The following is a 1,148,724-nucleotide window of genomic DNA, read 5'->3' as shown; positions in this document are numbered from 1 at the left end:
TTACACTGCCTGCTCTTTTCTGTCTCTGTGTCCAGCCATTAAGTCACCCAGGCTTAGATGCCCTCTTGGCCACCTGTCCTATGGCATAGTGCAAAGATCGTTGGATTCAGATATTCATCATTGGAAGAGCTCCATTTCTAGCTGTTCCTCCTAGCTGTGTGATCTTGGAAAAGTCATGTTACATCTGTGTCTACTCCATCTACTAAAATTTAACCTCATGAGATTGCCAGGATTAAGTGAGCCGATACAGAAGGAAAAACTTTGTCCTCTGCATTTTCTTTTTTTTCTTTTTTTTTTTTTTTTTTTGAGGCAGAGTTTCGCTCTTGTTACCCAGGCTGGAGAGCAATGGCGCGATCGCGGCTCACCGCAACCTCCGCCTCCTGGGTTCAGGCAATTCTCCTGCATCAGCCTCCTGAGTAGCTGGGATTACAGGCACACGCCACCATGCCCAGCTAATTTTTAGTATTTTTAGTAGAGACGGGGTTTCACCATGTTGACCAGGATGGTCTCGATCTCTTGACCTCGTGATCCACTCGCCTCGGCCTCCCAAAGTGCTGGGATTACAGGCGTGAGCCACCACGCCCCGCTGCATTTTCATTAAGACCCAGCACAAGTCTTCCTACTTAAAAAAGCTTTAAATAACGACCATTTCTCCCCAGGACTCTTAAATAGTCGACATCCAGTGGCTTCTAGAGATAAGAGAAGTTCCTGGAAAATTCTTTTTTCAAAACTTAAATTTGGCCAGGTACGGTGGCTCACACCTGTAATCCCAGCACTTTGGGAGGTTGAAGTGAGTGGATCACATGAGGCCAGGAGTTCAAGACCAGCCTGGCCAATGTGGCAAAACCCCATCTCTACTAAAATACAAAAATTAGTTGGGCTTGTGGTGCACACCTGTACTCCCAGCTATTTGGGAGGCCAAGACACTAGAATTGCTTGAGCCTGGGAGGCAGAGGTTGCAGTAAGCAAAGATCATGCCACTGCACTCCAGCCTGGGTGATAGCGGCAAGACTCTGTTTGAAAAAGAAAAAAAAAAAAAAAAAAAAGGCCGGGCGCGGTGGCTCAAGCCTGTAATCCCAGCACTTTGGGAGGCCGAGGCGGGTGGATCACGAGGTCGAGAGATCGAGACCATCCTGGTCAACATGGTGAAACCCCGTCTCTACTAAAAATACAAAAAACTAGCTGGGCGTGGTGGCACGTGCCTGTAATCCCAGCTACTCAGGAGGCTGAGGCAGGAGAATTGCCTGAGCCCAGGAGGCGGAGGTTGCGGTGAGCCAAGATCGTGCCATTGCACTCCAGCCTGGGTAACAAGAGCAAAACTGTCTCAAAAAAAAAAAAAAAAAAAAGAAAAAGAAAAAAAAAAACTTAAATTTTATTTTGTTTTTAGAGATGGGGTCTTGCTCTGTTACCCAGGCTGGAGTACAGTGGTGTAATCATAGCTCACTGTAACTTCTGATTCCTAGGTTCAAGTGATCCTCCTGCCTCAGCCTCCTGAATAGCTGGGACTACAGACATGTGCCATTATACCGGCTTATTCTTTTTTATTTTGTAGACACCGGGTCTTAATGTGTTGCCCAGGCTGGTCTCAAATTCTCGGCTTCAAGTTATCCCCCCACCTCAGCCTCCCAAAGTGCTGGGATTACAGGTATGAGTCACCACACCTGGCCCTGGGGAAAATTCTTTAGAAATACTGAGTCTGTTCTTCAGCCCTGTTGCTCTCAATTTCTTCAGTGGGTATTATTTCAGATCTCCCCAGTGATTCTAATGTACCCGTCTCTACATTACTTTGGTCTTACTTGAATAGGTCATTTCATGCATTAAAGACTTGGATGGGAGTCCTAATTTTATTTTCTGCAACTTGAGAATGTACTTTTCTAAACCTCACTTTTCTCATTGGTGAAGCAGAAATTTTCTCATGTCCACAGTTTCAGGGACCTTTCAATGAGATAGCACAGTAAGGGCATTTGGCACAGTGCCTGGCAAGGCAGCTGGTTTTACTTACTCTGTCTTATATGGACTCTCTGAAATAGCTCCAGCACAGCGCTGAGTCCATCGCAGCTGATTTACTGCAGAAATGCACTGTGATTTGTGGATGGAAGTTGGTGTCGTAAAAGAGTACTGATTAGTACTTGTAACCTTCTCTTCCCATGCATGGTGTGAACGAGAACATACACACATCACTGCTTTCCATACAAACACAGGCTCGTGAGTACATGAGTAGCACGCCAGGTGGCAGGTCCTTCCTGTGAAGTCAGTTGTAGGCAGGTGTTCAGTCTAATAACAGCGACAAGAATTTCAGAGGGAGGAGGGAGACCTTCCCCACAGCCATGGCAGTGCTGCAGGGAAGTAAGATAAATGCCTGCATCTTAGGGACCTCAGATCAAAATTCATTCTTACACTGTACTGACACAAGAATGTCAAACTGTTGTCTGTACACTGTTTATTCTGTGTGGTGGCAAATACATTTGCCAAGTCACTGCAGATGAAGATTTCACAAGAGGACTTGACAAGGGTAATTAAAACATCTGTTTAGGGCAGGGCATGGTGGCTCGTGCCTCTAATGCCAGCACTTTGGGAGCCCAAGGCAGGTGGATCTCTTGAGCTCAGGATTTGATGCCAGCCTGCCAGCTGAGCAACATAGCAAAACCCCATCTCTTTTTTTTTTTTTTTTTTTTTTGAGACGGAGTTTCGCTTTTGTTACCCAGGCTGGAGTGCAATGGCACGATCTCGGCTCACCGCAACCTCCGCCTCCTGGGTTCAGGCAATTCTCCTGCCTCAACCTCCTGAGTAGCTGAGATTACAGGCACGCGCCACCATGCCCAGCTAATTTTTTGTATTTTTTTAAGTAGAGACGGGGTTTCACCGTGTTGACCAGGATGGTCTCGATCTCCTGACCTCGTGATCCACCCGCCTCAGCCTCCCAAAGTGCTGGGATTACAGCTTGAGCCACCGCGCCCGGCTTGCAAAACCCCATCTCTACCAAAAAATAGAAAAGTTAGCTGGAGGTGGTGGCACGTGCCTGCAGTCTCAGCTACTCAGGAGGCTGAGGTGGGAGAATCACTAAAGCCCAGGAAGTCAAGGCTGCAGTGAGCCGTGATCACACCACTGCGCTCTAGCCTGGGGGACAGAACGAGAGCCAATTTCAAAAAATAAAAATAAAAGAAGCAGGGGGCATAGAACAACAACAAAAATGAAAACACTCTGGCCAGCCATGGTCGCTCACGCCTGCAATCCCAGCACTTTGGGAGGCAGAGGCGGGCAGATCACAAAGTCAGGAGTTTGAGACCAGCTTGGCCAACATAGTGAAACCCCATCTCTACTAAAAATACAAAAATTAGCCAGGTGTGGTGGCAGGCACCCGTGGTCCCAGCTACTGGGGAGGCTGAGTCAGGAGAATCACTTGAACCTGGGAGGCAGAGGTTGCAGTGAGCCAAGACCGCACCATTAAACTCCAGCCTGGGCGCAACAGAGTGAGACTCCATCTCAAAAAAATAAAACACTCAACCCCCTTGAAAAATAGTACATCAGTGGTTAAAAGAACCTAGAAAGGACAAGACCCATCACTGACAATAAAAATGGCCTTAGAACTTAAGATTTTATTACTTATTTATTTATTTATTTATCTGAGACAGAGTCTTGCTCTGTCACCTAGGCTGGAGTGCAATGACACAACCTCGGCTTACTGCAACCTCTGCCTCCCAGGTTCAAGCAATTCTCCTTTCTCAGCCTCCCAAGTAGCTAGGATTACAAGCATGTACCACCACGCATAGCTAATTTTTGTATCTTTACAAAAATGGGGTTTCACTATATTGGTCAGGCTGGTCTTGAACGCTTGACATCAGGTGATCCACCTGCCTCGGCCTCCCAAAGTGCTGGGATTACAGGCATGAGCCACCACACCCAGCCTATTTATTTTTTAACTAATTTTTTAAAAAAGGAGTTGGGATCTCACTATATTGTCCAAGGTGGTCTCAAACTCCTGTTCTCAAGGGATCCTCCCACCTTCGCCTCCTAAAGTGCTGGGATTACAGGTGTGAGCCACCACACCTGGCCAGACCTCCAGTGGAGGCCAATCATAGTGATGGAGAAGGAAATCAGGGACCGATCTATACCATTTGTTCGATACTTACTGCATGTAAACAGAAGGAAATAAACACATCAAGTATCACTTTATTTCATCCACTATCTCCTGCAGACAACCAGGTTTCTCTCAAATTAATGTGCTTGGAAATTGCTTGAACCAAATGGTTCATGAAGAAAACCTATGACTTTTTTTCATGAAATTGCCACATCTGGGCATCAGGAAATCCTTCCCAGAGAATGCCTCAAGTCAGTCAGCCTTTTCTCTTTTTTTAGGCAGGTAGGTGTCCCCAAGATTAAATATTTTCTTTTCTTTTTTTTTTTTTTTTTTTTTTTGAGATGGAGTTTCGCTCTTGTTACCCAGGCTGGAGTGCAATGGCGCGATCTCGGCTCACCACAACCTCCACCTCCTGGGTTCAGGCAATTCTCCTGCCTCAGCCTCCTGAGTAGCTGGGATTACAGGCACGTGCCACCATGCCCAGCTAAGTTTTTGTATTTTTAGTAGAAACGGGGTTTCACCATGTTGACCAGGATGGTCTTGATCTCTTAACCTCGTGATCTACCCGCCTCGGCCTCCCAAAGTGCTGGGATTACAGGTTTGAGCCACTGCGCCCGGCCCCCAAGATTAAATCTTTTTTTTTTTTTTTTTGAGATGGAGTTTCGCTCTTGTTACCCAAGCTGGAGTGCAATGGCGCGATCTCGGCTCACCGCAACCTCCGCCTCCTTGGTTCAGGCAATTCTCCTGCCTCAGCCTCCTGAGTAGCTGGGATTACAAGCACGCACCACCATGCCCAGCTAATTTTTTTTGTATTTTTAGTAGAGACAGGGTTTCACCATGTTGACCAGGATGGTCTTGATCTCTTGACCTCGTGATCCACCCGCCTCGACCTCCCAAAGTGCTGGGATTACAGGCTTGAGCCACCGCGCCCGGCCTAAGATTAAATCTTAAGTGAAATGTAAAAGTACTACAGGAGCCTATGGCATAGTTTCAGTCCTTTGGCAGTCAGACCTCATCTGGGCTGTCTTTGTGTGAGTTGACTGGCAAGTGGGGTATAAACTAGGTAGGCTGTGGCCTGGCCTGGTGACAGAGGAGTCCCTGGAACTTGACTGCCACTCCCTAAGAGCAGAAGCCCCCTCTTTCTTTCACACTGCTGGATCCCATCATCCTGCACAGTGCCCCGAAATAAAACACAGGTGGCCTGCAATAAAACACAAGATTGGGGCAGGCACAGTGGCTCACACCTGTAATCCCAGCACTTTGGGAGGCTAATATGGAAGGATCACTTGAGGCCAGGAGTTCACGACTTGCCTGGGCAACATAGTGAGACCTCCTCATCTCTAAAAAAAAATTTTTTTTAAATTAATAAAACGGTCAGGCACCGGTGGTTCACGCCTGTAAAGCCAGTACTTTGGGAAGCTGAGGCAGGTGGATTACAAGGTCAGGAAATCGAGACCATCCTGGCTAACATGGTGAAACCCCATCTCTACTAAAAATACAAAAAATTAGCCGGGTGTGGTGGCATGCGCTTGTAGTCTCAGCTACTCGGGAGGCTGAGGCAAGAGAATCGCTTGAACCCAGGAGGCGGAGGTTGCAGTGATCCAAGATCATGCCACTGCACTCCAGCCTGGACAACAGAGGAAGACTCCATCTCAAAAAGAAAAAAAATTAATAAAACACAAGATTGGCTTCTGTGGTGAGACAGTATTGAATCCAACAAACGGGACCTGGATAGTGGGGTCCAAGATGCAATGGTGGCTGCACCATGAGACCCTTATCCATATAATATTTAGTGGATGTTTGCCAGGCATTGTTCTGGGTGCTGAGAAGATATCTGTGCATAAGACTAAGGTTCTGTCGACAGAGACTATGTAACACCAGTGGGAAAGGCAGTCGACAAACTTATATTTTTGGGACAGTGATGAGTTCTGGAAGGAAAGAAGGCTGACGTGGGCCGGGTACGGTGGCTCACACCTGTAATCCCAGCACTTTGGGAAGCCGAGGCGGGCAGATCACCTGAGGTTGGGAGTTCGAGACCAGCCTGACCAACATGGAGAAATCCCGTCGCTACTAAAAATACAAAAGTAAGGCCGGGCGCGGTGGCTCAAGCCTGTAATCCCAGCACTTTTGGGAGGCCGAGGCGGGTGGATCACGAGGTCAAGCGATCGAGACCATCCTGCTAAACATAGTGAAACCCTGTCTCTACTAAAAATACAAAAAATCAGCGGGGCGTGGTGGCGCGTGCCTGTAATCCCAGCTGCTCGGGAGGCTGAGGCAGGAGAATTGCCTGAACCCAGGAGGCGGAAGTTGCGGTGAGCCGAGATCGCGCCATTGCACTCCAGCCTGGGTAACAAGAGCAAAACTCCATCTCAAAAAAAAACAAAAAACAAAAAACAAAACAAGTAGCCAGGCGTGGTGGCGCATGCCTGTAATCCTAGCTACTCGAGAAGCTGAGGCAGGGGAATCGCTTAACCTAGGAGGCGGAGATTGCAGTGAGCCGAGATCTCGCCACTGCACTCTAGCCTGGGCAACCAGAGCAAAACTCCGTCTCAGAAAAAGAAAAGGCTGATGTGACGGTGAGGAAGGGGTAGGTGGAATCTTCTCTGAGGTTTGAGTGAATGATTCCTCTTTCTCTGAGCTGAGCCAAGCTGAGAAACTGGGGATTAAGATAGGGCCGGGAACTCCGGTCCGCTAGTCCGGCCTCCGAGGTGGGGGGTGGGGACCATCAGAATGGATTTCCGATCTGCTCCGCGAGAGCCTTGCCCAAGAAAGCCCTGCGCCACTTCCCAGAGCAGCGCTCCCCAGTGGGTGAGAAGTCTTTTCCTCTCGGACTGGATGTGGCTCAGGACGCGGACCCACTGGGTGTCGGGCAAGCCTTGGCACGGGCCTCGAGGGAAGAAAGAACCCCCGCGCTCCCCAAACTCCACGGGGCTTGCAGCATCTCAGACGTTCCGCTTCCACGTGCAGAAACCACGCAGGTCACAGGCCTGGGTTCTAAAACGGCCCTCGGAGTTAAAGGCCTCCACAACCCGCCTCTGGGGGCGGTGCCTCGCGCGACCCAAACAAGCCCATGTGGCAGGGGCGGGGCTCCGAGGTTACGTCACAGCGCGCTCGTGCGCGGCTGAGGTCACGCGCCGGCCGTACCCTTGCCCGCGGGACGTAAAGCGCGGAAGGTCGCGGTCTCGGCTTCCCCGGAACTTTTTGCTCAATTCGCCCCGCCCCTTTCCCAACCCTGATCCCCGCTTTCCGGCCCGAGGCGACCCCCGGCAACCGTTGTGGTTGGCGCCTGGCTCCCGCTGGGCTGTCGCTGAGCGCGGAGCCCGTGGGGGCCCGTGAGGTAAGGAGACAGCTGCGGGGCGACTCTGGCTTCCCCGTCTGCGCGTGCCTGAGCGTCCCGGGACCCCCGGGTTCCCCTCTTTTTCCTTTGGTTTCGCCCGGGGGTGGTCTCCGCTACCCACCGCCTCCAGTCTGTTCCGCCTGGCCTCTCACGAAGGCGCGTCCAGGCGCCAGGACTCGGTGCCCGGAAGGTTGTCCGCTCGTGCCCTGGCTCGTGTCCTCGGCTTACCCGGGGCCTGCGCACCGCTCCTCCGGGCGCCTGCATCTCAGCCCGGATGCCAGGGTGGCGGAGGTGACTGCGCCTCGGGCTCCCCCCTCACGGGCTTGCACACCCCTGCGGCGCAACTCCAGCTCCTTCAACCCGGTCCTGCGTCCCTGCAGGTGGAACTGTTTTTCCCGCGTTAAGACGTGCGGTCCGCTTGTGCCTCATAACTAGTCAGACTGCTGCAGAGTCCGGAGGAGGAAGTCACCTAGAAAAGTCTGGGCCAGGGCAGTGAGCTTCCTTGTTAATGTTTGACCTTTGGGGGCCGATGTGTGATACTGGGGTTTGAATCAAGAATCTCCAAGCCCATTTCTTACATGCATGTAAACATAATGTACGGGGATGAGGGGGGTGGGTGGAGGAGGAGCCAGCCCGACGGGTATACTTTTCCAGTGACAGGGACTTGTGTTAATTATTTCTTTTTTCTTCTTTCTTCTTCCTCTTCTTCTTTTTCTTTTCTTCTTCTTCTTTTTTTTTTTTTTTTTTTTTTGGTGAGACAGACTCTTGCTCTGTCGCCACGCGCCAGGCTGGAGTGCAATGGCGCCATCTCAGCTAACTGCAGCCTCTGCCTCCCGAATTCAAGCAATTCTCCTGTTGCAGCCTCCTAAGTGGCTGGGACTACAGGCACGCACCACCACACCCAGCTAATTTTTGTATTTAGTCAAGATGAGGTTTCATTATATTGGCCAGGATGGTCTTGATCTCTTGACCTCGTGATCTGCCCTCCTTGACCTCCCAAAGTGTTGAGATTACAGGCATGAGCCATCGCACCCGGCCACTTGTGTTAATTTCTTAAACTCATGATCACCTGGTTCACTTGTTGAAAAATACAGCTTCCTGGAGTGGCAGGATCAGAATCTGCAGAGATGGACCCTGGGAATTTTTCGTGGTTTTTGTTTGTTTGTTTGTCTTTCAGACGGAGTCTCGCTCTGTTGTTGCCCATGCTGGAGTGTAGAGTCTCACTCTGTCTCCAGGCTGGAATGCAGTGGCATGATCTCAGCTCACTACAACCTCCGCCTCCCAGGTTCAAGCGATTCTTCTGCCTCCGCCTCCGTAGAAGCTGGGACTACAGATGCCCGCCCCCAAGCCCAGCTGATTTTTCTATTTCTAATAGAAAAAATAGGGTTTCACCATATTGGCCAGGCTGGTCACTAACTCCTGACCTCGTGATCCGGCCACCTTAGTCTCCCAAAGTGCTGGGGACCACAGGTGTAAGCCACGGCACCCTCTGGAGTCTATCAGTTTTAAACAAGTGTCCCAGGTGGTTTTTTTTTTTTTTTTTTTTTTGAGACGGAGTTTCATTCTTGTTACCCAGGCTGGAGTGCAAAGGCGCGATCTCGGCTCACCACTACCTCCGCCTCCTGGGTTCAAGCAGTTCTCCTGCCTCAGCCTCCCGGGTAGCTGGGACTACAGGCGTGCACCACCGTGCCCAGCTAACTTTTGTATTTTTAGTAGAGACGGGGTTTCACCATGTTGACCAGGATGGTCTCGATCTCTTGACCTCGTGATCCACCGTCTCGGCCTCCCAAAGTGCTGGGATTATAGGCATCAGCCACTGCGCCCGGCACCAGGTGGTTCTTTTGCTGAGGCAGTGTAGGAAGCTTTGTGTGAGCCCACCCACGCTCATCCAGTCTTCCTTGTAACCGTCAGTCCACTGTGCACAACGCTGAAGCCATACAGAGGGGCAACTGGAAGTTAGCGCTAGCACCTTGGTCTTGTTGGAATAAGCAGATCTGAGTGGAGCCAGCCCTAGTCTTACGGTTGTTTAGCAGAATTTATTCTTCTTAGCAGAGAATATTATAACGTCATTTTCCAGAACTTTTAAAAAATATTTGTTTTAAAGCAGATGATGTGCTTTATATCTGTCTTTGACATCTTCAGTTTCTTCTCTCCTATCTTTACCTCCTTTGCTATCAAGCTTTGCTTTGGTTTTGCTGCCAACCCTACTAGGCTTAAGTTTGGCAGCAAAGGCACTAGACTCTGGTGCCTTAATTTCCTTCGTTGTTTATCTTAAGCCCTACTTTTCCTCTGCCCTCATGCCGTCGTCACCACTTGACTCTTGTGAAGGTCATAATGAACACAAGGTCAGAAATTCTTTTTTGGTGCCTAGCATCCTGGGCTTTTTTCTTTTTTTGAGATGGAGTCTGGCTCTTTTGCCCAGCCTGGAGTGCAGTGGTGCGACTCAGCTCACTGCAACCTCCACCTCCTGGGTTTAAGCAATTCTCCTGTCTCAGCCTCCTGAGTAGCTGGGACTACAGGCACAAGCCACCACACCTGGCTGACGTTTGTGTTCTCAGTAGGGACTGGGTTTCACCACATTGCTCAGGCTGGTCTCGAACTCCTGACCTCAGGTAATTCACCTGCCTTGGCCTTCCAAAGTGCAGGGATTATAGATTATAGGCGTGAGCCACTGCACCTGGCTTTTTTTTTTTTTTTAAAAGGCTGGTTCTAACTTGTTGCCCAGGCAGGAGTGCAGTAGCATAATCTTGGCTCACTGCAACCTCTGCCTCCCAGGCTCAAGTGATCCTCCTACCTCAACCTCCTGAGTAGCTGGAACCACAGGTGCATGCCACCATACCCAGCTACATTTTTGTATTTTTGGTAAAGATGGGGTTCATCATGTGTCTCCAGGCTGGTCACAAACTTTTGAGCTCAGGCAATCCATCTGCCTCAGCCTCCCAAAGTGCTGGGATTATAGACGTGAGCCACCATGTACCCTGGGCTGCATTTTTTTTTTTTTTTTTTTTTTTTTTTGAGATGGAGTTTCACTCTTGTTATCCAGGCTGGAGTGCAATGGCGCAATCTCGGCTCACCGCAGCCTCCGTCTCCTGGGTTCACGCAATTCTCCTGCCTCAGCCTCCCGAGTAGCTGGGACTACAGGCGTGCACCACCACACCCAGCTAATTTTTGTATTTTTAGTAGAGACGGGGTTTCACCATGTTGACCAGGATGGTCTCGATCTCTTGACCTCGTGATCCACCCGCCTCTGCCTCCCAAAGTGCTGGGATTACAGGCTTGAGCCACCGTGCCCGGCGTACCCTGGGCTTTAAAAAAAAATGTTTATTTTTGTTTCTTGAGACAGGGTCTCACCCTGTCACCCAAGCTGAGGTGCGGTGGTGCAATCATGTCTTACCGCAGCCTCTGCCTTCTGGACTCAAGTTGCCTTCCTGCCTCAGCCTTTTGAGTAGCTGGAACTACAGGCACGTACCACCACACCCAGCTGATTTTTTTTTTTTTTTTTTTTTTTTTTTTGTGTGTGTGTGTGTGTGTGCCTATAATCCCACAGAGAGGATATTGTCGTGTTGCTGACTACTGGGCTCAAGTGATCCTCCCACCTTGGCTTCTAAAAGCACTAGGAACTAGGATTACGGGCATGAGACACCAGCTGGCCCACCATGAGATTTTAAAGTGTTTTTTTTTTGTTGTTGTTTTTTGTTTGTTTGTTTGTTTGTTTGTTTTGAGACGGAGTTTCACTCTTGTTACCCAGGCTGGAGTGCAATGGCGCGATCTTGGCTCACCGCAACCTCCGCCTCCTGGGTTCAAGCAATTCTCCTGCCTCAGCCTCCTGAGTAGCTGGGATTACAGGCATGTGCCACCATGCCCAGCTAATTTTTTGTGTTTTTAGTAGAGACAGGGTTTCACCTTGTTGACCAGGATGGTCTCGATCTCTTGACCTTATGATCCACCCGCCTCGGCCTCCCAAAGTTCTGGGATTACAGGCTTGAGCCACAGCGCCCGGCGTGTTTTTTTGTTTTTTTGTTTTGAGACAGAGTCTCTGTTGCCAGGTGCTAGGCTGGAGTGCAGTGGAACAATCTTGGCTCACTGCAATCTCCGCCTCTTGGGTTCAAGCAATTCTCCTGCCTCAGGCTCCCGAGTAGCTGGGACTACAGGCGCTCGCCACCACACCCAGCTAATTTTTGTATTTTTTTTTTTTTTTTTTGAGACGGAGTTTCGCTCTTGTTACCCAGGCTGGAGTGCAATGGCGCGATCTCGGCTCACCGCAACCTCCGCCTCCTGGGCTCAGGCAATTTTCCTGCCTCAGCCTCCTAAGTAGCTGGGATTACAGGCACGCGCCACCATGCCCAGCTAATTTTTTGTATTTTTAGTAGAGACGGGGTTTTACCATGTTGACCAGGATGGTCTCGATCTTTCGACCTCGTGATCCACCCGCCTCGGCCTCCCAAAGTGCTGGGATTACAGGCTTGAGCGACCACGCCCGGCCAATTTTTGTATTTTTAGTAGAGACGGGGTTTCACCATGTTGACCAGGTTGGTCTCAATCTCTTGTCCTTGTGGTCTGCCCGCCTTGGCCTCCCAAAGTGCTGGGATTACAGGCTTGAGCCACCGCGCCCTGCCTGTTGTTGTTGTTGTTGTTGTTGTTGTTGTTGTTGTTGTTGTTGTTTTTTAAGACAGACTCTTGCTCTGTTGCCTAGGCTTGAGTGCACTGGCGTGCTCTCTGCTCACTGCAACCTCCGCTTCCCAGGCGCCACTGATTCTCCCACCTCAGCCTCCTGAGTAGGTGAGACTACAGGCACCCGCCACCATGCCCAGCTAGTATTTGTGTTTTTAGTAGAGATAAGATTTTGCCATGTTGGCCAGGCTGGTCTTGAACTCCTGACCTCAAGTGATGCACCCATCTCGGCCTCCCAAAATACTGGGATTACAGGTATGAGCCACTGCACCTGGCCTAAAGTTTTTTTAAAATTGCATCTTAAAACTCATCTGTTACTGTGTTTCTTCTGCCACCTTTGCAATTCTCTTTTTCCTGTTAGGGGGATGTGCCTAATCGTTCAGTCCTCACAGCTGTCATTTCCCTACCATCTGCTTTTATTTGGAAGGTAGCATGGAGCCATGATTAAATAACAGGCTGCTAGTGCCAGATTGGCAGAGTTCTGCTACCCAACAGTTTGGTAGGACCTTGGGTGAGCCACCTCCTCTTACCTGTGACTGTTTCTTCAAGTGTAGAATAGAAAGGGTAATGTCTACCGCACAGGGTTGTAAAGATTAAATTAGTCATATACATAGGCAGTATCTGGTGCATTGTAACTCCTTATAAAAATATTAGCTTTGGCCGGGCGCAGTGGCTCACTCCTGTAATCCCAGCACTTTGGGAGGCCAAGGTGGGTGGATCACGAGGTCAAGAGATCGAGACCATCCTGCTAAACATAGTGAAACCCCATCTGTACTAAAAATACAAAAAATTAGCTGGGCATGGTGGCGCATGCCTGTAATCCCAGCTACTCAGGAGGCTGAGGCAGGAGAATTGCCTGAACCCAGGAGACGGATGTTGCAGTGAGCCGAGATCGCACCATTGCCCTCCAGCCTGGGTAACAAGAGCGCAACTCCGTCTCAAAAAAAAAAAAATTAGCTTTACAAATGGCTGGGCATAGTGGCTCATGCCTGTAAGCACTTTGGGGAGGCCAAGGTAGGTGGATCACCTGAGGTCAGGAGTTCGAGACCAGCCAGGCCAGCATGGTGAAACCCTGTCTCTACTAAAAATACAAAAAAATTAGCTGGATGTGGTGGCACGTGCCTGTAATCGCAGCTACTTGGGAGCCTGAGGCAGGAGAATTGCTTGAACCGGGGAGGTAGAGGTTGCAGTGAGCCGAGATCATGCCACTGCACTCCAGTCGGGGCTACAGAGCAAGACTCCATCTCAAAAGAAATAAACAAAAGTAAAAATAATTCTCTCAGGTATTTAGATACTCCCTCAAATCTGGGGGCCTACCTTTGAGATCTCTGAGTGATCATTGATTTTTTTTCCCCCATCTTCTTTGTTTTCTGTTCTCATTCATGAACAGAGAGTATTTCCTAGGTTCCTGTGTGGAATGCTAGGAAAATTGACCAATTTATAAGGTTTCTACTCTTTAGTTCCATTATAATAAGGAAATAATAGGTCAGGTGTGGTAGCTCATACCTGTAATTCCAGCACTTTGGGAGGCCAAGGTGGGCAGGTCACTTGAGGTCAGGAGCTTAAGATCCGCCTGGGCAAGGAAGTGAGACCCCCCCATCTCTACAAATATTCATAATTTAAAAATTAGCTGGGTGCGGTGGTGCACACCTGTGGTCCCAGCTACTCTGGAGGTTTAGGTGGGAGGATCGCTTGAGCCTGGGTGGTTGAGACTGCAGTGATCCATGACCATGGCACTGCACTCCAGCCTGGGTGACAGAGTGAGACCTCGTCTTAAAAAATAATAAAGAGGCGGGGTGTGGTGGCTCGTGCTTACAATCCCAGCCCTTTGGGGGGCCAAGGCAGGCAAATCATAAGGTCAGGAGATCGAGACCATCCTGGCCATGGTGAAACCATGTCTCTACTAAAATATAAAAAATAATGCCAGACGAGGTGGCATGTGCCTGTAGTCCCAGCTACTCAGGAGGCTGAGGCAGCAGAATTGGTTCAACCCAGGAGATGGAGGTTGCAGTGAGCCAAGATCGTGCCACTGCACTCCAGTCTGGCGACAGAGCAAGACTCCATCTCAAAAAATAAATAAAGAATAACTACCACTCACTGAGTGCTTCTTAGGTGCCTGTACCATGTTCTTCCTGCATTATCTGATTTAGTCTTTGCAGCAGTCATGTGAGGTAGGTGTTCCTAGCCCATGTTACAGATGAGGACCTCAGGCTGGGCACAGTGGCTCACACCTATAATTCCAGCACTTTGGGAGGCCAAAGTGGGTGGATAACAAGCTCAAGAATTCAAGACCAGCCTGGCAAACATGGTGGAACCCCGTCTCTACTTAAAACAGAAAAATTAGCCGAGCATGGTGGTGTGCACCTGTAGTCCCAGCTACCCGGGAGGCTGAGATAGAGGAATTACTTGAACCCAGGAGGCTGACGTCGCAGTGAGCTGAGGTCTCACCACTGCACTCCAGCCTGGTGATAGAGCAAGACTCCATCTCAAAAAAAAAAAAAAAAAAGGACCTCAAAGCATAGAGATTTAGTAACTTACTGGAAGTCATACAGCTAGTGAGAGGTGGGGAATGTTTTCAGACCCAGTCGTCTCCACCCACAAAGCCTGGATTCCCTGCTGTGTTGGTGTGTTGCTTCTCTGATTGGCAGACACACCATCGTGCAGCATGGTAAATTCTGTCCTGGGAGAAGTGCAGTTTGTTATAGGAAAACATGGAAGAGCCACCTAACCAAGTGTTGGGGTAGGAGAGTGAGTGTGTCAGATAAGATGTCAAAGAGGCTACAACCTGAGATTACCTATATTTGGGGGAGGGGTGGCAGGAACCATGCCAGTAGGGAACAGCATGCACAGAACCCAGAGCTGAATAGAACATTCACGCCTCACCTGATACCTTTGAGGAATTACAGGTTGTTCAGTCTGGCTTGATCAGAGCGTGAGGAGAGGAGAAGTGAGACCACAGATAAGAACCAGATTGTGAAGGATCCTGCAGTTGATAGTAAAAGAATTTTGCCTTTTTCCTGAGGGCATCAGACAGTCACTGAGGCCAGGCTTGGTGGCTAATGCCTGTAATCCCAGCACTTTGGGATGCTCGAGGTGAGTGGATCTCCTGAGGTCAGGAGTTTGAGACCAGCCTGATCAACATGGTGAAACCCCATCTCTAAAAACACAAAAATTAGCTGGTATGGTGGCACACACCTGTAGTCCCAGCTACTCAGGAGGCTGAGGCAGGATAATTGCTTGAACCCGGGATGCGGACGTTGCAGTGAGCCAAGATTGTGCCATTGCACTCCAGCCTGGGTGACAGAGTGAGACTCCATCTCAAAAAAAAAAAAAAAAAAAAAAATTTAAAGATGCTGAGGAAAAGAAGCAAAAAGGGAGGGAAACATTGCAGGTACATGAAAGAGAGACAGCAGTTGATGGAGCTAGGGGCAAGAGAAGAGGAAGAAGTGGAATCCAGGGCACTTGGGGAGATTAACATTCTGTTTTATAAAGGAAGGAAGAGATGATTGCAGATGCAAGTGGGTCTATAGGAAGGGTTTCAGGGAATGAGATGAGACAGGTTTTCTGCTTAGATTGAGGAAAGAAAGATCGTAAGACAGAAGGTTGAGAGAGGAGCAGCTGGGCTCGGAAACAGTACAGAGGTCTGCCTGTGGCTTACCATGTGTTAGCCTAAGCCACCAAGGAGCAGGGCAGTTTTGAAGTATAACCAAGTGGTAACGGGTCAGAAGCCAGGAGGATGGCAGCAAAGTCACTGGGACAGGGTTTGCCATTTGGCAGCGGCAGTTCCCCGGGAAAGCTGCATTGCCATTGGGACAGGGTAGAGAGAATGTCAGCAAAGGGGTAATTGTTTACCTTTGGGAAAGGTATTCTAGAGGGTGCAGTAGAGGGGCTTGAGCGGGAGGAAAGCAAAGAGAGCTCGCGTGAGGGAAATAAATTGGTCATGTGGAGATGAGATTATGGAAAGACTAGCTGTGTAGAGAAGGCTTTATCTTGAGACAGAGCTTAACAGGGACTAGGGATGAGAGGCATGGTAGCAACCACAAGGTGGCCAAGATTATTTGCCTGCAGTTGTATGGGATATCTGCCTGGACACAGTCTATGTTTGCATTGGTTGCAATTCTGAGAGTCCTCTGAGAGACCATGGCCTTAGATGATTTGGGTTGATTGGGAAGCATCTCTGGGTCCTGTGGCTAGCAGTGGAGGCGGTAAGATGACTAGCAGTGAGCTGCCCTGAGGACCCCCTGGTCTGCCACGTCTCATCTCAAAGTCCTCCTCTTCCTGTACAAATGACTGCATGGACAGCCAGTAGGTCTTCCTTTATTCAGTTTCTTGAAACTTGAACAGTCATCTGTTTTGCTGTTAGATTAAGTTTGTTAAAACCCTGCCTTGGCCAAGTGCAGTGGTTGATGCCTATAAATAACCTCAACACTTTGGGAGACCGAGGTTGAGCCCAGGAGGTCAACTCTGTTTTTCTTGTAATTCTACCATCCACTCTCGACAATGGAGCCAGACTGACCTTTGAAAAAAAAAAATCCCTTCCCCGCCCCCACCAAAAAAAGAAAAACATCCCAGATGGTTTCATTCCCCTGTGTTAGTGATTTTCCTTTGTACTTAGAATAAAATTCAAGCTCCTGTTGATGGCAACCGAGGACTCTGTGTGATTGATTTTTGCCTGCCTCTCCAGTGTTGTCTTAGATCTTGTCCCCCATTCCCCATGTTGTGTACATGCTGACTTCCTTTTTGTTCTTGATCGGTCTTACCTCAAGGCCTTTGCACATGTGTAACTGGTTCCCTATCCTTCAGATCTGTTTTCAGATGTCAGTTCCTTAGAGGCTGTTCTTGACCATTCCATTTGAAATATGCCCCTAGTTATTCTATCACATCAGTTTTATTTACTTGTTTTATTTGTGTGATTGCCCCCTCCTTGTTTCCATATGTAAACTCTCAAATGTCAGTTTCATAAAGATAGGGACTTCCCCATTCTTGTTCACTGCTAGCAGAATGAAACTCAGTGTGCCCTCATATATGTGTTGAATGAATGACTACTGTTCTTTGTCAAATCCTTTTCTCATTAATCCTGAGCACTGAGTTGAATGGCGTGAAATATGTTTGGTTTCTCTGTCTAGTTTGAATTCCTGAGATCTGCTGGTTGCTGAAAGAAGTGATGTTCTGCCGGTTGCTGTCAGTTGTTGGAAGACAAAGAACCAGCCCAGGATGGCAGAACTGGTCCTCTGCAGGAAGCAGCACGTCAGCTGCCGAGGCACGTTCCGTGGCCCTGCCCACCGAGGCACAGGTGGTCATCTGTGGGGGTGGAATCATGGGCACATCCGTGGCCTATCACCTCTCCAAAATGGGGTGGAAGGATATTGTCCTTTTGGAGCAGGGCAGGTAAGGATCAGACTGCATTTGGTCATGACTGGCCATGCTGCACTAATGATAAGATTCCCTCGTTCCCTCCTCTCCTTTCAGAGATACTGCCCTACTTCTCAGAAGCTAATCTGAATGTTCCTAAGTAGCATCAGAAGAATCAAGGTGGAATCTCCTGAACTTTTTAAAGATGACTAATAATGCTCATGTTCTCTGATTTTTAGAGAGGTGACAAGTTTCCTTTCTTTGTCTTTTTTTGTTTTGGTAGACAGGATCTTGCTTTCTTTTTTTTTTTTTTTTTTTTTTTTTGAGACGGAGTTTCGCTCTTGTTACCCAGGCTGGAGTGCAATGGCGCGATCTCGGCTCACCGCAACCTCCGCCTCCTGGGTTCAAGCAATTCTCCTGCCTCAGCCTCCTGAGTAGCTGGGATTACAGGCAAGCGCCACCATGCCCAGCTAATTTTTTGTATTTTTAGTAGAGACGGGGTTTCACCATGTTGACCAGGATGGTCTCGATCTCTCGACCTCGTGATCCACCCGCCTCAGCCTCCCAAAGTGCTGGGATTACAGGCTTGAGCCACCGCGCCCGGCGGATCTTGCTTTCTTACCCAGGCTGCGCTTGAACTCCTAGTCTCAAACAGTCCTCCCACTTTGGCCTCTCAAAGTGCTGGGACTACAGGTGTGACCCACTGTACCCAGCAACATTTTAGACTTTGACAAAAAATTGCATTTGTGAATAATGTAGATTGTATTTAAGCAAAGTAGACAACTGCTTGTGTTCACTTAATTGCTAGGTTCTTAGTATTGTTCTCATTCTCCAAAAGAAATAGGTTTCATAGGCTTTATTTCTGTGTGCTTGCCTTCTTTTAGGTCAAATGTTTTCTGCTGTTTTGGCTTGTAAGCTAAATCCCTTTATATTTATAATAGTTACAGAGATTACAGAAGAGATTCTTATAATCCACCATTAATTAATATCATACCACTACACAAGTAGCATTAAATTCATAAAACAATATTGGCCATGCATGGTGACTCGCACCTGTAATCCCAGCACTCTGGGAGGCCGAAGAGGTTGGATCACCTGAGGTCAGGAATTTGAGACCAGCCAGGCCAACATGGTGAAATCCCATCTTTACTAAAAATACTAAACTTAGTTGTGCATGGTGTGGCACATGCCTGTAGTCCCAGCTACTCAGGAGGCGGAGGTTGGCCGGGCACGGTGGCTCACGCCTGTAATCCCAGCACTTTGGGAGGCCGAGGCGGGTGGATTCACGAGGTCAAGACATCGAGACCATCCTGGTCAACATGGTGAAACCCCGTCTCTACTAAAAATACAAAAAATCAGCTGGGCATGGTGGTGCATGCCTGTAATCCCAGCTACTCAGGAGGCTGAGGCAGGAGAATTGCCTGAACCCAGGAGGCGGAGGTTGCAGTGAGCCGAGATCATGCCATTGCACTCCAGCCTGGGTAACAAGAGTGAAACTCCATCTCAAAAAAAAAAAAGGAGGTGGAGGTTGCAATGATTGGAGATTGTGCCACTGCACTTCAGCCTGGACAACAGAGTGAGATGCTTTCTCAAAAAAAAAAAAAAAGAAAAAAAGAATATAGCCCTTTCACTGTGATAATTGTCAACCTGTATTTAGCTAATGTTGTTTTCTTTTTCCTTTTTTTTTTTTTTTTTTTTGAGATGGGGTCTGGCTCTGTCACTCACACTGGAGTGCAATCACGCGATAATAGCTGATAATAACTGCAGCCTTGACTTCGTAGGTTCAAGCAATCCTCCTGCCATAGCCTCCCGAATAGCTGGGACTGTTGGCATGCACCACCACATCTGGCTAATTGGCTAATTTTTTTTGTTTTGTTTTGTGTTTTTGTATTTTTCTGTAGAGATGAGTTCTCCCTATGTTGCCCAGGCTTTCTTTTTTTTCTTTCTTGAGACAGAGTCTCACTCTTTCGTCCAGGCTAGAATGCAGTCACATGATCTTGGCTCACTGCAACCTCCACCTCCTGGGTTCAAGCAATTCTCCTGCCTCAGTCTCCTGAGTAGCTGGGATTACAGACATGTGCTACCACACCCAGCTAATTTTTGTAGTTTTAGTAGAGATGGAGTTTCACCGTGTTGGTCAGGTTAGTCTTGAACTCCTGACCTCGTGATCCACCTGCATTAGCCTCCCAAAGTGCTGGGATTACAGGCATGAGCCTCGGCACCCGGCTACCCAGACTGTTTTTTTATCATCAGACTCAGGTCAGAGACTTTTACAAACACCACTGCTTTGAGATATAATTTGCATACCATGCCACTCATCCTTGTTAAGTGCTAAGTCTGTTCACAGAGTTGTGTCTCTATCATCACAACCAGCCCATACATTTTTGGCAGTAAGACCACAGAAATTAGGCTGGACTCTCTACGGTGCAACACGTAAGGAGGTGCATGGCTATACTGTCTTACTTCTGGTGGTGATAACCATGATCATCCAGATACATTGGTGTCCTCCAAGAATCTCAAGCACAGAGTCCTTGTTTTCTTTCCTTGTGACGGTCCAGTGCCCTGTGAGGAGAGATGGATTCTGAGATTATGCCAATATCCTCTTCGTATCAGACCTCCACCTACCAGGCTTAATATCCATTGACAACTGTTTCCTGAGTCAGCCGCCACCATGATGGTTGACAAATGTTGATTTTCTGCATTTATTATAGTTGGCATATTGCTGTCAGAGATTTCCTTCTCCCCCATTTATTTACTCAATTATGTATCTGAATATATATACACACACACATATCAGTTTAGACTCATGGATTTCTATTTTATGCAGTGGATACTTTTTTTTTTTTTTTTTTTTGAGACAGAATCTTTTTCTGTCACCCAGGCTGGAGTACAGTGATGTGATCTCAGGTCACTGCAGCCTCTGCCTCCTGGGTCCCAGTGATTTCTCCTGCCCCAGACTCCCAAGTGAAGTGACTGGGATTACAGGCTCATACCACCATGCCTGGCTAATTTTTGTATTTTTAGTAGAGAGAGGGTTCCACCATGTTGGCCAGGCAGGTCTCAAACTCCTGACTTCATCTGATCTGCCTGCCTTGGCCTCCTAAAGTGCTGGGATTACAGGCGTGAACCACAATACCCGGCCTGCAGTGGATACTTTTAAGAGCAAAAGTGAGTTTTTGTGTTTGTTAATGTTTCTGAGATGGTCTCGTGCTGTCACTCAGGCTGGAGTGCAGTGATTCGATCTCAGCTCACTATAACCTCTACCTCTTGGGTTCAAGTGATCCTCCCACCATAACCTTGTGAGTAGCTGGGACCACAGGCACGTACTGCCATGCCTAGCTAATTTTTTGTATTTTTGGTGGAGATGTGATTTCACCATGTTGACCAGGCAAGTCTCAAAACTCCTGGTTTAAGCAATCCACCCACCTCAGCCTCTCAGACTTTCGGAGTTACAGATATGGGCTACTGCACCTGGCCTCATAATGCTTCCTTGATGTCATAGTCTTTCTCCTATTTATTGAAATTCTTTTAAATTTAATTATCAGGTATTTCCACAAAAAATGATGAACTAATTTCAGTGTAAATGTGCATAAGTGGGAGACCCTAGGGAGGTTCATTTTTGGTTTAATTTGTTGCTTCAAGATTATATAATGCCTTATAATTGACATAAGGCAAACTGTTTGCACCTCGCACTTAAAAATATTTATGCTGCCCAGGCACGGTCACTCACGCTTGTAATCCCAGCAGTTTGGGAGGCCAAGGCAGGTGGATCACCTGATGTCAGGAGTTTTGAGACCAGCCTGGCCAACATGGTAGAGGCCTATTCCTACTAAAAATACAAAAGTTAACCAGCAGTGATTGTGTGTGCCTGTAATCCCAGCTACTCAGGAGGCTGAGGCAGGAACATCGCTTGAACCCGGGAGGTGAAGGTTGCAGTGAGCTGAGATTGTGCCACTGCACTCCAGCCTGGGTGACAGAGCAAGACTTAGTCTCAAAAAAAAAAAAAAATTATGCCTCAGCCAGGCACAGTGGCTCATGCCTGTAATCCCAGCACTTTGGGAGTCTGAGGCAGATGCATCACCTGAAGTCAGGAGTTGGAGACTGGCCTGGCCAACATGGCAAAACCCTATCTGTATGGGGCCCTAGCATTACTGTAGCTCTTTATGTTATGTTGCTACCGTAAATTAGAGAACTTTTTTTTTTTTTTTTTTTTTGAGACGGAGTTTCGCTCTTGTTGCCCAGGTTGGAGTGCAATGGCGCAATCTCGGCTCACCGTAACCTCCGCCTCCTGGGTTCAGGCAATTCTCCTGCCTCAGCCTCCTGAGTAGCTGGGATTACAGGCACACGCCACCATGCCCAGCTAATTTTTAGTATTTTTAGTAGAGACGGGGTTTCACCATGTTGACCAGGATGGTTTCGATCTCTTGACCTCGTGATCCACCCGCCTCGGCCTCCCAAAGTGCTGGGATTACAGGCTTGAGCCACCGCACCCGGCAGAGAACTTTTTTTCTAATTTAAAGTTTATGTACTTTTGAATAGGCAATGTATTTATATGATTCAAAATTGAAAATATGTGAAAGAGGCTGGGCATGGTGGCTCATGTGTATAATCCCAGCACTTTGAGAGGCCAAGGTGGGTGGATCACCTGAGGTCAGAATTTAAAATCAGCCTGGCCAACATGGCAAAACCCTGTCTCTACTGAAAATACAAAAATTGGCCATGCGTGGTATCTCACACCTGTAATCACAGCACTTTAGGAGGCCGAGGTGGGCGGATCACCTGACGTCGGAAGTTCGAGACCTGTCTGACCAACATGGAGAAACCCTGTCTCTACTAAAAATACAGATTTAGCTGGGCATGGAGGCATATGCCTATAATCCCAGCTGCTTAGGAGGCTGAGACAGGAGAATCTCTTGAACTCAGGGAACCCAGGAGGCAAAGGTTGTGGTGAGCCAAGATTGCACCATTACACTCTACCATAGGCGACAAGAGTGAAACTCCATCTCCAAAACAAAACAAAACAAAAGCCAGGCACCGTAGCAGGTGCCTATAATCTCAGCTACTCAGGAGGCTGAGGCAGGAGAATCCCTTGAACCCAGGAGGTGGAAGTTGCAGTAAGCCAAGATCGTGCCATTGCACTCCAGCTGGGTGACAAGAGCAAAACTGCGCCCCGCCCCCCCACTCCGCCCCCCCTGCCACCGAAATAGAAGAAAATATGTAAAAGAGTGTACAATAAAAAGATATGTTCTCAATCTGACTTTTTCTGTCAGGCTGGAGTGCAGTGGTGCAATTTTGGCTTATTGCAACCTCCACTTCCTAGGTTCAAGTGGTTCTCTTGCCTCAGCTTTTTGAATACCTGGAACCACAGGTGCGTTCCACCATGCCTGGCTAATTTTGTATTTTTAATAGAGATGGAGTTTCACTGTATTGGCCAGGCTGGTCTTGAACTCCTGACCTTGTGATCTCCCTGCCTTAGCCTCCCAAAGTGCTGAGATTATAGATGTGAGCCACCTCGCCTGGCCTCTCATTCTTTTTTATAGCTGCATAGTATTCCATTGTATAGATGAACTCCAAATTTTTTATTTTATTTATTTTATGATCAAGTCTTGTTGTGTTTCTTAGTCTGAAGTGGAGTAGCACAATCCTAGCTTACTGCAGCCTCAAACTTCTAGAATCAGGGGATTCTCCTGCCTCACCATCCCAAGTAGCCTGGATTTTTTTTTTTTTTTCCATAGAGACAGGGTCTGGCTATATTGCCCAGGCCAGTCTTGAACTCCTGGCCTCAGGTGATCCTCCCACCTCAGCCCCTAAAAGTGCTGGGGTTATAGGCATTAGCCTCTGTACCTGGCCTAAACTCTCCAAAAATTTTAAATCTGTCCCATGTCAATGAATATTTTTCTCAGTCTGTTGCCCAAGCTGGAGTATAGTGGCGTGATCATAGCTCACTGTAGCCTCTACCTTGTGGACTCAAGGGATCCTCTGGCCTCAGCCTCCCACGTAGCTGGGACTACAGGCATGTGCCACCACGCCTGGCTAATTTTTTTGTTGTTGTTGGTAGAGATGGGATCTCCCTATGTTGACCAGGCTGGTCTCACACCCCTGTCATTAAACAATCCTCCTACCTTGGCCTCCTAAAGTGCTGGGATTATAAATGTGCGCCCCTGTGCCCAGCTTCTTTCTATATTTTGGTATTAGAAACAGTAGTATAGTGAGAAACCTTGACCTTGTTTTCACAGATAGATAAATCTACCTAATAGCAGTTTGCATCCATCCTGCAGGCTGGCTGCTGGCTCTACCAGGTTCTGTGCTGGCATCCTGAGCACTGCCAGGCACTTGACCATTGAACAGAAGATGGCAGACTACTCAAACAAACTCTACCATCAGCTAGAGCAAGAAACAGGGATCCAAACAGGTAAGAAAGTGTCTGCTATTTACTGGTTTGCCTGTCTCCCAGACTGTTAGATTCACTTCTGTATTTGGCCCTTTGCCAGGTTTGCCTGCTGCTTTGGTAATTAAGACTTGGGTTTTAGGCCAGGCTCTGCCACCAATCAGGGCAAGTCACTTAGCTTGTTGAGCTGTTTTCAGTTTCCCCATCTATAAAATGAAGGTATTCAGTCAGTATCCTGATCCTTTTCAGGTCCTATAATTCTTGTCATATGAAAGTTTTCCTGGGCCGTTTCCTGTGTATGACTCATTGAAGCATAGTAAATGACACCACTTGGCTCCTAAACAAAGAGGAGGAGAAAGAATTTCAGTTTAGGGGCTGGACAGTTAAATCATAGTTTGACCCGCTGAAATTTCACCACCTGCTATTAAGTATATATTTGTATTTTTTTTTTTGAGACTTAATCTCACTCTGTCACCCAGGCTGGAGTACAGTGGTGCGATCTTGACTCACTGCAACCTCTGCCCTGCCCTGACTCCTGCACCCTCAAGTTCGTGTTCAAGCGATTATCCTACCTCATCCTTCCTAGTAGTAGCTGGGGTTACAGGCACACACCACAATGCCTGGCCAATTTTTGGATTTTTAGTAGAGGTGGTGGTTATTCAGCCTGGAACCCCTGACCTCAAGTGATCTGCCTGCCTCGGCCTCCTAAAGTGCTGGGATTACAGACGTGAGCCATCGCACCTGACCTTAAGGATATTTTTTATTATAAAGCGTAGACATGTATTTTTTCTTTTCTTTTTTTTTTTCCTTCTTTAAAATTTGAAACAGTCTTGCTCTGTTGTCCAGGCTGAGAGCAGTGGCACGATCTTGGCTCACTGCAACTGCCACCTCTCAGGTTCAAGCAGTTCTCACACCTCAACCTCCCAAAATAATTATACAACTCACCTTAATGTAGAATCAGTGGGATCCCTGAGCTTGTTTTCCTTCAACTAGATGGTCTCATCTGGGTGTGATTGTAGACACTGACAGATTATCAGGCATTAGAGTCTCATAAGAAGCATGCTACCTAGGTCCCTTGCATGTGCAGCTCACAACGTGGTTCTCGATCCTATGGGAATTGATCTGAAAGGAGGTGAACTCAGGTGGTAATGCTTGCTCTCCCACCACTCACCTCCTGCTGTGCAGCCCGGTTCCTAACAGGCCTCAGACCATTACCAGTCTGTGGCCTAGGGGTTGAGGACCCTTGCTTTAAATCATCTCTGGATTGTTTATAATACGTAATACACTGCCTGCACATCAATTCCTTGTGTGGATTCAATACAATACCTCGTACAGGGCGCATTCAAGTTTTGCGCTTTGGAGTTTTGTGGAATTTTTTTTCCTGTGAATATCTTTAATCTGAGATTAATCTAATCCACTGATGTGGAACCCACAGATATGGAGGGACAACTGTATTCTCTGCTAATCTTCTGAAAATAGTTCATTCTGGTGAGGTGTTACATTAACTACTTTTTAATTCAAAATACCAGATCACTCTAAGATTTTTCGTTCCTTGACTATGCTGAATATTAGTTTCTGCAGTGCTTCAGTTTGTATGTGATAAAATTTTTTTGTCAAGCGAATGGAATCAGTGTGACTATTTAAAAGTTCTAATAATCTTTTGAAAATATTCCTTATAATAGGCTGGGTATGGTGGCTCATGCCTGTAATCCCAGCTCTTTGGGAGGCTGAAGTAGTCTGATTACTTGAGGCAAGGAGTTTGAGACTAGCCTGGCCAACATAGTGATACTCTTATCTCTGTCAAAAAAAAAAAAAAAAAAAAAAAAAAAAAAAAAAAATATATATATATATATATATATATATATATATATATATATATATATGAGGCGGGTGGATCATGAGGTCAAGAGATCGAGACCATCCTGGTCAACATGGTGAAACCCCGTCTCTACTAAAGGTGCAAAAAATTAGCTGGGCGTGGTGGCGCGTGCCTGTAATCCCAGCTACTCCGGAGGCTGAGGCAGGAGAATTGCCTGAACCCAGGAGGCAGAGGTTGCGGTGAGCCGAGATCGCGCCATTGCACTCCAGCCTGGGTAACAAGAGCGAAACTCCGTCTCAAAAAAAAAAAAAAAAATGTTTTATGGGGCCGGGCGCGGTGGCTCAAGCCTGTAATCCTAGCACATTGGGAGGCCGAGTTGGGTGGATCACAAGGTCAAGAGATTGAGACCATCCTGGTCAACATGGTGAAGCCCCGTCTCTATTAAAAATACAAAAAATGAGCAGGGCATGGTGGCACGTGCCTGTAATCCCAGCTACTCAGGAGGCTGAGGCAGGAGAATTGCATGAACCCAGGAGGCGGAGGTTGCGGTGAGCCGAGATCGCGCCATTGCACTTCAGCCTGGGTAACAAGAGTGAAACTCCGTCGCAAAAAAAAAAAAAGAATGTTTTATGTTTAGCTGGGCATGGTGGTGTGTGCCTGTAATCCCAGCTTCTAAGGAGGCTGAGGCAGGAGAATTGCCTGAACCCAGGAGGCGGAGGTTGTGGTGAGCGCAGGTTGCGCCATTGCACTCCAGCCTGGGTAACGAGCGAAACTCCGTCTTAAAAAAAAAAAAAAAAAAAAAAAAAAGAATGTTTTATGTAGCCAGGCATGGTGGCTTATGCCTGAAATCCCAATATTTTGGGAGGCCAAGGCGGACAGATCATGAGGTCATGAGTTTGAGACCAGCCTGACCAATATGGTGAAACCCTGTCTCTACTGAAAATACAAAAATTAGCCAGGTGTGGTGGGGCACACTTGTTGTCCCAGCTACCCGGAAGGCTGAGGCAGGAGAATCGCTGGAATCTGAGAGGCAGAGGTTGCAGTGAGCTGAGATCATGCCACTGCACTCCAGCCTAGATCACAGAGCAAGACTCTGTCCCCTGCTCCAGAAAAAGAATTTTTTATGCAAAAATATATGTTTATTTATTGTAGCGCTGTGTATTTGCAAACATAAGATTGCTCCTGCCGGGCGTGGTGGTTCACGCCTGTAATCCAAGCACTTTGGAGGCCAAGGCGGGTGGATCACCTGAGGTCGGGAATTCAAGACCAGCCTGACCAACATGGTGAAACCCCGTCTTTAAAAATAAAAATAAAAAAAGTATTAAAAAAAAAAAAAGATTGATCCTTAAATGCCCATATGTAGAAAGGAGATGGGTTGAAAAAAATGTTACATCCATACAAAAGAGTACTAGGTAGGTGAAAAAAAAAAAATGAGGAAGATCTCTGTGAACTGCTTTAGAGTAAATTTTTGAGTAAAATAGAGCATAAAAGAGAGAATATACTATGCTACTTTTGTGTAAGAAATAAAGCAAGCTATGGTGGCTCGTATCTGTAATCCCAGCGCTTTGAGAGGCCATGGTGGGAAGACCTCTTGAACCCAGGAGTTTGAGACCAGTCTGAGCAACATGGTGAGACCTCACCTCTACTAAAACTTTTGACTTTTTGAGCCCAGTGAGCTGTGATCATGCCACTGCACTCTAGAAGGAGAACCTGTCTCAAAAAAAAAAAAAAAAAAAAAGGAAGGTCCCCATATCCAAAAAAAAAAAATTAAAAAACAAAAAAGAAAGGAAGAAAGAGAAAGAAAGGGAGGAAGAGCTCCATATCTTTTTTTTTTTTTTTTTTTTTTTTTTTTGAGAGGGAGTCTTGCTTTGTTGCCCAGGCTGGAGTGCAGTGGCATGATCTTGGCTCACTGCCACCTCCACCTCCTATAGTCAAGCAATTTTCTTGCCTCAGCCTCCTGAGTACCTGGGATTATAGGCATGTGCCACCACACCCAGTAATTTTTGTATTTTTAGTAGAGACAGGATTTCACCCTATAGGCTAGGCTGGTCTTGAACTTCTTTTTTTTTTTCTTTCTTTTTTTTTTTTTTTTTTTTTTTTTTTTTTTTTTTTTTTGAGACGGAGTTTCGCTCTTGTTACCCAGGCTGGAGTGCAATGGCGCGATCTCGGCTCACCGCAACCTCCGCCTCCTGGGTTCAGGCAATTCTCCTGCCTCAGCCTCCTGAGTAGCTGGGATTACAGGCACGAGCCACCATGCCCAGCTAATTTTTTGTATTTTTAGTAGAGATGGGGTTTCACCATGTCGACCAGGATGGTCTCGAACTCTCGACCTCGTGATCCACCCGCCTCGGCCTCCCAAAGTGCTGGGATTACAGGCTTGAGCCACCGCGCCCGGCCGGTCTTGAACTTCTGACGTCATAATTCACCCAGCTCAGCCTCCCAAAGTGCTGGGATTACAGGCATGAGCCACCATGCCCAGTCAGAAGGTCCCCATATCTACAAAAATTTTAAAAATTAGCAGGTTGTAGTGGTGTATATCTGTAGTCCTGGATGTTTGAGAGGATGAGGTGGACAGTCTGCTGAGGCAGACTCCTTGAGCCCAGTAGTTCAGTTCAAGGATGTGGTGAGCCATGATCACAGCCAGGACCACGGACCAACCTTGTCTCTCTAAAATAACAAAAAAGGCCAGGCACAGTGGCTCACACCTGTAATCCCAGCACTTTGGGAGGTGAGGCAGGTGGATCACAAGGTCAAGAGATAAAGACCATCCTGGCCAACATGGTGAAACCCCATCTCTACTAAAAATATAAAAATTAGCTGCACGTGGTGGCAGGCGCCTGTAATCCCAGCTACTTGGGAGACTGGGGCCGAAGAATCACTTGAACCCGGGAGGTGGAGGTTGCGGTGAGCTAAGATCATGCCACTGTACTCCAGTCTGAGCTACAGAGTGAGACTCTGTCTCAGAAAAAAAAAAAAAAAGATGAAAATCTGTAAATTTGTATTGGATGAAATGTAATCATCCTCCAATTTTAAACAAGCGTATTTAGTCTTATACTTTTAAAAATCATGTGGCTGTATGAGTATTCTCCTCCAATAAATGTGCTTTTTTTTCCTCTTCAAAAAGAAAAAAAGAGTTGCAGCTTCTGACCAACTGTATGAGAGTGCTTGCGTATTTATTTATTCATTTTGACACGTAGTTTCGGTCTTAATGCCCAGGGTGGAGTGCAGTGATCTGTGCTCACCACAACCCCTACCTCAGTCTCCTGAGTAGCTGAGATTACAGGCATGTGCCACCACAGCTGTCTAATTTTGTATTTTAGTAGAGAAAGGGTTTCTCCTTGTTAGCCAGGCTGGTCTCGAACTCCCAACCACAGGTGATCTGCCCACTTTGGCCTCCCAAAGTTCTGGGATTACAGGCGTGAGCCACTGCACCCAGCTGAGAGTGCTTATTTATTTATATACCTCTCCATGTTGGTTTTATTTTTTTTGAGATGAAGTCTCACTCTTGTCAGCTAAGCTGGAGTGCAGTGGCATGATCTCAGCTCACTGCAACATCTACCTCCTGGGTTCAGGAGATTCTCCTGCCTCAGCCTCCCAAGTAGCTTGGGCTATAGGCGCCTGCCACCACACCCAGCTAATTTTCGTATTTTTAGTAGAAACTGGATTTCACCATGTTACTCAGGCTGGTCTCAAACTCTTGATCTCAGGTGATCTGCCTGCTTTGGCCTCCCAAAGTCCTGGGATTACAGGAGTGAGCCACCGTGCCCAGCAGCATTGGGTATTATTTTAATTTTTTCTAATCTTTGAGATGGAAAAGGTTGTCAGATTCTAATTTACATCTCTTTCAACTAAACATCATTTCATAGGTATACTGGCCATTTGTATTTCTTTGAATTGTCATTTAATACTGTATGTCTAATTTTTATTCTTATTGATTTGTAAGAATTCTGTTTTGTGACTCTTAACCTTTTTTTGTTTTAATCAGATAGGGTTTCACTCTTGTCACCCAGACTGGAGTTTAGTGGTACAATCTGGCTCTCTGTAACCTCGACCTCCCTGCTTAGGCAATCCTCCCACCTCAGCTCCCTGAGTAGCTGCGACTACAGGTGCATGCCACCACACCTGGCTAATTTTTGTAGTTTTTATAGAGGCAGAGTTTTGCCATGTTGGCCAGGCTAGTCCTCGAACTCCTGGACTCAAGTGATCTGCTTATCTCACTCTCCCAAAATATTAGGATTACAAGCATGAACCACCACGCCTGGCCAGTGACCTCTGAACTTCTGAGGTTTGGGCTAGAGCAATTCTGGCATTTAATTTGCTTTGTCAAAGGTTAAAAGTCATTGGCCAGGCGTGGTGGCTCACACTTGTAATCCCAGTGCTTTGGGAGGCCAAGGCAGACAGATCACCTGAGGTTGGAAGTTCGAAGCCATCCTGACCAACATGGAGAAACCCTGTCTCTACTAAAAAGACATGGTGGTGCATGCCTGTAATCCCAGATACTCGGGAGGCTGAGGGAGGAGGTTCACTTGAACCTGGGAGGTAGCGGTTTAGGTGAGCCAAGATTGTGCCATTGCACTCCAACCTGGGCAACAAGAGCAAAACTCCATCTCAAAAAAAAAAAAAGTCCTTTGTGGAAAATAGTGGAATTCTAACTTTGTTAATGGGTGGCATATTGAGTTTGTTATGATATATAGTTCTCTTTGGGGAAATATGATTTAACCTAGTATAACATGGTTTTTGTTGTTGATGTTGTTGTGACAGAGTCTTACTCTGTCACCCAGGCTGGAGTGTAGGGGTGGGATGTCAGCTCACTGCACCCTTCGCCTCCTAGGTTCAAGTGATTCTCCTGCCTTAGCAGGAGTGGCTGGTATTACATACAGGCATGGGCCACTATGCCCAGCTAATTTTTGTATTTTTGGTAGAGACAAGGTTTCACCGTGTTGGCCAGGCTGCTTTCAAACTCGTGACCTCAGGTGATTTGCCCACCTCAGCTTCCCGAAGTGCTGGGATTACATGCATGAGCCACTGCACCCAGCCTAACATAGTGTATGGTATAGGTGTATGTACACTCACACTCGCCCGTATGTAATCTTCATAATGAGTAGAAAATAACTGCTGAACACTTGTCTCCTTTTTTTTTGAGACCGAGTCTTGGTCTGTCACCTGGAGTGCAGTGGCTGAAGTGCAGTGGCACAATCTTGGCTCACTGCAACCTCTGCCTCCTGGGTTTAGGCAGTCCTCCTGCCTCAGCCTCCTGAGTAGCTAGCATTACATGCACCCATACCCAGCTAATTTTTGTATTTTTAGTAGTGACAGAGTTTTACCATATTGGTTAGGCTGGTCTCAAATTCCTGACCTCAGGTGATCCACCTACCTTGGCCTCCCACAGTGCTGGGAGTACAGGCATGAGCCACTGTACCTGGTTCTCTTCATCTATCTTAAGGTGAAATTCAGAGTGTGGTTAGCCCATAGATCACTAGCTGAGATCACTGTACTGGCCAGCTATTTCTAAAATAGAAGGCTTAGAAATTTCTGTTCCTCCAAACTGGGATATTCTTATCATGTCAGTAATAAGGGCATATTTACCTGATGATTTCAAGAGAAATTAAGAAAACATGTAAAATATCCTGACTTTCTTTCTTTTGAAAATAAGATACCAAATTGCTTCAACTTTTTCTTCATAAGAATAAAGAGTCATTGCATTTTACGAAGATTGTCATTTGGCCCATATGTAATTATGGTTCGATATCAGGCAGGTTGATCACAAAAACAGGAATTGACTCTGGCACACTTGGAGCTTGTTGGGAGAACCTTGGGGCCTGTGGAGTTGGCAGGAGGCTGCCAGCTGGAAGCAGGCTAGAAGCCAGAATGTGGGGACTGCATAGCAGGCAGTCCCTCAGCAGAAACAGGAGCAGCCTGGCCTAGATAATGCTGCCCTTGAGGTGGTGACCTCCAGCCATTCACCTATGTCCTCAAGACTGAGTATTCCAGGAAGGTCTTACTGATGAGTTTAAGTCACATGCCCAGTGTTTGGCTATACTGGGAAAGAAGAAGGGAAAATCTTACCCTTAGTAGCTGATGTTCTTGTGAGTGGCCTTTGCCAAGGATTACATTCCCTGAAGACCAGGAGGAGAAAGGGTGAAATTGCCTAAAAGGAAAGAATAGGAATGGGTTCGAGGTCGAATCCCTGCCCAAAAGAGTCTTTTTTTTTTTTTTTTTCCCTTAGACAGTCTTGCTCTGTCTCCCAGGCTGGAGTACAGTGGTAAAATCTCAACTCACTGTGCAAGCTCCTGGGTTCAAGCAATTCTTCCGCCTCAGCCTCCCCAGTAGCTGGGATTACAGGCATGTACCACCACACCCGGCTAAATTTTATATTTTTAGTAGAGAATGGGTTTCACCATGCTGGCCAGGCTGGTCTCAAACTCCTGACCTCAGGTGACCCGCCTGCCTTGGCCTCCCAAACTGCTGGGATTACCGGCATGTGCCACAGCCTAGAATTTCATTTGATCCTTACAACCTCACAAAACTGAGCTGAGAATGTTTGGTTAAGGCATGGAGCCTTAGTGCATCTGACGTTCTTAAAATTTTTCCTAGAAGCTCAGAGAAGCTGTTTACCCGCCCGAGGATATTGAGTGACAGTCCCAGGACTCATTGCAGGTCTTCTAACCCGTAATCTAGTGGATTTTCCACTCTCCTATCCTACATTTGGTCTCATCTGTCTCATTTGGCCTCATTTTTCTTGCAGGTTACACAAGGACAGGCTCAGTCTTTCTGGCCCAAACTCAGGACCGGCTGATCTCTCTGAAGCGCATCAACTCAAGACTGAAGTACGTAAGAGTCTAGAAGTGTGTCCTGACTTTACCACACTGGCCTCTGCCAAAGAGCCTGTGAATGTCATTTTCCCTTGTGTTCTGTGGCAGTGTTATAGGCATCCCTTCTGAGATCATCTCCCCCAAGAAAGTGGCCGAGCTTCACCATCTCCTCAACGTGCACGACCTGGTGGGGGCCATGCATGTTCCTGAGGATGCAGTGGTGTCCTCTGCTGACGTGGCTCTTGCCCTGGCAAGTGCTGCCTCCCAAAATGGTGAGTGGGTTTTTGCATTTTCTTAAGATGGGTTAGCAGGGAAGAGGTTACCTAAGGAAGTGTCCAACTCAGGTTTGGAAAGATTATCCTCTTAGGGGTACTCAGCTTCCATTTTTGAACAGTGTGTCTTATGATTTTATTTATCTGTTAATACGTGTTTTACCTCAGGGCCACATTTTTAAAGTTCCAAAGAACCTTAGTTTTGATTAATGCCCTTTTGTTTTAGTGCTAATTAATGCCCTTTTTTTTTTTTAGAGACGGAGCTTCACTCTTTTTGCCCAGGCTGAAGTGCAGTGGTGCAATCTTACCTCACTGCAACCTCCGCCTCTTGGGTTTATGCCATCCTCCTGCTTCAGCCTCCCGAGTAGCTGTGACTACAGGTGTGCACCACTACAACTGGCTAATTTTTGTATTTTTAGTAGAGACAAGGTTTTGCCTTGTTGGCCATGCTGGTCTAGAGCTCCACACCTCAGGTGGTCTGCCTGCCTCAGCCTCCCAAAGTGCTGTGATTACAGGCATGAGCCACCGCGCCTGGCCAGTTAATGCCATTTGTACTTAAGGTAACATTTTTCCTGCTCAGGACCTGAGAAGCTTCAAGGTGAAAATACACCTTGGAAGCTTAATACACAACTGAAATCATGAGCCCATGTTGTATTGAGCCAGTGTTACTAGTGTCCAGGGTATCATATTCATGGCATGGGCAGATTAGGACTTAAGGTGCACTATTTGCGTTCTGTCTTCTCTGCTCCATACTTTATGATTCCTGGAATTTAATTACTGTGTTCCAAAGTCTGTTTTTAAACTGACTTGCTATTTTCAGTCTTGGGCAAGGCCCATTTACATAGTCTCAGGATGTGATTCTAGGGTTTTTTGTTTTTTTAAATTAAAGCATTGAGCTAGGCATGGTGGCTCACGCCTATAATCTCAGCACTTTGGGAGGCCAAGGTGAGCAGATCACCTGAGGCCAGGAGTTCAAGACCAGCCTGACCAATATGGTGAAAACACCATGTAGTTAAAAATACAAAAATTAGCCAGGTGTAGTGGTATGCACCTGTAATCCCAGCTACTTGAGAGGCTGAGGCAGAGAATTGCTTGAACCCAGGAGGCGGAGAGTGAGCCATGATTGCACCACTACACTCCACCTTCGGAAGCAGAGTGAGACTCCATCATCTCAAAAAATAAGCGAAATAAAAAAGCATTGACTTGATTTTGCCAGTTTTCCTTTGGATGGAGAACCTGTTGCAGATGCCTTTATTCTGAAATATCAGATGAAGCACCAACTCTTTCTTTACCTTGGAACAGGTGTCCAGATCTATGACCGGACATCTGTTCTTCATGTAATGGTCAAAAAAGGTCAAGTTACTGGAGTGGAGACAGATAAAGGACAGATTGAATGCCAGTATTTTGTCAACTGTGCTGGCCAGGTAGGTCAGCACCAACACTGGGCACTGATTTTCTTATATTATCTTTTTCTCTGGGATTTTTTTTGTGGGTAGAGAAGAATAGTGTGATTGATGATATAGATATCAGTAACTACATTGTTTCTTGTACAGTGTTCTAAAGCAGAAGCCTATACTTAGTACATAAATAGAAGCATGTGTGGCCTTGTCTTTCCTCCACACTGGGCTGATTGGTGCTATCCTGGTCAGGAAAGCCAGCAAATGGTTAGGTGTTGACATGAATCCTTGGCACTGGGTCTTGGTGTTACATTCATTCTGCAACCTAGCATATAAAATATTAGGCTATTTTATTGTGTCAGGAATGTGGACACTTAATTTCCAAGACACTAGGCTGTTTCTTTTAAGGCAGATTGCCTTCCATGTTATGATCCTGAAGTGAACTGGGAAATACTTCTGCCATGAGAAGTTCATTTAGTGATTGCTGTTTGGGGTTTGTAGTTGAGCCGAGGCATTTTATCGAAAGGACCTCCTTTGGTTCCCATGAGCTCCTTGACTAGCTGGTAAATACTTCTTCCTTTGATCTCAAAGTAATTTTTATGGCTTAAAAAATATAGTATTGCTCCCCATCCAAATAATTGAACTAAAGCAGGCTGACTTCCTATACCTGACACTGTAGCAAGAGCCCACATAAGCCACTTGGAATTAATCTCTTTTCAAGAGGCTAAACTTGCTCATTTGTATTTCTGTTCCTCTTCCCACCCACAAATCAACCTGTCCATTTGTAGTGGGCATACGAGCTGGGTCTGTCCAACGAGGAGCCGGTTAGTATCCCGCTACATGCCTGCGAACACTTCTACCTCCTGACTCGCCCCTTGGAGACCCCTCTGCAGAGCAGCACACCAAGTGAGGACTTGTACTTTCTTAAAAAATCTTGTTTCTTTGCCAGTATCCTGTCCTCTGAAAAGGAAAACTTTCTGCTAAGGACAGACTGTGTCTCAAAGAGTCTTTCATTTCTAGAGCATGTTACAGGGAGGCAGACCCAATTCTGACTTTATTAACTCTTTATGAAAGGATAGCCAAAATTTCCATTAATTTTTTTTTGCTTTTGTTTTTTGGAAGCTAATTTTAGTCCTAAAGAGAGGCCATTGAGAATATTTGGACTGTTTGTTGACTTTTTAACTTGAATGCTGTAGATTGTAGAAATGTCGTAGATGAACGATAGACTTAGGTGGGTTAGTAGTTCCAAGCACTGTAGGCGAGGGTTCTCATATCCTTCTGATGATCTTCATGCCGAGAATGGGCTCTGCAATCCCCTTTTATGTTAAATTTTTGCTTGGCACAGTGGCAGTTACATGGTTTGCTTTTGAGGACTAGTCAGAGCTTCTAGGTAAGGAATAATCAGAGAAACAGTCTGCATTGAAAGTCTAAATGGGAGGATCTTTCCCATGACCTCAAAAGGTATTTTAAAGCTAATGAATGCCTGTGTTCATTGAATGTTATTTCATTAGTAAAGCCGTTAATGGGTGTTGTTTTGTTTTTCTGTCCATTTAGAAAGCTGGCTTGCTTCTAAACCCTTGTTTTATCTTCCACTCCCTACTACCTTGTCATTTCTCTTCCTCAGCTATTGTGGATGCTGATGGAAGAATTTATATTCGGAACTGGCAGGGTGGCATCTTGTCTGGGGGCTTTGAGAAGAATCCGAAACCAATTTTCACTGAGGGCAAGAACCAGCTAGAGATTCAGAATCTACAGGAAGATTGGGATCACTTTGGTATGTGAACTGGATTATAACAACAGTGCCATATTGGTCTAAGATGTTATATTTTTCTTGTTCTTTCTTTTTCCTTTGCCCAGGCTGGAGTGCAGTAGCATCATCTCAGCTCACTGCAACCTCTACCTCCTGAGTTCAAGCGATTTTCCTGCCTCAGCCTCTCGAGTAGCTGGGACTACAGGCGGGTGCCACCATACCTGGCTAATTTTTATATTTTTAGTAGAGACAGGGTCTCGCCATGTTGATCAGGCTGGTCTTGAACTCCTGACCTCAGGTGATCCACCCGCCTCAGCTTCCCAAAGTGCTGGGTTTACAGATGTGAGCCACTGTGCCTGGTCTTTTTTTTTTTTTTTTGAGACAAGAGTCTTGCTTTGTCACCCATATGGGAGTACAGTGGTGCAATCTGGGCTCACTGAAACCTCTGCCTCCTGGGTTCAAGCGATTTTTGTGCCTCGGCCTCCCGAGTAGCTGGGATTACAGGTACGTACCACCATGTCCAGCTAATTTTTGTATTCTTAGTAGAGATAGGGTTTCACCATGTTGGCCAGGCTGGTCTTGAACTCTTGGCCTCAAGCGATCCACCTGCCTTGGCCTCCAAAAGTGCTGGAATTACAGATGTGAGCCACTACACCCAGCTGGTTTGTTTTGATTTTCAATATTGTTTTGTTAGTGTAGTCTTTTATTAAATTTTAAATTTTAATTTATTGAATAAATAATATAGTTACCTAGTTCCAAATTTAAAAGATATGAAAGAGTCTCTAATGAAGAAATTCCTTCTGACCCTTGATGGGCTTTCTGTTTTTAATAATTCTTACGGGAAATTTCAAACTTTTAAAAGTGGATAGAAGCTGGGCACAGTGGCTCACACCTGTAATTCCAGCACTTTGGGAGGCCAAGATGGGAGGATCATTGGAGCCCAAAAAGTCAAGACCAGCCTGGGCAACATGGCGAGACTGGAGATTGTCTCTACTGAAAAATAAATAAATAAATAAACGTGGTGAAAGTAGTGTGATCAGGCCTCATGTACCCGTCATCCAGAACATTGCTTTTTTTAAATTTGAGATCGAGTTTCACTTTGTTGCCCAGGCTGGAGTGCACTGTCATGATCTCGGCTCATTGCAACCTCTGCCTCTCAGATGCAAGCGATTCTCTGGCCTCAGCCTCCCGAGTAGCTGAGATTACAGGCGCTCACCACAACTGGCTAATTTTTATATTTTAAGTTGTGACTGGGTTTTGCCATTTTGGCTAGACTGGTCTTGAACTCCTGACCTCAAATGATCCGTCCACCTTGGCCTCCCAAAGTGCTAGGATTGCAGGCACGAGCCACTGTACCCAGCTCAGAACATTGCCTTTTATTAAAATCTCTGTGGCTGCCATTTAAGAGCTTTTCCACTCACACTGATCCCTTCAAGATTATTATCTGTAGGTGCATTTTACTTGCTATTCTCTGCTGCTTTCCTTTCTAACCAGTATCTTTTTTTCCTCAGTCTTTACACCAAGTATTTTGCAGCTGAGTCCTGTAATTCTACCAAGGTTTCTGCTTTCTTTTCTTTTTTCTTTTTTTTTTAAGTTGGAGTCTCGCTCTGTCGCCAGGTTGGAGTGCAGTAGCGTGATCTCACCGTAGACTCTCCTTCTGGGCTCCTCAGGCTATTCTCCTGCCTCAGCCACCCGAGTAGCTGGGACTACAGGCAGACACCTTCACAACCAGCTAACTTTTGTATTTTTGGTAGAGACAGGGTTTCACCATGTTGGCCAGGATGGTCTCAATCTGTTGACCTCGTGATCTGCCTGCCTCCACCTCCCAAAGTGCTGGGGTTACAGACGTGAGCCACCATGCCCGGCCATCTGCTTTCTGATAAATGGCCCAGTTGGGTCTTCTTAAAAAAAAAAAAATAAAATCTCTTCCAAGAGATTTTCTGAAAGGAGAGAGAGTAAAAATGTAGAGGGGTTGAAAGTGGTTTAATTCCTTCCTTAAAGGTGAGAACTCTATTTGGGTTTGTTGTTATTGCTCAGAGCCTCTATTGAGTTCCCTTCTGAGGAGGATGCCAGAATTAGAGAGTCTGGAGATCATGAAGTTGGTGAATTGCCCAGAGACCTTCACACCAGACATGAGGTGCATCATGGGCGAGTCTCCTGCAGTGCAGGGCTACTTTGTCCTGGCAGGAATGAACTCTGCTGGCCTTTCTTTTGGTGGAGGAGCTGGAAAGTAAGTCCTTTTCACTCAAAGTCAGCAGTGAATGTAAGTCGGGTTGTGAGTTTCTTCCCTTCTAGAGTTACTTGTTAATATGGTGTGTTATATTTAATTAATCTAGTATTTTAAGACTAATGAGAAAATGCATGTAATTTGAGAGTTGTATCCTTCTAAGTATGGGAGGCTCCCCATGTTCCAGCAATGTCATCAAGCAAAATGTTTTTGCAGCTTGTCTTTTTGAGTTAGCCACAGATCCTGTGGGGTATGCTTTTGTACTTTTTCAGTTGTAACAAATATTGGTCATTTGAGTGTGTATTTGAGTTTGGTCAGTATGTTGATTGAGGTAGGTGACTGAACTAGGTAATTCAAGTTTTGTTTTTGTTTTGTTTTGTTTTTGATGGAGTCTCACTCTTTCGCCTAGGCTGGAGTGCAGTGGCATGATCTCGGCTCACTGCAGCCTCCACCTAGTGTGTTCAGATGATTCTCCTGCCTCAGCCTCCCAAGTAGCTGGGATTACAGGCATGTGCCACCATACCCAGCTAATTGTTGTATTTTTAGTAGTCATGGGGTTTCACCATGTTGGCAAGACTGGTCTTGAACTCTTGACCTCAAGTGATCCACCCGCCTAGGCCTCACTAAGTGCTAGAATTACAGGCATGAGCCACTGCACCCAGCCACAAGTTTTCATTTAAAAATTAGACATTAATGAACATTAAGCCAGTCACAAAAGGACAAATGCTAATGGTTCCACTTAAATGAAATTCCTAGAGTCGTCAGATCATAGAGACAGAAAGTACAATGGTGGTTGCCAGAGGGTGGTAGGGGAGCTGTTCTTTAATGAGCACAGAGTTCCAAAAATGCAAGAGTTCTGGGGTGGATGGTGGTGAGGGTTACACAGCAGTGTGAATGTACCCGCTGCCACTGAATTCAACACTTACAAATAGTTAACATGGTTAAGATGGTAGCCATGATGAAAAGTGTATTTTAAATTTATGAGACCAGTTCTCTTGAGTGATTTGTAGAATGGCTCTGAAAACAATAGCAGAAGAGGAATTACCAAAAACATGGAGCAAAGGAGATCTGGTCCAATCTCCTTGAGGTGACTTTTTTTTTTTTTTTTTTTTGAGACAGAGTTTCGCTCTGTTACCCAGGCTAGAGTGCAGTAGCGTGATTTTGGCTCACTGCAACCTCCGCCCCCGGGTTCAAGTGATTCTCCTACCTGAGCCTCCTGAGTAGCTGGGACTACAGGCACATGCCACCATGCCCTGCTAATTTTTGTATTTTTAATAGAGATGGGGTTTCACCGTATCGGACAGGCTGGTCTTTGAACTCCTGACCTCGTGATCTGCCTGCCTCAGCCTCCTAAAGTGCTGGGATTACAGGTCTGAGCCACTGCACCTTGCCAAGGTTACTATTATACAGAGAAAAAAAACCATTGGATTTTAAAATTACAGTATATTTGTGTGTGTTTTAGTCTTATTTCTTTATACATGTGGTTTATCCTTTTTTTTTTTTTTTTTGATACAAGGTCTTACTCTCACCCAGGCTGGAGTACAGTGGCACCATTATAGCTCACTGCAGTCTCAAACTCTTGGGCTCAAGGGGTCATCCTGCATCAGACTCCTGAAGAGCTAGAACTACAAGTCATGTGCCACCACACAAGGCTCATTTTGAAACTCCCCCCCCCCCGGTAGAAACAGGATCTCACTGTGTTGCCCAGGCTGGTCTCAAACTCCTGGGTTCAAGCAGTCCCCTGCCTCAGCCTCCCAAAGGTCTGGGATTATAGGTATCAGACAATGTGCCTGGCCGGCTTATATCTTAAATACTTTCTAGGGAACCTTATCATCAGGTGTAAAATCTTCATTTTAAGAGCAGTACACAGACCCATGTTTGTTTCTTCCAAAAAAGTTAAGGAAATTGCCCAAAACTATTCAGCTAGTCTGTGGCAATATAGGAACTTCTGATTCTGTTGGTTCTCAATTTCTAGAATATTACTTTTATCTTCTCAAATGTCACACCTGAGACCCAACAAATGCCCTCTGTCTGTATAGGTACCTCGCTGAATGGATGGTACATGGTTATCCTTCAGAAAACGTTTGGGAATTGGACCTGAAACGTTTTGGAGCCCTCCAGAGCAGCCGCACCTTTCTGCGCCACCGGGTCATGGAAGTCATGCGTGAGTGAAGCTTTATCGCAATTGCTTCTAGTTGCAGTTACCTGCCTGGTGGCCCGTGTTGTCATTCAGAGGGGGCAGAGTTTTCCCCAGTTCCTTAACAACTGCTTTGATTTGGACATCTGATTTGACTGGTTTGTCCCTGAGTAAGAGGCTTTATGCTCCACATGGTACTTAGATAATATTTTCTTTAGTGCTTTGGACCTTGTTTCTTTCTGGGAACAAGAAAATAGAACAGGATTTACAGATGGGACATAGCAGCTTCCTTTTTTATTTTTTTTTAATTTTTTATTTATTATTATTATTTTTTAGAGCAACTTCCTAAATATTATTAGCAATGTCTCCTTCCCAGTTTGACTTGAGAGACCCTGTGTCTAAGTGAACACATTCTCACTCCCCTATTAGTTTTTGAAATAGTTGTTTCCTTTCCAAGTCAGAGAATTTGCCAAGTTATTCTCAGAGCTTCACACTTCTGTGAGCGACTTTCATTGTTAATCACCTTTCAGCAGCAAGATTGAAAACTACTTATAAATACAAAATATGCATTCCTAGATGAGGTGCAGTGGCTCATGCCTGTAATCCCAGCACTTTGGGAAGCTGAGGTGGGTGGATCATGAGGTCAAGAGTTCAAAACCAGCCTGGCCAAGATGTTGAAACCCTGTCTCTACTGAAAATACAAAAATTAGCCAGGCATGGTGATGGGGGCCTGTAATCCCAGCTACTCGGGAGACAGGCAGAGAATTGCTTGGACCTTAGAGGCAGAGGTTGCAGTGAGCCAAGATGGAGCCACTGCCCTCTAGTCTGGGTGACAGAATAAGACTCCATCTAAAAAAAAAAAAAAAAAAAAAGTTATATTCCCTTGTTCTTGCCCTGCTGCAACTTTGAAGGATAGCCACTTCATCTTAATTTGTTATTCTGCCTTGATCTCTGATTTATTTTCTAGGACGCCCTTAGAGACAGCTAAGAAATTGAAACAAACCATGTGGATTCAAGTTGTAATTTCATTTTTCTATACTGAGGAACTGTTCTCAGACTTTGCCAAATGATATCTCAATATTTTTGAGCATACTTATGCTCAGGACTAAGTTTCTGAGTTGGTTGTGACCACCATTCTTGGTTACAAGTAACTGTTGGTTTGGTAGTTGGACAGCATTGATGGTGAAGACTCTGATGGTCTTTAATGCCTGAGTGCTCACTTTGGGTCTGGGAGAGAGCATCCATCCGTGGAGGTGAAGGACCTAACAGTAATATGTTTAACTCTAAGATTAATTTTAGCAAATATTTTCGTAATTGCAGCAAGTATTTGGTAGAATATTACTTTTATCTTCTCAAATATCACATCTGTCTGTTGTAGCTTTGATGTATGATCTGAAGGTTCCCCGCTGGGACTTCCAGACCGGTAGGCAGTTACGCACTTCTCCTCTCTATGACCGGCTGGATGCACAGGGAGCCAGGTGGATGGAGAAACATGGATTTGAGAGGCCAAAGTACTTTGTTCCCCCTGACAAGGGTAAGAAGTCACATCCTCATTTTTGCTCCTTTTTTTTTTGGTCCTGGAAATTAATAAAACGTATTTTCAGATGCATAAGCTAGAATGTGTTCACAGAAGAATAAATAAGAACCACCTGTTAGACTACACTAAATGCTACAGGGAGACTCCCCAGTGCAAGCCCCCTTGTTTTCTCTCCACCTTGTGATTTTTCCATTCTGTAGACCTCCTGGCACTGGAGCAGAGCAAGACTTTCTATAAGCCAGACTGGTTTGATATTGTGGAGTCTGAAGTCAAGTGCTGTAAGGAAGCTGTGTGTGTCATTGACATGTCCTCTTTCACAAAATTTGAGATAACAGTAAGTATTTGGGAACCAAAATAATGAATTAGGAAACTTTGCATATTTATTGAATGCTTTTTGTTTTTCATCTTCAAAACTGATTCCTGACTGGGCCCAGCAGCTCATGCCTGTTTTCCCAGCACTTTGGGAGGCCAAGGTGGGCAGATCGCCTGAGGTCAAGAGTTTGAGACCAGCCTGGCCTATATGGTGAAACCCCATCTCTAACTAAAAATACAAAAATTAAGGCCAGAAGTGGTGACTCACGCCTGTAATCCCAGCACTTTGGGAGGCCGAGACAGGCAAATCACCTGAGGTCAGGAGTTGGAGGCTAGCCTGGCCAACGTAGCGAAACGCCATCTTTACTAAAAATACAAAAAATTAACCTGGAATGGTGGTGGGCACTTGTAATCCCAGCTCCTTGGGAAGCTGAGGCAAGATAATTGCTTGAACCCAGGAGGTTGCAATGAACTGAGATGGCACCATTGCACTCCAGCCTGGGTGGCAAGAGTGAAACTCTGTCTCAAAAAAAATATTTACCAGGCGTGGTGGTGGGAGCGTGTAATCCCAGCTACTCAGGAGGCTGAAGCAGGAGAATCTCATGAACCCAGGAGGTGGAGGTTGCAATGAGCTGCAATTGCGGCATCGCACTCAACCTGGGCAACAAAATGAGACTCCATCTCAAATTTAAAAACCTGATTTCTTAAGAATTCTGGTATATTTTAGTGTTTCATCTGTATTGTAACATTTTTCTGAATTTTTAGCTCGTTTGTGGTTTTTGATGTGTTAGGTCTGTTTATCATAAGAATCAATAGCTAACATTCCCTGCAACTTCTTGCAGTAGAGTAGGTCTGCAAATGTTGTTACATGGGTATTGGCTGATTATTTTCTCAGCAAGGTTCATTGCTGGTTGGGCCATGTTGCCCAGCCACGTCCCCTGCGCTTACTCTCTCTGCTTCATTCCCTAACCCTGCAGTCCACTGGGGACCAGGCATTAGAAGTTCTTCAGTACCTCTTCTCCAATGACCTGGATGTGCCTGTGGGCCACATTGTTCATACCGGCATGCTCAATGAAGTTGGAGGGTATGAAAATGACTGCAGCATAGCACGACTGAGCAAGCGCAGGTGAGATGAGCTGACGCCCCACTCTGCTCCCTCCAGCACGTTTATTCCTTAGGGGTACTAGAGCAGAGGCTCTCAGGCACCTCTCCAGGAACCATAAATCCCAGGGACTAAGAACCATTTCATGAAATTAAAGCCAGTTTATTAGCAGCCCTAAACAAAAAGAAATGACCAGGAGGAAAAGAAAACAAAGCCCACCAGATTATGTGCCCTACTGGGAGAAGATGCTTTGTCTTTTTTTTTTTTTTTTTTTTGAGACAGGGTCTCACTTTGTCACCTGGGCTGGAGTGCAGTGATGTGATCATGGCTCACTGTACCCTTGAACTCCTGGACTCGAAGTAATCCTCCCACCTCAGCTCTCCAAGTGGTTGGGACCACAGGTACCTGCCACCTCACCCAACTAACTTTTGTATTTTTGTAGAGATAGCCTTTTGCAGCATTGCCCAGGCTGATCTCGAACACTTGAGCTCAAGCATTCCGCCCACCTTGGCCTCCCAAAGTTCTGGGGTTACAGGTGTGGGCCACTGTGCCCAGCCGATGTCTTACGTTAGTAAATCTGTATAATTTCTTGGCACTAATAGGAAGCCAGAATTTTGTTCTGTCATTAGATGGTGTATCCTAGAATGGTGCTACTGGCCTTCTGTGAAAGCTAAGAAATCATTTCCTAATATTTGCCTTATTGCTTTGAAACTAAATGAGAATTTGATTGCTTCCTGATCCTTTTTCTGCTACCTGGTTTTGATTATTTTGTGGTCTCACTTTTCAGTTTCTTCATGATCTCTCCAACTGACCAGCAGGTCCACTGTTGGGCCTGGCTTAAGAAACACATGCCAAAAGACAGCAACCTGCTCCTGGAGGATGTCACCTGGAAGTACACAGGTACGGGGGCTTCTGGGCTCAGCTGCGTGGAAAAGGCGAGCTGATCCAGATGTGTCATCCATGTTTGCCTTCTTTATATTTGACTCTCAAAAATGAACATCAGAGTTAGCATAGAAGCAAATCTCTGCTCATAGAAAATTGATCTTTAGCTGGGTGCAGTGGCTCACGTCTACAATCCCAGCACTTTGGGAAGCCGAGGCAGGCAGATCACCAGGTCAGGAGTTAGAGACCAGCCTGGCCAATGAGGTGAAACCCCATCTCTACTAAAAATAAAAAAAATTAGCCGGGCATGGCAGTGCATGCCTGTAGTCTCAGCTACTCTGGAGGCTGAGGCAGAAGAATTGCTTGGACCCATGAGGCAGAGGTTGCAGTGAGCTGAGATCACCCCACTGCACTCCAGCCTGGGTGACAGAGCGAGACTCCGTCTGAAAAAAAAAGTAATTGATATCTAATACTTCCTTTGCTTTTTTTTTTTTTTTTTTTTTGAGACAGGGTCTTGCTCTGTTGCCCAGGCTGGACTGCAGTGGTGCCATCACAACTCACTGTAGCCTCGACCTCCTAAGCTCAAGCTCCCACCTCAGCCTCCAGAGTACCTGGGACCACAGGCACCCAGCTAATTTTTAATTTTTTTGTAGAGATAGGATCTCGCCATTTTCCCCAGGCTGGTCTCAAACTCTGGGCTCAAGTAATCTGCCTGCCTCCTCCCAAAGTGCTCAAATTACAGACATGAGACACTACACCCAGCCCCTTCCTCTTTTTATAAGTGGAGTGTGAAATGAATTAGTGGTTCAGTTCTATTTGTTTTATTCACTGCTATATCCCCTATAGCTTGCGTATAGGAGGTCAATTATTTATTGAATGAATGAGTAAATAATATTTAGAGTAGGCCGGGCGCGGTGGCTCAAGCCTGTAATCCCAGCACTTTGGGAGGCCGAGGCGGGTGGATCACGAGGTTGAGAGATCGAGACCATCCTGGTCAACATGGTGAAACCCCGTCTCTACTAAAAATACAAAAAATTAGCTGGGCATGGTGGCACATGCCTGTAATCTCAGCTACTCAGGAGGCTGAGGCAGGAGAATTGCCTGAACCCAGGAGGCGGAGGTTGCGGTGAGCCAAGATCGCGCCATCGCACTCCAGCCTGGGTAACAAAAAAAGCGAAACTCTGTCTCAAAAAAAAAAAAAAAATATATATATATATATATTTAGAGTATTTCTGTATTTACTACCTAAGTAATATTTTCTTCAAAATGTCTTTTTGTGTGTGTGTGAATACCTGATTTTTAAGGATGACTTGGTTCCCTGATTTTCTCATCCTTGGCAGTCCTGGCTTAACACCTCCTGCCCTCCCACCGAACTGATCCTGCCCCTCAGCCCTAGCAGCGTTTGCCTTCCCAGGCTCTCATTCTGAACTCCTTATAGTAGCAAATATGATTTAAATTCTGATCCTAGATTGGCAAACTATAGAATGTTACTGAACAAAAGTCATGTTCTAGCCTGTGTTAGATGACACGTAATTGGCACAAGCTGCTGTCGCAGACATGGGAGTTCGGAATAAAGCTTTCCTTATTTAGTAAGCATTAGGATATCTTTGAAGTGGATTTCACTTCTCTGAATGTATAGTCTGTAGACTTTTTGACTGGGCAGATCTCCTCCAGGTACTTATTTGGTTTTGGGGCTTCGTCCATCACATAGCCACGCTGGGAAGAGAATGGGAATTGTGTAGGGCAGTTATGGGCTTGTGTCTTATTGGCCAGGACTTGTCTTGCAATCCTCTGTGACTGCAGAGGAGATCTGAAACGTTGTCTTCCTTGGTATCAGGCAGAGGAAGCATATTTAGTCAGGCTCTCTCAATGCAGGCAGCAATCAGTAGCTGCCTTTAGCAGGCCCTGTTGGCAGAGGTGTGTTTACCAGAATTGGGGTGTTTAGCATCCATCCTTGGAGTGCCTAAGCAAGGGGACATTGCTGGTCTCAGCACCCAGGCCTGGCCATGGCTGAGCAAGTCTACAGTAGACCTTTCCCATTGGTTCAGCTGTTCAGCAGGAGAGCTGGACATCTCTTGTTCTTTTCCATTTAGCCCTCAATCTGATTGGCCCTCGAGCTGTGGATGTGCTGTCTGAGTTATCCTATGCCCCTATGACTCCAGACCACTTCCCAAGTCTCTTTTGCAAGGTGAGTGCTGGTAAATTTCTGTTTTTTTAAATGGGCAGAGATTATGTCTCTCATAGTGGGGGCAGTGACATATTCTTACTATGGTGTTAATGCTCACGAAGAGTGTCCTGGCCAAGCACAGGGGCTCACGCCTGTAATCCCAACACTTTGGGAGGCCGAGGCAGGCAGATTGCCCAAGGTCAGGAGTTTGAGACCAGCCTGGCCAACATGGTGAAACCCTGTTTCTATTAAAAATACAAAAATTAGCCGGGCGTGGTGGCTCACGCCTATAATCCCAGCACTTTGGAAGGCTGAGGTGGGCGGATCACCTGAGGTCAGGAGTTCGAGACCAGGCTGACCAATATGGTGAAACCCCATCTTAAAAAAAAAAAAATACAAAAATTAGCTGGGTGTGGCAATACACGCCTATAGTCCCAGCTACTCAGGAGACTGAGGCACGAGAATCACTTGAACCTGGGAGGCAGAGGTTCCAGTGAGCCGAGACTGCACCACTGCATTCCAGCCTGGGTAACAGAGTGAGACTCTGTCTCAAACGGAAGAGTGTGCTGGCTGGGCGCAGTGGCTCATGCCTGTAATCCCAGCAGTTTGGGAGGCCGAGGCAGGTGAATCACTTGTGAGGAATTCGAGACCAGCCTGACCAACATGGTGAAACCCTGTCTCTACCAGAAGTAGAAAAATTAGCCAGGCGTGGTGGCGCTTGCTGCAATCCCAGCTACTCAGGAGGCCGAGACATGTGAATTGCTTGAACCCGGGAGGTGGAGATTGTAGTCAGCTCAGATTGCACCATTACACTCCAGTCTAGGCAACAGAGTGAGACTCCATCTCAAAAAAAAAAAAAAAAAAGGGCTGACCTTTATTAGCAAGGAAGTGACTGAGTGTATTTATGTTTTACACTCCAAGCTTTCCTTATTTAGTAAGCATTCGGATATCTTTGAAGTGGTTTTAGCTTCTCTAAATGTAAAGTCTGTATACTTTTTGGTTTCTGTAACAGTGGATTAAAATTTGAAGTTACAGGATTATGACACTGACACCCCAAAATGCCTGTCGAGGGGTTAGGTACCTTCTCTCCATACACAGAGTAACTTCTGTGTATGTGGCATCTTCAGGGAAGAAATGGTGTAGGTCAATCTCTGAACTTCTTACATAATTTTCTTTGCTATAAGTGGCTACCACAGCTGAGTGAAACAAACTGTATAACTGAATGAAAGCAGTGACAACGGAATCCTCCCCAAAAAGCAGCTGATTAGAGAGGGCCAAGGGACAGCCATTTTGGCAGCCTATAACCAGCCAACTTCCAGTTACCGATGGAAACTGAATTTCAACCAAAGTTGGGATCCACCTACAAATTGTTACAGTTTTCCTTTTCAGAGGTGGAATGAAAGCAGTAGAAAACTCTCCACTGTTAGCCATCAGTGGCCCCCTCCCAGTGATCTCTGCTGCTTAGAGGAGTCACTCATACCCTCTCGCCTGGTGAATGCCACATCCTGTCTGTGTATTATGGAAGTGATTTGCTTCATTGCTGTCCGGGACTTTCCACTTTACTTTATAGGAAAAGCAGTTGCATCACTGGCAGGAACTGAGCTGCTGTGTAACATGTTCTGAGAATCAGAATCCCGCCTTTGACCCCAGGGTAGCCGATGAGTCATGTCTGTGGGCATTGAGCATCATCTTTTGTATGGCAGGTGGCCAGATTTTGTCTGCCAAGTCCCCCAGAGAAGACATTTGTCTTGTCCTCGTTGTGTCCTCCCGAATAATACAAGGACCTGGCAAGGAGGAATATTTTGTGTTTGTCACGGACTTCCCTCCACTCTCCACCGTCAGCTTGGCTAAAACTCATGAAATGGTAGCAGTAGCAGGCAGAGATGCCATAGAGGCGGTGCTCCATTCTCAGTGCCTCAGGACCTGAAAATGCACCACTTTCAGGATGAAACTCTTGCCTTGACTTCTGTCTCCCTCAACAGTAAACAGAGGGTGCAGCATTAATGAAAGGTTTTCCCAGATGTCCCTCCCTTGACAAGCAGTGTGAGTGCCCAGGCTGACTGCTGCCTTTGTCCCTGCAGGAGATGAGCGTGGGCTATGCAAATGGGATCCGCGTGATGAGCATGACACACACAGGAGAGCCAGGATTCATGCTGTACATCCCCATAGAGGTGAGAGGGCACCCTTCCTTCCCTTCCCAGAAATGCTGTGGGGTGCAGGCGCTCCCAGCACTCACCAGCACTGGCGGGTTTGGAGGGCTGCGTCTGACTGGGCCTTGGGAACTGAGTTACCCTACACTGAAGAAGAGATTTGACCATTTTTAACTAAGTTACTTAAGTTTTTTTGAATAGGTAATACATTTAAAAAGTATTTTGCACCATCTGATCAGTTTTCCCCAGCAGCCACCAGTAATCTTAGTATTACTTTTATATGTCATATCAAATTTTTATACATATGCAAGTAAATTCACAGTGACTTTTTTTTTTTTTTGAGACAGGGTCTCACTCTGTTGCCTGGGGTGCAATGCAGTGGCATGACTGCAGCTTACTGCAGCCTTGACCTGCTGAGTTCAAGCCACCCTTTCACCTCAGCCTCCCAAGTAGCTGGGACTGTAGGCGTGTGCCACCATGCCTGGCTAATTTTTGTATTTTTTTTGTAGAGCTGGGTTTTCCATGTCATTCAGGCTAATCTCAAACTCTTGACCTCAGGTGATCCACTCATCTTGGCCTCGTAAACTGTTGGGATTATGAGCGAGCAACCATACCCAGCCAAGCCTCCCCACTTTTTTTCTTTTTAAAGATGGGGTTTCACCATGATGACCCGGCTGGTCTTGAACTCCTGACCTCAGGTGATCCACCCACCTTGGCCTCACAAAGTGCTAGCATTACAGGTGTGAGCCACTGTGCCTGGCCCAAGCTCCTCTTTTAAAAGCAGAAATGGAAGCATACTGCTATTCTTCATCCTATTTTTTTCACTTCACAATTTTTTTTTTTTTTTTTTTTTTTTGAGATGGAGTTTCGCACTTGTTACCCAGGCTGGAGTGCAATGGCACAATCTCGGCTCACCGCAACCTTTGCCTCCTGGGTTCAGGCAATTCTTCTGCCTCAGCCTCCTGAGTAGCTGGGATTACAGGCACGCACCACCATGCCCAGCTAATTTTTTTTTTTTTTTTTTTTGAGATGGAATTTCGCTCTTGTTACCCAGGCTGGAGTGCAATGGCACAATCTCGGCTCACTGCAACCTCCACCTCCTGGGTTCAGGCAATTCTCCTGCCTCAGCCTCCTGAGTAGCTGGGATTATAGGCACGCGCCACCGTGCCCAGCTAATTTTTTTTTTTTTTTTTTGAGACGGAGTTTCGCTCTTGTTACCCAGGCTGGAGTGCAATAGCGCGATCTCGGCTCACCGCAACCTCCGCCTCCTGGGTTCAAGCAATTCTCCTGCCTCAGCCTCCTGAGTAGCTGGGATTACAGGCATGTGCCACCATGCCCAGCTAATTTTTTTTGTATTTTTAGTAGAGACGGGGTTTCACCATGTTGACCAGGATGGTCTCAATCTCTCGACCTCGTGATCCACCCGCCTCGGCCTCCCAAAGTGCTGGGATTACAGGCTTGAGCCACCGCGCCCGGCATTTTTTTGTATTTTTAGTAGAGACAGGGTTTCACCATGTTGACCAGGATGGTCTTGATCTCTTGACCTTGTGATCCACCCGCCTTGGCCTCCCAAAGTGCTGGGATTACAGGCTTGAGCCACCATGCCCAGCCCCCAGCTAATTTTTTGTATTTTTAGTAGAGACGGGGTTTCACCTTGTTGACCAGGATGGTCTCGATCGGTTGATCTCATGATCTATTCGCCTCGGCCTCCCAAAGTGCTGGGATTACAGGCGTGAGCCACTGCGCACATTTTTAAAAAATTGATACAGAGTCTCACTCTGTTGCCTAGGCTGAAGTGCAGTGGCACAGTCTTGGTCACTGCAACCGCCGTCTCCTGGGTTCAAATGATTTTCCTGCCTTAGCCTCCTGGGTAGCTGGGATTACAGGTGCAAAACACCACACCTGGCTAATTTTTGTATTTTTGGTAGAGATGGCGTTTCACCATGTTGGCCAGGCTAGTCTCAAACTCCCGACCTCAAGTGATCCACCTGCCTCAGCTTCCTAAAGGATTACAGGTGTGAGCCACTGCACCCAGCCTCACGTCACAATTTCTCTTAGAGCTCTTTCTTTATTGGTAACTAAAGAAAAAGAGCTTCCTCATTCTTTCTTTTAAAATTTTTTGACAGTGGCATAACATTCCATTGTGGTACTAATTCATTCCAATACTAATAGACATTTATGCTATTTCCAGTCTTTTGCTGTTGTAAAAAGGTCTGCAGACTGGGTTCAGTCTTACCATATGCAAATAGTAATAGCTTCCTTCTCCACAATCTTTATTTCTGTAATTTCCTTTCTTTGTCCTATTGTTACAAGTAGCAGTGATTGTAAGCATTAGGCATGCTTGTTTTCTTCTTGATGCTCCTCATATTACTCATAGTAATATGTTTTCTTTTATTTTTTTTCTTTTCTTTTATTTTTTTTGAGATAGGATGTTGCTCTGTCACCCATTCAGGCTTACTGCAGCTTGACCTCCTAGGCTCAAGTGATCCTCCTGCCTCAGCTTCCTGAATAGCTGGGACTACAGGCATGTGCCAACATGCCAGCTAATTTTTTTTTTTTTTTTTTTTTTTGAGACGGAGTTTCGCCCTTGTTACCCAGGCTGGAATGCAATGGCACAATCTCGGCTCACCGCAACCTCCGCCTCCTGGGTTCAGGCAATTCTCCTGCCTCAGCTTCCTGAGTAGCTGGGATTACAGGCACGTGCCACCATGCCCAGCTAATTTTTTGTATTTTTAGTAGAGATGGGATTTCACCATGTTGACCAGGATGGTCTTGATCTCTTGACCTCGTGATCCAACCACCTCCGCCTCCCAAAGTGCTGGGATTACAGGCTTGAGCCACCGCGCCCGCCCCCAGCTAATTTTTTAATTTTATTTTTGTAGAGGCAGATCTTGCTGTGGCTGCCTAGGCTGGTCTCAAACTCTGGACTCCAGTGATCCTATCGCCTCAGCTTCCCAAAGTATTGGGATTACAGGTGTGAGCCACCATCCCATCCTTAATTATTATTATTCATTATTATTATCATTATTTTGAGACAGAGTCAAACTCTGTTGTCCAGGCTGGAGTGCAGTGGTGATCTTGGCTCACTGTAACCTCCACCTCCCAGATTCAAGCAATTCTGCTTCAGCCTCCTGAGTAGCTGGGACTATAGATGTGCACTACCATGCCCAGCTAATTTTTGTATTTTTAGTAGAGACAGGGTTTCACTGTATTGGCCAGGCTGGTCTCGAACTCCTGACCTCGTGATCTGCCCACCTTGGCCTCCCAAAGTGCTGGAGTTACAGGCGTGAACCACCACACCTGGCCTATTATTATTTTTTAGTTCAATGGCATGTTCATAGCTCACTGTATCCTTGAACTTCTGGGTTCAAGCAGTCTTTCTGCCTCAGCATTCTGAGTAGGTAGGACCACAGGTACCCAGCTGTTTTTTATTTTTTGTAGTGGTGAGAGTCTCATTATGTTGCCCAAGCTGGACTCAAACTCCGGCCTCAAATAATCCTCCTGTCTCAGCCTCCCAAAGTGCTGGAAATACAGGCGTGAACCACTGTGCCTGGCCCACTTTGTAGTTATTTGAGCCACTGTGCCTGGCCCTTTTAAGATGATTAAATAAAGCACAGGTTTAACAACCTATGAAATTTCATCTGGTTTTTTACACTCAGAAGTATTACAACAATATGAAGAAATTGTTCAAGACTTGGGAAGAGTTTAAACATGCAACTCCCATAGTCTGCCTGTCCAGACAGGTTGATTCTGAGTTCTACACATTCGTCAGATGTTGTCACCTGGGTGCTTGTGGCCAAACCTCATCAGGAAGGGGAGGCTCTGTGGCTCTCGCAGCTTCATCCTTGCTTGGTTTTAGCCTTCTGATTTCTCTGAGCTGTTCCCATTCTTAGGATTTTTCATGAGTTCACGAGATTAATTATGCCATTCTTGGACCTTTTTAAAGCTGGCTTTTGTCCTCGGGAAGCTTATGTTTGTCTCTTTGAGAAGAGGTCTTCCGAAACATGGGGGCAGGGGGCAGGTTCTTGTTTTCTTCCCACTAAATCTCTGGTATTTTGTGAGAAAGATGAGTAAATAGTGGACACCCACTCTTCTTTGATTTTCCAAACAATAGTCATGTGGTTGGATCTGGCCCAGCACTAGTCACCTGGTTACAGCTTTCCTCCTTGGTTGTCCTCTTACCTAAAGTACCGGGGATTGAGCTTGATGTGGGAGAGCACCACACTCCCCAGAGGTACCAGTTCTGTATTCTCCACGTCCTGCTGCATTCTGTGGCTCTCCTTACCCACCTTGGCTGATTCAGGTATTTCCCTTACACGCATACCACAGGCAGGTGTTGCATGCAATAGTGTGGATTCCTTTTTTCCATATTTAAGGTTGTCTTCCCAGCGTGGTGGCTCACACCTGTAATCCCAGCACTTTGGGAGGCCAAGGCGGGTGAATCACCTGAGGTCAGGAGTTTGAGACCAGCCTGGTCAACTTGGCGAAACCTCGTCTCTACTAAAAATAAAAAAATTAGCCGAGTTTGGTGGCAGGCTCATGGAATCCCAGCTACTTGGGAGGCTGAGGCAGGAGAATCACTTTAGCCCAGGAGGTGGAGGTTACAGTGAGCCAAGATCGTGCCACTGCATTCCAGCCTGGGCAACAGAGCAAGACTCTGTCTCAAAAAGAAATAAATAAAGTTGTCTTGATCCTAGTGATGTGTTTGGTGGATGCCTGTTCAGCTACAGTGGTGCAGTTTTTAGAAACATATTGTGCTAGCATAAAGAACTATAGTACCACTGAAGCTGTTTTTTTGCTGTCTTGCTTTGTATTTCATTTTACAATTTTTAAAGCAAACAGTATAGTCTGATTTTTGTTGGACTTTAAACTTAACAGCATATGTTCAGACAGAGATTGAGTATTTGCCTCCAGTTTGGAAACCCTTCTGTTCACTTATCTGATAAGGTACATGATTCTGAAACTGAGAAAAGAGCAGCTTGAGAGCCTGAAACCTGTGGAACATGAGCAGGTATGCCCTGCCTTCCTGGCTCCCCTGGCTTCATCCGATGTGTGCACACATCTTAAGTTACCTGTGAGAGCTGGGCCTCACAGCTTGGGCCAGCACATGAGGGAATGACAGTGGTTGGGAATCGGAGCAAAAGAACAAAGCCAGAATCAGATGAAGGCTGTGGAGGTGAGTGGGCTGTTGTAGAAACAATGTTAGGGGGCTGGGCGCGGTGGCTCAAGCCTGTAATCCCAGCACTTTGGGAGGCCAAGGCGGGTGGATCACAAGGTCAAGAGATTGAGACCATCCTGGTCAACATGGTGAAACCCGGTCTCTACTAAAAATACAAAAAATTAGCTGGGCATGGTGGCGCGTGCCTGTAATCCCAGCTACTCAGGAGGCTGAGGCAGGAGAATTGCCTGAACCCAGGAGGCGGAGGTTGCAGTGGGCTGAGATCGTGCCATTGCACTCCAGCCTGGGTAACAAGAGCGAAACTCCGTCTCAAAAAAAAAAGAAAGAAATGATGATAGGATTGGCCATTACCAAATGGTGAGAGTGCTTCTACAAGTTGTTATTAAGGAATTGCTGAAAAGTCCGGGTGTGGTGGCTCAGGCCTGTAATTCCAGCACTTTGAGGGGCCGAGGTGGGTGGATCACCTGAAGTCAGGAGTTCAAGACCAGCCTGGTCAACATGGTGGAATCCCATCTCTACTAAAAATGCAAGATTAGCTGAGTGTCGTGGTGCAGGCCTGTAATCCCAGCTACTTGGGAGGCTGAGGCAGGAGAATCGCTTGAACCTGGGAGATGGAGATTGCAGTGAGCCGAGATTGCACCATTACACTCCAGCCTGGACAACAAGAGCAAAACTTCCTCTCAAAGAAAAAAATAATTGCTGGGTGCTAGAATCACCACACAAGACATTTTAGAGAGGTGAAAAGACATGGATCGTGCTGTTATGGAGCTTAAGTCCAGGCTGGAGTGACCCCAGCTCATCACTCCTGGGCTGTGCCTGAGTGCATCAAGGATGAGACATCCTGGGAGTTTTATGCGCCTCCTCTCTTGTCCACGTTAATAGTGTGAGCCGTTAGTGCTTCCACACGTGTTCCATGCTTAATTCTGAAGGTCTACTGCTTACTAACTTTCTGTCTCTTCCTATAGTATGCCCTGCATGTATACAATGAAGTGATGAGTGTTGGGCAGAAATACGGAATCCGGAATGCTGGATATTATGCTCTTCGAAGTCTCCGAATTGAGAAGTTTTTTGCCTTCTGGGGTCAGGATATAAATAACCTCACCACGCCCCTGGAATGTGGACGAGAGTCTCGGGTGAAATTAGAGAAGGTACCGTGTTTATCCAGACTCCACTTTCACTCAGCTTCCTGAGTAGTGAATCTGTGCTGGAGTAGCAAGAAGAACTGGTATGGCAGAAAAAGAGGAAAAAGATTGAGGCCTTCCTGTTAGTATTAGGTAAATGGGGACCTGAATGTCCTGAGAATGAAAACTTTATAGGATGAAATATCTTCGAATGAAAACATAATAACAGTGGCTCACACCTGTAATCCCAGCACTTTGGGAGACTTGAGGTGGACTGATCACCTGAAGTCAGGAGTTTGAGACCAGCCTGGCCAACATGGTGAAACCCTGTCTCTACTAAAAATACAAAAAATAGCTGGGTGTGGTGCCTGGCACCTGTAGTCCCAGCTACTCAGGAGGCTGAGACAGGAGAATTGCTTGAACCCAGCAGGCGGAGTTTGCAGTGAGCCGAGATTCACCACTACACTCAAGCCTGGGAGACAGAGCAAGACTCTGTCTCAAAAAAAACAAAAAAACCATATTAAATAAATAGATCACACTTGGCCAGGTGCAGTGGCTCATGACTGTAATCCTAGCACTTTGGGAGGCCAAGGCAGGAGGATCATTTGAGCCCCGGAGTTCTGCATCAGCCTGGGCAATACAGCGAGACCTCATCTCTATATTAAGATTTGAAAAACGAAAAACAAAAACCCATTTATTTCTAGTGCTTTGCTATCTAAAAGACAGTGCTTTCTGGGAAGCTGTTCCGAATTGATTTGGTGACTCATTAACATGCCACAAATATTTGTACAAATTAGTCATCTTATAGTCAGCTGCCTAATTTTTGTGGGGTATTTTTGTTTTTGATTTTGAGACAGGGTTTCACTCTGTCACCCAGGTTGGAATGCAGTGGCGCGATGTTGGCTCACTGCAGCATCTGCCTCTCATGCTCTAGTGATTCTCCCACCTCAGCCTCCCAAGTAGCTGGGACCACAAACACACGCCACCATACCCAGCTAATTTTTTGTATTTTGGTAGAGACAGGGTTTCGCCACATTGGCCAGGGTGGTCTCAAACTCCTGAGCTCAGATGATTCACCTGCCTCAGCCTCTCGAAGTGCTGGGATTACAGGCGTGAGACACCCTGCCCGGCCTAATTTTTGGTTCTTTTGTTGTTTTTTGGAGAGGAGACTGAGTCTTGCTGTCTTGCCCAGGCTGGAGTACAGTGGCCCAATCTCAGCTCACTGCAACCTCCACCTCCCAGGTTTAAGCAGTTCTCCTGCCTTAGCCTCCCGGGTAGCTAGGATTACAGGCATGTGCTGCCACACCTAGTTAATTTTTGTATTTTTAGCAGAAGTAGGGTTTTACCATATTGGTCAGGCTGGTCTTGAACTTCTGACCTCAGGTGATCCATCTACCTCAGCCTTCTGAAGTGCTGGGATTATAGGCCTGAGCCACCGTGCCCAGTCTGAGTTGTGTTTTGTTTTGTTTTGTTTTGTTTTTGTTTTGTTTTGTTTTTGAGACAGAGTCTGGCTCTGTTACCAGGCTGGCTGGAGTACAGTGGCACAGTTCACTGCAGCCTCCACCTCCTGGGTTGAAGCACTTCTACTGCCTCAGCCTCCCGAGTAGCGTGGACTACAGGCATATGCCACCATGCCCAGCTAATTTTTGTATTTTTAGTAGAGATGGTTTCACCCTATTGGCCAGGACGGTCTCGATCTCTTGACCTTCTGATCCATCTGCCTCGGCCTCCCAGAGTGCTGGGATTAACAGGCGTGAGCCACTGTGTCCGGCCTGTTTTTTTTTTTTTTAAAGTAATACGTGAACATGATTTTTTTTTTTTCTTTTTTTTTTTGAGACGGAGTTTCGCTCTTGTTACCCAGGCTGGAGTGCAATGGCTCGATCTCGGCTCACCGCAACCTCCGCCTCCTGGGTTCAGGCAATTCTCCTGCCTCAGCCTCCTGAGTAGCTGGGATTACAGGCACGCGCCACCATGCCCAGCTAATTTTTTGTATTTTTAGTAGAGACGGGGTTTCACCTTGTTGACCAGGATGGTCTCGATCTCTCGACCTCGTGATCCACCCGCCTCGGCCTCCCAAAGTGCTGGGATTACAGGCGTGAGCCACTGCACCGGGCCTGAGCTACAGTATTCTTTTTGAGCAGTGACATGTAATGATTTTTCTCTGGTACAAAAGTAGGCGGGGCACAGTAGCTCACACCTGTAATCCCAGCACTTTGGGAGGCCAAGGCAGGCGGATCACCTGAGGTCAGGAGTTTGAGACCAGCCTGGGCAACTTGGTGAAACCCTGTCTCTACTAAAAATAAAAAAATTAGTCAGACGTAGTGGTGCAGGCCTGTCTTCCCAGCTACACGGGAGGCTGAGGCACGAGAATTGTCCCAACCTGGGAGGCAGAGGTAGTAGTATCCCACCTGGGCAACAGAGCAAGGGTCCATCGGAAAAAAAAAAAAAGTAATAACTTATTTTGGAATATACAAATCAGGACATTAAAAATCACCCATATTTTGTCTATTTAAGGATAATCACAGCTGGGCACAGTGACTAACACTTGTAATCACAGCACTTTGGGAGGCCTAAGTGGGCAGATCACAAGGTGAGGAGATAAGACCATCCTGGCAAACATGGTGAAACCCTGTCTCTAGTAAAAATACAAAAAAATAGCTGGACGGGGTGGTGTATGCCTGTAGTCCCAGCTACTTGCGAGGCTGAGGCAGCAGAATCGCTTGAACCTGGGAGGTGGAGGTTACAGTGAGCCGAGATTGCACCACTGCACTCCAGCCTGGCCACAGAATGAGACTCCATCTCAAAAAAAAAAAAAAAAGGCCGGGCACGGTGGCTCACGCCTGTAATCCCAGCACTTTGGGAGGCCGAGACGGGTGGATCACGAGGTTGAGAGATCAAGACCATTCTGGTCAACATGGTGAAACCCCGTCTCTACTAAAAATACAAAAAATTAGCTGGGCATGGTGGCACGTGCCTGTAATCCCAGCTACTCAGGAGGCTGAGGCAGGAGAATTGCCTGAACCCAGGAGGCAGAGGTTGCGGTGAGCCGAGATCGCGCCATTGCACTCCAGCCTGGGTAACAAGAGCGAAACTCCGTCTCAAAAAAAAAAAAAAAAAGAGAGAGAAAAGCAAAGAAGGGAATTGTTAATAGTTTATTCTAGTCTTAGTTGTTGTATATATGCATATATAAATGTTTATGCATTGAATATAGATATTTGTACATGGCTTTCTTTTGGGATTATATAAAAAGCAGTTTTTTGTTTTTGTTTTTTTTTATTTTTTTGGAGACAAGAGTCTTGTTCTGTTGCCCAGGCTGGAGTGTAGTGGTGCCATCTCGGCTCACTGCAGCCTCTGCCTCCCAGGTTCAAGCGATTCTTTTGTCTCAGCCTCCCAAGTAGCTGGAACTACAGGCATGCTCCACCACACCTAGCTAATATTTGTATTTTTACTAGATATGGGGTTTTGCCGTGTTGGCCAGGCTGGTCTCAAACTCCTGACCTCAGATGATCCACCCGCCTCAGCCTCCCAGAGTGCTAGGATTACAGGCGTGAGCCACTGTGCCTGGCCAGTATAAAAACATTCTTATAAAGTACCATACTGATAGGGTATTTTATTAAGTGAGTGAGTTTTTTTTTCTAAATGATTTTGTTCTGTCTGGTCTTGTGACTTTATGTTTATAAAATAGGAAACAAAATGTGTACCTCTGTTGTTACAGAAATTTCTGAAGGGTATTTTATATTGCAAATGCAGTTTTTCACATGGTGGCAAGCACACCATTTCCCTAAAGCTGGCAAGGTTGTGGGAGGAGGTGGCTGTGCCCAATTCCAGTGACACCAGGGGACCCTTCCCATGCTGCTGCTTTCTGTGCAAAGGGTCTGAGTGTCGCTGGGTGACTTGACCGTTCCTTTCTTTTTAGGGCATGGATTTTATTGGTCGCGACGCCCTCCTGCAGCAGAAGCAGAATGGAGTGTATAAACGCTTCACCATGTTCATCCTGGATGACCATGACACAGACCTAGACCTTTGGCCTTGGTGGGGAGAGCCCATTTACCGAAATGGGCAGTATGTTGGCAAGACAACCAGCAGTGCCTACAGTTACAGCCTGGAGCGCCACGTTTGCCTGGGCTTTGTGCACAATTTTTCCGAGGACACGGGGGAAGAGCAGGTGGTGACAGCGGATTTCATCAACCGGGGAGAGTATGAGATTGACATCGCAGGATACCGCTTCCAGGCCAAAGCCAAGCTCTACCCTGTCGCCTCCCTCTTCACCCACAAGCGCCGAAAGGATGACATGGAGCTGAGTGACTTACATGGGAAGTGATGGCGGGGCAGCCTGCCCACCTCTCCATCATCTTGTCCTGGAGCAGGTGTCACCTTGGAGCTTCTCTTCCTTCTGCCTCCGTTCCTCTTTGGAACATACTCCAAGGGGTGTACATTACATAAGGCTAGAGACTGCTTTTCCTGCTTTCCCTTCAGGCCCTTTCTTTCCCTCCAGCCCTTTCCTCCATATCCTCTGGAGTAGAAAATAACTTGGGTGCCCAGGAGTGCCCTGCACACTTTCAGAGAGTGTCTCTGTTTTCCCAAGGTGAAACTTAAAGGAACCTTCCTTTGCCTTCTGTCTCTTATCTCCTTGATATAATTTTGAACTTGACCTACTTTAAAATTTTTTGCTTTTCAGCCTCCCTTGACCTTCTGCTTCCTCCTAATATTCACTCTGGGCTCTTTTTTTCCTTCCCACAGTCAGCTTCTCATGGTGGCAGGACGTGTGTCTGGCAGGCAGGACAGAAGCAGGCTCCACTGTGGACCTGAGTGACGGTGACAGCTGGTTTCAAATTCTGCATCTCAAAACAGGGCAAGCCAGGGTGGTGCAGGCCTCGGGGCACAAGTTTCCCTCTCCCTTGGGTTGTGTTTTCTCAGAGCAGCCTGTTAATTCTGGTGGGGTTGCCTTGTGTCGGATGCAGCCTTGAGGAACAGCATGTGCCTGCAGCCAGGCAGCTCATTCTCTTGTTCCACTGCACTGTGGGCTGGCACTTGATACCTCTGGCAAGAGGATGATCATCTACCTCACTGATGAGAGGCATCGCGTGGACGTTTTCTGCTCTGGAGTGGAGACAAGCAGTTAACCTGGCACTGTCTTCTCCGTCCCTGCAGAAGCAGTTAGCAGACCTTTGGGACAGATGAATTTCTTCATCTCTTGCTAATCTCTTTAATAAGGTTGCTTTCTCTTTCTGAGTCGAGTAAAGAAGTAAGCCACAGTGTTTCAAAGGGAAAAACCGTGTTGCCTTGTGTGTTGCTTCTCCCATTCAAAAGGGTCTGACCGCAGTCCCCCACCAGTGACGCTGAGCATTCGGCTATGGAAGTGATGCTGCTTTTCTCTCACCTGTCCGAAGTTCAGGTTCTCCTCTTCCCCTGGTTTTTTTTTTTCCTTGTTTTAATTAGAATCCTTTAATAGAAATCAGTCTCACTATCCATCATTATCACTGTTCGTCCGCCACTCTCTTGTTCTAAGGCATTGAAACGGTACTGCCGAGAGCTGCCAGGAACAAAGACTCTCCTTTACCAAGCTCTAGTGTAGCTTCTAGCAATTTAGGGCCCTGTCCCTAGGATGCCCTCAGCCCCCCTCTTAAAATGCCTGCCTGAAAAAGTTCATTGCTGTCAGAAGAATTTACTGTTCAGCCTAGCCCAAACCTAGTAACAGACATAGGCCCCTAAACTCCCTCTTAGAGCAATTACTTAGAAAGCTTGCAATTAAAACATCCTTCTCTTATTCTTTGAGATGTAAATCTTCCACCCAGAGCTGTCTTCATTGGGACCTGAGAATCTCTTTGAACGTCAGGTCAGCCTCACCTGTCCCCTTCAGTTGGCCCATAGTCATGCTTCTCTCCCTTTAGAACAGGAAGGGGAAGGGATTGGGTATGTTGTCCTGAGCACCTCAACCTTGCTGGCTGTGCCAAGTTCCACAGAGCTACCGGAATTCCAGATTTGACTTCCTCCAGCACAGCAGAGCCATACAGAAGTGACCCATGTTAGTCCACTGAGAGTTCTGAGTCCGAGGGGTGTACATTGCATAAGGCTAGAGACCACTTTTCCTGCTTTCTCTCCAGCCATTTCTCTATATCGTCAGGAGTAGAAAATGGCTTGGATGCCCAGGAGTGCCCTGCATTCTTTCAGGGAGTGTCTCTATTTTCCCAAGGTGAAACTTAGATATCGTGGACTGCTGTCCAGCTTCAACACTTCATTTTACCCTTGCATATAAACTGCCATAATCTGACTTTTTGTTTAAGTGCAAACTGCTATAAAAGATTTTAGTTAAAACTCTAGCCTTTGATGTCTTGGGATCATGGAAGCATTAGCTCTGATAGGTCTATAAGTTTATTAAAGAAGATCTTCCATTTCATTAGAGTAAAATCCTCAGGTGTCTGCCTTCTCGAGTTTCTTTTGGGATCTCTGTTTACCCACTTACTCACTCTGGCTCCTTCTAGACACTTCTTGCCATTTCCCCAGCTAGACCGCTTCTAGAGACTACTGACTTTAGTGTCCACCTTTTGGGAGGGTTCTAGTTGGCTTATTAAAGGAGCTTGTGGCTGGGCGCGGTGGCTCACGCCTGTAATCCCAGCACTTTGGGAGGCCGAGGCGGGTGGATCACGAGGTTGAGAGATCGAGACCATCCTGGTCAACATGGTGAAACCCCGTCTCTACTAAAAATACAAAAAACTAGCTGGGCATGGTGGCACATGCCTGTAATCCCAGCTACTCAGGAGGCTGAGGCAGGAGAATTGCCTGAGCCCAGGAGGCGGAGGTTGCGGTGAGCCGAGATCGCGCCATTGCACTCCAGCCTGGGTAACAAGAGCGAAACTCCGTCTCAAAAAAAAAAAAAAAAAAAAAAAGGAGCTTGCTATTAGATTCTGTTTGGGGGCTCAGTTATCTTGGAGCAAGTGTGTACTTAAATAGCCAAGAGATGCTGCCTCTAGGCAGACAGGAGAGAGCAGGAGAGGTGTTGCTGGCTGTAGGGCCAACCAGTGAACAGCAGCAGTGAAGGCCTTAGGAGAGGAATAGGCCCTTAGTCAATGCAGTCATTACCAGCAGGGAGCAAACTAACTACAAACATGCCAACAGGTGACTGAGAGCTGCAGGCATCCCTGATCTTCCAAACACGTAGCACTTGCACCCTCCAGAGTCATCTTTGTAAAGGGAAATGTATTTGTAATTGGATCGAGAAGGATTTAGTTACACATAGACTTAACTCTTCAACCTTAACTATGGCAATACATTTGGGCTTTTAACTGTTACATAGCATTTACCAGGATCCAAATGGAAAGAATAAAAGCTGTCTCCTTAGTTTAAAATCAAATAGTGCCATCATCAACGGTATATTAATGTTTTTAATTAGCTGTTCTTTCTAAGAAGTCAGAAAATCTGATACTGTGTCCAAAATTATGCACTGACTTTTTGTTGAACTAGAGCCAGAAGTCCTGGCCTCCTGTTAAATGACGTCACAGTTTCCCCCTCTGAGCAACAGACTACTTGTCTTGCTAGGAGAGGAGGATGGGCTGGGTGAGCACTCAGGCTGTCCATTGAAACACCTTGTCCATGAATAGGGTCATATTCCTAAGACTAACAGGCTGTGGGTCTTCTAGGACATTGCTTGTTTATTGAGTGCCCCGAACATACAGATTTCTCTTCTAGCACTTTAAGTTCATCCCCAAAGTCTCTCCTGGTTCATTCAGATACAGGCTGTGTAAGTCTGGTGGTTTTCTGTAATTGGTCTAATGTGAGCTCTTTGAACAAACAGATCTGACAGTGAATGAGTGACTTTTCCCTGCTTCTGGCATAATTGCTTTGCCTCTGTCTAGTATCCAAGCATCTTAGCTGGTCAAGAGGAGAGAGCAGCATAATTTCTTGATCACTGGTGTTAGATGACGGAGCTTTCTGGACTCCTCAGAGGCACTGGCCTCTGAGTGAACAGGGGAGGCTAGTAGATGGTCTAGTCCTGAGGCACAGCTGCAAATCTAGCAGGATTAGGAGGAACAACCACAGCCGCCTCATCTGTGTGTCATTTCCAAGGGTTTGCCTTGTGTGTCAGCTCATTCTGGGGAGCCTGTTAGTCTTCTGTCCCTGGAGATTTTTTGAAGGATTCTGGACTTTTGTGATGGGTGGCTGGACTTGGCTTTATGGAGTTGGGTGCTTTTTTCTCTCCACAATTACCTGTCATAGCATTTTGTGCTCACCATGGGGGATGGACTCTGCCTTCTCTTGTCAGTGTACGCCCTCTGAACCTGGGAACACAAGGTGCATTGGCCTCAAAAAGATGGAGACCCAGGGTTGCCAGGTTTCTTTGGGCCTTCCCCTCCCCTGAAATATCCTTAATTACCTCCCCTTCATTTGTAGGCCATGTGTGATTCCTGTTCTTAGTACTGCTGGTGTCGTTGACTTCCATCTAAGCTTGCATCAGGAAGATGATCCTTCTGTGATCCTTGGTACTGAAGCCACAAAAGCTTTCATTCAGGAACTCTGAAGAGCAAAAAGGGACAAACACTAACTGCTGAGCTGGGCCACACTCCAGCAGAGAGAACTGCACAATGACCACTGTATTTTTCACGCTCTTCCAGGGGGCCCTGTCCCCCCCACATTCAAGAGCTCTCATTCAGGCCAGGGACACAGAGACTATGTAGCCTAGTGATTAAACCCCGGCTTTCTCTGGCCCCAGGAGTGGAGCCCAGCCACTCGTGTTTGGTTCTCATCGGGAGGCACGCTGGCCCTGGATCTCTCCTCGTGCACACCAGGAGTTTTACCTGCTTGCTTGTTTTCCTGGATTGTTGTTTCCAAGAAAGTAACTAAAACATAGGAAAAGTAAATCTCCAGCTTCCACAGTATACTGCCTGCCTTTGCATGCATTGAAAGTTAGCCACCTCCCTTCCCACCATCTTGGTGGCAGTAGTGGTGCAAGAGTGACAGGAGCCTTCCGAGAGTGTTCAGTGCTTCACTGAAGACAGGACCCATAACCTTCATTTCTGGCTCTGCTCATCTGGCGTATGGACACATTTGCTGGCATTGGCTGAGTCTACACCACTTTTTGAGAACCTGAAATAGAAGGAATCTTCTGTGACTCACAGTCTCCGTATCAGCCCTAGAAGACTGGCCTGGTGGAGCAGTTTGCGTTGGCTTGCCTTCAGGGGTTAGCTACAAGGTTCATTTTTATGTCTCTGTTTCTTGGCCAGTGTAGTCAATAAGGGTCTTCTTTAATATCTAAGACAGGTTTGTTTGGCTGGGCGTGGTTGCTTATGCCTATAATCCCAGCACTTTGGGAGGCCGAACAAGATGGGAGAATTACCTGAACCCATGAGATGGAGGTTGCAGTGAGCTGAGGTGGCACCACTGCGCTCCAGCCTGGGTGACAGAGTGAGACTCTGTCTCAAAAAAAAAATCTAAGAGGTTTGGTCAACAGTGGTTAATAATGAATAATCTGCCATTCTAATTTTCTTTCTGCATGCTAGCCCTGACACATCCCTCACAAACATTGAAAAAAGCAGTATTTTGTCAACACAATATAAGGAATGTTCACCTTGCACATGTCATTTCAGGCACGTGGATTCAGGAGAAGCACAGTTGAGTGGAAGAAATGGTAGATGTGTGGGGCTTGACCCAGGCCCTGTGTACATGAAGTAAGTGGTGAGTGAGCCGTGGGTCTGTCTTACAGCGTCTCCCTCCCCACCACCACTTCCGGGCCTCCGCTTTAAGGTGCTGATTTGTAAGGCTCTTCCATTTTCAGTACAGGGCTCGCCTTTGCAGCTCTGATCACTACCAGTACACTCTTTTTTCAGGACAACTGAGTGTTTTTGTATGCCTTTGCCTTCCCTTTATCCATGACAAGAGTTGTTTATGATTCTTGACTTCTCTGAGCAGAGTGTCTGTATCTCTTGGAGAGGTACACATTTCTTCATGGGCCATTTTTCTCATTCTTAGATGCACCCGTTTTCATCCTTTGCAACCCATCTTCTGCCTTCTTGTTTTCCTGTCTGTCAAAGACAGAAATTACAGGAGATAGGGAGGATTTTTTAGCATCTCTTTCAAAAGATCTATGTCAGGATTTCCTTTGCACACCAAGAACTGGAGCTTAGAGCCCCGCTCTTCTCTAAGCCAGGTTCTAGTGCCTTACACTCCAGCATGGCAGATGGTGGGTGCAGATTGGAAGACAAGAGAAAGAAAAGGTCATCTCAGTGTGTGGGTTCCCATCCACCTGACATAGCCTCTCCGTCCTCAGAACAATGGGCGTGGGGGTAGAAAGCTCTTTCAGTGAAGGGTTTTCTAGTAGCTCAGTTAACACTTTACTCTCCAGACAACACTCGGGATGTATAAAAACGCCATTGTAATTACTGTAGAGTCCGGTGACTCATCATTTGTGTTTGTCAGTGTGCACTTCAGCCCTTCTCTGTTCCTGTGTAGTTTCACTGTGGCCCTGAAGACATCTGAGGCACTTCAGTAAGTGGGATCTTTTCTGGAGATCCTGGGTAACTTTTGATGCACGGGATGACCGAGCATTTCTGCCCCTGTGAATGTGGCACTAACACTGTGCACTGTGTCTCCATCAAGGAGAGTTCTATTGAGTTTCTTTTCATGTTACTAGGTTTATAATGAATAAACAGACATTTTAACTACTCTGGTATGGCTGCTTGTGAAATGTTCTTGTGACTTAAATGTGTTTGCCCCCACAAAACATAAAACATTGGAGAGGAGTGTGCATACCTACTGGTGTTACCACAGTGTAAGGAAGGATTCGGCAACAGGAGCGAAGATGCAGGTGTTCATCTTACCCTCCCTGCGGTGCTGGAGTGGCTGCAGGGGAAATCTCTTCTCCTGAAGTTCTGACTGGCCATCTGCCTGCAGCTGACCTCATAGGAACCCATGGCCTGGCATTCCACGTGGGCATGTGTGCGCTAAGCTTTGTGTGGAAAGCAAGGGGTAGCAGTGTTCTCACACTTGGGAACAACACGGAGAAGCAGCCAGTGCTCTTTTTCTACACCAGCTTCCATCCGCAAGTTAGTCTTTGGACTTTACCTGTTCATCCAACTTTTTTTTTTTTTTTTTTTTTTTTTGAGATGGGACCTTGCTCTGTCACCCAGGTGGGAGTGCAATGGTGTAGTCTCGGCTCACTGCAACCTCCACTACCAAGTTTAAGCGATTCTCCTGTTTCAGCCTCTCTAGTAGCTGGGATTACAGGGATGTGCCACCACACCCAGCTAATTTTTGTATTTTTGTAGAGTTGGGCTTGACCATGTTGGCCAGGCTGGTCTCAAACTCCTGACTTCAAGTGATCCACCTGCCTCAGCCTCCCAAAGTGCTAGGATTACAGGTGTGAGCCATGATGCCCAGCCCCAACAAATTTTTGAGTAGCTTCTTTTTAAGTAGTTGTGGTTTTGAGAATCTCATAGGTTAACCTGTTTACAACAATCTCTTTGTCTTGTCTTCTAAATCAGCCTCTTCTATTCCAGTTCAGGAATGGTTAGCCACACCAGAAATCTGGGAGTCACCTGATGTTCCTACTCGCCTCTCCCTCCACCTCCAGCTCATCACTCAGCCTCACAGGGTCTGTCTCCTCAGTGCCTCTCCTCTGTTCCGACCTCTCTCTATCCCCCACTGCTGCTGTGGTTGAGAGGGTTGTTGGCCCTGACTTTGAGAACCATCTCTTAATGATTTTCCTGCTTCTCGTGTCATCCCATCCTCCCTCTGCAGGGTCATCTTTGTAAAATACAGCAGGTCACTTTATTCACTGCCTTGAAACACTTGATGGGCTCAGCTTTGTCATGAGACGAAGATCCAAGTCCTAGACCAGGCCAGCCAGGGTCTCCAGGGTATGGTTGATTGTGCAGCGGGTGCATGCTCCCCTTCTACAGCTGGATCTTTTTATTTATTTATTTTTGAGGTGGAATTTCACTCTTGTTGCCCAGGCTAGAGTGCAATGGTGCTGCCTCTGCTTACTGCAACTTCCACCTCCTGGGTTCAAGTGATTCTCCTGCCTCAATCTCCTAAGTAGGTGGAATTATAGGTGCCTGCCAGAATGCTTAGCTAATTTTTTGTATTTTCAGTAGACATGGGGTTTCACTATTTTGGCCAGACTGGTCTTGAACTTCTGCTTCAGGTGATCCACCCATCTTGGCCTCCCAAAGTGCTGGGATGACAGGTGTGAGCCACTGCACCTGGCCCACAGCTGGATCTCACCTCACGCCCCGCTCCCTAGTCACACTGAGACATTTCCCATTCCCATATTTTGCTCACCAAAGTGCCTCCTGGTGGCCATTCCCTGTGCTTGTGGAAAGTCCTGAATTGAGGATCACATGAACCCCCGCCCCCTCAAGAGCCCTCCTGTCTTTCATTTTATTTACTTATTGAGACAGAGTTTTGCTCTTGTTGCTCACACTGGAGTGCATTGGTGGGATCTTGGCTCGCTGCAACCTGTGCCTCCTGATTGAAACAGTTCTGCCTCAGCCTCCCAAGTAGCTGGGATTACAGGCATGCGCCACCATGCCCTGCTAATTTTGTATTTTTAGTAGAGATGGGATTTCACCACGTTGGTCGTTGGTCAGGCTGGTCTCGAACTCCTAACCTCAGGTGATCCACCCACCTCAGCCTCCCAAAGTGCCAGGATCACAGGCATGAGCCCCTCTGTCTTTCGAAATCTCAGCCCCAGACCACCATCCCACAGTGGAGCCTTTCCTTCTCCAATAAAATGGCCCCCTTTTGAGTCCCCAGTTGCCTGTTTCTGTCTTGATTTGGATCTCTGCCCTGCTGGTTCTGTAAAGCCCTCTGAGAAAAACTCGACTTCTCCCAAACTCCAACACCTCACATGGTGCTTGGTGCTTAACAGATGATTAAATGAATCAAGAAAAGTGGAAGGCAAAATCTTTAAAACGTCTTTTAAGCCTGTAATCCCAGCACTTTGGGAGGCCGAGGTGGGCGCATCAAGAGGTCAAGAGATCGAGACCATCCTGGCCAACATGGTGAAACCCCGTCTCTACTAAAAATACAAAAAATTAGCTGGGCTTGGTGGTGTGTGCCTGTAGTCCCAGCTACTCAGGAGGCTGAGGCAGGAGAATGGCTTCAACCTGGGAGGTGGAGGTGGCAGTGAGCCGAGATTGCGCCACTGCACCTCAGCCTGGCGACAGAGCAAGACTCCACATCTTAAAAAAAAAAAAAAATTAAGATTTGAGGATTTTAAATGTTTGAAAATTTGTAAATGGTTGTTTGTCAACTTTACAACAGGATGATGCTGTTCGCCGGCCAGTAGGTGGCGGTGTGTCGCATGATTTGAGCCTCTGGGATTCACACAGCTGCTCAAGTGGAGAACACCGTGCCAGGACGCATTAGCACCAAGTTAAGCTACGCATCTCCCTCCCAAGGGTGATCACCCAGTGTAGCCTCAATGGCATAGCGGGACTAAGATGAGGCTTCTTCAGTACAACCTCGAGGAGTAATATGTGCTTACCCTCCAGCAGCTTGTTCTCATGAAAGGCTCCACAATTAGGGACCTTCAGATGCTTAGATCAGGGGTATCAGCTGACTCAAGTACCTCAGAATCCCAGATTGTTGTGGTAGCTTAAGGGCATTTGGGGTTTGGGTTTACTGGCCTGGGCCTGAATGCCAGCCTTTCCTCTTCCTTGGAGTATGATCTTGGGAGGTTACCTGTCCTAGGCCTCCGTTTACTTGTTTTTAAAATTGACAGTGATGCCTCCTTTATAGGGTTGTTATGAAACTCAACTATAAAATACTTGACCAAGACTGGTCAAGACATGGTGGCTCACTCCTGTAGTCCCAGCACTTTGGGAGACTAAGGCAGGCAAATCATCTAAGGTCAGGAGTTCAAGATCAGCCTGACCAACATGGTGAAACCTTGTCTCTACTAAAAATATTAAAGTTAGCTGGGCGTGGTAGCACACACCTTTAATCCCAGCTACTCAGGAGGCCGAGGCAGGAAAATCGCTTGGACCTGGGAGGCAGTGAGCCTAGATAGAGTTGCAGTGAGCCTAGATAAGAGTTACTGCACTCCAGCCTGGGTGACAGAGCGAGACTCTGTCTCAGAAAAAAGAAAATAAAAATGTTTTTCATTTCCTCCTCAGCCCAGCTGGTTCCACTCTGCTGCTGTGCTCTACGCATTTCATCTCAATTAGGTGACATACTTGAATACAGCAATTATGAGAACAGCAACCTCAGAAGAATACCTGGCATCCAGAACACCCCAGCCCATTTCCACAAGGTACCAACTTCTGTAAGACTTAAAGAGCTAAATCATCCAGGCTGGGCACAGTGGCTCATGTCTGTAATCCCAGCACTTTGGGAGCCCAAGGCGGACAGATCACTTGAGGTGAGGAATTCAAGACCAGCCTGGCCAACATGGCGAAACCCCATCTCTACTAAAAATACAAAAATAGCCAGGTGTGGCGGTGCCCGTCTATCATCCCAGCTACTTGGGAGGCTGAAGCAGGAGAATCGCCTGAACCCAAGAGGTGAAGTTTGCAGTGAGCCGAGATTGCACCACTGCAGTCCAGCCTGGGCAACAGAGTGAGACTCTGTCTCAAAAAAAGAAAAAAAGAGGGCTGGGCGCGGTGGCTCAAGCCTGTAATCCGAGCGCTTTGGGAGGCCAAAGCGGGTGGATCACGAGGTAAAGAGATCGAGACCATCCTGGTCAACATGGTGAAACCCAGTCTCTACTAAAAATACAAAAAGTTAGCTGGGCATGGTGGCGCGTGCCTGTAATCCCAGCTACTCAGGAGGCTGAGGCAGGAGAATTGCCTGAACTCAGGAGGCGGAGGTTGCGGTGAACCGAGATTGCGCCATTGCACTCCAGCCTGGGCAACAAGAGTGAAACTCCCTCTCAAAAAAAAAAAAAGAAAGAAAAAGAAAAAAAGAGCTAAGCCATCCAGATCGCTTGGTATAGATAACAGGGGAGCTTGGGCAGTCTCATCACAGCAGAACTTCAGCTCTTGGAACATTCTTTTCTTTACTACCAGCTTTTGAAACTGAAGTGTAGGAGAGTATTGGTATGGGAGAGTCTGAGTGACAGCAAGCCCTGCAGGACTTAGGCATTGACAAAGCACAGTCCCCATGCACAACAGTAGTCCCAGAACCAGAGAAGGGGACAGAGAAACATTTTAAGAAGTGGCAGCTGACCAGCAGTTCAGGGTTGCAGTGCACTATGATTGCACCTATGAATAGCCACTGTAGTCCAGCCTGGGCAACATAGTGCGACCCTATCTAAAAAAAAAAAAAGAAAATGGGCAGGCGTGGTGGCTCAAGACTGTAATCCTAGCGTTTTGGGAGGCCAAAGCAGGAGGATCGCTTTAGCCCAGGAGTTTCTGAGACCTGCCTAGACAACGTGGCAAGATCCCATCTCTACCAAAAATACAAAAAATTAGCTGGGCATGGTGGTGCGTGCCCATAGTGCCAACCACCTGGGAGGCTGAGGTGGGAGGATCACCTGAACCCAGGACCTGTGAGCATGCTACTGCGCTCCAGCCTGGGTGATAGAGTGAGTCCCTGGCTGAAAGGGGGGAAAAAAAAAAAGTAGCTGGGTGTGGTGGCACATGCCTGTCGTCCTTATTGCTCAGGAGGCTAAGGCATGAGGATGGCTTGAGCCCAAAGGTTGAGGCTATTCTGAGCAATTATGGCACCACTGCACTCCAGCCTGGGTGACAAACTTAGACCCTCAAAACTAAAATGGCCATAAATTTTAATATTTTTTTCCGTATTATTCATTCTGTTCCTTTGATCTGTATATCTATCCTTTTTCCATGTCTTATAGATGTGATTACTGGAAGTTTCATAGCAAGTTTGGAAACCAGGGAGCATACATTCTCCAATTTTATTCTTTTTCAGATGTGTTTGGTTATTCTAATTCCTTTGCCTTTTCCATGCAAATTTTAAGATCCAATTCTCAATTTTTTTTTGAGATGGGTCTTGCTGTATTGCCCAGGCTGGTCTCAAATCCTAGGCTCAAGGAATCCTCCTGCCTCAGCCTCTCAAATAGCTGGGATTATAGGCACATGCCACAACACCTGCCCTCTCAGTTGCTTTAAAATAAACAAAACAACAAACATTCTTTGGAAGTTTGATAGGCATTGCATTGAATGAATAGACAAATTTGGGGAGAATTACCATCTATCTTAACAATATTGAGTCTTCCCCTGACCAGTGTGGTGAAATCTGGCTCTACAAAAACTACAAAAATTAGCTGGGCATGGTGGTGCATGCCTGTAATCTCAGCTATGAGGGAGGCTGAGACAGGAGAATCACTTGAACCCAGGAGACAGAGGTTGCAGTAGGCAGAGATTGCACCACTACGCTCCAGCCTGGATTACAGAGTGAGACTCAGTCTCAAAAAACAAACAAAAAAACCTGTTGAGTCTTCCAATCTATGAATGTGAAATGTCTCTGCATTTTAATTTCTCTCAGCAATGTTGTTTTATAATTTTGTGTGTATGGATTTTTTTTTTTTTTTTTGAGACAGAGTGTTGCTCTGTTGCCTAGTCTGGAGTACAGTGGCGCAATCTTGTCTCACCGTAACCTCTGCCTCTCAGGTTCAAGTGATTCTCCTGCCTCAGCCTCTCAAGTAGAGTAGCTGGGAATACAGTTGTCCACCACCACCACCCCTGGCTAATTCTTTGTATTTTTTGTAGAGATAGGGTTTTACTATGTTGGCCAGGCTGATCTCGAACTCCTGACCTCAAGCAATCCATCTCCCTCGGTCCCCCAATGTGCTGGGATTACAGATGTTAGCCACAGTGCCTGGCCATGTGTGAAACTGTTTTCTCAGTTTCATTTTCAGATTGTTTATTGCCAGTTTATACAAATGCAGGGGATTTTGGTATGTTAATTTTGCATTCTGGGACCTTTATTCTAGTTGGGTTTTTTAAAAACATTCCTTCAGGTCTTCTACAGTAGAATTACGTCATCTGCAAATGAAGATCGTTTTACTTCTTTCTTTTCAGTATGGATGCCTTTAGTGTATTTTTCTTACCTTATCGCACAAATTGCACATTCAACAATGTTTAGTGGGACTGGGGAGAAAAGACATCCTTGCCTTGTTTCTGATCTTAGGGAGAAAGTCTTTAGTCTCATTGTTAAGTTTGATGTTAGCTTTACGGTTTTCTTTTTAAGGTGGAGTTTAGCTCTTGTTGACCAGGCTGGAGTGCAGTGGTGCGACCTCAGCTCACCGCATCCTCTGTCTCCCGGGTTTAAGTGATTCTCCTGCCTCAGCCTCCTGAGTAGCTGAGTTTACAGGCATGCGCCACCACACCCAGCTAATTTTGTATTTTTAGTAAAGATGGGGTTTCTGCATGTTGGTCAGTCTGGTCTCAAACTCTCAGCCTCAGGTGATCTGCACACCTCGGCCTCCCAAATGCTGGGATTATTGGTGTGAACCATGGTGCTGGGCGGCTGTATGTTTTTCATAAGGGCTATATTCGTTTGCTAGGGCCACCATACAAGGTACCACACACTGGGTGGCTTAAACAACAGAAATGTATTTTCTCAGAGTTCTGGAAGCTTAAAGGCCAAGATCAAGGTGTTGGGGGTGGGGAGGTTGGTTTCCTCTGAGGACCTCTCTCCTTGGCTTGTTTATAGCCGCTTTCTTGCTGTGTCTTCACAGGATCTTCCTTCTGTGTGTCTCTTTGTATAAAACCAGTCAGATTGGATCGGACCCACCCCAGTGACCTCATTTAACTTTAATTACCTCTTTAAAGACCCTGTCTCTAAACACAGAGACACTGAGGTAATGGAGCTAGGACTTTGGTATATTAATCTGGAGCTGGGTGTGGTGCCCTACGCCTAATCCCAGCAGATGACTTGAGCTTTTTTTTGAGACGGAGTTTCGCTCTTGTTACCCAGGCTGGAGTGCAATGGCACGATCTCGGCTCACCTCAGCCTCCACCTCCCAGGCCCAGGCAATTCTCCTGCCTCAGCCTCCTGAGTAGCTGGGATTACAGGCACGCGCCACCATGCCCAGCTAATTTTTTGTATTTTTAGTAGAGACGGGGTTTCACCATGTTGACCAGGATGGTCTTGATCTCTTGACCTCGTGATCCACCCGCCTCGGCCGACTTGAGCTTTGAGAGCAGCCTGGGCAACATGGTGAAACCCCATCTCTACGAAAAATACAAAAATTAACCGGACGTGGTGGCGCACACCCATAGTCCAGCTACTCAGGAGGCTGAGGTAGGAGGATGTCTTGAGCCTGGGATGTGGAGGTCAAAGGCCTGGAAGCACAGGTCGCAGTGAACCTAGATTGTGCCACTGCACTTCAGCTGGGCAACAGAGCCAGACTTTGTCTCAAGAAAAATTAAAAAATTAAATAGACATATAATTTTTTTTCTTTTGAGACAGAATCTCATTCTGTTGAATGAGACTCCAGGCTGGAGTGCTGTGGAGCAATCTCGGCTCACTGCAACTTCTGTCTCCTGGGCTCAAGTGATTCTCATGCCTCAGCCTCCCAAGTAGCTGGCATTACAGGCGGGTGCCACCATATCCACTTAACTTTTGTATTTTGAGTAGAGACAGGATTTCGACATGTTGGCCAGGCTGGTCTCAAACTCCTGACTTCTGGTGATCCGCCCACCTAAGCCTCCCAAAGTCCTGGGATTACAGGCGTGAGCCACTGCACCTGGCCTATTTTTTTTTTTTTCTTGATACAGAATCTTGTTCTGTGACTCAGGCTGGAATGTAGTGGCATGATCACAGCTCCTTGCAGCCTCGACCTCCCAGACTCAGGCTGTCCTCCCACCTCAGCCTCCCAGGTAGGTGGGACTGTGGACCCAGTGCTACCACGCCCAGCTAATTTCTTGTATTTTTTTTTAGAGACAGGGTTTCACTATACTGCCCAGGCTGGTCTCAAACTCCTGAGCTCAAGCAGTCCTCCCACCTTGGCCTCCCAAAGTGCTGGGTTTATAGGTCTGAGCTCCCATGCCTGGCCTGGATGCCTGGACATGCAATTTTTAGAAGAATATGTGACCATGACTCTCCTAGAGTTGAATGTTATTTTATTTTTCGGAGACCATCAAGATTTCATGGCTTTAAAGATTTAGGAGTTGAATGTTATTTTATTTTTCAGAGACCATCAAGATTTCATGCTTCAGGAAGAAAGAAAATGGATTGAATGGTATAGCCTTCAAATGCAGACTGAGGGAAGAGGTGTCAGCTCTGCATGAGCTAGACCAGGGTGGAATAGATGGAAGCACAGGTGATAAAGAAAATACAGCAAAATGTGAACCCTGCAACCTGGGTGGTAGATGTAAACCCTGCAGTAGCCTCACCTGGGAAAAGCTGCCTTGCAAGAATGAGGTTGCCCATTCTCCAAACCCACTCCAGCCACCGAGCAGGCACCAGTAAAAAGTCTAGATCCAGCCAGGTACAGTGGCTCCTGCCTGTAATCCCAGCACTTTGGGAGGCCAAGGCTGAGGGATCACAAGGTGAGGAGATAAAGACCATCCTGGCTAACACAGTGAAACAGTCTCTACTAAAAGTATATATATTATATATACAAAAAATTAGCCAGGTGTGGTGGCACATACCTGTAGTCCAAGCTACTCGGTAGACAGAGGCAGGAAAATGCTTGAACCCGGGAGGCAGAGGTTGCAGTGTGCCAAGATCTCACCACTGCACTCCAGCTTGGGCGACAGAGTGAGACTCCGTCTCAAAAAAAAAAAAAAAAAAAAAAAAAGAAAAGAAAAGAAAATGTCTAGACCCAGTAGGAAATACCATGGATACCAAGTTGCAATGCCCAGGTTAGGGGCCCAGAAGAGAGGCCGTCCCAGCTCTTCACCTTTGGATACCGAGTCTCAGGGGTGGGAGTGTCATTCTCAGGGTCACACAGTGTGTCGGTTCCAGACTGTGCCTTCCAGTGTCTTGTTAATCGTTTATCCACTCAGCTTCTCTTCTGGTTCATGAATCCAGCTCTCTTAGGACTTTTTTTTTTGTGGGGACAGAGTCTCCCTCTCTTGCCCAGGCTGGAGTGCAGTGTTGCCATTTTGGCTCACTGCAATCTCCACCTCCCAGATTCAAGCAGTTCTCCTGCCACAGCCTCCTGAGTAGCTGGGACTACAGGCACCCGCCACCACGCCCAGCTAATTTTTTGTGTTTTTAATAGAGACAGGGTTTCACCATGTTGGCCAGGCTGGTCTCAAACTCCTGACCTCAAGTGATCCGCCTGCCTTCGCCTTCCAAATTGCTGGGATTATAGGCGTGAGCCACCACGCCTTGCCGAGGACTCTTCTTGGAGTTAGCCAGGGCCATGGAACCCTTCAAAAGTTGCTCCACTCTAATCCCCAAAATATATTTTCCTCCCACCTGTCCCAAGCACCTGGCCATGTTTGCCATGGACACCCAAGAGCAGGAAGTGGTCTTTTATCACCCAGTACAGCAGAGCTGTGGAAAGCAAACTGGGAAAGATCCGGATGTGAATTAAAGCACTGGGAATGGAAGGCAGAAACCTTGGATTAGTGGGGCCGTTCCACACACTTGCTGAGTGACCTTGGACAAGCGCCTTAGACACACTGAGCCCGCTTCATTATTCACATGATGGGTGTCCCATCTGCTACTACACCGGGTTCTTGTGGCAATAACTTGAACTCACACACGCAAACAGGCTTTGTGGGCTCTATAAACACAGGTGGCTTGGCCAGGCATGGTGGCTCACACCTATAATCCCAGCACTTTGGGAGGCTAAGGTGGGAAGATCACTTGAGCCCAGGAGTTGGAGATCAGCCTGGACAACACGACAGAACCCTGTTTCTACAAAAAAAAAAAAAAAAAAAAATTAGCCAGGTGTGGTGGCGCACATCTGATCATGGCTGCTTGGGAGACTGAGGTGGGACCATCGCTTGAGCCCAAGGGTCAAGGCTGCAATGAGCTAAGATTATAACACTCCAGCCTGGATGACAGAGTGAAACTCTTTAAAAAAAAAAAAAAAAGCAAACACCAAAAACCAGGTAGCTGTTATTAAGCATTGCTAGGACCCACATGTGGTGACCCTGAGGATGCTGGGTTTCTGTCTAGGAAGAAGAAACTCCTGAACCCCTAGGTACTGTGGGAGACATGCAGTTCCAGGCCACTTCATGGCCTGTGTGCCTGGGCCCATCCCTGGCACCCTTGACGATAGCCACATTCCACTGATGTTTCCTTAGGAAAGCCAAGCCCACCCGCATCTCAGCAGAGCTTCCACAGAGTTGGAACCCCGCTCTGAGAATGTGCAGGCTCGAGGGTCGGGGGTCTCACAAACTCCAGAAGGAGGATGTAGTTGGTTTGCAAGGCTGTCCTTTGGCATGGTTGAATAACCTTTGATCTGCCCCAAGAGGAACATGGGCATCAGGCCATGGCCTGCAGGACAGCTGTGTATTTTTTGAGAAACGTGGCCCGAGGTGCAGGTCCACTCTAGCGCACTCTGGTGGGGTCATGCCGGCCACAACCGGGCCACAGAACATCATGGCAACAGGCTGCCCTCCTGCTCCGCCCCGTTTGTCTAGAAGCAGACTAGCTCCCAGCAGGACCAGAGTTAGCCAAGGGCATCACGTGCTCTCGTCCCCGCCTGCCCTGCCTCCTCCTGCCTCACTCCCTCCTGGACCGTCACGTGAGTGATGGTGGTGGGCACTGGGGCTGGGCCCAGCCCCCGACACTGCCCGCACAGACATTCCGAAGGCACCCTTTCCCTGCCACAGGTGCAGCCCCAGCCCACGCCTCACCCCCCGGCTAAGCCCATAGTTTGCACCTCTCTGGTGTGCAGTTACCTCTTGCCTATGTTTAATTCATGGCTGGGGGGTTGGGCCAAGCTTCCCAAGTAAGGAAAGAACTCCCCTGGGGTCTTGTCCAGTTCCTGCTCACCAGAAGGACCAGAGCTGAGGTCTTAGCCTGCTCCCAGGGCCTGGGGCTGCGGAGTGGAAGCCATCAGTGGGCTTGGAGGGCAGCGTCCCAGCCAGGACACGGCCATCAGTCACTAATCTGCAGCCCTGGAATGTCTGCGGGACAATCAGTGGGGTCTTGGGGGGCTCCCCAAGGGCGCTAATAATCCTGCCATGATTAACAGGGGCCTTGGGGTCAGTGTGTATGGCTCTTCCTGCTGTCGGGGGCGGGATGGCCAGGCAAGGCCGGGTCAGGCAGGCACCCCCCGGAGCTGTCACTTTTCATGCCAGTGCCGACAGGAGGCTGTTTGGACACACTGATTACTCACTCACCAGCCCCCCTCTTTTGTCCAGCAGCCCAGCCTGACTCCTGGAGACTGTGAGTAGCTTCATCCAGCCTGAGAAGGAAGCCAGGAGGCTGAGCCAGGCTGTGCTCAAAGCGCCTGAAAGGCCCACCAGACCCATGCTGCATCCGGAGCCCTCCCCTGGCCGAGGGAGCCTCCTGCCTGTGCTCCTGGCCCTCCTTGGCACCACCTGGGCTGAGGTGTGGCCACCCCAGCTGCAGGAGCAGGCTCTGCTGCCTGGAGGTAAGGATCACCTAGTGAGGATGAGGCGGAGGCACCAGTGAGAGCTCTGTGGAGCGGGTGCTGCGCTGGTGGTTTGAAGAGGGAGCCCTGGGACAGTCCTGGGTGGTGAGGTGTGGATGCTGGACTGGGGAGGAAGGAGGAGGAAGGGGGCCAGGGCTGGGGTCAAGGGAAAACGGCCGAGGGATGCTTTGGTGGGAGCCTGGAGAAACCCAGTGGCCCAGAGGAGTCCAGACAGGGGCCTGCCCGAAGCCAGGGCTGCCCCCTACACCCAGCTCCCACCCCCGTTCCCTCCCACCACCCCAGCCCACGCCTGCTGTTACCTGGTCTCTCTCTTAGCCTCCCTCCATCGCTATGCCCCTGTGTCCCACACCCACCACACTCTTCTCCCATCTTGTTTCCCAAGGGCAGGGACGCATGCTTTTTTTGCAAAGCATTGGGTCCAAGTCCCTGCCATCCTCGGGCAGCCTGACCTTCCCTCCCCACCCCAGCCCTGAATAGGAAGGAGAGTTTCTTGCTTCTCTCCCTGCACAACCGTCTACGCAGCCGAGTCCAGCCCCCTGCAGCTGACATGCGGAGGCTGGTGAGTACCCTACCGAGCTGGGCTTAGCTAGGTGGGGGGCGGCCGGAGGCATGGACCCCACAGGGCGGGTCGGGAGGCCATGCCTGTCCAGGAGCCCTTCTACCTGACGAGGGTGGGCAGGCACAGCCGGGCTCCTTACCCCCGTGGGGGACCGAGGCCCTGGTTACTGGGGGTCTCTGCAGCTTCTTAGCTTCTTAACACCCCTACCCTTAGTTCAGGAGGTCGGGCCCCACAGCTCCCACTCGCCTGAAGGGCAGGACCTTAGGCCTTCCCTGGCATCTTGTTGCCACGGAGACCAGGATCCACAGGAGGAGCCATATCCCTTCTTCCAGGGAAGGGGAACTTCATAAGGAGCCCCGCAGGCCAGGGAGGGAGAAGGTCCTGCTGGGCCGGGGAGGGGCTTCTGTGTGGCAGGGACCCAGCACTGCCTCCTGAGTTAATCTGGGCCACTAGGACAGGCCTTGCCCATGTTCTCTGCCCCTTCACTTGTCCACATTTTCAGCAAGAGCCAGGGATCGGGGGCATAATGTTCCCCACCAGCTCGGCTGGGGCTTCGGGGTTGGGGCTGTCATCTGGGGGCTCAGAAATGCTGCCATCCATTGTCTGGAACCCTAGCAGCCCCAGCCCCATAAGCAGGGTAGGGAGCCACAGAGGGCAGTGGGGGTGGGAGGGTTCCCCATGGCTGCTTCCCATGAACTCCTCCGAGGCTGGCAGCCACGGTGGTGACCTTGAGCACTCCAGAGTCAGTTTCCCAGGAGGTGGGGGTGGGGTGGCTAAGTGGGGGAGTCGATTCTCCCCCTTTTCCCTGCCCTGAGCAACTCTGCCCCTCCTCAGCCTCAGACCTAGGCAGCCAGGGCTGCTCCCAGCTGTGACCTTCGGGGTGGGTGCTCCTGCCTAGGAGCCCAGGCTGTAGTAGTCGCTGGCTGGCAGTTGGTACCATTTCCAGGGCCCTTTTGTCAAAGTCCTAGAAAACTTCATTTCCATAAAGGTACAAGTGAAGCCCCATGGCTCAGCCTCCCTCGTGGTCTGGCCCCGAGCACCTCTCCAGGTCTCTAGGACTCTGGGGCACCCCTTCTTTGTACACAGTGGAGACTGAAGGTCTTGTGGAGGTGTGGGGCTGCTGAGGGATCCCAGGGAGCCTCCAGCCCCTGGCCCAAGCCTTCATCAGAGGTAAAATCCCGATGGCTATTAGTGCAGGGCAAAGTTGGCTGGGGTGCAGCCCGAGGGGCTCCTCCCTCCTTGCGTCCACTCAGTGCTTGAGAGTCCCATCCTGCAGGCACCTCCCCGCTCCGTTTACAGATGAGCTCAGGGAGTCTTGGGAGATTAGGGGACTGTGGCAGGTCACCCAGGGGTGGCAACTGCCAGGTCCCTTGTTTAAGAAGAGGGATGGGGCTGGTCGAGGTGGCTCATGCCTGTTTTTCCCAGCACTTTGGGAGGCTGAAACAAGCAGATCACCTGAGGCCAGAAGTTCAAGACCAGCCTGGTCAACATGATGAAACCCCGTCTCTACTAAAAATACAAAAAAATAGCTGGGTGTAGCAATGCATGCCTGTAATCCCAGCTACTCAGGAGGCTAAGGCAGGAAAATCACTTGTACCCAGGAGGCGGAGGTTGCAGTGAGCTGAGATCGTGCCATTGCACTCCAGGCTGGGCAACAGAGTGAGACTCCGTCAAAAAAAACCCACAAAAATTAGTCGGATATGATGTCACGTGCCTGTAATCCCAGATACTTGGGAAGCTGAGGCAGGAGAATCACTTGAACCTGGGAGGTGGAGGTTGCAATGAGCTGAGATCACTCTACTATACTCTAGCCTGGGCAACAGTGCGAGACTTCATCTCAAAAAAAGATAAAAACGACAGAGTGGCAGGGGTCAGCTGTGTGTGGTAGGAGCAGGTGAGGCCAGCTCCTGGGGGCCTGGAGACCAGGGCAGAGAAGCATGGCTGCATGGCTGGAGGGTTTTGTTTTGTTTTTTTTTGAGATGTAGTCTTGCTCTGTTGCCCAGGCTGGAGTGCAGTTGGCACCATCTTGGCCTACTGTAACCTCCACCTCCCAGGTTCAAGCAGTTCTCCTGCCTCAGCCTCCAGAGTAACTGGGATTACAGGCATGCACTACCACACCTGGCTAATTTTTGTATTTTTAATAGAGATGGGTTTTCACCATGTTGGCCAGGATGGTCTTGATCTCTTGACCTTGTGATCCACCTGCCTCAGCCTCCCAAAGTGCTGGGATTACAGGCGTGAGCCACTGTGCCTGGCCGGCTGCAGGGCTTTTTGCATCACAGGAGGGCAGCAAGGCTGGGTGGCAGCAGTGGAGCCTTACTGACAATGGCCAGGGTCCAAACACAGAGCCAGTCTGTAAGGCGTGGGCACTGCTCACATGAGGAGATGGGAGAAAGACAGCAGGAGCCATCCCACTGCCTGGGCAGGGCCGAAGGGTGCCCACGACAGGACTCGGGAGACGGAGGCTCAGTCTTGAGAGGAGCTGGGCTCCTGGTCATGCATCACAAGTATCAGTGCTTCCTCCAGCAGGACTCCTCATCCAGTGCTCTCTTTGCCTCATCACCTGGCCCCCAGTGGATACTCAAGACATCAGGGGAGTTAAATCTTTGAGGCCTGGCCCAGTGGTTAAAGGCCTCTGACAGATGTCTCTGTTTGTGCCCCCCCAGGACTGGAGTGACAGCCTGGCCCGACTGGCTCAAGCCAGGGCATCCCTCTGTGGCACCCCAGCCCCGAGCCTGGCATCTGCCCCATGGCACACCCCACAAGTGGGCTGGAATGTGCAGCTGCTGCCCAAGGGCTCGGTGTCCTTTGTTGAAGTAGTCGGCCTATGGTTCGCAGAGGGGCAGCAGTACAGCCACGCAGCAGGGGAGTGTGCCCACAACGCCACCTGCACCCACTACACACAGGTGAGTGTGTCTCAGGGGAGGCCAGTGTGCCAACTCCCAGATACAGGCTCCTGCTGGGCCATTTCAGAAGAGGATACAGTTTGTCCTAAATGTTGGGATTCCTTTTCCTCTAATTTGTTTAGTTTTTCCTTTTTTTTTTTTTTTTTTTTTAATTGAGACTGAATCTTGCTCTGTTGCCCAGGCTGGAGTGCAGTGGCAAGATCTCAGCTCACTGCAACCTCTGCCTCCCGGGTTTAAGTGATTCTTATGCTTCAGTCTCCTGAGTCGCTGGGACTACAGGTGTGTGCCACCATGCCTGGCTAATTTTCTTGTACTTTTAGTAGAGATGGGGTTTCACCATGTTGGCCGGGCTGGTCTTGAACTCCTGGTCTTAAGTGATCTGCCCGCCTCAGCCTCCCATAGTGCTGGGATTATAGGTGTGAGCTACCGCACCCGGCCTCTATTATCGTTTCTAGTTTTCTTGATATGAATGTTTAGATCATTAATTTTAAATGTCTTTTTGTTTCTACTATATACATTTAAAGCCATAAATTTCCCTTTAAGCAATTTCAGCTGCATCCCGTAAGTTTTAATGTTGTTTTCATTGTGATTTAGGGATGTTTTCTATTTCCAGTCATGATGTTTTGTTTGTCTTGAGACAAGGTATGGCTCTGTCGCCCAGGATGGAGTGCAGTGGTGCGATCTCGGCTCACTGTAGCCTCACCTTCCTGGGCTCAGGTGATCCTCCCACCTCAGGTTCAGAGTAGCTGGGACTGCAAGTATATGCCACCATGCCTGGCTAATTGTGTGTGTGTGTGTGTGTGTGTGTGTGTGTGTGTGTGTGTGTGTGTTGTTGTTGTTGTTTTCAGACGGAGTCTCATTCTGTCGGCAGGCTGGTGGAGTGCAGTGTTGCAATCTTGGCTCACTGTGACTTCCACCTCCCAGGTTCAAGTGATTCTCTGCCTCAGCCTCCCAAGTAGCTGGGAGTACAGACACAAGCCACCATGCCCAGCTAATTTTTGTAGTATTAGTAGAGATGGAGTTTTACCATGTTGGTCAGGATGGTCTTGATCTCTTGACCTAGTGATCTGCCCGCCTCAGCCTTCCAAAGTGCTGGGATTACAGGTGTGAGCCACCGTGCCAGGCCAGGTAACATGCCTGGCCAATTTTTTGTGTTTTTGTTAGAGACAGGGTTTTGCCATGTTGGCCAGGCTGATCTTGAACTTCTGAACTCACATGATCTGTCCAACTCAGCCTACCAAAGTGCTGGGATTACAGGCGTGAACCACCACAACTGGCCATGATGTTGTTTTAGTTTTGGAAGTGTATCTTTAAGTTTCTAAACTATGTTCTCCTCTTTGCTTACGTCTACATTATTTACTTTAAATTTCATTGCATTTAATTCATAGAATGTCGTCTGCAGAATATGTTGATTCTTTGGTATTTGTTGAAACTTGCTTAGGGGTCTAATGTGTATTCTTGTTTTGTGGTTTGCAAAAGTCCCAGGCATTCCTAAAAATGATGCATATTCTTTAAGTGTTAGATATATGTATATGATCTCATGTTCACATCTCCCTGCTACAAGCTAGTCTTGTACATGCCATTTTTAGTTGCTACTGGAGAGTTTTTTTCACCCTCCTGTATATTGACCACACGGATTCTAAGACTTTAAACTGGTTTGCAGACCTGTATCCATTAGCTTTTGCTGCATGACATACTACCCCAAAATTTAGCAGCTTACACACAGGTGAGTAAGCTGCAGGTCAACCTCTTGGGTTGGGCTCAGCAGGGAGGTTTTGTGAACTTGGCTAGGTCCACTCAAGCACCTGTAATCAATTAGGGAGCCAGCTGGGAACTGGCTGTGCAAAAAAGCCTCTAGGCTGGGCGCGGTGGCTCAAGCCTGTAATCCCAGCACTTTGGGAGGCCGAGGCGGGTGGATCACGAGGTCAAGAGATCGAGACCATCCTGGTCAACATGGTGAAACCCCGTCTCTACTAAAAATACAAAAAATTAGCTGGGCATGGTGGCACATGCCTGTAATCCCAGCTACTCAGGAGGCTGAGACAGGAGAATTGCCTGAACCCAGGAGGCGGAGGTTGCAGTGAGCCGAGATCGCGCCATTGCACTCCAGCCTGGGTAACAAGAGTGAAACTCCGTCTAAAAAAAAAAAAAAAAAAAACCTGCAAAGTCACATTTAGAAGAGTAGGCTAGAGCAAGAAGTGAAGGGTTGTAGTCAGCATGCAGTCACGAGGCCCTTGAGGTCCCAGTCTTTTTTTGGCTACTCCCCTCTACCCATCAACAGTCTCCCCTGCCTTCAGATACCTGCTAGTACTCCCTTCTCCATCCCTCTCTCAACTAAGAAAGCCTTCCTGGACTATTCCCATCCATGCTTCTAGCCCTGCCCAGGACAGCTGCTGCTCCTGAGTCCTTGAGGAGGAGGTGAGGGAGCCTTCTGTCTGCCTGGATGATGGCAAAAGCTGTGTACCCCTCCCCAGGGGTAGTCAATGATAGTGTTTCTGAGCTCCTGTGTCTCCTGTAGCTCGTGTGGGCCACCTCGAGCCAGCTGGGCTGTGGGCGGCACCTGTGCTCTGCAGGCCGGGCAGTGATGGAAGCCTTTGTTTGTGCCTACTCTCCTGGGTAAGCCCTGCTATCCCCTGCTGGACTGTTGGGGAGGTGAGGAGGGATGCTTTCACCCAGGGTAAGATGCTCACCCACCCACCTGAAAGTCCCTGATACCTTGCTCTGCACCCTTGCTGGGGGAGGGAAGGAGAAGAAAGGCAGAGGGTGCTGAAGATTCTGGCCACATAGAAGGTGCTGATCTGCAGATGCCCCTTCCTGGATGCTGGTCCCAGTATCAGGGAGTTTGCCCAGGATTCTTTTGGAGATCATCTCTTCTCTCCCAGGGAATCACCCTATCTCACCCAGCTCCCTGACTCTCTGGCTGGGCCACAGGAGCTGAAGGAGCAAGAGGGTCAGGCAGCAGGGCCTGCCACTGCCTTGCCCAAGGCCAGGCCCTCCCACACCCTGTGGTGCTTGCTCATCCTCACAGAGGGAACTGGGAGGTCAACGGGAAGACAATAGTCCCCTATAAGAAGGGTGCCTGGTGTTCGCTCTGCACGGCCAGCATCTCAGGCTGCTTCAAAGCCTGGGACCACGCAGGGGGCCTCTGTGGTGAGTGCATGAGGGCCCAGTCTGGTGACCCTGGGTGGGTGACAGCATCCTCCCTGGTTGTCCCAGAAGCCCTGGCCCTTAGCACCCAGGGAGGCTCCTGCTGGGAGGAAACCTTCTTGGAGTCCCCTCCTCCTCTGACCAGAGGTCCCCAGGAACCCGTGTCGCATGAGCTGCCGGAACCACGGACGTCTCAACATCAGCACCTGCCACTGCCACTGTCCCCCTGGCTACACGGGCAGATACTGCCAAGGTGAGGACACTGGAGCCTGGGTGTGCCAAGCCCTGCTCTCACTCTGGGTCCTGGGGCTGCCACACTTCCTGAGAGTCTCAAGGGTGTAGGGGTGCTGACCATGCACTCGCTGAGTCTGCCCACTGCTTACATTCATTCAACAAGACTTTACTGACCACTAGCTGTTTGCCAGACCCTGAGTTGTGCAGGAGATTCACAGTGAAATCAGGTTCGGATGCTTAGACTGAGGAAGAGGACAGCATTAGGATCCAGAAGTGGATTCTTGTCCCACTCTGGATCCTAACCTCCACCCTAACCCACTCTGTGACCATAGGCAGGTAACCTCCCAAACCCCAATTTGTGTCACTCTACAATGGGGATCAAACAAAAGACACCAGGGGTGACAGCAATCAGAAGCCTTGCTGGGTTCTGCCTCTGGGAGGGGTATGCTTGCTGTGGCTGGCATTCCCTGAAGTTTGAGGCCTGTGGGGTGCAGCATGGGGTCCAGGAGGCTGGGGGCTGAGCCTCTGCCCCCCTGTCCTGCCCTGGCAGTGCGGTGCAGCCTACAGTGTGTGCACGGCCGGTTCCGGGAGGAGGAGTGTTCATGCATCTGTGACATCGGCTACACGGGATCCCAGTGTGCCAGTGAGTCCTGCCCCAGGGCCCCCGAAGAGCTAGCCCCTCCCAAGAACCCCTTTAATGGGGCATCAGCTCCCAGGAGCCCCACTGTGTGCCTCTCTTTCCAACTCATTCAGTGACAACACGTTGGGAGCTTGAAACTGGCCACAGCATGGATATTTACACCAAAGAAATTGGCAAATGCTACAAACCATGGACTTTTTTTCTTTTGAGAGAGAGCTTGGTGTTCCACATTTACCAGCACACTCCAGACTCTCACCACCCACTCTTTTGGAGCAGGTGGCCAAAAGAAGGGGCACTCTGAGCTTAGCTCCCCGGCAGGGCAGGAAAGGGCAGGGATTCTGAAGTTCACACACAAACTCAGGCTCCCTACCCCAGCCAAGGTGCACTTTCCCTTCCACACCTGTGACCTGAGGATCGACGGAGACTGCTTCATGGTGTCTTCAGAGGCAGACACCTATTACAGAGCCAGGATGAAATGCCAGGTGATGGTCACCCTACCTTCCCAGGGACCCCCCGTGGGCCTCAAGTGAGGGTCTTAATGGAGGGACACTGTCCCTTAATGGAGGGACGCTGGAGTGAGAGATGGTCCCTTCAACATCTCTGACCTCATCCTCCTCATCAGCACAAACAGGGGCCATGGACTCTGAGGCTCATAGAAGCCAGGAGGTCACTTATTGACTTAAGGGGCCAAGGTCAAGGCCAACCTCCATCTAAGGGAGTTCCAGTCACTGGTTGCCTTGCAGGAATGCAAGGTCAGGGTGGCCACAGCTCAGGTTTACTGAAGAAAACCAGTGACCCATACTTCCACTGGCAACCCTAGAAACCACAATTAATTATTGGGGTCGGCAATCAACCTGGATATATTTAAGACACTGTGCAGGTGAAACAACCTCCTCAGGGGCCAGACCCTGCCTGACCTGTGGGCTGCCAGGTGGGTCCGTGTGCACAGGAAGAAGAGAAGCAGCAGCCAGGGAGCAGAAGGGATCCTGCTCTTGGAAGGGAGGCTGTGCATCTTGGGGGTGATGGTAGCCTGGCCAGCACCTACACATGGCATCGTCGGCCATGGGCAGGGGTGGCAGGAAGGGGCAGCTTGGGTTCTGGGAGCCCAGCCTGTGTGACCCGGGTGGGGATTGCAGAGAAAAGGTGGGGTGCTGGCCCAGATCGAGAGCCAGAAAGTGCAGGACATCCTTGCCTTCTATCTGGGCCGCCTGGAAACCACCAACGAGGTGACCGACAGTGACTTTGAGACCAGGAACTTCTGGATCGGTGAGTGCCCAGCTGACAGGGGTGCTTTGAGTAAGGGGTCACGATGCCCCACTCTGCTGCAGGAACCTGGGGCCATGGCAGCCACCAGCAGATGGCGAGGGGTGAGGGTGTGGTGAGGGCCTGGAGCCCAGAGAGGGGCTGGCTGCTCATCCTCATTCCCAGGGAGGCCCCAGGTGGGGAGCACATGGGGCTGGCAGTGCTGGGAAGAAGGGCCAGAGAGGCAGCTGGCAGCAGACTCCAGGCTCTGAGTGGGCCAGGAGACCTCAGGTCATGGGCCAACCTCAACTACCCTGGCCCAGGGCTCACCTACAAGACTGCCAAGGACTCCTTCCGCTGGGCCACAGGGGAGCACCAGGCCTTCACCAGTTTTGCCTTCGGGCAGCCTGACAACCAGGGGTAAGTGTGGGGTGCCTGCCTCCCCTGGGTCCCCTTCTCACTTAGGCATGCCTGGTGGGCCCCTGGCTACACTGAAGAGCCCCCCATCCCGCTGCCTGAGGGTCTGGGCCTTCCCTGGTGCCTGCCCAGGTGCCAGAGATTACTGGGCACAGCTGGTGTTGGCCAGCACTGGGGTGAGGGTGATGTAAGCCAGAAGGCATGTCACGTGGGAGAGAGGGACCCAGGAAGTCTCCATCCATCTGTCTGTCCCCAGTGTCCCCAGGCTGTGACTCCATCCCTCCAACTCTCACCCACTCACCCCTCCCTCCATGTCCCCACCTGTGCCTGCATCAGTTACAATGACACCAGCATTCCTTAGTTGTCACCCCCCTGCACTCATTCATAACACAACCCCACACCTGCTGACCCTCCAGCCATCCGGTACCAAGAATCCTCTGCTCATGGGGCCCTGCCCTGCCTTCAAAGCCCAGGAATGCCCAGGGCTGGGGTGGAGGTGGTCCGGCTGCAAAGCCACCAAGGGCTCCAGCGATTTCAGCCAGCCCTCCTTACTGGCAGCCAGCCTGTGCCCCTGGCCTGTCACCTGGAGGAAGTCCAAGCCTTGTTGGGGTACCAGGTACACCTGTCACGTGGGGCTGTCTATTGGAGTCCCCACGTCCCCATCGGCTGGTGTGGCTGTGTGCTGCCATGGGGTAGGCGGAGCTGTTACTCCAGAAAAGGCTTCTCTGAGAAGGGGTCTGGGGAGCAGGGTTAGGGGATCAGGGAGGGCCTGGCTCCCAGCAGCCCCATCTGCAGGTGGGGGCACCGTGGCCTCTGAGATGCGGGGGGCCTGATGGGTGGAGGGCTTAGGTCTCTTCCGGAGCCTGGACTGCACTCCTCCCTCCTGAGCACCGCTCCCTGGCCCACAGGTTTGGCAACTGCGTGGAGCTGCAGGCGTCAGCTGCCTTCAACTGGAACGACCAGCGCTGCAAAACCCGAAACCGTTACATCTGCCAGTTTGGTGAGGGTCTTCCTGAGGCTCCCCTTCTCTGATCCCTGTCCCTGGGCATACTGCTGGCCTGGTCCAGCCTTCAAGGGTATCTATATGGCAGGTTCCAAGTGGGTCTGGGCACACAGGCCATGGGAGATGGCCTGCTCAGGGCCTTGTACCTGTGGCCTCCTGAGCCCAGAGGGGCAAATAAGGGCTCAGCACCACGCAGCAAGGCCACGCAGGCAGGACTAAAGCTGCAGCTCTGTGGGGCATTCCTCCAAGGACCCTCTCCCCATCATGAAAGCTGCTGCCTGGGAACCTGTCGGGTTCTGGGAGCCCCATGAACTACGGTGGAGGCAGAAGTGAAATGTTGCCCAGCACCAGCTCCCAGCAGCCCCTGCTAGGAAGGTCTGGAGTGCCACGGGGACCACGGCCATGGGCACTTCCAGACCGAGTGCTGCAGGCCTCTGTCTCGGAACTGCCCGGGCTGCCACCAAGCCCCGCTCTCTTCTGCTTCCTTCTAGCTCAGGAGCACATCTCCCGGTGGGGCTTAGAACCCTGAGGCCTGGCCGCACAGCTCCCTCGCCTGCCCTGGGTGCACTGGCTCTGCTTACTTGTCTGCCCACCTGTCTGGAACAAGGGCCAGGCTAAGACCACATGCCTCAGGTCCAAAGAGGTCTCAGACCTTGCACAGTGCCAGAAGTTGGGCAGAGAGAGGCAGAGAGGCCAGTGAGGGACAGGGACTAAAGGTTAGAAGCTGGGGCCCTTCGCTGCTTTTGATCAAGAAGATGGGCTTCAATGAGGGGCACCAAAGCAGAAGTTGTGGCCAGCGGTCCAGAAAGACTGCTTTCTTCCACCTGGCACAGACCCTCTGGGGCAGTGGAGCTTCCCTGTGGCATGAACCCCACAGGGCATTAAACTAAGTTATGAATCAGCTGAACCTGCGTGTGCTCGTTTCGAAGGGGAGTTCAGATGACCCAGGACGACCCTGGAGAGACCAGAGGGGGCCTGAGGCTTCACTGTGGCGGCCTCCACCCACCAATTCCCTTTCCTGGTTGCCCTCATAGTGCAGGACAGTCTCCGGAAGTTTTGGGGCTCCCCAGGAAGAGGGAGACCAGATTTTGCCTCAGTAAGGGACAGTTCTCATGGCTAGGTCCCAGGCAAGCAGGGTATTAATTGAAGCTGCTCTGAACGTCTGGGAGACCACAAGTGTGTCTTGCTCCCACTGGTGGAGTGTCATTGCCATGGTGGTCAGAATCTGGGCTTCCCGGCTCCCTCGTCCAGCTCCTCAAATGTCACAGCCAGTGGGTACCTGTGTCGGGCACTTTATTTTTGACACCTATTAACTCACACCCTGGCGTTCCTCATCCACAAGGCGTTATCACTACCTCAGTTTACAGCTGAAGAAATGAAGGCACAGAGAGATGGAGTCATTTGCACAAGATCACACAGCTGGGAGTCTAATCCAGTGAGTCTGTTTTTTTTTTTTTTTTTTTTTTTTAAGACAGTCTTGCTCTGTCATCCAGGCTGGAGTGCAGTGGCAGGATCTTGGCTCACTGCAACCTCCCGGGTTCAAGAGATTCTCCTGCCTCAGCCTCCTGAGTAGCTGGGACTGCAGGCACTTGCCACCAGGCCTGGCTAATTTTTTCTATTTTTAGTAGAGATGGGTTTTGACCCTGTTAGCCAGGATGTTCTGTCTTCTGACCTTGTAATCTGCCTGCCTCAGCCTCCCAACATACTGGGATTACAGTCATGAGCCACCATGCCTGGCATTTTTGTTTTGTTTTGTTTTGTTTTTTCTGAGACAGGGACTTACTCTGTCGCCCACGCTGGAATGCGGGGATGTAGTCAGGCTTCACTGCAGGCTCGAACTCCCAGGCTCAGGGGATCCTCGGGCCTCAGCCTCCCAAGTAGCTGGAACCACAACTCCGCACCACCACGCCCCACCAATTTTTGTGGTTTTTGTAGAAACAGGGTTGCACCATGTTGCCCAGACTGGCCTCTTACTCCTGGGCTCAGGCAATCCGCCCGCCTGGGTCTCCCAATGTGCTGGGGTTACAGTGCGCGCCCCCGCGCCAGCCCACTCCTTCCCGCTCCCATGGCTTCCCAGGGCTTTGCCTGTCTAAGCAGGTGCAGGCGGCTGTCCTGCGTCCTGGCTCAGTGAGGACCTAGGCGGGCGATCACATCGATGCCCCCGGCCCTCTCTACCCCCTCGAAGGCGCTGAACCCCACTCCGGGCATTGGCACAAGGTCACCTGCGAGGGCCAGGCCTTACTGACTGCTTTCCAGCTCGGTCTGGTCCCCAAGTCAGCCAATGGCCGTGCCTCCTCCTCCCGGACCCGTGGCCCTCCCCTCGGCTGGGGGCGCTTGGCCGCAGGAGGCGGGTGGCCCAGGAGCGCGGTGGGGGCAGCACGGGCAGGGCGGCTGGACCAAGACCCTCCCATCCCGACCCACGGCTGGTTGGGGACTGGACGTGCCATCGTGAGTGGGGCAAGCGCATGTGTCCTTGGGGACCGCGGCAGACACCGGGTGCTGGACGACCTGCTCCCGAGGGGGTCCGCAGGCCACACGCAGAGAAACTGGGGAGCCTTCAGTCCCTGCCGCGGTCCGCCCCGCCCGAAGCTTTGGCTCCCTGAATCAGCTTCGGGGCAGGGATCCGCGTGGGGTGCGAGAGGCTGGGAAGCTGGGGAGTACTGGGCCTCTTCGGCAGCTGCCAGCTCTTGGCTGACTCATCTCCTCCTGCGGTTCCCGCAGGGCTGGGCCGGGGCCGCCCTCACTCCCGCTCCCCTGCAGCCAGCCTCCCTTGCCGGTCATTCACTCCGCCAGGCTCTCCTCTGCCTCCGCCTCTGCATGGTAGTCCATGGTGCCCTACATCTATCAGGAGAGTGAGGCGGCAGGGGGGCGGGGAGGCGGGCCGTGGGCATTGGAGCTGCTTCTTTGAAAGCCCCTACCTATGTTTAGCGTCCCTCAGAGGCATGTAAACCGGAGCAACTCCATCTTGAGTGGGCCCTGGGTAAAATGGGCTGAGACTTCCTGGGCTGCATTCCCAGACGGTAAAGGCATTCTAAGTCACAGGATGAGACAGGAGGTCGGCACAAGACACAGGTCAGAGAGACCTTGCTGATAAAACAGGTTGTAGTAAAGAAACCTCCCCGAACCCACCAAAACCAAGATGGCAATGAGAATGGCCTCTGGTCGCCCTCACTGCTGCACTCCCCCCAGCGCCATGACAGATCATAAACGCCATGGCAACATCGGCAAGTTACCCTGCATGGTCTAAAAAGGGAAGGCATGAGTAATCCAGCCCTTGTGCAGCATAGCATCAAGAAATAACCATAAAAATTAGCAACCAGCGGCCCTCAGCCTCCCAAAGTGCTAGGATTACAGGCATGAACCACCACACCTGGCCTCTAATATGTTTATTTGTATATCTGAGGCTGGGGATTGCCTGAGCCCAAGGGTTTGACGTTGCAGTGATCCATAATCCTAGGCTGTATTTCAGACTGAGTGAGAGACTGAGACCTTGTCTCACAAAAGTTAAAAAGTCCTTATCAGGGGGTGAGAAAGGCGAACACAGGGGTCTTCTAAGTTGGTTCCCAAACCACCAGTGTCAGCATCACCAGCGAGCTTGTTTGGCAAATTCTGGGCCACCCCAACCTACTGAATTGGAGACCTTGAAGATGGGGCTATCTGAGTTTTAATAAGGCCTTCAGGACCTCCGCTGCATGCTCAGGATTGGGAACCAATGGCCAAAGCAAACCATTTGAGTCTGAAGTCAGCCCACCTGGATTTGAATACAGGCTCTGCCACTTAATAACTGCGATTTATGGCAAGTAACTTAACAGCTAGGTTGACCAGTTGTCCAAGTTTGCCTGGCATTGTCCTGATTTCAGCATTAAAAGTATAACATAGCCGGGCGCGGTGGCTCAAGCCTGTAATCCCAGCACTTTGGGAGGCCGAGGCGGGTGGATCACGAGGTCGAGAGATCGAGACCATCCTGGTCAACATGGTGAAACCCCGTCTCTACTAAAAAGTGCAAAAAATTAGCTGGGCATGGTGGCACGTGCCTGTAATCCCAGCTACTCAGGAGGCTGAGGCAGGAGAATTGCTTGATCCCAGGTGGCGGAGGTTGCGGTGAACCGAGATCGCGCCATTGCACTCCAGCCTGGGTAACAAGGGCGAAACTCCGTCTCAAAAAAAAAAAAAAAAAAAAGTATAACATTATTGCGGTAGCTCATACCTGTAAACCCAGCACTTTAGGAGGCCAAGGCGGGAGGAATCACCTGAGGTCAGGAGTTCTAGACCAGCCTGGCCAACATGGTGAAACCCTGTCAATATTGAAAATACAGAAAATTAACTGGGCACAGTGATATGTGCCTGTAGTCCCAGCTGCTTAGGAGGCTGAGGCAGGAGAATTGCTAAAACCCAGGAGGCCGAGGTTGCAGTGAGCTGAGATCGCATCACTGCACTCTAGCCTGGGTGACAGAGCAATACTCACCTCAAAAGAAAAAAGAAAAGAAAAAGTACTACATTTTAAGAAACTTCTGAGTCCCAGGCAAACCAGGGCAATTGGTCACCATAAAACATCTCCCTACCCCATTTTCTTCCTTTGTAAAATGAGGAAAATAGTCCAGGTGCAGTGACTCACACCTGTAATCCCAGCACTTTGGGAGGCCAAGGAGGATGGATCACGAGACTGAGACCATCCTGGTCAACATGGAGAAACCTGTCTCTACTAAAAATACAAAAATTAGCTGAGTGTCATGGTGCACGCCTGTATTCCCAGCTACTCAGGAGGCTGAGAACCACTTGAACCCGGGAGTCAGAGGTTGCAGTGAGCTGGGATCAAGCCACTGCACTCCAGCCTGGTGACAGAGCAAGACTCCATCTCAAAAAAAAAAAAAAAGAAAGAAAATGGAAAATAAAATGAGTTAATATATTAAACTGGAATAGCCTGGCAACAATAAGTAAATACTAAGAATGTTCACTCATTGGAGCTATTCTCTTTTTGATTCTTTCACCAACATGATACCCTCTAAACCTCATTTTTGTTAACATAAGTGAAGTGCTTTTTTTCTTTTCCTTTTTTTTATTTTTATTTTTGAGATGAAGTCTTGCTCTGTTGCCCAGGCTGGAGTGCAGTGACACAATCTCAGCTTACTGCCACCTCCAGGGTTCAAGACATTCTCCTACCTCAGCCTCCTGTGTAGCTGGGATTACAGGCACCCACCACCACGCCCAGTTAATTTTTTGTATTTTTAGTAGAGATGGGCTTTCACCATGTTGGCCAGGCGGGTCTGAAACTCCTGACCTCAAGTTGTCTGCCCGACTCAACCTCCCAGAGTGTAGGGATTACAGTTGTGAGCCACCACGCCCGGCCAGTGAAGTGCTTTAAACTGTGCCTGGCACATAGTAAATGTGCAGTAAGTGCTGACAATCATTGTCATTATTTTTTTTCCTTTTTCCTCTCTTTTTTATTTTTATTTATTTATTTATTTATTTTGAGACAGAGTTTCACTCTTGTTACCCAGGCTGGAGTGCAATGGCGCGATCTCGGCTCACTGCAACCTCCGCCTCCCGGGTTCAGGCAATTCTCCTGCCTCAGCCTCCTGAGTAGCTGGGATTACAGGCACACGCCACCATGCCCAGCTAATTTTTTTGTATTTTTAGTAGAGACGGGGTTTCACCATGTTGACCAGGTTGGTCTCGATCTCTTGACCTTGTGATCCACCCGCCTCGGCCTCCCAAAGTGCTGGGATTACAGGCTTGAGCCACCGCGCCCGGCCTTTTATTTTTATTTTTAATGGACACAGAGTTCCCCGGCTGCAGTGCAGTGACTCTATCTTGGCTCACTGCACCCTTTGCTTCCCGGGTTCCAGCGATTCTTCTGCCTCAGCTTCCTGGGTAGCTGGGATTACAGGCACCCACCACCACGCCTGGCTAATTTTCTGTATTTTTAGTAAAGATGGGGTTTCGCCACATTGGCCAGGCTGGTCTCAAACTCCTGACCTTGTGATTCACCCACCTCAGCCCCCCAAAGCGCTGGGATTACAGGCATGACATTGTCATTATTAGCTACTAGCTACTAGCTAATATTATTTGGCCACAATTGAGTCCAGGTTTCAAGCAGCCATCAGAGCAAACAATTGGAATCATCCTAGCATCTGAAGCTGTCCCTGTAGAATCCTCAATATCAGTACATTCATCCCTGTCTAACACCCCCTCCTCCCTCGACCGTCCTGCACCCTCAGAATTCATTCTTAGATCAGCTTCCCAGGTTTTTGCCAGTATCAGTTTTAAAAAAGTTTAGCCAACCATATACCGTGAGTAAGCTAATATCAATTAGCAAAATCTTTTATTTTGGCAATTCAGTGTCTTCCCAGTGGAGTTTTTTGATGATTCACCACCCTCCTAGATTTGGCCCCTGCTGACTTGTTTAATTCTGGAGAAAATAAGGGATAAGATAGGGCTTATGAGACTCCTTTGGGGCAGGGTCATTGCTGGGTGTGTTACACAGGGAAATGCTTGCTGCTGGCTATCTCCTTGCTCACAAGGGGCTCTTCCGCCCGCAAATGCAATGGGGAAGGGGGAACCCAGGCCGGCCGAGGTTCTAACATCTTCAGCATGCAGCTTCTGAGGTCACCCAGGACATCAAGGTGGGCAGCTTGGGAAGCAGGAGACGAAGGTTGGAGGAAGAGGCTCCAGCCCACCCTGGAACTAGCAGCCCTCCCTCCCACTGATGCAGCTAGGCTTTGTATCCCCACCGAAATCTCATCTTGAATTATCCCCAGGTGTCACGGGAGGGACCAGGTGAAGGTACTTCATCATGGGGCTGTTTCCCCGTGCTGCTCTCCTGACAGTGAGTGAGTTCTCACGAGATCTGAAGGTTTTAAAGTGTGGCACATCCTCTTTCTCACACTCACCCCTTCCCACCATCCTGGGAGGAAGTCATCAGTTTCTCTTTCTGACATGATTGTAAGTTTCCTGAAGCCTTCTGAGCCCTGTGGAACTGTGAGTCAGTTAAACCTCTTTACATTATAAATTGTCTAGTTTCGGGTTGGTTTTTTTGCTGTTGTTGTCCAGGCTGGGGAGTGTAATGGCCCAATCTCGGCTCATTGAATCCTCCACCTACTGGGTTGAAGCGATTCTCTCAAATAGCTGGGATTACAGGTGTGCACCACCATGCCTGACTAATTTTTTATTTTTAGTAGAGACAGGGTTTCACTATGTTGGTCAGGCTGATCTTGAACTCCTGACCTCAAGTGATCTGCCCACCTTGGCCTCCCAACGTGTTAGGATTACACGTGTGAGCCACCATGCCCACGCTTGGGTGTTTCTTTATAGCAGTGTGGAAACAGACTAATACACCCACCTGTCACTGCAGGCCACACCTCGGCCACATAGAACACCTAACTGCCCGCAAGGGAGTTCCTGCCACCAGGATCTTTAGCGTAACAAAGAGGATGCTTTGGCTGGCAAGGGTGGCTCTAGGGGTGTGCCACGTACCCAAGTTTTCCCTATCTTTCCATACAGCCTAACTTGAATAGCCTCTGCTCTCCACACTTCACTCTTCCCTAAAGAATTTTTTTTTTTCCCTTTCTTGAGACAGTCTGGCTCTGTCGCCAGGTGCCAGGCTGGAGTGCAGTGGCACAATCTTGGCTCACTGCAACCTCCATCTCCCGTGTTCAAGCAATTCTCCTGCCTCAGCCTCTCAAGTAGCTGGGACTACAGGTGTGTACCACCATGCCCAACTAATTTTCGTTTTTAGTACAGATGGGGTTTCACCATACTGGCCAGGATGGTCTCGATCTCTTGACCTCGTGATCTGCCCGTCTCGGCCTCCCAAAGTACTGGGATTACAGGTGTGAGCCACCGCGCCCGGCCCCTAAAAACCTTTCAAAGTGTGGGTCTCCTTGGTCATTCTGTAGTCATTGAATCAAACTTTGAGTTGTCTTTGTTTTTGCTCTTAGCTTTTTTTGCTTTCAGCTGCAAAATATGAACACATTTGAGTTTTGTTTCGTTTGATTTTAAGACAAAGTCTCATTCTGTCGCCCAGGATGGAGTGCAGTGGCGTGATCTCGACTCAACGCAACCTCCACCTCTCAGGTACAAGCAATTCTCTTTCCTCAGCCTTCCAATTCCCTGGGATTACAGGCACCTGCCACCACACCCAGCTGATTTTTGTATTTTTAGTAGAGACAGGGTTTCTTTTTTTTTTTTTTTTTTTTTTTTTTTTGAGATGGAGTTTCGCTCTTGTTACCCAGGCTGGAGTGCAATGGCGCGATCTCGGCTCACCGCAACCTCCGCCTCCTGGGCTCAGGCAATTCTCCTGCCTCAGCCTCCTGAGTAGCTGGGATTACAGGCACACGCCACCATGCCCAGCTAATTTTTTTTTTTTTTTTTTTTTTGCACCTTTTAGTAGAGACGGGGTTTCACCGTGTTGACCAGGATGGTCTCGATCTCTCGACCTCGTGATCCACCCACCTCGGCCTCCCAAAGTGCTGGGATTACAGGCTTGAGCCACCGTGCCCGGCTAGAGACAGGGTTTCTAACCATGCCTCGAGCCAAGAATTTGGATTCTGAGCTTGTCTTTCTTTTAAGCTGAGTGGTGGTATTAATGTGAGTGCCCTGCCCAGGAGATCTTGACTTGGGTGCAATCTTTATCCTCTATAGCAGGAGATACTAGGTCTCCCAAAGCTTTGCCTTTGTACTTTGTTCGGGGGACCATGGGATTAGCTGTCTTGCCAGGGCATGCCGTGGAGCTGTTCGTGTCTTGTCCCTTAATACAAGCTGGATTTTCACTGTCCTCTGGCCACTCTCCAGGCTTAAATTGCTCCCGTTTGCTTTGAGGCTTCTTGCTCTGTCCGGTCCTTGTCCTGTTTTTGTGATAATCAAGGTTCTTAGTTTTAAGCAACAGAAACTAACTCTGGTAACTCTAAGCAGAAAATGAGTTTGTCAAAGGTACTGGCTAGTTCCCAGGAGCTTGGAAAGGGTCAGAAAATCAATGTAAAAGAGGCCATTGGGCAGAGCTGGCCAGGTAAAGACCCCATGGCCTCTGTTGGCACAGAAGCTACAATTGGCACCAGGGAAGTGGGACAGAGAAGCCAGCCCCTTTGCAAGTTGGATGTAGCTACTTCCGCCATCACTGGCAACTGTTGATATGATGCTTCTTCCTGTCTGTCACTTTAATTCAAAGTGAAGGCCAGGTGTGGTGGCTCACGCCTTTAACCCCAACACTTTGGAAGGCCGAAGCAAGAGGATTGCTTGAGGACAGGAGTTTGAGACCAGTCTGGGCAACGGGGGGAGACCCCATCTAGCCAAAAAATAAGAAAAAATAAAGCTGGCCAGGCACGGTGGCTTATGCATGGAATCCCAACACTTTGGGAGGCCCAGGCAAGCAGATCACGATGTCAGGAGTTCAAGACCAGCCTGACCGACATGGTGAAACCCCGTCTCTACTTAAAAGAAGAAAAAAAAGCGGCCAGGCGCGGTGGCTCAAGCCTGTAATCCCAGCACTTTGGGAGGCAGAGGCGGGTGGATCACGAGGTCGAGAGATTGAGACCATCCTGGTCAACATGGTGAAACCCCGTCTCTACTAAAAATACAAAAAATTAGCTGGGCATGGTGGCTCGTGCCTGTGATCCCAGCTACTCAGGAGGCTGAGGCAGGAGAATTGCCTGAACCCAGGAGGCGGAGGTTGCGGTGAGCCGAGATCACGCCATTGCACTCCAGCCTGGGTAACAAGAGCGAAACTCCGTCTCAAAAAAAAAAAAAAAAAAAAAAAAAAGCTAGGCATGGTGGCGTGCACCTGTAATCTCAGGTACTCCAGAGGCAGAGGCAAGAGAATCGCTTGAACCCAGGAGGTGGAGGTTGCAGTGAGGCGAGTTTGTGCCACTGCACTCCAGCCTGGGTGACAGAGTGAGACTCCATCTTGTGGGAAGGTTTAAAAAAAAAAAAAAGGAAAATAGCTGGGCATGGTAGAGTGTGCCTGTAGTCCTTGCTACTTGAGAGGCTGAAGGGGGAGAATTGCTTGAGCCCAGGAGCTCAAGCCTGTGGTGAGCTATGATCACACCATTACACTCTAGCCTGGGTGACAAAGTGAGACCTCTGTCTCTAAAACAAAAACAAAATAGGCTGGGTGTGGTGGCTTATGCCCGTAATCCTAGCACTTCGGGAGGCTGAGGCAGTGGGATCACTTGAGCCCAGCCTGGGCAGCACAGTGAAGCGCCATCTCTACAAAAACTAAAAAAAAATTAGTGGGCATGGTGGCACTCCTGTAGTCGTAGCTACTCAGGAAGCTGAGGTGGGATATTGTGCCATTGTACTCCAGCCTTGGTCACACAGTGAGGTCCTGTATCAAAAAAACAAAATTGGGTGTATGGGTCTGACTGTAAATAGCTAAGTCAGTGCCCAGGTCCAAGCTGCAAGGGAGACCAGGGAAGTGAGGTAGAAAAGGGCATTTTCAGCTGTTTTCAGGGAAGGCGGGCTCTGTCTCAAAGTCTGGGGCTATCACTAACACAGGAAGGGGGTTCAGATGTGAGGTGTCAGAAAAATGGCTGCTGTCCACTGCACTAAGCCATCTTGGGCTGGGTGCTATGGCTCACACCTGTAATCCCAGCACTTTGGGAGGCAGAGGTGGGTGGGTGGGTCACTGGTGGTCAGGAGTTGAAGACCAGCCTGACCAACATGGTAAAACCCTGTCTCTACTTAAAAAAAAGAAAAAGCTGGGCATGGGGGTGTACACCTGTGGTCCCAGCTACTGGAAAGCTGAGGCAGGAGAATTGAACTTGGGAGGTGGAGGTTGCAGTGAACAGAGATCACGCCATTGCACTCCAGCTTGGGTGACAGAGTGAGACTCTCTCTCTCTCAAAAAAAAAAAAAAAAAAAAAAAAAAAAATGCCACCTGGTACATCTGGGACTCAGCCTACATTGCTGGCTTTGTCAGCCCCATGTTCTGACCTGGGCCTCACTGACCATTGCATTCCATGTAGGGCCAAGGGGATAGAGAGCAGCTCTGTGCAAAGGCAGCGAAGCCCAGAGCTGGCAGAACCAGGCCCTGCCTGCGCTGGGTCCTGAGTGTCTGTGTTATCATCTGACTTCTTGGAACAGTGTAGTGGTCTCCAGGCAGGGGAGTGAGATCTCATTGCTCTCAAGTTGTTCTCCACATGCCCTGGGCACATCTGTCAACCGTTCTGTGAGACATGGCTGTTAATAGCACCTGCTTTGTGAGATCATTATGAGAATTGAATAAGAGGGGGCTGGGCACCCTGGCTCATGCCTGTAATCCCAGCACTTCGGGAGGCTGAGGCAGGTGGATCACCTGAGGTCAGGAGTTCAAGAACAATCTGGCCAATGTGGTGAAACCCTGTGTCTACTAAAAATTATAACTGCTTTGCCCAGCTACCTTTTTTGGGGGTGTGAGGTCAGGGAGATGGCTCCTCATTCTGTCACCTAGGCCGGAGTGCAATGGCGTGATCACTGCAGCCTCGGACTCGCCTCATCCTTCCAGAGAGCTGGGATTACGGGAACGAGCCACCGAGGCTGGCCTAATTTCTAGATTCTTGTCATTCCATCAGCGTGGCCTCTGTTTCTTTATTTTTGTGACGAGTCTGGCTCTGTCACCAGGTTAGAGTGCAGTGGCACGGTCTCAGCTCACTGCAACCTCCACCTCCTGGGTTCAAGCAATTCTCCTGCCTCAGCCTCCTAAGTAGCTGTGTATTTTAGCTACTTTTTTGTATTTTTAGTAGAGATAGGGTTTCACCACATTGGCCAGGCTGATCTTCAACTTCTGACCTTGGGTGATCTGCCCACCTCAACCTCCCAAAGTGCTGGGGTTATAAGCATGAGGCACCGTGCCCGGCTCACCTGTTTCCTTCTGCTTTCTTCCCATCTGGCTGCTGACCTCCCCTGTTCTGGTCATCTCTGTCATTCATAATGACCCTGCTGATGAACAGCCCAAGGCTGCCTTAAGCAGGCTGTTGCCCTCCTGGCTGGGCCTCCAGCACACGTTTGTTTCTTTTCTCTTGTCCTGTCTCACCTTCTTTCTTTTCTTCTTTCTCTTCTTTTCTTTCTTTCTTGAGACAGAGTCACACTCTGTCATTTAGGCTGGAGTGCAATGGCAAAATCTTGGCTCACTGCAACCTCTGCCTCCTGGGTTCAAGTGATTCTCCTGCCTCAGCCTCCTGAGCAGCTGGGATTACAGGCATTTGCCACCAGGCCTCGCTAATTTTTGTATTTTAGTAGAGATGGGGTTTTACCACATTGGCCAGGCTGGTCTCAAACTCCTGACTTCAGGTGATCTGCCCACCTCTGCCTCCCAAAGTGCAGGGATGATAGGTGTGAGCCACCACACCCAGCAACCTCGCCATTTCTGTCTCTTCTGCCTCTCTCTGGGCCTGAACACAGTGCCTGCTGCATGGTTTCTGTTCCAGGCATAGTTGCAGATGTTTCTGTTTCAGGTTACACAAATGTTTGAGTTTGGCTGCTGGCTAGACATTGACAGATTTGTCAATGCTGGGGGAGTAACAGTGCTTGGGGAGACTGTGGTGAGCACTAGGGGACTGGAAAGATGCCATGCCTAGGAATCTAGACGCATGGATTAAATACCCACTGCTGCTGGTCAAATGCTGTGTGGCTTTGTGCAAATTAATATTGTCTCTCTCCCTGGGCCTCTGTTTACTCATCTGAGAAATGGGGAGTAAATATACTTGCATTTTTTTTTTTTTTTTTTTTTTGAGATGAAGTCTTGCTCTGTCACCAGGCTGAAGTGCAGTGGCATGATCTCAGCTCACTGCAATCTCTGACTCCCTGGTTCAAGTGATTGTCCTGCCGCAGCCTCCCAAGTAGCTGGGATTACAGGCGTGAGCCACCACACCTGGCCTGATACTTCCTCTTATATCTCAGAGTTTCTGAACAAAATACAAAATGACTTTGGAAAGTATCCTCTGCTGTGCAAATGAGAAGTGCTACTGCTGTTTATCCTGAGACTGGAAGGAGAAAGGGGGAGATGTGACTTTTCAGGGAGGGCCAGGTGTTGTAAGGTGACGGAAAGGACAATCTCATGCCTGTAATCCCAGCACTCTGGGAGGTGGAGGCGGAGGCAGAGACAGAGGTGGGCAGATCACTTGAGGTCAGGAGTTTGAGACCAGCCTGGCCAACATGGTGAAATCCCGTCTCTACTAAAAATACAAAAATAAGTCATGTGTGGTGGTTGGCACCTACAATTCCAGCTACTTAGGAGGCTTGGGCAGGAGAATCCTTGAACCCAGGAGGCAGAGAATGCAGTGAGCAAAGATTACGCCACTGCACCCTAGCCTTGGTAACAAAGTGAAACTGTCTCCAAAAAAAAAAAAAAACAATCTCAGATGTGATGGAGTTCCCACCTCAGGGCTCCCTATGGGATCAGGCTGAGGGGCACATTTAACTGAAATCTTAAGGAGTTAAGTGTTGGGGTAGATGGTCCCTGAGAAGCAGAGCAGCTGAGGTGGAGCTTCCTCCGGGAAGGACTCGCGTGCTCCTTGTTGATTTCGTGGGGTCCCAGGTTTCAGAAGAAAAGTAAAGAAGAAAGGCTGTGAGTTTCCTCCAGGCTTGTCCCCAGCCTCTTCTACCTGGCTGCCCTTTGTAATGAGCAAAGGCTGCAGTTCCCAAGACCTGAGCACTGCGGGTTGCAGAGCCTGGAAGAGCCTTCCAGGTCAGCCACTTTGGGCAGCTTGGTGAGCGAGGCGGGTGTGCCAGGCTGGCTGTATTTGTGAGGCTTGGAGCAGAATGAAAATGTGGGGCCCTTAATCAAAAGTTACTAAGGAAAAAAAAAAATTTTTTTAAGGCAGTCTCACTCTGCCACCCAGGATGGAGTGCAGTGGCACAATCTCAGCTCATTGCAACCTCCACTTTACGCTACCAAGCCATTCTCCTGTCTCAGTTGGCCTCCCAAAGTACTAGGATTACAGGCGTGTGATAAGAATTTCAAGATGAGGACAACAGAGCCTAAATAAAAATCGCAGGGCCTTTCCGAGCACGCCTGTCTCAGTGTGACTGTATCTGGGAATAAGATTGGGGTCCTGCCTGTTCCTGCTGTCATTGCATATCATGGGTCCTAGGGCAGAGACTGGATTCAGCCCCTTGGTGCCCAGGGGTCCTGGCTCATGGACACCTCTAGTTCAGCAGCCAGGGGATTCCTCACTCCGGCCCAGACGTGACTCAACATTGCTGCAGAGACTCCTTCCCAGAATCGTACGAGGACTCTGCCAGTTCCAATGGCCGGCCAGCTGCCTTCAGGTCACAAGAGAATCAGGGGTTGGTCTGAGACCAGGCAAACCCTCCAGACCCCATCTCTGTCCAGATAATGAAGGGGAGTCCACAGCTGGAACTCAGCCAGGCCTGTTGCCGGAAGGAGGGCCTGGCCTGAGTGTGAGCTGTCCAGGTCCTTGGGTTTTGAACAAAGAATTGAACAAAACCCAGAAAATAACAAAGGAATGAAACATGGGGCAGAAGCAGTGCAAGGGGGTTTTTCAAGCGGGAAGGGAAGCACTCTGCAGGGTGGGAGTGGGCCTGAGCAGGCGGCTCCAGAGCCTGGCTAGAGTTTGCTGGGTTTGAAGTCCTCCTTTTGAGGTTCTGTTGGCTACCTCTTACCTGGATAAAGAATTTGGTCTGGCCGGGCGGGGTGGCTCAAGCCTGTAATCCCAGCACTTTGGGAGGCCGAGGCGGGTGGATCACGAGGTCGAGAGATCGAGACCATCCTGGTCAACATGGTGAAACCCCGTCTCTACTAAAAATACAAAAAAAAAATTAGCTGGGCATGGTGGCACGTGCCTGTAATCCCAGCTACTCAGGAGGCTGAGGCAGGAGAATTGCCTGAACCCAGGAGGTGGAGGTTGCGGTGAGCCGAGATCGCGCCATTGCACTCCAGCCTGGGTAACAAGAGCAAAACTCCGTCTCAAAAAAAAAAAAAAAAAAAAAAAAAAAAAAAGAAAATTGGTGTGTGTAGGCCAGGCGCGGTGGCTCAAGCCTGTAATCTCAGCACTTTGGGAGGCCGAGGCGGGTGGACCACAAGGTCGAGAGATCGAGACCAACCTGGTCAACATGGTGAAACCCCGTCTCTACTAAAAATACAAAAAATTAGCTGGGCATGGTGGTGCATGCCTGTAATCCCAGCTACTCAGGAGGCTGAGGCAGGAGAATTGCCTGAACCCAGGAGGCGGAGGTTGCGGTGAGCCGAGATCGCGCGCCATTGCACTCCAGCCTGGGTAACAAGAGCGAAACTCTGTCTCAAAAAAAAAAAAAAGAAAGAAAGAAAGAAAATTGGTGTGTGTGTGTGTTTTTGAGATAGTCTTACTCTGTCACCCAGGCTGGAGTACAGTGGCACAATCTTGGCTCACTGCAGCCTCCACTTCCCAGGCTCAAGCAATTCTCATGCCTCTGCCTTCCAAGTAACTGGTGCTATAGGCACACGCTACCATGCCCAGCTAATTTTTTGTTTTGTGGTAGAGATGGGATTTTGCATTTGCCCAGGGTGGTGTCAAGCTCCTGAGCTCAGGCAGTCTGCCTGCCTCAGCCTCCCAAAGTGTTTGAGGTGACAGGCGTGAGCTACTGTGCCCGACCCAGAAGTTGGTGTTAATTGGCCTCAGGTTCCCTGCTCCCAGGCACATTGGTTTTAACTGTGATTTTAGAAAATGATCATGAATTGGTCTTAGATTCCCTGCCCCCAGACTGTGGTGTTCTCAGCTGATGGAGCTGTAGGAGGTGAGCAGGACTGGCCTTATGTTCTCTGCCTGTGGACTGGCCTTATGTTCTCTGCCTGTAGACCCTATTATTTTCTCGCCTTGGCTTGCCTGTGTGACTGGAATAGTAAGAGAGATGGGCATCTGTCTATATTGCCCAGGCTGGTCTTGAAGTTCTGGGCTCAAGTAATTCTCCTGCTTCGGCCTCCCAAAGTGTGGGATTACAGGCATGAGCCACCAGGACTGGCCTTACTGGCCTCTCCAACCTGCCAATAACTGGGGCCACCTCTGCCAGGAACACGTTCATCTGAGTTCCGTCCAGAGGGAAACCCAGTGTGGCTGCTGAGTCTTGTGTGTGCACCTTGACTTTCTGTGAAGTTTTTACTGTTGACTTCAAGGTAAATGATCTGGGTCTTAGGTCTGGGAGGTTGTCTGTCTGAGGGCAATGATTTGGTAAACTTGAAACTCTTTAAAAAAAATTTTTTTTATGGCCAGGTGCAGTGGCTCATGCCTGTAATCCCAGCACTTTGGGAGGCTGAGGCGGGTAGATCATCTGAGATCAGGAGTTTGAGACCAGCCTGGCCAACATGGCAAAACCCTATCTCTACTAAAACACAAAAATTAGCCAGGCGTTGGGGTGGGTGCCTGTAATGCCATCTACTTGGGAGGCTGAGGCAGGAGAATCACTTGAACCCGAGAGGTGGAGGTTGCATTGAGCAGAGACCGCACCTCCAGCCTGGGTAACAAGAGTGAAACTCCATCTCAGGAAAAAAAAATTAAAAAATAAATAAATACACACACACATATACACATATGTGAAACTTTTTTTCTCTTTGTATAGAGACTAGGTGGTCTCACTATGTTGGCCAGGTTGGTCTTGAACTCCCGGCCTCAAGCAGTCCTCTCGCCTTGGCGTCCTGAAGTGCTAGGATTACAGGGGTGAGCCACTGCACCTGCTGAACATTAAACTATTTTGTAAAAAGAAGGCTGTGCACAGTGGCTCACCCCTGTAATCCGAGCACTTTGGGAGGCTGAAGCAGGAGGACCACTTGAGGCCAGGAATTCTAGACTAGCTTGGGCAACATAATGAGACCTCCGCCTCCATTTAAACAATATAAACGAGAAAAATAATGAAGAAAAAGTGCTGCTTTGCTGCTTCCTTGGAGCCTCGCTGGCCATGGTGGCATCAGCCAGAGCTGGGGCTTAGCTTGGGCAAGTGTGGGAGGGGGGCTGGCAGCGAGCTGGCAGTGGGGCAGAGGCTGTCTGCCCTGGGCAGGCAGGAGAAGACATTTGAGAATTAGCCCAGACAAGGGCTGGATAGCTCCTCAGAGGACCCGAAGATCCCAGGCTTCCCCCTCTTGCCTTTGGATGGTAACACCCTAAATTCTGGGACCTGGGCAATGGTGGATTCAGGTCTGAAGGAAGCAGTAGGGCACCCTTCCCCACCCTCTGGGTGTCTTTGTGTTGAAGCCATTTGTCTCGTCTTGGGGAACCTCTAGGATGACCCCCAATGTCTAACCCCAGCTCTGGGTGGATGTGCCTGGGGCTGCAAGATGCCAGGCTGCCTGTGGCCCTGGTGGGGAGGTGGTGGGGGGCACCCGCTTTGCTGCTTTGCAGGGAAGCCCCAGGCTGAGCAAGGGGGGCCCTGTGTGCTGGTGTGGCCCAGTCCCCTGCACCCCGGCCTCTGTGCCCCTTCCCTTGCCTCTCACACCCTGCCCCGCTCTCTTGCTCCCAGTAGATAGAATCATGGCTCAAGAATCCAAGGCCAGCCCTGCCCAGCTAGGCCAGAAGTGGCAGCAGGACGCAGCTCTGTTCTGGTGAGTCTGTCGGGGGAGGGGGATGGGGTGGCTGGGGAGCGAGGCTGATGGCTCTTTGGCTTGTGTGAGGTTCTGGTTCCCCTGGGACAGGACAAGGACCCCAGAAGTCCCCTGAGTGTGTGGCTGGGGCCTCCTCCCTGGGCCTTAGGTTTTGTTTGTCACCTGAGGAAGATGACCCAGTGTATTCCAAAGCCCCCCCCACCATTTTCTTTTTTTAAACTGAAGTCTTGCTGTTATCATCCAGGCTGGAGTGCAATGGCACATTCTTGACTCACTGCAACCTCCGCCTCCTGAGTTCAAGCAATTCTCCTGCCTCAGCCTCTTGAGTAGGTGGGATTACAGGGATGCACCACCATGCCTGGCTAATTTTTGTATTTTTAGTGGAGATGGGGGTTTCACCATGTTGACCAGGCTGATCTCAAACTCCTGACCTCAGGCAATCTGCCCGCCTCACACTCCCAAAGTGCTGGGATTACAGGCGTGAGCCACCGCACCTGGCCACAAAGCCCTTTCTAGCTGGTGCCACCAGCGCCCCCCATGATGGAGGCAGTACCCCTCCTGGCTGGAACATCCTGGATCCCCCTAGGTGAGGCTTCCTAGGGGGTAGCGTCTGGTGGCGATTTTTGGGTCTAGGCTTTTGGGAGGTAGCAAATGGGAACATTTCTGGTTGACATCATTTCCCTAACTTGGGAAACTTAAAGAATTTTTTTAAAATTGCTTTTTTTTTCTTTTTCTTTTTTTCTTTTTTTTTTTTTAAGATAGGGTGTCACTCTGTCACACAGGCTAGAGTGCAGTGGTGCGATCTTGGCTCACTTCAACCTCCTGCTGGGCTCAAGCAACTGTCCTACCTGTGTCTCCCAAGCAGCTGAGCTTACAGGTGCATCCACCACGCCTGGCTAATTTTTTTGTTTTTTGGAGACAGTCTGGCTCCATTGTCCATCACCACGTGGCTCTGGGTGCAGTGCAGGCTCACTGCGATCTCCACCTCCTGAGTTCAAGTGATTCACCTGCCTCAGCCTCCCCAGTAGCTGGAATTAGATACATGCCACTACGCCCGGCTAATTTTTGTGTTTCAGTAGAGACAGGGTTGGTCCTGAACATATGATTTCAAGTGATCCAGCCCCCTCATCCTCCCAAAGTGCTGAGATTACCAGTGTGAGCCACTGCGCCTGGCCTAATTTTTGCTCTGGGCAGAGACTAGGTTTTCCCATGATGGCCAGAGTGATCTTGAACTCCTGGTCTCAAGGGATCATCTAACCTTGGCCCCCAAAGTGCTGGGATTAGGCCGGGTGCCTGGCTCACACCAAAGCAATGGCGGAGGGGCAGGCGGCGACAAAGTGGCCGCTGTTAGGAGCAGTGCTGCCCTCCATGGCCTGCCACCCACAGCTCCAGTTTTTTGGCTTTCCCCTGTCTCCTCTCCCCGGAAGTGGGATGGCAGAGCCGGGGTGTGGGTTGCTCTGAGATGTTTCTGTGCCTCCACGTTGACCTCCAGAGAAATTAGGCCAAGCTGCTCCCTGCCAGCAGCAGCCCGGCACCCTGCAGTGTGCCAGTGTGGGCGGCCTCCACGCCGCATTTGTTTTGGACTGCTGAGCAGATGTGTACTAATGGGCAACACTTAGTGTTCTGGTGTTTGTTTGGTTTTAGAGACAGGGTCTTGCTCTGTCGCCCAGGCTAAAGTGCAAGGGTGCCATCATGAGTCACTGCAGCCCTGAACTCCTGGGCTCAAGTGATCCTCTGACCTCAGCCTTCAGAGTAACTGGAACTACAGGCACATGCCACCATGGCTAGCTAATTATTTAAGTTTTTTATTTTAGCCGGGTGCAGTGGCTCAGGACTGTAATCCCAGCACTTGGGAGGCCAAGGTGGGCAGATCATGAGGTCAGGAGTTCACAACCAGCCTGACCAACATGGTGAAAACCCATCTCTACTAAAAATATAAAAATTAGCCAGGCATGGTGGCACACACCTGTAATTCTAACTACTCAGGAGGCTGAGGCAGGAGAATTGCTTGAATCCAGGAGGCAAAGGTTGCGGTGAGCCGATATCGTGCCACTACACTCCAGCCTGAGTGACACAGTTAGACTCCATCTAAAAAAAAAAAAAAAAAAAAAAAAAAAAAAAAAAAAAAAAAATTTAAGAGATGGGGATCTCTAGAAACAAAAAAATAATCCAGAGATAGGATCTCAAACTTCTGGGCTCAAGTGATTCTCCTGCCTTGGTCTCCCAGAGCGCTGGGGTTACAGCTGTGAGCCATTTTTCCTAACCCACATGTTTTTTAACGTGGCCATTTTTGAGGCTGGATATCCCTTTGTGGGATTTCATATTTTCCATCCACCTCCTGGCCCCATAGGCTTGAATCCAGTCATCCAGCCCTCACTGGGGCCTCCTCCCGACAGGGACTGAGACACCATTCAGAGGCCTGGTATTTCAGACCTGGGGCAGACTGGGTAGAGATGGCCTCCTTGAGACCTGATTGTTCCCAGGAAACTCCAGCAAGGAGGGCCAAATGCTTCCCTAGCAATGCAGGTGGCAGTGGGTGGTGGGCTGTGGTGGTGGCTCAGGCCCCCTTGGGATGGTCCCCAGAGGAGGGGATCGCTCAGGGCTGGGGCCATGGCGGGCAGTGAGCTGCCAAATGGTCTCTCCCTGAGAACTGCTCAAGTCCAGTCATGTGATTCGGGTCTCAGCATGGAATGTGTGGCCCAGCGAGGTGGCTCCTACCTGTTGTCCCAGCACTTGGAGGGGCTGAGACAGGCAGATCGCTTGAGCCCAGGGTTTAAGAAAAGACTATGCAACAAAGTGAAACTCTGATCTCTACAAGACATGAAGTAAAAATTGGCCAGGTGTGGTGGCTCACGCCTGTAATCCCAGTACTTTGACAGGTCAAAGTGGGAGGATCACCTGAGGTCAGGAGTTTAAGACCAGCCTGGCCAACATGGTGAAACCCTGTCTCTACTAAAAAAAAAAATTAGCTGGGCATGGTGTCAGGCACCAGTTACTCAGGGATGCTGAGGCATGAGACTCACTTGAACCTGGGAGGCAGAGGTTGTAGTGAGCCAAGATCATGCCACTGGACTCCAGTTTGGGCGACAGAGCAAGACTCTGTCTCAAAAATAAAATAAAATAAAAATTAGCTGGGTGTGGTATTAAATGCCTGTAGTCTCAGCTACTCAGGAGGTGGATGTTGGGAGGATCACTTGAACCCAGGAGGTTGAGGCTGCAGTGAGTTGAGATCGTGCACTGCCTGGATGACAGAGCGACACCATGAAACATGCTCAAGGAATTCCCCAATATGGAGGGAAAGCCATAGTGGAAGGACTGCCCCCTGCCCCCGGTCCCCACCTCCCACCCCATAGCCCAGCCCTGAGAACACTTGAGGAGGTGGCTTGGCCTCTGCCCTCAGAGGGTACATTTTTGTATCTTTCTGTGGAGAGTTCCCAGATAGCAGGCTGTGACCCTGTGGCCAGAGCAGGGAGCAGCTGCAGCCACTGCCCTTCAACCAGGCCCTTCCCCTTGAGGAGAGAAGGGCAAGGCCGCTCACTCACCTGGACACAGGCTTCAGCCCGAGCACTGTCAAAGGCAGGCAGGACAGGGAGGCCCCTCGAGGGAAAAACCCCTGCCTGAAATAGGCAGCTGCAGATGGGCACGCACCATAATGCAATCTCTCAGCATTTATCTTGGCTTGGCTGGCAGTCGGCAAAATCCCTTTCAGTACATGGCTCTTCTCTGGGTACTCACAAAAGTATACTTAGGTGGGGCAGGGCGGTTCATGCCTGTAATCCCAGCATTTAGGGAGGCTGAAGCTGGAGGATCATGTGATCCAGGTCTGAGAGAGACCTGTGTCTACAAAAAATAAAATAATTAGCTGGACACTAATTACTTTTTTGGCCTGTGGTCCCAGCTACTCAGGAGGCTGAGGCAGGAGGATCTCACTCTTGTTGCCAAGGCTGGAGTGCAGTGATGTCATCTCGGCTCACTGCAACTTCTGCCTCCCGGGTTCAAGCAATTCTCCTGCTTCAGCCTCCTGAGTAGCTGGGATTACAAGCATCTGCCACCTTGCCTGGCTAATTTTTTGTTTTTAGTAGAAATGGTGTTTGATCATGTTGGCCAGGCTGGTCCTGAACTCCTGACCTCAAGTGATCCACCCACTTTGACTTCCCAGAGTGTTGGGATTACAGGTGTGAGCCACTGTGCCAGGCCAAGATACTGTCTTTTTTTTTTTTTTTTTTGAGATGGTGTTTCACGTTTAACTCTTGTTGCCCAGGCTGGAGTGCAGTGGTTCCATCTCGGCTCATTGCAGCCTCCACAGTTCTCTTGCCTCAGAGTCTGGAGTAGCTGGGATTACAGGTGCCTGCCACCATGCCCAGCTCATTTTTGTATTTTTAGTAGAAACGGGGTTTCACCATGTTGGCCAGGCTGATCTCAAACTCCTGACCTCATGGTCCACAAGCCTCAGCCTCCAAAGGGCTAGGATTACAGGTGTGAGTCACTGTACTAGCCCCAAGTTCCTGTCTTATTTAAAAAAAAAAAAAAAAAAAAAAAAAAAAAAAAAAAAGGCCTGCCATGGTGGCTTACGCCTGTAATCCCACCACTTTGGGAGGCTGAGGCAGGGGGATCACGAGGTCAGGAGAACAAGACCATCTTGGCCAATATGGTGAAACCCCATCTCTATTAAAAATACAAAAATTAGCTGGGTGTGGTGGTATGTGCCTGTAATCTCAGCTACTCGGGAGGCTGAGGCAGGAGAATTGCTTGAACCCAGGAGGCAGAGGTTGTAGTGAGCTGAGGTCACTCCACTGTACTCCAGCCTGGGTGACAGAGGGACACTCCATCTTAAAAAAACAATCCCAAAACAAAAAAATGCCGACAACAGGCTTTTTGGGAAACAGGGAAAAAACCCAAAACAAAAAACACTGAAAACAGGCATTTTGGGGAACAGAAATTAGGTAAAGAACATCATGGAGAAAAGGAAACCTCACCTTTACACTGGCCAGGAATCGAACCCAGGCCTCCTGCATGGCAGGCGAGAACTCTACCACTGAACCACCAATGCCTTGAGGAGCACGGCCTCACCACTGCAGCCCAGGTGGTCACAGGCACCACCCCACCCGGCCTGGTCTGTGTTTAGCCACAGGGAGGGGACTGGTCGGCCTGGTTAAGGGCACTTTTCTTGGCGGTCCTGTTTGGAGGCCTCCATCTCTGGCGCTGTCTCGGCCCCAGCCCTCGATGCTTGGTCCTTCCTGGCCTGGGGCGTGGGTCCCTATTCACCTACCCCAAGGCCAGACCCACCTCGCCATGGGGAGTGGGCTTGCCACCCTCTCCCGACCACAATCGGAAGCTTCCCAGGCTGCCCACCCAGACCTCCTGGAGCCGGAAAGCAAGGGTGGGAGTGGGGAGTGGCTGGGGACGGAAAGGACAGGTCTGGGGCCCAGAAAGTCCTCCATCCCGCCCCTCGTGTGCTGGCCCTGACCTGGGGGCAAGGGTGGCAGGACCAGAAAGTTGTTTCAGAACTTTACATCACCCCCACTGTGTGGACACTCCCTTTTCCCCAACTCAGGGCCCACCCCAGCTCCAGACAGAGGAAGGGCCTGAAGCTCCTGCCATGGGATCCTCAGAGCTTCCTGCCTGGGCTGGGACCCAGCCGTCCCTTTGCACGATCCCTCAACCCCTTGTGGCACAGATGCACTGGGGTGCTTGGTGTGAGAATCGGGGAACCCCACTTTTGTGAGCCTGGGCGGTTGGGCCTGTCTTCTCTCCCAGGGCCTGGAGCAACAGCCAAGGTGGCCTGGCCGACGTCCTGTCCGCCAGGGCCAGGGCTTGCCCGCTGGCCCTGGTGATTCCCATGCAAGGATCGAAGGCTCTCCTGTGTGCTATCGGGCTTTGGCTCTGACATATATCTTCCCTTTCATCTTTTGCCAGACAAAGGCTCTGGGCACCAGCAGTGCCCGGCTTTACAAAGTAGCCTTAAGGGGGGCTGGGCTCTGGCTGCCAGAAGCCTGTAGGTTATGGTGTCGTGTCCCCCCTGCCACCTGGCCTCTGGTAAGACCCCTTATCAGAGGCTGACTGGGGAAGCTGGCTTGCTGTGGTCTCCCAAAGTGACCTTGGGCGAGTCTTCAGGGGCTCTTGCCGTGAGGAAGGCGGACATTCCAAGAAAGAGTTGTGAACTTGAGTTTTTCACGTTCATCTGGGCCCCCGGCAGAGGCCCTGTCCATGGACAGTGACCCTTTTGTCTCCTTCGCTGCAGCAGCAGCAGTAGCTACCACCTGAACTACGAGCTGTGCAGAGATGACGTTCCCTGCAGGTAGGCAGCGCCTGCCCATGTCCTCCAAGTGAGCTGGTAGGGCTGGCTAGCCTGATGCTCTCTCTGTCCTGTCCTCAGGGTCTATGAATACTGGAGTATCAGCCATGGGCCTGTGAAGATCCGGAGGGCCCACAGGGGACTGGGAGTCAGGAGCGGCTTCAGTCCTCACAGGGCCTCCAGGAACAGCCCCCTGCTTTCTGGGCAGAAAAAGTGGGAGTGGGGGCCACAGCCACACCTGCAGTGTGAGGGAGCAGCCGGAATGCCACGCCAGCTGTCAGGGCAGGTCCAGAGCCCAGCTTGGGTACTGACCCCAGCCCCTGTCCCCATGATCTGGACCAAGGAGCTTCATGCCACCCAGGGGGAGCTGCGGCAGATCAAAGCCCAGGTGGACAGCCTGCTGCAGAGCCTGGAGCACATGGACCGGCGGAGGGGCCCACCCGCAGGTCTGATCCCCACATGCTGTGCAAACCCAGCTTTCCCCACTCCAGAAGATGCCCAGCCCCCAGGGCCCTGCCTGGGCCTTACCCAGTCTTAAGGTCCCCCCTCCTTGGAGTGTGCTCATTTGTCATTCCTGGGCTTTTTTTTTTTTTTTTTTTTTTTTTTTGAGACAGTTTTGCTCTTGTTGCCCAGGCTGGAGTGCAATGGCGCGATCTCGGCTCACTGCAACCTCCGCCTCCTGGGTTCAGGCAATTCTCCTGCCTCAGCCTCCTGAGTAGCTGGGATTACAGGCACGCGCCACCAGGCCCAGCTAATTTTTTGTATTTTTAGTAGAGATGGGGTTTCACCATGTTGACCAGGATGGTCTCCATCTCTTGACCTCATGATCCACCTGCCTCGGCCTCCCAAAGTGTTGGGATTACAGGCTTGAGCCACTGCGCCCGGCCCTGGGCTGTTGAGGCTCAAGGATTCTTGTGGCTTCTAGGTTGCCCCCACCCACTCAGCAATCACCTGGAGCTAGAGCCACATGTCCCAGCCCTTCCACCTGTTACCCTCTCAAGTCAAGGAGGCCCTAGGTCATTGCTGGGCATCAGGTGGCCTCTAGGATCAGCTGTGGCCTCTAAACCCAGCCACTGGCTGATGACTCCGCACAGCCACAAAGGACAGTGGAAAGAACAGGGGTCCTGGCCACAAGGGTTCCTCTTGCAGCTCTGAGTCCTCACAGAAGCCCCAGAGCCAGAGGGCCAGTCCCTGGGCAAATGGCTCTGAGGGCAGCACAGACACGGAGCAGACAGTGAGTGGCCTGGCCCTGCTTCACCATCTCCACCCTACATGTGTTTTGTTCCTCGTGGCCCCCCAGTGAGCAAGTGAGGGCCCATGGTCATAGCCGCAGCCTGCAGTGGTTAAGAGGGGGAGGTGTGCGTCCATGCCACAGAGCCATGCTCAGTAGGCTGGGCCTGGCCCTCTGTTTTGTCTCCCAGTTCCAAGCTTGGAGGGCTCAGCTATGCCAGGATTGGTTCTGGGCTGAAAAACCTTCTCCTGGAAGGCACTGGGGGGACAGAGGCAGGAGGACTGTAGAGGGAATGTCACAGGTGTACCCCAACGCCCCAGAGCCCTTGTGTGAGACCTGGCTGGTAAGCCTGTTAAAATCCAAGCCCCTCGCCAGGCACGGTGGCTCAAGCCTGTAATCCCAGCACTTTGGGAGGCCGAGGCAGGTGGATCTCAAGGTTGAGAGATCGAGACCATCCCAGTCAACATGGTGAAACCCCGTCTCTACTAAAAATACAGAAAATTAGCTGGGCATGGTGGCGCGTGCCTGTAATCCCAGCTACTCAGGAGGCTGAGGTAGGAGAATTGCCTGAACCCAGGAGGCGGAGGTTGCGGTAAGCCGAGATTGCGCCATTGCACTCCAGCCTGGGTAACAAGAGTGAAAGTCCGTTTCAAAAAAAAAAAAAAAAAAATCCAAGCCCCTCTTCTGGGCCTCATCTCCACCTGCTGTTGCTGGGTCTCCAGCTGTCCCATGGGCCATGCCCCCCAGAGAAGCTGTGGCACACAGACCCTCCTGGAACTGGTAACAGCCCTGGTGTGTGAAATTAGAGGGCTCCGAACATTCCCTGCTTACCATCACCTCCACTCTCGGTGGTCTGAGACAGGCCACACCTGGCTCACACTGTGGCTGGAGCCCTCCCCCATCCACCCACACAGCTCCGCTCTTGGCCTGCTGGGTTGGGAGGGCTCTCACTGCTGCCCAAGGCCTGAGTCACACCTGTAACATCTGAATAGGCTACATGGAGACAAATGCTTTCTTTTGCCTTGTGGTTCTGAGTTCCTAGATCTGAGGTAGAATCTAGAGTAGCCCTGAGCTGCCAAAGCTCTGGGGAAATGGAAAGCGGGGTGCAGGGAGACTAGATGTTGTGAGCTGGTGGCCCCTTCTTTCCTAGCCTCCCATGCCTCCAGCCCCTCTGCCAATGTCCTGCTTCTATTTTCCCTACAGGTGGAGGACCACGCATAGGACCAGGACAGCCAAGAAGCAGCAAGATCTCCTCCAGGCTCATCAGCTCCAGGCATTCTGGGGTAGCTCCTTTCCTTGCCTTGCTTAGGTTGTGAAGGCCTCCTCATAGCACCCATGCAACCTGAGATGCCCATTCTGGAGCTGGGTCAATAGAACACAGGGCTTGGCCAGAAAAGCAGAAGCCTTCACTGTCGCAGCAGGTTTAGCTTCTTAGGAGCTCGCATTTCAGGATGACAGCCCTGGGACTGACAGGGTTAAGAGGGAGGTGGCCTGGGACTGTGCCAGGTCACCATCCTCATGAAGCTGAGGCTGTCTTCCAAGGGACAGCTGACAGCCCACCCCCACCCCACCCCACCCCACCCCTCCCCTCAGTCCTGAGTGCAGACATGGCCACGGCTGCTCTTCACTCCCCTCCAGATGCGCCAACAGATTTCCCTGGGATCCCAGTCTCCCTCCCTGACCGAAACAGCTGGAAGGTCCTCTGCGTGCACCCCAAACCACCCTCTTGGGGCTCCAGACTCGCCATCCACTCTCCAAAGCCATCCTTCAGAATAACAGGAGCGGTCTCCACTGGTGTGACGCCATTTCAAGCCTGCTCTAGAAAGGTAAGTCAAAAGGGAAAAAAATTTCATAAATCTTTTTCCTGGTCAAAGCTTCTTGGTGTGGCTCCAGAAACTCATTCTGGTCCTTGGGCTGCCCGGCACCAGCCCTTCCCTGAGAAGCCGAGTGCAGACTGGCCCAGCCTGCCCTGCCTTCTCAATGGCAGTCACCTGGCTGCCTCCAGAGGAGCCTTGAGACCAAACCATCAGAGCTGGGAGCCACACAGGAAAGACCCCACCCTCGTGGTAAGTCAGGCCGGCTCTGCCCTATGGAGCAGCCAGGCCGTACCTGGCTTTCCTGGCAGTTCACCTGCCCTCTCCGGGCGCTGCTCAGGGTTTTCTTCCTAGGACCAAGGCGCCACGTGAAGACGCCCAGGACCCCACTTCCCACCGGCAGTGGAGGCCTCTGGTTGTGCCGTTCTCCACGTGGCCAAGGGCAGATCTGGTTTCCACCCAGAGCGAAACCCGTTCCAGCTACCCTGCCCCGAGTTGGGTCTTGCCTAGTACCAAACTAGGGTTGGGGGCTGGGGTGCACTCAGGGCGCCTCTGGGGCCATACAATTCTTCCTACCTTTTTTTTTTTTTTTTTGAGACGGAGTTTCGCTTGTTACCCAGGCTGGAGTGCAATGGCGCGATCTCGACTCACCGCAACCTCCGCCTCCTGGGTTCAGGCAATTCTCCTGCCTCAGCCTCCCGAGTAGCTGGGATTACAGGCACGCGCCACCATGCCCAGCTAATTTTCTGTATTTTTAGTAGAGACGGGGTTTCACCATGTTGACTGGGATGGTCTCGATCTCTCAACCTTGTGATCCACCTGCCTCGGCCTCCCAAAGTGCTGGGATTACAGGCTTGAGCCACCGCGCCCGGCCTAATTCTTCCTACTTTTGTGACATCTCAGCAGCTGTCCTGGCTCTGGTTCCTGTGGGGGCACCTTGGACTTCCATAAAGCACAGCACCCACACCCAGCCCTGCAGCTGTTCTTGGCAGCCCATCGGTCCTGTTCACGTTGGTCTAAGGAATGGGATCTGTTAAAGGCAGTGCGGTCACGACCCCTTGCCACCTGGGATGTAAAAACAAAGGAGCCGTGCTCTCTCAAATCCTGGACCAAGAAGAATCACAACAGAAGACGTTTTTCAGATATAAAAGTGTTTTTCTTTTGGCTCAGACACGGTAAGTGAGAAGGCACAGTCCCCTTGTCCAACCTCTCAGAAGTAGCCCAGTTACGCCAGAGGGAGTCTCTGGCTGGCCGTGCAAAGGGTCTATTCCTTAAATGACTACAGCTCCCAGGTATCAGCTTCCAGGTAAGTCCTGCTGAAGTCGTTTCCAACTTGGAAGTCAGGCTGCACTCACAGGTTTCCTCACTGGGTCGCAGCTGAGAGCCGGCTGAAGGAGAAAAGTTCCTTTAATGAGGTTTGTAAAAAGCCCTTCCACCACCACAGCTGACTGGCGCCTCGGCTCTGTTCCAGCCTCTCCAGGTGCTCTCCGGGGCTCCGGCTGCTATCTCGATACCGGCTCGAGGCCGACGGCGCGAGTCTTGGCGTGGCGTCCGTGGTTGCTCAGACTCCTGGTTCAGGGCGGGGCGACGGCGCCCCTGCGACGGGCGGCCCGCACCAGGCACTGCTGCAGCACGGGGTAGAGACGCTGGCAGCCCTCGAGGCCAAGGCGCACGGCCTCCGCCCAGCTCTCGGTCAGGCCGCCCTCCCCGCTGCCCAGCAGCCCGGCCACCTGATTCAGCACGGGCATGAGCGCCACGGTGAGACCGGCGGCGGCGCGCTCCTCCTCGAGCCGCGTGGGGTCCAGCAGCCAGGTGGGCGCGGGCCCCGGAGCAAGGCTCAGGCCGCAGCCCACCACCAGGTCGTACATCTCCACGCCCGCGTCCGCTAGGGCGAGCGCAGCGGCGGTGAGCGCGGCGGCCAGGGCTGAACCCCCGTCCTCCAGCAGCAGCGCCGACACCTCGAGCTGTGCACGCGGGTATCGGCCCAGGCGCACGGCCGGCTCCAGCGCCTCCTGCAGCGCCAGCGCCAGCTCACGCTCCTCACCGCCGCCCGGTGGAGCGCGGCGCCGGCGCCCCGCAAAGGGGGCGCGGCGGAAGTCGCAGAGCAGCCGACCACGCAGCGCGGCCGGGGCCTCGCCGCCTGCTCCGGCCGGTCCGCCGCCACGGTCGCCACCCTCGGCCTGGCGCGGGCCCGACACGGCGCACAACACCTTGGTGCCTCCTGCCTCCAGGTAAGCCGAGCCCTTGGCTTGACTCAGCAACCCCGCGCGAGCGTACACGGGTCGCAGCCGCGTCGGGTCGCGGGCGGCGGGCGCTTCCTCTTCGTCGGCCGCGTACAGCTGCGGCGGCTGCGATTCCTCCGGGCCACGTATGCGGCGGTGGTCCCCAGGCATGGCGGCGCCTAGCGTGCGACCCGCTTCCGCCCGCTGCCGCAACGCGCACACCAGCTCTTCCGCTGCTTAAAGACGCGCGCCTGCGCGAAGGATGCCGGGTGGGGGGAGCAGCGGGCTTCGCTATAGCGCCCCCTGAAGGCCCGGAGGGAGAACGGCCGGCGTCCTCAACGCCCTGGTGCCGCTAGTGCAGGGTTGATGGCGTTCATCCATCCAGCTGGGAAGGGGGGAGCTCTTTAAAGGTCCCAAGATTCCAGTGCAACCCTCATCTTCTATTGAATTATGAATACCTTCCTCTGTCACCTCAACTATTTGGCTTCCATCGCCACAAACGTTTGAGGCAACCCCAGGGGCTACTCCCAAAATTCGGAGTTCTGGGGCTGGACACAGTGAATACTACAGCAGCTAGCAGGAGTCACAGCATTTATTGTAGACAGACAGCAGGGGCCAAGGGCTATGGAAACGGCGAGCCCCCATTGGGAATGCGGAGAGATCATGCGGCATCAATTATTGCACATGGTCCTTTATTCTCTGCAGCAAAAATGATTCCCATTTGCTGACCCAGACAGCTCAGGTCTCGAGAGCTGTCTGCTCTAGATGCGTGTGGATGCACAACAGCAATGCTGGGGTAGTGGTTCTAGACAGATGGCACTGACGTGGAGGGCTCAGGGCAGACATATAAGGAGCACTGAGTCACAGGACCTCTTCCAGTTACTGCGGGTTTAGGAGGATGGTGGGAGCTCTTTAAAGGTCCCAAGATTCCAATGTTCTTATAGCAGAAGAGGAACTCCTGGCTGGACCTATGGATCCAGTGCGAAACGCCTCCTTCCCCACCTCAGTTCTTCACATCGCTGAGGCGCAGCTGGGCAAACGAAGTGGCCAGCTGCAGCGCTTCCTGGAGGCAGCCAACGTTCTTGCCTGTGGCCTGCGCAGACACATCCTTGCCACCACCTTTACCATCCATCAGGCCTGATACCTGCTGCACCCACTCGCTGGCTTTTAGGCCCCTATTGGCTGCATTCTGGAAGGTAAGGGGAAGGTGGAGTTAGAACAGAGGGTAAATGAGTGAGGAATGGAGGAAAATAAATCGTGCAGGAGCCATCCTCCACTCCTGCCCAGTGGGGATGCTGCTGGTAGCCGAGACACAGTTAATGGCTGGTAAAGGGGGCAGTCATAGCCACGGCCAGGAAAGGACAGAGTGGCAAAGCCAAGTATCAACCAGACATCTTCACCAATGAGAAGGCCTGGGTAAAGGGCAACAGCTGCCCAGTTTCAAATGCCGATTGTACACACACAGGACCCACACTGCCCCTTGGTGTGAAAAGTCGTAGGCAGTTCTGACCTGGGGGACTTGACACAAGCACGTGATTTTGCCAGCCTCGTTGTCCACAGTGAAGAGCATGGCAGACGTCTGAGGGGAGTGCATCTTGAAGAGCTTCAAAGCTTCATTCAGGGCCTGCGGGGAAGAGCTGGCTCAGGCCATGGTGCTGGAGCAGGAACCCTGCTCTCCACTCAGGTGAGAGTGTGCAGTCCACAGAAAGACCGCCACACACCCCACCCCTTCCCAGAGCAGGTGCTGTCTAGGCTTAGGTGGAAGACCCCAGCCCACACCCAGCCCAGGCATGCCCATCACATGCAGGGAGCTGCTCCTCTTCCCACCCAGAGCCAGATCACTCCATGGCTCAGCCCCACCTAAATCCCAGACAGGGGGCCCCTAGGCATCCCCTTGGCTAAGAGCCACAGAGGCCATTATCAGCTGCCCGAGGGCTGCTGCACCCCAGGATAAGGGCCCCAGTCCCTAGGTTACCTTGGCTGAGGCACCACTCTCCATCTCCAGGATGACAAGGGGCTGGTTGGGGTTGCTGTCAATAAGCTGCTTTGTCTTCTCCAATACCTGCAAGAAGAAAGTCCAGAAAAACAGCAGGCTCTGAAACCCAGGCCCAATCCTGCTGGCCTTTCCCTAGGAACCGCTCTGGCCACCGGCACTGCCAGGACTCACTCGCTTCTGGACATCAGCTTTGCTGGCACGGTCCAGGTCATCCATGACCTTCTTTAGGGATTTGAGAGTCTCCCGCAATTCGTCCTTCTGCCACTGGGGGATGACTGCGGTGGCCATCACCTAGAACCAGAAGACGGTATGAATCTGGGCCACAAATTGCTGGGATGTCAGGGTTCAGCCCCCTCAGCCCTGCCTAAACCCAAGTCCTCCCTGACTAGTGTTCTGGAAAGGAGAGAGAAAACACAAAGGTGTCTTCAGGCTTTGAGATCAGTCCCTTCAAGAGCAGTTGTGGCAGCCGAAACAAGCACGGCTAGAGAGAAAGGAGCAGTAGAGAGCCGGGCTCTCGAGTCAGGCCTGCTCCTTACCAGGTTGGGAACAGCCTGTGATGGGCTTCCTCACAGCCTGCAATGTGAATAAACGCGAGGTAGGCTAGGAAGCAGAGGGCGTCTTCAGCTCCTCTCCCACCTCCCTCCACCCCAGTGCCCACACGTGCGGGGGAAGAACTCTCCTGCTAGCAGCAATGAGAGCAGCAGGCAGTGTCCAGGGTCAAAGGCCAGGACCCATAGGGTACCTGCTACAAGGCTGCTGGACAGTAACAGTCAGCACAAAGGCCCATTCCAAGAACCACGGCCTGACTGATTACAGGAGATTTCCTGAAGAGAGGGCATGCCTCATGCATCAGGCCCTGGGGAAGGAGGGAGGGAAGGAGGAAGGGATGGACAGATGGAGAAAGGGAGCCCACCCCTACCTCTCCAAGGTCAGCGATCTCCCTCTGCACATCCTTGTTTGGAGCAGTCTGGGCCCTCACTTTGGCTTCCATGACAGAGAGAGATGTCCTCAGGCTCTCTGCTTTCCTGAGGGCCTGGGAGGGGACACCAGGTCAACCCCAGGCAGGGCTGAGTCAGCCTCACTATCTGGTGTGGGGGCAGTGCAGGAAGCCCCAGCGGCAGGCCAGGCAGCAGCACATCCCACCATACCGAAAGTGTCTCTAGGGAGCAGATGCTGGCAGCCCCAGCAAGGAACACAGTGTTCACATGCACATTGGCAAAGGCTATACCCAACTCAGACTCAGGGGTAATCAAGCTCAAGCATCAGGAGCCCCTTTCAACCCAGGAGTGGCCACGCCTGGGGCTTCAGCAGTAGTCAGACATAAGCCCCAGTTTCCAAGACAGAGCATCCATCCTCTACTGCATGGCTTCAGACTAAACATGCCCCTAGGGGTACACAGATCAGTGCTGGGGGCCCTGAAGCCACACCAACTCTATCTTCCCCTCCTCCATATGGAGACAGTAGGGAGTAGATGGCCAGATTCACATGTTTTAAAAGACTAAACATACGCGGTGGCTCAAGCCTGTAATCCCAGCACTTTGGGAGGCCGAGGCGGGTGGATCACAGGGTCAAGAGATCGAGACCATCCTGGTCAGCATGGTGAAACCCCGTCTCTACTAAAAATACAAAAAATGAGCTGGGCATGGTGGCACGTGCCTGTAATCCCAGCTACTCAGGAGGCTGAGGCAGGAGAATTGCCTGAGCCCAGGAGGCAGAGGCTGCGGTGAGCCGAGATTGCGCCATTGCACTGCAGCCTGGGTAACAAGAGCGAAACTCCGTCTCAAAAAAAAAAAAAAAAGACTAGCTTTCTTATGTTTAAAGAATCTTGTGGGGGAGTGGCTTGCTTCTGCCATGCAGGGGTAACTGGAGGAGGACACTGGGACTGGGGCAGGGGCAGGGGCGTGGCCCAGCCTCTACTTTCACACTGACTGCAGAAACCTTGCAGAGCACTGTTTCTCTAGGTATTCAAAGACTGGGCTCCTCTTGCCACCTTCAAATAAGCCACAAACCAGCCAAACCTGCTCACCTTCTGGGCTTCAGCACCTGTGACAGCCACAATCCTCCGGATACCCTTGGCAATGGCTTCTTCCGTCACGATCACAAAAGCTCCTGCGTGACTTGAGTTCTGCAGATGCCTGAATGCAAAACACAAAGTCCGTGGTAAAAGAGGCCCTGGCCGCCCTTGGCTGGGGTGTACCAGCCCTGAGCAGATAGCATCCGAGGAGGCTCTCTCAAGGCAATGGAGGGGGAAGGCCCTTCCTGACTCAGAGAACTTCAGAACACAACTGTGGCTGACCCGAGGACAAGAGAAGCAGGGATGAGTTCAGGCATGGTGGCTCACGCCTGTAATCCTAGCACTTTGGGACGCTGAGGTGGGTGGATCACCTGAGGTCAGGAGTTCAAGACCAGCCTGGCCATCATGGTGAAATCCCATCTTTTAAAAAAAAAAAAAAAGAGAAGCCGGAATGAGAGTCAGGGAAGGCCTGGGTGTGAGAGTATTCTAACAGCGAACGAGACCCCAGCTCGCTAAGCCTCACTCAGTGTTCTCAGCTCTCAAAGTGGGTGATTCTTCCCACACAGCTGCTGTGAAAATCAAATGAGATAAACAAAGTGCTCTGTGGTCCCTAATATCCAATATGATATTACTGTGAGGCTCTACCTGACAGTTTTGGTCCTGGGATGGAACTTAAATTAAGCTCTATTTTAGTATCCCTGCTCCCCAGGTGACAAGAATGGAAGATTACTTTTAAAATCTTACCACAACCCCTTAAACAGAGAGGTTTTCTCACTTCAGAGAACCGCAAATGCTCATTAACTCATCCTCATTCTTTAAGAGTAGTATAAAGTTGTCTTTTTTTTTTTTTTGAGGTAGTCTTGTTCTTTGGCCCAGGCTCAAGTGCCGAGGCACTATCTTGACTCTGCAACCTCCACCTCCGGGGTTCAAGCGATTCTCCTGCCTCAGCCTCCCAAATAGCTGGGAGCCAGGTGCATGCCACCACTCCTGGCTAATTATTTTTAGTAGAGACGAGGTTTCACCATGTTGGGCACGCTGGTCTCGAACTCCTGACCTCATGTGATCCGCCCGCCTCAACCTCCCAAAGTGCTGGGATTACAGGCATAAGCCACCGCACCTGGCACTGGATAAAGTTTGTGAAAGCTGTTTTCTGTAATCTAAAAGGTATTAGCAATAGGTAATCGGGCAGAGTGGGATTTGTTTGAGGGCCTATTTCAGCTGGGCAGAAAAGCCTGGAACCCAACCTCCCAGACGCCTACCCTACTCTCTGCACATCCCCCTTCCTCCCTGCCTGTCAGAGGCCTACAGGAGACCCTGGAGGGTCTCGACCATGACATTAAGAATGTTCTTTTCATGGCTGGGCGTGGTGGCACATGCTTGTAGTCCCAGCTACTTAGGAGGCCGAGGCATGAGAATCGCTTGAACCCGGGAGGTGGAGGTTGCACTGAGCCGAGATCATGCCACTGCACCCCAGCCTGGGCAACAGAGCAAGACTTCACCTGAAAAAAACCCTAAAATTAAAAATAGTACTTTCACAGGCTTAATCTTTCCAGGTCACCATGACCTTCCCAAAAAGGCCCAGAGAGCTACAGAGGAATCCAAACTGGCAGAAGTGGCTATCCCAAGCCAAAAGGAGCTGGCTCAACCCGGGGCCTGCTCAGCAGCTCTGTGACAAGGCAGCTACATGCCCCAGATGCTGCCCAAGTTGTCAAGGAAATTAGGTGAGGTGCCAGGAAAGGGAAGGGCTAGGACCACATCAGGAGCTCAACATTCCAGGCCTTGCTGAATCCTGAATTCACATGAGCCTTTTTGTGAGGATCAGCCCAGCAAACAACAGCAAGCAGCTGTGTTTAAGTGTGAATACAGTGTTTTCCACCTTATACTCCTGGGAATGTTTCATCAGGAAATGTTAACAACAGACATGGGGGTCTAATGAGCAAACTACAATGCTGACTTTTTTTTTTTTTTTGAGATGGAGTTTAGCTCTGTTACCAGGCTGGAGTCTGGAGTGCAGTGGTGCCATCTTGGCTCACTGTAACCTCTGCTTCCCAGGTTCAAGCAATTTTCCTGCTTCTGGAGTAACTACGATTACAGGCATGTGCCACCATGGCCAGCTAATTTTATATTTTTAGTAGAGACCGAGTTTGACCATGTTGGCCAGAAGGGTCTTGAACTCCTGACCTCAAGTGATCCACCCATGATCCAACTCCTGACCTCGTGATCTGCCCATCCTGGCCTCCCAAAGTGCTGGGATTACAGGCATGAGCCACCACGCCCGGCCAGATGCGGAGGTTCCTGGGAACATTATTCAGCAATTGCATTTCTGAGGATTTCACTTCAGCCTTAGAAAGGCTGGAATTGGTCTAGCCTAAGACCTACTTCCTCAGGGGGTGATGCCAGATGACCCACTATTCTGCCCATCCGTGGTACTCACGTTCCCCCACAGAACTCAACAGAAGTCAGGGAGCCAGCAGGCCCAGAGGGATCATCCAGCAGCTCAGACACTGGGACCCCAATGGAGACGACTCGCACAGGGTCAGGATAGGTCTCATCAAACACAGCCCGTAGGCCCTGGATGGCTTTTGCTGCTGCCAAGGGGCAATCCTGGGTGTAAACAGGCTGCCAAACAAGAGAGAAAAGAGCTGGAAGACATCCCTGGAGGTGCATTAGGAAGCAGCAGGAGAGCATGGTCCTGCAGGCAGGATGTGGGTTCTGACTTGGCTCTGCCCAGCAGGTGCCATGAGCTTCCTGAATCACATGTCACATACAAACTCAAGGGCATCAAGATGGGAACTTCTATTTTGTTAAACTGTGGACCAAATCTTACGTAAACAGACTTAACTAGAACAGCTCTGGTTCTCCTAAGGTGGGGATGGGGTGAAGGCCTCTCCCTCTCCCTTCCACCAACTACCACCACTGCCCCCTACACGAGCACAGGTTGAGAATCACTGCTTTAAGCAAATCTACGTGCAGCACAGAATCTGGTAAAAGTGAGAGACGGCACGGCACTGCCGAGACCGTGGTCAGTGACAGTGACAGTGCAGGGAAGGTGCGGGTTCAGCCATCGCCCATCCTACCTTAGCTGCCTCAATCATCTCATTAGCAATCTCTTCAGCCCTCTTGATCTGTTGGGTGGACATGGCTCCCTTGGCAGTGAAGTCAAATCGAAGGCGGTCAGGAGCAACCAATGAGCCTTTCTGGTCAGCCTCCCCAAGCACTGAGCGCAGGGCAAAGTTCAGAATGTGCGTAGCTGTGTGGTTGCTCATGACGGGTCTTCGTCGGGGCTGCAAAGGGCAGAGGGGCTCTTGGAGACATCTGTGATAGACCGCTAGTCCTCCCCCAGAACCTGCTCCCCCTAGTGCTGCAATTTTTAGTTGGAAATATGGCTGTGCAGAATACAGGTTACGTTTCCCACCTTCCCTATGGCTAACTGTGCCCATGTGACTAAGTTCTGGTCAATGGATTTTGAGCTAAAGTAATGTCTACCATTAAAGGGATGGGGTATATCCTCCCCTTTCTGTTCCTCCACCTACAATAGTGATTGCCAAACGACGGCCTATGGCTAAATCTAGCCTGTCATCTGTTTTCTTATTTAGAGACAGAGTCTTGCTCTGCTACCCAGGATGGAGTACAGTCACGAGATGATAGCTCAGTGCTGCCTCTAACTCCTGGGCTCAAGTGACCTCTTGTCTCAGCCTCCCAAGGAGCTGGGACTACAGGCACACATCACCACCCTCAACTGACATTTTTTTTTTTTTTTTGGAAAGATGCGGTCTCATGGTGTTGTCCAGGCTGCTCTCAAACTCCTGGCCTCAAGCAAACCTCCTGCCTCAGCCTCCCAAAATGTGTGCATTTTCTAAACAGGTTTACTGGAACACACCCACACCTGTTCGTTTACATACGGTCAATGGCTGCTTGTGCACTCCAACCACAGAGCTGACTAATCATGACCACAAGCATCTGATCCGCAAAACCAAAAATATTTAGTATTCAGTTTTTTTTTTTTTTTTTGAGACGGAGTTTCGCTCTTGTTACCCAGGCTGGAGTGCAATGGCGCGATCTCGGCTCACTGCAACCTCTGCCTCCTGGGTTCAGGCAATTCTCCTGCCTCAGCCTCCCGAGTAGCTGGGACTACAGGCCATGTCACCATGCCCAGCTAATTTTTTGTATTTTTAGTAGAGACGGGGTTTCACCATGTTGACGAGGATGGTCTCGATCTCTTGACCTCGTGATCCACCCGCCTCGGCCTCCCAAAGTGCTGGGATTACAGGTGTAAGCCACTGCACCTGGCCCTAGTATCCAGTTCTTTATACAAAGTTTGCCAACCCCTGGCGTAGACAATGGATCTGATACCTACCCTCTGGACAAGGAAATCAAAGGCAACACCCCAGTAAAGAAAGTGAAGTGTCAGGTGAGGAGAAGCCAGGCCCTCTGAGTCTGTGGGACAGAACCTCCATATCTGCTTGAGTTTTTTAGAACTACACTGCTATCCTGGTTTGAAGCTACACTCTGGAGCTGTCACATGCCACAGAGCCTAGCTCTCATTCTTCAGCATCCTTGGCTCCCAAAGAAGTATGTGAGGTTAGAAAAACAATCCCTGAAAACAAGTCTACAGGATCTTGACTGAAAGCACTGGTGAAATCAATGCCTTAGGAACATACAGATTTAACTCTTAGTTGCATCCCTCACAATCCACCAAATGCACTAAAATTAACCCCTGTGCTCTACTTGCAATGTTACTAGGGAGTGATAACAATGACAGGACAATTGAAAGCCAGAAGAGAAGATGATTACTAACCAGATCCAATGGGGGCCATAATAACCCAACTCACCTCATCAATAAACAGCTGGACCTGATCCCCCACTTTCAGGTCACCATAGATCGTTCCGATGTGAAGCACATACCCTCCTCGCACCTGAGCATTCTTCACTGTAAACTCTGTTTTCTAAGAGGGGTCAAGGAGACCGATAAATAAATCCTTATTAAATTTTCTTTTCTTCTTTTTTTAAAATCAAGTAGAAAAAGTGAATTTTCTTCTTTGAGACACAGTTTCACTCTTGTTGCCCAGGCTGGAGTGCAGTGGCGTGATCTTGACTCACCACAACCTCTGCCTACTGGGTTCAAGCAATTCTCCTGCCTCAGACTCCCAAGTACCTGGGATTACAGGCATGCGCCACCATACCTGGCTAATTTTGTATTTTTAGTAAAAACAGCGTTTCTCTATTTTGGTCAGGCTGGTCTTGAACTCCCAACCTTAGGTGATCCGCCTGCCTTGGCCTCCCAAAGTACTGGGATTTCAGGCATGAGCCACCATGCCTGACCTATTAATTTTCCTATATTTTCAGTATAAATTTGTATATATAAAAAATTCTCTTTACATATGTAAAAAATCTCTTTGCATATGTAAATTTACATACATAAATTGTATATACACATTCTCTAAAACACTCTTTAACAGTGTGTATGTGTGTGTACATACACATATACCATTAATATTAAATATAAATAGGCCAGGCACGGTGGCTCACGCCTGTAATCCCAGCACTTTGGGAGGCTGAGACAAATAGATCACCTGAGGCCAGGAGTTCAAGACTAGGCTGGCTAACATGGTGAAATCCTCTCTCTACTAAAAAAATACAAAAATTAGCCGAGTGTGATGCATGTGCCTCTAATTCCAACTACTCAGGAGGCTGAAGCAGAAGAATGGCTTGAACCTGGGAGACAGATGTTGCAGTGAGCTGAGACTGTGCCACTGCATTCCAGCCTGGGTAACAGAATGACACTCCATCTCAAAAAATAAGACGGGCGCAGTGGCTCAAGCCTGTAATCCCAGCACTTTGGGAGGCTGAGGCGGGTGGATCACGAGGTCAGGAGATCGAGACCATCCTGGTCAACACGGTGAAACCCCATCTCTACTAAAAATACAAAAAATTAGCTGGGCATGGTGGCGCGTGCCTGTAATCCCAGCTACTCAGGAGGCTGAGGCAGGAGAATTGCCTGAAACCAGGAGGCAGAGGCAGGAGAATTGCCTGAAGCCAGGAGGCAGAGGTTGCGGTGAGCCGAGATCGCGCCATTGCACTCCAGGCTGGGTAACAAGAGCGAAACTCTGTCTCAAAAAAAATAAAATAAAATAAAAAATAAATATATTTGTGCATACATAGACACACACAATATTAAGGAACATCTTTGAACATTTTTTTTTTCTCTGAGACAGAGTCTCACTCCGTTGCCAGGCACCAGACTGGAGTGCAGTGGCGCGATCTCAGCTCACTGCAACCTCCACCTCCCAGGTTCAAGCAATTCTCCTGCCTCAGCCTCCTGAGTAGCTGGGATTACAGGCGCACGCCACCACATCCAGCTAATTTTTGTATTTTTAGTAGAGACAGGGTTTCACCATGTTGGCCAGGATGGTCTCGATCTCTTGACCTTGTGATCCGCCCACCTTGGCCTCCCAGAGTGCTGGGATTACAGGCATGAGCCACCACGCCTGGCCGAAGAGATGGGGTTTCATCATGTTGGCCAGGCTGATCTTGAACTCCTGACTTCAGGTGATCCACCCACTTTGGCCTCCCAATGTGCTGAGTTTACAGTCCTGAGCCACCACGCCTGGCTGTATCTTAGAACATTTAAAAGCCTCTGTAAGCCTAAAGAAAAAGTAACTTATTCAGCAGCAGCAGCAGCAGAGTTAGAGGCTGCAGAGTTTTCTACAAGGACATCTGCCTTTCAGAGAGCTACCTCTCCTTTTCATGTGAAAAGTTTGTCAGAAACTTGCAGTCTGGCTGCAAAAATACTCTGAGAGTACCCAATGGCCAGGAAACAACAGTTACAAGCAGCAACTTCCTTGGCTTCAGAAATACTGACCATGGAAGCCAACCCAAAGGTGTGTGGGGTCTGCTCCCAAGGCCTGAAGCACTGTGGGGCAAGAGCAGCTCCCTGGCTCGCCGTTAACAAGGAAGAAGAACTGTTGGCTCACATCCTCACTGCTGTCATCCACCTTCACCAGGTAGCCTTCATCATAGATCTGCCCTCCTTGCTCGGCATAGAAACAGGTCTTGTCCAGCACCACTCCACACTCCTGGCCTGTGGACACCTCTTCCACAAACATCTTCTCCCTGCGCAGAGCCAGCACCGTAGCCACTGTGTTCTCAAATACTGCTCGAGGGAAATGCATAGAAGTGGGACAGTGGGTCAATGACCGTTTCACACTTTCTTAGCTGGCTTTTGCTGCATTCTCTTTCTCAAACTCTTCTTAGCTCCTAATTGTCCAATTGTACTTTGGAAGCAACCCCATTAGACTCTATGAAAGAGCTTTGCATGCTGGCTTTCCATCAAAGAATGCAACACTCGGTCGAGTGACCAACTGTCCTAATTTTTAGAGCTCAGGGGTTTCCTGGTATGCAGGCTTTCAGTGTTAAAACTGGGACAATGGATTACCCTAATTCTGAGCTATTGAGCAGAAACTTAGTGCATCATATTAGATCTTTAATAGTAGTAATAAATTCCCTAGTCCAAGATCAACTCACAAAAAATGTACTCATTTTGTAGACTTGCTTGAGTAGATTGAGGTATAAGATTGTTCTTGGGAGGCTGAGGCAGGAGAACTGCTTGAACCCAGGAGGTGGAGGTTGCAGTGAGCCGAGATCACGCCACTGCACTCCAGCCTGGCACCTGACAACAGAGCAAGACTCTGTCTCAAAAAAAAAAAAAAAAAAAAAAAAAGATTGTTCTTGGCAGGGCGCAGTGGCTCATGCCTATAATCCTGGCACTTTCGGAGGCCAAGGTGGGCAGATAACTTCAGCTCCGGAGTTTGAGACCAGCCTGGCCAACATAGTGAAACTCCATGTCTACTAAAATAAAAAAAATTAAAGGCCGGGCGCGGTGGCTCACGCCTGTAATCCCAGCACTTTGGGAGGCCGAGGCGGGTGGATCACGAGGTCAAGAGATCGAGACCATCCTGGTCAACATGGTGTAACCCCGTCTCTACTAAAAATACAAAAAATGAGCTGGGCATGGTGGCACGTGCCTGTAATCCCAGCTACTCAGGAGGCTGAGGCAGGAGAATTGCCTGAACCCGGGAGGCGGAGGTTGCAGTGAGCCGAGATCGCGCCATTGCACTCCAGCCTGGGTAACAAGAGTGAAACTCCGTCTCAAAAAAAAAAAAAAAATTAGCTGGGCGTGATGGAGTGTGCCTATAATCCCAGCTACTTGGGAGGCTGAGGCAGGAGAATCACTTGAAGCTGAGAGGTAGAAGCTGCAGTTAGCCGAAGTAGTGTCACTTCACTCCAGCCTGGGTCACAGAGCAAGATTCCATCTCAAAAAAAAAAAAAAAGATTGTTCCCTAACAGAACAAAAACATGTATTGCGTTTTTTTTTTTTGTTTTGTTTTTTGTTTTTGTTTTTTGAGGCAGGTTCTTAACTCTGTAGCGCAAGCTGGAGTGCAGTGACACAAACATGGTTGACTACAGCCCTGATCTCCTAGACTCAAGTGATTGTCCTGCCTCAGCCCCAAAGGTAGCTGGGACTACAGGCGTGCACCACCACACCTGGCTAATTTTTCTATTTTTGGTAGACACAGGGTTTCACCATGCTGCCCAGACCAGTCTCAAACTCCAGAACTCAAACGATCCACTCACCCTAGTGTCCCAAAGTGCTAGGATTATAGGCATGAGCCACTGTGCCAGCTTTGTTTCTTAACTTTAGAATGCTATTATTCCAATAGCATTCTAATAGTCACTGTGGATTGTATCAATGCCAACTGCCCACTTTTCTGCAAGATGTTATAATTAGGGGAAATGGGATAAAGGATAGGAGACCCTTCCTACAATTTTTTTTTTTAACAACATCCTGTGACTACAATTATTTCAAAGTAAGAGTTAAGAAAACCGCCAGCCAAGGGTGCCTATGTGTATAACAGTGCACAGCGTGACTGTACAGCACTGCAGGAGAGGCTGTCAGCAGTCTGCTGGATAGCTAATCTAGAGAAACAATCTTTCGAAAACCCCCCAGATATGGGGAAGAAAGCTCAGAAGCAGAAGGAGAATATCAACATACCGTAGTTACCACTGGAGTCTGAATGGTAATTGTACTTTGGGGAATCATCTGTGACCTCCAGACCCTGCGCCCGGAGCTCTTCAATAGCGTAGATGTCCAGCATAATGAAGTCTTCCCCACCAGCTCCCTTGCCCTGTGATTTAAGCTGTCAGTGAGAGAAACAAGCCTTAGTTACCCTAAAGCAAAAGAAAAGGGACTCTGAAGGACTGGAACTTTCTAAACTATGCCCAGCATAAAGCTTTTCTCAATCCTGCCACTACTGACATTTGTGGCCAGATCATTTTCTGTTGTGGAAGCTCCTCTTACAGTGTGGGATGCTGAGCGGCACCCTGGCCTCTATCAACCACATGACAACAGCATCTGCCCTTGGTTGTGAAAACCGAAAGTGTCTTGAGACATTATTGCTAACTGCCCCCGGAAGGCAGACTCGCCCCCACTTGAGAACCACTGGTCTGGGGTAAAAGCACTTCAAAGACTTTGATGGAAGGAAACTTATGCTTGCTCTGCAGCCAAGTGGTGCTGGGTTGGAAGATGTTGGCTTTTCTGCTCATTCTCCAAGTTCTTTACCTGGGCCAGTTTCCTCTCCTCTTCAAAGCCATCCATGTCTACCAACAGGCCTTTCTCTTCGGCAATCAATCCAGTGAGATCCACCGGAAACCCATAGGTGTCATAGAGGAGCCAAGCAGTGTCGCCTATACAACACAAAGAAGGTGTGTCAAAAACCAGAGATGGCCCCTTTTCCATGCCAAGCCCTCCGAGAGGATGCTGGGATTGGCAGAGGGATTAAAGAGAGACAAGGCCAGTCACTAATAGCCCATCCGAAAATCCAGCACATCTTTTCCAGTTGACCTGAGGGAAGCACAATGGGTATCCTGGTACAATTCTGGTTTTTTCTTTTCTTTTTTTTTTTTCGAGATAGAGTTTTGGTCTTGTAGCCCAGGCTGGAGTGCAATGGCCCAATCTTGGCTCACTACAACCTCAGCTCCCGGGTTCAAGGATTCTTCTTCCTCAGCCTCCCAGGTAGCTGGGATTACAGGTATGCAGCCACCATGCCCAGCTAATTTTTGTATTTTTAGTAGAGACAGGATTTCACCATGTAGGCCAGGCTGGTCTCTAACTCCTGACTTCAGGTCATCTGCTTACCTCAGCCTCCCAAAGTGCTGGGATTACAGGTGTGAGCCACCATGCCCAGCCCTGGTTTTCTTTTTTTTTTTTAAACCTCACCTGGACAATTTTCTATTTCTTTTTTTTTTTTTTTGAGATGGAGTCTTGCTCCGTTGCCCAGGCTGGAGAGCAGTGGCATGATCCTGGCTCACTGCAACCTCCACCGCCCTGGTTCAAGCAATTCTCCTACCTCAGCCTCCCGAGTAGCTGGGATAGCAGGTGCCTGCCAACATACCTGGCTAATTTTTCTATTTTTAGTACAGACGGGGTTTCACTATGTTGGCCAGGCGGGTCTCAAACTACTGACCTCAGGTGATCTGCCCACCTCAGCCTCCCGAAGTGCTGGGATCAGAGGCATGAGCCACCATGCCCAGCCTGACAATTCTATTTCTTAATCTGAACGTTAAGTGTGTTCAGTTTGTGAAAAGCCATCAAACTTTTCTCTTGTTCATTATACCTCAATAAAAATGGGGGATAAAAAAATCTTTCAAATTAATTTCTCCCAGATTGCAAAATATATACCAAACATTCCCACTTTTGCCTGAAAAATACACATGCAAAAAGTACCTACATGCATTTGCTTGCAAACAGAGAACTATCCTGAAGACTTACACATCAAACCATTAACAGTTGTTGTCTCTGAGAAATGAGTCTGGGAAAGAGGATTTTCACTTTCTGAACACTTTTGTATTCTGTATCATTTGAATACTTTGCCACAATGAACCATTTTACTGTAAATTCCAGTTTGCACCAAAAGCAGTTCATCTAGCTATGTTCAGTCGCAGAGACATGAGAGCTCATGGTCAGTCTGTGAGAAAGGGTTTGTCTTTGCCATAAAGATGAAATGGCTGGGATGGAGAAGGGCAAACATTGGTCCCTACCAGGAATGGTCTTGCTGTCTCCCAGGCTCAGAATTTTCCTGTCCAGGATGCGTCGCCCTCTACTGAGAGTCTTGAGAAACTGCACCTCTTCTTCATTAATGATGTCCTTCACCATGTCTGGGTCCTTCTTCAGCTCTGGAAATGCATCTCCCTGACAAAGGGGAAGCAAGACGAGGGGCTAGATGAAGCCAGAGACTATTCCCTGACCCCTCTTTAAAAGCTCCTGGCCAGGCGTGGTGGCTCACGCCTGTAATCCCAACACTTTGGAAGTCCAAGGCAGGTGGATCACAAAGTCAATAGATGGACAACATCCTGGCAAACATGGTGAAACCTCATCTCTACTAAAACACAAAAATTGGCTGGGTGTAGCAGCGCATGCCTGTAGTTCCAGCTACTGGGGAGGCTGAGGCAGGAGAATTGCTTGAACCTGGAAGGTGGATGTTGCAGTGAGGCAAGATTGCGCCACTGCACTCTGGCCCAGAGACAGAGTGAGACTCCGCTTCAAAAAAAAAAAACCTCCTTAGTAGGGCATAGTGGCTCACGCCTATAATCTTGGCACTCTGGGGGGCCAAGGCAGTGGACTGCCTGAGCTGAGGAGTTTGAGACCACCCTGGGCAACATGGTCAAACCCCGTCTCTACTAAAATACAAAAAATTAGCCAGGCGTGGTGGTACGTGCCTGTAATCCCAGCTACTTGGAAGGGTGAGACAGGAGAATCCCTTGAACCCGGGAGGCGGAGTTTGCAGTGAGCCGAGATAGTGCCACTGCACTCCAGCCTGGGTGACAGAGAGAAACTCCGTCTCAAAAAAACAACCAACAAGGTTGGGCGCTGTGGCTCACACCTGTACTCCCAGCACTTTGGGAGGCTGAAACTGGTGGATCACCTGAGGTCAGGAGTTGAAGACCAGCCTGGCCAACATGGTGAAACCTCATCTCTTAAAAAACAAACAAACAAACAACAGCCAGGTGCAGTGACTCATACCTGTAATGCCAGCATTTTGGAAGGTGGGGCGGGTGGGTCACCTGAGGTCAAGAGTTCTAGACCAGCCTAACCAACATGGTGAAACCTCGTCTCTACTAAAAATACAAAAATTATATTAGCCAGGAATGGCGGCAGTCACCTGTAATTCAAGCTACTTGGGAGGCCGAGGCAATAGAATCGCTTGAACCCAGGAGGCGGAGGTTGCAGTGAGCTGAGATCGCGCCATTGCACTCCAGCCTGAGTGACAGAGCGAGACTGTGTCTCAAAACAACAACAACTCCTCATCAGTATGCCCTCTCCTACCCAACCTTCTTAACGGATTCCTTAGCACAGAAAGGTAACCACAGAAATAAACCTACCAGGGACCGGACGACAACATCCACTAAAGTAGCAAAGAAGCCCCTGCTGGCATTGAGCTTCTCATGGGCATATCGAACAGCTCGGCGGAGAATACGTCTCAACACATACCTGTAAGAGACCGAAACTGTTCACCAACATTCACAGCTGAGGGTTTTGTCATGAGTGCCTTGAAATCCTACCCAAACCTCTTTTAGCAAACTTTCTTTTATCCTAAGCCTGCTTCTTTTGCATTCCCCAGCCATTAATTTTAGCATAAGACTCAGTAACATACCCACATATACCCATCAAGGCTTGCCTAGGGTAAACCTTGGTTTTCTTTCATATTCAGTTACTCAAAGAGGGAGGCAAGAAGGACAGACCAGATGTGTACTCGATGCCTGTGATCCCAGGTCCTGCCTGTCAGTAAGAGAGCTTCCCAGGGCTGGTCAATTCTTACCCCCACTATCCTGCCCCTGCCAATCTCTATCAGGCAACTTTAAATACAATCCTTACCATCTGTACTCAGCAGCAGAGATTTAATATAGTGGTGACTCTGCAACACTAGCTGAAATTCCCATCATTCCTTAAAAAAGAGGTGGGGGATTTTTCCAACTACCCAAAAGACAAGGAAACAATAATCAAGGATGGCTTTAAGTTTCATAAAGAAGCCGGGGCAGTGGTTCACACCTGCAATCCCAGCACTTTGGGAGACCAAGGTAGGTGGATCATTTGAGATCAGGAGCTGGAGACCAGCCTGGCCAACGTGGCAAAAACCCATCTCTATTAAAAATGCAAAAATTAGCCTGGAGTGGTGCCGAGTGCCGGTAATCCCAGCTATATGGGAGGCTGAAGCAGAAGAATCACTTGAACCAGGGAGGCAGGGGTTGCAGTGAGGCAAGATCATGCCATTGCACTCCAGCCCAGGTGACAGAGTGAGACTCCATCTCAAAAAAAAAAAAAAAAAAGTTCATAAAGAGTCAGCACGCATGGTGCTGGTCCAAACACCACCAAGTGTGCAGCATACTTACCCGCGCCCTGTGTTGTCAGGACGGCCACCGTCAGCCAGTGCCACAGTGATGGTCCGAGCGTGGTCAGCCAGCACCCGGTAGGCCATGTCAATCCCATCAGCATCCTCAGCACCAACTTTCCCAGTGTACGGTCGGGCACCTGTGCCCTACAGACAAGAATCAGAAGGCAGCTGTTTAGGAAGCAGCCCTTCTGGCGCTGCCACACCCGAGGAGGTTCCTAGAGGACTGAGGAGCATTAGAAGAAAGGATGCCATCTTGCCAGATCCTATAACCCCCAAGGACGTGACACTGGACAAGTAGAGAGACTCCAGCCAGCCCTTAAACAAAAAATTACACTGTCTCAGGTCTAGAGCCTCACATAATTAATAATGAAGCAGGCAGATGGAAACGGGTACCCTTGGCTGGCAGAGCATATGGTCATTTTTCTCCTTGACAGCAATGCTAAGAGTCCAGCCTGGAAACCTCCACAGCAGTATGCAATGTTTGCAATAGAACCAGTACCTTCTGAATGGCTTCAAAGTAAGGGACAAAAAGGTCAGTGTCATAGTTGGACATCTTATTCTGCAGCACAGATACCAGTCGCTCCAGGCCCATCCCTGTGTCAATGCTTTTCTTGGGAAGAGGTTTCAGAATGCCATCGGTTTCCCTGTATGATCCAGAAGAAGAGGAGGTTGAAGCAGAGACTCAAGCTGCCACTTCTCCAGTCCCTGCTGGATAAAATTTATTTACAGAGCAGTCTGCAGGCTGTGACCATCTGCCATTTGCCTGGTTTGATGGGAAGAGGGAAGTGGAGGGAGAAAGGAAGGAGAGGTACTCTGGGGTCCGTGTAAGAGTAAGGTAAGTCCGGGCAGACATGGTGGCACACACTCAATGAATGAGCTTTAATACAGCAGCCCAAATTACAGTAAGCATGACATTATGGGAATAGCACTCAAGAAGCTATTATGTGGGATAAGGCTTAGTTCACGAAAGAATAGGCCCATCCCTGTCCCAGAGATCAAAGGGGAAATCTGAGAAATGAAGGAATGGGCCTTCAGCCAAGAAGACAGCCATGAAGCTCCGAGTTCCTCCTCCCCTGCTCAGCTCAAGGAAAGGTACTGCTCTTAGCAGGAATGGAGTAGGACCCCAAGGCCACCTGTTATACTGGATGAACACAAGGTTCCAGATCTCCAGCACATTAGGGTCATCCTGGTTGACAAGGTGTGCGGCGTCCCGACCACCAATCCGGTCGTAGTGGATCTCACTGCAAGGACCACAGGGGCCTGTGTCACCCATCTCCCAGAAGTTATCCTTCATGTTGCCTGGGAGGATTTTGGTGTCTTCCAGCCTGACAAAGGAGTAAAGATAAGCCCAGTTACAGCTCCTGACAAGGGTTCTGCCCAGACTTGCAACCACCACCAAAGAAATTCTTAGGACTGGCCAGGCACGGTGGCTCAGGCCACTGCACTCCAGCCTAGGCGACAGAGCAACACTCTGTTTAAAAAAAAAAAAAAAGTCATTTTTAGTAAAGAAGTTCTAACCTCAAGTACTAATGCCAAGCCTGCTCATAACACCTGCTAAAGAAACAACATGACTCTTCTCAAGAGTACCTACAATAGAAGAGAATACAGGCCGGGCGCGGTGGCTCAAGCCTGTAATCCCAGCACTTTGGGAGGCCGAGGCGGGTGGATCACGAGGTCGAGAGATCGAGACCATCCTGGTCAACATGGTGAAACCCCGTCTCTACTAAAAATACAAAAAAAACTAGCTGGGCGTGGTGGCGCATGCTTGTAATCCCAGCTACTTAGGAGGCTGAGGCAGGAGAATTGCCTTAGCCCAGGAGGCGGAGGTTGCGGTGAGCCAACATCGCGTCATTGCACTCCAGCCTGGGTAACAAGAGCGAAACTCCGTCTCAAAAAAAAAAAAAAAGGAGAGAATACAAAATATACACATGCTATGAACGAAAAGTCAATGAAAATACACAAGGACATGGGTAAGGCCTAGAAAGGAACACATAATAATGAAAATGTTGGCCACGTGTGTTGCTTGAGCTCAGGAGTTCGAGACCAGCCTGGGCGAACATGGCAAGACTGCCTCTCTCCAAAAAATACAAAAAAAAATTAACTGGGTGTGGTGACGCACACCTGTAGTCCCAGCTACTCAGCTACTCAGGAGAGGATCACTTGAGCCCAGGAAGTTGAGGTTACAGTGAACTGTGACTACATCATTGCACTTCAGCCTGGGCAACAGAGTAAGAACTGTCCCCCACTTACACACAAACAAGATTGTTCTTGCTTAATAAAGTATAGATATATAGTACATGAAGCCAAGTAAAAGAGGATTTTAAAAGCCAGGGTCAAGATTAATATTTAATTTTTACACGTGTTACTACCCAAAATTCCAACTATACTTAGATTACAGAGTCAACAAAGTAGAGGTTTAGATCAAGTAAAAGAGGAAGCTGGATTGGAATAACATACCCAAATTAAAAATAATTGGAAAAAAAAACAGAGAAGTAGCCCTATTTCCAAGTACAGTAAGAAGCTATGCACTAAAGGACAAAAGAATTAAGTGATAAGAACAAGAAAATGAGGCAAACACATCAGGGGCAGCCCAGCTATCTACAGATGGCACATACCCCATGTTCGAATTTTTCTTGATGCAGCACTTCACAAATTCTACTAAGTTCACAGCACAGAACACACAGTTCACCTATTATCTTAGCTTTTTTTTTTTTTTTTTGAGACGGAGTTTCGCTCTTGTTACCCAGGCTGGAGTGCAATGGCGCGATCTCGGCTCACCGCAACCTCCGCCTCCTGGGTTCAGGCAATTCTCCTGCCTCAGCCTCCTGAGTAGCTGAGATTACAGGCACGTGCCACCATGCCCAGCTAATTTTTTATATTTTTAGTAGAGACGGGGTTTCACCATGTTGCCCAGGCTGGTCTTGAACTCTTGGGCTCGAGCCACCTGCCCGCTTTGGCCTCCCAAAGTGCTGGGATTACAGGCTTGAGCCACCGCACCCAGCCTATCTTAGCTTTTATACTATGTGACTATGCTTTAAAATTATATGATGTTAAAAAAAAAAAAAAAAAAAAAAACTGGCTAGGCAAGGTGGCTCATGTCTGTAATCCCAGCACTTTGAGAGGCCAAAGCAGGCAGATGGCTCGAGCCCAAGAGTTCAAGACCAGCCTGGGCAACATGGCAAAAACCCATCCCTACAAAAAATACAGTTATTAGCCAGGCAGGTGGCACATGCTTCTAGTCCTAGTTACTCAGGAGGCTGAGATGGGAGGATCACCTGAGCTCAGGAGGTCATGGCTGCAACAAACTATGATTATGCCACTGCACTCCAACCCAGGTGACAGAGTGAGACCTTGTCTAAAACAAAACAAAACAAAACAAAACAAAAAATTCCTTTTTCCTAGTCTATTACATTTCCATAAGAAACAAAGTGTTTCATATGAAGAATACCACTCTGTTGAAAAAGACATACACATACAAGTTTACAGAAGTATGAGGAAGGCTGGGAAGACCACATATGGGATATCAAACTATTGTTTTTTTTGTTTTGTTTTGTTTTTGAGACGGAGTTTTGCTCTTGTTACCCAGGCTGGAGTGCAATGGCGCGATCTTGGCTCACCGCAACCTCCGCCTCCTGGGTTCATTCAGGCAATTCTCCTGCCTCAGCCTCCTGAGTAGCTGGGATTACAGGCATGCGCCACCATGCCCAGCTAATTTTTTTTGTATTTTTAGTAGAGACGGGGTTTCACCATGTTGACCAGGATGGTCTCGATCTCTTGACCTTGTGATCCACCCGCCTCGGCTTCCCAAAGTGCTGGGATTACAGGCGTGAGCCACCGCGCCCGGCCTGGGATATCAAACTATTAATGATGATCAATTGAGGGAACTTCCACTTCCTATTTTCTACATTTCCGTAAGGTTTTAATTTTTACAAACTTATAAAATGATGTATGTATAAAAGGCAAAAAATAAACTCATTTTGGCTTTCAACAACAGAATGATTGGCTGGGCACAGTGGCTCACATCTGTAATCCCAGCACTTTGAGTCCAAAGCGGGTGGCTCACCTCAGGCCAGGAGTTCGAGACCATCCTGGCTAACATGGCAAAACCCCGTCTCTACTAAAAATACAAAAATTAGCCAGGTGCAGTGGTGCACACCTGTAGTCTCAGTTACACAGGAGGCTGAGGCAGAACAATCACTTGAACCTGGGAGGTAGAGGTTGCAGTCAGCCAAGATTATGCCACTGCACTCCAGCCTGGGTGACAGACTGAGACTGTCTCAAAAACAAGCAAACAAAAAACAATAGAATGATCGAAAGTACTAAGAAGCAATGAGGCCAAGCGTGACCAAGCGAAAGTACTAAGAAGCAATGAGGCCAAGCAATGAGGCCAATCTCCCAGCACTTTGGGAGGCCAAGGCGGGCGGATCACAAGGTCAAGAGAGCAAGACCATTCTGGCCAACATGGTGTGTAGAGAGCGAGAATTGCCCACCCCTCTGGGGGAATCAGCAGCAAGGCTACTGTGAACTTTGGGTAAACTCCAGAAAAGCAAAACCACAATAGAAAAATAGGTATGTCTCAAAAAAACAAAAACAAAAACAAAAAACAAAGAGGCCTAAAAAAAGATAACCAGCTCTCACTAACCTTACTGCAAAATAGTTAGCTAAAGTATGTTTACTAAAATATAAAAATTATAATCACAGGCTGTTCTAAGTAACTGCACCCTCCCTCTGCTATATACTTTGTAAATATACAAAATAAAGTACTCAGAGGCAGGCTGGGGCCAAAGAGACTGATGCCATCAGCTTTCCGGACCACCTGGCCCAGCTTTGTATGTCTTTCCTTATCCCCCCGCTGTTCCCTCTTAGGTCTTTGAATCCCTGTGCAGCGTGGGACCCAGCACACGCCAGAATGGTGAAACCCCGTCTCAAAAAAAAAAAAAAAGGCACCCCGAGATGGGAAATGGCCAGGTACTCCAGGTCATAAGGGTCATAAGACCCCACTTTGGCAGTGTCACTTCACCCCTCCATACTCTCAAGAAATGATCTGCATTCTTACCCCAAATTTTGCCAGATCTGTTTGCATTCCAGATCTGGTTCTAAGCCAGCTGCTTCATCCCCGCCAAAGTAAGTAACATAAAGTCTTTCAATGGGAATGCCAAACTCTTGGGTGAGGAGTTCCAGAGCCATCTTACAAGCCAATTCCTACAAAAAGAAGAGAGAAAGATACGGAACATGACCAAAGGAAAATCTATTTAGTATGAGACCAGACCCTAAGAACACAGATACAAAATTTCAACATGTTCACTCTAAACTCAATCAAATTTAAGATGAGTTTGTGTAAGAAATCGAAATATACACTGCAATCATCAAATTACAGGCATTACTTCCAATGCCATTTATTCCTGAATCGGCTAGATGTTATTTCACATTTTAAAACACACAAAATTAGAACCCAGTTCCCACTGTGGAAGTGACCACTTTCCTCAAAACTCTAGTGGTTCTCCGGCTCTGAACTTACCTTAAAGTAATCTCCAAAAGACCAAGAACCCAACATCTCGAAGAAGGTGTGATGATACACATCCTTGCCCACATCATCCAGGTCATTGTGTTTGCCCCCAGCTCGGATGCATTTCTGGGTATTGGCAGCTCTGCTCAGCTTTGCCATAGGGTGAGATGGGTCAATTGTGTTCAGGAAGATGGGTTTAAACTAAAAGAGAAAGGGAGCAGTTCAACTTTTAAAGAGCCACAGGCGATGTCAGGTGACCACACATTGGCAGGAAGGGACCCCCACACATTGCAGTTCATGATTAACATGCCTGAAATATAAACACTTGTCAGAACAGGTGGCCTCATGGAGCCAAAGCAGAGGTAGCCTCTCATGGAGCAGCTTCTCCTTGGACCTAGATCCCTAACAGTCCCCACCACCACCAGTGACACCACCTGCAGAGGGGAAAGGCCTGCCAGATCTGAGATAACAGCCAAAGGTGGATTCAGTGAAACCTGGGCTTCTTCACAAGACTCTGAGGTTCAGGGCTTATGTCATCTTTCTGGAAGAACTTATTCTGAAAACTGGTATATTCATTTAGCAGTAAATGTGAGGAGGAAGAAAAAAGTCGACACATATTAGGGGAATAAAATCAGCACACTAATGAATAATTGGATGTCGTCCAGCTAGGATGACCTTTCTCTGAGGACGTATCAGGTCATGCTTTGATGTATCACTGTTATTTGTACAACTTTGCTTTATTTTTCCCACTAGACCTGCGCAATTCACTGCTATCCAATTTGGTAACCACTAAACTTTTTTTTGGGAACGGAGTGTCTGTCACCCAGGCTGGAGTGCAGTGGCGCGATCTCAGATCAATGCAACCTCCACCTCCCGGGTTCAAGTGATTATCTTTCCTCAGCCTCCCAAGTAGCTGAGATTACAGGCATGCACAGGCAAACCCAGCTAATTTTTTAATTTATAGTAAAGACGTGCTTTCGTCATGTTGGCCAGGCTGTTCTCGAACACTTGACCCCAAGTGATCTGCCCGCCTCAGCCTCCTAAAGTGCTGGGATTATAGGCATGAACCACTGCGCCTGGCCAAAACCACTATACACTTGTGACCACGTAAAACGGAATTAAAATTAGGCTGGGCAAGATGGCTCACGCCTATAATCCCAGCACTTTGGGAGGCAAAGAAGGGAGGATTCCTTTGAGCCCAGGAGTTCAAGACCAGCCTTGGCAACATAGGAGACCCTGTCCCCATTTTTATAAAAATCAAAAAGTAAAATTAACTACCAATACATATAAATATAAATATAAATATATATATATATATTTATTTTTTTTTTTTTGAGACAGAGTCTCACTCTGTTGGCCAAGCTGTAGTGCAGTAGCATGATCTTGGCTCACTGCAACATCCACTTCCGGGGTTCAAATGATTCTCCTGCCTCAGCCTCCCAAGTAGCTGAACTACAGGCACACACCACCATGCCTGCCTAATTTTTTTATTTTTAGTAGAGATGGGGTTTCACTGTGTTGGCCAGGATGGTCTGGAACTCCCGACCTTGTGATCTGCCCACCTTGGCCTCCCAAAGTGCTGGGATTACAGGCTTGACCCACCGCACCCTGCAGTATTTTTTAAAATTAGAAATTCTCAGCCAGGCCCATACCTTTTTTTCTTTCTTTTTTGAGACAAGGCCTCACTCTGTCACCTGGGCTAAAGGGCAGTGGTATGATCTCAGCTCACTGCAACCTCCACCTCCTGGGTTCAAGCGATTCTCCTGCCTCAGCCTCCCGAGTAACTGGGACTGCAAGCACCTGCCACTACGCCCAGCTAATTTTTCATATTTTTCGTAGAGACGGGATTTCACCATGTTGGCCAGGCTGGTCTTAAACTCCTGACCTCGTGATTTGCACGCCTCTGCCTCACAAAGTGCTGCAATTACAAGAGTAAGCCACCATGTCCAGCCAGCCCATAATTTTTTTATGAGACCAAGTCTCACTGTGTTGCCCAAGCTGGCCTGGAATTCCTGGGCTCAAGTGATCCTCCCATCTCAGACTCCTGAGTAAATGTAATTACAGGGGCACTAAGCCCCATTCTTCATAATTTTATAGTTAATATTACATGAGGTAAAATATGTTCCCACTGTTTCTAACTTTCCATTCTAGAAAACACACCTGAGAGAAAAGAAAATGTCAACTTATCCCAGAGTGAGGAGCATCCGAAGGGCTGCAGATGCACCAGGTGAGCAGGGCTCCAAGAGAACCATCACAGGAAGGCCCTGAGAGCACCATGTAGCCTGAACCCCTTCCAGCCACGACAGCCTGGGAAGTACTGTTCACTGTCAAAGACATGCTGACCAACTCCTCTTAACCTTTTTTTCCCCCTCCTTTTTTTTAAAAGACAGGATTTCTCCATGTTAGTCAGGCTGGTATTGAACTCCCGACCTCAGGTGATCTGCCCACCTCAGCCTCCCAAAGTGCTGGGATTACAGGCATGAGCCACCACACCCAGCTCTCTTAACCTTTAATAAACTTGTCATGCTTTCATCATCTCAACAGTTAACCCTTTTCTCTAACAATAAACCTTTCAAATGTCTTTTTCTTTTCTTTTTTGAGACAGGGTCTCACTGTTTCCCAGGCTGGATTACAGTGGCATTGATCAGGGCTCACTGTAGCCTTGACTCCCCAGGCTCAAACGATCGTGCCACCTCAGCCTCCCAAGAAGCTGGGACTTGAGGCATGCACTACCACATCCAGCTAATTTTTTGTATTTTTAGTAGAGACAGGGTTTCACCATGTTGCCTAGGCTAGTCTGGAACTTCTGGACTTAAGTGATCTGTCTGCCTTGGCCTCCCAAGTCTTGTGATTATAGGTGTGAGCCACTGCGCCCAGCCTCAAACATATTTTTAATTCAACCTCCCCAAACAAACCATACTAATAAATTTTCTTTATCAATGGATCCAGAATGGTACCGGTGGTCAAGAAAGCGGTTAGGTGGGCTGGGCATGGTGACTCACACCTGTAATTGTAGCACTTCGGGGAGCAAAAGCAGGAGGACTACTTGAGGCCAGGAGTTCAAGATCAGCCTGAACAACTTGGTGAGACTCTATCTCTGTATATAAATAAAAAAAATAATTTAGGTCAGGCAAGGTGGCTCACGCCTGTTGCCAGCACTTTGGGAGGCTGAGGCGGGTGGATCACCTTAGGTCAGGAGTTCAAGATCAGCTTGGCCAAAATGGTGAAATCTCATGTCTACTAAAAATACAAAAATTAGCCAGGTGTGGTGGCACACGCCTATAGTTCCAGCTACTTAGGAGGCTCAGGCAGGAGAATTGCTTGAACTCGGGAGGCAGAGATTGCAGTGAGCCAAGACTGCGACACTGCACTCCAGTCTAGGTGACAGAGTGCAATTCTGCCTCAAAACAATAAATACAATACTTTAAAAAGCTGGCACGGTAGTGTATGCCTATAGTCCTAACTACTTGGGAGGCTCAGGTATGAGGATCACTTAAGCCCAGGAGTCTGAGGCTACAGCATGCTATGATCATGCACTCCAGCCAGGGTGACAGAGTGAGACCTTCTTCTCTCTAAAATAATGACAGCTAATGTCTGAGTACCTACTATGGGCCAAATACCATGCTAAAACATTTTGTATCCATTACCTTATTCACATCTCATTGAAACCTATAGGCAGGCAATATTATTCCTCATTTTGCAGACAAAAAAACTGAGGTCCACAATATAAAGTTCTACAAGATCACACAGTGAGTGACAGAACTGGAACTGGTCTGACCCCAGGACTATGCTGTTATCTCTGTTCTGCTGCCTCTTATGTGAACAAACAGCCAAGAAAAAATGAAAAACCCTTACCTGGTTCATGCCTGCATTGGCAAAGAGCAGAGTGGGGTCATCCAAAGGGATGGTAGCAGATGAGTGGACATAGGTGTGCTCGTTCCTCTTGAAGAACTCTATAAATCGCTGCCGGATTTCACTTGCTGTTAGAGTCGAGTCCATCTTGAAAGTCACCCCAAAGAACTAATCAAAGAAAAAAAAATGAAGGAAAATTAGGGGAACTGAAAGTCAAAGTAGGCATTACACAACACTCCCAGCTTCTCAAGCCAAATCAAAGCAGGACTCAGGTGAGCTATTTGATCCTAAAACCTCTATGTTGTAATGTCCAAGGCTAAAATCATCATCAAAGCAACACCACAGCAACAGCAGACAGCAGCCCCATTCGTTCTTCCTTCCCGTGCCAACCTTGAGAGTTCAACACGCCAGCACACCAAGCACAGCACTGCTGAATGTTCATTCGTTAAACAAGTATGTATAGAGCATCTGCTCTGTGCCAGGCCCTAGACCAGGAATTAGAAAAAAAGGGGGACAAAGACCCTCACTTTAGTCCAACTGGGGAAGAGGGAGAGAGGCTCAGGAGATCAGGGTTCCAGTTCCAGCTCTAAGTCTTGAGGGAGTCACTTCAACAAAAGGAGGGGTTCATACGAGATCATCTCTAAAGAACCCTTCAACTCTGTGGTAATCTATAAGCCTACAACTGCAAAGTTCCATTATCCCCAAAGCCAGGGTCTCTAGGTTTGGCCTGATGTCTTGGCGAGGCTGCTGTCAGCAGCAGTGGTCCTGGGGATGGGCCTATCTGTACAAGGAACCACCTATACACAGTAGAAATGTACCTAATTCTATGTAGCCTATGTGCCCCAAGAACCCTAAAGGTAAACAGCTGCCTTCCAGTCACCCCCACTGGGGAGTGGGGATGCTGTAGCCCCACTTTGGAGGCACAGCTTACTGGAAGTCAAAGAACAAGAAAATCAGTGGAGAGGGAAACAATCTTAGACTTTCAAAGCTCTTTCAAAGGTAGGGCATAGTGGCTCACACCTGTAATCCCAGCACTCTGGGAGGCTAAGGAAGGAGGACTGCCTGAGCCTAGGAGTTTGAGACCACCCTGAGCAACATAGCAAAACTTTGTACAAATAGTAAAAAACTTAGCCAGGCATGGTGGTGCATACCTGTGGTCCCAGATACTTTGGAGGCTGAGATGGGAGGATTGAGCCCAGTAAGAGTGACATTGCAGTGAGCTGTGATTGTACCACTACACTCCAGCCTGTGGGACAGACTGAGACCTTGTGCCAAAAAAGAAAAACAAAAAAACAGCTGTTTCACAGATATTACAACTTCCCTGAGAAGTAGGTTGGAAAGAACTGACAGGCTTTGGTTAGAGTGCTGATCACTGACATTGTGCTGTAGTGCCATGCAGTGCTGTGTGTCTAGAAAAATGGGAACTATCTCACTCACAATATAATCAAAAAGCCTCTGGAATTCTAGACCCAACTGTAACCTTAATTCACTTTGGTCTGAATTTAGTTCCTTTTCTGTAGAAGAGCAGTATCTAGTCTGGGCACAGTGGCTCACACCTGTAATCCCAACACTTTGGGAGGCCAAGGCAGGCAGATCATGAGGTCAGGAGTTCAAGACCAGCCTGACCAATACAGTAAAACCCTGTCTCTACTAAAAACACACAAAAAATTTGCTGGGCATGGTGGCATATGCCTGTAGTCCCAAATACTCAGGAGGCTGAGGCAGAAGAACTGCTTGAACCTGGGAGGCAGAGGATGCAGAGAGCCAAGACTGTGCCACTGCACTCCAACCTGGGTAACAAAGCGAGACTCTGCCTCAAAAAAAAAAAAAAAAAAAAAGGCAGTATCTACCCTGTCTACTCAACTGAGGCGCTATGAGGATCAAAAGCTATACTGTACGGCCAGGCGCGGTGGCTCAAGCCTGTAATCCCAGCACTTTGGGAGGCCGAGGCGGGTGGATCACAAGGTCAAGAGATCGAGACCAACCTTGGTCAACAAGGTGAAACCCTGTCTCTACTAAAAATACAAAAAATTAGCTGGGCATGGTGGTGCATGCCTGTAATCCCAGCTACTCAGGAGGCTGAGGCAGGAGAATTGCCTGAACCCAGGAGGCGGAGGTTGCGGTGAGCCGAGATCGCGCCATTGCACTCCAGCCTGGGTAACAAGAGCGAAACTCCGTCTAAAAAAAAAAAAAAAAAAAGCTATACTGTATATTTGGACACAATCTGTAAAATGGAAAACCTTAAAGGAACAGAATGGATAACACTACTTTTAAGTTGCTTAGCTGAAAGTTTTCTTTTTTCTGGCTCTGTCCAGGCTGGAATGCAGTGGGACGATCACAGCTCACTACAGCCTCAAAATCCTAGGTTCGAGTGATCCTCCTACCTCAGCCTCCCCAGTAACTGGAACTACAGGTACACACCACCATGCCCAGTTTTTTTTGTTTTGTTTTGTTTTGTTTTGAGATACAGTCTCATTCTGTTGCCTAGGCTGCAGTGCAGAGGCACAATCTCAGCTCATTTGCCGTCTTGACTCTTGGGTAACTTGGATTACAGGCATGTGCCACTACACCCAGCTAATTTTTGTATTTTTAATAGTGATGTTGTTTCACATGTTGGCCAGGCTGGTCTCGAACTCCTGACCTCAGGTGATCTGCCGGTCTCAGTCTCTCAAAGTGCTGGAATTACAGGGGTGAGCCTCCACGCCCAGCTAATTTCTCTTTTTGTTATAGGGGTCTTGCTATGGGGTCTCAAACTCCTGGTCTCAACCTCCTAAGGTGTTGGGATTACAGGCATGAGCCCCGATGCCCAGCCAAAGTCTTTTTTTTATGAGGAAGACACAGTAGACACGTACAGGCTGAGCACAGCAGCTCACGCCTGTAATCTCAGCACTCTGGGAGGCCTAGGTGGGCAGATCACCTGAGGTAGGGAGGTTAAGAGCAGCATGGCCAACCATGGTGTAACCCCGTCTCTACTAAAAATACAAAAATGCAGTGGCTCACACCTGTAATCCCAGCACTTCGGGAGGCCGAGGTGGGTGGATCACGAGGTCAAGAGATCGAGACCATCCTGGTCAACATGGTGAAACCCCGTCTCTAGTAAAATACAAAAAATCAGCTGGGCATGGTGGCATGTGCCTGTAATCCCAGCTACTCAGGAGGCTGAGGCAGGAGAATTGCCTGAACCCAGGAGGCGGAGGTTGTGGTGAGCCAAGATCACGCCATTGCACTCCAGCCTGGGTAACAAGAGTGAAACTCCATCTCAAAAACAAAAACAAAAACAAAAATGAGCCGGGCATGGTGGCAGGCACCTGTAATCTCAGCCACCAGGAGGCTGAAGTGGGAGAACCTCACTTGAACCCAGGAGGCGGAGGCTGCAGTGAGCCAAAATCATGCCACTGCACTCCAGCCTGGGCAACAGAGCAAGACTTTGTGTCAGAAAAAACAAAAACAAAAACAAAACAAAACAGAGAGGTACAAAGTGAACAGGAGATCCGGACTCTCAGGTTTATGTTTAACCATAATTACAATTGATTTATTCACAAATGAATTCGTTACTCAAACAAAACCCCTTTGAGCAAAAAGATGGTGCAACCATAGATAAAGCAAAGAGCTGGCTGAAAGTCTCAGATGGGACTTGGTATCCACAATCAGAGTCAAAGCTGGAGTTTTTGGAAATGTCACTTACGGCTGGGCACAGCGGCTCACACCTGTAATCCCAGCACTTTGGGAGGCTAAGGCAGGTGGATCACTAGCGCAAGAGACTGAGACCATCCTGGCCAAAATGGTGAAACCTCATCTCTACTAAAAATACAAAAATTAGCTGGTCATGGTAGCATGTGCCTGAAGTCCCAGCTAATCGGGAGGCTGAGGCAGGAGAATTGCTTGAACCCAGGAGGCGGAGGCTGCAGTGAACTGAGACTGGGCCATTGCACTCCAGCCTGGCGACCAAGTGAGACTCCGACTCAAAAAAAAAGAAAAATTGTGATACCACATTCTTCCTCATCCCTCATCATGGCTCTCAATGAATATTTTAGCTTTTTGGAGATAGGGTCTTGCTCTGTCACCCAGGCTGAGTGTAGTGGCGCGATCTTGGCTCATTGCAGACTCCACCTCTCTGGCTCAAGTGATCCTCCCACCTCTGTGCCTCCCAAGTGGCTGGGGCTACAGGTGCGTGCCACCATGCCGAGCTAATTTTTTCTATTTTTGTCTAGAGACTGGGTCTCTCCATGTTGCCCAGGCTGGGCTACCCATGAATCTTCACGATGGTGGCAAAAATGAATTTACAGTAGTTCTGACTTTGCAGCAAGTTTCAGCAAGTTCACTGCTCCTCCTCTCAATGGGCTCCAAAGGTAAATAAGCAGCTACTTCCCAAAAGACACATGAATTTCCCATTTTCGCTTACTCATTCACCATAATAAATGTACACTATGTGCCAAGAATCAAACTGAATGAGAGCCTATGTCCTTCCTGGAAAGACCATCATATACAGAATTAACTGCAGCACTGTGTAAAAGAACTGAATATATTAACTATGAGCCTACAAAGGCTGGAACTATTAAAAGCTGTGTCCCATGCAGGGCGCGGTGACTCAAGCCTGTAATCCCAGCACTTTGGGAGGCCGAGGCGGGTGGATCACGAGGTCAAGAGATCGAGACCATCTTGGTCAACATGGTGAAACCCCGTCTCTACTAAAAATACAAAAAAAAATTAGCTGGGCATGGTGGCACATGCCTGTAATCCCAGCTACTCAGGAAGCTGAGTCAGGAGAATTGCCTGAACCCAGGAGGCAGAGGTTGTGATGAGCCGAGATTGCGCCATTGCACTCCAGCCTGGGTAACAAGAGCAAAACTCCGTCTCAAAAAAAAAAAAAAAAGGGCCGGGCGCGGTGGCTCACACCTGTAATCCCAGCACTCTGGGAGGCCAAGGTGGGTGGATCACGAGGTCAAGAGATAGAAACCATCCTGGTCAACATGGTGAAACCCCGTCTCTACTAAAAACACAAAAAAAAAATTAGCTGGGCATGGTGGCACGTGCCTGTAATCCCAGCTACTCGGGAGGCTGAGGCAGGAGAATTGCCTGAACCCAGGAGGCGGAGGTAGAGGTGGGGTTTAGTAGAGACGGGGTTTCACCATGTTGACGTGGATGCTCTGGATCTCTTGACCTCGTGATCCACCCGCCTCGGCCTCCCAAAGTGCTGGGATTACAGGCATGGGTCACTGCACTGGGCTGCCACAGGACCTTTTAACACACCCTTCATGTGCCAGGTAAGCTGTCTGCCTCACTCCTTTCCCTTTTCCTCATACATTTCTCATTTTTCATGTATCAGTTCCAAAGAAATTTATTTGCTGGGCACAGTGGCTGATGCCTGTAAATCCCAGCACTTGGGGCTGAGGCAGGAGGGTTGCTTGAGGCCAGGAATTGAAGACCAGCCTGGGCAACATGGGAACACCTGAGCCTGGGAGGTCAATGATTTTTTTTTCTTTTTTTTTTAATTAGCCAGGTGTGGTGGTAAGCGCCTGCAGATCCAGCTACTTGGGAGGCTGAGTCCAAAGGGTAGATTGAGCACAATAGTTTGAGGCTATAGTGAGCTATGGTCAAACCAAAACACTCCAACCTAGGGAGAGACCCTGACTCAAACAAAAACAAACGCAAAGACACTTACTTACGAAAACCTTCCCCTTCTTGATAAGACTTCCCTTACTTTACTGTCTCACAACCTCAAGTGTTTCCCTTCGTAATTTCCACATACACTTCATGGCTTGTTAAATGTGCACCCATCACACTGTCAGTTCGATCCCAGAAGCAACGAGTGTTCTGGGCTATCCTTTTTTTTCTGAAAGGGAGTCTTGCTCTGTTGCCCAGGCTGGGCGATCTCGGCTCACTGCAACCTTCGCCTCCCGGGTTAGAGCGGTTCTCCTGCCCCAGCCTCCCGAGTAGCTGAGATTACAGGCGTGCGCCACCACACTCGGCTATTTTTTTTTTTTTTTTTTTTTTTTTTGTATTTTTAGCAGAGACCGGGTTTCACCGTGATGGCCAGGCTAATCTCGAACTCCTGACCTCAGGAGATCCGCCCGCCTCGGCCACCTAAAGTGCTGGGATTAAGGCGTGAGCCACCGCGCCCAGCCCTGGGATATTACAGCACATCCTCAGCATCTAATAGTGGTTGCTAAATACATATTTCGTGACCAGGTATACTAAACCTTTAACAGCAAGCTCAGAATTAACTCAAGTGCGTCAAAGCACACAGAACAGCTGAAGATGACGGTCTAGGTAGGCCTGGACTGGCATCAGCTGTTAATTTTAAGAAATGAGGGAATGGCTGGCTCACAGCGGGACTGCACCCAGCTGACCCTTCCTTCCTCCCGTGCTCCCCGCCCCCTCAAGGAGATTAAAACCAAGGGAGATAAAACCTTAGGATGGCAACCGTGACCCTCTCAAGGACTTGGTGCTCAGCAAATCCACCCGAGGCTGTGACACCCTCAGCGCTCCCGGCGCGACAAGGCCACACTGTCCAGTTCCCGCTCCAGCCCCGGCTGGGCTTCTCCAGGCCACGCGGGACCTCGCCCAGGGGCCACCGCTGCTGCCGAACTTTCCCCCCGAGGCCCCGGGCCCAGCCACTCTCCTAGCACCGCAGAGCTCTCCCAGGACCGCCTACCTCTCCTAGGGTCGTCGTCCCCAACTCCTCACTCAGAGACCGCGGGCAAACGCCCGCTCTACCTGCTCCCGCAGACGGGCAGCCGTACCTACCCCAGGCCAACACCAGTCGCAACCCGCTCCACCCTGTCCAATTAAAGCGCGCCAATAGACAGCGCCCCGCCGCACCTTACCTCCTGAGATATTATTGGCCAATATAAATGTCAGTCAAACTGAGGACGAATCCCCTCATTAGTGGGTTCCTAGGAAGGCGGCTCTAAATTGGCTGATGCAATCGCGAGAAAAGATGGGATGGGGTGTGTCACGTGATCGAGTTAGACGCTGTTTCCTGGAGGTCCACTTTTTGGTTTCCAGAGGCGAACTCACAATACCACAAATGGCATAGTTAACAAGGGGAGACGGTAACGTGTTTGGTAGAGGTCACAGATCTTAGTGTAGCTCTGTTTATTTTAGTTGCTGCATGATACACAGCCCTCAAAGATTCTGACGTTGTACCCAATGTTACACTTGTCCTGGGCAGACCTTGAATTTGGTATGGAAGAAATAACTTGAGTAGTTGAGGTACAATTGGATCCGCATCTGGTCCTTGATTTGCCTTTGAAAAAAACAGTTTATATTTATAGGCCTAGGGGGAGAAGGGTGAATATACATACACACACACACACACACACACACACACACACACCAGGCGCAGTGACTCATGCCTGTAATTGCAACACTCTGGGAGGCCAAGGTGGGAGGATCGCCTGAGACCAGCATGGTCAACATAGTGAGACCCTATTACCTAGGCATGGTGGCACATGCTTGTTGTCCCAGGTACTTGGGAGGTTGAGGTGGGAGGATCACTTGAGCCCAGGAAGTTGACGCTGCAGTGAGCCGTGATTGTGACACTTCATTCCCTTGGGTGACAGTAAGACCCTGTCTCAAAAAAATGTATATTTATATATGAAGCATTGTATCAAACATTTCACATGCTTACTTCATTTAATTTTTTTTTTTAAGACACAGTCTCACTCTGTGGCCCAGTCTGGAGTGCATTGGGGTGATCTCAGCCCACTGCAACCTCTGCCTCCTGGGTTCAAGCAATTCTCCTGCCTCAGCCTCCTGAGTAGCCTGGACTACAGGCACATGCCACCACACCCAGCTAATTTTTGTATTTTTAGTAGACACGGGGGTTCACCATGTTGGTCAGGCTGGTCTCAAACTCCTGATTTCATGATCTGCCCAACTTGGCCTCCCAAAGTGCTGGGATTACAGGCGTGAGTCACTGTGCCTCATTTGATTTTTAAACTGTGTATGAAGTCAGCTGGAATGCCCTTTTTACAAAGAAGGAAATTACCTTGCACAAGTTCACACCCAATAGTAAGTTGCAGAGACGATCCAAACCTGTGTCTATTTAACTCCAAAGCCCATGCTCTTAATCACTACACTATTACCTACATCATCTGATATATCCAAATACACAGGTAATAAATTGCGCTGCTGAACATAACTCAGTTACAGACATTGCAGAAAAATATTACTTTTTATGTAAAAGAGCATCCTATACAAAAAGAAGGCCAAGCCCAAAAGCCAGTAAAAACATAAATAATTTAACTTCCCAGTTCACAGCAACTCACTAATAGTAACCATCAAATCTAACATTTGTTGAGCACTTAGTATACAGCAGGCATCAATCTAGGCTTTTAATCATCACAACCTTATAATGAGTTACCATTACTCTCTGCTTTTAAAAGAGTAAAATAAGGCAGAGAGAGGTTAAGTAACGCAGCTGAGGGGAAAAAAAGGAGACACAAGTGTTTATTCTGATCCACAGTGCCCTAAATAGCATATATTTAGCCTGAACAATCTGGGAAATTAGACTACTATGCCACCACAACTGAAATAGCCAAAAGATATGTACAAATTGCAGGGCGCGGTGGCTCAAGCCTGTAATCCCAGCGCTTTGGGAGGCCGAGGCGGGTGGATCACGAGGTCAAGAGATCGAGACCATCCTGGTCAACATGGTGAAACCCCGTCTCTACTAAAAATACAAAAAATCATCTGGGCATGGTGGTGAGTGCCTGTAATCCCAGCTACTCAGGAGGCTGAGGCAGGAGAATTGCCTGAACCCAGGAGGCAGAGGTTGCGGTGAGCCGAGATCGCGCCATTGCTACAAATTGTACTTTCAAAATAAAATAATACAGGTTGTAATCCCAATAATTTAGTTCTGCTGCCAGAGTTGTTGCCACTAGGATAGTACCTTCACTAATAAAATACTTATAAAGAAATTTAAAAGATTTTTTATTTTCCATTAACAGAGATTGTAGACCAGCACAGAGGCTAACACCTGTAATCTCAATACTTTGGGAGGCCAAGGCAGGAGGTTCAGTTGAGGCCAAGAGTGTGAAACTAACCTAGGCAACATAGGGAGACTGTACAAAAAAAAATGTTTTTAATAAGCTAGTGGAATTCACCTGTAGTCCCAGCTACTCAGGAGGCTGAGACAGAAGAATGGCTTGGAGACCAGAAGCTGAAGCCTTCAGTGAGCTATGATCTCACGACTGCACTCCAGCCTGGCAACAAAGGAAGACCCTTGTCTCTTTTTTCTTTTTTTTTTTTTTTTGATATAGAGTTTTGCTCTTGTTGCCCAGGATAAAGTGCAATGGCGCAATCTCAGCTCACTGCAACCTTCACATCCCGGTTGAAGCAGTTCTCCTGCCTCAGCCTCCTGAGTAGCTGGGATTACAGGCACACGCCACCATGCCCAGCTAATTTTTTTTTTGTATTTTTTTGTATTTTTAGTATAGACAGCATTTCACCATGTTGGCCAGGCTGGTCTTGAACTCCTGACCTCAGGTGATCTGCCTGCCTCGGCCTCCCAAAGTGCTGGGATTACAGATGCAATCCACTGCGCCCAGCCCCCTTGTCTCTTTAAGAGAGAGAGAGAGAGAGAGAGAGAGAGAGAGAGAGAGGAATTGTAATGGAGGCCCAAAAGTCTCATTCTTCTATAATTATCTAATGATATTTTTCTGTGATATGTTTCTCTTGTAGATGTCAACTATATGCTAGAAAGAAAGCTTAGTGCAATGTGCAAATTATATATTTTAGGGAACTACTAGAAAGTTCTTGATTTATTCTAGGCTAAGCAAATAGGCCTGTAGGTGGAAGTGAGCAATATGCACATGACTTGCTCTCCAGTACAGCATTTGTTGAACTTCATTTTGGGGCATGAGAAAGATAACAAAAGGACTCAAGATAATACAACAGCTGTGATAGCACCACTACACTCCAGCCAGGGCAGCAGAGTAAAACCTCAGCTTAAAAACAACAACAAACATAAATAGGCATGATGGCTTATGCCTTTAATCGTGACACTTTGGGAGTCTGAGGTGGGTGGATGGCTTGAGCCTAGGAGTTTGAGATTATCTGAGCAACATGGCGAAACTAAATCTCTACAAAAAAAATACAAAAATTAGCTGGGCATGGTGGCATGCATCTGTAGTCCCAGCTATTCAAGAGGCTGAGGTGGGAGGATCGCTTGAGCCAGGGAAGTAGAGGCTTCAGTGAGCCATGATTGTGCCACTGCACTCCAGCCTAGGTGACAGAATGAGATGCTATCTCAACTAAAAAAAAAAAAAGGAAGAAACAGAAAGAAATGAAAGAACTACAAGGAACATAGCTTCGGATGGATGCCGCTCTAGACTCTTACCTGTCCCAAGGCATCTTAGCTACTTTTAGCATGTATAAAATGGGCTTACAATGCTCACTTACTCAGTGCTAAGTCAAATGGGGATGGCTAAATTTTTAAGGGCCTCTAAAGGAACATTTTAATTGAGCTTATTATTATTATTATTTGGCCTAATGTACTTTTCAGACCATAAGACTCTATAGGAATCACCTAGGATCTTAAAATGCTGCTAAATTGAATAGGTCTGGGGTAGGGCCTGAGAGCCTGCATTTTTTTTTTTTTTTTTTTTTTTTTTTTTTTTTTTTTTTTTTTTGAGACGGAGTTTCGCTCTTGTTACCCAGGCTGGAGTGCAATGGCTCGATCTCGGCTCACCGCAACCTCCGCCTCCTGGGTTCAGGCAATTCTCCTGCCTCAGCCTCCCGAGTAGCTGGGATTACAGGCACGTGCCACCATGCCCAGCTAATTTTTTGTATTTTTAGTAGAGACGGGGTTTCACTATGTTGACCGGGATGGTCTCGATTTCTCGACCTCGTGATCCACCCGCCTCGGCCTCCCAAAGTGCTGGGATTACAGGCTTGAGCCACCGCGCCCGGCCGAGCCTGCATTTTTAATAGGCTTCAGGTGATATCTATGCCGCTGAGAGATTACACTTGGAATACCAAGGGTCTAAATTAGAGGATGTGTATCTGCACCTATTTGTTCAGTACAAACATTTTATTTTTATTTTTTTTATTTTTGAGGCGGAGTTGACCAGGATGGTCTCGATCTCTTGACCTCGTGATCCACCCGCCTCGGCCTCCCAAAGTGCTGGGATTACAGGCTTGAGCCACCGCGCCCGGCTTCAGTACAAACATTTTAAAAGGTTTGACCTATCTGGGAGATGCTAATGTCTCATTATCCTGCTTTAGCCTCTCGAGTAGCTGGGATTACAGGTATGCACCAAATGACCACTATGCGTTAGTCACTAAAGATCAAGATTAAGGAAGGCAGCCACTGCCCTGACCTCACGGAGTTCCCAGTCTCACCAGGAAGCCAGACACTGAGCAGGAAGGAAAGCCCTCTGCCAAAGGCTTGCGCTGGTCTTTGGCGCCAAGCGTCCCTGGGGCGCATGCCTGAGCTCTGTACCGTCCCCTCAGCTGATTGGCTGACAGGATTTCCAGGCCTCAGCCCATGAGGCTCGGTCTTGGACAGAGCCAAGAGCGGCAGTTGATGGAGCGCAACCGCTATACTGAGCCGCGATGGCCGATGGCCGGGGCTGCGGGCAGTGTCCGAGGTAGTGCCGTGCAGCAGTTTTCCATCACCCTGCCTGTGGGCGACGTGAGTATCTGCGAGGGTAGAAGAGAGACACTTTCACCCCAGATTTAGGCGTCTTCCTCGCCCCTACTCCTGGGGAGAGGAATACTACTACTATTTATCGAGGCTTCGGTCCAAGGTTTTAGCCTTGTGATCTAGAATCCTCCAACTGTAAAGTGGGTACTTCCTGTGATTTCGGGGGAAACTAAGACTGCCTAGATTCACGTGGGAGTAAATGCAGGGTGCTGAATTCAAATCCAGACGCTCTTACTCCCCGAACACTCTTCTCTTCACACCTACTTTGGAAACTAGGTACCTTCTTAGCCGGAGTTTGTGTTTGTCTCTGTCTCTCTCTCTCTTTTTTTTCTTTTAAACTGATTCTCACTCTATCGCCCAGGCTGGAGTGCAGTGGCACGATGTCAGCTCTCTGCTTCCCGGGTTCCAGCAATTCTGCCTCTGCCTCCTGAGTTGCTGGGATTCCAGGGATGCGCCACCACGACTGGCTAATTTTTGCATTTTTAGTACAGACGAGTTTTCATCATGTTGACCAGGCTGGTCTGGAACTCCTGACCTCAAGTGATCCACCCACCTAGGCCTCCCAGTGTGCTGGGATTACAAGCGTGAGCCACCATGCCTGGCTTTTAGCGGGAGTCTTACAATTGGGGGTGAATTTAGGAGAGTCTAGAACCCCAATGCTATTTTTGAGTTTTTTGTTTTGTTTTGAGACAGGCTGGAGTGTGGTGGCACAATCACTACTCTCCACAGCCTTGAACTCCTGGGCTCAAGCGATCTTCCCACCTCAGCCTCAGGAGTAGCTGGGACTACAGGCTCATGCCACCATGCCCAGCTACTTAATTTTTTTTTTTTTAAGTAGAGACAGGGGTCTCCCTATGTTGCCCAAGCTTGCATATTTATTTAATAGAAGAAAAAACACATGCTAAACGCATGTACAGGAAGGATAAACACCAAATTTAGGATAGCTGCTGTCTTCGTGGGATGAGTATACAGAGGTCGTCAATTGAACCTTAGTAATTTTATTTAAGTTTTGAGGAGGGAATCTAAGTATTTATTATATTATTCCCTTTCTTGTTTGTCTGAAATACATTTTTAAAAGGAAAACATGGAGCCAAGCACAAATGCACACATCTGGAGTCCCAGCTACTTGGTATGCAGAGGCAAGAAGACCTCTTAGGCCCACAAGTTCAAGGATATAGTGTATGCTGTAATTGTGCCTGTGAATAGCCACTAAACTCAAGCCTGGGCAGCATTGCAAGACCCTGTCTCTAATTTAAAAATAGAAAAAAGAAACATGCATATGGAAAATAATTTCAGAGGATAAAGTGTACTCAATCCACCCCCACCCTTCTAGAGTGCCTTATCAGGGGCAGTCACATCAGTTTTGCCTGTATCTTACGAATTTTTTTTTTTTTTTGAGATGGAGTCTCACTCTGTCGCCCAGGGTGGTGTGCAGTGGTGCGATCTCGGCTCACTGCAACCTCTGCCTCCTGGGTCCAAGCAGTTCTCTGCCTCAGTCTTCTGAGTAGCTGAGATTACAGGTGCCTGCCATTACACCTGGCTAATTTTTGTATTTTTAGTAGAGATGGGGTTTCGCCATCTTGGCCAGGCTGGTCTTGAACTCCTGACCTTGTGATCCACCCCCTCGGCTTCCCAAAGTGCTGAGATACAGGTGTGAACCACCACACCCGACCACATTTTTTTCTTTAAAAAGAGAGGGAATGGTTTCACTATGTTGCCCAGGCTGGCTTCGAATTCCTGAGCTCAGGCGATCCTCCAGACCCCAGCTTCCAGAGACTGAAGACACAGGCTACTGCTCCTGTCTTCTTAGGCATTTTCTCTAGTGCTTAGAAGCATATATGGGAGTTTGGGGACTTTTTGGGGTGGGGGTTCCTGTTTGTTTTGCACAAGCGAACCTTGGTATGCAGAGGCAGGAAGACCTCTTAAGCCCACAAGTTCAAGGATATAGTGTATGCTGTAATCCTGCACCTTGGGTGATGAAATTTTTGACCTCATTAAAATGTTTTGGAAACTTCATTAACCTCTAGCCCTGTGAAACAATATAATTTATCTGGCAAAATATCCCTAGTGTTGCTTCTGAATTGATGAGATGTAGGTCATGGCTACCCAGGTCGTGTTTGCCTTTTTCTTTTTAGCACATCCTCCTGTGTCAAAAACAAAAAACATGGCCAGGTGCAGTGGCTCACGCCTGTAATCCCAGCACTTTGAGAGGTCAAGGTGGGTGGATCTCTTGAGATCAGGAGTTTGAGACCAGCCTGGCCAACATGGTGAAACCCCGACTCTACTAAAAATACAAAATAGGCAGGTGTAGTAGCACACACCTCTAGTCATAGCTACTTGGGAGGCTGAGGCAGGAGAATCCCTTGAACCCAGGAGGCAGAGGTTGCAGTGAGCCAAAATTGCGCCACTGCTCTCCAGCCTGGGCAACAGAGTGAGACTGTCTCAAAAACAAACAAAAAAACCAAAAACCTCTTCTGCAGTTAAAACTGTGAGCAAGGACTAGGCGCGGTGGCTCAAGCCTGTAATCCCAGCACTTTGGGAGGCCGAGGCGGGTGGATCACGAGGTCAAGAGATCGAGACCATCCTGGTCAACATGGTGAAACCCCGTCTCTACTAAAAATACAAAAAAATCAGCTGGGCATGGTGGTGCATGCCTATAATCCCAGCTACTCAGGAGGCTGAGGCAGGAGAATTGCCTGAACCCAGGAGGCGGAGGTTGCGGTGAGCCGAGATCATGTCATTGCACTCCAGCCTGGGTAACAAGAGCGAAACTCCGTCTCAAAAAACAAAACAAAACAAAACTGTGAGCATGCAGGAAAAAAGAATCATAGCAAGTAGAGTGTTCTCTGGAACTGCTTTACCCTTTTTCAAAACGTTTTTACTCCTACACTACAGGTAAAATTCCACAGATAATCCACCATAGCTTAATTTTTTTTGTATTTATTTATTTATTTATTTATTTATTTATTTATTTTTATTTTTTTTTTTTTTGAGACGGAGTTTCGCTCTTGTTACCCAGGCTGGAGTGCAATGGCGCGATCTCGGCTCACCGCAACCTCCGCCTCCTGGGTTCAGGCAATTCTCCTGCCTCAGCCTCCTGAGTAGCTGGGATTACAGGCACGCGCCACCACGCCCAGCTAGTTTTTTGTATTTTTAGTAGAGACGGGGTTTCACCATGTTGACCAGGATGGTCTTGATCTCTCGACCTCGTGATCCACCCACCTCGGCCTCCCAAAGTGCTGGGATTACAGGCGTGAGCCACCGCGCCCGGCCTGTATTTATTTATTTGAGATGAAGTCTTGCTCTGTCGCTGGACTGGAGTGCAGTTGTGCAATCTCGGCTCACTGCAACCTCTGCCTCCCAGGTTCAAGAGATTCTCTTGCCTCAGCCTCCCCAGTAGCTGGGTCTACAGGTGTGCGTGACCACACTTGGCTATTTTTTCTATTTTTAGTAAAGATGGCATTTTATTTTTATTTATTTTTTAAGACGGGGTTTCACCATATAGGTCAGGCTGGTCTTGAACTCCCAACCTCAAGTGATCCGCCCGCCTTGGCCTCCGAAGTGCTTGGATTACAGGCGTGAGCCACCGCGCCCAGCCAAGATGGCGTTTTACCATGTTGGCCAGAATGGTCTTGATCTCCTGACCTCATGATCTGCCCACCTTGGCCTCCTAAAGTGGCGGGATTACAGACATGAGCCACTGCACCTAGTCTATTTATTTTATTTTATTTTTAAACAGAGTTTCATTCTTGTTGCCCAGGCTGGAGTGTAATGGTGCGATCTCATCTCACTGCAACCTCTGCCTCCCGAGTTCAAGTGATTATCCTGCCTCAGCCTCTCGAGTAGCTGGGATTACAGGTGTGCACTACCATGCCCAGCTAATATCTATATTTTTAGTAGAGATGGGGTTTTATCTAGCTGGCCAAGCTGGTCTCCGAATAGCTGGGATTACAGGTATGCACCACCACACCTGTCTCATTTTTATGTTTTAGTAGAGATGGGGCTTCACCATGTTGGCCAAGCCTGTCTGGAACTCCTGACCTCAGGTGATCCACCCATCTCGGCCTCCCAAAGTGCTGTAATTACTGATGTGAGCCACTGTGCCCAGGCTCATGGCTTGAAATTAACTTATTGTTGTGTAATATGGGCAAAATGAAAGAGGTTGGGACTTAATTTTTTTCAGATTGTAGGAAACTGTGTAGTTTCTAGGGAAGTAACAAGGGAAGAGAAGCTTGTTTGATTCTAGTTAGGAGAAAGCAATTGTTTCACTTAATCCTTATTTTACATCTACTAAAAGCCCAGGACATATTTTCCTATTTGTTTGTTTATGAGGCAGAGTCTCACTCTGTTGCCCAGGCTGGAGAGCAGTGGCACAAACACTGCTAAGTGCAGCCTCAACCTCCTGGTCTCAAATGATCCTCCCACTTAAGCCTCCCAAGTAGCTGGAACTACAGGCATGTGCCACCACACCTGGCTAATTTTTAAATTTTTCTTGTGTAGGAATAAAGCCTTGCTATGTTGACCAGATTGTTTTCAAATTCCTGGACTCAAGCACTCCTCCCACCTCCACCTCCCAAAGTGCTGGGATTACATATGTGAGCCACTGTGCCTGGCCAATCCTGGCACTTTGGGAGGTGGAGGTGGGAGAATCACTTGCACCCAAGAGTTCGAGACAACCTGGACAACATAGCAAGACTTGGTTCTATCTTAAAACAACAAAACGAGGCCAGGCTCCGTGGCTCACACCTGTAATCCCAGCACTTTGGAAGGCCAAGGTGGGCGTCCCACCCATGCCCAGGACCATGGCCACTGACTCATGGGTCAGGAGATCGAGACCATCCTAGCCAACATGGTGAAACTCTGTCTCTACTGAAAATACAAAAATTAGCTGGACGTGGTGGCATGCACTTGTAAGCCCAGCTACTTGGGAGGGTGAGGCAGGAGAACTGCTTGAACCTGGGACATGGAGGTTGCAGTGAGCTGAGATGGAGCCACTGCACTCCAGCCTGGCAAAAGAGCAAGACTATGTCTCAAAAAAACAAAACAAGGCCGTGCGCGGTGGCTCAAGCCTGTAATCCCAGCACTTTGGGAGGCCGAGGCGGGTGGATCACGAGGTCGAGAAATTGAGACCATCCTGGTCAACATGGTGAAACCCTGTCTCTACTAAAAATACAAAAAACTAGCTGGGCGTGGTGGCGCGTGCCTGTAATCCCAGTTACTCAGGAGGCTGAGGCAGGAGAATTGCCTGAACCCAAGAGGCGGAGGTTGCGGTGAGCCGAGATCGCGCCATTGCACTCCAGCCTGGGTAACAAGAGCGAAACTCCGTCTCAAAAAACAAAACAAAACAAACAAAACAAAAAACCCACCCAAGTGCTGAGATTACAGGTGTGAGCAACCACACCTACCTCTATTTAATAATTTTACTATTTTAATTTAATATTTTATTTTTTGGAGACAGGGTTTCGCTCTGTCATCCAGGCTAGAGTGCAGTGGTACTATTGTAAGGCCAGTTGCCTCGCTGGGAGCCGGATGGACAATACCCACCCCTCTCCATGTCTGATAACAGCGTTATCATTCCAGACGCCTTACTCAGCATCTGGCGTCTCCATGTGGGCTCCCCTCACCCACTTCTGCATTCTGCTTCCATATCTATATCCAGCACTGGACTATGCACTCTCAGCACTAAACTATGCATTTGAACCCGCCAAAATTTTAAGAGAATCCCGCCATGCCTTACCCAATGGCAGCTTGCTTCATACGTCCTTAGCCAGCCCACCCCCAATAAGTCCCACCTCCCTACCTATAGGTCCGGGCCCTGTTTCCCTACAACTAATGAAATTGCCTATACTTTGTTTCCCCAATATCCAATCAATCACCTCTAACCCTTGTAAAACCTCCTGCCCTGAGAAGTTAAGTGCGACTTCTCTGGCCCCATCCCGGACCATAGAACCTCGCCCGGGAGCTGAATAAATTGGATTTTCATTTTAATATACTGGCCTCAGTTTCCTCATTTCGACTCAGCAATATACCTTACAACTATCATGGCTCACTGCAGCCTTGACCTACCGGGCTCAAGTGATGCTTCCACCTCGGCCTCAAAAAGTTCTGGGATTACATGCATGAGCCACCACATCTGGCTGTTTTCTTCCTTTTTAACATGCTCCCGATTATACAACCCTTACATAGGAGAATTGCAGTTCCTCTTCTTGGGATACCAATTTATGAATGCAGTTGCAATTTTGTTACATGTATAAGACTGCATCGTGGTCAACTCAGGTGAGCTGAGATTCTAACACAGGCCAGTTAGCTCTAAAAGTCATGCATTTACTCCTTAGACTGCTCTGCTTTGCCCTTTTCATCCCTGGCTCTTGTCGATTCTCCCAGGAGCTGTGTCTTTGCAGTTCCACAGCCCTCCTTGCTCTTTCTTGTCTCTGATGCTCTACTGGAACACTTTGCCCTGGCACCTTCCTTGAGTATTTTCAAAACTAAATTCCTGTAAGCGGTCTTGCTACATTGTCAGTGGGACAGGCTTTTAACCAAATGGCTTGTTTGACAGGGCTGATTGCCAACACTTGGACATTTTAAATTACCAATGTGAAAATCAGGGACATAGCTCTCTGCTTGTTTTGCTTCTGGTGACTATCGGTAATGGTTTTCTGTTTTGAGGTATTTAATCTGCGGTAGTGCCTTCTCTGCCACTGTGTTGGGCGGGAATCTGATTTTGTTCTTTGGTTAGAGAGCCAAGTTGACCAGAGGTTAGGCATTTTAGGATATCTAACTCAATAGGAAAGCCTGCCCTGCCCGCGGCTGAGGGGTACGCGTCTGAGGGTGACAGAGCAACAGCCCAAAGCGGGCAAGGGGTGGCCGAAAAGGAGCGGCCTCCGACGTCACTGTTGTGCGCCACTTCCGGTCTGGAGCTTTGTAGCGGGGCTGGAGCAGAGCCTGCTGTGAACCCCTGAAACCTCCCATCAGCACACCGTACCATCCCTCGAATCCGCCAGCCCGAGCGTCCCACCCGCGCCCGGGACCATGGCCACTGACTCCTGGGCCCTGGCGGTCGACGAGCAGGAAGCGGCAGCCGAGTCGGTGAGTTGGCTTCGGCCCTGAAAGGATCAAGGGACTAGTTCTGGCTATTTGATCCCTGGGAAAGGATGCTTCCTAGGTTGATTAGAGCCAGATGAGGTGGTGGGAGGATAGGGATGGAGCCCGGACCCAGAGCTGGCTTTGTTTACGCAGCCGCCTCCGCCTATCGCTAAGTGCAGGTGAGTGCTCCGCCTATCGCCTAAGTGCAGGTGAGTGCTCCTATCGCTAAAGTGGTCAGCCGCCTGTCAGTCTTCCTGGAACCAGGAATGATCATAGTTTACACTCATCACCCTAGATTGTGTTTTGTTTGTTTGCTTTTAATTGAAATAAAACATGGTCTTGCTAGGTTGCCCAGGCTGGTCTGGAACTCCTGGCCTCAGGCAATCTTCCTGCCGCTGCCTTTCAAAGCATGGGGATTACAGGCTGAGCCACCGCTCCAGGCTGCCCTGGTTTGTAATAGCCATTTTAGGTGTCATTTTCCAGCTCTGCATTCAGAGCTTCTTTGGCTTAGGGACCATATCTTTGCTCATAGTTGTGTGCTTGCACAGTGAAGAATGATGGACCCAGTAGGTCTGGCAGTCAGCAAATCCTTTTCTCACCTGCTTCACTTTGTTCTTTTTTCTGGCCATAACACCTGGTAAGCAAGATATGTATTAAACACTACTGCATAGAATTAATTTCTCCCAAGGAAACATTTTAAATTTTAGTAGGCTTTGAACCTACTTCTGTTAGTACTTATTTCTATGACTTCCTCAAGAATGAGAACTTTGTCTTTTATTTTTTAGAGCTGATTAAAAAGAAAGTTGTATATACACATCATTTAAAGGCCAAGTGATATATATATATTTTTTTGAGACGGAGTTTTGCTCTTGTTACCCAGGCTGGAGTGCAATGGCGCGATCTCAGCTCACCGCAACCTCCACCTCTCGGGTTCAGGCAATTCTCCTGCCTCAGCCTCCTGAGTGGCTGGGATTACAGGCATGCACCACCATGCCCAGCTAATTTTTTGTATTTTTAGTAGAGACGGGGTTTCACCATGTTGACCAGGATGGTCTCGATCTCTCGACCTCGTGATCCACCCGCCTTGGCCTCCCAAAGTGCTGGGATTACAGGCTTGAGCCACCGCGCCTGGCCTAGGTCAAGTGATTTTAAAAACAATGGTTCCTGCCATTTTTCTCCTCCCCAGAGGCAACTCCTTATTTTTGGAGACAGGGTCACACTGTGTTGCTCAGGCTGGGGTGCAGTGGAGTGATCTTGGCTCACTACAATCTCTGCCTCCTGGGCTCAAGCCATCTTCCCACCTCAGCCTCCTGTGTAACTGGGACTGCAGGCATGTACCACTATGCCTAATTTTTGTGTTTTTTTTTGTTTGTTTGTTTTGGTAGAGATGGGGTCTTCCCATGTTGCCCAGGCTGGTCTCGACCTCCTGGGTGCAAGTGATCCACGTACCTCAGCTTCCCAAAGTACTGGAATTAGAGGTGTGAGCCACCATGCCTGGCCTCTTTTTTTTTTTTTCTTTCTTCATATATATTTTTTGAGAGAGCATCTGACTCTGTCACCCAGGCTGGAGTGTATTAGCACAATCTTTTACTAACTAAAACCTTAGCCTCTCAGGCTCAAGTGATCCTCCCACTTCAGCCTCCTGAGTAGCCAGGACTACAAGCATGTGCCACCATGCGCAGCTAACTTTTTAATTTTTTTTTTTTTTTTTTTTTTTTTTTTTTTTTTTTTTGAGACGGAGTTTCGCTCTTGTTACCCAGGCTGGAGTGCAATGGCGCGATCTCGGCTCACCGCAACCTCCGCCTCCTGGGCTCAGGCAATTCTCCTGCCTCAGCCTCCTGAGTAGCTGGGATTACAGGCACGTGCCACCATGCCCAGCTAATTTTTTGTATCTTTAGTAGAGACGGGGTTTCACCATGTTGACCAGGATGGTCTCGATCTCTCGACCTCGTGATCCACCCGCCTCAGCCTCCCAAAGTGCTGGGATTACAGGCTTGAGCCACCGCGCCCGGCTAGCTTTTTAATTTTTTGTGAAGATTAGGTCTCACTATATTACCCAGGTTGGTCTCGACCTCCTGGGCTCAAGCCAATGACCTTGGCCTCCGAGTGTTGGGATTACATGTGTGAGCCACTTCACCTGGACTTTTACTTTTCTATAATATTTATTTTACTTGGAGTTTTTTTTTTTTTCAGTCTCACTCTGTAGCCCAGGCCGGGGTACAGTGAGTAGGTTGAAAATTATTTTCTTGCCAAATTTTAAAAGTACTGTTCCATTGCCTTCTAGATTTCTGTATTTGTTGTTGCAATGTTTGAGATATTCCTGATTCTTGATATGACTTGTTTTCCCCTTTCTAATTTTGGAGAATCTTCTGTTTGTCTTAAATATTCAGAAAATTCATGGTGACATGTCCTGGTATGGGTGTATTTTCATCCATATTACTGGCCCCTGAGTGTGGGTACTTTCAATCTGAGAAACTCTTATTCTTCAGTTATGAGAACTTTCCTTGAATAATTACATTGTTGATTTCTTCTCCTTTTGTTTTTTCTTAATTCCCTCTTTTCCAGAGCTTGCTCGCTTTCTCTCTCTCTTTTTTTTTTTTTTTTTTTTTTAAGACAGGATCTCTCTGTGTTGCCCAGTCTGGAATGCAGTAGCTATTCACAGGCACAATCATAGTGTACTACAACCTTGAACTCCTGGGCTCAAGGGATCCTCCTGCCTTAGCCTCCCTATTAGCTGGGACTCCTGGTGCGTACCACTGCATGGCTTTTCCCAGAACTCTAATTAGATGAATATTGGATCTGTTGGATTGGCCCTTTAATTTTTTTTTTTTTGCGGGGGGGATGAAGTTTCACTCTTGTACCCCAGGCTGGAGTGCAAAGGCTTGATCTTGGCTCACTGCAACCTCTGCCTCTTGAGTTCAAGTGATTCTCCTGCCTCAGCCTCCCGAGTAGCTGGGATTACAGGCATGCACCACCATGCCCAGCTAATTTTTGTATTTTCAGTATAGATGGGGTTTAACCATGTTGGCCAGGCTGGTCTCAAACTCCTGACCTCAAGTGACCAGCCTACCTTGGCCTCCCAAAGTGCTAGGATTACAGGCATGAGGCACTGTGCCCAGCCAGCCCTTTAACTTTTAAAAAGTCAGCCTTATGGAGGTATAATTTACATAGAGTAAAATTAAACTTTGTTAGTTAACAGTTGTGTGTGTGTGTGTGTGTATATATATACACACACACATATATATATGTACACACACACACACACATATATATATATATATACATATATATATATATATATATTTTTTTTTTTTTTTCCTGAGACGGAGTTTTGCTCTTGTTACCCAGGCTGGAGTGCAATGGCGCGATCTCGGCTGACCGCAACCTCCGCCTCCTGGGTTCAGGCAATTCTCCTGCCTCAGCCTCCTGAGTAGCTTGGATTACAGGCATATGCTACCATGCCCAGCTACTTTTTTTGTATTTTTAGTAGAGACGGGGTTTCACCATGTTGACCAGGATGGTCTCGATCTCTTGACCTTGTGATCCACCCGCCTCGGCCTCCCAAAGTGCTGGGATTACAGGCTTGAGCCACCGCGCCCGGTTTTTTTTTTTTTTTGAGACGGAGTTTTGCTCTTGTCACCCAGGCTGGAGTGCAATGGCACAATCTTGGCTCACCATAACCTCCACCTCCTGGGTTCAGGCAATTCTCCTGACTCAGCCTCCTGAGTAGCTGGGATTACAGGCATGTGCCACCATGCCCAGCTAATTTTTTTTTCTATTTTTAGTAGAGACGGGGTTTGACCATGTTGACCAGGATGGTCTCGATCTCTTGACCTCGTGATCCACCCGCCTCGGCCTCCCAAAGTGCTGGGATTACAGGCTTGAGCCACCGTGCCCGGCAACAGTTGTATATATTTTGACAAAAGCATACAGTGCTGTAACCACCACCACAGTTAACACATAAATCATCTCTACAAGGAACTACAACTTCTAGTTCGCTCCCACTTTTCACCCTTCTCTGGCAACTGCTGATATGTTTTCTGTCATTATAATTTTGCCTTTTCCAAGATGTCATAAAATGGAATCATATCATATGTAACCTTTTGAAAAGTCTGGCTGCTTCCACTTAGTAGTATAGATTTGGAATTCAACCAAGTTGCCTGTATTGTAATCTTTTGCTTTTTATTGCTGAGTAGAGTTCCATTGTGGATACACGGTTTGCTTATTCTTCTGTTGATGGCCTCTCGGGTATTTTTTGGTCTGAGACAATTATGAAGAAAGTTACTCTATAAATTAAGGTACAGATTTTTGTATGGACATATGTTAACATTTCTCTTGGGTACAGTCAATACAGAAAAGTAGGATTTACTGGGTTATGTGGTGTGTAACTTTATAAATTATATGCAAAACTGTTTTCCAAAGTGTACCATTTTGCATTCCCAATAGCAGTGGATGAGAGCTTCAACTGCCCCACATGCTTCCCTGTACAGTATTGTCATAGTTTCCTTCACTCTAATAGGTACATGATGGTGCCTCACTGTGGTTTGGTTTTTTTTTTTTTGAGACAGAGTTTCGCTTTTGTTACCCAGGCTGGAGTGCAATGGCGCGATCTTGGCTCACCGCAACCTCCGCCTCCTGGGTTCAGGCAATTCTCCTGCCTCAGCCTCCTGAGTAGCCGGATTACAGGCATGTGCCACCATGCCCAGCTACTTTTTTGTATTTTTAGTAAGGACGGGGTTTCACCATGTTGACCAGGATGGTCTCGATCCCTTGACCCTGTGATCCACCCGCCTCGGCCTCCCAAAGTGCTGGGATTACAGGCTTGAGCCACCGCGCCTGGCCCTCATTGTGGTTTTAACTTACATATCTCCCTAATGACTAATGATGTTGAAAATCTTTTCATATGCTTATTTGCCATCTGTGTAACTTCTTTGAAGTGGCTTTTCAAGTCTTTTGCCCATTTTTAAAGTAGGATTGTAAAATAAAAAAAATAAAAATAAAAAAGTAGGATTTTTTTTTTTTTAGTTGGGAAGGTTCTTTATATATTTTGGATAGAAGTTCTTCTTTTTTTTTTTTGGAGACAGGGTCTCACTTTGTCACCGAGGCTAGAGTGCAGTGGCTCGATCTTGGCTCACTGAAACCTCCACCTCCTGGGCTCAAGGGATCCTCCAACCCAGCCACCAGAGAACTGAGACCACAGGCATGCGCCACCTCTGGCTAATGTTTGTATTTTTTGTAAAGACAGGGTTTTGCCATGTTGCCCAGGCTGGTCTTGAACTCCTGGGTTCAAGCAATCCTCCCACCTTGGCCTCCCAGAGTGCTGGAATGGATAACAAGCATGATAAATACTTTATCAGATATGTTTTGCATATATTCTTCCAAACTACAACTTGTCTTTTTTCAACAGTACTTTTCAAATAATAGACATTTTCAATTTTGATTAACCTAATTTGTCAATTTTTAAATGATTAATTCTTTTTGTGTTCCAAGATATACACCTTATCGAAGGCCACAAAGATCTCCTGTGTTCTCTGGACGTCTTATAGTTTTAAATTTTACATTTATGTCTGTGATCCATTTTGAGTTAAATTATTTTGTAATAGGAGGTATGGATGGAGGTTCATCTTTTTCACAGAGATGTCTTAATTGCTCTAGCACCATTTCTTGAAAAGTCCTTTAGTTTTCTTTTTCTTCTATTTTTCATCTTTGTCTCTTTTTCTTTTTTTTTCTATATTTCCTGGGAGATTTTCTCAACTACTGTCTAGTGTATTTCATTTTGACTTCTACTATCATATTTTTAATTTCAGAAACTTTTTTCTTCCTTTACTGTTCCTTTTTTACAGACAATACCCTGTACTGCACTCATGGTCATAACATCCTCATCATTTGGAGGATATTTTTCTTCTTCTCTCTGCCCAGTTTCTGTTTCATGTGCAGCGTGTTTTATCCATATATTTCCGTGTCTACTTTTTCATGATGACTATTTCTCAGATGTCTATAATCCTTGCTTGGCCATTCATATTTAAAAGTGGGTGACTCGGCCGGGCTCGGTGGCTCAAGCCTGTAATCCCAGCACTTTGGGAGGCCGAGGCGGGTGGATCACGAGGTCAAGAGATCGAGACCATCCTGGTCAACATGGTGAAACCCCGTCTCTACTAAAAATACAAAAAAATTAGCTGGGCATGGTGGCGTGTGCCTGTAATCCGAGCTACTCAGGAGGCTGAGTCAGGAGAATTGCCTGAACCCAGGAGGCAGAGGTTGCGGTGAGCCGAGATCGCGCCATTGCACTCCAGCCTGGGTAACAAGAGCGAAACTCTGTCTCAAAAAAAAATAAATAAATAAAAAATAAAAGTGGGTGACTACAAAGATAAGTGGAAGCTCTAAACCCATGAGTGGGACTTGTCTGTTGTTACCTTAACTGTGTATCTTTAGTGGCCCATATCAGTGTCCTGAGAACTTTCCTCCCGGTTCTGGCCAGATTTTGCAGACAGGGATCCTCTAATCTCCTGCCTAGATGGTGCAGGTCTGACTCAGTGTTCTGGAATCTAGGGTAGAGGAAAGGGTGAGGGAGGTCTCAGCACTCAGAACACCTACTTCCACTTAATGCTCCTGTTTTCATTATGTCATCCCCTCCCTTAACTGTGGCCCTTATCCATTTGAGCATTTCTTGGGCCTAACCTGGCAGGCATTGTTAAATGAGTAAAGGAACTGTGTAGTTTGTTATTCTGTTACATGGCTCTGTTGCAAAGAAACTTTTGACCATTCACTCTCAATATGTACATATCTATTTAGCAATCGCGTACTTTACTGTTTTATTATTTACTAAATATATTATGTACGTTATAAAGCAAATACCAAATAAAGGCTGAGATAAAAATGAAATAACGCTTTCCTGTGCTTCCTTGTGCTGGCTTCATATTTTTATTAGCCACTATCTCAAGGCACAGTATACATAGAAAAATATGACATCGGGCCGGGCGCGGTGGCTCAAGCCTGTAATCCCAGCACTTTGGGAGGCCGAGGCGGGTGGATCACGAGGTCAAGAGATCGAGACCATCCTGGTCAACATGGTGAAACCCCGTCTCTACTAAAAATACAAAAAATTAGCTGGGCATGGTGGCGCGTGCCTGTAATCCCAGCCACTCAGGAGGCTGAGGCAGGAGAATTGCCTGAACCCAGGAGGCGGAGGTTGCGGTGAGCCGAGATCGCACCATTGCACTCCAGCCTGGGTAACAAGAGCGAAACTCTGCCTCAAAAAAAAAAAAAGAAAAAAATGACATCATTAGTCAGCATAGAGATAAATCTGTATTTCAAGTAGTTCTGAGAGATTTTTTAATTAAAAAATTTTTATTTTTTAGTTCTAAGAGTTTTAACTATTTTAACTAACTTCTTGTTAGGTCAGTTTTTTTTTGTTTTTTTTTGTTTTTTTTTTTTTTGAGACGGAGTTTCGCTCTTGTTACCCAGGCTGGGGTGCAATGGCGCGATCTCGGCTCACCGCAACCTCTGCCTCCTGGGTTCAGGCAATTCTCCTGCCTCAGCCTCCTGAGTAGCTGGGATTACAGGCACGCACCACCATGCCTAGCTAATTTTTAGTATTTTTAGTAGAGACGGGGTTTCACCATGTTGACCAGGTTGGTCTTGATCTCTCGACCTCGTGATCCACCCGCCTCGGCCTCCCAAAGTGCTGGGATTACAGGCTTGAGCCACTGCGCCCGGCCTGTTAGGTCAGTTTTTAAAAAATTTTTGTTGTGGTGGTTGTCGTTTTTTGAGATAGTATCTAACTTTGTCACCCAGGCTGGAGTGCAGTGGTATGTTCGTGGCAATCCACCCACCTCAGCCTCCCAAAGTACTAGGATTGCAGGCTTGAGCCACCACACCTGGTTATATGTATATACGTGTGTGTATATGTGTATATATGTGTGTGTGTGTATACACATACATATACACACACACATATACACATATATACACACATACACACAGACATGTATAAAAATATACGTATGATACACGTATTTTTTTGAGATGGAGTTTTGCTCTTGTTGCCCAGGCTGGAGTGCAATGGCATGATCTCAAATCATCCACAACCTCTGCCTCCCAGGTTCAAGTGATTCTCCTGCCTCAGTCTCCTGAGTAGCTGGGATTACAGGCATATACCACCATGCCTGGCTAATTTTGTATTTTTAGTAGGGATGAGAGTTCTCCGTGTTGGTCAGGCTAGTCTCTAACTCTCAACCTCAAGTGATCTGCTGACCTCAGCCTCCCAAATTGCTGAGATTACAGGACTGAGCCACTGTGCCCGGCGTGTGTGTGCGTGTTTGTTTTTTTTTTGAGACGGAGTTTCGCTCGTTACCCAGGCTGGAGTGCAATGGCGCAATCTCGGCTCACCGCAACCTCCGCCTCCTGGGTTCAGGCAATTCTCCTGCCTCAGCCTCCTAAGTAGCTGGGATTACAGGCATGCGCCACCACGCCCAGCTAGTTTTTTGTATTTTTAGTAGAGACGGGATTTCACCATGTTGACCAGGATGGTCTCGATCTCTCGACCTTGTGATCCACCCGCCTCGGCCTCCCAAAGTGCTGGGATTACAGGCTTGAGCCACCGCGCCCGGCCTGTTGTATATTTTTTATTGTTGAATATTAAAAATACTTTATGGGCCAGGTGTGGTGGCTCACACCTGTAATCCCAGCAGTTTGGGAGGCCAAGGCCAGTGGATCACCTGAGGTCAGAAGTTCAAGACCAGCCTGGCCAACATGGTGAAACTCTGTCTCTACTAAAAAGTCAAAAAAATTAGCTAGGCATGGTGGCAGGTATCTGTAATCCCAGCTACTGGGAGGCTGAGGCAGGAGAATCACTTGAACCCAAGAGGTGGAGGTTGCATTGAGCTGATATTGCGCCACTGCACTCCAGCCTGGGCAACTGAGCCTCCGTCTAAAAAAAGATAAAAATAAAATTAGCCAGGCGTGATGGTGCATGCCTGTAATCCCAGCTACTTGGGAGGCTGTAGCAGGAGAATCGCTTAAACCTAGGAGGCAGAGGTTGCAGTGAGCCGAGATCTCACCATTACACTCTAGGCTGGGCAGCAAGAGCAAAACTCCATCTCAAAAAAAAAAAAGAAAAAAGAAAAAAGAAAAAAACTTTTATGGTAATGGTTATTTCTAACTGATTTATACCTCATTAACTCATTTAAACTTCAGGTCTCTGTCATTTATTTTAGATAGTAATTATTACCATAGGAATGAGTACTGTTAACTTTATTCCTGTAAACTTGCTATTAAAAAAAAAAAAAAGTTTTTTTTTGACACAGGGTCTTGTCATCTAGGCTGGAGTTTAGTGGCATCTTCATGCTCACTTCTTCCTTGACTTCCCAGGCTCCACAAATTTTCCCACCTCAGCCTCCCGAGTAGTTGGGGCTACAGATGTATGCCACCACAACTGGCTAGTTATTGTATTTTTGTAGAGATGGGGTTTTGCCATGTTGCCCAGGCTGGTCTCAAACTCCTGAGCTCAGGCAGTCCACCCACCTCAGCTCCCAAAATGCTGAGATTAGCAGCATGAACCACAGTGCCCAGCCTCTCTTTCTCTTTTTAACAGCCCTGAGTACTAGACCAGGTTAATTGGCAGGATGTGAGGAGTCCTTTCTTTCTTTCTTTCTTTCTTTAGAGGTGGAATTTCACTCTTGCCGCCCAGGCTGGAGTGCAGTGGCATAATCTCGGCTCACTGCAACCTCCACTTCCCAATTTCTTTTTTTTTTTTTTTTTTTTTTTGAGACGGAGTTTCGCTCTTGTTACCCAGGCTGGAGTGCAATGGCGCGATCTCGGCTCACCACAACCTCCGCCTCCTGGGCTCAGGCAATTCTCCTGCCTCAGCCTCCTGAGTAGCTGGGATTACAGGCACGTGCCACCATGCCCAGCTAATTTTTTTGTATTTTTAGTAGAGACGGGGTTTCACCATGTTGACCAGGATGGTCTCGATCTCTCGACCTTGTGATCCACCCGCCTCGGCCTCCCAAAGTGCTGGGATTACAGGCTTGAGCCACCGCGCCCGGCTCCACTTCCCAATTTCAAACGATTCTCCTGCCTCAGCCTCCCGAGAAGCTACAATTGTAGGCACGTGCCATCACCCCCAGCTAATTTTTGTATTTTTAGTAGAGATGGTGTTTCGCCATGTCAGTCAGGCTGGTCTTCAACTCCTGGCCTCAAGTGATCCACCTGTCTCAGCCACCTAAAGTGCTGGGATTACAGGCGTGAGCCAGCGCTCCCAGTTGTTTGTTGTTTTTTTTTAATTTTTACTTTTTTTTTTAAGTTCTGGGGTAGATGTGCAGGACGTGCAGGTTTGTTACATAGGTAAACATGTGCCATGGTCATTTGCTGCACCTATCAAACCATCACCTAGGTATTAAGCCCAGCATGCTATCCCCAACTACCCTCCCCCATTGTGTGTTCTTTATCCTTCCGAATTAGTGAATGATTTTTACTGCTTTATAATGATCTTTTTTTTTTCTTTTTTGAGACGGAGTTTCGCTCTTGTTACCCAGGCTGGAGTGCAATGGCGCGATCTCGGCTCACCGCAACCTCCGCCTCCTGGGTTCAAGCAATTCTCCTGCCTCAGCCTCCTGAGTAGCTGGGATTACAGGCACGCGCCACCATGCCCAGGTAATTTTTTTGTATTTTTAGTAGAGACGGGGTTTCACCATGTTGACCAGGATGGTCTCGATCTCTCGACCTCGTGATCCACCCGCCTCGGCCTCCCAAAGTGCTGGGATTACAGGCTTGAGCCACCGCACCCGGCTAATTTTTTTTGTGTTTTTAGTAGAGACGGGGTTTCACCATGTTGACCAGGATGGTCTTGATCTCTCAACCTCATAATCCACCCGCCTGGGCCTCCGAAAGTGCTGGGATTACAGGCTTCAGCCACTGCGCCCGGTCCAGTGATTTTTTTTTTTTTCTTTTTTTTTTCAATTGGCCTTCTCCAGTTGAATGATTTCCTTTTTGTTAATTTCCTTTTTTCTTATCTCTCCACTGTGTTCTCTGCTTCCTCTTTCCCACCCAATACCAAAGCAAAAAGACAATAGAAACTTCCGATCCATTTCCATGAAGAGAAATGGGGCTCCTCCATTCCCAACACCCCCCCCCCCCCCCCCCCCCGTTAAAACATTTTTTTGTGGCCGGATGCGGTGGCTCACACCTGTAATCCCAGCACTTTGGGAGGCCGAGGCGGGTGGATCACGAGGTCAAGAGATCGAGACCATCCTGGTCGACATGGTGAAACCCCGTCTCTACTAAAAATACAAAAAATTAGCTGGGCATGGTGGCACGTGCCTGTAATCCCAGCTACTCAGGAGGCTGAGGCAGGAGAATTGCCTGAACCCGGGAGGCGGAGGTTGCGGTGAGCCGAGATCGTGCCATTGCACTCCAGCCTGGGTAACAAGAGCGAAACTCCATCTAAAAAAACAAAACAAAACAAAACATTTTTTTTGTTTTCCTCTGTCTACTGTCTTTCCCTTTTCCTTTGTTCTCGGACTTAGAAGGACAGCAGAAATGCAGCCTGATGCAGTGGTTCACATTTCTAATCCCAGGACTTTGAGAGACTGAGGCTGGAGGATCACTTGAGCCCAGGAGCTCAATACCAGCCTGAGCAACACAGTAAGATTCTTACTCTACAATAAATAAAATATTAGCCAGGCAGGCCAGGTGCAGTGGCTCATGCCTGTAATCCCAGCACTTTGGGAGGCTGCGATGGCCAAATCACGAGGTCAAGAGATCGAGACCATCCTGGCCAACATGCTGAAACTCTGTCTTTACTAAAAATACAAAAGTTAGCTGGGCATGGTGGCATGTGCCTGTAATCTCACCTACTCCGGAGATTGAGACAGGAGAATCGCTTGAACCCGTGAGGCAGAGGCTGCAGTGAACCAAGATCGTACCACTGGACTCCAGCCTGGCAACAGAGCAAGACTCTGTCCCCCCCCCACCACCCCCCAAAAAAAATGAGCCAGGCATCATCATGGTGGTGAGCTCCTGTAGTCCTGGCTACTTGGGAGGTTGAGGTGGGAGGACTGCCTGAGCCTCAGAAGGTTGAAGCTTCACTGAGCCATGATCATGCCACTGCACCACTCTAACCTGGGCAACAGAGTGAGACCCTGTCTGCAGAAAAAAAAAAAGAAAAGAACTGTTAGGTTGTGATTTTCTTTTCTTTTCTTTTTTTATTAGATGATGTCTTAGGCCTTGCTTGATATTTTGTGATTAGGGTTAGCTTTAGCTTGAAGGGTTACTTACGCCAGAGTTTCCATCTAATCCCTATGCTGGGATCCGAGACTTCTGAATGCTTTCTGACCTTTAAAAAAAATTTTTTTTTTTTTAATGAAAATTTATGACTAGAGCACTTAGTTTGCTCTGTGCTACATCCAAAAACTAAAAGCAGTCTACTACTCTGGGCATATTTTCTGTAGGGTAGCCCTGCTCCTCAAGGAGCAGTAAAAAACGAAACAACCCCTGTCAGGAAGGTGTTTGCATTTCTAATACAGAAGGTAAGACCTGCTAGGATATCCTTAATGTATGGTATTCGATCAAAGTCTTAATAATTCATTCTTCGAAGTGTCTTTTTGCTCTGTCTCTTCCTTTCTATTCTCACTTCACCCCAGTGGGTATTTTGATTACACAGTGTGGCACAATGCACCAGGCCATTCCCAACTACATCAGACGCTAGCAAAAGGTGACTTGAATATGAGTCTGCACGTCAGCATGCTGTGGTCTTACGTCTTGAAAGTTGCAGCATGACTGATGCCTACCCACACATGCTTTTTTTCTTTTTCTTTCTTCTTCTTTTTTTTTTTTTTTTTTTTTTTTTTGAGACAAGAGTCTCACTCTGCCAGGCTGGAGTGCAGTGGCTCAATCTCGACTCACTGCATCCTCCGCTTCCTGGGTTCAAGCGATTCTCCCCTCAGCCTTCTGAGTAGCTGGGACTATAGGCAAGTGCCTATAGTCACCCAGCTAATTTTAGTATTTTTAGTAGAAACAGGGTTTCACCATGTTGGCCAGGATGGTCTCAATCTCTTGACTTGGTTTTCTGCCTGCCTTGGCCTCCCAAAGTGCTGGGATTACAGGCGTGAGCCATGACACCTGGCCTCACAGATGCTTTTTGTTGCAGTCCTCCTTTCCCAGTTCTCCAAATTAGGACTGCACTTTCAAAATCTCTTTAAATTTCCTTGTTTGAAATATGATTTGGAATGGAGCAATTCCCACACACACACACCAAAGAAATATGAGAGAATGACAACTGTAATGATATGCTACAGAGAGTTTATAATCAGGGCATTAAGCAAACTCACAAATTGTAATTCTCTCCTAGAATTGTAAGTAGAAGGTACAGATTTGGAGCATTTTAAATGTTGTTTATTCTCATCAGACATTTAGTAAACAGAACAACCTAATGAATTGGTCCTAATGAATATACCTTGAGAATGGCTGTTTATCCCCAGCTTGATTAGGGAGGCTCTGTTGATACCAAATCTTTTAAGTGGTTTTCCTGACACTTTCCCCCTCCCCCATATTCTCCATTTAGTTGAGCAACTTGCATCTTAAGGAAGAGAAAATCAAACCAGATGCCAATGGTAAGTAACTAACAGCTAGTTTGAAAACAAATGTGATTTCCTTCAGTATTTCTGTTTTGGCGTAACAGCTTCTGGAAAAAAAACTGTATTTGTACTAGGCAGGGCATTGGCAGATACTGGTAACCATTTGATTTGTGAACCAACAAACTGGATTATATGACCAAAGTGTTCTAATTTTTTATTTGTTTACTTTTTAAGAGACAGGGTCTTGCTCTGTTGCCCAGGCTACAGTGTAGTAATGCTATCATGGTTCACTGGAGCCTCAACCTCCCAGACTCAAGTGATCCTCCACCTCAGCCTTCTGAGTAGCTGGGAATACTGGCACAACGCACTATGCCCAACTAATTTTTTATTTTTGATTTTTTATAGAGATGGGATCTCCCTATGTTACCCAGGTTGGTTTCTAACTCCTGGGCTCAAGCAGTCCTCCCACCTCAGCCTCCCAAAGTGTTGGGATTACAGGAGTGAGCTACTACATCTGGCTTCAAAGTGTTTTTAATGTAAGAATGAGGATGGACTGGGCGCGGTGGCTCATGCCTGTAATCCCAGCCCTTTGGGAGGCCGAGGCGGGTGGATCACGAGGTCAAGAGATCGAGACCATCCTGGTCAACATGGTGAAACCCCGTCTCTACTAAAAATACAAAAAAATCAGCTGGGCATGGTGGCACGTACCTGTAATCCCAGCTACTCAGGAGGCTGAGGCAGGAGAACTGCCTGAACCCGGGAGGCGGAGGTTGCGGTGAGCCGAGATCGCGCCATTGCACTCCAGCCTGGGTAACAAGAGCGAAACTCCGTCTCAAAAAAAAAAAAAAGAATGAGGATTGCACACTGACAGCAACGGAGGGGTTGAAATAAATGAGGATACTTAAGTGGGACTAATTACTAACCATGGGACTATATTGACAAAGACTAATTTTTTTCTTAATGTGCTTCAGTTTGGGATGAGATAGGCAAAGTATGAGCAACCTGACAGTTTATTTATTCTTAAATCATATTTATCAAAAATTTAAGATTTCCATTAAATTACTGTTGATATACTTAATATTACAGGAAGGAAATGTAACATCTGCCTTTCTCAAAATTTACTTACAATCTTTTTTGTGTGATTTTATATAACCACAGTATCATTCGACTATAGATTTTATGAATAATTTATAGGCTGGGTATAGTGGCTCACACCTGTAATCCCAACACTTTGGGAAGCTGAGGCCGGCAGATCACCTGAGGTCAAGAGTTCAAAACCAGCATGACCAACATGGTGAAACCATGTCTCTACTAAAAATACAAAATTTGCCGGGTGTGGTGGTGCACACCTATAATCCCAGCTATTCAGGATACGGAGACAGTGGAATCTCTTGAATCCAGGAGGCAGAGGTTGCAGTGAGCCAAGATTGCACCACTACGCTCCAGCCTGGCCAAGAGTGAGACTCTGTCTCAAACAAATTTATATACATGAATATTTTTTGTTGGTCTTGGTGCTCATTTGTTATGTACATGAATCTGAATGGCATCATTGTGTTCACATATTGATAAAATACGATTTGCATAGATATTCCTCTTTTGAGCATCAAGGTAGTTTCTGATCACTAATCACTCTAATAATCTTTCTATAATATTTCAGAAGTACTGATTCAATGAGGGAAATACTACTTTTTGAGGTACGGGGAGGAGAACTAGAGTAGGAAAGAATAGAAATATAAGCAGCAGTGTTTTACATGTTTGTTTAGGGATAATAAAATGCTTTTTATCAGTGCCTCGGTTTCATTTATTTTTTGCTCCCCAGGCCTTTACAAAAACTTCTAGTGTCATAGAATTTGAATTGTGTCAGCTGTTGGGTATCGGATGTGATTCTGAATGATGGCCACTTTGTGTCTGCTAAAGGTGCTGTTGTCAAGACCAGTGCCAACGCAGAGAAGACAGAAGAAGAAGAGAAAGGTAACAGCCATGGAGCTTTATATAATAACAAGCTTCTGCATTCTAAGAAAGTGGATTGTTGTCTTCAAGAAACTTGCTACATACAATGGTAAAAAGAAGGTTAAGCAAACAAAAAAAAAGAAAAAGAAAAGAAAGTGCATTGTTATGAAGCTTCGTTTTTATACCCAGTTTGGCTTGACTTTAATAGGAGATACAGTGCTAGCATAAAAGTTCAATATAAATAGTCAATAGGTGAAGGAATTCTAATGGTTTACATTTAAAGAAATTTTACATTGAACAACTGAACAGTTGAACAGGGTGTTATAAAAGAAATTTTAAGTTGCCTCTTGTTCAATAAAATTAAGCTTAATGATGTTTTGATACATTTGACATGGATGATGAGATCAACTTATAAAATATTAAGGTATAAACTTTAATTCCTAATTTTTTTTGTCGTGATATGTTAATTACTTTAGGTTTATAGAGAGTGCAGACTGGGGAGTAAATATGTGGGTCTGGATAGGAGGAATAGATAATTGCAGGTAAAGAGGGCTGTTAGAATAGAGTATGGAGCTGGGCGCGGTGGCTCAAGCCTGTAATCCCAGCACTTTGGGAGGCCGAGGCGGGTGGATCACGAGGTCAAGAGATCGAGACCATCCTGGTCAACATGGTGAAACCCCGTCTCTACTAAAAATACAAAAAAAAAATTAGCTGGGCATGGTGGTGCGTGCCTGTAATCCCAGCTACTCAGGAGGCTGAGTCAGGAGAATTGCCTGAACCCAGGAGGCGGAGGTTGTGGTGAGCCGAGATCGCGCCATTGCACTCCAGCCTGGGTAACAAGAGCGAAACTCCGTCTCAAAAAAAAAAAAAAAAAAAAAAAAAAGAATAGAGTATGGAGAAGAATATGAGGCTTAAATGGGTCGTGTGAGTATCACAACCTTTTTTTTTTTTTTTAAGAAAACTTTTTTTTTTTTTTTTTTGAGACAGAGTTTCGCTCTTGTTACCCAGGCTGGAGTGCAATGGCGCGATCTCGGCTCACCGCAACCTCCGCCTCCTGGGTTCAGGCAATTCTCCTGCCTCAGCCTCCTGAGTAGCTGGGATTACAGGCACGCACCACCATGCCCAGCTAATTTTTTTTTTGTATTTTTAGTAGAGACGGGGTTTCACTGTGTTGACTGGGATGGTCTCGATCTCTTGACCTCGTGATCCACCCGCCTCAGCCTCCCAAAGTGCTGGGATTACAGGCTTGAGCCACTGCGCCCGGCAAAACTTTTAATTTATAAGTCAAAACTATGATGTACCTTGAATTTGAAAGATCAGTACTTTTTTTTTTTTTTTTTTTTAAAGATGGGGTTTCACCGTGTTGGTCAGGCTGGTCTTAAACTCCCGACCTCAGGTGATCCACCCGCCTTGGCCTCCAAAGTGCTTGGATTACAGGCGTGAGCCACCATGCCCGGCCTAGTACATTATTATTTAAAACACAAATGGCAATTCAATTGGAGTAAACACCTGGTAGGTTTCAAGGACTTTTAAAATTCTTTGCTTTTGCCAGGCATGGTGGCTCACGCCTGTAATCCCAGCACTTTGGGAGGCCGAGGTGGGCGGATCACGAGGTCAAGAGATTAAGACCATCCTGGCCAACATGGTGAAACCCTGTCTCTACTAAAAAATACAAAAATTAGCTGGGCGTGGTGGCGCACGCCTGTAGTCCCAGCTACTCGGGAGGCTGAGGCAGGAGAATTGCTTGAACCCAGGAGGCAGAGATTGCAGTGAGCTGAGATCACGCCACTGGACTCCAGCCTGGTGCCTGACGACAGAGAGAAACTCTGTCTCGAAAAAAAAAAAATTCTTTGCTTTTCTTTCCTGACAGAAGATAGAGCTGCCCAGTCCTTACTCAACAAGCTGATCAGAAGCAACCTCGTCGATAACACAAACCAAGTGGAAGTCCTACAGCGGGATCCAAACTCCCCACTGTACTCGGTGAAGTCTTTTGAAGAGCTTCGGCTGTGAGTATTTATTCACTTCCTGACTCTTCCCTTTGCACTGAAATAGAGATCTTAGGCCTGTTATAGATATCTTTTTACTTTTTATCACAACAGAGCAGTTTTAGCTAACCAAGTTCTTTTTTTTTTTTTTTTTTGAGACGGAATCTTGCTCTGTCCTCTTTCACCTGGGCTTGGAGTACTGGAGTGCAGTAGCTTGATCTCGGCTCACTGCAACCTCTGTCTCCCAGGTTAAAGCAATTTTCCTGCCTCAGCCTCTTGAGTAGCTGGGATTACAGGCGTGCACCACCACACCTGGCTAAGTTTTGTGTTTTTAGTAGAAATGGGGTTTCACCATGTTGGCCAGGCTGGTCTCAGTCTGCTGACCTCATGATCCATCAGCCTTGGCCTCCCAAAGTGCTGGGATTACAGGTATGAGCTATTGCGCCCAGCCGCTACCCAAATTTTATAAAAGAATTTAGCTGGGTGCAGTGGTGCACACCTCCAGTCCCCGCAGTTTTGGAGGCCAAGGTGAGAGGATCACTTGAGGCCAGGAGTTCCAGACCAGCCTGGGCAACAGAGCAAGAACAGACTCCATCTATAAAAAAAATAAATAAATACTTTAGGTGTTTGGAATATTTAGTAAAATTTCCAGATGATCTATAAAAGCTTTAGTTGTATTAACGTGTATTCAGTTCAGCACAGCTCAATTATTGTTGATTACAAACTATATATAGGCCAGGCAAAGCAGCTCACACCTGTAATCCCAGCACTTTGAGTGGCTGAGGCAGGCAGACCAATGTGGCCAACATGGTGAAACCCTGTCGCTACTGAAAATACAAAAATTAGTGGGGCATGGTGACATGCACCTGTAATCACAGCTACTCAGGAGGCTGAGGCACAAGAATTGCTTGAACCTGGGAGGTGGAGGTTGCAGTGAGCCAAGATTGCACCATTGAACTGCAGCCTGGGCAATAGAGCAAGACTCTGTCTGAAAAACAAACAAAGATCTATGTGTAAACAGTAAAAGAGAAAAATCCTCCAGATACTTTGCTGCTTTCCTCAACCAAAAAGACTGTGACTTTCATCTTTGTTTTTCTAGGAAACCACAGCTTCTCCAAGGAGTCTATGCTATGGGTTTCAATCGTCCATCCAAGATACAAGAGAATGCATTGCCACTGATGCTGGCTGAGCCGTATGTGTCCAGTTACAATCCATTTCATTTTAGACTTTCCATTTTTAGATTGAAAATATTAGAAGAGATCAGCATTATCACTAGAATTATCTAGTACCTTTCATCATTAACAAATATTTATTGAGTGCCTCGTATGTAACAGATACTATGCTAGGCACTTATATACATTAGTCAACAAAACAGACCAAAATTCATGCCCACAGGAGCTTATATTCTAGTTTGAAATGTAGATAATTCATTTTTATTAAAATATAACAGGTAATAAATTACAAATGTTAATGCTACTGAATAGTATACTTAAAAGTGGGTAAAAGGGAAAATATTATTTTTTTATTTCAATTAAAAATAATAAATTTTGGCTGGTACAGAGGTTGACACCTGTAATCCCCACATTTTGAGAGGCCAGGGCAGGCAGATCACTTGAGATCAGGAGTTCAAGATCAGCCTGGCCAACATGGTGAAACCCCACTCTACTAAAAATACAAAAACTAGCCAGGTGTGGTGGCAGGCACTTGTAGTCCCAGCTACTTGGGAGGCTGAGACGAGAATCGCTTGAACTTGGGAGGTGGAGGTTGCAGTGAGCCAAGATTGCACCACTGGACTCTAGCCTGGGCAACAGAGTGAGACTGTCTAAAAAAAAAATTATTATAATTATAATAAATTTTGGCCAGGCAGGGTGGCTTATGCCTGTTATCCCAGCAACTGGGGAGGCCAAGGCAGGCAGATGGCTTGAGCCCAGGTGTTTACGACCAGCCTGGGAAGCATTGTAAGACCTCATCTGTATTAAAAGGCAAAAATAAAAAAGCAATTAAATGTACAACACTTTATTCTAACTACAAAAGGCAACAGATGTTTTGACAGGGAATCTATTTTTCTTTTTTCTTTTTCTTTTTCCGGAGAATATGCCAAGTAAGTGAATCTATTTTTCTTCTTTTTTTCTTGTTTTTCCCAACCTATATAAGCACTGAGATACAGGGAATCTAGATGTTTAAACAGAAATAGAATCAAGAGTTACCACTGTGGCGCCCAGATGCAGTGACTCACACCTGTAATCCCTGCACTCTGGGAGGCTGAAGCGAGCAGAACACTTGAGGTCAGGAGTTCGAGACCAGCCTGGCCAACATGGTGAAACCCATCTCTACAAACAAACACACAAAAAAAGCCAGGCACTGTGGTTCATGTCTGTAGTCCCACTACTCAGGAGGCTGAGACACGAGAATTGCTTGAAACTCGGGAGGTGGCTGTTGCACTGAACTGAGATCATGCCACTGCACTCCAGCCTGGGCGACAGAGTGAGACCATGTCTCCAAACAAACAAACAAACAAAAAAGAGTCACCATCACCCCAGGCACAAGGAACAGCTTATTTTTGTCAGATTTTAAAATTCCACTTGTGGCTGGGGGTCTTCCCCCACAGCTTCACTTTTAGTTCAAGTTTCTTCCGTTCTTTTTTTTTCTTGAGACAGAGTTTCGCTCTTGTTACCCAGGCTGGAGTGCAATGGCGCGATCTCGGCTCACCGCAACCTCCGCCTCCTGGGTTCAGGCAATTCTCCTGACTCAGCCTCCTGAGTAGCTGGGATTACAGGCACGCGCCACCATGCCCAGCTGATTTTTTGTATTTTTAGTAGAGATGGGGTTTCACCATGTTGACCAGGATGGTCTCGATCTCTCGACCTTGTGATCCACCCGCCTCGGCCTCCCAAAGTGCTGGGATTACAGGCTTGAGCCACCGCGCCCGGCCCCGTTCTTTTTTTTTTAAATCCTGCTGGAAGACCTCATTTTCCTTGTCCATCTCTTAGGCCTGCTGCTGCTGCTTTTTTTTTTTTTTTTTTGAGACAAGGTCTTGCTCTGTCACTGGGGTTGGAGTGCAGTGGCACAGTCTCAGCTCACTGCAGACTGCAACCTCCACCCTCTACCTCCTGGGCTCAAGGGATCCTCACACTTCAGACTCCCAAGTAGCTGGGACTACAGGTATGTACCACCATGTCCAGCTAATGTTTGTATCTTTTGTAGAGACAGGGTTTCAGTATTTTGCCCAGCTGGTCTCGAACTCCTAGGCTGAAGAAATCCACCCACCTAAACCTCCCAAAGTGCTGAGATTGTAGGCATGAGTCACCACACCTAGGCTGGAGTGCAGTGGTGTGATCTCGGCTCACTGCAACCTCCACCTCCCAGGTTCAAGCGATTCTCCTGCCTCAGCCTCCCGAATAGCTGGGACTACAGGTACCTGCCACCACGCCCAGCTAATTTTATGTATTTTTAGGAGTGGCAGGGTTTCACCATGTTGGCCACGCTGGTCTCAAACTCCTGACTTCAAGTGATCCACCCACCATGGCCTCCCAAGGTGCTGGGATTACAGGTGTACACCATGCCCGGCCTTGCCTGCTTCTTGAGCTGCTTCAGAGGCTGCTGCTTGCCACCTTCAAGGCAAGACTTGGTTCTTGCCACTGTTGATCCCTACCCTGCCACCAAAACATACATCTTGGTTTTTTTTAGGCATTTCAAGGTAGATTACACTTTTAAATCAAGTGGTTAAGGTAGGATCTCGTGAAGTAGGTGATAGCTGGGCAAAGACTTGATGGAGAGAAAAGAATTAGTATGTTACCTGGGGACAGTTGTCCCAAGCAGAGTACAGCCAATGCACAAGCCCTAAGAAAGAGCATGGCTGGCCTGTTCCCTGAGCAGCACTGGGGCCGTGTGCTGGAACGAAGTAAGGGAGAGAGAATAGTAAGAAATGAGAGCTGAAGGTGTAATGGGGAGCAGATCATGCAGGACCCTGTATGCCATTATGAGGCTTTCAACTTGTACTTTGAATGAAATGAGGAATGATTGGAAGGTTTTTGAGCAGAGAAGTAACGTGAGCTGACTCACATTTTAAAAGAATCAGTAGACCCACTGCAGTGGCTCACACCTATAATCCAAGCACTCTGGGAGGCTGAAGCAGGAGGATCACTTGAGCCCAGGAAGTCGAGGCTACGGTGGGCCAAGTTGACCAGGCTGCATTGCATTCCAGCCTGGTCAACAGAGTTAGACCTCATTTCGAAATTAAAAAAAAAAAAAAAAAAAAAAAGATGTGGAGTGCCTCAAATCCCACCAGAAAACCTTCTTTCTTTTTTTTCTTTTCTTTTTTTTTTTGAGACGGAGTTTCGCTCGTTACCCAGGCTGGAGTACAATGGCGCGATCTCGGCTCACCGCAACCTCCGCCTCCTGGGTTCAAGCAATTCTCCTGCCTCAGCCTCCTGAGTAGCTGGGATTACAGGCACGTGCCACCATGCCCAGCTAATTTTTATTTTTAAGTAGAGACGGGGTTTCACCATGTTGACCAGGATGGTCTCGATCTCTCGACCTTGTGATCCACCCGCCTCGGCCTCCCTCCCGAAGTGCTGGGATTACAGGCTTGAGCCACCGCGCCCGGCCCAGAAAACCTTCTTTCTATAGTGCTTTGTTCTTGTGAAGCTAGCATATGTAACTGCTACACTCTTATCCAAGGTCTCTTTCTATACATGAATTTTTAATACTGATTTTTTTAAACTTTATTAATTAAAAGGTTACTTGAGATTTAAGCTCCTAACCAGTTTGTTTCTTGTTCAGCCCACAGAATTTAATTGCCCAATCTCAGTCTGGTACTGGCAAAACAGCTGCCTTTGTGCTGGCCATGCTTAGCCAAGTAGAACCTACAAACAAATACCCCCAGGTAAGGACTTGGGAGTTTAGGTTTTCCACTAAGGCACAGATAGAAGGGGATTTCCATTTGATGGATTGAAAGCCAAGCTATGGGCGAAGCACAGTGGCTCATGCCTGTAATCCCAGCACTTTGGGAGGCTGAGGATGGCGGATCACCTGGGGTCAGGAGTTCTAGACCAGCCTGACCAACATGGTGAAAACCTGTCTGTATTAAAAATAAACAATTAGCCAGGCATGGAGGCTGAGGCAAGAGAATCACTTGAACCTGAGAGGCATTGGTTGCAGTGAGCTGAGATCACACCATTGCACTCCAGCCTGGACCAAAAGATTGAAACGCTGTCTCAAAAAAATAGAAGCCAGGCTATGAATAACCTTTTACACAAACTAAACTCCTTAAATTGAGCACAAGTAATATGGTATGTCTTCCAGTGGCAACAAAAATCCTGTTTCCTTTTCCATGAGCCAGTTCTGGGATACTTCGTACAGGCTTGGCTCCTTTAGTTGCAGGAAAACCTGTTTCATCTGCAACTGTCATCCATTAGAAAGTTCTGAGAGCTTTCTCAGTAAGTGAAAAGAAAGCTAATGCCAATTGGAACTTTAGATCCATGCTCGTGGGTGGGTTTTTGTATTTCAATGGCTGGTATCTGTTTGCAAGTGTCTTTACCCAGCCAGAGTTCTGACCCCTAAGAATTCTAGCTATGACCTTGTAGCTTAAAGAATCAAATGGTGACTGGGTACAGTGGCACGTGCCTGTTGTGCCAGCTACTAGGGAGGCTGGGTGGGCAGATTATTTGAGCCCAGGAGTTCTGGGCTGTAGTGTGCTATGCCAATCGGGTGTCCAATTGATGCACTAAGTTTGGCATCAATATGGTGACCTTCTGGGAGCAGGGGACCACCAGGTTGCCCAAGGAGGGGTGAACCAGCCCAGGTCGGAAACAGAGCACGTCAAAACGCCTGTGTTGATAAATAGTGGGATCACGCCTGTGAACAGCCACTGCACTCCAGCCTGGGCAACATAGCGAGACCCTGTCTCAAGAAACAAACAAAAAAACAAAGAATCAAATGGTGTACACTTTAATGTACATATTCTTTCTTTCCGCTTCAGCTGGAGGAGTGGCTGAGTCCTAGTGGTAATTCCCCTTTGCAAAAGAGCTATTGTCTTGAATTTGCACTCTGCACTTTTCCCCTGCCAGTGTCTGTGCCTCTCCCCAACATATGAGCTCGCCCTCCAAACAGGAAAAGTGATTGAACAAATGGGCAAATTTTACCCTGCACTGAAGCTAGCTTATGCTGTTCGAGGCAATAAATGTGAGTATATGAATGTGATCCTAAATCATTAACCTAATTCTTTTTATTTTGAAATGTTTTAAAACATACCCAATAGCTAAAATAATAAATAAACACATGTATTTTCTCCACCTAGATTCAAAAACTTAACATTTTGTCATATTTGCTTTATATATACACATGTAATGCATTTTTGTCAAACCATTTGTAAGTAAACTGCAGATATGCATCTCATGAGACATTCTTTGGCATACCTGTGGATTCCCTTATCACAACCAGGAAGATTGATTTCCTAGAATAACTAATATCCAGTCAATTTTTATTCGTCCCCAGCTGTCCCCAAAGTGTTCCTTTATGGCTGTTTGGTTTTTTAACCAAGATCAAGTCAGCGTTCAGTGTTTAGACATTGCATTTGGTTGTTATACTTTGTTTCTTTCGATCTAGCTAGAATTGTCCTCCTACCTTTTTCTCTCCCTATTACATTTAACATTTTTCAAGACCAGACCAGTTGCTTTTCAAAGAATCTAAATTCTAGACATGTACATTTTTATTTATTTTAGAAACAGGGTCTTGCTCTGTTGCCCAGGCTGGAGTGCAGTGTTGTGTGATCACAGCTGAGTGCAGCCTAAAACTCCTGGTCTCAAGCAATTACCCTCCCTAATAGCTGGGACGACAGGTGGACATCACTCCACCCAGTTAATTTTTTTTATTAAAAAAAATTTTTTACGGCCGGGCGCGGTGGCTCAAGCCTGTAATCCCAGCACTTTGGGAGGCCGAGGCGGGTGGATCACGAGGTCGAGAGATCGAGACCATCCTGGTCAACAAGGTGAAACCCCGTCTCTACTAAAAAAAAATACAAAAAGTTAGCTGGGCATGGTGGTGCGTGCCTGTAATCCCAGCTACTTAGGAGGCTGAGGCAGGAGAATTGCCTGAGCCCAGGAGGCGGAGGTTGCGGTGAGCCGAGATCGCGCCATTGCACTCCAGCCTGGGTAACAAGAGCGAAACTCCGTCTCAAAAAAAAATAATAATAATAAAATAAAATAAATAAAAAATAAAAAATAAAATTTTTTTTTTTTTTTAGATAGAGTCTCCTTCTGTCGCCCAGGCTGCAGTACAGTGGTGTAATCTTGGCTCACTGCAGCCTCCACCTCCCGGGTTCAAGCAGTTCTCCTGCCTCAGCCTCCCAGGTAGCTGGGATTATAGACACTACCACCATGCCTCGCTAATTTTTGTATTTTTAGTAGAGACAGGGTTTTGCCATGTTGGCCAGGCTGGTCTTGAACTCCTAACCTCAGGTGATCAGCCCATCTTGGCCTCCCAAAGTGCTAGGATTACAGGTATGAGCCTCTGTACCCGGCCGCACCCAGCTAATTTTATAAAAATATTTTTTTTGTAGGACGGGTGTGGTGGCTAACGCCTGTAATTCCAGCACTTTGGGAGGTCAAGGTGGGTGGATCACAAAGTCAGGAGATGGAGACCATCCTGGCCAACATAGTGAAACTCTGTCTCTTTAAAAAAAAAAAAAATTCTACACTAGTTTGTTTTACAACTACTATTATTTAAGTAATTTTAAAAGTGTTGTTGCCCAGGCATGGTGGCTCACACCTGTAGTCTCAGAACTTTGGGAGGCCGAGGCGAGTGGCTCATTTGAAGGTCAGGAGTTTGAGGCAAGCCTGACCAACATGGAAAAACCCTGTCTCTACTAAAAATACAAAAAATTAGCCAGGCACACTGGCACACACCTGTAATCCCAGCTACTCAGGAGGCTGAGGCAGGAGAATCGCTTTAACCTGTGAGGGGGTTACAGTGAAGCAGGATCACACCACTGCACTTCAGTCTGGGTGACAGAGTTAAGACTCTGTCTCAAGAAAAAGTGTTGTTAGAAGTTTGGTTGCGTTTTATGGATCTCTGAAATAAATGTGACTTTATGACTTGCAGAAATCAAGTCTACATACAATGTCCTAATGCCAACTTGAAGCCAGTTCTGAAAAGTAAATAATATAATGAAACTTATTGGAAAATAATCATTTAAAATTTTCCAATTTGGATTCAAGTTAAAAGGGCAGATAATGCTGAATACTTTTTTTTTTTTTTTTTTTTTTTTTTGAGACAGGGTTTCCCTCATCGCCCAGGCTTCGACGCAATCCTGGCTCACTGCAACCTCTGCCTCCTGGGCGCAAGTGATTCTTGTGTCTCACTTTCCTGAGTAACTGGGATTACAGGCGTGCACCACCACGCCTTGCTAACGTAAAAGCAACTGACATATTTTAAATAGATGACAGGACAGCTGAGGGGGCAGAGTGTATTAGAAAGATAAGAACTGAGCCGGGCGCGGTGGCTCAAGCCTGTAATCCCAGCACTTTGGGAGGCCGAGGCGGGTGGATCACGAGGTCGAGAGATCGAGACCATCCTGGTCAACATGGTGAAACCCCGTCTCTACTAAAAATACAAAAAATTAGCTGGGCATGGTGGCACGTGCCTGTAATCCCAGCTACTCAGGAGGCTGAGGCAGGAGAATTGCCTGAGCCCGGGAGGCGGAGGTTGCGGTGAGCCGAGATCGCGCCATTGCACTCCAGCCTGGGCAACAAGAGCGAAACTCCATCTCAAAAAAAAAAAAAAAAGAAAGATAAGAACTGTGAAAGAGTCTGCCTAAGAGGAAGTGTCCTAGTCTAGGTAGAACATTGTTGGCAAATAATAATAATAATAATAAAGATCAGGTACTTCAGAGAGAATTGGATGATTATTATAGAGAAGGAGAACAATGTCACTGAAGGAGTTTCATCTTTTAATTGTTTATATCCTTACTATCTATGCCTTTTCAGCATTTTTTTTCTAATTTTTGAACTTTTGTGGGTACACAGTAGGTGTGTATGTTTATGGGGTACATGAGATGTTTGATACAGCTGCAGTGAGCCATGACTGTGTCTCTGCACTCTAGTCTGGGCAACAGAGTGACACCCTGTCTCAAAATAAACAAACAAACAAACAAACAAACAAATTGTTGGATAATGTTGAATGACAGGAGGAAGCAGAAGGGAACTGATGCTTATTGAAGGTTTGCTTTGTGGGATTTGATCCTGAACACAGTGCACTGAGATAGGTGTCATCTGGCCACTTCACAGCAGAAGAAACCAAGGCTGAAGGGAACACTCATGTGTGTTTTGAAATCTGGAAATAGCTTGTTCTCCTAGTCCTAGAAGGATGGGCAGGGCTTTGATTTCCAGAGCAGGCTTTGCCTTTGAAATACCCATGAAAGTCACCTGGGTCTCCACAGTGGAAAGAGGCCAGAAGATCAGTGAGCAGATTGTCATTGGCACCCCTGGGACCGTGCTGGACTGGTGCTCCAAGCTCAAGTTCATTGATCCCAAGAAAATCAAGGTGTTTGTTCTGGATGAGGCTGATGTCATGATAGCCACTCAGGGCCACCAGGATCAGAGCATCCGCATCCAGAGGTAGGGATCTCGAGGGCAGAGGACTTCTCAGCCTCCTCTTCTGCAGCGTCTTCTCCCTTTACTTCAGACGCCTCCTCTGGCTTCTGCCTGGGTCTTGGCTCTGGTATGCTCAGCAGCATTTGTTTGACGGGCCATTTCCATGTCAGCACCGACCACAGTCCCTCCAAGCCTGGGTTGAGAAAGGAGATCTAGGGACTCTTCCCCAGCCCTACCTCCAACCCAGGCCTGCTGCTCCTCCTCCTCGAGACGCTCCTCTCCCATCAGCCTTCCTGGGCACCTAGACCCTCCCAGCTGGGGAGGCGGTGCTTCTGTTGCTTCCTGGGGACACCTGGGGCCACATGCCAGGGCATTCCCTTGCAGGATGCTACCCAGGAACTGCCAGATGCTGCTTTTCTCCGCCACCTTTGAAGACTCTGTGTGGAAGTTTGCCCAGAAAGTGGTCCCAGACCCAAACGTTATCAAACTGAAGCGTGAGGAAGAGACCCTGGACACCATCAAACAGTACTATGTCCTGTGCAGCAGCAGAGACGAGAAGTTCCAGGCCCTGTGTAACCTCTATGGGGCCATCACCATTGCTCAAGCCATGATCTTCTGCCATGTGAGTAGCAGCAGCAGGCCTGGCCCCTCCCTCTCAGCCAGCTCCAAGCAGGGCTTAGGAGGACTGGATGCCTCTGGGTGCCATGGGAAGATAGGAAGTGGTTTGTTCTTCTAAGGTTTTAATGAATTATAAGAGGGAGACTTTGATTCCACTTCTTAGTGATTACTTGGGGAAAAAAAAAAAAACCCAAGTAACAGCAAGTGAAATAATTTTTAGATTTTAAGAATATAAGCTGGGCAGCCAGGCAAGGTGGCTCACATCTATAATCCCAGCACTTTGGGAGTCCAAGGCAGGTAAATAGATCTACCTCAGGGTAGATCTCCTGAGGTCAGGAAATCAAGACCAGCCTGGCCAACAAGGTGAAACCCCATCTCTACTAAAAATACAAAACATTAGTCAAGCATGGTGGTGTGCACCAGTAATGACAGCTACTCTGGAGGCTGAAGCAGGAGAATCACTTGAACCCTGGAGGTGGAGGTTGCAGTGAGCCGCGATTGCACCACTGCACTCCAGCCTGAGTAACAGAGAGAAACTCCGTCTTAAAACAAAAAAAAGAATATAAACTGGGCAAGTACCTGTAGGCCCAGCTACTCAAGAGGCTGAGGTGGGAGGATTCCTTGATCCCAGGAGTTCAGGCTGGCATGGGCAATATAGTAAGACTTCATCATTAAAAATATATATATATATATATATATAGCTGGGCGTGGTGGCTCATGCCTGTAATCCCAGCCCTTTGGGAGACTGAGGTGTGAGGGTCTTATTGAGCTCAGGAGTTCAAGACCAGCTTGCACAACATAGTACGATCCATCTCTACAAAAATTTTTAAAAATTAGCCAGGCATGGTAATGCGTGCCTGTGGTCCCAGCTGCTTGGGAGTCTCAGGTGGGAGGATTGATCGAGCCCAGGAAGTGGAGACTGCAGTGAGCTGTGTGTGCCACTGCACTCCAGAATGGGCAACAGAATGAGGTCGTGTCTCAAAAAATATATAAAATATGCTGGGCGTGGTGGCTCAAGCCTGTAATCCCAGCACTTTGGGAGGCTGAGGCGAGTGGATCACGAGGTCAAGAGATCGAGACCATCCTGGTCAACATGGTGAAACCCCGTCTCTACTAAAAAATACAAAAAATTAGCTGGGCATGGTGGCGCGTGTCTGTAATCCCAACTACTCGGGAGGCTGAGGCAAGAGAATTGCCTGAACCCAGGAGGCGGAGGTTGCGGTGAGCCGAGATCGCGCCATTGCACTCCAGCCTGGGTAACAAGAGCGAAACTCCGTCTCAAAAAAAAAAAAAAAAAAAAAAAAAAAAAATATATATATATATATATATATATACACATATGGGTAGCCGGGTGTGGTGGCCCACGCCTGTAATCCTAGCACTTTGGGAGGCTGAGGCAGGTGGATCACAAGGTCAAGAAATCAAGACCATCCTGGCCAACGGTAAAACCCAGTCTCTACTAAAATACAAGAATTAGCTAGGCGTGGTAGTGCACACCTGTAGTCCCAGATACTTGGGAGGCTGAGGCAGAAGAATTGCTTGAACCCAGGAGGCAGAGGTTGCAACAGAACAAGACTCTGTTTTTTTTTAAGAGATAGGGTCTTGCTTTATCATTCAGGCCAAAATACAGTGGCATGATCATAGCTCACTGCAGCCTCGGCTCTTGTTACTAGGGCTACAGGTGTGTGCCCTACGTGTGTCAGGCTAATTATTTTTATTTGTGTAGAGATGGGGTCTTGCTGTGTTGTCCAGGCTGGTCTCAAACTCCTGGCCTCAAGTGATCTTCCAGCCTCAGCCTCCCAAAGCACTGGGACTACAAGCATGAGCTACCATATCTGGCAAGAATATAGAGTATTTAGGAATGAAGACCTTTGGCTAAAACCACTCTTCCTAGATAAAAAAAACTAACAGCAGTTACGTAACTTATTTGAAAAGAAAGGAATCAGATGACTAAAATTCTATTTGAAACAAAATTTATTTTTTTTTTGAGATGGGTTTTTCCTATATTGCCCAGGCCAGCCTTGAACTCCTGGGCTTAAGTGTGTAGCTTGGACTGCAGGTGTGTACCACCACGCTTCATTTGAGGAATTCGAAGCCTAACCTGCTAACTGGATTGAGCAGGGCCTTCATGTATTTTAATAGTGGCAAGCCACTTTTTTGCAGTTGTCTTCATTTCATTTTTAAAACGTTTCTTCATATAAAACAATTCTTTTCACTCCAGACTCGCAAAACAGCTAGCTGGCTGGCAGCAGAGCTCTCAAAAGAAGGCCACCAGGTGGCTCTGCTGAGTGGAGAGATGATGGTGGAGCAGAGGGCCGCAGTGATTGAGCGCTTCCGAGAGGGCAAAGAGAAGGTTCTGGTGACCACCAACGTGTGTGCCCGTGGTGAGCAGAGGATGTGTCCCACTTGGTCTGCCAGGCTCGGGGTCCCAGGCCCAGTTAGAGCCAGAAATCCTTGTATACAGGATACAGGAAAGTCTGATAGTCTCAGATAGGTGGGGTTGGTGATGATATTCCTTTCTAGGAGAGAGTGTTTGGATTTCCCTCAGGTGAAAAGAACTCCCACAGAAGCCAGGTGTCCTGACTTGGTGGAAGGAAATGTACAGGCATCTGACTGGTAGAGAACGGAGCCTGCTCTTCCAGGGGTGCCCATCTCCAGAACATTGTGTCTCCCAGAGGCTTACTGACGGATTTCATAATTTTGTTGGCACCTGTCAAAGGTCTATTCTTTTCCTCCAGGTTCTGCACCCTGCCTGTATGTGCCCTCTCTTGTACCCAATTCCGAGTTGGCCTGTCCCAGTTTTTTTTTTTTTTTTTGAGACCAAGTCTCGCTCTGTCACCCAGACTGGAGTGCAGTGGCACAATCTCGGCTCAATGCAACCTCCACCTCCTGGGTTCAAGCGATTCTCCTGCCTCAGCCTGGGATTACAGGTGCCCACCACCACGCCTGGCTGATTTTTGTATTTTTAGTAGAGACGGGGTTTTTCAGTGTTGGCCAGGCTGGTCTTGTACTCCTGACCTCAGGTGATCCGCCTGCCTTGGTCTCCCAAAAAGCTGGGATTACGTGTGGGAGCCACTGCGCACAGCCCCTGAATTCTTTCCCTCTACCCATAGTTGGTATGCATTGACTTAACCTGTGGACAACAGTGATTTTTGTCTCCTGTCCTTACTTCTCTCCAACTCTCAGGGACTCATCACCTCTCCCTGCACCCCAGTTCCTGGTCCCTGCTAGTTTGGTTTCTGTGCCTGTAGTTTTGCCTTTTTTTGGGGCATCATCTAAATCTCGTAGAGCCCAAACTTTCAGATCTGGCTTCCTGCACTCAACGGCATGCATCTGTTAGTGCTGCAGTCCCTTAATACTGAGTCATGCTCCATCATACGTATGGACCACATGACTGATTTGTCTCCTGTCCTTAGTCCTCTCAGCCTCCAACTCTGCTTCCTGCAGGGATCGATGTTGAACAAGTGTCCGTCGTTATCAACTTTGATATTCCCGTGGACAAGGACGGGAACCCTGACAACGAGACCTACCTACACCGGATCGGGCGCACGGGCCGCTTTGGCAAGAGGGGCCTGGCAGTGAACATGGTGGACAGCAAGCACAGCATGAACATTCTGAACAGAATCCAGGAGCATTTTAGTGAGTCCCGGGAAGGGTCCTGTGCCTGGCACCCTTTCCTAAGGGGGGCAGGAGGGGGAAAGGGGTAGGATCTTCTGTAGCTCCAAGACAGCCTTTGTCCCTGGCACCCCCAGCTCCTTTCTGACCATATGGAAGTTCTCAAGGAGCACACCTGGAGACTTCAGGACCCAGGGACCCCAAGCACAGTTCTCCTATGAGTAGGCTTGGGAACCTGGGGCTCTGACTGTTGCTGTCAGTAACTAGGGACCCTGCTGCTCCCTGCTCAGGCACCAGGAGCCTTTGGGGCTGAATGAATGATTGCTATGGCCCCAGGTAGGGCACATCCTCAGGGCAGGGCAGAGACCTCTGTATTCTTCCCCCAGATAAGAAGATAGAAAGATTGGACACGGATGATTTGGATGAGATCGAGAAAATAGCCAACTGAGAAGCACCACCAGCCACTGGTGCCAGCCCTGGCACTGCCCCAGCACGGGAGACAAGTGCATTCAGGGCACAGGCCCCGACATCACCCCAAGGACAGCGGCATGAGGAGAGAGAAACTACCTACCTCACTTCAAATTATGTTTGGACTTGACAAAAATGTATACAAATGATGGGGGATGGTAGAAAAAATTATTTACACAATATTGGAAGATTAGGCATGAATACACAGAGATTTACCTTTTGGAAGTTTCATCTTTTAATTTGGCCAGCGTTTCCTTCATGCTACTCTAGATGCTGCAGCTGATTTCTTACCTAGGATCTCCTGTGGCAGCCCGTGCTTGTTCTCTGGTTTGGAGTGGGTGGGCCAGCCTCCAGCTCCGGTGGAAGTAAGGGAATAGCAGTGAAAAGGGAACACAGAGAGAGAGGCCTCCAATAGAATAGGTGTGTAAGCCCAGCCATCATGTTTGGAATGGCATGAGGCAGCAGAGGAGGCCTGAGAGCTGCTGCTTTGGACCTGGGGTGGGACAGCTCACCTGAGTATTGCCAGGCCCCCATCCTAATGTCCACAGCAGAAGGGGATTTGTTGAATAAGCATGGACCAAAATGCCAACCTCTCAGACCTTTGTATATGGGTTGTGCCACAGGACTGTGGCCTATTCTCAGTGGCCACAGTCTGTGTAGAGTGCGCATCTGATTAGTGGTGGGTCCTGTTCCTGTGCTTAAGCAAGTCCTGTGGAGAAGTCATCGTGGAGAATTACTGGTGGCCCTAGCTTGCCACAAAACCTGATCTCATGAGCATTTGCAACATCCTTTTTGTGTCCTTAATATCATCTTACTCCATAGTAGCCCCAAGCAAATGTGATCTGAGATTTAGTGAAAATTGTGGTTTCAAGTCTCTAATGGCCAGCTTCAAGGCAGTTCTAGATGTGGTCAGCAGTCGTCACAAATCCTTGCTTTGTCTCCTACCCAGAAGGCAAGTTTTGTCAGAGCTGGGAAGTGATTTCAGATATTTGACATCTTTATTACACAGGGCTTCTGAACAGCTGTGTTTACTACCTTTGGAATACAAATGGGTGCAGAGGGACTAGCTGCACTGCTGCCATTTATCTGCCTAAGGCAAGAGTATCACCAAGGCCTTTGCTTCAGCCTTACTTGACATCTTTTTGCAAGACAGCGCAAACAGTAGTAATGGACACTACTCACACCTGGCCAAGGATGTTGGTACCCACAGAATGACAGAAAAGATGAGAGGAAACTGAATTTTGCAAGAGCAATATGAAACCCCAGCCAAGAGGAGTACTCTTCAGTTCTTTGGCTTTGGTACAGAGTGGCCACTTGCTCTAAGACCTGAAAGAAGAGTTTTATATGCTAAGAACTATTGCAATCCTAGGTCCTCCTTGTAGGCATCTCTGTATTTAGGCCAGATCTGTCTCCTGGGAAGAGAAGGGGCCAGTGTCAGCCTCCAGGTGGTTTCTTTAATCTGACAATCCAAAGAGTCCAACAAACTGCCAATTCTACCACATTCCTAGGGTGGTTACTTGCCTATGTAAAGTCTTCTCTATGCTACTGGTTAACTCTGACACATCTTGGAATTCTTCTAAGGAGAAAAGAAATTTTTATACTTTTTTCTCCTTCCCTGAGTCCTGTGGACCAACCCTGAAATAACTAAAACCAAGGGCAATAATTAAAGTATAAGACTCTTCAGTAGGCCACGGGTAGATGAGACCTGCGCCTTCTTCTCATGGCACATACAACCTCTCTACTTGTGTAGTCCCAAGTCTGAGAAGGAAATGGGAATGGGGGGTGCTGTAGACTCTTTGACCGCAGGAGGAATGGGAATCTGGTAGAAGTATAGATCAACAGTTCCTTTTTTTGGAGACAGAGTCTCACTATTGCCCAGGCTGAAGTGCCGTGGTGCAATCTCTAATCACTGCAACCTCCGCCTCCTAAGTTCAAGTGATTCTTCTGCCTCAGCCTCCCGAGTACCTAGGACTACAGGTGCCCACCATCACACCCAGCTAATTTCTTGTATTTTTTTAAATTTTTTTTAAAGATGAGGTTTCACCATGATGGCCAGGCTGGTCTTGAACTCCTGATCTCAGGTGATCCACCCACCTTGGCCTCCCAAAGTGCTAGGATTACAGGCATGAGCCACCACACCCGACTAATTTTTGTATTTTTAGTAGAGACGGAGTTTCATCATGTTGGCCAGGCTGGTCTCAAACTCCCAGTCTCAAGAGATCCACCCACCTCGGCCTCCCAAAATGTGGGGATTATCAGCATGAGCCACTGCGCCTGGCCAGCTTCGTTAATTTCTACAGCAAGTAGGATTATGTCAGAGGAACAAATTAAATACTCTATTCATCTGATTTTTTTTTTTTTTTTTAACTTTCCCCACCTTTGAAAAGCTCTGACTTGGTATTTAACATAATGGAAGGGACAACCTCAGAAAAAGCTGCAGTAACCTCTACTCTCATGGACCGTTCTGGTTAACTCCCCACATTTCACTGTTTCGAGACTTTCACTCACCTCATAATTCCAACCCTATCATCCCCCTCAGGTGTCAGCAAATGAGCTTCTCACTCCAAGAAAATGGCTAACATTTGGAAACTCCCTCAACCTTCCACCACCAGAACTTCTTCCACGAATACTGGTCCTTCCCTCTTCCTCCTGTTCCAATGAGAGATGCATCCTTGTTATCTAAATTGCTAAGCTGGGCGAGGTTACTCACACCTAATATCAGCAACTTTGGGAGGCCAAGGCAGGAGGATCCCTTGAGCCCAGGAGTTTGACACCACCCTGGACAACATAGAAAGATCTCATCTCTACAAAAAAAAAATTTTTAATTGGCCAAGTGCAGTGGCTCATGCCTGTAATCCCAGCACTTTGGGAGGCCAAGGTGGGCGGATCATGAAGTCAAGAGATCGAGACCATCCTGGCCAATATGGTGAACCCTCATCTCTACTAAAAATACAAAAATTAGCTGGGTGTAATGGCACACGCCTGTAGTCAGTTACTCGGGAGGCTGAGGCAGGAGAATCACTTGAACCTTGGAGGCGGAGACAGAAGCTGCAGTGAGTCGAGGTCGCACCACTGCACTCCAGCCTGGCGACAGTGAGACTCCATCACACACACACACACAAAATTAAAAATTACCCAGGCATGGTGGCTCATGCCTGTAATCCCAGCACTGTGGAAGGCCTAGGTGGACAGATCACCTGAGGTTGGGAGTTCGAGACCAGCCTGACCAATATGGAGAAACCCCGTCTCTCCTAAAATAAAAAATTAAAAATTAGCCAGATTTGGTAGTGCATGCCTATAATCCCAGTTACTCAGGAGGCATGAGCCACCATGCCAGGCCAGTTCCTCCATCGTAATTTCCCATGGTGCCCTGTACTTCCTGAATCAGCATTATCTTAGGCAACCTCTGAAGGTCTACATAGCTTCTCTCATTCGCTCCTTACAACAAAGGTGTTGTGATCCCTACTTTACAGATGAAGAGGCAGGCACAGAGAGATCTTGTAAGTAGGCCCAGATAGTCTGGCTCCAGGGCCCAACTCTTAACCACAAGGCTGTATTTGCCTTATGCTGCTTTTGGGACTCCTGGTTAAGCATCTGTCCTCACTTAAATATTTAAGTCCAGTAAAAGCAGCGAGTATATCTAACTTAATCACTGCTGAATTCCTAGCTGGCAGCAGGGAGGTCCTGCAGAGAAATCTGTCCTGTTAATGTGTTTAGGACTAGGTGTGGTGGCTCACACCTGTAATACCAGTGCTTTTGGGAGGCTGAGGCAGGAGGATTGCTTGAGGCCAGAAGTTTGAAGTTACAGTGAGCTATGATCACATCACTGTACTCCAGCTTGGGTAACAGGGCAAGGCCTTGTCTCTATAACAAAAACAAACAAACAAAATCAGAAGTGGGCTCAGTAATCCCAGTACTTTGGGAGGCCAAGATGGGAGGATCGCTTGAGCCTAGGAGTTTGAGGCTGCAGTGAGCTGTGTTTGTGCCACTGCACTCCAGCCTGAGTGACACAGCAACAACAAAAAAAATCCTCACACCCTCCTTTTTCTTTTAACAATAGAAATAAATTTATTACTACTTGTATTTTTTTAAGTTACATTTTTTCATTACATTACTGTGTCTATTTATTACCCCTACATAGAGTGCAATGCAAAGAAAGTAGGTACAAAATTTATTGAGTTTTGACCATTGTATACACCTGTAATCACTGCTTCAATTAAGATACAAAGTATTTTCAGCCTGGCGCAGTGACACTTGTAATCCCAGCACTTCGGGAGGCTGAGGTGGGCGGATCACTTGAGGTCAGGTGTTTGAGACCAGTCTGGCCAACGTAATGAAACCCCGTCTCTATTAAAAATGTGACAAATTTGCCAGGCATGGTGATGGGTGCCTGTAGTCCCAGCTATTCAGGAGGCTGAGACAGGAGAATCAGTTGAACCCAGGAAGAGAAGGTTGCAGTGAGCCAAGATTGCACCACTGCACTCCAGCCTTGACAACACAGCAAGAATCCATCTCAAAAAAAAAGATATACAGCATTTTCATCACCCCTGAAGTTCCCTTGTACCCCTTTTCCAGTCAATCCTACTCACCCTAGCTCATCCCCAGGCAACCACTGTTCTGATTTCTGTCTCTATAGATTAGATACATCTGTTTTGGGGCTTCTGTGAATGGAATCATGCAATATATACTTTTTGTACCCGGGTTCTCTCATGCACAGAATATAATGTCTATAAGATGTCAAATCTCTCCACTTGATCTTAGCCAAAAGGCCGAGAATCTATGAAATGTCAAATCTTTCATCCATGTTATTGCATGTATTTCATTTTATTTATTTATTTATTTAGACAGAGTCTTGCTCTGACACTCAGGGTGGAGTGCACTGGTGCAATCTTGGCTCACTAGAATGTCCACCTACCGGGTTCAAGCGATTCTCCGGCACACCCTCTTGAGTAGCTGGGATTACAGGCGCCCCCACCACGCCTAGCTAATTTTTGTATTTTTAGTAGAGACGAGGTTTAACCATGTTGGCCAGGCTGGTCTTGAACTCCTGACCTCAGGTGATCCACCCGCTTAGGACTCCCAAAGTACCAGTATGATAGGCATGAGCCACCACGAGCAGTCCTTTGTTTTATTTATTTATTTATTTTTTTGGAGACAGAGTTTCGCTCTTGTTACCCAGGCTGGAGTGCAATGGCACGATCTTGGCTCACCGCAACCTCTGCCTCCTGGGTTCAAGCAATTCTCCAGCCTCAGCCTTCCGAGTAGCTGGGACTACAGGCACGCACCACCATGCCCAGCTAATTTTTGTATTTTTAGTAGAGACGGGGGTTTCACCTTGTTGACCAGGATGGTCTCAATCTCTTGACCTCGTGATCCACCCGCTTTGGCCTCCCAAAGTGCTGAGATTACAGGCATGAGCCACCGCGCCCGGCCCGTTTTAATTTTTAATCACAGTATTGAGAGGTACCATTTATATACAATGATAATTTAAATAAGTTTTCACACAAAAATTAACCAGGGGTGGTGGCGCACTGCCATAGTCCTAGCTACCAGGGAGCTGAGGTGGGAGGAGTGCTTGAGCCTGGAGATCAAGACTCCAGTGAGCTGTAAATGTGCCACTGCATTCCAACCTAGGTAACAACAAGACTCTGTCACAAAAACAAAAACAGTTATTCTTTCTTGGGAACTGCTTATAAAAAAGAAAAAGCAGGCCAGACACAGTGGCTCACACCTGTAATCCCAGCACTTTGAGAGGTGCAGGCAGGCAGATCCCTGAGCTCAGGAGTTCAAGGCCAGCCTAGCCAATATGGTGAAACCCTGTCTCTACTAAAAATACAAACATTAGGCTGGGCGCGGTGACTCATGCCTGTAATCCCAGCACTTTGTAAGGCCGAGGCGGACAGATCACCTGAGGTCAGGAGTTCCAGACCAGTCTTGTCAACATGGAGAAACCCCGTTTCTACTAAGAATACATAAAAAATTAGGCAGGCATGGTGGTACATGTCTGTAGTCCCAGCTACTCTGGTAGCTGAGGCAGGAGAACTGCTTGAACCCAGGAAGCGGAGGTTGCAGTGAGCCAAGATCCCATCATTTCACAATAGACAAAGGGACTCCGTCTCAAACAAAAACAAAAACAAAAAGCATTAGCCAGGGTTGGTGGCGCATGCCTGTAATCCCAGCTACTCAGGAGGCTGAGGCAGAAGTTGCAGTGAGCCAAGACCCCGCCACTGCACTCCAGCCCGGGTGACGAGACTCCATCTCAAAGTAAATAAATACAGTTCCATTAATTTAGAAATACAAAGTAGCATGACTTATCTATGTAACCAGGCCCCTATCAAGATACAGAATAATTCTATCACCCAGGAAGTTCCCTTATGTATTGCTCAAGCATCCTTCTCCACAGGCAAGCTCTGTGGATTTTTATCAGCATAGATTTCATTTTTCCTATTCTTGAACTCATAAAAATAGATCATACAGTATGTGTCTAATTATGCAGTCCTTCAACATAATGGCCAGGTGTGGTGGCTCTCCGCTGTAATCCCAACACTTTGGGAAGCCAAGGCAGGAGGATCTATACAGCGCAGTTAAGGGCAGCCTGAGCAATACAGTGAGACCCCCGTCTCTGCAACAAGTTTAAAAATTAGCTGGGCGTGGTGGTGCAAGCCTGTGGGCGCAGCTACCTGGGAGGGTAAGGTGGGAGGTCAAGGCTGTGGTGAGCCGAGATAGCACCACTGCATTCCAGACTGGGTGACAGAATGAGACCCCGTCTCAAAAAAAAAAGAAAAAAGAAGAAAAAAGGGAAAACGTATTGTGTGTTGTATTTATTGGAGTAGTGGAATTACGGGGTTTACAGGCCTTTTGTTGCATTTTGGTTTTGTTTTCTTACCTGTGGTCGCATTCCTAGCAGTAGAAACTGGTATCATATAGTATTCTCATGGAAGATTCCTTTGTTTAAAGAAGTTCTACAGTTTTACACATTTAACATGAGATGTGACAGGCTTAAAAATAAATGTTAGGTTATTTCAGTATGAAATAAGACAATAAACGGAGGATTAACAGTTCTACTTTGTAGAGCTGAGGGATTTTAAGAAACGAGGAGGAGCCGGGACTAATGGCTCACGCCTGCAAATCCCAACAATCTGGGAGGCCGAGGCGGGTGGATTACGTGAGGTCAGGACGTGGTGGTGCAGGCCTCTGGGCTCACCTACCTGGGAGGGTGAGGTGGGAGGTCAAGGCCGCAGTGAGCAGAGATGGCACCACTGCATTCCAGCCTGGGCGACAGAATGAGATCCCGTCTCAAAACAGACCAGCCTGACCAACATGGTGAAACCATGTCTTTACTAAAAATACAAAATTGGCCAGGCGTCGTGGCAGGTGCCTATATTCCCAGCTACTGGGAAGGCTGAGGCAGGAGAATCACTTGAACCCGGAAGTGAGAGGTAGCAGTGGGCCGAGATCGCGCCATTGCACTCCAGCCTGGGCGACAAGACCGAAACTCTTCTCAAAAAAAAAAAAAAAAGAAAGAAAGAGAAGAAAGAAAGAGAAAAGAAAAAGAAAGGAAGAAAGAAAGAAAAAGAAAGGAAGGAAGGAAGGCTGGAAGGAAGGAAGGAAGGAAGAAAGGAAGAAAGAAAGAAAGAAAAGAAATTAGGACGTGCGATGGTGAAGCAAGAGCAAAAAGCGCGGGGTTTGCGTACGAAGGGAGGGGTGAGGCCGGCGCCGCGCAGAATGATGACGTCGCACGCCGGGTGGGAACTGACGACACCTGTGCTCATCGCTGCTTCCGCTCCGCGTGGGGTGCTTTCTTGTTCTGGTGGCGGGCTTAGGGTCGGCGTTGGGGCGCGGTGCGGCTCATATTTTCACAAGTGGGTCTCTCTTGTCCGGGACTATGGCCACCGACTCGTGGGCCCTGGCGGTGGATGAACAGGAAGCGGCTGTAAAGTCGGTCAGTGGCTTCAGCTCCAGGCTGGGAGGATGTAGCAGGGGCCCAAGCGGAATCTGCTTAAAGCTCAGGGAGCTTCCCGGGTTGGGCAGGCCTCTGGGCAACGCGCTACTAGAGTTTGCTAGGGCACTTGCCCTTGATTTGCTCGTGGGGCTAACGAATCTAATGTCGAGCTTTTTATCCCCATCTGGGCTGCTTAGGGACTTCATCCTTTGGTAAATTCGCCCCACTATGTATGCTGTCATTCCTCTGTTGACCTCCTTCTCAGAGACGATTGTAAGGAAAGCCAAGTTTAGATGCGGATTCTCTTTTTCATTAAGCAACTATTCTTTGCATGTTTCTGTGCTACTCTGTATTTAACATTTCTTAGATCCATGCTTAACGTGGTTGGCAGTTTGTTGCTCTTTGCAGAATAACAGATTGGCTTTTAGATTTAATAGCTCAATCTACTGCAGATGTTGGAAGGAGGCACTACACATTGTTTCATTGATGTTTAAAGTGACAGTTTCATATACTTGTTCTTTAATAATTTTCATTTAACTGGAACGTAATTACAGCGTACACTGGTTTTTTGTTCTTTTTTTTTTTTTTTTTTTTTTTTTTTTGAGACGGAGTTTCACTCTTGTTACCCAGGCTGGAGTGCAATGGCGCGATCTCGGCTCACCGCAACCTCCGCCTCCTGGGTTCAGGCAATTCTCCTGCCTCAGCCTCCTGAGTAGCTGGGATTACAGGCATGAGCCACCATGCCCAGCTAATTTTTTGTATTTTTAGTAGAGACGGGGTTTCACCATGTTGACCAGGATGGTCTCGATCTCTCGACCTCGTGATCCACCCGCCTCGGCCTCCCAAAGTGCTGGGATTACAAGCTTGAGCCACCGTGCCCGGCCTTTTTTGTTCTTATATCTAAGACCTGAAGTTTTGGTTTGTTTAGTGTTAATGGACTGTTGGTTTTTTAGTAGTCTCAAGTCTTTTGTAACTCTTCTTTTTTGAGACAAGAGTCTCGCTGTCTCCCAGGCTGGAGTGCAGTGGCGCGATCTGGGGTCACTGCAATTTCTACCTGTCTGGTTCTAGCGGTTCTCCTGTTTCAGCCTCCGGAGTAGCTGGGACTAAAGGCGCGCACCACCATGCCCGGCTAATTTTTTTTCTTTTTCTTTTTTTTTTTTGAGACGGAGCTTCACTCTTGTTACCCAGGCTGGAGTGCAATGGCGTGATCTCGGCTCACCGCAACCTCCGCCTCCTGGGTTCAGGCAATTCTCCTGCCTCAGCCTCCTAAGTAGCTGGGATTACAGGCACGCACCACCATACCCAGCTAATTTTTTTATATTTTTAGTAGAGACGGGGTTTCACCATGTTGACCAGGGTGGTCTCGATCTCTTGACCTCGTGATCCACCCGCTTCGGCCTCCCAAAGTGCTGGGATTACAGGCTTGAGCCACCGCACCCGGCCTCTTTTTTTTTTTTTAAGTAGAGAGGGGGTTTCACCATATTGGTCAGACTCCTGACCTCAGGTGATCCACCCGCCTCAGCCTCCCAAAGTACTGGGATTACAGGCGTTAGCCACCGCACCTGGCCCTTCTAATCTCTTTTTAAGAGATGAGGTCTCATTATGTTGCCCAGGCTGGTCTCTAGTAACTCCTGGGCTCTAGCGATCTGCCTACCTCTGCCTCCCAAAGTGCTGGGATTACAGGTATGAGCCACTGCACTGAGCCCAGTATGGGCTTTTTTTGTTGGGGGGTGGGGAGGGATTTCGCTCTTGTTACCCAGGCTTGAGTGCAACGGCGCCATCTCGGCTCACCTCAACCTCCGCCTCCCGGGTTCAAGTGATTCTCCTGCCTCAGCCTCCCGAGTAGCTGGGATTACAGGAATGCGCCACCATTCCCGGCTAATTTTGTATTTTTAGTAGAGACGGGGTTTCTCCATGTTAGTCAGGCTAGTCTTGAACTTCTGACCTCAGGTGATATGCCCGCCTCCCCCTCCCAAAGTGCTGGGATTACAGGTGTGAGCCACCTCGCCCAGCTGGTATGGGAATTTTTGAAAGGGACATTGACAGGATTAGATCTTAGAGCTGGCAAGATTTATTGAACCACAGAGAACAGAGTATGTTAGAAGTGATGGCTAACAGAAATATCTGTGTGGAGTTATTCTGATAGCCCCAAGATAGGAAGCCTGTGTTGGGCAGTGGAAGTAAATATGAGGGGATAGACATAAGAGATATGAAGGTAGAATGGGTAGGACTTGCTAACATAATAAAGGAGAGAAAGACAAAGGTTTCTGTTTTCAACCTGGATTCTATTGGTATTACTACTATCCAAATAAGAGGAATAGGAAAGTGGAAGGAAGGGCACATTTGATAAAATGGTGAATGAAGGTGGCGGGCATGGTATCTCACACCTGTGATCCTAGCACTTTGGGAGGCCAAGGCAGGCAGATCACGTGAGGTCGAGTTTGAGATCAGCCTGACCAACATGGTGAAACCCTGTCTCTACTAAAAATACATAAATTAGCCGGGCGTGGTAGTGAGCACCTGTTAATCCCAGCTACTCAGGAGGCTGAGACATGAGAATTGCTTGAACCTGGGAGGCAGAGGTGGAGGTTGCAGTGAGCCGAGATTATGCCACTGCACTCCAGCCTGGGCTACTGAGCAAGACTCTGTCTCAAAAAAAAAAAAAAAAAAAAGAAGAATGGTGAAAGCCGGGGCACGGTGGCTCACACCTGTAATCCTAAGACTTTGGGAGACTGAGGCAGGCAGATCACTTGAACCCAGGAGTTCAAGACCAGTGTGGGCAACATGCCGAAACTCAATTTCTACAAAAATCAACAAAAAATTAGCTGGGTGTGGTGGCAGAGCACTCCTGTAGTCCCAGCTACTCAGGAGGCTGAGGTGGGAGGACAAGGCTGCAGTGAGCTGTGATCACACCACTGCACTCCAGCACGGGCGACAGAGTGAGAACCTGTTTCAAAAAAAGAAAAAAAAAAAAAAAAGAGGGAATGCTGAGTTCAGGTTTGGCTGTTCTGAATTTAAGATAAGGAGACTTCTTGATAAGTACCTGTTGCAGGAGTCCCCAGGAGACGTCCAGGTTTGATGATTTGTTAGGAGAACTCACAGGACTCAGTATGTAGTTGTACTCAAAGCTATGATTTATTATAGTGAAAAGATACAAAGCAAAATTAGTGGAAGAAAAAGGCTCATGGGCTAAGTCCAGAGGAAACCAGGCAAACCTCCAATTTCTCTCCCAATGGAGTCCACAGAATTTGCTGAATTGTTCCAGTAGCAAATTGTAACAGCACATACGAAGTGGTGTCAGGGAAGCTTGTTAGAGACTCTACTTGGGTCTTTCATTGGGGGCCTGTAATATAGTCACCCTGGGCCTAGCATGTACCAGAATTCCAAACTTCCAGAAGGAATGAGGGTGTGTAGCATAAATTACATGTTTTTACAAACAGTTGAGGCAGAATGACCCTCTCATCAGTTCTAGGAATGGTGGGATCCCTCCCACAGTCCCAAGTTCCCAGGCCACAGCCAAGGGCCAACCTTGCAAGCAGGCTTTCCTAAGGAGAGTGGTCAGGCCTGCTGTGTTCTCTTCTGCACTGTACTCATCAGGCATTTAGAAAGATGGCACTGGAGTTCAGGGGAAGGAGCAGGTCAGGTAGAAAACTGACAGTTTGCACAAAGAAATTACAAAGCATTATCAAGGGCATGATCCTTGCACTCTGGAGATTAAAATGTAGTGTTTAACATCAGGTCTCTGAAAGACAGTTAACAGATAACTGGTTTCAAACCTTGTTAAATCTGTGCCCCTAACCTTGCTGTAATGTGAATATCAGGAATATAGGCCTAAACATATTTGGTATCTGGCTCTAAGCATTCAGTTTATCAGAACACTGGTGTAATAAGTGCTTCCTTATAGTTGGAGAAGACCTTTTTTTCCCCCGCCACGTAGACTTGTGTACCTTCACTTAATAAATGATTCATGGTCTTAGGTTATTATATGGCTCTGGTCTCTAGTATAGAGGTAACTAATGAAAATGACAGAAGGCTGGTGCAGTGGCTTGTACCTGTAATCCCAGTGCTTTGGGAGGCCAAGATGGGAGGATTGCTTGAGCCCAGGAGTTTGAGTTCAAGTAGGCATGGTGGTCCACATCTGTGGTCCCAGCTACTAGGGAGCCTGAGGTGGGAGGATTGCTAGAACCCAGCAGGTTGAGGCTACAGTGAGCCATGATCATGCCACTGCACTCCAACCTAGGTGACAGAGTGAGACCTTGTCTCAGAAAGTAAATAAATAGAACTTGAGTTGAGAGAGAAGCAGAGGTTGAGGTTTTCTAAGACTTCCCCCCTCCCCCATTATATTTAGTCCACCCCTCCTCTTGTTTTAAGGCTGTTGAAGATACTTGAAATGGTGTTTTCACACAGACTTTCAGCAATTCTGCTTTGAGAGAACAAACCACTCCCTGAATACTGGTGCTGAAAGTTACAGACTAGACTTTTACCAGGAAGTTTCTCGTAGGGACTTTCTTTTTATTGGGTCATTTGCTTAACACTTTTCTTGTATTCCTATTCAGATGACCAATTTGCAGATCAAGGAAGAGAAAGTCAAAGCAGATACCAATGGTGAGTCACTAGTAACTACAAGCTAGAAGAGTTCCATCTGGGTGGCTGCTTTGCACTCATAGCTGCCTTGTACAGAGAGCTGTCATTTAGTGTAACCTTCAGCTGTTTACAAGCAAATAAATTAGATTTTGTTACTGAAGGGATATATTAATTTTTCTAATTTTGTCTGTCCTGTCATTTATTAAAATTAAGAGTCTCTGTTGGATTATACGGTCTGTATTGAATTGTACTCCTGTTCAGTTGATAATATTTTGGTAAATTTTAATTAAAAAATCTTTTTCTCACCAAATTTAAAAAATTTTATTTGAGACGGTCTCACTCTGTCATGTAGGCTAGAGTGCAGTGGTGTGATCTTAGCTTACTGCAACCTCTGCCACCCAGGCTCAAGGGATCCTCCCACCTCAGCCTCCCAAGTAGTTGGGACTACAGGTGTCTGTCCACCATAACACCCATCTAATTTTTTATAATTTTAGTAGAGGTGGGGTTTTGTCATGTTGCCCAGGCTAGTTTCAACCTCCTGAGTTCAAGAGATCTGCCTGCTTCTGCCTCCCACAGTGCTGGGATTACAGGCCTGCGTCACTGTACCTGGCCGTATTTTGTTTTATTTTTTTAATTTTCTATTTATTTTTTTGAAATGGAGCCTTACTCTTTTGCCCAAGCTGGAGTACAGTGGCTTGATCTCTGCTCACTGCAACTTCTGCCTCCCAGGTTCAAGCTGTTCTCCTGCCTCAGCCTCCTGAGTACCTGGGATTACAAGCATGGGCCACCATGCCCACCTAATTTTTGTACTTTTTTGTTTGTTTGTTTGTTTGTTTGTTTGTTTGTTTTTGAGACGGAGTTTCGCTCTTGTTACCCAGGCTGGAGTGCAATGGCGCGATCTCAACTCACCACAACCTCCGCCTCCTGGGTTCAGGCAATTCTCCTGCCTCAGCCTCCTGAGTAGCTGGGATTACAGGCACGCGCCACCATGCCCAGCTGATTTTTTGTATTTTTAGTAGAGACGGGGTTTCACCATGTTGACCAGGATGGTCTCGATCTCTTGACCTCGTGATCCACCCGCCTCGGCCTCCCAAAGTGCTGGGATTACAGGCTTGAGCCACCGCGCCCGGACTTTTTTTTTTTTTTTTTTTTTTTTTTTCTGTATTTTTAGTAGAGACAGGGTTTTTCCATGTTGGTCAGGCTGGTCTCAAACTCCTGACCTTGTGATCCACCTGCCTTGGCCTCCCAAAGTGCTGGAATTACAGGCATGAGCCACTGCACCTGGCCCCTAATTTTATTTTTTTAAATAAAATCCAGATCCTGCATGAGCAGTGAATCTGGGTTCAAAACTCAGAAAGGATAATAAGGTACAAGGATTAGGGCCCACCCTAGTGACCTCATCTTAATTAATTATAGCTGTAGCAAGCCTATTTCAAAATAAGGTCACATTCTGAAGTCCTGGTTAGGACTTGAATATATGAGACTGGGGTACACACAATTCAGATCGTAACACCATCCTATCCCATAAATAGCCACTGTTCATGGATTTTTAATATTCTTCCAAAGACTTTGTGCAAAGCAAATATAATTGTACATTATCATATTCTCTCTCTCTCTTAACCAAAAGGTGGCATAATACATATAGTACACCTGTTTTTTCACTCAGCAGTATAACTTGGCAAGCTTTCCATATAATGTCCTCTCTGTTTTTTTTGTTTTTGAGGTGAAGTCTTCCTCTGTCACCCAGGTTGGAGTGCAATGGTGTCATCTCAGCTCAGTGCAACCTCCGCCTCTCCGGTTCAAGAGATTCTCCTACCTCAGCCTCCGAAGTAGCTGGGATTACAGGCACCTGCCATCATGCCCAGCTCATTTTTGTACTTTTAGTAGAGACGGGGTTTCACCATGTTGGCCAGGTTGGTCTTGAACTTCTGACCCCAGGTGATCCACCTGCCTCAGCCTCCAAAGTGGTGGGATTACGTGTGTGAGCCACCATGTCTGGCCCCTCCTTGTCTTTTGTGATTATGTGATACTGCATTGTGTGGATATACCATGATTTTCTTTTTATTTATTTATTTTTAAGACGGGGTTTCACCATGTTGGTCAGGCTGGTCTTGAACTCCCAACGTCAGGTGATCCGCCCACCTTGGCCTCCAAAGTGCTTGGAATACAGGCGCGAGCCACCACACCCAGCCTTTTTTTTTTTTTTTTAAAATGAAACACATTGTCCAATAGAGCATATACCATGATTTTTTAAACAATCATAGATGTTTGGGTTGGTCCCATTCTTTTGTTATTATAAATAATACTTCATGGAATAACCGTGAATTTAGCTCTTTTTTACATGTATGCAAGTATTTTGTAGGTTAGATTCTCCAAAAATGGATTTGCTAGGTGAAAGCTATATGGATTTGCAATTTTTTCTTTTTCTTTTTTTTTTGAGACCCAGTCAGGAGTGCAATGGCTTGATCTTGCCTCACTGCAACCTCTGCCTCTTGGGTTGAAGCAGTTCTCTTGCCTCCTGCCTCCCGAGTAGCTGGGATTACAGGGATGCGCCACCACACCTGGCTAATTTTATACGTTTAGTAAAGACGGGGTTCCTCCATGTTGGTCAGGCAGGTCTCAAACTCCTGACCTCAAGTGATCTGCCTGCCTCGGCCTTCCGGAGTGCTGGGATTACAGGAGTGACCCACTGTGCCTGGCCCTATTATTTTCAAAGTAATCTCCTTAAGTATTGATATATCAATATTTCTATCAGGAAGAATGAAAGTGTTTCCCTACAACCTCATCACAGAGTTCATAGTCAAACTTTTAGAATTTGTCAATCTGATAGGTAAAAAATGGTAGACTATGTTTGCTAATAAGGCTGTATTTTAAATTAGGGTTAGTAAGAGGTAACATACTCTGATCTGTCTGAAATTAGTTAAAATTTCTAAAATTTTAAAAATTTTCAGCTGGGTACAGTAGTTCATGCCACTAATCCTAGTGCTTTGAAAGGCCAAGGCAAGAGGATTACTTGAGACCAGGAATTTGAGACCAGCCTGAGCAACTTGGCAAGACCCATCCTTACAAAAAAATTTTCTTGCCGGGCGCGGTGGCTCAAGCCTGTAATCCCAGCACTTTGGGAGACCGAGGTGGGTGGATCACAAGGTCAAGAGATCGAGACCATCCTGGTCAACATGGTGAAACCCCGTCTCTACTAAAAATACAAAAATTAGCTGGGCATGGTGATGCGTGCCTGCAATCCCAGCTACTCAGGAGGCTGAGGCAGGAGAATTGCCTGAACCCAGGAGGCGGAGGTTGCGGTGAGCTGAGATCGCGCCATTGCACTCCAGCCTGGGTAGGGTAACAAGAGGAAAACTCAAAACTCCTTCTCAAAAAAAAAAAAAAAAAAAAAAAAAATTTTTTTCTTTAAAAATTAGCTGGGAGGCCGGGCGTGGTGGCTCAAGCCTATAATCCCAGCACTTTGGGAGGCCGAGGTGGGTGGATCACAAGGTCAAGAGATTGAGACCATCCTGGTCAAAATGGTGAAACCCCGTCTCTACTAAAAATACAAAACATTAGCTGGGCATGGTGGCGCATGCCTGTAATCCCAGCTACTCAGGAGGTTGAGGCAGGAGAATTGCCTGAACCCAGGAGGCGGAGGTTGCAGTGAGCCGAGATGGCGCCATTGCACTCCAGCCTGGGTAACAAGAGCGAAACTCCATCTCTAAAGAAAAAAATTAGCTGGGAATAGTGGTGCATGCCTGTAGTGCTAGCTATTCAGGAGACTGAAGCAGGAGGATGTGGTGGCATGTACCTATGTGGGAGGATCACTTGAGTCCAGGAGGTTGAGATTGTAGTGAGCTTTGATTTCGCCACTGCACTTTAGCCTAGGCAACAGAGGGAGACTCGGTCTCAAAAAAAAAAAAATTCACTAAACATAAAGAAATGCCAACTATTTATATTTTAATTACTTGAAATACATTTCCAGCTGGGTGCAGTGGCTCACACTTGTAATACCAGCACTTTGGGAGGCTGAGGTGGGTGGATCACTTAATTGAGGTCAGGAGTTCAAGACCAGCCTGTACAACATGGCAAAGTCCCGTCTCTACTAAAAATATACAAATTAGCTGCATGTGGTGGTGTGTGCCTGTAATCCCAGCTACTCAGGAGGTTGAGGTGGTAGAATTACTCGAACCCAGGAAGCAGAGCAGTGAGCTGAGATCTCGCCATTGCACTCCAGCCTGGGCGACAAGAGAAAAACTGCATCTAATAAATAAATAAATAAAATAAGATACATTTCAGTGTATTTATTTATATTGTCCCACATTTTAGGTGGTTCTCATATTTGCCCTTCTAATTATGACAACTGTTTTCTTGTATAGGTATTATCAAAACCAGTACCACTGCCGAGAAAACGGATGAAGAGGAGAAAGGTAACTACTCTTGGATGCCCTTGGCAAGAGACAGTATGACCCAGGGCTTGCCTTCCTGGAGCCAGAGGCACTCCAAGCTATAAGATCCAGGAGATAAGAGGAATCAGGGAAGGAATTGTCAGTGAGAGGAGGAGAACCAAACAAGGCCTGATATGATGGTTCACGCCTGTAATCCCAACACTGTGGGAGGTCGAGATGGGAGGATTCCTTGAGGTCAGGAGTTTGAGACCTACCTAGACAACATAATGAGACCCTGTCTCTACAAAAGATTTCAGAATGAGTTGTGTGTGGTAGTGCACACCTGGACTCCCAGCTACTTGGGAGGCTGAGGTGGGAGCATCACTTGAGCCCAGCAATTCTAGGCTACAGTGAGCTATGATTTTACCACTGCGCTCCAGCCTGGATGACAGTGAGACCCCATTTCTAAAGTAAATAAAGTGAGACCTATCAGTGTGGTGGTTTTTCTCTAGCCATGCATGACTGTGCAGGTGCTAGTGTAGAGAGGGAGAAGGAGTGGCTTCATTAGGGTGGGGTTTGCCAGATGAGTGTGAAGATCTACTGGTTTCTTCCTGACAGAGGACAGAGCTGCCCAGTCCTTACTCAACAAGCTGATCAGAAGCAACCTTGTCGATAACACAAATCAAGTGGAAGTCCTCCAGCGGGATCCAAACTCACCCCTGTACTCAGTGAAGTCTTTCGAAGAGCTTCGGCTGTGAGTATTTGCTCCTTTCAACAGCTCTTCCTTACCAGTCTCTCCCTAATAAAGCTTAGCATCTCAGAGATTCTTGTGATAATTTTACTTTTACAAAGTTAGTGTATTTTCTTTGGAAAGAAGTCACATGAATAAGTCACATGATTCATAAATCAAAAAGTACAAAAAATTTGCAGTATTAATCTCCCACCCTTGTGTCTTGGCTACCCTGTTCTCTTGGTAGGAATTTTTAAATGCCTCAAATTTATTCATCGTAGCTACAAGTCTTATTTCTTTTATGCTCTTAGAACTTTCAGTAAAATAGTGGCTGACAGGTGATTTCTGGATGTCAGGAACATTTCTGATTAGGTAAGCCCTTAAGTGAGAATATGTGCTATTTGGTTAAAAAAAAAAAAAAAAAATAGGCTGGGCATGGTGGCTCATGCCTGTAATCCCAGCACTTTGGGAGACTGAGGCAGGTGGCTCACGAGGTCAGGAGTTCAAGACCAGCCTGACCGACATGGTGAAACCCCATCTCTACTGAAAATACAAAAATTAGCTGGGCATGGTGACTTGTGCCTGTAATCCCAGCTACTCAGTAGGCTGAGGCAGGAGAATCACTTGAATCCGGGAGGCAGAGGTTGCAGTGAGCCAAGGTTGCGCCACTGCACTCCAGCCTGGCAACAGAGCAAGACTTTGTCTGAAAAAAAATAGGTAAGCCTTTTTGTTAGACTATAGGGTTTATGGTCTTAAGAACAGTTTATCTGCTTTTTTAAAAGTCTGGGGCAGGGTGCGGTGGCTCACACCTGTAATCCCAGCACGTTGGGAGGCCAAGGAAGTCATAAGGTCAAGAGATTGAGACCATCCTGGCCAACATAGTGAAACCCCGTCTCTACTAAAATACAAAAATTAGACATGGTGGTGCATACCTGTAGTCCCAGCTACTCAAGAGGCTGGGACAGGAGAATTGCTTGAACCTGGGAGGCGGAGGTTTTAGTGAGCCAAGATCGCGCCACTGCACTCCAGCCTGGTGCCTGGCGACAGACCAAGACTCTGTCTCAAAAAAAAAAAAAAAATCCATCAAAAGAGCCTGAATTTCTTGTATCTCACTGGAAAGCACTGAAGGTTATACTATGTTTTTGGTTTTCTTCAGTAAATTAGTAAAGAGGATTAAGTGTGGATCATTGTGTTATATACCTGCCTCAGTACTGGGTGTTATGAGGAACACAAGATCTACTTACTATACTTGCCTGCCAGGATCGCATTCATAGAAAGTAGCTGATGAATAAGAATGTGGTGGAATCGGCCAGGCATGGTAGCTCGCGCCTGTAATCCCAGCACTTTGGGAGGCTGAGGTGGGTGGATCACCTGAGGTCGGGAGTTCAAGACCAGCCTGACCAACATGGAGAAACCTCATCTCTACTAAAACTACAAAAATAGCCTAGCGTGGTGGTGCATGCCTGTGATCCCAGCTTCTCGGGAAGGCTGAGGTAGGAAAAACACTTGAACCCGGGAGGCAGAGGTTGCAGTGAGCCAAGATTGTGCCATTGCACTCCTGCCTGAGCAACAAGAGTGAAACTGTCTCAAAAAAAAACAATGTAGAATCAGTGGATTCTTTGCCTTAGTTCAGCAAAATCTATAGCATGCCCACTGTCGACAAATAGAGGCCACATTCCTTTCAGCTATTACCACTGAGTCAGAAACACTTAAAACAAGAAAGCTAACTAGTTGTTAAGTAATCTTGAAGAACAATTTTATTTTTTATTTCTATTTACTTATTTACTTTTGAGACTGAGTCTCACTCTGTTGCCCAGGCTGGAGCACAGTGGCGCAATCTTGGCTCACTGCAACCTCTACCGTCTGGGGTCAAGCGATTCTTGTACCTTAGCCTTTAACGCAGTTGGGATTACAGACATGAGCCACTACACCTGGCTAATTTTGGTATTTTTAGTAGAGACAGGGTTTCACCATGTTGGCCAGGCTGGTCTCAAACTCTGGGCCTCGAGTGATTTGCCTGCCTAAGCCTCCCAGGCTATTGGGATTACGGGCATGAACGAAGGTGCCCAGCCTTATTTATTTGTTTGTTTATTTTTTGAGATGGAGTATTGCTCTATCACCCAGGCTGGAGTGCAGTGGCGTGATCTTAGCTGGCTATAACCTCCACCTCTCAGGTTCAAGCAATTCTTCTGCCTCTGCTTCCCCAGTAGCTGGGACTACAGGCGAGCGCCACCACGCCCGGCTAATTTTTGTATTTTTATTAGAGATTTGGTTTCACCATATTGGCCAGGCTGGTCTCGAACTGCTGACCTCGTGATCTGCACACCTCAGCCTCCCAAAGTGCTGGGATTACAGGCGTGAGCCACCACACGTGGCCCTTATTTTTTGTTTTTTGTTTTTTTAAATAGAGACATGGTGTCACTGTGTTGACCAGGTTGGTCCTGAACTCCTGTCCTCAAACAGTCCTCCTGCCTCAGCCTCCAGAATTGCTAGGATTACAGGTGTGAGCCTCTGCACCTGGCCCAATAACAATTTTCTTTTAAAATAGAGATGAGGTTTCACCATGTTGCCCAGGCTTGTCTCGAACTCCTGACCTCAGGTGATCTGCCTGCCTTGGCCTCCCAAAGTGCTGAGATTACAGGCATGAGCCACCGTTCCTGACCTAAAGTGTGACTGTTTAAAAATTCACTTATAGTTGGGTGCAGTGGCTCACGCCTGTAATCCTAGCACTTTGGGAGGCTGAGGCGGGCAGATCACCTGAGGTCAGGAGTTTGAGACCAGACTGGCCAAAATGGTGAAACCCCATCTCTACTAAAAGTACAAAAAAATTAGCCGGGCATAGTAGCATGTGCCTGTGGTCCCAGCTACTCAGGAAGCTGAGGTAGGAGAATTGCTTGAACCAGGAAGCAGAGGTTGCAGTGAGTTGAGCTTATGCCATTGCACTCCAGCACTTCACCTTGGGCAACAAGGGCAAGAAACTTTGTCTCAAAAAAAAAAAAAAAATTCTTAGAAAATTATCTTTTTTATATGTTTCCTCTGTCAAGGGCTTTATTCACCAAATCTGTCATCTCTACTTCTATTCCTAAGCTGTTTCAGGGCAGCTAGACATGCGGTATTATTTCCTCAGAGTGATAGTTTGCTCTTCCAATGGGCTTTTTATATTCCTTTCATTTAGACGATGTGAGCTCTCAGTGTAACCACTGATGAATTGTCCTCTCTCAAAGGCAGATTCTGTCTGATTTAGTTGTTGGTGGGAAAAGGAAACAAAGAATGAAACCAAGGTCACCTAATATAGTTGGTCTGCTTTGTACTTTAAAGATTTGATTTAATCTGCAAAATCAAAGAAAACTGAGTCAGTGGAAGTTGTTGGATCATTTGAGTCCCAATTAAGTAGTGACTTTGTTTCCTTGGCAACCATATCAGAAGCTGCCAAGTGTCACAGCATTTTCTCCCAAATGGAAGACACAAAAGATAATGTTTTTAGAGTTTTTTGTGTCTGAGAATCAACATAAGCCACAATTTGCCTTTTAGAGAGCGTGCTAAACTCCAAGGAAGGCTTAGAAAACGGTTGGGTCGCCTTTTCTTTAGAAACAATCTGGTATGATTTTTCTTAAATATCTTGTCAATTTAGAGGTAGCAGAGACCTTGTAAATGCAATGTAAGAGCAACTTAAATGGATAATTCTTGTGTCGCTGCTTACATAAGAAATTGGTGTCCAGTTGTAGTGGCTCATGCCTGTTATCCCAGCACTTTGGGAGGCCAAGGCAAGGGGATCTCTTGAGCTTAGAAGTTCAAGACCAGCCTGGGCAACATGGTGAAACCCCATCTCTACAAAAAATTTTCTTTTTTTTTTTTTTTTTTTGAGACGAAGTTTCGCTCTTGTTACCCAGGCTGGCGTGCAATGGCGCAATCTCGGCTCACTGCAACCTCCGCCTCCTGGGTTCAGGCAATACTCCTGCCTCAGCCTCCTGAGTAGCTTGGATTACAGGCATGTGCGGCCATGCCCAGCTACTTTTTTGTATTTTTAGTAGAGACGAGGTTTCACCATGTTGCCCAGGATGGTCTCGATCTCTTGACCTTGTGATCCACCCGCCTGGGCCTCCCAAAGTGCTGGGATTACAGGCTTGAGCCACCGCGCCCGGCCACAAATTTTTTTTTTTTTTTTTTTTTGAGACGGAGTTTCGCTCTCGTTACCCAGGTTGGAGTACAATGGCTCGATCTCGGCTCACCGCAACCTCCGCCTCCTGGGTTCAGGCAATTCTCCTGCCTCAGCCTCCTGAGTAGCTGGGATCACAGGCACGTGCCACCATGCCCAGCTAATTTTTTTTATTTTTTTTTTTTTATTTTTTTTTTTTTATTTTTATTTTTTGAGGCGGAGTTTCGCTCTTGTTACCCAGGCTGGAGTGCAATGGCGCGACCTCGGCTCACCGCAACCTCCGCCTTCCTGGATTCAAGCAATTCTCCTGCCTCAGCCTCCTCAGTAGCTGGGATTACAGGCACGCGCCGCCATGCCCAGCTAATTTTTAGTATTTTTAGTAGAGACGGGGTTTCACCATGTTGACCAGGATGGTCTCGATCTCTTGACCTCGTGATCCACCCGCCTCGGCCTCCCAAAGTGCTGGGATTACAGGCTTGAGCCACCGCGCCCGGCCAATTTTTTGTATTTTTAGTAGAGACGGGGTTTCACCATGTTGACCAGGATGGTCTCGATCTGTTGACCTCGTGATCCTCCCGCCTCAGCCTCCCAAAGTGCTGGGATTACAGGCTTGAGCCACCGCGCCCAGCTCACAAAAAATTTGTTAAAAAGTTAGCAGGGTATGCTGGCACATGCCTGCAGTCCCAGCTACTTGAGTAGCTGAGGTGGGAGGATCTCTTGAGGCCCGGGAGGTGTCGGTTGTATTGAGCCGGCATCACACAACTGCACTCCAGCCTGGATGACAGAGTGAGATCGTCTCTATTAAAAAAAAAAGTAGTAAAATAAAAAATAAATAAAAATAAAAACAGAAAAAAAAAACCCAAAAAAGAAGTAGTTAGTGCTTGTCTGTTTATTTTGATTAGACATAAGTGAATCTGAGCACTCGTAAAGTTTAGTAGGTTAATCGAACCACCTTTAACTATTTACTGTATATCAGCTACTAGAAACTGGCTTCATCAATTTTATTTTTTCTGGCTGGGTGCTATGGCTCATGCCTATAATCCTAGCACTTTGGGAGGCCGAGAGGCAGGTGGATCATCTGAGGTTAGGTGTTCGACACCAACCTGGCCAACATGGCAAAACTCCGTCTCTACTAAAAATACAAAAATTAGCCGGGTGTGGTGGTGTGAGCCTGTAATCCCAGCTACTCAGGAGGCTGAGACAGGAGAATCATTTGAACCTGGGAGGCGGAGGTTGCAGTGAGCTGATATCATGCCACTGCACTCCAGCCTGGGCGACAAGAGCGGGGCTCTGTGTCAAAAAAAAAAAAAAAAAAGGACTGGCGCGGTGGCTCACGCCTGTAATCCCAGTATTTTGGGAGGCTGAGGCGGGTGGATCACAAGATTGGAGTTCAAGACCAGTTTAGCCAAGATGGTGAAACCCCATCTCTACTAAAAATTAAAAAATTAGCCAGGTGTGGTGGCGGGTGCCTATAATCCCAGCTACTCTGGAGGCTGAGGCACATAATTGCCTGAACTTGGGACAGGAAGGTTGCAGTGAGCTGAGATTGCGCCACTGCACTGCATCCTGGGCAACAGAGCAAGACTCAGTCTCACAAAAAAAAAAAAAAGAAAATTTTTTTCTCCTCCTGCCCCAGCCTCCCGAGTAGCTGGGATTACAGGTACCCGCTACCATGCCTGGCTAATTTTTTGTGTTTTTAGTAGAGGTAGGGTTTCGCCGCATTGGCCAGGCTGGTCTGGAATTCCTGACCTCACGATCTACCCACCTTGGCTTCCCAAAGTGCTGAGATTACAAGTATGAGCCACTACACCCGCCTTTTTCTCGCTCTGTAGCCCAGGCTGGAGTGCAGTGGCATGATCTTGGCTCACTTCAACCTCTGACCCTTGGGTCCCAGTTCAGGCAGTTCTACCTCAGCCTCCCAAGTAGCTGAGATTATAGGCACGAGCCACCATGCCTAGCTAATTTGTGTATTTTTTTTTTTTTTTAGTAGAGATGGGGTTTTACCATGTTGGCCAATCTGGTCTTAAACTTCTGACCTCGTGATCCACCCGCCTCGGCCTCCCAAAGTGCTGGGATTACAGGTGTAAGCCACTGTGCTGGCCTGGCCGTTTTTTTAAAAGAGATAACCTGACTTTGTTGCCCAGCCCTGAGTGGGGTGGTGCAATCATAGCTCACTGTAGTCTCGAACTCTTAGGCTCAGTCAATCCTCCTGCCTCAGCCTCTCAAGTAACTAGGACTACTGGTGCATGCCACCATGCCCAGCTCATGTTTGTTTTTTGGTTTTTTTTGGAGACAGAGTCTCATTATGTTGCCCAGGCCAATCTTGAACTTCTGGACTCCTCAAACAGTCCTCTCACCTAGGTATCCCAAAGTGCTAGAATTACAGGAGTGAGCTACCACACCCAGCCCATCAATTTCCTTACCTCTTGATAGTCCCGAATATTTGGACAGCTGGATTTGGAAGGAACATAGAACAAAAGGACTTCTAATCTTAGCAGTATAGTCAATATTGTTTATTTTCTTTTTTTTAAAAAAAGATGCAGGCCGGGCCGGTGGCTCAAGCCTGTAATCCCAGCACTTTGGGAGGCCGAGGCGGGTGGATCACGAGGTCAAGAGATCGAGACCATCCTGGTCAACATGGTGAAACCCCGTCTCTACTAAAAATACAAAAAATTAGCTGGGCATGGTGCCGCGTGCCTGTAATCCCAGCTACTTAGGAGGCTGAGGCAGGAGAATTGCCTGAACCCAGGAGGCGGAGGTTGCGGTGAGCCGAGATCGCGCCATTGCACTCCAGCCTGGGTAACGAGAGCGAAACTCCGTCTCAAAAAAAAAAAAAAAGATGGGGTTTCACCATGTTGACCAGGGTGGTCTCGAACTCCTGATCTCAGGTGATCTGCCTGCCTTGGCCTCCCAAAGTGCTAGGATTACAGGCGTGAGCTACTGTACCCGGCCAGTTGTTTATTTTCGTTTATTATTATTTTTTGAGATGGAGTCTCGTACTGTTGCCCAGGTTGGAGTGTAGTGGTTCAGTCTCTGCTCACTGTAATCTCTGCCTCCCTGGTACAAGCGATTCTCCTGCCTCAGCCTCCTGAATAGCTGGGATTACAGGCACGCGGTACCACACCTGGCTAATGTTTTGTATTTTTAGTAGCGATGGGGTTTCTCTATGTTGGCCAGGCTACTCTTGAACTCCTGACTTCCTGATCTGCCTCCCTCGGCCTCTCTTAGTGTTGGGATTAGAGGCGTGAGCCAGTGTGCCCAGCCTATTTTCATTTATTTACTTATTTTTGAGATGATCCCACTCTGTCACCTGGCTGGAGTGCAGTGGCTCAATCACAGATTACTGCAGCCTCGACCTTCTGAACTTAAGCGAGCCTTCCACCTCAGCCTCTTGAGTAGCTGGGACTACAGGTGTGCCCAGCTAATTTTTGTATTTTTAGTAGAGACGGGGTTTCACCATGTTGACCAGGATGGTCTCGATCTCTTGACCTCATGATCCACCTGCCTCGGCCTCCCAAAGTGCTGGGATTACAGACGTGAGCCACTGCGCCCAGCCTTGTTTTGGTTTTTAACAGTGCTTTTTAAGGCATAGGAAAATAGGTCTGATAGAAGTAGGAAGCATTATTATCATTCCTTACTAGATATAGAAAAAGATAAGATTCTAGGACTCTAAAACAATTCCAACTTCTAGGCATTCATCCTCTGTCTTTCTGGCTTCTAGGAAACCACAGCTTCTCCAGGGAGTCTATGCTATGGGCTTCAACCGACCATCCAAGATACAAGAGAACGCGTTACCGATGATGCTTGCTGAACCGTGAGTACACAGAGCCAAGCGCATCTCTCCCAATGTAATTAAGTCAGTCTTCTACAAACTTCGTTTTTGTGCCTGAGAACAGAAGAGGCTGTTTGGGGCCATATGTTTCTTCGGGTAAACAGCTTGGGCAATTGCAGAAAGAATCGGATGGAGTTAGGTAGAGTTTCTGCCTTTCCCAGTTAACAATAGAAACTGATAGAGAAAGGTAGTGCTTTATTCTATGCTATCTTAAAAACTGAGCTTATGGCCTTGCGCAGTGGCTCACTCCCGTAATCCTAGCACTTTGGGAGACCAAGGCGGTTGGATTACCTGAAGTCAGGAGTTCGAATCCAGCCTGGCCAACATGGCAAAACCTTGTTTCTACTAAAAATACAAAAATTAGCCCGGTGTGGTGGCATGTGCCTGTATCCAGCTTCTCAGGAGGCTGAGGCAGGAGAATCGCTTGAACCCCAGAGGCAGAGTTTGCCATGAGCTGAGATTGCACCACTGCATTCCAGCCTGGACGACAGAGCGAGGCTCTTGTCTCAACAACAACAACAAAAAGGCCGGCACGGTGTCTCAAGCCTGTAATCCCAGCACTTTGGGAGGCCGAGATGGGTGGATCACGAGGTCAAAAGATCCAGACCATCCTGGTCAACATGGTGAAACCCCATCTCTTCTAAAAATACAAAAAATTAGCTGGGCATGGTGGTGTGTGCCTGTAATCCCAGCTACTCAGGAAGCTGAGGCAGGAGAATTGCCTGAACCCAGGAGGCGGAGGTTGCGGTGAGCCGAGATCGCACCATTGCACTCCAGCCTGGGTAACGAGAGCGAAACTCCGTCTCAAAAAAAAAAAAAAAAAAAAAAAAAAAAAAAATTGGCCTGAAAAATTCTATTTTGATATAAATAGCGTTGCAGTGAATTAAAAAACAAACAAAAAATATTATTTGGAAATTTTTGAGACCTATACAAATGTGTAAAGAATAATACCAAGAACACCTCTGTAGCCCTATCCTGCCAAGAAAGGAAGCAGGTCCAGTTGATAGTTGAACCCCCTGAATTCCCCTCCTTCCACATCTTTCTCCCACCCCAACCAGAGTGAGTGTCATCCTGAGATGAGTCATTATTTCTGGTGGCTTCTTGTGACAAGGTCTCACTGTGTTTCATTGGCTAGAGGGCAGTGATGCAGTTATAGCCCACTGCAGCCTTGACCTCCTGGGCTCAAGGAATCCTCCCACTTCTCAGCCTCCTGAGTAGCTGGGAATATAGGCGTGTGCCTCCATGTCCCACTGACTTAAAAAAAAATTTTTGTAGTTTGGGAAGCTGAGGCAGGTGTATCACTTGAGGTCAGGAGTTTGAGACCAGCCTGGCCAACATGGTGAAACCCCATCTCTACAAAAATACATAAAAATTAGCCAGTTGTGGTAGCCAATGCCTGTAATCCTAGCTGCTAGAGAGGCTGAGGTGGGAGGATTGCTTGAACCCAGGAGGCAGAGGTTGCAGTGAGCTGAGATAATACCAGTGGGTGACAGTGAGACTCTGTCTCAAAAAAAGCTTTTTTTTTTTTTTTTTTTTTAAAGAAAAAGAGTATGCTCCTTGCCTTAAGTGATTCTCTTGCCTTAGCCTCCCAAAGTGTTGGCATGTGTTACTGCATCTGACAAATTTATCTCTGTCTTTTTTTTTTGAGATGGAGTCTCCTCTGTTGCCCAGGCTGGAGTGCAATGGTGCGATCTCAGCTTACTGCAACATCTGCCTTCTGGGTTCAAGTGATTTTCCTGCCTCAGCCTCCAGAGTAGTTGGGATTACAGGCTGTGCCACCATGCCTGGCTAATTTTGTATTTTTAGTAGAGACAAGGTTTTGCCATGTTGGCCAGGCTGGTTTCAAACTCCTTTCCTCAAGTGATCTGCCCACCTTAGCCTATTACCGTTTTTGTTTTTGTTTTTGTTTTTAAAGACAGAGTCTTACTCTGTCCCCTAGGCTGGAGTGCAGTAGCACAGTCTTGGTTCACTGTAACCTCTGCCTCCTGTGTTCAAGCAGTTCTGCCTCAGCCTCCCAAGTAGCTGGGATTACAGGCGCCCACCACCATCTCCAGCTAATTTTTGTATTTTTAGAAGAGACAGGGTTTCAGCATGTTGGCCAGGCTGGTCTCAAACTCCTGACCTCAGGTGATCCGCCTGCCTCGAACTCCCACAATGGTGGGATTAGAGGTGTGAGCCACTGTGCCCCACCCTATTTATCTTTTTTAATGACAAACAAGCCACCTGTTCCCATGATGCTTTATGGGTCCCATAAAGTGGAATGTAAAACATCCACCTGACTTGGCATCTTCTCCATAAAGCTGGAGAAAGGCACCCACAGAAGCAGCCAACTTCTGGGGATGCATCAGGGCTCAGCCAAAAATATCACTGGGGACTTGCCTGGGCACAGATCGTACTCTGCACGCTTGATTTTCCTGCGACCCTTGTGGTGCAAAACTACTGTACCCTAGCCGTACTAGAGGCTAGAATGAGAATTTCTTGGTGTAAGCCCATTAAAAACAATCATTTCCTTTATGATTTAAGCAGCTTTTTAACAGCACATAAAAAATGTATCAAAGTAATTTGTGCTCAGTGCAGAAAACCTGGGTGGTAGGAGAAGCATGGGGGGAAATTTGCCTTCCATTTGGAAAGAACATTTTGATGTGTTACTGAGTTTCACCAATATAAGCTTCATTTCTGTTCTTCCTTGATCCAGCCCACAGAACCTGATTGCCCAATCTCAGTCTGGCACTGGTAAAACAGCTGCCTTTGTCCTGGCCATGCTCAGCCGAGTGGAGCCAGCAGACAGATACCCCCAGGTGAGGGCTTTGCGGGGCTGGGTGTCCTGGGTTGACTGCTCTGGGGAGCACAGTGCCATCTGAAGCTTCTGGTGCCTTAGGCTGTGGCATAAGCAGAGAGCGTTCCTACACTGGGAGAATGCACAGAAACAGCAGTCTTAGATCTTGGCTTCCAAAGGTCTCCACCATGCCAGGGCCGCCTGCTGCAGGCTTTGGTCTACAGCTGAAAGCTGGGCCTGGGTGGGAGGACCTGGTTCCCTGTGTTATTCAAGTGCTAATAACATCAGCAGGCTGGGTGCTTTCAGGCCTGTTTCCAAATGGCTCCCCTAAACTCATCCTTGATGACTTTTCCATCAGTGTCTGTGCCTCTCCCCAACATACGAGCTGGCGCTTCAAACAGGAAACGTGATTGAGCAGATGGGCAAATTTTACCCAGAGCTGAAGCTTGCCTATGCCGTTCGAGGCAATAAATGTGAGTATAGTAGGTGACACTTGAACAGTGAGCAGGGTAGGGGTTCGAGTGTTTGAATTTTGAAGATGTGATGACCATATTCAACTTTCTAACTCAGTATGACCCTGGAGCCTAACTGCGTTGCTCTTAATACATCTACCTGAATACCTGCTCATTTGTTAACAGTCTTTTTCAGTCTTAAAATGGGATTTTTGGTTGATTAAAAAAAAAATTCATGCATAGCTCGGGGTTCTTAATATCTAGAGTTCTTCACTCGAAGGTAGAGTTTTGAATTTGGCATCCAGACATCTGGGACATGCTTACTAAAGAGGGATTAAAGGACTGAGGATGGAAGGTTCGGAGCAGCTGTCTTTCTTTAAAAGTAAGCAAGTCCAGGTGCAGTGGCTGACACCTGTAATCTCAGCCCTTTGGGAGGCCAGGGTGGGAGGATCGCTTGAACCCATGCTTTGAGACCAGCCTGGGCAACATAGTGAGACAAAAAATAAAAACATTAGCCAAGCATGGAAGTGCCAGCTTGTAGTCCCATCTACTTAGGAAGCTGAGTCAGGAGGATTGAATGAACCTGTGTGGTCAAAGTTGCAGTGAGCCATGACTGTGTCACTGCACTCTAATCTGGGCAACAGAGTGACACCCTGTCTCAAAATAAATAAATAAATAAACAAACAAACAAACATAAAGAGTTGGATGATGTTGAATGATAGGAGGAAGCAGAAGGGAACTGATGCTTATTGAAGGTTTGCTTTGTGGGATTTGATCCTGAACACAGTGCACTGAGATAGGTGTCATCTGGCCACTTCACAGCAGAAGAAACCAAGGCTGAAGGGAACACTCATGTGTGTTTTGAAATCTGGAAATAACTTGTTCTCCTAGTCCTAGAAGGATGGGCAGGGCTTTGACTTCCAGAGCGGGCTTTGCCTTTGAAATACTCATGAAAGTCACCTGGGTTTCCACAGTGGAAAGAGGCCAGAAGATCAGTGAGCAGATTGTCATTGGCACCCCTGGGACCGTGCTGGACTGGTGCTCCAAGCTCAAGTTCATTGATCCCAAGAAAATCAAGGTGTTTGTTCTGGATGAGGCTGATGTCATGATAGCCACTCAGGGCCACCAGGATCAGAGCATCCGCATCCAGAGGTAGGGATCTCGAGGGCAGAGGACTTCTCAGCCTCCTCTACTGCAGCGTCTTCTCCCTTTACTTCAGACGCCTCCTTTGGCTTCTGCCTGGGTCTTGGCTCTGGTATGCTCAACAGCATTTGTTTGACGGGCCATTTCCATGTCAGCACCGACCACAGTCCCTCCAAGCCTGGGTTGAGAAAGGAGATCTAGGGACTCTTCCCCAGCCCTACCCCAAACGCAGACTTGCTGCTCCTCCTCAAGACGCTCCTCCCCCGTCAGCCTTCCTGGGCACCTAGACCCTCCCAGTGGGGAGGTGGTGCTTCTGTTGCTTCCCAGGGACACCTGGGGCCACATGCCAGGGCATTCCCTTGCAGGATGCTGCCCAGGAACTGCCAGATGCTGCTTTTCTCCGCCACCTTTGAAGACTCTGTGTGGAAGTTTGCTCAGAAAGTGGTCCCAGACCCAAACGTTATCAAACTGAAGCGTGAGGAAGAGACCCTGGACACCATCAAACAGTACTATGTCCTGTGCAGCAGCAGAGATGAGAAGTTCCAGGCCCTGTGTAACCTCTATGGGGCCATCACCATTGCTCAAGCCATGATCTTCTGCCATGTGAGTAGCAGCAGCAGGCCTGGCCCCTCCCTCTCAGCCAGCTCCAAGCAGGGCTTAGGAGGACTGGATGTCCTGGGTGCCATGGGAAGAAAGGAAGTGGTTTGTGAAGATTTAAGAGACAGGCTCTCCTTTAGTGGGTAATTGTAAGTATCCCAAGTTATACGTAGCCTAAACATAGAGGCCCTGAACTTTATGTCTTATTCGTGGATAATATTGCAAAACCAAGAAAATCAACTCATATTTGTGCCCTAGGTTAAATATTTTGTGGTATAAATTTTTTTTTTTTAGACAGGGTCTCACTCTGTCACCCTGGCTGGAGTGCATTGGTGCAGTCTTGGCTTGCTGCAGCCTTGACCTCCCAGGTTCAAGCTATCCTCTTGCCTCAGCCCCCATAAGTAACTGGGACTTCCAGGCCCACCCCACCACGCCTAGCAGAGACAGGGTTTCGCCATGTGGCCCAGGCCAGTCTCGAACTCTTGAGTTCAAGTGATCCATGTACCTTAGCCTCCCAAAGTGCTAGGATTACAGGTGTGAGCCACCACGCCCAGCCTCTACAAATACTTTTGTAAGATTACAACCCAGGTGACATTGTTACTTCCTGTTGCACTATATCTGGTTTATAATTTTAAGAAATGTAGCCTCTAGCTGCTAAGTTTCAGGTATAGCCTTCCAGATAAAAAATACCTTCAGCTGACTGCAGTGGCTCATGCCTATACTCCCAGCACTTTCGGAAGCCAAGGCAGGACAATGGCTTGAGCCTAGGAGTTTTAAGATTACCCTGTCTCAAAAAGAAAAAATAATATACTCAAATTCTTTTATCTCTCAATTGTTTTTTTTCTCCAGACTCGCAAAACAGCTAGCTGGCTGGCAGCAGAGCTCTCAAAAGAAGGCCACCAGGTGGCTCTGCTGAGTGGGGAGATGATGGTGGAGCAGAGGGCTGCAGTGATTGAGCGCTTCCGAGAGGGCAAAGAGAAGGTTCTGGTGACCACCAACGTGTGTGCCCGTGGTGAGCAGAGGATGTGTCCCACCTGGTCTGCCAGGCTCGGGGTCCCAGGACCAGTTAGAGCCAGAAATCCTTGTATACAGGATGGGGTTGGTTATATATGGGGTTGGTGACGACTTTCCTGTATACATGGATATACAGCATGGGGTTGGTGACATACTCCTTTCTAGGAGAGACTGGCTTTTCCTCAGGTGATAAGAACTCACACAGACCAGGTGCAGTGGCTCATGCCTGTAATCCCAGAACTTTGGGAGACTGAGGCGGGTGGATCACCTGAGGTCAGGAGTTCAAGACTGGTCTGGCCAACATGGTGAAGTCCTGTTTCTACTAAAAGTACAAAAATTAGCCGGGCATGATGGTGTGTGCTGGTAGTCCTAGCTACTCGGGAGGCTGAGGCAGGAGACTTGCTTGAACCCAGGAGACAGAGGTTGCAGTAAGCCGAGATTGTACCATTGCACTCCAGCCTGGGTGACAGAGAGACATCGTCTCAAAAACAACAACAACAACAAAAAACTCCCACAGAAGCCAGGTGTCCTGACTTGGTGGAAGGAAATGTACAGGCATCTGACTGGTAGAGAACGGAGCCTGCTCTTCCAGGGGCGCCCATCTCCAGAACATTGTGTCTCCCAGAGGCTTACTGACGGATTTCATAATTTCGTTGGCACCTGTCAAAGGTCTATTCTTTTCCTCCAGGTTCTGCTCCCTGCCTGTATGTGCCCTCTCTCGTACCCAATTCCGAGTTGGCCTGTCCCAAATTCTTTCCCTCTATCCAAAGTTGGTATGCATTGACCTACCTGTGGACGGCAGTTATTTCTGTCTCCTGTCGTTAGTCCTTTCAGTGTCCAACTCTGCTTCCTGCAGGGATCGATGTTGAACAAGTGTCCGTCGTTATCAACTTTGATCTTCCCGTGGACAAGGACGGGAACCCTGACAACGAGACCTACCTACACCGGATCGGGCGCACGGGCCGCTTTGGCAAGAGGGGCCTGGCAGTGAACATGGTGGACAGCAAGCACAGCATGAACATTCTGAACAGAATCCAGGAGCATTTTAGTGAGTCCTGGGGAGGGTCCTGTGCCTGGCACCCTTTCCTAAGTGGGGCAGGATGGGGAAAGGGGTAGGATCTTCTGTAGCTCCGAGAGAGCCTTTGTCCCTGGCACCCCCAGCTCCTTTCTGACCATATGGAAGTTCTCAGGGAGCACACCTGGAGACTTCAGGACCCAGGGACCCCAAAGACAGCTCCCTTGTGACCGGGCTTGGGGGCCTTTAGCTCTGACTGTTGCTGTCAGTGACTAGGGGCTCTACTGTCCCCTACTCAGGGGACACATTCCCGGGCAGGGTAGAGACCTGTGTATTTTTTCTCCAGATAAGAAGATAGAAAGATTGGACACGGATGATTTGGACGAGATCGAGAAAATAGCCAACTGAGAAGCTCCACCAGCCACTGATGCCAGCCCTGGCACTGCCCTAGCACAGGAGACAAGTGTGTTCAGGGCACAGGCCCCAACATCACCCCAAGGACAGCAGCACGAGGAGAGAGAAACTACCTACCTCACTTCAAATTATGTTTGGACCTGACAAAAATGTGTGCAAATGATGGGGGGCAATAGAAGGAAAATTTTGCATTTTGGAAAATTGGGTCCTTTCACCACTTTTTTAAAGCCGCATTTTCCCCATCTGTATAGTAATCTGGTCACATTGGCAATTCACTGGCCTCCTGATTTTGGCTAGGCATTGTGAAACCAGCTCCAGCCCCTGAAGAAATGGTAGACATGGAGGTTATGTGGAGGAGGCCTTGCGGGACATGGTGTAAACCTTGCCACCATGGATGGAACGAGGGAAGCGGTAGCAGAGAGGCCAGAGCTGTCCCCATCTGTCTCTTCACTGGACCCTTCACAAATGTTTCTCCTGCCCTTGGGGCCATCTTCCTTCTCCTGAAACCCAGAGACTTCCTTGGTCATCCCTTCTCCTTTTCACCTCTGTTCTCCACAGCAGAAAGTAGTCCTCTGTCTTCCTGATGAGGAGCTCAGCTACTTGTGTAAACTTCAGATTTGGGGAGAAACATGGAAGTCAGTGAATCCTGACCCCTTGAGAGAGTCATCTGGCAAGGGCTGATGAAGGGGCTGGTCCTGGGCCTGCCTTCTCCTCTCAGATGCTCCCTCTGCTTTAGGCCCCTGGTACTCAGCCGTGGCAGCCAGGAGACTCCAGGTGAGTTTCTGAGCACACACGAAGTTGGTTCTAACCCCTGGGGTGTCATACTGGGCCTGGAGCTGAGTAAGAGTTTGGAATAGAAGTTATGACCAAGGGAAAACTCTGATTATGCTGTTTATCCGTAATAGTGGACATTATAGGGTACTTTGATTCCTACATCATATGAATAAGAATGGATTGGCCGGGTGCAGTGGCTCACACTTGTAATCCCAGCACTTTGAGAGGCAGAGGTGGGTGGATTGGTTGAACTCAGGAGTTCAAGACCGGCTCAGGAGTTCAAGATCAGCCTGGCCAAATGATGAAACCCCGTCTGTAATAAAAATAGACAAATCTTAACCGGGTGTGGTGGCACGCACCTGTAGTCCCAGCTACTGGGGAGGCTGAGGCAGGAGGATCGCTTAAGCCTGGGTTGAGGCTGCCGTGAGCTGAAATGGCGCCACTGCACTCCAGCATGGGTAACGGCAAGACCCTGACGCAAAAACTAAATAAGGATGGATAAATTGTAGCTGTATGCATCATTCATTATGCTAAGTAAGACATTTTTAAGTAAGAGAAATGCTTTACTAATCATGATTTGTTTTTATTTGTATTTTTCCGCTTATTAGACAAATATATACTCATTTTAAAAAGGCGTGTGTGTATAAAGTAAGAGTGCTCTCTATCCCTACTCCTCTGGGATCCTGATTCCTGGCAGCTTGGTGAATATTCTATCATATTGCCTTTTATTTGCATAAACTAACCCATTTTTCATTTAAAAAAACAGGAACATTGTATTCACACTACTATGTAACCTGCTTTTCCACTGATCAGCCTGTGTTAGACATGTTGATATGTCCAGCACACATACATCTTCCTCACCCAGGAAATATTGTCCATTGTCCTTCCAGTGTGTGGCTGTCCCCGCATTTATCTCCTGGTTCCTCTAGTGACAGGCATGGGGGGTTTCCACTACATGGCTGTTACCCACAGTACCACAATGCACATCTTTTTTATTGCTGAGACAAGAGTCTCACTCTGTAGCCCAGGCTGTGTGATCTTGGTTCACTGCAACCTCTGCCTCCCAGGTTCAAGTGATTCTCTTGCCTCAGCCTCCCAAAGTGCTGGGATTACAGGTGTGAGCCACCATGCCCAGCCTGAACACCTTTTTAAAAAAGATTTCTTTATTGCTTATTTATCTTTGTCGAGATTGGGTCTCACGTTGTTGCCCAGGTAGTCTCAAACTCCTGGGCTCAATCCTATCTCTATTTCCCAACTAGTTTGGATTATAGGCATGAACCCTTTACTCAGCCTCTAATCTTTGGCTTTTGTTCTTTTTTTGAGACAGGCTCTTACTTTGTCACCCAGGCTGGAATACAGTGACATGATCTCAGCTCACTGCAACCTCAGCGCAGTGTCAAGTGATCCTCCTGCCTCAGCCCCCGCAAGTAAATGGCACTACAGGCCTGCGCCATCACGCCCAGCTAATTTTTGTATATTTTGTGGAGATGGGGTCTCTCCATGTTGCCCAGGATGGTTTTGAACTCCTGAGCTTAGGGTGTCCCAGAGTGCTGGGATTATAGCCATTAGCCACCACTCCCAATTTTGTTCTTATTTTTAAGCACTGGTAAAAATCACTTGAGGAAGGCCGGGCGTGGTGGCTCAAGCCTGTAATCCCAGCACTTTGGGAGGCCAAGGCGGGTGGATCACGAGGTCGAGAGATCGAGACCATCCTGGTCAACATGGTGAAACCCCGTCTCTACTAAAAATACAAAAAATTAGCTGGGCATGGTGGCGCGTGCCTGTAATCCCAGCTACTTAGGAGGCTGAGGCAGGAGAATTGCCTGAACCCAGGAGGTGGAGGTTGCGGTGAGCCGAGATCGTGCCATTGCACTCCAGCCTGGGTAACAAGAGCGAAACTCCGTCTCAAAAAAAAAAAAAAATCACTTGAGGATATATTCCTGGGAGTAGAATTGTTGGGTCAAATAGTAGGGACATTTAAAATTTTAATTCATTGCCAGTTATGCTTGCCAAAACGTTTTTACCAATTTATGTTAACAGTGATACAAAAGTACCTTACATGCTTGCCAACACTATTATCAGTGTTTAAAACTTTGCCAGTCTGAGTGGCAAAAACAGATTATGTCATTGCCTTTTTTATTTTGATTTAGTGAAGCTTGGCAAACATTGTTTATTGGAAAATATTCTGTTGGGGAGCTGCCCGTTCTTGTCTCACTATTATTACTTTTTTTTTTTTGAGATGAAGTCTTGCTCTTTCGCTCAGGCGGGAGTTGAAGTGGTATGATCTTGGCTCACCACAACCTTTGCCTCCTGGGTTCACACGATTCCCATGCCTAAGCCTCCTGGGTAGCTGGGAATTACAGGCACATGCTACCACACCCAGCTAAATTTTGCATTTTTTGTAGAATCGGGGTTTCACCATGTTGACCAAGCTGGTCTCAAACTCCTAACCTCAGGTGATCTGTCCACCTTGGCCTCCCAAAGTGCTTCGATTATAGGCGTGAGCCACTGCGCCTGGCACCGGCCTGTATCTTATTATTTGAAAGGAAGCAATTATGTACATTCGGCCCACACCTCAATTACGCCCTCCTTGAGGGCAGAGCAGCTACCTACATAAATTATTGAACTCTTCTGCAAGGGAGGGTTATCTTTTTTCCCCCATTGATTTATTCAGTCATGTACAGTATTTGTATCAATACAGACTGGTGATGTTAACCTTGAGCATTTGGTTAAGGTGATAACTTTTAAAACGTTTTTTTTTTTTTTTTTTTTGAGACAGAGTCTTGTTCTGTTGCTCAGGCCTGGAGTACAATGGTGCAATCTCAGCCTACTGCAACCTCCGCCTCCTGGGTTCAAGTGATTCTCCTGCTTCAGCCTCCCTAGTAGGTGGGATTACAGGTGCCCACCTCCACACCTTGTTAATTTTTTGTATTTTTAGTAGAGATGGGGTTTCACCATGTTGGCCAGGCTGGTCTCAAACTTCTGACCTCAGGTGAACCACCTGCCCTGGCCTCCCAAAGTGGTGGGGTTACAGCATGAGCCACCACACCTGGCCTAAAGTGTGCTTAAGTCTTAGTTAAGGTTTATTTATTTCTATTTAAAGCAAAGATAGCTGAGATGTCACACTCTTCCCTTTCATGGTCTCCATTGCGGTGCCTGTGGTAACAGCATTTCACAGGAAGCACCAGGGGACTGACTGACATGGCCCCACAAGGGGCAGCATCTCTTCCCTCTGTGGTCCCCTTTACCCATTCCATGACATGGTAGACACAAAAAAGATATTTATTGCAAGAAGGCCCTCTGTGTTTCACTGCATGTGTTTATGTATTGGTTGAATTATTTTTGTAATTTTAAAAAAGGAAAGGCAAAGTTGTTTATAGCGAGGCCGGATGGAACTGGGCGCCCCAAGTGCAGATGCCATATGTTTCTTCTGCTTCACATGCTTCCCCCTGGAGAGAACCAGGCTGCCAGAGAGAGCCTGTGCTGTTCTCAGCAGCAGAAACAGTTGTTAGAGGAAAGGTGTTAATTCCACACTCTGAGGACCAGGCTGGTCCAGATACCACAGCTCCGAAAGCCTCACAGAGGCGGGAGATGGGGACCTCCTCTTGTTTTTTTGTGGGTTGATGGTAACCCAGACATAGACTTGATGCAGAAGCTGTGATTTTTTTTTTTCACAAGAGTAGTGAGAAGGAGCATTGATTCTTAATTCACACTTAAAAGGGAATACTTTTATTTTTTAAAATATAGTTTCAGGCTGAGTATGGTGGCTCATGTCTATAAGCCCAACAATTTGGGAGGCTGAGGTGGGCAGATCACCTGAGGTCAGTAGTTCAAGACCAGCCTGGCCAACATGGTGAAACCCCATCTCTACTAAAAATACAAAAATTAGCCAGGTGTAGTGATGGGCGCCTATAATCCCAGCTACTTGGGAGGCTGAGGCAGGAGAATCACTTGAACCTGTGAGGCAGAGGTTGCGGTGAGCCAAGATGGCAACGCTGCACTCCAGCCTGGGCGACAAAGCGAGATTCTGTCTCAAGATAAAAAATTATACATACATATACACACAGACACACACACGTATGCACATATACATATATACACATACATATACATATAGTTTCAGGATTTTTACCTTCCCTTTACCTAGCAAGGAATAATGCATCTTACCTTGCCAGACAGTCACAGAAGGTACTGCCTTGTCTGCTGCCTGTGGATGGGCAAAATACGTTTTGTTTTGTTATTGAGATGAAGTCTCACTTTGTCGCCCAGGCTGGAGTGCAGTGGCGCCATCTCGGCTCACTGCAACCTTTACCTCCCGGGTTCAAGTAATTCTCCTGCCTCAACCTCCCAAATAACTGGGACTACAGGCGCGTTCCACTACGCCCGGCTAATTTTTTATCTTTTTAGTAGAGATAGAGTTTCACCATGTTAGCCAGGATGGTCTCGAGCTTCTGGCCTTGTGATCCATCCACCTCAGCCTCTCAAAGTGCTGGAATTACAGGTGTGAGCCACTGGTCCTGTCCAAAATACTTTTAAAATGTTTTATTTTGGCCAGGTGCAGTGGCTAACCCCTATAATCCCAGCACTTTGGGAGGCAGAGCTGGGCAGATCACCTGAGGTCGGAGATCAGCCTGACCAACATGGAGAAACCATGACTCTACTAAAAATACAAAATTAGCTGGGCATGGTGGCACATGCCTATAATCCTAGCTACTTGGGAGGCTGAGGTAGAAGAATTGCTTGAACCTGGGAGATGGGGGTTGTGGTAAACCAGGATCATGCCGTTGTACTCCAGCCGGGCCAACAAAAATGAAACAACGTCTCAAAAAAAAAATTTTTTTTAAAGAGTCAGAGTCTCAGCCAGGTGCGGTGGCTTACACGTGTAATCCCAGCACTTTGGGAGGCCGAGGCAGGCACATCACAAGGTCAAGAGATCAAGACCATCTTGGCCAACATGGTGAAACCCCATCTCTACTAAAAATACAAAAATTAACTAGGTGTGGTGGTGGGCGCCTGTAGTCCCAGCTACTCTGGAGGCTGAGGCAAGAGAATGCTTGAACCTGGGAGGCGGAGGTTGCGGTGAGCCAAGATCACGCCACTGCACTCCAGCCTGGGCAACAAGAGCAAAACTCCATCTAAAAAAAACCAGTCTTACTCTGTCACCCAGACTGCAGTGCAGTGGTGCAATCGTAGTTCACTGCAGCCTTGAACCCCTGGTCTTAAGGAATCCTCCCACCTTGGCCTCCCAGAATGCTGGGATTACAAGTGTTAGCCTGTAATTTACTGCCTAGTGGTAAAATAGTTAATTGTGTTCTTCCCTCCTGCAGGCATGCTATGTTGCCCAGGCTATAGTGCATTGGTGAGATCATAGCTCAATATAGCCTCTGTCTGTCAGGCACAAGTGATCCTCCCATCTCAGCATCTAAGAGCAGCTGGGACTACAGGTATGCACCAATGTGTGAGGCTAATTTTGTTTAGACATGGGATCTCACTATGTTAATACCCAGGCTGGTCTTGAACTGCTGGACTCAAGCAATCCTCTCACCTTAGCTTCCCAATGTGATGGGATTATAGGTGTGAACCACTGTGCCCAGCCCCAGATTTCTTTTTGTTATTTAAATTTTGTTTTCAAGAAGTTTGAATTTGATACTCCCATATTTTAAAAATATCCATCAGCAGGGCAAGTTGGCTCACACCTGCAATCCTAAGTGCTTGGAAGGCTAAGGTGGGAGGATCACTTGAAGCCAGGAGGTTGGCATCATCCCAGTCAACTCCATCTCTAAAGATAAAATGAGAAAGTTGGGTATGGTAGCATGCACCTGTAGTCCTAGCTGCTCTGGAAGCTGAGGTGGGAGAATCACCTGAGTCCAGGAGTTTGCGGCTGCAGTGAGCTCTGTACCCACCTGGGTGACAGGAGGCCCTGTCCCTTAAAAAAAAAAAAATCTCCATCATGACAAAGGAGCTAAGCAACCAGAGGCTGGGCATGGTGGCTTACACCTGTAATTCCAGCACTTTGAGAGTCCAAAGCAGGTGGATCATGAGGTCAGGAGTTCTTAAAGACCAGTCTGGCCAATACGGTGAAACCCCATCTCAGTCGGGCGTGGTGGCTCACACCTGTAAACCAAGCACTTTGGAGGCCAAGGTGAGCGGATTACCTGAGGTCAGGAGTTCAAGACTAGCCTGACCAACATGGTAAAACCTCATCTTTGTAAAAAAATAGTAATAATAAATAAATAAACCCCATCTCTACTAAAAATACAGACGTCGGCTGGGCATGGTGGTGCGCTTCTGTAATCCCAGCTACTCAGGAGGCTGGGGCAGGAGAATCGCTTGAACCTGGGAGGCAGAGTTTGCAGTGAGCCAAGATTGCTCCATTGCATTCCAACCTGGGCAACAAGAGCGAAACTCTGTCTAAAAAAAAAAAAAAAAAAATCGACTGGGCTGCGTGGCTCATGCTTGTAATCCCAACACTTTGGGAGGCCGAGGTGGGCAAATCACAAGGTCAGGAGTTTGAGACCAGCCTAACCAATCTGGTGAAACCCCTTCAAGCCTGTAATCCCAGCACTTTGGGAGGCGGAGATGAGTGGATCACCTGAGGTCAGGAGTTAGAGACTAGCTTGGCCAACATGATGAAACCCCGTCTCTACTAAAAATACAAAAACTAGCCGGGGATGGTGGTGAACGCCTGTAATCCCAGCTACTCAGGAGGCTGAGGCAGGAGAATCACTTGAACCTGGAGGTTGGAGGTTGCAATGAGCCAGCTAATTTTTGTACTTCTTAGTAGAGATGGGGTTTTGTCATGTTGGCCAGCCTGGACTTCAACTCCTGACCTCAGATGATCCACCCGCCTCAGCCTCCGAATGTGCTGAGATTACAGGTGTGACCACCTTGCCCAGCCCTAAAACACCATCTTTTAAAAATAAAAGAATAAGGCTGGGCGCGGTGGCTTACGCCTATAATCCCAGCACTTTGGGAGGCCGAGGCGGGTGGATCACGAGGTCAAGAGATCGAGACCATCCTGGTCAACAAGGTGAAACCCCGTCTCTACTAAAAATACAAAAATTAGCTGGGCATGGTGGCGCACGCCCATAGTCCCAGCTATTCGGGAGGCTGAGGCAGGAGAATTGCTTGAACCCAGGAGGCAGAGGTTGCGGTGAGCCGAGATCGTGCCATTGCACTCCAGCCCGGGTAACAAGAGCGAAACTCCGTCTCAAAAATAAATAAATAAATAAATAAATAAAAGAATAAAATAATCAGCTGGGTGTGGTAGCAGCAGGGATGCTGGGACCCACAAGTGCCTTGCTAAGGGCTGAGTGCAGTGCTTGACACATACACACCCTCCCAGGAATGGCATGGAGAATAAACTTCAGTTGAGTGCTGGGGAAGCGTGCTTGGTAACCCTCAGCAGTGACCTACCAAGTGACCACCTCTTTCCAGGTTTACCAAATCCAAGTTCCAATGCCCCAGGCCTGTTCTGGTCAGAGACACCCTGGTACTGTGCCGCAGTCCCCAAGCTTTGAGTTCTGGCCTCAGGGAGTGAAGTCCCAGTCACCTTACGCCTCCCCCTTGTCCTTGTTCCCATCAACTCTAAACCTGTGAAACCACCCTTGGGTCCACAAGCAGTACCACCCAAGGCTCCCTGAGCTGGGTGTAGTGGTGGGTGCCTGTAGTCTCAGCTACTCAGGAGGCTCAGGCAGGAAAATTGCTTCAACCTGGGAGGCAGAGGTTGCAGTGAGCTGTGATTGTGCCTGGGTGGCACGGTAAGACACTGCCTCCAGCACGTGTTCCAGAGATGGCTCTTCCCTCCCTTGTACCACGTGGAGTCAAAATGTGGGTCGCAGGCTCAGTACAGTGGCTCACACCTGTTATCACAATACTTTGGGAGACTGAGAAGGGAAGACTGCTTGAGCCCAGGAATTAAAGACTAGCCTGGGCAACATGGTAAAACTTTTTTTTTTTTTTTTTCGAGGCGAGATGGCACCACCACTCCAGCCTGGGCAACAAGAGCAAGACTCCACCCCTCCTCCCCCCCAAAAAATTGCTGGTCACCCGTATCATGATGGAAACGGGGCTGTGTAGAGGCAGGGCTGTGCCAAAGGGGAAAACCTGGCTTAGATGCACTCCCTGAGAGGTGGGGACAGTGCAGCCTGTGGCCACCCAAATGCATCAGAGCCTGATGGAGACCTGGAGACGTCACTATTAGAGGCCAAAGTGGTTAAAGGACAGCCACTGCGAGGAGCTGCTACCAGGAATTCTCTCCAATGAATTCCTCTTAGAAGAAACAGAGGAGGGATGAGTTGAATTTTAACCAAAATGCTTGCAGCCTCTCAGATTTCAGTGCCATGGGGTTTTAGAGAGCAGAGTTCAGGCATGAGGTGCCTCGTTTATAGGTGGTGTCTGGGAGTCATCTTGCTCGTCCCGTATCCCCCAACATTCTCAGCCATTATAAGTCACAGCCACCTTCCAGAGACTGCCTTCTCCCCACCATCATGCCCATTTCAGAACAATGAAGAACTAGAAAGTTTTTTTCTTTTTAATTCAGAAAGAGAAAGGGAAGGAAATAAAAAAAGTTTGTTTAAATAACTATTGCAGAAAAGATCTGGCTGGATGCTGGGACCTACCTCTTAAAGGATGGGTATTTAATTTTTTGAGACGGAGTCTCGCTCTGTTGCCCAGGCTGGAATGCAGTGACACAATCTCGGCTCACTGCAACCTTCACTGCTTGGGTTCAAGGGATTCTCATGCCTCAGCCTCCCGAGTAGCTGGAATTACAGGTGCACACCACGATGCCCGGCTAATTTTTTTATTTTTTGGTAGAGACGGGGTTTCGCCATGTTGACCAGTCTGGTCTTGAACACCTGCCCTTACGATCTGCTCACCTCAGCCTCCCTAAGTGCTGGGATGACAGGTGTGAGCCACCGTGCCTGGCCGGATTCATGATTTAAAACAAAATAAACAAGAAATAAATTATTCTGCTCAATACTGTTTGGCATAATTGCATTGTTTTTCATATTTTCAACACTCAAAACAGCCTCTTCAGGAAACACTGAGATGGGAGTAGCAAGACTGGCTGGGGCCTAGCTCTCTAAAACGGTGGGGGTTAGGGGCGCCCCGAGAGGCATTCTACTGCCCTCCCATCACCCCCATTTTTACTCTTCCTACTTTCGGAATTGGGAAGGACCACATTCAAGCTAAGTTCCCAATATATTAACTTTCAGAGGTGCACACTGCCTGTCCCAACCCTCCCCTAACCAAATCCCCTGCAGGTCCCTGTTCCCCCAGCCAGCTGCAGGAACCCACCAAGGGCCAGGAGGCTGCTTGGTGCTGTCAACTAGGAAAAGGGGGAGCATCTGCACCGTCACTGTTGGAAAGGGGGTTCTATTAGTGGTTTGAGAGCTTCACAGAAGCCCTCGCCCCCTCCTAAACTTCCCCAGCCTCAAAGGGGGAGAATTCACCAGCAGCCCAGCCAGGGACCTAAGCTGGGTTCAGCCATGCAAGCAGCTTCCAGGTGGAACTCCAGCTGCGAGCTTCCCAGCCCTTCTAGGACAGGAGATGGAGAGCGGGGTAGAAGGAGATGACCTGCTGTGCACAAGTCTCCTCCTCCCCGGGCGGCTGCGGGCTGCGGGCTGCGGGCTGGGCCAGCTCAGGATTTACAAAGAATCAGCGCGTCGGCCACCCCGGGCAGCTTCGGCTTAACCAAAACATAAGCCCTAGGCAAATTCACCCCCAAGCGAGAGGCGATGGGTGAAGGAGGTGCATGCAGCGAGCAGCCAGGCCCATCGTCAGCCTCGTTCCGCCATTCAGCCACCTCCCCAGAGCCGGCCAAAGACTGGGGAAAGGAGGGAGCCAGGAGGCAGGGTTTTTTTCCAGAGCAACAGGTAGGCTGGTGAGGAGGCCCCGGGCCCAGGGAGAGGCGCTGAGAAGGCTGCGGGTGAACAGGAGGGCCGAGGGCACACGTGAGTGAGAGCACCTTGCACTGGAGGGGACAGGGCTTCCTCGAGCCCTGCCCTGTCCCCTCCACCTGTCCGGAGTTCGGCCCGGGCGCACCCCACCCTGTAGCGGACGCCATCCCCAGCTTCCTGGAGACGCGGGAGGCCCTGGGGGAGCGGCCGTCCCACAGTGCTGCCGAGGCGGGGCGAGGTGGGACGGCGGACCCCGCGTCCCGGGCTCCGCCCCGACTGCGTTTCTTTGGTGGGTCTGCACGCGCCCATCCGGGCCGGCGGGGAAAGGGGCCAGGTGGCCACCGCTCTCCTGAGGCCCGCAGCGACCGCAGAGGGCGTCCACTCTCCTCCCGGGCCGGCCAGCGACTGAGACGCCCCTTCGGCGAAGCCTGAAAGAAGTGCTTTGCCAAGGCCCACGGCATGCCCTCCTCAGAAAGCGGGAAAGAAAACCCTAGCCCAAAGCATAAGGAAGTGGGGACTGAGCGGCCACCGGCCCGCCCCCGAAGGCCATTGATTGGAGGAGACAGGACCCAGCACCGGAAGTTCTCCTTAAGTCGCATGACTAGCTGGGAGAAACAGAAGCTCCGCCCGACTGCAGCGCTGATTGGTGCCAGGCCCGGCCGGTCCCCAGAGTCTCGTGATTGGCAGGGGACAGCAGGCGCCCCCTGTACTGCAGCATTATGGGTCCCGGGTCCCAGGTCCCGGGCCGGAGCGCGGGCGCCTGACGGTTGTGCCGGGAGGGGCACGGCGAGGCCCAGCTCAGTTACCCCGGTAGACCTCAATCTTGCTGGCCTTGGCCAGCATGTCGATGATGTGGGCCTCGAAGTCCGCGTCGTGTACGCCTGTCTTCCGGAACTCGCCCGCATACCGGTTGTTCTCCCAGTAGTGGTGCCAGTTGCCCCGGCTGTCGGCCCCGAACCCGTACACGTTCACCTGCGGGGAAGCGCGGCGCGGCGTCACCCCAGGCGGGGACCCAGAGGACAGCTGGGGCGGCCTCGGGATGACAGGGAGGACAGGGGAGAGGGAGGCCCCGGGGAGATGCCGGACCCGCCGGGCCTGGCCTAAGGATATGGACTCACATGGGGACACCACCTTCCCTTTGCAGTTGTCCTTCCTCTCCAGCCCTTGCTAATTCCTCCTTTCATTTTTTGAAATGGAGTGCTTTTGATCAGCACCATTGCAATGAAGCACTTGCTGGCAAGGTGGGTGTACTGGGCCTCAGCTCTGCTCTTGGTGGCATGGCAGCCCTGGCCACTGGTGGAACGGGTCCTCTGAACGACTAAGTTCCATTTTTACACGAAGTAGGCTTGGGGCTCAGAGCTGGTGGGGGCAGCCCTTCAGTTGGAATTCAACTACATACACTCTCCATTCTATTTATGTTCTTTCATTCCTTTTTCAAGACAGAGTCTTGCTCTGTCACCTAGGCTGAAGTGCAGTGGCGCGATCTTGGCTCATTGCAACCTCCACCTCCTAGGTTCAAGTGATTCTCCTGCCTCAGCCTCCCGAGTAGCTGGGATTATAGGCGTGCCCCACCACACCCGGCTAATTTTTTGTATTTTTAATAAAGATGGGGTTCCCCCATGTTGGTCAGGCTGCTCTCAAACTTCTGACCTCAAGTGATCCACCCACCTCAGCCTCCCAAAGTGCTGGGATGACAGGTGTGAGCCACTGCACCCTGCCAATAATTTAACTTTTTAATGAAGTGATTTCGGACTTAGTAAACTTATGACAGCAAAAAGCATTTGGGAAAGGCAGATCTATGCTTTACAACCTAGAGGTAGGGGAAACCAAGGCCACGTGGATTCTGCCTAAAGAACCACATTCCTGTGGAAGCCTGCTAAGACTGGAGAAAGGCTGCACTCCTCTGTTCCATGGGTTCCCACTACCCCCGCCACAGGCCTACCCACCTCATCGCACACATGCAAGGCAAAGAAGAGCACCAGCATCCCTGTGGAAGGGTACCGCCCGTGATGCTCTGTCCACCTGTCGTGGATATACTTGAAGAAGGCTGGGTTGTAGATCTGGACCTGGGAGAAGAGATAACAGGTACATGAGGGGTTTAGGGGCGGAGATTCAGGCTAGACTGAGCAGATTCTGCTTGTCTATGCCCGTCAGCAGACATGTGTTTGTGTCTCCTGGCTCCTGTGGCACGGCTGGGGTCAGGCATCCCAGCACATGGGGACCCTGTGGTTCTGGAGGGGAAATGGAACACACCTACGCTGAAGGACCACGTGCACAGGCTGGGCCAGCACTGTTTCCACTGAGGTGGGAAGTGAGGAGCTTACCTTTTCTTTATCCACTCGAAGGAACGACTTCACTGGGGCGTAGGTGCTGTAAGCAGACAGAAAGATAACATTTCAGGCCAGGGGCGGTGGCTCACGCCTACAATCCCAGCACTTTGGGAGGCCAAGGCAGGTGAATCACCTGAGACCAGGAGTTCGAAGCCAGCCTGACCAACATGGTGAAACTCCATCTCTGCTAAAAATACAAAAATTGGCTGGGTGTGGTGGTGCCTAGCTGTTATCCCAGCTACTTGGGAGGCTGAGGTTTCAGTGAGCTGAGCTGGGAGGCAGAGGTTGCAGTGAGCAGAGATCACATCACTGCACTCCAGCCTGAGTGACAGAGTAAGACTCCATCTCAAAAAATAAAAGAAAGGTAACATTTCAGGTAGCCCCATGGGACCTAGGGGTGCCCCTCCCCACCAGGTCTGAGTGACGTCAGCCCCGCACCTTCCAGACTGCTCTGCTTCTGGACTGCTCTTCCCCGGCTCTTTCATCACTGCCATGCCTTGCTCTAGAGCCTCCAATGGCTCCCCATGGCATCCAAAATAAAATGGGAATGTTTTAGGCAAGTGCTGTGGCCTTCGCTAGTCCAGCCCCAACCTTCCTCCCCCAGCTCTCTGCTGTGAGCTCTCCATTAGAGCTGGCCATCATCTCAAATCCACCATGTCTCTGCTCTCACACCTGCCCTCAATCCACTACCCTCAGGCTTCACACAGACCCCACCTCTTTGTAGCCAGCCATGGCCCCTGTAACCTACATGCCCTTCTCTGAATGTCTGTGGTACTTCAACTCTATTGCACTCATTTTAGCCCTCAGGTCTTCCAAACATGACATAATGAATATCCTAAAGTCAAGAAATTATAATTCATTACTTTTGTGTTTATAAAATACATGGTGACAAGAACCAAAAGGTAGTAACAAACCAAGTGTCCACTGAAGAATAAAAAGATAAACAAAACAGGTATATCCTTACAATGGAAGTGTTTTCAGCCTTTAAAAAACAGGAAATTCTGACAACATGGATGAACAACAAGGACATTATGCTAAGTCAGTCAGACAAAAGGACAAATATAGTTATGATCTGACTTATATGAGGCACCAAGAATAGTTAAATCGGCCGGGCGCGGTGGCTCAAGCCTGTAATCCCAGCACTTTGGGAGGCCGAGGCGGGTGGATCACGAGGTCAAAAGATCGAGACCATCCTGATCAACATGGTGAAACCCCGTCTCTACTAAAAATACAAAAAATTAGCTGGGCATGGTGGCACATGCCTGTAATCCCAGCTACTCAGGGGGCTGAGACAGGAGAATTGCCTGAACCCGGGAGGCGGAGGTTGCGATGAGCCGAGATCGCGCCATTGCACTCCAGCCTGGGTAACAAGAGCGAAACTCCGTCTCAAAAACAAACAAACAAACAAACAAACAAACAAACAAAAAGAATAGTTAAATCCGCCTATAATCCCAGCACTTTGGGAGGCCGAGGCGGGTGGATCACAAGGTCAAGAGATCAAGACCATCTTGGTCAACAAGGTGAAACCCCGTCTCTACTAAAAATACAAAAATTAGCTGGGCATGGTGGTGCGTGCCTGTAGTCCCAGCTACTCGGGAGGCTGAGGCAGGAGAATTGCTTGAACCCAGGAGGCGGAGGTTGCGGTGAGCCGAGATCTTGCCATTGCACTCCAGCCTGGGTAACGAGCAAAACTCTATCTCAAAAAAAAAAAAGAATAGTCAAATCAAGCCGGGTACAGTGGCTCACATCTGTAACCCCAGCACTTCAGGAGGCCAAGGAGGGCAGATCATGAGGTCAAGAGATCAAGACCATCCTGGCCAACATGGTGAAACCCTGTCTACTAAAAACAGAAAAAATTAGCTGGGTGTGGTAGCACGTGCCTGTAGTCCCAGCTACTCAGGAAGCTGAGGCAGAAGAATCTCTTGAACCCAGGAGACGGAGTTTGCAGCGAGCCGAGATTGCGCCACTGCATTCCAGCTTGGCAACAGAGTGAGACCCTATCTCCAGAAAAAAAAAAAAAAAAAAAAGAATAGTCAAATCAGGCCAGCCTGTAATCCCAGCACTTAGAGAGGCCGAGTTGGGCAGATCACTTGAGGTCAGAAGTTTGAGACCAGCCTGGCCAACATAGTGAAACCCCGTCTCTACTAAAAAAGAATGAACCCCATTCCTGTAATCTCAGCTACATGGGAGGCAGAATCACTTGAACCCGGGAGGCAGAGGTTGCAGTGAGCCAGGATCATGCCACTGCACTCCAGCCTGGGCAACAGTGTGAGACTTGGTCTCAAAAACAAACAAAAAAAAGAATAGCCAAGTCATAGAGACACAAAGTAGAATAAGCTTACCCAGGACTGAGGGGAGGGGACAATGGAGAGTTAGTGTTTAATGTGTACAGTTTCCATTTGGGATAATGAAAATGTTCTGGAAATGGAGATGGCTATACAACAATGTGAATATACTTAATGTTACTGAGTTAAATTAGTTAAAATGGTAAATTTTATATAGTGTTTATCTTACAACACAACAAAAATACATGGTGAGACAGAGTAAAGTAATGGTTGCCTTGGGCTGGGGTTGGGAGGAGTGGGGGTGATGACTTCGGGACCCAGGGGTATCTAGATTTTTATCTTTAAAGACCCCTTAGACCATGAAAATGTTCCTTTTTTTTTTTTTTTTTTTGAGGCAGACCCTTGCTCTGTTGCCCAGGCTGCAGTGCAATGGTACAATCTCAGCTCACTGTAACCTCTGCCTCCCAGGTACAGGCAATCCAATCCTCCCACCTGAGCTTCCAGAGTATAGAGGCATGCCACCATATCTGGCTATTTGTGTGTGTGTGTGTGTGTGTGTGTATTTTAGTACAGACAGGGTTTCCAAATGTTGGTCAGGATGGTCTTGATCTCCTGACCTTGTGATCTACCTGCCTCAGCTCCAAAAGTGCTGAAATTACAGGCTTGAGTCACCATACCCAGCCAATTGTTTTTTTTTTTTTTTTTGAGACAGAGTCTCTGTCACCTGGCCTATAGTGCAGTGATGCGATCTCGGCTCACTGCAACTTCTGCCTCCTAGGTTCAAGTGATTCTCCTTACCTTAGCCTCCCAAATAGAGATTATAGGCACCCACCACCATGCTCAGCTAATTTTTTTGTGTACTTAGTAAAGATGGGGTTTCACTATGTTGGCCAGGCTGCCCTGGAACACCTGACCTTGTGATCTGCCTGCCTCAGCCTCCCACAGTGATGGGATTACAGGTGTGTGCCACTGCACCTGGCCAATTTTGTATTTTTTATAGAGCGGAGTTTCACCATGTTGCCCAGGGTAGTCTCGAACTCTTGGGCTCAAGCAATCCACCCTCCTTGGCCTCCTAGAGTGCTGGGATTACAGGTATGAGCCACTGTGCCCAGAAGAACATGAAAATGTTTTAAATTTAATTGTGGGGCTGGGTGTGGTGGCTCATTTCCTGTAATCCCAGCACTTTGGGAGGCCAAGGCGGGCGGATCACCTGAGGTTAGAAGTTTGAGACCAGCCTGGCCAACATGGCAAAACCCCATCTCTACTAAAAATGCAAAAATTAGCCAGATCCGTGGTGACACACACCTGTAATCCCAGCTACTCGGGAGGCCGAGGCAGGAGAATTGCTTGAACCTGGGAAGCAGAGGTTACAGTGAGCCGAGATTGTGTCACTGCACTCCAGTCTGGGCAACAGAGTGAGACTCCATCTCAAAAACAAAACGAAAACAATTAATTGTGGGCCGGGTGTGGCGATTTACGCCTATAATCTCAACACTTTGGGAAGCCGAGGCAGGTGGATCACTTGACATCAGGAGTTTGAGACCAGCCTTGCCAACATGGTGAAACCCTGTCTCCACTTAAAATACAAAAATTAGCCAGGTGTGGTGGCATGTGTCAGTAATCCCAGCTACTCGGGAGACTGAAGCGCCAAGAATCACTTAAATCCAGGAGGCAGAGGTTGCAGTGAGCCAATATTCCCCCTCTGCACTCCAGCCTGGGTGATACAGTGAGACTCCATCTCAAAAACATAATAAAATTTTTTAAAAATAAAATTAATTGTGGTCATGGTTATACAACTGAATATATGGAAGTTACTAGATTATATACATTAAATAGGTGAGATATATGGGATGTGAATCATATTGTGATAAAGCTGCTAAAAAATATACTTGGGGAACTAGATTTCCCATGGTTCCCAGCTATGATGGGATAACTGCCCCCAAAGAAAGTCCTCAGAAGGCAGAGCTCCCTCAGCTGGGAGCTATCACCCAGAAAGGAGACCAAAACCAGATGGTCTTTCCTCATCTTTCCACCATCAGTATGCTAGGTGTCACCACGCAGGAAGTGACACAGAGCAAGCTGTGCCTTCAGCTCACCCACCATCTTAGGCCCTCCCTTCTCACCAGCACCTCTTGGCCAAAATGTTCAATGAAAGGAATTCTACAATCTGGCCCCCAGGAAGACTCTGCCCAAGGTGTTCCTGTCACCCATATTCTACCCGGGCGAGCAAGAGGCTCACAATCGGATCTGCCCTGTGGACAGGGCGCTGGCGATCCACAGAAGGTCCAGGGCCTTGAAGGGCACCAGCACGAAGCTGACGTTGGCGGGCAGGTTCTTGGCACTCTCAGGGTACATGAAATGGTGGGTGGTTCGGCTGCCAACATCTTGCTCAAAGCCCACGGTTGGTGCCTGATTCATCCTGCAGGGACAAGAGGGTGACATGAGAATCAACTGCCATGGAAACTGGTACAAGATTCTTAGAGGATAGTTTGAGGCTATCCATCAGAAATGCAAATGGTGTATACTCCAACCCAGGAATTTTATTGCTAGAAATCTATCCTATAAAAATGGCTGCATAGGTGTGCAAAGATGCTTATGAGGATATTCACTGCAGAATTATTTACAATCAAACAGGCCAGGCGTGGTGGCTCACGCCTGTCATCTCAGGACTTTGAGAGGCTAAGATGGGCAGACTGCTTGAGGCCAGGAGTTTGAGACCAACCTGGGCCAACATGGTGAAATCCCATCTCTACTTAAAAAAAAAAAAGAAAAATACAAAATTAGCTGGGTGTGGCAGCATGCACCCGCAATGCCAGCTACTTGGGAGGCTGAGGCAGGCGACTGGCTTGAACCTTGGAGGCAGAGGTTGCAGTGAGCCAAGATCACACCATCACACTCCAGCCTGGGTGACAGAGCAAGACTGTCTCAAAAAATAAAAATAAAAATAAAAAGCATTGGTTACTCTCAGAATAAGATTGGGGGCTTAACCCATTTTTATTATATATGTTTTTATTTATTATTATTATTATTGTTGTGACATGGTCTCACTCTGTCGCCCAGGCTGGAATGCAGTGGTGCTATGTCGGCTCACTGCAACCTCTGCCTCTGCCTCTTGGGTTCAAGCGATTCTCCTGCCTCAGCCTCCTGAGTAGCTGGGACTACAAGCATGTGCCAGCACGCCCAGCTAATTTTTGTATTTTTAGTAGAGACGGGGTTTCACCATGTTTTGGCCATGCTGGTCTTGAACTCCTGGCCTGAAGCAATCTGCCTACCTCAGCCTCCCAAAGTGCTGGAATTACAGGTGTGAGCCATTGAGCCTACACAATTTTTGTTTGTTTTTACATCTCATCTGTCACCCAGACTGGAGTGCAGTGGCATCATTATGGCTCACTGCACACTCGACCTCCTGGGCTCAATCGATCCTCCAGCTTTAGCCTCCCGAGAAGTTGGGACCACAGGTGTGCATCACCACACCGTATTTTGTTCTGTTTTGTAGAGATGAGGGTCTCACTATGTTGTCCAGGCTGGTCTCAATCTCCTGAACTTAAGCAATCCTCCTGTCTCAGCCTCCTGAGTAGCCGGGACTACAGGCAGATGCCACTATGCCTGGCCTACTTTTATAATTTTTTAAAGAAATAACTCTTAAAGACAGCCTTCCACAGCTTCCACTGACCTGGCTATTCTGCCAGGTTTCTGTAAGATGGTGAAAGCAAGATAGGAAGGTCCCTCCCCTCAGCCCCTGGGCTGGATGGAAGCCTCACTCTTACCACCACCCACCACCCTCTTCCTATCTGCCATTTCAAGACCCTGTGGGCCCTTCTACTCCAAGGCCAAGAGAAATGCCCCAAGTTCTGATGGTGTCTGCTGTTGGTGTCTCTATCGTGATGTGCAATGTCCCCTCTCTCCTGCTGCTGTCTAGAGAGAGGGGACATTGCTGTGGCTCCTGTCTGGAAACCCTCTCCATGGGTATAATAAGCCAAGAAGGCCTCTATTTCCTTTCAATTTGTGTAAAATATAGGACAAGTAAAACCAAAGTTCCCCTTTTTAATAAGCATCTTACTGTAACAGGTGGACCAGGCTTAAACACAAACCTGTTGGTCTTTTTTTTTTTTTTTTTTCTGCTATGACTGTTCATGAGAACATTCCTGTCTCGCCTGGACCACTTTGTGGAATCATGACTACCAAGGCAGGGTGATTGTAACCTGGCCCTCCATTAGGAACAAAAGGACCCGGGGAGGAAGGGAGGGCAGTCTCTAGGTGGCTCTCCCAACTTTTTATGCCAGTTCTGTAAAACCAGCACAAACATTCCCTGTCCTTACAGTGGCTGGCAACAGCTAGCTGGGCTGGGTGAGAACTTGCTGTGTTGCAGGGGATCCCACGCTGTCCTCATCAGGATGGGACTGGGGAGGACCATGGGCTGTGCTGTTCAGGATCCCTTCGCCCCACTGGTCCCACGGTTGTGCCTCCTACCTCTCATTTTCCCTTTCCTTGAGGGTCTGGAGGCTGCTTTGGGGTGGGAGCCCTCAAAGCCTAGAGAGTGTCTGGGTCTTAACCACTTCTGTTCTAGTTGGCTTCAAGCAGATGCCCAGAATTCCCTCCAGAGAAACTAACATGTTCTGTCTCCAGAACAAGGATCTAGTTTCTGCCTCCCTCTCCCAAATTCATGTTTTTCAGTGAACTGACCCTTTGAGCCTGGTCTTTAGGGTTCAGAGATCCTATATCCTAGAAGAGCTGAGAAGCATTTTTCCTACCCATGAATAATTCCTAACAGCTCGTGGGCTGCTAAACTCCCACACAGGCACTGGTGTCCTAGGGTCACACTGACACAGTCTGGATCTGCCTACTGCCAAGCACCCTGGGACCTGTGAGGAACAGAGCAGTTGGAGAGGAAGCCTTAACAGGGGATGTCAGAGCCAGAAGTATGAATCAGCTGCCGGGGGTATGGCAGGGGTAAGCAGGAGGTGGAGGAATTGGGCTGGTGACACTGGCTGGGATCTGGGCAGGGCAGGAGCTAGGATCAAGGTGTACTCTTCCTCTTTTTTAAAAAACTAGAGATGGGGTTTTGCCATATTGCTCGAGCTGGTTTCAAACTCCTGGGCTCAATCAATCATCTTGCCTCAACCTCCCAAAGTGCTGGGGTTATAGGCATGAGCCACCATGCCCGGACAAGATGTGTATTTGAGAAGACCTAAGTGACGAACTTCATCTCATCAGATATGGCGAGGCTAAGAGATCCTGCAGTGCCCGGGGCTGCAGCTGGCCCCAGCTGCTTCTCAAGACCCACCGTCCGCCTTCTCCACTGACTTGGCAGCCCGAGCTATCATGAAGTCCCCATGGGACCTGTCAGCCAGGCTCACCCTGCCTTCCGCGTGCGAGAATGGCCATGCTACAGAGCCTGCCCCTCTTCCCTCGCTTCTCCTATGTCTGGCCAGACACCAGCTTCCAAACATCTGGGAATTAAAGGAGCAAGAGGTCCCAAAAAATGTTTCACAGCCTCCATGGGAAAGGAAAGGAACAGAGCACTGTAACGGGGACAAGGTTTCATTTCAAGGCTCTGATTCATCCTGGAGAAGCCACACCCTGGAAAGGGGCCAGAGCAGGATGGCGAGGATGAGCTGCATCTCTGGGACTCAGGGACACAGCATTCTAGAAATCTATCTGTCCTCAGCTGCCTCCAGCAGCCAAAGAAGTACTCAGGGACAGGGGCGCAAGCAGGGTGTGTGCTCCCTGGCTAGGACCTCGTGTTGGCTGCCTAGTCCCCTTCACTCCTGCATGTATCTGTAGTGCACCTACTGTCTAGCAGGCACTCTTCTTGGAGTTGTGGATGGATCTTCTGGCCAACTAAGGCAGGACCAGCTCAACTGGACTTGGAGTGGTCCACAGGGCTCAGAGGACAAAAAGGAGGAGGAGGGGATGACGAGGTGGGTGGGGCACAGGTGGGTCAGGCCATCACCTTGCTCAGCTCAGCCCTCCAGTGAGTCTTTTGTTGGTCTTGCTTCCAGAAACACTGGTTCCCAACCTGGATATGCCTAAAATTGAAGTCACCCCTACCGCCATCTGTTGTTTTTGTTTTTGAGATAGGGTCTTGCTCTGTTGCCCAGGCTGGAGTGCAGTGGTACCGTCATAGCTCACCACAGTTTCAAACTCTTGGGCTCAAATGATCCTCCTGCCTTAGCCTCTCTAGTATCTAGGACTACAGGCTCACACTAGCAAGCCCAGCTTATCCACTACCATCTGGTTCATTATACACACCAGCAGACAGCCAATTACTATACTACCTGGGTCACCCCTTCCAGAAAGTGATTCTGGGGTCTGTGAGGAAGCATCTATAAATTCCTCCTCCCCTCTCCCTCTCTCTCCTCCCATCCCTTCCCCCTCCCCTCCCCCTCCTCCTCCTTCTCTCTCTTTCTCACTCTCTTCCTCTCCCCCTCCCCTCCTTCTCTCTTTCTCTCTCTCCTTCTTTCTTCCAGATGGAGTTTCTCTCTTGTTGCCCAGGCTGAAGTGCAATGGCATGATCTCAGCTCACTACAACCTCTACCTCCTGGGTTCAAGCGATTCTCCTGCCTCAGCCTCCCAAGTAGCTGGGATTACTAGCACATACCACCATGCACAGCAAATTTTTATATTTTTTGTAGAGACAGGATTCCACCATGTTGGCCAGTCCAGTCTCAAACTCCTGAACTCAGATGATCCACCTGCCTCAGCCTCCCAAAGTTCTGGGATTACAGGTATAAGGCACCGTGCCCAGCCTTATAAATTTCTTTCTGACAGTACTGGCAAGGCGACTTAGAGCCAGTCCTTTTGGGCCTGAATCCGGGCTTCCACCTAGGAGCTTCCTGACCATCACTGAGGTGCCTGCCCAGTGAAAGCTCAAACTTGATGCAGGTGTTTCAGGCACCTGAGAGCACTGTTCTGGGCTTTCCGAGTGCCCAGGACTGCACTGAAGTGACAGATGCCTCAATCCCCAACCTGGCCATGGTCTCTGGGGAGGGGAGTGGCTCCTCTAAGACCAGCTCCCATCTCATCTCCCTGCCATTAGGGTATCAGCAGTTGGAGGATACAGATACCCTTAGGTTGCTCGGAGTCCTGGACAGGGTCTGGTCCATTCTGCTCACCCTCCCACGTGCACAATTTCCCAACATGAGGAAGGTCTTACATGGAATGCTGAATGCCTCCGAGATATATTGCTGCCTTCGTGTTGCTATGGAGACAGGAACAGTTTCTAAGACAAAGCCCTCCCTTCCGCCTCCTGGGAAACCTGGTCTTTCTGCAATGCTCATCCTAAGAGACGCGTGAAAACTGGGCATTGGCAGGAGCCCTGTTCTTCAGGCTCCTCCTCTACCAAGGAGTCAGGTGGAAGGATCCCCACTGTGGCATTTCTTCTCCCCAGCCAAGTCAAGGGGAAACGTCAAAAAACACAGGCTCTGGAGCAGAGCGAGCAGCCTATGTTCAGGTCACAAGCCTGCCTTCTATTCCCTGTTCACACCTAGGCCTTCACTGCAGAATCTCGGTCAGGACTGATGCTCCTCCCAACCCTTCTCCCTTCCTCATGGCTGGGCTTAGAGGTGTTGAGAATGAATGAGCCCCGGAGCAAATACCAAACAGCTCCCTTCAGTGCCCAGAACATCTGCCTTCCTTTCCTCTGCCAGAGAGAATCCCTGCTGCTATGAAGTAGGATGCTAGCTGCACTTGGGGCCCTCATTCCTTGGCCAGCTACTGAGAGGATGAGGAGGATAGGGCTGGTTTCTGATGGGAATTTTTGTTTTTGAGACAAGGTCTCAGTCTATTGCCCAGGCTGGAGTGCACTTGTGCAATCATAGCTCACTGTAGCCTCAAACTCCTGGGTTTAAGCACTCCTCCTACCTCAGCCTCTCAAAGTGCTGGAATTACGGCGTGAGCCACCCTGCTTGGCCTCTGGTGGGATTTTTCACCGAACGTCAGCCAGGAGTCTAATGTCGGCTCTTTCCAAAGGAATTCAGAGCCTTGGAAACAGAGTGCAGGCCTCCAGCAAAGCTTAGATTGGGGATTCTGCCTCCCTATCCACCCCAAAAGGGCAAAGGAGAGAGCTGCAAGCCTGCCATGGAAGGCTCTGAGAGGCAGGGCCCCACAGCACCCTGGTAGCTGGCATCATGCACCCTGCCAGACAAGGCAGAGGAGGCAGTTGCCCTTCCAGAGGCCTGTTGTGGGCCCACCCTCGGGCTCTGCAGGGTCTCACCTCATGATGAAGTTGTGCCCGTCTATGTCCTGCCCATAGCCAGAGCCCCGCAGGTTGCCTGAGTTCCCCACCACAGCACATCGCCGGCACTGGTGGGGGTCCCGGAAGCGGTAGGGGTTCTCGCCGGGCACTATCTGGAACAGCTTCTCCAGCACCTCGTTGGTATTGTGTGACTTGAACTGAGGCTGCAGCATCTGTGGAAGGGAGGGGAAGACAGGAAAGGAGGAAGGGGAGAGGTGTGTGAGTAGGGAGGGGCCCTGGCCTCCCCTCCTCTGCCCTCACTCTCAAGTCTGGGCACAGGCCTCTTTATCCAGGGCTTTGCCAGGGAACAGGGATTCTTTCCTCTGGTCAGTGAGGGTCCCTCCCTCTCTCAATGACAGCAAAGTCCCCGGTTGTGAGTCTCAACATCCGGAGATTGGGTACCCTGCTAGTCAAGGGCGGCTCTGAGGCACTGGAGGGGGCTCAGGGGTCAAGGTACCCTCCACACATTTTCTGGGGACCTGCAGGTCTAGGCCACAGAGGAGAGCAGCCTCCTTCACGGCTCATTCCCAGTCAGCCTACAGGGGGCATCCCAGGCACTCAGGCTGAGGACTGCAGTTGCAGAAGCTACCTCCAGGGGACAATCCAGCCAACTCCCTGAGTTCCCAGGGCAGGGCAGAGAGACTGATAAATTCTTTCAGAGCCAGAACAGGTGGAATAAAACTGGTGTCTCCTCCTACCAGTGAGACCTGTACCAACCAGCTGATGGTCAAAGACCATCAATCAAGGCAGCGCCAACCAGACACAGGCCAGCAGGTGCCGCACAGCAGTGATGTGGCAGGTGAGGTCCACAGCCAACAGATCTGAGCCCCAGCAAAGAGAGGCAACTTTAGCCAACTGCTGCCACGTGGGATCATCAACCCAGAAGGGCCAAATTTTCCCATTTTTCAAGAGACACTGAAAATGAGGATTTCATGAAATAAGAAAAATAAAATCCTGATTTTTTTTTTTTTTTTTTTGGAGACAGAGTCTCACACTGTCACCCAGGCTGGAGTGCAGTGGCGCAATCTCAGCTCACTGCAAACTCCGCCTCCCAGGTTCAAGCCATTCTGCCTCAACCTCCCAAGTAGCTGGGATTAAAGGCACCTGCCACCATGCCCAGCAAATTTTTTTTATTTTTAGTAGAGATGGGGTTTCACTATGTTGGCCAGGCTGGTCTCAAACTCCTGACCTCATGATCCATGTGCCTCAGCTTCCCAAAGTGTGATTTTATTTATTTATTTATTTATTTATTTATTTATTTATTTATTTATTTATTTTTGAGACAGAGTTTCGCTCTTGTTGCCCAGGCTGGAGTGCAATGGTGGGATCTTGGCTCACCGCAACCTCTGCCTCCCAGGTTCAAGCAATTCTACAGCCTCAGCCTCCCAAGTAGCTGGGATTACAGGCATGTGCCATCATGCATGGCTAATTTTGTATTTTTAGTAGATACGGGTTTTCTCCATATGTTGGTCAGGCTGGTCTCAAACTCTTGACCTCAAGTGATCCACCCATCTTGGCCTCCCAAAGTGCTGGGATTACAGGCATGTGCCACTGTACCCAGTTGAAATCCTGATTTCTAAATGTTAATAAGTAATGCTAGTATTTTAAAAACACTGAATGAGCTGCACTTGGTCCATGGGCCACCAATTGGTAATGTCAGTTAAAATGCTCTGTGGGGGCTGTGCGCTGTGGCTCATGCCCATAATCCCAGCACTTTGGGAGGCTGAGACAGGTGGATCACCTGAGGTCAGAAGTTCGAGACCAGCCTGGCCAACATGGTGAAACTTTGTCTCTAGTAAAAATACAAAAAGGCCGGGCATGGTGGCTCACGCCTGTAATCCTAGCACTTTGGAGGCCAAGGCGGGTAGATCATCTGAGGTCGGGAGTTCAAGACCAGCCTGACCAACATGGTGAAACCCCGTTTTTATAAAAAAATTTTTTTTAATTAAAAAAAAAAAGTAAGCCGGGCGCGGTGGCTCAAGCCTGTAATCCCAGCACTTTGGGAGGCCGAGGCGGGTGGATCACGAGGTCAAGAGATCGTGAGCATCCTGGTCAACATGGTGAAACCCTGTCTCTAACTAAAAATACAAAAAAAAAAAAAAAAAAAAGTAAAAATACAAAAAATAGCCGGTGTGGTGGCAGGCACCTGTAATCCTAGCTACTTGGGAGGCTTAAGCAGGACAGTCACTTCAACTCAGGAGGTGGAGGTTGCAATAAGCTAAGATCGAGCCACCGCACTACAGCCTGGGGGACAAGAGTGAGATTCCATCTCAAAAAAAAAAAAAAAATGTTCTGTGGCCAGGCGAGGTGGCTCACGCCTGTAACCCCAGCACTTCGGGAGGCTGAGGTAGGTGGATCACTTGAGGCCACGAGTTCAAAACCAGCCTGGCCAACACAGCAAAACTCAATCTCTACTAAAAACACAAAAATTAGCCAGGCCTGGTAGCACGTGCCTATAATCCCAGCTACTCAGGAGGCTGAGGCATGAGAATCACTTGAACCAGGAGATGGAGGTTGCAGTGAGCCAAGATCGCACCTTTGTATTCCAGTCTGAGCAAAAGAGCAAACCTGTCTCAGGAAAAAAAAAAAAAGAAAGAAAAAGGAGGCTGAGGCAGGAGAATCGCTTGAACCTAGGAGGTGGAGGTTGCAGTGAGCCAAGATCATGCCACTGCAATCCAGCCTGGATGACAGAACGACACAGTCTCAAAAAAAAAAAAAAAAAAAAAAAAGAAAATGTTCTGTGGGCCAGTCATAGATGCTCATACCTACAATCCTAGTGTTTTGAGAGGCTACACTGAACTATTATTGTACTATCCCCCACACCAGCAGGGATTATAGAGCAAGACCCTATATCTAAAAAACATAAAAATAGGCTGGGTCCAGTGGCTCACGCCTGTAATCCCAGCACTTACGGAGGCCAAGGCAGGTGGATCACTTGAGGTCAGGAGTTTGAGACCAGCCTGGCCAACATGGTGAAATCCTGTCTCTACTAAAAATACAAAAATCAACTGGGCGTGGTAGTAGGCACCTATAATCCCAGCTACTCAGGAGGCTGAGGCAGGAGAATCACTTGAACCCAGGAGGCGGAGATTGGCAGTGGGCCAAGATCACGCCCTGCACTCCAGCCTGGCAACAGAGTGAGACTCCATCTCAAAAAAAAACAAAAACAAAAACAAACAAAAAAACCACACACGCATACATAAAAATAAAACAAAATGTTCTGTGGATGGAGCCATAACTCGATGGGTTTGTGGCTGAGCAAGGCCTGCTCAGGGGATGGAAGACTGATCTGTAGAGGGAGCTTGGCTCTGAGGCAAGAATTCCGATACAAAAATTAGCCCGGTGTGGTTGCCTGCACCTGTAGTCCCAGCTACTCTGAAGCTCAGGTGGGATCGCTTGAGCCTGGGTCGTCAAGGATGCAGTGAGCCAAGATTGTGCCACTGCAGAAACAGGGAGAACTTGTCTCAAAAAAAAGCTGTCACAGTAAGAGCCCACAGTCCTCCTAGTGGCCCCAGCTCTGCAGACCCTGGTCCTTAGGCACTTTGACAGTCTGGGCCAAAAGGCAGGTTCTGTGGCATTGTTCTGATAAGCCTGATCACCTGAGCTCATCCCTCATGGCTTGGGAGCCTGCTGGGGCTCAGTGTTGACACAGCCCCATCTTGACATGTGCAGCAACCAGACGGCCTGCAGACCCCGTGGAGTGACATTCCAGAGGCCTGGCATGAGGTAGAAGGAATTAAAAGTAGTGGAAAAGTGATGACTGGAAGGACAGGGAGGACTCCTGCAGCCCTGCCCCTTCACCTTCCTTATTCCCTGAGGGTCTCTTTTGCTTCCCTTTTTTTTTTTTTTTTTTACCTTAACTCTATAATCAGGCAACACTTTATTTCACAAAATAGAACAAGTCTTCCCTATAAGGCTTTCTTATCCTAGCTCAGTAAAAAGTCTTCCAGCAGTTGTAAAGAACCAAGCAAGGGACTCTGCTCTCATGGTATTTACAATTATTTTGGCTGGGCTTGGTGGCTCACACCGGTAATCCCAGCACTTTGGGAGGGTGACGTAGGCAGATCATCTGAGGTCAGAAATTTGAGACCAGCCTGACCAACATGGTGAAACCCTGTCTCTACTAAAAATGCAAAAAAATTAGCTGGGCGTGGTAGCGCATGCCTGTAATCCCAGCTACTCAGGAGGCTGAGGCAGGAGACTCGCTTGAACCCAGGAGGTGGAGGTTGCAGTGAGCGATCATTGTACCACTGCACTCCAGCCTGGGTGAGAGAATGAGGATCCATCTCAAAAGACAATTATTTTGAGCCAATGTTTATAAATTAGAATATTTAGTTATAAAAATCGGGATTCTTGGGTTTTCTTAAAAGAAAACCCAGATCCAACTTCGTGCACAAACAACTGCTGGGGCCGAGCGGCGGCTGCCTCCTTCTTCCGGGGCAGGCCCCCCATGGCCGTGCTCCCTGCTCCCCTCTGCTCCCCGCATCCATGCTACCTGCCTGGTCCAGGAGGCACTTCTGGCCTATGCTCAGCTCCTTACAAGCACTGGAAAATACTAGCTCCCTTCATCAGGTCAGCACTCTCTTTGCCCTTCAGTAATCTGTGATCCTATAAATGGCTCTGGTCAAATGGGCATTACACTTTGGGGGGCCAGAAATCCAAGAGGGGGCCCAGATTGGCAGTTTTAGACTGGGGGACAGACCCCCAGAGATGGGCAGTGACTCTTACCATCCACCACCTCTGGACATCCAGTGGAAGATCCATGTTCTCTCGGGTCCAGACGGGGGAAATGTTGCCGTCGAAGTGGCTGTCAAACCAGTCGGAGGCACCAGCGTCACCCATGCAGTGGCGACAGGCACAGTTCTTGCCGAAGAGACCCTCCTTGCTGAGGCGCTGCAGGCCGGCATAGCCAGGCACCAGCTTCACCCGGTGCGTCCCGCCCAGGGCCCCCGAGTCTAGGTAGGGCAGCGTGGCCATGCTGTGGTGTGAGTAGGTGAAGAGCAGGGACATGATGAACACGAGCAGGAAGGCCACGGAGAGGAACCATACCCGCAGGGAGCACTTCATGGTGCTGGCAGACACACGGCAGTCACCGTGGCCACTCCTTTCCCAGCCCACTGAGGGGCCAGCCACGGCGTAGCCTGACTGTTGTGGCACCACATGCAAAGGGCATAGGGGCAGCTGCTGCAGCAGGGGACAGTGGCAGGAGTCCCTTGCCACACCCTCCCTCAATGTGGGGAGAACGCACGTTGGCAGGAGTTGCTGTCCTGTCCCTGAGTCAGGCGAGCCCCTGCTTAGAGCTTCATCGGGTCTCTCTGGCACTAGCTGGGCCACAGGGGCTCTGCCTCTCCTGCCACTCTGGCGAGGGGGAGGTCAGTCCATCGCAGCCCTTTAGTCCCTTGGGATTGCTGGCTGCCAGCTCTAGGGGTCCCCCTCTTTGGTGGCTTGAAATAATCCAGTCTGGAGCAGTCGGGGTCTTTGTGGCTCATGAGCAGACACTGAGGCGGCCCCTTGTCCCTGGCAGCAAGGAAGCTCTAGAACTCCAATCTCAACAGAGAGCACATGGGCTTCAGGGGACCTGGGTTCCATGCAAGTGTTGTCCCACCTTGGCTGATCCTCTTGGCCCAACACATCTGCAAGAGTAGGGGAGCTAGACCCCAACCCTGAGAGGAGAAAAACAAGAAGTGCTGTGAGCGTCAGAAAACTCCACTATAGACTGAGATCCTTCTCGTCGTAGGTCCTATCCATCTAAGTTGCTGGTCCCTTCTCCTGGTGGCCACAGTCCCAGATACAGTTGCGTAAGGGTCGCAAAGCTCCTACTGTGGCTGTGGGGTCCTCTGGCGCTGGGAACAGCTGCTGTTCAGCAGGGCACTGTGTCCAATATCTTCTGGGTCAGGTGAGTGTGTGCCAAGCCCCCCGCCAGGGCCCAGGCCTCCTTCCTGGTACCTCTGGCCCAGGTTCGGCAGCAGCACTGCCCATCCCCACTCCCCCGGAGCCAGCCTGTCCTGCTGTTAGCTCATAGTAATCCCCTGGCAGGTTCCCCTTCACTTGTCAGGTGCCAGGCTGCCGCCACACGACCCTAGAATGGCAGAGAGGGGAAATAATGTGCGGATGAGTATCAGGGGTACCGGGCTCTGTCCCAGCTCCACCCCAAGTCCCAGAGGGGGCAAAGCTAGCAGGAGAGGAGATGCCCACTTAATCAGATGGTGGACATGACCAAGGGGGCTCTGCTCTCTAACTGCACAGACAGCATCACTCTCTGGGACTCCCGGGCCTGGAGGACTAGATTAGCCCAGAGTTTTCACTTCTTAGCCAGAAGGTAAACAAGGAGTAAAGTGATTTTTCCTAAGCCACATGCTGGATGGATCAGGTTCAGAAAGTTCCTAGTCCAGCTATGTGCAGTTAATTTCAGGTGAAATGTCAGGGAAAACAGCCCAGAGAAGATCCCAGGGGAGTATGGACACTGACTGCCCCCAACAGTGCTCTCTGGAGCCTGTCAGTGCCTGCAGAGGCCTCTCCCAGTAAGAAGGGAGGGCTGGCCAGTCTCTGTGGCTGCCCCACTTCTCTCCGCTGTGGATTATCAATGAGGCATTGCTGGGTCCACTCAGTGAACCGTGAACAGTCCTGCCAGCTCTGGTGCTGGGGAGAACCTGCCTGTGTCAGGAGGTGCGGTTGCTGGGCTTGATCCTGCCCCCAACAGCCCTCTGGGCAGTTGCCTATCTCCAGCTGTACATAATAACAAAGTGAATGCCAAGGTTCCTAGCAGCACTGACAGCCTGAGGCCCCATGCTGCCCAAGCAGGCAAGAACAGGGAGAAGGGGCCACCTGTAGGGCAGTTGGGGTCTCAGCCATAAGGAAAGGAGCTCAGATCCATGCCAGGTGCAAGGGAGCCAGAGTGGGTCAGAGGAATGCTGAGAAAGGAGCTCCTGAGCGCTGGCTCCGTGCCGTGGGAATCCTGCAAACCCGGCTGCCTCACCTCTCCCCAACCCCCCTCCAAATCCGCCTAGCCACACTGCTGACCTAGCCCCTGGGCCTCACAGAGCAGCCCTGCTCCCTATCCTTGTTGAAGTCTCTAGCCCCCTCTTGGGGTCTCCTGGCTGCTTCCAGCAGCTGCAGACAAGGTCTCTCAGGCTCTGTGCTCAAGAAACCAGCTGCCTCTCCATTTGTGGCCACGAAGCCAGCAGGGAATGGAACAAGCATATTACAAAAAGGACATTATTCTGGGTGGGAAAATGATGTTCACAAAAGTAGAGGAACTCATCTAAGGTCACGACCTTGTGAATGGAGGTGGCTTTGGGATGGGCCAGGGCACAGAAAGAAGGCTGTAGCCTCCACGAACCACCCAGGGCTCAGAGGTGAGAGGCAACGAGACATGGAGTTGGCTTCTCAGAATCAAGAGTGAAGCCCCACCCACGGGCCTCACTAGCACTCCTGGCTTTAATCCATGGAGACCCCAGCAGCACTGGCTCAAATGTGCCTCTTCCAATGTTCTGCTGTACCCATTGAGCCAATCCCACTCTAGGCATGGCCTTGGCTGAACTGTCTGTAGATGGGAAGCCAGGTCGTTGTCTCTTCCCATTCTCTTTGCCAATGCATGCCCAACATTTAAGGAAAGAACTTGAGTTCTTCCAGGGTCCTGCTCCCAGCTTCCCGTGACCTGAGGAGAGCCAGTCACCATGCAGGTGGCCCTGGAAGGCAGTGATTTTGCAGCTGATGGGAGCAAGACATCCTGGCTAGGCAGCCCCCCAGTGGCCACTGAAGCTAGGGGCTGCACAGAGCTGGCACAAGAGGCTTCCAAAGAAAGCAACTCCATCAGGGAAGTCATTAACTCCTGGGGATTCTAGATCAATGCAGGAGGCATCTGAGGTAACTGCATTGCCTGTGAGGAGAGGAAAATCCCTCGTTTTGACAACATGGCTGGAAAGAGCAGAGAAGTAGAGCATCTGGCAAAGGCCCCTGCTTTGGGAACCCCAGGTCCAGGCATTACTGTGAACTTAAGCTGCTCAGTTTGTTGTGGTGAGGGCAAATAGAGTGATGAGGAGGAGCTAAAAAAAAAAATCAGAGGTCTCCAGGCATGCACTAAAAATCCAAGAAGCCACCTGGTGCTGACCCTCTCACAGTTCATTTCCACCTGTGCCCCTCAGCTGCTCCCCTTCACAGCTACTCAGATCATTCACAACTCCATGCACACCTCCATATAAAAAGCTCAGAGGAGACGAGGTGCCATAGCTCATGCCTGTAATCCCAGCACTTTGGGAGGCCAAAGTGGGAGGATCACCTGAGGTCAGAAGTTTGAGACAAGCCTGACCAACATGGTGAAACCCCATCTTTACTAAAAATACAAAAAATCAGCTGGGTGTGGTGGCGGACACCTGTAATCACAGCTACTCGGGAGCCTAAGGCAGAAGAATTACTTGAACCTGGGAGGTGGAGGTTGCAGTGAGCCAGATCATGCCATTGCACTCCAGCCTGGGCAACAAGAGCAAAACTCTGTCTCAAAACAAACAAACTCGGAGGAGGCTGGGCACAGTGGCTCACACCTGTAATCCTAGTAGTTTGGGAGACTGAGGCGGGCAAATCACTTGAGGTCAGGAGTTTGAGACAAGCCTAGCCAACACGATGAAACCCCATCTCTACTAAAAATACAAAAATAAGCCAGGTGTGGTGGCACATGCCTATACTCCAAGTTGCTCAGGAGGCCGAGGCAGGAGAACCCTGGAAGTGGAGGTTGCAGTGAGCTGAGATTGCACCACTGCACTCCTATCTGGGCAAGACAGCAAGACTCTGACTCAAAAAAAAAAAAAAAAAAAAAAAATAGCCAGGCAGGGTGGTATGTGCCTCTAGTCCTAATTACTTCAGAAGCTGAGGTAGGAAGATCACCTGAGCCTGGAGAGGTTAAGGCTGCACTGAGCCGTGATCACCACTGCACTCCAGCCTGGGCGAAAGAGTGAGATCCTGTCTCTAAGTAAATAAATAGCATTCCCACCACCTCAGAAAGTTCTTTTTGCTCCCTGCCAGTCCATACCCAAGGCCCCGTCACTTTTCTGACTTCCGTCACCAAAGGTCAGATGTGCCTGCCCTTGAGCTTCACAGAATCACGCATGACAGAGATGCCCTTGGGTGTGCCCTGGAGATCCGCTCCGTCTGCTCTGTGTTAGTTGCTTGTTCTTTTCCCATGTTCGAACATTTGAGTGTTATGAAAAAAGCTGCATGAACTTCTTGTGCCAGTCTTTTCATGGGCACATACTCCCACTTCTCTTGGAAATAAATACCTGGGAGTGGAACTGCTGGGTCATAGGGCAGGCATGTGTCTAATTTACTAGAAATTATCGCTTTTCAAAGCATTTTTTTTTTTTTTTTTTTTTTGAGACGGAGTTTTCGCTCTTGTTACCCAGGCTGGAGTGCAATGGCGCGATCTCGGCTCACAGCAACCTCCGCCTCCTGGGTTCAGGCAATTCTCCTGCCTCAGCCTCCTGAGTAGCTGGGATTACAGGCACGCACCACCATGCCCAGCTAGAAATTATCAGCTTTTCAAAGTGGTTGGAGCATTGTGCATTCCCACCTGTGAAATATGAGAGTTCCAGAGTTCCATTTGTTTCATGTCCTTGATATTTTCAATCTTTTTAATTTTAGGCATTCTGGTGGTGTCTAGTAAACGCTACTGTTTATACTACTAGATACATAGGAACCTGTGCACCAGGACCTGTACAGAAATGTTTATAACAGCACTGTGTAATAGCTGAAAACTACAAACAATTCAAATGTCCATCAATATAGAATCGATAAATTGTGGTGCATTTGTGCCATATAGTAAAACGAATAAACTCCAGTGTTAGACATAAACAAGGATAAATATGGCCAAAAAACTATTATGTCGAGTTGAAAGACAGGTCATGGATAAATGATCACAGTATGAATCCACGAAAAGCTAAAAAATATGCAAAGCTAAGCAAGACATTGCCTATGTCTCTCTAAAAGACAATAATAGAGAAAATCAAGGAAACAACACAAAATTCAGGGAATTCCTCTGGAAGGGGAAGAAAGGTAGATGAAATAAGGAGAGCTGGAGTACTGGGTACCTCATAATCCAGGTGGTGGGTACAGAAGTTTTTTTTCTTTTGAGACGGAGTCTTGCTCTGTCACTTAGTCTGGAGCGCAATGGTGTGATCTTGGCTCACTGCAGTCTCCTCCACCTCCCAGGTTCAAGCGATTCTCCTATCTCAGCTTCCTGAGTAGCTGGGATTACAGGCACATGCCACCATGCCCAGTTAATTTTTTGCATTTTTAGTAGAGATGGGTTTCACTATGTTGGCCAGGCTGGTTTTGAACTCCTGCCCTCAGGTGATCCACCCACCTTGGCCTCCAGAAATGCTGGGATTACAGGCATGAGCCACCATGCCCAGCCATAGAGTATTTTTTATATTTACTCTTTATACTTTTTTGTTGTTGTTTTAATGTGTCCTGCAATTCACAGTGTTTATTCTTTCTTTTTAAATTTATATTTTATTTTTTTGCCAGAAGGTATTCTCATCTGAACAATATTTATTCTTTAAAGACCACACATAGAATATATACTACTTTGAGTCTGTGATGCATTTCATAGTAAAATCTAAAATTCTCTTGGATTAAAACATGTTTTGTTTTATTTTTACTTATATAAATAAGTAAAATATAATAAATACATAAATAAAATGTATTTATTTGGGAGACCAGAAAGGAACTGCTGCAATATCCCAAGTGGTGGAGAAATGGCTGTATGTACTCTGAAAGGCTTAACTAGTAGGGTAGTTGGAGGGCACAAGGAGGGGGCCCCTGGGGAGGGGAAGCGAGTGGGAAGAGAAAGAGAGGAATCAGGGAAACACGGAGCCTGCGGCCTGAGCAACCTGGTGGATGGGGGTGCCATTCACTATACAGAAAAAAAACCAATGGATTTGGGTGGGAAAAAGTAAAAGTTCTGGTTAAACTTAAGATATCTTTAGGCTGGGTGCTGGGCGCGGTGGCACGTGCCTATAGTCCCAGCTGCTCGGGAGGCTAAGGTGGGAGGATCACTTGAGCCCAGGAGTTCTAGGCTGTAGTGCTCTATGCCAATCGGGTGTCTGCACTAAGTTCAGCATCAATATGGTAACCTCCCGGGAGTGGAGGACCACCAGGTTGCCTAAGGAGGGGTGAATCCACCCAGGTCAGAAACAGAGCAGGTCAAAACTCCCATGCTGATCAGTAGTGGAATCGTCCCTGTGAATAGCCACTGCACTCCAGCCTGGGCAACATAGCCAGACCCCGTCTCTTCGAAAAAAAAAAAAAAAAAAAAAAAACGTATCTTTTAGGCCGGGTGTGGTGGCTCATGCCTGTAATCCCAACATTTTGGGAGGCCAAGGCGGGACGATCACTTGAGGTCAGGAGTTTGAGACCAGCCTGGACAATACAGTAAGACCTCATCTCTACAAAAATGTAAAAACATGAACTGGGCATGGTGGCAATGTGCCGGTAGAACTAGCTACTCGGGGCTGAGACGGAAGGATCACTTGAGCCCACGAGTTCAAGGTTGCAGTGAGTTGTGATCATGCCAGGGCACTCCAGCATGGGCAACAGAATGAGACCCCGACTCAAGTCTTTTAGACATCCACATGCATTGGAAAGAGGCAGTTTGGATACACCTGTCTGAAGCTCACGGATGAGGTCACAATTAGAGGGACGTATTTGAGAGTCAAAGTCATTAGAGTACAGTTTTAAAGTACAGGACCAGAACAAATCTAGGGAGGGCCTGCCACAAACAAGAGTAGATGCCTCAGGACAGAACCTGGGGCACTCTGCTGTCCAAAACAGAGGCCTGGAAAGAAACCGGGAACCAGGCAGGGGGAGAAACAGCCCTGTATCTGGGAAGCCAAGAGAAGAAAGGTTCCAGAATGAAGGAGGAATTAACAGTGTCAAGTGTTGTGAAAAAGTAAGGTGAGGACTGAGAACTGACCACTGGATGGAGGGCAGTGGTGACCTTCATAATGTCTAATCCAGGGGTATCGCAAGGCTGCAGTGGCCAACAAGTACAGGAAAAGAAGCTCAACGTCATTAATCAACAGGGAAATGCAAATCAAAACCACAATCAGATGCCACTTCCTGACCATCAGGGTGACTATAATCAAGACAGATAATAACCAGTGTTAGTGAGGATGTAGAGACATTGGATCCCTCAGACTTTGCTGATGGGAATGTGAAATAATGCAGTCACTTTGGGAAACAGTCTGGCCATTCCTCAAAAGATTAAATGTCCAATCACCATAATATATGACTCAGAGAGTCTACTTCTAGGTTTATACCCAAGAAAAACGAAAACTTAGATCCACATAAAAACCTGTACCCATGGCCAGGCACGATGGCTCATCCCTGTAATCCCAGCACTTTGGGAGGCCAAGATGGGCAGATCATGATGTCAAGAGATCGAGACCATCCTGGCCAACATGATGAAACTCCATCTCTACTAAAAATAACAAAAATTACCTGGGCATGGTGGCATGCATCTGTAGTCCCAGCTACTCAGGAGGCTGAGGCAGGAGAATCACTTGAACCCAGGAGGCAGAGGCTGCAGCGAGCTGAGATAGTACCACCACACTCCAGCCCAGCAGGAGTGAGACTCCATCTCAAAAATAAATAAATAAATAAATAGCCTTGTACACAAACGATTTATATCGGCATTATTCTTAAAAGCGCCAATGTCAGCAGGGAAATGCAAATCAAAACCACAGATACCACTTCCTGATGGAACTCAAAGTTCCATCAACCAATACATGAATAAACAAAATGTGTTATATCCATCAAGGGAGTATTATTCAGACATAAAAAGGAATGAAGTTCTGATAACTTGCTACAGCATGGATGAACCTGAAAATCCCACGTTAAGTGAAAGGAGCCAGGCACAAAAGGCCCCATGCGGGATGATTTACGTAAAATGTGCAGAATAGGCAAATCCATAGAGATAGACAGTAGACTACTGGTTGCCAGGGAAGAATGGGGAATGACTGCCAGTGGGTTGGAGTTTCCTTCTGAGGGTCATGTTCTAAAATCGTTTGTGGTGAATAGACTAAAAGCTACTGACTTGTATGCTTCAAATAGATGAAATGCATGGTGTGTGAATTATAGCTTAATAAAGGCGTTACAGGCCGGGCGCGGTGGCTCACGCCTGTAATCCCAGCACTTTGGGAGGCCGAGGCAGGTGGATCACGAGGTCAAGAGATCGGACCATCCTGGTCAACATGGTGAAACCCCGTCTCTACTAAAAATACAAAAAATTAGCTGGGCATGGTGGCACGTGCTTGTAATCCCAGCTACTCAGGAGGCTGAGGCAGGAGAATTGCCTCAACCCAGGAGGCGGAGGTTGCAGTGAGCCGAGATAGCACCATTGCACTCCAGCCTGGGTAACAAGAGTGAAACTCAGTCTCAAAAAAAATAATAATAAAAATAAAGGTGTTACAACAAAAAGAGGGAATGGGGCTGGGTGCGGTGGCTCATGCCTGTAATCCCAGCACTCTGGCAGGCCTAAGTGAGCAGATGACCTGGGATCAGGAGTTCAAGACCAGCCTGGCCAACATGGTGAAACCACTTCTCTACTAAAAATAACAAAAATTAGCCAGGGATGGTGGTGGGAACCTGTAGTCCCAACTACTCGGGAGGCTGAGGCAGGAGAATTGCTTGAACTGGGAGATGGAGGTTGCAGTGAGCCGAGATCATGCCTTTGTACTCCAGCCTGGGCAACAGAGTGAAACTCTGTTTCAGAAAGAAAGGGTTGGGGGTGCCGGGTGCAGTGGCTCACACCTGTAATTCCAGCACTTTGGAAGGCTGAGGCAGGCGGATCACCTGAGGTCAGGGGTTTGAGACCATCCTGGCCAACATGGCAAAATCCCCCATCTCTACTAAAAATACGAAAATTAGTTGGGCGTGGTGGCACACACCTGTAATCCCAGCTACCTGGGAAGCTGAAGCAGGAGAATGGCTTGAACCTGAGAGGTAGAGGTTGCAGTGAGCCAAGATTGAGCCACTGCACTCCAGCCTGGGTGAGACTGAGACTCTGTCTTGAAAAAAAAAAGAAAAGAAAATGGGATGAAGAGAGTGGAATGTGAAATGGTGTTTGGCTGGGAGATGGTCCAGAATGTATGTATACTGATAAGAATGATTTACTAGAGAAGTAGAAATTTATGATGCAGGAAAAAGAGGTGAACAGAGGAACAAGGGCTGGGAGCAGCAAGAGGGGATGATGGGATTGAGTGTTGTCCTGGAAGGGCTACTTATAGGACAGGTGGCAAAGCAGATCAAGTGGCAAAGACAGTGAGGAGGGTCCCTTTATTGTTGGGGTTGGAGATTTACAAAGAGACCAGATGTGAAATAGTCTTCTAAGAGAGAAAGGGAGTGACTAGGGAAATTTAGAAGGTAGCAAAGCAACACTATGGTCTATTTTTTTTTTTTAATAGTCTCACTCTGTTGCCACGCTAGAGTTCAGTGGCGTGATCTCGGCTCACTGCAACCTCCACCTCCTGGGTTCAAGCAATTCTCCTGCCCCAGCCTCCCAAGTAGCTGGGACTACAGGGCCTCGCTACCACACCTGGCTAATTTTTGTATTTTCAGTAGAGACGGGGTTTCACCATGTTGGTCAGGCTGATCTTGAACTCCTGACCCCAAGTGATCTGCCTGCTGTGGCCTCCCAAAATCCTGGGACTACCAGTGTAAGCCACTGTGCCCAGCCAACACTATGGTCTTCTAAGAGGCATGGTCACAAATACAACAAATTTGAGGAGACCATTTATCAATAAATGTCCCCTGAATGGTCCATGTCAGGGCAGCCAGGGCCCTGAAGACCTCACCTTTCACCTTCAGGAGATGCAACCTTGAGCTACTTCCACCTCCAAGTACAAGGAACCTCAAAGGAGACACTCACCAGCTCACAGGTAAATGGGAAAAAACCCCAAAGCAATGGACTGAGGAGGAGAGTGCCCCAAAAGGAGAACAGCAGGGGCTGTTTTGGAGGCTGCAGCAGCTTTAGAGCCATTCTCGGTCAGATCCCAGGAGACAGCCATCATCGAATTAACCTAATGGAGCACAGAATAGCACGGCTTCAGACCAGCACAGCTGAACACAACCTTCCTGGCAGGCAGAGAAAAGAAACGTCAAAATAAGGCCCTGAGGCTGGGGGGATGGGTGCTGCTTGCCTCTGGGAGGGAGGGGAGAGGGACAGAAGCCTAGCCCAACACTCGGACAAAGCCTCCTCTCTCCACCCACTTCCACACAGCCTGAGGACATGTCCCAAAGCTCATTCTAAAGGCATCAAGCCACAGCCTACTGCTCCAATGGCCTGATGCTTTATGAACCTGAGTGTTTTCAGGGATAGCCTCTCATTTAGTATGCGCAGAAGTCCCAGGACCAGCTGAACAAGGTCAGCCAGGTGGAAGTGAAATGCTTTAATACCACGCCAGGTCTGATGACTTCAAGCCTAGAGCTCCTTCCACAGACCCCACTGCCTTCCCAAAGCACTCTTCTACTAACTGGGATACAACCATCAAAAGATTCCCTGTGTCCCAGATCCCTGCCAGCCTAGTAACCCAGAACACTCCCTGTCTCCTGGGGGAGGCAGCACCTGAACCTGGTAGAAGAAGCTGGCGGGGTTGGGGAGTGGCCAGTTATCTTGAAGAGACTGAAAGCCCTTCCCTCCCTGACAACTCAAACGCAGCAAGGCCTGTCCTTGACCTGACTGAGAATGGGCTGCTTCACCACCCAAGCTTGGTTAACTGAAGTTACCCGCATTGCAACACCCTGGCATCAGCCTCTGGCATGAACCCCTCAGCACTACCCTAGGGACTCAAGGCCTTTCCACTCCCCAGCACCAACTCCTTGGGCAGCCCCTGCCTTCCTGCAGAACGTCAGCCTTATGTCCAGCTGAAATCTCAGCTCTGGTACCTCTAATGCTGCCCAGAGTTCATAGCCAGAAACCCAGAAGGGAAGAGCTAACATACTTCTTCAAACCAAGAGTGTCACTTTGGCTTTCAATGAAGTCCTAGAGAAACAAACTGTCAGCCTTCACTGCATGAGGGTCGAGGTTGCACCCTAACAGCCTCTTCCTGTAGGAGATAGATCAAAGAAACAAAATAAATAATAATAATAAAGAAAAGGAAAAAAAAATAAAGAACAGACTTAGAGGGGGAAGCTGGGCCCTGAGGCACAGGGAGGGGGCGCAGCAGAGGAGCTGGGATGAATGGTCCCTTGAGACCCACCAGCTGCTCTGCCCTTCACCTGCTCCCTCAGGAGGGAGCCCCACTATGTTTTCAGGCAGGGTAGGCAGGGGGAAATTCGGTATCTTCTTGTACCTCTCTATACTAAAATATGAAGTAACGTCTAGAAAGACAATTCTCAGGCCAGGCTCGGTGGCTCACGCCTATAATTGCAGCACTTTGGGAGGCCAAGGCAGGTAGATCACAAGGTCAAGAGATCAAGACCGGCCGGGCGCGGTGGCTCAAGCCTGTAATCCCAGCACTTTGGGAGGCCGAGGTGAGTGGGTCACGAGGTCAAGAGATTGAGACCATCCTGGTCAACATGGTGAAACCCCACCTCTACTAACAATACAAAAAATTAGCTGGGCATGGTGGCGCGTGCCTGTAATCCCAGCTACTCAGGAGGCTGAGGCAGAAGAAGTGCCTGAACCCAGGAGGCGGAGGTTGCGGTGAGCCGAGATCGCGCCATTGCACTCCAGCCTGGGTAACAAGGGCGAAACTCCGTCTCAAAAAAAAAAAAAAAAAGAGAGAGAGATCGAGACCATCCTGGTCAACATGGTGAAACCCTGTCTCTACTAAAAATATAAAAATTAGCTGGGCATGGTGGCGTGCGCCTGTAGTACCAGCTAATGGGGAGGCTGAAGCAGTAGAATTGCTTGAACCCAGGAGGCAGAGGTTGCAGTGATCGCGCCACTGCACTCCAGCCTGGCTAACAAGAGCAAAACTCCGTCTCAAAAAAAAAAAAAAAAAAAAAAAAGACAATTCTCGACTGGCTCTGGTGGCTCACACTTACAATCCCAGCACTTTGTGAGACTGAGGCCAGAGGATCACTTGAGTCCAGGGGTTGGAGCCTGGGTAATATATTGAGACCTTATCTCTATTTTATGAAAAAGTTTAAACCACCTATGTGGGGAAGACGAGGTCTCTCCACACTTTAGACAGCTTTTTTCCCCACTTTTTTGAGACAGGATCTTGCTCACTCTGCTGCCCAGACTGGAATGCTGTGACAGGATCACAGCTGACTGCAGCCTTGACCTCCTGTACTCAAATGATCCTCCTACCCCAGGCCCCCAAGTAGCTAGGACCATAGGCACATGCCCCCAGACCTGGCTAATTTTTTTTTTGTAAAGACAGGGTCTTGCTATTTTGCCCAGGCTGGACTTGCACTCTGACTCTTGCCTCAGCCTCCCAAGTAGCTGGGACTAAAGGAGTGCACCAGTGTGCCCAGTCCAGACTACTTTTGTTGGTTTTTTGTTGTTGTAGATATGATGTCTTGCTATTTTGCCCAGGCTGGTCTCAAACTCCTGTTCTCAAGTGATCGTGTCAACTTGCTTCCTGAAGAGCTGGGGCTGCAGGCATGAGCCACCTTGCTCAGCCCTCAGACTTCTTTGCTTTTTATTTCATCTGATACTGTTGTTGTCGCTATTTTCAAACAGACTGAGTTTAATCCATTTTGCTTTGGACTTATGTTACTATCTTAGTGTTTTGTCTACTCTTTTTTATCTTCCTGACTCCAGCCTCCCTCACCACATGTCCCCCGCTCCTGGTTTGGAAATTATATTCCTCTTCTTTTAGTGATTAATCTTATATTGTTAGCATATGTACATTTTGATGAAGTCTTCAGTTTTTCAGTAATGCCATTCTCTTCTTTTTTTGAGACGAGGTTTCGCTCTTGTTGCCCAGGATGCAGTGCAATGGTGCGATCTTGGCTCATCGCAACCTCCACTTCCCAGGTACAAGCGATTCTCCTGTCTCAGCCTCCCGAGTAGCTGGGATTAAAGGCATGTGCCACTACGCCTGACTAATTTTGTATTTTTAGTAGAGATGGGTTTTCTCCATGCTGGTCAGGCTAGTCTCGAACACCCAACCTCAGGTGATCTCCTGCCTCGGCCTCCCAAAGTACAGGGATTACAGGCATGAGCCACCGCACCCAGACAGCAATGCCATTCTCTTACAAGACAGAAATTTGGTGTGGTTTAAAATTATCTACTTTATTTTTATTCTTCCTCAGTAATGTGGTCGATTCTAGTTTTCCCTGAAAAAAAAAAAATTAAAAGCCCATTTAGATCCTGGTGGTTTTTTTTGGTTGTTGCTTCTGTGTTTTGCCGTCTGTGGCATACTGCTGGCTGCCTACCAGTGGCCACTCTCTTTTTTGCTTGCCAACAGAATCCTGATCTGTTAGGGCAGCTAAAGACCCCATCCTGGCAGATGATGCAAGAGTGGCCAAAGCCAACCAGAGCCAACCACAGCAAGCCTGTCCCTTTTTCACCAGGAATTGGTCTGAGGATGGACCAGCTCAGGCCAATGACACCCAAGGGAGTACCTGCTAAGGCCATGTTGGAAAGATTCTCCTTTCCAAACAAGGGGCCAGGCACAGTGGCTCACACCTGTAATCCCAGCACTTTTGGAGACTGAGGCAGGCAAATTACCTGAGGTCAGGAGCTCAAGACCTGCCTGGGCAACATGGTAAAATACCATCTCTACTAAAAATACATAAATTAGTGGGAGTGGTGCCAGGTGCTTGTAATCCCAGCTACTCGGGAGGCTAAGGCACAAGAATCACTCGAACTTGGGAGGTGGAGGTTGCAGTAAGCGGAGATCACATCACTGTACTCCAGCCTGGGCGACAGACAAAGACTGCATCTTTAAAAAAAAAAAAAAAAAAAAAAAAAAAAAGCAGCACATGAAGAGAAAGCTTCCTTTCTCCTAAGATCTCCCTGTCTTCCTGCCTGGGATGTTACAGGGTGATGATATAATGTCTGGAGCTGTGGCAGCCACCTCATGACCACAATAAACATCTTGCACCCTAGGATGGCAGAGTAGAAAGATCCAGGGTCCTTTGTGTTGCTGTGTGACTACTGCTCCAACCCTGGAACTACTGACCTCCACAATTCTTGCTATAAGCTAATCCACTGTTTTCCAGTTTAAGTAATTGAGGGTTATTCTGCTACTTGCATCCTAATATCCTGTTAATAGTCAATTCAATTTACAAACATAACATGTCCACTGCTGTGCTCACTGTTGGCACTAACAACATGCTCTTTCTTCAAGGGTTTACTTTTCTTCTTACTGAAGTACATCTACAACTATTCTCTCTTTTTTTTTTTTTTTTTTTTTTTTGAGACGGAGTCTTGCTCCGTCCCCACTGCAAGATTGCAGTGGCGCAATCTTGGCTCACTGCAACCACCACCTCCCAGGTTCAAGTGATTCTCTTGCCTCACCCTCCTGAGTAGCTGAGATTATAGGCATGCACCACCATGCCTGGCTAATTTTTGTATTTTTAGTAGAGACGGGGTTTCCCAAACCCTATACTGCAGTGAGCTGAGATCAAGCCACTGCTTTCCAGCCTGGGCAACAAGAGTGAAACTCTATCTCAAAAAAAGGAAAAAGTTAGCTGGGCATGGTGGTGAGTACCTATAGCCCTAGCTGCTCAGGAGGCTGAGGTGACAGGATTGTTTGAACCAGGGAGGTCAAGGCTGGTGGCATGTTCCTGTAGTCCCAGCTACTCAGATCATGCTACTGCACTCCAGCTTGGGCAACAGAGAGAGATTCTGTCTCTATAAAAAATAAAAAGCTAAAGCCCCAGGAAATGGTTGGTGGCAACTTTTCTCAGGCTACTTTCTAGCCTATGGATTCAAGCAATTTCCTAGCTCTAATTCCATGCTCCAAGTGGAGCACTTTATAGCTCTGTTAGCCCAAATTTCTGCTTCCAGACTCAGAGACCAGCAGGCCTGCAGCTTCAGCCCTGCTGTCTTCTTTGTGTTGCTAGTTCTTATCCACAGGGATGTTTATCGTTTTGAGTGTGGTAGGGGGTAGAAAAGTGGGGGTATGCATAAATATGTTTTTAGAGTTTTATCTTTTTATGTATTACTGCTATGTGTTTAGAGTATAAATTTACAGTGCCATCTTGACTGGATGCATTGGATTTAACTATTTGTACCAGGGGACTGGGGATCCCCACCAATACTAATCTCTTGGGAATAGGTATCAAACCATCTCTAAAAAGATTCACAGAACTCTAGCCAACACCATAAGGGAAGGAGACTAAGATGCCCTGGGGTAAACTGATCAAAAGACCCAACTGAAACTGCTCTCCCATACCCAATGCTACCTTCATTCCAGTCCACAGAAGGATAGGCGCAGGGCGTGCAGACACGCAAACAGGATCTTTCAAATGTGGTCTGGGCAGGCCCTCACTGACCAAGTAACATGGGCCTTAGCCTCTTCCACATCACTTGACCACTTCAGTCTTGCATCTGACTAGTGAAAACTGCACACTGGCTGTACAAACACCGCTGATGGAGGGCCCATCTAACTCTCTTCAAGTCCTTAGTCTGCCTGCACAGGCCCAGCCTGAAGTTACACTGAAAATCAGAACAATTGATTCAGGAGCCAAATTCTAGTCTAGACTATTAACCAATAAGCTAAGCAAGTTACTTTTAATTTCCAGGCAAATATTTTGTTTGTTTGTTTTTGAAATGGAGTCTTACTCTGTCACCCAGGCTGTAGTGCAGTGGTGTGATCTCGGCTCCCTGCAACCTTCACCTCCTGGATTCAAGCAATTCTCCTGACTCAGCCTCCTAACTAGCTGGGACTACAGGCACCCGCCACCATGCCCAGATAATTGCTGTATTTTTAGTAGAGATGGGGCTTTGCATTTTTGGTCAGGCTTTGGTTTCAAACTCCCGACCTCAGGTGATCCACCCACCTAGGCCTCCCAAAGTGTAGCCACCGTGCCTGGCCAAGAAAAAAGGCTATTTTGTTTCTTTTAATTAGAGACAGGGGACTGGACATGGTGGCTCACACCTGTAATCCAAGCACTTTGGAGGCCAAGGCAGGCAGATCACCTGAAGTCAGGAGTTCAAGACCAGCCTAACCAACATGGTGAAACCCCATCTTAAAAAAAAAAAAAAAAATTAGAGGCAGCGTCTCACTGTTTCCCTGGCTGGAGTGCAGTGATGTCACCACGGCTCACTGCAACCTCAAACTCTTGGGCTCAAGTGATCCTCCTGCTACAGCCTCCCAAGTAACTGGGACTACAGGCACATGTCACCACACCTGGATAATTATTTTATTTTTGTAGAGATGGGGTCTCGCTTTATTGCCCAGGCTCCAAGGCTCCAATGCTCCAAGATTCTTTTTTTTTTTTTTTTTTTTTGAGACGGAGTTTCGCTCTTGTTACCCAGGCTGGAGTGCAATGGCGCGATCTCGGCTCACCGCAACCTCCGCCTCCTGGGCTCAGGCAATTCTCCTGCCTCAGCCTCCTGAGTAGCTGGGATTACAGGCATGCGCCACCACACCCAGCTAGTGTTTTGTATTTTTAGTAGAGACGGGGTTTCACCATGTTGACCAGGATGGTCTCGATCTCTCGACCTCGTGATCCACCCGCCTCGGCCTCCCAAAGTGCTGGGATTACAGGCTTGAGCCACCGCGCCCGGCCAGATTCTTTTTTTTTTTTAAAGACAGGGTTTCACTGTGTTGCTCAGTCTGGTCTTGAACTCCTGACCTCAGGTGATCCGCCTGCCTTGGCCTCCAAAGTGCTTGGATTACAGGCGTGAGCCACCACACCTGGCCTTTTTTTTTTTTTTTTTTTTTTTGAGATGGACTCTCACTCTGTCGAGGCTAGAGGGCAGTGGTGTGATCTTGATTCATTGCAACCTCCATCTCCCAGGTTCAAATGATTCTCCTGCCTTAGCCTCCTAAGAACTGGGACTACAAATGTGTGCCACCATACCCAGCTAATTTTTGTATTTTTAGTAGAGATGGGATTTCACCACATTGGCTAGGCTGGTCTCAAATTCCTGACTTCAAGTGATCCACCCACCTCAGCCTCCCAAAGTGCTGGGATTACAGGCATGAGCCACCCTGCCCAGCTTCCAAGATTCTTTATCAAAAGGAAGCAATCCTACCTCCTCTCTTCTTCCCAGATGACCTCAGCATTGGTTACTGCTGACCACCACTCTGACTCCCAGTCTTACCTATTTCTTTCAACTGCTAATGTATTTCAAAAGCATGAGATGGGTTGCCCTTATTCATGCGGCCAAGGTCAAGATCCTTAACATAAACAGCATTCAGAGATCCCTAAGGCTCTCCTGCCCAGCCTCATCTCTTATCAGACCCTGCTCTCTAGGGCTTACAAACTAATTTGGATCCCAGGCCAAATCTGACCCACATTTATTAAGATCTACACAGAAACTAAAAAGACATGTATGTGCCTCTCACTTAGAAACCCAACCAACTCTGAGGGTACAGAGACCATGCTATTTAATTCCTCATCTCTGAACCACTATAAGGCCTAGCACTGTCCTGCAAGGAGACATCAATAAATGTTTGCCCAACTGAGGATCATCTCTCTGAATAAGCCCAGGGCTATAAAAATCAGAAGAAATGATGGTTATAAAAAAAATGCTTTGAAACCATTTTTATGAATTATATAAGTATGTACATGAAAGTGATAATTATATTCTGCCCCCACTTTTCCATCTCTGACATTCTAGAAGTGAGAGCTTTCTCTAACTTCTCTTGGACCACCCAGAAACATGAGGCCTCAGGTACAAACCAGATTGAACAAATCTGAGCCTGTGGGAAACAGGTGTGCTTGTAAAGCTGAAGCAGCTGCCTGGACCGTAACAGGGACAGTGGGGACCTACTGCTCTTAAGGGCCCGGGAACACACACTGCTGCTGACCTGGAACTCCTGCGGCTCACTCCCCTAAGATCGCAGGCTCAGTCCTCCCAGCTGGGGCTTTCCAGATCACTCATCTGTTCACCTCAGCTCAAAGCATCTCCAGATAAACAAAGTACCTAGAGAAACTTGCATTCACATTGTGGGTTTGCCACTTGTCAGCTAGTGGCCATGTAACTTGTCTCATGGTCCTGATCTGTGCAACGGAAATAGCACCCAACTCAAAGGGGTTCTGTGAGGATTATATAAAGACACATAAAGCACTGACTCTGTGGCTATGGTCCTAGGTTGGGCAGATTAAAGGCCACAGCTCTGCAAAGTTCATGGCCCTGGATAGGCATCACAAGGAACAAACACCTCCCACACAGCCCTGACTCTGGCTCCATAGCACCCCAGCACTTCCCCGCCCGCCCTTCCCATGTCTGGCTAAGCACAGGTACCCTCCTCCCCACAGCCCTGCTCCCAGCAGGCACCAGCCTCCAGGAAGGTTGTAGTTTCAAGGCCAGCTCTTCCTTAGTTGATCCTTACCCCTAGACCCAGCAGAGGAGGGTGTGCGTCCATTCTGTGGGACTCGGCCATGACCCCTTCCCTAGTCCCCACTTTAGCATACCATGCAAAGCAGAGACCTGACCTGAGCTGGCTCTAAATGGCTCCCTGAGGCTTGAGGCCAGAGAACCACAAGCCAGGAGAAAGAGTCTAGAATACAAAGCTATTATAATAAGGGGTTTCTCTGCAGGGCCCAAAGCCTTAGACATTAACAGAGGCAGAAGATGGGTGGAAGACCCTGAAGGTAGGAGACAGGGAGAAACCCAAGTTTCCTGGGAGACTTCTGGAGGAAGTGAGAAGTGGGATGAATAAATGATGGTCCAGGGGAAGCCAGGGAGGGTCTGGAGAGTGCAGGGTGGCGTGGGGGGGTTGTTACTATCTCCCAGCCCTGCCCTTTCACTGCCTCCAAGGGGCCATTAAACTGGACCACACTACCTCCCAGGATGAAGGGACTAAGGTGCTGACAGTTTGCTCTGATTTCCTTTAAAGACAGGATTCAGAAAGCCGTGCAGCTTGGCTGCTCATCACTGCTTATGATTCTGATCTTGGTCACACCACAGATGTATAATAAGGAGCCACCGAGGAGCTGTCAGGGTCCTTTTTTCCCTTCTGCGCTTGTCTGCATGTCTGGAGTATGCTTTGAATCACAAGAGAAAAGCAGAGGATGCGTGCGTTCTGCCAACAGTTATTGATCGACACCAGGCAGTGGCAGCCAGACTGGGAAGATCCCTGGCCGCCTCCCTCATGGTCAAGGGCTGTGTCACTGACCCCTTAGCCAAGCCCTTCTTCCAAAGGCCTGGTGGCTCCCTCTGGAAACAATCAGGCCAGCTTCCTGCTCTGTCGAGGAGCACAGAAATGGGCTCCTCTGTTTTGAGGACTTCCTGCAAGCCCTCCAGCCTACTACAAAGCCAGGGCTCCTTGGTTTTGACAGCCAGCCTTCCGCCAGGAGGGCTGGCCTTCCAAAGGTAGCAGGGGCAGCTGAGCTCAGAGACTGGCAGCTCAGGGTCCCAACTGTAGCTTTCCCCTCTGTAAGGAGGCAGAGCTGATGACAGGAACACTTAAGTACCAGTGGGGCACTGCTGCTGAGGGCAGAGCTAGGGCTTCAAGGAGGAAGAGGCAGGTGCAGTCCTGCACCGATAGCACCCCTCGGCAAGCAGGACCATGCTCCCTGCCAAACTCACCCTCATCAAAGTGGGCCCTCCTCAGTCTTCACAGAACATGGGTCAGTCCACTCCTCCCCAAGCCCTGGCTTCCCCAGATACACAGAATAGCCTGGTTGTGGAGGTCCAGGTTGGGTGTGAAAGGGTTAGAAAAGAACCTCTGTGCACTCCACTGTCCTCTCCAGAAGAGGAGTGAAAGGGCAGCAAAGTGAGCAGTTTCTCCAGGTAACCTTCAACCCTCTAGCAGGAAATCAGTTCATAGCAGCAAAGCCCCCCACACCATGGGCTTCCTGGAACAACCTCCAGCAAGGGCACACAGCAGGAGGAGGAGATTCCAGGGCGGGAACATAAACGCTCTCCTAAAAAGCCGAGCCAGGGCAAGTCACGTGAAGTGGCAGGGAGGGCAGGGCATTCCCTCCCCCTCTCCCAACTCTTGGATGTCAACATCAAGGACTCCTGACTCCGGCCACTCTGCCCCTCGCCTAGGAGAAAGCAATGCGACTGGTGCTTCTGCTGTCTGCCACTGCCCTTGCCTGCCCCTTCCCAAGGCTGCACCATGGCAAGGGGCTCTGGTCTGGGTCCTACCCTCCCTCTACTGTAAGCTCTGGCAGGTTGGCCACCCTGGAAAAGGTCAGACCTGCTAGACCCCAGCAGGGGCTGATGCCAAGGGGCTAAGCTAGGGCACCTCCAAGTCCTGCCCATGCATACCAAGGGAAAGAGGAGACAGGCTCTGGAACCTCCAGGCCACAGTCCTTTCTGCCCAGAGTTGAAGAAATGGACTTAAAAACCCAGCATCTATCCCCAGATCCTCTGAGGGATGTGACAGTATGGGAGAGAGTACCAGGAGAGAGGTCACAATCCAACCATCAGCACTGCAAACCTGCAAGACGGGCCCAGGCAGTGGGGGAAGTGACTGCTTCAGTTAAAAGGAAAGCCACAAAACAGGGTCTGTGGAGCCACTGCATAGGCACAGAGGCCCTCGGGAAACCAGAGGGCACAGTGATCTGGCTGGCATTCTGAAACAGGCTCGGCACAAAGCTCCAACTCACAGGACAAGCTAAGCCCCTGAGAATGCTGGGAGCATCTGGGACATGAGGCCCTGAGGGTGCAGCAGCCTCGGGTCTCAGAGGCTTCCCTGTCCTAGACTGGTGACCAGAGGTCAGAACAGTTCACCTGCCTCGCTAGTAGTGGTGAAAGTACACTTGAAAGTACAGGTGAAAACAGGCTCTTATCATCAGCCACAGTCATGTGCCTCACCTCCTCCACAGGGCCAGTATGACCTCTGCCTGTAACCTTTCAGTCCTCCGGCCCAGCCAAGCTCCAAAGGTGGGGTGTGTGCCAGAGCTGCTGGGGCCAGGCAATATGGTGAAGGTGGGGTGTGTGTCAGAGCCGCTGGGGCCAGGCAATATGGTGACAGCAACAGTCCAGGCTGCAGGCATGGAGGCCTACTTTGTACCAGTCGAATCTCTCCAAAAGGCTCCTGTGTTATCAGTTGGGTGGGGACAGCACAACTTGACCCCCCTTCTTTTTTTTTTTTTTTTTTTTTTTTTTGAGATAGAATTTTACTCTTTCACCCAGGCTGGAGTGAAGTGGCATGATCTCGGCTCACTACAACTCCATCCCCCGGGTTCAAGTGATTCTCCTGTCCCAGCCACCTGAGTAGCTGAGATTACAGGCGCTTGTCACCACGCCCAGCTAATTTTTGTATTTTTAGTAGAGACAGGGTTTCGCCATGTTGGCCAGGCTGGTCTCGAACTCCTGAACTCTGGTGATCTGCCCATCTCCACCTCCAAAAGTGCCAAAAGTGCTAGAATTACAGGTGTGAGCCACCACTCCTGGCCTTGACCCTCCTTCTTAGTCTATCCTGCCCCTACTTTTCCCTGTGAGGCAGTGGTTCTTTTCATTACTTGGGACTGCAAGTGAACACGGAGAATGAAATGGGTGTACTGTGAATGCCAACAAGCAGCAGCCTAGAGTCTGGAGTCTGGAGCCATGTCTGGCTCCTGGGCCCCACCCAGATGCTAAGCAGGAGGCAGAGCTGATGCCACAAGCTGGAAACTGAACTTTGTGGCCATGATCTTATCTACTTTCTTCATTAACATGTGGTGGGGGTTTTCTTTCCCCCCAAACCTAGAACACTCTTTCCTCCAGCCTACCCAAAAAACTTCCATCAACCAGGCCAACTTCTAACTTATCAGTTACTATTCTTGTGGCCCAGTGGGAGGAAGGAACCAGGTGGGGAGATGTCTATAGTTTCTGCCAAGATCAGATGTTGGAGAAAGCCTTTTGTATGGCAGATCATGGGCTAAGCTGGCCTGAGCAGTATGACAAGAGGTAGGTCATATTACAAGGCCTACTTGGAACAAGACTGCGCTCCTAAAAGGTCTAGTCACACAGATGCCAATCCCCTAGGAGACCTAGGGAAGGAGGCATCCCTCCCTTCACCACCACAGCCAAGAGCCCTGGGTAGAGAAGAGAGCAGAACAAAGATCTGACCACAGGATGGTCAAGTAGTCTGGAGAGGATTCCTGGTGGCACAGGAGAGGCTTCCTGGTAGCACGGGCTCTAGAGGATAACCTAGACAGGAGGCAAGCCAGCACTAGGAGGCCACAGAGCCTGACAAAAGGGCCTGCAGACATCTGCTGGCCCTGGTGGTGGTTATCTCCTGGAAGGGGAAGAGCAGGGCAGGGTCTGAAAGCCCTGGAAACAAACCAGTAACCTGTTCTTTGTGAGCCAGGCTGTTTTTATTCTTCACACACTCTATCTTTAGCTTTCTTTTGCTCTCCTTTTATATTTAGTAGTGTCTTTTGGAAAGGTGAGTCTGTGGCAACTATGCTAATGGAAACTGAAGGAAAGTGTTTGTATCCATGCTTGGACCAGAAGATTAAAGGGAAGCCATGTCCTCCCACCTGGCCCGGCCCCTCCAGAGTAAAGGTGAAGAAACACAGAGTAAAAGACAGAGGGAACCAGAGGTGAGCCCCTTGCTCAGCTGCTCTGTCCTATGGACATTTCCTTTCCAACAGGGACCCTGGTAGTTCCAGCTAAGAAGAGAGGTCATCATGAGCCCAAGGCCAGCCTGGTGCCACCTGATAACTTCAAGCACCAAGCCCGCAGGTGGCTTTGGGAAAAATCACTGCCCTGCACCCTGCTTTTCCCTGCTCACTCAGGTTCAGCTCTAGAACGTGGGCTGGGGAGGATAGTGCCCCGAGAGCCCAGCACACACCTGCCTTTGGGTCTCCCAAGCTCCAGCTGAGGAGTATTCCTCTTTCCTGAGGAGCCGACGACAGGCTGTGACCTACTCAGGCAGGCTCCCTGGTTGCCAGGGAATCACTTTACCACCTCTGGAAAGTGGCAATATCAGCTGCTGTGAGTAGGCCCAAAGGGGGCCTTTCCCTGGCACTGCCTCTGAGCGTCACCCCTGGGTGAGAAAAGTGAGAGTGGGGGAGGCCAGGGCCCCTCCTCAGTCCCTGCTGCCCATCCTCAGGAGTGGTCTGTCCTCCTGGATCTGGCCTAAGCTGAGTTATAAGCTCCCTGCCAAGACAACATCCATCGTGCCATGCACTACTGTTTCAACTTTGGGGGGATGTGGAAGGGAGGGACACACAGACCTTGGTCCATTACCGTGGCCTCAGGGAGCTGTCTTTGTTATCTGGCTTTATTATACAGCTTGGGGTCACAGGGATTGCCCACATGATGGCGCTGTCAGGGACTGGGGCTGTGCAGGGATGACCTGGGGGCTATGAGGAGGTGGGGGCCCAGGGCCCACTTTCAGGGCCCCCCTCTTTCTTTGAGATAAAGTCTTACTCCAGCCCATGCTGGAGTACAGTGGTGGGATCATGGCTCACTCCAGCCTTGACCTCCTGCCTCAGCCTCCTGAGTAGCTGTGACCACAGGTGTACACAATACCACCTGACTCCACTTTCAAGCTATTTGCCTCCCCATTGTGAGGCTAGGGTATCCCCACCCCCACATGTGATTAACTCATACCTATGAGTTATCATTTTGTTTGCTGTTATTGTTTTTGTAAAGCCAGGGTCTCACTATGTTGCCCACGCTGGTCTTGAACTCCTAACCCCAATTCTCCTGTCTCAGCCTCCCAAAGTGCTGGAATTTTTTTTCTCTTTTTTTTTAAAGGTAATCGGTTATTTAATTAGATTATTAGGACATTTAAAATACCAATTTGTGAGGATAAAGTCCATTTGTTAGGGCAAACACAGATCACAGGTAGCCCTGGAGCTGAGCAATAGCTTTGATTTTTGGTAAAACTTGTGAGTCCACAGCTTTCTGATCAATCTTGCGCTGCTCTGTAATCTCGTATTTCTCTTTTTCTGTGTCGAAGATCTCACCTTCCTGGTGTCTGGGCTTTCGCAGCTTCTTCTTCTTGAAGTAAGCATCAGTAAGATGTTTCGAGATTTTTACATTGCTGATATCAATATTGGTTGAGGTGGCAATGACAAATTTCTGGTGCGTTCTTCGCAGAGGAACTCGATTGAGGACCAGAGGTCCAGTCACAAGTAATAAGCCACTAGCCAGCTGCTTCAGGAAAACCACCCTCTTGCCCCTGTGGCATCCAGTGAGGATGATCAGAATGGTCCTGGGGGTAATGCTGGCTCGCAGTTTTCTCACGTGCTGACTAAAGGGTTTTTTGCCGTGGCTCAATAGCTTTCGAGGCACATCTTCAGTAGGATAATACCGAGGCATTTTGCAAAGTTTAACTACCCGGGTACCGCCGTTTTTGTCACTACCAACTGGTTTTGTAACAGTTGCGAGAACCTTCTCCTTTTTCTTTTCAACCTTGGATTTAGCCGCTGAGTACGTCCTCTTGTACATGGCCTTTCTGGAATACACGGCAGATCGGGAACACCTGCCAATTTCTCTGACAAGAACAGGATTGCGGCTGCAATGGGGCTTCCCCTTCATGGGCTTTTTAGCCTTGAGGTTACCCTTTTTCACTTTGCTACCGGCATCAGCCTTCTTGGCTTCAGGTTTCTTCTCTTTAGTATCCGGCTTCTCAACTTTTTCACCCGCCATCTTGCAAGATGGGAAAGAGCCCAAAGTGCTGGAATTAGGGGCCTAAGCCCATAATGCACCCAGACTGCACTAACATTTTACAGTGAACAATGGCCCAATGCTGGAGGACCCTGATTCCAGAACTGGCTGTGTTCAATAGCAGAGTAGCTGTAGGTCTTTGGGCAAATCATACCTCTCTGGGCCTCAGGTCCTCCATTTGTAAGATGACCATGCTAATACCAGCCTGCTAACCTCACACACTCCCTGCAAAGATGAAATGAGCAATGACCGTAGGCTGTGGAGTGCTAGATACCCAAATAACATCGAGTTTCAGCCTCACAGAGAGGAAGGAAATGGGGACAAGAGGGGACACTGTGGCTAAGCCAAAGGCCACAGGAATGTGTGAGACAGGGCTGGGAGATCGGTTAGAACCTGGCCCCAGACAGAAACAGGCAGGGTCCTCTGAGTGCCGAGCAGGAGAGGCGGACAGAGGTCAGTCTGGGCTGGCAGATAGTTCAGGAGAGAACTGGCTGTCAGCAAACATCTGAAGGGCAAGAGGAAAGACACAGGAGAGGGAGGCTCAGAATAAAAGCATCCAGTTCCAAACTTCACTCCCGAGAACCAAGGAGCTGGTGAGCACTGCCCCAAAGCTCCCAGACGTGCCAGCATTTTGTTAATATACACATAATGCCACACCCTCAAAGAGCCCAAAGCCCTCATGAGGCCAGCCTTGCCCTCCGGACCAGAGATCCCAGCAAAGTGGCTCACCTGTGTTTAAGACTGAACTGAGGTCTTAAGTCAGAGGCTCAAAGCCCAGAGCACACTGCTGAGCTCTTAGTACAACACCCATTCCTGGCTCTGCCAAGCTGAGTCAAATACCTGTCCCCTCACAAATTGGAGGTGACGGAGAATTGAATTCAGAAGAGCACCATTTTTATCTTTCTGTACCTGAAACTGGCACCAATGTCCTGGGCATACTCTTCCAAAGGAAGAGACAGATGGGGAGCATGACTTGCCCCAAATCCCCCAACAGAATCCAGAAAGCACAGCCACACCAAAGCCATGTCCTCATCCCAGTCCCGGCAAGAAACAGACAAGGAGATGGGTGGGCATTCAGGAAGCTGAAGTCACTGAGGGTCTGCGTCTCAGACAGAACCCTTCCTAACACCAGCCACTATACAGATCACCCCCAGGCCATTAGGAGAAAGAGACCATTTGCCAAAAAAGTCAGCACTTCAGACCAGGGTCCAGGCTCATGACTGTAATCCCAGCACTTTGGGAGGCCATGTTGGGCAAATCACCTGAGGTCAGGAGTTTGAGTCCAGCTAGGCCAACATGGTGAAATCCTGTCTCTACTAAGAATACAAAAAATTAGCCAGGCATGGTAGCACATGCCTGTTGTCTCTCCTACTGGGGAGGCTGACGAAGGAGAATTGCTTGAATCTGGGAGGCAGAGGTTGCAATGAGCCCAGACGGAGCTACTACACTCCAACCTTGGCAACAGAGTGAGACTCTATCCCGAAACAAACAAATAAAAAGTCAGCACTTCACACTGGAAAGAGCCCCCTGCCTGCAAGTCACACAACCTGGTCTCTTGCTTCAGTTCTTCTGCCTCCTGGTTTGGGGACATTGGGCAAATTTCTCAACTTCCACTTCCTGATCTGCAAATGGAATGACTCAATGATTTTAAGTTCCATTCCACATTCTAACATTCAATTTTAACAAGGTAAATTAATAAATGGCAACAGAACTAGGGCAAAGCAAGGTCTCCATGGGTCAAAATGGTACCTGGCACTGCCTCAACATATCACATCTTTTATTTTTAATTTTAATTAATTAATTAATTATTTTTAGACAGTCTCACTCTGTCATGCAGGTTGGAGTGCAGTGGAACAATCTTGGCTCACCTCAACCTCTGCCTCCCGGGTCCCAGTAATTCTTCGGCCTTAGCCTCCGGAGTAGCTGGAACTACAGGTGCACGCCACCATTCCCAGCTAATTTTTATATCTTTAGTAGAGACCCATCATGGTGACCAGGTGATCCGTCTGCCTCAGCCTCCTAAAGTGCTGGAATTATAGACATGAGCTGCTGCGCCCAGCCTATCACATCTTTTTTATGTTGCCCAGGCTGTACTTGAACTCTTAGACTCAAGCAATCCTTCCACCCTAGGCTGCCAAGTAATGGGGACTATAGGCATGCGTCACCATGCCTGGCTCAATACAAAACATCTTCATCATGAACAATAGTTCTTTGGGAAACCATCTCTCTCCAGCTGCCATCTCTGTGCTCTATAACCCAGGCTTGGGTGCTCAGGGTACCAAATGCACCCAGCCACAGTACGTGGCCTGGGGTTGTATACAGACTCCATTTCAGAGTGAACCCAGGACTCTTGCAGGCATCCTAAGAAGAGATCCTGAGAGGATGGAGACCTGTGCCACGAGCAGGCACCTTCTATCACGTGGGAACCAAGAACGGCATCATTTTCCCCACATGCAGCCAGACACACCCACAGGCACCTGAATAAACGATTTCCCTTTCATCAAAGGGTACTTTAAATTGGATTTTTGGCTGGTGTAATTAAAGAAGTACAAATGATACAACCTTGCACACATGTACAACCATTTTCCATTCAATTTGCAAGAACTTTATAAAGCTACTTACTTGACATCTGATGCACAAGGGCTGCCCTGAACTCGCCCTTAAAATCCCCACCCTTGGGCTGGGCATGATGGCTTATGCCTGTAATCCAAGCACTTTGGAGGCCAAGGTGGGCGGATCCCCTGAGGTTGGGAGTTCAAGACCAGCCTGACCAACATGGTGAAACCCCGTCTTAAAGAAAAAATAGAGGCTGAGGCGGTTGGATCACGAGGTCAAGAGATCGAGACCATCCTGGTCAACATGGTGAAACCCCGTCTCTACTAAAAATACAAAAAATTAGCTGGGCATGGTGGTGCGTGCCTGTAATCCCAGCTACTCAGGAGGCTGAGGCAGGAGAATTGCCTGAACCCGGGAGGCGGAGGTTGCGGTGAGCCGAGATTGCGCCATTGCACTCCAGCCTGGGTAACAAGAGTGAAACTCCGTCTCAAAAAAAAAAAAAAAAAAAACAAAGAAAAAATAGGCCGGGTGCGGTGGCTCAAGCTTGTAATCCCAGCACTTTGGGAGGTCGAGGCGGGTGGATCACGAGGTCGAGAGATCGAGACCATCCTGGTCAACATGGTGAAACCCCGTCTCTACTAAAAATACAAAAAATTAGCTGGGCATGGTGGCATGTGCCTGTAATCCCAGCTACTCAGGAGGCTGAGGCAGGAGAATTGCCTGAACCCGGGAGGCGGAGGTTGCGGTGAGCCGAGATCGCGCCATTGCACTCCAGCCTGGGTAACAAGAGCGAAACTCCGTCTCAAAAAAAAAAAAAAAAGAAAAAAGAAATTAAAAAAATAAAATAAAATCTCCACCCCTGATAAGTCAACGCAGCTCAGAGGCCCACAAGAGCAGAAGTGGTCTGGGTACCAACGTTCGGGGATTCCTGTAAGTGGCTCAGTTCTGGCCAGGAAGTCCTTCTCCAGCCAGGGACACTGCCCAAACATTCGGATGGTGAGGGAGACCCTGACTACATGATCTTCCAGAGTGGCCTAGAGTAAGCACTGCCCACCATCAGAGTCCCCCAACCACAGGGATGCCTCAGCAGGGAAGGGTGTCATGCCTTTTGCTGTCGAGCCATACCTTGAACAAGGAAATGGTCAGGAAAAGAGAACATGACCATGAATATAGAATGTAACAAGAAGTTAGGATCCTACATTCCATTTCTCATCTTGCAATGCATTATGGGGTTATGGGGGCTAAAACCTTTTTTTTTTTTTTTTTTTTTTTTTGATGAGTCTCGCTCTGTTGCTCAGGCTGGAGTGCAGGGGCACAATCTCGGCTCACTACAACCTCCGCCTCCCAGGTTTAGGTGATTCTCCTGCCTCAGCCCCCGGAGTAGCTGGGACTACAGGCACATGCCACCACACCCAACTAATTTTTTATATTTTTAGTAGAGATGGGGTTTCACCATATTGGCCAGCCTGGTCTCGAACTCCTGACCTTGTGATCTGCCACCCTGGCCTCCCAAAGTGCTGGAATTACATTCGGGAGCCACTGCACCCAGCCCTCAAAAGTGTTTTTCGGCCGGGCGTGGTGGCTCATGCCTATAATCCCAGCACTTTGGGAGGCCAAAGTAGGCAGATCGAAAGGTCAAGAGATGGAGACCAACCTGGCCAACACCGTGAAACCACGTCTCAATTAAAAGAAAAAAAAAAAAAGTGTTTTTCGACCTTTAAGAATTATCTCTGGGCCAGGCGTGGTGGCTCACACCTGTAATCCTAGTACTCTGGGAGGCCAAGGCAGGTGGATCACAAGGTCAAGAGATTGAGATCATCCTGGCCAACATGGTGAAACCGTATCTCTACTAAAAATACAAAAAAATTAGCTGGGCATGGTGGTGCGTGCCTATCATTCTAGCTACTTGGAAGGCTGAGGCAAGAAAACTGCTTAAATCCGGGAGGCAGAGGTTGCAGTGAGCTCAGATTGCACCACTGCACTCTAGCCTGGCAACAAAAGGGAGATTCCGTCTCAAAAAATAAATAATTAATTAATTTTTTAAAAAAAATTGGCCACAATAGAAAAAAAAATTATCTCTGGATTTCCTTTTGTTTTGAGAAAGGGGCTCGCTCTGTTGCCCTGGCTGGAATGCAGTGGCACAAAAATGGTTCACTGCAGCCTTGACCTCCAAGTCTCCACCAATCCTCCCACCTCAGCCTCCTGAGTAGCTGGGATCACAGGTGTGTATCACCATTCATTCCCAGCTACTGTTTAAAATATTTTGTACCAACAGGATCTTCCTGTTTCCCAGGCTGGTATGGAACTCCTGGGCTTAGGCAATCCTCTTACAGCATCCCAAAGTGCTGAGATTACAGACATGAGCCACCATACCTGATCATCTCTGGCTTTTCAAATGATGCCAGTCCCTCCCCTAAATACCAGACCCATCCATCCCACTAATTTCTGGATGCTATCCTTTTGTCTGTTTTTTCTTCCTTTTTGTGAAGAATGGGGTCTCACTACATGGCCCAGGCAGGTCTCGAACTCCTGAGCTCAAGCTATCCTCCCGCCTCTGCCTCCTTCAGAGCTGGAATTACAGGTGTGAGCCACAGTGCGTGGTTCTGGATGCTATTCTTTAGATGATATACCTTAGAGGTTTCCCAAAGTATTTCAAACTCCACCTGCCCCAAATCAAACTCATACATACATAATCCAAGCCCCTCAAACCCAGTCTTCTTTCTGTATTCCCAATTTCTGGGAAAGGAACTCCCATCCATCTAACCCTGAAACTTGAGTTATATGTGACCCCCTCCTCCTCAGCCTCTCACAGCCAATCTATTACAAATCCCAACTGATTTTTACCACCAAAATGTCTCTCAGATCTATTTCTTGCTCCATCATTCCATCCAAGGAAATGTCATCCTTCACTTCCAGCAGCCTCCTAACCACTTAAGCCCCAGATCTACTAAACAGACCGCCTCCAATTCCTTCTTCATAGGGAACCCAAAGTGGTCTCCACACAAGCAAATCTCATCAGATCCCCATTTCTAATTCAGCCAGACCTCCCAGTGCTCTGGGGTAAAGGCCCCAGCTCTGGCTGGCTGAGCTGCAGGGTAACCCTGAGACCAAAATGGAAGAGAAAGATCTGGAAGTCATTACTCTGTCCACAGCCCTGGCGCCACTCCTGGGGAGGCTTCAAACTCCTGAGTCAGGCTCAGAATGAGCTCAGTCTTGCCGGGTTTGCCCCCTCCCCCAGTGCAGAGCTGACCGCAGATGGGAAAGGGAACCCGTGGCCAGGCAGGGGAAACCCAGCTGGGCTGAAGCCAGGAGCTGTGTATTTCAGGAAGAGGTGACAGAGCTGCAGCAGCACCACAATCAACTGTCAGTATCTGTGGGCCCAGCTAAGAGAAGGCAGCTATCTGGGATTTCAAAACTCAAGGAATCTGTTTCTTCCCTCTTATCAGACTGAACTTTGGCAGCCTTGCAGCCGGTGAACAAACAGCCCTTAACAATCCCTCCCACAATCCCTATAAGCACAATTCTTTGTGACCAGCCCAGCCCAGCCAGAGGCTGCAGGAAAGCCTACCCCTTCCTCCCTCTTAGGGTGGGGCTTGGGGCCCATCTCTCCCCATACCCTTCTATCCTAACCCTCCTTCAAAACAATCCAGGAGGCCGGGAGCAGTGACTCAAGCCTGTAATCCCAGCACTTTGGGAGGCCAAGGCGGGTGGATCACGAGGTCGAGAGATCGAGACCATCCTGGTCAACATGGTGAAATCCCGTCTCTACTAAAAATACAAAAAATTAGCTGGGCATGGTGGCACATGCCTGTAATCCCAGCTACTCAGGAGGCTGAGGCAGGAGAATTGCCTGAACCCAGGAGGCGGAGGTTGCGGTGAGCCAAGATCATGCCATTGCACTCCAGCCTGGGTAACAAGAGCGAAACTCCGTCTCAAAAAAAAAAAAAAAAAAATCCAGGAAATCTTATGCTGTGTTCAAACTGGATTCCCCAAGGTCCCCAAATGTTCCCAGCCTTCTCAGTTCAGACCTTTGTATCCTGGTATGTGTGGCCTTTTCCTCACTATCTTCCTCCTCTTCTCTACAATGACACCCTACCCGGCCCCTTCTAAGCGGGTTTTCAACTCCTCACAGTTCCGCCACGTGGTTGTGCAGCTGACCCAGCGCCTTCCAGGATCAGCCTGTGATTCCACCGCCCACCCTGGCTTTGGGAAAAAAAATCTGGCTAGAACAGAGCATGGGACATAAAGGGGTGTGGGGAGAACCTGGCAAAGAAAAAACCGGGAATCCTATTAACTTTCTTTCACCCCAGGGCCTAAATGGTGGCCAAAATAAGAAGGGAGGAGAGGGTCCAGATGGAGTTTTCTGCCTAAATCCAAAACAGAGCAGGAGTTGGAAGTGGGGGTGAGGAACTACTAAACACAGGGGAACTGAGCACAGCTCCCTTGGCTGACGGAGCCTGAGTTCTCCCAGGAGATGCCAGAGCGGGCTGGCTGCCGCTGAACACATCCAAACAGGTTAGGCGAAAGTTCAAGCCAATTCCCACAGACATCTGGACCTCATGATGGACTCCTAGGCCCCCAGTACTACCTCCTTACTCAGGCTGTGGCGCACTTCTGTCAGTCATATTGACCAGATGGCTTGAGAGTGAATCCCTGAGCACAGTCACAGATGAGGTCTCCCAGACTGAGAGAGGGAGTGACTTGTCCTGTGTCACACAGCACCAAAACCCTGTGGGCAGTGAAGGCAGCAAGAATCCTATATGCATCCACCTGGACCAAGCCCTGGACTATGTGCCCCCTGAGAATAACAAGCTGCTTCCCCTTGCAGACAAACAGGCCTGCCCTGAGGCTCCTGGGCCCTCGACCAGCCCAGCCTCCACCTGGGCCTCTGGACTGCCAATAGATAGCCAGCAAGCCTCACACTGTTCACAAAGCATGAGTGGCAGGGAGTGCCCAGGGACCCAGGCTGGGCAGGAACTGCCAGGACTAGCAGCATGAGTGGAAGATAATACACTACAAAATACCTGAGCCAGGTCTGAAGGGGCTGAGGAATGCAGACAGGTAGGTACTGCCACTTGAGATTAAAACTCACGCCGGGCGCGGTGGCTCAAGCCTGTAATCCCAGCACTTTGGGAGGCCGAGGCGGGTGGATCACAAGGTCGAGAGATCAAGACCATCCTGATCAACATGGTGAAACCTCGTCTCTACTAAAAATACAGAAAATTAGCTGGGCATGGTGGCACGTGCCTGTAATCCCAGCTACTCAGGAGGCTGAGGCAGGAGAATTGCCTGAACCCAGGAGGCGGAGGTTGCGGTGAGCCGAGATCGCGCCATTGCACTCCAGCCTGGGTAACAAGAGCAAAACTCCATCTCAAAAAAAAAAAAAAAAAAAAAACTCACACTTGGCCGGGCGCAGTGGCTCAAGCCTATAATCCCAGCACTTTGGGAGGCTGAGGCGGGTGGATCACGAGGTCAAGAGATCGAGACCATCCTGGTCAACATGGTGAAACCCCGTCTCTACTAAAGATACAAAAAATTAGCTGGGCATGGTGGCACGTGCCTGTAATCCCAGCTACTCAAGAGGCTGAGGCAGGAGAATTGCTTGAACCCAGGAGGCGGAGGTTGCGGTGAGCCAAGATCGCGCCATTGCACTCCAGCCTGGATAACAAGAGTGAAACTCCGTCCCAAAAAAAGGAAAAAAAAAAAAAAAAAAAAAAATTACTCATTCTAGATGTCTGCCTACTGCGGCTTTAAGCAAGAGTAAATTGCTTTTCAGGAACCGAGAAAAATCCTTCATCAAACAGCTGCCACTATGATCTTGGGCTGCACCTCCTTGATATAACTACTGACCTGCTCCCCATGCCTCAGCCTCTTCTGTCTAAGGAAGTGCCAGTGTTGGCCCCTGCAATGAGGGAAGCCTGAACAGGGTCCCCATTCCTCTCCTCACCATCTCCTCCAACCCATGAACCTGGGATCTCCTCTGGGCCATGCTGGATGCCCTAGGAACCAGCCAAACACTAAACGGGCCTGGATCCAGGGGAATACTAAACCTTTACTCTGGGACAGGAAGGAGCAGAAAGAGGGCCAGGCCCCAGAAACTCCCTTGTGGCCTCGCAAACCAAACCCGGGACACACACTGCTCCCTAGAGCACCCAACAGAGATGGGAACAGAGGAGGCAGGGGTTCTCTCCTCTCCCTTCCCTTTCCCACGCAGCCTCATTCCCTTAGGTTGCTGCCATCTTTTCTTGTGCAGCCTACAGATTCCACACAGGCTCATAAAAACTTTCACTTCCCCCTGAAACTCAGGTTCCAATTTGCTGCCTACATCAAATCGCTGGTACTTTGTGTTTAACTGAACTTGAGTAGGAACAAAGGTTGGGGAAACCTGACTAATCGAGCTGGGGAGATTCCACATTCTAATAATGTCCCTTGCAAACTCAAAGGAAGCCTGCAAAGAAGGCAGGAAGGAGGGAGTGTGGGGGAGGCAGCAGGGGGTGGAGCGGTGGGGGCGGCAGGGCAATCCCCTGACCTGGCCTCTTCTCACCCTCCCCTCTTCACTGTCAACCCTAGTCCCTCTAAGTTCCCTTGGCCACACAAATAAATAACTTGTTGATTTTTCTACACCAGAGTAGTTCCCTGTAGACCAATTAGCCATTAATGTTTGTTACCAGTTTTCTCCCTCCAAAAGCTGCTGACCTGCCGAGGCTGGGGTGTTGCAGCCTGGCCACAGGGCTAGGACTGCTGAGGCAGAGCATGTCCTTGGGTCATGCCTCAACACCTCAGGGTCCCCTCACCGCCCATGATCCCTGTAATGCCACCTTCTAGGAGGAGGGACCCCTTAGCCTGGGAATTAACAGCATCCAAAGAAAGAAGCTGGGTTGTTTTCAACATCTGATACCAGAACTATGTGTGTTGTGTTAATTATCACCATCATGTAAATAAAATCTAGCCAGGTGGGAGGATCACTTGAAGCCAGGAATTCAAGACCAGCCTGGGAAACAAGGCAAAACTCCCATCTCTGGCAGCACCTGTAATCCCAGCTACTCTGGAGGCTGAGGCAGGAGAACTGCTTGAACCCAGGAGACGGAGGTTGCAGTGAGCTGAGATGGCACCACAACTGCACTCCATCCAGGATGACAGAGAGAGATTTCGTCTCAAAACAAACAAACAAACAAACAAAAAACTCCCATCTCTAAAAAAAGAAAATACTTTAAAACTTAGCTGGGCACGAAATAGTGTATACCTGTAGCTGCAGCTGAGGTGGGAGGACCCTGAGCCTAGTTCAAGGCTGCAGTGAGCTATGCTAGCACCACTGTATTCCAGCCTGGGTGACAGACCAAAACCCCATTTAACATCATTGGCAAAATAAAGAAAAATTACATTTTTTTCTCTAGATTTCCCTTGTCCCTTGTTCACCTTATTGTACATGGTAGTATCCACTGCATTAATAGATGGTAAAACAGCACATATATTTGAATTGAGGGAAAGTCCTCTTCACTCCGGGAAGATGACCTGCTCTGAGATTCTGCAGGGATAAGGCACCCTTCAGCATAGCTCCTCCTGCCTCCACGCAAGACAACTCTTGCATGACGTTCTCTCCCTCCCACCCATTTCTGCAGCAGGAAACCACCAGTACTCAACTAGAAAGCTGGGAGTGCCCAAAGCCCAGCCTGTGCCCTGGAGCCCTACAAGGTCTGCAACTGTAACATGAGAGCTTGACAGTATGTTGTAACTACAACAGTGATTTATAAATAGCAACAAGAAGTACTCTACGCCAGGCATGGTGGCTCACACCTGTAATTCCAGCACTTTGGGAGGCTGAGGCAGGTGGATCGCAAGGTCAGGAAATCGAGACCATCCTGGCCAACACAGTGAAACCCCGTCTCTACTAAAAATACAAAAATTAGCTGGCACGGTGGCACGTGGCTGTAGTCCAAGCTACTCAGGAGGCGGAGGCAGGAGAATTGCTTGAACCCAGGAACGGGTGGTTGCAGTGAGCTGAATCGCGCCACTGCACTCCAGCCTGCGGACAGAGAGAGGCTCCATCTCAAAAAAAAAAAAAAAAAGAGGCTGGGCAAGGTGGCTCATCCCTGTCATCCAGCACTTTGGGAGCTGAAGTGTGTGGATCACGAGGTCAGGAGTTAGAGAGCAGCCTGGCCAATATGGTGAAAGCCTGTCTCTAATAAAAATACAAAAAATTAGCTGGACGTGGTGGTGTGCACCTGTAGTCCCAAGCTGCTTAAGAAGCTGAGGCAGGAGAAATGCTTGAACCCGAGAGGTGGAGGTTTCAGTGAGCCAAGATCATGCCACTGTACTCCAGCCTGGGCGACAGAGCAAGACTCCGTCTCAAAAAAAAAAAAAAAAAAAAAAAAAAGTACTCTAAAATGGCTGGTTAGGGACAAGGCAGGGGTCCCTAACAAGGATGGCATAACTGGAGGAAACTGTTTTCCCCAGACAGCAGGCAAAGTTCAGTCCCTCTCCTTGTGACATGTCACGTGGAGATATCTACCCTAATAGCTGATCCTCATCAGCTATTAGGGTAGATATTTTATCATTAATAAGCTTTATCATTAACAAGCATTCTGAGTAGAGAGGAAGGACAACTCCGTCTCAGAAAGCCGGGCCAAGCCCTTTAGTTGGTAAAGGCTCAGGTGTGTGGGAACATGGTGTGAGAGGGAAGCTGGGACATGGGAACTACAGGACAGAAGGGGAGGAGAAGCCCATCCAGGACTGCCTGTGGAAACAGAAGGGACGCAAAAGCACCGAGCTGGCAAACAGCCCCAGCTGCGTCCATGATGTAGAGAACCTCTGGGGCTTGGTGCTCCCCAACCCGCCCTGCTTCAGGGTGAGGCCCTCAACCTCAGACAGCTCACCAGGATTCCAGGTGTACCATCAGCACGAGCACACAGCTCCTCCAAAGCAAGGGCACATCACCTTCTCCTGAAACTCTTCCTCCTCCTGAGTGCCCCATTTCAGTAAAGGAACCAATTCCTATCACCAGGCACTGAAACTCCAAGCCCCCAGCACATCAAGTGTCTGTCCTGAAGATACCTACTTTTGCAAGCTCTCTAGACTCAGTCCCCTCTTTTCCACTTCTACTGCCAAGTGCCAGCCTTCGTGACATCTTATTTGGACTCTATCTAGTTGCCTATGTCCTCCCTCTCTCCTTTCCCTGTCCCCTTATGACCCAGCCATACCCTGCTGCCAGTTAGCCCTCAGAAACTAGTCAGACTAAAGCCCCCGACTCTGCCACCTGTCAGTTCAAGTCGTCATCCAACACCTGTCTGCGCTGATTTTCTGCAGTGTCATTTCCTCTCCTTCTGGAGATGCTTGCTTTTGGATGCAGTCTAGGGGTTGCAAGGGAACTGCCCAGCATGCCACCAGCCCTTCCCTGGCCAAGGAAGGGAACAAGGGAACAGGGCCCAGCCTGGGCCAACCAGATATTTCCTCCCTCAGATATGAATCCCAAGCAATGATGACAAAATGACTCAGCACAGCTGGAGCAGATGTATCCTGCCAACAGTGGTGCCCCGAAGAGACTGCCTTTGGTCCCTGCTGCACCCACTCCAAGACCCTGGAGGGGACCTGGGTCCTGAGTCATGGCTCTGATTTTATAGTTCCCACAGCTTTCCGAGAATTGTTTTCCTGCCAAAGTCAGCCAATTGCTGCTTGCAACCAAACAGGATTCCTTACTACTTTCTAAATAAATCCCCTATGCTCTAGACAAAGGGACAACTCCCTAAGTGTGCCCTGTGACAGCCTTTCTTTGTACCTGTTGGCCTGCACATCCCTCCAGCCCACAGGCACTGCTTGGAAACCTTCCCTTAGAGGACCATCCCAAATGCCTTTTCTGAGCCCTCTATGGGGACGACTTCGACCTCCTTTCACTGGCCACACAACTGCTGTGGATACATTGGTAGACTTGTCTCATCCCCTCCCAGGGGACAGCAACTTGGACATTACTGTTTCCTCCACAACACTCAGCAGAGTTCTCGGCTCAAAAAAACTCAGACTTGGCTGGGCACGGTGGCTCACGCCTGTAATCCCAGCACTTTGGGAGGCCAGGCAGGTAGATCACAAGATCAAGATCGAGACCATCCTGGCCAACAAGGTGAAACCCCATCTCTACTAAAAATACAAAAATTAGCGGTCATGGTGGTGCGCACCTGTAATCCCAGCTACTCGGGAGGCTGAGGCAAGAGAACTGCTTGAACCCAGGAGGCGGAGGTTGTGGTGAGCTGAGATCGTGCCACGGCATTCCAGCCTGAGGACAGAGCTAGACTCTGTCTCAAAAAAAAAAAAAAATGCCCACAGACTTTTGGGGGCAGACAATTAAGGTTTGCTGAGCACGACAAGGAGCAGGAACTAAGAGCAAGGGGTGTGCATCCGAAAGACGTGTTTCAATCCCAGATCTTCCTGCTATCTGTTTGGACAAGTCTCCTAAATTCTGTCTCAGTTCTTTATCTAGGAAGCCTCAGCAACAACGCCAACCTGTGAGGATTCACTAACACCTGAGAGCACCTAGGATGGTGCCCAGCTTGCAGCAAGCCCTCAATGAACAGCAGCCATTATTATTCAAGCTATTAGCAGCAACTGGTTTAGCAGCCACTCAGCTGGTGTTATAATCAGGAGTCCCAGGGTCACCATGTGACCCACAGTGTATCGTTCCTCAGTAACCCTACCCGGGTCCATATCTGCCTTATAAATGTTCCACTGACCTGTAAAACAACAGCTGGAAAATGCTTTGCAAAGCACAATGTAAGTGATGCCTCCTGCTTTTCTGAATTTCAAAGACTCCCAGGCATCCCGTCCAGTGTGCAGCCATGGCAGGACTCCACTTGGCAGGCATCCCAACTTGCTTGGTTGGGGAAACAGGCACAGGGCAGACGAGGGCCGGGCTCAGCAATTTGCTTCACTATGGTCACACAGCCACCTTTTTCCAGAGCCATGGCTCCTAAATTTCCTGCTTGGTTGTGGAGTCTTCCTTCAAAAAGGAAGCCTTTCTTCAAATAACCGTGGGGCAGTGTCCCCCCAATCATTGCCAACCCTGGGCAGCATCAGAATGAAAGAAAGGCCAAACCAGTGCAGCTGCCAAAACAGCCTGGTAGGAAAGTAAAGTGAAAGAAGGTCTCTCTTAAGACTTTACGTCTAGCTGGGCACGGTGGCTCACGCCAGTAGTCCCAGCACTTTGGGAGACTGAGGCGAGTGGAGCACCTGAGGTCAGGAGTTCAAGACAAGACCAGCCTGGCCAATATGGACACACCTGCCTCTACTTAAAAAAAAAAAAAAAAAGACTTTACATCTGCCTGGATTAATTTCTCAAGCAACTGTGATGACCCCAAACTAGTGGTTCTCAAAGTATTAGCTCCAGGGAGCTGGAGAGAGATGCAAATTATAGGCTCCACCCAGAGTAAACCAGAAGACTGGCATGGTGCCCAGCAATCTGTGCCTTAACCAGCTCTCCAGGAGACTCTGACTCTCAGTCAAGTGTGAAGGACCCTTCCCTAAACCTGTAACCATGAGACCTTCTGCCGTAACTCATTTACTGAACACACACTATGTGACAAGGACCGAGCCAGGTGGTGGTATTTCAGAAAATGAGGACACATTTGAAAAACATCCACAGTCTAATGAGAGCCAAAATCAAGTACACAAATACCATCAAAATAAGGCAGGAAGTGGTATAAAACAACGGAAAGGAATTCGTTTCTGACCCCTCTCCCCAGACCCTACCCCTCAGGTCTTCTTTTGCCATGAAGAGATGGAAAAGCCAAGCTGCCTAGCCTCCCAGAATCCCCAATCCTGGTACTGCAGACTCCTTAATCCTAGGTGCCCTCTCAAGAAGAGTGATCCTAGGCCGGGCACGGTGGCTCATGCCTGTAATCCCAGCACTTTGGGAGGCTGAGGCGGGAGGATCACGAGGTCAAGAGATCGAGACATCCTGGCCAACATGGTGAAACCTCGACCCTACTAAAAATACAAAAATTAGCTGGGCATGGTGGCGTGAGCCTGTATGTAGTCCCAGCTACTCGGGAAGCTGAGGCAGGAGAATTGTTTGAACCCAGGAGGCAGAGGTTGCAGTGAGCCAAGATCATGCCACTGCACTCCAACCTGGCGCCTGGCGACAGAGGGAGACTCTGTCTCAAAAAATAATAATAATAAAGTGGTCCTTACCCTAAGACTTGGCTGGAGTAGAAATGCTCCCCGGAGGCCACAGCCAGTGGTTCTTAGAAGCTTGATTTTATCTGGGATTTGCACTCTGAAAGTTCCCAGGAGCCGTCAGCATGCCACAGCACATCACAACAGTGCACTCCAGGAAGGGTCACTCCAACAGGCCCCTGGCAAGCTTGCAAGCAAGTGCGCAGAGGCAGACATAAACATGCGCACAGACAGTTGGCCCCTGGCCTCCCTTCCTCCATTCTCAAGTTACAAGGTTAAAAGCATCCTATTCACAGCCAAGGGGGAGGGCTAGGAGGGGGTTGCTGAAGCAGTGAACCATCTGGTTCAGATCAAGATTGTTCCTTCAGGACCCCACAGAACTCCTGGAGCCTCCCATCCCTCCCTTCCTCCGCCCATCCCACTGGGAAACTGGAGATTGGGGTTGAATGGATGACCACCCCCCCCACCCCCACAAAAAAAAAATCTGAAGACAACAAAACAAAAAACTAAATTATACAGGCAAGTCTGTGCCACCTCTCTGAGCCCTCGTTCCCTCTAAATCTTGAGCACCACGACTAAACTTGAGATCACCGCCCACAGACTCTGTGCCTTCCTCCAGAGATCAGGGCAACCAGCAGGCATCCCTCCCTGAAAGGGCAACCCCTCCAAAGTTAGCAGCAGAAGCAAGAATATGCTTGGGGGTGTGGTCTCCCAGACTCCCCTTACGCCACCATCTCCCTAAAGGCCAGTGATACGTTCCACCTCAGAGGGGCTTCAGAGCCCACCAGGCACGGTAAGAGGAAGGGGTGGCCAACCAGCTTCCGGACATCGTCCCAAAGACAAGGCGGGAGTGTAAGTTATTGGCCAGAGGCTCCAGAGTGCCCTGTACCCCCGTCAGAGGCTTTGACTGAAAAGAGGCCGCAGGCCCCTGTCTGCCCCCAGCGTCTCTCAAGCCCATTTCCCCAACACCACCTTTGACTCAGTCCTCTCTGCTCCTTTAGGCAGCAGTTAAACAAGAGGCAAGATGGGAGACGAGAGATGGATGCAGTTGGCAAAAGAGAAATCAAAAGGCTAACTTGAGCAAGCAAGCAATGGGTGGTGACTCCTCTACAGGCAGAGAGGGCCAGGAGTGGGCTATGAGAAGGAGGGAAGGGCAACAGGAGTGGCAGGAAGCTAAGCGGAGACTCAAGTGAGCTCAGCCCAGAGCTGTGGCAGGGGGTGGAAGTTTGGTCCAGGCACAGGGGAATGACTGGGGGGAAGAAATGACTTCCATTCCAAGGCAGAGAAGGAAGAGGAGAGAGGAGAGTTCTCTCCCTAAGGCCAGCCTGGTTCAGGCCAGCCTCTACGGGACTGGCGCATTGGCCAAGTTTCTGGCTTACGCCGTGCCTCAGTTTCTCCAAAGTAGGAAGGTCGAGCTATGAGAACTGGGCCACGAGGGTGGCTAAGGGGGCAGTGCCCGGTAAGGGAATGATCACAGGGGAGAGAGGAGAGAGGTGCTGATGGGGCAGACATGCTCCGGCCAAGAGAGGCCCAGGTGGAGCAGAAGCTGGCAACGCCAGCGGTTGGGGTACGAACTAGGGAGTGGACTGAACTCGGGACTGGGGCACGGAGCTCTTCTGAGGGCTGGGGCTGGGGGCCAGGAGCTGCCGGCAAAGAAGCGGAGCGGGAACTCCGGGAGGCTGGAAACCGCTGGACGTGCAGACCAGAAGGCGGGGATCCGGATTGAGGCCAACGCGCGCGGACCCCCGCCCACGCGAGGGAACCCTGCGCCCCTGTCCGGGGGAAGTTGCGGGGCGGGACCCGGCCGGTTTGGGCCGCTGGGCCGCGCCAGCTGCCCGCGCAAGGGAGATCTGGGCAGCCAGGGGCCCGGGGCGCTCGGCATCCCGCCCGCCCTCATCCCGCCCGCGCACCTCAGTCAGCGCCCGGCGCCGTGCGGGCCATGCTCGCTGCTCCTGCCGCCGCCACCGCCCGCGCAGAAAGCCGTCGCAGCCGGCGTCCAGACCCGTTAGCTCGCGGCTCTCTTGTCCGCTGGCCGTGGGCTAGTCCCGCCCTTGCCCGACCCAGCCCTCCGGAGCGCCGCCGCCGCCGCCGCTGCTGCCGCCGCTTCAGCCCGGCCCCTCCCCCCACCCCTGCCCGGCTCGAAGGGAAGGGTGGGGGACAGGGGCGTCTGCCCCCACCCTGTTCACATCCTCCCCGTCTCTCCCTCCCTCCGACCCCCGCACGCGCGCGGGCATGCTGGAATATGAAGTCCAGCTGGCGCTGGGCCGCTGGGGGTGCCCCGCGTCCAGGACTACATCTCCCAGAAGATAGCGCGCGCACCCCGGGGATTGTGGGCTTTGTAGTTTCGCTGGGGCTCAAGGGGTCTGCCGCTCAGGAGGGGAGAGGGAGGGGGATGGGAAATCTTCATTCTTAGAAGGCAGGACTCCGGCGGCTGGAGCAGACCGCCCCGAACCGGGTCGGATACCTGGGTCCCCAGGGAGGTGCATACTACCCTAGGACGCCTCTCAGATGCTGCTGTGGCCAGCTGCGGATAAGCCCAGCCGGAGGGCTCTGTTCCCACTCGCGCTCTCGAAGAGCCGCGACCTGAGGCCAGCTTGGATTGACGCCTGGTCTCTGCAAGCCGGAGCTGCGGTGGGGCCGCTGCGCCCTGGCCCTAGGGGAGAAAGACCCCATCAGCGGTGTGGGCGGGGGTTTGGCCTCGCTGGACTTCATGTTCCCCACCTGGGAAAAGAGGAAAAGAGGGCAGAGTGTTTGTGGGTTCCTCACCCACCGGGGCATCTCCCCATTGCAGGCTCTCTCTTAGATGCCCGTAGCTTTCTACTGTTGAGGGTAAAGTGAATGCATTTTAAATATTTTCCATGTCTTTTCTTAGCTCATCCTTTCTGTAACTTCCGCACCTAGTTCAAAACCTTTATGAAACTCCAGATAGACCGCAGTTTCACTCTCCAACAGACTGAAGTGAGGCTGAAGTGGTTCTGAATTTTGGTGTGTATGGGATCCTCCTGGGGAGGTTGTTCAAATGCAGATTGCTGCCCCCTACCCTCAGCTTCTGGTTCTTTAGCTCTAGGGCAGGAGCCCAGAATTGGCATTGCTACCCCGTTTCCAGGTGTCTCTCAGGCTGCCAGTTACTACTTTGATAATCTGATAACCTCTGCTGTTGGTGTTTGCTGCTAGCACACTGGTATTCTCTTTCAAGGATGGCCTTCCTGTGGGATAATTTATAATGACCTTGAAGAGCCAAACTTGGAAAGGCAGGGTCCCAGTCTAGTCCAGTTTAACACAGGAATGCTCTTTGTTTTTGCTCAAGGTCTCACTGTCACCCAGGCTGGAGTGCAGAGAGGAGATCGCAACTCACTGCAGCCTCGACCTCCCAGGCTCAATAGATCCTCCCACCTCAGCCTTCTGAGTAGCTGGAACTGACTACAGGCATGTGCCACCACACCTGGTTAATTTTTGTAATTTGTGTAGACATAGGGTTTATATGTTTGTTTGTTTGACACAGAATCTTGCTCTGTCCCCCAGGCTGGAGTGCTGTGACACAATCTCGGCTCACTGCAACCCCCACCTCCTAGGTTCAAGTGATTCTCCTGCCTCAGCCTCCTGAGTAGCTGTAGTTACAGGTGTGCACCACCACGCGTGGCTAATTTTTGTATTTTTAGTACAGATAGGGTTTCACCATGTTGATCAGGCTGGTCTCTAACTCCTGACCGCATGATCCACCCGCCTAGGACTCCCAAAGTGCTGGGATTACAGGCGTGAACCACCATGCTCTGCCAGAGACGGGGTTTTGCCATGTTGCCCAGGCTGGTCTCAAACTTCTGGGCTCAAGAGAACCACCTGCCTCAGCGTCCCAAAGTGCTGGGATTACAGATGTGAGCCACCATGCTCCGCCAGGAATGCTGTCTTCAATAGTAATAAATAAATCGGTGCACTCCCTAAAGGAAGATACCACTTGAGCCATCTGTCTGCAGGTGTTCCAGACCTTAGCCCTTGAAATTTCTCCTAAAGCTGGGAAGGTTTTTCTTGTGCAAGGTGGGCACCAGGGGCATGCCTGGTGCTACCTTCCAAGCTATGGATACAAGCCAGGATTTGTGATATCAAACACTAGGACAAGGTCAGTTCACCTCTGGGTAGGCTGTGACCTAAGACAGGCTAGGGGAGTGAGAGGTGGGGAGGCAGATTCCTGGCTTGTCAAATACTGAGAAAGGTTCTCTTTTTTTTTTTTTTTTTTTTGAGATTGAGTTTCGCTCTTGTTTCCCAGGCTGGAGTGCAATGGTGTGATCTCGGCTCACCGCAACCCTGCCTCCTGGGTTCAGGCAATTCTCCTGCCTCAGCCTCCTGAGTAGCTGGGATTACAGGCACATGCCATCATGCCCAGCTAATTTTTTTGTATTTTTAGTAGAGACGGGGTTTCACCATGTTGACCAGGATGGTCTCGATCTCTTGACCTCGTGATCCACCCGCCTCGGCCTCCCAAAGTGCTGGGATTACAGGCGTGAGCCACCGCGCCCCGCCAGGTTCTCATTATTTTTGTTTGTTTTGAGACGGAATCTTGCTCCATCGCCCAGGCTGGAATGCAGTGGCACGATCTTGGCTCACTACAATCTCCGCTTCCTGGGTTAAAGTGATTCTTATGCATCAACCTCCAGAGCAGCGGGAATTACAGGCATGCGTCACCACACCTAGCTAATTTTTGTATTTTTGATTGAGACAGGGTTTCACTATGTTGGCCAGGCTGGTCTGGAATTCCTGACCTCAAGCGATCTGCCCACCTCAGCCACCCAAAGTGCCAGCACCACACTCAGCCAGGAATGGTTCTTCTTCTGACTTCAGGTGAGCCCTTCTTACTTACTACCTATTATTCTGTTGTTCTTGCAGCTACAAACTACTGAAAAGAAAGCTTATTAAGCACCACCCTCAAGCAGGAGGAGCCCAGAATCTTCCACCTGTCAGCTGACAAAACTCCTTGGCCAAACTCTAGGTAGGCTCCCCTAAGCCCTCTTCTCAACTAGGCCTCAACCTTGGCTCATAACATATACAGACTCTTGGTCTGGGTGTGTTGGGTCACACCTGTAATCCCAGCACTTTGGGAGGCCAAGGTGGGCGGATCACTTGAGGTCAGGAGTTCAAGACCAGCCTGAGCAACATGGTGAAACCCCATCTCTACTAGAAATAAAAAATTAGCTGGTTGTGGTGGCACGTGCCTGCAGTACCAGCTACTCAGGAGGCTGAGGCAGGAGAATTGCCTGAACCCAGGAGGCAGAGGTTGCGGTGAGCCGAGATCGCGCCATTGCACTCCAGCCTGGGTAACAAGAGCGAAACTCCGTCTCAAAAAAAAAAAAAAAAAAAGAGAAGGGGTCCCATTACGTTGCCCAGGCTGTTCTCAAAATCCCAGCCTCAAATGATCCACCTGCCTTGGCCTCCCAAAGAACTGGGATCACCATGAGCCACTACACCAAACCTTATTTTTTCTTTTTGTGACGGAATCTCGCTCTTGTTACCCAGGCTGGAGTGCAATGGTTCAAGTGATTCTCCTACCTCAGCCTCCTGTGTGTCTGGGTTACAGGCACCCGCAACCATGCCTGGCTAATTTTTTTTTTTTTTTTTTTTTTTGAGATGGAGTTTCGCTCTTGTTACCCAGGCTGGAGTGCAATGGCGCGATCTCGGCTCACCGCAACCTCCGCCTCCTGGGTTCAGGCAATTCTGCCTCGGCCTCCTGAGTAGCTGGGATTACAGGCACACGCCGCCATGCCCAGCTAATTTTTTTGTATTTTTAGTAGAGATGGGGTTTCACCATGTTGACCAGGATGGTCTCGATCTCTTGACCTCGTGATCCACCCGCCTCAGCCTCCCAAAGTGCTGGGATTACAGGCTTGAGCCACCGTGCCCGGCCCCTAATTTTTGTATTTTTAGTAGATATGGGGTGTCACCATGTTGGCCAGGCTGATCTCAAACTCCTGACCTCAGGTGATCCACCCAACTCGGCCTCCCAAAGTGCTGGGATTACATGAATGAGCCACTGCAGCCAGCCGTTTTTTGTTTGTTTGTTTGCTTTTTTTTTTTTTTCAATGTCTTTTTTAGCTGGGCGAGGAGGCTCATGCTTGTAATCCCAGCACTCTGGGAGGCCGAGCTGGGTGGATCACCTGAGGTCAGGAGTTCAACACCAGCCTGGCTAACATGGTGAAACCCCATCTCTACTAAAAATACGAAAATTACCTGGGCATTGTGGCAGGTGCCTGTAGTCCCAGCTACTCAGGAGGCTGAGGCAGGAGAATGGCTTGAACCCTGGGGCCAGAGATTGCAGTGAACCAAGATTGTGCCACTGCATTTCAGCCTGGACAACAGCCTGCCTCGGGTTCCCGGGTAGCTGGTTCTATAGGTATGCACCAACATACCTGGCTTTTTTTGTAATTTTAGTAGAGACGGGGTTTCACTATGTTGGCCAGGCTGGTCTTGAGCTCCTGGCCTCTAGTGATCTACTGCCTTAGCCTCCCAAAGTGCTGGGATTACAGGCTTGAGCCAACACACCTGGCCCTAACAGAAAATAATTATGCAAATCTGTAAGTAAATGACCAAATAGACAACTTGGCAAGGTATGGGGTGAGGATCACTTGAGCCTGCGAGGTCCCAGTCCAGGCTGCTGTGAGCCGAGATTATGCCAATGCACTCCAGCCTGCGTGACAGAGCAAGACCCTGTCTCAAAAAAAAAAAAAAAGTAAAAGAAAAATGACTGAGTAGCCAATAGGAAATGGGCAATCATACAGTACTTGTCCTCTTGTGACCAGTATATTCTACTTAGCATAATGTCCACGAGGTTCATCCATGTTGTAGCATATGTCAGAATTTCCTTGCTTTGTAGAGCTGAATAATACTCTATTATATGTACATACCACGTTTTCTTTATTCATTCATCTGTCAGTGATGGGTTGTTTGCAGCTCTTGGCTATTTCTAATAATACTACTATGAACATGAGTGTACAAATATCTCTTTGAGCTCCTGCTTTCAATACTGTTATTGTCTTCCTTTTTTTTTTTTTTTTTTTTTTTTTGAGGCAGGGTCTGTTCTCAATTTTTTTTTTTTTTTTTTTTAATAAAGAAGAGGAAGAAGGAAGAAAGAGAAAGAGGAAAAGAGGAAGAGGGAGAGAGGATGGGGGTATTGCTTTATTGCCCGGGCTAGAATGCAGTCTAAATATGGGTATGCCTATAATTGTCCTTAATAATGGAGATATAAAAGAAAATGAGGGAAGAGAATAACAAACAAGGAGCCAACCAACATTTCGTTTAAACTTCTAGGTTGATATGATGTGGTACTGATAAGAGTGTATATTTTGTATATTTAAAGTGGAGAGTTCTATAAATGTTAATTACATTTTCTTGTTCCAGATCTGAGTTCAAGTCCTGGATATCGTTGTTAATTTTCTGTCTCACTGATTTGTCTAATATTAATGTTGAAGTCTCCCACTATTATTATGTGGGAGTCTAAGTCTCTTTATGAGTCTTGTATGTCTGCGTATTCCTGTATTGGGTACGTATGTATTTAGGATCTTTAGCTCTTCTTGTTGTTACATTGATCCTTTTATCATTATATAATATCCTTCTTTGCTTCTTTTGATCTTTGTTGCTTAATTGTAACTTCTGCTTTTTATTTATTTATTTTAGCTCTCTGGTTGGTTGGTAAATCCTTCTCCATCCCTTGAGTCTTTGTGTATCCTTGAATGTGAGATGGGTCTGGATGCAGCATACTGATGGGTTTTAGTTTTTTATTCAGGTTGCCTGTCTGTCTTTGGATTGGGGGATTTAGTCAATTTAAATTTAGAATTAATAATAATATATGTGAGTTTAATACTGCCATTTAATATCAGCTGGCTATTTTGCCCATTAGTTGATGTAAATTCTTCATTATATTGATGCTCTTTTTGATAATTTTTTAGAAAGGCTGATACTGTTTGTTCTTTTCTATGTGTAGTGGTTCTTTCAGAAGCTCTTGTAAAGCAGGCCTGGTGGTGATGAAATCTCTGAGTGCTTGCTTATTCACAAAAAACTTTATTTTTCCTTCACTTGTGAAGCTTAGTTTGGCTGGATGTGAAATTCTGGGTTGAAAGTTCTTTTCTTTAAGGATGTTGAATATTGGCCCCCACTCTCTTCTGGCTTATAGGGTTTCTGCTGAGAGATCTGCTGTAAGTCTGATAGGCTTCCCTTTGTGGGTAACCTGACCTTTCTCTCTGGCTGCCCTTAGTATTTTCTCCTTCATTTCAACCCTGGTGAATCTGACGATTATGTGCCTTGGAGTTGCTCTTCTTGAGGAATATCTCTGTGGTGTTCTCTGTATTACCTGGAGTTGAATATTATCCTGCCTTACTAGGTTGGGAAAATTTTCCTGAATAATGTCCTGAAGCGTATTTTCCAGCTTGGATTCATTCTCTTCGTCACATTCAGGTACACCTATCAAGCGTAGATTAGGTCTTTTCACATAGTCCCATATTTCTTGGAGACTTTGCTCATTCCTTTTTATCCTTTTTTCTCTAATCTTGTCTTCTCATTTTATTTCATTGAGTTGGTCTTCGACCTCTGATATCCTTTCTGCTGCTTGATCAATTCGGCTGTTAAAACTTGTGCATACTTCACGAAGTTCTCGTATTGTGTTTTTCAGCTCCATCAATTCACTTATATTCCTCTCTAAATTGTGTATTCTTGTTAACATTTAGTCAAACCTTTTTTCAAAGTTCTTAGTTACTTTAGATTGGGTTAAAACAAGTTCTTTTAATTCACAGAAGTTTCTCATTATCCACATTTTGAAGCCTGCTTCTGTAATTGGAACACACTTGTTCTCCATCAAGCCTTGTTCCGTTGCTGATGAGGAACTGTGATCCTCCGCTGAGGGAGAGACGTTCTGATCTTGGGTATTCTCAGCCTTTTTTGGCTGTTTTCTTCCCTTCGTTATAAATTTATCCATCTGTGGTCTTTGTATTTACCGTCTTTGTAATTGGGTTTCTGAGTGGACGTCCAACTTATTGATTCTCAGCGTCGAAATCTGAGCAACCCACTGCGCCGACTAAATCAGCGGTGTTAAGATTGATGGTGCTTTTCTGACTCTGCACCAAGAACCGTCGCTCCAAGGCGCCGGCAAAACCACCTTGCCGGTCACAAGAGTCATGCTGGCGACCCGTGGGGCTCCTCCGCTGGGAATCTCCTGGTGCGTGAGCAACAAGAATTCATGTGAAGGTGTGGCGTCCTCTCATTCTTTGCGCTTTCACTGGGAGCTACAATCCCGAGCTGCTAGTGATCAGCCATCTTGGATCCTCCAAATCTTCCTCAATTTTTGCTTCAAAATAATCTGGCTGGGTGCAGTGGCTCATGCCTGTAATCCCAACACTTTGGTAGGCTGAGGCAGGGGGATCACAAGGTTGGGAGTTCAAGACCAGCCTGACCAACATGGTGAAACCCCGTCTTTAAAAAAGAAAAAAAAAATACAGCCGGGCGCGGTGGCTCAAGCCTGTAATCCCAGCCCTTTGGGAGTCTGAGGCGGGCGGATCACGAGGTCAAGAGATCGAGACCACCCTGGGCAACATGGTGAAACCCCGTCTCTACTAAAAATAAAAAATAAAAAAATTAGCCGGGCATCGTGGCGCATGCCTGTAATCCCAGCTACTCAGGAGGCTGAGGCAGGAGAATTGCTTGAACCCAGGAGGCGGAGGTTGCAGTGAGCCGAGATCATGCCATTGCACTCCAGCCTGGGTAACAAGAGCGAAACTCCGTCTCAAAAACAACAACAAACAAAAATTAGCTGGGTACGGTGGCACGTTCCTGTAATCCCAGCTACTCCGGAGGCTGAGGCAAGAGAATTGCTTGAACCGGGACCCAAGAAGTGAGCGAGATCGAGCCGGGCGCGGTGGCTCAAGCCTGTAATCCCAGCACTTTGGGAGGCTGAGGTGGGTGGATCACGAGGTCAAGAGATCGAGACCATCCTGGTCAACATGGTGAAACCCCGTCTCTACTAAAAATACAAAAAATTAGCTGGGCATGGTGGCACGTGCCTGTAATCCCAGCTACTCAGGAGGCTGAGGCAGGAGAATTGCCTGAACCCAGGAGGCAGAGGTTGCGGTGAGCTGAGATCGTGCCATTGCACTCCAGCCTGGGTAACAAGAGCGAAACTCTGTCTCAAAAAAAAAAAAAAAAAAAAAAAGTGAGCGAGATCTCGACACTATACTCCAGTCCCGGCTATAGAGCGAGACTCCGTTTCAAAAAATGAAATAATAGGCCGGGCGCGGTGGCTCAAGCCTGTAATCCCAGCAATTCGGGAGGCCGAGGCAGGTGGATCACGAGGTCAAGAGATCGAGACCATCCTGGTCAACCTGGTGAAACCCTGTCTCTACTAAAAATACAAAAAAATTAGCTGGGCACGGTGGCACGTGCCTGTAATCCCAGCTACTCAGGAGGCTGAGGCAGGAGAATTGCCTGAACCCAGGAGGCGGAGGTTGCGGTGAGCCGAGATCGCGCCATTGCACTCCAGCCTGGGTAACAAGAGCGAGACTCCGTCTCAAAAAAAAAAAAAAAAAAAAAAAAGAAAGAATAATTCAGGGTTGTGGTGTAGGTATAGAGACAAGAAGACTGGTTAAATTTATAAATATAGAAGAGATGAGGCCAGTTGCGGTGGCTCACACTGTAATCCTAGAACTCTGGGAGGCCGAGGCGGGTGGATCATTTGAGGTCAGGAGTTTGAGACTGGCTTGACCAATATGCTGAAATCTTTCTCTACTAAAAATACAAAAATTAGCTGGGCTGGTGATACATGTCTGTAACGTCAGCTACTCGGGAGGCTGAGGCAGGAGAATCGCTTAAACCCAGGAGGCGGAGGTTGCAGTGAGCCGAGATCGTGCCACTGCACTCCAGCCTAGGAGACAGAGCAAAACTCCCTCTCAAAAGAAAAAAAAGCGGGGCATGGTGGCTCATGCCTGTAATTCCAGCACTTTAGGAGGCCGAGGTAGGTAGATTGCCTGAGGTCAGGAGTTCGAGACCAGCTTGGCCAGCATGGTGAAACCCCATCTCTACTAAAAATACAAATATTAAGCCAGGCATGGTGGCTCACGCCTGTAATCCCAGCACTTTGGGAGACCGAGGTGGGTGGATCACGAGGTCAAGAGATGGAGACCATCCTGGCCAACATGATGTAACCCTGTCTCTACTATAAAAAAAGAAAAAATACAAAATTAGCTGGGCATGGTGGCACATGCCTGTAATCCCAGCTACTCAGGAGGCTGAGGCAGGAGAATCACTTGAACCTGGGAGGCAGAGGTTGCGGTTAGTTGGGATTGAGCCATTGCACTCCAGCCTGGGCAGCAAGAGCAAAACTTTGTCTCAAAAACAAAAACAAAAACAAAAACAAAAATTAGCAACCAGGCACGGTGGCTCATGCCTGTAATTCCAGCACTTTGGGAGGGGGGTGGATTACCTGAGGTCAGGAGTTCGAGACCAGCCTGGCCAACATGATGAAACCCCGTCTCTACTAAAAATACAAAAATTAGAAAAAAAAAAATTAGATGGGTGTAGTGAAAAACAAAATACAAAAATTAGCTGGATATGGTGGCAGGTGCCTGTAATCCCAACTACTCGGGAAGCTGAGGCAGGAGAATCACTTGAACCCAGGAGGTGGAGGTTGCAATGAGCCAAGATCGCACCATTGCATTCCAGCCTGGGCAACAGAGTGAAACTCTGTCTCAAAAAAAGAAAAAAGAAAAAAAGAAAAAAAAGGAAACAGAGGAGATGACTGGTTACTCTGGGTTAATTAACTGTATGTAACCTTTTTTCATCTTTGGATATATTTGAAGTTTCCATAATGAAATGATTTTTTGTCTGGGCAAAAACTATCCGGGCGTGGTGATGCGTGCCTGTAGTCCCAGATACTTGCAAAGGCTGAAGCAGAAGGATCCATTGACCCCAGGGGGGTCCAGGCTGTAGTGAACCATGATTGTGTCATTGCACACCAGTCTGGACGACAGAGCAAGTGAAATTGCTGAATCACATAGTAATTTTTTTTTTTTTGCCCATAATCAAAACTTTATTGGAAAACTGACACCGAAATAGACCACTGTTGTATATATTACAAAATCAAACGTAATTAGGAATACATTATCTTGGTAGATGAATTAGAATTGCTAGACTTATGATAAGGCTGTCTGTGAGATAACAGAGATTTAGGAAGTGGTGTGGATCAGCACATTTGTGTTGCTTTCCTCTAAGTGAACTCCCTCTGTGAGTCTGGCCTTTCCTTCTGTAGGCTCATACTGCTGAACAGCCCACGCAAAGAACCACTGTCTGAGCATGGCTGAAAACTATGGTAATTTTGAGACAATCTGAACATCCATAAAATAAGAATTTGGACTTTAAACTAATGGTTTCTTTTATGATTTTTCTTTTCCTTTTCCAAAGATGGATGTAATAAATCTCTAGCCAAAGACATGTTGATCCTTTTGCAAGCCCTGCCTGTCCCATCCACACCTAGTAATTGTTTTTTTTTTTTTTTTTTTTTTTTTTGAGGAGCGCCATACTGTTTTCCATAGCTGCTGCACCATTCTACATTCCCACCAACAGTACATGGGGTTCCAACTTCTCCACATCTTCACTAACACTTGTTATTTTCTCAGAGCATCACTCTTCTTTTTTCCCCCCTCTGTACCTCAATGGGATGCAAAGGGAGCATCATTTTTCCCCTTCCCCTTCTCCTTCCCTTTCCTCTCCTCTTTCTCCTTCTCCTTTTTATTTGTTTATTTTTTAGACAGAATCTCACTCTGTTGCCTACGCTGGAGTTCAGTGGTGCAATCTCGGCTCACCGCAACCTCTGCCTCCTGGGTTCAAGTGATTCCCCTGCCTCAGCCTCCCCAGTAGCTGGGGCTACATGGCGCGTTACCACGCTTGGCAAATTCTTTCTCCTTCACCTTCTTTTTCTTTTGAAAAGACAGGGTCTGACTGTGTTACCTAGGCTGCTCTGTGACTCCTAGATTTAAAGTGGTCCTTCTACCTTGGCCTCCTAAAGTGCTGGAATTATAGGCAAAAGCCACCGTACCTGGCCAGAGTGTCACTCTTTTTTTTTTTTTTTTTTAAGGCAGAGTCTCAGTCTGTCACCAGGCTGGAGTGCAGTGGCATGATGTCAGCTCACTGCAACCTCTGCCTCCCAGGTTCAAGTGATTCTCCTGCCTCAGCCACCCCATTAGCTGGGTCAACAGGCACGTGCCACCACACCTGGCTAATTTTTGTAATTTTAGTAGAGATGGAGTTTCACCTTGTTGGCCAGGCTGGTCTTGAACTCCTGACTTCAAGTGATCCATTAGCCTCCCTCCCAAGTGTTGGGATTACAGGTGTGAGTCACTATACCCAGCTAAGCATCACTTGTTATTATTATTATTATTTTCAAGATGGAGTCTTGCTCTGTTACCCAGGCTAGAGTGCAGTGGTGAGATCTTGGCTCACTGTAACCTCCGCCTCCCGGATTCAAGCCATTTTCCTGCCTCAGCCTCACAAATAGCTGGGATTACAGGTGCCCACCACTAAACCCAGCTAAATTTAGCAGTTTTAGTAGAGGTGGGGTTTCACCATGTTGGCCAGGCTGGTCTCAAACTCCTGACCTCATGATCTGCCTGCCTTGACCTCCCAAAGTGTTGGGATTATAGGCCACCACACCTGGCTGAATCACTCTTTTTTTTTTTTTTTTTTTTTTTTGAGACGGAGTTTCGCTCTTGTTGCCCAGGCTGGAGTGCAATGGCGCGATCTCGGCTCACCACAACCTCTGCCTCCTGGGTTCGGGCAATTCTCCTGCCTCAGCCTCCTGAGTAGCTGGGATTACAGGCACGCACCACCATGCCCAGCTAATTTTTTTTTTTTTTTTTTTTTAGTAGAGACAGGGTTTCACCATGTTGACCAGGATGGTCTCGATCTCTTGACCTCGTGATCCACCCGCCTCGGCCTCCCAAAGTGCTGGGATTACAGGCTTGAGCCACTGTGCCTGGCCTGAATCACTCTTAATAAAAGAAATGGGGGTGAAAACCACCACAGTGAGATATCATTTTTCTTTTTTTTTTTTTTTTTGAGACGGAGTTTTTGCTCTTGTTACCCAGGCTGGAGTGCAATGGCGCGATCTCGGCTCACCGCAACCTCCGCCTCCTGAGTTCAGGCAATTCTCCTGCCTCAGTCTCCTGAGTAGCTGGGATTACAGGCATGCGCCACCATGCCCAGCTAATTTTTTATATTTTTAGTAGAGACGGGGTTTCACCATGTTGACCAGGATGGTCTCCATCTCTTGACCTCGTGATCCACCCACCTCAGCCTCCCAAAGTGCTGGGATTACAGGCTTGAGCCACCGCGCCCGGCGAGATATCATTTTTCACATATCAGATTGGCAACGATCAAAAAGCTTGATAATTATCTTGGGAAGAGTGTGGGTCATTCTTTTTTTTTTTTTTCCCACGGGCATTCTTATCCACTGCTAGTGTAACTGGAAATCTGTGCCACCTCTAAGAACAACTTGGTAATATCTTCAAAATTACAAACGCACAAGCCATTTGACCTAGGAATTTCTTTGTTTGTTTGAGATGGAGTCTTGCACTATTGCCCAGGCTGGAGTGCAATGGTGTGATCTCCACTCACTGCAACCTCCGCGTCCCAGATTCAGGTGATTCTCCTGCCTCTGCCTCCCGAGTAGCTGGGATTACAGGCGCATGCCACTACACTTGGATAATTTTTTGCTTTTTTTTTTTAAGTAGAGACAGGGTTTCACTATTTTGGCCAGACTAGTCTTGAACTCCTGACCTCATGATCCACCCACCTCAGCCTACCAAGGTGTTGGGATTAGAGTGGGTGTGAGCCTCCATGTGGCTGTGCAGCTCCTCAGTGTGCAGGGTCACTGTGCCTCGAGTGCTGCAGGGCGAGGCCTGCATGCTGCCCACATGCCTCGGTGCAAGCCTCCATGCCCAGCCTAGGAATTTATTTTATTTTATTTATTTATTTTTTTTGTAAGATGGAGTTTCGCTCTTGTTACCCAGGCTGGAGTGCAATGGCGCGATCTCGGCTCACCGCAACCTCCGCCCCCTGGGTTCAGGCAATTCTCCTGCCTCAGCCTCCTGAGTAGCTGGGATTACAGGCACGAGCCACCATGCCCAGCTAATTTTTTGTATTTTTAGTAGAGACGGGGTTTCACCATGTTGACCAGGATGGTCTCGATCTCTTGACCTTGTGATCCACCCGCCTCGGCCTCCCAAAGTGCTGGGATTACAGGCTTGAGCCACCACGCTCGGCCTAGGAATTTATTTTCTAATGAAGTATCCTATTTGTATATATTCGAAGTTCTACATAGAGATGGACATTTGTTGCAGCATTGTCAGAGCAAGAGCACAGTGGCTCACTCCTGTAATCCCAGCACTTTAAGACGGTGAGGTAGGAGGAATGCTTGAGCCCAGGATTTGGAGAACAGCCTGAGCAATATAGTGAGACCTTGTCTCTATAAAAAGCTTAAAAATTGAGGGCCAGGTCCAGTGGCTCATGCCTGTAATCCCAGCACTTTGGGAGGCCAAGACGGGTGGATCATGAGGTCAGGAGTTCGAGACCAGCCTGGCCAATATGGTGAAATCCCATCACTACTAAAAATACAAAATTAGCAGGGTTTGCCGGTGCATGCCTATAGTCCCAGCTACTTGGGAGGCTGAGGCAGAAGAACCTACTGAACCTGGGAGGCGGAGGTTGCAGTGAGTTGAAATTGTGCCATCGCACTTTAGCCTGGCAAATGAGCGAGACTCTGTCTCAAAAAAAAAAAAAAAAATTAGCTGATTGTGGTGGTACATGCCTGTAGTCCCAGCTACTCGAGAGGCTGAGATGGGAGGACAGCTTGGGCCTGGAGCCAGAGGCTGCAGTGAGTAAAGATTGAGCCACCACACTCCAGCCTGTCTCAAAAAAGAAAAATAGACCCTGTCTCAAAAAAGAAAAAAAAAATGATCTAGATGTTGGCCAGGCATGGTGACTCATACTTGTAATCCCAGCGCTTTGGGGAGCCAAGGTGAAGGGATCGTTTGAGCCCAGGAGTTCAAGATCAGCCTAGGCAACACAGGAAGACCCCTTCTCTACAAAAAATAAAATAAATAAAATTTAGTCAGGCATGTTGGTGAGAGGTTATAGTCCTAGTGAGTTGAGAAGCTCAGGCTGCAGAATCCCTTGAGCCCAGGAATTTGAGACGAGACTGGGCTGTGATTGTGCCCCTGTGCTCCAGCCTGGGCTATAGAGCAAGATCTGATCTCGAAAAAAAGAAAAAAAGAAAAAAAAACCCATAAAAAAATACACATGCAAAAAACCAATCAAATTAGAAAAGTAATGAAATGAATAGAATTAAGAAAGCTTCAGTTCATGGTGTCTTTTGTTGCCTAGGCTGGAGTTGCAATGGCATGATCTTGGCTCACTGCAACCTCCGCCTCCCAGGTTCAAGCGACTCTCCTGCCTCAGCCTCCCAAGTAGCTGGGATTACAGGCATGTGCCACCACACCTGGCTAATTTTTGTATTTTTAGTAGAGACGGGGTTTCTGTATGTTCGTCATGTTGGTCTCCAACTCTCAACTTCAGGTAAACCGTCTGCCTCGGCCTCCCAAAGTGCTGGAATTACAGGCCTGAGCCACCTCACCCGGCATCATGGTTCATACCACTTGTTCATACCACTTCACTAGATAAGTTTATTATTGTTGTAATAGTTTTTTTTTTTTTTTTTTTTTTTGAGACGGAGTTTTGCTCTTGTTACCCAGGCTGGAGTGCAATGGCGCGATCTCGGCTCACCGCAACCTCCGCCTCCTGGGTTCAGGCAATTCTCCTGCCCCAGCCTCCTGAGTAGCTGGGATTACAGGCATGCACCACCATGCCCAGCTGATTTTTTGTATTTTTAGTAGAGACGGGGTTTCACCATGTTGACCAGGATGGTCTTGATCTCTCGACCTTGTGATCCACCCGCCTCGGCCTCCCAAAGTGCTGGGATTACAGGCTTGAGCCACCGCGCCCGGCCTCTATTGTTGTAATAGTTTATTACAATGAACTATTGTAAAGTAGGAAACTGGTCTTTCCTTCCCTACCTCCTTCCCTTCCTTCCTTCCCTCTCTCCCTCCCTCCCTCCCCTACTCCCTCCCTCCCTTTCTTCCTTCCTCTTTCTACCCTTCTCTTTTCTTTTCTTTTTTGACTGAGTCTCGCTCTATTCCCCAGGTTGGAATGTAGTGGCGGGATCTTGGCTCACTGCAACCTTTGCCTCCTGGGTTCAAGCAATTCTCCTCCCTCAGCCTCCCAAGTAGGTGGGATTACAGGTGCCCACTACCACCCCTGGCTGATTTTTGTGTTTTTAGTGGAGACAGGGTTTCTCCATGTTGGTTAGGCTGGTCTCAAATCCCCGACCTCTCAAAGTGCTGGGATTACAGGTGTGAGCCACTGTCCCCGGCCTTTTTACTTTTTTTAGTTTTATTTCTCCAATGTCAAGGAACTGCCTTTTTTTTTTTCTTCTTTTTTCTTCACTTTTCTTTTTCTTTTCTATCTTCCTGCTCCAAAAGGAAGAGGAACTGCCTTTTTTTGGATACAGAGTCTTATTCTGTTGCCCAGGCTGGAGTGCAGGGATGCAATCTTGGCTCACTGCAATCTCTGCGTCCTGGGTTCAAGCCATTCTCCTGCCTCAGCCTCCCATGTAGCTGGGATTACAGGCATACGCCACCATGCTCGGCTACTTTTTATTTTTGTTTATTTATTTATTTATTTATTTTTTGAGACAGAGTTTTTGCTCTTATTGCTCAGGCTGGAACACAATGGGACCATGCTGGCTCACTGAAATCTCCACCTCCCGGGTTCAGGCAATTCTCCTGCCTCAGCTTCCTGGGTAGCTGGGATTACAGGCATGTGCCACCACCATCGGCAGATTTTTCGCATTTTTAGTAGAGACAGGTTTTCACCATGTTGGCCAGGCTGGTCTCGAACCTCTGACCTTAGGTGATCCACCTGTCTTGGCCTCCCAAAGTGCTGGAATTACAGGCATGAGCAACTGTGCCCAGCCTCGATTGTATTTTATGTTACAGAGCTCCTTGTCCAATCAGATTGAGGCTAGAGTTAAGCAAATGCGTATCTTCACTTGGTTTCTTTCCCTGCCCTATCTTGCTTTCCCTACTCCCCCAATAAATTGCTTACAGAAGAATTCCTGTCTCAGGCTCTGCATCTAGGGACCCTTAAGATATCCCTGTGAGCTGTCCTGGCTCCTAGAGGGAATTCCTGCTACCAGTAATAGCTACATAGCTTATCGGGGGCCTGAAAATTTCAACTTCTCCAAGAAGGCCTTTCTCCCAGACCTGGACCCTCATATTCTGGTAATATGTTGTTTGTTTAACAATAAGGAGGTTGGATGCCTACCCTGTACTAGGCACTGCGCTGAACCCTTTATGTTCATTAGCTCATTAAACCCTTTCAGGCCGGGCGCGGTGGCTCAAGCCTGTAATCCCAGCACTTTGGGAGGCCGAGGTGGGTGGATCACGAGGTCGAGAGATCGAGACCATCCTGGTCAACATGGTGAAACCCCATCTCTACTAAAAATACAAAAAATTAGCTGGGCATGGTGGCTCGTGCCTGTAATCCCAGCTACTCAGGAGGCTGAGGCAGGAGAATTGCCAGAACCCAGGAGGCGGAGGTTGCGGTGAGCCGAGATCGCGCCATTGCACTCCAGCCTGGGTAACAAGAGCAAAACTCCATCTCAAAAAAAAAAAAACAACAACAAAAAACCCTTTCAACAATGTAATTCGATAAATTCTTTTTTTTTTTTTTTTTTTTTTTTTTTTTTTCTGAGACGGAGTTTCGCTCTTGTTACCCAGGCTGGAGTGCAATGGCGCGATCTCGGCTCACCGCAACCTCCGCCTCCTGGGTTCAGGCAATTCTCCTGCCTCAGCCTCCTGAGTAGCTCGGATTACAGGCATGTGCTACCATGCCCAGCTAATTTTTTGTATTTTTAGTAGAGACGGGGTTTCACTATATTGACCAGGATGGTCTCGATCTCTTGACCTTGTGATCCACCCGCCTCGGCCTCCCAAAGTGCTGGGATTACAGGCTTGAGCCACCGCGCCCGGCGATAAATTCTTTATTTATTTTTTATTTTTTATTTTTTTGAGGCAGAGTCTTGCTCTGTCTCCCAGGCTGGAATGCAGTGGTGGAATCTCGGCTCACTGCAGCCTCTGCCCCACCACTCCCCGTCCCCCAGTTGCAGTGATTTTCCTGTCTCAGACTCCTGGGTAGCTGGGATTACAGGCATATGCCACCACGCCCGGCTAATTTTTCTATTTTTAGTAGAGACAGGGCTTCACTGTGTTGGCCAGGCTGGTCCCAAACCCCTGACCTCAGGTAATCCGCTCGCCTCAGCCTCCCAAAGTGCTGGGATTACAGGCATGAGCCACTGCACCCAATCTGGTAAATTCTATTATAATCTCACAGATAAAGAAGCTGGGCTAAAAGAGGTTGAGTGGCTTGCTGACATGGTTAGAAAGTGATGAGAGGCCAGGTATGATGGCTCGCACTAGTAATTCCAGCACCTTTGGAGCCCAAGGTGGAAGGATCGCTTGAGCCCAGAAGTTCAAGACCAGCCTGGAGGCCGAGAGTCGTGGCTCATATCTGTTATCCCAGAAGTTTGGGAGGCTGAAGCAGGTGTATCACCTAAGGTCAGGAGTTCAAGACCAGCCTGGCCAGCATGGTGAAACCCCATTTCTCCTAAAAATACAAAAATTAGCCAGATGTGGTGGTGCATGCCTGTAATCCCTGCTACTCAGGAGGCTGAGGCAGGAGAATCACTTGAATTCAGGAGGTGGTGGTTGCAGTGAGCCGAGATTGTGCCACTGGACTTGAGCCTGAGTGACAGAGTGAGACTCCATTGCAAAAAAAAAAAAAAAAAAGGACTGGCCTGAGCAATGTGGTGAGACCCAATCTCTACCGTATAAGAAAAAAAAAATTGTTTTTTTTTTTTTTTTTTTGAGACACAGTTTCACTCTTGTTACCCAGGCTGGAGTGCAATGGCGCGATCTCGGCTCACCGCAACCTCCGCCTCCTGGGTTCAGGCAATTCTCCTGTCTCAGCCTCCTGAGTAGCTGGGATTACAGGCATGCACCACCATGCCCAGCTAATTTTTTGGTATTTTTAGTAGAGACGGGGTTTCACCATGTTGACCAGGATGGTCTTGATCTCTTGACCTCGTGATCCACCCGCCTCGGCCTCCCAAAGTGCTGGGATTACAGGCTTGAGCCACCGCGCCCGGCCAAAAAATTGTTTTTTTTTGTTTTTTTTTTTTTTTTTTTTGAGACGGAGTTTCGCTCTTGTTACCCAGGCTGGAGTGCAATGGCGCGATCTCGGCTCACCGCAACCTCCACCTCCTGGGTTCAGGCAATTCTCCTGCCTCAACCTCCTGAGTAGCTGGGATTACAGGCACGCGCCACCATGCCCAGCTAATTTTTGGTAATTTTAGTAGAGACGGGGTTTCACCCTGTTGACCAGGTTGGTCTCGATCTCTCGACCTCGTGATCCACCCGCCTCGGCCTCCCAAAGTGCTGGGATTACAGGCTTGAGCCACCGCGCCCGGCCAAAAAATTGTTTTTAAAGGGCTGAGTGTGGTGGCTCATCCCTGTAATCCCAGCACTTTGGGAAAGCCAAGGCAGGAGGATTGTTGGAACCCAGGAATTTGAGACCAGCTTCGGCAACATAGCAAGACCCTGTGTGGCGGTACACACCTATAGTCCCAGCTATTTGGGAGGCTCAGTCAGGAGAATCGCTTGAGCCTGGGCATTCAAGGTTGCTGTGAGCTGTGATTGCGCCATGGCACTCCAAACTGAGTGACAGAGTAAGACCCTGTCTCAAAAGAGAGAAAAAAGAAAAGAAGAAAGTGATGAGATCTGGGAGGATTTGCTTGTGTAATCCTTGGATTTAACTCTGCTCTACTTCATTTTTATTTTATTTTATTTATCAATTTTTTGACATGGAGTCTCACTGTGTCACCCAGGCTGGAGTGCAGTGGCACAATCTTGTCTCACTGTATCTTCTGCCTCCCAGGTTCAAGCGATTCTCCTGCCTCAGCCTCCTGAGTGGCTGGGATTACAGGCATGTGCCACCTTGCCCAGCTAATATTTTCATTTTTAGCAGAGACAGGGTTTCGCTATATTGTCCAGGCTGGTCTCGAACTCCTGACCTTGTGATCTGTCTGCCTCGGCCTCCCAAAGTGCTGGGATTATAGGCATGAGCCACCATGCCCAGCCGACTGTGCTCTATTTTATAACATAAAGAGAGAGAGTGTGTTTCATGGCTCTGTGTACCCCAGAACGTGTAACAATATGTGTGTGTGTGTGTGTGTGTGTGTGTGTGTGTGTGTGTGTGTGTATGTGTGTGTGTGTGTTTCATGGCTCTGTATACCCCAGACAGTGAGACCATGTACAGCGCAGGAAGCTACACAGTTTTGTATCTACTGCTGCACTGAGGGCTTCATTTTACTAAAAACCTTCCTTGTGTATCTTTGCTTCTCAGGTACGGAGGTGCCAGAGCAGCCTGGAAGCTACGTTTCCTCTGCCAACCATACTGCCCTAGGAGGTAGGGTGGAGCCCTTTGCCCCTGAGCTCCTTGGGGGCACATTGTTTTTTTGAGTCCCCGCCAAAGCTGCAGTTGCAGGCTTCCCTGCCTCCTACTTTACTGCAGAGCCTAGGCCCTGCATTGCTGAGAACAGCAGCAGTGGGAAGCAGCTCATCACCTCCCTGGAGGCCTCCTGGGTTCACAGAAGAAAGAGCAGGCACTGAAGTGGGAGAAGGAAGATAAGACCTGGGCCAAGTGAAGATGGGGGATGACTCCAGTGGGAGAAGACTGAGGGAAGGAGAGAGTGTGGGGAGGAGGCGGGTGGTGGGAGCTGAGCAGGAGATTGCTCTTCATTCATTCAACCCATTGTTTTTAACCACCTACCATGTCCTCAGCACTGTTCTACGGCCTCAGGATACAATGGTGAACAAACCAAACATCCTGCTTTAATGGAGCAGGATGGGAATAATAACAGTAATCATAATGGTTAATATATATATATTTTTTAGACCGAGTCTCACTCTGCTGCCCAGGCTGGAGTACAGTGGCGCAATCTTGGCTCACTGCAATCTCTGCCTCCTGGGTTCAAGTGATTCTTGAGGCCTCAGCCTCCTGAGTAGCTGGGACTACAGGTGTGTGCCACCATGCTGAGCTAATTTTTCTATTTTTAGTACAGACGAGTTTCACCATATTGGCCAGGATGGTCTCTATCTCTTGACCTCATGATCTGCTCACCTCGGCCTCCCAAAGTGCTGGGATTACTGGCATGAGCCACCGCGCCTGGCAATGGTTAATACTTTTTGAGCATTTACTATGGAGTCAAGCATTTATTCTATCCTCACAACAATCTCGGACATTTGATGCTATTATTATTATTATTGTTATTTTATTTTTTTTTTTTTGAGACGGAGTTTCGCTCTTGTTACCCAGGCTGGAGTGCAATGGCGTGATCTCGGCTCACCGCAACCTCCGCCTCCCAGGTTCAGGCAATTCTCCTGCCTCAGCCTCCTGAGTAGCTGGGATTACAGGCACATGCCACCATGCCCAGCTAATTTTTTGTATTTTTAGTAGAGACGGGGTTTCACCATGTTGACCAGGATGGTCTCGATCTCTTGACCTCATGATCCACCCGCCTCGGCCTCCCAAAGTGCTGGGATTACAGGCTTGAGCCACCGCGCCCGGCCTGATGCTATTATTAACCCACTTTACAGATGGTTACACAGAGTTAGAGCAGGGTCCATTTCCACTGTGACTGATCACAGGGCCTCTCAGTCTCCTAATTATTTTAAAATTTTACACATATTTTATTTTGTTATTTGAGATAGAGTCTTGCTCTGTCACCCAGGCTGGAGTGTAGTGGCAAGATCTCGGCTCACTGCAGTCTCCACCTCCTAGCTTCAAAGGACTCTCCTGCCTCAGTCCTGAGTCACTGGATTACAGGCACCCACCACCATGCCTGGATAATTTTTGTGTTTAAAAATTGACCACTGGCTGGGCATAGTGGCTCACGCTTGTAATCCCAGCACTTTAAGAGGCCAAAGCCGGTGGATCACCTGAGGTCAGGAGTTCAAGACCAGCCTGAACAGTGAAATCCCTGTCCCTACTAAAAATACAAAAATTAGCTGGGCATGGTGGCACATGCCTGTAATCCCAGCTACTCGGGAGGCTGAGGCAGGAGAATCATTTGAACCTGGGAGGTGGAGGTTGCAGTGAGCAGCGATCGCAGCAATGCACTCTAGCCTGGGCAACAGAGTGAGACTGTCTCAAAACAACAAAAATTGGCCAGACTGATCTTGAACTCCAGACTCTCGGTGTTCTGCCTGCCTCAGCCTCCCAAAGTTCTGGGATTACAGGCATGAGCTACCACACCCAGCCCTAATTTATATATATTTTAGAGCTGGGTCTTGCTATGTTGCCCAGGCTGGTCTCGAACTCCCAAGCTCAAGCGATCCTCCCACCTTGGCCTCCCAAAGCGTTGGGACTACAGGCGTGAGCCCCTGTACCCAGCTTTAGGCTCCTTATTAACAACAGATTTGAAAAGTACATTCTTTTTTTTTTTTTTTTTAAGATGGGGTTTCGCCAAAATGGCCAGGCTGGTCTTGAACTCCTGACCTCAGGTGATCCATCCACCTTGACCTCCCAAAGTGCTAGGATTACAGGTGTGAGCCACCATGCCTGGCCAAGGAAAGTACATTCCTATAAGAGAAATTCAAACTATACAGATAAGGCTCAAGTTCTCCCTGATCATCCTCACCCTTAGCAGTCTCCCTAGCATGCATTCCTTTCCAGCCCTATTCCTGTGTATCTGCACACTATTTGTCCATAAACATTATTTTTGATTCGAGGGGCTTCCCATACATACTGCTCTACGACTTGCTAATTTCCCCTTAACACCACGTCCTGAACATCACTCCCTACTGAACATGTAGATCTGCCTTGCACAAATGTGCCTAGTTTAATTTTCTAGTTGTAAACCGAAAAGCACCTGGGACTGGTCTCAATCAGTTTACAAGTTTATTTTGCCAAGGTTAAGGACAGCTGTACCTTTCTCCAAAGATGATTTTGAGGGCTTCAATATTTAAAAGGGAAAGGGCACATATTGGGGAAAGATGAAATTTTTTAAAGGCCTGGGTAGAGAAGAGGCAAATTGTTGCATTCTTCTGAGTCTTTTTCTTTTTTCTTTTTTTTGACAGAGTCTTGCTCTGTTGCACAGGTTGCAGTGCAGTGGCACGATCTCAGCTCACTGCAACTGCAACTTCCAGCTCCCAGGTTCAAGCAATTCTCCTGTATCAGCTTCCTGAAGAGCTGAGATTACACTATTATTGCCACTATGCCCGGGTAGTATTTTTTTTTTTTTCTCATATTTTTAGTTGAGATGAGGTTTTGCACTGTTGGCCAGGCTGGTCTTGAACTCTTGACCTCAGGTGATCCTCCTGCCTCGGCCTCCTAAAGTGCTGGGATTACAGGTGTGAGCCACCACACCCAACTTTTTTTTTTTTGAAATGGAGTTTCACTCTTGTTGCCCAGGCTGGAGTGCAATGGCACCATCTCAGTTCACCACAACCTCCGCCTCCCAGGTTCAAGGGATTCTCCTGCCTCAGCCTACCGTGCCTGGCTAATTTTTTGTATTTTTAGTAGAGCCCGGGTTTCTCCCTGTTGGTCAGGCTGGTCTCAAAAATGATCTGCCCACCTTGGCCTCCCAAAGTGCTGGAATTACAGATGTGAGCCGCTGTGCTCTGCCTTTTCTGAGTCTTTGATCGGCCTTTCACATGTGAGAGGAGGGTAGAAGAATAGACACTTTTGCATTCATCTAGCTCAGTGAATTTGCCTTTTTACAAAATAAAAAATAAACATAGGGCAGAGGAAGCCATGAGATACAGTATGCATTTGTCTCAGGTGAGCAGAGAGATGACTTTGAGTTCTGTCAGTCCAGCACCTGTGAAGATAAGCTATCAATTTACACTGTCGGGGTGAAATTCCACAGAACTGTTTGAAGGTATAGATCTTGGGGCCCAGAAGGAATTTCCTAGTGGGCAAATTGTGAGGGCCAGGCCATATCTAGCTTTTTATCTGTATAGTCATATTATTAAGGAATAAAATGGGAGATAGGTTTGCCTGATGAAGTCCCCAGATTGACTTTTCCCTTTGGCTTAGTGACTTTGGGGTCCTGAGATTCATTTTCATTTCACATAGTACCCTAGAAAGAGACACTCAGAGTGTTTGCAATTTTTAGCCATGACAATCAATGCTGCCATTCACATTTTCCCCAAATCTCTGCAGATCCCCTGCCCACTACGGAGTTGGAAAGTTTCTTCCCAAAGGACCCACGTGAGGAAACCAGCGCAATTTCGTCTAACTGCAAATCCAATGTAGCTGCTTCCACTTGGGCAAAGCGTGATTTTTCTCCCGAGGAAAGCGGCAGCTCCGGGTCCTGGCCAGAGAGGTTAAAGGAAAAAAAAAAAAAAAAAAAAAAAAAAGAATCCCAAACCAGAAAACAAACAAACAAAACAACAAAAAAGAAACATATTAACTTGGATCCCTGAGTCCCAGAAAAGGGGCCTGTGTCTTTAAGGCGCATCGGTCTTTTGGAAGTTGTAGTTTCGAGGGTACGGGAGCGGCCCTCTCCCCACACCTCCCTTCTGAATCGCAGCCCAACTGCCCTTCAGGAAAGCGCTGCCCCGGCCATCCCCGCTAGCCCGTGCGGTGGCACCGAGCGTGTCTTTTGCCGGGCGGGGATCCGGCCAGGCGGACGCAGAGGTTAAACTACATTTCCCAGCATGCGCCGCGAGGGTCGCGCAGCCTCGCGTTAAAGAGCCCGCTCCGCCGAGCACCGGGCCGCGGCAGGTACGTCTGTCCGCGAGGGTCCCCGCAGCGCCCCTGTGCCCCCGCGGCTTCCCGGTGCACCCTCCCTGACGGGTAGCACCGAGCTGAGCCGCGAGCTGCCCGGGGTCTTGAGAGGGAAGAGTCCCCGGGAAGTCTGCGCCACCCGGGGAGCCCACAGGGGCTTCTGCGCTACCGCGTCCCCTTGGCCTGGTTCTTCTAGGGAATCCCCGCGACCCGTCTGGTGCAGCGGGACCTGCGGGCGGCTGGTACCGGGAGGGATGCGGGCCCCAGAGGATCCTCACCCTGAAGCAGGTGGGGCCCGGGATGCCGGCGCTGCTCTGAATTTGCTTTGAGGCCGCGTTTCTTGCCTCAGTTTACCGGCCAGGGGTCAGTATTATGCACGAATCTCAGTGATATGTTGTTGGTTAGTTTGCAACACGATTTTACTCCTAATTAGCTTCTTTCGGTCTGTTATTCAGAAGGCAGCAAATACTCCGTGAACCTTTTTTTTTCCTCTTTAAAGTTCTAAAATGTGCAGTCCCTGACCCACCTCTCTTCAAAAGGTACATATGACGAATTCCTTTTTTTTTTTTTTTTTTGAGACGGAGTTTCGCTCTTGTTACCCAGGCTGGAGTGCAATGGGCGATCTCGGCTCACTACAACCTCCGCCTCCTGGGTTCAAGCAATTCTCCTGCCTCAGCCTCCTGAATAGCTGGGACTACAGGCATGTGCCACCATGCCCAGCTAATTTTTTGTATTTTTAGTAGAGACGGGGTTTCACCATGTTGACCAGGATGGTCTCGATCTCTTGACCTCGTGATCCACCCGCCTCGGCCTCCCAAAGTGCTGGCTGGGATTACAGGCTTGAGCCACCGCGCCCAGCCACGAATTCTTTATATTTTATTCTGCCTCTGGCTCCCCAACCCTATCTTGGACATCGTGGGGCTAAGGACACTGAAACATATTTCCTTTTCTTTTTTTGTGACGGAGTTTCGCTCTTTCGCCCCGGCTGGTGTGTGGTGGCGCGATCTCCACTCACTGCAACCTCTGTTTTCCAATTTCAAGCGATTCTCCTGCCTCAGCCTCCCAAGCAACTGGGATTGCAGGCACCTGCCGCCACGCCCGGCTAATTTTTGTATTTTTAGTAGAGACGGGGTTCCCCATGTTGGCCAGCTGGTCTTGAACTCCTGTCCTCGTGATGTGCCTGCCTTGGCCTCCCAAAGTGTTGGCATTACAGGCGTAAGCCACCTCAATGGCGAGATCGCACCATTGCGTTCCGGCCTGGGTGAAAAGAGCGGAATTCTATGTCCCCCCCCCCCCCCACCGTCCCCGCCCCCCCAAAAAAGCCAGGCATGGTGGCCCACACCTGTAATCCTAACCCTTTTGAGGACCCAGGGGGAGAATTACTTGAGTCGGAGTTGTAGGTCAGCCTGGGCAACAAAGCCAGACCTCATCTCAACAAAAAATAAAAAACTAGCGGGACTCATGCCTATAGTCCCAGCTCCTTGGGAGGCTGAGATGAGAGGATCACTGGAGCCCAGGAATTTGAGGCTGCAGTGAGCTGTGATCATGTCTCTGCATTCCACCCTTTGGTGCCAGACCCAGACTCTGTTTCTCAAAAACAAAACAAAAACCTAGCCTGCCTGTACTGTTAAAAGCAATTGCAGGGCCGGGCGCAGTGGCTCAAGCCTGTAATCCCAGCACTTTGGGAGGCCAAGGCAGGTGAATCACAAGGTCGAGAGATCAAGACCAACCTGGTCAACATGGTGAAACCCCGTCTCTACTAAAAATACAAAAAATTAGCTGGGCATGGTGGTGTGTGCCTATAATCCCAGCCACTCAGGAGGCTGAGGCAGGAGAATTGCCTGAACCCAGGAGGCGGAGGTTGCGGTGAGCCGAGATCGCGCCATTGCACTCCAGCCTGGGTAACAAGAGCAAAACTCCGTCTCAAAAAAAAAAAAAAAAAAAAAAAAAAAAAAAAAAAGCAATTGCAAAAACCAAAATCACTTTTGTACCAACCTAATAGCTAAGTTTCTGCTTTTTAAACTGCGGTTTCCTTACCCAGAGCTTCCATGAGATAAGAGCCAATTCTTAGGGCTGCTGGGTGGGTCGTGTGAAGTGATGCTGAAGTGCCTTTGGCATAATGCCTGAAAAAAGCACTCCATATGTGTTAGCTACCTGTCTCATTTTACCTTTTGCATTAATCTCTCAGGAAATCAAACCCTCAGCCTTGCTTGATTTCCCCACACCTTCCCTGATTGTTTTCTTCTTCAGGGCAATCTTTTAACTCAGAGAAAGAGCTTCCAGTCCTTCTTTCAGGGACAGGTTAAACTCTCCTGCTTCCTTGTCTGGCTGGAAAGATCTATCATTCATTGTGTGCCATATACTTTACCTTGTATTTGATGCTGAAAACAGTCCTGGGAGGTTGGTGTCTTTGACCATAATTTTCGGATTAGGAAACTGAGTCTTAGAGAGGTTAAGTAACTTGCCCAGGATCATACAGGAACAGGTAGGGATGGGGTCAGAGCCTTATGGGACTGATACTCAACCCAGGACTGTTCCTCTGCCCTTGCCATTAGGAAGGGATACCCTCGCCACTCTGGCCATGGTCTGTCACCTGCTGATGTTTCACCGTCACTGTATTGAGATGAAGACTGGGCTCAGACCTTCTGGGCCATTGAACTTTAGGGCATTTCTTTTCTGTCTTTTTTTTTTTTATTTATTTTTATTTTTATTTTTGCCGGGCACTGTGGCTCATGCCTGTAATCCCAGCTCTTAGGGAGGTAGAGGCGGGAGGATAGCTTGAGCTCAGGCGTTCAAGACCTGCCTGGGCAATATAGCGAGACCCCGTTCTCCATAAAAAGGAAAAAAACCAAAAAGACAAAAAAAGTGTAAATTTTTATTTTTGAGATGGAGTCTCACCCTGTCACCCAGGCTGGAGTGCAGTGGCATGATCTCGGCTCATTGCAACGTCCACCTCCTGGGTTCAAGCAGTTCTCTACCTCAGCCTCCTGAGTAGCTAGGGATTACAAATGCACACCACCACACCTGGCTAATTTTTGTATTTTTAGTAAAGATGGGGTTCGCCGGGCGCGGTGGCTCAAGCCTGTAATCCCAGCACTTTGGGAGGCTGAGGCGGGTGGATCACGAGGTCAAGAGATCGAGACCATCCTCGTCAACATGGTGAAACCCCGTCTCTACTAAAGGTGCAAAAAATTAGCTGGGCATGGTGGCGCGTGCCTGTAATCCCAGCTACTCCGGAGGCTGAGGCAGGAGAATTGCCTGAACCCAGGAGGCGGAGGTTGCGGTGAGCCGAGATCGCGCCATTGCACTCCAGCCTGGGTAACAAGAGCGAAACTCCGTCTCAAAAAAAAAAAAAAAAAAAAAGATGGGGTTTCACCGTCTTGGTCAGGCTGTTGTTGAACTCCTGATCTTGTAATCTACCTGCCTTGGCCTCCCAAAGTGCTGGGATTACAGGCATGAGCCACCCTGCCCAGCCTCTTTTTTTTTTTTTTTTTTTTGAGACGGTGTTTTGCTTTTATTGCCCAGGCTAGAGTGCAATGGCGTGATCTCAGCTCACTGTAGCCTCCGCCTCTCAGGTTCAAGCAATTCTCCTGCCTCAGCATCTTGGGTAGCTGGGATTACAGGTGCCTGCCACCATGCCCAGCTAGTATTTATGTATTTTTAGTAGAGTCATGGTTTCACCATGTTGGCTAGGGTGGTTTTGAACTCCTGACCTCAAGTCATCCACCCACCTCAGCCTTCCGAAGTGCTAGGATTACAGGAGTAAGCCATCGCGCCCGGCCTCCTTTCTTTTTTTTCTTGAGACAGAGTCTTGTTCTGTGGCCTAGGCTGGAATGCAGTGGTGTTGTCTTCGCTCACTGAAGCCTCTGCCTCCTGGGTTCAAGTGATTTTCTTGCCTCAGTCTCCTGAGTAGCTGGGACTACAAGCACATGTCACTACACCTGGCTAATTTTTGTACTTTTAACAGAGATGGGGTTTTGCCATGTTGGCCAAGCTGGTCTTGAACTCGTGACCTCAAGTGATCTGCTTGCCTTGGCCTCCCAAAGTGCTGGGATTGTGGCTGTGAGCCACCCCCGCCCCAGGCATTTCAGAGATTTCTTTCTTGCTGTCTTTTTTTTTTTTTTTTTTTTTTCCCCAGACAGGGTCTGGCTTTGTCACCCAGGTTGGATAAAGCAATGATACCAGCTTACTGCAACCTCTGCCCCCAGGGCTGAAGCGATCCTCCTCCTCCTGTATAGCTGGGACTATAGGCGCACTCACTATGCCTGGCTAAATTGTGTGTGTGTGTGTGTGTGTGTGTGTGTTTGGTTTTTGTTTTTATGTTTTTTTTTGGTAGAGACAGGGTTTTACCATGTTGCTGAGGCTGGTCTCAAACTCTTGGGCTCAAGTCGTCCACCTGCCTTAGCCTCCCAAAGTGCTGGGATTACAGGTGTGAGCCGCCATGCCTGGCCTCTTGCTGTCTTTCAGTGCCTTTGCTTGGGACCAGATATCATTATCACCGTCACTTGAATAAGAATCCAGAAGACCCAGGTATGTTACAACTTTGACTGTAGTGTCTACTGGCCTCTGTAAAGTGGAGATAATAATGTTCATCTTGGAGGGTCTAAGGGTGTTGTCAGGATAAAAAAAAAAATCACAGCACCTTAACTACAGTCTAGAGTGGGTTAGCTCAGTCCAAGTGGCTATGGTTAATTTGTTTTTTTTGTTTGTTTTTTTTTTGAGACGGAGTTTTGCTCTTGTTACCCAGGCTGGAGTGCAATGGTGCAATCTCGGCTCACCACAACCTCCGCCTCCTGGGTTCAGGCAATTCTCCTGCCTCAGCCTCCTGAGTAGCTGGGATTACAGGCACGTGCCACCTTGCCCAGCTAATTTTTTGTATTTTTAGTAGAGACAGGATTTCACCATGTTGACCGGGATGGTGTCGATCTCTTGACCTTGTGATCCACCTGTCTCAGCCTCCCAAAGTGCTGGGATTACAGGTGTGAGCCACCGTGCCTGGCCCATGGCTAATTAATTAACTAATTACTTTTATTTTGAGACGGAGTCTCACTCTTTCACTAGGTTGGAGTGCAGTGGCGCTATCTCAGCTCACCACAGCCTCTGCCTCCTGGGTTCAAGTGTTTCTTTTGCCCCAGCCTCCTCAGTAGCTGGGACTGTAGGCATGTGCCACCATGCCCAGATAATTTTTGTATTTTTCTAGTAGAGGTGGAGTTCCATCATGTTGCCCAGGATGGTCTTGATCTCCTGACCTTGTGAACTGCCTACCTCAGCCTCCCAAAGTGCTAGGATTAGAGGTATAAGCCACCATGCCTGGCCGACATTTTTTTTTTTTTTTTTGAGACGGAGTTTCGCTCTTGTTACCCAGGCTAGAGTGCAATGGCGCGATCTTGGCTCACCGCAACCTCCACCTCCTGGGTTCAGGCAATTCTCCTGCCTCAGCCTCCTGAGTAGCTGGGATTACAGGCACGCGCCATCATGTCCTGGCCGACATTTTTTAAGTAGATGAAACTATAGCTTTAGAGAGCAGATCAGTGGTTGTCAGGGATTAGGGGTGGAGGAGAGAGTGTATGAGGAAGTTTTTTTGGAGTGCAGATAGTGGTGATACCAACAAGAATCTGTACACATGTTAAAATCATAGAATTGTATACAAAAATAATTAATTTTACTTATGCCAGCTTAAAAAATAGTTACATCTACCCATCTTGCTGTCTCAGGAAGTCCCTCTGCTTGGCCAGAATGGAGCAGCCAAAGGGAGTTGATTGGACGGTTGTCATCCTGACCTGCCAGTACAAGGACAGTGTCCAGGTCTTCCAGAGAGGTAGGGGACTCCCCCTTCCCACATGGTTCCTAATGGAAAACCCCTTCCCCTTCCTGGCTATGTCCCTCCAACCCTAGGTGCCAGGCAGACCTGGGTTCAAACCCAGATCCCCCTTCTCCCTAGCCATGTGACTGCTTATGTGTCATGTCATTTCCTTGTGCCCCAGTGTTCTCATCTGTAAGATGGGAGTAATAGGACTTCTCTCACTGAGTTGGGTGAAGATCTAATGGCCTCCTACATGGAAAGTTAAGTCAAGGATGATCAAGCACTGTTCATCAGTAGGCTTGCTCAGGTGCTTTGGGCCAGGGCACTGAGCTGGGGGGCAGGTCTCAGCGTCTCTTCCGACCTTAGAACTGGAGGTGCGGCAGAAACGGGAGCAGATCCCTGCTGGGACACTGTTACTGGCCGTGGAGGACCCAGAGAAGCGTGTGGGCAGCGGAGGAGCCACCCTCAATGCCCTGCTGGTGGCTGCTGAACACCTGAGTGCCCGGGCAGGCTTCACCGTGAGTGCTTACCAGGGCCACCTTCCTGGCCCATGTCCCTACTGGAACCAGTTCATTTCCAAGATCCCTGGCTCCTCTGGCTCCATCTCCCCGGCCAATTCAGCTTTGGCTTCATCATTAGCTTCAGTTTTTGTTTCTGTAAATTGGGCAGATTCATCTCTGCCTTGCCGTCCAGGTGAGGGTGGAAGGCAGGGCCAGCTTTTGCAGTGTTTTTAGAGAGTTGGAGTGAATATGTCAAAGCGAGGCTTTCTGGCTTCACTTTAAACGTTCAACGATCTTGCTAGCCTGGGCTATCATTCTCACATGGCACCTAACTGTTCACTGGAACTGAGATGTGGCTGCCTGCTTTGGGCAGGGCATGTGAGTCAGGATCCCCATTGGTCCCATCTCTCCCATGCATCCAGCCACTTCTCCCAGTCACCTCGTCTGCATAGCACCCTTGTGTGGAGAGTGAGGTTGGGCACAGGTGTGGACGTGCTCTGCAGAGGGAGATGGCACCAGCAGAGGAGAGGACCACTGTAGTCGCCATGGAGCTGACTCCCCTGCGTCACCCATCCAGCCCCAAATTGTGACCTGTAACCTCCCCTTCAAAACAGGCAGCAGAGGCCAGGTGCGGTGGCTATGCCTGTAATCCCAGCACTTTGGGAGGCCGAGGTGGGCAGATCACCTGAGGTCAGGAGTTTGAGACCAGCCTGGCCCACATAGTGAAACCCCATCTCTACTAAAAATTCAAAAATTAGCCAGGCCTGGTGGCACACGCCTATAATCCCAGCTAATCACTGTAATCTCAGCGATTCTGAGGCAGGAGAATCGCTTGAACCCAGGAGGCGGAGGTTGCAGTGAGATGAGATCGGGCCATTGCACTCTAGCCTGGGCGACAGAGCAAGACTCTGCCTCAGTAAATAAATAAATAAATAAATAAAATTAAACAGGTAGCCAGGTGTGGTGGTGCACGCCTGTAGTCCCAGCTAGTTTTGAGGTGAGAGGATTGTTTGAGCCTAAGAGATTGAGACTGCAGTGAGCTGGGATCATCCCGCTGCACTCCAGACTGGGTGACAGAGTGAGACCCTGTCTCCAAACAACAACAACAACAAACCAGGCAACAAGAAGGTAGCCTAGATGGAGGGCCCTGGGCTCCCTTATCCAGGAGGGACCAGGGTTGCCTCTTGCCTGCCTGTGGCCATTGGTTTGACCTTGCCTTTTGTCCCTTGGGTACCTGGGTATATTTGTATTGGGGTCTCTCTCTGGATTTGAGGGTGCCTGCCATACTCCGGGGAGCATTTGCCTGAGGCCTCTGTTCACAGGGCTTTCCCACTCCTATAGGTGGTCACGTCTGATGTCCTGCACTCGGCCTGGATCCTCATTCTGCACATGGTAAATGAACTTCGGGGCAGGGGCCAAGCAGAAGGCCAGAACTGCAGTGCTTGGAGTTGGGCAGGACTTCAGGGGTATTCTGCCACAGTGTGTGGTGCAAGGTATAAATCTGGAAGATTCAGAGTCAATCTAAACATCAGAAATTGGGAACTAGCCAGGTGCAGTGGCTCATGCCTGTAATCCCAGCACTTTGGGAGGCCAAGGCAGGTGGATCACCTGAGTTCAGGAGTTCAAGACCAGCTTGGCCAACATGGTGAAACCCTGTCTCTTCTAAAAATATAAAAAATTAGCCAGGTGTGGTGGTGGGTGCTTATAATCCCAGCTACTCAGGAGGCTGAGGCAGGAGAATTGCTTGAACCGGGAGGTGGAATTGCGATGAGCCAAGATTGCACTACTACACTCCAGTCTGGGCAATAGAGTGAGACTCCTGCTCAAAAAAAAAGGGAACTGGCTAAATATATACCACATATCCTTCCAGCAGAATATTAGATTAAAAGGTCCATCTAGGGCCAGGCGTGGTGGCTCATGCCTGTAATCTCAGCACTTTGGGAGGCTGAGATGGGAGGATAGCTTGAGCCCAGTATATTGAGACCAGCCGGGCCAGCATGGTGAAACCCTGTCTCTAATAAAAATACAAAAATTAGCTTCCATGGTGGTGCATGCCTGTAGTTTCAGTTACTCAGGAGGCTGATAGGGAAGGATGATGAGCCTGGGAGGTTGAGGCTGCAGTGAGTTATCACACCACTGCACTCCAGCCTGGGTGACTTTTGTCTCAAAAAGCAAAAATATAGGCTGGGCGCGGTAGCTTACGCCTGTAATCCCAGCACTTTCGGAGGCTGAGGCAGGGAGATTATGAGGTCAGGAGTTTGAGACCAGCCTGGCCAGCATAATGAAACCCCATCTCTACGAAAAATAGAAAAAATTAGCTGGGCATAGTGGCATGTGCCTGTAGTCTCAGTGGCACACAACTGTAATCTCAGGAATTTGGGAGGCCAAGGCAGGCAGATCATTTGAGGTCAGGAGTTTGAGACTAGCTCAACCAACACGGTGAAACCCCGACTCTACTGAAAATATAAAAATTATCCTGATGTGGTAGTGCACACCTGTAGTTCCAGCTATTTGGGAGATTGAGGCAGAAGAATTGCTTGAACCCGGGAAGCGGAGGTTGCAGTAAGCTGATGTTGCAGCACTGCACTCCAGCCTGGACAACAGAGCAAGACGCCATCTAAAAAATTGCAATGCAATGCATAATATAACTAAAAAAATATTGTAAGAGGAAATACCAAGAGAACATTTTTTATCAGCCCTGCCCTGGATGGCTTTCTGCCTGCACAGCTGTTGAGGTGGCTTTGGGCTCTGTGGATCTTGGGTTTCCTAATCAGTTCTCCTGCTTCCAGGGCCGAGACTTCCCCTTTGATGACTGTGGTAGGGCCTTCACCTGCCTCCCCGTGGAGAACCCCCAGGCCCCTGTGGAAGCCTTGGTCTGCAACCTGGACAGTCTGCTGGACATCATGACCTATCGGGTGAGGCTGGGCGGTGGCCTGTGGGGCCTCATCCTAGATAGAGCCACTTCCTTCCCACCATTCCCCCAGCTATAAGCTATGCTGGCTCAGCTGGCGGCCCCAGGAGGAATGGTTTTGAGAGTGCCTAGTGTTAGTTAAGAGCTTCAGGCAGTTAATTGTGTCTGGGGGCAGTGGCTCATGCCTGTAATTTCAGCACTTTGGGAGGCCAAGGTGGGAGGATCGTGTGAGGTCAAGAGTTCTAGACCAGCCTGGGCAATGCAGTAAGACCTCATGTCTACAAAAATTTTTTTTAAAAATTAGCTGGCCATGGTGGCATGCACCTGTAGTCCCAGTTACTCATGAGGCTGAGGCAGGAAGATCACTTGAGCCCAGGAGTTTGAGGCAGCAGTGAGGTATGATCGCACCATTGCACTCCAGCCTGGGTAACAGAGTGAGACCTTGTCTAAACAACAAAAAAAATTAGTCTTGGCCACATGGGGGGCATTGTAGCCCCAGGCTGGACAGAGGGTGGGGCCAGACCAGGTCTTGGAGACCCCTGTTATGTCAACAGCACAGTATCCCAGGGCAAGGAGGGGCAGGTGAAGGGCTGGGCCAGGTACCAGCTGTGTTCTCTGTCTCCTGCCCCTGCAGCTGGGCCCGGGCTCCCCGCCAGGCGTGTGGGTCTGCAGCACCGACATGCTGCTGTCTGTTCCTGAAAATCCCGGTGAGCCTGAGACTCCCTGGGACCACCTTCCCTCGTCTCAGCCACAGCAAGAAGCCAGCTCTGCCTTTGTTGCCCACCCTGCCTCTTGGCTTGCCCTGCTGCCCTGTTAGAAGGGTAGCTGGAGAGTGTGGAGAATGAAGCCCTGAGAAGGCGGGGGTTCTCCTGCCCTGCCCCAGTCTGCCTATCTATAGGACAGACAGAAGCAGCCCTGCCCCTTCTGCCCACAGGGCTCTGCGGAAGGACTCTGGGAGAGGAGGGTGGGCATTCTCCCAGGGGAATTTCCATTTGGCTTGGAAACCATATTTCCCTTTTAGAGGTGCCCAGGTGCCCCAGCCCTGGGCTCTGGCTTCCTCCTGGTGGGGGACTCCCTGCCTTGGGTTGAGGCCCCTGGGAGCCTCCTGACTGCCCCACCCCACAGGGATCAGCTGGGACAGCTTCCGGGGAGCCAGAGTGATCGCCCTCCCAGGGAGCCCGGCCTACGCTCGGAATCATGGCGTCTACCTCACTGACCCCCAGGTAGTGCCCCTGCGGGCAGCGGAGCTGGCTGGGGCAGCCTTCAGCCTTCCCCTGTCACTGGGCGGCCTCTCATCCTGGATTTTCTGGCATGCCCCTGAATCCAACGAGTTTCCTCTCTGGTAACGGCGCCGGTGCTCCCTTACTCTCACCAAAAATACATTTCACACTGACCACCTGCCCTGTCTCGATGCCCGGGCTCAGGGCTGCAAAGACATTTAAAGCCTGCCCTCTGCCATCACGGAGTAGAAATCTCAGGGCCCCTGAGAACACCAGCGACTGCCAGACTTGCATCCTCAGCTTTCCTTTGGAAGATGCCCTTGCTGCCGCCTGTGGCTGTGCCCTCCTTCCAGATCCCTTCCTGCTCCCTCCACTCACTCTGTTTCTCCCCGCACATAGGGCCTCGTTTTGGACATTTACTACCAGGGCACTGAGAGGGAGATTCAGCGGTGTGTCAGGCCTGATGGGCAGGTGCCACTGGTATGGCTGCTGGGCCCAGGTTGTGGGGCTTTGGGGACCTTATGGGACAGGGAGGGAGGGTTTGCCTTTTTTTGACTCCTAGAAGCCTCCAGAACAAGCTAGAGCTAGAATCTGAGGACAGAGTAGCCTTGGAATTCAGGGTGTTGACCTGAACCAGAAAGCCTAGAACCAGGCTGGGCATGGTGGCTCACGGCTATAATCCCAGCACTTTCAGAGGCTGAGGCGGGTGGGTCATTTGAGGTCAGGAGTTTGAGAGCAGCCTGGGCAACATGGTGAAACCCTGTCTCTACTAAAAATACAACAGTTAGCTGGGTGTAGTGGTGTGCACCTGTAATCTCAACTACTTGGGAGGTGGAGGCTTAAGAATTGCTTGAACCCAGGAGGTGGAGGTTGCAGCAAGTGGAGATCGTGCCGGTGCACTCCAGCCAGGGTGACAGAGCGAGACTGTGAATCAACCCCACAACCTGCCAAAACAAAACAAAAAACTGCGAGCAAGTCAGAGAGTGCAGTGGTGGTGGGAGGAGGTTAGAGTCCGACTCGGGACTGCTTCTAGCGTGAGGGGCAAGGATTGGAGAGGCGGGGAAATCTGGGAGTGAGGGTAGAGAGCTGGGGTTGGGAGAAGTCCTGAAAGTTGAGGAGGTCCCGTAAGGTGCCATAGTGGGAGCTGTCCCAAGTAATCCTGGAGTCTGGGTACTGGAGTGGTCAGAAGGCGACATTCCCTGCCTGGTGTGGCACCCAGCTTCACGTAACCCATCTGCCTGTGCCTTACCTGACTTGTACCAGGGTTTGGTCCAGAAACCCCCTCTCCGATCCTTTTGGGGTCCCTTCCAGGTGTCTGGGGTTGTCTTCTTCTCTGTGGAGACTGCCGAGTGCCTCCTAGCCACCCACGTGAGCCCGCCCCTGGATGCCTGCACCTACCTGGGCTTGGACTCCGGAGCCCGCCCTGTCCAGGTGACTGGGGGAGGGCAGCTAGTGGGGCCTGGCCTGGGGACGAGGCGTTGTATGACCTCAGGCCAGCCATTTCCCCTCTCCAGGGTAGAGTCTCTGCAGACGGGACTGCCCTGGCTCAGCCTCAGAACTTGAGGGCTGAACCCCTGCCGTGCCTATAGCTGTGCTTCTTCCCCTTCCCCCAGCTGTCTCTGTTTTTTGACATTCTGCTCTGCATGGCTGAGAACGTGACCAGGGAGGACTTCCTGGTGGGGCGACCCCCAGAGTTGGGGCAAGGTGATGCGGATGTAGCGGGTTATCTGCAGAGCGCCCGGGCCCAGCTGTGGAGGGAGCTTCGCGATCAGCCCCTTACCATGGGTGGGTACTGCCCCTCAGCTCCCTGGGGTGGGGACACCATGGGAGTGAGGACCCCAAGAACAGAGCTGCTCACTGCATGCTGGGCCAGGCAGCCCAGCACAGGGACTGGGCAGTTCTGTCCTGTGCCAGAGCCCCGAACTGAGCTGCCTCCTTGTCTTCCTTTTGTCTCATTCCTGGGCTCTCCCAGCCTGTCCACTTCTTTTTTTTTTTTTTAACTTAAGCGATCCTCTACACTGTACACTTTGTTTTTTTTGGAGATGGTGAGATGGAGTCTGGCTCTGTCGCCCAGGCTGGAGTGCAGTGGCGCTATCTCAGCTCACTGCAACCTCCACCTCCCGGGTTCAAGCGATTCTCCTGCCTCCGCCTCCTGAGTAGCTGGGATAACAGCTGTGTACCACCACACCTGGCTAATTCTTATATTTGTAGTAGAGATGGGGTTTCACCACATTGGTCAGGCTGGTCTCGAACTCCTGGCTCCAGGTGATCTGCCTCCCTCGATCTCCCAAAGTGCTGGGATTGTAGGCATAAGCCACCACACCCGGCCCTAACCTGTCTACTTTCTAGCTGTGTGGCTTTGGGCAGGTTCCTGACTCAGCTTCCCCTAACCAGCTCATTGCCATGCCTGCCCCATGTGTCTCTGCTGCTGGGAAGCCAGCCTGGCCCCTGAGTTGCAGCAGGCATGGGGTTGAGGTCAGTACTTATGTCTTTACAGCCTATGTCTCCAGCGGCAGCTACAGCTATATGACCTCCTCAGCCAGTGACTTCCTGCACAGCCTCACACTCCCCAGGGCCCTTGGGGCCCAGATTGTGCACTCCCAGGTGGAGGTGAGACTCTCTGGCCCTCCAGTGCCAGCTGAGTACCTGGGGTCAGGTGGGATGTGGATTCCTGGGAAGAGAATAGCTCACACTTGGAACAGATGACCTGAGTGCAGGTGTTACCCCTGTTTTACACATGAAGTGCTGGAGGCTCAGAGAGGCTAAGTAACTCACCTTAGGCCACAGAGCTAGTCTCTGGCCAAGTCAGGATTCTAGATCGAGCATGCCTGATTGAGAAGCTAAAGGAGACTTCAGGGTCTTCCTGGGTGGTGGGCCTGGGCCAGTTCAAAGGTGGTCCTCTGGGTGGCAAGGTTGGGTGTAGCTGGACAGGTGGGATGGAAACAGACCTCAGGCTGGGGCCACGGCAGGTCCAGAGAGGAGTCTAGAGGGTGCAGGGCAGGGGAGCAGCAGGCCTGGATGCTTTACCCCCAGATGCTTGGCGGGAGGAGGGTTGGAGCAGCCCTGGCCCTTGAACCTCACTCACCTCCTCCCCTGCTACACAGGAGCAGCAGCTTCTGGCAGCTGGGAGCTCTGTGGTCAGCTGCCTGCTGGAAGGCCATGTCCAGCTGGGTCCTGGGAGTGTCCTGCAGCACTGCCACCTGCGGGTAAGGTCTGAGGGTGTGGGCAGATCGGGATAAGGGCACTGGCGTCCTGTGTGTGTTGGGGGGTGCTGGGTGCCTGCCCACCCAGGATGCCTGCTCTGTCCTCCGCCAGGGCCCTGTTCACATAGGCGCTGGCTGCTTGGTGAGTGGCCTGGACGAAGCCCAGTCTGAGGCCCTGCATGCCTGGGAGCTGCATGACCTTGTGCTGCAGGGACACCATATACGGCTACATGGCTCCCCAGGCCGCGCCTTCACCCTCGTTGGCCGTCTGGACAGCTGGGAGGTAGGCACTCGCCCTTCATTCCTTCAGGCTTTGGGGAGCCCCAGGGAGTCCTGGCCCCCACCCCAGTGCAGGGTTCTCTGAGCACTGGCACACGGGACAGGCTGTGGGGAGGGTCGGTTGTAGGGAGGATAGGATGCGAGAAGGAGGTAGGATGAGGATAGGCCATGAGACTAGCAGTGTCTCCATAGACCTTGACCTCCCTGCTCTGCCAGGTGGGCATCTGCTCTGCCAGGTGGGCTGGGTGGGGACTTTGGTTTTTTTTTTTTTCGGAACTGGAGTCTTGCTCTATCACCTAGGCTGGAATGCAGTGGCCCAATCTCAGCTCACCGCAACCTCTGCCTCCCAGGTTCAAGCAGTTCTCCTGCCTAGCCTCCCGAGTAGCTGGGATGACCAGCGTGCACCACCATGCCTGGCTAATTTTTTTTATTTGTAGTGCATGTTGGCCAGGCTGGTTGGGTGGGGATTTTTATCCCCATTTGACAGGTTAGAGACTGAAGTTCAGAGACAGAGGTGACCCACCTAGGGCTGCAGCCCGTTGTGGTGGGCTGGGCCTGGAACCCAGGGTTTTGCTCCAGATTTCAGGCACCTCAGCAGGAGTGTTGGGCTGTAAAGCTAAAAGCAGTTTCAGAATGTGCTCCCTGGCTGGGTGTAGTGGCTCAGGCCTGTAATCCTAGCACTCTGGGAAGCCGAGGTGGGAGGATCTCTTGAGGCCAGGAGTTTATACCTGAAGTGAGCTATGACTGTGCCACTGCACTCCAGCCTGGGTGGGTTGAGTATGTGCTGTGTCTGTCTTCCTGCCCTCACTTGAGCACTTGAGCAGCTCCTGGCCCCCTGGCTTAGTATCTCTAACCCTTGTGGCCCCTGAAGTCCTGACTGCTTCTTCCTCTCCCCCAGAGACATGGGGCAGGCACATATCTCAACATGCCCTGGCGTGAATTCTTCAAGAGGACAGGTGTTCGGTAAGCCGGGTACCCCGAGGGCCTCTGTGGCCCTGGGCAGCTGGGGTGACTGCTGCTCTTCCAGGCGTGTCCCTCCTGTGCCCTGGAGGAGCACCGGCCCTGCTACCATCCAGGGGCCTGGGTGGTTTTATGCAGCTGGATTTTTCCCCTAGGCAGAAAGTCAGTCTCTTGCTGTGCTGACTTTAGCATTCTTGTTCAGTGGTCTGGGAAAGGATGCTAGGGAGCCTGGCCCCTGACCCGAATTGTCCAGTTGTGCTACCTCGGAGAAGTCTGTCCTGTCCCACGAACTGACAGGTGACTCAGGGCTTGGGGAGGACACTGGAGCCTTTGCTTCCCTCCCACGAATGTGCCTTCTCCCCACATTAGAGCCTTGGACCTGTGGGACCCTGACACGCCGCCTGCAGAGTGCTGCCTTCCCAGCGCCCGCCTCTTTCCTGTGCTCCACCCCTCGAGGGCCCTGGGGCCCCAGGAGCTACTGTGGATGCTGGATCCCCAGGAGGACGGGGGTGAGGCCCTTCGAGCCTGGCGAGCCTCCTGGCGCCTATCCTGGGAACAGCTGCAGCCGTGCCTGGATCGAGCTGCCACACTGGCCTCTCGCCGGGACCTGTTTTTCCGCCAGGCCCTGCATAAGGCGCGGCACGTGCTGGAGGCCCGGCATGACCTCAGCCTGCGCCCACTGATCCGGGCTGCTGTCCGTGAGGGCTGCCCTGGGCCCCTGCTGGCCACACTGGACCAGGGTGAGTCTATGGGCAGGTAGTGTTGCAGAATCAAGCCAGGGGCACCTGTCCTTCCTGTCTAGGGGGCCATGAGGTGCTTAAGCAGGGAAGGGGCATGCCAGAGTTTACTTTTAGGATTGTGGAAGGCCTCATCCTTGTCAGTGGGGTTTGGTCAGAAGTTGAGGGCTGGCAGCTGAGCTCTAGGTCCTAGGCACGTCAGCAAACCCTACATGTTCTGTACCTGGTGCCAGGATGTGGGTGCAGAGTGTGGGGAGGGGACATGGTCAGCTGTGCATGAGGTCCCAGGCACACTGCTGGGGGCTCACAATCTTAGCTTCCTGGGCCGCACCTCATGAAAGGTGCCGGGACCATGAACACCAGAGCCATACAGATAGGTGGTGGTGAGGCTGAGACCTGAGCCCAGGTGGTTTGACCCCAGAGCCTGAGCTCTTCACCACTATGGGTATCTTGGGTGGGGGTAAAGAGACACCTATGGGCTGGGACTGGCAGGATGAGAGAGTCTCTGCCAGGCAGGGAGTAGGGCTGCAGTTACAGTCAAAGATACATTGTGGGGCTGAGTGCGGTGGCTCGAGCCTGTAATCCCAGCACTTTGGGAGGCCGAGGCGGGTGGATCACGAGGTCAAGAGATCGAGAACATCCTGGCCAACATGATGAAACCCATCTCTACTAAAACTACAAAAATTCTTAATTTGCAGTAGCTTTGCAAATAAAAAAAAAAAAAAATAGCTGGGCATGGTGGTGCATGCCTGTAATCCCAGCCACTAGGAGGCTGAGGCAGGAGAATTGCTTGAACCTGTGAGGTGGAGATTGCAGTGAGCCAAGATCGTGCCACTGTATACCAGCCTAGCGACAGAATGAGACTCCGTGTCAAAAAAAAAAAAAAAAAAGATACATTATGGGCTGGGCATGGTGACTCATGCTTATAATCCTTGCACTTCGGGAGGCTGTGGCATGGGGCAGGCAGATCATGAGGTCAGGAGATTGAAACCATCCTGGCCAACATGGTAAAACCCTGTCTCTACTAAAAATACAGAAATTAGCTGGGTGTGGTAGTGTGCACCTGTAGTACCAACTTCTTGGGAGGCTGTGGTAGGAGAATCACTTGAACCCAGGAGGCAGAGGTTGTAGTGAGCTGAGATTATGCCACTGCACTCCAGCCTGGTGACAGAGCAAGATTCCATCTAAAAAAAAAAAAAGATATATTGTGGGCAAAAGCCAGGAGGTGTGAGGGGCTTGGAGCCTTTAGGGACTGTTGAGTAGTCTCTTGGGGCAGAGGATATTGAGGACAGGCCTCCTCCCATGCCTCCCCTGACTCCTGGACCCTCAGTTGCAGCTGGGGCAGGAGACCCTGGTGTGGCGGCACGGGCGCTGGCCTGTGTCGCGGATGTCCTGGGCTGCATGGCTGAGGGCCGTGGGGGCTTGCGGAGTGGGCCAGCTGCCAACCCTGAGTGGATGCGGCCCTTCTCATACCTGGAGTGTGGAGACCTGGCAGCGGGTGTGGAGGCACTTGCCCAGGAGAGGGACAAGTGGCTAAGCAGGTGAGTTTGCTAATGGAGGTCAGATCCCTTGGAGAAGCCCTTGGCCATCTGGGAAGTGGCCCCTAAGGGAGGAAGCCCAGAGAGAGGTGGGGTACCCTTGGGTCACCCAGGACAGTCAGGTCCCCAAAGCCAAGTAATCTGCCCCCAGCTTGGGGCTGCCTGCCGCCATCCCTCCCTTTTCTCTTGGCAGACCAGCCTTGCTGGTACGAGCAGCCCGCCACTACGAGGGGGCTGGGCAGATCCTGATCCGCCAGGCTGTGATGTCAGCCCAGCACTTTGTCTCCACGGAGCCGGTGGAGCTGCCGGGACCTGGGCAGTGGGTGGTGGCTGAGTGCCCAGCCCGTGTGGATTTCTCTGGTGAGCCCTTTGTGGCAGGTGGGGGTGAGGGTAGCTGCCCCACAGCCAGGCTGGCAGCTTCTGTGACCAGCTTGAGTCTTGCCACACCATCATAGGGGGCTGGAGTGACACGCCACCCCTTGCCTATGAGCTTGGTGGGGCTGTGCTGGGCCTGGCTGTGCGAGTGGATGGCCGCCGGCCCATCGGGGCCAGGGCACGCCGCATCCTGGAGCCTGAGCTGTGGCTGGCAGTGGGGCCTCAGCAGGATGAGATGACCGTGAAGATAGTGTGCCGGAGCCTGGCTGACCTGCGGGACTACTGCCAGCCCCATGCCCCAGGTCAGGCACCCCGGGACCTCTGCAGGTGGGCTGGCACACATAGCCAGCTGGGGGCTGGGGGCAGTAGCGAGAGACTGCAGGCCACTGGGGCCTGGCATAAGAGCCACCCAGTCTGGGTGAGGAGCCTGAAGGGAAGGAAGGGGCTGGGAGTCACCCTGCCTAGACACTTACAGACAAAGGAAGTAGAGATGACACGTGTCCATGTCTGGGAGCCCAGAGGCCCTTTTGTGGCTTGGGGATGGGGCCAGCACTACTGCTGGGCTTTCTTCCCACCAGATGAGTCCCACACTGGGCTGGGAAATCACCAGGGTGGATGGGGTGTCTGCATCTGCCCTTGGAGACTGAATTCCTTCCTCATGCCTGTCCCTCTGCAGGGGCTCTGCTGAAGGCGGCCTTCATCTGCGCGGGGATTGTGGATGTCCACTCCGAGCTCCAGCTGCGTAAGCAGCTGCTCCGTACCTTCGGGGGCGGCTTTGAGCTGCACACCTGGTCTGAGCTTCCCCACGGCTCTGGCCTAGGTGAGCGGGCCCTCCCTCCTGCTGCCCGACTATCACAGCACTCCAGCCTTGCCTGTGATCCCCCTCCCTGGCCTCTGCCCCGAGAGGGAGTCGGGTGGGACTAGACAGGGTGGAGGCATTTCATGCCTGCTTTCTCCTCTGCGCCCTGCAGGCACCAGCAGCATCCTGGCAGGCACTGCCCTGGCTGCCTTGCAGCGAGCTGCGGGCCGGGTGGTGGGCACGGAGGCCCTGATCCACGCAGTGCTGCACCTGGAGCAGGTGCTCACCACTGGTATGTGACTACCTCGGAGTTGTTGGAGGTCACTGACACTTTCCCTAGGGCCTGTGGTGGGGAGTGGAGCTCTCCTGGATTTATATGTGATTGGCCAACAGCCATATGACTGTGCTACTCTACAAGTTTCCTTCTTGTCACTTTGACCACTTCTGGTGGTTGTCAACTTGAAATATTCTACCTCCAGTGAGGTGTTTCACAAGCACCTACTGAGTGCCAGATTCTGTACTGCCCCTTTCATGCTTGTTGGGACCAGGTGCTGTGCTTCGTGACTGTGCCTATCCAGGGCTGTGCTTGGGTGGGGCTGGATAAGCTGGTTTCGGCCTTCCACCTGCCCTTCTGGCATCATGCCCTTATTTGAGATGCAATCACCTGTGCCCCTGCCCCCACCTCCTGACCATATGGTGGGGCAGCAAGAGCCCAGCAGTGACTATGATCTCATGAATGTCACCAGCGCCAGGCTTCCTGCTCCTCCTGGCCACGGAGCCCCCTGGAACCCATGGCCAATGTAGAGCAGCCACAGGCTTGTATGGTTCTAGGTGCACCTCAGGGTGTCAGGCCCCGTCTCTAGCACACCCCTGGAAGGAAACTGCTGCAAAGGCCTACTGGAGCCTGACTGTGGTGTCTTCTGTCACCGCAGCTCAGGCCTCTCATTTTGCTCTAGTGACTCACATATCATCATAGGTAGTCATTAATGAAAAGAGCAGATGGGGAAGCCTTTTCAGTTTTCTTTTGAGGTGTACCATTCAAGTTCTACATTTGGCCAATGGACAACTATTTACTGAGAACCCACTCTGTGGGTCCCTGAGGATAAAATGAGCAAAAATGGGTTCCTGCCCTCGAAAGTCCTGTGGTCTCCTGGAGACAGACATCAATCAGTAACCACTCAGGTGCATGTGTATTACAAACTGTGCCAAGTGCTCTGAAGCAGAAGGGAACCGTTAAGTCTTGACATTTCAAGACTTAACAGCTACTTTGCAGCCACCAGGTTTTGGCTGCAAAGTTCCAGATGGCTCCTGCCTTTTGCATTTCATACTTTAAACCCTTGCAGGCCCTTCCCTAAATATCAATGGCCTGTCCCAGAAGCAGCTCAAGTTTTTTATTTTTTGTTTTTGAGACGGAGTCTAGCTCTGTCACCTAGGCAGGAGTACAGTGGCATGATCTCAGCTCCCTGCAGCCTCCATCTCCCAGGTTTAAGTGATTCTCTTGCCTCAGCCGCCGGAGTAGCTGGGATTACAGGCACCTGCCACCATGCCCAGCTTTTTTTTTTTTTGTATTTTTAGTAGACGTGGGGTTTCACTGTGTTGGCCCGGATGGTCTCGAACTCCTGAGCTCATGATCTGCCCACCTTAGCCTCCCAAAGGGCTGGGATTACAAGTGTGAGCCACTGTGCCCGGCCTAGTTTCATTATTTTTATATAGCTACAAGGGGGAAAATGATACTTTCATTACTGAAGATGGAAAGATGTCGAATAAGTTACATAAGAGAAAAATAGATCCCAATGAGCTTCTTTCCAACACAAACCATCTGTAAGAAGACAAGGTGCAGGGAGACTCAGGCTACAGGGAAGGTACCTGTCAGCCTCTCTAAAACTCCCCAGGAGGGGCAGAAGTTAGTGTAAAATCTTTTTTTTTTTTTTTTTTTTTTGCGACAGAGTCTCACACTGTTACCAAGGCTAGAGTGCAGTGGTATAATCTCAGCTAACTGATCTTATCTAACTGCAACCTCTGCCTCAGTCTCCCCAGAAGCTGGGATTACAGGGTGTGTGCCACCATGTCTGGCTAATTTTTGTAATTTTGGTAGAGATGGGATTTCACCATGTTGGCCGGGCTGGTCTAGAACTCCTGACCTCAAGTGATCTGCCTGCCTTAGCCTCCCAAAGTGCTGTGATTATAGGCGTGAGCCACTGCACCCGACTATAGTGTAAAATCTTTATCTTTCAATGTAGTTTATCCGAATTTCAATTATACATTAGGTCTACAACAAAACTCAGGCCTTGGGAATACCAAGCTTTGCTCTGGTGTGAAGCCCATTCCTTTGCTGGGATTGTCCTGGGGACAGAGCTGTGTAGCTCACTGTCCCATGGAGTTGAGGGAAGCTTTTTCCACACTGATCCCAGCCAGGGGTGCAGGGCTGGGAGCCTAGGCTGGGAGAGTGAAGCTCGGCCAGGTAGACTCCAACAGTGACACGCCCTGGGCTCACAGGAGGTGGCTGGCAGGATCAAGTGGGTGGCCTAATGCCTGGCATCAAGGTGGGGCGCTCCCGGGCTCAGCTGCCGCTGAAAGTGGAGGTGGAAGAGGTCACGGTGCCTGAGGGCTTTGTCCAGAAGCTCAATGACCACCTGCTCTTGGTGTACACTGGCAAGACCCGCCTGGCCCGGAATCTGCTGCAGGTGAGCCCCAGCACCATCATGAGGGAGGTAGGGAGTGGGGCCGCCGGCTGGGCCTGGGTCCTCACTGCCCCTTCTGCCCTGTCTGCAGGATGTGCTGAGGAGCTGGTATGCCCGACTGCCTGCTGTGGTGGAGAATGCCCACAGCCTGGTGCAGCAAACTGAGGAGTGTGCTGAAGCCTTCCGCCAAGGTGAGGGGCTTCTTCCAGGGGGATCAGGGCACCAGGAGCCAGTACCCTGTCACTTGTGGGTTTGAGGCCAGGGTCATTTGCAGGCTTGGCACAAGCTCCAGATACTCGGCCTCTGGGAACAGAAGCCTACTGTCTGTCCTCTCCAGGGTCTCACATTTAGGGGGAAGCCACATCTAAGGACAAAATTTTCATCATGGGAAAGGCCCTCTAGCCCCACCTAACAGGAAGCAGATAGGGGAAGGGAGTCACCCCATGGCTGAGTTCCAGGGAAGTGTGAGCTAGGCAGGGCCCCCAGTGTGTGGCTGCACAGGTCTCTGGGTGCCGATGATACTGGGGGTGGTGGTGTTGGCTTCCTGCACATTGGTCCTCAGGCAGTTCTAGGGAAGTGGGCTTGTTTCTCCTGGCTCCAGGCAGCACTGGAACCCAGCGTCTTTACCATGACACTGGCTCAGCAGCACCTCTTGGCACTTCATGCAATCTCCAGATGGGTGCTGAGTGAGTATCTTTGCCCAGGCACGCCACTTCCCTCTGTCCCACCTCAGGAAGCCTGCCTCTGCTGGGGCAGTGTCTGACCTCATACTGGGAGCAGAAGAAGCTCATGGCTCCAGGCTGTGAGCCCCTGGCTGTGCGGCGTATGATGGATGTCCTGGCCCCCCACGTGCATGGCCAGAGCCTGGCTGGGGCAGGTGGTGGAGGCTTTCTCTATCTGTTGACCAAGGAGCCACAGCAAAAGGAGGCCTTGGAGGCCGTGCTGGCCAAGACTGAGGTACTACTGAGGGGGCTGGGGTTGGTCCAGAGACCTGTGAGGGCAAGAGACCTCACTGTGGCCCACTAGTTAACCGGGGGCTATATCTGCAAGTCTCCCTGGTCCTGTAGCCTCAGTCCAGCCTCCAGAAGGCCTGATCTTTCTCCAGAACCTTCTAAACACTTGCTCTCCTATCCAGGGCCTTGGGAATTACAGCATCCACCTGGTTGAAGTGGACACTCAGGGCCTGAGCCTGAAGCTGCTGGGGACCGAGGCCTCAACCTGTTGCCCTTTCCCATGAAGCTGGCTTCTCACTGCAAGAAGAGAAAACCTGGAGCTACAGTGCCCCCCACCTTCCTTACCCAATGAGAACCTCCACCTCCCACTCCCCATCCACCTCTGTGAATCTGCTCCCAAAGGAAACTGACTGAAGCAAGACCTGGGCAAGCAAGGAGTGCTTGGGACAAGACTGACCTGGCTGACAGTGGCCTAGGTGTAGCCTGTTCCTCCTGCACATAAGGTCCCAAGCTTAGTGTCCCATGTGGCCTTTACAAATCCCATGGGTGGCCTTTTCATTCCACGAGGGCCTGGGAAAGGGTTGACCACCAGCCTTGGCATATGGCTGGAAGTCCCTTGGCAAGGCCAACCCTGAAGAGGCCCTTCGAGGCATTTCCTATGGCCTTCCTTAGAGTTGTAGAGACTTCACGCTCAACCCTCATGGGCGAGTGGGAGTGAGGGTGGTGGTCCCTTGCCAAGTTGGTGGCAGTGACCCAGCGATTCACTGCCATCCCAGGCCTTAACCAGCAACACTATGGACCGTGCCAAGTGACCTGGTGCCTGTGGGAAGTGGGTTCTCAGGACTGGCATTCTTGGAATAAATTCACTCTGTCCTTGTAGGTGGTCCTCGTAAAGTCACTGTCGCTCTGCTGGGAGCAGTTCCCTCTTTCCCTAGCACCATAGGGAACTGGCTCTGGGATGATCCAGCTTGTGGTGCTGAGGGCCCAAGAGGGCCACGAGGATCTGGGACTGGATGGGGGCTCCTGCCATCATGTGGGCCCTGGACACAGCTGTGCACTGTGCTATGTGTGGGGAGGAGGCTGAGGTCTTGGGTTTGCCTTCCTATTTCAGTGCTACTGGTAGACCTGCCCTGCCCATAGGATCTGGCCCTCCCTGGAAACAGCACACTGGCATCTCTTCAAGGAGTAGCTTTATTCAGGGATCATAAATATTACAGCCTTGCCTCGAAGTCAAGCCTAATTGCTAGGTCCCCAGATGTACCCAAGTCGTCTAAGGCTGGCAGGGGCAGCTTGTTTGCTGTAGTGTTTGAGGGCAAAAGACTGACCACCCATGCAGAAAGCCGGCCTGGGCTGCCCGCTGCCTGCTGTGACTTTCTCACCTCATTAGGAGCCCAATTCTCTGGGTGGGGAAAGGCCGCCCCCAATGCCTCGCCAGGCTAGGTCTGAGGGCAGAGCATGGAGTGAGTCCAGGCTGTTTGTGCTGCCAGCTGTAGAAAGGTCTCGGCTGTCAGAGCTCTTCCAAGGCAAACAGCCTCGCTCAGCTCCTTAGCTGGGGCCCCTCAGGGAACAGACTCAGAATTGTGGTGAGCTAGGTGTGCTCATCCAGTCAGCTACAGGCGCAGCCTCTTGATGTCTTCACTGCGGAAGTCTATGCGCAGGGCCAGCACCTGGCGCACTTCAGCAGGGGTGAGGCGCCATGTCAACGGGCCGGAGTTGGGTCCCCAGTAATCGAGGATCTCAGTCACCTGTGGGGAAGGACAGAGAGACCAGTCAGCAAGGTAGGGCTATTCTGAAAGAAGGCTCTGGCCTCCACCAGGGGCAGAACAGGAGCACTCAAGAAGGGGAAGGTGTCCTGTAGGGCTGGCTGCTGGCAGACACATGATTTAGAGCGAAGTGGCATGGATCCATCTTTGCCTCTTTCAGTCACCCCTCCCTGGCTGGGCCAAGGGTGCCCCACCTACCCGCTCCAGATTGAGGATGGTGGCCATCTGAGAGAGCCGGGCAAACTTGTCTCGGATGGTCCAGGTGGTCACCGTGGTAAGGTAGGCAATGAGTGACCTCAGCTCCTTGTCAAATTGCAGACCGCCCAGCTGCAGGAGAACCCAAGCCCAGTCACTACTTAGGCCTGGCCAGGCAGAACTGGCCTCCAATTGCCCCCAGAGCTGGTGGCAAGGCCGGCCAGGCCTCAGGTGGTGCCCTGTGGCTCCAGTTTGCTCTAAGACCTCAGAAGCCAGGGCAGGACTGGACCCAGATGTGCAGGGCCTGTGGGCAGCGGAGGGGGGGATACAAATCCTGGGTGGTGGCATGACTTGTCTTCCTCGGAGGAGACACAAGAGCTGCAGACCCATGACCCCTTCACCTTACCCGGTTAAAGGTGGATTTCAGCACCACTTTCTCCAACTCCACGGCAACAAGACTGGTCATGAGGCCGGTTAGGCTGTCGTAGATGACTGGGGACAGGCTGGCCTGCACACAGAGGCTTGACATCAGCCGAGCCCCACCTAACCCCTCTGCCTCTCCACTGGAGTCTTTCAGGGTGAGGACAGTCATGTGAGGCCACCGGGGAGTGTTTCTATACGTTAGGGTTGGAAGGGCTTTCAGGGTCTCCAGAAGGAATGTGATGAGATCCTGCAGGCTGCTGGTTTGGGCAGAGGTGGGTAATTCCCTAAGTGGATCCCTAGGGCCCCTGCTCACCTTGAACTCTGCCATTTGCTGCTCCAGGTTAAGGATGAACTGTTGTACCCAAGGGTCGTTGGCCTCATAGTCATTGAATTCTTCCTGTTAGGAAGCAGGGCTGGTCACCACAGGCCTCTTAAGAAGTACCATTCGCTGCCACCCACTGCTACCCCGTTAAGAAAATAAGGTAAGATGTTCTTCCTTCTCTGTGCCTTCTGACTCATTCAGTTTAAAACCAGCTCAGACACCCAGACTGGCAGAAACTGACCAGCAAACAGCTCAAGGCTGTAGCAGTGGCCCATATAATGGGTGAAGTTCCTGGCATTTTATTCCTTCTTGGATCTCATGTTCTATAGGAATGAAACTAGGCCGGGAGGAAAAAATGCTCCTAAGTCTATCATAAGTAGGGCAAAAAGAGCTCCAATACAAGGGAATGAGTTAGGTCAAGGCAAACTCCTTATCTTTCTGAGCTCTTCTGACTAGGGACAAAGTGCTTCCCGGGAGGAACCTAGTGTTCAAGGGTGAGGGTCGGGGAAGTGGGCCTGGGAAGCATGGAAGGTCTAGTCTGTTCACGGCTCCATTCCCTCCAGCCGGAGATGGGGGTGAGGGGTCATCGGGGCTTCATGGCTGCCTGTGGCCAGGCTGACCTCCTCGATGTTGTGGGAGACAGAGAAAAAGCTGTTAATCCAAGGCTGCACCTGTGGCTTGATGGCTGTGCTGTTAAGCTCCATGAGCCCTTCCTGCACAAGGACAAGTTGGGGAGACATGTCAGACACAGCAGGCACACCCCATCCCTTCCCCCTCTCTTCTACCCATCCCTTGACAGCAAGGCGTTCTTCCAGCACTGAGGCTTTCTGCAGGCCCTATTGGAGGTTGTAACAGAGCTAGTGCTAATGAAAGGAGGAGCCAGGAACATGCCCTCTCCAGATCTCAGCTGATTCAGGTCCAGGGTGGAGATGAGGCCTTGAGGCTGTTCCGGTAAACTCTCAAGACAGATTTCAGAGTGCCCAGTGCTAGGCTATGGCCACAGGTCAGAACCGTGTGGCTCCACTTCCTCTGAGCATCTTCTAAGGGCTCTTGACATTGTGGGGCCAAGCGGAAAGTCTAGAGGAACCAGATGTGGGCTTGTCAGTGTGACAACTTCACTGATGAAAAACCAACAGGGCCTTTAGTCTCAAGGTACCTGTACAACTCCAAACTCCAGGGCTTGCTGGCTGCCCCCTCCCTCACCCGTCCTCCTGGCTTCTTTGCACACGATGAGCCAGTAACACTCTTCTTAGAGCAATGCACAGGCACAGGATTCAGTTAGCAGTTGAACCTGGGTCTTACCTGCAAGAGGTCTCGGAATTTGCTGGACACGGCAGCCAAGTCAGACAGGCAGCTGTCAAACTTGGCCTTGGCCTGCTCCCCTCCAATGCCCTGGCTGAAGAGCTTGGTGCAGTCACTCTAGGGGATAACACTGCTGTAAGACCACTGAGCACACGTGGGCCATGGGAGTGTAAGGAGAGGCAGAGAGGAGGTCAATATGCCACCAGCCAGTTCTACTGTTGAGAGCCCTGGATGGGTTTCGGAAAACCTGAATTCTATCCTGGTGGTTATCCATTCGGCTCCCACTTCTCCCTCTGTAATATGGGGGTACCAGTGTCAGGGGAAGTGAACAAGAACCGAAATACCAGAAAGTTTTTTGTATCTTTAGAGTCACACATTCTGAGGTTCAAGTCCTGGCTCAGGACTTAGCTGAGTGACCTTGGGCAAATGATTTAAAGTTTCTGAGCTTCAATTTTCCTGTCTATAAAATGGGAACATAAATTTCTCCTCCTCATGTATGAGATGAAGCACAAGATGCCTAGCTCGATGCCTGGCACAGGAGACACTAGCTATTATTGCTAGAGTTTCTCCTTTTCCCCCACTTTTCTATTTATTTACTTCTCCTTTTAAAATTTTATTTACATGTACAAAAAACCACAGAAGCCAGTTTCTCTTCTTAAATATTTTGGTCTGGCTGCCAAAGAAAGATGGCCAAGATCATAATTAAGGTTTAAAGGCTTACTGTATACCTGGCTTTGATCTAAGCATTTTACTTTTATTAAAGTACCAGGCTGGGTGAGGTGGCTCATGTCTGTAATTCTAGCGCTTTGGGAGACCAAGGTGTGAGGACCACTTGAGGCCAGAGTTTAAGAACAGCAGTGAAACATAGTGAGAAGCGGTCTCTATAGAAAATTAAAGAATTAGTTGGATGTGGTGGTGTGCCCCTGCATCCCCAGCTACTCGGGAGGCTGAGGTGAGAGAATCCCCGCAGCCCAAAGGTTCAAGGTTGCAGTGAGCTATGACTGTGCTACTGCACTCCAGCCTGGACAACAGAGTGAGACCAAAGTATCTATTCTCCCTAAAAACAAAACCAAATGAAAACCCAAAACCTCCACAACTATTGTAAGTTACTTTGACCTCCATAAAAAAGTATCTCCTTTATTAAGTAGATAAAATTATTATCCCCAATGTACAGATGAGGAAACTGAGGCACAGAAGTTAATAATTTATCCAAAGCCACCAGACATAGTGGCTCACGCCTGTAGTCCGAGCACTTTGGAGGGTGATGCAGGCGGATCACAAGGTCAAGAGATTGAGACCATCCTGGCCCACACGGTGAAATCCTGTCTCTACTAAAAATACAAAAATTCCCTGGATGTGGTGGTGTGTGCCTGTAATCCCAGCTACTCGGGAGGCTGAGGCAGGAGAATCGCTTGAACCCAGGAGGCAGAGGTTACAGTAAGCTGAGATTGTGCTACTGTACTCCAGCCTCGTGACAGTGAGACTCTGTCTAGAAAAAAAAAAGTATTCAAAGCCATGATAATAAGTCTTGAAAAGCTGAGGATAGTGGCTCAATATTGTAATCCCAGAACTTTGTGAGGCCAAGGAAGGAGTATCACTGGAGCCCAGGAGTTCAAGACCAGCCTGGGCAACAAAGCGAGACCCTCTCTCTCTTTTTTTTTTTTTGGAGGCTGGATTGCAGTGGCATGATCCCAGGCTGGATTGCAGTGGCATGATCCCGGCTCACTGCAATGTCGGCCTCCAGGGTCCAAGCAATTCTCCCACCTCAGCCTCCTGAGCAGCCGAGACCACAGGCATGTGCCACCACACCCGGCCAACCTCTGCATTCCTAGTAGAGACGGCTTCACCATGTTGGCCAGGCTGGTCTTGAACTCCTGACCTCAGGTGATCTACCCACCTCGGCCTCCCAAAGTGCTGGGACCACAGGCCTGAGCCATTATGCTCTCTTTTATTTTTTTGAGATGGAGTCTCACTCTGTTGTTCAGGCTGAAGTGCAGTGGCACGATCTCAGCTCAGTGCAACTTAAATCTCCTGGGTTCAAGTGATTCTTGTGCCTCAGCCTCCCGAACAGCTGGGATTACAGGCACCGGCTACCACACTCAACTAATTTTTTGTTATTTTTAGTAGAGATAGGGTTTCACCATGTTTGCCAGGCTGGTTTGTACTCCTGACCTCAGGTGATCCACCTGCCTTGGCCTCCCAAAGTGCTGGGATTACAGGTGGGAGCCACCATGCCTGGCCATTATTTTTACTTTTTAAATGACAAGGTCTCATTATGTTGCCCAGGCTGGCCTTGAACTCCTGGCCTCAAGTGATCTTCCTGCCTTGGCCTCCCAAAAATTTTGAGCTTATAGGTGTATGCAACTTGGCCTCAATCCTGTGTTTTCATTAGCCCATCCAAGAAACCCAAACTAGGGCAGGATGAAGCTATGTATCTCCTTTCATAGATGAGAAAACTAAGGCTCAGAGGGTTACGGGACTTGTCCAAGGTGACATGCCAACTATGTGCTAGAAGATAATAATTTTTTTTTTTTTTTTTTTTTTTTTTGAGGCAGAGTCTTGCTCTGTTGCCCAGGCTGGAGTGCAGTGGCATGATATTGGTTTACTGCAACCTCTACCTCCCAGGTTCAACAGTTCCTCCTGGGTTATAGGCAACTGCCACCACACCACCTAATTTTCATATTTTTAGTAGAGATAGGGTTTTACCATGTTAGCTAGGCTGGTCTCGAACTCTGACCTCAGGTAATCTGCTTGCCTTGGCTTCCCAAAGTGCTGAGATTACAAGTGTGAGCCACCATGCCAAGCCTTGAAGATCTACTCTGAATTCTGATCTTTCAACTCCTAAGCTTTTCCCACTGGTCTAAGGATGCCTTGCTATCATGTCAGTGACCAAGGAATCCCCTCAAGTGTGGCTCAATGTCACCAGGATGAGTGTCTTCACCAGGATGTATATACAGGGCTGTCTCTCAACATGGGAAGAGGTGGCTGCTGACTGCTGATAGGCAATTTCCCTTGTACCTCTAGTGTCTTCTTCAGAGTGGAGATGTTTTCACTGCAGACTTCCACATTGTTCAGAGTCACCTGGGAGATGAGGAAGGAAGAATGTGACTTCCTGCTGACTGTGCCTGCTACCCACTCCAATGCCAGACTGGCTGACAGCTGCGCTCCACGAGGATTAGAGAAGGACTGGTGGGAGTTCAGACTTCGGCTAATGAAAGGCCACACCTCTGCATCAGGCAGGACACTCAGATCTTGGATCAGGCAGAATGGGGAACCAGGCTTGCCCTTTCTGGTTGCCTAATGCCAGGGAGCCTAAAGTTATGGTCTTTAGGTCTTTTTGTACTGTTACCTACAGATCAGAAATGACTCAGGCATACAGGTCTGGGATAAGTTCTGAGGGTCCAAATGGCCAAGCCCCAGATCAGTGATACAAAGCCTGACATTCATTAAAGAAAAACTTCCAGAGATCCTGCCACCTATGAGGCATTTTCTCATTCTTTATCTCATGGAATCTGCCCAATACCCCTCACAGAATAAGCATTATCAAGCCCAGTGCATGGAAGAAAATGAGACTCCTCATTTCTTCAGAAGGCAAAATGATTTGGCCAGGTGTGGTGGCTCATGCCTATAACCCCAACACTTCGGGAGGCCGAGGCAGGTGAATCACCTGAGGTCAGGTGTTCAAGACCAGCCTGGCCAATGTGGCGAAACCCTGTCTCTACTAAAAATACAAAAAAATCAGCCAGGCATGGTGGTGCACACCTGCAGTCTCAGCTACTCGGGAGGCTGAGGCAGGAGAATCGCTTGAACCCAGGAAGCAGAGGTTGCAGTGAGCCAAGATTGCACCACAGGACTCCAGTCTGGGGGACAGAGTGAGACTCTCTCAAAAAAAAAAAAAAAAAAAAAAAAAAAAAAAAAAAGAAGGTAAAATGAGTCATCAAGGTCAGACAGCAACTGATTCAGCAAATATTTACTGCGCACCTGGATGTGCCAGGCATGGTTCTAGGCACTGAAGAGAAAGCAATTAACAAAACAGACATGGTCTGCCCTCACAGGACTAACATTACAGCAAGGAAGCCAGATAGTAAACAAATGTATTATATAATGCCAGGAAGAATAATAAAGCAGGATAAGGGACAGACACTCAGACACTCAGAGTGACAAGGGCACAAAGCTGGAGCCAGGCTTAGAATTCACATCTCTGAGCTTCCAGGATAGTGGCCACTTGAAGCTCCACACCCCTTTCCCCATAATTCGCCCTATTCATCTCTTCATCTGTATCCCAGATAACTTCCTTTATAATATACCAATAAACTAAAAAAAGGAATTCTGATCTCCCTACTCTGGTCCAAAGACGACTTCTTTAATAACTCAACTGCCTTATAGACTAGGTGCAGAAATACCAATGATAAAAGTAGTATGGGCATGGTGGCTCACACCTGTAATCCCAGCACTTTGGGAGGTCAAGGCAGGCAGATCACCTGAGATCAGGAGTTCGAGACCAGCCTGGCCAGTATGGTGAATCCCCATCTCTACTAAAAATACAAAAATCAGCCAGGTATGGTGGCAGGCACCTGTAATCCCAGCTACTTGGGAGGCTGAGGCAGGAGAATCACTTGAACCTGTGAGGCAGAGGTTGCAATAAGCTGAGATTGTACCACTGCATTCCAGCCAGGGCAACATGAGTGAAACTCTGTCTCCAGTAAAAAAGAAAGTAGCATGGGGCAAAAATATTAAGGCACTAATTGCTCTGGCCATTCGGAGGAAAGAACAAACTGTTTCGGTGTAAGGAATCTAAGGAAGGTTCCATGGTAGAGGTGGTAGTTGAGCTGAATAAACATAAAGGAGTGGAACATAAGCTTTGCACAGTGGCAGTATTATAGCCAATAATGTTTATCTGAGGCATGATTATTGCTAATTGAAAACTTTTCCCAATATCCTGCCGTGCTGACTTACAATATAGTTGGCATTGGCAATTTCTGACAGTCTCTACAGAGACTACAAAAAAGAAAAAAAAAAAAGAGTGGAACATAATTCTGACAGGAGATGAAGGTGAAAACATTTCTCCACCCCATCAGCCTCTTTCTTGTTCACTGTTTATTTATTTATTTTTTCTTTTCTTTTTTTTAAAAACAGATGAGGTCTTGCTATGTTGCCCAGGCTGGAGTGCAGTGGCTATTCACAGGTGCAATCCCACTACTAATCAGCACGGGAGTTTGACCTGTTCTGATTCTGACCTGGGCGGGTTCACTCCTCCTTAGGCAACCCTGGTGGTCCCCTGCTCCTGGTAGGTCACCTTATTGATGCCAAACTTAGTGTGGACACCCAATTGGCATAGTGCAGTACAGCCCAGAACTCCTGGACTCAAGCGATCCTCCAGCCTCAGCCTCCCGAGTAGCTGGGACTACAGGCACATGCCACTGCGCCTGGCCCTATTTGATATTTTCTTAACAGTCCTTAGGATTTCCTGACATTCTCTGGTTTATCTGTTTCTTGTCTGCACAGATCTGGCCTGTTTTCTTCATCACTGCATCTCTACATAGCGCTGTCTACGTTTCTGGATGATGGAAATACTCTTTTTTTTTTTTTTTTTTCTTTTTTATTTCTTTTTTTTTTTTGATGATGATGGAAATATTCTAACTGCACTGTCTGGTATGGTAGCCCACAGACATGTGTGGCTACTGGGCACCTGAAGCATAGCTAATGCAACTCAGGAAGTGGATTTTTAATTTAAAGGTAAATTTCAATAGCCACCTGTAGCTCTAGAACCCAGAACAGTGTCTGATATACAGAAGTTTCTCAATAAATATTTGTGGAATCAGGAAGAGAGTGAATGAACATACTCTGGAAAGGGGATAATGTAAGCAATTGCAGAATGGCAGAAAACCCAAAAAGGTATCTGGGAGATAGCACAGTCAGTTCATAGACACGTGCAGGGAAGTGGTAGGACATAGAGCTGCGAAGGGCAGACCCTGATGGGGACTTGGGTGCTTTGCTGCAGAGTTGCCTCTGTGTCCTGTGGACAGTGGGCTGGCACTGAGGATTTTTAAAGCAGTGAATGCCACATGAGCACAACTGTCATTTGGGAATACTCATCTAGAGGCCACGTGTGGGAGGAATTAGAGGGCCTGGGGATCCCACTGCCTGTGAACTGGTGTGCTGGTGGCATGATCAGCAAAGGAGGGTTGAGGTAAAGAGGAGCCAGTCTTCGAGACATGAGTCAGGAGCTTCAGGATTTCAGGGTAAAAGGAGGATCTCAGAACCCCAGGGGCTGCGATTAGGAAGTCCCTCTCATCTTCCCCAGAGTGTTTCCCTTGTCAGTGTCCTGCAGTCAATGCTGAAAGTTATGATGCTGACAGTGCTGTTCAGGCCACTCTGATTGTGGACAGATAAGCCTAAAGGTCTTTCTTTAATATACCACAACAAAAGGCCGATCATGTCACAAGTGTCCAAATAACTCCTGTCATGACAGCTGAAGGATGAAGGCCATAACATAAGTGTTTCCAAGGCATTTAATAGCACCAAGAATAATTGTCATAATGGACTTATAGATTTGAGTCCAAATGGTATTGATTTCAAAGTTTCCCTTGTACTGACAGCCCTAGTAAGCATGGATTCACTGGGCTTATTCCCTGCCCACGGTGCATGATGTCAGTATGCCTGGGGAATTCATCTTGACAGCCAAATGAAACAAGGTGACATAAAAAAGTAGGCCCTGAAATGGGAGTGATGACATTTTAAATACATGGTATCAGGAAAACCAGAAAACTGTCACCAAGCATTTAGCATTGCCTTTCTTTTTGGTCTTATCTTCTGGGGCCTCAAACAATGAAACTGTGTTAATGGGAGGTCCTCACAGAGCAAGCATGCACTGGCCGGTTTTGGAGACGTGTAGTCAAGCGGTGGAACACAGAACTGGAAAGGTGGGATGGGTTAGATTTAGGAGGCTTAAACAAAGACATCTAGCTTTGACGTGGCAGGCAACAAGGAGCCAATGATTATTTTTGAGCACAGAAATGAAAGTAAGTTCTGTAAAAAAATGAAAGAATACAAACAAGATAAAAAACTTAAGTCAGTTCACGATCATGTAATGCTGGTTACTAGGCATTTTGGAAAAGTTCTCCAAAGGTAACAAATTTCACGGCAACAGTTCTTTGGAGCTGACCCATTTTTGGTAGCAACCATATCCTTGATTGACAGAAACCATGCCCAGGGCAAATATTTTCTCTGACAGGAAGAGAGTGGGGCTGCCTAAATAGCTTTTGTATTGACTCTGTCTGATAACCAGTTACTGTGGGTTCCTCTGCACAGGGGTTGGCAGGTATTAGCAAGTTTAGGCTTCTGTCTCTGAAAGTAACAACTTTGAACTCTTTTGAGGTCACAGACCCTTTTAAGAATCTGATAGCTGGGTGTAGTGGCACACGCCTATAATCCCAGCACTAAGGCAGGTGGATCAATTGAGGTCAGGAGTTTGAGACCAGCCTGGCCAACATGACAAAATCCCATCTCTGCTAAAAATACAAAAATTAGGCCAGGCGCGGTGGCTCACGCCTGTAATCCCAGCACGTTGGGAGGCTGAGGTGGGTGGATTGCCTGAGCTCAGAAGTTCGAGACCATCCTGGCTAGCATGGTGAAACCCTGTCTCTACTAAAAATACAAAAAATTAGTCGGGTATGGTGGCGTGCGCCTGTAGTCCCAGCTACTCGGGCGGCTGAAGCAGGAGAATCACTTGAACCCAGGAGGCAGAGGTTTCAGTGAGCCGAGATCATGCCACTGCATTGCAGCTTGGGTGACAGAATGGACTCCGTCTCAAAAAAGAAAAAAAAATTAACTGGGTGTGGCAGTGCATGCCTGTAATCCCACTTACTCAGGAGGCTCAAGCAAGAGAATCACTTGAACCCAGGAGGTGGAGGTTGCAGTGAGCCAAGATTGTACCACTGCACTCCAGCTTGGGCAACAAGAGTGAGGCCCTATCTCAAAAAAAAAAAAGGGCCGGGCACGGTGGCTCAAGCCTGTAATCCCAGCACTTTGGGAGGCCGAGGCGGGTGGATCACGAGGTCAAGAGATCGAGACCATCCTGGTCAACATGGTGAAACCCCGTCTCTACTAAAGGTGCAAAAAAATTAGCTGGGCATGGTGGCGTGTGCCTGTAATCCCAGCTGCTCAGGAGGCTGAGGCAGGAGAATTGCCTGAACCCAGGAGGCGGAGGTTGCGGTGAGCCGAGATCGCGCCATTGCACTCCAGCCTGGGTAACAAGAGCGAAACTCCGTCTCAAAAAAAAAAAAAAAAAAAAAAAAAAAAAAAAAAAAAATCTGATAAAAGCTAAGAACCCTGTGTCCAGAAAAATGCATGTGCACATTTTTGTATCCAACCCCACCTGTGGACTACAGATTTACAGCTCTGCTACTAGATGTTTCTTTCAGGCTCTGAGCCTCAAGAGTAAAGACTCAGAATGTGGCTAATGTGGGGGATGGAGCAGAATGGACCTTGGTCTGTGCCACTCCTGTGCATGCTAAGACAGCATGAGCCAGAGAGGGCTGATCTTGAGCTTAGGACTCATTTATGTTCTCTCTGTCTCATCATAAACTGGCTGTTGCTTTATACAAATCTTTTCATCCTTCCATGCTTCTCCTTTCCAAGCTGTCACACAATAGTAAGACTTGCTGCTTTATCACATCTGTCAGTCTGGGTAGCAAAGGGCTTTAATAAGGCCTCCTCTCCAGAGGAAATTGAAAGCCTCAGATGTGCTAGTAGAGCAATGCTGGCAGGCCGGGAGGACTGGCACCCACTCATGCTGCAGGCCTCGGCTCAGAGCAGCAGTCTGGTGCCCGGCACAGATGGTGCTGTTGGTTCTGTGACAGATGCAAGCCAAGCTTGACACTCAGTAGGCTCCCGAGCAGCTGGGCAGTGCTCTGGGGAAAGAATGCTAGGTGACAGCTGGGCAGCCCAGCCTCTATCCTAGCTCAGGCTGCTCAGAATATGTCCCTGAGTAAGAAATGGTTTCAGAACCTTCTAGGAGGAACTTTCCTTAAAGGAGGAGTTTTCCTTCTATATAGACACTGGAGGAAAAGTCTCTAGCTAGAGGCCTATTATACTGTGGCTTAGCAGTCATAATGTAATCTCTCGAGATAGACCAACCCAGCTCGTGAGCTGTGGGCTACCTACCAGGAAGGACAGCTTCGCTTCATCAGTACTCTCGATGCCTTTTGTGTCAAATTTGCCCTGCTGGAGGCTGCTGTGCATGATGTTCACAGCACTTGTCACCCCGCGCTGGATGTCCTGGAAGGTGGTCGCCGGGAAGCCCATCCGCAGCTTGTTGCACAGAACATCTCTGGGGGGCAGAAAGGCATAGAGGGATTGATACTGCTCAACTTGGTCTCCAGGACAGAAGGGCCAGAGTGTCCACCACCCTGACCCAGCAGCACAATGTACTCTTTTAGGGGGAATAACCAGTCCTTGAGACTACTGTAGGAGACCTGAGGAGCCAGGGTATGAAAGTGACCAGCACGCACTCAAGGACACTGATGTGACAAGAACAGAGGAGACTGGCCAATCTCTACTGTTTATGAGGCTTTTAGCCATCACCACTGCACTCCAACAGACAAAGCCGTGAGGCTTAGTGAAGGCAGTACTACGTAGGAGTTGAGAACAGGTTTTGAGTCACTCAGCTCTGAATTCCACCTCTTACTCCTAAGTGGTGGATCTTTGACGAGGATGGACTCTCCCTAAAGCCCAGTTTCCTCATCTATAAAACAGAGCTAATAGTTCCTACCTCATAGGGTTGTTAGTAGGACCTCAAAAGAGGAGGAGAATAGCATAGTGCTCGGCTTGTAGCAGTGGTACCTATTACAACTACTGCTTTCATCTGAACTGCCTGTTCTCTTTCCTGCATCTAAGGGCTCAAAGCCCTGTCAGTCAAGTCCAGAGAACAGAAATTTGGCCCACAAGATATCTGGCTGATCAACAGCTTCCTGGAGCCAAGGATACTGTTTTAGGGACAGGAGCTTATGTCCTATATAGAATTGAACTAGAATCATGAGGACAAAGGGCAGAAACAAATGGGCCTCAGGAATCAACAAGGGCCTTTCTGCCTAGAAAGGAGAAAGGGAGTCAACTGTACCTGAAGTCAGACTCCAGCTCTGTGGTGGCGAGGTTGATCATGGCACAGAGACAGTCGATGCTAGAGCTGGACAGAGCCCGCCCAATGCACTTCTTAACAATGTAGAAGACATCATCCACCATGCTGGATGTCAACTGGCCCTTCTCATAGGTGTCCAGAGCCACAGCCTACCCAAAAGGCAAAGCCAACACTGAGGGTCCCAGTTCTACATGTCACATTCTAGATAATTCCGGGTACACTGGCCCTAGCTCTGCTCCCTTTTCTGTACCTTGTCCATGTTTCTCCCAACATGGCGTGTTCTGGTCACAGATAGGCATGCATCCTCCTTGTCAAAATAGCTCATTTCCCTATTGATCACTAGGTGAAGAAATTAAATATTTTGGGCCTTAGTCTTGTGGAGATCCATTACTTGAGGTGTAAGACATCTGCAGAGGCCCTACTTCCTGCAAGTTCCTTACCCACATACCTTCAGGAAGGTGAACAAGTGGGTTCCCTGAAGAGCTGAGCTGAGCTGTACTTTCGTAAATCTTGGGGAAGAAGTCCTAACTAGGTATACAAAGAGCACAACGACTCCAAAGATGCTCTTTAACCATACAACATGGTGCCACTCAATCTACATGCAAAAGTATTCTCAAAGCAGGACCAAGAAATATGACATGCCTCAGCCATTACCTTCAGCCTGGCTTCTTGGACCTGAAGCCCCATTTTCAAGAGATGCATCCTATGTCCTACCTTATTGACAGTCTCCCTCATGAAATACTCCTCCATGGTAATATATAAGCCAATCAGCTCCTGCATGGTACAGCTCAAAAGGCAGTTATTGAGGAGTTTGTCCAGACACTTCTGGTGCTCTAGGGGACAGCGAAGAAAGGAATACTCACTTTTTTTTCCCCAAGGGAAACAGAACAACTTTTTTCATTTTCTCAGGTCTTTCTTCCAAATATGTACATATTTTACATGGTTATAATCATGATACAGATAGCTATTTTGTATTCTGCTTTAAAAAATTATATTATAAATATTTTCCGTGTTTCCATCTACCTTACTAATTTTTCGTGACTGTGGGATTTCATCAGGTGCATAATCCACATTTTAAAAACTACTTTTATTTTTTGTTGTTGTTTTATGTGAAATTGAGAAAAATAACCACCCTATTTTTAGATACCCGGTTATTGCCAAACGTTTTGTCATTACCAGAGATAATAAAAGATCACAATATTGGAGATTATAGTGAATACTTTTGTACAAATAACTTTTTACTCCTTTTCTTTTATTCCTTTAGGATTAATTAATAGGAGTCAAAAGATGTAAGTTTCCATGACAAAAATATATTGGATATAGATTACTTGATTCTTTACACCAGTATTGTCCAGTAGAATTTCTGAGATAATGAAAATATTCTGGTCAGGTGTGGTGGCTCACACCTGTAATACCAGCACTTTGGGAGGCCAAGGTGGGAGGATCACTTGGGTCCAGCAGTTTGAGAACAGCCTGGGCAACATAGCAATACTCTGTCTCTACAAAAAATAAACAAACAACAACAAAAAGGAAAATATTCCATATCTGTTGTCTGATATAATAGCCACTAGCCATGGTAGCGATTGAGCACTTGAAATGTGACAAATAGAACTAAGGAAATACATATTTATATTTTTTTACTAAATTTTTTTTTCCAGAATCCAGGTGAGAAAGATGAATTTAAAATTTTATTTAGGCCGGGCTCGGTGGCTCAAGCCTGTAATCCCAGCACTTTGGGAGGCCGAGGCGGGTGGATCACGAGGTCAAGAGATCGAGACCATCCTGGTCAACATGGTGAAACCCCGTCTCTACTAAAAATACAAAAAATTAGCTGGGCATGGTGGCACGTGCCTGTAATCCCAGCTACTCAGGAGGCTGAGGCAGGAGAATTGCCTGAGCCCAGGAGGCGGAGGTTGTGGTGAGCCGAGATTGCACCATTGCACTCCAGCCTGGGTAACAAGAGTGAAACTCCGTCTCAAAAAAATAAAATAAAATAAAATAAAATTTTATTTAATTGTAATTAAATTTGAATTTGAATTTCAATTCATGAAAGGCTATGTATGGAGAGCACAGCTCTGAACAGTGATAGTCATCATTGACATCGACAAGCAAACTCCAAATGAGCACACAATCTCCTTCATACACTGATTCTGTAACTCCCCTGCCATGGATTGTTGGCATAAGCCATGTAGATGCCAAAGATGCTGCGTGGGTCTCAGGTCCCCAATCCAAAGAACCCTGCATGTATCTGCCCAGGAGAATTTTTTTTTTTTCTTGTTTAACTCTTGCTTTAGTAGCCAGCAGGAATTAAATGGTTATCTTAAAAACGGAGACAGTCAATCTGTAAGTGAAACTGGACTCAGGTATACCTTTTTAAAAAAATTTAAAAATGTTTATTTTTTATTGTTAATTTAATTTAGTTTAATTTTTTAGAGATCAGGACTCACTATGTTGACAAGGCTGGTTTCAAACACCTGGGCTCAAGCCATCTTTCCTCCTCAGCCTCCCAAAGTGGTGGAATCATGCATGAGCCACCACAACCAGCCAAAATTTTTATCTAATATAGTGACAGAGTTTTGTCATACTGCTCAAGCTGGTCTTGAACTCTTGAGCTCAAGGGATTCTCCCGCCTCAGCCTCCCAAAGTGTTGGGATTACAGGTGTGAGCCACTGCACACAGCCCCCTTTCTTATCAATGTCAATTATTCCTTGAAAAACTGTGACTGGGGGGCCTGGGGGACTGAGAGGGGAGGAGAGAATTCCTATACATCCTACACATTATATTTTCTTTTTTTTTAGACAGAGTCTCACTATCAACCAGGCTGGAGTGCAGTGGTGCGATCTTGGCTCAATGCAACCTTTGTCCCCCAGGGTTCAAGGAATTCTCTTGTCTCAGCCTCCCAAGTACCTGGGACTACAGGCACATGGCACCATGCTTGGCTAATTTTTGTACTTTTAGGAAAGACAGGGCTTCACTATATTGGTCAGGCTGGTCTCAAACTCCTAATCTCAGGTGATGCACCCACCTCGGTTTCCCAAAGTACTGGGATTACAGATGTGAGCCAGCGTGCCTGGCCTACATATTCTTTTTTTTTTTTTTTTTTGTAAAAAAACAACTTATTTAAGTATAATTTATATCCCATAAAATTTAAAACAGGGAATCAATGTTCTCATCTGTAAAACGATTAGATGGTCTCAAAGATCTAGTCTAATTCTAAAATCCAGTAAATTTAGATTTCCTCCTGGGAGTCAATTTGCCTATAGACCACCAGGGGCTAATAAGTCCCAACTGTTTCCTTAATAAGAAATCTGTGGCTTAACCATTATGAAACACTGCCAATTATATCTCAACCCTCCCAAAAAATAGGGGAAATACTTTTACCTTGCTTTACTTCTTCTGAGGCCATGGAGTCCCCCACCTCAAAATCGGAGCTAATCCTCTTCCTGAGGAAACGTAAGTACAGCTCACTGCGGGCATTCATCAGGGTGACCTCAGTCAGGATGGGGTCCAGTTCTCTGAGACACAGGAGCAGAAGGAACAGGAGGACAGTGGATTCCCTTAGACACAGAGCTAGAGGGCAAACAGAGTCCCAAATTCCCCCTCCCCACTGGGCCCATAAGGATTGGCTCTGCCAGATGGCACTCCAGGATCTGCTGGCCCAATTAGAATCGGAGATAGCTGTCAACCACATTTTCTGTAAGCACCTGTTTCACCTAAATTATCCCCTAAAATTCTGCCAGAGGGTAAATAAAAGGTTGGGAGGTGTGTTTTCTTTTTGAGACAGAGTCTTGCTCTGTTGCCCAGGCTGGAGTGCAGTGGCACAATCTCGGCTCACTGCAACCTCCGCCTCCAGGTTCAAGTGGTTCTCATGCCTCAGCCATATGAGTAGCTGGGATTACAGGTGTGTGCCACCATGCCTGGTTGATTTTTGTATTTTTAGTTAAGATGGGGTTTCACCATGTTGACTAGGCTGGTCTCGAACGCCTGACCTCAAGTGATCCTCTTAAAGTGCTGGGATTACGGGCATGAGCCATAGCACCTGGCTTCTTCTGTGGTTTGAATAAAGATTATCTATGTCTCATGTGAAAGAAAACTCCCCAATCTCTAATTTAGCCCTGAGGATGTTAGGAAATACCACTAAACTGTGCCCTACACCCATTCATTTCTCCAGATAAATAGCCAAAATAATCTTGAAAAAAACAAAGTTGGAGGAATCCCACTTCCTGATTTCAAAACTAACTACAAAGCCACAGCAATCAAGACTGTGGTACTGGCATATGGATAGATACATGGATTAATGGAACAGAATTGTGAGTCCAGATGATTGACTGATTTTCAATGAGTACTGGGACAATTCAAAAAAGAATGAAGGGTATTTTCAGCAAATTTTGCTAGGATAACCGAGATCCACATGAAAAAGAATCAAGTTGAACCCCTACCTCACAAGATATACAAAAATTAACTTCCTTTTCACACTGAAGTCCAAGAGATCTTTTCTTTTCCCTCCCTTCCTCTAACCTTCCTTCCTTTCCTCTCTCTCTTTTTCTTTTTTCTGAGATAGGGTCACCCTCTCCTAGGCTGGAGTACAGTGGCACAATTATAGCTCACTGCAGGCTAAATTTCCCTGGGATCAGGCAATCCTCCCACCTCACCCTCCCAAGTAGCTGAGATTATGGGAGTGTACCACCACACCCAACTAATTTTTGTGTTTTAAAAAATTTTTTGAAGCACTCTGGTTTGTATAATTTTTGTATTTTTGATAGAGACCGGTTTCCCCATGTTGTCCAGGCTGGTCTCAAACTCCTGGGCTCAAGTGATCTGCCCAACTCAGCCTCCTGAAGTGCTAGGACTACAGGCAGGGGCCACCTTCGCACCTGGCCCCAAGAGATCTTCACAAACATAAATCTGGTCATACCATATAGTTTCCATTGCTTTCAGAATATAAGACTCTGAACGGCCTGACTCTAATGATCTCTCCATATCCACCATTTCAGGCTCTCCCCTACTCTTTGCACTTCAGCTACACTGGCCTTTCAGTTTTTAAAATGCACATGAGCTTTGCACATGCTTTCCTTGCAGTATCTGGAACACTCCTCACATCTTACTCCTACTTACTCTTAAGGTCTCAGATCTAAGGTCATTTCCTTAGGAATTCTTTCTTCAATTTTCCCAGATTAGGCCACATGCCTTTATGCCATGCTCTCCTACACCCTACACTTAGTGTATCACAGTGGCTGACAGCATCCACTCTAGTGTCAGACTGCTTGGACTCCATTTCTCACTCTGCCACTTTCTAGCCGCATGACCTTGGGCAAGTCATTTGACCTCTCCAGGCTTCAGTTTCTTCATCTGTAAAATATTTATGGATTAAATCAATGATTTTCTACTGAGGACATTTTATTCCCAGCTCCCCCATTCCCCTACCCATACCCTGCTGGGGTCTTTTAGCATCCAGTGGATAGAGGCCAGGGATGCTTCTACGCTATTCTATACAATGCATAGGACAGTCCCTGCTAACAAAAAATTATCCAGTCAAGGCCAGGCACAGTGGTTTATGCCTGTAATATCAGTACTTCGGGAGGCTGAGGTGGGCAGGTCACGTGAGGTCAGGAGTTCGAGACCAGCCTGGCCAACATGGTGAACCCCTCTCTCTACTAAAATTAGCCAGGCATAGTGGTGAGTGCCTATAATCCCAGCTATGCAGGAGGCTGAGGCACGAGAACTGCTTGATCCTGGGAGGTGGAGGTTGCAGTGAGCTGAAATTGTGCCACTGTACTCCAGCCCGGGTGATGGGAGTGAGACTCTGTTTTAAAAAAAAAAAAAAAGCCGGGCGCGGTGGCTCAAGCCTGTAATCCCAGCACTTTGGGAGGCCGAGGCGGATGGATCATGAGGTTGAGAGATCGAGACCATCCTGGTCAACATGGTGAAACCCCGTCTCTACTAAAAATACAAAAAATTAGCTGGGCATGGTGGTACGTGCCCGCAATCCCAGCTACTCAGGAGGCTGAGGCAGGAGAATTGTTGAACCCAGGAGGCGGAGGTTGCGGTGAGCCGAGATCGCGCCATTGCACTTCAGCCCGGGCAACAAGAGTGAAACTCCATCTCAAAAAAAAAAAAAAAAAAATTATCCAGTCAAAATGCCATTAGTGCAGGTTAAGAAACCTTAGATTAAATGATTTAAATTTGTTAAGTGTTTAAATTTGTCAAGTGTTTAGAACAGTGTCTGGCATGTAGTTGATACTACACACGTGTTAGGTACAGTTATTATCTGTCTACTTCACAGACCATAGGTGCCACGAAGACAGAATTATGTTTGTTTGCTCACTTTGCTTGCTGCCATATCAAGGATCAGTATCTGGCCCAAATGTGTACTCAGTAAAACTTTGTTGATTGAATGAATACATTTTAAGTTTGGATTTTCTTTTAACAAGCATATATTATTTTTATTATAAAAAGTAAAAGTTTGGCTGGATTACAGTGGCTCACGCCTTCAATTCCAGTGCTTTGGGAAGCTGAGGCTGGAGGATCACTTGAGGTGAGAGGTTTAAGACCAGCCTGGACAACATAGCAAACCCTCATCTCTACAAAAAATAAAAAAAATTTAGCTGGGAGTGGTGACTGTAATCCTAGCTATTCAGGAGGCTGAGGTCATAGGATCACTTGAGTCCCCGAGTTGGTGGCTGCAGTGAGCTGTGATTGTGCCACTGTGCCACTTCACTCCAGCCTGGAAAACAGACCCTGTTTCTAAAAAATAAAAAAGGTAAAAGTTTAAAATTTTAGGATAGTAGTTACCTTTCCAGGAGGGAAAGAGGAGAGTCACTCTGGGGACTTCAAAAGTGTAGTCATGCTACATAAGAACATTTTGGTCAAAAATGAACTGCTGGGTTGGGCTTGGTGGCTCATGCCTATAATCCCAGCAATTTGGGAAGACTCTGGGAAGTGAGAGGATCACCTGAGCCCAGGAAGTCGAGATTAGACTAGGCAACATGGCAAAACTTTGTCTCTACAACAAAAAATTCAAAAATTTGCCCATCGTGGTGGTGTACACATATGGTCCCAGCTAATTGGGAGGCCAAGGTGGGAGGACTGCTTGAGCTTAAGAGGTCAAGGCTGCAGTGAACCAGGATCATACCACTGCACTGCACTCCAGCCTGGGCTACAAAGCAAGACCCTATCTCAAAACAAAAACAAAAACAGAAACAACCTCCCCACCCCAAAAAACTGTATCTATATACACAATAGTGGTCCAGTAATATAATACTGTATTTTCACTGTACCTTTTCCATGTTTAGATACACAAATACTTACCATTGTGTTACAATTGCCTAAGGTAGTCAGTACAACAATATGCCATTCAGGTTTATAGCCTAGGAGCAATAGGTTGTACCATATAGCCTAGGGGTGTAGTAGGCTAATTACACCCTGTGATATTCACACAATGAAAATCGCCTAACGATGTTTCTCAGAATGTATTGCAGTTGTTGGTGGGGTGTGGTTGCTCAAGCCTGTAACACGAGCACTTTGGGAGGCTGAGGTGGATGGATCACCTGAGGTTAGGAGTTCGAGACCAGCCTGGCCAACATGGTGAAACCCTGTTTCTACTAAAAAATAAAAAAAATTAGCCGGGAGTGGTGGTACATGCCTGTAGTCCCAGATACTTGGGAGGCTGAGGCAGGAGAATTGCTTGAAACTGGGAGGCAGAGGCTGTAGTGAGCCAAGATCACACTACTGCAATCTAGCCTGGGTGACAGAGTGAGACTCTGTCTCAAAAAAAAAGTATTCTAGTCATTAAATGACATGTGATTGTACTGATCATGACTTATTACGCATTTAATTTATATATACTTTTGTTCATATGATACATTCCACTGAAAAATTAGAGTAATTGATAAACATTTTAAAAACATAGACCACGTTGTAACACAGTAGTCTGAATCATACAGTGATTACCAATTCAAACTCCTGTGGGCTGAAGAAGAGAGATGGATTATTACCTTGGTTCGATTTTTTCTGTTGTAGAATTTCTCATCAAGTTGTTCTGAACATGCCGGAACTGCAATGTACCACAGGAATGAGAATACTCTTCCCCACAGGAATGAGAATACTCTTCCCCACCCCACCATTTACTGGCTTCTTGCTGGTCACTTCAAACTTTTGGCATACAAGAATGTTTAGGTTTAGTTTGCTTACTAGGCTTACCTTTCTTTCAAGCCAGCAGTGGGCTTTCAGGATGACAGGCCAAATATTTGTTTTTGGGTTGGATGCTAATAATACTCACCTCTATTACTGTGCTTAAAAGTCATACTAATGGTGTTCCAATAGACTATACAGTCTCCTAGCATGGAGTTCTAGAAATACAATTGTATGAGGCCACTCCTATTTTTATGTCCTACTTTTACTTTCTCTGCTCAAAGGAAGGAAAAAATAAAGTTCTGAAAAAGCAAACATTGTCTTTAACATCTAAGGAATGAAGGGGAAATTAGAGACAATTACTTGGACATTTAATACCACCTCAAGTAATAGAATTGTCATTATATCACCAGAGAGCAATGGTGCACATTTTGTGACAGAGAATTGGTCTACGTCTACCACTTCTGTTGTGTTCCTTTCAGGATGCCCCTTTTATTTCCTTCTCAATCTTGAACTGAGGCCACCATCAACTCAACAACACCTCATGTCCAAAGTAAGCTGGCAATGGCTAAGATGCAGGCCAGTCTGCACTCAGTATTTATTTTTCTTGTTTGCACCTTTTTTTCATTTTTTCCCTTCCAATTTATTCTACTCAGTGTTCCTGGCTAAAACTGCTACCAAACCCCACCTGTAGCTTCCCCTGCTCACCTGCTGGTGGTAGTCCCTTTGTTTGATGAACTTGTCTACCACCTTGTCCACCTGTCTGTCACATTCCACCTGCAGATATTTGATCAGGGTATAGAGTCTCCCTGGCCCATAATAGGTCTCCACTATTGGTTGGTGGGTCTCCACAATGCGGGCAATCCCTACAAGGGAGGAAGCAAGAGGGTTGTATTCCAAGTATTCTTCTCATAACTTGCTCCCATCTGAGACTAAACCAGGGTCTAGCTCAATCCTTTTGGCCACTACACTTTCTGATATGAACACAAACAGGCCTAATCAATGCTACGGGTTGCTAAACAAATATGTTAAACATGCACAGTGCTTGGTACACCAGCAGGAATTTGGTAAGTTACATTGATACCATTTTCTACAGCAGCATCTTTGGAAATCAACATCACTTGCTTTCCAGCAATTTATTTTAGGATTAAATTTATTCTTACAGAGTTTGGGGCTTGAGGATTAGGCAGGATCAGAATACTGGAGATACTCTAATCTTTGCTAATAAGGCACTGAATCTGGAAGTTATTTAAGTATCCAACCAATTAAAACATAGCAAACTACATGATTAAATTAAAGTCATCAGGCTAGAAGGGTGAGAAGAAAGGCTAGGATGCAGGTGTTATACAGAAATGTCTCTAGTCTCTCTAGAGTGGAGAAAGAGGCTCACCTTCAAACAGAAGAGTAAGTGTATCTGCAAAGATGACTGCAGCTCTGCGATCACTCATGTCTGTCTCCAGCACCAAGAGCAGGTTCTCCTCAGCTTTACTGGCCACCTAAAATGGGAAGACTCACATACATTTCTCAGAAAGGCCAGCCTCACACCAGGTATGTCTCAGTTTTCCAAAAAGGCTTCCCATTGGCTTTCTTTCTCTTTCTTTTTTTTTCACATTTCTCTTGATGTTTGGAAGCCCAGGCAGCACAGAGAACATGGACATGGTGGTAGCTCTTCTTCCATTATTTCCTCCTCACGGAAAATATGGACTGCCATTAGCCAAGGGAGAGAGTCCCCAGTTTCAACAATCTTCTCAAAGTATAGCTTTCAGGCCGGGCGCGGTGGCTCGAGCCTGTAATCCCAGCACTTTGGGAGGCCGAGGCGGGTGGATCACAAGGTCAAGAGATCGAGACCACCCTGGTCAACATGGTGAAACCCCGTCTCTACTAAAAATACAAAAAATTAGCTGGGCATGGTGGTGCGTGCCTGTAATCCCAGCTACTCAGGAGGCTGAGGCAGAAGAATTGCCTGAACCTAGGAGGTGGAGGTTGCGGTGAGCCAAGATCGCGCCATTGCACTCCAGCCTGGGTAACAAGAGTGAAACACCGTCTCAAAAAAAAAAAAAAAAGTATAGCCTTCTATCATTTTTAAAAATAAGAGACAGGGTCTCACTCTGTTGCCCAGGCTGGAGTACAAGGGAACCAAAGTCATAGTTCACTGTGGCCTTGATCCTCTCACCTCAGCCTCCTGAGTAGCTGGAACTACATGCAAGAGCCATCATGCCAGGGTAATTTTTAAAAAATTTCTGTAGAGCTGGGGTTTTTCTACGTTGCCCAGGCTGGTCTTCGACTCCTGGTCTCAAGTAATCCTCTTGCGTCAGCCTCCCAAAGTGTTGGAATTACAGGCATGAGCCATTATGCTTGGCATGTTATCATTAACAGTGGTTTGTCAAGCAGGACAAAACCTGGGTACTCCAGAAGGGATTTTTACTGGATTAAAGGTAGAAGCCATTTCTAGGTCCCAGGAGGCAAAGTATACTGATTAAAAAAAAGTACCATAGAGCTGTTGTATTTTGTTTTTAATTAATTTTTTAGAATGAGTAAAATGCACACTTAAACATTCAAAAGGAACAAAGGAATGTTCAGTGAAAAGTGGTTCTTCCTCTAACCCATGTCTCTTAATTTCCCAATTTTCTTCAGAGGTGACCATTATTAACCCTTCTAAAATAAACCCTATGCTTATACAAATATATCTTGATTGCTGACTCCCTCATTTTAAACAGGAATGACAACATATTGTTTTGTACCCTGTTTAACAAGCCACATGTTAAAAAATAAAATATGTCAGCACTTAGGAAATGGTCTCATTTTTCTTAACAGCAGAATAATGGTCTGATAAGAGAATTTTTGGTGAGAGGGGAGTAGACACAGAAACATATCGCTAAAAAATGGCTGAGTGGGGTGGTAGGTCCAGGACTTTGGGAGGCTGAGGTGGGAAGACAGCTTGAGGCCAGCAGTTTGAGACCAGCCTGGGCAACACAGTGAGACCTTTTCTACAAAAAAAAAAAAAAGAAAAGAAAAAATTAGCAGGGCATGGTGGCATGTACCTGTAGTCTCAGCTACTTGGGAGTCTGAGACGGAAGAATTTGCTTGAGCCTAGGAGGTCGAGGCTGCAATGAGCTGTGACTGTACCACTGCACTCCAGCCTGGGCAACAGACCAAGATCTCATCTTGATCAATCCATCAGTCAAAACCCAACAACCCTCTGCACAAATGCCTGCTGGACTTGCTTCTCTCCATCTAAGGGGTGAGAGTAGGTAAGTCTTGAGACTTTAACCAAAGCCTGTTTCTTTATCAGGATTTAACCTTATATGGTCACCTCCTTCATCTCAATGTGGCTTATTTTGAGACTCAAGCTTGGTATTGAAAACCACTAACCGTGAATTCCAATTGCTCTTAAAAGAAGTCAGTTCCTTACTGACAGCTTGAAAAGAGTGATTCAACTTGTCAGAAAACTTGCATTTTAATTTCGTATGCTTTCACTTGGTCTGTTGGAAATGAAAGTGCATTGGCAGATGTCTTGGCCATGCCTGGTACACAGCAGGTTGGCAAAGAGTGTGCTGAATGAACACGTGCATCCAGTCTTGCCAGCCTACACAGCAAGGCAAAAAGGGTAGTCAATCCCAAAGAGATAAAGTATCCACAGAAACTGCATCCATCAAGTGCCCCAATCTGCAGGCAGAGAGTCACACAATTATACTGCCAAGCAATCAGGGTCCATACCTGCTTGCAAAGGTATTCTGAGAACTTGCTTAATCCCTCTTCATGCAAACCCAGCAGTGGGAAGATCTTGAAGAAGCGCTCCACCTGGGGCAGATCACCTTCCTTCGTGGCAATGGCAAACTTCTCTGCTACAATGGCTTTGAGACGTTGCTCAGCTTCCTGCAGCAATTTCAGGTTGGCATCAATCATGCTCCCTGCTCAACGGGCAGAAAATGAAAGTTTAAGTAAAGAATAGTACTGTGTCAGGTCCATGCCACTTTGTCTGTGTAATACTATGTATCCAACAAATATGTATTAAGCACTTACTAAGTGTAAGATAATTATACATATTGTGCTAGCAATATGTATAATTACAAGATGAATCAGCCATGATTATACCATCACAGAAGTTAGGATCAAGTAGAAGAAATAACGTTTGTGCACAAATAATGATGATGAAATACAGTACACAGTAAGTGTCATAAGAAAGGTGCCAAAAGTCACATTTCTGGTTAAATTAATCAGAAAAGGTTTCCTAGAGAAGGTGACATCCTACCTCTTGAAGATGGGCAGGATTCTGATACCTGCACAGGCAGAACAAACATTCCAGGCAAAGGGAATGAAATAAGTAACAGAAGGCAGAAAGATGAAAAGAATATCTGCAGAGTATTGCAAGCAGCATGTTCCCTGGCATATGGAGGAGCTTGAGAAATATTTGCACAATAAATGGATGCATAAGTGAACACCATTAAACAAGGCTAGAAAGACAGAATGTGTAAAGATCATGGATGATCTAAAACATCAGGTTAAGAATTTCATTTTAAAAGAAGGCAATATGGTCAAGTACAAAGAACCCACTGGCCAGAGAATCAGTAGATCTGGATTCAATTTCCTCTTCCATGAAATGGGAATACAGTAGTCCCCTCTTATCTGTAGAGGATCCATTCCAAGACCATTATGGATGCAGAAACCACAGACAATACTGAACCTAATATATACTATGTTTTTTCCTATACGTACATAACTACGATAAAGTTTAATTTGTAAATTAGGCATAGTAAGAGATTAACAACAATAATATATAATAAAATAAAATAATTATAATAATATACCATGGCAAAAGTTACATAAATGTGGCCTCTCAAAGTTTCTTACTGTACTGTACTCACCCTTCTTGTGATGAACAGACAGACAGGGTGGTACAAGATTTCATCACACTACTCAGAACAGCAACCAATTTAAAACTAGTAAGATGTTTATTTCTGGAATTTTCCCTTAATATTTTTGGACTGAGGTTGACTATGAGTAACTGAGGTTGCAGGTAACTGAAATGGCAGGAAGTGAAATCATACATAAGGGGGCACTACTGTAACAAAAGCAGCCCCAGGATGGTACAGGACCTACGTATGGCCTACCACCAGATAAAAAAACTTCCTGTCTGGGTGTGGTGGCTCATGCCTGTAATCCCAGCTCTTTGGGAGGCTGAGGCAGGTGGATCACCAGAGATCAGGAGTTTGAGACCAGTCTGTCCAACATGGTAAAACCCTGTCTCTACTACAAATACAAAAAACATTAGCTGGATGTGGTGGCGTGCGTCTGTAATCCCAGCTACTCAAGAGGCTGAGGCAGGAGAATTGCTTGAACCCGGGAGGTGGAGGTTGCAGTGAGCAGAGATTGCTCCAGCGCACTCCATCCTGACAAGAGCGAGACTCTGTCTCAAACAAAAAAGAAAAAGAAAACTTCCTACTAACTGATATGTTTTTGTTAGTCGAGTCTGCCTATTTCAGATTACAGATGATTTTAACTAAACTAAAAACCAACAGTTTGGGATGCTGACCCTCTTTGCCCTGTCGGCTGAGCTCAATGACTGACTTGTCAAGGCACAAGTAGCGATGAATGTGGGCTGCAGCTTGCTCATAATCTTCATTCCTCAAAGCAGTCTGAACTCCATCCATGCAGAACTTCAGGTCCAAGATGTCATCAGCTCTCTGAATGGCCTGATAGAGGCGGTTCTGCAAAAAGATTTGGTACTTAGAAACAACGTTCTATTCTTTCAAAAACACCTCCCAAGAAGGTAGGGAGATTCAGGAGCTGAATCTGGTCACCCATATGTCCTTTTAAGCTATCAAGAGCAATCTCACAAACACCACCACTACTGTTAACATAACTGTTACTGATGACGAGAAAGACTATTGAGAGTTATTGCACAATTTTAATAACATGATCAAATCATTTTCTCTCTCTCTCTTTTTTTTTTTTCAGACAGAGTTTTTCTCGTTACCCAGGCTGGAGTACAACGGCGCGATCTCGGCTCACCGCAACCTCCGCCTCCTGGGTTCAGGCAATTCTCCTGCCTCAGCCTCCTAAGTAGCTGGGATTACAGGCACGCGCCACCATGCCCAGCTAATTTTTTGTATTTTTAGTAGAGACGGGGTTTCACCATGTTGACCAGGATGGTCTCGATCTCTTGACCTCATGATCCACCCGCTTCGGTCTCCCAAAGTGCTGGGATTACAGGCATGAGCCACCGCACCCAGCCAAAATCATTTTCTCTTTATTTCAGTCTCACTCTGTTGCCCAGGCTGGTGTGCAGTGGCACAATTATGGCTCACTGCAAACTCTGCCTCCTGGGCCTAAGTTATCCTCCCACCTCAGCCTCCCAAGTAGCTGAGACTATAGTCATGTGTTACCATGCCTGGCTAGTTTTTATATTTCTTTTGTAGAGACAGGATTTTACCATGTTTCCCAAGCTGGTCTCAAACTCCTGAGCTCAAGCAATCTGCCTGCCTTGGTTTCTCAAAGTGCTGGGATTACAGGTCTGAGCCACAGAGACCCACCTTTTTTTTTTTTTTTTTTTGACACAAGGTTTCACTCTGTTGCCCAGGCTGGAGTGCAGTGGTGCAATCTTGGATAACTACAACCTCTGCCTCCCTGGGTCAAGCAATCCTCCCACTTCAGGCTCCCAAATACCTGGGATTGATTACAGGAGCACATCCCTATAACCAACTGATTTTTGTATTTTTTGCAGAGACAAGGTTTTGCCATGTTGCTCAAACCCAGGCTGGTCCTGAACTCCTGAACTCAAGTGATTCTCTCTCCTCAGCCTTCCAAAGTGCTGAGGTACAGGAGTAAGCCATCAGCCCTGGCCTACTTCATTTTTTTTACCTAATTGTCCTTGATAGAACTATACAGCCACCAACTCACATATTCATGTTTTTTTTTAAACATGCTTGCTTGTTCTAGAGACACAGTAAAAGAATGCACCCTTGTCTTGTTCCTCATCTTAGGAGGAATCACATCTTTTACCAGTAAGTATGACATTAGCTGAGGGTTTTTTTTTTTTCTTCTTCAATTTTTGTAGAGACAGGGTCTCACTGTGTTGCTCAGTTTGGTCTCAAACTTCTGGCCTCAAGAGATCCTACTGCTTTGGTCTTTCGGTGTTAGGATTACAGGCATGAGACACCACACCTAGCCAGCTGTGGTTTTTCACAGATGCCATTTATAGAAAGGCTGAGAAGTTCCTCTCTATGCCAAATTTGTGGAGTGTTTTTACCGTGAAGGGGCACTGAATTTTGTCAAATGTTTTCTTCTGAGTCTATAAGGTCATCATGTGTTTTTGTCCTTTTTTCTATCAATATGGTATATTATTAGGTTGGTACAAAAGTAATTGTGGTCTTGGCCATTACTTTTTTTTTTTTGAGATGAAGTCTTGCTCTGTTGCCCAGGCTGGAGTGCAGTAGTGTGATCTTGGCTCACTGCAACCTCTGCCTCCCAGGTTCAAGCGATTCTCCTGTCTCAGCCTCCCGAGTAGCTGGGACTACAGGTGTGCACCACCATGCCTGGCTAATTTTCATATTTTTAGTAGAGATGGGGTTTCACCATATTGGTCAGGCTGATCTTGAACTCCTGATCTCATGATCCGCCCGCCTCGGCCTCCCAAAGTGTTGAGATTACAGGCATGAGCCACCGTGCCCATCCGGTCATTAATTTTAATTGATTTTCAGATGTTAAATCAACCTTGTATTCCTAGGATAAATTCCACTTGGTCATAGTATATAATCTTCTTTATATATTGCTAGACTTGCTTTGCTAGGGTTTTGTTGAGTATTTTTATATCTATATTCATAAAAGCTACTGGTCTGAAGTATTCTACGATATTTTTATCTGGCTTTGGTATCTTACATTAGATTTCTATTGGCTGGTGCTCCTCTAACCTTTATGTGGTGACTTTTTTTTTTTTAATAGAAACTGTTATTTATTAACTTATTTATTTATTTATTTTTAATTTGAGACAGGGTCTCACTCTGCAACTCAGACTGAGTACAGTGGCAAGACCTTGGCTCACTGCAATCTCTGCCTCTTGGGGTTAAGTGATCCTCCTGCCTTGGCCTCCCAAGCAGCTGGGACTATAGGTGTGCATCATAACACCCGGTTACTTTTTGTATTTTTTAGTAGAGACAGAGTTTCCTATGTTGCCTAGGCTGGTCTCAAACTCCTGTACTCAAGTGATCAGCCTGCCTTGGACTCACAAAGTGCTGGGATACAGGTGTGCACCACCATGCCCAGCTAATTTTCGTATTTTTTGTAGAGAAGGGTTCTCCTATGTTGTCTAGGCTGGTCTTGCACTCTTGGGCTCAAGCATTCCTCCTGCCTTGGCCTCCTAAAGTGATGAGATTATAGGTATGATCATCACACCCAGCCCCAAGGACATTTTGATGTTTGAGTTAGTAGAGGGCAATATAGAATCTATTGCCCAGGCAAGGTGGCTCACATGTGTAATCCCAGCACTTTAGAAGGCTGAGGTGGGCGTATCACCTGAGGTCAGGAGTGTAAGATTAAGCTGACTAACATGAAAAAATTCTGTCCCTGTAAAAAGTACAGAACTAGCTGGGCATAGTGGCGTGTAACTGTAATCCCAGCTACTTGAGAGGTGGAGGCAGGAGAATCACTTGAACCTGGGAGTCGGAGGTTGTGGTGAGCCGAGATTGTGCCAACACACTCCAGCCTGAGCAACAAGAGCAAAACACCATCTTCAAAAAAAAATTAGCAGGGTATGGTGGCACATGCCTGTAGTCCCAGCTACTCAGGAGGCTGAGGTAGGAGAATTGCTAGAACTCAGGAGGCAGAGATTAAATAAATAAATAAATAAATAAAATAAAATAAAATAAAATAAAATAAAATACTATGTTGGGTGTGGTGGCTCATACCTATATACAATCCCATCACTTTTTTTGCATATGGACACTGTCTTCTACTTTTTTTATACCTCCCTGTAACTTTTAGCTTAATTTGCTTTACAGTCAACTTTTTCTTGAGGGATGTCAAGGTGGAAGGGTAATTTGAGCCTAGAGTTAAAGAACAGCCCAGGCAACATGGCAAAACCCCATCTCTATAAAAAATATAAAAACTAGCTGGGCATGGTAGTGCATGCCTGTAGTCCTAGCTGCTCAGGAGGCTGAGGTGGGAGGATTGCTTGAGTCCAGAAGGTTGTGGCAGTAGTGAACTGTGATTGTACCACTGCACGCCAGCCTGGGTAACAGAGCAAGACCCTGTCTCAAGTAAAAAAAGAAACTCCATGTATTACCTTGGCCAGATCAAGCTGACGAACTTTGCTGGACACATTCTCAGCCAGGTTGCAAGTAAAGGAGATCATTCCAGCCAGTTGCTTTGCATCTCCCTCAATTAGCTGCAGGTTGGGACTGGAGAAATACATTGTCAGCACATACATAACCATAGGGCAGTGGGTAAGAGATACAAACTTTTTTTTTGCATATAGACACTATGTCTTCTACTTTTTTTATACCTCCCTGTAACTTTTAGCTTACTTTGCTCTACACTCAACTTTTCTCAAGAATGTTTGGCTGTACATGCATACCTAGACTTGATAAAAAATTAACTTTTTTTTTAGATGGAGTCTGGCTCTGTGAACAAGCTGGAGTGCAGTGAATCTCTGCCTCCTGGTTCAAGAGATTCTCCTGCCTCAGCCTCCTGAGTAGCTGGGACTACAGGTATGCACCAACACACCCAGCTAATTTTTGTATTTTTAGTAGAGACAGGGTTTCATCATGTTGGCCAGGATGGTTCTGATTTCTTGAACTCGTGTTCCATCTGCCTTGGCCTTCCTAAGTGCTGAAATTATAGGTATGAGCCACTGCGCCTGGCCAAAATTAACTTCTAAAACCAATAAAGTCACCCCTAAATAGGTATAATGAAAGAACTAGAGAACAAATTCTCTCAATTGCTAAGTGAGCATAAGATGCACCAATCAGTACTATCTGAGAGGACGGTGAGATCAAGGAGCAACTTTGTTTTTTTTTTGAGACAGGGTTTCACTCTGCCACCCAGGCTAGGGTGTGGTGGCACGATCACAGCTCAACATACCATGATCATGAGTTCCAACTTCTGGGCTCAAGAGATCCTCCTGCCTCAGCCTCCTGAGTAGCTAAGACTATGGGCACACACCACCATGCCCAGCTAATTTATTTATTTTTATTTTTTTGTTTTTGAGACAGGGTCAAAAGTAATCCTCTAGCTTCAGCCTCCCAAAGTGCTGGGATTGCAAGCATGAGCCATTGCACCCAGCCAAGGAATAATTTTAATGACTAGCAAGTACACACTCGTTTTTTTTTTTTTTTTTTGAGACGGAGTTTCGCTCTTGTTACCCAGGCTGGAGTGCAATGGCGGGATCTCGGCTCACCGCAACCTCCGCCTCCTGGGCTCAGGCAATTCTCCTGCCTCAGCCTCCTAAGTAGCTGGGATTACAGGCACGCGCCACCATGCCCAGCTAATTTTTTGTATTTTTAGTAGAGACGGGGTTTCACTATGTTGACCAGGATGGTCTGGATCTCTTGACCTCGTGATCCACCCGCGTCGGCCTCCCAAAGTGCTGGGATTACAGGCTTGAGCCACCGCGCCCGGCCTTTTTTTTGTTTTTTTTTTTAAAAAAAGACGGGGTTTCACCATGTTAGTCAGGCTAGTCTTGAACTCCCGACCTCAGGTGATCTGCCCCACCTTGGCCTCCAAAGTGCTTGGATTACAGGTGTCAGCCACCATGCCCGGCCAGTACATACTATTATTAATATGGTGGTTCTCCACTGGGCACAGTAGCTCATGCCTGTAATCCTAACACTTTGGGAGGCGGAGGTGGGTGGATCACCTGAGGTCAGGAGTTCCAGACCAGCCTGGCCAACAGGGTAAAACCCCGTCTCTACTAAAAATACAAAATTAGCTGTGTGTCGTGGCAGGAGCCTGTAATCCCTGCTTCTCAGGAGGGCAGGAGGGTGAAGCAGGAGAATCGCTTGAACCTGGGAGGTGGAGGTTGCACTAAGCTGAGATCTCACCACTGCACTCCAGCCTGGGGGACAAAAGCAAAACTCCATTTCCAAAAAAAAGAAAAAAAAGGTGGTTCTCAAACTTGGACTATGTATTAGAATCAATGGATCACTGGGTAGGCTTATTAAAATACATCTTCCTGGACCCCACTCCCAGAGTTTCTGATTTGGTAAGTTTGGAGTGGGGACCTAGAATTTGCATTTCTAACAAGGTATGATGCTGGTACTATTGGTCCAAGAACTCTTTGAGAACCATCCAACTAATACCCTTAGGTGTTCACTTTTCCTTGAGATAATACCCTTTATTACACTTCAAGCTCAACTAGTGTTTGTAACAGAAAGTTAAACAAAATGGTAACTTGTCCAACTGACCCTGCTGGAATTTACATTAGCTCTTGCTGAGATGGATGCACAGACTCACCCCATTCGGTGGAGAGTGACCATCTTACTTTCAATGGTGTTTTGCTGTTCCAAAAGAGCATCTAGCTCTCTTTCCACCACTTTCTGAAACACAGAGAAACATCCTGTCAGCAGAAAGATCAGAAAGAACCCTAAGAGTTATCTAATCCAATCACTTGGCTGAAGGGTCAATCTCATTTCCAAATCCTTTTTTCCTTCCACTATGCTCTCTCTAGACTTTAACCATACTTCAGTTTGCACTTAAATTGCATGATTGTTATCTTACATATATCTTATTCCATCTGGGAAGAAATTAACTTTTAATCAGTATCATTAGCATAGTGTCTAATACAGGAAGTCATTTAAAATACAATGCCTGGCCTGGCACAGCGGCCTATAATCTCAACACTTTGGGAGGCTGAAGTGCATGGATCACCTGAGGTCAGGAGTTCGTAAGCAGCCTGGCCAACACGGTAAAACCCCATCTCTATTAAAAATACACAAGTAGCTGGGTGTGGTGGTGGGCGCCTCTAATTCAAGCTATTCAGGAGGCTGAGGTAGGCGAATCGCTTGAACCCGGGAGGCAGAGATTGCAGTCAGCTGAGATTGCACCATTGCATTCCAACCTGGGCAACAAGAGTGAAACTCTGCCTCAAACAAACAACAAAAAAATTTAAAAGAAAATTAAAGTCTAAACAAATGAAATTTCCAGTGACAGTTACAAAAATTTTTCTTCTTGGTATATAGTCAGTAGCCAGAGGTAATCAATACAATTCTAATTTTCTCTCATTCAAGCCATTTATTGTGCAACCTCAACTTATGCAATGTTTTAATGCTTCAGATTTTTCATCTGTAAAACATGGATAGCAATACATATCACATTGGGCTGTTGAATGATTCAAACAGGAAACCATACAAAGTGCTTAACATGGTATGTGGCATACAGTTCAACAACAGCCATTAAAATTAACCATACATTTTTATTTTGGGGGGGGCAGGGGCTCAAGAACTCTTCCTACTTCAGCCTCCCAAATAGCTGCTATGCTCACTGTTTAATTTTTTGTAGCGATGAGGTCTCACTATAATACTCAGGCTGGTCTCCAACTCACAGTCTCAAGCTATCTGCCTATCTCAGCCTCCCAAAGAACTGGGTACTTATGCCCAGCCAGCTATACTTTTTTTTTTTTCCAGATGGGAGTTTTGCTCTTTCACCCAGGAAGGAGTGAAGTGGCAAGATCTAGGTTCAATGTAACCTCCGCCACCACCACCCCCACCCAGCAGCTGGGATTACAGGCACCAGCCACTATGCCCGGCTTTTATATTTTTAGTGTATAGACGATGTTTCACCATGTTGGCCAGGTTAGTCTTGAACCCCTGACCTCAGGTGATCCACCTGCTTTAGCCTCCCAAAGTTCTGGGATTACAAGTGTGAGCCACCATGGCAGGCCATATACATACATTTTTATTAAAATTGTTCAGTACGCTCCAGAGGGAAAATTCCTCCTGACAGTTATCAAATACAAATACAGAACTTACATTATTTTGTCTGTAAGATTTCCATAATTTTCCACCCAACGTATTGAATGTCTTAATGAATGCAAGCTTAGGAATGTTAAGCCAAGATACTAAATTTTTTTTTGAGACGGAATTTCGCTCTTGTTGCCCAGACTGGAGTTCAACGGGGCTATCTTGGTTCACTGCAACCCCCGCCTCCCAGGTTCAAGCGATTGTCCTGCCTCAGCCTCCTGAGTAGCTGGGATTACAGGCATATGCCACCACACACAGCGAATTTTGTATTTTTAGTAAAGACAGGGTTTCGCCATGTTGGTCAGGCTGGTCTCCAACTCCTGACCTCAGGTGATTGGTCCGTCTTGTCCTCCCAAAGTGCTGGGATTACAGGTGTGAACCACCATGTCCGGAAAGATAGTAAATTTTAAAACACATCTTGCTGAGGCCAGACGAAACACACACACACACACACACACACACACACACACACGCTAAACTAGGCAGGCATGGTGGTGTCTATGGTTTCATAGACTATGATTGCAGCATCACTGCACTCCAGGCTGGGCAACAGAGAGCCGCCCTGTTTCTAAAAATAACAAAACAAAACAAAAAACCCACACACATCTTGCTGAAAAATGTGTCAGAAACTGCTAGAGTTAGCGCAAGTTTATACTTCAAAATACTCAAAGATATCAACGATTCCCTCTCCCTCAGGCTGAAACTGCCTTTTCTGTTCAACTTTGCTGTAAGTGTGGTCTGGGAAACAGCTGAAAAGGATAGATTAGAGCTTAGATCTCTTTTAACCGGCAAGGAACCCAACTGACATTTCAAAGTGAATTGACAGCATCGGGTTGCCACTGAAGATTAAACGAGGCAGGAGACAGAACGTTATAAAGTGAAAGGAATCGGAGAATCTAGTCCACACCCTCATTTGATAAAATGTCAAGGGTACAAGAGGTAAGTGACTTGCCCAAGCTTAGAGTTATACGAGTCTGAAAATAAGCTCAAATCTCTACAAAGATGTGCATTTGGCCAAAACACTAAAATCATATCCTTAAATCACTCCCCAAAAGAGTAAGTCTTAAAACACTTCAAGAAGTTTATCTGCAAAGCCTTCCCTCTTAAATGAGAAAACAGGATGAAAGCGTTTCATAATTTGTAAATTAAGCCAATGCAAAATAGCGCTTATTATTTTGAGAACCAAGCACTTTGGCATATATTCTCAGACTAACTTTACTCCCGTGGAGAAACTGGTGGCTATGGATCAGGGAAATCCATGGGGGTCTAGGGAGGAGAGGCTGCAGATCGCCCAGCTATCAGGGAAGACAAGCTTGCGGCGTCTGACAGCGTGAAGAGTTGACAGTTCTTCTCATATACCCGACTACGCTTCCGTTTCTCTGTTTTCCCGCTTTTTTGTATCCCCCCCCCAGCAAGGAGAGCTTCCCACAGCCCGGATTTCCCGACTGAAGGCTCCCACTATCCCTAGATCCTCCAGAAAGGAGGAGGCTCGGTCCCGCACCTCCTCGCCGCAGAGCCGTTCGTATACAGCCTCCAGCTCTTGCAGCTCTGTCAGGGAGCGAATGAGCTCAGCGGAGATTTCGGAGCAACGGTCACCTCCCACCCCCTCAGACGGCGGCTGCACCCCTGACAACTTCGGAGGAGACTCAAGGTCCGCCATCTTGGTCCCCATTCGGCACTTCCGGTCCCGCGAGGCTCCCCTCTGCGTTGGCGCCTTTTTGGGACTGCCCACAGAAGTGCCCAATGAATTATTGTGTGTTGTTTTTTTAAAGTCTACTTCTAAAAGCCTATTATTTTTCTCTTCTGCTGGAAAAAGCAAAGCAAAAAAGCATGTTTAAATAATTTTTAATGCTGTCTGGCAGCAAGACGGAAGCTTTTTTTTTTAAACTTATACTCTTCAGGCGCGGCTTGGGTGCCTTTTTCCGCCGCGCGCCACCGAAGGTCCCTGGCTTGAGGTCTAATGGCGGACGACAGTAGGTTGGAATTGGTGGTGGCTTAGTTTTTGAAGGGAGGTAGCATCCGTCGGATATCCACGCCATCTTTCTCGCTGCAGGGTAAAAAAACAGTCTGGAGACTTCCCTGGGCCCGGGGAGGCGGAGAGCGGCCATATAGAAGGGGGAGGGTTCGAGATTTTGGCGGGTGCGAGGCCGGGGACCAGGAGGAGGTGCAGAGGGCTGCTTGGGGCGCGAAAACGGCTTCCTGCAATCTTCTCTAGCTTCCATCCGCAGGGTGGGAACATGTCCTAGCGCAAAATAGGTCTTGTGGAGACTGCTTTTAATTTCTGGGGCCTCAGAAGAGCGAGGTCTGACAAGCAGCGGGAGATACGGATGTCTTCCTCTGGGAAGAGTAAATGGAACGCCGATGAGAAGGTGTTCTTGGTTATGAGAAAAAGAAAAAAAAAAGGTAGAAAGATGGAGCGTGTTAAAAGAAGGTGTTCTTTCTTGGTTATGAGAAAAAGAAAAAAAAAGGTGGAAAGATGGAGCGTTTTAAAAGCGTAAATAACGGAAACGGTCTTTAAGAGCCAAGACTCGGGTTTGAATTTGTATTTTGGTAGTTAGGCAGCTTTTCTCCTCTCAGTCTCTATTTTCTCATTTGTGAAGTGGGGGACAGAGTTTAAATGCGATGATGTTTCCCAGGAAGATGGGGAAGATGCAATGAGCAGTCATACCCGCTTTTTGTAATAATGTTAAACAGACGTGGGGAAAGTCTTAAAGCTTACCATATTTATTTGGTATATTTTGTTTGTTTTGTTTTTGAGACGGAGTCTCGCTGTCGCCCAGGCTGGAGTCCAGCGGGCGATTTCGGCTCACTGCAGCCTCCGCCTCCCTGGTTCAGTGATTCTCCTGCCTCAGCTTCCCGAGTAGCTAAGATTACAAGTCTGTGTCTCCACACCCGGCTAGTTTTTGCATTTTTAGTAGATGCGCGGTTTCACCGTGTTGGCCAGGCTGATCTCGAAAGCCTGACTTAAAGTGATCCACCCACCTCGGCCTCCCAAAGTGCTGGGATTACAGGTGTGAAGCACCGGTCCAGGCCCTCTGTATATATATTTTTAGTACTGGACAGATCTTCCGAAATGCGCCTTCCTCGAAGACCCAATATTTTTCTTTTCTTTTCTTTTTTTTTTTTTGAGACGGAGTTTCGCTCTTGTTACCCAGGCTGGAGTGCAATGGCGCGATCTCGGTTCACCGCAACCTCCGCCTCTTGGGTTCAGGCAATTCTCCTGTCTCAGCTTTCTGAGTAGCTGGGATTACAGGCACGCGCCACCATGCGCAGCTAATTTTTTGTATTTTTAGTAGAGACGGGGTTTCACCATGTTGACCGGGATGGTCTTGATCCCTTGACCTCGTGATCCACCCGCCTCGGCCTCCCAAAGTGCTGGGATTACAGGCTTGAGCCACCGCGCACGGCCCCAAGACCCAATATTAAGTGTCACTGGAGAACCTGAATCCAACTAGTTTTGGGAAAAATGAATTCCAAAAGTTTGTAATGAATTGTATTAGAAGGGGAAAGTAGACTTTTTTGGTAAGCTACAAAGTATGAAAAGTAGCTTGAGGGGAGCTGTTCAGGGATTCCCAAACGGCTTTTAGCTTCCTCTCTTGCTCTTTTGTTGGTAATTTCTCCGCTCCCTGGTCTTTTTTTTTTTTTTTTTTTTTTTGAGATGGAGTTTCCCTCTTGTTACCCAGGCTGGAGTGCAATGGCGCGATCTCGGGTCACCGCAACCTCCGCCTCCTGGGTTCAAGCAATTCTCCTGCCTCAGCCTCCTGAGTAGCTGGGATTACAGGCATGCGCTACCATGCCCAGCTAATTTTTTGTATATATATATATATATTTTTTTGAGACGGAGTTTCACTCTTGTTACCCAGGCTGGAGTGCAATGGCGCGATCTCGGCTCACCACAACCTCCGCCTCCTGGGCTCAGGCAATTCTCCTGTCTCAGCCTTCTGAGTAGCTGGGATTACAGGCATGCACCCCATGCCCAGCCACTTTTTTTGCGTTTTTAGTAGAGACGGGGTTTCACCATGTTGACTAGGATGGTCTCGATCTCTCGACCTCGTGATCCACCCGCCTCGGCCTCCCAAAGTGCTGGGATTACAGGCTTGAGCCACCGCGTCCGGCCAATTTTTTGTATTTTTAGTAGACACGGGGTTTCACCATGTTGACCCGGATGGTCTCGATCTCTTGACCTCGTGATCCACCCACCTCAGCCTCCCAAAGTGCTGGGATTACAGGTTTGAGCCACCGCGCCCAGCTGTCCCTGGTCTTTCTACTCAGTTCTTTTCATTCATCTTTTCGTGTGTTCCTAGAGAATTAAAGATATACCTTAGTATCAAGTAGAAAATTTTATGTCTCTCAGGACCCATTTCTAGCCTGGAGGATTGATCTTACCACCCTGCTTTTGCCCAGCCCAGAAATTATTATTTCTGAGGATGTTTACTTATAATTCTCTCCTGGTTACCAAGAAGATCAAATTTGTATGTTAGTTATATCCCAATGATGTTGGATTTCTTGAGGTCCTGTGCTTATTTTTTTTTAATTTTTTAATTTTTTTGAGATGAGTTCTCACCCTGTCACCCAGGTTGGAGTGTGGTGAGTGACACCCCGGCTCAAGCAGTCCTCCCACCTCAGCCTTCCAAGTAGCTGGGACCACAGGTGCGCATCACCACAGCTGGCTAATTTTTTGTAATTTTGGTTGAGATGGGGTTTCCCTGTCTTGCGCATGCTGGTCTCCAGCTCCTGAGCTCAGGCAGTCCGCCCACCTTGACCTCCCAAAGTGCTGGGGTTACAGGGATGAGTCTCGCGGCTGGCCTCTCATGCTTTTGTTTGTAAATACACTGGGGAAAATAGTTTATTTTGTAGTGGTAACTGTAGGTATAGTTTTGGGTCATTGTGGCAGAGGTACAGTTTTTGCTGTCTTCAGTCCTGTCTGCTGAGAAGGAATCCTTCTCTGTGACTTTATACTCCTTTGGGAAGGCCGCCTTCTGCTGAACAGAAAATGATGAGGTCCCCTCCTGAGGTTTTGTTTTAGTTTTTGATGAGTAAGTTGAAATTTTAAATTCTAAGCACTCTTTGAATATGGAGTTATATGAGAGATGCAAATGAGAAAGAAGTACACTTAAGAAACCAATTTTCTTCATTAGATTAGCAAAGGTCAAGTCTTACCATTTTGGCTGGTTGTGGGGAAATGGGACTTGCACACTGCTGGGCATGTGAATTGTTAAAGTCTCTTTTGAAGGCAATTCAGTAGTACCTAATAGCATTTCAAATGTATGAATTCCTCAATCCAATATTTCTATGTACAGGAATTAATTTAAGAGATATACTTATGAGCATATGAATTACCTACATGCAAGGACTTTCTTTTTAGCAGTATTCATAGCAGAAAGAGATTGGAAACACCTGAATGTTCAGTGAGGTGTTGGCTAAATGAATGTTCCCATTCATTGGAATGCTCTGCAGCTGTAAAATAAAAAGAGACAGCCCTTTGTTTATTGTGTAGATAGAGTAATACAAAATAAGGTGCGATATACTGTTGAGTGTATAAAATATAGCACTCGACCGTTTATTAAAAAGGGTTAATAAAATGCCATGAGCCAGGTGCTGTGGCTCCTGTAAGCCCAGCTCCTTTGGAGGCTGTGATGGGAGATTCCTTGAGCACAGGAGTTTGAAGCCAACCTGCCCAGCATAGTGGGACCTTGTCTCTACAGTATAAATATATGTTCTTATTTGTATAGATAAAAAATATTTGGAAGGATAAGTTTTATGACTTGGTGAGATCGATTCCACCAGGGAGAACTGGATGGCTAGGGAATGGATTGGAGGGAGCTTTTTGCTGTGCCTTCGAATTCTGGACTAAGTTAATGTATAGCCTATTGGAATACAAGTAAACATAGACCTGCTTAGTTTCTGTGACAAATTGCCTAATATTGCATTAATGTTACAGATTCCAGTTCTCACCATTTTCGTTTGTTAAGTGACCTTGGGCAGGTGATTTAATCTCTGTGTTTGTGTTTTCTTATCTATAAAATGGATATAATACTGCAACTTAATAGGATTCTTACGAGGCTAAAGGCAAAATATATGGCATTGTGACTTGGCATTTAGAGGGTACTCTTTAATTTTTTTTTTTTTTTTTTTTTTTTTTGAGATGGAGTCTCCCTCTGTAGTCCAGGCTGGAATCAGTGGCACGATCTCTGCTCATTACAACCTTTGTCTCCTGGGTCCCTGTTCAAGCGATTCTCCTGCCTCAACCTCCCGAGTACCTGAGATTACAGGCACCCACCACTATGCCCACCTTATTTTTTGTATTTTTAGTAGAGAAGGGGTTTTACCATGTTGGCCAGGCTGGTCTCGAACTCCTGACCTTGTGATCCACCTGCCTCAGCCTCCCAAAGTGCTGGGATTACAAATGTGAGCAGTGGTACTATCTCAGCTCACTGTAACCTCCACCTCCCAGGTTCAAGTGATTCTCCTGCCTCAGCCTTCTGAGGAGCTGGGATTACAGGCATGAGCCACCTTGCCTGGCCTATTGTTTCTTGCTCTTACTCCACTCATTCTGCTATCTTCAACCAGAATTTCCCATACAGATATGTCTGTTGAAGTAACAGTCTCCCAGCTATTTTTCTGTTTTCTTTTTCCTCAGTTTGCTTGGATTCGGTACTCTTGGTGTGCAAGGCCTGGAGGCGTGGGTTAGGTTCGCTGGCTCAGATTTGCTGCAGCCATGTTCCTGTACAACTTAACCTTGCAGCGAGCTACTGGCATCAGCTTTGCCATTCATGGCAACTTTTCTGGTAAGTTCTTTTGTTAACATCTTTTGAAATTTTAAGTGGATTTATACATATCTTGCTTAATCTTTTGTGGAGGAAATTTTTCCGTTTATGACAAAACAGTTGTTGGTAAATGTAAACAATTCAGATAATGAGATACGGTGTTAAGTTCTGATGCATTATCTATGACCTATTTCAGGGACATTTCCTAGACACATTATGTAATGATTCTTGTCAGGGCACACATTTCTTGGCTGCCTACTTGGTGCCAAGTTGTGTGCTTACTGCTGTGAGACATACTGAGATGTGTAAGACCTGATCTTTGATCTTGAATTTGACATCAGGTTGGATAAAAAGAATGTCTGAAGGTGTTTGTCAGGTTATCAGAAGAGTGATTTATCAGAGAGTGATTTAAGTAAAGGGAAAGTTGGACCTTAGTTTGGTGCTTGAAGAGGTAAAACTTTGGAATGAGAGAATGGGGAAAGTGCAATTTAGGTAGGGAGTGCTGCCTGCCTGCATAGAATCAGATCATTTGCTTATGTCCATGTGGGGGATATTTTTATAAAGATGGATTAAGGTCAGATTTGAATTGTGTGAAATTTCAAATACTGGTTGAAGAAATACATAGTTAACCAGCCGGGCACGGTGGCTCACGCCTGTAATCCCAGCACTTTGGGAGGCCGAGGCGGGTGGATCACGAGGTCAAGAGATCGAGACCATTCTGGTCAAAATGGTGAAACCCCATCTCTACTAAAAATACAAAAAATTATAGCTGAACATGGTGGCGCGTGCCTGTAATCCCAGCTACTCAGGAGGCTGAGGCAGGAGAATTGCCTGAACCCAGGAGGCGGAGGTTGTGGTGAGCCGAGATTGTGCCATTGCACTCCAGCCTGGGTAACAAGAGTGAAACTCCGTGTCTCAAAAAAAAAAAAAAAAAAAAAAAAAGAAATACATAGTTACCAAAAGGGAGGTACTAATGTTTATAAAATAACTTTTTCTTGCCATTTGCAGATGTAACATTTGTTAAAACATTACTTGGAGTTAATGCAAGTAATGCAGGAGGTTCATGATGGTGTAGAGTATTATATAATTTTTTTTTTTTTTTTTTTTTTTTTTTTTTGAGACGGAGTATCGCTCTTGTTACCCAGGCTAGAGTGCAATGGTGCGATCTCGGCTCACCGCAACCTCCGCCTCCTGGGTTCAGGCAATTCTTCTGCCTCAGCCTCCTGAGTAGCTGGGATTACAGGCACGTGCCACCATGCCCAGCCAATTTTTTGTATTTTTAGTAGAGACGGTGTTTCATCATGTTGACCAGGATGGTCTCGATCTCTTGACCTCGTGATCCACTCGCCTCGGCCTCCCAAAGTGCTGGGATTACAGGCTTGAGCCACCGTGCCCGGCGAGTATTATATAATTTTGAGGGTTAAATCTGAAAACTGAATGTGTGGTAGTGAGCAGCAGCCTCATTGACCACACAGCATTCATATTTCATGTTACTATTTTCTCTGATGCTCATTATGGCTCTTTGTGAGTTCGAGCCTTCATTTGGGTAATTTAGTTATTTGCTGCATTTGATTAAGGAAATATATGTATGGGAATTTGGAGATTTGTGACTGACTTCATTATATAATGTAATGAATCTCAGCTGGAGTATGGATAGAATTTTTGAAAGTACATTTTTTTTCCTTGAGACAGTGTCTTGCTCTGTCACCCAGGCTGGAGTGCAATGGCATGATCTCGTCTCACTGCAACCTCTGCCTCCAGGGTTCAGTTGATTCTCCTACCTCAGCCTCTTGTGTAGCTGGGATTACAGGCGTGCACCACCACCCCTGGTTAATTTTTTGTATTTTTAGTAGAGGCGGGGTTTCACCATGTTGGCCAGGCTGGTCTTGAACTCCTGACCTTGTGATCTGCCCATCTTGGCCTCCCAAGGTGCTGGGATTAGAGGTGTGAGACACTGTGCTTGGTCTTATATTGAACATAGCAGGTGCTTTCACATCATACCAATATTTCTTAGAAAATGGATCAACCACTTTATTCTTGGCTCCCTTTTTGCCGCCTTTCGTAAGGGGCTTGTTCTGCCAACCGCCATGGTGCTGCTCAGAGAACCAAAAGGGTTTTTTTTTTTTTTTTTTTGAGATGGAGTCTCGCTCTGTTGCCCAGGCCGGATTGCAGTGGCGCTATCTTGGCTCACTGCAACCTCGCTCTCCCGGGTTCAAGCGATTGTCCTGCCTCAGCCTCTCGAGTAGCTTGGGATTACAGGTGCGTGCCACCATGTCTGGCTAATTTTTGTATTTTTAGTAGAGATGGGGTTCACCGTGGTGGCCAGGCTGGGTTCTAGTTGTTTATAATCTTTATTTTTTGGTGATCTAGGAACCAAACAACAAGAAATTGTTGTTTCCCGTGGGAAGATCTTGGAGCTGCTTCGTCCAGACCCGAATACTGGCAAAGTACATACCCTGCTCACCGTGGAAGTATTTGGTGTTATTCGGTCACTCATGGCCTTTAGGCTGACAGGTGGCACCAAAGATTATATTGTAGTTGGCAGTGACTCTGGTCGAATTGTTATCTTGGAATACCAGCCATCTAAGAATATGTTTGAGAAGATTCACCAAGAAACTTTTGGCAAGAGTGGCTGCCGTCGTATCGTTCCTGGCCAGTTCTTAGCTGTGGATCCCAAAGGGCGAGCCGTTATGATTAGTGAGTGATTTACTCTACCCGCTCTGCATTCTTGGTTTAGGGTAACAGTGCTGTGATCTTGGTGACGTGCCAGTTAATTACCTTTATGGGTTTGACATATTTGGATTTATTCTAGGTTTAAAGTTGCATTTCTTTTTAAAAAGAGTTGCATTTTCTTTTAAAACAATGGGAAAAATCTTAACACACCTTTCTACTTCCCATCTAGTTGGAAATCGGTGTTTTTCAATTCCTTTGTCTTGGCCAAAAGACTGCAATGAAATGATATTATGTTATTAGGCAGTGAGTATAGTTGCTCTCAACCTGAAGTGATGATTCACATTCATGTCTCTTCTCTGAGAAATTCTTGAAGAAAATTTTGTGTAATCTGATCAGGCCTCTAGAGGGCAGTCCTCTCTGAGCAGTCACAAAATCATTAGATCTAGTGAATAAAGCTAATAATTTTATGAATTACTGTTTTTCAATATCCTTAAATCTAGGACTCATTAACAAATTTTGATGAGGTTGAGGAATAGTATTTTTTTATTTCTATTTTTGAGATGGAGTCTTGCTCTGTTGCCCAGGCTGGAGTGCAGTGGTGTGATCTTGGTTCACTCCAACTTCTGCTTCTTGGGTTCAAGCGATTCTCCTTCCTCAGCCTCCTTAGTAACTGGGACTACAGGTGCCCGACGTCATGTCTGGCTAATTTTTTTGTATTGTTAGTAGAGATGGGGTTTTACCGTATTGGCCAGGCTCGTCTCCTAACCTTGTGATCTGCCTGCTTTGGCCTCCTGAAGTGCTGTGATTACCGGTTTGAGGCACTGTTCCCTGACAGTGGGATATTTAAGATTCGTATTAGGAAGGAGGGGACCACAATGATGCCATTGTCTTTTTTTTTTTTTTTGTCACCCAGACGAGTGCAGTGATGTGCGATTTTGGCTCACTGCAATCTCCACCTCCTAAGCGATTCTCTTGCCTTAGCCTCCTGAGTAGCTGGGATTACAGGTACTTGTCACCACGCCTGGCCAATTTTTTGTATTTTTAGTAGAGACAGGGTTTCACCATGTTGGTCAGGATGGTCTTGAACTACTGACGTTGTGATCCACCCGTCTCAGCCTCCCAAAGTGCTGGGATTACAGGTGTGAGCCACTGTGCCCAGCTGCCATTGTCTTTTTGAAAAAAATTTTATTTATTTATTTTTAAAAGAAATGGGAGTCTCACTTGTTGCCCAGGCTGGTCTTGAACTCCTGGGCTCAAGCAGTCCTTCCTTGACTTCCCAAAGTGCTGTGATTACAGGCTTGAGCCATTGTGCCTGGCTCTACCATCTGTTGTCTTTTTTTTTTTTTTTTTTGGTGAGACAGTTTTGCTCTTGTTGACCAGGCTGGAATGCAATGGCCCAATCTTGGCTCACTGAAACCTCTGCTTCCCAGGTTCAGGCAGTTCTTCTGCCTCAACCTCCCAAGTAGCTGGGATTAGAGGCAAGCGTTACCACGCCCAGCTAATTTTTTGTATTAAATAGAGATGGGATTTAACCATCTTGGCCAGGCTGGTCTTGAACTCCTGACCTCTTGATTCACCTGCCTCAGCCTCCCGAAGTGCTATTTTGATGATTGAGAACAGAATTCTGAGTTACTATACTTATAGTGTTAGTGCTGTTAATAATTACTGAAAGAAAACCATGATATGACTCTAGCTGTTCTGTAAGTCTCTCTTCTTATTATCTGGGAATCTTGTATGTTTTATCTCCTTCAACTACAGGTGCCATTGAGAAACAGAAATTGGTGTATATCTTGAATAGAGATGCTGCAGCCCGTCTTACTATTTCATCTCCCCTGGAAGCCCACAAAGCAAACACTTTAGTATATCACGTAGTTGGAGTAGATGTTGGATTCGAAAATCCAATGTTTGCTTGTCTGGAAATGGATTATGAGGTAATGGGGACCATGTCTCTTTTGATTTCTTTCAGTCACCTCAGTGTTTAAGATTGTTTTCTTCCTTGTGCATCTTTCTTCTTTCTTTTTAGACAGAGTCATGTTTTGTTGCCCAGGCTGGAGTGCAGTGGCACGATAACAGCTCACTGCAACCTCTGCCTCCCAAGTTCAAGCTGTTCTTTTGCCTCAGCCTCCTGAGTAGCTGGGACTACAGGTGTTCCCACCACACCCAGCTAATTGATGTATTTTTAGTAGAGATGGGGTTGCACCATGTTGGCCAGGCTGGTTTTGAGCTTCTGACCTCAGGTGATCAGCCCACCTCAGCTTCCCAAAGTGCTGGGATTACAGGCGTGAACCACCTTGCCCAGCTCCTTGTGCATATCTTACTTCTGTCTTGCTAACAGATCTCCATATTCCAAATGCCTTAGTGAAATTCTTTGGGATATTTCTCAGGTTAACCAACTATTAAATAGCCTTTCTCTGATTTAAGTAATCTCCCTATGGAAACAAGATTTTTATTGGGAAAAGCTTCATGAAAAAGCTGAAGCTATGTTTAATATATTTTTTCACAGATCATACTGTTTTTTGCTTTGAATGGAAGGCAGTATCCTCTAGTAAAGAGATCCCTGGATCCAGAATTTGGAGATTCCAGTTCTTCTTCTAGCTCTGCCATTATTTTGTTGTATAAACTTTGTCAAACTATTTGGCATGGTGTGGTGGCCTTTGCCTGTAGTCCCAGCTGCCTGGGAGCCTGAGGTCCAGGAATTCTAGGCTGCAGTGAGTTAAGATTGTACTACTGTGCACTGTAGCTTGGGTGACAGAGTGAGAATCTGTCTCTCAACAACAACAACAAAAATTCACATCTATGGATTTCTGTTTCCTCATTTGTAAAATGGAGTCCTGATGTCCTTTCCAAATCTGTACGCTTTCAGATTTTATGCTGCTGATTAGTTTTTATGCCACTGTTCTCTGTAGGAAGCAGACAATGATCCGACAGGGGAAGCAGCAGCTAATACCCAGCAGACACTCACTTTTTATGAGCTAGACCTTGGTTTAAATCATGTGGTCCGAAAATACAGTGAACCTTTGGAGGAACATGGCAACTTCCTTATTACAGGTACTTACCTCTCAGAGCTGCTCTGTATCCTTTTAGTTGGTTCATTTTATGCCCAAACCTAATAGGTTTTGCTTAATGGGGTTTGAGTATTAATTCATTTGTGGTAAATCTGAATACCTTGTCTATCTTTTGGAGAGGTTAGAATTTCATGTGGTGGAGTGATTTTAAAAAGTGTTGGGGATAGACTGTCTAGCTCCTTAATAATTCATTTTCTCCTGAAGGTAGACAAGTTTAAGGGAGCAGTCAGCTTGGAATATTGATTACTTACTGTTAGTTGCTGTGACAGTTTGGCTGTAGTCGCTCTTTACCCGTCAAACCTAGCTCTTTGAAAAGTCAAATGAAATGGACTAAACCCATCAAGATAAAACATCTGAATTTGAAAACTTAAACAAAATAGAAATATTTTTGAAGATGGTGACCAGATTGATCCAAAAATAAATTAAGAACCTCAGTAGAACAGTATTAGAGAAATTGAAGCAGTAGTTCAGAATCACTCTCCCGAAAGATTTAGGTACAGGATTTTCACGAAGGCTTTTATTTTCTTGTTGCGGGACATACATGTATTCTCTTGTAAAACAAGTTTCTCAGCTGGGTGGGGTGGCTCACGCCTGTGACCCTGGCACTTTAAGAGGCTGAGGCAAGAGGATCACTTGATCTCAGGAGTTTGAGACCAGCCTGGGAAACAAGGTGAGACTTTGTCTCGATGAAAAAATAAGAATTTTAAAAAAGTAAAATTCTTCCAGAGTACAAAAAGAGTAAATGCTGCTGTGCCACATTATGAGTCTGGTATAACTACAACATCAAAAGTAGGGATGGACAGTAAAAAGAAAAATTTGCAGTCTAGTTCATATGGTTGTAGATAGGAAAACCTAACATTCCAGCAAATCAGATTTAATGTTTTAAAGGCCGATAGCTAGGTAACGTTTTTGGATGAGCTAAAAGATGGAAAATCTTTTCATCTTTGGAAATCAGTTAACCATTGGAAAATCCATATTACTAATCCATTATATTAAAAGACTAAAGACATACAGCTACATTTGTGGTCATCTGCATTTCAGCAGGCTTGGGTTAAACTTACCTAGTTCTATTTTGAGTCATTTGTACTTGAATTGATGTCTAAAATAAAATGAAATGTCTTGTTGGCGGAAGATATTGCAGAGTAATAATAAAGGATAGCACTTACCTTTGAGTAATAAATCTTAGAAACTGTCAATACATTAAGCAGATAAATTATGGAAAGTGGATTACATATTTTGTTACTTGTAACGTATTACCATACCTTTCATTTACAAGGGCTTCTTGATTCTCTCAACACATTGTTACTGAGTCTTTGCATTCAGTATGCGCTAAGTCAGTCTGCTGGATCTTGGGATTTCAGTGGTGAAAAGTTAGATGTGGTGCCTCCTTTGTGCAAGATTGAGTCTGGTGGTGAATACTGATAAATAACCAAAAAATTACCAGAAACTACCAGATGCCATGATAGCACAGAGAAGAGGTTCCCTAAACCAGGAAAGGAAAGGAGTGTATTACAGAAAGCTTGCTGGAGTCTCTGAGACCTGAGGACTAGTTAGGAGTTAGCTAGGTGCAGTTGGGGTGGGAGAGGAAGTTTTGGTTGTAGGCAAAGGGAACAGCATTTACAAAAGCCTGAATACAAGAAATAACATGATTCATTCAAAGAATTAAAAGCCCATTATGATATAATTTTTTTTTTTTTTTTTTGAGGTGGAGTCTCTCTGTCACCCAGGGTAGATCTCAGCTCACTGCAACCTCTGCCTCTTGGGTTCAAGGGATTCTCCTGCCTCAGCCTCCTCAGTAGCTGGGACTACAGGCGAATGCCACCATGCCTGGCTAACTTTCTGTATTTTTAGTAGTGACGGGGTTTCATCGTTTTAGCCAGGGCCCTTGATCTCCTGACCTTGTGATCTGCCCGCGTTGGCCTCCCAAAGTGCTGGGATTACAGGCAGAAGCCAATGTGCTCAGCCTATGATTTAATTATTAAGGGACTGGTGTAGGAGTAGGGGTGGGGTAAAAGCTACTGAAGGATTCTAAGTAGAGTAGCAATCTGATAGGTAGACACCTCAGAAAGAGTAATTGCTTATATTTTGACTAATCAAATGGAGGATATTAAGACTGTAAGCCAGGAGACTGATGAGGAAACTTCTCATTAAACTGAGATATTGGCAGCTGCTAAGGAGATAGAATCAGTAGGGCTGTGGGAGGAGAGAGAATTGAAGGATTATACCCAGGTTTCTGGTTTGGTCTGTATGCTGTTAGGTGGAGAATCCAGGAGGTGGAGTAGGGTTGGGAAGGAACATGCTGTTATTTTATTTTACTTTATTGTTTTTTTTTTTTTTTGAGATGGAGTCTCGCTCTGTTGCCCAGTCTGGAGTGCTGTGGTGCAGGATCTTGGCTTACTGCAACTTCTGCCTCCCGGGTTCAAGTGATTCTTCTGCCTCAGCCTTCTGAGTAGCTGGGATTACAGGTGCCCATCACCAGGACTGGCTAATTTTTGTGTGTGTGTTTTTTTTTTTTTTTTTTGAGATGGAGTTTCGCTCTTGTTACCCAGGCTGGAGTGCAATGGCGCGATCTTGGCTCACCGCAACCTCCGCCTCCCGGGTTCAGGCAATTCTCCTGTCTCAGCCCCCTGAGTAGCTGGGATTACAGGCACGCGCCACAATGCCCAGCTAATTTTTTGTATTTTTAGTAGAGACGGGGTTTCACCATGTTGACCAGGATGGTCTCGATCTCTTGACCTCGTGATCCACCCGTCTCGGCCTCCCAAAGTGCTGGGATTACAGGCTTGAGCCACCGCGCCCGGCCAATTTTTGTGTTTTTAGTAGAGATGGGGTTTCACCATGTTGGCCAGGCTGGTTTTGAGCTCCTGACCTCAGGTGATCGCCCGCCTCCACCTTCCAAAGTGCTGGGATTACAGGCATGAGCCACCACGCTGGCCTGTTATTTTATTTTATTTATTTATTCATTTTGAGATGCAGTCTCAGTCTGTTGTCCAGTCTGGAATGCAGTGGTCCCGTCTCAGCTCACTACAGTCTCTGCCTCCTGGGTTCAGGTGATTCTCCTGCCTCAGCCTCCTCAGTAGCTGTGATTACAGGCATGTGCTACCATTCCTGGCTAATTTTTCTATTTTTTTTTTTTTGAGACGGAGTTTCGCTCTTGTTACCCAGGCTGGAGTGCAATGGCGCGATCTCGGCTCACCGCAACCTCCGCATCCTGGGTTCAAGCAATTCTCCTGCCTCAGCCTCCTGAGTAGCTGGGATTACAGGCACGTGCCACCATGCCCAGCTAATTTTTTGTATTTTTAGTAGAGACGGGGTTTCACCATGTTGACCAGGATGGTCTCGATCTCTTGACCTTGTGATCCACCCGCCTCGGCCTCCCAAAGTGCTGGGATTACAGGCTTGAGCCACCGTGCCCGGCCAATTTTTCTATTTTTAGTAAAGATGGGTTTTCACCATCTTGGCCAGGCTGATCTCAAACTCCTGACCTCAGGTGATCCACCCACCTCAGCCTCCCAAAGTGCTGGGATTACAGGTGTGAGCCACCATGCCCGGCCTGAACACTCTGTAGTTTCAGATGACCTGTGGAAGTTCATGTCCAGTAGGTGATTTGATGTATTAAGGTCTGAAGATGAGAACTAGATTTGGGCTTATAGGTAAACATTTGTATGTTAACTAGGCTGAGATCAAACCTTCCATATAAACACAAACTGTTCTTCATCCTTATCTAGTATGAATAAAGGGAAGGGAAACACTTGGAACGTTTCTTAGTCTCTGGCACATTGCTTCATCAAGTTTTGCCAAAAGAGAGGAGGAGCTGAAAGTTGAAGAAATTCATGTCTGTGTTAAAGTCACTGCTAAGTTTTATTTTCTCTGACAGTTCCAGGAGGGTCAGATGGTCCAAGTGGAGTGCTGATCTGCTCTGAAAATTATATTACTTACAAGAACTTTGGTGACCAGCCAGATATTCGCTGTCCAATTCCCAGGAGGCGGGTAAGATCTTTGATATAAGAAGAGAGATATTTGTGTTTAATTTTTGTGATTACACTGTAGTCTGTTTGTTAGCAAGTTAGTTTTTTTGTAAATTAAAAAAAACCCAGTGGTCCCGGGCAGGGACATAAATGTTATTTTTAATAAAGCTGGTAAAACATTTGAGTAAAAGCCAAACATAATCTTTTAGAAAGAGAATTAAAACTAACCTAATTTCCTTTCAGAGGAACCTATGGACAATTATTAATTTGAAATTCTTGAAAGTTTTTAGTTTGGAGAAACCAAGCATATTTGTTAGAGATAGATTGCGTTTTATTCTGTTTGGCTTTTATTCCCCAACATTTTATCTTGAAAATTCCAATATACAGAAAGTTTAAAAACAATAGAACTGTGACTTCCCACATGCCCATCATTTAGGTTAATCCGTTGTTAATATTTTTCTACTTTTGTTTTTTCTTTCTCAGGATATATCTGTACACTTTTCTAGGCTAAGCAATTTGAAAAGAAGTTACAGGCATTATGATGCCTCACTCCGATAATCTCCTGAGATAATGGCTCCTGAGAACAAGGCCATTATCCTACTTAATCAGATTGCCAGTATCATACCCTAGAAATTGTAACATTTTGTGTAGTATAGTTACCTTATGTGTATGTCATATTCATATTTCTCTCATCCCAAAAAGTTTCTTCATAAATGGCCTTTAGTCTCCTTTAGTTTAGGGTATTTCCTTCTCACCTTTTTTTTTTTTTTTTTTTTTTTTTTTTGGAGACAGAATCTTGCTCTTGCCCAGGCTGTTGCATTGTTGTGATTTTAGCTCGCAGCAACCTCTGCTTTTGGGTTCAAGTGATCCTCCCACCTCAGCCTCCCAAGTAGCCAGGATTACAGGCATGCACTGCCACACTCGGCTGATTTTTTTTTTTTTTTTGTATTTTTAATAGAGATGGGGTTTGTCGTGTTGACCAGTCTGGTCCCAAACTCCTGACCTCAAGTGATCTGCCTGACTTGGCTTCCCAAAGTGTTGGGATTACAGGCATGAGCCATTACGCCCTACCAGTCAGTCTGGACTAATTTTTTTTTTTTTTTTTTTTTTTTTGAGATAGACTCTTGCTCTTAAGCCCAGGCAGGAGTGCAGTGGCATCATCTTGGCTCACTACAACCTCTGCTTCCCTTCAAGCCATTCTCCTGCCTCAATCTCCCAAAGAGCTGGGACTACAGGCGCCTGCCACCACGCCCGGCTAATTTTTTGAGACGGAGTTTCACTCTTGTTACCCAGGCTGGAGTGCAATGGCGCGATCTCGGCTCACCGCAACCTCCGCCTCCTGGGTTCAGGCAATTCTCCTGCCTCAGCCTCCTGAGTAGCCGGGATTACAGGCACGTGCCACCATGCCCAGCTAATTTTTTGTATTTTTAGTAGAGACGGGGTTTCACCATGTTGACCAGGATGGTCTCGATCTCTCGACCTCGTGATCCACCCGCCTCAGCCTCCCAAAGTGCTGGGATTACAAGCTTGAGCCACCGCGCCTGGCCGACGCCCGGCTAATTTTTTAATTTTTAGTAGAGATGGGATTTCACCATATTGGCCAGGCTGATCTTAAACTCCTGACCTTGTGATCTGCCTGCCTTGGCTTCCCAAAGTGCTGGGATTACAGGTGTGAGCCACTGTGCCCAGCCAGCCAGTTTTCTTATAGTCTGTCCCATAGTCTGTTTCCTCATGATTATATTGAGTTTAATATTTCTGATATAATTACTACATAGGTAGTGATGTATGTAGGTGACATATATTCTCCATGATGTCACACATTGTGCATACATAATGTTGATTTATTTCATTGAGATATTAAATTAGTCTCTTTGTTAAGGTGGTGCCTGCCCATTGTCTTCATTGTAATGGTATCTTTTCTTTTTTGGTAACTGATAATGGAATTTGATGGTGATCTTTGAGACTAGTAAATATCCCTTTTCCCCAGCATCTTTTCACCCAGTGGTTTTGGTGTGGCTCCTTTGCCTGAATCAGTTATTGTAATCTTTCCCCTCACCTCTGGATTATTTATTTGCCTGGTGTTTAACTTTAGGATTTAAGTTAGTTAATCTAATACATAGTATACAAGTCAGATTCCATCAATTTTAAGTTAAATTGTTCTTGTTAAGGGATGAGAAGTCACTAAGTTGATTAGACATTGAGCACCTAACTGTGCCAGGCACTGTACTTGGCTTTGCAGCAACAGAGAAGTCTAAAACTTCTTGCAGAGCTTAGTTGGTGAGAGAAATAGAAACTATTGGAAATGTTAAAAAATGCAAGCCAGGTGCAGTGGTGTGCCTGTCATCCTCAGCTATTTGAGAGGCTGAGATTGTAGGATCCCCTGAGCCTAGGAGTTAAAGACCAGTCTCGGGAACATAGTGAGACCTTGTCTTGAAAAGAAAAAATATTCTATTTCATAGCTAAGGAGGTGCCTTTTAGGAATCAAGGTGTTTCATGTACAACAGGGTGGTTTAGATGGAGCAGTGTTTCGGTCACAGCCTGAAATGATGACTCTTTAAATTTCATGTCTCTTCTCTGACATTTTTCTCTGGAGATATATTTTGCCTTATGGCTCTGATCAGGCTGTAGAGTGAAATTGGGACTCTTGGTTACCCTGGTTTTATTAGATACAGCAGGTGATGAATTTTGAGCTGTGGACTTCCATTGCTCTGGCTAGCAGGCCGTTCTGGATCAAAGCTTGTGCTTGTAGGCCCTGAATGTCGTGTGTAATCCCTGTTGCTAAAGTGCTGAATTCCAGAACTAAGAAGGACCCATTTCTAAGACGTTGATTATGTATTTGACTTTGCTAGAATGACCTGGATGACCCTGAAAGAGGAATGATTTTTGTCTGCTCTGCAACCCATAAGACCAAATCTATGTTCTTCTTTTTGGCTCAAACTGAGCAGGGAGATATCTTTAAAATCACTTTGGAGACAGATGAAGATATGGTAAGTAGACCATGGATGGACCAGTACAGCTACTCTATGAGATGAGTTAGGCAAGACAGGTAATACTTCAGAAGTTAAAATAATGAGAACTTAGAAAGTGGTTGCCCTTGGAACTGGTATATAAGTACAGATTCTCTTTCTGGTTATCAGATTTTTGGTCTGGTATTCTTACATACAATATAATGCCACTTGTAGTGATTATTTTCAGGTGGTAATAATTGGTGTGAAGAGGATAAAGGTCTCATTTTCTACTGAAAACTGAGTAATAAAAGTGATCTCTTACTTGTTTTGTCCTATAGAGAAGCTCTGTGAATAGTTGTGCAGTTTCTTAGCTGTTTGGATCGGGAATTGGCAAACATTGTTTTGTAAAGGCCACATAGTAAATATTTACAGCTTTTGTAAGCTACAGAGTCTCCGTCTCAACTACTCAGCTATGTTGTTACAGCACAAAAGTAGCCGTAGACAGTATTGATTGGCATGACTGGCCCATGAGCTGGAGTTTGCTGACCCCTGGTCAGATATGAATTTTATTTGCTACTTAGCCTGTGCTGTCTTGTAATAATACTGGGCTGACTTCACTTGTTTGTACACCAGAATCTTTCTTTTCTCTCCAGGTTACTGAGATCCGGCTCAAGTATTTTGATACTGTACCTGTTGCTGCTGCCATGTGTGTACTTAAAACAGGATTCCTTTTTGTAGCATCAGAATTTGGAAACCAGTGAGTAATCCTTCTGTTACCCTAATTTGCCCTGGTTACTATAAAAGTTGGTAGCGGCCGGGCACAGTGGCTCACGCCTGTAATCCCAGCACTTTGGGAGGCTGAGGCGGGTGGATCACAAGGTCAAGAGATCGAGACCTCATCCTGGTCAACATGGTGAAACCCCGTCTCTACTAAAAATACAAAAAAATTAGCTGGGCATGGTGGCGCGTGCCTGTAATCCCAGCTACTCAGGAGGCGGAGGCAGAGAATTGCCTGAACCCAGGAGGTGGAGGTTGCAGTGGGCCGAGATCGCGCCATTGCACTCCAGCCTGGGTAACAAGAGCGAAACTCCGTCTCAAAAAAAAAAAAAAAGTTGGTAGCAGGGGCTGTGATCAACACTTTGGGAGGCTGAGGCGGGTGAATCAGTTGAGGTCAGGAGTTTGAAACCAGCCTTGCCAACATAGTGAAACCCCATCTCTACGTAAAATAGAAAAATGATCTGGGCATGATGGTGGACGCCTGTAATCCCAGCTACTTGGGAAGCTCAGGCAGGAGAATCACTTGAACCTGGGAGGTGGAGGTTGCAGTGAGCTGAGGTTACGCCACTGTACTCCAGCCTGGGCAACAAGAGTGAAACTCAAAAAAAAAAAAAAAGTTGCTGGTAGGAAGGTGTGGCTTCGAGGCTTATGGAGCTTTTCACAAGAATGTGTTTTTTTTTTTTTTTTTTTTTTTTTTGAGACGGAGTTTCGCTCTTGTTACCCAGGCTGGAGTGCAATGGCGCGATCTCGGCTCACCGCAACCTCCGCCTCCTGGGTTCAGGCAATTCTCCTGCCTCAGCCTCCTGAGTAGCTGGGATTACAGGCACGCACCACCATGCCCAGCTAATTTTTTGTATTTTTAGTAGAGACGGGATTTCGCCATGTTGACCAGGACGGTCTCGATCTCTTGACCTCGTGATCCACCCGCCTCAGCCTCCCAAAGTGCTGGGATTACAGGCTTGAGCCACCGCGCCCGGCCTAATAACAGTATCTTAATGAAATAGTTTGTGCTTTATGTTGATATCAAATATTATCTTCAGTAGAGAGCTCGTTACCTAAAGTTTCTCTGCTTCTTCCCAGTTACTTATATCAAATTGCACATCTTGGAGATGATGATGAAGAACCTGAGTTTTCATCAGCCATGCCTCTGGAAGAAGGAGACACATTCTTTTTTCAGCCAAGACCACTTAAAAACCTTGTGCTGGTTGATGAGTTGGACAGCCTCTCTCCCATTCTGTTTTGCCAGGTTTGTGGGCCTTTCCAGTCCCTTGCACAATGAGTCTAAAGTTAAACTGAGGTCTAGTCTAAGTAGCTTTATTAGCATTTCCATGGACTTGCCAGTGTGTAAAGCAGTTACAGGTAGAAGTTTGAACACAAAAAAATCATAAATAAATCCTTGGGCTTTTTTTCCCCTTAATGATGAAACTCAGGTTTAATGTAAAAATTCAGATCATTTTCCTGTACAGCCTGCAGGGAAGGAAATTTCAAACCATACAGAAAGTGAAAAGTAAAAGTCTTACCCACAGTCTTCTCACCTATCCGCTCCATTGAGCCATATTGCTTATATTAACAGCTTCTTGTGACTACTTCCAGGGGTTTTCACTGCATTTAGAATCATGTATATGTTTATGTGTTCTTTTTCTTTTTAAAATAAGTGGATTCATATACTCCAGAGTATCCTGTAGTTGACCTCTTATCATACAACAGTCTGCATATAGCTGTATTTATTTAATTTTACCACAGTTCCTCTTTAAAATAGTTCTGAGACATTTGGATCAGTTGTTAACAGGAAGATTTAAATCACATTCTCAAGAAGGAACCTGAAGTGGCTCAGAATGGAGATTGTGTCTCTTGTTGCTGGTGCTCAGTTGTAACAGCTAGAAATTTGATCATGCTGTTGCATCCTCAATTGCCAGGGTTTGAGTGACCATTAGGGACCACTCTTTGTGTAGTTAATCACACTTCTGAGGGGAGAGGGGCTTGTTCACTGTGTACTGGGGAAACAAGTCAGCATTCAGACAGGTTTAATTAACCCCATCTGAAATTAATCGCTTTTGTTTTTCCTTTTTTTTTTTTTTTTGAGACGGAGTTTCGCTCTTGTTACCCAGGCTGGAGTGCAATGGCACAATCTCGGCTCACCGCAACCTCCGCCTCCTGGGTTCAGGCAATTCTCCTGTCTCAGCCTCCTGAGTAGCTGGGATTACAGGCATGAGCCACCATGCCCAGCTAATTTTTTGTATTTTTAGTAGAGACGGGGTTTCACCTTGTTGACCAAGATGGTCTCAATCTCTTGACCTTGTGATCCACCCGCCTCGGCCTCCCAAAGTGCTGGGATTATAGGCTTGAGCCACCACGCCTGGCCCTTGTTTTTCCTTTTTGAGAAATTATTGGTCCTGAGGGCAACAAAATAAGTGTGACTAGTTTCTAATTTGATTATTAGTGATTTTTCCACCTTCATTGGGATTTTAATAAGTAATGTGTGTAAATAGTTTATTCATCAAGAGTAAAATTAGCCGGGTGTGGTGGTTCGTGACTGTAATCCCAGCTACTCAGAAGGCTGAGGCAGAAGAATCACTTGAACCTGGGAAGTGCAGGTTGTGATTGTGGTGAGCTGAGATGGCGCCATTGAATTCCTGCCTGGGCAACAAGAGTGAAACTCTGTCTAAAAAAAAAAAGAATAAAATTAATGGAAGTTAAAGTGTCTGTAGCAGGGCTTCTTAACATTTTTTAATGCCATGGATCTTTTTGCTAGCCTCAGGTATCTGGATCCCATCTGAATAATGTTTTACTTTTTACTTTTTTTTTTTAATTAAAAAATTTTTTTTGAGACAAGAGTCTCACTTTGTCACTCAGGCTAGAGGACAGTAGCACAGTTAAATCTCACTGCAGCCTCAGCTCCTGGGCTGAAGTGATTCTCCCACTTCAGCCTCCTCAGTAGCTGGGACTATAGACACAAGCCACCATACCCAGCTGATGAATAATATTTTTAAATGCGTATGAAAATAGAACCAAGATAGCAAAATATTTTTTAGAGTTATGGAAAATAGATGTGCTTTATTGAGGCCTTATAAATAATAAAGATGATACACTTAAAATGGGTACGTTAATTTTTTAAGAGATTGGTGTGAAGGGTGTATACCCTCAGTACTTACATGCATATCTAAGTTACAGTAGGTTCCATTGCTCTGCAGAGAGAGTAAAGAATTTTCATTTGAACTGTTCAGTTTGTCAAAACTATAATGCAGATGATTTACCTCTTTTCACATATTGGTCAACAAATTACTGTGTTGGAAAGCCGCTGGATGTCTGGGATACTAGAGAAACACATGACTTTTCTATTTGTTTTAAGTAGTCAGGGATAGACTGCTTAAAAGTCCAGACGCTGATTAGCTACATCATAGAAGTATCTGTATAGAGCAGCTGTGTTTGTGTGCAGCCTAAAAGCAGGGGTAATAAATACAATTTTGCAGCAATGATGAGAGTAAATGATAATTGGTGATATCTACAGACCTAAAAGTGACATAAATGAATGTTGTTTCTGTTGGCGACAAAGTGTATGGGTACTGATAATGTTGTAGTTACCTCTATTTTTAATCAGAAGGAAATGTTCAAATTTCACTTGAACGCTGTGGAACACTTCATATCTCAAATGTGAAAGTTCCTTTGTTAACTTATAAACTGGTTGGGAAAACCTGCTGCATCAAACTGTTTTACTTTTTAAAACATTGGGGCTTTTCTCTTTATATCTCAGGGCTGGTCGCCAATATATTAGCTTAATACAGTCAAAAATAGTTTGTCTCCCGAGAATGTGAGTTGTGTTTGCAAACAGCACTGGTAGATATTTTTTCATCTTTTTCTCTGTGCAGATAGCAGATCTAGCCAATGAAGATACTCCACAGCTGTATGTGGCCTGTGGTAGGGGACCCCGATCATCTCTGAGAGTCCTGAGGCATGGACTTGAGGTAAGATTGCAGTTTCTAGATAATCCAGAGTTTGGAGGGAAGCATTGAAAAAGTAATTGATGGCTTTACTTTGTTATTGTCAAAGACATAGTTGCGATATCTGTGGAAAAGTATATTCTTTCTCCCTGACTTCCCTGAAGTTTATTCTTTAGACTTTCTTTTTGTTCCTGAGACAGGGTCTTGCTGTGTTGCCCATTCTATTGTTCAATGGTGTGATCTTGGCTCACTGTAGCCTTGACCTCCTGGGTTCAAGTGATTGTCCTGCCTCAGCCTCCGAAAGTGTTGATTACTGGTGTGAGCCACTGTGCCCAAACTGTACTTTTGATATTCTATTTCTTAACTTGTTAGCATGATAGCCCATATGGTCACTAGTCATGGCATGGAGGTTAGGAAATCTATATGGAACATTTCACTCTTTACATCTAGTCTTAGTTAAATCAACCATATCGATGCTATATATATTTTTGTATCTTATTAAATTTATTCCTTATTACTATATGCTCTTAAATAGCATACTTTTATTTATTTATTTTTGAGATGGGGGTTTCACTCTCTCAGGCTGGAGTGCAGTGGTGCCATTGTGGCTCACTGCAGCCTTGACCTTCCTGGGATCAGGTGATCCTCCCACTTCAGCCTCCTTAATAACGGGATAACAGGCCCACACAGCCAGCTAATTTTTGTATTTTTTTTTGGTAGAGATAGAGTCTCATCATGTTGGCCTAGCTAGTCTTGAACTCTTGGGCTTAAGGAATCTGCCCTTCTCAGCCTCCCAGAGTGCTAGGATTACAGCCGTGAGCTACCACAGCTGGCCAAGTTGCATAATTTCTAGTGTTTCTGTAATATTACACCAAAGTGGGTAGATCAGAATTTATTTAGTGAATCTTTTATTGCTGAACTTTTTAGGGAATTTGGACACCAAAAGTTATCTTCTTAGCCTGGCGTGGTGGCTCAAGCCTGTAAACCCAGCACTTTGGGAGGCTGAGTTGGGCAGATCACCTGAAGTCAGGAGTTTGAGACTAGCCTGGCCAACACGGTTAAACCCTGTCTCTATCAAAAAATAATAAATAAATAAAGTTATCTTCTCAAGTCCCATATTCTCTTTGTTTCGTAGTCTTAATGTTAATGCCTTCTAGTCAGGGCCCTGAACTTGAACTTGTTTGTAATAAAAATAAAACGCTTCCTGTAACAGTTTGTTTTGAGAGCTTGAGAATGGCAAACTGTAGCTCTCAAGAGGCCTGCTGCCTGTTTCTGTAAATTTTAATGGAACATGGCCAAGATAATCTCGGGTTTCAATTCTGGTTCTACCACTTAATAGCTATCACTTAGCTTTTGTTTATTTTGTAAAATGGACTTAATAATGGTACCTGCCGTAAAGAATTGTGTGAATTGAATGAGATGATACATATGAAGCACTTAGCTTAAGTTATGACATGATGTATTCAATAAATGTTAGCTGTTAGGCCAGGTGTGGCGGCTCATGCCTGTAATCCCAGCACTTTGGGAGGCCGAGGTGGGTAGATCACAAGGTCAGGAGATTGAGACCATTTAACATGGTGAAACCCCATCTTAATTTTTAAAAAAATGTTAGCTGTTAATACTGCTGTTTCAGGGAATTTAAAAATGTTTTGTCTCTTCTAAAATGTATTTTTCAGTTCACCAAAATTTCAAGGATTCAGACCCAATTTAGAGCCATAGGTCTGTTGTTTTTTTTTTCTTTTTGAGTGCAGTGGTGAGACCTTGTTTCACTGTAGCCTTGAGCACCTAGTCTCAAACAAGTAGTTCTCCCACCGTAGCTTCCCGAGTAGCTGGGACTACAGGTGTGCGCCACCACACTTGGCTTATTTATTTATTTATTTTTGGTAGAGACAGAGTCTTGCTAGGTTGCCAGAGCTGGTCTTGAACTCCTAGGCTCAAGTGATCCTCCCATTTCAGCCTCCCAAAGTGTTGAGATTACAGGCGTGAGCCACGGCGCCTGGCCAAGAGCCATTGCTTTTGATTTGTTAGTTACTTCTCATTAGATCTTAGTGAGTATATGATGAAAACTAGCACTTTACACAAAAAAAAACGCGTATGTGTGGCTGGGCAGGTGGATCACCTGAGGTCGGGAGTTTGAGAACAGCCTGGCCAACATGGTGAAATTTAATCTCTATTAGCACTACAAAAATGAGCCGGAAGTGGTGGTGAGTGCCGGTAATCAGGAGATTGAGGCAGGAAAATCACTTAAACTGGGAGGTGGAGGTTGCAGTGAGCTGAGAAAACACTGCTGCACTCCGGCCTGGGCGACAGAGTGAGACTGTGTCTCAAAAAAATTTTAAAAATGCATTTGTGCATTAGCAGATGATTTTTATGAAGTGTAAGAGATAAAGGCTCAAAAATCATCATTTTTGAGTTTCCTGCTACTTCTCTTCCCACTTTAAATCTGTAGACACACCTTTGTTATATATAAAAATATTTGAGAATGCTGCTTTGTTCCTTCATGCCTATTTGTTATACCTTGTTCTCTAACTAGATTATCATCACAACTGAGCCAGGGTGACTTGACAGTTTTACATTTGGTATAGAGTGTAGCATAATTGACAGTTGAATTTTATTCATGAGGAAATTCTTAGGTCTTCCTTCTAATTGTATCAGTAAACTAGGAAAGGGCTATTCCTCCTATGTATATATATGAGTTTTTCCTACAAGATGGGGGTTACACACTATGTATAAGTGGCTACTATTGTGTCTAGATCATTTAAAAACATTTAATAATTTTAATTTTATAATGATTTTACATTTATAGAAAAATTGTAAAGAATAGTGCAGAGAGTTTCTGTATAACCCACCTCCAGTTTTCTCCTCTAGATATTTTGAATTTGGCTTAGATGTTTTGTTTACTCTTATGTTTGAGAACCTATAGAACATGTAGAGAATCATTCACTCTGACTTTGAGGAACGTAAGAATCTAATAGGAAAGACAAAACAGCTAGTGCCCTAAGAAGAAGTGGTGACTGATTTCTTCTTTTTGGAGACACAGTCTCGCTCAGTCCCCCAGGCTGAAATGCGATGGCACAATCTTGGCTCACTGCAACCTCCGCTTCCCAGGTTCAAGCAATTCTTCTGCCTCAGCCTCCTGAGTAGCTGGGATTATAGGCGTCCACATCATGCCTGGCTAATTTTTGCATTTTTGTAGAGACGGGTTTTACCATGTTGGCCAGGCTGCTCCTGAACTCCTGACCTCAGGTGATCCACCCGCCTTGACCTCCCAAAGTGCTGGGATTATAGGTGTGAGCCATTGTGTCCAGCCGGTGGTAACTTATTTCTGTGAGTGTTTATAGAAGAGAGGGGTGACTGCCAGCCAAGGGGATAAGGGAATAATTTTTCTAAAGAATGTGGCATTTGAATTGGTCCAGGTGGGATTTGGTCTTATGGGAGCTAGGGAAAGAAATGGGATGCCAATTTAGATGGCGCGATTCATTCCCAGTGGACACTGCTGTTCTGAGGACGATCACAGCATGTTGTACCTGAAGGAAAGGGATATGGTTTTGGCTGCAGCAACTGTACCCTCTTAGACATCCTGTGACTTTTGATTAAAGCTGTCAGGGGGATTGCTACTGTCTCTAGCCTGTTTGGTTCTTAGGTTCTTCTTTCACTAGGTGGTTTCATCCTTTAAATCCAGCATACATTGTGAACCCTGCCTTTGAGACCTTATTTTCTGGTGCGATTGTAAGAAGGTAGCTGAGTTGTATGCTGACTGGATCTGTGGCTTCCCTCCTCTCCTGTCAGGTGTCAGAAATGGCTGTTTCTGAGCTACCCGGTAACCCCAATGCTGTCTGGACAGTGCGTCGACACATTGAAGGTAAGCAGCTCTTTCCCAATAGACAAAATGAGGGTCTGGGTGCCATTGACATAGAAGGCTTAAAAGGCTACGTTCATAATACTTCTGTATCATTTCCTTTAGCACCATATACCAGAAACTTTTTCTGGTCCAACACTGTTTTTGAGGCTCTTCTAATCAGGATGCCTTCACCTACCATTTCTTTTTGTGCAGGTGGGAATGATGGGGGCATAGGTTGGCTGTCTTATTTTAGTACATAAACATTTCATAGAGCTGTCAAGTGTGATGCTCTTTGACTTTATATTGATAAAGGCACTGGATTCATCTGTGTAAGAGGTATGATACGAGGGAAAGTTGTGCTTTTTCATTTTTCTTCAACTATGTTCTTTTAAATTGTTTTGAAGCCGCAGTGAAATTCAGGGTGGTCTAGGAATTAAGAGATTTGGGAAAGCTTGTTAGTCTTGCTAGTGCTTAAGGAAAGCAGGTGGAATTGAGTGGAATTAGAATTTTAGCATGAGTAGAAAAGTGGGGACAGGGAAGGAGAAGGGAGTTTGAGTTCCTGGATATAAATGGTCACCTGATCATTTATAGGAGAATGCCTGCTAGTTAGTGCAGTAACAGGGAAGTCTTGTGACAGTTGAATTGCAGTCTCATAGAAAGAAAGCTCAGTCATTTTTCTGTTGATTCACTTTGGAGCTATGTTTTTCTCTTGTTCTCTCAGAAATGTGGGATGGATGAGTAAGATCATCCTGGCTGGCAGACAGCTTTTTCAAGAAAACAGCTGTAATTCTGCCTGATACTTAGATATTCTGCTTGTATGAAACATTTAATGAGTTGGGAAATATGTAGGAGGAAAACAACTTACTATTAGTAGAGTACTTATTTTTGTGGAATTAGTTTTCATTGTAGGCATTTGAATCATACCCGAGTTGAGTAGAAAAGGAAAAATGTGAATAAGAAATTGGTAGGCTTATGAGCTGAAAAGATCATTATTAGGCACCTGGTTTTGTGTGTAGTATCTGCATAAAGTAGTTGGTCCTTGTTGGTGTTTAACTTTTTAAATAAACTTTTTGTTTTAAAACAGATTTAGGGCTGGGTGTGATGGCTCACACCTCTAATCCCAGCATATTGGGAGGCCGAGGTGGGCAGATCACCTGAGGTCAGGAGTTTGAGACCAGCCTGGCCAACATGGTGAAACCCTGTCTTTACTAAAAATACAAAAATTAGCTGGGTAGAGGTGGTGCATGCCTGTAATCCCAGCTACTTGGAGGCTGAGGGAGGAAAATCACTTGAACCTGGGAGGTGGAAGTTGCAGTGAGCTGAGATCACACCACTGCAGTCCAGCCTGGGTAACAGAGAAAGACTCCGTCTCAGAAAAAGAAAAATAAAATGGATTTAGGTTTACAGAAAAGTTAACCCTCACTGTTTATGAAGAATACAGGGAGTTAAAGGGATTGACTGTCTCAAGACATAGTCTAGGTAGTGGGGACAGAAAATCCTGTCTCCTGAATCTCAGTCCAGTGTCCATTTTGATTAACTGCAGTGAGAGTCTGTGGGTATTGCTGGTTTCTTTCTGGATAAGTTTAGTTGTTTGAGTGCCCACCATGTACTCAGAGTAATTAAGATAGCGTCTTTGTCTCAGAGCTCTTGCCATCTAAAAAAGAAGACAAGTATACAAAACTGTTGTGTGCTGTGATGTGGTGAAAGGCATGGGTACATTGCCAGGAGGGGTTAAAGGAGGGGGCATGTGTTTGAAGGTCAGGACAGGTTCTTAAGAGGGACAGCATTTGCTGACTTGGTGACAGGCAGTTTGTTGCATGATGGAACTTGTAGTTGAAAGTTTTTCTTCTTTATTAAATGTCAGAAATCTTGGAAAGGACTAGATCCTGCTAAATTGTACTCTTTCGGTACTGTAATTTGGGAGTCACCCATAAATATTGGTCAGGTTCTCTTGGTTCACTCAGTTTCCAGATACCCCAAGTTACTATCGAGTGAACATTCCTTCTGTCCGCACATGCTGCACTCTTCCAGGCAAATACTAACCTTGGCTGGTACTTGGTGATACACACTACCAATACCAAGCCTTTTTTTCTCTTCCACAGGTGGCTGGTGAAGGTGCTGATCACCACAGGTGTGTACCTACTGCTAGGGTTGACTGTGGGGTCTTATAGTTTATCCAGGGAGAGGGACCTGCATAATATATTGAGGCTGCCCTGATGGTGTCTGTCAGAGGGTAACTTTGCAGTTGGATGTCACTGGGCATAATAGTGCTATACACTGTCTGCCTGTGATGAGATCGTTTGAGGCAGAAGTCTGCCTCTCTACTTTCTCCCACAGAATTTGTCTTTTACTAAGCCAAAAGAGTCTCTAGCTAAAGAACTTCAGCTTCACACTGTCTTGGAGTTGTGCATTCCAGGTGTCCTGACTGAAACATCAGGACCTGGAGAAAGCTTTTGAGTATATTCAGGACTTGCTGAAGCAAGATAAGTATCAGGTACTCTTGTCTATGAAGTGAGAGTGAGTTAGCGGAGGCTTCAGTTATCTGGATAGTCGCTCACTTTACCTTTTGTTGGAGTGAGCTGCTGGTTGACCCTTAAATCCTAAGGCAAGGGAAGTAGAAGAGAAAAACATTCCCTCTTCTGGGGTCGTAAGCAGTGTTCAGACAGATGGGGGGAGCCCTGTTGAACTGAGACCTAAAGATGCATTCTCATACCCTGATAGATTCTTCACTGAGGTATGAACTATTGTTTCATGTGAGACTTGCATCTTTTAGAAAAGGGCAGTATGGATGGTACAGTTCCTAGTCATTTACCTTGACTAAAGCTTGGCTTTGTTCTAAACTCCAACTTTTTTTTTTTTTTTTGATAATTTTTTGGGCTGGGTGCAGTGGCTCATGCCTGTAATCCCAGCACTTTGGGAGGCCAAGGTGGGCGAATCACCTGAGGTGGCAAGGTTGAGTCCAGCCTCATCAACATGGAGAAGCCCTGTCTCTACTAAAAATACAAAATTAGCTGGGCATGGTGGCACATGCCTGTAATACTCAGCTACTTGGGAGGCTAAGCCAGGAGAATTGCTTGAACCCAGGAAGTAGAGGTTGTGGTTAGCCGAGATCGCGCCATTGCACTCCAGCCGGGGCAACAAGAGAAAACTCCATCTCAATAAATAAATAAATAATTGTAATTTTTTGTGTAGTTGGGGTCGTCTTATGTTACCTAAGGTGGTCTTGAACTTCAGAGCTCAAGTGATCCTCCCTCATCAACCTCCCAAAGTTCTTGAACCACCATGCCTGGCTTGAACTCCAACTTTTAATCTGTATTTACTCTAGTACCTAAGAGTTAGTCTGCTGCAACTTCCTCACTGTAGAAGAAAGGGGTAGAAGTTACAATGTGTTTGGTGTTCACAGGACAGTGTTTAATTTTGAGGAAATCTGTGATTTAAAGCAGCTTTTAGACGTCATTGACTCACGTCTTGAATTGTCTAGCAAAAGTACGACCCTATTTAAGTCCACTGAGCATTTATTTTCTTTTATGTTTGAGTAATCTGGAGTCTTAGTCAAAGGAAAGGTACCCTTCCTCCCTTCCTTTCCCCATTCTCTCCCATGAAAGTCGAAGGTTGTATGGTCTGTCTTCTGGAAGGCCCCCTTTTCCCCTTGGTGAAGATCTGAGACCAGAAATCTTGGCCAGTTACAGCCTTTGGTTGCTTGGCTTTAATTTGCTTTGACACAGTTTTTAAGATTATTAGGTTTCAGTAATGGGAATACATGAAATGGTACTGTATTCACATAATGTTAAAATTAAGCAACTTCTGTCATTTTTACACAAGAATTTTCAGTGCAAAAACTGAGAGTTGGAGTAAAGGTTCCAAGCTTAGTGTTATATAGAGATGGATGAGGCATCCATTTCAGAGACAACCATGTCCTTACTCATGATAGTGAATAGTGCTTAATTTTACAAAGTCGTCGTGTAAGACGTCCTCAAAGCATTTGATACGTAATGACAGTTATAGCAAAATGATGAAAAACCAAGTATCTTCATGTCCAGTATTATTCCTTATGATTTGGAAATTGAACCTTTACTCTGGGTGCCTGGTCTAACCATCAGAGCATGCCCATTAGAAAAGATCTTTGAGCTTTGTTTTACAGCCACCACGGTAAATATATATATATGTAATATTAAGTGAAACAAAAGTTTCACAAAACAGTAATTAACTTACTATATGTGAAGCAGCGTCATAAATTACATTTATTTCTGTTATGAAGTGCCTATTGTACAACCCATTGAATTGATTTTATGTCCTGCTAATACAGCAGAACACTACTCTAGGCCACGCCAATGATGTATCTTGTTTGTTTGTTTGCTTTGAGACAGAGTCTCATTCTGTCACCCAGACTGGAGTGCAGTGGCGCAATCTCGGCTCACTGCAGCCTCTGCCTCCTGGGTACAGGTGATTGCCTGCCTCAGCCTCCTGAGTAGTTGGAATTATAGGTGCCCGCCACCATGCCCGGCTAATTTTTCTATTTCATTTTATTTATTTTTTTAGTAGAGACAGGCTGTCACCATGTTGGCCAGGCTGGTTTCAAACTCCTGACCTCAAGTGATCCACCCACCTTGGCCTCCCAAAGTGCTGGGATTATAGGCATGAGCCACCATGCCCAGTTGAATGATCTATCTTCACTTGACCCCTGCTTCTTTGAAGAATGCTGATTCTGCATTCTGCAGAGCTGATCTAGTAATCTTAGTTCAGCTGAACCTCCTTTGAAGTCATCAGAACCAAAAGTATACTCTTCATGTGAATGAATAGACCAGCCCTCTGGCATTGAGGTCTTGACAAGTGCTTAGGCAGACAGGGTCCTATAGCTGCTACTACTAGGAGTGAGGCAGCCACTAAATTTTGGTACCTTTTCTTGTTTTTCTTTTTTATCTGATTTCTGGGCAAGGGGGTGTTGATAGAAAAATTCACATGTAAAGCAGGAAAATCTCAACTCTTTTAAAAAATTAGCGTGCCTTTCCTCAACATTTATCAAGCTGTATGCCATACGTTGTACTGGATGGGGACATTTGCAGAAGCTGTTTTATGTTGTAGGGTGAGATATATGGGAAATAGAGGGATCTGCAGAAGAAATTTTGAAGGTTTCTCATATATAACTCAAGTCCTCTGACTTCCTTGAGAAACTCATTAGTGTTTGTTTATTCAACTACATTTCATTCGAAAAAGCAAATTCTAATTGCTCATGACCGCAGGATTGTTCTATTCTTAAGTAGTGAAATACCAGAGAGGTCAGAGAGGTCAAGGTATAACAATATAAGCAAACTGCACCCCCCCCCCCATTTCCTGGTTATCTAGTTTTCTTACGTCGTTCCCATTGGGACTAGGAGTCTCAGTTTCCAAGCCCGGAATGACTTAGCCTCACAGAGGCTTAAGTAATCTCTATTTTATTCATTAGAGCTTCTGTTCATTCCGGCATAAGCTGCTTTTGGAAGAAGTTAGGGGTCTTTCCTAGTTAAAAGGGGTATCTCTTCTTAGAAAGGGATTGTGGATTTATAACTGACAGAAATAAATGAAGCTGTAGCTCAGTATGTTCTTGCATCAGTATTGTATTTAAAATGTCCTCATGCCTCCAATTCCTTTGCTTTGTCCTCACTTCTCTAACAGATGTCTCAAGAAAATATTGAGGAAGGAGGGTATTTCTGTAGGCTCTTATGACTTCCATTTTTCTTTTGGCTCATCCTCTGCTCTGTGCGTGTGTATGTGTGTAATAACTACACATAGAAGTGCCTTGGAAGGTTTCTGAAGAGAACTCTTAGTTTCATTTGGCTTTATAGTTCTAATGAGTTCTTATCTAACCAACTCCCTTCTTTTCTTTTTCAGATGAATTTGATGCCTACATCATTGTGTCTTTCGTAAATGCCACCCTGGTGTTGTCCATTGGAGAGACTGTAGAAGAAGTGACTGACTCTGGGTTCTTGGGGACCACCCCAACTTTGTCCTGCTCCTTGTTAGGAGATGATGCCTTGGTGCAGGTGAGGGTTCTCAGAGCTTACCTACTGGGCTAGCTTTGTTCTTTCTTGGCCTTTGTTGTGGTTTAGGCTGCTGTGTTCATGTCTCTTTTCACCCTCACCTTCCAATAGGCCTTAGGGAGGGAACATATGAGTTTGGCACATAATGTCCCCTGTGTATTTGCCATTTTTTTTGTTACAGAGCCACATCACTGCTGTCTTCATCTCTAGTAAATATAAGTGTTTTGTTAATGAGCTTTGAACTTATTTGAAGTGGACATTGCAAAACATTATTTAAAAGTTGACCTTGCCTGGGGCCTACTAAATAACTCTTGTCATTGACTCCACTGGTGCCTCAAATGCAATGGCCCCAGGTCTAAGCGTAGTGAGAGATCTGATAGTTGTGAGGGTCATTCTGAGTGATGAGTCAAGAGTCAAATTATTAAAGTCAAGTTGCTTTCTGTTACTGACTCTAGGTCTATCCAGATGGCATTCGGCACATACGAGCAGACAAGAGAGTTAACGAGTGGAAAACCCCTGGAAAGAAAACAATTGTGAAGTGTGCAGTGAACCAGCGACAAGTGGTGATTGCCCTGACGGGAGGAGAGCTGGTCTATTTCGAGATGGATCCCGTATGTTATTTTATCATTGCTTAGTGTAGGGTCCAGAGGGAAAGATGGGCATTGTAGTCTAGGCATTTAGATGACGGTTAAAGAGAGTCGAAGTGTCCACAAACCAGTTTGACCCTTCACAGAGGTGGGGAAAAGGGTAAGTTGATGCCTAATTCTAGGTGGAGTTATGAAATCCCCTCTTAGCAATTAAACACTTGCTCCTCCTGCATTTCACTCTCTACTTTTCCAACAAATATTTGGCATAGATTTAATTTCCGCAGTCTGAATCCATTTCTGAAAACTTCTGTATAGAAGGATATTCAGTACACTTAATTATCTTGCTCTCAGGAGTTTTCTAGTGTGGCAAAATTTGTAGCCTGACTGTACCTTTGGTTGAGATTTCCTTGTCTTTAACCGTATTTGCCCTTCACCCAGAGTATTCTCATAAACACATAAACAGTTTTATATATCTCCATTTCCTGAGAGCAAAGTTGGCTTAGAAAATTTGTGGCACATTGACCTTCTCAAAGGTCTTTTCATTCTCTGATTGGTAAAGATACTCATTTTGCTTGCAGTGAGCCTGTTAAATTCAGTCTTGGGAACTCAGGAAAATTCTTGTCATTGACTATAGTGAGAAGAGTCGGGGGAAGCAGAACAAAATATAACAGCTCTCCTTCATTCTGTAGGTCCGGGGTTTTGGGTGAATTGGAGCATCTAGACTCACCCCTTTGTAGTTTTGACCTCACTCTGTTTTTCCTCCTGTAGTCAGGACAGCTTAATGAGTACACAGAACGGAAGGAGATGTCAGCAGATGTGGTGTGCATGAGTCTGGCCAATGTACCCCCTGGAGAGCAGCGGTCTCGCTTCCTGGCCGTGGGCCTTGTGGACAACACTGTCAGAATCATCTCCCTGGACCCCTCAGTGAGTGACACTTTCAGCTTCAAGGATCATCTGGTTGGAACCTGACCATCTGGCCCACTCCTGATGTCCATTGTCCATCTCTGATGTCAGCTGTGTTAGACTCCAAAATCTGTACCTACTGCTTCTCTTGTGTTGCAGTGTGTTTCAGGAGTCTCCTGCTGGGTGCTGTGGTTTAAGAATATGATCCCTGAGACTACAGAAATGTTTCTTTGGCTTAAGCTTCAATTCCCTTTTTTTTAGTTAAAAACCAAGACCACTTAAATTTGACTTGCTCCAGGACCCTAGATGACTTTGTGGGAGGTGTACTTTGGTTTATTACCTTTACCATTATCTCCTTTGACAACAGGAGAAAAGCATGATCTTCCTGAAGCTTATTCTGAGATTTGGTGTAACTAATAACTCAATACTCTCGTAAAACTCACTCCCAGGGTTTTTTCTGTGCATAATCTAATTCTAGAATTAGATTTCCCTAGATATGTTTTTTTCTCCCAATATTGTTGTTTTCTGTGTTTTTATGATTTTTTTTTTTCTCTCTCTCTCTCTCTCAGGACTGTTTGCAACCTTTAAGCATGCAGGCTCTCCCAGCCCAGCCTGAGTCCTTGTGTATCGTGGAAATGGGTGGGACTGAGAAGCAGGATGAACTGGGTGAGAGGGGCTCGATTGGCTTCCTATACCTGAATATTGGGCTACAGGTAAGAGATCCAGAGGCCCACATTGTGGACATCAGGCCTTCTGTAGGTTTCATGCACTCCTTATTTTGGTAACAGGCATTTTCTGTCTCCAGGGTTTCAGATCCTCGCCTTATGAAAAGTAAACAGTGTCACTCTGGGTTTTGCTGTCTTAACTCTTTAATTTGAACAAATCAGGCTGGGAAAGAAATATTTTCATAAAGAGTCTTCACATCTGATAGATGCTTTTTGATAGGTGCTCCAAGTCAGAACTGGATGGGATCACCTGTAGTTCCCACTATTCATTTCTGCTTTTGGAATGAATACCTCTCAGTTAATAATTGGCTTTGTTAGCAATAAAGAACCCCTAAATGTTCCCTGTTGCCGAAGTTGCTGAGCTCTTTGTGCTGCTAACATAGTGTCAGGATTCTTAATCATATATTTTTATTTTCTTTAATGATTATTGACTCAGACATCTAATCTAGCCCAGGTATTTTTTCCTTTTTAATTTTACTTCCTGATTTAGAAATGTGAAACACAACCAGAAGTTAGAGAAACTAATACAGTGAACTTCCATGTACCCAGTTTTTTAGGGGGAGGGTTGTTATTGTTTATCGTTTTTTTTCTTTCGTTTGATTTTAACTGGCTGCCACATGTATTTTCTTTTTTTTCTTCTTTTTTAGTTTTTTTTTTTTTTTTGAGACGGAGTTTCGCTCTTGTTACCCAGGCTGGAGTGCAATGGTGCGATCTCGGCTCACCGCAACCTTCGCCTCCTGGGTTCAGGCAATTCTCCTGCCTCAGCCTCCTGAGTAGCTGGGATTACAGGCACGCGCCACCATGCCCAGCTAATTTTTTTGTATTTTTAGTAGAGACGGGGTTTCACCATGTTGACCAGGGTGGTCTCGATCTCTTGACTTTGTGATCCACCTGTCTTGGCCTCCCAAAGTGCTGGGATTACAGGCGTGAGCCACCGCGCCCAGCTGATCTTCTTTTTTGGTTTTAACAGCTAATAGCATTCTGCTGTTTCTGTTTTATCTTTTCCCTGAACTGTTTTTAAAGCAGATCCGAGACATTGTCATTTCATCTACAGATAATTGATAACATAGCTCCAACAGATGTCTGTTTTTGTAAGACATTAGCATTATCATGCTCAGCAAAATATAACAATAGTTTTTTTGTTTTTTTTTTTGAGACTGAGTTTCGCCCTTGTTACCCAGGCTGGAGTGCAATGGCGTGATCTCGGCTCACCGCAACCTCCGCCTCCTGGGCTCAGGCAATTCTCCTGCCTCAGCCTCCTGAGTAGCTGGGATTACAGGCACGTGCCACCATGCCCAGCTAATTTTTTGCACTTTTAGTAGAGACGGGGTTTCACCATGTTGACCAGGATGGTCTCGATCTCTCGACCTCATGATCCACCTGCCTCGGCCTCCCAAAGTGCTGGGATTACAGGCTTGAGCCACCGCGCCTGGCAACAATAGTTTTTTAATACCATGTTCCAGTTTTCCCCATTGTTCTTCTTTCCCCCAAAGTGGCTTTATATTTGGCTGTGCTCAGCTTCTCAGCATAGCACTCTATGCTTTTTTCCATTTGCTTCATCTGTCTTTTTATGTCTCTTAACCTGTCCTACCCCATTTTGTAGCATTACAAGATCTCATCATTTGTCTTGTACAATTTCCTACCTTCTGGACTTGACAAAGTCATTGTTTGTGTGTTCAATGTTCCTGTATCCTCTTTATTAAGCTGGTGGGTAGAGTTAAGACCATGCCATCCGTTAGAAATACAAGGTGAGCTACAGGTGTAATTTAAATTTTCTAGGCCAGGTGGGCAGATCACCTGAGGTCGGGAGTTTGAGACCAGCCTGACCAACATGGAGAAACCCAATCTCTACTAGAAATAGAAAATTAGCCAGGTATGGTGGCACATGCCTGTAATCCCAGCTACTCAGGAGGCTGAGACAGGAGAATCGCTTGAAGCCAGAAGGCGGAGGTTGCGGTGAGCCAAGATAGTGCCATTGCACTCCAGCCTGGGTAACAAGAGCGAAACTCCATCTCAAAACAAAAAATGAAAAACAAATAAAAATAAATAAGTTTTCTTGTAGCCACAAAAAGGAAAAAAGTAATTTTAATGTTTTTTTTTTCTTTTCTTTTTTTTAAACTACAGATAGTCTCTTGCTGTGTTGCTCAGGCTGGTCTTAAACTCCTGGCCTGAAGTGATCCTCTTACACTGGCCTCCAAATGTGCGGGTGGGATTGCAGGCATGAACCACTGTGCCTGGCCAGTTTTAATGTTCTTTTAACTCTGTGTATCTAAAATCATTCCAACATGTAGTTAATATAAAAATTGCTGAGGTACTTTACCTTTCTCTCTCTCTTTTTTTTTCTTTTCTTTTTTTTTTTTTTTTCCCAAGAGAATTAAATCGTTTATTGATTACACATGATAATGGATGATACACAAGCTTCATTCCCATCTATAATTTTTATCTGGTACCATTATTCAATTTAGATATATTGCATAGGATGTGCCAACAATCATCTTTATAACCAATAATTCCATGATTTTGCTTGGGTAATCCCTTTTAATCGTGAACTTCAGGTCACAACAGTAACTATTAGTTCAACTACACCAAGGTTTCTGAAGACAATGGCTTCTCCACCCAAGCAGGTTGTATATAAATTCCAAATAGAAGCTGGCATCACCCTGAAGGAATTCTAACTTCACACTGTTGGGGAAATTTACCAAGATGGCTTCAGAGTAGACTAACTTTACTCAGCACATTAAAAAAAAAGACATTTATTCAGTGTCACGATCAGACTATTACATTTAGCAATCAACAGCATGGATGCAAAAAAAAAAAAAAGAAAAAAAGATAAAGAAAAAGAAAAAAATCTACATTAAAACCCTTTGTTGGAATGCTTTACACTTTCCACAGAACAGAAACTAAAATAACCTGTTATACAATTAGTCACAAATACAGTCCTCGAGTTTTTTGCCCATACACATGAGTATTTGTCTAAATCATGTCTTCTTTGTAGCAGCTAGGCCCTGCCACCACTGTGCTTGGCTGAGTTCACAAATCTGTTGTAACCTGTAGCTTCCCTGTCACTTCTCTGGCTCTCCTCTCCTGCTAAGCTTTGTTTCCTAATTAAAATCTTCTGCCACTGCCATAGCTACTGCTGCTACTGGAACCGCCATAGCCACCTTGGTTTCGTGGTTTGGCAAAGTATTGGCCGCCACCACCATAGGGGCCAGAGCTTCTGCCTCCAAAGTTTCCTCCCTTCATGGGTCCAAAATTTGAAGACTGATTGTTGTAACTGCCAAAATCATTGTAGCTTCCACCACCTCCAAAATTGCCTCCATCATTACCAAATCCGTTATAGCCATCCCCACTGCCACCATATCCACCACCACCACAGCTGCCACCAAAGCCACCACGACCACTGAAGTTTCCTCCACGACCAAAGTTGTCATTCCCACCGAAACCACCTCCACGACCACCACCAAAGTTTCCAGAACCACTTCGACCTCTTTGGCTGGATGAAGCACTAGCCATCTCTTGCTTTGACAGAGCTTTCCTAACTTCACAGTTGTGTCCATTCACAGTATGGTATTTCTGAATGACAAATCTTTTTTTTTTGAGACGGAGTTTCGCTCTTGTTACCCAGGCTGGAGTGCAATGGCACGATCTCGGCTCACCGCAATCTCCGCCTCCTGGGTTCAGGCAATTCTCCTGCCTCAGCCTCCCGAGTAGCTGGGATTATAGGCACGCGCCACCATGCCCAGCTAATTTTTTGTATTTTTAGTAGAGACAGGGTTTCACCATGTTGACCAGGTTGGTCTCGATCTCTCGACCTTGTGATCCACCCGCCTCGGCCTCCCAAAGTGCTGGGATTACAGGCTTGAGCCACCGCGCCCGGCCTGAATGACAGTCTTATCCACGGAGTCATGGTCATCAAAGGTTACAAAGGCAAAGCCCCTTTTCTTGCCACTGCCTCTGTCAGTCATGATTTCAATCACTTCAATTTTTCCATACTGTTCAAAATAATCTCTTAGGTGATCTTCTTCAGTGTCTTCTTTAATGCCACCAACGAATATTTTTTTCACAGTTAAGTGGGCACCTGGTCTTTGAGAATCTTCTCTTGAGACAGCTCTCTTTGGTTCCACAACTCTTCCATCCACTTTGTGTGGCCTTGCATTCATGGCTGCATCCACCTCCTCCACAGTTGCATTCGTGACGAACCCAAAGCCCCTGGAGCGCTTGGTGTTTGGATCTCTCATTACCACACAGTCTGTGAGCGTTCCCCATTGCTCAAAATGGCTCCTCAGGCTCTCATCAGTTGTTTCAAAGCTCAACCCTCCAATGAAGAGCTTCCTCAGCTGCTCCGGCTCTTTAGGAGACTCTGACTTAGACATGATCGCAGGGAGAAGAGAGACTTTAACGATGCTTCTTCGGCGGCGTCCACGGGCAGAAAGGGCTCTTTTTTTTTTTTTTTTTTTCTTAATGAAGTCTGAAATCTGGTATTTGGTACTTTACACTTAACAGTCAGTTTTAGTTCTTTTTAAACTATTTTTATTAAATTTTTTTTTTTCTTGAGACAGAGTCTCGCTCTGTTCCGTAGGCTGGAGTGCAGTGGTGCGAGCTCAGCTAATTTTTTGTGCTTCTAGTAGAGACAGGGTTTTGCCATGTTGCTCAGGCTGGTCTTGAACTCCTCAGCTCAAGTGATCCACCCGCCTTGACCTCCCTAAGGGCTGCAATTACGGATGTGAGATAGCACTCTAGGTCCTGTCTCAGTTCTGATGAGCCACATGTAGCTTGGTATAGCTATAGTATTGGATATTACAGATCAAGAAATTGGTTAGATTCAGATTTAATTATTGGGGGAGGGGAGCATTTCTTTGTTTACTGTAAGTACAGTTTATACAGGAAAAGGGTACTTTTTTTTTTTCATTGTTCACCTGTTTTCAGAGTAAAGAGTAAGGGCCATAGCACTCACTTCAGTGGGGACCAGTAAAGTGGGTTTTTTGCTGTTTTTTTAGAGTAACATTGGCCAGGTGCTGTAGCTCATGCCTGTAATCCCAGCACTTTGAGAGGCTGAGATGGGTGGATCGCTTGAGTGCAGGAGCTCGAGACTAGCCTGGGCAACATAGTAAAACTTTGTTTCTACTAAAAATACAAAAACTAGTCGGGAAAGGTGGCACATTTCTGTAGTCCCATCTACTTGGGAGGCTTAGGTAGGAGGATTGCTTGAGCCTGGGAGGGGGAGGCTAAACTGAGCTTGTGCCACTGTACTCTAGCCTGGTGACAGAGTGAGACCCTGTCTCAGTATATAAATAAAAATAAAATAGAGTAACATCATAAACTTGTATGGATTTAACTCCTCTTTCTGTGTCTTTTTTTTTTTTTGGAGACAGAGTTTCGCTCGTTACCCAGGCTGGAGTGCAATGGCGCGATCTCGGCTCACCGCAACCTCTGCCTTCTGGGTTCAGGCAATTCTCCTGCCTCAACCTCCTGAGTAGCTGGGATTACAGGCACATGCCACCATGCCCAGCTAATGTTTTGTATTTTTAGTAGAGACGGGGTTTCACCATGTTGACCAGGATGGTCTCGATCTCTTGACCTCGTGATCCACCCACCTCGGCCTCCCAAAGTGCTGGGATTACAGGCTTGAGCCACCGCGCCCGGCTTTTTTAAATTTTTTTAATTTTTTAAATAGAGTCTCACTATGTTGGCCAGGTTGCTCTTGAACTCTTGGCCTCAAGCAGTCCTCCTTCCTTGGCCTCCCACAGTGCTGTGATTAAAGGTGTCAGCCATCTCACCTGGCTTGTTTTTTTTTTGTGTGTGTGTGGGGGATGCTTAATTGCCTCATTCTGGAAAAGTGGAAATTTCTCTTTCAAGTTGGTTTCTTTGTCTTTTTAACACAACTCCACCATTTGTGAGGGTTTCCTTGCCTTGTTGCACAATAAGGTGTCCCACATGTGTCTGGAACATTCTGCCCCAGCCCCCGATGAGTCTTTCCTTTTAGAAACCTTGTTCCTTTAAGAGGAAATGCTGTTTAGGAACCGTGGTCGATATGGTTGGTTATTTATTTATTTGAAATATACATTAATGAGGAAGGATTTAACATACACGGTAAAAAGAAATTTTAAGGAGATCCAGTGAAAAATCAGTTTGTTTTTACTTAGTAGATGGTCCATAACTTTGAATGATTAAGTGGTTTAGTGAGAGAATGAGTGAATGGCTGATTATTTAGGATCTTTTTTTAAAAACCAAGTTGTTTCTTTCCATCTGCTCTGATTTCATATATGAAGTAGCCAAGGGGGAGGTTTCCCATCATAGCTGATATGCTTCCATCATGAGTAGGCTTCACCCACTCCTGTTCTTTTGATTAGAACGGTGTGCTGCTGAGGACTGTCCTGGACCCTGTCACTGGAGATTTGTCTGACACTCGAACTCGGTACCTGGGTTCCCGTCCCGTGAAGCTCTTCCGAGTCCGAATGCAAGGCCAGGAGGCTGTAAGTAATGAAGGTCGGAGACAGGGAACATGTTTGGGATTTTAGTGGCACCATCTGAGAAGAGTCTTTGTTGTAAGCTTTACTTTCATTAATTTACCACTCAGTCTTGATTGGTTTCCTTTATGTGGGAAGTCCTGAGTTTCCTAACCTAGAGCCTCCTCATTGGGGTTCCATGGTACTATGTCATTTATACGTGGGTTGAGATATTGATCCCTTTAGCCCCCTCACTGGTCAAATAGGGTTGGAAATCTCCCATCTAAGACACCACTAGCCATTAGAATTCTTCTTGGATTTTACCCTAGTCTTAGATCATTAATAACTTTACTACCTAATGTGAAAGAGATTGGGAAACATTGTATCCTGTGTAGTTAAGAATGTTAGTGTTCCTGGGCACTGTGCTAATTGATTCCATGTAATTTTTTTTTTTTTTTTGCACTCTGTTGCCCAGGCTGGAGTGCAGTGGTGTTATCTTGGCTCACTGCAAACCCCAGCTCACTGCAAACTCTGGCTCCCTGGTTAAAGCGATCCTCCTGCCTCAGCCTCCCCAGTAGCTGAGATTACAGGGACCCGACACCATGCCCAGCTAATTTTTGTATTTTTAGTAGAGATGAGGTTTCACCGTGTTACCCAGGCTGGTCTCAAACTTCTGACCTCGGGGGATCTGCCTGCCTCAGTCTCCCAAAGTGGATTACAGGTGTGAGCCACCATGCCTGGCCTTCATTCTGTTTAATTCTTGGAGCTGTCTAGCCTTGTGGCACTATTTTCATTTTACAAACATGGAAGCAGGCTAAGAGAGATGATGTGGTTTGTTTAGATCACATAGCTCGTAGCCCATGCCTTTCGCATATGCTCAGCTACACTGCCTCTTTCTAACCCTCTTTTTCTTAAGATAGCCTGTTAGATTTCCAGAATATCTTAGGATACTCTGCACTGAAATTTAGGGATAGGGTTTTTGGTCAGCTTACCATATTTGTGTTTTTTCCCACACTTAGTCGAGCTGTGTTTTTCCCCTCAGGTATTGGCCATGTCAAGCCGCTCATGGTTGAGCTACTCTTACCAATCTCGCTTCCATCTCACCCCCTTGTCTTACGAGACACTGGAATTTGCATCAGGCTTTGCCTCGGAACAGTGTCCCGAGGGCATTGTGGCCATCTCCACCAATACCCTGCGGTGAGTGAGTCCGTGTTTCAAGCCCAGCAGGAAGCCTTTCTGCCAAGGTCTCAGACTAGTTCTGCCAGAGTGTTGGAGGAGGCTGTGAAGAGGTGGCAGAGAACTGACTTTACCATGAGAATTGTGTGTTACAATTGAAACCTTCATTTGGCTCAGTATTTTAGCACCTGGAAGCCAAGTTTCAGTGTTTTAGCTTCTGTTAAGACTTTTACAGCCAAGCTCCAATACTTAGCAGTACAGTCCAGTCTTCCTGAGATTTCAGATTTTTGTTTTCTAGAGAAAGGGCATTGCCATTGGATTAGTTTTAGAGCAAGTACTGGATCACTACATTGATAACCTTTCTTACTCTTGTCATTTGCAATGTTAAATCTTAAATTTTAACCAACATATAAGTTATTTAAACCTTTTTCAAGTTGACAAAATTGTTCTTCCTGGTAATATTGATGTGAAGTTTGAGCACTGTATCTAATATTCCTTGCAAGATGGAAAATAACCTGAAATAACCCAGTCAGTTTGGCTTCCTTAAGTTTTTGGTGGCTTTTAAACTTAGGCCACCAAAGTTGTTCACATCTTGGTTATAACTATTGGCTGTTGATAATGAAACTGGCTTCTTGATAGATTAATCACTATTTCTTATCAAATGAGCTCCCAAAATTTCTTTTTTTTTTTTTTGAGACAGAGTTTCGCTCTTGTTACCCAGGCTGGAGTGCAATGGCGCGATCTCGGCTCACCGCAACCTCTGCCTCCTGGGTTCAGGCAATTCTCCTGCCTCAGCCTCCTGAGTAGCTGGGATTACAGGCACGCGCCACCATGGCCAGCTAATTTTTTGTATTTTTAGTAGAGACGGGGTTTCACCATGTTGACCGGGATGGTCTCGATCTCTTGACCTCGTGATCCACCTGCCTCGGCCTCCCAAAGTGCTGGGATTACAGACAGGCGTGAGCCACCGCACCCAGCCCCAAAATTTCTTTGCAACAGCTTTCAGGGTCTTTTCTTGGTCGTTGTCGTTTTTCTTTCCGTCATCTTTGTATTTATCTTCTGCTCCAGCAGACTTGATCTCCCTGCACTTCTCTGTATCACTTAATATTTTTTGAATCTCTGCTGGTGCTGGAAGGCTTCACCCACGTACATACCTGCCTGTCAATGTTCTCCTTGTTTTTAAGCCCAGTCTTACAGCCTCATCTGTGGTCCCTAACTCCCGAATTGCTATAGATTTAGACAATCCCTACAGATTTTTAGATTTCCTAGCAACAGAACTTACTTCCCCCTAAAACTAAATTAGGGAAGATGACTGTTTGAGACAAATAAAAGCAGAGTTCTTGGAAGCAGTTTGTTTATTTTAAAGATTTAATTATTTTTATTTTTAAAGTTATTTTTTGAGATTAGGTCTTTGTTTGTTGTACAGGTTGGAGTGCAGTGGTGTGTGATCATGGCTCACTACAGCCCCAACTTACTGGGCTCAAGCTATTTTTGCCTCAGTCTTCCGAGTAGCTGGGACTATAGGCACATGCCATCTAATACGGCCAGCTAATTTTTGTTTTATTTATAGAGATGGGATTTCACCATGATGCCCAGGCTGGTCTCGAGCTCCTGGGCTCAAGAGACCCTCCCACCTCAGCCTCCCAAGTAGCTGGGACTATAGGCATGCACCACCACACCCAGCTTTTTTTTCTTCTTCTTATTATTTTTAGTAGAGTTGGTGTTTCAGTGTTGCACTGAACTTGAAATCCTAGCTTTAGGTGATCTGCGCACCTCAGCCTCCCAAAGTGTTGGGATTGCAGGTGTGAGCCACCGTGCCCAGCCTCTACTTTTTATAATGTAGAGAATAAACTACAAATAAAACTCCATCATTAGAGAGCAGGTAACTATACAGAGTTCAGATGATTCTTGTGCCTCAAGTCTCCTGGGTAGCTGGGATTACAGGCACATGCCACCACGCCCAGCTAATTTTTGTATATTTAGTAGAGATGAGTTTCACCATGTTTGGTCAGGCTGATCTTGAACTCCTGACCTCATAATCCACCCACCTTGGCCTCCCAAAGTGCTGGGATTACAGGTGTGAGCCACTGCACCCAGCCAGGTAACTATATTTTTTACAGTACCTAGGTTCTGCTCATTTTGCACATAGTTTGTCTTACGTGTACATCTCTGTCCAATTTGACAGAAATTTTTAGGTCCCCTATTTCTGTCTCTTGCATTAACATAGTTTTCCTAAACTGAGGTGATTTTTGTTCACAAAGGCATCCGCTTTATTTTATGAAGCACAATCATAATATTGTGCTTCATGTTGTGCTGCAAATAGCATATATGTTCAGGTAATTGCCATGTTTCACAACAAATTTGGGATTGGTACTCTTTATTATCATTGGAGTGATTTTAAAAAAGTTTTTTTGACAGTTGTTTGTGTTTCATTGGTAGGAACTAGAATTGCCATAATTGTGGTAGGGTGTTGCCAAATGGGAAGGCTCTTCCTGGATCTCTTTGTCTACAGCGCAGAATCTTCTAGATTGGGAGATTGTTTTTAACGTTGCCTAATGCCAACATTAGAGCTTCAGGGATTTAATGTGTTTGCTGACTGCTCAAAGTCTATTTCAACACCAATTTCTGGGTTCTGAGGAGTATTAAATGACTGCCTTCCTTTTTGTCATAGGATTTTGGCGTTAGAGAAGCTCGGTGCTGTCTTCAATCAAGTAGCCTTCCCACTGCAGTACACACCCAGGAAATTTGTCATCCACCCGGAGAGTAACAATCTTATTATCATTGAAACGGACCACAATGCCTACACTGAGGCCACAAAAGCTCAGAGAAAGCAGCAGATGGCAGAGGTAATGAGGCTGCCGTTCAGGGGTTCTGTTAGAAAATATGTGAAATTAGGTTGAAAAGTTTAAACCTCCCAGCACTTTGGGAGGCTGAGGTGGGAGGATTGCTTGAGGCCACTAGCTCGAAATAAGCCTGGGCAACATAGCAAAACAGCACTTCTATTTAAAAATTATTTATTTATTTATTTATTTATTTTTTTTTTTTTTGAGACGGAGTTTCACTCTTGTTACCCAGGCTGGAGTGCAATGGCGCGATCTCGGCTCACCGCAACCTCCACCTCCCGGGTTCAGGCAATTCTCCTGCCTTAGCCTCCTGAGTAGCTGGGATTACAGGCACACACCACCATGCCCAGCTAATTTTTTGTATTTTTAGTAGAGACGGGGTTTCACCATGTTGACCGGGATGGTCTCGATCTCTCGACCTCGTGATCTACCCGCCTCGGCCTCCCAAAGTGCTGGGATTACAGGCTTGAGCCACCGCGCCCGGCCTAAAAATTTTTAAAGTTAGCTTGGTGTGGTGGCACACACCTGTAGTTCCAGCCATTTGGGAGGCTGAGACAGGAGGATCACTTGAGCCCAGGAGTTCAAGGCTACAGTGAGCTATGATCATGTCACTGCATACCAGTGGTGCTTTGGAAATGAGACTGTATTAAAAGTTTAAACTCCTATTACTGTTATTCTATTCTTTGTTTTTAAAGATCTAGGCTGCTTTAAGCAGAGGCCTTTGCCCCAAAGTACTTTATTTTAGAGCCTTTCTTTTAACCCAGGACTATACTCTGACCTCCGTTTTTTCACAGTTAATTTCCCTTTCTAAAACAGAACTCTCCAGTCCTTGAGCTTCCAAAATAGACTGTTTCCTGGATTTGGGCCCAAAGGAGACAGTTTTCATTTTCTCCACAACACCAGCTCTTTCTACAACTCATTTCCTGCCAAAACCAAGTAGCTACAACCATGTAGAACTGGATCCAGCCTGAAAGAATGGAGACAGAGTAGTCTTAGCAAGGGAAATCAGATGGGTTGGATAGAAAAATGGGGTTTCCATTGTCATTTTTCTCAGACCACTAGTCCAATATTTGTCACAGCTGTTGTTTTTAGTGTTTTCTACTAATATGTAACTAGCAATGTCTAGATTTCCCTTTTGTGATCTTCTGTCTTCTCTAGTCTGTATACTTTTCCCTTTAATCTTCATTTTGGGAAATCTTGGTTGGGATGACAGACTTTGCTGCTTTATGTGTTAAGAGGCCCCTGGAGTGTTCTTACTACCTATCTTCTTCTCAGCCACTTCTGAGCACACCAACTCAGTTATTTGTTTTTTTTTTTGGTTTAGGAAATGGTGGAAGCAGCAGGGGAGGATGAGCGGGAGCTGGCCGCAGAGATGGCAGCAGCATTCCTCAACGAAAACCTCCCTGAATCCATCTTTGGCGCTCCCAAGGCTGGCAATGGGCAGTGGGCCTCTGTGATCCGTGTGATGAATCCCATTCAGGGGAACACACTGGACCTTGTCCAGCTGGAACAGAATGAGGCAGCTTTTAGGTAAGGAGCCCAGGACAGTCCAGGGTTTGGTAAACTGGAACAGGAGCTCTCTGGGTTTTCACTAAGGCCTGTGACTCTTGCTTCTTCCTCTGTGTGTAGTGTGGCTGTGTGCAGGTTCTCCAACACTGGCGAAGACTGGTATGTGCTGGTTGGTGTGGCCAAGGACCTGATACTGAACCCCCGATCTGTGGCAGGGGGCTTTGTCTATACTTACAAGCTTGTGAACAATGGAGAAAAACTGGAGTTTTTGCACAAGGTAGGAATCAGCCAGTGGTTCTCCTAGTTCTTATGTCCTATTGCATTCTCCCACTTTGCTTATATTATAGGTCAAGTCTTTTGGGGACCATCTCTTTCCAGCACATGGAAAATGCTGGGGCCTTTTAGCTACAGTGATGTTCTTGTGCCTGTGTGTTCCACGGGAAGCCTTTGTGCTAACTACTCATAATGGGTAGATAGATGCATACTTAATGAGCCCCTTGTTTACTGTCTTAAGCAGGCAAGAATTTGTGACCAAAATTCAGCAGTTTAATGAATTAAAATTCTGGCCTGGCATTGTGGCTCATGCCTGTAATCCCAGCACTTTGGGAAGCTGAGCCGGGCGGATCACCGAGGTCAGGAGTTCAAGACTGGTGTGGCCAACATGGTGAAACCCCATCTCTACTAAAAATATAAAAGTCAGCCAGATGTGGTGGCGGGTGCCTATAATCTCAGCTACTCGGAAGGCTGAGGCAGGAGGATTGCTTGAACTCGGGAGCCAAAGTTGTAGTGATCTGTCCAGCACTCCAGCCTCGGTGACAGAATAAGATTCTGTCTCAAAAAAAAAAAAAGCTTTTCCACCTGCATTCCCAGAAAAAAAATAAATGAAGTTACTACTTTTAATGGGTACAGAGTTTCAGTTTGGGAAGATAAAAAAAATTCTAGACATGATGGTTACACAACAGTAAATGCGCTTAATGCCACTGAGGTGTATAGTTAAAAATGATTGGCTGGGCGCGATGGCTTATGTCTGTAATCCCAGCACTTTGGGAGGCTGAAGTGGGCAGATTGTCCCTGAGGTCAGGAGTTAGAGACCAGCCTGGCCAACATGGTGAAACCCTGTCTCTACTAAAAATATATAAAATCAGCTAGGTGTAGCGATGGGCGCCTGTAATCCCAGCTACTTGGGAGGCTGAGGCAGGAGAGTTGCTTGAACCCAGGAGGCGGAGGTTGGCAATGAGCCGAGATTGTACCACTGCACTCTAGCCTGGGTGACAGAGTGAGACTCCATCTCAAAAAAAGAAAAAAAGATTAAGATGCTAAACTTTATATTATGTCTCTTTTACGATAATTTTTCAAATAAAAAGAATATTCTCCTCTCCACACTGACAGCATGTGGATTCCTTCAACCCTACCATAAGAGGAGTATCCTCTAGGAAATACATCATAGACCCTTTTGCTTGTTAAATTTGTCTTTCCTTTACAAGTACGATGTCACTAGGCTGGGTCTGGTGGCTCATGCTTGTAATCCCAGTGCTTTGGGAGGCTGAGTTGAGCAGATCACTTGAACCCAACAGTTCGAGACCAGCCTGGGCAATGTAGTGAAACCCGATTTCTACAAAAAAGTACAGATAATTAGTCGGGCATGGTGGTGCATGCCTGCAGTCCAAGCTACTTGGGAGACTGAAGTGGGAGGATCACCTGAGCCCAGGAAGTCCCCGGCTACAATGAGCCATAGTTGTGTCCGCCACAGCACTCCAGTCTGAGCGACAGTGAGACCCTGTTTAAAAAAAAAAAAAAAAGATACTGCTTTTTACTAGCGTTTCTTTCCTGTCCCTCCAGAAATGACAATCCCTTCTTAGATGCTCAGGCTTCACTGTTAGGAGGCCAGTTAAATCGAGCACAGGCTCTGGGCAGCAGTCATCAGGTACCAGAACTCCTTGTTACTTGTAGCATTGATCCCTCTACTGGGTGAAATACAGCATATATATGGGACCTGTTCATCCCAACACCCGGATTCATTAGAAGCTACTGTATATGTGTTTTATTTCTCTGATGAGCAAAATAAGATCACTGGTATTGATAGGCTTCTGTGGAAGAAGCCATTTCTGGGCATAGGGGCGGGACCCGTGGCTGGCTGGCTGTTGTAATAGCTGCATTAACTGCTTTTCTTCTGTAGACTCCAGTGGAAGAGGTCCCTGCTGCCATTGCCCCATTCCAGGGGAGAGTGTTGATTGGTGTGGGGAAGCTGTTGCGTGTCTATGACTTGGGAAAGAAGAAGTTACTCCGAAAGTGTGAGAATAAGGTAAATGTGCTAGCATTGGTGCTGAGATCTAGCTTACCTGTTGGGGGGAGGCATTGGTGGGGTTGTGGGCATTGATTTTTAAAATCTTATCTTTATGGCCGGGCGCGGTGGCTCAAGCCTGTAATCCCAGCACTTTGGGAGGCCGAGGCAGGTGGATCACGAGGTCGAGAGATCGAGACCATCCTGGTCAACATGGTGAAACCCCGTCTCTACTAAAAATACAAAAAAATTAGCTGGGCATGGTGGCACGTGCCTGTAATCCCAGCTACTCAGGAGGCTGAGGCAGGAGAATTGCCTGAACCCAGGAGGTGGAGGTTGCGGTGAGCGGAGATCGCGCCATTGCACTCCAGCCTGGGTAACAAGAGCGAAACTCTGTCTCAAAAAAAAAAAAAAAACTTTATTTGGATTTACTTTGTTGCCCAATTCCAGCTTCAGAATTAGGCCCTTGGGGTTTTTTGGGGTTTTTTTAATCTCACCCTGTTGCCCCGGCTGGAGTGCAGTTGCACTATTTTGGCTCACTGCAGCCTCCACCTCCTGGGTTCAAGTGATTCTCCTGCCTCAGCCTCCCAAGTAGCTGGGATTACAGGTGTGTGCCACCATGTCCGGCTAATTTTTTGTGTCTTTAGTAGAGATCGGGTTTCACCATGTTGGCCAGGCTGGTTTTGAACTCCTGACTTCATGATCTGCTTGGCTTGGCCTCCCAAAGTGCGGGATTACAGGTGTGAACCACTGCACCCAGCTGGCCCTTGAGTTTTGAGAGGAGCAGAAGTAGAAGGATCTTATTTCTTGATTTATCAAGCAAGAACCAGCTTTCTATCTTGCCAGCTTTTTTTTTTTTTTTTTTTTGGAGACGGAGTTTCACTCTCACCCAGGCTGGAGTAGAGTGGAGCGATCTTGGCTCACTGCAACCTCCGCCTCCTGGGTTCAAGCGATTCTCCTGCCTCAGCCTCCTGAGTTGCTGGGATTACAGGTGTGTGCCACCACGCCGGCTAATTTTTGTATTTTTAGTAAAGATGGGGTTTCACCATGTTGGCCAGGCTAGTCTCAAACTCCTGACCTCAAGTGATCCACCCTCCTCAGCCTCCCAAAGTGCTGGGATTATAGGCGTGAGCCACTGCACCCAGCTGCTAGCTTCTATGAGGAATGTAATTGTGAGAGTTAGGCATATGTTTGCACTATATAAAAAGCTATTTGGCTTTTTTTCCCACCTAGAATTCATTCCTGACTGCTGTTCTTTGATATTTGCTGTTCTGCTGACCCTGTATATGTCATTCGGAAAACTGGACTTTGGGTTCTGAACCCCAAGGTTGCACCCACTATTGTCTTTGTTTTTCCCAGCATATTGCCAATTATATCTCTGGGATCCAGACTATTGGACATAGGGTAATTGTATCTGACGTCCAAGAAAGTTTTATCTGGGTTCGCTACAAGCGTAATGAAAACCAGCTTATCATCTTTGCTGATGACACGTATCCCCGATGGGTCACTACAGCCAGCCTCCTGGACTATGATACTGTGGCTGGGGCAGACAAGTTTGGCAACATATGTGTGGTGAGTTGAAGTTGTTAACTTGGATTACAGTGATGTGTAGGAAAGCTGGCTCAGTTTGTTGTTGTGGGTAAAGCCAAGGACACAGGATCATGATCCACAACCTTAGAAGTACAAAGGAATATGAAATTCCATTCTACTAAAGCTAACCGTACAGTCTGTTTAAGCCTTCTTACTAGTCTTTAGATTTTTCTCTGTGGTTTATCTCCCTCCTCCCTATTGAACATGATTTAATAATGATAGGTTTAGTTTGAGCTAATGGCTATATTTCTTTTCATGTTTTATAAGAACTTTGGAGTGTCTCTTAGGTTGTGTGGTTTTGCTTTTACTCTTAGCTGTGTTAAATAAACCCTTGCTCATGGGTTGATTCTTTTGAGTTTCTTGTTGTTAAGACAAAGCTCCTGCCCACCAGACTAGGTGCAGCACACGTGGGCTCAGGCCTCTGCCTAGGCATTTCCCCTGTAGCTGACCTGCAAGGACCTGGGCCAGACATGTTGCCTGGAGACCCAGGTGAGCAGGTCCCGGCCCCAGCACTGTGACTTGTGTTACTTCCTTGTAGGTGAGGCTCCCGCCTAACACCAATGATGAAGTGGATGAAGACCCTACAGGAAACAAAGCCCTGTGGGACCGTGGTTTGCTCAATGGGGCCTCCCAGAAGGTAAGATTGCAGAATAGGCCCTAGGGAGGGTGCTGCTTAGTGCCTTTTCCTGTTGCCCTCACTGAAGAAATTGCCTTTGGTGAATTATTCACAGTGCACATGACTGCGCTGAGTGCTCTCCATCCACAGTCTTTTCTTACCCATCTGCAAAAATGTCCTTGGATGATAGTGAATTCCTTAGAGAGGGTCCATTCCCAGTCCTCTGCTCTGAGGTTTGTCCTGGGCTTTACTATCTCCTGTAGGTATGTGCTGCTTTAATAGAGCATCTCTGGACTTTTGGAGAGATCTCTTTTAGAGGACAAGCCTAGTAATTGCCAGTTTGTAATTTCTTTGTGTTTTACTTTTTTTTATGGCAACTTGATAAATTTAACAAAATGGTTCTTACTGTTTAAGAAATGATGAACAGTAACTTTAGCATGTTTTGTGAGGCATTAAGCTTAAAGTAAATGAGAGAATTTTAAAGTATTTTTAGGTTTTAATAATTTTTGGGTCTCACTCTTTCACCTGGGCTGGAGTGCAGTGGTGCAATCACAGATCACTGCAGCTTCTGCATCCTGGGCTCAAGTGCTCCTTCCCCCTCAGCCTCCTGAGTAGCTGGGATGACAGTACCTGCCCCCAAATCTGGCAAATTTTATGGGTGTGGGTATATGAGACCTCACTGTGTTGCCCAGGCTGATCTTGAAATCCTGGGCCCAAGCAGTCCTCCCACCTTGGTCTCTGTAATAATTTTTGGATGTTAATAGATGGTGAGATGTGCTTTTGGGATCACTGCTTGCTCCTGGGAGTCCAGGGAGGCTACTGAGGGCACACACAGTCACTAATCTGTTTCTGACTCGCAGGCAGAGGTGATCATGAACTACCATGTCGGGGAGACAGTACTGTCCTTACAGAAGACCACGCTGATCCCTGGGGGCTCAGAATCACTTGTCTATACCACCTTGTCAGGAGGAATTGGCATCCTTGTGCCATTCACGTCCCATGAGGTGAGAGTGCCCACATTGCTCTGGCCTTGGCTTTTAATGTTGTTCCTTGGTGTTGAATCTACCTAAGAGGTCAAATTTATTTGTCTCCACATGTAATGAATAATGTTCTGGAAATTAGAAAGTGACAGAAGTACTTGGAGAGAGAGGAATCTTGATTCCCCCACACCTGGGGAAGGCCATTTGTTTTTATACTATACTAGGGTTTGTTTCAGTCCGATGTAAGTTTACATGGTTAGTCTGAGCCCAGAACTCTAGAACCTGACTCCACAGACTAGGATTGACGGTATTGATGGGATGTTGCCTGCTGAGGCGCACATCATCAACTTGAGGTTTGGCAGAGTTTGGCATGTTTTGTTCCAGCCATGGAAGCTGGGATCGGGAATCTGACCTCACAAACCCTTCTTTTTGTGTGACATTCTCTCTTGCACTGCAGATGACGTGAGGTCTCCTTTTGGGTTTTAACTATCCTGTTGTAGCAGAAAAACCTGTGATTATCAGAAAGTGATTAGATATTTCCCATGTGTTTGTGTGGTAAAAATCAGTAGCTTGTCTGTTCCTTGTGCTTCTAGAAACTGTAGTTGAAATCACTTCTCAGTGACAGACTTTTTTGTTTCTTCTTCCAGGACCATGACTTCTTCCAGCATGTGGAAATGCACCTGCGATCTGAACATCCCCCTCTCTGTGGGCGGGACCACCTCAGCTTTCGTTCGTACTACTTCCCTGTGAAGGTAAGTTGGGGGAACCTGAGCTGAAAAGGGAGATCCTGGGTAAAGGAGCGATACAGGGTGTGAATGGATTGATGGGAATAATACGAGGGAGGGCAGCTCCCCTCAGGGCAGACCACAGCCAGAGCAAAAGCTTCACCTGCTTCTGCCATTCTGAACTCTGAGTACCAAGAGTCAACTTAGATCAGGCGTCCCCAAACTTTTCACCCAGGGGGCCAGTTCACTGTCCCTCAGACCGTTGGAGGGCCGCCACATAACTGTGCTCCTCTCACTGACCACCAGTGAAAGAGGTGCCCCTTCCTGAAGTGCGGTGGGGGGCTGGATAAATGGCCTCAGGGGGCCGCAGTTTGGGGACACCTGACTTAGATAGTGTTCCTGGCTCTAGAAGTGGTGCTCAGGTATCAGGTGGAGAATAAAAAGCATTCCCTGGCTGGGCATGATGGCGCACGTTTGTGGTCCCAGCCACTTGGGAGGCTGACCCCAGGGTTTGAGAGTGCAGTGAGCTATGCCTGTCCCACAGCACAGCAACCTGGATGATAGGGTAAGACACTGTTTCAAAAACTAAAAAGTAAAATCAGCTTTCCCTACAATTGCTGCCTTAGTGAGTGCCATTTTCTTTGGGCATCTCACTTATTTTTCTTCTGCTTTCTCCGTATCTTAGAATGTGATTGATGGAGACCTCTGTGAGCAGTTCAATTCCATGGAACCCAACAAACAAAAGAACGTCTCTGAAGAACTGGACCGAACCCCACCAGAGGTGTCCAAGAAACTCGAGGATATCCGGACCCGCTATGCCTTCTGAGCCCTCCTTTCCCCATGGGGCTTGCCAGGGACTGTGTGTTTTGTTTCTCCCACCACCATCGCCGCCACCTGGCATCTGCCATGTCGCAGGGGGGTAACTGGATAATCAAGACTGCATTTTGAAAGCCAACAGTTCTTTCCCCTCACCTCTTCTCCTGGAATGACTGGCTTCCCCTCAAATTGGCACTGAGATTTGCTACACTTCTCCCAACCTAGTACATGGTACATGACCCCAGGCTCCAGTGTGGAACACGATGTCCCTATTCCCCAAAGCCTTCCCTACATTGATATGTCTGGCTCTCCTGTCTACTTTTGCACACACCCGTAATTTTTAACTGGTTTTCCTGTAAATAAAGTTTTGTACAATGTTATCTTTGTGGGAGGAAGGAAGGCAGGCTATGGTGGGACTGGGTTGGTTGCAGTTTCAATCCTAAGTTCTGTCGCTCTAGAATCTAACCAGAAATAGAAACCTAGTTTTTAAGGTGACTAGCGTCCATGTGTCTTTTTCTGAAAATTAGGATGTAGGTGGGAGGTTTGAGCCCAAGTTAGAGCAGGAAGAACCGAGTAGACTTCTTCCTTTCAGATGCTACTTGGACTTGGAGCACTCTGTGGCTCCCCACTCCTAGGTCTGTGGTGATTTCTGGTTTTTCCTGCTGCTTTTTGCTGTTCTGATGAAACATGGGCTCGATAACCATGTGGATAGCTACCCCTCTTCCCATTGGATATCGAGGAAGGGTGGCCGATTCTTTCTCTGTTCTAGCTTCCTTCTACCCTGAGGATTTTAATATGGGGATTTTAGCATGAATTCCAAGCTGGGGAGTCTTAACAGATGCTTGTTTTACTGATACAGCACCTGAAGAGATCTTTGGCTCCATAGGACCATAGGAAGGGTCAGGACAGAAGAACCCAGATAATTCCCTGCCCGTGGGAATGGTGTATATGTGGGCCGGTTTCTGCAGCACCCATCTCAGCTGAGGTCCTGAGGGCCTTTAGGGCATAATGAGAGCCTGTCTGCTGGAAGAGGCCCAGTTCTAGAATGTTCCAGCCACCCCTAAGAATTTCTCCTGCCTAGTTGCGTGGGAAGCCCTCGTCTTCCTGGCTGTCCTTGTGACTTGAACCTGGAGAAATGAGCTCACTGTTCTCAATACTTCACAAAGTAAAATGTGCTTAGCCACCAAAATTGAGCATATCCAGTGAGCACTGGGTTAAAATCAGGAATGGTAGTGATGAGATACAATCTGACCCTCCAAGAGCCCAGTGCAGAGGGTTCCTGATACTGTCTCCTAGAACTAAATATCTTGAATCATGATTAGGTTTTAGTTCAGTAAAAAGAGACCCAGGTTTTGCTAGAAATCAAATCCCTAAATGTCATGTTTTGTTCTCACTTAGCTCATGGATTTGCATAGTAGACGGTAGTTGTGAATTAGATTTGGAAAACCTAATTTCGGCTCATTTTTTCCTATGGCCCTAAATCCATTGTATCAAATTTTGTAATGTTGACACGGAAGTCAGCATAGATACTTGAGCAGCAGCTTGCCTCTTTTCTAACTCAAGTTTGAAATACATCCGCTCCATACAGTTGGTAGGGGGTGGTTATGTAAGAAAGGAAAACCTAATTTCTGTGGAATCGGAGTTGACACCACCGAGCTTCCTCGAAGTCTGCCCATCAGTTTGCTGGTACTCTGTAAGAGGTAGGGCTAGGGCAAGGAATTGGGATGGAATATGGAAAGGAATTTTCATAGCTGTTGCTGCAGGGCCTACTAAAGTTCAAAATGTATTGATTGGATGTGGCTCAATGCCAGGTCCTGTATTTGTAATTGTTAAGGGACCTAATTGATTTACGTGGTTCGGTTGAGCAACCAGGTACGTAGGGACCTCTCTCCAGCCTTGCAAAATCCACTTGCAAATCTGCTACTGCAGAACTCAGAAGGGGTAATGAGACAGATGCATCTGCCCTTGGGTTTGCTTCCATCCTGTTCCTTTGCTAAGTCCTTGTGACTTAGATCCTAGGACTAAAAAGTTTTTAGCTGCCTGAGCTTTCCTCTGACATTACGGGCAGAGGTTCCGTAGATGTTTCCTTTGGAAGATCTCTTGCCAAGAATAGCCTTCCTTTGGAGGAAGGGGGTTCTAGTTGGAGTGTTGCTTTTCTTGGTTAGTATAAATGTTTTGCTAGCAAGACAGCTGCCGGCATTGGAAAAGGCTTGTCTCACAGGGAGAGTGCTGGTCCCCAGAATGTGTGCTGTTCCCACGCTGCTGCCTTTCTTGAGCGTTCAGATGGGACCAACCTGGCTTTCAAAATTTTTTAAATTCCTAAATTCTGTTTTATTTTTAAATTTTTTAGTTTTTACTAGAGATAGTCTTGCCTAGGCTGGAGTACGGTGGAGTGATTATAGCTCACTGGGGTTTGAACTCCTAGGCTCAAGTGATCGACGTCAGGCTCCAGAGTAGTGGAGACTATAGGTGAATTTTAAAATTTTTGTAGCGACAGGGTTTCCCTGTGTTGCCCAGGCTGGTCTTGAACTGACGTCAAGCAGTCATCCTGCCGTGGCCTCCCAAAGCACTGAGATTGTAGGTGTGAGCTGTTGTGCCTAGTCCTAAATTCTTGTTTGCTAGAGATAAAATCTCTCTCTCTTGCCCAGGATGGAGGGCAGTAGTGCAGTCTGCCCACTGTAACCTCCTCCCGAGCTTACGCCATCCTTCTACCTCAACTTCCCAAGTAGCTGGAACTACAGGCATGGACCATCGTGTCTGGGTACTTTTGTATTTTTGGTAGAGAAGGTTTCACCATTTTGGCCAGGTTGATCTTAAACTCCTGGCCTCAAGTGATCCGCCTAGCTCAGCCTCCCAAACTGCTGGATTATAGGCTTGAGCCACTGTGCCCAGCCTCTAAATTCTGTTTTCTGTTCAAAATAGGAATGAGGTGTGTTTGTTTGAGTCATCCACTTGCTCATTTGCATGTGGAATATTATGTGTTTTATTATGCCCTTAAAATTAATTTTCAGGGGCTATATGTAGAGTTCAGAAGAAACATTTCCGCTGCTGAAATCAAACTTGGTCTAAAAAAAGAAACAATGGAGGAGAGGGACAGATGGCTCTGGGGCACAAGGCAGGGACTCTAAAACACCTGCTTGGTGGTGGTTGATTGACATTTGAGTGATCTGATAGCCCAACACGCTGCACACTTGTGAAGTTCAGGTGACCTGAAATGGGCAGGTGTAGGCTACACACCAGTCTAAACTAACACAATCAAGAGCTGTTGCTTTTTTTTTGAGATGAAGTCTTACTCTGTTGCCCACGCTGGAGTTCAAATGGTGCGATCTTGGCTCACTGCAACCTCCGCCTCCCAGGTTCAAGTGATTCTCCAGCCTCGCAGGTGTGCACTACCGTGTCTGGCTAATATTTTTATTTTTTGTAGAGATGGGGTTTCACCATGTTGTCCAGGCTGATTTTGAACTCCTGACCTCAGGTGATTTCACCTGCCTTGGCCTCCCAAAGTGCTGGGATTACAGGCATGAGCCACCGTGCTTGGTCAGTAGCTGTTAAGCCAACATCAGGAGACATGCTGACCCACTAGAAGAAGTCTGCTATGCTTATTTCTTCGACAGACATTTACTGGGCATCTACCATGAACCACCCCCAACCGCCCCCACCCCCAGCTCTGTTCTGTACCCAGAGACTGGAGGAGAATTCATAACCTGGCAGCCTTTTCCTGTGAGGTTGATGGGGAGGTGAATCTGTCAGAGGGCCTGCCACCAGTTTCAGAAGAGCTAACGGCCCATGTCTGATTTCGTCAGCCACAGCCTTGGGACTTCAGGAAAAATCAGAAGGTCCCAAGTCTGAAAAATGAAGAGGTGGCGAGTGGGCAGCCAGGAGTTTTAGGTCAGGAAATGGTAGGAAACCTGTAGTTGTGGTTCTTAACCCCAGTGAGATGTTAGAACCCTCTTCAGTCAGAATAGATTCCTGGTGTCTGCCCCGATTATTCAGGAATCTGCTTGCGGTTGGGTGCAGTGGCTCATGCCTGATAATCCCAGCACTTGGAGAGGCCAGCCCAGGAAACAGACCCCATCTCTACAAAAAAATTCAAAAAGCCGAGCATGGTAGCACATGTAAAGCCCTGTTTCAAAAGTCTGCTAGTGATGTCTGGGCATCTGTCTGCTTCACAGTCTGTTGTTATGATCAGTAGCTGTGATGGACAATGGGCATTCCTGCTTGTTCAAAATGAAGGGAAAAAAATGTTATCAAAGAAAACCAAGTTTGGAAATTGCAGTTTTGGAAAAGGAGCTGGGCCAGCCCACCTGGAGTAGCTGAGTGGCCCTGTTAGCACCACACTACCCCACCCACCCCTGTGTCCAGCAGCTCTGGCAGTGCCCAGAGGCAAGCCTCCTTCCTCTCACTGCCTTCCAGAGCCCAGTCCTCAAGTTTTCAGTTCTCAGGTCCACCCAACAGAACTTGCTCCCTTCTCTAACTGCAAAGTCTTGGAAAGGAGAGGTGCTTTTGGTTGGGTCACTGGGAATTATTTAGGCTCAGAAGTTACTAATTTGGGGTCATGAGTATATGTGTATAAGCTAGTGACACGTGGTCAACAGAAGCATTACCGTTTATTGTGAGTTATTAGGGCCTCCTGCTGTTGTGAAGACATACTGGCGAATCTCTTGCCTTTAGGGAGTCGATGCTGTAACTGGAGAAAGGTAACATTGCCTCATAAAGCAATCAGAAATGAGATTCCCCCTGCCAAATGCCAAGAGGCAGCAATGTCCATGAAGAGAGCACTGTACACAGTCAGATGACCTGGGCTCACTAGCCTCTAAGCATAGTCTGTTTTCTGCCTGTAAAATGGGAGAATAAGACTGATCTGGGCCCGGCATGGTGGTTCACACCTGTAATCCCAGCACTTTAAGTGGCCGAGGCAGGAGGATCCCTTGAGCCCAGGAGTTTGAGACCAGCTTGGGCAACATGACAAAACCCCATCTCTCCAAAAATACAAAAACTAGCCAGGTGTGGTGATGCACACCTGTAGTCCCAGCAACTAGGTGGGGCTGAGACAGGAGGATCACTTCAGCCTAGGAGTTTGAGGCTGCAGTGAGTTATGATTGTGCCACTGCACTCCAGCCTGGACAACAGAATGAGACCTGTCTCAAAAAACCCAAAAAGCAAAAACTGGTTTCCTGGGGTCATGGTAGCACGAAGGCACATGGCTGAGTGCCCAGGGGTTCTGAGGCTTGTCCACTGACTTGGGGCTCTGGCCCTGGGACTCCTGGGAGATCTGGGGGACCTGCCGTCCTATATGTGATGCTTTGAAAGAAAGGGGCATCATGGCCGGGCGCGGTGGCTCAAGCCTGTAATCCCAGCACTTTGGAAGGCCGAGGCGGGTGGATCACGAGGTCAAGAGATCGAGACCATCCTGGTCAACATGGCGAAACCCCATCTCTACTAAAAATACAAAGAAATTAGCTGGGCATGGTGACACATGCCTGTAATCCCAGCTACTCAGGAGGCTGAGGCAGGAGAATTGCCTGAACCCCGGAGGTGGAGGTTGCGGTGAGCCGAGATCGTGCCATTACACTCCAGCCTTGGTAAAGAGCGAAACTCCGTCTCAAAAAAAAAAAAACATAATAAATGAAAGAAAGAAAGGGGTATCATTCCAAGCCAAGAGGCCCCAGAGAGGGCACCATGACATTTGTTCAGGTTTCTGTGAAGCCCCAGTGAGATCCTGTGGCTGTGACCCCATCACCTCCACCCCCTCTGACCTCCCACGAGCTGCGGATGAATTAATTCACAATGCGGATGAATCAACGTCTTGGCAGAGCTTTCCAGCAGGGCCTTCCAGAGAGTGTGTGTGGCCTGTGTAGCCACTCCTTGGGGACGAGGGTGGAGAGTTAGCCGGGAACATTCCAGCGTGGGCATTATTGTCCTATTGCAAATTCAGGACAAAACCTGGAATCCAGTTTTGTCAATCCAATTGGGAAAACATTTCATGAACAACTACTTGTGGCACACATTGGCCCTCAGAATAAAGTGTGCAATTATCACTAGGCTGGCATTTCTTTTTCTCCTTTTCCTTTTTCTTTCTTCTTTTTTTTTTTTTAAAGACGGGGTTTTACCATGTTGGTCAGGCTGGTCTTGAACTCCTGACCTCAGGTGATCCACCCGCCTTGGCCTCCAAAGTGCTTGGATTACAGGCGTGAGCCACCGCGCCTGGCCTCCTTTTCCTTTTTCTTCTTTTTAAAATTTGATTTGAGACCAAGTCTCTGTTGCCCAGGCTGGAGGGCGGTGATCTCTGCTCACTGCAACCTCCACCTGCCGGGTTCAAGCAATTTGCTTGCCTCAGCCTCCCGAGTAGCTGGGATTACAGGCACCCACCACCATATCTGGCTAATTCTTGTGGTTTTAGTAGAGATAGGGTTTCGCAATGTTGGCCAGGGTGGTCTTGAACTCCTGACCTCATGTGATCTGCCTGCCTCAGCCTCCCAAAGTGCTGGGATTACAGGCATGAGCCACTGCATCCAGCCAGGTCAGCACTCCAGACTAGGTTGGCCGTGGAAGAGTAGGTGTTAATAAGGGGTTCCTAAATCAAGGATTCTGTGCTCACATTCAGTGAAACACTACAGACTTCCCTCTTGGATAGTTTGAGGGTTTGAACACAGCTCTTCTCCTATCCTCCCTCCCCCGCTGGCCCACCGCTAATGAATCCAAATACAGTCTAGTAAAATCAGGAAGCCTGCTATGAAAGCTCCTCAGTAGAGATTCCGAAGATACCCCTGCAGGTGCCCCCTCTGACCCAGGTGAAGGGAGAATGGCTGTACCTTGGGTGATGGTGCTGAGGGAAAGGACCTCATCTCCCTTAAGTGCTGGGTCTGAGGCTATGTGTTTCACCAGGACAGGTCCTGTGTCCCTCAGGAAAGCCTGGCTTTGGGGTCAGACCTCAGGAAGCAGCAGAATCTTAGTTAAGATTCTCTCTCTTTCTCTCTCTCTCTCTCTCTCTTAAGAAAAGAGACAGGATCTTGCTCTGTCATCCAGGCTGGCATGCAGTGGCTCAATCATAGGTTGGTGCAGCCTTGACCTCCGGGGCTCAAGTGATCCTCCTGCCTCAGCCTCCTGAGTAGTTATGACTAGAGGCATGAGCGCCACCATGCCCAGCTAATTTTTAATTTTTTTTTTTTTGTGGAGATGGGGTTTTTCTTTTTTTTTTTTTTTTTTTTTTTTTTTGAGACGGGGTTTCGCTCTTGTTACCCAGGCTGGAGTGCAATGGCACGATCTCGGCTCACCGCAACCTCCGCCCCCTGGGTTCAAGCAATTCTCCTGCCTCAGCCTCCTGAGTAGCTGGGATTACAGGCACGCGCCACCATGCCCAGCTAATTTTTGTATTTTTAGTAGAGACGGGGTTTCACCATGTTGACCAGGATGGTCTCGATCTCTCGACCTCGTGATCCACCCGCCTCGGCCTCCCAAAGTGCTGGGATTACAGGCTTGAGCCACCGCGCCCGGCGCGAGATGGGGTTTTTCTATGTTGCCCAGGCTGGTCTCTAACTCCTGGGCTCAAGCCCCAGAAAAAGGGTGAAGAATCTTATCCAAGGTCAGGTTCCGTGGCTCAAGCCTGAAATCTCAGCACTTTGAAAGGCAAAGGCGGGAGGATTGCTTTAGCTCAGCAGTTTGAAACCGGCCTGAGCAACACAGTGAGACATCTGTAACTACAAAAAATAAGAATTTAAAAATTAGCTGGGTGTAGTGGTCCTAGCTACTTGGGAGGCTGAAGTGGGAGGATCGACTGAGCCCAGGAGGTCAAGACTGCAGTGGGCTGTGATTGTGCCAGTGCACTCCAGCCTGGGCAATAGAGTAAGACCTTGTCTAAAAAAAAGGTCAGGCGGCCAGGTGCGCTGGTTCACGCCTGCAATCCCAGCACTTTGGGAGGCTGAGGCAGGCGGATCATGAGGCCAGGAGATGGAGACCATCAGTAGTAAAATCCCATCTCTACTAAAATACAGAAAATTAGCCGGGTATGGTGGCATGCACCTGTAGTCCCAGTTATATGAGAGGCTAAGGCAGAGAAATTGCATGAAACTGGAAGGTGGAGGTTGCAGTGAGCCGAGATCATGCCACTGCACTCTAGCCTGGCAACAGAGCAAGACACCGTCAAAAAAAAAAAAAAAGCCAGGTGGCTCACGCTTGTAATTCCAGCACTTTGGGAGGCCGAGGCAGGTGGATCACAAGGTCAAGAGATTGAGACCATCCTGGTCAACATGGTGAAACCCCCCGTCTCTACTAAAAATACAAAAAATTAGCTGGGCATGGTGGTGCATGCCTGTAGTCCCAGCTACTCAGGAGGCTGAGGCAGGAGAATTGCTTGAACCCGGGAGCCGGAAGTTGCAGTCAGCAGAGATTGCGCCATTGCACTCCAGCCTGGGTAACAAGAGCAAAACTCCGTCACAAAAAAAAAAAAAAAAAAAAAAAGGCCAGCCGTGGGGGCTCATGCCCATAATCCCAGCACTTTTGGAGGCCCAGGTGGGCGGATCACCTGAGGTCAGGAGTTTGAGACCAGCTTGGCCAACATGGTGAAACCCCATCTCTACTAAAAATACAAAATTAGCCGGGTGTGGTGGAGCATGTGTGTAGTACCAGCTGTGAAACTCTGTCTCAAGGAAAAAACAAAACAAAACAATTATTCACCTTTTGGAGCTCATGTCTCCATCTGTAGACTCAATAATTCATCAGTGCTTAACAGGGATGAGGTATCAGAGAAATGGACCCCCATTCCCACACACACACACCAGTTACCACCACGTCGCTCACTTTTTGTTTTATTTTTATTTATTTATTTATTTATTTATTTTTTGAGATGGAATTTTGCTCTTGTTACCCAGGCTGGAGTGCAATGGCATGATCTCGGCTCACCGCAACCTCCGCCTCCTGGTTCAGGCAATTCTCCTGCCTCAGCCTCCTGAGTAGCTGGGATTACAGGCATGCACCACCATGCCCAGCTAATTTTTTGTATTTTTAGTAGAGATGGGGTTTCACCATGTTGACCAGGATGGTCTCGATCTCTTGACCTCGTGATCCACCCGCCTCGGCCTCCCAAAGTGCTGGGATTACAGGCTTGAGCCACCGCACCCGGCCTGTTTTATTTTTTAGAGATAGGATCTTGCTCCATTGCCCAGGCTGGAGCACAGTGGGTATTCACAGGCGCAATTACAGCTCACTGCAGCCTCGAACTCTTGGCCTCAAGGGAGTCTCCCTCCTCAGCCTCCTGAGTAGCTGGGACTACAGGCTCGTGTCACTGCACCCAACTCCCCATCGCCTGGCTTTATTTAGTTTTATGAGAAGAGGTTTTTGTCTGGGTCCGAGTGTTCTGGAGAGGAGCTGGGGTAGTCCCTTAAAACAGTCCAAGCTGCCTGGGAGCCAGGGCCTGGGTTTTGGGGACTTACCGTAGTCAACTGGCTAGTGCCCTCAGTCGGACCAGTGCCTAGGCTGGTCCGCTGTGTTGAAAGATCCCTCCTACTCCACACTCCAAGGCAAGCCGGGGCCACGTGGCCCTGCCCCGCCCCTGCTGGCTCCGGTTCCTGATTCGAGCTGCCTTGGCCTGCTTTCCCCGCCCTTCTCATCGGACGGGAAGCCTGGACTGTGGGCTGGGGGCAGCCTCAGCCTCTCCCACTTGGCGCCCACTGCTTGTGACCCTTAGGCACCTGCTTGGAGCCCTGGAGCCCCTTAAGACCACCAGCAAACCTTAGGAGACAAAGTCCCGGCACGTGAACAGGTAAGAAGAAGGCAGCAGGCTTTCTCTCCCATGCCTCGCTTTCCTCTGCCTCTGAGGGCCTAGCTGCTCCACTCCGATTCTGTTGCTGCTTCACTGATCCCAGCAAGAGGGACTTCAGCTAGACTTGATAAAGACAGTCGCAGCTAAGACGCTCTGAAGTACGCCGCAGAGTAATGGTGTGAACTGTCTGCTCTGGGTTTCAATTTTTAACCTTTGCCTTCAACAGCCTTGCAGGGAAAAACAGATCCACATAACCATAAGGGAAGTTATTTCTGTGTGCGCCTTTCTGAGTTGAGTCAGTTGACAAACCTACATTCTCAAATTGTTAGCACGGGTTATGGGGTGCTGCTCCACTGTATATTGCCATAGGTCTTTGGCCCTTAATGTACTGTGTGTGTGAACTATCACATGCGTGTGTTACTTTTTATTTATTATTTGAGACAGAGTCTTGCTCTGTTTCCAGGCTGGAGTGCAGTGGCACAATTTCGGCTCACTGCAACCTCCACCTCCCATGTTCAAGTGATTCTCCTGCTTTAGCCTCTGGAGTAGCTGGATGGTATCATGCCCAGCTAATTTTTGTACTTTTAGTAGAGACGAGGTTTCACCATTTTGGCCAGGATGGTCTTGATCTCTTGACCTCATGATCCGTCCACCTCAGCCTCCCAAAGTGTTGGAATTACAGGTGTGAGCCACTGTGCACACCTGTATTACTTTATCAAAAATTAATTGACTTGGCCAGGTGCGGTGGCTCACGCCTGTAATCCCAACACTTTGGGAGGCTGAGGCAGGTGGATCACTTGAGATCAGGAGCTTAAGACCAGCCTGGCCAACATGATGAAACCCCATCCCATTAAAAACATAAAAATTAGCTTGGTGTGGTGGCGCACACCTGTAATCCCTGCTACTCGGGAGGCTGAGGCAGGAGAATCACTTAAACCGGGGAGGTGGAGGTTGCAATGAGCCGAGATCATGCCACTGCACTCCAGCCTGGGTGACAGAGTGAGACTATGTCTCAAAAAAGAGAAAAAATTGGTATCAAATTCTTTAAATTACAAATTTCTTTATTTGAAATTTAAAAATTTCAAATAAAAAAAGTCAGTGGCATAGGTAAACCTTTCTCATGTAGGTGGGATTTCTGAAATTAAGATGAAATGTTTTGCTTTTACACTTTACATTGTTTTTTGTTTGTTTTTGAGATGGAGTCTTTCTGTGTTGGTCAGATTGGAGTGCTCTGGCATGATCTTGGCTCACTGCATCCTCTGCCTCCCTGGTTCAAGTGATTCTCCTGCCTCAGCCCCCTAAGTAGCTGGGATTACAGATGTCTACACTACACCTGGCTATTTTTGTATTTTTAGTAGAGATGGGGTTTCACCATGTTAGCCAGGTTGGTCTTGAACTCCTGACCTCAAGAGATCCGCCTGCCTCAGGCTTCCAAAATGCTGGGATTACAGGCGTAAGTCACCGTGCCCGGCCACCTTTGCATTTATTTTTAAATGCACGTAAACCAACTAACTAGATGTTCTTTTAGGTCCAAGTGATATTCACTAAGTTAACAGACCCATCCCAGGACAGGCAGCTTCTGCCACTGATGGTGAAGTTGGGTGCTTCTAAGGTGTTTTGCAATGAATAATTCGACTTTTATGGACAACTCTGTGGAAATAACTTTCGTTTTTCTTTTGGTATTTTAAGTTGCTGGGCTTTTCACTTCTCCTGGGAGTTTATTCTGCATCCAGAATGAATACTCTGGGCCAAGGGCAAGAACATTTTTGCAGCTTAGCTCATGCTATGCGTGGGGTCAGCTCACTCACCAGAATTACAGGACTAATTTTCTAATTTCCAGGGGCAAGGTGGCAGAATGGGCTGGGCGGAGGATATTCTCAGGAAGGGAAAGAGTCAGTGTAACGTAGTGGTTAGGAGCCTGACTTTCGAAGGCTGACTAGCCTGGGTTTGTATACAGTAGCTGCCTGACTGTGAAATTCCACCATGAAACTTAATTGTGCCTTAGTTAGTTCATGTGTAAAATAGTGGTTATAAAACTTGTTAGAGGCTGGGCGTGGTGGCCCATGTCTGTAAGCCTAGCACTTTGGGAGGCTGAGGCGGGTGGATTGCTTGAGCCTAGGATTTTGAGATCAGCCTAGGAAACATGGTAAAAGCTGTCTCTACAAAAAAAAAACCTTGTTAGGGATGTTGGAAGTCAGAGATCCTGTTTGTGAAGCATCTAGCATAAGGTCTGGCGCTTAACAAGCACCTCTGGAGGCACCCCCTTCCCCAAGCCTGATGCTTTAACAAGCCAGGCAAAATTGAGACAGTCAAGGACATCTTCCTGGCCCAGAGCCTATTCCTTTATTATTTTAATTTTAGTTTTATTTTATTTGAGACAAAATCTCATTCTGTCTCCAGGCAGGAGTGCTGTGGCGTGATCTTGGCGCACTGCAACCTCTGCCTCCTGGGTTCAAGCGATTCTCCTGCCTCAGCCTCCCAAGTAGTTGGGACTACAGGTATGTGCCACCATACCCAGCTAATTTTTGTATTTTTAGTAGACACGGGATTTCACCATGTTGGCCAGGTTGATCTCAATCTCTTGACCATGTGATCCACCTGCCTCGGCCTCCCAAAGTGCTGGGATTACAGGCGTGAGCCTCTGTGCCTGGCCCTTAAAGCCTGTTTGTACTCAGCTTCATGGTAACTGGCGTGAAAGGTGTCATCACCTGTTTGAGGACATTTTGACTGGGCTTCTTTCCATCCCAAGGCTGGGACGTGGAGCATGAGGCTCAGGCCTCCCTCTGGGGGCCCCCAAACTTTCATGCCCCTCTGTTGTCACATCTGGATGCCACCATTCTTTTTTTTTTTTTTTTTTTGAGATGGAGTTTCACTCTTGTTACCCAGGCTGGAGTGCAATGGCACGATCTTGGCTCACCACAACCTCCGCCTCCGCCTCCTGGGTTCAAGCAATTCTCCTGCCTCAGCCTCCTGAGTAACTGGGATTACAGGCACACACCACCATGCCCAGCTAATTTTTTGTATTTTTAGTAGAGACGGGGTTTCACCATGTTGACCAGGATGGTCTCGATCTCTTGACCTCGTGATCCACCCGCCTCGGCCTCCCAAAGTGCTGGGATTACAGGCTTGAGCCACCGCGCCCGGCTGGATGCCACCATTCTTATCTCTCAGCCACCCTTCTCACCATGCAGGTTTAAGGGAACTCTGGACAGAGAGGAGAGTTCCCAGGAACGTCTGCGGGTGCCCCTGCCCAGCCCCGGCCTGTCGTCACCGGGGTCGGTTGCATACATGGCTTAGCAGTAGGAGCGTAGGCTCTGGAGCTGGTCAGGCTGGATTCCAGTCCTGGCTGCCCCACTTCCCACCTGTGGGCAGTCATGGACCTCTCTGACTGCTGGTTTTCTCATTTGCAGAATGAAAGTGTTAATATCTGTGGCCTAGAATTATGTGAGATCACACAGATAAAGCAGCTGGCCCCAGGCAGCCCTTACCATAAAAGTCCAGGCTGCACTCCAGAGCATTCGGGAAGATACTGGAATTAGGCATAAAGGACAGGCAGAAAATCCATGTGTTCATTTTTTCAGGCAATAAACATTGATTTGGTTGGCCGGCCCTGGTGTTGGGAACCAGAGAGAGACATGCACAAGACTCGTCTTTGCTCTTGACAGCACACGCCCCTCTGCTGCAGAAGCAGGAAAGACAATGCCCCAGTCGGCCTGAGTACTTGGGAAATGCCTTCACCCTTAAAGATGAGGAATGAGCCGGGCACGGTGGCTCAAGCCTGTAATCCCAGCACTTTGGGAGGCCGAGGCGGGTGGATCACGAGGTCAAGAGATCGAGACCATCCTGGTCAATATGGTGAAACCCCGTCTCTAGTAAAAATACAAAAAATTAGCTGGGCGTGGTGGCGCGTGCCTGTAATCCCAGCTACTCAGGAGGCTGAGGCAGGAGCATTGCCTGAACCCAGGAGGCGGAGGTTGCGGTGAGCCGAGATCGCGCCATTGCACTCCAGCCTGGGTAACAAGAGCAAAATTCTGTCTCAAAAAAAAAAAAAAAAAAAAAAAAAAAAGATGAGGAATGATTGATTAGGCAGAGATTGGAAGGAAGCCGGTGTAGCAGGCAGGAAAGCTGAGTTGAGTTTGGAGAAGCAGGAGAAGGGAGAGAAGTTTGGGAGGCCTGCAGGGCTGGGTGTAGGGGCAGGGGGAGTGGGCAATGAGATGAGGGGAGGCAGTAAGGATAAGATTTTGAAGAACTTTGAAGGTCAAGTGAGAAGTTTGATTTGATCTCGATGATGAGGAATTTTTTTTTTTTTTTTGACAGAGTCTCACTCTTTCATCCCTGCTGGAGTGCAGTGGCCTGATCTTGGCTCACTGCTAACTCTGCCTCCCAGGTTCAAGCAATTCTCCTGCCTCAGTCTCCTGAGTAGCTGGGATTACAGGCACCTGCCATCACGCCTGGCTAATTTTTGTATTTTTAGTAGAGATGGGATTTCACCATGTTGGCCAGGCTGGTCTCGAAATCTAACCTCGAGTGATCTGCCTGCTTTGACCTCCCAAAGTTCTGGGATTACAGGCCTGAGCCACCATGCCCAGCCCAGGGCAGTTAGGCTCTTCTTATAGCTGTTTCCTTCTGGGGTTCTGTACAATGTTTCTGGAAGTCACAACTTCCCTTCCCCTGACCCCAAAGCAGTACTGTCCTGTGGCCTTCCCTGATCCAGCCTTGGAGCAAGAGACATCTTTTCTGAGATGGGCAGTGTGGCGCTTTGACCTCGAGAAGGACTCTATGGAACTGTGGCCTCCAGGCGTGGGACCATCCTGGGGTGGTTCTGGGCTCCAGCTATCATGTATGCTTGTGTGTGAGGGCTACATCCCATAAGTAAGGGGCAGCGTCCCCTGGGAACTGGGGTGCAACTGGCCTGGGAACCTGCTTCCTGAGGTTCCCAGGGACTGCCTGGAGAGCTTCCAGGATGCCTGGAAAACAGACAGACTTTCCCCTTGGGGTCTTCTTTATGTTGTAGGATGTGGATGGGTTGAGACTTGCCTATAGCATGAAAGGTTCCGGTCAAGGTGATGAGTTGGAAAGGCCAAAGAGATGTGGACTTCCCCGCAGCCACTGGGAAAAGTCAGCACTCTGCTGCAGAGCTTTCTGGGGTGCTCATGCCTCTCAGCATTATAAAGTCCACATTCTGGCCAGGACTCCACCACGAAGTCCCAGCTGCCCTTCGGCTTTGTCGCCCACACCTCTTCTCAATATTCCCTTCCCTCTTTCCCAAGAGCCAGCACTTTGCTCTTTCCTTGTCTTCCTACTTTCTCTCTCTCTTTTTTTTGAGAAGGAGTCTTGCTCTGTTGCTGAAACTGGAGTGCAATGGCACAGTCTCGGCTCACTGCAACCTTCGCCTCCTGGGTTCAAGCGCTTCTCCCGCCTAAGCCTCCGGAGTAGTTGGGATGACAGGGATGTGCCACCGTGCCCAGCTAATTTTTGTACTTTTGGTAGAGACGGGGTTTCTCCATGTTGGCCAAGCTAGTCTCAAAATTCCTGACCTCAGATGATCCACCTGCCTCCATCTTCCAAAGTGCTGGGATTACAGACATTAGCCACCGTGCCCAGCCATCTTAATTATTTTTAAGGTTACAGTTCAGTAGTGTTAAGAAAATCCACATTGTGGCACCACAGACCTCCGGAACTTTTTTCATCGTGTGAAACTCTCTTCCTATTTTTTTTTATTTTTTTGAGATAGAGTCTCGCTCTGTTGCCCAGACCGGAGTGCGGTGGTGTGATCTCAGCTCACTGCAGCCTCCGTCTCCTTGGTTCAAGCGATTCTCCTGTCTCATCCTCCCAAATAGCTGGACTACAGGTGTGTGCCACTATGCCCTGCTACTCTCTCCCTGTTAACTCTCCAAACTCCCCATTTTCCTCCTCCGAACCTCTGGGCACCACGTTTCAGATGTCTGTCTCTGTGAGTTTCACTGCTATAAGTACCTCATATAAGTGGAACCACAATCATACGATATTCGTGTTTTTGTGACTGGCTCACTTCACTTAGCATAATGTCCTCAAAGAGTCTTGCTTTGTCACCCAGGCCAGAGTGCAGTGGTATGAACACGGCTCAATGCAGGTTCAAACGATCCTCCCGCTTCAGCCTCCCAGGTTGCTGAGACCACAGTCGTGTGCCACTGTACCTGGCTAATTAAAAAAAAATTTTTTTTGGAGAGACAGGGTCTCTCTTGCATAGACTAGTCTTGAACTCCTGGGCTCAAGCAGTCCTCCCACTTCAGCCTCCCAAAGTGCTGGGATCACAGGCGTGAGCCATTGTATCCGGCCTCCTTCCTTTTTAAGGCTGAATGAAACCCTATTGTATGCATATACACCGTATTTTGTTTATTTTTTTTTTTAATCTGTGGACGGACATTTGGCTTGCTACCATCTCTTAGCTATGGTGAATAACACTTCTGCCAACATGGGTGTACAAAAATCCCTTCACGGCTGGGCCTGGGGGCTCACATCTGTAATCCAGCACTTTGGGAGGCCGAGATGGTTCACTTGAGTCCAGGAGTTTGAGATCAGCCTAGGCAACATGGAAAGACTTTGTCTCTGCAAAAAATAACTGGTGGTGTGTGCACCTGTAGTCTCAGCTACTTGGGAGGCTGAGGTGGGAGGATCGCTTGAGCCCTGGAGGTTGAGGCTGCAGTGAGCTGTTTGCTCCACCGCACTCCAGCCTGGGTGACAGCAAGACCCAGCCTCAAACCAGACCAAACCAAACAAAAATGAATGTGTTACTACTCAGAGAAGTCACCTGCGGAGGCCGATCCTTAATCCTAAAGCTCTGCCAATCCCTCCCATGGTGAGGGCAGAGTGGCACAGGGTAGATGTAGGGTACCGAGGAATGGTGTGGGAGAAGACAGGGGAGGCAGGCACCATCCTGGGCCTGCCCTCCAGCCTGGCATTGTATGTCTGCTGCTCACTGAATGCTCACAGCTCCTTGCAAGGTGCAATTGAGTCTCCCCCATTTTACAGATGAAGGAATCAAGGCACACAGAAGTCTCCCAGCTTGCCCATGGTCAAGCAGGCAGGAGGTGGCCCTGGATGGGCAGTGTCCTGCTCCACCCCTGGCGGCCTCCTGATTTGGTCACCTTGCTGGTGGTCCCCCTGCTGTCCTGCAAGATAATCTGAGAGGTTGCTGGCTCATTTGGTGGCTGCTGAGCTAGCCCTGGGGCCCTGGTCCTGCCTGTGTGAGATGGAGGTCCCTCCCAGAGTGCTAGCTAGTGTCAGTGTCAACAAGGTCAGAGGGCTCCAGGGGCCGGGGTTAGTCTTGCAGCTCCTGGGATCACTGCCTCCTCCCTGGCCAGGCTCTGGGTGGAGATCAATGCTGGAGGCCCTAGGGTGGCCACTGAGCAGTGACACAGCAAGGATTTGGGGATGGAAGATGCTGAGAGCACCACACAGCCACGGACAGCGCTGAGCTTGAATCCCAGCTATGCCACCTGCTGCCTATGGGACATTGGTGGAGTCATTATGCCTCTCTACTCCCACTTTCCTGAGCTTAAAATGGTGATAAATACAGAGTCTCCCTACAATACACTCCCTCACACCCGTCAGGATGGCTGCTATCAAAACAAAAAACAAAAAACAAAAAAAAAAACAGAAAATGGCTGGGCGCAGTGGCTCATGCCTATAATCCCAGCACTTTGGGAGGCTGAGGCGAGGGGATCACTTGAGGCTAGGAGTTCGAGACCAGCCTGGCCGATATGGTGAGGTCCTGGCTCCACTAAAAATACAAAAGTTAGCTAGATGTGGTGGCGCATGCCTGTAATCTCTATTACTCAGGAGGCTGAGGCATGAGAATCACTTGAACCTAGGAGGTGGAGGTTTCAGTGAGCAGAGATTGCGCCACTGCACTCCAGCCTGCGTGACAGAGTGAGACCCTGTCTCAAAAACAAACAAACAGAAAACAATCTGTGTTAGTGGGATGTGGAGGAATTGCCACCTTGTGCACAGTTGGTGGGAATGTTAGCTGGTGCAGCTGCTGTGGAAACTAGTTTAGTGATTCCTGAAAAAATAAAAAAATTCCAGGCGTGGTGGCTCTCACCTGTAATCCCAGCACTTTGGGAGGCTGAAGCAGGTGGATCATCTGAAGGTCCGGAGTTCGAGACCTGAGACCAGCCTGGCCAATATGGAGAAACCCTGTCTCTACTAAAAATACAAAAATTAGCCGGGCGTGGTGGCACATGGCTGTAATCCCAGTTACTTGGGAGGCTGAGGCAGGAGAATCGCTTAAACCTGGGTGGCAGAAGTTGTGGTGAGCCAAGATTGCACCACTGCACTCCAGCCTGGGCAACAAGAATGAAACTTTGTCTTAAAAATAAATAAATAGGCCGGGCAGGGTGGCTCAAGCCTGTAATCCCAGCACTTTGGGAGGCCGAGGCGGGTGGATCACGAGGTCAAGAGATTGAGACCATCCTGGTCAACATGGTGAAACCCCGTCTCTACTAAAAATACAAAACATTAGCTGGGCATGGTGGCGCGTGCCTGTAATCCCAGCTACTCAGGAGGTTGAGGCAGGAGAATTGCTTGAACCCAGGAGGCGGAGGTTGCGGTCAGCCGAGATCGCGCCATTGCACTTCAGCCTGGGTAACGAGAGTGAAACTCCATCTCAAAATAAATAAATAAATAAATAAATAAAAATAAAAATAAAAATAGAATCACTGTATGATCCAGCAGTCCCACTTCTGCATATATATCGAAAAGAACTAAGCAGACTCTCAAAGAGATAATTGCACACCCATATTCATAGCAACACCTTTCACAGTAGTCGAAAGGTAGAAGCAATTACAAGTGTCCATCAACAGATGAATGGAAAAACATGTGCCATAAATATATACAATGTGGTGTGATTCAGCCTGAAAAAGGAAGGGAATTCTGATACATGCTGCAACATGAATGAACTTTGAGGAAATCATATGAAGTGAAATTAGCCAGGCACAAAAGATAACTGCTGTATGATTCTGCTTGTGGAAGGGAGCTACAGAAGCCAGATTCATAGAAACAGAAAGTAGAATGTATCTATGGTAGTTGCCAGGGGTTGGTGGCAGGGAGGTGGGGAAGGAAGGAATGGATATAAAGTTTTGGTTTTATAAGATGAGGATTTCTGGAAATGGATGGTGATGTTAATATAATAAATGTATTTAACACCACTGAACTTACACTTAAAAAAGAATGCTGGCTGAGAGTGGTGGCAAAAATGATAGCCAGGCGTGGTTGTGGGTGCCTATAGTCACATTCACTCAGGAGGCTGAGGCAGGAGGATTGCTTGAACCCCAGAGGCGGAGGTTGCAGTGAGCCGAGATCATGCCATTGCACTCCAGCCTGGGTGACGGAGTGAGACTCAGTCTAATGCGGCGGAGAAAAAAGAAAAAAAATTGGTTGGGATGGTACATTTTTTTTAACTTTTTTTTTTTCGCTCTTGTTACCCAGGCTGGAGTGCAATGGCGCAATCTCGGCTCACTGCAACCTCCACCTCCTGGGTTCAGGCAATTCTCCTGTCTCAGCCTCCTGAGTAGCTGGGATTACAGGCACGCGCCACCATGCCCAGCTAATTTTTTGTATTTTTAGTAGAGACGGGGTTTCACCATGTTGACCAGGATGGTCTTAATCTCTTGACCTCGTGATCCACCTGCCTCGGCCTCCCAAAGTGCTGGGATTACAGGCTTGAGCCACTGTGCCTGGCCTTTTTTTTAAACTTTTATATTAGGTTTGGGGGTACACGTGCAGGTTGTTACACAGGTAAATTCGTGTCATGGGGAAGTTGTTGTATAGATTATTTCATCACCCAGGAATTAAGCCCAGTACCCAATAGCTATCTTTTCTGCTCCTTTCCCTCCTCACCCTCCCATAGGCCCCAGTGTCTGTTGTTCCCTCTGTGTGTCCGCGAGTTCTCATCATTTAGCTCCCACTTATAAGTGAGAAGATGCAGTATTTGGTTTTCTGTTCTGTGTGACTTTGCTGAGATTAATGGCCTCCAGCTCTATCCATGTTCCTGCTGAAGACATGATCTCATTCTTTTTTATATTTTTTATTATTTATTTTATTTTATTTTTTTGAGATGGAGTTTCACTCTTGTTACCCAGGCTGGAGTGCAATGGCGCGATCTCAACTCACCACAACCTCCGCCTCCTGGGTTCAAGCAATTCTCCTGCCTCAACCTCCTGAGTAGCTGGGATTACAGGCACGAGCCACCATGCCCAGCTAATATTTTGTATTTTTAGTAGAGACGGGGTTTCAGCATGTTGACCAGGATGGTCTCGATCTCTTGACCTTGTGATCCACCCGCCTCGGCCTCCCAAAGTGCTGGGATTACAGGCTTGAGCCACCGCGCCCAGCTCATTCTTTTTTATAGTGGTGTACATTTTACCTTATGTGTGTGTGTTTTTTTTTTTTTTTTTTTTTTTTTTTTTTTTTTTTTGAGATGGAGTTTCGCTCTTGTTGCCCCGGCTGGAGTGCAATGGCGCGATCTTGGCTCACCGCAACCTCCGCCTCCTGGGTTCAGGCAATTCTCCTGCCTCAGCCTCCTGAGTAGCTGGGATTACAGGCACACGCCACCATGCCCAGCTAATTTTTAGTATTTTTAGTAGAGATGGGGTTTCACCATGTTGACCAGATGGTCTCGATCTCTTGACCTCGTGATCCACCCGCCTCGGCCTCCCAAAGTGCTGGGATTACAGGCTTGAGCCACCGCGCCCGGCGTGTTTTTTTTTTTTAACCATGATTTTTTTTTTCTGAGATGGAGTCATGCTCTTTCAACCAGGCTAGAGTACAGTGGCGCAACTTCAGTTCATTGCAACCTCCGTCTCCTGGGTTCAAGCGATTCTACTGCCTCAGCCTCCGGAGTAGCTGGGATTACAGATGCCTGCCACCATGCCTGGCTAATTACTGTGTTTTTAGTAGGGACAGGGTTTCACCATGTTGGTCAGGCTGGTTTCGAACTCATGACCTCAAATGATCCGCCCCCCTTCGCCTCCCAAAGCCCTGGAATTATAGGTGTGAGCCACCATGCCCGGCCTTACCATAATTTTTAAAAACAAGGGGAAAAATAGTTGGTCCTTTACCGGTTTTGTTGAGGACTGGTTGAAACAATGCACGTGAACTGTGTTATTAGCATCAGGCCTGTGGGAATCCAAGGCTTTCTGCCTTCAGGAAGGTGTTGCTAGAGAGATGGACAGACCTATGGAGAGGAGGGGCGTCTGTGTCCCTGTGGAAGTCATTGCTCCATTCCGTAGAAGCTGCTCAGAGTGGGAGAGGGTTGGGGTTCAGGGAACCCCTCCTGGAGCCGTGACTGGGCCCTGCTTAGGGGATTCCTAGCATCTGTGGGATGGGCAGATTATTGGAAACTCCCTGGCAGAAAAATCACTCCCACTTAGGGGCAGTTGTAGGGAGGAGATTTGGGCTCAGCCTAGAGAACTCGTGATCAGAGATGTCTGCCTGAGGAACAGGCTGCTTTGTGGAGTGGGGGGCTCCTCATTAGTGGAGGCAGGTAAGGAGGTAACTGTATGAGGCAGGGTGCAGCCAAGGGGTCTCGGAGGCTCTACACCTGTCTGATGTGACCCAGTCCAGACAAAGTTGTATATAACAAGCCAGTGTAAAGGTGGTGCTCAGTCAGAGGAAGGGAGCAGCCCGGTGGGAAGACCTGTCCCAGGTGTAGCCCAATAGCACAGAAGTAGCTGCTGCCATTTCTACTGGGCCAGGCACTGCGTTAAGCTGAACAGGTTTGATCTCAAATCCACACCACAGCCCTGTGCGATCGGGGCCGTCAATACCTAGGAACCAAGGCTCAGAGGTTAAATCACCTGCCCAAGGTTAGCCAACAGCTGGCATTGCTGGGATTGCAACCCAGGCAGTCTGACTCCAGCCCTCCATGCTGGGCGGAAGTCTCCCAAACCGGTCCCCCTGCAAGCTGGCCTCTCCCTGCCTCCTGTGGCAGCCTCTGGCAACTAGTTCCTGGGGTCCGAGGTGCCCTGCCATTCCCACAGTACAGACATAGCTGCTGTCCCCTCCCTGCCCTGTTCCCCCGTGAGTCAGCTCTGCCCCTCCCTCTGGCTGCCTTCACACTTTCAGTGCTGGCTTCTCTGTGGAGCCAGAGCCGGTTGCAGCCTGCTCAGGTCTCAGGGTCTCAGGATGGCACTGTGGGGACCCTGCTGACCAAGGCTGGGAGAGCTAGGCTTTGTGTCACTCAAAGCCTTCCTTCTCCTGCCATTCAGCAAGACGCTCCTAATAACTCTCCTCCAGGCCTCAAGATCTGTCCCATAGCCATGGAGCTGATTTTGCCTTTTGTGCCACCACGTTTTCCGACTCAGTTCTCTGGGTGCCAAGACCTCGTCCACGTGATTCAATTTGTTCATCTCCAACCTGGCCCCTGATAGGCCATCAATGCCATTCCCAAAAGAATGACCCTCACTGTCCTCCCACCCCACCCCTGTTAGCTTGGGTGGCATTCACCTTGTATGAAGGCACAGGGAGCTGTCATTTACCTCTGTGCCAGGTGGGGTGCTGAACCCTATACAGGCACCATCTCCCTGGCTTCCTGCAGGGCCCAGCTGGTGAAGTGCAGCTGATATTCCCATACTGCAGATGACAAAACCGAGGATGGGAGAGGTTAAGTCATGCCCAGGAGCCCGGCTTCTCCCCTCCCCCGGCTCTGGGCTTGAGGCTTGGTGCTGGGGCTGGGGCCGACAGCAGTGATGTTTGTGCTCCTCACTGCTCGGAGCAGCAAAGTGCATTTACCTTTCTCTTCTCCCCACTGCCCTGGGTGGGGGCCCTGGTAGTGCTAGCTAGTGATTAAGAAGCTGCTTAGAGGCCGGGCACGGTGGCTCAAGCCTGTAATCCCAGCACTTTGGGAGGCCGAGGCGGGTGGATCACAAGGTCGAGAGATCAAGACCATCCTGGTCAACATGGTGAAACCCCGTCTCTACTAAAAATACAAAAAATTAGCTGGGCATGGTGGCAGGTGCCTGTAATCCCAGCTACTCAGGAGGCTGAGGCAGGAGAATTGCCTGAACCCGGGAGTCGGAGGTTGCAGTGAGCCGAGATCGCGCCATTGCACTCCAGCCTGGGTAACAAGAGCGAAACTCCGTTTCAAAAAAAAAAAAAAAAGAAGCTGCTTAGGATTTCCTCCAAGTTTCCACAGTGGGAAGGGGCACAAGGAGGCAAGGTGGTGATCCTTCTCCTCCCCCACCACCTGCTCCAGGCTTGTTCTTGTCTCCACCGCACTGAGTCACTCCACAGCCCTCCTCCTGGCCTCCCGGGGCCTAGTAAAACCATGCAATGCACTGAAGGCCCGCAGACCCGCTGGCTCGGCTGAGGCTGGGCTGGGGCCAGGTGCTTTTCAATGTTTTCTCACAGGCAGGAAACGTTTGTTGGATGATGTCACCGGTGTGAGTGCCTCCTGTCCTTCTCACCCCTGTTCTCCTTCCCAATGTACCCCACCGTGAGGGCCTCCTGAGGAGTAATAGAAAGGCCCACCTCTCTCTGCCCATGAGAATCACGTGGCAACATAATTTTTGACTCTCATGCTGCTGTGACAGAGTTCTGGAACCCTGAACCCAACCCTGGAAGGTGTGGCTATAAACCCCAGAGGAGGAAGCGTGGCGGGCTCAGAGTTCTGAGACTTGACTACTGGGCTGTCTGCCTACAAAGCCAATACCATTTGCTGAATAATTATTTTAAAAATAGCTTTTAAGTTTCCTTAAAAAAATCAGTAGACTTTTCAAAGGCAGTTTCATTTCTTTATTGGTTTTTTATTTTTCTTAAAAACACGGTTTTATTCTTTCTCTCTCTCTCTCTTTTTTTTTAATAAATAGAGATGAGATTTCGTCATGTTGTCCAGGGTGGTCTCAAACTCCTGGCCTCAAGCAATCCTCCCGTGTCAGCCTCCATTTTTTAACTGGGTTGTTTGTTTTCTTATCGTTAAGTTTTAAGAGTTCTTTGAATAATTTAGATACAAGGTCTTTGTCAATATGTCTTTTGCAAATATTTTGTCATTTTCTTATCAGTAGTGTCTTTTGCAGCTTTTTAATAAAGTCTAATATCAGTTATTTCAAGGATCGTGCTTTTGGTATATAGAAAAACACCACCAAACCTTTAAGATCAGTTAGATTTTCTTCTATGTTTTCTCCTAGAAGTTTTATAGTTCTACATTTTATGTTTAGTTTCAAGTTTCATTTTGAATAAACTTTTGTGAAAGGTTTAAGGTCTAAGGTCAGACCTTAGAATCAAGATTTCTTAGTATCTAGTTTTTTGTTTTTTGTTTTTTTTTTTTTTTTTTGAGACAGTATCTTGCTCTGCTGTCCAGGTTAATTTTTTATTTTTCTTAAAAACACAGTTTTATTCTTTCTCGCTCTCTTTTTCTTTTTTCTTTTCTTTTTTTTTTTTGAGACGGAGTTTCACTCTTGTTACCCAGGCTGGAGTGCAATGGCGCGATCTCGGCTCACCGCAACCTCCGCCTCCTGGGTTCAGGCAATTCTCCTGCCTCAGCCTTCTGAGTAGCTGGGATTACAGGCACGCGCCACCATGCTCAGCTAATTTTTTGCACCATTAGTAGAGACGGGGTTTCACCATGTTGACCAGGATGGTCTCGATCTCTTGACCTCGTGATCCACCCGCCTCGGCCTCCCAAAGTGCTGGGATTACAGCCTTGAGCCACCGCGCCCGGTCTCTTTTTCTTTTTTTTTTTTTTTTCTTTTTTTTTTTTGAGACGGAGTTTCGCCCTTGTTACCCAGGCTGGAGTGCAATGGCACGATCTCGGCTCACCGCAACCTCCGCCTCCTGGGCTCAGGCAATTCTCCTGCCTCAGCCTCCTGAGTAGCTGGGATTACAGGCACGTGCCACCATGCCCAGCTAATTTTTTGTATTTTTAGTAGAGACGGGGTTTCACCATGTTGACCAGGATGGTCTCGATCTCTCGACCTCGTGATCCACCCGCCTCGGCCTCCCAAAGTGCTGGGATTACAGGCTTGAGCCACCGCGCCCGGCTCTTTTTCTTTTTTAAAAAATAAACAGAGATGAGGTTTCACCATGTTATCCAGGGTGGTCTCAAACTCCTGGCCTCAAGCAATCCTCCCATGTCAGCTAGAGTGCAATGGCATGATCATGACTCATGGCAGTCTCAAACTCTGGTTTCAAGTGATCCTGCCACCTCAGCCTCCTGGGTAGCTGGGACTACAGGTACATGCCATCATGCTTGGCTATTTTTTTCTGTAGATATGTTTTTGGTGATGGGGTCTTGTTATGTTGCCCAGTCTGATCTCAGACTCCTGCCCTCAAGCACTCCTCCTGCCTTAGCCTCTCAGAGCACTGGGGTCAGAGGTGTTAGCCAGTGCACCTGGTAATATCTAGATTTTTTTGTGTGTATATGGATGTTCAATCATTCCAGCACCATTTGTTGAAAAGACTGTCCCTTTTCCACTGAATTGCCTTTGCTCCTTCGTCAAAGATTGGTTGACTATATTTGTGTGGGTCTATTCTTGGTTCCCTGTTGTTCCATTGATCTATTTGTCTGTTCTTTTGCCAATACCATGCTATCTTGATTGCTATATCTTTAAGCAAGTCTTGAAGTCAGGGAGCGTCAGGTCTAATTCTGTTCTTCCTTTTCAGTATTGTGTTGTCCTTCTAGGTCTTTTGCTACTCTGAGTAAACTTTAGAATCACCTTGTAGATATCACAAAATAACTTTCTGGGATTTTGATTGTGTTGCATTGAATCTACACAGCTGGGGAGAACAAATAACAATATTGGATCATCCTATTCATGAACATGGAATATCTCTCCATTTATTTAGATCTTCTTTGCTTTCTTTCATCAGAGTTGTAAAGTCCTCCTCATACAGATCTTGTACGTATTTTGTTAGATTTATAGTGAAGAATTTTATTCCTGGGGTGCTCATATAAATGGCATTGTGCTTTCAATTTCTAATAGGTAATATGTACACACGGTAAAAACATTCAATAGATGGAGATTTGTTTTTAGTGAAAAGTAGCTTCCTTTACTTCTCATTTGCTAGGCCTCCATCCATCTATCCAAAGACAGTTACTGATACCTGGTTCTTATAAGTCCTTCCAAACACTGTATGTGTATGCTCAACCTCATGGTAATAATTATGATTTATTCAGCAAATGTCATGAACATTTCTGATGGGCCAGACGCAGGAGATGGGCAGAGCCCAAAACCAAGTCCTGTTCTCCCTGAACTTACACACATTACAGTTAGCATCACTGACCGTAATGTCTACTCCTCACAAGAATTCTGCTTGGCAGGTCTTACTATCGCTGAGGGAGGGTCAAGGTCCCAAGGAAGACTTTCTGGGGAGGACTCTCTTCCTCTCCAAGAGCTCAAGCAGAACCTATTCGTCCTGCCAAGATTTAGGGGCAGGGCTGCTGCTGCTCAAGACCAGAGGAAGCAAGTTTTGGAAGGGAGGGCTTCTTGCCAAGCCAGTGGGTAGAGACACGGAGGAGGTGAGGAGGAGGCTTTGGGAGGCTGCCAGTCTACTCTGGGCAGATTCATATCAAAGACTCTATGCCTTGGAAACCCTCGTATTTCCAGGTGGCTGCGTTTCAATTTCTCTCTCTCTCTCTCTTTTTTTTTTTGAGACAGAGTTTCCCTCCATCACCCAGGCTGGAATGTAGTGGCAACGATCTCAGCTCACTGCAACCTCCGCTTCCCGGGTTCAAGCAATTCTGCCTTAGCATTCCAAGTAGCTGGGATTATAGGTGCCTGCCTCCACATCCAGCTGATTTTTTTTTTCTTTTTGATATTTGTAGCAAAGACAAGGTTTTGCCATGTTGGCCAGGCTGGTCTGGAACTCCTGACATCAGTTGATCCATCTGCCTTGGTTTCCCAAAGTGTGGGATTACAGATGTGAGCCACCACACCTGGCCTGCATTTCAGTTTCTTCGTTTTGTTTCCTCTCTAGTTTTCTTCTCCTTCTCCTTATTCCTTTTTCTCTTCCCCCTCATCTTCTTCCTTCTCCTTCTTCTTCTTCTTCTTCTGAGACAGGATCTCACTCTGTCACCCTGGCTGGAGTACATGGCTCACAGCAGCTTTGACCTCCTAGGTTCAAGTAATTCTGCCTCAGCCTCTCATGTAGCTGGACCATGGGTGTGCACCACTGTGCCCTGCTTATTTTTATTTTTAGTAGAGATGGGTTCTCACTTTGTTTGTCAGGCTGGTCTTTAACTCCTGGGCTCAAGCGATCCTCCAACTTCAGCCTCCCACAGTGCTGGGATTACAGACATGAGCCCCCACACTGGGGCTCCTCTCTAGTTTCATAGGAACATTCTTCTGGGGATTAGTCTAACCTTGTTTGGCTGACTTCAGGAGAATGGGATTTGTCTTAGTCTGTTTGGCCTGCCGTAAGAAAATCGGGCTGGGTGTGCTGGCTCATGCCTGTAATCCCAGCACTTTGGGAGGCTGAGATAGGCAGTTTAGTTAAGGTCAAGAGTTCCAGCTCAGCTGGGCCAACATAGTGAAATCCCGTCTCTACTGGACATGGTGGCATGTGCCTGTAGTCCCAGCTACTTGGGAGGCTGAGACAGGAGAATCGCTGGAATCTGGGAGGCAGAGGTCGCAGTGAGCTGAGATTGCACCACTGCACACCAGCATGGTGACATATTGAGACTCCTTCTTAAAAAAAAAAAAAAGGGAAAATTGTATAGATTGGGAGGCTTGTAAACAACTGAAGTGTGTTGTTCCCGAGGCCGAGAAGACCAAGTTCAGGCACTGACAGATTGTCCTAGGTGGCTGTCTTTTCCCTGTAGTCTCATAAGCAGAAGGAGTGAGGGATCTCTCTGGGGTTCTATAAGGGCACTAAACCCATTCATGAAGGCTCACTGTCATAACCTCATCATCTTCCAAAGACTCCACCTTCTAATGCCTTCACCTTGGGGTGATGACTTTTGCAGGGGGATGCAGATATTCATACCATGGCAGGATTTATTTATGCCAAGACTAAGACTGCCCAGAAAGGTGGCCAGGGCATCCCCAGAGGCACAAAGAAGACCATGGTGATGACAGGCTGTGATATGGAGCCAGGGAGAAGTGAATTACTGCAGACCAGGCATCTGAGTGCCAGTTCTGGGGCAAATTAACCTCCTCCCACGTCCCCCTCCCAGGCTGGAGGTGACTCTTCTCCACGTGGCATTGGGCACAATGGTAACCCATTTCCCACCTCTGCCTTAGAAACTGGAGCCCCTGCAGCCACTCATATGTATCTCTGTACCCGTATCCTCCACCCTGCCAAAAATACTTGTGTTCCGTTGCAATGAGGGTGTAGTGGCTATTGTCTGTGTGTGTCATGCTTATAGTAATGTTAGCTTACCACTGACTAGGTCCAGGGCTAATCACTGCAAATTTCATTCCCTCTTTATTTAAAAAAACCATTTTTTTTGGCCAGATGTGGTGGCTGACGCCTGTAATCTCAGCACTGTGGGAGGCCAAGTGGGTGGATCACAAGTTCAGGAGTTCAACACCAGCCTGACCAACATAGTGAAACCCCATCTCTACTAAAAATACAAAAATTAACTGGGCATGGTGGCTCATGCCTGTAATTCCAGCACTTTGGGAGGCTGAGGCTGGTGGATCACCTGACATCAGGAGTTCGAGACCAGCCTGGCCAACATGGTGAAACACTGTCTCTACTAAAAATACAAAAATTAGCTGGGCGTGGTGGCAGGCACCTATAATCCCAGCTACTCTGGAGGCTGAGGCAGGAGAATCGCCTGCACCCAGGACTCAAAGGCTCCAGTGAGCCAAGATTGCACCACTGCATTCCAGCCTGGGTGACAGAGTGAAACTCAGTCTCAAAAAATCAAATAAATAAATAATAAAAAATAAAGGTCAATCTTTTAAAGAATTAAAATTAGTTTTATTCAGAAGTCTTACTGAAGATGATAGACGGATACGTGTAGCCCAGTAGCTGTTCTATCTGACTGCTCTAAGGCAGTGCTTCAGCTCCTAGCTCATACACAGGCAGTAGGGGTTCAGAAGGTGCAAAGTCACATCAGACCTGCTCAGAAGTTACATTAAAGTAGAACCACATCAAGGTTGAGTGTAAGAGTCCATCCGATTACAGATTAGAGGCTTATCACCAACCTTGTAAGATGTTATCTTATGTGCAGCAAAAGGCAAGGCTCAGTTTACACATGTTTTAAGGAATATACTGACTCAGACAAGAGATGGCTGGGGTCAAGTTCTCTATCCTGTTTTGTCTTCAAGTATCTTTCTGGAGAGTTACACGTTGTCAGCCAAGGGGCTTTGTGAAATGGCAAGCAGAAATGAGCAAACAGGGATTCTAAGGTTTATTACTTTGTCTTATACCTGTTATGTCTGGCTTCTTCTTCTTCTTCTTCTTTTTTTTTTTTCAAACAAAGTCTCATGGTGAGGTCTCGGCTCACTGCAACCTCTGCCTCCCGGGTTCAAACAATTCTCCTGCCTCACCCTCCCAAGTAGCTGGGACTACAGGTGCCCGCCAACATGCCCAGTTAATTTTTCTATTTGTTTTAGTAGAGACGGGGTTTCACCATCTTGGCCAGGTTGATCTCCAACTCCTGATCTCAGGTGATCTACCTGCCTTGGCCCCAAAGTGCTGGGATTACAGGCATGAGCCACCGTGCCCAGCCTCTTTATTTATTATTATTATTATTTTATTTTATTTTATTTTTTGAGACTGAGTTTCACTTTTGTTACCCAGGCTGGAGTGCAATGGCGTGATCTCGGCTCACCGCAACCTCCGCCTCCTGGGTTCAGGCAATTCTCCTGCCTCAGCCTCTTGAGTAGCTGGGATTACAGGCACGCGCCACCATGCCCAGCTAATTTTTTGTATTTTTGGTAGAGACGGGGTTTCACTATGTTGACCGGGATGGTCTCGATCTCTTGACCTCGTGATCCACCCGCCTCGGCCTCCCAAAGTGCTGGGATTACAGGCTTGAGCCACCGCGCCCAGCCTATTATTATTATTTTTTGAGACAGGGTCTTGCTTTGTGGCCCAGGATAGAGTGCAGTGGTGCGATCACAGCTTACTGAAGCTATTGCACTCCAGCCTGGGTGACAGAGTAAGACTCCATCTCAAAAAAAAAAAAAAAAAAAAAAAGCCAGCCAGGGTGGCTCGTGTCTATAATCTCAGCACTTTGGGAGGCTGAGGTGGGTGGATCATGAGGTCAGGAGTTCAAGACCCGCCTGGCCAACATGGTGATATCCTGTCTTTACTAAAAATACAAGAATTAGCTGGGCGTGGTGGCATGTGCCTGTAGTCCCAGCTACTCGGGAGGCTGAGGCAGGAGAATTGCTTGAACCCAGGAGGTGGAGGTTGCGGTGAGCCGAGATTGCGCCATTGCACTCCAGCCTGGGTAACAAGAGTGAAACTCTGTCTCAAAAAAAAAAAAAAATTCCCTTAGGTAGTGCGTGGTGGCTCATGCCTGTAATCCCAGCACTTTGGGAGGCCAACACAGGTGGATCACCTGAGACCAAGAATTGGAGAGCAGCCTGGCCAACATGGAGAAGTGAAACCTTGTCTCTACTAAAAGTACAAGAATTAGCTGGGCACGGTGTTGTGGCCCTGTAATCCCAGCTACCCAGAGGGGATGCTGGGAGAGATAGGGGATGCTGGGAGAAATGAGGAGATGCTGGGAAAAGCAGGGGATGCTGGGAGAAATGAGGATATACTAGGAGAAGTAGGGGATGCTGGGAGAAATGAGGAGATTCTGGGAGAAACAGTGATGCTGGGAGAAGTAGGGGATGCTGAGAGAAGTAGGGGATGCTGGGAGAACTAGGGGATGCTGGGAGAACTAGGGGATGCTGGGAGAACTAGGGAATGCTGGGAGAACTAGGGAATGCTGGGAGAAGCAGGGGATACTGGGAGAAGTGGGGGATACTGAGAGAGATGGAGAATACTGGGAGAGATAAGGAATGCTGAGAGAAGTAGGGAATGCTGGGAAAGGAGGGGAGGGTGCCCTACTGGGCACCCTGCATGGATTCAGCATTCCTTCTCTCCATTCCCCTGTCCTCTGTTTATATGCTACCTCAGAGGCTGATTCCTTATTTATTAAAAAAATTTTTTTTAAATTGTAGAGACAGGGTCTTGCTATGTGTCATAGGCTGGTCTTGAACTCCTGGCCTCAAGGAATCCTCCCACCTCAGCCTTCCAAATTGCTGGGGTTATAGGTGTGCCCCATTATGCCCAGCCTGATTCCTTCTTTTTCTTCTTTTTTTATTTTTGAGACAGAGTCTCACTCTATCACTCAGGCTGGAGTACAGTGGTGCGATCTTGGCTCATGCAACCTCTGCCTCTCGGGCTCAAGCGATCCTCCCACCTCAGCCTCCTGCATAGCTGGGACTACCCTGCCTGGCTTTCTTTTTTCTTTTCTTTTTTTTTTTTTTGTATGTTTAGTAGAGATGGGGTTTCACTATGTTGTCCAGGCTGTTCTCCATCTAACCTCAAGTGATCCGCCTGTCTTGGCCTCCAAAAGTGAGGCGTGAGCCACCACCGCCATCTGGCCCTAATTCCTTTTTATCAGAAGCCAGCCTCCCACTAGGTTTCCCAGCAGCCCCAGGTGGGGTGGGGACAGTGGGAATGAAAGGCTATCTTCTCTTATCTGGGAGGGGCCTTCTCATGATCCTAGCAGAACCAAGGATGCCTCTGTCCAACTGGCTGCCTCACCGGTAGACAAGGAAACTGAGCTGCCAGCCCCAGGCAGAGCACAGACAAGTTTGGCCTTGGGGAGACAGAAGGACAAGGGACCATAGATTTTCCAGCTTTAGAAGAAGTAAAGATGGCAAACCCATCCATGGTGAAGTGGAATTGCTCCTCTCTAGGCCCAGCAGCTCTGGGCTACAGCTGGAGTGGCCTGTCCTGACAAGCTCAAGGTAGGGCATGCAACCCCTGTGTTCAGACTCTGAAGTTACAGAGGACTCAGGTCTCCCCCGTCCCGTGCGAGATCCTCATGGTTGCTGTGAGCCGTGTAAGGCCAGGCTCCTTTGAGCTCACAATCAGGCTTTTGAGCTGCACAGAATTGCTGGGTTGGGGGAATGTGGTCTTTTCCTTTGCCTTCAGACTATTGTGGGGATGTAAAGTTACAGCAAGAACATGACTGTTAGACTTAGATTTCGTATTTGCTCCCCTACTTGCTAGTTGTGTGGCTTTAGGCAAGTTGCCAAACTTTCTGAGCTTTGGTTTTCTTATCTTTAAAATGAGGGTGAGCCGGGAGCTGTGGCTCACACCTGTAGTCCCAGCTATTCAGGAGGCTGGGCTCAAAGAACACTTGAGCCCAGCAGGTTGAGGCTTCAGTGAGCCATGGTCATGCCGTTGCACTACAGCCTGGGCAACAGAGTGAGACCCTGTCTCAAAAATAAAATGAGAATGAGAATCCCTAGCTTTGGAATTGATGTGCTGTGTGTGTGAGGGGGTGTAGCGGTAGTAGGGAGGGAGGATTAAATGACATAAAGTAACATTAACTATTAATTAACTAGTTAATTAATTTTTAGAGATGAGATCTCCTTATGTTGCCTAGGCTGGTCTTGAACTTGTGAGCTCAAGGGATCCTCCTGCTTCAGTCTCCCAAGTGGCTGGCACACTAGGTATGCACCATGCCCAGCAGATTATTGTTATTGTTGTTGTTATTCTTATCCCTTTTCCCTGTAGTTATTTTATTCCGGCAGAGGTAGCCCCAGCTTTGTCCCAGGGGCCACTCCCAGCATCACGGTCCCCAAACATCCCTGAAATAAGGCAACACCATCCCTGTGGCCTGCCCCCTGCCCTGAGTGGGAGCCCTGGCCGTTTTCCTCTCATTCTGCTAGTTTCCAGTGAGTATCTCCTATGTGACCACAGAGCTGTGCCCTGTGACTGACATCTGCGCTGTAGTTCCATTGGAGAAAAAAAGACCAAAAAAAAAATCAGTGCAAAAACAAGTAAATGTAAGAGACAGTTCTCAACCAGATGGAAGATTAGACAGTTTGGAGAGAAATGCCATAAAACATGTTCAAATTTAGATACAACATAATAAATACACTATGTATTTATTTATTTATTATTATTATTTGGAGACAGTTTTGCTCTTGTTGCCCAGGCTGGAGTGCAATGGCACGATCTTGGCTCACTGCAACCTCCCGCTCCTGGGTTCAAGTGATTCTCCTGCCTTAGCCTCCCAGGTAGCTGGGACTACAGGCATGCGCCACAACACTTGGCTAATTTTGTGTTTTTAGTATAGACAGGGTTTCTCCATGTTGGTCAGGCTGGTCTCAAACTTCCGACCTCAGGTGATCCACCCGCCTTGGCCTCCCAGAGTGCTGGGATTACAGATGTGAGCCACCACACCCAGTCTATTTGTTTTTTAGAGGCAGAGTCTCACTCTATCACCCAGGCTGGAGCACAGTGGCATGATCTTGGCTCACTGCAGCCTCAACCTCCTGGCCTCAGATTATTTCCCACCTCAGCCTCCTGAATAGCTGGGACTACACAGCTCTGCCCCACCGTGCCCAGATAATTAAAAAAAATTTTTTTTTTGTAGAGACAGGTTCTCGTCCTGTTGCCCAGGGTGGTCTCAAACTCCTGGGCTCAAGTGATCCTCCTGCCTTGGCCTCCCAAAGGGCTGTGATTGAGGTGTGCACCACTGCAACTGCCTGATTCTTTTTATTGCTGAGTAGATTCCATAGTATGGACATACCACAATTTTTTCTCTGATTGATACATGTTAGCAGGAAAGACATGCCAGCCGTTGACTGTGGCCTGGCTGTGTTAATTGCTTTAATTAGCACAATAAGGCAGGTGCTGGACTTCAGTGGGGCTGATGTTCCAATGGAGGAGAAAGATGTGAAATTATGAATGAATGATTGATTGTTTCATTACAGTTGCCCATTGCTTTGGAAGGTGTAACAACAAATCTGACCATGAACCAGAATAGCAGAGCCTGTAAGCCAGGCCCTGGGAGAGGCAGGGATGTCCCCGCCAGCATCCTTTGAAGAGCAAGACTTGAACCCAAAATAAAAAAAATGTGAGGCCAAACCTGGGGACAAACCTTTGCAGACAAAGAGGCCTTGTGTGCTGTGCCCAAGACAGTCCTCACAAGTGGGGACGTCTTCAAACATGCATTTCCCCTACATCCCTGGCTCCACCGCGTTTGAGGAGGAGCTTCTCAAGTTCCATTGTTCAGATGGGTAAATTGAAGCCTGGAGAAAGGAAATGATTTGTTCTCTAGGTCCCAAGTCAGGAAGTGGAAACCAAAACCAGGCGTTGGGCAGCCTGGGGGTGTCTACCCAAGTCTCCACAGTCCATGCTCTGTCTGCCAACACAGTTGAAACAAAGATGACTTGTTCACCAAGAATTCCATTTTCCCCATTGTTCTCCACTAGGGCCATTTCTGAGTTAGTAAAAAGGGAACGGGTTCAGCCCCAGTCCCTGGCAGTGGATCAGCCATGCCCGGTCCAGATTGGACTCGAAAAGTCAGGAGACAGAAAGGAGTTAGGCGAAGTCTGATAAGGAGCTCCTGGCCTGGTGCCCAGGCACGAAGTGATGTGCAGGATACTTCCAGTAGGCTAAAGGAAGAGCGGGGACCGAGGGCCTGGGGGCATAAAAGGCCCCTTGGAGAGGCTGGCATCCTCCTGCGGCTCAAGGGCTGAAGTCAGAAAGCCTGGGGGTGTGTGTGCATGTATGTGTGTGTCGGAAGGGTTCTGCTGCTAGTGGGGGAGGGGGCAAGGCCTCACGGAGCCAGGATTAGGCTGGTGGGGGAAGGGAGAAAGATGTTCTGCTTATTGGAAACAGGAGGTGCAAAGGGGCGGAGGTGTCAGTATTAGGGAGAGGGGTGAGGACTGCAGGGGTGGAGACCTGACTCCCTGGAGATCCTGGGTCTGTGGAGCAAAGGATCCCGAGGGCCTTGCCCTGTGAGAGGGGAAGGCCATCTCTCCCATGGGCAGAGGGCTGTCCTGAGCCTCTGAGGACAAGTGTCCCCTTGGGAAGTTTAGAAGAGCCCAGGACCCTCCTTCGCATCAAATGCAAGTGTCCACTTCTATGTGATTCACATTTTTTTTTTTTTTTTGAGATGGAGTTTCGCTCTTGTTACCCAGGCTGGAGTGCAATGGCGCGATCTCGGCTCACCGCAACCTCCGCCTCCTGGGTTCAGGCAATTCTCCTGCCTCAGCCTCCTGAGTAGCTGGGATTACAGGCACGCGCCACCATGCCCAGCTATTTTTTTTGTATTTTTAGTAGAGACGGGGTTTCACCATGTTGACCAGGATGGTCTCGATCTCTTGACCTTGTGATCCACCCGCCTCGGCCTCCCAAAGTGCTGGGATTACAGGCTTGAGCCACCGCGCCCGGCCGGATTCAGATTTTTAAAAAACATTTTTATTGTGGTAAATACATATATGAAACATAAAACTTACTATTTAAGCCCTTTTTAAGTGTGTAATTCAGTCACATCGGTGCATTCACTGTGTTGTGTAATCATCACCGCTATGCAGTTTCAGAACCTTTTCATCATCCCAGATGAAACTCTACCTATTAAACAACTCCTCTTCCCTCTTCTCCCCAGCCCTGGAAACCTCTATTCCACTTTCTGCCTTTATGAGTTAGCCTTTTCTCGATACCTCAGTTTATACGCAATTTAAGAAAACAGCTTATTGAGGTTTTTTTGTTTGTTTGTTTTTTACAATGAGATTCCTTCCTCCCTTCCTTCCTTCCATGGAGTCTCACTCTGCCACCCAGGCTGGAGTGCAGTGGTGCAATCTCAGCTCTCTCAACGTCCACCTCCCGGGTTCAAGCAATTCTCCTGCCTCTGCCTCCCAGGTAGCTAGAATTACAAGTGCCCGCCACCAAGCCGGGCTAATCTTTTGTGTTTTTAGTAGAGATGGGGTTTCATCATGTTGGCCAGACTGGTGTTGAACTCCTGACCTCAGGTGATCTGCCTGTCTCAGCCTCCCAAAGTGCTGGGAATATAGGCATGAACTATCATACCTGGCCCTTTTTTATTCCCCCCGGTTTGTTAACGTGGTGAATTACAATGATTGATTTTGTTTTTGTTTGTTTTTTGAGATGGAGTCTCACTCTGTTGCCCAGGCTAGAGCACAGTAGCATGATCTCGGCTCACTGCAACCTCTGACTCCCAGGTTCAAGCCCTTTTGGTGCCTCAGCCTCCTGTGTAGCTGGGATTACAGGCACGCACCACCACACTTAGCTAAAGATTTTGTATTTTTAGTAGAGTCAGGGTTTCATCATGTTGACAAGGCTGGTCTTGAACTCCTGACCTCAGGTGATCCACCCGCCTTGTCCTCCGAAAGTGCAGGGATTATAGGCTTAAGCCACCACGCCTGGCCTTGATTTTCCAATATTAAATGAACTCTTCGCTCCTGAAGAGTTGGTATTAGGAGATTAGGATAGAGGGATCTAGGTCCCCAGAACATGGTGGGTCTGGTTCCCCAGTAAAACCCAGCTTTGGGCTTGGTCATCCGGTAGAGGGAGGGAGGAGACAGATCAAGGGTGGGGAGAGGGCTGATGTCCAGACACCGCAGCCTCTGCCGTGAACCCTGAGTAGCTCAGGTGAGTCAGCCCAGGTGTGTCTTAGGCCAAGGTCACGCAGAAGATGGCTTCCCACAGCAGGTGCAGGTGGGGCGGGCTCTGCTGCCTCACTTTCTTGCCTGGGGAGGCACCCAGGGCTCATCGTGGGATTAGCATGCAGACCTGCAGCTCAGCCTCATGCCTTATTCTCTGCATCTGGGAAGCGGAGCTGGTGCTGGGGAGGGAAGAGCTCAGGCATCGAGGAAAGCTGAAGGATCGGCAGCCCCGCTCAGACCTGGTTGGAATTGCACTTCCCTTCTCTGTAAAATGGAGGTAATCATTGCCTTCCTTTCCGGGCTGCCATATGACATGAGCCAATGGTGACAAACTACTTAAATAAATGAGATGAAAGTGGGGTTTTAAATTTTTATTTATTTTTAAAATTATTTTTATTTATTATTTATTTATTTATTTATTTATTTTTGAGACGGAGGTTCGCTCTTGTTACCCAGGCTGGAGTGCAATGGCGCGATCTCGGCTCACCGCAACCTCCGCCTCCTGGGTTCAGGCAATTCTCCTGCCTCAGCCTCCTGAGTAGCCGGGATTACAGGCACGTGCCACCATGCCCAGCTAATATTTTTTGTATTTTTAGTAGAGACGGGGTTTCACCATGTTGACCAGGTTGGTCTCGATCTCTCGACCTTGTGATCCACCCTCCTCGGCCTCCCAAAGTGCTGGGATTACAGGCTTGAGCCACCGCGCCCGGCTATTTATTTATTTTGAGATGGATTCTCACTCTGTTGCCGAGGCTGAAGTGCAGTGGTGCCATCTCAGCTCACTGCAAACTCCACCTCCTGAGTTCAAGCAATTCTCCCTGCCTCAGCCTTCCGAGTAGTGTGTGTGCCACCATGCCCAACTAATTTGTGTGTATTTGGTAAAGACAGCATTTTGCCATGTTCACCAGGCTGGTCTTGAACTCCTGACCTCAGGTGATCTGCCTGCTTCTGCCTCCCAAAGTGCTAGGATTACAGGTGTGAGCCACTGTGCTCAGTCTGAAAGTGGGGTTCTTGAATCTGATGCCACAGCTCGAAAGCTGTAAGTCCTGGGACCAGTGCCTTCATCTCTCAGCTGTAGTCCTCTGTTTATAAAATGGAGATAATGACACTTGGAGGTGTGGGACTCCCAGGATAAATTGATGTCACTGCGCAGATCAAGCAAACAAGTATATACCAAGTGCCTGGCACCCGGGAAATGCTGGGGGATATTAGGGGATCTCACAGGTGCCAGAGACAGGCACACTGAGGCAGAGACTGTCTGGGACTGCAGCCAGAAGGTGAATGGCTGATCTGAGGGGTAGGGATTTATCCTGCCTTGTTTCAATGTGCAGAGGCCTGTGTCTGAGTGACTGATGTTACCCTTGAGGCCAGTGCTCCCAGCAACCCCATGAAGCTGGCATGGTCACTGTGCCTCTTGCAGGTGCCAGTGGGGAGAGAGAGGCTCAGATCTATAGCTAGAATTGGAACCCAGATGCCCCTGGATATTTTGAGAGGTTTGCACAATTTATAATGTGAATGTCAGGCCAGACTTGGTGGCTCATGCCTGTAATCCCAGCACTTTGGGAGGCTGAGGCAGGTGGATCACTTGAGGTCAGGAATCCAAGACCAGCCTGGCTAACATGGCAAAAACCAGTTTCTACTAAAAATACAAAAATGAGCCAGGCATGGTGGGTGCCTAAAATCCCAGCTACTTGGGAGGCTGAGGAAGCAGAATCGCTTAAACGCGGGAGGTGGAGGTCGCAGTGAGCCGAGATCACGACACCGCACTCCAACCTGGGTGAAAGAGTGAGACTCCATCTCCAAAAAAAAAAAGGTGATTGTCTTTCCAAGGTAGGAGCTGAGAGAGGGACCGGGGAGAGGAGGGAGGAATCAAAGGGCCAAGAAAACTCTTGGCGGATTCTCTCCTTCCCCATCCTGGTCTTGTGCCCTGCTTTCCTCCAGCGTCTTGGAGTGCTGAGTGTTCAGTTGACCTAGTTCTCCTTCTCTGCTGCAATTTTGGCCTCTGGCCCACGGGTCCAATTTATTCACTCAGATATGATTTGCTAGATGTTACAGGGTTTCCTATGTGCCAAGCATATGTGCCAAGCAGATGCCAGGCTCTGAGGCTACAGTGATGACAACAGAATCAGGCTCTGTCCCCAGGGAGATCATTCACATACAACCGTGTGAATGAGAGACACACACAACACACAACTGAACACAGGATAACGTCAAGCGGCCAGTGCTGTGCGGAGTGCCTCAGAGGGTGTGATGGGGGTGGCCTGGTGGCCAGAGAAGCCATCTCTATGGAGATGATGTTTGAGTTGTCAAGAAGCAACCAGCTGGGGAGAAATCTCTTGTGGAATATTCCAGTAAGAGAGAAGGCAAAGTCCTTAGGGAGCAGCCGTGGGTGCGGGACATCGGGTGGAGCTGGGGCGAGAGGAAGGAGGGGCCGCCTCCAGCCTGCCGGGAAGCCACGGGGAGCAGTTAGGGTTGATTCTGAGGGCAGATTCCAAGATTCTTCTGGAAATGAGACAATGCTTGCATTTTTTCCTCCTCTTTCATCCTTTGCGATTTGCGTTTCCTTCCTTTCTCCTTCCTTCCTTCCTCCCTCCTTTTCTCTTTCTTTTCTTTCCTTCCTTCCTTTTTCTTTGTCTTTTCTTTCTCTCTCTCTTTCCTTCCCCTCCCTCCCTCCCTCCCTCTGTCCTTCCTTCTTTTTTTTTTTTTTTTGTTGTTGTTGTTGTTTGAGACAGGGTCTCACTCTGGGGCCCAGGCTAGAGTACAGTGGCCTGGCACAGTCTCAGCTCACTGCAACCTCCACGTCCCAAGTTCAGGCGGTCCTCCCACCTCAGCCTCCTGAGTAGCCGAGACTATAGGTGCGCACCACCGCGCCTGGCTAATTCTTCTGTTTTTAGTAGAGATGCATTTCTCCGTGTTGCCCAGGCTGGTCTCGAACTCCTGGGCTTGGGGGCTTCGTATTTTGAAACACATGTGAGGGGCTCTTGGAACTGGAAGGAAGGATCGGTGCCCTCAGATTGCCTGAACTCACTGTTGTACCTGCTTCCCAGTTGCTGTGAAGTGGGAAGGGCTGCCAGGGACGGCAGATCAGTGTCCTCTCACACCTGCAGCGGGGCCGCTGAGTGAATTAGGGATGCAAAAGCCTGACTTCTTTGCCTCAAATGGTACAACACTGTGGTGCTATTTAAAAATAGCCTTCAGGCCGGGCGCGGTGGCTCAAGCCTGTAATCCCAGCACTTTGGGAGGCCGAGGCGGGTGGATCACGAGGTCGAGAGATCGAGACCATCCTGGTCAACATGGTGAAACCCCGTCTCTACTAAAGGTGCAAAAAATTAGCTGGGCATGGTGGCGTGTGCCTGTAATCCCAGCTACTTAGGAGGCTGAGGCAGGAGAATTGCCTGAGCCCAGGAGGCGGAGGTTGCGGTGAGCCGAGATCACGCCATTGCACTCCAGCCTGGGTAACAAGAGCGAAACTCCTTCTCAAAAAAAAAAAAAAAAAAATAGCCTTCAGGGGGCCATTTGGTCTTAGCCACGCTGAAGTCGGGTGGGTAGTTTGTTTTGACACCGGACTGCGTAAGATGGTATGTGGAGCACCGAAGGTGGAGAGGGGTTTGTGGTGAAGCTTCGGGGCTTGCGCTGGTCTTGCTCGTCCGATGAAGTGCAGAGGTTTTTTTTTCTGACTGTGAAATTCAAAATGGGGCTTAAGGTACTTGTTTCATCTACACCAGAGAAGGCAGACTGTGTGGCCAGGCTTTTGTTGAACTTGAATCAGAAGATGAAGTCAAATTGGCTCTGAAAAAAGACAGAGAAACCATGGGACACAGGTTTGAAGTATTCATCAAACAACATTGACATGGATTGGGTGTTGAAGCATGCTGGTCCAAACAGTCCTGACACGGTCACTGAGGACTTTGTATGGCTTAGAGCACTTTCCTTTGGCTATAGCAAGGAAAAAATGGTTCAGTTCTTCTCAGGGTTGGAAATTGTGCCAGACGGGATAACATTCCCAGTGGACTTCCAGGGGAGGAGTACAAGGAAGTCCTTTGTGCAGTTTGCTTCACAGGAAATAGCTGAGAAGGCTCTAAAGAAACACAGGGAAAGAATAGGGCTCAGGTATATTGAAATCTTTAAGAGCAGTAGAGCTAAAGTTAGAACTCACTATGATCCACCATGAAAGCTTGTGGCCATGCAGCGGCCAGCTCCCTGTGACAGACCTGGAGCTGGCAGAGGGTATAACAGCGTTGGCAGAGGAGCTGGCTTTGTGAGGATGAGGCACGGTGCTTATGGTGGGGGCTATGATGATGACAGTGGCTGTAATGATGGCTAGAGCTTTGGGTCAGATAGATTTGGAAGAGACCTCAGTGACTGTTTTTCAGGGGTGTTGATCACAGATACAGGGATGGTGGCTCTACTTCTCAGAGCACAACAGGACACTGAGTGCACGTGTGTGGATTACCTTACACAGCTACTGAAAATGACATTTATAATTTCTTTTCACCGCTCAATCCTGTGAGAATACACATTGAAGGTGGTCCTGATGGCAGAGTAACTAGGGAAGCAGGCTGGTCTCAAACTCCTGATCTCAAATGATCTGCCCACCTCAGCCTCCCTAAGTGCTAGAATTACAGGTGTGGGCCACTGTGCCAGGCCTCAGACCACATGTGTTGAGAAATGCATGTCCTCTTCAGGTTCTCACAACAGGGCCTGTCAAAGGTGTGAGTCATCAGAAGCGAAGGTGACACAACTGAAGAAATAATTTTGTCAAAAGTATTTTGCAGAGGCTGGTGGTTTGAACTAATCTCTGTGGTAAGTGGTTGATTTCTCTGGAGAGTGAAGGACTGTGCATGATTTAGTAAATTTCAATGCCATGTTCTGAAGGGCTGGCATCCCTTCTTGGCTCAGGCAAGCTTGTAGCATAGACCCGGGGACATGGAGTCAGGGGTGGAGCGGCATTCCTGAGGCATGGCGGCCACACTGCATGGTGCCTCACCTGGTCTCTGCCCTTACTGTGCAAGTGCCCTTGGGCAAGTCACTTACCTTTTTAAAGGCACGATTTCCTCATCTGTGAAACAACCGGAGTTGGCTATTCTGGAACCTTGGTACTCAAAGTGTAGTCTGCAGACCAGTGGTATCTGCAGCACCTGGGAGCTTGTCAGAAATGCAGAGTCCAAGTCCAGCCGGGTGCAGTGGCTCACGCCTGAAATCCTGACACTTTGGGAGGCCAAGGAGGGGTAGATCACCTGAGGTCGGGAGTTTGAAACCAGTGTGGCCAACATGGTAAAACCCCATCTCTACTAAAAATACAAAAATTAGCCAGGCGTGGTGGCATGTACCTGTAGTTCCAGCTACTTGGGAGGCTGAGGCAAGAGAATCACTTGAACCTGGGAGGCAGAGGTTGCAGTGAGCTGAGATTGAGCCACGGCACTCCAGCCTGGGTGACAGAATGAGACTCTGTCTAAAAAAAAAGAGAGAAAGAAAAAAGAAATGTAGAGTCCAGCTGGGAATGATGGCTCACCCCTGTAATCCCAGTGCTTTGGGAGGCTGAGGCAGGAGGATTGCTTGAGGCCAGGAGTTTGAGACTAGCCTGGGCAATACAATGAGACTTTGTCTCTTAAAAAAAAAAGAAATTGGCAGGTGTGATGGTGCACATCTGCAGTCCCAGCTACCAGGGAGGCTAAGATAGGAGGATGGTTGCACCCAGGAGTCTGAGGCTGCTGTGAGCTGTGATCATGCCCTTGTACTCCAGCCGGGGCAATGGACCAAAATCCTGTCACAAAAAAAAAAAAAAAGAGAGAGAGAGAGAGAAATGCAGTATCCCAGATGCTACCCCAGACCTTCTGAATGAGAGTCTATATATATATATATATATATATATATATATATTTTTTTTTTTTTTTTTTTTTTTTGAGACGGAGTTTCGCCCTTGTTACCCAGGCTGGAGTGCAATGGCGCGATCTCGGCTCACCGCAACCTCCGCCTCCTGGGCTCAGGCAATTCTCCTGCCTCAGCCTCCTGAGTAGCTGGGATTACAGGCACGTGCCACCATGCCCAGCTAATTTTTTTGCACTTTTAGTAGAGACGGGGTTTCACCATGTTGACCAGGATGGTCTCGATCTCTCAACCTTGTGATCCACCCGCCTCGGCCTCCCAAAGTGCTGGGATTACAGGCTTGAGCCACCGCGCCCAGCCGAGAGTCTATATTTTAACAAGATTCTAGGTAACATGTCTGCATGGCACAGTTTGAGGAACCCTTCCCTGGAGCAGATGCCTCAAATGTGGTCCTTGCACCGGCCCCATCAGCATCATCTGAGATACAAAGCATGGTGGAAATGCAAGTCCACGGGCCCCTGTTAGAAACAAAATATTTCTTCCTTGGTGCTGCAAGAAAAAATTAGCAATCAGACAAAAAGTTTTCTCAGAAAGGCAATTTTACTTTCTGCAGAAAGGGTGCTGTCCATCAGCAATCCTGCCACAAGAGCACTATGGACAAATACAGGCAGGAATATTTATCCCATATGCATTGGGTCCTTACTGCTGTGTCCTAACTCTGTTGGTTGGACCTTACAGTTTAAGCTAAATCCCACTGGCTAACAACTTAAAACTTTCCTAAATATGTAAAGGAAATGAACAAAAGGAAAAGAGGAAGCGGCTTGCAAAAGAATTTAGAAAAATAGTAACATTTTCAAATAAGGAAGGGGCATAGGCTGTGAGCTGGGACATGCCTGAGCATGTCCAGAACAAGTATCTTTTTTTTTTTTTTTTTTTTTTTTAAGACGGAGTTTCGCTCTTGTTACCCAGGCTGGAGTGCAATGGCGCGATCTCGGCTCACCACAACCTCCGCTTCCCGGGTTCAGGCAATTCTCCTGCCTCAGCCTCCTGAGTAGCTGGGATTACAGGCACGTGCCACCATGCCCAGCTAATTTTTTGTATTTTTAGTAGAGACAGGGTTTCACCATGTTGACCAGGATGGTCTTGATCTCTTGACTTCGTGATCCACCCGCCTCGGCCTCCCAACGTGCTGGGATTACAGGCATGAGCCACCGCGCCCGGCCCAGAACAAGTATCTCGGTTAAAGTACAAGGGCATAGAATGTACTTATTCCCTTATATGTAACAGATACATAGGACAGGCTTAGCAAAGGGTTATTAGCAAAAAAAAAAAAAAAAAAAAAAAAGAAACCCAAAACAAAACTAAAAATAAAAAACAAATTTTAAAAAAAGCCTTCAAAGGAAGTTAGTCTTTAAAAGAAACCATTAAACATGTATTATTTATTCTTTAACAAGAAGGGAAACTTTGAAGAGGAACTTTTTACTTTCTACAGCCCTTGACCTACTGAATTGTATATGAGGGAGGGGCCTGGAGCCTGTGTTGTTAACAGCTTCCCCAGGTGGTCTTAAGCCCACTGAGGTTTGAGAAGCATGGAAGCTCAGATTCAACAGGTACTGTAGCTGAGGTATAGCTGTGGTGCAGCTGCTGAACGCAGAATTTGTTTTGTTTTTGTGCTGCTTTTGGAAATGTTCACACACTTGCACTTCACAGCAATTTCGTGATGTTGTTCTGTGCTGAGAACCAGCTTGGTCGGGAGACCCCCACCCAGGCTGAAGGCAGTGAGAGAGGCAGACACCCAGACAGTTGACAGAGTGGATCTACCCTGGGGACCAACAGCCTGAGAGCCTCTGGGGCTTGCAGCTCTCCAGGACGGAAGGCGTGGAGCAGAGATTCATCCATGCATTTATTTGCTCTTTGACAGGTGATTTTTTTTTTTTTTTTTGAGACGGAGTTTCGCTCTTGTTACCCAGGCTGGAGTGCAATGGTGTGATCTTGGCTCACCACAGCCTCTGCCTCCTGGGTTCAAACAATTCTCCTGCCTCAGCCTCCCGAGTAGCTGGGACTACAGGCGCGCGCCACCATGCCCAGCTAATCTTTGTATTTTTAGTAGAGACGGGGTTTCACCTTGTTGACCAGGATGGTCTCGATCTCTTGACCTCGTGATCCACCCGCCTTGGCCTCCCAAAGTGCTGGGATTACAGGCTTGAGCCACTGCGCCCGGCCACGACAGGTGATTCTTACCAATACACAGGTGTTTTACATATACACATAACTCAAGAATACAGCAAGTAGGCAGCTGCTACCCACCTACCACGAATTACAAGCTAAAAGGTATCCTCCACAAAGGAGCCATGGGGGCAGGGTAAGCTCAATGTTTCTCAACAGTTCTGTCCTTATCTTTGCTCTGCCTAAGATGTAATTAGGTTTTTGTTGTTGTTGTTTTTTTTAAAGACGGGCTTTCACCATATTGGTCAGGCTGCTCTCGAACACCTGACCTCAGGTGATCCGCCCTGCCTCAGCCTCCCAACGTACTGGGATTACAGGCGTGAAGCACTGTGCCCAGTTTTTTTTCTTTTTTCTTTTTAATGTAACTAGGTTTTAAGGGAGGTTATGTGAATTGCCCACACTCTTTCTGTCTCACAATGTCTTGCAATACCAATATTGACATAAGATGTTTCTGGCAAGTGTCAGTGAGCTATTACAGGTGATAAAACTTGTAAATATTTGCTCCTTGATTATAAATGACAGAGGCTCTGTTGGAACAGGAGCTGGGATAGATCTTGTAGGTCTTGCCCAAGGCTCAGGAGCCGATGAACTGCAGCTCCTCTGTTTTACTGCTTCGTACTTTGATTAGAGAATAAATTCGTATGGTTTCAACATCATGTAAAATAGAGCTGTAGCAAAGAGTTTTCTTTCCGAGCTTGTTCCATAACCAGCCTCACTGGGTAACTGTTTTTATTTTATTTTGTCTAATCTAATTAGAGCTGATCCTCAGGAAAACTGAGAAATCTTCTGATCTGTGGCTCCTCTGTGACCCCCAAATCTCTGGACTTGTAGTGTATGCATTTTTGCAACTAATTTTACTACCCTGACATAAAGTCCATCAAATAATTGACTTATTTGAGTTAACAGACATCTTCTTTTACAGATACACTGTCTCTGAAAGATGCCTGAGTTGCCAATATTTCACACTTTAGTATGAATTATTCTAATATGTTCTATTTATGCAAATGCAAGCATATAGAAATATATATATGTGGACCAGGAGCAGTGGCTCATGCCTGTAATCTCAGCATTTTGGGAAGCTAGGTGTTAAACTCTAAATTCTTGAGGTTAGGAGTTCGAGACCAGCCTGGGCAACGTGGTGAAACCCCAACTCTACCAAAAATACAAAAAATTAGCTGAGTGTGGTGGTGCACACCTGTGGTCTCAGCTACCCAGAAGACTGAGGTGGGAGGATCGCTTGAACCCAGGACGTGGATGTTGCAGCAAGCTGAGATGGTGCCACTGCACTCCAACCTGGGTGACAGATCGCAATCTCAGTTACAAAAAATAAAAAAACAAACCCAAACCCCTTCCACAAATATTTATAGATAAAAGCTTTGCCACATTTGCTGAACACAGCTTCCAACATAGAATACACGCCTTTCAGTGTCTTGCTTGTTTTACTGAATATATCATGCTATACTATTGTGTGGTGGACATGCGGGTTATCCCATCTGTTATACAGACACTGCCGAGATGACAAAGCTTATACATGTTGCAGGCACATACTACATATGCAGGATAAATTCCCAGAAACGGGATTGCTAAGTATGTGCATTTGTAATTTGAGAGATATTGCCAATTTCCACTCCGTAAGATTAATAGCAATTTACACTGCTGTCAGCTTTGGATGAAAAATTAGTTTTCCTACATCGTTGCCAACACATTAAATTGGATTTATATAATTGGATTTTTACCAATCTGATAAATGAAAAACAGTGACTCAATGTAGTCTTTTTTTTTTTTTTGAGACGGAGTTTCGCTCTTGTTACCCAGGCTGGAGTGCAATGGCGCGATCTCGGCTCACCGCAACCTCCGCCTCCTGGGTTCAGGCAATTCTCCTGCCTCAGCCTCCTGAGTAGCTGGGACTACAGGCACGTGCCACCATGCCCAGCTAATTTTTTTGTATTTTTAGTAGAGACAGGGTTTCACCATGTTAACCAGGATGGTCTCGATCTCTCAACCTCGTGATCCACCCGTCTCGGCCTCCCAAAGTGCTGGGATTACAGGCTTGAGCCACCGTGCCCGGCCTCAATGTAGTCTTAATTCAAATTTATTATGAAAAGTTTTACCTTTATAATATGTTTAAGGCCTATTTCTTTCTCTATGACTGTCTTACTGTATTGTTTGCTTATTTTAAAAATTAAATTATTGGCTCATATATTTCTAGGAGCTGTTTACATATTAGTGAGATGAGTCTTGTGCCTTTGATATAAGTTGCATTCAGTTTAGTGTTTCTCTTTTGTTTTGTTGATTTTTGTTTGTTTGTTTAGTGTTCAGAAGTTTTTATTTCTATGGAGTCAAATTTATCAGTCTTTTATTTCTATGGAGTCAAATTTATCAGAATCACAGGTACTGAAACCTTCCCACTTTAAGAAAACACAACGTGGATTTTGTTTTGGTTTTTGAGATGGAGTTTGGCTCTTGTTGCCCAGGCTGGAGTGCAATAGTGTGATCTCAACTTACTGCAACCTCTGCCTCCCAGGTTCAAGTGATTCTCCTGCCTCAGCCTCCCAAGTAGCTGGGATTACAGGCTTGTGGCACCACGCCCAGCTAACTTTGTATTTTTAGCAGAGATGGGGTTTCACCATGTTGGTCAGGTTGGTCTCGAACTTCTGACCTCAGGTGATCTGCCTGCCTCAGCCTCCCAAAGTGTTGGGATTACAGGCATGAGCCATTGCACCTGGCCAAAAACGTGATATATTCTATATTTTCTTCTATTATTTTATATTCAAATTTTGATCCTTTTGGAATTTATCCTGATGTATGCTCTGAGGAGTAGGTCCAACCTTATTTTTTTTTCCAGATGACTATTTTTTTTTTCAGCTAAATTAAGAAGCTATTTTATCATAAGGTGTTTATCATGAGTTCTTTTCTATCTATGTATTTGGGTCTATTTCAGAAATTGCTACTCTTTTCCATTGATTTCTCTTTCTATTCATGTTCATTCAAGTTCCCACTGTTTTGCTATTGAGGTTGATAGCATTTAAAAATATATATATTTCTTACAGAGACAGGGTCTCCCTGTGTAGCCCAGGCTGGTCTCAAATTCCTGGACTCAACGGATCCTCCCACCTCAGCTCCCCACAGTGCTGGGATTATAGGTCGGAGCCACTAAGCCCAACCCTAAAAAATGTATTTTAATATATGAAAGGGATGTTCGCTTTATATTTTGAGCTCTTTCGGGCTATTCTTGCTTATTGTTTTTTCCGTTTGAACTTTAAAATCTAATATCTAATTACACACACACACAGGCTGGTAATTTTATTAAAATTGTTTTGATAAAAGCTGAAGTATAACACACCAACAGAAAAGTAAATACATTGGAAGTATACAGTTTAATGAGCTATCACAAAGTGAACACACGCTTGTAACTATGACCCAGATTTGGAAATAGAACATTACCAGCATGTAGAAGTCCCCCTCCTTTCCCCTCCTCTTCCCTCCCCTCCCCTCCTTCTTCTTTCTCTTTGAGACAGGGTTTTGCTGTGTTGCCCAGGCTGGAGCACAGTGGTGCTATCTAGGCTCTCTGCAGCCTCTGCCTCCCGGGCTCAAGCAATCCTCCCAAGTAGCTGGGACTACTGGTACATGCTACCACGCCTGGCTAATTTTTAAATTTTGTAGAGATGAGATCTCACTATGTTGTCCAAGCTGGTCTCAAACTCCTGGGCTCAAGCAATCTGCCCACTTCAGATCCCAAACTGCTGGGATTGCAGGTGTGAGCCAGTGTGCCTGAACCTTATTTCTTGTCATAGATTGGCTTTGCTGTATTTTTAAAAAGACTTTATATAGATGTATTCTTTTGTATCCGACTTATTTTGCTCAACATTTTATTTGTGAGGTTTATTTATCCACATGCCATGAACATTGTAACACGTGGCTTTTGGTACCCATGTAGACACAATTCTGTTGAATATTTACTTATGAAAGAAATTGCTAGCTGGGCGCGGTGGCTCACGCCTGTAATCCCAGCACTTTGGGAGGCCGAGGCGGGTGGATCACGAGGTCAAGAGATCGAGACCATCCTGGTCAACATGGTGAAACCCCATCTCTACTAAAAATACAAAAAATTAGCTGGGCATGGTGGCGCGCGCCTGTAATCCCAGCTACTCAGGAGGCTGAGGCAGGAGAATTGCCTGAACCCAGGAGGCGGAGGCTGTGGTGAGCCAAGATCGCGCCATTGCACTCCAGCCTGGGTAACAAGAGCGAAACTCCGTCTCAAAAAAAAAAAAAAAAAAAAAAAAAAGAAAGAAAGAAATTGCTAAGCTGTGGGATATGCACGTGTTCAATTTCAGAAAATACTGCCACACTCTTTTCCAAACAGACGTGCAATAATTTACCCTCCTTCCAGAAATGTCTGAGGATTCCAGTTATTCCACGTCCTTGCAGCACTTGGAATTTTGGTCTTTTTAATTTTGTTAATTCTGGTGTGTGTGTAGTGGTAATTAATTGTGGTTGTGCATCTTCTTTTATATGTTTATTGGCCATTTAAATATTCTCTCTTGTGACATGCATGGGATTGCTTTAAATTTATACATTAACTTCAGAGAATTGGACCTACTCATGATGTTACATCTTGCTTTCCAAGAACACAGTATATCTTTCCATTTGTTCAAAACTGTGTCCTTTGGCATTGTTTACAGTTTTTTAGTATGTCTTGTGTATTTCTTGATAAGTTTATTTCTAGGTATTTTACATTTTTTTTTATTGTTATTGTAAGTGGACTCTTTTCTAACTGGCTAGTGTGTGGGGTGTTTTTTTGTTGTTGTTTGTTTTTGTGTTTTGTTTTTTGTTTTTTGTTTTTTTGAGATGGAATCTCACTCTGTTGTCCAGGGTGGAGTGCAGTGGTATAATTTTGGCTCACTGTGACCTCTGGCTCCCAGGTTCAAGTGATTCTCCTACTTCAGTTTCCCAAGTAGCTAGGATTACAGGTACCTGCTACCATGCCTGGCTAATTTTTATGTTTTTAGTAGAGATGGGGTCTCACCATATTGAGCAAGCTAGTCTTGAACTCTTGACCTCAATTTATCCACCTGCCTCAGCCTCCCAAAGTGCTGGGATTACAGGCATGAGCCACTGTACCCGGCCTTTTTTCTTTTTTGGAGACAGGTCTCACTGTGTCTCTCAGGCTGGAGTACAGTGGCTCAATCACAGCTCACTATAGCTTCAAACTCCTGAGCTCAAATGATCCTCCCACCTCAGCCTCCCAAGGAACTGGGACAAGCATGGGTCATTGTGTTCAATTAATTTTTGTATTTTTTATGTATAGACAGGGTCTTGCTATATTGCCCAGGCTGGTCTCAAACTCCTGGCATCAAGTGATCCTCCCAAAGCACTGAGATTATAGGCATGAGCCACTGCACCTGGCTCCTGGTTATTGTTTATAGCAGTTTCTTAGTTGATTCTCTTGGATGTTCTAGATTTATAATCATCTCATCTATAAGTGGAAATAAGTTTATCTCCTCCTATTTAATTCTTTTTTTTTTTTTTTTTTTTTTTTTTTTTTTTTTTTTTTTAGACGGAGTTTCGCCCTTGTTACCCAGGCTGGAGTGCAATGGCGCGATCTCGGCTCACCGCAACCTCCGCCTCCTGGGCTCAGGCAATTCTCCTGCCTCAGCCTCCTGAGTAGCTGGGATTACAGGCACGTGCCACCATGCCCAGCTAATTTTTTGCACTTTTAGTAGAGACGGGGTTTCACCATGTTGACCAGGATGGTCTCGATCTCTCGACCTCGTGATCCACCCGCCTCGGCCTCCCAAAGTGCTGGGATTACAGGCTTGAGCCACCGCGCCCGGCGCTAATTCTTGTATCTCTAATTTGAGGATATAATTGCATTGGCCACTATCTCCTGTACGATGGTAGTGAGCACACTTGTATTCTTTCTTTCTTTAGTGCGAATGCTTCTAGTGATCCTAAGTTACGCAAAATGCTGCCCTTTATCCGAGGTTGAGATATTTTAGCATGTTAGGTAATTATCCATCAATTCCTACTTTTCCTGATTTTTGTCAGGAAAGGGTGTTGAATTTTGTCAAATGCTGATCTAGCATTTACAGATATCCCAGAATCTATTACAGTTGTCCTTTTGTATACTTGTGAGACTGGTTCCAGGACCCCCCAAAGAGAGCAAAATCCATGGATGCTCAGGTACCTTATGTAAAATGGCATAGTATTTGCATATAAGCTACTCCCATCCTCCCGTGTAATTTAAATCATCTCCAAATTACTTATAATAACGATTGCAATGTAAATACTATATAAATAGTTGTTATACTGTACTGTTTGGGGAGTAATGACAAGAAAAATGTCTGTACATGTTTAGTACAGAAACAATCATTGTAGGCCTCACTGCATTTTTTTAAATTTGAAACTTTCGTGGGTATGTAGTAGGTATATATACTTATGGGGTACATAAGATATTTTGATGCAGGTACGCAATGCTTAGTCACATCAGTGTACATGGGGCCTCCATTTTCTCAAGCATTTATCTTTTGTGTTATTATCCAATTATACTGTTTTAGTAATTTTAAAATGTACAATTATTGACTGTAGTCACCCTGTTGTGCTATCAAATACTAGGTCTTATTCATTCTGTCTATGTTTTTGTACGCACCAACCAACATTCCCACTTCCACCCACTGACCACCCTTCCCAGCCTCTGGTAACCATCTTTCTTCTCTCTATCTCCTTTAGTTTAATTGTTTTAATTTTTAGCACTCACACACAAGTGAGAACATGTAACATTTATCCTTCTGTGTCTGGCTATTTCACTTAACACAATGATGACCTCATGTGTTTACAAGTGACAGGATCTCATTCTTTTAATGGCTGAATAGTACTCCAGTCTGTATATGTAGTACGTTTTCTTTCCTTCTTTCTTTCTTATTTTTATTTTTTGAGATGAAGTCTCTCTCTGTCACACAGGCTGGAGCGTATTGGCATGATCTCAGTTCACTGCAACCTCTGCCTCCTAGGTTCAAGCAATTCTCCTGCCTCAGCCTCCTGAGTAGCTGGGACTTCAGGCATGTACCACCATGCCTGGCTAATTTTTGTATTTTTAGTAGAGACGGGGTTTCACCATGTTGATCAGGCTGGTCTCAAATTCCTGACTTCAGGTGATCTGCCTGCCTCGGCCTCCCAAAGTGCTGGGATTACAGACATGAGACACTGTGCCTGGCCTCTTTCCTTCTTTCTTTCTTTTCTTCTTCTTCCTCCTCCTCCTCCTCCTCTCCTCCTCCTCCTCCTCCTCCTTCTTCTTCTTTCTCCTCCTCCTCCTCCTCCTCCTCCTCCTCCTCCTCCTCCTCCTTCTTCTTCTTTCTTCTCCTCCTCCTCCTCCTCCTCCTCCTCCTTCTTCTTCTTCTTCTTCTTTCTTCTCCTTCTTCTTCTTCCTTCTCCTCCTCCTCCTCCTCCTCCTCCTCCTCCTTCTTCTTCTTCTTCTTCCTTCTTCTTCTTCCTCCTCCTCCTCCTCCTCATCCTCCTCCTCCTCTTCTTCTTCTTCTTCTTCTTCTTCTTCTTCTTCTTCTTCTTCTTCTTCTTCTTCTTCTTCCTCTTCCTCTTCCTCTTCCTCTTCCTCTTCCTCTTCTTCTTTTTCTTCTTCTTTTCTTTTCTGAGACAGGGTCTCACTCTGTCACCCAGGCATAATCAGTGTGATCATGGCTCACTGCAGCCTCAATCTCCCAGGCTTAATTGACTCTCCTACCTCAGCTTCCCAAGTAGCTGGGACTACAGGCATACTGCCACGCCTGGCTAATTTTCATATTTTTTTGTAGAGACAGGGTTTCGCCATGTTGCCGAGGCTGGCCTCGAACTCCTGGGTTCAAGTGATCCTCCAGTCTCAGCTTCCCAAAGTGTTGAGATTACAGGAGTGAACCACCAAGCTCGGCTCACATTTTCTTTATCTATTCATCTGCTTATGGACACTCAGATTGCTTCTAAATCTTGGCTATTGTGAGCAGTGCTGCAGTAAACATGGGAGTGCAGATAAATCTTCAGTGTACTGATTTCCTTTCTTTTGGGTATATACCTGGCAGTGGGGTTGCTGGATTATGTGGTAGCCTAAACTACATTTTCAATCTGTGGTTGGTTGAAACTGAAGATGCAAAACCACAGACACAGAAGACTGACTGTGTTATGTTATATTAAGAAGCTTCCTAGTATTGAACCATCCTTGCACTCTTGGAATAAAGTCTCTGTTTCTTCAGTGTCCTGAGTCACCCAACTGGAGAAGCTCCTTTGACTGAGCCAATAACTACTGTGGACTCTTGTGGACATGGACAGGGTTAGTACCCATAGACTTAAGTCTCCTTTCCTGCAGTAAGAAATTATTGGTTTGATTCTCTTCCAAGAAACCCCACTTGAAGTCCTTTCTGGTGTCAGGAAGAGTAGAAACTGGGTTTTCCCATGGAGTTCGAAAAAACTGCAGTCTTTTCCAGTTTAGCTCTTCTTGTTTTTGCTAACTTTTGAAACAAAACAAAACATATTAAAACCTCAAAAACAAAACCAAGGAATCTTTATCCTGTTATAATCAGCTTTGTTTATATAATGTCTTGGAGGATGTCCCAATGACCTTTCAGAGTCTCTGGGCTGTTATAAAACTCAACTTGGAACTCACTTTCCTGGTGTTTCTCAAGAAGAGTAGAAAAATAAAAAAGTTAAAATAGTCTGGGTCAGTAATAAAGAAAAACCTTTAGGTTCTTGGTCACTGGAGAATGTGATACCTAATCCCTAGAAACAGGTACACACTTGTTGAGGCAACCCAGTGGTTAAGACGGTCACTGCTTTGCAGCTTGCTATGTGTGTGATCTCTGACAAGTTACCTCATCCCTCTGGTCCTCCGTTTCCTCATCAATTTGAGAAGATAATAGTATTGAGCCCAGGAGTTCAAGACCAGCTTGGGCAGTGTGGCAAAACCCCATCTCTACAAACATATTATAATACAAAAAATTAACTGGGTGTGCTGTTGCATACCTGTAATCCCAGATACAGAGGTTATAGATGTGATGGTTAATTTGGAGACTGAGGTAGGAGGATTACCTGAGCCTGGGGAGGTTAAGGCTGTAGTGAGCTGTGATCGCGCTGCTGCACTTCAGCCTGGGTGACAGAGTGAAACTGTGTCTCAAAAGAGAGAGAGAGAGAGAGAGAGAGAGAGAAAGAAAGAAAGAGAAAGATAATAGTTCCCAACTCCAGCCTTGTTGTGAGGCAATTTGTTAATACTTAGAAAGTTCCCTGGGATATGGTAGGCACTTGGTGAATGTGGAGGAGTCTTCGTGGGGATGAGACCATGCAGTAGAGACTGGGCCAGGTGGTCCCTGCATTCAGCAGCCATTTCTGACCCTCACTGACCCTAATCCTCTTGCAGATATCTGCAAGATGTGCTTAGACAAATGATGGGCCTGTTCTCAAGGTCTGGGCTTCTACCATGAAGCAAAGTAAGTTTTTTTTTTTTTTTTTTTTTTTTTTTTTTTTTTTTTTGAGACGGAGTTTCGCTCTTGTTACCCAGGCTGGAGTGCAATGGCGCGATCTCGGCTCACTGCAACCTCCGCCTCCTGGGTTCAGGCAATTCTCCTGCCTCAGCCTCCTGAGTAGCTGGGATTACAGGCACGCGCCACCATGCCCTGCTAATTTTTTGTATTTTTAGTAGAGACGGGGTTTCACCATGTTGACCAGGATGGTCTCGATCTCTTGACCTCGTGATCCACCCGCCTCGGCCTCCCAAAGTGCTGGGATTACAGGCTTAGTAAGTTTTTTTTTTAAAAAAATCTCCTTTTGTAAATGTTTAGGCTTTAGGAAGAAAAAGGGTGGAGCTGAAGATTCCTTCAGGTGGGCATTTTGGGCAACACGTCTATGAATGAATGGGAAGAGGAGCTGGGCCAATGCTCTTGGCTCCTGACCAGGCAGTCCTGAGGGCTCTAACTCCAAGGAAGGGAGTGCTCTTACAAGCAGGCCAGTAGCTTTCAAATGGAGAATCTGCAAAGTGGGTCTCTGGGGTAGTGCTGCACAGAGAGCACGTGGTGTTTGTGTTTGAGAGGGTGAAGGGGGCATTTTTGCTGTGGGCAGAAGGGACAATTTTTTATGGTAGATGAGCAAGAAGGGAGAGCCATGGGAGGGACCTAGTTGGTCGATGCCCAAGTACTGCCTCTCAAGGTGAATTCAGAGTAGCACAGGGCTGGCTTTCTTTTGGGGCTTCATTTGATGAAGCATGAGCCAGGTTGGGACCTTCATCACCAGATTGCTGTGTTCAATGAGCAATTTTCTATTGTTAAAATTGGAATATAACTTACTTAAAATAAAATTCTTACTTAAAATGTGTCTTGGAGTGTGGTGGTGGCACGACCATGGCTCACTGCAACCTTGACCTGGCTCAAGTGATCCTCCCACCTCAGCCTCTGCAGTAGCTGGGACCACAGATGCATGGCTAATTTTTGTATTTTTAGTAGAGATGGGATTTCACCATGTTTCCCAGGCACGTCTCAAACTCCTGAGCTCAAGTGATCTGCCCTTCTCAGCTTCCGAAAGTGCTGAGATTGCGGGAGCCCAGACTGATTTTATTTTATTATTTTTTTGAGACAGGGTCTCACTCTGTTTTGCAGGCTGGAATACAGTGACATGGTCATGACTCACTGTGGCTTTGACCTCCCAGGCTAAAGTGATCCACCCGCCTCAGCCTCCTGAGTAGCTGAGACCACAGGTTAGCACCACCATGCCTTGCTAATTAAAAAAAAAAAAATGTTTTTTTCTCTAGAGACGGTCTCCCTATGTTGCCCAGGCTGGTTTCAAACTTCAGGCCTCCAACCTCTTCCTTCAAATGATCCTTTAACCTCTGCCTCCCAAAGTGCTGGAATTCCAGGTGTGAGCCACTGTTCCTGGCCAAAGTAAACAATCTTAAGTGTTCAGTTTGGTGGTATAGTAGTTTCCCAGAGCTTCCATAAGAAAGTACCAAAGTACCACATTTGGTGGCTTTAAGCAGCAGAAACATATTCTCTCACAGATCTGGAGGCTAGAAATCCAAGATCAAGGTGCTGGCAAGGCCAGCATCTCTCTGAAGGTTCCAGGGAAGATCTTTTCCTGCCTCTTCCCAGCCTCTGGTGTCTGTATGCAATTCTTGGTGCTGCGTGGCCTGTGGACCTCATTCCAGTTTCTCAATCATGGTGGTCTTCTCCCTGCATCTCTCTCTCTCTTTCTCTGTTTTTTTTTTTTTGTTTTTTTTTTGTTTTTGTTTTTTTTTTTTTGAGACAGAGTCTCACACTGTCATCCAGGCTGGAGTACAGTGGTGCATGCGATCTTGGCTCACTGCAACCTACGCCTCCCAGATTCAAGTGATTCTCCTGCCTCAGCCTCCTGAGTAGCTGGGATTACAGTCACGCGCCACTATGCTCAGCTAATTTTATACTTTTAGTAGAAATGGGGTTTTGCCATGTTGGCCAGGCTGTTCTCGAACTTCTGACCTCAGGTGATCTGCCCACCTCTGTGTCCCAAAGTGCTGGGATTATAGGTGTGAGCCACCATGCCTGGCCATCTCTCTCTTCTTATCAGGACACCAATCATTGGATTGGGCCTACTAATCTGGTGTGACCTCACTCTAATTTGACTAATGATGTCTGCAAATACTGTTTCCAAACAAGGTCACGTTCTGAGATTCAAGTAAGATATGAATTGAGGGCAGGTGGCACTGTTCAACCCAATACAGATGTGTTTTATTGACAATTATGTACACCCATAAGACCACCACTGCAACAAAGAAGAGACAGAACATTGCCAATCCCCCAGAAAGTTCCCGAACGTCCCTTTCCAGTCAGATCCTACCACCACCACCACCCACCCCAGATAAGCACATTTCTGATTCCTATCACCATAGATTAGTTTATTAGCCTGTTCTTGCATTCAAATAGCTGGAATTGTGTAGTGTGCACGCTTTTGTGTCTGGCTGCTTTTGCTGAAAATAATGTTTTTGAGATTCATCCATGTTGCTGCACAGATCAGCAGTTTGTTTCTTTTAATTTCAGAGCAATATTCCACTGTCTGACATTGGCACAGTTCATACGTCCAGTCTTCTGTTGGTGGATATTTGGATGGTCTTCAGTTTTGGAAGTGCCTATGATTCATAGCATGAGTACAGCAGCAATATGCATTCTTGATCATTTGTCTTGTGGCCTGAGTTGATTTTCCTAGGTTAAATTCTAGGAGTGGGATTCCTGGGTCAGAGGCTAGGTACGTGTTTACCTTGGTTAGAATCGCCAGTCTTCCAAAATGTCAATCCCAGCTTATACTCTCAAGGACAATGTGGAGGGCCCCAGTTACCATGCATTCTGTGAACTCAAACAGCGATTTTCTTGACGACAGATATTTTCTTTGATCCGTAGAGGGGATAACCCTTCTGTAGAGGTTCCCATCTCAAGCTAAACACCCTTCAACTGCTGCCACCTACCCTGCTCCTTTTTGCTTTGTTTTCTTGTCTCCTCCTGCTCTCAGGAAGCACAAAGACCTGTTGGAGGCCGTTTGTCTCTGGTCCCAGCAGCAGTGTGGATGCTCCACAGTCTGTTCTTTTACTCTTGAGTCACCTTGCTAGTCACAGGTCAGAGGGTGGAGGTCAGGGGTCAGAGGTCAGAAGCTGAGTCCTTCAGAAGAACATCAGCGGCTTCCTTGAGCAGGAAGGACCCATTGACTGGTCCCACACTGGCTTTCTTTCTTGCCTTCTTTCACAGTCAAGTAAGTCTTTGCTCACAGATCTCTATTGATAGTGCAAAAGCAACAGCAAACAAGGAAATGATTCAAAAATAAAAGAGAAAGACTAAGTTTTTCCAAAACCCATTCTTTTACTATCAGTGATACTCGTAAGTAATAACAGCAAATACCAAGACAGTGTGTATTCTATGCTGGCTCATGTTCTAAGTTTTCTATACATAGAAATCCAGTAAATCAGAGCGAGAACTTTCCAGAGGTCGCCAGGCTCCGGCGCTGACGGGTGTGGACCGCGGACGTCGCTGGGACAGCCCCTCCCCGCTGCTCGCGGCGGCCCCTGGCCCGGCCGCTCCTCGCTGCGCTCCGCCTCCGCCTCCTCGGACTCGGACTCGGGTTTCTATCGCGCCTCACTTCATCCCAGTCCTGGGCGAGCAGCATTGGGTTTATGTCTTTATTTGACGAAAACGAGCTGTTGCGCAGCCATTGGTACCTGTATTGGGGAAACATAGCATACAAGCAAGAAGCTTACAGCCTCAGTGGCGAAAATTTTTTCATGTCAGAGACCGAGAACTCTTGCAGTCGTTTATGTCATCCCTTCTTCTCCAGACAGAAGATACCAAAAAGTTGCAATCAAAGATCTCTTCATCTTATTGATAAAGCCACTAATAATAAGCCAAAATGTCTGTCAACGTCAACCGCAGCGTGTCAGACCAGTTCTATCGCTACAAGATGCCCCGTCTGATTGCCAAGGTTGAGGGCAAAGGAAATGGAATCAAGACAGTTATAGTCAACATGGTTGACGTTGCCAAGGCGCTTAATCGGCCTCCAACGTATCCCACCAAATATTTTGGTTGTGAGCTGGGAGCACAGACCCAGTTTGATGTTAAGAATGACCGTTACATTGTCAATGGATCTCATGAGCCGAATAAGCTGCAAGACATGTTGGATGGATTCATTAAAAAATTTGTTCTCTGTCCTGAATGTGAGAATCCTGAAACAGATCTGCATGTAAATCCAAAGAAGCAAACAATAGGTAATTCTTGTAAAGCCTGTGGCTATCGAGGCATGCTTGACACACATCATAAACTCTGCACATTCATTCTCAAAAACCCACCTGAGAATAGTGACAGTGGTACAGGAAAGAAAGAAAAGGAGAAGAAAAATAGAAAGGGCAAAGACCAAGGAAAATGGCTCCGTATCCAGCAGTGAGACACCACCACCACCACCGCCAAATGAAATTAGTCCTCCTCCACATACAGTGGAAGAAGAGGAAGATGACGACTGGGGAGAAGATACAACTGAGGAAGCTCAAAGACGTCGAATGGATGAAATCAGTGACCATGCAAAAGTTCTGACTCTCAGTGATGATTTGGAAAGAACAGTTGAGGAGCGGGTCAATATCTTGTTTGATTTTGTTAAGAAGAAGAAAGAAGAGGGTATTATTGATTCATCTGACAAAGAAATTGTTGCTGAAGCAGAAAGACTAGATGTAAAAGCCATGGGCCCTCTTGTTCTGACTGAAGTTCTTTTTAATGAGAAGATCAGAGAACAGATTAAGAAATATAGGCGCCATTTCCTACGATTTTGTCACAACAACAAAAAAGCTCAGCGGTACCTCCTTCATGGTTTGGAGTGTGTGGTAGCAATGCATCAAGCTCAGCTTATCTCCAGGATTCCACATATCTTGAAGGAGATGTATGATGCAGACCTTTTAGAAGAAGAGGTCATCATCAGCTGGTCGGAAAAGGCCTCTAAGAAATATGTTTCCAAAGAACTTGCCAAAGAGATTCGTGTAAAAGCAGAACCATTTATAAAATGGTTGAAGGAGGCAGAGGAAGAATCTTCTGGTGGTGAGGAAGAAGATGAAGATGAGAACATTGAGGTGGTGTATTCGAAGACTGCCAGTGTACCGAAAGTTGAAACCGTGAAGTCCGACAACAAGGATGACGACATTGATATTGATGCCATTTAAGGGGATGGATGCAACCTAGCTTAACAGTGTAATGCTGCAAATTTTTTTCCATTATCAGCCAGAAGTGCAACATGTATGTGCAAAAGCTAAAATGGCTTAACATCATGCTACACTTTACACTAAAAATCTCTTACTGTGAGTGATCTGTAATTAAGCCCAATGAGACATCTAGGGAGTCCATACACATCAGTGAGCAGATGTAGTTTGCTTATTTATAGCATGTTTCTTTTCGAAAAAACTAGTGGTGGACACATTTGGATCACATTTATACAGTTATAAAAATAAAAATTTGATTTTGGTCATTCTAAAAAAAAAAAAAAAAAAAAAGAAAGAAATCCAGTAAATCCTTACATAGCCCTTTGAGGTCAGAATTTCATGTCCAGCCTAGTTTACAGATGAGGATGCTGAGGCAAAAGAGGATCTCACCTTGCCCAAGGCAAGGTGGAGCCAGAGTTTGAACCCAGGCAGTCTAGCGTCAGAGTCTGTATCTTTTTTAAAAAAAAAAAAAAATTGGCCGGGCGCGGTGGCTCAAGCCTGTAATCCCAGCACTTTGGGAGGCCGAGGCGGGTGAATCACGAGGTCAAGAGATCGAGATCATCCTGGTCAACATGGTGAAACCCTGTCTCTACTAAAAATACAAAAAATTAGCTGGGCATGGTGGCGCGTGCCTGTAATCCCAGCTACTCAGGAGGCTGAGGCAGGAGAATTGCCTGAGCCCAGGAGGCGGAGGTTGCGGTGAGCCGAGATCGCGCCATTGCACTCCAGCCTGGGTAACAAGAGCGAAACTCCGTCTCAAAAAAAAAAAAAAAAAAAAAAAAATTTATTTTTGAGACAGTCTCACTCTGTCACCCAGGCTGGAGGGCAGTGGCATGATGTCAGCTCACTGCAGGCTTCGCCTCCCGGGTTCAAGTGATTCTCCTGCCTCAGCCTCCTGGGTAGCTGGGATTACAGGCGTGCTCCACTATGCCTAGTGTGACCTCGCTCTAATTTGACTAATGATGCCTGCAAATACTCTGTTTTAGTATAGACAGAGTTTCTCCATGTTGACCAGGCTGGCCTCAAACTCCTGGCCTCAAGTGATCCCCCTGCTTCAGCCTCCCAAACTGCTGGATTACAGGTGTGAGCCACCGTGCCAGGCCCAGGGTCTGTATTTTATACCTGCGTGTTTTCCCTTAGGTTCATTTACAGTCTAGAAATGTAATCACATTTATTTAAAAAGGAAACTTTGTATCACTGGCATAAATGGAAGATCCACATTGCTTGACATGAATAGATGATAACCATAACAAATGAATACTCTGACCTAGTGTGGTGGCTCTTGCCTATAATCCCAGCACTTGGAGAGGCTGAGACCAGGAGTTTGAGACCAGCCTGGGCAACATAGCAAGACCCTGTTATTATAAAACAAAAAAAGAAGATGATTAGTGGGGCATGATTGAGTGCACCTGTAGTCCTGGTTATGTGGGAGGTTGCCTTGAGCCCAGAAGTTTGAGGCTGCAGTGAGCTTGCTTGTGTAACGTCACTCCAGCCTGGGCAACACAGTGAAACCCTGTCTCAAAAAAACAAGGAGAAGGAGAAGAAGAAGAGTACTCTGTTATAACAGCATATTATGATTCTAAATAGCACCTATTGCTCCTTCCGCATTTTAATTTTTAAATTTTCTTTTCTTTTGGAGGGGGAATGGAGTTCTGCTCTTGTTGCCCAGGCTGGAGTGCAAAGGTGCGATCTTGGCTCACTGCAACCTTTGTCTCCCAGGTTCAAGCGATTCTCCTGCCTGAGCCTCCCGAATGGCTGACATTACAGGCATGTGCCACCACGCCTGGCTAACTTTGTATTTTTAGTAGAGATGGGGTTTCTCCGTGTTGGTTAGGCTGGTCTTGAACTCCTGACCTCAGGTGATCTGCCCACCTCGGCCTCCCAAAGTACTGGGATTACAGGCATGAGCCACCGTGCCTGGTCTATTTTTTTTTTCTGTTTCTAGCTTTGCATGGATGATCCTTACTCATTTTTAAAGTGGTTTGTGATGCTTTTGGTGGCATATATAAGAAAGTTTTGCGAAATTACAAAGATTTCCTCCTAGAAGTTTTAGGTTTTACAATTAAGTCTATGGTCCATGTAAAGTTATTTCTTTGTTTTTGTTTTTTTTGAGATGGAGTTTCATGCTTGTTGCCCAGGCTAGAATGGTGTGATTTTGGCTCACTGAAACCTCTGTCTCATGGGTTCAAGTAATTCTCCTACCTCAGCTTACTGAGCTGGGATTACAGGCACACACCACCACACCTGGCTAATTTTATATTTTTAGTAGAAATGGGGTTTCATCATGTTGGCCAGGCTGGCCTCAAACTCCTGACCTTGGGTGTTCTGCCTGCTTTGACTTCCCAAAGTGCTGGAATTATAGGGATGAGCCATGGCACCTGGCCAAGTTAATTTCTATACATGGTATGAGATAAGGGTTACGTTTAATTTTTTATATACATCTATAAGGATGTCAAATAGTTTCCACAGCGTTGATTGAATAGACTCCTTTCCTCTGTCTTCTTTGAATCTGACTTTTCTCAGAGACTAGGAGGTTTGAGACTCACAGTTGCTACAAGGATAGAAAGGTATAATTATTTGGCTATGCTCTATTTAAAGCAATCGGCACATGGTCAGCACTCAGGATATACCATTTCCCAGATTTTGCTAACTGCTTTTCTGTGGTTTCCAGGTTGGTTTGTTTTGTTTTGTTGTGCTTTGCTTTAAGTGTAAACAGGAATGCAGTGGATATTTCAGGCATTCAGCTTTTTCTTCTCTGAAATTATTTTAGAGTATATTTCTGGGTCTTTCCCCATACTACAAATCAGTATAAAAAGTGGACCCGGCCGGGCGTGGTGGCTCACACCTGTAATCCTAGCACTTTGGGAGGCTGAGGTGGGTGGATCACGAGGTCAGGAGTTCAAGACCAGCCTGGCCAAGATGGTGAAACCCTGTCTCTACTAAAATACAAAAATTTTGACTGACAAGCCTAAGGTAAAGACAAACAGACAAAAACAAACAAAAAACCCAAAAATTAGCTGGGCGTGGTGGTGGGCGCCTGTGATCCAAGCTACTGAGGAGGCTGAGGCAGGAGAGTTGCTTGAATCCGGGAGGCAGAGGTTGCAGTGAGCCAAGATCGTGCCACTGTACTCCAGCCGGGGTGACAGAGTGAGACTCTGTCTAAAAAAGAAAAAAAAAGGTAGACCCATGCACTCTGCCAGAAGCCATGGATTGCTTTTGAATTAACCCTGCTTCCAACCAGAGGGAACTCCCTGAGAGATTTGAAACATGGAATCAGGCTGGGTGCACTGGCTCATGCCTGTAACTGCAGTGTTTTGGGAGGCCAAGGTAGAAGGACCACTTGAGCCCAGGAGTTCAAGACCAGCCTAGGCAATTTATTGAGACCTTGTCTCTACAAGAGAATTGTAAAACTTAGCTGGGCATGGTGGTGCGAACCTGTAGTCTCAGCCACTTGGGAGACTGAGGCAGAAAGATCGCCTGAACCTAGGAGTTTAAGGCAACAGAGTGAAGACCTTATCTCAAAAGAAAGAAAGAAAGAAAAAAAAAAAAAAAAAAAGAAAGAAAAGAAAAAAAAGAAATCGAATCATCCCCTTCCCTGGGGAAACTTTCCTGCTTTCTGACCTCCTCACTCCCCGCACTCTCTCCCTGGTCCTCTGATGGGTGGTTTCTTATCCTCCCAATAGCTGCATATGCTTTCCTGTGATATTTTATACTTATTTATTTATGTGTTTATTATTTATTTGAGACAAGGTCTTTGTCACCCGGGCTGGTCTTTCTCTGTCACACATGGCTCACTGCAGCTTGGAATTCCCGGGATCAAGCCTCTTGAGTACGTGGAACTACGGGTATGCCATCACATCTAGCAAATTGAAAAAAAAATTATTTGTAGATGTTAGGTCTCATTATATTTATTGCCCAGGCTGCTTTCAAACTCTTGGGCTCAAGCAATCCTCTTGCCTCAGCCTCCAAAACTGCTGGGATTGCTAGTGTGTGCCACTGCACCAGCCCAGTATTTTTTTTTAAAAAACAAATAAACTTGTTTAAGTAAAAAAGGTGAGTGACTGTAGGGAAATCTAACTCCATGTTGGTAGTGTCTGGCCCAAGAGTGCTGTGTAGGCACCTGGCCTTGTTAGGAAATGCTGACTAAGGCCTCGTCCTGTTTTGGTGGTTCTGTCACTTGTAAAGATGGCGTCGATTTTCATGTTTTGTTTCACCTGCGCTTGGGAGATGCCCTTGGGATATGGTGTGGCACTGAGGTTTCCAGATGCGCTAACACTGATCACAGATATGTGGCACCCACTAGAAGTGTATAGCCTGGATCCAGGATGTGTTTGATCACATTCATTCAGATGTCTTTGGGTCATATGGGAAAATGCATGTCCAGAACCCAGCCAATCTTGTTTGAAAAGCAGTCATTTGAAAACAAATTCCACAGGCCTGGAGACTATCTGATTTCAGGCAGAGGTCAGAAACAGGAGGAAAGCACACTATTCTGTTTATATCAGACATCTTGGCAAAGCTGTTCATCTGCAACTGCCTCTGCTTGCCTCATGGGGAAAGACTTAATCAGAAAGCGAGATGAGTTTCACGTTTAGCAACCCTCAGTGAATTAATGAATCTAGGCATTTAGCGGCATTGGCTGCCAACATCAGCAAAGAGTGGAGCGTAGTTGTCATGTGCCTTCTGTTGAAACAACACAGCACCACTTGTATTGTGACAAAGGGCTGGAGCTTGAGTCTGTTCCCACTGCAAGTGTGCAGAAAGAGAAGACAGAGGAGGCCAGGCCTGGTGACTCACGCCTGTAATCCGGTAGTTAGGGAGGCTGGGGTGAGAGGATTGCTTGAGCCCAGGAGTTTGAGACCAGCTTGGGCAACATAATGAGACCCTGTCTCTACAAAAAATAAAAATAAAAATTAGTCAGGTGTGGTGGCTCATGCCTGTAGTCCCAGCTACTGGAGAGGCTGAGGTGAGAGGATCACTTGAGCCTAAGAGGTAGAGGCTTCAGTGACCTGTGATTACGTCACTGCACTCCAGCCTGGGTGACAGAGGGAGACCCTGTCCCCCACAAAAAGACAGAGGAACATGTTGAACTGCACCATGAATCTGCAATCCGGAAACTCTAGGCTATAGTCTGAGGATACTTCTTAAAAGAAAAACTTTATGTGCAGGTCTTGCAGGATTGTTGCATAGGTACACACATGCCATGGTGGTTTGCTGTCTCCATCCCCCTGTCACCTACATCAGGCATTTCTCCCAGTGTTATCCCTCCCCTCCCCTCCCCTAGCCCCCTAAAAGATCTGCACATGTACCCCAGAAATTAAAGTACAAAAAAAAAAAAAAACCCTACATAATAGAATTGGAAAATGCCTTAGCTTTCTAAGACTGATTTGGACTAAAGTAGAAACAATGAGAAAGACAGACTAGAAAAAGAAGTAAAGACAGGCCAAGCAGACCTGAAACTACTCTGAAATTATAATTAAAATGATTTCTTTCCTTGGATTCCTTTTTATTTTATTTTTTAAATTTTTGCTGGAGGTTGGTTTATTTTATTTTATTTTTTAGTAGAGACAGGATTTCACCATGTTGGCCAGTCTGGTCTCAAACTCCTGACCTCAAGTGATCCATCCTCCTCAGCCTCCCAAAGTGCTGGGATTACAGGCGTCAGCCACCATGCCCAGCCGTTATACACTTTATTTATTTATTTTAAGACAGGGTCTTGCTCTGTTGCCCAGGCTGGCGTGCAGTGGCATGATCATGGTTCACTGCAGCCTTCGCTTTGCTGGCTCAAATGATCCTCCCACTTTGGCCTCCCAAGTAGCTGGGACCACAGGCATGTGCCACCACACCTGACTAATTTAAAAAAAATTTTTTTTTGGTAGATATGAGTTCTCACTGTGTTGCCCAGGCTGGTCTCAAAGCCCTGGGCTCAAGTGATCTCCTGGCTTCAGCCTCCCAAATTGCTGAGATTACAGGTGTGAGCCACCACACGCAGCCTGTACCCTTCAAAATGGTATATTTTATGGCATGCAAATTATATCCTGATTTTTAAAAAGAAAAAAGTCTTAAGAGGCACATCAGACATTTAAAAAATAACCAGAGAAAATGGAACATGGATTCTATATTAAATCATATTAAAGAGTTATTAATTTGATGGTTGTGTGATAATGATATTGTGCTTATACATTTTAAAAATCCCTACATGCTGGCAAAATGGCATGTTTGAGATTTGCTTTAAAGTATTCCTGGAAAAAAAATTGGAGGTTGAGTGAAACTGGAATGACAGAAGATTGATATTTTTTTGTTGTTTTGAGACAGAATCTCGCTCTAATGCCCAGACCGGAGTGCAGTGGTGCGATCTTGGCTCACTGCAACCTTCACCTCCTGGGTTCCAGTGAGTCTCGTGCCTCAGCCCCCTGAGTAGCTGGGATTACAGGTGTACACCACCATACCTGGCTAATTTTTGTATTTTTAGTAGAGACAGGGTTTCACCATGTTGCCCAGGCTGGTCTCAAACTCCTGACCCCAAGTGATCTGTCCACCTTGACTACCCACAGTGCTGGGATTATGAGTGTGAGACACTGTGCCAGCCAGATTGAAATTTCTTTTTTTGTTTTTGAGACAGAGTCTCGCTCTTTTGCCCAGGCTAGAGTGCAGTGGCATGATCTTGGCTCACTGCAACCTCCACTTTCCTGGGTTCAAGTGATTCTCCTATCTCAGCCTCCCAAGCAGCTGGGATTAGAGGTGCCCAGGTAATTTTTATATTTTTAGTAGAGATGGGGTTTCACCATCTTGGCCAGGATGGTCTCGAACTCCTGACCTCGTGATTCACCCACCTTGGCTTCCCAAAGTGCTGAGATTACAGGTGTGAGCCACCACGCCCAGCCCAGATTGATAATTTTTGAAGCTGAGTAACAGCTATTTTGGGGTCCATCATACTATTCTGTCTTGTTTCAGTTTGTTTTAACAATTTCCATTATAAAAAGCTGTAAACAGTAAATCAAATAGGGCAGAGAAAAAAAAAAGTCTTGACTAGTTCTGAATTCTAGAAAGTTCCTCTTCCAGCTGAAGATTCTGAGCTGGGTCCTATGGCAAGGACAGCATACTTTCGTCCTCAAAGGCCTCCTGACTGGGGACTGAGCTTCAGTTTGAGAGAAGCCACCTGAACCACTCCTAGAAGTTGTTTTGGGTTGGAGCTGAGCTGGTGTACAGAGCATTTTGGAGATGATGTACATTTGTGTTGTATCAGTTAGCTTCTACTGCGTAACAAACCACCCTAACACTTAGTGGCTTCAAATAAATAAACATTTATTATATCTCATGATTCTGTGGGTGGACTAGGATGCAGGGATGACTTGGCTGGGGCCAGCTCTTCTAGGATGGCCTCCCTTAAATGTCTGAGGCTTCGGCAGGCTACCAGGATTAGTTACATGATATGAAGGCTCCCTGGCAGCGAGAGAGGGAAAGTCCCAATGCACAAGTATGTCCCATTGGTCACAGCAAGTCACATGGCCAAGCCTAGATCCAGTGGGTGGAGGAATAGAGGCTCCTTTGCATATCGGACCTGGGATTTAAGAGTGCTGGCCAGCGTGACCAAGACCACCTCTCTGAATGCAACTGACATCTAGGTGTGGAGTGGTCCTCTGTTATTCATGTGCCCGACGTCTGGAATCTTCTTGCCACTGTTCAGACAGGGTTGGTGGGTAAAATGTTACTTAGAAATATAGATCCCAGGCCCAGGCATGGGGGTTCACACCTATAATCCTAGCACTTTTGAAGGCAGAGAGAGGCAGGCAGATCACTTGAGGACAGAAGTTCAAGACCAGCCTGGGCATCATGGTGAAATCCCATCTCTGCTTAAAAAATTTTTTTTTTAGTCAGGAGTGGTGGCTGGAGCCTGTAGTCCCAGCTGCTTGGGAGGCTGAGGCAGGAGAATTGCTTGAACCAAGGAGGTGGAGGCTGCAGTGAGCTGAGGTTGCACCACTGCATTCCAGCCTGGGCAAGAAAGTGAGACTCCATTTCAAGGAAAAAAAGAAAGAAAGAAAGAAAGAAAGTTAGATCCTGGGCTTGGACTAATGGAATTAGCCAGAAGAAACAGTTCCTAGTTCTGCTGTTGTCTTCCTTTTTCTGTGGCCTAAACTCAGATTTCAGTCCCTTTTTCCCTCCACCTCCTCTTGTGTTGGACATCTGGGGTTCACTGCCTGTGACCTCTTCCTGTGCTCTCCCACATTCTTAAGGGAAGACTGCCTTGATTTGAAGGGGGAAGATGGGGTAGGGTGAGTTGGTGACTCTGTGGCCTTGGGCCAGCTCCCTTTCCCTCTGGGGTTTTACTTTCTCATCTCTAGGATGTTGGATTGTATGGTACAGCTCTGAGATATTTTTGGTCCTGTCCTGCTTATAGGGAAGTGTTCAAGTAGGGCAGGTGATTCAACACTATGCCCCTTGGGACTTTTACACACACACACACTTTTACACACACACACACACACACACACACACACACACACACACCCCTCCTGCCCTTTGCAATGTTATTTTACAGCTCCTTTTATCAAGAAGTAGAGTCTGTCCTCCCACCACACACCTTGAATCCGCTTTGGGCAATGTGATGGAAATGATAGTGTGATTATTCTGAGCCTAGGATTTAAGAGACCTTGACTTATTTGCTTACTTTCCTGGAGCCCTGCTTCTGCTGTGAGAACAAGTCAAGGCTAGCCTGCTGGAGGATGAGACGTCCTAGATAAGGCCAACCTAGACTAGCCAGCATCCTGCCAATCCACCAGCAGGAGCAAGGCTACCCAAATCAGCTGAGCTCAGCCTGAATCAGTCAAGTCCAGCCTAGATCAGCCCAGCCCAGCCTGGAACAGCCACGTACAGCCCAGATCAGCTTAGTACAGTCTAGATCAGCTAAGTCCAGCCTAGATCAGCCATATCCAGCCTAGATCAGCCAGAGACAACCTAGATTAGCCAAGTACAGCCTAGATAAGCCAAGCCTAGCCTAGATCAGCCAAGCCCAGCCTAGATAACCTAAGCTCAACCTGGATCAGCAGAACCAAGCCTATATCAGCCAAGTCCAACTTAGATCAGGCAAATTCAGCCTAGATCAGCCATATCTAGCCTAGATCAGCCAAAGACAGCCTAGGTCAGCCAAATTCAGCCCAGGTCAGCCAAGTCCAGCCCAGATCAGCTAAGTCTAGCCCAGATCAGCCCAGCCCACCCTGGATCAACTGAGCCAAGTCCAGATCAGCCAAGCCCAGATTAGCCAAGTCCAGCCCAGATCAGTTAAGTCCCAGCCAACCTGTAGTTCATGAAAAATAACGTGATTGTTTTCAGTCACTATATTTTGGTGTGATTTGTCATACAGCATATTGAGTGGGTGCTTGAGGTTTCTCACTGGCTGTGTGTGTCCTGAACATGAAACTGTACCACCTCTGAAGGGCTGGGGCGCAGGCTCTAGAGTTAAACTGCCAGGATTCTAATCCAAGTTTCATATTCCTTTCCTGGGGAGGTAGGCTTGGTTTTCGGATAGAGGACAGAGGAACCAAAAACAAAGCAGTTATCTTAGGAAAGGAGGGGGCAGTGAAGTCCACAGAATGAGCAGGGCCTTACTGCCCCAACTGGTGGACATCACAACGCAGGCCCAGCACAAGAATTTATTTATTTATTTTTGTTTTTTGAGACAGGATCTTACTCTGTTGTCCAGGCTGGAGTGCAGTGGTGTGATCCTAGCTCACTGCAGCCTTGATATCTTGGGCTCAAGTGATCCTACTACCTCAGCCTCCTGAGTAGCTGGGACTACAGGAGTGCAATGGCATGATCTTGGCTCACTGCAACCTCTGCCTCCTGGGTTCAGGCAATTCTCCTGCCTCAGCCTCCTGAGTAGCTCGGATTACAGGCACGAGCCACTGTACCCAGCTAATTTTTTGTATTTTTAGTAGAGACGGGGTTTCACCATGTTGACCAGGATGGTCTCAATCTCTCGACCTCGTGATCCACCCGCCTCGGCCTCCCAAAGTGCTGGGATTACAGGCTTGAGCCACCGCGCCCGGCCCGGGAGTTTTTTTTTTTTTTTGAGATGGTGTTTTGCTCTGTCACCCAGGCTGGAGTGCAGAGTGCAATCTTGATTCACTGTAATCTCTGCCTCCTGGGTTCAAATAGTTCTCCTGCCTCAGCTTCCCAAGTAGCTGAGATTACAAGCACCTGCCACCATGCCTGGCTAATATTTGTATTTTTTAAAATTTATTTTATTTTCTAATATTCGTATTTTTAATAGAGACAGGGTTTCACCATGTTGCCCAGGCTTGTCTTGAATTCCTGACCTCAGATGATCCGCCTGCCTCAGCCTCCCAAAGTGTCGGGATTAAAGGCATGAGCCACTGCACCCGGCAGGAATTTTTTTGTTTTTAGTTTAGCTTTTATTAAGTCAAAGTTATATCTGTACCTGAATTAAAGAATCAAATAATTCAGTGTGACATTACACACAATAGCAAGCCTCTGCCTTTTCCATTCTTCCTGTTTTGTGTTTTCCAGACACAGGACTTTCAACTTTTTAATTATTTATTTATTTATTTATTATTATTTTTTTTTAAGAGACAGGGTCTCGCTATGTTCCCCACTGAAGTGCAGTGGCTGTTCACAGGCGTGATCCCACTGCTGATCAGCACGGTAGTTTTGACTTGCTCCGTTCGACCTGGGCCAGTTCACCCCTCCTTAGGCAACCTGGTGGTCCCCCGCTCCTGGGAGGTCACCATATTGATGCCGAACTTAGTGCGGACACCCGATTGGCATAGCACTCTATGGTCCAGAACTCCTGGGCTCAAGCGATCCTCCTACCTCAGCCTCCCGAGTAGCTGGGACTACAGGCATGCACCATGTGCCTGGCAGGACTTTCAACTTATTAAAGTCCACGGGATAAGTAGACCTTATTGCCCCAACTGGTGGACATCACAATACAGGCCCAGCGCAAGAATTTATTTTTTATTTTTGTTTTTTGAGACAGAGTCTCACTCTATTGCCTAGGCTGGAGTGCCAGGCTCTTTATGTATCAACGATATATATAGAGATATATAGCATTCTTTTTTTTTTTTTTTTTTTTTTAAACAAGGTCTTGCTCTGATGCTCAGGCTGGAGTGCAGTGGCATCATCATGGCTCATTGCAACCTCTGCCTTCTGGGCTCAAGCAATCCTCCTACCTCAGCCTCCCAAGTAGCTGGGACTACAGGTGCATGTATCACACCCAGCTAATTTTTGTATTTTTTGTAGCAACGGGGTTTCACCATGTTCCCCAGGCTGATCTGGAGCTCTCGGGCTCAAGTGATCCTCCCGCCTCAGCCTCCCAAAGTGCCACAGGTGTGAGCCACTGTGCTCGGCCTAAAAAGCATTCTAAATAGCTGTGTCTTCATTTCAGGCCATATCTATTGATTTCCCACCAGGGAAGATCTAGCTCTTGTCACCTCCTTCCCTCTCCACACACCTGCCCTCTCTGACCTTCGTCTTCCCAGTATCCTTAAGTCATGATTCAGTGAAATTAATATTCAGGTTTTACTCATTACTGTGACTTTGAAAATGCTTTTCACCACTGAATGATGTAGACTGCTATGACAGCTTTTACTTCTTGTGCAACTTTCTCTGCATGAATTTCCCAATGACTGCTGTAAGCCCCAGTGATGGGCAAGGTATGTCCTCAAACTCTCACTCCACCCCGTGCCAGCCCTGAGAGAGAGACAGAGACAGAGAGAGACACAAAGAAAAACAGAGACAGAGAGAGAAAAAGAGAGCGAGAGAAAGACACAGAAAGAGACAGACGGAGAGAGAGATAGGGAGACAGACAGAGATAGAGACAGACAGAAAAACAGGGACAGAGATACACAGAGAGCGACAGAGATACACAGAGAGAGACAGAGACAGAGAGAGATACACAGAGACAGGGAGACAGATGGAGACAGACAGAAAAACAGGAACAGAGATACACAGAGAGAGACAGAAAGAGACAGGGAGGTAGAGACAGAGAGACACACAGGGAGGCAGAGATGGAGAGGGAGAGAGAGACAGAGAAAGAAAGGAGAGACAGAGAGAGAGGAAAGAGAGATAAAGAGACTGAGATAGACAGAGACAGAAAGAGACAGAGAGACACACAGAGAGGCAGAGAGAGGCAAGCCGGGGTCCTCCCAGGATTGGGGAAGGTCACTCTTTTTTTTTGTGATGGAGTTTTGCTCTGTCACCCAGGCTGGAGTGAAATGGCACTATCTTGGCTCACTGGAACCTCCACCTCCCGGGTTCAAGTGATTCTCCTCCTTTAGCCTCCCATGTAGCTGAGATTACAGGTATGTGCCACCATGCCCGGCTCATTTTGTATTTTTTTTTTTTTTTTTTTTTGAGACGGGAGTTTCGCTCTTGTTACCCAGGCTGGAGTGCAATGGCGCGATCTCGGCTCACCGCAACCTCCACCTCCTGGGTTCAGGCAATTCTCCTGCCTCAGCCTCCTGAGTAGCTAGGATTACAGGCACGCGCCACCATGCCCAGCTAATTTTTTGCACTTTTAGTAGAGACGGGGTTTCACCATGTTGACCAGGATGGTCTCGATATCTCGACATTGTGATCCACCCGCCTCGGCCTCCCAAAGTGCTGGGATTACAGGCTTGAGCCACCGCGCCCGGCTCATTTTGTATTTTTAGTAGAGACAGGGTTTCTCCATGTTGGTCAGAATGGTCTTGAACTCCAGACCTCAGGTGATCTACCCACCTCAGCTTCCCAAAGTGCTGGCGTTACAGACATGAGCCACTGTGCCCGGCCTGGGAGGGCCACTCTTTTGGGGACAGGTGGCAGCACACCACCGCTTAGGATCCTTTGGCAAGGAGGGGCCCTGAGGCCTGGGGGCTGTGTCTATTTCAGGGGCTCTGCGAGCAGCCTGCTTTCCTGTGTCCTGCTGCCCCAATCCTGGCGTCCGTGTCACTGGCAACTCCCTCTGTTCTCCCCAAGCTTCCTCATGGTTTCCGCATTTCCATGGGGCCCAGGCTCAGGATGAGCAGGTGTGGCTCGGAGGTGGGTGTCCCATTATTCCTCACTTCCTTTTCTTCCTCATCAGGGTCTGTGGTCCCGGATGCATGGCAGGGCTCTGCGTTGGGGGCTTCTCTTGGAGATTTCTGAATGAGGAGGCTACTAGGAGAATCTATAGGGCAAGGCCAGGGTAAACAGCGTGGCTCTGGTGTGTGCCTATTGGGCCAGCCTGGGGTCTGAGCTATGGGATCCACAGTTCTGTGCACAGCAGAGCTGTGGCCACAGGAGCAGAAAGCCACTGACCAGGCCCCTGTGGCAGGCAGGCAGAACCCAGGAGGTCTGAAGGGCTGTGAGACACGACTCACAGTTACAGACCAGCCCCGAGGGACGGAACTTCCCCCACACCCAAATCTCTACACAGAGGCTTGCGATGGTTTAGTCACAATTCCCAAAGCCAGAAACAGCCCAGACACCCTTCAACTAGTGGACAAACAAGCAGTGATTGGTCTGTACAGTGGAATACACAGGGAGAGACACATAGGGAGACAGAGATGGAGAGGGAGAGACAGAGAAAGAGGAGAGACAGAGGGAGAGCGGAGAGAGACAAAGAGACTGAGACACAGACAGAAAGAGACAAAGAGGGACACACAGAGAGGCAGAGAGAGGCAAGCCGGGGTCCTCCCAGGATTGGGGAAGGCCACTCTTTTTTCTGAGATGGAGTTTTGACCTGTCACCCAGGCTGGGATGAAATGGCACTGTCTCGGTTCACTGCAACCTCTGCCTCCTGGGTTCAAGCGATTCTCCTGCTTTAGCAAGAAAAAGGAAGGAACTACACATGGTTCCCAACTTACAATGGCTCCACTTACATTTTCATTTTTATTTTTTATTTTATTTATTTATTTATTTTGAGACGGAGTTTCGCTCTCGTTACCCAGGCTGGAGTGCAATGGCGCGATCTCGGCTCACCGCAACCTCCGCCTCCTGGGTTCAGGCAATTCTCCTGCCTCAGCCTCCTGAGTAGCTGGGATTACAGGCACACGCCACCATGCCCAGCTGATTTTTTGTGTTTTTTTTTTAGTAGAGACGGGGTTTCACCATGTTGACCAGGATGGTCTCAATCTCTCTACCTCGTGATCCACCCGCCTCGGCCTCCCAAAGTGCTGGGATTACAGGCTTGAGCCACCGCGCCCGGCCCTATTTTTATTTTTTATTTTTGAGACAGATCTCACTCTGTCACCCAGGCTGGAGTGCGGGGCTGCAGGCATGGCTTACGGCAGCCTCAACCTCCTGGTCTCAAGTGATCGTCCCACCTCAGCTTCCCGAGTAGCCAGGACCTCAGGCGCTTGCCACCATGCCTAGCAAATTTTTTGTAGAGATGAGGTTTCACCATGTTACCGAGGCTGGTTTCTAACTGCTGAGCTCAAGCGATCTTCCTGCCTTGGCCTCCCAAAGTGCTGGGGTTGCACGCGTGAGCCATCATGGCTGTCTCACTTAAAATTTTTTGACTTTACAATGGTGTGAAACCATCACAATTTTGAAGTAATGAACAGTATTCAATAAATGACTTGAGATATTCAATACTTCATTATAAAATAGACTTGGTGTTAGGTGATTTTGCCTAACTTTAGGCTAAGGTGAGTGTTCACGTTTCAGGGAGGCTAGGCTAAGCCAGGGTGTTGGGGAGGTTTGGTGTATTAAATGCATTTTTTTTTTTTTTTTTTTTTTTGAGATGGAGCCTTGCTCTGTTGCCCAGGCTGGAGGACAGTGTCGCTACCTTGGCTCACTACAGCCTCTGCCTCCTGGGATCAAGCGATTCTCCTGCTTCAGTCTCCCGAGTAGCTGGGATTAGACATGCGCCACCATGCCTGGCTATTTTTGTATTTTCAGTAGAGAAGGGGTTTTACCGTGTCGCCCAGGCTGATCTCGAATTCCTGGGCTCACGCAATTCTCCATTCTTGGCCTCTTAAAGTGCTGGGATTACAGGCATGAGCCACTGCGCCTGGCCTTTTTTTGGGGATGGGAGCGTGTCTTCTTTTTTAACCTGCCCCGCAGCCTGAGTCATTCATGGCCCTCGATAGGTGAACTCACGCCACCTGTTCATTCTTGGTCCTGCTTTTGTTGAGGTCCCAGGCTGCCAGCTGGTGTCATCGCAACTCACCCATGGGCTGGGGATGCTCAGGTGTCCTGAAGTCGTTTCTCATGTGAGCCCTGTCCAGTTGCCAGGGCAGGGTGGTCCTGTGCAGGCTTTGCATGCTGATGGCTGAGTGGTAGCACTGCTCTTACATAATCAGTTTCTCCCCTCCTTTCTCTTCCCAGAGCCAAATTTCACACTGAGCAGCTGCAGTCGGAGAAATCAGAGAAAGCGTCACCCAGCCTCAGATACCAAGGGACCTGCCGGGGACTCTCTCTTCCTGCTCCTCGGAAAGGAAGACCTCGAGGCCACTGGCTCAGACCCACTCCTGGGCTGCCATGGGACTCGCAGCCACTGCCCCCTGGCTATCCTCCATGCTGCTGGGCAGATAAGGACAGCTGCTGCCCCTGGGGCACCTGCCCGCTCCCGCCGCCCAACCACTCCTCCAGGGCCAGCCCTTCCCTGACTCAGTGGCCACCTCTGCTGCCCCGAGGCCATGTAGGCCACACTCAGGCCTCCATAGACACTCCACTGGGGATGGTTCCTGAGCTCTTGCGGGGACAAGGAACACTACCATGCCCTGGGGCTTCGCCTGGCTGCGCTGTGAGTACTGGGGTGTCTCTGGGGACCTGCCCTGGGAGGCCTTGGCCGAGATCCAGGCTCTGCCATGGCTATAGCAACCAGGGCATTCTCGCTGGTGAGAAGCTGTGATGCTTCCCAGCCTGACTGCAGACACCCTGTGGGATTCCCACGGCCACCCTCTGCCCTATATGCTGCTGACCTCAGGCTCCGATGGGCAAGCTGGGTGGGCAGTTCTGGCTGGGTGGGCATGGTCCTCAGGGTGGTCTTAGGTTGGGACAGGCACTGGGGATAGGTGGCAGCATCTCACCTTTCCAGGCTCGTGGGCTCTGGGGAACGTGTGCAGGCAGCGGTGGCATAGTCCTGGGCGTGGCCAGTGGGGGTGGGGCATGGGCTGGTGAAAGTGTCCAGGAACCCAAGACCCACCGCAGAAGAGCAGCCAGGTGCCTGGAGAAGGCCCCCTGTTCCCCTCCAACTCTCCCTCCATAACAGAATAGAATTCAAAAGCAGAAAGATAACATTTTGGTAAAAAGAAAAATAAGTTGAAATGAGGACAGGAAGTAAAAAAAGGATCTGGAAGCCTCTCATGTCTGCTGGGTGGGACGTCAGACCAAGATCCCTTCACTCTCCAAGATTCAATTTAATTGACTCAAATTCATCACATTTTTCTGGTGCCTTCCACGTGCCCACTGCAGTCACTCCCATGACAACAAGGACCTTGCTGTCTCGTGCCTCTGTCTCCAGTGCCTGGCACAGGGTTGAGTGCTCGGAAACTGTTTGAGGTCATGGGTATGAGCCTTGGAGGGATCCAGAGAAGAGTTGGCTCCACCCTGGCCCTTGTGAAAAGATACAACAAAGGGTTGGGACATTAGCAGGCGGTGGACCTAGTGTTCTGGAAGCGCCTAGGTCATGAGGATCAGGGGTACAGTGTGGGGGATGGGCTGCTGGAAATGGTCTGGAAGGTGGGGAGGTGTTCATACAGGTAGACCTGAGGTCATGAGGCCTGTGTTCCAGGGAGAGAGACCAGTGTGAACAAAGTTTCGGCAATAGGATGATGAAAGGCCAGGCTGGAAGCTGGTTTGGACTCAGGTGGCTGAGGCCTTGGAAGCCAGGTAAAGCGTGCCTCCCTCACCCACAGCAGGCAGCCCTGGAGGATTTGAGAGCCAGCGGGGGTGGAGTCGTGCTTGGGAGTTCCTCTGCTCCTGAAGATCAGTCTGGCGGTGCTTGTAGGAGTTGCTGTTGTTACTGTCTGCACAGGAGGAAATGAGGGTCGTTCTGGAGGTGGAGGTGTGAATGAAAGGCAAAGGATGCTGAGCTGGTGGCTCACACCTGTGATCCCAGCACTGTGGGAGGCCACGGCAGGAGGATGGCTTGAGACCAGGAGTTTAAAACCAGGCTGGGCAACATAGTGAGACCCCCATCTCTAAAAAAAGAAAAATTAGCCGGTATGGCAGCATGCACCTGTAATCCCAGCTACTCAGGAGGCTGAGGTGGGGGGATCACTTGAGCCCAGGAGATTGAGGCTACTGTGAGTGAGGGTTGCATCACTGCACCGCAGCCTGGACAACAAAGTGAGACCCTATAAAAAAAGAAAGCGAGAGAGAGAGAGAGAGAGAGAGAGAGAGAGAGAGAGAGAGAAGACAGACAAGACAGAAAGAAAGAAAGGCAGGCAGAAAGAAAAAAAGAAAGCAAGCAAAGAAAAGAGAAAAGGGAGGGAGAGGGAAGAAAGCTCCAGACGGTGTGTCTTAGGACTGGGCTAGGGCTGGCTGGGGGATGAGGGAGAGGAGGGGCAGCAGATTGAGGTGGGGGCTGGTGCTCAGGGGCTGAGGTGCTGAGGAAGTTGGGCTGCCATAACCAATTAGTACTCTTCGGGTGGCTTAGAGCAACAGGAACGTATTGTCTCACAGTTCTGGAGACTGAGGTGTGAGATCAGGGTGTCCACAGGGCCAGGTTCCCTTCAAAGGCCCTGAGAGGGAGACTTCCTTGCCTCTTCCAGCTCCTGGCAGCTTTGGCCTCCTTGGCCTGTGGCCAAGTCACTCGGATCTGCCTGTCTTCATGTGGCCAGACTCTGTGTGTCTCTGTGTCCCCTCTTTTTCTTCCAGGGACACTGGTCATTGGATTTAGGGACCTGCCTAAATACCGGATGGGCTCATCCTGACATCCTTCATTTAATAACACCTGCAAGTGGTGCAGGACAGGCAAGCCCCCAAGTGGGGCTCAGTCTGGGGCGGTTCTTGGCTTTGGCTCGGAGAGAATTCAAGGCAAACTGATGTTAGAAGAAAACAGCTTTCCTGAAGAGGTGTTAAAGCTCCGTGCCAGCTCCTGCAGAATAGGGCTGTGCCAAAGGAGTTGTACTGGGGAGCAGCTCAGGGCCATTTGCAGTCATATTTATTCCCACTTCTAACTGCATGCAGATTAAGGGGCAGTTTCTGCAGACATTTCTCGGGAAGGGGTAGTAACTTAGGTTACTGGGTCATTGCCGTGAAAAGGAGTGGTAACGCCCAGATGTTGCCATGGCAGTGGTAAACTGACAGGGCACACTGCTGGGCATGTCTTTTTGAATGCTGCTTCTGCCTGTCCATCCCTGTTTCCACTTTGGTCCGGTGTCAGAGCTCCGCCTCTGGAGTTGGCCCTACCTCCTACTTCACAGAGGCCCTATTTCCAAACAAGGTCACACTCTGAGGTTTGGGTAAACATGGATTTGGAGGAGATGCTATTTAACCCACAGCACAGGTTCAGATTTGGTCCCTGGGGCTGGGAGTGGCAAGGCTTGTCACTGCACTTAGGGTCATCACAGGGAGGGAGCAGGTCCCTCTTGCCCCCCCACCTGGGGCCAGGGAACCAGGAAGGGAGCACCGTACTCATGTGGACCTTTCTTCAGCCTCTCTGTGTCCTGCAGGTTGTTTTATTTATTTTTATTTTATTTATTTATTTATTTAAAACGGAGTCTTGCTCTGTTGCCCAAGCTGGAGTGCAGTGGCACTTTTTCAGCTCACTGCAACCTCTTGCCTCTGGGATAAGATGAGGGCAGGTGGGGGGGGGTCTCTTGACCAGGGTCAGGGGTGGCACTGGCTGTGGGGTTCCTGGTGTGCAGAGCATGTGGGGGACAGTGGCCTTGAGGTTGGAGCTGTGCTTCCCCTGCCTGGACCCTGTTTGTTAACCTGTTTCTCTGGGTGGGTGGAGGCAGCAAAACAAGAAACTGATACTTAAGAGTGATGTTTGGGCTGCAGCCTTAGAGGAAGGCTGCCCAGCTGGGGGAGGGGCAGATCATCTGTGGACAGGGCTTCCAGGGCAGCCTGTGTGCCCACCGTGCCAGGCTGGAAGGCACAGTGTCACTCCAAGGCACAGTCCCTGCCTCGAGGCCACAGCTGCCGGGTCCCCAGCTGCTGGGTCTCCAGGGCCCCAGAACAGGACACAGAGAAGGGCAGCTGCTGTAGGATTGGGGGTTGGAGTGGACAGCCAATGGTGATGGCCACACAGGAAAAAAGACCCAGTGTGGACAGAGGTACTGATTTTTTTTTTTTTTTTTGAGACGGAGTTTCACTCTTGTTACCCAGGCTGGAGTGCAATGGCGCGATCTCGGCTCACCGCAACCTCCGCCTCCTGGGTTCAAGCAATTCTCCTGCCTCAGCCTCCCGAGTGGCTGGGACTACAGGCGTGTGCCACCATGCGCAGCTAATTTTTGTATTTTTAGTAGAGACGGGGTTTCACCATATTGACCAGGATGGTCTCGATCTCTTGACCTCGTGATTCACCCGCCTCGGCCTCCCAAAGTGCTGGGATTACAGGCTTGAGCCACCGCGCCTGGCCAGGTGGTACTTATTTTTTTAAAAAGAAAAGCTGAAATTGTGAATTTTTATTCCTGTGGAATTTTATTCCTGTGGAAATCCCTGTGGACCAGAGGTGACCGTTGGGACACCAGCTTCCAAGTGTTGCTGTAGGTCTGCAGTTTCAGAGCAATGGCCACAGCTTTACCTGGGACCCTGTTAGAAAGGTAGATTCTCCGGCCACGTCCTAGACCTGCTGAGCAGAGACTCCGGGGCGGGGCTGGATGACCCGTGCCTTAACCAGCTCTCAAGGGATGCTGATGTCTGCTCCCATTTCTACCTCTTGAAGCAGATCCTTAAACGCACATGTAAAGTGTTCAGCACACTGGACTGTGCGATGTTTAACTGCCTTATGGATTCACATACCAAAGTCAAGGTCATGAGTGAATGGGGAAGGTGGTACTGGAGACAGATACCAGTTGGAGCTGGTGCAGGCAGGGGAGACCCTGGTGGGGTGATGAGGGAGAGAAGAGTCTCTGGGAGACTTTGAAGGAGGTCTGTAGTGGGAGGGGGTACCCAGCATGGGCAAAGCATGAGCCCAGGAGGCAGGGATGATCTTGACCTGCAGGGATGATCTTGAACTGCAAGGGTGGGTGCCAGGCTGAAAGGTTCAGGACTTAGGACAGAAAGCAAGCAGATATTGAAGGGGCAAACACTGGTTCAGTTCATGCTTATCTGGCCCTCTGGCCCAATACTGTGTCAGGCACAGGGAAAGAAAGAGAGAGGAAGTGCAAGACAGATTGCAAACTCGCAATCTTGCAAAAAATTTGGGGCTCTATGGGGCACAGGGCTTGAGGAGACCTGAGGCTCTGAGCTGCGAAAGGGCACTCCCGGTGGCAGGTCCCAAAGGAGCAAAGGCCAGGCGGGAAACCTGAGCAGGGCAGGTTTGGAGAGGGAGGTGGGCAAGTGGCAAACGGGTGGTGTGGCCCAGACCAGAGGGGCGGGAAGTAACAAAAATCTTCCGAGGTGCTGCGAGTAGGGAAAGTCCAGTCAGTAATTCCTACTCATAGCTGTGGGTGGCTCAGGGAGGTGACAGCCTGCCTGACTGCTTTTGCCGGAAAAAAAAAAAAAAAAAAGGATGGCTATTGCTTTTGTCTATAACAATAATATATACGGATTATAGCACATAAAAAATGTCCTGCAAGTCCAGGTGTGGTGGCTCATGCCTGTAATCCCAGCACTTTTGGAGGCCAAGGTGGGAGCATAGCTTGAGCATAGGAGTTCGAGACCAGCCTGGGCAAAAGAGCAAGACCTCGTCTCTACAAAAAAAAAAAATGTTTTTAATTAGCTGGGTGTGGTGTTGTCACCTGCTGTCCCAGCTGCTGGGAGGCTGGTGTGGGAGGATTGCTTTAACCCAGGAGGTTGAGGTTGCAGTGAACAATGACAGTGCCGCTGCATTCCAGCCTGGGTGACAGAGCAAGACCTTATTTCAAAAGAAAAACACTAAAAAATCTCCCGTAGAGATTTGGTACAGTCATGCTATGAACACAGACAGCATTGAGTGATGCTGTTTTTCAAGTTCACGTAGCGCAGGCGAAGCTTTGACAATGTGATTTGTATTGGACACATGTATTATAACCGGCCATCTAGGCCATTTCCAGCTTTTCACTATTATAAAATAAATGCTGCTCTCTCTGTTTTTGTTCATAAATTTTTGGCTATATCTTTTGCTTTTCTTCCAATTTATTTCTAGAAGTGAATTTAGAGGGTGAAAGAGTGTGGACATTTTTAAGGCTTAGATGGAAAAGTGTGGATACTATCAAATCCATTAATAACAAAAATCACTAAATTGCTTCTCAGGACAGCACTTCCCTCACCGCTTGGCCAGCATCACCATGAACATATTGTACAGCATAGTTTTCTTTTTCAGATGGAGTTTTTTGCTCTTGCTGCCCAGGCTGGAGTGCAATGTTGAGATCCAGTACGAATTATTCATTATTAAAACAAAATGAGCTTTTAATAATTTTAGTAATATGGCCAGGTGCAGTGGCTGATGCCTGTAATCTCGGCACTTTGGGATGCTGAGGCAGGAGAACTGCTTGAGCTCAGGAGTTTTGAGGCCAGTCTGGCCAACATGGCGATACCTTGTCTCTACAAAAAATACAAAAAATTAGCTGGGTGTGGTAGCCCCTGCTTGTAATCCCAGTTACTTGGGAGGCTGAGGCATGAGGCATAAGAATTGCTTGAGCCCAGGAGGTGGAGGTTGCAGTGAGCTGAGATTGTGCCACTGTCAGCCTGGGTGACAGAGCAAGATTCTGTCTCAAAAAGAAAAAAAAAGTGCTGGGTGCAGTGGCTCCCGGCACTTTGGAAGGCCGAGGAGGGTGTAGCGTGGGGTCAGGAGTTCGAGACCAGCCTGGCCAATGTGGTAAAACTTCATCTCTACTAAAAATGCAAAAATTAGCTGGCATGGTGTTGGGTGCCTGTAATCCCAGTTACTCGGGACCTGAGGTAGGAGAATTGCTTGAAGCTGGGAGGCAGTGGTTGTAGTGAGCTGAGATTGTGCCACTGTACTCCAGCCTGGGCAACAGAGGGAGAGTGTCTCAAAAAAAAAAAAAAAAAAAGCTAGGTTCAATGGCATGTGTCTCTCATTCCAGCTACTCAGGAGGACACAAGAGAAGATTGCTTGAGACTAGGCATTTGAGACAAGCCTGGGCAACATAGCAAAATCCTTTCTTAAATAGCCCCAACAACCCAAAACCACAAAAAACTTTTTCATTTGAATATATGAAAAATGGGCTGAGCACAGTGGTTGATGCCTATAATCTCAGCACTCTGGGATGCTGAGGCAGGAGAATTGCTTGAGCTCAGGAGTTTGAGGCCAGTCTGGACAACGTGGCAGTACCCTTTCTCTACAAAAAATATAAAAATTAGCCTGTGTAGTGGCATGCAACTGTAGTCCTAGCTACTTGGAGGCTGAGGCGGAAGGATCGCTTGAGTCTGGGAGTTCTAGGTTGCAGTGAGCCATGATTCCACAACTGCACTTCAGCCAGAGTGACCGAGGGAGACTCTATCTCAAAAAAAAAAAAAAAAAAAGAAAAGAAAAGAAAAGAAAACTTATATCTGATTGTTTTAATGTGAATTTATTTATTTATTTATTTATTTATTTATTTATTTATTTTTTTGAGGTGGAGTTTCGCTCTCGTTACCCAGGCTGCAGGCTGGAGTGCAATGGCGCGATCTCGGCTCACCGCAACCTCCACCTCCTGGGTTCAGGCAATTCTCCTGCCTCAGCCTCCTGAGTAGCTGGGATTACAGGCACACGCCACCATGCCCAGCTGATTTTTTGTATTTTTAGTAGAGACGGGGTTTCACCATGTTGACCAGGATGGTCTCGAACTCTCGACCTCGTGATCCACCCGCCTCGGCCTCCCAAAGTGCTGGGATTACAGGCTTGAGCCACCGCGCCCGGCGCAATGTGAATTTATTAATTTTGTTTATGAGTCTGATCTTTCAGATAGTTGGCCTTTTTCTGTGTTATTCTTTCTGCTCTGATGGACTTTATTCATATTTGTTGCGAATTCTCTCCTATTTTTTCTGTTAAGGCACGTGGAAATCGTATAGGCTGTCTTTGAAGTCACAGTGACCCCCAGTGGCAAAGTCTGGTAATGTTCCAGTGGCTCATTCTCATTAGTGGCCAAAAGAGATGCAGCCAGTGTGAGATCTGCTTAATGTCCCAGAAAGACCAGACTGGAAGGCGCTACAGACCCGCTGGCACAGTTAGCTGGGAGGGACACTAAGATCAGATAGGGCAGGGAAGAAAGTGGCGTGGGTGACTGAAGAGTCATTTGTTAAACTGGAACCAGAATCCAGGATGATTGATCTCCTGAATGCCTGGCTGGAAAACCCAGCAACGAGCTTTGAAAACATGTCACCTGGACACCAGGGGCTGAAGTTGTCCTGTGCGGGAGGTTTTGCCTGCTCTATGGAGCGACAGAAGCGGGGACACCAGACGTCGGGCCTGGGGCGTGCCTCCTGGGGGGCTCTGGTGGCTGGCGTGGGATGGGTGTGGACCCTCTGGACGGCTCCTGCCTGTCTGACTTTGCTGTTCTGGAGCTAGACCCCAGGGAAAGCATTCCGGATCCTGTCCCCCCACCACCACATCTTTCCTATCAGTGCGTGTCACCTACGAGAACAGATGATGGTCACTCGGCTTTGGACGTTGTGGATGGTGTGGATGAGATGCAGGGTGCTCATGTGCCTTTGTCTCATGTGGTCCACAGATCTTGGGATCTTCCTCGGCGTGGCCTTGGGGAATGAGGATTTGGAAATGTGGCCCTTGACACAGAGTGAGGAGTGCACTGTCACGGGTTTTCTGCGGGACAAGCTGCAGTACAGGAACCGACTTCAGTACATGGTAACCACGTGGGCACCAGCTGTGTCCCTGTCCCCGAGCGCTGGGGCTCACCTGGCGTAGGTCTCTGGACATTCAGGGCCCTTCCTAGAACCTGTGTCAGCCCTGAGCAGACCATGGCCAGTTTCTCTGCCTTTCTCTGAAACCTACCCATGCACCTGGTCTGCACTTACCGACCCCTCTCCTGCCGTCTCCTGGGGCTGCCAGCCCTCCTCCTTGTCTCACTTTAATCCTTCATGGCGGCATTCACCATATGACTCAGGAACGGACACTGGAGTTCTTTGAGGAACCCCAGGCACTTATTAGCCGGAAAGACCTAGAAAGTGGAGCATTTGGTTCTTTTTGTAGAGTGGAAATATCTGTGTGGCTCTATGCTTTTTTTTCTTAACTTTTTCTAAAAAACTTTTTCTTTCTTTCTTTCTTTTTTTTTTTTTTTTTTTTTGAGACAGGGTCTTGCTCTGTTGCCCAAGCTGGAGTGCAATGGCATAATCTCAGCTCACTGCAGCCTCCACCTCCCAGGCTCAAATGATCCTCCTACCTCAGCCTTGCTAGTAGCTGGGACTACAGGCATGCACTATAGTTCCATATCCAGCTAATTAAAAAAATTTTTTTTGAGATGGAGTCTTGCTGCCCAGGCTGGAGTGCAATGGCATGATCTCGGCTCACCTTAACCTCCACCTCCCGGGTTCAAGCAATTCTTCTGCCTCAGCCTCCTGAGTAGCTGGGATTACAGGTGGGTGCCACCACGCCTGGCTAATTTTTGTATTTCTAGTAGAGAAGGGGTTTCACCATGTTGGCCAGGCTGGTCTTGAACTCCTGACCTTGTGATCCACCCACCTCAGCCTCCCAAAGTGCTGGGATTAAAGGCGTGAGCCACCATGCCTGGACAAAACATTTTTTTTGAGTAGCAGGGTTTCACCATGTTGCCCAGGGTGGTCTTGAACTCCTGGGCTCAAGCAATACACACACCTTGGCCTCCCAAAGTGCTGGGATTACAGGTGTGAGCCACCATGCTAACCTATGTATCTTTTAAAATTAATTAGCTTTTAGAGACAGGGTGTCACTGTTGTCCAGGCTGAAGTGTAGTGGTGAGATCACAGCTCAGTGTAACCTCAGACTCCTTAGCTCAAGTGAATCTCCTCAGCCTGGGATTACAGTAAGCCACTGCACCTTGTGAGTGTCTTTTTTAACAGCTTAACTGACATATAATTTATGTATTTATATATGAGACATAATTCACCCCCTTAAAGTGCACAACTCAATGGTTTTTAGTGTGTTCACAGAGCTGTGCAACCATCACATAATAATACGTTTTTCTTGAAGTAGCGTGTCCTCACACTTGAGCCTGAAACTTCTGCCTTAACAGGAACTGTGTGTTTTGTTCCGCCCTCCCTGTGTCCCAGAGGAAAGTGAGCTGTTTTTAGCCCAGCTGTGAGCCAGGCATACCTCTCTGAACAGGACCACCTCTGCCATCCAAGGGCTGGGCCCTGAGTCCTCTCCTCCTACATCAAAATTCATCGGGAGGCAGGGTGTCATGGCTCATGCCTGTAATCCCAGCACTTTGGGAGGCCAAGGTGGGAGGATCGTTTAAGCTCAGTAGTTCAAGACCAGCCTGGGCAACGTGATGAAACCCCATCTCTACAAAAAATTAAGGCATTATCTGGGCATGGTGCCACACACCTGTAGTCCCAGCTACTTGGGTGGTTGAGGTGGGAGGATTGCCTGAGCCTGGGAGGTTGAGGCTTCAGTGAGCCATGATCCTGCCCCTTCACTCCAGACTGGATGACGGAATGAGACTAACTTTAAAAAAAGGATCATTTGGGAGGTTGGGGAGCCTGCTGGTCATTTCTACTTCTGGCCTCATGGTTTGTTCTTGTGCCTCTCTAGAAATACTACTTCCCCATCAACTACAAGATCGGCGTGCCTTACGAGGAGGTGTTCAGAATCTCCAATGTCACCAGGCTGGTGAGAATCCCCTGCGGGCTGTGGGGACCCTGCCTCCCATGACATCCAGTGGGCCCCATCCTCAGAGGTGCACTGGACTTGGCAGGTGGTGCTGCTGGCCTGGGGCCTCTCCCCAGCCTGAGAGCAGATTAGCCCCTGTGCCTGGGCCAAGGACCAGCCTGCTCTCGGGGCTGGGGAGGGGCCCCAGGCCAGCAGCACGAGCTGTACTCACTGTCTGCAGTGGATGCCCCTGTCTACTCCCTCTGCAAGGGCAAGTCCCTGGTGAGAGGGTGGTCCGAGCCCAGAGGGCTCGTGTCTCGGGGGTTGCAGTGACTTCCCTGTCTCTGCAGCAGAGGGCCCGGGTGAGCGAGCGGGAGTTGCAGTATCTGTGGGTCTTGGTGAGTCTCAGTGCCACTGAGTCGGTGCAGGATGTGCTGCTCGAGGGCCACCCATCCTGGAAGTATCTGCAGGAGGTGCAGACGCTGCTGCTGGATGTCCAGCGGGGCCTCACGGTGAGCCGTGCAGCGGGTGGCAGGCAGGGCGTGTGTGTGCACAGGTGCGTGCATGTGCGTGTATGAGTCTATGAGGTGTGGCCAAGGGCTGGTGAGGAGAGGGGTGAACACATGGAAAGATGGGCACCAACCAAGGAGCGTGGGAAAGTGGGGGAGGGGTGCAGGCAGGAAAAGAAGCCTGTGGAAGGAGGAGGCGGCCACTGTTCCATGCCGACCAGGCTCGGGGTGCAGGAGATGCCCCTGAGACTCTGTTCTAGCCTCTGCCTCTCTCCCTCTGGATCTTGGGCCAGTCATCCTACCCTCTTTGTTTCTGCAACATGAGGGTCCTGGAGGTGGGGGAGGAGGAGTGGGGAAGCATAGATGGAGCAGAGGGAATGTTTGGGGCAGTGAAACTGCTGCAGGCCGGCCATGTCTCATGCCTGTAATCCCAGCACTTTGGGAGGCTGAGGTGGGTGAACCACCTGAGGTCAGGAATTTGAGATCAGCCTGGCCAACATGGTGAAACCTATCTCTGCTAAGAATACAAAAAGTGGCCGGGCATTGTGGCGCACGCCTATAATCCCAGCTACTTGGGAGGCTGAGGCAGGGGAATTGCTTGAACCTGGGAGGTGGAGGTTGCAGTGAGCCGAGATCCCATCATTGCACTCCAGCCTGGGTAACAAGAGTGAAAACCCCTGTCTCAAAAAAACAAAACAAAACAAAACAAAACAAAAGCTAAAAACCCCTGAAAACTATGCAGTATAATATGTTCATGGTGGATACGTGACAGCACACATTTGTCACAACCCATAGAACTGAACAACACAGAGTGTGAACACTAATGTAAATTATGAACTGTAGTTAATTAAAAAAAAAACAACAAAGAGATTCTCCTATCTCCACCCCACTCAGAGAAATTGATCTGAGGCCTCAGGGATATTGTCCTCTAAAGAACCTGAGTTGTAGTGAAAAAACAAGGTGGCAGGATGACCCATGCAGGCTGTGTGTGCCGTGGCACCCCTCCCTGTCCCCACCCACCCTCCTCAGGAGTCTAATGCATAGTTGTCCTGGGGACCCACCTGCTGCCCTGCTTAGCCAGCTGCTGACAAGACCCAACCTGCAGGCAGAGCATCCCAGGCCAACTGTAAGCTTTGGATGGTGAAAGGGCTTAGGGACCAGCACCTGTTTTTTTTTTTTTTTTTTTTTTTTTTTTAACCCAGGCTGGAGTACAATGGCGTGATCTCGGCTCACCGCAACCTCCATCTCCTGGGTTTAAGCAATTCTCCTGCCTCAGCCTCCTGAGTAGCTGGGACTACAGGCGTGTGCCACCATGCCCAGCTGATTTTTTGTATTTTTAGTAGAGACGGGGTTTCACCATGTTGACCAGGTTGGTCTCGATCTCTTGACCTCATGATCCACCCGCCTCGGCCTCCCAAAGTGCTGGGATTACAGGCTTGAGCCACCGCACCGGGTCTCAGCACCTGTCTTTGCAGCTGCCTAGAGCTTGCCTGGGAGGAGACTGGTGGGAAGGCTCCCAATTCTTACAAAGCCAGGAGACTCCTTGATCTCCTTGGTGGCTCTTTTTCTTGTTTATTTCATTTCATTTCATTTATTTACTATTTTAGAGATGGGGTCTCGCTATGTTGCCCAGGCTGGTCTTGAACCCTGGGACTCCTATGATACTCCTGCCCCAGTCTCCCAAAGTCCTGGGTTACAGGCATTAGCCACCCTGCCTGGCCTCTGTGGTGGCTTTTGTTTGTTTGTTCTGTTTTGAGTTGGAGTCTCCCTCTACCACCCAAGCTGGAGTGCAGTGGCGCGATCTTGGCTCACTGCAACCTCCACCTCTAGGATTCAAGCAGTTTTCCTGCCTCAGCCTCCCAAGTAGCTGGGATTACAGGTGCCTGCCACTATGCCTATTTTTGTATTTTTAGTAGAGATGGGGTTTCACCATGTTGGTCAGGTTGGTTTTGAACTCCTGGCCTCAAGTGATCTGCCTGCCTCAACCTCCCAAAGCACTGGGATTACAGGTGTGAGCCGCCATGCCCAGAAGTCTCAGCCTTTTCATGGCCTTCCGCCTGGTGTTTCCACGTCTGTGTGACCTTGCTCTTATAAGGACATCAGTCATTGTATTAGGGCCTACCCTAAATCCAGGATGATGTCCTTCTGAGATCCTCTGCAAACACTCTATTTCCAAATAGGGTCACCTTCACAGGTACCAAGGGGTAGGACCAAGACACAACTTTTTTTTTTTTTTTTTTGCTCTTGTTGCCCAGACTAGAGTGCAATGGCCCAATCTTGGCTTACCGCAACCTCTGCCTCCCAGGTTCAAGCGATCCTCCTGCCTCACCCTCATGAGAAACTGGGATTACAGGTGTGCACCACCAGGCCCAGCTAATTTTGTATTTTTAGTAGAAACGGGGTTTCTCCTTGTTGGTCAGGCTGATCTTGAACTCCTGACCTCAGGTGATCCACCTACCTCAGCCTCCCAAAGTGCTGGGATTATAGGCTTGAGCCACTGCACCTGGCCAAGACACAGCTTTTGGGGGGAGGAAATGGACACAGTTTGGCCCAGGACATGTTGCCTGGGCTGTCACCCCCTTCCAGAAGATCACCCCCCACCTTTCCCATGATGCTTTCTACAGTGGCCCTGACCTCCTGCCTGGGGACTTCCCTCCCTCGGTGCCATGGTGCACCCCACATGACCCTTTTGTTGAGTCTCTTGGAGAGAAACCACCTGAGCTTGGAGCTGGACTTCCTGCCCTGCCTATGTGACTTAAGCCTCAGTGTCCCTATGAGAGCCTTCTGTTGTTCCTTGGAGTTGATGGAAGTCTTTGCTTCCTGAAGGACAGTTTCCCCAGGTCAGGGGGTCCTCACATGGTGGTGGGTGGCCGTGCCTGGGCGTGGGATGCCCCACTTTCCTCACCGTCCTGGCCTGCACCCTCTACTCATTTTTCCAAAGATGGAAAAGCGGAGCCTTGGAGTTGTGCCTGGGTGAAGGGTGGCGTCTGGGACCCTCCTTGCGCCCACAGGAAGAAGATGGTGAGAAATAGCGATCCAGGCTCATGGCCACAGAAGTCTGGTCCTTCTTCCATGGTTTGGGCAGCTCCAGGTGACTGGACAGCCCCCACGGCTCTCCTGGGGTACGGCTCCATCTTGCCACTGCTCCTGACGGCTTCCTCCTTTCCAGGACGTGGAGGTCAGCCCCAAGGTGGAATCTGTGTTGTCCCTCCTGAATGCCCCAGGGTCAAACCTGAAGCTGGTGCGGCCCAAAGCCCTGCTGGACAACTGCTTCCGGGTCATGGAGCTGCTGTACTGCTCCTGCTGTAAGGAGCTTCTTTGGGGGTGAAGCCTGGGGGTGGGAGGCCGGGCATCAGGGCCCAGGCCAGCTGGTAGAGCTGGCATCCTCCTGGGCATACCCTCTGCTTCCCAGGGCTACAGGTCATTTCTGGAAGCCAGGATGGGCCCTGGTTATGGGGGGACGGGGACAAGCACACATGGCTTGGTTTGGTGGGGAGGGTGGTCTTCAGCACTGCTATAGTCTTTTTTTCCCCCTATCCCTTGCAGGTAAACAAAGCTCCGTCCTAAACTGGCAGGACTGTGAGATGCCAAGTCCTCAGTCCTATAGCCCAGAGCCCTCATTGCAATGTGCGACCACCCAGCTGTATCCTCCGCCTCCACAGCCCCCCAGTTGCTCTCCTAATTCCACGGGCTCAGCACGGCCGGTCAGGACACAGAGCAAGGGCCTCTTGCCCTGAGCAGCCTGGATGGTGACTGCAGACAGGGCAGCCAGACCAGCTCCCACAGGAGTTCAGCTGGGCCTGAGACTTTGAGGGGTGCTGATGGGAGCCCCTCCTGGGAATGATGTTCTTCCTTTGAGGGGGATTCTTTGCCACGGCAGGGCTCAGATTCCTGCTTTCCACAACTGTCGTGGCCTCACCTGGAGCGCAGGGGACCTGGGGACCTGGGGACCTGAAGGTGGATGGCGATAGAGTGTCTGGCCCCTCCTGGCGCTGCCCTCACTGTCCCCCCACCTGAAGGGGGTGCTGAGCCTCCTGTGACCTGCAGCAGCGAGGGCACAGCCGTGGGTTGCAGAGGAGACAGGCAGCATGACGTGGTCATTCTAGGACCTACCCCATAGCCTGGCAGACTGGGGAGTTCGGGGCAGAGGCCAGTGCCAAGTGCCATGTCTTGCCTCAGTGGATGCTCTTCCAGTTTCTTTTTTCTATTAAATGTCCCGCTTCCTTTGGTTTGCTTTGCATCTTTGGAGGTGAACCTGGAGGGGGATGGGAGGTGGCCAAGTGTAGGAGGTTGCCGGGCGGGCTGAGGATTTGATTTGGAGTGGGTGGAGCCTGCCCAAGGGACGTGGGATGAGAGGGGTGCCAGGGATGGAGTTTTGGCCCTGCCTAGCCCAGGGGCCTCTGCAAGCCTGTGTTGGCCAGGAGGGAGGAAGGGGTGTTGGCCTAGCCTTGACCTTCGCCATCCTCCCTCCATCTAGCTGCCTCCAGGCAGCCCCTAATAGGAACACATGGGAGGCATTTCAGAGACCCAGGTCTGGCCCTGGCCCCCACATGGAGATCTGAGATCCTCTGGGAGCGCCCCCCTCCACCGGCCCCCTGCAGCCGAGATCTGGGGTGGGAAAGGCGAGGTGTGGGGATGAGGTGGGGAGGCAGCAGCAGCCCAGGGAAGCCAGGCAGAGGCAGGGGTGTTAATTACAGTACACCTTTATTAATACTGGAATCTTCACAGTGCATCTGTTACTTGTAGCAGTGACTATTTAAATCAGGGGGCGGAGGGTGTGGAAGGGGTAGGGAGGAGAGGAGAGTTTTCCCAAAATCTGACAGAAAGAAAAGAAACAAAATGGTTCAGATGGGTGGCGGGTGGGGAGGGGGAAGGGTGAGTAGGAACCAGGAGGGCTGCCTGGGGTGGGGGGGAATAAATTAAAAAAAAGGAACAAGTTAACAACAGCACCAGGAAAGTTACTTCAGTCAAGACGCTTTTGAAAAGAATATTTCTCTGTACAAAATGAGAAAAAAAGAACATAAAGAAGTCCCTCAAACCAAAGTTTGTGATATGGGATGGTGGGCTCAGATCCCGAGGTGGATGGGCCTACGAGGTGGTTGCTAAGACGACGAGAGGGCGGGGTGGTCTTGGGGATGGAGTAGAGTATGTACAGCCCCCGGGGCTCGAAGGGGAGGGGGACGGGAGAGTTGGTGGGGGCTGTGCCACGCAAGGCCCCCTCTCTGGGAAGCCCCTGCCTCCCTTCCCATCAGGACCTCTGAAGCCCAGGCCTGCCCACCCACTGCCCCTCACCCTGTTCCCGCCACATCCTGAATCCTGTTCCACCACCCCCCTGCCTCGACAAACCCCCTGGGGAGAATATTTGGCAGGAATTCCACCCAAGACTCCCCAGACTGGTCACCTGCTCTCCTGGCCCCTAAAACCAGGGCTCTGGTGTTGGCCTGAGCTCCACAGGCTGAGTGCTTGCCTGGCCAGGCAGTTCTTGGACCCGGTGACTGCCAGGGACCATTCTCCATCAGTTCCCGAGGCCTGCTCGGTGCCCGGACCTATCTGGGGTCCCAGCTCACCGCACAAGAACTCCCAGGAGCTCAAGCCTGGGGGGCTCACACCCAGTTCCATTCCATCAAGACCAAGACTCTCCTGACCCCCAGGTGGGACCCCACCCTGGGCCCTAGACGTCCTCTGAGCCCTGCTTTCCCTGCTTTCCCTCGGGACCTACGGGGCCACCAGGACTCTCTCCGCTTGCCCTAGGCTAACGTGCTTTTACCTGCGTGACTCAGTGCATGGGGTGGGGCAGCCTTGCCCCTCCCCCTGACCCTGCTGCCAGCGGAAGCCTGGACTACAGTGGGGGCGGTCCTGGGATGGCATCTCCTCTGGGAACAGAGAGTCAAAGCCAATCTTCCCAGCCTCGCTCCCTGACCTGGGCTTGCAGCCGGCTCACACAACAGCAGACAGGCCGGGGGCCCCCAGCCCTACTTTGGCTATCCTCAAGACGCTGGAGAGAATAGTAACTTCCCCCCAGCTTTGGGGGAGCCACGTCCCCCCCTTCTCCTCCTGCCACGGAACCACCAGGCCACTGGGGGGGGCCCTGTCCCTCAGGCACTCCCAGACACACACCCTGTATCATCCCTCACCCCACACACAGTCCTCGTCCACAGTCAGCTACATTTTATTACATCCATCAAATGACCCCACACTACCTACTGCTCCAGTCCCCACCTCCCCAGGTGGCTGAAACTGTGACCCCCAAAGTTAAAGGATTGATGTGGCCAATGAGACGTGGACATCTGAAAACGGTGCCTTCGTGGCTGACCAATGATCCCAGGGCCTCCGTCCTCCTAACCCTGCTGCCCTAGTTCCCCAGGAACTGCCCTGACCCTCACTCCCACCAGCCTCATGGGGTGGTGGGGGGCGAGGGGTGGGAGCCACCACAGGGCCCCCGAGATCCCCTAAGCAGCCCCGGGTTTCCTCCCTGAGACTCGGCATGGGCCCTGGAGGTCCCTTCCCCGTGGTGGGGCCTGGCCTCCCAACTCCGACCTATCGCCCCCGCCCCCAGCAGACATCCAGCCCAGCACGCACCTGGCCCCTCCACAGCTGCCCTGCATCTCAGGGAGAAGGTCCTGGGAGAGGCAGAGAGAAGGCAAGAGGGGAGGGGGAGCTCAGGCACGGGAGAGAGGCCGGCATTCTGGGAGGAGCTGAGGCAGGGCCGGCCCTGGGAGAGACCGGGGTGGTGAAAGCGAGGCCAGCCCAGCCCCTCTGCCGTGGGCCGGCCGGCCCTGGCTCTGGTGCTCATGGGTGCGGAAGAGACAGGGCACGAGAAGAGGAAGAGGAGGGGCAGAAGAGCATAAAACAGGCCCCAAACGAGGCCCGAGCCGCAAACGAGGCCCCGGCTTGCAGGCTCCCTCCCGGTGAGGCTTGTTACGAAGTTGCTTCCCGTTTAAACGCTGGAATCCAAGCAAGGCGTCTCTTTCCGTCAAGCGGCACTGCCCCTGCCCTGGCTCTGTCCTCTCTCCAGGCTGGGCCCTCGCTGAGTGCCTGCGGCTCACAGCCCAGGCCACCTCTCACACCAGGGCCTGAGAGGATAGAGAGCGTGGCGCCATCATAAGATGCGGGGCGCCGACCTGTCGTTGGTGACGGTCCTGCGGAGCCGGACCCCACGCCGGATGGCCACGAGCATGTCTTCGGCTGGGGGGTCGCTGGTGGCAGCAGGGGGCGGGGTGGGCGTCTCCTCCGTGGGGGTGGCCGACAGGGCAGTGGGGAAGGGGAACTGGCCCTCGCCCAGTGCGTGGGCGCCCGCCACCAGCTCCCCCAGCTTCTCCACCAGGCTGTGCCGGTTGGCCGCCAGCTGCTGCTGCTCGTCCTCGGCCCCCGCCCCGGGGTACCCGGCTGCCTCTGCGGACGGGCTGCCCCAGGCTGTGTTGGGCAGGCTGAGCCTCTTCGGGGAGGCCTTGGCGAGGTCCGGTGCCAGGGGCGAGGCGGCCTCGTCGGTGTAGAAGACACACTCCTCGCTTCCCGCCCGCGTGGGCCCCATGTAGCCAGGTGAGTCAGGCACCGTGGGCGTCTTCACAGGGACGATGGGAGGCCGGATGGGGATGGGGCCTGCGCTGGACAGGGCGCGGCGCACGGTGGGCTTGGTGGAGGGCGTGCGGCGGATGGTGGCCACGCCGGGGGGTGCGCCCGAGGGCAGGCCGGTGGCCGTGGGCAGCCCTGCGGTGGGCAGCCCGGCGGTGGAGGCCGGGCGCTTGGTCTGGATCAGGCGGCGGTAGTTCTGGGCGATGTTGCTGTTGCGTGGGATGGTGGATGACTTGTCGAACTCCGTCGGGCCCTCGCTGTCCGCATCCCCGTTCACGGAGTAGCAGTCGTAGTCGGAGCCTGGGGGCACGGGACACAGTGAGGCCGGGGCGCAGGTGGCCCCTGGCCCCCAGCCCACCAGGGTAAGCACGCAGGGGGAAGGAAGGGGCCCTCCTGGGTGGCTCAGTCCCAGCCCCGCGGGCCTGCCTTGGGAGGGAATGGTGTCCTCGGAGCAGGAGGGCGTGGTGGTCTGCGTGCTGTAGCCGCTGGAGTACTGCAGCGAGTCCCGGCTGCTCTTCTGGTGCTCTAGGCTCAGGCCACGTGTCAGCACCATTGCTAGGTCACTGGCTGCGGGGGATACCTCCTCGCCATGCTGAGGGTGAGAAATTGCAGGCTGAAGCCTTGCACCCCCAGTCCCCTCTGCCCAAACTCCAGGCAGCCCAGCCAGGTAGTTGGAGCTGGGCCTGAGGCCACTGGCTGGGCCTCCTGGCACTAACCTGGGAGTGAAGTGGGGCCCTCGCCGGCCTACCTTGGCGGCGATGGTGGCAGGGGACATCCGTGGTCGAGGTGCTTCTTCCCCGCTGGGGCCCAGGGTGCCCCCACTGGCAGGGCCTGGCTCTGTGTCTCGCAGGAGCTCCACTCGGTCCTTCCTCCGCTGCAGAGTGGCACCCGAGGGCTGCTCATGGGAGCCAACCTTGGACCAGTCCTGCAGGGAGGGTGTGGCAGGTCAGGGGGTCCCTTGGCCCCACCACCTATGGCCTGGGGGCCCCTCACTGTCACTGAGGCTCAGGGTGTCCAGGGCTATCAGGGTCCTCTGGTTCCCAATCACAGCCAAGGGCAGAGCATGGAGTGTGACTGTGACTCCTCAGTCTCACCAGGCCCAGGGGTTAGCTGTGGCTATGGGCAGTGCCTGAAGGAGGTGGCCAGGTGGCCTGTCTCTTGGGGACAGGTGTTGTTGTGTGCACCCCTGGCTGAACCCAGACCCTCTGTGTGGTGATGGCAGCAGGTGGGGAGGGTATGGGAGGGGCAGCTGGTGACTGTCCTGGGGCTGGGCTGGGAGCACTGACCGAGGTGGGGGAGCTGCACTCGCTAACGGACTGGCAGGTTTCCGAGGCCTCGGAGGATGCGGAGCTGGAGGACTTCTGCCATGCAGAGGCCAGCAGGCAGTTGCAGACAGACAGGGGCCAGCAGGTGGTGAGGAGGAGAGGAGAGAACAGTTCTGGTCACAGAGCTGGCATGCAGGGGTGGTTCGATTCAGTGCCTCACCCAGCGCCCACGCCCCACGCCTGTCCCAGGGCCATGGCTGCTGAGCGTCTTCAGCAGAACGCAGCAGCCCAGAGCTGTACACAGTGGGCACTGACTGACCCACCCGACAGTGCAGCCCCAAGACCTGCTCATTTTAAAGACTGACCACAGAACTCACTGCTGATGGCCTGGATATGGCCAGTGAGGGAAAAAGAGACTAAGGGTGGCAGCTGGGTGTTTGGTCTGAGCAGTTGGGTTGATGGTGTCAGTTTTCTCAGACAGAGGACACGGGGAAGTGTTAAGCCCTGGGTGCCACGCTGAGTGCTGAACTGAGCTGCCTGTGAGGTCTTATGCATGGATGCAATGCAGGCCGTCGTATTCACAAGCTGGAGTGCAGGAGAAGTTGGGGTTGGAGCTGTGAATGCAGTGGTCTTGGGGTGGGATGAGGCCACCCTGCAGGGAGTGCAGTTAGACAGGATTTGAGGGCTAGGCCCGCGGCTGATGATGTGTGCAGCTGGGAGGAAGTGAGTCCGGTAAAGGAGAGCCACGGAGCAGGCAGAGAAGTGGGAGGAGAACCATGAGCAGGTGATGCCCCAGAAATCAGGAGAGCCTGCAATGCGGAGCAGGGGACCCACTGTGCTAATGCTGCTGGGTGGGGCCATCGGCTGGGGGTACAGGGTGTCCACGTTGACCCCGAGGAGAACTGCCTCTATAGAATGGGGTGGGAGAAGCCTGTTTTAAAGTGGACTGAAGTACGAAAGGGACACACTTGCTCTGGGCAGTGGGGTGGGCTAGGTGTGCTGGGAGGCCTGCCACTCCTAAACAACTACAAAGAAGAAAGAAAAAAGCAAGGTAGACACAGGCCCATGAACTGCTGAGCATGTGTGATGGGCAGGGTTCCCTGGGGCAGGCACCGGCTTCAGTACAGCGGTGGGGACGTGGAGCACAGTGAGGTGTTAGCCTAGGAATGAGCCAAGATAAGCCAGGGCAGCCCCCTTCCTCCAGCTCTTGGCATCATTCAGATTTAGATCCCCAGATGTCCTGCAGATTCTAACGAACCAAGATCACCAAGATAAAAGGAAACCAGGCACCCCCTGTGAGGATGCGGAGGAAATAACAAGGGCAGACTTCTAGCAATATGATGGGTAGAGTAAAAAACTCAATAGAAATAGTATTTGGAAAACTCCGTGAAAAAGCTCAACACTCGCTCATGAAAAAACAGACACAAGCAAGGAATAGAAAGGAAGTTGATCTGATTTCACACCTATAACCTTAGGACTTTGGGAGGCTGACTTAAGAGATGCAGGAGGATCACTTGAGCCCAGGAGTTCGAGACCAGCCTAATATAGTGAGACCCCTGCCTCTACAAAAAGTAAAATAATTGTCCAGATGAGCTGTAGATCTAAAGAAAAAGGGCAAAACCATAAGGGTTTTAGAGAAAAATCTCTTTGTGACCTTGCAGTAGGCAAAAATCTCTCAAGCAGGACACAAATAGCACTAACAATTTAAAAATGGATAAACGGGACTATTTTAAAACTAAGAACTTCTGGTCATTAAAAGAGCCCCCACTAAGAGAATAAAAAGTTACCCATAGGAGAGAAGATAGTCAATGAGGAACTTTATCTGCAATACCAAAAAGTTTTACTAATCAGTAAGAAAAAGATAGACAATCCAGTAGAAAAATGGGCAAACGATTTAAAAAGGTCCTTCATGAGAGAAAATATTCTAATGGCCTTTAAAAGTATGAAAAGGTAGCTGGGTTCAGTGTACACATCTGTAGTCCCAGCTACTCAGGAGGCTGAGGTAGGAGGATTACTTAAGCCCAAGAGTATGAGGCCAGCCTGGGCAGCATAGCAAGACCCTATCTCTTAAAAAAAAAAAAGTATGAAAAGGTATTCAATCTCATTAGCATTAGGGAAATGTAAATAAAATATACAGAAAACTACTACTACTATGCATCCACCAGAGTGGCTAAAATGAAATCAATATAAAATGCCAAGGGCTGGTGAAGATGTGGAATAGCAATGAACTACCATAATCTTGGCCAGGCTAAGTGGCTCATGCCTGTAATCCCAGCACTTTGGGAGGCTGATATGGGTGGACTGCCTGAGGTGTAAGGAGTTTGAAACCTGGCTGGCCAATGTGGCAAAACCTCATCTCAATTAAAAATACAAAAATTAGCCAGGTGTAGTGGTACACACCTGTAATCCCAGCTACTCGGAAGGCTGAGGCAGGAGAATCACCTGAACCCCAAAGGTAGACGTTGCAGTAATTTGAGATTGTGCCACTGCACTTCAGTCTGGGCAACAGAGTAAGACTCTATCTCAAAAACAAAAACCAAAACCCAAAACCAAACCAAACCAAAACAAAACAGTGTCCTAACTTTGCTAACAAGAGTGTCAACTGGTATGAGCACTTTGGATTACTGTGTGGTAGTACCTATCCAATCTGAACATATGCACATCCCATGACTTTGCAATTCTGCTCCTGGGTATGTGCCCCATGGAACTGTGCACTATAACGTTCACAGCAGCACTGTTAGCAGCATCATAGCCAAAAAAACTGGAAACTATGCAAATGTCCATCAAAATGGCTAAATTATATATTCGCACAATAGAATGATATATAGCAATCAGCATGGTCTCTATCTACCAAAAACAGGGATGAATCTCATAACCGTAACTGAGCAAAAAGCAGCCAGACATAAAGGATACATAGTATATGATTGTATATATACATGTAGAAAGGATAAAAAGGGCAAAACTAGGCCAGGCGCTGTGGCTCATGCCTGAAATCCCAGTGACTTGGGAAGCTGAAGTGGAAGAATCGCTTGAAGGCAGGAGTTCGAGACCAGCCTAGGTAACATAGTAGACCCCATCTCTATAAAGAAAAAAATTAGCCGCGTGTGAAAGTGCACACTTGTAGTCCCTGCTACTTGGGAGGCTGAGACAGGAAGACCACTTGAGCCCAGGAGTTTGAGACTGCACTGAGCAAGGATTGTGCCACCATACTCCAGCCTGGGTGACAGAGAGAGACCTTGTCTCAAAACAAAAAAAAAAAAAAAAAAAAAAAAGGCAAAACTTGTCAGGATAGTGGTTACCCTTGGGTGTGTAGTGACTTAAGAGAGCACTGGTGGCTTCAGAAGTGATGGTTATCCTGCTTATGTTCTTGTTCTTGGTGTGCTTAGAATATTTCAATAAAAAAGGTCATTGGCCGGGCATGGCGGCTCACGCCTGTCATCCCTGCACTTTGGGAGGCTGATTCTGGTGGATCACTTCAGGTTAGGAGTTTGAGACCATCCTGGCCAACATGGCGAAACCCCGTCTCTGCTAAAAATACAAAAATGAGCTGGGCGTGGTGGCGTGAACCTATAATCCCAGCTACTTGGGAGGCTGAGGTGGGAGGTTCGCTTGAACCTGGGAGGCAGAGGTTGTGTAAGCTGAGATCACACCATTGCACTCCAGCCTGGGTGACAGAGTGAGACTCTTTCTCAAAGAAAACAAAAAAGTTCCTGAAAGACTCGTTGGTAATGGGCTAGTTCAGACATATTTAAGGCTGGGCGCGGTGGCTCAAGCCTGTAATCCCAGCACTTTGGGAGGCCGAGGTGGGTGGATCATGAGGTCAAGAGATCGAGACCATCCTGGTCAACATGGTGAAACCCCGTCTCTACTAAAAAAAAAAAAATACAAAAAATCAGCTGGGCATGGTGGCGCGTGCCTGTAATCCCAGCTACTCAGGAGGCTGAGACAGGAGAATTGGCTGAACCCAGGAGGCGGAGGTTGTGGTGAGCTGAGATCGCGCTATCGCACTCCAGCCTGGGTAACAAGAGCGAAACCCCGTCTCAAAAAAAAAAAAAAAAAAAAAGACATTTATGAGTCCGCATTGATAAAAACAAAAATTAATAGATAAATGGGGGAGAAGAGACAGATCTTTTTTTTTTTTTTTTTTTGAGACGGAGTTTTGCTCTTGTTACCCAGGCTGGAGTGCAATGGCGCGATCTCGGCTCACCGCAACCTCCGCCTCCTGGGTTCAGGCAATTCTCCTAACTCAGCCTCCTGAGTAGCTGGGATCACAGGCATGCGCCAGCATGCCCAGCTGATTTTTTGTATTTTTAGTAGAGATGGGGTTTCACCATGTTGACCAAGATGGTCTCGATCTCTTGACCTCATGATCCACCCGCCTCGGCCTCCCAAAGTGCTGGGATTACAGGCGTGAGCCACTGTGCCTGGCACAAGACAGATCTTTTAATAGTAGAATCTCAATTTTTTTTTTTCTTTTTTTTTTTGAGACGGAGTTTCGCTCTTGTTACCCAGGCTGGAGTGCAATGGCGCGATCTCGGCTCACCGCAACCTCCGCCTCCTGGGTTCAGGCAATTCTCCTGCCTCAATCTCCTGAGTAGCTGGGATTACAGGCACGTGCCACCATGCCCAGCTACTTTTTTGTATTTTTACTAGAGACGGGGTTTCACCATGTTGACCAGGATGGTCTCGATCTCTTGACCTTGTGATCCACCCACCTCGGCCTCCCAAAGTGCTGGGATTACAGGCGTGAGCCACCGCGCCCGGCACGAGACAGATCTTTTTATAGTAGAATCTCAATTAATAAGTGGAGGAATGATGGAAATAGAAAGTCGCCTATTTTAACAAGCGAGAATCATCAGTGGATGCCAAAATTAGTGAGCAAAAGTAGGAGGAGAAGCAGGACATTTGCATCCTCTCAAAAGTATCCCTTCACGGGATAGTTTATTAATTAAAAAGGAGGAAATCATGACTCCAGTGGAGAAAGGTGGCACATGCCACCTTCACCACGGATCAAAGTCAGCAGCACCAGTCACACGGCACAGTGACATCGTGCAGCCTTCAGGATGCACCAAACGGGGCAATCCACTTCTGTGATACTCTTGCCAAAGCTGTGTGACTTGCATTTCTGAATGAAAAGACATCAGATAAGGTCAGATTTAGAGGCAAATCTAAATATCTGATCGATATTCTTCAAATGTATCAAAGTCATGAAAAAAACAAAGAGGGACAGGTTTGAGAAACTGTCACGAGCAGAAGACACTGAGGTGACACCAACATGAAACACTGTGTAGGGTCCTCACTGGGCGCGGTGGCTCACGCCTGTAGTCCCAGCACTTTGGGAGGCCAAGGCAGGCGGATCACTGAGTTCAGGAATTCCAGACCGGCTTGACCTACATGGTGAAACTCTGTCTCTACTAAATAAAAAAAAAATTAGCTGGGCATGGTGGCACATGCCTGTAATCTCAGCTACTTGGGAGGTTGAGGCAGGAGAATCGCTTGAATCAGGGAGGCAGAGGTCGTGAGCTGAGATTGTATCACTGTGATCCAGCCTGGGTGACAAGAGCGAAACTCTGTCCAAAAAAAAAAAAAGAAAAAACTCCCACCTGTAATCCCAGCACTTTGGGAGGCTGAGGAGGGTAGATCAGAAAGTCAGGAGTTTGAGACCAGTCTGGCCAACATACTGAAACCCCATCTCTACTAAGAATACAAAAAATTAGCCGGGTGTGGTAGTGTGCGCCTGTAATCTCAGCTACTTGGGAGGCTGAGGCAGGAGAATTGCGCGAACCCAGGAGGTGGAGCTTGCAGTGAGCCGAGATCGTGCTATTGCACTCCAGTCCAGGCAACAGTACAAGACTCGGTCTCAAAAAAAAAAAAAAAAAGGAAACATTATGTAGGGTCCTAAATTGGGTCATGCACCCCTGGACCAGCAAAAGGACAGGAGAGAGAAAATTGGCAAAAATAGAAAAACAAATGTAGATTACTTAGTAGTATACTAGTGTTAATTTCTTGGTTTTTTTTTTTTTTTTTTTTTGGTTTCTTTTATTTTTTGAGATGGAGTTTTGCTCTTGTTACCCAGGCGATCTCGGCTCACTGCAACCTCCGCCTCCTGGGTTCAGGCAATTCTCCTGCCTCAGCCTCCTGAGTAGCTGGGATTACAGGCATGTGCCACCATGCCCAGTTAATTTTTTTATTTTTAGTAGAGATGGGGTTTCACCATGTTGACCAGGATGGTCTCGATCTCTTGACCTCGTGATCCACCCGCCTCGGCCTCCCAAAGTGCTGGGATTATAGGCTTGAGCCACCACGCCCGGCAATTTCTTGGTTATAAAAATGTTTTTGGTAGTTACATAAAGTAAGATGTCAACATTGGGGAAGACTCTGGGAAGGGTATAAGGGAACTCTACATATTTTACAATTCTTCTACAAGTCTAAACTGATTTCAAGATAAAAAGTTAAAAACAAACTCCTCTGTGGCTGGGTTAAATAGCAAAAAAAGAGAAAAAGTAGTATTTTTAAATTTATTGATTGGAAGATAAAATTGAAGAAATGATTCAGACTGTATCTGGAGAAACAAGGAGATAGAAACTATGAGCCAAAAGATGCATAAGATAGAAAGAGAGGCGGCCATGCAGCCAGCCAGAATCCCCACGGGAGAGAATAGAAAGAACGAAAGTGGGAATAAAGAGATAATGACTGACCCGGCGCGGTGACTAACGCCTGTAATTGAAGCACTTTGGGAGGCTGAGGCAGGCAGATCTCTTGAGCTCAGGAGTTCAAGACCAACATGGGAAATGAGGCAAAAATGCCGTCTCTACTAAAAATACAAAAATTAGCTGGGCATGGTGGTGCATGTCTATAGTCTCAGCTGTTTGGGAGGGTGAGGTGGAAGGATCGCTGGAGCCTGAGAGGAGGAGGTTGCAGTGAGCCAAGATTGCGCCACTGTGCTCCAGCCTGGGAGACAGAGCGAGACCCTGTCTCACAAAACAAAACAAAACAAAACAAAACAAAACAAAACAAAACAAAATGAGATAATGACTGAAAACTCCTGGAACAAATGAAAGACATGAATACAAACCAAGGGATGTTAAATAAAAACAAATCCACATTATAGACACATTGTGGCAAAACTGAAGAGAAGGCTTAGAAGTGCCCAGAGAGAGACTGAGATTCTTTAAAAAGCAGCATCAGTGTGACTGACAGCAGACCTTCCAACCAAGGGTGGAAGCCAGACACGGTGGGAAAAATACCTTCATAGTGTGGACGGAAGATAACCGTCACTCCAGGATAGTGTCCCTGGCAAAACTAACTTTCAAGAAAGAGGACGAAATAAAACATGTTTACAGACAGAGAAAAACAGAGTTTACCACTACAGATGTATGCTAAAAGAGTTTCTAAAAGATGTTCTTTACTTCAGAAAGAAAGAAAATGGACTTTGGAGGATTTGAGAGGCAAGGAAAAAATGACACAAAATGTTTATCAACACATGGGTAAATCTAAACAAGTCCTGTATGTATGAAACAGATTCAGAAGAAAAATGTCATTTGTGGTCCTATTAAAAAAAAGGGAAAATAGCCGGGCGCGGTGGCTCAAGCCTGTAATCCCAGCACTTTGGGAGGCCGAGGCGGGTGGATCACGAGGTCAAGAGCTCGAGACCATCCTGGTCAACATGGTGAAACCCTGTCTCTACTAAAAATACAAAAAATTAGCTGGGCGTGGTGGCGCGTGCCTGTAATCCCAGCTACTAAGGAGGCTGAGGCAGGAGAATTGCCTGAACCCAGGAGGCGGAGGTTGCGGTGAGCCGAGATCACGCCATTGCACTCCAGCCTGGGTAACAAGAGCGAAACTCCGTCTCAAAAAAAAAAAAAAAAAAAAAAAAAAAAAAAGGGAAAATAATGTAGCTTATAAGTTTGAGAGGGAGTGGTTGACAAGTAAAAAAATAGATATGAAGGGACTTAAATTATTCAGGAGGTGGGGTTGTGACTTGGTAAGCATGCATAGTAAAATTTCAGAGTAACCTATAAAATAAAAGAGAGAGAATATAACTTACAATCCAGTAGAGGGGAAATAAGAAAAAAGCAAGAAACAAAGGCAAGGGTAAGACAAGAATTCAGGACAAATAGAAGAAAGCCAGAAGTCCAAATATGTCAGCAATCATAATAAATAGAAATGGGCTAAAAATGCCAATTAAAAGATAGAGGTGGTCAGATTGGATAAAAAGAGAAAATCTAGGCATCATGCTGCTAACAAGAGACTCATTTAAAATATAAAGATAGGTGAATTTAAAAGCAGATACAGAAAATGATAATATAAATACTGAAAAGAATGAAGGCCTCAGGGCCTTCAGGCCAGTCTCAACAGTGATAGTGGCCCCACGTGTGACTTGCCTGATGCTGGCATAAGGCTGCGGCACCCCACCCTGATTGACCCTCCTAATGCCCCCTCACCTGGCTGGTGATGTCTGAAGGCATAGGCGAGGGGGGCTTGGAGTAGGTGGCATCCTGGGAGACGAAGCCAGAGTCATGGGAGGAGACGCTGGAGAGGCGAGTGGTGGTAGTGGCTGGCTGCGCCAGGCTGCGGTAGCGACAGGTGGAACTGGGTGAGTATGTTTGGGCACCCCCAGGCCATGGGGCTCCGCCACCCTTGGCACTGCTACTGCTGCTGGGGGCACTAGGGGAGTGAAGGAGGAGGGCACAGCAGCCAGACAGGGAGACAGAGGGGTGTGTGTTTGGGAGAGGGTGACAGACGAGGGTGGGGAAAGAGGTGAGGGGCAAAGGAAGGAAAAGACAATGTCAGACTAGGAGGTCCTGAGACCCAGGTACTACAGAGGAGCTGTGTTCTGGGATGGTGTGGAAGGGGCGGGCCAGAGCAGGGTAACCCCAGTCCTAGTGCTGAGGGGAGCCACGGTCAGGGAATGCCCAGGATGAGGCAACCTCTTTGCCTCCTATTCTGCCATTAGGAACAGCTGTTCGGGCCGGGCATGATGACTCAGGCCTGTAATCCCAGAACTTTGGGAGACCAAAGGTGGGTGGATCACTTGAGGACAGGAGTTCAAGACCAGCCTGGATAACATTGCAAAACCCCATCTCTACTAAAAATACAAAAGTTAGCTGGGCATGTTGGCGGGTGGCCTGTAAATCCAGCTACTTGGGAGGCTGAGGGACGAGAATTGCTTGAACCTGGGAGGTGGAGGGTGCAGTGATCCAAGATTGTGCCACTGCACTCCAGCCTGGGTGACAGACCACAAATTAAAAACCAAAAACCCACCAAAAAACCTATTGGCTTTGCCAAATATCTTAATCTAAATTCTTATATCCTAAGGAATATATATTTATCACTGATGACCCCCGTTAAAAAAAAAATAGGTTGGCTGGGCACGGTGGCTCAAGCCTGTAATCCCAGCACTTTGGGAGGCCGAGGCGGGTGGATCACAAGGTCAAGAGATCGAGACCATCCTGGTCAACAAGGTGAAACCCTGTCTCTACTAAAAATACAAAAAATTAGCTGGGCATGGTGGCGCGTGCCTGTAATCCCAGCTACTCAGGAGGCTGAGACAGGAGAATTGCCTGAACCCAGGAGGCGGAGGTTGCGGTGAGCCGAGATCACGTCATTGCACTCCAGCCTGGGTAACAAGAGCGAAACTCCGTCTCAAAAAAAAAAAATAGGTTAACGATGGGGAAACTGAGTCACCAGGCATCAAACAATTAGAGCCAGACTCAAGTCTGATCATTTCTAACCCACCTTCTCAAAATTTGGTATTCGCCATCCAATCCTAACTGGATATGGATGTACCTAGCATGTGGTGATGGTGTGTCTGGGGACAGAGCTCACCTTCCAGGTGGGTCCTGCACCCACCATCACCCTCACCCTCTCCATTCCCTCGAGGGTGTCCAGCCCTCTGTGGCTCACAGCCTGAGCACAGCAATTCAACCCTTGGGCGGTGTTCCTGGCAGTGAAAGTTGCCTTCTCCCTGAGCATGACCCTGAAGCCTCCCAGCCTCTGCCCTGCTCATGCCTGTCCCCTGCAATCAGACCCTTCACTGTGGATGGTCACCCACCCAGGGTCTGAAGAGCCTCTGGGGGCCCTGGGCTCTCCTCTCTCTGAGGTAGTAGCTGATCGCTGTGCCTGGCTTCTCCCAAGCCCTGGATGTCCAGCCAGAGTGATTCTGGGGAGAAGGGTGCCATGGCAAAAGGGGAGTCCCATCAGCAGGTTGCTCTGTGCTCACTCCCCTCCCCACCCAAGGAAGGCCCCATGATCCTAAGCCTGGTTGGTGACTGTGAGATCCTTGGTGTCTCCCCAGCTCTGTTTCTGTTCTGGGGTCAGCCTGGGTCAAGGCTAGAACTGTGGCAGCTGCCCCCATGGGAACCAGCTCTTAGGAGCCAGCCAGGCTGGAGTGTCCTATACCTTGTGGCTCCAGCGCATGTTCCCAGAAGCCTTCCCATCCCTCCCTGATCTCTTACTATGACCCCACACCATGCTGGGCCTGGCAGAGTCCAGTGGTTAAATGCTGAGACTCCATACGTCAGTTTCCCTTTCTGTGAGATAGAGATAACATACCTGATAGAGCAGTGTTAGGATTCAGTGAGAAGAAATGCATAAAGCACTTAGCACAGCACCTGGCACATAGTGGATGCTCCAAAAATGAAGCTGCCGCCACCCCTGCTCCCTATCCTGCCAACAAACGCCTGTGCCAGTAGCAGTCTTGGGATGACAGGGCACATTTTCCCTCTATATATGCAAATTCCTCAGATGATGTAAAAGTTGTGAATTTTGAGGCCCTGAAGTAATTTCTGATGCAGCTTTGCTGGAGCGTCCCCACTTCCTCTTGGGATTCTGTCCCCCACACCCCCGAGAGTCCCACCCCCACTGACCTGCACATGCTGGACTTCCGGGAGCTGGAGCTGCTGGGTGAGGAGGGTGGGGTCTGGTAGGACCAGCTGTAGTCTGAGCCCTTTAGGTCTTTGATTACCTGCACGTGGACATGGATGGGGGGGTCACTGGAGGCAGCCCCTGAGAGCTGGTAGGGCCAGAAGCCCCCTGACTCTCTTCCCAATTGTGGACCACACCCTAGAAGACCCCAGGAGTCTGAAGCCCCCTCCCCCAGCCTTCTCCTAATTTGGGGAACAGGGAGACATGGGGGGACACTCAAGCTCCTCCGAGCCCCTTCAGCTCACACACACTGAGTAGAGATTCTGAGCTGACCCTGGCCCCATGGGGTGCAAGTTGCTCCTGTGCCTCCCTGAGTTGGTTTTCTCCTGTGAATTGGGGCCACTTGTTCCGGTCTCAGAGTGGAAGATTCCCTGACATAACTTGGCAGATGCTGGGCATGCAACAAGTGCCTCTGGAGTGTGCTGCCCTGCAGGCCGTGGGTGGGACCGGTCTGAGTGGAGTGGGAGCAGGGCTGGTGAGAGGGAGGGGGTGGCCAGGTGTGCCTGGGTCTAGGGGAGTGGATGGGGTTTCTGGGCACTAAGGGTGGAGGGGCATCTCCAGATTTGGCAGGTGGTCTCAACAGGTGGAGCAGGGCAGGCTGACTCTGGGCTTGGCTGCACGGACCCAGGACTTTGCACATCTGCTCTGAGTCAGAATGCCACTGGCCGGGGCATACCCTCCCCTGCCCGGGCAGGTGCTCTGGGATGGCCTGCAGTGGGTGTTAGAAGGGGTCTGGTCTTGTGCCCTCAGCTGCCTCCCCCAAATGCCATTCCCTTTTCCCCTCTACTTTCCCTAACTTAAGGCAGCCCATCTCCTCCCTGCCCATGCCCCTGCCCCTGCCCCAGGCCTGAGGGCTCCCGCACCTGCTCGCTGGCAGGAGGCAGCTTGTGGGGTTCCGCGGTCAGCACCACCAAGTCGTCGATGATGCCCTGCAGGTGGGTGATCTCTCCCAGCATGGTCAGCTCTCCGTTCTGAGGAAGCAGCGAGTCAGCCCCGCCTGCCCGCCCGCCTGCCCGCCCTGGAGAAGCAGGTCTTGTCGGGCCTCTCCTCTCTCACCCTTTTGTGCTAAGGAATGCTGCTTGGGGCTGGTGCAGGCGGGGCCCACATAGCCTGGATGGCTGGCATGGTCTTTCCAGACCAAATCAGTACACGGGGAGCTACGAGACCTGCCTTTGGGCCAGGAGCATGTGGCCTTGATGCTCCTAGCCAGGGAGTGCTGAGAAGCGACCTTTCTTGGAGGTCAGAAGGTCAACCCTGGGCCCAGCCCACCCCTCTGGGGTCTGCGAGTCCCCAGGAGCCCCACCACCACAGGCTGCAGGAAGGTGATGAAGGTGCAGAAGCGGCCCCGCTCCTCGATCAGCGCCCGGCGCACGGCCTGCTTCTCCGTCTCCTCCAGCAGCAGGTACATGTCGTTGACGTCCTGTAGGGCACTGTCCAGCTGGGGCTGCAGGTCTCCTTTCCCTGGAGGGGTGGGGAGGAGAGGCCTTGCTGGGGATGCTGGCCTGGCTTGCCACACCCACACATGGCTCAGACCCTGATGGCAGCATCCCCCGGCCGTGGGGCTAGGTGCTGCCCTGGGGCCAGGGACTGGGGAGGGAAGTGGGGACTGTGCGGCTTGTGGAAGGGCTAGACCCATCAAAGCAGGCAGAGAGGACAGACACACGCACAGGAAAGATGCCAAAGCTGCAAAGCCACTCCGGATTGGGGCACCTCCAGGGAGGCTCTTGGAGCCCAGGAGCTCTGCCCACACGGAGCCTCGCTGGCCTCCACCCAGGGCCCGGGATGGTGCCCCACACCTCATAAGGTTCAGGGAGTTGGGACAGAAGTGGGACAAAGAAGAGCGTGTGGCTCAGCTGTAGGCCATGCCATGGGGACAGGAGTCAGGAGAGCTAGGGCTGGGGCTTGAGGGCAGGGAAGGGGTCTGTCTCAGTGTGGGTCCCCACTCAGCTCAGGGAGCAGTGCACACAGACGGCAACAGCGACACAAGAAGCAGCGAGAAAGACAGAAAGAGGTGAGAGGATGATGCAGAGGAGACTATGAGATGGCAGGTGTGGAGGTGACAGGTAAGGACACAGGCCAGCCTGGTGAGGGTGGGGCAGCCAGGGCCTGTGGCCCCACCCCACCCCGGCCAACCCCTCCTGGCCTGGCAGACTGACCCAGCAGTGGCCCCAGACTCATCCCTGGCCAGGGCCCTGGGGGCCCCAGGGGGACTGTGCCCCAGGCCCCTCCCTCGTGGACCGACCGCCTTCCTGGCTTCTCGTTGGCCCGGAGAGGTTCCTTCCAATGGCCCTGAGCTGAGGGAGACAGACAAATGCAACAAGGACGGGAGGAGCAGCTGGAGGGACCGACATTTGACTTACCAAGTAGCTCTACAGGAAGGATGTGGGAGGAGAGGAGAGACAGAGAAAGAAAGAATGTGTGAAAGACGCCGGATGGACAGAGCCACTCCTGGGGCGGGGCTGCCTGGGCCTCCTGCTGCCTCCCCGAGGGAGGTTCTGGACCAGGTCTGGGGGGCAGGGCGGCTCCCTCTGACCCACCCAACAGGTTGGAGGGTCCTGTGTCTGGGACAGCGCCCCCCTGGCCAGAATGGGGCGCCCCACGGGGCGGCGGGGCTGTGGAGCGGGGCCACGGGGCTGTGGCTTGGGGGGCCGCGCCGGGCACTACCTTTGCGCGCCTTCTTTTGCAGCTTGAGTGTGTCGGACGACTTCTTCTTGATCTCATGCCGGGCTCGTTTGTACTCTGTGCAGAGGGGGAGAGGGGAGCGCTCTAACGGGGTCCCTGCGGAGTCGGGGGCAGGAAGCCCGGCCCCTCGCCGCCCCCACCTTTCGCGTGGTCCTTGTCCAGCTGGTTGGCCGCCTTCTTCCAGTCCTCGATGCGCTCCTGCAGCGGGTTGATGAGGCTTTCCAGCAGCGCGCTGTGGAGGGCGGGCGGGGGCGCTGGTCAGGCCGTGCTCCCCCGCGCCGCCCCGCCCCGCTCCTCCCCGCCCTTCCCCGCCGCCGCGCTGCCCGCCCGCGGCGCGCACTCACTTGGTGAACTGCCGCAGCTTGGTCTCGATGCTGCGGTGGCGCATGCACATGCGCGTGAGCGCTGAGCCGATGTCCCGCGTGGCCCCTGGCGAGGCAAGCGCGGCGTGGGAAGGGGCCAGCCGGGACCTGCGCAGTCCCGGCCTCGGGCCAGGAGGGGGCGCCCCGCTCCCACCGAGCCGCAGTCCTGCCGGCCCGGGGGATTCGGGGCCTCTTCCATCTCCACTAGCTCTTCCTCTGCCATCCCCAGCTGGGAGAGGCGGGCGCCAAAGACCGTTCCAGGAGCCGGCCAAACGACCCTCCAGGTGTGCCCAGATGCAGGTGTGGGAGTGCAAGCATGCCCAGGGCTCAAAGGAGCAGGAGCCCCAGGTCTCTGCCACTCCAACCAGTGGGCAGAGGAGGCGCCAAGCCTAGCGGTGTGCTCACCTGCCCCCGCGTGCTCTCAGAAGGGCAGGCGGGCACGGGTGGGAAGAAGCCCTAAGGAGAATCTCTGTGCGGAAGGGGGAACAGCGTGGCTGGGTGGGTGGGGGGGTCACTTGAACAGCCCACAGCAAGAAGGGAATCCCCAGGGAACACTCCTGTCACCACTCACCCACTCCTGCTTGCATGCCTCTTGTGATGAGGGGCTCATTCTTTCCGCGACCAGCCCATTCCATTAAGGAACGGAACTCAAGGTCCTGGGCTTGGCATCCTCTCCCTGGCCCATCCTCTACGCTGCCTTTCCAGCCTCCAGGCCCACCCTGGGGCACCCCCAACCTCCAGCCATGCCCCTCCCCACCTCGGGTGTTGGTAGCCATGTCAGCCACTTTCTGGAAGGCATCCAGGAAGGCCACAGCAGCCAGCACAGTGGTCCTGGGGAGAGGGACAATGGCACAGATGGTCAGGGGGTGGGGGTGCTCTCTTTGCCTGCCCCTCCCCTGTTGGGGTGCCCTGGGCCACCTCACCTCAGCTGGGAATGCAGCTTCGTGGCCTTGGAGTTGAAGTCCTCCCAGATAGGGTAGGAGCTCTGCCGGCGAGATGGGAGAGGAAGTGAGGTTCTTGCAGCCCTGCCCCATGGAGAGGGAGGCTCTGGGCCCCCTGGGAGGGCAGAGGACCAAGGACAGAGCCACCAGGCATGAGCAAGGCCTGTCCCTGGGAATGGGCACTTTTGTCATGCCCTGCCTCCCTGACGTCAGGATGTCTACCCTACAGGCTACAGGGTGTCCATATTCTCCCTCAGGGGAAACGGAACAGGAAGTAAGTTTCTGTCGGGCAGGTCCTGTCCCTTCGGGGTTTCCCAGGGCCTGGCAGGGGATCTGGGCTGAGCCCAGTGAGGGGCATCGTGTTTCTGGGACACATGCCTGGGACAGTGGCACTGACCACCAGAGCAGAGGTACAGCGTGGAGGGCAGGGCTGAAGGCACACCATGTGTAGACTGGGGCCTCCGAGGCCCCCACCCTGTGTCCTGGAAGCTGCCATCCCAGGCTAGCAGCCGTGGCTCCCAGGGCCGAGGAGGCTGTGGCTGCTGCAAGGGCCCGGCCAGCCTGCCCGGGACAATCAGGCCCCGGGCTGAATGGGGCCTTGTGCGGCCAATAGAGCCACCTTTCTCCACCCCCCTCTCCCCTCCCCTCCTGGGGAAACAGTGTGGCCTTTATCCCAGGCTGGCCCAAGGCTCCAAGTTGGGAGGGGGTTTCCCAGTGGGTAAGTCGGACTCCTGGTGACCGAGCTGTCCAGTCTGATTATGGGGCTTTTCTGGCTAATGTGTGCCCTGGGGTCCTGGAGAAACCTAAGCCCTGGCCCAAGCGCCCTGTGGTAGTCTTGCTCCTTGAAGGGGAGCCCTGGGCCAGCCAAACACCAGCCCACAGGGGCTGCTGACCTTCCCCTTTATGTAGGATGGGGCACTGGAGGCTGTGGCTCTTCCCAAGGTAAGGGGAAAGCAGAGTCCCTGCCTCTCCAGGGCCTCAGAGGGAGGCTCTGCCCAGCTGCAACCCAGGAGTGGGCTTGGGCTGGCCCTGCCAGGCTAGGAGAGTTTGCAGGGTGAGAAGGAGACAGGGTGGCTTTAGGGGACCTCAGAGTCTCCCTCCCCTCCCAGCCCAACCAAACCAGTGTCCAGAGAAAGCAAATATTTGTGAAGTCCACAGAGCTTGAAGCAGGAGTGGGGAAGCTGTGGGTGGGCTGTCCCCAGGCGGGCAGAGCTCAGGGCGAAGTGGCCTGGGAAGCTGTCCTTAGCCGTCCCAAGGAGTGGACTCATGCCACTGTGCCTGGGTACCTTTAAGGGTCTTCGAAAAGGGGGCACTTTCCCACCGCCTAGACCCCCACCCCACCTAGCCTTGAAGCCTTACTAAGACCTCCCTCCAGGGAGTAGACAAGTTGCTAAGGGAACCAGGGGGGTCCAGAGCCAGCTGTCCTGGCACCAGAAACCTTCTTAGCTCCTGAGCAGCGCTGGGGCAGACTCAGAGATTAAAGCCTCTCCCCTGGGGAGGGGACAAGATGGGTCGCAGGGGAGGCTAGGCCATTTTCCCTTCAGCAAATGGACCCAGGTGCCTCGGTCTCTAAGGACCTGGACCCGCCCCCCTCCCCACGGTAACCACATAAATGACCCCAGAGACAAGGAGGTTACGCCTTATTAGTTTATATCTGCCTCTTCACTACAGGTCAGTTTCTCTGATTAAAAGTAAGAGACATGGCTCTAGCAGCTGGTGCTCCAGGAACAGCATCCTCAGCCTTCACCTGAGAGGTCCAGGCAAAAAGCCTTCCCAGCAGCCCCATGAGATGACTACCATGACTACCCCCATTTCACGGACGAGGAAACGGAGGCCTGTAGAGGTTAGCTCATTTGCCCACAGCCACAGGGTGGCCAGGTCAGGACCTCATCCTATGTCTGCCTGGTCACTGGATGCCAGGTAGAGGGACTCCCTTACAATGCAGGGAGACAAGCACTGAGCGTCAAGGTTGGGGAGGCAGCAGGGACTGCCGGGATGTGAGAGACACCCAGTTCCACCCCAAGCACAGTGGCTGCTCTGGAGTGGGGAGGTGAGGGGCTTGTCACTAGAGGCTCCCAAGTGGATGGGGATGAGGAGGCTGTGTCTGTCCCGGCATTGGCTGTGGTTCAGATGTGGAGTACGGGTGAGCAATCCAGCCTCCAGTTCCAGGGAGTGGGCTTTCCAGGTGCCCCTGGGCAAGGGCCTGTCTGAGACTCATTTTCTTCACCTATAAAATCAGGAGAGGAAGGGCACCTGCCCCACCAGGCCAGTGTGGAGACCGAAGCAGACTGCCTAGCCAGCTTCCTGCAGTGCCCAGCACACAGTAAGTGCTCAGTTAACACTGGCTAACAGTACACAAGCCCTGCCCTCTGCCAGGGGCCCCTAGCAGAGGCCCGGCCAGGCCTATATGTTCAGGTGACACATGCCACTCTTGGGGTGGGTGAAGAATATGACCCAATTTTCTGGATGGGCCAGCAGTAAGTGGAGGCCCTGTTCACCTTGCTGAAGGCACCGTGCCCAGGCTGGGGACCTTGGGCAAGTCCCTGTTCCTCTCTGGGCTTCAGTGGGCATCCTGACACCAACAGGCATCTGATCTTGGTCCCTGCTCAGCCCAAGGTCAGGGCCTCCCAGAGGCCCAGGGGAGAGGGCTTTTGTGGGGCCTGTGGAGTCACTGTGAGGTGGCCTCACGGGGCAAGCTCAGTCTCCTCAATCCGGCTGCTACTGGCTGCCTTCCTCTGTGGAAGCCCTGCTGCTCAGGCCACCGAGAGAAAAACCAGAAGCTGCCCTCCAATCCAGGCGGTCAGCCTCCAGGTGGCTTGTCCCCTCCTCTGCCCCTGGTCATGGCCCCTGAGCACATGCCTGTGTCATAGTTAGGGGCACATCTGTCTTGGCATCATCCCAGGTGAAGCCTCTCCTGTTTTGCCTCCACCATGTCAGCAAATCCTGCCCAATGTCTGGCTTGAACCACTTGCTCTGATCTGGGCCCACTCCTTCTGTCTCATCCCAAAGTTCCTTGCAAATCGGCTAGAGAGGGAGAGAGATGGTCTGCTTTTGCGAGCAAAATCTGCTGCTGTCTGCAGTGGTTGCTATGAGGTTGCCAATGGTGGTGGGTGGTGGGGTGCGGGAAGGCCCATCCTTAGCCAGCCCTGGGATCAGACAGGGGAGGGTGGTCTGGGTGTTCCAGTCCCCGACAGGATCCTGGAGCCAGGGCTGAGATGTCCACAGGGCAGGTGGGGACTGCTGTGGGCTGGCGGAGGGGCCTGGATGTATAGTTGCAAGAGATGGGGGTCCCCCAGGGAGTACACCATAAGGGGCAGGGGGTGGGGGCCATCTACAAGCTGCTAACTGGGTAGTCCCAGGCCAGGCTGGCTTCAGGCCTCTTCCGGGGGCAGGGATCTGGCAGCTGTCCCTGGGGCTGTTGTCCTGGCAGCACCGGGAGCCTCGACCTTCAACCTGCCAGCAACCCCCACCCCTCACAGGGCCTGTCCCAGCAGTGCTGTGCTGGGTGGCATCACCCCCCACCCCCGCCTCCATCCCTGGCCTGGTGGGATTCTGTGTTGTGCACTTGAGAGTGTGCAGTGGTGGGCTGTGGAGGTGGGGGCCCTTGGGAGTTCCTGTGGGGTGCCTGCTCCTTCCTAGGGTAAGGAAAGGGGGCAGGGCAGGAGGGCATGAACGCTGGTTCCTGGCCCCCATCCTATCACTGGAGCTGGGCCCTCTCTGCCTAGTCAACTTAGGGCAGCCTTGCCAAACCTTGTCCTCGTTTGGGGAGAGGAACCCACTCTCTCAGGAGGAAAAATGGGGGCTGAGGTCAGGGGCAGGGTCCAACAGTCTCCTTAATGACCTTGAGCCATTCCCAAGTCTCAGTTTCCCAACCTGGTGGGGTGAGGAATGAATGGTAGCCGGTTCCAGCCTGACCTTAGGCAATCCTGAGAGGGGGACGGGGGCTCGGAGCTGAGAGCCCAGGGTGGTAATGGGGTAGGAAAAGCGCTCCCTTGGGGTTGCTCCACCGACCCCAACCTTCATCCCGACTCCTCCCAAGGTGACGATCAAGGTCTATCCTTGGGATGCAGGGACATTCAGCCCGGAGACCTTGGAGTCCTGAAGCTTCCGGGGGCCGTTGCGGGTGGGGCGGGGCTGGGGGCAGCAGTTTCAGGGTCAGGCGCAGAGGCCTAGGTCGGCGGGGAAGGAGTTAACGGTTCTCTGCTTTATTATTTTTTCCTGCTTCGGCAGTGACAGCATTGTCTGGGCTCTGGGCCGCGGGGGAACATGGTGGTGGAAGGGGGCGGAGGCCCGGGAGACCCCGGACCGTTAAAGGGCCCTAGAGTCGGTCCGGGAGACAAACCCCATTCATGGTTTGGGGGTCTGGGACGCAGGGAGCCTGCATGTGCACAGGCTTGGGTCAGGACTCACGGGGCCACGGCGGACACCGCATGGATACCCCGACACACGAGCACCCACACCCCCAGACGGGCATCCGGAGACACGGGCGCCCAGCAGATGCAGGCAGGACGTGCTCAGACAAGGACACACAGACACTGCGGTGCGCGGCCACACCGGGCTCGGAAGCCCACCGCCACGCGTCCCCGGGGGGACCTGCACCCACCACCGCGCGCCTGGTTACCTTCATGTCGTTGACGATGGCCTGGAAGAGCCCGCCCAGGGCACCGCATTCCTTCTCTGCTGTCTCCATGCTCTGGCCTGGCCGGGCCGCAGCGGCTGGGCGCACCGAGCGCGGGGAGCCGCGCAGGGGAGGGGGCCAGGCCGCGCCGGCGCTCGTTCCGAGGCCGGGCCTCCCGCCTCAGTGTAGCGCTCAGCGGCCGGCCGTTCCGCGCTCCGGGGTCGCGGGCCTCCCGCGGGTGGCGCGGGCCATGTCGCGGCAGGGCTGGCGGGTGGTGCGGGGGGCGCGGCGCGGGCAGCTCGCGGTGCAGCCTCAGCGCGGGGACTGACGGTGGCGGTAATCCGAGCCGCCGAGGCTCGGGCGTCACGTGGGCGCGGCGGAGGGGGGACCGCGGGGAGGGAGGGAGGGAAGGAGGGAGAGAGAGGGAGGGCCGCGCGGGAGGGAGCTGTGGGAACGGCCGTGCGGGCGCAGGCCCATTCACGGCCAGAAACCAGGGCTTTGAAATCCGAGCCCGGGCGCTGCCAGACTGGTCCGGCGAGCGGGGCCGGCGGGCGCAGGCGCCATGGCGGGTCGCGGGGCGGCGCTAGAGCAGGGTCTGCCCTGTCCACGCGGGAGTGGTACGGGTGGCTGGGTTTCGGGCTCCACAACACTTTCCGGCCTTTGGTCTGGGGCGCGGGCGGGGGGCTTCCCGTGCTTCCAAAGACGGGCAGTAGGTACAGCGGTGGGATGGGGGTGCATTGGCTGGATGGGATACACCGGCTGGATGGGATACACAGCACAGAGCCTGCTCTGTGCAGGGGGTTGTGGGGCCGCCCATCTTGGACGTTTCATCCCAGGCCCAGACTTTCCTCCTTACTGATCCTTCTAAGTTCTTTGACTCCTTTTTGCAAGTGCAAGTGGTGGTGATGCCACCTAGATGGGGTGCCCAAGGCAGGGCTTTTGAGGGGGCAGGGTGCTTGGACAACCTCCTTCCTAGCGGGTGGGGGCTCACGTCCGACCAGCAGAGCAGAGCTGGACTGTCCCCGGTCTCTGCTACCTGGGTCCACGGTGGGTTCGATGCACACACGTGCATGGGGTGACAACGTCAAGTGCAGTCCGTCCTGGAGACTCCAGACAGGGAAACCCACCCTAGGGGGGCAGCATGATGCGGTGGGGGGGGGGCAGGGGGGCACTCTGGGGAAGAGCAGGCACATGCTCCTTCTCCCCTACTCCAGAGGCCACAGGGAGCCAATTACAAGCTCATTAGGAGACCAAGCCCAGGGTTCCCAAAGCCTGGGGACAGGTGGTACCCCTGCGGGTGAGGAAGGGCTCTTTCAGCCAAAGCAGTTACTGGGGCACCCGTCCCTCCCTGGACTGCTCTGGGCTTTTCCTCCCTTTGCTCAGCGATCTGCAAAGTGTTCTGCAGCGTGCACTGGCCTTTCATGCAGGAACTCCTTGGGCTCAGCTCCTATCTGCCCAGTAGGGAACTCCTGTTGCCCCAGGGAGTCAGGATGAGAAAGGTGGATTAAAAGCTGGGGGAAGGCAGGGTTTCAGGATTCCAGGGTAGGTCATGCGTGGCGCTGTCTAGGAAGGTGCAGGTTCCAGAAGTGGAGACCTAGGGGCCCACTCAGGTTGAGTAGGGGAACAGGCCCTGGGGCAACCAGTTCTCCTTAGGGCCATCCTGAGACCCGATCTCCAGGACAGGGTGAGGCTCTGGGGCAGCTGCAGGTGTCAGCTGGGAAGGAGCAGGCAAGCTTGGGTTGAGGGTTTTCTGTTATTTCTTTATTAGGGTGGGGTGCATCATTCAGATCTTTGTGCTGGTGCCTATGTGCATACAAGCACACACACATACAGGCATGTGTTCACATATGTATACATATACACACAAGGCCAGAGCTCTGGTACGTGGGGGAGGCCAAGCTCTTTTTCCAAGTGGGTATTAGAAAGAGGTTGATTCCACAGGATGGGTGGTGTCTGAGGTTGTAGCCCCTTGCAGGGTGGGCAGCCAGCTCTGTGTGAATGCCAGGATGCAGCCGACAGCGCTGGAGGCCTGTGAACTGGGTTCTGAGATGAGCTTGGGCAGACAGAGCAGCCTCTGGTCCCCACACTGCCCTGGGTTGGCAGGCCCAGCCTTGGTCCTGAGAGTCAGGTCCTTGAGCTCCTTGGGAGGGCGTGACGACCCTGAGTGCTTCATGGGACCACTCGGTGGGCCCTCCTCCATGCCAGGCTGGTCAGAGGACAACCCTCCGGTCCAGGTGATCCCCACGCCCGCTCCGCTGGTGCCGCACTTCCAGGTGCTTGTTCTGGACCTTCTCAAAGTGCTGCAGCAGCTCTGTGTAGTCGATGCTGGGGGAGTCAGCTTTCTGGGACTTGGGGGTTGCCTTTAGACTGTCTCTGGGAAGAGGGAGCAGAAACGCTCAGAGTCAGGGGATTGGCTCACACGGGAGTGGCTGCTAGAGGTCAGTGGGGTCAGGGGCAGAGCTGCAAGCTGGTGGGCTTGGCTTCCGGGCATCTGTCTCAGACCTGGCAACTCTTCCTCCACAGCCAGCCCCAGAGCTGGGAAGCCCCTGAGCATCCCCCCTCCTCCGAAGTTGGTGGGTACAGACTATATTTCTGCTTGGCTGTTGCCCTCGGCCTGTGGGCTACGATGGCGCCCAGAGCAGGCATGGCATTGGGAAGCATTTCCTGTTTACGAGTGGCTCCCTTTGGGGTGAAAGCCAGGGCTAGCAGCCAGCCAGGAAGCCAGCTGGGGCCTGGAACAGGGTCGGGGGAGAAGGGGGAGGCGGCAGCCGGGCCCTTTCACTGAGGCAGGGCTAGGACTGGGGAAAATGAGGATTGCTGAAGAGCCTCTGCTGGGCCCTCCACTTGGCAGGACATTTGTTTTTGAGGGTTGGGGCCCTGTGCCTGCAGTCACTCACTGTCCCTGGGGGGAGGGATGCTGGTCTCACCACTGGACATGCCTAGCAATCCTCCATTCCCATTGCTGCAACCCTCTCCAGTTACTCTGTACAGCAATACAGGTTGTGCTCTGCACAACTAGTGTGCACGGTGCTCCCTATAATCCTGCAGCGCGGTGGCCTTGCTGTCCCCGACCAGCCCAGTGCTTAGCTTGCCCCTGGGGACGAGATCCCTGTGGGGTCCTGTCCCATTCCTACTCACCCTCTAACAGCACCTTAGGAAATGTTCTGCTCCCTCCCTTTGGCCTCACAGTTTTGGAGAAGCAGATCTGTGTTGGGTAGGTAGTATCTACGTCCAGGCCCTGAGGCCTGGTGGCCTTGGCAAGGGGTCTCAGGAAGACTGTGGGCTGCTTAGCTAAGCCCAGAATCTTAGGGGCTTCATGTTCATGAAAAGATGCCAATATGGGGGGTGGTACAGGCAGTGGCAGAGCACAGGAGCTAGACAGACCTGGACCCAACCATAACTCTACCGCTTCCCAGTGGTGTCACATGGCCACGTGACTGTTTCCTCATCTGCAAAGCTGGGGCTACCTCAGGTGTGTCCCCAGGGTGGCTGCCAACATACCTTGATACGACATGTAAGAGCTTTGCCTGGTGTCCAGCCCCAGCCTAAGTACCCGGTGGGGGCCACTGTGGCTATAGGTCTGCCCCCCTGATGTGAAGCCAGCCGGGGCCCAGCAGCTTGAGGGTAGAAATAAAGGAGGTCATTTTGGGGAAACACAACGGACCTCCCCCAAAACACAGCCTTGGCAATGAGTTCAGTCCAGCAGGAAGAACCAACGGCCAGAGCCTGACAGTTGCCTCTGATGGCCTGCCAGCCTGCTGGGTAGGACCAGGGCAGAGGACTCTTCCAACGGTCGAGATGCCATCTGGGGCCTGGAGGCGGCCTCCTGCAACCCTGCTCAGCTCTGCCTGCCCACACCTGTTCCCGTCCCGCCTCCCCGCTGAAGATGCACACCAGAACACATCGTCTCGGACGTGTCTGTGGCTGCTGCTTTTCTAGGCCTGGCACTCCTGCCTCCTGAGCGGGGCTTGCTGATGTTAGTTTAACAGAGATCAAAAGCGGCCAGCTGGGCCCCACTCTAGAGGGCCAGGCTGGGGTTGCTCTTGGGAAGGGACCTCCCAGGCACAGTCACCCTGGGGCCCAGGTGGCACTGCTCCAACAGCGGCCTGGACTTCTAAGGAGGACAAGGGACACCCTGGAGCTTGGAGTTCTAAGTCCAGGGCGTGGCCGGATGCTCCTCTAATCCACTTAGGCCAAGGCCACAGGTATGACCCTAACGTGTGTCTTCTGCTAGTGAGCACCCAGGGGTGTGTGTGCTGCTCCCCCATGACACTCCTGGCAAGCCAAGGCCTTAGGTTAGGGGAGTTTGGGGGCCTTAGGGAAATGCTTCTAGCACTGGACAGCAAACCTGGGGAGATGGGCATTTGGGGTGATGGGGGTGGGAAGCGTGGGCCATATCTGCTCCCTGGGCCCTTAGGGTGGCAAGAAGTCCTGCTTCCTGTGATGGGAAGACCCTTCCTGGCTGGAGGTGTTAGGAGCAAGGTGGGCTGTGTCCCTGGGGATGTGAAACACTGCCTGGGCTGCTGAGCATGGAGGCACAGCCATGGCCACTCTCAGGCCCTGCATGTCCTCTATAGGGTCATAACCACCCTTGAGCACCAAGGCTGAGGCCAGCCCACCCGCAGTAGTGTGGGGAGTCCTGGACTCGGGGTTGGCTCCCGTTCCTGCCATCCCACCCATGCATGTGTCGCCAGCTTTTTCTTAGAGGTTCCCTCCTGCTTCACTGAGTAGACAGTCCCTGGGGAGTGGCCCAGAAGACGGGGTGGGGGAACTGTGGTGCCCAGGGCCCTGATGGCGCCTGGAGTGCACAGAACCAGGGATGGGCGAGGAGTGCACAAACTCCCCCAGCTGTTCCCGACTGCAAGGCCTGCCCCACACCACCACCTGGTCTGCCAGCTGCCTGCCCCTCCCAGGGCTGGGACTGTCCTCAGCTCTGTTCTCGGGATGTGAACTGTCCTCCAGGCCTCACCCTGCAATCTGACCCCTCCCCCAGCTGTTTGGGAGGCCCCTGGCATGCCCACTGCTCCTGTGCCCCCCGTGCTCTCCCTAGGTCCTTGCAAAGAAAGGCTGGGGGACTAGAGGCTTGAAGGCTATGGGGTGCCTCACACACCCATTTAGTCTAAATGTGCATTTACTGACCAAGTAACCAAGAGCCCAGAGAGGGCACCGGGATTGCTGGAGGTCACACAGTGAATCCATACCAGAGCTCACACCAGATCCTACTCTAGGCCTGCAAACCATCGACTGACCCTCAAAATCTTTTCCCCAGAGGCCTCAACCCCTTGGCTCTAGACTTCCCTGACTCTGACCGTGGGAGATTCTGAGGAAAGCCTTGAGCTGGCTGCCTTCCCAGCTGCCCTCTGCAAACTTGTCCTACCCTGGTTTGGGGAGATGGGGAGGGGTACGACTGCTCTGAGGGGTACGTCTGCTGCCCTCACAAGACGAGCTCACCACGCAGAGCCTGAGAAGCGTCCCAGGAAGGCAGGCTGGTTCCCACGTGGAGACCGGAGGGCACAGGGAAGCAGCCCTCCCTGCTTCCAGCTGCACCTTTTTCTCCTGGTGCCTGCCAAGGAGGCTCTGACACTATGAGGCATTGGAAGGGCCAAGGCAGAGGCTGGGCCCCAGCGAGGCAGTGTGGCTTCTGGGCCTCTTGCGGAGTCTCCAGAGCTGGCAACACTCTGGCCACAGGAACCCACACACGCGCCTCACTCCATGGCTGACCCTGTGTCACGTGATACCTCCACCTGGCAGCACCCTGGACAGCTGGGAAGGCCTAGTCCTGCCACGGCAGAGCACTGCTTTCTGGAGAGGGAAAGCAGGGGCCTGTCTGGCTGGGGGCCACAGTTTCTGGTGGTTCAGCTTCTCCAGCTAGCCTGGGGTGGAGGGCCTATTAGGTGCCCTACACTCAGCCATCGCAGGGTCAGTCTGGGTGGGAGCCGACGCCCACCGGTGTGGAGGGCATAGGGGCTCTGGGCAAGCCTTTCTCAAGGCTGGCTGCATCTGTTGCAAGGGTGAGCGCCCGAGGCCCTTTGCTGGAGCAAGGCGCCAGGCCTGCTGAGTGGCGCTAACAGCCTGGGAGGGAATTCTAGACACACAGGGCATCTGATGCAAGCTGGGCGCACTCCATTCAGCGTAAATCTTCTCAGTGGCTCTGCTGGTTTCCATGGCGACCTGACAAGTGAAATTTTCCATCTCGGATGCCAAATGCCTGTGGATGAGGCAAAGCCTCCAAGGGTTACCAAATATAGACACAGCCCTAAAGGCTCTGGGGTAGGGGCTAGCCGTGGGTTCAGGGTGGGAGCCGGCACCCCTCTGCCCAGAGGCTGCCAAGGCAGCCTTCCATAGGCAGGACCTGAGCAGGGGAGCCTTGAGTGCACTCCTGCCTCCCACTCAACCCACGAGGTGACGGAGAAGGTCCCAGCAATGCTGAGGTCTCCCAGTGTCTCAGGGTTGAGCCTCTGCCACAGACAGGGTGGGGATGGGCTACATGAAGCCTGGTACATGCCAGGACAGGGCCCTCTCTTGCTCAATGGCCACTGGGGCCCCCATCTGTAAGCTGAGGCAGGAACTCCTCCCACTGCCCAGAGTTTCCCTCCAGGGTCCTCTCTCTGGGTCACTCCAGAAGCCCTCATAGATTTTTTTTTTTTTTTTTTTTTTTTTTTTTGAGACGGAGTTTTGCTCTTGTTACCCAGGCTGGAGTGCAATGGCGCGATCTCGGCTCACCGCAACCTCTGCCTCCTGGGTTCAGGCAATTCTCCTGCCTCAGCCTCCTGAGTAGCTGGGATTACAGGCACGCGCCACCATGCCCAGCTAGTTTTTTGTATTTTTAGTAGAGACGGGGTTTCACCATGTTGACCAGGATGGTCTTGATCTCTTGACCTTGTGATCCACCCGCCTCGGCCTCCCAAAGTGCTGGGATTACAGGCTTGAGCCACCGCGCCCAGCTAGATTTTTGAGTTTTTTTTTTTTTTTTTTTTGAGACAGACTCTCACACTGTCACCGGGCTGGAATGCAGTGCTGTGATCTTGGCTCACTGCAACCTCTGCCTCCCTGGTTCAAGCAAGCCTCAGCCTCCTCAGTAGCTGGGATTACAAGCATGTGCCACTATGCCCAGCTAATTACTTTCATATTTTTAGTAGAGACAGGTTTCACCATGTTGGCCAGGCTGGTCTTGAACTCCTGACCTCATGATTCGCCCACCTCAGCCTCCCAAAGTGCTGGGATTATAGGCATGAACCACCACGTCTGGCCCCTGCCACTGCCCTTTTTTTTTTTTTTGAGACAGTTTCACTCTTGGTGCCTAGGCTGGAGTACAGTGGCTCGATGGCTCACCGCAATCTCCATCTCCAGAGTTCAAGTGATTGTCCTGCCTCAGCCTCCCAGGTAGCAGGGATTACAGGCATGTGCCACTACACCTGGCTAATTTTGTATTTTTAGGAGACGGGGCTTCTCCATGTTGCTCAGGCTGGTCTTGAACTCTGGACCTCAGGTGATCCACCTACCTCTGCCTCCCAAAGTGTTGGGATTACAGGTGTGAGCCACGGCGCCTGGCTGCCCTCAGAGTTTTTAGGTTTTGCTCGGCTCACTTGGCTCAACCCTGATTGATTGCTTGGACGTGCTGCTACTCCCTGCCACTGTGTGAAAACTCTCAGAATCCCTGGCCTGGGGCTCTGATGTGGACATAAGAGAGCAAGTGGCTGCGGAGGGGGACGGTGGCCACAGTGACAAAAGGGGTGGGATACTGAAGTAAGGGAGTCCTTGGCAATCTCCAGGACAGCCCTTCCTCACCAATGCTCCTCTGGGCCTGTCCTGGCTGGGGGAGGGGGACGGACGGTCGGGGCACTCACTCTGTCTGCAGCAGCTCGGGGTTGGGCACGCACTGGAGCCGGTGCGAGAGCAGCTGGAAGGCGCTGCTCTGCGGCAGGAGCATGAGCAGGCCGTAGAGGGCCTTGATCAGGTAGGGGTTGTTCTTCACGTCCAGCAGCTGCAGGCGCAGATCTGGGGTGGGCAGAGGGCAGGGGTCAGCGACCTGGCACTTCTTTGGAACATGCCTAGCCTATAGTCCCTGGCTCCACGTGGCCAGGGCCACTGGGACCATGGCACCCACAGCCCAAGCACCCAGCTTCGGAGGCCCAGCCAGGTGGCCATGGCTTCCAGCAGGGAGGGCGTTCCTTCACAGCCAGTGGCACTGCCCCCACCTCTACCAGGAGTGTCCCAGCCGTTTCCATGATCTCATCTTCCTTTCCACCTGCCCACCTGCCTGTCTGATCTTTCCAACAGTCACCTCAGCCCGACAACCCCCAGATGCGCTGTGGGGCCTGGTCTGTTCCCGCCCCCCGCTCAGCTGCCTCCCTGGTGATACGAGGGCTTGGGGCCCATAGTGTAACAGATTCTCCAGTCGGCTCTGCACGTGCCAGCACGGGAGAGCTATAAATAGGGTGTGCTGGAGAGAAAGATGGTGGATTAGGACAGCTTTAAGGGAGGGCAGGATGGAAAAAAACTTGTGTGTAGCGAGACACACACCAAAGCCCCGGAGCGTCTGGGAGGTGCTTCTGGGGCTCCAGCTCGCATGCCAGCCTTAGCACCACCCTGCCAGGGGGAAAGAGACACAGCCAGGGACTGCCCAGCACACTCCAGCCCATGCTGCTACACAGACCCCGCTAGTGGCTGGCTGCACCACAAGGCAGTCCCGGCTTCCCCAGGGCCCATGGGGGAGGATCGATAAGGGGCTCTCACTTCTCTCCCGTTGAGCCAGGAGAATCACTGGCTTCTACCTTCTTGTGTCCCTAGGTCCAGTCCAAGCATTGTTTGTGGAGGATGTGTTGCCCCTGCAGCAGCCACACAGGGAGTCCCACTGACGCAGGGAGCCGAGGAATGGAGGCCTCCTGGAGCCCTCCAGAGGAGATCCCCCCCACCACCAGGGGTGTTCTCCCCAGGCCTGGCTGCCCCTGCAGAAGTGTGAGCCTGTTTCCAGTCCTTTCTTCCCTTTGGGCCTTGGGGAAGTGGGCACTGCCTATGGCCAAACCAGCCACCTCTAGGATCCAGGCAACTCAGGGCTGCGACGGTGGTGGGCGAGACCAGGGTGTGCCTCTCCTATCACCCTGCCACAGCAAAGCCCTGGGCTTGAGAAGGCGCTTGGAGTTCCTCCAGGGTTGGGGAGGGAGGGCAGTCATCCCAGGGATGCTTCTGGAATGCCAAGAATGTATAACTGGAGAGATGATTCAGGACAGACAGACCAGCAGCGGGAGCAGGGTCATCTTAGGACCTGACCTCAGGTGGCTGTGTGGGTGCCTGTGTTCCTGGGAGGCCCTGGGGGAAGTGAAATGTCAGGCCGAGCACACCTGGGACAGGCTTTTGTGCACTCTGCTGAGAGCGGGGTCTCCCTCCTGCCCTCTGTCTCCAGGGCATCAGTCCCCACAGCACCCTGCTTCCTGGCCAAGCTGCCCTTTGAATGGGGGTTAGTAGGGGATGGGAAGAGGGCATTTTTCAGCCTCTGCATTCACTTTGGGCTCCAGGGCTCTGGCTGATGGGCTTAGGCCAGGCAGGTCAGAGATGCTGCCAGAGAGTGCCAGAGGCCCGGGTGGCCAGCTTGGCAGGGAAAGTGGTCACCAGCAGGGCGGCCTCCTGGCTTCTCTGCACATTATAAACACATGAGCGTCATTCAAAATGTGTATGCTGAGGTGCCAAGAGCTGTGCTTGCCCTAGCCAGCTGCCACTTTTGCACATTCAGCCTGGGTGTTACTAAGCAGGCAGCTCCTGCCCACTGGCTCCCAGCAAATGCCAACTCTTTCAGAGGTGCCGCCATGGCTCTTGGGCAAACAGGCACCTGTAGAGGGGCCCAGGGTGACCCAGAACTTCAGAGAGCCAGGGCACAAGCAGCAGGCTCGGAGGGGTGGCTGGGGACAGCTCGGGGGCAGCCTTCAAGGGGGGTTCTGCTGTCACCGCTGGCCCACACACGAGACCTACCTTGAAGGACACAGGCAGGACCCAGGTTCTGATGCCATGTGCCCCCGCCCTGTTCGGCCTGGGCTCATAGTCCTGTCATCCAGTCTTTTTTTTTGAGACAGGGTCTTGCTCTATCACCCAGGTTGAAGTACAGTGGTGCAGTCATACGTCACTGCAGTTTCCACATCCTGGGCACAAGCGATTCTCCCACCTCCGCCTTCTGGGTAGCAATGACTATAGGCATGCACTACCATGCCTGGCTAATTTTAAAAAAAATTTTGTGGAGATGAGCGCTCACTGTGGTGCCAAGGCTGGTCTCGAACTCCTGGCCCCAAGAGATGCTCCAGTCTCGGCCTCCCAAAATGCTGGGATTATAGGCGTGAGTGACACTGCAGCCCCCAGTCTCAGATTCTCCACATTCCAGAAGCTTCCCTGGGATGACTGCTCTTCCTCCCTCCCCAGCCAAGAGAGACCAACTGGAGCTTGGCTCCACCCACCCCAACTCCAGGTCTGCCCTGGGCTCAGGGCATGAGGCATGGTGGGAGGTTGTTCTTACATGTGAAGATGGGGCACTCGATCAGCTGCACCAGCTTGTCCACCTCCGCGAGAAAGTCCACAGTGACCTCCAGGTCCCCGCTGGGTGTGCAGTCAAGGAAAGTCTGACTGCTGGGCCAGTACAGCCATAGCTCAGAGCACCATGCGCCCTCCCCACCCGCGCCTGGCTTCCCGTACACAGAGCCTGGTTCTTGAGAAGCAGGATTGGCTGCACAAAGGACGCCAGTCTCTTCCCTGCTCCTGCCTTTCTGTCCTAAATGGAACCCCCCTTTCGGAAGCTCCAGGTTCCACTCCAGCAGCTATCTCCTCCACACCCTCCAGGCTCGGGAAGGCTCTTGCCACAGGGCTGCAGCCCGTTGCGGGAGGGCCAGGCAGGAAGGTCTCTCTCCTTTCCTGCCAGCAGGGCTTCACTAGGGCTGTAGCAGGCTTGTGGCGCTGGGCGGTGGCCCACCAGTCCTTGGGTCACAGCAGTGGCTGAGAGGGGCAAACCCAGGTTGTGGAAGGGAAGCAGGCACCCTGCAGGAAGCCAGGCAGGGCCACACCTCGCCCTCCACTGAAGCACTTCCTGGCCCTTTCTTCCTTACTCCCACCACCTGGCTGGTCATGTTGTCTTTGAAATCGTACTCTCATCCTGGGTTGCATGTCAGGCACCCACGGATGAGCCTGGTTTGCCTCTCAGCATTAAAAAAAAAAAATCTGGCCAGGAGCGGTGGCTCACACCTGCCATCCCAGAACTTTGGGAGGCTGAGGTGGGCAGATCGCTTGAGGTCGGGAGTTTGAGACCAGCCCGGCCAATATGGTGAGACCCCGTCTCTACTAAAAATACAAAAATTAGCTTTGGTGGTATTAACGCCTGTGATCCCAGCTACTCAGGAAGCTGAGGCATGAGAATTGCTTGAACTGGGAGGTGGAGGCTGCAGTGAGGCGAGATAGCCCATTGCACTCCAGTGGGTGACAAAGCGAGACTCTGTCTCAAAAACAGAACAAATCATCCCATCTAACCCTGATGCCTTTTGAGGACCATGGTGCTGAGGTGAGCATGGGTGCCTCCCGTTCTGGAGGCCTCCACCCAGCCTGCTTCTCCCCACCGCATCATCCTTAAGCCTGTTGGGCTCTAGCTCTATGGCCCCTTGGGGCCCACGCCTGGGCTGGAGCCTGCAGGCACACAAACACCTGCCCAGCCATCCACCCACATCCCAAGCTCCAGGCCTTCTCCCCCAGCCCCAAACCAGGCCCAGGAAGAACTACAATGAGCAATGAAGGCAGCCACCACCTCCCCAGGGTAGGAGCTGGGGTTCTCTCTCATCCCAGCAAGGTGGCTCAGCATCACCGGCTGGAAGCTGGCAGGCTGGGCCTACTCAGTCCCAATCCCAACCCACAGGGTTTCCCCGGGCCAGCTCCCCTCCAGGAGTCCCTCTTTGCTGCCAACCTCGCTCTCCCAAATACATCCCTCCCCTCCCAGCATCCTGGCAGCCCTGAGGTCACAAGCTCTGAGGCTGGGTGGAGGCAAGGGGAGAGGATGGCACTTGGGCCCACCGGTTGGGTGAAAACGGGGCACCCGGCCCGTTCCTGCCCTTCAGTGGCCCAACCCCCAACAGCAACAGAAAGGATACAACTTCTGGATGAGGTCGTAGGCATGCCGGTAGTTCTGGGTGAGGAAGCAGAGGGACACCGTGGTGACTGGGTTGTGGCACCAAGAGCGGTACAGGCAGCAGAACAGGTTCTGGCTCTCCTGTGAGGGAAGAGGCATGAGCCGTGATGGACCCGTAATCCTTGTCCCCTCCTGGTCCATGGGATCCCGAGGCAAGGGTCACAGGTCTGAGTCCCAGGAGCCTCGGTGGGGAGGCAGCTGGAGCCAGCTCAGCACCCCAGCCGTTTGGCAGCCCTGCTGGGAACAAGCAGTCACAGAGGAAACGCTGACAGTTCCTCGGCAGACCCTGTTATTAACTCGGGGTCCCAGAGCCGTGTGGTGGCTGCAAGGGCCTGGCTGGGAGTGGCTGTCCTTTGTGCTGGCAGGTCTGCTCTTGGCAAAATCACAGTAACTGTCCCCACTAGAACTCTGTGGTCCTGGAGCCCCACGGGGCTGGGAGGGCGATGGGGGAGTGGGCAGGGAAGGGAGGAAGCACCCTCAAATGCCATCTCCCCCCACTGCAGGCTGCCTTAAACACTTGGAGACTGCCCAGGAGCCAAGCCCACACTTGGGGGAGCCCCTGCCCCTGAGGAAAATTCTTAAGGACTCTGCGAATGTCTGGAAGGAACCACAGGAGGAGGCAGGGCTGTGGCCTGGATCATCAGAGCCACTTGGCCCCAGATGCCCCCAGACATGGGCCTAGATATCCCTAAGGTTCCTGGGGAGGGAGCAGGCAGGGCCTGAGCCAGCAGGAGGCCGGGGAAATGAAACCCCCAGGACAGTGCCTGTCCCTGCACGGCCTCTGCAGCCACCACCCTCTGCCGGGACACGAGAAGCCTGGGACCTGCGTCTCTCCTCGTTCCTACGGGAGCGAGAGAGAGTGTCCCCTCTGCTTTCTCTGACCAGTCATTGGTGTGTCCTCACCCAAAGCCTGGGACAGATGGGCAGCCACTGGACACCCTGGCTTAGAACAGATGCCTTAGGAGGTAGATGTGCCCAGGTTTGGGAGACAAAGGCCAGGCCAAGGAGGGTAAGAACAGTTAATCCGATTCGATGGCAAGGTTATAACCCAGAGGCCTGTCTCTGAGAGGGTGGCACTGCCCACTGGGGTGGGCCCATGGCCAGTAGAACCTCTGTTTTCAAGGGGGTAGTGCCTGGAGTGGGACTGGGGTGTCCTGGATACAGCATGGAGCCTTCCTTGGGCAGAGACCTCAGCGTGGGTGACGTGATACACTGTGGTTAGTGCTGCGTGCAGCCACTCACCCGTGATCCCCATTTCCCACTAGACCAGGGGAGGTACCAATTTCAACCCCCTCTTCTCCCTGAGAGCCCCCTGGGGCCAGCCGAGGGGCAGGCTGACACAGTGTGTATCCCTGGCACGCAGGAGCACGCCCGAGGGCAGGGCTGCTGACGCCGCCTACCAAGGTCTTCAGGTCCTTCAGCTGGTTCCGCAGCTGGAAGAGCTCCGTGGAGGTCAGCAGGATGGTGTTGAGGGCGTGGACCATGGTTGAGGCGAACTTGAGGTCCTCCTCCCGCAGCAGGATGTCTGCCATCGAGTGGAAGATGTTCTCTGCATTCAGCAGGAGGCACAGCTGCCTGGAAAGCAGGCGGGGCAGGGTTACTGCGCAGGCCATCCTGGAAGCCGGTGCACCTCAGCCTGGCAGGTGGCCTCCTGTTTTTGCAGTGTCCTGGGGAAACCTGCTCTTTCCTAAGGCTGGTGTGGAGCCACGAGTCTGAGGCCTGTGGGTACGGGGGGCGGGGTGGGAGGAACGCTTTGCCAGCCTCCAGGCCTCCCAGCACTGGGCCTACCCATGCCAGTGTGCTTCACACTATAGTAATCCCCCTGCAGAAGAAAAACAGCTGGGCCTCCAGCTACCCTAATCAGTCCTGGGACCCCATCACCTTCCTAAGCTCCCATGTGCACGTGCAATGCCCTCCACCCCAGGCCCAGACACCCCTGTCCCCTGCGGGCCTTTCTTCTCTTGCTAGAGTGCGTCTTCATGTGGCCAATTGTCCACACATCAGTCACCTGTTTACTGCTCCCCTCCTCCTCCTGAAAGTGCCCCAGGTCAGGGATTTGTGCTGTGCGGGCTGTACCCCGCTGCCTGGAGCACAGATCCTTGTGTGGTCAGTGTTAGGACCCTTAGTATTTTCTTCATCGTACATATGGTGAGACACTGGTAGTGACCTGACCCAGGTCGCATGGTCACTTAGCACCAGAGCCTAGCTCGCTGGCCCCGGGCCATGACCCCTTTCCCGTCTCTTGTCTAGTAAGAGTCATGCAGGGCTAAGAACTGGACTTTGTGAAGAGGAACCTCCACGTTATACAAAAAGAAAACAAGAAACCCAGAGAATGAAGAAAAGTGGATTCGCTATGATCCCTGGGCAGATGACACCCACAGTGAGAAGTGGGTGGCGAGGACAGGCTTGGAGGAAGCTGCACCGCTTCTCCACGTGCCCTTGGAGGCCCGGCTGGCAGGGGAAGGGCGCCTGGGCAATGCTTCCCACCTGGAGTCCCAGGGATTCGGGAGCTTCCCCACAACAGCAGAGTGCAGGCAGGGTGAGGCCAGGTGGGGTGGCTGGTGGGAGGGTGGTATGCAGCACTGCACTTCCTGACTGCTGGGCTGGCGGCAGATGGCACCCCTGCCCACACCACCTCCTGTCTGGGGCTGAGCTCCACTGCCCGACACCGAGTCCCATCTCCAGGGAAGCATCACCACAGGTCTGACACGGCGTTGGAGGCTGCGCGGTCTGGGGTGCTCAACGACGTGAGCCACACTTCTCAGTGGCAGGCCCAAAACACATCTACCTCTTCCCAGGTCGCTGGACTCATCCTCCGCTCCACATGACCTGGGCCTAGCCTCCTGAACGCCTCTGAACGGGAGCCACGGCTCTGGGGCCAGCTAGAAGATTCCTCCCCAGCCCCAAAGCAACCCCAGAGCATTTGGTAACAAAGACGCCAGACCACGAAGCGCAAACAGTAGGCCGGCCATTCCAGCCTAACCCTGGCTGGAGCCTGCAGGCCTGGGCAAGAAACCACAAGAAATGGAAACAAGAGGTGCAGGGCGGGGAGATAAAGCAGGCCGCATCAGTGAGGGCCGCTTTATCTCCCCGCACATGCCACCAGGACCCTGCTATGCCGAGGGCTTCCCTGGGGTTAGGTGGGAGGTGAAGGCCTGGCCTGGTGTCCAGCTGTGTGACCTCAATGTCTCCGCACAATTTCTCCACCTTAATTAGGGGCAATACCTATCTGTGAAATAGGGGAAGTTCTCAGAGGGCAGCTGGCTGGCCACTTGATGCCATTGTGGGGCCACAGCCCCTCAGAAGAGCTGCTGGCCGCAGATGGAAAGTTCGGCCAGGCAGCCTCAAGCTGAAAGCCAGGAGGTGGTGGCCCCGCTGTAGAGCCCAGACAGAGCTTCCTGACCCCTCCTGTTCTCCCCCATCCCCTGAACCTTCCATGAGCCCTGTCTCCATGGCTGTGGGACAGAAATGTTCCAGAAGGGCAGGCACAGGAGGAAGGGGGGGGCGTTCTGACAAATGGTCACAAGTGCCCGTCGCCGGCAGCTGCTGCCGTCTCCATGACAGGGGCCAACAGCTGAGCTGCTGCCAGGCAGCACTCTTCAGGGATGCAGGCCGGCAGGCAGGACCCACTGCAGTGGAGGGCAGGGTGGCACCCACGTGAGTGCAGGCTGAGGTGGGTGTGGAGGGAGGGATGGACAAGGGGCTGGTGGCGAGGAGCGGCGGGCACCCAGGCCTCCTGGTGTCTCAGAGAGGCCGGGGAATGTTGACTGTTACAGAAGGTCAGGGACAGTGGAGTTTTCTGGAAACTCTTTTCTTGCTACCAGTGACAGTGCCCTCTCCTGGTTTTCCTCCCACCTCTCCCCCAGCGCTGGGTGGCCTGTCCGCTCTTCTCTCTCTAGTTTGTGCCTTTCGGTGGTCTGTGGTCTCCATCAATGACTCCCGAACGTGCCCTCTGGCCCTGAATCCCCACTGGGTTCAAGATGGAACAGCTGCTTGCCTAGTAGAAGGCCCTGCCTGACCGCCTAACAGCCGTTTCAAACCTCGATGGGGCCACAACCAAACCTTGGTGTCCCCACAAGCCTACCACCCACTCCTGACCTCAGTAAATGGTGGCACTGCTCACCAGCTGCTCAGGCCCAAACCACAGTCATCCTGACCCCCAGCCCCTCCGTCAGGTCCACTGGCGGGTACGGGGGCCTTGCCCTGGGAGGACAACCTACATGGCCACCCTGCCCCCAACACCCACCCCCCCATGCCTTGGGGGGGGCCGCCAGCCTCTCCTGCCTGGTCCATCTCCATTCGTCTCAGGATCTGCCTTATACTGCTTCTCCTGCCCCCATAGTCCACCCTCGACACACCAACCGAGCAATCCTAAGATGTGACGACCAGAGCACTCCCTCCTTGCTCGGACTTGGCTAACGGCTTCCTCCTGGATCTGAAACACACCCAGCCCCTCACCTCGGCCTACATGGTCACACTTCTCGCTGGGTCCTCTCCAGCTTCCCTCTTGCTGTCCCTCCTCCACTCCTGGTGTTCTATCCTCTTGGGTTTTTGGTTCCTGACCTCGCCAAGCACACGTGGCCCTAGAGGGGCTACCTGCTCTGCCCTGGCCTGGTGGCTTGGCCAGCATCAGCACGTGGCAGACTCCTTCCAGACCTCGGAGCCTGAGCTCCAACCTCAGGTCTCAGTGACGCCTCGGTCAGGAACGCAAGCCCCTCCTACCAGCCCCTTCTAAGAGAAAGTTCTAATTCAAGGCACGCATCTTCAAGGACCCAGGGTCTCCTGGACAGAACGGTAGGTGTCCTAACCCCACCCCCACCCCAGCACATCCTCTCCGCTCATGCCCAGGCAGGTCTCTTCATGCCATGCAAACACTGGTGTGTGGAAAGCAATGGCCTGATGTTACATTTTTGCCCTTGTCACTCATCAGGCCAAGCCCTGGCCTGGCTGGCCTGCCCTGCCCAGACCTCCCTCTTGCACTCTCGCTGGCCGAAGAGCCCTGGGAAGCAACTCATCCCAGGAGACTCCGGAGCATAAGCCTCCTCACGAGGTGTCTCCCTCTGAGCGTCTCTAATCAAAGCACCACAAGAGGGGAAGGGAGGGGAGAGGTGGGAGCAGGCACCACAGAGAGCGGCACTGAGGCCCGGCCATGCTCCAGCCGCTGGCTCAGCCACCCCTGCCCCAGGAGGCGGAGCCTGGAGACGCTGCTCTGGGGCCTGGCGGTGCAGGGGCCTCCACTGAGGCTGACTCCCATCCTGCCGCTGGGAAGGAGGTGGGGGCTGCATCCTGCCTCGACGCCAGATTACCCTAGGTCTACGGGGTAGGAAAACCCAGATCGCTGGGTCGCAAAGCCGCAAGACAGTATTAACAGCAGAAGTGTTGGCTAGCTCATGGGGCCCTTACTAGAGGCCAGGCTCAGGGCGGAGGGTGTGACAAGTGGGCCCTCGAGTCAGGAAGCTAGAAAGGGAGAAATGATTCTCCACTGCTGGCCACAGTCCACACCGGGATCTGCACAGGCAGCCTGAGAGTTGCCACAGGCCTGGCACTGGGCTCTGAGCTCCACCCGCAGTGTCAGGCCGAGTCCTCACACAACTTGGGCAGGGTTATTTACTCCCATTGCAGAGACGAGGAATCTGAGGTTCAGAGCGGACCCGGCTCACCAAAGGAGGAAGAACAGGATTCAGACCTAGAAGAATCGACTTCCAGAACGTGCATTCTTCCTCACCACTCTGCTTCTCCAGTGCCTGTTGTGAGTGGGCACCGGGGCTGTCCCTGCCTGGCAGATGGCTGCCTCGCAGGGCTGCTGCGTCATCACTTCTCTGCTGAGCCCCAGCCCAGCTTGAGCTGCCTGCCTGGCTCCCAAGCACAGCATCAACAGTGGAGCACAGCTTGCAAGCATTAAACATGTGCCCATATTTTCCAACACCCGCATGAAAACGCTATTCGTCATGAGACAATGGCCTGGAATGTGCTTGGGAACCAGGCAGAGAGCTAGGGTGGGAGGGAACCCAAACAGGGTCTGAGAGGGTACAGGGGACCTCCTGCACCACCCTGGGGGTCCACTGTAGGGCTGGAGGAGGGCAGGGGTCCACAGGGGAGTGGCTGAGTCAGTAAGGGGGCCTGTGACTCAGGCATAGGCAGGGGGAAGTGGCCAGAAGGCAGGGACACATGCCATTTAGGGAAAAAGCTCCTCCCTCAGTGGCGATGGAGCTTCTGGCCCATCAGAGGCTGTGCTGCTGCCTGGGCCCCTCACACAGAGGCCACAGGCCCCATGGATGACGCTCTGCCTCTCCATCTTGGGCTGCTGGCTGCCGCCTGGACAGCTGCTTCCCCTTCCAGGTCTGCTGGGGGCAGGACCAGCTTCTCTTTGGTTTCTCTGAAACATACCAGGAGCTCTCAGAGGAGCAACCTGCCCTCAGCCTGCTAAGAACTTCCTGGAGCCCAGCAGAGGGGGTGGTCACTTTTCCTTAAGAACTGAGTCCATACAGCCTTGCCCATGGAGATTCCTTTTGGGGCAGCCTCCAAGGCCAAGGCCAGGGCTCATGCTGGGACCCGGGAAGGAGAGATGTGGCCCCGCATCCCCCAGTAGCCTCTTCACTGCCCTGGAGCAGTGTCTGCCTGGAGGTGACTGCACCGCACCTGCCAGGCTAGTGTGAGCCTTCGAGTCACTGTCCCTCCCATCATTAACACTGGCGAGCACTGGCACAGACCAGGCGCCGGCCCTGGACAGCCGCAGGCCTCAGTGGGAGATGCTCTCCCAAACCTCCACCTGGCATCCATACACAGCCCCTGCCTCAGGTGAAACCTGGGCCAGGATGGGCAGGAGGAACAGTAAGGTGCCAACGGGCTTTGTAGGTGACACAGCTGTCTGGGTGACTCTAGACTGGCCAGTAACTCTAAGGTCATGTGGTCTAGGCTGGCAGGAGCCCTGCCTCATAGTAGCAGAAGAGGTGGTGGGAGAAAGGCGCAGGCGGGCTGGATGGGAGCCAGGAGCCTGGCACTGTCTTCTTTGTCCTGTCCTGGGTTGGGGGAAGGGGCCACACGCTGCATCTCCTCCAGGGATAAGACAGGTCACCGATTTGTGCAAAGCCAGGCCTTGGTGTGGAGGACAAGACTTCCTAGGGGCGTCCCCCCCACAGCACCCGCTGCTCCAGGCGGTGTGCAGAGCAGAAGAGCTGCTATGCAAACACCACTCTCTGAGGGCGCAGCTGGCTGTGGCCAGAGGCCTCTCCCATCCTCGTTAGTTCCTGCAGGCCTGAAGCAGGGAACGAGGAGGCCCAGCTCACAGTGGGAGAGAGGGAGCACTTCCTCTCAGGACAGACTCACCGTGGGAGCCGGGGGAGGGCGGGGCCTGGCCCATTAGAAGCTGGGGACAGCTGGGGCCTGCTCGGGAGGAGCTGGGGAATGGCTCCTTCGCTAGGTGTCTGTAGCAGCAGGGCCCCGTGCTGTGGGTGAAGCCCAGGAGGGCAGAGGACAGAGCTCAGGTCTCCTTGTGGGGAGTTGGCATTCTGGCATCCTGCTGTGCTCTGCCATGGGGAAGCTGGACTCCGCCATGGGCCTTCGGGGAAGACATGAGACTTCCCATGACCTCACGTCCCTGCATCCTCTGAAAACAGGACCAGCAAAGTGACCAAGGCCAGAAACACGTCCCCATCCTCACTGTTGGCTAATCCTTCCCAGGTCCCTCGGCTGTTTGCTCAGGATATTTGTGCTGGCTCCCTTTGGGGATCTTCCTCTGGCTCTGGTCACTAAGTAGGGGTACATTGCTGCTCCCACCATCCCTACCTGCCTGGTGATTCTTAGGACGCTGAGCCATGTGCTGGGGACGTGAACCCATGCATTCACGGGGTGCAGGCTCTGCCCTCCCCACCCCTCCTTCCTTGGGTCTGGTCTCTTTAAGAGGGTGACCAAGGCAGCAGCAGATGATGCATCTGACCTGTGGTTGGGGTGTTTAGGGTGAGTGCTCAGCTGGGGAGGAGGAGAGGCTGAGGGCCCAGGTATGCCCCTCTGCCAGCTGGCCTGCCAGCACTGGCCTCCAGGGCCCTCGGTGGATGCAGCCTGCCCCTCTGGTGAGCCAACCTGGGGCTCATGGGCAGAGATGTCGACGGGGCAACAGATGAACTCAAGAAAGTTTATGGGGAAGTGGAGACCGAAGTGACCATCCCCTCCCAGGGGCCTCTGACATTCCTGACTGTCCTAAACAATAAGCCACCAGCAGTGTGGAGAACAGCTGGCCTGGTGGGGAGACACCCTGGACCCAAACCCTAGAAAGAGACGGCAACGTTGAGAAATGAGTGTGGAGGCCGGGGCGCCTGCTCCCGAGCAGCACGCTCCCAGCTGCTGTCTCTACTCCAGCCCTCACTGGCCCCGCAATGCTGCCCTCCCCACGATGAACAGAGGACTCAGAAGAAGCCTCAGCTGGCAAATTCCAGGCGGGGTAGGTGTACCCCAGCTCCTCGGTTTTCTCCTACGCTCCACCCTGTCCACTCTCGCGAGCCACTGATGGGACGTCTTTCCAAATGGAGCCTTGTTGGTGGCCCCATGAGGCAGAAGTGAGGGTGATTTTACTTGGTACCTCCTGTGAGGCTGGGTCACACAGATGGCCTCACTGGATACAGATACAGGAAGGGCTCCTCCTACTGCCCAACACGCCCAGCAACTAGCCGCCAGGTTCTTCATGCCTCTGCGTCTCCAGTCTGGCACCAGGACCCCCCGGTGGCACCTATCTCCCAATCCAGCGGGTCCAGTTCTCCAGCCCCACTGGCCCAGCTGGGACCCTGACTGCAAGCCCAGCTCTTTGGTCAGGGGGTGTAGTGGGGCATGGGGTCAGCGATCGCTGCGCTCCCTGGCAGGCTGTTGGCAGCTCTGGACGGGGATGGGGTTCTCACATGGGTGACTAAGCAGGTAGCCCTGGCTCAAGGTCCCTCAGAGGCTGGGCTGGATGCTGATTCTGAAGAGAGTGTGGGGTAGGTAGACTCCACCGGTCTCTCTGCAAGCGGCCTTAGGGCTGGGCGAACTGGTAGGAGAGCAACAGGCTTCAGGTGCCTACTGAGGGCAGGGCATCCTGGCTCAGAGGCCCCTCCCTTCTCCCTGCAGCCAGGCCTCCTTCCTTCATTTCCATCCCTGGCTGCCGGTGGCTCACTGACCATGCACAGAAAGACGAGCCCTTGTTTTTCTTTTCTTTTCTCTTTTGAGAAAGAGTCTCACTCTGCCACCCAGGCTGGAGCGCAATGGTGCAATCTTGGTTCAATGTAATCTCCACCTCCCGGGTTCAAATGATTCTCTTGCCTCAGCCTCCTGGGTAGCTGGGATTACAGGAATGTGCCACAATGCCGGGCTAATTTTTGTATTTTTAGTAGAGACATTTTGGCCAGGCTGGTCCTGAACTCCTGACCTCAAGTGATCCACGTGCCTCAGCCTCCCAAAGTGCTGGGATTACAGGCATGAGCCACCTCGCCCGGACTCCGCTTGTTTCTTTTCTACGTTGGATGCTGGTTGGTGCTCACATCCCTCCCCTTCAGTAGTCCAGGGCCATTGGCGAGTGCTTTCCTAGGAGGCAGCTGGTCTCATGGCCAATAAATCTGAGGTGCAACCTAATATCAAGGCCAGAAACTAAAGAGAAGGCCTGGGGCCGCTCGCTCCTACCGGAAAAGGGCCTCCTCCCTGCCTTTCCCGCCCCACAGCTGGGATCCTTTAGGAATTTAAAGAGAAAGCAGCTTTTGGGTCAGTATAATGTTAGGATGGGGAGAGGAGGGAGTGGCCTCTCATCTTGAGTCCAGAACGCTCCAGAATCTCACTGCATCCTGCCCCTCCCCCTCTGCTCTCTTCCCTTCCAACTCTCTGCTTCCAAGTATGAAAATTGTGAATCCGTTTTATTTATTTCAATCAATCCTCGGCAGTGTGCCCCTCAGGGCAAAGGCAGCCATGGTAACCCTGCCAACTCATGCCTTAAAAATTCATTGTGTTTAATGCAGTCGATGCGTCTGGTACACTTTAAAGTTTCTTTCGGGGAGTGGTGGTGGGAGGAGGAGGAGGATACAGGACTTGTTTTTCTGGGTTTTGCTAGGAGCTGGTGAAAAGGGGATGGAGGGAGGAGGGGCACAGGAAGAGACCTTCAGTCCTCTTAGCCGTATCTGTCCCTCTGTGCAAGAGGAGCTGCCATCGGGCTCTGCGGAGTCCCAGACACCAGGGCTGGGCTTATCTAGAGACCTCCAGAGAAGGTCTCATCTGGATGGAAGCTGCCACAGAAAACCAAATAGTCTCCTGGAGGCAGCGGGGGGTCCCAGTCCCCCAGGATGAGCAGGTCCCTCACCCTAGGTTTGGGGCTTGCTCTAGGGATGGTGTTGAGAGCAGGGCAGAGCAGGAGAGATGACTCCCGCTTTCTGCACTGCCCAGGGTGGAGTCAGATGGTCCTTGCTGCCACAAGAGGGGCCCTGCCTTCTCCTCAGGATGGAAGTCATCTTCTGCCTAGGCCCATGGGGCTGGCTTGGCTTTTTTTCTTTTTTAGACAGAGCTTTGCTCTGTTGTCCACTGCAATTTGATCAGCTTACTGCAACCTCCGCTTCTCTGGTTCCAGTGATTCTCCTGCCTCAGCCTTCTGAGTAGCTGGATTACGGGCACCCACCACCACACCCGGCTAATTTCTGTATTTTTAGTGGAGACGGGATTTCCCCATGTTGGCCAGGCTGGTCTTGAACTCTAGACCTCAGGTGATCTGCCACTTCAGCCTCCCAAAAAAGTGCTGGGATTACAGGGGTGAGCCACCGTGCCCACCTTGGCCTGTGTCCATTCACAGGTACTCAAAGCCCCCTGCCCTTTCCCAGGACAGCCCTCCCGTCTCCTGCCTCAGCTGCTGCTAGTTCCCACCCATTTCCTTCCTAAAGTGGGGCTTGGCCCCTCCACCTTCCCTGAACCCTGGCTCCTTTTCCACTTAGACCACAGGCCTAGGGCTGGGACCCTACGGGCAATGGGGGAGATGAATGCTTGTAGGACAGAAAATTAATGGCCAGGAAGGGACAAGGTGGCCTGGGTTCCTTTGGCCGTGGGGCTAGGCATGCAGGTGGAACTGCAGGCCGAGGGGGCCTGGGAGACCGGCAGTGTTGGACTGTGTTATCAGGGTTCTTGGGGGGTGTCTGGCTCTGGCAGAAGCATTTCACAATCTGCAAGGAGCCCCTGTGAGGGCAATGAGTAGGCGTATGACTCCCAATGAGGTCTGGGTTTGTGTCCCAGAAAAGAGGTTGAGAGACACCCCAGAATATGGCTGGATGCAGGTCAGATGGTGGGGCTTGTCACCTTGTGCTGGAGGCTCTGAAGCCAGATGGCCAGGAGGACTGAGGGGGAATCTGCTGAGATAGTGTCTCCGCGCTGGAGCAAAAGGCAGTGTGAGGAGGACAAGGCCGGGGGGAGGAGACGGCAAGGTGCGGGGAGCAGGGGGCAGGAGTGTGGCCCGTCTGGCCCCTGCCTGGAACCTTGGCACAGTAGCGGGGACCTTCTGCATGTTGAATCCTCAGCGCAAATGACAACAAAGGGTCTGGTCACTAAAGGAAATCCTGTTGTCTCCCTGACAACTCCAAGAAGCGCTGAGAAGGGCCCAAGCCCTTGGTCCCTGCTAGACTCCTGCCTTCTGCCACAGGGATTTACTCCAAGCCGGAATCACCATTTCCTTCCTAATCCTGGCCACAAACGACAGTACATTAGGAACATCGTGTACATTCAACTCCCCAACATGGGCTATGGGTGATTTCACAGGCCTTGCCAAAGTCCCGCCAGGTCAGCCTGACCCTGACACCCAAGTACTCATTGCTGCCCACACGCCCCCTTGTCCCCCAACAAGCTCCAGGGCGCAGATGGCACAGAGCCTTAGACATACTTTTCTGGGAAGACAGTCTGAACCACCTGAGCTGCAGACATCACCGGGGCCTTCTGGTGGACTCGAGGGAGTTACTCCAGAAGCTTCCTGTGGCTCTGGGGCAGTGTATCTGCAGCCAGCTCCTTCCACCCACTCTCCCCCTGCAGCCCCCTCCGTGGTGGACGGCACTGACCACACCTGGCTGGGATGGTGTTGGCCTGTGGTCCATCCTTAGTTCTGCCCTCCGGAGGAAATGGTTTGTCTCCAAGGGTACGGGAGGGAAGCAGGGCCTTGCAACTGTAGCCTGGACCCAAACTCAGACCTGGGGGAGAAAGTCCATGGGGCTGACTGCAACAGCAGTTCCCAGAAACCAGTTAGGAGCAGCAGACCTGAGTGTGGGGGCCAGGCCAGTTGCTGCCCGAGATCCAGGCTGGGGTGGTTTGAATATAAAGACTCCTGGTGCCCAGGGAGACGTGGCCAGGGGTGGTACTCTGAACTGGCTGATGCTGCCAGGGAATGGCGTCCCTGAACCCTATCTGCCCTGGGGCCTCCTGGGCTCTGCTGGAGAACTGCAGATGTGACCTTTCTCTCCCTTTCAAGTCCTCTGGGCTCCACCCCTCTAAGCAGGACTTCCTCCTGGGGATGCTCTCAGCTGCCCCCGTGGAGGCCAGCCCTGCCCATGAGGAGGCCGCCACCGCCTGGCATGCTGCTTCCTGGCCCTGCCTGCCCTTCCATGCCCCTGCCACCCGCATGGAACAGGAAGAAACTGAAGCCAAAAAACTGGTCCCAGGCCACACGGCCAGGGCCACAGAGGGGCCAGAACTTGGGTCCCTGACCTGGCATTCACATTCCCACGAACATGTTCCCACGCTCTGTGGCATCTGTCAGGGACACAGACCTCCCTTCCCCGGCCTGGCTCCCCGTCCCACCCATTCCCTGCAACTGGTATGCCTAGGGCAGAGACACGCCTTCACCCCATGGCACGTGACCTCAAGCAGGGTCCTCTGGTTCTGGAGTCTGTATTGGGACGGGTAATGGAAGAGCACCCCTGCACCTCTGCCATTTCCCCTGCAAACTGTGGGGGGCCGTGTGAGGAACGAGGCGGGTGAGTGACAGTGGTGCTGGGACCCAAGTGAGGCCGCCAGAGCTACTCTGGCCCCAACAATGTCTGGGGACGTCCCTTGCCCGTCTTCCCATCACCAAGCTGTTCGCTTTTCTTTATTTCAGGCGATAATTCCCAAACTAGTCCCTTTGTTCCAGGCCAAGGAGCACCCTCCGGCGGCGTATTCCTGCAGTTCACAGATGGTGAGCACCCCCTTCCGCCTCGTCGGTGCTGGACCCAGACACTGAGGCCTCGGCAGGGCCCACACCTGGCCCCTCTGGCCTTAAAGCCACGTGCCCGATGTGGGTCCAGCCCAGTGTCCGTGTGGCCGCAGCCCTGTGTGGAGAATGCTTCCCTCCCCTGAAGTGTTTAACCAAACAGGTTGTCCTCCTGGTCATGGGCCCTGGGTGATTACAGTGCATTACTAGTATCTTGTGTTCCCATGGCGACTTTCTTTCAGAGGACCCCCTGCACTCTGAAGGAGTTCCAGCCAGGGGCTGCCATTTTGCTTTCTGGTGGCACCTCCAGTGCTCTGCCTTGGGCGCCATGCGCATGGTGCCAGCTCCACACCCCTCGGCAGGGAGCCACCAGCCCCTGTCCCATCAGAGTCCTCATCTACCCAGAAGGCTGTGCATTTACCCTCCAGAACAGGGAGGGTCCCTCAAGCCAGGAATGTCTTAACTGAGGGGCCCCAGAACCTGGCTGTGTGCCTGGACCACATGAGCCCTCACCTCCAGGAGGTCCAGGATCTGTACTCTCAACAAGCTTCCTGGGTGGCCAGAAACCTGCTGCCTGCAACTGCCTCACCGGGGGGGAGATTTTGCAGCAGTCTCAGAGGACGGGTGGCAGTGCAGCCTGGCTCGGCCTTGGAGCTCTGGGTGGGAGGCCCTGACGCTTGCCTTCTTGAGGTCCCACCCCCAAGTGCACAGAGCCTGGGTCCTGGTTTAAGTTTCTGCTTGGTGTGTCACTGTTTCCCTGCGGGGCTCTACCTTTGTGGTCCCAAGCCTGCTGTGCACAGCCCTGACCTTCTCTGTTCAAACAGAAAGACAAAGAGGTCATCTCTTGGGCAAGACTCGTGCTTGGACTCTTCCTGGCCTCCTGGCAACCATGTGGCTGGGCCCACCTGCGTGGGCCCAGCCCCCCAAGAGGAAACACAGCTCACAGCTGCTGCCCTGGGCCCTCGCGCTTCCTGCCTTCCTGGCTCCAATCAGGAGCCAGAGCCATGAGCGCCTTTCTTGTCTTCACATCTTCAGTCTGGGGGTTTTGTGAAATTTTATGAACTGAGAGGGCTTTCTGTACGCTTTGTAAGTGCCCACTTAAAGAGCACTAAGAGCACTGAGGTAAGTGTCAGAAAACAGGATGAGAAGTTAAACACGCATACCCACCACTGGTGACAAAGAGCAAATATCAAGCACCCTCACTACAGCCTCTGAGACGCTGGTAAAAAGATCAGAGTCTCAAAGGGCTGGGAGGATGGAGGGGCCAAGGCCGCAGTGGTGGGCCGAAGCGTGGTGGGGAGGAGACACGGTTTCAGTCATTCTCTGCCAAATGGAAGGGGAGGGGTTCTCCTATTTGTACGTCCCCTGCCCCCTGCCAGGAGGCTGAAAAAATTCCTGTTGTGATCAGCCATTTTCAAGGAATTTTAAGACGCATGAAATAGGCTTTTCATCCACATGTTCCCTGCCAGCCCAGGAAATCTCCCTGGATTAAATGTGTGAGAAATAAGAGGACTCCAGACATGAGGCGTCCTTGGAAGTCACCCCAGGGGATGTGTCTTAGTCCCAGCTCTGGGTGACAGGCCAGCTCCCTACAGCAGAACTTGTGCTAGTGGGTGAGAGGCCTGCTCCCTCCACTACCCGCCAGGATCACGCCACTGCCCCTCTGAGCAAAGACGCCAGGTAACCACACACAGAGAAAGGCGAGTGGACAGATTTTTTTTTTTGGGGGGAGGGGGATGGAGTCTCCCCATCTCCCAGGCTGGAGTACAATGTCATGATCTTGGCTCACTGCAACCTCCACCTCCCTAGTTCAAGCGATTCTCCTGCCTCAGCCTCCTGAGTAGTTGGGATTACAGACGTCCGCCACCATACCTGGCTAATTTTTTGTATCTTTAGTGGAGACAGGGTTTCACCATGTTGGCCAGGCTGGTCTCGAACTACTGACCTTGTGATCCGCCTGCCTTGGCCTCCCACAGTGCTGGGATTACAGGTGTGAGCCACTATGCCCTGCTGCGTGGACAGATTTAACACCAGGATACACGGTAGCCTCCGTGGGGAGGGTCGGTGACCCTGACCCACTGGGCTCTGACTGGGAGTGTACAGGATCCAGAGGGAGATGTGTTCTGTGCAAAGACCGTGAAGAGGGTGGACCTGGGCAAGCTGCAGAGCTCCCTGAGTCCAGAACCCACGGCAGCCAAACCAGCACCAGACTGAGCCTCATGCTGATAAATGCACAGAAAGGGCAGCGGAAGGAAAGTCGCCAAGCTGACCCCAGAGGCTACTTCTCGGGGAGGAGGCGGCGGCAGTCAGGGGTCTTTCCATTTCCCGCTATACCATTCTGCATTATTTCAGGTTTTACTTGATATGGTTTAATATTTCTGAACAGGAAATACAGTATTCAGAATCCTCTGTGTGCTTGGACTTCCTCTCGGGGAGTCTCCGAGGCGGAGCCCGAGGGCAGGGCTGGGGAAGGTGCTACTTCCCCGGGGCATGCTCTGGCCTGGCCAAGATAGTGGAGCTTTCCTCTCGAGAGGGGCTGCTGCAGGTTTAACAATGGAAACATGCATTTTACAAATGAGAGGATCAACAGCCGGGAAATGGTATTTTTAGCGATGGTGGCTCTTTGCTTCAAAGGCGTATGTTTCATCTAAAACCAGGCAAACCTCCTACGAAGTCTGCCTGCTTGCAAGGAGTGATTAGCATAATACGAGCACTGGAAAAAAAAAGGCCTGGCTCCACTTTGAGGCAGGAGTGCCTACTACAGGGGGAGGCTTTCTCCTAAAATAGAACCGCCAGCAGATGAAGAAAGTCTTATCAATGGAGACGAAGCCCCTGTCTCCACTTAAAGCAAAAAAGCTACTGTGCACAAATGGTGTGGCTATGATGCGTGCACTGCAGCCACCAGCATTGAATGAAGTCGGGATTGAAACACTGGCCACAGCTCTGCCCTGAACACTGCCCTTCTGGGTGCTGTTTCAATCACGATTGCCTCAGGCTCCCACCTTTTTCCAATTAAAGTACAAAGGGTTTTGGGCTGCCTTTCCAGACATCCTTCCTGCGGGTAGGGCAGAGCCCAGTCAAGAATGGCCAGGGGAATGGATGGGGAAGAAGGCAGGCTTGAGGAGACACAGATGATGAAATCTTAGTGAGGCCCCCTCCCCAGAGGGGAGTCAGATGTCTGCTCCTCTGAGTGCCCCCATCACGCCAGACCACCTGCCTCCTGGGCTGCCCGCTCTCCTGCCCAGTACCATCTTTGTTTGTTTTTTTGTAGAGATGGGGTCTTCTTATGTTGTCCAGACTGGTCTTGAACCCCTGGGCTCAACTGATCCACCTACCTCTGCCTCCCAAAGTGCTGGGATTACAGGCGAGCCGCTGTGCCTGGCCTGGCCTCCAGGTGCATATTTGATTACTATCTTTTCTCTCCTAGAAACTAGAAACCCATTAGCTGGCTTGGGGAAGCCCAAACCTGGGGCTGTGTATACGTGGAGAGAGGCTTGAACAACCTCCACAAAATACCACAAAAAAAAAAAAAAAACGGAGGCCGTGACCCTCTAGGAGCCGTAACTGCAGATACCAATCTCCGCAGCTGCTGGAGACAGTGTACTCGGCAGCTGCTCCAGCGCCCCTCCCTCCTGTGGCCTTCGTGCTCACCAGGCCCAGGGACCAACCTGGAGGCCTGCAACCTTGGGCTGTGAGGGTGGGGAAGGGGGAGGGGGAGGGGACTGGGGCAGAGAGGTGGCATTTTTCTATCTATTTTAGGCGTCACTGGCAGGAATGAGAGAAGAGACTGGAAGGATGGCTCGTCTCTCCATCACCTCTCTGGCCCCGGGCGCCCTACAGGGGTAAGATCATAGATGAGTCTTCCCGCCAGGGTCTGGGAATGGGAAATGCTTGCAGACGGGGTGTGCAGCTGAAGATCTGAGAAACCAATTACCATGCTACTGGGGGGCCCAGGAACAGCAGAAGGAACTGGATCGCTCAGGCTTCAAGGGCAGGAAGGAGGGTCCCTGAAGTCACCCCCAAAGAGGCAGGTGGGGGTCTTCAGGAAAGGGGCTGGAAGGAGGGGCTCACTCTGCTCATGACAGAGGAAGGAAAAAGCTGACTCTTTTCAGGGAACATGAGTGGACGAGGAAAGTTGGCTGAGTTCACCGGCGCCTGGAATTAACTGACTGAAGCCAGTGTACACTGAAGAGTTAAACAAGTCCAGGGCAGGGATGTCTGGGGTGTCGAGAGGGTTTTATACTTGGTCCAGGTGATCTGTTTAAACTGCCTGTCCTAGCAGCACCGAACCTTCCAGAATGACAGAGCAGCAAGAACCCTTGTCAAGCAAGCTTCCTGAGCCAGCTTCCTGACTAGCCTGTGGTGTTTCATGAGACCATGGCAGAGGACTGTGTGTAGGGCCACAGCTGTCACGGTGAACAAGCGAGGGTCTCACCACCTACCTCTACTGGTGAGCCCTGGGCCCCACTTCCCTCCGTCCCACTGGAAAGTTCTGCGTGCCAACCACCTCAGGCATGGCCTGGCACACACCCACTGCCCATCCGAAGGCTCCTCTCAGGGACTTGGGCACCCTCAAACAGGGGGAGGGGGTTTTCTGTTTTCTGAACCTGCTTCAGCCCTCTACTGGCTCACAGGGTACCCCAGGGCTGCTGGTGAGGCCAGGAGGAGCCTCCCAGCCACACTCCACGTTGCCCAGAAGGCGTGGCTAGCCTCTGGGCGTCTGAGCAGCCTGCCTGCTGGTCAGAAACACCTCCCCATCCTCCTCTTTTCCATCCGCTCATTCCCCAACCAGTTCCTACTCATCATTCTGGCTCAGCTTAGACGTCACATTTCAGAAGCTTTCCCAGACCCCCCCCACAACAGGCTGGGCACCCCTCCCCCACATCTGCTCCACCACACTGTGATGCTATGCTTGCGATCGTGGTTAACCCTGTTGGGCAGGGACTAGCTCTGCCCGCTTCAGTGTTCCCACTGGTGGGCACTGTGCCTGGCACTGACGGACACCCGGGATGGGGCTGCTCACTGACACACAGCGCTTCCTGCCCTCCCCCCTGCCCGCCCAGCACAGCAGCAGCGCCCTCCGGCCCCCGCCCCGCCCCACATGGAAACTCAGATCTACCCTTAAGGGGAGGGGGCCGAGCTCTTGCTCCTGGTGGTTCCTTTCTCAGAGAGGCTAGTGCTCCTGCCTGGCCTGACAGCTGTGGCCTAATTTCCAGGGCTATAACTGGGCTCCTTATTTTTACCCACTTGGTATTTTTCATTACTGATGCGCGGGAGATGGCGAGGGACTGGGAATGGGGGAGGTGTGGGCTAATGGAAGACAGGAACGCGGTGGAGTCAGGGCTGTTGGGCTGAGGCAAGGACCTGCAGGCGGGATAGAGATGGGTGGGGCGGACCAGACGGATAGATGTATTTTCTAATTTTACAAAAGAAAATGAAAATCCCAAATCCCACCTCCTTGTTTTTCCTCAGTAAGCATTTTCAACAAGGTCACAAATGCGCTGGCTCTATAGATTTTTGGCTCCAAACCACATTTCAGGCAGCCTTTAAAAGCCAATTCTTGGCATAGCTTCAGCGGAGCCCGAGGAGAGGGGAAAACTAGGGCACTTTTATGCTTTCAGAAAACCTCAGATCCAGGTCACAGCTTCCTGGCTCTCCTGACGCTGTGGGGCACCCCCCTTCCCATGGGCCTGACCTGAGGACCCCCCATCTCCCCTAGTGTTTTCTTTAGAGCTTGGATCACAAGACCAGGTCACCTGTTTCTTCGTTACTTGTCCCTGTGGGCCCCTCCCATGAGGCTGCAGCCCCGGGGGAGGCAGGAGCCATGCCAGAGCTGGCGTGGGGCCTGGCACATCCCAGGCACTCAGGAATATTTGTGGAATGGCCCTGTGTGTGGAGTGAGTGAATATTTGACCCCCGTTCCCTAGCCAGGGAGCCCTCTCCTTATGAACTCCCCAGCGCTCCTGTCCACCCCCACCACAAGATGTTCCCATCTCACTGAAATACCTTCTCCCAGGGCTGTGGAGGCTGGGTCCTTGTCAGCCGGCCCAGGCCCTCCTCCATACAAAGGCAGCGGGTGGTAATCATTTACAAGAGAAGTCAGAGTGTCAGTTTCTTCCTATATGAAAGAACCCAGCAGGCCCGTAAGGCCCCTCCTGGCCTCTCTCTGACTGAGACTCTCCAGGACTCTGATCAGTTTTGGCCCTGCGGCTACCATGCCCACGCCACACGTGTGGAGACAGAGCCCCAAGCGGGCCCTGCGAGGAGGTACTGGGCCTGCCTCCACCCCCAACTCCACACACGACAAAGGGTGGAAGAACCGTCCACTCTGTTTGCACTGATGTTTCCAGACATAGTGCTGCTGGCAGAAGGAAGCCACAGAAGAGGGATCAGCTGGAAGCCATACCCCGATGCCACCTCCTCACTGCCTGTTCCCACTGTGGACCTCAAGGGTCGCTAGGTCACATATACAGCTTCACCCTCCCACTGTCCTGCAGGGAGAAAGGAGTTGGCTGCTGGGAGGTGAAAAAGTCACTCCTTCAGCCACCTCCATGGTGTCCCTGCCTCACACTCCTCCTCTGTGAGCATTTACACTCAGACCAACAGGTGCCCACTGTTGCGGGCTCTGCCTCCTGATGTCCACAGCCTTGGATTGTGGCTCCAGAATCGTGATGGCCCGTGGACACCTGTTCCTACACCTGAGCATGGGCACCTGACCCTGCTGAGGACAATCGGCACCAGTGTGCTCTGGTCACACTGGTAGGTCCAATGGCATATCAGTCAAGGACAGGTGCTGAAGTCTGGGTGCTGAGAGGGCTGGAACGAGCCATCTGGCTACATAGCAGGTGGCTTGCCCACAAATGGGGCAGATGGAGGAGGAAGAGTCAGCTGTGGCAGGGGAGAGAGAGACCTGAGGACAGGAGGTGGCCTGAGCCTTGAACGTCTCGTTTTTTTTTTTTTTTTGAGGCGGAGTCTTGCACTGTTGCCGGGGCTGGAGTGCACTGGCATAATCTTGGCTCACTGCAGCCTCCGACTCCTGGGTTCACATGATTCTCCTGCCTCAGCCTTCTGAGTAGCTGGGATTACAGGCGAGTATCACCACACCCAGCTAACATTTTGTATTTTTAGTAGAGATGGGGTTTCACTATGTTGGCCAGACTGGTCTTGAACTCCTGACCTTATGATCCACCTGCCTCGGCCTCCCAAAGTGCTGGGATTATAGGTGTGAGCCACCGCGCCTGGCTGAACTAGTTTCAAATGAACCCATCCGTGCCTCTGCCTGCACACTAACTACCTTTATTTTTCATTTTTTAAAAAAGTATAGAATTTATTTTCTGGATATTGACTGGCACACTGAATAGTATTACACCTTTATTCTTCTTCCTGTAAGGGTGGGAACTGGCTTTCTGTCAAGTGCCGTCCAGAGTCCTGACTGGGCAGCCCTGGCTGCTGGGTGGGCTGGGGGACAGAAGAGGGGGGAATGCTGGTGTTTGAGCGTTCATTTTTGTCATTTTCATTTTTTTTCTCTTTGAGACAGGGTCTCACTCTGTCAGCCAGGCTGGAGTGCAGTGGCACCATCTTGGCTCACTGCAACCTCTGCTCAAGCCACTCTCTCACCTCAGCCTCCTGAGTAGCTGGGACCACAGGCGCATGCCACCATGCTCAGTTAATTACATTTCTTTCTTTTTTGTACGTCAACAAGGGTCTCACCATGTTGCTCAGGCCGATCTTGAACTCCTGGGCTCAAGTGATCTGCCTCCCAAAAATGCTGGGATTACCGACACGAACCGCTGTGCTTGGCCTTGAGCACTCATCTGAATGACTTAAGACTTTCTCTCTTACCCTTCTCTAGAAACAGGAGAAAGTGAGTCACCCCAGAACATCTGAGTTCCAGGAGTTGAGCCTGAGGGAGCAGCCAGGCCAGGCCCAGCTCTGTGACCAGCCACCGCCCGTCCCAGGTCTCTTCTACTCCTCACAGTTACCAACTAGTTGCTTCTGGTACCGAGTGCATGGTTACTAGACGCCAGGCTGTCTCCTAAGCATTTTCTATATGCGACGTCACTCGGTCCTCATAGGATTAGGAGGAGATAGTGATGATCTCCGTCTGCATTTCTATTTCAAGGAAACTGTGCTCAGCAAGGCAGCCTCGTGGCCAGCCCCTGCGGTCCTCATGACTCAGCATCTCGTGGGAAGAGTGGCCCTTTTTCCCTAGGTGTGCTGTTGCTCCCCCATTCCACGTGGGGTTCCATTAGGGCTGCCACTCACAGCACCCCTCAGCCCCACCTCCCTGCTACTGGACCTGTCTGGGCCAATCAGAGCTTCCCTCTGGATCATGACCTGCCAGGATGCAAGGCCCAGGTGATGTGGTGGCCATGTCTCTGCCACTTGGAAGAGACCAAAACAACAAGGCTGACTTCAAAAAGGGCTGGAGAGAACTTGGTGATCCTGGTCTTGGTCCGGATACATAGGCCAGCCAAGTCCCTTTGCTCATTTTTGTGCTGTTGACCTGGGTTCCTACCATATGCCACTCCAATAGTGAGGCCCAATATAGTAAGATTAGTGGTTCCCAGCTCCAGGCTGCAGACCACTGCTGGCCTGGCTGCCCCAGAAGCCCCTTGGATTCTGGCAGGTCGGGAGGGCTGGAGGAATGGCTAGGAATCTTTGCTTTTACAAAGCACAAACAGATTGGACTAGATGGTTTCCGAGACCCTGTCAGGAACTAAGAAAAAACACCTCTGGATTCCAGGTGGGTCATGCTCAGCATCCACCTTACTGGGTGAACAAACATCACTCAGAAACAGGCAGCTTTGTCGGGATGTTTCCATGAGCTTCGAATTCCTCAAAAAAGCATCGCAAAACAAAACAAAAATTATGTTCTTAAGAAAAATGGACTACCTGGACTCCATTAAAAATAAAGAACGTGTGTTCATCAAAGGACATCATTAAGGGAGTGATGAAGCAAGCCCCAGAGCAGCAGAAGATAACGACGGTTTATGCAGTTGAGAAAGACTCAGATTCAGAATACACAGAGGACTTCCGCAAATCAGTAAGAAAAACACCAAAAACTCAACAGGAAAATGAGACTTCAACAGACTCATCACAAAAGAGGACATCCAAAAGGCCACTGAGCTATGAAAAGAAAGTTGTTCAACTTCATTAGTCTTTATGGAAATGCGTATTAAAACCACAAGGTGATACTACTGTACCCCTATCAGAATGGCTAAAATCAAAGACTGATGATACCAAGTGTTGGTGAAGGCGTGGAGCAACTGGAACTCCCCATACTGCTGATGGGGGTGGAAGCTAGCACAAGTGCTTTGGACAGTACCTCCCAAAGCCCATGGTATGGCTGCTTGCCAATCCAGCAATTCCTAGGCACTGACCTAACAGAGTCTATACATTCACCAAAAGGCAGGTAATATCCATAATAGTGCCAAACTGAAATTAACCCCCAGGCCTACCAATACGAGAGGAGATAAATAAATCACGGTATAGTCACACAGAATACTCCATGGAAATATGGACTACTGTGACATCCAACACAGATGATCTCACAAACCCAATGTGGATCCAGAGAAGCCAGGCTTTGTGAAAAGAGCACAAACTGTACAGTTTCATTTATGTGAAGTTCAAAACCAGGTGAGATGAACCTATGGTGTTGGAAGTCAGTACGTGGGTACTTGAAGGAGGTGGGAAGGGGCTGTGACTTGAAGGAGATGGGAAAAGGACCTCTTTGGTGCTGGAAATGTTCTATTTGTTGATCTGAGGGCTCATTCCTGGGTGTCACAATTAGTGAAAATTTACATGAGCACACTCATGATGTGTACTTTTAAATAGCACGTTAAATTTACAGCCACCAAAGACATCCCAGGCATGGAGCCTGGAGGGAGGTGAGGCTGCCACACTGCCCTGGTCAGGAGGAGAAAAGAAGTCACATCTGGGGCGCTGAAGCATGTGTTAGGTGGTAAGAAAAGGAGAACACTTCCCGGAGACATGGCAACACCAAACCAAAGATCCCGGAGACACGGCAAGACCAAACCAAAGACCCCTGGGAGATGGCAACACCAAACCAAAGACCCCGGAGAGATGGCAAGACCAAACCAAAACAAGCCACAGTGTCTCCGGGTGCCGTAGAGCTTCCAAGGCACCCTCCTCTGAAGCAGTGGGAAGGGCTGGGAGGTGTCAAGTTTGGATGACTGTCCTTCCTTCAGAAGGAAAGGAGTAGATATGCAAATAGCAAGCCTGGGGGCAGAAGGGCCCATCTGAGGACACAGGTTTACTGATGACTAGGTGGCTGGTGAAACAGAGACACAAGTGCCACAATGAGGGGGAAGAAGGTGCTCTCCCAGGGTAATGAGGAGGCCCTGATGGCCCCATGTTGGGGATATCCGCCCATGTGGTCTGGAGCTGGAGGTCATGGCTGGGGCTGGGTTATGCCACACCCCTTCTGAGGGAACAAAGAGATGAAAAATTTAGCACGTAAGGAAGCAGCTTGCCAAAGAAAAGTGAGAGACTGGGCTCAAAACAGACTGGTGGAGGACTAGAAAAAAATGAGCGTTGACTTGAGTGCACCAGAATCATCTCAGCTTGGCTTCAAAAAGAGGCCGAAGTGGATGGGGCGAGCCACCGCGATACGCCAGGGGAAACATGAATCCCCCGGAAGAGGGGGCGACATACGTTCTCCTGAGCAAGAGTCGAAAAGAAGATTTAGACCAGGAGAGACATTCACCGTCAAAGTGCCACGGAGCTCCCAGGAGAGTATGCCAGCCAGAGACCAGAAATAGGCCAGGATAAGGGACAGGCCAGTGTGGAAGGGCCAGGGCGTAGAAGGGAGCCAGGGCAGATGTGCAGACTGATTTGCTGCTTCACCTCTGCCTGAGTGGGTGGAGCCAGTGGGAGCCATCCCAGGCAGGGATGAAAGCCCTGGGGCTGGGGGACTGGGAGGAGGGGAGGAGGGGAAAGAGGAGGAAGAGGAGAAAGAGGAAGCCGAGGAGGAGGAAGAAGGGGAGGATGGGGGGATGGAAACAGAAGAAGAGGAGGTTCATGAAAGAGGAGGGGACAGAACGAAGAAGGGGAAGAGGAAGCCAAGGAGGAAGAGAAAGAAGAGGAGGATGAGGAGAGGTCATTGTGGGTATTTCTAAGGCTAAACAACCCTGGGTAGGCTGGCGACTCATGAGAGGGCCCGGCTTCTCTCTAATGAGGCTGAGCCCCAGGCTGCCAGGTCTGGGGTCCTGCCCTGGTGTGTGGAAATCAGGAGACATCGCCTCTCGTCTCAGCTCTGTCCCCGTGTGCTGCATCGGACAGACACTGTGCCTCTCTGGGCTGCACAACACGAACTCTCTAGTCCCAACTGCCGATTGTGGGCTTTTGGATCTGGCACTGCTCTGCACATAGGGTTAGTTGAACCCCATGGTGCCAGACCTGGATGGCATGTGCCCTCTGGGCCCGTGTGATGGTGTTCACGGCAGGCCATTACTCTCTCCCCACAGCACAGGACCCCAGGCCTGGTGGAGGGAACCTCAGCTCTGGGGTCTTTGGATGGCTATGCAGCACCATGCAGATCACCTCCCGATGCCACAGCTGAGAACCTAGGACCGGGGTTGAGGGCAGACGCTCAGGTGCCACAGGGGCATTTAAAAGACACAACATTGACGATGACAACAGCAAACGACCTAAGACCTCCGCTCTCCTGGGACTTACTGCATCTGAGCCCTGAACTACAGAAAGCTCCCTCCTCTACTCAGATCCCAGGAGCCTTTTTGGGGGGTCATCCCTGCCTGGGCTATGAAGAGGACTTAACCCACTCAGTAGCCTTCCCCGGGGACTGTGTGCTCCCTTGCAGGGTGGTGAGTGCCATCTGAGGCGGAATTCTGTGCCACGGCTCCCCCAGACCAGGCCCCTCTGAGGGCCACATCACTCCTGCTGAGAGACAGGAGCTCTCTCCTTCCCCGTGGAAAAGGCGCCTGGTTGGGGCGGCCTTTCACAAACCACATGCTGCAGAAACTTCTGGGGGTGTTTCTGTGACAGGGGCCAGGACATGGGGGTTCTGTGATCTTTGTGACTCTGCTAAATCACATGAGGAGAGAGAAAAGAGAGGCGCACAGAGGTCTCCAAGGACAGCCCAGGGAAACGCCGTGAAAAGACACCATGATAGGAGAAGGAGATTCCTGAGAAACGCGTTCTACAGTGACGGACAAGACACGCTAGGTGTTTAAAAGCACTGAAGACAAAGGGCACCCACACTTGTCTGTCCTGGCTCAGACGCAGGCCTGCCCCAAGGAGGCAGGAGAATGGAAAATGGCCTCTAGGGGCCAGTTCCAAACCTGCCACTGGATGTGTGTATATGTATATACATGCACTGTATGTGTGTGTATATTTTTGAGACAGTCTCACTCTGTCGCCAGGCTGGAGTACAGTGGTGCGATCTTGGCTCGCTGCAACCTCCGACTCCCGGGTTCAAGTGATTCTCCTGCCTCAACCTCCTGAGTAGCTGGGATTACAGGAATGCACCACCATGCCCCACTAATTTTTGTATTTACAGTAGAGACCGGGTTTCACCATGTTGGCCAGGATGGTCTTGATCTCCTGGCCTTGTGATCCACTGGCCTTGGCCTCCCAAAGTGCTGGGATTACATGTGTGAGCCACAGCACTCTAGCCTGGGTGACCGAGTAAGACCCTGTCTCAAAAAATAAATAAATAATGATACCACATTATGGTCCACAATAGCTACTTGTTAATTACCGAAGCTGCTGAAGTGACCATGTCAAATCTTTCCAAGTTTCCTGGCATCCTTAGGTAAAGTCTAAATAGTCAGATCCAGAGAATACTGCAGGTCCCATGTGGAAACAACTTCTCAAGCTTCAGGACGAAATTCATTATCAAGTTCTCAGCCCCCGAAAATAGTTCCTGACCATCACCCCAGCAGCCCTGCTGGTTACGTGAGCTATGGGCTGGTGGAGGTGATGCTTCTCAGGTGTGTAGACTACAAAGAACATGCTTTTAGTGAAAGGCCGGCAAGGGGCCCAGCAGGTGCCAATGTGCACTAGATGAGGAGTCTGACCACGTGCACCGCGTGGTGGCCACTGAGGTGGGAGCTTTTCCCACCAATCCACTGCCGGGTCCTCCCCTCCCTCACAGGGGCTCCTGGAAATAAGGGTGACAGCTGATTCCATGGTAGCATGGCGGCTTGGGCTGCGGGAACAGGGATCACCCTGAAGGACACATGGCCACCTCTTGCCAAGTTTACCTATGACCTCTAGTCTGCTCCCACCAGCCCTGCCCAAAGCAAGTGGATCCCCCAAACACCAGGTCCTTTGAGGCTCTTGGGCCCCCTGAGCACACTGTGCCAGGCTCCCTCTGCCCAGCATTTCCTCTCCTCCCCTCAGGCCCGGGGTCAGACCTAATTCATGCCAGCCTGATCTAGCAAGGCCCGTCACATGTGGTACCCATTTTGCAGGAGAAAAGCCTTCCCTTCTTACAGGGAGTGCCAGTGTCTATGACAGTGTGGGGACTGCTTGGAGGAGGCAGAGCAAGGCCAGGACTACCCTCCTCCCCATCCCTAGCCACTTCTGGGTCAACAGAGAACAATCTCATAAGCTCCTGTGAGGTGTGGGGATGCTGGTCACTTTGCCATGGACTAGGGGACAATGGAATGCAGGCTGGGCCAGGCTCTCTGGACTCCCTCTTTGCACCTCACAGGGCATTTTTTTTTTTTTTTTTTTTTAAATCTTGGAGGACAGCACTATTTTTCTCCTAATAATCTTTTCTATTAGTCAGACCGGGCCTCTTGGGCCTCCTGGGTCCCCCTGCCATTCCCATTCCCAAGGAGTCTCCAATTAGGAGATGAAAAACCGAAAGCTGGTTGTATAAAGTGGCTCCTGCTGCACACACCCCTCTGCGTCCCCGTCCCTGCATGGCAACAAAAGCACCCCAGCCCTGGCCCCTGGGCGGGAGACAGCTGTGGAAAGCTCCAGAAGATTCGCAAAAGGAGCTGGACAGGCAACTCAAGCCAGCAAGAAGAGAAGCTTCTGTTGAGACGGAAGCAGGATGTTCTGTGGAAGAATTCCTCCCGCCTGTTCAATGTCCCGTCTCCTGCCCCTCAGCTGGGGGCCCAATCGATATGGCTGTGGACTAATGAAAGATCAAAACCCATCTGCATTCTGGGCAGGTGGATCGGGGCTTCTTCTATCAAACAGACTTAGGTTGGCGCACATTTGCCACAGCACTTTCTTTCTTTCCTGAACGAAGGAACGCGATCCATTAAAGGGGCAAGAGGAAGAGCAGGGCCGCCTAGGAGCTCTCCTTGTGAGCTGGGGCCAGAGGCAAAGCAGGGATCTGGTCTGGCCCCTTCACTCCAACTCGCCTTCCATTAGCACCTGCACGATGGGCTTCTGGGGGCCGGCTGATGCCCCCGGGCAGGTGAGGGGGCACACACAAAGACTCACAGAGTGAGGACGGGTCCCCAATGTTGAAAAGACTCCAAACCGGGCAGCTAGGAGGGGGATGACGGAGCCCAAAGTGGCAGCCGGGCTTGGGAGGGGCCTGTGGTGCAGAAGGCGGGTGGCCCTGGACGCTGTGGTGATTTGGCCCCAACCAAGGGCCCTGTCCACAGGACAGAATGCACGAGGCCAGCAAAGCGGAATTTCCCAATTATGGCCTGAAAGAGAGCTTTTCTCAGGCCCTTCCCCCAGGCCCACAATTAAAAACAAGTCCAGTTTCTAGTGGTTGCCCGGCCCCCCACCCCCTCAGTGACCAATCAGCTCCCCACTCCACCTATCCCCGCTCTTCCCAACACAAGGGCTCTTATGCAAACCCAGGACACTGGGGAGGGGCAGTAGCAGGGGCACATATTAGGGACTCTGAGCATTTGCTCAGCTGGAGAGGCTGCCATGCCCGTCTGTAGCAGGGGAGAGAGGAGGACCGGAATGAACCGGAAGCCTTGTTGCTGGGCTTCTCTGGGTCAGGATCTCATGAAAGAAGTCCCATGACTGCTTCCTCCTTTCCCATGTGGGCCCCATCCTCTTCAAATGCCGTCCCCTCTGAGAAGTACCCTGTTTCCCTGGGAGGTGGCTCGGACCTCATCTACCATTACCTGGACTGGTTTGGGTCAGGGCCTGGCCTTCACCGCATACAGTGGCTCATTACAGATGCAAGGATTCTCCGGCCAGGGCTCTCTGCAAGGCAGCAGGGAGGAAAAGGAGGGAAAAAACGCAGTCGCTGAAGCCAAAGCGCGGCTGGCCAGAGGACCGTGTTGGCAGGCAGAGCGACTGTCTTCAGACTTGCTCGCTTCCCAGCACAGAAGCAGGCCTTGTAAAGATCACAGCTGTCGGGTCACGCTGGAGTTCATCTCACAGTTTATCAAAGAGGCTGGGTCTTCTCCCTCCTCTCCTTTCTACTGAGTATAAGTGGCTGGTTCACAGGGAGACAAGGCCTGGGCTTGTTCTGCTTGCATTAGCATGGAGGGTGGGAAGAGGCCGAGGGAGGGCAACGCACACCAACACCTACTTCGGGCAGAGTTGTTTTAGCGGGGCCAGGCCGGGCCACTGGTGGGTGCCCTAGGCGCTGGGGCAGCAGGGCCGGTGCACCGGGGCCAGCTCTCAGCACAGAAGGTGCCATGATTTCACCCCCTCAAGTGGGTCTGGTTTCCCATCCACAGGCCACCCTGGGAGGCAGAAGCCCCGTGGGGCGGCTGAACAACAGCCCTGGGGTATCATTCACAGCCGGTGGGGGGCTAGAACATGGGCCATTTACGTAACCTCCACCACACTGTGACACGGCAGGCACTGCTATCATCCTGTGTCACAGGCAAAGCAGACAGGGCTTGGAAACAGGTCACATGGTTAAAAACGGGAGGAATTGGGGTTTGAACTCCAATTGAGTGCCTGCAGGAGGCTCATCTGCCCTAGTCCTGCAGAGTCCTGTGGATGGAGGCAGGGTACAGCACCCCACTGCACATGTCCCCATCCTCCCTCAATCTCTGGGCTCTCCAAAATGAAGGTTTTGGAGCCACTGGCTTCACTTCAACATGTGTCTAAACTGTTACGTCCACCAGAAAAAGAGGCCGTGTGGTCACCGAGAGGATGTCCAACCCACTCAAGGCCAGCTGGAGCTGGGGTACCCGGTTCTCACTGCCCTGGACTCCGACATGGAAATGCGGCCTGGGAAAGCTGCCTGGGGAAGGGGAAATGCTCCCAGGGTCTTCAGGGAAATCATGCAGCTTCCTCAATGGCAAGAGCCCCCACCAGATGTTTGTCTTCAGGAACTCCCGATGCCTCTGTCTTTCTACAGCAGCCGCCCAGAGCTAAACACACTTCTGCCAAAAGAATGGCTTTTCACTTGCTGGCCAGAATAATCTCTTTCTTTCTCAGTGTTCAATTTTGGAGGCTGAGAAGAACAACTTAGTTTGCCTAACAGCTAAAGAGGGGGTTAAGAAATCAGCCATTGTGCTCCTCATCAGGCCTGTGGCTTCACGCCAGTATCTGCAGACCCATCACAATGTCTCTCTATTTCTCCTTTATTTCTTGAGACAAGAGTCTCACTCTGTCATGCAGGCTGGAGCGCAGTGGTGTGATCTTGGTTCCCTGCAGCCTCTGCTTCCCAGGTTCAAGTGATCCTCCTACCTCAGCCTCCTGAGTAGCTGGGATTATAAGAGCGCATCACCATGCCTGGCTAATTTTTGTATTTTTAGTTGAGACAGGATTTCACTGTGTTGGCCAGGCTGGTCTTGAACCCCTGACTTTGTGATCCACCCATCTCAGCCACTTAAAGGGCTGGGATTACAGGTGTAAGCCACTGCACTCAGCCAATGATGCCCTTCTTTAAAGCCGACACAGGAGAAAAAGAAGTGTGATGGAGAAGCAGGAAGGCAGGCAGACACCCCCCACCCCAATGGCTCTTCCCCAGCAAAGGTCTTATGAAGGACCTCAGGTCCCCACAGGACCATGGCGAGGTCGGAGGAAGCCACATGTTTGCAGGGCCTACTCCATGTCAGACGCTGTGTGTGCGCCCAGACTGGGTGGCCGGACCTGCAACCCAGGAGCTGGTCAACAACGGCGTGGGAGGCTGGCAGAGTGGGCAGCAAGCTCCTGAGCCAGGGCTGGGTGGCTGTCTGCCAGGACGTATACTGACAGGTGTGGGTGCTGCTTTTGAGGGACAGCAGTCTGCACAAACCGGGTAAAGGACCAGGAGAGACTCAGTCTTTTGTGAGGGGCCCAGCTACAAGGTTCCTTCTGTCCCAGCCCACTGGGCTTTTAGTGTGGGTGCCAATGGCTAAGAGACATTATGTGGCTCTGTGGGTGGGAGTGAGGCCCAGTCTGGAGGCCAGGCTGGATTTCCACTTGAGAACCTAGTGAGGACAAGTTTGAGCCCTAGAAGAGCAAGCGATCGCCATGCTGGATATACCCAGCCCCTGGAGGATGGGAAGGGAGGGCTCACTGGCCCAGCTCCCGAGCACCCTGAGGCGCTGGGCCTCAGGTGATCCTAGCACACAGGCTGTTCAGGGCCCCTCAGGACACCAGGCTCTGCAGTCCACACAGAAGGGACAAAGTGGTGGCTGCTGAATTAGCAGAGTGCAGGAGTTTGCAGCCTAGCTCCTGGCCAGCCCGGGAGCACATTACTTCCTCTCATTTTCCCTTCTGCAAAATGATGATTCCCGTGAGCCCAGGAAACCCAGGAAATGCACTGCAAAGCAAGCAAAGCTCTCTGGCCTGGAGTCTGGACCTGGGAACATGGTGGCAGGCTGGCCTCCAGCTCCACAGAGTCTCGGGCCCCAAGGTGGCAGGGGGGGTTCTACTGCACCCTAGCTAATCCCTACCTCAAACTGGCCAATTTGATGGGAAGAAACACCATGGAAATCTTCCTCTTTCGGCCAATGAGGGTCAAGAATCCATTTCTGTCTCTGAAATGGTGGCTCTCAACCAGGTGATTCTCCTCCCTTGGGAACCTTTGGCAATGTTTAGAGACATTTCAGATGGTCCCAAATGGGTGAAAGCAAGTGCTACTGGCATCCAGGGGCAGAGGCCTGGGATGCTGCTGACATCCTACAGAGCACAGGTCAGTGCCATCCCGAAGAGCTATCCGGCTCTAATGCCAACGGCACTGAGTGTGAGAAGCCCTGCTCTAGAAGAGCTGAGAGAAGCATGAGGGTGGTGACAGCCTCCCCACCACCACAGAGGCATCCTTTTGGTTGTCCAGGCCATCAGAAGCCCCTGCCGCCCACTGTGGTCCTGCTCTTTGTCTTTCTGGTTGGGCAGGCCTGTCCTCTCCCACGACTCAATCCTGAGGCCCCATCCCCAGGGTGCCCTTAACTCCAACTCAGCTCTTGGGCTGGCCTGTCACCTCCTGTACGCTCCCCTCCCTCAACTTCCCCACCAGCATTCAGGCTCCTATGGGCAGACCACCTCCGGGTCTCACTCACCTCCCTCACTGCCGCCTGCCACCTCCCTTCTCAGCCGCTGCCTTTACCTCTCTGGCCCTTCGTCACAGCCTCCTTTTCTGGCTTCTCCTTCTTTTCCCAACCACTACATTCTGGGGCTTTTAAGGCTTGGTCTCAGACCCCTTCGCCTCTTCTTACTCCGTAAGAATGAAAGCTCCGCAAGCATAGAACCATCTAGAACCATACCTCGCACAGAGTTAGTGTTTAGTAAACATCCGTTGAATGAGTGAATGAATGAATGAACACATGAATGACTATGCCATCAATTTCGAGATCTGTATCTTAGACCTTGGTACCCCCCAGAGAGCCTGGTACAGCAAACTCCTTCTTTAACACCCTCCTTTTGATATCCCCAAAGCAATTCAAACTCAAACATGCAACCCCTCCTCACTCCCTGCCGCTCTTCTGGGTTCCCACCTCGGGGACTGGAATCACCATCTACCCAGCTGCCCACACCAGAGGCCTGGACACTCTGACACTCCCAGCTCCCTCTCCCTTCGCTCTCTCCCCATTAGTCACCAGAGAACTCTACTACCTACTCAGTCTCGAATCCGGCTGCTGCTTCCCATCCCCCTCACAAGCTGCCACAATCTCTGCTTGGACAACAGCCTCCCAGCTGGCTCCACCTCAGCCCCTCCAACCCATTCGCCCCAGCAACAGTTGTCTTTCAAACCACAAATCTGGTCACAATGATCCTCCGCTCAAGCCCTTTTCAGTGGCTCCATGCTGACCTGAGTAAGGTCTCCGATCCTCACTGCAGCCCACGGGCTGAACCTGCTTTTTGACCCAGCTCAGCTCACTGCAATGTCCGCCTCATGGGTTCAAGCGATTTGTGTGTCTCAGCCTCCAAGTAGCTGGGATTACACGTGTACACCACCACGCCTGGCTAATTTTTGTATAAGGCATCTTTTTGGTTTACAGCAAGATGAGCTTCTTGGGCTCTTCCGACTTGAAGCCCCATAAAGCCAGGGGCCCTGCCAGTACTCCAACTCCCGAGCCCCAGACCATGGCAGTCAGCGGTCTACTCAGTCCCAAGCACCCCAGACCACTAAGAACCCCATCCCCCAGAGGTTCTGATTTCACTTGTCAGAGGGAGGCCCAGGCATCTTTTTTTTGAGATAGAGTCTTGCTCTGTTGCCAAGGATGGAGTGCAGTGGTGCCATCTCAGCTCACTGCAACATTTGCCTCCTGGGTTCAAGCAATTCGAGTGTCTTAGCCTCCTGAGTAGCTGGGATTACAGGTGTGCACCACCATGCCCGGCAATTTTTGTATAAGGCATCTTTTTAAAAAAGCCTCTCCAGTGATCTAACATGCAGGGCTGAGAACCACGGCTGGACAGCACCTAGGGCCACTGGGACCACTCTAGAAATCTCCTCCACCTGGCTTTGGTGTAGAGCCTGGAGGAATTTGTGCCCCTGCTCTAGCTTTCACCAGGCTGAGCGTGACAGTGGGCCACTCTTCTGGTTGACCCTACTTCTTGGAGTTGAGTTGGAAGCAAAAGACTAGCCCCAGCCATCATCCTGGGCTGGGCTCACAAAGACTCACAAGCCTGGCTCTACCAAACCTGGCCAAATCCTGCACTGGGGGCCGGGCCTGGAGCGCAGCCCCATGTCCCACGACATCTGGCTCACCTCCCTTCCTCTCTGAAAGCCTGACAATGGCATTGAGTAAGACGCTATTCCACCTCAGGGGATGACAGTATCTCAGGAAGCAAACAACGAATGCAGTTTTGTTGAAAAACACCAACAATGACCTGTCTGTTTCATGTCAGAAGCATCAGCAACCAGCATGAAGGGGCAATCTTCTTAGTTTCTTTTAAGAACAGACCCAAAGGTCAGGAAGGGGAGGAGAGAGAGGGAAATGAGAAGGTAGCTGCTTTGACACTTGAATGGCATGAAAGTGAAAAGCCAGGGTGGTGGGAGGAAGAGAAGAAAGTGCACCGCCGAGACTGACCTGATGATGAACGGGCCTCTGACCTCCAGGAGCTTCCGTTCGCTGCTGAATCTCTTGAGAAGGTTGATCATGAACTTATAAAAGTAGGAATTCATGGTGGGAGTGGAAGGAGAACATTCTAAACCTTTGGTACCTGTAGAGAAAGGGACAGAGCCAGGAATTATTCTGTTTATGTGTCCACAGGGTGAGGAGAGCCACACAGACTACAGACAACTATAAATGCCAAAAAGGTATGTGTGTTTGGGGGGGTTATAACGCAATGAGGGAAAATTTCCAATCAAGGGACGTGGAGCAACAGAGAAAAACGCAAGGTTGCACAAGCAAATACAACTCGACCTACTGTAAAAATGTCCATTAATTAAAGTCCCACTCGTAACTTGAAAAAAAAAAAAAAATCCCATTACTGTCCACCCCTTTATCCAAGCTCAAACGACTTAGTGAACATCTCAGGTGTTGTAAGACCCTGCTAGGTGCTATGATTTAAAACAACAACAACAACAACAACAACAACAAACTCTACTCATTATCCCAATAAATGAAATACACTTGGGGTCTATTTGGGCCATTAAGGACAAACAAGAAATCAAAGAGAAGAAATGGGTAAGGCGGGTACTTGTGTTAATGAGTCAAGTCATTGTGGCTCAATGATCAAGGAAACTGACAGACCCCAAAGAGGCAAAAGCCAATCTCCTTTTCTAATGTTACTTGAGAAAAAGAAATTATGCCCACACCCACTTGGTTACAGACAGCAAACACTGACAATTGTTATAAAGTGTTTTAAGTTTTACCAAATGTTTTGAAATCAAAACCTCTTTCTTACTCATCCTCAGGCAAAGACGCTCTTTTAGGACAGAACTCCGAAAACTTTTAAAGCCTGAAGTGGCTTTCTAACCAGAAGCACAAATGTCTCTGACATATGTCCCAGCAGAAAATACACCAAGGTACACATACCACCTCCCCTTCCAACCTTCCCCTGCACATGTACCTCTTGGTAAAGTACCCAGCACCAAAGGGACAAGGGAAGGGCTGATGGAATACTTGGATGATCTGGGGTGGTGTATCTGTAAGCCCCTTGGGGGTCTTCCCTGGTAGTCCCTTCTAATATATGCCAACCTCCACAGCTCTGTGAAAGGAGTTACCAAGGGATGGAAGGAATCCTCACTCACTGCCTGAGGCAGGACGTATCTTTTATTTATTTATTTTTGAGACTGAGTCTTGCTCTGTTGCCCAGGCTGGAGTGCAGTGGTGTGATATTGGCTCACTGCAACCTCTGCCTCCTGGGTTCAAGCGATCCTCTCACCGCAGCCTCCTAAGTAGCTGAGATTATAGGCATGTACCACTATGTCCAGCTAATTTGTGTGTGTGTGTGTGTGTGTGTGTGTGTGTGTGTGTGTATATATATATATATATATATATATATATATATATATATATATATTTATATTTTATTTTATTTTTTTAGTAGGGACAGGGTTTCACCATGTTGGCCAGGCTGGTCTCAAACTCCTGACCTCAGGTGATCCACCTGCCTTGGCCTCTCAAAGTGCTGGGATTACAGGCATGAGCCACTGCGTCTGGCCCGAGGCAGGACATCTTTTAAAAGAAAACAGTTTTACTGAGATATGATCCATATGCCTTAAGGTTTATCCATTTAACGTGTGCAATTCAGTACTCAGGACATTCACTCAGTTTTGTAGCCATCATCACTAATTTCAGAACATTTGTATCAACCCCCAAAAGAAACCCCATACTCATCATTCTCACCTCCATCGGCCCCTAGCAATCACTGATCTAATTTCTGTCTCTACGGATTTGCCTCTTCTGGACATTTCCTATCAATAGAACTAGGCAGTATGTGGCTTCTTTCATTCGGCATGTTTTCAAGGTTCATCTATGTTGTAGTATTTATAAGTTCTGTACTCATTTTTAGGGATGAATAATATTCCACTTTATGGCTATTCCGTATTTTGTTTGTCCATTCATCAGCTGGTATTTTCTCCCATTCTGTTTTTTTTTTTTTTTTTTTTTTTTTTTTTTTTTTTTTTTTTGAGACAGGGTGATATAGTTTGAGTATTTGTCCCCACCCCAATCACATGTTGAAATTTAATTCCCAGTGTTGGAAGTGGGGCCTGGTGGGAGGTTACTAGATGATGGGGGTGGATTTCTCATGAATGGTTTAGCACCATCTCTTTGGTGTAACACTTGACATAGCAAGTTCTGACGAGATCTGGTTGTTTAAAAGTGTGGGGCACCTCCCTCTCACTCTCTTTTTCCTGCTCTGGCCTGCTCTGTTTGCTGCCCCTTTGCCTTCCACTATGATTGTAAACTTCCTGAGGCCTCCTCAGAAGCTGAGCAGATGCCAGCAACATGCCTTCTGTAAAGCCTGCAGAACTGTGAGCCAATTAAAACTATTTTCTTAATAAATTATCCACTCTCAGTTTTTAAATAGTAATGCAAGAACAGCCTAATACAGTGTCTTGCTCTGTTGTCCAGGTTGTACTGCATGGGAGTGATTACAGTTACACTGAAGCCTCAAACTCCTGGGCCCAAGTGATCCTCCCACCTCAGACTCCCAAGTAGCTAGGACTAGAGGTGTGTAACACTACACCCAGGTAAATTTTTTAAACTTTTTTTTTTTTTTTTTTGTAGAGATGGGGTCTCCCTATGTTGCCCAGGCTGGTCTCAAACTCCTGGACCCCTGGCCTCCCAAAGTGTTGGGATTATAGCTGTGAGCCACCATGCGTAGCCTCTTTTTATTAAAAACAACAACAACAACAACAACAACAACAAAACCAAAAAAGCAGCAGCACAGACGGGATCCAAGATGGCCGAATAGGAACAGCTCTGGATTGCAGTTCCCAGTGAAAACACAGAGGGACAAAGATAGCAGAATAAGAAAGTGCCAGCAACTCTTACTGTTCTGCAGCCGCTGCAGGTGATCCCCAGGCAAGCAGGGTCTGGAGTGGACTTCAACAGTCCTACTGCAGAGGGGCCTGACTGGTAGAAGGAAAACTAAGAAACAGAAAGAAATAACTTCATCATCAACAAACAGGATGTCCACTCAGAGACACCCATCTGAAAGTCACCAACTACAAAGACCACAGGAAGATAAATCCATAAAGATGGGAAGAAACCAGCACAAAAAGGATGAAAACACCCAAAACCAGAATGCCTCTCCTCCTCCAACAGATCACAACTCCTCATCAGCAAGGGAACAAGACTGGATGGAGAATGAGTCTGGTGAATTGACAGAAACAGGCTTCAAAATGTGGGTAATAAGAAACTTCTCTGAGCTAAAAGAACATGTTCTAATCCAATGCAAAGAAACTAAGAACCTTGAAAAAAGGTTTGATGAAATGCTAACAAAAATAAACAGCTTAGAGAGGAATATAAATGAATTGATGGAACTGAAAAACACAGCATGAGAACTTTGCGAAGCATACACAAGTTTCAAGAGCTGAACTGACCATGCAGAAGACAGGATATCAGAGACTGAAGATCAACTCAATTAAATAAAACTAGAAGGCATGATTAGAGAAAAAATAAAAAGAAACAAACCCTCCAAGAAATATGGGATTATATGAAAGACCTGATCTATGTTTGGTAGGTGTACCTGAATGTGACGGACAGAATGAATCCAAGCTGGAAAACACTCTTCAGGATATTATCCAGGGAAATTTCCCCAACTTAGCAAGGCAGGCCAATATTCCAGTCCAGTAAATACACAGACCCCCACAAAGATATTCCTCAAGAAAAGCAACCCCAAAGGCACATAATCATCAGATTCATCAGGATTGAAATGAAGGAAAAAATGCTAAGCACAGCCAGAGAGAAAGGTCAGGTTACCCACAAAGGGAAGCCCATCAGACTCACAGCGAATCTCTCAGCAGAAACCCTACAAGCCAGAAGACAGTGGGAATCAATATTCAACATCCTTAAAGAAAAGAACTTCCAATGTAGAATTTCAAACCAGCCAAACTAAGTTTCATAAGTGAAGGAGAAATAAAATCCTTTATGAACAAGCAATTGCTCAGAGATTTCACCACCACCAGGCCTGCCATACAAGAGCTCCTGAAGAAGCACTAAACATAGAAAGGAACAACCAGTACCAGCCACTCCAAAAACATACCAAATGGTAAAGAGCATTGACACAATGAAGAAACTGCATCAACTAACAGACAAAACAACCAGCTAGCAAAAAAATGGCAGGATCAAATTCACACATAACAATATTAACCTTAAATGTAAATGGGCTAAATGCCCCAATCAAAAGACACAGACTGGCAAATTGGATAAAAACTCAAAACCCATTGGTGTGCTGTAACCAGGAAACCCATCTCACGTGCAAGGATACACATAGGCTGAAAAAAAAAGGGATGGAGGAAGATTTACCAAGCAAATGGAAAGGGGGGGGGAGAGGAGGAGGGGGAGGGGGAGGGGGAAGAGGGGGAGGAGGGGGAGGAGGAGGAGGAGGAGCAGGAAGAGGAGCAGGAGGAAGAGGAGGAGGAGGAGGAGGAGGAGGAGGAGGAAGAGGAGGAGGTGGTGGAGGCGGCGGCGGCGGCGGCGGCGGCGGAGGAGGAGGCGGAGAAGAAGAAGGAGGAGAAGAAGAAGAAGACGAAGACGAAGAAGACGAAGAAGAAAAAGCAGGAGTTGCAATCCTAGTCTCTGATAAAGTAGACTTTAAACCAAGACAGATCAAAAGAGACAAAGAAGGACATTACATAATGGTAAAAGGATCAATGCAACAAGAAGAGCTAATGATCCTAAATACATACGTACCCAGTACAGGAGCATCCAGATACATAAAGCAAGTTCTTAATGAATTACAAAGAGACTCAGACCCCAACACAATAATAATGGGAGACTTTAACACTCTACTGTCAATATCAGACAGATCAAAAAGACAGAAAATTAACAAGAATATCCAGGACTTGAACTCAGACCTGGACCAAGCAAACCTAATAGACATTTACAGAACTCTCCATCCTAAATCCAGAGAATATACGTTCTTCTCAGCACCACACCACACATACTCTAAAACTGACTACATAATTGGAAGTAAATCACTCCTCAGCAAATGCAAAAGAATGGAAATCATAACAAACAGTCTCTCAGACCACAGTACAATCAAACTGCAACTCAGAACTCAGAAACTAACTCAGAACCACATAGTTTCATGGAACTCAAACAACTGGCTCACGAATGTTGACTGAATAAACAACGAGATGAAGGCAGAAATAAAGATGTTCTCCGAAACCAGCAAGAACGAACACACAACATACCAGAATCTCTAGGAAACATTTGAAGCAGTGTCTAGAGGAAAATTTATAGCAATAAATGCCCACATGAGAAGCAAGGAAATATCTAAAATCGGCACCCTACCGTCAAAATTGAAAGAGCTAGAGGAGCAAGATCAAAGAAACTCAAAAGCTAGCAGAAGACAAGAAATAACTAAGATCAGAGCAGAACTGAAGGAGATAGAGACACAAAAGCTTTTCAAAAAAATCAATAAATCCAGGAGCTGGTTTTTTGAAAAGATCAACAAAATAGACAGACCACTAGCCAGATTAATAAAAAAGAAAAGAGAGAAGAATCAAATAGATGCAATAAAATGTGATAAAAGGAGATATCACCACAGATTCCACAGAAATACAAACCACCATCAGAGATTACTACAAACAACTCTATGCGCATAAACCAGTAAACCTGGAAGAAATGGATAAATTCCTGGATACTTGCTTCCTCCCAAGCCTAAACCAGGAAGAAGTCAAAACCCTGAAAAGACCAATAACAAGGGCTGAAGTTGAGGCAGCAATTAATAGCCTACCAATAAAAAAAAAAAGCCCAGGTCCAGATGGGTTCACAGCCGAATTCTACCAGATACACAAAGAGGAGCTGGTACCACTCCTTCTGAAACGATTCCAAACAATCCAAAAAGAGGGAATCCTTCCCAAATCATTTTATGAGACCAACATCATCCTGATACCAAAACCCAGCAGAGACTTAACAAGAAAAGAAAACTTCAGGCCAATATCCATGAAGAACACAGATGCAAAGATCTTCAATAAAATATGGGCAAACCAATTACAACAGCACATCAAAAAGCTTATCCATCACTATCAAGTAGGCTTCATCCGGGGATGCAAGGCTGGTTCAACATACACAAGCTGATACACGTAATTCACCACATAAACAGAACCAAAGACAAAAACCACATGATTATCTCAACAGATGCAGAGAAGGCTTCTGACAAAATTCAACAGCCCTTTATCCTAAAAACCCTCAATAAACTAGGTATCGGCGGAACGTATCTCAAAATAATAAAAGATGATACTTACGACAAACCCACAGCCAATATCATACTGAATGGGCAAAAACTGGAAGCATTCCCTTTGAAATCTGGCACTAGACAAGGATGCCCCTCTCTCACCACTCTTATTCAATTTAGTACTGGAAGTTCTAGCCAGAGCAACTAGGTAAGAAAAAGAAATAAAGGATATTCAATTAGGAAAGGAGGAAGTCAAATTGTCTCTATTTGCAGACAACATGATTTTATATTTAGAAGACCCCATCGTCTCAGCCCAAAATCTCCTGAAACTGATAAGCAACTTCAGCAAAGTCTCAGGATACAAAATCAATGTGCAAAAATCACAAGCATTCCTATACACCAATAACAAGACTTAAAGAGAGCCAAATCAAGAACGAACTGCCATTCACAATTGCTACAAAGAGAATAAAACACCTAGGAATACAACTAACAAGGAACGTAAAGGATCTCTTCAAGGAGAACTACAAAGCACTGCTCAATGAAATAAGAGAGGACACAAACAGATGGAGAAACATCCCATGCTCATGGTTAGGAAGAATCAATATCGCGAAAATGGCCATACTGCCTGAAGTAATTGATAGATTCAACGTTATCCCCATCAAGCTACCAATGACCTTCTTCACAGATCTGGTAAAAACCACCTTAAACTTCATATGGAACCAAAAGAGAGTCTGCATAGCCAAGTAAATTCTAAGCAAAAAGAACAAAGCTGAAGGCATCACTCTACCTGACTTTAAACTATACTACAAGGCTACAGTAACCAAAACAGCATGGTGCTGGTACCAAAACAGACATATAGACCAATGGAACAGAACAGAGGCCTCAGAGGCAACACCACACATCTACAACCATCTGATCTTTGACAAACCTGACAAAAAAAGGCAATGGGGAAAGGATTCCCTGTTTGATAAATGGTTTTGGGAAAACTGACTAGCCATGTGCAGAAAGCAGAAACTGGACCCCTTCCTGACACCTTACACTAAAATTAATTCCAGATGGATTAAAGACTTAAACACAAGACCTAACACCATAAAAACCCTAGAAGAAAACCTAGGCAACACCATTCAGGACACAGGCATAGGCAAAGGCAAGGACTTCATGACTAAAACACCAAAAGCTTTGGCAACAAAAGCCAAAATAGACAAATGGGATCAAATTAAACTCCACTGCTTCTGCACAGCAAAAGAAACAATCATTAGAGTGAAGTGGCAACCAACAGAATGGGAAAAAATTTTTGCAATCTGCCCATCTCACAAAGGGCTAATATCCAGAATCTTTAAAGAAGTAGAACAGATTTAGAAGGAAACAAGCAAACAAACCCATTCGAAAGTGGGTGAAGGATACGAACAGACACATTACTAAAGAAGACATATATGAGGCCAACAACATATGAAAAAATGCTCATCATCACTGATCATTAGAGAAATGCAAATCAGGCCGGGCGCGGTGGCTCACGCCTGTAATCCCAGCACTTTGGGAGGCTGAGGCGGGTGGATCACGAGGTCAAGAGATCGAGACCATCCTGGTCAACATGGTGAAACCCCGTCTCTACCAAAAATACAATAAATTAGCTGGGCATGGTGGTGTGTGCCTGTAATCCCAGCTACTCAGGAGGCTGAGGCAGGAGAATTGCCTGAACCCGGGAGGTGGAGGTTGCGGTGAGCCGAGATCGCGCCATTGCACTCCAGCCTGGGTAACAAGAGTGAAACTCCGTCTCAACAACAACAACAACAAAAAAAAAAAAAAAAAAGAAATGCAAATCAAAACTACATTGAGATACTATCTCATATCAGTTAGAATGGCAATCGTTAAAAAATCTGGAGACAACAGACGCTGGAGAGGATGTGGAAAAAAAGGAACATTTTTACACTGTTGGTGGGAGTGTAAATTAGTTCAACCATTGTGGAAGACAGTGTGGTGATTCCTCAAGGACCTAGAAATAGAAATTCCATTTGACCCAGCAATCCCATTACTGCATATATATCCAAGGATTATAAATGGTTCTATTATAAGGACACATGCACACGAATGTTCACTGCAGCACTGTTTACAATAACAAAGACTTGGAACCAACCCAAATGCCCATCGATGATAGACTGGACAGGGAAAATGTGGCACATATACACCATGGAATACTATGCAGCCATAAAAAAGGACGAGTTCATGTCTTTTGTAGGGACATGGATGAACCTGGAAACCATCATTCTCAGCAAACTGACATAAGAACAGAAAATCAAACACCACATGTTCTCACTCATAGGTGGGTGTTGAACAGTGAGAACACATGGACACAGGGAGGGGAGCATCACACACTGAGGTCTGTCAGGGGTAACTAGGGGAGGGACAACAGGGGGTGGGGAATTGGGGAGGGATAACATGGGGAGAAATGCCAGATATAGGTGATGGGGAGGAAGGCAGCAAACCACATTGCCATGTATGTACCTATGCAACAATCCTGCATGTTCTTCACATGTACCGCCAAACGGAAAATGCAATTAAAAAAAAATTGAAGCACAACATTTTTAATTCTGATTAAGGCTAATGTGTCTATTTTTTCTTCGGTTGTTTGTGCCTTTGGTGTCATAGCTATGAAATTATTACCTAATCTAAGGTCATAAAGATTTATTGCTATATTTTAGGTCTCTGGTCTATTTTGAGTTACTCTTTGTATATGGTGTGAGGAAGGGGTCTAAACCTTTTATATATGGATATCCAATTGTTCCAGTATAACACGACATCTTAATAGCCAATTCGTAGCTACTATCTGTTGAACACCTACTATGAGCTTGGCCTGCCTAAACCCTTCACACATAGTGTTTAACAACCTCAAAAAAAACCCAAAAAACAAAAAACACTTGAAAAATATGCACCATTATTATTCCAATTATATACACATAGGAGCTGTGAATTTGGTTGAGGATTATCCAAAGTCACAGAGCTAGCAAGTGGTAGAGCTGCTGACCCAGGCAGCTAGTCTTCGGAGCCCATATTCTTTGCAGCTCCAGACTGCCTGTCTCTTGGGCACTAATGTTTGGACATGTTTGGGGCTCACAGATTAGGAGGCTGTGCCTTGCTAGGCAGAAAGGCAGAAGATGGCATAAAGATGGAAACCCAGGTCCTGTCAAGTTGAGGCTGAGGATGCAGGAAATGATGCAGTCAAGAGCTATGGAGAGAGCACCTGGCTGCAGCTCTCTGGAAACCCAGGGAGGACACTGGGAGAAGCAGAGTGGCTGGCAGAGGCATCCAGGGCCATCACTTTCCAGGCCGGCCCCTTTCTGGTCCAGAAGTTGTGTGGGAGCCTTCATTTTTTCCCTAGGCCAGGGAGAAAATGGCCAAGCACCAGCAGAAGATATGGAGGCTCTGGGAACTGAACTTGGCCAGAAGCATCAGATGTTCCCAGAAGCATCAGCACAAAGCACGAAATAAGAACGTTTAGAACCATCCAGAGTATTCCAAGTGAATCTCATGGCGGCACCTGGACAGACAGACTGTATTCAATGCCAGTGGCCAGGAAGCAGGAGCAAGGCTCTCCAACCAGGAGTTCCGTCTTTTTTGCTGAACTCAGACTTCCCTTACATCCTGTCATGGTCCTTCCGGAGAGATGACTGGGTCTAGAAAATACTTTTTTCTGTTCTGTTTTTCCCAGCTATTAATTACTCCATGAGGGATTCCTCACCAGGAGCTATACCTCCAAACTGTAGCATCCTCAATCCCAAGAATCTCCTAGACAGCTCCCGTGAGCCTCGCGAAGGAGCCCTGAGTGAGAAGGCCAGTTCAAGGCCAGGCCTCATTCCACTTCTTGTTTGGACAGCATTGTTCTGAGTCCCTGCCTGAATCAGCCTGGCTCGGGAGGTCCTGAGCGATTCTGGAATGGCAAACAATCTCTGCTCCCTGGCCCAGAGGGGCTGTTTGCAGAATCAAGTGTCACATTCTTACAGATTGAGTTACCCCAGGCCCAGCTGGGGCTGATCTCTAAAGAGGTGGCTGCAGAAACAGCTGTTGAGGCAGCCCTGCCTCACTGTTCTCACACTCAGGAGATGAATTTGGTGAGCCTCGGTGGCCTGATTGGAGGGCACGGGCTATACGCCACCCAGTTCACTGCAAGCTTCTCTCAGGTGCTTATTTTCGAAGCTCCCTGTGTCCCCTACTCCTATATGTGCACCCCCAGCCTAACCCCAGTTCCAGGCCTGGGGCCACTTAGGCTCCAAAGCATTTCCAAGAACAAAGGGACCCATGAAGGAAGTCACCACTAAGAAATCCTCTCAACTGGGCCATCAGGCACCAGAATCTCCGCTTCTAAGGGGCTAGGTGCTGTGGGCAGCCACAGGGGAGAGGTGCGGGGCCATTCCAGGCTCATAGGGGCAGTAGGAAGCACTGAGCATGGTGTTTAAGCCTGTTTCCTCATCTGTAAAGTGAGTGCCATAAGAGCCCCTATTAAAAGGGACAAAAACATGTCATGTGCTGGGTCTGGAGGCTGCCACAAAGTCTGCACTCAATAAATGGGGGCTCCTTTTATTAGCAAGTGTCCCATAGCTCAGAGCACTGTGCAGGTCAGGCTGTTCTCATTTGGAGTCTCAGAATGGATGTCTGGGGGCTGGTCTGAAATGTCTGAGTGGGGAGATTTCATTTCTGGCAAATTCACAGGGCTCTGTCAGGATGCTGTGAGGAAGAAGCGGGGGCCACCTGTGACTCCCATACCACATCAGGGGAGGTGGGGAGATCAGCACACCATTCCTCTGACAGTCTGGCCAAAAATGGTAGAAGAGAAGGCCTGGGCTGCTGTGGACACAGCTCTGGTCTCCTTAGCCACAGCCCCCAGTGTGGACCCAAAATGGATTCTCAATGTCCAGGGCTGCCCCTTGGGCCCTGGAGCTGAGGACCTTAGTGGAGGGGAGGAGGAGGGCAGTGTCACAGCTGTGAGAAGCCACGCTAAGCGATTCACATCCTCAGCTGAGTGCAGTTCAACCCTCAGTGCTCCCACTGCTTAAAGACTTTCTGACCCCGCCCCCTCCATGCAGGACAGGGCTGGGGGCCTTGGGAGGTGATGCACTGAGACCATGGGTTTTAGCAGGGTAGTCTTCTCCCAGCAGCAGAGGTGGGGAGAGGCGCCACACTTGATGGGGCAGGGAGGGCGGGCTGGACAGGGATGGGAAAGGCCTCAGTGCTCAGCAGGATGGGGAGGGGGCTGCTCGCTCTCTCCCAGCCTTGGGGGCTCCCTTCGTGCCCAGCCACTCTTCTGACCTGAGCTGCCCTTTGGCTTGAAATGCTCTCTGAGGCCGGGCTGCAGGCTCGGGAGGAGATGGGCGGAGAGAGAACAAGCACGCCCTGGGAGCATGACTATAGGAGAAATGGGCCTCTCAAGTGCACTGATTTCCGCTTCTCTGCTGCCTGCTTTTCCACCCACCTCTGGCTCTGGCTCATCTGCTCTTGTAATCGGGGTCCTGGGCTGGGTGCTACAGACGCAGGAGGACAGGAGCTCGGCCGGGCAGCTCAGGGCACGTCCTCCAATACTGCACTCTGAGGACCTCAATGGTTTTACTCAGGGGTGCCACTGAGGCACAGCCCCTTGGAGATGGTGGGCAGCTGCTCCAGTGGGGGGTGGAGGAGAGGGATGCCTAAGAGAGTGGGATTTCCATTCCCCAATCCTGCAGAAGGCAGGAGGCATGAAGGAGAGCGCCGTCCCTCAGCTGAAGGCTGCCGTGCCTTGCATTTCTGGTTAGGGCAAGCAAGGAGCCTGCCAGGCCCTGGCAGGAAGTACACGTGACCAGTGGTTGGCCAGGGCACAGAGACGCACTTCACACAGAAACCCAGGCTGGCGGGGTGGGCAGCCGGGGAGCCACCCCTGCAGATGTTACTAAGTGAAACCTGATGTGGCGACATGAGAATCCACAGAACGTTTCACAAACAACCTGCCCCGGGATGTTTTGGATTGAGTTTTGCGGTTATGACGTGAAGGAACCTCACATGTTGGGATAAAAATATCCCTGGCTTCAGTACATAATGTGAGTTACAGTTCAACAGAACCAGATGTGAAAATGTCAGCCACCCAGTTCAGGCCTGGCAGGGTCCCTCCTCCACTCCGGTCTCCATCCCTGCTGGGTCAGGGTCCATGTCCCTGGACAGCCTGTTGTGGGCTCAAGATTCGCTGCATGGAGGATACAAGAGAAGGGCCAGAGGCTGCCCAGAGCACCCAGAGTTCAAGGGACCACACCATATCCAGGCCCTGTCATTGACTAGCAGGGCAGGGGACACAGCGCTGCTTCTCAGAGGCGGGCTCCTCTCCTGTGAACCAGGCAGGGCTAAAGAACATCATGTCATGCGCGGCACAGGAAGTGGTCCACGGAAGGGGTGGGTGATGGAGAGGTTGGTATAGAACCAAGAGGACAGGGTAGGAAAGGGGTAGCTTCTCCCAAAAATCAAGTGTCCGGGAGACACGGAGGTGAGCGGGGTCTTGGGGGTGTGGAGTCTGCAGAACTGGAGGCGGTGCACAGCTATGTGGACAAAGGCTGCCACAATAGCACATCATCTTGGAACCTCACTCAAGAGGTGACCACTTTCTCATCTGTGGGCAGGCCTAGGTCGGCAGGACAGGAGCGCTGGAGGCAGCACCCATAGCCAGGAGACTGCAGCTGCTCAGGTCAGAGCAAGAGAGAAGCTGATGGGAAGCAGCAGGGACCAGAGGGGACTTCCAGCTGATGCAGCAGTGGAGAGGTCACAGAGCAGCCTGCCACTGGGAAAGAGCCGTTGCTGCAGGGTGAGGGCTGGGGCCAAGCGCCCAGAGGAGAGGATGAGGAAGAAGGCTCCCAGGGGCAGGGGGTGGACTGCTGAGGCTGGCTTTCCAACTGGGGACGAGGGCCTGGCAGCACGGGTATCAGAGGACGCTGTTCTGGGCAGCAGTGCGGGGTCTCAGGTTCACTGTTGGTAATAGGGCGATCGGTACCTCTGCCTTCCCTTATTTTAATGAACTCTCAAAAATTGGTAGTGACCGTTACTGGGCACCTGGTGCCAGGAATTCCGGGGTGAGTAAACCAGGCCTGTGTGGCCAGCAATGATGCTATTCAAACTGAGCTGATCACACAAATCACCCAGCACTGGGCAATGCCGAGGAGCCCCCGCTTGCACTTTCAGCGGGAGGTCTAAGTAAGAGGGGAGGGAGCAGATGTGAACTCCGCCACCCACCCAGGCAGACTGGGGCAGACTGTGTCCTGTAATAACCAGGACACAAGCAAATGCTCCCTTCATGTGCAGGGAGCATTTAGTTTAGCCCCTGCCATGTGGGAGCTCACAGAGGCCCCAAGTCCCCCAGCACGCGGTTTAGAGAGGGAGGAGGTGGCAGTGAGGCAGAAGCCTGGTTCGGGGTCACAGGATAGGTGGGCAGAGCAGGGCTGTGAACCCAGATCCCTGTGCCCCCAGTGCCCGTGCTCCCTAATGCTGCCTCCCGAGGCTGGGGGGGGGGAGTGGGAGGAATGGGAGGAAGGGACTGGTGTGGCCGGAGGCAGTGGTAGAGGGCAGCAAAAGACAAGAGATGAGGCACTGCCATGGCCTGAGGCCGGGAAGGGGTCTCTGAAGTCACAAAGAAGAGAGGACACACGCCCTCACCACTGCCAGGCTGTGGCCATGACCTGGCCCCTCTGCTCTTCCCCTCCAGCTATGGAAGCTTCCAGTGCTGCCAGGTGCAGGTGGGATTCTCGAGAGTGGGGTGAAGAGTGTGGGCTCTTGGGCCATGCTCCCGGCCCAAACAAGCGGGGAGTGACACAGAGCTGGCCTCTCAGAGCTGCTGCGAGGAGCCCAGGGGCTCACCCAGTGAGCCAGCACACGTGAATACTCAGAGCAGGGCAGGTCCTAATGTGACCTCGGCCATGATGATTACTGCCATGATTACTGGGGAAAATGGCTTTCTGGCTATCTTCTGTCTGGTGACATGAAGATACTGCTGACATTTGGCTACAATACAATGTCCTGGGCTGCAAGGAATGAAACCGAAGATGAACATTTCATTTTTTTTTTTTTTGAGACAGAGTGTCGCTCTTGTTACCCAGGCTGGAGTGCAATGGCACAATCTCGGCTCACTGCAACCTCCGCCTCCTGGGTTCAAGCAATTCTCCTGCCTCAGCCTCCTGAGTAGCTGGGACTACAGGCACGCGCCACCATGCCCAGCTAATTTTTTGTATTTTTAGTAGAGACGGGGTTTCACCACGTTGACCAGGATGGTCTCGATCTCTCGACCTCGTGATCCACCCGCCTCGGCCTCCCAAAGTGCTAGGATTACAGGCTTGAGCCACCGCGCCCGGCGAACATTTCATTTTTTGACTTAGAGCCAGGGGTAAAAAAACACCTTGGATCACTGAGCCCTAAAAGATATACAGACATGAACAGTTTTTTTGGTTTTATGTTTTTTGAGATGGAGTCTTGCTCTGTTGCCCAGGACGGATGCAGTGGCACTATCTCAGCTCACTGTAACCTCTGCCTCCTGGGTTCGAGCGATTCTCTTGCCTCAGCCTCCCGAGCAGCTGCAATTACAGGCACGTACCACCATGCCCGGCTAAATTTTGTATTTTTAGTAAAGACGGGGTTTCACCATATTCGCCAGGCTGATCTCGAACTCCTGACCTCAGGTGATCCACCTGCCTCAGCCTCCTAACGTGATGGGATTACAGGAGTGAGCCAATGTGCCTACGACATGAACAGTTTTTTATCTTACCAGGAATGGGCCCGGTGGCAGGGAGGGAAAGTCAGGGAAGACTGGGTTTTTGGGGCAAACACAGTACTGAGGTGACATCTGGCCCCAGACTGACACATTGTTGTACATGGCCGAGGATCTGAGGGCTGCCTGGGTCTCCCCAAGCCTGGTTGTACCCTCTCTGGCAGCAGAGAGATCCAGGCCCAGGGATGATAGACATGTGTCTAACAAAGGGCTGACCCTAGAGCCTGCCTCTGTCCTGAGAAGCTTTCTGCACAGGCTCAGGGTATGACGGGCCCAAAGGCCTGTTTGACGTCCCTGTCCCCAGAGCCAGCAGGACCCCTGCAGACTCCCGAGTGGAGATAGGGCACAGGAAATACAAAAGGAAGAGACATAGGAGACCCCAGGGGTGGGAGGCAGGAAAGTGTGGTGTTCCTCCACCAGCTTCCCTCAGAGCTGTCCGCCCAGGCTGCTCCCCATCCTGTTTGGTGTGGCTCTCCCCCAGTCCTAGGGCTCTGTGCGGGTCAGGAATGAAGGAGGCGGGGTGGGAGAAGCCTCTGCCTTAGCCACTCTGCACGGGAGGGAGATGTTTATGCTAGGCCAGGCGAGAGGAAAATCCCATGTGGGCGACTCTGCCTCAGGGGGCCCTGGGAACCACTGCTGTGGTGCATTTAGGCCAACACAGCAGCTACCCAGGCATGTGATGGGCTTGCTTCTCCACTGCTGCGTGTGATCCGCGCCATTTGGTTCCCTACAGATAGCACCAACTTCATCTTTGCTAGGCTCCCTGCCTCTGAGGCTTTCCAGACAGTCCCTTTGTGCCTTTGGGACGATCTACCTACCCTACAGGGACACAGCAGTGCCGCCTGCAAGTTCTCCAAGTTCTCAGGGCTGTGCCCTGGAGAGCCAGAGGCAGGCAGAATCCAAACAGGAAGATGATCTGGCTTCAAAGCCTTGTCCGTGTGTCTGGCCAGATGGAAACAGACAGAATGAGTCCCTCACATGCCTGAGAAGCAGTCTGGGAAGGGGCAGCTCGCAGAGGGATGAGGGTGCACTTCCTGCGTTCCTTCTGACCTCACACCACCCTACGCATCTTCAGTGCCTGGTGTGTGCCTTCCCGGGGCTGCAGAGGTGGGAGACGGGTGGGGCACGCTCTGGCTTCTCCAGTTGTTCTCTCACTGGTTTGAGCTGATCTTTTAAAATCATGGCCCCATGTGTGCAATCTGATGCCAGCTGTGGACACGCACGTGTGAACACATGTGGATCTGCTTGGAGCCTTCAGGCCCACACGTGAGTCTCAGGTTAAGAGCTCCTGGCCAACAGAATGTGGATTCTCCCCCCGCATCTCTCACTGCTCCCTGGGTGTGGATTCTTAAAGCAAGAAGTGTGACTGGCTGCAGGCATTTCCTTGGTGTTCTATCCAGGATGGAGTTTCTTCCCATCTGGCATGCTTTGCTGTTTTTCTATGAATTCTGAGTGAGTCCCTGGCTGATGTGAGCTAATCTGACAGCCTCGGTGAGCTGGGGCAAGAGCCTCTACTGCCTCGGCCTTGTTCAAGGCCCGCCCATCTTGGCATGGCCAGGAGCTGGGGTTGAGAGTGCCCTGCCCTACAATGCCCCGACCCTGGTTCCCAAGCAGCGCAAAGGCCTTGATGCTACACGCATCCCACTCCCCCGGCCCAGGCTGCCCTCGGCAGTCTCCTGGTCCTCATTCCACGAGCAGGAGCCCACATCACAGTCATCAACTTCTCTGTGCCCCAGAGGAAGAGAAGAAACATAGGGAGGACAGGTCACAGAGGGCCTGGGAGGCCTGGGTGCCCTGGCTCCATTCCAAGGCTGTGCTGCCTTCAAATTCTCTGCTACTGCCACTTTGAGGAGGAGGGAAGAGGCAGTGGCACATGGTTCCTGGGGAGGGAAAGTCAAGGGCGCACCCCCAGGGCTCCTGTGCCCGGGCCTCCTCCCTGCAGGATGCCTCCTCCTGGCTGCTGCCCATCTTCCGGTGGGTTCTCGCTGCTCCTCCCCACCCCACCCTCCCTTCCTAAGGAAGAACTCTCCCTTTCTCTCTGCCTTTCCTACCGCCTTCACTGGGCCCCCACACTCCACCTCTAGCATTCCTGCCATCTGTTCCAAGGACGTAAGGTTGGCCCCCATGTGCTGACTTGGGGACACAGGATGGAGAATGGACTTGCTCACCCAGGGGATAGAGGGTGGGAGCCCCAGCAGAGGTCCTGGGGTCAGGATGTGAGAACTGCTTCCCTGACCACAGCCACTGACTGCCTAGAACTGGGTTCCTGGGCAAGGCCCCACATGGGCCTTCTGTGACTTGACCTGGCATGTTCTGGGGCACAGGCAGGCCTGTGGGGCTCTGGCCGCCCCTTGCCAGGCACTGGGCCTGGTCTCAGGGCCAAATAGGGCTGGGGCGCCTCCCATTGAGACCAAGGAGGTGCTCTCGGGGATGTGGGGGGAGGCTGCGGCTGCAAGACCCATAAACCTCTATGACTCAAGGCTGTATCAAAGCATGGGACGACTAGGACCCTGGGCATGGATGTCCAGAGGGGCACAATGGACAGAGACCCCCAGGCAGACACTTGAGATTCACTGGGAACTTTTCTACCAACTCGTGTCTCCAGGCATTTTCCAGGGCTGCATCGCCAGAGGGAAGTGGCATCTGCCGGGGCCCTGGGAGAAGAGCCGGCCTGCTGTCCAGAAGGGACTCGGAGGCGAGGACTGGGAACGCAATGGCCGTCTTTACTTCCAAGTTACCTCTCTGGCCGGAAACAGCCTATGTGAATGATGCTGTCTCCTGCCTGGGCTGCCTGCCACATGAAGCGCTATTTTTAGCTTCTCAGCAAGGAAGGAAATGGCCACCTAGTCTTCTTCCACCTGTGAGACCCCAAGACTAAAGCCCCTGGATTCTAGACTGGAGAGACGGGGCCCAGGCAGAGAGACGAGTAGCCGACCCAGATGGTTTTATGTTTAGCCAATGGCTCAAAGGCATCGAAGGTGCAGGGAGATGCGGAAAAAGGTCTGTGAGGGTCTCTGGAGGCTGCTGGAGGATGAGGGCTGCCTGCCTCTGGGGTGTCTTGAGGTGGTAGATAGCCAGGAGCAACCCAAAGACCCCTCACACCCTGGCAGAGCTCCAGAGATCCTGAGCAATAGCCCAAAGGACGACCGTGGTCCAGCCCAAGACCTGGACTTCTAAAGCCCCTGAGGTCGGAACCTTTAGGAGAAGACTTACCAGAGGTGTTGAGCAGACCGGCTCTGCTGGGGGTGGGCACCTGGAGCTCTGAGTGGCTGGTCCGGAGGTCAGGGCCATCAAGGGGGCCTGGATCATCTGTCTGGCCTGCAGGGGAGGAAGCAATTTCTGCCAGCACCTCCAGGTCCTTCAGGATCACCTGGGGAGAGAAGCGGGGTGGGAGGGATAAGCTCTCCACATGAGCTGTACTGACCTGGGCAGAGGTGTGGTCGGCGGCCCACCCACCGGTTGGGAGGGGTCTGCAGATGACAGCAGGCTGGGGACAGCCATTAAGGCCATAGCTGCGCATGCTCAGAAAGAGGACATAAAGGACACGGATTGAAGGGAACATAGACCATAGTGAACAGGGCCTCTGGAGGAAGGAAACTGGAATCCAAAGATGGCAAAATCGGCTTCCTCCAAATCCCTCTCCTCTCGGGTCCCCTGAACTGGGCTTTGAGGCTTCCCAGGAGTCCCGGGACTCAGGAAGCAGAGTGTTCTCTGCACAGAGTGCATTTCAGGCCTCCAGGATGCACAAAGTTCCCAAAATGCCCTCCAGGCCACGCGTGACTGTGTGCGGTAGCCACGGCCCCACCCACCCTTAGGCCACAGAGCAACTTCTTCTGCAGAGGTGACACCAGCCCACTGCAGACCCTACAGCGCCCTCCACATTTGGCATGCTACTCTGGGCTCCAAGATAAAGGACTTCCTAATGTCCAGACATGTCAGGTGGTCCTCAGTGGCTCTGAAGTATCCCTGCACAGGTTTGGGTGGGGTGAGGCCCCACCCAGCCTGACCATCTATCTGCTGAGTTATTCTGAGACAGAGGCAGAGTGGGGCGTGGGGCCAGCACTGAGTGTGAGTGCAGGTCAGCGCTGTGTCACAATGTCCCCAGGGCTGCTCTATAGCCCCTGTATGCTTAGAAGCCTTTTCTCGCATGGCACCCACTTCTGCTTGGCACCAAGAGCTGGCACTCTGCTGCAATGGGCAGTGGGGAGAGAGGCCGGGGCCCTGCTGGGAGAGGCTTCTGTGTGTGTGTGTATGTGTGTGTGCTGGAGCCCTGCCCTGCTGGGAGGGGCTTCACTGTGCGTGTGTGTGTGTGTGTGTGTGTGTGCGTGTGTGTATGCGTGTGTGCCGGGGCCCTGCCCTGCTGGGAGGGGCTTCACTGTGTTTGTGTGTGTGTGTGTGTGTGTGTGTGTACCTGCTTCAGGGGCTACTGAGGCTTTCTGGCCACCTTCTGCTGACTCTGCTTGTCCTGCAGGGAACTCCTCACACCGTGGGTGGTTGCCTGCTCTTTCTGCCCCTCACTCCTCTCTGGCTCTGAAGAGGGACTGTGCCTGTCCACCCAAAAAGGTGTATCTCCAGGACTGTCCCTGCACCCAGCAGATGCTCAGCAAACATCAGGTGAATTGGCGGCTGCCTGCGCCTCTTCCTGGGCTACTCTGAGCCCAGGCCAAGAATAACCATGGCAACCATGGGCTTCAGCCCTGGACCAGGAAGTGGGACAGAGCCTGATGGGCAGGGTCACGTGGGCCAAGACCAGCCAGATGAGTGGAATATGGGAACACAAGATAAAGCTAGCACTATAGGGTTCCCACTGGGGGATTAAAATGTTCTGGAATTAGATAGGGGAGATGGTTGCAAAAACCTTGTAAATACACTAAAAGCCAGTGAATTCTATACTTCAAAAAGGCAAATTTTATCTCAAAAAAAAAAAAAAAAAAGATAAGGCCTGCCCCCTCGAAAGCCATTTCTGTCATAGCAAACACAGTGCAGTGCCTCTCCCACACCGCCCAACTGTCACTTCTTCTCCTGGTTCCTCTAGGCCAGCCCTGGCACACCCAGCCGGGAACCCCTTTGCTTGCTTACCCATTCCCGCCCCTCAGCCTTCAAACAGCGTCACGTGTTGGCACACAACCTCCTGGCCAGCCACAGCCCCGCCTCACCCAGGCAGGAGCTGGCACTCACTCACAGACTCACTCACACAGACCTGCCTCCCACTGTCCAATTTTGTGTTCCCCTCATGGCTCTCCCACTCACGGAGAATGGGATGTCTGTGGGCCCCTGCTTTGTGCCAACGGTTGCTCTGGGTTCTGGGGCAGTACAGGTGAGTCACAGCCGGCCCTGCCCATGGCCTGGCGCACAGAATGGAGAGCTGATGATCCACGTGGCTGAGGAACGTGGCTGCCCAGTCATATGGCAGGAGCAGGGGCTGCCTCTTCACCCAGGCCAGGAGCTGGGGAGCCCTGGTGGGTCTCAGCCTAGAAGCAGTGATGGCTGAGGTCTCTGCTTACACTGAGGACAGAACCTCCAGGGATTCTTTGCTTCAGCCACAGAAGAAAGACGCACAGGGCGGAGAGAAGGATGGGGAAGCAGCACAGCAGCCAGTGATGCTGCGGTCCTGCCCGATTCATCCGGCCACAGCATGAGGTACACAGGCCACACACCCCAATACTTGCTCGAATGTCCATGCACGGCCAGGGAGGGGGCTCAAGACCAGGAAATGAAGTCAGGGGGGCAGTGGGGGAACGACTCACCCAAAATTAAACAGGCAAGAATCAAGCCAACAGCTCCTCAGACAGTTACCCAGAGAGCTGCCACAGGTAGACACCCACTCCTAGGTAGTTACCAAGAGAACTGCAAACGTCTGTGCCCATCAGACTTATATATAAACGCTCGCAGCGGCATTACTCCTAATAGCCAGAGAATGGAAACCACCCAAAGGAATTGCAGTGGAGACACGACGAAATGGAACATGGCACGGCCACACCAGGGAATATTATTTGGTAATAAAAAGAAATGAAGTACTGGTACCTGCTACTCGTGAATGAACCCTGAAAACACCTGCTGAGGGAAAGAGGCCAGCCACAAAGACCACACCCTGTATGATGACTCCATTAACAGGCAAATTCACAGAGACAGAGGCTGGGTTTGTGGTCGCCAGGGGCTGTGGGAGGGAGGCACAGGGAGTGACTCCTAATGGGTGCAGGGTGTGTACAGGGCTTCTTTCTGGGGTCAGGAAAATGTTCTGGAATTAGTAGTGATAGTTGTATACTCTTGTGAAAATACTAGAAGTTACTCTATTGCATACTTTTAAAGTATACAATAGAGTGGTTTTACGAATTTTATGATCTGGGAATCGTATAAAAAAAAGGGGGCAAAACCCCAAATCAGCAATCTAATTCCTAACCCATCTGCTCTTGCTCTGCCCGCAGCCCAAGGTGGAGGGCTCTCACCCACTCCCTGTGATCTCTCACCTGATCCAGGAGAGATGAGGAGCACAGTGAGGCGATGTCTCTTTACATCGCTTCACCCCCTGCCCCCATGCTGCCCATCCCAGCCCGGTCTCTCTGTATAGGGGGACAGAGGCACACGACTCTGGGCAGCAAACACTAGTGGCCACGTGCAGCAAGGGAGGAAAGTGGGGAGAAAAGTGTGAGCCAGTGGGGCGGCTGGGGCCAGGCTGGCACTCGCAAGATCCCTGAGCCACGCGGACAAACTGATTGACGCTGGGTATCTGGCAGGTGCCTATTTCCCTGTCGGAAAGAGGGCTGGGAAGAGCCACCGGCATGCGAGAGGCCTGGCCTGTGCAAGCTTGCTTCCACCCCTCAAGGGGCTCCAGTGCCAGGCTGCAAAGGACGAGGAGGCAAGAAGAGCAGGCTGTCCTCGCTCCCGGCCACAATGAGTGCCCTCACTTGTCACCAGTCTCACCTCACAGAATATGCACAAGGGATCTGAGATTTGGAGAGTCACCTGCTCAAGATAACGGTGAGTCCACCTCAAACCCGGCTCTGGTCCCCACACCTGAGCCTGCTGATAACAATACACAGGGCTCTGTGGTCAGACAGGCCTGACATCCAATCCTGACCCTGGACCAGTTAACTACAGCCACACAACCCTCCCTCTCCGGATAGCTACTGAGCAGCTGCTGTGGGCTGCTCCTGTGCTGGCTGTAAGACACACGAGGCTGGGCAGGTGAGGCTCTGCCTTCAGTGAGGTCACAGACTCCTGGAAGAGACAGGCGGTGAGCATTCACTGCTAATACAGGGCAGGTGCCACGAACCCAGAGACAATGCCTGAGGGGAGCCCAGAGGCTCTGGAAGTAGTTGAGCAGAGCTGGCCAAGGGAACAAGGGGGAGGATGGCATTCAAAGCACTCTCTTACCTAGCATAAGCCATTCATAGACATAGAACCGCATGGTACATTCCAGGAAACTAGGCTTTGGGGCTAGCTCGAGTGAGGAATGGGGCCAGAGGTGGCGGCAGAGCCAGAAATCAGGCCAAAGTGGTAGGCAGCGCCAGACCTTCAAGAGCTCATGACACAAGGCCACGTGTGGTGGCTCACGTCTGTAATCCCAGCACTTTGGGAGGCCGAGGCAGGTGGATCACTTGATGTCAGGAGTTCGAGACCAGCCTGGCCAACCCTCTCTACTAAAAATACAAAAGTTAGTTGGGCGTGGTGGTGGGCGCCTGTAATCTCAGCTACTCAGGAGGCTCAGGCAGTAGAATCGCTTCAGCAGAGGTTGTAGTGAGCTGAGATCGCACCACTTCACTCCAGCCTGGGCGAGAGAGTAATACTCCGTCTCAAAGACAAAACGAGAAAGAGCTCATGACGCACACAAATAAGTCTGAACTTCGTTTTGCAGAGGACGGGTGCCTCAGTTTCCCCATATGTGCAAATAGAGATATGACCTTGCCAGGCTGTTGTGACGATTACAAGAGATGCTTGATGTAAAAAGCAGGCACACGAGAAAGGCTGGCTCACCACTTCATTCCAAGATTTCTGGTCCCACAGCTGAGCTGTTCCCTGGCCTGGGCTTAGTGACTGAGCACTGGGTGCCCACACCAAGGGCTTCCCACCCTGCTTTCACCCCTGCAGAGAATGTGCCTAGCCCACCTCGGTACCACTGCCTCCCGCCCTGCTGCAGAGCACAGCCAGGAAAGCTGCATATTTTACATTTTCAATTCTCTTATTTTAGAAAGTTTAACACCAAATGGCAAATGAATGCAAATTACACTTCAATTGCACAATTAAAGCCGGAAATGTTGTCTACAGGTTCCTTCAGTAATCCCAGCCACTCCTCTTGTGCTTATGTATCACGGTCCCCAGAGGCTGGCAAAAAGCCCACAGCCCTGCCTGGGACGACACTGAGTGCGCCTGTGCGCACAAACACACGGCAGCCCTCCAGTCCCTTAAATAAAGCAGGACCCGGGAACAGCATCCCCATCTTCCTTTAGCCTCCTAGAGGTGAGGAGAAGGCGCCACCCAGATGGAGGGCAAGGAACAGCTTGACGTGCAGCCTGGGCTGTCGGGAGCTGGCTGACACCCGGCTTCTGTGCCCATCCAGTCCAGCTGCTGCTTTGCTCCCAGCTGCCAGCAAACCTGACTCAGCCTAGGGGGTGACCTTGAGGCTCTGGACCAACAATCTTGATGGGGAGCTTGGTCAGGACTCTGCCTCTGCCTGGGGTGGGAAGAGAGGTGCTGGTGAGAGGAAGGCCCTGGGAGGCAACCTCGACAGGGGGCCTGGGACCCAGCCACAGAGACCAAGGGGAGCTGCCCTTCAGCTGCACCTGGCTTTCAGCCTCTGTGCCGGGCCAGGGTTTTGGTGCTCTGGCCACCTGGATACCCTGCAACCCTTGGTGTGTGGGCAGAAATCTCTGGATTAGGATAAGGTGATCTCAGTGGCCTGGCTGGCTGTGTGTCCCTCTCAAGAGCTGAAGACACACTGCCAGGCCACTCCTGCATCAGCCTCTAGGAAAACAGACCTAGTCCTCCTTCCAGTGAGCAGGCTGGCTGGAGCCGGCAGTCCCAGCTCTGAGGATGAGAAAGGCCCAAAGAAAGCAGGAGGAAGTCACACCAATTAGTATGCGCTACACAGCTTTTTTGCAAAATGAATATAAAACACTTGTGCTTTCTTTTTGTGTGAGAGAAAGACGGGAGGAAAGAGAGGGAGGGAGGGAGGTTACAAGAAAGCAATATTCTGCAGGAGCAGGAGTGCCTGCCATTACCATGGCGACAGGTGGGGGTGGGGAAGGCCCATTAGCTGGCCCCTGGTTTCGGAGTGGAGTGAGCCGGCCATCAGTGGAGTGAAAGGGTCAGGGTGGTTGGCATCTGGATGTGGGCAAAATCTCACAAAGCAGCTCTCAGGAGGCCTCAGGGTGAGGGGAGAGGGCTTCGTGCCTTCCACGGAGGTGATTTTACACCAGCAAAGGGCATATTTCAACATGGGAGGAGGGTCAGTGTCTGGGTGGGGCCATCACAGGCTGTGGCCCCACTGCATTCCAGCAGGGAAAGCCTTGTCTCTCTGGGATGGTGGCTGCTCCCCCTCTTCTCTGACTGGTCCACCCAGGCATTCACTGTCCCAACATTTGGTCGCAGACCAGTCCTAAGAGATCTCAGTGTGGGAGGCTCCCTGCTCCCACACTCCCCAGGTGCTGTGGACGATTCTTTTCATTCCAGGAACAGCTGGGGACTGGACACCAGCTTTGCACGTCAAGTGTCTAGGCCGGGAGGTCCGTTCTCACCTCCTACCAAGATTCCTGAACATAAAGTCCCAGGGCGAGGCACTCAGCCTAAACTAAAGAAATACTTGCCGACCTGCAGCGTTGGGCAGGAAATGGAAGACAGATGGCTCTGAGCAGCTTCTGCCAAGGGGGGCGGAAGGAGAGGCCACCTACTTCACTCTACCCACTTATCCTTAAGAGACTTTGTCAAAGGTTCACAGAGGCCACTGGGCCGCTGATGAGGTCCTAGAAGTCAACTGACTCAGCTCCTGAAGAGGGAACCCTTCTTGTGTTGACAGGAAATCCCCAAGCTGGGCCCTCTCCAGGCCTGGCCAGGAAGAAGCTACAAGAATGTTTCCAAGGGACACGCTTGATACTGGCAGGGAGAGGTGAATTCAGGCTAAAGGCCTTGGAGGCTGAGGTCTGGCCAGTGCAGGCCACTGCCGAAGGCTATCTGATGCCTCTGCCTGGAGCAGCCAGGTGGCAGGGCCTTGCCTGAGATCGGGGTCAGGTCCAGCTGTTCCTTCCTGTGAAGTGGAGCTGGTGTTAAGTGCACAGGCCCCGAGGGCCGGCATGCATAGAAAACCTCAGGGTCTTCTGCTTCCTTCCACGCAGGAGCCTGGCCCCTTCCTTCGCGAGGGGTGCAGCCTGGCTGGCCAGGCCTCTTTGGTCCCTGACCACGTATGGGATGGCTTCATCAGCCAGAGAGCTCACCCTAGGAAGCCGGGCTGCTGTGCCCAGGAAGGGTTCCTTGGGGGAGCCAAGGGAAGGACAGCAAGGCTCCCATTGCTGAGAGCATGGAAGAAGGCACTGGCACCAGCTGACACCAGGGTCAGAGGCCTCCGCCTTGGACGGGGAGAGTAACCGTGAGCTGCAGCAGGCGGCAATCGGGCCCGGGCCCTGGCCTGGGAAAGGGGTGGCCTTCTGAGAAATGCCCCAGTCTGCACCGGCTCACAGCAGCCCTGCCTTCCGCAACAAGGAAAGCGTTGCCTAAAGAACACTTAGATCTGGTGGCGGGAAAGCAGCACTACTTAGGCCTAGACCTATTTTATTTCCCACTGAGAAAACCACCCTGATAGAAAATGGTTTGTCTTGGTAAAGCAAACAAAACAAAACAAAACAAAACAATCGTAAATCTTAGTGTTGTGCGACTTTGAACACAAGCCCCTGGGGATGAGGACGGTGTTCTCTGTTTAGACATTTTGCCACCTTTCCTTCAGTGCCCAGCCCTGTGCCACATATGCCGGCAGCTGTGCCTAACGCTGACTGTTAGGTTCCATTGATGAATAGTGACAGCACTGTGTGGTTCTGGCAGCTGAGGATACTCTAGCGGCCATTCCTCTTAGGGTAAAGGAAAAGAAAGGCCAGCCTCGGGTAAGACGGTGGAGACCAGATCCCTGACCTTTGCCTTCTCTCCCACCTGCTAAGGTCTCCCCGCCACTTCCAGCTGATTCCAGCCATTGCTCACTTGCATCATCCTGGGCCTTGACCCAGAGGGTAAGTTCTCAGGGTTATAAATTCTCCCCTTGAGCTGGGCAGGGATGGGGTGGTGCCTGCTGCACTGAAGGCAGCACGAGTCGTGCCCACATACCTGCTATGGCTCTGTTACCAGGTGATGAGCCCAGGGGCCATGGCAGCCAGGAGAGGGCTCCTGCCTCCCTCCAGGGCCCTGCTTCATTCTGGTTTACTTGCAAGCCACGCACAGCCCCTGAGCTAATATGCAGGCTCTACCCTAGAGGCCTAGCTTCCAATCTGCTGTGGAAGGGCCCAGTGCAGCAGGGCAGGCCCCAGATGTGGGGTACACCCAAGGAGATGAGCTCCTCTTCCAGCCAACCTCTTATTTGTTCACTTTCTCAGATGTTTCTGAGCACCTACTGTGGGCTGGATGGACCATCCTTACAGAGCTCCCACCTAATGGGCCATCATGGAGAGGGATCAGGGATAGGAGAAGCTCTGAGTGATGTGGAGACATAAAGACACAGAGGGAACCTGGCGTAGCCTTGATGCGCAGGAGTTGGGGGGGAGAGGGGGTGTGTGTGTGTGTCAGACAGATGGACAGGGGTGCGTGTGTGTGTGTGTGTGTGTGTGTGTGTGACAGACAGACAGATGGACAGATAAACTAGGCTTCACAGAGCACCTAAGTGAGATCTGGCCCAAGTTATTTAACTTCCCCCGTTTCCTCTTAGGGGAAATGGGAAAAACAATGTGACCTACCCGTGAAGGTTGTCTGATTGTGAAGATGAACTAAGATCATTCACAGGGGCCAAGCACAGGGTCTGGAACAGAGCAGGCCAATGTGAAATGCTAGGTCTCGTTAGCAGTGGGGGGACTGGCCCAGTCCTCTGTATCTCTGGGCTCACCTGGGTTCACTCAAGCTCCTGCCCAGTCTGCGGGCCTTGTGACTTGCCAACAGGGAGGTGCCTGGGAAATCCGGCCGATTCAGCCTTGGCCATCTCCAGAGGAGGAAAAATCAACATATGACTTGGATGAAATTTTGACTTCTGAGGACACCAGGAATGCTAAGTGGGGTGAAAACCAGGGGCCCTGGCTTGGCTGCCACACTTAGGGCTGCGTAGAGAGGGCCCCAGAGCTGAGAGCTGGGGGCATATGGCCTGCAGTCTCCAAGCAAGATCTCATGCTGGTCGGTATCTGGGCTCCCAATGAGCGATGTGCACCAAACCCACCAGGGAGCATGTGAAAAATGCCAGCCCCTGGGCACCCAGGCTCTGCTTGAGGGACAATTGAGGAAGGCCGGGAATGGGGCCCAAGCAGCTGGATTTTAGAAGCTCCAGGGAATTGTGGTGACAGTCCTGGTTTCAATGGCTCTGCTGTGTGGCTTGAGATGGGGCTGGATAGTGTGCTCAACCCTGCAGGCAACTTGCCCTACAGCTTGGCTCCAGGAAGAGTGAGCAAGAGGGCCCAACCCTGCCTCAGGGAAAGGCCGGCTACACTGGTTCCCCTTGGCGGGTTTCCTCCTACCGCCAGAGGCACAGCCTCTGGGAGAGCAGCCTACCTTTCTTCCACGCTTCTCAGCCCAACCTCTGCCTTCACCAGGAGCCAGGCAGTACCCTCCTGGCCCCCAATCCACTCACAGCAGTTACTGTGCCCAGCTCTGGGTCCTCACTGGTCCATCTGCCCAGGGCAAGGAATGTGGAGAGGTGAATACTCAAACCCTCCTGGCACAGGGCCCTGTCTTCTCTGGAGGGAGGTGGCGAGGCTGTCCGTAGTTACTGTGGGTCCCCCTGTGCTCTGGGGTGGCTGCTGTGGGCACTGAAATCACAAGGTGGGAAAACCTGGAAGAATGAAGGGTGGGCAGAGGCCTGCTTGGTGGATACAGTTCTCAGACTGCTATCTTGCTGTTCCCCTCGCTTTCCTAGCAACGATTTGCTGTCAAGCCTCCTCTGAGAAGACCACAGTCCTCCCTGAATCCCCAGTCGTGGCTGCTGGTACCTCTGCTGGGGGGCTGTCCCTGAGGAAGAAGGCCCAGGGCCGTGACTGTAGTCTAGATGTTTCCCTGGTTGATGGTGGCTCTTCTCCCTGGCTCATGGCTCCCTCTTGCTTGCTCTCAGAAGCCCCCAGAAAAAGGTGCAGGGACAGCCACGGGGAGAGGTGATAGAGGGCAGTGTCCCCTGCCCTCGGCAAGGCCCCAGGAGGGTGCCTCAGGAAGAGGGTCCCCGGGCCATCAGTGCCCGCCCAGCACCTCTTCCCCTGCAGGCTGGGCTCTTGGCAAGAGGAGTCAAGTTCTCTGGGCACCGACACGGTACCCCTCTGTTCTCTAGGCTGAGGTTGTACCTTAGTGCGTGATCTGAGTTTAAAGACAGTCACAGAATTGAGGTGGGGGTGGAAGGGTGTTTTTGTTTTGGAGAGTGGATGGAATGAAAATTGGAGGGAAGTGAACAGTGAGGCACAAACAGGAGGAAAAACAAGTCCTGTTCTTATGGAAGAATGTCCGCTTCTAAGCAGTCAGCATTAGTATTCCAGGGAGCGGAGTCAGGACCACACAGATTCAGGGCTGGAAGGGACCTCAGACCATCCAGTCCAACCCCAGCACTCCGGAAAGAAAACTGAAGTGAGGTGGTGGTGTGTGACCTGTCTGGTCCTGTGGAGAGGTGGGCAGCGAGGGGGCAGAGGCCGGCCCTCCTGATCCACACCCGGGCGGCTCCCACACCACCCTGCAGCAGGCCTGGCCACTGGCCTCAGCCCTTGCGGGAGAAGACCAGCCAGGTGGAAGATGGAGAGGGCTTCTGAACTGAGCCCTGGAGGGGAGCTGGGGGCCCCCATGTCAGTGAGCAGCCAGGGACAGCTACGGGGCCCGAGAAGGGGCAGGGGAATGAGGTCAAAGCCAAACGCGCAGAGGGAGAAGGGGCATCTAGAACTGAAGGTCAGCCAAGGACAAAACCCCATTGGGTCAGCGGAGGGCCCGGATAATGCAGTGCCTCCACCCTGGGCTGGGTCCCTGCTCTGCAGTGAGGTGACTCCTTGTGTGGGATGCTCTGGAATCAGATCTGACTGCCAATTCTGGCTGCTGGCACTGTGACCCTGGGCAAGTGATCCTCCTCACACCTGGGCCTAACAGATCATTCCTGGACCACCTTGTGGATTCATAAAGACACAGATGCAACACGCTCAGAAGAGGGCACAAAGCCTGCAGACTTCAGCCTGTACCCTCTCTTCCTCGCATCTCCTCCCACTGATGTGAGGGGTTGACACACAACCCACCATGGTTCCTGAAGAGAGCTGCAGTGGAGGTGGTGGAGGGTAAGCTGCCCCCAAATGAAGGGGCCTCTACTGCAGTGGAAGCCCCATTTTGGGGTGGATGCTGAGGGATGGCAGTAGCAGGCCCTCCCTCTGGCGGATGGAAGAGAGTAGGCCCAGCCACCTTGGAACCTAGGGCACTCTGCCTGCCCCCAGATTCCTCACAGCACAGCTCTGGGGTTTGGGGCTTCCCCTAGGTGGGACCCCAGGCCAAAGCCCCCGTGGTCAAGAATTAAATTCTTTTAAAGCAAGCAGATGAGCCCTGGGACCCAGCTGGCTGACCCGCCAGATCATGGTGACAAGGACTGCTTGGGAAGGATAAGGTAAGGGAGGACTTTTGTGGACCGGGTGGCATGAGGCTGGGGAACGGAAGAGGCACGATGGGGTAACACACAGGGCTACTCCTGCCTTGAGGGAGGAAGCCAGGCAGCCTCCCCTCAGCATTGCTCTGCTCTGGGCTGGGGCTGCAGGCAGGTGTGGCACTGCCGGCCCAAGCTGGGCTGCTCCTCTGGGCACCTAGGCGAGCCCCAAGATTTGCTTCTCTTTCTGGCGAGTCGACTTGGCCCCAGTGAGCGCTCTCCTTTCAGATCTGAGAACCTCCAGAGTTTTTCTGATCCGTTTCTCCTAGGACGAGCACCATGTAAACAAATGAAATCTCCCTTTCCTCCCGTACCAAAGCACATCACACCTTAAAACACAGTCAAGGGCACAGCAGGGACTGCTTCCTAGTACCTACCCCGCTGGTGAGGGGCTGAGAGGCCTGTGACCAAGGAGGGCTGAATAGGGCATTTGCCACCAAAGAGAAGAGCCCCTCAAGGAGCCCTAATCCTCTCCCCTCAGAACTCAGCAGAGGCTGGAACAGCCCTTGGGGTTCTATCCCATGGGTCAGGCACTTCTGGTACCTGTCCTCAGTCCAGGTACCACGGGGTCAGGAAGGTACCGGGCCACCTTGGACTGAGTACACTGCTGTACCCATGGTGTGTGTACCTTAAGCAATGCACAGATGCTTCTCAGCTGCCCTTAAATCACTCCCTTTCCTCCTGAGTCGTGGCTGTGCCACAGTGCGTGTGACGGCTGGTCCATGTTTCTCATGCAGTGAGTGAGTTCCCGAACTAGAAACGCTACCACTGCCATGAAAAATGTCCTCGGAATCCTATTTTCCAAATTTTCCAGAAAGGTGGTTCACATTTCTTTTCTCTGCATCTACACCAGTCACATGAGCCACAAACTCCCATCAGCAATGTTTCTGTTACTTTGAAGCTAAGGGAGGGAGAAGAGGCGAGTTCTTCCTGGGTTGAGACCCTCTTCTCCAAAGTGTTAAGAACACCCCGGCTTTGAGATGCTGGGAAGACTCTGGGGACACTCTCTCTGTAGGCCCAGCTGCAAAGAACACAGTTCATGCTGGTGACTGGGCCCAGCAGGGCATGCCTTCTGGACCTCAAAGGTTTTGTTTCTGAGTGAGAGCTGTGGCTGTGGAAGCCCCGACGCAGGTCCCCTGCTGACGACGCCACTTCTCCTCTCCCTGGACCCAGCGCGGCCAGCTGGAGCCCTTCCGCCTGCAAGTCGGGGAAGTGGCGCTATGAAGTCGCTGACAATGGGGCTCTGATGAGTGAGGCTTGTGCTGAATGCAGCCTCGCTCCTGCTCTGGGTGGCCCCAGCCCAGGAGTGCTGCGGAGGCTGGAGAAAGGAGGACAGGAGGGGAGAAAAATGCACAGGAGGCCAGTCCTGCGGCCCACTGTGTCCTCGTCTGCCTTTCTGTGACCTCAAAATGCAACTCAAGTCCCTTGAACACCTCTGAGGTCCTCCGGCCTCTAGAGATAGGCAGGAAAACAGAGCAGCTTCTGTCCTGGCTTTTACTGCTGAAGCGGAGCCAGAGAGGACTCGGAGCAGAGGTGGAGTCCGTCACCCTGATCTCAATGTGCATCTCCAGGCCCTTCCCAGAAACGACCTCCTGCATCACAGGAGCTATTGCTTATCGTGGGTTTACGTGTGCCGGGTCCTGAGCTGAGCATCTGACATTCATGATCTAATTTCATCCTTCTAACAAACTTGGGAGTAGCCTTGCATTATTACTTTGTTTACGAATAAGGAACCTAAAGCTTAGAGAGGCTAGGTTCCCAACCATTAAGAGCCAGAGCCCAGGGTGGCCTCCTAGACTTCCCGAACCCAAAGCCTGCGCTCTTAACCGCAGGCCTCAGTGTCACCTGAAGACATGTCAGTGTCAGGGAAGGACGAACCAGGACGGAAGTCATTCAAAATCACAACAGAATGACAAAACACTCAGAGTATTCATCAGGAGTGGATAAAACCTACAAAAAAGGCTCTCAAGCATTACCGAAGGACATCCAGATGGCTCACAGGACTAGGAAGAGCCTGGCTCCTGGGTGGGGGAGTTCATCACAGTGAGAGGTCAAGTTTCCCAAACAAACTTTTAATGACAGAAAGGTCATTACGAGGGGCTGAGATCTGGGTAGGGGCTTTATACTTTCTCTTTAAACACGTCTATGAGGCAGGTGTAGACATCATTAGCCCCCTTTCACAGGCCCAGGGAGGTGAAACTCCTTGCCCACGCTCCTGGCAAGGAAGGTTTAGAGCTGGGATTCAAGGCGAGGTCAGCTGTGTCCGGGATGCCCACGTTCACTCAGAGGGGAATAGATATCCTTCCAGCATTTTCCTGAGACTGTGATCACCCTGAGACTTCTAAATGAGGGCTGGGAGACGGTGTGCCTAGGAGTTGGGGACCACCTGAGATCTCACCATCAGGACCATGGAGAAGACCCCCATCCCATGGATATTCACAGGTGGGGCTATGGCCATCTTGCAGACAGAACTCACTCAGGCAGCATGGCGGCTGCCTGGCTGCCAGACAGACGACCATTGGCATCTTCTGGGCGGGGGAAGCAGCAGCCCCACCTCCCAAACAGGGACCCAGCAGGATGCTGTGAGCATGCGCCCTGCAGTCTGCACTGTGGAAATCAGGGTCACGTTTTCACTTAAAAAACAATTGGATCTGTAGCTACGGGAGGATTTCTATACCAGTGCCAGGAATATTAATTTGACACCTGCAAATTCTTTTACACAAAACGGATTTTCAGATAATGTCTGCAAGGAGCAGGCGGTACTGAGGAAACAGCCACTTATCTTGAATAATGGAAAGGCAGAGACAACTGAGGATGCCAGAGGGCGGAGACTAATGAGGTGTCACTCAGTGGAACTGGGGAACAATGGCAGACGAGACACCCCAGTGAGGCCATGCGCCTGTGGGACTGAGAGAGATGGCCAGCTGAGTCTCTGAGGCTCTGCTGCGCCCATGCCAGCTCTTGCATCACCAACACCTGAGCGCACTGTCCCGACGGCAGTGGCTCTCAGTGAGAGGGAAGAGCATGTGGGTTTATCACAACTGCCCCGGGAGAGCAAGACATTTGCAACACAGATGACAAAGCACATGTCCCAAATATACAAAGAGCTGCAACAGATCAATAAGAAAAGCAGATGAAGGATATGGGGGTTGAAGGGGGAGCTTTTCCAAAATACACATACTGGCTGGTCATGGTAGCTCATGCCTGTAATCCCAGCACTTTGGGAGACCAAGGTGGGCAGATCACTTGAGGTCAGGAGTTCAAGACCAGCCTGGCCAACATGGTGAAAGCTCATCTCTACTAAATAAACAAAAAGTTAGCTGGGTATGGCGGTGCATGTCTGTAAACCTAGCTTCTTGTCTGTAATCCTGGCTGAGGCAGGAGGATTGCTTGAACCCAGGAGGTGGAGGCTGCAGTGAGCAGACATCGCACCATTGCACTCCAGCCTGGGTGGTAGAGCGAGATTCCATCTCAAAACTCCCCCACCAAAGAACAAAAATATATACCCCTCTCTACGCTTAAGAACTGGAACAAGAGAAAAAGACTACAAAACCTTCCTCTGGCGAAATCACGAGGAAATGAGGGAGATACAACCACACACCAGCTCCCGGTCCGGCTGCTGATGTGGGGGCTGGGGGCACACTGGCTGAGACTCCGGCCGGTGAGGAAGCGACTAAGGGGCCGGGCTTTAGTGCCAAACAGATCTGGCTCTGGGTTTGGACTCTACCACCTCCTGGCTGTGTGCAGGTCACGGGACCCCCTCAGGACTTAAGTTTTCTGAACTGCAAAATGGAAGTAAGAGGACTCCCCACACAGAGCCATCATGAGGGTTCTACAGACACAGGTGAAGGGTCCAGTGTGGTTCCTAACACGGTAATGACTTTCTACAATTAAGAATCTTCCACTACAACCAGTGCTGCAGGGCTGCCGAGCTGGATGTGCAAGCCTTCCCAGGGAGCACTGAGGTTCACTTCCGTGAGTGAGGACTCTGGTGGGAGGGGACCTGTCTGTCTATGTTCCTGCTTGACCAAATGGGCTTTCATAATCTTGAATCCCAGAGAGCTCCAATTCAAGACCAGGGCTGTGTATGGAAATATTTGAAAAATCCCGAGAGCACTTTCTAGATATCCTAGAAAGGAAATTTCAGGAGAAGATGGGCTTTGTCTTGCTCATGGCTGTGTTCCCATTGTCAAACACACAGCACACCCTCAGGCTCAGCAAAGACAAAGCAGGGGACACTGAGGAATGTGATTCTGGAAAGGAACCAGGACGTGGCAGAATCAGGACTCACCGCTGATGATTAAGGTCCCCAAATCCCTTCTCTAGAGAGAAGGGGAAGCAGGGGCTCTTCACTGCCGTTATGGTTCCTCTAAATGTCTTCAACTATCCCCCAGAGCAGCTTCCATGCTCTCCCCAGTGCAGGCCCACAAGACGTGCCCCAAAGCCCTGACAACATTTGGCACTTCAGCAAATCGAGTTTCCACAGCCGAAGCCTGAACAGCGCTGTTTAATGGACTGCATCTCCGCCCGCTCCCTTTAAATGCACACGCACACAAAAACCAATTTCCAGCACAGAAAGCTGGATGGGATTAAACAACTCAATTTAAAGGACTGAAAACTCAGCTGCTTCCAGCGAAGTCCTAGGGAAGGAACCAATCAGCAAAGTTCTGCTCTTCCTTTTTGTATTGAAATGAGGGATGTGACTGTGCAGTGAGTCACTCCCAACTCCAGGCAGAACAGGCCACGTCCACCTGGGCCTCGCAGCGCAGGGGGTGATGCAGGAAGAGGGGGGTGTATGTGTGTGTGCATGGGGGCGGGGGGGTAGGCAGGAGAGGCCAAGGGCACACTCACAGACCATCTGTTTTGGATTTTTCTGGTAATGCAGAAAACCTGAGGATCTACAGGCTGATACCTGCCTGTCCCGTTTCTCTCTTCAGCCCAGGATCAGGAAAGTAAATTCAGGCTGCAGGACAGCTGCCTGGGCTCCCCGACAAGTTTGACATCAGCCCAGGGAACACTGAGGAGCCTCACTCCATGGGGAATGGTGAGCCACAGCAACGCTCCCTTCCCCCAACCCAGCCTGGTCCACTCTCTGCAGTGTGGGCAGGTCTGTTGATTCACAAGCCCGCTGCCTCATGGAGATACAGCTCTACCTGCAGCTCACAGTGCCTGGGAGCTCGGAAGAGGAAAGTGGGTTGAGGCTTGGCTTAGACCGTCAGCATCTGATACACAGCCTGAAGGGCGGGTATGGACGGAGGAATGGGATGCTGCCGTGCAATGAGCATGCCCGGCTGCAAATCCTGCCGCTTGGCTGGGAGGCAGGGAGCCCCTCACCCAGAGGACAGGAGGACCCAAGTGTCCCTTCCACTTCCCAGGCCAGCCTCTGCACTCTGGCTCTTATGGAGGGCTCCCTCCTGCTGCCTGGGATCTGGGTCAGCCTCTCCCTCTGCAGCAGCAGCTCTTGGTGGCCCCCAAAAGGCAAAGCTTGAGTCCAGTTTCAAACTAGAGATCACGACGGAGTCCAGCTGAAATGAGTAACACAACCAGTGCTAACTGAGCGTGCTGCAGGGGCCCGGCATGGTGCTTAGCATTTTATGTGGATCATTTTGCTCTTACATCCCCCGTGGTTACTACTCCCATTGATCAGAGGAAAACTGATGCTGAGATGTAGAGATACTAAATGTCTTGCCTTTGGGCAGCCCGACTCCAAGACCAACCTCCCCACCTGCCCTCTGCCACCTCCCTCACTGACACCCTGCCCCAGGTGCTTCAGAAGGGTCTCCAGTGAGTTTTTTTTTTTTTTTTTTTTTGGAGACAGGGTCTCACTTTGTCACCCAAGCTGGAGTGCAACGTTACAATCTCACTGCAACCTCTGCCTCCCGGGTTCAAGCAATTCTCCCGCCTCAACCTCCCGAATAGCTGGGAGTACGGGCACATACCACCATGCTTGGCTAATTTTTGTATTTTTAGTAGAGATGAGGTTTCACCATGCTGGCCACGCTGGTCTTGAACTCCTGGCCTCCAGTGATCCACCCACTTGGGCCTCCCAGAGTGCTGGGATTACAAGCGTGAGCCACTGAGCCCGGCCCCAAAGTGAGTCTTAAACACAGCTTTACCTCTAGGAAAGGATGCACGGTACCAAAATAGGCATATCTCAGCTCTAAGGGCCCATCAGTCACTAACAAGGGGAGGCAGGGCAGCCAATGTTCCATAAGGACGGGTGGCAGTGGTGACTTACCTCGTCTGACTCGTCCGATAATGTCTGCAGTAGGATGGGGAAGAGGCTGTCTGTGTGCCGGAACATCTAGAGAGACAGAAGGAGGGGTGTCTGTGAGCATACCCCTCGCCCTGGAACTGCGCTCGGTGCAGTGTCCCACGGGTCTGCATGGACCACTTCCCTCCTTGACCCACCGAAGGCTCCTCGTAGCACGTGTCACTTCTCTGATGGCCAGGGTTTCTCTCGAAGTGCTATGACAAAAATCCTATCAACCACAGGCAGGCCCCAGAAAACCATGGTGGACCCAGAAGAGGCTCCCTGGCTTGGAAGGGCCCAGGGCTCACCTTCCGAGGAGTTTTGATGTAGAGGTGGTAGAGCCACTTGAGAACTGCAATCCTAGTCATCATCCCAATGGCTGTGTCACTGAGGTGGCAGTTTAGAACCTGGACGATCCCGTCGAGGTGAAGGGTCACTGGAGCTCTTTCAGTGCTGTGGTAAGACCGGGAGGGAGAGCAGAGGTGAAGCCCGTGATAGCCCTCTCCCATGGAGTCACGGCACCACCTGGGCCTGCACATCCTGTACCACACACTGCTAACCACTGTTCTGGGAAGGGCGGTCGGGGGCCAGGGATGACCCGATCCCACACATCCTTGCTGGTCTGCTACCAGCCCTGCCCAGCCCAGCCCAGAGGCTTGAAGGGGAGCTTCTCTCTCTCCCTTTCCAAAGGCGTTTGGAGCTTGACGCTGGGCTGGAACCATGATAACCATGTCTGGGGGAGAAGGATGGATCTCCTGGGCTCCCACTCACTTCCTTTTTCTCCAGCACTAGCCTGGCTTGTACAGGAGGAGAAACCCTCTCCAAGTCACTGAGCTGATCTGACCAGGCTCAGGCCATGACGTTTAGACCTTTTCTTGATAACACAAAATCACCAGATCCAGACCGTATGAGGGAAGGTCCCAATAACAACTGTTGACCTCTGCCAGGCCCTTCACTGGCCACCTGACGGGTGTTTCTCGAGTGAGGTCAGGGATTGAGGCTGGTCACTGTGCCTTGTCACTGCACCCTGCTCCAGGGCACTGAGCACATCTGGCCTAGGAGAGACACCTTGAGAGTTGCCTGTGAGGCCAAAATGAGCTCCTTTGGGTTGGGGAAGTGGTAACAGAGCCTTTACCTATGAGAAACTGATATTGCTCAGGACGTATTTTTGTTCTGGTGGGCACAGGAAGCCCCCTGGCTTCTGTGGACTGAAGCCTTGCTGGTCCTCAAAGCCCCGCTAAGCAGCCTGTGGGACGGTGGGTGCTGCTGGGAGCTAAGAGTTTGTTTTCCATCCAAAGCACTGCTCCCTGGCACAGGCTGGATTTTCAAGGGTGGGGACATCACGGGTAGAAAATGTCAGGATGTCGGGGAGGCGCTCCCTTCCTACCGACGCATTACTTCTCAAACGGAGCCTACAGGTGCAGGCCAGGAGCTGCATTTCCCGAGGACCTGGGCCAGGCAGATCAGTCCCCTGCCAGTACAAAATGGTCTTCTGTGGCATTTCTAGGCTGCTCAATTATTCATTTGAATCAGGAACTGATGGCTGTGCTTTCCTCACTCGCCTGCAGCCTCTCTGAAGCTCATTTGATGTGAATCCCTAAAGGGCACGATTCTGCGCTCTGTAATTGCTAAGAGGAATTGCTATTTAATATGGTTTGATTATCCCCATGGTGCATGTTCCAGGGGCGAGGGTGGGTACATCTATCCTCTGGTGGCCAGGAGCTCTGGGCATGTGATACAGCCACAGAGCCCAGAACTGAGCCTCTGGGTGGGTAACCACTGTGATCTCCCTAGCGGCCACATGGCTGCAAGTTCCTAGTGTCTTCTGAGGATACCAAAACACTTAAATCTTTGCTAGCCTGAGACAGACGGGGACTACACAGGCAGAGGAGTCCAGGGTGGTTTTAAACACTGGATCCACCAATCTCTTAATCAGTTTCTCTCAAGTGCACTGTCCAGCAGAAATACAACAAGAGCCACAGATGTAATTTTATATCTACTTTTAAATTAAAAAGGAGAAAGAAAAAAGTGAAATAAATTGTAATGCTATGTTTTAACTGACCCAATGTATCCTAAATATTAGCATCTCAACATGTAATCAATATAATGTCAATATAAATATTTCCAACCAAATACTTTATATTCTATTCTGTGCCCTAAGCTTTTGGGACCTGCTGGGCATTTCATGGTTATGGTGCACCTTGGTCCAGAGCAGCCACCAGGTGCTCAGTAGCCACGGGGCTGCCGCGCAGGTCACACGGCAGTCCACGCCAGGGCTTTCCGAGTGTTTTCTTGTCATCTCTGGCAGCCAGCATTTACTGTTTTATCTCCCCGTCCCTCCTTTGCCCACCCTGGCTTGCCTCCTGCAGAGCTCCTTCCCTTGCGTTCCGTTCCATATGTTTCTTGGGCCGGCAAAATCCCCTGGCTAGAGAAGCTCGTGTCCTGGCGGTGGAAGAGATGCCTCCCTGCAGCCCAGGGCCTTGTGCAAAGCAGGTGCACAGAAGCCACCCCCACCCCCAACCTGGTCTTTCCTGATCCTGTGAGCCCTGATGTCTGTAGTGAGCCCCTCTCCAGCAGGAGCCACAGGGACACGTAGGCTGCCAGGGTCCAGGGTGTCACAAGGACCCTGTGCCTGGCAAATCACTGCGACAAGCTTAGCTGAAACAGCCCCCAGGGAGGAAGGCCTTGTTTTTCCTTGTTTCCCTGGGAGACTCAGGACTGCCCTGGAGCTGCTGGTGAGGAGGAAGGCAGTGCCGTGACCAGGTCCCCTACTCTACCGGCATGGGGAAGGCCAAGTGGTATGTCTGCCCCCGGGGGAATAACAGCGCTGATAATAATGACAGCCATGATGGTTCTGAAAAGTGAACGCTCTGCTGGGCACTTTCCTACACAGCCTCATGTCACTCCTTAAAAAGCCCTATGACCTAAGGCATGCCACTTCCATTTTGGAGAAGAGGGAACTGAAGCACATGGATATGAAGTAACCCGTCCAAGGTTACACAGCCAGGGATGGTGGGGCTGGTAGTCTCGATATGATCAGTCTGACTCCAGAATAATCTCACCCGCAACACAGCTCAGACTCCTGACCAGGATAGCAGGCTCAGAGAGGGTCCCTGGTGGCATCACCTCCACTGTCTCCTGGCGGGGGCAGCAGAATGGCAGCTCCTGTGTGGACCGGCCCCTCCAAGCCCAGGGGATACCTGGCAGCTCCAGGAGTCAGTGGAAGGAGGTGAGCACACATTTTTCAGTGTCTTTTCTTGTCAGAAGGGGAGACAGGGGCTCGCATCTGAAATCCCAGCACTTTGGGAGGCTGAGGCAGGATGACTTGAGGCCGTAAGTTCGAGACCCAGCCTGGGCAACAAAGCAAGACCCTGCCTCTATTAAAATTTTTAAAAATTAGCTGGATGTGGTGACACATTCTTAGGGTCCCAGCCACTTGGGAGGCTGAGGTGGGAGGATCACCTGAGCCCAGACAGTTGAGGCTATGGTGAGCTATGATTATGTCACTGTACTCCAGTCTGGGTGACACAGCAAGACCCTGTCTCAAAAGAAAGAAAAAGAAGGAGAGACGGAGGACATGGGGGAAGCCTGATGCTCCCACCTGTGCAGGGCACGCTCAGAACACAAAAGGGTCCAGACACCAGGCTGGACAGCCCCCCTGCAAGGGGTGCTGTGTCACGGCCAAAGAATGGCAGTATTTCAGGGAGCCGGTATGTGAACTGGCAGCATTTTTCGTATTCACATTCTCTGACTAGCAAACACATGAACACAGCGAACCTGAAGATATGGGCATCTTCAGGCTGCTGCTGAGGTGGTCCTGCTGTATCCAACCCAGAACCTCATCACTGAAAGGGAACTCACGGGCAGGTAACCCAACCCGTCAAGGCACGGATGAGCAAGCCCCAGGTCCAGAGGCAGTATGAGACTTGTCTGAGGCCATGAGGCCATATACCAAGCACCCATTCCCTGGGCTGGAGACACTCCCCCGCCCGGGGCCCCTCTTCCCATGCCTGGCTGGAGATGGAGGTCATGGGAAGCAGGTGGACCCTAGAGCACCAGGGAAACTGATCTTAGTGCCTGGGAAAGGGAGAGTCAAGATCCCAGCTGCTGTCAGCTCCCAGCTGCTCTGCTGGGCAGGGTTGGCTGCCACTGCCAAGCTCTGTGCATGCTCAGCAGGGTAACTGGGGCTCTGGGACCCTGCACCCTACCTAGAGGGGCATACTGCATGATGTGCTCAGCTTGCCAGCTGGCGGGCTGCAGCCTGAGGTGTGGCACCCTGCTGTCCCGGCTTACCTTACTCATCAAGAACAGAGGGAGCTCACTCACAGTTTAAAATACATTTCAGCATCAGTTCCAAAAAGTCTAGACGAGTCACTCCTGGGGGCTTCTGAGTTATTTCAAGGTGTCTACAAAATTCCATTTTCACGGAGCATTTTCTCATAAAGCATCTTACAATGAATGTCTTACACATACACCTACTATAGTTTTCAAATGCATGGCACTTCTATGGCTATTAAAATACAGACTTACTGAATAATGCTTCTGATACTACCAATAAATAATAACAAGTTCCAGTTGTTCTCTCTGGGAGACAGCACTTCATTTCTGTCTAACTTTTTACGGCCTTCAGGTTACATCTCTAATCAAACTAGAAGAGAGGTAAATCTAAAAACAGAGTTGCTTCTGAAAGTGAAGTTGCTTTTTCAAATATAGATAATTATAAATTTTTTCAATCAGCAGATGCTAAAAGCTGGGAAATACTGATTTCTAGAACTTTCTGCCTGCTTATGCATAGGGCAGCCAGCTACCCCAGGAGAACTGGTGTCACTGAAAACATCATGACCCCTGGCACCTGCCTGGGCGTCAGAGGGGGGACTGTTCATATAACACCTGTTTGAGAACTCCTGCATCAAATGAGTTAGGGAGGCCAACTGCAAAACTTCTGGAATTCTCCAACTGCAACTAATAAAATTAAATGCATGGGCTCTGGAGTCAGGCTGATCTAGCTTGAATTCCAATTTGGCTACTAATTAGTGAGTGACTTTGGGCAAGAAGTGAACCTCTCTGGGTCTGTTTCCTCTTTTGTAAGATGGGAATAACAAGGTTCTTGTAATAACAACTGTAGCTAAAATGTGTAAAGTGCTTCCTGTGGACCAGGCACCATGCTATGTTTTTTACATGCTTAAAACACTTTTTAAAATGATTATTATTGAGACAGGGTCTTGCTCTGTCACCCAGGCTAGAGTAAGGGTCTTGCTCTGTCACCCAGGCTGGAGTAAGGGTCTTGCTCTGTCACCCAGGCTGGAGTAAGGGTCTTGCTCTGTCACCCAGGCTGGAATGCCGTGGTGCAATCCTGGCTCACCGCAGCCCTGGGCTCCAGGGCTCGACTGATCCTCCCACCTCAGCCTCCTGAGAAGCCGAACTACAGGAATGTGCCACCATATCCAGCTCATTTTTGTATGTTTTGTAGAAATGGGTTTTTGCTATGCTGCCCTGGGCTAGTCTCTGACTGCTGGGGTCAAGCAACCAGCCCGCCTTGGCCTCCCAAAGTGCTGGGATTACAAGCGTGAGCCACCACGCCTGGCTATTCTTTACATACTTTAACTCACTGAAGAGCCATATCCCTTTGAGGTCAGTACTATCATTACACTGAGTTGAAAGATGAGCAAACTGAGGCGGGGGAAATCAAGCTACTTGCCCAAGGCCACAGCCAGGCATTCTGGAGTTAGGGCATGGATCCAGGCAGCTGGCTCCAGCACTCAGAGAAGTCACGAGAGAGAGCACACCCAGGGAAAACATTTCTTTCTCTTAACCCTTTCCTCAGCTGCAAGCATGCTTCCTCCATCCTGGTTCCTTCACTCTCCACCCCTCCCTGGGGGGTCCAATTTTCAACCACCCATGTATTTCCCCTGCTCTGGAGGGTGGAGGAACCCAGACCTAAGCCACCTCGTCACCCCCTGCTTTTCCAGGTGGCTTTCTTCTGTGGCGAAGCCAGGGACCACTAGGAACTTCTCCAGCATCACAGGAAGAGGGGAGATGAGGGAGGGGGAAGAGGGAGACGTCTGCTCTTGGGTTTAGCCAGTTAAATCTCCCTGTGTTTTGGTCCAAGTGAGAAATCTTTTATGAAAAGATCTGGGATGCAAGGATTGCTTCCATGGTGATCCTTGAACTCCTGAAAGTGCATTCAGAATTTCATGTGGATGTGTATTTTGTGTGTGTGTGTGTGTGTGTGTGTGTGTGTGTGTGTGTGTGTGACGGAGTCTTGCTCTGTTACCCAGGCTAGAGTGCAGTGGCATGATCTCGGTTCACTGAAACCTCTGCCTCCCCAGTTCAAGCAATTCTCCTGCTTCAGCTTCTCAAGTAGATGGGACTACAGGTAAGTGCCACCACACCCAGCTATTTTTTGCTTTTCTTTTTTGCTGTGTTGGCCAGGCTGATTTCAAACTCCTGACCTCAGGTAATCCACCTGCCTTGGCCTCCCAAAGTGTGGGACTACAGGTGTGAGGCACTGCACCCAGCTGCAGATGTGCCTATTTTTGGAGGAGGGTCCATAGCTTTCATGAGGCTCTCCAAAGGTCAATGGCCACTCACAGGCACATGACTGCCAGCACCATGGCAGTTTTCTGCCAGGCGGGAATGTCTTTCTGCCGTGGGAGGAGTCTCCATTCCGGCTACCACCACGGGCAGACCTGAACTAAGTAAACTTGTGACCTCACGTGGTGCCCTGGGCAAGCAGTGTACCTGAAGAATCACAGGGTGGAGTGACCCTGCACAATCCCACTGTGTCCAAGCTCAGTCTCATTGTGTCATTACCACCTGTGGGAAAAAGGTGGTGGGCTGTGGCCCGAGCGTCTTGGCTCTGGTTTTACAACTCTGAAGGCGCCCACCTCTTCAGCACAGCTAGTGACGAAGACTATGCAGCTGCCACGCAGGGACCTCTGTCACCAGGAGCCAGGAGGCACTAAATCATCTGTTGTTTTTCAGGTAGGACGGTTTGGATTTTAGGTAGGATTTGGCATCGGCTCCTGGATGACAGGTATAAACCAAAACCCTGGTTCCAGTCTAGCGGTTCCTGGCCTTAGCATAAGAACTGAGGGATCCTGTAGGCCTGTCCCAGCCACCACAGGGCAGTCTCTCCAACGAGACAGCGGACAGCTGTGCCCTCTCCGCATCTCATGGGTTAAGCCCTACCTCTGCCTTCTCCTAGATCTTCCCTAACCTCCCCCTCAATCCCCACAACCCAGATTACAGAGACAAGTCTACAACAGGCTTTTGGCTGCCAGAGGGAGGATCCTGCGGTTCCCACTTGTGACGCTGTCTCCACAGTCTCCAGTACAAAAGTTAAGCCCTCTGCACGAGGACTGATGTCAGTCCCCGAATGTCTGTCCGACTGCTCCCTGCGTTGCAGGAACCAGTACCTGAGCATCCCCGCTTCTCCTGGGATGCTCAGAGTTACCTGGAACAGAGTTCCTGACTGCCCCAACCACACCCCCTCTTTCTTCCAGCCCCAGTGCACAAATGACATCAAGACAGCCAGGGTCTGGCTCACACCAAAATTCTAGAAGGCAGTCTTTCCCTCACCTCTCTCCTGCCTACCCCACCCCACCCATCAGCTAGTCCTGTCAGTTCTACCTTCAACACGGAGCTCAAACCCACCCAACTTTCTCCACATGCTGCCCCCTCCCCAGCCTGAGCCCCCATCCCCTTTGATGGGGACAACGGTAGTGGCTTCCTGGTGAGTCCGTGTCTACCCAAGCCCCTCTGAGATCCACTGTCCACAGAGCGGCCCCTGTTCTTCCCTCCCTTCTCATCCCTGCCATGAAAGTAATACTACTAACCCCACAGGACTCAGACAAAGCCAAACGATCCAACACAAAGGTTAAGCACCATGCTGGGCCCTGGATGCCTCGATGTGTCCCCTGGCGTGAGCTGTTATTCGCAGCCACTCAGCGCCTGGGCTCGGGCACCATGGCCCTCCTTTTCCACTAATTTCACCCCTCACAGCAATTGCTCCCCTTTCCAGTAACTTCCTGCCTCCGTCTCTGTCTCGCCACTAGAGTAACTAAAGGTCAAGGACACTTTCCGGGCGGACTCTCATCTTGGAGCCTGCAGCAGTGAGCGTGGGCAGGTGCCCTGCAATTCGTGACAACTAAGTGAAAATGAGAATGGGCAACGTTCACTGATCTGCTCCACCAACGTGGGGCTGTCTAGGGGCACGCTGTATACTCAGCTGTACCTGCGTGCTTGGAAAACATGCTTGGGGTGCTGAGGGAGGAGGAGTTCACAAATGACATCAATGGGGGAGGGGTCCTAGGGGTCTGGGGAGGAGAGCCTTTTGGGGCAGAGTCCACATTTTCTCTTCATGAGTGACTGGCTCTCCCAGGGCCCAGGTTCACTGTCCAGCTCAGAGGGAAGAAACCCCTGTATGAGACCCGCCATCCACTCTAGCCCCAGATGTGCCAGTGCCACCCAAAGAAAAAGTGACATGGGGCAAGTCCAGGAGACTCAGACCAGGGCAGAACTGTGATAGTGCTCTCCCATGGGAGTCCCATCACCTTGCAGGGCGTCTGGAGGGAGCAGCAAAGAATAGAATTATTTTGCGCTTGGCCTGCACTGCCCCCATGTGGAAGACTGCGCCATTGCAGCTGACCTAGGGGCACAGGAGAGGACAGTTCCTGGGGCCTGTGATTTAGTCTTAATCTCAGAGATGATTAATGACTGCCCACACTCCAGGCTGTCCTTGAACAGGCTTCCCCTTGTCAGTCTTGTTGGCCCCACATCATCCTGGACAAACAGAAGGTGCTGAGTCAAGGCACCTGTAAGTGTCTCACTTTTATTATCACAACTTGCATTTATTGACCTTCAATAGCTTAATTTTTTTTAAAAAGTATTTAAAAATAGGCAAGAACAATCCATTTTCTTCTATTCCTTTTTTTTTTTTTTTTAGACATGATCTTACTCTGTCACTCAGACTGGAGTGCAGTGGCATGATCTTGGCTCACTTCAACCTCAGCCCACCTCAGGCTCAAGTGATCCTCCCACCTCTGCCTCACTAAGTAGCTGGGACCATAGGCATGTGCCACCATGCCCAGCTAATCTTTCGTATTTTTAGTAGAAACAGGGTCTCACCATGTGGCCCAGGCTGGCCTTGAGTTCCTGAACTCAAGCGATCTGTCTGCCTCAACCTCCTGAAGTGCTGGGTTAGAGGCGTGAGCCACCACACCCGGCCCCCAGTGGCTTCTAACCCACCCTATCTATCCATCAGCCTGGATGGGGTGGGCTTGTTCAGTGTCCTTCAGAATCCCTCATCAAGTAGCTTCTTTGTGTATGATGGTGTCCCACAAGAAGCGCTGTGAGCAGTGTTTGCCTTGGGTCATCACTGTAGTCTCCTGCCTCCAGGAAAGATCAGTTTCCACAAACCCTCTGGCTGAAACAAACCACTTACCTGGCTGCAGTGAAGACACTGAGGCCGCAACTGAAGCTGGAGTCACAGGAAACATCTGGACCTCCTGGGAGAGGAAGAGGAACAAGCAGTCATGAAAAGCTGTCAGGTCTCTTGAATAAACAAGACCCCTGTGACAAGCGCACACACAACTCTCCAGTGCCCCAAACCTTGATTTGGGCTCTTCAAAAGGACCATGGCTCTGGAGCCCTGAGGATCCAATGCCCAGTCATACTCCAAAGCTCTTGGGATAGACCCCACGCTTGTAAGTTTGAAGGCACAGTGATCTCCCAAGGAGGGGACACCAGTGCTGAACACATCCAGCCAATCTCGGAGGGGATCACGGGCCTGAGGGGAATGAATATTTAAAATGAAAGATACTACCGTCAGGAAAATGCAAATGAAAACTACAAGATATTACTGGACACCCATCAGGATGGCTAAAAGATAGATAATTACAAGTGTTGGTGAGGCTATGGAGAAACCGGAACCCTCGTACATCACTGGTGGGAAAGTAAAATGATGCGAGCTGCTTTGGACAACAGTCTGGCCATTCCTCAAAAGGCTAAACACAGAGTCAACACATGACTCAGCAGTTCCATTCCTAGGTATATACCAAAGAGAAATGAAAACTTATGGCCACATGAAACCTGGTACATCAGTTGTGTTCACATCAGCATTATCTACAATAGCCAAAAAGTAGAAGCAACCCTAATGTCTATCAGGCGAATGAATGGATAAATAAGGTGTGGTATAGCCACACAATGGACTATGATTTGGCAATAAAAAAGAATGAAGTACTGATGTGTATGCCACAACATGAATGAACTTTAAAAGCATTGTGTTAGCTGAAAGAAGCCAATCACAAAAGACTACGTATTGTATGATTCCCTTTCTCGAGTGTTTAGAACAGGCAAACCTATGGAGAGATAAAGTAGCCTGGTGGTTGCCTAGGACTGGAGGAGACAGGGGAGTAGGGTATAATGGCTAAGAGATTCTTTCAAGGGCACTGAAAATATTGTAAAATTGCTTGTGGTGATGGTTACACAACCCTGTGAATCTACAGAAGTCACTTAATTGTACACTTGATGCTGGGTGGATTGTGTGGTATATGAATTCTATCTCAATAAAGGGCTTAAAAACTGACTTTGGAGAAAGGACTGTGACTGCATTGTGCCCGAGACTTCCTCCAAGGGGCCAAATACATGTCATCAGTATTTAACTTACTGTCATACAACCCAGGGTAGAAAAGCATCTTTCTGGCATCAACTATTTATTTTTTTGCCGTTAAGGAATAACCTTTAAATTACAACCTTTTTCTTTTGGCATCTAATCAAATTTCTTAAAGAGCCAAGATGTTCCAGATCTGGAAGGCTGCCAGTAGGATCCCATTCGCCTTCAGCCCGTTTGGGCCCTGGCCATGGCTCTCACTGCACTGAGGAGGGAGGAGGGGGCTGGCAGTCTGCAGTGTTTGGGGTGGGAAGTGCTCTGGGAAAAAATTCCATACTCTGATTTTTTTTAGTTGTGAAATAATTTTAGATGCATAGAAATGATGCAAAAAGAGTAGAGAATTCTTTGTATATCCTTCAGGCAGCAATCACTAACGCTAATATTGTACATACCCATAGTTCAATTATCTTTTTTTTTTTTTTTGAGACAGTCTCAGCTGTGTTGCCCAGGCTGGAGTACAGAGGCACAACCTTGGTTCACGGCAATCTCTGCCTCCTGGGCTCAAGAGATTGAGCCCACCTCAGCCTCCAGGGTAGCTGGGACTATAGGCATGTACCATCACGTCTGGATATATTTTTTTTTTTTGTTGTATTTTCACTAGAGATGGAGTTCTGTCATGTTATCCAGGCTGTTTTCAAACTCCTGGGTTCATCTGATCTGACTATCTCAGCCTCCCAAAGTGCTGGGATTACAGGCATGAGCCACCACACCCGGCCCCATAGTTCAGTGATTAAACCCACAAGTTTAACATCAATTCAGTAACATTAACTGAACAGTTATCCTAATTTGAACATCACAAGATTTTCCATTCCTGGCCTTTTGTTCCAGGATCTCGCATTTAGCTAAACTGGCTTTTTTGTCTCCTCCAATCCGTGACAGCCCCTTAATCTGTGTGTCTTTCAAAAACTTGACATTTTTAAAGCCCTGGTCACTTACTCTGTAGAACTGTCTCCCCTTGTGGGTTGGTCTCATGCTTTTTCATGAATAGGGAGTTACACATCTTTGGAGTAATGTCACGAAGTGTCGCGCCTCAGTGCACCCTATCGGGGGCGCGTGTTGTCTGCTGGCCTCATTATTAGTGACGTTAACCTCATCGCCTGATGAAGACAGTGTCTGCTGGGTTTCTCTCCTGTAAGGCTACTGTTTTTCTGTTTGTAGTTAATAAATATCTTGGGGAGGATACTTGAGATTAGACAAATATTCTGTTCCCTCAAACACGTCCCCAGTGATGAACTGCGGCACTCAGACCTGCAAACGTTACCGTGGAATTTGCCTTACAGTGATTCCCTCCCTCCCTCCCTTCTTTCCCTCCTTCCTCTTTTTTGACACAGTTTGACTCTGTTGTCCAGGATGGAGTACTACAACGGTGTGATCTCGGCTCACTGCAACCTCCGTCTCCCAGGTTCAAATGATTCTCACGCCTAAGACTCCCAACCAGTTGAAATTATAGTCAAGTGCCACCATGTCTGGCTATTTTTTTTTCTTTTTTGGACAGAGTGTCACTCTGTCGTCAGGACAGAGTGTAGTGGCAAGATCTCAGCTAGCTGTAACCTCTGCCTCCCGGGTTCAAGTGATTATCCAATTCTCCTGCCTCAGCCTCCTGAGTAGGATTACAGGTGCACACCATCACATCTAGCTAATTTTTGTATTTTTAGTAGAGACAGGGTTTCACTATGTTGGCCAGGATGGTCTTCATTTGCTGACCTTGTGATCTACCCGCTTTAGCCTCCCAAAGTGCTGGGATTACAGGTGTGAGCCACTGCACCCAGCCAATTTTGTTTTATTAGTAAAGATGGGGTTTCGCCACGTTAGTCAGGCTGGTGTTGAACTCCTGACCTCAAGTGATCCACCCACCTCAGCCTCTAAAAGTGCTGGGATTACAGGCCTGAGTCGCCATGCCCAGAGCTGTCCCTTCTTCACCATTAGTTAATTCAATTATTTATGTCATTATGGAATCCTGAATATTGATATTATTCCATGGGTCATAAACCAAAACGATCATTAATTGTATCAATTGGCCTCTTAAAAGTGTTAAATTATACAAGCAAAATATATCCTCATTCTAAAAATTTTCAAACACAAAGCACAACCTCTTTCTTTCCTGAATCTTTAGTCTTACTTTTCTCTACCTGTAGGTCATACTCCTCTGGGTAGGTAAGTACCCCGAGCTGGCTTGCACTGTCCTACTTCTTATTTTGTACAAATAAATGGGCTCACAGTGTATCTTCTGCAACTTGTGTCTTTCACTCTGTCCTGTGGCTTAGAGCAGTGCTATTCTAGGTGTGGGCCATATACCTTTTCTCCTAGTAAAGAGGGGCCTTTGTTTCCATGTCTGTACTGCCGCCTGTCCCTGTAGACCCAGGGCACAGTTTGGAGGGGACAGGGGCAGCTGTAGCAGGGGGCTGGGCTTGCTGAGATGCTCGTCCTCCCAGTGCCAAGGCCCAGGGAGCCCGGTGTCTGACTGCTGGACCAGGGCCTGGAGAAAGGTGAGGAGGGAAAGCTTGGGAAAGCTGGGCAGGACAGACTGGAACAGCAGCCAGGACTCCGTGCCCCTGGAAGGCATCTTTTAGAAATACCCACATTTATAGATGAAATCATGTGGCGTCAGAAATGGGCTTCAAATTAATTCAGATTGTTTCCTGATTTTCACTCTTACATCTCTCCTGTGCTTCCACGCAGGGTGGGACTGCTGAGGGGAAGGACTGCGCACATTTTTTTTTTTAGATGGGAGTCTCACTCTGTCACCCAGGCTGGAGTGCAGTGGCGCAATCTGGCTGCAACCTCTGCTTGCCAGTTTCCAGCAATTGAGACTACAGGCATGTGCCACCATGGCCAGCTAATTTTTTGTATTTTTAGTAGAGATGGAGTTTCACCATGTTGGCCAGGCTGGTCTTGAACTCCTGACCTCATGATCTGCCCGACTCAGCCTCCCAAAGTGCTGAGATTACAGGAATGAGTCACAGTGCCCACTGTGAGTCCCTCATAAACATGTACTAAAACAACAATGAAGCACCTGTTAGTGTTTGTCACGTACTAAGTGATTTACATGTAAAAATCTTTTCTGAAACAATCATACTATAGGTTAGGTATTACTACTGTTACCCTACTTAACAAACAAGAAATCTGAGGCTTAGAAAGGGTAGGCAGCTATTTAAGGGGAAGAGAGAGAAAGTCAGCTGAGCTCGGACTCATAGGCAGGTTGTTCAGACCCCAGAATCTCTGCTGCCACTCCTGAGACAATCAGGACACGTCCTGAAGGGGCCCAGGCTGGACACACTAAGTGCCATAAGAGCTCAGAACCAGGGAAAGGGCACTGTGCTGTGGATGCCCCCAAGTGGCAGGCCAAGAGGGAGCTGGAGCAAGTGAAGAGGCACAGATGAGGGGCTGCCCTGACTGGGGGTCCCATGGTCCGAGGAGAAGGGAGAAGATCTGGAGGTTGGGGCAGGGGTGCAAATATGCACACACGCAAAGGTTCTTGCCCAGAGGTGTGCTATGAGGAATGTGGTACTGTTGGTGGATCAGCACAACTAAACAAGGAAGACCAGGCAGGAGGTCCTGTCCTTAGCCAGGTGGGCCAGGGTGGGAACAGACGGAGCAGAGAGGAAGGAGTGAACAGGAGCGGCTGCGATGAATCTGTCCCTGACCAGCAAAGCCATCTCTATCTTGCGGCTGGCAGGGACTTTCTCCTGGGCATCTTGGTAAAAGACTGGTGAGGAGTTAGTTACAAGCTAAGCAGGGCTGCGAGTGGATGTGAAGGCCCCAAATTAGCTGTTACCATCTCTGGGAAGTAGCACAAAGTGAGCTTTTCATCTGCTGAAATGCTGTTTATGAGGCAGTAAAATCTAGAGCCAAGACGCATGAATGTATCCTGGTTAGGGTAATACTCTTCTAGGCAAGCAGCTGTGTGAAAAATGCTTAGGAAAACCATCTAAAAAGGTAGACAAGCTGCATTGGCCGGGAATCGAACCCGGGCCTCCCGCGTGGCAGGCGAGAATTCTACCACTGAACCACCAATGCTTCAGCTGGCAGGGAGGTTTTTAGTTGAGGCCAGAACCCACAGGATGAAGTGGTTCTTTTCCAGCGGGACTGACTTCTTGCCACATAAGCAGAAAGTTGGGTTCTAATTTAGGAGAATAGACACTGACTTTTTTTTTTTTTAATTGAGATCTAACTCACATAACATAAGATTTCACATAACAAAAAATTCTCCATTTTCAGGTGTTCAACCAGGTAGTTTCTATTACATTCACAAACTTGTGCATCCATCCCTTTTATTTAATTCTAGAACATCTCCATCATCACCCCCAAAAGAAACCAGGCATCTCTAAGTAGTCAGTCCCAATTCTTCCTTTTCTTCAAACCCAGGCAACTATTATTCTGACTATGGATTATGAGGCACCGTGAACTTCAAACAGAGCACAAAGTTGTATAAGCTGTATGATCCTAACTGTGTGTGTGTATGTGTGTGTGTGTGTGTGTGTGTATATATATATATATAAAACTGGAAAAAATAGGCCAAAATTTGAATATTCATTGCCTCTTGGGGACAGTCTTATTTCTTTGCATTTTCCTCTACTTTCCAAATTTTCTAAAATGAGAATTAGAAAACAAAAATCAAACACTCATATTTCAGTGTATCTCTGAATCTTCTAGTTTCTCCCAGTAAGAAAGCTCCTCACTTGGAAGGCCCACACTAGCTTGTCTCTCCAAGTTAACTTATTTCTCCAAGTTTTCTTTTTCCAGGAGCTGCCAAAAGGTTTTCAGCTGCTGCATTGGCCGGGAATCGAACCCGGGCCTCCCGCGTGGCAGGCGAGAATTCTACCACTGAACCACCAATGCTCCAGCTGAGGGTTGCTCTGCCTCCAGCTGTTTTGCTGCTCTGGCTCACAGTGGTGATGGAACAGCTGTAACCCGACACCCAAGACAGGTTCAGCATGGACAGCTGCTGGATTCTGCCAGCCAAACCCACAGGAGGAGGTGGGGCACGCATGCTTGAGATTCTGCTCAGCTGTTCAAAAGAAACGTCCATGAATGGCAATGGGAGATTTCTCAGCCATTCTTTTGGCTCCTGGGGGCAGGTCCCAGATCTTACTCTGCTACCCTTAAAGATCTGAGTGGGTTGTACCTCAGTTTACTCTTTGGCTATTTCTGCAAAGGAGGACATCAACCCAAAGCTGATCAGTGACCTCTCGGTGAGGACAGAGACCCAAGAAATATGAAAGCAACAGGGTTCTAGGTAACATCTTGAGTTAAATTTCAGATGCCAGTGGGCATAAATGTGGCTTCTTTTTTTTGAGACAGGGTCTTTCTTTGTTGCGTAGGTTGGAGTACAGTGGTACGATCACAGCTCACTGCAACCTCTATACCTCCTGGGCTCCTGGGCTCAAGTGATCCTCCTTGAGGAGCTGGGACTATAGGCACGCACCACCACACACGGCTAATTTTTGTAATTTTTTGTTTTTGTTTTTGGTAGAGACGGGGTTTTGCCGTGTTGCCCAGGCTGGTCTCAAACTCCTGAGTTCATGCAGATCGCCTCAGCCTCCCAGCTGGAATTACCCAGCCTGGCCATAAATGTGGTTGATGTTACAGATAAACAAGAAAATTATGTTAGAGGAGTCGGAAAGGAGAACAGAGCCACTTCACTTTTTAAAGGCACTTACTTGGGCAACAGAATTTTCAAGTACAGAAAATAAATCGAAGCTAGAGCTTTCTTACCCCTCCCACCCTGAGAATGACCCACATGGCAAAAGCAGCCAGCCTTCTGGGTGGCTGGATGTCTACAGCCAAGAATCAAGTGCACCCTAAATCCTGGTACTCCTCCCTCCATGCTGCAAACTTTCCTGCCCTGAAAACACTTATTTCCTGTAGCTAAACCCAGGAAAAAGATGAAGGAAAGGTGTCATGGTCTTTGAGGCAGTAAGGGTTACGATCGTGGCAGCTGGGGACAGCCTGCCTAGGCTCCAATCCAGTTCCAGCCTTCACTAGCTGCTAGTGTGTGGCCACACTGCTCAGCTTCCCTTGTTCTGTCTGCAGAATGGGGAGAAGCACCGTTGCCACTGCGCTAGGTTGTGCTGCTACAATTATGTGAGTGGAATATATAAAGTAGTTCTGGTTGCTTAAGTGAGGTTGTTTAAGGCAAGTCCTGTGACTTCTGGCTCTCTGGGCCCCTGAAAGGAGACGAGGGGCTGGGGAAGAGTCCACTCACCACTAGCTGTGCCTTCCTGCTTTGGCAGGGCATCGTCAGGGTTGGGCTCTGCCTGCCTCTGCCCGGGCCTCGCCTCGTCCGGCTCGTCATCCTCCGGGGTGACCAGCTTCATCAGGCTCTGGTTGCACACGTTGGCCACTTCTTTGATGCCTTGTCCACTGATGTAAGGAGTGTGATCTGATTTGGATGTCTGTCTCTCCAAATCTCTCGCTGACATGTGATTCCCAGTGCTGGAGGTGGGGCCTGGTGGGAGGAGTCTGGGTCGTGGGGGTGGAATCCTCTCTAACTGCTTGGTGCCCTCTCCATGATACTGAGTGAGTTGAGTGAGTCCTCTATTATTATTCACGTGGGAGCTGGTTTTTTCAGAGAGCCTGCCACCTCTGTTGTTCCCTTTCTTGCCACGTGACCTGCTGGCTTCCCCTTCACCTTCTGCCATGACTAAAAGCTTCCTGAGGCCTCACCAGAAGCAGAGCAGATGGTGGCACCATGCTTCCCGTATAGTCTGCAGAATTGGGAGCTGAAGGAATCTCTTTTCTTTATAAATTACCCAGCCTCAGATATTCCTTTACAGCAACACAAAATGGGTTAATATAGAGCGGCCCCAGCCAGGGAAGGCTTCCTTGAACCTGGTATTCCTGGTCTGGAGCTCAGTCCTCCTGGGTCTATGTTTGGCAGACAGGCTGTCTGAACTGAGTCCCTGCTCTCCTTGCCACACTGTGCCCTGTGAGATGCTCCTATTTCTTTTCTTGGGGCCCCCACCTAAACCCTCCCACCAATGGGATTTCCCCAGCCCAAGGTGGGGCAGTGTGAGCTCAGAGGGTTGGAACTCTGAGGCCCGGGAGAACTGCACCAGATCTGCAAGTAACCAGGCAAGGTGTGGGGACAGCCAGCATCAGCCCCGTGTCCCTGGCTTTCCTAATCCACGTTTGACTCCACTGCTGGTTCCTGACCTGCTAGGGAGACTGTGGAAGAGCGGCGGATCCTAAGACAGCCCTCAGGTCCTGATGCGGGGTCCCTCAACTTCATAATCCCTTTGGGGGTTCTCTCAATTCTGCTCCCTCAGAGCAAAGGATACTTTTCTTGCGGTCATCATAGGCCAGGCAGGGCAAGACGGCAGTCAGGATCCCAGAGGAGTAGGGCAGCATCACGCGGCCCGCCAGCTGAATGAACTCCCGCATCCAGCACATGGCTGTCAGCTGGATGAGGTCGTCTGGAAGGGGAATTGGGGGTTCAGAGGGGCCAGCATGTGCAGCTGGAGTGCTCCTTCCCACTGACCATACTCGTGGGATGGGGCTGGAAGCCTGTGGAACCCAAAGGCTTGAGGGCTTCCAGCCTCACCAATGCTCTGCTGCCTGTGTGCTGTGCCTTCCAAAGGTGCAGATACAGGCTGCGATGGAGCAACAAGCCTGTGCTAGACTGTAAGGATAGCACATCCCTGCCCCTCTGCACTGGGACCCTGCTCCTCTTCTCATCAAGAAGTGGAATTTACCACCCCTTGAATCTGGGCTGGCTTTGCTTCTTTGGCCAATGGGATGTGGTGGAAGTGATGGTGTGGCTGCAACAGGCCTTGCTCACTTCTATTGTCTGTCTTGGAACACCACGGATGCCCCATAAGCACGCTCAGGCTAGCCTGCTGGAAGACGAGACACGTGGTCCAGCTGTCCGCACAGTCCCAGCAGATGGCCAGATAACTGCCAGATGTGAGTGAGGCCATCTTGGGCCATTCACCCCGGCAACCCTACCATTAACAGCAGGTGCATGACTGAGCTCAGCCAAGCCTGGCCCAGGTGAGGAGAACCACCCAGGTGACCCACAGGCTCATAAGTGACTGTTGTTTTAGGCAACTACATTTTGCAGTGGTTTGAAACTCAGCAGAAGGGAACAGATACATAATCCCATGCTCCAAGCATTTCAAGTCTCAGGGCGAAGGACAAGTTCGCCAGCAAAGAAATCCCCAGATCTTACTCCACACAGGCCACACGCAGCAGGTGAAAGGACCTCTGTGTCTGTGTGGGTGACAGAACCTGGACCTCCCTGAGAGAGACCCAGCATTTCACGTCACCCAGGGCCTGGTGTCACACTGGCTAACGTGCCTTCCAGAACTCTCTCCTGCCCCTCACTGAGGCTGAGATGGTGAAAGGTGCTTCTGCAGAGGGGGCAGTGGCAGCCGTGGCTGGGCCCCCCACACCCACCCGTGGTCTGGCAGTGGATCACCAGGATGTTGGCCATCTCAGCAAACTTCACACTGGAGGGGTTCTTCTTAATTTCTTTTAAGAATTCTCCAAGAACAACCTCACACCTATGAATAAGAACAGGAAAGTGGAAATAGCTCGGGTCAGCCAGGGCTGGAAGAGCCTCAACCAGCCCTGATTTCTGCGCTGGGACAGACACACAGAGGGTGGCCTGGCTTTTGGACTTGTCAGGTGATCATTTTCAGAGGCTGGGGGTTGAGGGGCTCTTGGCTCCTTAAAGTGGGACGCATAGGAGCCAGGAAGAGCGAATTTCCTGCCCTCCTGCCGCTGCCTGTCTGTGGGTGTGAGGCGTGTGGGCACAGCCGGGGGTGGCAGCAGGCGGCAGTTTCCTGCCCCTCACTCCACTCACATCTTGCGGATCTCTTTGCCATTGTCACCCAGGATCTGGAATAGTCCATCCAGGATCTCCGGCAGGTAATCCAGCAGGTTAATGTCTGGCACCGACTCCAGAACCAGGATCTGACCACAGGAAGGAAACAGGAGGGGAAGTCACACCCGCCCCAGAACCCTGTCTCCCGCTCACCAAACCTCTGGGACTGGGGCGTGGGAAGAGGACCCCTCTGAGAAAGCATTTCCCTGCAGTGCGGGCATCTCATGGGGGAGGCGGATGCTAGGGACAGCCAGCACTTTTTGTTATATGTGCAGGGGAATGGCCATTTGACTCTAAGGAAACTCGGATGCCGAGGTGAGAAGGGGATGGATGGGGAAGGACAGACAAGGCTAGAAAAGTGGGACTGCTGGAAGCAGCACTGCTGGCTTTAAAGAGAAATCTGGGTGTTTTCTGGATGAGGAAAGAACTGGGACCCCTTCAGGGCCAACACGGTGGGTCTCGGGGGCAAAGCTGAATAAGGTTTTTGAATTATCAGGTGTCAATGGCTATTCGAGGGAGAACATGGAGGGTGCCTATAGCCCGAGGGCCTGGAAAGGCTGTGCTAGGGAGAAGACTGTCCAAACTGGAGGCTGGAGAAACAGTGTCCGGCCAAGCCTCACCCAGGAGATGATGAACTGCCGTGCATACTGGTTGTTGGAGTAAATCCTCTCTCGCAACAAGGGGATGAAGCCCACCAGGTCGAACTTGTTGCTCTCAGTCACAATGTCCTGTGGATCAGAGGAAAGTGAGCTGCTGAGAGCCGAGACCAGGGCTGCCTGACTTCGCTCAATCACTGGCCCAGGGCTGGCTCCCGCGCTCAGGCGGCCACCGCGAAAAATGGCAGAGCCCGAGCTAGGCATGAGAGGCCTCTGGAGTGTTCATCCTGTTCCAGGCCACAGGACAGGCAAAATGGGTAGATTGAAAGCAGGAATCAAAGTCGAGAGAATCAATCGAATGGCAAGACCCTGCTCTCTGTGGTCTGGATGGAACGCTGAGGCCCCTGCTGTCAGGGCCAGCTGGGGTGGAAGGTGACAGGCAAGCTGCTTTGCTCTAGGTGGCGGTCACAAACGGGGACATTTAGGGTGACGGCACAGTTCTGTATTTGACAGTGGTGATAGAGATCTATATTCTTGTCATAGAACTGCATACCAGGGAATACATTTTACTGCATGTAAATTTAAAATATATTTCAGATTCAAGAACATTCTCAGTGATAGAATTTCTAAGCGGTACAGACAGATAGAAGAAATAGACTGTGGAAATAAAAGTGGGGACAAAGTAGGAATACCTTTAAAAGGCGGTCTAGGAGCTCGGATCCACTTTTCACATTGGGGTCCGGGTCGGCCGCCAGCTGTGAAAGGCACAGGGAGGGGAGGTGACACAGAGGCGGGGATCACGGTCAGATGCAAGACCAGGGATGTCCCACAGACTCCAAGCCCAGGCCTTGGGACAGCCTGGAACAGCCAGCAGGCCCCGCCTTCAGCAAACACATTTGGGAAAGGCTAGGAAAGCGGGGGTGGGCACAATGGAGCCTGCTCAGGAGCCAGATGCAGGGAATTCCCTCTGTTTAGGAACTTCTCCTGGGACCCGCTGTGGTTCCTGTTTCCTGCTGCGACCGGGTCAGGGGATTGCTTCCTGTCAGCCTTCCCCAGGGGTTTCCAATCTTAAAGCACTGGGTCCTCGCACCACTCCTGGAGGAGGGGATGGGGAGCTGCGAGGCTGATACTCTAGAAACTTCCATGGCATTGTGTAGGGGCAGCAGCATTGCAGGGCTGCTCTGCGCCTGAGAGGGGAACTCCACGACTGCGAGCAGCATGGAGGAGAGCATGAGCTTTTTCTAGGGCGCTTGTGAGCTAGATGTCACAAGTGCCGCCTTCCACACAGGGAAGTATGGTCTGGGGAAGATGGCTTCAGGATCATCCCGTTCTACCAGGGAGGCTAGTGTCCCAGATGATCAGTTTCTTCCCTCGACTGATTCTTACACCAAATGCAATAAAAATGAATTAAAACAGAAATGAAAAAAAGTGTAAATGCAAATCCGTTAAAAAATGATCAGATTCAACAGACAGTGTCCCTTGCAGCCATATGCTTGTCTGTTCCGCTTACATCTGGGAAAAGGGGTCCAAGGTCCCAGAAGGTCAAGTGAAGTGGGTGAACTGAGCGCAGCCCAGTGAGGAGGAGGGCGGTTACCTTGCTCAACCCGTCAAAGAGCACATTGAAGTGGGGCAGCACAGCGCCCCGGGCCACCTTGACGATGTTGTAGAGGGCCTCGCAGGCGTAGTAGCGCAGCCTGCTGTCTGCATCATTGAAGCAGGTCAGCACTGGCTCGATCAGCTCCTTCAGGTAGAGCCCTGAGTCCTGCAAGGGGGCAGGAAGACGAGAAGACAGCTCAGAATGGGTCAGGGTCCAGGCCCTGCAGCCTGCAGTGCCAGCTGACATCCCATCTCCCTTGGAGGTGTACAGGCCTTTGCGTGAGGGCTGGGCTCAAAGACCCTTCCCAAGTCTGCTTCCCAGAAGAGGGCCCATGCCTAAGGGACCAGGCTGAAAGGCGACAATGCCAGCCTTACTGCTCTCAGGCGTGGATACAGTGGTAATAAAACACAGGTCTGCAACACCCTGCTGGGTCTCCAGAAGGAAGGAATCTGGATGGCTTGGTCAGCATCAAGGCTGGGATGGGTGTGCCTGTCCCTTGGGTGAAAGGCCCACCTTGCCCAGTGCGATGGAGCAGGCGGCCAGGCCGATGAGGCCCCCTTTCCGGCTGTGGGGGTGCTGAGACAGGGCAAACTCCTGGGACAGGGTCTGGATCACATGCTTGATTTGCACGGTATTGTTCTGGGCCACGAACTCCCGGACCAGCCTGGAGAGAGAGGAGAGAGGGGCTGTGGGAACCAGGCGACCTCTGCTGTGGCCTCCAGGGCGTGGGGCTGCGATGAGGAAGGGAGATGACCTGTTTGGAAAGAGGAATTGGGAGTCAGGCGTCTCAGGGCAGGTCTCAGTTCTGTGGCTGGCTGAGTCATGGTTGTTTCCCTACTCTGGGTCTCAGTTTCCCTTTGTGTACAATGCAATAAGAAACAACGGTGCTATCTCACTTCTGGGAATCTGGGAGAATGCAAGTGAATGTGTCACTGGCGACCAAAAACATGCAATGCATCATCAGCTGATCAACTGTCTTTATTCAGCACTTACTCAGCTTTCCATTCTGAGAAACTCTGCATCTGAGTGACTATTTCCAGGGATGTTTCTGTGACACACAGCTGAATCAGGCCCCGGTGTAATGGGAAAGATCCACATGCAAACAAGTTAATAGTAACAAAACGGTGCCGGAGCTATCACAGAAACAAGAAAATGCAATGGGCTGTCTCCTCGGGCTGTCCAGGAGGGTTACATGGAAGTGCTAGCTGAGTTCAATTTTTTTTTTTTTTTTTTTTTAGACATTGTCTCACTCTGTAGCCCAGGCTGGAGTGCAGCGGCATGATCTCGGCTCAAGGCCACGTCCGCCTCCTGGGTCCTGGTTCAAGTGATTCTCCTGCCTCAACCTCCTGAGTAGCTGGGATTACAGGCATGCACCATTATGCCCAGCTAATTTTCGTATTTTTAGTAGATACGGGGTTTCACCATGTTGGCCATGCTGGTCTTGAACTCTTGACCTCGTGATCCACCCGCCTCAATCTTCCAAAGTGCTGGGATTACAGGTGTGAGCCACCGTGCCTGGCCCGTCAGATTTTAAAAACAGTAACAGGCACTTTCCAGGTAAAGAAAGGCAGACAGGGTATGTTGGGCACGGAGAAGAAGAGCCTGGCCAAGGCAAGACATGATGACATGGCATATCTGGGCCAAGATGAGTGCTCTGGTGTATGGAAGGGGTGGCTAGAGACAGGTAAGGAAAAGATGAGCTGGGGGAAGTTTTCCAGCAAGGGATGACACGCTCAGCCCCAGGTTTCAACTGGACACCTCTGGTGGTGGCTTGGAGAAGCTGGGCTGGGGAGGGCGTGGGTTTGACGGGAGACTGATGCCGGAATGTTCAGGAGAACACTGGCTACGGGGTAAGGAGGTCCTGAAATGTGACTGAGTCGGGGAAAGAGCAGGGGGGACTGTTTCTAGAATTAAACAGAAAAGCGTTAAGAGCTGACTAAGAGGAGGAGAGAGGAGGGTAGGGTAGACAGTACCCCCAGGGTGTCTCCCTGGGCAGTGAAGGTGACAGGGAGAGGTGCAGGTAGGAGGGAGGCTGCCTTCGTGGGAGGGAGCGCCTGCTGGTCACCCAGGGAGGATGCATCCCCAGACAGGCCCTGCCCTGAGCAGAGGGGGTGAGGCAGGCCTGGTTCCACCAACCAGCCTGTCTTCAGAGCCCCATGGACACGAAGGCCAGGCCTCTGCTCTCCCAAAGCTCGTGGCATCTCTGCAGCAACAAGTCTCACATGGGATATGGTGGCAGGAGTGCCCCAGATCACTGATGGAGGAGAGGTAACTGGGGTGGTCAGGGAAGTCTTCTGGACGTGGGAGGGAGCCGGATCTTGAAGGAGGCAGGAGGGAAAGAAATGTGCCTTCCTAGCAAAAGGAACCCTGTCAGCAGAGGTGAGGATGGGGAAGTAGCCAACCTTGTCTGGGGTCCCCGAAAACAGGACAGCAGCGGGAAATGCGAGGATAGGCTGCTGGTGGTAACTGGGGCATCTCCAGTGAAAAGAACAGATTTCAGGTACCAGGGAGCTGAGCATCGGAAAGACTGTCTTAAGGAACCTGGAGATGCTTGCGAGATGATGGGAGGCGTGAGGGAGCCACTGAAGGTGGGAAGAGGGTAGTCTAGAGACTGCAGACTTTACAAAAAGTAACTGCAGGCATTCTCTTTTCCTTGCTTTGCATCCAATCATGGCAAGCACCTTGCTCAGCTGTTGCACAAACAGGGTCTCAAGTCGACTTGAAGAATTTGAAGAACAGTCATGTCCAAAAGGTGTCCACGAGTCTCTGTGGTTCCAGCTCAGGAGCTTTCTAATAATTAGAGCCAGGACTTTCTAGTAATTAAAGTAAAATGTGCTGTCCTGTGAGACAGAGACCAGCAGAAAGGCCGTTCAAAGAGGGGCCGGGTAGTGGTTTGTTAAAGATTTAATGCAGCCAGTCATATGGAGCACCTATCATGTGCCAGGCACTGTTCACATAAGAGGTGACAAAACAGGTCTCACTCTGGGGTAATGGATGTTGGAGATGTGATGGGTGCTTCAGGAAGGAGCTGTACAAGTGGCCTGTGAGTTGCCCCTTGCTTTTATCTTTATGAAGCTGGGACTGCGGATGAACCCAGGGCTTCTGGATAGAATGTGAACTCTAGTTCATAGGCCTCAACTCCCAAAGCAGTGTACTAAGGCCTGGCAAGGATGGTTCTACATCAACTTGTCTGGTCTCCTGAACTGGACAAACCAGCCAGGTGAGACCTGATCATCTGTCAGTACCTGTCTCTTTGACAGAGACAGCCCCTTGCCAAAAGCCCTGCAGATGCTCTGGCAAACAGCTGGAGCATTGGTGGTTCAGTGGTAGAATTCTCGCCTGCCACGCGGGAGGCCCGGGTTCGATTCCCGGCCAATGCAATGCAGTGTTGCTTTTTCTGCCTTTTCTTGGCCAGTTTCCTTGCAGAGAGATCCTGCTAAAGAGCCAGTCAGTCTCTCCAACTACACCAAACCTGCAGCAGCCAAGGCTGCCCACAAATCTGGAACCACACTGCCCTGCTGAATTAGCAAGAGAGCTGCTGCGTTCTCCGGAGAGGCACTCACTACTGGCTGTGGAGCCATGAACTTGATGCCTTCATCTTAAGGGAACTCCTGCTGGGCTGTCCTCAGCCTTGGCCAGTCTTCTGCAGGAAGCTGGCGTGAAACCTGAGAACAGTAGAACAGTTTAACACAAGACTAAACGCAGAATGTGGTGGGAGGACTCAAACATCACAGGGGAAAATGTCCCCCAAAGTCTTAATATACTTTTGCTACTGAGAAAGACTCAAGCTCTAGTTTCTGTCCCGAGCTGTGAAGGCAAATTAACTGGACAAGCACATGCACAGCCTCGCGCTCCCTCCTGCTCTGCAGTCTGAGTGTTCCATTCTTGCAACTGTGCTGATGTGGCAGCATCAGAGACCGGCTTCATATTCTGTGAATCAACTTATATGCAAGAAGGCCCAGGATTAAAGGGAGGTGTGCACACAGCTGCTGACATCTGGAGCATTGGTGGTTCAGTGGTAGAATTCTCGCCTGCCACGCGGGAGGCCCGGGTTCGATTCCCGGCCAATGCAGCAGCAGACCTTTTATAATCCTAAGAGACTGAATTTGGGATTTCACACTGCCTACAGAATTTATGAATCCACTCTGAGAACAGAGAATGACTTGTTTCTAGTTGGAATTCAAATGCCTTTGATGACTCAATTTCCTAAATTCTGCAAAGATCTAGAACCTCATCTCTTTGTTCTCGAAGAGTCCAGGATGTGGGGATGTGCCAAGGCCCACTAAAGAAGCTGTGCCTCCCCACGCCTGCCCAGACAGCCTGCCCGGGAAGCCAGGACATGTTTCCGCTTGATACAAGTTACGGCGGCACTAGGAGTGGGAGTGGCGACATCCTCAAGGCTTCTGCAAGGGGTCCAAAGGAAATCCAACCTGCACGGCAGCACAGGCCCTGGAGCCACCTCCTCTCCTGTCTCCTTGTTTTAGGTCACAAACATTCCCTAAGCAACTGAAGAGGGAACTCCTTCCGTGTGACAGTCAGTGGATGGGAGCTATTCCCTACCCCTGAGGAGCTCTCTGCCAGGGTGGGAAGAGGAGGAAAGAAGAGAGGGCTTAAGGAATACTGTGCAAACTGAGAAAAAACGCTTGGTAATAAGAGTAGGAGGTGAGCAGGGGCTGGAAAGAGAATGATGGGTGCCTGCCGGAAGGGGATGTGCTGGGACTCCATAAGGGTCAGCATTGCAGATGGGTTTTAAAGGATGAGTAGGTGTTCGTTCTGGAACTGTTTAGGATGAGGCTGAAGAAAGGCTCAGAGGAAAGAGGAGCAGGCACTTAGTTTGGAAGAAAAAAAAAACCACAGGTGGAGGGGAAGTGGGTGACAGGGTTGGAAAGTTGCTCCGAGTCACGCGACGCAGGACCCTGGACCCTGGCAAAGGAAGTGGCATTTAGCCCCAGTGGCTGTAAGGAGCTGCAGAAGGCCACGAGCCCATGAATGGTATAAACTTTAGGAAGGGCAGTCTGCACCGGCGGGCGGTGTGGGTTTGAATGGCACTTAGGGAAGTCTGAGGAGTGTGAGGAAAGTGGCTCTGATGTCGGAGTGACAGGCTGCAAGAGTCACAGGGCCTCCTGAGGGAGGACATGGGAAATGGGGGGATTTCCGTGCTGAGCATCCCCTCTCCAACCCTTCATCTTTGCAAAGAGCAAATGCCTCCTTGCTTGGCACCAGCTAGAAAGCCTCTCCCACCAGAGTCCTACTAGCACTCAACTCAGGACACCCCAGGCTACTACAAAAATTCAAGCCCAGTAGCCCCAGGAACTCCAAGATTGTAGTCTACAGTCTGCCCCTATACTTAAGGGTAGAATATTCTTCATCTCCTAGAAAACAGGTCTCTGGCAGACAAACAATGGCTGGAGGGCAAACTCTGGAACATGTCCTCACCAATATGTCAGCCTGCAGAGCACCAGGCCTGGGGTCAAGTCCTGGACCACAGGCAGGAAGAATCTGTTCCACGAATCAAGCCCACCCACCTTATCTGACACTTGGGGCAAGCAAAACAGGGCCAAGTCGACCTCTGCAGCCTTCCTGCTGGGCTCCCAGCACAGGCTTCGACTCCAGCCAGGCCTGCCTTCTTACTGCACCCTGCCTGGTCCACTGCTGCACCTCCCATCTGCCCACTCTCTAGGAAAGCTCCTGGTCCATTTCACAGTCAACCTGGCCCCCAAAGTCCAGCTCAAATCCAATCCCCCACCTTTCCTGATGATCCCACGGAGTGAGTGCAGAAGGACTCAGGACCCCTCCTTCTGTGCCCAGCAACATGCTGTCGAATGTCAGCAGGTAATTCCTTCTAACTCCTTCTCATGCATGATTCCTACCTCTACAAGTCTTTTTTTCCCTTTGAGACAGAGTCTCGGTCTGTTGCTCAGGCTGGAGCGCAGTGGTGCGATCTCGGCTCACTGCAACCTCTGCCTCTGGGGTTCAAGCAATCCTTCTGCCTTAGCCTCTTGACTAGCTGGAATCACAGGCACCTGCCATCACACCTGGCTAATTTTTTGTATTTTCAGTAGAGACAGGGTTTTACCATGTTGGCCAGGCTGGTCTCGAGCACCTGGCCTCAAGTGATTCACCCACCTCGGCCTCCCTAAGTGCTGGGATTATAGGTGTAAGCCACATGCCTGGCCCCTCCACAACTTCTTGATAAACTCCCTGAGGACTGACAGGCACCATGTATCTGCATCTCTAGTACCAGGCCTCTCTCGGAGCTCAGAACTTTGCGTGCAGTAGGTGGGGCAACACCTGTCAAGCTGGCAGGAGTGACAGGCAGCCTGAGTTGCAGGGAAAACCTGGTCAAAATCCCACACTGCTATAATGGTGACACGGGGGTGCTTTGCAATTTCAAACCTAGCCTACTGGGTTAATCAAGAAGGCATCTGGATGGTTCTCACCCTCTAGTCTTATAATCCAGGTTAGCAGGAGTGAAGGCCACCATTACTAGGACCAGAACATACACACTGAGAAGGGCCCAGGTCTCCAGAGCTGTGGCTGGTGGCTGGGGAAAGATGCACATACTCAGATGAAGCCTGACAGGCAGCTGAAGGTGCGCTCTGACCCCTCGCTAGGTGCTCCAGAACTGCCCTAGTCAGCCAGCCTGTGATGTGGTCCTTCCACTCCACAGCGCAAGTACAGAGACAAAAAAAAAAAGCAACTACAAGGGGAAGCAAAGTAAGTGAAGTTGAAAACCTGGGCATCCCCAGTTCCAGGTTTAGTGTCTCTTCAAAAGACCACACTGTCCCTCCTTTCATCTACAGTTTGGGAGCCAGAGGTGGGGGATCTGAGGCTGAACTAGTTTTGAAGTTAGTATCTGGCCCAGAAACTCTCACGATCACAAACCCCTGGAGACCTTCACTAACACAAAGGTCATGGGCACTGCTGTCTTATACACCAGAGAAGAGAATCTACCTCTGCCTGGTTTCCTCCAAAAGGTGCTGAAGAACCCTGGGGGAGAGGTGTCTTCTAGAGGCTGCTCAAAGCCTTCATTTTCAACTGGCCAGTGGCATTGTAGGATGGCAGGAACACCCACTCCCCAGAAGATACAAGCCCCAAGGTGGGCCAGCGTCAAGCTCTTGATTGCCACCCCTAATGTCTCAAAGACTGTCACATCGACTGCCCACTCTCTGATAGGAGAAGCAGCCATGGGCAGTGCAAGATACATCTGGACTTTCATTAGCCAAAGGAGAACCTGGGGCCACGCAGCACAGCCACAGGACCCCTTATACTCTGTACCACAGCATGGTGACAGTTGCAGGTGACTATCACACGTCACACAGGGACCACTGAGTTGACCACTTCCCAAGCACTCACACTCTGCTAAGTATTCCAGGGGTCAGTTATTCCTTAGGACACCTCCTTCTGTAGTCATTATTATTCCCACCTTCCAGATCTGAAACAGTCTCAGAGAAATCGAGCCCCTTTCTAGGGTCACGGAAGGTCTGACATCTACCAAGTCCATACTTTTCAACTATGTCACAGTTCCTCCCTCCCATCTCCCTGAGGCACGTCAGCTGCAAACTGAACGCATTCAATTACAGATGGCAATTCCCTTGTGCAGAATCAAAGCCCCCAAGTGAAACGTGGTTTTCTCTATACACTTTCCGACACTGCTTGGTCATCGTCAAGCCATTCCTCCCCATACACATGGAGTACAGATGAAGTCCCTACTTGAGATGTTTTGAAATGAGGCTCTAGCAATGGTTTTCTGTGAATGCAGGAACAGAATAAGTAACCATTAGCTGAGCACTATTTGCCAGGCAATGTGCTGCATGCTTTACATGCAAGATCTAATTGAAACCTTAAAACAAGCCACTGATTTAAGTACCATTATGCCCATTTTACAGCTTGTGGAAACTGAGGCTCAGAGAAGTTGAGAAGCATACACAGAAGAGGGGGGATCCAAGATGGCCGATTAGGAGCAGCTCTGGATTGCAGCTCCCAGCAAAAGCCCGGAGGGTGAGTGGACACAGCATTTCCAGACAGATTTTTATTGCCCACAGACCGGGAGATTCCCAGGCGGAGGAGCCCCATGGGTCACCAGCGAGGCTGTTTCGGCTGGCGCGGTGGGTCTCTGCACAAAATACATGGGTCTGGGTGCCATTTTAGCTGGCGATTGGAGCACCTGGGAGACAGAGTCACCTGTTCAACTAATAAAAAGGGGACTGAAACAGGGGGTCAGGCCAAGAGATTCCCAGGTGAAAAAGCACCACGAATCTCCAGCGTGGCTGTTTCAGCCGGCGCAGTGGGTTGCCGCACGGGAAATCACACAGATCCTGGCGCCTTTTCAAAGGGGACTGGAACACCTGGGAGACAGGGTTACCTGTTCAACTGAAAAAAAAGGAGACTGAAAGAGGGAGTCAGGCCAGGAGATTCCCTGGCGAAAAAGAGCCATGAGTCTCCAGGAGCTGTCTCAGCTGGCACAGCAGATCTACACACAAGAAATCACACAAATCCGGACACCCTTTCAACTGGTGACTGGGACGCCTGGGAGACAGAGTTGCTGGTTCAACTGAAAAAAAAAATAGGGGTCGGAGGCAGGGAGCCAGGTGATCATGCTTGGCCGATCCTAACCCCACCAAAAACAGCAATCTGAAACGCTCTGGATTGAGAGTTTCACAGCAAGTACAACTGAACCAGGGACAGTCCAGCTCTGTGGCGGAGAGGCGTCTGCCATTACCGAGGCAATCCACCACTACCGAGGTAGTCTGCCATTGCTGAGGCAGCCCACGATTACTGAGGCGGCCTGCCATTGCAGAGGCAGTCTGCCATTACAGAGAGAGTTCGCCATTAAAGAAGAGGGCCGCCACTGCCGAGGCAGTTCTAATTATACCTCTATAAACAAGACTACAGGGAAGTTCACATGGCAGCTGGGCGGAGCCCAAAGCAGCTCAGCAAAGCCTCTGCAGGCAGACTGTGACTAGGCTGCCTCCTTGCTGGGCAGGGCAGCCCCGAAAAAAGGCAGCAGCATGACAGAAGCTTATAAATAAAGCCCTACCTCCCCAGGACAGAGCACTTGGGGGGAAAAAGGCGTTAATGAGTTCTGCTGCAGCAGACTTAAACGTACCTGCCCAGCAGCTTGGAATGGAACAACGGAGCTCACAGCTCAGCACTTGAGCTCCTATAAAGGACAGACTGTCTCCTCAAGCAGCTCCCTGACTCCCATATATCCAAAGAGTCACCTCATAAAGGAGAGCTCAGAATGACATCTGGCAGGTATCCTTCCGGGACAAAGATAACAGCAGAAGAAAATGGCAGCAACCCTTACTGTTCTGCAGCTGCTGCAGGTGATCCCCAGGCTAGCAGGGCCTGGAGTGGACTTCAGCAGCCCTACAGCAGAGGGGCCTGAATGTAAGAAGGAAAACAGAAAGAAGTAATTTCATTATCAACAAACTGGACGTCCAGTCAGAAACCCCATCTGAGAGTCACCAACTACAAAGACCACAGGGAGATAAATCCACAAAGATGGAAAGAAACCAGCCCAAAAAGGATGAAAACACCCAAAACCAGAAAACCTCTCCTCCTACAAGGGATCACAACTCCTCACCAGCAAGGGAACAAGGCTGGATGGAGAATGAGTCTGGTGAATTGACAGAAACAGGCTTCAGAAGGTGGGTAATAAGAAAGTTCTCTGAGCTAAAAGAACATATTCTAACCCAATGCAAGAAGCTAAGAACCTTGAAAAAAGGTTTGATGTAATGCTAACGAAAATAAACAGCATAGATAGGAATACAAATGAATTGATGGAGCTGAAACAGACAACACGAGAACTTCGCGAAGCATACACAAGTTTCAACAGCTGAATTGACCAAGCAGAAGAAACAATATCAGAGGTTGAAGATCAACTCAATGAAATAAAACGAGAAGGCAAGATTAGAGAAAAAAGGGCAAAAAGAAATGAACAAAGTCTCCAAGAAATATGGGACTATGTGAAAAGACCTAATCTACGTTTGACAGGTGTACCTGAATGTGACGGAGATAATGAATCCAAGCTGGAAAATCCTCTTCAGGATATTACCCAGGAAAACTTACCCAACCTAGCAAGGCAGGCCAATATTCAAGTCCAGGAAATACAGAGAACACCACAAAGATATTCCTCAGGAAGAGCAACCCCAAGGCGCGTAATCATCAGATTCACCAGGGTTGAAATGAAGGAGAAAATGCTAAGGGCAGCCAGAGAGAAAGGTCGAGTCATCCACAAAGGGAAGCCCATCAGACTCACAGTGGATCTCTCAGGAGAAACCCTACAAGCCAGAAGAGAGTGGGGACCAATATTCAACATCCTTAAAGAAAATAACTTTCAATGTAGAATTTCATATCCAGCCAAACTAAGTTTCATAAGCGAAGGAGAAATAAAATCCTTACGGACAAGCAATTGCTCAGAAATTTCATCACCATCAGGCCTGCTTTACAAGAGCTCCTGAAAGAAGCACTAAACATAGAAAGGAACAACCAGTACCTGCGACTCCAAAAACATACCAAATGGTAAAGAGTGTCAACACAATGAAGAAACTGCATCAACTAACAGGCAAAACAACCAGCTAGCATCAAAATGGCAGGATCAAATTCACATATAACAATATTAACCTTAAATGTAAATTGGCTAAACACCCTAATCAAAAGACACAGACTGGCAAATTGGATAAAAAGCCAAAACCCGTCGGTGTGCTGTATCTAGCAAACCATTCTCACATGCAAGGATACACAAAGGCTCAAAATAAAGGGATGAAGGAAAATTTACCAAGCAAATGGAGAGCAAAAAAAAAGGCAGGAGTTGCAATCCTAGCCTCTGATAAAATAGACTTTAAACCAAGACAGATCAAAAGAGACAAAGAAGGACATTACATAATGATAAAAGGATCAATACAACAAGAAGAGCTAATGATCCTAAATATATACACACCCAATACAGGAGCACCCAGATACATAAAGCAAGTTCTTTTTTTTTTCTTTTTTTTCTTTTCTGAGACAGAGTTTCGCTCTTGTTACCCAGGCTGGAGTGCAATGGCACGATCTTGGCTCACCGCAACCTCCGTAGCTGGGATTACAGGCACGTGCCACCATGCCCAGATCATTTTTTGTATTTTTAGTAGAGACGGGGTTTCACCATGTTGACCAGGATGGTCTCGATCTCTTGACCTTGTGATCCACCCGCCTCGGCCTCCCAAAGTGCTGGGATTACAGGCATGAGCCACCGCGCCCGGCCTTAAAGCAAGTTCTTAATGAATTACAAAGAGACTTAGACTCCAACCCAGTAATAGTGGGAGACTTTAACACTCCACTGTCAACATTAGACGGATCAAAAAGACAGAAAATTAACAAGGATGTCCAGGACTTGAACTCAGACCTGGATCAAGCAAACCTAATTGACATTTACAGAACTCTCCACCCCAAATCCAGAGAATATACATTCTTCTCAGCACCACACCATACCTACTCTAAAACTGACCACATAATTGGAAGTAAATCACTCCTCAGCAAATGCAAAACAATGAAAATCATAACAAACAGCCTCTCAGACCACAGCGCAATCAAGTTAGAACTCAGAACTCATAAACTAACTCAGAACTGCACAGCTTCATGGAAACTGAACAACTGGCTCTTGAATGTTGACTGGATAAACAACGAAATGAAGGCAGAAATAAAGACATTCTTCAAAACCAATGAGAACCAAGAAACAACATACCAGAATCTCCAGGACACACTTAAAGCAGTGTCTAGAGGAAAATTTATGGCAATAAATGCCCACATGAGAAGCAAGGAAATATCTAAAATCGGCACCCTATCGTCAAAATTGAAAGAGCTAGAGGAGCAAGATAAAAAAAAAACCCCTCAAAACCTAACAGAAGACAAGAAATAACTAAGATCAGAGCAGAACTGAAGGAGACAGAAACACAAAAAACCCTTCAAAAAATCAACAAGGCCGGGTGCGGTGGCTCAAGCCTGTAATCCCAGCACTTTGGGAGGCCGAGGCGGGTGGATCACGAGGTCAAGAGATCGAGACCATCCTGGTTAACGTGGTGAAACCCTGTCTCTACTAAAAATACAAAAAATTAGCTGGGTATGGTGGCACATGCCTGTAATCCCAGCTACTCAGGAGGCTGAGGCAGGAGAATTGCCTGAACCCAGGAGGCGGAGGTTGCGGTGAGCCAAGATCGCGCCATTGCACTCCAGCCTGGGTAACAAGAGTGAAACTCTGTTTCAAAAAAAAAAAAAAAAATCAACAAATCCAGGAGCTGGTTTATCGAAAAGATCAACAAAATAGACCACTAGCAAGATTAATAAAAAAGAAAAGAGAGAAGAATCAAATAGATGCAATACAAAACGATTGCTGTTTTTATAGGGCTATCACCACAGATTCCACAGAAATACAAACCATCATCAGAGATTATTACAAACAACTCTATGCACATAAATTAGTAAACCTGGAAGAAATGGATCAATTCCTGGACACTTGCCCCCTCCCAAGCCTAAACCAGGAAAAAGTCGAAACCCTTCATATACCAATAACAAAGGCTGAAGTTGAGGCAGCAATTAAGAGCCTACCAACCAAAAAGAGTCCAGGTCCAGATGGGTTCACAGCCGAATTCTACCAGATACACAAAGAGGGGCTGGTACCATTTCTTCTGAAACGATTCCAAACAATCCAAAAAGAGAGAATCCTTCCAAAATCATTTTATGAGACCAACATCATCCTGATACCAAAATCCAGCAGAGACTTAACAAGAAAAGAAAACTTCAGTCCAATATCCATGATGAACATAGATGCAAAAATATTCAATAACATACTGGCAAACCGACTGCAATACCACATCAAAAAGCTTATCCACCACCATCAAGTAGGATTCATCTCAGGGATGCAAGACTGTATCAACATATGCAAGTCCATAAACGTAATTCACCACATAAACAGAACCAAAGACAAAAACCACATGATTATCTCAACAGATGCAGAGAAGGCCTTTGACAAAATTCAAAAGCCCTTTATGCTAAAAACTCTCAATAAACTAGGTATTGATAGAAGGTATATCTCAAAATAATAAAAGCTATTTACAACAAACCCACAGGCAATATCACACTGACTGGGCAAAAACTGGAAGCATTCCCTTTGAAATCTGGCACTAGGCAAGGATGCCCTCTCTCACCACTCCTATTCAATATAGTGTGGGAAGTTCTAGCCAGAGCAATCAGGCAAGAAAAAGAAATAAAGGATATTCAATCAGGAAAGGAGGAAGTCAAATTGTCTCTGTTTGCAGACAACATGATTGTATATTTAGAAGATCCCATCGTCTCAGCCCAAAATCTCCTGAAACTGATAAGCAACTTCAGCAAAGTCTCAGGATACAAAATCAATGTGCAAAAATCACAAGCATTCCTATACACCAATAACAGACTTAAAGAGAGCCAAATCAAGAACAAACGGCCATTCACAATTGCTACAAAGAGAATAAAATACCTAGGAATACAACTAACAAAGAACGTAAAGGATCTCTTCAAGGAGAACTACAAAGCACTGCTCAACGAAATAAGAGAGGACACAAACAGATGGGGAAACATTCCGTGCTCATGGTTAGGAAGAATCAATATTGTGAAAATGGCCATACTGCCCAAAGTAATTTACAGATTCAATGCTATTCCCGTCAAGCTACCAATGACCTTCTTCACAGAACTGTAAATAACCACCTTAAACTTCATATGGAACCAAAAGAGAGGCTGCATAGCCAAGTAAATTCTAAGCAAAAAGAACAAAGCTGGAGGCATCACCCTACTTGACTTCAAACTATACTACAAGGGTACAGTAACCAAAATAGCATGGTACTGGTACCAAAACAGACATATAGACCAATGGAACAGAACAGAGGCCTCAGAGGCAACACCACACATCTACAACCATCTGATCTTGGACAAACCTCACAAAAGCAAGCAATGAGGGAGAGGATTCCCTGTTTAATAAATGGTGTTGGGAAAACTGGCTAGCCATGTGCAGAAAGCAGAAACTGGACCCCTTCCTGACACCTTACACTAAAATTAACTCCACATAGATTAAAGACTTAAACATAAGACCCAACACCATAAAAACCCTAGAAGAAAATCTAGGCAAAACCATTGAGGACATAGGCATAGGCAAGGACTTCATGACTAAAACACCAAAAGTATTGGGTACAAAAGCCAAAATAGACAAATGGGACCTAATCAAACTCCACAGCCTCTGCACAGCAAGAGAAACAGACATTAGAGTTAACCGGCAACCAACAGAATGGGAAAAATTTTTTGCAATCTACCCATCTGACAAGGGGCTAATATCCAGAATCTACAAAGAATTAAAACAGATTTACAAGAAAAAACAAGCTCATTCAAAAGTGGGTGAAGGATATGAACAGAGACTTTACAAAAGAAGACATATATGAGGCCAATGAACATATTAAAAAATGCTCATCATCACTGGTCATTAGAGAAATGCAAATCAAAACTGCATTGAGATACCATCTCACACCAGTTAGAATGGCGATCATTAAAAAACCTGGAGACGACAGATGCTGGAGAGGATGTGGAGAAATAGGAACACTTTTACACTGTTGGTGGGAGTGTAAATTAGTTCAACCATGGTGGAAGACAGTGTGGCGATTCCTCAAGGACCTAGAAATAGAAATTCCATTTGACCCAGCAATCCCATTACTGGGTATATATGCAAAGGATTATAAATCATTCTATTATAAGGACACATGCACACGAATGTTCACTGCAGCACTGTTTACAATAACAAAGACTTGGAACCAACCCAAATGCCCATCGATGATAGACTGGACAGGGAAAATGTGGCACATATACACCATGGAATACTATGCAGCCATAAAAAAGGACGAGTTCACGTCCTTTGTAGGGACATGGATGAACCTGGAAGGAAACCATCATTCTCAGCGAACTGACACAAGAACAGAAAACCAAACACCACATGTTCTCACTCATAGGCGGGAGTTGAACAATGAGAACACATGGACACAGGGAGGGGAGCATCACAGACTCTTGGGTCTGTGTTGGGGGGAACAGGGGAGGGACAGCAGGGGGTGGGGAGTTGAGGAGGGATAACATGGGGAGAAATGCCAGATATAGGTGATGGGGAGGAAGGCAGCAAATCACACTGCCACGTGTGTACCTATGCAACTATCTTACATGTTCTTCGTACCCTAAAACCTAAAATGCGATTAAAAAAAAAAAAAAAAAGCATACACAAAGTCATGCAAATTGTAGCTGATGGATCTAAAAATCAAATCAAAGTATTACTAACCCCAAGGTCTAAAATCTTATCCACTGTATTACACCGGCCCCCTCCCCAAATGGCACAGCTACCACCAGCTGGATGCCCACTGTGTGCCAGGCATGCTACATTTGTGATTTCATTTAACTCCAATCCCATGTCATTTGGTAATGTCCCCATGTCCCAACCTCTGTCCTAGGTTGCAGAGATTTTAGCCATTGACCTCAGGTTCCCATGCGTTCAGAGGAAAATTCTCAGCTGTAAGGTGGGTTAATCACTACAATGACTTTACAGTGCTTTTAGAGAATTAAATTAGATAATTACATATTGTGCTCTCTACTGCACATGTTCAAACAACAATATTGGTGCAAAGGCAGAATCAGAGACAAGCTGTGGTCTTATACACACCACATGAGGTTGTGTTCATTCCATAAGTGTTGGCTGAGCAGCCACTATGCTCCTGGCTCCAAGACAGAGGTAAAGATAAACCTGCGGGTGACATTTATTCCTGTGTTGTCAAACTCTCAGTACGGACTTGGGGCTGCTGCTGTGTTTCACCCTGCAAGTCCAACCATCCGTCCCGGTTCTCTCTACAACACACCACACTCAGGAGGCATATCCAGGCAGCAGTGTCCCAAACAGGATCTGGGTAGGCATCTCTGCCAGCTGCTTTGCTGAGTATTTAAGTCATTTGGTTTCCACTTGCACACCAGTCTCCAAAACTGAATGGGAAAAGCGGAACATCTGCCTCTGAGGAAGAACCAATGCCCCTTTGAAAAGACCTAGGAATGAACTGATTAGAGATGAGCACATATGACATGGGAATGAACATGTACTGAGCAAACAGTGGATCCAACCAGTGGAAAAAATTACAAGGGAAAAGCGAGAGTCGCAGACAGCAGAGGCCTGTTTTGATCCCAGGTGAGGACAGTTGTGACCACTGAATAAGCACTTCCCTCAGGCTGTAACAAAACAGCACTAATTTAAAAACTGCAGCACAATTCACAAACCATAAATTCACTCTTTTAGCATGCAGACATCAACGGATTTTCGTATATTCACAAAGTTGTGCAACCATCACCATCATCAATTGCAGAGCATTTTTCTTACCACCTCCAAAAGAAATCCTGTACCCGCTAGCAATCACTCCCCGTTCCCTGGAATCTCCTTCCCCGAGCCCTAGGCAATCCGGGTCTACTTTCTGTTTCCACAGATTTGCCTGTTCTGGCCATTTCATATAAATAGGATCATACAACAACCTTTCACGATTGGCTTCTTTCACTTCACACAATGTTTTCAAGAGGGATTTTTTTTTTTTTTTTTGAAGATAAGAAAACTGAGGCCCAGAGAGATCAGAAACTCAAATGCTAACAGGGGCCAGGCAGAAGATGCAGAGGGCAGCCCCAGCAGGTAAAACAGGCTCTGGTTAATCTGCCAAAAAGGTGGCAAAGCTCCTGCCGATTTGCTTTGCAGGAATGCCGGCCCCCAGAGCCACATCGCCCAAGTCATTAAGATAATCCAGAAACCTGAATTTCACTGTGAAATTTCTCAATTTAAAATACTTTGTGATCCAGGCCAAACCAAACAGGTCCCCATGGAGGTCACAGCCCCTAGAGGCCAGCCTGTGACCCTGGGATTAAGCCATTTAAACAGGGTCCCACTGCTGAGAAACAGCCAAGCTAGGTGGAATTCTGACCTGCACTCCAAAAATTACCTTGAGCCACTGGGTAATAAATACAGTTATGTGCCACCTAAGGACATTTTGGTCAACAACCGACTGCATATTCCACGATGGCCCCGTGAGATGATAATATATTTTTACTATACTATTTCTATGTTCAGATATATTGAGGTACACAAATACCACTGTTACAATTGCCTAAGGATTGAGCAGTCACATGCTGTGCAGGTTTGTAGACTAAGGACAACAGGCTCTACCATATGCCCTAGGTGTGTGGCAGGCTGCACCATCGAAGTTTGTGTGAGTACACTCTGTGTTGTTCACACAATGATGAAACTGTCCAACAACACATTTCTCAGAACGCATCCCCCTGAAGCGACGCATGACTCTAGTGTCTTCCCCACAGGGGTAGTAAGCTTAGAAGAACCAGGTCAAACTCTACAGGGCAACCTTCAACTGTTCACAGAGTTCCAGGGACTAGCCTCCCCGATAGCCTGCAGCCAGGGAGGCGTGACTCAGGAGCTCTGCTCCCAGCAGCTCTGCTCCCAGCATGCCCCGTGAGAGCTTTGGGCTCTCAGGGGGCATGGCCTGGGCCACCTAACAGGGCATTCTGAACATCTGCCGGCTTCTGAACTCAAAGCCCAAGGACAGGATCAGGTATGTTTAGGGAGGTAGGACCACAAAGGGTACTCAAAGCTCAGGACCACTAGAGATTTGACTATGAGTGGTGCTGTCTCTCCCAAACAGCAGTGAGACAGCGGGGTGGCAGGGGTGGGGGTGGGGTCTTCATGATGCCTGGCACAGCAAGCACCTGCCACACTGATCCAAGGGCCAGCTAGCATTTCTCCCCCACGTCAGACTCTTCTGGGAAGACAGCCTGGCATCTTCCCACCCTTTTCATTATGACTGATCAATGACTGTATTAAAATTGAAAACTCACAAAACTGGAAACAGCCATTATAAAAATCCTAACCTGAATGCCCTAGCCTATAGGAAATTGCGTGGTAATGTGGAAATAAGGCTGTAGGGGCGAACGTTCTCCAGGACTTGTGCACCACTGGCTCCCAACATTCAGCCAGTTGTGTGGTCACGTAACACCACACTGGTGGTCTTAAGATTCTGGATCCAGAGGTCCTTGAGCTGAGACAAGCATCCATCTCTGCATTTTTAGTGGCTGAGAGGCCTGTCATCATGATACCATCCCCCTCTTATTTGTGGTTTCTCTCTTTTTTGAGAAGCAGTCTCACTCTGTCGCCCAGGCTGGAGTGCAGTGGTGCGATCTCAGCTCACTGCAAACTCTGCCTCCCGGGTTCAAGTGATTCTCCTGCCTCAGCCTCCCAAGTAGCTGGGACTACAGGTGCGTACCACCAGGCCCAGCTAATTTTTTTTTTGTATTTTTAGTAGAGACGGGGTTTCACCGTGTTAGCCAGGATGTTATCAATCTCCTGACCTTGTGATCCACCCACTTCAGCCTCCCAAAGTGCAGGGATTACAGGCGTGAGCCACTTTGCCCAGCCTATTCGTGGTTTTTAACTCCTCACTGGAACACCTTATGCAGGACTGACTCTGTCATCTGAGCCCTGGAGAACTGAAAGTGGCAGCTAAAACCACTGCGAAGATATGCAAGGATGAAATTCCTTTCATGATAAGCATGTCCCCTTTTTGGTAGGGAAAACCAGTCATGCAGTGGGTACATCTTAGGAGACATATGAACCTGAGTTTTCTAGCTAAGTTCTAGCTGTGAAACCATGAGAAGATTACTTAACCTCAAGGAGCCTGTTTCCTCATCTGTAAAATGGGGTAACACTGCCATGCTCATAGGCAGCCACGCAAAATAAATCAGATGATGGGTATACGATGGCCAAAGGGAAGCTTTTCTGTATCTTCCCAACAGTCCAAAATGGGACAGAACAGCACTTTATATAGGTGCACTCCCAGGCTTCACTGTGATCACTGTGATAGACTGAACTGTCCCCTAGCCCCCAAATTCATATATTCAAGTTTTGATCCACAGTGTGATTGTATTTGGAGGGAGGGCCTTTAAGGAAGAAATTAAGGTTAAAAGAGGTCATAAGTGCGGGGCCTTGATTCCATAGGATCAGTGTCCTTAGAAGAGGAGAAATGAGTGAGGGCAGCAGCTTGTGCCTGTAATCTCAGCGATTGCATGAGGCCAGGAGTTCAAGACTAGCTGGGTATGGGGGTGTGTGCCTATAGTCCTAACTACTTGGGAGGCTGAGGTAGGCAAATAGCTTGAGCCCAGTTCGAGGCTGCAGTGGGGTGTAATTGCACCACTGCATTCCATTCTAGATGGCAGAGCAAGACCTGTCTCTAAAAGAAAAAAAAAAAAAAAAAAAAAAAGAGACGCTAGAACCACCACCTCACCGTCCTTATCCAAAAGAAGAGGTCGCGTGGATACAAATCACACATGTGAGATGGCAACTGCCTAGAAGCTAAAAGAAGCCTCAGGATGAAACCTACTTCCTACTTTACTGGCATATTGATCTTGGATTTCCCAGCCTCCAGAACTGTAAGAAATACATTTCTGTTGTTTAAACCGTCTAGTCTGTGGTATTTTGTTATGGCAGCTCCAGCAGACTAATACAGTGTATTCTATCCTCTGGAGCTTTAATCAAACCTTACCATGATGGCCACCCTCAGGCTAACAAAGAAGCTGTGGGTTGACTATTTGATCTGGGAAAGCCGGGGGCAAACCACATGAGCAGTCAGTGCTTCAGCCTTCTGCTAACACCTGCCAAGTGCTGGCAAGTCCTAAGCATATGAAGATAATATGGAGGCATGGATCCTGCCTTCAGGAAATTCACAATCTGGGCAGGGTGGTAGATTCTGAAACAATGGCAGGAGAGTTGTAATCGTCTTCTATTTGCTACAGTAATAATTACCACAATCTTAGTGGCTTAGAATAATATATATTTGGCCAGGCACTCTGGCTCATGCCTGTAATCACAGCACTTTAGGAGGCCACAGTGGGAGTACTGTTTGAGCCTAAGAGTTCAAGACCAGCCTGGGCAACAAAGCGAGACCCCATCTCTATAAAAGAAATTTAAAAATTAGGACAATTCAAGAACAACACATTTATTATTATGGGTCTTACTAAGCTAAAATCAAGATGTTGGCAGGCTACGTTATTTTCTGAAGCTTTAGGGGAAAATCCATTTTCTTGCCAGCTTCTAGAGGCTGCCTGCATTCCTTGGCTGGTGGTTCCCTTCCACGTTCAAAGCCAGTGATGGCTGGGTAAGTCTTCTCACATCACATCACTCTGACACTGACTCTTCTGGTTAGGGTTACACTGGGCTCACCTCGATAATCCCAGATGATCTCTCTATTTTAAGGTTAGTGATTAGCAACCTTAATTCCCCACGGCCATGTAACGTAACATATTCACAGGCTCCAGGGATTAGCGTGGGGCAAATATGGGAGGCTATCATTCCCCCTACCAAAAAGTGGTAAGAGCAGTACTGACAGATGACAACTATGTTATATACATGTTATAATTAGGACAGTTATATAATAATTCTCTCTATACATAGTTTATAACAATTACAATGTGACCAGTACAGCATTAAGTACTTGATATGGTTTGGATCTGTGTCCACACCAAATCTCTTGTCTAACTGCCCCATCTCCAACAAGTTCCCAGTGTTGGAGAGGGGCCCTGGTGGGAGGTGGCTGGATCACGGCGGTGGATTTCTCCCATGATGATGAATGGCCCAGCACCATCTCCTTGGTGCGGTTCTTGTGATAGTGAGTTCTCAAGAGATGTGGCTGTTTACAAGTGTGCAGCACCTCCCTGCTCACTCTCTTTTACTCCTGTTCCTGCCATGTGAGATGCCTTGCTCCTTCTCTGCCCTCCATCATGATTGGGAGCGTCTTGAGGCCTCCCCAGAAGCAGGAGCCGCTACGCTTCCTGTACAGCTTGCAGAACTGTGAGCCAAATAAATCTCTTTTCTCTATAAATTATCCAGTCTCAGGTATTTGTTCACAGCAGTGGAAGAAGGTACTAATGCAGCACTTTACAACATTAGCTCAGATAACTCTATACATATTATTGTTATTATTCCCATTTTACAGATGAAGAAACTGAGGCACAGAAGTTAATTAGCTTGCTTAGGCTCACCTAGCCCGTAAATGGGAGCTCGAACCTCAGCTCCAGAACCTGCTCTTAACCACCATGCCATGCAGCTTTTCAAGAAATAGGGTGTCTTAAAGGGGCTGCTTACCTAAGAACAGGACTAAGCACTTTCATTTAGGGAGCACGTGAACTGATTCTCCTACACTACACAGATAACTGCCAAGATTCAGACTCTTACTGGGCATCTGCAGTCTGATTAATGAGAGATTAATTAATAGTCTGTGTTTGTTGAGGGTCACTTTGACCAAGCCAAATAAAGAATATATTAAAACATGCAATAGCCTATGTGTACCTGACACACAGAAAGTGTTCAGATACACAGAATGCTGGTAAAGCACAGACAAATAAGTCAGTATCTGTCTCTAATCAATTTGTGAAGCACAGGCTTTGAGGAAGGCGCCAAACTAACTGGCCATTCTTCATTCTATGCATGATTGGAGAAGGCTGGAAACAGACGAGAGGGTCTTTGAGGCTGATGCTTCTCAAACTTTAAGGTGCACGCAATCACCCAGGGATCTTGTTAAAATGCAGATGGATTCCACAGGTCTGGAGCAAAGCTGGAAAGCCCCTAAGAAGCTCCCAGGTGATCCTGATGCTGCCACCTGTAGGCCATGCTTTTGAGCATCAAAGTCCTTAGCCCGCAATGTTATTTCCCCACCGAAAATGTGTGGTCATTCCTTTATTTGGACATCAACCATCAAGTGCTGCGAGGCACTATGCTAAGTGTTGAGGATAAATAAAACAGATACATCAGCAGAACTCTGTGCTCTTAAGGAGTTCACAGTCCAGTTAAGGCACTAGTGAGTTTCTCCAAATTCCACAAATCAACAGCGATGTCCAATACAAAATGAACGCCATCAAAGACAAAACCCTTACAGAACTGTCTCAAGTGAGAACAGATAGACAGGTGGTGCTGGAAACAACAATAATGTTGAGATGAATACCTCTCTCCTCAAGGACTCAACAGATGACTCAAGCTATAATAAAACCAGATATTCCTGAGAAGGAGAGTGGGTGAGGGACAAAACTAGGTGTCAAAGCAACTTCAAAGCCAACAAAACTCCACAGACACAGAACCATGCCTACGTATCATCTCTGGGTCCCTCTAGTCAGTTAGGCAATGTGCAGTAAGACTTGCTAGCATTTGTTAGAGTCAGGTATAAACAAAAAGCTATATAAAAGAGCAGTCGAGAAAGTGGTGTCTGATGAGAGAAGCACCTAGATGGCGGTGGACATACTGAGTATGAGAGCTGAATGGAGGCAGGGTGGGGAGTTTCTTATCAAAGTCCAAATCCTTTAGTTTAGGAGGAAACTAAACTCCAAAGCAACATTTGTCTTACAAACAGCAGTTCTCAACCGGGGTAATTTTGCTCCTTCAGGGGACATGTGGCAATGTCTGAAGACATTTTTGACTATTACAACAGATAGAGTGCTACTGGCATCCAGTTGGAAGAGGCCAGAGAGGCTGCTAAAAATCCTGGAAGCCACAGGATAGTCCACTACAACCAAGAATCATCTATCTGCCCCAAAATGTGAATGGTGCAGAGGCTGAGAAACCCTGAGTTAAGGAATTTGCCCCAGGTTAAAGAATGAATGTCACTCCATGGAATAGACGAGAGCAGTCCAACAGAACATTCTGCAATGATGGAAACAGTCTATAATCTGTGCTGCCCAATGTAGTAGCCAGCAGCTACATGTGGCTATTGAACACTTGAAATACAGGTAGTATGACCGAGAAACTAAAGTTATCTTTAACAATTGAAATTTATAATAGCTACGCATGGCCAATGGGTACTCTACTGGACAGAACTACAATCCACCTTTTCTGACTCCCAGACTGGTGTTTTTCCAGTTTCACAGCCTGCTTTTTCCCACTCTTCTGAAATCACTCAGCTCACTTGAGTTTAACCCTATGATCTGACTGGCAAAAAACCCCCACAAAACTAAAAATAATACTGCAGTATATAAATAAATAAATAAAACAAACATTCGCTGTTTTGTATATTGGGAAATAAAGTAAAATATCAGTTCATTGTTACACATACATGTAACAGGACTGCAGAAGCAAGAAAGGTCAAATTATTTCTACTTCCACTTGCAGGGAAGGGTGTTATAACACAGATAAAACAAACAACTCTCTGAGTCTTGAGATCATGAGGTTTCCGACTTGATTTCTCTACGTGGTCACTAACAGTCTCTTTCACTTCTCAGAAGCTGAAACCAGCTGGTCAGCATTACCTGCAAATTCTCCAGCTTCTGACTTCTCTCCCACCAAATACACAACTCTCTCATTTGCTGGCTTGGGTGACACCGCACCGAAGACTCACCATGTGCCGTGCACTGTGCCAAGCACTACTCATACATTATGTCACTTCATTCTCAGTGCAGCCCTTTGTGGCACCGGGAGGTTAAAGAACTGGGACCAAATCACATAGCCAGTCAGGAGTAAAGCGAGGACTCCCAGATATGACTCCCAATCTGCTCTTAAACACTGCACTAAGGTAAGGGCCTGAAACCTGGGAAAGTAACACTGGCTGGGAAGGCGTGAGCAGTCTCCCTGGGGAGCAGAGCAGTCAAGGGCTGCAGAGCCAGGGAGGGGTCCTGACGGCTCTTACTTCTCAATCTCCAGCGCTGCTACCTTCCGCTTTTCGTATAACTTGTCATTGAGGGCGCGCACGATGTTAGGCGTGAGCGGCGCGAAATCCTTCTCCGGGTTCATGGTGATAGCTCCTGGAGCCTCGCGACTGCTTAGCCCGCGGCTGCCGGGGCCGCGCCGGAGCCAGGGGAGTCTGCGGCTCCGCGCTGCCCCCGGCGCCGGCGCATGGACCACGCCGCTCCGGGCTTGTCTCCCTCGTCCCGCCGCCGCGCGCTGGAACCCGGGCCTGGACCCTGTTCCAGCACACCTGACCCTGGCCGCCTAATAGCTCCCGCCCGGCACTAGCAGCACTCACGGGACAGCGGCCATGTTACTCGGGTCACATGACTCTACAGCACTTCCGCCTTCCGCCACGAGGACCCGCCTTTCTCCAGCCACGCCCCCACCACGGGCCGCGGGTGGATTAACCACGCCCTCGCAAGGCTCCACCCCCACGCGCACAACATCCTGGCCGCACGCCGGCCACCTGAAGTGTGGTTTGAGACGTGCTTTAATGGGTGTGTATCTCCCGCCCAATTGATGGCACGTGGTGGGCTTCTGTAGATGTTCCTGAGATCGAAGGGGTTCCTGGAGTCTGATTCACTTAACATGATTTATTCAATACTCACCGAATTCACTGGTTCATTCAGTTCTTGGTCTCTTACCAATTTTGTAGATGCCCATGTTTCCCTAACTGGAGTAACACCGTCATCACTTTCACCATATTTTAGCACTTGTATTAATACTTTATCTATTTAATGTTTTCCTCAAATCAATTCACTAAAAAAAAACCCCTTAAATCTCTTTTAGCTTTGCTTATCCCCTAAAATCATGAGTTTGAATAGGTAGTTTTTTTTCTTAACACATCAAAATAAATTCTCAGTTAAAAATGGCACTACATGTCTACCACCTAAGATCTCAGTTTCCAACAGTGTCTGTCACCCCACCATTTGGGACTTGAGATGTGTTTACCATGCTGATGCCTGGGAGGGCTAGTTACAGACAGACAGAAAGGCCCCAGATCTGCTGAGTGCAGGTCTCTAGATGGGTCCCCTGGAAAGCAGCCCCTTCAGATTCTTTGGGAATCACACTACATGTTGGAACAGAAATCCCAACTATGTGGCCAAATATTTAAAAGCAATTTATGGCTGGAGTGTGGTAAACATGCAGTGACAGAAAGATGCATGAGACTTTATCATAAGCTTTCAGAGTGAACAGGGTCTTAGGACAAGGGCTAGATTACAGTGGAGCTCAAAGAATATCAAATACAAACAGTTTTCGAATGGATGGTGATACTCTTCCCTAATGAAGGAAAAGTGCCTTATAACAGTCTTGGAAATGGAATATTATCCTCAACTCATAGATCAGAAACAGGGATACAATGAATGAATGGCAAAGGTAGGCAGAATTCTAGAATGACCTCCAATATTCCCACCCCTTTGTGTACATGCCCTGTATTATCCCCTCTTTCAGTGTGAACAAGACTTGTAAACATAATGGGCTGTGTATCACTCACATGATTATATTATGCAATATTGAAGAAGAGATTTTGCAGATGTAATTAAGGTCCCCAATCAGCTGACATTGAATTAATAAGAGAGATTAACTTGGGTGGGCTAACTGAATCAAGTGAGTACTTAGAAGAGATGAGAAGAAATCTGAAGTGGAAGAGAGACTCTCCTGTAAGGACTTTAGTCACGTGGCCACAAGGAAATGAATTTTGCCAACACACCGAGGGTCCTTGCAAGCAGATCTTTCCATAGTTGAGCCTCCTGATGAGGATGCAGATGGTCAGCACCTTGATTTCAGCCTTGTGGAACCCTGAGCTGAGAATCCAGGTCACACCGGACTCTCAACCCAGGGAAACTGTGGGATAATAAATTTGTACTGTTTTAAGCTCCAAGTTTTGTGGTAATTTGTGATGCAGCCATAGAAAATGAATACAAAGGCTAATCCCAAACTCAGCAAGTCATGGAGATAGGGTGTCTAGAACAATCCATAAAAAATGTATTTTTCTATACTGGTGGGGTTTTCACTGCTGTTTAAAATCTTTGCTGACACAATCCTATCAATGAAGGTAGGTGCACTAACAAGCAGTAGTAGTACTGCCAAGAACATCTCCAAATGTCTTGCAAAGTTTGGTTTTAGGATTTTGATGATGGTTGATGCAAAACACTCAAAAAATGTAAATCAATGGGAATGGTTCAGTTCTATTTCTCCAGAGTGTGTTGATCACCACGGGACCCTTATCTAATAAAATATTTCATCTGTTTCTTTTGCTTTTTGGTTTGGCTTTTTCTTAGAGGTGAACTGAATTTCCCAAGGGTCAAAATGTGATACAGTTTTTAATAATTCAAACAGTAAGGAATTTTTTTTAACAGAAGTACTCTTTTATCCTGAAATTACATTCAGACTCAGGTTACTAAGTAACCAGTTTCTTATTCAAGACCCAGACCAGTGTCCACCTGTAAGTCCGAAGTTTCTAAAAAGAAGTGTTTCTTTTCTCTAATATCTTGAAAAACCCCAACCAGGTAAGATTATTTATGCATAACTGAAATAGCAGTGGTGCCAAAAATAAAGCCCAAGGGCCACCCTTGCCTTCCACCCTTGTTCCTCTTCTCTGACCTGTGGCCATTCCTGTTGAAACTCTTCTAGATTAGGGGATAACTGATGCGCCCTACTGCATACTGGTCATCATTTCATGGTTATAATTCATCTGCATCTGTATGATGCTTGGATGAAGCAAGCATCTCTTACGATGCTAGAACTTGTAATAGTTCTGTAACAACAATTCATAGTCACTATTACAAGGCATGTAAAAGTTATGACATAACTCGTAGCAAGAGGCTGCTGATGACATTGTAAGAAATTGTACCTAAATCTTAAACTGTGCAAAGCAGTTTCTCCAACAGCAATACTTGTGTTCAAGGAAACTTTAGTTTAATAACGGCTCCAAAGCACATGGGTAGTGATGCTGGAACAATTACTATAATTGTTCCATGTTATCATTAGTTATTGTTGTTCATCTCTTATTGTGCCTAATTTGGAAATTAAACTTTACCATAGGTATGTTTGTAAAGGAAAGTACCACAGTATGTAGAGTATTCAGTACTATCTGTGGTTTCAGGCATCTACTGGGGACTTTGGAGTATATCCCCTGAGGAGGAGGGAGGACTACTGTAAGGGTCTGTGTTTACCGACATTCTAGAAAAAGCTTCTTTGGTCCTGGAGTATACTGGGCTAGGGTTGTGGAAAGGTGCAGAAGAAGTAGAAGAGTCTCCCTCCGTGAAAGCCACCTCTGACAAGTATAAGGGCTTGCTAAAAGATTGTTGGGCCACACCTGTAGACTTTCTGATTCAATAGATCTGATGTGGGGACTGAGAATTTGGATTTTTAATAAATTCCCAGGTGATATTACTGCTGCTGGCCCAGGGACCATTTTTAAGACACACTTCTTTATGGCATTCATTCCCAAGAGGCCATCTTCTTCCAGCCTCCTCCCGCTCTTGCAGGAGGGCTGTAGGGGATGAGTATGTGGAGCAGGTAGATGCAGGGGGACCCTCAGTCAGAGGTGTATGTCTGCAGAAGCAAATCCATTCGAGGGCCAGACTTTAACCATCTTTATTTCAAAAGGTGATGCTGATAAGTAAGTAGTCCTATTAATACACACCACAAGACCCAGGGGAAGCCAAGTCTCTGGGCTGAGGCAGGTGCCCCCTTGCTGCTTGGAGGTGAAGCTTCCAGAGTGATGTTTGAAAAAAGGCACTAATCACCATGTTTTAGGTGCACACAAAATAGGGGCAGTTGCAACATATCAAACTGAGGTGTGGTCCTTTCCCTGGCAGGGATTTCCCAACTCAGTTGCAGCACAAATGGCTGGGCAGGTGACCGAGCTGTAGCACAGGTTCTCAACTCTGCTGGACAAGTTCTATGTGTAATAAAGATGCCCACACCCCTCTCTGGACCAATTAAATCAGATGGGGTTGAGGGAGGGTCTGAGTGAGAGTTAGGTGGTTCTGATGTGCAGATGGGTCGGGAATTCCTGCTCTCCCTCCAAGTGCTATCCAAGGCTGGGAGTGTGTGTGTGGCAGGGGAAGCTGGGATCTCTATTAGCCATTCTCCAGGTCCTGGACTTCAGAGAGAACTTTCTGTGTAGGACAGATGTGGGATTCGGACACTGATAGCATAAAAGCCCAGAGAAAACGTGATGGAAGTGTCCCTCGGTTGCCCTAATGTTATCTGTTCATCCCTTTGAAAATACTTATTTGGCTTTTATGTGAAAGCAGAATAAAATGCCATCATGACATCAAAATAGTCATGTTTAAGGGCTTTTTAAACCATTTTGGATTTTTAAAAATTAGTTATCATTAGTTTATTATGAAAGAGAGATATGGAAATTATTTACGTCATGAAAGATTTTAGGACTTCAGTGGAATGGGCAGCTTCATGTTGATGCCATTTCAATAGTGATTTATTTCAGTCTATGTAGCTTTCAGGAAGGTCACCATCTCTAAATAGGAAATAATCCTTGTCACCTAGAACTACTTTGGTGCCTCCATATTCTGGGAGAAGAACTTTATCTCCAACTTTCACACTAACTGGTTGAATCTCTCTACCCTTTGCTTTACAACCTGATCCAACAGTGACTACTGTTGCTTGCAATACTTTTCCTTGAGATTTTTTCAGAAGCGTAATGCCTCCTTTGGTTACAGTTTCAGCAGCACTCCTTTCAACCAATACTCAGTCAAATAGTGGGAGAAACTTTCTAAATGCCTGTCCTACCATGACTCCCTCCGCCTCAGATTTGTACTCTGCTCTGGCGCACCGTGGCAAGGAGAAACCCCACCATTTTGGATTTTAAAAAGAAACTGCAGTGCCCAGCGTCACGTGCTGCTAAGTGTTGTATGGTAGAAGGTTATTAGTGTGATACCTGTGCCTTCTTGTGAGAAATGGAGATTATTACAAAGTACTTAAGCTTTGGGGCGATGTCAAGAAACTAAATTTAGGGACTTACAAGGATTCATTTGTCTAAAATATAGATCTGTTGTGTGTAGTTATAATGTTTAATATGAAATAGATATTTCATATCTATATTTGGAAAACATGTAATATGGAAATAACTGCCCCTATAATTGTATGAGAAGAATAAAAACTGTTCCTTTAGAATTTTTATTGTTTTCTCTAGTCTTTGTCAGGCTAAGACAATGCATAGCTTTTGGTTGATGCAGGTAACTCTGGTTACCACTAAAGGGTGATCCCCTTCAGATAATAAACCCATTTAATTCCAGTTTCACTGCCTTCACCAGGAGGGCAGCTCACAATCAGCTTGGTGGTGATGGGGGTTTTGTTGCCGGATGGGTTTCCTTCAAAGAAGACTGTGATGTTGTTGATCTTCTTGGGCCGCACAGACTCCACAGCGCGAATGCTGAAGGCTGAGTTCTCCACGATGATGGAGAAGGTCACCATGTGATAGAAGATATTCTTGAAGGGGATGATTATGCTATACCCGGCTCGGATCAGGAAGGGACCTTGGGGCTTGGGAGGCAGAGCCGTTCCAAGGAGGGGGATGATATACTCCCCACCTGCAAGTGATGATAGGATGAGGATGCCCTTGGTCTCACCCAGGTGGCTGGGCTCGAAGAAGACTTCCACACTGGCTTCAGTGCCGCTCTGGCCTCCTGGGGCTGCATTAATGATTTTTTCTGCGTGGAAGTCTGTGCAGTCTGTCTGAAAGGGGAAAAACCAAACTCAGCTCACGGGAGATCCTGAGGAGCACAACAGGAGCTCACGTCCACCCCAGTCCCTCCACCCCTGGACATCAAGCTACTATGTCTGTGTGAGACTGGGAATGCTGTAAAGTTGTGTCCTGATAACTCCCTTGCAGGGTAGGCATGACTGATTATTATTTCCATTTTGCTACAAAGAAACAAAGGCAAAGAGATGTTAATAATGTGCACTGAGACACACAGCCAGATTATGTCAATAGGGCAGTCACGGAGGCTGGTCCCCTATATCGGGTTCTTTCTTTCCACGCACACGGAAGACCAAACATCCTGGCTGCTTGCGGATGGGTGGGGCTAGTTTCAGACAACTGGCTGTGAGCAGAAGCGACAGGTGCGCTTCCATGCTAGAGCCTTTCATTGCCAGTTTAACTCCTGTCAGGGTCTTTTCACCTCTCCGGTACTGTACTGGAAATATCTGAGATGCTGCTGGAGTCCTGAGGGACTGAGATGAGCAGGTTCCCCTGCCGGCCTCTCTGGTAGATAGCTCAAATGAGGAACAAGTCTTCATCTTAAGCCTCTGTGGTTGTTAGTGCATATAACTTAGCCTCTCTTGGCTGATAAGACTCATCGAGAGCCTCTGCTTCTTGGTTACAGCCACAAGGTCTCTGATTTTACCTGGGCATGTGACCGCCCAGTACAAAAGCTACCTTTCCTAGCTCCTTTGCTGATAAGTGTGGTCCTGTGAAGTTTGTTTCCAGGGAACATTAGTGGAGGAGATATATGCAGCTGTCCCCTCTTCCCTTGTAGCTGGCTGGAATGTGGGTGTCCCGATAAACCATCTTGGCCCATGTGGACCAAAACAACTCCCTGGAGAGGGCAAAGCATTGGGACAGAAGGTGTTGGGTGCCTGGTGTCAGCAAGCTGAGATTCCAGCTCGAACTGCTTATGCTCAGACTGTTATTTGTGAGAGGAACCAACATCTAATTTGCTATATTTGTGGTTTCTGTTTTTTACATTTTTATTTTATTTTTAAAAATAGAGACAAGGTCTCGCTCTGTTGTCCAGGCTGGTCTTCAGGTCCTGGCTTAAGTGATCTTCCGACCTGCCTCCCAAAGGGCTGGGATTGCAGACATGAACCACTGCACCTAGCTTTGGGTTTCTGTTTTAGTAGTTGAACCTATATTTCAACTGACATAACAGCTAATGTATATGGGGCACTTACTATAGGCTAGGCTCTAAGAAAATGGCTTTAGATACATATTTAAAATCCTTACAGCAATCCTGCAAGGTCGGGGGTATTAGTCCCATTTATAGATAGGCTTAGAGAGCTTAAGCAACTTATTTATACAAAGAATAAGTGGTGAAGCCAGGATTCAAACCCATGTCTGTTTGATTCCGCAGCCGATGTCATGACCACTAAGCTATACTGTCTCCCTCTCTGGATCCCTGAGTGTGCTATAGGAAACAAGACTCCCCTACCCTCCATCACAGCTTGTTAAGACACAAAGTCTATAATGGCGGAACTCAGGCCTGACGCTGTTTGTTTCTAGCTGGGCACTTCCAGGCTAGATTCAGGCCTCTGAGGCAGGTGTCACCATGGCGATGAAGCACCTGAGTCTCTCTGAGTCTCACATTCATTCTCCCTCTGTGTCTCCTCTCACTGTTTTTGGACCCAGCATTCTTGCAAGGGAAGGGTAGAGGGCAGAGCAGGGGCTGCTCACCCTGCAGTAGTATTCTGTCCTCTGCCGTGTGTAATTGATGAACTTCACAAGCATGTTTTGGCTGCTGCCAAGGACAGTATGGAAGTGAACGGGCTTTTCCGGAAGTGCTGGCGTGGCTTTCAGATTGAGCTCATACTGGTAGTAACCCAAGTCAGTGCTGTGCAAAGTCAGTCTTCCGAACGTTTCTCCAGCTTTCAGGGGCTGGAATTCAAATGAGAACGTGCCCTGGAAGAGAAGACGGAGGCTCCTGTCATGCTGAAAGACTAACTCATCACCTACAGACCTGCCCAAGGCTCCATAGGCAGGTTGGGGACAGAAATTGTGCTCATGCTCATGATGATCTTGCCCCTGGGGAACCTCTGTCCATACCAGCCCACCGTCCCTCCCTTGTTCCCCTCCTAGCTTTCTCTAGTCTGGGTGATTCTGTATCTGGGATCCCTATGAATCTAAGTGCAGGTGCTGGACCTTCTCCTGAGAAGCACACGTAGGCAGATGTGAAGATGGGTCAGTGCTGCCCGTAGGAGGGCTGAAGCTTCGGCAGCCCCTTCTTTGCTCATGGCTAATCTCAGAACAGTGCCCTGGATTCTGCCATCCTTCATTATTGCCCATAGCAAAACAAAGCAAGAACCAAAGAGCATTCCTTATATAGCAAAACAAGGAAAACAATTCAAATGTATCATTAGTAGAATATTGGTTAAATAAATTACAGTTTTCTCACTTCAGTGGAATATTGTGCAGCCACTAAAAAGGATGAGGTAGAGCAGTACACACTGAAATGAAAGGTGTTGATGGTAATTTAAGTGGAAGAAAGGAGGTTCCAGAAATACATATATAGTATGAGCTCTTTTTTGGTAAAGAGTATGTCTATGCGTGTATAGAAAGAGACTGTGAGAAAGTACCCCACACTGTCACCAGTAGCTATGCTAGTATGGGAAAATGGGATTCTGGAGACTTATTTTCAATTTCATATACTTTTATATAGGTAAAGTTTTATTCTATTACGAGCAGGTATTTTAAAAAATAACTAGTTCTTACTGAAAAACACCCAACTGGGTGCAGTGGCTCACACCTGTACTTTGGGTGGGTGAGGAAGGAAGATCACTTGAGCCTAAGAGTTTGAGACCAGCCTGGGCAGCATAGCGAGAGCCCGTTTCTACAAAAAAATTAAAAAAATATTAGCTGAGTGTGGCAGTGCATGCCTGTAGTCCTAGCTACTCAGGAGGCTGAGGCAGAGGAGCCCTTGATTGCAGGAGTTTAAGGCTGCAGTGAGCTATGATCAGACCACTGCACTCCAGCCTGTAAGACACAGTGAGACCCCATCTCTAAAAAAATGTTTTTAAAAAGAAAAATATCACCTACACAACAATCCTGCATGTTCTTCACATGTACCCCAAAACCTAAAATGCAATAAAATACAAAAAAAAAGAAAAATAATCTTGCATGTTCATCACATGTACCCCAAAACCTAAAATGCAATAAAAAAAAGAAAAAAAAAAAAAAAAAAAGAGAATATCACTGAAGTTACAGATGTTTAACAAAAAAAGATGTAGTATAAGAATTTAGATAATTTTATCACAATTCAAAAACTAGATAAAATAGACACATGTATAAACAAACAAAACTTAAAAAAACAGACCCAAGAAGATATAGAAAACCCACATAGTTCTATTAATATAACCATTAGAGAAATGTAATCAGTAATTAAAAAAAAAACCCTTAAATAAATTCCAGGTTCATAAAGCTTTACTTGTAGGTTATACTAGACAATCAAGGATGAAGGAATGCCAGTATTCTACAGCTTCTCTCAGAGGAAAAACAAAAAGGGAACCCACTCTAAACAACGTAAAGTTGATACCAAAATTCAGCAAGAATAATAGGAGAAACAAAAATTGGATGCCCGTCTTTCTCCTGAACATAGTGAGTTTTAGAGGATAGTTGGGTACAAAGTCAATATACAATATAAGTGAATTATAGCCACGTGTAGCAGCTCACACTTGTAATCCCAGCAATTTGGGAGGCCCAGGCAGGAGGATCACTTGAGGCCAGGAGTTTGAGACTGGCCTGGCTAACATGGTGAAACCCTGTCTCTACTAAAAATACAAAAATACCCATGCATGGTGATGCACGCCTGTAATCCCAGCTACTCAGGAGGTTAAGGCATGAGAATCACTTGAACCTGGGAAGTGGAGGTTGCAGTGAGCTTGATCATGCCACTGCACTTCAGCCTGGGTGACAGAGTAAGAAACCAAGCAACCAACCAACCAACCAACCAACCAACCAACCTGAAATAAGTGAATTGTAAAAGATGATTGGGTACAAAATCAATGTACAAAAATCAATTATATTTCTATATGCTCACAACAAATAGAGAATGAAAATTTAAAAAGATACTATTTATAATAGCATAAAAATATGTAAAACTTAGAAATGAGCCTAGCAGAAGATGAGTAAAGTCTCTACATAGAAAACCAAAAAAGCGCTATTGAGAGAACTTAAAAAGGCCTTAAACAAGCGGACACTTGCTCGTGGATTGGAAATCTCAATATTGTAAAGATATGAATCCTCCTTATGATAGACAGGCTCAAAATGGTCCTCAATGATCCCCACCTCTGGGGATTCCCACCCTCATGTAGTCCTCTCCTACATGATACCAGGGGCTGACCTATGTGATCAACGGTATATAGCAGAAAGGATAGCATGTCACTTCTGAGACTAAATGATGAAAGACTGTGGCTTCCTTTCTTGTGCACTCTTTCTCTTAGGTCTCTTATCCTAGGGGAAGCAAGCCGCCATGCTGAAAGAAGCTCTAGGGAGAGGCCCGAATGGTGAGGAACTGAAGCCTCCAGCCAACAGCCAGCAGGGAGCTAAGGACTTTCCAGCAACCACGAGTGAATTTAGAAACAGTCTAAATTCACTAGCCCCAGTCATGCCTCGAGATGACTAGAGTCCTGGCTGATAACCTGGTTCCAACCTCCTGAGAGACCCTGAGCCCAAACCGCCTAGCCAAGGTGTTGCTCTTGAATTCCGATCCTCAGAAACTGCACAGACAGTAAACGTTTGTTGTTTTAAGCTGCTAAGTTTTGGTTCATTTGTGATGGACCAACAAATGACTAATATATTCTCAAAACAATCCAGAGGTTCAATGTAATCCCAATCAAAATCCCAACAGGTTATTTTTCTTTTCTTTTCTTTTCTTTTTTTTTTTATGGAGGAACTTGACAAGCTGATTCCAAAATTGATATGGAAATGTAAAGGGCCAAGAATAGCTAAAATATTCTGGCAGAACAGTAAGATAAGAGGTTAGTAAGTCTCAACATAAAGCTGGAAGGATTGATTGCTTTATCAGACATCAAACCTTACTCTAAGTGGGTAGTAATTAGGATGTTATGATATTGGCACAAATTCACAAATTAAATCGTTATGATATCATAGAAAAGCTAGAACAGACCCATGCGTAAATGAACTTGATTTATTTCATAAATAGTCCTGCAGAGCAGTCAGGGAAAAGATGGCCTTTTAAGTAAAAACAGCATGAGACAATTTATATCCACTTGGAAAAAAAAAAAAAACAACAAACCTGACTCCTGCTCACAGCATGTGAAAAGCAATTCCAGGCTCTGGGCAAGATGACTGTAGCAACATGGTTTAGTATCTCCCCAAATCTCACCACAAAACACACATATCTACTAGGTTAACAGCAGCAAGAACGCATGGTCAACATTTGTTTATTTATTTTTGAGATGAAGTCTCACTCTGTCTACCACGCTAGAGTGCAGTGGTGCAATCTGGGCTCACTGTAACCTCTGCCTCCTGGGTTCAACCAATTCTCCTGCTTCAGCCTCCCAAGTAGCTGGGACTACAGACACATGCTGCCCATGCCTGGCTAATTTTTTGTATTTTAACAGAGACAAGGTTTCACTGTGTTGCCCAGGCTGGTCTTGAGCTCCTGAGCTCAGGCAAACCACCCGCCTCGGCCTCTCAAAGTGCTAGGATTATAAGCACGAGACACTGCACCTGGCCGCACGGACATTTATAATAAAACTAAGTGCAAAGATAACCCCTCAAATCCCCAAATACTAGCGGATAGGACCAAACTACTAAACACTAGTAGATGGGTACAGTATCAGCCACTAGATGGGAAAAGCAGAAGGAAGGCAAAGGATCATCAGTCCTGAGAGCTTGAGAACCCAGAATCATCTTAAGGGATCTCATGCAACCTGGGAAACTTTTATTCCACTGACATTGTATGAACAGGCAAAAACCTGGAAAACCCGACAGATCAATTTGACAACAGCAGCCTAAAGTAGAGGAATGATTTCAGGCTCCAGTTTACGGTAAACTGCAAAAACTGTTGTGATAGGACTGGACAGTATGGGGCAGTATAGGCCATTGAATGCCCAAAGCCAAGTGACTGAGCTCCTTTCTAAGATAAAACACCTGCATGGAGAGAAATCTAAGAAAGCAGAATCTATTTGACCACAACTGAGAGACACTAGGGGTACAGGAAAAATAGAACTCAGAAAAAAAAATGGGAATGAGAACAGAGAAAATAAATGTTAAAAGCATAAGGCTATATTTGAAAAAAAAAAAAAAAAACAAACACACAACATTTTGCAGTTACAGTAGAGGAGAAAGCCTTAGATACCTAGGCTACCTTCTCCTTCCCAAGAGTATGAAAAAATCTAGCATGGGCAATGGAAAAGGAGGATGGTAGAATTATACACAAATTTATTATCTTAAAAGAGTGAACGATGAGCAGAGCAATAATGAAGACAAGACAGGAAGAGATATCTACAAAACAAAGGAGAAAAAGAAAACAGAACAACCGGTAATGAGAAAGCACACGGGGCTATATAAACCTGACTAGGTCAATTTATTAAATACAAATAATATAAATGTGCCAGTGAAAAGTAGATTGCTAGGATGGATTTAAAAACCAAATATGGCTGGACGTAGTGGCTCAGGTCTGTAACTCTTGGGCTCAAGCAATCCACCTGCCTCAACATTTTGGGAGGCTGAGGTGGGTGGACTGCTTGAGCCCAGGAGTTCAAAATGAGCCTACAAAAATATATAAAAATTAGGCAGGTGTGGTGACGTGCACCTGTAGTCCCAGCTACTTGGGAGGCTGAGGCAGGAAGATCACCTGAGCCCGGGGAGGTTGAAGCTGCAGTGAGTCATGGTCACACCACTGCACTCCAGCCTGGGAGACAGAGTGAGATGAAATGAAAAAGTGATGTCACATGAAAAAGGTAATAAGATATTAACAACTTTATACCAACATTTTAATATACGGAGGAAATGAACATGATCTTATTACTGACTCAGGAAGCAACAGAAAATCTAAGTAGTCCAATAACCCATTAAAGGAACCGAATAGTAGTAGACAAACAAGTATATTCCACAGCAGCAAAGATAAATGAACATCAGCTGCGTGCAACAGAACGGACGTGCGTCACAATCACGACATTGAGAAAAGAAAGATGTTACAGAAAGCATGTGCTCTGATTTCTCTCACAGAAAGGTCAAAAACAGGCAAATCTAAACTGTGTTGCTCAAAAACAACAACAACAGCAAAATGATTACCACAAAATAAGGACACTGTAACTCTGAGGGGTGAGACAAGGAGGGTGTTGTGATTGGGGAGGGGCACACGGCTGAAGGAGGTTTCTGAGGTGATGGCAATTTCGTAGTTCTTGGCCTGGGTTTTGCTTACACGGATATTTATTTCATAATTATTTGTTTGAAATACATGTTGCAATACATTACAGGAATACATATATATATATGTTTTATAGACTTTTCAGTATAGATTTTATAGTTCACAATAAAAAAGATCAAAATTAAAGGGCATGGAGACTTGCTCTGAAGAACAAAATGGACTGTAGATTCTGAACGGGAAGGAAGTCGGCTGGGCCTGGAGTGACAGGCACTCATCAGGTGGGCTGAAGTTGGAGAAACGGAAGAGATTTGATAGAATCTGGGCAGGGAGAATTTGGAGTGATAACCTGATAAAAAGAATCCAAAGAAAGTTCATCTCCCTACCAGTTCACAACTCTTTAATTCCAGCCATGCCCTCCTAACCACTGTCAAAGTTTTCTTTTGCTCCTTCCTGAAGTAATACATCTATGTACGCATGCATTATTAAGTACCTTGTTTTCCTTTCACCACATCTATTCTTTATCACTTTTATTTTATTTTATTATTTTGAGACAGAATCTCACTCTGTCGCCCAGGCTGGAGTGCAGTGGTGTGGTCTCGGCTCACTGCAACCTCTGCCTCCCGGGTTCAAGCAATTCTTCTGCCTCAGCCTCCCAAGTAGCTGGGATTACAGGCACCTGCCACTACTAGTGAGCTAATTTTTGTATTTTTAGTAAAGCCAGGTTTTCACCAGGCTGGTCTCAAACTCCTGACCTCGAGTGATCTGCCCTCCCTGGCCTCCCAAAGCGGTAGGATTACAGGCATGAGCCACCATGCCTGAACTCTATACTATTTTTGTAATTATCAAAACAAAACAAAACAAAACAAAAATAGTTTTAGCTGGAACAAAGCAGGCAAACAAATCATAGAGACAAGGTTAATAAGAGAGAATTCCAAACTATCTGCCCAAGCTCATGTGAGGACTTCAGTAATGAGGAAAGGAGCATGAGGGTGACAGTCCCATTCCCTGCCTTCCTGACCACTGCCAGGGCCGGCCCACCCTCCAGGGATGCAGAATGTGGATGCAGAGGTCTCAGGGGTGGAGGCCACTATCACAGCTCTCAGGGAGCCCCTGACAGCCAAGGGGTCATACCTCGGAGTTGGGAGGCACCACCAGCTGGGAGGGGAGGGCGATATCTGGTATCCGGCATTCCATGGAGAAGGTCACCGAGTAGGGCAGAGGGTTCTCCAGCTTGATGGAGGCTGATGCAATCTGCCGGACGGGGGTCACCATCTCGATGGTTTTGATGATGCCTGAAGGGATGACCCTGAAACTCACTGTGTAGTACAGGAACTCATTTGTCATCTCGTTTCGGAAGATCACCTGCATTCACCGGGAGAAAGGGAGGAAGGAGGGAAGAGCTGGGGTGAGCCGAGGGTCTTCTGCACATTTTCAAGGGCTCCTTCTCTTTGCTAGCATTGTCTGGCATGTGAAGCACAGGTAGCAGGGTGACAGAACCCCTGCAACATACCGGGATCCTTGCCAGCCAGCTTTTCTCATTAGGGATTCCAGTCTGGCTCCTCCCCGATGAGAGATTATTAAGTAGCCTGGGCTTGCTTTAGAAGAGGCTAGAGCAGGACTGTCCAATGCCAGCACTTTCCTGGGGGGACAGCTGGCCACCTCTGGAAAACAAGTGAGACCTCTGAGGTAAGTGGCAATGGGCCGGCCGGTCTTTCTTCCTTCCTTCCTTCCTGTTTTTCTTTCTTTCTTTCTTTCCTTTCCTTTCCTTTCCTTTCCTTTTCTTTTCTTTTCTTTTCTTTTCTTTTCTTTTCTTTTCTTTTCTTTTCTTTTCTTTTCTTTTCTTTTCTTTTCTTTCTCTCTCTCTCTCTCTCTCTCTCTCTCTCTCTCTCCCTCCCTCCCTCCCTCCCTCCCTCCCTCCCTCCCTCCCTCTCTTTCTCTCTCTCTCTTTTTTTTTTTGAGACCAGGTCTCACTGTGTTGTCTAGGCTGGAGTGCAATGGCATGATCTCAGCTCACTGCAACCTCTATCTTCCTGGTTCAAGTGATTCTCCTGCATCAGCCTCCCGAGTAGCTGGGATTACAGGCAACTGCCATCATTACTGGCTAATTTTTGTATTTTTAGTAGAGACAGGGTTTCACCATGTTGGCCGGGCTGGTCCTGAACTCCTGACCTCAAGTGATCATGTTGGCCTCTCAAAGTACTGGGATTACAGGTGTGAGTCACCATACCCGGCCACAGTGGGCTTTCTTCCTATTCCTGTTGCTGCTGGGATAGTTTAATAACAACAATAGCATCTAACAGTTAATTAATGATTACTGCATACCAGGGAATAGAAACACTTAGTCAAAGCACACAATCCATAGGCACTGTTATTATGCCACTTCACCTTTTTTTTTTTTTTTTTTTTTTTTTAACTTTTGTCACCCAGGCTGGAGTGCAGTGGTGTGATCTCGGCTCACTGCAACCTCTGCCTCCCGGGTTCAAGCGATTCTCCTGCCTCAGCCTCCCAAGTAGCTGGGATTACAGGTGCCCACCACCACGCCAGGCTAATTTTTGTATTTTTGGTAGAGATGGGGTTTCCCCATGTTGGCTAGTCTGGTCTCGAACTCCTGACCTTGTGATCCACCTGCCTTGGTCTCCCAAAGGGCTAGGATTACAGGTGTGAGCCACTATGCCTGGCCATTTTTTTTTTATTTTTATTTTTTTAGTTAAGGGAACTGTCAGTTAGCAAAGTCAAATATCTTGCCCAAGGTCCCATGCAAAGGAGGGTCAGGACCAAGATTTTAACCCAGATTAGCTGACTCCAGAGCTTGCACTTGTGTTGTGACTACACAGCACTGTCCCTTCACCCCTGCAACTGACTTCTTGTGATGTTTACCTGGTGACTGACAATGTTCAGCATCTTTCTCATCGTTCACATAGCTACTTTTGTGAAATAGGATCTATTCAAGCAGTTTGTCCTTTCTAATACATTGGGTTGTTTATCTCATTATTATGAGATGGTTATAGTTCTTTATATAGTCTGGCTTTTCACTTTCAACTTTTTTGTGTCCTGAAGAGCTTCTAACATTTAAAGTGACTGTTTATATGTTTGGCCCGAAGTCTGCTTCCTTGCTAGTTATTTTCCACTTGTCCCTTTTACTTGTCGTTTTTCTGTTTTTACTTTCCTGCTTTGTTTTGGATTGATATGTAATCTTTTGGAATACATTTTATTTCCTCTACTGGCTTCTTAGTCATATTTTAAAACAACTTTGGGATGGAGTCTCACTCTGTCACCCAGGCTGGAGTGCGGTGGTGCAATCTCAGCTCACTGCAGCCTCCACCTCCTGGGTTCAAGTGATTCTCCTGCCTCAGCCTCCTGAGTAGCTGGGATTACAGGCATGCGCCACCATGCCCGGCTAATTTTTTGTATTTTTAGTAGAGACGGGATTTCACCATGTTGGCCAGGCTAGTCTTGAACTCCTGACCTCAGATGATCACCTGCCTCAGCATCCCAAAGTGCTGGGATTACAGGCGTGAACCACTGCACCCTGCCTTTAAAATAATTTTTAGTGGTTCCTCTAGAGCTAGCAATGAATCCTTATCAACATTTATTAAAGGTTAATATTTTATCACTTCCCACTTGACAATGGATGCTTCCTGGTTCCTACCTCATACTGGTAATAATAACCTTGCCTTGGCATCACTTCGTTTGCCTGCCCACCCCATCTTTGGTGCTTTCGTTGTCATACCTTTTACTTCTACATACATAAGAACATCCACCTTAGAATGGTATTATATCTGTTATAAACTGTCAGTTATCTTTTAAGAAATCCAAGAAAAAGACCTCCAAATATACAGTTTGTATTTCCCTAGGTATTTAACGTTTCTAGAGCTCCTCTTTTCTTCTTGCAGACTGAAGTTCCCACCTGATATCATTTCCCTTCAGACTGAAGAAGATCTATTCACATGTTGTGCAGTAATGTAAATCTGCTCACAACAAATGCTCACAGGTTCTTTTATGTGAAAATGTCCACTTCATTCTCAGTTTTAAAGGACATTTTCAGTGGATAAAGATATTTGGGTGAACTGTTTCCTTTCCTTTCAGCACTTTACAGATAGCTTCCATTCTTTCCTTGGAGAAGCCAGAAACCTAGGAGAGCCATTGTTACTGCTGTCCCTCTTTCTGTAATATGTCTTTTCTTCCTCTAGCTGCTTTAAGCTTTTCTCTTTCTCTTTGGTTTTTGGCAGTTTGAAAATGAAACTATGCCTGGTGTGTATAGACATAGTTTTATTTGTATTTCTTCTGCTTAAAGTTTGCCAAGTTTCTTGCATCCATAGTTTAAAAAAAATCAAATTAGGAAAATTTCAATACTTAGTTTTTCAAATACAGCCACACCTCCATTGATTGCACTTCGCTTTATTGCACATTGCAGATATTGCTTTTTTTTAAATCTAGAAATTGAAGGTTTGTGACAACCCGTGTTGAGCAAGTCTGTTAGCACCATTTTTCCAACAGCATGTGCTCACTTTTTGTCGCTGTGTCACATTTTGGTAATTAATAATATCTGAAAATTTTCCATTATTTTTATTTTTCATAAAGATGGGGTCTGGCTGTGTTTCCCAGGCTGGTCTTGAACTCTTGACTTCAAGCAATTCTCCTGCCTTGGTCTCTCAAAGTGTTGGGATTATGGGCATGAACCACCATGCCTGGTTGTTTCATTATTTTGGTATCTGTTATGATGATCTGTGATTAGTGATTTTGGACGTTGACATAGTTTGGCTTTGTGTCCCCACCCAAATCTCATCTTGAAGTGTAATCCCGACATGTCAAGGGAGAGAACCGGTGGGAGGTGATTGGATCATGGGGGTGATTTGCCCCATGCTGTTCTCATGATAGTGAGTGAGATCTCACGAGATTTGATGACTTTATAAGGGGCTCTTTTCTGTTTGCTCACCACTCTCTCACCTGCCACCATATGAGATGTGCCTCTTCCCCTTTTGCCATGACTGTAAGTTTCCTGAGGCCTCCCCAGCCCTGTGGAACTGTGAGTTAATTAAACCTGTTTTCTTTAGAAATTATCCAGTCTTGGGTATGCTTTATAACAGTGTGAAAACAGACTAATACAGATGTTACTATTGTAATCGTTTAGGGGTGCCATGAACTGTGCCATATAAGACAGTGAACTTGATCAGTAAATGTTATGTGTGTTCTGACTACTCCACTGTCTGCCTATTCCCTCATCTCTATCCCTCTTCTCGGGCCTCCCTATTCCTTGAGACATAATAACATTGAATTTAGGCAAATTAATAACCCTATAACGACATCTAAGTTAAAGTGAAAGGAAGCATCATATGGCTCTCACTTTAAACCAAAAGCTAGAAATAATTAAGCTTAGTGAGGAAGACATGTCAAAACCTTAGCTAGGCAGAAAGCCAGGCCTCTTGCACCAAACATTTAGCCAAATTAAGAAGGCAAAGGCAAAGTTCTTTAAAAAAATTAAAAGAGCTACTCCAGTGAACTCACAAATAATAAGGATTATTGCTAATATGGAGAAATCTTTAGTGGTCTGGATAGAAAATCAAAAGAGCTATAGCATTCCCTTAAGCCAAAGCCTAATCCAGAACAAGGATATAACTCTCTTCAATTCTATCAAGGGTGAGGAACTGAGGAAACTGCCGAAGTCTGAATATTGGTTCATAAGGTTTAAGTAAAGAAGCTGTCTTCATAACATAAAAATACAATGTGAAGCAGCAGGTGTTGATGTAGACACTGCAGTAAGTTATCCAAAAGATTGAGCTAAGATAATTGTTAAAGGTAGCTACATTAAACAAAAGATTTTCAGTGTCAATAAGCCAGCTTTCTATTGGAAGCGCATGTAATTTAGGACTTTCATAGCTAGAGAAGAAAAGTCAATGCCTAGCTTCAAAGTTTTAAAGGATATATGACTCTTGTTAGGGGCTAATGAACCTGGTGACTTTCAGTTGGAGCCAATGCTCATTGACTATTCTGAAAATCTTAAGGCCTTTAAGAATTATGTTAAATCTACTCTGCCTATGCTCTTGGAATGTCCCTAGGCAAAGAACCAGGATAATTGTGAGGATTCATGTCATGAGTTTTCCTTCCCTTTGGAAGATTACAGTATTGTGTTGCTTGTTGCCCAACGCCTGAGAAAAGTTGTCTCAGAAATTTTGCTGAGTTTTATGTGTTTATTTATTTATTTATTTATTTATTTATTTATGGTGGGAGGAGTATAAAATGGAGTATTGTAATCATTATAACCAGAAGCAGAAATGCTTTTTATTTTTAAAAAATGTTTTTTATTTTTAATTTCAATATGTATTACTGTAAGGAGACTGGTGATCTGGGTTCACTATGTCATTTTTACCCCAAAGTCTTATATTTTAATACAAATCTTTACTTATTTTTTTGGTTTACATCTACAGTTTATGATTATCTCTATTCTCTTCCTACTCTTCTCTCTGAATGAGAAAACTTCTCTTATTTCCCCCATTCAGTTCCTCCAGATTTAGGACATATTTATCATTGCCTTATTTTATTCTTTCCCTTGCTATTTCCTGTGTTCAGGTTATGTGAATATTTATGGTAGATTGTCTTTTAACAATTATTTAAAATTACTTGTCAATTTAATTTTGATTCTTTGCTTATTATATCCTTGTAGTTCCCTCTTTGATTCACTTTTTTTTTTTTTGAGACAGGGTCTCACTCTGTTGCCCAGACTGGAGTGCAGTGATGTGATCTTAGCTCACTGCAACCTCCGCCTCCCGGGTTCAATTGATTCTCCTGCCTCAGAATTTCAAGTAGCTGGGACTACAGGCATGCACTACCATGCCCAGCTAATTTTTCTCTTTTTAGCAGAGAGTAAAAAAATTGTATTTTTAGTGAAACTCCCATGTTGGCTAGGCTGGTCTTGAACTCCTAACCTCAAGTGATCCACCCACTTCAGCCTCCCAAGGCACTGGAATTACAGGCATGAGCCATAGCACGACTCACTTACTTATTTTTTAAGCTTTGCTAATTTAAAAACTTTTAATTTTATAGTATTTATTTTCAGATGGAGTTTGCACACAATAGGTGGGTTATTTTATTTTATTTTTTGAGACAGGGTCTTGTTCCGTTGCCCAGGTGGAGTGTAGTGGTGACATCTTGGCTCACTGCAGCCTCAATCTCCTGGGTTCAATCAATTCTCCTACCTCAGCCTCCTGAGTAGCTGGGACTATAGGGGCGTGCCAGCCCACCTCGGCCTCCCAAATTGCTGGGATCACAGGCATGAGCCACTGTGCTTGGCCCTGGTCAGTTACTTTGAGTACTTGCAAGTCCATGTTTTGCTGTCCTAAGAGTTTTGTCTGAAAAAAGAGTTCTAGATTGATAATCATTCTCACTCAGAAATTTGGGTAGCTTATTCCATTATCTTCTTGTATTTAGTGTTGCCACAAGAAGTCTGATGCTACTGTGATTATTATTTCCTTTAGAATCATTTAGGACTTTATCTTTCATTCCGGTTTTCTCAGACTTTGCTCTGATGTGTTTAGATGTGAGTATTTCTCTCATCCACCCTGTGTGACAACTTGGTGGACCTGCTCGATTAGAAGACTTGGATCTTCTTAAAAAGCTCTGGAAATATTTCTCCAATTATTTTGTTGAATATTTTCATCCTTCTAGTATCTTGTTTCTATTTCAGGAGCTCCCATTACATAGATATTAGAACTTCTTGATTTATATATTGTCTCATATTTCCTTTCATTCTTTTTTGAAACAGCTTTATTGAGATATGACTCATATATCATACAATCCTCCATTAAAGTGTTCTATTTAGTGGTTTGTAGTATATTTACAAGGCAGCATAGCCATCTCTACAGTAAACTTTAGAACATTTTCATTATTCCTAAAACCGTATAACCATTATGTCACTCCTCTTTTCCCCAACCCATTCCCTCCAGCCCTCAGTACCACTCTTTGACTTCCTATTTCTGTAGATTTGCTTATTCTTCAAATTTCATGCACCTGGAATCATACAGTATGTGAATGGCTTCTTTCACCTACATTTTTCAAAGCATACATTCATGTACATTTCAAAGCATACATTTGTTACGGGCCTCTTTCACTTCGCATAATGTTTTACAGCATGTATCAATATTTTATTTCCATTTCTTGTTATTGCCAAATTCCATTCTACTTACACACTTAACAGTTCACGAAAATTTGGGTTGTCCTTATTTTTTGGCTCACAGAAATCATGTTGCTATGAATATTTATTATACAGATTTCTGTGTGCACATATGTTTTTATTTCTCTAAGGTGTTACCTAGGAGTTAAGTTGATAAATCGTATGGTCACTCTATGTTTAACTATTTGAGGAACTGCCAGACTGTTTTCCAGGGCAGCTGCACCATATCATACCCCGACCAGCAGTGTATGAGGGTCCCAATGTCTCCATATCTTTGCTGATGCTTGTTATTATTTCATTTCATTCCATTCTTTGTCCTCATGGGATAAGGTCTGGAGATACTACTCAGCTCCATCTTCTAACTTATTAGTAATCTCCATTATAAAGTCCATCCTTCCTCTATGGTTTTCTATTCTAAATATTCTATTTTTCATTTCTAGAGTCTCTAATTGATTCTTTTTCACAATAGCTTATCCTTATTTCATGGGTGTGATTTTCTCCCTTTGGGGATATGAATAATACTCACTTAAAGTTTTCTGTTGGCTTTAATAACTCTTTCCTTTCAGAGGTTCTGATTTATTGAGTTGACGTTTCTATTTTATGGTAACTGTTTTTTTAGATGTTTGATGATTTCTTAATTTTGAGATTTTCTTAAAATCTTGTCCGTCTGTAAATGCTGATCTGCTTAGATGTGATTAGAACAGCCTACTCAGTTATTGCAGAAAACCAGATCTCACACTGCTGGATGCGTCTTGGCAGCACCCTCCCCCCCACCTCTCTCTCTCTGTGTTCCTAGATACTTTGTTTCTTTTTTTTACTTTAAAGTGTTTCCCCTGGTGATTCCATCCCACATCATAGCTTCAAATACTATATAGATAGTGAAAAATTCCCAAATGTTATCTTCAACCCTGCCCTCTCCCATGAGCTACAGATCCACACATGCTCCTTTTCTTCAAAGCACTTATCTCATTTTGTAATTATACATCCACAGTGCAATTATTTGAATAATATCCATCTCTCTCCACTAGACTGTGTGTTCCATGAGAACAGAGATTATGCCTATTCAGGTCACGGATGTATTACTGGGAATCAGTATGTGCTGAATAGATATTTGTTAAAGGCGCATGCGCTGAATAGATACTTGTTAAACCACTACATGAATGAGGTGAAACTGCTCATGTGTGAGAGATTCTGTGATGTCTTGGAGCAGTGACTGTGGGTGGCCATCTTTACTTGCTAACACTAGGATCAAACTCAGGGTAAATGCCCTGAGTTCCAGGGTGTGCCTTTGCCATGTACATACCTTGGCAGTGTATATCCCCTCCTTGTAGGAAAAGAAGTTCAGTTTGTAGTCTTTCTTAGAGCCAGACAGTACATCAATGTAATCAAGGCCCTTCATAGTAACGCTTAGGTCTGGCTTCTCTGGTTTCAGTATTTCCACGATGACCCTGAATCTGGGGCAGCATAGGAGAACACAAGAGGGGAGAGGAAATGAGACCATTAACCCAAAGGAAAGAGGAAAGAGTGCTAGCTGTACTGATTTTACGGGAAGTGCAAGGGTCCAGCGTTCTAGTCTTTACTCTGTCACTAAAAATAATGGGAACTGCCATTTACTGACCACCTATTATGTGCTAGGGACTGAGTGAGTGCTCTGTGTGTTACAGGCATTAATCCTTGCAGTATCTGTAGGAGGTATTAATACATAGCACCATCATCTCCACGTCACTAAACAGAGGCCAAGAGAAGGAAGATAAGATGCTCAGGTAACATGACTGGATATTGGCAGAACTAGGATTCAAATTTAGGTCGGGCCTTTACCCACTATGCTAAGCAGGTAGCCTTCAGTACTTTGTGCCTTGTCTCCCAGGCTTGAGTTCCTTCTCTGTAAAAGAAGGGGACCATGCTCACTGGCCTTGAGCTCTCCTGGTGCCTGATTTCCACTCTGCTCCTATTGCAAGGACAAGATCCGAGGACTTGCTTCTCTGGCCAGTGGCTTAGGTGATAAGACAGAGGACTCAGTAATCACAGTGATGATTATCATTATGATAATGATAACAGCTAACATCTATCGAATGCTTATTTTGTGCCAGGCCTTGTTCTAGGGAACTTACAAGTAACTAACAGCACAGAAAGGAGAATCTCTCTAGAGGACTAGTGTTCAGGAAATGCCTGGTCACATCAGGGAACTCTGTCTCTGACTCCTCGAGCCCCTCCACATTCTCTAGAGGCCCTAAGTAGGGGAATGACTGGGCTAGATGGTGGAAGTCCTTCTTCCATCTCCCCACCCAGACCCCATGCCCCACCCCCTTACCTCTGGGGCTTGTTTAGCCAGTTGGTGACTGGCAGGACTTCAGTGTAGGGGGTCTTACATGGCACTTCACGGTAGATATTGGCTACAGCTTTGGGGAGCTCAGAAGTCCCGTGCAGAGCATACAGCCAGCCAGTCCCATCTGGGAGGGGGAAGAAGAGGGTGCCCTAAGGAGAATAAGGATGAGAGCAGAATGACACACAGCATTTTTTTATTTATTAGGTACCTATCCGACATGTAGACACCCAGGATTAATAGAGGATAATGAAGCCTCTGCAAATAAACATAATACTTTGGAAAGCATCTTGGTGATATATTTCAGGAGACAGGTAATGTTCATATGTATCTGAGCCAGGAATCCCATTCCAGAGAACTTACTGAAGAAAAATCCCTCCATAGGAAAAAGTTATGCATATCTATAAGAACCACCCATAATGTTGACGAAAATTTATAGATAAACATTCAACAAATGGGAATGTTAAACAAACTGTGGAACTCTCATTCAGTGAAATATTAGGCAGTTATTAAAAATAATTATCACAAAGACTGCATAGTAAAATAGAAAAATGCTAGTGATATATTGTAAAGTGAAAAGAAACTGAATGTAAAACGGTACATTATGATGACAGTTATGGCTATATCTGAGTAAGGATTTGTAGTGAACATAGAAGAAAAAGCTCATTTCCTAATAGGGTGAAAGATTGTGGCCACTTTTTGTTACAGTCACCATTATGTTATTTATGCAATTAAGTGAAACATTAATTACTTGATGCTTGGTCTGGACTGCATTTTAGAACTGAGCCCCTGGCTCTAGGAGAATCCCCTATACATGAAAAAATATGAAAAAAGGAAGCCACAGCTTGATAATCTGTATAGTTCCTCACGATTCCAACACGATCTGGGTGCTCCCCATTTAACATTCTCTGAACTCTCAGCTTCCAAAGTGTATTTTATTTTTTTTTGAGATGAAGTCTCACTCTGCTGTCCAGGCTGGAGTGCAATGGTACAATCTTGGCCTACTGCAACTTCTGCCTCCCAGGTTCAAGCCATTTTCCTGCCTCAGCCTCCCAAGTAGCTGGGATTACAGGTGTGCACTACCACGCCTGGCTAATTTTTGTATTTTTAGTAGAGATGGGGTTTTGCCATGTTGGCCAGATTGGTCTTGAACTGCTGACCTCAGGCGATCTACCTGACTCAGCCTCCCAAAGTACTGGGATTATAGGTGTGAGCCACTGTGCCCGGCCCCAAAGTGTCTTTTAACCTCATTCACACAGCGTCACCATCACCTGCCAGGAAACCAGTGGGGAGGCCTAAGCCTACCTGGTGCTTGCGGTTCTCCAAGTTCATGGTGCGGGGCCTGTAGGTGATCTCATAGGGCTTGTTTTGCTGGTGGGGCTCCAGGGTGATGAACTCAGGTCCCTCCCAGTGCTCACCCTCAAAGATGGGATGCAGATTCCAGGTCTGGTTGGTGCGGTTTGATAGCAGGATGGTCTGTGTGTGCTTGGACCGCACCTGGCACGTGAAATTCACCACCTGGAAGAAACAGACACCTCATCTTCCATGGCACGTCCCCTTGGTCTGTCTCCAGGACCGGAGGTACAGAATGTGTGCTGGGGAAGACTGATTTATTTTATTTTATTTTTTATTGTACTTTAGGTTCTGGGGTACGTGTGCAGATCATGCAGGATTGTTGCATAGGCACACACATGGCAATGTGGTTTGCTGCCTCCATCCCCCCGTCACTTACATCTGGCATTTCTCCCCATGTTATCCCTCCCTGACCTTCCTGACCCCCTGCTGTCCCTCCCTTGGCCCCTCCCCAACAGGCCCCAATGTGTGATGCTACCCTCCCTGTGTCCATGTGTTCTCATTGTTCATCATCTGCCTATGAGTGAGAACATGCAGTATTTGATTTTCTGTTCTTGTGTCAGTTTGCTGAGAATTATGGTTTCCAGATTCATCTATGTCCCTACAAAGGACACAAACTCAGCATTTTTTATGGCTGCATATATCCCATGGTGTATATGTGCCACATTTTCCCTGTCCAGTCTATCCTCAATGGGCAGTTGGGCTGGTTCCAGGTCTTTGCTGTTGCAAACAGTGCTGCTATGAACATGTGTGTGCATGTGTCTTTATAATAGAATGAATTGTAGTCCTTTGGGGCCGGGTCAAATGGAATGTCTATTTCTAGGTCCTTGAGGAAGCGCCACACTGGAAGACTGACTTTAACAATGCTTCCCATCATGAGTTTCAATGGATCTGTTTATTTTTCTTTCATTCACTCAGCACATATTGGGTACTTTCTATGTGTTAGGCATGGTTCTTGGTGGTGGAGATACAGCAATGAACAAAATAACAAAAATCTCTGCCCTTGAGCTGAGATTCTAGTGGGGAGAGACAGGCATACAAGTGGAGTATAGAGTGTGCAGGGTAGAAATAAGTGCCAAGGGGAAAGACAAAGCAGAGGGGCTGCCAGATTGGGAGTGGGTTTGAGTTTTTACACAGGGTGATCAGGAAAGGTGTCACTGAGCATATGGATTTGATTACAGACCAAGAAGGATGAAGTAGGGGAGGTCTGGGGAAGAGCCTGAGTGAGCCTGAGTGTAACTGGCAGAGGAAATGCCAGTTACAAAGCTCCTGGGTTTGACAAAAGGCAGGGAGGCCAGTGCAGCAAATGTGAAGTGAGTGAGGGGGAGATAAAGTAAAAGGGAACAGCATGCAGGGCCCTCGAGTCATGGTAGAGACTTTTTTTTTAATTGAAGAAGGAAGACTTAAGAGTGTTTTGGGCAGAGTGACACGATTTGATCTGTGCTTTAACAGAACTGCTCTAGATGCCTGGAGGTGACAGAGGAAGAGATTAATTAGAAGACACTTGAAATAGACCAGATGGGGGATGACAGTGGCTTGGGTGGCACTGGTAGCACTGGGGATGGTGAGAAGTGGATATATTCCAGTTGTACTTGGAAGAGCCAATACATTTAGTGCTGTATGGTATCTTGGGTGTAAGTGGAAGAAGGTTCAAGAATGACACCCAAGTTTTTAACATGAGCAATGAGCAGAATGGAGATGCCCTTTACTGATGTGGGGTTGACTTTGGGAGGAGCAGGTTTCAGGGAGAGATCAGGAGCTTGTTTCGTACATGTTGAATTTGATATGACTATCAGTCAAGCAGGAAGTAGAATTTACAAATCTGGAGTTCAAGAGAAGTGTCCAGGCTGGAGATAAAGATTTAAAAATTGTCAGCATAGCAATTTCATTGTTTTATTGCTGTTGTTGTTTTGTAGAGATGGGGGTCTCACTACGTTGCCCAGGCTAGTCTTGAACTCCTCGCCACAAGCATTCCTCCTGCCTTGGCCTCCCAAAGTGCCAGGATTACAGACATGAGCCACTATGTTCAGCCTAACTGTTTTTTTTTTTTTTTTTTTAAGGCCAAGAAACTGGGTAAAATACGAGAAGTGATTATATTTAGAAGAAAGAAGGAATTTAAGGACTAGTTCTTGACTGACAAACTCTAATGCTAAGAAGAATCAGAAGGTCGGGCATGGTGGCTCATGCCTGTAATCTCAGCACTTTAGGAGGCTGAGATGAGTGGATCACCTGAGGTCAGGAGTTTGAGACCAGCCTGGCCAACATGGTGAACCCTTTCTCTACTAAAAACACAAAAATTAGCTGGGCTTGGCAGTCGGTGCCTGTAATTACAGCTATTCAGGAGGTTGAGGTAGGAGAATTGCTTGAACCTGGGAGGCAGAGGTTGCAGTGAGCCGAGATCACGCCACTGCATTCCAGCCTGGATAACAGAGCAAGACTCTGTCTCAAAAGAAAAAAAAAAAATCAGAAGATGAGGAGAAAGAAGCTAGTGAGTAGGAGGAAACCCAGGAGAGGGTGCTGTGCTGAGGCCAAGTGAAGGAAGTGTTTCCAGGAGGAGGAATGGGTTTATGGTGTCAAATGCTCCCTATAGTTCAAGAAAGAACTGGCCAATAGATGAAAAAAATGTGAACATTTTTCACAAGATGGCGCCGAAAGCGAAGAAGGAAGCTCCTGCCCCTCCTAAAGCCGAAGACAAAGCGAAGGCTTTAAAGGCCAAGAAGGCAGTGTTGAAAGGTGTCCACAGGTTGGGCACGGTGATTCACGCCTATAATCCCAGCACTTTGGGAGGCCGAGGTGGGTGTATCACGAGGTCAAGAGATCGAGACCATCCTGGCCAACGTGGTGAAACCCCGTCTCTACTAAAAATACAAAAATTAGCTGGGCATGGTGGCATGCATCTGTAGTCTCAGCTACTCAGGAGGCTGAGGCAGGAGAATTGCTTGAACCCAGGAGGCAGAGGTTGCCACGAGCCGAGATTGCGTCATTGCACTCCAGTCTGGGTAACAAGAGTGAAACTCCGTCTCAAAAAAAAAAAGGTGTCCACAGCCACAAAAAAAAGATCTGCACGTCAACCACCTTCCAGCAGCCCGAGACACTGCGACTCCTGAGGCAGCCCAAATATGCTCGGAAGAGCACCCCCAGGAGAAACAAGCCTGATCACTATGCTGTCAAGTTTCCGCTGACCACTGAGTCTGCCATGAAGAAGAGAGAAGGCAACAACACACTTGTGTTCACTGTGGATGTCAAAGCCAACAAGCGCTGGCTCAAACAGGCTGTGAAGAAGCTCTACGACACTGATGTGGCCAAGGTCGACACCAGGATTCGGCTGATGGAGAGAAGAAGGCGTACGTTCGACTGGCTCCTGATTACGATGCTTTGGATGTTGCCAACAAAATTGGGATCATCTAAACTGAGTCCGGCTGACTAATTCTAAATATATATATACATATATCTTTTTACCATTAAAAAAAATGTGAACAGTGTGGTTTTGGCATAAAGATGGTCAAAGAGATCAATAGATAAGAACAGAATTAGCAATAAACCCACATACATATGATTAACTGATTGTCATTTATAATCAATGACAAAGGTGCAAAGGCAATTCAGTAGACAAGAGTCTTGTCAACAAGTGGTACTGGAACAACTGGATATCCATGTATAAAAAATGTTTTGATCACTGTCTCCCACCATATACAGAAATTCATTCCGAGTAAACTCAAGACCTAAACACAAAACTTATGTTCGGAATATACAAAGAGCTCTCAAAACTTTAATAAGAAGACCAATGACCTAATTAAAAATAAACAGAAGATTTGAACAGACACTTCAACTAAGAAAACATACGGCTGGCAAGTAAATATTGAAAAGTTGCTTAACATCATTAGTCATTAGGGAAATAAACCCTCAACGAGATACCTCTACATACCGATTAGAATGGCTGAAATTTAAAAAACTGACTCTCAATCATTGACAAGGATGTGAAGAAAGCGAGTATGTCAGACTTTATAAGAAACAGTCTGGCAGTTACTTACAAAGGTAAACATACAGCTACCACAAGACCCAGCCACTCCACAACTAGGTCTTTATCCAAGAGAAATGAAAGCATATGTTCCTGCTGAGACTTATACTCACAAGTTCATAGCATGCTGTATGATTGCATTCATGTAACATTGTTTAACAAAATTATAGACAGGGAGATCGAGTGTCATTTCTACCATAAGCAGTGTTGCCAGGTAACACGGCTGATGGTTCAGTTAGGTTTCCAGGAACAGGGCTAGCAGAGGGATATGGCAAGGCCATTTTTTTAACCGTAGAAAAGGAGAAAGGCGTTAATGCTTTACTCATAGATCTTAGAATTCGATCTAGCCAGGGATGTCAAAGCAGGCTTCCTTGAGAATGTAATGCTTCAGATGAGAGCTGAAGAATGGAAATGAATAAATTAAATGAAGAGGAGAGAAAAGAATATTCCAGCAGTGGAAGCGGTGTAGTCACAGGCCTCGTGGAGGGAGGGGGCCGGCCTGTGTATTTGAAGGTGGCCTGGCTGAGTTCACTTGCTGGGGTCTCTCCTGCCACTGGGGCACCCCAGGCAGCACCTCCTAACCTCTTTTACTGCAGGTGGTCCCACGCAGACTCCAGACAGGGTTAGGCTCAGAGGACTGCCTCCCTGGATGAAGCAGAGAATGTTCTTACAGAGGCTCTCCTTTCCCACCTCGGTGGGATGGTAGGTCACTTCGAAAGAAACCTCCATGCCTGAGGTAATATAGCCTTCTTCCGGGCTAATGGAGAAATGAGGCTCAAATTTTTTGATGTCCCATTTAAACCTTTTCCAAGACAAAAAATACAAAGAAGAGAGTTTATGGATGTTGCAAGGGTGTCCTCAATGCTACTGAGAACAAGAGATTCTGCCTGGGCTGTGAGGTTCACCTCCCTTGAGCACATCCCAGGACCTAGGAGGACAAAGAGCTGCCAGACAGAGCAGAAGCACTGGGGAATGTGGGCCAAGGTCACTGGGCAGGTGGACCTGGCTTCCTTGAGGAGCTGAGCCAAGGGCAGTAAGTGGCTGCATCTTATTATCCATGAGTGACATGTCAGAGAACATATGAACGAACACATAAACACACGTATCATGTACTCGAGGTACCCTTCCAGGACTGTGGCCTCAACTGTTCCCTGCCCTGCCTCTCGGTTCAGATCCTGGAGGGTGGCGACAATCCCTTCCTGTGAGAGTTGCCTCTGTTCTGGGTGGCACTGATATCCCATGACCCGGTGCGGTCCTCACCCTGCGGTTGGGCACTCACTTGTCTATCACAAGGGTTGGGAGTAGTCTTGGTCTTATGGAACTGTAGTTGGATTAAATGACACGTGCCATGTCAAGGCATGAAACAGGCATGGAGTAAGTATCTTCTGTTCTCTCAATTGCAGTAATCATAGTAGCAGCAATCAGCCCAGCAAGACCACTGCTGACACATTTTGAGGGAAGCAGGGGGATGGAGAAGGGAGAGGACAGAAGTAAAAAGTGACTGCACTTACAGAACAAGTCCAGGGCAGATACAGGGCCTAGCAGTCATGGTAGAGACTTTTCTTTTTTTCATAGAAAAAGGAAGACTTAGGAGTGTTTTGAGTAGAGTGACCTGATCTGATCTATGCTTTAACAGAACTTCTCCAGATGCTTAGAGGTGACAGAGGAACAAAGATTAACTATAAGACACTTGCAATAGACCAGGTGGGGGATGTCAGTGGCTTGGATGGCACTGGTAGCACTGGGGATGATGGAAAGTGGGTATATGCCAGAGGCCTCTGCTGCAGCCTTGGGGCGGGAGGCACCGCTCCCCTACCTTGCACCCACGTCGCCTGTGTTCAACATAAGGATGCGACGCATGGCTTGTGTCTGATACACCACGGGTCCGAAGGGAACGTGTTCCTGGTCCAGGGAGATCTCCAGGGCCTGGCAGCAGCCGCTAAGGAGGAAGAGGGGGCGCAGGAGCCCCATGCATTCCATGAACACCTCCTCAGAGAAGGGAGGGACGCGCTTCTTTGGGGAAAAGATGATGTCCAGTTTGCAGACTTCTCTGGGCTTCAGCGTGATGTTGCGGAAGGGCACCAAGGTGATGACCTGAATGAAACAGCACCCGGAGTCAGCAGCTGAGGGCAGGAGGCTCCTAAGGCCTCGGTTCCCTGAGGTCTTGCTGCTGGGATTGGAACAGGGGTCAGATCTCACTCCTGCTCTCCCATCAGCTACTTAAACATTCTGTGACTTAGTCTATGTTGAAGATTAAGATCATCTCTATAAAATCTGTGGCACATAATAGGTATTCAGTAAATGTCACTTCCCTTTCCTAACTCTTTCCTAACTTACTTTATGCATTTCCCTCTTTCTTCCTCCTCCCTGATAGAGGAAATAGAAACAGGAAACACTTAGAGCTCTGGTGTTTCTCAAGGAGTGTTCTCTGCCTCAGTTTCCCTGCATGGTTGTTAAAATGCATATTCCGGCTGGGTGCCGTGGCTCATGCCTGTAATCCCACCACTTTGGAAGGCTGAGGTGGGTAGATCACCTGAGGTCAGGAGTTTGAGACCAGCCTGGCCAACATGGTGAAACCCCATCTCCACTAAAAATATAAAAATTAGCTGGGCATTGTGGTGCATACCTATAGTCCCAGCTACTCAGGAGACTGAGGTATGAGAATCGCTTGAACCTGGGAGGCAGAGGTTGCAGTGAGCTGAGATCACACCACTGCACTCCAGCCTGGGTGACAGAGTGAGACTCCTCCTCAAAAAAAAAGAAGCAGATTCCTGGATCCTGCCCCAGACCAAATGAATCAGAGTCTCCTGGGGAGAGCCTGAAATCTGTATTTTCAAAAGTTCCCCAGGTGACTCATGTATTCTAAATTCAAGGACCACTGCACAAATGTGTTCAACTTTCTCTTTCCCTCTATTCCTGGTAAAAATGAAATCCAAGTCAGCTTTAAGGAAGCCAAGCCCCTTTTTATCTGTAAGCTCTCTTTGGTACAGAGCACTGACCAGTCACCAGTGAATGGATGGTGGCAGCAGGGAGTGAGATTATGGGCTGTGGAGCCGTTGCAGGAAAGTCACCTTAGAGACTTCTCTAATACGATGATGTGGGAAGCTAGCCTCAGGGTGTTTGGTGCAAGCACGGGGCACTCTGGCAGCTTTAACCTGACCAGCTGAAGAGGCAGATTTGGTATGGCCAAACTGTTAGGGACCCTGACGTGCTGGAACCAAGGACTTTAATTTGGACTAGTGAGGAAAGGGAAGCAATAAGTCTTCCGTGCCTTGCCCAGATGGCAAAGTAGGCACATGGGGTTCTGGAATGAGGTGCTCACAAGGTCTCTTACCTTGGCTGGCCTCTCACAGCCAGCTTCTCTGTACCCTGCCATCCCCAAATGGCGTACAGTGCTCTTTCCACATGCCCCTTCCTAACCTGTTGAGGGACACCTCTTCATACTGTAAAGTTGGGTACAGGCCCCTCTCCACGGGAAGCCTTCTCTAATCCCCGAACCCTCCTCCAAGCAGCCCTGATCCTGATTCACACTCTGTCTCCGTAGTTTCTATGCTGTCCTGGGACTGCTTATGTGTCTGTGACCTTCAAGGACTGAGATCTCCACCAGACCAAAGTCTGTGTCGTAGTCACCTTTTATTCCTGGCACCTAGCACATATTATTGAGTGAGTGTAAAAATGAACCACAGGAAGGAATGGATGGAGTCCAGTCTTGGAATCAAACATATTCGGTGCATTTTCAAGGGTCATGCAAAAACCGATGGCTGTAAGATAAGTAGCTGGCAACCAGGACCGGTAGCTTCTATGTTCAGGGAACTGGAGGAAGTAGACTTGACAAGGAGCATGCTTTCCTCTCACTGCTGGTGGGTGCGCAAAGTGGGATAATCTTTCAGGGGGCAGATTGGCCACATATACTGAAACACACTTTCCCTTTTGAGCCAATGAGCCCACTTTGAGGAATGTGTCTTAAGCAGAGTCATGGATGCACACAAAGGCTTGAGAAACACCTGAAATGAGCAAAAATAGAGAACCGGCCTATCTACAGAACGAAGATGGAAATAAACACATGAGAATGAATGACGTGGAAAATGAAATGAAAATACAAAATAATGAAAATAATGTCCATTTTCACAAAAACAGTACGAGACTAGTGCCCCCCTGTAAAGCCCTATACTGTTTTTGTGAAAATGAACAGAGAGAGCACACGGAAGGCTCTTAGAATGGTCTGGTGCATTACAGATGCACGAGAAATTGTGAGCTGCGAGTGTTGCCAGCATGGCCATCCTCATCATCAGGGAGCACGAAGGGGCCCCTAGGAGCCCCTCTGAGCACTAACCTTGGGTTCCTGGAGTTCTGGAATTGAGAACATAACGGACTGGTTAAATGTGAGCTGGGCCAGGCTGTTGTTCTTGATGGAAACTGTTCTTTTCACAACCTGCCCTGGCAGGACAGCTCCGAACTTCACAATTCTATTGGCTGGATCTAGGACTACAATCTGTGGGACAAGAAAGAGAGGAGGAAGAAGAGCTCATTAGTTAAAGAGAAAAATAAACCTATGTCTGCTGTGGTGAGGCAAGGGTGTTTCCTTCTCTTTCTATGACCTAACTACTTCATATTGGGTGGGCACTGGCCTACTCAATAAGCATTTAAGTGCCTAAAATGGCCACTGAAGTACTCATCACACAATTATGCAACTACAACTGGGTTAAAATATATGTAGGCAAATCTCAGGGCACCTTGAGAGCATATTACAAGGGACTGAAACTAGGCTAGGGGGTTCGGGGAGCCTTTCTGAAGATGGCACGTGTATATTGAGAGCTAAAGAAAGATATGAGCTAGTCAGTTTGAGCCAGAGCACATGTGGAATTGGAGAACAACCTAAGGCAGGGAGATAACCTGTGCCCAGACCCTGAGCCAGAGGGAGTGGCCCAGTCAAGGGCTGAGGCTGGGCGCTAGGGCCTGAGAAGATGACGTTAGCGAGGTGGTCAAATCTTGCAAGGCCTCTGCTGGGTGAGAAGTGAGAAGTGGGAGACTGGGCTTCATTCTGGGAGCAAGGGGAAGTCAGTGAAGCATGGTGTTTGTGAGAGAGCTCTGGCTCCTTTCTTCACAGAGAATGGGCTTGAAGAGGGCAAGAAAGAAAGCAGGAGTGAGAGGTGAGGGTGGTTCAGGTTAGAACAGTGGCAGGAGAGGCAGAGAGAAGTAGTCATGCTTCCAAGTCCTCAGGTAAGACACTGTTTAAAATGGTGCCTGGATCAGGCCAAGGCCAGGCTGAGCCTGCCCTCTAAAATGGCACTGACCCACAATGAGCAGCACCCACTGGTCACTGTCATGTGATCAGTCACTAAACTGCACCCCTCCACCCAACTATCTTTAAACCCAGCCCACGTTTCCAGTTTGTCTAAAAAGGCAAGAGAGTCTCCCCCACCAGCCATGAGCTCCTGGATGTCTGAGAACATGTGTAAGTCACTTCTGCGTCTTCCCAAAGTACCCAGCACACAATGGGTGCTAAATGAACAAATGAAAGACCAATAGGAAAATGAATGCATCGATGGCATCAGAAGAGACTCTGTCTCTGGCTTGGGTCCAGACACATTAGTTGGCAATACCCTGTTGCTCCTATGGCTTGATGGAAAGGCTGCCAGGAATATACCCATCCCCTGGTTGCTGAAATACCCTATGCATTCTTTAAAGTCTTGGAAGCGTTCCAATCTTCCGATACCTTCTATTAAAATACAGATAATCCCACCAGACAAGCACCTCACATGTTTACTAGACATGAGAAGGAAACGAATGAGCAGCAAAATGTGATCATTCCCTTCCTGTCCAGAGTGCCTGGGTAAAAGGAATGCCCTGAACCAAATATCATCCTGGGATCTGTGGCTGGCTGGAGAATGCTAATCAATGGAGTCTTGATCTAAGGAAAGATGTTCCATCACTGAAAACACCTGTCTGTATACACTCCTTAAAAATGTTATCTATTCAACCTGAAACCCAACACGCCCTAATGCAGAAGGAAAAGGATATACTTGGGGTGCTGAGTCTGAAAGTCTCAAATTTCTCCAAGGAAAAGAATGTTTCTCTAGGGTCTGTATTACCTGTGTCCTTTTACACAGTAAAGTTTGGTATTGAATACGATCTATGATTCAGTGAGTCTGATCTGGCAATTTGCCCCTTTGTATTATTAGGAACATCATCTCAGTGGGACTGGCTGACTCCAACAGAGCAACCTGGGGCAGAGAAGCAGAGGGGCTGGAAGGGTGAGAGGGTTCTGGGGGGCAAAGAAGGATGAGAAGGGTAGGAAGGAGTTCCCGACTATCTCTTACCTTCATTTCAGCACCCTTCCCTTTGATTTCGACTGTTTGTTGTGAGAGCCCATTGATTTCAAAGGTGATGAGTTCTTGATAGTTGATACTTTCTCGAGGATAAAAGGTTATTGGAACCTCCAGTGTCTTTCCTGGCTTTATCACATCAACACGGCAGCTCACCTCGAGGTAAGTGGTGTTGGTGTACAGACAATCTATGCTGCAGAAAATCAAGAGGAAGAGGCGTAAGCTCCGAGAAGTCTGACCTAGAGGGACAGAAGCTATCTCCTTGTCTCTTTGGGTTGGGCACTGATGGGTTTCCTGCCCTGCTGTCCTAGAGTTGCCAAAGTCATTTAAGAGCTGGAAGGGAGGTCGGCAATGACCCAGCCCATGCTCTCTTAGACACAACCAAGTTGCTCCAAGTCATATCCTGAGATCCTGGCTGAACTGGGTTTCAAACTCAAGGCTCATCACCCTTTAGCCAATATTCTTCACTCTATTGATTCTCTATTTCTTTCTTTTTTCTTTTTATTTGGAGACAAAAGTCTTACTCTGTCACCCAGGCTGGAGTGCAGTGGTGCGATCTCAACTCACTGCAACCTCCGCCTTCCAGGTTTAAGCAATTCTCCTGCCTCAGCCTCCCAAGTAGCTGGGATTACAGGGGCATGCCACTGTGCCCAACTAATTTTTGTATTTTTAGTAGAGACTGGGTTTCACCATGTTGGCCAGGCTGGTCTGAACTCCTGACTTCAGGTGAGCTGCCTGTCTTGGCCTCCCAAAGTGCTGGGATTACAGGCGTGAGTCACTGAGCCCAGCCTGACTCTCGATTTCTTGATAATGCATCTCACGGTTTTGTACATGATGGCTTTGTACCCTCCCATAAGAAGGAATTGCTTCCAGAAGTAATGGGGTGACAAAGCACAGTAGAGAGGAGTATGTGTTCTAGAGTTAGGCAGAGAGGAGTCTGGATCCAGGCTCTGTCACTAGTTAGCCAGATGATTTTAGAAGGGTTATATAGCCCACTTGGGTCTCTGTTTTCTTATCTGTAAAATGGGAGGTAGTGACAACTATTTCATAGGGCTGCTGTGAGAATTAACTAAGATGAAGTGATTGAAACAGTCATTAAATAGGGTATAGAGAAAGTATTTCATAAAGGTGATCTACCCTAATAATAGTAATTATTATTACTAATTGTTCAACTAGAAGGTGTCTTAAAAGATCATGTCCACCCTACTCCACATGTGGGTAGGAAGGCACCTAGGTGTCTCCATTACAACGTCTCCTTGTCTGCCTTGCAGTCTGTAGAGAAGGAGTCTAGGTAGGCCAACGCAGAGAGCTCAATGCCTTAAGCAAAGTAAGACTGAGATTACATTACATTATGCAGGAAATAGTATAGACAGATAAGATTTAAAATTACATGACACACTTATGACAATATTCAGAGTACTAACAATAATCATAACAACAACAGCGTCAGCAACTAACAATAATTGGGCATGTCTTATGTTCTAGGCAGTGTTCTAAATACTGTTCCTAGGTGACCTAATTTAATCATCCTGATCGTCTTATATAGATGGCATTATTATGACTCCCATTTCAGGCAAGGAGACGGAGGCATAGAGAGTTTTAAAAATTTGCCCAAGGTCACACAACTAGGGAAGAGTTGAAATTTGAACTTAGATCTGTGCTATCCAATATGGTGGCCACTAGACACATGGTTATTAAAATTAAAATTAACATTAATAAGAATAAAATAAAAAATCAGTTCTTTAGTTTTGCTAGCCACATTTTAAGTGCTCAGAAGCCACGTTCAGCTATAGGTCACTGTACTGGACAGTGCAAATATATAACACTTTCATCATTACAGAAAGTTCTCTAGAGTACTGATAGAGAGCTTTGAGTAAACACAGGTCTTTGGGCCAGCCCCTGGAGGTTCTGACTCATTAGGTCTTGAATGGGGCCCAGAACCTTGGACTAGAGCATACAGGGATGGTGCGGAGAGGCTGGATTTGAATCAGAAAGCTTAGGCTCAGTACAGATCTGCTATTTACTGCAAAGCCACTGGCCTGAGAAATTTACCTTTTAACTATTCAAACTTCAGTTTCCATGTCTATTACATGAGAAAATAAATAGAAGTCATAAAATCTCTTATTAGGTCATTTGGCATTGCTCTTAGAACTCCACAAAGGGGATTTTTAGCAGGGTAGCTCATGGCTACCCAAGTATTAATGTTAGTTGTGGGGACAGGAACCCAGGATTCATACCCACTTAGGTTTGACTCTTTCCCATAATCATTTTTTTTTGTTGTCTTGGGAAGACTTCACCTGTGTGGAGGCTATAGGATCCACAAGCAGCTGCAGAATTGTCTGGAGGCTCTGGGAAGCCTGCTTACCTCATAGGTGTTTCTTCCTTGTTGGTAATGACCAAGGTTTGTTTGTACGGGGGCATCCCAGCCTGATAGATAAAGCAGGTCCCAAAGTTGTAGCTGGTGAAGGAGAAATGGATAGCCGGGCTCACAGCACAGCCTGAGATGCTACACATCAATGTCGGGCCATGGCTGATCTGTGGGGAGGAAATGGCAGGGGGACCAGGATGAGGAGAGGGCTCGTAAGTCCTCAGGTGAAGCAGGAAAGCAATTGGTGCTTTAACAAATACAGGTCTAGGGGTACCATTTACAGAGATTCTGATTCAGTAGGTTAGAAGTTTATGTATTGAAGAAAAGCTCCTCTGTTATCAGACCCTACATTGCTTCCCACTTTGCTCTTGCAGGCAATGATTCAGCTTGAAGGCCCAGGGGTATACCAGGCACTGCTAGTTACTACCCAACATCCGCTCCCCATGGCTTCCTTCCTAACAGAACTCTGATTGGATGCCAGTGTGCCTTGGTGCAAATGCTTCATTTCACACCTTCCCCTTGAAGTTCCAGTGGTTGAGATGTAAACAGAAGAGGACAAGAGGGTGTTCTATCTTGAATAAAGAGGCAAAGCCTTGCTGGGGAAGTTCTCTGCCTTCAAGCTCTTCCCCTTTCTTTTCACTCTGGAATGCAGACATAGGACGTCAGGTAGAATGGTCGTCTTGTGACCAGGAGATGACAAGAATGAGAACAAGGTTAATATGCCAAGGATGATAGAGTGGGAAGACAGAAAGAGCACAAGTCATCACCTGGACTTTTAATCACAAGGTAGTATGTGATTCGTTGGTACATGAACTTAATTTGCTCTTCACAACCTCCTCATAATATGAATTTTCACAAATTGATAATTGATTTCAGATAAATTATCTATTATTCATTCTAAGCATCATTAGAATAAAAATTATTAGAATAAACAGTAGAATAAACATTCATTTTAAACATGATTAGAATAAGTCAACAGTCATTGGTACAAGCTATCATAAACAACTTTATAAACTTAAAAACATTTTCTTATTCAAAACTTTTATTTTTTTTTCAACTTTTATTTTAAGTTCAGTGGTACATGTGCAGGATATGCACATGTTTATGCAGGATATGCAATGTTTACATTTTGTGGTTGATTCAATGAAAAGGATGTAAATTTATCACCTTCAACTATTCTACCAACTAGAGTAGAAAGATCTTATGTTATGTTTCTGTTTGGTCTAAGAAATGCAAGTTCTGAAAAAGACACTTCTCAAAAGGAATAGATCCCTCCTGAGGTCACAAACCTGGCTTTTCTCAGAGCAGATGGCCGCAACTTTTCTGCTGAGTTCCAGGCCAAGAAAACAAAGGATCTTCCTGAACTCCCAATGGCCAGTGACACACCTTGGATTTTTTTTCATGGTTTGAATGTTTGTCCCCTCCAAAACTCTTGCTGAAATTTAATTGCCATTGAGATGGTATTGGGAAATGGGACTTTTAAGAAGTGTTTGATTATGAGGGCTTACCCTCATGAACGGACTAATGCCATCATTGCAGGAGTGAGTTTGCTATGGCAGGAATAAGTTCACTGCTTCTTGCTCTTTCTCTTTCTCTCTTTTGCTCACTTCCTCCTGCTCCCCACCTTTCTTCCCCCAACCATTGCCCTTTCATCGTGTGATGCCATCTGCCATGTTATGATGCAGCAAGAAGGTCCTCCCCAGATGCTGACAACTTGATATTGAACTTCCCAGGCTCCAGAACTGTGAGCCTAAACATTTCTATTCATTATAAATTACCCAGTCTCAGGCATTCTGTTATAGACGCACGAAACAGATGAAGACAGGTTCCAATGGTTTTACCCCCACTTTTCTGTCAATCACCTTCTTCTTGAGGATTTGAGAAAGATGATGTATTAGACTGGGCAGCCCAAATTTCTTTTCATTGTAGTTGAAGAACATGCTTTGCACGATTTTAATCCTTTTAATTTATTGAGGCATGTTTTATGGTCTAATATCTGGTCAATCTTGGACAATGTTCCATGTTCACTTGAGAAGAATGTATTCTCCTGTTGTTGGATGAAATGCTCGCAATATGTCTGTTAGGCCTAGTGCCTTCAGGATAATCCCAATTGTTCCATCTTCAAGTTTGCCGAGATTTTTTTTCTCTTTTTTTTTCAACTATTTTATTCTATTTGCCACAGATGATTCTTTCTTTTGCCATATCAACTCTGCTACTGAGACCCTGTTGTGAATTTTTCATTTCAGCTATTATGCTTTTCAACTCAAAAATTTGTATTCTTATAATTTCTGTCTCTTTTCTGATATTATCTATTTGGTGAGACATTGCTCTCATCCTTTACTTTAGTCATTTAGACATGGTGTCCTATAGTTCTTTGAACATATTTTAAATAGATGACTTCAAGTATTTGTCTATGAAATCCAATATCTGGGCTTCCTCAGAGACAATTTCTATTGATTGCTTTTTCCCCTGTATATGGGTTATATTTTCCTGTTTCTTGTCATGTCTCATATTTTTTTTTGGTTGGAAACTGGAGATTTAAAATAATAAGTGTAGCAACTCTGAAAATCAGATCACGCCCCACCCCCACCACCCCAGGGTTTGTTACTGTTGTTACTTTTAGTTTGTTTAGTAACTATTTCAGTAAAGTCTATATTCTTATTTATGCATTGCCAATAAAGTCTCTGCTCAGTTAGTTTAGTGGTCACCTTATGACTGAACAGAGATTTCCTTAAATCTGGAAACAATAAGTTTCCCAGCTTTTGCTGAGGGGATCTCTGTGTGTGGTGGACATGCCTTTGACACTCAGTCAGGCAGTTCCCAACTCTGCTTTGTCTTTCCCGGGACCTAAAGGTTAGTCAGAGGTAAGAGCTTAAGGCCTTCACAGGTCTTTCCTGAGCAGTAACACAGCCCGGAGGTACACACATCATATACCCACATGGCTTTCTAGATTCCAGGGAATATGTTGAAGCTTTTCAGAGCTCCCCATGAATATCTTTTTCCCAGCCTCTCCTTTTAAGTTTTTCAATCAACTTCTTATTGGCCCCTAAGGTCAATGCTGCCTCCATCAGCTGCAGTGTTAAATTACAACAGATTGTTTTTGAGCAAGCTTGCAGTTGGGTCAAATAAAAGCAATCCCTATGGGGAGGGTTTCCAATGAACTTCTAGACAGGGCAAATAATGACAATTCTTTTAGAATGGGGGCTTTTGGGAAGTTCCAATTTGTTCGACCTTCTCCAGGATCTGATTGATTGCTGACTTTCACTTTGATTGCTGAATTGTTGGATTGCAAGGCTACTGCAGAGCTGGAGTCAGGGAGGAGGGAGAGAATAGGGCAAGTCAAAATGCCATAAAGTTTGCTGTCCTTATGGATATTCAGCCGTTTTTCTTGGATAAGTACTCCTAGAATTGCTGTAAGCCTATCATTAATTTTCAGAGTTCTGAAAAAGCTGATCTCAAACTTTTTTTCCAGTGGTCTCATTGCTATTGAAGAGCAGTGTTTCAGATGTCCTCCTCTGCCATTCCTGCTGACATCACCATTCTTTGTTTTTTTAATTCAATAATTCATCTTAGAAAATGGTGTACATATTCTTTCCCCGCCCCTATCTATCACTGTTATTTATTTTAATGGGTAAATGTATTGCAATGCAACTGCTTTTCAATCCACATTTACTCCCCAGGCACCTCAACCATGGACGAAGCCTTTGTACTAGACATTGTGAGGCTGTGTCCAACACAACTATTCTCTAGGAGCTTCTGGACGCGTGGAGAAGACAAAGAACACACAGGAGAATTAACCTGTTTCCAGGCAGCATGCTGAGAGTACTTTCGGAGTTTGGTCAATGTTAAATGGACTTGCCTTGATTTTGAGTTCCAGATCTGTCAAGACACACTTCTTAACTGGATGAAAAGACAGGATGGCATGTACACTCTGCCCCACATCCACAATGCTGTCGGTGGGTGAAAATTCCAAATACTGCAGCAGGGCTTTGGAGCCAGACAGCTCTGCCTGGAAGCTGAAGGTGAACTTTCCAGTGTTGATAAAGCTGAATTCACACTGGACACATTCATTTAACTCCACCTAGGAGACAGAGAACAGAGCAGTGAGTGCGAACCATAGTTTCCTTGTCTGGGGTCAGCATTTGTAACACATGTCGATAAAAAATATCCTTTGGGAAATAAGGATGGCAGATGATGTTGGTGATTTGACTATCTTCAGCCTAATGGAGTCAGATATTCCAGCAAGAGCTACTAAGTGTTGGGATCCTCTCGTATCTCATAGAGCAAAGCGGCAATTTAGTTCTTAGACTTTCGTTGGTAGTCAGATATCCTTCCTGTACGTTTAGCGCAAGCATTCTTTTTCCTCCCCACCCTCTCTCCACGCCCTGAAAAATAAAGTAAGGAAAGCATTCACATGATATCTACATACATTCTGGGGATAGAGCTGCTCTTGGAGAGTTTCTGTTTTCCTGGTCTCTTTGGCATTTGAAGCAGAAAGACTCAGCTCATATTCATTTGTAATACTTTCCCCAGTCAGAATGGAAGCTGAGATAGATGGCACCTTTACCTCATAGAAGTTGATAATGTTCATCTGGTTGGGAGTCAACAGAGTGATGGTGCCTGTCCTGTCCTTGCACTTGATCTCTGCATTCATAGTGTAGCCCTCGGCCTTGACATTTAACCTCAGAGGGTGGACTTTCTTTTTCACATTGCAGATCAAATTAAAGTTCACATCTCCTTCCTGCTTTGGTGTGAAGAAAATATCAATTGGAAACCTGATCGGGGAACAAAAGAGCAGATTAATTGACCAGGCCAACTTGTTAAAACCTTAAAAAATATGAGCCTACTAGGTTAGCAGATTCATTATCAGAAAAAACATAACTCCAAATTATGATGAGGTTTTAAGATTTGCGGCTACGGTAACCAAAACACCATGGTACTGGCATAAAAGCAGACACACAGACCAATGGAAAAGGATAGAGATTGCAGAAATAAAGCCAAACACCTACAATCATCTGATCTTTAAAAAAGTCAACCAAAATTAGCAATGGAGAAAGGGCTCCCTATTCAATAAATGATGCTGGGATAGCTGGCTAGCCATAAGCCAGAAGAATAAAATGGGACCCTTACTTTTCACCACATACAAATATTAACTCAAGATGGATCAAAGATTTAAATTATAAGAATACTAGAAGAAAGCCTAGGAAGCACCATTGTGGACATCAGCCTTGGGAAAGAATTTATGACTGAGTTCTCAAAAGCCGTTGCAATAAAAACAAAAATTGACAAGCGAGACCAAATTAAACGACAACACAAAAGCTTCTGCACAGCAGAAAAAACCACCATAAACAGAGACAAGAGGCAACCTACAAAACAGGAGGAAATATTCGGGAACTATGCATCTGACACAGGTCTAATATCCAGAATCTCTAAGGAACTCAAACAATGGAACAAGCAAAAAACCAAAGAACCCCATTAAACAAATGAGCAAAAGACATAAAAAGACACTTCGCAAAAGGAAACAGAAAAGTGGTCAACAGATATATAAAGAAATGCTTCACATTACTAATCATCAGGGAAATGCAAGTCGAAATCACAATGAGAAAACGTCTCATACTAGTCAGAAAGGCTATGAGTAAAAAGTAAAAAACAACAGATGCTGGCGAGGCTGCAGAGAAAAGGGAATACTTACACACTGTTGGTGGGAACGTAACCGTGTGTGGCCACTGTGGAAAGCAGTTTGGAGATTTCTCTAAGAATTTAAAACAGAACTATCATTCAAGACAGCAATCTCATTACTGGGTATATATAAACAAACAAACAAAGTAAAACAAAAACTTGAAGTCATTGTACCGAAAAGACACATGCACTCTCATGACCACCGCAGCACTCCTCACAATAGCAAAGACGTGGAATCAATCTAGGTGCCCACCAACTGCAGACTGGATGAAGAAAGTGTGGTCCATATACACCACAGAATACTATACAGCCACAACAAGAATGAGATCATTCTTTGCTGCAACATGGATGCAACTGGAGGCCATTATCCTAAGCAAATTAATGCAGAAACAGAAAACCAAATACCTCATGTTCTTACTTACAAGTTGGAGCTAAACATCAGGTGCACGTGGACGTAAAGATGGCAACAACAGAAAAGGGATTACTAGGGGGAGGGGAGGAAGGGAGGCAAGGGTTGAAAAACGAATGATTGAGTATTAAGCTTAGTATCTGTGTGATGGGCCCACATGTACCCCAAACTTCAACATCATACAGTAAACCTGGCAGCAAACCTGCATGCATCCCCTTGAATCTAAAATAAAAGTTGGAAGAAAAAAAAAACAACTTTGACCTAAATCTTACACCTTATAATATAAGTTAATAAAAAAGAGGTTACAGACTGAAATGTAAAGCTATAAAACTTATGGAAAAAATAATGGAAGGACGTTTTCTGAATCTAGGGCTATTCAGAGATGTAGAACAGACAGGAAAAGGACAGTCCATAAAAGGACAAACAGATAATTTGAACTCCATCGAAAATAAAATATTTTGCTCTGTGAACGACCTTGTTAAAAAAAGGAAAAGACGAATTACAGATTGGGAGAAAATATTTGCAGACCATGTGTCCACTATGTATGTAAAGACCTCTCAACAATCAAAAATAAAAATCAAACAGGCAGAGCAGAAAACTGGCAAAAGACAAGAAGAGACATTTCACTGAAGAGGCTCCATAGAAGCAAAATAACATGTATGTGTTGTATGAAAGGAGAGAAGGTTAGTACTCCCCTTGACAATGATGGAAGAGGCCCTCGGGCCTGACAACACACATACGAAAAATAAGCACATGCAAAGATGTCCAATACTATTATTCATTAGGAAAATGCTAATTAAAACTATAATGGGATATCACTATATACCTATCAGGAAAGCTAAAATAAAAAATTGTTGCCAGGTACAGTGGCTCACGCCTAAAGTCCTAGAACTTTGAAAGGCTGAGGCAGGTGGATCACCTGAAGTCAGGAGTTCGAGACCAGCCTGGCCAACATGGTGAAGCCCTGTCTCTACTAAAATAAAAACAAAACAAACAACAAACAAACAAACAAATAAACAAACAAACAAAAAACCTAGCTGGGCATGGTGATGCATGCCTGTAGTCCTAGCTGCTTGGGAGGCTGAGGAAAGAGAATCACTTGGATCCAGGAGACAGAGGTTGCAGTGAGCCAAGATCGCACCACTGCACTCCAGCCTGGGTGATAGAAAGAGACTCTTGTCTAAAAATAAAAAAAAAATGTGACAACGCCAAATTTTGGTGATGTTGTGGAGACTCTGCAACATTCACAGATAGCTGGTGGAATGTAAAATGGTGCAGCCAGTCTGGAAAGCATTTTGGCAGTTTTTTTTTTTTTTCCTGGAAACATGTCATTATCATATGTCCAGTAATTGCAGTCTTGCTCATTTTCCCCACTGACATAAAGACACACACACAAAAATCTGTACATAAAAGTTTATAGCAGCTTTATCCGTAACAGCCCAAACTGGGAACAATCCAGAGTCCTCCAGTGGGTGAATAGTTAACTAACTGTGGTGCATCCCTACTATGGAATGGAAGCCAGTCATAAAAAGGAAGAAGCTCTCAAAACAACCTGGATGTATGTCCAGGGAATTACGAGTGAAAAACACCAATCACAAAAGGAATGTATGCGTCTGTTAATACAACATTCCTGAAATGACAAAATGGTAGACATAGAGGAAAGTATTGGATTCCAGAAGGTGAGGAGGTGTTGCTTGGGGGAAGAGAAAAGGGTGTGGCAACAAAAGGGTCACGCGAGGAATCCTTGTGGTGAGGGAGCTGGTCTATGTCTTGACCCTATCGATGTCAATACCAGGTTGTGACATTTTACTGAAGTTTTGCAAGATGTCACCCTTGGGGAAACTCTGGTAAAGAACATGATGATGTCTTTGTATTGTTTCTTCTTCTTCTTTTTTTTTTTTTTTGAGATGGGAGTCTTGCTCTGGAGTGCAGTGGGGTAATCTTGGCTCACTTCAACCTCTGTCTCCTGGGTTCAAGTGATTCTCCTGCCTCAGCCTCCTGAGTAGCTGGGATTACAGGCATGCGCCACCACACCTGGCTAATTTCTGTATTTTTAGTAGAGACAGGGTTTCACTGTGTTGGCCAGGCTGGTCTTGAACTCCTGACCTCAGGTGATCCACCCACCTTGGCCTCCCAAAGTTCTGGGATTACAGGCATGAGTCACTGTGCCCAGTGGTCTTTGTATTATTTCTTACAACTGCATGTGAATTTACAATTATTTCAAAACTTTAAATTTTATTTGATTATTATTTTTTGAGACAGAGTCTTGCTTCATCACCCAGGCTGGAGTGCAGTGGTGCAATCTCAGCTCACTGCAACTTCTGCCTACTGGGTTCAACTGATTCTCATGCCTCAGTCTCCCAAGTAGCTGGGATCATAGGTGTGTGCCACCACACTCAGCTAATTATTGTATTTTGTTTGTTTGTTTGTTTCTTGAGACGGAGTCTCACTCTATCACACAGTCTGGAATGCAGTGGTGTGATCTCAGCTCACTGCAACCTCTGCCTCCCAGGTTCAAGAGATTCATTCTCCTGCCTCAGCCTCCCAAGTAGCTAGGATTACAGGCACCTGCCAGCATGCCCAGCTAATTTTTGTGTTTTTAGTAGAGATGGCGTTTCACTATGTTGGCCAGGCTGGTCTGGAACGCCTGACCTCAAATGATTCACCTGCCTCAGCCTTAATTATTGTATTTTTAATAGAGATGGGGTTTTGCCATGCTGGCCAGGCTGGTCTCAAACTCCTTACCTCAAGGATTTGCCTGCCTCAGCCTCTCAAAGTGCTGAGCTTACAGGCATGAGCCACCACACCTGGCCTGAAAATTAAAAGTTTAATTGAAAAAGAGATCAACCAGGCAAGCCTGAACATTACTGTGGATTCACATACACAGTGTATATAGCAAGGAAAAGAATACAAAGAGAAAATATTGAGATAATGGGCTTAGAATTCTCAATGCTTCATATTGATCAGGAAAACAGATATTGGGAGTAAGTACGATGGAGATGGAATTGCAACGATCTAACCTTAGAGTTGAAAATGATTATATAAATGGGGCGCTCTAAGCACTGGCAGGCTTGGGGACCTGGCAGTGTCAGGAGGATGCAAACAAAATGAGACCTTCATTTTTGTTTACCTGGACAGTGGTGGGATCCAGCCTTCCATGGGACATACAAGCAGGCTGTTGCTGAAACCTTCAGAGTAGCGGGAGTTGTCCTGGAAGGAAAAATCGAACCCCTGTTCCTCCTTGTTGATGATCTGCACAGTCTCCCTGGCTTCTCTGCCTGAGGAAGAAACACAAGCCCTCAGTGGGGGCCTCCTGCCTGCCCGCTGGAATCTCTCAGCAGACACCGCTCCAAAGGCAGGAGAGACCCTTTTTAGAAGACTTTCCCCCAACCTCTTCAGCTTTCGTCTGCCTCTCTTCTTTCCTTTTCCTCTACAAGTCACCTTCCTCCTTTCGGGGATTCCATGTCTTTCTTCATCAGTTGCCTGCTCCTGCTGGTGTCTCCTCTGCCCTGGCCATAGCTCTCCTGGGATTCTGCTGACACTGTTTCCTTCCCTTGCTCCTTTAGACCCAAGAATTGTTAATCCCTTCCTGAGTTCGTTAATGGGGACTTCACTCTCCTTGGTTGACCCCTTTAACTGCCCATGTATCCATAAATAATCCTTGCATCGAATTCTTTAAAAACAGACTTTGGGTAGGCTGGATGCAGTGGCTCACACCTGTAATCCCAGCACTTTGGGAGGCCGAGGTAGGTGGATCATGAGGTTAGGAGTTCAAGACCATCCTGGCCAGCGTGGTGAAAACCTGCCTCTGCTAAAAAATATATATAATAGACCTTGGGTATGGCATGACTATCCTGGCCAGGGCCCTGACTAATACATCTTCTCTCACTGTAATCTTTTGCTTTCCTCTTGGCTATTAGAACATTTATTTTCCCACATAAACTTTATAATCATTGTATCCAATTCTCTCCTCTTCCAATTCTTTTGGGATTCAGCTGACAGATTTAGCAAATAATTTTTTAGTATAAATATGTCCCGTGCAATATTTGGACATTCTTACACTTGAAATTATTGCTATTTGAAATCAAAATTTATGCATCCTGTATTTTATCTGGCAATCCTAGCTGGCATTCTAATTGGAACTTGATTAAATTTGCTTTTAATTTTAGGAGAACTAACAAATGATCCAATCTCATTTGGGGAGATTTTAATCAGATTTGATAGTTTCCTTTATGTAGGTTTTTCTTGTGCATTTCTTGTTACATTTATCCTTAGCTATAGGATAGATTTTGCATAGGCTTTGTCAGTACTAAGTGGATGTTTTCTTTGGTTTTCTGTTTCTAGGTATGAGTGCTAAAAGGGAAACACTATTTTTGCGTATTTGTCTTGCATCCGCCCACCTTTCCAAATTATTCTGTTGGGTCTAGTAGTTTGTTTTGCTTTTCTCTAGAGCCTCTTGTGGTTTTATGTGTATAAAAGCATCAACAAAAGCAAAAAAAGATAATTTTATCCCCTTTTCCCCAATGTTTATATAAATTATTTAACTTTCTTGTTTGATCAGATTTGCTAAAGTCTCCAAGCAAGTGTTCAATAATAATGGTGATAATAAACATCCTTGCCTAATTCCTCATTTTAATTGAAGTAGTTTTAGTCATTTACTACAGGATCATATCTGCGTCTTGATTTTGGTTAATCCTTTTTTCCATCAACATCCATTTTGCTATAAGAGCTTTTGTTTGGAATGTCTGCTAAATGTTGGCAATGGCTTGTCAGTGTATATTAGTATTATCACATGGTTGTTCTTTAGTCTATTGATGTAATGATTATATTGAAACGTACCACTGTTGAATTCTTGGATTAAACTCTTACAGTTATTATTCTTATGCTACATTGCTTGCTTATTTGTTCAAAATATTAATAAATGCTGTAATCCCTCCTCCCACCTACTTATGTGTATCAGTAAAATACATATCCAGCCGTTAACACTGCTTTCCCTTGGGGTGGAAAGAGAAAGATGAGAGGATTAAAGTGGAGAGATTAAACTTTTTCTTGTGCAACACCACATTTGTGGACTTACTATAAAGAATATTATTTTATTTTAAAAAACTAACATATTATTTAAAGATACCTTGACTTTAGTTGTATTTTATACATTCAACAAAGAGAAGATGTCATAACCACGGGAAAGTTACGTGGGGTTATAAGGGACCTGGCAATTACTTCCTTTGTCTCTTTCAGGTCTCTGCTTAAATGTCACCTTCCCACTGCCTCCTGGCCTTCCTTATTCTCCCTACCCTGCTGTCCTCTTCTTTAAAGCACTTATCACCATCTGACATGGTGTGTAGTTTACACAGTTTCCTTTGGCAGCCTGTTTCTTATTTCTAGAATATAAGCAACAGGAGAGTAGGGGCTTTGGGCTTTATCCATTAGGGCAATCCCAGCCCACAGAAAAGTACCCGGGCCATTCTACAGACTCAGTGATATTTGCTGAATCAAATAAATGCACGAAAGGATGAGAGAAATCTGACCACAGTGGCACAGACCAAGAAGCAGATACCCTCCCCTCCCCATAATCTGGGGGCAAGTGCAGGAAGGATGGGGCCATCTTGAGGCTCCAGAAATAAACAGCCCATGTCTTAAAGGAATCTGCCAAGTAGGATCTTTAACAAGGCTTCTAAATTTCCTGAAGCTATTAATTGTGGGTTTAAAAGATACTTGGTAGAAATTAGATTGAGAGGTAACTATCTGGTGGCTTTCTAAAACCTGATTGAGACCCTCTGATATTTTTCTGGAAGGCACCAGGAAAGGCTTACTATGCAAGCCTGCTCCTGGGCTCTTGATGACCTTGCCCAGATCATGCCAACTCTAAATCCATACCAGCAGGGCTGCCTTACCGATGAGGAGAGAGCTGAAGTTGAGGTGTGACTTGTTCAGAGAGATAAGAGGGTCAGTAGTTTTGCCCACCAGCAGGAAAGGGACTGTGATGTTGTGTTCAGGGATTAGGAAGGTCCACAGTGATTCAGTGATGCCCAGATGGAAAGGTGTGAACTGGAACACGATCTAAGAAGACAATTTGAAACCAAGTGGTAAGAAACACTTCTATTTGCTTACTCCACGTGCCCCTGGAGACTTGTCAGCACGAGGGTCATGAGAGTTGATTATTGCTACCTTTCTACAATCCATGTAAAGGCACATAGGTGAGGCTGTACAAGAAACATCAATGTCCATCTACCCTGCTCACGTGTCCTTCTAAGGGAGTGCCCCCAACCCACAGCCTTTGCTGGCTAAGCAATTGTATTTGTGCCATGTCTTTGGATGACATGGTTGTACTATAGCTGACTGGACCAAAGAGCTGGCACCCATCCCAAGGAAAGACAATCTCCGTACTTAATAGCTGGGCACACAGCCAAAGACAATATGATTAGCAGGGCCAACCAGATTTCTCTCTTGGGAATTTGGAATTAGAAAATGAGTGGCCAGGCCAGCTGGCAGTGGAGCTGATGGTGAAAGGTACCATGCAGATGAACTGGGCTATGGCCTGCCACAACCAATTTGCTAAGTGATATTACAAAGCAACTGAAGAATCAATCAATCAACAGTGAAGAAACTGGTCAGTGGAGAGAGAAAGGAATAGATAGGAAGAGAGAAGGAGACAGTCCCAAGAGGAAAGTCCAATCTCAAAAGCTGCCCCAGGCTCGCTCTCTCTCTCTCTCTCTCTCTCTCTCTCTCTCTCTCTCTTTTGAGCTAACTTGAGTGAGTCTCTTTGTAATCAATCGGTCAGGATCAAATGAAGGAATAATGGTGTTTGGCCAAAAAGGAACCACACAGGTTAACATGCGTGATCCATACCACTGCCAGTATGATGCGGGGAGGTGCTATGGAGATGTGCCACCTCAGTAACATTACTGTCACTCAAAGACCAGCATGGCCCTGGATGATGCATTTTGGAACTTGCCTCTCAGAATTGAGCTCACGTTTGAAACATTTCTGGGCTGAAGTGGGAGCCATGATTCAGGTAGGATTGAGCCTATGGTGGACCCAGCTCCTGGACGCTATCACATTTAACTAGATGGCCTGGGTACTGACATTACGCAGAGGTCAAAACCAGGTGGAGAGTCTACAAATATGTTTTGTTTGGTTTGGGAATTGTTAAAAAAATATTGAACTAGCCACCAGCATGTAAAATAGGGAGCTTCACGTAGAAATTTGGAATCTTGCCTTTTCCACAGTTTGGGTGAGTTGGTCCCCTTGACCCCCCCTTGTCTGCAAAGTGGTCATCTGCAAGAGAAGCCCTGTGGCCAGTGGCCATGGTGCCTTGTGTTACCCACAGATGCCCCCTTGGCCTACTTTATTCATTTGTGTGACACTCTTGAGGGCACTGGAATTCATAATATTTGTTTCATGGATTTATTTCCATCTTCAAGATTCTCTGCAGTACTGGCTGGACATGGGGCTCACAGATCTGTTTTGGCCAGCAAGTTGTATTTCTTTATTTCTGCCCCATATCATTGTGAAAACATTTAGGACTAAGTAACAGGACATGGCTCGACTCTGAATTGACCTTCGGCCTAACCAAGTAAAAACGAGTCAATGTCCTTTCACGGTTTTTGGTCATTTTGACAAAAATAACTTTTTATTCTATGGAATGAGTCCTAGGATCCCCAGGCATTGGTGTCCCGTTACCCTTTGCTGCTTAAATATTCTCGGTTTTAAAAAGCTGCAAATACGAGAGCTCTCTGCTTCTCCTTGGCTAACCCAAGAGAGCTCAGGTCTGTCTTGTCATCAGTATTGCCCAATGTATATGGTGGCCACTCACTAAATACTTGTTGAGTGACACACCCTTAGGCACTTCTCCCTAATGCCATAGACTTACTGTCTATGGCACACTTTCTACATAGCAGTGGCTAGAATGATCTAAGCCTTGGGTTGAGTGGTTCTCATTTGCACATACCTCAGCTTTCTTTTCAGGGTGGATGAAGCCCTTCTCCGTAAGACATGTGAACGCTGCGGGGTTCTGGAGACTTTCAGTTTCTTCAGAGGTCCAGCAGAAGGAGTAGGTGCTGTTGGTTGGGTTTAGGATTGTAAAGGTCCTGGCCAGCGGGGGAGGAATTAACAGCAGATAGTGAGACAGGGGATTGAGGATTACAAGAAGTTTCTTAGAACCTAGCCCTAACCCAGTCCCCCATCTGGGAAGCAGAACTGTTCAGAGCCATTTGTTACTGTGGAAATGAAAACTCTATCTCCTCTAGCGATCCACAGTCAGTGTAGCGTTCTGGACACTGGGATGACAATGCTGCCAAGGGCACAACTGTGCCAGTGATCCTCTGTGGTTAAGGAGGTGGCCAGGGATTATATTTGTATGTCTTCCGTAGTTTCCCCAGTGCCAAAACTAAGGAGATAGAATTCAGCTTTCTTTTTTTTTTTTTTTTGAGACGGAGTTTTGCTCTTGTTACCCAGGCTGGAGTGCAATGGCGCGATCTCGGCTCACCGCAACCTCCGCCTCCTGGGCTCAGGCAATTCTCCTGCCTCAGCCTCCTGAGTAGCTGGGATTACAGGCATGTGCCACCACGCCCAGCTAGTTTTTTTGTATTTTTAGTAGAGACGGGGTTTCACCATGTTGACCAGGATGGTCTCGATCTTTCGACCTCGTGATCCACCCGCCTCGGCCTCCCAAAGTGCTGGGATTACAGGCTTGAGCCACCGCGCCCGGTCGAATTCAGCTTTCTTAATGTAACAGTTCTCTAAAGTCAAACCTCTGAAAGGTCAAACCCCAGGACATCAAGCCTGCTTATAGGAATCAGTCTAGCTCTTCAATCTTAATTCTTCTAGAGTTCTTTAGGACTGATGTGAATTCGATCAATGCAAACCTAAGCAACTCACCGGAGATTCTTCCCTCCTATGCCCACAGTGGTGAACTCAATCACCCGGATGTTTGAATCCAGAGCTCCCCCACCAGATCCTCGGAGCTCTGGGTTGCGCTGATGGTCGCTGATGTAGTCTGAGTCTTTCAGATCAAAATGGCAGATGGGCAAGATGCTCCGCCCTTTTGCTACCAGGACCGGACCTTGCTCTCCAGGTGGCAGGTTGGGAATCCTGAGAGGATAAGGTTATTTTTATTTATGTTTTATTTTGTTATCAGTTGTTGCTTTCTTAGTTGGCTGGAAATGAATATTATATCCACCAGAATGTGAGCTCTATGAGAGCAGAGGCTGGGTCTGTCTTGGTCAATAGCATTACTCAGTGCCTTGAATGCATGAGTGGGCTGAGCACAAGCAGCCTGAATTTGGCTCCTTCTGTGTACCTACGTATGGCCACAGGTTACTTCCTCCATCAATGCTGAGAAAATCTTCCTGCTGCAAAATGAGCACAGTCGTGCCCTCTGGGCTCTTTCATAGGTATTTAGTGGGATATGGAAAGTGACCTGGAAATCCTAAAAAAGTATCCTGAGGCCGGGTGCGGTGGTTCAAGCCTGTAATCCCAGCACTTTGGGAGGCCGAGGCGGGTGGATCACAAGGTCAAGAGATCGAGACCATCCTGGTCAACATGGTGAAACCCCGTCTCTACTAAAAATACAAAAAATTAGCTGGGCATGGTGGTGCGTGCCTGTAATCCCAGCTACTCAGGAGGCTGAGGCAGGAGAATTGCCTGAACCCAGGAGGCAGAGATTGCGGTGAGCCGAGATCGCGCCATTGCACTCCAGCCTGGGTAACAAGAGCGAAACTCCGTCTCAAAAAAAAAAAAAAAAAAAAAAAAAAAGTATCCTGAGCTCCTTGGAGAAGGTGAACTGGATATGAGCAGACACTCAGCTCCAGGACCAAGCTGAGGTGGCCTAGGTGTGGGAGGGGTTTCTGTGTTGTGACTGCAGGAGATCAAGGAGGCCCTGACAGCTCACATAGGTCTCTGTCATCCTAGGCTATAGCACACGGGATTTTTCTGCAAGGTGACTATACTTCTTCAAGCTTTCCTGGGAGTGGGTACCACATCAAGGACTTTCGTTGTCAGATGTCATTGGATTAGCTTCTCTCACTGCCATGTACCAGGTCCACCACCACTACCATCAGCACCACTACCACCATGATCAACAACCATCACCACCACCACCACCACGATCAACAACTATCATCACCACCACCACCACCACCTAATGTTTATTGTACTTAGTATGTGCCAGGCACTGATGTGAGTTATTTGAATTAACTCATTTAACTTTCCCAACAATTCTACCAGGTGGGTATTACATTTGCATTTTATGTATGAGGAAAATGAGTCTCAGAGAAGGTACAAGAAAGATTTCTCAAGCTTGTACTTGGACAAGGACCAAAACCCACCTGGCTGTCAGCAGTTTGTTGCTCAGTGGAATCCTATATGCAGTTGGGAAGGGGAAAATAAGAAGCATCTGGAGAGGTTGATGAGCAGGACACAGAGCAAATTCTCCTTGTTCTCTAAAGGCTGGACCTTTAGGTTCTTCCAAAGGGAAAGGGATAATTTGGGACTGTACAGGGGTCTACGGCCAGAAAGGATGGTGGCAGTCGCTAGACAGAAGAGGGGACAAGAGCCACAGAGCTTTGCACCTGCCAAGAAGGGGGTTATGGTGAGCACATTTTCTTACTGGCAGAAAAGGTTGCTCTCGAAGTCTCCAATGTCCAACGGGGAGAATTTCACTTTGAGCTTCTGAATCTTCCCCACAGGCACGATTCCGGAGGAGGGCTCCACAGAGAAGGGCTGTGGGGAACCTTCAGTCCAGTGGTCCATGGCGCTGTCCAGGGTGCTGGCTGTGTGCATCGTGACCTGACTAAGCTGATCTTTTTGAGTGGAACCTGGGGGCAGACAGGGAGTGGGTGATATTTTGCATTTGCAGTGAGCAGGTGGAAGGTAGCCCACTCACAGATCCTTAGGGGCACTCTGTGGGATTGGTGGACTCACATTTTGTACCAGGTGTACTCAACCTTGGGCACTAGAGGTAGAAAATTGCTCGTATAGCTTACAGGAGACTCATGAAAAAGATTTCTATTTAGTCCATAGGTTTTTCAAATTTTTTCCTTTTGGCTCAAGGGGGTGGGTCAAGAAGATGTTTATGCCCTAGAATAATGGGCTGTGCACATATCTTTCGGAGAATCATTGTTCTAAAGTAGGGATTTACAGTTTGGGGACCCAGGGACAAGGGTCTATCACCCATTCAAAAGGTTTGTGCATCTCCAAAGTTGAAATAATACTAATACTAATACTAATAATGATAACTTGCCTACCAAGTGTTGGGCCCTTTCCTAGTGTTTCATATGTACCAACTGCAGACTTGGACATGGGTGTGTATCTTCCTGGGAAAATGATTCATAACTTTCATCAGTTTCTCCAAGGGATCTATAATCTCCCCCCAGGTTAAGACCTAAGAGACAAGATTTCTAGTTACCTTGAGATGGGGCATTGGCCTAGTGCAGGGGCAGAGTCCAGACTCCAGGAGGGTGGAAGTAAGTTTTGGAGTCCCTCAGGCCATTTGGCTCTGCAGACACCACAAGGTCTCTGCTTTGCTTTTCTTTAGCTAACTGGGAGGCCCTGTGAGCAGTGCTGGCCTCTCCATGAGCAAGACTCTTCTGACTGGTGATTCAGGCTGGGCCCTGGGTTTTACCTGTCATTAAATTTACCTTGGTGATCTGGTTTTGCAAAGCTGACTGCCTTTGAGGTATCTTCTGAGACCCAGCTGAATTCCAGCTGCACACGTCCTGAATTAGTCATGTCAAACCTGCAAATTGGTCAAGGAACAGATCTGAGAAATGTGCTGCAGGTGATTTTGGTCCTGGCTTCATGCCATCTATACTGTACTTAACCTTATAAAGTCATGTCACTTTGTTTCTTAAATATTTTTAAAAGGTACATTTTAATAATTTTATCAGAAATCATGCATGTGACATACTCAAACAATAAAATATATACATAGTGATTAAAAGTAAAAATATAAAACATATTTAGCACTTAAAAGCATTTTGCATTCTACCAACATCCTGTGCAATGAGCTCTCAGCATGCATCACAGTAATCCTAAAACTCCCCATGAGAGAGCAAACAAGATCTATTTCACATGACAGCACCTCCCTCAGGAACATATTCTACAGGCCCTCCCTCCTGAATCAGCTCTCACCAGACACAATGTCCCTGGCTGGGCGTGGTGGCTCATGCCTATAATCCCAGCACTTTGGGAGGCCAAGGAGGGCTGATCACTTGAGGCCAAGAATTTGAGACCAGCCTGGCCAACATGGTGAAACCCCAGCTCTACTAAAAACACAAAAATTAGCCAGGTGTAGCACATGCCTGTAGTCCCAGCTACTCAGGAGGCTGATCCATGAGAATTGTTTGAAACTAGGAGATGGAGGTTGCAGTGAGCTGAGATCATGCCACTAGGCCAGTGAACAAGACTCTTAAAAACAAAAAAGAAGAAGGAAAGAAAGATAGAAGAAGAAAAGAAGAAAGAAAAGAAAGAAAGAAAAGAAAAGAAAAGAAAAAAAACAATGTCCCTGTGATCAGAAGCCATTTGACCCCTGCCTGTGACTCCTTTCCTGACTGAGGGAGAGATTTGAATTTTAGTTACTTCAAACTCAAATTCTGAATCAGCAGAGGCTTTTCCTGCCTCAAATTTTTCTACTTTAAGACAAGAACAGGGCCAGGCATGGTGGCTCATGCCTGTAATCCCAGCCCTTTGGGAGATCAAGGTGGGTGGATCAAATGAGGTCAGGAGTTCTATACCAGCCTGGCCAACACGGTGAAATGTCGTCTCTACTAAAAATACAAAAGTTAGCTGGGCGTAGTGGTGGGCACCTGCCGTCCCAGCTACTTGGGAGGTGGAGGCAGGGGAATCGCCTGAACCCAGGAGGTGGAGGTTGCAGTGAGCCGAGATCATGCTACTGCAGTCCAGCGTGGGTGACAGAGTGAGACTCCATAGAAAAAAAAAAAAAAAAGACAAAAACAGGGAGACAGAGTTTTTTTTGTTTTGTTTTGTTTTTTCTCTCCTGGAATCACTATTAAACTTGATCACAGTTAAGAGAAGAAAGATAAAGCCTTGGTACAAGAAAATAAATACACATGCCCTTCCTGGTTTTAGGGGAGTAGTAAGAGTTAGGAGTTTGGGTGAGGGGTAGGGCTAGGGTAGGATGAATGTAGAGATTAGATTTCCACCCTCTAGTCCAGGTAAACAGACCATTCAGTTAGGCCTGAAATCAAGTGCCTTGACCACAGGGGCTTGTGTTTATTTTGTGAATTTATGAGCACTGGTATTTATTCTAAAGACAATTTTTATAAGGTGGAGAAATCTCAGTGGCACGGAGCACTTTTCATAAAAAGAGCTCTTAGTTTAGGGGTTGGCAAACTTTTGTAAAGGGCCAGATAGTAAGTTTTTTGGCTTTGTGTCCCATATGGTCTCTGCAACAACTCAGCTCTGCCTTCGTAGTGGAAACGCAGCCACAGACAAGTCATAAATGAACGGGCATAGCCACATGCCAGCAAAACTTTATCTCCGAAAACAGGCTATAGGCCACAGTTTGCTGACCCCTGCTTTAGGTGAAATGGCCATCAGCAGAAGATCACACCTCCTGACATTTATCTTTTGGTTCTTTTGTAATTTCTAAAGACATTAAAATTCAACAAATGCACAATGAGTTGAATGAGCTAATTCTTAATTTGTATACAGTAGAAATGTCAGTGGCTTACTTTTTTGTCCTTGCATATATGTTGTACATATTGTTCTCTCTGCCTAGAGGGAGCCCTTCATTCTCACTTCTTTCATTCTCACTTCTTTACTTGGTTACCTCCTATCTGTCCTCTAAAGTTCAGCTGGGAAACTACGTTGTCCAGGAAGCCTTCCTTGACTCTCTTATCTGCCTTAGATACCCCTTTGCTTCATGCATATGACACCATGATGTAAGGAACAATTCTTCTGTTTCTACTGATCCCCTTGCTGCCACCCTCAGATGATAAGCTCTTTGAAGGCAGGGCCCATGGCATCCCTGAGTCCCTGCATCTGAGTGTGGCTGAAGGGTTAATGAAACTTTTTCTTCTTCTCAAAGATGAATTTGACTCTGAATTACCTTTCTAGCTCTGTTCCCTTGGAAACTAGATAAAGGAGGAAAGTCAGTTGTATTATTAGGTGATATTGTTTATACTACAAATGGCCCCTGATGAGTAAATAATATATGTACCAGGAGGAACTATGACCACCTAGAGGGACGCCAGAGCTGTGGGGTTCTCTGAGTGTAGTGACTCTTGTAACTGGGCATATTCTCTGCAGGGATCCCAGAAGATATATCTACAAAGTGGTTAGGAAAAATGGTGGTCTTTTGGGCCTGGGCTTCCAAGCTTAGATGGACCCCATCCCCACTAGCATGGATATTGTCTGGGTTGTCATTTGGTGCATGGGCAACAAGAACAGATCCTGGGTGGCTGTGTAGGCCGCTGTAAGGACTGTTCCCACTAAAGTGGATTGCTTGATGCCACCCTCCTGGTAGACTATGTTTCCTGGCCTACATCTTGATTTCAAGTGTGAACTTCAATAGCTCTGTGGGGCTGAATGTTTCATTGGATCTAAGACAACACTCCGGTGCATCCTACACAGATACGATGCCTAGCAGATGCTGTTGCAGAGAACAGATGTTTCAGGAGTGAGGGAGCGAGCAGATGATGGAATGAAAGAGCTCTTCCATCTAGTGTCATGAGGCTTTTGATGACTCACTCAAACACTCGGGTCTGGTAAACCAAGGTTTCCTTAAAGCACACATCTCTTGTTTGGCAGTGGTAGGAAGCAAAATCCACATTGGCGCTGATTTGAACCTGCAGTTCTGCGTAGTTTTCTTCTACTACTGAGTGAGCAGGCTCCGGATCCGTCTCTATCACCTGCAAAAAAGGCAGCTGTGTCCTCAGAGATGCAGAGCACAGGGACAGAGAAACCGACAGTGGAATAGACTAGAGAGACCAGAAACATTCTAGGCAAATAGGAAATTTAGGCACACTGTATGATAATAAAGTTCTGACAGATCACTAGGGAACGGAGAGGCCAAATGAAAAAGGGATCTGGCAAAATTAGTTGTCTAGATAGAACTGGATTCTTGCTTCACAACATACAGAAAATTCAGGTGGGCCAAGAGCTGAAATATCAAAAAACAAAGCTCTTAAAAAATATATACGTGAATGTCTTTCTGGTAGGAAAGAATTTTAAAAATAAGATACAAGTAATATATATAAAAGAAGTATTAATAAACTTGAAGATATTAAAATTAGTAACAGAAAAGATAAACTAGGCCAGGCATGGTGGCTCATGCTTGTAATCCCAGCACTTTGGGAGGCCGGGGTGAATGGATCGCTTGAGGCCAGGAGTTTGAGACTAGCCTGGCCAACATAGTGAAACCTGGTCTCTACTAAAAATACAAAAATTAGCCAGGCGTGGTAGTGCATGCTTGTAATCCAAGCTACTCGGGAGGCTGAGGCATGAGAATCTCTCGAACCTAGGAGGCAGAGGTTGCAGTGAGCCAAGATTGTGCCACTGCAGTCCAGACTGGGAAACAGAGCAAGACTCTGTATCAAACAAATAAATAAATAAACTATAAACTTGGTAAGGATAGTTGCAGACAAATAATATGAACAGAAGACTTTATAAAAAATAAAATAATTGACACCAAGTGCAAGTACCATAACTGAAAAATGGACAAAAGGCATGAAAAGACATTCTTATAAGGGATAATTTGTATGACCAGTAATCTTATGAGGAAATACTCAGCCTTATTTGTGATCAGGGATCAGGAAAATGCAAAACAGGCTCATAATAAGACCATAATGAGACCATTCATTCAAATGATATAAATCAAGAAGTCTGACAATGCCAAGTGTTAGAGAGGATGTGGATCAATAAGATCTCTGCTGTAGGAGTATAAATTGGTACAGCTACTCTGGAAAATAGTTGGGCATTATCTTGGCAAGTTGAACATTCATATATCCAATAAGTCAGCCATTCCACTTCTAGCAGTATAAACTCTTACAAGTGAACAGCAAATGAACAATAATGCCTGCGACAGCAAAACCCCAAATAATTTTTAAAAGGAGAAGGAATAAATAATAATGGAATTTTATGTAGCAGTGAAATGGACATATTACAGCCACATCAAACAATATGGATGACCACATACAATAACTTTTTTTAAAGTTAAAAACTAAAACTAAACAATATACATTTTATTTTTATTTTTTGAGAAAGAGTCCACACGCTGTCTTCCAGGCTGGCGTACAGTGTGATCACGGCCCACTGCAGCCTTGACCTTGCCGGGCTCAGATGATCCTCTCACCTCAGCCGCCAGAGTAGCTGCGACTATAGGTGTGCACTATCACGCCCAGCTAATTTTTCTATTTTTGGTTAGAGATGAGGTTTCACCATGTTGCCAAGGCTGGTCTCAAACTTTTGGGCTGAAGCAATCTGCCTGCCTCAGCCTCCCAAAGTTCTGGGATTTAGCACTCTGGCATGAGCCACTGTGCCTGACCTGATATATCTTTTAGTGTGTATAGGTTAAAAAAAGAAAAAAAAAAACACACAAAAAACCCAGGGAGTAAACAAGTCAAATCAAGATAGTGATTACTTCTAGGATAGAGGCAGAGGGATGGAATGGCTGAGAATCACACAGGTAGTCAATGTTCTACTTCCCGTGTCGGGTGTGGGTTTGTCTTTGTGTATTATGTTATTTAAAAAAACTAACCAAGGAATGAATAAAAGAGGGGCACACATGGACCAAAGATGAGATCCTGCCATGAACCAAAGATGATGACTAATGTGATTCTGGACACCTGAGGGAGAAAGGAAACAACTAAAAGATTAGTCTTGACATTTTTGAAGAAGAAAAAGGTGGGAGAACTTGCTAAACTGCTTATCAAGACGTAGGCTAAAGGTCTACCAATGAAGATATGTGGTACATGTAGCATGGATGGCAGGCAGCATGTGTGGAAGTCTGGTTTGTTACTTTTGGAATCAAGGTCAAATAGAATGGTAAACTTTTCTTTTTTTCTGTGAAAAAAGGAAATGATGAGGGACTTGAGAGCAGTAGGAATCCAAGCATGGAGGTCTGGTCGGATTGATGCTTAATGTCTCCACTTACTTTTCTTTTTGTAGTGAGAGTTCCAGGCATGTTTCTGGGCACGTCCACCCACTTGACTGTGCGCATGCGGTCATCCCAGTCAGGGACCTGGTCTGCAGGGACCTGAAACATGATCTTGGAGAGCTTGCACTTGATCTGCATGTTCTTCAGGTTGATGGGTATGTCTGACTTCATGGTCACCACTATGTCCTTGGCACACCCAGGGTGGAGGTGGCCCATCTAGGGAAGAGCCTGGTATTAGTATTTTTGAGAATCTAATCTTGAGGACTCTTCATACATGCTGGTGATATTCTAGAGAAGGGAAGGAGCCAAAGGTCTTGGCAAAAAATTCATCAGTCAAGCCTGTGTATGTAGACAGAATTACATATGTACAAGAGGTTCTTAGGTAGAAACATAATAATAATAACAAGAACAACTAATATTGATCAAACTTACTTGCTTCAGGCACTAATCGAAACCTTTACACAATTCTCCTAATCCCTACAATAAACTGGTGAGATGTACAGTTATTATTCCCATTTTACAGACAACGAAACTTATAACTTGCTCAAGGTTCTTAATTTTGGAGGAGTTATATTTAGACCCAAGCAGTTGGGCTCCAAATGTCACACTCTTAATCAATATAATCTATACAAATTATGGAAAGAGGAATACAGTATACTAGCAGTTCTCCAAAGGGGTTCTAGTGACCTTGGGATCCTCAAGACCTTTTCAGGGGGTCCATGAGGTCAAGACTATTTTCATAGTAATACAAAGATGTTATTTGACTTCTTCACTCTCATTTTTCTCATCAGTGTACAACTGAGTTTTCCAGAGGTTATGTGATATATGATGATATGGTCTGGCTAAGTCTCCACCCAAATCTCATCTTGAATTATAGATTCCATAATTCTCACATGTTGTGGAAGGGACCCGGTGGGAGACAACTGAAATCATGGGGCAGTTTCCCCCATACTGTTCTTGTGGCAGTGAATAAGTCTCAGAGAACCTGATGGTTTTATAAGGGATTTCCCCTTTCACTTGGGTCTCAATTTTCTGTCTTGTCTGCCATCATGTAACATGTGCCTTTCACCTTCTGCCGTGATTGTGAGGCATCCCCAGCCACATGGAACTGTGAGTTCATCAAAACTCTTTTTCTTTATAAATTACTCAGTCTCAGGTATGTTTTTATGAGCAGCATGAAAACGGATGAATACAGTAAATTGTTACTGGTAGAGTGAGTGGGGTACTGCTATAAAGAAATTTCCTGAAAATATGGAAGTGACTCTGGAACTGGGTAATGAGCAGAGGTTGGAACAATTCGGAGAGCTCAGAAGAGAAGAGGAAAATGTAGGAAAGTTTGGAACTTCCTAGAGACTTGTTGAGTGGCTTTGACCAAAATGCTGATTACACGAACAATGAAATCCAGGTGGAGATGGTCTCAGATGGAGATGAGGAACTTTTTGGGAACTGAAGTAAAGGTGACTCTTGCTATGTTTTAGCAAAGAGACTGGTGGCATTTTGCCCCTGCTCTAGAGATTTGTACAACTTTGAACTTGAGGGAGATGATTTAGGGTATCTGGCAGAAAGAATTTCTAAGCAGCAAGGCATCCAAGAGGTGACTTGAGTGCTCTTAAAAGCATTCAGTTTTAAAAGGGAAACAGAGCATAAAAGTTCAGAAAACTTTCAGCCTGATGATAGAAAAGAAAAACCCATTTCTGAGGAGAAATTCGAGCTGGCTTCCGAAATCTGCATAAGTAGTGAGGAGCCAAATGTTAATTGCCAAAACAGTGGGAAAAATGTCTCCAGGGCATGTCGGAGACATTTGTGACAGCCCCTTCCATCACAGACCGAGGCCTAGGAGGAAAAAGTGGTTTTGTGGGTGGCCCAGGGCCCCCCTGCTGTGTGCAACCTAAGGACGTGGTGCTCTGTATCTCAGCTACTCTGGTCATGGCTAAATGGGGGTCAATGTACAGTTCAGGCCATGGTTTCAGAGGGTGCAAGTCCCAAGACTTGGCAGCTCCCACATGGTGTTGAGCCTGTGAGTGCATAGAAGTCAAGAATTGAGGTTTGGGAACCTCTGCCTAGATTTTCAGAGGAGGTATGGAAATGTCTGGATGTCCAGGCAGAAGTTTGCTGCAGGGATGTGGCTCTTATGGAGAACCTCTGCTAGGGCAGTGTGGAAGGGAAATGTGGTGTTGAAGCCCCTACACAGAGTCCCACTGGGGCACTGCCTAGTGGAGCTATGAGAAGAGGGCCATTGTCCTCCAGACCCCAGAATGATAGATCCACCAACAGCTTGCATCATGCACCTGGAAAAGCCACAGACATTCAATTCCAGCCAGTGAAAGCAGCTGAGGGATGGGGGACTGTACCCTGCAAAGCTACATGATCAGAGCTGCCCAAACCGTGGGAACCCACCTTTTGCATCAGCATGACCTTGATGTGAGACATGGAGTCAAAGGAGAGCTTTTGGAACTTTAAGATTTGACTGCCTCATTGGATTTCAGACTTGCATGGACCTATAGCCCCTTAATTTTGACCAATTTCTCTCATTTCAAACAGCTGTATTTACCCAATGCCTGTACTCCCATTATACCTAGGAAGTAACTAATTTGCTTTTGATTTTACAGGTTCATAGGTGGAAGAGACTTGCTTTGTCTCAGATGAAAATCTGGCATGTGGACTTTTGAGTTAATGCTGAAATAAGACTTTGGGGGACTGTTGGGAAGACATGATTCATTTTAAAATGTGAGGATATGAGATTTGGGAGGGGCCAGAGGCAGAATGATATGGTTTGGCTGTGTCCCCACCCAAGTATCATGTTGAATTGTAGCTCCCATAATTTCCACGTGTTGTGAAAGGGATAATGGAATCATAGGGTTGGTTTCCTCCATACTGTTCTTGTGGAAGTAAGTCTCACAAGATCTGATGATTTTATAAGGGGTTTCCCCTTTTGCTTGACTCTAATTTTTCTCTCTTGTCTGCCACCATGTAAAATGTGCTTTTTGCCTTCTGCCATGATAGTGAGGTCTCCCTAGCCACGTGAAACTGTGAGTCCATTAAAACTCTTTTTCTTTATAAATTACCCAATCTTGGTATGTCTTAATCTGCAGTACGAAAATGAACTAATACATATAATTTTGTATCCAATTGAATGTAAAAGTAGATATGAGAATCCGGCTGTCTTCTATTAAGCCAGATAGTAAAGAAACTTATAAAAACATAACGCCACTTCTTTTACTCAAATTTTTAAAATATGGGTTATTCTCATAAAAATATGGCATTGATATTAACATGTAATGGGTTTATGATATCTTGAAATAAATAAATACATGTTTTTAAACATCCTCATTTTTAATTTCTAGTATGATAAATTATGGTAGACATAGTCCACATAAACCAAAGCCCTTGTGGATTTTCAATAACGTTTAAGAGTATAAAGAAGTCCTGAGACCAAAATGTTTGAGAATTGCTGAAGCATATCAGATATATGGGAAACCCAGTTTGGGCTGTAGAATATAATCATTTATGATTTTGCATACATGAACATGCACATACATATATACACATATATATCATTTATATGACAGTCCTATCATGTTTCTGACAGATAAAACAGTCTTCCTCCTCCGGAAAGTGAGGCAAGAAGAAATGTTTTTCCAAGGCATATATGCGTGTGTGTGCATGTATGTGTACCAGTGGTGTGTATATATAAATGAAGTATAAGCAGCTTTTCTCTGCCTTTTTTTTTTTTTTTTTTTTTTTTTGCGACAGAGTATCCTCTGTCCCCTAGGCTGGAGTGCAGTGGCATGACCTCAGCTCACTGCAAACTACATGTCTCAGGTTCAAGCAATTCTCCTGCCTCAACCTCCCAAGTAGCTGCAACACTACAGGCACATGCCACCATGGCCAGCTAATTTTCGTATTTTTCGTAGAGATGGGGTTTCACTATGTTGGCCAGGATGACCTCAATTTCCTGACCTTGTGATCCGCCCATCTCAGTCTCTCAAAGTGCTGAGATTATAGGCATGAGCCACCATTCCCGGCCTCTCTGCCTTCTTTCACTAACCCTTTGCTAACAAAAATAATGTGCAAAAGCAGATTACTCTATTATATTGTACTGTGTTTGTTTCTTCACAGGTAAAATGCAGACAATAGTAGTATCTATGGTTGGGTGCAGTGGCCACTGCACCTGTAATACCAGCACTTTGGGAGACCAAGACAGGTGGATTGCTTGAGTTCAGGAGTTTGAGACCAGACTGGGCAACATGGTGAAACCTGTCTCTATTAAATGCACAAAAAAAATTACCCAGGTGTGGTGGTGCATACCTGGTCCCAGCTACTTGGGAGGCTGAGGTAGGAGGATCACTTGAGCTTGGGAGGTGGAGGGTGCAGTAAGCACTCCAGCCTGGGCGACAGAGTAAGACTGTCTAAAAAAATAATAGTGTTTGCCTTATAGCATTGTTGAGAAGATTAACTAAGGTCTTAGAACTATGTCTGGAATACAGTAAGCACTCAACTTATAAAGGTATATTAGCTCTCTTCAGGGTTGGATTTGGACCATGTTGAAATGGAATGGTCAGGGTCCTAATGAACTTTACATCCCTCCAAAAAAGCAAAATTTATCCCTAATAGCATGCAAAGATTTAAAGATGACAAAGCACAATCCCCAACCCCCTTAGTCCATCCCCTTGAGTACTGTGCTTGAGGAGACTCAGTGGCTGTGTGTCAACAGAGCAGGAGGCAGTGAAGAGATTGGGTTGTGCCAGTGCCCTGGGAGCTCAGAAGTAAACTGTCTACAGAAAGCAACCATTGACCAGAGGCAACAATCTGCTAGAACAGTATCCTAGACCTTGTTCAAAGTTGAGCTTTAGTCAGCAATACAAAACTGTGCTGTGGAGATGCGAAAGCAAGGGGTTAGAAAATTCCAGGTAAAACAAAGTTAACTAGGTTATAACATGCTAAAGGGAACCAGGAATCTTTAAGAGAAAGATGGAACTTGAAACGTTTTATAAATCTCAGTTGTCCACAGAACCCATCACCCCCATTCTAGCCTTTGGTGAAGCATTTTGAAGGACTGATACTCTAAAGGACACACACCCAGGAGGACATAGCTCCACACTCTGGGATAGGAAGACGAAGACCTGTATCCATCTATACAGGCCTCCACAGGGCCCCTTGACAGCAGCCTAGCAACAATCTTGGCCAGCATCATTCTTTGTCTTTTCCTCTTAATCAGGGAAGACATGAACAGTGTCCTCTGCTACCAGGTATAAGTGAGGGATGATTCCTGGGCTGTCTCTCAGCTTGAGATACATTCATTCCAAGTCACGCATCCATAGGAAAGGGCGGACAATCAGTCTGGGGGTGGCTTAGGCCTAAGGGATTCCAGAAAATGATGAATGACTTTTATTTACCTGTGGGGAGAAAGTAACTGTAGCTAAAACGGGCCATTGAAACCGTATCACGTTCACTTGGCTGTGATTTGTGACTGTGAAGCTCACATTATAGCTGTGTCCAATGTGGCAGTCCCCAAACTGGATATGGTCCACCAGAGCAGCTAGGGATTAGAAGCAGAAGGCTGTGAGTTCTCCCTGGCCTCCACTGGAGGTCTGCTGCCTTAAGGAGACATACTGCTTCACTCCCATACAATCTTTCCATCCTGGGATGGTTATATTGGAAAAACCTAGACTCTCTGAATAACAAGATTTCATTCCTCAAGGAACCTACCCATCCATCCATCTATCCATCCATTCATCCATCCATCCATCCATCCAACCATCCATCTACCCACCCATCCATCCACCATCCACCTATACATTATCTACCCATCCGTCATCTATCCAACCATCCATACATCCATCCTCCTATCCATCACCTACCTATCCATCCATCCATCATCCACCTATCCATCATCCATCCATTCATCCATCATCCGCCCACTAACCCAATCAGCCATCATTCACCCATCTGTCCATTCATCTATCCATCATCCATCCATCATCCACCCCCCCATCCAGCCATCCATTATCCACCCATCCATTATTTCCACACCTATCCATCCATCCATCCATCCATCCATCCATCCATCCATCAATCCATCCATCCATTATCCACCCTCCCATCCATCCATAATCTACCTATCTATCCATCATCCACCTACTCATCTGCCCATCCATCCATCATCCATCCATTCATCTATCTACCTACCCACCCATCTATCCATATATCCATCACCCATCCATCCATCCATTCATCCATCCATCATTCATATACCCATTCATCTACCATTATCCACCCATCCACCCACCCATTCTTCTATCATTCACCTACTGACTCACCCATCATTCACCTACACACTCAGCTATCTACCCATCAACATCCACCCCTCTGTCCATCATCTACCCACCCATCCACCCATCCATCCATTTATCCTTCCTTCCACCCATCCATCCATTATCCACTCTCCCATCTATCCATCATCCACCCATCCATCATCCACCTATCCATCATCAACCTATCCACCCACCCAACATCTCCCCATCCATCCATCCATTATCCACCCTCCCATCCATCCATCATCCACCTATCCATCCACCATCCACCTACTCACTTGCCCATCCATCCATCACCCATCCATCCATCCATCCACCCATCCACCTACCCACCCATCCACCCACATATTCATCATCCACCCATCCATCCACCCCATTCATCTATCATCTACCTACCCACTCACCCATCATCCACCTACACACTCAGCTGTGTACCCATCATCATCCACCCATATGTCCATCATCCACCCACCCATCCACCCATCCATCCATTTATCCTTCCATCCATCTATCCATCATCCATTCACCCACCTTAGCCCTCACCTCCATCTGTACAAGAGAAAACAGATCCCCAACTCCATTTTTTTGGTGAGGCAATACTATAAAGGATTGGGATTGCCAGATAAAATACAGGAGTCCCATTTAAACATGAATTACAGATAAGTAATGAATAATTTTTAGGATAAATACATCCCATTCCATGTTTGGGATTACATATACTAAAAATTATTCATAGTTTAACTGAAATTCCAATTTATTGGGGACTCTTTTATTCTAATTGGCTTACTATGGCAATCCTATTATCGGCATGAAATCTGAGTTCTGAACTTAGATTCACTGCTGGCTCCTGCTTGATCCTTGATAAGAAAGATGTCACCCTGTAGCCTCAAACAGGGAAGAAACACCAGGTATATGAGGAGTGTTGATCTCAACTCATGTTGTGTAGACCACCTAATGGTACATTCTAGGACTGTAATTAAGCTTCCAGAAAAACTGTGGGGCTCTGTTTATAACTCGCTTTTTAGCAACCAGCCATATAATTAGGGCACTTAATCAATGCTTTTAAATAACAATGAAGTAAATTTTTCCAACCCCAAAAATGTCAACTAAATGAAGCTTCAGTGCTTGACAGACTGTAGCACAACATGTCTTAAGCTTTAGTATAAACACATATCACCTGGGATCTTAAAATGTGGATTCTGATTCAGTAGGTCAGGGAAGGTCTGAAACCCCTGGTTATAACAAGCTCCCAGGTGATGCTGATGCTATATGTTCTCAAACTGCTCACGTAGTGAGGCTGTGCAGATGTTCTAGAGGTGGCCCAAACCTATACTCTCCCTAATTAAACAAGATTGACAATGCCCACATAAGCCAGCTAATAAATGCAGACAGGAAAAACTGCAAGGCATTTATGTACCTATTAGTTGAACTGGAATTTGAATATCAAACTATAAGCTCCTTAAGAGTAGAGACTTCCTTGTTAATTTTGAAACTCCAGGGATCAGCATGCCTGGAACATGTGCTTGGTGCACCATACATGTTCCTCAGGTGAACACAGGAATAAATGGAAGGATGGTTGCCATGACTGAGCCAGGCAAGCCACAGTTTAGTAAGGAGAGTGAGACAGTGAGTGAGGAGAGTCAGTCCTAAATTCTCAGGGAGCTAACCAACCTGTTATGTAAATTTCCCTCTTGTTTAAAGCAAATGACCCAATAGCCAACACTTGTCAACACCTCACTACTGCTTCTCCCACCTGCCACCAAGTCTTCCATATCATTGTCCTCAAGGATCTCTGTGAACTCAGAGACACTTATGCCTTCCTGACTGGTGGAAGCCACCAGCCCGTGGATGTTGTCCAAGGTGATGTCATCCTCATAGCCCTCTCCCACCATGTGGATGACGGTCTCCTCATACTGGTTGTTGATCACTGACAAGTGGATGATTCCTTTCACCCTCCCAACCTTCTGGGAGTGGAAAAAGACATCAAATTCAGCTGTATCTCCAGGAGAAACAACCAAGGAGGCTGTGTGAGCTTTCTTTGCTGCAAAAGGGAGACCGAAGTCATGATTTAGAACCAGTTTCAAGAAATGTGTATCCATAAAGACTCCAGTTGAAGGGAAACTAACCCTAAAATGGGAACGAGCCTTAGCTAGAGGCCAGTGGTGATGAGAATGGGCATTCCTCTCTGGATGGGCTCTGAGTGATCCCCTATAGAAACAGCTACTGAGATCCATTGCCCTCTAGAAGCACCTTCCCCACACTTACCTTTCTCATGTGGTTTGTTTTCCTCTGTGATGTAGATGTATGAGGTGGTGGGCCTCCCCTTCAGGGAGAAGACTCCTAGTTCATCCTGCAGGTCAACATGCAGCTGGCAGAAGGAAAGCAGGACTGAGTGCTAGGCTTACAGGCTGCTCATAGGCTTTGAGTCTGGGGTGAGATACTGTGCTGGGTTTGGGGCAGGATCCCAAAAAGTTATTGTGCCTGCTGTTTACAATAGCAAAGACCTGGAACCAACCCAAATGCCTATCGATGACCGACTGGACAAGGAAAATGTGGCACATATACACCATGGAATACTATGCAGCCATAAAAAAACAAAGAGTTCATGTCCTTTGTAGGGACATGGATGAATCTGGAAACCGTCATTCTCAGCAAACTGACACAAGAACAGAAAACCAAACACCACATGTTCTCACTCATAGGCGGGTGTTGAACAATGAGAACACATGGGCATAGGGAGAGGAACATCACACACTGGGGTCTATTGCGGGGTGGGGGGCTAGGGGAGGGATAGCAGGAGGTGGGGAGATTAGGGAGGGATAACCTTAGCAGAAATACCTAATGTAGGTGACAGGAGGATGGAGGCAGCAAACCACCATGGCATGTCTATACCTATGCAACAATCATGCAAGATCTGCACACATAACCCAGAACTTAAAGTATAATAATTTAAGAAATGAAGGAGAAATAGACACTTCACCACCAGAAGACTCACATTAAGAAAATACTAGAGTATTCTTCAGTTGGTAGGAAAAGGGTATAAGATGATGATATGGTTTGGCTGTGTCCCCACTCAAATCTCATCTTGAATTGTAGCTCCCATAACTCCCATGTGTCATGAAAGGGACCTGGTGGAAGGTAATTGAATCATGGGGTGGGTCTTTCCCAGGCTGTTCTTGTGATAGTGAATAAGTCTCATGAGATCTGATGGTTTTATAAATGAGAGTTCCCCTGCACAATTTCTCTTGTCTGCCACCATGTAAGGCATGTCTTTCTCATCCTTTGCCTTCCACCATGATAGTGAGGCCTCCCCAGCCATGTGGAACTGTGAGTCAATTAAACCTCTTTTTTCTTTATAAATTACCCAGCCTCAGGTATGTCTTTATTGGTAGCATGAGAACTGACTAATACAGATGGAAAATTGGAGACCCAGCAATAAAAATTATTAATTAATCAGTAAACCTAAGTGAGCCATAAATGTATAAACAATAAGAACAGCAGCAGCAAGAACAATAGTAAGGTTTAAAATATTTAGAGAATCCCAGGCCTTCCACAAGTTGTTCCATTACTGTATCCTTCCATCTTTATCTTCTCTGCTCTTCTACCTATACCTATGCTCTTATGAAGTTGGGTGCTTACTAGATGCTGCAATAGCTTGCACTTTTTCTTTTTTGTGTGTGGCTTCTGCACCTTTGAAGCTTTCTGTCTCTGGTTTGCATGGACTGCCAAAGGCCCACTTGCTGAAACCCAGCTCCTTCAAAGAGCCCCATTCAAATGTCATTTAGAGTGAATTTTCTCTTTATCATCTAGATGGGAATAGATCTTTTTTAAAAGTCCTACAGTCCCTTGTATAGTGCAATACATCCTTTTTTTTTTTGGTAAAAATAAAACTATAACGTAATCAGTGAATCAGAACACATTTAGATGTTGAATCTCTTACCCCTACTGAAATTTCTTTTATCAACTTATCCTCATTACAAATGCAATGTTCATTATAGAAAACAATTAAACATAAAGAAGATATTAAGAATACCCGTAACCCTACCCACTCAGCTTGGTGCACATCACTGCACACCACCTTGAACAGCAGTTAATGATATATTGTAGAATCCAGTTTCCTACTTTCCTTGAGGACAAACACCATGCCAGATTCCCCTCCACATGCCCCTGACACATAGGTTAATGTATGTGGATCAACAGAGAAGTCCTCATACATTAGGCATGGCAGAGTGTAACTTTTGGATTCTTCTCCCTTTCAGCCTCATGCTTCGCCCTCGAGTATTACCTGGGCAGGGAGGATGCCATTGTTCTTGAGGATGAGAGGCAGCTTCTCTGAATGACCAAGCAGAAGCCTCTTAAAGAGGAGCAAGGGGTTTCCATATTGGTTATGAAGAACTGGCCGCACAACCGTCACTCGAGGGAGGTTCCCCTCACCAGCGATGTCAAACACGAGGCCTCGGCTCTTGGCCAGGGTGCTACAGGGAACAGGAAGATTGCAGCCTGTCAGCCTGGCATGGTGGGAATGACACTCGTGGGGAGTGTGGCCTGTAGCTCTGCTGCGGGAGAGGGAGCTGGGAGCTGGTACCTGGGCAAGCCATCCAAGGTAGCCTCAAAGATGCACTGGTAGTTCTGCATGATCTGCGGGGTGAAGGACACCGTGGCAAAGGCATGGGAATGACTGGCAATGCACATCTTGTTGGGTTCCACTTCAAAAATGTCGACGATGCGGGCATAGGGCTGGTGATGGGGGCAGAGACCAGAGTGTGTCAGCACCTTTGCATTCTCATAGGCTTGTTCCTCATTTTCAGGAGCTCCCCCAGCTGCCTCATCTAAATGCGGTGGTGGGCATGCTCCACTGCCTGCTGGGTCAGGGGCCCTGGAGGGAGCAGCCTGGGACCCATCCCTGAATGATGCCTGGCTGGATTTGGCTAGACCTATCATTTTTGACTCAAATAGATGAACTAAGCCAGGAAGTCAGATATTCTCCCTGCTACCCTACCCCATTAACTAAATTGGGATGCCCAAAGATTGGTGTTGGTTGGTATTTAAATTCTTTTTGAGACAGGATCTTGCTCTGTCACTCATGTTGGAGTGCAGTGGCATGATCAAAGCTCACTGCAGCCTCAACCTCCTGGGCCCAAGCAATCCTCCCACCTCAGCCTCCCGAGTAGCTGGGTCTACAGGTGTGTGCCACTATGCCCAGCTAATTTTTAAAAAATACAGATGGGGTTTTGTCATGTTTCCCAGGCTGGTCTCAAACTCCTGGGCTCAAGTGATCTGCCTGCCTCAGCCTCCCATAGGGCTGAGATTACAGGTGGGAGCCACTGTGCCGGGCTGGTGCTGGTTGTTAAAATGTGGAGCTGAGCTGGGAGCTGGCTGAATCCCATGGAAGATGAGAAGGCTGGATGAGAGAATGGAGCCATGGAAACCCTGTGAGAGAGACATGTGGCCCCTGAGAGATGGACAGAGCATCCACTGGTCTTCTAAAGGATGGACTTCAGATGATGGTGCCAGTCCCAAGGAGTCCCGGCCACGTGATGTGTTCTGACCTGTGTCTGAGGTGTCCAATTCACTGCATTAAGCCTTGCTTTATCTCAGAGGGTTTCTGCTCCTTGTAATTCCAAGAGCCTTGGCTAGGACAACTTCCCACAGCACTTTATCTGTTCCTATCTTGTGGCAGTGTTTTAGGACTGTAGGGAGCCCTGTCATGGCCTTAAAAGGATTTTCATTCTCATGACAAGTAGGTGGGTTTCAAGACTGACTATTCCCTCTTGTTCTTAAACTGAGGGTACTCAGGTTCATCTTTGCTTTTTCCAAGGGATAGCCTTCAAGTTTGTGAGCTAGGGTGGAGGAGAACACGTGATGTCTGCAAATCCCCTTATAAAGTCTCTCTTTAGAAATCAGGCTTGCAGCTGGGTGTGGTGGCTCACTCCTGCAATTCTAGCACTTTGGGAGGCTGAGGTGGGAGGATTGTTTGAGCCCAGGAGTTTGAGATCAGCCTGGCCAACATGATGAAACCACATCTCTACAAAAAATAAAAAAACTAGCCAGGCATGGTGGTGAGTGTCTATAATCCCAGCTACTCAGGAGGCTGAGGTGGGAGGATCACTTGAGCCCAGAAACTCGAGGCTGCAGTGAGCCACAATGGTGCCATTGCACTCCAGCCTGGGCCATGAGAGTGAGACTCTGCCTCAAAAAAAAAAAAAAAAAAAAAAAAAAAAAAAAAAAAAAAAAAGTCAGTCTTGCTCGCTTTTTATGTTTTTAGTACAGAATAGGAGAAAGCTGCCTCTTAGTATCCCAAATAAGATCAGAGAATAATGATGACTTGGTGTCACCAGGGCCTGAGGGAAATCCCAAAAGGGATTGTGTAGTCTCCCCAACCCGAACCCTCTGTGTTGACATCCGCAGGAATGCACACTCCGTTTGTAGCTCTAGGCTGATACCAACACCCCTGGTGACCTCCCTACCACCTTCAGCTGTGAACAATGCCAGCTCCAGGGCCTGAGGACCTCTTGAGTCCAGATTCTACTTTCAGGCAGAGAATTGAAGCAGCTGAAATAAGACTAGGGAGTATTGGCTGTACATTGGATTGGAAATTAAGGTTCGCAGAAACCCACTGATTAAGACCTCTCTTGGTATCCCAAATTTTCTTCTATTCTACTGTGAAAAAAAGTATGATCTGACTCAGAGAGAAAAGGCAGTTTTGAGTCTGGCAGACCTCTGAGACGGACCATTATTTTATCTTGTTGTGGATGAAGCTTGGCTTTAAGCCCAGCCCTGTATTTCCAGGCTCTGGGAACGAGGGGAAGGGTTTAGTCTTTCTAAGCCTCAGTTTCTCTAACTGTAGAATTGGGATAGTAATACAAAGTTGGAACAGTCGTTGTTAGGGCGAAAGGAGGCAATAAATATAAATCACTTAGCACAGTGCTTGGCACATGGGAAGGGCCGAAAATGCTCACGATGTCACCCTATCCTCAGAATCTCACGGCTCCAAATCTCCCTTACCAGCAGAATATGCAGCTGGAGGCAGGCTTGCCTGGAGCTGGTGCTCACCTTAGCCTATACCCACCATGCTTTGTCTATTCTAGGCCCATGGTGAGCATTTAATGAAGGAATGAGGGCTGCTCATTCATGCATACCCATTTATCACAAAGGTACCCAGTGGAGACACCCACTGGGACAGATGTATCACCAGTGGCCTCGGGGAAGGCCCCCAGTTACTTCACAAAACTTCCAGTAGGCCCTAAGACCCAGTTAATTCCCACTCAGCCATACAGGCTCCAGAGCAGAGGCTGCTGAGAGCCCTTTTTCCAGCTTTATGCCAACCAAGGTGGGCCAGGGCCATCGGGAATGTCTTACCTTATTGGAGATAGGCCTGACTACAACGTTGACATCACAGGCAATCTTTCCCACGTTGCTGATCTTGAACCGAGCCTTGGCTTGGCGGCCTACCAGGACATTGCAGAAGATGAACTTGTTCTCGTCCTCCACAAAGAGCCCCCCACTTTCTATGGTCTGCAGGATGTGGTACAGGTTGGCGCTGGTACATATCTGGTGCTCTTCAAATATCAGGGCATTGTTTTCGGTCACAAAGGCTGGGGAGTGAAGGGAAGACTGTGAGATGCTGCCTGCTTGCTGGATTCTGGCTCTGTAATTCCTAATTTGGAGCTTTGGATTCTCACAAAGGAGAACCACAGAGGACACACAGGGGAATTCATGCAAGGGGGTGTGAGGGATGGGGAAAACTCTGTCTTGTCTTCCTCTTCTGTACTGTCCTTGCTGGTTGCCACACTCCAGTGAGCGTTTTTCTCCCAATGGTAAGATCCAAGATCTAGGGTGGGCTATGGAGGGAAGGGGACAACTGGGCCACTTTGCTTCAAGGCTCCAGGGAATCTATGGTCAAAGCGTGAGGCATTCTCTTTGCACCTCATCTGCAGTCCTGCGGGGTTACAGATTTTGCATGCTCAGTTACCGAACGTTGCTCTGTCATTCACATTGGAGTGTAGTGGCATGATCATGGCTCACTGCAGCCTCGACCTCCTGGTCCCAAGCAATCCTCCCACCTCATTTGTTCATGGGAGTGACCTGGCCATGAGTGGGACTCAGTGGTCCTGGGTCCTGTGCCACAGCCCATCCCATCATGATTCTCAGAGAGATTATTTATCTGAGAACCCAGGACCAGCCTCTTGGGAGTGTAAAGCTGTACCTCCTCCCTTAGACTTGCATGCCCTGGAAAAACACAGCTGAAGACACTAGAGGAAGGTCTAGGACCCCAAAGGAAGCAGTCCAGTCATGTCTGCCAGACATCTTTGGAAAAGTTTGCAAGAAAGGGGTAGAAGTATTACAAATGAAGGTTATTTATTTATTTATTAATTTTCGAGATGGACTCTCACTCTGTTGCCCAGGCTGGAGTACAGTGGCGTGATCTCGGCTCACTGCAAACTCCACCTCCTGGGTTCAAGTGATTCTCCTACCTCAGCCTCCTGAGTAGCTGGGATTACAGGCATGCGCCACTGCACCCAGGTAATTTTTTGCATTTTTAGTAGAGACGGGATTTTGCCATGTTGGCCAGGCTGGTCTCAAACTCCTGACCTCAGAAGATCCGCCTGCCTCGGCCTCCTAGAGTGCTGGGATTACAGGCATGAGCCACTGCACCTGGTCTCAGATGAACGTCTTTTAAGTGACGTTGTCCAATATGAGTGGTTAGTACCTGGGAGACAGGCTTCAGCCAGCAGAGTGTAAGGAATGCCGGTAGGCTGGTCTGTAGGGTCTCGGCCGGAGATATCGATGGCTATAAACTCCTCACATCTTCCCACGGGGTCAGCCACACAGTCAACATTGATGACCTGCTGTCCTCCGGCAGGGATGGAGCCAAACCAGGGGTACAGGGTGAACATGCCATGGGAGAAGCGGGCCTGCAGAACAAGGGTGGGAGGGAAGGAGGCTTGGAGGCAGAGTGACTGACAGCCACACTGAGAGCTCGGAGATGGTGTGAAGAGTGGGGGACATGTGGGGTTTCTTCCCACAGCCACTCTCTGGGCCCTCACTCCTCTCTTCCTGGAGGGACAGAGGGCCTGGGATGGGTGGCGGGGTGGGGGTGGTCTTCAAGGATAGGCTCTCTCAGTACTTCCTTCCATGTAAATGCCCTCAGACCAATTGTGTTTGAACTAAGGGCTTAAAGGAACAGACAGATGCCACACCATACAGCACTTACTCAGCTGGGCATCTTGAAGCGGAGGGGTGCAGAATGAAGTAGTGGGTATGGCTCTGGGCTTTTGAGTGAGATACACCTGGGTTTGAATCCCAGCCCTGCTAAATATTGACTGTTTGACCTTGAACGGATGACTTCTCTGAGTCTCAGTTTATTTACCTATAAAATGGAGCTAAAGCCCTGATTCCAGAGATTGCTGGAGGTTTAAATAAAAGAAGAGGTGTGAAGCATGTAACGTAGCATCTGGTATAGAATTACTGCTAAAAAACAAAACAAAATAGGATGTTGGTGCAATCCTTAGATGTCCCGGCTCTTCCCTCTCCTGCTTGTAGTTTTCCGAATGATTGTAGAATGTGCTGAAAATGCAGTGGCCTGAGATAAGGGAAGGGTCTGGAACGGTCCAGGCTCTGTTCACATCCCTCCTAGAACAGGATGTCTTGCAACGTTTCACCTCAGAGACCCACGTTTCCTCTGAAGCACAAAACCCCAGGACTGAATGCTTTGGGTGCCTTTCAGCTGCAGTGTGAAGTGGGGCATGCATAGATGGGACTTCATCTGGCCCAGGCAGCTTTCTTGAGCCTTGGGAGACCAACTGTCCATGAATACTAGGCTTCTGTTGGTTTTCGACACCTACCTGATCACTTGCTTTGCGTGACTTGTGTGAGTGTTCTGTCGCACTGGACTCATACCCTGGCAGTTGGATTTGAGCAAAACCTCTGGCAGCTGGGGTTTGTGAAGGACCTCCTGCCAGATCTAGGAACCCCAGCAGATACTGGTGAGGTGGTTAGAGTTCCCCCCTGGGAGTGATACCAGTGCACAATATTGGCAAAGGGTTTAGAATCCTCTCCTGGGATTGGTAGCTGGCACATGGAATTTCCTTCCCAGGGACTGATGCTGAGGCATGGTATTCTGCTTCATAGTCAGCATGCATGCCTGTGGTACTCATGAGCTTTCTTCCTTTTTCTCATTTTCAGAAAGCTGTCAAGGGCAGTCTGATTTATGTTCTCTCTCTTTAGGGCATCTATTGTACCATGCCTGGAATCTATCACAGTGGTGAGGTGGTAGGTGGGGACTTTGTTACTGATGAACTTTCAACCAAATTCTGCTCCTCTTCCCCTCGGAGATGCACTCTTTCCAGGGGCCTGTCCGTCGATCTCCACTAAACCCCTTCAGGCATATTCTCTAGCAATGCTGTATTAGGAAGAGGTCTGTTGTGACAGTGCTCAGACACGAACTCTGCATTCTTCAGGGTATTCGAAACATCTCTACATTCTTACTATGGCTGCTGCAAGTGGCTGCGTAGGTGGCGCACTGCACACCTCTAGGGGGCACTCTTCACACAGGCATCTGTGTGGATGCAGCCCCTAGCATCGTGCAGTGTGACTGCACAGACATACATGGAAGCTATCAATTAACTTGTTCACTATTTACTCTGAATACCTACTATGTGCTAGGAGATGTCGTGGGCCCTGAGATTCCCAGATAAACCATCCTGACCGAGGATAAGGTTGGAGAGTAGTAAGAAAATGGCAGGATACTGTCTCAAAAGAGGAAGGAGCACGTCATAGTGAGGGCAAAGAACTGAGGTGAAGAAAGCTAGAAGAAAGGGAAGCGGTCAGAGAAAGAGGTCTTGGAAGTCAAGGATTCAGAAGCACCTCAGTTTCCTGAGAGGCCAGATCCAGTCTGTGACCATGAAAATAAGCTGCCAACGTAGAGGAGAGGACAAGTTCGTTGCGCCTGAAAGGCAGAGTGCTGGAGAGGCTGTTTCACTGAAGGCTGAGAAGATATGTAGGCAAAGAAGGAAAAAAAAATCTCTAGAAGAGATGAGTTATAGAAATATATGTAGAAAAGTATGTATGCTAATAAAATAGCCTTTGCTTGGCAAGAGGATACCACTTGAAAAGACCTAAAAACCAACATGTACAAAATCCAGTTCACTTCAACCAACAATTATTTGTGTTCACGGAGTGCAGAGTACCTACTTCTGTCATTGCCTTCAATGCGGAGGTGGTGGCTGGACCTGCAGCAGCCGTCTTGTAACCATGAGGGAAAGGCCAAGAGAATCACAAATAACAACAAACTGTTAAACTGACACCAGCAACTGCCTACCCCATTTATATATACTGTATTTGTTTAAACCACTAACTTTGGATTTTCTGCTATCTGCAGCTAAACATGATTCTGATACACCAATCAGGCACCTCTTCCTCTGTGAAGCCTTCAATGACTCTACATAGCTACCAGGAAGAGCAAGACTTCATCCTTCCATCTTTCCAGAGTCTATCCATGTACATGTACCTCAGTTACAGTATTTACCATCTTGCTTAACAACTGCTCATTCACCTGCTTTTTACAAGGAATTCTTATTGTCTGTCTTCAAGTCCATTGATTCTTTCCCCTGTCTCCTCTCTAAAATATTTCCTCTACATTCATTTAAAACCATATCAGAGAGCATTATAGGGTTGCTTCCATTGACAAAGATAATTTAGAAAACCCAGGAAGAGAAGTAAGATCTACTGAATTTACCTACATTATTGCTTACCATTATTTTTTCTTCCTTGTTGATGTTCCACGATTACTTCATTATTTACTTTCTGTTTAAAGAAATTCCTTTAGCCATTCTTTCGGGATAAATCTACTGGTGACAAACGCTTTTAGCTTTGTTTCATTTGAGAAAGTCAATTTTCCATTTATTCCTGAGACATATTTTTGCTGAATATAAGATTCTGGGTTCACCATTATAGGTTCTCTACACTTGAAAATATTGTGCCTCTTTCTTTTGGGTCTCTACGGTTTTTGTAAGGAATCTGCTGTTATTCAAGGTTCATTTCTCTCTTGATGTGTGTCTGTTTATACACAATGTCAAGGGTTCTTAGTGGTACTTAGTTGGGAAGAATAGGAAAAAGTACGTCTAGCTGATTTTGCCAGAAGCAGAAATCCTCAAATCTTTTATTTAAGCCTGTTTGAAAGGGCTTCTCTTTCTCATTTTTGATTAAAATACATATGAAGAGTTGAAACAGTTTTAAGGCAATGGCGAGCCAATGAACGTTTTATAGCAAAAGAGAACATGCAGATTAAAAGTAATAACGTATTAGCTTAAAATGAAAGTGACACTTTTGTATATTTGTTTCCTACTTCTGCCATGATGGATTCAAATCCTATTATCCTAGGCAAGTGATTGGTGGCAAGAGCTAATTGGGAGATGGCCTTCCTGGGTATCTGTATGAACAAGGAAACGGATACGCACCTGGCCTGTGCTGATCGCTTCCTTCTGAATCGCGTCGGAGAACTTGGCTGCTTTGGAAGAGCCAGTTTTGTAGAAGCTCTCGCTTTCTCGGGATCTTGCACGTCTGATGTGGCTGACTCTGATTAAAGAAGCAAGAGCGTACCCTTAGGTTGCAGGGTGTGGGGGGTAAGATACCACCTGTCTGTTTGCTTGTAACATCCTTTGTTTTAGGAATGGGAGAAAGGGTCCCTCTTTGCCCAAGAGGATATTGGAATGGCACAGTTAGCCAGTTAATCACTGACCAAACTCATTTAACAACTGCAAGGAAGCTAGGCAGTGATTACACTTATTAAACATGACTGATAGGGACACTGAAAATTACTGCAAGAAAACAGTAATTTTTTTTTTTTTTTTTTGAGACGGAGTTTTGCTTTTGTTACCCAGGCTGGGGTGCAATGGCACGATCTCGGCTCACCGCAACCTCTGCCTCCTGGGTTCAGGCAATTCTCCTGCCTCAGCCTCCTGAGTAGCTGGGATAACAGGCACACGCCACCATGCCCAGCCAATTTTTTGTATTTTTAGTAGAGACGGGGTTTCACCATGTTGACCAGGATGGTCTCGATCTCTTGACCTCGTGATTCACCCGCCTCGGCCTCCCAAAGTGCTGGGATTACAGGCTTGAGCCACCGCGCCCGGCGAAAATAGTAATTTTTAAATGCCTACTTGAGTTCACTGGAAAGCAGTGTGTGGAAAATGACTTGTGGATGTTAAATATTTCACTTAATGTCATTTAAAAAAATGAAGTGGCAAATAAATTAAGCTCTGTTCTCTTCTTCACATTTATAGTCATGCCTTTTTAAGGTTTAGTATAAGCAGTAGTCCAAATATAGGTCTTGGTCATTGTTCACTTGCCTTGAAATTAGTTTATCCAATAGTTAGTTTGCCTAGAGACCAGTTCAACTAAAATGTTCAAATGTATCTGAAATGCAACTTAAAGTTTTGAGAATTTTATATATGCAAGCATTCACTTGCTTAATGACCAGAACGCCTGAAGTTCAACCACCTTTTGTGCGTTTAGCATGAACTGGTGGATGCTAAAATGAAAAGTAAATAAAAAACAATTTAAAGCAAAACAGGATTAAGTTATCATCATTATAGACATGATTACATTGTTATAAAATAAATTGTAAAAAATTTGGTTGAAATTAAATTAAAAAGAAAGGGACTTTACACAATTTAACTCTACATTTTAAAAAATGTTCAAACATTGCCAAAACAGAAAAGAATAGCTACAAAAATATCAAACAACTACAAACAATGTAAAGCCATACATCTAATTTAAAAGAATTAACTAGAAAATTGACATGAAATCAGAAGTGCCTCAGGAATTAGTAAAAGCCATCCTTAATTTGCCCCAAAAGAGTATGACAGCCCAATGGAAGCCAGAAACACTCAAAAGACAAATTGTTTTGGGTGACTTGATTGACAGCCTCCTTTTGAAGAACAGGGCATTTTGCTGTTGGAACAACTATTAAGGTAGCTTTGTGATGGTGAAGCTACCGTCACGGGAAGAAGGCAATAACAATAATAGGCAATTACAGTAACAGTCCCTGGTGGGCTGAAGGCATCACCGCACTTCCTCTCTTCCGTGCTTCCAGAGCAGCCCCACCTGAAGCACAGCTACAGTTTCTTTTGATTTATCTTGCTGTGATAATAATCTCTTGGCATTGTACAGAATGACACATAGGACAATGATCTAGTAAGTCCTTCAGCACCCCAGAAGCACCAGGACAACAGACAAAATCCCAGGCAGAAGACTATGTTTGTTCAACTAAAATTTATGATATATTCTACAGAAAATCGATGAAACCTAGAGTCAGAAGGTTTGTGGGCTCACGACTAAGATCCACTGGTAATTTCGTAAATATATATATATATATATATATATATATATTTAAGACAGAGTCTCACTCTGTTGCCCAGGCTGGAGTACAGTGGTGCCATCTTGGCTCACTGCAACCTCTGCCTCCTGGGTTCAAGCAATTCTCCTGCCTCAGCCTCCCTAGCATGGGACTACAGGCATGCACCACCATGCCAATCTAATTTTTGTGTTTTCAGTAGAGACAGGGTTTCACCATGTTGGCCAGGATGGTCTTGAACTCCTGACCTCAGGTGGTCCACCCGCCTCACCTCCCAAAGTGCTGGGATTACAGGTGTAGGCCACCATGCCCAGCTTTTGTGCATAATCTAAATGAGCCATTTATAAATCTTAGTGACCTCACCACGAAAGGGGATTGGGTGAATTTAAATAAGATATACCAAAGCTCTTTACAAAACATAAAGCACAAATTAATAAGGGAATGAAATGAGTTAAGTAAATACTGGTCTTACGCTTTCTTTTGATGAATGGGGCTCTCCCCTGTCAGCCTATAGAGGGCGAACTTGAAGTCAGTTACACCTTGATTTTCTATGGTGAAGGTGGTGCTTTTACGAGCGCCACAGATCAAAGCTCCAAAGTTGATGATGGAGGAGGGGCTGATGTTGTATTTGGAATATACTGCATTCACAGAAAACTTAATTGGGATGCTGGCAATGATCTCACCTCCTTGTGAAATATTGGGCTCAATAATCTAGAAAAGGAAGAAGAATTAGCAAGTCAGCCACTGCTGTAGCTACAGAATTCCCATGATTATCTACCCGGTTCCCTATTTTCATGATTGACATGAAGCCATGTTCTTTATTTCACTGTCTTTGTATTAGTGCCTCAACAATGATATTAGCAAACACTAAAACAGAGCTTGCTGTGTACCAGCCAAGGGTCAACATAGTCAGCTTTTCCTCCTGTTTTCAGTTCCTCGCTCATCCTTTGCACTTGATGATGGGACTCAGCTTCCCTGCCTCTGATGCTCCCCAGAGACTTGGGGGTACATTTCGTCTCTGGCTCTGTTTCTGATGACTTTGCCTGCTAGTTAGGACCAACCCCCGGTGTATCCTATCTGGGTGCCACCCGGGCCAGGCCTCCCTTTTTCCCCCTGGAGCATGGATTAGGCCAGGTATCCTCCTTTGCGACAGGAGTCCCACGATCCTGCCATCGAGGCAGCCCCTCCCTTTGGAGCTCTCTTACCTGACAGCGCAGAACAGGCTGGTGCTCGATCTTCACTTCCTTTTTTGCACGGAAGAAAACTTGGACATTTGTGGGTTTTTCTGTTGGGGTCAGTGAACCCTTTCTGGGTTGGACTGAGATCATGGAATTTATATTAGGTGTTGAAATCCCTACAGAGTCCACGGAAAAGCTGAAAGACAAGAATGAAAAGTCAACCTAAGTCATCATCCTGGGAACTCAAGATAGAGAGGAGACTCTAGGTGGCTGAGTGCCTGCTGTGTCTCCAGCCCTGTTTAGCTACTATGCCCAGCAGAGTCCACTGTGCTTTGTACGCTGTGATTGCCTCTCCTTAGCCAGGATTGACAGGACGAGGAATTGATGCTTGAGGCAAAGATAGCCATACTCTATCCCATGGTCAAGAGAGGCCATTGCAGGAGATCTCTGTCCAACAGGGACATTGGACACGGAAAAAGGACCAACTAAATGCATTCTCTCTCTGTGTCTGTCTGGCTCTCAGTACATGCAGAGCAAACAGAGACACAGAAACCAGGGAACCTGCGGAGGGAGAGCAGGAAGCGGGCAGGGGCCCTGCAATGGAGGCACTAGGGAGGGAAGCCTACGGCCTACTGGAGGTGAGGCAAGACACGCAGGAAGCAGCTGGCTCATGAGACCAACAGAGGCACTGGCATAGGCCCAAGGTGTGTCCCACCTAAGCAGAGGAGGGCTGCCCGGAGTTGCTGTGGAACTCTGAATGTCACCCGCATGCTCCAGGAAACCCTGGCTTCCCAGTTACTTGCATCCCTGTGCTTCCTCACTTCCCTGAACAGTCTTTCAACAAACCCTCTATCACCTGTTCCAGCCTGAGAGTGACTTCATTCCGTGCAACCTCAAAGAACACAGCTAATGCCCCTGTCTTAATCTGAAAGAAAACTCACCAACAGGCAAGATTCCGCTTAGCACTAATTCCAAAGTGACAGGGGAAAAGTCCCTTTGTCAACTGTGAATTCTCGGGGAAGGAGAACCTTCCATGGAATGAAAAGTGCAGGCACTGCCACGAAGGGCCGTGTGGCCCTGTCTGAGGGGTGTCTCCCTCCCTCCTTCCCCATGCCCCCCTTTTGTTACTGAGGAACCTCCAATCCTCCCATCACAGGCTCCCAAGTAGCTGGGACTACAAATGTTATGACTACCATGCCAAGCTATTTTTATTTGTTTATTTATTTATTTATTTTTATTTTATAGAGGCAGGGGGTCCTCACCATTTTGCTCAGGCTGGTCTCAAACTTCTGGGCTCAAGCAATCTGCCTGCCTTGGCCTTCCAAAGTGCTGAGATTACAGGCATGAGCCATCACACCCAGCCTCTGTGTTTCATATTTAATCTCAAGGGAAAAGCACAAGCTGGCGCTCTATCCTACCAAGCCACTACTTGAAATCTATAATGTCATGGTTCTTAGAATGTAATGAAAAAAGAAAACCCTCTCTTCATATGAAATCTGCTGTAGAAGGTCTCCTTGTAAAACAGATAAGAGCTGGCAGTAGGCAGGACAGCTTGAGGCCAGGTCCCCTATCTCCAGTCTCTCCCTCCACCCAGGGACCTCTTCTCATCCCTAGAATCTCCCTCTCCCAACCTCTTCCCCCAAGGCTCTTACTCCACCTCCAGACACCTGTGGTTCCAATTGGCCAGGTACATCCAGGCCACTTAAAGGCCCCGGTTAAGCTGCAGAGTTGAGAACAGCATGAATATCTCTGCTCCCTTAGCAGGTGGAATTCCATTCATTAAAGCCAAGGGAGGCAAAAAAGCAGAGATGGTTCTTATGATTTCCTTGACTGACTAATAAGAAAAGTTTCCCAGACCATGCTCCTCCCGATGGTGGACTTGGCGGCCGCACACCCAATGGGATTCTGGTTACCTGAATCCGATCTCATATTTCCCGCGGTTCTTCAATTGCAGGGGCTGCTTCACCTCCTCTGTCACCCTGACAATCCCAAAGTCCAGGCCTCCTTCAGCTCCTGCACAGACCAGGGGCCAGGGCAGAGAGGGGTGAGCGGGCATGAGAGTGAGAAGCAGAGGAAATGCCTGTTGAAGTTCACGTGGAAAATGCATGGTGACAGTTTAAAGGAATTTGTTCTGAAAGCACTGTGGCTAGAAAAGCCGCTTCTAATTGAGTCTGGGCAAACAAACAACAGATGCTGCTCTTGATGCGCTCTCAGGGCTATTCCCTCCGGATTCCATCCATCTTAGGCTGATTGCTTTTCATGTCTACCATCAGCTAAAACTTGCAATATTTAAAAAAAAAATCTTGCAAAAGTTGGGATATTACACATACATTTATGTTGTTTTACTTAGCATTACATCATAAGCGTTTCCCCATAAAATTAAAAACTCATAAGTGTGATCTTAGTGGCTGCATAATATCGTACGATATGGCGGTTCTATAATTCATCTGGAATATTAATTTGGAATTAACTTGGTCAGCCCAATATAATCACAAGGGGGCTTAAAGAGCCAAAAAGGGAAGGCAGGGTGGGAGAACCAGAGAAAAGGTAAGATGAGATGGAGTTGGCCCAACCTTGCTATCTTTGAAGGTGGAGGAAGGGGATCATGACAGAGGAATGTGGGCAGCCTCTAGGAGTTGGAAATGGTACGGAAATGGATTATCCCCCAGAGCTTCCAGAAGGGAAGGCAGCCCTGCTGACACCTTGATTTTAGCCCAGGGAGACCCATTTTGCACTAGTGACTTCCAGAACTGTAGGGTAATATGTTTGTGTTAAGCCAGAAGGCTTACAGTGACATTTTATGGGAATGATAGAAAACTAACACAGGAAAGAGGAGAGGTGTTTACTGTCACACGACTGCTCTGAAAAGAGCCCTGCAAACTGCACATCTATGACCACCCCCTTGCTATTTCCTGTTGGAGAAATTACTATGTGTAGTCATGCTGCTAATATCATTCTGGGGTTCACATTACTATTGATCAAAATTCTCCCCCCACCCCCAATCCCTGTAATACTAACAACACACTAGCCTTTCTCTACACAGAAATACATGATACAAAAGACCCAACTTCCAAACATCCTTTCTTTGAAGGGCCCAGCAGACCTTTGGGGAAGGTGATGTCCAAGGCGATGTCGTATGCCTCTGCAAAGACCGTGATATTTTCAATCTGAACAACACCGAGAAGATTTTCTGCATCTAAAACCTACCAGGGTAAGGGAGATTCTTCAGTAAAAGCAAGATCCGTGAGGGGCTTGGAGCCTGAAACATGTAACATCCTAAACGGGATATGGCAGGGAATGTTTTTGAAATGTATTCCCCTGTAGGTATTTTATCTTTACCCACCATTTGGTAGGATTTGTGCTCCTCTTAGCACTTTCTGGGGAATGCTGGTATAAACAATACAAGAATGGGAAAAGGGACTGTCTTTTTTATTGTTGCTACGTTACTGAAGTTTGGGCTCGGAGGTGACATTACAGGAAAGTGGTTTTTTATTTTGTGACAGGCTCTCACTCTGTCACTCAGACTGGAGTGCAGTAGCACAATCTTGGCTCACTGCAGACTTGACCTCCTGGGCTCAAGCCATCCTCCCACCTCAGCCTCCTGAGTATCTGGGACTACAGGAGTGCACTGTCATGCTTGGTTAATTTTTGTATTTTTTTTTTTTTTTGTAGAGGTGGGGTTTCACCATGTTGCCCAGGCTGGTCTTGAACTCCTGAACTAAATGATCCTCCCATCTCAATCTCGGAAAGTGTTGGGATTATAGATGTGAACCATCGTGCCCAACTGCTTTTTTTTTTTTTTTTTTTTTAAACTTCTAAATCAAATAAACCTTGTGAGCATTGCCCTGACAGTGGCAACGGAATTTAGGCTCGAAGTCGTCCTTGCTCTACTCATTTTATAAATCTGAATCATTTTGCTCTTTGTATGTGGCTCAACCTGTGGGAAGGTGCTAGACTTTTCATAGAAAGCAAGTGTTTAATGTTTGGAAATAGCAAATGTTATATTTCTGTGAATATCATGGTGATTAGGGCCATTCTGTTGTCATGCCTGTGGATGGTCCCTCCCTCATCATTCCCAGACACCTCTGAACTGCTACAGCTCTCAGCCTGACCTGATTGTTGACTCTTTGTTTTCTTCTTTATATACAATCTATATTTTATTTTAATAGCTTTTGGGGGTACAAATGGTTAGAGTGACAACCCACAGAATGGGAGAAAATACTTGCAAATTATGCATCTAACAAAGGACTAATATCCAGAATCTACAAGGAACTCAAACAAATCAGAAAAAAAAAAAAAAAAAAAAAAAATCTCATCAAAAAGTGGGCAAATGACATGAACTGACTGTTGCCTCTTGAAACTAACCAGGAGTCGGTAAAGGGTCCAACTGTCCAGGGAAAGAGCTGGTGGGCAGTGGGGAAAGCTTTCCTGTGCCTGTGGGGAGCTCACCTCTGTCTTTGCTGAGATCTCCAGTTGAAAAGCCGAGCCACCTACTCCCCAATTGCACATGCTTTGGGTGCCAAGAGGAAATTTCCAAGAGGAAATTTGCAGCTGTCACCAAACTAAAGTTTTAAATTAGAATTTCCTTCTTTTCTTTCATTAGACATCTGCCACTGTTTCACGGAGCAACTTGAACTGACTTGTTTTGTCTTCTTTCTCTGACTGCTTGCCCCCTGACAGATGGCAAGATGGGCTGACGAGATTTATGCGGCTCCTCTCTCCCGAGGCATGGCAAGTGCCTGGAGCCTCCTATTTCCTTTGCTTCCCCATGGTGAGTTGAGGGCAGGGGGGAGACTGAATTTTAGATTGAGGAAAATAGGAAGGACAATTGAAGAGTTACACAGATGAAATAAAACAAATTCACCAAATGCTTTCTGAAGGGACCGGAGATGAAGGCATTTCCTCCTGTGGATGTGGTGGTGAATGTAAGTTCACTTTGGGGGCCTGATGGAGGCACACATTGCTTGTGCAGAGCCCTAATCAGGCTGCTGTTTGGCTGGGACACACAGAGATGGTCACAGCAGTTGTGAAAATATAAAAACATGATGGTGCAGCGGCTCAGCCTGTAATCCAGCACTTTGAGAGGAAAAGGTGGGCGGATCATGAAGTCAGGAGATCAAGACCATCCTGGCTAATGCGGTGAAACCCGGTCTCCACTAAAACTACTAAAAATTAGCTGGGCATGGTAGCACATGCCTGTAGTCCCAGCTACTTGGGAGGCTGAGATAGGAGAATTGCTTGAACCTAGGAGGCGGAGGAGGTTGCAGTGAGCTGAGATCACACCACTGCACTCCAGCCGGAATGATAGTAAGAGACTTAATCTCAAACAAACAAAAAAAAGTCAATGACATTCATTCATTCATTCATTCATTCATTCATTCATCAGATTCTGCTGCATGCCTACTTCATCCAATCCCATGCTAGGCACTGGGGATATGATGGCACAGGGGGGTTGAACGTGGTTCCAAAAAAAGTATATCCACTTCTTAACTCCTGGAGCCTGTGAATGTGACCTTATTTGGAAAAAAGGGTATTTGTGGATTGAATTAAGTCAAAGATCTAGAGATGAGGTCGTGTTAGTTTATCAAGGTGTGCCTTAAATCCAATGACAAATATTCTTAGACGGAAGAGAAGACGCAGACAGAAGAGGTGTTGTGATGATGGAGGCAGAGACTGCACTGATGCAGCCACAAGCTGAGAACACTCACAGAAGACCCCAGAAGCTGAAGGGGAGAGCGAGGAAGGCTCTTCCCTGGAGTCTTCAGAGAGAGCAGAGCCCTGCCAGCACCTTGATTTTGGACATCTTGCCTCCAGAATGGTGAGAGGAATGCCTGTTGTTTTAAGCCACCCGGTGTAGGGTAATTTGTTATAGTAGCCCTAGGGGAACTAAGACAGGTGTTAGGTCAGGGGAGATCCTGCCCTGATGCAGTTCACATAAAAAAGTAAAGAAAGAAGTGGGATAATGTCAGGAAGAGGTGGTTCTCTGAAGGATGGAGGATGGGGTGGGTTATTGCGCATAAGGGGTATTCTCTCGATGGGATGATTAGAGAAGCCCAGTTGAAGCAGCAATGTTGGTGGGGGTGGGGGGGGGGCTGAAGCAGGAGCCTAAGGGCAGTTTCCCAGCAGGGTTGCAGCAAGGTCGGGGGCTTCAGCCAAGAAAGAGCCAGGACAGTGCGTGAGAGCCAATGAGTGAGGGTGAGGGTGGAGTAGGTTGCCATGCAGAGGCAGGCAGTGCCTCAGAGGCAGGTGAGGACCCAGGCTTTACTCCTACCGCAGCAGGAAGCCAGGAGAGTGCATTAGTAGGAGTCGTAACCTGTTTGAATGACATTGTAAAGATCCCTCTGGACACTGGGGGGAATATCAACAGGGAAACCAGTTAGGAAGCCTCTGTAGAAGTGCAGGTGAGAAAAGCTGCTGGTGGCCTGGACAAGGTGGTGGCAGCAGTGAGGAGAAAGAAGTGAATGGGCAAGATATATTAGGAGGCACCATTCCTGTAAGCCCAGCATTTTGGGAGGCTGAGGCGGGAGGATCACTTGAGGTCAGGAGTTTGAGATCGGCCTGGCTAACATGGCAAAACCCTGTCTCTACTAAAATATAAAAAATAAGCTGGGTGTAGTGGTACGTGCCTGTAGTAGTCCCAGCTACTAGGGAGGCTGAGGCAGGAGAACTGCTTGAATCTGGGAGGTGGAGTTTGCAGTGAGCTGAGATCACATCACTGCACTCCAGCGTGAGCAACAGGGCAAGACTCCGTCTCAAAAAATAAAAAGACACATTGGGAGGTAGAATTAGTAACCTTTGCTGGAGGCCTGTGATGGAAGGGAGGTCATCAAGAAAAGAGGGAATTAAGGCTGATAGCCAGGTGTCTGTTGGGAGCAACAGGGTGGAGGGTGACATTTACCGAGATAGGAATCCAATAGGTGTCCGGCTTTAAGAGTGCGAAATCAGGACTCTGATGCTTACCTAGGTATAGCAACACTATTTGTCATTTGTTCATTCATTCATTCTTTCATTCACTTATTTGTTCCTTTCTTCCACATTGATTGTTGTGTTCCTGGCACTGGGAAATCAGGCATAAGCAATATCGCCTTTATGGAGCTTGCAGTTCTATCCACAGCAAGATATTGTGGACTGCTGTTATCAAAAGGGGATCAGATGGGAGCATGTAACAGGGAGACATCTGTGTGTGTATGTGTGTGTGTGTGTGTGTGTGTATGTATACATGATTTGATAACCAAGTCAGTGGACATGTGAAGCCTCACCTCCAACCGAATAGCCTTCCTGATGTTGATAGGCTTGGTGGGCTGAAAGTACAGGTGCAGGCCGTACTCAGCCTTGGGGGGGATGGTTCCCTGCATCATGGACGCGGTGAAATCATCGCCCAAGTGCTCCAGGTTGGTGATCCGCCAGGCCACGGGCAGGAGCGTGACATTGCGGAGAAGAACTATCCTGGCTTCCTGTCTGCAGAGACAAAAAGAAAGTTTGAAATTTCACTTCAAATTTTGTAGTTTTGTAATTAAAAAAAAACTTTTAGTTTCAGAGGTTCGTGCACAGGTTTGTTATATAGGTCAACTTGTGCCATGAGGGTTTACTGTACTGAGTTCATCACCCAGGTACTAAGCCTAATACCCCAAAGTTATGTTTTTCTGCTCCTCTCCCTCCTTCTACCCTCCACCCTCAAGTGTCTGTTGTTCCCCTTTTTGTGCTCATTGGTTCTCATCACTTAGCTCCCACTTCTAAGTGAGAACATTTGATATTTGGTTTTCAGTTCCTGCATTATAGTTTGCTAAGGATAATGGTCATTATCCTTAGCATTTTTTTTTTCTTGAGACAGAGTCTTATGCTCTTATGCTGTCACCCAGGCTGGAGTGCAGTGGTGAGATCTCGGCTCACTGCATCCTCCACCTCCTGGGTTCAAGCAGTTCTCCTGCCTCAGTCTCTTGAGTAGCTGGGATTATAGGTGCGTGCCACCATACCTGGCTAATTTTTGTATTTTCAGTAGAGACGAGGGTTTACCATGTTAGCTAGGCTGGTCTCAAGCTCCTGACCTTGTGATCCACCCATCTCGACTTCCCAAAGTGTTGGGATTACAGGCGTGAGCCACCACACCTGGCCAAGCATATAATTTTAAAAAATCACAGTTTCTGTTTCATGTGTGGGTGCTGAACAAGATTTCTTAACTCTTTTTTGAATTGCTTTATTTAGGTCTGCCATATTTTCAATTTGTGTTTCACTGAAAAAATTCATACATAAGCAGACCCGCCCAGTTCAAACCTGCATTGTTCAAAGGTCAACTGTATTTTTCTTTAGCATATTAAAATTGCCATTCTATTGTCTTCCAGCTTCCTTTGTTACTGACGAGGAGTCAGTCATACCGTATTTCATTTTCTCCTGGCTGCTGTCAAGATTTTCTCTTATTTCTGGTTTTAAGAAGTTGGACCAAACTTTGCCTTAATGTGGTTTTCTTTCTTGATTATTAATCTATTATATAAAATAGGTGGAGTTGACATTATTTATCCCAGATGACCTATAAAAAACCTGAACCTGCTGGTCACGGTGGCTCATGCCTGTAACCCCAGCACTTTGGGCAGCTGAGGCAAGCAGATTCCCTGAGCTCAGAAATTGAGACCGGCCTGGGCAACATGGTGAAACTGTGTCTCTAATATATATATGCTGGCTGTGGTGGCACATGCCCATAATCCTGGCCATTTGGGAGGCTGAGGCAGGAGAGTCACTTGAACCTGGGAGGTAAGGTTGCAGTGAGTTGAGATTGCACCACTGTATTCCAGCCTGGGTGACAGAATGAGACTTTGCCTTGAAAAAACAAACAAACAATCAAACAAACAAAATCCTGAAGCTTAGAGAGGTTAATTGACGGCCCCAAAGTCACCGATTCAGTGGCCAGACTTGGGCTATAACTATATTTATCCAGCTTAAGGTTTGCTAAGCTTCTCGGAACTCTTAAGTTTTTGCTTTTTCAACAAATCTGGGAAAGTTCCATCTACTCCTCAACTATTTTTGGCCCCTTTCCTCTCTCTTTTCTTTCTGGGATGCCAATCACAAATATGATACACTGCTTGACGTTGTCCGACTATTTACTGAAGGTTCATTTTTTACCACTATTTTTCTCTCTATGCTTTTTTTTTTTTTTTTTTTTTTTTGAGACAAGGTTTTGCTCTGTCAGACAGGCTGGACTGCAGTGGCGTAATCATGGCTCACTGGAGGTCAGAAAAAGCACTTTTGGTTACTTCAATTATTACTTAGTTCTTTAAGCAGTATTTATCAGGAAAAGGGGCCTGGTGGTGGCGATTAAAGAATGCAAGATTCATGTCACAACAATATTCTCTCCAAGAAGCCGCAGAAGTAAATGTTTTTTCTACTTAGAATAATAATACAATTACAATTAATGAATATGTAAGTTCTAGTTTTGGTCTAATGTTCTGCTTTTACTTTAACTTCTAGAGCAAATATTCTTTTTTATTTATTTTTTTAATTATACTTTAAGTTCTGGGGTTCATGTGCAGATGGTGCAGGATTGTTACATAGGTATACACGTACCATGGTGGTTTGCTGCCTCTGTCCTCCCAACATCTACGTTAGGTATTTCTCCTGTTAGTTCTCCCCAATCTCCCCATCCTCTGCTATCCCTCCCCTAGCTCCCCCACCCCCCAAAGGCCCCGTGTGTGTTGTTCCCCTCCCTGTGTCCACGTGTTCTTATTGTTCAGCACCCACTTATGAGTGAGAACATGGGGTGTTTGGTTTTCTGTTCTTGTGTCAGTTCACCGAGATAACCTCTTTGGGCAATAGACTGCTTTGAGAATCTGAAGAATGCTAGTTCTTCTGAAGAAACACAGATATACACATATTTGGGTAGTTGATCTTAGCGGGGGTCCTTGGCCCTGCTGAAGTTCATCCACTGAACTAACAATCTGTTAACTAGATAGGTTTACTAACCATCATGGTTTGCACAGGACCAAGGAGTTTCCCAGGGTGCAGAACTTTCAGTGCTAAAACCAAGAGAGTCCAGAGTAAATTGGGATGAGTTGTTTACCCAAGAACTAAAGGCTCCTCAAATTCCACTCCAGTCCTGACATGATCTAGAACTCTGACCTGTGCAGCAAGAGCCGGTCAAAATGTAATTGCCTGGGTTCCAACTCCAGTTCCGGGCGGATCCCCTGGCAGCTTAATTGGAAGATGGCTGGCTCTGGGTTATCATTGATGCAGCAGACAATGCTGTCTTCAAAGACACCAACTGAAGTAGGGTAGGCCCATACGTTTAATATCTGATGGAAGGAAAAGTCAAAAGAAAGTACATTTACAGCAAGGGTGCCAAGGCCTCAAATTTCCTGAGAAAGCCTTGCTTTGTGTCTATATGACTGTACCTGCTTCTCGTGGGGCTTCAGGACCATGGTATTGGGTTCCAGGAAGTATGTGTTTGCTTTGACATCATTCTGAAAATAGAAGAATGCCTCCACCACCATTAAGGAAGTGTTCAGGATTGTGAGCGTCTCCGTGTTGCCTGGGAATACTGATGACTTGTACCTGGGGATGAACAAGAATGGGGCTAAGGGTGTGAAGACCGAAGGACAATGCAGGTGGAAAAGAAGCCTGTGACGTGAAAGGCAATTCAAAGGGACAGTGTGGCTGCACAGAGGCAGTGGCATGGTGGCCAAAGAACATGAGGTTTGTAGTTGTGCAGACTTGCCTTGGAGAATAAACGCTACACTGTGACTTGACTCCCCCGAGCCTTGGTCTCCTTATCTCTAAAATGGGATGCTAACACCACTTTGGACTGCTGAGTAGGAAGTGAGGTCATGCCTCTAAAGCTCTCAGGACAGCTGCAGATAGCAAATGCCCAATGAATGTTAGCTACGATTATTGCAAAGAATTTCAACAAAGAAATACATAGATCTATCCTTCCACCTGCTCATGTCCCCGAGAGAGATTATCACTTGAGTAACTTTTTATTTCACATCTGTTTTAGAGATGACCTCATTCACCTCCTTCTCCCACACCTTCAGAGAATGCTGCTGTTCTGATATGAATTCATTTGGCCTTGTTCACTGTTAGGAGGCAGTTTCTGTTCCTTAGTGCCCTAGGGAGAGATCTGCAGAGTTGAGCACTGTGGGCATTTGGGGATGCTCAGTTAATAGTAGCTGAGCAAAACAAACCAGGAGAAGGCCCAAGGGAAAAAAGTCACATCATCAGAGGTCACAGCACAGGCTAGGAAAGCAGAAACAGTCTGAAAAGGTTTTAGACAGGACATGATGGAGGATGAAAGGAAAGAGAATGACAGAAACTAAATGAGAGTCAGAGAGACAGAGACCTCTCTGTGTGGATAACTGCCAAAGGGGTGTGTGGCTTTCTCACCTAACCACTAATCATCTCCACCCAAGACTGTGCTAAAGGCTCCATGTGCATTACCCAGTTCAGTCCTCACAAATCTGAGGAGGGTGCTATTGTTTTCCCATTTTACAGATGAGGATAATAAGGCTCAGCAAGGTTTAAAAGAACAAGTGAATAGGCTTGGTGCAGTGGCTCACGCCTGTAATTTCAGCACTTTAGGAGGCTGAGGCGGGCAGATTGCTTGAGATCAGGAGTTTGAGACCAGCCTGGGCAACATGGTGAAACCACATCTCTACAAAAATACAAAAATTAGCCAGGTGCGATGGCATACACCTGTAGTCCCAGCTACTGGGGAGGCAGAGAAGGGAGGATTGCTTGAGCCTGGGTGGCCAAGGGTGCAGTGAGCTGAGATCACACCACTGCATTCCAGTCTAGGTGACAGAGTAAGACCTTATCTAAAAAAAAAAAAAAAAAAAAAAAAAAAGGCCCTGCGCAGTGGCTCATGCCTATAATCCCAGCACTTTGCTCAGGTGGGCGAATCACAAGGTCCAGAAATTGACACAATCCTGGCCAACATGGTGAAACCCCATCTCTACTAAAAATACAAAACAAAACAAAAAATTAGCTGGGTGTGGTGGTACGTGCCCATGGTCCCACAGTCCTGGGAGGCTGAGGCAGGAAAATCACTTGAACCTGGGAGGCAGAGGGTGTAGTGAGCTGAGACTGCACCACTGCACTCCAGCCTGGTGACACAGTGAGACTCTGTCTAAAAAAATAAATAAAGCTTTAAAAAAAAAAAAAAGAAAAAGAAGAAGTGAATAATACCCAGTTGTACTGGAAGTTGTTTTGGATCACCGTAGTCACTGTCCTCCCAGATCAGTGTCATCTGTCCCCCATACTGGTGAATTCCAATGTTGTCCCAAATGTGTATCTCCTTGAACAGCCATCATTTCCCTGATTCCCACCCCTAGACTGTTCCGTACCTCATATCCATTAACCTGACCACACTTCTCCCTCCTAAGCCCTCCTGTTGGGCTTTGTAGATCCTCTCCATCATCGGCAAACTCCCTTCACCCTCACTTTTTAATCCAACATCTCAGGGAATAAACTGGAGGTAACGGGAATGGAGGACAAAGACGGCCACAAGCTGCACTAGGGAGGCCCAGAAATTAACAACCTCTACTTAGCATAAGAAATGCTGTATGGAGTTAAGACGTGGTGGAGACCTTGGTTCCAGTTTTGGTTTCATTTGCTGCCTATATGATACAAAATTTGCATATAACTGAAAAAACTAGTCTCACTAAGAATGTATGATCACCAGTCTCACCTGTGGGTCCCCAATTCTGCCTAACAATCTTAATCTGTTTCTCTAACATGCTCCCTCTCTTACTTTCCACAAAACTGTTTTTGATGCCCTATTTCTTCAAGGTTTCAAAATTCCTCGACTCCCCTCACTGCAAGGGATGATCTCACATCATCTGTCAAGGAGGAAAAGACATGACTGTGTAGGAGCCTCCTCGCTCTTCCAACCAAATTGTAAACCTACCTTCTGCAATGCCATCTTGCCTTTTTCCTCACTGGCATGCAGTGACGGTCCCTCCTCCTGGCACAGGCCAGCACCCTCACAACCCACTGTGCTGCCTCAGGGAGCTATGCCATTGATGGCCCTTACCGTCTCCTGAAACTCCGACATCTTCCTTCCATTTCCTCTCGGCATGCAAGCATCATAAGAACAACAGTGCGCCAACAGCCTGCTCTGCGCTCCAGGCTCTCCTCCCATCTCCCTTCACGGCCAAGCTTCTCCAAAGAGTTATCCTCACATCTGACTTCTCACTTCACTTTGCTTGGGCAAAGCACTCTGGCTAACGCCCCTAGTGACCTCCATGTTGTTGAACTCTGTGGACATCTATGCCCTCATCTTTCTGCACTTTCTGCAGCATTCAATGTAGCAACCATGTCCTCTTCTCAGGGCTCCCTGACACTGGTCTTTTTGGTTTCCCCAACAGTGTTGGCCCTCTTTCTCATCTCCTGACTCCTCCTTTTGTGCATATTGAAGTTATTCAGGGATCTTTCTCTTCTTACGTATACAGTCTTCTCTCAGGCAATCTCATCTATATCTGTGGCTTTTGTTGCCTTGAAGAGTGACCTCTCCTTTGAGAACCAAAGCTGTACAACCCATTCACTGCTTCACGTGACTACCAGAAATATCTTCCCGGCAATTTAAACTGAACATACCCCAAAGTGAACCCTTGATCCTACTCTGATCAAGCCTGAAGCCTCTCTTAGGCTTTCCTATATGGGAAATGGCACCCTCACTCCTCTGGGTGTCCAGCAGGAAGTTGGGACACAAGAACCCAGTTCTCCTGATTTGCAGCTGGGGGCTAAGAGAGGCAGCATTAGTAAAAGCTACATCTGTGTACACAGGAATCCTACTTGTACTGTTTATAAGCCCAGCCCGGGAGTCTGAAATCTGCTTTAAAATAATGGAACACTTACTTATCTCTTGACTTTCCGCAAAGCAGTGGCCCGAAGTAGTATGTCTCCACACTCATCACATACTTCTTAAAGATAACCTCATTCATCTTCATGTCCATCTTCCTCTGAGGAAATATCACTCTGAACATAGGAGAGGGAGAGGTGAGGGGAGGCTGCCTGACCGGAAGTTCAATGCTGCCATGTGATGTTTATATAAACCCAACACTCCCTGCTCAGCATGGGGTCTGGGTGTCTACAGACAGAGTGACTCTTCTTTGTCCCAGGTCCTTCCCACCACCAGAGAAGACATCATGATCTGAACTTGAAAAAAAGACTCCCAGTGGTGTCTTCCATAATGAGAGTAGTGACAGAGCTGAGTCAGATGTTTTGTCCTAGTGCGCCCAGCTAAAAACATTCCTGTGAACCCCTAAGGAAAACCAGTTCCGGGAGACATGACTTAGCTTCTGAGTCCCTTGGTCGAATGTGGCCAGTTGCTCAGCCAAGTGCTTTTCTGCAGTGCATGAGCTGCACAGTGGTGTTCAGTAGCTTGGAAAAATTTCACTCATGCAGAGTCACACAAGGTTTCCTTTTCTTTTTTCTTTTTTGGAGACAGAGAGTGTCACTCTGTCACACAGGCTGGCGTGCTGTGGCATGATCTCAGCTCACTGCAACCTCCGCCTCCCTTATTCAAGCCACTCTCCTGCCTCAGCCTCCCGAGTAGCTGGGATTACAGGTGCCTGCCACTACAACCAGCTAATTTTTGTATTTTTAGTAGAGACAGGGTTTCACCACGTTGGCCAGGCTGGTCTTGAACTCCTGACCTTGGTTACACATGGTTTCTAAATTATAGGATAGAACTGCTTTAAACTTGCTTAATAGTTAAATAAGCAAACTAATTTGCCAAGGAAAGACTTTTTTCCTCCCACTTTGCACCTATGATCATTGTCTTTATTGCAGTCTGGGAATCCCTGGTAATACCACGTCCCCCCTGTGGCTCTTAGTCAATGTCCAAGATAGGGGAACAGGAGGGGCTGGGATGCTGCCCGAGCTCCACGTTATGATGAGAGCCATCTGTTCAAAGTGCAACGGAGGAAAATAAAAACATAGTGGTCAACCTTATCTTTTAAAATGAAGCATACTTACTTTGGGTCTTGGGAAATGTATGGGTAAGTGCAGATGCCTCGGCAGTGGAGCTGGTACTGGCGGCAAGTCCCTAGGATCTCAAAGTTAAAGGTTTGGTCAAAGTTCCCAAACTCGTCAGAAGAGAAGTACACCTGCAACGTTACCTCACCGTTGGCTGGCACGATCCACCGGAAGTGATTCAGTCTGCAAATGACCACACAGCTTTGTAAAGTGAGAGTGCTCCCCTCTGGCCAAGAGAAGACAGGAGAGCTGCCTGGAAGTCCTGTCCTGTTGGGCTAGTGGCATTGTGGCCCCTGGAGCCCCACAAGCAGGACAGCTCTGTTCCCCTCCAGTGCTGTGACAGCCATACCCTGAAGGTGGGCTTTGGCATTCCCCTCCCCGGGTTGCTGGGAGGCCCACCTGATGAATTTCTCCTGGGAGTTCTGCCCGTCGAAATTGTTCAGGTCTATATCTGACAGCGGGGAAATGGTTCCAGCAAGTCCCCCTGAAAGGGCCTTCTTGGTTGAGGCCATGCGACGCTTGTCCTTCTGAGTCTCACAGACTTGGTCTATCTTTTCTTTCATTTTCTGTCTGCCTGCTTTAGATGAGCTGGTCTGCTCCTCTTGAGCCTTAATTTAAAATGAGCGTGAGGTCTTAAACATTCACTTTTTGTACACACAAATAGAAGACAGAGATGGCTACAACATGTCTACATGTCTGTCATCTGGGGAGATGGTTCTGCAGGGTCAGGATGCCCGAGCAGGGCAGGGTCTACTCTTGGGTAGCAACAAGACCAGTGCATGCCTTGGCACCCTAGTCTCTCAGGAGGAGGATAAAACCCTAGAGAAAGCTTGAAGCTGGAGGGTGTGTGTGGAACTCGTCTTAGTTCCTGGTAGTACCCAACATGGCCAGCAGGGACTTCATATTCCATCACAACACGAACAAGTCAGGATGACCCATGGTTGCAAATGCCAAGTATGCTCCTGTTGGTAAGGTGGTGTCACCCACGGTGAACTGCTTTCTTCCCTGTGCAGCCTGCAGTCACCTGACCTGTGGGCTGGTGTTCAGGCTGATGTGAGTGTCTTCTTTCCCAACCACCTTTCACCTAGTGCTTTTTGCAACCTTTGATGATCCTTAATCAATTATTTCACCAGGCATAACAAACAGCAATTTTCAAGTTCAACCAACTTTTCCATAATTTTAAGCTGCCAGTCTTTTAGAGTAAAGAGTTTTCATTTGTCTACTGGGGAGGAATTAAGTTTCCTTCTAAAATGATAGGTTAAACAATTATTTCTTCTTCATGGCTCGCTTTCTTTCTCTTTCTTTCTTTCTTTCTTTTTCTTTCTCTCCCTCTCCCCTCTTTCCCTTCCCTCCCTCCCTCTTTCCCCTCCCTCCTTTCCCTTCCTTTCCTTCCTTCCTTTCCCTCCCCCTCCTTTCCCCTTCCTTCCTGTCTTCCTTCCCTCCTTCCTTCCTTCTTTCCTTCCTATTCTTTCTCTCTCTTTTTTTTATTTTTAGACAGGATCTTGCTGCATAGCCTAGGCTGGAATGCAGTGGCACCACCTTGGCTCACTACGAACTGCATCCGGGCCTCAGGTGATCCTCCCACCTCAGCTTCCTGAGTAGCTGGGACCACAGGTGCATGCCATTATGCCTGGCTACTTTTTGTAGAGATGGGGTTTCACCACATTCCAAGGCTGGTCTCAAACATCTGGGCTCAAGCAATCCACCCACCTCAGCCTCCCGAAGTGGGAGATTACAGGCATGAGCCACAGTGCCCAGCCAGTCAATTTTCAAAATAAGAGGTTGATGGTAATTTTTTCTTCATCTTTTTAATTTGAAATTTCACTGGGGATTCTCTGCTTCGGTGAGGCATGCCCACCAGTGCTACCGATCTCGGATGTTGATTTCCTACCTACTTGTAAATTGAGGTTTGGGGTAGTCTCTGTCACCAATTTACGTATAGGCAGGACCTATAGGTGAAGTTACGAGCTCTCTTTGCCTATGTGCATGGTTGGTAGAGGGCTGTGTGCAGAGATTCAAATTGTGGGCCACCCTTCTCTGAGAATAAAAAAACTTTCTATAATTGTGAATATTCACACTTTCTGCATATTATTGGTCAAATTTATTTTTCTTGTGATGTTTTCTATTAACTGCATATATTTTCTTTTATTTATGCCCAATTTAATTTTGATGAGTTATATTTCAATCGAGCTGGAATGTATTTTACTATATTGTGTCAGGCTAGGACATAAACAGTGACTTTACCCAAAACCTCCCATCTTGCCATCCTAATTTCTTTAATAATTTATCCTTTCTGTAATGACGTGTGTGCCCTTAACTTGTGTGTGTTGATTCTTGTGTTCTTACACACTGTCCGAATCACCTTAGCTTCAAAATACATTTTTATGTTTTTAAAAAGATTCGATCTTTTTTAAAGTGCTAGCTTTGCTTATTTTTTACTGTGGGTGTGCTGAACAGTAATTCGACAAGTTTCCTAAACCCTCCCATTGGGACAGCAAAGGTTGTCAGGTGAGAATCAATCATTGTCAGTTTCCTCTTGGGACGCAGGACAAGTCAGGCCCCGGGAAGGTGCAGTTCAGGGATGCTCACGTGACGTTTTCAGGGAGGATCCCTAACAAGTTGAGGGAAAAGAACCCGGTGAGCAGAACACCTCATGCCAGGCTCTGTTTTCGGTCTGGTGGAGGGTGACCTTGTCTCCCTGCCCGCTGAAGTCCTGCCAATGTTAGGAGAATAAATTGCTCACGTGTTACCTTGGTAGTGTTTGTGAAGGCCAGAAGGTCTGATTCTATTTCCATTTCTCTTCTTTCATCGAGAGACGTGTCTTCGGATGGTGGGATCACAAACACAAAATGCCCCAGGGTGTCTGTCCTGGACAAAGGCGGCCGTTTCACAGGGTAGGAGACGATTGAGAATAAGGCAGGAGGCGGAATGGGTGGTCCGGAGGAACCCAGACCCAAGATGTCTAGGATCTAAAGGAAAAACTCATTGTTAGTTTCCTGTGCAAAACCCTATGCCTCTTACCACACAGCCTTTGTCACACTTTATTGCAATTGTTTAACTGTCTGCCTTCGCAACGGGACTGTAAACTCCATTAGGACAGTTAGCAGGTGGATATGGCACACAGCCTAGCACATAGTGGGCAATCAATAAACCTCTGTTTAATGTGAAGAGTCTAGCTCTTAAGGTTCTAACGTCCAGAGATTGTTCTATCTATTTTCAGATTCCATGTTCATTTTTCTTTTTGCCTTAAATGTTCCTTCCTTCCAAAGGTGAAAGAAAGCTGGGAGGGGAACAAGTCAAATACGGCAAAGAAAATAATAAAGCAAAGATTCTGGGACTGGGATAGAGAAGGGGAATGAAGAGAGAAGTGAAAATAACCTGAGAGAAAACACGGGTTCCTCCAGCATTTTCCCATTCTGCTCTCATATATAATGAATGAGGAATTTCCAGAGCAAACAGGTTAAAATTTTCACACTACTTCCTGCCTAGCATGTAAAGACCCTCATTATAAACACGTTACCCCTAGACTAACAGCCGTTATCACAGCAGTCAAGGTTACAGCCCACCTGAGGGCCCGGCCAGTGGACCACTGGACCTATTAGGCCCAGCAAGTAACTAAGTAACTTCATGTAATCCTGTGCTTCTCATCCTGCATGGCAAAGAGCTCAAGGCATTTCCTGACTAATATGCAGCTGAGTGAACTCCCAGGATTTAGAAAGTCTATGAGGAAAGGCAAGAATGATTTGTAGCAACTGTTGAATTACCAGAGCCAGGGAGTTCTTCAAGCGGCAGTCTAGCCTATGATTTGGAAGGCGGAACGTATAAAAAAAAGAAAGATGATGTTCTTATTATAGTCCTTAAAAACAACAACTCATTTCTGGGGAAAAAAATCACAACTCCTGAGCTACGGCTAGCCTCAGGAGAAACTGGGAAGGGCATGGAGCTGCTTTGCGTGTCCCCTAGCTGTTCCTCCCTCCTTTGGTGCCACCCAGGACCACTGTGGCAAGGCTTTTACCGTGAGGCCGCAGCACATGGAAGTCACGTGGATCGCATGGACGGCTCTGATCCTCCCGTCATCCCTGACCTGCTGGGTATCGACTCCAGTCGATACTTTTAAAAGTTGGCTCACGCCTGTAATCCCAGCACTTTGGGAGGGTGAGGCAGGTGGATCATTTGAGGTCAGGAGTTCGAGACCAGCCTGACCAACATGGTAAAACCCCGTCTCTAGTAAAGACACAAAAAAATGAGCTGAGCCTGGTGGCACAGGCCTGTAGTCCCAGCTGCTCGGGAGGGTGAGGCAGGAGAATCGCTTGAACCCAGGAGGCTAGTGAGCCGAGATTGCACCACTGCACTCCAGCCTGGGTGACAGAGCGAGACTCCATCTCAAACCAAACCAAACCAAACCAAACCTTGCACCTAGTTTGTGATGAACGAAACCAGAGGGCAGCAAACTGTGGTGTCCTGGCTAAATCTGGCCTGCTACATTTTCTAAATAGACTTGAACTGGAACATGGCCATGCTCTTCCAGTTACACATTGCTGGTGGTCCCTTTCACCCTTTGAAGGCCGAGTGGAGTAGTTGTGATAGAGGCAGTATCGCCTGCAGCCTAAAATACCTTCTAGTCCTTTACAGAAAAAGCCTGTACCGGGACAAAAGGCTCTAATAAGCCTCTCCTCCAAACTGCGCGCAAAGGTGGCTTTTGGATATACGATACTTTTGTTTATAGGAACGAAGAGCTAATAGGATAATTTCTGTCACTGTGGAAGGCCTGTGGGAAAAAAATTTTGGAGTGGATGGGTCTCTTCTCTTACTTCACCCCAAATCTCACTTGCCTTGCCATTCTGTAGCACCCATATTATCCATATTAAAAATCAACCATACAAGTGGCTTTCTGTAGGGTTGGATGGACTCATTCAGATGTGTGACACTTTGTGTGAATTTTCTTTTGCCAAGTAGGAAAGGTCCTTTAGTCATTACTGTCTTAATTCCAAGGGGGGCATCAGAGATGAATGAAGCTGAGGGGACATGGGTTTCAGGTAGGGAGAGGTGCCCCTGATGATATTAGCACAGTGTCTGCTACCTGACTGGTGACTTCCCCATCCTGGAGGAGGGTCCATACCTGCTCCCCTTTGGGAAGCCTGTCACTCTCTAGGGCCTGCTTCCAGCTCAAGCCTTCAAAGTCTGGTGTCTGGATGTTGAGGAAGGGCACGCCCAAGTCTTTCTCCTTCTTCCCTTCGTGGTCCTCCTCCCCTTCCCCCTCCCAGTCGCTCCGCTCCTCCAGGGCTCTCAGCTTCTCCAGGCGCTCCCGCTCCGCCTTCTCCCTCTCCAGGCGCTCCTTCTCCGCCCGCTCCTTCTCCAGGCGCTCCCTCTCCCGGTCCCTGCGGCCCCTACGCCCACCGGAGGGGACCTGGCGCTGGTCGTCAGGCTCATGGGCCACCTCCTCCATCCCCACGGGAGACAGCTGGACTCCTTGCTTCCGGTCCCAGTACATGAGGATGTGCTGGATGTCCTTCAGCGTCAACTCATAGGCCTTAAACTTCTGGGCTAGTTGCTTTTCGGGGTCCTTTGAGATGTCCCCTTCACTGTCCTCTTGATCCTGGACAAGAGGAAGCCCATGCACGCTGACATCGGTCGTGTTCTTTTTCTTCTTGTTTAGCTCTTCCTTGTCAGACGTTGCTTGTTCCTTAGCAGATATTTTCCTTTCGACTGTCTCTGTTTTGACATCTGCTTTGGTGGAAGGAGGAACCTAAAAGGCACGACACAGAAAAGATGCATCAAACAAGGGGGAGTAAACTGCATAAGGAACTGTAAAAGGACATTTTGTTTCATGAGAAGGCCTTTGAGGATCCGGGCACCTCCCATGCATACTAAGGTTGTCCTGGGAATCATCTTGGGGGCTTTTATCTAAGGTCCATTCCATGGTCCTTCCCTGTTCAAGACCTGGCTGGGTTCTCGCATTGTGCCTTTTGGAAAAGGTGCAGAGTGACTTTGATTTGTACTCCCGGTGGCGAGCTGCTGTTCTGCAGCATCGAGGGGACCAGCAGATGCTAGCCATCTGCACCTGCCTAAGGTGCCCTGGAATGGGCCATGGCGTGTGAAGGTCCAATCCCGGCTGCACTGCTTGGTAGCTGTGACCGTGGGAGAGGACTTAGCCTCTTTCTGTCCCATCTGTAGAATGGAGACAGCTATATTGATACCTACTCCAGAGGACTCCTGAAGATTAATTGTGTGACTGCATGTAAAAAGCTTACAACACTGCCCTTGCAGTTATTAAAACTACACAGGTATTATATACAATGGGCATTTTGGGGAACAAATGGGAGTTTAGAATCTAGCTGCACCTCAAGATTTTAAGATATGTATTTACTTAATGCACTGGGCATAGAGAAACCAACTTTACTCTTTTTCTTACTGCTCTTTTAAACTCGCTTTGTGGGCTCTGATTTTCTCCTCCCCTGGATGAAATCCTCGGGTAGGCTCCATCGTTTTTTGGGTCATTCTTTGATGATACTATACAAAATCCAGCCCAGTCTAGTGACTGCTCTCTGCAGCGCAGCCCAGTGTCCCCCTTCCCAGGTCTAGCTCTGCTCCTCTCTAACTTCAGGCCAACATCAGGCTTGGAGACGTGAATGACCAGGGGCTGGCTTTTCCCCTCATCTGGCTGCCCTTCCTCCTTCTCTGCTTCTCCATCTCCAACACAGCCTGGGGAGGTAGCAACACGAGAGCCGGGCACAATGTCTCATGCGGGGGAGGCAGGGACTTGGCTCCTACTCCTTCAGGCTTTGCCAAGACACCTGGAGTTTTCATGGAGGATGGAGCCCAGTGAGGGAGGGACTTGCACTTGCAAGACTGTGGGAGCCCCGCGTAGGGCAGCCGGAGGCTGACAATATACTACGAAGAATATAGATGACTTTAACAGCTTCATCAGTGGACTTGAGCAAATAGATGCAGAAACAAAATACACACACTATTCAAACACACGTGGCACATTCAGAGACACCAACCACCTATGAGGCCACACAGCAAGGCTCCACAGATGCAAAGGATCAGTATGACACAGAACGTGCACTCTGCAGATAGTAATCAAAATCAGAACTCAAAAAGAGAAGGCCAAATGAAGCTGTTCATTTGGAAATTAGAAAATATGCTTTGAAATAATTCATGGATTAAAGAAGTAGCCATAAAGGATAGTAGAAAGTATTTAGAATTGAACAGTGAAAACAATGAATAGCAACAATTGAGGAATATAAAAAATAATGTTCGGAAGTATATATGTCTTTACATGCTTTTATAACTTTCTTTTCTTTTTTGAGATAGGTTGGAGTGTAGTGGTGTGATCACAGCTCATTGTGGCCTCAATCTTCTGGGCTTGGCGATCCTCCCATCTCAGCCTCCCAAGTAGCTGGGACTGCAGGCATGCACCACCATGCCCAGCTAATTTTAAATTTTTTTTGTAGAGACAGGGCTTTGCCTTGTTGCCCAGGTTGGTCTCAAACCCCTGGGTTCAAGTGATCCACCCATCTTGGCCTCCCAAAGTGTTGGCATTCCAGGCATGAGCCACTGTGCCTGGCGCCTTTTATAACTTTTCATAAATTGGAAAATAAAAATGATTGAAAATTAATAAGATAAGCATCACTTCAAGAAGTTAGCAAAAGAACAGAATAATAACACAAATAAAGTAGAAAGAAGGGGCCAGGCACGGTGGCTCATGCCTATAATCCCTGCATGTTGGGATGCCAAGATGGGCAGATCACCTGAAGTCAGGAGTTTGAGACCAGACTGTCCGCCATGGCAAAACCCTGGCTCTACTAAAAATACAAAAATTTGCCAGGCATGGTGGTGGGCACCTGTAATCCCAGCTACTTGGGAGGCTGAGGCAGCAGAATCACTTGAATTTTGGAGGCAGAGGTTGCAATGAGCTGAGATCATGCCATTGCACTCCAGCCTGGGTGACAAGAGCAAAAGTCTGTCTCAAAAAAATAAAAGAAAGTAGAAAGAAAGATATTGTTTAAAAATAAGAACAGAAGCTAATAAAACAGAAAACATGCAATGAAGATAATCCACAAAGGCAAAAGTTATTTCTTTGGAAAAATAATAAAAATGACAAACTTCTAGTAAGGTTGATTGAGGAAAAACAAAGAGAAGGGTATAAATAAAAAACATGTGAAATGACTGAGAGGAAATAATAGAAATAATAGAAGAATAATAGAAATGACAGACGAGGTGAAAAAGACAGTAAGATCAAACCATTAATTTCCTTATGCCAATAAATCTGAAAATCTGATAAAATTTATACTTTTTCAGAAAATCATGAACAACCAAATTAACTCGGAAAGCAAAAGGTAAGCTGAACAAACTTTTAAGCCCAAAACGAATTGATTCAATAATGTAGTATGTAACCTACTGTGTTATCCTACCAAAGAAGAAAAAGAGAAAAAGAAATACAATCATATCAATAGATGCAGAAAAACCACTTGATAAAATTCAGCACCCGCAAGTAGAAAACCTTTAAAAGATGTTTTAAAAACCCATGTGTCTGAAAGCACTGGAGAGCCATAAAGGCAGTAATGAGTTTCAAGCTAAGATCTTGGAGAGGAGAGAAATAGAGAGAAGCAGGCCCAGTGTTTGCGGTTGCTTTTCCCTTGAGGACATTCATAGCTGACAGTGTGACTGAGAAGCTGAGCAAAGCTTTTTTGACAGACGCGTGGGGCTGGGGTTCAAGTATTAGACTCCAGGCCTGCCAAGGAAAAGAGGTCTTGGTAAATCCCCTGGGGACTTTGAGTTAAGACTCTGAAAGTCTCCATATTAGGAATAAGGTTCAATCTGTCCCTTGCAGGGACATGGATGGAGCTGGAAGCCATTAGGAACAGAAAACCAAATATGTGTTCTCCCTTACAAGTGGAGCTGAATGATGAGGACACATGGACACATGGGTGGGGGGACAACACACACTGGGGTCTCTTGGGGGTTGAAGGATGGGAGGAGGGAGAGCATTAGGAAGAATAGTTAATGGATGCTGGGCTTAACACCTAGGTGATGCGATGATCTGTGCAGCAAACCACAGTGGCCCACGTCTACCTATGTAACAAACCTGCACACCCTTCACATGTACCCCTGTACTTAAAATAAAAGTGGAAAAAAGAAAAAGAAAAAAAAAGGTCAATCACTGAAGCTCAGTTTAAAATGATCTCATCCCGATTAAATCAAGATTTCTAGTGCCCTTAGCCTAGCTGACTGCCAGCATCAAACAGTGGCTCTCTCTGGAGGGAGACAACATTTTTCAGAGCCACAAAAAGTTTTTTTCCATTCAATATCTGGCCCTTGATAAAAACCTGGGTTGGGCATGGTGGCTCATGCCTGTAATTCCAGCACCTTGGGAGGTTGAGATGGGAGGATTGCTTGAGGCCAGCAATTCTAGACCAGCCTGGGCAAGCAAGACCTCCATCCATAAAAAACAAAACAAAACAAAACAAAACAAAACAAAACGAAACAAAAAAACTTGGCACCTCAAGAGACAAGGCCATGTGACCATAAACCAAGAGCAAAAGACAGACAGGAGACCAGACTGCTGGGGAATCTATGTATGGCACTATTAGACAAGAACTTTAAAACATATTTAATACACTGAGGGAATTAAAACCCTATTGAGAACTGAGAATTTTGAAGAGAACTAGAAACAATAAGAAAAGAATTAATGGATTCTTAACGCAATTACAAAATGAAAAACTGAAATGAAGTCTGAGTAGCACATTAGACATTACTGAAAAATAGACAGTGAACTAGGCAATACATCAGAAGAAAAGATTTCATATAAAGAGAGGACAAAAGTATGTAGAACATAGAAAAAGCACAACAGACATGTATTACTGTGGAAAGTTGGCAAAAAGGTCTAGCACATGTATGACTGGAATCTTAGAGGGAGCGGAGAGACACAATGAGGAGAAGAAATTTGGAAAAATTACTGGCTAATGGTTCCCAATCCACATAGTCAAGAATCACTACAAACCCCAAGTAGGATAAAATACAAAGAAAACCACACCTAGGTGAATCACAGTAAATTACTGAACGAAGACACAACACCTTAAAGGTGTTGAGACCTTAAAGACAAACAGAAACATCTTAAAGACAGTCAGAAACAGAATGAGGTAGGAGGCAGGGCTCAGACGCTGGACCGGATTGAGGACTTGCTAAAACAGGGCAGGGGTGGAAGCAGCTTTCCAACCAGACACACCCACCAGTGTGCCATGTCAATATATCATTGCCATGGCAACACCCAGAAGTTACCACCCCTTTCCATGGCAATAACTCAATGATTCAAAAGACCTCTTCCCTAAAATTTCTCATAAACTGCCCCTTCATCTGCATGCAATTAAAAGGGTATAAATAGGACTGTAAACTGTCCTGAGCTGCTACTCTCTGTCTTTGGGGTAGCCCTGCTCTGCAGGAGCAGTCACAGAGCTTCACGCTGCCTCAATAACGTTGTTTTCTTCCACTTCCAGCTTGCCCTTGAATACTTTCCTGGGCAAAGTCAAGAACCCTCTGGGCTAAGCCCCACTGTCACGCTCACCTTCCCTACATCAAGAAGGAGCACATGGAAGGAGCACAATAATGCTGACAGCCAGCCGACATCTCAACAGTCACAAGGAAGACAAAGATAGAAAAATAATATCATCAAAGTGCTGAAGAAAAATGGCTGGTAACCTAGAGCCCTGCCTAGAAAAAAAAAAACTCATTAAAAATCAAGGTGAAGTAAAGACATTTCAGACAAGCAAAACTTGAGTAATTTGTTGCCAAAGAAACTACACCTAAAAAAAAAAAAAAAACAAAACCAAAGAATGTCCTTTAGGTAAAAGAAAACGGATACAAAAGATGTAGAAAGGAGTTAAAAGACTGTCTAGGAGGGTACTGAGAAATGTGTATTGATAAATACCGATAAATGGGCATTTAGGTTAAAAATGCATTTTGATTGTTTTAATCAGTAACAGTAATGTCTGTGCATTACAAAATATATAGTGAGAATTCAAACACATAACAACATTAGTATATAATTTAGAAAAGGGCACTTTGGGAGGCTTAGGCGGGTGGACTGCTTGAGCCCAGGAGTTTGAGAACAGCTTGGGCAACATGGCGAAACTATATTTCTAAAAAAATTTAGCCAGGTGTGGTGGTGCACCCCTACAGTCCCAGCTACTCAGGAGGCTGAGGTGAGAGGACTACCTGAGCCCAGGAGAGATCAAGGCTGCAGTGGGTGGTGACCATGCCAAGCACTCTAGCCTGGGTGATGAAGTGAGGCCCTGCCTCAAGAAAGGAAAAAAAAAAAAAAGGAGGTAAATGTGGACTCCTGCACCTTCGAATGGAAATACCTCAAGGTGGTGGTTGAAGAAAATAAAACTCTTTCTAGTCTATTAACATGCTATTTAGTCACGCGATTAGATGGATCATACTTCCACTAGGCTTTGTTCAATCTTTAATAAATAACATCCAATACAAAACAAACCATTGATCCAAAATATAAACATAAAGGTAAACTTTGTTTTTAAGGAATAACACTTGGGAGAAAATTGCCTTTTATAGATTTGGAGTAAGAAATGATGGCTGGCAAGGGCTTAAAGGAGGAAGTCAAGTTGAGAGGGACAGACTTGGGTTTAAGATTAGCTGGAGGGGAGAGAGGAGGATTGTGGACAGAGAAAGAAGGAAGCAAAGGCAAGTTAAGAGGAGAAACAAGGACGATGGCCAAATGCAAGGCTTTCTTCTTTTACAGTGAGAAACCATCATTCATTTGATTAAAACAAGATTAGATTGGCTGGGCATGATGGCTCATGCCTGTAATCCCAGCACTTTGGGAGGCCAAGGCAGGTGGATTACCTGAGGTCAGGAGTTCAAAAGCAGCCTGACTAACATGGTGAGACCCCGTCTCTACTAAAAAATACAAAACTTAACTGGGCGTGGTGGCAGACACCTATAATCCCAGCTACTTGGGAGGCTGGGGCAGAAGAATCACTTGAACCTGGGAAGTGGAGGTTACAGTGAGCAGAGATTGTGCCATTGCACTCAGCCTGGGCAACAAGAGTGAAACTCTGTCTAAACAAAACCACACACACGCGCGCGTGCACACACACACACACACACACACACACAAAACCAGGATCACATTTAGTTAAAGTGCACTTTTTTGGTTAGACTTTTGAAACGAAAATTTTAAGAGATAACAAGCTTTCCAATAGGACAGAGAAGACTGGAGCAGGAAGGGAAATTAGAGATTATCTAGGGATGAGATAAAGAAACTTCGTCCCAGGGCGTATATGACAAACTCATAGCTGCACAGATTAGTTTTTGAGTTTCCAGACTGACAGGTGTATTTCTCACTTCCTGTCCTGTCGTCCATTATAGCTGGTTCTGTGATTATTTTGTCCAACACCCCTTTATTTTTCCCATCCTTTATTCTTGCTCTGTGCCAACACCTCTTATTCCAGGATTAAGTAGATGATTCAGAAGTGACCAGTCACAGAATGGCATCCTCCTGGCCAAGGTGACTGGTTCAGAGCAGGCACATGGCACTCTCCAGTGAGAGTGAGAGCCAGCACCGTGGCCAAAATGGTGTTTTAACGAAGCACTCCTTTTCAGCTGGGTTTGGATCTGGGCGAATCTAAGCCAGAACTTTCGGGGCTCTCATATGGAGAGTGTCAGTCAGAGAGCAGAACCAGCACAGGTGAGCCAAGAGATGCAGGCAAAGAACTCTGCATGGTGGCTTATAGTTCTCATGTGTGGGAATGAACAACCAGCAATAAAACTCCCTGAGAGCTCTAGAGACTAAACAAATTAGGCAGTTTGCAAAGGGGGTGTTGAAACTTGGAGTAAGAGAGTTGCATAAAGTGAGTCCTCTTTCCCCTTTTTTGTGGCTTTACACTGAAGATAGCCATGGCAGTGGTAGTAGCTGATGGGCACACTGCAATAGAAAAACCCACCAACTGGGCCAGACATGGTGGCTCACACCTCTAATCCCAGCACTTTGAGAGGTTGAGATGGGAGGATCACCTGAGGTCAGGAGTTCGACACCAGCCTGGCCAACATGGTGAAACCCTGTCTCTACTAAAAATACAAAAATTAGCTGGATGTGTTGTCACGTGTCTGTAGTCCCAGCTACTCAGGCGGCTGAGGCAGGAGGATGGCTTGAACCTGGGAAGCGGAGGTTGCGGTGAGCCAAGATTGCACCACTGCACTCTAGCCTAGGCGACTGAGCAAGACTCCGTCTTGGAAACAAACAAACAAACAATCAAATAAACCAACCAATCAACCCCACCAACCTTCATTCTAGAGGAGCTGGAGAAAGAAGTTCTGGGGCATTCAGAGCCTCCAGAGAGTGAAGGGGAGACCCGAGGAAGAAGACAGAGTCAGAGAAGAGGAACCCTGAATTTTCTGTATAAGCAGCCTAGAACTCTGGCTAGCTGACTCTTGAACTATGCCTGTGTGGGGCAAACTGAAAGCAATTTGTGATTAAGGTTTAAAGAATGGATCTGACATCTGAGTCACTGACCACTGCAGATGTGAAAGACCAAAACTTGATCCAACCAAGCTTAACTGTCTGTTAAACCTAAAATATCAACATTCTTTGGAGAACGGTAATACAATACCGAGTCTACAACATAACATTTAAAAATTCCAGGATTTGATACAAAATTACTTGACATATGAAGAGTCAGGAAATTGTGACAAATTCTCAAAGTTTCAGTCAACCTATGCCAACCCTGAAATGACTCAACTGGAGGAATTGTTATACAGGAACTATAAGCAGTTATTCTAACTATGATCAGTAAGGCAGAAGGAATTCTAAGCAGATAAATTGAAAAATTTAAAAAGAACCAAGTGGAAATTTTAGAACTAAAGAATACAGTATCTGCAATAAGAATTCAGGATGGGCCGGGAGCGGTGGCTCAAGCCTGTAATCCCAGCACTTTGGGAGGCCGAGGCGGGTGGATCACGAGGTCAAGAGATTGAGACCATCCTGGTCAATATGGTGAAACCCTGTCTCTACTAAAAATACAAAAAAAAAAAAGTAGCTGGGCATGGTGGCACATGCCTGTAATCCGAGCTACTCAGGAGGCTGAGGCAGGAGAATTGCCTGAACCCAGGAGGCGGAGGTTGCGGTGAGCCGAGATCGCGCCATTGCACTCCAGCCTGGGTAACAAGAGCGAAACTCTGTCTCAAAAAAAAAAAAAAAAAAGAATTCAGGATGGAACAAGCCATGAATTTTCATATATGTGAGCAAATAAATGTTATATTTTAAAAGTTTTTTGAATAGGGTTTTTCTGTGTCTCTTTCTTCTTCTGCTGCTGCCTTTTTTTTTTTTTTCAGATAGCGCCTTGCTGTGTTGTTTTCCAGGCTGGATTCAAACTCCTGAGCTGATGCAATTCTCCTGCCTCAGCCTCCTGAGTAGCTGGGACTACAGGTGCATACCATCTCAGATAGCCTGAACTGAGTCTTCTGTTGCTTGCAGTTTAAAGATTCCTGATGATATATCCACTGGAGACTGTGCTTTTGCTAACATTAATGTTGGCTGCTAGGCAACTGCTTAGGGCCTTTCTACTCAGAGTAGAAGAGCCAGCAGCATGAATGTGACCTGGGAGCTTGTTATAAATAGAGTCTCAAGCCCCAGCCCAGACCTACTGAATTGGAACCTCTCTGTGTATTAACAGGATCCCTGGGTGATTTGTGTATGTATTAAGATTTGAAAAACTGATATAGAGAAAATCAGAATCACCAGTAGGTTTCATTTTATAGGATAAACAGTTAAAGAACAGCAGGCTACTAGATGGAAGGAAATCTTCTGATTAGAAAGGTAAAAAGAGGCTGGGTGCGGTGGCTCACGCCTATAATCCCAGCACTTTGGGAGGCTGAGATGGGTGGATCACTTGAGGTCAGGAGTTCAAGACCAGCCTGGCCAACATGGTGAAATCCCATCTCTACTAAAAATACAAAAATTAGCCAGGTGTGGTGGCGGATGCCTATAATCCCACCTACTTGGGAGGCTGAGACAGGAGAATCGCTTCAACCCGGGAGGCGGAGGTTGCAGTGAGCAGAGTTCGTGCCACTTTACTCTAGCCTCAGCAGCAGAGTGAGACTTGTTTAAAAAAAAAAGAAAGGCAAAAACAACCCACAAAAGAAATAAAAATGATTGGCCAGGCGCAGTGGCTCACACCTGTAATCCCAGCACTTTGGGAGGCTGAGGTGGGCAGATCACTTGAGGCCAGGAGTTCAAGACCAGCCTGGTCAACATGGTGAAACCCTGTCTCTACAAAAAATACAAAAATTAGCTGGAGCATGGTGGCGGGCACCTGTAATCCCAGGTATTTGGGAGGCTGAGGCAGGAGAATCACTCAAACCCAGGAAGCAGAGGTTGCAGTAAGCCAAGATCAAGCCACTGCACTCCAGCCTGGGAGACAGAGCAAGACTCTGCCTCGAAAAATAAAGAAATAAAAAAATAAATAAAAACGTATCCACAAACAAAACAAATATTTTTGAGCAACTTTCTGCCAGGTGGGAAATTCATGAGTGATCAAAACAAAGAAACCATCATTTTAGAGATGAGGCAGTGGAAACGCAAGTTCAAACAATAAAAATATTCAATTGTTTACCCATCTAATCTAATCAGCAAGGATTAAAAGGAATGCTAACGCCCATAGCCTGTGAGGTCAGGGGTAAAATACACACTTTTCCACCCAGGAATGACATGTTTAGAAATATATCCTAATGAAACAAGCATAGATGTGTGCAAAGATTCAGCTCTAAGTGAGACAGTTTTCGTGTCTCCACTATGATTTCTTTCCATGGATATTAAACTAATTTGTCAATAAGCGAGAAAAGCAGAAAAATACACTTTATGTTTCTGCAAACTGTGCCCTTGTTCCCATCCTGTTTCCAGAACTAGAAGACCAAGGGGTGTGATGATAGAATTACCTCCTATCTACACAGTACCATAGCAAAGACGGGCGAGACAGCTGGGGACAGGGGAAGAAAGGAGAGCCCTAGTCTGGGACAGGCTTGAGAAGGATTTAGGAGGGGGACTCCCTCACCAGGGCTTCTGCTTGGTCACAGGTGAAGGTGAAGAAGCGGCAGTCGGGGCCACTCTGGGATTTGGGCCTGGGAGCTGAAAGAAGGGTTGGGGGGAATATATGACCAGGAAGAGGTCTGGGAAAAAGGCAGCATAGATGATGAGCTTGGTGTGGGCCGTGTTGAGTTACCAGTGTCTGAGGGACAACCTGAATTAGTGTCAGGAGCCTTAGATGGACTAAGGGCTTGGGAGGCGGTGCAAGGCCCAGGGAAAGGAGGGCCTGCTTTGGAATTGGACAAATTGGGCCTGCCTCCATCGCCTTCTGGCCGTGGGACCTTGGGTGTATACCTTAACTGTGCTGCATTTCAGCTTCCTCATCTCTAAAATGATGGTGATGACCATGTCTCCCTCTGCGGGTGTTGCGGAGATTGCAGGTAGACGGGATCTATTCATAGTTCCCAGCAGGGAGTGTCACAGGCAGGAATTCGATACACAGTAGCTGTTAGTTGTTAAAACACTGGTTTAGCTCTTTTTCATGTGGCACCTGCCTTTCCATGTACCCTCTTCGGGGCCGTCCCTCTGGCTGGAATGCCCTTCACTTTGCAGTGGAATTTGCAAGCTTTTCCTAACTCCCTTCTTCTTCCTCTGACCTATTACTAATGTCTAGGGAGCAATGACGTCACGGATGGGATGGGGGTCAGCCTTAGACTAAGTAGAAAGAGACGAAGGCTGAGGCTGGAAATCTGCAGAGTAACTAAGAATGGATGGAGGCAGGTCCAGAAAGAAGCCAGAGAGAAGGAGGAAAGCCAGAAAGGTTGGGCCAGGATGCTAAGAAAGAAGAGAGATAAAGATATACACCATGGAATACCATGCAGCCATAAAAAAGGATGAGTTCATGTCCTTTGTAGGGACATGGATAAAGCTGGAAACCATCATTCTCAGCAAACTCACACAAGAATAGAAAACCAAACACCACATGTTCTCACTCATAAGTGGGAATTGAACAATGAGAACACATGAACACAGGGAGGGGACCATCACACACTAGGGCCTGTCAGGGGATGGGGGGCTAAGGGAGGGATAACAGCAGGTGGGGGGATAGGGGAGGGATAGCATCAGGAGAAATACCTAATGTAGATGACGGTGTGATGGGTGTAGCAAACCACCCTGGTACGTGTATACCTGTGTAACAAACCTGCACATTCTGCACATGTACCCCAGAATTTAAGTATAATTAAGAAAAAGGAAGAAAGAAGAGAGATCCAAGGAGGGTACAGTCAACAGTGTGAAGCTCATGGAGGAGGATGTCAATCAAGTCAAGGCCTGATCCATGCCCATTACATCTGGAAATGGACAGGCTAGAGCCTTGGATTCAAGGTAGTGGTAGAGACAGGAGTCAGGATAGGAAAGGGGGAGACAGGAAGGAGGGGTGATGAGGCAAAGCCGGCAAGTAGGGACAAGCACAAAAGAAAGGAGAGGAATGGGGTTGCTGGAGGGCACCAGGGTTGAAGAAGATTTTTTTTTTTTTTTTCATTTTGAAAGTGGGCAATTCTTGAGCACATCTTAAAAGCCTGTGAGAAGAGAGACTGAAGCCAGAGCAGAGAGGAAAACAGGTGTGCTGATTGTCCAAGACACAGAGCAATCCTTTTGATGAGGAAGCAGGAAAGTCTTTAGTCCTTCCCTTTCACCTTGGCACTCCCCCTGGAATTTTCTTTCACTTCCTGGGAGCACATCTAGTCTCAGCAGTTTTTCTTGAACTTGAGTGTTTTCAGACCAGGCAACTGCATTAGTTCAAGAGTCTCAAGAAGTCCCCCCAGGGAACGTGATTGATTGTGTTTTGTGCTAAGCTCAAATGATACACAAGCCTGTCTCCAAATGGACGACTGTGATAAAGTCCTTATCACCTCCATCCAAGGTCAACAAAGCACCTGCAAAAGGACCTGGCCTGAATCCGGTAGTGGGTCTGGGGTCAGGGGATGGGGTGGGTGCTCAGGTGGTAGCAACTTGAGCTGAGAGTAAAATAGGAAAATCCACACACTCCTACTTAAAACTTCCAACAGATTCCAGATGGAGACACCAACGATGGAGTCAGTGGGTATAACGTGAGGTTAACTGTGTGGTAAATAGTCTGTAAATAGTCTCTCTTTCAATGATGAATGAAATGTTATCTTTCAAAAGCGAGCTTGGGAAGGTGACTTTTGCAGAGATTATCCTGAACTTATGTCACATAAGAAATTGACGTTGTTTAATGGCAAAAAGAATGGCTGAAACACACAGGTACTCAAATTCTCCCTTCTGGCTTCATGTACAAAATCACCTAGGAGAAGTAGGGATTGGTCCTGGTAGTTCTCTCTTAGGGACCCCCTTTTTTTCTCAGCCTGAGATGTCATAGATTTCCTTCAGGTCAGTATCAGGCATCCCAAATCTGTGCCTAGGTCTGTTTGCTTAGATCCTGCTCCTTCCTCAGCACTCCCTGCTCGAGAACCCTGCACACCAATTTCTCTGCCCTCATGTCCGCCCAGCCACTGTCACTGTCTTTCACTCAGCTACTTAGACCAGTCTGCACCCTGTCTGGAGGCTGGTTATAGTTTCACCCTCAGGACTCGTGGCTGCCCACACCAGCTGGTCATGACCCTCATTTAGGATCACCACTGTGGCGGCTTCTTTAGCTACTCTGCCCTTTTAGTGCCACAGGGGCAGGGAGGTGACTGCTACGCCTGATAAACCGCTGGCCCTTGCCTGCGAGGATACGCTCATGCCGAAGCATCTTACTTGACGGTTGCCAAGGGTATGCTCCTGATTGGACACACAGGCTCCTTGGCTTTGTGGCTTCCCGGGAACACATCTTTAATATTAGCCCATCCTGGGCCCTGCAGGGGTTGGTGGAAGCAGCAAGAGCTGTGGCCAGACCCAAGTGGGTGAGGTCCTGGAACTGTCTTCATTTCTCTGAACTCACAGGGTGACAGGGTTATGTTTGGCACAGGCACAGCACTTCACATACAATCAGCCCTCAATGGCACAGCACTTCACATACCGTGAGCGTTCAGCAAATATTGGTCCCTTTCCTCCTGCCTTCTGCCCCACCACAAAACCCCAACATGATCAGGCTAATTTTCTGGAAGGCGAATGCACCAGGCTGCCCTCCACTTCTGCCTTCTGGCGGGGAGCGAGTGAGGGGTGTTACCTGCTTGTTTGCGGCTTGAGATTTCTTCAGGGATGGCTCCTCCTTCGCGGCTCCCTGCTTTCCTTTTTTGACCCTCCGTTTCAGCTCATCCTCTTCCTTTTGTCGCTCCAGCTCCTGCTGTAGCTTCTTTTCTTGCATCTCCTTTGCCAGCCTCTCCTGCTCCCTTCATCAAACAAGGCAGAGAAAAAAGAGTTCAGGGGCCCCCATGACCCACCCCTCCACTGCCTGGGATTTCTGGGTGGAGGGATGTTGGGCAGAACTTTTTGGGCATAAAAAGAAAGAACAAAGTAAGCTGGATAAATAGAAGGAAAGGAGAAAGGAAGAGAAGGAAAGAAAAAGAATGACTCCTATCTACGTTTGAATGGTCATTCAGCAAGATTCTGATTCACTGAAACTCAACTAGGAGGAATTCTCCATTGATATATATTTCAAGTCTGAAAATCTGCATGATATTAGCACTTAAAAAAAGCAACTTTCAAAGACTGTTCTGGTATTAGTGCAGATGAGGCCCAGCCTCTCACAGATGAACATGTTTGCTATTCAGACCGTAACAAATGGTGTAAGAAATGGTAGATTTTTTTTTTTTTTTTTTTTTTTTGATAGAGTCTTGCTCTGTCACCCAGGCTTGAATGCAGTGGTGCAATTAGCTCACTGCAACCTCTGCCTCCCGGGTTCAAGTGATTCACCTGCCTAGCTAGGCCTCCTGAGATGACAGGTCCCCCATGAGATGAATGCCTGAAAGTAACAGCCCTGGTGAAATAGAGTTCCCTCTAAAATCTCAAAGCAGGGCTTTTGGTAACTCTGGAGGACTGGGCATTTCTACAGTGGACCATGCTGCAGAAAGATTAGGGCACACCCAGCTGGGCACGGTGGCTCACGCCTGTAATCTCAGCACACTGGGAGGTTGAGGCAGATGGATCATTTTAGCCTAGGAGTTCAAGACCACCCTGGCCAACATGGCAGAAACTGGTCTCTACTAAAAATACAAAAAAGAATTAGCTGGGCACGGTGGTACATTCCTGTGATCCTAGCTACTTGGGTGAGGAATTGCTTGAACCCGGGAGGTGGAGGTTGCAGTAAGCTGAGATCACGACACTCAAGGCATGGTGGAGGCACTCCAGCCTGGGTGACAGAGCGAAACTACGTCTCAAAAATAAAAAAAGATTAGGGCATACTGTAGGGGCCTGGAGGGCACACGCTCTTTCAGGTCAGTGGGAGAAGTGTGGAGCAGCAGCAGAGGAGAGAAGGGGTAAATTGCAGGTGAGTATCTAGGCTCTCCCCCTGCAGCGCCTGAAATCCCAGGGAGGAGGTGGGCAATAGAACCACTGCCCCCCACCCCATCCCTGCAATCTTTGAAGATCGAGGGCAGAAAGGACACATGTCCCACTGCCCCCCAAACCTCTGAGATTGCCCGAGATGGCAGTCCTAAGTATCCCGGGCACTAGGAGGCATGGGGGATCGAGTCGTTTCTGTGTGGTTCCCAGTGAGGGGCACAGAAAGTGGCTGAGGATGAGCACGCCCAGGGGACTGCTCAGGCTGAGGATTCTATGACTGCTAGACCTCAGGGGATGGGAGGCACCACCCAACGCCAAGAAGGGGACCCAGGCAGGAGGAGGAAGGGCTGAGATCTGGAGAGCAGTCACTATGCCCAGGTCAAGAGAGCGGACCCTGGATCATCAGCTGTGGCTACTGAAGCACAGAGGCAGTGAGCACAGAGACTGATAGGCCACACCTGTGGGCGCTGGTCAGGGGGGCCAGCAGGGGCCCCAGGGCAGCACAGGGGCCAGTGGCCTCTCCTCCAGGACCCATGACATTACAGCCTGGTCCCAAATGCCCTTCAGTGAGAAGGAAGGGGAGTGGGAGAAACCCTGAATGGTACAGCTGCCAGCACCCTGGAGTCTTCCTGCTCCTTGCAGGTCATCTTCCAGGGCCTTTTGCAGCTGCTGCTGCCCTCCTGGAAGACAGCCCAGGCTCACACCCCAGTCCTGGTCACTCTGTGGGGACGGTCCCGGGGAACGGCTTCTGCTGTGGCCAGCCCTTGGCCCTGACCTCTTCTTCCGCTCCCGGAGCGCCTGCTGAATCCCCCGATCAAATGCCATTTTCTCCTCCTCGGTCAGGGAATCATATTCGTCCTCATCCATGTTTTGGAGACGCTCCTTCTCTTTCTGAAGAGCTTCCTTGTGCTTGCGTTCTGTGAGGGGAGCACAGATGGGAAGGTGAAAAGTCCTTCCCAGACTCGCTGGCAGCCTAACCAGGTGGAGGAGGGTCTCAGTGTGGGCCAGCTGCTGCAGTGCCTGGTCTGCCTTACCCCTTCATCCACACACTTCCATATTTGGGCTCTGTCTGCAGGTGGCTGAACAGTGGCCCCCAAAGATGGTCATATCCTAATCCTCAGAACCTGTGACTGTGTTGTCTTCCACAGCAGAGGGATTCTGCAAATGTGATTACATTAAGGATCTGGAGGTGGGTAGATTTATTGGATTATCTTGGGGGCCCAATCTAATTATAAAGGTCCTCGCGAGGGAGGCGGGAGAAGCAGAGAAGGTGATGATGTGACAGTGGGAGCAGCCTCCAGAACTGTGAGGAATAAATGTCTGTTGTTGACATGCCACCCAATCTATGGAACTTTGTTATGGCAGTCTGAACAGACTAAGACAGGGGTAATTTGTCACAGCAATGATAGAAGACACATATATCACCCACTGACTTGACTCATTATGAGCATATGCCACTAACAGGATCATGGTGACAGGGCGATCTGTAAACCAAAGGGAATCCCTTTCCCTGCCTGGTGGTTCACACTTAGGACAAAGGCATCAGCTTCTTCCTCACACCTCCCTTCCTCACAACACCGTCATCCTTGCAAATTTGAGCTGCGGACTCAGACACCTGCATTTGAGTTCTTTCCCTGCCGTTTATCAAGGGATAATCACAGATAAGAATAACAACATAGGGCCGTTGTGGAAATTAAAGATGTGATCACGTAAAGTGCTTCCCCACTGCCTGGCATGTTCATAGGTGTTCAATAAACATGAGATTTTAACGTAATAACGCATGACTGCATGCCATTGCAGGACATTTGAAATGCAGATGATTTAGGGGAGAGGAGCCCACAATTTAACTGGGAGAAATATCATTCTGAAGATAAGCCGGAAAAGGAAAAGTGGTAATTATTTTCAAGTGGATCATTACGGAGAAATGGCTTTCTGGAAACCTAGGCAGCCGGAGGCTGGATGACTGCTGAGGGCTTCCTGGTCACTGTTCCAGATTTTTCCCGGGATGAGACTATAAGGAAGCTGACTTTGAGTTCTGTTCAAAGACTGAGACAGCCTAGTGTTCATAAGTATTTCCTTAATTGGAAAAGTCTTATGATTTGAATAGATTGTGCTAAAAGGGAGAGGTAAGCCAGAGTGAGGAAGGGCCGTTGTGTGGCTGGAGCCGAGGCTTCTGGGAGGTGGGGCTCTGATTTCCATGGACAGTGTCACCATCCTCTGTCCTTCAACCCTGCCCTGGGTGGCCAGGATTTGCTGGGGCTGCTTCTGACTACATTGGGAACTTAAGCTAACATTGTGTGTGTGTGTGTGTGTGTGTGTGTGTGTACCTATTTTTCAATTATTAAAATTTTTTCCCAGGCCACTGGTATAATGAGGGGAAAAGCAAAGGTTTTAGAATTACATGGATCCAGTTCTCCTACTAATTGGCTATGTGATTTGGCACAAGACTTTTGCTATCCCTGAGCTCTATTTTCCTTTTCTGTAAAATGGGGGCAAGATTCACAGGTTATGAGAATTAAATGCCCCAAAGTATACAAAATGTCTGCTATGGTGCCTGGTGTGCAGCAGGCGAAGGTGTGGATGTTTTGGAAAATTTATCGGCACCTTGAGTTTTATTAGAAATGCATAGTTGGGCTTAAACAAAACCAACAAGCAAATCAGTTGCCTGAGTCAGGATGTGACCTGCAATGGCTGTTAACTGCAGAAAGGACGGAGGGCGTACAGTGTGATGGGAGGGAAGCAGGAACGCACCTGCTGTCAGCAGAGCCTTCACCACAGAACCTCCCAACGGGCCACTTGCGTCCCAGTTCCCTTCCAGCAAAGTAGAAATACAAACTCCTGGCCACGTTACAGGGCAGAGGTGAGGCGCCAATGGAATAGCAAATGTCAAAGTTTCATTTGAGCCCAGTGGGAAGGAAGGAGGCCTTGCCTTCTTGCTCCTTTTTGGCTTTCTCCTGGGCCTTCATGGCTGCGTAATCCTGGGCCATGTTGAGAACGTATATATGCTCCCGGCTGCCAATGGCCTTCAGCAGGCAGAGGAGGGCGGCCGCGGCATTCCGAGCAAAGAGTGTGTCGAGGCCGTCAAACACCACCCCTCGGTAGCAGTCACTCAGCTGAAACCAGAGAGAGCAAAGACAGTTACCATGGCCACAACCTCATTTGTTCTGTTTGTGCTTTGACTGGGACTGCAAAAGGTTCTGCAGACCTACTGGGCCCTGATGCAAACATCATGCCTTTCTGCTTGCTAAATCCCAGGTGCTGTTAAAAAATATAAGAGAAGAATAAAAGTGTTTAATCAGCCATGGTCTTTTTTTTTTTTTTTTTTAAATGGAGTCTCGCTCTGTCACTCCAGTGCTGAGGCTGTCATGCAATGATGCAATCTCAGCTCACTGCAACCTCTGCCTCCTGGGTTCAGGTGATTCTCCTGCCTCGGCCTCCCAAGTAGCTGAGATTACAGGCACCTGCCACCATGCCCAGCTAATTTTTTCCCTTTTTAGTAGAGATGAGGTTTCACCGTGTTGGCCAGGCTGGTCTCGAATTCCTAATCTCAGACGATCCACTTGTCTTGGTCTCCCAAAGTGCAGGGATTACAGGCGTGAGCCACCACACCCAGGGAGATGGTCTTTATTGTATATATCTGTAGAGTAAAGGATTTATTCTGTCTGTAGAAATAAATGAACATACAAAAATATCAAAGGGCCAGTCTGGGAAGATCCATGACGTAAGCAGAAACGAGATGAAAAGGGAAAGATGTTCCAGCATAGTCACCGGCAGCAGGGGCACCAGTGATGGGCCTTCTGCACTTTTCTTAGTGGTCGTACTGCTTTGGAGGATAATGATTTTGGTGACAGTCACCATTGAAGAACAACCTCTGCCTTACTCAGTGTTACTCAGAGTGTAGCCCACAGTCCAGCCACCAATGAATGAGCATCAGGTTTCTGATGAGACAAGAAGCTTGTGTCATATTGTAAATGACCTGGGCCACTAAACACACTATTTGGTTTGGCTGGCAACTGAACGGGTACCACAGCCACATCATTCTTTTTCTGCTGCTGAACTTGGTAGCAAGACTTCGTGATGGAAGAAGCTGTGTAAGCTCCATGTGTCATCAGAGACCGGCACTTGGAGTAGCACAGCCTCACTGGCTTACTTTGGGGCCTTACCCGTGTTTCTCAGCCTTTACTCTGGGTGTCTAAAACACTGGCACACTTACGGAAACATATCGTTCAAATCAGTTGAGAGTGACAGTGCCTTTAATGAAGTAGCAGTGCAAATCTCAACATAAAAAACTTTCTGGGTTGATATTCCTCCTCCCCCGGGAGCCTCAAGTCTAATTTTGTTGTATTTAAATGTGCAATTAATACTGTGGCCCTACTTGAAAAACCAAAGCAAACACCCAGCTCCGGCACCTGGTTAGCAATGTAGCTGTGTCTGCAAACCATGAGCAGAAACCGGCTTACGTGATACCCTCCTCAATCCTGCTGACCTTATTTTCTTGTTGTTAACTGTAGAACAGTGGAAAAAAACCCTAAAAATTGGAAACAGTGTTACTGTTTTTCCGACTTTAAAAGCAGTATGTCATTTTAAAATAATTGAGAAATGTATAAAGAAGACTAAAATTCTATAATCCTGCTACCCAAAGATAATCTCAGTTAACATGTATTTTCAGAGTTTTTACTATGTGTGTAATATACATTTATTTAGAAATATTTATGTAGGATGTTGTTATGTTTTAGCCACTATTTCCTAGTTACTTCTTTTGAACTTAATAACATTGAAAATATGTTTCTGAAGCAATTAACATAGCTCCAAATTCTAACTTTGAGAATGGCTCCACATTGGAATTTTTAACACACCACTCTGTTTCTGGTAATTAAAAAAATGTGTGCGTAGTCTTCTGCTCTCTGGTCCTTTAAGAAGGTGAGTGGCTTCAGGCTATAGACTGGGCCAGGGTCAGCGAGTGACAAGAGCTGTCAAAAAGACAAGCAAATGACTGCCTTCTGAACCGCCGTGGGTGGCCGATGGCCCAGAATCTCTGCCCAGGGCGTGGGGATGGTGTTTGAGTGCTGAGCCCTGCAGCCCTGTGCAGGCAGCATGGACCCACCTGTATCCGCTCTGCCAGGATCTGCGTGAGAAGTTCATCCGGGAGCGCACAGCTCATCAGCCCCGTCTCGCCTCCAACACTGGGTCTGACACTGAGCCGGCGCTGGGGGGGCCCCGGAAGAGGGCTGGAGGAAATCTGTTGAGTGGGAGAAAGATCAGAAGTCAGAATCTGGCTTTGTATCTCAACAACTCTTACACTTAACAGCCACAGGACCTCGGGAAGATCATAGAATCTCTCATTTCCTCATCTGTACAAGGGGAACCGCATTAGAAAATGAAAGGATCCTGTCTTCCTTAAAGAATGGCTGTAGGTTTCAAGTGGGAATACTGTGGAAGGTACACTGTGTGCGTGCTGAATTGCATGCAGTTTTCATTCATATGACAATTATTCGCTGAGCACCTGTCACACTCCAGGCACGCTGAGGTACTGGGGATACAACAACAAACAAGGTTGTCAATGGTGCTACCCTCGGGGCCCTTGCATTCCAATGGAGGAGACAGAAACCGCCACTTTCCTCCACAAATCAAGACAATTTCAGAGAGTGCTGAGTGCTAGGAAGGAAATAACTAGGTGAGGGAATAAGGAACATGACAGGGTTGGGGAATGACAGGCTGGGCTATGTAGAGAGGATACTCACATTACCTGGTTATGTGAAAGAATGAGACAAGATCTTGGGAGCAGAGCCTTTCTGGGAGGAGACAGCAAGCTCCTTCAACGAAAGGGTACTTGAGGAATTTGGGGGGCACACGGAGCCCAGTGTGGACGGAACTGAGTGAGCAATGGGGAAGATGGTCAGGGTTAAGGTCAAAGACACCACAGAATATGAAGGGCCTTGTAGGCCATGGTAAGCTATTTGTATATTACTCCAAGTATTGTGGGAAGTTGGAGTGTTTCAACAGACAAATAATCTGATTTTTATTTATATATATATTTTTTGACATGGAGTCTCACTCTGTTGCTCAGGCTGGAGTGCAACTGTGCTATCTCAGCTCACCATATCCTCTGCCTCCCGGGTTTGAGTGAGTCTCTTGTCTTAGCCTCCCAAATAGCTGGAATTGTAGGTGTGTGCCACCACGCCTAGCTAATTTTTGTATGTTTTTAGTAGAGATGGGGTTTTGCCATGTTGACCAGGCTGGTCTCGAACTCCTGGCCTCAGGTGATCTGCCTGCTTTGGTCTCCCAAAGTGCTGGAATTACAGGCATGAGCCACTGTGCCTGGCCTGATTTTTAATTTTAAAAGACCACTCTACTTGTCACATGAGGTGACATGAGTGGAAACAGGAAGATGTCACTGTGGTCAAGGCAGAAGATGATGGCAACAGGGATAAGGATGGCGGTGGGGAGTGACATGAGGACGGTGGTGGCGAGAAGTGGCTCCTACAGGATACGTTTTGGAAGTAGGGCCAGTAGGACTGTGGATGGATCATAAAAGTGGGTGTTGAACAATGAGAACACATGGACACAGGGAGGAGAACATCACCCTGGGGCCTGTCGGGGGCTGGGGAGCTATGGGAGGGAGAGCATTAGGAGAAATACCTAACGTAGATGGCGGGGTGAGGGGTGCAGCAAACCACTATGGCAGGCGTATACCTTTGTAACAAACCTGCACGTTCTGCACATGTACCCCAGAACTTAAAGTGTAATAATAAAAAAGAGAGGATTCAAAAATGATTCCTTAAGTTTTGACCTTAGCAACCTGGAAAATGGTGAAAAGGAAAGACTGGGAGAAGAACAGTTTTGGGGGAGCAGTGGAAGCAAGAATCACTTTTTGGACATAAAAATTCTGAGATGCCTCTAAGCCCTTCGAGAGAGATTGCAAATGAATGTGGATATACAAACTTGCACTTGGGAAGTTTTTGTGATAGAATTTTTAGTGATAGAAGGTTTAGTGACAGAACTTTTGGGAAGGGCTGGTGATAGAATTTTGAGAGTCATAAGCATGTCAAAGGTACTTAAATATTTCAGCAATGCAACTGAGTGAGCTCTCCTGCAAAGACAAGGTAGGTAACAAAAAGGAGAGTAGTAGAAGACTTTGTCCTGGGCTATTCCAACAACCAGAAATTTGGAGATCGAGAAGCTGGGGAAGTAGAGGAAGGAGCTGCTAATGAGGTAGAAGGAAAGGTGGAAGAGTGTGGTGTCTGAAAGCCACAGGAACAAAGTGTTTCCAAGAGGAGGGTGATCAGCTGTGAGATGAAGACAAAACTGACCGCTGGATGTGGCCAGGTGAAGACTGTCAATGATCTTGAGAAGAGCATCTGCGGAATGGTGGGGACAAAGGCCCCACTGGAAGTAGTGAAAGAGAGGATAGGGGTGGGCATGAGGACAAGGAGGCAGGTAACACAGCAGCTGTTTGGAGGAATAGCAGAGGAGAGGAGCTGAGAGAGGAGGTAATAGGTGGACGGGGATGTGGGGTCATGGGAAAGCATTTAGTGATGGGAATAATAATAGAGCATGCATAGATGCCGATGGCAGCAGAATAGGGGGATAATGGGAGACAGGGGACAATTGCAGGAATTTAGCCCTTGGGTAAGAGAAGGGGTGGGGCTGGGTGCCCACGTGCAGGGATCAGCCCTTGGGGAGGGCAGGGCAGACATTCAGTTGTCGGGAAGACACAGCCCCATGTGTGGATGGAGGCTGCTGGGAGATTTGGTGGCCAGAGGATGAGGTCGTTGTCTTCTGATTGCTGCAGCTTTCTCCATGAAGTCAGAAGAGAGATCATCAGCTGACAACGAGGAAGAGGAAAGTATTTTGTAGGAGTGATGAGAGCAATAAAGCAGTCATCTTAAATAGACGGAGGGCTGGGCCAGACCAAAGCGTCCACTGGAGACCTGTGGTCCTAAATTTAAATTAAGATCCTTCAGGAGAGAGGAGAATCTTCTCCAGCTATGCTCAGCTGCTCTGCATGGAGTAGGTGGAGGATTAGGTTTGCCAGGGCTGAAGCTCTGTTTGCGAGCGTGGTGAAGGGGAAGTTGCAAGGGGGTGCTACGGTGGCGGACCATGGCACCCAGACTGGGTAAGGAGGGCATGAGGTGGGTGGCAGGTAGTGAGGATAAGGACTGGAGGTTTTGATGGGGCCAGTTGCTTACCAGAGTTAGTCATCTGGAAAGTAAGAAGATGGCTGCTGGAAAGCAGGACTGTGACAGAGAGACCTTGGAGTTTATGGGTAGTGATGAACACTATCTAGGGTGTGGCCATGGATGTGAGTAGCCGAGGAGGCCATGAAATTGAGAAGCAAGAGTGTTGGATTAAATATTCAAAAGATCAGGATTTCTAACTGGTGCTTTCCTGGATAAAGGAGATTTATAAATAAATGACCTTATGGGCCACATCTTCATTATGTGATATATTTACACATTTCTTTCCATTTGCAACATGACTGAAATATCAGCCACTGGAGAATTCATGCTTTATTGCCATCTCCCGGGGTAGGTGCTCTGACAGGGGGACTCTGTGGTCTAGATCATTTGAGTCCTGTCACACACAGGTCAGTGCGGGTAGCCGCAGGTGGGGGTCTGCCAGCTCTGATTTCTACTGTGATCTTTACATTTCCTTAATGAAAGGAGTTTGGAGTCAGAATCGGGAAGTTTGCCTTTGAAGAATTCTAAAAAGCTTTACTTCTCTGTCCAGATGGACAGAACAAAACCAAAGGAAATGACTCTCGGTTAATACCCTATATGGTAACAGAGAAATGAGTTTCAGTTCGTCCAAAAACATCTGGGTAAAGAACACTACATTGGATCCTGGAAAAAAGGATGAAAAGGGTAGTGCTCTAAAAGAAAATGAATCAATGGTTTCCGTTTTCATGGTGTCAGAAGACCATAAAATGGAGTGACAATCAGATTTCACCTGGCTCAAGTTCAGCCTGTGGGCTGCTCCATCCAACCTGCAGGTCTCCTCTCTCTTAAAGACCTTTGCCTCTGCTCCATCCCCTTGCCTGATGTAACATAAGGGCCTCCTCTCCTACAAGGACCTACATCATTCATTCATTCATTCATTTACAGATGGAGTCTTACTCTGTTGCCTAAGCTGCAGTGCAATGGTGCCATCTTGGCTCACTGCAACCTTTGCCTTCTGGGTTCAAGCGACTCTCATGCTTCAACCTCTTGAGTAGCTAAGGATTATGGGCATGCACCACCACGCCCAGCTATATATATATATATATATATATATATATATATATATATATATATATATATATTTTTTTTTTTTTTTCTGTATTTTTAGTAGAGATGTGGTTTCATCACGTTGGCTAGGCTGGTCTTGAACTCCTAGTCTCAACCGCTCTGTCTGTCTCAGCCTCCCAAAGTGCTGGGAGTACAGATGTGAGCCACTGCACCCCACCTAAGGACCTACATCTTTATTCCACCCACCTGCTCTATCCAATTCACAGGTCTCATTTCTCATGAGGACCTATAATTCTTCTCCATCCATCAGCTCTTCCCAGTGCATGGGCCTCCTCTCCTACCAGGACTTTCACTTCTGCTCCATCCACCTCCCCCACTGTCCCTATAGCACTCTCAGGCTGTAATGAGATCCACCCTTAACCCTTTCTGCTTCTCCTGTTCTATATTCTCTTCTTAATTCCTTCTGTACTGAGGCTGAGCCTCCCATACTGATGCTACTCTCAACACTCTTGCCGCTAGTTCTGAGCACACACCCTCTCCTCAATGATGACATTCTTCTCTCTCTACTCCTAAATGGGAGCTGCCAGGTCCACTTAGAGAAATCTTGCTAGGCGTGGTGGTTCATGACTGTAATCCTAGTGCTTTGGGAGGCAGAGCCAGAAGGATTTCTTGAGGCCAGGTGTTCAAGACCAGCCTGGGCAACATAGTGAGATCCCATCCTTACAAAAATTTAAGAAATTAGCCAGGCGTGGTAGGACATGCCTGTAGTCCCAGCTATTTGGGAGGCTGAGGTGGGAAGATTGCTTGAGCCCAGGATTTCAAGGCTGCAGTGAACAAAGTTCATGCCATTGAACTCCAGCCTGAGTGACAGAGTGAGATCCTGACTCTAAGGAAAAAGAGAGAGAGAGAGAGAGAGAGAGAACAACTATGAAGTTATAGTTTCCAGTCTTGTTGGGCCATGATCTTTCTCAACTAATTATTCCTTGTCCATCACCAATTTCTGCTTTTATTCACCATAGTGGGAACACCAGTACCCTACCACTCCCATTAAGCATGCTTTGCAGCCCCAGCCTCCTTGTTGCTTCCCTCAAAAGACCATGCCCCCTGCATGCATGACAGCACCATTCAGGAAGATCTTCTCCAATATCCATTCTCCACTTGGCTTCTTCCACCCTTAGCTGTGTCTGTTTTTCACCTTTACTGACCCCAAAGTAAGCCAGCTCTCTTCTCCTTTAATTGTGCTGAATTCTGCCCTTCCTGCTGCCTTCCAGGATCTCATTCCCTCTTGAATGGATTGCCACATGGCACTTCTCCAGGGGCTCCATTCTTTATAGACCTGCTTCTGCTTCTACTTCCTTTTTGAGAATGGACTCTCCTGACCCTGGCTTTGCCCCTCTACTACTCTCTCATTTTTTCCCCTTCACTTTCAAACATCATAAAAGCCTGCATTCACCTGATTTCATCTCTCCACCTACAACTCATTACTCACTGCACCCACAGTCTCTGGCTTCAGCAGCATCTTCCAGTAGGCTGAGATTGCTAAGTTCCTTGGCACATTGCTCAAATGCTGCGACTTCTTTCTGACTTTCCAAGACTCCCCCTGCAGCCCTCCTGAAACTTAGATTAATGGTTTTATCCTTAACACTCTTTTAGAATCAGGTTGAGCCATAGGAAATTGCTATTATGGAGTTCTAAAAGGATCGAATTTTGGCAATTTTCTGTGGCTCAGCCTCATTCCTTTTTCATGCTTCTTTTGTCACTAATTTCACTTTATTGCAAATGTGGTTATCTACTTCATCAGATTCTTAGTGCAGGGATTCTGCTTTGTTTATTTGCCCTTCACCAGTGGCTACAGCATAAAAGATGCTAGCTGAGCATCAGCTGGGTGAACACCCCTTTCAGAATGAAGGGTGGAGGGATGGCACTCAGGCCAGTCTGGTGAGACCAGTAGAGGGATGAAGAGCACCGACTTGGCTGCAGGATGCTGGGGAGGAGGAAGATGCTAGCCCTCCTGCTGGAGAGCCCTGATTGGTACCTGTGATGTTTCGGACTGGTGCAGGTGATGCTGCTTCTGCGACCCGGAGCCATGGCTATCCGCCTTGCTTTTGGAGATCACCACGCTCCCACGAACACTCTTTCCAGGTTTAATTTCTGGGGCCACCAGAGTCAACTCTGAGGTCATCTTGCCCAAGATCTCACTGCTCAGTCGTCCTTGCCCCACAGCATTTTGACCCACAGCAGCCTCCTGGGCTACAGTAAGGAAAGGGTGAGATTTTTATTAAGTCACTTTAGAATCATACACACACACAAATGACAGTGGGGATGGCACCCTGAAGTCTGCTCTGTCCAACAGACATATAATATGAGCCATATATGTATGTAATTTAAACATTTCTAGTAGCCACATTAAAAAGGTAAAAATTACTTTTAGGGACATATTTTATTTAACCCAATATATGCAAAATGTGATCATTTTAACATATAATTTGTAAAAATTGCTACTGTGTTATTTCCAAGTCTTTTCTTCATATCACATCTTCAGGGTTCCCATGGGTGCTGTACACTCACCACACACCTTGGTTTGGACCAGCCTGGTCACCTGTTCAGCAGCCCCCAGGGCCAGTGGCTACTGTATGGCACAGGCAGGTTCGGTTCATGGCTGCCCCTTCATTCCAGCCTACCGACTCCACCGTGCAGCAGATGCAGGGGAGATGTTAGGGCCTAACCCCTCCTCCCCCACCACTGCAAGGGCTCTCTCCAAAGACCCCAGGGATCTCCCGACTGAGAAATTCAGCTGGTCTCTACTCAGGGCTCATTCTATTTGGGCCTCCAGCAGTCTCTAATTCTCTTCATTTATTGATTCAACGAATCCTTCATGAATCTTTACTGTGGGTCAACCATGCCAGGGATTCTTCCAGGTGCTGGGACAACACTGGAGAAAACTAACACAAGCCTCTGCCTCCGGAGCTTACATGGGGTGGGGGTGGACAACGAAGGAAGTCAGTGTTAGGTGAGCTGTGAGAACAGGCTAGCAGGAAGGCTCGCCCTTCAGCAGGGCTCTGAGAGACCTGAAACTCCTCCTCGCTTCTCCCTTTCCTAAGGCTTCAGGGCCCTTTCCTCGACATCCCTGATGGTCCCTGTGACCCTGGCTCTGCTGTCTCCGCCTCCCGGCTTCCCCATGACCCCTCCTGAAATGTACGTGTTCCAAGTGGTCCTAACTCACCTTGTCCATTCCTCCTGGCTCATTCTGAGCTTTTCTGGGCTGCTTCATTTACCCTAGTGGCTTCACGGAGAGACTCCCCCGCTCTGTCTCTAACTTGATGTTACTTTCTCAGACCAGGAGCTCAAATTCACCCTTAGGCATGGTATATAAACATGGCTCCACAGATCACTATGAAATGTAGATTATTTCACAGAAAAGGAAATAAAAAATTTAAGAGAACCAGCATTAGGGCATAGCCAGAGGTTCTCACTAAAGAGCTATTTGTCTTACCTCCCCAGCAAAGAATTTTCCACTTCCTTAAGTATCCCACACAGAGATACTGAGGGGAGGGGACAGCCCTGAAAGCCCCAGCCAGTTTTATCAGTTAGCAGGCTGGAAGCACTCTTGGGGTTACCTCATGCCATGGGTACTGACACAGGCAGGCTTCCGCTCTGAGCAGGCGCTCTGCTTGGTGTTCAGTTATTTTCCCATCGAGCAGCTGCTTGCCTGCCCTGAAGGTCCTCAGATAGCCTGATGGAGCCAGAGTCCTCAACTTTTTGTAGGAAGGCCACACCAGGTCTCCCCACTATGGGATTCTAAAACTCAATTCGGGCTAGGCATGGTGGCTCAATCCTGTAATCCCAGAACTTTGGGAGGATTGCTTGAGGCCAGGAGTTTGAGACCAGCTTGCGCAACATAGTGAGACCCTAAAAATACAAAAATTAGCTGGGCATGGTTGTGCATGCCTGTAATCCCCTCTACTCAGGAGGCTGATGTGGGAGGACCACCTGAGCCCAGGGGACTGCAATGAGCTATGATAGCATCACTGTATACCAGTTTGGGTGACAGAGAGAGACCCTGTCTCAAAAAATAAAAAAAGAAGGAAGGAACGAAGGAAAGAAAGAAATAAAAAGAAAGAAACAAAACAACCCCAACGCCCCCTCTCCCTCAAACCCAAACCAATTCATTTTCCTCTGCAGCAAACTTTCTCTTTCTTCTGTGTTCCCCATCTAGGTAAATGACATCACTCTCTCCTGGTTTCTCTCCTGGTTTCTGGGAATCTGGGCATGGTTATCTTGAACGGCTGTCACTCCTTCAATTTTCCACCATGCAGGGTTGGCTGGCGCAGGCCATTTGTCTACAGCTTCACTATCGCTTCCTTCACATGATATTCAAGAGCCACCTTTTTTTTTTCTTTTTTCTTTTTTTTTTTAGCGGATCACCTGAGGTCAGGAGTTCAAGACCAGCCTGACCAACATGGTGAAACCCAAGAGCCACCTTTCTATTGTGATTTTCCGACCATTTCTCCAGAGAGTAAAAACTGTCCCAATGGCTCTTTTCTGTTAACATAAAACTCAAATTCCTAATCTTGACATTCGAGGTCAACAATGATTGGCCTCGACCTGCCTTCCCATCCCCAATTTAGGATCAGCTTCCCTGCTTTCTTGGTCTGGAATGTCCTTGTCCCCATCTTTGCCTACTAACATTCTCTTGCTTCTTCAAACCCCTTTTCTTGAAAACTTCCCAAATCACCCTTGTTGGAACCCATTCATCCCAAACTTGCTCTTTCACAGAAGCTTGTATTTCTGTTGCAACATTTTCCTCTGCTCTGAATGACCCCATCCCTGCTTCCCCACCAGTTGTCAGACTTCCAAAGGTGTGGGCTGTGTCTGATTCATTGTCTTGGTCCCTACAGTGGCAAGAGCACACCGGCATTGGGCAGGGCAGGACACCCGGGTGCTTCATGAGGAGAATTCTCCTCTGGGCTATGAAGTCGGTAGCATGCTACAGCCTTCAGCCAGGCTGTGGGAGGAGAGCTCAGTGGGGCACAGAGAAGATGGGTGTTGCCAGTGGGGGTGCTGGTGACTTGACCACAAAAAGCTGGGGAGAATGGGCTCTTACCAGCCTCCTCTCCTTCCTTCATTGACTGCTCTATGGCAGCCCTGATGCAGAGTTCACGGGCCCGGATCCCTGGGATGTTGTTGCTGTCAGACACGGCTTCCAGCACAATGGAGTCGATGCTCAGGCAGGCTGCGTTGTAGTACTTGGCTATGCTGACAGCGCTGGATGACTTTCCTATCAAAAAGACGAGGGGGTTGAATTTCATGGTGCTTTTATGCTCAGTGTCCCAGACAGAAGAGGTCTCTAGAGCAGAGGTCCCTGCAAAGTGATCTCTCTGAGTGCTCTGGCTCCTTCTCACGTGGCTGGAGGTAGCAGCAGCAAAGAGAAGGAAGACCCCCACCTGGAGTCAGGGCCGTGGGTCTGATCCTAACCTTGCCACTAATTCACACGTGCTGTGGCAATCTGCATCCTCGCTGAGTTTTCCCTCAGTTACCATGGAATATTATGCAGCCATAAAAAAAGACAAGTTCATGTCCTTTGTAGGGACATGGATGAATCTGGAAACCATCATTCTCAGCAAACTGACACAAGAACAGAAAACCAACCACCACATGTTCTCACTCACAGGTGGGTGATGAACAATGAGAACACAGGGACACAGGGAAGGGAACATCTCACACTGGGGTAGATTAGGAGGTGGGGGGCCAGGGGAGGGCAGGGACAGCGGAGGGTGGAGTGTTGGGGATGGATAACACGGGGAGAAATGCCTGATGTAGGTGACGGGGGATGGAAACAGCAAACCACCATGGCATATGTGTACCTAAGCAACAATCCTGCATGATGAGCACATATACCCCAAAGCTTCAAGTACAATTTTTTAAAAAAAAAGGTTCTTTTTTTTTTTTTTTTTTTTTTTTTTTTTGTGAGATGGAGTCTTGCTCTGTCACCCAGGCTAGACTGCCATGGTGCAATCTTGGCTCACTGCAACCTTCACCTTCCTAGTTCAAGTGATTCTCCTGCCTCAGCCTCCCAAGTAGCTGGGATTACAGGCACACACCCCCACGCCCAGCTAATTTTGTATTCTTAGTAGAGATGGGGTTTCACCACTTTGGCCAGGCTGGTCTCAAACTCCTAACCTCAAGTGATCCACCTATCTTGGCCTCCCAAAGTGCTGTGATTACAGGTGTGAGCCACTGTACCCAGCCTGTTTAAGAAACAGATTCTATCAGACGATCTTTAAAATACTTTGTAGTTCTTCCTGTCTCTGATTCTAATAGGAAGACTTTTTTTTTTTGTTTTAAAGAATAACTTGTGTTGATTTCTTTTGTCATTTCAAATTACTTTCATAAAAAAAAAGCAGAAAAGTCAGAAATAACAGACAAGAGAAAAGAAAAAAAATCCATCCACTCATTTGGGGATAGTACAGTTAGCCTATGGTTGCTAAGTACACAGGCAACTATGTTATTTGTATTTCTTATAAAAAAAGAAACAGGTTACTTGGCAGGCTGAAAAACGGCTCCCCTAAAGATTTCTACATGCGAATTCCTGGAACCTGCAAATGTTACCTTCTAGGGTAAAAGAGACTTTGCAGATGTGATTAATTTATAGATCTTGATATGGGGGGTTAGCCTGGATCATCCTACTGGGCGCAATCTAATCACATGGGTCCCCATGAGAGGAGAATAGGAGGGTTGGAGTCAGAGCAGGTGATTGACCATGGAAGCAGCAGGAAGAGACTGGCAGATGCTATGCTAATGGCTGGGAAGGAGGAGGAAGGAGCCAGGAACCAAGGGATGCCGGCGACATTTCTAGAAGCTAGAAAAGACAAGGAAACAGATAGTCCCCCAGATCCTCCAAGAGGGAACACAGTCATGCTGACCCATTTTAGACTTCTGCCCTCTGGACCTATGAGAGTGTAAATTTGCATTTGTGAAGCCATGAAGTTTGTGGTCACTTGTTACAGTAGCAACGGGACACTAATACAAACTACACATCATGAGTATGGTATTCTTTTTCATGTGAAATGATATCTCATGAACAACTTTGTACTCATTCAGTACACTTTTATGACAGTTTTTGTTGTGGTAAAGTATACATAACAGTTATCACTGACATAATTTGTACGTGTATGGCTTAGTGGTACTAAGTGCGTTCACACTGCTGTGCCCCCATCACCACCATCCGGCTAAAGAACTCTGCCATCTTCCCGAACTGAAACTCTGTACCCATTAAAACATAACTCTCCAATACTCACCGCCCTTCCAGCCCCTTGGAAACCATCATTCTGTTTCTCTTTCTATCTCTGTGAATTTGGCCAGTCTGGATACCTCATCTAAGTGGAATCATACAGTATTTGTCCTTTTGGGACTGTCCTATTTCACCTTGCCTAAGGTCCTCAAGCTTCATCCATGTTGTAGCATGTGTCAAAACCGCCTTCCTTTTTAAGGCTGAATAGCATCACATCATACCAATATTTTGTTTTTCCATTCATCCACTGATGGCCGTTTGGGTTGTTTCTACCTTTTGGCTACTGTGACTAATGCTGCTGTGAATATAGGTATACAAGATGCTATTTTTAATGGGAATAAAATTCACCATATAAATTACTGTGCCTCATTAACCAGTCCCCCATATTGAATATTGCAATTGCTTTCAAGTTTCTATGACAGCATATAGTGCTGCAGTGAACATTCAAGCAGTTCATCTTGCCCACATCATTATTTTTCCTAAGAAAGTTTTAGAAGTAGCCCTTCCAGGTCAGAGTCTGCACATATATTTCTCTCTCTTTTTAAATAATTTAATGTCTTGCATTTTTTTCTGTAATATATAATGTTTTAAAAAAATTACGGAAAGAATACAAGTTCAAAGAATTCAGAGATGTGTACATTCCAAATGAGGTGTCTTCTGTCTCCTTTTTAACACCCTCTCTGAGGTCAACAATTTAACAGTTTGGGAGTAATCTTTAAGCATATGGATTATAAACAAATGAGCCTCTTACTGCCTTCAAAAGTTGTATGTGCTAACTTCACCATAAACAAAAGGGGCAAAAATAACTTACACTGATCAGCCTGACTTTGACATAGACTATTAAGCGGTTCATGAAGATTCTTTGAAAGCTGTAAAGCTCCATAAAAATGCCAACCTTGTTATTACTGTAGTTCACACTCTAATAGGCTTTTCACCTGCAGATGGAAAGTGAGCCCTCCGCTAAAACAGGGCTGTGGCTCTTTCTAGGTCAGTGCATTTTTGGTGTTAATTCTCCAGCTGTCTGCGGTTTCTACAGGTCCATCAACCATCTTTCTCACATTCCTTTTAGAGCAACACAAAAATGGCATGAGCCCGCAAGTGGTGTGTGTGGGGCGGTGTCTTGAAAACATTTCCAATTACGTTCTTACTTGCCTTGATTTCCACCTGATCTAGACTTCTACTTTTTAGGCCCAGGTTTATAATTTCTCAAGGAAAGGTTCTTCAAAGGGAGGGGTAATGAATGGTGACATTTTTAGATTCCTAGGCCTCTTGGTGATTAGAACATCAAAAATGCTCCATAAATGTTGTCTGCATGAGTGATAGTAATTGGATCAGAACAAGATTTCACGGCCCTTCGTCAAGTAAGCCGAAGCTAAGAGAGGCGGCAGGGCATCCTCCCAATATCCCTCTGCTCTGCCACTTTCTAACTGGGTGACCTTGGGCAGATGTCCTTGAATTTCTCTGAATCTTAGCTTCCTATGAGGTAGGGGATATCAAATTCTCTTTTCTGAGTGGTTATGAAGTTTAAATAGACAAATGGATGGGAAGGAGCCCTGTAAACTGCAAATTACTGTACAAATAAGATTTCTTTCCAATGCAGGTGATTTTGCTCCTTTGGGTTTATGGTGAAGTTAGCATGTGTAATTTTTGAGGTAATAAAGGATCCTTATTAAAGAATCTTTTTTTTTTTAAATCAAGGACTCACCCCTTGACTGGTTTATGGTTAGGAAAAATATTCCTCGAGAATATTTAGCATGAGATGGGAGTTTCTTTTCAATGAGGATTCACACTGTACATATGGTTATAATCGTGAATGAGAATAGTCATCATAGTAATAATACCAACAGCTTTTTGTTTGAGTATTTACTATGTGCCAAGTATTGAGATAAGCATTTCATATAAATGTTCTCACAACTGTCCTGTAAAATAGTGTCAATATATCTACAGAGAGATGTTATATTAAAATAGTGTCAATGTATCTATAGATAGATGTTATATTAAATTCTCATGACTATCCTGTAAAATAGATAGTGTCACTACCACTTTACAGACAGGGAAACTGATCACAGAGAACTTAGTTAATTTTTCCAAAGGCACACAGCTATAAACGTGTAATCACTGCCCTACGTTGTTCTTCGAATAAAGCCATTAGTATTTGCCATTACCACACAGCTGATGTTGCCACCCTGGAAGCCGCAGAGTTTACAGAGAAGACATGGCGTCACTGGTTTTAACCACCCCTCTGAATTGCTGCATACCTGACAAGGGTGTCCCATGGATGATAATGGCGATGCCTTTCCGGTTCTTAGCCAGGCGGCCTTCTGCAGAAATGTCAATACCCAGGTGGCGAGCAATCGCTTTGCTCACTGGGTTGTTTTCTACCTCGCCAACCTCCTCCATGGAGTGGCTGTCAATGCTCTGAATCTTGTCAGCTGTAAATTAAAAATATATGTGTGTGCACATATGGGCATGCATGGCTACACAGCTGGAATTTACATGGGCACTGATGGAAATGGGAATGAATATTTCTTTTTAAATGCTGTTCTTTTAAATGGCAACCATTGCAGCAGTCCCAGCTTGTAGTGTATGACAATGCCCTTTTGGGCTAATAAGTTCTTTATACCTAATAAAATTTATAGCTAATAATTTGTTTATAGCTACTAAAATTAAAAAAAAAACAGATTTTTTGACTCCTGTTTTAGAGAATCTCTCTTGCTGAAAAGTAGAGAGGGCATTTGTGTGGAGAGGAGGATGGCTTACAGTGGCAAAACATTAGAAACTGGTGAAATCTGCAGCATTAAAGAAAATGGCTGAACAAATGGTGGCATATTTATATTATATCAATATTCAGCAGCTATTAAAATGATGACTTCAATATCAGAGACTAATCAACTAGTCTATACAAATAAGATTGTTTGCCAATGTAGGTGGTTTCCAATGTCAGTCATCCCAAATACATTCAGTGTTTTAATAACCAAATCTGTCCTGCTGCTTGTTTTTGTAAACAGAGTTGTACTGGAACAGAGCCACATCCTTTGATCACACAGTGTCTTTGTCATTACAGCCACTCTGCAAGGGCAGGGTTGAATAGTTTCAGCAGGGACCGTATGGCCTTCAAAGCCCCAAATATTTACTGTCTGGCCTTTAATGGGAAAAGTTTGCCAAACCTTGATTCATCAAATATATTGGCCTAGAGGAACATTCCTAACAGAAAAAAAGCAAGCTGCAGGATCATACATGTATGATTTGTAGAGTAGTATACAGCCAGATACTTACAGTCATCCCAAATACATTCAGTATTTTAATAAGAAAGGTAGGATGACACTCTGAATTTTGTTCTGTAACTTGATTTCACATGATACATCTTGGACATCTTTCCATTTACTTAAATACAAGTCTAGCTCATTCTTTTTAAATAGCTGCTAACTAACTCCCATTGTATGGTTTTGTCGCAATTTCACTAGTTCCCTACTGATGGGCATTTAGATGGTTTTCAGGTATTTTCATCCTAAGCACTGCGGTATGCTTTCTTCTCTGTGGGGTGTCCAGGGTCAGCCCTGGAAGAGCCCAGACATGGGGAGCAGAGTCGGGGTGTACGGGGTGGGAAGGCCTGCTGGGAGAGACCAGGAGCCACTTGGAGGCTTGTCAGTATAGCCAGGGTGGATTAAATATGGGGCATGGAGCCAGGAACTTCTGTCTTTAATCTTAGTTTTGTCATTACATGCTCCTGACTTAATTTACTCACCTGGTTGATGAGGGCTACAAATAACTTAACTCCTTAAAGATCTCCTGAGCCTCGCCCGTGATTCCTATTCTAGGGGTGGGCACATGACAAAGCTGCTTATGCCTTATCACGGTTCACAATGACCAGCAAACAAAAGGCCCTCATGAACTCAGTTACAGTAAATCTAATTTTCTAAATACGGTTCCAACATCTTGTAAAACTTGGAGAAAATAAATGCCAGAAAATGGGCCCATAATGCCGGGAAGTCGAGGAGAGAGCTCTCTAATAGTTCAACTGTGGGCAACACTGGGAAGCATGTCCCCCACCCCCATAATGTTTCTCTAAACACCTCCCAGTCTGCCAGAATCTTAGCATGAAAGGTTCAGGCCTCCACTGAGTCTAGCTGAAACACAAGTAACTGTGGCCAGAATGTACTGCATGGTGAGCTCATCATCCGACTCCCAAGCTCATATCCTAGTGTGAGCGGCAGATCAGAGCTTCTCCACAGGGCAGCTGTGGTAGGCAGGCCAGCACGGGCTGGGAGCCACGCTAGGAGGCTTGGAGAAAGTGACAAGGTACTGAATATTGTCTTCCGACTTCTGCTTGGAGAGAATGAGTATCGAAACATTAAAATGCTCGGTTACTTTGGAACACGATTTTTTCCACGCTGTCGTCATCCTCCTCTTCCTCTAGATAGGCTCTGGACTCGAACAACAGGCCGTGCCGCTCTTCCAAGTTGGATGTGACAGAAACCCCTCGGCTCAGCGATGTCCTCTTTGTGCTAGAGGACGTTCCCTGATCCGATGTGGGCATGTCTTCTTCTTCTGCCAGGGAGCAAGGGATGAGAACACAACGGGATGAGTTGGGAGGGGCACAAGGGAGATGGGGGCAGAAAAGGTAAAAAAAAAAAAAAAAAGATGAAGAGGAGACTCACCATACTGGCTTCCATCACCCTGGACCATTCAACCCAAATAAACAAGGCCGCAGTCAGGTGGCTATTCCTGTTTCTCTGTGCATAGTGTTTCTACATTTTAACATTTGTTTAGGAACCAAAATTATGCATTTGCTTACAAAATGGGGAAAATTCATAAAAGCCAAAAGTGATAGAATTCAGCTATAAAAAGAGGTGGAGATAGACAAAGAAGTGGCAACAGAGAAGTCCCACTAAATGTTACCATCCCAGCACGGGGGAGCTGCAACCTCTCAGATTTTTAATTGTCTGAAACTAAGCTTGGGGTCATATTGCACATACTAACGTGTAGCCTGCTTTCCCCTTTAATTTATCATGAACATTTCCTGTGTCAACGGTAGGGACAGCTACCATTTTGTTAGCCCAACACCTTCCTCACTGACTGCCCATTATTCTATAGCACTTCAGGGTGCAATGGGCTGTGACTGCACGAAGTGACCACCCTCTACTACAGGGCAAGACATTCTGTGTCACACAAGGTAGAAATTGAGCCTGAGGGGTTGCAGTTCTCTCATGAATGGTGGCCTTGTGACTTGGGGCTGTGGGCCATCCCTGGAAGGAAGGAAAGCAGAGAAGGATGATGTACAGCATGAGAGCAGAGGGAGTAGACAAAGCTCATCAGAGAGGCACTGGTGAGAAGCAGGGCATGCGGCTTCCTGAGTTCCCTCTGCACCCACTGATCCTGGCTTAGAACACTGTCCATTGGGCCAAATGGATAAATGAGCCCATAATCACGGTGTGTAAGGATGAGGGCAGCACCAAGGCCTTCTCTGCCATTGCGAGGTCCTTTGTGCATTGCAGCCCTTGCCACCCCTGCCTTGGGCTACTAGGCAGTCCCTCTGATGGCGTGTCTCTCCTCGCACTCTCTTCATGACTGTGAGGAATCAACGCCTCTCTGAGACTTCTTGGCGAGTGGTAGAGGCAGTGTGAAGAAAACAATTGCATGTATGACTGTTACACAGAAGAGAGCAAGTAAGAACAAGGTAGGCATATTTCCAGGATGAGGTTACAGAGAAGCAGGAAGGAGATGATGCATCCTCATAAGCCACACAGTCCCACAAGTTAACAAGGAACCTTTATGGGCAAGCACACAAGAGCCCCTGGGCACATGATGGGATAACTCAGGGGTGATGGGTGAGAAAGGACACGATTCTGAGACCACAGGACAGCTCTGTGATTGGAGTTTGGCCGGAGGACTATGGAGGGGCTGGCCTTTTGCTTGTGTGAATGCCCACCCCCTGCTTTTAGGGCACCAGTTTCTACCATGTGACACAATATTTTGCACTACCTAGGTCCACCCATAGGAGGCAGTGGTTACCATCACGGACTTTGGAGTCACAAAGCCCTGGGCTGGAATCCTGATTCTGCCACTTAAAACTGTGGACCTGGCCTCTGAGCTTCAGTTTCCCATCTGTACGTGCAAAGTCCTCAACATGGCATCCAGCAAGTGTTCTTCCATCTATATTAGCTGTTTTTAAGTCATACTACCTCAACTGGGCTGCAGTGACAGCAGAGTGTTTTCCAGCCTCCGCATCCATAAAATGGGGATAATGCGACCCATTTTGTAAGCATTAGAAATAAAATGCACGAGGCAGGCAGCACCTTCCTGGCATCTGGCAGGTACTCAGAAACCGGTTGGTTCCACAGCAGGGGTAATTCAGAGGGGCAAAGGCAATGGTTAGCGCCAGGGGTTCTCCATGTTGAGTTCTCACCATTCTCCTGTGCCAGATTCTCCAGATATTTCGCCCTCATCTGCTCTTCTTTTGACTTCTTCATCTCCTTAAAGTACTCGTACAGCTCTGGGGGCAGCTTCTCCCCAGGGTTGCGGGGAGGCAGCAGCAGGGTGTTGTAGGAATCATAGCCCTTCATCTTCCTCAAGATCTGCTCAAGGGGAGAACGGGAACTCTGTTGGCCTCACTAGAAATCTCCCTGCAGCTCTAAGTGAGTCTGCACACGGATTCTGTAAAACTCCTGCTCCTTCCTGCCTGAGGCTGACATTTGTACAAATACTTTCTGGATTTCAAAGAGTGGGGCCCTTTGGAGAGGTCTCAGAAGTAGGGCTGATCTCTGAGCCTGTGGGGATACATGATCTTTATTTTGCTCCATTTCAGCCTGGGCATTTCAGTGGAAATAAATTTTCTTCTTGTTTTAAGAATAATATGCATTCTTTTCCCTTTTTTCCCCATGACAAAAGTACAGAACTCCATTATCTACCTTGAGTGACACATTCATTCTTAAACAATGTTGTGGTTAACAATTTTACACTAAGCAATGTTGTAGTCTCATAAATAGAGGATCCAGGGAAAAAAAGAGATGAAATGGTATTGTGTGTGCACACATGTGTGGATGTGTATTAGGGCTGCCAGATACAATACAAGATGGCTAGTTTTTTAAATTTGAGTTTCAGATAAACAATGAATAACTTTTTAGTGTAAATATGTCCTGTGTAATATTTGATACCTACTAAAAAATATTTGTTATTTATCTGAAATTCAAATTTAACTAAACAGCCTGTATTTTTTCTCCTGGATCTGGGAATCCTAGTGTGTGTATTTATAAGATACAGTATAATTTTTAAAAAGCATTCGCTTCTTCTACAACTTGAATTATTGGTATCAAAAATCTGTTTTGTTAGGTAACCCATCTTAGGATCCCCATTTTTAGTGCTGCCAATAAGCTCATTCTAAAATTTACATGGAAGGGCAAAATTAAAGCATTAGTGAAAAGGAATAAAAGAAGGGTATTACCCTACCAGATAACAAGTCTTATTAGGAAGTTGTAGTAATAGACAGATTGGCAATGATGCTGGAACAGACACACTGACCAATGAAATAGAAGCGAGAGCTCAGAATTGACCAATTTATTTGTGGGGCTGTGATAAAGGATACAGGTATCATAGAGAATCAGTGGGCAAAGGAAGCAATATGCCAAGGACTGGTTGATGTAGGGCACAAAAGCCTGGCAAACTTGTAGCAACTGGGGCAACTCCAAAGGGCCAACCTGGTTCCAGAGCATCCTGTGTGACTAGCTGAAGTCTTTGTTGCCATCTCATCACAGTTAATCACTCTCTGTCCAACTCTGCTGTCCTGTTCTTCACAAGTGTTCCTAAGAGTGCCCTCAAGAAACCTCCCACGTGCAAATCTCAAGTCTTAGATTATGCTTTGCACAGAGCCTGACTCTCGCTGGAAGGTGCTGTGCCAACAAAAGCCACTGAGGATCTCACAAATTCCTAATGAAAAGACTCCCTCTATAGGGGCAGATCACCATTCTGAGAAGAACTTCTGGGAGCAGACTGCAAACTAAGCAAAGAAGTTTTACTTCAAACTGAAGTAAAGAAGACTTAGAAGATTCAAAGACTGAGTGGAGGAGGGTCCAGAGGAAGCAGAACCCCCTCAGCTAAGTCACCTTCAACTTTCTGATCCACAGAAAGCACGAGATGACAAGTATTTCTTTTATTATATTTTATTTATTTATTTATTTTTTACTTTAAGTTCTTGCTGCACGTGCAGATCTTGCAGGATTGCTGCATCAGGATACACATGCCATGGTGGTTTGCTGCCTCCATCCCCCTGTCGCCTACATTAGGTATTTCTTCTAATGTTATCCCTCCCCAATTTCCCCACCCCCTGTTATCCTTCCCCTATCTCCCTAACCCCCAACAGATCCCAGTGTGTGATGTTCCCCTCCCTGTGTCCATGTGTTCTCATTGTTCAACATCCACTTATGAGTGAAAACGTGGTGTTTGGTTTTCTGTTCTTGTGTCAGTTTGCTGAGAATGATGATTTCCAGAATCATCCATGTCCTGGCCAAGGACATGAACTTCTCCTTTTTTATGGCTGCATAGTATTCCATGGTGTATACGTGCCATTTTTTTTATGCAGTCTATCTTTCACTGGCATTTGGGTTGGTTCCAGGTCTCTGCTATTGTTAACAGTGCCACAATGAACATACGTGTGCATGTATCCTTATAATAGATTGATTTATAATCCTTTGGGTATATTCCCAGTAATGGGATTGCTGGGTCAAATGGTATTTCTATTTCTAGATCCTTGAGGAATTGCCACACTATCTTCCACAATGGTTGAACTAATTTATGCTCCCACCAATAGTGTAAAAGCGTTCCTATTTCTCTACATCCTCTCCAGCATCTGATGTCATCAGATTTTTTAATGATCACCATTCTAAGTGGCGTGAGATGGTACCTCAATGTAGTTTTAATTTGCACTTCTCTAATGACCAGTGATGATGAGCAGTTTTTCATATGTTTGTGGGCAACATAAATGTCTTCTTTTGAAAAGTGTCTGTTTATATCTTTCACCCACTTTTTGACAGGGTTGTTTGTTTTTTTCTTGTATATTTGTTTTAGTTCTTTGTAGATTGTGAATATTAGCCCTTTGTCAGATAGGTAGATTGCAAAAATTTTTTCCCATTCTGTTGGTTGCCAGTTCACTCTAATAATTGTTTTTTGCTGTGCAGAAGCTGTTAAGTTTAGTTAGATCCCATTTGTCTATTTTAGCTTTTGTTGCCATTGCTTTCGATGTTTTAGTCATGAAGTCTTTGCCTATGTCTACGTCCTGAATGGTATTGCCCAGGTTTTCTTCTAGGGTTTTTATGGTGTTAGGTCTTATGTTTAAATCTTTAATTCATCTGGAGTTAATTTTTGTATAAAGTGTAAGGAAGGGGTCCAATTTCAGCTTTCTGCACATAGCTAGCCAGTTTTCCCAACACCATTTATCGAACAGGGAATCCTTTCCCCATTACTTGTTTTTGTCAGGTTTGTCAAAGATCAGATGGTTGTAGATGTGTGGTATTGTTCTGTTCCATTGGTCTATATCTCTGTTTTGGTACCAGTACCATGTTGTTTTGATTGCTGTAGCCTTGTAGTATAGTTTGAAGTTGGGTAGCATGATGCCTCCAGCTTTGTTCTTTTTGCTTAGGATTGTCTTGGCTATGTGGACTCTTTTGGTTTCATATGAAGTTTAAGGTGGTTTTTTTTTTTTTGACGGAGTTTCGCTCTTGTTACCCAGGTTGGAGTGCAATGGCGCGATCTCGGCTCACCACAACCTCCGCCTCCTGGGTTCAAGCAATTCTCCTGCCTCAGCCTCCTAAGTAGCTGGGATTACAGGCATGTGCCACCATGCCCAGCTAATTTTTTTGTATTTTTAGTAGAGATGGGGTTTCACCATGTTGACCAGGATGGTCTCGATCTCTCGACCTCGTGATCCACCCGCCTCGGCCTCCCAAAGTGCTGGGATTACAGGCTTGAGCCACCGCGCCCGGCTGTTTAAGGTGGTTTTTTCCAGTTCTATGAAAAATGTCAGTGGTAGCTTGATGGGGATAGCACTGAATCTATAAATTACTTTGGGCAGTATGGCCATTTTCACGATATTGATTCTTCTTAAGCATGAGCATGGAAGGGTCTTGACTTTTTATCCAATTTGCCAGTCCGTGTCTTTTGATTGGGGCATTTAGTCCACTTACATTTAAGGTTAATATTGTTATGTGTGAATTTGTTCCTCCCATTTTGATAGTAGCTGGTTGTTTTACCTGTTAGTTGATGCAGTTTTTTCATTGCGTCGATGGTCTTTACCATTTGGTACAGTTTTTCAGTGGCTGATACTGGTTGTTCCTTTCCATGGTTAGTGCTACCTTCAGGAGCTCTTACAAGGCAGGCCCGGTGGTGACAAAATCTCTCAGCAATTGCTTGTCCATAAAGGATTTTATTTCTCCTTCACTCGTGAAGCTTAGTTTGTCTGGATATGAAATTCTGGGTTGAAAGTTCTTTTCTTTAAGGATGTTGAATATTGGCCCCCAGTCTCTTCTGGCTTGAAGGGTTTCTGCTGAGACATCTGCTGTGAATCTGATGGACTTCCCTTTGTGGCTAACCTGACCTTTCTCTCTGGCTGCCCTTAGCATTTTTTTCTTCATTTCAACCCTGGTGAATCTGATGATTATGTGCCTTCGGGTTGCTCTTCTTGAGGAATATCTTTGTGGTGTTCTCTGTATTTCCTGGATTTGAATGTTGGCCTGACTTGTTAGGTTGGGGAAGTTCTCATGGGTAACATCTTGAAGAGTGTTTTCCAGCTCGGAAATATTCTCCCTGTCACATTCAAGTACACCAATCAAACATAGATTAGGTCTTTTCACATAATCCCATATTTCTTGGAGGCTTTGTTCATTTATTTTCACTCTTGTTTTCTCTGATATTGCCTTCTCATTTTATTTCATTGAGTTGGTCTTCAATCTCTGAGAGCCTTTCTTCAGCTTCATCGATTCAACTATTGAAACTTGTGTATGCCTCACGAAGTTCTCATGCTGTTTTTCAGCTCCTCAGGTTGTTTAAGTTCTTCTCTAAGGTGGTTATTCTAGTTAGCATTTTGCCTAACCTTTTTTCAAGGTTCTTAGTTTCTTTGCATTGGGTTAAAAGATGTTCTTTTAGCTCATAGCAGTTTGTTATTACCTACCTTCTGAAGCCTGCTTCTGTCAATTCATCAAACTCATTCTCCATCTAGTTTTGTTTCCTTGCTGACAAGGAGTTGTGGTCCCTTGGAGGAGGAGAGGCATTCTGGTTTTTGGTGATTTTATCTTTTTTGCACTGTCTTTTGCCCATCTTCCTGGATTCACTTGGTCTTTGAAGTTGGTGACTTTCAGATGAGGTCTCTGAGTGGACGTCCTTTCTGTTGATGTTGAAGCTATTTCTTTCTGTTTTTTAGTTTTCCTTCTAACAGTCAGGCCCCTCTGCTGCAGGACTGCTGGAGGTTCACTCCAGACCCTGCTTGCCTGGGAATCACCTGGAGAGGCTGCAGAACTGTAAGGGTTGCTACCTATTCCTTCTTCTGGTATCTTTGTCCCAGAAGGGTACCCGCCAGATGTCAGCCAGAGCTCTCCTTTATCAGGTGCCTCTTTGGATATACAGGGGTCAGGAAGCCACTTGAGGAGGCAGTCTGTCCCTAATTAGAGCTCAAGTGCTGTGCTGGGAGCTCCATTGTTCCGTTCAGAGCCGCTGGGCAGGGACGTTTAAGTCTGCTGCAGCGAAACTTATAACCACCTCTTTTTCCAGGTGCTCTGACCCAGGAAAGTAGGGCTTTATTTATAAGTCCCTTCCATACTGCTGCCTTTTTTCAGAGATGCCCTGCCCAGCAAGGAGGGAGTCTAGTCACAGTCTGCTTGCAGAGGCATTGCTGAGCTGCACGGGATCTGTCCAGCTGCCGTGTGAAATTCCTTGTGGTTTTGTTTACACTGGTAAGGTTAGTACTGTCTTGGTAATGGCAGGCTGCCTCAGTAATGGCAGATGCCCTTCCCCCACTCAGAGCTCAACTGTCCAGGGGTTGAGCTCAAACTGCTGCGTTGGCTGCAAAACTCTCAAGCCAGTGTGTTTCTGATTCCTGGTCTTTGTGGGTGTGGGACCTGTCAAGCCAGATCACCTGGCTCCCTACCTTCTTTTTCAGGGGAATGTGCATCTCTGTCTTGCAGGCACTCCAGGCACCAGTTACTGATATCCCTATTTTGAAGCTATTTTATTAATTTGATTTTTAAAAAATTTTGTTTATTTTGAGACAGGGTCTCACTCTGTCACCCAGATTTGTGCAGGTTTTTGTGCTGGAAACTCATGGCGCTTGTTGGCTGGTGGGAATCTCCTGGTCTGTGGGCCATAAAGACCATGGGAGAAGCACAGTATCTGAACCAGAGTACCGGAGTGGCTGAAAAAGCCCCCAATCACCTCTGTTGGGTGGGTGGGTGGGGTCCTCCATTTTGCTGGACTTCCTGGGTGAGGCAGTACCCCACCCTGCCTTGGCTCACATTCCTTGGGCTACACCCACTTTCCAACCAGTCCCATTGAGATACACCTGGTACTTCGGTTGGAAATGTGGTAATCACTTGCCCTCTGCATTGCTCTCGCTGGGAACTATGCTCTGGAGCTGTTCCTATTCGGCCATCTTGGTGGAGCTCAAGTGTTTATTGTTTTAAGTTGCTAAGTTTGGGGCTAATGTGTTATGCAGTAAAAGAGAACTAATACAACATTGAGCTTCATGAACAGCAATACCTTATGAGGAAACAATGGAGCAACACATTTACAATAGCCAAATGAAGAAAATATAAGCCAAGAATATTGTATCTGATCTTCAAAAGTCACAGATAAATGGTTACAAATGTTTGAATACTCAGAGAATATCATTCCCATGATCCCTTCCTGAGAAATCCACTAGAGAATGAACTGTAGATATCCTAGAAGTGATTGGAGAAGCTTCATTACAAGAATTGATGTTGGACACTTGAATATGTCTAAGTGTTAAACTAAGACTCCACGATGGAAACTAAGTCCTGACATCTTAATACTATAAGCTCTGACAATATAAGTAGCAAACATGGGGGAAGCGTACACGAGATGACTACCCAGTTGGAAATCAAAGAATGCCATTTTAAATGAGAGGATGGAAAGGGGAGAGGGAAAAAGAGATTACTAGCTAATTTTAATATTGCTCATAGGAGGGAATTAAGAGGCAGTTTTAAAGAGTAGGGCACTAAGGTTATCAGACAAAGGTGTAGCTCAAGGTAGGGCATCAGGCTGAGGAGCATGAAATGTGGAGCTGGGGGAGCAGCTGGAACACAGCACAGAGGCCTCAACATGCTTGTGGATAATATGATTCAGTAGTCCTATTATTAATATGGTTAGTAGGAATATTGATATCACTATTTTGAAGCTATTTTATTAGTTTGATTTTTTAAAAATTTTATTTTGAGATAGGGTCTCACTCTGTCACCCAGGCTGGAGTGCAGTGGTTTGATCTTGGTTTACTGTGGCCTCCACCTCCCGGCCTCAAGTGGAACTCCCACCTCAGCCTCTCAAGTAGTTGGAACTACAGGCATGTGCCACCATGTCCAGCTAGATAATAATAATAATAATAATAATAATAATAATAATAATAAAGTAGATAGGGTTTTGCTACATTGCCCAGGCTGGGCTCAACCTCTTGACCTCAAGCAATCCTCCTGCCTTGGCCTCCCAAAGTGCTGGGATTACAGGTGTATGCCACTGTGTCTGGCTAAATGTAATATTTTATAAGATAAATCAATAAGTAAGTTTATAGCCATGATTTTCAAGAGAAAGAAGAAAGAAATGTATTATTGAAGAACTGAGATAAAATCCTATCTTCTTAAATTGGAATTTGAAACACGATTGTGCATTGTGATTTTTTTCACTCTTAAAAATCACATTTTCTAGTTATTTTGACTAAAAAAGACCTAGAAAGTCATAATCCAGTGGTCCAGACTGTGATCTGTAAATGCCATTTTATACTATAAGGAACAAGGGCTCCCTGGAGACATGACTGACTCCAGGTCTGGGCAGAAATGAACCTGTCAAGTCTAGGACATTTTAGGAGTGTCTTTCCTGCCAGTGGGTAGCAAGACCTCACCTCCCTCCAAACCTGTCAGTAAAGACCATGTAGGAAGCCTGGACTTCCACATCCATGTGCTGGTAAAGAAGTGTCCCTCCTCCTCTCTGCTGGGGTGGTATTAGATGAGGTCTAATGGAATGTCAGAACTTTTGCCATTAGCCAGTGGTCCTGGATAGTATGGCTACCCCTCTATTTTTCCATGCAGAGTCAGTGGAGGCTGTGTGGAGAGTAGTAATGAGGCACTCGTGGCCCTCCCAGCCAGGAAGGTATCAATGGAGGCCTTGCGGAGAGCCAGAAATAACTACTCCTGTCCAGCAGTAATGAAGAGCCCCTCCTACTGTTTGTCAAAGAAGGGAGGGAAGCTAGACTATTACCCACATCTGTTAGTAAGAAGGGAGTGCCCCCATCCCCCTTGCCCATGTCATTTCAGAAAAGGCCAGTTAAAACAAAATTTAAATAAGGTCCAGAGTCTCATAACGCAATACCAAAAATATACAGGTTTGAACTAAAAATCCTTCATCATAGTAACAACCAGGAAAATTTCAGCTTGAATGATAACAGAAAATAAATAGCTTAGTTGAAGCAACTAATATCACTTCAAGATAATAGTCATATTAGTTATCTTGCAAAGATTCTAAAGCAGCCATCATTGTAATGCTTTAGTGAACAATTATGAACATATTTGAAGCAAATAAAAAACGAAAGTCTTAGCAAAGAAACATATAAAAAGAACCAAATAAAAATAATAAAACTTAAATATACAGTTACCAAAATAAAAACTCAATATATGGGCAGAATAAAATGGATAGAGAATTGGTGAACCTGAAGATAAAATAACAGAAATTACTTAATCTGGATAACAGAAAAAATAGACTTAAAAAAAAAAAGAGCCTCAAATAACTGTAAAACTGTAACAAAAAATCAATATAAGTGTCATTTGAGCCCTGGAAGGAGAGTAGAAAGAGCATGAGGCTGAAAAAGTACTCAAATGAATAATGTCTGAGATATTTCCAAATTGGAAAAAAGATAAAAATCAACAAATTCACCAAGTCCAAAACTGAATAAGCCAAAAGAAATTTATGCCAAGACACAGTATAGTCAAACTTCTGTAAACTAAGGCACAGAAAATTCATGAAAGCAGTGAGAGAGAAATGAAATCTTCCTTATAAAGGAAAAAAAAATTCAAATGACATTGAATTTCTCATCAGACCATGGAAGTCAGAAGAAAGTGGCATATTTTTCAAGGGATGAAAGACTGTCAGCTCAGAATTCTATATCCAGTGAACAAATCCTTCAAGTATGAGGGGGGAAATCAAGGCATTCTCAGATGAAGAAAAACTAAAAAATTTCTATCAGCAGGTGTACCCTAATGGCAGAGCTAAAGGTAGCTCTCTAAACCGAAAGTTAATAATAAAAGAAGAAATCTTGGCACATCAGAAAGGAAGAAAGAACAGAAAAAGTAAAAAGAGAGACAAATATACATTTTCCATTTCCTCTAGGGTTTTCAAATGTATGTTTGACAGATTAAACAATAATTATAGTGCTAGATAAGAAAAATATTTAAGACAGTGACATTGAAAATCAGAAGGCTGAAGGGAATTAAATGGGGGAAAGTTTTCTAAATTATACTAGAACTGCTAAAATGTCAATACCAGTTGATTATAATGTTACATACAGATAAGGTAATACCTATGGCAACAACTAAAGAAGCTACACAAAGAGATACACCCAAAAAACATTCTGGGTAAATAAAAATGAAATTTTAAATAATGTTGAAGCAACTGACAGGAAAGTAGGAAAAAGCAAACAGACCAAAAAACAACAGAACATACAATTAAGTCCTCTTCAGTACTGACATAGCAATAATTAAACTAAACGTAAATGGTCTAAATACATCAACTAAAGTCAGAGATTGGCAAAGTATATTTTAAAAAATGACCCAATTACATGCTGTCTACAAGTAACTCAACTTCAAATATAATGATATTGGCAAGTTGCTACATAACGGTTCTTTACTGTTTGAATTTTAACCATGAACATGCATTAGTTTTCAATTAGTTGCTTAAAATGTATAGGATTCTACTCAGGTCAAGGGAAGTAGGCCAGGAAAGGCTATAGAGAAGTAATCACTAAATTGACAAGGAAGAATTTATGGTAAAAAGGTGGGAAAGGCCAGGAGGTTGTTATCTCATGCAGAGAAAAGAGCGTGAGTACAGAGCAGGGTCCAGCACAGGTGGAAAAATAGAGTTTGGCTTTGGCCTCTGCTCACCTTTTCTTCTATGAGATATTGCTGATCAAATTCTAAGGAATAAAACTCAATGGGGAAGTCACAGGGATTCTTCACTATCACTTCGGCCTCATCTCCAGGTGCACAAAGTAGCAGTGGTCCCAGGTCCAGGACTGAAGGACTAAATTCCAGGCGTGGCTCTAGACCTTGCCCATATACCAGCAGTGTAAGCTTTTGAGCACTCTGGGCAATCTGAAACATCAGGGTTTGGCTGTAGAATTTCTGGAAAACATAAAAACAAAACAAGCATCTGAATTTATTTCTATTACATGGCATGTAAAACAAAACACTGCTGAGAGGAAAAAACTTATTTAGATTGAGAGAGGTAAGTTATTATATAATTGCATAAGAGTAGTTGATATTATTAGATTAATTAAGTACTGGGTATTTAGCATGCCAGACATTGTACCAAGTGCTAGATATAAAATAAATTCTGAGTATCTAGCATTGTAGCACTTGTATGAAGTGCTTCATTATTTGTAGCAAGCCCTCTGAATGTCACTGTTATGTCCTTCAGATCTTTCAGTGTGCTCAGACTTCCAGCTGCCACAGTCTGTACCTCTGGGCCTGAAGGTTCTCATTTCATGAACCCTACTGCCTATGGGAAGGGGAAGGCAGGGCAGAAATGCCAGGGAAGTAATACTGTCTGGAAGTAGTTCTCAAGCAATGACTCTAGGGATGTATTGTAAAAAGACCCCAGCTCCCTTGCTTCTGATGAGTGATGATTCTAAAGTGTGTATTTAGTGTATTTTCCCAGAGCTTGGCAGAATGCCAGGGCTAGGGCATTCAGTTCATCAGATACAATTACAATCAGATACTGGATAATAGTGATATCACAACTACTTGCATGTTTTCTCAAAATGGTACCAAAATCCCATCCCATAGTTCCTAATCCGATTTCACTGGGGAACCTATTTTTTTTTTTTTTTTTTGAGATGGAGTTTCACTCTTGTTACCCAGGCTGGAGTGCAATGGCGCGATCTCGGCTCACCGCAACCTCTGCCTCCTGGGTTCAGGCAATTCTCCTGCCTCAGCCTCCTGAGTAGCTGGGATTACAGGCACGTGCCACCACGCCCAGCTAATTTTTCTTTTTTTTTGTATTTTTAGTAGAGATGGGGTTTCACCATGTTGACCAGGATGGTCTCGATCTCTTGACCTCGTGATCCACCCGCCTCGGCCTCCCAAAGTGCTGGGATTACAGGCTTGAGCCACCGCACCCGGCTGGGGAACCTATTAAACATGTAGATCCTCAGATTCCATCCCTAGAAATCCTGACTCCCTAGGGGCAGAGTAAGATTTAGCATTTTAAACCTGATGCCTAGGTTATTCTGGTATAGCTGGACTTGTGGCTTGGTGTGAGTGGAAATTGTATAAATCACAATTTGAAGACTTTCTATCTTAGCTTGAAGGGGAAAAAGCAAACAGATGGAATGTATACAGATACACACACAGAAATATCTACTGCTGGACACATAAGATAAATTATTGGCTAAGAGGGGTTTCTATATAACTATTGGCTTAGTACCTTATGATTCAAACTTCTATATCTTAATTACTCCTTATGGAAATCTTTCTAAAACATTTCGTTCATTTTCTTGAACATGCTATAATGCCTAAGAATTGTTGGTGTGGATGTCAGTGATGTCTTGGCACTGTTGATGTTGATGACGATGCAGATATGGATTGCATGGGTTGTAGGACTAACCAATTCCTTGTATAGCGATAACACATTTCTCTCTTATTTGGTAGAAACATTTTATTGACTTTGACCAATTCCAACTCAACATTCATGAAACTGCTTGCACAAATCCATTATTTTTACCACATTTCCCTCATTAAGTAATGGGGAAAAAAATCCACAATTTTGGGTAAACCCTTTGAAAAATTTAAGACTCTTTAAGAATGATAAACATATTACTAATTTTCTTTGAAACAAACTGGGAAGATTTTGATAATGATAAAAACATGGGTTTTATTTTAGAATGAGATATGAAGTCATTTGCTTTTTCTTTTTTTCACTGAAGGTGTTTAAGCATTTTCTCGAAGCCATTACCAGGAAAATGGGAGTTAACCACAGCTCTTCTATAAAACACACAATTTTCCTGTTAAAAGAATAGAATAGAGAAAAACATATTTCCCAAATGCCTTAGGCTTTGAACAAAAGTCTTTATGGTACAACCTCTTGAGATTCTCTCTGGTTCTAGAATCTTATTGATTTTACTGTGTTCCTGGTCAGAAGTGGCTTTGAGTTGATAATGTTCACAAAAGAAACATTTATGCAGCTGTGGGAGGCCATATACTGGGATGTACTTTTCATGGCTACTGAAGATAATAGTTAATAGTTATTGAGAGACTTACTATGCATAGAGCAGCATGCTGTGTACTTTATTCAATGCTGTGCACTGAATCTTCAAAATGATTTTAGAAGGTAGTCATTACAGGTTGACAATATCTTATCTGAAACCCAGGGGCCAGATACTTTCAAATTCAGATTTTTAAAAATAGTAAGCACAGTGCATATACCACATGTTACCTAATACCTTTAGCAGGGTGTGGGGCAGTTCCCCCATACTCAAACACATTAATATTTGTTGGCAATGTTTGACTCTGAAAACTAAGTGGTATAAATAAAGGTTAAATGGTCTCATGTCAGTTCAGACGAGACTTTTCTGCCAAATGAATTTTTGTCCGAAACTTAGGAAATCTCAAACCCCCCACCCCCACTTTTATTTCTTACTGGGTTTCAGAATTTCAATAAGGGACTGTTGATATGTAATATTATTATTTTTTCTTTTCTCTATGAGTGAACTGAGGCTGAATGAGGCTAAGCAATTTCCTCAAAGACACACAGCATGGAAGTGTGCAGAGGCAGAAGGCTACTAACCCAGGCCTGCTGATAATAATCGATGTGTTAGTCTGATGATTCCAGACCACTAGGCCACACAGCTCCTATGTGAACCAGAAGTGCTTGAGATGCCATATTCAGAAAAGCAAGGCACAGGTCACTCAAAGCTTCCCTTGAGACCCAGACAAGCATGGACTTGAGTAAAGCTCAAAGAGGTCCAGATAACCTAAATGAAGCCACGTTTCTTTAAAGCTCACCTCTTCTTTTGGCATGAATTTCACTTGCACGTTGGACTTCTCACCAGGATCCAAGACTCCAGAAATGGGCTGGATCTCAAAGATCCGTGTCTTGGGCTTTAATTCTGCACGCAGTTTCTGTCTTAAGTATTTTGGCATGTGTTTCTCCAGCTGGTTAACAAATATTAGACAATCAGATCATCCTCTATGGAAAATGAACTCATTCACCTTCCGTGCGCACAACCCACATTTCCTGAATACCTCTTAGGTGTCAGGGAAAGTGTAGATACCAGAGGTACACAGATGAACAAGACATTCCACCCATCAGCATGGCTTGACAGGACCTCAAGGGCTGGGATAAGGGCCCAGATTTTACTCAGGAGGCAATGGTTGCCACTGCAAGTCTTTGAGCTGGAGATTGAAATGATGAGTGCAAAGGCCTAGACTTACAAATCTGGCTGAAATAGAGATGGAGAAAGGAGGATCAACGGGCCACAGATCCTTTACCTTGTCAACAGGCTTTTGGCTGTGGACAAACCATTCACAAGGGACTTGGAGATTATTGGAAAGCTGAATAGTTTCCACCAGGCACTGTCCACACTGAATTGTGGCAAAGTCCACTTTTTCACGAGAGAGAGTCATGGTTGGAATGATCACCTTGGCTTGAAGACAGATGTGAACTGTTGGCCCTCCAACCACCTAGAGCAGGTATAAACTGAAGTTACCATGTGACATGGCATTGGGGAAAGGAAGAATCATAGCTCTGATATAATAACTGGATCATCCCAGGGGCCATCAGCAAGCAGAGCAGGAAACGTGCAGGGCTGGGTGGGCCCAGTGGTGCCTCATACCTTGATGGGCAGAATGACTTCTTTGCTTCCAACAGGTAGATTGGCTCCTTGTGGGTCAAATCTCACTTCAAATGTTTCTGTTTCACAGTAAGGCAGATTCTTTACACGATCTAGCTCAGTACTGAATCCTGGACCAAGACAAAAAAATATCTAGGTGGGAAAGAAAAACAGCCAACAAGAACTGCTCTAGAGAAAGCCCCACTGGGTCAGAAGGACGGCTCAGAGGATCACTGAATAGGCCCAAGAATCCTTTTAGCTGATCGCAGAGGCACAAATGCTGCTCCAGGAGGACAGTACTAATGGGTTTCTTGTGAGAAATGACCAAGTACAATAGGAAAGGGCCTCGCCAGCCTGCGTACCTGTCTCATGAAGGACACGCTTGTCTGCGTGGAATGACACTGGAAACTGACTGGTGTTGGTGATTTTGATGATGTGGGTTCGGACTTCACCAAGGATGATGTAGCCAAAGTCCAGGATGTACTCTGGCAGCTGGATTCTGAAATGGTTAACAGTCGTTACTAGTCACTTTCAAACCTGGAAGGCTACTTTTCAAAAGTGAGAGAGCCTGACTTTTTTTTTTTTTTTTTTTTTTCTATCTCCTGTGTACAGTTTTATTCTCTAGAGTGGAGAACAATGAATGGCTACCCAAATGGAGACTAGAAACAATGTAACTCCCCCAGAAATTCACACTGCTGTTTGGGCCATTTTCTCAGAACACGTTCAGCATGGGCCCCTGTTGACCTGAAACGGGGCCTGTTTATTAGACACAGCTCTAATGTTCTCACTTTAAGAGGCAGAAACCTGTCCAGTTGGCTTGATGCTAGGGGATGGCAGATAACTGAGGCGAGTGGATTTCATTTCTAGATGATCAGCTGGTGTTTTGGGAGCGCTCTGCATGAGGCAGCACTGCTTGCTCTGCTGCATTCTGAAACAAGCACAGCACAGAAGGGCGGTCACTGGAAACCACTCACTTGGCCAGTTTAAGGCGATTCCGATGGCTGAAGCAGGTGTCTGTGGGATCAGGGGTGATCGTTTTCTGATGTTCTAGGACATAGCTTTGGACAATAAGTCTCTCTACTTCCATCTGGAGAGGAGAACTTACCTGAAGCAAGAGAAGGACAAGTCAGCAAATTCTTTAGGAACGTGGATTCTCAACAGGGACAATATCACCCCTAAAGAGGCAAAAATTAGTTCTTGGAGGGTGGTGGAAAATACCTGAAATATTACAATGGTTTGTGGCCCCCAAAGGGCCACAGAACATAAACAGACACACAGTATGTTTAAGGTATTAAATTTTTCCTGGGAAGGGTGTGGGGAGGGTAAGCAAATTGGTATGTCCATACCATGGAATACTCAGCAATAAAAGGGAATGCATTATTGAGGTGCGCGACTTGAATGGAATTACAAGGGCATTATGTGAAATGAAAAAAGCCAATCTCAAAAGGTGATGTGCTGTATGATTCCATTTATATAGCGTTCTTGAAGTAACAAAAGGATCAAGATAGAGAACAGATAAGTGGTTGCCAGAGGTAAGGAACGGGGAGATAAGGTGGGCGTGGTTATAACGGGGTGGGGTGGGCACGTGTAAGGTCAAACGCAAACGGAGAATGAGGCTTAGTTCTCCTTGCTGAAAATAGGAGACTTCTTTTCTTCCCTTTTCTTACAGTATTTAGTTTACAACGTTTGTAAGTTTAAGTTCTTTGAAATGTTATCGCTTTGAAATGTAGATAAATCTTTTTAAAAGTGAAATAAGCCTCTTGCCAGCTTTAGGACCCAGAAGTGTCTGTCTCAAGGCATCTCTTTGAAATGTAACCAGCAAGGAAGATGAAGTCCCTACTTCCAGTTTCTGTGAGAGGATGGGAGCCTAGCTTCTGTGGGACCCTGCTAGAAAGACAAGCTTGTTTTTTCTTGGATAAAGCCAATTAGCTAACACTGCTTGTCACTAATTACCATTTCGATTTAGGATAAACAATGTGTGACAGATGATGGTGTCAAGTCCTCTTACTTGAGACTAGCTATTATTTACTCTGAGAACGTGAATGAAAGGGCTTGGATCTGCTTGGCTCTACAAGAGGAGCAGACTTCCTCTGTCCTTGCAATCTTTCAGTAGGTTGCCTGTGATGTTTGTCAGATTCCAGTTTAATGCTTATTCAATAATAAAATTGTTTTCTTTCTCTTCTACCGTTGTGGATAGATTTTCTGGGTTGGAAGGAGATTTTGTTTTTAATTTTGTTTTCCCCAAGAAGCACAAGGAATCCTTGTAGCAATGGAATAGTTCTGGATCTTAATTGTGGTGGCGAGCTCACATATCTACATGTGATAAAATTGCAGAGAACTACACACACACACACACACACACACACATATAAAAGTGGTTAAATCCGAATAAGCTCTGTGGCTTGTACCAACGTCAATTTTGTGGATTGATATTGTACTATAGTTATACAAGATATTACTGCTGGTAAAAAGGTTCTTTTTATTCCTTGTAAATCTATAATTATTTCAGAATAAAAAGTTGAAAAAGCATATATCAAACTATTCAAAGAGATTCCATTTTGTATATAATAAATAAAAATATTTCATGGGGAGTATTAAGAGAAAAGGTCTAAGGTGGATTTTTAGGGGGTGATAATGGAAAAGGGTGAGAAATACTGTTTGAAAAGGGCTAACCCTTAAGTCTAGGGCTCAGCAGGGAAGGTTAATGTGTACCACGGCCCACAGTGAGGCACAGGAGGTGAGAGTGAAGTGTGACAAACTGGGAGAGGAGCAGGGCCTGCTGACAGCATTCCCAGTTACCTGGATTCTAGAGCAGCAAAGCCAACCCTGTGCTTGGCTCCTGAGCCATGAATGGTCCACCCTGTCCTACTCAAGGGGATCAGCTTGGCTCTGCATGTACCATCATGTTCACAAAAACCCCACCCCACAGCTTTCCTAGGCTTTGATGAGGTGTAGCCTGGGAATGTGGTTAGCAGGTGGAGACACACCACTGCCGCCAGTGGGCAGCCCAGGCCCGGTAGGAGAAGGCAGAGGCTAAGAGTACCATCTTAGCAGCTGGGCAGGCCTGGGTTCAAATCCTAGCTCTGGGCGTGCCTTGGGACATGCCCTTCACTTCTGTAAAACTAAAATTTAGATGACAGTGGCAGCATTCTTCCCCACCCTCATTATGGGACGATTTAACAAGATAACAGTGCAGGTTAATAGTGTGGCACAGGCTTAGTATAAGAGCCGAATAAATGGTAGCTGATGTTATTAATTATGATCATCCTTGGTGCTACGGTTCACTATTGGCATCTTGTGCTTAAACCAGGCTTCTGCGAAGCAAATGATCGTTGGTGGCCTTTGGTGCTCCCAGTCTCCCCCATGACATCTTTCTCTCCCACTTTAGAACCTCTTTTAACCAGACTAAGGGCTTTCTAGCCACATACATGATTCTTCTTTAGAACAATATTCTCATGCACATTTGCATTTTGAAAGAAGGGCACAGGGGGATGGATGGCACTTGTCATGCTCAGGAACATGTCATGCTCATTTTAAAAGACTGTTAAAACAGGACTTTCAGGAGTGATGAGGGCAGACATTTTGGGACTTTGCCTTCCTATCATAGCCTCTATTTACAAGCTGAGATGCTCCCTCCTCCTGAGACCCTCTCTTGGCTTCCACCTCTGCAGCATCACAAGCTCCTGACTTTTCCAGAACCTTTTGGTCACCCCTTCTCCCCCATTCAGATGCTGGGGTACTTTGGGGCTCCATTCTGAATCTGCCTTTCTCCCTGCTCACTAGAGACACTTCCTAGGGAACCTCCCCATTTCCTGTGATTGCAACAGGCATCCCATGACTCTCAAGTCACTTGCTCCAACCTATCTTTCTCCCCCAGGCCCCCAGCAGTGGCTCCATTTCCCTACTGGCTGCTCTACGTGGATGATGCACAGAAATCTCACATTCGGGAGCCACCAGAAGCAGCTGAACTCCTTTCCCTTCGTACCCCTCCCATCAAGACTCGCTTCTCCTCCTGAGTTGCCTGTCTCAGTCCCTCTCCTTTCCTGGTCATCCAAGCAAGACTTTGAGGTCACCTCTACTCCATGCCCAAATCCAATCAATCCTAAGTCTTGACCATTCCACTTATGGAATATTCCTTGAACCCACCCAGTTTGCCCTGTCTCCACTGTCACCATTGCTTTCAGTACCACCATCTCTCACCTAGAATTACTCCATCAGCTTAAAAAAACTGTAGAGGTGGAGTTTCGCTATGTTTCCCAGGCTGGTCTCGAATGCCTGACCTCAAGCCATCCTCCCACCTCGGCTTCCCAAAGTATTGGGGTTATAGGAATGGGCCATTGCACCTGGTCCTCCATCGGCTTCTAAAATAACTGATCTCTCAAATCTACTCTCATCATCCCCAAGTTCCTGTCCCCTCAGAGTTCCACAAGGCAGCCAAAGGGATCTCTTTAAGATGGGAAGTAGATTAGGCTACACCTTTGGTTGCCCTCAGGATGAAGTCCAAAAACCTAAATACGCTGGCCACCTGATAGCTCATCTCCTGGGCTCATCTCACCTCTCCTAGCTTCCTGCTTCTTTGCTTTATCTCTGTCTTTCTCCTTTCTGTACCTCAGAGACCATGTCCTTGCCCCTGGGCCTCTACATGCAGTGCCCTTCTGCATATGCATCCCACCCACGCTGCACACAGCATCCTTCTGCACATACATCCCGTGCACTCTGCATGCACCGCCCTCTGGTGTCCCATGCAGGATGGAGCTGCCTTACCTCCGCAGACTCATCTTCTGGCACTTCCTCGGTTATTACGTCAAACTGATCGACTGTTTCACATTTGTCATACTCTTTGTCTGTGTTTTTCCTGGCCTGATTCAAGAAGGTTTCATACTTTTCATTCGCTGTGCCGGGGCAGGGAGTGGGGGTTGAAAGGGGAGCAGAATCAGGAAAGTTAGAAAAATATGAATGATGTCCCAAACACAGACTTGCTCTCTGCTTCAGAGGGTGAGGTGATTTGAGAGTTAAATAAGTATCAGAGACCTCACTGAGTTCAATGAGATTATGTTTTGGTGAGTGACTGGCTACTTCTCCAGAACTTGAAGGTAGTAACATTTGAAGCCACTTGTTGGGTGACCCTCTTGATCCTGGCATGCTTGGGGCTTTCTTGGTTCTGGCACTTAAACCCCAGAGCTCTCCCAGTGCTGGACAAACCCAGGCAGCTGGTCATCCTTTAAGTCAGTTTTTATGTTTATTAAATCTCAATTAACAAAAAATATGTTTTGGTCAAGTCGCTTTAATTAACACTAAATACGTCACAATATCCTGAATCAGGGAGGGTAGGTAATTGGTAGAGGGATTCCCACCCAAATTCACCGCTAAGCCAGTACAAATTCAACTACTTTGAAAGGCAAGGTAGGAAAGTCATTTAAAATGACTACCAAAGGCCAGGTGTGGTGGCTCATGCCTGTAATCCTAGCACTTTGGGAGGTTGAGGCCAGCAAATTGCCTGAGCTCAGGAGTTCAAGACCAGCCTGGGCAACATGGTGAGACCACGTCTCTACTAAAAATACAAAAAGTTAGCTGGGCATGGTGGTATGTATCTGTAATTCCAGCTACTCAGGAGGCTGAGGCATGAGAATAGCCTGAACCCAGAGGCAGAGGCCGCAGTGAGCTGAGATCCCACCATTGCACTCTAGCCTGGGTGAAAGAATAAGACTGTTTCAAAAAAAAAAAAAAAAAAAGACAAAAGAAAAAAGAAAAGAAGCCTATTATTACACAATAGGAAATGCGGTGACTGTAGTGAACTGGAGAACAGAAGACTCAACCAACAGTGTTAAAATTTAAATTATTTTAAAGTCCTCACTGGCCAGACCATATCAACTGCTCTGATGAGGTCAGCTGGGTGCCCAGTTTTCACCCATATGGCAAAGGTTTTCCTCCTGAAAATTACATGTGAAGCTGGAGTAACCCTTGCCTGGCTTGAAGTCTAGATACGAGACTGTAACATGGTCTTGGTGTTAGTGACATTTATTGCCAGGCATTGTGGCTCAACGAATGCAATCCTAGTGTTTTGGCAGGCTGAGGTGGGAGGATCACTTGAGACCAGGATTACAAGACCAGCCTGGGCAACAAAGTGAGATAATTAAAAAAAAATTATTTAAAAATAATTTTTAAAAAAGTAAGCCAGGTATGGCACTGCACACCTGTAGTCCCCGCTACTCAGGAGGCTGAGGCAGGAGAATCCCCTGAGCCTAGGAGTTAAGGTTACAATGAGCTATGATTGTGCCACTTTCAGCCTGGGTAACAAAGTGAGACCTTTTAAAAATAGAGACAGGGTCTTGCATATATATATATATATATATATATATATATATATATATATATATTTTTTTTTTTTAGTTTTCAGGGAGCAGACAATTAGAATTCAGCAGATGATTAGCAACAGAAGAGTTAGTGACTTCAGGGAATGTGGTAAGAGGAAAGGCTGGGTGGGAGGATTTAGTCTGAAGTTTTTTAGGGAAAGCAGATTTCAAGGTGCTTGAAAAGGGATTCATGAAGGGTGAGAAGTTTGCCTGACCCATCATCCTGTACCTGACATCTAGAAGAAAGAGCCAGGGACAGTCTACGGCTAAAAGGGCCTGCTCAGTTGAGGTCTGGAATCTGCCAAGACAGAAATAGTCTGGTACAAAGGGATAGTCCCAGGTGCCAGACGTAACTGGAAAATGTAAGTGGGAAGACAATTATTAAAGTCTAATCTAGCCTTCACCTTGTGTAATGACAGAATAATGGCTCGGAATCTGTGTTCGCCCTTCTGTGCAGTTTATACTTTGAGAATTGTATGCCTGGAAGCACACTGGCTCTCACCTTCCCAGTGGCCGTCTAGGAGAATACAGCTCAGCGAAAGACCACGGCCAGAAGGAGAGTGCATGGGAGGAGGAAAAGCCTTTGGAGGTGAATTTCCTGATCCCTCTGTAAATAATTCAATAATGGCCAAATTCTTCATCTGGGACTGCCATAGACCATTTCTTGTCTCAGTAAACTCAGGTCACCAATTTGGCAACTGAGGTATAGCATGCAAGAGAGCCACAGGGGATTTCTAAGTGAATAAATTAAGTAGCCAGCATTTGTTTTGTCCCCCAGTGGGGAAATACGCCAATGTGAAGTAGTACCTGTGAGGTTCCTGGGGAGATCGAGGCAGATTTGGGGAAAGATTCCCTCTCCACTCAGAGCGATACTTTCTGGGTCCAGGTGGGCAATCTGTATCTGGAAACTCCTTTTAAAGACCTCAGGTACTCCAGGTAGGTAGTAAACTTTCAATACCTGCTCTTGATGTGAACTGATAAACCCCTATGCGGTAGAAAGACCAGAAAAAGGAGAACAAATATGTCACAGGCTCAACTCATTCAATGAGGTAAAACAACAACAGTAGTGACCAAGTAAACCTAAAGAAAGGAGGAAAGGAGTAAGAGACTTAATGAAATAGAGTGCAAAGAAATAGAAGAGGTTCATAAATCCAAAAACTGTTTCTTTGAAAAATGACAAATAAAATACACAAAACTGGCAAGACTGATTAATAAGACAAAAGTAGTAGCTGTAGTAAAATAGGACATAAATCATACATGATTATGAGAAAACTTTATGTCAACATATTCAAACATTTTTGTGAAATTAATACTTTCCCAGGAAAATATGAATAACCCAACTTAAAAACCCCAGAGTGATCTGTATCCCATACAGAAACTGAAAAATGAAGAAAATTACCCTGGCAAAGCAATACATGGCATTAGAAGCAAGTTCTACCACTCCTTCAAAACAGATCATCTCTTTCGTTTATGAGCCATTCAGGAAGCAGAAAAGAGAGACATGCCTATTTTTTTTTATTCTGATATCCAAACTGATCAAATGCAGCATGAAGAAGGAAATTTATTAGCTAACGATCACTTTAAAAAGGTACAAAAATTTTAAGTAAAATGGTAGCTAAGTGAATCCAGCAATATATATGTATTTTAAATGCAGATGGTAGCATATAGAGTGTTTTTCATCTCCTTTTTCTTTTTACCTAACAATACATTTTACAATTAACTCAATGTTAGTACATCTAGAGCTACTCCATCCTTTTTAGTTGCTATGTATTATTCCATTTCACAGGTTGAATATATTTTTAAAAACTAGTTTCTTACTGATAGACATTCAGTTTCTTGTCTTTTGCTATTGCCATTACAAATTATATAGGAAATAATCTTACAAACACATCATTGTGCAAATGTGGGAACGTGTATGTAGAATAAATTCTTAGAAGTAAAATTTCTGGGTCAAAGTGTAATTTTAATAGATAAGGCCAAATTGTTCTCTGCAGAGTTATCAATTTTCGGTAACTGCAGCAATGTAAATTCAAATGCTTTAAACAATTTAGGAAAAGGGCAAGGAAAACATAGCAATTGTGATAAAAAGATAGAATGGAAAGGAAACACTAAGGGAAATTTAAAAATAGACAAACAAAATCCAATGAAGGAAATAACAGTAAGCATTTCAGTTTTGCTAGTGATAAGAATGTGTTAAATGTTCCTATTGAAACTGAAGGACTCTCAGAGAAAATTAAAAAATAAATTTAAAATACACACGTTATACGAATGATAAGCCTAAAACAAAATGAAATAGACTACGGGCAAACAATGTCAGGTAAAAAGAAAGCAGCAATCACAATATTATGACCAAACAAAGTGGAATTCAAAGCAGAGCACTCAAAGGGAAGAAGATGGCAATTTAAGGTAGAGAAAACACACAGTCCATGATGAACACACAATAGCCATGAGATCTTCTGTGTCGACAGAGAAACAAGGCCTAAAACTAAAAGGTGCTGTGTAGAAAACAATAGAGAAATGAACAAAAGTTTTATATGCCACTCTTGAGTCTTAGAAAAAGATATAGAAGATTTGAATGTTATAATTATTCAGGTTAATTTAGTAGAGATTCCAGGTATGATAATCTGCATGCCATAGGCCAGGTAACATTATTTTCAAACATCTATTACTATTAAAAATCACTTCAGGTCACTAAAATATATTAATAAATTCACTAAGTAGGAATTTAGAGGGCTATATTATCTGATCACAATTCAAAAAAAAAAACTCAATATTACTAACAGTTTAAATAACAAAAGCAAAAATCTTAGTCATTTGGAAGTTAAAAAAAGAAAAATATATTTTAAATTATACTTGTCAGTAAAACTATAATTTTAGACAACTTAGAAAATAATGAAAGTTATAATAGTAAATATTAACATGTGAAACATACAGCATTGACTTCCACTTTTTTATCTGCAATTTTCTTAAAATACAAGGAATAAGGCTAAAGGTGTCCTTAGGGAAATGAATAGTCTTACAATTTCTCATTATTGACTAAGAAAAAAATGAATGTAGGCATTCAAGTTAGGAAGTTAGAGAAACAAAACATAAGAGTAAATTTGGGCTGTATGTGGTGGCTCATGCCTGTAATCTCAGAACTTTGGGAGGCTGAGGTGGGCAGATCCCTTGAGTTCAGGAGTTCAAGACCAGCCTGGGCAACATGGTGAGAACCTGTCTCTAAAAAAATATGTACAAAAATTAGCTGGGTGTGGTGGTGCATGCCTGTGGTCCCAGCTACTCAGGAGGCTAAGGTGGAAGGATTGCTTGAGCCCAGGAGGCAAGATCTTTCCCCTGCACCTCAGTCTATGCAACACAGCCAGACCCTGTCTAACAAACAAACAAACAAACAAACACAAACACCAAAAAAGTGATTTCAAAAGGTGAGCTAAAAGAAATTGGGAAAAAACCAAAAGGCGAGTTGACCTAACAGATATTAATATGTATTTTAAAGCCACAGCAATTAAAATAGTATAGTATTAATGTAGGGACAGACAGATAATGCAGGGACAGATAGAGCAATGAAGAATAAAGAGACCAGCAGTAAACTCAATACGTGAGATAATTTAGGGGAAGAACAGACTTTATCATCAACAATGACAGCACTCATTATCTTGGGATTACAAGAGTATGAATAGTTACACTTTAAAATTATTTTCATTTTTTTCTATAACAATTGTGTGCTATTTTCATAACAAGAAAAATTCAACAAATGTTCCTTAAAACTGGTAGATCAACATAATATGAACAAGAAATCACTTCCTCTGTTTGCTTCTGAAACCGGTTTGGCTCAGTGCACTCTGCTGGTGTTTTCACACCTGCTGAAGTCAGTGGAGAGGAGGCTCTTGGGAATTACAAGGGCAGTGTGGAGACACCGGTGGAAATAAATTAGTCTCATTATCATGGTAAAAAAAATCCGTGGGTTGCATCTGTCTTATTGATTGCTATATCCCTGGTGCCTGGAAACTGACTACTTTGGGACTAAACAAATATCTGTTTAATAAATGAGTGAAGTGGCTTGGATTTATTTATTTTTTTCTGCTTCTGAGAGTTCTTTAGTTTTAATAAAAAGAAAAAGTCACACCTGTAATCCTGGTTGTGAATACTCACCTGCATGGGGTGGGGCTTGTAGGTTTGAATTCAGGCCCCTCCCACTGTTTACTTACCGAGAGAGGCAGAATTAGTGGCACTCCAGGTAGAAGGTTGTCTGGAGAAGACTGGTGGTCAGTCAGAACCTTGAACTCAAAGCTGACTTTCCCCGTGTTCGTTAGCGTGATTTCCCTCTCTGTGATGTGGTCAAACAGCTTGAGAAGAGAAGGGGAAGAGTGACTCCTTTGCCACCCACTTTTGGGATATGGCTTTGATCATGACAGAGGTGCAGAAACATGCCTCATGGATAAGAAAGCGACAGCTCCTGATATAAACACTGGTCAGTCTATATCTTAGCATCACAACAAATGCCAACTGGGGCACTAGACTCTGGAAACCTGGCTCTTAATTCTTCTAAGAATGGATTTAGTTTAGGTATGGTTGTGGGGTTGAGCATTTAACCCTCCTGGGTCTCAGTTTTTTCACTACAGGAACTTGTAATAGAGAATCCTAAAGTAACCTTTCTACATTAAGAAGATTCGCCTCTGGATTCTGTCCTATAACAAACAAAAGATTTGAGTTTAGAATGTTCTAGAATGATTTTTTTTTCCATTCAAATGGAGAACCATGGGTGTAACAGGCCAGTCATGTTCTTTTTCCTGGAATTTTGCTAACGTAATTCACCAGCTGGGTTAGCAGGCCCAATAACCACAAACAGGCCACTTTGGGGGTCCTCAAGAAAAGCTAGGGTGAGGACTGGCTGCTTCAAAGACTACACTCACAGATGAGCCAAAACCAAGTGCCCAAAGGACTCTGGAGATGAAGGAAAGAGAATTCTATTTGGTCAGCATCATGGAGATAGTCTCTGTAGGTGTTAGATGAATCTGATTTTAGGCACAATCTTTGATTGACAAACACACATGCATGCACACAATTCAGTAATTATACATGCAGGAGCTATGTAACAGAGATTCAGTCTTCACTGAAATTTGGTAGGAGATATGGTCTCCCAATCGGAATCTGATTGGGAAGAGAATATGTACTGATGGAATTAATTGAAAATTATTCCAAAACTAAAATGGGAAAGTATATTATATTATGGCAAAGAGTACCACGAAGTGCCAAGGGAATGTAAAGTAAAAGATAACTGTGGAAGGAGCTGAGCTGGGTCTTACAGGATGCAGAGGTTTGGGCTTGGCAGACTGGAGGATAAGAGGGATGAGGTAAAAGAAAGTGTAGCTGCATGAAGGGCTGGCGTTCAGTGGGACCAGTGGTAGACCAGCTTGGCCACAGTGAAATGTATGGACTATAATAGGGAAGTATGGAAAGTGAAACTTACAGTGTCAAGATCACCAGTTAATAGAGAGGCTTAGGATAGTCTCACCCAGGTAGAGGAATGGGCTCTGACCTGAAGGAACTCATGACAATTGACATCCAACTCTGACCCAGCACAGCACTGAATGGACGCCTTAAGCAATGACAGCTCCTGGAAGGATAGGCCTGCTACTCCATTCCCATCTTATAGATGAGGGACACTGAGGCTTGGAGAGGTGATGTGCCCAAGGCCATACAGTCAGGAGGAAGTAAAACCGGAATGCAAAACCATGCTCTTTGGTCAATAGTACATTGCTTTGCCAAATGCTGCAGGGTTTAATTGGTCAGGGACTGATGGGATGACAACACCATTTGGAAAATGTCTCCGGACTTACTGAATCAGAATCTGCACTTGAACGAGACTCTCAGGGGATTCGTAGGCACATTACAGTGTGGGAGGAACTGCTGTAATAATTTGGGCATGGCTTGATGAGACCCTGTAATGTGATAACAGTGCCAATGGGAAGAGAAAACTGACTCAGAGAGGGACCCTGGTGAAGAGTCAGCAAACCCTGGATGCTTATAAGGATGTAGAGAGGTGAAGGAGAGAGTGTGGTGGAAAAGCCTTGGAGATTGTAAACTTAGGGGTGTGAGAAAATGGTAGTGCTATTGAGAGAAATGCAGAAGCTGGAACAAGCTCCTGGATTGAAAGGGAAAGTGACCTTGAGCATCTTAACATGCTGCCTTTCTGGAGATGATAAGAAAAACAAGTGCAAGTATCTGGCAAACAGTTGGGAGCAGGAGGATGATCAGCATTAGGGAGGCAGACTGGGGATCAAGGGCAGGGGTGATGGTGAGACTATGATGATCAGGGTTCAGATTTGTTTAAGATGCTTAAGGCAAAACCAGAAAACCTGCACCTGATGGTTTGTGATACCTGTAATCCATAGTGAATAACCTTGGTATCAAAGGAATAGTTGACCAGGGACGCCTCTCCCTTTAGTGTTATTTCATAGGTGGGTCCGCCTTCCACTTCACACAGAGCTTTAGCCTGTGAAATGATGTTACAGTGTCCATAGAAGGTGAACGACATTTGGTGGCTGCTGTGTGGCTGCAACACTCCATAGAGGGGCAAAATATCAAACACCTGCAGAGAAAGTCATTCCATAAGAGAGCAGCTGTTGGGATGAATGCCTGCCAAGGGTAAGTGAAAGTTATGTCAATTTATGGATTAATTTCAGTCTTTAACTCGTTTGGTAGAAGGTAGCCAGGCACCTTGAAAACACATAATGATAGTGATGGTAACAGTGCTCTGGTGAGATTTAAGTTTCTAATGTGGGGCAGGTGCTCAGCTAGAAAGAAAAGTCAGTACCTGATAAGGTCAGGACGCTCACAGTGTCACTTACTTCTTCTATTCCGATGGAAAGCATCTCATTTTGTTCACAAGTCTGTAGGCATTCCTGATCCTCCATCTGGCTCTGGCTTGAGTACATTCTTTCTGTTTCAGCAGAGCTAATTTTTAATTCCTAGAAATTAAAGATGTGCGGAAATGCTGGCAAGCATTCAAAATGGATCATCAACTGACAGAAAAACAGTTTGTTGTATATGATTATAAAAATAGCACATTTTTTCCCCAGGGAGATAACTGAGCAAATGACTAAAACGTACATACCAGGATGTTTACTGCAGCATTATTTATAACAACAAAACTCTGGAAGCCAACTCAGTGCCCATCAATAGGAGGTCACTTTAAATGAAGTCTGTGTGGTACCTCTATCCATGAAGGAAAATGCATGTATATTTATGTATGGAAATGATGTGAAGAACATATTATTGAGCGGACAGCAGTTCCATTCATGTAAATTTCCATATATCTTGTGTCTGAAGGTGTGAGTATGTGTAAATTCCTTCAGAGATTTGCATATGCACATAGAAATATCTGGGAGGTTCTCTGCTAAGAATTTCAGTAGCATCTTTCCCAGTGGGGTAGAAAGAAGATAGGAATTTTGAGGATGTTTGCTTTAATTTTTCTGTACAGGTATTGATTGACTTACGACCTATGCAACTTATGACCATTCGACTTCACGACCACAATCGCTAGCCACGACTGCTCCGTGTCTGGCAGCGCAAACATTGCCCAGCTGGGCGTACAACAGTACATATAGCCTACTCAACTTACGACCAAATCGTGTTACGACCGTTCCGCAGTCCCAACTGTGATCGTAAGTCGAGCACTGCCTGTATTGAGTGTATATGTACACACACATATATATATATACGTATATATACACATAGGTACCTATATGTACATACATGTGTGCATATATATATATATATATATATATAGAGAGAGAGAGAGAGAGAGAGAGAGAGAGACAAGGTGTCTGTCACTGTCACCCAGGCTGGAGTGTAGTGGCACGATCAGAGCTCACTGCAGCCTCGAATGCCTGGACCCAGGTGATCTTCCCACCTCAGCCTCCCTAGTAGCTAGGACTGTAGGCATGCATCACCACACCCTGGAGTCTTGCTATGTTGCCCAGGCTGGTCTTGAATTCCTGGCCTCAAGCCATCCTCTTGCCTTGGTTCCCAAAACACTGGGATTACAGGCACGAGCCACTGTTTCTGGCCTATTCTTGAGTTTTCTATGACAAGAATCTTTGAAAATAGAAAAAGAAGAATGAACATTTAAAAGATTAATATTCTATACACTCACACATACTCATTCTAAAATATTTTTAAAATATAGAAAGCTCCAAGGAAAGAAAGTCTTCCAGTTCCGCTGCTTGATAGACGTGTTCCTGCGCTGGTAAAATGGGGAAAGATGATGGGACTCACGTCACAGCTGCATTGGGAGAAATGAAAGAGTTAATGTAAAAAAATGCTAACAGGGATCCAAGATGGCCGAATAGGCACAGCTCTGGACTGCAGTTCCCAGAGAACAACACAGAGGGTAAGTGATCACCACATTTCCAAATGAGTTTTTACTGCCCACAGACCATGAGATTCCTGGGCTGAAAAGCACCATGAGTTTCCAGCATGGCTGTTTCAGCCAGTGCAGTGGGTGTCCACACAAAAACTCACACAAATCTGGATGCCATTTCAACTGGCACCTGGAATGCCTGGGAGACAGAGCTACCCATTCAACTGAAAGGAAGAGGGTTGAAATATGGAGCCAGGTGATCTGGCTTGGTGGGTCCCATCTCCACAAAGACCAGCAATCTGAAACGCTCTGGATTGAGAGTTTCACAGCAAGCTCAGCTGGACACAGGATGGTCCAGCTCTGTGGGGGGAAGGGCATCTGCCCTTACCTAGGCAGTCCACCACTACCAAGGCAGTCCAACATCACTGAGGCAGTTCACCATTACCGAGGCAATCCGCCATTACTGAGGCAGACCATAATTAGCAAGGCAGTTCTAACTATACCTCTATAAACAAAACCACAAAGAAGTTAACACAGCAGCTGGGCAGAGCTCACAGCAGCTCAGCAATGCCTCTGCTGGCAGACTGTGACTAGGCTACCTCCTTGCTGGGCAGGGCATCTCTGAAAAAAGGCAGCAGCACATCAGGAACTTATAAATAAACCCCACCTTCCCAGGACAGAGCACCTGGGAAAAAGGTAGTTATGAGTTCTGCTGCAGCAGGCTTAAACGTACCTGCCCAGCAGCTCTGAACGGAACAACGGAGCTCACAGCTCAGCACTTGAGCTCCTATAAGGGACAAGACTGTCTCCTCAAGCAGCTGCCCAACCCCTGTATATCCAAAAAGACACCTCATAAAGGAGAGCTCAGGCTGACATCTGGCGGGTAACTTTCTGGGATGAAGATAACAGAAGAAACTGGCAGAAACCCTTACTGCTCTGCAGTGGCCACAGGTAATCCCTATGCAAGCAGGGTCTGGAGTGAACCTCCAGCAGTCCTGCAGCAGAGAGGCCTGTTAGAAGGAAAACTAAAAAACAGAAAGAATTAACTTCATCATCAACAAAAAGGATGTCCACTCAGAGACCCCATCCGAAAGTTACCAACTACAAAGACCACAGGTAGATAAATCCACAAAGATGGGAAGAAACCAGCTCAAAAAGGATGAAAACACCCAAAACCAGAATGCCTCTCCTCCTCCAAGGGATCACAACTACTTACTAGCAAGGGAACAAAGCTGGGTGGAGAATGAGTCTGATGAATTGACAGAAACAGGCTTCAGAAAGTAGGTAATAACAAAATTCTCTGAGCTAAAAGAACATGTTCTAACCCAATGCAAAGAAACTAAGAACCTTGAAAAAAGGTTTGATGAAATGCTAATGAGAATACACAGCTTAGAGAAGAATATAAATGATTTGATGGAGCTGAAAAATGCAACATGAGAACTTCACAAAGTATACACAAGTTTCAATGGCTGAATCAACCAGGCAGAAGAAAGGATATCAGAGACTGAAGATCAACACAATGAAATAAAACGAGAAGGTAAGATTAGAGAAAAAAGAGTGAAAAGAAATGAACAAAGTCTCCAAGAAATATGGGATTATGTGAAAAGACCTAATCTACGTTTGACAGGTATACCTGAATGGGACAGAGAGAATGAATCCAAACTGGAAAACACTCTTCAGGATATTATCCAGGAGAACTTCCCCAACCTAGCAAGGCAGGCCAACATTCAAATCTAGGAAATACAGAGAACACCACAAAGATATTCCTCAAGAAGCGCAACCCCAAGGCACATAATCATCAGATTCACCAGGGTTGAAATGAAGGAGAAAATGCTAAGGGCAGCCAGAGAGAAAGGTCAGGTTAGCCACAAAGGGAAGCCCATCAGACTCACAGTGGCTCTCTCAGCAGAAACCCTACAAGCCAGAAGAGACTGGGGGCCAATATTCAATATCCTTAAGGAAAAGAATTTGCAACCCAGAATTTCATATCCAGCCAAACTAAGCTTCATAAGCAAAGGAAAAACAAAATCCTTTACAAACAAGCAATTGCTGAGAGATTTCATCACCACCAAGCCTGCTATACAAGAGCTCCTGAAAGAAGCACTAAACACAGAAAGGAACAACCAGTACAAGCCACTGCAAAAACGCACCAAATGGTAAAGAGCATCAACACAATAAAGAAACTGCATCAACTAACCAGCGAAACAACCAGCTAGTATCAAAATGGCAGGATCAAATTCACACATAACAATAATAACCTTAAATGTAAATAGGCTAAATGTCCCAATCAAAGACACAGACTGGCAAATTGGATAAAAAGTAAAAATCTATCGGTGTGCTGTATCCAGGAAACCCATCTCATATGCAAGGACACACAAAGGCTCAAAATAAAGGGATGGAGGAAGATTTACCAAGCAAATGGAGAGTGGAAAAAATAAAGCAGGAGTTGCAATCCTGGTCTCTGATAAAATACACTTTACACCAACAAAGATCAAAAGAGACAAAGAAGGGCATTACACAATGGTAAAAGGATCAATGCAACAAGAAGAGCTAACTATCCTAAATAGATATGCACTCAATACAGGAGCACCCGGATACATAAAGCAAGTTCCTAATGATCTATAAAGAGACTTAGACTCCCACACAAGAATAGTGGGAGACTTTAACACTCCACTGTCAATATTAGACAGATCAAGGAAACAGGAAATTAACAAGGATATCCAGGAGTTGAACTCAGATCTGGTCCAAGCAAACCTAACAGACATCCACAGAACTTTCCACCCCACATCCACAGAATATACATTCTTTTCAGCACCACATCGCACTTACTGTAAAATTGACCACATAATTGGAAGTAAATCACTCCTCAGCAGATGCAAAAGAACAGCAATCATAACAAGCAGTCTCTCAGACCACAGTGCAATCAAATTAGAACTCAGGATTAAGAAACTAACTCAGAACCACACAACTTCATGGAAACTGAACAAGTGGCTCTTGAATATTGATTGGATAAACAATGAAATGAAGGCAGAAATAAAGATGTTCTTAGAAACCAATGAGAATGAAGACATAACATACCAGAATCTGTGGGACACATTTAAAGCAGTGTCTACAGGGAAATTTATGGCAATAAATGGCCACATGAGAAGCAAGGAAAGATCTAAAATTGACACCCTATCATCAAAATTGAAAGAACTAGAGGAGCAAGACCAAAACAACTCAAAAGCTAGCAGAAGACAAGAAATAACTAAGGTCAGAGCAGAACTGAAGGAGATAGAAACAGAAAAAAAAAAAAAACCAACTTCAAAAAATCAATAAATCCAGGAGCTTGTTTTTTGAAAAGATCATCGAAACAGACATACCTCTAGCCAGATTAATAAAAAAGAAAAGAGAGAAGAATCAAATAGATGCAATAAAAAACGAAAAAGGGGATATCACCACTGACTCCACAGAAATACAAACTACCATCAGAGAGTACTACAAACAACTCTATGCTCATAAATCAGTAAACCTGGAAGAAGTGGATAAATTCCTGGACACTTGTACCCTCCCAAGCCTAAACCAGGAAGAAGTCAAAACCCTGAATAGACCCATAACAAGTGCTGAAGTTGAGACAGCAATTAATAGCCTACCAACCAAAAAGAGCCTAGGTCCAGATGGGTTCACAGCCAAATTCTACCAGACACACAAAGAGAAGCTGGTACCACTCCTTCTGAAACTATTCCAAATGATCCAAAAAGAGGGAATCCTTCCCAAATCATTATATGAGATCAACATCATCCTAACATCAAAACATGGCAGAGACTCAACAAGAAAAGAAAACTTCAGGCCAATATCCATGATGAACATAGATGCAAAAATCTTCAATAAAATACTGATGAACTGATTGCAATAGCACATCAAAAAACTTATCCATCACGATCAAGTAGGCTTCATCCCGGGGACGCAAGGCTGGTTCAACATATGCAAGTCTATAAATGTAATCCACCACATAAACAGAACCAAAGACAAAAACCACATGATTATCTCAATAGATGCAGGGAAGGCCTTTGACAAAATTCAATAGCACATTATGCTAAAAACTCTCAATAAAGTAGGTATTGGAGAAAAGTATCTCAAAATAATAAAAGCTATTTATGACAAACCCACGGCCAATATCATACTGAATGGGCAAAAACTGGAAGCATTCCCTTTGATATCTGGCACTAGATGAGGATGCCCTCTCTCACCACTCCTATTCAATATAGTATTGGAAGTTCTAGCCAGAGCAATCAGTCAAGAAAAAGAAATAAAGGGTAATCAATTAGGAAAGTATGAAGTCAAATTGTCTCTATTTGCAGATGACACAATTGTATCTTTAGAAGACCCCATCATCTCAGCCCCAAATCTCCTTAAACTGATAAGTAACTTCAGCAAAGTCTCAGGATACAAAATCAATGGCAGAAATTACAAGAGTTCCTATACACCAATAACAGATTTAAAGAGAGCCAAATCAAGAACAAACTGCCCAATCACAATTGCTACAAAGAGAATAAAATACCTAGGAATACAACTAACAAAGGATATAAAGGACCTCTTCAAGGAGAACTACAAACCACTGCTCAAGGAAATAGACGGGACACAAGCAGATGGAAAAACATTCCATGCTCATGGTTAGGAAGAATCAATATTGTGAAAATGGCCATACTGCCCAAAGTAATTTATAGATGCAGCACTATCCCCATCAAGCTACCTATGACCCTCTTCACAGAACTGGAAACAACCACCTTAAACTTCATATGGAACCCACATAACCAAGACAATTCTAAGCAAAAAGAACAAAGCTGGAGGCATCATGCTACCTGACTTCAAACTATACTAAAAGGCTACAGTAATCAAAACAGCATGGTACTGGTACTGGTACCAAAACAGAGATATAGACCAATGGAACGGAACAGAGGCCTTGGAGGCAATGCCACACATCTACAACCATCTGATCTTTGACAAACCAGAATAAAACAAGCAATGGAGAAAGAATTTCCTGTTTAATAAATGGTGTTGGGAAAACCGGCTAGCCATGTGCAGATAACAGAAACTGGACCTCTTCCTGACACCTTACACTAAAATTAACTCCAGATGGATTAAAGACTTAAACATAAGACCTAACACCATAAAAAACCCTAGAAGAAAACCTAGACAAAACCATGAGGACATGGGCATAGGCAAGGGCTTCATGACTAAAACACCAAAAGCATTGGTAACAAAAGCCAAAACAGACAAATGGGATCTAACTAAACTCCACAACTTCTGTACAGCAAAAGAATCAATCATTAGAGTGAACTGGCAACCAACAGAATGGGAAAAAATTTTTGCACGCTACCCATCTGACAAAGGGCTAATATCCAGAATCTACAAAGAACTAAAACAGATTTACAGAAAACAAACAAACAAACAAACCCATTCAAAAGTGGGTGAAGGATATGAACAGGCACTTTTCAAAAGAAGACATTTATAAGGCCAACAAACTTATGAAAAAAATGCTCATCATCACTGGTCATTAGAGAAACGCAAATCAAAACCACAATGAGATACCATATCACGCCAGTTAGAATGGCGATCATTAAAAAACCTGGAGACAACAGATGCTGGAGAGGATGTGGAGAAATAGGAACACTTTTACACTGTTGGTGGGAGTGTAAATTAGTTCAACCATTGTGGAAGACAGTGTGGTGATTCCTCAAGGATCTAGAAATAGAAATTTCATTTGACCCAGCAATCCCATTACTGGGTATATATCCAAAGGATTATAAATCATTCTTTTATAAAGACACATGCACACATATGTTCACTGTGGCACTGTTTACAATAGCAAAGACCAACCCAAATGCCCATTGATGATAGATTGGACAAGGAAAATGTGGCACATATACACCATGGAATACTACGCAGCCATAAAAAGTGATGTGTTTGTGTCCTTTGTAGGGACATAGATGAATCTGGAAACTATCATTCTCAGAAAACGGACACAAGAACAGAAAATCAAACACCACATGTTCTCACTCATAGGCGGGAGTTGAACAATGAGAACACATGGACACAGGGAGGGGAGCATTACATACTGGGGTCTTTTTGGGGGGAATAGGGGAGGGACAGTGGTGGGTAGAGAGCTGGGGAGGGATAACAGGAAGAAATGCCAGATATAGATGATGGGGGGATGGAGGCAGCAAACCGCATTGCCAGGTAGGTACCTATACAACAATCCTGCATGTTCTGCACATGTACCCCAGAACCTAAGTGCAATAAAATATATATATAAAAGCTTTGAGCTTAGATCAGTGCTCAGAAGTGTTTGTTGCTTTTATTGACTTTTTCTTTATACAAGTGGTAGCACACAATATACTTGGTTTTGCACTGAGCATTTTTTCTTAGTATATCAGAGATTGTGCCAAATGAATAGAGAACTTTCTCATTTTAAAAAAGAATTTCGCCGGGCGCAGTGGCTCAAGCCTATAATCGCAGCACTTTGAGAGGCCGAGGCGGGTGGATCACGAGGTCGAGAGATCGAGACCATCCTGGTCAACATGGTGAAACCCCGTCTCTACTAAAAATACAAAAAAATTAGCTGGGCATGGTGGCACATGCCTGTAATCCCAGCTACTCAGGAGGCTGAGGCAGGAGAATTGCCTGAATCCAGGAGGCGGAGGTTGCGGTGAGCCGAGATCGCGCCAATGCACTCCAGCCTGGGTAACAAGAGCGAAAACTCCGCCTCAAAAAAAAAAAAAAAAAAAAGAATTTCATAGATTGCCTTGTATAGATGTAATTTAGTTTATTCAGATGGTCTCCTATTGGAGGAATTCAGTTATTTCCAACATTTTTTGCTTTTATAAACAAAGCTGCAGTGTACAAGGATAATAAAATACCTTATGCAAATGAAGAGGTGTATCTGGAGGATAATTTCTAGAAGGGGGTCAATGCATTTTAAATTTTGATGTACTTGCTAAGTTGTATGTTATAGAGGTTATGCCAATTCATACTCCCACCCACACCACAGGAAAATCCCACTCAGCACTATCATAAAAGTTTGCATCTCATCATGTACACGCAGTAATTTATTTTTCATTTTTTGCTATTTCTAAAATGTTGTAACAAGCATCTTTGTATGCATATCTTTGTATCTCTAATGGTTTCCTTAAGCCATCATTCTAGAAGAATTTAAGGGTATTAATTTTTAAGCTCTCTTGCTCTTTTTGTTTTTGCTATGGAATTATTAAGAAAATATTTCTCCTTTAGTATCCTCTATCTAGGGCAGGTGTCCCCACACTTTTTACACAGGGGGCCAGTTCACTGTCCCTCAGACCGTTGGAGGGCCGCTACATACTGTGCTCCTCTCACTGACCACCAATGAAAGAGGTGCCCCTTCCTGAAGTGTGGCGGGGGGCTGGATAAATGGCCTCAGGGGGCCGCACGCGGCCCGCAGGCCGTAGTTTGGGGATGCCTGGTCTAAGGTATAAGAACACTGCAAGATCACCAAAGTTTAGAGGTAAACGGCTTTTCCATTGTAGAGAAGATCCATGTGCTAAGGTGTCCTGGGTTCTCCCTGAGTGTTGGCTCTGGGGTGTTTGGCTGGGAAGAGATGTGGGTAAAACCGTGCAGCTGTGTCCCAAATAAACCTAAGCATTGCACTGGCCACTCTGCTTCTGGTTCTGTCTTTGTTTTATGGGAAGGACCCTCGACCTGCCAACCCTCCCCAGGGAAAGGACACCGTACATCTGAGACCACACTGGACGCTTTCGTTTTTCTGAGTTCTTTCTCTTCAGGACTGGCATCTTCATTCACAAGGAGAGTCCTGGGGAGGTGAATGAAATGCAGAGATTCACTCATTGGGCCTTTGTCACCACAGTCTCAGGTGCGTAACTGCCCTGTCTTCCTCTTCTCTCTCTACCACACCCCAAAAAGTAGGGGTTTCCCAATCAAGGGACACCTTTCTCAAGAGGTCAGCTGATTAGAGGTCTGCTGTCCTATGCTCCCAAACATGCAGTCTAGGCCACTGAACTGGTTAGTTTTGCCCAGAGCCCAACTCTTCTTTCCTGGTCCACCCAGCCCATACCCAGCTTACAAAAAGGAAGCTCTAGCAATTCTTCAGACAATTTGGGTGTCCTACGTGCTCAATGTTAAGTTTCCTTATTTGTTGGTGCATTTTATTGTGGGGATATAATGTTTGGTGAATTGTTATATCCTTCCCTGCTTGCTACCCTGGACCTAACCCTGGCTGTAGACCTTGGACATACAGAGAGGACAATACGATAGGAAGGGCTCAGTCCCCCAGGGCTCATGACGGTACCCCCTCCCTATCCCAGATGTCTAGTTTGGGGCATACGCATAGAAGACACTTACTAAACTGTGGCCTGGGGACTGGATGGATGAACTAGTGAGGGATGAGTGTTAAGAATTAAGTCAGTGTAAAGAAATGAAAGCTATTAAAAAAATCCATGTGGGCTTTGCATTTGCACTTACTCAACAGAATTATTTAAATTCATCTCGGGGGACTCTACTGCAACTTGGATTGCTGGTGAGCTGGCAGTCGGTGAGGTTGCTGGGATGGACTCCATCTGGGACAGCGGGGCACTGTGGGGCTTCTTTGGCATTGTCACGAACCTACAAAGGCATGGGGCAGGGAATGCGGGGAGACAGGAGACATCAGTTTTCGCAAATCAGTGCTCGGTGGGCTCTCAGTTTCTAAGGCCAAGCTCCAAATCCCAGACCAGGCAGGTCTAACAGGGACCACCCTATCCCCTCCCTTGAACTTGCCTTCTTCAAATCTTAGCTGAGGTTTCACTTGCTCTTAAAAAGTTTTCTGATTGCCAGTCTGGGCCCAGAATCGTTCCTCTGAGTATAGCCCCTTGGGCTTCCCCTTTCACATTTATTTTTACCATCCCTGCTAGATGTGGACTTGCTGAGGACTGGTATCCAATATGGTGTTTAATCCGGAGCCTGGCCTGGAGTACGTAGTCGCCGCAGTCATGAATGAATGAGCCACTGGGGATCCTGTTTCCAGATCACCAGAAAGTATGGCTACGACTCGGCTGAGGCCTGGGAAGCACTCTCTGTTAGGGGCCTGGAAATGCAGGCTCGGGTTTCTTACACGACCTTGTCTTCTACAATGTGACCTCAGTGCCTTGCTCGCCACAACCTAGTCCTGGTCCTGCTAACAAGCTGTGCTTCCACTCATGTTCTCCGAGCAGAGGAACCCAGGGGAAAAGAAGCAACTGTACCAGCTGGTGCTGAAGCTCGTAAGTCCAGGTTTCACTGATTAAAAAGGCCTTTGGATGTCACAAAGAGAAAGGTGGTGGGGTCTCCCCCATTCTTCCTATTTCCCTTTGGTGCGTGGCTTTTTCTGGACCCCTCTCTGCCCCTCCTCTACCTATTTCAAGCCCTTGATGTTAATTTTAATTCATTTCACTTATATATTCATTCTGGCCCCATCTGTACTTACAGCCTCCCCAGAAATGTCATCCATTATGTGAAGCTCCCACCTTCCCACTGGAATAAATTATGCCTCCCTTGGAAGTTTCACAGCATTTCAGCTGTACTTCTTTTAGGATACTGTCCACTCTAACCATGTCCTAGAGTATCATTTCCTAAATTTCAGGCATCCCACTACCATCTTCATGATTTGTAAGCACACAGTTTGATGAGTTTTAGACACATCTGTGGAGCTATCACCGTATTAATATACAGAATGTTTCCATCATCCTAAAAAGTTGCCTTGTACAAGCACGCATCTGCTTGACATCACTAGAGATTAATTTCCCTACACATACATAGAAATGGAATTGGAAATATGTACTAATTTGTGCCTGACTTCCTCTGTTTGGTGTGATGTTTTTGAGACTCATCCAAAAAAAGTGATCGGTCCTTTTTTTCTGGCAGTATTCCATAGTGTGGATGTACTCCCATCTTGTTGATGGACACCCCGACTATTTCTAGCTTTTGGATACTACGAATCAAGTTGCTATGAACATCTATAAACAAGTCTTTTTGTAGACATATGTTTTAATTCTTCTTCGGTAAATTCCTTGGAAGCGAATTGCTGGGTTGTATGGTATATGCATATTTAACATTACAGAAAACTGCCAACCAGTTTTCCAAAGTTGTTGTACCATTTTATACTACCACCTGCATTGTATGACAGTTCCAGTTGGTCTGCATTCTCACCCACACTTAGTATTTAATCTTTTAAATTTTAGCTATTCCAATGAGCATACGGTGATATCACATTGTGGTGTTCACTAATAGGCTTATTTTAAAGGAAAATTCTATGTCATTACTATAAATGAAAACAGTATTATCTATCACACATTTAGAAAAATCAACACAATGGAAAAAATCAATGTAATTATTTTCTTGCCTGGTGAGGGCTCTGAGCTAAGCTCTGCTTGCTCTTTTTAAGAAGGGAAAACACTGGGCTGGCATGATCTGTGGACGGGCTTATTACCATATAGAAGGAAGATCCAGTGTATTCCCTTTAGAGACCCTATTGCACAGGGTCTTATATTTAGAGCCCAAGCTCAACAGATGTTTGAATGAATGAGTGAATGGATGGATGGATGGATGGATGGATGGGTGTGTGGATTGTTAAATGAGAACAGCTGAAGACCATGGAGGATAATCTGACTATTCAGCACCCTCTCTGTCAACCGGGGATAAAGAGTGGGGAGGGAAATTAGCTGGGCATGGTGGTGGATGTCTGTAGTCCCAGCTACTCAGAAGGCTGGGGCAGGAGAATCGCTTGAACCCAGGAGGTAGAGGTTGCAGTGAGCCAAGATTGTGCCACTGCACTCCAGCCTGGGTGACAAAGAGAGACCCTGTCAAAAGAAAAAAAAAAAAAGAGTGGGGAAAGCGTGGAGAAGTCACAGAGTATGGAGAAGCTCTTGGCACCTTCTGGCCTCAACTTCCATTTGACTTGTTCCAGACTGGATGTCTCTAACGGACTTTATCCCTGGCTGAAACTACTCCATTAGAGGCAGAGAACACACAATGGGCTGGGTGCTAAAAAATCTCCTGGGAAGCTTGTTAAAATGAAGATTCCTGAACCTCATCCTCCGACAGATTCCAATTCAGCAGGTCTCAGGAGTTAGATTTTTAAGTCTTGCCAGGCAACTCTAATGGGCAGCCAGATTTAGGAGCTGCCATGGGTAGGAATGGCAATATGACAGGTGACGATGGAGCTGATAATTAACATGGGGCTATCACTGCAGCCTTACCAGCTAGGGACAGTGAAAATCAGCCAAGGACAATTCTGAACACTTATTAAACCACCCCAGGGCAGTAGAGATGCCTGGGGAGGCTTTGCCGGCTCGCTGCCCCACATAACAGCACTCTCCCATCCAGCCTTTGCATCCCTGTGGGATGTTGTGCTGTATGAAGAAAAAGCATATGGGAATTTCCGTAAATGCAAAATACAAAGCTGTGGAGGGTCTTCATACCTGAGGACAAACCACACCTCAGTTGACAATGCTGCCTGGACAATTGGGAAGCGAGAGGTCTCTTCAGAAATCAACAGAGGAAGGCAGGGCAGCCCTCCCTGTTCGCTGCCTGAGCCACAGGAGGCAGAGAAACCTTTACCGTAATGAGGGCTTTAAGTTATTAAAACCGGAAAACCTGCTCTGAAAAACTGAAATAGGATATTGGTAGAGTTTTTTGGATCAGATTTCCTTTTACCCTTAGGAACAGATGATTACTTTCCTGGTATGCTGGCCCAAACAGGATTAGACTCAGTTATTTTTAAAAGGGAGTGCATAGCAAACAAGAACAATCGATACTGTTTCGATTCCAGAGCTCCTCATTTCCTAATCAAGGGAGGAGCCAGGAAAGAAATGCCCCCTGCAGCTGCCAGAGAATCACATGCAGGTCATAGCACTGGCTTGGGGGCCGTGGTTTCCCTCCTCATGTTTTATTTAACTCTTAAGGAAGGATCGACACAATTTTTTGTGCTGCAAAGTAAAAAAGAAAAAAAATCTACCATACTTATTTCCTGATCTTTCTTCAAGGGAAGCAGTGTGGTGCTAGAATAAAACACTAATGAACAAGCTTATATTTCCGTTAATGTTCTGTGTTGCAGCTCCCATGATCTTTGTAGATGGGAGGCTGGATGCTGGACACCCACTGAAGTCTGTGCAGTGCAGTCCTGTGGGAAAAAGTAGCAGGGGTGGGCAGTCCTGTAGGAGACACAGTGACTTCTAATTCATTGATTCATTAGACTTGGATTCTGGGAGTGTCCACTACAGAGGATGAAATCAGCCACCGGCTGGACAGGAAGGGCCTGCATATGCTGTTTAATACTTTTTAAAAACTGGTGACTGCAGCAGATGCTGCTGGTGCACTTTATTAGGGTGATGCATCCAGGCGCTGTGAGTGTGGAGCACTGCCATGGCCTGACGGGAGATGCCTCACCCACCCTGAGCTACCTTCCCTCTCATTAGGGTATGAATTATAGGAAGGAGTGACTGATAGGGGTGGCAGCTATGAGAGCCCAGCCTCCTTGTCTCTGAGTGAGATAAACTGTGATGTAATTTACACTCCACAGTTCCCCCTGAGATCAGACAGAGATTGGACTTCGAAATCACATCTTCCCCTAGTTTTCCTTGGGCCCTGTTTTGCTTCCCTTAATTTCTTATAGTTTCTCCTGAGAGCCCTCCCTCAATAAATCACCTCAAGAACCACACTCTCAGGCTCTCCTTCTAGGGAATCTACTACAGTGTTGCAGGATTCTAAAGATGAGAAACCCAACCCTTGCTTCAAGGAGCTAAGGCCTCTTAAGGCCAGTGGGTCAGAGTCACAGCCACAGGAATGGGTGTGCTTTAGGTTACAGGAGCTCCAGCAGGGAGCCAGGCAGTGCACAGGGATTCTGAGCAAAGCTGCAGGGTCAGGGGGCTTGGGTTTGAATTCTGGCTTCCCCACTTGTGCAGTGAGGGGCCTGGGGGCTGTGTTAGTAACAGAATCCTCCACATCTGATTGCTGTGAGCCTTAGTTCATGTAAGGAGCCCCATGGTGCCTGGGTCATAGCAAATGCCCAATGAATGCGAGCTGCTCTTGTGTGGGGTTGGTGGGAATTACCATCATTTCTGGAATTCAAATGAGGGAGACACTAACTCTTCCTGGACGCATACAGAAATCTTCATGGGGGAGGACATGGTCTAACTATGTGTGGAAGAAGGAATGGTTCTTTTCAAGTGAAGAGTGGAAGGAACATGTAGGCTGAGAGAAAGGTGCCTACAAAGCAGCGGTCCCCAACCTTTTTGACACCAGAGACTGGTTTCATGGAAGACAATTTTTCCATGGACTGGGTTGGGTGGGGATGGTGGGGAAGGATGGTTTCAGGATGATTCAAGCACATTACGTTTGTTGTGTGCTTTATTTCTATTATTATTATTGCATTGTAATATATGATGAAATTATTAGACAACTCACCATAATGTAGAATCAGTGACAGACCTGAGCTTGTTTTCCTGCAACTAGATGGGTCCCGTCAGGGGGTAATGGGAGACAGTGACAGATCATCAGTCATTAGATCCTCATGAGGAGCATGCAACCAGGATCCCTTACATGTGAAGTTCACAATAGGGTTTCTGCTCCTATGAGCATCTAACCCACTGCTGATTTGACAGGAGGCAGAGCTCAGGAGGTAATGCAAGTGATGGGGAGCGGCTGTGAATACAGATGAAGCTTCACTTGCTCACCCGCTGCTCATGTCCTGCTGTGTGGTCCAGTTCCTAACAGGCCATGAACTGGTACTGTTCCGTAGGGGGTTTAGAACCCCTGCTCTGAAGGAAATAGGAAGGAGAGAACATGGATTCTCCAGGGACAAGGAAGAAGTCTGTTGTGGGAGTGGGAGCGGGGTATGTGTAGGTGCCAAACGGAGGCAGGTGATGATGATGACGATGATGATGAAGAATACAGAAGCAATGAGGTGGGGTCAGTGATCGTCAGCACTGAGGGTGGGCATGACAGGAAGGGGGATGGTAGCCATAGGGACGGGGAAGATGCTGATGCCCCAGCTGCCACTGCAGTCTGGCACTGACCCCAGCAGTCACTGTGACTGCTCTCACATACCTCTTCCTCCTGGCATTGAGCAGTTAACATCTAATGAACCTTTAAGCATTAGCTTAGATGTTACTTTCACCGAACACCTTCCCTGACCCCCAAGTCCAGGTTCAGGGGTCATCACCATACTTCTACATCCTACATTATAATTTAGTCATCAGCAGGGGCAGGAGCCATGTCTGTCTCTCTCACCACCATCTCCAGCACTGGGCACCATACCAAGCTTAGAGTCATGCCTAACATTTGTTGAATGAAATTCTAGTCAAGAGTCCTGTAGTTAACTCCCTGTAGTAAAAAGGGCTATAAAGATCCGGTTTTGTTCAAATGTTATATTAGATGGTCTATTATTTGTAAAAAATAAAAAAATAATAATAATCCCTCCAATTCTTGTAATCACAACTCTTTGTAACATAACTTTGCCTCTCCTCCCATCTACAGATGGAGTCTGTTTTCTTCAGGCCTTGCATCTGGGGTTGGCTTGACTTCTGTGGCCAATGAGGCATTCAAAAATGTGATGCAGATGGCAACTTGACAACCACCTAGCTGATTCACAGGTTCACGGGAACTAATACATATTTTCTGTTTAGACGATTATGTTTCGGGTATTTTGTCACATGGCAAAAGCTAACATACACAGATTGTGATTTTTCTCCCTAGCACAGTGCCCTGCACAAATATCCTCAATAAACAACTACAGAATGAACAAGTGGAATGAAAACATTTCAAGAATGGAAAGAACATGTCAGCATTCTTAGTGGTGCAAGCTGGTCATCATCCTTATAAATCACTGGTATCAAAATGAGAAAATGCTCCATATTAGCCACTGGGTGCCTTGCATGGTCAGAGGTCCAGTTATGAGAGTATCCAGCACTCCAAGGGTCTGAATGTGTGCTAGTGACCTCTGTGAATTAATTTCATCACGGAGATTATTTTCTCCTGCAGTTCCAGTCTCATATTTCCCTTGTTCCTAATTGATAAACTGGTGCAAACCACGCACGTTTATTTGTCAGATCTTATCAGGTGGTTTCCCAAACTCCTATTCTTGCTCTCAGCCATCTGACTTTGATTCTCTCATTTTGTAAACTCCCTGCCTCCCAGCCTTCCTTCTTTCCTCTGACTCTACACGTTGTACATCTGCTCCAGATTAGGCAAGCCCCTGACTGCTGTTTCTAAAGGGAGCAGATTATAATCATTGCTTGAAATTATATTAAAAGTGAGCATATTTCTAAGCCCCTCTGGGTGCAAACACGAAGTCCCTGCCATGTTTCCATATTTATTGTTTGAATTTGTGGTCCTACACTTGCTCATCCTCCCACATTGGGAAGCAAATGACAGATGGAAACAGATGGGCTGGCCCAGCGCCTTCCCTACCAGCATGGTCTAGCTCTGCCACGTGAGAAGGGGAAGCCAACTAAAGACATGTATCTATTATGGAAAGCGGCCTCTGTGAGCCCTCTGACGTTATTATACCACAAAAAATACTTCCAACCGGCCACATGTGCTAAGGTGGAAACTGACCAGAGATGGCTGAGAGGCTGAAACTCAAGTTACTCAGAGGTTAGGAGATGAAAAGCATCTTTCTAAAGGTTCTCAAATGGAGTTGCTATTGGAGCCTCTAGAACAGTGGTTCTTAGTGTTGGCTATCCATTGGGATCCTTCATGGACCCTTAAGAAAGACTGAAGCCTGAATCCCAACCATAGAGATTCTGATTTCCTTGGCATCAATCTATTTGAAACTTCCCGAGGTTATTCTAATACGCATTCATGGCTGAGAACCACTGACCTAGAAGATGGTGGTGAGAAGGTCATGAAGAAAATAGTGGTAAAGCAACTGTATCAGGTAAGAGGCCTAATTAAGTAACTGCAGCTGACCTTATTCATCACTATCCCCTACAGGAACTAAGAAACGCTTGATAAGCACTGCTTAATGTCATCTTAACGACAGCTTGAGGATGCAGTCACTATGATTATCCTGTCTTCAGATGACAAAACTGAGGCTCAGAGGACAGGTCAGTGGCTGCGTTAGACCCACACCAGAGCTCATGCTCTTAGTGACTTTGCTGGAGAGTCCGGCCAACCCACAGGTGAGGGCTTCTCCCAGGTCCTTTCGTGTCATGCCATACCCAGGGCAGGGACTCTCAAAGCAAGATTTTTCATTCCAAAACTAACTGGAACCCACAACACGTGGAACAAACAATGTGCTGTCTAGGACCTTCGAAAGAAGAGGAATCCATTCTGATTGTAATCTGGATGAGAAAAAGCAAGGCATCTTTGACTTTGCCTTTAAATAACTTTGCAGAAACAGTTTTGCTGTCGGGTGACCGGTGGAGGAATGTGCCTAGAATCTACCTCGAAGCTCTCTAGAGGGATTTCTGTGTAAAAAGGCCACTTCTATAAAGCTCCAGAAGGTGTCCCCACTGCTACATGATCTTAGAAAGGCTGCCAAACAGGTAGGCTGTGAAATCTCCCTTATAATCAGCTTCAAAGCTCTTTAGAAATACTTTCAAAACAGGATGGTTTTTAAAGTCAATTTCTTTTAATGTCTGGCTTTCAGTAGATGTAGCTAGCTTTGCGAGGATTTTAATTAATATGAACACAGAGATCAACCAAATGAGCCCTTTTTTGGAACAAAATTGGACACAACCCTGACTCAGGTTCAGACAGACACTGATAGTTTCCGCCAATTTCATTAGAAGCTGGCTTTAGCTCACACTGAATCTCTGGAAGACTGATGCCCTCCACTGATATTGGAAACATTGAGAAAATGCCTTAAAGAGAATGAAGCTATAATAAGGTGACTAGAGTTCTATAATAACACAAAAGCAGGACAAAGGTTTTATAACACTCACAATTGAAATGAAAAACAGCCCAACTCAGTTATCTGTGGGGTGATGGATATGGTAACTCAGGAAATGGGACTAAGCTGATTGCAAAGAGAAGTAGACTGTATGGGTCTTAACATGGAGATAGCTTTTAAGTTGATTATAAAGAGACCTAAAGGCCTATCCCGCTCCATAAGTCTCCCTGTGCTTGGCCCTGAGTCACTTGCAGGTCGACTACAAAGGCAGGAAACTTGTTTCTGGAAGCTCAGATTCCAGAGATGGCAGACAGCTCTCTCATTAGCTTCAGTGAGTAATCTGACCCCCTGGTCGGATATATTAGCTGACCCACTGCAGTAGAAGAGGAGATTCTAGATCAGGCGTCCCCAGACTTTTTACACAGGGGGCCAGTTCACTGTCCCTCAGACCGTTGGAGGGCCGCCACATACTGTGCTCCTCTCACTGACCACCAATGATAGGGGTGCCCCTTCCTGAAGTGCGGCGGGGGGCCAGATAAATGGCCTCAGGGGGCCGCGTGCGGCCCGCGGGCCGTTGTTTGGCAACGCCTGTTCTAGATGAACAGGCTATAGGAGGCCTGGATGATGAAGGCTCTGGGAAGGTTCTGGGGACACCAGGGATGGAGTATAACATGGTCTACTGCTCTCAGGAGACTTCAAATTTACTAACAGTATCCTAATTGTAACAGGGATCATGAAGCATGGACATTGATTTATGCTTCTCAAACTGTGTATATATGTTACATACCCTTTTGCACATACAATGTAGTTTCACAATAATAACATCACTGCTGACCTTCTGCAGAGGCAGTTTCAGTCAAGTGAGGGGGCCAAAAACCAGCTGGAATTGGGTTGGGGAATGAATGGAGGCAACCAGGGTCCTCTGTTTTCTTCCACTGCCTGGTAGAGAGTTGATGATTAACACAAGAGGATAAAGAGACGGGCTTTCTAAGATGCCGAGCACTTGTACTGCAGGCAAAGGAATAGGAAGCTGAAGACACGGAGTGAGAAGAGATTATTGCTAGAGAGGAGAACAGGCAGAAAGCTTAGCCTGGAAAGGCAACAGATTCTTTTCTTCTGTACAGCCACCCTCTGCATCTGTGGGTCCTGCATCCAGTGATTCAACTAACCAGGAATAAAAAACTTCTGAGAAAAGAAAAACAACAAAACCCAGCAACACAACAATAAAAAGACACGTAAAACGCCAATACAATACTGCAACTATTTACATAGATTTACATGAGGTATTATGGGTAATCTAGAGAGCATTTTGAGTCTACAGGAGGATGTTGGAAGGCTATAGGCAAATAGAACACCATTTATATAAGGGACTTGAGCATCTGTGGATTTTGGTATTTTCAGGGGCCCCAAACTTCAGTGGATACCTGAGGGATGATTGTATATTTGAAACCATTCATGTATTTTTAAAAAGCGAAGGACTCATCTTCCTCTTGAATCAGGGGGAAGGAAATACGGCATGGTGAAAGCAACAGCCTCAAGAAAAGTAATCTCAGGTGGTCTGCAGCCAGGGGAGACCAGAGGGAAGAAAGCCACCAGCAGAGTGGGGTAGGGAGCCTGGAGGGAGGATTCCTGGGAAAAAGGATGAAAGCCAGGGCGGATCCAGGAAACACTGGTGGAAACACTTGGCATGATTGTATTTTTGTCCAACCTGGTGGGTATGTAATGGTGTCTAGTTGTGAATGTTGTGATTTCCATTTACAAGATTACTAACGAGGTAGAACATCTTTTTATTCTCTATTGGCCTATTGTTCATATCTCTTCCTCTGTGAAATAACTGCTAATTCTTCTCTCCCATGTTTTAGTTGATTTCTGTCTTTTTCTTCAAGGGCATTCTTTATATAGTATGTGCACTGATCATTTGAAGACAGTCTGTATGCCAAAGCTGCTCTCTGTTTATGCCCTGTCTTTGTACTCTTTTAATGGTATCTCTTGATGAAGAAAGTTCTCAAATTCAATGTAGGGATTATGGATAGTTTCAGCGTAATTTTGTGCTTTTTGTATCTTAAGAAATTCTTCAGACTGAGGATACATGAGAAAAGAAAAGAAAAGAAAACAAAACAAAACAAATTCTGAGGCTAGGCAAGTTGGCTGACACCTGTAATCCCAGCACTATGGGAGCCCAAGGTAGGATGATTACTTGAGACAAGCCTGGGCAACATAGCGAGACCCCTATCTCTACAAAAAATTTAAAAGGAGCATTAGCCAGGTGTGGTGGTATGCATCTGTAGTCTCAGCTACTTGGAGCATTGAGGCAGGAAGAATAACTTGAGCCCAGGAATTTGAGGATGCAGTGAGCCATGATCGTGTTACCACATTCCAGCCTGGGCAGCAAAGTGAGACCTTGTCTGTTAGAAAAAAAAAAAAAAAAAAAAGAAAGAAAGAAAGAAAGAAAAGAAATTCTTCTTTATTCAGAGTCAGAGATCATCAAAGCATTACCTTACATTTTCTTCAAATTAAAGAACATTGACTTACACCTACGTATTTGGAATTAACTGTTTTTTTCTTTTTTGAGATGGAGCCTCATTCTATTGCCCAGGCTGCAGTGCAGTGACGCAATCTCAGCTCACTGCAACCTCCACCTCCCAGGTTCAAGCGATTCTCCTGCCTCAGCCTCCCAAGTAGCTGGGACCACAGGCATGCGCCACCATGCTCAGCTAATTTTTGTATTTTTCGTAGAGATGGAGTTTCACCATGTTGGCCAGGTTGGTCACGAACTCGTGACCTTGGGTGATCCGCCTGCCTCGGCCTCCCAAAGTGCTGGGATTACAGGTGTGATCTTGTACAGTGCGAGTTTACAGATCCACTTATGCTTTTTTTCTATATAGAAGATATATTGTTTCTGGATCATTTACTGAATAGGCCATGCCTTCTCCTTTATTCAAATATTTTAATTTTGTCATGTTTCCATACATGTAAGGAGCTGGTTCTGGGCTTTTTATTCTGTTCCTTTATTCTATTTGCCTATCTGTGCACAAATATCATGCTTTAAACTTCATTATATTTTTATAATAGGCTTGATATCTAGGAGCTTGGCTAGTTTCATCCCTCTTCTATATAAAGTTTAGGATCAACCTGTCAGGATTTTGATTCAAAGTACATTTAAACTATAGATCATTCTGGGGAAAAATAACATCTTCACTAAACTGAGTCTTTTAAATCAATGAAACAAGTATGTCTCACCATTTATTTAGGTCTTCTTTAACGACTTCAAATAAAATTATTGTTTATCCATAAATACTGTGTTTTTAAGGTAGATGTATTTCTAAGCACGTTTTTACTGCATTCTATTTTCTATTTGTTCCTGTTATACAGAAATGCAATTGAATTTTGTAACTTTATATCAATCCATCCTCCTCACTAAATTCTTTTATTAATTCTAGTGATTTGTCTGTTGATTATTTTGTGTTTCCCATGTAGATAATCATTACATGACTTTTATTTCTTCTTTTCTAAATCTAGTCTCTTTTATTTATTTTCCTGTCTTCCTACACTGGCTAGGATCTTTAGTAAGGAAAAGGAACTCTTGTCTTATTTCTGATTTTTTTTTTTTTTTTTTTTGGAGACAGAGTTTCGCTCTTGTTACCCAGGCTGGAGTGCAATGGCGCGATCTCGGCTCACCGCAACCTCCGCCTCCTGGGTTCAGGCAATTCTCCTGCCTCAGCCTCCTGAGTAGCTGGGATAACAGGCACGCGCCACCATGACCAGCCAATTTTTTGTATTTTTAGTAGAGACGGGGTTTCACCATGTTGACCAGGATGGTCTCGATCTCTTGACCTCGTGATCCACCCACCTCGGCCTCCCAAAGTGCTGGGATTACAGGCTTGAGCCACCGCGCCCGGCTTATTTCTGATTTTTAAACAAAATGACTTTAACATGTCTTCATATTTAAAAATGTTATCTTTGATCAGGTTAAGAATTTTTTTTTTTTTTTTTTTTTTTTTTTTGAGATGGAGTTTCGCTCTTGTTACCCAGGCTGGAGTGCAATGGCGCGATCTCGGCTCGCCGCAACCTCCGCCTCCCGGGTTCAGGCAATTCTCCTGCCTCAGCCTCCTGAGCAGCTGGGACTACAGGCACGCGCCACCATGCTCAGCTAATTTTTGTATTTTTAGTAGAGACGGGGTTTCACCGTGTTGACCAGGATGGTCTCGATCTCTTGACCTCGTGATCCACCCGCCTCGGCCTCCCAAAGTGCTGGGATTACAGGCATGAGCCACCACGCCCGGCTTATTTCTGATTTTTAAACAAAATTACTTTACCATGTCTTCATATTTTAAAATGTTATCTTTGATCAGGTTAAGAAATTTTCATATGAATAGTTGTTTGGTTCTACTAAATGTTTTTCCTTGATTAATTAAGATGATCATATGGTTTTTCTTCTTTAATGGGGTAATATAATAAATTGAATTATTAGATTTTGTAATGTTAAACCAACCTTGCATTCATGGAATAAATTCAACCTCATTATATCTTATCCTTTTATGCTTTGCTGGATTCAGTTTGCTAATATTTTGGTAAATGTGTTACATTTATGTTTTTGAATTAACGAGTCCAAATGGCCTGAAATCTTTATGTCCCTGACCTGGTTTAATGGGTTTTAGTATGAAAATTAAGTTATTTTTATAAAATAAGTTGGGCAATATTGTCTCTTATATGAGTTTAAGTTTGAAATAATTTGTTCCTTAAATCATTGGATGAACTTTTCTGTATCTATCAGGACTTAGTGTGTGTGTGTGTTTTTTAATGGGGATATTTGAAACTATTTCATTAATGGTTATAAGACCATTTGGATTTCTTTTTTTTAAAAAAGTCAGTTTTGGAAAGTTGTATTTTTCTAAGAATTTGTCCGTTTTATCTCAGGTTATTCAGAAGTATGTTTTAAAATGTCTAAGCCTGTGTTTTGTTTACTTGTTTCTTGTTATCTATTTGCTATTGATTTCTGACAGATTTTTTTTTTGTAGAGATTTGTTTTAGGCCCTAGTATACAGTAATTTTTCATAACTGTTCCATGGGGCAGGAAGACTTTTTTTTTTATTGCAATGTTCTACATATGTCAATTATAGTAAGCCTGTTAAATGCATTCAAACTGGCTATAATAGTGTTGCTTGCTAGAACTTTAAGCAATGATAGAAATATTCTCTGTGTTGTCCAATACATAGACACTAGCCACATGTGGTCATCTAGCACTTAAGAGACAATTTGGTTTAGATGAGATCATGAGGGTGAGACCAGCCTCATGAAATTAGCACAATATTCCCTACTAAATGGGGTCTGGGATCTGCTGTGGGGGCTCAGGTGCCTAGATCCCTAAAAGCAGGTATTCATCCTCACTCTCTGGGATTGCTGTGTGACATGTAATGAGTTAGAATGACGCCTGGCACATGGTGGGTACTCAATCATAGTTATTACTGTTGGTCAAGATTACAGGAGCTTCCTCTCATTGCTCCCAATAGCTCCATGTTGAAGGTTTTGCCATATACATCTGTCTACAGGAAATATTTCCTACTTGAGACATATTCTTTGGGCTCTGGAGAGCTGTTAAAAGAGATTTTCCCAACGTAAAGGTATGAATTGTTCACACTGTACCAATGGTCTTACTCTAAGGCCTCAAAAATAGGCAGGTTACCTTTCGTAGAGAAAACGGCTGGTGCTTAGGGCTGCAGGGTGCCAGGGCTGTTCTGGGAATGAAGTCTGATTGCAAGTTGTTTTCCACAGTGCCTGAGGCATAAACTAGCCTATCATGTATCAGGGAGCTGGTAAAGTGGTCTTATTCGTCCAATACCCTTCTATGCAGGTGGCACCTAATTTCATAATTAGATGTCCATTTCTTTGGCTTAGGATTAGCAAGAGAAATGCAATGAGTCTGACGAGTCATGAAGGTGGAATCTTTCTTCTTTGCTGCCCAGCATCCATTCTCCCTTCCTCTTGTCAGGTACTTCCCATTTCCCTCTGGAAACTAGCCTATCTCTGACATTCAGCCTAGCCCAGGAGGAGGTGAGTTCCCCAGAGCATAACTGAAGGAAGCAGGAGTCAACCACAGCCAGTGATTTACAGCAAAACATTTCCCAGGACTTACTTCAGAGAATGAGCCTCTCCTTCCTCCTGCTAGACTTGAACCTGGCATATGAAGAGCTGGAGCTGCTGAGTCATCTTGCAACCATGCATGTAATGAAAGAACTTGACTGAGAATGGAGGTAATATGGCAGAGGGCAGAGCCGAGGGATGATGGAAGAGACACCAGAGGCAGGTGATGTTTTTCAAGTCCTGGATCAAGCTGTGCCTGAAGCCTGAATCTAGACTTTTCAGATGCATGAACCAACAAATTGTTTTTTTGTTTGTTTGTTGTTGTTTTTGAAAGTTTGAGTCAGGCTTATGACTGCTTACAACCAAAAGACTCCTAATGATATGGTCATTAATAGAGGATCTATTTTTAAAAGCTTGCTTGGCCTGGAATAGAGTAAAGGGAGTATGAGAACTCAATGCTGGTAACGTTGGTGGCTCTGGGTGGGTTGGATAAGGGACATCAAGATGTCAATGTTTAAATCCCTGGAACCTGTGAATGTTACCTTATATGGCAAAAGGGACTTTGCAGATGGGATTAAGTTGAGGACCTACAGAAGGGGTGATTATCTTGGAGTATATGGGTCAGCCCAATGATCTAACCACAAGTGTCCTTGTATGAGGGAGGCAGAGGGCTATGCTACTCCAGAAGGGGAAAAGGGGATGCCATGTAGTGGGCTTTTGAGATGGAGGAAGGGCCAGAGCCAAGGAATGCAATGAATGAGAAGAATGAAGCTCTGGAAGTGAGCAAAGGCAGGGGATTTTCCCTGGAGCTTCCGGAAAGAGCAGACGGATCATGGCCTTGTCCATACCTTGGTACGGGCTCAGTGAAACTGATCTCAGACTTCTGGCCTCCAGAATGGGAAGAGTAGAGATCTGTGTTCTTCCCATGCCCCTGGCTTGTGGTGATCTGTTACAGCAGCCACAGGAACTTGCTGCGGGGAGGGCCCCCATTCCCACTGGGCTCACTCTTCGTGCTGTAAATCTGCCATCCTGGCTCAGACACAGCAGGGAGAGAGTCGGGGAAGAAAGGGGGCTGAGGGGGCAGAAAATGGACTGTGGCCCCTGATTCTGTTTCCCCTTCATGACCCTTTTGCCCCCTCCTTAGGGCTGTCTTCCCTCTGGCCCCAGGGCCACATGCGTGCTTTTGGCCCCAATCCAACTGTTCCCTGGGAGGTGAAAAAGAAAAATGCAAATGCTGGAGCTTACAGCGTTCTAAGAGGTACAGGGTTGGTGGGGAAGAGAGGGATGTTTACAGAAGGGACAAAAGCTTAGATCAGCAAGAGGCACCTGCGGCCCTTGACCCCTGTGAGACCTCCCCACGTACGGAAATGGCTCAGACTGATTGCAGAATATCTCAAAACTGCCCCTGGGTTGCTCAAATATGGCCTGGTTTCAACATCAGAGAGGCATGCATCTCATTAATTTTTTCAATAAAGAAGTGGCCGTTAGCATCCTCACCACATCCTTCTGTGGAAGGCACCATTATTATTCTGCCTCATTTCACACAAGAAAGCTGAGGCTCAGGGAGGCTCAGCCACCCATCAGGGTCATGTGGGGCAGGTGGTTGAGGCAAAGTCTGACTTGGAGACCAGGACCCTGAACTACCTGGGGACAGCTGTGGTTTAAGGGTACCTAGTGCTTGCCCTTGTGGGATTCAATAAAGCAATATTTATTTTGAAAGAAAGAATAATCGCATATTGCCAAAACATTTTTATTTTCTTGTTGGGCCCTTGGGCAAAGCAAGGGACTGCCTCTAAGGCAAGGTTTGGGCTTATCTGGCTGCAGGGAGGAGTGATGGGTAGGGAGGGGAGGCCTGCCTGGCCCTGGCCCCCTTAAGCCACACACAGCCCACAGTGAAGTTTGGCTAAAGCCTAGCTTTGGCCTTGATGAATGCAGCCTGGTGTAAGAAAAGGATTTTCTATCCTTTGTCAGAAGGAAAAGGAATCTGGGTCCATCTGTGGGTGTCTAAGGATCCTATAGCTCCCATAGGAGGACCTGTAGGAGCCCCTATTAGGGTTCTGGGGCTGCTTCACTTAGCAGCATTTGGTACAAAGGAAGGGACTGTCAGTGAACCTAAAAACAGTCACCAATTTGGGAGTGCTTAGCATGCCTCAGGGACATATGCATGTTATAGGTACACCTCATTTAATCCTCACAGCAACTCTCTTAGATGACTAAATCATCCCCATTTTACAGGTGAGTAAACTGCGGCACAGGGCCACATGGCTAGGAGCACAGTGCTTGGATTCTAACCAGCCACGTCTGACTCCACAGCCCAGGATCCCAATGATCACTAATACATTTGAGAAAAGTTCCACTTTAGGGCCAGGAACAGTGGTTCACACTTATAATCCTAGCACTTTGGGAGGCTGAGGTAGGAGGATCACTTGAGCCTAGGAGTTTGAGTCTAGCCTGGGAAACATAGCAAGACCCTGTCTCTGCAAAAGAAGCAAGCAAACAAAAAACAACGAAAACCCAGAAATCAGCCAGATATAGTAGTGCATGCCTGTAGTCCCAGCTACAATAGTTGTTGGCTTGAGCCCAGGAGTTTAAAGCTGCAGTGAACCAAGATTGTGCCACTGCACTCCAGCCTGGGTGACAGAGCGAGACTTCGTTTCCAAAAAAAAAAAGGCTAAAGGCTGGGCACGTTGGCTCACGCCTGTAATCCCAGTACTTTGGGAGGCCGAGGTGGGTGGACCACGAGGTCAAAACTTCGAGACCAGCCTGACCAATGTGGTGAAACCCTGTCTCTACTAAAAGTACAAAAATTAGCTGGGTGTGGTATTACATGCCTGTAGTCCCAGCTACTCAGGAGGTTAAGGCAGGAGAATCACTTGAACCCAGGAGGCAGAGGTTACAGTGAGCTGAGATCACACCACTGCACTCCAGCCTGGGTGACGGGGCAAGACTCTGTCTCAAAAAAAAAAGCAAAAACAAAAACAAAAAACAACAACAAAACAAAATCCAGTTTTGAAGCAACAGAAGTTGAGGAATGATGAAGACACAGATGGAAACATCTAGAAAGTGAGGCTCTTCCTCCAGCCTCCTTCCAGGCCTCTGCCCTCCTCTTCCAGTCTCAAAATTGGCTGGCTGGTGCTCCTGATAGAAAAATCGATGTGAGAATAACATGTTCCTTTGCTGCAGGACTTGGCTTCCCTTAGGCCCTTGTATTCAATTTATTTATACTCTGATTTGGAAACGAAAAACCAAAGCTGTCCATGGAGACCACTTGGCCCACATGCTCTAAGTTCTAGCGTCGCCTCAGCTTCCCCGTTCTGAGACTGGGTAGAGACACCAGCCAAGCCAGAGGCTGTTCGGCTCCCTGAGGGTTGGATCTCTAGTCTGGCCCCTTAAAGGTAAAAGCTGGTTCAAGCGCAGCTGTTTCCTTCTGCTTCTCTTTCACCCAGGTGCCATGAAGCACTGTGTTCTTATCAAGCCGATCAGTTCCACCGAAGAGATGGACCTCATAAAAAGGTGGCTTCTGCCGTGACATCTGTGTGGGTATCAATGCCCAGCCCTGGCACTCATTACATGCAGATGCGGGAGGGGGAGAGACTGCCATCCACCATGGTTGACCCGGGTTCCTGTCACGGGCATGAACTCACAGGCTTCTAAGGCAGTGGCTGCCTTTTACTCTTAGCGAGTGCGTATTTAGCTGCTTGTCATTTTACTTCTTTCTTTGCTCTTAGATGTGATATGAGGGCCAATTTGGGGGGAAAAATGTGAGCTCAAACAAGAGAGATGCTTTAAATTGATGAATGAGAATTGCCTGCAGAGTCACATGCACACACATGCATGCATGCACACTGCAGATGCACGTGTGTTGTGAAGGAACGCGAGTTTACCTCAGACCCACCTAATAAAAGAAAAAGAAAACTCTCTCTTACTCTTTTGTTTCTTTTACTAAATGTAAAGCTTAGAAGAATCCTAGCTGGATAAGAAAGTTAGAGTTTCTGTATATCTGATAAAAGTGACCTTTAACCAGAGTGGTTTATGTTTTTCAGACATCCTACACAGAGAGAGTCTGTCTGGAAACCAGGTGGCTTTTTTTTTTTTTTTTTTTTGTCTATTCTTGGTGACATTTATGCCTGGAACCTTTCTACTTAGCGGGTGCCAGGAAGCTAAGAGAGGAATCTCAAGGCACGTATGAAATGATCTCCTTCTCTCTACAAATACCCGGGTGGGAGCAGCTGATTCACCAAGAAACATCCTTTGAGGATGTACTCTGTGCTGGGGACTGTGCTAGGTTCTGGGGCTCCAGAGGTGACAGGGCAGGTGTGCTTGCTGGCCTCATGGGGATTAAGAGATGCTGCGAAGATGGACACTGAGCCATAGAGAGAGGTGTCATGGGAACCACCAATGAAATGGAACACCAATGTCCATGACAGGGGCTCTGGCCTTAGGATGAGTCTTGGAGAAGGTTTCCCTGCAGGATGGTGAAGAGGGGCCTGAAGAGGGGTCAGGGACAGCAAGGTGGGGCTAGGGAGGAGCTTCCAGTAGAGAAGGGGCAGCAGACAGGAACAGCACTGGAACAGAGGCCAGTGTGTTGGGGAAACAGAAAGGTCAGTGTTGGGAGGGCAGAGCGAAACTGAAGAGGAACGCAGGACCAGCACATGCTGAGCCTTGCAGGATCGAGTGAGTGCTTTGTACTTGATTCCAAGAAGCGTGGGTAGTTATTAAAGGCTTAACCCCAGGGCAGTGGCATGGCTACTGAGGGGAGTAGGAACTGTGGTTCATGCGTGGAAGCGGAGAGCCCAGGTAAGGGCTGTGACCATGGTCTCAGCAACAGGTGATGGTGGATTGAGCCAGGGTAACAGCAGTGGAAATGGGAATGAGGTTTTCAGAAGGCAGAATAGGTAGAAATTGGTGGTAGATTCGATGGGGCGGGTGGGGTTAGAGAGGAAGAAATCCTGATGCTTCCCAGGAGAGCAGTGATTTCATCTACTGGGACAGGGTGCCCTGGAGGAGAGGCAGGGAGGGGCAGGGAAGGGACAGAGTTTACTTATGTGGAACATGTTAGGCATAAATCACCTGGAGGCATCCACGGGATGTCCAAGAGGAGATGTCAAGAAGGCAACACACTTGGAACTCAGCGGAGAGGGCTCTGTCAAGATATGCACTGGGAAGCCGCGGCAAAAGCAGCTGACTGGAGCTACGGAGGTGTGTCAGTTTCCAGGAAGAGAGGGTCGAGGACGAAGCCCTGCATCCTTCTACTCCAGCGGAGTTGTCGCTGGCAGAGAACTGAGAACTTGTTGAGGGGACAAGAGGAAAAGGAGAATACGGTGTTCTGCAAGCCAAGAAAGGAACGTATTTAAGGAAGGCAGGGTTGGTCGCTGTGCTGAATGCTGCTAAGCATTATCTTTCTGAAAAAACCTTTGTCACCTTCTTGATTACAAATCTCACCATTGCCTCCAAGAAAGAGTGTTAATTCCTTCTGAACACCAGGCCTCTCACACACGTCTGCCACTATGCCTCTCCAGACTCATCTTCCATAACTTCTCCCACCCAGTGAGGTCTGCCCACCAGCCATGCTGACGGACCTTCTGCCAACACCATGGTAGGAGCGTGTCATTTGCTCTCCAGCATCCATTCTCCCAGGGTCAGTTTTTGTTTGGTGATCTATCCCATTCCCACCCACTCCAGTCCATCTGGTTCTGAGATCATGATCCGCAGCCTTTGGTGTGAGGCATGTGGCCAGGTCAACCATGATGAGTGTGTCACCCTCCCCTGACAGTGACTGATGAGAGTAGGGACAGGAATGTGACTCAGTTGGTCTGATCAGAGTGAATCTCCTGGAAGTTCTGGGAGAAAGATCTCACACTGTTTTCCAGTGGATCAGAGTGTAAAAGGATACGGCCCCAGCAGTGCTGGCAGCCACTGGGTGATTAGGAGAGAAAAGCGGATCTGAGAATGAGGTTAACACACAAAACTGAGCAGAGCTGAGAGACAGAGAACCTGGCTCTGATGATGACATTGTATGATGCTTGCTTTGAGCCAGGCCAGAAGCCAAAATGAATCTGGAATTTTGAGTTGTGAAAACCAGTGAATTTCCTTTCCTTTAATTTTTGCTTAGGGTCAGGTTTTCAATGACTTGCAACAGAGTGAACACATGAATTCTAACTAATAGATGCATGCTATTCCTATTACTCAGAATGTCTCCTTGCCTCTCCATCTGGAACATTTAACTGTGGCTCCTGAGTTCAGCCTTTTCTGACTTCTCTGGGCACAGGCCTCCCACATACAGAGCTCAGTATTGCCACATGTCCACTTTTGTATATGTCAGCTTTCCCCACTGGCCTGAGCACCGGGATCACGTCCTGTTCATTTTTACACTGCTGATTCCTCAATATGTGGCTGACAATAATCACTTATCAAATGTTTTCTGAATGACTCCCTGATTGAACAAATGAATGAGCAAATTACAAGCAGAGGCTCAATATCAAGAGATAGGGAGATGCTGAAGAAAGAGAAAAATGGTTAAATAAATGCTTCAGCCAATGAAAAATTAAGTGTATCATCTTCAGTAGTGGTCAAGTATACTTTCAAAATTGTGTCACTTTAATTATGAAAATGGTCTCTTAAAAATAAAAAAATAAATAAAGCATGTCCTTGCTCCCAGATGGAATAAACTAATTTAGAGTTACATCAGAATCACTTCACAAGATCTGATATTTGAAGTGCATTAGGTCGGGTTGGCTGATTTTCCCACAATTATATTAAATGTTCACCATCTACAGAATTTCATTCCAAACCCAAACAGTCCACAGTACTTAATGAGCAGATTCTAATACTCAGGCCCAGGACCGGCTGCCGGCTTTAATGCTTCGCTAGGTCATCCTTAGATGTCTATGGAAGATGTTCAGAGCGAGCCATCGTTACCGTGGCAACAAGTGCAGGAAAGAAAAGGGTGGCTGTCATACATAAGATGAGGATTATCGACAGGAAGCACTGACAAGCCCCTAAGGAAACAATATGAGGTTTCCTCAGTTAAGAATGGCCGTTCAGTATTCACATGCTAACAACTGAGTGTCACAACATCCAAGAAGGACATATACAAAGCCCATTAGTTCTGGTTGCCAACCAAGAAGAAAATGTAGCAATTGCTGCCTCCCACTATTTTATAATTATGTGTGTGTCTGTACATATACGTATATGAACCAGGACAGGAACTCATGGAAATACGCAAAACAGGCAACATGGAGCTCAGTGATGCACATACTCAATGTAGGGTCCTACTCAGTCTGTGCTTTGACTTTGAGATGATTTTCAAGAAAATTCTGCAACAACAAAACCAAAAATAAACAGTTTGATCACATCAAACTAAAAAGCTCCTGCCTAGCAAAGGAAAGAATAGAGTGAAAATTCAACCTACAGAATGAGAGAAAATATTTGTAAACCATATATCCGACAAGGGGTTAATCTCCAAAATATATAAGAACTCCTACAACTCAATAGCAAAAAAAAAAAAAAACACTCATAATCTAATCTAAAAATGGGCTAAGGACTTAAATAGACATTTCGCCAAAGAAGATCTATACATGGCAACAGGTATAGAAAAAATGCTCAAAGTCATTAGATATCAGGGAAATGCAAATAAAAACCCCAATGAGATACCACCTCGCACCTGTTAGGATGGCTGTTACTAAAGACACAACAAACAAGTATTGGTGAGAATGCAGAGAAACTGAAACCCTTGCACACTGTTACTGGAAATGTAAAATGGTATAGCCACTATGGAAAACATTATGAAAGTTCCTTAAAAAATTAGAAATAAAACTACCATGTGATTCTGCAATTCAATTTCTGGGTATTTATCCAAGGATTGGAATCAGAATCTCAAAGTGATATTAGCACTCTCATGTTCATTGTGGCAAGATTCACAATAGCCAACATGCAGAAACAACCTAATGTTTATTAACAGATGGATGGATAAAGAAAATTTGTTATATACATATGAAGGGTTAGAATTTTGTTCAACCTTAAAAAGAAGGAAATTCTGCAATACGCAATGACATGGAGGAACCTTGAGGACATTATACTCAATGAAATGAGTCAGTCACAGGAAGACAGACACTGCATGATATGGCTGGTTGCCCGGGCTAGGGAGAAAGGAAAATAGGCAACAGGCATAAAGTTTCAGTGCAGCAAGACAAGTTCTAGAAATCTGGTATACTTATTGTCAACAATACTGTATTGTACACTTAGAAATTTGTTAAGTTGTATATAAAACAATAATTTAAAAAAAATTCTACAAAGACTAAATATGAATTTCTAATGATCTTGCCACTAGATTCAAAACTAAAATGGGCTTATGGATGTTGCTTTCTTAATTTGGTGATGATTGGGACTTTCAAAGATGTTTTTATCTATGCTTCCTCTTAAGAAATCTAGGAAGGATCATGATTTTAAGCTCCTTGTTAATTCTGTCTGTAATTGGTTGTCAAAACTGAAAATATTCATGAATGGCCAGTACATGGAATACAGAAAACCCCGTGAAAAGCCTGAAAGAGAAAATAAATGAAAAGCAGAGTTGTGTGAGAGTTCTGTGCTGGTGGTACCTTATCTGATTTTCCTCATCATTCACCAAGAAGAACCAGCGGAACTTCACAACCAAGGGGCTGCAGTTGGTGATGGTAACGTAGCGAATGACCTCAGTATCGTTCAGGATGCAGCCAAAATCCAGCTCCATTGTCTCAAAGCTGAGGTTGGGGTAATGCACTTCTCCGCGCAGAGCCAGACTGTCTATCTGAGGGTGTTCCACATACTTAATTTCGAGAATTTCTTCTGCCACCCAGTTGTTCAGATCGTTTCTGTAGGAGGGGTCAAACTTGATGAGCAGGTTTTTTTCTTCATCAATTTCCAGTTTAATAGACTACAAACAAGATAATAGGGATGTTACTAACTTTTGTACTATGCATTTCTACCCTGCTACATGAAACAGGACAGTCAGATATATACATTATATGTATTTATGGACACACACAGATACACATGTATTTATGCACACACACACATATTAGTATGAAAAACATACATGTACACATTCATACGTAAACAGCTAGTGCATCTAAGTATAGATACTTATGTATATGCATAAACATTTTATTAGTTGAAAATGAAAGCAAGGAAAACATGGAATTATTTAAAGGAAGAGATTTTGGTAAGTGTGTTAGGTTATAAGAATTGAGGAGTTGTAAAGGAAAAGTCAACAATGAAAAACTATTATAAAATATTCTTAACTAAAAATAAATTTGGTTGTGAAACGCCCTTAGGCAAGTGGAAGAAATTCTTTGCTTAAGAAATTTTTAAAAGGGTTTTCTAAAGCACTGGGTGGTGGTGGTGGGGGGGACTCTGTAGAAAGTGACCCAGAAAGGGACAGATGAGGTAATTTAATTTCTTTTCTAATGTCAGCAATCCTAACTTTTAAGCACAGTGTCATCCACTTTCTGCCGTTTTCTATTCAACTTAAAATGACAGTCCAGAGCTTGTTCAGTACATTTGCTTTGTTCTTTTCTGTCTTTGATTCCAATCCCTATGTGTTCCTTGATGCCAGTGTCTGCAGTAACACCTTCTTATAGAAAGGCTGGCTATGAGCTGGCTTTTTTAGGCATTGCTTGAGTCCCACATTTAATGGGCATACAAGCCACCTTGTGGTTTTGCAGCAAGTACCCTGAGGCAGACGGGAAGAGTGAGCACAGGAATGAATCTCTTTTCAGTGCACCTCATCTTTCCACTGCGCTTAAATGGTTCCGGTATTTAACTGTGCATTTAATGACATGATTAGATGGTTTTGCATGATAAAGCCACTCACCTAATTTAACAATCAGAGAGAGAGAGTAATGACTCTTCTGTTGGCCTACTCCCAGTTAAAAGCCAGATCAGCCACCTGGCCTTTGATTTTGCCACTAGCACAAGGGGCTGGGCATAAGTTAGGACCCACCCTTGTAGATCATGGCATCTTGTCACACTTGGTGGTTAAATATTTTGAAGATTGACTTAATATTTTTTTCAGGGAAATGACCTTATTGTTTTGTAGAAATGATACAACAATTTGTATTATATATAAACGTACAAAGAAGAAATGAGAAATTTACCCTAAATTTCACAATACACAATTCTCAAGAGTTAATCATTTGGTAGATGTTACTCCAGACGTGATGGAGGAATACTAAGATTTTACAAAAATGGAATTGGATGACAGTATTTTCTAAAAAATATCATTTTTGAGTCCCCCCCCCAAAAAAAAACCTGACGAAATGTTTCACATACAAGGGATATTAATTCCTAAGTTTAAAGGCTCTGGAGCCAGACTAGTTAGATCCAAATCCTGGTTTTGCCACTTACTAGCTGTGAGAGTTTGGGCAAAACACCAGGCCTCGGTTTCTCCATCTGTAAAACAGGGGTAATAACAATACTTACCTCTGTTTATGAGAATCTAATTAATTAATGTATATGTGAGGTGTTTCGGGGCAGTGCCCTGCACATAGTGCAAGGTATTTAAATGGTCGCTATTACTATTATCCCTTTACAATAAAGAAAAGAGATGGCTAAATTTTAAGCAGTTTCAACTTTAGACAATCTCTTATTGACACCCGGCTCTAAAAGGGCATGAAATCAGTACACCTATGCTTCCTTCACTTCCCATTTTTTATTAGCTATAGTGAATTTTTAAAAGGTGAGGTTTAAAACATTCTGCTCTGAAATCCAACTGTCAAAGTTGTGTCGTCTCCATTCCATAGTTAAATGGATCAAGTTCTCCTATCCATCTTTTCCTCATAGCTTTTTTTCATTCCTGAGCACCTTTTTTGATCTATCTCCCAGAGTGTGGCTCATGGTAAATCTCCTTAAGTCTCAGCCTCCCTCTTCTGAGGCCTCATGATTGCTGCCTGCCCCTTCGCCTTCATACCCCATCTTCATTAGCTGTTTCCCTAGAGAGGGAGGCTGAGCAGGCTGGATGTGGTGGCTCATGCCTGTAATCCCAGCACTTTGGGAGGCCAAAGTGGGCAGATCATGAGGTCAGGAGTTCAAGACCAGCCTGGCCAATATGGTGAAACCCTGTCTCTACTAATAATACAAAAATTAGCCAGGTGTGGTGGCATGCACCTGTAATCCCAGCTACTCAGGAGGCTGAGGCAGGAGAATAGCTTGAATTCGGAAGGCGCAGTTTGCAGTGAGCTGAGATTGTGCCACTGTACTCCAGCCTGGACGACAGAGCACGACTCTGTCTCAAAAAAAAAAAAAAAGAAAGAAAGAAAAGAAAAGAGAGGGAGGCTGAGCAAAATGGCACGTGGGGACTGGTTTCCCCCTCAGTCCTCCTCTCCTAGAGTGTCACTGGCCCATGGACCTGCCATTCCCAATGGTGTCCTCACACCCTGCAGAGGATCACAGGGACAGTCTTGGAAGGTTGTTTAGAGAACACTGTATCCTGTTACAGACTAGTGGCCAGGACGAGCCCATAACCTCCTCCCTTAGCCCCACTCAGACTTCTCCGTATTCAGAAGTGGGCTCACTGGTCTGGGGACTGGACTTGGCTATTTCCTCATTTCCTTGAGCATGGAGGTTTGGTTGGACTTGAGGGAGGAGAATGAAAAGATCTTTACTATCATCAGTAGGAAGTCACTGCTATCTGTGGACCGGCTTCATTAGAAGGGGCAGGAGTGAAGGGTGAATTTGTTGAGCTGAAGTTCTCACTGTGAATGGTAGTGTTCTACAGATTGGTAGTGGAATTGATTTACCACTCATTTTAAATTTTCTGTAGTCTTCCCTGTTTGATTCCTGGATCATTTACATCTTTCTGAGCTGAAGTTGGGTGGTGTATCATTACTCTTTCCTTCCTTTATCACACCCTGCCCCACCCCCGACAGCTTGCCAGAACAGCCCCCTGTTAAGGTACCTCAGGAGTTGCCGGCAGCACGGATTTATCAGTCTCACATATAAAGAAGGGTCCAGATGTTGACAGCAACAAGTTCACAGGCAGGGTGGAAATGTTCTTTATGGCCAAGGGCTGGTAATCAGATTTCAGGATAGTGTTAGGTTTCTGCAAAAACAGAAAAAGAGGAAACAAATCCAGTTATGGTAAATACAGTAATCTTTAAGCAACAGTCTCAGGTTCATTGTTTAGAATGAATTTAGTGATCTCTCTCTTTTTCTTTCTCTCTCTCTCTCTCTCTCTGTGTGTGTGTGTGTGTGTGTGTGTGTACACACGTATATATGCATATATAAGTAGATGTATACAAACATTTTTCTCCCTTGTAGAAGTTTAGATAAATCATGTGGAGGCCAGGTGTGGTGGCTCATACCTGTAATCCCAGAACTTTGGGAGGCTGAGGATGGTGGATCAGCTGAGGTCAGGAGTTCGAGACCAGCCTGGCCAACATAATGAAACCCTGTGTCTACTAAAGATACGAAAATTAGCCGGGCATGGTGGTGGGTACCTGTAATCCCAGCTACTCTGGAAGCTGAGGCACTAGGATTGCTTGAACTCAGGAGCTGGAGGTTGTAGTGAGCTGAGATTGCACCACTGTACTCCAGCCTGGGCGATAGAGTGAGACTCAGTCTCAAGAAAAAAAAAAGATAAATCATGTGGAATGATGTGTAGTGGGCTACTGAAAAATGGACCTACATAACCCAGACAACACAGATTAGATTTTTTACCCGCTTCATGCTTAGTTGAAAAAAACCTAGCCAAGCGTGGTGGCTCAAGCCTGTAATCCCAGCACTTTGGGAGGCCGAGGTGGGTGGATCACGAGGTCAAGAGATCGAGACCATCCTGGTCAACACGGTGAAACCCTGTCTCTACTAAAAATACAAAAATTAGCTGGGCATGGTGGCACGTGCCTGTAATCCCAGCTACTCGGGAGGCTGAGGCAGGAGAATTGCCTGAACTCAGGAGGCGGAGGTTGCGGTGAGCTGAGATCGTGCCATTGCACTCCAGCCTGGGTAACAAGAGCGAAACTCCGTCCCAAAAAAAAAAAGAAAAAAAAAGAAAAAGAAGAAAAAAACCTACACAAGCCATGCTTCTGGATGGAATTATTATTATAGGGGTTTCCACAGTGCCACAAGACAAAGTCTAAGAAATTAGTTACATCTTATGCATAAATATAGCTATCATTATAATGAATAAAACATTTTCCTCTTTTATAATATTTTTCCATGCTCAAAATACCTGATTTGCAAATATCTTGTTATACTGACAAATGCTTACACCTATTTCCTGTAAACGTTTCCTGATAATACCAGGATAGGTGATTTTTAGAAGCATCTTTTTACTCTGTTAGATACATCAGATTTAATTTTTCAACAAGAGAAGGCAACAGAAATGAATCTCAAGTTGGAAGTTTCTGGCCAGACTGGATTTTTCTCATTCTGATGTCAGCGCCCACACTATTCCCTAGAAAGGGCGTTATTTAATATCAGAAGAGAGTGACCATGAACCTCAATCTCTGGCCTCCTAAAAGATCCTCCCTCCAATCATCCCTTGGGTCTTCTGACAAGGCTAGCCTGTCTTTCCTAGGCCTCCTTATTTTCATTTGCATTTTCTCTGTGTCAATTTCAGTGATGCCCTCCTACTTTCGTATTTGGATCTGACTCTGTCTTCCAGTTCTATACCTAGCACAGAATTCCTTCCACTGTGGTTCCTGGGAAGCTTGGGTGACCAGTGTCCCTTGAGCCTCATGCCTTGGTCGTACCCCATTAGTCCGTCTGTGCACTCCCAAGGTGACTTTAGGGGTCAGGTCTGGCATTTACCATGAGATACCAGCTTTTGTTTCCCTCCCTCTAATATGGGGCGGCACAGAACGCGACTCACCTTGCCTTTGTGGGTTTTAGACTACAGTTTAGGGAGGGATGAAGCAGCACTTTGGGGCCTACTAAGGCTGCATGGAGAACTGTCCACCCAGTGACCTTCCCTGAAGGCTGCTGTGTCACTGCAGATGGCTTTGAAGCGCAGAAGCCACACTTGGTTGGTTTTGGCAAGAGGCCATTTAGAGGCTACTGATGAGAAGGAGTCGAGCACAGAGAAGCCATTCTATTTTAAAATGACCCCTTCTCTTTGAGTTGTTCGTCTCCCCAAATATCAGCAGACAGGATTTGCTGCTGGAACTTCATGAAGAAAAGTGGCTGCTAGTTTCAGTTGACCTTTTCAATCCCACAGAGATGTGGTTTCATCTCTGTTGCTCATGAATGGTGCGATAGTTATAAAGGAGATCAGATCTGAGGAAGCAGTTATAGAAAAATTCTTCCCATAGACAGGGTCAGTATTATTAAATTCTAACGTACCAAATCAGATGCACTGCCTTGAGCTGAAAACAAGGAGACAGAACCGATAATTGGATGTTACACAATTAAATCTGAATACTGAGACCTAAGAAGTCTTTTGCATGCTGGGTAATGAAGCTGTGTTTCTTCATTGTCCCTGACATGGATTAAATGTGAGCAGGAAATGAAAATGAAAAATATGGTAATAGGAGAGACCTTAAACTTCCCATCTTTGTGGGGAAGGAGAGAAGGGTGGAAAAAAATAAGTAGGGAATTGTAGCTCAATTCACTTTTTAATTCAATAAGAAGTTACTGCCATATTCAAAATGTTTCCATATTTTAATCTAGTAATAAACTCAAATAATAGACATTTTAACAAAAATATGCTCCCCCACTCTGCCCAAAGGCAAAAGGATATAAAGAGAAGAAAAAGAGTACTCCCCACACATTTTTATGAGTGTTTATGGGCTTAGAAAAATGTAATAAGAAACCAAGCTGCATAATTAACATATATTACAACATCTTGCCCAGAATAGCTATTCAATCAATATTCACTGAGTTTTCTCCCAGTAGCAACATTCAGAGAAAATACGATGCCACCAACTTCAGTGCAGCTGTTTCCAGTAAATATCTTTCTTGATTACTTAAAAATGAAGAATTTAAAATGGAGCAATAAAGGTTAATAACTGTAGCAGGAGCTCTTGTAGTATTTTCCTTCTACATGTCTCATGGAGCTTGTTGACTTTTCAGCTTGGGTTTGAGTGACAGGAAGTTAAACTAACAACGTCTACCTTCCCTACTCAGCTGTTAAGCCATGGTCTTTTAAAATTTAATTTAAGTTTATTTTATTTTGTTTTGTTAAGTCCTGGGATACATGTGTAGAGGTGCAGGTTTGTTACACAGGTATACCTGTGCCATGGTGGTTTGCTGCACCTGTCAAACTGTCATCTAGGTTTTAATCCCCACATGCATTAGGTATGTGCCATAATGTTATCCCTCGCCTAGCTCCTCACCTTCCGACAGGCCCTGATTGTGATGTTCCCCTCCCTGTGTCCATGTGTTCTCATTGTTCAACTCCTGCTTATGAGTGAGAACATGTGATGTTTGGTTTTCCAATCCTGTGTCAGTTTGCTGAGAATGATAAGCCATGGTCTTTGCTGTGCCTTTTCCGTCTTATATATTGCAGGTGTCTGATAAACCTGCTCAAAAGTTACTTGTTGATTTGAACTGAACTTGTGCCTCTTGCCTCTCCTACTGGACCACAAGCTCCTTTCTAGCAGAAACATCTCCTAGCAGAACATCTTCCCCATGGTGTGATACTCAATAGATACTAATTTGCTTTAATGAACAAAATATGATGGAATCCACTACCAAAATAAATGGTCTTGAACATTCTTCTGCAAACCTCTGGGTAATGAAAGGAACCCCAGTTGATTCCCCGTGACTGGTTAGGCACCACCACACCCAGTGCTTTTGTGGGACAGCACAGATCACACTGTGGGGCAGTGCCTTACTTAATGCTTGGTCTTCCCAGCAGGCTGTGAAATTTATCAGGGAGGACTCTTCTCACTGTTGTATCTCTAGCCCCCAGCACTGTGCCTAGCACGTGATAGGCCTTAACAAACATTCTACTCAGCGGCCAGCATGATGGTTTCAGTGAATCAATCTGACCATGTCACTCCCTTCCTGGAAGCCCTCCAATGGCCATCCAGAACAAAACCCAAAGTTCAGATAATGCCTCCCAGGCAGGCTGCACGTCCCCAGATGGAACGTTTTCCATCCTTGGCACATTCTCTGTCCAAGGTGGCCTTTCCCAACCCAAGCCCTTTGCATGAGCTATTCCCTCTGCCTACAATTCTCTCCCTGTCCCTTGTCACCAGACTAGCTTCTATTTTTACTTCTAGTCTCCACTTGAGGAACTTGCTCAAGAAAGCCATCCATGACCACATGGACAAACAAGGCCATATCTCCAGACACATGCCCTCCCAGCACTGTGCACCTCTTCTTCACAGCACTGTTTATAACAGTAACTTCAACAATCATATTTGAATAATTTGTTTACAGTCTATAACCTGAACCAGTCTTTCAGCTTTGGTTCTATCTGGTTCACTAGATTTTCAGTACCAGCTCAATCCCCAACTCAGAACAGACATTCCTTACATGTCTTGAATGGTCACTGATTCTGCATGGAAACCTGCCTAGGAGTAGGTCAAGTCTACTGTGATATCTCCTCCACGCCATCACTTCACCATCCTGACCCCCTGCCCTGAGCAGCAGCCATTACCTTTTCTCCCTTGTCCCCTAACTCTGACATTTACTTTGCTCTTAATGTAGAGTCATTTAAGTTAAAGAGTGTGAATCTAATACTTGATGTTGATTATTCTCCAGCTTAACCTGTATCTCAGTGTCGTCGTGTGCATCACGGGAATGATAACAGAACCTGTTGCATACGGTTGCTGTGAGGGACTCTTGGGAAAATGTATGTAAAGAACATGGCCCCAAATGCTGGGAAGATGGCCACCTAAGAACAGCTCAGGACTTCAGCTCCCAGTGAAAGTGCAGAGGGTGAGTGGACACCGCATTTCCAGATGAATTTTTATTGCCCACAGACCAGGAGATACCCAGGCAGAGGGGTCGCCAGCGTCGCAGTCCCGGCTGGTGCGGCTGTTTTGGCCCCCGCGGGGCTGATTTGGCCCGCGCGGCTGCTGTGACCACGCCCTATCATGGCGGTTCTCCGTACAAAAGCCACTGGTCTGGGAGCCCTCTTAGCTGGTGATCGGAGCCCTGAGACGGCAGAGTTGCCCATTCATCTGAAATAGCGAGTCAGGCCAGGAGATTCCTAGGCAAAAAATCCGCCAGGAGCCGGCTCCGCTGTTTGAGCCAACTCAGAGAGTCGCACCATGGGAGAGCCCGGCGCCTTTTCAACAAGCGACTGGAACGTGGGTTCGTTCAAATTAAAAGAAAAGACTCTGAGTCAGGGAGCCAGATGATCAGGCTCGGTTGGTCCCAGCCCCCCACCCCCAACAACAATGAAAACAAAAACAGTAATTGGAAACCCTCTGGGTTGAGCCCATCAAACCAAGCACAGCTGAACCCGGGACGGTCCGGCTCGGTGGGGGCGGGGCGTCCGCCATTACTGAGACTCTCCACCACTATGGAGGCAGGCCGCCGTCGCCGAGGCAACCCGCCATTGCAGAGGCAACCTGCCACAACAGAGAGAATCCCCCATAACAGAGGCGGGGCCACCGTTGCCGAGACAGTTCTAACTACACCCATATAAACAGGACTGCAGGGAAGAGCACAGGGCAGCTGGGCGGAGCGCACAGCAGCTCAGCAAAGCCTCTGCGGTCAGGCAGTGGCTAGGTGTGCTGCTAGCTGGGCGGGGCAGACCTGAAAGAAAAATCAAAAAAGGCAGTAGTGCAACGGAAACTCATAAAGCCCCAACTCCCCGGGACAGAGCACCTGGGAACAAAAAGTGCTTTATGAGTTCAGCTGCAGCAGACCTAAACGTACCTGCCCAGCAGCTCTGGACGAACAATGGAGCTCACAGCTCAGGACTTAAGCCCCAGTAAAAGATAAACTGTCTCCTCAAGTAGCTCCCTGACCCCCACAGATCGAAAGACTCACCTCATAAAGGAGAGAACGGACTGACAGTAGGTGAGCATCCTTCTGGGACAAAGATAGCGGAAGAGGAAACTGGCAGCAACCCTTACTGTTCTGCAGCTGCTGCAGGTGATCCCCAGGCAAGCAGGGCCCGGAGAGGACCTCAGCAGTCCTACAGCAGAGGGGCCAGACTGTTAAAAGGAAAGCTCAAAAAAAAAAAAAAAAAAAAAGAAGTAACTTCAGCATCCACGAACTAGAAGCTCACTCAGAGACCCAATCTGAAAGACAGTAACTACAAAGACAACAGGTGGATAAACCCACAAAAATAGGAAGAAACCAGTGCAAAAAGGATGAAAACTCCCAAAACCAGAACACCTCTCCTCCTAAAAGGGATCACAACTCCTCACCAGCAAGGGAACCAGACCGGATGGAGAAGGAGGGTGAAGAAATGACAGAATTGGACTTTAGAAGGTGGGTAGTAAGAAACTACAGTGAGCTAAAAGAACATGTTCTAACCCAATGCAAAGAAACTAGGAACCTTGAAAAAAGATTGGACAAAATGATAACGAGAATGGACAGCATAGAGAGGAGTATAAGTGAATTGATGGAGCTGAAAAACACAACATGAGAACTTCGTGAAGCATGCACAAGCTTCAACAGCCGAATTGACCAAGCAGAAGAAAGGATATCAGAGGTCGAAGATCAACTCAATGAAATAAAAAGAGAAGGCAAGAACAGAGAAAAAAGCACAAAAAGGAATGAAAAAAATCTTCAAGAAATGTGGGACTATGTGAAAAGACCTAATCTACGTCTGATAGGTGTACCTGAATGTGATGAAGAGAATGAATCCAAGCTGGAAAATACTCTTCAGGATATTACCCAGGAAAACTTCCCCAACCTAGCAAGGCAGACCAATATTCAAATACAGGAAATACAGAGAACACCACAAAGATATTCCTCAAGGAGAGCAACCCCAAGGCACATAATCGTTAGATTCACCAGGGTTGAAATGAAAGAGAAAATGCTAAGGGCGGCCAGAGAGAAAGGTCGGGTTACCCACAAAGGGAAGCCCATTAGACTCACAGCAGATCTCTCAGCAGAAACCCTACAAGCCAGAAGAGATTGGGGACCAATATTCAACATCCTTAAAGGAAAGAACTTTCAACCCAGAATCTCCTATCCAGCCAAACTAAGCTTCATAAGTGAAGGAAAAATAAAATCCTTTGTGAACAAGCAAGCACTCAGAGATTTCATCACCACCAAACCTGCTCTACAAGAACTCCTGAAAGAGGCTCTACACATATAAAGGAACAACCAGTACCAGCCACTCCAAAAACACACCAAATGGTAAAAGAGCATCAACACAATCAAGAATCTGCATCAACTAACCAACAAAACAGCCAGGTAGCATCAAAATGACAGCATCAAACTCACACATAACAATATTATCCCTAAATGTCAATGGACTAAATGCCCCAATCAAAAGACACAGACTGGCAAATTCGATAAAAAGCCAAAACCCATCAGTGTGCTGTATCCAGAAAACCCATCTTACATGCAAGGATACACAAAGGCTCAAAATAAAGGGATGGAGGAAGATCTACCAAGCAAATGGAGAGCAAAAAAAAGCAGGAGTTGCAATTCTCATCTCTGATAAAATAGACTTTAAAGCAACAAAGATCAAAAGAGACAAAGAAGGACATTACATAATGGTAAAAGGATCACTGCAACAAGAAGAGCTAACGATCCTAAATTTATACGCACCCAATACAGGAGCACCTAGATACATAAGGCAAGTTCTTAATGACTTACAAAGAGACTTAGACTCCCACACAATAATAGTGGGAGACTTTAACACCCCATTGTCAATATTAGACAGATCAACCAGACAGAAAATCAACAAGGATATCCAGGACCTGAACTCAGACCTGGAACAAGCAAACTTAATAGACATTTACAGAACTCTCCACCCCAAATCCACAGAATATACATTCTTCTCAGCACCACATCACACCTACTCTAAAATAGACCACATAATTGGCAATAAATCACTCCTCAGCAAATGCAAAAGAATGGAAATCATAACAAACAGTCTCTCAGACCACAGTGCAATCTAGTTAGAACTCAGAATGCGGAAACTAACTCAGAGCCGCACAGCTTCATGGAAACTGAACAACTTGCTCTTGAATGTTGACTGGATAAACAATGAAATGAAGGCAGAAATAAAGATGTTCTTAGAAACCAATGAGAATGAAGACACAACATACCAGAATCTCTGGGACACATTTAAAGCAGTCTCTAGAGGAAAATATATAGCAATGAGTGCCCACATGAGAAGAAAGGAGAGATCAAAAATTGACAACCTATCATCAAAATTGAAAGAGCTAGAGGAGCAAGATCAAAAAAACTCAAAGCTTCGCAGAAGACAGGAAATAACTAAGATCAGAGCAGAACTGAAGGAAATAGAGACACAAAAAACTCTTCAAAAAATCAATATATCCAGGAGCTGGTTTTTTGAAAAGATCAACAAAATAGACAGACCACTAGACAGATTAATTAAAAAGAAAAGAGAGAATAACCAAATTGATGCAATAAAAAACGATAAAGGGGATATCACCACAGATTCCACAGAAATCCAAACCATCATCAGAGATTATTACAAATAACTCTATGCACATAAACTAGTAAACCTGGAAGAAATGGATAAATTCCTGGACACCTGCATCCTCCCAAGCCTAAACCCGGAAGAAGCCGAAACCCTGAATAGACCAATAACAAGGTCTGAAGTCGAGGCAGCAATTAAGAGCCTACCACCCAAAAAAAGCCCAGGTCCAGATGGGTTCACAGCCGAATTCTACCAGACATACAAAGAGGAGCTGATACCATTCCTTCTGAAACTGTTCCAGACAATCCAAAAAGAGGGACTCCTTCCCAAATCATTTTATGAGACAAACATCATCCCGATACCAAAACCCGGCAGAGACTCAACAAGAAAAGAAAATTTCAGGCCAATATCCATGATGAACATAGATGCAAAAATCTCCAATAAAATACTGGCAAACTGACTGCAACAGCATATCAAAAAGCTCATCCACCATGATCAAGTAGGATTCATCCCGGGGATGCAAGGCTGGTTCAACATGCGCAAGTCCATAAACATAATTCACCACATAAACAGAACCAAAGACAAAACCACATGATTATCTCAATTGATGCAGAGAAGGCCTTTGACAAAATTCAACAGCCCTTTATGCTAAAAACCCTCAATAAACTAGGTATTGATGGAACGTATCTCAAAACAATAAAAGCTATTTACGACAAACCAACAGCCAATATCATACTGAATGGGCAAAAACTGGAAGCACTCCCTTTGAAATCTGGCACTAGACAAGGATGCCCTCTCTCACCACTCCTATTCAATATAGTACTGGAAGTTCTAGCCAGAGCAATCAGGCAAGAAAAAGAAATAAAGGGTATTCAAATTGGAAAGGAGGAAATCAAATTGTCTCTATTTGCAGATGACATGATTGTATATCTAGAAGACCCCATCATCTCAGCCCAAAATCTCCTGAAACTGATAAACAACTTCAGCAAAGTCTCAGGATACAAAATCAACGTGCAAAAATCACAAGCATTCCTATACACCAGTAACAGACTTAAAGAGAGCCAAATCAAGAACGAACTGCCATTCACAATTGCTACAAAGAGAATAAAATACCTAGGAATACAACTAACAAGGAACATAAAGGACCTCTTCAAGGAGAACTACAAGCCATTGCTCAACGAAATAAGAGAGGACACAAACAGATGGAGAAACATTCCATGTTCATGGTTAGGAAGAATCAACATCGTGAAAATGGCCATACTGCCCAAAGTAATTTGCAGATTCAACGCTATTCCCATCAAACTACCAATGACCTTCTTCATAGAACTGGAAAAAAACACCTTAAACTTCATATGGAACCAAAAGAGAGCCCGCATAGCCAAGTCAATTCTAAGCAAAAAGAACAAAGCAGGAGGCATCGCACTACCGGACTTCAAACTATACTACAAGGCTACAGTAATCAAAACAGCATGGTACTGGTACCAAAACAGAGACATAGACCAATGGAACAGAACAGAGGCCTCAGAGGAGATACAACATATCCACAACCATCTGATCTTCGATAAACCTGACAAAAACAAGCAATGGGGAAAGGACTCCCTGTTTAATAAATGGTGTTGGGAAAACTGGCTAGCCATGTGCAGAAAGCAGAAACAGGACCCCTTCCTGACACCTTACACCAAAATTAACTCCAGATGGATTAAAGACTTAAACATCAGACCTAACACCATAAAAACCCGAGAAGAAAATCTAGGCAAAACCATTCAGGACATAGGCGTAGGCAAGGACTTCATGACCAAAACGCCAAAAACAATGGCAACAAAAGCCAAAATAGACAAATGGGACCTAATCAAACTCCACAGCTTCTGCACGGCAGAAGAAACAGTCAGTAGAGTGAATCGGCAACCAACAGAATGGGAAAAAATTTTTGCAGTCTACCCATCTGACAAGGGGCTGATATCCAGAATTTACAAAGAACTAAAACAGATCTACAAGAAAAAAACAAACCCATTCAAAAATGGGCGAAGGATATGAACAGATACTTTACAAAAGAAGACATACAGGAGGCCAACAAACATATGAAAAAATGCTCATCATCACTGGTCATTAGAGAAATGCAAATCAAAACCACATTGAGATACCATCTCACACCAGTTAGAATGGCGATCATTAAAAAATCGGGAGACAACAGATGCTGGAGAGGATGTGGAGAAATAGGAACACTTCTACACTGTTGGTGGGAATGTAAATTAATTCAACCATTGTGGAAGACAGTGTGGCGATTCCTCAAGGACCTAAAAATAGAAATCCCATTTGACCCAGCAATCCCATTACTGGGTATATATCCAAAGGATTATAAATCATTCTACTATAAGGACACGTGCACACGAATGTTCATTGCAGCACTGTTTACAATAGCAAAGACCTGGAACCAACCCAAATGCCCAACGATGATAGACTGGATAGGGAAAATGTGGTACATATACACCATGGAATATTATGCAGCCATCAAAAACGATGAGTTCACGTCCTTTGTAGGGACATGGATGAACCTGGAAACCATCATTCTCAGCAAACTGACACAAGAGCAGAAAATCAAACACCGCATATTCTCACTCATAGGCGGGTGTTGAACAATGGGAACACATGGACACAGGGAGGGGAGCACTACACACTGGGGTCCGTTGGGGGGAAATGGGGGAGGGATGGGGTGGGGAGGTGGGAAGAGATAGCATGGGGAGAAATGACAGATACAGGCGAGGGGACGGAAGGCAGAAAACCACACTGTCATGTGTGTACCTATGCAACAATCTTGCATGTTCTTCACATGTACCCCAAAACCTAAAATGCAATAAAAAATATATATTAAAAAAAAAAAGAACATGGCTCCATGTCTAGCATACGCTAATCAATAAGTGGTAGCTATTCTTACTGGTTATTATGATTATTGATAATACTCCAATCCTTTCTTTGCCTTGAGTTTATTTTACCTGATTAAATAAGATGACTGACTAAAATGCATACTCAGTATACTGGAATACCACTTCCCTTAGGTCTTCGACATCAGGAATGATAGAAATAGAATTTCCACAGCAACTTACATGTCAAAGGATTGCAGGTTTAGATTCAGATTTTTTAGTTGAATGTGTACTGGTCTCTGAAGCGTAAAAAACATGGGCCGAGTAATGGGTGGAAAATGATGCCTGTTCATTTAGCTTTCAAAATGACAATGTAAAAATGCTGACCCAGGTTGGAGTACCCAGCCCTCGCTAGCACACCCCACTGACCTTCTCCAGTCGGTAGATGAGCTGTTTGGTGGAGAGCTGGATAAGAGGCGCAATGAACTCGCAGGTGATGTTCACAGTCATCAACAAGCTCTTCCCCTTCTGCGCCCCGATGATGGCGTGGCACACCAGCTTCTCTTTAACTATCTGCCAATGAGATAAGCCAGCATTTTGGGAACAACTATAACTTAATACTTACTCAGAATACTTATTTACCCACTGAGAGAAAACTGATTCCCAACTTCCTGCCCGGGGACACAAGGAAGAGCACATTTTTCTAAACAGCGCGTTTCGGGGACTGCTCTTTGTCACATGGTTACGTTATTGTTACTTAAACACGACTTTGATGGATTCTGTATTTATTTCTGACTGCTCTGAGGCAGTCGATTTACATTCAATTCTATATATAGAGTTATATTATGATCTATTACACATCAGGAGCTGTGTTGGGTGCTGGGAGTACAAAACAGTGATGAACAAGACAGATAAAATATTTCATGGGGCTTATAGTTCAATGGTAGTTATATGGTTTCTTATTAAACTATTGCAGACTGTAGTTGAAAAACTTTTGACTTTCTTTTTTTTTTTTTTTTTTTTTTGAAATGGAGTTTTGCTCTTGTTGCCCAGGCTGAAGTGCAATGGTATGATCTCAGCTCATTGTAACCTCTGCCTCCTGGGATTAAGCAATTCTCCTGCCTCAGCCTCCCAAGTAGCTGAGATTACAGGCCCATGCCACCACACCTGGCTAATTTGGTGCTTTTAGTAGAGATGGGGTTTCTCCATATTGGTCAGGCTGGTCTCGAACTCCCGACTTTAGGTGATTCGCCCACCTTGGTCCCCAAGAGTGCTGGGATTATAGGCATGAGCCACCATGCCCGACCAAATTTTTGCCTTTTATACTTAAACATTTAAAGATAATGCATTAGAAATTAATATATCCTTGGACTCAAAAAGCCTGGATTTTCATAAAGCAGAAAGACTCAAAAGTGAATTTGTAGCATGAGGAGGTTACATTGAAGAGTGCTCAGGTTAGGGATGTTAATGCATTCCAATCTCTCCTTAATTATGTAGCATGATTTAGAAGAACATTCAAGGAAGCTTTTAGTAAAGCTTAAGCTGGGTTTACTCCCCCAACAGCTCAGATTTAAAGCTTTAAAAATATGGCCAACTCTTGATAACCACATTATAAATATGCTCTTCCAACAGGCTGTCAGTGTCTTGAGATAAGGGGATGTGGTCTATTCATCTTTGCATCCTCAGTGCCTAGCATAGTATTTGTTACATGGTCTATACACAATACTCTCTGAGTAACAGAGAGAAGGAACACATCATCTTTTTCATAATGAGAGATAACCCCCCTGTTTTTGGACTGAGGATGTGTTTTACCTGAAAATACTCTATGAAGAAATAATCTAATGAAATAAATGGAATCTGTGACCTTAGAGAATCAAAGCAATGGATTAGCTTTCCAGCTGTGTCTACTGGGAGACAAAGGTCTTACTGCTTCCCGTTTTATGTGGGGAAAAGCCAGTATGACCTCCAAATTTGGCGACACAAGCAGGATCTTAAGCAAGCATCCTTTCTCATCTACAAGGTCTGCATTTTGTGGGGAGGGAGAAACTCTTAAGTGACTTTGATAGCCTTTCCTTTAGTTTTTTAATGAGTTCCACATCTGCAAGAGAATAGGGATAAACAGACACATGATTTGGATTTACTGAAATGTTTTATGTAGAATGTAAGGTGATCATGTAAATAAAGGCAAGGAATCAGAGTTGCTGAAGATAAATATGACTCCTTAATTAATGCATAAATAGAAGATGTTTTCAAACGGGGGTTGCAGTCAGGCTGGGAGGAAAGGAACAGGGTATCCCAATACCTGATTAGGAGAGGCAGCCCAGAGTATCTGTATAAACACCCTTTTTGAATGAATATTAAATTAATCCTGCTACATAAATTTGCTTTGGCTGAAAACTGGATGTTTTTCTACCACAGACTTGCTGGCTGGTCACTGCTGATCCTGGGTATGATAACCTGCTTTAAGATTGGGTTCACAGTAGCTATAGAAACAAACCAAAGACTGAGCAGAGCTGTACCCCGAAAGCAATGGATGCTACCATGGTAACTCAGGGCTATGCACAATCCTTGAGAAACCATATCCTTCCTTGGATAAGTGTCAAGGGATGTTCCTAAGAAATAGATACAGTAGAGATTTACTCAGGAAAAAAACAATAGCTTCCAAATGTGCTGTCCCCTTACCCTGGGAGTAGCAGAATAGCCTTCAACTATCACATCGATTGTCTGGTCTGGGTACAGCTCCATCCTGGTGGGGTGGAGCTGAAACACGGGGCTCTGTGGATCCTCGGGCTCCTGAGAGCCACTGGGCTGAGGCCGGCCATGAGCATGTCCTTTCTTAACCCGGCCCTTCTTACTCAGCTTGGCCTGGGGATGGAAGCTATCATTCATCCAGAACAACTGTTGGACCCGACGTCCCTTGTTGGTCAACTTGAAGCGGTAATAATGGGTATCCAGGCTGGAAAAGAAGAGGCAGGTATTAAAAGCATTCAGTTTGGGGATGTTCTGTTCAGCTCTACACCCTTGGGATTTACTCCTCTGTAAGTACTTAAGAAAGTGAACAACAAAGTAAGCCTTTTATTTATTTATATTTTTTTAATGCAGGAAGACTAAGTCCTATGCCACTATGAACTAACCAGTGATGGGACAAGGTAGTATCTACTTAAGGGGCCAACAGGTGTGGAATCATAGACCTGGCTTTGGTCCCAGAGTTGGCATCACCAGGTAAGGGGCTGTGGAAAATCCTCAATCCCGCTCAGTTTTCCCCAGCAGGCCCCACACAGTGCAGGACACACACAGTCCACGTGAAAAGCAATCCCATTTAGAGAAATAGCTCTGAGGAGTGAAAGGAAAGCAGAATACCTGCTGGAGGAGAAGCAGGTTTCAAGCTGTGCTGAGTAAATTATTCCTGGCTGAGTGGAACGTCCTGTGATGATGGGCTCAATTTGAAGGAAACTTTGAAGAAAAACAATGCATATCCTCTAAGCTTTAACAAAGACCAGGGGGACTGCAATGGGCCAGAACACCACCAAGATTGGTCAGCTATCTCACACTAATAGTGCTTTAAAGATGTTGCAATTTCATTTATTCACTTGTTCCTCATTCATTCACATATTCCACAAATATTTATTAAGAACAACCTGATTGCCTGGCTATATGCTAAAAAAACTGGGATTTCTAAGATATTGGATATGGTTCAAATGTGTTTGTGTTTGTTTGGGCTTTTTTTTTTTTTCTCACAGGCTTACTTTAAAATATTTTCTTAGGGAAAAACTCATCTCAGGACTGTTTTTTTTTAATTTTTTAAAAATTTTACTAGGCTTTGAGATTTCATCCCATCTGTTCCTCCTTAGGAAATGACATCATGCCTGGTAAGCTGAACCATCACATAAAGAATCAGAAGGAATATTTGCTAGTTGACAGGTATAACTATTTCTATCTAAATGTGTTGTGAATATGTGTCCACAGGGCATGTTCAAGAGAGCTTCTTTACTTGGCAGTTTATGGCTAACAGTAGGCTTTTAGGGAAAATAATAAACAACATATACTGTTTATACAAACCATATACTGTTTATAAAAAACACATACTGTTTATAAAGACTAGGCAGGATGTCTGTTACTTATTCACAGTATATCTTTCAATCATTACGGCAAGGATTGTCTAATGTTTTATAGATCAAGAAACGGGAGCTCTGAAAACCTGAGGGAGTCGTCTAAAAATATGCAATTAGAGCCCGGTGCAGTGGCTCATGCCTGTAATCCCAGCACTTTGAGAGGCCGAGGCAGGTGGATCACCTGAGGTCAGGAGTTTGAGACCAGCCTGACCAACATAGAGAAATCCCATCTCTACTAAAAATACAAAAAATTAGCTAGGTGTGGTGATGCATGCCTGTAATTCCAGCTACTTGAGAGGCTGAGTCAGGGGATCACTTGAACTGGGGAGGCGGAGGTTGTGGTGAGCCGAGATCATGCCACTGCACTCCAGCCTGGGCAAAAAGAGCAAAACTCTGTCTCAAAAAAAAAAAAATCAATTAGAAGGGGTGGCATATGGGTATGGATATTTCTTTAGACCAGAGGTTGGCAAACTTTTTCTTTAAAGGGCTAAATAACAGACATTTTAGGTGTTTTGGGCTACATGGTCTTGTAAAGGCTACTCAATTTTCCCTTGCAGTATGAAAGCAGCCATGGGCAATATGTTAAAAAATGGGCATGGCTATGTTTCAATAAAACTTTATTTACAAAAGCAGGCAGAGGGGTATAGTTTACATGGCCCGGCTTTTGGCAATTCTGGAGATTGCTGGCATCATGATTTTATGTCAAAAAGTTTAGGCAGAGGGCAAATTAGCAACTAAAAGCTACAGTTTGGTTTTATATTCATAGAAAACTGTTAGCTAACCCTCCAATTCCATGTAAGTGTCAGAATTTCCTTCGAAGGCAGTTGACATTTGTAGATTTAAAAGAACATATAATGAGGTCTGGTTTGGCATGTATTGTTTTCTGCAATTATATTTGTGTGCACGAAAAGCAATTTGAAACTAGAAGCACCGGTATGCAATCACAAACTACCCTAGCTTATGGCCAATAGACAGGCAGAGAGGAAGATGCTTATATTTAGTTGACTTGAAAAATATAATTGGATACATGCCTAAAAGCATGCAGGTCAACCATGTGACTTGCTTTTTACTTAATTTTCTACTAGTGTATGGTATTTTCAATCAAGTCCTATATTTTGTAGGTGGAACAGAGGGAAGGATTTTCGGGAGGGCTCCTAACTGATTATTGTCAGTCACATCTTCTCCAAGCACAGCATATATGACTTGATTTCAGGGCCTGTGAGCCCAGAAGGTAGGGGAAGTACCCTTCTGAGATCTGTTCATAGCACTGCAACAAACAAGTTCAAATTCGACTGGCCCCAGGAGCCAACCAGTGATAGCTACATGACTCTTCTGAGGAATCAAGAATAAATCCCTGCACATACCCTCTACACTTAGCACTCAAAGCTCATGTATCTATTTATTTATTTAATTCAGGATGGGGTCTTGCATATGCTGGAGTTGCAGTGGTGAGATCCTGGTTCACTATACCCTCAACCTCCCAGGTATAAACAATCCTCTTACCTCAGCCCCCAAAGTAGGTAGGACAACAAGCATGTGCCATCACGTGAGACTAATTTTTTTATTTTGTGGAGATGCAGGTCTCCCTCTGTTGCCCAGCCTGGTCTCCAATTCCTGGCCTCAAGCAATCCTCCCACCTCAGTCTCCCAAAGTAAAGTGCTGGGATCACAGGCATAAGCCACTGCTCCTGGCCCAAACCCTGTGTGTGTGTGTGTGTCTGTGTACATATAAATATGTGTGTGTATGTATATGTGTGTGTGTGTGTGTGTGTGTGTGTGTGTGTTTTAAGACAGGGTCTCACTCTGTCATCCAGGCTGGAGTGCAGTGGTGCGACCTTGGTTCACTGTAACCTCTTCCTCCTGGGTTCAAGTGATCCTCCTACCTCAGCAACATCAGCAGCTGAGACTACAGGAACCTGCCACCAAGCTCAGAATTTTTTGTATTTTTGTATAGATGGGGCTTCACCATGTTGTCCAGGCTGGTCTTGAATTACTCAGCTCAAGTGATCCTCTCACCTTGTCCTCCCAAAGTGCTAGGATTATAGGTGTGAGTCACCGTGCCTGGCCCAAACTTCATTTTGATATCCACATTTAGATTGTTCTGCTCAGAGGTGTCTATACTGTACCATATCTTATCTACATATTTAGACCCTTCAGATTTCCCTGGGTCATCAGGCAAAGCCAATGGAAACATCTCAGTTGTCGGTGCTATGGTGGGGAGTCGAGTAGAGGACATAACCTTTGAAAAAGCTGCTGGCTCTGCAATACCTGATAAAATACACTTGCAGTAAATATTCACCTTCCTCAGTATGTTCTACTTAGGTTACCACTAAGCTGTATCTGCATTTTCTACATTTGTGGAGAGAGATCAGCAGTGTCTTGGAATCAAAGAGGAGAAATTATGGTTGAGAGTCTAAATTAATCACAGAATAGCCAGTTCGAGAGAAGAATGCATTTCCTACAAACTGTCTTCTTCTCACATGTAGAGGGATATAGAGTAGAGAATGCAACCAAGCTATGACTAGAGTATGTCTTCTTGCTGTCGATGTAGCCGTCAGGAGGTGGAAGAGTGAGGACAGGAGAGGAGAGGGACTGAGGAGGCTCATTTTAATTACTTAAAATGATTTCTAAAGTAGAGGTGATGCTCAGCATATGCAGCATATGTGATTATCTATAAAAATTGGTGCGTGAGATTTCCTTACCTAAAATGTGCCCCCAGATTGAGTTCTGGAGCAAAGGGCTTATCTGAGACAATAGTGGAACCAATTCCAGAAGCCTGAACAGGAATCCGATAGGTAGTGCTATTTTCAATGTCCAAAATGACACAGTCTTTGAATGTCAGTATGTCATTCAGGTTGGCAGTCAGTGCCAGTTGAACATCAGTTTCTGGAGGAACCATGCCTTCACTGGGTTCAATTGCCCAGAGGGATTTTTTGTGTGCCTGCAACACAAGAGTACAAGTTAACAGGGAGGATATTCTTGGCTTTTCATTCTATAGATGTCAAAGCCCTCTACACTTCAAAGGTTGGCACTGTGGAATTCAACATCAGAAACAAACACTAGTTTTTGAATTAAAGCAGCTGGAAGTTTGTTGGTTTTTCTTTTTTCAAAAAGCAATCTGATTCTGAAGAGTAAACCGATGATTTTACTTTTGAATACTCTGTGAAGATTCTTTACATTTCTTTCCCAAGATAACAGCCCAATTCTCCAACAAGCTTATAATTATTATCTGCTATAATCTCCAGATTCTGAGATACCAACAGAACGCACAATATTCTTTATGGAGTTTGAAATTTTTATTTTTATTTATTTTTCCTTTGATTTTCGTTTTTTTTTTTTGAGTTTGAAATTTTTAAATGAAATGTTTTTCAAATGCAAAATTTCTAATGCTATAGTGAGGATGAACCAATTTCATTAATAAGTACAATATTAGAAGTCACCTGGGTTTCTAATAATTTATAACAAATAATAATTAGCCTCATCAGAATTTCATTAGCTAAAATTACAAACTTATTTTGAAATACAGTCATGTGTTGCTTAACGACAGGGACACATTCTGAGAAATGTGCCATTAGGTAATTTTGGTGCTGTGTGAACACTGTAGAGGGTACTTACACAAATTGAGATAGTAGAGTCTACTACACACCTAGGCTATGTGGTAAAACCTGTTGCTCCTAGGCTGAAAACCTGGACAGCATGTTTCTGTACTGAATGCTGTAGGTAACGGTAACACAGTAGTACGTATTTGTTTATCTCAACATATCGTTTCTCAGCCTCATCTGCATTTTCTGTTGGTTGTTTCCTGTGCTTCGTTTTTGATGCTTTCTTTTGAGCTGTCTTCCAGTTCACTAGTTCTCTCTTCAGCTATGTGTAATATGCTATTAAACACATCTATTCTGTCCTTAATTTTGATTTCTGTATTTTTGCATTCAGGTGTTGGTATTTTACATTTTTACAAGGTTTTCATCTCTTGAGGACTTTTATAATTTGGACTATGACATTCAACTTATTAGCTACTACTAATAATAATTAGGGACTACTCCTCCTAGCCCTTCCGAGTCTTCTGCAAATTTAACAGGCAAATTGTTTTTGGACTTTTCAAGTAAATATAACAAATACGTATTCAATGGCTCTGAGGTCCAGGGAAATACATAAACACCCCAAGGAGCTGACAGCAATGACATTAGTGAGACCAATATTTCAACAACAGAAATGGAATTCAGAAGGAAGCCAGAGTGAAAGTGCTTCAGGGGAATCTAAAGAACAAGAGCAGAGGATGTTGAGACCCTTTGAATATCTGACAAATGTACCACACAAATTTCCTTTTCTCTCCAAATATGAAATTGGGCTTAATTATCGGGTGGTGTGATTCCTGATTATATTGCACTATATTATTAATATTTATAAAATTCTAATTTGTTTAATTGCCCATGTAGATAATTGCCTCAAAGTTAATAAAAAGCATCTAATAAAAAACATCCTTTTGAATGAGGTCATGCCCTTTGCAGGGACATGGATGGAGATGGAAGCCATTATCCTCAGCAAACTAACACAGAAACATAAAACCAAACACTACATGTTCTCACTTATAAATGGGAGCTGAATAATGAGAACACACGGACACAAGGAGGGGAACAACACATACTGGGGCCTGTCGCGGGAGGGGTGGGGGGATGGAGAACATCAGGAAAAATAGGTAATGTATGCTGGGCTTAATACCTAGGTGATGGGTTGATAGGTGCAGCAAAACACCATGGCACATATTTACCTATGTGACAAACCTACACATCCTGCACATGTTGCCTGGAACTTAAAGTAAAGAAAATAAATCCTATCCTGATTTTGACTGCTTTGTCATTTAGGTCAATTCTGAAAGTCCTGCTTTATTTTGGGAAAGGCGTTAATAAGAAGTACGTATGGGGATTAATCTTCATAGAAAATATTTAGTGATTAACAATATGCACTGAGAAAAAGCTGCAAAAGAAGAGATGTGGAGACTATTTAGATGCTTCCAGGAAAACTGAGAGGAAAAGCCACATTCTCCAGTTCATCAGAAAAGAGTCTGTCTGATTATTCCTTCATGAACATTCCTTGTGAATCTCCCAGGAAGCTTTGTGAAGGTTCCTGAATTTTGTAGTGCAGAAGAAGCCCTCCAAAGTCACACATATAGAAGAAAACAATGGATTTGAAAACAAATGCAAATTTTCCTATTTGAGCGGGACTCTAGAGGACATTCCAGTCTAAGATCATCCTTCTTTGATTTAATTCTATGATATACTTCTCCTAGCAAAAGGAAAAAAAGGAGAAATGTAAAAACACATGTAGCTCTATGGGGGCTCAAGTGAAATGGACTGGAAACCTCCTGATGAACTTAGGTCAGAGTTGCACTGATGATCTCTGTAAGTGACATAAAATGTATACTGCAGACTGCAGGCAAGAGTTAGAGATTTCAGCCAGGCAGAGTCTCACAGGGTGACAGTGCCTTGGAATGTCACCAAAATGCTGGTCTGGCGCCAGTGCAGATTTAAAAAAATAGATTTGGTCAGTGGGCCCAATGGTCACTCTTAGGAATAGGCTTACAGGTACTTAAATAAGGATAATCTAATATTTAAAGCAAAATGTCAATTTCTCAACTTATAATTGAGGACAAATGTAAGACAGAGCAGAAAGCTAGTTACATTTCTTCCTGGTTTGAAAATCTGCATGGGAAATAAGTAAATTGCATTTTAAAATTTAAATGAATTAAATAAAGGAAAGAAGAACATTTCTCAAGGTTTTAAATTGTATATAAATGAGGATGTTGATGAATGATAATTAGGACATTTTAATGTCGGTATTAAGGGAAACTACAGATATAACTCTTAAGTCAAGAGTCCTATTATTACTCATGATCTTCAAATATGGAAAATCCCAAAGAGACAGAAATAGGAAAAAACAAACAAACAAACAAACAAAAAACAACTAAACATTAAGTACCACACTAGATAAAGTAGAACCTGGATGGAGACGTCTGTAATGATAATTGTCTGTATTCAAAGGACACATACGAACAAAATACTGAATCTTGTATTTTAATTTTTTCAAAATTTTCTCTATAACTTTCCCACTCATACTAACCTGGTTCTAGCAGAGTACTGTTTTCTATTCAGAAAACAGTAAACAAATTCTCTGTCTTTCCAGAGCATTAATCTGTATTTGTTTATAATTTTATATTAAAATATTAGTAAAAAATAATCATTATAAATTTAACTTTCAGGACTGTAGCTCAATTATTATTGGCAAAAGAAACTATAAGGATTGAATGTTACAATGTTCTATCCGTATTTAGGTTCAAAGAAATAATTTCTGATGCAGCTTTCTAGTTTATCAAAAGAAACATTTTAACAGTCTCAAAGTGAAAACAACAAAATCCTCCAACACAGTAATCATAGAAAATGACATAAAATGCGTTCTAAAAGCTGTAAGTGTACATTCAGTTTTCTACAGACATTTTAGAATGGATCAAGGTAGCTTCATTTCATCTTGAATTTATATTACAGTAGATAGGAATCTTTGACTTTTATCATTTTCAGTTGGCCATACACAATCAAAGCAATACATGGAAATGGATTTCTCCTGCTTGAGTAACCAGACCTTCTCCTTTCTTAGAACTGTGTTTCCTACTTGCTGTTTTGAAATTCTAGGCTATTATTTTAGATAAGTTTATGGTAGCTGTTGTAACAGAAAGACCCCTGATGTTCGGTGGCTTTCTAGAACAGAAGCTTATTTCCGGCCCACATGAATTCCAATTGGTGACAGGTGTGAGTGAGGATGGGCTTCTATTCCATTTAGTCATTCAAGGATCTCTACTCAACAGATTCGATTCTGACATATTTAACCATTGGTTTCTAAGAGATAGATATTGACATCCAGCTGGCTAGTGAGAGAAGAAAGAGAAATGAGGGTTATGTGCTAGGACTTCATGCATCATGCCTGGAAGTGATGCACATCCATTCTGCTCACTTCCACTGACCAGAGCTGAGTCAATGCAGTGTAACCCCAATGGAGGTTGGGAAATGTAGTCTATCCCTGGGTCCAGAGTAAAGAGAGATGGGTGTGATGAGCTGCTAGCTGCTCTCTGCTAAAGCTTCCTTGTTGGTTCACTTTACTACTACATCCTCAGATCTTCCCCCAACTCTCCCAGATCTCAGATTTTGAAAGGTGAAGAGCTCACTCCACCAGAACACAGATCCTATGGGAATTGGCTTTCAGCTCCTATGGGAACTGCAGGCCTAGATTTAGCATCCATCTCCTGTAGGACAAATGGAGGGGCAGCTGGAGAGAAAAACAAGAAAGGTCTAGGCAAGCGGATCTTACTTTGTTGACCCTTCTTCCCAAATTGGTGGTCTGTTAGCATCCTACATAGTTTTGCTCGTTTATGAGACTCAGCTTACAATGAAAACATAAATCAATGCCATTTTTGTCCTTTTATCAAAAAGCAAAATGCCTTGCTGACAGAGTACTGTCAATGTCATCTTTCTTATTCCAATCATTTGTTTTCCTCCTCTAGCTGGTAGCACAGGCCAATCCTCTGTTCACAATGAAGTGAGAGTGTCATCAGCATAAGTGCTATTTCAAGTCAGGGGACATTATATTAGTTTTCAATGGATGTGTACCATTCCTCTTCTGTTTCCTGCTGACACAGGTTGGCTCTTCTGGAAAGACCTGAAGTTGTTCTTCCGAGCTGAATTGGTGAGTTTTCTGATGAAGCTTATTAATCAATGCCTGGCATGAAACCAGACAGCAAAATATATCATAGAATCCAAGAGCAAGGCATATTAAAATGCCAGATGCTAAGGCACCGGACTGTTCCTACCTTACACAAGTCAGCCTCTAAACTACTCTATCACACTTGTGTCTCTTTGGTGGCTGACTTTTAGGACTATCTTTTGCTTTTTTGAGAGTGCTTGGTCAGTGTGACATCTTCTGTTATTAGATGGAAAAGTTGACTAAAAAAGGAAAGAACAAATAGTAATCATCCCAGCTATGGAGGGCATTTCGTAAGTTTTTCAGAACCACAATAGGGCAAAATAGCAGCAGACAGAAATAGGCTGGGAGGGAGGGTGCTGAAGGAAAGGGATGTGGGTTTGAGTCCCCACTCTGCTGCTTTCCAGCTGTGGAACTTTGGGATGTCTCCTCTCTGCATATGCCTGGTCTCAGGCTTCTCATCTTTAGCTCAGGATACTGACGGTACCTTTTGTATAGAACTATGGGGATAGATGAATGAGAGAGTGCAGGTAAAATCTCTGCACAGTGCTGGGCACAAAGCAAGTCCTCAAACACGAAAGCTATTGTTATCATTTTCCCCAAATCTGAAATGCCCCACGTGACACGCAATTATGAGCTCAATAGTATTTGCTTAAAAAAAAAAAAGATTACAAAACAGAAAACAAAGATGCATGTTAACAAAGCATGCAACATACAAGACTCTTGCCAGAAAAGAAGAGGCTGCAGGGTTGTGAGAGGCAGAATTCTAAGTTGGTCCCCAGGATCTCCACCTCTTGGAGTATGATTATCTTCCCCCAGTTACTTGGTCAAACACAAATCCAGGTGTTGCTGTGAAGGGATTTAGCTCATGTAGTTACGTTCCCAAATCAGTTGACTTTAAGATAGGGAGAGTATCCTCAGTGGTCATGACTTAATCAGACTATACTCTTTCTGGTGAAAAGATTCCAAGCAAAGAGAGCCTATGGGGAGCCACATGGCAAGGAACGGTGGCTACAAAGTCGCTGAGAGCAGTCCCCGATGGAGAGCCACCAAAAAAACTGAGGGCCTCAGTCATTCAACCACAAGGAAAAATATTCCGCCAATAACCTGGGGGCCCAGTAGTGGATCTTTTCCTCACCAAGCCTCCCGAAAGGAATGCAGCTTGGCTAACCTTGATCTCAGCCTCTTGAGATCCTAAGGAGAGAATCCAGCCTGATCACGGCTGGACCTCTTACCTACGGCAACTGAGATCATACCTTAGCATTGTCTTAAGCCACTATGTTTGTGGTAATTTGTTACCCAGCAATAGAAACCTAATACAGGGTTCCATATATTTGTTCCAAAGATGATAAAAATGAGCCTTCCTAAGCTTTTCGTGAAAATGTCAGCCATAGCTGCCTTTGCTTTTTCTACAAACTGGGGCTAGAAAGCCAGAGTCATTTGAACAGCTCATAAGCAACATGTACAGGAGGTATGTGTGTGCCTGCAGGGAATATGACTGTGCAAAAGACGGAAAATCTGTGATCTCTTGCAGTTCAGAATTCCATGCCCACTGGCGATGAGTGTTAAGTCCTCTCCTCTGAGGTTTCACGTATTTAAAGATAACGTTTGCTTTTTATTTGACAATAGGGCAGCAGCACACTTAAGCAGTGCTCAGCTCCCAATGTAAAGCAGCCAGAGCTTTTTACATGTTTCCTTACTGTGTATTTAATATTTCCCACGAAAGGCAGCAGTGAACACCGTTGTTTGCACATGTCACCTGCACAGTCACGGAGAGTATGGCTGTGCTCACACGGACCTGCTTTTTGTAGAGCTAATAACTAGGAAGCTTGAAGAAAATAGCACTGTGCGCTTTTCTCCCAAATAACTCATTTGCCAATTGAAATCTGCAAGAATTTCTTTCCAGGAAATAAAGAGAGCAAATAACAATAGGAAGCAACGTGCAGAGTGAGGGATTTCTTTGGTGTTACGCTGTTATCTCAGCAGATGACCAATTCTTTGTGGAACAAAAACAATGAAGGGTCACCAAGGTCTTTCTCTTTAAAAAAATAAAATTTTTTTTTTTGAGATGAAGTCTCACTCTGTCACTCAGGCTAGAGTGCAGCAGCACGATCTCTGCTCACTGCAACCTCTGCCTCCCGGGTCCAAGTGATTCTCCTGCCTCAGCCTCCAGAGTAGCTGGGATTACAGGCATGCGCCACTATGCCCAGCTTATTTTTATATTTTTTGGTAGGGATGAGGTTTCACCATGTTGGTCAGACTGGCCTCTGACTTCTGACCTCAAGTGAACTGCCCGCCTCAGCCTCTCAAAGTGCTGGGATTATGGGCCCCTTTCTCCTTTTTTGTCTTGGTTTCTCTAAAATTCTTTTTCCTGAAGTGAATTACTTTGCTGCTGAAGGGAGTTAACTGAAAATTAAGAGAAGAGATGCAGAAGAAATGGTGTAGAGCTTTACAAGGGAGGCAATTTAAGGTCATAATCAGAAGTGTGGGCTTGAGTCTCATGAGCTGGTGGTCAGCTATGGACTCTGCCATTCATACAAGTGACCTTGCACTAATTTTAAAATCTAGGTTTTGGTTTCCTTTCTGTTAAATGTTAACTTGAAGATGAAATAAAAGGGGGCTAAGCATGTAGCATCTCGTCTATCATAAACTACATATTCAGTCAGTGGTGATCGTTCCTAATGTTATTTTCCAAACTTCCCATCCAGTTCTCCTTCCTGCTGGTACCCTCTACATTGCTGACAGTGATAGGGACAGGGGGACAGAGGAATTCTAGGCAGAAAAGGTTGGATCCCTGGCAAAACCCCACCCTTAAGCTGAAAAGCCTGAACCTGTGGCCCAAAGTGAGAACTTATATCCCTGTTTTCCCACTTGAGTGTTGCCTTTCCCTAAACCACCCGTGGCTCCACCCCATGTCCCAGCCTGTGCCTATAAAGACTCCACTTAATTCATATTAAGTGACTATAATATATTGCTGAGTGAAAATAGCTGATAACAAAATAGTATTACCCCATGGGAGGGAGTAGGAATACAGCCAGACCACACACACCATAAAAAATTCAGAAGATACACACCAAAAATTTAATAGTGGCTATCTGCATGATGGGACTATGAGTGATTTTTCTTTGTTATCTCTAACTTCTGTTTGTTCTATAAAGATACTGTTACTTGTGCAACAGGGAGACACACATGTATATTTATTGAATAAATAACTCATCTTAGAAGGAGATGGTCACTCTTTTTAGAGCTCATTTAATTTTAATTTTGTTTGCTCTCTTGCTGCAGTCTCATTCCCAGTTTATTTCTTAGAATTTTTAAAAAAATAAATAATACACGTAGACAGTGTAACATTCAAATGAATTCAAAGGGTGAAGAGTGTCTCTTCTGCCTGTGCATGGTCACTAGTTACCAGCCCCACAGACAGCTGTCGTTACAGTTTTCTGAGGAACCTTCCAGATATACTTTATGATGAACATCTGCATGCATGTTTTCTCTTACATAAATGGTGCAATACTCTACAGACTGTTCTGCATCATGATTTAAAATTTAAAAATTTGTATCAAAGGTATACATACACACACTTTAAAAAGCCAAATGGTTCTGGAAAGGGCATACTGTGAAAAGCAGCGGTCCTTGGAATGAACCCTTCCCTCTTCCCCATGTGCTAATCCCTGCCCGTTAACACAGTACACCAGTGCCAGTTCTTTCAGCTTTGGCTTTTTGGATTTGTCTCTATATTGATAAGGACTCTATTGCTACTTCATAATTTTTTAGTTTGCACACTATTCATTTATTTCTCCCCATGGTAAACAATAATAGCTTTTTTTCTTGCCCTCTCTCCATGCCTCTTTCTCTCTCTCTCTCTCACTTCTCTTCATCCTCCCAATATAATTAACATTTACTTTTTGGTGAGACAGATATTTGCATTTGCACCATCATGAGTATGCAAATACTAAACTCAGCTGAGCTATAAAAAATAGTCCATGATGACATTTCCTTTCTTATACAACTTCCATGTTCCCAGGAATTGTTTTCACTTGGTTTTCATGGATCTACCACAGACATCACATCCATCACAAACTCATCCCCAAACTCTCAACCAAGGAGGCAAATTGCCTCTCAACACTTTCAGAAACATCTTCTACAAGTCCCATCTTCTTGGAGACAAATGTCTCCCGGAGCTGCCTTTTCTACAGCTCTCATCTGGGCAGGCTGCCCACTGGGATGTGGCTGGTGTCCTAGCACCGGCAGGCAGCAATGTCCCGTGCACCCCTCGGCATTCTCTCCCGTGTGTTTGCTGAATCCATGGCTTCCTAACTGCACTGTAGCACTCTTCAGTGGCCTCCCGACAAAAGGTATGTGGAATGCAAACTTTTTGAGATTTTGGGTATCTGAAACGTATTTCGTCCCCACATTTTGTTAGTCTTTTGGCTAGATGATGGATTTAAGATTAGGATTTATTTTCCTTCCAAAAATCGTTTTCTCCCCCTAGTGTTTCTGTCAAGAAGTTTGCTGCTGCTCTGGTTCCTAACATCTTGGGTTTTGACTTATGATTTTTTTTTTTTTTTAATTTGGAAGTTCCTACAGCCTTCTCTCTGTGTCCCGTATTCTGGAATGTAGTTATGGTGTGCCTCCACACGGCCAGTTTCCATGCATCGTGCAGTATACCCGACGAACCTTCTCTGTGAACTTCTTTCCTCTGGTCTGAAAACATTCCTTCAGTGATTTCTTGGATACCTTTTTTCATCTCCATTTAAGAACGTGCTCTTTTGGCAGCACATATTGGGTCTTAGAACTCCTGAACAAACTGACTCATTTTCTTGTCTTTCTCCTCATCTTTTTCTTGTTTTTCTACTTTCTGATAGTTCCTCAATTTTATTTTCTAGATATTCCATCAAATTTTAAACTTCTGGCATTATATTTTTAATATCTACGAGCACACTTTTATTCTTGTTCTTTTAAAAAATATCACTGCTCTTGTTCATGGATACAAAGTCATCTTTCATTTTCCTGAGACTTTTAATTATCATTTTGTTTCATTTTAAACTTTCTTCTTGCATTGTCTTTGTTTTCTCCAAGTTCTCAATTTTATGTTTTTGGTTTCTTTCTTCTGCATTACAGGCTTTCCTGGTGGAGCCTGGTCAAGTACGTATGTTTAAGACTAAAGCACTAAGGCTGGGTGCAATGGCTCAGGCCTGCAATCCCAGCATTTTGGGAGGCACAGGTGGGAGGAGGATTGCTTGAACCCAGGAGTTCGAGACCAGCCTGGGCAACGTAATGAGACTTACTATCCCCCCCCCCCAAAAAAAGAAGAAGAGTGAAGCACTCTTCTGCATGCATGAGTGCCAGCCCACCAAAGGCCACCAGGTATTTCACATGCTTAACTAACGGTTTATTTCTGCCTTGTGGCTGGTCAAATTGCCCACAGAAGAACCCTCCAATTTTCTGGCCACATTCTGAGAACTGGGGGAGAAGGGAGCCAGAACTGTACCTTTCAATGTGAAGATGTTTTTGTAATTCATTTGTTTTCATAATGATATCCTGCCCTCAGCAGTGCCTATGAAATCAGCTGTCAGTTTAATACTGTTCCTTTTAAGGTAAACAACCATTTTTTTCCCGATGCTTTAAGATGTACTGTTTGGTCTTCGGCATCTTTATAAAAATGTGCCTAGATGTGGTTTTATCTTGCCTGGTTTCCATAATGCATTTTGGATGTGTAGCTTGGTTCCAGCCTTTATTTATCTATTCTTCCCCATCTCTCCTCTTCTCTGGTACTCCAATAACCATACCCCCATGTTTGCTTGCTTTATCATCTATTCTGTATTTCTCATCCTTTTATCTCTGCCTGTTTCATTTTGGGTAGTTTCTTCAGACCTATCTTTGACTTCTGCAAGCCTCTATTCAATGGGGTCTAATAAGCAGTTTAATACATCTGTTGAGTCCTTAATTTCAATTGTATTTTTCAGGTCTACAATTCTTATTTGTTCTTTTTTTTTATAGTCTCCAGAGCTCTATAAAATTTCTAAAATTTACTTTTTATTTCCCTGAACATATGGAGCATATTTTAGTTTTCTACTAAGTTGTCTTGTCTCCTTATATGCCTGGTTATTTTAAGATTAACTATTGGATATTGTATACACAAACTGTAGAAGTGCTTTGAGGCCTAAAATAATGTTTTCTTTTTCCAGTGATGATAACGTGTTTGCTTCTGGGAAAGCTGTGGTGGAAACTAGAATTTCCATCTTTCAGGCAGAGATGAAAATGATTTGAATTGAGAGTATGTTTAAGTTTATCCTTGTTCCTAGTGTGCAGCCTTTCAGAGTCCCTAACAAAACTCTACAAGTTTTACCAGAGCCCATCCTCCTCTAATTTTTATCTCTCTAGCCTGACCTGACTCCAATTTTTATCTCCCTGGACCTGTAAGTTTTTAGAAAATGACGTTTAACTTTTCAGCGTCTTCTAGAGCCATATAGGAAAAGAAGTCCCAAATGCTGGGCATACATCTCTTGGTTTTCTTTTTCTTTTGTGTTGTCACTAGCTTTGCTGCTCCCCAATTTCTCAAACTCATGATTTTCTCATTTCGTCCAGCTTTTCCCTTTGTTCTTAGAGGGAAGAAGTTTGGAATGATAGACTGAATAGAAAGGCCTTGATCCCTGAGGTGCTGAGAGTCCCTGTTGGTCAAGCAATTGCTCTACTGCTTGATTTCTCTATTTGTCAAAAAAATAGTCTGTAAGAATTATGAGGCTAACTGACTTTGATTATTAGGGAGGCAAGTATATCTAATTCACATCGCTTTCAAGTAATATGTACCAATAATCTTTTACGTTACTAGCTTAGCATCCTTGAACAAAGAACATCATCTTTTGAGAGTTATTGCCTTTTCAAGACTCAGTGAAAGGTGTCAGATCATATGCAGGGCATGATGGTTAAAAAAAGAGGAAAGATGGTTAAATAAATGGAAACAGGACAGCTCCTGACACACAGGCATGATTTACACAGTGCTAGTAAGCATCTTTACAAACAAGTAAGCTACAAGAAGACAGAAAATCGGAAAGTTAATGAACCTAAAATTTCTAAATGGTAAATTATTTCCAAATAAACCCATGTCTTTGTTATGGAAGAACACTTATGCATTCATCAGTACATACATTTTATATTTTATAAGATGGCTTCACTGTCAAAAATTAAAAGAAACAAGTCAAGAGTGTGGAAAAGGCAGCCTTAGAGCTCCCATTTCACAGAGATCTGTAATACATGGATCAGTTTGTTCTAAACCTTAAGGCTTCTCTGAGTGTCCCTTATGTATTTTCTTTCACGTATCTGAGAAAAATAAAAGACCTTCCAATGTAGTGCCACAAAAAGTGATGTCTTTTCACAAGCCATTTCACTTGGCTCTGTTTGCCTGTCAACATTAATACTCAAAGCTACCATTTGTTGAATGCTTATTTTTTTCAACAGGCACTTTTTACATATATTCACATGTTTAATCTCCTAGATGCCATGATTAGTTCCATTTAAAAGGAAAGAACCAAAGCCTCAGAAAGGTTAAACAACTGGCCCAGAGTTAGTAAATGCAGAACCAGGATCATTTCAGATCTGTCTGAAAACAACATCCTCACTTTTGACGGTATGGTATACTATCTCAGTACTCACACACTGAACAACTGTTTGTTGAATGACTACCACATGTAAGGCAACTGTGCGTGACACATGATTGTGTCTGCCCTCAGATAATGTTGCCCTTCCCTCCCAGATGCATCCTGATTCAATGTCCTAACACCAGAGGGAGGGAGATTTTTTTCTTCTAAAGCACGAAATTTACTGTGGCATGCAATTTCATTGCAACTGGTATTAAAAGAAGACATACTCCAAGTGCCATCCTACCTAGAGTTCTACCAGGTCACATACGCTTCTTCAGTCTCGGTCGTTTCATTTGTGACAGGGAAGAGAAAATGAAACAGAGAGAGAGTATATAATTTAATGCCTGATAAACATCATAGAATCTTGACGGATGTGCACTGAGGACTTAATATCATTAATAAACCTCTATATGATACTACTTAATGTACTACTTGTTTTCATTCATTACCTAAAAACATCTATTTTATTTTTCATTGGCTTAATGTTGACTATGACTGTATACTATCAGTGCACAAAACAGGAAGAGTAAATGCTTTTGTTGATAGTAACAATGACACCCATTTCTTAAATGGTGTCATCATTGATGATGATGCTGGTAATGGGGAAGAAACATAAATTTTTATGGGAGAGAAGGTGGAATTTAAAGAAAAAAAATCTCACATTAGATCCGTAAAAGGAAGTTTTACTTTAATTTCCTTTTGTGATGATAGGTGCTAACTGTATAATTTAGTTAGAAAAAAGACAATTTTTAAAACCTAGTTAAGAGCTGAGACAGACAAAATGAAGATGGACAGGCTTGCAAGGCAAGCAACCAAGGGATTTTTCTTTCATTTTCTGGACAGCCCTCAGTGACAAGGAAACCAACCTCTCCCCTTTAATTTTGGCTTCATGTTATTCTCAGATGAATCATATTCAATCAGTAGAGCTTTCATTCTAAATTCAAGGAAGGTGCTGACCCATCATGTTAAGTAACACTCAATCAATAGCTTTCCTTCTCTCAGTGTGGTTTATAATCAATATAAACTGCTGGGCTCTATCTTTTGGGTTTCACATTTAGCTTTTGCCAAAATGAAAGAGGTCTCAGGTGGGGCCGGGGGTGGGGGTGAGGGACTCATAGTTCTCTATTAAGCATAAACCTTTGCTTCTGGAAGTCTCTTAATTCTATCATTACTGTTGTCACTGTTATCCTCTTTGGCACTAAATGGGTCACTTCAGGTAGCTCAGGAAGAACCTAGTTGATTTTGGAACGACCAGGACTTTTATGTGGCAAAAGAATAGAAGCCCACCAAGATAGACTAGAATTTTCTTCAATTCTTATTTCCTTATTCATGTCAGTTTCTTTTTAAAATGATGTATTTTTCATTCTTATTTGACATGTTTATGGGGTACAGAGTGATACTTTGATACATGTATACCATATATAATGATCAAATCACATTAATTAGTATATCCAGCTCCTCAAACATTTTATCATTCTTTGTCTTGAGAACATTCAAAACCCTCCATTCTAGCTATATGAAAATATACAGTAGAATACTGTTAACCATAGTCACCCCACAATGCTGCAGAACACTAGAACTTATGCCTGTTATCTAGTTGTAACTTTGCATCTGTTAACCAACCTTTCCTTTCCCCACGTCCCTTCTACCCTTCTTAGCCTCTGTGATCACAATTTTGCTCTCTACTTCTATATCATTTTTTTAAACTCCCACATATGAGCGAGAACATGTGGTATTTACCTTTCTGTGCCTGACTTATTTCAGTTAACTTGGTATCCTGCAGGCTCATCTATGCTGCTGCAAATAACAGGATCTCATTTTTTAAATGCCCGAATAGTATTCTACCATAGACATATCACATTTTCTTTATCCATTCATCTGTGGACGGACACTTAAGTTAGTTTTATATCTTGGCTTTTGTGAGTAGTGCTGCAGTAAGCATGTGGGTGCAGCCATCCCTTCAACACTGGTCTCCTTCCCTGTGGATAAGTACCAAGTAGTGGGATTGCTGGATCACAGGATAGCTCTATTTTTAGATTTTTGAGCAGTCTCCATATTGTTTTTAATAGTAGCTGTACTAATTTATATTCCTACTAAAAGTGGGTAAGAGCTCACTTTTCTCTGCATTCTTGCCAGCATTTGTTATTTTTTGTCCTTTTAATAATAGACATTCTAACTTGGGTGAGATGATACTGCATTCTTTTGCTATGCATGATATCTCATGGTTTTGATATGCATGTGAGTTTCTTTTATACATTTTTCACAGTTAAGGCAATGATAACAAATGTAGGAACAGAAAACCAAATACCACATCTAAGTAGGCACTAAACATTGAGCATACATGGACACAAAGAAGGGAACAAAAAAACACTGGAACCTACTTGAGGTGCAGGGTGGGAGGAGAGAGAAGATCAAAACACTATCTATTGGGTATTATTACCTGGCTGACAAAATAATCTTTACACCAAACCAACATGACATGTAATTTTCCTGTAGGACAAACCTGCACATGCACCCCTGAATCTAAAGTAAAAGTTAAAAAAAGAACTCTGCTCTCTTATAACAACTGAAAACCCATTTTACCATCCTTTTGTAAGTGCTCATGTGATAATACACAAAACAGTATAAAAAGTAGTTGAGAGCTAACTATAAATCAACAAGTTAAAGCTTTAAAACATGCCCCTTACATAGAAAAAGAGGTATAATTTTGAAAAAATGAAGAACTAGGTATAGCTGTACTCCAAACTGAGATAAAAATCATATGGATCACGAGTAGAACAGAAACAAACGAGAAGCCTCAACCTACAGACCTACTGGGCTCTTAGTTCTGAAACCAATAGAGGCAGCTTAAGAAAAATAGGAACCAAAACGATCTTGCAGAAAGCAAGGAATGAGCTAATATCCCTCGCTAAGTCAGCCTCCCTGCATTTGAAAAAACACGGAACAAAGTTGCGACGTTCCTGAAGCTATATCCTATACACAGATTTGTGCCAGTGGTGATGGATGTGGTGGTGTTAAAGCAGAGACTGCCAGGTCGACGAGCCTGAGGCCAAGCCACTGGCCACTGAAGTGACTGAACCTGTTGATTTCTCCAACATCCCCATGGGAGGAGAAGCTCAAATTTGATGCTGGATTAGTGGTCACTGTCTAGGGTGAAGGCAAATGTAAAAATGCTAGAAAAGAAGGTGTGAGGACTGAGAATGAGAGATAACATCCCCCATAGCAGACTGATTTATAATTTAAAATTCTAAACACTCAGAAGAACAGCTGCAAACAATCAGGTAATGGATTCATTCTGGAACAATCAATAGTGCAAACTGAAATTGATTAGCAAATGCACCTGAGATCCTTAAAGAGCTACGGAATAAAAAAAATACATAAAACAAAGATTGTGAAAACATAACAGTGAGATAAGACTCAAGAATAAGTGGCTATAACCAATTATAAATCTTGGAATTGAAAAATAGAGTCATTAAAATTAAGCTGAGAATGTAAATAGAGGGGATAAACTTTAGACTTGCCAAAATCAAAGACAGAATTTATAAATCGTAATAGGCCACTGAAGAGACAACAGAGAGAGATGAAGATGTGAAAAATGTATATGAGAGATAAAATAAAAAAGACATGTAGGATAATACAAGAATATATATAATATATATATATATATAAGATACACACACTGGTTGGGGTGCATGCATGTGTGTGCACGCGTGCATGTGTGTGTGTTTTCTTAATGAAGGTAATAGAAAGAATGTCAGAGAATAAACATTTCTGTTAAGAAGAGATAACGGCTGAGACATTCCAGAATTTAAGGCTCAAATCGTCTGATACATTAAAGAGAAAATTTAAGAAAATCAAGGATAAAAACACAATCTTAAGAGCAACTAGTGAGAAAAGACAAATTACTTATAAAGGAAAAATAATCAGACTAACAGCAACATTTTTATCACTAAAAATTAATGCCAGAGGTCGAACTTCAAAGAGTTGAAAGAAAAGAAAAAAATCCACCCAATAGAATCATATGCTCAGCTAAACTAAGCATCATAAACTATGGATCTCTAGCATTAGAAAGATATAATTTAGTAAAAAGAAACATAACCACAAAAAAAGCAGAGAAATTCAAGAAAGAAAAGAAGAAAAAATAAAAATCAACTATTTTGGTAACTAGTGAGTGATAGAGAATGGACTCATAGCTCAAAAATTCCTCTGTGCTCTGCCTATTCATCCATCCCTCCCACTAATCCTTGGCAACCACTGATCTTTTTACTGTCTCCGTAGTTTTGCCTTTTCTAGAATGTCATATAATTGGAATCATACATATGTAGCCTTTTCAGGTTGCCTTCTTTCAGTTAGTAATATGCATTTAAATTTCTTCCATGATTTTTAGCATTTTCTACCATAAGACAATATTTGGAATAATTTTATACCAATACATTTGTAAACTTTGATAAAGTTAAAAAAATTCTAGAAAGATTTAAATGTGAACAGTCATTACAGAAAATGATTCATTAGTTATGATTTCCGTACATTTCCACGCATCTCCTACCATCCATAGCCACACCAGGATCCTGAGACTAAATGGTTTCATCATTAATGAACAGATCCTACTTTATATAAGATCTTTTTCAAAGATTAAAAAAAGAGGTAAGGATAACTCACATTATAATTATGCAGTATTCTTGGTATCAAAACCAGAGAAATGCAACATAAAAAAATGTAAAACAACAAATGCAAAAATATAAGTAACATGATAGCAATCATATCAACAGCGTACTCTAATAATCGTATGTTATGATTGGTCAGATTCATCCCAGGAATATAAAAGTGATTCACAACCAGATAATCTGTTAATTCATTATATTAACAGATGAGGGAAAAAAATCATAGAATCATCTGAGTAGATACAGGAAATGCATTACATTTCATTCGTGCTGAAATGTAAGAGTTAGAAGAAAGTTCTAATCTAACGAATTAGAAGAAAGTTCTAATCCTTTCACATTAAGAAAGGATTAGAACTTTCTTAACGTGACATAGGCATTTACCAAAACCTGTAAGAGACGTTATGCTTAAAATAAAACATTTGAGGCTTTTTCATAAATGTGGGGAGTAAGACAGACATCTACTCTAACCTCTACTATTCAGCATTGCATTGAAAAGCCTATCTAATGCAACAAGTCAGGAAAAAGCAGCAAAGAATAAGGATTGAAAAGGAAACCTGCAGATGAAAATCTACAAACAGGTCGGGTGCGGTGGCTCAAGCCTGTAATCCCAGTACTTTGGGAGGCCGAGGCGGGTGGATCATGAGGTCAAGAGATTCGAGACCATGCTGGTCAACATAGTGAAACCCCGTCTCTACTAAAAATACAAAAAAATTAGCTAGGCATGGTGGCGCGTGCCTGTAATCCCAGCTACTCGGGAGGCTGAGGCAGGAGAATTGCCTGAACCTAGGAGGCGGAGGTTGCGGTGGGCTGAGATCGCGCCATTGCACTCCAGCCTGGGTAACAAGAGCGAAACTCTGTCTCAAAAAAAGAAAATCTACAAACAATTAGAACTAATGAAGAGACGTGTGGCAAGATTGAAAGCTGATACAAGAAAATTCAATAGTGTTCCTATAAATTATTATGTAGTTAGAAAATGCAAGGCCCAAAAGTTACCATTCACAAAAAGAAACTTAGGAGAGATGACAAAGGATGTGTAAGACCTTTATGAAGAAAATTATAAGCCTTAATTAAGGGACATAAAAGAAATCCTAGTAGATATTCTTAGTAAAGCTCCAGTGTTTATTTTCTAGGTATGCAAATTTGAGCTACTTATTTATCATCCCTGTGTCTCATTTTCCACACTGGTAGAATAGAGATAATAATAAAATCTACCTAGTCAAGTTGTTGAGGATTACGTAAAATAATACATACCAAAAAAACTTAGAACAGTGCCTGATACATAACAAGTGTGAGTTATTGTTATTGTTAAGCTGTAGCTTTAAGACAGTAAGGGTAGTGACACTGAGAAAGATAAATGGAATGTTAACAGAAAGCCCAGAAATCTACTTAGGCACATATTAAGTCTGAAGAATAACAGAGGAAACTATAAATTCATGAAAAAAGAAAAGAGTGCAAGAACTGGTGATAGGACGAATGGCTTTCTTCGTCAGAAAAAGAGACTTTACTTGCATTAGATAAAAAAATAAACTTAGCTAGATTAAAGACATGAAAAACAAGAGTCTAAACCTATTCAAATAGAAGAATAGGGATGGATTTCCTAAACCATACACAGAAAACAGATACAGCTGGCCACAGTGGCTCACACCTACAATCCCAGCACAGGCTAGGGAGGGTGGATTGCTTGAATCCAAGAGTTTGAGACCAGCCTGGGCAACATGATGAAACCCTATCTCTACAGAAATTACAAAACTTAGCAAGGCATGGTGGTATGTGGCTGTAGTCCCAGTTAGTTGGTGGCTGAGGCAGGAGGATGGTTTGAACCTGGGAGGTGGAAGCCTGCAGTGAGCTGTGATTGTGCCACTGCACTCTAGCCTGGGTAACAGAGTATGAACTTGAAAACGAAAAACGAAAGTAAGAAAAAAAAACCAAAACAAGGAAGAAACAAAACACATACAATGAAGAAAATGATTAATAAAATAGACATCAAAACTAAAAACATCTTTAAAAAGTCCAAAACTTCATTACAAAGAAAGGGCTAGCATTCGCAATACATAAAGAACATCTATAAATAATTAATTGATAATAGATAATTGACAGAAGAGGACACCCAAATGAAAATTCTCAACCTCAATAGTAATAAGGGATATACAGATTAAAACTACTGGAACCAACCCAAATGCCCATCGATGATAGACTGAACAGGGAAAATGTGGCACATATACACCATGGAATATTATGCAGGCATCAAAAATGATGAGTTCGTGTCCTTTGTAGGAACATGGATGAACTTGGAAACCATCATTCTCAGCAACCTGACACAAGAGCAGAAAATCAAACACTGCACGCTCTCACTCATAGGTGGGTGTTGAACAATGAGAACACATGAGCACAGGGAGGGGAGCACTACACACTGGGGTCTGTTGGAGGGAAATGGGGGAGGAATGGTGGGGGATGGGGAGTTGGGGAGAGACAGCAGATATAGGTGAAATGCCAGATATAGGTGAAGGGGAGGAAGGCAGCAAATCACACTGCCATGTGTGTACCTATGCAGCAATCTTGCATGTTGTTCACATGTACCCCAAAACCTAAAATGCAATAAAAAAATAAATAAATTTAAAAATAAAATGAAAAGAAAAAAACTACAGTAAGATATCATTTCACGTTCAGACTGGCAAAAACTTGAGTCGGACCATACTAAGTTTCAGCCACTAAATAAATAGATATCTCAAACACTCCTGGAAGGGCACACTGATATAATCACTTTGGAGAGTAATTTGGCAACATCTAATGAGGTTGAAAATGTACCTGTTTTAAGAGCCAACAATTCCATACTCCTAGATATACTCCCTATTTGTATACACCCAAAACTCTTGCCTGTGTACCCAAGGAGACATGTATTCTGTTCACTGCAGCATTGTTATAATAATCCAATTGTCAACAAATTGGGAAATAAATAAACCTAATAAATGGTAAACGGAGTAAGCACAGCAGCTAAAATGAAATAATTAGATTTATAGGCATTAACATGGATGGATGTTAGAAATATAATTTTAAGCCTGAAAAATAAGTTGTAGAATGTCACATGCAGTGATGTGATTTATATATAACTTGGAAGCAACAAAATGCCACAATATAGTATTTATGAATATATATACATTATGTAATAAAATATAAAAACATGGCTTGGACACACATCAAATTCATGATACGGTTACCTCTGGGCAGAGAGAAAGGACATAGGACTGACAGGGAGAATATACTGAACTCCATATACATTAACGTTTGATTTCCTTAAGGAAAGAATCCAAGGTAAATAAATGTGGGAAAGATTAACATGTGTTAGATTTTCATATCAAGTATGTTTCTTGAGTTTTTCTGTATTAAAATGTCTTTCATATATATAGTGTCTGACCTCCAGAATTAAACACTTCTGTGTTGAAGCAGACAAGAAATTGACTAAAATGTGGAGAATCTGAGTGACAGCCAACTTTTATCATGCAACCTTGGCCCGTTCTCTTAACCAAGGGAACCTCAGTTATCTGATCTGCTGAATGTGGACACTGCAAACCTTAAGGGGAGTGGGTATATGTTGTGAACACAGCAAACGCTATTGCATGAATCACATTAACACAGGAGTTTGTCTGTGAGCTAAAAACTAAATAGTATATTGTAAATTCATCAAAAGCTACTATTTTGTAAAACCTACCAGAAACAAAAAGAATATAAAGAGACTTAACAACTGTAGTTGGTCTCTGATTCATGTACATTTCTTTCCTTTTTCCTCAGCATTTCCTTCCATAGATGCAACAATTTAGAGGGCAGAGCTAATTTACTCATTGAAGCCTGAGAAACAGCCCATTCTATCTCTTCTTCACACGCATTGTAGGGTATAATATCTTAATGATGTCATCAGTCAAAAGGCCTTGGAGTCTTATTGTTTATCTATTAGAAATGTCTCTAGCATGGAATCTTCTAATACAGTCAGTTCCCCAAGGAGAAGACAATGTTGCAGATCTACCATGTGAGCTCCAAAACGCAGGGGTGATGCAGCGTATGAGGCATAGCTGCAGTTTTCTACGAACGAGTTGTTAAAAGAAGTTTAAAATGAGCTCTCTGTTAATAGCCACAATTTTCATTCTCTCTGAAAATGGATAGAGTCTGGCACCAGCAATCTCCCTTGATGTTAAATGCCTGCCGGCCAGTTTCCCTCTGAAGTTGTCTATTTCCTTTGCTAAAGTACGGGACATAAGTCTGAATTGTAAACTTCTACTAGCTATAGCAGTCAAGAATTTTTACACACACAACTAAATACTCTATGTTATACCACAAAGGATAAAAAAGTAGATTACATGTCTTTATTTCAGCAACACAACTGAAAGGATTTAGGTTGGTTGAAAAATAGCATTGTGGAGATAATTTGTATATGTACATTTCAACACTTCTGCATAAAATGATGTGTATCCAGTCCTTTTCTCTACTTCAGAGATACTCCCTAATTTCTTCTCTTGCCCTTTTAACAAATCTTGCTCCTCTAGGTGTGTCTATCTTAAAGGGTCATTTATGAACATGAAACCGTGATCCTTTCACCACTTCCAAGTCCATTTTCATAATCACTGCTGGGGTAAAGTTGGGGAGTTCAGTAGTGCAGTGGAAAAGAGAAGGAATCGGAAGTCAGACCCAGGCCTGTCACTTATGAGCTGTGGCAATTAACTTATTTCTACCTCTGTTTCCACCCTTGGTTAAAATGGGGATAATAACAGTATTTTCTCACAGAATTATATAAATGAAATACTGTATACAAAGTGACAAACAGAATGAAATAGATGTTAATCAGAATTAGTGTCACCATATTGTCATCATCATAATGGTTAAGTCAGCTGCCAGGTGCTGGAAAGTCAGTGCAGAGACTACTGGCATTTAAAGGAGACAGACACATCAACAAATACATACAGAAAGGGAGTCCCTACTTAAACGAGGAAATAACCCAGTGGCTGAGGGACTGAAGGAGCTGTGAAAGCCCAATAATTCTCCCTTGCTGCCATATCACTGTGTATGGCTGTAGCAAGCGACAAAGAAAAATAAATGTTTTAAAAGAACCATGCTTGGACGAGGTATCAGAATTCCTGTTTCATGGATCCAGGAATTCTAAGTATCTCATTACAATGGCCTTTCCCTGCAGATCACGGAGGCAGAAGGCCACTACAAAGATGTCTCAGTGCTGTCTCAGTCCCAATACTGACAACTGGACCCAAAGTTTGAGCTGAATGTCACCAAGGCTGAATTAGAGCCAAGGGCAAAAAGAAAATGATTCCAGATGCTTCCAAACAAGTGCCGAGCAAGACATCTTTTCTCCAGCTCAATGCTGAGGTTCCTAAGGCTCTGGGGCACTGCTGCATCCTCACCTTTATTTCTGTTGCTCACAGGGAAGGGAAAGTCTCTCTTCCTGATAGAGCTCCCTGTATACAAGCAGTACTCACATTCTCCTGCCAATAGGGCCTTTCCATTTTCTGTTCCCACATTCTGACTTATTTTTACTTTTCCAAACCAGAGGTACCTTATTCGATTGTTCCAAATAAGTCAGCCTGCTGGGAACTGTTGGTGGAGGCTGATATTCCAGGCACAGGCATTCCAAAGCAAAGGAGAACCTGCCGCTCCAGGTCACAGAACACCCTTCCTTTACTAATCAACTTTTTTAACACTCAAGATAAATTGAGTTTTCATGGAACATAATAAATATAATCTTCACTGTTTCCTCTTTCCGTACTATATGAAGAGGTCCTAGGTGTTTTTAAAAGTCATTTTTTTTGGTATAGTATTTGTTTCTGAGAAATTCGAAACTGCTCTAAGTGTCATTTATCTTCCAATGTCACTGTGGAGGTGGGCTCCCAGCTTCTATCTCCTGACCCTTTTGGCTGGTAAGAAACAGATGCTTCTTGTTAAGGGTGAATCTAATCGCAGTGGTGGTGTGCTGTGTGGCTGCACAAGAGGCTGAGTGTGACAGACAGATGGCTGACAGTGAGTGCCACATTTAGGAAGGGCTGACATTCACCCATGGCCACAAGAAGAGAGACAATGACCCCTCCTGTCACCGCATCCAAAAAGAAAAGAGTAGAACTTCTAGCACCTGAAATTTGTAATAGGCTTGAGGAACAAACTATTAATTTAAACTCTCTCCTAATGCTTAGTAATTCTTGTAAGAATGCATTTGAAGGTTTTGTACTGTACATCAAGTTGACATTTTATAAAGTTTCTTTCCGCTGTAATTTCTAAATTAGCATAATTCAATTTTTATAATGTTAATACATATTTACTAGGACATCCAACAAAAATCTTAGCTGAAATAAGAGTAATTTTCTCCTATGAGAATTACTTGAAGTTGAAATCACTTTTGTTCTTGGAGTCTTGCTCTGTCACCTGGGCTGGAGTGCAGTGGTGCAATCTCGGCTCACTGCAACCTCTGCCTCCCAGGTTCAAGTGATTCTCCTGCCTCAGCCTCCCAAGTAGCTGGGATTAGAGGTCTGCGCCACCACACCTGGCTAACTTTTGTATTTTTAGTAGAGACGGGGTTTCACCAAGTTGGCCAGGCTGGTCGCAAACTCCTGACCTTGTGATCTGCCCCCCTGGGCTTCCCAAAGTGCTGTGACTACAGGCGTGAGCCACTGTGCCCGACTCGAAACCATTTTTATGCTACAACTCAATAAACACCAATATTCTAAGACAGGTTTGGGGGGAAAACACCTTCTAGAGTAGAGCATTTCTTTTTCTTTCTTTTTTAAAAATTAGAGATGGGGTCTCACTATGTTGACCAGGCTGGTCTCAAATTCCTGGCCTCAAGTGATCCTCCCATCTTGGCCTCCCAAAGTGCTAGGATTACAGGTATGAGCCACTGTGACTAGCCAACAATAAAGCATTTCTATGACACATTTGGGCTCCCTGGAACTGGAGCTGGCCGACTGAAGACAACATTAGAGAGTCAGAAGACGGAATCATGAAACCTTTGTGGAAAAGAGCAAGTCCCATTTTAACAAAACAGCTGGGTCATTCAATATATATATATACTACATGAGTGAAAAAAAAAAAAAAACACCACCACCAACAAAAACAAACAAACAAACAAAACACAGCCTTAGTGTGCCTTTTTTTTAAAAAAAAAATGTACCAAAAGTTGCCATAAACAGTAAAACCTGGAGATATTTGAAAGTGAAAAGAGGGGTGGTAATAAGGGAAGACAGCTATATTCGCACATAGGCTTTCTCATGGTCTCAGCCATCCTTCTCCTTCCTCTGTGATCTCCTCAAGCCCTCCGCTGCCCTCCCCTCACTGTTCTGGACCAGGACAGAGATTGACTTTTCCTCTCCCAGCATCAACTTGGCACTGAACAAAGAAGCAACACTTCCTAAGCAATATCCAGTGCTTTCTACCAAACACATCAATTTGCTAACTGGATAAAGACTAGCAAAAATGTCTTTCCTACAGGATTTTTCTTTAAACATTACAAAACAATATTTTTTTACTCAAGATCCACAAAGTGTTAGAGCACAATTGGGGTTGTGTGAGAACCTCTGTTGAAAAGAGCAGAGACTGTATGTGCACATGGCTGTCTTCATAACAAGTAAAGATAAATGAGAATAAAAATAAATAATGATGATAAATGGCTGCTAACAGGATCAATGTCTCTGATGAGCTGTCACAAGTCAGCAGAAAATCACATTCCTTAAATTTTATAAAATCAGTAATATTTGATTCTTTAGAAATACCTGACAAATGTTGAAACTAAATGTTAAGTTCTCATTCAAATGCAATAATTTGAGGATAGGCAGAGGGCTATGCAATTAAAAACTTTATATTTAAATTTAGAAAACTAGTTCTAAAATCAGGAATACTTGCAATTATTGTAATAGAAATTCCTAAACTCCACAAAACCCCCACCATTTCATGTCTGTTCTTATACAAAAAAATAAAAATTAGCTTATAGAAGACCAGCAGGTCTGAATGTCATTATTAAATACAGTTGACCCTTGAACAACATGGGTTTGGACTGCATGGGTCCAGTTATATGTGGATTTTCTTCCACCTCTGCCACCCATGGGACAGTAAGACCAACTCCTTCTCTTCCTCTCCTCCTCAGCCTACTCAATGTGAAGATGATGAGTATGAAGATATTTATGATGATCAACCTGCACTTAATGAATAATAAGTACGTTTTTGCTTCCTTGTGATTCTCTTAATAACATTTCTTTTCTCTAGCTTACTTTATTGTAAGAATACAGCATGCGATGCATACAAAAATATATGTTAATTGACTATTATTGGAAAAGGTTCTGGTCAACAGTAGGCTGTTAACAGGTAAGTTTTTGAGGGGTCAAAAGTTATATGTTTCTTTTGCTGTGCAAAAGCTCTTTAGTTTAATTAGGATCCATTTGTCAATTTTTGTTTTTGTTGTAATTGCTTTTACAATCTGTCATGAAATCTTTGCCAGGGCTTGTGTCCAGAATGGTATTTCCTAGATTATCTTCCAGGATTTTTATAGTTTTAGATTTTACACATAAGTCTTTCATTCATCTTGAGTTGATTTTTTTATATGGTGTGAGGAAGGAGTCTAGTTTCAATCTTCTGCATATGACGAGTCAGTTTTCTAAGCACCATTTATTGAACAGAGAATCTTTTCCCCATTGTTTGTTTTGTCAATTTTGTCAAAGAGAAGATGGTTGTAGGCTGTGTGGCATTGTATCTGGGTTCTCTGTTTTGTTACATTGGTCTATGTGTCTGAAATGAAATCGTGTCCTTTGCAGCAACTGGATGGAGCTGGAGGCCATTATCCTAAGCAAATTAATGCAGGAACAGAAAAGCAAATATCACATAAAGAAGGGAACAAGAGACACTGGGGCTTACTTGAGGGTGAAAAGTGGGAGGAGGAGAAAATAGAAAAACTACCTATTGGATACTATGGTTATTACCTGGGTGATAAAATAATCTGTACACAAAACTTTTGACATACAATTTACCTATATAACAAACCTGCACATGCAGCCCTTGAAACTAAAATAAAAAGTTTAAAAAAAAGTTATATGTGAATTTTCAACTACATGGGGGTTTGTTGTCCCTAATCCCCACATTGTTCAAGGGTCAACTGTACATAGAAATGAGACAAATCCATTTCTAAAACCATTTTACATCTATTTTGTATCTGCCTTTACTGTCTAATTTCTGTTTTTGGTGAATATTCCCTTGTATTTTCTACATCCTTACAAACTACCTTAAAATATTGCTAGAAGGAAGAGAGAAATAAAAACAGAATATACACACCAGCACATTTGTAGTGAAAAGAAGTCAAATTAAAGGAAGCACTTCTAGTTACAGAGACATCTAAAAAGTGTTTTCTTTTGAGGGCTGGGGCTGGGCTTAGGTACAGTTCAGTAGGGGAGCTTGTTGACTTTTGAAGCGTCTTCCTGACCTGGGATTCTATTGAATGTACTTGCCTGTTTACCAAAAGATATGCACATTGTGTTTATTAATCAACAGAAGTATTATAATAGGCATCCCTTAAGCTAAGGCATCCCTTAATAAAATTATTGATACATTAATTATATTAATAATTTACTATAATGAAGATTTGGGGATGGGAATGACATGGTTTAATACAACTTAACCATGCAAATCTCTGCTTCTGGTGATCATTTTCAAAGACATGTTGTAAAAATAGGGCTACTGCCTATAAGCCAAAGTTGTGTTTCATCACACAACAGTAACTTACCATGTGTGCCCGGAAAAATGCGGGAATGAAGGACTGGTTGCATAGGTTGAGAATCCTGGAAGAGTCTTGTAGGACATAGATACTGCCAAAATCCACTTGACTGGGATGGATGTAGATAACTGGGCCTTCTCCAATGCTCTTTAAGTGACATACCTGAGTTCCACCAGAGAGAAAGAACACAGGAACAATTGGAAATGACTAGCCACTTTTAGCCATTCCTTCAGTAAAAAGCAAGGGTGTAAGAGGGTGCTTATGAGAACTGGCATCCCTTCTCACCGGTGTTCTGTGGTCTCAGGAACACAGCCTCCAGGCTGGACTTCTTCCCCAGAAAGGATGAGCAGCTTCCCAAGTCAGCCCAGAGCCATGCATTGAGTGGAAACCAGAATCTGGGTCCCTCACATCCCACACAGCACTCCAGCCTTAAGAACACTTAGTACCAGGTTAAGGGTCAGTACTTCAAAGTCAGATGTGGCTGGGTTTGAGTTCCAGTTCTGTCGCTTTACAAGTGGTGTGGCAGGGCAGGGCCACTGCACACAGTTGTACAGGTTGGGGACTGAAATGCACTTTGCTTTGCTCTCTTCTCCTTGTACCCTGAGCCAGGCACTGCGTCTGCCTGAGGAAGATGGCCCTTTTCTTTCATCAAGTTCCGCCTGCTCAGCAAGCTATCCTCTCATGGGCTGCATCTGTGGATGGGGCTGGGAGTGGGGTGGGGCACAGTGAGCCTTGGGGAGCAGGACCTGAACTGGTGGCATGTTTTGGGGTTGGTCTACCCTGGTGATGCTGCTTTATAAGTTAAATGGCTTATCTACAGCATCTTATATGGAAGAGATAAAAGCAAAATCCTAGTGTTTTATGCACTCTAAGCAATCAGAGTTACATCAAAGAAACATAAGCTGACATCACTAGTTTCCAAGTAAACCACATATTTAAGGATACATGTGGGCAAACCTCCTGTAGAATTTAGTGTTTATCCTTCAACTTAGCTTAAGCAGTGGAGAGCTTTCCATGAATCCTTCTTTGTCTTGGAGAGGGACTATTTCTCTTAACAGCTTGACTAGGCTAATACGGGGTATGAGTCAAGTCAATATACAAAAAAAGTTCAGATGAGCAGTGAAGGAAACTGATCTCCCAGCCCACATGTGACAAGCCAGTGATACCCAAACCCAGCTTTGCACCAGTAACAACTAAGGAGCTTGTTAAACACACAGATGTGCTGGGTCCCATACAGATGTGCTGGGTCCCTCCCGTCGGAGATTCTGATTTCAAAAGACTGGACAGGGGTCAGGCACGTGTGACTGTGTACGTGTGTACACACGTGTGTGTGTGAGAAACTCCTGGTACCCTGCTGGGTTTAAGGACAAATGCTATAAAATACCACTTCTGTTAAATGTAGCCATAAACAGATTCCTTAAAGTCACACAGCACTGGTATTTTACGACTGCAGAGAAAAAACATAAAACCCTACAACTGAGGCAGATGTGAATACATGCGGGCCTTAAGTGAGAAAGCACAAAATGTTTGAGAAGAAGCATAGCAATTTCAACTGCAGTTCTGGAAATGGACTCTCACCAAAGGGGGGTCCTGGCTCCCAAAGATCGAGATGTAAACCGTGGACCTGTGTTTTCCGGTGACCTGGGTCTCCAGGGCCAGCGGTATGTGGATGGTGCTGCTGGGGGGGATGACCCCGCTAGGGGTGGGGCTGGAAAGCAGCACAGCAGGCACATCCTCACACACCTGGTGGAGAGAAAACCAGAGGGGTAAGGACAGCGTAGCGTGGAACGAATAGCATATTCACTTATTTTGAAGTGTTTTCCTGAGTCTATAGGCCTCCTTTAGAAATGTCTTATTATTCAAGCAAGTAAATAGGGAATGAGTACCTCAACTCAGCCAAAAGGAAATCTGGTTAAGTGGGGTGAACATGAGGCCCAAAATTCAAAGTGCCCGACATAGCAACATGCAGAATTTTCCACAACACAAATAAGTTCAGGGCAACAGCTTTCTACTTTCCTTAGGAAAAGGTCCACTTACCACTTTCCAAGTTCCTTAACTTGGTCCTCTGCAACCCCATGCGGCATCCCCACTCCCTCACCCTTTGTGCTCTATCAATAGAGGCCGCTGGTGTTTCTGGAATCCATGACGCTGCTTCCCACCTCCAATCCTTTGCACTTGTAGTGACTCCTCCCAGAATGCCTGTTTCCGTCAACCCTTCTGGCACACTCATCCTGAATTCTCCCCTGGTTCCTCCAGGGCTCTAGGGTGGGAACATTTCCTCTGTCCCCAGGGAGCATCCTGTGCAGTCCTTTTCCACAGCATGCACTGGACAGCACCATGCCACCTGCATGTCCCGCTGACAACTTCTTAGCATACAGCTGGGCCTCTCCTCTCTACATACCCACTTTCTGACCCAAAGCTTATATGCTCAGTTTTTAAAATGAGGAATGAATGAATGAAAGAATGGACAAGTGTCCAATGTTGACCAACGTGTATTTCTCAAAACCCTGTTCTGCAGCATATTACCAGCTTTTACACAACAAGAACACAAATAAAATTTTTTGAATTCCATTGTATAATTCTGGGAACCATTTCTCAGAGCCTCTGCTGCCCTGGAGGAAGACAGAGCATGCAGGCATCACCTGCCCGGAGCACCCCACAGTCTTCCTGCATCTGGTCTGGTCTAACATGGCCCAGTCTACCTCCTCCTCCCCATGCCACAGGGCTCTGCCGAGCCTTATTATATAGCTTGAGGTCAGGCTGATCTATCTTTACCTAAGTTTTGATATTTTGTTCATTATGGATTTTTTGAAATTATTTTTTATTTCTTACAATATGGCATGAAAATATTAAGTATCTTGACTGTGTGTTTGGCTTCCCCTTAAATTTTGTGCCCGAGGCAAGTGCCTCATCCTGTGCCCAGCCCTGCTGTGCCGAACAACTTCCCCTGACCCCAGATGCAAGCTCCACTCTGAGTTCTTGAAATGACCACGCAGTGTGCAGAGCTGGGCTGGCTGCTGCGGAGCATCTGGGTGTTAGACCCTGTCTTCTGTCACCCCCACCCTTGGCTGGTTCTGTCTCAGAGAAACCCATAGAATCATTCTACTTCTCGGTTACGTCACAGCCCATTTACAAATGGCGTGGCAGGGCAGGGCCACTGCACATAGTTGTGCAGGTTTACAAGTGGCGTGACTTGTGAAAGGCAGCTTTGTTCTCCTAGCTAAGTCTATTCTGTTTCAGATTAAACACACGCATGACTTGGATTTGCAGGTGCCATGGATTGTCATTTTGGTTACTTTGAATGTGATGCTTTACTTTTTTCAAGTTTCCATTAGAAAAATACAATGACATGATCTGAAGACAAACTTCTGGCTGTGTCCTGACAGGCAGCCATCTCCTTCCTTAACCTGAATGCGGTAGTTCTCTGCTGCAGCCTAAACCTGCCTTGTTTCTGTGGCCTCCATATTGCTGTTTTATCTCCTATTGATCTTGTAGTCAAATAAAACCCCATATGATATTTTTACATATATTTTAATTAGAATATTGTACTTACATAACTGAGTTTTATACCCAAATGCATTCTTGGCAAACTGCATCTCAGAAGTAACCTTCCATTACTCTAATCTGTACAGATTTTTAAAAAATTGTTTAGCCATCTGTGTTAAACTGCTTAGTCTCCCACCTAGCTGGGTGTAGTGGCATATGGACAGACACATTTCAGAAAACATGAAGAGACCATTCCTCCTTTCTTATTCCTGTATTGTCTCTAGCTTTCTGGTCCAACAAATCTACTTATAAATATTGCATTACTTACTGATGCCATTCAAATCACAGCCATGGACATAGTGAAAACTCCTAGCTCATTTCCCATGCATGGTTAGTTGGCAGGCAATTATTTGCAGGTGCAATTCTGCGTGTTGGCTTAATTGACACATTCCCTTCTTTATCCAGGGTAATTTCCCTGGGAAATTAACAACGGTTTACACCTGCTGCTGCTCAGGCATGCAGCTAGCAATCCAACTATGACTTTATTACTATCTAAGGGTTAAAAATCAGCATTACTTAAGGTCATGTGTTTGGGAATGTGGCACTTCAAAGGGATTTCTCTTTCTCATCAAGGGAATGCAATGGAAGAATTAACACTGAAGAAAGAGAAAGGAACTCACCTGAGGCTGCACCTCATAGAATCCTGGGAGGTCATCTTGATTGGCAAGCTGGAGTGTTTTCTTGTATGGGTACTTCAGGAAGCAGTGCCCAAAGTCCACCTCTGTGTTGACCAGGTAGAGGGCAGGTACAACACACCTGATCGGAGGAGCCCATCACACAATTCAAAACAGAGAGCTTGTTTACACACAGAGAACGCAGTGTCCCAAGTGAGAGACATTTGTCAGTGTCACATAGTAGTTTTTCTCAAATAACCACATTAGTCACTTTCAGAGCTTCTCTCCTCCTGTCTTCCCTGTCTCTTGGCCCCCAGTCACCACTTTTTAATCAAAAAAGGACTAGAAGCAGAATTCCTTGAACAGCTGTCTGGTGGGTAATGACTCCTATTTCTGTTGTTTTAGATATTTGGCCTTCCCTGGGTAAGGGGTCTACACGGGACAGGATCCTTAGGGCAGTGAATCTGTTTCCATGCTAAACAGGGCCAGTGCCACCAGCATGGGGTCCTAACTAGCTGTGACACTTTGGACCAGTCAGAAAGGCCCCCAAGGACTAGGGACAGCTCACACCATCTAAATGACAGTAAAAATGCCAATTCTTCTGCAGAACAGCTGTCTTGGATACAGAGGCTCAGGTGGCTGCTCTGCCCAGAACTGGCACTGTGACTGTGATGGGGTTCTCAGTGTGCTGACACAGAGGGGGTGAGGTGGAAGGAAAGGGAGGGAGGGCTATATGCAGGAAAGAGAGGAGCTGAAGCCCTGTGTTTGCTGTTGGTGTACTATTGGGTAACCTGGATTTTATTTGGTGTCTGTGAATCTCAAGGTCTAACTTGTCCTATGCCATTGTTTCAGTATAGTGCCATGGTGAAGAGTACTGGCTTTCGAATTTGCAGAGCCAGCTTTGCAGACTGACCTTACTAAGTACAACCTGTGTGACCTTGGACAAGCTGCTTTCTGTCTCAGAGTCCCATTTCTCTCACAGGTCAAACGAGGATAGTTCTAGGGATTGATGTCGGTGTTATAAACTCTTCTTAGGGTGTTGGAAGGGCACAGCCCAGCACCAGGTAAGTGCTCAGTAAGAGGGAGTGAGCCTGTGGCAGAAGCATGGCAGGACGTCACTGCCGGCTCTCTGGAGAGAGTTACTGAGGCTGCAGTTCTAAAAGCAGTTCTTCTGTTAATAGTCAGTGAGTAGTTCCTACAGATTATGCCAAAAATCAGAACATGAAAGAGCCTTTATTTTAACCCCAAAGTTTACATGAGATGAGTGTTCATTTTTAGCTAGAATGGAAGTTGTCCGTTGACCCAGTGACTTTCTTAAAGCTGATCCTTTACCGCCTGAAATGCTGTGACTGAGAGGGCTTACACTACTTGACTTGGTTCACAGAATATAAGCAGAAAACTCAAAGCCTCTTTAGACCTTTTTATTGTTTTAAATTTAGAATTCCTATTGATAACTGTAGGGAAAGGGGCCAGAAAATATCTGAATAAGCCTGCATAGGAAAGAAATGCAACACTAGACTAAAAGACAAACCTGGGCACAGAGAGGACCACATTACAGTTTTTACTGTGTGTAAACAAAGGAAAAAATTAGGTCTTGCAGGAATACTAAGTTGTCAAGGCAACGCAGTGGGAACCCTAAGTTATTTCTGCACTGTTATTTATCTTCACCCAAGCCCAAGACATGTGAAATGTGTCAAGTTTTCTCTCCACCAGCCAGCACACTGCCCCTTCTTTAAAGTGGGTATCTTCCTAAGATTCACAAGAGATCTGAATTCTAGAGATTAACATGTTAGCTTGATTATCAGTTTAACAACTCACGTTCTCTATTTCCTGTATAAAGCATTTTCACACATACACCTTAAAGTCCCAGATCTAGACACTGTTTGCTTTGGGAAGAGTATGGCCTCATGCTTTTACTTAGGATCACATCATTATCAGTCGATGACACCACCACCCTCATCAGCACTACCCTCATCAGCACTATCGCAGTGACTGTAGGCTGGTTGAAAAGACATAGTCAACAAATGGCTGGGTCATGATTTCAACCTGGCTGCCTCTCTAAGAGAAAGAGAGGATTTGGAGACGGTTCTGAGGCATGTGCATTGTTAAAAATGAGTCTCATCTTGGGGGCCCACTCCTAGCCTGCAATTCAAGTCACAGCAGCAGTGTCCTGGGGCAGGGACCTCTTGGCTCCACGGACCTTCCACTACAGGACTGACAGCAGCGTCTTCCTGCTGCCTAACTCCAGAGCACTATATTCGAAGACGAAAATCAAAACCAGCAGCTCTTCAGCGCTTCCTGCTAAAAACCTTTCCGGTTGCATACTTTGAAAGTCAGACTCATTAGAGAGGGTCTGGCCTGTTTCTTCACTATTCTTAGCATTCTTTGCCCACACTCTACAAAACACACACACCTCTTCTTATCTCTACCAAAGGTGCTTTTAGAACCATTTGCTGCTTTGTCATTTGAATATCAGATTCAACTTCCCTTCCCAGGAAGGCAGGATAAAACCAGTGTGCTTGGGTTGGCAGGCGAAGCTGCCTTCTGGGAGGCAGCCCGTTACTGGAGGCTCAGGGGTGACTCCGGATAAGAGCAGGCTGGGGAGAGATACCTTGCTGTAATTAGGAGTGCCAGCACCTCTTCTCCAATGCCCTCCACGTCCACCACCAGTGCCAGCTCATATTTCTGCACAGTGTTGGAGCACAAGGTCACCTGGAAAGAAGAAGTTGACAAGTTGCTTTTCTAAAAAGCAGATTCTCTCTCTACACAGGGGAGAGGAGCCCTGGGAGGACTACTGATCAGTGTGGTTTCTAAGTGCTTTACGGATATATGGTGTTTCACATTGTTAGTTGAACAAGTTACACTGTAGGGTCAGGGCATGCTGAGTGTTTTCAAAGGCCAGGGTAGAAACCAAATGGCTTTTAGTATAATGGCTTTGCTCATTTCTGAGGAGGTTTTGTCAAAGAAGCCACATACCTGCATAAAAGGGAAAAATGAGCATGAACGATGAGCAATATTAAACCAACTTTAATTACTGCGATTTAAATTGTTCCCTGCCACTGGGCTATATGAATTATGAAAACATAACACACTAATGAAACGCTATAGCACAAGCTCTCTTATGGTAAAACAAGGGGAAATAACCATGCCAGTTCCCAAAAAATGACGTAAGAAATCAGTTAGTCTGCTTTACCAAAACTGTGCTCCCACCACCCCACAGTCTTTATTAGATCAGAAAATAGAAAGTGCCCAAGAAAGGTCTATTTGAGGACAACAGAACGTGGTCAGAATATAAACAGATTTCAGAGCTACTTAGGTTCCAAATCTAGCAAGTTGGAGTTAAGTAGTAATGAATAGCACGGACAATTCATTCAAGAAGTTTAGCAGCTGCTAGGGAAGATTGAGGGTCAAGGGAGGCTGTTGAGGGGGCTGCTCAGAACATTTTACCCTGTGTTTTTATTTGCTGTGAAGCTGTACAATTAGACTTTCCAAAGCCTTGGTGCAATTTTTAATTGCTTCAAAATTATTTGCGCTGGAAGAGGTACTTGCAAGTCTAGAACACGGCTTCTGGCCTGGGTGAAGGCTTTTCAAACTATAAATTATGTATCTGGTACTAATTAACATGTTTTCTGTTGCAGAGGGATCACTGGATGCAAATTCGAGTCCACACGGACCTGGTGAGGTACAGATCAGGAGGAAAAACTATAGCTTGGAGAAAGCTTTCCAAATATAAAGGAAAAATAAAGTGACGATGAAGTCATTGATTTGGAAAGAAACAGAGGACCCTAGTGTGACTGTAGCCCCCTGTTTATGTATCTGGGCTGTGGCTAGAAGGAAAAACAAGGGGTTTTGGCAGAAGGCTGCTAGTGAGACACCAAATCTTTTAATCTTCCTGAGATATCTGGGAAGCAACAACAACAGAAAAGATGAGTAACACATACTCTGAGTATTACGAAGTGAGAAGGAAAGAACCCTAGCGCAGCAGCGCTTCCCACTAGGAAAGCCACAGTTAGCAGTCCTGAGACCTTACGATCTATGTTATTGAGCCTCACTGGGCCCAGGGAGGAGCCAAAAACTCCTAGAAAAGCTTTAGGATGAGTGGATTCAAGCTGAGGTATCGTGAGGCATTTACAACAAATTTGGGGGATAAAATGATAGCCAGTTTAAATATTCAGTGCTAAAGACCAAAGAGAAAACTACTAGCTTTAGCTACGAAGTCTCATCTTTTTTTAACTTCCCAGAAAGTAAAAAACAAACAAACAAAAAAAACATGTCAATTTAGTAGGCTTAAATATTGCTAGACCAAACTGTTTGGAGGAGCAAAAATGAAGGAAGAGAGCTAAGAGGGAAGACAGTGAAGGGTGAAATAACTCCACTGGTGGCACTGTGAGGCCATAACCAAAGCACTGAAGTGTCCTGATTACAGACAAAACATGGAAGAATGAGGAAGTGGACTTCTCATGGCTTTTCCAGTGGAACTCAAGATAAGGAACTGTTAGTGCTATCACAGCCACCATGAAGCCCAGATTCAGATTACAAAGCTGAATAAACTGGATGTCATCTTTGGTGTAAGTGTGGCTATTTATTGGTATCTAAAGGATCTGAGTCTGAAGGAAAGATAAACCTAAGTATCAATAAGTTCTGAAATCTGTTTCTATTAGTACCGATGGGTGTACTGTCTGGCTATCAGTGGTTTCACTAGAAATACTGAGAACTCACTCTTCTGGTAAAGGCAATGCATCTAGATTAAGGTAAAGCTACTGGAGCAGTGCCCATTTCTTTGCCCAATGTATCTGTGTCTGATTTATTTCATTATAGGCCCACTTTTTCCTGTAAGTTGACAGCCACCCCCTCCTGCTGGCACTGGACATACTAGAGCAAATCCTAGATGAGGGACCAGTGGCTGTTTTGAAGGTTCAGCTGTTTGGCTGTGTGTGGAGCAAGGCCATGCACTTTACCCTGATAGCAGCAAATCCCTGGGGGCGAATAGTGCCACAGTCGGGCGTGATGGTGAATTCTTTTGGTTTCATTGAGGATGTTTCTTCCTTGGTCCAAGATGGTCTTTTGTAGTCTGCATGCTGCTCACAACATGAAATGCTTTTACAGCCAAGGCCATCCCCAGGAACACGCAGTTTGAAAGTCATGGGGACCAAAGAAGTATTATTGAGGGAACATGTCAAGGTATGAGGAAACCCTGGAAAACAAAATATGAGGTGAGAAATAAAAGCCCCCCATACCTTCCTTGACCCTCAATCTCCCCTAGCAACTGCTAAGCTTCTTCCATGAACTGTTTGTGCAGTTCATTACTACTTAACTCCGACTTGCCCTCAGTACTGTTTTTAGTGTTTCACTCCATCAATAAATACATTTTCATTCATTAGTGTATTTATTCATTCATTTATGCATTCACTTAATGAATATTTATTATGCATTTACTACGTGGGAGGTTAAACAGCAGATACAAAACAAACCCCTTGATTGCCACCCAGGCCCTTCCAGAGAGGCAGCCTCTGTTAGGAGTTTGCTGAGTAGCCTTGCAGAAGTATATATTGCATTTATTTCTTGCACAAAAATATGTATTTTTTACATGGAATCATGCTTGCTTTTTATTTGCCTGTGTGTGAAAGAAAAAGCCTACGTAGTTTTGCCCACTGGGTGACCCAGAGCTTGGCAAGACATGGTAGAGTGTGTCTTGGACCTGCCTGGGGATCACGCTTTTAGGGCTGATAATACAGTGTCAAAAAATAGCCTCTCCCAAGAGAGACTTTACAAACTGCTTTAGAGCTGGCCAGAGACTAACACCTGACTTTTACCTCACTAAGACAAAGCTGTTTTGTCATCATATCTAGCTTTGTTCCATGAAACTCCTCTCTTAAGAGATGTGGATCTTCTTTGCTTGGCAAGCAGTACACTAAGCTCTGATTTTCTTTTTCTTTTTCTTTTTCTTTTTCTTTTTTTTTTTTTTTTTTTTGAGACAGAGTCTTGCTCTGTTGTCCAGGCTGGAAGTGTCGTGGCACGATCTCAGCTCACTGTAACCTCCACCTTCCAGGTTCAAGTGATTCTCCTGCCTCAGCCTCCTGAGTAGCTGGGATTACAGGTGTTTGTCACCACGCATCACCATGCGCAACTAATTTTTGTATTTTTTGTAGAGATGGGGTTTCACCATGTTGGCCAGGCTGGTCTTGAACTCTTGACCTCAGGTGATCCACCAGCCTCAGCCTCCCAAAATGCTGGGATTATAGGTATGTGCCACAGTGCCCAGCCACTAAGCTCTCATTTTTGATTTCCTAGGTGGCTATTGTATCTGATACCACTTTCAGAACAAGAATAATAATCTATAGACACAGGAGAACAAAAATGCATACTTTTACTGGATGGAAATGCTAGTCTTCTACCTTGAACCCTGCTGTAATAAAATGCACTTGGTCTCTTGGAGTAATGACTGTTACTGTCGGGGGTACTTTGAGTTGATCTACTTCTGCCCCATGTCTCGGCTTTTCTCTACATATTAGGCCATTGGAGGAAGCACATTCATGTACCTTTGTGATTACGCACCTGCCAACCTACTTGGAATATATCTTTCATGGAAAAAGAACTGTGAGACTGAGTATACTTGAAGGGTTATTCTTGGAAATTCCAGAGGAACTGCTAGAAAGTCAGTTTCACAATCATGCTACATGTGACTTTCCTGAACTTACCAAATAATGACTCTTGAAACTACAGAAGGCTTACCCTTATTTGATCTGACCACTTGTGAGTTAGACGTTCTGTGAATGTGGAGTGTATTATGGAAAGTGGGTTCTATAAAGATTCAGGTGGGTCTTCCACGCCATTGCCCAGACTGCTTCCTTAAAGCCAGAAGTTTTTCACAGAATAAAGCCAGTTATGACCTCCTAGTTACAATAATTCCTTGTACGAGTATACGAGTACCTGTAATATCCCATATTGCTTGTCATGAAGCCTAAAGTAAGGGGATGCTGATTTGTTAAAGACTGAAGGTCATGAATAAGAAAGTTATTCCTAGGTTTCTAGTTGCAACCAATCCTAATACTATTCTATCTACAGTCCACCTGAATGCAAGTGCTTCACAGCTGTAGACCTCTATGCTCCCTTCTTTTAGTGTCTGGTAGACAAAAAAATCAATATTTATTTGCCTTCTCTTCAAATAATTAACAACATAATTGCATGGAATGTCTCAAGGATTCACAGAGGCACCTGATATTTCTTCCAATACTAGTACATGATTTAAAATACAACATTCTTAGGCTGGGCACGGTGGCTCAAGCCTGTAATCCCAGCACTTTGGGAGGCCGAGACGGGTGGATCACGAGGTCAAGAGATCGAGACCATCCTGGTCAACATAGTGAAACCCCGTCTCTACTAAAAAAAAATACAAAAAATTAGCTGGGCATGGTGGCGTGTGCCTGTAATCCCAGCTACTCAGGAGGCTGAGGCAGGAGAATTGCCTGAACCCAGGAGGCGGAGGTTGCGGTGAGCCGAGATCGCGCCATTGCACTCCAGCCTGGGTAACAAGAGCGAAACTCCGTCTCAAAAATAAATAAATAAAATAAAATACAACATTCTCAAAAGGTTCAATTCTCCTCCAAGATGCCTATTTTCACCTGACCTAAAAAGCCCCTAAGAAGACTAGCAGAAACTAGCAGCTGAAGATCACAAGGCTGCAAAGGAAAAATTACAATTCTTTAAAAATATAGTACATTATTTGGTACATGACCGCTCTACTAAAGAATGGACCCTAATGAGAATCTTAAATTGATTCAGCAACCTGCAAGACAAAACACTAAATTATAATTGAGAGACTTTGGAGATTCATGGAATATTTTAGACAACGGATTTTTAATTTTTCTAATAAAGTAAAAATCTCCACAAAGCAAAGGGAACTGTGTTGGTAGATCATTATGCAAATCAGGTGGCATTTTTGTCATGGTCCATAGAAATAATTCACACTATGGGAAATCAATAAGCACATACACCCAATTCAGTTTGGAAATATAAAATTTAGCTTCGGATTTAGAAAACAAATGTTGTCTAAAATTGGGAAGCTCTGTTCATTCCAATGGTCTTTGGAATACCAAATATGCCCCTGAATCTAAGATGGTCTTTGACAAAAATATTTTACCATAGGTAAAACATCACCATCATAGAAGAGAGGAAATAATCTCTGAATAAGAATCGATGGGAAAATGCCTCTGTAGCTGGTGACGTGGCTGGCTCCTGCCTCACATCCTGCTACCATATCCAGAAACATTGGACAAGAGGGATGTCGGTCTCTGGAATATATGTGGACTGGGCCCAAATCACAAAGTTCAGAATATGTGCTTGTAATTGTACATTCTTTGGATGAGTTTGAGCCTTTCTGTACAGAAAGATCACTGCTATGACTATGTCTAAGGAATTGTAGACTAAAATTTTCCCACCTGGGAAATGTCACCTTACACTATGAGAGTTAAAAAGAACTATATAGTATGTTAGCCCTTTGATAAAAAATTTCACAATCCATAATTTTGGGAAATGTAGAGCATAAAAAGAGTATTATTGATCTTAAGTTGGCCCAGTTCTCTGAGGTTCTCAGAGTTCCCTGATGAAGAGTTTTACCTTTCCCTCTGACGGTCATCAGATCTGGTTAGCTCCCTCAGTAACTGATAGACTATTCACTTTATGAAATAATAACTAGAAGATTCACGTGATCACAAGTATTTCATCAATCTGAGTCAACCTTGCTTCATGCAGACATAAAAAAATATATTTTAAGAACCAGCTCATCTGTAAGTTCAAGAAGACTTTCCTAAAATCCCACCCTCAGAAGCCCTCCCCTCTTTCCACCTGAAGAATGAGTACACTGAAAAATAAACCAGTGAAGGTGTTTTTCAGAGCCTTCTAACAACTGATCTTGCAGTTAAACTGTGAGGTGGACTCTGAGGAAAAAGATGCCCATAGAAGCTAAATTACTGGCTGAAGACATGTTGAAAAATACTCTCACTGGAGATCTTAAATAGAGGTTTTCTAAAAAACAAAAAACCTTCAGAAGCAGGTGACCTTCAAAAATAGACGGCTATTTCAAGTCCCTCAGAACAAGCAGACGTTACCCACAGTAGATAGCTTCTGCTCAAGACTGATGGGATGAGATTTTGTCAGATGCCTGACGATACTGCTTCTCACACTCTCCCTTGTGTGATTTTGTTCTTTATCATTTCACCCTATTACTCCTTGTTTCCTATCTTAAGGTTATACAGTTTTGATACACTCTGTGATGTCTCTCTTACTTTCTAAGATAATTCTATGATCACTAAATCTGGTTTTGCCCCCGACTCCCTACTTTACACCCTCCTAAGGTCAATTTAGATATTTCCCCTTGAGCTACATACTGCCAGTTCATATCAGTGTCATGGAAGAGACACCAGTAATGAGTCCTTCAATGCTTATGTTTATCTAAACAACTCTGTCGCCAAATCCCAGACAGGTTATCATATTTTGTAATAATTTCTCTGTCCAAATTATCCAATGGCCAAGTTCAATAAATGCTCAGAGGTTTTCAAACTCCTTATTCTCATTCAACACATCCTTGCACCTCCTGAAAAATAGTGGGTTTGCAGATGTTTAACTGACGCTTTAGTGTATCAGCTAGCATGCCAGTTCTTACTTGGTCCATTTATTCTTTGACCAATCCAAGGATTCGTCTGTGCCTCAATGTTCCTTCAAGTACAATCACTACCCAATTCTATTATCTGACTCTCTCATGCTACTACAGCTGTAGTCAACAGAACTAATTATTGGGTATGTGATCCAACATCCAATCCTACCATCAAAAATTTTTATAGCCATGGAAATTTTAGGAACCAGTATATATTACTATTACCAACCACCCACTATCCGAACATCAACAATCCCAACAGACCCTGATGCAAAATCTGTATCTTCACCGCCAAGCAAATAAATGCCACATCTCCAACACTAATCTATAACAGACTCCTCTTTAGGAATGGAATTTAGTGCCAATACAAGGATAACACTGTCAACTTCAGTTAGCTTACTGTATTCCCCAGCACTATATTAGCCTCTGCAAACCCTTTTCCAACCCCACACAGTATGTCTGCCATTCTGAAATAACTAAAATAGTCTTCCAATTCTTGGCTCACTCCTGGAACAATCAGTTACACTTTTGCAACAGGACCTATATGCATCCCTATTAGACTTTTATTCCTGAGCAAGCTCATGCTCTTCTGTTTCATTAATGCCTTACTACTTGCACATGTGGGATAATAATTAGGAAGTTTCAAATGCCTCTCCACATCCTCGAGTGTTACCATACTTCTTTGTAAAGAGTCTGATGAGAAGCCAATCCACCTGGGGAAATAATGGTACTCTGTGGGAGTCATGAGGCTCCAATTGTGGGGTCATATAATTAGAAATTATCACAAAATCGTCCCTCACTTTGGCTCATGCAGTGCAGACTCCAGAAGCAGGGCAGAGTAGCCTACATCCACTGATACATGTGGTTTTGGAAACAGATTGCCTTAGATCTCCTCTTGGCAGGCCCAAAAGTTATGTTATTGCTGACACTTCCTGTCACAATACAGAGAAGATTAAAGAATTTGTAGCTAAGCTAAAAGAAAAGATAACTTAGGTTTTGAAGGTGGATTAAGTGGGTTTTTGAGATGTTTTCATGTCTCAGGTTTGGGAAATCTTGGGGGTCATGGTTCTGCAGTGTTTTCTGGCCTCTTGCATAGCTGCTATATCATCAAATGGTTCAATAAGATACCAAAAAAGAAAAGTAAATTGTTGCTAATTTTTGGCTAAGTTCATTACCAAAACTTTTAGCCGAATCAGCTATAAGGAAAAGCTGTTGATTTTTATTTCTATGGCTCAAGGAAACTAAGGATAAATTACCCAATGATAACCTTTCCTGGAGGAAAGATAACCTAATAAAGGAGATTCAGTTGGAAGACAGTTAAGGGAAAAACCTATCCAACCTTGGAGCATGCATACCTGGGGTTGTGTGACCTAGAGTGTGACTCAGAGCTCCCAACATCAAAAACCCCACTCTAGATCTGATGGAGAATAATGTTATCAGTGTCACTGTTTTGAAAATGAGTAAGAGCCTTTAAATGGACACGAGTTATTCTCTTATTTGGCATAAGCACTTAGGAAAAGGAGGCGATGATAGGAGAGTTCTGGTAAACAGGAAGAGGAAGTGGAAAGGCTACTCCTTTTGTCTCAGCGGAGTGTGGGAAGGAGAAGAGTAAGTGAGTGGCCAGATGTGTACATCATGGCGTCTCCCTTACATGCCAGAATCTCAGGGACAGGGTGGCTAAAGAGGTTGAGGGGATGCTGGAAGCAGAGGGACTTCTGCCTGGCTGTCTTGTTGGGAATCTCAGAGCAGACCACTTCACAGAACATCCTCATACCTGCCTGGGGCAGCTAACTATGGATAAAAATGGTATGGTTAGGCAGAAAGTACTGGAATATCTCAGTTCCCATGTGACTAGAGAAGGACCCAGCCATTACACATGGATACACAGCACCCACTTCCTCCCACTCACGGTTCTGGAAGGTAGCTGGGTTGAGAACAGTGAACTTGCCATGGGTCTGAAACAAGGCTGCCATCGCAAGAGGCCAGACAACCATACCTCAATAGCTATGAAGGGAGAGGAGAGTTTGGCTCAACACTGTCCAATGGAAATACAACGCAAAACACAAAGAGGTGACATTAATTTTAACAACATGGTGTATTTAACCGAATATGTCAGAAATATCATTTCAACATGTAATCAGTAGTATTTTACACTTACAGCACATTTCAGTGTGCTCAGTAGCCTCCTGGGAGAAGCACAGGCCTAGCTCTAGGGAGGATGGAGTCAATGGAAGCCAAGTCAGTGTCGGCTCTGATGGAGCCGAAAGGACAAGCCATCGTTTCAGCAATATCTCAGTAGAAATGGGCACATGGGTAAATGGTTAGTTTCACGAGGCACCCACAGACCAGTGTCTCAGTGCTCCCCAACTCCTGCCACGTTTGCTTGATAGGGTGGGAACGCATGAAAAACACTAGATGAATTATAAAAACGACTTACAGGGCCAGGCGTGGTGGCTCAAGCCTGTAATCCCAGCACTTTGGGAGGCCGAGGCAGATGGATCACGAGGTCAGGAGATCGAGATCATCCTGGTCAACATGGTGAAACCCTATCTCTACTAAAAATACAAAAAATTAGCTGGGCATGGTGGTGCATGCCTATAATCCCAGCTACTCAGGAGGCTGAGGCAGGAGAATTGCCTGAACCCAGGAGGCGGAGGTTGCGGTGAGCCGAGATCGTGCCATTGCACTCCAGCCTGGGTAACAAGAGCGAAACTCCATCTCAAAAAAAATAAAAATAAAACGACTTATATTTTCTTTGCAAAGAACGTATAATATGATTAGATTAAGCATCTTTTAATGTCTTTCATAGACCTTCTATTCTGTTCATACACTTACCAATTCATAAATGTCTATTCATCTATATTTTGCCAATTTTTCTATTGGATAATTTAACTTTTCCTCATGGATTGGCAGGAGTTAGTTTCATGTATTCCGAAGCTTCATGTATTCTGATTTTAATGCTTTGCCTATTATTTATGTTGCAAGCATTGTCTTTTTCCTGTGTTCATGAAATCTTTTTGTTTGGAAATTTTCTTAATGCTAGGTAAAGGGTTAAAGAAACCAACCTTTTTCTTCATGGCTTTTACATTGGGCATCTTGTTTAAGACTTTCATTCCTCAAGTGATCTGAAATTTCATACTGAGCATGTGTAAATTCCCCTATAGTCATGGCTTTGTTTCTATTAGTCTATTTGCCTATGCTTTAAAGTATGTTTTCATATCTGATAAAGTCCACAGTCACTGATGTTTGTTTCAAAAATTTATTGGCTCTTCTGTGAATTTTTCCCCAGGGAATTAACCAATTATCCTCTTCCTGTAGTGTTTGCACATTTATTGTTAGGTTATTATATAGTTTTATATTCTTAAATGATATTTTTCTATATTTTCCAGTTAACCATTGCTGATATGTTAAAGAAATACTTTTTAATAATATTTTGTTTGAATACATTACTAAACTCTTGTAAATTCGAATGCTCTGTGAGTTAACTACCACAGTTTTTCCAGGTAGAGAATAACACATTCTATAAACCATGATAGTTTTGGCTTTTTTCTTTTCAACTATGTATCTTTTATTTCCTTATCACATTGGCTAGGACCTCCAGGACAATGTTGTATGATACCTTGACAATAGGTTTTTGTTTCTTTTGCCTCTGAAAATGAGTAAGAATGCTTTCAACATTTAATTGCAATATCCCAGTCCCCAGAATAGTGTCCAGAACACAGCTAAATGATTATTACTAAATGAAGGTTACTAAATGAATAAATAAAGGTCCCTATTAAATACATTTTCCCACTATAGGCTTTCTTTCTATTTTTCATTCATCATACAAAGGAATTTCCCTCCTCCTAGTTTTCTAAGAATTTTTAAAAAATTATGAATAAGTGTTGGAGTCTGTGGAATATTTTTCTCAGCATGAACTGAGATGATATAAATTGTGGTAAATTACATGACTGGATTTCCTGTTATTAAACCATTTTTGCATTTCTGGGATAAATCCTACTTAATCATGATGTAATTTTAAAAATACATCTCTATGTATGTGATTTGCTAATGCTTTATAATCAAAGTTCATAAGTGAGATTGGGCTATACTTTTCTTTTCTTGTGTTATTTTACTGTGAATATATTTGTCTCCTAAAATGAGTTAATAGCTTTCTACATATTTCCGTGATGTGAGATACATCCATTTCTTCACCATTTAGTAGAACTCACTTGTAAAACTGTTTGACCTAGTGCCTTTTGTTCAGGGGTAGATACTTGACTTCTTCTCCAGTTTATTTTGTGATTACTTTTCTATTGAGGTTTTCTACTTCTTGTGGCAATTTTAATAACATAATTTTCCCCAACTCATCCATTTCTCCTATTGTTTTATGGAGTTGTATATAGCATTCTCTTATCTGTTTTTATTGCCTTAAATATCTGCAATTTTATTTCTTTCCTGGTTCTAAATGAGAGTTATGAGGGTTTGTTGTTGTTGTTGTTGTTTAGAGACAGGGTCTTGCTCTTTTGCCTAGGCTGGAGTGCAATGGTGCAATCACAGCTCCCTGTGGCCTCTATCTCCTGGGCTCAAGCGATCCTCTTGCTTCAGCCTCTTAAGTAGCTGGGGCTACAGGTATGTACCACTACACCCAGTTGATTATTTTATTTTTTGTAGAGATGGGATCTTGCTATGTTGTCTGGGCTGGTCTTGAACTCCTGGGCTCAGGCAGTCCTCCCACCTTGGCCTCCCAAAGTGCCAAGATTATAGATGTGAGCTACTATGCCTGGCTGTTTCTTAATTGATGTTGCCCAGATTTGCTAAGTTACCACAAAATTGCTGGTTTTCTCCCACTATCCTTTACCTTCTTCAGGAAGTAACAAAATCCCTAAATTTTGGTTGTGAATGTGGCCACCCAGAATGAGGCTGTATTTCCCAGCCTTATGTGCAGCTTGCTTGTGGTCACACAACTAAGTACTCACCAATGGGATATAACCATATATGGTGTGTGCAACTTCTAGGAAGTGTCCTTAAAGGGAAGGGGTGTACCCTTTTCCTGTCTCTTCCTCCTCTCTGCTGGCTGGAATTGAGTATGATGGCTAAGGTTAGGGCAGATATCTTGACCAAGACATGGAAGTTACACACTACCTATGATGGAACCACAGAATTGAAGGAGCATCCGGCTATGCATTATAAGTACAAATGTTTTTCTTCAGTTTAAAATTTCTCAGCCACCATTTCTTCAAATATTGCTCTTTGGCCATTTTCATTCTTTCTCCATCTAGAATTTCTATTAGATACATGTTAGAACTTTTAAATCAAATCTATATTCCATGTCGCTTTATTTCCCTTTCATATAGTTCAACTCTTTGGCTTTCAGTGCTACATTCTGGATGAATTTCTCAACATTAGTTAATTGTCAGTGTGTAAGTTTTATGCCTGTCAGTGTTTGGGGAGCTCAAGTGGAGGAGACAGATAAGGCATGGAGGAGTCTCACAATTTGTGATGCTGACTTGTACTTAAGTCCTTGATATCAATACAATACTCCTCCTCTCAGCTACACCTGGGGTCCAGCAATCAATCCATACATCCTTCGGCTCATCCACTGTGTGTATAAATCTCTAGTCTTATGCCAGTGTAGGAGAGGCACAGCTGCCAAGCTGTGTAGAATGAGGGTAGGTAATAGATGGGGACTGAACAGCCACATCTAGGATCTACAACTCATGCTCCATTTAAGGATCATGCAAAAGGAACATATCGAATGTTCAAAATAAATGTATTTCTTTTTAAATTACAGAGCTACCATAAAAACTCTTTAGCCAGTGATGATAATTTCTTATAAACAAAATCTGTCTGATAGGTAGAGTTAAGAGAGTGACTGCACTCTGCCAAATATATATTACTTTGAGTATCTTTACAATTTTTTTAATCTTACCACAATCTGGCTTCTGCTGACACCACTGTTAAAACTGTAACTAGAAATCACTAGTGATATCTACTACTCAACTTGGAGCACATTAAATGAAGTTATTCATGTTAGAAGTAGCCCCTTTATAAAAACCAATACCTGTACTTTAAAACTCCTGAGTTTGTGATGTATTTATGGTCACTGGTATTCACTGGAAAGTGTAGATACTTCAAAGCGAAATAGCATTTTGGGGAAATCAGTGGCATCTTGGCATCTTCTCCTTTGCCATATTTTATTGAACTGTACTATATTAGGGGCCTTGATGTTTTTTAAGGGTCTGACTTTTAGATAAAAGAGTTTCAGATATTCGTGGAGCTCAATAATGGTCTTACCACTGGTATATAGCATTTACATTAACATTTCAGAACTGAACAATAGAGTAGAATCCAAACAATGAATTGGTATGAGATTTCTTGGGGTAACTGACTTGGGACGGTTATGTGAACTGTTTCTCATGCAGGGCAATGAGATATAGGGCACATGTTTTGAACGTCCTTGTGCTGGGCTTTGTATTCCAGTGCTGTGGAAGTGGGGTTCTTTGTAAACCTTCTTTCTTCCATGTGGAGAGAAGGAATTCTATTCGATTTCTAATTTAAAATGGAAAATTACTCACCAAAGGAAACATCACCAAAGTGCAGAGCCGGAACATTAAAATGGAAGGTTGGTCCAATGACACAGCCTCTGGAAGTAGGGAAACAAGGTGGAGAAGAGGGAGAGAATCCAGTGAATCACTCACAATCAGGAAGTGGGGCAAGACTAAGTACAAAAACCATAACTTGCCATTCAATCAATTACAGTATCTAGGATTTAAAGAAAGGATGACACGGTGGTCTATCACAGTGGTTCTTAAAATTCTTTTTCATGATTCAAACCTTGGTTTTGGCAAACAATCCTGTGGTTAACTTATCTTATTTCTACCAATGAATGGGTGAGAGCCAGAGCAGGTGGATCACAAAACAATGGTACAATATGTTGTTATTTTGAATTAGACACATATCATGTAAAGTTATTAACATGTTGAGAAATAAAAATTATAGGTCTAATCATGTAACACACATGAAAGACTATCCTTAATACTAGTAATCCCTGTTTATGCTTTCATATAAACTGTTCTAATTCCATTCTTACCACTGACATTTACTCACTGTGATGTTGGCCAGCTACTTAATCAGCTTCTGTTTCTCTTCTTCATGTACAAAAGAGAGGACTGGACTAGGTGACACTGAACAACCTTTTACTCTAAATATTGATTCTACTTCTCTCTCAGTGAATAGAGAGAATAAGTAATAGAGAGATTCTATAACTTCTAGCTTAGCAGGTATGGTAGGTAGAATAATGGCTCCCAGAGATCTCTATGTCCTAATTTCCAGAACCTTTGAATGCATTAGGTTACACGGCAAAGAGAAATTAAGGTAGCAGATGAAATTAGAGTTGCTAATTAACTGAATTTAAGATAGGGAGGTTATTCTGTCTTATCCTGGTAGGCCCATTGTAACCACAACGGTGATTTTTAAAAATAGAGGAGAGAAGCCAAAATAGACAAATGGGATCTAATTAAACTCTAGAGCTTCTGCACAGCAAAAGAAACAATCATTAGAGTGAACCAGCACCAACAGAATGGGAAAAAATTTTTGCAAGTTACCCATCTGACAGAGGGTTAATATCTAGAATCTACAAAGAACTAAAACAAATATACAAGAAAAAAACAAACAACCCCATCAAAGAGTGGGCAAAAGATATGAACAGACACTTTTCAAAGGAAGACATTTATGTGGCCCACAAACATATGAAAAAATGCTCATCATTACTGGTCATTAGAGAAATGCAAATCAAAACCACATTGGGATACCATCTCATGCCAGTTAGAATGGTGATCATTAAAAAATCTGGAGACAACAGATGCTGGAGAGGATGTGGAGAAATAGGAATGCTTTTACACTCTTGGTGGGAGTGTAAATTAGTTCAACCATTGTGAAAGACAGTGTGGCAATTCCTCAAGGATCTAGAAATAGAAATACTATTTGACCCACAAATTCCATTACTAGGTATATATCCAAAGGACTATAAATTGATATATTATAAGGACACAGGCACACATATGTTCATTGCAGCACTGTTAACAATAGCAAAGACTTGGAACCAACCCAAATGCCCATCAAACATAGACTGGATTTTAAAAAATGTGACACATATACACCATGGAATACTGTGCAGCCATAAAAAAGGATGAGTTAATGTCCTTTGCAGGGACATGGATGAATCTGGAAACCATCATCTCAGCAAACTGACACAAGAACAGAAAACCAAACACCGCATGTTCTCACTCATAAGTGGGTGTTGAACAGTGACAATACATAGACACAGGGAGGGGAACATCACATATTGGGGTCTGTTGGGGGTGGGAGCTAGGGGAGGGATAGCAGGGAGTGGGGAGGGTGGGGGGGAGGGATAACATTAGGAGAAACATCTAATATAGGTGACAGGGGGAATAGAGGCAGCAAACCACCATGGCATGTGTATACCTATGTAACGATCCTGCGAGATCTACACATGTACCCTAGAACTTAAAGTAAAATTAAAAAAAAAAAAAAGAGGAGGGAGCCAGGCATGGTGGCTCACACCTATAATCCCAGCACTTTGGGAGGCCGAGGCAGGTGGATCATGAGGTCAGGAGATTGAGATCATCCTGGCCAATATGGTGAAACCCCATCTCAACTAAAAATACAAAAAATTAGCTGGGCATGGTGGTGCACGCCTGTAGTCCCAGCTACTCAGGAGCCTGAGGCAGGAGAATTGCCTGAATCCAGGAGGCGGAGGTTGCAGTGAGCCGAGATCGCGCCATTGCACTCCAGCTTGGGTAACAATAGTGAAACTTCGTCTCAAGAAAAAAAAAATTAGCTGGCCATGGTTGCACATGCCTGTAGTCCCAGCTACTTCGGAGGCTGAGGCAGGAGAATTACTTGAACCCAGGAGGTGGAGATTACAGTGAGCTGAGATTGTGCCACTGCACTACAGCCTGGGCTACAGTGCAAGACTCTGTCTCAAACAAAACAAAACAAAAAAAAAACAAATAGAGGAGAGAGACAGAAGAGGAGGTCAGAGTGCTGCAATCTGAGAACTCAACCTGGCTTTGAACACAGAAGAAGGAAACCATGAACCAAGGAATGTGAGCAGCCTTAGGAACCCAAAACGGGTTAGGAAATGGGTTCCCTCTAGAGCCTTGAGAAGGAAACACCGCCCTGCCAACGCTGATTTTAACCCAGTAAGACCTGTATCAAGTCTACAGAACTGTAAAATATTAAGCATGTGCTGTTTTAAGCTACTAAATTTGTGAAAATTTGTTAAAACAGCAAAAGAAAACTAATCTATTCAGGTATCTCGTTTACCTTCAGAGCAATAATTATTTTTCTCCATAGTCCATGTCTTTATCTGTAGGTCAAAGGTAAAAACGAAAAATGTCCCATCTGTGTGGCAAAACTTAAATGTTATAGACACACAGATACCAGAAAACACACCAAGTAAGAACCTTCTAATTCACCAAGCTCCAGATGGCGGTGGTGTGAGTGTGTCATACCATGCAGAATATGTTGGTGCCTTAGTGTAATCACAGCAAAGCTTCAAGACAAAAGGTTTTGAGACTTATTTTCTCATGAGCATTTAGTGTATCTTGCTAATGATCTGAAGTGGTTTTAAGGGGAGTGGTTGGGACTCAGCCAGGAATTAAGATCCAGTTGAGAATGAAATCAACAAACAGGTCCATAGGCTATCTGCTTAACTTTTAAAAGAAGCTTTTAGGGACCAAAGTAGCAAACAGATCAAAAGTGTCTGACGTGCACAAGATACCAAAGAAAGTAGGAAAGAAGTTAAAAAAAACGTTTTAACAAAGCAGACATTTAATCAGCGCAGAAGTTTAAACAGCCAGAGATATGTGACACTTGCTCAAAGGTACATGTAACTGAGGGAACTGTGGCTGAACAATCCCATCTAGTTAATGCCAGAGGTTCTGGAATTTTCCTTCTTACTTTTTTATTGCCAGGTACTCATTTCTCAATACCACATAAGCTAGTATTTTAGCTAGTATGCCTTGAAAGATCAGAACAAATATTATATTTTCACTCTTTCTATTTACTCTTTCAATTACTTGACACAGTATTTTCAGTGGTTGGATGAAAAATGCTGTACAATGAATCTGATTTTTAAAATTACCTGTGAGCAGTTTTCTCCTCTCCTATTTTTACATATGTGAATTCATTTTAAAATTACCTGTGAGCAGTTTTCCCCTCTCCTACATTTACATACGTGAAGCATAGCACATATTTTGTATTCAACTTGTCTCACTTACATATTGTAATAATTGATTCATTCTCTCTCGTCTTTAAAATTATAATTTTAACAGACCCCTGCACAGATTTATGGTACAACCTTGGCATAGACCTGTCCAAACATTCTGAATCCCTGTGAGAATTAATGTGACCATATCTAAGTCACATTAAAATAGTCACAGGCCTATTTTAAACATTTCATATAAATGAAATGTAATGTGTTGTTTTTTTTGTGACTGACTTCTTTCACTTCTCATAATGTTTTCAAGGTTCAGCCATTTATGACACCATTATAAACCTTGAAAACAACATTCATCCATTACAAACCTTGAAAACATTATGACAAGTGAAAGAAGCCATCACAAAACACCATGGTAGCAAGGCTCATCCATGCTACCATGCTGTGACATGTATCAGTGCCTCATTTCTTTTCCATTCCTTTTTATGGTCAAATAACATCCCATTGTATGGATATACCACATTGCATTTATCTTTGGCTACTATGAATGATACTGTTATAAGCAGTCATGTACAAGTTTTTGTGTGAACACATGCTTTCAGTCCTTCTAGGTATATACCTAGGAGTGGAATTGCTGGTCACACGGTAACTCCGTGTTTACCTGTTAGAGATACTGATAAACCATTTTCTAAAGTGGCTGCCATGTCTTACATTCCCATCAGTGTATAGGGGTCCTCATTCCTCCACCTTTTCACCAACACTTACAGTAGTTCCTCATCTGTAGTTTTGATTTCCTGTTGTTTCTGTCTGGTTTTGGGAACAGGGTAATATTGGCCTCATAAAATGAGTTGAAAAGTGTTTCCACCCTTTCATTTTTTTGGAAGAGTTTGTGAAAGATTTATGACAGTTCTTCATTAAACATTCAGTAGAATTCACCAGTGAAGACACTTGATCCTGTTTTTTGTTTGTTTACGTATGGTCAACACGGTCCAAAAATATTAAATGAAAAATTTCCAGAACGAAATCACTCATACATTGTGAAGTGACTGTCATTTTGAGTGGTGTGATGAAGTCTTGTGTCATCCATCTCTGTCCAGCCTGGGCCTTGAATCACCCTTTTGTCCAGTGTATTGACACTGCATATGCCACCCCCTCTTGAGGCACTTAGAAGCTGTCTTGGTTATCAGATCAACTGTCACAGTATTGCAGTGCTTGTGTTTGAGTAACCCTAATTTTACTTTCGCACTTTGGGACCTAAAAGGCAGAAAAAGGGAAACTTCTATTTCTCATCTTAAAAGTATTGCCATCCAAGTGAGCGTGAAGTAGTATCTCACTGTGGGGTTTTGATTTACGTCTCCCTGAGGATTAAAGATGCTGACAGTCTTTTCATGTGTTATTAGCCTTTTGTATATCTCCTTTGGAGAAATGTCTGCTTAAATGTTTTCTCCATTTTTAAATTAGATTATTTATTGAGTTAAAATTGTCCAATAATTTCTTGTCCCTTATCAGATATATGAGTTGCAAATACTCTCTCCCTTTCTGTAGGTTGTCTTTTCACTTTCTTGATAGTATCCCCTTTGAAGCACAAATTTTTTTGCATTCTGATGAAGTCTAATTTATTTTCTCTTTGGTTGCTTGTGCTTAGGTGCTGATATCTGAAAACTATTGCTCATTTGGTTTTTGGATATACATATTGATCCCTTTTTATTTTTGAAACAGAGTCTCACTCTGTCGCCCAGGCTGGAGTGCAGTGGCACAATTTTGGCTCATTGCAGCCTCCGCCTTCTGGGTTGAAGTGATTCTTCTGCTTTAGCCTCCCAAGTAGCTGGAATTACAGCCACGCATCACCATGCCTGGCCAATTTTTTTTTAGTGGAGACAATTTCACCATGTTGGCCAGGCTGGTCTCAAACTCCTGACCTCAGGTAATCTGCCCATCTTGGCCTCCCAAAGTGCTGGGATTATAGGTATGAGCCACTGTGCTGGGCCTATCTCTATGTTTTCTTCTAACAGTTTTTTAGTTTCATATTTGTTTCACATTTCAGTCTCTGAGCCATGTTAAGGCAGTTCCCTCCTACTCCTAGTTTGTTAAGTTTTTTTTTTAAATCATAGAAGGGTGTTGAATTTTGGCAAATGCTTTTTCTGTTTTTATTGTGATAATCATGTGGTTTTTGTCCTTTATTCTATTAATATGTCTTATTACATTGATTGATTTTCACGTTAAGCCAACCTTTCATTCCTAGGATAAATCCTACTTGTTATGAGGTATAATCCTCTTCACATGTTGCTGGATTTGGTTTGGTAGTATTTGACAAAGACTTTTGGGTCTAAATCCATAAAGGTTATGAGTTTTTAGCTTTCTTTTCTTGTAATTTTTCTATCTGGTTTTGGTATCAGGATAATATTGGCCTCATAAAATGAGCTAAAACATGTTTCTACCTTTTCATTTTCTGGAAGTGTTTGTGAAAGATTTATGACAATTCTCAAACATTCAGTAGAATTAACCAGTGAAGCCACATGATCCTGTTTTTTGTTTGTTTGTTTGTTTGCTTTTTGGTCAGAATATATTACAGGTTTATTCAGATTTTCTATTTCTTCTTGAGTCAGTTTTGGTAGTTTGTGTCTTTCAAGGAATTTGTTCATGTGACCTACATTATTTAATTTTTGGCATACAACTGTTCATAGCATTATCCACTAATCCTTTTAATTTCTGTAAGGTTGGTAGTAATGGCCTTTCTTTTATTCCTGTTGCGTAGTGTGTGCTGTAGATGTCTGTTAGGTCTAGTAGATTCATAGTGTTCAACTATTTCCTTTATAATCTTCTGTTTTTTTTATATTATTAAAAATTGGGTATTTACATCCCCTACCATTTTGCTGAATTGTCTATTTTCCCTTCAATTCTGTCTGTGCTTGACATATTTTAGTGCTCTGTTATTAGATGTGTGTTTATAATTGTCATAACTTTTTGATGAATTCACTATCTTTGTAAAATGCCCTTGTCTTAGTAACAATTTTTGTTTTAAAATCTATTTTGTCTGGTATAACATAGCCTCTCTAGCTTTCTTTTGCTGCTGTTTGCATGGTATACATTTTTCTAGCCTTTTGGTTTCAACATATTCATATCTTTAGATCTAAAATGTAGTATCTTGTAAAAAGCATATAGATTCATCATTTTTTTTTTTGGTTTGTTTGGTTTTAATTCATTCTGCCATTCTCTAACTTATAATTAAAGTATTTAATATGTTGACAATTAATGTAATTGCTGATAGGGCAGGACTCATGCTACTTATTTTCTATATGTCTCATGTCTTTTCTGTTCCTCTATTCCTCCATTACTGTCTGTCTTTGTGTTAAATGGCTATTTTCTACACTTTTAAATTCCCTTGTTATTTCTTTTAATGTATTTTTAAGTGAGTTTAGGGAACAGTTTAGAGAATGGGCAATCCTGAATTTGGATAAATAATTTAGAGTCAAACGTGAGGGGAGTAGTATTCATGCAACAGGAATGTCTAACAAACCCAAATACACGAGTTACTGCACCTAATACACAACCTTGCTTGAAGGAGGTACTCAATAAGAATTTATTAAACAAATATCCAAAACACATATTCATTCCTAAAAAGAGTAGCTATGTATGTGTGTTGATGGTAAGACATAGTATTAATTATTAGGCCTAAACTTAAAATGAGGAACGGCCAGGTGAAATTGGAATAAGCTTTTTTATTAAACTTGAGGGGCAGTTAGCTTTCCTTGGCTAGCATTTTCCCTTTCTTTTCTCCACCTGAAAAGTAAAACTGCTCCTTTAACATCCCATACTTTCCTACCTACAGATAGGGCCATTATTCCTTTTATCATAAATGTTTTTAAGAACAGAGCTTAAAGGTTTTATCTTTGCTGCTTATGTATGAAGGCTTGCTTATGACACTAGATGTTGTTAAAGGTATTTATAATTCAAAGCAATACTTCCTGATGCCCAGTAGTCAGAAAGCTTCCAAGAGTTGATCTGCTGGATCTTATCAAAGGCCCTTATGGGACCAGAGGATCCGTGAACTGGAGACAAGGTTACATTCACAAGTTTTGTTCTTCCTGCTTCTTCACTGCTTGTCATGAGAGATGAGATGTTATGAAGTTAAGAAGTGGGCTGAAGTTCATATAATATGAAAGAGTATTTCCATCCTTCTCATACTGTATACACACCCAAAGGATGTCAACCATGGGCTGGGATAAGTGTGGCACATCTTTGTGAAGAGTCAATGTCATTCAAATATTTGGAAGACAATCCTTATTTTTTCTCTTATAACAAACACACATGTATTATGTAAATGTCTTGTGAATGTTTTCAGATAAGTCTCGGGACTCGAAACAGAAAAGGATTATGATTGTGACAGGCTGCTTTGGCCATGCCACAGAACCCTTGAGGCACACAAATCCACTCTCCTTAGTTGTTGGGGGTTGTGTGACTTTGCTAGGGTTGCTATAACAAAGTACCATAGACTAGGTGGCTTAAACAACAGAAGTTTATTTCTGTCACTGTCAGAAGGCTTGGTGACTGCAGGGTTATTTTTTTCTGAGGGTCTCTCTTCAGCATCTCTTTATTTTTTCACAAGGCCCTTTTCTATGTGTGTGTCCTAACGTTCTCTCCCTATAAGGACACCAATCATATTGGATTAAAGTCCACCCATTTGACCTCATTTTGCCTTAATTACCTCTTTAAAGGCCCTATGTCCAAGAAGAGTCATATTCTGAGGTACTGGGTGTTAGGACTTCAACATATAAATACTGGGGGAAACAATTCAGTGAATAACAGGGACACTTAGGTGGAAGAGTTTGAGAATAAATAGTAATCACCTTTCAGCTAATCTTGAGATTCTGAATGTATAGTAGGTATCATGAAATCAGTACATTTTCCTTGGATCCTTCAGGTCATATGTCTGTATCTCTTTTCTATGTTATCCCCAGGTCTTGCCCCAAGGGATACCTCAGCTTATAGATGGAGGGAAGTCTTGCTAGCAGTCAGCAGAATAAGAGAAAATGCCATGGTAATTAACAACCTGCTGCTGTGGGAATCCAAACAGCCACAGAAATGTGTTTACAATGCTTGGAGAGATGATAGTGAGATCATGTAAATAATTTCCTTAAAATAAGAACAAAAGAAACTGTGATAATGGCCAAAACTTACCTAAGATGATTTTATTCAGGAGCTACTGTAATAATTATTTTCTCTAAACATCCTAAGACATAGAGAGTAACTAGAAGCTAGTTTAATATCTAAATCCTTATTTTATACGATAATAACTTGTAGAAAACCTAGATCTCCAAACAGCATCTGTATCTATATTGTAATAATTTATATATGTTCACTAGGGAACTGTCAACACACTCTGTTAGGCTGATGTGTTCTTAACAACAGAGATAGTTATGAACATTCAAGACAGGATCTACTTAAAAAGCTTAAAAAGGCAATAGGTCAAAACTTCAGTTAGTTTCTACATTAGTTACAAATGTACCTTACCTAATGGTCAGTTTCACAGGCTCAGGTGACCCATTGATATCGACCAGGAACTCTTCTTCAAAGTTTCCCAGGATGGCAGAACTGAAGGAGATCTGGAGAGCTTGGACTCCACTTGGTTCAATGATGCCTTCCTTAGGACTGAAAACAAAGCAGGCCCCCAAAGGTGAAGTTGGAGGGGCCACGCTGAAGAGAGCGTCGATGCTGCCTTTGTTGTACAGTATCGCCTATATCAATAAAAGGCAAGAATGTGAAGGTCACTGGACTTTCGACCCATTTTCATATAAGCATGTGTCTGTACTGTTTAATACCAACAAAGGGAAAGTTGTGGGAATTAAGGGCAAAAGAAGAATGCTCCGGGACAAATGAACGGTCTGATGCCTTGAATGTTTGCAGACGGAACTCCCAAGCCAGAAAGTAATTTTACATTTTTAGTTTCTTCTTTAAAATGAAATTAGTCATATATATTATGCTTGTGCTACAGAGACTGACCATTATCACATATATCGTGAAGAGCCTTAAAATACCTACTTTTTTGCTACTCTCTACAAAGTAACCAAGGGAAAGTATTTCTCTTATAGGCATGAGAAGGTTGAGGTTAAGCTACATACTTAAAAAGCAAGTTAGAATAGCAGAGTGAGAATTACCTGTACCTATGTTTATAACGTAGCTTGAAGAAGGTAAATGAGACATCATTGTGGATTCCACATGACAGGGGTTCTCTTTGTTATGCTATCAGATTTTGTCCTATTGAGATACTTTCATCTCAGATTCTACTGGATGGATGATTGTTTTGAGATTCTTATGCAAGCAACTGTTTTACTATAAAAAAGTTATATTCCTATATTCTAGTGTTCTGGAAGCATGCTACTGCCCATATGTGGTCGCACACTGGGTTTAGTGTGTGCATGTGAAGAGCTCATGCCTGAGCTCCTTCATCACTCATGACATTCAGATCCTCCATGGCTCAGTCTACTGCCCCTACAATTCTTGTGTATGAACCTGCACTACAGCCATGTTGTTCTATCCTGGCCTCCAAAGACACCACCTCTAATCCTTGCCAATGCTGTCCTTACACATACAGGGTGAACAGCATGTTTTCCTAATTTATATAGGAACCATCCTCAACCTACACTTAAGGCTTTGGAGGACAAAGAGCATGAGAGATCTCAAAGAAACTTTCAGAAGGATAACAGGCAAATGTGAAGTGTGTCAGGAACCTGGAAGCTGAGGGAGGAGGATCCCCAGAAGTCAATTGGGAACAGATGTCAGGAGAGTAAGTTCGGAGCAAAGGTTATAGATTTGTGATTTTTAGTTAGAGGTTATTATCATCCCTTACCTTGAGGAAGAGAGTAATTCCAATGGGGCATGATTGCAGAATCCAGAGGACAAATGTTTAGGGGATTGAGTGGGTGCACAGGAAATAGTGGTTGAGTATTTTAGATTCCTGTTTTGAGAAGCTGAGTGGTGAAAGGTGAGAATAGGAGTGGCAAGGCTTTGGGGAGGTACTGTAGGGGAGACGGCATATTTGTAAGAAATGAGATAATGCAGACTCAGTGCTCAGCCTAGAGGAAGCCCTCACCAAAGTGCTTCCCGTTGTTGTAAGAGAAGAGAGCTTGGTAACTAAGGGAATAGGGTCTTAGTGGATGCCAAGAAGGATGAGTTCAGGGGGCTCAGGTTGCAGGGAAGAGGGCATCCAGAACATACAGTAGGGAGAAAGAGTCAGCAGCCTCTGCAGAGGAAGACAGTCTCTTCTGCCAAGAGAAGATGGACAATGCACCAAAATAGAAGCATAAAAAATTGCTGCCTGCTATTTTATTCATCTTTTTATGTTTCCCACCTCCCTCATTCTAAGCTCCCTGCTAGTAGGAACCAGGCTTCACCCTTCATTCCTTTTAAAGAGACCACGCAGAAAAGTGATTATGGCCAGCGACTCTGCAGCCAAATTGCCTGGGTTCAAACTTCAGCTCTGCCATTGACTTACTAGCTCTGAAGCCTCGGACAATCTACTTAGTTTCTCTGTGCCCCAGTTTCCCGATCCATAAAATTTAAGTACTAATAACTTCTCATATTGCTATAAAATTAAATTTATTAACTTCAGTAATTTTTAGAATTGTGTTTGGCAAATATTGCTGAAAAATGACAGAGGCTGTTATGTTTTTGTTTTTTTTTTTTTTTGCTTTTTAAGAGACAGGGTCTGGCTCTGTGTTCAGGCTGGAGTGCAGTGCTGCCATTATAGCCCCCTGTAACCCTTAACTTCTGGGTTCAAGCAATCCTCCTGCCTCTGCCTTACGAGTATCTGGGGCTATGGGTATGTGCCACCACACCCAGCTGATTTTTGTGGGCTTTTTGTAGAGAGGGGGTCTTACTATATTGCCCAGGCTGGTCTCAAACTCCTGGATGCAAGTGATCCTTCTGCCTCAGCCTCCCAAAGCACTGGGATTACAGACGTGAGCCAGCACACATAGTCAGTGACTGCTATTTATATCCCCAGTGCCAAACAGAATGGGTTTAAATCTTACCTGTGCTTAAGAAGTGACTAATATATACTAGTGGTAACATGAAGACAAAATGAAGGCATTAGTGGTAACTTAGAGGACCCTGTTCTTCTTTTTGAGAAGATGCATGGATTGCCTTTTAGTTTTTTTGGTTAGCAGAAATGTTTTGCCCATATTTTCTGTACAGTAAGAATCCCTCCATTTTTAAGAAGATGACATCATTCTTCTCCTCCTAACAAATAAGCACCTACTTATGAATATAGAAACCAGCAATAGTTTTGGGGCACAATTCAGAGGCCTTCTGATTACTGATAATCGTCTTTCCCTTGAGGTCTAGTTCCTTGGAGAGAAGAAAATTTATAATCAAACTTTGCCTCTCATTTGTTTTCCTTCTTAATTACACTGGGGAATAGGGTATACTCTTGGGGTTATGGTTTATTCTTTACGTATCTGCTATGCTCAGCAATGACTAAGGGCAATAGCTAGTTATTCAAATTTGTCTCAAGTAGGTAATGCAATAAATTGAAAGAGAAATGCAATGAAGCATCAGCATTAAATACGCAAAGAGTGCAAAATATTCCCATTAGAAGCACCTTACCGTGTCCTTCCCTACCACTGCACAGCCCTCAGAACTGTGCGATCTGATGCATCACCTCATTTAACACTGATTTAACTGGCTGTGGTTTGCTTTACTGTTAAACTCAGGGAGGGTGGGAAGTGGTGGCCTCAAGTACACTTGTGCTGAATTTATATTCAGGGAAACCCTACCCGTTCTGCAGCAGAACTAAAGGTTCTTTTCTAATGTAGCACTCATAAGTTCAGTCTGTAAGATGTAAAGGAAATTCGCACTGGATAAATTACAGACAGAATATCAGTTTAATGAGAACGACTGGACTTTGCTTCCTTCTCCCCTAAGTGACCTCTCAAATGCAATCTGGGACAGTGTGGGATACAGCTGTGTCACTTGTCACTTCATGACAGCCATGAGACAGACTTCTTCATTTACACTGTGTTCCTATGCACAATCCATGTCATCCTGACATTAACATCTCTGTTTACCTTCTGCATTGTCCCATTTAGGTCACAGTTACCGTAGTGAACATGAGAACGCAGGGCACTATCCCCATGCCAGGTTAGGTTGGGCTAAGAGTAGAGTGGGTTGGGTTTACCCAAGGGGAAAGGGTGGGATGCTGAGAACCTGAAGGACTGAGAGGCCAGCAAAAGCCTTCTCTTCCCAGAACAGGAGAGAGAGCCCTAGTCCCCCAGGGCTCACTAACATTACATGCTACAGGACCCCGCCAAGTTACTTAACTCCTCTGGCAGTCAGGTTTTTCTTTCCTTGAACCTATTTCCCCTTTTTCTGTGCATGCAGCTAATGGAATATGAATGTAAGTGAAATGTGCTACCTTCTATAAAAATATCATATGTGTTCCCCCATGCCCTTTCCCCTTTTGTAGTCTTTGTAGACCATGTGGTAGGGCTAGCCAAGCATGAGATGTTCCAGCTTCGCTGCTGGAAGAGAGCATCTGCTCACTAGAAACCTTTGTTTTGACCTTTATGTAAGGCATAAAAGAAACCTGTAGCATATTGGAGGTATTATGTATTCTGTATTTGTTTGTTACAGTATCTAGCATTACTTAATTTCTCTAAAGCTCAGCTCACCCAGCTATAAAATGGGAATAGTACTTGTATCTCACAAATAGGGTGTTGTTTTGTTTTGTTTTGTTTTGTTTTGAGACAGAGTCTCACTCTGTTGCCCATGCTGGAGGGCAGTGGATTGATCTTGGCTCACTGCAATCTCCACCTCCTGGATTCAAGCAATTCTCCTGCCTCAGCCTTCTGAGTACTTGGGATTACAGGTGCCCGCCACCACACCCAGCTAATTGTTTTTATCTTTAGTAGAGATTGGGTTTTACCATATTGGCCAGGCTGGTCTTGAACTCATGACTTCAAGTGATACCTGCCTTGGCCTCCCAAAGTGCTAGAATACAAATAGCATTTTTGTAAGGACGAAATGAACGAATGAGTGTTAAAGCACTAGAACTGTACTCAACACACATTAAGGGAGATGTCGTGTATGGTATAAACCACTACATGATCCACATTTCTCATATGCAAAATAAATGTAATAAAGCCTAACTTTCACAATGTGGTAAGAATTAGAAATCACACACAAATACACAGACATGCACACATAAGCATGAACCTGACACCTGTTTGTCACTTATTACATAAATGCTTTGAATACCTCTATAAAAATACAAACATATACAATTAAGGAACCTTTCCAAAATGAAGTTGCAAGGGTTACAGCCTGATATAGTGTAAAAAATGTGCCCTACATACAAATTCAGTGATGGGGAGACAATGAAGTAAACACTGATCCTGAAGGACTCATGCATACATCTGGTAAAATTCCATTTTCTAATTAATTGGAAAGATAACACAGGAAAGTCTCTTCCACAAACTATGATTGGTTTTTAAAACATGGATTGGAGACCAGGGCATTAAGAGAAAATTCTGAAGTGTGAAAACAGCTATGCTCATTAGGACACTCTAGAAAACGGAAAAGGTTCTCTATCCTCTGATCTGTGGAATTTACGTTGTCAGGGAACAAGCACTAAACAGATGGGGAGATGTATTTATGGGTTTTCCCTTTGCAATCGAAAAAATGATGAGGATAAAACCAGTTAAACTATGGCTTTGACGCTTTTTATATTTTACTAAAGTGAGTGAAGGCTAATGAGGATAAAAAAGTTGCTCCCCTCAAGATGGCTGAGAAAGAAGAGGAAGAATCCGAGCACTCCGGGGCCTCAGTAAGGAGGAGTAATGGCGAATGAATGTGATTGCACACAGTTTCTATCAAATAAAAACACATAAGATAAAACAAACCCAAAAAGCCGAGCACTGTTTGAAGACTCAACGAACACCTCTAGTGCTTACCTCATAACAGTGTACAGATCCAGTGAAAACTTTCCCAATATCCAGCAATTCAAAGTTGAAGCGAATCTTTGGTCCCATTCCTTCCCCTTTGATTCGGAGGGGCAGACGGATTTCTCGGCCTAGAAGAACAATTCAGACTTTATTATTGAAACAGTGCTTCACTGCCCCAAATTACAGTCCCTCATGTACATTACCAATATAAATGATCAAAATTATTAAACAGCTTCCTGCACTGCCCCAAGAGAACTGCAATTTAACTAATGCTGAAGATTCATCCTATCTGGGAGCCAATCGTAATCCTGAATGCCAAAATCCTGACTGCTAAAATTGTGAAACACCAAAATCCCAAAGACACAATTCTGGAAAAACAAAAGACATTCTTTAAAATGCAATTATTTACATTTTAAAGGGGGATTTACTTGAGAAACATATAAACACACAACAGAACATTTCAAAGGCCACTTTGTACAATATAATAGGCAATAACAAAATATGTATTTTTGCAAGCATTGTTATAACCAAGTGAGTTACAGAGAAAGTGCCACACTCTGAGATTGAATCAGGAGTCCTTTATTGCCAGTGACCGAGAGACGGCTAATGCTCAAAGTTTTCTCAGCTCCGAAGAAGAGGCTTGATTCCTTCTTGTACCATGCTTAGAGAAGGCAGGTGGCAAAGCGGAATTAAGCAGAAGCAGAACAAGCAAGTTAGATAAGGAAGCTGGTAACCAGGGGGCAGGAGGTTCCCCGGATTGTTGGTTACCAAGGGGAGTGGCAGGGGGGACTTTCCATACAATCAATTGCCAAGGGGGGTAAGTTATTCACAATAGCAGGTAGACTCACCAAGCAGGATGTAGTTACAACAGTTACAAGGTTACAGCGTGACCCAGCTGTGCACCCAAAGGAGAAATGGTGGGGAGGGAGAGGCTAAGATAGAGTTTGCTAGGCTCACATCTAAGATGCAGTCTGTTAGGCTATCACAGCATAAACACAGGCAGACCAACAACAGTCACATGGGTATAACATTTATGAGTACACAAGCTAATTCATAAACAAACAGGTAAAAAGGGCAATGTAAAAATGCATGTCATTATGGTTGGTAACCGCGGGCGCCGAGCTTTGTAATTGTGGTCACCTGAAATACCATGACAAACAACCTAAGTCTTTTGACAAGACAGATCAAAAATCATGATGGGTCACCCCACATAGGCAGTTTCCCAAAGAGCTGAGATCTCCAGAAATTTTATATTTCACAAATTCAGATGTGCAAAAAAAATCTCATTTATTAAGGAAGTGTCAGCATTTTTATGTACACACACTATATGCTTACACACTAAGGCAACGTCATGATAATGCGCTTTTGTGGTGTCAAATTTCTTATGTCCAAGGCAGCAGAGGAAAAGTTTGTCCCAGCTCTCAGAGACAAACCAATGTGCCTTCTGTATTTTTTCTCTCCGGAGTCCCCGGCTGGGTGGATGGGGCCTGTCAACACTGAGGACAGGTTTTCCCCATTAAGTCCACTCAGACTTACACATAAATCTCCTCTGGAAACACCCTCACAGATACACCCAAAATTATGCTCTACCAGGTTTCTACCAGTTTCTACTGTTCAAGCTGACATCTAAAATTAAGCTCACAGGCCCACCCCTTGTCAACCTGACACCCATACATTAAACAAGGTGTCCCCAAACTACGGCCCGTGGGCCACGTGCGGCCCCCTGAGGCCATTTATCCGGCCCCCCGCTGCACTTCACGAAGGGGCACCTCTTTCATTGGTGGTCAGTGAGAAGGGCACAGTATATGGCAGCCCTCCAATGGTCTGAGGGACAGTGAACTGGCCCCCTGTGTAAAAAGTTTGGGGATGCCTACATTAAACCATACTAAATTTCCCAATAAAGACGACAAGGTAATAGTTCTACCTAACACGATGCAATCAGCATAATACAACTATCCTGTGTACAAAGGAAAACACAACAATCCCTTCCCCGGAACTGGGTTTTCAGGATTTCAACACTTGGGATTTTAATCTTTCAGGACTGCAATTTTTGGGATTTTAGACACCAGGGATGTTAGACTTTAGGGATTTAGAGCCTTAGGGGTTTTGATGTTTCAGGAACTCAAGATTTGGGATTATGGCATTTTGGATTGTGTCTTTTGGTATTGTGATCCAAACATTTTATTTTAAGGAAATAAGAATACTGCTGGTTTTTGATCTTTAGGGAGCAGACCATATTGCAATTTAGGCTTACATTTTAGCAGAAAAAAAATTTTTTTTAATGTAATCCAATCCTCAACATTATGCTAAAGTTTCTTATCAAGAAAAGTAATTCTAAATCAGAGAAGGGTAACCACTGATTGATGCTTCTCATAAAATGAGAGCCAACATGGGACTTCAAGGAAGATCCAGAGTCCTAGGGATCTAAGTCTGAGAGTCTTACCCGATGCTTACTTTTGCTGAGTTTCTTCCATGTAGAGGTAATGAAATGCACTTAACAATATCCATTATAACACATCTACAATGGACCTACAGGCAATATAGACAACACAACCTTTGAAGTATTGACTGGTTTTGTTACCCCTTTTTAAAATGAAAGTATTTTTGTTCAATAATACAAAATTTGAAGAGAAGGTGAGTAAAATTATCTTACAATTGCACCATCCAAAGATAACCACTGTTAACATTTTGGTGCCTATCCTTCTATATTTAATTGTATCCCAATACTGTTAATATAAATGGTAGTGTATACGGTATTATTAACCTGCTTTTTTTCACATACAATACCTTTGGAACATTTTAACATATCATTACCTAAAGATCTACCTTATCCTTCTTAATGGTTACGTGGTCCACTGCTGGGAGGCAAATATTTTTAAATCTCTTATTGGACATTTAAGAGGCTTCCAACCTTTCATTACAATTTACAGAGTAATTACTATAGTCAAACATGTATCTGTAAACAGTTTTTCCAAATTTCCTCCAGCAATTTGAAGATGTTATAGCTTTCCACTGTTTCTGTTGAGAAGTCAGTTCATAGTGTTATTGCTCATTTGAAACAATACGTCTTGTCTTGTGATAAATTTAATTTGTATGCACACATATGTATTTATTTTCATCTTTAGCTTTTAGTGGTTTTACTATAATGTTCCTAGGCATGGTTGCATTTATCCTTTGGGGAATTGTAGTACTTATTGAATATGTGAGGCTGGGTGTGGTGCTCAAGCCTGTAATCCCAGCACTTTGGGAGGCCAAGGCGGGCAGATCACAAGGCCAAGAGATCAAGACCATCCTGGCCAACAAGGTGAAACCCTGTCTTGGCTGGGTGTGGTGGCGTGCATCTGTAGTCCCAGCTACTCAGGAGGCTGAGCAGGAGAATTGCTTGGGACCAGGAGGCAGAGATTGCAGTGAGCCGAGATTGTGCCACTGCACTTCTTGTGCACTTCGTGCCTGGCGACAGAGAGAGACTCTGTCTCAAAAAAAAAAAAAAAAAAAAAAAAAAGTGAACAAATGTCTTTCATCAACTCTGAAAAATTTTCAGTCATTATCTTTTCAAATACTGTTTCTTCTCCACTTTTCACCTGACTTGTGTGTGTGTCTGTGTGTGTGTCCTTTTTCTATATTTTGTCTCTACATGCTTCAGTATTTTCAGATATTTCTATGTCTGGCTATACCTAACAAGCTGTTGAATTCATTCGCTGAATTTTAAATGATAACTTTTCAGTTCTAGACTTTTAATTAGAATATTTCTAGTTTTCAGATCTTTGCTTAATTTTGATACAAATATTTTTTAAATCTGTCTCTGATAATTCTGTTATCTGATTCTCCATGGGTTTGCTTTTATTGTTTACTCTGGTTTTCTATCAGATTGTCTTAGCTCCTCATGAGCTTGGTCACTTTTTGATTGAGTCTGGATCTGTATATATAAAAATTACAGGCATAATTTAAAGCCATAAGATGATATCTCACTCCAGCTTCTAGCTGGTGACTGGGGAGGGGGTAGGCATTAGTAACCCTAGATAACATAACTTAGCTGTTCTTAACTAAGGTCTTGTGAGAGAATTAAGCCCTGCAGCAAATCACTTGAATGATTATTTTCTCAACTCTCCCAAGAAGGCTAGGCAGCTAGCATCATCCTAGATATAACAGAAAAATTAATTCCTCATAAACAATAGATGCCTTAGAACACTAGGGATTTATTATCTTCTGGATCTCTGGGGAGAACTGTCTCAAATTAAACCAATAACTGAACAACAATTCAAAGCTGAATTTCAATCTCTGTGAGGATTGGTCCATTTCTAGTTCACTAGGTCCTACTCTAAAGCGTGGAGGATTCGATTATGAGGGTCCTTCCTCCTGGGACATACCATGAACTTTTGTTTTCTTTTTAACCTTACTTAACTTTTCAGTCTCTCTGCAGTTTTTACCAAAAAGGCAGTGTCTTTAAGGATAAAGTGGCCCCCAAAGTCTGTTGGTCTTGGTTTCTTTCTCCTGGATCTTGGCCCCATGCACTGGTAGTTCTCTCTTGCCTTAAAAAACAGATTTAAACCGGGCGTGGTGGCTCAAGCCTGTAATCCCAGCACTTTGGGAGACCAAGGCGGGTGGATCACGAGGTCAAGAGATCGAGACCATCCTGGTCAACATGGTGAAACACCCTCTCTACTAAAAATACAAAACATTAGCTGGGCATGGTGGCGCGTGCCTGTAATCCCAGCTACTCAAGAGGTTGAGGCAGGAGAATTGCCTGAACCCAGGAGGCGGAGGTTGTGGTGAGCCGAGATCGCGCCATTGCACTCCAGCCTGGGTAACAAGAGCGAAAATCCATCTCAAAAACAAAAAAAAAACAAACAAAAAAAACCAGATTAAAACAAATACGTTGCCTTGCTTTCCTAGGTGTTCTTCGAAAGAAAGAGTTCATTAAAGTTATCAGCTTAGCATTTATGAAATATTTCCAGAACAAAGGGTGCACATTTGATATTTTGATAGCTACAGCATTAGACTATCATACTGCCCTCAAGAATTGTTGTGCTAATGATACATAAACGTCTGTAGTATTTAAGGGTTCCTTTCTCTCCATATTCTCTCTAGCAGTGGAGATATCACCACTTTGAAAACCTTTGATAGTTTGATAGCTTTCCTTAAATGCCTATCATTTAAATTTCAAGTTTTCTAAGGAAAGAAGATATATTTGTTCTGTATGGACATTTTGAATGTTCAAAATACTTTTGATGCTTCATTGATGTAGTTTTCAGTATTACAGAAAGTACGTTTAGGACATCCAAGTGATATTACTTTTATTATCATCATTTTAATGCCTTGGGATATTTTATGTTCCACTATCTTCTGTTGCTGTTTAGCTTTTGTATCTTTAATGATTTTCCCCCATGAATGTCTTTTAAAGACAGAATACTTGTCCTTTCGTTCCTTCTAGTGCTTGGCAATTTAGCGGTCATTAGACAAGCATTACCTTGATTACAAGAAGCAAAAGCTATCCTTGGGATGACTGATTTATTCAAAGGGTTCCCCTACTCTATCCAATCCCTGGCAAAGAGGTTCCTCTAAAGATCAGGTGTTAGTGGTAACAACAGACTATAAATAAAACTTTCAAAGGGCCCAAATCTTGTTACCCTACTCTATTATTTTTGAGGTCTAGACTCTTGGCAATAATTTACTCTTTGGTCAAGAGAAAAGTATTTTGACTGGGAACCAACTTTCAGAATGGCAAAGAAAGAGAATTGCAAATATATCATGGAATAAACTGCAGGACTATTTATAACTGTCAGGCCTAAAACTTTCTCCATCTGTTACCTTGACTGCCTTTCTTAAAAAAAACAAAAAGGAGATGTGTTGTAATAAAGCAGTGAGCCAATGTTTCTTTGGTAGTCATTAATTACTTCAAAGGAGTTTGTCTTATTGTCTTATCTAGCCACTTCCCTCACCCAGAATAGAACAGGAGTACAAGTAATCCCTAGCCTTGAGTTTTCAAGTGTTAGTCTAAATTTTAGGGTCATATTACAAATGCTACTTTTCCACAAGATTTTCTAAGCAGTTATTTTTCTTGTCTTGGCAAAAGGCAGCAAGAGATACAAGCATGAAGGAACTAGTAAACTTTAAGGGCAGACTCTGTATTAGAAGACCAAAATATTAAAATATTTTAAAACATAGAGCAGTTCTCATTGTTGACAACAGTGTAATGATTTCACACATGAGAAGCAGGGAGATGCATTACAGAACCCCTTTAATGATCCTGAAGTCGCCAAATGCAACAGATTCCATTGCATTACATACCACAAAATGCAAACAATGAGCTTTCCGAAACTGTCCATCTGCTATGGTCTGAATGTTAGTGTCTCCTGAACCCCGAACTCGTATGTTAAAATCTTAACTCCCAAGATGATGTTGTTAAGAAGTGAGGCTTTTGAGAGGTGATTCGATGATGCAGATGTAGCCCTTTTATAAGGGCACTAATCCCTTAAGAATTAATTCCTAGCCGGGCGCGGTGGCTCACGCCTGTAATCCCAGCACGTTGGGAGGCCGAGGCGGGTGGATCACGAGGTCAAGAGATCGAGACCATCCTGGTGAACATGGTGAAACCCCGTCTCTACTAAAAATACAAAAAATCAGCTGGGCATGGTGGCACGTGCCTGTAATCCTAGCTACTCAGGAGGCTGAGGCAGGAGAATTGCCTGAACCCAGGAGGCGGAGGTTGCGGTGAGCCGAGATCGCGCCATTGCACTCCAGCCTGGGTAACAAGAGCGAAACTCCGTCTCAAAAAAAAAAAAAAAAAAAAAAAAAAAGAATTAATTCCTTAAGAATGGGATTAGTGCCCTTATAAAAGGGGCCCCAGCAAGCTTATCTGCCCCTTCCACCATCTACTGGTACCTTGATCTTGGACTCTCCAGCCTCCAGAATTCTGAAGAATAAATTTCTGCTTTCATAAACCACTGAGTCTATGGTATTTTGCTATAGCAGCCTGAACAGACTAAAATACCATCTAAGATCTTTTAGATGCCCAATATTGTACTTGAGTTCCATTCCTGTGCAGTAAGAAAACACTCAGAGGGAAAAAAAAGTCTAAATAGAAGAATAAACTGCCATTATTTACTCACATTAAGACCGTCAACCTGGAAAATAAATAAATCTATAAATAAATTTTTTTAATTAATAAGAGAGGGACTGTGTATGATGGCTCATGCCTGCAATCCTAGTGCTTTGAGGGGCTGAGGTGGGAAGATCAATGGAGGCCAGGAGTTCAAGATAAGCCTGAGCAACATGGTAAGACCTTGTCTCTACAACTTTAAAAAAAAAAAAAAATTAGCCAGGCATCATGGAGTGAGCCTGTCTGTAGTCCCAGCTACTTGGGAGGCTGAGGCAGAAGAATCACTTGAACCCAGGAGTTCAAGGCTAAAGTGAACTATGATCACATCGCCTGCACTCCAGCCTGGGCAACAGAGCAAGACACTGACTCAAAAAATAAATAAAATAAAATAAACAAGAGGGTAAAACTGAGGATTAACAAACATTTACAAAAGTCAACTGTATTTCTATACCCAGCAATATTCAGAAAAACTTAGTTTTCAAGATTCTATTTGTAATACCCACAAAAATATAAAGTATCTAAAAACAAATCAAAAAAAACCTTCAAAGCATAACTTGTAAAACTTTACAGAAAGACATTAACAAGGATTTAAATAAATGAAAGAATAAATAGAGAACTAGACTCTATTCTTGAAAAGGAAAATCCAATATCATCGAGAATGTCCATTTTCCCCCAAGAGATTTCTATCTATAAATTCAATGTACTGCTAAACAAAAGGCCAGCAGGTAGAATTTGGTGGAGTTTGGTGGGTTGATTCTAAAATATAAATGGAAAATCAAGGAACAAATAACAAGAATACATGCTGAAGCAAGAATAAGTTGGGGAACTTGCCCTTTCATAAATTCATATCTAGTAGAAAGTGACTGTAATTAAGATAGTGTGGTACTGGGCAGAAAGTGCAAAATGACAAAGGAAACAGAATAGAAAACTCAGAATAGATGCACACATACATGTGAATTTGATTTGTATCAGAGCAGGTGTTGAATATCAGTGAGGAAAGATGGCTACATAGTGTAAGAAGATAAATCTACTAATACCCACATGGGATCTGTGGTAGGCTGAATAATGGCCCCCAAAGATATTTACATTCTCACTCCTGAATCCAAATATTACCTTACATGGCAAAAAGGGTGAATGTTGCCTTGTATGTCAAAAGAGGTAATTAAGTTAATAATTTTGACATGGGGACATTAACCTGGATTATCTTGGTGGGCCCTAATATAATCACAAATGTCTTTAAGAGAAAAGCAGAGGGAACCTTGACATAGAAGATGAAAGACAATGCAATGATGTAAGCAGATTAGAGTGATGTAGCCACAAGCCATGGAATGCTGGCAGCTTTAAAAGCTGGAAAAGACAAGGAACAAATTTTTTCCCAGGAATCTCCAAAAGGAATCAGTCCTGTTGACACCTGATTTTAGCTCAGTGAAACTGATTTCAGACTTCTGAATTCCAGAACTGTAAGAGCATAAATGTGTGTTGTTTTAAGTCACTAAGTTAGTAGTAACTTGTTTCAGCGGCAATAAGCAACTAACACAGAGTCCTTCCCATCTGCTCTATGCAAAAGTCAACTCAAGTTCGATGAATGTGATGGTAAACTACAAAACTTTTTAGAAAGCAATTTAGAATGATCTCTTTACCAACTTGCTGTAGAGAAATGGATTTAAACAATACTAAGTGAGCAAATGATAAAACAAAAGATTATTAAATGCAATTACATTAAAACTCTTGTCCACTAAAATCACCTTAATGAGAATGAAGAGACAAGACACAAACTGGGAGAAGATATTTGCAGTACGTAGAAAGCCAGAGTTTTATCCCAAATACATCAAGAGCCCCTATGAATCAACAAGACAAAGACAACACAATAGAAAAATGGGCAAAGGTCAAACGGGAATTTCACAGGAGATGAAACACACATTTCATCCAGTCAATATAACATGCTATTTTCATTAATATAATGAAATTCATAATTGCAGAAATATCAATCAAAACCACAGTGAGATTCTATTTTGTACCTAGCAGAACAGGAAAAATTTAAAAGTTGATCAATTTTAAGAGTAGTCAAGATTAAGGAGTAAGGTTATAGGCACATCTCCTGCAGGTAGAAAAGCAGACTGGCACAACCCCTTTGGAGAAGTCTGATGGTCTAGTAAACCTGAGTGTGCACACACTGTATGTCCTGGAGTTGCCACTCCTGGGCAACTAGGATATATCCTAGAAAAAATTGGCACTGTGTACCTAGAAACATATTCAAGAATGTTCATAAGAGCATTATTCTCAACAGCATAACAGCATTATACTAGAAAAAACACAAATGTTCAACTGGAGAGGAATTTTTATATATTCAAATTATAGAATATTAACTGTTAAACTATAGCCTCACGCATGACATGAGAGAATCTCAGAAAAAAAAATATGATGATATTTATGTAAAGTTTAAGACATGCAAAAATAAGTTATATATTGTTATGGGTTATACCCATACATGGCTAAAAAACAGTCTGAAAAAAATCAAGGAAATGGTTAACTGACTACACAAAATTTTAAATGGATAGTTACCTCTATGCAGGAAAGAGAAGGACACAGATAAATCTAAGATATGGTAAAGTCCCATTTCTTAAGGTGGGTGATGGGTTTGTGGTTGTTTATCTTACCACTATTCCTTACACCTTAACTATATATTACAAATATTTTGTGCAATTCTTTTTTTTTGACATGAAGTTTCATTCTTGTTGCCCAGGTTGGAGTGCAATGGCACGAGCTTGGCTCACTGCAACTTCTGCCTCCTGGGTTCAAGTGATTCTCCTGCCTCAGCCTCCCAAGTAGCTGAGATTACAGGCATGTGCTACCATGCCCAGCTAATTTTGTAATTTTAGTAGAGACGGAGTTTCTCCATGTTGGTCAGGCTGGTCTCGAACTCCTGACCTCAGGTAATCTGCCCACCTCAGCCTCTCCAAGTGCTGGGATTAAAGGCAAGAGCCATTGGGCCCAGCCAATTTTGCATAATTTCAATATAAATTTTAAAAACACAAAACAAAACTTACTGAAATGTTAACATACGTTTTGTTGTATGTTTGTGTGCACAAAACTGTTTATTATACAAATATTTCTTGGAACTCCAAAGCTCATTATCAGAATTTTCACATTCAATAATAACATGACATAAGTTGTTTTACCTAAATTAATTATCTAAATGAAAACCATACTATAATATGAATGTATGCATGTGCCAGCAAAAACATTTATGTCTGCTTGAGTTTCAGCATTAAAATGTACTGTGTGTTATAGCCTAACCTCAGCTGTTCTGACGAGACAGATTTGTTTCATGCTTTCCTTGTTTAAAATGTGTTATGCTTTATCAGCTCATCTTCCCACAATATCCCTGATGGTTTCATCTTTCATGGGTCCTGGAGTTTGTTTCTGCCAGGTACTGAGGGCAACCACCACCCATGGAAAGATTTAGACAAAATCTTTAGATTCTAAACTTTCAGAATCTTTAACACTTATTTCATTGTTTGTATTACAGTTCACGTTTACAGCAGTGTAGAAAGAAAATGTAATCCACGTCTAAAATTGTATAGTGTCTTTACATGCTACAAACTGATACACCCATTTTATACACTTATTTAATATTATAGAGGTAATTTGTATGTTTAAATGCCTGTGTAATACAGAAATCTTTGATGAGTTGTTATACAGGTGTTTTAAAATGTTTTAGAAAAACTGGATAGAGTTTCTGGATGGGCTGGGAACCTAACTGTTTCTGATAGTTACTAGAATGGAACAGGATTGCACTATTTCAGAGGAACCATGTTTTTTATCAAGTAATGTGGTACAGGACAGGGACCGGGGCTGTCACAACCTAGAATTCAAATCTTGAATTAAGAAGCTCCACAGACAACTCACCTAAATTTTCTAAGCTTTAGCTTTCTCATCTGTAAAATAAAGACAATAACTCCAGCCTATTTCACTGAATTATTGAGACACAAATGAGATTAATATACAAATATATTTGTGTTTACATACAAATGTGTTCACATACTATAATGTAAACATAAAATTATCATGTAAATTTGATTTATGAGAGCTCTGATGCTGAATATCAGTCAGGAAAGATGGATTAGTGTAAGGAGCTAAAACAGCTAGAAAACCATATGAGATCTATGGCAGGCTGAATAATGGCCCCCCAAAATATTCACATCCTCATGCCTGAGTCTGTAAATATTACCTTATAAGCCAAAAGATGTGACTAAAAATTTTGAAATGGGGAGATTATCCCGGATTATCTTGATTAGGGTAGCTTAAAACTTGTCTTGAACTTTGGTAGTAGGAATCCCATCATTTTATTCTTCTTTTCCAAAGTTGTTTAGGCTATTCTAGGTTGTTTGCATGTCTATATGCATTTTAGGATCAGCTTGTCAATTTCTACCAAAAAAAAATCTTGGATTTTAATTTTGATATCAATTAAATCCATAGATGGATGTGGGGGAGAAATGACATTAAGGTATTATTGAATAACCATATTGAGTTTACCGACCTATGAACAAGCCACAGTTTTCTATTTGTTTAGGTCTTTAATTTCTCTCATTAATCTTTCAGTGTTCAGTATATGGGTCTTGTACACATTTTGTCAAATTTATCTCTAATCATTTTATATTTCTCAATGCTATTATAAGTGATACTGCCTTTTAAAATTTCAATTTCCCGTTGTTCATTGTTAGTATAGAGAAATATATTGATTTCCCTCTATATAGATCTCATATCCTGCAAACTTGCATTAGTTACTTACTACACTTATTTTGCAGTCCTTGTTTAAAATGAATGTTCTCCAGAATCATCTCTCCACAGATTTTGATTCAATAAAACATAGATAAAACCCAAGAATCACTTTTTTTTTTTTTTTGAGATGGAGTCTCACTCTTGTTGCTCAGGCTGGAGAGAATCTACATTCTCAATGAGTAGCCAGGAGGATTCTGATACAGATTCTCTAAGAACATTACTTTGATAAATGTATGAAAATTAATAACATTAACTTCTGATGGCATGTCCAAGTTAACTGATGCTGTTAATTCTTTTACCCAATATGCAAAAAAAATAAAATAAAATTGATGAAAAACTTGGCAAATACATATTTTAATGTTTTTCCAGGTTCAAAATAAAGGAAGGAAAATATCAGGTTCCAGAAATAAAAAGGGAATGAAGCCAGCATAGTAAGATGCTAGTGAGATGACCCAAAGAAGGGCCAGAGATTTGTAGAGTAGATACAGGCCTTATGGTTTAGTGGCTCCAGTTTTATCTGGGAATGGGGTAATTAAACTAAGATTCTAGCATAAATCCAGGACCCTATAAAGCCTACCTCTTTCACAAAGACAACTAGAGAAATTGGTCTAGGGAAACAGTGATGAAGTCTGTCTTCTACTGAATTCTGAATAGGAGGAAGAGCTGTCAGTGAGAAATCAAAATCCCATGTACACATATGATATCCAAATTTACACTATCTGATAGGCACAAGAATCAGAAGCTGAGAAAATAAAAAATCATGGGACCCGTAGCAGAAGAAATAAAAACCTGCTCTGAGAGAACAGTTTTATGAATTAATACCCATAGTAAAATTAAGCTCATGATACAAACATTTCAAACCATCTGAAGAAACAATCCAGTAGGTGGAAAATCAGTCATTACTACAAACACGTGATCTCATACCCTAAGAGTATGAGATAATTTTTTAAAGTCTCATATAGCATTCTTAAAATCTTTGAAGAAGCAAATGGAGAGAAAAAAAAAACAATAATGAAGAAATAAAATATGAAAATATTCAAACTAAATATAACTTCTAAAAATAAAAAACCTAGTCAATGAATTAAAAACTAAATAGAGAAATACACTAAAGAGTAGATATAGCTGAAGAAAGACGTAGTCAACTAGAAGCAAGATCTTAGAAAAATACCCAGAATGCATCATAGTGAGACCAGGAGATCAGAAATGTGCAGAGAAGTTTAAGAGACATAGTAGTTACATGGGAAATACATATATCTAAAAAAAATTCCAAAAGATGAAAATTGAGATAGGAGAAAAACAACACTGAAGAGATGTTGAGTAACCAGTATGTAGAATATTATTCACTTATTACTCTGAAAACTCAAAAATGTTTTCAATGATTGGATGATTTTCTTTTTAATAAATCTAATTCAATCTCCCTTATTTAATTCAATTAAGATAAAAATCAAAAGTCCTAAATTGTCTTAAAAACTCAAATTTTTCCCTCTTATTATGTACAGAAAGCAAATGGACAATGAAATTTCATTTTAATTAGGTCTCTGAAGGAAGTGGGAGCATCTGGAATTATTTTCATCATGCTGTTTTTCTGCATTTGATTCTGAAGCACCCATTAACAATGTTGCCTAGCAATACATTTCACAGTTTAAAATTAGAGAGTGTTACTTCTTTTTGAAGTCTGCTGATCCAAACCAAATATACGTAGTTCCCCTTTGTTTTTTTCTTGTAAATCTGCTTTAGTTCTTTGTAGACTCTGGATATTAGCCCTTTGTCAGATGGATAGTTTGCAAAAATTTTCTTCTATTCTGTAGGTTGCCTGTTCACTCTGATGACAGTTTCTTTTTCCCTGCAGAAGCTCTTTAGTTTAATTAGATCCCATTTGTCAATTTTGGCTTTTGTTGCCATTACTTTGGTGTTTTAGTCATGAAGTCTTTGCCCAAGCCTATGTCCAGAATGGTATTGCTTAGGTTTTCTTCTAGGGTTTTTATAGTTTTAGGTTCTACATTTAAGTCTTTAATCCATCTTGAGTTAATTTTTATATAAGATGTAAAGAAAAGTCCAGTTTCAGATTTCTGAAGATGGCTAGCCAGTTTTCCCAACACCATTAATTAAAGAGAGAATCCTTTCCCCCTTTCTTGTTTTTGTCAGGTTTGTCAAAGATTAGATGGTTGTGGACATGTGGCATTACTCCTGAGGCCTCTGTTCTGTTCCATTGGTCTATATATCTGTTTTGGTACCAGTACCATGCTGTTTTGATTACTATAGGCTTGCAGTATCGTTTGAAACCAGGTAGCATGATGCCGAAACCAGGTAGCGTGATGCCTCCAGCTTTGTTTTTTTTTCTTAGGATTGTCTTGGCTATATGGGCTCTCTTTCGGTTCCATATGAGATTTAAAGCATTTTTTTCCAATTCTGTGAAAAAAGTCACTGGTAGCTTGATGGGGATAGCATTGAATCTATAAATTACTTTGGGCTACAAATTACATTGAATCTATAAATTACCTTGACCATTTTCACGATATTGATTCTTCCTATTCATGAGCATGGAATATTTTTCCATTTGTTTGAGTCCTCTCTTATTTCCTTGAGCAGCGGTTTGTAGTTCTCCTTGAAGAGGTCCTTCAAATCCCTTGTAAGTTGTACTCCTAGGTATTTTATTCTCTTTGTAGCAATCGTGAATGGGAGTTCACTCATGATATGGCTCTCTGTTTGTTTGTTATTGGTGTATAGGAATGCCAGTTAGAACAATGATCATTAAAAAGTCAGAAAACAACAGATGCTAGAAAGGATGTGACAAATAGGAATGCTTTTACACTGTTAGTGGGAGTGTAAATTAGTTTAACCATTGTGGAAGACAGTGTGGCAATTCCTCAAGGATCTAGAACCAGAAATACCATTTGACCCAGCAATCTCATTACTGGGCGTATACCCAAAGGATTGCAAATCATTCTACTATAAAGACACATGCACATATATGTTTACTGCAGTACTATTCACAATAACAAAGACTTGGAACCAACCCAAATGCCCATCAATGATAGGCCGGACAAGGAAAATGTGGCACATATACACCAAGGAATAGTATTCAGCTGTAAAAAAGGATGAGTTCATGTCCTTTGCAGGGACATGGATGAAGCTGGAAACCATCATTGTCAGCAAACTAACACAGGAACAGAAATCCGAACACCGCATGCGCTCACTCGTAAGTGGGAGTTGAACAATGAGAACACATGGACATGGAGAGGTGAATGGCACACACTGGGGCCTGTTGGGGCATGGGGGCTAGGGGAAGATAGCATTAGGAGAAATACCTAATGTAGATGATGGGTTAATGGGTGGAGCAAACCACCGTGGCACGTGTACACCTATGTAACAAACCTGCATGTTCTGCACATGTATTCCAGAACTTAAAATATTTTTAAAAAAGAAAGTTTTCAAAAGAAAAAAGAACTGCAGTTAGAGATGTGGGTTAAATCTAACGCAGTATCGTTTGAAACCAGGTAGCATGATGCTTGGAGCCCTCCCTTATGACCAGCAGCCTTCCCTGCTATTTCCTGTCTCTGAACATATATTTAGATAATGGAACATTATACAACAATGAAAATAAAATAACTAGAGCAAAAATAACGATATGGATGAGACATGTAGGCTCATTTCAGATATGTACATTTCAAAACAGGCATTACTAAATTGTATTGTTTAGAGACACATACATAGGGTAAAAACTAAATGAAAGCAATTGCAACAAAAGCAAAAAATGACAAATGGTATCCAGTTAAGCTTAAGAGTGTCTGCACAGCAAAAGAAACTATGGACAGACTAAAAAGACAACCTACAGGATGGGAAAAATATTTGCAAAGTTTGATTTAATATCTAGCATCTATAAGGAACTTAAACAAATTTATAATAAAAAAAAACAATCCTATTAAAAAGTGGGCAAAAATCACCATGAACAAATACTTTTCAAAAGAGGACATATATGTGGCCAATGAGCATATGAAAAAAAGCTTAATATCAATGATCATTAGAGAAATGCCAATTGAAACCACAATGAGGTATCATCTCACACCAGTCAGAACGGCTATTATTAAAAAGTAAAATAACAGATGCTGGTGAAGTTACAGAGAAAAGGGAACATATACACTGTTGGTGGGAGTGTAAATTAGTTCAACCATTATGGAAAGCAGTGTGGTGATTCCTCAAAGAACTAAAAATAGAACTACCACTTGATCCAGCAATACCATTGCTGGGTATATACCCAAAAGGATATAAATTGAACTGCCATGAAAACATGCATGTATATGTTCACTGTAGCACTAGTCACAATAGCAAAGACATGGAATCAACTTAAATGCCCATCAATGGTAGACTAAATAAAGAAAATGTGGTACATATACACTATGGAATACTACACAACTATAAAAAAGAACGAGATCATGTCCTTTGCAGGAATGTAGATGAAGCTGGAGGCTGTCATTCCTAGCAAACTAACGCAGAAACAGAAAAACACAATACTGCATATTCTCGCTTAAAAGTGGGAGCTAAATGATGAGAACACAAGGACACAAAGAGAGGAACAACAGACACCGGGGACTCAAATGGAGGGTGGAGGGTGAAAGGAGGAAGAGGATCAGGAAAAATAACTGTTGGGTACTAGGCTTAGAACCTGGGTGACAAAAATCTGTGCAACAAACCCCTGTGACATGAGCTTACCTATGTAACAAACCTGCATATGCAACCCTGAATCTAAAAGAAAAGCAAAAAGGTTTTTTAAAATCATAAGCAAAAAATAAAAATAAAAAATAAATAAAAAAAAAAAGCAAGGACATGATGGTCATCAAGAACAGATGGTGGTGACTTCAGGGGAGGCGTATGATTGGGAAGGAACCCATAGGGGCTTCTAGCTGCTGAAAATATTCTATTATTGACCTTGGTAGCAATAACATAGTGGTTGCCTTATAATTATTTGTTATAATGTACAGGTAGGTATTTAAGTTTCCAAGTACTGCTACAAGAAATTGTCACAAACTTAGTGGCTTATTGTAAAATGTATTATCTGAAAGTTGTGTACGTCAAAAGTCCAAAGTGATCTGATTGCTGTACATTATGTGTATGGAAATATCACTGCGTACCCCATTAATATGTATGGTTATTATTTGTCAATTTAAAAAATTTATTTTAAAAGATAAAAAGATGCAACTATAAGCAAACAAAGTCCAAAGTGGGTCTCACTGTGCTAACATCAAGGTATATGCAGGGCTGCATTCCTTCCTGGAGACTCGGGTGGGAGAATTCGTTTACTTGTCTTTTCCAGTTTCTAGAGGCTCCTTGAATTGCTTACGTAGGCCAATTTCACTGCCTAGAAATGACTGGTTGAGACTTTCTCGTATTACGTCCCCGTGACACTGAAACCAATCCTTCTGCCTACCTCTTCGACATTTATGGGCCCTTTTGATTATACGGAGCTACCAACATGATCCAGGACAGTCTCCCTGTCCTAAAGTCAGCTCATTAGTAACTTTAATTTCATCTGCTGCCTTGATTCCTCTTTGCCGTGTAATGTAACCTGTCCAGAGATTCTGGGGGTTACGATCTGGACATCTTTGGGAGGCCACTTCTGTGCCTATCACTAAATGTATTATGTCATTTCTGAATCTACATTCTGTCAATAATGACACAAGTTTAAAAATTAAATTGTGGTGTATAAATACAATGGATTCCTATGTAATCATGAAAAGAATGACATCTTTTATTTAGTGTTATGTGTAATCTCTGGGAAATATTTTAAAAACAATGTGTTAAAACCATTATATAAAGTATACTATCATTAGGCAAAAAGACACGAGGAAGAAAGTATTATCTAAATGTATTTGCTTCTACAGGCCACATATATCTCAACTCAAAGCAAAACAAAACGAAACAAGGGAAGGAGCTTTTTGTTACCTATCTAACAAGAATTTCTTAGTGACCTAAGACCAGGAGGTTTTACCAACTTGTTGAAGATAACAGTAAGGAATCATCATCGGCTCTTGAAAAGACACAGAGAATTGCATAGAATTTATAAGGAAGATAACATGGAATTACTATGTAAGCAAAGCCCTTCCCTGGCAAGCGTATCTTTTAATAATCCACTAACAAAATAAAGAAGAATGTTGTGCAGATGGAAAATTATACTATTCGGCTTACCCAGGATGTGAATTCTGTGGCAGAATTCAGAATTACGAACAAAACAATAGAGAAATCTGACTTGTTGTGTGATGGCTGGGAACCTCCTGGAGAGCAGCCAAACCCCTGGAATAAGGCCAAGCACGATGTCTGCAGGGAGCTGCAGATGGGAGGGAGGTCCCACCACCTGCAACATGGGGGCCACTGGAGCATTTCCAGCCCACGTCTGACACTGCTGTGCTAACATTCCTCTAGACCTAGCAGGTTGTGCATTGTAGGTGATGCTGATCTGCAGGGTGGACACAGACTTATGTTAATCCAAAAACTCCTAGTCCATTCCGTATTCATTCTGAGGTCGTGTGGAGAATTCTACACTTACATGCAAGGGCGAGGTTAAATCAAACCAGGACTTATTCATTCAGTCATTTTTTGTTTCCATTTGCTTATTTATTTAATCAACTTCTATTGAATAGCTTCATTTTCTTGGTGCTAGCAGCATAAGATATACTGGATGAGTCCTCTGTGTGTGTGTATGTGTGTGTGTGTGTGTGTGTGTGTGTGTGTGTCAGTTTCAAAAATAGATATCAATATATCAATTACAAAAACAGGCACAACTATACTCTTGCTTAGGGATGAATACGAAGGTGGTAAAATTATACATGATAGCAAGAAAACAACTATCATAAAAGTCGAGGTGATGGTTATAGCGAGAAAGGGTGAGGGAAACATCATCAGGAGAGGACACACACCTCAGGGAGGATTCAGGGTAGACAGGCTTGGGCCAGGCAGCTCATCTTTCTGCACATTCTTAGACTGCCTGAGCCTCTTTTACACAGAAAAAAAGTGACTACATAAATATGGACTGAACACAGCAGGGTGTAGCAGAATAGGGGAATTTTTGTACTTGAAGGCTGCAAATGATGTATGTTCTTGCTGACAGTGCACTCTTATACTCCCCCCGCCCCCCACCAGGTTTAAAGCAAACACGGAAACCTGTGTTTCCTGGGAAACCAAGATAGAAAACAGCAGAGGTAAGACTAGCTACCATCAACATGAAAGCCATTTTTGCATTCTTATATACAAATGAATGGCCATGGATCATAAGGCATTGGAAGGAACCCCACGAATACATGAAAGACAAACAGCTGACATTATGGGCAATTTAGAGAACATAAGATTTATTTTTTTAAGAAATGAAAGTTCAAATGATTATCCTCAGATCAATGAGAAGAAATTGCATCCATAAAAGAACACTTAGTTATGAAACAGGAATAGAGAACAAAAGAGGTCTTGAAAATTAAAAATATTGTGGAAATGAAAGATCGCTAGGGAGTATTCAGAAAAAAACTGAGTTGAGTCTCTTGCAAAGCAATTGGTAAATGCTAAAGTTCAGTGCTTGACCTTGACTGCAAAAAAGTAAACGTTTCAAGTTTTTGAGTAACACCCACTTGTACGTCAGCAAGAACGTTCCAAAATGGAGCCGGGCGTGGTGGCTCAGCCTGCAATCCCAGCACTTTGGGAGGCCGAGGCGGGTGGATCATGAGGTCAAGAGATCGAGACCATCCTGGTCAACATGGTGAGACCCCCGATTCTACTAAAAATACAAAAAATCAGCTGGGCATGGTGGCGTGTGCCTGTAATCCCAGCTACTCAGGAGGTTGAGGCAGGAGAATTGCCTGAACCCAGGAGGTGGAAGTTGCGGTGAGCCGAGATCGCGCCATTGCACTCCAGCCTGGGTAGCAAGAGCAAAAAACTCCGTCTCAAAAAAAAAAAAAAAAAAAAAAAAAAGAAAGTTCCAAAATGGAAGATGCCGCGAAACCAATGTGGCAAAATGCATTCTTGAACCTGCTGAAGACAGGCAAGGAAAGTTTCAACTGCAAAGGGAAACAATTCAAGTCAAAGAGTAACTTGGGTTTGTTGCTGTTATCTGTATAAATGGGAAACTTGCCATTTGAATAGCAGTAATGTACCAAATGGACTATCTAAGCTCAGGGCGGTGGTTCTGCACATCAGGAATGATGCCGCATGTGCTGGCCACAGGTCTGCTGGTGGCTGCGTAGAGCCACAGCTACAGAGCACACTCCTGCCACCTTTCCTGATTAATGAATGTCAGTATTTCTCTAGGCATAGCTTTGAATTATATTTAGTGTCATTTCTTAGTAGTGTTGGATAATTAAAATCTTGTTCTTTGACAAAAAATGATCAATCTTCCGGATCTAACACTGGATTCATAGGTTTTTCCCGAAGAATAAAATGGAAAAATGGAGGAAAGAATATCAATGAAACAACATTTCTTAGAGCTGAGGTGATGTGAGTCATCAGACTCAAATGGCCCACAGAAAGCTGGGGAGGATGAACAAGAAACAGGCCACTCCCAGACATGACTTCATCACATTTCAGACCCCAAATATGAAAAGAAGACCCCTAAAACATCCAGAGATTAAAGAACAGGCTGTCTATCCTATAAAGGAATGGACATTAAATGACCTCAGGCTTTGGAATTTTTACAATCAAGAAGTCACAAGGTCTCCAGTGTTCTGAGGAGAAATGACTTTGAACCTGGGATCCTATAGTCAGTCAAACTACTAAGTGAGTATGAAGGCAAAATTAGGTATTTTCAGCGATTCAAGGATCAAAGTGTCCACTTCCATATTTTTATATACAGACATTATATATATATATATATATATATATATATATATATATATATAATTTCTAAGGAAGTTACCTGAGCAAACAGAATGAAAAGGAATGATTGAACACACAGAAACATACATTTTAAAAAATTCCTGGATAACAACTGTTTGTTCAGGAGGTGACTGATCTGAACTAAAATAAGCAGTTGATAGGCTCTGAGAAATGTCTTCAAAGAGAAGAAGAGAACAAATTCTGACATTAAACAGCAGTGAAGAAATAAAGAATTAGAAACCACGGTGGGGGGTTGGGAATCAAAAGCTGTACAGAAGAGAGTTATGATGCAAACTAAAATGAGGCATAATTGTGAGTAACTGGTAAATTGGTAAAGAAAGAATATACTTGATACAGACCTTAGGGACATTCTTCGAGTGACTGAGAATCAGAGCACTGAACAAACAAGATAAAATGTAATCCCAGAATCTAATTGGCTCTTCGGTGTGTAATATTTATGTAAGAAGAAGACTTAACAATGTTATCAATAATGATTATGTAAAAGTGGAACAGCTCACAGGGGCTGGGGGAGAAGGCTAGTGGACTGGTCAGGGGTAACCTAGTTACATGCACCAATATCCTTACACATCATGAGATTATGTAAAGTTGATGGAGCAAAAAATACTAATTCCATTCCAATTTCAAAGTGTTTGGCTTCACCTTCTTTTCCAAGTTTGTATCTCCTTCCTCCAATAGTGAGAAATACTGGCTCCCATCAGCCTCAATGGATTTACTTTTCTGCTTAATTCCCCATATGTATCAAATCTTCTGGTGTCATCAGGTTGCCACCCCACCTGTACACCCTCCTGGTTGCTCTGGCCTCTGCCAGGCTGCCTTTCCATCCCATTTGGCATTATTTTGGTAAAACTTAAGAAAAAAATTAGTAATCAAATACTATAAAAGAAACCAAAAAAATGAGATTGGGGCCGGGCGCGGTGGCTCAAGCCTGTAATCCCAGCACTTTGGGAGGCCGAGGCGGGTGGATCACAAGGTCGAGAGATCGAGACCAACCTGGTCAACATGGTGAAACCCCGTCTCTACTAAAAATACAAAAAAATTAGCTGGGCATGGTGGCGCGTGCCTATAATCCCAGCTACTCAGGAGGCTGAGGCAGGAGAATTGCCTGAACCCAGGAGGCGGAGGTTGCGGTGAGCCGAGATCGTGCCATTGCACTCCAGCCTGGGTAACAAGAGCGAAACTCCGTCTCACAAAAAAAAAAAAAAAAAAAAAAAAAAAAAATGAGATTGTGGGAAATTGTCGCAAGCAACATTCTTACTGATCTAAAAGCCATGGTCCCTGATATGGTTAGACTTCGTGTTTTCCTCCAAATCTCATCTTGAATTGTAATCTCCATAATTCCCATATGTCAAGGGAGAGACCAGGTAGAGGTAATAGAATAATGGTGGCAGTTTCCCCATGCTGTGTTTGTGACAGTAGGTTCTCATGAGATCTGATGGTTTTATAATGGGCTTTTTCCCGCTTTGCTCGGCACTTTGTCCTCCTGCTGCCTTGTGAAGAAGGTGCCTTGCTTCCTTTTCACCTTTCACCATGATTGTACGTTTCCTGAGGTCTCCCCAGTGATGCTGAATTGTGAGTCAATTAAATCTCTTTCCATTATCAATTGCACAGTTTCAGGCAGTTCTCAGCAGTATGAAAATGGACTAATACAGTTCCCATTTCCTCCACATACTGCCACAACTGTAAAGAACTTTAAAGTTCAATCTATTCTAGAAAGAAGTGAGAGGGGCATGGCTTGGCTCCATAATTCCCCTAATCGATATTGTGCACTGCCCAGGGCTTCATCACACATGCACAGATGCACGTGTGCACACACACATGTGCACACACACACACTCAGGCACCACACTTTATGCTCTGGGCACTTGGTAACATGAGTTTACTACTTGGCAGAGGTCACTACCTGAAATGTCGCAGTAAATGGTCTGTTGATAGAACTTGGCTTCTAGTGGGTTAAAGTACACGGTGATTTCAGCTGATGAGTTGGGCCAGACATCACCTTCCTGAAAAACGTGACAGAATCATTAGAAAACAATAGGACAAAAGAAAGACACTGCTTTTAAATGTTACTGCATTGTAACTCCATGAATTTTTTTTCACAAAATTGTATATAAGATATACAACATGTTTCTATATACATTTGCATAGTGAAATGATTACTGCAGTCAAGGAAATTAACACATCCATCTCCTCACATAGTTAACTTGTATGTGTGTGGTGAGAGTACCTGGTCTGTCTACCCTCTTACCAAGTGCCCAGCATATCATACGTTATCACTAACGATAGTCATCATGCGCTACATTAGGTCTCCAGAACTTATACAAACCACAAGTTTGTACCCTTTGACCAACATCTCCCCATTTCCCCCACCAACTGATGCCTGGTAACCACCAATCTCTTACCAAACTGTTTCTATGAGTTTGACTTTTTTTAAGATTTCACACACATATAAGTGAGATCATGTGGTTTTGTCTTTCTGTGTCTGGCTTATTTCACTTAGCACAATGTCCTCCAGTTTTATCAGTGTTGTCACGAGTGACAGAACTCCTTCTTAGTAAGGCTGAATAACATTACATTGTATGTATACACTTCTTTATTCATTCATCTGTTGATGGACACTCAGGCTGCTTCCATAGCTTGGCCATTGTGAATAATGCTGCAGTGAACACGGAGGTGCAGAGATGTCTTTGAGATCCTGATTTCATTTCCTTTGGGCATACACCAGATGCGGGATTGCTGGATCCCATGGCAGTTCTATTTTTGATTTTTTGAGGAATCTCTATACTGCTTTCCATAATGTCTATACCAACCTACATTCCCACCAACAATGTACAAGGGTTCAATTCCAGGAAACTTAAAAAAGAACATTTTTCTAACAAATACAAGAAAGCATTCTTTCACCCAGCAGATAGTAAACATATACTTTTTGATAACTTATGAGGTGGTACAAGTTGGAAACAAACTTCAAAGATAACTTTAGTGAATTTATGAACACATAATGAGTTACTAAGGGAAACTAGGATGTATAAGACATTTTGAAATTTACATTCAGTTTCTATTCACTGCCCAATGTGTTCCCAGTACCAGGACTTCAGAGAGGCAGAAAGGTGTAGGCCATGACTGCAGGGAACTTATACCTTAGTGGGATGATAAACATGTATACAAACGTTTTACAATATATGTGGGAAGTGCTGTTTCTCTATAAATAAAGTCCAGCGGGCTCACAGAGGAAGAAGTATTTGACTTCCTTGATGGAGGCACCATGTTCCTGACTTTTGAGGTGACGGCATAAGGAAACATTCTTATTCTATAAAAGCAAAGTAATGGCCCGAGGTAGAACAATGGCTCAGTCAAACCCTGCTTCTGCGCCTGTGTGGTATTTCTCCCTTTAATGTGAACCACCCAAAACTCATAATGACGAAAACAAGTTTTAAAATGATAACGCAAAATGAAATCTATTAGAATCTCCTTGTTAAGTATACTTTAAAATTTTTTTTTTTTTTTGAGACGGAGTTTTCGCTCTTGTTACCCAGGCTGGAGTGCAATGGCACGATCTCGGCTCACCGCAACCTCCGCCTCCTGGGCTCAGGCAATTCTCCTGCCTCAGCCTCCTAAGTAGCTGGGATTACAGGCACGCGCCACCATGCCCAGCTAGTTTTTTGTATTTTTAGTAGAGACGGGGTTTCACCATGTTGACCAGGATGGTCTCGATCTCTCGACCTCGTGATCCACCCGCCTCGGCCTCCCAAAGTGCTGGGATTACAGGCTTGAGCCACCGCGCCCGGCCTACTTTAAATTTTTTAACAAACTGTGTAATCTTCGGCCTATTAGCTTCTCAAGGCTGTAAAAGGAGAGGCTGATAGCACTTGCCTCAAAGGATTTCCTAAGGACTGACAAAGCCATGCAGGTCAAATGCATTCCCCCTTGCTCAGGCAGAACTCAGTAAATAACTGATTACTATGATGGATGCTATTTCTGTGCTACTCAGAAGGACTAAGATGAAAGCATTGAAAAGGGGAAAAGACGTGTGGTTTTTGTGTGATTTTTGTAAATAGGGCTAAATGAGCATAAATGATCAACACATCCAAAAATCTATAAACAGTCCCACCAGCTAAATAGAAAACTAAGGAAAGGCAACTTGATAAATAATTAGGCTCCAGCTCCAGACAGTCCCTGGTGCATACTCTATTTGCAGTCTGGCTAGAAATGAACATACTTCTGGAATAAAGAATTTAGAAAAGAACAAAAGGGCTTAAAAATGCAGACATCAAACAAGAGGGGGGAAATAAAAATCTAGAACCAATGTGGGTTTATTTATTAATACAATCAGTCTGATCAGTACGCTTTGTAGGCAGTGTCTCTCCTGACTTCAGAATGAGGGTGGCACAAGGGCTTAAGTCGTAAAGGAGAGGGCTGTGAATATCAGGCAGGTATGACACCTCGGGCCATGGCTATGTTTTTATAGAATAAGAATGTTTCCTTACGCTGTCACCTCAAGTCAGGAATGTGGAAGTCAAGTACTTCTTCCTCTGTGACCCCGCTGGACTTTATAGAGACACAGCACTTCTCACATATACTGTAAAATGTTTGTACACGTTTACCTTCCCACTAAGGAATAAGTTCCCTGCAGTCATGGCCCACACCTTTCTGCTTCTCTGAAGCACTGGTACTGGGAACACATTGGGCAGACAGTGAATACTTACTGAATATTCATTTTTAAATGTCTTATACAGCCTAGTTTCCTTTAGAGCTCACATCCCCAGATCAGCCCAGAGATGGCTTATTCTGGTTTGGTTGGGGGTAGAACAGCAACTACCCTCATGGAGACTTCATTCTTCGTGGCTCTTAGTAGGTACTCAATAAATATTTGTTGAATCAGCAACAAACATTTACTGAATCAATATCACAGATGAATAGGCATCTACTAATGACTATACAATAGTTTGCACATTGTGTAGTCATTAGCAGACGCCTATTCACCTTTGCAATCTACTTCTACCATTTTCTCTTCATCCAAAACCTCCAAAGTCACACAACTGTAGAGTCCAAAGAGACCTATGAGATAATATGGGGAAGAGAGAAGTTCTGAGCACTTTAATTTATTGAGGCATTTCACTGTGGCGCCTTTCCAAATCTTGAAATAAATATCTGTTCTCTTCTTATAAATGATGCATACCTGGCCCCTTTGGATTTGTAGGAGTTTTAGTGATCTGGAGTGTTAGAAACACTCATGGCTGGACTCGATGGTGAGGCCAGGCAGATAAGGCAGCTCAGCCAATCAATGGTGTATCAGTAGGTATCTCATCTCAGGACTACCGAAATTCTGGGCTTCTTACTCACCCATGACACACACGTATTCACTTGGTGGGTTTAGACTCTGCTCTGTTTGGGTAAACAGAATGGACATAGTTAAACTGCTCCTACACAAATGGATTGACCAAAGGGCCAGGGACCATCTTGGATCCTGAGAGAACCCAGGCTAGAGAATTCTCACCAGAATTATAGGAAGTGGCCCCCACTGGAAATCACATAAACTCAGTACATGTGGGCAAGTCAAGGGTCTTATGGTTTGGAGTGGACTGGAAAGCTTTCAAAAGCATGATCCCGGCAAGAGAATCAAGGGTCCATGTGCAGAAGAAGGTAACACACTTCAGTTCTCTCTCAGAAGCACTCCTGGACTGCCATCATCAAAGAAGTTTGATTAGCAAAACTGGTGGGATGGGAGTGTGTGGTGACAGATACACTCCACAGAGGTGACCGGAATTTCCCCAGAGGAGGGAGCGTTGACATTCAGATGTGATCAGTGAGAGCTCATCTGATGTAGATGCTCTTGGGAGATGGAGAAGCCTCTCTGCTTGATGAGAAGACAAGTGCAAGGAAATCTGAGTCCACAGGGTTCAGACTGAGCAAATGGAGCTGTGGGCTCAGTGCTTACTTACTGTTGGCTGCAGCTGTCTTATTCTGCCTGTGACATACACTTGTAACTTGCAGCCTTCACCAAGCCAGAGCAATAAAGTGAGGACAAACCCTATTTATTTTAAAACCCTCTTCTGGGCTTGGAGCAGGTACAATGTATTAAGAAGGTTGTGTGTATCTGAAAACAGCATGCTTATTTGATTTCCTCTCACACAGGGATGCTTTCAAAGTTAGGTCATTTGAAGGAATTAAGAACATACAGGATATTCCTATTTTTCAGTTGGGATTCAAATAAAAGAGAAAGAACTTCTATTCCCTTATAGCAAAATCTCAATATAGCATTTTCTAGCAAATGGGAGTGCAAATCTTGGAAACAGGTGATGAGCCTCAACTTTACACCCCACCTTCCAGTTTCACATCTTTGAAAGATTTCATATGACTTCTCCAACACTTCTGAAATTAACTTCCATGTCATTTACATCTCCGAAAAAAAAAATCCTTCTTTATTTATTACTCAGTTCTAACATTTCTGAAAATCAAAACATCCAGAAATTTCTCTTCTGGCTCTGACATCAATATCCCTTCTTCCCGGTTCTGCAAAACCTGCCTCATCACATAGATCTGGGTCCCCCATTCTGCGAGCCTTCTACACATGACCCCTCTCCCATGACTGCCCATTTTTCTGTTCCAAATGAGAAGTTGAATACACAGGATTGAATCTGTAAGTGACTATGACCTTGTTGGTTGAAAATAATTGTCAAAATGGCCTTCAGTTATATTGTAATTATCTTCTTTCTTGGTCTTAATGTTTTTCCTTCAGATCCGTAATGAGTAAAGTAATTGCATTTTACTTATTAATAAAGTGACCTTCTAGAAAAAAATCAACTTTAAATTTTCAAGCCTAAAGCTAATTCTCATATTGAAATTTTTTGCCCAATTTATTAAGTATCTCTGGATGTGGAACTTTATGCTTCCTTCTGGAACAAGAATAAACAACCAAGTGACTCAATGGCCACAGTTCTGAGACTTGCTGAAAGCTGTCTATGAACAACAGCCAGTGGTTTGTGACAGATGACAAATATGATCACGAGAAAGGTGTCATTCAAAAGTGCTCACCTTTAAAAATTTTTATCACCAATATTTAAAGGGACTTAAAAAAAAAACTCCCTTGAAAATCCTTAAACAAAAATCTTTTATACAAATGGCCTTCCTTTCCCTCTCTCTATTAAACCTCTACCTCCTTCCCTTTATTTCTCCCTCACTTCTTCTTTGAAAGACGATTTCTTATAAATCTTGCTTAAAAAAACCCAAAGTGCAAGAACAGAAAGTTATATACATATTTAACTTACCTGGTTTATCTGAAAAGTAGATTACAGTATGACTAAACTTCTACATTTATCAAATAAAATAGTTGCATTCTAGTTCCCAACTTACATTTAGAAGAGTATTCTACATGTTTGCCCATTCAAATGCTATAATTACCAATCATACTCTCTAATCTGACAAGAGACAAATGTATTTCACTACAAATCATAATATTCGTAACCACTCACTGAGAGCTCATGTTCCCCCCACTGTGTTAAGTGCTTATCTTTTTTTTTTTTTTTTTTTTGAGACGGAGTTTCGCTCTTGTTACCCAGGCTGGAGTGCAATGGCGCGATCTCGGCTCACTGCAACCTCTGCCTCCTGGGTTCAGGCAATTCTCCTGCCTCAGCCTCCTGAGTAGCTGGGATTACAGGCACGTGCCACCATGCCCAGCTAATTTTTTGTATTTTAGTAGAGACGGGGTTTCACCATGTTGACCAGGATGGTCTCGATCTCTTGACCTCATGATCCACCCGCCTTGGCCTCCCAAAGTGCTGGGATTACAGGCTTGAGCCACCGTGCCTGGCCGTTAAGAGCTTATATACATTAACTAGTTCAATCATTACCACCTTGGGAAGTAGTATTATCACTTTAAAGATGAGAAAATCTAGGCCAGGGGTCCCCAAACTTTTTACACAGGGGGCCAGTTCACTGTCCCTCAGACCGTTGGAGGGCCGGACTATGCAAGGTGTGACACCCTTCACAGCCAGCGCTGCTGCCTCCACTATCCCAGACAGCAGTATACAGTGTCACAAGCCCAGCACCATCTCCAGTGCTGTATACAGGGATGGCAGTGATCAGCCTGTGACACTGTGTATACAGCGTCCTAGACATCTGCAGCAGCGGTGGGCCTCTTCTGTGGGAAGCCCACTACTGCATGTTTCCCCTATTATAAGACACCTCCTAAAAAGAAGACAGCCCCCGTCTTTTGGGGGTAAAATTAATATAAGACAGGGTCTTATAATAGGGGAAACACAGTGTGTAGTAATGTGGGGGGAGACTTTTGGGCAAAGGGAGGTTATAGGGGCCATTATGTTGTTGTACATTTGGGGGAGTATGAGGGCCACTGTACTGTGTAGTAATGGTTATAGTGCTTTGCCTTTCTTCCTACTTCTGCTGTTATTTCACACTGCTTCCGGTGATGTGGGGCGCTGCAGCCGCAGACCGGATGTGCGTCCTATGACGCGCTTCCAGAGCCATGACGCGTGCGTCCCACGTCACCGGAAGTAGTACTGTACTTTGTGGCGCCGCCGCATTCTGTGCTCCTCTCACTGACCACCAATGAAAGAGGTGCCCTTTCCTGAAGTGTGGCGGGGGCCAGATAAATGGCCTCAGGGGGCCACATGCGGTCTGTGGGCCGTAGTTTGGGGACCCCTGATCTAGGCAAAAAGAAGTATCTTATCCAAAGCCAGACCAATAGTAAGTGACAGAGCTAAGATCTGTAATATTTTTTCCCCTAACTTCCCTAAACTCACTACAATTATAAAAAGAGTCAGGCCTCACCTTTTTCACAACATCATAAAAAAGGCCAGAAGAAATTGAAAAATACTGCAACTCAAGCAGGCTTTGTAAGACCTGGTGTGCCTGTCTGCTAAACACAGCATGACACCCTGCATGCTCGTATCCTTCCAGTCACTTCTGGAAGGTGACTCAGGGGAGGTTCTTTTGGACGACAAAGTCAACATTAGTATGTTGCAGTCTTGAGAAATGCGTGGTAGATCTGCATGAAGTATTCTGGTGAGGTGAAGGTCACGATCCAGCCACCTCAGAGCAGGGGGGTGAATAATGACATCAAGAGTAATTATAATAGGTGATGAATTCGACCCTGTTTCACCCAAACAGAAATGTTCTTGACTACATAAACAAATATTTTCAGCTGCCTTATAGTTTTTCTTAAAATATTAGAAAAATATCAACATAAAGAATTTCTCTTGGGAAATGAAAGCATGCTCTAAAAGCCAAATTTCTATCAAAGAATAAGAAAAAAGAACCACAGATTATAGAAGCTATAATCTGTTCCATTACCCACAATTTCCAGATAAATAAGAGAAATCATGGCTCTCTGTAACGTCACCCAGGGCAGACAGCAATTGTCTTAAAGAGAAACAGAAAAATAAATGGAAGCTAAAAAATTGAAGCTAAACTATACTACTTATCATTGAGAGAAAAGTTCAAATTGACACATGACACACAAGGGGATTTTTCTGCTTCATTATTTTCCTGGAACAAGAAACTATGAATCAAGTAAAGTTATGATTCTCAAAAATAATGACAATAAAAGTTTCCAAGAGAGGGCTCTAAGGTTTCACCTTCTGTCAGAGGAAGCTTCACAAAAGGTGTATTCTATCTTGATCTCACCTCCAACACAAACATTGCAGTGAAAAGTCCACTTAGAATCATAAGTTCTGTAGAGCGGAGGTAGTTGTGTGTGATGTTCATACCTTTCTCTGGAGAGAACAGAACTGTGTCTTGTCTAGCAAGGAAGGCTGTTAACTTATTTAATGAGCCCCTAGGAACCATGCTATTTCTAAGGCTTCCCCAGGCCTCCTGCTACCTATTCTTGTTCTGCAATACAGCAGCGAATGTACCAGAACAATTGGGACAAGTGTGGCTGGGCACAAGGGTCTGAAAGGATGATCCTGATAAACAAAGGCCGAGGAATAGGAGAACTGCACTGATGGAGAAGCCGTGACTTGTCAAGGACAGTTTGCTCTCGCAGATCCCTGTCCTTCTTTCTCCTTTCTGGTTTCTATTTCCAAAGAGTCAGCTTCCACATGTTTGCAATGTGACTCAAGGCTATAATGGTAGGAGAAGTGAAAGGAGTGTGTAGTGAAAAGCTGGGTCTTTCTTCTTTGGTAGCCATCTGGGCTTCCACCCAACCTGGTTCTGCTGAGCTCACATGCTATGCCCACCTGGGAAAAATAAAGTAAACTAAATTTGAGCTGTGCTCTCAAAGTCTGAATTGCTGGAACAGCACGTTTTGTGCAGGCTTAGATGACAACGAAGCACGGTTTACTATTACTTATATGGTAATAAAGAAATTATCAAGTTTCTCTCCTTTTTAAGGCTTAAATTAAGCTTAAGCTTCCCTAGGGATAACAGATGAAGTTTTCTTTAATAGAGGAAATACTTGCTAACAGAAGCAGAAACATTCCCCTGCATACTAATGTCCACCAATCAGCTAGGGCCAGTTTAGGTAAATATCTTTAAAGTATCATACCTTTCTTTTTGAGAAAATACCAAGTGTTCAGTATTCAGAAAATTGGTGACCTGAGCCAGCAGCATCAGGGTCCAGAAACAAGGCCAGCACATTTGTGCTGCCATTCCTCAGAGGACTCCTCGATGCCCATGGAAAGCAAAAGCTTAATTCTCTCTTTCTGCCCTATGATATTCTTTGGCCTCTCAATTCTCAGGACTGTTTTTTGTCTTTTAATCTCTCTCTTTCACAGTATCCAAGGGACACAAGCAGATAAAATAACAGAAAAAAACTGTCAAAATTCTGTAAAGCCAGAGCCCTTCCAATACAAATAGGATATTATATTTCTGAAAGTAGCCGGTTCTACTTGACTTTCTGGAAGGCACAAAACATGCATAATAGAACTTCAATTTTGCAGTTCTTTTCCAAAGGGGGCGAAAAATACTGATCATTTCGAGAATGATCAGTATTCTACAGAACCCAGTACCTTCCTTAGGCAAGGAATAATGGAAAAATGTAGACTAATGAGAAACTTGACATAAACAATGATAACACACTCCATGCTTTAATGACCAGAAAAACAATTCTTTGGATGCTTCAAAAATGTAAACTATCAAGTAAAGATTTTTAAAAATTCCTCCCAGCCCTCTGTACTGGGCTCTCTTCTACCTGTGGTCACTCTGTGATATGGTTTAGCTGTGTCCCCAACCAAATCTCAACTTGAATTGTGCTCCCATAATTCCCACATGTTGTAGGAGGGACCCAGTGGGAGATAATTGAATCATAGGGGTGGTTTCCCCCATACTGTTCTCATGGTAGTTAAGTCTCATGAGATCTACTGGTTTTATAAAGGGAAACCCCTTTCACTTGGTTCTCATTTTTTGTCTGCCACCATGTAAGACATGCCTTTTACCTTCTGCTATGATTATGAGGCCTCCCCAGCCACGTGGAACTGGGAGTCCATTAAACTTCTTTTCTTTATAAATTACCCATTCTCAGGTATGTCTTTATCAGCAGCCTGAGATCAGACTAATGTACTCTGGGTCCTTACTCCCTTTCTCCACCAATGAACACTTCTGGGGTCTCTCAAAAGTTAAATTCCCACTTCTGAGCCTGGGAGCAACCACTAGCCTCTCTCTGTTCAGATCACAAGGAAGAGAGGGGAGCAAGCAGGCCTGGTTCTACGCAGTGACATCAATGACCAGGATGCCCAAGACTAACTCCTCAAGGCTTGAGCAATGGATCCTACTTGAGCAATGGATCCTACGGCCTGATTAAATGATGAACACGACAAGAAGGTGACAGAAGGGAAGCAACCTGTGGCCATACCATTGGCAGGCGGAAGGGAAGAGGAAGGAACTGCAGTTCTAGAGTTTTGAGTCTGGCATTCTTATAGCATTGAATCAAACTGCTTCTTACTGATACTATTCACAATTTTTTTTTTTTCTTTTTTTTTTTTTTTTGAGACGGAGTTTCGCTCTTGTTACCCAGGCTGGAGTGCAATGGCGTGATCTCGGCTCACCGCAACCTCTGCCTCCTGGGTTCAGGCAATTCTCCTGCCTCAGCCTCCTGAGTAGCTGGGATTACAGGCACGCACCACCATGCCCAGCTAATTTTTTGTATTTTTAGTAGAGACAGGGTTTCACCATGTTGACTAGGATGGTCTCGATCTCTCGACCTCGTGATCCACCCGCCTCGGCCTCCCAAAGTGCTGGGATTACAGGCTTGAGCCACCGCGCCCGGCCTCACAAAATTTTATTTAAATTCAAGCCAGTCACTACCTATTGGCAACTTAGGGACAGGGGTTAATCTCTTGATCTTGAATCTCCTTGCTTTAAATTGAAAGAGCCTCAGAAACAAGAACAATGCTTCCATAAAATACTTGATATGCAGGGAATACAACTAGGGCTAAACTAAGTTTGCTTTCCCTGATATATTTGAAGAAGTGAGATAGAGAGATACAGGTATGAGAAAGTAAGCATATGTTTCTTATTTCTTTCCAGACCTTGAGGTAATAGTTTTAGATTTTCTTTTTAAGTTCACCTCATTAGAACACAGTGGCTTTCCTCAGTGGTCAAAAGCTGAAGAGTCCATCAGAAAGCAAGGTGGTCTCTAAGCCTCTTCATCACCTTTTTCTTTTCATTTTTTGAGCAAAGTATCAATTAGAGATTGATTATTAGATTAGGAGGAAACACTGCTTGGTTCCAATCTTCTCTGTTTCTACTGTGAACTCAACTCACATCAACAAGCTAATTAAAAGGAATCACACTCTAAGAAATAACCAATCACTGATGCATAACTCCACTGTCAGAAATTAAGTAGTAGCCACTTGGTACAAATGACCTGATAGTGAGCAAGATTCAGAAGAGACCCTTCAGAAACAAATGGTGCTGAACCATGCGTATTAGACATGTGCAGAGATACAAGCCATGACAGGCTCTCAGCTGGCCGGCACTCCTCCTGATGCCTTCTTTGTGAAGTCACAGCTTCCCCTCTCTCTGCAGAGCCTCTAAATGTGAGTGCCTGGAGACCCTCTTCAGCCCTCCGTAATTTTACTTTTTGCTGTGCTGTTAGAATTTCCATCTGCTTTTCATGGCTTCAGTGAAGATCTTCACAGAACACTCACAAATCTTGCTTCTGGTATTGAATTCCCTCCCATAAATTTTAGTCCTAGATTTGCAAAACTTCTGGAATATCTATAGTCATCTTAAATTCAGTATGTTCAGAGCCAAACTCATCATCATTTGTTGATTTGCATTTGTTCATGCATGCATGCATGCATGCATTCATTCCATTAATTAATTCATTCGTTCTTCACTGGCACTGGGCACAAATGAGGATAAAGACCTCCCTGACCTCAAGAAGCTCAGAGTCTGAGCTTAAATTGGAGTCAGAATTTGTAGATCAAAAAGGATCAATGTGACTTAACTGCAATACCCTGTTTGTGTACAAGGCAACTGAAGCCAAGGGAGATCAAATGGTTTGTTTAAGGTCATGCTGCTATTGGCAAAGCTAGCAGTTAAACTCAGGACTCCTGACTTGTGCATTTCTATCAAAGACATCATAATTCTCCCAATTTCCTCAGTACAGCTTTGGAGGAACACAAATGAGATTCCTCAGTGTCTCACCTACCATCAACAGCCAGTCAATCAAAAAGCACTTCAGTGTCTTCCTTCTGACCATCTCCCATTTCTGCCATTTCCTAAATTTTTGACCACCCCTGGGCTGTTCCAGGTCAGCATCACCCTCATACATCACCTGACCCTGCCTGCAGAGATGGTCAGTCTCCCTGACCCTTCCTGCACTGGGCACTTCTGCTACCTGACCTCCACTACTTATCTCATCCTCTGTCTCCAGTTCAACTCACATGTGGCTCCCAGGACAATCCTACTAAAGCCCTGTAAACACATCATGCTGCAAACATGCAGGGAGTCTCAGACACCCTCAGCACAATTTATCAAACTGGGATCCACAAAACATGGATCCCAGTGGATGCTCTGTGGAGTGGGGGGTCTGTGGTCATAGGAAAATGGTGCCTGCACTCCACTGCTTGGAGAGTCACCTTCTTTTGAACTAGTATTTCCCAAGCTTATTTGACCACAGAACTCCCCCTTTGAAAGGAATGCACATGACCACTCCCCAGACCCAGTGTTTCTGCAAAAGTGTGGTGGGAGATGGCAGCCTACAGTCTTAAGTATAGTGAGTCTGTCAGGTAGCTCAATTTTCTTCTATTCTCCTTCCCTAATGGTATGTTTTTGTAATTTTCCCAATTGGAAACATCCTCCAACATCGCTTGAAGTCAAGGTCCACGTAGGGAAAGAAGGTTGGAGACGTGTGTCAAGGCTGAAACTTCTGTCATGTCAGACAACTATCCAGGGCTCAGTTGAGCAAAGGGATCTCAACATATAATGGGTTAGATCATGATTAGGACCAAAATTGTAAATAGGTCAAGCCCAGAGACACAGAAAAGGTCAGGAAGGAATCACTGGTGCACGCAGGCAGGTGGTGGAGCTGGGCTGAGGAAGGGAAGAGCAGTCAGTTGTGGTAATCTTAGATGCACTGCTAAGGTCCATATGGTCCAAGACTCTTCTCAGTTGGACTACAGATCTAGGCTGATGACTGCTTCTCCTGGGGATGGGCGGCCCTGGACCACATGGTGGTCAGGAGGTGGCTGGGGGTAGGCCACAGGCGAGTCCCGAAACATGGCGGTCAGGAGGAGTCTGGGGGTTAGGCCACAGATGAGTCCTGCCCATTTCTATTTCAGAAGCGGGAAGAATGGAATTACCTCAGTTATCTTTCTTTGTTTTTGTAATTTTCCCATTTGGAAACATTTTCCATCACCTTTTCCACTTAATTAAATCTCACCCTTCCTCCAATAATCAGTTCGGATCTCTCTTCTAAAAATCCTTTCCCAGCTCCCTCATCTGAGACTGCTGTAGCATTTATTTACCTGAATCAGAAAACCAAAACCTCAACAGTAAAAAGCACCCTTGGCTTGCGTTTGTGCCAAGAAGCCTAGGAAATGGTAGAATTTTCCCGTTAAATACCTTTAAAAGTAACGTAAAAGGAAAGATTATAGTATATTCACAAATAAGAACTGTATTTATATAAAACTTTCAGGAACTATAGTTTTTAAGTAAGAAGATTTAACACCCATAAACAATTCATTATAGCTGATACTGAGTTCTGGTGTTTTGACCAGAGTAACTTTGGAAAAACTAGGAACGTTTCATTCCTTCATTTTCACTTTGCAAAAATTGTCAACCAGCTAATGAATACTATTATGAGAAGAAAGACTGAATAGTACAGAAGGAAAATAAAATCATGACAGATTCTATAAAGACCATTTATATTGTAAGAGAGTATTTCCTTCTTTCTATTTCTAGCATTCCCACCCCCCAACAATACAAATAAAATTAGTCTAATTTGCTTAAAAATTATCATTTTGGTATAATTTCTGTGTATTTCTGAAACATTTTTCTTCCTAAGGGAGAAAAGATGCCTCATAATAAGAATGCTCAATTCAGTTCCTACCTGGAATTAAACTATCACAGTAGACACCATATATTAACACACATACATCACCTTCACTGAGCCGTGGGTTATGGAAGGAAGCATGAGGAGAAGCACATTGGAGAAGCACACAGTATTTCTACCTCTGAAATAGAAATGGGCCGGACTCACCGGTGGCTAATCCCCAGACTCCTCCTGACCACCATGTTGTGGTCTCAGGGCCGCCCAGGAAGGAGCAGCAGTCATCAGCCTGGATGGCCAGTGCAGCTGGGAACAGTCTCAGATGGCATGGACCTTACCAGTACGTTTAAGATGATCATAACTGACTGCTCTTCCCTGCCTCAGCCCAGCTCAGCCACCCGCTTGCATGCACCTATCATTCCTTCCTGACCTTTTCCATATCTCTGGGCTTGACCTGTTTTCAATTTGGTCCTCATCTTGATGGAACCCATTATATTTGGAGATCCCTCTGCTCACTTGAGCCCTGGATGGTCCTCTGACATAACAGAAGTCTCAGCCTCAACACACATCTCCAACCTTCTTTCCCTATGTGAACCCTTGACTTCAAGAAACTAGTCTACTCATGGAGCCTTGGGTAAACCATGCCATGCACACCAACAATTTCATTCTCCAAAAGGCTTGTCTTGTGAGACTCAGGCCCGGGTTCTTCTCTCAAGAAGCCTTCTCCAACTTCTTAGCCTATGAAAACCACCTCAGCCTCTGAACTAGAACACTTAATGTCTCCTCCAGTGACTCACATAGCAGGCCCCACAAAACAGTGTCCCAGAGGGTGTCTCCAAGGGAAAAGCTCCCTCTTGGAGATTAACAACACACATTAGGATATTAAAGGCTTTCCAGAGTCTTAAACCCAGGAAACCATTCATATAATATTGAGTCTCACGTTTCTCAAATTTATTTAGCCATGGAACTCCTTTTCCATGCTACAGCCTTTGACAACCATTTGGAAGTGCAGGCGGAAGGAAAATGAGCCTGCCTAAGTCAGTGACATTTCTCACAAGCAACCTTGTATTCTCAAGTGTCCTCACGTCCATGTCTCTTCTCCGCCTGATTTAAATGGCAGCAACTCGGCAGCTCTAACCAGCCGCAGGCTTCCTCACCTCTTGTCACTATTCTGATCCTCACATCACTCTCTGCCTGGTGGGAGTGAGCTAATACACAGGAGGCCTGTAGCACAGCACCTAGCGTAGAGTCAAGAGCAATGCCGCTAGCTACTTTGAATTTGGGGCAGTAGGGAGAAAGAGTGGTTAAGAGTTTAGTCTGTGGAATCAGACAGGCCCCATTCTAATTCTGGCACAGCTCTCACTAGACAGACTGTGAGGTCAAGTTTTGTCCATCAATGTCTGGTACAGACACAGTGCCTGATAGAGACCACGCAGTCAATGAGTACACAATGAATGAATGAAGGACAAAGCAGTTCTCAGCCCAGGTGTTTTGCCCAACAGAGCATATTTGGCAGTATACGGAGACGGTTCTGGCTGTCACACTAGCATCTAGTGGGTAAAAGTAAGGATGCTTTACATGAAACATCCTACAATGCATAGGACAAAGAACAATCCAGCCCCAAAGGTCAACAGTGCCAGAGTTGAGAAATCCTGCTCTACAGACAGGCCAATCAGGGATGAATTTCTAACCACTGACCCCAGCTGTTAGGCCTTGAGCAAGTCAGAAAATTTGTCTCAATTGAATGGAATTTTAATGGGATCTTGTATCATACACTTGCAAGGAAATACATATTCAAATGAGATGAACTGGGTAAGCCATAGGAAGTGGTTAACACAGAGATGGTGCATGGAAATCATGACCTATATACGTGTCCCATAACATTCTTACCATTGCCTTCTATATAATGTCTCAGGTGATGGTGAGGCTCTTTAGGTGGACTCTTCACTCTCTTGGAACTCACTGTCTCAATCCCAAGTGAGTACTCTTGTCAAAGCAAGCCCTGTGCTCCCACTTATGTTTCCTGTATGGTCAACTTTTATTTATATGCTCACCAGGGGCTCCATAGTGAAAATGCTATTGAAGAAGAGCATGCTGTCTCCCTGCACCAGCCTCCTCTGATTCGCAAAGGTTTGGGAGAGAACAGAAAGACGTTCTCGGAGTGAAGGATCGGTAATGCACTCTTCAAAAAACTCATCAGTCTCATCCTTCTCCTCTTTGATCTGATTATCACCGACCCTAAAGAAAATAGAAAATGTGAGATTCATGTGGCTCCTCGCATGAAGAACTTTGCAAAGGGTTTCTCTCCAGTCCCTCCTCCTGGACATGTCCTCAGCCATCACCCTGGAGCGGTCCCTCCTTGCCCTGAGTCTGTAACCTGCTGCACTGGCACTCGGTCCTCAGAACTCTCAGAGCCTGTTTGCTCATTTTCAGCCACCTTCTTTAAGAGGTCCTCCCTGGATTCCTTTCCTATTCAATAGTCATTGCTTTACTCCTGAGCCCTTACATATATCTGGACAAATATTTTCTTTCAGGTAATTGTGTTTTCCGAGCTTCCTTTCAAATATTTAACATCTATTCTGCCTTTCACATGGCAAGGACAATTTTGTTCCTTTTAAATTTGCTTAGCCTTAATTCTTTCTTAGCTGTTAGTTACCTGGATAATTAGAACCTGGGGCCAGCAGAGACTAGGTTTGCACAGTGATTCTATGATCTGTTTACTAGCTCTGGGACTTTGGGAGTTACCGATTCCTCTAAGCCTCAATGCCTTCATAGGAGCTGCTCCATCAGAAACATGTGTTGAGGGTTAAATGTAATGAAGACTCTAGTGCAGTTCCTGGGACAAAGCTGGCAATTTCATAAATACCGGTTTTCTCTCTCTGTCAACCATAGGCCATCACCAAGCTGTCAAGCTTACAAAATGCTCAAGCTATGCCTTCAGGGACCTCCTCTTCTCTCTCTTTCTAGCTCTTAATATCCATCGTGATAAGTGAGAGCAGCTTTCCCCAATCCTCCACTCACTGCCCCCACCGGAGCTGTGTTCACATTTCTCCTGAACTTTGTAGACTGAATTTTACCTCCTCCAAGGACATATGACCATATTCTCATCACTGTACTGGTATTACCAGTGGTGAGAGACAAATTATTTAGCAATATAAGTGCTGAGTGGGAACCTAGGATCACAGAATTCCAGACCCAGTTCCAACTATTGTCAAATAACTCTTTTTAAATAACTTATATGTTCAGGGTGCTTTGGTCACACTGCAAAGAGAAGTCAAAGAAATGGGCTCAGCGTGTCTGGTTCCAAGGAAGAAAGCATCTTGTGCTGGATATTTATTGCCAGGTGGAAGACAGTGTCCAAGGTGACTAGGAGCATTCCTTCCATACTGCTGGGCACAGCAGGGCAAATTAAAGACAGCTCAGTTCACAGAAAAAAAGGAATCTATTTCTTTTTGATTTGAGATTTTGTTATCTGATATTGATTTGAAAAACTTACAAATTCAAATAATAGGTCCTCGCCGGGCGCGGTGGCTCACGCCTGTAATCCCAGCACTTTGGGAGGCCAAGGCGGGTGGATCACGAGGTCAAGAGATCAAGACCATCCTGGTCAACATGGTGAAACCCTGTCTCTACTAAAAATACAGAAAATCAGCTGGGCATAGTGGTGCGTGCCTGTAATCCCAGCTACTCAGGAGGCTGAGGCAGGAGAATTGCCTGAACCCGGGAGGCAGAGGTTGCGGTGAGCCGAGATCACGCCATTGCACTCCAGCCTGGGTAACAAGAGCGAAACTCTGTCTCAAAAAAAAAAAAAAGAAAGAAAAATCATGGATATAAACAAAGACACAGCTACAAAGATGCTCATTAAAGTGCTGGAAGGACACCAGATCAAGTGGGTAAATTTGATGTAAGATAATGAAGCGCTGGTTGAGCAAAAATGGGAATCATGAACATTATATTTGTTGGGTACTTGTCAAACTTTTCACATGCATCATATAATTTAATACTCGTTAACTACCAGAAGGGTCATTAGAATGATGATCATCATTCCTATTATACAGATGATGAAACTGAGGCTTTGAAAGGTTAAGTAACTTACCCCAGATCATACAGCTGAAAGATAACCTGGACTTTAGGGTCTTTGGAGGTTTGAATCCCCTGGTGCTAACCAATATACACACTGCCTCCTAAGAATCCAGGGAATATTAGGGAATAATAAGCAGCTAGTAAAGTAGGATTAAATAGAATATTTAACATCATTTTCAAATGTCTGAAGCTTTTTTTTTTCTTTTGAGACAGAGTTTTGCTCTCATTACCCAGGCTGGAGTGCAATGGCACGATCTTGGCTCACCGCAACCTCTGCCTCCCGGGTTCAGGCAATTCTCCTGCCTCAGCCTCCTGAGTAGCTGGGATTACAGGCACGCGCCACCATGCCCAGCTAATTTTTTATTATTTTTTTTTTCAGTAGAGACAGGGTTTCACCATGTTGACCAGGATGGTCTCGATCTCTTGACCCCATGATCCACCCACCTCAGCCTCCCAAAATGCTGGGATTACACGCTTAAGCCACTGCGCCCAGCCCTGTCTGAAGTATTTTTAAGGTGAAAAACAAAGTGGTAAAATGTAACATATACAATAATCCCACTTTTGTAATAAAAAAGCAAAAAAAAAAAAAAAAACCCGTACTTATTGAGGAAAAAAAACAGATTAAGAGATACCAAAATATTGACTATGGTTTCCCTGGCTGGAAGGATTAGAATGAAATTTTGCCCTCATCTTTGTGCTTGTCTTAATATTTTCTAAATTTTATTAGTGCACTATGTATTTCTTTTTACAACAGAAAACAAGTCATTTAAGAAATTAAATGTCAATCAGTTCTCAGGCTGAAGCACTACAGTTTTGACCTGGTTGCCTAACATGCCTGCACTGGCATAAGCCTGTGGATGCCCCTCCGAAAGGATGCTCAGGGAAAATGTGGGGGAGACAGAATATGGTCTGGTCTGCAGAAGGTGGAGACAATGGATCACACAGAGCAACGTGGAAGGATGTTAAGCATACAGCCTCGTGAAAAAAAGGAGAAAATGGACAAACTATGACTTCTGTCCGTCTCTCCCCTAAGATAATATATATTTGGAAATAACAGATTCACGTAAAAAGATAGACACATTCACATACTGGAATGATATCTTTGGGGGAATTAACAGGAGTGGGGTGGGCAATGTATGGGAATAAATAAAATGCTTTGCATGGACCGAGGATGAGGATGATAATACTCCATGAACTGAGCAGTATGAGAATTGTAACCCCTGCACCAGAAACCAAAGAAAACAAAACAAATGCCGAAATGCTGCTCTTCTTCCATGCTGTTGAAACTCCAAATCGGTAACAGCCAGTATAAGGCAAAGGGAGGAAAGAGGGTACTGGATTCTTCCTCTTTGCACTCTGATGAGAATTGGAGCCATGACTAAGAGTGTAAGGAGGAGTCTATTGGAGGAGACTAAGAATCTAAAGCCACACCTTCAGGCGGCCTGACTCCAACAAGGGCTTCTATATATGTCAGTCTAGTGTTTTGCCATGTTGTCCTGCTGATAGTCACGGTTTCTGGCACTCAGAGGTGGTTTTCTTTTATAGATGAGGAGACCTTTCATCAGACAGCCTAATAGCAGGCCAGCCTTCTTTTCAGGAAAACCATGGACTTAACCCATTTTACAAATGGTCTAGTAGCTATCAACACCTTCACCCTCACGCATCAAGGACAGGCCAGCCCATGGACAACAGTCAATGGGGAAGACTTGTGTCTCTGGTGCAGCAAGGTTGAATCGGTCATAGTCCCTCATCTTTAGGTACTCAAGACCTGTAACCTGGTCCCTTCAGCACACACAAGAGGTGCCAACTGAATGCTGAGGAGATTAAAAATTAAGAGCCACGGTCTTGAGAGCTGGAAGAAATACTCCCATGTCCACACTTGGCTTGGAACCCCACACTCAAGACCTGTAACCTGCTCCCATCAGTACCCACAAGGGGTGGAGTCATCCACCTTCAAATGAAAATGGACCACGTGACCCTGAACAGTTAGCAACTCTGTGATGAATGTGACAAATGAAGAACTAGAGATCCTCTTCCTGTTTGCCGGCACCACATACATCTTCAGATTTTTGTATAAACCCTAGGGAAGGAAAGGGTCCTGTAAACATAACTGAGATTGAGTTTATTACAACCCAGGTGGTAGGCTCCAAGCCCAGTTAAAACTGATTTATCTCAAGAAACATGTCATTTCCTGCATCTGCATATTACAGAATAAATCCATGCTGACCACTCTGGGGGGCTCCATTGAGAATTGTAGGAGCTCTTGTACAGAGCAAATCGAGAATTAGAGCCAGCTGCTACTGAGAAAATGGCTATGACCTTGCTGGGGAAATGGGGAGCAAAAATCCTTAAAGCCCATGCCAAGTCTCTGAATACAGTGAACGTGAGAAGAATGAGTATAAAGAATCTTGCAGAATGTTTTAAAATCCCTCAGGACAAGGTTGAGGAAGCAAGGAGAGATGAATGCAGCCTCCATTTCTAAAGAGATTAATTTCTCTGCAAGTCCCAGAAAAACATCAAGAGAAAGAACTAAAAGGTGATCTTTTAAAGGTCCTTATACATCTGATTCTCAAGTTAAAAAAAAAAAAAAACGAAAACAATTTTAAAGCACAGAACTTTTTCCTAGAGGGAGGAACATTATTGCCTAAGTGTGTAGCATGGAAGCAACTCTCTGTCCCCAAACCTGGACGGGTGTCCTAAGGTTTTTAGCAATACTCTGAGGCAGGTATGGAGGAAGGCCAAACAGTAAACCGCCAGAAAGGAATAGGGATTCCTGGGGCTGAAATTCCTCCACTGGAAGAAGAGATGTTCAAGTCTTTGCTCGTCAAGTTACAAGAAGACAAGAAAACTTGATGGCTAGGATGGGACTTGAGTGTATCTGGTAAAGCTATTAGCACTGTTGAAGGGACCTCTGAGCAACTTTCAGCCCCTAGAGATGAATGCCACAGGACATGCTTTAAGCCATGTTGAAATGCCAGGAAAACAGTGGGCAGGATCTTGAGTATGACCTGAAAGTTTACAAAGAAGTTAAATCTTTTAACCTTAGAGGCTGCTGAAGGATGGGGACCAAAGGAAGAAGTGCAACCCATCAAGAGCAAGAGAGTCAGACATAAAGAGGGTAATGCCAGATTCACCTGTGCAGGCCTTGCTGGGGTGCTCAAGAGAGGATTCACCCCACTAGCTAAAGATCTCGCTGCTGCTTTTCAGGGATGGGCAGACCTCTGCCCATAGGCAAGCTACCAAAGAACATTTTGCTTTACAGGCCTCTGATGCGTGGCCTGGGACACAATCTGAGAATTCGTGACATGGAGGAGGAGGGGCCTACACTCATAGCAAGCGCACCACTGCCCGCAGAGTGCCACTGCAGGAGCTAAAGGTTTGGTAAAGGGCAAATGTGTCTGTACTTGCCTCCTTTCCAAGAGGTTGGGCATTTCATAGCGGTTATTTCAAGGACAAGAATTCATGGCTTATAATAGGAAAGCTGTCTGCTTTCTTATCATTATGATTGGGGATGTATCGAGGAACAATGGAGAGAAGAGCGAGAAGTGCCACCCTGGTGCAACAAGAGACCAGCGTGACTGGCATCCTTTCTCCCTCTCGGCCTAGCTCCTGGCACTCAGGAGAGAGCTGGGAGGAAAGAAAGGGGCAGCATATCACAGATCAAAAGTCCAGTTTGGAGAAACAGCAGTTCTGGGCCCGTATGTCACCCAGAGTGAAAGTGATGGTATTATCTACCTGAAGACATTTTTCAAGTCTGTTGTTTAAGAGGTCATGATTCTAGATGATAAAATCAGGCTTCCAATCATGGTTATGAAAACACTATCCTAGCTTTTTCCCCTTGTTATAAAAAAGTTGCCAGGAGAACCAGTAGAGCAAGGGAGATAGTAAAAGAAAATGATGCAGGCCAGGCGTGGTGGCTCACGCCTGTAATCCCAGCACTTTGGGAGGCCGAGGCGGGTGGATCACGAGGTCAAGAGATCGAGACCATCCTGGTCAACATGGTGAAACCCTGTCTCTACTAAAAATACAAAAAATTAGCTGGGCATGGTGGCGCGCACCTGTAGTCCCAGCTACGCAGGAGGCTGAGGCAGGAGAATTGCCTGAACCCAGGAGGCAGAGGTTGCGGTGAGCCGAGATCGTGCCATTGCACTCCAGCCTGGGTAACAAGAGCGAAACTCTGTCTCAAAAAAAAAAAAACAAACAAACAAAAAAAAAGAAAATGATGCAAGAGAAAAGGAAGAATAAAAGACAGTATTAAGTATTAAGGAGATAGAGGTGTGAGTGTCACGGGAGGTGAAGGGGGGAAAAAAAATGAAAGTCAATGCCCATCGCTGTGGCTGAGATTATAGTCTCTGTAGTTTAGCATCTCTGAGACCCATTGGCTTTAATTTTTCTAGAGTTTAACTGCTGAAATTAACCTCCTAACATACCTTTTGGGCACTGGCGTGGCATCAATCACATACTAACCGTAGAGTCAAACACACAGACAGGGCTGAAATTAAAGCTGGCTTTCTCTCCGTCTTACAATGTGTATTCGTTCACCACAAAGGCTTATGCACATAGAACAAGAATGATACTGAAACACTGCTTTGCTGTTTCACTTTGTTTTTTTTCAGACAGAGTTTTGCTCTGTCATCCAGGCTGGAGTGCAATGGCGGAATCTCGGCTCACTGCAGCCTCTGCCCCCGGAATTCCAGTGATTCTCCTGCCTCAGCCTTCTGGGCAGCTGGGATTACAGACATATGCCACCATGCCCAGCTAATTTTTGTATTTTTAGTAGAGACAGGGATTCACTATTGCGGCCAGGCTGGCCTCGAATTCCTGACCTCAGGTGATCCACCGGCCTCAGCCTCCCAAACTGCTGGGATTGCAGGCGTGAGCCACCGCACCCGGCCGCTGTTTCACTCTCTTTACTTGGATCTCCTCTCCCACTTTCTCTTCAAGCATGTTGGGTCATTTTGATTGCTGGTGAGCACACATGACCTGGGGAACCAGGACAAAGGACGCAGAGGCGGATCCTTTTCCTTGTGCCTTTTAAAACCACAGCTATTTCTATGCTCTAAGGCCAAAGAAGTTTTTAGGCATAAGTGGTTTTTCTTTCCTCATTTTTTTTAAAAGACAGCACAGTGGCAATTCAGTGATTAAAACTCATTGTCTGGATGACAGAGCTTGTGGCCCACTGTGTCCTGTCATTGTCATGGTTTCTGATTCAATTAGGGACGGCACACTGCGGGGGTGGGGGTTCTTCCTGGTTTCCAGGGACCTAAGACTTATTTTTATCACCCTGAACTTGGTTTTAAACAAAGGAAGCGTCCCAGGGCTAATCTTTAATGAAAATGGAGAGGCAAATAAAAAAGGCTGAAATAAATTCCAATGAAAGCAGCAAAAGAGTTAATTCAGAGAGGTTGGAAGGAGATAAAAATGAAAATGGAGCTTAAAAGAGGCAAGCATGGATTCAGTAAAAAGAAATCTTCAAAATTTAACAGTGATGAGATTAGCTACAACCATTTGGTTTTACATTTTATTAATTTTTTCCACTGCCTGAAGTGTAACTTTAAAAAGCAAAATGTTAAAGATGCCAGTGAGAAATCATTATTAAATTATATAGTTTGCAGGGACTAAGCAATGCTACTAAAACAGACTATAAAAGCCATTATATCGAAGCCCTTCTTCTTCCTCATTCTTCATATTTTCTAGAAGTATCTTTTTACTGAAAAGAATCCCACAGTGATACCAATCCAAATAGATTATTTTTAGGAACTCTTTATAAAAGCCGATCAACCTGGCCAGGCACCATGGCTCATGCCTGTAATCTCAGCACTTTGGGAGGCCAAGGTGGGCAGATCACAAAATCAGGAGTTCAAGACCAGCCTGGCCAACATAGTGAAACCCTGTCTCTACTACAATTACAAAAATCTAGCTGAGCATGGTGGCAGGCACCTATAATCTTAGTTAATTGGGAGGCTGAGGCAGGAAAATTGCTTGAAGCCAGGAGGGAGAGGTTACAGAGAGCTGAGATCCCACCACTGCACACCAGCCCAGGTGACAGTGTAAGATTCTGCCTCAAAACAAACAAGCAAGCAAAACAAAGAAAAAACACCTGTTCAACCTGGTTAGGCTTATGAAAAGTAATAGAGAGAGGTAGACTTGTTTTGAAATGAAGAATGATAGGTTTGGTCTTCAAAATCTAGGCATTCCATTACTGCTAAACTATAACCAAGTTACATTAACCCAGGATGGATATTCTGTTCCACATAGCTCAGCTCACATTGTTCAAATGAACGGTTTCAAAGGAGTATCTTACACCAGAACCAAGTTAGAAAAATGTGACATTGGTTGAGTTGGCTAAAAATGTAGTACAAAATTGACTGGTTTTTCATAATAACTGAGTTTTACATTCCCCCACTCCAAATTACTGTATACAGGTGATTTTTGTTACAAACCTATACTTTTCTCTGTCTTCTTCTTGCTGGGTAGCAAATACCTTCCACAGGAAATGGGCAATGATATTACTGCGGTTGTGAATGGTTACAGTTCGCTGATTGGCCAGAGATATATAGGTTTTCTCGATGGTCAAGGAATTCTTATCAAGCCTTATATTCATGTCTATGGCAGCTCCATAGAGAGATAAGAACACCTTTTCACCTAGGAATTAACAAAGCACAAACAAACTTCAAGATTTATTCTAGAATGACATTCCTAGGCTATCTTTTTTTCAAGCTGAAGTTAGGCCAAATAGCATAAGCATCAGGATTTCATTCTTTCCACTGAATCTCCATCAGTCCAGAGATGAGATATAATCAGAAAACTTAAATATTATGCTTGGTACAGTTATAGAAAAATCAAGCTATCTTGCTGGTCATTGTAAGAAATATATAAAATATGAATTGTTGTTGTGGGCACTCCAAAACTTTTTCTTCTTTGAAAATAGCTTTCGCTGGGCGCGGTGGCTCAAGCTTGTAATCCCAGCACTTTGGGAGGCTGAGGCAGGTGGATCATGAGGTCAAGAGATCGAGACCATCCTGGTCAACATGGTGAAACCCCGTCTCTACTAAAAATACAAAAAATTAGCTGGGCATGGTGGCGCGAGCCTGTAATCCCAGCTACTCAGGAGGCTGAGGCAGGAGAATTGCCTGAGCCCAGGAGGCGGAGGTTGCGGTGAGCCGAGATCGCGCCATTGCACTCCAGCCTGGGTAACAAGAGTGAAACTCCGTCTCAAAAAAAAAAAAAAAAAGAAAGAAAGAAAAAAAAAGAAAATAGCTTTCAATCCTACAGCCTGACCAGGAGGGCAATTGAGTTCTAGAATTTTACTCTATGCCTCATCTGTAGCTCATGCATGAGCCTGATTTGTGGTTCTTAAAATGCTTGTACCAAATAGACTTGAGAAGAGCTACTCAGCATGAGAATTTAAGTCCATTTCAGAATAGAGATCAGGAGGGAAAATTCAGTAACTTCAAAAATATAAAACTATCCCTAAACAGCAATTAAAACAAAACAAAACACACACACACACACACACACACACACACACACACACACGTGCACACGTGCACACACACCTCTGACATGCCTGGATAGTGGCTATATAAAAAGAAAACAAAAATAGACAAAAATCATATTTACATTTAAAGTTTTTTAAATATTAGGAACATCTTCATTCAATATGGCAATTTAAGCCCCTGACTTTATGCAGGATGCACCAATTACCTTGATTCTAAGTATACAAGTGAGTTTCAAGAAGACACAAACCTACAAACTATATTCGATTTGATCTCTGCAATGTCACAACAGGTGCATTATTCTGACATCACATAGAAAAAATAAATATTGAAATACTACAAATGCTTTGTTGATCTGTGTTGCTAAAGTTTTAACGCATCATTACTTGCATTTTATTTTTTGGCAGACATTTCTGCTCCATTCACTATTGTACGAGCCAGTCATTCAGGAAATCAACAACCCTTTATACATTTTAAATGTTATTTAGGCTCCATAACTTTGGATGCAGAAAAAACTTTCCTCAAAGAAAGAAAAAGTAAGAATCTAGGCATCTGACTCTAAAATTTTTATTTTAAAAAACTTATATAGTCAAAATTTCAAAACTAAAAATTGTAAAATATATTTCTCTCCTTCACCGAACTCCAGGTCTGCTTTTTAGAGGTAAGAACTGTCAGTATTTTCATGTACATCCTTTCCAATAAAAGATATGCACTCATGTCAACTTTTAAACTTTCTTTGAGTGAAATGTAACAATCTGGTAAGTGAAAACTCATTGCTACTTTAATTGGAATACTCTTAAATATGGATGGTGTTGAATACCTTTTCGTATGTTAATTGGCTTAAACCAAAGAGAAAACCCCTCCCCCAGATAAGCTAATACTCAAAGAGCTATGCCTTCAAGATGAGGATAAATTGGAAGTAGATTAGCCCTAGTTCGGAGTTGGATATCATGCTGGAATTGCCTATGTCTTGCAAATAACTTCAAACCTTGAATTTGATAATGATTGACTGGTTATACCCTGAGATACTTGGCATAAGAAACTCATTTCTTTTTGGATAAAGGTACTTGTGTTCAAAGTTTCAAATTTTCAACATTTTTTATAAAGCACATAACCAGAACATAATGATGCAATGCAGAGAAATAAAACTCCATGCGTTGGATCCAACAGATACAAGAAAAATGGAAATAGGCCCACAAACATTTCAGACACTAGGAATCATCAGATAGAAACTATGAACAAATTATACATAGTATATTTAAAGAAACAAATGGATTAGGTTGAAGCTATATGTAGAAAACAGAAAATCAATAAAATCTTTTAAAAATTTGAAAAGAGCCACACTCCAGGACTTATAGAAATGCAGCCAACAAACACACGAAAAAAAAGCTCAACAACACTGGTCATTAGAGAAATGCAAATCAAAACCACACCGAGATACCATCTCACGCCAGTTACAATGGCGATCATTAAAAACGTGGGAAACAACAGACCCTAGAGAGCATGTGGAGAAATAGGAACGCTTTTACACTATTGGTGAGAGTGTAAATTAGTTCAACCATTGTGGAAGATAGTGTGGCAACTCCTCAAGGATCTAGAACAATTCCATTAGTGGGTATATGTCCAAAGGATTATAAACCATTCTACTATAAAGACACATGCACACATATGTTTACTGCTGCACTATTCACAATAACAAACACTTGGAACCAATCCAAATGCCCATCAATTACAGACTGGATAAAGAAAATCTGGCACATAACACCCCATGGAATACTATGCATTCATAAAAAAGGATGAGTTCACGTCCTTTGCAGTGACATGGATGAAGCTGGAAACCACAATTCTCAGCAAACTAACACGAGAACAGAAAAGCAAACACCACATATTCTCACTTATTAGTGGGAGTTGAACAATGAGAACGCATGGACACAGGGAGGGAAACATCACCCACTGGGGCCTATCAGTGAGTAGGGATCTTGGGGAGGGATAGCATTAGGAGAAATTCCCAATGTAGATCACGGGTTTATAGGTGCGGCAACCCACCATGGCACATGTATACCTATGTAACAAACCTGCACATTCTGCACTTGTACCTTAGAACTTAAAGTATAATAATAATAATATTAATAATAATAATAATAATAATCCAAAGATGATGAGAAGGAATATATATATACACACATACACACGCAGACACACACACACGCGCACACACACTGCAGGGTTATTTATAATAGAAAATGGAAATCAGTGCAAATGTTCACTAATCACAAATGTCTAATTAAATTGTGGTATATAATGTGTTAGAGTATTATGTCGCTATTAAGACAATAATTATGAGGGCATGCTGACAATCTGGCTCATGCCAATTTTTTGCTAGAATTTAGTCATCTGGAAATTATGAATATATGAAGCAAAGTTTATGACATCATGCTAAGTGAAAAAATGGAAAACAAAAATAATATACAGGTTCCTGATTAAAACTATGTAAAAGTTACGTATGTCTATGCCCAAGATGAGAAGAGGTTTGCAGAAAAGTATTTTTTTCCTAATAGTTAAAAATCTATTTTTATAGTGTGTTTAAACACGATAAAAATATAAAAGACATTCTATCTGTTGTTGGAGTCAATTTCAAAGCATTTATTACACAATGACTGTTGTAAAATCTAGTCATAACAAAATAATAATGCTCAGGTGAAAATTCAGCATTTAATGTGGAATATAAAAATGGGCAGATTACCTCCTGATTGTTATATTTGCTTCAAAAGCATGTGCCAACAAATCCTAGGAAGAAAAGTGTATAGAACTCCTGAAAATTAGATTAAGGCCTTGATTTATGACAGAAATTTAAAATTGGCAATTTAGTTGTTACTATGTTTTCAGTGTAACTATTTAGTCACATTTTTAGAAATGAGTATCCCAAATTTAGGAATTTTATGAAAAACTTCCTACCTGGAATATCTCTCCTCATAGTAGTTTAATTTGTTCACTGAATTCTGCAGAATAAAAGCATTTTTCACGAAAAAGAAATAAATAGCATAAATTATAAACAACTCAAAATATATCTTTAATAAAATAATTTTATTACATTTTACGAAAAATTAGTGAAATGGATGGTAGTTCAGAAACTACAAAAGGCAATATGAAGAAATAAAAATATATGAGAAAATACAGCAGATAAGATACAAGGAAGATAAAGTGAGAAGGTCTAAAAGTATTCAATTGGAAACTCAAACGGAGAGGAAAGAGATAATGAAGCAATGACAGTATTTCAAAAGTGTTGGGAACCAGCCCAGCCCTGTACTTGGGTGCCCTGAGTCCCGGCGGTGAGGAGGGAGCTAGAAAAGAAGAAAGACAAAGACAGTAGAATTCAACCGCATGGGTCCAGAGCGCCAATGCACTCTCTGGCGCGGGGTGAACTGCATTGGCACTGAGCTCTGGGCTCCACAGGCTTTTATTAGTTGCATTATCTTGTTAATCTTGCAGGCTGTGGGGAGGCTGGTTAAGGAAGATGGGGGTTGGGGGAAGAGCAAGTGTCTGCAGCATTCAATAGCAAATGTGGTTCTTTTAAGAAGTGCTAGGCCGGGCGCGGTGGCTCAAGCCTGTAATCCCAGCACTTTGGGAGGCCGAGGCGGGTGGATCACGAGGTCGAGAGATCGAGACCATCCTGGTCAACATGGTGAAACCCCGTCTCTACTAAAAATACAAAAAATTAGGTGGGCATGGTGGCACGTGCCTGTAATCCCAGCTACTCAGGAGGCTGAGGCAGGAGAATTGCCTGAACCCAGGAGGCGGAGGTTGCGGTGAGCCGAGATCGCGCCATTGCACTCCAGCCTGGGTAACGAGAGCAAAAACTCCGTTTTTTAAAAAAAAAAAAAAAAAAAAAAAAAGTGCTAACTAAGGACACCAAGTTTTATCACCCATTGTCTATCCAGGTGCACCTGCAATGAGGCACAGCAGATAAGGCGCCATACTGTATGACAACACACAATGTATCAGGGGGCTTTTATCTCCGGAGCATTGTGGACACAGAGCAATTAGAATTACTCCATATTCTGAGAACACAGGCAGAGCCTGTGGCGTTCCAGCTATTTCTGACCTGCAAGGCTTTCCGGCTTCCCAAGCTCCCATCTGCAAAGACCCTCCTGAGTCTTGTGAGCAGAGGTTTACATTCCTTCCCAGAGTTCTTGCACAAGCCCTCTTTACGAGACCCTCAAGCAAACCCTATGCTGGGAAGAGATCGTGGGACCAAAGCAGTCTTTGCTGCCTTGCAACATACCATAGCATTCTACAGTTATAAAGCGCTCTCAGATCGTCTTCACCATAGGCCGCCTATTACTGATTGATTTCTGCTTTTACAGACCTTAAACAATTTTTATTTTACTGCACCACAGTTTGGAGTTTTCTTTAATTCAATATTTGATCCATGGCACAAATCGCAGGGTATAAAAAAGTAACACAGGTCTGTCCCTGGCGATATTTTCCTACAAAAAGATGATGGCTAAGAATTTTGTTTGGAATTCAAGATATCAGTACACAGTTCAAAAGGCCAGTGAAAGTCAAATGGGATAATTTTTTTTCTCGAAAATCAGACCTAAATATATTGCAGTGAAACTGAAGAAAATCAAAGACAAAGAAAAAATCCTAGGGCTGGGCGCGGTGGCTCAAGCCTGTAATCCCAGCACTTTGCAAGGCCGAGGCGGGTGGATCATGGGGTCAAGAGATCGAGACCATCCTGGTCAACATGGTGAAACCCCATCTCTACTAAAAAAAAAAAATACAAAAAATTAGATGGGCATGGTGGCACGTGCCTGTAATCCCAGCTACTCAGGAGGCTGAGGCAGAAGAACTGCCTGAACCCGGGAGGTGGAGGTTGCGGTGAGCCGAGGTTGCGGTGAGCCGAGATTGCACCATTGCACTCCAGCCTGGGTAACAAGAGCGAAACTCCGTCTCAAAAAAAAAAAAAAAAAGAAAAGAAAAAAGAAAAAATCCTGAAAGCAGCCAGAGAAAAATGGATTATTTTTAAAGGATTCACACTTGGAATTACACCTAACTTTTGAACTGAAACAATGGAAACTAAAAAAATAATGGAATGATATCTTCAATATGATGAAGGTGAAAACAATGTGATTCAAGAGTTCTACACACATTTTCCAGCTTTTTTTCTGTCTGCAAATATCTTTCATGTTCACTTTCTAAGGACATTTTCAATAGTTTTATTAGTATTGTTTTCTTTCAGTACTTCAACGATGCCATTTGACTGTCTTCCAGCTTCCACAATTTTAGCAGAAAATTTTGCCATCAGTATTCTTAGTGTTCCGGTTAAGGTAATATGTCTTTTTTCCTCTGGGCACTTTTATAATGTTCTCTTTGCTTTAGATTTCAGCAATTTAACCATCATTTGCCTAAGTTTGGTTTTCTTTGTACTTGTACTACCACAGGCTTGCTGAGTATTAGTTAATGAAGCCTCTGGATTAATGTCATGCATCATTTCTGGAAAATTCTCAGCCAGTATTGCTTAAAATTTTTACCCCATTATTCTTCCTCTACTTCTGAGACTCCAGTTACATGTATGTTGACCTTTTGACTGTGCCCCACTTGAGTTTTTCTTTCTGTTCTATTTTTTCCCCATTCTTTCCTATTTCTTTCTCTGCTTCCATTTGAGTATTTTCTATTGCTCTGTCTTCAGGTTCACTAATCCTATCTTTTGCTATATGCTGCTAAAGTCATACAATTAGTTCTTAATTTCCAATACTGTATTTTTCAGTATAACATTGTTATTAAAATCTGATAAAGATATGACAATGACATAGGTCAATCTATTGGCCAATTGCACTTCTGAATAACAATGTAAAATTTCTGAATAAAAATGGCTAATCATAATATATCAGCACATTAAAAGAATGATACTTCATAACCAAGTGGAATTTATTCCAGAAATATGACAACGTCCCACTATTAGAAATCTGTTTATGTAGCCATAGATCTAAGGAAAAAAGTGATATGATCTTCATTGATGCTAAAAAAGAATTTGACAAAATTCAAAATGTATTTTTTAAAATCTGTAAAATGAAATTGATAGAATTAAAATATAGTAAAGTCTCAGTAATTAAAATATTAATAGCATGGTAGCAGTGCATGAAGAGACAGATCAATGGAATACGATAAAGTCAAAACAGACCCAATGCACATTGGAATTTAGTATATTATAAAGGTAGTATCTCAAATCATTGGTAGAAAGACAAACTTTATAAAAAGAAAAAAACAAACAAAAACAAGTATTGTTAGGACAACTTCAGAGCCATATGAAAAAACATACCTCATATCTTACATCAGAATAAACATCAAGTGAGTCAAATATTTAAACGTTCAATATGAAGCCATATATATAACAATATAAAAGAGAATTTCTTCATAACTTTAGAGAGGGAAAAGTTTTCTAACTATGACTCCAAATCCAGATCCCTCTAAAAAACTAAGAAATTTGATTACCCAAAAATGAAAAAGAAATTCATCCAAAAGAAATGAATACATGACCCATCCAAAAACTTGAATGTAAGGATATAGGGCCACCAAGAAACACATACGGCTGCAAGATAGCACTGGTAGTAAAAGAAGTATAAAATAAAATATCATTTTATGACCATCAGATTAACAAACAAAATCAGTTTTATAATATTGTTTCAGCAATATATTGGCAAAAATATGAAAAAAGAATTTTTGTATACTTCTGATGAAAGTATAAATTGTCACAACTTAACAAGCCAATTTAGCATCCAGTAAAGCTCAGGATAATTTTGCCCTGTACCCCAGCAATTGCACTTGTAGGTATTTATCCCAAAGGAAAATCTCACATAGTTGCCCAGGAAGACAATGTACAAAGTTGTTCAATGCAGCACTATCTGTCATAGCAAAGAAGTAAATATCCAATTTTCACATACTGGAATGTGGCACATTCATTAAAAAATGAATCAGAGCAATGTATATCTACATGTTTAAATCCGTAAAACAACACTGAATGAGAAAGGCAAGTTGGAGAATGATATGTACAGTATGATATCAGGCCTCCACGTGCAAGCCCAGACCCAGAAAGTCTAAAGTCCCGCCTGCCTCGGCTGATCACCCCCAACTCCCTGCCTGCGTTTTCCATTATCCCTGATGGCCCAGCGGAGCTTGCCCGGACATTAAGTTTCTCAACTCACCCTGCTATCCTAACTGTTCTTATGATAATGTGAATACTCCTCACCTCACCCTACCTTCTTAACTGTTCTTGCTCTGTGAATATCTCTCCTCCCCAACCTACCATCTTAACTACTCTTCCGCCTTACCCCACCTGCCACTGTAACTGAATTTATGGTAATGATACTCCTTGTCTCTACCCCCACCACTGTAACTAATCTTACTCTGTAACACCCCTGCCCCCTCCCAAAAAGATTTGTCGCAACCTATAAAACCAACTCCTATCCCAAAGCCCTTCGCCTCAGGCCACCTGCACCCAGATGAATAAACAGCCATACTGCTCACACAAAACCTGTATGGGGGGGTCTCTTCATTCAAAGTGCACGTTTTAACATATGACAGTATCTATGTGAAGTTTAAAACTGCTCAAGACAATACTATATTTTGTTTATGGAGAAGTAAATATGTAGGAATAGCATGAAAATGCACCCAGTACAGGTCCTCTGAGGAGCAAGATATGAGAATTAGATCAGAAAAGGGTAACAAAGTGGCTTCAGGTCTGTAATCAGTTTGATTATCCAAAAAAATAAAACCTCTAAAAAGAAATACCTAAGGCAAAAAGGTTGAGATATGTTAAATATAACAGGTGTTGATTATATTATTCTGTGCTTTTGTTATCTGAAATATTTCACTGTTTAAAAAATTAATCAAAGAGAATAAAAGATTGAAGGACTTATTTCACACAAACCTATGGGTCACAGACTAATGCCATTAATTTGAGCTGCTCACGGCAAGTCTTCCTTCCCAGAAATACAGCAAAAGCTATTATTTTTTTCAAGAATCATCTAATATTGATTTTTTTCACCACTACCTTCCAAAACTCATCAGCTCCACAAAGTGAAGGAAGCAATAACTCTTCTCATATCCCCGAAGCTGTTGAAGTACTTGGTTTTTATAATACCTACTTTTATAGAGGCAACCTTAAAAAGGTTCCCCAACCCTTGGCTACTTTGAAGACTGACAGAATGGAAGTGGTGTCATGTGCTCAGGAATGGATGGGGCTACTGTTCCTCAACATTAGCATTTTTGTGTCCTTGAAGGACCTGTTTCCACACTGGTGCCTTTTTGGTTTCTGGAGCTGCATGCTGCAATCATCATAGATGGGCTTATGAATAGTCCTTTATTACTTTGCAGTACAGATATATTTTGTGGAAGGTCTCATTATCTTTTGCCAGTTTTTCTACCATCAATCAAGTAAAACCAAATATGAACAAAACTAATTTTACGAAAATGAATGTGAAGCTAACTACACAATACACATCATACTGTGGTTTCTCAGACAACAGATGACACTAAATTAAATATATGAGTGGAGCCATAGATTTTCCAGGGAACTAACAAGTTGATGGAAAGTTTTTCATCACTTGGTCACAAGAGGGTCAAATTCACTATGGTAGTACACTGCTGAACCAAACTTCTTTGGAAGTGCTCTTAGTTCAGAAAACTTAAATTACGCAACTTGACGGCTCACCCAGCAAGTCAGTGGCAATGTCAAAACCAGTATTCTCAATCTGCACAGAAGGCAGTGTAAGATGCAGAAAGTGTGCTGGCCTCAAGGAGTCCCAAAGACCTGGTTTCAAATTCCAGCTTTACTGAGGTGTAAAGTCATTTAACATCTCTGGGCCTCAGTTAACTTATCACTAAAATGAAGGGACTTAAAGAAATGTCTCTTTAAATACTAAACCTGGTAATTTGCAAGTCTTCACTTGCTATGAATTTATGGAAATCTTATCTCACTTCCCTAAACATTTAAATTCCTGACAATCAGAATGTCTTAACTTCGGCTACTCCCTGTCCTAAGCTATGGAATAAGAACAAAGAAAACAAGATCAACTAATGTTTCCATTGCCTCTATAACCATGTTAAAACATTTGCTTCTTTTACAATACTTGTTTGGTTAGATGAGGCGTCCCCAAACTACGGCCCGAGGGCCGCATGCGGCCCCCTGAGGCCATTTATCCGGCCCCCTGCCGCACTTCAGGAAGGAGCACTTCTTTCATTGGTGGTCAGTGAGAGGAGCACAGTATGTGGCGGCCCCCCAATGGTCTGAGGGACAGTGAACTGGCCCCCTGTGTAAAAAGTTTGGGGACGCCTGGCAGCTAGATTTTCTAATTATACAGAACACATTTATAATTAACAATAATCCCACCACTGAAACAAAGTTGATGCGGGTAAGTTTGCATAGACATTAATAGATTCAGATAGATATTACTTAGCAGTTTCAACTGCAAAGTAGCAATATCACACTCAATATTATATTTTGGTATACCTTTATTGGCCTTTTTGAGGAAAAAAAAAGAAATTATGGTTTTAGAACGCTTCCTAGAGTAAGATATGTAAATTACTATAAAGCTGCCACGTGAAGCACTAATATTATGACTGGATGCACATTTAATAACACATTATCACATCTTTGGGGAAAAAGGTTACTTGCCAACTTCTGACTCCTAAAGTATCTTCTCTTCGGTAAGAGACATAATACTTTTTAAAATGCTGAATAAATGCATCAACTCTATTTCCTGAGTATGCCAATGGTTGATGTCACTTCAAAGGTGAGATGAGCATCCTCACCAGGCACTGAAGAGGAAACCCTGCTGCACTACTATTTCTGGTACCCTTTCTACTAGCCAAAGTTTCCATATAAATGTCTTTTTTCTTTTTCTTTTTTCCCCCTTTATTCAAATGTCTTTTTTGAAATGCTATTCTGAATAGTAATACCTCCTTGAACCCTTTGGTTATACTTAGTTTCTCAAGACTCAGCTGAAAAGTGTGAAACTTAAGCAATTAACCATTTGTTTGTCTCTTCGGAGTCAAAAGATACTTCCACTTATTCAGTTTTGGATTTGCTTTTCGTTTTACTTTTGTCGTTATCAATGTAGCCTTGAGTAAGTATATTTTTAATCTCTCCTGGAAGGATGAGGTTATAAAAGGTATCACATTGCATCAGTTCTTTCTTAATTTTAGACTAGAATACAAAAGATAACTAAATCAATTCTCAGGTAAAATCAACTGTGTAAACTTGATTTTACTACATGCAGGCACCCACAGGAAGAAAGAGGAAAAGAGAAAGGACAGGAGAATTCTGGTTCAGAACATCGATGGGTAGAATATTAGATACTGCGGAAACTTTATATTCAACCTCCTTAATTGCTAGAGCACTGGTTCAAACTCAGGTTGTCAGACAAAGCAAAGCAATCTCCTAGCTTCATTTAATCAAGAATATACCCAGTGGAGGGCCAGAAATGGAAGGAAGAAACCAACTGTTAGGAATGTGATTGATTACCTCCTGCTGAGGAGTGTCAATGCTGCACCTTCTGGAACATTGTTTTAGGAATTATACAGAAAAGACTCATCAACAGCCATGTTAAATTTCCTGCCCCAAATAAATTCATATTTCAAGCAGCTGCAGAAAGTTCAATCAGATGCTTATTTAATGAAATGAAAAGCTAATGATCATGGCTGCTTGGAAAAGCTTCATGATTAATTGTGTTTAGGCAGTTATTAGCATTTTTTACTAATGGAAGGTTATGGGTTCTGGTCATTAATAACCCACAATAAAGATTGAAAGCATATTCTTAGCAGCAGTTCATTTCATGGAAGGAAAAATGCTCTAAGACAGTTTATCTCTGCAATCTTCAGAATATGACTTTATTCATTCACCACAGGTGACACCAGAACTTCGGTGGGTAGAAACCAACTTTCCTATGAATGATTAAATTTTAATACACAAACATTTATTGTGGGTAGAAACCAACTTTCCTATGAATGATTAAATGTTAATACACAAACATTTATTGTGGTTCAACCTATCTTTCCTTTAGCATGAAGTATATATGTAAGTATGGGTGTCATTCCAAATATTTATATAAAAGTAAAATTGAGATCCAGGGGGACTGGGAAAATGCAGATGCCTTTCAAAGGCAGCAGATCAAGAGAGCAAAACTGCGCTTACAGTCATTTGGGAGATTAAGCGACCTGCTGTAGTGAAAGAGCACTGCCCAGGAGTTAAGAGGCTGAATCTGGCTTCTAGCTGGACTTCTAGTTGGGCTTCTAATGAGTTCTGGGGCCTTGGGTGAGCCACTTAATTCCTTAGAGCTTCAGTTTCCCTATCTGTAAAATCTAAGGGCTGGATGAGGTTATCACTGAAGGTGTCACTCAGGTTTTATAGTTATTCTATTGATCTATAAGCACTCTAAATCAGCTGAACTCAAAACCCAACCAAACAGCATTTTTTGAAATTATACCCCAACATATGTAGAGTTGTTTATAAAGTATACCCACATTAGACTGCTCATGTGTCACATGTATTAAAAATACACACAATGAGATCAGATGAAATAAACAATATGCTTACCAACAATTATTTTAATAAGAGTATAAGGGTTGACTACGCTTCATTCTTTCTCAAACTTCTGACTTAAAATCTTGTGACATAGTGACCCAAATGTAATTCTAAGGGTACATTCATTCTGATCCTTAGTTTTAGCAACTAACATAAGCAAAATAAACAAGGATATGAGATGTAGGATATAAGCAAAATCAACAAAGATATGGAGATTCAGACAGAAAAAAAATATCACTGACCACATTTATTAGCAGGCACATTTCTTCAGTTTCATCTACTATCAGTACCAGTAACACAATGATTTTTTGGCTGAAATTTAGGTAATAATTTTACCATAGTGGGAACAATTGCTTAATAGTCAAACAGGAGGTTCAAATATATCCATAATCGCACCTAACGTAAAATGACTGACTAGTACAATTAAAAGACAAAGATTTTCAGACCAGATTTAATAATCAGCCTCATTGGTGATGCTTCCAAATGTCATACTTTAAACGTGAGGAGGGTTGAAAGTAAAAGGATAAACGGATTGTACTACGTCCACACTGATCAAAAGAAAGCTTCTATGTTGTACATAAACATCAGATTGAGTAGACTTCAGTGTCATAAATCTTACTAAAGATTAAGAGACGTTTTATAATGATAAAATGGTTAATTCAAAGGGAAGTTATAATAATCCTACATGTGTATACACCAAGTATCATGGCCTCAAAATACATAAAATGAAAATTGTTAGCACCAAAAAAGAGAGACACCTAAGTCTAATTGTGGATTTTAATTACATCTTGCAATAACTGATAAAACAAGGAGACATAAGATTAGTAAAGATATCGATTGAATGGCATTATTATTAACAAATTTGACCTAATTGACATTTATGGAAGGTGTACCCTTTTCGAGTACACAGGGAACATTTACCAAAATGGAATATATTTTGGGTCGTAATGTAAGTCTCAACTCATTTCAAGGCCTGAAATCATATAGAACTTGTTTTCTGTCTCTGACACGATTAAGCAAGAAATCAATAACCAAGAGACCTAGAAAATTCCCTAACGTTTGAATATTCATCAACACATTGCTAAATAGCCCATGGGTCAAAAAATAAATAAAAATGTAAATTCTAAAATATTTTCAATCAAGTGTTAAGAAAAAAATACGTAAAAACATATAGACTGAAGATTAAGTCAATTTTAGAGGAAATGTATTGTCTTAAATGCATGTATTTATAAAAAAAAAAAAAAGGTTGAAAATCAACACTCCAAGCATCCCTGCAAAGATTTAGAAAAACCATAACAAATCGAACCTAAAGAAAGTAGGATTGAAAAAATGAAGAGCAGGGGAAGATGGCCGCCTAAGAACAGCTCAGGACTTCAGCTCCCAGTGAAAGTGCAGAGGGTGAGTGGACGCCGCATTTCCAGACGAACTCTTATTGCCCACAGACCAGGAGATACCCAGGCAGAGGGGTCGCCAGTGTCGCAGTCCCAGCCGGTGTGGCTGTTTTGGCCCCTGTGGGGCTGATTCCGCCCGCGTGGCTGCTGTGACCACTCCCTGTTGCTGCGGTTCTCCGTACAAAAGCCACTGGTCTGGGAGCCCTCTTAGCTGGCGAGCAGAGCCCTGAGACGGCAGAGTGGGCCATTCATCTGAAATAGCGAGTCAGGCCAGGAGATTCCTAGGCAAAAAATCCGCCAGGAGCTGGCGCCGCAGTTCGAGCCAACTCCGTGAGTCGCAGTACGGGACATCCCGGCGCCTTTTCAACAAGCGACCGGAACTCGGGGTCGTTCAACTTAAAAGAAAAGACTCTGAGTCAGGGAGCCAGGTGATCAGGCTCGGTTGGTCCCAGCCTTCCACCCCCAACAACAACGAAAACAAAAACAGTAATTGGAAACCCTCTGGGTTGAGCCCTTCAAACCAAGCACAGCTGAACCTGGACGGCCAAGCTCGGCGGGGGAGGGGCTTCCGCCATTACTGAGACTCTCCACCGCTACAGAGGCAGGCCCCCGTTGCCGAGGCAACCCGCCGTTGCCGAGGCAACCTCCCACAACAGAGAGAGTCCCCCATAACAGAGGCGGGGCCACCATTGCCGAGACAGTTCTAACTAAGCCCATATAAAAAGGACTACAGGGAAGAGCTCAGGGCAGCTGGGCGGAGCCCACAGCAGCTCAGCAAAGCCCCTGCGGGCAAGCAGTGGCTAGGCGTGCTGCTAGCTGGGCGGGTCAGACCTGAAAGAAAACTCAAAAAAGGCAGTAGTGCAACGGAAACTCATAAAGCTCCAACTCCCTGGGACAGAGACAGACAACAGGTGGATAAACCCACAAAAATGGGAAGAAACCAGCGTAAAAAGGATGAAAACTCCCGAAACCAGAACACCTCTCCTCCTAAAAGGGATCACAACTCCTCACCAGCAAGGGAACCAGACCGGATGGAGAAGGAGAGTGATGAAATGACAGAATCAGACTTCAGAAGGTGGGTAGTAAGAAACTACAGCGAGCTAAAAGAACATGTTCTAACCGCACGCAAAGAAAATAGGAACCTTGAAAAAAGATTGGACGAACTGCTGACGAGAATGGACAGGATAGAGAGGAGTATAAGTGAATTGACGGAGCTGAAAAATGCAACACGAGAACTTCGTGAAGCATGCACAAGCTTCAACAGCCGAATTGACCAAGCAGAAGAAAGGATATCAGAGGTCGAAGATCAACTCAATGAAATAAAAAGAGAAGGCAAGAACAGAGAAAAAAGCGCAAAAAGGAATGAACAAAATCTTCAAGAAATGTGGGACTATGTGAAAAGACCTAATCTACGTCTGATAGGTGTACCTGAATGTGATGAAGAGAATGAATCCAAGCTGGAAAATACTCTTCAGGATATTATCCAGGAAAACTTCCCCAACCTAGCAAGACAGACCAATATTCAAATCCAGGAAATACAGAGAACACCGCAAAGATATTCCGCAAGAAGAGCAACCCCAAGGCACATAATCGTCAGATTCACCAAGGTTGAAATGAAAGAGAAAATGCTAAGGGCAGCCAGAGAGAAAGGTCGGGTTACCCACAAAGGGAAGCCCATTAGACTCACAGCAGATCTCTCAGCAGAAACCCTACAAGCCAGAAGAGATTGGGGGCCAATATTCAACATCCTTAAAGAAAAGAACTTTCAACCCAGAATCTCCTATCCAGCCAAACTAAGCTTTATAAGTGAAGGAAAAATAAAATCCTTTGTGAACAAGCAAGCACTCAGAGATTTCATCACCACCAAACCTGCTCTACAAGAACTCCTGAAAGAGGCTCTACACTTATAAAGGAACAACCAGTACCAGCCACTCCAAAAACACACCAAATGGTAAAAGAGCATCATCACAATCAAGAATCTGCATCAACCAACCAACAAAACAGCCAGGTAGCATCAAAATGACAGTATCAAAATCACACATAACAATACTATCCCTAAATGTCAATGGACTAAATGCCCCAATCAAAAGACACAGACTGGCAAACTGGATAAAAAGCCAAAACCCATCAGTGTGCTGTATCCAGGAAACCCATCTTACATGCAAGGATACACAAAGGCTCAAAATAAAGGGATGGAGGAAGATCTACCAAGCAAATGGAGAGCAAAAAAAGGCAGGAGTTGCAATTCTCATTGCTGATAAAATAGACTTTAAAGCAACAAAGATCAAGAGAGACAAAGAAGGACATTACATAATGGTAAAAGGATCACTGCAACAAGAAGAGCTAACGATCCTAAATATATACGCACCCAATACAGGAGCACCCAGATACATAAGGCAAGTTCTTAATGACCTACAAAGAGACTTAGACTCCCACACAATAATAGTGGGAGACTTTAACACCCCACTGTCAATATTAGACAGATCATCCAGACAGAAAATCAACAAGGATATCCAGGACCTGAATACAGACCTGGAACAAGCAAACCTAATAGACATTTACAGAACTCTCCACCCCAAATCCACAGAATATACATTCTTCTCAGCACCACATCACACCTACTCTAAAATTGACCACATAATTGGCAATAAATCACTCCTCAGCAAATGCAAAAGAACAGAAATCATAACAAACAGTCTATCAGACCACAGTGCAATCGAGTTAGAACTCAGAATGCAGAAACTAACTCAGAATCACACAGCTTCATGGAAACTGAACAACTTGCTCTTGAATGTTGACTGGATAAACAATGAAATGAAGGCAGAAATAAAGATGTTCTTAGAAACCAATGAGAATGAAGACACAACATACCAGAATCTGTGGGACACATTTAAAGCAGTCTCTAGAGGAAAATATATAGCAATGAGTGCCCACATGAGAAGAAAGGAGAGGTCGAAAATTGACACCCTATCATCAAAATTGAAAGAGCTAGAGGAGCAAGATCAAAAAAACTCAAAACCTAGCAGAAGACAGGAAATATCTAAGATCAGAGCAGAACTGAAGGAAATAGAGACACAAAAAACTCTTCAAAAAATCAATAAATCCAGGAGCTGGTTTTTTGAAAAGATCAACAAAATAGACAGACCACTAGCCAGATTAATAAAAAAGAAAAGAGAGAATAACCAAATTGATGCAATAAAAAACGATAAAGGGGATATCACCACAGATTCCACAGAAATCCAAACTATCATCAGAGATTATTACAAACAACTCTATGCACATAAATTAGTAAACCTGGAAGAAATGGATAAATTCCTGGACACCTGCATCCTCCCAAGCCTAAACCTGGAAGAAGCCGAAACCCTGAATAGACCAATAACATGGTCTGAAGTCGAGGCAGCAATAAAGAGCCTACCACCCAAAAAAAGCCCAGGTCCAGATGGGTTCACAGCTGAATTCTACCAGACATACAAAGAGGAGCTGATACCATTCCTTCTGAAACTATTCCAGACAATCCAAAAAGAGGGAATCCTTCCCAAATCATTTTACGAGACAAACATCATCCTGATACCAAAACCCGGCAGAGACTCAACAAGAAAAGAAAATTTCAGGCCAATATCCATGATGAACATAGATGCAAAAATCTTCAATAAAATACTGGCAAACCGATTGCAAGAGCATATCAAAAAGCTCATCCACCATGATCAAGTAGGATTCATCCTGGGGATGCAAGGCTGGTTCAACATATGCAAGTCCATAAACGTAATTCACCGCATAAACAGAACCAAAGACAAAAACCACATGATTATCTCAATTGATGCAGAGAAGGCTTTTGACAAAATTCAACAACCCTTTATGCTAAAAACCCTCAATAAACTAGGTATTGACGGAATGTATCTCAAAACAATAAAAGCTATTTACGACAAACCAACAGCCAAATATACTGAATGGGCAAAAACTGGAAGCATTCCCTTTGAAATCTGGCACTAGACAAGGATGTCCTCTCTCACCACTCCTATTCAATATAGTACTGGAAGTTCTAGCCAGAGCAATCAGGCAAGAAAAAGAAATAAAGGGTATTCAAATTGGAAAGGAGGAAATCAAATTGTCTCTATTTGCAGATGACATGATTGTATATCTGGAAGACCCCATCATCTCAGCCCAAAATCTCCTGAAACTGATAAACAACTTCAGCAAAGTCTCAGGATACAAAATCAATGTGCAAAAATCACAAGCATTCCTGTACACCAGTAATAGACTTCAAGAGAGCCAAATCAAGAACGAACTGCCATTCACAATTGCTACAAAGAGAATAAAGTACCTAGGAATACAACTAACAAGGAACGTAAAGGACCTCTTCAAGGAGAACTACAAGCCATTGCTCAATGAAATAAGAGAGGATACAAACAGATGGAGAAACATTCCATGTTCATGGTTAGGAAGAATCAACATTGTGAAAATGGCCATACTACCCAAAGTAATTTACAGATTCAACGCTATTCCCATCAAGCTACCGATGACCTTCTTCACAGAACTGGAAAAAAACACCTTAAACTTCATATGGAACCAAAAGAGAGCCCGCATAGCCAAGTCAACTCTAAGCAAAAAGAACAAAGCAGGAGGCATCACACTACCGGACTTCAAACTATACTACAAGGCTACAGTAATCAAAACAGCATGGTACTGGTACCAAAACAGAGATATAGACCAATGGAGCAGAACAGAGGCCTCACAGGAAATACAACATACCCACAACCATCTGATCTTCGACAAACCTGACAAAAACAAGCAATGGGGAAAGGACTCCCTGTTTAATAAATGGTGTTGGGAAAACTGGCTAGCCATGTGCAGAAAGCAGAAACAGGACCCCTTCCTGACACCTTACACCAAAATTAACTCCAGATGGATTAAAGACTTAAACATCAGACCTAACACCATAAAAACCTTAGAGGAAAATCTAGGCAAAACCATTCAGGACATGGGTGTAGGCAAGGACTTCATGACCAAAACGCCAAACGCAATGGCAACAAAAGCCAAAATAGACAAATGGGACCTAATCAAACTCCACAGCTTCTGCACGGCAAAAGAAACAGTCAGTAGAGTGAATCGGCAACCAACAGAATGGGAAAAAATTTTTGCAGCCTACCCATCTGACAAGGGGCTGATATCCAGAATCTACAAAGAACTAAAGCAGATCTACAAGAAAAAAACAAACAAGCCCATTCAAAAATGGGCAAAGGACATGAACAGATACTTTACAAAAGAAGACATACAGGAGGCCAACAAACATATGAAAAAATGCTCATCATCACTGGTCATCAGAGAAATGCAAATCAAAACCACACTGAGATACCATCTCACACCAGTTAGAATGGCGATCATTAAAAAATCGGGAAACAACAGATGCTGGAGAGGATGTGGAGAAATAGGAACACTTCTACATTGTTGGTGGGAATGTAAATTAATTCAACCATTGTGGAAGACAGTGTGGCGATTCCTCAAGGACCTAAAAATAGAAATCCCATTTGACCCAGCAATCCCATTACTGGGTATATATCCAAAGGATTATAAATCATTCTACTACAAGGACACGTGCACACGAATGTTCATTGCAGCACTGTTTACAATAGCAAAGACCTGGAACCAACCCAAATGCCCAACGATGATAGACTGGATAGGGAAAATGTGGTACATATACACCATGGAATATTACGCAGCCATCAAAAACGATGAGTTCACGTCCTTTGTAGGAACATGGATGAACCTGGAAACCATCATTCTCAGCAAACTGACACAAGAGCAGAAAATCAAACACCGTATATTCTCACTCATAGGCGGGTGTTGAACAATGAGAACACAAGGACACAGGGAGGGGAGCACTACACACTGGGGTCCGTTGGGGGGAAATGGGGGAGGGGCGGGGGGTGGGGAGGTGGGAAGAGATAGCATGGGGAGAAATGACAGATACAGGTGAGGGGACGGAAGGCAGCAAACCACACTGCCATGTGTGTACCTATGCAACAATCTTGCATGTTCATCACATGTACCCCGAAACCTAAAATGCAATAAAATAAAATAAAATAAAATAAAATAAAATAAAAAAAAGAAAAAATGAAGAGCAGAAATCAATGAAATTGAGAAGTGAACACTAAAGATAATCAACTAAGAGGTGGTTCTTTGAATAAACTAAGAAAACTGACAGAGCTCTGAAAATATAAATCAAGAAAAAAAAAAGAGGAGGATACAAATTATCAATAATCACTAAGGATCTTATAGCAAACAAAGATTAGGAAAGGTTCTGAACAATTTTATGCCAAAATCTTAAGATTTTAGATTAAATGGAAAAGTTTATTGAAAAAGTTTAACAGAATCAATAATTAAAAACCTGTCCACCTTTTAAAAAGTAAGGTTAAACAAATAGCTTGAAGAATAAAATTTTCAATTATTTAAGGAAGAAATAACATGAATCTTTAAAAGAATTTCTATAGAGAATTAAAAGGAGAGAACAATTCCCAACTTGTTTTATGAGACCAATTTGTTTTGTTCTGACAACGGCATTACATGAACTGAAAATTACAGGCCAATCTTTCTCATGAATTTGGATACCAAACTCTTGAACAAAATATTAGCAAATATAATTCAATGATTTATTAAAATTATAATATACAAAACTTGAGTTTATCCCAGAACACAGCAGGAATTTAGCATTTCAAAATCAATCATTGCATTAGAAGAATAAAGGTGAAATAATGTACAATCGTGTCAACAAATGCAGAATATTTGATAAAATTAAACATCCATTCAAGATGAAAAGTCTTAGAAACCTAGAGATAGAAGGAAACTTTTTAACCTGATAGAGTACCCACTAAAAACCTATAACGAAGGTCATACTAAATAATGAAATACTGAGCACTTCTCTTTTGAGACTGTGAACAAGAGAAAGATATTTGCTATCATTACCTCCAATGAACAGCGTACTAAATGTCTAGCCTGTGGAAGAAAGAATAAGAAATGAAGAGCATAAGATTTGAAAAAAAAAATAAAAACTATTATTATTTGCAGATGACCTGACTGTGTATACACAAAATCCAAAATCATCTACATATAAGTCAGAAGTAAATTTAGCAAGGTCTGTAGATAAAAGCTCAGCATACAAAATTCAACTGTAATTCAATAATGCCACACAAGTTTAGAAAATAGGCTTAGGAAGAAATACCACACTAATTTTAACAAAGTTAAAATTGATAAATTGTACTTCATCAAAATTAAATTGTTCTGCTAATGAAAAGACATCAAGAAAATTAAAAAGGCAAACCACTGACCATGAGAAAATGTTCACAATAATTATTTCTGAAAGACTTATATAAAGAATGTATTTTTTAAAACTACCTCACTTTTTAAAAGGGGGGGCAGGTTTTTAATTATTGATTCTGTTAAACTTTTTCAATAAACTTTTCCATTTAATCTAAAATCTTAAAATTTTGGCATAAAACTGTTTAGAAGAAAATGATAAAATACCCCATAAAGAATAGGCAAAAGACTTAAACAGGTACTTCAGAAAAAAAGACATCAAATGGACAAAAGCACATGAAAAGACACTCAACATCATTAGTTAGAAAAATGCAAATTAAAACCAAAATAAGATGCCACTTTATACCAAGTAGAATGGCTAAAATTAAAAGAATGACATGACCAAGAGTTCATGGCAATAATGGAGTTTCATTCATTCATTGCTGGTGGGAATATAAATAAAACGGTTCAACCACTTTAGAAAACCATTTGGAAGTTTCTTACCAAGTTAAGCATATGATGACTCTATGACTCAGCAATTCTACTTTTAAATATTTACCCAAGAGATATTAAACATATGTATATCTTCACACATACACATAAATGCACACACATATGATGTGTACAAGAATGGTTATTAAACCTTTATTCATAATAGCCCAAAACTTCAAAAATCCAAATTTACATTAATAATAAAAGAATAGCCGGGCACGGTGGCTCAAGCCTGTAATCCCAGCACTTTGGGAGGCCGAGGCGGGTGGATCACAAGGTCAAGAGATCAAGACCATCCTGGTCAACATGGTGAAACCCCGTCTCTACTAAAAATACAAAAACATTAGCTGGGCATGGTGGCACGTGCCTGTAGTCCCATCTACTCAGGAGGCTGAGGCAGGAGAACTGCCTGAACCCAGGAGGCGGAGGTTGCGGTGAGCCGAGATCGCGCCATTGCACTCCAGCCTGGGTAACAAGAGCGAAACTCCATCTCAAAAAAAAAAAAAAGAATAAATAAATTATGTATAACCATATAGTAGAATGCTTCTTAGCAATAAAAAGGGAGTTACTGCCAAACACAAGGACATGGATAAATCTCAAAAACATTATGTTGGGTGAAAGAAACAAGACATAAAAGAGTACATACTGTATGCGTACATTTATTTTAAGTCCAAGAAGAAGGAAAACTAATATAGGATGATAGATATCAGAACCTCTGGGTGGGGGATGGAGGGGTAGCCTGGGAACCGGCATGAGGCAGGAGATGTTCTGTCTCTTGAATTGGGCAGTGGGTACATAGGTAGTTACACTTGTCAAATCTTATCAAACTGTATATTTACACTCTGTGCATCTTATATTTAAATTATACCTCAATACAAATATAATAAAAAACTACTTATACTAACATTAAAAACCACTGAATGCTCACAAATTAATAATAAAAGAACAAGTGAAGAAGGGACTTGAATAGGATTAGATCTAATGAAAATATTCAAGACTTCTACACAGAAAACTACTGATGAGAGAAAATAAAGAACACCAAATGCATGGAAGGATAAACAATGTTTATATCATGATGTAGAGAAAGGTCTATAAAGTAGTAGGAAAGAAAGAACTAGTCTATAAATAATAATGACCAATATGAAAAAAGGCAGAAACTGGAGTCACTTTCAGGCAGCCAATGAAACTAGGGACCTCATCGAAATATTTGAGAAAATATATTTATTTATTTGATTGATTGATTGATTGAGACAGACTCTCACTCTATTACCCAGGCTGGAGCACAGTGGGCAGAATCACCACAGTCTCGACTCGCAGGCTCAAGCAATCCTCTCACCTCAGCTTCCCAAGTAGCTGGGACTATAGGCATGCACCACCGTACCCAGCTAATTTTTGTTTATTTTTGTAGAGATGAAGTCTGGCTGTGTTGCCCAGGCTGGTCTCAAACCTCTGGACTCAAGCAATCCTCCTGCTGTCACCTCTTAAAATGTTGGAATTACAGGTGTGAGCCACCGCACTCAGCTGAGAAAGTATTTTTACCACTATTTTTAAATTCATCACTAACCTGATAGGACAATGAGGACATCAAAGTGAAGGCAAGCATACCAAGAAATAGTCTAGTGCCAAGGCTGGCCTTTGCCCTAATGGCTTTTGTGAACCTTCAAATTTCTGCTTTAAAGATTGCATTACATGCCTATAAATATAAAAAGGACAGCCGATAAAGTCAAGGGCCTGCCCAGAGTTGGAACTCCAAATCCAAAAATTACAAAACACAAAAAGACATAAGATACTCTGGTTGAAAACCAGCAGAAACAATAAAAAACATACTAAACAGTAGACTTAATTTATTTGCATTATTAGATAGAAAATATTAATAACCACAGTTAATATATTTAAGAAATCAAAGAAAAACTGGAAAAATACGGAAGGGAGGGAGACCCGTCAGATTTGATAAGAACGAAATAAAACTTCCAGAAATAAAAACAATCGATTTAAAAATTAAAACTCAGCAGGTGAGACTTCACTGAAGAGGGGATTATTGAATGGGATAATGGATAAGAAGAAAGTATCCAGATCAGTCTACAAAGAAAACGAAATTAAAAACATAGAGGAAAAAAGGAATGAATAACAGCATAATAACATATTAAATAATGGAAAAATAGAATAACTATTCTGTATTCCAGAACAAGATGGAAAAGAGCAAATAATGCATATGGGGGAAAATGACACACAGCCTCTACATCACACACACACAAATATTATATCAAAGATGGGGCATTAACCTAAACCCAGAAGCTAAAACTGTAACATTTCCAGAAGTAAACATGGGAAAATATATTCATGGTCTTGGAGAAGGCAAAGGTTTCCTAGGATGGAGGCAAAAAGAGTTAATCTTAAAAGAAAAGATAATTGATAACATGGGTTTCATCAAAATTCAAAATCGCTGCTTATTAAGAAATACCACAGAAACGAAGGCAAGCTACAGACTTGGAGAAAATATTAATAATACATATATCTGACAAATGACTAGTATTTAGAATACTAATAAAAGATACTTACAAATTAATAACAAAAGAATAAGTGAAGAAAGGTCATGAGCAGACACTTAAAAAAGATATATGAATGTCCAGGAAGCTCTTGAGAAGGCATCCAACATTATTAATCATTAGGGAAATGAAAATTAAAACCTGGTAGACATCACTTTATACCACTAGTATATCCAAAATTACAAAACAGCGCTATATGTTGGTGAGGATGTGGAGCAACTAGAACTCTCATGCTTTGCTGGTTGGAATGCCAAATGACACAACTACCTTGGAAAACTGATGTCCTAATGTGTTATGAGCTGTGCTTTCAAACAGACCGGTCTACCCTTTGGTTACATGGGTCAAACGTTCTCCCTTTTGCTTAAGCTAGCTTCTCTTGCTAAAAGCCAGTGAAGTGTAGCTAACACTAATAGATAAAACAGATAGACCATTTCATTGGCTGTGTGTTGTTCTGCTGGGCAATGTGGAGCCAGGGCCACTTAACCATGGGTCCTAAGGCAAGGGCTTGAGTCGTCCTGCTCAGATACGCTTCCACAAAGCCAGCAACTCTGAACTGTACCCTAAATGTCTTGGGCTGCTTCTTCTCTGGGTGTACCTTCAAGTTTCTATCTATACACAGCTAACTTCAATCTACTAGTGTGACTTCTGGGGATGGGTTCTTTCCTGAGCCCTGTATTCCTCAGGCTTTCAAGCATCTCTGTCTGACTCCATATCATTTCTATGGGTTCTTTATCTTGTGGATCTTAGCTTACTCTTTCCTCAGCTGTGTGCTTCTGTTTTCTCCCTACAATGCCCTTCTGCAGATAATCTGGGTCAAGCAACATGAATGAGTAAAACAGAAGGGAGAAGGAAATGAGAAAAATCATAAAATAAGAAACGGCAATGTAAAATATTAAACCGAAAGCCAGCGTTGGAGACTGCATAATGTACATGCCAGCTACATGACCATAAATTGACTATTTGCAACAACCATGTGTAATTTTCATGATTACAGAGAGTGTAGCCTTCAAGAAAATGCTAGTGGCAACAGAGTCCTATATTTGTGTAAGATGTTACATAAGATATCTGCATGTTTATGTTTTAAGGATTAAAGTAACTAGATCTTACATAGACTAGTGGGCACATATAAGAACATTCTGAATTGGGGTTTACATTTTAAAATGCTAGACAAATATCACAATAAATCAAATGAAAACCCATGGGGCATTAAATTACCTACAAATTTTAATATACAGACAACCTCAATCCACCAGTGTGGCTTCTGGGGATGGGTTCCTTCCTGAGCCCTATATTCCTCAGACTTTAAAGCACTGGGGACACCAGGTAGGTGAGATTTCTATCTAATTTCACATCATTTCTACTGGAGGCATTCATCAGTTTTTTATCTTGTGGATCTTAGCTTAGAATGCAGCCAAAATAACCCTTTCCTATTCAGCTTTATCATATTTCCCATCTGACCTTTCTTTTTATATTTTTTAAAATTTATTTTATTATTATTTATTTTTAATTTCAATAGTTTTTTGGGGGAACAGGTGGTGTTTGGTTACATGAATAAGTCCTGTAGTGGTGATTTCTGAGATTCTGGTGTACCCATCAGAGTGCATACAGTGTACACAGTACCCAATGTGTAGTCTTTTATCCCTCACACTCCTCTCACCCTCTTCCCCAAGTCCACAAAATCCATTGTATCATTCTTATGCCTTTGCATCCTCATAGCTTGGCTCCCTCTTAGGAGTGAGAACATACACATCTGACGTTTCTTAACATGCAGAACTTTTAACAAAGATTAACGCATACCTGTGTCATAACACACGATAAGTCTTCCACTGTGATCGCCCACACTCTGTGGCTCAAACTCCACTTCCAGTTGCATGGACTCTCCCACATTAAGGGTTCCAACAGCTGGTTCTACAGAGAAAGGCCTGAAACACACAGAGGGGCACATCATCAGAGCATATTTCTGACTAGTGTGAGAAGGGGAGGAGAGGAGATGGGAGTTCTAGGTCTGCAGACAGCTCAGACCCAGCGCTGCAATTTCGTGATCTAGAAGCGAAGTAGAGTTTGACCCCCTAATGTGAAAGAACTTTAGTTTTAATGTTAAAAATGACAGTATTAGATCAGCAAGCATAAGGGCAAGTTAAATGATGCAACAACATTCTTGTTTGTGTCCTTGCCATTCAGCCCTCCTTTTAACACTCATTGAGGATTCTGCTGGGCTCAGGCACTCGTTCGGGTGACTGCCAATGAATACAATCCACCCTTTGTCCTCAAACACGGAGATTTGCTGTAAGGAACAGGCTTAAAATATGTATGCAAATATTGTCATTTTCAAAAGATCAGTGGCTTCAAAGGGATAAAAATTGAGTTTTGTGAGAATTCAGAGGAGAGAGGACATCATAGTGGAAAAATATATCAGAGACCCAAAAGGAAAGGGATGGGACCCTCAGTCACCTTAGAATAATTCAGGACAGATTAACAAATGGTCTATTTTAAAAGGATGGGAGTGGTGTAGAGGAACTACAGAAGATGATGCAATAGCCCAGCTGGTAACATTAGTGCTGCCACCAAGGAGCCATGGGGAAGGCATGGTTTTGAAACCCACAAGGAGGGGCCTAAAAGAAGGCTGCCTTATGGAAAGCAAGGAGATGCAGCCACAGGAGACAGCAACCCAGGTGGTCTCCCAGGAAAGACAATGGGGAAAACATATCCTGACCTTACATCCCCTCCCATCTCATTGCCTACCAGACCCTCAATGAATGAACACAACCAGAGCCAGAAATGGGAGTTGAGGGCTGTTGACCCAGGACATAGAACTTGTGCCCTTTCTATTCAGCCCTTCTTTTACCATTCACAGAGTAGTCCTGCTGGGCTCAGGCACTCAAGTTAGGGTGACTGTCATCCCACCCCAGCACTGATGTAGAACATGACAGGTGTATAGGATATTTGGACAGATGTACGTGTGTAATGAAAATGCAAAAATCTGTTGGGAACAGATTGTTTGGGACCTGAAATGCCTAGGAGTTCGAACTCCTAGGCATTTGTAAAGCACCCAGGGATAGAGCGAACTGAAGAAGGGTGGAGAGTGCATTTGAAAAGGCAAACTCAGGACAAATTCCGTGTCTTGAAAACATAATTTGCGATGCAGACATTGTGGGGAGTGAGGGTTGATTTGGAAACAGGAAATAGTTTAATTGTTTTAGAAGTGAATAGTAAGAGAGAAGCTGGATCTGATGGTGAAATACCTTAAATAACTTAGAGAGTTCTTCCTAAATAGGAAACCCAACCCATTTAATTATTTTCATGCTCCATTTCACTTCTTTAAATTGCTCGTTTTTCAAAGTAATGTGTTGTGTAATGTATCTGGCAGACCGAGCTGTTTCTGATTATTTACTTCAATCACAACAGTTCTTAGAGTTGTCATTCCTTAAATCTTCCCTTAGATGAGGCACTCAATTTCAGAAAATCTAAGCTTTCTGCTATAAGGATATAGAGTTTATGGCAAGGGTAGCACTGGGTGGCATCTGAGAGTATTATTACAGCACCTCAGGTGTTTCTTATTATGAGTAATTGGTTATTTTCTCTAGTGCTTTCTATTTGATCACCTCTCTTTTTAAATTTTTTTTATCTTTTGTGGGTGCATAGTAGGTGTATATATTTATGAGGAACATGAGATGTTTTGATACAGGCATGCAATGTGAAATAATCCCATCAGAGAGAATGGAGTATCCATCCTCAAGAATTTACCTGTTGTGTTACAATCTAATTATACTCTTAGTTATTTTTAAATGTACAATTAAGTTATTGACTATTGTCACCTTGTTGTGCTATCACATAGGTCTTATTCATTTTTTATAACTATTTTTTAATACCCATTAACCTTCCCCTCCTCCCCACCCAACACCCCCACCCTTCCCAGCCTCCATTCACCATTCTTCTACTCTCTATGTCCTCAAGTTCAGCTGTTTTGATTTTTACACCCCACAAATAAGTGGATCTCCTCTCCTTTTACTTCTTGATTCTCCTTGCTTCCTTTCTGTGTCCTGTCCCCATCCCTATGGCACCAATCCACCAGGGAACCCCAGGCATTGCTGTAGAGGCACCCTGGAGCAGTGGTTGCTAGCCTGACCTCTAGAGCCAACTAAATGAGTTCAAAACCCAGCTTGGCCATGACCTTGGGCAAGACACTTAACCCTCAGTTTCCTCAGCTGTAAAAGGAGGATAATGAGAGCACCTACTTCATATGGTCATAGTGAGGACTAAAGGGGTTGATATAGGTCAAGTGCTCAGAATAATGTCTGGGACATAGGAAATGCTGTACAAGTGTTTATTATTTTTGTTATGGCTATTTTTATCTTCATCACTGGCAGCCTCTAGATGCTGTGTGATGAATCTGTGGATGTGTTTGAGTGTTTGAATGAGTTCAAGCTTTTATCATTCTCCCCTCACTCCTTCACACTGTTCTAGAGAGAGTGTAAAAAACACACACAGGTCATAACACATCAATCTCTTGTTCAAACACCTTCAGCGGTCCTCATCATCTGTGCAATCAAGTTCAAACTCCGAGGCATTTCAGGTCCCACACAATCTGTTCCCAACAGGTTTTTGCATTTTCATTACACACATACATCTGTCCAAATATCCTATACGCCTGCTATGTTCCAAGTCAGTGCTGGGGTGGGATGGGAGGCGGGCTTTAGTCTCTTCACCCACAACCTCCCCCAGCACTGCACCTGCTCTCCCTTCCCACCAGATTGTGGCCCCCACATAGACAATCAGAACGGCTAGGATCACATCAGATGATGTGCTGTTTCCCACATGCCATACTCCTTTTGAAGCCACCTCTCTCAGCCCAGATTCAAAGTCACCTCTTATACAGAATCTTTCCTGATTCTCCCTTTGGTAAATAGTATCTCTTTCCTCTCAGAGACTGTAACTTCTCTTTTAGTTTTTACAGTGGTTTAATTTGTACTTGAGTTAGTTTTCATGTGTGCCTCTCTCAATAGATAGAAACTCTCGAAGAGAGGGAAGGGAAACACAGTATCATGAGCACATATTCTATGCTGGGTCCTACACTGGGTGCTTTACATATGCCAATTCTAATCCTCACACACCCCTGAGAAAGTCCATATTGTTATTTGCATTTCGGACATGGGAACATAGATGCTCACAAGGGCAGGCAACTTGCCCAAAGTTGCCCAATTTGGTAGTGGTGGTGCTGAGAGGGAAGTCCCTGTTCTTTCTGCCTACCCCAAACCACCCTGAACATGGAAGCCATGTGGTTACATTCACCTTTGTGTCACTCATCACCCTCTATACCGTTCTTTTCTCACAGGAGCCTCACAGAAGAGACTGCTGAATTGAACTGCAATCAACTCTTAAAGGTAAACAGAAATACTTGTAATCAGTCATCACTCTTTATGACATCGTGGTGGAACGAGAAGGAGCAGACCTTCAGTAGTTCAGGAATCTGTGCCTCATGGGAAGTGAAGGCGAGTCTCCCAGTCTCAAAGTTCTTTCCTTCCTATGGCCTCAGTAAGAATCTAAAGAAGTGAGAACTGAGCCCAGTTCCCTGGCTTGGGGAACTATATCACAATATTTTCTTCTATCCTTTGCCTCCCCACTTTCTAATATTTTTCTTCCTGCACTGTGCTTTCATTTTATTTTCAAATATTTTTTGATAGCAAAAGAACAGTTTTAAAATGAATTGAATATTACATTGCAGAACCTAAACGATTTAAAATTTTTACAGAGAAAGTGACACGTATCATCACATCTGCACAACCTCCAGGAATCCAAGTTCCACGGAGTGATGAGGATTACTTTGCCTTTGTGCTAATCGTTGGGTTTAGATTACAATGAACTTCCTCAGTAGTTACAATCACCTAGGATTGCCTTTGCTACTTAGAGCTGCCTACGCTTTCTTAATAAATCAGATGTCAATTGAGTAGAGTGTGTTAAGTTCTGGAGCTTACACAATGTCTATGATTTGATTTTGTATTTCATTTTACTAAAAGGCAGACAGGCTGAACGGGCTAGAAAATATCAAGTATCAGAAAATCCTCTTGCAAAGAAGGAAAAGGGTTGTTCTCTAAGGGTATAAGGATGGTTCAGTCTATCAAAATATTTGGTTTTGATATCATGTCTTGATTAATACCAAATACTTAATTAAGGAGGGAGTTTGGTTTTGTGAAAAACCATGAGCCATGAAAAAGATCTGAGTTTCTGTTCAATCAATTATGAGCTCTTCTTATGAACTAAAACCATCCAAATGATTCAATATCTTAGCAGAAGACTAAATGTTGGTCCTACAATATTAAATATTGAATATAATATTAGTATTTATTCTTCAGATGATCTTTCTTATTTAATTCCTTACATGAGTTTTTTAGATTTTAAAATTGCTTCTTCATCCTCTCTATTTCAGCTTTCAATGTTAATCCTACTTTAATCATCAAAGTTATTCTGATACCTACTAGGGTTTTAGGTTAAATTTAACAATAATTGTTTCTGTTCTCTGTACATTTTATAGCGCATTGCAGCTTCTTTTATTAGTGTAAAAACATTATGCTTATCTTATAGTACTTGGAGAATGTTTTCTATTTTATTTTATTATAGAGGTTTATAGTTGTAGTTTTGCCTTTGTGATATATTGTTGGTTGGGCATCTTATAAACATTTATTGGGCGCTTATTTATTCTAGACAGTTAGATGCTGGGGACATACAAACGAAAAGAGTTAGCTACAATCCTTGCCTTTGAGAAGCTCACATTCAAATAAGGGTAGCAGACATGCAAAGAAAGTCTTAAGTTTTTGTGATTTATATCAACCTAAGCATTTTATAAACTTAACCATGAATTAAATCATTACTTCAATGAGAAAAGGATGATCTGTTTTTTTAAAGCAATTTCCTGTTGGACATTATTTCTAGCTGTATATTTACACTAAAAGTGGCAGGACCGTGGGCTTTTCACTCCAAATTCTCAGACTGTATCCACTGCTCTACCATGTCTATTAACAACCATATTAACTGAAGAACACTGTCTAGGAACAGAATCGTCTGTGTGGTTTTTAGAATGGATACTTGTCAGGGCATTTCTCTTAGAGATTCTAATTCAATATGCTGTGACCACAAATTCAACCACATTCTTCCTCATTGAACCCATCAGTGTTCTCACTTGCAAACAACAGAAGCCATCTGTGGTTCATTTAAGCAGAAAAGGGACTGAATGGAAGGACTTGAGGCAACTCACAGAATCAATGGTGGTTGAAAAACAGGCATTTTGTGGAAAGAACATAAAGCTATTACTTCATGAAGAACCTAAATAGGAAAACAAAAATATCTGCAAACAGGGAATTTGAGACACTTGGTTATACAGAAGATGGGAGAAGCAAGAAACCCAACTGAAGATGATGAGACAGCTCTGAGATTCCTAACAGTGGTAAACTATTTCCACCTCTGGCCTGGAAGCAAAAGGAGAGGAGGAAGTGTTATCAGATCCCCAGGATATGAGGAAGTGTTATCAGATCAAAAAGTGTTATCAAAAGGAGAGGAAGAAGTGTTATCAGATCTCCACGATATGAGGAAGTGTTATCAGATCCCCAGGATATGAGGAAATGTTATCAGATTTTAAAATGCTATCAAAAGGAGAGGAGGAAGTGTTATCAGATCCCCAGGATACGAGGAAGTGTTATCAGATCAAAAAGTGTTATCAAAAGGAGAGGAAGAAGTGTTATCAGATCTCCAGGATATGAGGAAATGTTATCAGATTTTAAAATGCTATCAAAAGGAGAGGAGGAAGTGTTATCACTGTCAGGCTAGCCTGCCATGGTTTTAACTTCTGCCAGGTGACAGGGTTCTAACCACTATCAGGCCGGCCTGACAGTGGCTAGAACCATGGAGGAGATGCAGTGGTAGCTGGGAACTCTGCTGAAGACAAAGAGGGAGGAGGCTTCTTCCTTCTTCCTACTCTCCAGCCTTCTGCTAGTGCCCCTGACTAGTCAAACCCAGGAGAATCCAGCTGAGCCAGGAGGCTAGGAAGGCTCATGAAGCCCCACAGTGACACTGGGCATTGCTGGGGAATGGTGAGACATGGGCCTGAGGGCAAACAAGCCCAGAAATGGCCCATGTTTGCATGAAACCGGGTTTTGATGTTAACTTACTGGGGGACCTTGGGTAAGTCGTTTCACTCCTCAGGCTTTACTCTCTTCATTGTAAAATGGGACTGCTGAGCTAGCATGTCTCCTGTGGACGATTCCTGGCCAGTGCCTGGGTTGCCTCTCATTATACCTTAGAATTGTTTCTATATTAGGAAAACATGATAATTCACATTCATAGGTAGATGGATAAAAAGGTTTTGGATTTTTTTGCAACTTCACACTATTAAATCTGTGAAGTGACTTTTGCTTCACATTTACATGAATCAAATATATAAGAAATTGCCATTTTGGGGTGTTTTTTTTTTTCAAATTCACCCGAACAATTTCCCGTTGGACATTATTTCAGTCCAGGAAGATATGTCCCTTCACTTGCATTTCCACCTTAGGTGGATTCTTTTTTTCATAGAAAAAATAACAATGTAACAGTTTTTAATGGGATTGTGAACAGTGGTTGTAGGAAACCATTTTTTTTCCATTGAAAAAGATGGATTATTTTTTTCTTTTCTTATCTTTTTTTTTGAGACAGGGTCTCTGTCACCCAGGCTGGAGTGTAGTGGCGTGATCATGGCTCACTCACTGCAACCTCGTCCTCCTGGGCTCAACCAATCCTCTTACCTTGGCCTCCCAAGTAGCTGGAACTACAGGTATGAACCACTACACCTGGATTTTTTTATTTTTTTTATTTTTTGTAGAGAAGGGGTTTTACCACGTGGCCCAGCCTGGTCTCAAACTCCTAGGCTCAAGTGCTCTATTCACCTTGGCCTCCCAAAGTGCTGAAATTGCAGGCATAAGCCACCATGCCTGGCCAAGATGGGTTATCTCTAAGTCATGGTAAGCTAGTTGAACAACCTGCTTTTTTCTCCCTCCATCAGCATGTGTGGGGTGTGCCATGAGATAACAAACAAGACCTGTAAAGCATTTATAAACATCAGGAGACACTGGTTTCCAGAAGAACTTTTCCTTTGTCTTTAGCGGTTGATTTATTTAAAGTGGTTGAGAATCTTGCTTCTACCTAGGATGCAGAAAGCTGGAAAGAATGTTTGCTTTACCCTAATAACGAGAAAAAGTAAGATAAATAACAAAATCACAAATTTCTTGTGCTTGTTAGAGAGCTGAGGTAGCAGAGCAAATAGCCTGAAATCTAAAGACAGATCCATTCCTCCCAAGGGAGATAGGACATGTATACACTATTTAGACTGTGGCCTTCGCCAGTGGTAGGCAGAAATTTCCTACAAATAGAATAAAAGGTGAAAGAGGATGGAACAAAAAAAATATTTGGAGATATAATACCTGAGATTTTCCAAAAAATAATGAAAGATTCAGAAAGCTCAGAGAACCTCAAGCAAGATTAAAACCCAAACCAAGCAAGAGCAAAACAAAGTCCTTAAAACAAAAAGAAAAACATAAACAAAACTTATACCTAGATAAATTATTTCCAAACTGCAAAAACCAAATAAATCATGGAAGCAGCCCAAGCAAAAGAGACAGCTACATACAGAGGAACAAGGATAAGAACTACAGCAGACTTCTCATTAGAAAAACGTAAGTCAAAGGACGACTGAGTGACATATTTAAAGTACTAGAGGGAAAAACCTATATATAATTGTTGGCCCAGAATTCTATATGGTGAAAAATATATCTTTCAAAAATGAAGGACAAATAGACTTTTTTTTTTCCCAGATAGACAAAAACAGAGACTTTACAGTAGACTTGTGCTGTAAGAAATATTAAAGGTAGTTTTAAACCAGGACAAATAGGATATCAGACAGAAATGTGGATCTAACATGAAATAATTCAGAGACGGTGAATCTTCTAGAATATTTGGAGAAATAAACACACATTCCCTCCCAAAGGATCTGCCCTCAACTGGCAATATGACAATGCTGCTAACTACAGTACGGCAGAGTGGGTCACTTGAAAAATTGCCCACCAGAAAATACCTAGAAAGACTGGCTAAAATATAATGTAATTAAATGCATAACTGAGCATGCACAAAAATAAGAAAAACTCATATGATTCTAAAACAAAGAGGAACCTAAGAACCACAGTAGTAAGCCACGGAGCTAATGATAGGTCTGCACTGTGTTCCCAGTAGCCCAGAAGCCTGGTTTTTCAACAGCCCTGCTCAAGCAGGAGACAAGGCCTCACAATGGTTAAGTTAGGGGACTGGTACCAGATTCCTCTATAAACCTCAGAAATGTGAAGGACTCCCCAAACATTCTCCCACCAGCAAAAAAAAAAAAAAAAAAAAAAGGTTAAAGAAGCAAAGTTTCTTGAGGACATTCATAACTTGAACTTGTGTCTTATGAAAGAATGGGATTTGAATATGATCCATCAGGCCAGGGACTCCTAGGGCAGGAAATTACTAAAAGAGTACCCCATAGTAGCCTAACTTTTGGGAACCAGGCGGAAGCAAATTACAATCCCTTCTGGACAAATGAGTTCATTAAGCCAGCAAAGGATGCCACAGATAAAGCTCTTCTGAAAGAGAACTTAAATCCAGTTCACACTACTTTTTAAAAAGTCATAGAAAAGAACTTGACCCCGCTTTCTGTCTTCCCAAGCTGGTTGTTCTCTTGAAGACCCCACTGGTCTGCCACTTGCACTCATGCCCCAAAACAAATTCTTCTTTTCCTTCTTATGAGAGAGGTCCTTAAGAGATGGGGTTGTCTCATTCTTTATACCAGCGGTCCCCAACCTTTTTGGCACCAGGAACGAGTTTCATGCCAGGCAAGTTTTCCACAGATCAGGGTTGGGGTGGATGGTTTCAGGATGATTCAAGTGCATTACATTTATTGCACGTTATTTCTATCTTATTACATTGTAACATATAGTGAGATAATTATATGACTCACCATAATGTAGATCAGTGGGAGCTCTGAGCTTGTTTTCCTGCAACTAGACAGTCCCATCTGAGGGTGATGGGAGACAGTGACAGATCACTGGGCATTAGATTCTCATAAGGAGCACACAATCTAGATCGTTTACATGTGCAGTTCACAATAGGGTGTGCGCTCCTATGAGAATTTAATGCTGCAGCTGATCTGACAGGAGGCGGAGCTTAGGCGGTAATGCAAGCGATGGGGAGGAGCTGTAAATACAGATGAAGCTTTGCTCCCTTGTCTGCCCCTCACCTCCTGCTGTGCAGCCTGATTCCTAACAGGCCACGCATTGGACTGGTACCACTCCACGGCCCAGGGTTTGGAGACCCCTGCTTTATACTTTCCCGTGGTGTCTACACTGTGGCTAGTCTACAAACATTCAGATTAAAATCCAACTCTATCACTTACTAGCTCTGTGCTCTTGAGGAAATGATACAACCTCTCTATCCCTCAGTTTTCTCATTCTCCAAAGCCAGCAACAGCAGGTTGAGTCCCTCTCACATCTCATCACTCTCAAATCTTCCGCCTCCCTCTTCTATTTGTAAAAGCCTTTGTTGGTTACATTGGGCTCATCCTGTGAACCCAGGATTATCTCCTGATTTTAACATTAGCTGATCAGTAACTTTAGATATACCTGCAATATTAATTCCCCTTTGCCATGCAACATGACACTGTCACAGGTTCTGGGGATTAGGATATGGACATACCTTCAGAGCCATCATTCTGTCAAACACCCTGGCCATAGCTCATCTGAAGGAAAAGGTAAAGAGCAAACACTGATTCTATGGCACTTGCTATGTACCAGCAGCTTCTTTGATTATCCCAACAACCTTATGAAGTGGCCAGTATACTTTTCCCCATTTTCCAGATGAGAAAATTGAGGGCCATGAGCCAAGGAATGTGGGCCATGAGCCAAGGAATATGGGCATCCCCTAGAAACTGGAAAAGGCAAAGAAATGTACTCTCCCCTTAAGCCTCCAGAAAGGAATGCAGCCCTGCTCTCACTTTGATTTTAGCCCAGGGCAACTTCTGACCCACTGAAATGTAAGATAATAAATTTGTGGTGTTTTAAGCCTCTGAGTTTGTGGCAATTTGTTAGAATGGCAACAGGAAACCGATCAAGCCAGTTATAAAATTCTGGATCCAAACAAATTTATTTCTATATTCCCATGGGCCATTCTCTGTATTGAAAGAAGCATTTTTATTCAGCGTTTTGAAAAAACAAACAGGTAAGAGGATTTAGTGTAATATGGATATGAGATATTAAACCTTGAATTTTAGTTTCCCCTGAGGATGAAGAGGAAGTGTATCCTTCATCAGTGAGGGCTCCCAGCTTTGCAACTGAAGACTGTAACAAGCAGTTCCACCCTGAATGTTATTGCAGCAAATCACTTGAGCTGACTAGATTTAGCTATAATCAATCAAAAACAAGAGTCAAAGGCATGCATACCTACAAGTTTTGATGTGAAATACAGCAGTTTTGTTGCCAATGTTTCGTACCAGCAGAATCTTCTGGGTGCTGTATTTGACAGGGCAGGTGGAAAAATTCAGCTTGTCAGGAAAATCGAGAATGGCTCGCGCACCTCTAGCTTTGATGGGTACAATAAACTTTTCTCTTTCAGTAACACAGGTCAACATATGGGCATAATCCTACAAGGGAAAGGTAAAATCGTTATTTGTGGAAAAAGCAACATGAGCAAGATAACTGTGCCAGAAAAAGGGTCATATGCGAGGCATTTTGCAAAACAACTTCTAGTGTGTTTCTATGAAAATAAGACAATTACAGAAGTACTTTCAATTAGATTGTCTTTTCTGAGAGAGAACAGATCTAGTGTTAAAACCTACAGCTGGCAGAGAAGCTATGCTTCATGTTTCCCAGAAAATGGGAAGGTAGGGTAAGAGACAGTGGCAGGACAAGCCTGTTTCTCCAAGAAGATTCAAGGAGATCCGAGGAGATTCACAACTGTTCCCTCAGGTCCTCCTTCCAAACCCTAGTTCTCCTTCAAGCATGTGTGTTAGAATGATGTTTTTAATTAATGGCCTCTTTCTGCCCATACTGTTTGCAATGTGACTTCACAGCTCCTCCATCAAGAAAGGAGCCTCTACTCCACTTGCTTTGAGCAATACAAGGTGGCAGAAGTTATGCTATGCCAGTTTTGAACTGAGACCTCAAGAAGCTTGGGCATGTCCAGTCTTGCTCTTGGAACCCTGCCACTGGCATGTGAACAAGCCTGTCCCAGCCTGCTGCCAGATATGCACCTGGATGCCCCAACCAAGACCATGCTAGAGCAGCCTACAGCCAGCTGATCCCCAGATACGTGAGTGAACCCAGCCACAATAAGCAGGGCCGCCTACCTGATGCACAAGTGGGCCAAGCCAAGACCAGAAAAACCGCCCAGCTGAACCACAGTCTTGTGAGCAATAATAAGTACTTAGTATTCTAAGCCACCAAATGTGGGATTGTTTGTAATTATACAGCTATAGATAACTGATACGTAAGTCAGTTGAAACCTCACCTCTTGCACAAAGCCATTTCTGACCTTTCCAAATAAAAATACTGAGGCCCTAGGCATCTCTCTTCCCCAGTTATGAGTCTAAATGCATCAGAAATGCTGAATAAAGTCACTCTTTATGTCATCTCATAAGATAGAAATAGAATACTTGCCTGCAATGCAGCAAAGAAAAAGTTAATAGAGGTCACCACAAAAAGTACTTGATATCTAAACCAGCTTTATTGTCCTTCATTTTAAGTTTTCTCATCACTTTAATGTGGGTTTTAGCTGCAAGGCAATCTTGATTAATGAAAAGTCATTTTGAACATAAATTTCCTTTTTGTAACCATGCAATAAATGGTAGTGAGTGGTGGAGGTTTTAAAAAAGCTCTTTTTGGGCTTTGGGCATGGAATAAGAATGGGACCATCTGGCATTTGGCATATAGGGCTGGCCACATACGCAACTTCATGAAGCCACAAAACAAGCATGAAGCAGTGGCATCCCCAGTTTATTCATTCAGCTGTGTTCATTAAGTGCCCAGGTGCCAGCACAGGACTGTGTTAGGTCTAGGAATGCAACCAATCAGGAAATGCAGGCATGGTCATGGTCCTCCTCCAGCTCACTTCAGGGCAGAGGAGACGAGGAACAGATGAATAAAGGATATGTAATGCACAACGCAACTCACATATAAATAAATATAGAGCTAAAACTGCCAGGAATGCTCACAAATAGCTTTTATGACTGTGGTTCTATCTGTTCCCTTGAGCACCAAGCTCATAACCAGCTGCGCAGTGGGCATCTCATTGGATATAAACTTATATCCCAAACCAAAGCCCCTAATAAATGTCACTGCCTGCAACTGTACATAAAGAGTTCCTGCAAAGGGTCAGGAATGGAGGCAAAACAGCTTCAGCCCAGAGGGGGAACCTTTTTCTAGTACCCACAAAGGCTCCACAAAGCCAGCTGACGTCTGACCTTCTCTCCACCCCAGCCCCATGCCCTTGCAGCCTCCTGGTCTCAGTACCCTCCTGGTCTCAGTACTGGCATCTGCATCTCTCCAGCGGTCTGGCTTTAGAACCCTGAAATGAGGCATTCTTTCGTGCTCTGTTTCTCAATTTCTTGATACAACCCATAGGACCTACCTTCAAAATATATCCAAACTGCAATCACTGCTCACCACCTCTACCCCTGCCACCCTGGTCCTAGCCACTCCAATCTTTCCTAGGCTAACAGGGCTTTCTATTTCAATCCTTGCTCTCCTAAAGTCTATTTTCCACCCAAGGGCCAAAGGAATCCAGTAAAAATGTCAGTTGGCTCCGGCTGCTGCTCTGTTGAAAAGCACCTAGGCTGAGGTTGGCATGCTTGTGAGGGTCCTGTGGCCTGGTGTCCCTGTCATTTCTCTGGCCATATCTCCTCTCCCCGGGCTCCTCCTGCAGCCACAGACTTCCCCTTCTGAGCCTTCACACATGGTGTCCTCTCCTTCCCTCTACTTATTCACAGGGCTCACTCCCTCACCTCTTCAGTGCTTAGCACAGTGATCCACTGCCTCCCTGAGGCCTTTCCTGACGGCCCGATTTTCGGTAGAACTCTCCCTCTGCTGCACCATCACTCCCTTGCCTTCTGTCCAGCTTTAGTCTTGCCCAGAACCATCTAGTATATCATATATTCTACCTCCTTAGTGAGTATAGCATGTTTCCCCTTATTTCCACTTCAAGGGGGATTTGCCCATCTTCTTGCCTTCTGTATACCCAGTACCTAGAACAGAGCCCAGTCCGTAGCAACTACTCAACAAATACTTGCTGAAGGAAGGCAAGTCAGTCATGGAACACTGGGTAGTCATGAGTGAAGGGAAAATAAATCATGATATGAAGACAGAGAGACTGGGGAGCTCTTTCACATGGGGTGGGGGCTCAGGAAAGGCCTCTATGAGGAGGTGACACTTCAGCAGAGAAATGAGTGACAAAGGAAGCCATGTGGATGGATGGCTGTCTGTAGGAAGTGTGATTTGGAACCTGTGGCCAGAGAGGCGCAAAGGAAAGAGAGTGGTTAGACACACGGCCAAGAGGTGGTGGGGGCCAGATCCCGCAGATTTTATAAACCATTGAGAGGAACTGAGAGGGCCGAAGGCATTCCTGAGGCTGAAAGCTGATCATGGAGGAACCTGAGTAATGTTTTAGAAAAAGCACTGAAGCACTGGCTGCGATGTGGGCCACAGACTGCAGTGGGAAAAGGGAGGACAGCTAGGAAGCCACTGTTGTAGCCCAGGCATGAGATGACACAGACAGGGACTTGCACGTGTAAGTACTTAACCTAGCATTTAGCAAGCAGTAAGTATGCAATAAATGTTAGCTGTCCTTATCAAGCTTTTGTATTAAGTACAATCTGTGTAAGGCATATAGAAAAAATTCAACATATGCTTACTCTCATTGGTAGGGAGCCATCTAGCTATCTATATACTGATAAGGATAATAATAACAGTACAAGATAATTTCAGAAAGTGATGAGAGCTTTGCAGAAAATAAAGCATGGTAAAGTGATAATATTGGATGGGGCTGATTTTGATTTAGGTTAGAACAACTAAGGAGGTGACCTTTGGATGGGGACCTGAGCAGCAAAAGGAGCTAGCTGGGTGAGATCTAGGAACAGAGTGCTCCTGGCAAGGGGAATTGTAAACATAAAAGTCCTAAGTCAGGAGTGAGTCATAAAAAGGAATAAATAGTATTCATGAAATTGATTAAAATTGAGTTGCTAGTATATTTATAAATCACTTAAAGAATATAACTGGATTGGGAGTAACTCAAAGGATAAATGCTTGAGGGGATGGGTACCCCATTCTCCATGAGGTGCTTATTTCACATGGAATGCTTATGTCAAAATATCATGTACCCCATAAATATATATACCTACTATGTCCCCCCAAAATTTCTTTTTATTTGAAATATATTTTTCAAATGGCTGGGCATGGTGGCTCACATCTGTAATCTTAGCACCTTGGGAGGCCGGGGCAGGTGGATCACTTGAGGCCAGGAGTTCAAGACCAGCCTGGCAAAACCCAATCTCTACAAAAATTAGCTAGGCATGGTGGCCCACACCTATAGTCTCAGCTACTCAGGAAGCTGAGGCAGAGAATCGTTTGAACCCGAGAAACAGACACTGCAGTGAGCCGAGATCGCACCACTGCACTCCAGCCTGGGCAACAGGGTGAGACTCTGTCTCAAATAAATAAATTAAATTTTAATTTAAATTAAAAAATTGAGTTGTTAGACTCTAAGCTCTAGTTTCCAGATGGTAATACCAGACTCAAAACTTATTATATCCAGACATGAGGAAGTACAAATTGCACTAAGCACACTTGATCTTAGAAAACCCCACAGAATTCAACAATACAACTGCCTTGTCTGATTACTACAGAATCCTAAAGAGATAAGTGCTATTTTTGCTTTTTCTTAGATCAAATCCAGCCAGCACGTGTTTTGCTGGGAATGATAAACTGAAAAGCCTCTGGCACATGTAGAGACTGAGCATTAACTGAGTGTTGAGAGCTGGAACAAAAGATGCAGCTGAATCCAGGATAAGAGGAAACCCTGAAGTGTTTGTCTCATTTTATTCTATATTCACATATCGGCTGCCTTGTTCTAGAAGGAATTAAAGGCAGCTGAAAATAGTTTAGGAAGCTAATTGAAATATTGAGAGAGATGTTTTCAAACCTTTTCAAGTTCCCAAATGAGGTAGGTTGGAAGTTTGATTAGAATTATAAATTTTTTTATAATCAATTCACACACCCATAAAAGTGTATAAAGTTCTTTAAACAAGTCCCTTTAAATGTATTTCAATCTCTGAAGTAATGCATTTAATAAGATTATACTAGACTATACATCATTATACATTGCTCTGCTGGCTTACAATTAATTCAGGTATTATGAGCTGGGAGGCTCTGGCAGCCTGCAGGCTTACACCATCAATTCAGTTATGAACTGAACACCCAGCCTCACAAACCTGCTTTTTCTCCTCTGTTCCCTATCTCCGTAAATGACACCACCATTTGACCATTTGTTAGCCAAAATCCTACAGTTCAAGCTAAGTGCATTTCTTTCTCGTACCCTTCATCAATCCATCAGTAAATCCTGGCAGCTGTACAATAAAAGTATACATCTTTCTGGGTGTGGTGGCTCACGCCTGTAATCCCAGCACCTTAGGAGGCTGAGGCAGGTGGATTGTCTGGCGTCAGGAGTTTGAGACCAGCCTAGCCAACATGGAGAATCCCTGTCTCTACTAAAAATACAAAAAATTAGCTGGGGGTGGTGGCAGGCACCTGTAATCCCAGCTAATCAGGAGGCTGAGGCAGGAGAACCACTTGAGCCCAGGAGGCGGGATCATGCAGGGAGCCGAGATTGCACCATTGCACTACACTCTGGGCAACGAGAGTGAAATGCTGTCTCAAAAAAAAAAAAAAAAAAAAAAAAAAAGAAAGTATACATCTTTACTTCTCCTACTTTTCATCACCATCGCTGTCACCATCCTCATCCAAACTTTCCTTATCTTTTACCTTAACTACTAAAGTATGGCTCCTGTATGCATCAGGGATCAGTCAGCTATGTTATAACAGAAAAAACAGCAAAAATAAGAGGAGTTTATACTAGGTAGAAGTTTCTCTCTCTTTTTTTTTATTACATTTTAGGTTTTGGGGTACATGTGAAGAATATGCAAGATGGTTGCATAGGTACACACATAGCAGTGTGGTTTGCTACCTTCCTCCCCTTCACCTATATCTGGCATTTCTCCCCATGTTATCTCTTCCCACTCCCCACCCCCTGCTGTCCCTCCTCTATTTCACCCCAAACAGACCCCAGTGTGTGATGCTCCCCTCCCTGTGCCCATGTGTTCTCATTGTTCAACACCCGCCTATGAGTGAGAACACGTGGTGTTTGATTTTCTGTTCTTATGTCAGTTTGCTGAGAATGATGGTTTCCAGGTTCATCCATGTCCTTACAAAGGACAGGAACTCATCCTTTTTGATGGTTGCATAGTATTCCATGGTGTATATGTGCCACATTTTCACTGTCCAGTCTATCATTGATGGGCATTTGGGTTGGTTCCAGGTCTTTGCTACTGTAAACAGTGCTGCAATGAACATTCATGTGCATGTGTCCTTATAGCAGAGTGATTTATATTCCTTTGGATATATACCCAGTAATCCAAAGGGATGGCTGGGTCAAATGGAATTTCCATTTCTAGGTCCTTGAGGAATCGCCACACTGTCTTCCACAATGGTTGAACTAATTTATACTCTCACCAATAGCGTAAAAGTGTTCCTATTTCTCCACATCCTCTCCAGCATCTGTTGTCTCCAGATTTTTTAATGATCGCCACTTTAACTGGCGTCAGAAGAAGTCCAGAGGTAGGCAGGCCAGGTCTGTAGGGTGGCTCAACAGTGTCATCAGAAACCCAAATACCTCAATTCCTCCCTACCGTTCTAGCACGCAGCTCCCATCCTTGATGTCACCCTGTGGGGCAGAGTGATTCCTGGGACACGACTCTTTCACAGCCAAGCTGCAGGGCAGGAGGAGGAAGGCAGAAGGGACAGGGTACCTCCTGCTGTGTCAGCTCTGTTCAAGCAGGTGCCTTGGAGCCCTGTTCACATCTCATTGGCTGACACTTCCACACAGCTGTGAAGGAGGCTGGGAAATGTAATCTCTTACTTCAGGCAGCAGAGTCCATTCAAAATTTGTGGTTCTTCCAGTACACTGATGATGGGAATGTAAATTAGTACAGCCAGTATGGAAGACAGTATGGCCGTTGCTCAAAAAATGAAAAATAGAACTGCCATATGATCTAGTAATTTCACTTCTGGGTATATATCCAAAGGAAATGAAATCAGTACATGGAAGAGCTACCTGAACCCCCACGTTCATTGCAGCATTATTCATGATAGCCAACATGTGGAATCAACCCAAATGTTCATCAATGGATGAACAGATAAAGAAAATGTGGGCGGGTACACTGGCTCACGCCTATAATCCCAGAACTTTGGGAGGCTAAGATGGGCGGATCACTTGAGCTCAGGACTTTGCGACCAGCCTGGCCAACATGGAGAAACCCCATCTCTACTAAAAATTTTAAAAATTTGAAAAATTAGCTGGGCATGGTGGTGGGCACCTGTAATCCCAGTTACTAGGGAGGCTGAGGTAGGATTGCTTGAGCCTGGGAGGTGGAGGCTGCAGTGAGCTGAGACTGCGCCACTGCACTCCAGCCTGGGCAACAGAGTGAAACTGTCAAAAAAAAAAATGTGGTATATACACACAATGGAATACTGTGTAATCTTAGAAGGAAATTCCATCATTTGTGATAACATGGATGAACCTGGAGGCAATTATGCTTAGTAAAATAAGCCAGGCATAGAGATACAAATACTGCATGATTTCGATTATATGTGGAATCTAATGCAGTCAAACACATAGAAGCAGAGAGCAGAACGGTGATTCCTAGGAGTTTGGGCTGGGGAATTCGGAGATGCTGGTCAGAGTGTACAAAATTTCAGTGAGACAGGGAGAAGTTCAGGAGATCTACTATATGACATAATAACAATGTACTGTAAAATTGAAAATGCTAAGAAAGTAGATTTTAAATGTTCTCACTACAAAAAAATGACAAGCATGTGAGGTAATATATATATTAATTAGCTTGATTTAGCCATTCCACAGTGTGTACATCTATTGAAACGTCATGTTGAACACCACTAATATGTAGAATTTTTGTCAGTTAAAAACTAATTTTTTTAATTGTGGTTCTCTCACCAGCGAGGAAAGAGAAACTGAATGTCAAGGGGAGGCCACTAGCTGTGACGCCTCGTGTGCCCCCCGCTTCAGTCTATTCTCTACTCAGCAGCCAGAGTGGTCCTAAAATGTAAGTCAGATTGTGTCATTTCTAATCACAACCCATTAGGCTGGAGAAAAGGAGAAGATCAAGCATTTCTCCTGTCTTTCCGGAATGGACTGTAACTCAGGGCAGCTGAAAAGCTGGTGTGGGAAAGTTTTGGTTTTGTTGTTGTTATTGTTGTTGTTGTTTTTAGAGTAATTCCAACCAGTAAGTGCAAAATAAATTATGGAATTTGAAACTTAACCCTCAGTGATGCAGGGAATGATCTTTATTGGATTCTTGACCAAAAAGAAAAAAGAAAAAATTAAACGAATCCAATCAAGGCTACAGATGTATCAGTTACAGGCAAAGGGGGACAGGGACGATTCTAAATTAAGCGGTGGGAATAACGAGCAAAGCTTGTTTGGATCCTGATTTAAGAAAACTAATTTTAAAACTTTTTCTTAATTGTGAACCATTGTTGCACTTAGTATACAATGTTGTTGTTGTTGTTGTTGTTTTAAGCAACATTTTTAAAGCTGTTTTTTTGTTGTTGTTGTTTCGTTTTGTTTTGTTTTGTTTTGCTTTTGATACGGAGTTTCACTCTTGTTACCCAGGCTGGAGTGCAATGGCACGATCTCGGCTCACCACAACCTCCACCTCCTGGGTTCAGGCAATTCTCCTGCCTCAGCCTCCTGAGTAGCTGGGATTACAGGCACGCACCACCATGCCCAGCTAATTTTTTGTATTTTTAGTAGAGACGGGGTTTCACCATGTTGACCAGGATGGTCTCAATCTCTTGACCTCGTGATCCACCCGCCTCGGCCTCCCAAAGTGCTGGGATTACAGGCTTGAGCCACCGTGCCCGGCCTAAAGCTGGTTTTTTAAAAGCAAGATCCAAAACCATCAACTGGATATGCGATGATATTAAGGAATGACTGTGGTTTTTTAGGCACAATCATGGTACTGTGGTTTTGCTAATTTTTAAAAAGGCCCTTATCTTTTAGAGAAAAATAATGAAATATAGATGAAATTACATGCTGTATGGGACTTGCTTCAAAATCGACTGGGGGAAGGGGCAGGACAGATGAAGCCCGACTGGTCATGTGCTAAGATTGGAAAAGCTGGGTGATGACAGTTCACTATGCTGTTCTTTCTACTTTTGCATATGAGGAAAATAAAGCCTTCCATAATAAAAATATTTTAAGTACTTTGTAGTTGCTTCCTATCCCGCTTTGCATGGCTTCTAAGATCCTTCATGAGCTCACCTCTGCAATCTCATTTCCTACCATGTGTCCAACAGCTTTCTCTGCTTCAGCCCCGCTGGCCTTCTTGTACTTTCTGGAGCCTGTTGCCAGGCATGCTTCCGCCACAGGACCTTTGCACTTGCTGTTCCTGCTCCTAGACAGCCCTTCCCTCAGATATTTGCATGGCTTATATTAGTTCTCTGCCCAGATGTCACCAGAGGAGTCTTCCCTTGATCTATGTATCAGAGAAGTATTCCTTGGCCTTCCTTTTGATAGAAAACAGAGCCCTTATCATTCCCTACCCTCTATTATGTCAATTTCTGGCATTAAATTATATGTATGTTTGTTTGTTGATTCATTGTGAAATGTAAGCTCCATGAAGGCCAAAGCTTGTTCTATTCTCCATTGGATCTGGCTCAGAAAACTGGTGCTGGCACAGAGCAAATGAAAGAATGTTATTCTTTTAAAACATCTTCTCTAGCTACTATTCTATCAAGAGTTTTTCATAAAGAAATTTCCTTGTCAACGGATCACAGAAAAAAAAGTTTACAGAATTTAAAAAAAAAAATTCCTAAAATCCTTGTTAGCCTTATTATCAAATTATATTTATGAAGTCCATAAAGCTAAAAAGTATTGATATGACTATCTGAAAATATGAAACAAAAGATAGAGAAACTTCTTAGAGAAGACTTCCTAGTCATCTTAAGTGAAATGACAAGGAAGAAAGTTAACATCTAATATATTCATGTCACAAAAAGATATTTGAGCCCTTTTTACATTCTCTTATCATCTGTAGGCCAATCTCAAGTCAAAGAAACTTCTTTATATTTTCTTAGATTAACTTTTACTTTCTTATCTCACTCCACACATACTTAACTGCACCCTTTCTATGTGTCAAGCCCTGTGCCAGGTACTGGGCCTACAGGGGTAATCCAGATAGAATTGGGGAGAGCGAATTTCAGGCAGGAGGAAAATAAAATCCTGATCATTATTTTTGCCAACAAAAGTCATTGATTGTGGGCAATTTTATGACACCTACATTTAAATTCAAATTGCTGGCAGTATAAGTTTTATTATTATTATATACATAGAGAACATAAAACATGTTTGCATTTTCTATTCTTCTTGGGCTACAGTTTTTAAATTTCATAGTGACAAGTTGGAAAAACCATTCTGACAACAAATTAGACATTTTCTTAAACCGTAACTGAGCCACCCAGTTGCATCACTTTCTTCAAAGCTTGCTGCCATTTTCGTATGACAATACACTGCAAACCAATGGTTTAAGTCCAAGGAAGGACTATGTTTTGCTTTCCCACAAAAGCCTAATATTTTTCATTCTCATTTTAATGGTAAAGATACAAATTTAAGAGGTCAAGAAAAATGTCAGGCTCTAGAATCTTATAGTGTTATTTTATGATGACATGAACTATTATATTTCTACACTGTATGAGATGTACACTAGGATTATTAGATTAATAACATATCCAATCATTTTTTTTTTTTAGTCTGTGTGAGGAGAGATAAGGAAAGCCAAAGTGAATTTGCTGCACCTGTTATCTGGGCATTTGGCATTCTTAACAAGTTCCATCCCCCAGGCAGCCAGATTAATAGATGACAGGGGGAAACATGTAAATTGCATTATCATCTTCGATGTGCTAATATACATGGGTACTGAAAATCCAATTGAAAGGGGACTGGCTTATTAACTGTGGCATGCTGCAATTTACATATCTCACCCTCCAGATGTGAGGACGGTAAATGAGAATGGAGTGTGCTCAGATCAGCAGGGGATAAGAAGGAAAAAAGTATGTACTTTGGCTATCAATTTTGCCAAGTGAAGAAACAGTGACACTTAGTGAAATGAATGACTTTTACTTTTCCTAAAATAAATCTGGCTCTAGCCACTCGTTGGCTGCATTCTGGAGCAGCCCGAAAGACAGCATGCCTAACCCTAGCAGGTCATTCTGTGCATGGCCCTGCTGACTTTCCAACAGTGAAAGCGAATGTAGATACTGACTACGCCATCATCAGTGTTAGCCAGCCAGCAAAATGAGAAAACAACTCTGTCTTTGGAAATAAATTATACAGAGTTTACAGCCAAGCCCAACACAAGATCTTTATGTCTCTAAAACTGCATAGCTGAATTTCTCACAGGTAACCATTATCTTTACTATGTCTCCTCAAACATACATGCAGCTTTTGATAACTTTCAACTATTTAGAAGTAACAGTATAACAACATTTAACTTAGTTAATTTTTTAAATTAGGGGTTTCCCATTAGACATGCAATGCTAGATAAATGGAATGGTAAGAAGGAATGAAAGAGCTGAGAGTGACATAAACAGCCACAAAACACAGTGAAGTAATAATCCTCACCAGAAATGTTAGCATTTCATATTCATAAACTATGTAGCAACAAACTTTAAATAAATTTCAACTATTTCTTTGCTGGAGAAACAGTAATAAGTCTCTCTCTTCTTTTAGCTTTTGACTATGGAAAATTTAAAACATGCACAAAGAAGACAGACTAGCATGACAAGCCCCAATGTACCCATCACTCAGACTGAACAACTCTTAACATTCTATTATTCTGATTCCCTCTATTCCTCCATCCACTCCCTCCCTCTTCTATTGTTATATGGGTTTTTTAATATGGGTTTTTTAGGTTAAATGTATGTATATATTGAAAAGTACAAATATTAAATGTTCTGACAAATGAATTCAGTCATGTAATCCTCATGCCAATACAAAACATTCCATCTCCAGAAAGTCTCATGTATCCCTTTTTCAGTCAGATTAGGTGCAGGTATAATTATACTTATCCAACAGAAGACATATTTTTTCCAGCACAGAAAAAAACTAAGGAAACCCACCTCCTGAAATCCAGTGTGCTTTGTATTTCAACCTGCACAAAGGCTTATAATCAGCTTTCTATAGAAAAGACGGTGTCGGAATCTATACGCAGAGTAAATCCAGACACTGATCTCCCCACAGATAGTATTCAGATAGAGAGCCTTCAGAAAAACTGAGGACTTCAACAACATGTAACAAAAAGCCCTACATCTGGAGTTATCTTTTTATTTATTTCAGTAGAACCTCAAACAGAATTATAGTTTCATAAATGCAACCCATATACTACAAAGTGGCAAAATTATAACTAAGGTATTATTATAATGGAATTTTTAACCACTCACCACAAGGAGTATGCACGTAACAAATCACATTAAATTCTCTATCCTTGCTCTCCAGAAAAGTAGTAACAACAAGCAATAGTAGAGGGAACACTGGTAATGACACTGACAGCAGCTGATAGGTATCAGCAGCGAGGAAGCTAGTTCTGACTCCACCGTGCTCTACTGATTCCAACCATAAGAGTGCAACACAGATAAGGATACCCGCTATTAACATGATAGACAGCCTGCATTTTATTCTGCATATTTCAGACTTGTTCTCTGTCTTCACTCCCCCAATCATGCTGGTAAAACTCTTTTCCTCACAAGTCCCCATTTAGGCCCACAGAGAAGAAAACGTGACCAATAGTTCTACCCCCTGGAGAAGGGCTGGGGAGGAAGCCTCCGCCCTCAGGCCATCATACCCGCTCCGTCCCTCCTAGTAGAAACGGGAATTTCTATCACTGAGGAGAGTGAGACTGGGCTTCATTCCCCTCCCCACCGCTGCAGCGGTGCTTAGGGAAAATGGCCTCCTTTTAGATGGCAGGCTCTTGCTAGACCGCCTGTGAGCTGACAGGGCGAGAGGCCAGGCAGGCCTCTGCTCCCCTAGCTCTGGCTTTACCATTACTGAGGCAGATACTATGATATTATGTTTGTCTTGGGTTTCTTTCACAAACTAGTTATAATCTAGGGAGGAAAGTCCTCACCAACTAAGATCCTAAACTTCCTAAAAGCCAAAATCTTTATCCTTTGTCTCAGCACTCCTCTCACAAATACTACCACCTACACCACCGTCAATGACAGCACCATCACCATCTATACCACCATCACCATCACCCACCAATACTACCAATACCACCGCCATCTACACCACCGCTGCCACGACCCACCAAAACTACAAATACTAACACCACTACCACCTACCATCTACGTCACCATCAATGACAGCATCACAACCATCTACAGCAGCACCCACCAACACTATGAATATTAACACCACCACTACCATCACCATTAGTGACAATACCACCACCATGTACACCATCAACCACCACTACCCACCAACACTACTAATAGTAACAACACCAGTACTGACATCAATAACACCACCACCATCCACACCGTCACCACCATCAATATTACCAACACCATCAACACTACCATCACTACTCACCACCACCACCACCCCCAGCACTACCACTATACCACCAACACTACCAACACAAATATCTACACCAAGACCACCACCACCACCACCTTTGTAAATATTCACAATTGAATTGCAATCTGCCAGTGCAAGTATCCAATTTCTTTTTTCTTTTTTTTTTTTCCTTTTTTTTTTTTATTGCATTTTAGGTTCTGGGGTACATGTGATGAACATGCAAGATTGTTGCATAGGTACACACATAGCAGTGTGGTTTGCTGCCTTCCGTCCCCTCACCTGTATCTGTCATTTCTCCCCATGCTATCTCTTCCCACCTCCCCACCCCCCGCCCCTCCCCCATTTCCCCCCAACGGACGCCGGTGTGTAGTGCTCCCCTCCCTGTGTCCATATGTTCTCATTGTTCAACACCCGCCTATGAGTGAGAATATATGGTGTTTGATTTTCTGCTCTTGTGTCAGTTTGCTGAGAATGATGGTTTCCAGGTTCATCCATGTCCCTACAAAGGACGTGAACTCATCGTTTTTGATGGCTGCGTAATATTCCATGGTGTATATGTACCACATTTTCCCTATCCAGTCTATCATCGTTGGGCATTTGGGTTGGTTCCAGGTCTTTGCTATTGTAAACAGTGCTGCAATGAACATTCGTGTGCACGTGTCCTTGTAGTAGAATGATTTATAATCCTTTGGATATATACCCAGTAATGGGATTGCTGGGTCAAATGGGATTTCTATTTTTAGGTCCTTGAGGAATCGCCACACTGTCTTCCACAACGGTTGAATTAACCAAAACGCCAAAAGCTAAGGCAACAAAAGCCAAAATAGACAAATGGGACCTAATCAAACTCCACAGCTTCTGCACGGCAAAAGAAACAGTCAGTAGAGTGAATCGGCAACCAACAGAATGGGAAAAAATTTTTGCAGCCTACCCATCTGACAAGGGGCTGATATCCAGAATTTACAAAGAACTAAAGCAGACCTACAAGAAAAAAACAAACAAGCCCATTCAAAAATGGGCGAAGGATATGAACAGATACTTTACAAAAGAAGACATACAGGAGGCCAACAAACATATGAAAAAATGCTCATCATCACTGGTCATCAGAGAAATGCAAATCAAAACCACATTGAGATACCATCTCACACCAGTTAGAATGGCGATCATTAAAAAATCGGGAAAGAACAGATGCTGGAGAGGATGTGGAGAAATAGGAACACTTTTACACCGTTGGTGGGAATGCAAGTATCCAATTTCTTGCCAGTCCTGGTACTACCTTGTTCTCCTCTGGAGTAAAGAGGACTCGGAATACAGAGGGCACTCCAGGAGCCACTTTGCGGCTAATATCTTTGGGGCTGATTACTTTAAAGTAAGGCGAACTTTCCTCCACAACTTTCACCAACCTCGGAATCTGCAGGGAAACACACAATGAACATTGTACATGTGAAAAAGCAGAGTTAAACACAGACTGAAATCTCCATCAATTACTTAGTAGACGTGTCACCTTGGTCAGGTCTGAACTTCAGTTTTCTCAAGTATAAAAGGAGATGATGGTAGTACTTATTTTTATGCCATACAAAGTAAGCACCCAATACTTTTCAGCTTTAATTTTTATTAACATTATTATTCTTATTTTTATAATTATTGCAAGTCTCTATTTATTTTAAAATTAAATCATTTAAAGTGACGATCTTCAAGGGCTAACTGCTTAATCAGCTAAAACTCACGCACATAACAGAGTTAAGCTGAATATCCCAACATGTGAGCATTTGAGAAGCGCTATGAGAGAAGTCACCCTTCCTGCACCCCTTCAATAGCCCATCTACAGCACATGGCATGCCACGTCATCCTCGTAATACCCTTTGAGCTTCATTATGACTCCCATGCTACAGACACTGCCCAAAACAATGCAGTTCCACCAAGCAAAGGTGCTAGGGGTCAAGTCCCAGCCCAGCTCCACCCCGCCTCTCCACGAGATGGTCCTGAGTAAACACACCACAAAGCAAGAGCAAAGAACAGGAGGATATCCCCCACTCTCAGAACAGCTCCTGGAACTTCTGCTGGAATATGAACCCAGATTAGTCTGACTCTGGAGTGTGGGTCCTTATCTTTGTATCCCAAGTACAATTATGAGTGTTCTGGCTTATTCCCATCCTGTGTGTGAGAGAGAGATAGACAAAAATAGTAACCTGACAGGCTCTATCTTTTGTACCTCATGCCAGTGAGTAATCAAACACAAGGTGAATGGCACAGAAAGCATTTCTTGGGGCCCTAAATCTCTCCCTGCTTCTTCATGAGACTGTGAACTAAGGAAGCAGAGGAGCAGGTATATCAGCCACCGGGTATGAGGGTCCTGGAGTCACCAGATGACAAGTATGCCTCGCCTGGAGAGAACTGTCTGCTTGCTGGTAGCTGGACATTCCTTGGATGGGACCCTCTTTCCATGTGGCCAACACTCTGGCTGCATCTTTTCAAGAGATGTTGGGTTATCCATGAGAACTGAGTGTTTGGCAGACAAAACTCACACATGCCCTTTACCCTAGCTTGCTGATGGCCATTTCTTGTTTAAGGTCAGAGAGGATGCTTTGTACTGTACCATTTTAGTAATCTAAAAATATCTCAGCCAGAGTCAAAAAGTAATATAGAAAGGGAAAAGAGAGTCAGAAGAGAGAACCGAACTGCATGAAAAGGTAGAGTCCTAATGTCTGTGCAATGCTCCTCTTCTGAGGTCCAGGAGTATAACCTTGTGCACCTCGGGTTCTTTTCCTTCACTTTCACTTCTGTCCCATGAGCTTATCTTACTAATGCTACTGCAGAAAAGAATGAAACTGACCATTTTCTCCAGAGTCTGGCTTTGTTGTCACTAAATCACCCACTGATCTCTGCGAGGCATCACTGATTCCCTTAATGAGCTGCTGTACCAAATATAACTGCAAGTCTTCCCATTCTCTGGGTATTCTTGCATAGTCTTCACTTATTTTCTATTTTGTCTTATAGCTAGAATTGTTTGTCTTCATATTCTTAGACCCCGGAAAGTACTCCTCCTTGTCTTTATAACCAGAATTTCCCATTTCACCAATGCTTTCCTCCACATCTGACTACTTTTCACACTCAAGTGTGCTTTGTGCTGAACTTCTGCTCTTTTCTTGAAATAAACTCTAATTTATCTCTAATGAAAAAGTCATTAGGCTGGAAAAGAAATCTTCTGTTGCAATTACAAAGAGACAAGATACAGACAGTGAGCGAAGCCTTCCAAAACTGACTGTAGACAAACTCTGAAGGCTATCGCCTACAGAAAGAAGAAGACAGAAAATAAGGAAAGGGACCTACATTTTTTAGAAGTAAAAAGAAAGGTTTTTAAATGGTACAATTTGCAGAATATAAATACAAATGCTCAACAATCTCACTTCTTATGAGTAGAGTTTATACCTTAAATTGGGGAAATGGTGTCTCTAATGAAGATTACATAAACATTAATAGTAATTTCCCTGTCTTAAACGAAAACCTAGCTCAATTTTTCATACTTGAGAATCCCATGACATTTATCTGGTCAATCCTTTAATCCACAAAAGTTGGTGCACATGTTGAGAGTTCACTACTTGCCAGGCAATGGTTAGGAGTCAACATACAGCAACAAACAAACAGACACAGCTCTGTCTTCCTTAAGCTTATAATCAAAGAACATGTTTCCATACTATTTTCCTAAGTCTATCAAATTAAAGAACTTAATAAAGATCTTTCCAGACACCATTTTACTTTAACCCATTTTCATATATCCTGGAAAAGTTCACCCACCCCAGAGAACATACTCACTTTGTCATTGTTCCTCAAAATCAGTGGAACTTCATAGACTTCACAGGGAGTGTAGTTCTGGAATATAATTTCCGATGGAAAGGGCTGAAATAATGCCTGATCCAGGTCGATTCCTGAAAACTTCAGATGAAAGAGTAAATTATTGTTATAGTTGCCAAAAGTGACCGGGAAAGATAATAAAATATGACAAAGGCCTGTGGATATTAAAACTAAACATAGGAAATACCAAAAAAAAATCCATACCAGGTACATAATTATAAAAGCACTGAAATCACAGGACAAAAGAATGTGTGAAAGAAACTGGAGGGAAGAAAAAAGAATATTTAACTTCCAAGGAGCAAAAATGCATGCCTGCTTTTCAACATAACACAAGTCAGAAGGAAGAGGAATAAATTTTTTTAGATCCTGGAAAACAAAAAAACCAAAACAACAACAACAACAACAACAAAAACCTCTGCAGGCATAGTATTTTTTACCTGGGAAAAGTCCCTCCAAAAACAAAATTTGAACAAAGACATTTTCAGAGAAATAAAAATTGGAAAATGTTGTTACCAACATCTAAAGGAAATTCCAAAGGGTCTTCTTTATGGAGAAGAGAATTTATCTTAGAAATTCAGAGATCCAGGGAGGAAAGGAGAATAATAAACGGGTAAATACGTGGTTACTCTCAATGAATTCTTATCATACAAAACAATAATCAAAATAACAAGCTTACTAATAGGATGTGTGCACTAGTTGGGCACTACACAACAGAACCAAATTGGACTTGGCCCCCTCATTTTCTGTTCTATTTTGATTTTCACAAAGTACTTGCTTTTTATCCAACCAATCGCTGGGAAGCCAGGTTTGTAAAGTATGACATCATCAAAGTGAATATAGCATCATCTAAGGCCGAAACTACTAATTACCCCAAGCTAGTAGCCTGTTCAGCATCCAACCAATTTTGGGTATTGCCAGGTTCCCCTTGAAAATTTAGGCTATCCCATGATGCCCTGTGAGTTCATGGTTACACCCTGGGGCCTCTTGGCACATAGTTTGAAAACTGCAGCTGTAAGTATCCATCAGCAACATAAACCCAAAGAAAGAACAAAATTAGCATGACAAAAACAAGAGAGGAAATTAATGAAATAAAAGCAACTGTACTATGAAAACAACAAAGCGAAATTCAGGTCTTTAAAACTGACAAAATCCCTAGTGAGTCTGATCAAGAAAGTAAGACAGAAGGCACAAAGAACAAATACAAAGACTGGAAATAGGAATATTACAACAAAACCCGAACTCAGTAACAAGATAATAAATATTATGTCAATAAATGTGAAAATATAGATAAAATGCAAAATCCTAGAAAAATATAATAAAAATTTATCAAAACTGGAACACGAAGAAATAGAACATCTGAATAGCTCTAAAACTATTATAGAAAGCAGATCTGTAAACAAAAACCTTTTACAGAGAAAACTCCAAACCCAGATAGCTTTACAAGCAAATTCTAACAAACATAAAATAAACAATTCAAGCATTGTCCCAAAGAAAAGAAAAACAAAAAATGAAATGTCTCCCAACTCAGTCTATAAAGTCAGCATAACCTCCTTCATATACCTGAGAAAGACAGTGAGGGAAAAAGAAAACTATAGGCCAATCTCACTCATAAACCTAGATAGACAGATAGGAGATGGAGAGATAGACAGAGAGAGAGAGAGAGAGAGAGAGATTTGTAAACTGAAACCGGCCCTGTATAAAAAGGATAACACATCATGTCCAAGCTGGGTTTGTCTCAGAAACTCAAGGTTATTTTAGTATTAGAAATCAAACAAGAAGAAACATAACTGTCATTTTCCCCAAAGTAATTGTTTATTTTAAAAATTCAAAATAACCTACAAATAAATAATTCTAATAATTATCTTATTAGAATTAATAAGTGAATATTAAGGTCACTGACTATAAAGTCAATATATAAAAGTCAATCCTACGTCTCTGTATTAGCAATGAACATTTAGGAAATGATATTTATAAGCAATATTATTTAAAATAGTATCCTAAAATGTAAAACGCATTGAAATAAATCTTTTTTTTTTTTTTTTTTCTTTTCTTTTTTGAGACGGAGTTTCGCTCTTGTTACCCAGGCTGGAGTGCAATGGCGCGGTCTCGGCTCACTGCAACCTCCGCCTCCTGGGTTCAGGCAATTCTCCTGCCTCAGCCTCCTGAGTAGCTGGGATCACAGGCATGTGCCACCATGCCCAGCTAATTTTTTGTATTTTTAGTAGAGACGGGGTTTCACTATGTTGACCAGGATGGTCTCGATCTCTCGACCTCGTGATCCACCTGCCTCGGCCTCCCAAAGTGCTGGGATTACAGGCTTGAGCCACCGCGCCCGGCGAAATAAATCTAATGAAAGATGTATAAGACCTTTATCCAGAAACTAAAAACATTATTGAGAGAAATTAAGGAAGATTTAATTGAATTCAGGAATATACTATTTACATGAATTGAAAGACTCAGTATGTTAAGGATTTCAAATCCTCCCCAAATTTATTTAAAAGTTCAATGCAATCATTAAAAACAATCCCAGCAGGTTCTTATCTGTTCTTGGTCCTTCGCATTTCCATATAAATTCAATCAGTCTTTTCATTAAAAAAAAAAAAAAAAAAAAGACAAGATACGTTTGAAGAACAAGATAGGAGGATTTGCTGTATCAGGTAGCAAAACATTATATTATTACATTTCATATACTGTTACTTACCACAGTAATTAACATAATGAGATATTAGCACAAGATTAATCATAATTAAGATAATGAGATATTAGCACAAGATTTATCATAAAAATAAATGTAACAGATTAGAAAGCCCCCAAACCAATTATTAAATATATGGTCACTGGATTTATGACAAATGTAACATGGCTAATCTATTTCTCACATCATAGGTTAGTTTTCTTGATTATATAAGTGGAATAGTACAGTATATACTCCTTAATTTCTGGCTAATTAAATTCTGCCATGAAGCAATCAGTCTTAACTACATCATTTCACCATAAGCTCAAAGAATATAATGGAAAAAAAGATCAAAGAGCACAAAGCAAATATTTAAGAATGTAAAGAAGTGAACAGTTACGAGATTAAAAATTCATGTCTTCATTCAATAAATATTGAGTTTCCAACATGCGCCAGGTTCTTTTGTGCATGCTGAATGTATAGTGGTGAACAAAGCCAAAGAAATCCCCTAGCCTCATGAAGCTGACATTCTTGAGGCTCAAGCAATCATACAAAAAATATAGAAATATATAATATAAAGTCAGGTACTGAAAGGTTGTGAAGAAAGCTAAAGCAGGATGAGGAGATAGGGGAATGGGAGGTGGCTGCTCTTTCAGACAGGCAGTCAAGAGAAGGCCCCTCTAAGATGACTTCTAAGTAGAGGTCTGAAGCAAGTCATGCGAAGGTTTGAGAGTAGCACTCCAGTTAGAAGGGAAAGCAAGCACAGTCCCTCAGGTGGAAATTGTCTCCGAGTGTTTGAAGAGCAGCATAGGAAAAACCCAGTGAGAAGAGAAGGAGAGGGAGAAGAGTAGAAGGGAAAGAGTTCCGTGAGGGAGGCAGAACTAGACAGTACCGGACCTTAGAGGTTATGGTACTGAGTTTAGATTTTATTATGACAGTAACAGGAAGTTACTGGATGGTTTTAAACGTGGAAGTAGCATGTTCTTTCTGATTTACGTTTTAAAAAATCACTTACTGCTTTGTGATAATGGGGGCTGGGGGAGAGTGAGATGGAAACAAAGAGGCAATTTTGATATTCTACATCATAGTGGCTTAAACTGGAATGGTGGTGGAGAACATGGTGAGAATTGGTCTGATTAAAGATGCATTTGTGAAGGCAGATTTTATAGCACTTATCACTGGATCACAAGATGTAACAAAAAGAGAGGCATCAGAGATACAACTCCCAAGTGTTTGGTCTGGGAAAACAGATAAGTAGGGGTATGAAAAGCAGGAGGAAAGAGACAAAAGAGGAAAGATCAGGCTTTTAGAGACGGAACGTAAAGCTACAATTAGATATTAAATATATTAAGTTTTAGCTGCCAGTCATACACTGAGCTGACTTCTGTGCTTGCTTTCCCTTCTAACTGGAGTGCTGTTCTCAAACCTTCGCGTGACTTGCTTCAGACCTCTACTTAGAAGACATCTTAGAGGGGCCTTCTCTTGGCTGTCTATCTAAAAGGGAAGCCACCTCCCACTCCCCCATACAGGCAGGGGATAGACTGTGGCAGGAGATATAAATATAAAAGTAATCATCAAAAAGTAGAATTTAAAGCCTTTTTTTTTTTCTCTTTCTTTCTTCCTAGAATAGATCACTTAAGGAGCAAGTTCAGAAGAGAAAGAAGTTCAAGTGCCAAGTAATAAAAGCTCTAATATTTAGTGATCAGAAATGAGTGAATAATCCAACAAATAAAATAAGCAAAAAATCAAATGAGCATACCATGTCAGATACAAGTGAATAAGAAGGTACAAAAAGTGATGCTCACCGTGTCAAATGCTATGAGACAACATGGAAGTGATATGTTCACATTTTTAAAAATTACTCTTACTGCTTTGTGATAACCGGGGTAGAGGAAGAATGAGATGGAAACAGAAAAGCTATATCAGTATTCCAGATAATGGTGGCTTAAGCTGGAATGGTGGTGGGGGAATTGGTGAGAAGTGGGATTATTAAAGAGGTCTGTTGAACCAGGTCTGGTCTGCTCAAAAATGAAGCATAAAAAACACATACACATAACTCAAAGCAAGGGACACAGAGGATAGCCTAATGAATGTAATGACAAGGAAATGGATATCAACAGAAAGTTACAAATAAATGAGAGAGGAAATACAAGCTGTAAAAGGCCAAAGAAGGTCCAACATATTCATAATTGAAAAATGATATGAAAAAACATTTGATAATTCAAGAAAAACTTTCTGAAAATAAAATAAAGGCCCACAGTACCTAAGGAATAATGTAGTGGTATCCTAATACTGAACTTTAAGTAAAAACAATCTTTGGGCACATGGGCTAAAAGATTAACTTATAGGGGGAGAAATCAAGCTGGCTTCAGACTTCTACATACCATCATTTAAAGTCAGAAGGTTGTCAAGAAAATGCCTGCAGAGCTGTTATGAGAATTTGTGGCCCAAGAATTTCATAAGTAACAAATCTGCAGTTCAGTATGAAGGCAAGACACAAATATTATCAAACACGTAAAACAAAGAAATACAGTCTTCATAAGCTCTTCTTGAAGAAATTAGTAGATGACTAACACCCATCTAAGAGATAAATGGTTAAATTCAGAATATAAATTAAAAATAACCAACTGAATTAAGAGGAGAGGAGAGAAGACATAGTGGAAAGTGATCTGATTTCCTCATCCTTTAGAGCAGTCACAACACATTATACACACACTAGTAGTAAACGTGAAAAATTCCTCATAGCCTGATTCGTGTTATGCTTTCAGAAAAGAGGAAATGGCCCTTAATTAGAATAAATGTCTTGGAAAAGACCATGTTCCCTCCCCTCAAATTTAGAAGGTGATTGTAGGGAACAGACCAGACAATAAAAAGCTAGCAATGCTCAGAATGGTGACGTTTATGCAAATCCTAGACAAGGGAAGCAATGGTGTAGCAGTAAGAGCAGACAAGCCCCAAAGACTCATTCTTCATGAGGAACATAACATTGAAAAACTCTCAGGAATTTTCAGAGGAAAATTCTGGGGAACTCTTTGAGAAGAGGTTAATCTTTAGCAGCCCAACTATTGGAGGTTCATACCATAATTTGTGCATTACAAATAAAGGATATAATTTTAGAAATTAATTAAATAGGAAACCAGACCTTTGATAATCATATGCTCCTAAAGCCTAGAATGTATGGTTTACATGTGAATATAGAAACATGACAAAACTGCTATTCTTTAGAAACGGAACAAATACATATCATTGGAAATGGGCCAGAACAGACAATGAGTGCCTACTTTAACAATTCCACCTTGCCCTTTCTAGTGGGTGGCTCAGGTAAGGAGAGATTATTTGTTAAACTAAGACAATAACTTGATTGGGCTTGACTAACATAATTCTTAGAATTACTCCTAATCTGTGTAAACCATAGTGTCAAATAGTATTCGGAAGTAGCTACGAAGTGTGACTAGTCAAAAGTTATTTTAAAAGAGGTTTGCACTTGTTTATTGCAGTCTTCACCACACCATATCACAGATATGAAGCTATGCAGAAGCAGAAAAGGAGGATTGAAAACAAACCCAATAAAAGATTAGGTAGTCAAGAAACAAATTTTACTTAGTTAGTGTTCTGGAATGTTTGCATTGTGCCAATGCCCACTTTATATGCAAGTATGACAGAAAGCAGCTACCTTCTGATGTGTTGTTTCTCCCATATCTAAGAGTTCAATGATCTGTGGTCGGCACATCAAATGTGTTTTTGCTAGTCTCTGCTCGGTGGTGAGGGACATTTCCTTTAGGAACTCTGAGGGCGTCAGCTGGAAAGTAAAACAATAAGAACCAAAGATTCATAAGTGGTTGTACTGAAAAAGTGTTTTCCTAAGTACCAGTAATGAATAATTTGTGTTAGCAGCTTTCAGGATAATTCTGGAATGCCACTAAGTTCCCTCATAAAATATTTAAAATAAGTAAATTATGTAAGAGAAATACCCATGCGCTTTTGAGGTCTTTGCACGGTAATGTAAAATGACATGTGGTTTCTGTTTCCTCATGATTTTGAAGGAGTCACACAAAGGAACCTGAGGAAAAAAAGTCAAGAAATTGCACAGAAACATGTCCACAGAGCTTAACATTTATGCTCAGAAGAGGCATCTGAGCATAAAACTCTTAGTTTGTAAATATCACTTAAGGGTTTAAAAAATAAGGAGTTTGAAATACCTCTATTTCTCAAATAACATTACAATATGCAAACAAAGCTTTTGGGTGTTTATTATATGATGTTAGAGAGAAATCTTGTAAAACTGTAAAGGATATAGGAAGTGTGACTCCATCACTCAGGAATGAGTTTGAACTTAAGAGACATCACAAGAGCGCATTTAGACCTCACTGTGAAAGAGTTCTGAGCTAATCAGCAGATCCTACAGCCAGTCACATTCAGACACCCCAGTAAGAACACAAATTGCTTTTACCCTTTCCAACGTTATGAGATAAAAATGTAACTTATCATTTAAATAAAACTAACCCAACAAGGAATTAGTTACCCAGAACCAATGATACTTAACTGTGGTTATGGAATGTTCCTATTTTATGTGCAGGGAGATTACGATCATTGGCAGCTACATAACGCTTAAGTATATGCCACGATTTTTTTTAACATGTGAAGATATATAACTTAGCTGATTTGCCTTGGGTTAAATACAATGTACTTTAAGAATGCTTATTTTTCTGCAAATTTTATTTCTGTGATTGAATCCATTTAAATGAAGGTATATTTCTAATACAGCTTTCAACTTGGTTAAGTTTTTATTTTATTGGAACCCAGATAAGGATAATAAAATGTTAAGAAGTGTCAGCTATATTTTGATTTAAATTAAAATAATTAGGTCTTAAAAGCAAAATGCCAGTAGTTTCTTTAAACAACCACCACAAAAGAGAATAACGAATGATTTTATTTCTCTAGTTGGAATGCAACTTAAGATTAGTTTTTAAAATGTAGTGAATACTATCCTTGGCACTATACATTTTCACTAATATTTTCTATAGCATGTGGTTCATAATTAAATTATCACCAATCATTATAAAGTTATAAATATGTTTTCTTCTAAGGAATAGGAAAAATACATATATTTTTAGATACCACTTAGTCATTATTTTAATTGTCTGTGTTCTATAAATGTACAAACAAAAATTACTCTTGCCAATCAGTAGGTAGTAAATTATTAAGTTGAATCCTATGAAATTCTGATATTTGACCGTTTTTAAACCAAATGACAGTTTTTCATGGTGGTACCTAATATTTAGAAAATCTTAATAGTTCATCTGTAAAGTCTCCCTTCAACAAGCCTCTACTTCTAAGTAGGTATGCAATTTCAAAACTTCTCAGGCTTTAAAAGGTACCTACACTCTGCAGAAAGCTACCATTAACAACTGAATTGATATTTATCAGTCAGTAATTCTGTTTGGCATTCTGAGAATGCCAAGTAGCAACTGTCATTCTAAGGAGACTGCATCAAGTATTTTACATATTAATTCCCTGATACATTACCATTTGGTTTACTTCTTCTTCTGTAACCACCTTTGGGCTCAGGGGTGGCAAAACCTTGCTTTGAAATCCTTTGGACATATTGATCAACCCCATCTGAACAGCCCCCATGGACTCCTCAAGTCTTCTACTTGTCATTTTTATTAATTTTTTTTTCTTACCTAGGAGTGAAAAAAGAAGTCTTAGAACAAATACAGTTAATTCCTGAATACAGGTAAAAAATTTTTTTAAGCTTTTTCAAATACAGAAAGGTTTAGAAAAATACTCATCTTCCAAAATTCGAATGCTTGAAACAAACACTTTAACAAAGGATTCTATTCCATGTGACTAGATTTGTCCTTCTCGAACATCTAGAATCCATGTTAGACAGAAGAAGGAATTCTAGACTAAGCTCAGCAAGACACAGAAATATGAATTGTTTCTCCATTTTGCCCCCTTAATCTTCCCAATGGGAAAAATAAACATTGCCCAATAAACATACTAAATAGTTCAATAATTTATCTACATAGTTGAATGCTCTTTCTTACAAGAATCAACACTTGAAACAGAACAAACACAAGGTTAGAGGCCTTCACAGCTGAACAGAGACTCAAAATAGCATGAAATGAGACGAGGAAAGGAAATTTGGGGGAAATATTTTACACTTCTAAATAAGCCAGTAAACAGCTACCCAATATCTCCGAATCAAAGAAATATGGCACTTCCTTTTGTATATTCTTACTCAGACTTCTAGCAGAACATTTGCAATTTCAGGAAACCATCTATGACTAGGTAGGCATTTTTATTTTTATTAATAGCAGGCTAGGTTATCCAGTCCTTGGGCTAAAAAAAAAGAGAACTAACTAAAATTTTTTGATAAAATGTCAAATTAAAAACCCTAAAACCATTATAAAAAAAACCTCACAAGACAGTAAGGAAGTACCAGACCAAGACATAAGAGGAAAAGCTGTGTAAACGAAAGTATATTTGAAGAAAAATATAAGAAGGCACACTGAAATAAAGCAGTAAAACTCCCAAGAAAATGAATATGAAATTTTAAAAAAGGAAAAAGAGGTCATTATGGCAGAAAGCTTCTAAGATGGCAATCAATGAAACAAAAGACAGTCAAGGAAGATCCAACATGCTATAATTGGAGCTAATTAAGAAGAAAAGAAAGTAATGGAATGAAACTAATATTGTCCTACATTTGAACAAGCTGATAAGAAAGCTCAGGAGTTCCTTCCTTTGGTACCAGTGGAAAGTTCAAACAACACAAGGCCCAGACTGCATAACAACTATTATTATAGCCCCACCCTTAACCACAATAAAAGCCAATTTAGTATATTTTCCCTATTCTCAAGTTATTTATTTTTTTAAATATTTCTTCCCAACAAGAAGAATTCCATCTTTTTTTTTTTTGGTCAGGGTTTTTCTATGTTGACCAGGCTGGTCTTGAACACCTAAGTTCAAGCAATCCTCCAACCTAGGCCTCCCAAGTAGCTGGGACTACTGGCTTCAAGCTACTTTTGAACCTGTTTAGGAGCCTGCCCTGCTCTCACAGAGGGCCCCATTATGTGAACCATAACCTTTTCATATCTTCCAGGGGTATGAGTGGCATCACCATTCTTGACATCCAAAACAAATTTTGGGTGGGCAGCCTATTCTGTCATAGCTGGGAGGTGACAACAACAGAAGCGATAAAAAAGCATAGATTGTGGTATTTATTTTAAGATAGATTTTAAAAAATCATTAACAAGACAAAGAGTAATATTTTAGAGTGCTAAACGCCATATTTCAAAATGATGATGTAACAGTTATTATTATCTATGCACCAAAATAGCACAAAAAACCATCCATATAAAGTAGAAATTATGGGAGGTGCAAGGAGAAACAAATACACAAATAAGGGGACATTTTAATAAACTACTCTCAGTAAGACCTGTTAGGTGGACCAAAAAGAAGTAAGACCATAAAAGATTTGAACGACATAATGCATTAAATAGTTTTAGGGAAGGCCGGGCGCGGTGGCTCAAGCCTGTAATCCCAGCACTTTGGGAGGCCGAGGTGGGTGGATCACAAGGTCGAGAGATCGAGACCAACCTGGTCAACATGGTGAAACCCCGTCTCTACTAAAAATACAAAAAAAAATTAGCTGGGCATGGTGGTGCGTGCCTATAATCCCAGCTACTGAGGAAGCTGAGGCAGGAGAATTGCCTGAACCCAGGAGGCGGAGGTTGCGGTGAGCCGAGATCGTGCCATTGTACTCCAGCCTGGGTAACAAGAGCGAAACTCCGTCTCAAAAAAAAAAAAAAAAAAAAAATAGTTTTAGGGATAAATATATCAAACACAACCTCCCAATAATAGAAAATATGCCTCCTCAGCCAAGCACAGTGTCTCATGCCTATAAACCCAGCATTTTGGGAGGCTGAGGTGGGTGAATCATCTGAGGTCAGGAGTTCAAGACCAGCCTGACCAATATGGAGAAACCCCATCTCTACTAAAAATATAAAATTAGCTGGATGTGGCAGCACATGACTGTAATCCCAGCTTCTCTGGAGGCTGAGGCAAGAGGATTGCTTGAACCTGGGAGGCAGAGGTTGCAGTGGGCCGAGATCATGCCATTGCACTCCAGCCTGGGTAACAAGAGCGAAACTTCCATTTCAAAAAAAAAGAAAAAGAAAATATGTCTCCTCAATAGCAAAAGTAATGGTCACAAAAATCTGTCTATATATTAGAGGACAAAGAAAATACCGTGGTTCTATAATCTAGAAATATTATGATCAACACTCTGATCATAATACAATAAAACTAGAAATGTAAAAACAAAAAGAAACAGGAAGGCCCATTCACCTGGAAATTTCAAAGCCTTCTATTAAAGGACAATATAAAGTAAAAATCCATGAAAGGAAGAAACCACTTCATTTTTGACTATATTATTACAGTTACAATTAACTAAAACTATGGTGTTATAAAATAAATAGCCAACTTACATATGCACATGCATTTGACTCAGCAATCCCTATTTTAGTAATCTATCCAAATGATATACTGGCTTAAAATATGAAAGAATACATAAACCAATATGAGTGGTTGGTTACCTATAAGAGGAGTAAAGGAACAGGGTGGAGGAGACAGGAATGAATGAGAGATTTCTCTGAATGTACCTCACTATATAGTGTTAATTTTGAACCATGTAAATGTTTTACATATCAAAAATGAAAAAGAAACAAGAGGGACAAATCAATTATTAAAAATAAAAAAGAAACTAAGACAAATGAACCTTGCTGTATATCCAGCTGGTGTCACAACCATGGAAAGAAAACAATTATCCCAACTGACCTTAAAACACGGTATTTTTACTGTGTTCTCAATAAGATATGCTGTCAAAACACAGAGAAGAGCAGAGAAATTTATCATTTATCCAGTAATCTTGCTGTTGGTCACTATATTAGTAATAACACTTTTAAAACAAGTAAGTAGTTACATCAATATTGTTAGGAACTAAGCATTTCTGCATCTTTAAAAGTATAAACCAAAAAAGTATTTATATTAAGAAACCCTATAATCTTAACGTTTACAATGAAAATAAATACAAGCCCATGATGATTTTCTCTTTTTAAATAAGCTGCCTAACGGAAAAGCCTATAAGCAATGAAAATCCAGTAGCAATGACAGTGCAGAGACCTAGACTGTGGTCTCCAAACACTATTTACCAGCAAACGGAATCATGCTCCTTGGAGAAATGGGTAATTTGAGGACAAGGGTACAAAAGGTACACACTGAACTTGGCACATTGTCTCATACCATAAAACAAGAACGTTATCAAGAGCTACCAGGGTTGTCAGGGATCCAGAGCAACTTGAAAGAGTTCCCATTTCCCACAGATGAGACCATTTGAGCAGTGAAAAAAATCAGCAATGGATTTGCTTTTTAAAATCTGAATTTAAATGATACTTGAAAAAAAATAATTGGTCACCTTTGGAAGTTGCTAAAGCACCAAACTAATTATTTTGCAAATAATAAAAGGAAAGAATCAACCATGTACTCTGCACTATTTTTGTACAAATTGCATTGTAAGTTAACCAAATAGTTGATGAAAGAAAATTATCTTAATAAAAGAATTCCAACTAAGAAATGCAGAAAAATGACAGAAAAATAATCACCATTTTTCAGTCCCTAATGAAATGAAGGATCATCAGTGCTAAAACAATTAAGTAAGATGTTGCTGAAGAACTTGATAATGGTTCAATCAGGCTGACAACAGCTGAGTCCTCTAAATTAATCTTAATACTAAAAGAGTAAAACACAGGCATTAGGTGCCTCTTGATGTGACACAGTACACAGCACCGCCTATGTAGTACTATTAACACAAATCTAAACCTAAATCTAACTAAGCCTCTGACCTACCAGCCCAGTTGCAGGACACAGAGGGAAAGGAAGAACATGTATGCTCTGTAAGAATACAATTAATCTGAATCCAAAATGTGAAAAATGTATAGGAAAATGACTCAGTTTATTCATAATAAACATAACATGAGAGAGAGAGGAGGAGAGAGGGGTGAGAAGGAAAAAAGAAGGGAAGGAGAGAGAGAGGTTATGAATTAAAAGAGTCTTACACCAACCAAATACAAGAGTAGACCTTGTTTGGATTATGATTTTAAAAACTGAATAATGTATGCTATAAAATAAACTGTTCATCAGATTAAATATTTTTAACTCATTCATTAATACTTTCATCAAACTATACCCATTCCAAAAAAAGTATTAGTGCTATTGTTATCAGTTAAGTATGTCAATAAACATAAAATAGTTTTTAAAAGTATTGTTTATTTTGTTGGGAAGGATAATAGTATTATGAGTCTGCTTTTTTGTAAATGTTATTATCCGATATTTAGTTAATTATTTACAGGTAAAAATGAATCTTGTCTGAGAGATACTTTAACATACTACAGGAAAAAATGTATGTGTTTGTGTTTACCTTTGTAACAAAATTGTGCATCCTGCACATGTACCCCAGAACTTGAAAGAAAAATTTAAAAAAAGAAAAAGAAAAAAAAAACGTGAAAACGTCAATTTTAATACCTACATAATATTCTATCATATCAGTCAACCATAATTGATGTACTTGTTTTCCTAATATTTAACATTTAGATCATTTATATTTTTTACTCATTAAATATTTGTGATAACAATTTTAAAAATGTATATGTTTGTATGCATGTATAGGACAGATTAAATAAAAACAGAGGAATGTTGGGAATTGTTGAAGCTGGATTTTACTATTACCTCTAATTTTTGCATGTTTTAAAATTTTCACAATGAAAATAGTAATGCACTAGATCTATTTTTTTAACTGGAAAGGGACTTCCACTACTGAAAAAATAGAGTAAACTTACTTATTTCTTCCATTAAAAATAGCTAAAAAGTATAGGCATTTTATATATATACCTATACATACATACATACACACACACACACACACACACTAAACAAATGAAGATTGAAAGGTTCAGAAAAGAATGTGGACTAGCTAGGGACCTCAGATCCAAGGAATAACAGACTGACGAGTTCCCTCAGTTTTCTTTTGCCTCATGTACTCCAGACTTTGTATTCAATAAGCCAACAGTTTGGAAAGGCTAACAAACATGACAAAAAAAAAAATTCCCCAAAAATCATGCTCTCTCAAAAAAAAAAAAAAAAAGAAGAAGAAGAAGAAGAAGAAGAAGAAGAAGAAAAGAACTACCCAGCAAGACAGAAAATTTTTAGGCAAAACTGTTCTACTGTAGCCACATACCAGAGAAAAAATTGCAACCTCACCAACAAACAGAATGGGGAACCTAGATTTTCACCTTCAGCAGGTTGTAACAAGGTGCCTTAACACCTCGGTCAACATGGTGTCAGAGAAGACCAAATGAGGTATACAGACTTCCATTCCTGTTAGGCACTTAAGTAATGAAAACAACTCATAAACACACCTTGATGTCAGTGGAGACCATGTAGGGAGACTAGATGTCTACTTCACTCAGTGGTAATAGGGTCTTCCAAAGCCAGCCCTTCTCTGCCACACTACAGTGGTGTCAGGGGAGGCCTAGTAGAGAATCAGGATGCAATGAGGCAGTGCTCCCCCTCCCTGCAAGGTGGAGCAGTATCAGAGGAGGGCTACCACAACAGATGATTCAGGTAAGACCCAGAGTCTCATAATATCCCAAGTGCCCAGGTTTTGACAGAAAATCACTCAGCATTTCAAGAACAAGGAAAATAGCATCTTTAATGAGAAAAGGTAATCAACAGGTGCCAAGACTGAGATGACAAAAATGTTAGAATTTCTGACTAGGATTTTAAAGAGGTCATAATAAAAATGCTGCAACATATAATTATGAACACACTTGAAGCAAATGATAAATCTCATCAAGGAAATACAAAGTCTCAGCAAAGAAGCAGAAGCTATAAAGACAGCAAATAAACATCTTGAAACCTGTGAGACTATAACAAAAGATCTAACATATATGTCATCAAGGTCCTAGAAGGAGAGGAGAAAGGGGGGTAGGCTGAAGAAGTCTTTTAATGAAAAATGGTTGAAAATGTTCCAAGTATGGCAAAAACTGACAAAGTCAAAAGCTAAATGAATCCCAAACAGGGTAAGTCTAAAGAAAACCATGCCAAAACACATCACAGTCAAATTTCTGAAAACTAAAGTCAAAGAAAAAAATCTTAAAAGCAGCAAGAGAGAAATGTTTTACCTACGTACAGGGGCAAAACAATTCAAAGGGCAGTGAATTTCTCATCAGAGGCCATGAAGGCACAGCATTTTTCAAATGATTTTTTTAAAACTACCAATCCAGAAATCTATATCCAGCAAAAATATCCTTCGGGAATGAAGGCACAATCAAGACATTGTCAGAAAAGAAAAATTATGAGAAGTTCTCAATAGGAGATGTACTCTAAAAGAACAGCAATAAAATTATCTAAGCAGAAAGAAAGTATTTTTTAAAAGGCATCCTGGAACATCAAGAAGAAAGAATAACAGAAAGAGAAAAAAGCATATAAAAATGGTCTTTCCTTCTACTCTTGAGTTTTCTAATGGTATGTTTAATAGTTGAGGTGAGGCAAAACTGGTAACACTCTTTGATGTGGTTCTAAATTTACATAGATGAAATATTTAATACTATTATGAAATAAATTGGAAGGCAATAGTGACATTAAGGAAGCCTTCTATATTTCACTCAAATTGGTAAAATGTCAACACCAGTAGACTATGATAAGTTGTGGGGTGTGTGTGTATGCATTACCTAGAGCAACAACTAAAAAATACTACAAAGGTAAAATGCAAAAAAGCACTATAGATAAATCGATAAATCAAAATGGGATTCTAAGGAATGTTTTTATAAAAACTAAAGGGAGAAAAAGAGAAACAATAAAAGAGAAATCAAGCAATAAATAAAATGGAAGACATAAGCCCTAATTTATCAATAACCACATTAAATGTAAACTGTCTAAACCAATCAAAATACAGAGATTAATAGAATAAATAAAACATCTGAATAAAACATAATGAATAAAACATACTATCTATTGTCTATAAGAAAACCAATTCAACTATAATGATATAGGAAGACTGAAAGTAAAAGAATGGAAAATGTATACCATGAAAATGTTAATCCAAAGGAAGCAGGAGTGGTCATAATAAGATCAAATAAATTTAACTTCAAATCAAAGAAAATCATCAAGGACACAGAGGAACATTATACAATCTAAAAGGGTGAATCCACCAAGAAAACAGAGCAATCCTAAATGTAAATGTGCTAAACAACAAAGCTTCAAAATATGTGATGCAAAAACTGGTAGAATTGAAAGGAAAATCAGACATCCACAATTTAAGTGGAGACTTCAACACCCCTTTCTTAACAACTGATAAAACCATTAAGCAGAAAATCAACAGGCTATAGGGAAACTCAGTAACTTCAACCAACAGGATTTAATCAACAATTTATACCTAACAACAGCAGAATGCACATATTTTTCCAGTGTTCAAGGAATATATACCAAGATAGATCATACTCTGGACAACAAAACAAAATTCAATACAAATTTTAAAATACGAATTATATAGGGTGTGCTGGTTGGTCACAGTAGAATCAAACTGGGGGCTCATAACAGAAAGATAATAGAAGAATCTGCAAACACTTAGAAACTAAACAACACACTTCCAAATAATGAATAAATAAAAAAGGAAGTTCCAAGGAGAATAAACAAATATATTGAACTGAATGAAAATAAAAATATAAACTTTCAAAATTTGTGGGCTATATCTGAAATAATGTTGAGAGAGAAATTTGAAGCACGAAATGGTGATATTAGGTCTAATATCTACAAGGAATTTGACAACTCAAGCAAAAAATAACCACATTAAAAAGTGAGCAAAGGATATGAGCAGACACTTCTTTTATTATTATTATTATTATTATTATTATTATTATTATTTTTAAAGACAAGGTTTCACCATGTTGGTCAGGCTGGTCTTGAACTCCCAGCCTCAGGTGACCTGCCTGCCTTGACCTCCAAAGTGCTTGCATTACAGGTGTGAGCCACCACGCCCAGTGAGCAGACACTTTTTAAAAGAAGACATACAAGTAGCCAAAGAAACATGAAAAAATGCTCAATATCGCTAATAATCAGAGAAATGCAAATCAAAAGCACAATGGGATACCATCTCACACCAGTCGGAATACTTATTATTAAAAAGTCAAAAAATAACAGATGTTGGCAAGGTTGCAGAGAAAAGGGAATACTTATACATTATAAGGCAAGATGTAAATTAGTTTAGCCACACAATGGAAAGCACTTTGGGAATTTCCTAAAGAACTAAAAACATAACCAGCATTCAATCCAGCAATCCCATTACTGGGTATGTACCCAAAGGAAAACAAACTTTTCTGGTAAAAAGACACAACCACTCCTATGTTCACTGCAATACTATTCACAATAGCAAAGACATGGAGTCAACCTAAGTGCCCATCCACAGTAGATTGGATTTAAAGAAATGTGGTATATACACAGCATGGAATATTACGTAGCCATAAAAAAGAACAAAATCATGTCCCTTACAGAACATAGATGCAGCTGGAGGTTATTATCTTAAGTGAATTAACGCAGAAACAGAAAACCAAATACTGCATGTTCTTACTTATTACCGGGAGCTAAACACTGAGTACACATGAACATAAAGATGGGAACAACAGACACTGGGGACTATTAGAAGGCGGATGAAGGGAGATGAGGGTTGTAAAACTACCTATTGGGTACCATGCTTACTATCTGGGTGGTGAGATCAATCATACTCCAAATCTTAATATCACACAATATATCCATGTAACAAAACCTGCACATATACCCCATGAATCTAAAATAAAAGTAGAAATGTTTAAAAAAGAAAACAAGAAAAGTCTCAAATCTCTCAACTAAGCTCTTAATTCCAGAAAAAAAAAGAAAGAAAAAGAAAAGCAAATAAAACCAAAGACGACAGAAGGAAATAAAATAAGCCCATAAATAAATAAAATGGAAACAGAAGCAATAGAGAAAATTAATAAAACAAAGAACCAGTTCTTTGAGATCAGTAACACTGACCAACCTCTAGCACAGAAAGACACCAATTAACAATACTAGGAATGAAGCAGGCGATATCACTACAGACCATGCAGATATCAAAACAATAATAAGGGAATACTATAAACAACTCTACAGTCATGAAATTGATGACTTGGATGTACTGCACCAATTTCTAAAATAACCCACACTAGTACAACTAACTCAACATGAAATACATACTTTGAATAACCCTGTAACTATTAAGGAAATTAAATTCATAATTTTATAACTCCCAAAGAAGAAAATCTCCAGGACTAGATGGTTTCACTGGAGAATTCTACCAAACATTCAAAGAAAAACTAACACTAATTTTATCAATCTTTGCTAGAAAATGGAAGAAAAAGGAACACTTTGCAATTCATTTTATGAAGCCTAAGATAAAACCGGGCCAAGAAAGTACAAAACAAAAACAAACAAACAAACAAACAAACAAAAAACACAAAAAAAACCCTTAAAAACCAATATTCTTTATAAACACAAATGAAAAAAAATTAACAAAATATTATCAAATTCTTAACAAGATATTCAGTAATATCTAAAAAGAACTATATACCCTATTAAGTCCAGAGATGTAAGCCTAGTTCAATGTTCAAAAATCAATGTAATCCATAATATTAGTAAGCTGAAGAAGCAAATAATATGATCATATCAATTTATGTAGGAAAAGCATTTGACAAAATTTACCACCATTCTTGACAAAAGAAAACTCCCCAAAACTAGGAATACAGGAAACTATAATAAGGGAAATATACGAAAAACCTACAGATAACATCCTAGTAAATGGTAAAAGACTGAGTGCTTTCCCCATAAGACTGAGAATAAGGCAAGGATATCTACTTTCATTCTGGCTATCAAAGTACTAGAATGTTTGGTCATTGCTAAAAGTTCAAAAATATAAATAAATGGCACTGAGAGCAGAAAAGAAGAAATGAAACTGTCCCTGTTTGCAGATGACATAATTGTTCATGTAGATACTCCCAAAGAATCTACAATAAACATTCTACCTATAAAGTGAGTACAGCAAGCTCACAGGATACAGAGTAAATGTACAAAAATCATGCATATTTCTATATAATAAAGATATGAAGCAAAGTTTAAAAAACCATACCATTTATAACTGCCACCACCCCTTCAAAAGAAGAAGTAAATTGAACAAAACACATACAGGGCTTTTATGCTAAAAATGATAAAATGCAGATGATGAAAGAAAGCAAAGAACATTGCAATAAAAGATCTGTGTTCATGGATTTGAAGACAACATTGGAAAGATGTCAATTCTCCTCAGAGTTTTAATGTAATTTGTATCCAAATATCATCAAATTTGGAGTTTTTAGACATAGACAAACTTATTTTTAAATTTATATGGAAGGGCATAGGCCCTAGAATAGCTACAACAGTCTTAACAAAGAAGAAACAGTGAGAGGAATCAGCCTATCCCATTTCAAGGCTTACTATGTACTTGCAGGCATCCCCACACTTTTTACACAGGGGGCCAGTTCACTGTCCCTCAGACTGTTGGAGGGCCGCCACATACTGTGCTCCTCTCACTGACCACCAATGAAAGAGGTGCCCCTTCCTGAAGTGTGGCGGAGGGGGGCGGATAAATGGCCTCAGAGGGCCGCATGCAGCCCACGGGCAGTAGTTTGGGGATGCCTGACTTATAGTAATAAAGACCACGTGTTTTTGATGGAGGGATAGATACAGATCAATGGAATAGAAAACTCGGACCCACTTAAAAGTGTCCAACTGATTTTTAACAAACATCCAAGAGCAATTCGATGGAAGAAAATAGCTTTTAAACAAATAGTGCTGGAGCAACTGGATATCTGTAAGCAAAACATAAACCTCAATCCAAATCTCACATTTTATATAAAAATTAATTCAAAATGAATCATACATTTAAATGTAAAACATAAAACTACAAGACTTTTAGAAAAAAACTGTAAGAGAACATTTTCAAGAGCCAAGGCTTGGTCAAAGGTACTTAAACATGACTCCAAAATAATAATCTAGAATATTAGAAATGCAGTAAAGAGGACTTCATTGAAATTTAAAACTTTTCACCTTCAAAAAATCCTGTTAAGCAAATGAAAAGAGTAGAAGCTAAGAGAAAATACTTGCAAACCATGTATCTGACAAAGGACTCACATTTAGAATACGTAAAGGACCCTCAAAACTCAAAAATAAAAAACAACAAATTTGTATGTTTCCTCTTACTGCTGCAACAAATTACCACAAACTTGTAGTTCAAAAAACCACAAGTTTACTAACTTAGGATTCTGAAAGTCAGAAGTCTGATGTGGTTCTCACTGGGCTAAAATCAAGGTGTTAGCAGGGCTGTGTTCATTTCTGGAAGCTGTAGGGGAAAATCTGTTTCCTTGAGTTTTCCAGCATTCAGAGGCCACCTTCATTTCTCAGCTTGTGGTCCCTTTTCCTCCATCTTCAAAGCCAACAATGGCAGGTTGGATCTTTCTCACATTACATCGCTGTGACCTCCCTTTCTGCCCTCCTCTTGCACTTTTAAAAACGCTGCTATTACATTGAACCTACCTTGCTAATCCAGGGTAGTTTTCCTTTCTTAAAGTCACCTGATTAGGAATGATAATTCCATCTATAATCTTAATTCTCCTTTTCCATGTAATTAGAATATTTACAAGTTCCCGGGATTAGGACATGGACATATTCAGGGATGGGGCACGTTATTCTGCTTAACACACAATCGATTAAAAATAAAATACGAAGAGACATTTCACTAAAGAGGACATACAGATAACCAAAAGCATATGAAAAGAAGTTCAATATCACTAACCATCAGGTAAACACAAATTAATACCATGAGTTAATAACACATGTATCTGTGAAATAGTTTGAATATGTGTCCCTAAAAAATATCATGTTGAAATGTAATCCCCAATGTTAGAGGTGGGGCCAGATGGGAGGTGTTTGGGTCATTGGGGGTGAATCCCTCATGGCTTGCTAGTTAAGTGAGTGACATCTCCCCCAACACTCTCTCTTTATTGCTCCCACCATGTGAGATGCCTTCTCTCCCTTCGCCTTCAGCCATGACTGTCAGCTTCCCTGAGGCCTCCTCAAAAACCGAGCAGATGCTGCTGCCATTCTCCCTGTACAGCCTGCAGAACCGTGAGACAATTAAACTTCTCTTCTTTATAAATTACCAAGTCTTATGTATTTCTTTACAGCAATGCAAGAACAACCTAATGATGTATCAGAACAGCGAAAATAAAAAAAATAGTGAGATGCCAAATGCTATCGAGGATGCAGAGAAACTGTTTCTCTCGTCGCTGATGGGAATGTAACACAGTACAGCCACCCTGGAAAATGGTTGAGCAGTTTCTTAGAAAACGAAGCATATACGTACCACATGACCCAACTATCACATTCATGGGCATTTATCCCAGAGAAAACTACATCTGCGCCAAAACCTGTACGTGATTATTCATAGCAGCTTTATCTGCAATAGCCAACAACTGTAAACAACCAAAATGTTCCCCAGTAGGTGAATAATGAAACGAAAACATGGTCCATCTGCATCATGGAATATTACTCAGTAATAAAAATAAATGAACCACTGATACAACTTGGATGCATCTTGAGCAAAACAAGAGAAAAAGCTAATCTCAAAAGGTTACACACTGTGATTTCACTTATATAACATTTCCAAAATGACAAAATTATAGAGATGAAGAGAAATTAGTAGTTGCTGGAGATTAGGGATTGTGAGGAGGTGATTATAATGGGATAGCACCAAGGAGATGTTTATAGTGATGGAACAGAAACATAAAGAAATAAAATGACAGGCAAAGTCTTGAGGTTTTAGGGTAAATAAGAGAAAATTGCCTAAAAGGAAGTTTTTCACTTCTTACAAGCTATGAGTTCATTTCTATTATATTACTGAATCTGCGATTCCAGTGTGTAGTACTTGGATCATGCTTTTGCAGCTCTGTATCAAGAATTAAGGTATTTTTCCGCCAGGCGCAGTGGCTCAAGCCTGCAATCCTAGCACTTTGGGAGGCCGAGGCGGGTGGATCACGAGGTCAAGAGATCGAGATCATCCTGGTCAACATGGTGAAACCCCGTCTCTACTAAAAATACAAAAAATTAGCTGGGCATGGTGGCGCATGCCTGTAATCCCAGCTACTCAGGAGGCTGAGGCAGGAGAATTGCTTGAACCCAGGAGGCGGAGGTTGCAGTGAGCCGAGATCGTGCCATTGCACTCCAGCCTGAGTAACAAGAGCGAAACTCCGTCTCAAAAAAAAAAAAAAAAAAAAAAAAAGAATTAAAGTATTTTTCCTTAAAAATGTGCTCATGTTTGCTCCTTCTGACTACAATGTCCTTCCACATCTGTGCAGATCCCTCTCTGATTCAAATGTCATTTCCTTATTAAAGCGATTTCTGATTCTATCAGCCGGGAGAGATTGTTCAGCCTGTTTGACCCTTCTAGTTTCTTACTTTTTGTTTCTTTCTGCAGCATCTAAAACCTTCTCCTTGGCAGTTCTGTATGTGCTTATTCTAATCTTAATAGACTTTATGAGCTCCTTGAGGTAGAGACTATAATGCATAGTGACTTGTCTATAATGGATGCATGTGAATATCTAATGAATAATCTACCAGTAGGCTAGACGAAGTCAACATTCAATAGTAGGGGTAAAAAATCATTTAAAAATGAGTCACCTAGTCCACTGCTCCAAAGTTTAACAAAGAACTAAATAGATGCAAGTAGGCCACATGCCTTCATGTTTCTGGAATTCCTTGGGTCATGCAGTAATCCATGGGTCAGTTTAACACCCTGCTTTTAAAGACCTTGCTCAGGTCAAGATATAGTAAAAGTGTCCATAAACCAAAGAATTTTTTTAACTAAAGAGGTCTGCATAACAAACTACATACTTATTATTTCCTCTAAGAACGTTCTTTTTTTTTTTTTTTTGTACTTTGAGTTCTGGGGTACATGTGCAGAACAATGCACATGTACCCCAGCAATGGCAACAAAAGCCAAAATAGACAAATTGGATCTAATCAAACTAAAGAGCTTCTTCTACACAACAAAAGAAACTACCATTAGAGTGAACAGGCAACCTACGGAACGAGAGAAAATTTTTGCAGTCTACCCATCTGACAAAGGACTAATACCTAGAATCTACAAAGAACTTAAACAAATTTACAGGAAAAACAGAAACAACCCTATCAGAAAGTGGGCAAAGGATATGAACAGATACTTCTCAAAAGGAGACATTTATGCAGCCAAAAAACACATGAAAAAAAGCTCATCATTGCTGGTCATTAGAGAAATGCAAATTAAAACCACCTTGAGATACCATCTCACACCAGTTTGAACGGCAATCATTAAAAAGTCAGAAGACAACAGATGCTGGAGAGGATGTGGAGAAATAGGAACACTTTTACACTGTTGGTGGGAGTGTAAGTTAGTTCAACCATCGTGGAAGACAGTGTGGCGATTCCTCAAGGACCTAGAAATAGAAATTCCATTTGATCCAGTGATCCCGTTACTAGGTATATAACCACAGAATGGTAATTCATTCTATCATAAGTGCCTACTTTTAAAATGTTTTTACTTTTAATTTTTGTGGGTACATAGTAGGTGTCTATATTTATGGGGTACTTGAGATATTTTGATATAGGTATGCAATGTGCAATAATCGTATCAGGGTAAATGGGATATCCACCACCTCAAGCATTTATCCTTTGTGTTACAAACAATCCAATTATACTTTTTTTGTAATTTTTAAATGTACAATTAAATTATTATTGACTCTAGTCACCCTGTTGGCAAAGCACTTACTTTTCATAGGACATTTACTGTACCAGTGAGACATCCAAAAACTTCAGTTTCTATCTAGAATACATTTTATTTTTTAAATTTCACAAACTCCTAGAATTATATTTTCATTAAATAGCCATTATATTCCTCTGCACCCCTCCTCCCCTGTGCATGCACACACACACTCCTTGTTTTGTCTCTTCCTCTATTTCTCATAATCTCAATTTGTCCTGCCTCAAACCAGCAGTCCAAGTCTTGCTGTCATAGCTAGTAAAACCCTAACACGGGTAATCCAGCTGTTCCGACTTTCTACTACACCCAGGCTATTAGGACTGACAGAGAAAACCACACAGCAGCCTAGACTCACAATCCTGCAAACTCAGTGTCTGCAGCCTCTGCTGGGCCCCTCAGACCACCTAAGCTCTTTCCTTTATCAGCTGTTTTCCCAGCAGCTGTTTCTCTTCCCACCATTCTAGAGGGTTTATCATACTCAAATCTCTTCTGAGCTCAAGCTCCTTCGAACCAACTGCCTTCAAGATGCTTCCACTTAGGTGTCCACAGGCATCTCAAGCTCAGCATGTTCCCCCAGCTCTGCTTTCTCCTGTATTCCCTCCATGAACGAATTGTCATTCACACAATTGCCCATATCCCAAGTGCAGGCATCACCTATGACTTCTCTTTCCTCAAACTAACCATATAATACATATTTGTGGACTACTTACTATGTGCCTGACAATGTTCCAAGCATTGTATGTTTTAGTTACTTTAATTCCCACAGCAACCCTAGATGAAGGTATTATTACCTTCCCACATCACAGATAAGGAAACTGAGGGACAGAGGAGATAAGTAACCTGCCCTAGTTCACACAGTAGCAGAGGATAGCGCCTGGAGTAGAACCAGTTACCATGGTCCCAGAGTCCATGTTTTTGATCATGACATGATTCTGCCCTTACTTTGCCTCGGACTCTACCTCCTTAGTATCTCACACATTCACCACTCCTTTCCATCCCTACTGCCCCTCCTTTATTAATGTCACTATCACATCTTGCCTGGATGACTGCAACAACTTAACTGACCTACCCAACTTCAGAATCATGCCCCACCCATACCCCAGCCATTCTCCACACTGCAGCCACAGTGACCTTTCCAAAGGGAAAATTTCATGCCACTTCCCTGCCTAAAATCCTTTAGTCCAGAACATTGTCCACATTCCTTAGCACGCTGTTCGTCCCCAAAACTTGCCTGTCTTGCACTTGATGCTCAACCTGAAGTTCAGAATGTGTCCTGTGCTCACACACCACAGATTCACACATAACACCAGGAATGCCTTTCTTGCTCTCCCACCCCATGGCAGCTAATTCCCATTTGTCTTTCTGATCTGGATTCAGCTGTTACCTCTTTCAGAAAGCTTTGCATAACTCCCAAGGATGCCCCTTATAATCTCACAGGTCTTCGTGCTCACTCCTATCATGGTTATTGATCTATCTCCCTCCCCCCACTAGGCTCTAAGTTTTCTGAAGACAGGAACTTGGTCTTTTTCATCACTGTATTCCCAGCATCCTGTACAGGGCCTCATACACACACTAATATAAGAAATGTGGTTAATAATTAATTAGTTATTCAATCCATCCATCAAAATGACTTTTCCCAAGTCCGCAAATGTGCCAGACTATTTCACACCTCTATACCCTTGTACAGGTTCATCCTTTCCTCTCACATCCTGATCCCCATCTGCCTAGCAAACTTCTGTTCATCCTATAAAACCCATCTCAAGAATCTGCAGAAGGCAGGCTTTCTTTAGTGCACTTGAGCAGCGCCAATGCCATAACTCTGTCGTTCACATATGCTCCTCTAATTAAATGCATTGAATACACTACACTGTTATTATTTGCTTACAAACCTGTTTCTACCTCCAGCTTCTTGCCTGTAGGGATCATGTGTAATTGGCACATACAAGGAGCTCAGTAGATAGTTGTTGAATTGAATGAATATTAAATTACATTTATTAAAAAGGAATTTTCACTAGGCCAAAACATCTCTCAGAGGAAGTATTTTGCTTATTTGGTTTGTTTTTCTTAATTTAAAATGTCAGCCTTTGGCTCCTTCCAATGTTTCCACTTAACAGAGTGCAGGTTAAGTAAGAGTTCACTGTCTATGATGTAATGTCTTCTTTCGGAGAATATTAAAGAAAAAAGTTAGAAAATACATATTCACAGCTAACTCTTAGGAAGGAGAAGCAGACAGAATAGGTTTTGCCATTAAAGTTCTGTCTTTATAGATTTGTACCACTGAATTCTAAAATCATAAGGGAGCTGAGTCTAAAAAAGTTCAAATTTAGAGTAGATTGCAGCCTGGTAAAGCACTATTTCATGATGTGTATTATTAAATTAGTGAATGCCTCCAGATGCTGTAGGGACGTGGACATGTTACACTAATAACTATCATGATCACCATAATCATACCCCCACCCCCAACTCTATCATCTCTCTTTGCTTTTTCTTTATCTTAATGTCTCAAAAACTCAGTTCCTATACTTTTTTCTGCCATCTTCTATTCCCCAACTCCTCCCTTCTTTGCAGAAAAGCCAAGGAAAAGATTTTTTGCTACAAGTTAAATCTTTGAACAACTTAAAATCCTTTCTACCCAGGACACAACATGTAAAATGTACACAAATCTCAAAGAACTTTAATGTCAAACACTGCCTTTTCTATTTACACATGCATTACAGTAGCCCAGATCCTTTAACACAGTTAAATATAAACACTGATTGATCAAAGTATTTTCCCACAGTTTAAAAAAATAATTTTTGTTTGCCTCTCAGAAAGAACTGTCAGCAGTAATAACCCAAAACTCTGAGAACATATCTTGTTTCCATTAAGACTTGGGGCTTGGGGGTCATCAGACCTAGGTTTAAATCTTTCTGGGCCTCAGTTTCCTCACCCAAATAATGGAGATAACAACAAAAATAGTGAGCCTGCTCTAACAATTACCTATTGCTATCCAACAAATTGCCCCAAAACTTAATGGTTAAAAACAACACTAAACACTACTTACTTAACATAGTCTCCATGATTCAAGAATTCAAAAGAAGTATGGCTACGTGATTCTGGCTTGTAGTCTGTCATGAGATTGTAGTCAAAGATACTGCCAGGTCTACAGTCATCTGAAGTATTGACTACAGTTAGCAAATCCACTTCCAAGATGGCTCATGACCAGCAATTTGGTTCTGGTTGTTGGTGGGAGGACTCGGTTCCTCCTCTCACAACTCTTTTACCATGGCTGCTTGAGTGTCCTCAAAGCATGATGACTGGCTACCTCCAGAGCAAGCAAGCTAAGAGACCATGGGAGAAGCCGCAGTGTTCTTTTTGATCCAGAAGTCACACACTGTCATTTGCACATCTATTAGTCACACAGATCAGCCCTATTCAATGTGAGATAGGGCACACATTTACCAGAATGTAAATACCAGGAAGTCATAATAACTTGGAGCCATCCTGGAATCCATCTATCACATCCATCTTATACATTTATTAGGAAGAGTAAATGAGCTAATATTTGTTAAGTACTTCACTTTGCACAGTACCTGGCGTGTAACTGTTACTGGTGTTAACATTAGCAGAAAGTTTGGTTAAAAAAAAAAAAGAAAAGAAAAAAGTTAAAGTGAAAGAAATTCTATGCAATTAACCTTGCTTGCTGGAAGTCAATGTGAATGCATAAAACTGTTCACATGCCTTCAATTTATTCTTCTGCTACAGTGAGGGCAAGGGCTACTATACTCTGGAATGTTGATAATATTATTTTTACCCCCAAACAACATTTTCACAAGAAAATATCAAATTAAAAATAAGGAAAATACTCAAATGCCATATGACTTTGGTTGTCAGTAGGGGGTTTTCTAGGCATTCACTGAGTATAAGGATTAATTTTCACTTTTTAATCCTGCTTCACCTTCTAGCTTTCTACTGTCTCTAAAGCTGTTGTGTGCTATGGTTTTCTATTTATCTTTTAAAAATGGGATTATTTCAGGTTTTATAAGTTTCATAGTGGCCTCTGCTCTCTTCCTCTTGAAAAATTCCATGAAAACCACCTGTCTCTGCGGGTTGTATGCCTTCTTATATCTTAGGTAGATAAAAGAAAGACAAATTTCATTAATAATTCACTTATTTGACCAATGTTAAAAAAAAAAAAGAAAATCCAGATGTATAATGAAAAGCAGTTTTTCCAAGGCCTCAAATTACAAAAAGAACTGCTTCTCGAAAGGAAACTACCAGGTACTGGAAACTTGTTCAAACTGTAAAAGTTTCCAGGCCAGACACACACACACACACAAAATCAAATAGCCAAGTAAGGACCATGTAGGAGGAAGGAAAAAACAGAAACAGAGAGAGGCATGGTTGCATAAAGTGCTTATTATGTGTGAACCCCATTTATATCATTTTTAATAACTTAGACCAAGAATCTACAAGCTTTATAGTTTCAAAGCAGACTACTTTTGTCACAAGGAAATTAAATTATCTTATTTTTCAATTTAATAAGTAGTGGATGTGATAAGTAATTTTATGTGTCAACTTGACTGGCTGGGTCCCAAGACACCCAGATATCCAGCTAAATGTTATTTCTGGACATGTCTATCTAGATAAGGCGTCCCCAGACTACGGCCCCCTGAGGCCATTTATCCGGCCCCCCGCCGCACTTCAGGAAGGGGCACCTCTTTCATTGGTGGTCAGTGAGAGGAGCACAGTATGTGGCAGCCCTCCAACAGTCTGAGGGACAGTGAACTGGCCCCCTGTGTTAAAAGTCTGAGGACGCCTGATCTGATCTAGATGTTTCTGGAAGAGATTCGCATTTGAATCAATGGGGTGTGTAAAGTTCACTGGCCTCCCCAGTATAAGTAAGCAGCATCCAATCAACTGAGGGCCTGAACAGAACAGAAAGTTGGAGGAAGGGAAGATTTACCCTTTCTATGCCTGGCTGCTTGAGATGAGACATCAGTCTCTTGCCCTCACTGCTCCTAGTTCTCAGGCCTTTGGATGCAAAATGGAATCTATACGATTGGCTCTCCAGCTCTCAGGCCTTCAAACCACACCATCAGCTTTCCTGGATCCCCAGCTTGCAGATGGTTTATTTGTTAGAGGAGTTTGAACCGGAGTAACTCCATATTGAACAGGGGCTAGGTAAAATGAGACTGAGACCTACTCGTCTTCGTTCCCAGCCAGTAAGGCATTCTAAGTCACAGGATGACATAGGAGATCAGCACAAGATCCAGGTCATAAAGACCTTGCTGATAAAACAGGCTGCAGTAAAGAAGCCAGCTAAAACCCACCAAAACCAAGATGGCGATGAGAGTGACCTCTGGTCATCCTCACTGTTGCACTCCCACCTGCACCATGACAGTTTACAAATGCTATGACAAGGTCAGAAAGGTACTCTATATGGTCTAAAAAGGGAAGGCATGAATAATGTGTCCCTTGTTTAGCAGATCATCAAGAAATAACCATCAAAATGGGCAACCAGCAGCCCTCGGGGCTGCTCTGTCTATGGAGTAGCCATTCTTTTATTCCTTCACTTTCCTAATAAACTTGCGTTCACTTTACGCTATGGACTTGCCCTGAATTCTTTCTTATGCAAGATCCAAGAACCCTCTCTTGGGGTCTGCATCAAGACCCCTTTCCAATAACACACTGTAGGACTTCTCAGCCTCCATAATCCCATAAATCAATACCTTATCATCAATGTCTTCCTAGATATAGATGTGGATGTAAATATGGATACGGATATGCTATTCATTCTGTTTCCCTAGAGAACCCTGACTTAAAGAACTATGTTAATTCTAAATAAAAACATATTGTTTTTGAGAGTAAAGACCAAACTTACTGATACGGTTACTAGCATATGGTAATAAGCACTTAGAAGTCCAATTGAATTTTGACCTTGACTCTGCTTATCTGCCCACAGTCAGGCTTGGTTCACATCTCTAAGTGAAAAACATTGTTACAATTTGATTGAGAAGGTGGTAAATTTTAATTTTAGTTTCAGTGAGGTAGATAAGAGATAAAGTGACATCACCTTTTAAAAGTTATTATTGTGAAATATAATATGCATACAGAAGAGTTCCTCACAAATGTATACCTTAAAGAATTATTACAAAGTGAACACCTGTATAATAATTGCTAAAGTTAAGAAACAGAACACTACCAACATCCCAGAAGGTTCCTCTCATCTATAGACCCTCTTGCCCCACTAAAGGTAAGCACTGTCCTTACTTTTTGTAGAAATCACTTCCTTGCTTCTTTTTGTTTGTTTGTTTGAGATGGAGTCTCAGTCACCCAAGCTGGAGTGCAGTGGCATGATCTCAGCTAACTGCAACCTCTGCTTCCCAGGTTCAAATGATTCTCATGCCTCAGTCTCTCGAGTAACTGGAATTACAGGTGTCCACAACTACACCTGGCTAATTTTTGTATTTTTAGTAGAGACAGGGTTTTACCATGTTGGCCACGTGGTCTTAAACTCCTGACCTCAAGTTATCTGCCCGCCTCGGTCTCCCAAAGTGCTGGGATTACAAGTGTGAGCCACGATGCCCACACTCTTGATTCTCTTTTATGACGTAAGCGTGCATCCCTAAACATTATAGCATGCATCCCTAAACATTATAGTTTTGCCTGGCTTTTAATACTTAGATGAATGGGAATCACGTATTATGTACTTTTTTTGTGTGTAGGTTCTTTTACACTAATGTGCCTATTTTATTACATACAGCTGTAGTCTATTTTGTGTATAATAATCCACTGTTTGAATTTACTGCAATTTATTTATCCATTCTACCACTGATTAACATTTGAGTTGTTTCCAAGTTGAGGTTGTCTCCTATTATGAATAATGACGCTATAAACATTTTTGCAAATGTCTCTCCATGCACAAAGGAAAGCAGAGTCTATATCTAGGAAAGAAACTGCTGGATCATAGAGTATGTGCAGGATAGGTTCTCTGTGCGGTCTTGGACTGACTCTGTCCCCCCCATCTCTTGCGTGTAGTTCTCAAGAATAACTGTAGAATGTGCTAGGAATGCAGCATCCAGAGATGGACAGGGAATGGCTGGAATTGGCTGGGATCTCTTCCACTACTCCCCTAGAACAGGATGTCTTTCAATGCTTTAGCCCAGTGAGTCTTGTTATCCCAGGGTATAAAAACCAGAGAGGGCTACTTTCCAGGGTTCCTCAGCTGCGGTGCAAAGTGAGACTCCATCTGCCCTAAGCAGCTTTCCTGAGCCTTAGGAGACTGGCTTGTAATGAATCCTGGGTTTCTGTTGTCCCTTGTAATAAACTCACTTCATGTAATTTGATGTATGTGAGTGTTCTGCCTTAACAAACTCAGACGAGTTGGTAACCAGTGCACAGTGAATCTGCTTCATAATATGCATATCTTAAGCTACAGTAGTTAAGGCTGAATAGTTTTCCAAAGTAGTTGTACATATTTGTACTCCCATCAGCAGTATATGAGAGATCTGGTTGCCTTCCAAACTTGCAAGCACTTGTTATTGGCAATCTGAATTTTAGCTATCTGGTGGATATGTCACGATAGCTCATTGTGGTTTTAATTTGCATTTTCCTGATTACTAATGAGCCTGCGTATCTTTGCATACATTTGTTGGCCATTTGGATCTCCCCTTTTGTGAAATGCCTTGTGAAGTGTTCAAGTCTCTTGGCTCTTCTCTGTTAGGTTGTCTTTTTCTTGCTGATATGTAGAAGTCCTTTAAATATTTTAAATAGAAGACCTTTGTCAGTTACATGCTTTTTACAAATATCTTTTCCCACTCTCCAGCTTGTTTTTCCATTTCAAATGGCCTCATGGGTCTACCTTCAGTTTATCCCTACTCCTTTGAGGCAGCCCTTTGAAAAAAAAAAAAACCCAAAGAGATGGCGGTTCTCTCTATCCTTGGCAGGCCCTGGTCACCAATCTCTATTGCATTAGCCCCAAAAGGCTGCCCATCCACTTAGTCTCACAGCTTTTCCTTGAAATTTGCATGTACTCTCAGGGGAAGAAAAGGTTCCAAGTTTGAAGTTTACCTCCCTGGGCCTCTACTCTCCCCTAGACTTGGCCTGGTAATCCTTCATCATATTATTAGCCTTCTAAAGCCCTGAAGCAAGCTTTTGTTTATAATCTGTCCAGCCTTTCTAGTCACCCTTAGGAAAGGGGTGCGCCTGAACTACCTAGCCTACCATTATCAGAAGCAGAAATCCCCCATTTATAAAGTAAAGACAGTATACAGGGAGAGATACTAATCCATGCCTAAAGAACTTTCCAATTCAAAAAAGGAATTTCTGAAAAATTTGAAGAGAAAGCAGCAAAAATGAAGCACAATGCAAGTGTCAGAGGGGTGTGAATCAGACCAACTCTACCCTGAGTAGGCTCTGGGTAAAATGACACTGAGAGCTACTGGGCTGCATTCCCAGACAGTGAAGGCATTCTAAGTCACAGGATGAGACAGGAGGTCAGCACAAGATCCAGGTCATAAAGAACTTGCTGATAGTTTTTTTAGTTCTTTACAACAGGCTGTAGTAAAGAAGCCAGCTAAAACCCACCAAAACCAAGATGGCAACAGGAGTGACCTCTGGTCATCCTCACTGTTACACTCCCACCAGCACCATGACAGTTTACAAATGCCACAACAAGGTCAGAAAGTTACTCTATATGGTCTAAAAAGGGAAGGCATGAATAATGTGTCCCTTGTTTAGCAGATCATCAAGAAATAACCATCGAAATAGGCAACCAGCAGCCCTCAGGGCTGCTCTGTCTATGGAATAGCCATTCTTTTATTCCTTTACTTTCCTAATAAATTTGCTTTCACTTTATTCTATGGACTTGCCCTGAATTTTTTCTTATGCAAGATCCAAGAACCCTCTTTTGGGGTCTGGATTAGGACCCCTTTCCGGTAGTACAAGAAGTGACCAGGACTAGTAAAAGTCTATTGAGAGCATGGCTCAGATTTCTGAAATTAACTAGGATCATCCATTCATGTCACCTAATCCAAGACTTGTGCAGTTCGAGTCTTGACATCTCGATTGCTTGATTTTAGGTATCAGGCTGAGATACAATTCCTGTTAGCTGAGATGGGCATTAGTGTATCAACACTTAATGGCTACATGCTGAATTCCAGTGGCCAAAAGTGAATTTTTTACTTATCTAATCTACCAAGCAAGAAACGGCATATTTTCCAGACCCTTCTCACTTGAAGAACACAAAAGAACAATTTTTTTAAAAGGTATTAAAATGGAGGTTCTCTGAACTTTATCAAATTCAAGCCTGGATTACTAATCTTCTTTCAGAAAGAGTAATGATCCATGCATGGATCTGGACTAGGAGATTCACTATCATGGACACTCTCAGACACCCTGGGGAAATGCACAGTACTTATCTCTGAAACATCCAGACTCTCCTTCTAAGTTCATTAACCTAATTGGTACACTCTCTCCCTCCTCTGCTTAGGTTCTCCCTGTTTCCTTTGATCAAACTGTTTAAGGGTAAAATGCCTGGAACTTTCTTATTCAAACCTGTCTCTTTGGTCATGCTTCGACTCATCCCACAGATCTCAGCTGAAACAGCACTCAATCTAGAAAGGATTTCTCTGACGGCTTTCTAGACCCTTGACCTCTCGGAAGTCCTCTTCTTGTATGTCCTCACAGCAATGCACTTTTCACACAAGAAATAAATAGGTAACTACCTTTTTATGTCTCCCTTCCCCACCAGAGAGTAAGCTTCATGAGGTCAGAGATCTCAACCGTCTTGTTCGTTGCTGTTATACATGCCTCGCACAGTGATTGACATAGAGTCAATAAATATTTATTGAATGACTAGATAGCTGAATCACTGAACTGTTCATTACATTTTCCTTCTCAAAGATCTCTTCATTTTAAAAAAGAATAATTTGGCAGATATTTATTGGTTTTTACTATCCTGCATCCATCTCCCCACCCCCTTGCTGGGAACAATGTCATGTGTTTCCCTAAGGAAACCCCTCACTCCAATCCAGGAGCGGCCTATTCCAGTATTACACCTCCCTATCTATATAGTTTAGAACACAGCGCATGACCCAAGCCAAGCCCATCAAAGCCAATACGGCTTCATTCTGATATGGAGGTGGGGTGGGAGGAATTGCTGCAAAAGAGGCAGTGCTTTCTTTGTATTGAGGTGCTGAAATTGGGATTTGAGCCTGAAGCTGCTGGCAGCCATCCTGCCCCTAGGAGGGGAGAGGTTGTCTGAGAACAAAGCCCCACAAATGACAGCAGTGCCAAGAGACCGAGTTCTTAGGAAATCATTTGAATTCTTAGATCCAGCAGGAAACTTTTGAGTCATCTGAGCCAGTCAATGTTTTTTAATGTAAGTGTCATCCGAGCTGTATGCTATGACCATACTATCTTGACAAAATGAATTCCTTAGAAATAATTGCAGTCTATCTATTATTTGTAATGTATTATAGCATGAATAACTTGAATAATCATCCAGAATGTAACTTGCAAAAGCAGTTTTTGATGGTCTTTTTCAATTTGTCAAATATGCTAATTTAAACATGGCAGACAAGCTATTTTAAAGTCATGTTTGCCAACTAAAATATAATAACTTCTATTTTATATGCCTTTGAGTCTGTCAGCACCAGAGTCGGAAAGACTGATAGGATTTCAGGAGCACACAGGGAGAACTCCTTTTGTTTCTACAGCCATTACACATGACAAATGCTCATTTGTAGAATTTGCTTCAACTTAGACAGACACATGCCTGCCATGTGCACGCACATACACACCACTTAAGCCAATCTATTGTATGAGATTCTTATGAATGCTAGGCAATTCACATTATTTTCATGACAGCAAATTCTTGAACACATTCACATTTGTTTATACATTTGCTACAATGAAGAACAGGTACTGAAATTACCATTTATTGATAACTAAAAGTCCTTACTTTGGATCTAACCATCAAATCAATGAAGGCTTATTCATATTTTAACGTAAACAATAGACGTAATGGTCCTCTTTTTCTTGTTTAACAATAAATAAATAAGCGGCTGTCTACCATTTCTTAGTGACTTCTTTATGAAAGAAATCTAAGCAAAAGAAATCTTGACCGGCCCGGGCGTGGTGGCTCAAGCCTGTAATCCCAGCACTTTGGGAGGCTGAGGTGGGTGGATCACGAGGTCAAGAGATGAAGCCCATCCTGGTCAACATGGTGAAACCCCGCCTCTAATAAAAATACAAAAATTAGCTGGGCATGGTGGCGCACGCCTGTAGTCCCAGTAACTCGGGAGGCCGAGGCAGGAGAATTGCTTGAACCCAGGAGGCGGAGGTTGCGGTGAGCTGAGATGGCGCCATTGCACTCCAGCCTGGGTAACAAGAGCGAAACTCTGTCTCAAAAAAAAAAAAAAAGAAAGAAAGAAAAGAAAAGAAAAGAAAAAGAAATCTTGAGCATATTAATTTCTTTTCCTAACACCGGCAACAATCCATCCTTTCATCCAGTTGTTGTACCAATGTTTCTAACCTATGAAATTTTCTAGCATGAGAAAATGTCTTCTCATATGCATATATAATGAATTTAGTAGATCATTTTCTCAAACCTATTTATCTTGCTTGGATTCAAGATTGTGTTTTCAATTAAAAATATTCTTTAAAAGCTCTTAACCCTTTTCAAAAATTTGTTAAAAGCTTTCTTTTGGCTATCCAGCGTAATTTCCTCTCCCTCTTCCCTCCCCTATTCTCCTTCTGGTAAGAAGCCCCTGCCTCTCCAGAGAGGTAAGCACGCAGCCAATCATAGTATCCTATTCTCTTCTGCTCTGATTGGTCTTAAGGATGTACATGTGACCCTAACAGTGCCAATCAGAATCCTTCCCTTGAATGATGGCTAGATGTTGGGAAAGAGAAGTTCTTTCTTTGGGCTTGCTGAGCCAAAATGAATTTAATGGTAGCCCCACCACGTGGAGAAGTCCTTCTGTAGAACAAAGCCAAGTGTATAAAAGCAGAGATGTGAGCAGTATGGCTGGATGCACAGATGCATGGAAGGAGATAAGAAAGATGAGTAACAGTGAATCATAGCAGGTATCAGAGCAGTTCCAAACCTGGAGACCCTGATGTCTGTGGCTCATCTTTCGATCCTGTGAACCATTCTAGTGTCCTAACTAAATGGACTAATACATTTCTTATTTTGATTAAGCTGTACTGAAGTAAGTTTCTGCCACTTGAAATCCAGCATTCTCTATGATAATTTGTATTTGTAGGCATCATACATTTACCTGAAATTTATTCCTGGAGTTTTGCAAATAACCACTATGCAATGGCATGAATCTAGGAAGATTTGCAAATAACCACTATGCAATGGCATGAATTGCTATTTCCAACCAAGTTAAAAATGCCTCATTTCTATTAGAATAGTAGAGAACAAGCCTATACTTTTTGTACCTATGTATAACATACAGACTAATTAATCTGTGCCAAGGACAGTTAAGTATGCTTTACAATGCCTGGAAGTTTAGGAATTATAAATATAGCTGGATCTCTGGATTAGGTAACCCAGGACAGGTAATTTCATACAAAAATTATTCTGTTCTTATGAAGCTCACATTTGAATATGACCAGCACATACCAATGTCTTTGCAGAGACTTATGTGGATCCAAAACATTCTGGTCATCCAGAATGTATGAGTCCAGAACAGATAATAGAAAATAGTTCCCCAGCACATTGGCAGGTCAAGGTGGGTAGATCACTTGACCTCAGGAGTTCAAGACCAGCCTGGGAAATATGGTGAAACCCCACCTCTACAAAAAATACCAAAATTAGCTGTGCATTGTGGTGCACACCTGTAGTCCCAGCTACTTGGGAGGCTGTAATGGGAGGACAGCTTGAGCCTGGGAGGCAGAGGGTGCAATGAGCTGGGATCGTGCCACTGCACTCTAGCCTGGGTCACAGAGCCAGACTCTGTCTCAAAAAAAAAATATATATATATATATGTATATATATATTTTTTATATATATAAATATATATATATTATATATATATAATATATATTTTTTATATATATATATTTCATTATCATATTCTGAAGATTGGGAAACTGACACATTTTACATGCATTTTCTCCAAGTGCCAACAATGTGAGTTATTTTCGCAAACATTATTAAACATATTAATATTTTGCAAACATCATATATAATTTATCTTATTTGTTAACTAAATTCTTCTGACAAAAATGTAACACCTTGGAATCATATTTCCCTTCACAGAAAAGTGCTTAGAATTCTTTTAATAAAGCCAGCTATACATATAAGAGCAAACTTGAATTTACTCATTGACAATTCCGTGGCTGCAGCTGAAATCAGGAAAGAAAAGGACCAGTGCTTTCATCAATCTCTACCAGCCATTAGGGATGTGGCAATTTTCAGAAGCAAGTGAACAACAACCTAGTTTGACCCTTCTCAACTGAGTGCTTTCAACATCGATCACTGGCTCATACATCCTTACTAGCAGATACTTGTTAAATGCTGCATGTCTACCTTTTATTAAAATGTCAAATACAATTCTTTTAATTCATATTGGATGGGTGTCATAACACAATTCAGTAATGAAAACCAATGACAGAGATTGGTTACATAGTATAACACTGTACTTGAGCTGTCTGGCATGTAACAGGGCCATTTTTCTCCTTTCAGTTATCACATTGGTAAATATTGAGAGGAAATTCTTAGTGTGCTGCTTTAACAGGATTTGGCCAGATCAATTTCCATTAAAAGCATGAAAAACAACTGTATACACTCTGTATCTCTAATAAGGAAAACAAGAAGATATTCTTCTAAAATTAAAGAGGACTTCCACTTCTAGTAACGGCAACAAGCAGTTAGCTGAACCAACCATCCATGTGAATACAAAGAAAAGCTCTAGGTGAAAAAAAAATTTAATCTCCTTAAAGAGCTGTCAAGATAGTAAATGATTACCAGAACAAACCTAAAAAGAAATCAAGCACCACAGAAGTAAGCAAAGCCCTAGAATACCATAGTCACTTTTGTCCTTAGAGCATTTGTTGATCCAGGAAAACTGGAGCCTTGGTTTTGGTGGCCTTACCAGCCAATGAGATAGAAATCAGGCGCTACAACGGCAGAGTAAAAGGAGCTCCTGTGCACCACGCTCATGGAGAGAGAACAAAAATGCCAATGAATATGGACTCTGCAGACTAATCATGTGAGAAACTACACTGGGATCCATCGCGGCAACAGGGAAACACAGAGAACAGAGAGGAGCAAAGCTGGGCACCAGCCTATCTAGGCTCAGCATGGATCCAGGAAAGGCTCTCCAACATGGGAAAGGATGAGTGAGTGAGAATCCTTGGGGGATTCATGCTCTCCACAAAGGCCTGTACAAGACTGGGAATTAGAGAATCACCCTGTCTCTGTGAGACTAACCCTCACACTTAGAGAATAAGGCAGAGAGCCACCCCAGTGTTTTATATGGGTATCTCCTGAGTCCAGGGGGACCTCCACAAGGCTTGGGACCCAGAGTAGACCAGTACCAGTGCCAGAGCTCCAACAGAGGCCACAGTTGTGGTGCTGGGGAGCACTAACATTGCTCTGCCACTAGCCAGCCAGGGTTCAGTGTCAGCTTCTGTCCCACCTTTGGGCTGAAATTGGCTGGTCACCTCTCCTACCCCCGCCATTGGTAGCCAGCTATGCAATACTTGCTAAAGCCTCCAGCCCAGTGCTTTCATTTTTGTGTGAACTCAGCTAGAGGGCACAGCCTCCTGTTGTCACAGGAAACCCCCAGAAGACCCTACCCACCCCTGCCACTGGTAGCCAGGTGGGCGACACTTGCTAGAGCTTCTAGCCCAACAGCCTTGCTTCTGTGTGAACAGGTAAAGGGCACAGCCTCGTGTTATCCTGGACAGCAGAGCATGTGACCCTATTGACCCCAGCCACTGATAGCCAGGCAGACAACACCTGCTAGAGCTTGTAGCCCAGCAATCCTATGTCTGCCTAAATTTCCTGAGAGATGCAGCCTCCTATTGCTTTGGAAACACCCAGACGGTAGAGCTGGCAACCCTGCCCATCCCAAACCCCCAATACCCAGATGGGCCACACCCACTAGAGTTTCCAACTCAGCAATCTCACTTCCACCTGAACTCTATGGATGGACACAACCCTGTGTTTCTCCAGGAAATATATGGACAGCAGATTAGGGCTGACCTGGCAAGGACACGTCTTGTCGGCCACTACAACCCCAGCCTGAGGGAACCCTGTGGACCAGAATACCCAAAACAAAAGAAATACAGACACAGAGACAGTAATTGGAGGGGACACCTCTAAGACCCAGAAGACTAGAATCAAAGCCAGTCAACTGAACTCGCCTTATACCATAATCAAACACTCAAGGGCATCAAAGAAAAAAAATCAAAACAATCCATCCAACGGACAAAGACTGAAGGAACATTGGCTCACACAGATGAGAAAGAACCAATGCAAGAACTCCAGCAACTCAAAAAGAAGGAGTTCTTTCCTCCAAACAACCACACTAGTTCTCCAGCAAGGGTTCTTAACCAGGCTGAGATGGCTGAGATGACAGAAATAGATTACAGAATATGGGTAGAAACTAAGATCGTCGAGATTCAGAAGAATGTTGAAACCCAATCCAAAGAAGCTAAGAACCACAATAAAATAATACAGAGCTGATGCACAAAATAGTCAGGATAAAAAAGAATGTAACTGACCTGACAGAGCTGAAAAACCATTATGACAAATTAATAAAGCAATCACAAGTATTAATAGCAGAACAGACTAGACTGAGGAGAGACTCTCAGAGCTTGAACACTGACTTTCTGAAATATAACAGACAAGAATAAAGAAAGAAAGAATTAAAATGAGTGAACAAAACCTCCAAGAAATATGGGATTATGGAAAGAGACCAAATCTATGACTCACTGGTGTCCATGAAAGAGATGGGGAGAAAGAAGCAACTTGGAAGATGTGTTTCAGGAACCATCCATGAAAATTTCCCCAACCTAGCTAGAGAGGCCAACATTCAAATTCAGAAAATGCAGAGAACCTCCTAAAGACACTTTACAAGATGATCATCCCTAAGATACATAACCATGAGCTACGGTTGAAATGAAAGAAAAAATGTTGAAGGCAGCTAGAGGAAAAGGACAGGTCACCTACAAAGTGAAGCAGACTAACAGCAGATTTCTCAGCAGAAACCCTATAAGCCAGAAGAGATTGAGGGGGTCTTCACATTCTTAAAGAAAAGAAATTCCAACCAAGAATTTCATATCTGGCCAAACTAAGCTTCATAAGCAAAGGAGAAATAAGATCCTTTTCAGACAAGCAAATGCTGCCAGGATTTGTCACCACCACATCTGCCTTACAAGAGCTCCAGAAAGAAGCAGTTGACACAGAAGGACTCCATTACCAGCCATTACAATAACACTCTTAGCTACACAAACCAGTGAGACTATAAAGCAACCATACAAACAAGCCTGCATAATAACCAGCTAACAATATGATAACAGAATCAAATCCACACATAGCAATACAACCTTGAATGTAATTGGGCTTGATGCCCCAATTAAAAGGCACAGAGTGGCAAGCTGAATGAAGAAGCAGATCCAATATGCTGTCTTCAAGAGGCCCATCCAACATGCAATGACACCCATAGGCTTGAAGTAAAGGGATGGAGAAAAATCTACTAAGCAAATGGAAAACAGAAAAAAAGCAGAGATTACAATCCTAATCTCAGACAAAAGAGACTTTAAACCAACAAAAATCAAAAAGGACAAAGAAGGATATTACATAATGGTGAAAGGTTTAATTCAACAGGAAGACCTAACTAACCCTAAATCTATCAGCATCCAACACAGGTGCACCCAGATTCATAAATCAAGTTTTTGGAGATCTGCAAATTGGCTTAGATTCACAAACAATAAGGAGATTTCAACACCCCACTGACAGTATTAGGCAGATAATCAAGGCAGAAAATTAACAGAGATTCAGGACCTGAACTCAACACTAGATCAAGTGGACCTAGTACACATCTACAGAACTCTCTGCCCAGAGACAATAGAATATATATTCTTTTCATCACCACATGGCACATATTCTAAAATTGACCATGCAATCTGACATAGACAGTCCTCAGCAAACTCAAAAAAACCAAAATCATACTGAACACATTGCCAGACAACAGCACAATATAAATAGAAATAAAGGCCAAGAAAATCACTCAAAACATACAACTATAAGGAAGTTAAACAACCTGCTCCCAAATGATTCTTGGTTAAATACTGAAATCAAGAACTTATTTGAAACTGGTAAGAACAAAGACACAACATACCAGAATCTCTGGGACACAGTGAAGGCAGTGTTAAGAGGGAAATTTATAGCACGAAATGCCCACATCAAAAAGTTAGAAAGGTCTCAAATTAACAACCCAACATCACAACTAGAAGAACTAAAGAAGCAAGAGCAAACCAACCCCAGAGCTAACAGAAGACAAGAAGTAACCAAAATCAGAGCTGAACAGAAGGAGACAGAGGCACGAAAAAATACAAAACATCAAGAAGTCCAGGAGTTTGTTTTTTGAAAAAAATAATAAGACAGATAGACCACCAGCTAGACGAATGAAGAAAAGAGAGAAGATCCAAATAAACACAATGAGAGACGACAAAGGGGCATTACCACTGACCCCACAGAAATACAGGTAACCATCAGAGACTCTTCTATACACACAAATTAGAAAATCTAGAAGAAATGGATAAATTCCTGGATACATACATCCTCCCAAGACTGAATCAGGGAGAAATTCAATCCCTGAACAGACTAATAACAAGTTCTGAAATTGAATCAGTAAAAAATAGCCTACAAACCAAAGAAAGCCAAGGACCAGACAGATTCACAGACAAATTCTGCCAGATGTACACAGAAGAATGGGTACTGTTCTTACTGAAACTAGTCCAAATAATTGACGGGGAGCAATTCATCCCCAACTCATTCTATGAGGCCAGCAACATCCTGATATCAAAACCTGGCAGAGATACAAACAAACAAACAAAAATGTCAGGCCAATGTCCTTCATAAGCATAGATGCAAATAAGCACTCCGCATATAGGTGGCGTGCCCCTCCCCCCCGAGCCCAGCTGCGTTTCAACAAAATACTGGCAAATCAAATTCAGCAGCACATCAAAAGGCTAATCCACCATCAAGCAGGCTTTATCCCTATGATGCAAGGTTGGTTCAACATACGCAAATCTATAAATGCGATTCATCACATAAAGAGAACTAGAGACAAAAACCACATGATTATCTCAATAGATGAAGAAAAGGCTTTCAGTAAAATTCAACATCACTTCATGTTGAATCACTAAACTAGCCACTAGGTACTTCAAAATAATGAGAGCTGTGCATGACACACTCAGAGCCAACATCATACTGAATGGGCAAAAGCTGGAAGCGTTTCCTTGAAACCTGGAACAAGACAAGGATGCCCACTCTCACCACTCCCATTCAACACCATACTGGAAGTCTGGGCCAGAGCAATCAGGCAAGAGAAAAAAATAAAAGGCATCCAAATAGGAAGAGAGTAAGTGAAACTTGTGGGTAACCCCCCATATAGGCACCAAGAAATGAGAGCTAAGCAGAACCCTGGCACAGTTAGGGCTTGAGGAATATCTCACTTTATAGTGTTACTACTCAGCTATTTCCTTTTATATAATCCTTTACATAATCATATATTAGTTTATAGAAATAGGGCTTGAAGGCTTCCTTTATATAATCCTCTATATATAATCATATAATAGTTGATAGTATGAGTGCCTAAAGAGTATTTCCCTACATATATACCTATAATTATATCTTAGCTCATAATCGGAGGAATGCCTAGAGTGGACACAGTACAGAGCATGAATTAAAGGATAAGTAGCTTATAATCGGAGGAATGCCTACAGCAGACACAGTACAGAGCATGAATTAAAGGAAAAACAGTTATACCAGGACAAGAATCCATGGCCCAGGCAGCAGCGTTCAGTATCGTAAATATACCTGCTGTGTGGCAGGCTTGGGGCCAGAGCCACTCCTCCTGATAAAGGAGTTGTAGGACCTTGCTCCAGTTCTTGTGGAAGGCTGCCCTCAGAACGGCAATCCACCTTGGTGACTGTGAACTTTATCAGCTCTTGCTACTGTGCTGCTTGAAAAGCATTTTCCCATAGAACCCATTGGAAGCTGCCAGAAGGTGGCGGTAACCTTGACAGCTCTGTCACTGCCTATGTGACTTAAAGCATCCTCCTATAAATCTTCTTAGAAGTAGTTTTCCCATAGATAGAAGTATCACACACTGCACCCCCTTACTGCACACGGCCCTTGCCTTTGTGGGAACAGGCCCCTTGCTGTGCCCTGTACACCTCCTGGCCTAGGTTACCTAATGGGGGTGGACCCTATGTTTTATTGCTCACGACCCTATCGCTATCCTTAAAGATGATTTCACTCACTGCCCTGCCCCCTAACCTATACACAATAAATATTCACACTTCTGGACATTCGGGGCCTCGCCTGACTCCGCATATAGGTAGCGTGGCCCCCCAAGCCCAGCTGCGTTTTCTTTGTACTTCTGTGTCCTGTCTCTTTATTTCTTGGCTCCTGTGCCTCAGCACAGCATAAGGCTCACCCCATGACCCTGTAGGGCACTCAGCCTTACATCTGGCTCTCAACGAGCCCTACAAAACTATCCCTGTTTACAGATGACATGATCCTATATCTAGAATCCGCCTCAAAGCTCCTCGAGCTGATAAGCAACTTCAGCAAAATTTGGGGATACTAAATCAACTTACAAAAATCAGTAGCATTCAGGTACACTAACAGCACCCAAGCCGAGAGCCAAATCAGGAATACAATCCCATTAACAATTATGACAAAAAGAATGAAATACCTAGGAATACAGCTAACCAGGGAGGTGAAAAGTCTCTATGGCAAAAATTACAAAACACCGCTCAAAGGAATCAGAGACAACACAAACAAAGGGAATAACATCCCATGCTCATGGATAGGAAGAATGAATATCATTAAAGGGTCCATACTGTCCAAAGTGATTTATAGATCCAATAGTATTCCTATCATACTAGCAGTTATTATTACATTCTTCATGAAACTAGAAAAAACTAATGCTTATATACTGCTGGTGGGAAAGTAAATTAGTTCAACCATTGTCGAAATCAGTGTGGCGATTCCTCAAAGAACTAAAAACAGAACTACCATTCAACCTAGACAATCCCACTACCGAGTAGAGTCCCAAAGGAATATAAATCATTCTACCATAAAGACACATGCACATGTATGTTCACTGCAGCACTACTCACAATAGCAAAGACATGCATCAACCTAAATGCTCATCAGTGGTAGACTGAATAAAGAAAATGTGGTACACATAGACCATGGAATACTATGCAGCCATAAAAATAGAATGAGATCTTATCCTTTGCAGGAACTTGGATGGAACTTGCTCAGCAAACTAACACAAGAACAGAAAACCAAATACCATATGTTCTCACTTATAAATAGGAGCTAAATAATGAGAACGCATGGACAGAAAGAAGGGAATGACAGACACTGGGCCTACTCAAGGGAGAAAGGTGGAAAGAGTAAGAGGTGCAGGAAAAAAGAAATATCGGGTACTATGCTTAGAACCAGGGTGATGAAGTAATCTGTACATTAAACACCCAAGTCACAAGTTTCTTATATAATAAGCCACACATGTACCCTTGAACCCAAAATAAAAGTTAAAATATTTTTTAAAAAAACAAATTATCTGTGAATGCCAGGTATGTCAGCATGTCATTAATTTCTATCTATAATTAGACTAAAATTTTACTCATTTAGATGAAATAAAAATGTTTATTAGTAAAACCTTTGTTACTTGGCCCCACAGAACAATAAATGCAACTGTATTGATTTCAAAAAACATTTCTTATTGTTAGTAGTAATACTAATATTATAATTTTTACAAATTGATGTATATTATATGATAAAGCAAATAATAAGTCAGTTAGCACCAAGGCATAATCTGTAAAAGAGATAAATATATAATAAAACAAGTTAATAAAAATCATCTAACATTAAATTAGAAATATTAACACACAAACACAGATAGAAGTCAATGATTAGAGCCTGCACAAGATGGGAAGTATGAGAAACCTTCTCCACCTTAGACTGGGACCCAAAATTAAAGGTAGCCACTCCACTGCATCTCTAGCAATTCATAAAACCTGTCCTGGGGCTGGGCAGAAAAAAAGAACAAAACGAAGAGAACAAACACCCAAAAAGTCAAGGTTAATTCTGACTCAAATTTGCAGCCAACGTCCATATCACTTAAACTGACAAGAGAACTTCAAGCCATGAGCTAGATGTAGGGTAGTCCCAGACTAAAAGATCCTGAGGTGCCTGGCAAATATAAATCCTCCCTGGAGGAAGGAACCATCATCACAGACCACAAAGAGTAAGAATACCTGCAGATAATATTTCAAGGACAACGAGAAACACATAGTCAGAAGTAAGCAAACACACTAGAAAATAATACACCATGAGCAAAAATTTGCAGAAACTAAAGACAGCAGAAATATCATGAAAGGCTTCACATAGGGGAATTATTAGATACAGACTACAAAACAACTATGTTTACTATGTTTGAAGTACTAGCATGCAAGCTTGACAGTATCTGCAGGACTCAGGAATCTAAGAAAAAAAATAATACAGCAATTCTGTCAAACAATTGTTGTACTCTTAAAAAATGTCAATGTGCTGAAAAACAAAAATCAACAACAATCAAAAAAAGGACAAATGCAACTGTTCTACACTAAAAAAGACTTAAAAAGCTCAATAACTCAATGGAGCATATGATCTTTGGCTGAATCCTTGAAAAAAATTTTAAAACACTATAGTGAACATTATTAAAAAATTTTTAAAAATATGCATATGGATTGTAAATTAGACAATACTGCTTCAATTTTAAATTTATGGGTTGTGATAACAGTATTGTGGTTATGTAAGAGAATGTTCTCGGTCTTAGGAGATACCAGCTAAAGTATATAAGGGATAAGTGTCACGATATCTCCCTTACTTAAGTCATAAACTTACTTTCAAATGATTCAAAAAAGAGAGAAAGAGAAATAAGAGCAAATGTGGCAGAATGTTAACAAGGAGTGACTCTAATTAAAGGGTATATGGGTTTTCATTGTACTATTATTTCGAGTTTTCTTTAGGTATGAAATTAAATAAAATGTTATATGGGTAAGTTGTATAGAAGATTTGAAAAAGATTCAAACAGAACATCTAGCAATGAAAGATACAGTAACATAATTTAGATATTCCATGTAAGTAAAGAGTATATTTTAAATGGCTGACATAAAAAATTACTAAACTAGAAAATAGAAGAACTATGTAGGACAGTAATGGAAAGACAAAAAGATAAAAAATAAACAAGAGACCTGGAGGATGGAGGTCTGACATTACCCAAGGCTTAAGTAAAGTAAGAGAAGAGAGCTAAGGAGTCACAGCAACATCTAACAAATAATGGCTAAGAATTTACCAAAGTGTTGAAAACACCTGAAGATTTAATATCAAGATTCAAGAAGCCCCAAGTCTCAAGCTAGATAAATGGGGGGCGGAGGGGGGATGTCTTATCTAGACTCATCCTAGTGATGGTGAAGAAAACAAAAAATAAAGAGAAAATTACTAAAAGAGCCAGTAAAACAACAACAACAACAAAAACAAAAACAGTCTCCAAATGAGCCATGGTTAGACTGAGAGCTAACTTCTCAATAGATTAAAAGCCAGAAGATGGTAGGATGATGCATTCACATGTGCTGAAAGGAAAAACTGTCATCTCTTAATTCTAAAACCAGGACAAATATATTTTCCTGAATATCTTTTCCTAAATAAGGGCAAATAAAAGACAATTTAAGATAAAGAAACCTGATGGATTCACCTTAGCAGACTTTCAATAAAGAAAAATCTAAAGGATGCAATTTGGGCAAAACAAAAGTGATCCCAAGTGGAAAAATTTAAGATGCTAGAAGAAATGGGTGTTGGGTGGGGCACATGATCAACAGTGAAGTGATTTTAAATGAACATGAGTGTTGTCATGAATTTTAAAAATAATATTAACAGTTAAAATGGACTTTAAAGAGATTTTCAAATAAACAATATCAACATTTAAGTCAGGAGGAGGGTATATGGAGTTAAAGAGTTCTGAGAGCTCTCTAATGTCCAGGGGAAATAGAATAGTTTTAATTAACTGAGAGTTCTCTAATGTCCAGGAGAAACAGAACAGTTTTCAATAACTGAGTTAAGTGTACATACATATTGGATTCCTAAGGAAGTACTGAATTAATGGAATAAGAGTGACAATGCCCAAACTAGAAGAGGAAAAAAACTGAATAGTAAAAAGATTACTAATCCAGCAATAATATATTGAAATACGCTGAATTTAACCAAGAATGTAAAGTTACATTAACATTAGCAAAGCAATTAATGTAGTTCAACATTCAACAAAAATTAAATAATAGTCTCAATAGATGCAGAAAAAGAATATGATAAAATTCAAAGGCATTCACTATTTTTTAAAGTTATTAGCAAACTAAAACAACAAGTAACTCCCTCAACCCAATAATGCATATCTACAAATGCATAAAAATCTACAGCAGAGATAATGCTTAATCAGTAAACACTGAAAATTTTCACTTGAAATCAAGAACAAGATCCTTATCTATTGATACCCATCATCACCATTCCTATCTAAAGCTGGAAGACAAAAAGGAAAAAAATGAAAAACTGGGAAGGACGAAACGAAACTCAAATTGTTAGCAGACAATATGAATATATGACTTTTTCAGAAAATCCAAAAGCTAACATAGATGATTAGAATCAATACATTTAGCAATGTTGCTAAATACAAATAAATATATCCAAAAATTGCATTTCTATATGCTCAAGATAAGTTAAAAAATCAACCTGTTAATTACAATACCATAAAAAGTTCAAATTCCTAGGGCTATACTGCAGATGCAATGATAATACATTATTAAGAAAGGTTAAACATGACCTAAGTAATAAAGAGAGATACCACACTCACGGATTAGAAAAAAAAAGTGAAATACTGCAGTGCAGCTGAGTCTAAGATTTTTATGAGAATTAAAGGGCAAGGAATAATGAAGATTATATTAAAGAAGAACAAATTAAATTATTGTAGGATTTTTGTACCCAGCCTCACATCCTCTAGGCCCACCAATATCGTCCCACAGTGTAAGCTGGAAGCACCCCCTCAGCTGCACTGCAGTATTTCACTTTTTCTGTCCTTTGTTTATCTGATAGGAACCTCCTAGTGCTCACACATATGCAGCCTGGAAGTGTGAAGGACATATCCTTGAGCAGTGGGAGACAGATAGAAGTTAGTGCATGAAAGCTACATTCTTCTATTCTTTTTTTTTTTTTTTTTTAAAGGCGGGGTTTCACCATGTTGGTCAGGCTGGTCTTGAACTTCCGACCTCAGGTGATCCACCTGCCTTGGCCTCCAAAGTGCTTGGATTACAGGTGTGAGCCACTATGCCCGGCCCATTCTTCTATTCTTTGGGTGGACAATTTTGAGGTACATCCTATAAGGCTCTTCAGAGGGTCCCAGTGGGACAAAACCTGAGTTGTCCACAGTGATAGCCAATTTAAGAGCACAGCTTTAAACTGCTTTTATTTCCTTCCCTGCCTCACTCTTTCAGTCCCTCACTCCTCCCTCGCAATCACTTAGCAAAAATAAACTACCAACTCTCAAGTCCTGGACTCAGGCTCTGTCTCCTTGGCAGAGATCCAGGATAAGATAATGGAGAGACCTGCTCTATCAGATATCAACATTTATTATAAAGCCAAGTCTGGGGCAGGAAATAGACCAGATGAGTCTGAAACACCTGGTCATGCCTGAAAGCAAGGAAACTATCACAGACTATGCAATCCATCCATCCATCCATCCATCCATCCATCAATCAAATGGGATAGAGTCCAACTTGCAGGGCTCTCCCATTGGCCAAAGGCAGGATAAACCTAATTAGTCATCTTTAGATTTCACTAGAGCACCAATTCATTATTCTGGAGAAGGAAGGAAGGGAGGAAGGAAGGAAAGAGGGAAGGAGGAAAGGAGAAAAGGAGGAAGAGCCAAGAATTCATGCCTTTGTTGTATAAAATGTAATTTATGGTAGAAAAATAGTAAATGAGAAAGAGTTCTTTACGGAAAAATTCTAGCTGATGAAGGAATGTACAACAAATGATAGTACTATGTAGAAAGCACCACACTGCCACTCCTACTGAAAGGATGTAAGCCCTTATGCTAAAACTTTGGAGCAATAACTTGATGGGGAACATTATAATCAATCAAGCTGGCTGACAACATGTAAATCCTGTAACCAATCTTAATGCCATTAAAAAAACAAACAAAAAACTAGCCAGGTGCAGTGGCTCATGCCTGTGATCCCAGTACTTTGGGAGGCTGAGGCAGGAGGATCACTTGAGCCCAGGAGTTTGAGACACCATATAAAAAAAGAAAAGACAAGTCTCAAAATGGGAAAAGGTACTTATGACACATAACCAACAAAACTCCTGTACCAAAATATTTAAAGAACTCCTACAAAACAATATTTAAACAAACAAACAAACAAAACAAAACAAAACAAAACAAAAAAACAGACAATCCAATAGGGAAAAAAAGGCAAAAGAATAGGCTCTTTACTAGAGAATATCTAAATGGCCAATAAATACATAAAACATGCCCAAACTCATCAAAAACCTGGGAAATGCAATTAAAACCAGTATTCTGCTGTTCTCTTTCAGATAATCCATCCAACAGATCATAATAACAATGTACAACTATTGCTGAAAGTGATTTTGAATTGACTTATGCACAAATTTACCCCCATTTTAAGTCTCAGTGATGTCCCAAGTTGTCATTCAGACAAGTTCATACATACAGATATATCTATGTTGATGAACCATTCTCCACGATGAGGAGCCAAAGTCATCTGAACTAAGTGAAGATCTCATTTGTACCTGATTCATGATAATGTCTGTCCTACAGTTCTGTATTAATTATTTTGCCCAAATAGAAATACGCTACCCACATAAGAATTTCACTTCTGAACAAAACAAAATAAAAACCCATGAGTGGTGACCTCAAAATGAACTGGTTAAATTTAAGGACTCATTTTTAAAGGTCAGTGTCCTTTTGCTGCAAATACAGTTCCTATGCAGATGAGAAGTTGAACCTGCCCTATGGAGCCGAGCATAATTAGCCAGCTGCACCCTCATAATAAGGTGCAGATGGTTAATTGCACCAGCAAATAACTGCTTACTTGTGGGCACAAAAGCCTGTACCTAAAATCACTGAAAGTATACTTGGGACTATTTATGCTCATGGCTAACAAAACACATTTCCAAGGTTTCATCTGTGAATGGATCACAGCCAGCTCCAACACCCTGCTTTGGGGGAGAGCCATTCACGCTGCTGAGGTCTGGTTCAAGGGAGAGACCACTGGCCACAAAGCCACATATCAACTGGTGAAATATTTCTTGGGGTGCTGAATCCTTGCTGAAAAAATAACCTGAATTTGTTCTAACACGAATGAGGGGATCAGTCAATATGGTGAAACTTTGGTTTCCCTAAAACGAAAGTAAATTCTATATTGTTTTGATGAAATCCTGAAATGTTTTTTTCATAAATATCTCAACATTAGTTTTCTGAATAAGAAAAAAAAAGACCAATTTTCTTGTGCCCTTGAGGAATTTCATGCATTAACTAAGCTCCTAGAATTTAGCAAGCTGTGTTAAGAGTCACCATACCCATTGGTTGTTAGACTGTTCCAAAGCTTCATTCTAAAACACGTTCTATTAATCCCAACGTGGTAAGAATAGGATATGGGGAGAAAACAGAGAAGGGATAACTACTCCATAAAATTCATGTTTGGGAAGTCCTCAGTCAGCTGCAAAGCTTTCAGTTGAGCAAGAGGTCAAGATGACAGGGCTGGGGAACAGAATACTAATCTACTGGAATCCACACAGAACCTCTCTTCTGAAGAACTCACTGGGTTATGTGATTCTATTCAGTGTAATTGTGTACTGGGGAGGAGGAAAAGCTGTTTGCCATGGTTTTAATTGCTAAGAACACACTATCTTTTTCAGAACCATCTGTTTAATTGTAATTACAAACAGCGATGTAGAAACGCAAATGATTAACAAGTACAAAATTTCCTACCACTAACAGTTTTAACATAACAAGCCATATTGTGAAAGAGTATGCTGCCTTTTCCCTCCCTGCAATATTTCATGATTTGGCAACTGACAACCTACCATTTTTTACAGAATCTCAGTCTGGTAGAGCTAAAGTTATTAATTAGTATTCCTACATTACATCCTCCTGTTACTGCTTTTTATTAAATTGTAATTCTCTCTAGGAGTGAAGGGATTATATCAGAAATGAAATGCATAAGACCCCTTTGTTTCCATCTCCCACCAAAATCTTTGCGGTTTCATAATACACATCATCTATAATTAATCACCAGGCATATTCCAAAGCATTGCAAGATTAATTTTTGGCTTTCATCAACACAAATTTCTGCTTTCCTGGTTTTGAAATATGCTTCCCACACTGTTATTATTTTAAAAGCCAGGACTACTGGTAATTGTTTTCAGACATCAATAAAATAGCTTACCCTTGAAATTTATTTTAATTAGGGATTTTTCAAAGCCACTGCTGCAAACTTGGGTGGATTGTTTATAATAAAAATGAGCATCAACAACATAGTTGTGCAGAACATAGAATTAGGTGAAGTTGTTTAACTTAGACTTATAATGGCAGTTTAAAGAAATAAAAACAGACACAGATACAATCAGATCATAATGTTATTAGAGCAACCTTACATTCAGGACATTTTAGATAGCTTATTAAAAACAAGAAGATGCCATTTTAAAATAAAAGGGGGGATTTATGAACTGCCAGTGAAATTATAAGAGACTCTTTTTTCTAGTAATTTCACACTAATTTTTCTTTAAAGTCAAGTTGACTTTTTGGTACTCATATTAAGATGTAGACCAACACTTTAAGAATATAAGATCTAATATAGGATAGGCTAGTGTATTTGAACCAATACTTTCTAACGAGCCTTTCTATCAAGCACAGAACAATTTTTAGAAGTCTACTTTTCCTCCCTACCACCTCATGGGATAAATATGACCCTTTTAAAAATTAGAGAATGAAAACATTTTAAATCCAAGTAAATTAAAAGACTGCACGGTTTTTCAAATTAAATTGCATTAGAGGCATTTTATGATATGTCAATTTTCCTCACTTTTCCTTCTCTGCCCAACCTGAAACACTTCCAGCAATGATCCTACAATTATGTTTGCCTTATTTCAAGCCCCTATCCCTCTCAAAAGACATTTTGTATGAAGAGCAGCCAAATGCTAAGTGCTTCTGCAGTGTTAATGAGGAAACAGATCTTGGAAGAAATTATTTGATAGGAAAAGCCTGCCCTCAGGAATGAGTTGGCATTTTACTTTTAATGATGGTAACTATGGTTGAGTGTATTTCGGTCCATCGCGTTCTGAAACGTGCTCATCCCAAACCAATGATCTTTAATCTTTGCGGTCCAAGTCCTACCAGGAATCTGATGATGACTATGAACACTATCCCACAAAAGATTAATATAAACAGAAAATTTGAAGGCCCACACATTCAGGGTCAAGAAACTCTATTACACAGATCCCGAATGTGTACCAATTAAAATATGGTTTCGCTACTAACAGGCCATGGGAGTTTCCTTTCAAACTTGAGTGTTTTCATATTCTAAATGTTTTTGCTGCTAAAGTGAAAAAAAAAGTCTCAAAACTATCCTTGAAGCCTGTGAAACCATGTAACTACTAAGGGGTAATAACTTCCTTCTACTCTGTGATTGCACAAATCATTCTCACACACAAGCCAGAAGTATTCCTTCCCTGAAATAACTCTAACTTTGCCTTGTGTACAAGACATAAAATAAAATACCACCTTACAAGTATCATTTTCTAAGAGCTTTTCAGACATGCACTCATTGTCATATCTTTAGATCTAATATAGAATACTCACTTTAAATAAAAAGGAAGTATTTAAGTCCCCAGTCTGCATATATGCATTCTTCAGTTGGCATTTGCTAAACCTGAATTTTTCCATCTTTGTCACACATGTATACAGTGAATACATCCAGATTTCACATAAGATTTACTCTGATGCACTCAATAAATAATTCAATACAAAATTATTAAGAATAGTTGCCTTTGGGGAACCAGACTAGGAGAGAGAGTGGAGTAATGAGAAGCCTTTCGTGTTTACATTTCTAAGGTATTAAATTTTTTACAAGCAGTATGTAAATGACTGTGCTAAAAAAATAAGATTACAAAGTAATACATTATTTTCTAATACAGGATATGCTGGTTTATTTGAACCAACTCTAAGGCTGAAAACAACTGAAAATGCTGGTTAAAGTATTTTTTAATTTTTTCAAAAGCATCAAAAAGCTAACAAGACCTTAAGGAATTACCTAGTCAACATCAAACTGAAAACAGGAACCAAGAAAGTTAAGTGGAGCACTGAAACAAATTTGGTAGGAGATCATCCTCTAGACAAGGACACCTTGAGCTCTGCTTGTGGCTGCTTTGTAGAGCTTCCAGGAAAGGTCAACATCCGGGCTCCATCAAAGAGAGGAGATTCCACTCCAAAGGACTACACTTTCAATGTCTGGACCAAAAATAAACCCTTTCTATCCCACCATCCCCAGCTGAATACAAGGGAAGATTCCTCGGCACCTAACAGAGAGAGACGTATAAAGAAAAAAAATCCTGAAAGGTTAGAATCATGGCCAACTCTCTTAGAGATGTGCAGCCAAATTTATATCACCTGTGAACTCACTCAGAAAGCCTCGAGGTGTGATTTTTACTTTAAAATGAGCCTGGACGGGTAGTTCCCTGAGGTACCCAAGAGAGGCAAATGCAAACCCTCTCTGATGATCTTCCTTCCCTGAGGACCTCTCTGAGATCATCCTTCATCTTAGTCACCAAACACTATCCATAAGTAACTTTTCAAGGAAGATAAGCAGCTCTTGGTAAAATAAACAAGCACACTAAGCGAGCAGGAAAAGCTCCCTAAACAAGAACCAGCAAAAACATCCTGTAGGAAAAGAAACTCAAGAAGTGAAGACTAAAATAATTAAAATTAAAAATCAATGAATAGAATGTATAATTCTAAGACGAAAGTATTTCATAGCAGAGGGCCCTTGCATCTACTTCAACAACTAGAAAATAAAATAGAAATATTACCAAAATCATGTATTTTAAGACATTAAAGAGAGATAGAAGAAACAGTGTTAAATCAAGTTTAGCCTAAAGCTGCCTCCTTACATATTTTAAGTTTGGACTAAAGGTTTCTCTGTACATTGTGAACGATAACCTAAATGAAGCTATAAACAGACTGTAGCCTATTCTTGTGCCAATCACAGAGTTTCGGCCAATCAAAGGTGGCCAACTTTTCAAACTGTGTTCAAATAAGACAAGCACTGAGCTGTCACTAATCTGGCTATGTACCTAATTCCATTTTCTGTACATTATTTTCTTTTCTCTAATCACAAATCATCTTCTACCACATGGCTGCACTGGAGTCTTTCTGAGCCTACTCTGGCTCAAGAGACTGCCCATAGCACACAAAAAAGATAATACATCATGATCAAGTGGGTTTCATCCCAGGAATGCAAAGATGGTTTAATCTTTGCAAGTCAATAAATGTGATAAGTCACACAAACAGAATTAAAAACAAAAACCACAGATTATCTCAATAGATGCAGAAAAACCATTTGAAAAAAATCCAGCATCCCTTATAGTAAAAACCCTCAACAAAATAAGCATAGAAGGGACTTACCTCAAAGTAATAAAGGCCATATATGACAAATCTACAGCCAACATCATACTGACCGGCAAAACGTTGAAAGTCTTCTCTGTGAGAACTGGAACAAGAAAACGATGCCCACTTTCACCACTTCTATTTGACATAATACTGGAAGTCCTATCCAGAGCAACCAGCAAGAGAAAGAAATAAAGGGCATCCAAATTGGAAAAGAAGTCAACCTGTCACTGTTCACCAGTAATATGATTATATACCTAGAAAATCCTAAAGACTCATCTAAAAGGCTCCAAGATCTGAGGAACAAATTCAGTAAAGTCTGAGGTTACAAAATTAACATACACAAATCAGTAGCACTGCTATACACCAAAAATGACCATGCTGAGAATCAACTCGAGAGCTCAATCTCTTTTACAACAGCTGCAAAAAAATAAAATAAAATAAAACACCTATGAATATACTTAACCAAGTAGGGGAAAGACCTCTACAAGGAAAACTACAAAACACTGCTAAAATAAATAACAGATGACATAAACAAATGGAAACACATCCTATGCTCATGGATGGGAAGAATCAATATTGTGAAAATGACCATACTACCCAAAGCAATTCCCATCAAAATACCATCATCATTCTTCACAGAACTACAACAAACAATTCTAAAATTCACATGGAACCAAAAAAGAGCCCACATTGCCAGAGCAATACTAAGCAAAAAGAACAAATCTAGAGGCATCACATTACAAGGCTTCAAATTACACTACAAGGCTATACTTACCAAAACAGCATGGTACCAGTATAAAAATGGGCACAGAGACCAATAGAACAGAACAGAGAACCCAAAAATAAAGCCAAATAATTACAGCCAACTAATTTTGACAAAGCATATAAAAACTTAAATTGGAGAGAGGACACCCTATTCAATAAATGGTGCTGGGAAAATGGGGAAGCCGCACGTAGAAGAATGAAACTGGATCCTCATCTCATACTTTATTAAAACATATCAACTCCCAATGATCAAAAACTTAAATCTAAGGCATGAAACCATAAAAATCCTAGAAGATAACATTGGAAAAACTCTTTTCTGGACATTGGTTTAGGCAGAAATTCAGAACTAAGACCCTAAAAGCAAATGCGACAAAAACAAAACAAATAAATGGGTCCTAATTAAACTAAAAGGCTACTGCAAAGCAAAAGAAAGAGTAAGCAGGGTAAACAGACAACCCACAGAGTTGGAGAAAATATTTGCAAGCTATGCATCAAACAAAGGACTAGCATCCAGAATCTACGAGGAACTCAAACAAATCAGCAAGAAAAAAACAAACAATCCCTTCAAAAAGTGGGCTAAAAACATGAATAGACATTTGTCAAAAGAAAATATACTACCAGCCAACAAACATGAAAAAAAAAAAGGCTCATCACTAGTCATCAAGGAAATGCAAATTAAAACCGCAATGAGATACCACCTTACTCCTGTAAAAAACAATAGATGTTGGTGGGGATGTAAATCAGTACAACCACTATGAAAAATGGTAGGGAGATTCCTTAAAGAACTAAAAGTAGATCTATCATTTGATCCAGCAATCCTACTACTGGGTATCTACCTAAAGGAAAATAAGTCATTACATGAAAAAGACATTCACTTGCATGTTTATAGCAACACAATTTGCAATTGGGAAGATATGGAACAAACCTAAGTGCCCATCGACCAACAGGTGGATAAAGAAAATGTAGGCTGGGCGCGGTGGCTCAAGCCTGTAATCCCAGCACTTTGGGAGGCCGAGGCGGGTGGATCACAAGGTCGAGAGATCGAGACCAACCTGGTCAACATGGTGAAACCCCGTCTCTACTAAAAATACAAAAAATTAGCTGGGCATGGTGGCGCGTGCCTATAATCCCAGCTACTCAGGAGGCTGAGGCAGGAGAATTGCCTGAACCCAGGAGGCGGAGGTTGCAGTGAGCCGAGATCGTGCCATTGCACTCCAGCCTGGGTAACAAGAGCGAAACTCCGTCTCAAAAAAAAAAAAAAAAAAAAAAAAAGAAAATGTAAAATGTATATATCATGGAATACTACTCAGCCATAAGGAGGGACAAAATAATGTCTTTTACAGCAACTTGGATGCAGCTGGAGTCCATTGTTCTAAGTGAAGTAACTCAGGAACGAAAAAACAGATACTATATTTTCTCCCTTATAAGTGGGAGGTAAGCTGTGAGATGCAAAGACATACAGAGTAATGAACTTTAGAGGCTCAAGTGGGAAGATTGGGAGTAGGATAAGGGAAAAAAGACTACTTATCTGGTATAGCGCATACTGCTCAGATGACAGGTCCACTACAATCTCAGAATTCACCACTAAAGAACTCATCCATGTAACCAAAAACAACCTCTATGCCAAAAATGATTGAAACATAAAATTATAATTAAAAAAGAGGTTGTCCAATTTGCAAATTTTTCTTTGCTCTGAAATGATTCATGAATCATTCTTTAATTAAATTAAACTTAGTTAAATTTAATTTGGCTAAGGTTTTTCTTTTAACAATAGACTAGAAAAACTAAAATTTCAGAAGGAAAATGGTCTGTCATCAATGAGTTGAGGTTACTGGTCATGTTTTTCTCTGGGGACATTCGCTAATTATAGGCACAAGGAGACAATCCAGCTTGGCTCAGGCAGAGGATTCTTAAGGTAAAAGGAGGCATCAACAGAATATTTGATGCTTGTAAAATCTGGCAAGATGAACAGGAATCTAAATAGCCAGGGCCAGATTCCGCTATGGGTGATTTGCTGAGAAGTGGAACAGCATGAGAGATCTGAAGCTGAATGAGAAAGAGTATAGGGTCCTCCATTGTACCCTACTTTCCTTCTGTGTCCTGACTGCTCTGTGATCCAGCCAGTTGCAGGTGTTTTGTAGCAGACTTGAACCCAAACCTGGGCCTTGAATATTCCTAGGAACTGATAAAGATACCTAGGTTGCTGCCTACAACACTGAAAAAGAAACTAGCCCTGGCCCTGAGCCAAATTCCTTAAATTCTCAAATAAACTCCATACCTTGACTCCCTCACTGCAGTCATACTTAGGTAGAACACCTGTTTTCTCTTGCTGTCCATTTTGAGGACTGCTGCAGCACTCTGTGTTTCCCTAATAAATGCTTTGAATTGACCACTCTGGCATTTAGTGTTTCCTTCTTTCTTTGGAATCCCAACTGGCCCCATCTCTGGACAGTTTGGGGCATTCCCTCATGGGAAATCTTCTGCCGTCATTTTTGGGGGTGATTCTGGCCACAGGTGTGATGTAACACAGAACGAAATATGCTATAGTCTCTTGGTGCTTAGAACTTGAAGTTTCGAAAGAGGGAAGAGGGGCTTGCAACAAACACAACACAATTCTCCCCCTTAAGACATTTGAATAAGGTTTAACATTTGATTGGGTATGAAACAAGGAATAAACAATTGGAAACTGAAAATGTTAAAACAGTATCATATACAATAGTATCAAAAAACATGAAATACAGAACTAATAAAACGTGCAAAAGTTGCATGTTAAAAATTTCAAAACATCATTGAGAGAAATGAAAGAGGACCTAAATCAAAGGAGATACTGTGTTCATAAATTGGAAGATTCAATATTGCTAAGATGCCAGTTCTCCCCAAATCAATCTACATTCCAACAAAAGCTAATCAAAATGCCCGCATTTTTTTTTTTTTGGTCGATATCAATCTTTAATTCTAAAGTCTGTATGGAAAGGTGAAGGAACTGGTATAGCCAAATCAATTTTGAAAAATAAGAACAAAGTAGTAGAACTCAAGCTACCAGATTTCAAAATCCACTGTAAAGTTACAAAGAAATCAATTTTATGCTGTTAAAATGACTGGCAGTTCATTTCAGAAAAAAACACTATTCATATTTTTCTGGAATATTCTGTTCCATTGATAAATCAGAAATGTATTCACACATACATGATCAATTGATTAATGACAAAAGTGTCAAGGTAAGTGGAGAGAGGAGAGTCTCTTTAACAAATGGTTTTGGAACATTCACCCTTATGAAAAACATATACACCTCAACTCTTGCCTGATGTCATACACAAAAATTAATTCAAAATTCATCAAAGACCTACATGTAAAACCCAAAGCTATGAAACTCGGAAGAAAACATAGAGGAAAATCTTGTTACTTTGTGTTAGGCCAAAGGTTTTTAGGTATAACACAAAAGCATAAAAGAAAAAATTAGTAAGATTAGACTTCATAAAAACTTTTGACTTCAAAAGACATCATGAAGAAAATTGAAACCAGCCCAATTTCCTCATAGAACTGATGTTTATGGTCTTTTTAAATAAACAGAAATTGACCCTCCTGGTCTTAAGCTTGAAAGCTAAATTTGTCTTATCTGAGTTCCTTTCTTAGAAAACTGACCCACAGGCCTCCTAGACAGTATAAAGGAACTGAAACTCACCAGACCACCACATACAGACAATGAGAGATCAGATTCCTCTTCCTTACCCCTCCCTAATTCCTGTTTTCCACATTCTTTCCCTAGTATTTAAATTTCCAATTTTAGTCAGTTAGGGAGATAATTTGAGACCTATCTCCCATCTCCACAGCTGCAACACCCAAATAAAGCCTTCTGCCCTGGCAGTACTCATTGTCCCAATGATTGGCTTTCTGTGCTGTAAACAATGAGATCTAGATCAAACCCCTGGCATTTCCATAATAAAATGTTTTAAAAAGGAAAGATGTGTCACATACTGGGAGAAATTATATGCAAATTAAATATCTGACTTTTGTCATATATGTATATATATATATATGAATGATTATGGGCAAAAGATAAAAACAGAAACTTCACCAAGTTTACCAAACTTCTTCACCAAAGATACAATAACAAATAAGCATGTTATTCAACATCATTAATCACTGGAAAATGCAAATTAAAAGCAGAATGAGATACCCCTACACAGCTATAAGAATAGCTAAACTTAACAAAATTGTCACCTGCTAACAAGGTTGCAATTTGGCAGTTTCCTGTAAAATTAATACTTACCATATAACCTATCAATCCTACTCCCAGGTATTTATCAAAATACTTAATAACATATATCCATACAAAGACCTGTATGGGAATATTTATAACAGTTTTACTTATTCATAATTACCAAATACTGGAAGCAATTGTAATGTCCATTTGTTTGTGGTACATCCATTCAATAGAATAGTACACAGCAATGAAAAGAAATGAGCTACAGTTACATACAACAACATGGCTGAATCTCAAAAGCAATATGCTAAAAAAAAAAACAAGCCAGACAAAAAGGGCTATATATGTTATAATTCCATTCATGTGACATTCTGGATAACACAGAATGAGAAAACAGATCATTGGTTGCTATGGGCCTGAAGTGGGGAAGGAGCATTGGCTACAATGAGGTACAAGAGAACTTTCTTAGCTAAATGGAATCATTCTATGTACTTATTGTGGTAGGTATATATTATGGTTTGGCCGTGTCCTCATTCAAGATGACACACAAATATCATCTTGAATTGTAACTCCCTAATCTCCTTGTGCCATGGAAGGGACCCCGTGGAATGTAACCAAATCATGGGGGTAGGTTTTCCTGGGCTGTTCTCATGACAGTGACTAAGTCTCACGGGATCTGATAGTTTTATAAAGGGGAGGTTCCCCTGCACACACTCTCTCGCCTGCCGCCATGTAAGATGTGACTTTGCTCCTCCTTTGCCTTCCACTATGATTGTGAGGCCTCCACAGCCACGTGGAACTGTGAGTCAATTAAATCCCTTGCCTTTATAAATTACCCAGCCTTGGATATATCTTTATTAGCAGCATGATAACAGACTAATACAGTACAGAACTCTATATTTTCAAAACTCATGGAACTGTACACATAAAAGGGGTAAATTTCACTATATGTAAATTATATATCAATAAATCTGACTTTAAAAAATAGCTGAGAGTATACCAGGAAAAATATTAATTTTAATTATATCTCAACATAACATACAAAGTACCAATATCCAGGGTATGTACAGTACTCTTACAAATCAATACCAAAAGGATCACCGAATTTAAAATTGGGGAAAGATAAAGTCAGGCAACTCACAGAAGATCTAGGAAGTAAAAAACATTATTTTCCGATGAGAAAAATAAGAGTTTACGAACAATAAATCATGTATTGATGAGTCTGCAAGGCAAAGATCTCAAAGAGTTACATCAATGGGGATGATGAAATTTCAACTATATTCATACTTGGCTAAATTGAAAGGCAAAAAAAAATAACCTTTTAAAGAGTGATTGTCTTTGCTATTACAATCAATGGACCTCTGCCTAGATGAGCTGAGGTGTTCCTGAATACTCTGGTGAGTTTCATCAGTGTGGAATAGTCAGTCAATCCTTCCAGACACGGGAGGTACCCACAAATGATTCTAAGGATTTACCCAACCATCAAGCTAAGAGTGATGTCCAGAAAACCATATAAATGGTGACAGTCCCCTTGATATTTTGAAGGAAGAAACTCAGGTGTGAAATGAAGGCACAGCAAAATTTAAAAGAACCAAGAAAATGAAACTGACAAATGTATTCTTCTACTAATTCATGTTGACAAATGGGAAGAGTCTATAAATTGTAATTTATGCAATTTGCTTAAGTATTCTCAGAATCAAAGTTTTCTAATGGCTCAGTTTCTGAACTGGATTGCTCCTGGGCGTTTAAGGAATTTTCCAAGGATATTTTTGACTGTGTTCAACTCTGACCTGACTTAAACACTCTTTTAATTATTTATTGTTTATTTTTGGGATGAAGTGTCGCTCTGTGACCCAAGCTGGAGTGCAATGGCGCTATCTTGGCTCACTGCAACTTCCGACTCTCAGGTTCAAGCGATTCTCCTGCCTCAGCCTCCCAAGTAGCTGGGATTACAGGCATTACAAGAGCATGCCACCAGGCCGGCTAATATTTTTATTTTTAGTAGAGACAGGGTTTCACCATGTTGGCCAGGCAGGTCTCGAACTCTTGACCTCAGCTGATCTAGCCTATGGCAGAGTGAGATCATGACTCCATTCCATAAGATCATCAAAGGCACAGATTCTGTCTTACAATATTTATTTTCTCCTGCAAAACACCTAGGTTAGTACTTGGACCATGAAGTAGGACCTCAGTTACTTTAAGGAGTAAAGAGAGAGAGAATACGAAAGAGTCGTCTCAATAAAATACATCCGAGTTGACTATTCGGAAATGAAAAGGCCAAGACCCAATAGAGGCAGGGAGCAAGACACTCCAGATAAACAGGTGAGCCCACAGAGAGATCAGGACACTGTGCAGCCGGCACGGGCTAAAAGTCATGCAAACAGCCACGCACCAGCCTGACCAAGGGACACTTTCTGAGCCCGGATTGCTCAACAGTAAAGGCAGGTTAATCATTATGGGCCCTTCCTAGGGCCGCTGAGGCTGGGATCGGAGATCATACAAATAAAGCACACCTGGGGACGTACTGATCCTACATTTGACCCTCACAGTCATCCTCAAAAGAAAGCTGGGGAAGGAGCTGAAGGAGGGGGGCTTGGCACCTCATTTTCCCAGGTAAGACGGGAAATGATTCATGGGCCTGGGGTCTAATTCGAAGTTAGAAGCGAGGCAGCACCCCCAGGCCTTCTGCCCTTCAGGCTACCTGTCTGGCAGGGGTATCCCAAGAACAAAATCCGAGGTCCCGTAACTTTCACAGGCGTGAGAAGGGACCAGGGAAGGCTGAGGAGGGGAGGGATCTGGAAAGTCTGGGGAACCCCTGGGACGCAGGGCAAGGACGAGAAGAGCAGCGGACGCCCCCGCCAGTCCCCACGCCCCCCACACTTTTGACCCCACAATCTCTGCGAGGATCTCTGACCTTGTTGCACTCCGGGTCCCACATTTATTCCACCCCATTCCCCGGCCAGCACCCGCGTCCGACTCACAGAGGCCGCCGCCGCCGCCGCCGCCGCCGCCGCCGCCGCGGGCGAGGGGCTCCATACCTAGCTTGAAGCCTCCCGCGTCGCGTCTGCGCCGCCGGAGCTGTTGCTGTCCGTTGCCACGGCAATCACGGGGCCGCACAGCCTAGCAAGCGGCGCGATGATTGGAGGAGGCAAGCGTCCATAGCAACCGCCGCCCCAGCTGCTCGGTGCAAAAGAATTTGGTTTCCAAGGATTCTTAGGACACCACCTCTCTCCAAAGCCACACTTGGCCAGGCACTTGTCCTAGTCCTTTAAAGGTGCTTCGTGCATTATCTCATTGAACACCTGCCTCCCAGTGTTGCTGTGGGAATATCTTATCTCCATAGGAATTTTAACCTATGGTCCTTCGACCTCTTCAGGAGGCCCACGAATACCCTTAAGTTATGATCAAAAGTTTGTGACCATTTACCCAGTCAGATGGTCCACAGCTGTAGATTCTCAAAGGAGCTGGAACCAGAACTCTGGTTGCCCAATGCCCAAGACGGCGTAAGAGTATAAATCTCATATGCATTAACTCCATCTTCCTTCTCAGAAGCAGCAGACAAATAGCGGGCGGTTCTTCCTAGACTCCATTGATATTTATTCAAATCATGACTTGAGACATTGCCCAAAACTTTAACTCTTGACCTTCAGTCGTTCATTCGTTTAATAAATATCTATAGATGACTAATGATGGGTCATATATTTGTCATAGAGAAACTTTTCTAAGCATTGAAAGACAGCAATTGTCAAGGCAATTTCTTGGAGCTTTACTTCTGATACGGGAGACAACAGAAGCATAAACAAGATCATTTCAGATCGTGGTACTAAACAAAATGTTAAGATGTGATGAGCGCAGTAGACAGGTGGTTAGGGAGGGTATCTTTGAGGAGACGATTGAGTTTGAGATGAGATATGGGAAGACACCAGCTATAGAAGAGCAAAGGAGAGGGTGGGCAGCACAAGAAAAAGCAGCAGGAAGTTAAAGGTAGAAATGAATTTGGAGTGCTTGGGAAAATGAAAAGTCAATGTGGCTGCCTCAAACAGACACACTCAGATTGCCCTTCCCTGGCTCTTCATAATACTATCTCCTTCTCCATACTTCCTTGCTCCTCTGTCCTCCATCACACCAGTCATGTCACCCTATTTATTTCCTTCAAAGTTCTTGTAACTTTTGATTGTCTGTGAGCTCCATAAGAGACTGAGTCTCCCTTATGGTATCCCCAGCACCTAAAATAGTAACTGGTCTGGCATGGATACTAAATAAATATTTGTTGATTGCTTCAATCTACACATCACAATACTAGAAACTGTGGTTCACTGGGAGACACAACAGAGAGCAAGATGAAGACACTTAAGCCTTCAAGAAGCTTAAATGCTTGTGGAATAATTGAATTACAAACTCTGTGGGCCAACTAATTGCGTGCAGAATCGAATAATTTAGACTGTAAGTACTGTGGGAAGACATTGAAGGATTTCCCTTGGCAATTTTTTCATTCTTTCAATTATATTTCAGTTCAATGTCACAAATGTTGAATGCCTACTCTATGCCGAACATTGTTGTTTACAACAATGAACGAGACAGACACCAGCTTTGCCTACAGAACTTACAAGCTACTGCTGTATGTCCACTACAGTTGCCTCTAGTCATTTGTGGCCACTGATCACTGAATATGTAGCTGGTCCTAACTGGAATGTGGTGTAAGTGTAGACTCCAGATTTCAAAAACTTAGTGCAAAACAAGAATGTAAAATAGCTCATTAGCATTTTTAATTGATTTCATATTGAAAAGATAATGCTTCAGATGTGTTATGTTAAAGAAGACCTATTATTAAAACTCATTTCACCTGTTTTTATCTTTTTTTAATCTGGCTGCTAGAAAGTGTTAAACTACATAAGTGCCTTGCATTGTATTGCTGTTGGACTGTGCTGCTCTAGTGGGAGCTTAATGCTATTTGAATAAACAAGTAAAATCTTGTTGGAAATGTTAAAATAGACATTTTGGTACAGGCATGAAAAATAGCAAATTTCAAATAAAGAAAACAGATGAAGAATTTAAAAAGAAAACAAGTTAGGCAACTCTTAAATCTTCCATACATTGAAGGTATAAAAGGGTCCGGAGTGGGAGATTAGAATATCTAAAGAGGATTTTCATGAAGGATTTCTTCAAAAAGAGCAGAACTCTGAGTCCCACCTCCAAATCTCCAGTCAAAAGAAAAGGGCTTTGAGGAAGCCACTGGATGTTTAACATATGGCACCTACAGTTCAGGTGGCACAGTGGGCTTGTGTCTGAACCCCACCTGGAAATTCTAAAGGGTAAGAGATATGCTCACTAGTGAGCAGACAGCAGAGCAAAGAAGAACTGCTTGATTAGAAACAACTCTCCTTCTTCTCCTAGTATTTATAGGTAAAAAATGTGTGGGTTTTTTCTATGAAGGAGATGAAGGTCACTCAAGAAAGATTGTGCAGGGTCATTTTAGACCCTTTCCATCTTGTTAAATAAAGAGGTCTCAGAAAAATGAAACTGAGTGCTATGGTTTGAATGTGTCCCCTCCAAATCCATGTGTTGAAATTCAATGGCCAATGTGATACTATTAACAGGTGAGGCCTTAAAGAGGTGATTAGGTCATGAGGGATCCTACCTCATGAATGGGATTAATGACCTCATAGAAGGGCTTAGGGGAGGGAGTTCATGCCTCTTACTCTTTGGCCTTTTGTCATGTAAAGACCCAGTGTTCTTCCCCTCTGGAGGATGCAGCACTCAAGGTGCCATGTTGAAAGCAGAGACTGCCCACTCACCAAACAGCAAACCTGCTGTTGTCTTGATCTTAGACTTCCCAGACTCCAGAACCATGAAAAATACATTTCTGTTCTTTATAAATCACCCAGTCTTGGGTATTTTGTTATAGCAGCACAAAAACAGACTAACACACTGAGGATATTGCCTGTTATCTAGGGATCAAGAAAAAGCAAAGAACCAGCCAAAAGAAAGATGTGTTTGACCCAATAAGAGAACTGCAGGATACAGATTTCCAGCAATGCAAGTTATCTTGAAAGACTCTTGAAAGTGCCCCACCAGAGGATGTATCAGCTTAATCACAGCAGTAGCAGACAAGTAATAACTTTCTTACTGTCTTTTCCTCTGCTCTGCCTATGCCCCAATGCCACAGAGGCCAGGAAGCAGTTTTCCAGCTGAGGGTACAGGTGTAAAGATGTCAATGAACCCACAAAAAAAAAAAAAAAAAAAAAAAGAGAGAAGAAGGTAGCTATGTTTCCATTCTCCAACTGTAGGTCTCCTGTCTGCAACAGGCCTAAAATAAAAGAGGAGAGAAGCTGCAACTTTTAAAAGTTTTGGTTATCACCTTGGACAGAACATCTGAGCAATTGCATTAAGGCTGTGTTTTGACACCTACAAGGGTCCATAAAAGCCTTGGCACCTAAGTGAGTTTACTCAAGGGCAGGGAAATAATTGGCCACAAAGAGGAAATTTAAAGAGAGATCAGAAGACAAATATTAAGTTGCTTTATGACTGCCACCCACAAGTCATGCTTGTTTGGCTCAAGGGCTCCCTAAAAATATGAAATAGGCTATAAATAAAGACAGAAACATGTAATCATCTTGAAGCATACAGAAGATGTATAAAGTTAAATATTAAAGTGCATATTATTTCAGGGAGGAACATGGATTATCTAAAGTCACACAGCACCTGTACCTCAGACCTAAGACCAGTGATTAATCTCCCATCCCTAGGGGGTTAGGGATGCTGAGGCTGCAGAGACCAGTGGCCAGCAGTTATGGGGCTGCTCTTCTGAGGCTGGTATGTTCTTAGTGCCAGATAGACAGGCAGACAGGCATGCAGCCTTCTCAGGAAAAGCAACAGAAAAACAAAAAAGCCATTCAGCTTACAAATGCATAGTGCACTGAAGGTTAATTACACTATTAAAATCAGATTTGAAAAAATATATATATAGTTTTTGTTAACTTACATTTCCCCTAAACTAAAGAGACTAACAGAAAGGATGAAGACTTCTTCATTCTTAATGAGAGCTGCCTGACTCCTAAGGAATAACATAATTGGATTAAGTTGGGGAGAGGAAACCAGTGGCTTGTTTTTTTTTTTTTTTTCTAAGGAGTGAGCAGATAATTGAGTCATTGAGCAGTGAAAACTGAGCTTCTTCAGACTTCAGAGTGGTTAAGGAGGCTGGTTAAGCTGAGAGCCCCAACCCTCTGACTTACTCAGGCAGAGGAGGGTCCTGGGCAAGAACCTGGGTGACGGATATCAAGAAATCCTAGCCCCATCATTGTAAAACACCTTAGAGATCAATGGGTATAAAACTCTTAGAACACAGCAGTTGCTCAATACATGAGCAAGGATTTTTCTATTAAGAGATGACTCGAATTCCACCACTTACTGCCTGTATCGAGTTTGCTACTTAACCTCCCTGTGGTGCAGTTCCCATTTCTGTAAAAACAGGGGCAACTGCCATATAGGGTTCTTGAAGATGAAATAAGATGGTAACAGCTGGGCATGGTGGCTCACACCTGTAATCCTAGCACTTTGGGAGGCTGAGGAGGGTGGACAGATTGAGCTCGGGAGTTCGTGATCAGCCTGGGCAACATGGCAAAACTCCGTCTCTACAAAAAATACAAAGATTAGCCCGGTGTGGTGGTGTATACCTGTAGTCTCAACTGCTTGGGAGGCTTAGGCGGGAGGATTGCTTGAGCCCAGGAGGTAGAAGTTTCAGTAAGCCGAGATCATACCACTGCACTCCAGCCTGGGCAACAGAGCCAGACCCTGCCTCAGTCAGTCAGTCAGTCAATCAATCAATCAATCAATAACACAAACCAAAGGCTTAGCAAATGAAAGCCATCATTATTATTAATATCATTATTCTTCAGTCCAGTCTTCTTTTTGACATCATCCCAAATAGTCACTCAGCCTCTGTTAAAAGTTCTGCTGTTCATTCTGTCATTTATTAAGGAAGCACTGACAGAGAACCTGCTAAGCACTAGACCCTGTGTTAGGTACCGAGAAAACCAAGAGGAACATGACACAGTCCCTGACCTCAAGGGGCTCATGGTTTTTTTGTTTTTGTTTTTAGGACGCTTCCTTCCTTTTTTGTTCATTTGTTTCAGATGAAGTTTCACTCTCATTGCCCAGGCTGGAGTGCAATGGCATGCTCTCACCTCACTGCAACCTCTGCATCCTGGGTTCAAGCGATTCTCCTGCCTCAGCCTCCAGAACAGCTGGGATTACAGGCATGCACCACCACGCCCAGCTAATTTTGCATTTTTAGTAGAGATGGGGTTTCTCCATGTTGGTCAGGCTGCTCTCGAACTCCCAACCTCAGGTGATCCGCCCACCTCTGCCTCCCAAAATGCTGGGATTTATAGGCATGAGCTACCACGCCAGGCAAGGATGCTTACTTCTTACACTTTCTCAAACTCAGATCAGGAATCAGGCTGCTCCATTTTGAACTGCTAAAATTTTTGGAAACTCCTTCCTAAATTAACCCAGAATGTGACTTCCAATAAAACAACTAATTATTCTTACCTATGATGGCCCTTCAAGCTCAAAAACCATCCATCACAGCCCTTTGTTTTGTGGGGCAAACTTTCTAAGCATCTTCAGCAGATTCTCATGTGATATGATTTCTAGCAATACTATTTCTAGAAACAAACAACTTCTGTTTCATGTAAAACAAAATTCTGCTCACCCTTATTTTGTGAGTAGCCACTATCAGAATTTTCTGTTGATGTTTGTGTGGCATTAATTACAGTTTTAAGAAGATCGAAGGTTCGCCAACATTCCTACTTGTCCAGTTGTTCTATTTTGTCTTAGTCAAGTTGTTACAAATTACAAACCAGCAAATGAAAAAAATTGCTGAAAAATTCAGGTAAATTCTGGAACCTGAAAATGGCTGGGCCTCCTGGAAGACTGATACTAAGAACTGTAAAGTTAAACAGAACCAAGCAGAGCTTGTCTCTTGATCTCTCTTGGCATTCAAATGTCCCTTTATTCTTCCTTCTCTTTCTAGATAACTTTTCTCCTTCACCTTAGACCTGTGTTTTTCTACTTCTCTACCTAAATCTTGCAAAATAGTTTGTGGGCATTTCTTGAAGCAGCCATAGAAAACTCATACAAGTCTTAACTGTAGATTCTTAGGAGAGAATCCGATTAGTTTAGGCTGACTCAAATGCAACCAATCCCCCGTCCAATTATCTTCTGACAGATAGATGAGTCGTATGAGATGAACATGGCTGCCAGGGACCATTCCTATGTGGAGGATGGGCGTCATTCTCAAGAAAGTGGAGGTGGAGCTGCACAGGGACCCCAAGAGCTGCCTTCTACATTGGAGTTCGCCAGTTGTCCAGGTCCAAACTCTATCTCCACATCCTGTTCATTCAGCAATTTTTGGACCAGTTCTCTCTGTCTCCAACTTTTCACTTGCAAATATTTTTCAAAATTTCCCTTCTTTTTAACTTCTTGTCAACTCCTCTGCCCCTGCTGTACCCTGCACCAGCATTGTACCCTGTCTTGCTCCCCTGCCAGTTTTCAAACTGTGCCAGGCACCTCAGGGGGTACAGTGAACTCAAAGGAGTGTTTCAGGATGTTTTTAATTTTCAAGGGAATCACAGCAACATTTGTCAGACACCATGTAAACTGCCAACTTGAGGTAGTTCACAGTTTCAAAATTAGTTTATTACATTTCTTCCAATGACATCAAATCACTTCAAAGCTGGGTTTCCAGCAATGGCTATGATGAAAGGCAAATACCCCCAAAAAATCAATGTGGAACAAGAAATGAGGGTGATAGTGCCTGATCAAATTCCAAGGCCTGAGAAAGTGTTCAGTGTCCAACAGGCACTAAATTGTTTGTGTGTGAATTCTTACTAAGCTATTTCAAAACCTAACTACTTAATAAATGGAATTGTTAGTTCTTTCTTCTGGTCCAGAGATGCTATGAAACAATTACTAAGACTCTAAAAACATTACCCACCTTTTCTTCCTTATTTTATTGAGAGTAGGAGATGAAACTGACTCTCATCTTAAGGGTAAGCCATATATAACCCACCATTAATGCCCCCTAGGAAAGAAGATTAGCTGGACTCTTCTGAACAGAATGACTTTCTGAGATCATTTGCTGTGTCACTTAGAAAACACAATTTTTCTTTGTTTTCTCTTGTGGGGATGTCTAATATGTTCAAGTCAACTCAAAAATCACGTATTGAGCATTTACTGGGTAGCTTAGAATAAAAAACACGAGACTCAGGGGAACAGAGGCTGGAGACTCAGCTCTACTGTCTATTAACCTTATGCCCTGAGGCTGGCTACTTCACCTCTCTAAACTTCAGTTTTTGCAGCTATTAAAGGGTATGTTCAATCATTAAAAGATGTTATTGATGAATCTACTATATGCTCAGGACTAGACAGAGTTCTCAACCTCTTTTTTTTTTTTTTTCTCCGTTATCCTAAGGAGCCTTTTAAAACATTTTTGTCCTCATTGTGCCCTCAAATGCTAATACCATGTATATACTATATACCTATTTGTGTGTTATGTTTGTGCTTTATACATAAAAGAGTAATATATACAACTATCATGTAGCCATAATTATTATTATTTTTTGAAACAGGGTCTCACTGTGTTGCCTAGGCTGGAGTGCAGTGGCACAATCTCAGCTCACTGCATCCTCTGCCTCCCAAGTTCAAGCGATTCTTTAGCCTCAGCCTCCCTAGTAGCTGAGACCACAGGAGTGTGCCACCACCCTTGGCTAATCTTTGCATTTTGAGACGGGGTTTTGCCATGTTGCCCAGGCTGGACTCAAACTTCTGAGCTCAAAGTGATCCACCTGCCTTGGCCTCTCAAAGTGCTGGGATTACAGGCATGAGCCAAAAATTTTTAAAACTTTTTTTTTTAAATAGGAAGATGTTTTTGGCCCCTCAAAAGCCACCTTTTGCCCCTTTGAGGGTGCTACTGCCTCCGCTGATAACACACATCCTGAGGAGACAAAGTAGGCAAAATTGCTGCCTTCAGAGAGCTTATATTCTAAGGTGAGAAATTGGATAATAAATAAGTCAAATATTAGAGAGTGAAAAATGCAGTGAAATAGTAAAATAAGGCACTATAATGGAGAGTGATTGGGGGTGGGAGCTCAATGCCTCTCTGAAGTGACCCCAATGGTAAGGTCTGAATGAGGAGTCAGGGGGTCACCAAGGGGGAACCTTACAGACCAGAAGCCCCCAGCATGGAGCCTCCTTGCTGAGGAGGAGCTTGAGGAGCAAGGACAGAAAGGCAGAGCCCAGCGCGTGAAAGGTGACACAGCCACCCATGGGGCATTGTGAAGACTTCGTAAACCACAGACTGCTAAATGAATAAGAGGGGTTATTAGGTACATTTTCTTCTACTTTTAGGCAAGTAGGAACAGAAAATGACTAAGCTCTGACCCCAGAGAACAAAAAGAGATGTCTTTAGAAAACAGCCAAAGAAGCTGAACTCTGGGAGAAGGTAAACACAGCCAAAGACATCGGATATCTAGGTATCTAGACAGACCCAGAAGAGAGGGAAATGTTAGAAGTAAAGACATGATACCTAACATGTCTGAAGTGCTTGCTAGATGTGTCTGTGCCAAGAGCTTTATGCTCATGAGTCTTCACAACCTCATGGGGATATTCTCTACATTTCACAAATGAAGAACTAAGGCTCAGAAAGCATACATGACTTGCCTCAAATCACCCAGGTTTTAAGAGGCAGGACTTGGGTCTGTCCGACTCACATCTAATGTCTTAACCAAGACAGCACAACCTCCACTTTCTCCCAACACCATCTGTTCTTTGTAGCATTCCATCCTTCCACACTCTCTCCTCTGCTCTCAATGATTTCTATTCATTCAATCCGTAGAACTGAACTTATCCTGCTAGGACATCAGACTCAAGTTCAACAATGAAAAGACTAATTATAATACTCTCACAAGGGCCTAGGAACAAAAGCTATGGGTACTATGTTTCATTACCCATTCTCTTGTTTACAGAGGGAAAATATATCTTACTTTATGTCCTGTGAGTTAGTACGGACTATGTCTGGTTGGAAGAAGTTTAAAAGCAGATCTTAGTCTGTTTTGGACTTCCTAAAAATGCAAATCCAAGGACTGCCAACAAGACTCTAATGCCAGTGATTAACCGTCAAGAGGACAGCCAGAGAGAAACACTTATCAGAAGAAGACACTAGACTCTTGCTGTGTCCGATGGCCCTGGGACAAAATTTAAAGAGCAGTAGACGTGAACACCCAGGATCCTGGATTGATTCATGCTGAGACAGTGCCTTAGTGTTCTGGAACTAGAAGCACCTGACTGAAAAGACCTAAGGTTAAAAGAGAGAGGAGCCAGAAGTGAGGCTGTGAAAAATTCTTCCAATCAAGGATCAGGTGTGCACAAATGTAGCAGGAGGATTTGATCTTTCCAACACCCAAGCAAAGGGAAAGTGAATTTCTGTTAGGAAAATACTTGATACCGTAGTGCATACAATTAGAGATGTGCTATCCTTTTTTTTTTTCCTCCCAGAATTATATAAACTTCAAACCCTACAAAATCTGAAGTAGCCTTTGGATGGAATTTATAATCGAGGGGAAGGGGGCAACACAGACAAGCAAATATTAATAGATAGTACATTGCAGAATAAATAACACTGTGATAAACCACAAAAACATTCAGTAGGCTGGACACGGGGCTCATGTCTGTAATCGCAACACTTTCAGAGGCTGAGGTGGGTGGATTCCTTAAGGCCAAGAGTTCAAGACCAGCCTGGCCAATATAGCGAAACCTCATCTCTACAAAAATACAAAAATTAGCCGGGTGTAGTGGTGCATGCCTGTAATCCCAGCTTCTTGGGAGGCTAAGGCATGAGAATTGCTTGAATCTAGGAGGCAGACATTGCAGTGAGCCGAGATTGTACCACTGCATTCCAGCCTGGATGGTGGAGCAAGACGCTGTCTCAAAAAAAAAAAAAAAAAAAAAGCAAAAATCAATAAACACAAGAGTGGTTAAGAAGGGAAAGACCATGGTTGGCTGGAGTTATCAGGAAGTCTTTGGGGAAAGGGGTTTGAACTTGAAGTGGCCGTTGAGGTGGCCACCAGCAAAATTGTGATTCACTTACTAATATGTTCTCTGACTGATTCATCAAATATTATATTTGATTTTTGTTGTAGTAGATTGTGCCAACTACTGTGGGGGCCACAGAAAGCCTTCAGCCCCTTCATTGATTTATTTGACATCTTCAGTACTATTCAGCAAGCACTTTCTCTATACCAGGCACTGAGGATACAATGGTGAACAAGTTAGAGCTCACTAGCAGAGAGGAAAGAAGGGGTTAGGCTTCCAGATTTGCAGGGAGAGTGTGACATCTCTATAAGCAGCTCATCAGGGCTCACCCATAGTGAAGATGACAATTTCACAAAAAATTTAATCTTAGAGACTTGAGAACAAAAGTCTGGAAAGAAAAAATAAAAATAAAAAAAACGCTAAGCACTGCGTAAAGGGGAAATCAGAAATTAGTGATGGGCTACTGCTTTGAGCCGAGAGGGAAGGGGTTGAGACACATCTGCTTCTCTTTTCTTTTTCTGGCAATATGAGGAAGGATTTGTGAAATGCCTGGACAAGATGACCCAGATGAGAAGAAGGAAATGTCTGAGTCCATATAAGAATTTTCCTCTGATAATTACAGTATCCTGTTACAGAAATGAAGAGGGACTGTGAGCACACCTCCCCAGACACTGGGCGTTCAAGCTCCTATCAACTATGTCACATGCCTGTGTGGGCACAGAGAGGAAAACCCTCAGTTGCATATTATCCAGCGAGACTAGATGTGAAGGGGGACAGTCTCTGTAATAGTGCCGTGGCCACAGTTCCTGAGAAATTCACCCTTATTTCCGTCTCATTTATAGCTGTCATCGTAAAGTAGGTCATCCTTACAACTCACTTTGGGAAGTAATGCAGGGCAAGTGAGGTTAGTTCCAGTTTAAAGGTGGAGAAACAGGATCAAGGACTAGACCAAATCCTAGCATTATTTAGCAGGGGAACTCAGAATGGAATCTGCAGTCCATGTGTCCAACAGCCAGCCTCCTCCACATTTTCTTATTTTTAAATAACACTTCATGTCCAGGAAAGCTTCCAGGCCACAGGAGGACTCTAACAGCCTGATTAATGGAGCTGCTTATAACTTATTGAACACAGCCCTGTCCCACACGAGGCTGGGCACCATGCCTGTCTTTTAAGTGGAACCCAGTGGGAGTCCCAAGACTCATGGCCTTCCCTCATTAACAGAAAAAAGAAATAGTTAAGAAAAGTCACTAGGGAGAGGGTCATCAAGAACTGAGATGAAAAGATGAGCAAAGCACTCTAGAGAAAGATTCATTTCCTGAGTCACTATCCACAACTGAGTTAAAGGGACAGGCCTGGCACTGATGCCCAAGGGAGCAGCAAGTGTGGGAGTGTTCTGTTCTGGGAGAAAGCACTCTCTCCTGCATAAACCGGCACCCCGTGGGCCCTGGTCTCTCTTCAGCCTAGAGGAAAAGGAAGAGGCCGGGCGTGGTGGCTCCTGCCTGTAATCCCAGCACTTTGGGAGGCCGAGGCAGGCAGATCATGAGGTTAGGAGATCAAGACCAGCCTGGCCAACACGATGAAACCCTGTCTCTATTAAAAATACGAAAATTACCTGGGTGTGGTGGCACCCACCTGTAATCCCAGCTATACGGGAGGTTGAGATAGGAGAATCACTTGAACCTGGAAGGCAGAGATTGCAGTGAGCCGAGATCACAACCGCAGCCTGGCAACAGAGCAAGACTGTCTCAAAAAAAAAAAAAAAAAAAAAAAAAAAAGAGGAAAAGGAAGAAAAATCACTCACAATACATAATTTCCTTTCTATGGTGCTCTATGGTTTATGAAAGTACATTTTGAAAAGCTTAAGGTTTCTGTAGGCACCAAAAGGGGAAACCCTGGGTTATCAGAGGAATCATTCATTCATTCGTTCACGCACTCATTTATTCATCCAGCCATGTTATTTGAATATTTCTGGGTCCAGATGCTATAAAAAGCACTGAGAATACCAAGATTAATAAGAGATAGGGCCTGCCTCAAAAGCCATGATGTGATAGAAGGGGTTCTAAACCTTCAAAGCCTGCTGTGCTAGTTACTAACCGAGTCACTTCAGGCAAGTCACTTGTCCTCTCTAAATATTAGTTCTGAAGTCTACAAAATAAGTCTAATCATACCTGCTTTTCCCATTCCGAATGTTTGTAAGTTCAAGGGAGATCATGGACATGAAAGCATTTTGTAAACTACAAAGTTCCCACCTGGTAATCTTGCCCTGTGCTGACTGAGGGATGCTGCTGTCTGCAGATTCATTATCCAGATGTGGTGACAATTGTATGGGGGCCAGAAATTGGCAGACACAGAGTCAGTGATCTTTCATAAATTGACGGGGATGGATATCAGGAGGAAACAAGAAAATCCAACTTAAAAGCGCTCCATTACCCTCATCCTCCCATTAGACCAAGCCTGAGGCCTTGGTGAGTCGTCAGGCCTCTGGCCTCATTAGAAAAGCAGATGGATATATCAGAGGGGTTAATGGCAGCCAGTGATGACCCTGATCCGATTTGGTCCTAGCTCCTGCCCTTCTAGAGATGGTGATGACTTTGAAAACTGAAGGACTGACTTTTGGTGGGGAACGAACAAGGCAAAATCTAAAATTATGTTAAGATTTAAGAAAAATAATTCCCCTTTATAGGAATAGAACAAAAAAGGAGAAATAAAAATTAAAATAGAATAATAGCAATGTTGCAGACTGTTAAATATTGCCTACTTGCACTAAGAAAGGTAGTCATGCTGTGGGTCAAACACCAAAAAAAAGCATTTCAAAATATTGTTAGTGGTTCCATTAATGAGGGCTAAATTGGAAGTCTAGTGGAGGAACATAGTGGCTGATGTGTGGTGTGTGTGCGTGTGTGTGTGTGTGTGTGTGTGTGTATGTACGTGAGTGTGTGCCCATGCTCATGCATACCTTTTGAGAGCCAAGAGGAAGATGAGTACACAAACCTAAATCCATGTGGATAAGGTGGAATACATGTCATGTTTTTTCTATGTGTTCTTCCTATTTCTGACCAACTCGGTCTATCAATGTCTGCCCCCTGCCACAAAACCCTTAATAAACAGTCTTAACTTATGCTACTGACAACTCTAACTGCCAGAGTTATCAAGCACCATGGAAGACTGAAACCTTCTCTACCATTAATAAACAGGACTCCTAGAGAGGGTGACAATACCAGTGGTTTGGTTTACAGCTGCTGCTTGTATCAGATGATCCATGGATGTTTTCCCATCCCGGAACAACAGTTTTTGTTCCTCTCTCGGAAAAGAGTTTGGTTATTAGCTCAGGAAATGAAACAGTTTCCAAATCAGTGGTGACTATTTCTGCACAGTCTCTGCCTTTTCCCACAGCACAGCTTCACTGAGCTGGTAACAGCTCAGTCTTCATAAATATGCAAAGACAGCATTCATCTTCCTGATTAATTAATCCAGTAACTGATCCAAGCTCTTGCCTGTGAGTGCTCTTGGGCCCACGGCTCCTATTCTCTCCACTCTGGTTTCCTCACCTGGGTCAGCCCTTCTCTTCATCTAGGCAGCATATAACAAAAGGGGTCCCTGGTCTAGATTGTTCCCGCTTTCTCCAGCAGGCTGCCTATGAGAATTTCACAAACTCTTCATGCACTTTTAAACTTTAACAATGAAGACTGTGGACTTATGTGAATAGCGACAGATGCAATTTGAAAGCCAATTAATTTTGTTCATTAAAATATAATATAGGACAGCTGTATTACACAATCAAGCATGATGAATTCTTTTTACATCCTGTGATATAGACAACTGGCTATCCCATGAAAGAAGGAATTCAATTTGCATTTAAATGCAATTTCCAGAGTGTGACAGAGGCTCTCTGCATTATGTAAGTTTCAAGAAGTTGAGGTTTGGCCAGTGAATTTTCAGAAGTGTTTGTGATGGAAGTACAAAAGTGAATGGAGAAGCCAACACCTTGATGAGGGATCTTGTGAATGACCCTCAGCCAGGGAAACCAGCTGAGTGGTGCAGGGGATTCCTGACCCACAGGAACCAGGAGATAAAAGGTACACTTGTTTTTTGTTGTTGCTTTTTAAAATGTGATATTCAAATAATTGTCTTTGAGGTAGGAATTTCTATCTTTAGTGTACTGATAAAAAATCCATTTCTCAGCTGGCTTGCTGTCCAAAGAACTTCATGAATTTTTTATGTGACCAAAAATTATTATCCATGGATTACTTTTTAACTATAATTTCTGGGGTACACGTGCAGATCTTGCAGGATTGCTGCATAGGTATACACTTGCCATGGTGGCTTGCTGCCTCCATGCCCTGCCCTCTACATTAGGTATTTCTCCCAATGTTATCCTCCCCAGTCTCCCCACCCGCCTATAGACCCCAGTGTGTGATGCTCCCCTCCCTGTGCCCATGTGTTCTCATTACTCAAAAACCACCTATGAGTGGGAACATGTAGTATTTGGTTTGCTGTTCTTGTGTCAGTTTGCTGAGATGATGGTTTCCAGATTCATCCATGTCCCTGCAAAGGACATGAACTCATCCTTTTTCATGGCTGCATAGTAGTCCATGGTGTATATGTGCCACATTTTCTTTATCCAGTCTATCATTGATGGGCATTTGGGTTGGTTCCAAGTCTTTGTTATTATAAACAGTGCCACAGTGAACATTTGTGTGCATGTGTCCTTATAACAGAACGATTTATAATCCTTTGGATATATACCGAGTAATAGGATTGCTGGGTCAAATGGAATTTCTATTTCTAGGTCCTTGAGGAATCACCACACTGTCTTCCACAATGGTTCAACTAATTTATACTCCCACCAATGGTGTAAAAGTGTTCCTATTTCTCCACATCCTCTCCAGCATCTGTTGTCTCCAGATTTTTTAATGATCACCATTCTAATTGGCATGAGATGTTATCTCAATGTGATTTTGATTTGCATTTCTCTAATGACCAGTGATGACGAGCATTTTTTCATATGTTTATCGGCTGCATAAATGTCTTCTTTTGAAAGTGTCTGTTCATATCCTTTGCCCACTTGTTGATGGGTTTTTTTTCCTGTAAAATTGTTTTAGTTCTTCGTAGATTCTGGATATTAGCCCTTTGTGAGATGGGTAGATTGCAAAAATTTTTTCCCATTCAGTTAGTTGTGGTTTTAATGATTGTTTATCTTTCTGTGCAGAAGCTCTTAAGTTTAATTAGATCCAATTTGTCTATTTTGGCTTTTGTTGCTATTGCTTTTGGTGTTTTAGTCATGAAGTCCTTGCCTATCCCTATGTCCTGAACGGTATTGCCTGAGTTTTCCTCTAGGGTTTTTATGGTGTTAGGTCTTATGTTTAAATCTTTAATCCATCTGGAGTTAATTTTCATAGAAGATGTAAGGAAGGGGTCAAGTTTCTGCTTTCTACACATGGCTAGCCAGTTTTCCCAACACCATTTATTAAACAGGGAGTCCTTTCCCCATTACTTGCTTTTGTCAGATTTGTCAAAGATCAGATGGTTGTAGATATGTGGCATTACTTCTGAGGCCTCTGTTCTGTTCCATTGGTCTATATCTCTGTTTTGGTACCAGTACCATGTTGTTTTGATTACTGTAGCCTTGTAGTATAGTTTGAAGTCAGATAGCATGATGCCTCCAGCTTTGTTCTTTTTGCTTATGATTTTCTTGGCTATGAGGGCTCTTTTTTGGTTCCATATGAAGTTTAAGGTCGTTTTTTCCTGTTCTGTGAGGAAGGTCTTTAGTAGTTTGACGGGGATAGAATTGAATCTGTAAATTACTTTGGGCAGTATGGCCATTTTCACAGTATTGATTCTTCAAATACAAACTACCATCAGAGAATACTGCAAACACCTTTATGCACATAAACCAGTAAATCTAGAAGAAATGGATAAACTCCTGGACACTTACACCCTCCCAAGACTAAACCAGGAAGAAGTTGAATCCCTGAATAGACCAATAACAAGGTCTGAAGTTGAGGCAGCAATTAATAGCCTACCACCCAAAAAAAGTCCAGGTCCAGATGGGTTCATAGCCAAATTCTACCAAATGTACAAAGAGGAGCTGGTACTAGTTCTTCTGAAACTATTCCAAACAATCCAAAAAGAGGGAATCCTCCCTAACTCATTTTATGAGACCAACATCATCCTGATACCAAAACCAGGCAGAGACACAACTAAAAGAGAAGATTACAGGCTAATATCCATGATGAACATTGATGTAAAAATCTTCAATAAAATACTGGTAAACTGAATGCAATAGTACATCAAAAAGCTTATCCATCATGAAAAGGTAGGCTTCATCCTGGGGATGCAAGGCTGGTTCAACATACACAAATCTATAAACGTAATCCTTCACATAAATAGAACCATAGACAAAAACCACACAATTAACAGATGCAGAGAAGGCCTTCGACAAAATTCAACAGCGTTTATGCTCAAAACTGTCAATAAACTAGGTATTGATGGAATGTATCACAATAATAAAAGCTATTTACGACAAACCCACAGCCAATATCATACTGAATGGGCAAAAACTGGAAGCATTCCCTTTGAAAACTAGCACTAGACAAGGGTGCCCTCTCTCATTATTCCTATTCAACATAATACTGGAAGTTCTAGCCAGACCAATCAGGCAAGAAAAAGAATTAGAGGGTATTCAATTAGTAAAAGAGGAAGTCAAATTGTCTCTATTTGCAGATAATATGATGGTATATTTAGAAGACCCCATCATCTCAGCCCAAAATCTCCTTGAGATGATAAGCAACTTCAGCAAAGTCTCAGGATACAAAATCAATGTGCAAAAATCACAAGCATTCCTATACACCAATAACAGACTTAAAGAGAGCCAAATCAAGAACCAACGGCCATTCACAATTGCTACAAAGAGAACAAAATACCTGGGATTACAACTAGCAATGGATGTGAAGGACCTCGCTCTGCTCAAGGAAATAAGAGAGGGCACAAGCAGATGGAAAAACCTTTCATGCTCATGGTTAGAAAGGTACCCTTGTTTTAAGCCACTATAAAAGAAAATTGAGTAGGGATCTTGTTGAACAACTACACACACACTTCTGGGCAAGTATATTTTCTCCTTGTCATCTTCTCATCTTTTCTAACTTGATACAAACAATGCAGCAAGTAGACAGGGTGTGTTCACCACCCTTTGGGCCATGGATACCTGGAGAGAGAGATGCATCCCCAGTGAGGTCTGCACATCGTACATGCATGTGGATGTATACACACATACAAATATACACAGTTCCATTAACTCTTCTGCAGAAAACAATTTCAGAAAATGCCAACTTCTTTTTTAGGTAATTAAATGTCTACAAGCCACTAATTATAGAATAAGGGAACTAATGTTTACCATGAGGTCATTTGGAACTAGCATCTGAAGAGGCTTGAATTCCACACTAAGAAATTTGAGCATTATTCTGTATGTGACAGAACACCATTCAAAGATTTCTGAAGATGGACATGGTGTTAAACCGCTAGTAGACTGATAGTCTTAAGAGAAATAAAATGGAGAGGTAGGGAAGTGTAATCTAGGAAACCAGTTGGGGCTATGGTAATCATTTATGGAAAAAATAATACAGGGTTAATCAGAGGCAGTGTGGATGAGAGAAGGGGAAAATATGGAAGCTCTGGGACAATGGCTTCTTAGAAATTGACTAGGTAGGTGGAGGATGGAGAGGAAAGAATAGATGCAATTTCTAGCCTTCATGACTGTGTGTGTGATGAGACCATTAATAGGAATAGGAACTATAGGAGGAAAGAGGTTTGAGGAAGAAGGGAAAGATGATCATACTCTCACATTTTAAAAAGTTTGTTTACTCCTTTGATACGATGGGATGAAAATACTACTTTACCTCTATGATCTTCCTCCTCTAAACCTATAACCCCACTTTAATTGTGTGAAAAACAACTGAAATATTCCAATAGAGGGATACCCTATAATATACTTGACCAGTACCCCTTAAAACTGTCAAAGTCAGCAAGAAAAGTCTAAGAAACTATCAGATTAGAGAGGAGCCGAAGGGGACATGATGGCTGAATGCAATGTGGGACCCTAGAGGGGATCCCTGAATAGAGAAGGTCAAATGTTAAGTAAAAACTAAGGAAATCCGAATATATTGTCAACTTTAATGAATAAGAATGCATCAGTATTAGTTCATTAACTGCAACAAATGTATTATGGTAATGAAAATGTTAGTAACAGGAAAAACTGTGAAGAGTGGGGTTTGGGGCAGACCTATGAGAACTCTGTAAAAACCCCCTTATACAGAGGGGTGGGGGGCTTGCTTATTAAAATTTTGTTTGGTTGGGGTTTCTTCTTCATTTTAGGGACAAAGCCTTGCTCTGTTGCCCAGGCTGGAGGGCAGTCGCACCATCACAGCTCACTGCAGCCTTGATCTCCCAGGCTCAAGTCATCCTCCCACCTCAGCCTCCCAAGTAGCCGGGACTACAGGAGCATGCCACCACATCTGGCTAATTTTAAGTAACATTTTTTATGACGATGTGGTCTCACTGTTGTTTCCCAGGTTGGCCTCAAGTGGTTCTCCTGCCTTGTCCTCCCAAACCGCTGGGACTATAGGTGTGAGCCACCATTCCCAGTCATCATTTTGATATCTGTTAACCCATTGTGGAAGTTGGGGGACCCAGAATAAATAAGCTCTTACTCGCCATCTGCAGTTACTCCATTACAGATCAGACCACATCACTGACAACAGTATCACCTTTCCACCACCTACCTGGATGAGAAAGCTGAGATGGTGGAAAGCAATTCGTTGCCTTTGCTTAAAAGCTACAGTTTCTTGTACTGATGTTGAAATGGCCAGAGGGGGCATGCATGGGTGACATAGTCATGCGACTGTGGAGAGGAAAGCCAGCCTGAGAAGGACATGCTTTTTTCAATGACTGAGTTGGGGCTGCAAAGGTACTGAGTTCATACTTCAAAATGTGCCTTTGAGGTTGTTTGTTATCTCTGTCGTGTGTGTGTGTGTGTGTGTGTGTGTGTGTGTGCGTGTGTGTGTGTGTAGATGAGGTCTCACCATGTTGCCCAGGCTGGTGTCAAACTTCAGGGCTCAAGCAAACTTCCCACCTTGGCCTCCCAAAGTGTTGGGATGACAGGCGTGAGCTACTGTACCCATGTGTGTGGGGTGGTGGGGAGAGGGAGAGTGGGTGGGTGGTGTGTGATCTCTGGGCCTTTGGAGTTCATCCAGCAACCATACCTCCTGGGCAAGCTGAGTATTGTTAGACGTTTTAGGGATATGAGAATGAATGTGTTAATGTGCCACATCTGCTGCCCATAAGGAGCTTATAGTCTACAGACAGGATGGTGAATAATTACAGTACACTACAAGAGCCAGAATGTTCTGTGTTAAAAAGAAAAACAGTGTTTTAGAAGTGCAAGGACAGGAACAATGAACTCTACTCAGGAAGGTGGTGAGAGAAGGCAACACTAAAGAAAGAGCTTGTGAACTGGGCTGTCAGAGATAAGCAGGCTCATGCCGTGTTAAGTGAGAAAGGTACTCTAGGCAGGTGATTCAACATTTGCAAAACACAGCAGCATTCAACAACATGATATGCTTGGGGAAGTGGCAGCTGGAGCATCCGGCAAGGGATTCACAACCTGGGAGCTGTGAGAAAGGTCTATTAGGGAGAAGGGCTGAAGTTAGGGAGACCAGGTAGGAGCCTACTACCATGATTCAGGCTGGAGGAGATGAAGCTCTACAATCATTGGGGAATGTTAAAAGATGCCTTCACACCTACCTTCTCATTTCTCCACCAACACATTCAAGCCAAATAAACTTGAGTTCCCAAAGGCCTCTGCTCTTGGCAACTCAGGAAGGCCTAGCATCTGTTTTCGGAGCAGAAGCCCCAGGTTGGCAGGGCCCAGGCTTCTTCTTATTTAAGAGCCCTGAGGTACAGGACCATGCCCATTCCAGAGCTCAGTGGGGAATTCCATGCACGTACCACTGTCTGCTAGGCAACCTTTTCTTTCCGGTACAAGTCCTGTCCGTTCTAGCTGCTAGAAGGTGCCTATGTTCACAGCCTTTCCAGGAGCACTTCGACAAAGCTTCTAATTTTGAAGCTAAGCAGCTGCAGAGAGGACTGATTAACAGTCTTTTTTGTTTCTAAGAAGACAGACAACACCCTGAACATGCAGGTTTCCTCTTTTGAAAATCATGAAGATAACTTACAGCAGAAGGTCTGCTCAGAAGCCAGTTGGCCTCATGAAACCTCAAGGGTTTAGTCTCAAATCTCCATTGTTGTTGTCAAGGGACATAGCTCAAGGAACTCAAGCCCTGTGAATGGGTGCAACCATTCCTGTTAGCACTGTGGCCCGTGGCTGTGCTGTACTGTTGAGCCAGGTAGCGGGATGGCAAAGGCTCACTTTGAATCCTGGCTCCATCACATGCTGGATGCAGAGAGCAGCTAAGGTCACACAACCTCAGATGACTGGCTTTACCTCTCTGCACCTGTTTTCCCTTTTGCAGAAATGGGCCTGATGATAGAACCCACTGCAAAGGGCTGTTTCAAAGATTAGACCTTATGTGCTAAGTAATGTTAATATACACAGCCTCTCACATGGTAGTCCACAGTTAGCTGGTAGATGTATTTTGCAAAGTCAGCTGCACATACATACCAAACGCATGCTGCTTGTATGAGTAGAGGCCCAGAGGGGCAGTGGTGTATCCTGGTGAAGGGTTGGAACTCAACAGCCAGGATTTGAATCCTAGCTACCGCACTTCCCAGTTTACAAATGAGGAATCCAGAGCCCTCACCACAATTTTTGCTCATTCCAAACAGCTTAATTTCTTCTTTGCCCTCTCTTGTAGCTCCTGCATTCAGGCCTTCTTAATTTTACCTCTGGGGGACCTGCATGCAAAGCTTAGTTCCCTCATAAGTTTCTGCAAAATATTCACTGTCACTGTGCATTTAATGAAGTAAGCAGCTTCCCTCATTGGTAAAATGGGAGTCATCATAGGAATTGCTCACAGGGTTACTATAAGGAGTAAACTACATCCATTTTGTGTAGTTAGAGTTCATTCATTCTCGTTGCTATATAATAGTTCATGTTACAAATAGACTATGATAGGCCGGGTGCGGTGGCTCACGCCTGTAATTCCAGCACTTTGGGAGGCCGAGGCAGGTGGATCACGAGGTCAAGAGATCGAGACCATCCTGGTCAACATGGTGAAACCCCGTCTCTACTAAAAATACAAAAAATTAGCTGGGCATGGTGGCACATGCCTGTAATCCCAGCTACTCAGGAGGCTGAGGCAGGAGAATTGCCTGAACTCGGGAGGTGGAGGTTGCGGTGAGCCGAGATCGCGCCATTGCACTCCAGCCTGGGTAACGAGAGCGAAACTCTGTCTCGGAAAAAAAAAAAAAAGAAACAAATAGACTATGATTTATTTATCCATTCTACTGTTGATGAAGATTGGAATTATTTCCAGTTTGGAGCTATTACAAATAGTGGTGCTACAAAAATTATTGTGCTCATCTTTTGGTAAACATATGTTTACCATTTCTGGGTCAGGGGTATCAGTTTTAGTGGATACTGTCAGCAAGTTTCCAACGTGGTTGTTCCCATTTAAATCCCAGCTAGCAGTGTATGAGAATTCAGTTGCTCCACATCCTTACCAAGACTTAGTATGTTTCTGATCTTTTCATTTTGGCCATTCTAGTGCATTTGTAGTGCTGTCATACGGTGGCTGCAATTTGCATTTCCCTGGCGACCAATCAAGCTGAACATCTTTTCATGTGTGGACTAAACACAGTGGGGGCACACAGGTAGCATTCAACAAATGTTAGCTATTCTCATGGGTACTGCTGTTCTCTGATCAGTGAAACTCAACTTTTTCAAATGGGGACAGGGGCAGAGACTTGAGGAAGGTTTTAAAATGTTAAACTTTCTTGGCCTACCATTATCATCGTGTGTGCGTGTCCCTGTGCCTCCCTCTTCTCCTGGTTAACGTCTCTGTAAATAACACTCCACTCCTCGCCTCTCCCAGAGTCCACACATGCTAAACAATAGGAACCAAAAGCCAGGTGAAACTTCTGACCTGCACCCCAAACAGGTTCCCACCCCTCTCAGATATGTCACCTCCAAGAGAAGTAGAATGGACCCCTCTCCCCAGAAACTACCTGGAATCTCATCTATCTGGCCCCACTCCTTCTAGCTTCCTCCTGATGAATGGTTTTGACAACTTTCTCATTATTAGGGCCTCTCATCCAAGACTGACTTGAATCTTTAATACCTTCCGTTAGGAAAAAGGCACCGCTTGGTTTTTAAGATGCACACACAACTCCCCTTGCAGAGCCATATCCTGAGGGGTTTGTTAATGCATCAAATCATGGACCTCTGAGGACAATTTCTCATCCCCAAAACAAGAAGACAGTTAAAGTCTACCCTCAGTTTATCTTCCACTGGTCAACTCCAGGAGAAAAGGAAATAACCATCATTGTGTAACTGGAGGTGGAGTTACACCTTACAGAATCCTTGGGAAAGGGAAAAAAAGGCAGGCAGCTTAATAATTCCCAAACTAGGTCAAAAATTTATATCCATGTGTATATAAAATAGTCTTCATTATGTAACGTAACAAACATGATTTTCTTATTTTAGTCACTGGGTTAAGAATTCCTCTTAGTGAGATCCAACTTTGTTGTGAAAAGTTCTTGGTATAACCTCATGAAATAAAATGTGAGACCCTGCTACCAGGGACCCTGGGGGGACAGGAATACTCCAGGTAAGACAGAGAACAAATTTGCTAAGTGCAACAAAGACTGAAGGGAGGAGAATGAAAAAGAGGGCCAGTGAGAAGCGAAATGGATGATTAAAGGCTGTCCAGTGGAATCTGTGACCCTCTGAAGTCTTCTAGAAATCTACTTCATTAAATGCAGAGGAAGAGTGAGTCTTTTGCAAAAATCCTTGAAGGAAGTCAGCTTTGAATGCAGGTCCCCCAGAGGTAGAATTTAAGAAAGCCTGAATGCAGGAGCCACAAAGAAAGGGAAAGAAAAAAAATTAAGTTGTTTGGAATGAGCAAAAATGGTGGCAAGGGCTCTGGATTTAGATAAGCTCAGAGTGACCAACTCATCACAGTTTGTCCAGGACTTTTCCAGTGTTAGCCTTGAGAGTCTCACAACTCAGGAAACCCCTCTGTCCCAGGTAAACTTGAGCCAGAATGTAAAATTGAAGGTTTGAGTTTTGTTTATCTAAATTTATTAGGCTCAAGGACGTCCAGTTGATGGCCGAACTATAATTAAAATGGCACCTAGACTGTTCAACTTCTGGTTTCTGGGTTTGACAACGTTTGACACACGAACATATATACAGAAACACGAATACCAAAAGTATATGCTCAAATGCTAAGTGTGTCATAACAAGTGAAATCCCCCTCCTGGTCAAGAATTTCAGTTTCACCACAGTTTACTTGGGAGTTTTCTTTCCTTTGTGGATTGAGAAAGAGCCATGGCTTTGTCAGCTCCTGTCCTAACCCCCCAACTTAGCAGCCTTTCCGTGGAAAGATATTCCTTCTGACCTTGGTCTTTTGAGAGAGAAAGAATAAATAGCAAGAGGCAGGGCAGGTGTGGTGGTTCACGCCTGTATTCCCAGCACTTTGGGAGGCCAAGGCGAGCAAATCACTTGAGGTAAGGAGTTCGAGACCAGCCTGGCCAACATGGCAAAACCCCATCTCTACTAAAAATACAAAAATTAGCTGGGTATGGTGGTGTGCACCTGCAATCCCAGCTACTCAGAAGGCTGAGGCATGACAATCACTTGAACCTGGGAGGTTGAGGTTGCAGTGAGCCGACATTGGGCCACTGCACTCCATTTTGGGCAACAGAGCAAGACTCTGTCTCAAAACATTTTTTAAAAATTGCAAGAAGCTCCTTTCACAGACTCACCACATTGACTCCATTTTTCTCCCTCTGCCATTCTTCCCCTCATTCCATTTGCATGCAATGTTGAAGAACTGATCTAGGGAACATTTGTGCGCTTTCAAGAGGCTGGGTCCACTGAGGTCAGCTACAATTAAATTATGTCTTCAATATGTTTAACTCAGACTCTGGATTTTTGTAGTCCTAGAGACCAGTAGAAATAAATGTATTAAGTATGTGATCTCATCACTAAACATTCACTCAGCTCCTTGACTCCCAAATTAGCGGAAACATTTCAGGGGTTGGGTCAGAATTCTATCTTCACAGTTCTAGGGTTAGCATAAGGCAATATTATCCAGGTGTGCTTTACAGCAAGACAAGCCTGAATTTTAATTCACACCTGGCAGTATGGGCTTGGGCGTATTCCCTATCAATGATGGGTATGAATGAAAGGAATTAAGGATTCAGACCTGAAGAACTGAAGTAGCCAACTGAGATGGTGAAGGCTGTAGGTAGAGCAGGTTGAGGATGAAAGATCAAAAGTTCAGCACAGGATATGTTAAGGAGAGAGTTCTAAGCTGGAAATAGAAGTTTGGGAGTCACTGATATATCAATGGTATTTAAAGCTCCGACTAGATGAGACCACCACAGAAGTGACAGCAGAGAGAGAAATGTCTATATGGCCATGCCTGTACTATACTAGGAAGAAGTTGGCTGGCCAATATTCCCTCCAGAGCCTCCTCTCTGCCTGTGTTCAATAGATCCATCACGGCAGAAGGTTCCATGCCCATTCATGGGGAATTAGTAAGTGCAGAGCAAGGAATCTCAGGTTTGGAGACAGAAGAGGGCCTGGTGGGCCAGGCATGGTGGTTACGCTTATAATTCCAGCACTTTGGGAGGCCAAGGCAGGCAGATCACTGGAGGTCAGGAGTTCAAGACCAGCCTGGCCAACATGGAGAAACCCCATCTCTATCAAACAAAACAAAACAAAAATTACCTGGGAGTGGTGCTGCGTGCCTGTAATCCCAGCTACTCAGAGGAGACTGAGGCACAGGAATTGCTTGAACCAGGAAGTGGAGGTTGCAGTAAGCAGAGATTGCATGACTGCACTCCAGCCTGGGCAACAGAGGGAGACTGTCTACAAAAAAAAAAAAAAAAAAAAAAAAGAAGCAGAGGGCCTGAAGTTCAGTTCAGCTCTGCCACTTCTGGGCTCTGGGCTATGTTATTTTGGGAAAATCACTTAATTTCAGTGAACTGCAATTTCTTCACCTGTAAATTGGAGATAACATTGCCTCCCTCGATGACTGCTCATTTGGATAACAAAATACCACGTACTGGGTGGCTTACACAACAAACATCTATTTCTTATAGTCTTAGAGGTTGGGAAGTCCAAGACCAAAGTTACAGCAGATTTGGTGTCTGGTGGGGGCCTACTTCCTGGATCACAGATGTCCATCTTCTCACTGGGGTCAGGGAACTCTCTGAGGTCTCTTTCACAAGGGCACTTATCCCATCTATGTGGCTCCACTCTCATAACCTAATCACTTTCCAAAGGACCCTCCCCCTAATACCACTATACTGGGATCAAGGATCTCAACCTATTAATTTGAGGGGGGCGAGAGGGACACAAACATTCAGTCTGTAACCCTCCCTTACAGAATACCTGTGAGTGTTAAATAAATTGAACAAAAATACTTTGTAAAATACTTTATACATCATTATCATTTATCCCACTATAATCTCTGATAATTTCAGGGAGAAAATGCTTTAGTGATTAGATATAAAGTTTAGAACAGTATCTACCAATGTTTAAAATCCATATACCATCCCTTCGATGCAGCCATTCCAACTCTCCTACAGATATAGTCATACACATATAAAGATAAATGTGCTAGACGTTGGTAATGATCATGACAAACTGGAAACAATGTATATCAGTAATGGATTGGGTAAATAAGCCATATACATTCACACTGTGGAGTACCAGTTGCTAAATGTAATGAGAAAATGTGCATATGCAGACATGAAAAGATGCCCCAGATATTTATTTAAAGTAATAATAAGCAAGTTGCGGATATCTCTATGGCATGATCCCATTTCTATTTTACATTTATATGTATTTATATTACACATTTTGATACAAGAATACCAAAAACACTGAAGGCCATACATGACACCAGAGAATAGTCACTAGGGTCTCTGTGCATGTCACTTACCTCTGGTAAAAGTAACTGGTGTTGCAGAGAATTACTT

The 1,148,724-nt window shown here is 45.9% G+C and overlaps 14 protein-coding genes, 8 non-coding genes and 4 pseudogenes across 55 annotated transcripts; 15 read left to right on the top strand and 11 right to left on the bottom strand.

Annotated features, from left to right (window-relative positions):
- Nucleotides 1-7,223: 7,223 nt before the first annotated feature.
- On the top strand, nt 7,224-65,345 carry PDPR (pyruvate dehydrogenase phosphatase regulatory subunit). Of its 5 annotated transcripts, none has more exons than XM_003939916.3 (19): nt 7,224-7,415; nt 17,213-17,474; nt 23,717-23,850; nt 32,391-32,472; nt 32,566-32,729; nt 34,032-34,153; nt 34,915-35,032; nt 35,751-35,900; nt 37,914-38,106; nt 40,143-40,267; nt 41,619-41,774; nt 41,978-42,111; nt 43,067-43,215; nt 43,979-44,091; nt 46,167-46,261; nt 48,322-48,411; nt 54,535-54,717; nt 58,607-59,057; nt 63,079-65,345. In XM_003939916.3, exons 2-18 carry the CDS (start codon nt 17,251-17,253, stop codon nt 59,009-59,011), a joined length of 2,637 nt encoding a protein of 878 aa, XP_003939965.1. In that variant the 5' UTR covers nt 7,224-7,415; nt 17,213-17,250; the 3' UTR covers nt 59,012-59,057; nt 63,079-65,345. The 5 variants fall into 5 exon arrangements, with proteins under 5 accessions (XP_003939965.1, XP_074262392.1, XP_074262395.1 ...); XM_074406294.1 differs by lacking the exon at nt 7,224-7,415 and adding an exon at nt 7,444-8,700; XM_074406291.1 differs by lacking the exon at nt 63,079-65,345 and having other exon boundaries at nt 58,607-59,514.
- An 11,686-nt stretch (nt 65,346-77,031) lies between these two features.
- Nucleotides 77,032-88,231, top strand: LOC101046477 (C-type lectin domain family 18 member A). The gene is made up of 12 exons (XM_010350639.3): nt 77,032-77,155; nt 77,644-77,735; nt 80,402-80,641; nt 83,160-83,257; nt 83,670-83,791; nt 83,934-84,041; nt 84,573-84,665; nt 85,038-85,144; nt 85,799-85,928; nt 86,228-86,324; nt 87,230-87,321; nt 87,816-88,231. The coding sequence occupies exons 1-12, from the start codon at nt 77,032-77,034 to the stop codon at nt 87,851-87,853; spliced, it is 1,341 nt and encodes a 446-aa protein (XP_010348941.1). The 3' UTR covers nt 87,854-88,231.
- A 21,572-nt stretch (nt 88,232-109,803) lies between these two features.
- TRNAG-GCC (transfer RNA glycine (anticodon GCC)) lies at nt 109,804-109,874 on the bottom strand. The gene has a single exon. It is a non-coding gene; the product is annotated as a tRNA-Gly (tRNA).
- A 5,424-nt stretch (nt 109,875-115,298) lies between these two features.
- Nucleotides 115,299-116,970, bottom strand: EXOSC6 (exosome component 6). Its single transcript, XM_039480417.2, has one exon. It carries the CDS (start codon nt 116,555-116,557, stop codon nt 115,739-115,741), a length of 819 nt encoding a protein of 272 aa, XP_039336351.1. The 5' UTR covers nt 116,558-116,970; the 3' UTR covers nt 115,299-115,738.
- A 91-nt stretch (nt 116,971-117,061) lies between these two features.
- On the bottom strand, nt 117,062-149,999 carry AARS1 (alanyl-tRNA synthetase 1). 3 transcript variants are annotated; one of them, XM_003939919.4, is made up of 21 exons: nt 149,858-149,999; nt 143,206-143,370; nt 139,363-139,551; nt 138,901-139,046; nt 134,978-135,169; nt 134,344-134,488; nt 133,843-133,988; nt 132,835-132,943; nt 131,494-131,644; nt 130,016-130,140; nt 129,449-129,593; nt 127,371-127,549; nt 125,229-125,342; nt 123,474-123,680; nt 122,831-123,015; nt 120,409-120,517; nt 119,302-119,415; nt 118,554-118,673; nt 118,362-118,448; nt 117,897-118,010; nt 117,062-117,575 (listed from the first exon to the last, which is right to left on the bottom strand). In XM_003939919.4, exons 2-21 carry the CDS (start codon nt 143,347-143,349, stop codon nt 117,390-117,392), a joined length of 2,907 nt encoding a protein of 968 aa, XP_003939968.1. In that variant the 5' UTR covers nt 143,350-143,370; nt 149,858-149,999; the 3' UTR covers nt 117,062-117,389. The 3 variants fall into 3 exon arrangements, with proteins under 3 accessions (XP_003939968.1, XP_010348943.1, XP_010348944.2); XM_010350641.2 differs by having other exon boundaries at nt 149,950-149,982; XM_010350642.2 differs by lacking the exon at nt 149,858-149,999 and adding an exon at nt 144,354-144,526.
- An 11,743-nt stretch (nt 150,000-161,742) lies between these two features.
- Nucleotides 161,743-193,958, top strand: LOC101044681 (ATP-dependent RNA helicase DDX19B). 4 transcript variants are annotated; one of them, XM_039480424.2, is made up of 12 exons: nt 161,743-161,941; nt 175,500-175,548; nt 177,430-177,483; nt 179,333-179,468; nt 180,547-180,639; nt 184,230-184,332; nt 185,516-185,630; nt 188,884-189,061; nt 189,422-189,659; nt 191,877-192,039; nt 193,103-193,294; nt 193,657-193,958. In XM_039480424.2, exons 1-12 carry the CDS (start codon nt 161,885-161,887, stop codon nt 193,716-193,718), a joined length of 1,440 nt encoding a protein of 479 aa, XP_039336358.1. In that variant the 5' UTR covers nt 161,743-161,884; the 3' UTR covers nt 193,719-193,958. The 4 variants fall into 4 exon arrangements, with proteins under 4 accessions (XP_039336358.1, XP_039336363.1, XP_074262305.1 ...); XM_039480429.2 differs by lacking the exon at nt 175,500-175,548; XM_074406204.1 differs by lacking the exon at nt 175,500-175,548 and having other exon boundaries at nt 177,332-177,483.
- A 7,532-nt stretch (nt 193,959-201,490) lies between these two features.
- Nucleotides 201,491-228,174, top strand: DDX19A (DEAD-box helicase 19A). The gene is made up of 12 exons (XM_003939920.4): nt 201,491-201,680; nt 206,237-206,285; nt 210,629-210,679; nt 211,256-211,391; nt 219,245-219,337; nt 222,051-222,153; nt 222,490-222,604; nt 223,558-223,735; nt 224,092-224,329; nt 225,173-225,335; nt 226,194-226,385; nt 226,699-228,174. Exons 1-12 carry the CDS (start codon nt 201,624-201,626, stop codon nt 226,758-226,760), a joined length of 1,437 nt encoding a protein of 478 aa, XP_003939969.2. The 5' UTR covers nt 201,491-201,623; the 3' UTR covers nt 226,761-228,174.
- Nucleotides 228,175-236,055: 7,881 nt separating this feature from the next.
- Nucleotides 236,056-296,910, bottom strand: ST3GAL2 (ST3 beta-galactoside alpha-2,3-sialyltransferase 2). 7 transcript variants are annotated; one of them, XM_074406239.1, is made up of 9 exons: nt 296,605-296,906; nt 265,214-265,364; nt 262,786-262,924; nt 255,022-256,372; nt 250,273-250,466; nt 244,297-244,476; nt 239,767-239,812; nt 239,389-239,508; nt 236,056-238,414 (listed from the first exon to the last, which is right to left on the bottom strand). In XM_074406239.1, the coding sequence occupies exons 4-9, from the start codon at nt 255,358-255,360 to the stop codon at nt 238,241-238,243; spliced, it is 1,053 nt and encodes a 350-aa protein (XP_074262340.1). In that variant the 5' UTR covers nt 255,361-256,372; nt 262,786-262,924; nt 265,214-265,364; nt 296,605-296,906; the 3' UTR covers nt 236,056-238,240. The 7 variants fall into 7 exon arrangements, with proteins under 7 accessions (XP_074262340.1, XP_074262332.1, XP_074262335.1 ...); XM_074406231.1 differs by lacking the exon at nt 296,605-296,906 and adding an exon at nt 266,286-266,390; XM_074406234.1 differs by lacking the exons at nt 262,786-262,924; nt 265,214-265,364 and adding an exon at nt 260,373-260,529.
- LOC101048592 (large ribosomal subunit protein eL6 pseudogene) lies at nt 273,649-282,902 on the bottom strand (annotated as a pseudogene).
- Nucleotides 296,911-320,395: 23,485 nt separating the features above from the next.
- FCSK (fucose kinase) lies at nt 320,396-343,461 on the top strand. Of its 3 annotated transcripts, XM_010350647.3 has the most exons (26): nt 320,396-320,620; nt 320,820-320,986; nt 325,091-325,153; nt 326,338-326,441; nt 326,793-326,944; nt 328,268-328,318; nt 329,716-329,841; nt 330,472-330,544; nt 330,963-331,060; nt 331,457-331,537; nt 332,369-332,488; nt 332,671-332,842; nt 333,555-333,667; nt 334,162-334,263; nt 334,373-334,543; nt 335,438-335,502; nt 335,869-336,239; nt 337,567-337,777; nt 337,968-338,134; nt 338,230-338,451; nt 338,826-338,969; nt 339,121-339,240; nt 341,445-341,632; nt 341,721-341,820; nt 342,363-342,586; nt 342,765-343,461. In XM_010350647.3, the coding sequence occupies exons 4-26, from the start codon at nt 326,360-326,362 to the stop codon at nt 342,864-342,866; spliced, it is 3,255 nt and encodes a 1,084-aa protein (XP_010348949.1). In that variant the 5' UTR covers nt 320,396-320,620; nt 320,820-320,986; nt 325,091-325,153; nt 326,338-326,359; the 3' UTR covers nt 342,867-343,461. The 3 variants fall into 3 exon arrangements, with proteins under 3 accessions (XP_010348949.1, XP_010348948.1, XP_074262281.1); XM_010350646.3 differs by lacking the exon at nt 320,820-320,986; XM_074406180.1 differs by lacking the exons at nt 320,396-320,620; nt 320,820-320,986; nt 325,091-325,153; nt 326,793-326,944 and having other exon boundaries at nt 326,355-326,441.
- Nucleotides 343,462-343,757: 296 nt separating this feature from the next.
- On the bottom strand, nt 343,758-379,494 carry COG4 (component of oligomeric golgi complex 4). 3 transcript variants are annotated; one of them, XM_003939926.4, is made up of 19 exons: nt 379,310-379,494; nt 376,304-376,386; nt 374,136-374,250; nt 370,389-370,563; nt 368,573-368,766; nt 366,246-366,351; nt 365,564-365,721; nt 364,720-364,778; nt 360,107-360,240; nt 357,440-357,558; nt 356,708-356,874; nt 355,753-355,918; nt 349,606-349,668; nt 346,588-346,704; nt 345,906-345,998; nt 345,277-345,360; nt 344,947-345,048; nt 344,544-344,672; nt 343,758-344,327 (listed from the first exon to the last, which is right to left on the bottom strand). In XM_003939926.4, exons 1-19 carry the CDS (start codon nt 379,478-379,480, stop codon nt 344,193-344,195), a joined length of 2,370 nt encoding a protein of 789 aa, XP_003939975.3. In that variant the 5' UTR covers nt 379,481-379,494; the 3' UTR covers nt 343,758-344,192. The 3 variants fall into 3 exon arrangements, with proteins under 3 accessions (XP_003939975.3, XP_074262293.1, XP_010348952.3); XM_074406192.1 differs by lacking the exons at nt 374,136-374,250; nt 379,310-379,494 and having other exon boundaries at nt 376,304-376,381; XM_010350650.3 differs by lacking the exons at nt 374,136-374,250; nt 376,304-376,386; nt 379,310-379,494 and having other exon boundaries at nt 370,424-370,562.
- LOC120361885 (U4 spliceosomal RNA) lies at nt 351,445-351,585 on the top strand. Its single transcript, XR_005577934.1, has one exon. It is a non-coding gene; the product is annotated as a U4 spliceosomal RNA (small nuclear RNA).
- Nucleotides 379,495-379,733: 239 nt separating the features above from the next.
- SF3B3 (splicing factor 3b subunit 3) lies at nt 379,734-433,494 on the top strand. Its single transcript, XM_003939928.4, has 26 exons — nt 379,734-379,862; nt 384,449-384,596; nt 386,946-387,272; nt 389,007-389,179; nt 390,155-390,296; nt 394,191-394,303; nt 397,131-397,268; nt 397,883-397,986; nt 399,087-399,252; nt 401,873-401,968; nt 405,734-405,806; nt 411,654-411,805; nt 412,258-412,413; nt 413,158-413,313; nt 413,862-414,005; nt 420,368-420,490; nt 421,506-421,660; nt 424,311-424,485; nt 425,807-426,012; nt 426,112-426,268; nt 428,168-428,293; nt 429,632-429,844; nt 430,401-430,499; nt 431,339-431,482; nt 432,106-432,210; nt 432,869-433,494. The coding sequence occupies exons 2-26, from the start codon at nt 384,527-384,529 to the stop codon at nt 433,007-433,009; spliced, it is 3,654 nt and encodes a 1,217-aa protein (XP_003939977.1). The 5' UTR covers nt 379,734-379,862; nt 384,449-384,526; the 3' UTR covers nt 433,010-433,494.
- Nucleotides 387,569-387,648, top strand: LOC120362264 (small nucleolar RNA SNORD111). Its single transcript, XR_005578221.1, has one exon. It is a non-coding gene; the product is annotated as a small nucleolar RNA SNORD111 (small nucleolar RNA).
- On the top strand, nt 396,816-396,906 carry LOC120362263 (small nucleolar RNA SNORD111). The gene has a single exon (XR_005578219.1). It is a non-coding gene; the product is annotated as a small nucleolar RNA SNORD111 (small nucleolar RNA).
- A 9,073-nt stretch (nt 433,495-442,567) lies between the features above and the next one.
- On the top strand, nt 442,568-522,669 carry IL34 (interleukin 34). 6 transcript variants are annotated; one of them, XM_074406146.1, is made up of 10 exons: nt 442,568-442,756; nt 445,157-445,254; nt 485,622-485,698; nt 488,010-488,107; nt 507,416-507,833; nt 515,857-515,990; nt 517,875-517,952; nt 518,282-518,443; nt 521,610-521,745; nt 521,987-522,669. In XM_074406146.1, the coding sequence occupies exons 5-10, from the start codon at nt 507,806-507,808 to the stop codon at nt 522,175-522,177; spliced, it is 729 nt and encodes a 242-aa protein (XP_074262247.1). In that variant the 5' UTR covers nt 442,568-442,756; nt 445,157-445,254; nt 485,622-485,698; nt 488,010-488,107; nt 507,416-507,805; the 3' UTR covers nt 522,178-522,669. The 6 variants fall into 6 exon arrangements, with proteins under 6 accessions (XP_074262247.1, XP_074262252.1, XP_074262241.1 ...); XM_074406151.1 differs by lacking the exon at nt 488,010-488,107; XM_074406140.1 differs by lacking the exons at nt 485,622-485,698; nt 488,010-488,107.
- Nucleotides 472,064-475,171, top strand: LOC141581883 (heterogeneous nuclear ribonucleoprotein H-like; annotated as a pseudogene).
- On the top strand, nt 490,329-492,650 carry LOC101041420 (eukaryotic translation initiation factor 5 pseudogene; annotated as a pseudogene).
- A 456-nt stretch (nt 522,670-523,125) lies between the features above and the next one.
- Nucleotides 523,126-547,184, bottom strand: MTSS2 (MTSS I-BAR domain containing 2). 6 transcript variants are annotated; one of them, XM_074406104.1, is made up of 15 exons: nt 546,810-547,183; nt 542,171-542,232; nt 542,005-542,078; nt 541,230-541,314; nt 541,026-541,117; nt 540,868-540,942; nt 540,360-540,572; nt 539,507-539,664; nt 539,067-539,174; nt 538,146-538,243; nt 535,722-535,944; nt 527,299-527,373; nt 526,761-526,937; nt 526,439-526,604; nt 523,126-526,312 (listed from the first exon to the last, which is right to left on the bottom strand). In XM_074406104.1, exons 1-15 carry the CDS (start codon nt 546,876-546,878, stop codon nt 525,540-525,542), a joined length of 2,448 nt encoding a protein of 815 aa, XP_074262205.1. In that variant the 5' UTR covers nt 546,879-547,183; the 3' UTR covers nt 523,126-525,539. The 6 variants fall into 6 exon arrangements, with proteins under 6 accessions (XP_074262205.1, XP_074262221.1, XP_074262208.1 ...); XM_074406120.1 differs by having other exon boundaries at nt 535,722-535,848; XM_074406107.1 differs by having other exon boundaries at nt 540,360-540,497; nt 546,810-547,182.
- Nucleotides 547,185-548,552: 1,368 nt separating this feature from the next.
- VAC14 (VAC14 component of PIKFYVE complex) lies at nt 548,553-674,438 on the bottom strand. Its single transcript, XM_003939929.4, has 19 exons — nt 674,061-674,438; nt 650,830-650,980; nt 650,314-650,481; nt 649,412-649,474; nt 648,744-648,851; nt 648,103-648,212; nt 647,694-647,800; nt 646,577-646,711; nt 645,502-645,651; nt 638,070-638,133; nt 628,933-629,077; nt 628,610-628,675; nt 610,758-610,914; nt 592,513-592,645; nt 560,358-560,532; nt 558,920-559,038; nt 557,308-557,387; nt 554,654-554,804; nt 548,553-549,179 (listed from the first exon to the last, which is right to left on the bottom strand). The coding sequence occupies exons 1-19, from the start codon at nt 674,162-674,164 to the stop codon at nt 549,017-549,019; spliced, it is 2,349 nt and encodes a 782-aa protein (XP_003939978.1). The 5' UTR covers nt 674,165-674,438; the 3' UTR covers nt 548,553-549,016.
- On the bottom strand, nt 643,243-643,313 carry TRNAG-GCC (transfer RNA glycine (anticodon GCC)). Its single transcript has one exon. It is a non-coding gene; the product is annotated as a tRNA-Gly (tRNA).
- Nucleotides 644,065-644,135, bottom strand: TRNAG-GCC (transfer RNA glycine (anticodon GCC)). The gene has a single exon. It is a non-coding gene; the product is annotated as a tRNA-Gly (tRNA).
- Nucleotides 653,626-653,696, top strand: TRNAG-GCC (transfer RNA glycine (anticodon GCC)). The gene has a single exon. It is a non-coding gene; the product is annotated as a tRNA-Gly (tRNA).
- Nucleotides 654,318-654,388, top strand: TRNAG-GCC (transfer RNA glycine (anticodon GCC)). The gene has a single exon. It is a non-coding gene; the product is annotated as a tRNA-Gly (tRNA).
- Nucleotides 674,439-677,689: 3,251 nt separating the features above from the next.
- HYDIN (HYDIN axonemal central pair apparatus protein) lies at nt 677,690-1,122,525 on the bottom strand. Of its 5 annotated transcripts, XM_074406071.1 has the most exons (87): nt 1,122,447-1,122,525; nt 1,068,108-1,068,265; nt 1,066,255-1,066,380; nt 1,059,869-1,059,988; nt 1,057,332-1,057,466; nt 1,042,576-1,042,775; nt 1,031,885-1,032,009; nt 1,005,729-1,005,930; nt 997,257-997,440; nt 981,655-981,754; nt 959,012-959,130; nt 953,574-953,797; nt 944,395-944,462; nt 933,144-933,379; nt 930,797-930,897; nt 928,192-928,327; nt 925,604-925,768; nt 924,035-924,187; nt 896,936-897,174; nt 892,805-893,078; nt 890,552-890,695; nt 878,694-878,837; nt 877,145-877,189; nt 875,359-875,672; nt 852,295-852,435; nt 851,548-851,626; nt 842,288-842,407; nt 841,819-842,028; nt 839,645-839,782; nt 836,247-836,424; nt 833,851-833,978; nt 830,061-830,191; nt 829,449-829,585; nt 829,090-829,217; nt 828,746-828,937; nt 828,260-828,409; nt 825,140-825,379; nt 815,185-815,353; nt 813,147-813,326; nt 811,037-811,210; nt 806,592-806,765; nt 803,523-803,737; nt 797,365-797,499; nt 795,190-795,373; nt 793,036-793,177; nt 790,987-791,149; nt 776,874-777,500; nt 774,505-774,723; nt 772,154-772,362; nt 771,755-771,937; nt 770,633-770,752; nt 767,173-767,332; nt 766,901-767,073; nt 764,053-764,251; nt 759,897-759,996; nt 758,707-758,806; nt 756,821-756,989; nt 756,088-756,326; nt 753,718-753,835; nt 749,970-750,174; nt 748,619-748,854; nt 745,845-745,996; nt 745,545-745,734; nt 743,525-743,627; nt 743,013-743,300; nt 740,342-740,484; nt 734,943-735,161; nt 732,539-732,699; nt 729,466-729,563; nt 728,436-728,643; nt 726,707-726,919; nt 725,778-725,916; nt 723,721-723,886; nt 720,957-721,104; nt 716,306-716,513; nt 715,598-715,819; nt 711,736-711,905; nt 709,365-709,563; nt 707,378-707,536; nt 704,861-705,138; nt 703,627-703,846; nt 698,979-699,191; nt 697,662-697,825; nt 696,654-696,804; nt 688,315-688,545; nt 681,525-681,749; nt 677,690-679,807 (listed from the first exon to the last, which is right to left on the bottom strand). In XM_074406071.1, exons 1-87 carry the CDS (start codon nt 1,122,499-1,122,501, stop codon nt 679,325-679,327), a joined length of 15,483 nt encoding a protein of 5,160 aa, XP_074262172.1. In that variant the 5' UTR covers nt 1,122,502-1,122,525; the 3' UTR covers nt 677,690-679,324. The 5 variants fall into 5 exon arrangements, with proteins under 5 accessions (XP_074262172.1, XP_074262179.1, XP_074262191.1 ...); XM_074406078.1 differs by lacking the exon at nt 877,145-877,189; XM_074406090.1 differs by lacking the exons at nt 1,059,869-1,059,988; nt 1,066,255-1,066,380; nt 1,068,108-1,068,265; nt 1,122,447-1,122,525 and adding an exon at nt 1,058,052-1,058,105.
- On the top strand, nt 718,488-718,602 carry LOC120362270 (U6atac minor spliceosomal RNA; annotated as a pseudogene).
- Nucleotides 1,122,526-1,148,724: the final 26,199 nt, after the last annotated feature.

Source organism: Saimiri boliviensis, chromosome 1, assembly GCF_048565385.1.
Source record: "Saimiri boliviensis isolate mSaiBol1 chromosome 1, mSaiBol1.pri, whole genome shotgun sequence".
NCBI lineage: Eukaryota > Metazoa > Chordata > Mammalia > Primates > Cebidae > Saimiri > Saimiri boliviensis.
This window is presented reverse-complemented; position numbering and strand designations above follow the sequence as displayed.

Excerpts from the sequence above, each read along its gene's own strand:
- PDPR (XM_003939916.3), top strand. The coding sequence starts at position 17,251 with ATGTTCTGCCGGTTGCTGTCAGTTGTTGGAAGACAAAGAACCAGCCCA. Across the intron at positions 35,033-35,750 it reads TCTGCAGAGCAGCACACCAA|CTATTGTGGATGCTGATGGA; the intron begins GTGAGGACTTGT and ends TCTCTTCCTCAG. Across the intron at positions 43,216-43,978 it reads GCACGACTGAGCAAGCGCAG|TTTCTTCATGATCTCTCCAA; the intron begins GTGAGATGAGCT and ends CTCACTTTTCAG.
- LOC101046477 (XM_010350639.3), top strand. The coding sequence starts at position 77,032 with ATGCTGCATCCGGAGCCCTCCCCTGGCCGAGGGAGCCTCCTGCCTGTG. Across the intron at positions 80,642-83,159 it reads CCTGCACCCACTACACACAG|CTCGTGTGGGCCACCTCGAG; the intron begins GTGAGTGTGTCT and ends TGTCTCCTGTAG. Across the intron at positions 84,666-85,037 it reads CACGGGATCCCAGTGTGCCA|CCAAGGTGCACTTTCCCTTC; the intron begins GTGAGTCCTGCC and ends TCCCTACCCCAG.
- EXOSC6 (XM_039480417.2), bottom strand. The coding sequence starts at position 116,557 with ATGCCTGGGGACCACCGCCGCATACGTGGCCCGGAGGAATCGCAGCCG.
- AARS1 (XM_010350642.2), bottom strand. The coding sequence starts at position 144,413 with ATGTCACTCTTACTGGGCTCAATCCTCCCATCTCAGCCTCCAAAGTAT. Across the intron at positions 132,944-133,842 it reads CCTGACAACACAGGGCGCGG|GTATGTGTTGAGACGTATTC; the intron begins GTAAGTATGCTG and ends GGTCTCTTACAG. Across the intron at positions 127,550-129,448 it reads AGACTCCAGTGGTAACTACG|TATTTGAGAACACAGTGGCT; the intron begins GTATGTTGATAT and ends TCCCTCGAGCAG.
- LOC101044681 (XM_039480424.2), top strand. The coding sequence starts at position 161,885 with ATGGCCACTGACTCCTGGGCCCTGGCGGTCGACGAGCAGGAAGCGGCA. Across the intron at positions 189,660-191,876 it reads AAGCCATGATCTTCTGCCAT|ACTCGCAAAACAGCTAGCTG; the intron begins GTGAGTAGCAGC and ends TTTTCACTCCAG. Across the intron at positions 193,295-193,656 it reads CAGAATCCAGGAGCATTTTA|ATAAGAAGATAGAAAGATTG; the intron begins GTGAGTCCCGGG and ends TTCTTCCCCCAG.
- DDX19A (XM_003939920.4), top strand. The coding sequence starts at position 201,624 with ATGGCCACCGACTCGTGGGCCCTGGCGGTGGATGAACAGGAAGCGGCT. Across the intron at positions 211,392-219,244 it reads TCTTTCGAAGAGCTTCGGCT|GAAACCACAGCTTCTCCAGG; the intron begins GTGAGTATTTGC and ends TCTGGCTTCTAG. Across the intron at positions 223,736-224,091 it reads CAGAGCATCCGCATCCAGAG|GATGCTGCCCAGGAACTGCC; the intron begins GTAGGGATCTCG and ends ATTCCCTTGCAG.
- ST3GAL2 (XM_074406239.1), bottom strand. The coding sequence starts at position 255,360 with ATGAAGTGCTCCCTGCGGGTATGGTTCCTCTCCGTGGCCTTCCTGCTC. Across the intron at positions 250,467-255,021 it reads ATGTCCAGAGGTGGTGGATG|ATGCTGCAGCCTCAGTTCAA; the intron begins GTAAGAGTCACT and ends TCCCTTCCACAG. Across the intron at positions 244,477-250,272 it reads GGGCACAACTTCATCATGAG|GATGAATCAGGCACCAACCG; the intron begins GTGAGACCCTGC and ends TTGTCCCTGCAG.
- FCSK (XM_010350646.3), top strand. The coding sequence starts at position 326,360 with ATGGAGCAGCCAAAGGGAGTTGATTGGACGGTTGTCATCCTGACCTGC. Across the intron at positions 326,945-328,267 it reads GTGCCCGGGCAGGCTTCACC|GTGGTCACGTCTGATGTCCT; the intron begins GTGAGTGCTTAC and ends CCACTCCTATAG. Across the intron at positions 342,587-342,764 it reads CCGTGCTGGCCAAGACTGAG|GGCCTTGGGAATTACAGCAT; the intron begins GTACTACTGAGG and ends TCTCCTATCCAG.
- COG4 (XM_003939926.4), bottom strand. The coding sequence starts at position 379,480 with ATGGGGACCAAGATGGCGGACCTTGAGTCTCCTCCGAAGTTGTCAGGG. Across the intron at positions 360,241-364,719 it reads ACAGAAAAAATCGAACCAAG|AGAACTGGACCCCATCCTGA; the intron begins GTAATAATCCAT and ends CCTGTGTCTCAG. Across the intron at positions 357,559-360,106 it reads CTCAGAAGAAGTAAAGCAAG|AGCACCAGAAGTGTCTGGAC; the intron begins GTAAAAGTATTT and ends GCTGTCCCCTAG.
- SF3B3 (XM_003939928.4), top strand. The coding sequence starts at position 384,527 with ATGTTCCTGTACAACTTAACCTTGCAGCGAGCTACTGGCATCAGCTTT. Across the intron at positions 394,304-397,130 it reads GTCCAATTCCCAGGAGGCGG|AATGACCTGGATGACCCTGA; the intron begins GTAAGATCTTTG and ends TGACTTTGCTAG. Across the intron at positions 401,969-405,733 it reads TCCTGAGGCATGGACTTGAG|GTGTCAGAAATGGCTGTTTC; the intron begins GTAAGATTGCAG and ends CTCTCCTGTCAG.
- IL34 (XM_003939931.3), top strand. The coding sequence starts at position 507,806 with ATGCCCTGGGGCTTCGCCTGGCTGCGCT. Across the intron at positions 517,953-518,281 it reads TCTCCAATGTCACCAGGCTG|CAGAGGGCCCGGGTGAGCGA; the intron begins GTGAGAATCCCC and ends CTGTCTCTGCAG. Across the intron at positions 521,746-521,986 it reads GCTGCTGTACTGCTCCTGCT|GTAAACAAAGCTCCGTCCTA; the intron begins GTAAGGAGCTTC and ends TATCCCTTGCAG.
- MTSS2 (XM_074406104.1), bottom strand. The coding sequence starts at position 546,878 with ATGGAGACAGCAGAGAAGGAATGCGGTGCCCTGGGCGGGCTCTTCCAG. Across the intron at positions 539,175-539,506 it reads CCTTCCTGCAGCCTGTGGTG|AACGGAGAGCTGACCATGCT; the intron begins GTGGGGCTCCTG and ends CTGCTTCCTCAG. Across the intron at positions 535,945-538,145 it reads CGGAAGTCCAGCATGTGCAG|TGCCCCCAGCAGCAGTAGCA; the intron begins GTCAGTGGGGGT and ends TCACTCCCCTAG.
- VAC14 (XM_003939929.4), bottom strand. The coding sequence starts at position 674,164 with ATGAACCCGGAGAAGGATTTCGCGCCGCTCACGCCTAACATCGTGCGC. Across the intron at positions 649,475-650,313 it reads TCTTTGACGGGTTGAGCAAG|CTGGCGGCCGACCCGGACCC; the intron begins GTAACCGCCCTC and ends TGCCTTTCACAG. Across the intron at positions 560,533-592,512 it reads AGAGGCCCGTTCATCATCAG|GCAGCTGTGCCTCCTGCTGA; the intron begins GTCAGTCTCGGC and ends CCTGCTTTCCAG.
- HYDIN (XM_074406071.1), bottom strand. The coding sequence starts at position 1,122,501 with ATGGAGCCCCTCGCCCGCGGCGGCGGCGGCGGCGGCGGCGGCGGCGGC. Across the intron at positions 764,252-766,900 it reads GACCGGCTCTTGCTGCACAG|ACAGGAAGCCAGGATAGTTC; the intron begins GTCAGAGTTCTA and ends TTGTCTCTGCAG. Across the intron at positions 699,192-703,626 it reads GACCACCTGCAGTAAAAGAG|GTGGTGAATTTCACGTGCCA; the intron begins GTTAGGAGGTGC and ends TGTTTCTTCCAG.